The 1,005,851-nt window shown below is 52.8% G+C and overlaps 34 protein-coding genes, 4 long non-coding RNA genes, 2 other non-coding genes and 5 pseudogenes across 200 annotated transcripts, besides 223 other annotated features; 18 read left to right on the top strand and 27 right to left on the bottom strand.

Annotated features, from left to right (window-relative positions):
* Nucleotides 6,681–7,494, bottom strand: NAXEP2 (NAXE pseudogene 2; annotated as a pseudogene).
* On the bottom strand, nt 14,399–17,313 carry CSP3 (CS pseudogene 3; annotated as a pseudogene).
* Nucleotides 25,088–25,637: an enhancer, noted in NCBI's record as "H3K27ac-H3K4me1 hESC enhancer chr19:18132997-18133546 (GRCh37/hg19 assembly coordinates)". NCBI's record gives its function as "activates a minimal SCP1, AML or CMV promoter by ChIP-STARR-seq in naive H9 embryonic stem cells {active_cell/tissue: H9 hESC(naive)}" and the evidence as "EXISTENCE:reporter gene assay evidence [ECO:0000049][PMID:30033119]".
* Nucleotides 26,112–26,161: an enhancer, noted in NCBI's record as "active region_14294". NCBI's record gives its function as "activates an Ori minimal core promoter by ATAC-STARR-seq in GM12878 lymphoblastoid cells {active_cell/tissue: GM12878}" and the evidence as "EXISTENCE:reporter gene assay evidence [ECO:0000049][PMID:35858748]".
* ARRDC2 (arrestin domain containing 2) lies at nt 33,723–46,701 on the bottom strand. Of its 3 annotated transcripts, none has more exons than NM_001025604.3 (8): nt 46,252–46,701; nt 39,048–39,114; nt 38,707–38,854; nt 38,131–38,233; nt 37,786–38,042; nt 37,467–37,629; nt 37,096–37,253; nt 33,723–34,912 (listed from the first exon to the last, which is right to left on the bottom strand). In NM_001025604.3, exons 1-8 carry the CDS (start codon nt 46,508–46,510, stop codon nt 34,859–34,861), a joined length of 1,209 nt encoding a protein of 402 aa, NP_001020775.1. In that variant the 5' UTR covers nt 46,511–46,701; the 3' UTR covers nt 33,723–34,858. The 3 variants fall into 3 exon arrangements, with proteins under 3 accessions (NP_001020775.1, NP_056498.1, NP_001273755.1); NM_015683.2 differs by lacking the exon at nt 46,252–46,701 and adding an exon at nt 39,241–39,655; NM_001286826.2 differs by lacking the exon at nt 46,252–46,701 and adding an exon at nt 39,241–39,655 and having other exon boundaries at nt 33,723–34,909.
* Nucleotides 34,062–34,562: an enhancer, noted in NCBI's record as "H3K4me1 hESC enhancer chr19:18124072-18124572 (GRCh37/hg19 assembly coordinates)". NCBI's record gives its function as "activates a minimal SCP1, AML or CMV promoter by ChIP-STARR-seq in primed H9 embryonic stem cells {active_cell/tissue: H9 hESC(primed)}" and the evidence as "EXISTENCE:reporter gene assay evidence [ECO:0000049][PMID:30033119]".
* Nucleotides 39,382–39,601: an enhancer, noted in NCBI's record as "active region_14293". NCBI's record gives its function as "activates an Ori minimal core promoter by ATAC-STARR-seq in GM12878 lymphoblastoid cells {active_cell/tissue: GM12878}" and the evidence as "EXISTENCE:reporter gene assay evidence [ECO:0000049][PMID:35858748]".
* Nucleotides 46,358–46,797: a silencer, noted in NCBI's record as "silent region_10367". NCBI's record gives its function as "represses an Ori minimal core promoter by ATAC-STARR-seq in GM12878 lymphoblastoid cells {active_cell/tissue: GM12878}" and the evidence as "EXISTENCE:reporter gene assay evidence [ECO:0000049][PMID:35858748]".
* On the bottom strand, nt 47,740–96,535 carry KCNN1 (potassium calcium-activated channel subfamily N member 1). Of its 8 annotated transcripts, NM_001386976.1 has the most exons (12): nt 95,487–95,568; nt 93,144–93,264; nt 73,535–74,017; nt 72,638–72,733; nt 65,698–66,116; nt 65,249–65,257; nt 62,372–62,513; nt 59,300–59,410; nt 57,982–58,109; nt 54,763–54,771; nt 54,266–54,335; nt 47,740–49,673 (listed from the first exon to the last, which is right to left on the bottom strand). In NM_001386976.1, exons 3-12 carry the CDS (start codon nt 73,934–73,936, stop codon nt 49,419–49,421), a joined length of 1,641 nt encoding a protein of 546 aa, NP_001373905.1. In that variant the 5' UTR covers nt 73,937–74,017; nt 93,144–93,264; nt 95,487–95,568; the 3' UTR covers nt 47,740–49,418. The 8 variants fall into 8 exon arrangements, 6 of the variants coding, with proteins under 6 accessions (NP_001373905.1, NP_002239.2, NP_001373904.1 ...); NR_170373.1 differs by lacking the exons at nt 93,144–93,264; nt 95,487–95,568 and adding an exon at nt 80,508–80,718 and having other exon boundaries at nt 58,007–58,109; NM_002248.5 differs by lacking the exons at nt 65,249–65,257; nt 95,487–95,568 and adding an exon at nt 96,416–96,535.
* Nucleotides 50,538–51,039: an enhancer, noted in NCBI's record as "H3K4me1 hESC enhancer chr19:18107595-18108096 (GRCh37/hg19 assembly coordinates)". NCBI's record gives its function as "activates a minimal SCP1, AML or CMV promoter by ChIP-STARR-seq in primed H9 embryonic stem cells {active_cell/tissue: H9 hESC(primed)}" and the evidence as "EXISTENCE:reporter gene assay evidence [ECO:0000049][PMID:30033119]".
* Nucleotides 50,674–50,923: a silencer, noted in NCBI's record as "silent region_10366". NCBI's record gives its function as "represses an Ori minimal core promoter by ATAC-STARR-seq in GM12878 lymphoblastoid cells {active_cell/tissue: GM12878}" and the evidence as "EXISTENCE:reporter gene assay evidence [ECO:0000049][PMID:35858748]".
* Nucleotides 56,211–56,505: a silencer, noted in NCBI's record as "tiled region #11250; K562 Repressive non-DNase unmatched - State 23:Low". NCBI's record gives its function as "represses a minimal TATA promoter and a strong SV40 promoter by Sharpr-MPRA in K562 cells {active_cell/tissue: K562}" and the evidence as "EXISTENCE:reporter gene assay evidence [ECO:0000049][PMID:27701403]".
* Nucleotides 58,796–59,295: an enhancer, noted in NCBI's record as "H3K4me1 hESC enhancer chr19:18099339-18099838 (GRCh37/hg19 assembly coordinates)". NCBI's record gives its function as "activates a minimal SCP1, AML or CMV promoter by ChIP-STARR-seq in naive H9 embryonic stem cells {active_cell/tissue: H9 hESC(naive)}" and the evidence as "EXISTENCE:reporter gene assay evidence [ECO:0000049][PMID:30033119]".
* Nucleotides 59,296–59,797: an enhancer, noted in NCBI's record as "H3K4me1 hESC enhancer chr19:18098837-18099338 (GRCh37/hg19 assembly coordinates)". NCBI's record gives its function as "activates a minimal SCP1, AML or CMV promoter by ChIP-STARR-seq in naive H9 embryonic stem cells {active_cell/tissue: H9 hESC(naive)}" and the evidence as "EXISTENCE:reporter gene assay evidence [ECO:0000049][PMID:30033119]".
* Nucleotides 62,764–63,445: an enhancer, noted in NCBI's record as "H3K4me1 hESC enhancer chr19:18095189-18095870 (GRCh37/hg19 assembly coordinates)". NCBI's record gives its function as "activates a minimal SCP1, AML or CMV promoter by ChIP-STARR-seq in naive H9 embryonic stem cells {active_cell/tissue: H9 hESC(naive)}" and the evidence as "EXISTENCE:reporter gene assay evidence [ECO:0000049][PMID:30033119]".
* Nucleotides 70,018–70,218: a silencer, noted in NCBI's record as "peak3399 fragment used in MPRA reporter construct". NCBI's record gives its function as "represses an SCP1 promoter by STARR-seq MPRAs in K562 erythroleukemia cells {active_cell/tissue: K562}" and the evidence as "EXISTENCE:reporter gene assay evidence [ECO:0000049][PMID:32103011]".
* RNA5SP468 (RNA, 5S ribosomal pseudogene 468) lies at nt 75,708–75,800 on the bottom strand (annotated as a pseudogene).
* Nucleotides 81,014–81,731: an enhancer, noted in NCBI's record as "H3K4me1 hESC enhancer chr19:18076903-18077620 (GRCh37/hg19 assembly coordinates)". NCBI's record gives its function as "activates a minimal SCP1, AML or CMV promoter by ChIP-STARR-seq in primed H9 embryonic stem cells {active_cell/tissue: H9 hESC(primed)}" and the evidence as "EXISTENCE:reporter gene assay evidence [ECO:0000049][PMID:30033119]".
* Nucleotides 84,899–85,471: an enhancer, noted in NCBI's record as "H3K4me1 hESC enhancer chr19:18073163-18073735 (GRCh37/hg19 assembly coordinates)". NCBI's record gives its function as "activates a minimal SCP1, AML or CMV promoter by ChIP-STARR-seq in naive H9 embryonic stem cells {active_cell/tissue: H9 hESC(naive)}" and the evidence as "EXISTENCE:reporter gene assay evidence [ECO:0000049][PMID:30033119]".
* Nucleotides 87,438–87,638: a silencer, noted in NCBI's record as "peak3398 fragment used in MPRA reporter construct". NCBI's record gives its function as "represses an SCP1 promoter by STARR-seq MPRAs in K562 erythroleukemia cells {active_cell/tissue: K562}" and the evidence as "EXISTENCE:reporter gene assay evidence [ECO:0000049][PMID:32103011]".
* Nucleotides 94,764–95,381: an enhancer, noted in NCBI's record as "H3K4me1 hESC enhancer chr19:18063253-18063870 (GRCh37/hg19 assembly coordinates)". NCBI's record gives its function as "activates a minimal SCP1, AML or CMV promoter by ChIP-STARR-seq in primed H9 embryonic stem cells {active_cell/tissue: H9 hESC(primed)}" and the evidence as "EXISTENCE:reporter gene assay evidence [ECO:0000049][PMID:30033119]".
* Nucleotides 95,382–95,999: an enhancer, noted in NCBI's record as "H3K4me1 hESC enhancer chr19:18062635-18063252 (GRCh37/hg19 assembly coordinates)". NCBI's record gives its function as "activates a minimal SCP1, AML or CMV promoter by ChIP-STARR-seq in primed H9 embryonic stem cells {active_cell/tissue: H9 hESC(primed)}" and the evidence as "EXISTENCE:reporter gene assay evidence [ECO:0000049][PMID:30033119]".
* Nucleotides 95,569–95,618: a silencer, noted in NCBI's record as "silent region_10365". NCBI's record gives its function as "represses an Ori minimal core promoter by ATAC-STARR-seq in GM12878 lymphoblastoid cells {active_cell/tissue: GM12878}" and the evidence as "EXISTENCE:reporter gene assay evidence [ECO:0000049][PMID:35858748]".
* Nucleotides 96,000–96,618: an enhancer, noted in NCBI's record as "H3K4me1 hESC enhancer chr19:18062016-18062634 (GRCh37/hg19 assembly coordinates)". NCBI's record gives its function as "activates a minimal SCP1, AML or CMV promoter by ChIP-STARR-seq in primed H9 embryonic stem cells {active_cell/tissue: H9 hESC(primed)}" and the evidence as "EXISTENCE:reporter gene assay evidence [ECO:0000049][PMID:30033119]".
* Nucleotides 99,350–100,059: a silencer, noted in NCBI's record as "silent region_10364". NCBI's record gives its function as "represses an Ori minimal core promoter by ATAC-STARR-seq in GM12878 lymphoblastoid cells {active_cell/tissue: GM12878}" and the evidence as "EXISTENCE:reporter gene assay evidence [ECO:0000049][PMID:35858748]".
* On the bottom strand, nt 103,840–114,810 carry CCDC124 (coiled-coil domain containing 124). Of its 2 annotated transcripts, none has more exons than NM_001136203.2 (5): nt 114,777–114,810; nt 111,246–111,415; nt 104,980–105,169; nt 104,450–104,564; nt 103,840–104,317 (listed from the first exon to the last, which is right to left on the bottom strand). In NM_001136203.2, exons 2-5 carry the CDS (start codon nt 111,402–111,404, stop codon nt 104,110–104,112), a joined length of 672 nt encoding a protein of 223 aa, NP_001129675.1. In that variant the 5' UTR covers nt 111,405–111,415; nt 114,777–114,810; the 3' UTR covers nt 103,840–104,109. The 2 variants fall into 2 exon arrangements, with proteins under 2 accessions (NP_001129675.1, NP_612451.1); NM_138442.4 differs by lacking the exon at nt 114,777–114,810 and adding an exon at nt 112,634–112,729.
* Nucleotides 114,648–114,697: a silencer, noted in NCBI's record as "silent region_10363". NCBI's record gives its function as "represses an Ori minimal core promoter by ATAC-STARR-seq in GM12878 lymphoblastoid cells {active_cell/tissue: GM12878}" and the evidence as "EXISTENCE:reporter gene assay evidence [ECO:0000049][PMID:35858748]".
* Nucleotides 114,778–114,967: an enhancer, noted in NCBI's record as "active region_14292". NCBI's record gives its function as "activates an Ori minimal core promoter by ATAC-STARR-seq in GM12878 lymphoblastoid cells {active_cell/tissue: GM12878}" and the evidence as "EXISTENCE:reporter gene assay evidence [ECO:0000049][PMID:35858748]".
* Nucleotides 114,988–115,047: an enhancer, noted in NCBI's record as "active region_14291". NCBI's record gives its function as "activates an Ori minimal core promoter by ATAC-STARR-seq in GM12878 lymphoblastoid cells {active_cell/tissue: GM12878}" and the evidence as "EXISTENCE:reporter gene assay evidence [ECO:0000049][PMID:35858748]".
* Nucleotides 115,194–115,732: an enhancer, noted in NCBI's record as "H3K27ac hESC enhancer chr19:18042902-18043440 (GRCh37/hg19 assembly coordinates)". NCBI's record gives its function as "activates a minimal SCP1, AML or CMV promoter by ChIP-STARR-seq in naive H9 embryonic stem cells {active_cell/tissue: H9 hESC(naive)}" and the evidence as "EXISTENCE:reporter gene assay evidence [ECO:0000049][PMID:30033119]".
* Nucleotides 117,891–117,960: an enhancer, noted in NCBI's record as "active region_14290". NCBI's record gives its function as "activates an Ori minimal core promoter by ATAC-STARR-seq in GM12878 lymphoblastoid cells {active_cell/tissue: GM12878}" and the evidence as "EXISTENCE:reporter gene assay evidence [ECO:0000049][PMID:35858748]".
* Nucleotides 118,591–118,690: an enhancer, noted in NCBI's record as "active region_14289". NCBI's record gives its function as "activates an Ori minimal core promoter by ATAC-STARR-seq in GM12878 lymphoblastoid cells {active_cell/tissue: GM12878}" and the evidence as "EXISTENCE:reporter gene assay evidence [ECO:0000049][PMID:35858748]".
* Nucleotides 125,010–125,511: an enhancer, noted in NCBI's record as "H3K27ac hESC enhancer chr19:18033123-18033624 (GRCh37/hg19 assembly coordinates)". NCBI's record gives its function as "activates a minimal SCP1, AML or CMV promoter by ChIP-STARR-seq in naive H9 embryonic stem cells {active_cell/tissue: H9 hESC(naive)}" and the evidence as "EXISTENCE:reporter gene assay evidence [ECO:0000049][PMID:30033119]".
* Nucleotides 127,266–128,011: an enhancer, noted in NCBI's record as "H3K27ac hESC enhancer chr19:18030623-18031368 (GRCh37/hg19 assembly coordinates)". NCBI's record gives its function as "activates a minimal SCP1, AML or CMV promoter by ChIP-STARR-seq in naive H9 embryonic stem cells {active_cell/tissue: H9 hESC(naive)}" and the evidence as "EXISTENCE:reporter gene assay evidence [ECO:0000049][PMID:30033119]".
* Nucleotides 128,012–128,757: an enhancer, noted in NCBI's record as "NANOG-H3K27ac-H3K4me1 hESC enhancer chr19:18029877-18030622 (GRCh37/hg19 assembly coordinates)". NCBI's record gives its function as "activates a minimal SCP1, AML or CMV promoter by ChIP-STARR-seq in naive H9 embryonic stem cells {active_cell/tissue: H9 hESC(naive)}" and the evidence as "EXISTENCE:reporter gene assay evidence [ECO:0000049][PMID:30033119]".
* SLC5A5 (solute carrier family 5 member 5) lies at nt 152,651–175,880 on the bottom strand. Of its 5 annotated transcripts, none has more exons than XM_011528193.4 (16): nt 175,782–175,880; nt 175,149–175,289; nt 173,622–173,687; nt 173,280–173,331; nt 173,094–173,161; nt 171,719–171,873; nt 169,962–170,102; nt 169,732–169,861; nt 166,872–166,993; nt 165,753–165,865; nt 165,606–165,676; nt 164,058–164,144; nt 163,779–163,975; nt 159,370–159,494; nt 156,824–156,939; nt 152,651–154,112 (listed from the first exon to the last, which is right to left on the bottom strand). In XM_011528193.4, the coding sequence occupies exons 2-16, from the start codon at nt 175,236–175,238 to the stop codon at nt 153,948–153,950; spliced, it is 1,698 nt and encodes a 565-aa protein (XP_011526495.1). In that variant the 5' UTR covers nt 175,239–175,289; nt 175,782–175,880; the 3' UTR covers nt 152,651–153,947. The 5 variants fall into 5 exon arrangements, with proteins under 5 accessions (XP_011526495.1, NP_001427636.1, XP_011526494.1 ...); NM_001440707.1 differs by having other exon boundaries at nt 166,872–166,960; XM_011528192.3 differs by having other exon boundaries at nt 175,149–175,880.
* Nucleotides 160,235–160,394: an enhancer, noted in NCBI's record as "active region_14288". NCBI's record gives its function as "activates an Ori minimal core promoter by ATAC-STARR-seq in GM12878 lymphoblastoid cells {active_cell/tissue: GM12878}" and the evidence as "EXISTENCE:reporter gene assay evidence [ECO:0000049][PMID:35858748]".
* Nucleotides 169,484–169,983: an enhancer, noted in NCBI's record as "H3K4me1 hESC enhancer chr19:17988651-17989150 (GRCh37/hg19 assembly coordinates)". NCBI's record gives its function as "activates a minimal SCP1, AML or CMV promoter by ChIP-STARR-seq in naive H9 embryonic stem cells {active_cell/tissue: H9 hESC(naive)}" and the evidence as "EXISTENCE:reporter gene assay evidence [ECO:0000049][PMID:30033119]".
* Nucleotides 173,338–174,110: an enhancer, noted in NCBI's record as "H3K27ac-H3K4me1 hESC enhancer chr19:17984524-17985296 (GRCh37/hg19 assembly coordinates)". NCBI's record gives its function as "activates a minimal SCP1, AML or CMV promoter by ChIP-STARR-seq in naive H9 embryonic stem cells {active_cell/tissue: H9 hESC(naive)}" and the evidence as "EXISTENCE:reporter gene assay evidence [ECO:0000049][PMID:30033119]".
* Nucleotides 173,416–173,545: a silencer, noted in NCBI's record as "silent region_10362". NCBI's record gives its function as "represses an Ori minimal core promoter by ATAC-STARR-seq in GM12878 lymphoblastoid cells {active_cell/tissue: GM12878}" and the evidence as "EXISTENCE:reporter gene assay evidence [ECO:0000049][PMID:35858748]".
* Nucleotides 177,758–178,411: an enhancer, noted in NCBI's record as "OCT4-NANOG-H3K4me1 hESC enhancer chr19:17980223-17980876 (GRCh37/hg19 assembly coordinates)". NCBI's record gives its function as "activates a minimal SCP1, AML or CMV promoter by ChIP-STARR-seq in naive and primed H9 embryonic stem cells {active_cell/tissue: H9 hESC(naive and primed)}" and the evidence as "EXISTENCE:reporter gene assay evidence [ECO:0000049][PMID:30033119]".
* Nucleotides 178,412–179,065: an enhancer, noted in NCBI's record as "OCT4-NANOG-H3K4me1 hESC enhancer chr19:17979569-17980222 (GRCh37/hg19 assembly coordinates)". NCBI's record gives its function as "activates a minimal SCP1, AML or CMV promoter by ChIP-STARR-seq in naive and primed H9 embryonic stem cells {active_cell/tissue: H9 hESC(naive and primed)}" and the evidence as "EXISTENCE:reporter gene assay evidence [ECO:0000049][PMID:30033119]".
* Nucleotides 182,810–182,949: an enhancer, noted in NCBI's record as "active region_14287". NCBI's record gives its function as "activates an Ori minimal core promoter by ATAC-STARR-seq in GM12878 lymphoblastoid cells {active_cell/tissue: GM12878}" and the evidence as "EXISTENCE:reporter gene assay evidence [ECO:0000049][PMID:35858748]".
* Nucleotides 184,506–187,915, bottom strand: RPL18A (ribosomal protein L18a). The gene is made up of 5 exons (NM_000980.4): nt 187,851–187,915; nt 186,353–186,532; nt 185,602–185,731; nt 184,798–184,907; nt 184,506–184,654 (listed from the first exon to the last, which is right to left on the bottom strand). Exons 1-5 carry the CDS (start codon nt 187,866–187,868, stop codon nt 184,562–184,564), a joined length of 531 nt encoding a protein of 176 aa, NP_000971.1. The 5' UTR covers nt 187,869–187,915; the 3' UTR covers nt 184,506–184,561.
* Nucleotides 184,689–185,423: an enhancer, noted in NCBI's record as "H3K4me1 hESC enhancer chr19:17973211-17973945 (GRCh37/hg19 assembly coordinates)". NCBI's record gives its function as "activates a minimal SCP1, AML or CMV promoter by ChIP-STARR-seq in primed H9 embryonic stem cells {active_cell/tissue: H9 hESC(primed)}" and the evidence as "EXISTENCE:reporter gene assay evidence [ECO:0000049][PMID:30033119]".
* Nucleotides 185,105–185,237, bottom strand: SNORA68 (small nucleolar RNA, H/ACA box 68). The gene has a single exon (NR_000012.1). It is a non-coding gene; the product is annotated as a small nucleolar RNA, H/ACA box 68 (small nucleolar RNA).
* Nucleotides 185,424–186,160: an enhancer, noted in NCBI's record as "H3K27ac-H3K4me1 hESC enhancer chr19:17972474-17973210 (GRCh37/hg19 assembly coordinates)". NCBI's record gives its function as "activates a minimal SCP1, AML or CMV promoter by ChIP-STARR-seq in naive and primed H9 embryonic stem cells {active_cell/tissue: H9 hESC(naive and primed)}" and the evidence as "EXISTENCE:reporter gene assay evidence [ECO:0000049][PMID:30033119]".
* Nucleotides 187,632–188,367: an enhancer, noted in NCBI's record as "H3K27ac-H3K4me1 hESC enhancer chr19:17970267-17971002 (GRCh37/hg19 assembly coordinates)". NCBI's record gives its function as "activates a minimal SCP1, AML or CMV promoter by ChIP-STARR-seq in primed H9 embryonic stem cells {active_cell/tissue: H9 hESC(primed)}" and the evidence as "EXISTENCE:reporter gene assay evidence [ECO:0000049][PMID:30033119]".
* Nucleotides 187,920–188,299: an enhancer, noted in NCBI's record as "active region_14286". NCBI's record gives its function as "activates an Ori minimal core promoter by ATAC-STARR-seq in GM12878 lymphoblastoid cells {active_cell/tissue: GM12878}" and the evidence as "EXISTENCE:reporter gene assay evidence [ECO:0000049][PMID:35858748]".
* On the top strand, nt 199,843–223,043 carry JAK3 (Janus kinase 3). Of its 4 annotated transcripts, none has more exons than NM_000215.4 (24): nt 199,843–199,879; nt 203,395–203,591; nt 203,925–204,048; nt 204,334–204,445; nt 204,653–204,798; nt 205,215–205,509; nt 206,063–206,185; nt 206,279–206,436; nt 207,484–207,595; nt 208,162–208,348; nt 209,435–209,562; nt 209,762–209,893; nt 210,612–210,696; nt 211,774–211,901; nt 212,610–212,742; nt 212,822–212,973; nt 213,104–213,254; nt 214,896–215,035; nt 215,117–215,306; nt 216,027–216,151; nt 216,425–216,597; nt 217,205–217,322; nt 217,607–217,717; nt 220,915–223,043. In NM_000215.4, the coding sequence occupies exons 2-24, from the start codon at nt 203,408–203,410 to the stop codon at nt 221,080–221,082; spliced, it is 3,375 nt and encodes a 1,124-aa protein (NP_000206.2). In that variant the 5' UTR covers nt 199,843–199,879; nt 203,395–203,407; the 3' UTR covers nt 221,083–223,043. The 4 variants fall into 4 exon arrangements, 3 of the variants coding, with proteins under 3 accessions (NP_000206.2, NP_001427368.1, XP_011526293.2); NM_001440439.1 differs by having other exon boundaries at nt 203,364–203,591; XR_007066796.1 differs by lacking the exons at nt 216,425–216,597; nt 217,205–217,322; nt 217,607–217,717; nt 220,915–223,043 and having other exon boundaries at nt 215,117–215,391; nt 216,027–216,103.
* Nucleotides 205,526–205,762: a silencer, noted in NCBI's record as "fragment chr19:17952872-17953108 (GRCh37/hg19 assembly coordinates)". NCBI's record gives its function as "represses an EF-1alpha promoter that drives an FKBP-Casp9 reporter gene in an ReSE screen in K562 erythroleukemia cells {active_cell/tissue: K562}" and the evidence as "EXISTENCE:reporter gene assay evidence [ECO:0000049][PMID:32094911]".
* Nucleotides 205,544–205,633: a silencer, noted in NCBI's record as "silent region_10361". NCBI's record gives its function as "represses an Ori minimal core promoter by ATAC-STARR-seq in GM12878 lymphoblastoid cells {active_cell/tissue: GM12878}" and the evidence as "EXISTENCE:reporter gene assay evidence [ECO:0000049][PMID:35858748]".
* Nucleotides 215,603–216,186: an enhancer, noted in NCBI's record as "H3K27ac-H3K4me1 hESC enhancer chr19:17942448-17943031 (GRCh37/hg19 assembly coordinates)". NCBI's record gives its function as "activates a minimal SCP1, AML or CMV promoter by ChIP-STARR-seq in naive H9 embryonic stem cells {active_cell/tissue: H9 hESC(naive)}" and the evidence as "EXISTENCE:reporter gene assay evidence [ECO:0000049][PMID:30033119]".
* Nucleotides 216,187–216,771: an enhancer, noted in NCBI's record as "H3K27ac-H3K4me1 hESC enhancer chr19:17941863-17942447 (GRCh37/hg19 assembly coordinates)". NCBI's record gives its function as "activates a minimal SCP1, AML or CMV promoter by ChIP-STARR-seq in naive H9 embryonic stem cells {active_cell/tissue: H9 hESC(naive)}" and the evidence as "EXISTENCE:reporter gene assay evidence [ECO:0000049][PMID:30033119]".
* Nucleotides 216,187–216,792: a biological region, named in NCBI's record as "H3K27ac-H3K4me1 hESC enhancer GRCh37_chr19:17941863-17942447".
* Nucleotides 216,743–216,792: a silencer, noted in NCBI's record as "silent region_10360". NCBI's record gives its function as "represses an Ori minimal core promoter by ATAC-STARR-seq in GM12878 lymphoblastoid cells {active_cell/tissue: GM12878}" and the evidence as "EXISTENCE:reporter gene assay evidence [ECO:0000049][PMID:35858748]".
* Nucleotides 226,306–231,313, top strand: INSL3 (insulin like 3). Of its 2 annotated transcripts, NM_001265587.2 has the most exons (3): nt 226,306–226,508; nt 227,335–227,429; nt 230,766–231,313. In NM_001265587.2, exons 1-3 carry the CDS (start codon nt 226,319–226,321, stop codon nt 230,952–230,954), a joined length of 474 nt encoding a protein of 157 aa, NP_001252516.1. In that variant the 5' UTR covers nt 226,306–226,318; the 3' UTR covers nt 230,955–231,313. The 2 variants fall into 2 exon arrangements, with proteins under 2 accessions (NP_001252516.1, NP_005534.2); NM_005543.4 differs by lacking the exon at nt 227,335–227,429.
* B3GNT3 (UDP-GlcNAc:betaGal beta-1,3-N-acetylglucosaminyltransferase 3) lies at nt 234,249–253,034 on the bottom strand. Of its 3 annotated transcripts, none has more exons than XM_011527626.3 (3): nt 252,942–253,034; nt 239,451–240,067; nt 234,249–236,254 (listed from the first exon to the last, which is right to left on the bottom strand). In XM_011527626.3, the coding sequence occupies exons 2-3, from the start codon at nt 240,015–240,017 to the stop codon at nt 235,703–235,705; spliced, it is 1,119 nt and encodes a 372-aa protein (XP_011525928.1). In that variant the 5' UTR covers nt 240,018–240,067; nt 252,942–253,034; the 3' UTR covers nt 234,249–235,702. The 3 variants fall into 3 exon arrangements, with proteins under 3 accessions (XP_011525928.1, XP_047293998.1, NP_055071.2); XM_047438042.1 differs by lacking the exon at nt 252,942–253,034 and adding an exon at nt 249,910–252,687; NM_014256.4 differs by lacking the exon at nt 252,942–253,034 and adding an exon at nt 252,619–252,687.
* Nucleotides 252,094–252,791: an enhancer, noted in NCBI's record as "H3K4me1 hESC enhancer chr19:17905843-17906540 (GRCh37/hg19 assembly coordinates)". NCBI's record gives its function as "activates a minimal SCP1, AML or CMV promoter by ChIP-STARR-seq in primed H9 embryonic stem cells {active_cell/tissue: H9 hESC(primed)}" and the evidence as "EXISTENCE:reporter gene assay evidence [ECO:0000049][PMID:30033119]".
* Nucleotides 252,792–253,489: an enhancer, noted in NCBI's record as "H3K4me1 hESC enhancer chr19:17905145-17905842 (GRCh37/hg19 assembly coordinates)". NCBI's record gives its function as "activates a minimal SCP1, AML or CMV promoter by ChIP-STARR-seq in primed H9 embryonic stem cells {active_cell/tissue: H9 hESC(primed)}" and the evidence as "EXISTENCE:reporter gene assay evidence [ECO:0000049][PMID:30033119]".
* FCHO1 (FCH and mu domain containing endocytic adaptor 1) lies at nt 259,264–300,081 on the bottom strand. Of its 77 annotated transcripts, none has more exons than NR_169234.1 (29): nt 300,011–300,081; nt 293,359–293,508; nt 293,067–293,233; nt 292,634–292,707; nt 284,972–285,063; nt 283,376–283,450; nt 281,015–281,254; nt 277,248–277,400; nt 276,929–277,033; nt 275,270–275,368; nt 275,084–275,180; nt 273,542–273,586; nt 273,347–273,431; nt 272,745–272,769; nt 272,312–272,369; nt 271,664–271,842; nt 271,554–271,578; nt 271,139–271,190; nt 269,597–269,688; nt 268,941–269,216; nt 266,482–266,594; nt 266,286–266,373; nt 266,005–266,113; nt 264,653–264,808; nt 263,590–263,722; nt 262,901–263,100; nt 261,196–261,251; nt 259,979–260,143; nt 259,264–259,541 (listed from the first exon to the last, which is right to left on the bottom strand). NR_169234.1 is itself a non-coding variant. In NM_001384370.1 (29 exons), exons 4-29 carry the CDS (start codon nt 292,658–292,660, stop codon nt 259,519–259,521), a joined length of 2,670 nt encoding a protein of 889 aa, NP_001371299.1. In that variant the 5' UTR covers nt 292,661–292,707; nt 293,067–293,233; nt 293,359–293,508; nt 300,011–300,081; the 3' UTR covers nt 259,264–259,518. The 77 variants fall into 77 exon arrangements, 41 of the variants coding, with proteins under 41 accessions (NP_001371299.1, NP_001371305.1, NP_001371304.1 ...); NR_169232.1 differs by having other exon boundaries at nt 281,015–281,251; NR_169239.1 differs by having other exon boundaries at nt 273,538–273,586; nt 281,015–281,156.
* Nucleotides 271,059–271,398: an enhancer, noted in NCBI's record as "active region_14285". NCBI's record gives its function as "activates an Ori minimal core promoter by ATAC-STARR-seq in GM12878 lymphoblastoid cells {active_cell/tissue: GM12878}" and the evidence as "EXISTENCE:reporter gene assay evidence [ECO:0000049][PMID:35858748]".
* Nucleotides 281,070–281,607: an enhancer, noted in NCBI's record as "H3K4me1 hESC enhancer chr19:17877027-17877564 (GRCh37/hg19 assembly coordinates)". NCBI's record gives its function as "activates a minimal SCP1, AML or CMV promoter by ChIP-STARR-seq in primed H9 embryonic stem cells {active_cell/tissue: H9 hESC(primed)}" and the evidence as "EXISTENCE:reporter gene assay evidence [ECO:0000049][PMID:30033119]".
* Nucleotides 289,098–289,298: a silencer, noted in NCBI's record as "peak3395 fragment used in MPRA reporter construct". NCBI's record gives its function as "represses an SCP1 promoter by STARR-seq MPRAs in K562 erythroleukemia cells {active_cell/tissue: K562}" and the evidence as "EXISTENCE:reporter gene assay evidence [ECO:0000049][PMID:32103011]".
* Nucleotides 291,299–291,578: an enhancer, noted in NCBI's record as "active region_14284". NCBI's record gives its function as "activates an Ori minimal core promoter by ATAC-STARR-seq in GM12878 lymphoblastoid cells {active_cell/tissue: GM12878}" and the evidence as "EXISTENCE:reporter gene assay evidence [ECO:0000049][PMID:35858748]".
* Nucleotides 293,150–293,669: an enhancer, noted in NCBI's record as "OCT4-H3K4me1 hESC enhancer chr19:17864965-17865484 (GRCh37/hg19 assembly coordinates)". NCBI's record gives its function as "activates a minimal SCP1, AML or CMV promoter by ChIP-STARR-seq in naive H9 embryonic stem cells {active_cell/tissue: H9 hESC(naive)}" and the evidence as "EXISTENCE:reporter gene assay evidence [ECO:0000049][PMID:30033119]".
* Nucleotides 293,670–294,190: an enhancer, noted in NCBI's record as "OCT4-H3K4me1 hESC enhancer chr19:17864444-17864964 (GRCh37/hg19 assembly coordinates)". NCBI's record gives its function as "activates a minimal SCP1, AML or CMV promoter by ChIP-STARR-seq in naive H9 embryonic stem cells {active_cell/tissue: H9 hESC(naive)}" and the evidence as "EXISTENCE:reporter gene assay evidence [ECO:0000049][PMID:30033119]".
* FCHO1-AS1 (FCHO1 antisense RNA 1) lies at nt 296,428–314,490 on the top strand. Of its 2 annotated transcripts, XR_007067151.1 has the most exons (6): nt 296,428–296,609; nt 297,075–297,167; nt 298,444–298,542; nt 302,898–302,971; nt 313,158–313,558; nt 314,403–314,490. It is a non-coding gene; the product is annotated as an FCHO1 antisense RNA 1 (long non-coding RNA). The 2 variants fall into 2 exon arrangements; XR_007067152.1 differs by lacking the exon at nt 302,898–302,971 and having other exon boundaries at nt 298,462–298,542.
* Nucleotides 299,876–300,295: a silencer, noted in NCBI's record as "silent region_10359". NCBI's record gives its function as "represses an Ori minimal core promoter by ATAC-STARR-seq in GM12878 lymphoblastoid cells {active_cell/tissue: GM12878}" and the evidence as "EXISTENCE:reporter gene assay evidence [ECO:0000049][PMID:35858748]".
* Nucleotides 303,671–303,965: an enhancer, noted in NCBI's record as "tiled region #7159; K562 Activating DNase unmatched - State 6:EnhF". NCBI's record gives its function as "activates a minimal TATA promoter and a strong SV40 promoter by Sharpr-MPRA in K562 cells {active_cell/tissue: K562}" and the evidence as "EXISTENCE:reporter gene assay evidence [ECO:0000049][PMID:27701403]".
* Nucleotides 308,462–308,962: an enhancer, noted in NCBI's record as "H3K4me1 hESC enhancer chr19:17849672-17850172 (GRCh37/hg19 assembly coordinates)". NCBI's record gives its function as "activates a minimal SCP1, AML or CMV promoter by ChIP-STARR-seq in primed H9 embryonic stem cells {active_cell/tissue: H9 hESC(primed)}" and the evidence as "EXISTENCE:reporter gene assay evidence [ECO:0000049][PMID:30033119]".
* Nucleotides 313,312–328,345, bottom strand: MAP1S (microtubule associated protein 1S). 2 transcript variants are annotated; one of them, NM_018174.6, is made up of 7 exons: nt 328,205–328,345; nt 326,788–326,889; nt 323,617–323,699; nt 322,636–322,776; nt 319,653–321,996; nt 314,397–314,632; nt 313,312–313,552 (listed from the first exon to the last, which is right to left on the bottom strand). In NM_018174.6, exons 1-7 carry the CDS (start codon nt 328,320–328,322, stop codon nt 313,397–313,399), a joined length of 3,180 nt encoding a protein of 1,059 aa, NP_060644.4. In that variant the 5' UTR covers nt 328,323–328,345; the 3' UTR covers nt 313,312–313,396. The 2 variants fall into 2 exon arrangements, with proteins under 2 accessions (NP_060644.4, NP_001295292.1); NM_001308363.2 differs by lacking the exon at nt 328,205–328,345 and adding an exon at nt 327,395–327,669.
* Nucleotides 327,154–327,303: an enhancer, noted in NCBI's record as "active region_14283". NCBI's record gives its function as "activates an Ori minimal core promoter by ATAC-STARR-seq in GM12878 lymphoblastoid cells {active_cell/tissue: GM12878}" and the evidence as "EXISTENCE:reporter gene assay evidence [ECO:0000049][PMID:35858748]".
* Nucleotides 327,694–327,763: an enhancer, noted in NCBI's record as "active region_14282". NCBI's record gives its function as "activates an Ori minimal core promoter by ATAC-STARR-seq in GM12878 lymphoblastoid cells {active_cell/tissue: GM12878}" and the evidence as "EXISTENCE:reporter gene assay evidence [ECO:0000049][PMID:35858748]".
* Nucleotides 328,114–328,163: a silencer, noted in NCBI's record as "silent region_10358". NCBI's record gives its function as "represses an Ori minimal core promoter by ATAC-STARR-seq in GM12878 lymphoblastoid cells {active_cell/tissue: GM12878}" and the evidence as "EXISTENCE:reporter gene assay evidence [ECO:0000049][PMID:35858748]".
* Nucleotides 329,814–330,315: an enhancer, noted in NCBI's record as "H3K4me1 hESC enhancer chr19:17828319-17828820 (GRCh37/hg19 assembly coordinates)". NCBI's record gives its function as "activates a minimal SCP1, AML or CMV promoter by ChIP-STARR-seq in primed H9 embryonic stem cells {active_cell/tissue: H9 hESC(primed)}" and the evidence as "EXISTENCE:reporter gene assay evidence [ECO:0000049][PMID:30033119]".
* Nucleotides 346,239–346,466: a silencer, noted in NCBI's record as "fragment chr19:17812168-17812395 (GRCh37/hg19 assembly coordinates)". NCBI's record gives its function as "represses an EF-1alpha promoter that drives an FKBP-Casp9 reporter gene in an ReSE screen in K562 erythroleukemia cells {active_cell/tissue: K562}" and the evidence as "EXISTENCE:reporter gene assay evidence [ECO:0000049][PMID:32094911]".
* Nucleotides 359,369–360,329: an enhancer, noted in NCBI's record as "H3K4me1 hESC enhancer chr19:17798305-17799265 (GRCh37/hg19 assembly coordinates)". NCBI's record gives its function as "activates a minimal SCP1, AML or CMV promoter by ChIP-STARR-seq in naive H9 embryonic stem cells {active_cell/tissue: H9 hESC(naive)}" and the evidence as "EXISTENCE:reporter gene assay evidence [ECO:0000049][PMID:30033119]".
* UNC13A (unc-13 homolog A) lies at nt 359,471–446,489 on the top strand. Of its 7 annotated transcripts, none has more exons than XM_017026502.2 (44): nt 359,471–359,647; nt 371,784–371,813; nt 373,069–373,168; nt 375,330–375,447; nt 378,149–378,272; nt 379,635–379,708; nt 381,121–381,175; nt 384,258–384,293; nt 389,556–389,763; nt 391,427–391,942; nt 392,443–392,551; nt 395,148–395,194; nt 398,238–398,316; nt 398,481–398,486; nt 398,842–398,913; nt 399,175–399,394; nt 400,333–400,560; nt 401,714–401,855; nt 401,982–402,151; nt 404,865–404,980; nt 406,269–406,432; nt 407,164–407,314; nt 407,917–407,985; nt 408,300–408,389; nt 408,608–408,742; nt 411,668–411,801; nt 414,632–414,717; nt 414,917–415,043; nt 417,075–417,171; nt 417,537–417,680; nt 418,502–418,582; nt 419,885–419,962; nt 420,228–420,316; nt 421,040–421,192; nt 422,873–422,996; nt 424,278–424,283; nt 425,955–425,993; nt 427,103–427,132; nt 428,863–428,919; nt 429,324–429,404; nt 429,976–430,123; nt 435,970–436,062; nt 437,726–437,885; nt 441,471–446,489. In XM_017026502.2, the coding sequence occupies exons 1-44, from the start codon at nt 359,626–359,628 to the stop codon at nt 441,769–441,771; spliced, it is 5,109 nt and encodes a 1,702-aa protein (XP_016881991.1). In that variant the 5' UTR covers nt 359,471–359,625; the 3' UTR covers nt 441,772–446,489. The 7 variants fall into 7 exon arrangements, with proteins under 7 accessions (XP_016881991.1, NP_001073890.2, XP_011526112.1 ...); NM_001080421.3 differs by having other exon boundaries at nt 418,502–418,585; XM_011527810.3 differs by lacking the exon at nt 371,784–371,813 and having other exon boundaries at nt 418,502–418,585.
* Nucleotides 359,953–360,135: a silencer, noted in NCBI's record as "fragment chr19:17798499-17798681 (GRCh37/hg19 assembly coordinates)". NCBI's record gives its function as "represses an EF-1alpha promoter that drives an FKBP-Casp9 reporter gene in an ReSE screen in HepG2 liver carcinoma cells {active_cell/tissue: HepG2}" and the evidence as "EXISTENCE:reporter gene assay evidence [ECO:0000049][PMID:32094911]".
* Nucleotides 360,330–361,291: an enhancer, noted in NCBI's record as "H3K4me1 hESC enhancer chr19:17797343-17798304 (GRCh37/hg19 assembly coordinates)". NCBI's record gives its function as "activates a minimal SCP1, AML or CMV promoter by ChIP-STARR-seq in primed H9 embryonic stem cells {active_cell/tissue: H9 hESC(primed)}" and the evidence as "EXISTENCE:reporter gene assay evidence [ECO:0000049][PMID:30033119]".
* Nucleotides 370,673–370,742: an enhancer, noted in NCBI's record as "active region_14281". NCBI's record gives its function as "activates an Ori minimal core promoter by ATAC-STARR-seq in GM12878 lymphoblastoid cells {active_cell/tissue: GM12878}" and the evidence as "EXISTENCE:reporter gene assay evidence [ECO:0000049][PMID:35858748]".
* Nucleotides 375,830–375,889: an enhancer, noted in NCBI's record as "active region_14280". NCBI's record gives its function as "activates an Ori minimal core promoter by ATAC-STARR-seq in GM12878 lymphoblastoid cells {active_cell/tissue: GM12878}" and the evidence as "EXISTENCE:reporter gene assay evidence [ECO:0000049][PMID:35858748]".
* Nucleotides 441,099–442,003: an enhancer, noted in NCBI's record as "H3K27ac-H3K4me1 hESC enhancer chr19:17716631-17717535 (GRCh37/hg19 assembly coordinates)". NCBI's record gives its function as "activates a minimal SCP1, AML or CMV promoter by ChIP-STARR-seq in naive H9 embryonic stem cells {active_cell/tissue: H9 hESC(naive)}" and the evidence as "EXISTENCE:reporter gene assay evidence [ECO:0000049][PMID:30033119]".
* Nucleotides 441,099–442,014: a biological region, named in NCBI's record as "H3K27ac-H3K4me1 hESC enhancer GRCh37_chr19:17716631-17717535".
* Nucleotides 441,165–441,384: a silencer, noted in NCBI's record as "silent region_10357". NCBI's record gives its function as "represses an Ori minimal core promoter by ATAC-STARR-seq in GM12878 lymphoblastoid cells {active_cell/tissue: GM12878}" and the evidence as "EXISTENCE:reporter gene assay evidence [ECO:0000049][PMID:35858748]".
* Nucleotides 441,755–442,014: a silencer, noted in NCBI's record as "silent region_10356". NCBI's record gives its function as "represses an Ori minimal core promoter by ATAC-STARR-seq in GM12878 lymphoblastoid cells {active_cell/tissue: GM12878}" and the evidence as "EXISTENCE:reporter gene assay evidence [ECO:0000049][PMID:35858748]".
* Nucleotides 442,004–442,908: an enhancer, noted in NCBI's record as "H3K27ac-H3K4me1 hESC enhancer chr19:17715726-17716630 (GRCh37/hg19 assembly coordinates)". NCBI's record gives its function as "activates a minimal SCP1, AML or CMV promoter by ChIP-STARR-seq in primed H9 embryonic stem cells {active_cell/tissue: H9 hESC(primed)}" and the evidence as "EXISTENCE:reporter gene assay evidence [ECO:0000049][PMID:30033119]".
* Nucleotides 448,711–449,292: an enhancer, noted in NCBI's record as "NANOG-H3K27ac-H3K4me1 hESC enhancer chr19:17709342-17709923 (GRCh37/hg19 assembly coordinates)". NCBI's record gives its function as "activates a minimal SCP1, AML or CMV promoter by ChIP-STARR-seq in naive H9 embryonic stem cells {active_cell/tissue: H9 hESC(naive)}" and the evidence as "EXISTENCE:reporter gene assay evidence [ECO:0000049][PMID:30033119]".
* On the top strand, nt 457,716–458,255 carry RPL21P130 (ribosomal protein L21 pseudogene 130; annotated as a pseudogene).
* COLGALT1 (collagen beta(1-O)galactosyltransferase 1) lies at nt 464,668–492,176 on the bottom strand. Of its 4 annotated transcripts, none has more exons than NM_024656.4 (12): nt 491,852–492,176; nt 488,404–488,514; nt 487,360–487,477; nt 480,285–480,419; nt 479,112–479,316; nt 475,223–475,342; nt 470,554–470,630; nt 470,358–470,464; nt 469,736–469,868; nt 468,216–468,343; nt 466,920–467,126; nt 464,668–466,648 (listed from the first exon to the last, which is right to left on the bottom strand). In NM_024656.4, exons 1-12 carry the CDS (start codon nt 492,109–492,111, stop codon nt 466,381–466,383), a joined length of 1,869 nt encoding a protein of 622 aa, NP_078932.2. In that variant the 5' UTR covers nt 492,112–492,176; the 3' UTR covers nt 464,668–466,380. The 4 variants fall into 4 exon arrangements, with proteins under 4 accessions (NP_078932.2, XP_005260137.1, XP_011526599.1 ...); XM_005260080.5 differs by having other exon boundaries at nt 491,279–491,895; XM_011528297.3 differs by lacking the exon at nt 491,852–492,176 and adding an exon at nt 490,381–490,398.
* Nucleotides 467,591–467,885: an enhancer, noted in NCBI's record as "tiled region #8704; K562 Activating non-DNase unmatched - State 5:Enh". NCBI's record gives its function as "activates a minimal TATA promoter and a strong SV40 promoter by Sharpr-MPRA in K562 cells {active_cell/tissue: K562}" and the evidence as "EXISTENCE:reporter gene assay evidence [ECO:0000049][PMID:27701403]".
* Nucleotides 467,591–467,929: a biological region, named in NCBI's record as "Sharpr-MPRA regulatory region 8704".
* Nucleotides 467,720–467,929: an enhancer, noted in NCBI's record as "active region_14279". NCBI's record gives its function as "activates an Ori minimal core promoter by ATAC-STARR-seq in GM12878 lymphoblastoid cells {active_cell/tissue: GM12878}" and the evidence as "EXISTENCE:reporter gene assay evidence [ECO:0000049][PMID:35858748]".
* Nucleotides 492,009–492,098: a silencer, noted in NCBI's record as "silent region_10355". NCBI's record gives its function as "represses an Ori minimal core promoter by ATAC-STARR-seq in GM12878 lymphoblastoid cells {active_cell/tissue: GM12878}" and the evidence as "EXISTENCE:reporter gene assay evidence [ECO:0000049][PMID:35858748]".
* NIBAN3 (niban apoptosis regulator 3) lies at nt 492,288–524,524 on the bottom strand. 16 transcript variants are annotated; one of them, NM_173544.5, is made up of 16 exons: nt 524,366–524,524; nt 520,430–520,556; nt 516,940–517,070; nt 515,437–515,562; nt 514,124–514,238; nt 510,282–510,449; nt 508,560–508,675; nt 508,374–508,478; nt 508,060–508,222; nt 507,243–507,433; nt 505,531–505,689; nt 504,392–504,508; nt 504,194–504,301; nt 501,028–501,139; nt 498,298–498,381; nt 493,982–494,512 (listed from the first exon to the last, which is right to left on the bottom strand). In NM_173544.5, the coding sequence occupies exons 1-16, from the start codon at nt 524,384–524,386 to the stop codon at nt 494,262–494,264; spliced, it is 2,094 nt and encodes a 697-aa protein (NP_775815.3). In that variant the 5' UTR covers nt 524,387–524,524; the 3' UTR covers nt 493,982–494,261.
* Nucleotides 501,481–501,530: a silencer, noted in NCBI's record as "silent region_10354". NCBI's record gives its function as "represses an Ori minimal core promoter by ATAC-STARR-seq in GM12878 lymphoblastoid cells {active_cell/tissue: GM12878}" and the evidence as "EXISTENCE:reporter gene assay evidence [ECO:0000049][PMID:35858748]".
* Nucleotides 507,719–508,038: a silencer, noted in NCBI's record as "silent region_10353". NCBI's record gives its function as "represses an Ori minimal core promoter by ATAC-STARR-seq in GM12878 lymphoblastoid cells {active_cell/tissue: GM12878}" and the evidence as "EXISTENCE:reporter gene assay evidence [ECO:0000049][PMID:35858748]".
* Nucleotides 508,449–508,538: a silencer, noted in NCBI's record as "silent region_10352". NCBI's record gives its function as "represses an Ori minimal core promoter by ATAC-STARR-seq in GM12878 lymphoblastoid cells {active_cell/tissue: GM12878}" and the evidence as "EXISTENCE:reporter gene assay evidence [ECO:0000049][PMID:35858748]".
* Nucleotides 516,433–517,051: an enhancer, noted in NCBI's record as "H3K27ac-H3K4me1 hESC enhancer chr19:17641583-17642201 (GRCh37/hg19 assembly coordinates)". NCBI's record gives its function as "activates a minimal SCP1, AML or CMV promoter by ChIP-STARR-seq in primed H9 embryonic stem cells {active_cell/tissue: H9 hESC(primed)}" and the evidence as "EXISTENCE:reporter gene assay evidence [ECO:0000049][PMID:30033119]".
* Nucleotides 520,597–520,706: a silencer, noted in NCBI's record as "silent region_10351". NCBI's record gives its function as "represses an Ori minimal core promoter by ATAC-STARR-seq in GM12878 lymphoblastoid cells {active_cell/tissue: GM12878}" and the evidence as "EXISTENCE:reporter gene assay evidence [ECO:0000049][PMID:35858748]".
* Nucleotides 524,773–524,832: an enhancer, noted in NCBI's record as "active region_14278". NCBI's record gives its function as "activates an Ori minimal core promoter by ATAC-STARR-seq in GM12878 lymphoblastoid cells {active_cell/tissue: GM12878}" and the evidence as "EXISTENCE:reporter gene assay evidence [ECO:0000049][PMID:35858748]".
* Nucleotides 526,537–536,176, bottom strand: PGLS (6-phosphogluconolactonase). Its single transcript, NM_012088.3, has 5 exons — nt 535,865–536,176; nt 531,545–531,652; nt 530,436–530,537; nt 529,975–530,115; nt 526,537–526,881 (listed from the first exon to the last, which is right to left on the bottom strand). The coding sequence occupies exons 1-5, from the start codon at nt 536,150–536,152 to the stop codon at nt 526,744–526,746; spliced, it is 777 nt and encodes a 258-aa protein (NP_036220.1). The 5' UTR covers nt 536,153–536,176; the 3' UTR covers nt 526,537–526,743.
* Nucleotides 534,703–535,358: an enhancer, noted in NCBI's record as "H3K4me1 hESC enhancer chr19:17623276-17623931 (GRCh37/hg19 assembly coordinates)". NCBI's record gives its function as "activates a minimal SCP1, AML or CMV promoter by ChIP-STARR-seq in primed H9 embryonic stem cells {active_cell/tissue: H9 hESC(primed)}" and the evidence as "EXISTENCE:reporter gene assay evidence [ECO:0000049][PMID:30033119]".
* Nucleotides 534,703–535,448: a biological region, named in NCBI's record as "H3K4me1 hESC enhancer GRCh37_chr19:17623276-17623931".
* Nucleotides 535,189–535,448: an enhancer, noted in NCBI's record as "active region_14277". NCBI's record gives its function as "activates an Ori minimal core promoter by ATAC-STARR-seq in GM12878 lymphoblastoid cells {active_cell/tissue: GM12878}" and the evidence as "EXISTENCE:reporter gene assay evidence [ECO:0000049][PMID:35858748]".
* Nucleotides 535,411–535,705: a silencer, noted in NCBI's record as "tiled region #7913; K562 Repressive DNase unmatched - State 1:Tss". NCBI's record gives its function as "represses a minimal TATA promoter and a strong SV40 promoter by Sharpr-MPRA in K562 cells {active_cell/tissue: K562}" and the evidence as "EXISTENCE:reporter gene assay evidence [ECO:0000049][PMID:27701403]".
* Nucleotides 535,411–535,705: an enhancer, noted in NCBI's record as "tiled region #7913; HepG2 Activating DNase unmatched - State 1:Tss". NCBI's record gives its function as "activates a minimal TATA promoter and a strong SV40 promoter by Sharpr-MPRA in HepG2 cells {active_cell/tissue: HepG2}" and the evidence as "EXISTENCE:reporter gene assay evidence [ECO:0000049][PMID:27701403]".
* Nucleotides 535,936–558,835, top strand: PGLS-DT (PGLS divergent transcript). Its single transcript, NR_147835.1, has 3 exons — nt 535,936–536,482; nt 556,628–556,749; nt 558,730–558,835. It is a non-coding gene; the product is annotated as a PGLS divergent transcript (long non-coding RNA).
* Nucleotides 535,949–535,998: a silencer, noted in NCBI's record as "silent region_10350". NCBI's record gives its function as "represses an Ori minimal core promoter by ATAC-STARR-seq in GM12878 lymphoblastoid cells {active_cell/tissue: GM12878}" and the evidence as "EXISTENCE:reporter gene assay evidence [ECO:0000049][PMID:35858748]".
* Nucleotides 536,009–536,138: a silencer, noted in NCBI's record as "silent region_10349". NCBI's record gives its function as "represses an Ori minimal core promoter by ATAC-STARR-seq in GM12878 lymphoblastoid cells {active_cell/tissue: GM12878}" and the evidence as "EXISTENCE:reporter gene assay evidence [ECO:0000049][PMID:35858748]".
* Nucleotides 536,009–536,672: a biological region, named in NCBI's record as "NANOG-H3K27ac-H3K4me1 hESC enhancer GRCh37_chr19:17621962-17622618".
* Nucleotides 536,016–536,672: an enhancer, noted in NCBI's record as "NANOG-H3K27ac-H3K4me1 hESC enhancer chr19:17621962-17622618 (GRCh37/hg19 assembly coordinates)". NCBI's record gives its function as "activates a minimal SCP1, AML or CMV promoter by ChIP-STARR-seq in naive H9 embryonic stem cells {active_cell/tissue: H9 hESC(naive)}" and the evidence as "EXISTENCE:reporter gene assay evidence [ECO:0000049][PMID:30033119]".
* Nucleotides 536,199–536,448: an enhancer, noted in NCBI's record as "active region_14276". NCBI's record gives its function as "activates an Ori minimal core promoter by ATAC-STARR-seq in GM12878 lymphoblastoid cells {active_cell/tissue: GM12878}" and the evidence as "EXISTENCE:reporter gene assay evidence [ECO:0000049][PMID:35858748]".
* Nucleotides 536,673–537,330: an enhancer, noted in NCBI's record as "NANOG-H3K27ac-H3K4me1 hESC enhancer chr19:17621304-17621961 (GRCh37/hg19 assembly coordinates)". NCBI's record gives its function as "activates a minimal SCP1, AML or CMV promoter by ChIP-STARR-seq in naive H9 embryonic stem cells {active_cell/tissue: H9 hESC(naive)}" and the evidence as "EXISTENCE:reporter gene assay evidence [ECO:0000049][PMID:30033119]".
* Nucleotides 539,136–540,335: an enhancer, noted in NCBI's record as "BRD4-independent group 4 enhancer chr19:17618299-17619498 (GRCh37/hg19 assembly coordinates)". NCBI's record gives its function as "activates an origin of replication core promoter dependent on BRD2, P300/CBP, MED14 and CDK7 cofactors, and independent of BRD4, by STARR-seq in HCT116 cells {active_cell/tissue: HCT116}" and the evidence as "EXISTENCE:reporter gene assay evidence [ECO:0000049][PMID:35650434]".
* Nucleotides 541,657–579,058, bottom strand: SLC27A1 (solute carrier family 27 member 1). 8 transcript variants are annotated; one of them, XM_011528000.2, is made up of 14 exons: nt 578,815–579,058; nt 577,118–577,285; nt 560,868–561,262; nt 560,490–560,651; nt 560,296–560,365; nt 558,886–558,977; nt 558,708–558,817; nt 556,397–556,432; nt 550,361–550,570; nt 547,421–547,547; nt 547,193–547,330; nt 546,949–547,113; nt 546,406–546,552; nt 541,657–543,370 (listed from the first exon to the last, which is right to left on the bottom strand). In XM_011528000.2, the coding sequence occupies exons 2-14, from the start codon at nt 577,282–577,284 to the stop codon at nt 543,213–543,215; spliced, it is 1,977 nt and encodes a 658-aa protein (XP_011526302.1). In that variant the 5' UTR covers nt 577,285; nt 578,815–579,058; the 3' UTR covers nt 541,657–543,212. The 8 variants fall into 8 exon arrangements, with proteins under 8 accessions (XP_011526302.1, XP_011526304.1, XP_011526305.1 ...); XM_011528002.3 differs by lacking the exon at nt 578,815–579,058 and adding an exon at nt 578,133–578,228; XM_011528003.3 differs by lacking the exon at nt 556,397–556,432.
* Nucleotides 546,597–547,465: an enhancer, noted in NCBI's record as "H3K27ac-H3K4me1 hESC enhancer chr19:17611169-17612037 (GRCh37/hg19 assembly coordinates)". NCBI's record gives its function as "activates a minimal SCP1, AML or CMV promoter by ChIP-STARR-seq in naive H9 embryonic stem cells {active_cell/tissue: H9 hESC(naive)}" and the evidence as "EXISTENCE:reporter gene assay evidence [ECO:0000049][PMID:30033119]".
* Nucleotides 547,466–548,334: an enhancer, noted in NCBI's record as "H3K27ac-H3K4me1 hESC enhancer chr19:17610300-17611168 (GRCh37/hg19 assembly coordinates)". NCBI's record gives its function as "activates a minimal SCP1, AML or CMV promoter by ChIP-STARR-seq in primed H9 embryonic stem cells {active_cell/tissue: H9 hESC(primed)}" and the evidence as "EXISTENCE:reporter gene assay evidence [ECO:0000049][PMID:30033119]".
* Nucleotides 548,687–549,231: an enhancer, noted in NCBI's record as "H3K27ac-H3K4me1 hESC enhancer chr19:17609403-17609947 (GRCh37/hg19 assembly coordinates)". NCBI's record gives its function as "activates a minimal SCP1, AML or CMV promoter by ChIP-STARR-seq in naive H9 embryonic stem cells {active_cell/tissue: H9 hESC(naive)}" and the evidence as "EXISTENCE:reporter gene assay evidence [ECO:0000049][PMID:30033119]".
* Nucleotides 558,483–558,702: a silencer, noted in NCBI's record as "silent region_10348". NCBI's record gives its function as "represses an Ori minimal core promoter by ATAC-STARR-seq in GM12878 lymphoblastoid cells {active_cell/tissue: GM12878}" and the evidence as "EXISTENCE:reporter gene assay evidence [ECO:0000049][PMID:35858748]".
* Nucleotides 558,512–558,675: a silencer, noted in NCBI's record as "fragment chr19:17599959-17600122 (GRCh37/hg19 assembly coordinates)". NCBI's record gives its function as "represses an EF-1alpha promoter that drives an FKBP-Casp9 reporter gene in an ReSE screen in K562 erythroleukemia cells {active_cell/tissue: K562}" and the evidence as "EXISTENCE:reporter gene assay evidence [ECO:0000049][PMID:32094911]".
* Nucleotides 558,783–558,832: an enhancer, noted in NCBI's record as "active region_14275". NCBI's record gives its function as "activates an Ori minimal core promoter by ATAC-STARR-seq in GM12878 lymphoblastoid cells {active_cell/tissue: GM12878}" and the evidence as "EXISTENCE:reporter gene assay evidence [ECO:0000049][PMID:35858748]".
* Nucleotides 564,294–564,795: an enhancer, noted in NCBI's record as "H3K4me1 hESC enhancer chr19:17593839-17594340 (GRCh37/hg19 assembly coordinates)". NCBI's record gives its function as "activates a minimal SCP1, AML or CMV promoter by ChIP-STARR-seq in primed H9 embryonic stem cells {active_cell/tissue: H9 hESC(primed)}" and the evidence as "EXISTENCE:reporter gene assay evidence [ECO:0000049][PMID:30033119]".
* Nucleotides 571,851–572,145: an enhancer, noted in NCBI's record as "tiled region #2801; HepG2 Activating DNase matched - State 5:Enh". NCBI's record gives its function as "activates a minimal TATA promoter and a strong SV40 promoter by Sharpr-MPRA in HepG2 cells {active_cell/tissue: HepG2}" and the evidence as "EXISTENCE:reporter gene assay evidence [ECO:0000049][PMID:27701403]".
* Nucleotides 571,851–572,145: a silencer, noted in NCBI's record as "tiled region #2801; K562 Repressive non-DNase unmatched - State 23:Low". NCBI's record gives its function as "represses a minimal TATA promoter and a strong SV40 promoter by Sharpr-MPRA in K562 cells {active_cell/tissue: K562}" and the evidence as "EXISTENCE:reporter gene assay evidence [ECO:0000049][PMID:27701403]".
* Nucleotides 576,184–576,685: an enhancer, noted in NCBI's record as "H3K4me1 hESC enhancer chr19:17581949-17582450 (GRCh37/hg19 assembly coordinates)". NCBI's record gives its function as "activates a minimal SCP1, AML or CMV promoter by ChIP-STARR-seq in primed H9 embryonic stem cells {active_cell/tissue: H9 hESC(primed)}" and the evidence as "EXISTENCE:reporter gene assay evidence [ECO:0000049][PMID:30033119]".
* Nucleotides 577,227–577,356: a silencer, noted in NCBI's record as "silent region_10347". NCBI's record gives its function as "represses an Ori minimal core promoter by ATAC-STARR-seq in GM12878 lymphoblastoid cells {active_cell/tissue: GM12878}" and the evidence as "EXISTENCE:reporter gene assay evidence [ECO:0000049][PMID:35858748]".
* Nucleotides 578,107–578,236: an enhancer, noted in NCBI's record as "active region_14274". NCBI's record gives its function as "activates an Ori minimal core promoter by ATAC-STARR-seq in GM12878 lymphoblastoid cells {active_cell/tissue: GM12878}" and the evidence as "EXISTENCE:reporter gene assay evidence [ECO:0000049][PMID:35858748]".
* Nucleotides 581,288–581,337: an enhancer, noted in NCBI's record as "active region_14273". NCBI's record gives its function as "activates an Ori minimal core promoter by ATAC-STARR-seq in GM12878 lymphoblastoid cells {active_cell/tissue: GM12878}" and the evidence as "EXISTENCE:reporter gene assay evidence [ECO:0000049][PMID:35858748]".
* Nucleotides 586,493–586,993: an enhancer, noted in NCBI's record as "H3K4me1 hESC enhancer chr19:17571641-17572141 (GRCh37/hg19 assembly coordinates)". NCBI's record gives its function as "activates a minimal SCP1, AML or CMV promoter by ChIP-STARR-seq in naive H9 embryonic stem cells {active_cell/tissue: H9 hESC(naive)}" and the evidence as "EXISTENCE:reporter gene assay evidence [ECO:0000049][PMID:30033119]".
* On the top strand, nt 586,899–592,400 carry NXNL1 (nucleoredoxin like 1). Its single transcript, NM_138454.2, has 2 exons — nt 586,899–587,281; nt 591,866–592,400. The coding sequence occupies exons 1-2, from the start codon at nt 586,956–586,958 to the stop codon at nt 592,176–592,178; spliced, it is 639 nt and encodes a 212-aa protein (NP_612463.1). The 5' UTR covers nt 586,899–586,955; the 3' UTR covers nt 592,179–592,400.
* Nucleotides 599,024–599,143: a silencer, noted in NCBI's record as "silent region_10346". NCBI's record gives its function as "represses an Ori minimal core promoter by ATAC-STARR-seq in GM12878 lymphoblastoid cells {active_cell/tissue: GM12878}" and the evidence as "EXISTENCE:reporter gene assay evidence [ECO:0000049][PMID:35858748]".
* Nucleotides 599,157–612,316, top strand: TMEM221 (transmembrane protein 221). Of its 2 annotated transcripts, XM_011527603.3 has the most exons (4): nt 599,157–599,682; nt 602,541–602,626; nt 610,898–611,128; nt 611,784–612,316. In XM_011527603.3, the coding sequence occupies exons 1-4, from the start codon at nt 599,363–599,365 to the stop codon at nt 611,843–611,845; spliced, it is 699 nt and encodes a 232-aa protein (XP_011525905.1). In that variant the 5' UTR covers nt 599,157–599,362; the 3' UTR covers nt 611,846–612,316. The 2 variants fall into 2 exon arrangements, with proteins under 2 accessions (XP_011525905.1, NP_001177773.1); NM_001190844.2 differs by having other exon boundaries at nt 610,898–612,316.
* Nucleotides 606,456–606,505: a silencer, noted in NCBI's record as "silent region_10345". NCBI's record gives its function as "represses an Ori minimal core promoter by ATAC-STARR-seq in GM12878 lymphoblastoid cells {active_cell/tissue: GM12878}" and the evidence as "EXISTENCE:reporter gene assay evidence [ECO:0000049][PMID:35858748]".
* A 10,176-nt stretch (nt 612,317–622,492) lies between the features above and the next one.
* MVB12A (multivesicular body subunit 12A) lies at nt 622,493–642,084 on the bottom strand. Of its 2 annotated transcripts, NM_001304547.2 has the most exons (10): nt 642,054–642,084; nt 641,529–641,748; nt 627,414–627,512; nt 627,191–627,287; nt 625,367–625,493; nt 624,208–624,327; nt 624,026–624,132; nt 623,758–623,819; nt 623,148–623,204; nt 622,493–622,894 (listed from the first exon to the last, which is right to left on the bottom strand). In NM_001304547.2, the coding sequence occupies exons 4-10, from the start codon at nt 627,198–627,200 to the stop codon at nt 622,832–622,834; spliced, it is 546 nt and encodes a 181-aa protein (NP_001291476.1). In that variant the 5' UTR covers nt 627,201–627,287; nt 627,414–627,512; nt 641,529–641,748; nt 642,054–642,084; the 3' UTR covers nt 622,493–622,831. The 2 variants fall into 2 exon arrangements, with proteins under 2 accessions (NP_001291476.1, NP_612410.1); NM_138401.4 differs by lacking the exons at nt 641,529–641,748; nt 642,054–642,084 and adding an exon at nt 627,600–627,778.
* Nucleotides 623,447–623,972: an enhancer, noted in NCBI's record as "H3K4me1 hESC enhancer chr19:17534662-17535187 (GRCh37/hg19 assembly coordinates)". NCBI's record gives its function as "activates a minimal SCP1, AML or CMV promoter by ChIP-STARR-seq in primed H9 embryonic stem cells {active_cell/tissue: H9 hESC(primed)}" and the evidence as "EXISTENCE:reporter gene assay evidence [ECO:0000049][PMID:30033119]".
* Nucleotides 627,452–627,681: a silencer, noted in NCBI's record as "silent region_10344". NCBI's record gives its function as "represses an Ori minimal core promoter by ATAC-STARR-seq in GM12878 lymphoblastoid cells {active_cell/tissue: GM12878}" and the evidence as "EXISTENCE:reporter gene assay evidence [ECO:0000049][PMID:35858748]".
* Nucleotides 627,822–628,031: a silencer, noted in NCBI's record as "silent region_10343". NCBI's record gives its function as "represses an Ori minimal core promoter by ATAC-STARR-seq in GM12878 lymphoblastoid cells {active_cell/tissue: GM12878}" and the evidence as "EXISTENCE:reporter gene assay evidence [ECO:0000049][PMID:35858748]".
* Nucleotides 628,192–628,241: an enhancer, noted in NCBI's record as "active region_14272". NCBI's record gives its function as "activates an Ori minimal core promoter by ATAC-STARR-seq in GM12878 lymphoblastoid cells {active_cell/tissue: GM12878}" and the evidence as "EXISTENCE:reporter gene assay evidence [ECO:0000049][PMID:35858748]".
* HMGB3P29 (high mobility group box 3 pseudogene 29) lies at nt 629,537–630,794 on the top strand (annotated as a pseudogene).
* Nucleotides 632,089–642,139, bottom strand: BISPR (BST2 interferon stimulated positive regulator). Of its 2 annotated transcripts, NR_130765.1 has the most exons (5): nt 641,830–642,139; nt 641,529–641,748; nt 634,721–634,728; nt 634,520–634,604; nt 632,089–633,434 (listed from the first exon to the last, which is right to left on the bottom strand). It is a non-coding gene; the product is annotated as a BST2 interferon stimulated positive regulator (long non-coding RNA). The 2 variants fall into 2 exon arrangements; NR_130766.1 differs by having other exon boundaries at nt 634,520–634,728; nt 642,054–642,139.
* Nucleotides 632,124–632,911: an enhancer, noted in NCBI's record as "OCT4-NANOG-H3K27ac hESC enhancer chr19:17525723-17526510 (GRCh37/hg19 assembly coordinates)". NCBI's record gives its function as "activates a minimal SCP1, AML or CMV promoter by ChIP-STARR-seq in naive and primed H9 embryonic stem cells {active_cell/tissue: H9 hESC(naive and primed)}" and the evidence as "EXISTENCE:reporter gene assay evidence [ECO:0000049][PMID:30033119]".
* Nucleotides 639,957–640,483: an enhancer, noted in NCBI's record as "H3K4me1 hESC enhancer chr19:17518151-17518677 (GRCh37/hg19 assembly coordinates)". NCBI's record gives its function as "activates a minimal SCP1, AML or CMV promoter by ChIP-STARR-seq in naive H9 embryonic stem cells {active_cell/tissue: H9 hESC(naive)}" and the evidence as "EXISTENCE:reporter gene assay evidence [ECO:0000049][PMID:30033119]".
* Nucleotides 641,184–641,233: an enhancer, noted in NCBI's record as "active region_14271". NCBI's record gives its function as "activates an Ori minimal core promoter by ATAC-STARR-seq in GM12878 lymphoblastoid cells {active_cell/tissue: GM12878}" and the evidence as "EXISTENCE:reporter gene assay evidence [ECO:0000049][PMID:35858748]".
* Nucleotides 641,434–641,483: an enhancer, noted in NCBI's record as "active region_14270". NCBI's record gives its function as "activates an Ori minimal core promoter by ATAC-STARR-seq in GM12878 lymphoblastoid cells {active_cell/tissue: GM12878}" and the evidence as "EXISTENCE:reporter gene assay evidence [ECO:0000049][PMID:35858748]".
* Nucleotides 641,534–641,593: an enhancer, noted in NCBI's record as "active region_14269". NCBI's record gives its function as "activates an Ori minimal core promoter by ATAC-STARR-seq in GM12878 lymphoblastoid cells {active_cell/tissue: GM12878}" and the evidence as "EXISTENCE:reporter gene assay evidence [ECO:0000049][PMID:35858748]".
* Nucleotides 641,784–642,163: an enhancer, noted in NCBI's record as "active region_14268". NCBI's record gives its function as "activates an Ori minimal core promoter by ATAC-STARR-seq in GM12878 lymphoblastoid cells {active_cell/tissue: GM12878}" and the evidence as "EXISTENCE:reporter gene assay evidence [ECO:0000049][PMID:35858748]".
* Nucleotides 642,195–644,886, top strand: BST2 (bone marrow stromal cell antigen 2). The gene is made up of 5 exons (NM_004335.4): nt 642,195–642,534; nt 643,388–643,454; nt 643,636–643,696; nt 644,001–644,145; nt 644,499–644,886. The coding sequence occupies exons 1-4, from the start codon at nt 642,250–642,252 to the stop codon at nt 644,128–644,130; spliced, it is 543 nt and encodes a 180-aa protein (NP_004326.1). The 5' UTR covers nt 642,195–642,249; the 3' UTR covers nt 644,131–644,145; nt 644,499–644,886.
* Nucleotides 642,234–642,293: an enhancer, noted in NCBI's record as "active region_14267". NCBI's record gives its function as "activates an Ori minimal core promoter by ATAC-STARR-seq in GM12878 lymphoblastoid cells {active_cell/tissue: GM12878}" and the evidence as "EXISTENCE:reporter gene assay evidence [ECO:0000049][PMID:35858748]".
* Nucleotides 642,278–643,016: an enhancer, noted in NCBI's record as "H3K27ac-H3K4me1 hESC enhancer chr19:17515618-17516356 (GRCh37/hg19 assembly coordinates)". NCBI's record gives its function as "activates a minimal SCP1, AML or CMV promoter by ChIP-STARR-seq in naive H9 embryonic stem cells {active_cell/tissue: H9 hESC(naive)}" and the evidence as "EXISTENCE:reporter gene assay evidence [ECO:0000049][PMID:30033119]".
* Nucleotides 644,540–644,708: a silencer, noted in NCBI's record as "fragment chr19:17513926-17514094 (GRCh37/hg19 assembly coordinates)". NCBI's record gives its function as "represses an EF-1alpha promoter that drives an FKBP-Casp9 reporter gene in an ReSE screen in HepG2 liver carcinoma cells {active_cell/tissue: HepG2}" and the evidence as "EXISTENCE:reporter gene assay evidence [ECO:0000049][PMID:32094911]".
* Nucleotides 648,285–648,849: a transcriptional cis regulatory region, noted in NCBI's record as "candidate enhancer chr19.2705 targeted for multiplex CRISPR interference". NCBI's record gives its function as "positively regulates BST2 gene expression with high confidence in K562 cells {active_cell/tissue: K562}" and the evidence as "EXISTENCE:mutant phenotype evidence [ECO:0000015][PMID:30612741]".
* Nucleotides 653,629–660,629, top strand: CCDC194 (coiled-coil domain containing 194). Of its 2 annotated transcripts, NM_001395221.1 has the most exons (5): nt 653,629–653,990; nt 655,979–656,075; nt 656,482–656,614; nt 657,166–657,312; nt 658,567–660,629. In NM_001395221.1, the coding sequence occupies exons 1-5, from the start codon at nt 653,667–653,669 to the stop codon at nt 658,589–658,591; spliced, it is 726 nt and encodes a 241-aa protein (NP_001382150.1). In that variant the 5' UTR covers nt 653,629–653,666; the 3' UTR covers nt 658,592–660,629. The 2 variants fall into 2 exon arrangements, with proteins under 2 accessions (NP_001382150.1, NP_001382151.1); NM_001395222.1 differs by having other exon boundaries at nt 657,166–660,629.
* Nucleotides 656,306–656,495: a silencer, noted in NCBI's record as "silent region_10342". NCBI's record gives its function as "represses an Ori minimal core promoter by ATAC-STARR-seq in GM12878 lymphoblastoid cells {active_cell/tissue: GM12878}" and the evidence as "EXISTENCE:reporter gene assay evidence [ECO:0000049][PMID:35858748]".
* Nucleotides 656,506–656,745: a silencer, noted in NCBI's record as "silent region_10341". NCBI's record gives its function as "represses an Ori minimal core promoter by ATAC-STARR-seq in GM12878 lymphoblastoid cells {active_cell/tissue: GM12878}" and the evidence as "EXISTENCE:reporter gene assay evidence [ECO:0000049][PMID:35858748]".
* Nucleotides 667,777–668,665: an enhancer, noted in NCBI's record as "H3K4me1 hESC enhancer chr19:17489969-17490857 (GRCh37/hg19 assembly coordinates)". NCBI's record gives its function as "activates a minimal SCP1, AML or CMV promoter by ChIP-STARR-seq in naive H9 embryonic stem cells {active_cell/tissue: H9 hESC(naive)}" and the evidence as "EXISTENCE:reporter gene assay evidence [ECO:0000049][PMID:30033119]".
* On the top strand, nt 668,053–669,035 carry LOC105372298 (uncharacterized). Its single transcript, XR_936362.3, has 3 exons — nt 668,053–668,145; nt 668,339–668,412; nt 668,995–669,035. It is a non-coding gene; the product is annotated as an uncharacterized LOC105372298 (long non-coding RNA).
* A 1,447-nt stretch (nt 669,036–670,482) lies between these two features.
* PLVAP (plasmalemma vesicle associated protein) lies at nt 670,483–696,370 on the top strand. Its single transcript, NM_031310.3, has 6 exons — nt 670,483–670,905; nt 681,630–681,726; nt 681,827–682,539; nt 686,993–687,053; nt 687,216–687,297; nt 695,457–696,370. Exons 1-6 carry the CDS (start codon nt 670,537–670,539, stop codon nt 695,461–695,463), a joined length of 1,329 nt encoding a protein of 442 aa, NP_112600.1. The 5' UTR covers nt 670,483–670,536; the 3' UTR covers nt 695,464–696,370.
* Nucleotides 698,487–698,991: an enhancer, noted in NCBI's record as "H3K27ac-H3K4me1 hESC enhancer chr19:17459643-17460147 (GRCh37/hg19 assembly coordinates)". NCBI's record gives its function as "activates a minimal SCP1, AML or CMV promoter by ChIP-STARR-seq in naive H9 embryonic stem cells {active_cell/tissue: H9 hESC(naive)}" and the evidence as "EXISTENCE:reporter gene assay evidence [ECO:0000049][PMID:30033119]".
* Nucleotides 700,773–701,734: an enhancer, noted in NCBI's record as "H3K4me1 hESC enhancer chr19:17456900-17457861 (GRCh37/hg19 assembly coordinates)". NCBI's record gives its function as "activates a minimal SCP1, AML or CMV promoter by ChIP-STARR-seq in primed H9 embryonic stem cells {active_cell/tissue: H9 hESC(primed)}" and the evidence as "EXISTENCE:reporter gene assay evidence [ECO:0000049][PMID:30033119]".
* GTPBP3 (GTP binding protein 3, mitochondrial) lies at nt 705,094–712,843 on the bottom strand. Of its 4 annotated transcripts, none has more exons than NM_001195422.1 (9): nt 712,703–712,843; nt 709,570–709,817; nt 709,374–709,460; nt 709,084–709,286; nt 708,799–708,871; nt 708,559–708,702; nt 708,226–708,391; nt 706,503–706,781; nt 705,094–706,347 (listed from the first exon to the last, which is right to left on the bottom strand). In NM_001195422.1, the coding sequence occupies exons 1-9, from the start codon at nt 712,819–712,821 to the stop codon at nt 706,122–706,124; spliced, it is 1,545 nt and encodes a 514-aa protein (NP_001182351.1). In that variant the 5' UTR covers nt 712,822–712,843; the 3' UTR covers nt 705,094–706,121. The 4 variants fall into 4 exon arrangements, with proteins under 4 accessions (NP_001182351.1, NP_116009.2, NP_001122327.1 ...); NM_032620.4 differs by lacking the exon at nt 712,703–712,843 and adding an exon at nt 710,161–710,272; NM_001128855.3 differs by lacking the exon at nt 712,703–712,843 and adding an exon at nt 710,161–710,272 and having other exon boundaries at nt 706,503–706,718.
* Nucleotides 709,288–709,959: an enhancer, noted in NCBI's record as "H3K27ac-H3K4me1 hESC enhancer chr19:17448675-17449346 (GRCh37/hg19 assembly coordinates)". NCBI's record gives its function as "activates a minimal SCP1, AML or CMV promoter by ChIP-STARR-seq in primed H9 embryonic stem cells {active_cell/tissue: H9 hESC(primed)}" and the evidence as "EXISTENCE:reporter gene assay evidence [ECO:0000049][PMID:30033119]".
* Nucleotides 709,960–710,631: an enhancer, noted in NCBI's record as "H3K27ac-H3K4me1 hESC enhancer chr19:17448003-17448674 (GRCh37/hg19 assembly coordinates)". NCBI's record gives its function as "activates a minimal SCP1, AML or CMV promoter by ChIP-STARR-seq in naive H9 embryonic stem cells {active_cell/tissue: H9 hESC(naive)}" and the evidence as "EXISTENCE:reporter gene assay evidence [ECO:0000049][PMID:30033119]".
* Nucleotides 710,632–711,303: an enhancer, noted in NCBI's record as "H3K27ac hESC enhancer chr19:17447331-17448002 (GRCh37/hg19 assembly coordinates)". NCBI's record gives its function as "activates a minimal SCP1, AML or CMV promoter by ChIP-STARR-seq in naive H9 embryonic stem cells {active_cell/tissue: H9 hESC(naive)}" and the evidence as "EXISTENCE:reporter gene assay evidence [ECO:0000049][PMID:30033119]".
* On the top strand, nt 712,970–724,602 carry ANO8 (anoctamin 8). 2 transcript variants are annotated; one of them, XR_936199.4, is made up of 18 exons: nt 712,970–713,260; nt 714,025–714,135; nt 714,271–714,403; nt 714,586–714,724; nt 714,799–714,895; nt 716,414–716,530; nt 716,610–716,737; nt 716,836–716,997; nt 717,321–717,473; nt 717,574–717,700; nt 717,811–717,866; nt 717,994–718,068; nt 718,842–719,663; nt 719,945–720,136; nt 720,256–720,387; nt 720,480–720,590; nt 722,439–723,772; nt 723,941–724,602. XR_936199.4 is itself a non-coding variant. In NM_020959.3 (18 exons), the coding sequence occupies exons 1-18, from the start codon at nt 713,155–713,157 to the stop codon at nt 724,306–724,308; spliced, it is 3,699 nt and encodes a 1,232-aa protein (NP_066010.1). In that variant the 5' UTR covers nt 712,970–713,154; the 3' UTR covers nt 724,309–724,602. The 2 variants fall into 2 exon arrangements, 1 of the variants encoding a protein (NP_066010.1); NM_020959.3 differs by having other exon boundaries at nt 722,439–723,108.
* Nucleotides 713,028–713,467: a silencer, noted in NCBI's record as "silent region_10340". NCBI's record gives its function as "represses an Ori minimal core promoter by ATAC-STARR-seq in GM12878 lymphoblastoid cells {active_cell/tissue: GM12878}" and the evidence as "EXISTENCE:reporter gene assay evidence [ECO:0000049][PMID:35858748]".
* Nucleotides 717,832–718,359: an enhancer, noted in NCBI's record as "H3K27ac-H3K4me1 hESC enhancer chr19:17440275-17440802 (GRCh37/hg19 assembly coordinates)". NCBI's record gives its function as "activates a minimal SCP1, AML or CMV promoter by ChIP-STARR-seq in naive H9 embryonic stem cells {active_cell/tissue: H9 hESC(naive)}" and the evidence as "EXISTENCE:reporter gene assay evidence [ECO:0000049][PMID:30033119]".
* Nucleotides 718,360–718,887: an enhancer, noted in NCBI's record as "H3K27ac-H3K4me1 hESC enhancer chr19:17439747-17440274 (GRCh37/hg19 assembly coordinates)". NCBI's record gives its function as "activates a minimal SCP1, AML or CMV promoter by ChIP-STARR-seq in naive H9 embryonic stem cells {active_cell/tissue: H9 hESC(naive)}" and the evidence as "EXISTENCE:reporter gene assay evidence [ECO:0000049][PMID:30033119]".
* Nucleotides 718,865–719,024: a silencer, noted in NCBI's record as "silent region_10339". NCBI's record gives its function as "represses an Ori minimal core promoter by ATAC-STARR-seq in GM12878 lymphoblastoid cells {active_cell/tissue: GM12878}" and the evidence as "EXISTENCE:reporter gene assay evidence [ECO:0000049][PMID:35858748]".
* Nucleotides 718,865–719,415: a biological region, named in NCBI's record as "H3K27ac-H3K4me1 hESC enhancer GRCh37_chr19:17439219-17439746".
* Nucleotides 718,888–719,415: an enhancer, noted in NCBI's record as "H3K27ac-H3K4me1 hESC enhancer chr19:17439219-17439746 (GRCh37/hg19 assembly coordinates)". NCBI's record gives its function as "activates a minimal SCP1, AML or CMV promoter by ChIP-STARR-seq in naive H9 embryonic stem cells {active_cell/tissue: H9 hESC(naive)}" and the evidence as "EXISTENCE:reporter gene assay evidence [ECO:0000049][PMID:30033119]".
* Nucleotides 719,416–719,944: an enhancer, noted in NCBI's record as "H3K27ac-H3K4me1 hESC enhancer chr19:17438690-17439218 (GRCh37/hg19 assembly coordinates)". NCBI's record gives its function as "activates a minimal SCP1, AML or CMV promoter by ChIP-STARR-seq in naive H9 embryonic stem cells {active_cell/tissue: H9 hESC(naive)}" and the evidence as "EXISTENCE:reporter gene assay evidence [ECO:0000049][PMID:30033119]".
* Nucleotides 719,494–719,663: a silencer, noted in NCBI's record as "fragment chr19:17438971-17439140 (GRCh37/hg19 assembly coordinates)". NCBI's record gives its function as "represses an EF-1alpha promoter that drives an FKBP-Casp9 reporter gene in an ReSE screen in K562 erythroleukemia cells {active_cell/tissue: K562}" and the evidence as "EXISTENCE:reporter gene assay evidence [ECO:0000049][PMID:32094911]".
* Nucleotides 719,945–720,472: an enhancer, noted in NCBI's record as "H3K27ac-H3K4me1 hESC enhancer chr19:17438162-17438689 (GRCh37/hg19 assembly coordinates)". NCBI's record gives its function as "activates a minimal SCP1, AML or CMV promoter by ChIP-STARR-seq in naive H9 embryonic stem cells {active_cell/tissue: H9 hESC(naive)}" and the evidence as "EXISTENCE:reporter gene assay evidence [ECO:0000049][PMID:30033119]".
* Nucleotides 721,002–721,529: an enhancer, noted in NCBI's record as "H3K27ac-H3K4me1 hESC enhancer chr19:17437105-17437632 (GRCh37/hg19 assembly coordinates)". NCBI's record gives its function as "activates a minimal SCP1, AML or CMV promoter by ChIP-STARR-seq in naive H9 embryonic stem cells {active_cell/tissue: H9 hESC(naive)}" and the evidence as "EXISTENCE:reporter gene assay evidence [ECO:0000049][PMID:30033119]".
* Nucleotides 722,974–723,474: an enhancer, noted in NCBI's record as "H3K4me1 hESC enhancer chr19:17435160-17435660 (GRCh37/hg19 assembly coordinates)". NCBI's record gives its function as "activates a minimal SCP1, AML or CMV promoter by ChIP-STARR-seq in naive H9 embryonic stem cells {active_cell/tissue: H9 hESC(naive)}" and the evidence as "EXISTENCE:reporter gene assay evidence [ECO:0000049][PMID:30033119]".
* Nucleotides 724,262–724,311: an enhancer, noted in NCBI's record as "active region_14266". NCBI's record gives its function as "activates an Ori minimal core promoter by ATAC-STARR-seq in GM12878 lymphoblastoid cells {active_cell/tissue: GM12878}" and the evidence as "EXISTENCE:reporter gene assay evidence [ECO:0000049][PMID:35858748]".
* DDA1 (DET1 and DDB1 associated 1) lies at nt 724,527–738,262 on the bottom strand. 2 transcript variants are annotated; one of them, XR_007067003.1, is made up of 6 exons: nt 738,168–738,262; nt 733,722–733,802; nt 733,436–733,487; nt 731,830–731,891; nt 728,100–728,279; nt 724,527–727,495 (listed from the first exon to the last, which is right to left on the bottom strand). XR_007067003.1 is itself a non-coding variant. In NM_024050.6 (5 exons), exons 1-5 carry the CDS (start codon nt 738,168–738,170, stop codon nt 728,169–728,171), a joined length of 309 nt encoding a protein of 102 aa, NP_076955.1. In that variant the 5' UTR covers nt 738,171–738,262; the 3' UTR covers nt 724,527–728,168. The 2 variants fall into 2 exon arrangements, 1 of the variants encoding a protein (NP_076955.1); NM_024050.6 differs by having other exon boundaries at nt 724,527–728,279.
* Nucleotides 725,853–726,469: an enhancer, noted in NCBI's record as "H3K27ac-H3K4me1 hESC enhancer chr19:17432165-17432781 (GRCh37/hg19 assembly coordinates)". NCBI's record gives its function as "activates a minimal SCP1, AML or CMV promoter by ChIP-STARR-seq in naive H9 embryonic stem cells {active_cell/tissue: H9 hESC(naive)}" and the evidence as "EXISTENCE:reporter gene assay evidence [ECO:0000049][PMID:30033119]".
* Nucleotides 734,607–735,107: an enhancer, noted in NCBI's record as "H3K27ac-H3K4me1 hESC enhancer chr19:17423527-17424027 (GRCh37/hg19 assembly coordinates)". NCBI's record gives its function as "activates a minimal SCP1, AML or CMV promoter by ChIP-STARR-seq in naive H9 embryonic stem cells {active_cell/tissue: H9 hESC(naive)}" and the evidence as "EXISTENCE:reporter gene assay evidence [ECO:0000049][PMID:30033119]".
* Nucleotides 735,108–735,608: an enhancer, noted in NCBI's record as "H3K27ac-H3K4me1 hESC enhancer chr19:17423026-17423526 (GRCh37/hg19 assembly coordinates)". NCBI's record gives its function as "activates a minimal SCP1, AML or CMV promoter by ChIP-STARR-seq in naive H9 embryonic stem cells {active_cell/tissue: H9 hESC(naive)}" and the evidence as "EXISTENCE:reporter gene assay evidence [ECO:0000049][PMID:30033119]".
* Nucleotides 737,834–738,397: an enhancer, noted in NCBI's record as "H3K27ac-H3K4me1 hESC enhancer chr19:17420237-17420800 (GRCh37/hg19 assembly coordinates)". NCBI's record gives its function as "activates a minimal SCP1, AML or CMV promoter by ChIP-STARR-seq in primed H9 embryonic stem cells {active_cell/tissue: H9 hESC(primed)}" and the evidence as "EXISTENCE:reporter gene assay evidence [ECO:0000049][PMID:30033119]".
* Nucleotides 737,947–738,046: a silencer, noted in NCBI's record as "silent region_10338". NCBI's record gives its function as "represses an Ori minimal core promoter by ATAC-STARR-seq in GM12878 lymphoblastoid cells {active_cell/tissue: GM12878}" and the evidence as "EXISTENCE:reporter gene assay evidence [ECO:0000049][PMID:35858748]".
* Nucleotides 738,398–738,959: an enhancer, noted in NCBI's record as "H3K27ac-H3K4me1 hESC enhancer chr19:17419675-17420236 (GRCh37/hg19 assembly coordinates)". NCBI's record gives its function as "activates a minimal SCP1, AML or CMV promoter by ChIP-STARR-seq in primed H9 embryonic stem cells {active_cell/tissue: H9 hESC(primed)}" and the evidence as "EXISTENCE:reporter gene assay evidence [ECO:0000049][PMID:30033119]".
* Nucleotides 738,487–738,676: an enhancer, noted in NCBI's record as "active region_14265". NCBI's record gives its function as "activates an Ori minimal core promoter by ATAC-STARR-seq in GM12878 lymphoblastoid cells {active_cell/tissue: GM12878}" and the evidence as "EXISTENCE:reporter gene assay evidence [ECO:0000049][PMID:35858748]".
* MRPL34 (mitochondrial ribosomal protein L34) lies at nt 740,982–755,252 on the bottom strand. Of its 6 annotated transcripts, NM_001400073.1 has the most exons (4): nt 754,971–755,252; nt 749,448–749,513; nt 741,868–741,994; nt 740,982–741,659 (listed from the first exon to the last, which is right to left on the bottom strand). In NM_001400073.1, the coding sequence occupies exons 3-4, from the start codon at nt 741,930–741,932 to the stop codon at nt 741,446–741,448; spliced, it is 279 nt and encodes a 92-aa protein (NP_001387002.1). In that variant the 5' UTR covers nt 741,933–741,994; nt 749,448–749,513; nt 754,971–755,252; the 3' UTR covers nt 740,982–741,445. The 6 variants fall into 6 exon arrangements, with proteins under 6 accessions (NP_001387002.1, NP_001387001.1, NP_001369271.1 ...); NM_001400072.1 differs by lacking the exon at nt 749,448–749,513; NM_001382342.1 differs by lacking the exons at nt 749,448–749,513; nt 754,971–755,252 and adding an exon at nt 744,891–744,960.
* Nucleotides 741,640–741,699: a silencer, noted in NCBI's record as "silent region_10337". NCBI's record gives its function as "represses an Ori minimal core promoter by ATAC-STARR-seq in GM12878 lymphoblastoid cells {active_cell/tissue: GM12878}" and the evidence as "EXISTENCE:reporter gene assay evidence [ECO:0000049][PMID:35858748]".
* Nucleotides 741,930–742,009: an enhancer, noted in NCBI's record as "active region_14264". NCBI's record gives its function as "activates an Ori minimal core promoter by ATAC-STARR-seq in GM12878 lymphoblastoid cells {active_cell/tissue: GM12878}" and the evidence as "EXISTENCE:reporter gene assay evidence [ECO:0000049][PMID:35858748]".
* Nucleotides 744,278–744,827: a silencer, noted in NCBI's record as "silent region_10336". NCBI's record gives its function as "represses an Ori minimal core promoter by ATAC-STARR-seq in GM12878 lymphoblastoid cells {active_cell/tissue: GM12878}" and the evidence as "EXISTENCE:reporter gene assay evidence [ECO:0000049][PMID:35858748]".
* Nucleotides 744,400–755,694, top strand: ABHD8 (abhydrolase domain containing 8). Its single transcript, NM_024527.5, has 5 exons — nt 744,400–744,583; nt 746,201–746,969; nt 752,980–753,150; nt 753,321–753,537; nt 754,994–755,694. Exons 2-5 carry the CDS (start codon nt 746,209–746,211, stop codon nt 755,162–755,164), a joined length of 1,320 nt encoding a protein of 439 aa, NP_078803.4. The 5' UTR covers nt 744,400–744,583; nt 746,201–746,208; the 3' UTR covers nt 755,165–755,694.
* Nucleotides 745,211–745,505: a silencer, noted in NCBI's record as "tiled region #8409; K562 Repressive non-DNase unmatched - State 2:TssF". NCBI's record gives its function as "represses a minimal TATA promoter and a strong SV40 promoter by Sharpr-MPRA in K562 cells {active_cell/tissue: K562}" and the evidence as "EXISTENCE:reporter gene assay evidence [ECO:0000049][PMID:27701403]".
* Nucleotides 745,863–746,363: an enhancer, noted in NCBI's record as "H3K4me1 hESC enhancer chr19:17412271-17412771 (GRCh37/hg19 assembly coordinates)". NCBI's record gives its function as "activates a minimal SCP1, AML or CMV promoter by ChIP-STARR-seq in naive and primed H9 embryonic stem cells {active_cell/tissue: H9 hESC(naive and primed)}" and the evidence as "EXISTENCE:reporter gene assay evidence [ECO:0000049][PMID:30033119]".
* Nucleotides 746,364–746,864: an enhancer, noted in NCBI's record as "H3K4me1 hESC enhancer chr19:17411770-17412270 (GRCh37/hg19 assembly coordinates)". NCBI's record gives its function as "activates a minimal SCP1, AML or CMV promoter by ChIP-STARR-seq in naive and primed H9 embryonic stem cells {active_cell/tissue: H9 hESC(naive and primed)}" and the evidence as "EXISTENCE:reporter gene assay evidence [ECO:0000049][PMID:30033119]".
* Nucleotides 752,823–753,371: an enhancer, noted in NCBI's record as "H3K27ac-H3K4me1 hESC enhancer chr19:17405263-17405811 (GRCh37/hg19 assembly coordinates)". NCBI's record gives its function as "activates a minimal SCP1, AML or CMV promoter by ChIP-STARR-seq in primed H9 embryonic stem cells {active_cell/tissue: H9 hESC(primed)}" and the evidence as "EXISTENCE:reporter gene assay evidence [ECO:0000049][PMID:30033119]".
* Nucleotides 753,372–753,920: an enhancer, noted in NCBI's record as "H3K27ac-H3K4me1 hESC enhancer chr19:17404714-17405262 (GRCh37/hg19 assembly coordinates)". NCBI's record gives its function as "activates a minimal SCP1, AML or CMV promoter by ChIP-STARR-seq in primed H9 embryonic stem cells {active_cell/tissue: H9 hESC(primed)}" and the evidence as "EXISTENCE:reporter gene assay evidence [ECO:0000049][PMID:30033119]".
* Nucleotides 755,060–755,149: an enhancer, noted in NCBI's record as "active region_14263". NCBI's record gives its function as "activates an Ori minimal core promoter by ATAC-STARR-seq in GM12878 lymphoblastoid cells {active_cell/tissue: GM12878}" and the evidence as "EXISTENCE:reporter gene assay evidence [ECO:0000049][PMID:35858748]".
* Nucleotides 755,220–755,399: a silencer, noted in NCBI's record as "silent region_10335". NCBI's record gives its function as "represses an Ori minimal core promoter by ATAC-STARR-seq in GM12878 lymphoblastoid cells {active_cell/tissue: GM12878}" and the evidence as "EXISTENCE:reporter gene assay evidence [ECO:0000049][PMID:35858748]".
* Nucleotides 755,695–760,178: 4,484 nt separating the features above from the next.
* Nucleotides 760,179–765,924, bottom strand: ANKLE1 (ankyrin repeat and LEM domain containing 1). Of its 5 annotated transcripts, none has more exons than NM_152363.6 (9): nt 765,843–765,924; nt 765,616–765,768; nt 765,064–765,169; nt 764,823–764,961; nt 763,863–764,600; nt 763,559–763,736; nt 762,235–762,394; nt 762,006–762,144; nt 760,179–761,445 (listed from the first exon to the last, which is right to left on the bottom strand). In NM_152363.6, the coding sequence occupies exons 1-9, from the start codon at nt 765,902–765,904 to the stop codon at nt 761,273–761,275; spliced, it is 1,848 nt and encodes a 615-aa protein (NP_689576.6). In that variant the 5' UTR covers nt 765,905–765,924; the 3' UTR covers nt 760,179–761,272. The 5 variants fall into 5 exon arrangements, 4 of the variants coding, with proteins under 4 accessions (NP_689576.6, NP_001265374.2, NP_001265372.2 ...); NM_001278445.2 differs by having other exon boundaries at nt 763,941–764,600; nt 765,616–765,763; NM_001278443.2 differs by having other exon boundaries at nt 763,941–764,600; nt 765,876–765,924.
* Nucleotides 765,913–766,002: a silencer, noted in NCBI's record as "silent region_10334". NCBI's record gives its function as "represses an Ori minimal core promoter by ATAC-STARR-seq in GM12878 lymphoblastoid cells {active_cell/tissue: GM12878}" and the evidence as "EXISTENCE:reporter gene assay evidence [ECO:0000049][PMID:35858748]".
* Nucleotides 766,013–766,062: a silencer, noted in NCBI's record as "silent region_10333". NCBI's record gives its function as "represses an Ori minimal core promoter by ATAC-STARR-seq in GM12878 lymphoblastoid cells {active_cell/tissue: GM12878}" and the evidence as "EXISTENCE:reporter gene assay evidence [ECO:0000049][PMID:35858748]".
* On the bottom strand, nt 768,488–780,382 carry BABAM1 (BRISC and BRCA1 A complex member 1). Of its 4 annotated transcripts, none has more exons than NM_001033549.3 (9): nt 780,298–780,382; nt 778,734–779,069; nt 776,170–776,228; nt 773,801–773,921; nt 773,640–773,718; nt 772,000–772,024; nt 771,201–771,330; nt 770,916–771,002; nt 768,488–768,980 (listed from the first exon to the last, which is right to left on the bottom strand). In NM_001033549.3, exons 2-9 carry the CDS (start codon nt 779,016–779,018, stop codon nt 768,777–768,779), a joined length of 990 nt encoding a protein of 329 aa, NP_001028721.1. In that variant the 5' UTR covers nt 779,019–779,069; nt 780,298–780,382; the 3' UTR covers nt 768,488–768,776. The 4 variants fall into 4 exon arrangements, with proteins under 4 accessions (NP_001028721.1, NP_054892.2, NP_001275685.1 ...); NM_014173.4 differs by having other exon boundaries at nt 778,734–779,031; NM_001288756.2 differs by having other exon boundaries at nt 778,734–779,031; nt 780,309–780,382.
* Nucleotides 779,894–780,605: an enhancer, noted in NCBI's record as "NANOG-H3K27ac hESC enhancer chr19:17378029-17378740 (GRCh37/hg19 assembly coordinates)". NCBI's record gives its function as "activates a minimal SCP1, AML or CMV promoter by ChIP-STARR-seq in naive H9 embryonic stem cells {active_cell/tissue: H9 hESC(naive)}" and the evidence as "EXISTENCE:reporter gene assay evidence [ECO:0000049][PMID:30033119]".
* Nucleotides 779,894–780,612: a biological region, named in NCBI's record as "NANOG-H3K27ac hESC enhancer GRCh37_chr19:17378029-17378740".
* Nucleotides 780,113–780,612: an enhancer, noted in NCBI's record as "active region_14262". NCBI's record gives its function as "activates an Ori minimal core promoter by ATAC-STARR-seq in GM12878 lymphoblastoid cells {active_cell/tissue: GM12878}" and the evidence as "EXISTENCE:reporter gene assay evidence [ECO:0000049][PMID:35858748]".
* Nucleotides 780,873–781,332: an enhancer, noted in NCBI's record as "active region_14261". NCBI's record gives its function as "activates an Ori minimal core promoter by ATAC-STARR-seq in GM12878 lymphoblastoid cells {active_cell/tissue: GM12878}" and the evidence as "EXISTENCE:reporter gene assay evidence [ECO:0000049][PMID:35858748]".
* USHBP1 (USH1 protein network component harmonin binding protein 1) lies at nt 783,080–798,654 on the top strand. Of its 5 annotated transcripts, NR_135632.2 has the most exons (14): nt 783,080–783,154; nt 783,478–783,579; nt 783,675–783,823; nt 784,835–785,273; nt 787,803–787,928; nt 788,093–788,229; nt 788,396–788,536; nt 789,124–789,241; nt 789,440–789,613; nt 791,105–791,354; nt 792,219–792,440; nt 795,808–795,914; nt 796,121–796,243; nt 797,411–798,654. NR_135632.2 is itself a non-coding variant. In NM_031941.4 (13 exons), exons 2-13 carry the CDS (start codon nt 783,526–783,528, stop codon nt 797,598–797,600), a joined length of 2,112 nt encoding a protein of 703 aa, NP_114147.2. In that variant the 5' UTR covers nt 783,080–783,154; nt 783,478–783,525; the 3' UTR covers nt 797,601–798,654. The 5 variants fall into 5 exon arrangements, 4 of the variants coding, with proteins under 4 accessions (NP_114147.2, NP_001308346.1, NP_001284632.1 ...); NM_031941.4 differs by lacking the exon at nt 789,124–789,241; NM_001321417.2 differs by lacking the exon at nt 789,124–789,241 and having other exon boundaries at nt 783,080–783,264.
* Nucleotides 785,050–785,607: an enhancer, noted in NCBI's record as "H3K4me1 hESC enhancer chr19:17373027-17373584 (GRCh37/hg19 assembly coordinates)". NCBI's record gives its function as "activates a minimal SCP1, AML or CMV promoter by ChIP-STARR-seq in primed H9 embryonic stem cells {active_cell/tissue: H9 hESC(primed)}" and the evidence as "EXISTENCE:reporter gene assay evidence [ECO:0000049][PMID:30033119]".
* Nucleotides 785,814–786,415: an enhancer, noted in NCBI's record as "H3K27ac-H3K4me1 hESC enhancer chr19:17372219-17372820 (GRCh37/hg19 assembly coordinates)". NCBI's record gives its function as "activates a minimal SCP1, AML or CMV promoter by ChIP-STARR-seq in primed H9 embryonic stem cells {active_cell/tissue: H9 hESC(primed)}" and the evidence as "EXISTENCE:reporter gene assay evidence [ECO:0000049][PMID:30033119]".
* Nucleotides 798,125–799,073: an enhancer, noted in NCBI's record as "H3K27ac-H3K4me1 hESC enhancer chr19:17359561-17360509 (GRCh37/hg19 assembly coordinates)". NCBI's record gives its function as "activates a minimal SCP1, AML or CMV promoter by ChIP-STARR-seq in naive H9 embryonic stem cells {active_cell/tissue: H9 hESC(naive)}" and the evidence as "EXISTENCE:reporter gene assay evidence [ECO:0000049][PMID:30033119]".
* Nucleotides 799,074–800,023: an enhancer, noted in NCBI's record as "H3K27ac-H3K4me1 hESC enhancer chr19:17358611-17359560 (GRCh37/hg19 assembly coordinates)". NCBI's record gives its function as "activates a minimal SCP1, AML or CMV promoter by ChIP-STARR-seq in primed H9 embryonic stem cells {active_cell/tissue: H9 hESC(primed)}" and the evidence as "EXISTENCE:reporter gene assay evidence [ECO:0000049][PMID:30033119]".
* Nucleotides 800,973–801,922: an enhancer, noted in NCBI's record as "H3K27ac-H3K4me1 hESC enhancer chr19:17356712-17357661 (GRCh37/hg19 assembly coordinates)". NCBI's record gives its function as "activates a minimal SCP1, AML or CMV promoter by ChIP-STARR-seq in primed H9 embryonic stem cells {active_cell/tissue: H9 hESC(primed)}" and the evidence as "EXISTENCE:reporter gene assay evidence [ECO:0000049][PMID:30033119]".
* Nucleotides 801,186–801,265: a silencer, noted in NCBI's record as "silent region_10332". NCBI's record gives its function as "represses an Ori minimal core promoter by ATAC-STARR-seq in GM12878 lymphoblastoid cells {active_cell/tissue: GM12878}" and the evidence as "EXISTENCE:reporter gene assay evidence [ECO:0000049][PMID:35858748]".
* Nucleotides 801,666–801,915: a silencer, noted in NCBI's record as "silent region_10331". NCBI's record gives its function as "represses an Ori minimal core promoter by ATAC-STARR-seq in GM12878 lymphoblastoid cells {active_cell/tissue: GM12878}" and the evidence as "EXISTENCE:reporter gene assay evidence [ECO:0000049][PMID:35858748]".
* Nucleotides 801,906–815,942, top strand: NR2F6 (nuclear receptor subfamily 2 group F member 6). The gene is made up of 4 exons (NM_005234.4): nt 801,906–802,882; nt 807,060–807,154; nt 811,760–812,326; nt 815,199–815,942. The coding sequence occupies exons 1-4, from the start codon at nt 802,605–802,607 to the stop codon at nt 815,471–815,473; spliced, it is 1,215 nt and encodes a 404-aa protein (NP_005225.2). The 5' UTR covers nt 801,906–802,604; the 3' UTR covers nt 815,474–815,942.
* Nucleotides 802,316–802,475: a silencer, noted in NCBI's record as "silent region_10330". NCBI's record gives its function as "represses an Ori minimal core promoter by ATAC-STARR-seq in GM12878 lymphoblastoid cells {active_cell/tissue: GM12878}" and the evidence as "EXISTENCE:reporter gene assay evidence [ECO:0000049][PMID:35858748]".
* Nucleotides 802,486–802,555: a silencer, noted in NCBI's record as "silent region_10329". NCBI's record gives its function as "represses an Ori minimal core promoter by ATAC-STARR-seq in GM12878 lymphoblastoid cells {active_cell/tissue: GM12878}" and the evidence as "EXISTENCE:reporter gene assay evidence [ECO:0000049][PMID:35858748]".
* Nucleotides 808,392–808,570: a silencer, noted in NCBI's record as "fragment chr19:17350064-17350242 (GRCh37/hg19 assembly coordinates)". NCBI's record gives its function as "represses an EF-1alpha promoter that drives an FKBP-Casp9 reporter gene in an ReSE screen in HepG2 liver carcinoma cells {active_cell/tissue: HepG2}" and the evidence as "EXISTENCE:reporter gene assay evidence [ECO:0000049][PMID:32094911]".
* Nucleotides 811,713–811,832: a silencer, noted in NCBI's record as "silent region_10328". NCBI's record gives its function as "represses an Ori minimal core promoter by ATAC-STARR-seq in GM12878 lymphoblastoid cells {active_cell/tissue: GM12878}" and the evidence as "EXISTENCE:reporter gene assay evidence [ECO:0000049][PMID:35858748]".
* Nucleotides 811,873–811,962: a silencer, noted in NCBI's record as "silent region_10327". NCBI's record gives its function as "represses an Ori minimal core promoter by ATAC-STARR-seq in GM12878 lymphoblastoid cells {active_cell/tissue: GM12878}" and the evidence as "EXISTENCE:reporter gene assay evidence [ECO:0000049][PMID:35858748]".
* Nucleotides 812,853–812,902: a silencer, noted in NCBI's record as "silent region_10326". NCBI's record gives its function as "represses an Ori minimal core promoter by ATAC-STARR-seq in GM12878 lymphoblastoid cells {active_cell/tissue: GM12878}" and the evidence as "EXISTENCE:reporter gene assay evidence [ECO:0000049][PMID:35858748]".
* Nucleotides 815,943–818,605: 2,663 nt separating the features above from the next.
* OCEL1 (occludin/ELL domain containing 1) lies at nt 818,606–821,599 on the bottom strand. Of its 5 annotated transcripts, none has more exons than NM_024578.3 (6): nt 821,509–821,599; nt 820,956–821,132; nt 820,626–820,831; nt 819,820–819,985; nt 819,516–819,569; nt 818,606–819,022 (listed from the first exon to the last, which is right to left on the bottom strand). In NM_024578.3, exons 1-6 carry the CDS (start codon nt 821,575–821,577, stop codon nt 818,900–818,902), a joined length of 795 nt encoding a protein of 264 aa, NP_078854.1. In that variant the 5' UTR covers nt 821,578–821,599; the 3' UTR covers nt 818,606–818,899. The 5 variants fall into 5 exon arrangements, with proteins under 5 accessions (NP_078854.1, XP_006722962.1, XP_047295397.1 ...); XM_006722899.5 differs by having other exon boundaries at nt 818,606–818,816; XM_047439441.1 differs by lacking the exons at nt 818,606–819,022; nt 819,820–819,985 and having other exon boundaries at nt 819,510–819,569; nt 820,626–820,850; nt 821,472–821,599.
* Nucleotides 820,331–821,004: an enhancer, noted in NCBI's record as "H3K27ac-H3K4me1 hESC enhancer chr19:17337630-17338303 (GRCh37/hg19 assembly coordinates)". NCBI's record gives its function as "activates a minimal SCP1, AML or CMV promoter by ChIP-STARR-seq in naive H9 embryonic stem cells {active_cell/tissue: H9 hESC(naive)}" and the evidence as "EXISTENCE:reporter gene assay evidence [ECO:0000049][PMID:30033119]".
* Nucleotides 821,005–821,679: an enhancer, noted in NCBI's record as "H3K27ac-H3K4me1 hESC enhancer chr19:17336955-17337629 (GRCh37/hg19 assembly coordinates)". NCBI's record gives its function as "activates a minimal SCP1, AML or CMV promoter by ChIP-STARR-seq in naive and primed H9 embryonic stem cells {active_cell/tissue: H9 hESC(naive and primed)}" and the evidence as "EXISTENCE:reporter gene assay evidence [ECO:0000049][PMID:30033119]".
* Nucleotides 821,005–821,712: a biological region, named in NCBI's record as "H3K27ac-H3K4me1 hESC enhancer GRCh37_chr19:17336955-17337629".
* Nucleotides 821,203–821,252: a silencer, noted in NCBI's record as "silent region_10325". NCBI's record gives its function as "represses an Ori minimal core promoter by ATAC-STARR-seq in GM12878 lymphoblastoid cells {active_cell/tissue: GM12878}" and the evidence as "EXISTENCE:reporter gene assay evidence [ECO:0000049][PMID:35858748]".
* Nucleotides 821,273–821,392: a silencer, noted in NCBI's record as "silent region_10324". NCBI's record gives its function as "represses an Ori minimal core promoter by ATAC-STARR-seq in GM12878 lymphoblastoid cells {active_cell/tissue: GM12878}" and the evidence as "EXISTENCE:reporter gene assay evidence [ECO:0000049][PMID:35858748]".
* Nucleotides 821,623–821,712: a silencer, noted in NCBI's record as "silent region_10323". NCBI's record gives its function as "represses an Ori minimal core promoter by ATAC-STARR-seq in GM12878 lymphoblastoid cells {active_cell/tissue: GM12878}" and the evidence as "EXISTENCE:reporter gene assay evidence [ECO:0000049][PMID:35858748]".
* USE1 (unconventional SNARE in the ER 1) lies at nt 827,996–832,468 on the bottom strand. The gene is made up of 8 exons (NM_018467.4): nt 832,318–832,468; nt 831,974–832,023; nt 831,755–831,833; nt 831,504–831,656; nt 830,363–830,372; nt 829,434–829,461; nt 828,438–828,612; nt 827,996–828,194 (listed from the first exon to the last, which is right to left on the bottom strand). Exons 1-8 carry the CDS (start codon nt 832,417–832,419, stop codon nt 828,012–828,014), a joined length of 780 nt encoding a protein of 259 aa, NP_060937.2. The 5' UTR covers nt 832,420–832,468; the 3' UTR covers nt 827,996–828,011.
* Nucleotides 832,075–832,144: a silencer, noted in NCBI's record as "silent region_10322". NCBI's record gives its function as "represses an Ori minimal core promoter by ATAC-STARR-seq in GM12878 lymphoblastoid cells {active_cell/tissue: GM12878}" and the evidence as "EXISTENCE:reporter gene assay evidence [ECO:0000049][PMID:35858748]".
* Nucleotides 832,165–832,484: an enhancer, noted in NCBI's record as "active region_14260". NCBI's record gives its function as "activates an Ori minimal core promoter by ATAC-STARR-seq in GM12878 lymphoblastoid cells {active_cell/tissue: GM12878}" and the evidence as "EXISTENCE:reporter gene assay evidence [ECO:0000049][PMID:35858748]".
* Nucleotides 832,165–832,828: a biological region, named in NCBI's record as "H3K27ac hESC enhancer GRCh37_chr19:17325806-17326386".
* Nucleotides 832,248–832,828: an enhancer, noted in NCBI's record as "H3K27ac hESC enhancer chr19:17325806-17326386 (GRCh37/hg19 assembly coordinates)". NCBI's record gives its function as "activates a minimal SCP1, AML or CMV promoter by ChIP-STARR-seq in primed H9 embryonic stem cells {active_cell/tissue: H9 hESC(primed)}" and the evidence as "EXISTENCE:reporter gene assay evidence [ECO:0000049][PMID:30033119]".
* Nucleotides 834,539–972,048, bottom strand: MYO9B (myosin IXB). Of its 2 annotated transcripts, none has more exons than NM_001130065.2 (40): nt 971,951–972,048; nt 945,268–946,165; nt 902,334–902,428; nt 895,119–895,181; nt 893,759–893,858; nt 893,410–893,510; nt 890,787–890,916; nt 888,341–888,430; nt 885,359–885,475; nt 884,703–884,837; nt 879,761–879,882; nt 875,348–875,489; nt 874,862–875,066; nt 872,084–872,162; nt 866,785–866,898; nt 863,957–863,996; nt 862,838–862,960; nt 861,824–861,904; nt 859,780–859,890; nt 856,606–856,728; nt 854,763–855,079; nt 852,352–853,269; nt 849,967–850,033; nt 849,517–849,641; nt 847,399–847,532; nt 846,996–847,186; nt 845,801–845,899; nt 845,522–845,695; nt 844,942–844,983; nt 844,567–844,678; nt 842,489–842,562; nt 841,673–841,865; nt 841,449–841,577; nt 841,041–841,146; nt 840,581–840,712; nt 838,116–838,239; nt 837,445–837,492; nt 836,977–837,110; nt 836,039–836,178; nt 834,539–835,930 (listed from the first exon to the last, which is right to left on the bottom strand). In NM_001130065.2, the coding sequence occupies exons 2-39, from the start codon at nt 946,105–946,107 to the stop codon at nt 836,040–836,042; spliced, it is 6,069 nt and encodes a 2,022-aa protein (NP_001123537.1). In that variant the 5' UTR covers nt 946,108–946,165; nt 971,951–972,048; the 3' UTR covers nt 834,539–835,930; nt 836,039. The 2 variants fall into 2 exon arrangements, with proteins under 2 accessions (NP_001123537.1, NP_004136.2); NM_004145.4 differs by having other exon boundaries at nt 836,051–836,178.
* Nucleotides 837,012–837,517: an enhancer, noted in NCBI's record as "H3K4me1 hESC enhancer chr19:17321117-17321622 (GRCh37/hg19 assembly coordinates)". NCBI's record gives its function as "activates a minimal SCP1, AML or CMV promoter by ChIP-STARR-seq in primed H9 embryonic stem cells {active_cell/tissue: H9 hESC(primed)}" and the evidence as "EXISTENCE:reporter gene assay evidence [ECO:0000049][PMID:30033119]".
* Nucleotides 837,887–837,996: a silencer, noted in NCBI's record as "silent region_10321". NCBI's record gives its function as "represses an Ori minimal core promoter by ATAC-STARR-seq in GM12878 lymphoblastoid cells {active_cell/tissue: GM12878}" and the evidence as "EXISTENCE:reporter gene assay evidence [ECO:0000049][PMID:35858748]".
* Nucleotides 863,310–863,519: an enhancer, noted in NCBI's record as "active region_14259". NCBI's record gives its function as "activates an Ori minimal core promoter by ATAC-STARR-seq in GM12878 lymphoblastoid cells {active_cell/tissue: GM12878}" and the evidence as "EXISTENCE:reporter gene assay evidence [ECO:0000049][PMID:35858748]".
* Nucleotides 866,068–866,659: an enhancer, noted in NCBI's record as "NANOG-H3K4me1 hESC enhancer chr19:17291975-17292566 (GRCh37/hg19 assembly coordinates)". NCBI's record gives its function as "activates a minimal SCP1, AML or CMV promoter by ChIP-STARR-seq in primed H9 embryonic stem cells {active_cell/tissue: H9 hESC(primed)}" and the evidence as "EXISTENCE:reporter gene assay evidence [ECO:0000049][PMID:30033119]".
* Nucleotides 866,271–866,565: a silencer, noted in NCBI's record as "tiled region #761; HepG2 Repressive non-DNase unmatched - State 15:Elon". NCBI's record gives its function as "represses a minimal TATA promoter and a strong SV40 promoter by Sharpr-MPRA in HepG2 cells {active_cell/tissue: HepG2}" and the evidence as "EXISTENCE:reporter gene assay evidence [ECO:0000049][PMID:27701403]".
* Nucleotides 866,660–867,252: an enhancer, noted in NCBI's record as "H3K4me1 hESC enhancer chr19:17291382-17291974 (GRCh37/hg19 assembly coordinates)". NCBI's record gives its function as "activates a minimal SCP1, AML or CMV promoter by ChIP-STARR-seq in primed H9 embryonic stem cells {active_cell/tissue: H9 hESC(primed)}" and the evidence as "EXISTENCE:reporter gene assay evidence [ECO:0000049][PMID:30033119]".
* Nucleotides 869,878–870,061: a silencer, noted in NCBI's record as "fragment chr19:17288573-17288756 (GRCh37/hg19 assembly coordinates)". NCBI's record gives its function as "represses an EF-1alpha promoter that drives an FKBP-Casp9 reporter gene in an ReSE screen in HepG2 liver carcinoma cells {active_cell/tissue: HepG2}" and the evidence as "EXISTENCE:reporter gene assay evidence [ECO:0000049][PMID:32094911]".
* Nucleotides 886,193–887,008: an enhancer, noted in NCBI's record as "H3K27ac-H3K4me1 hESC enhancer chr19:17271627-17272442 (GRCh37/hg19 assembly coordinates)". NCBI's record gives its function as "activates a minimal SCP1, AML or CMV promoter by ChIP-STARR-seq in naive H9 embryonic stem cells {active_cell/tissue: H9 hESC(naive)}" and the evidence as "EXISTENCE:reporter gene assay evidence [ECO:0000049][PMID:30033119]".
* Nucleotides 887,009–887,826: an enhancer, noted in NCBI's record as "OCT4-NANOG-H3K27ac-H3K4me1 hESC enhancer chr19:17270809-17271626 (GRCh37/hg19 assembly coordinates)". NCBI's record gives its function as "activates a minimal SCP1, AML or CMV promoter by ChIP-STARR-seq in naive and primed H9 embryonic stem cells {active_cell/tissue: H9 hESC(naive and primed)}" and the evidence as "EXISTENCE:reporter gene assay evidence [ECO:0000049][PMID:30033119]".
* Nucleotides 887,827–888,644: an enhancer, noted in NCBI's record as "OCT4-NANOG-H3K27ac-H3K4me1 hESC enhancer chr19:17269991-17270808 (GRCh37/hg19 assembly coordinates)". NCBI's record gives its function as "activates a minimal SCP1, AML or CMV promoter by ChIP-STARR-seq in naive and primed H9 embryonic stem cells {active_cell/tissue: H9 hESC(naive and primed)}" and the evidence as "EXISTENCE:reporter gene assay evidence [ECO:0000049][PMID:30033119]".
* Nucleotides 894,475–895,222: an enhancer, noted in NCBI's record as "H3K27ac hESC enhancer chr19:17263413-17264160 (GRCh37/hg19 assembly coordinates)". NCBI's record gives its function as "activates a minimal SCP1, AML or CMV promoter by ChIP-STARR-seq in primed H9 embryonic stem cells {active_cell/tissue: H9 hESC(primed)}" and the evidence as "EXISTENCE:reporter gene assay evidence [ECO:0000049][PMID:30033119]".
* Nucleotides 897,412–898,104: an enhancer, noted in NCBI's record as "H3K27ac-H3K4me1 hESC enhancer chr19:17260531-17261223 (GRCh37/hg19 assembly coordinates)". NCBI's record gives its function as "activates a minimal SCP1, AML or CMV promoter by ChIP-STARR-seq in naive H9 embryonic stem cells {active_cell/tissue: H9 hESC(naive)}" and the evidence as "EXISTENCE:reporter gene assay evidence [ECO:0000049][PMID:30033119]".
* Nucleotides 908,292–908,586: an enhancer, noted in NCBI's record as "tiled region #10590; HepG2 Activating DNase matched - State 5:Enh". NCBI's record gives its function as "activates a minimal TATA promoter and a strong SV40 promoter by Sharpr-MPRA in HepG2 cells {active_cell/tissue: HepG2}" and the evidence as "EXISTENCE:reporter gene assay evidence [ECO:0000049][PMID:27701403]".
* Nucleotides 911,615–912,224: an enhancer, noted in NCBI's record as "OCT4-NANOG-H3K27ac-H3K4me1 hESC enhancer chr19:17246411-17247020 (GRCh37/hg19 assembly coordinates)". NCBI's record gives its function as "activates a minimal SCP1, AML or CMV promoter by ChIP-STARR-seq in primed H9 embryonic stem cells {active_cell/tissue: H9 hESC(primed)}" and the evidence as "EXISTENCE:reporter gene assay evidence [ECO:0000049][PMID:30033119]".
* Nucleotides 912,225–912,833: an enhancer, noted in NCBI's record as "OCT4-NANOG-H3K27ac-H3K4me1 hESC enhancer chr19:17245802-17246410 (GRCh37/hg19 assembly coordinates)". NCBI's record gives its function as "activates a minimal SCP1, AML or CMV promoter by ChIP-STARR-seq in primed H9 embryonic stem cells {active_cell/tissue: H9 hESC(primed)}" and the evidence as "EXISTENCE:reporter gene assay evidence [ECO:0000049][PMID:30033119]".
* Nucleotides 912,834–913,443: an enhancer, noted in NCBI's record as "H3K27ac-H3K4me1 hESC enhancer chr19:17245192-17245801 (GRCh37/hg19 assembly coordinates)". NCBI's record gives its function as "activates a minimal SCP1, AML or CMV promoter by ChIP-STARR-seq in naive H9 embryonic stem cells {active_cell/tissue: H9 hESC(naive)}" and the evidence as "EXISTENCE:reporter gene assay evidence [ECO:0000049][PMID:30033119]".
* Nucleotides 915,886–916,884: an enhancer, noted in NCBI's record as "H3K27ac-H3K4me1 hESC enhancer chr19:17241751-17242749 (GRCh37/hg19 assembly coordinates)". NCBI's record gives its function as "activates a minimal SCP1, AML or CMV promoter by ChIP-STARR-seq in primed H9 embryonic stem cells {active_cell/tissue: H9 hESC(primed)}" and the evidence as "EXISTENCE:reporter gene assay evidence [ECO:0000049][PMID:30033119]".
* Nucleotides 921,271–921,710: an enhancer, noted in NCBI's record as "active region_14258". NCBI's record gives its function as "activates an Ori minimal core promoter by ATAC-STARR-seq in GM12878 lymphoblastoid cells {active_cell/tissue: GM12878}" and the evidence as "EXISTENCE:reporter gene assay evidence [ECO:0000049][PMID:35858748]".
* Nucleotides 921,821–922,210: an enhancer, noted in NCBI's record as "active region_14257". NCBI's record gives its function as "activates an Ori minimal core promoter by ATAC-STARR-seq in GM12878 lymphoblastoid cells {active_cell/tissue: GM12878}" and the evidence as "EXISTENCE:reporter gene assay evidence [ECO:0000049][PMID:35858748]".
* Nucleotides 931,023–931,522: an enhancer, noted in NCBI's record as "H3K4me1 hESC enhancer chr19:17227113-17227612 (GRCh37/hg19 assembly coordinates)". NCBI's record gives its function as "activates a minimal SCP1, AML or CMV promoter by ChIP-STARR-seq in naive H9 embryonic stem cells {active_cell/tissue: H9 hESC(naive)}" and the evidence as "EXISTENCE:reporter gene assay evidence [ECO:0000049][PMID:30033119]".
* Nucleotides 936,919–937,420: an enhancer, noted in NCBI's record as "H3K4me1 hESC enhancer chr19:17221215-17221716 (GRCh37/hg19 assembly coordinates)". NCBI's record gives its function as "activates a minimal SCP1, AML or CMV promoter by ChIP-STARR-seq in naive H9 embryonic stem cells {active_cell/tissue: H9 hESC(naive)}" and the evidence as "EXISTENCE:reporter gene assay evidence [ECO:0000049][PMID:30033119]".
* Nucleotides 936,919–937,493: a biological region, named in NCBI's record as "H3K4me1 hESC enhancer GRCh37_chr19:17221215-17221716".
* Nucleotides 937,384–937,493: an enhancer, noted in NCBI's record as "active region_14256". NCBI's record gives its function as "activates an Ori minimal core promoter by ATAC-STARR-seq in GM12878 lymphoblastoid cells {active_cell/tissue: GM12878}" and the evidence as "EXISTENCE:reporter gene assay evidence [ECO:0000049][PMID:35858748]".
* Nucleotides 939,526–939,575: an enhancer, noted in NCBI's record as "active region_14255". NCBI's record gives its function as "activates an Ori minimal core promoter by ATAC-STARR-seq in GM12878 lymphoblastoid cells {active_cell/tissue: GM12878}" and the evidence as "EXISTENCE:reporter gene assay evidence [ECO:0000049][PMID:35858748]".
* Nucleotides 943,637–943,686: an enhancer, noted in NCBI's record as "active region_14254". NCBI's record gives its function as "activates an Ori minimal core promoter by ATAC-STARR-seq in GM12878 lymphoblastoid cells {active_cell/tissue: GM12878}" and the evidence as "EXISTENCE:reporter gene assay evidence [ECO:0000049][PMID:35858748]".
* Nucleotides 955,460–955,590, bottom strand: SNORA118 (small nucleolar RNA, H/ACA box 118). Its single transcript, NR_145784.2, has one exon. It is a non-coding gene; the product is annotated as a small nucleolar RNA, H/ACA box 118 (small nucleolar RNA).
* Nucleotides 965,443–965,992: an enhancer, noted in NCBI's record as "H3K27ac-H3K4me1 hESC enhancer chr19:17192643-17193192 (GRCh37/hg19 assembly coordinates)". NCBI's record gives its function as "activates a minimal SCP1, AML or CMV promoter by ChIP-STARR-seq in naive H9 embryonic stem cells {active_cell/tissue: H9 hESC(naive)}" and the evidence as "EXISTENCE:reporter gene assay evidence [ECO:0000049][PMID:30033119]".
* Nucleotides 967,529–968,066: an enhancer, noted in NCBI's record as "H3K27ac-H3K4me1 hESC enhancer chr19:17190569-17191106 (GRCh37/hg19 assembly coordinates)". NCBI's record gives its function as "activates a minimal SCP1, AML or CMV promoter by ChIP-STARR-seq in primed H9 embryonic stem cells {active_cell/tissue: H9 hESC(primed)}" and the evidence as "EXISTENCE:reporter gene assay evidence [ECO:0000049][PMID:30033119]".
* Nucleotides 968,079–968,178: a silencer, noted in NCBI's record as "silent region_10320". NCBI's record gives its function as "represses an Ori minimal core promoter by ATAC-STARR-seq in GM12878 lymphoblastoid cells {active_cell/tissue: GM12878}" and the evidence as "EXISTENCE:reporter gene assay evidence [ECO:0000049][PMID:35858748]".
* Nucleotides 971,612–971,906: a silencer, noted in NCBI's record as "tiled region #7940; K562 Repressive non-DNase unmatched - State 1:Tss". NCBI's record gives its function as "represses a minimal TATA promoter and a strong SV40 promoter by Sharpr-MPRA in K562 cells {active_cell/tissue: K562}" and the evidence as "EXISTENCE:reporter gene assay evidence [ECO:0000049][PMID:27701403]".
* Nucleotides 971,901–972,250: a silencer, noted in NCBI's record as "silent region_10319". NCBI's record gives its function as "represses an Ori minimal core promoter by ATAC-STARR-seq in GM12878 lymphoblastoid cells {active_cell/tissue: GM12878}" and the evidence as "EXISTENCE:reporter gene assay evidence [ECO:0000049][PMID:35858748]".
* Nucleotides 972,292–998,096, top strand: HAUS8 (HAUS augmin like complex subunit 8). Of its 2 annotated transcripts, none has more exons than NM_001011699.1 (11): nt 972,292–972,431; nt 974,490–974,551; nt 978,739–978,794; nt 985,046–985,127; nt 987,736–987,828; nt 988,174–988,268; nt 988,949–989,014; nt 989,118–989,276; nt 991,823–991,964; nt 994,859–995,000; nt 997,649–998,064. In NM_001011699.1, the coding sequence occupies exons 1-11, from the start codon at nt 972,403–972,405 to the stop codon at nt 997,950–997,952; spliced, it is 1,230 nt and encodes a 409-aa protein (NP_001011699.1). In that variant the 5' UTR covers nt 972,292–972,402; the 3' UTR covers nt 997,953–998,064. The 2 variants fall into 2 exon arrangements, with proteins under 2 accessions (NP_001011699.1, NP_219485.1); NM_033417.2 differs by having other exon boundaries at nt 972,373–972,431; nt 987,733–987,828; nt 997,649–998,096.
* Nucleotides 972,431–972,630: an enhancer, noted in NCBI's record as "active region_14253". NCBI's record gives its function as "activates an Ori minimal core promoter by ATAC-STARR-seq in GM12878 lymphoblastoid cells {active_cell/tissue: GM12878}" and the evidence as "EXISTENCE:reporter gene assay evidence [ECO:0000049][PMID:35858748]".
* Nucleotides 997,712–998,006: an enhancer, noted in NCBI's record as "tiled region #9643; K562 Activating non-DNase unmatched - State 17:Gen3'". NCBI's record gives its function as "activates a minimal TATA promoter and a strong SV40 promoter by Sharpr-MPRA in K562 cells {active_cell/tissue: K562}" and the evidence as "EXISTENCE:reporter gene assay evidence [ECO:0000049][PMID:27701403]".

Here is a 1,005,851-nt window from a genome sequence, read left to right as displayed (position 1 = left end):
CCTGCCTCAGCCTCTGTAGTAACTGAGATTACAGGCGTGCGCCACCACACCTGGCTAATTTTTGTATTTTTAGTAGAGACGAGGTTTCGCCATGTTGTCCAGACTGGTCTTGAACTCCTGACCTCAAATGATCTGCCCACCTCGGCCTCCCAAAGTGCTGGGATTACAGGCGTAAGCCACCGTGCCTGGATGATAAGTAAATATTTTTTTACATTAAAAAAATGCCTAAACCTGGATTTTTAGCACGTTGCAGGGGGCTCCCACCCAAGCCCAAGTTCTCAGAAGCTGGGAAAGGAATAATGCATCTCGGGGTGGAATGTTTGATGACCCCCAGCAGAGTGCCATCTCAAGAGCAGGGGTCTAGAGCCAAGGCTCAGGGTTCTAATCCTGCCTCTGCCTGGAAAACCACTTCGCCTATATGAGCCTCAGTTTCCCCATCTGTAAAACAGTGTTGGTACCCATGTCTTGGGGTTTGGGGTTAGTAAATGAATCTGTGGGAAGCCGAGTCAGGCCTATCGGTGTCTGTAGGTGGTGGAGCCTCTTCCCTCTGACAGGGATGGAAATTATAGAGATAAAATCAAAGAGAGGCCGGGTGCGGTGGCTCACGCCTGTAATCCCAGCACTTTGGGAGGCCAAGACAGGCAGATCACTTGAGGTCAGGGGTTCAAGATCACCCTGGCCAACATGGCGAAACCCCGTCTCTACTAAAGATACAAAAATTAGCCCAGTGTGGTGGTGTGTATCTGTAATCCCAGCTACTTTGGAGGCTGAAGCAGTAGAATTGCTTGAACATGGGAGGTAGAGGTTGCAGTGAGCAGGGATCGTGCCACTGCACCCCAGCCTGGGTGACAGAGTGAGACTCTGTCTCAAAACAAACAAACAAACAAACAAAGAGAGAGATGGAAGGTCAGGTTGCATCAGGAGGAAGCTGGCAATCTCTGTGACTCAGGGAGGTGCGGGGGCTCCCTCCTGGACCCTGGTCACCTCTGAACGTTCCACTGGTTTCTTCCAGTTTCTCCTTTACTGAGATCCCTCTGTCCCCAGAGTCTCAGTTTCCTCCCTTGTGAGATGGGCTCACACTGGTGCCCCTGAATCTTCTTCCTCCACCCATCCACCATCAAAATTGCTCCCACATCCGATCCCTTCTCATGAAGGTCCCTTCTCCCTGGTCCAGACTATCATTGCTCCTTAGGACCAGCAGTGGCACCCCTCTGTGGTCTCCTCGCTTCTCCCTTTATCCCCCACAGATACCCCCACCCTGGTATCCTGAGTCCGGCTTGTCCTTCTTCTGTCTAGAAGCCTCTGTGGCTCCCACCTTCCTCAGAGTAAAAGCCAAAGTTCTCCCCCCAGACCTCAAGGCCCTGCTTGGTCTCACGGCACCATCGCCTCTTCCCTCCCCACCCTGCTTAATCGACTTAGGCCACCTCAGCCTCCTCCAAGCTCCTCCGGTGAGTCAGACAGGCTCCTGCCTCGGGGCCTGTCTAAAGGCTGTGCTTTCCCGGGGACCATCTTCCCAGAGACGCCCATATGTCTCCCCTACCTCCTTTGGGTCTCAGTTCAATTGTCATCGTCACCCACACTCTCTCTCCCTCCTCTGCCATCAGGAATTTGTATCTCTGCCAGGCGCGGTGACTCATGCCTATAATCCCAGCACTTTGGGAGGCTGAGGTGAGCGAATCACTTGAGGTCAGGAGTTCAAGACCAGCCTGGCCAACATGGTGAAATCTCATCTCTGCTGAAAAATACAAAAATTAACTGTGTGGTGGTGGGAGCCTGTAGTCCCAGCTACCAATCCCAGCTACTTGGGAGGCTGAGGCGGGAGAATCACCTGAGCCTGGGAGGTGGAGGTTGCAGTGAGCTGAGATTGTGCCACACTGCACTCCAGCTTGGGCAACAGAATGAGACTCCGTCTAAAAAAAAAAAAAGAAAGAAAAAAAAAAGAATTTGTATCTCATTCATGGTGGTGTCGCTGGCTCCTGTACACAGCCGGGGCTTAATGAGTGTGCTCACAGATAATAATCTTATGCTGATAAAAAGAAATGTTTCCCCAGATGCCTGCTGTGCTTTAGGCCCTGGGCTGTGGTCTGGGGACACAGCCGGGGACAACTGAGAGCAATCTTGCCCTTGTAGGACTCATGGTCTGGGGACAAAGGTGGGACCCAGAGGACATTATGCACCTGAAGCGATGCATCTGTAATGTGGAATCAGGTGTTGAAAAGTGTGATGAATAAAGTAGAATACATGACCAGATGCAGCAGAGGGAGGGTGTTTCCTGATCAGGCAGTCCTGGAGGGCTTCCTGGAATAGGCGACATTTGGGGCCAAGGCCTGAATGAAGAGAGGGACATGCCCCTTTGCAGCAGCTCTGGTGGCCATGTGTTTCTCACTAGTTCACAGATAAGGAAACTGAGGCTCAGAGAGGTGAAGTCACTTGTCCAGCATCCCCAAATCCAAACTCCCCAGCCAGGAGCCTGCAATCCCCTTTCCCCATGGTGCCCAGTTGCAGATGGGCAAACCAAAGTCCAGAGCAGCGCCTCCACACCCCAAGGTCTCCCAGGAAGCTACTCGGCCCTCCTCCACCCTCCTTCTCCTCCCCCGCGCAGCTTTACTGGGGGACTTTCTCACAGGGAGGAAAAACAGCGACAGCTGGTTTCACAAGTAGGTGGCCCAAGCCGCAGACCGGTTTCGGTTTGCAAACAACTTCTGGCTCTGACTGCCTGCTGCTGGGCTGAGCAAACCCAGAGGTAAGAGCCCCGTATCAATCCATAAGAGGAAATGGGCACCAATCTGTCAGCTCAGGGTCTGGCTCATGGGCAGCAGGGCCAGGAGATGGGGGTGCACTGAACCCTCATCTCCACTTAGTCTTTTTTTTTTTTTTTTTTGAGAAGAGTCTTGCTCTGTCGCTCAGGCTGGAGTACAGTGGCGCGATCTCAGCTCACTGCAACCTCTGCCTCCCAGGTTCAAACTCACTGCAGCCTCAGCCTCCAAAGTAGCTAGGACTACAGGCACACGCCACCACGCTTGGCTAATTTTTGTATTTTTAGTAGAGACAGGGTTTCACCATGTTGCCCAGGCTGGTCTCAAATTCCTTACCTCAAGTGATCTGCCTGCCTCAGCCTCCCAAAGTGCCAGGATTACAGACATGAACCACTGCGCCCAGCCTCCACTTATTTTTTATTTTATTTTATTTTTTTTGAAACAATCTCACTCCATCACCCAGGCCGGAGTGCAGTGGCGTGATCTCGGCTCACTGCAACCTCCGCCTCCCAGGGTTCAAGCAATTCTCCTGCCTCAGCCTCCTGAGTAGCTGGGATTACAGGCATGCGCCACTACGCCCAGCTAATTTTTGTATTTTTGGTAGAGATGGGGTTTTGCCATGTTGGCCAGGCTGGTCTCGAACCCCTGACCTCAGCTGAACCGCTCTCCTCGGCCTCCAAAAGTGCTGGGATTATAGGCATCAGCCACAGCACCTGGCCCTTCACTTAGTCTTAATCACTCATCCAATCAACAATCAATGCTTATTTTATGCTTTGCTGTATTCCTGCATTTTATTATTCTCCCAGTACACTGGTACTAAGTGTTTAGTGTGTACCAGGTATTAGCTCATTTAAACATCTCAAACCACTGGAAAGAATCAACCCAGGCAATTATCTTGATTTCAGACTTCTCTCCAAAACTGGGAGAGAATAAATTTCTGTTGTCTGGAGCCCCCCAGGTTGTGCAAATTTGTTACATTAGCCCCAGGAAACTTACACAGCCCCCTCTCCAACCCCAAGTAAAAACTCACCTGTCCTCCTGCAGGTCCTCCAGGTCTGAGAGGGTAGTGCTTACCTCCGGCACTCTGGCCAGGAGCAGGAAGGTATTTCTCTTTGCGGATTTCTGGAGCATGTGGGTTGTGGACTCAGAGACACTTGGAAACTCCAGAGGTTTTTCCCAAGTGTCAGCAGCATGCACCCTCCCACAGCCATTTGTGAGTTTCTCATGAATACATCTTGGGGAATCACTTGGTATTGGTGGATTTTGTAGCTTTTGCCAATCAAATGGCATCTACCTGGTGTTTTAATTTGCATCTTCCTGATCCTCAGTAAATGTTGATCATCTCTTTGCCACTTGTGCTTCCTCCTTCGTGAATTCCTACTCTGTGTTCTTTGTGGTGTTCATTATAGGAATTCTTTATATATGTTTGACAGTATTCCTCCATCCATTGAGTATATTGCACATATCTTCCCCTAATTTGTAACTTGTCTTTTTGTTTTGTTTTGAGACTGAGTCTCACTCTGTCACCCAGGCTGGAGTGCAGTGGCATGATCTCAGCTTACTGCAATCTCCGCTTCCCGGGTTCAAGTGATTCTCTTTCCTCAGCCACCTGAGTAGTTGGGATTACAGGTGCCTGCCATCATGCCTGGCTAATTTTTGTATTTTTAGTAGAGATGGGGTTTCACCATGTCGGCCAGGCTGGTCCCGAACTCCTGACCTCAGGTGATTCACCCACCTCAGCCTCCCAAAGCGCTGGGATTATAGACGTGAGCCACCGTGCCTGGATGGCATTATAGGAATTATTTATGTAGGTTTGATAGTATTCCTCCATCTGTTGAGTATATTGCAAATACCTTCCCCTAATTTGTAACTAGTCTTTTTGTTTTGTTTTGAGGTGAAAACTCCCTCTGTGGTCCGGCTGGAGTGCAGTGGCGTGGTCTTGGCTCACTGCAACCTCCGCCTCCCAGATTCAAGAGATTCTCCTGCTTCAGCCTCCCGAGTAGCTGGGATTACAGGTGCCCGCCACCATGCCCAGCTAAATTTTGTATTTTTAGTAGAGATAGGGTTTCACCATGTTGGCCAGGCTGGTCTTGAACTACTGAACTCAAGAGATCTGCCTGCCTCGGCCTCCTAAAGTACTGGGATTAGAGGTGTAAGCCACTGCACCTGGCCTTTTTCTTTTTTTTTTTTTTTTTTTTTTTGGAGACAGGGTCTCACTCTGTGGCCCAGGCTGGAGTGTAGTGGCATGATCATAGCTCACTGCGGCCTCAAACTCCTGTGCTCAAGCAATTCTCCTGCCTCAGCCTCCTGAGTAGCTGAGACTACAGGTACACACTTCCATGTCCAGCTAATTTTTTAATTTGTAGAGATGGGGTCTCCCTATGTTGCCCAGGCTGGTCTAGAACTCCTGGGCTCAAGCATTCCTCCAGCCTCAGCCTCCCAAAGCTCTGAGATTACAAATGTGGACCACTGTGGCTGGCTGGTAACTTGTCTTTTCACTTCCTTCAATGTGCCTTTTGATGAATACAAAGTCCTACCCTTAATATATGCAAATTAACCAATCTTTTCTTTATATAGACAATGCCCATTGGCTCTTATGTGGAAAGTCTTTTCTTACCCCAAGTTCGCCAATATTTTCTTTTCTCTCTCTCTCTCTTTTTTTTTTTCTATGAGACAGGGTCTCACTTTGTTGCCCAGCCTGGAGTAGAGTGGTGTGACCATGGGTGACTGCAGCCTCAACCTTCCAAGCTCAAGCAGTCCTCTCACCTTACCCTCTCTAGTAGCTGGGACTACAGGATGCACCACCACACTCAGCTAATTTTTAAATTTTATTTTGTAGAGATGGAGTCTCCCTATGTTGCCCAGGCTGGTCTCAAACTCCTAGGCTCAATTGATCCTCCCCTCTTGGCCTCTCAAAATGTTGGGATTGCAGGCATGAGCCGCCAAGCCTTGCCCTCAAGTTCACCTATATTTACCACCAAGACATTAAAGCTTTCTTTTGGGCCAGGCACAGTGGCTCATGCCTGTAATCCCAGCACTTTGGGAGGCTGAGGCAGGAGCATCGCTTGAGACCAGGAGTTCAAGACTAGCCTGTGCAACATAGCAAGACCCTGTCTCTACAAAAAAAATTTAAAAAGAATAGTCAGGCGTGGTAATGTGCGCCTGTAAGTTTGAGGCTGCAGTGAGTGTACTCCAGCCTGGGTGACCAAGCAAGACCCTGTCTAAAAAAATAAAATAAAAAGGTTAATTTTGTTATATTTTTGTGTGTAACTCCTTAACCCATGTGGAGTTTTGTTTTGCATATTGTGTGAAGTAGAGAACCAATATTGTTTTCAACATGGTCTCCCATTTCCCAGATCCTTTTATGGGATAGCCTCCCCTCCCCACTGCTGGGACAGACTCTCTCCTTCTTGAAGCAAAATTCCTGACCTGCATAGGGCTGTCTGTGGGCATTTAATTCTAATCCATTGGTCAATGTGCTTCTTTCTGTGCCAGTATTTTGCTGACTTAATTACAGGCTTTGTCATGGTTCCAATATCTGGTATGTCAGGTAGGACTGCCCTGTTCTTCTGCAGTAATGTCCCAACTATTTGCAACCCTCTGCTGCTCCAGTTAAATGTTTCGGTTATCATATTGAGTTCCAGGGAAAGCTCTGACATGACTTTCATTGGGACTGTGTTGAAACTACAGAGGGGGAAATTAATTTAATATGTTTATTCTGTCACAGCTTTGGAAGCTAGAAGTCTGAAATCAAGGTCTCTGCAAGATTGGTTCCTTCTGGTGGGTTGGGACTGTTAAATGAGTTAATCAGCATCTTTATGAACCTCAGCCTTCCTGTCCATGAACATGGTATGCCTACCATCTCTTTAGCCTCAGTAGTCTCTCTCCGCATTGTGTGTGTGTGTGTGTGTATGTGTGTGTGCCTTCTGGGAGACAGAGGCACTAAGTCTTTATTGGGAAGAATGTCCATCCACCTTCCTTCACTGCAGATGATGAGACATACTCAGGGTTAGGGTACAATGGCAGGTTTTAGCTGGTACTTCTTTTCCCAAGCAGGTGGTAGTCAACAACCCCTCAAGTAGTGGTAGCAATCTGTAAACTAGGTTTCAGACTTTTTGGGTGCTATCAGGGGGAGAAGCAGGTCTGGCTGGATCCCTCCGGAGTTTTCCTTCTCCATGTCCCATCCCAAGGGAATGTCAGCATTGGCAGTGGCACAGTGAGTCTATTCAGGACACTCAGAATGTTACAGAATGGCTTTCAAACATTGCCCTTGAAGCTGAAGCCAAAGATGGCATCCACCCCCAGCCCATACAGCTCATTGATCAGCGTGGGCTCTGGGGGCACTTCACCAAGCAAAAGAATGCCCCTTTCCTGACAGTGGGTCACCAAGCATAGTGTAGAGTGGCTTGTTGGGTCTTTTGGGGTCAAAGATGATTGGCTGGTGACCAAAATGTTTGAGGTGTCAAGCACAGAGCAGGCTACCTTCTCCATTATTCCCTGGGCCATGGATGATCGGGACATGGATATGGGAGGATATGCCTTGGCAATGACAGTGGAACAGCTGAGTCCAGCCAGTTCTGTAAGTTGGGCCATGCTGGTACTCATGAAACAACTCCTCATCCATGGCCCGGGCCCCCTCCTGGTGCAGGAATTTCACTGCTGTGCTTGCCATGACCTCCAAGTCCCCACAGACAGTGGAGTTAAGCCACTGTGGCTCCCAGCAGGTGTGTCCTGGACATCCATCTTGCATCATTAATCTCTCTTAATACAGTTTGTGTCTTTCCCTGCAGAGTTGGAAACACTTTTTGATTCCTTTATTCCTCTTTCTTTTCTTTTTTTTTTTTCTTTTGAGACAGAGTCTTGCTCTGTCGCCCAGACTGGAGTGCAGTGGCACAATCTCGGCTCACTGCAAGCTCTGCCTCCTGGGTTCACGCCATTCTCCCGCCTCAGCCTCCCGAGTAGCTGGGACTACAGGCACCCGCCACCACGCCCGGCTAATTTTTTGTATTTTTAGTAGAGACGGGGTTTCACCGTGTTAGCCAGGATGGTCTCGATCTCCTGACCTCATGATCCATCCACCTCAGCCTCCCAGAGTGCTGGGATTACAGGCGTGAGCCACCGTGCCCAACCTTTTTTTTTTACTTAGATGGAGTCTCACTCTGTCGCCCAGGCTGGAGTGCAGTGGCACAGTCTCCTCTTTCTTGATGCAGGGGTCTGTCCTGAACTTCCATGGCACCAGATGATTTCTTCTCCACTACGTTCCTGATTCTACTATATTTTCTCACAGCTGCTATTTCTGCTTTTTTTTTTTTTTTTTTTTTTTTTTTTTTAAAGACATGGTCTCACTCTGTCTCCCAGGCTGGAGTGCAGTGGCGCAATCATGGCTCACTGCAGCCTCCACCTCCTAGGTTCAAGCTATTCCCCTGCCTCAGCCTCCTGAGTAGCTAGGATCACAGGTGCATGCCACCATGCTTGGCTAATTTTTTTGTTTTTTTGAGATGGAGTCTCGCTTTGCCACCCAGACTGGAGTGCAGTGGCATGATCTTGGATCACTGCAACCTCCGCCTCCTGGGTTCAAGCAATTCTCCTGCCTCAGCCTCCCAAGTAGCTGAAAGTACAGGCACCCACCACCACACCCAACTAATATTTTGTATTTTTATTAGAGAGGGGGGTTTCACTATGTTGGCCAGGCTGGTCTCGAACTCCTGACCTCAGGCGATCCACCCTCCTCAGCCTCCCAAAGTGCTGGGATTACAAGGGCGAACCACGACACGCGGCTCTATTTTGTATTTTTGTAGCAACGAGGTTTCGCCATGTTGCCCAGGCTAGTCTCGAACTCCTGGGCTCAAGTGATCCTCCCACTTGGCCTCCTAAAGTGCTGAGATGACAGGCGTGGGCCACTGCGCTGCACCCAGCTCCCTTAGGGCCACATTGCTGAGTCTGCAACAGGGCTCCTCTGCGTCCCTTTGCCTGAGCCACCAGCTCCCCGACTGGGATACTGAGTCCAGCTTCCAAGTGACCCTGGAACAGCATGGTATTGGGATCAAGACCACAGGATGCCACCCTGGCCTGGGCTCCTCGCTCCCAAGATTGTTCTAGAATCTAAGCAGCCCCAGGACTGGACATTTCAAAGGGGCAGGTGTGCAATGAGATGTGACCAGGAACTGGCTGATCCTGGGACATCACTGCTGCTGCCTCGCTGCGCTGGCAGGGAAGTGCTTGATGATTAGCAGTTGGCCATTTGGATGATGACAAGATGTCAGAGTGAGACTTTAGGTTGGCTCACACCAGTGTAAAACAAATGAACACAGCTGAGAAGACAAAAGACACTAAATCCAACCTGGGACTTATTTCTCCCGCTCTGACAATGCCCACTGCACCAGGCCCAACCCACCCTGTCCTCACAATGACCCCATGTGCAAGGGGGTGATGAACCTCATTGTACAGGTGAGGAAACTGAGGCACGCATCTGTATGTCTCAGACTGATGGGCACCATGGCTCACACCTGTAATCCCAGCTCTTTGGGAGGCTGAGGCAGGAGGATTGCATGAGCCCATGAGTTCAAGACCAGCCTGGGCAGGCCAGGCGTGGTGGCTCATGCTTGTAATCCCAGCACTTTGGGAGGCTGAGGCGGGCGGATCACAAGGTCAGGAGATCGAGACCATGGTAAAACCCCGTCTCTACTAAAAATACAAAAAATTAGCCAGGCGTGGTGGTGGGCACCTGTAGTCCCAGCTGCTGGGGCGGCTGAGGCAGGAGAATGGCGTGAACCTGGGAGGCGGAGCTTGCAGTGAGCTGAGATCATGCCACTGCACTCCAGCCTGGGCGACAGAGCGAGACTCCATCTCAAAAAAAAAAAAAAAAGACCAGCCTGGGCAACATAGCAAGATCCCATCTCTACCAAAAAAAATAAATAAAAAGGACTGTTTTATCCAGATTGATAGTTCCAGGGCTATTACGCATGGAACCGGAGCCATGGTGCCTGATTCAGTATGGCTGTAACCCATACTATCTCCACTTCTAAACTGACTGCTTTAAGGCTGGGTGTGGTGGCTCATTCCTGTAATCCCAGCACTTTGGGAGGCTAAGGCGGGAGGATCGCTTGAGGACAGGAAGTCGAGGCTGCAGTGAGTCATGATTGCACCGCTGCCCTCCAGCCTGGGTGACAGACTGAGACCCTGTCTCCATAATAAATAAATAAATTGACTGCTTTCTCCTTTTTTTCTGTGTTTCTTTAATGGTATGCTCACATATGTTTCATGAATTCTTTGAATATAGCAAGTTAATACTTGTAACTTAAAACACAGATGTGTTTTATTTTGAAGCAAGAAAAAGAACATGAACAGACACATCTGGATAGCTAGGGTATGTAGCAAGAGACCACTCTTCATCATTCCAGAGCTGGAACTAATAACACGAGTTTTCCAAAACAGAAGACTTTGTATAAAGCATTTGAATTTTTTTCTTTTTCTTTTTCTTTTTTTTTTTTTTTTGAGACAGAGTTTCACTCTGTCACCCAGGCTGGAGTGCAATGGCGTGATCTCGGCTCACTGCAACCTCCACCTCCTGGGTTCAAGCGATTCTCCTGCCTCAGCCTCCCAAGTAGCTGGTAGGACAGGCGCCCACCACCATGTCCGGCTAATTTTTGTTATTTTTAGTAGAGATGGGGTTTCACCATGATGGCCAAGCTGGTCTCAAACTCCTGACCTTAGGTGATCCACCTGCCTCGGCCTCCCAAAGTGCTGGGATTACAGGCGTGAGCCACCACGCCTGGCCTTCTTTTTTTTTTTTTTCTTGAGACGGTCTCACTCCGTTGCCCAGGCTGGAGGGCAGTGGCACCATCACGGCTCACTGCAGGCTCAGCTTTCTGGGCTCAAGTGATCCTTCCATCTCAGCCTCTCAGGTAGCTGTGACTAAAGGCCTAGTCACAAGAACCATTCTGTAACATTCTGAGTGTCCACCGCCACACCTGGTTAATTAAAAAAAATTTTTTTTTGTAGAGATGGGGGGTCTCCCTACATTGCCCAGGCTGGTCTCAAACTCCTGGGCTCAAGTGATCCTTCCACCTCCCAAAGTGCTGGGATTACAGGTGTGAACCACCACTCCTGGCCTGGATTTTATTCTTACGTTACTTTTTTTTTTCTCACATTCTCAAAATAAAATATTAAATACATAAATTTTGAGTCAAGTGTATTAAGGTGTAACTTATATCCAATAAAGTACAGTTGAATGAGTTTTGTTTTTTTTGAGACGGGGTCTCACTCTGTCACCCAGGCTGGAGTGCAGTCGTGTGATCGCGGCTCACTGCAACCCCTGCCTCCCGGGTTCAAGCGATTCTCCTGCCTGAGCCTCCTGAGACACTGGGATTACAGGCACATGCCACCATGTACGGCTGATTTTGGTATTTTCAGTAGAGACGGGGTTTCACCATGTTGCCCAGGCTGGTCTCGAACTCCTGACCTCAAGTGATCCTCCCACCTCGGCCTCTCAAAGTGCTGGGATTACAGGCATAAGCCATGGTGCCCAGCCAGCACATTTTTCCTTATGGGGTTAACAGTGAGTTTCAGACAGTTACATATACAGTGGGGGTGGGGGGATAAATAAAAGTGAGGGGCCTTCCTGCAACAAGCCCCCGGGGCTGAGCTCAGAGGGGCCCAGCAGCCTGAGATGCAAGGTTGGCTCTTGGTCACCTGCAGTTGGCTAAAGTCCCATTTCATGGCCAGTGCTACTAAGGCTAGAGACAAAGGACCCAGTGGGCTCAAATCTGGCCCTGGATGCTGGACCTCCATCTTCTCACCTCAAAAGCAACGATAAGGCCAGGCGCATTGGCTCGCACTTGTAATCTCAACACTTTGGGAAGCCGAGGCAGGAGGATCGCTTGAGCCCAGGAGTTTGAGACCAGCCTGGGCAACATGGCAAGATCCCATCTCTTTAAAAAAAAAGTTTTAGCCTTGCACGGTGACATGCACCTATAGTCCCAGCTACTCGAGAGGCTGAGGCAGGAGGATCACTTGCACCTGGGAAGTCCAGGTTGCAGTGAGCTGCGATCGCACCACTGCACTCCAGCCTGGGCGACAGAGCAAGATCCGGTCTAAAAAAAAATAAAAGTAAGGATAAAAGAGAAAGGTGAAGGCCAGACGCAGTGGCTCACGCCTGTCACCCCAGCACTTTGGGAGGCTGAGGCGGGCTGATCACTCGAGGCCAGGAGTTCAAGACCAGCCTGCTCAACATGGTGAAACCCTGTCTCTACTAAAAATACAAAAATTAGCCAGGTATGGTGGCACACGCCTATAATCCCAGCCACTCGGGAAGCTGAGGCAGGAGAATCATTTGAACCCAGGAAGCAGAGGTTGCAATCAGCCGAGATCGCACCACTGCACTCCAGCCTGGGCGACAGAACAAGATTCTGTCTGAAAAAAAAAAAAAAGACAGAGACAAGGTCTTGTTCTGTCACTCAGGCTGGAATGCAGTGGTGCGATCATGGCTCACTGCAGCCTTGACCTTCTGTGCTCAAGGGATTCTCCTGCCTCAGCCTCCTGAGTTTGGGACTATAGGTGTGCACCACCATACCTGGCTAAGTTTTAAATTTCTAAGATTTTTTTTGTGATGTGGGAGGCTTCATCACAGGGGGATCAGGTTTAGCAAATACACATCCAGGCACCCCGTTAACTTCAAATTTCAGAGAAACAACTGTCTTAGCTTTCTGCTTTGTGGTAACAGAATACCACAGGCTGGGTAATCTATAAACAATTGAAGTTTATTTGGCTTGTGGTTCTGGAGGCTGGGAAGTCCAAGATTGGGCCATATCCGGCGAGGGTCTCCTTGCTGTGTTATCACGTGGTGCAGGCATCATCTGGTAAGAGAAACACGCCAGAGAGCAAGGGAAGCCCCAAACAGCCCTGCCTTGCCCTGCCTTGCCCTGCCTTGCCCTGCCTTGCCTGCCCTGCCCTTCCCTGCCCTTCCCTGCCCTTCCCTGCCTTGCCTTGCCTTTTTTTTCAGACAGAGTCTTGCTCTGTCACCCAGGAGTGCAGTGGTATGATCTTGGCTCACTGCAACCTCCGCCTCCTGGGTTCAAGCTACTCTCTTGCCTCAGCCTCCCGAGTAGCTGGGATTACAGGCACATGCCACCATGCTCAGCTAATTTTTTGTATTTTTACTAGAGACAGGGTTTCACCGTGTTAACCAGGATGGTCTCGATCTCCTGACCTCGCGATCCACCCGCCTTGGCCTTCCAAAGTGCTGGGATTACAGGCGTGAGCCATGGCACCTGGCCAGCCTTTTCTTTTAAATTTTTATTTATTTTTACATTAAAAAAATTTAAAGACAGGTTATTACTCTTGTTGCCCAGGCTGGAGTGCAGTGGTGCAATCTTGGCTCACTGCAGCCTTGACTTCCTCCTGGGCTCAAGCAATCCTCCCGCCTCAGCCTCTTGAGTAGCTGGGACCATAGGCCCACACAACCACACCCAGCTAATTTTGTTCTTTTTTGTAGAGATGGGGTCTCACTATACATAGATATACTATAAATATATACTATATATTCATGTATGTATCTATATATATGATATATATTTTCATATATTATATATATATTAGAGACATGTATTTGTCTCTAAAACAGAGACAGGGTCTTGCTCTGTCTCTCAGGCTGGGGTGCAGTGGTGCAATCATAACTCACTGCAGCCTTGAACTCCTAGGCTCAAGCGATCCTCCCGCATCAGCCTCCTGAGTAGCTGGGACTACAGGTGCATACCACCACACTGAGCTAATTTTTAAATTTTTTGTAGAGACGGAGTCTCACTATGTTGCCCAGGCTGTTCTCAAACCCCTGGGCTCAAGGATCCTCCTGCCTTGCGCTGGGGTTACTAGTGTGAGCCACTGTGTCCAGCCCAATCTCACTTTTCTTTTTTTTTTTTTGAGACGGAGTCTCGTCCTGTCACCCAGGCTGGAGTGCAGTGGCACGATCTCGGCTCATTGCAACCTCCGCCTCCCTGGCTCAGACAATTCTCCTGCCTCAGCCTCCTGAGTAACTAGGATTAAAGGCATGTGCCACCATGCCTGGGTAATTTTTTTTTTTTTTTTTTTTAGTAGAGGCGGGCTTTCACTATGTTGGCCAGGCTGGTCTTGAACTCCTGACCTCAGGTGATCTGCTTGCCTTGGCCTCCCAAAGTGCTGGGATTACAGACATGAGCCACTGTGCCCGGCCTCCAAGCTCACTTTTTTTTTTTTTTTTTTTTTTTTTTTTGAGACAGAGTCTCACTCTGTACCCCAGGCTGGAGTGCAATGGCGCGATCTTGGTTCACTACAACCTCTGCCTCCTAGGCTCAAGCAATTCTCCTGCCTCAGCTTCCCAGGTAGCTGGGATTACAGGCGTCCGCCACCGCGCCCAGCTCATTTTTGTATTTTTAGTAGAGACAGGGTTTCACCATGTTGGCCAAGCTGGTCTCAACCTCCTGACCTCAAGTGATCCACCCACCTCAGCCTCTCAAAGTGCTGGGATTACAGGTGTGAGCCACCATGCCTGGCCTCCAATCTCACTTTTATAACAAATCCATTCCCACAATGACGAACCCACTCCAGTGATCGAATCACCTCTTAAAGGTCCCACCTCTCAACACTATTGCTTTGAGGATTTTTTTTTTCATTGTTAATTAAAACATTTATTTTGCATTTTATACAGAACAACCTGAAGTCTGCATCATGACTTGACAGTTAGCCAGGGGTTTACAGTGTGTCCAACTCAACAGTGTGGTTCTGGGACTGGGTATCCACACAAACACAGGCAGGAGTTTGGAGGAAAGATGGGGGCACAGCAGGAGCGTATCTCAATCCTTTCTCAAAGAAAAAGAAGTAGAGCATTCTGAGTTGCTGAAAACCTGTGCAAATGGGGCTTCTGAAACAAACATTGTACTGTGAGCTCTCAGGGAAAGGGAGGAAAAAGATGTTGATAAATAAGGAGGCAATTTCTTGAGGCAGGGGACGAGGAAGGAGGCTTACTATTTTTAATGCCCTCAGCCCCAGTACCTGATAATCAGAGGAGACCATGTCCAATCTTGAATCAATTCTCTGTTCAAAAAGAGGTGCTAATACCCCAGGGACAAGACTCTGAAAATATCATGCTGGTCATTCCGGAGTCCCTGTTCTATGCCCCACAGCATATTAAAAGCTGGGGGTTGGTGGGGGGTGGGGAGGTCAGAAGGTAGTGGCTTGTATTCTGTTGGAAGTAAAAAACTTAGTTCACATTAAGCACTGATAAAACCCAATGACTGGGCCCACAGATCTGTTGAGAGGTCTCTAGTAGGGACTAAGAGGGGGAGGTCCAGAACATCCTCAGCCTGAGGTGAAACAGGTGTAGAAAGTCTGGGAGGGGGGTGAGTATTAAAGTAATGGGAAACAGAACACTCCCAGACCTTAATTTTAATTGGATAGTTTAAAAAAAAAATCAAACATTGGGTGCCAGTCACAACAAATGCCATGCCTTTATGGTCACTTGGCAGTATAAAAAAATTGCCAAAGCATGTCCAGCTAACCAACAGGTCTTGCTAGGAGGTGTTTGTGTGCATGGGAAGGCCAAGGGGCTTGGTACAGCTGACTATCCAACATGATTCCTATGGAAACAGAAGGGGCAGAGTCCTGGTTTGCTGGCTTATTGAGGGCTTGGCAGAGAAGAAGCTAAAGCTCCGAAGTGACTGCAGATTCTCTGCAACCGGCTTTGAGCCATGGAAACAGGAGCCAGATTCTCACTCTAGAGATAGTGAGGGGGCCAAACCTACTCATACCACATGCATTAGTCCTGGTCATCCTCCAGGACCATGCCTGTGATGGGCAACTCATACCAGGCAGGGGAAAGGAGCTGATTAGGGAAGAAGGGACCATTTTTCATCTTTTAAAGTCTTAATTTATATTTTAACCTCAAACATATTATCAGTGCCTCAGATATAATTTAATCTTAAGTCTTTAAAGGCCCCCTGAAACAAAAGTATACTTTTTATTTAGGCTTCCTCACTTTCTGGTAGTCACTTTCCCCCAGTCTCCAGTTTTACCCTGACTTAGAGTCCACAAACTTCATCAGACCCTCTGTGCTCATGGACTTGGGCCTTTCTAGAGGGAAGCCTAAGGCTCGGCTCCAGATGAGCTGTGCCAGTACACCCAATGCTCGTGACACCCCAAACAGGACTGTGTAGTAATTCATCTCCATCATGCCATAATACTGGAGCAGCACCCCACTGTGAGCATCTACATTGGGCCAAGGATTCTTGGCCTTACCCTGCTCTAAGAGGACATTGGGCACAATCTTGCATAGCTGAGCAACCAACTTAAACATGGGGTCATTAGGCAGGTGTTTCAGAGCAAACTCTCGCTGACAGGTATATCGTGGATCAGTCTTCCTTAGTACTGCATGGCCATAGCCTGGAACAGCCCGTCCTGAGTTGAGTGTGTTCCAGATGTAGTCTCATAACTTCTCATCTGACACATCTTTGCCAACTTCCTTCTGCAGCTGTGTTAGCCAGACAAGCACTTCCTGATTTGCCAGTCCATGGAGAGGCCCTGCCAGCCCGTTCATGGCTGCTGCAAAGGACAGGTAAGGGTCTGAAAGGCCACTGCCCACCAAGTGGCTGGTATGGGCACTTACATTGCCGCCCTCATGGTCACTGTGGATAGTGAGGTACAGGTGCATGAGCTCAGGGAACTGATGATCAGTATAGCCTAACATGTTGGTGAAACTGTGAGACCAGTCCAGGTTAGAGTCAATGGCCCCAATACCACTGCCTTCTCCATAGAGATTTCGGTAGATCTTTGCTGCGACACAAGGTAGCTTTGTGATTAGATCCACAGAGTCTTCATAAATCAACTCCCAGTACTTGGTTCGGCTGATACCCCGTGCATATGCTTGGGCAAAGTTACTTTCACTGTTGAGGGCTGTAACAGCTGCACTGAGCTGAGACATGGGGTGTAGATTGGTGGGAAAGTTGTCCAGCATGGTGACCACATGGGAAGGCAGAGCTGCCCTCTTTGCCCACTCTTTTGAGAGCCAAGATACCTGTTCCTCTGTTGGGATACATCCAGTTACCAGCAGCCAAAATAAGCCCTCAGGCAGGGGTTCTTCCCCACCCTTAGCCTTGGGTAGCAGTTTCTGGCATTCAGGGATACTAAAGCCTCAGAAACGGATGCCCTCATCAGGATCAAGAACTGATGTTTCATAGACCAATCCCTTCATGCCTCTCATGCCACCATACATCATGTCCACAGTGATTTGGCCCACCACCTTCTTGCCATGTTGCTGCCTGAAGGTCTTAATTCTGGCCTGCTCCTTAGGTATGAGGTCAGCCAATATGTCTTTCAAATTCATGGAGGAAGCACTGGCATGCTGGGCTGCAAGAACAAGACAAGATGCATTCTTGGTTCCCAAGAGCCGGGCGGCCGCAGTAAGTAAAGCCATGGCGGGCGATCTCCGGGATCTGGTGGGGAGGTAAGAAGGGGAGAGAGCTGCGGCAGGAACAGGAGCCGCCGCCACTGCACCAGAGGCCGCGCCGACAGGTTGACAAGGTTGAAAGGACTGCTTTGAGGATTAAGTTTCAAACATATGAACTTTGGGGGACCATTCAAACCATAGCATCAATGAATAATTTTTTTTTAGTATAAGTATATCCCAAATGTTGCATGGGATATACTTACAGTAAAACCAAATTCAATATTGATCTGAACTTCACATTTAGCTGAGTAGCCTATATTTTATCTGGCAACCTGGCTTCACCATCATGCCCATTTTACAGATGAGGTGGCAGAGGCCCAGAAAGGTTAAGTAATGTGCCTGAGGCAGCACAGCCAGGGACAAGCAGAAGGAGAATCTAACCAGGATCATGGGTCCCACAGCCTTCAGGGGACTCATTCCCCACCCTGGCTAGAGGTGGCCGCAGGAGAGAAGCCCAGCTTGCCAGGACCTCAGTACCCTGTAAACACCTGGAGAGGTGCCAATCCTACCCGCCATCTGGACTTGGGTATCTGGAAGTGGGGCTGACTCATCCCCTGTAAACAGCCAGTCTCCTGTCACTGTAAACAGCTGGCATCTAGAGACGCTGTCACAGTGCCCAACTCACAGTGTGACATCCATGACCCGATACTTTGCCATCAGCCTGTCACTCGATACTTAGTAAACAGTATCCTGAGAGTGGACAGTAGTTGGTGGTTACCGCGGTGCCGTGGGCCCCAAGGCAGGGTTGGACTTAAACCCAGGTTCTGACACCTGATTAGCCATCAGAGCTTGCTGTGTTCTGATACTTTGTGAAAAAAGACTAATCCTGATACTTGCTATCTGTCAATGATGAAACCCTGTTAGCCATAAACCTGTCCTCATATTTTATCAGCTGGTAACTTTAAACAAAGTTCTGATACTCTGTAAACACAAATCATGACACTTATGACCCATCAGGGGTTGGTAAACTTCAGCTTTAACCATGACCCCAAAACAGTATTCAATTTTTTTTCCGTTTTTTTTTTTTTTTTTTTTTTTGAGACAGAGTCTCACTCTGTCGCCCAGGCTGGAATGCAGCAGCGTAATCTCGGCTCACTGCAACCTCTGCCTCCCAGGTTCAAGCTAATCTCCCACCTCAGCCTCCCGAGTAGCTGGGACCACACCCAGATAATTACTGTATTTTTAGTAGAGACAGGGTTTCACCATGTTGGCCAGGCTGGTCTAGAACTCCTGGTCTCAAGTGATCCGCCTGCCCCAGCCTCCCAAAGTGCTGCTGGGATTATAGGTGTGAGCCACCGCTCCTGGCTCCTTTTTTTTTTTTTTTTTTTGAGATGGGTTTCACTCTTATCCCCCAGGCTGGAATGCAGTGCCTTCATCTCGGTTCACTGCAACCTCCACCTCCTGGGTTCAAGCGATTCTCCTGCCTCACCCTCCCGAGTAGCTGGGATTATAGGCGCCTGCCACCACGCCCAGCTAGTTTGGGTTTTTTTTTTTTTTTACTTTCTTTCTTGTATTTTCAGTGGAGACAGGGTTTCACCATGTTGGCCAGGATGGTCTCCATGACCGGCCCTGGCTCCCTCCTTTTTTTTAGAGACAAGATCTCTCTCAGTCACCCAAGCTAGAATGCAGTGGCGGGATCATAGCTCACTGCAGCTTCGAACTCCCAGGCTTAAGTGATCCTCCCACCTCAGCCTACTGAATAGCTGAGACTACAGGCATCCCAGCTAATTTTTAAAACTTTTTGTAAGGATGGAGGAGGGGGTCTCCCTATGTTGCCCAGGCTGGTCTTGAACTCCTGGCCTCAAACGGTCCTCTCACTTCAGCTTCCCCAAGCACTGGGATTACAGGCAAGAACCACCATACCTGGCCTACATTTTAAAATGACTGAAAAACTACCAGAGGAAGACTATTTGATGACATGTGAAAATTACATGAAATTCACACTTGAGTGTCCATGAACAAAGTTTTCCTGGGATACAGCCATGCTCACTTATTTGTGTATATGAATGCTTTCAAACAGCCGCAGCGTAGAGTAATTGCAAAAGAGACTGTGTAGCCGGCAAAGCTTCAAATATTTCCTATCTGGCCCTTTATAGAAAATGTTTGCCTATTCCTGATCTAAGCTCTTGGGCAGTCACTGTTCTTTATATTGAATTTAATACTCTGTTAATAGTCAATGGTCCACAGTGGTCACATGCAATGCAAACTGTGAGTCTTTTTACTCTGTAAAAGTCATATCCTAGACCGGGCATGGTGGCTCACGCCTGTAATCCCAGCACTTTGGGAGGCCAAGGTCGGGACTTTGAGACCAGCCTGATCAACATGGAGAAACCCCATCTCTATTAAAAATAAATACAAAATTAGATGGGTGTGGTGGCACATGCCTGTAATCCCAGCTACTAGGGAGGCTGAGACAGGAGAATCACTTGAACCCAGGAGGCGGAGGTTGCAGTGAGCTGAGATCGTGCCATTGCACTCCAGCCTGGGCAACAAGAGCGAAACTCCGTCTCAAAAAACAAAACAACAAACAAAAAAAGTCATATCCTAATGGGCGTGGCGGCTCATGCCTGTAATCCAACACGTTGGGAGGCAGAGTGGGGAGGAATCGTTTGAGTCCAGGAGTTCGAGACCAGGCTGGTCAACATGGTGAGACCTGTCTCTACAAAAAATTAAAAAAAAAAAAACTTAGCCAGGTGTGGTGCTGTGTGCCTGTAGTCCCAGCTACTCAGGAGACTGAGGTAGGAGGATCGCATGAGCCCAGAGGTCGAGGCTGCGTGAGCCATGACTGTACCACTGCACTCCAACTTGGGCGACAGAGTGAGACCTCATCTCTATAAAAAATAAATAAATTAGCTGAGTGTGGTAGTGTGCGTAGTCCCAGCTACTCGGGAGGCTAAGGTGGGAGGATCGCTTGAGCCCGGAGGTTGAGGCTGCAGTGAACCATGATTGCACCACTGTACTCCAGCCTGGGTGAAAGAGCCAGACACAGTCTCTTAACAACAACAATAAAAGTCGTATTCAGCCTGATGTTCTGACAAGATTAATGCAATGAACATTTGGTTTCTGACAGCAGTTAGTGTGTCCTGGGACTGTGTCAATGGTCAATACTGGGAAACATAACCAAGATGAGACCCAAAGAGTGACTGAGAATTAGACAAAGGAAAAATGATCTTGCCACACTCAGGCTGGACTGTGACTGCTGAGCTGAGGAGCTGGACTTTCTCCTGAGGGTAATAGGGAGCCACGGAGGGTGTGTGAGCAGAGGAGGGACATGCTCAACCTGGACACAGGGACGGGATTGCTTCTGACCTTGGATATCCCTTCCATGCAATGGGCTGAGGTGGCCAAAATAAAGACCTTTCCAGGCCTGGGGTCTGAAAGGAAAGGGCACTTGAAGTTGCGATGTTAGGACTTCGTGGGAGAAGCCAGTGTGCAAATAACTGAGCAGGGACTTCTGTTCCTCCCCTGCCAAGCAGGCTCCAGGGGCTGCTCACACAGTGTGATCTGGGGCCAGGAGGCTAGGGATGAGGCCAGAAGACTCCTCTTTAGGAGTCCAGGACCAGTGGGTCAAGGTCTTACTCTGAGCTTCATTAATCCATCATACACTAATTGAGCAGCTACTGAGGGAGGGCCCTTGTCTTCCACCTCCCCATTCCTGGCTCTCTGCATCTTGTGCAGGCACTCTCATTTAGCATACTGCATTTATTTTTATATTATTTATTTATTTTAGAGATAGGGTCCCATTCTGCTGGAGTGCAGTGGTGCAATCACGGCTCACTGCAGCCTCAACCTCCTGGGCTCAAACAATCCTCCCACCTCAGTCTCCCCAGTAGCTAGGACTACAGGTGTGTGCCACCATGCCTGGCTAATTTTTTTTATTTTTATTTTTAGTAGAGATGGGGCTTCACCATGTTGCTCAGGCTGGTCTCAAAGTCCTGGCCTCAAGGGATCCTCCCATCTCAGCCTCCCAAAGTGCTTTATACAGGCATGAGCCACCACACCCAGCCAGTAAATTTATTGAGCACCTACTGCATGCTATGACCCGCCCTCTTGGAGCTCCCAGTACCGAGGGGAGGTGGAAGACAGGCCGTGAACCTGTCAATACATTGTAATCACAAACTGTGAGAAAGGCAAAGCAAGGAATTGGAAGGAACTGAGAGGGAGAATAGGGCAGCTTTTGTGAAAGAGGTGAAAGGAGCCAAGCACAGTGGTTCACACCTGTAATCCTAGCACTTTGGGAGGCTGAGGTGGGTGGATCACTGGAGGTCAGGAGTTCAAGACCAGCCTGGCCAACATGTTGAAACCCCGTCTCTACTAAAAACACAAAAATTAGGCTGGGCGCGGTGGCTCACGCCTGTAATCCCAGCACTTTGGGAGACCGAGGCGGGCAGATCACGAGGTCAGGAGATTGAGACCATCCTGGCTAACACGGTGAAACCCTGTCTCTACAAAAAAATACAAAAAATTAGCCGGGTGTGGTGGCGGGTGCCTGTAGTCCCAGCTACTCGGGAGGCTGAGGCCGGACAATGGCGTGAACCCGGGAGGCGGAGCTTGCAGTGAGCCGAGATTGTGCCACTGCACTCCAGCCTGGGCGACAGAGCAGCACTCCAGCCTGGGCGACAGAGCAACACTCCGTCTCGGGAAAAAAAAAAAAAACACCACCACAAAAATTAGCTGGCTGTGGTGGCACATGCCTGTAGTCCCAGCTACTTGGGGAGGCTGAGGCAGGAGAATTGCTTGAACCTGGGAGGCAGACGCTGCAGTGAGCCAAGATCACGCCACTGCACTCCAGCCTGCAAGACTCTTGTCAAAAAATTAAAACAAAAAAACAAGAAACAAGAAGAGGTGGAAAGGTCTCTAAGGAGTGGATGCTTAAACTGACATCTTCAGGAAGAGAACGTGCAGGCTTTGTAATGAGCGAGAGGAAGAGCTATCTGGGCAGAAAGAACAACACGTAGAAAGGCCCTGAGGTGCCGGGCGTGGTGGCTCACACCTGTAATCCCAGCACTTTGGGAGGCCGAGGCGGGCAGATCACCTGAGGTCAGGAGTTCGAGACCAGCCTGACCAACATGGAGAACAACCATCTCTACTAAAAATACAAAATTAGCCGGGAGTGGTGGCGCATGCCTGTAATCCTAGCTACTTGGGAGGCTGAGGCAGGAGAATCGCTTGAACCCTGGAGGCAGAGGTTGTGGTGAGCCAAGATTGTGCCATTGCACTCCAGCCTGGGCAACAAGAGCAAAACTCTGTCTCAAAAAAAAGAAAAAAAAAATAAAAGGCCCTGAGGTGACAATGAACCTGTTGTAGACCAGGCATGGTGGCTCACTCCTATAATCCCAGTACTTTGGGAAGCCGAGGCAGGAGGATCTCATTTTGAGATCAGCCCTGGAAACATAGGGAAACCTATGTTTCTCTACAAAAATAAAAATAATAAAAAAAATAAAATTACAGGCATGGTGGCTCACGCCTGTAATCCCAGCACTTTGGGAAACTGAGGCAGGATGATCACTCCAAGAGTTTGAGACCAGCCTGGCCAACATGGTGAAACCCCGTCTCTACCAAAAATATAAAAAATTGGCCAGATGTGGTGGTGCATGCCTGTAATCCCAGCTACTCTGGAGGCTGAGGCAGGAGAATCACTTGAACCTGGGAGGCAGAGGTTGCAGGGAGCCGAGATCTTGCCACTGCACTCCAGCCTGGGTGACAGAGTGAGACTCCATCTCAAAAAAAAAAAAAAAAGTTAGCCGGGCATGGTGGCTTGTGTCTGTGGTCCCAGATGGTTGGGAGGCTGAAGGAGGAGGACCACTTGAGCTTGGGAGGTCGAGGCTGCAGTGAGATATGATTGTACCACTGCACTCCAGTCTGGGCAATAGAGTGAGACTGTCTCAAAAAAAAAAAAGTGGCCACTGCTCATGTCTGTAATCTCAGTGCTTTTGGAGCCTGAGACAGGCCGATCGCTTGAGTTCAGGAGTTGGAGACCAGCCTGGGCAACGTAGTAAGATTCCATGTCTACAAAAAATACAAAAATTAGCTGGGTGTGGTGGTGTGTGTCTGTTGTCCCAGCTACTCAGGAGGATGAGGTGGAAGGATAGCTTGAGCCTAGGAGGTCGAGACCACAGTGGGCTAACAGGGCACCACTGCACTCCAGCCTGGACAACACAGCAATACCCTGTCTCAAAATAAATAAATAAATAAAGCCAACATCAGCAGCTGAATCAGGGCTGACCTGGGGTTTCGGAGGCCTTAGGGCCACGATACAGGCTCTGCCGGCCCAAGTCAGTCCCAGCACACACCAGTCACCTCTGCTGACGGACACACAGACTTAACACTTAGACCCAGACTCAAAAGTGCCCCAACCAACCCACTGTCTGCTTCCCACACTGGCTGAGATCCATAGCTCCACATGCGAGCACAGGTAACGGTTGTGTGTGTACATGCCTCTGGGCAATGCCACGTGCGGCCCGACACACACACACACACACACACATATGCACACGCAGGCGGATCCACCTATATTCCAGGCCGCCTGCAAACACGCAAACACACACATGCCTGCCCACACTGCCCCAGCACGCGCACGTCACGCGGAGACTCAGGAAGCACAGCTGGGGGCTCCCATGAGAGCCGGTTTCCTGTTTTCAAAGAGGCTGGGAACTGCTAACGGCATGTTCCAGACGAGCCTACCCCTCACCCACTGCCTCAGCACCCCCATGCTGCCCCACAGACGCTGCACCCACTCTGTGCCCAGTCCTGACACTGACGTACAGTGAAGTCAAGCTCCAGATGAGGAAACTGAGGCTCAGAGGGGTGCTGTCGTTTGCCCACGGTCACACAGGGAGGAAGAGGTGGTCCCAGAGCCCAGACCCGAAGCTCCATGCTGCCTCCCTCCTAAGCACCATGGCCAGGGTCTGGGGGTGGGGGTTCACAGATGGGGACACGCCCTCTCCTGCCTGGACTGTGGCCTGGGCCTGGTCCCTCCTGGGTCACAGGCTTCAGGGGCCACCCCTATAAAGCCCCAGGCTCTTCTGCCTTATGTACCCAATCTTTTCTATTCACCACCCCCTGCCCATCCTGCCTGTTTTGTGTCCCCAAAAGAAAGCGCTGGCTCTCAGCCCCGGTTCAAGGCTTCACGTGGCCTGGTTCACCTGTATCACAAACATTAATGGACAACTGCTGGCCACCAACAAAGCAAACCCGGTCCTGCCCTTAGGGGGCTTGTAGGTGGGAGAATTGAGCACAGAGACAAATAAACACATTTAAACCGGGCACGGTGGCTCACGTCTGTAATCCCAGCACTTTGGGAGGCTGAGGCGGGCAGCTCACTTGAGGTCAGGAGTTCAAGACCAGCGTGGCCAACATGGTGAAACCCCGTCTCTATTAAAATACAAAAATTAGCCGGGCGTGGTGGCAGGCACCTTTAATCCCAGCTACTCAGGAGGCTGAGGCAGAAGAATCACTTGAACCTGGGAGGCGGAGGATGCAGTGAGCCAAGATCGTGCCACTGCACTCTAGCCTGGGCAATAGAGTGAGACTCCATCTAAAAAAATAAATAAATAGTCACGCGCAGTGGCTCACGCCTGTAATCCCAGCACTTTGGGAGGCCAAGGCGGGTGGATCACCTGAGGTCAGGAGTTCAAGATCAGCTTGGCCAACATGGTGAAACCCCGTCTCTACTAAAAATACAAAAAATTAGGTGGGCGTGGTGGCGTGCGCCTGTAATCCCAGCTACTCAGGAGACTGAGACAGGAGAATCGCTTGAACCCGGGAGGCGGAGGTTGCAGTGAGCCAAGATTGCGCCACTGCACTCCAGCCTGGGCAACAAGAGCAAAACTCCGTCTCAATAAACAAATAAACACATTTGCAGATGCCTCTCTATGCTCCAGCCCCATGGGGCCACTGGGGTGGCTGAGGACACGCCTAGCTCCCACCTGCCTGCTGTGGTTGCACAGGCTGTTCCCTCTGCTTGAAATGCCTTTCCCTAGTTCCTCTTCATCCATCAAAGCCCCAGCTCCAATGTCCTCTCTTTCTGCAAGGCCTCTCAGGACCCTCCAGCCTTCAGCCTTCCCTCTGGTTCCACCCTGACTCCACAGGGATCTGAGGTTGTGTGAGTCCTGCTCTGATCTTCACCAGTGTCCTTGGGACTCTGATCCACTGCCATCATCATGCGTCCAAGATGGTTTTCCTTACTTCTAGGCCTTCTTCCAGGGAGTCTCCAAACTCGTAGCATGATTGGCTCAGGCAGGATCACGTGCCCAGCCCTGACCCAATCCCTGTGCCTGTGATAACAAAAGGCTCCAATTGGCCAAGTGTGGTCACATGACCACACAGGAAACCAGGAAGTGGATCTGGGTCTCAGAAAGTGGGGCAGGGAGCCGGGCACTGTGGCTCACGCCTGTAATCCCAGCACTTTGGCAGGCCGAGGTGGGCAGATCACCTGAGGTCAGGAGTTTGAGACCAGCCTGGCCAACATGGTGAAACCCCATCTCTACTAAAAATACAAAAATTACCTGGGCATAGGGACAGGCGCCGGTAATCCCAGCTACTTGGGAGGCTGAGGCAGGAGGCGGAGATTGCAGTCAGCTGAGATCATGCCACTGCATTCCAGCCTGACGGACAGAGTGAGACCCTGTCTCCAAAAAAAAAAAAAAAAAAAAGGGCAGGGCAGGTAGACATTCCTCCAGACCCCTGTGTTAAGGACTTAGGGATCCCCTTGCCTGTACCATCTTGGCTGGTGGGCCTTGGCGAAGTCACTTGTTCCCTGTGTCTCAGTTTCCCCACTTGTCAATCAGGCCCAGCAGGGTTGAAGTGTTGGAGCACAGGGGGATCCATCCCCTCTCTGATCATTCTTGGGCTGAGTCCTTTTTACCCCGCACCCACGCCCTCATCTTTTATTGTTGTTTTCTGTGGATCCTCCCAGATCGGGCCGCGCAGTCCACCCAGCCCAGCGTGGCAGGCACTGATGGCCACCGGCTGAGTCACCATTTCCTCCTGGCCCCTTGCCCGGGCCCAGTGCTTTCTGGGGACTTTCCTGAACATCAAAAACAAGGTGGGGGGTGGGGGGGTGACTCCCGGGTGAGGGAAGCTAGGGCAGACACGCGTGTGTTTGGATAGGTTTGTGCATACCCTGGCGTGGGTTCAAAGCCCATGTCTGGGCCCCACCTGTAGGATCCAGGCCATAACCGCATCCTCCTAGGAGTTGGGGTACTCCACATGTGAGCACCTGGTGAACACTCTGTGCCCGGCTGCTTGTGCCCGAGTTCACTGGCTGGTGTTTCTATGTTGCTGACAGGCTTATGTGTGTGCGTGTGTGTTTGCACGTGTGTGTGTACATCATGACTGCCCTGTGCCTGGAGCCCAGCGACAGAGAGGCCCAGCCCCTCGCTCAAAAGGTGCATCTGAACTCCAGCCGCCCCTGCCCCTCAATGCACCCAGCTCCTCGCTCAGAAAGGTGGATCTGGTGGAGATAACTCCCTGGGCCAAGGCAGGGGGGCTTGGGAAATCCTGCTGCATTAGGGTGCAGGGGTGGCGGAGGCAGGGTGAGGCAGAGGTGGGGTGGTCAGAACTGTGGATCCACATGGATGAGCCTGGGCGGGCTGAGCTTTGGGAGGAATAGATGTCAATTGTAAAAACCTTCACTAAGCCACCTACTGTGTGTTCAGGGTGCTGGGACACAGTGGGGACCTGGTGTAATAGACACCACATCAACAAACAAGTGAATATGTAACCCCAGGGACATGGGGAGGACCAGGAAATTAAATGCACTGGGGCAGCAGGAGGGGAATTTGGGGTGCCCGGGCCTAGGGACAGAGGGGACTTGCTGAGAAGGTGATGTGAGGTCTCAGATGTGCAGGCGGAGGAGGTCTTGGGGAGATCTAGGGAGACAGAGTGCCAGGTGGAAGGTATGGCTGGTGCAAAGGCCCTGAGGTGGGCACGAACTGGCAGAGGGGCTTTGGCTTCATTCAGGAAGGTCTAACCCCACAGCAGGATGGGGAGCCATCAGGAGGTTGTGCTGGTGGGGCCACCAGGACAAGCTGTCCTGTAACTGGAGCTCAGCAGGAATGCGTCCCCCTCCCACCCCCACCCCCACCCCATCTCTGGCGCTCTTTGCTTGGGACAGAATGTGCTGGGAGGAGAGGCTGGCGGTGGCCGCGCCTGGTGGCTGGAGCGGGGAGGCTGGAGGATTCCTGAACAGTGGCCCGGCTGGGCTGGGCTCCCTGCCAGCGTGGGTGGGAAAACAAGCAGCGGGCGCCCTGACTGCTTGTCACCCCTTGTCCCCCAGCTGGCCGGGCCAGGGCAGGAGGCAGAGATGGTGAGAGAGTCAGGGACCCAAAGAGACAGAGAGATGGTAGCCAAGAGAGATAGTGAGAGAATCAGAGGCAGAGGGAGACAGAGACAGGGAGAAAGAGACAGAAGTACAGAGGCAATAAGACTGAGAGACAGAGACAGAGACAGTAAGCAAGACAGATATTGAGAGAGAGACAGAGATGGGAAAGAAAAGATGGTGAGAGTCAGAATGAAACAGACAGAGACACTGAGAGATAGAGACCTAGCATTTGACTCTGCATGGGGGACACGTCTGACTCTAGGAGGTCTTGGGAGCAAGTGCAAGGGATGACACCTCCACCCCCATCAGAATCTTCATCTGAGCTGGGCATGGTGGCTCACGCCTGTAATCCCAGCACTTTGGGAGGCCAAGATGGGCAGATCACCTGAGGTCAGAAGTTCAAGACCAGCCTGGGCAACATGGTGAAACCCTGTCTCTACTAAAAATACAAAAATTAGCTGGGCGTGGTGATGGGTGCCTGTAATCCCAGCTAGTCAGGAGGCCAAGGCATGAGAATTGCTTGAACTCGGGTGGCAGAGTTTGCAGTGAGCCGAGATCGAGGCTTTCCACTCCAGCTTGGACAATGCTGTCTCAAAAAAAAAAAGAAAAGAAAAAAAAAAGAAAAAGGCCGGGCGTGGTGGCTCATGCCTGTAATCTCAGCACTTTGGGAGGCCGAGGTGGGCAGATCACGAGGTCAGGAGATCGAGACCATCCTGGCGAACACTGTGAAACCCCGTCTCTACTAAAAATACAAAAAAAAAATTAGCCAGGCGTAGTGGTGGGCGCCCGTAGTCCCAGCTACTTGGGAGGCTGAGGCAGGAGAATGGCATGAACCCGGGGGGCGGAGCTTGCAGTGAGCAGAGATCAACCCACTGCACTCCAGCCTGGGCAACAGAGTGAGACTCTGTCTCAAAAAAAAAAAAAAAAAGAGGAGTCTTCATCCACATCAAAGTAGGCAGAGCAGTGGTCCCCCAGTCACTTAGTCAACCACCCTCATGCCTGCTGCATGCTGGGGCGGGGGTCAGAGCCTGGATCTGGCCCTGCCCACAGAGGGTCAGACAAACAAATGAACATCTAAGTAGTAATTTCAGAGCGTGATGAGGGCTAGGAAGACTACAGAACAGAGAGATAGGAGAGGGAGTGATGGAGGGGGTGGCAACTTTGGCCAGGAGGTTGGAGTGGCTCTGAAAAAGTGAGGCCAGGGGGTAAAGAGAAACCACCAATGGGGGAAGAGCCTTTTCGCAGGGGGAATAGTATATGAGAAGTCCCCAAGGTAAAAATCAGCTTGGAGGGCCGGGCGCGGTGGCTCAAACCTGTAATCCCAGCACTTTGGGAGGCCGAGGCAGGTGGATCATTTGAGGTCAGGTGTTCAAGACCAGCCTGGCCAGTATGGTGAAACCCTGTCTTTATTAAAAATACAAAAATTAGCTGAGCATGGTGGTGGGCACCTGTAGTCGCAGCTACTTGGGAGGCTGAGGCAGAATCACTTGAACCTGGGAGGCGGAGATTGCAGTGAGCCGAGATCGAGCCACTGCACTCCAGCCTGGGCAACAGAGTGAGGCTCTGTCTAAAAGATAAAAATAATAAAAATAAAAATCAGCTTGGAGTGTTTGAGTAGCAGACGGGGAGGGAGGGGGAGCTGGAGGGAGAGGTGGGCAGGGGGTCTTACGGGCCTGGAGAGGGTTGGGGTTTTTGTTATTTCGTTATTTTTTATTTATTTATTTATTTTTGAGACAGAGTGTCACTCTGTCGCCCAGGCTGGAGTGCGGTGGCTCAATCTCCACTTACTCACTGCAAGCTCCGCCTCCCGGGCTCACACCGTTCTCTTGCCTCAGCCTCCGGAGTAGCTGGGACTACAGGTGCCCGCCACCACGCCCGGAGAACTTTTTGTATTTTTAGTGGAGATGGGGTTTCACTGTGTTAGCCAGGATGGTCTTGATCTCCTGACCTCGTGATCCACCCGCCTTGGCCTCCCAAAGTGCTGGGATTACTGTGCCCGGCCTGCTGTTGTTGTTGTTATTATTATTATTATTATTGGAGAAAAATTCTTGCCACGTCACCCAGGCTGGAGTACAGTGGTTTGATCATCGCTCACTGCAGGCTAGACCTCCTGGGCCAAGTGATTCTCCCACCTCAGCCTCCTGAGTAGCTGGGACCATAGGCACATGCCACCAGGCCCAGCTAATGTTTACATTTTTTTTTTTGTAGAGATGGGGTCTCGCTCTGTTGCCCAGGCTGGTCTCAAACTCCTGGCCTTACGTGATCCTCCCACCTCAGCCTCTCAAAGTGCTGGATCACAGGCGTGAGCCACCGCGCCCGGCCTCATTTCATGTTTGATAGAAGTTGACCACCTGCCTTTGGGCTCCCTAGGCCCCTCCCCATGTTCAGGAAGTTTCCTGAATTGGGACTATCTGGGCCAGCTTAATCCTGGTTGTTGATCATCTGAACCGGAAAGTTCTCCTTCTGTCAGGATCAAGTTCCCCATAGTTGCAGACTCAGGAGTCCTGAGGACACGGGGCGTCTTGTCCTCCCACCCCCGCTGGGTGGAATCTTTTTGTCGCACTGTACCCACATCCCTTGCTGGAATAAATACCTTAGACTCTCCTCTGTTTGGGAACATGGATCTGGAAACTGATATGTCTTGCACACCCCGCATGACAAATAACTCATTTCCTACTGAGACTGTCAGTTCGGCTTCTAGTGACTGTGCTGTGGGAATGCTTCCTCTCTGCTGGCCCCAGGGACCTCCCATGTATGGCATGCTCCAAGCTTGATGCCAGGTCAAAGGAGGTCTTGGTAGACCTTAGAACCAGGGGTAGCAGGAAAGGAGGGCTCACCCTCAGGCCAGAGGAAGGACGTGATTGAGGACTGTGGTAGGGTGTGGGGATGGGCTGTCTCCCAGAGTCTCAGATGACAAAACAGGCTCAGACGCAAGGTGACCTGCCTGCAGTCACACAGAGAGCCAAGCCCTACCTAACCCAGATCTCCTCATGTCCAGCCCCTGGGTCCCCCAGTCCTCATCCCTGGCTCCTAGCCCTGACAATGGCCATTCCAGCCTCCAGCCTGCCAGTTAATTTCTGCTGCCTTGGGCAGGCTGGCTGGGACAGCCTGGGCTATCAGACTAGGGTTTCTTTTTGTTTTTGTTTTTGTTTTTTTGAGACAGTCTTGCTCTGTCACCCAGGCTGGAGTGCAGTGGCACGATCTCGGCTCACTGCAATCTCCACCTCCTGGGTTCACACCATTCTCCTGCCTCAGCCTCCCGAGTAGCTGGGACTACAGGCACACGCCACCACGCCCGGCTAATTTTTTTCTATTTGTAGTAGAGACGGGGTTTTACCGTATTAGCCAGGATGGTCTTGGTCTCCTGACCTCGTGATCCACCCACCTCAGCCTCCCAAAGTGCTGGAATTACAGGCTTGAGCCACCGCGCCCGGCCCAGACTAGGGTTTCAATAGGGCCTTGCCCAACCTTGGAGGGGCACGAGGGCTTAGGTGAGACAGGCAGAGCTTCAGCAGGAGCTTGAGGGGCACAGTATCATGTGGCCTGAGGGCGGCATGGACTCTGGAGTCTAAGAGGCAGTGTTTATATATTTTTTTGAGACAGGATCTCACTCTGTCGCCAAGGCTAGAGTGCAGTGGTGCGATCATAGCTCGCTGCAGCCGCGATTTCCCAGGCTCAGGTGATCCTCCTAACCTCATCCCCCTGAGTAGCTAGAACTAGAGGTCCACACTGCCACACCTGGTTAATTTTTTATATATTTTTTTTTTTGTAGAGTCGGGATCTTGCTATGTTGCCCAGGCTGGTCTCAAACTCCTAGGCTCAAGCGATTCTCCTGCTTTGGCCTCCCAAAGTGCTGGGATTTACAGGTGTGAGCCACTGTGCCTGGCCCAAGGGGCAGTTTTGAGTGCTGGCCGTCTCAGTCCTGACTGTGGGACCCAAGTGGAGCATCTCCCTCCCTCCCTTCCTTCCTCTTCCCTTTGTTTCTCTTTCTCTCTCTCTCCCTCCCTCCCTCCCTCCCTTCCTTCCTCTTCCCTTTGTTTCTCTTTCTCTCTCTCTCTCCCTCCCTCCCTCCCCCCTTTCTTTTCTTTTCTCTTTTTTTTTCTCTTCTTTTCTCCTCCCTCCCTCCCTTCTTTCTTATTTCCTTTTTTTTCTTTTCTTTTTTTTTTTTTTTTGAGAAAGGGTCTCACTACTCTGTCACCCAGGCTGGAGTGCAGTGGCATGATCTCAGCTCACTGCAGCCTCTACCTCCCGGGTCCAAGTGATTCTTCTGCCTCAGCCTCCGAAGTAGCCGAGATTACAGGTGCCTGCACCACGTCTCACTGATTTTTGTATTCTTTTTAGAAGAGACAGGATTTCACCATGTTGGCCAGGCTAGTCTCTTTCTCTTGAGCTCACTATCCCCACCTGTAACTCCAGAAGAATAACAGCCCCACGCCACTAGGGCCACCTAACAGCTCCGTGGGTTTTCAAAGTAATCCTTGAACACACGTGTTCTTAGCAGCAAGATTCACTATAGCCAAGCCGTGGAAACAACCCAGATGTCCATCCGCGGATGAATGGCTAAACACAATGTGGTCTACGCACACAATGGAATATTATTCAACCAGAAAAAGGAATGAAGTTCTGACACATAGTACAATGTGGATGAACCCGGAAAACATGCTGAGTGATAAAAGCCAGACACAAAAGGCCGCATGATTCCATTGATATGAAATGTTCACAATAGGCAAATCCAGAGACAGAAAGTGGTTGCTGGAGGTGGGGGAAGGGGAATGGGGATTGATCACTAGTGGGGACAGGGTTTCCTTTGGCAGGGATAGAAATGTTCTGGAAATAGATGGTGGTGATGGTTGCATAACATCGTAAATAGCCAGGTCGGTTGTGATGGTTCACATCTGTAATCCGAGTACTTTGGGAGGCTGAGGCGGGAGGACTGCTGGAGCCCAGGAATTTAAGACCCACCTGAGAAACAAAGGGAGATCGTGTCTCTACAAAAAAATAATTAGCTGGGTGTGGTGGTACACACTTGTGGTCCCAACCACTCGAGGAGCTGAGGCAAGTGGATCTCTTGAGCCCAGGATCTCTTGAGGCTGCTGTGATCGGGCCATTGCACTCCAGCCTGGGCAACAGAGTGAGAACATCTCAAAACCAAACAAAAGAAACATTATGAGTATTAAATGCTACATTGTAAAGTGTACTAAATTGAATACTTTCAAGTGGTGAATTTTACAATATGTGAATTTCACCTCAATAAAAACAAATCCAGGGCTAGGCATGGTGGCTCACACCTGTAATCCCAGCACTTTGGGAGGCGGAGGCAGGCAGATCACCTGAGGTCAGGAGTTTGAGACCAGCCTGGCCAACATGGTAAAACCCTGTCTCTACTAAAAAAATAGAAAAATTAGCCAGGCGTGGTGGCACATGCCTGTAATTCCAGCTACTTTCGAGGCTGAAACAGGAGAATCATTTGAACCCGGGAGGCGGAGGTTGCAGTGAGCCAAGACCAAGCCATTGCACTCCAGCCTGGGTGACACAGCGAAACTCTGTCTTAAAAAAAAAAGAAAGAAAGAAAAAAAAAATAAACCCCGTCTCTACTAAAAATTCAAAAATTAGCCGGGTGTGGTGGCAGGCACCTGTAATCCCAGCTACTTGGAGGCTGAGGCAGGAGAATCGCTTGAACCCAGGAGGTGGAGGTTGTAGTGAGCTGAGATCACACCACTACACTCTACACTATGCCTGAGCGACACAGCAAGACTCCTTCTGAAAAACAAAAACAAACAGAAAAAAACCCACAAAAACCAAACCTAGACTCAGATGACAGGATGTTCCCGTACTCAGGCGGCTCCTCCCAGCCCCAGCCCCCTGCTCCCCACTCTCTGAGGATAGAGTTCTCTGCTTGTCCTCCACTGTTCAGCCCCCGCCAGCCTCTGAGACTCCGATAGGCGGTGCAGGTATGGGGCCCAGGGCTCAGCTCCCACCCCAGCTCAGCCTCCTCATATGTCCTTGGACCAACCCCCTCCCAGTCCTGGGCCTCAGTTTCCCCTTCTCAATCATGAGCCCCTTTGCCTTCCTTGGCCAGGAATTTAGTCTCCAAGATAGTGACCAGGGATGGCAGTCCCAGTTCCCTCAGCAGCCAGATCGGGGGCGGAAATAAACCAAGAAGCCCGGATTCTTTCTCCACACGTTTACTTTTAAAAAATAATTGTACAAAACAGAATGAATTCTTAAGGCATATCAGAAATGCTGAGTCCCAGGCCGGGGCCCTGCCCCAGCCAGGGCTGGGACTCTGCAGTTGGGAGCTTGTCCAGCTGCCCCCTCTAATGCTTTTCTCCTCCAGGACACAGGGAGCCTCCGGAAGCACAGTAGTCCCCGTGTGTCACCTTAGGCTGACCTCTGTCCCCAGGGGTGACGTAATGCTGTCACTGTCTTGAATTCTTCATCGTTTAACAGGGAGCCCAGTGTTTTCACTTTGCACATTGGGTATCTGGTCTTGCCTGTCCTACCCTGAACCTGGGTTCCCTGGGCCATGTAACACCCAGGCAGCTCTGATGCCCCTGGGTACTTGGAGGAGCTCCCAGGAAGTCCAAGCCTGCGCCAGGAATCTCTGGCTTTCAAAGTCTTCAAAGGCTGGAGCGGCTGCCCCTGCCACCCACAGACTCCACATAGCTCTGACAACCTGCTTTCCTGAACGCCTCGTTCCTGGGTCCTTTCACCCACCAGACCTCACTGTGTGGCCTCAACTCTGAGGCACCTGCCCTCTGAACCCCCAGTTCTACAATAAACGGGGTGGATTCCAAACGTCACTCAGCTCTGACCTTCTCTGACCTTTATTCCTCATTCGTCTGCCTGCTGAGCTCCTATTCGTACTCCAAAGCCTCAGCTAAAATGCCCTTTCCGCAAGGACGCCTTCTCTGCTTCCTGTCTGGACTCTCACAGTTGCAGGTCTCTTCTTCTGGTTCTGTGATGCTGGAACTGTCTATGTCTGGCTCTGTTTCTCCCAGACTGAAGGCTCCTAGGGGATTCCAGCACCACCAATTGGCTGGGAAGACAGGTTATTAAACAGTCTCTCGGATACTGCACTGGGCATTCAATGCCTCACAAGGACAGCGGTCCAGGTAAGTCAGATTCCAGCCGGGCTCTTCCTCTGTCCCATGTGATATCCGAAAGGCCCCCGCCTCACTCTGAGACTTGGTTCCCCAACTTTGATGCAGTCGGGGAGGTCAGCCCTTGGTCCAGCCACTCCCCACAGTCATGGTGGCTGAAAGCTGGTGTGCAACCTTGTTCCTCGAGGGGTCCCTGTGCCGTTCAGCAAGTCATGCAGCGCGGCCTCATGTCCCCCAAGAGTGGGTTTGGATCCTCCTAAGAGAAATGTTCCCATTAAGCCTCAGAGAACACTGGAAACAGAAATTCAGAAATACCGCTCCCCATCTAGCCATCTCCCAACTCCCGCCCTTGACCAGGGATGAGGCCATCAGGAGGTGGTGTCTAGGGCAGACTGGGGTGCAAGGAGGGTTTTGGAGCTGAGTGTATACCGTCCCTTGGTATCCACAGGGGATTGGTTCCAGGAACCCCGTGGATACCAAAATCCACAGATGCTCAGGTCCCTGATATAAAATGGCATAATATTTGCGGATAATCTAAGCCCATCCTCCTGTGTACTTTATTTTTATTTCATTTTATTTTTCGAGACAGAGTCTCGCTTTGTCACCCAGGCTGGAATGCAGTGGCGCAATCTCGGCTCACTGCAACCTCTACCTCCTGGGTTCAAGCGATTCTCCTGCCTCAGCCTCGTGAGTAGCTGGGATCACAGGTGGATGCCACCACACCCAGCTAATTTTTGTATTTTTGGTAGAGACCTGGTTTCGCCATGTTGGCCAGGCTGGTCTCAAACTCCTGACCTCAAGTGATCTGCCCACCTCAGCCTCCCAAAGTGCTGGGATTACAGGCATGAGCCACTGCATCCAGCCCTCCCGTGTACTTTAAATCTCTTCTAGATTACCTATAATACTTTATGGCCAGGTGTGGTGGCTCACGCCTGTAATCCCAGCATTCTGGGAGGTCAAGGCAGGCAGATCACCTGAGGTCAGGAATTCTAGACCAGCCTGGCCAACATGGCAAAACCCCGTCTCTACTAAAAAATACAAAAATTAGCTGGGCATGGTGGTGGATGCCTGTAATCCCAGCTACTCGGGAGGCTAAGACAGGGAGAATTGCTTGAACCCGGGAGGTGGAGATTGCAGTGAGCCGAGATTGTGCCACTTCACTCCAGCCTAGGTGACACAGCAAGACTCCATCTCAAAAAAAAAAAAAAAAAAAAAATATATATATATATATATACACATATACACACACAAAATATAAATGCTATTTAATCACTGTTATACTGCATTATTACTATTAGTAGTAGTATTGAGATGAGGTCTTGTTTTGTCTCCCAGACTGGAGTATGTAGTAGCACAATCATTGCTCACTGCAGCCTCAAACTCCTGGGCTCAAGCGATCCTCCTGCCTCAGCCTCCCAATCATAGATGGGCTCCACCAAGCCTGGGTAATTTTGTATTATTTGCAGTAGAGATGGGGGTCTTGCTATGTTACCCAGGTTGGTCTTATACTTCTGGCCTCAAGCAGTCCTCCCATCTTGGCCTCTCAAAGTGCTGGGATTACAGGCATGAGCCACCGCACCCAGCCTATCATATTTTTAATCTGTATTATCCATGTATGTATTTATTTTTCAAATGTCTCTGACCCATGTTTGGTTGAATCTGCAGATTCCAAACCAGCTAACGCAGAGGGCCGACTGTATGTAGCGAAATTCTGTCAACAATTAAAATCCTCTGCCAGCCGGGCACAGTGGCTGACGCCTGTAATCCCAGCACTTTGGGGAGGCCAAGATGGGAGGATCATTTGAGCCCAGGAGTTCAAGACCAGCCTGGGCAACACAGTGAGACCACATTTCTACAAAAAATACAAAAATTGGCCGGGCGTGGTAGCTCACGCATATAATCCCAGCACTTTGGGATGCCGAGGCAGGCCATCACCTGAGGTCAGGAGTTCAAGACCAGCCTGACCAACATGGTGAAACCCCGTCTCTACTAAAAATACAAAAATTAGCCACGTGTGGTGGCTAACACCTGTAATCCCAGCTACTCGGAAGGCTGAGGCAGGAGAATCGCTCTACCAGGGATGCGGAAGTTGAAGTGAGCTGAGATCGCACCATTGCACTCCAGCCTGGGTGACAAGACTGAAACTCCATCTCAAAAAGCAAAGCAAAACAAAACAAAACACAAAAATTAGCAGGATGTGGTGGCGTGTGCCTGTAGTCCCAGCTACTCAAGAGGCTGAGGCGAAAGGATTGCTTGAGCCCGGGAGGTCGAGGCTGCAGTGAGCTATGATTATGCCACTGCACTCCAGCCTGGGTGACAGAGCAAGACCCTGTCTAAAAAAACAAAAAAACAAAAAAAACCCATCTACTATGTCTGCCACCCCATCAAGGCTCCCAGGGCCCAGAGAGGCATGGGTGGTTCTCAGACCCCTGAGCTCACCTCAGAGTACAGGGGTGGCGGGCGGTAGCGGAACTCTTGGATGTAGGCGAAGAACGGGCCTTCAAGGCTCATGTCGGGGTCCTGCGGAAGCGGGAAGGGGCTCTGCCCCAAGGCTGCCTCCTCAGTGTCGGCTACCACCTCCGAGTACTCAGGAGGAGCTGGAAGCGAGAGACAGGGTGGGTGAGGTTGGCAGGAGAGAGCCCTGCTCCAAGGGACCAGGGGCCAGGAGCTGGCTTGTGCCAGCTCTGGGGCTGCCAGGCTGTATGTCCTTTGGTTGGGATTCCGGGGGACTCGTGGTGAGAGAGTTGACCCGGCATCCACCTCTCCGTGTATCCACCCACCCTCTGCATGCAAGCAGGGTGGGAGCTTACCCTCAGGCCGCTCCGGCAAGGCCCCCAGCCTCCAGTCCAGCAGGAAGCTGGCGTGGCTGCCCACGCTGGAGGAACGGCTGCCAAAAGGGTGCAAGGGAATGGTGCCGATCACCAGTGGCAGCTCCAGCAGCAGCTTGGACGTTCCTGGGATATCCACACAGACCTGGAGGAAGGAACCATAAGGGAGGGTGCCCAGGCAGCCTCCCCAACCCCCACCTCCCTCCTATGCCTGGGGAGACTGAGGCCTCAGCTTCCCCCAGTCTGAGGGAATACAGGGTGAATGTAGGCACTGTCCCCCAGGGCCAGCAGGATGCCCTACCTTGAGTGCGTAGTCCACGTGTAGAACGCGGCAGTGCAGGATGGAAGGACCCACTGGGGGGATCCGCAGTGCCCGGCCCTGCCACAGCGCCCGCTGCCCGGGGCCCACCGGCTCGCCCGCGAGGCTGGCCACCACTGCCCGTTTCTGCTTTCGGGCGCCTCGGGCCATGAACGTCTGTGTCTGCACCACGGCTGCCCGAGGCAGCACAGGACGTGTGGAGCCGTTGTCGATCTCGGCAAAGACAGGGATGACCTCTCCTGCAGCAAGGAGCAGTGGGGCCTCAGTTTCCCCTCCTGCAACCCCAACACCAGCCCCCGTCCCAACCCAGTCCGGTCCGCCTGCTACCTGGGGTGTAGCCCTTGCGGTCGATCTTGGCCGAAAGGGAGACTAGGCCACGGTTACAGTACCAGGATCGGGCAACCTTTTCCCGAGCCCCCGCTTGAGGTGCCTGTCGGTGTAGAGGAAAGTGACATGGATGAGTCACTTTGTGCAAACCACAGTCGCTGTGGAGCTTCCAAACCACCCCCAGCTGAGGGAGGACTTTGGGCAGGGCTTGGTTTCTTTTTAACAATCCAGGAACTATCCGTTAAATAGAGCCAGGAACACAACCCATCTTATAAAGCCAGAAATGAAATGTATAAGCCAAGTGTTTGGTGTGTAATTCACACTTGGTAAGCCCTAGCTCTGGTCTATTTCACAGAAGAGGCATCTGAGGCTCAGAGAGGGCTTCAAGACACTTGCCCAGAGTCACACGGCAAATGGGTGCAGATCCCAGTGGATTCCACACGCATTCCCACACCTGCCTCCCTCCCTGCCAGGGCCCACCTATGACCTCCATCTTATTGGTTGGTGTCGCCCAGCAGCCAGGCAGGCCCCTTCCTACAATACTCCCAACCTACCTCCCCAAGGGTGGCCACTCACCAGCAGGGCTGGCGTGTTGATGTCCACAGGCTCGATGACAGTGAACACCTTCCTTGCCCGGCGTGCTGGGACCCAGGGCCGGTGCAGGGTGGCCTTGATACAGTAGCGGACACTACCGTGTTTGCCCTCGAAGGATGTCACCAGGGTCCTAGGGTGGAGGGACGGGACTTCAGGGGACAAGATACAGAGACAAGCAGGCAGGGAGAAGGAGACACAGACACTCCGGGGGCCTCCCAGGGGGAGAGTCTTGGGGCTCAGAGGTGCCCAGATATCCAGTATTGGAGGTACCAATCTGGAAGGGGCTGCAGGCTTAGGGCAACCCTGCACCCCAGAGGACTTACGGGGGCAGCTGGAAGCTGAACAGGAACTCATGGCGCCCAGGAGGCAGCGTCGTGGTCTCCCCGGTATCTGCAGGTAGGAGAAAAAGGAGGCGACTGAGCGGTTGCGCTGGGGTCCCAGGGCTGACGGAGGTACCGCCGTCCAGGTGGTGGGAGGCACACAACTGGTGTTGGAGCAGGGGTCCTCCATCCGTACCTGGCGCCAGGAGCGTGGCGCGGTGGCTCACGACCTCCACGCGTTCACTGTAGCTCTGCGTGTAAGCCGTGCTCGAGCCCGCGCTGCGCGACTCGGTCCAGTGCACGTGGGCGCGGCCCCGCGCGCGCAGCCTCAGGGCACCCACACGCGCGGCGCTTGACAGCTCCAGCAGCACCCGGCCCGCCACGGCCTGGCCGCCGCTAAACACGGGCTCGACGCCCGCGGTCGCGCCGTCCAACTGCACCGAGAACGCTTTCACCTTGTCGAATAGCATCGCGTCCGGGGTGCGAACCCACGACAGGCGGAACCTGGCCTCGAACTCGCGAACCGGCAGCTCAAGATGCCGACGCTGCAGCCTCAGAACGCAAAATCGCCGTCAACGCGCAGGCGCGCTCACCAACCGGAGCAGAAAATCCCCGCGCCGTGCGTCGGCGCCGCTTTTATACGGCAGGGCGGGGGGGGGTGGGGTCACCGTCTCTTCCCCGCCCCGGGAAGGGACTCCACCAATAGCGCGACAAGGGGCGTGGCTCTGCCCAGGCGTGGAGCAAAATAACAAACGCCCCTGCTCACCGCCGGCTGCCCCCTTCCCTCGCGGACCCCGGGGAGAAACTGAAGCCCTTAGGCTGCCAGAGCTGGTCTCTCGCGGACCCCGGGGGTAAAGAGGAAAAAAAGAGGTGCAGAGGCAGGGCCCAGGCCTGAGGTCACCTAGCAGAGCCTTCAGCCTCTCGGCTTAATCACTCACCAGCCGCCCCTCGTTGACGTGACTCGAGGCATGTCCAGCCCGATTTGGGGCGGGGGACTCTCGCCCCAGTTGAGGGCCAGAGAGCCTATGACTGTTCCAGGCCTGTTTCCCCCGCTATGCAAAGGGAGAAGTGGAGGAGGTGGGTGGGACCGCCCTCCACACTGGTGCCTGCTGCACCCCTTTCCTGATTCAAGTCCCGCTTAGCTGGTGGCTCTGGGCAAATGACAACCTCTTGGAGCCTCAGTTTCCACCTCTGTAGAGCCGGGAGAAAGTAAAAATCAGTCCTGACCTCAGAAGGTTGTGCATGGATCATCGTGCAGCCCCAGCTGGACTCCTCCAAGAGCCTCGCTCCCGGGTCATCAACCTGCTCTTGACATACCGTCACTCGGTCGCGCCTCGGCGCATTCGCCCAGGAGCGGTACCTACGAAATGATGTTCCCTTCCCAATTTTCAGCCTCTGGCAAACCCTACCTTCCCCGCAGCCCTTGTGCCTGCTCCAGTCATCCTCAGCCCCCGTCCCGCCACAGAGCTGAATGCAGGGGACGCTCGGGCACCCCCAGGTCCACAGCTGCGGTGTGGCCACGGGACGGCGTGACCTCTCTCTGGGCTTCAGTTTCCCCAAAGAAAAGTCGCATGGAGTTTCTCCAGCGGGAGTTGCCTCTGCGTCGTCTGCGGGACGCTGGCGCCCTCTCGTGGCAGCGTAATGCGCTGCCGCTGAACCCATCCCCTGCCGTGACTGTCCGCCTCTGAGCCTGGCTCAGGAGACTTCCACCACCTCAGTGAGGTGTGTGGGTGGAGGGGGCGGTCATAAACAAACACGGTCACCCTCAGCCCGTGATGGGGATCGGAACAGGAACGACGGAGTTGGAGGCACAGTGATCAGCCTGGAAGGCTGCCTGGGAGGATGGGTCTTTGGAGTTGAAAGGAAGGTCTGGGACCTTAGGCCAGGTTTCAATGGATACTAGAGGGGAGACAGTAGGCCGTTAAGTCCGGGAGGAGAAGCGGGATTAGGTAACCCTGAAGGGACTACTGAGCCAGCGCCTCCCTCAATTCATTTCGCAGACGGACCCCAAAGGCCCAGAGATGGGTGGGGCTCTGCCCGAGGTCACACAGCACCTCCACTGGCCTCGCCCCTCCAGTGTCACTGTTTTTTCCTTAAATGTATAACAATTTAACAATTTTTAAGCTCCCTCTCCCTCTCCCTCTCCCCTTGGTCTCCCTCTCCCTCTCTTTCCACGGTCTCCCTCTCATGCCGAGCAGAAGCTGGACTGTGCTGCTGCCATCTCGGCTCACTGCAACCTCCCTGCCTGATTCTCCTGTCTCAGCCTGCCGAGTGCCTGCGATTGCAGGCGCGCGCCGCCACGCCTGACTGGTTTTTTTGGTGGAGAAGGGGTTTCGCTGTGTTGGCCCGGCTGGTCTCCAGCTCCTAACCTCGAGTGATCCACCAGCCTCAGCCTCCCGAGGTGCCGGGATTGCAGACAGAGTCTCGTTAACTCAGTGCTCAATGGTGCCCAGGCTGGAGTGCAGTGGCGTGATCTCGGCTCGCTACAACCTCCACCTCCCAGCCGCCTGCCTTGGCCTCCCAAAGTGCCGAGATTGCAGCCTCTGCCCGGCCGCCACCCCGTCTGGGAAGTGAGGAGCGTCTCTGCCTGACCGCCCATCGTCTGGGATGTGAGGAGCCCCTCTGCCTGGCTGCCCAGTCTGGAAAGTGAGGAGCGTCTCTGCCCGGCCGCCATCCCACCTAGGAAGTGAGGAGCGCCTCTTCCCGGCCGCCATCCCATCTACGAAGTGAGGAGCGTCTCTGCCCGGCCGCCCATCGTCTGAGATGTGGGGAGCGCCTCTGCCCCGCCGCCCCGTCTGGGATGTGAGGAGAGCCTCGGCCCGGCCGCGACCCCGTCTGGGAGGTGAGGAGCGTCTCTGCCCGGCCGCCCCGTCTGAGAAGTGAGGAGCCCCTCCGCCCGGCAGCCGCCCCGTCTGAGAAGTGAGGAGCCCCTCCGCCCGGCTGCCACCCCGTCTGGGAAGTGAGGAGCTTCTCCGCCCGGCAGCCACCCCGTCCAGGAGGGAGGTGGGGGGTCAGCCCCCGCCAAGCCAGTCGCCCCGTCTGGGAGGGAGGCGGGGGGTCAGCCCCCCACCCAGCCAGCCGCCCCATCCGGGAGGGAGGTGGGGGGGTCAGCCCCCTGCCCGGCCAGCCGCCCCGTCCGGGAGGGAGGTCGGGGGGTCAGCCCCCCACCCGGCCAGCCGCCCCGTCCGGGAGGTGAGGGGGCACCTCTGCCCGGCCGCCCCTACTGGGAAGTGAGGAGCCCCTCTGCCCGGCCACCACCCCGTCTGGGAGGTGTACCCAACAGCTCATTGAGAACGGGCCATGATGACAATGGCGGTTTTGTGGAATAGAAAGGGGGGAAAGGTGGGGAAAAGATTGAGAAATCGGATGGTTGCCGTGTCTGTGTAGAAAGAGGTAGACATGGGAGACTTTTCATTTTGTTCTGTACTAAGAAAAATTCTTCTGCTTTGTGATCCTGTTGATCGGTGACCCTACCCCCAACCCTGTGCTCTCTGAAACATGTGCTGTGTCCACTCAGGGTTAAATGGATTAAGGGTGGTGCAAGATGTGCTTTGTTAAACAGATGCTTGAAGGCAGCATGCTCGTTAAGAGTCATCACCACTCCCTAATCTCAAGTACCCAGGGACACAAACACTCTGCCTAGGAAAACCAGAGACCTTTGTTCACCTGTTTATCTGCTGACCTTCCCTCCACTATTGTCCTATGACCCTGCCAAATCCCCCTCTGCAAGAAACACCCAAGAATGATCAATTAAAAAAAAAAAATTTTTTTTAAATTTGCTTTTCTTTTTTTTTTTGAGACAGGATCTCACTCTGTTGCCCAGGCTGGAGTGCAGTGGCGCGATCTAGGTTCACTGCAACCTCTGCCTCCCTTCCACCTCAGCCTCCCGAGTAGCCGGGATTACAGGTGTGTACCACCATGCCCCGCTAATTTTTGTATTTTTTGTAAAGATGGGGTTTCACCATGTTGCCCAGGCTGGTCTTGAACTCTTGAGCTCAAGCGATCTGCCCGCCTCAGCCTCCCAAAGTGCTGGGATTACAGGTGTGAGCCACTGCACCCAGCCAAAATTTTAATTTTTTTTTTTTTTGAGACAGGGTCTCACTCTGCTCTGACACCCAGGCTGTAGTGCAGTGGCACCATCTTGGCTCACTGCAACCTCCACCTTCCGGGTTCCAGCGATTCTCCTGCCTTAGCCCCCTGAGTAGCTGGGAGAATTTAAAAATTAGCCCACCTTGGCCGGGCGCGGTGGCTCACGCCTGTAATCCCAGCACTTTGGGAGGCCGAGGCAGGCGGATCACCTGAGGTCAGGAGTTCGAGACCAGCCTGACCAACATGGAGACACCCCGTCTCTACTAAAGATACAAAATTTACCGGGTGTGGTGGCGCATGCCTGTAATCCCAGCTACTTGGGAGGCTGAGGCAGGAGAAACACTTGAACCTGGGAGGTGGAGGTTGCAGTGAGGCGAGATCATGCCATTGCACTCCAGCCTGGGCAACAAGAGTGAAATTCCGCCTAAAAAAAAAAAAAAAAAAAAGTTAGCCCGGCTAATTTTTGTATTTTTAGTAGAGACAGGGCTTCACCATGTTGGCCAGGCTGGTCTTGAACTCCTGACCTCAAGTGATCCTCCTGCCTCAGCCTCCCAAAGTACTGGGATTACAGGCATAAGCCACTGCGCCCAGCCAATTTTTATGTATTTAAAGAGATGGGGGCCGGGCATGGTGGCTCATGCCTGTAAGCCAAGCATTTTGGAAGGCCGAGGTGGATGGATCACCTGAGGTCAGGATTTCGTGACCAGCCTGGCCAACATGGTGAAACCCGTCTCTACTAAAAATACAAAAATTGGCCGGGCACTGTGGCTCATGCCTGTAATCCCAGCACTTTGGGAGGCCGAGGCGGGCAGATCACGAGGTCAGGAGATCGAGACCATTCTGGCTAACATGGTGAAACCCCGTCTCTACTAAAAATACAAAAAATTAGCCGGGCGTGGTGGCGGGTGCCTGTAGTCCCAGCTGCTCGGGAGGCTGAGGCAGGAGAATGGCGTGAACCCGGGAGGCAGAGCTTGCAGTGAGCCGAGATGGTGCCACTGCACTCCAGCCTGGGCAGCAGAGGGAGACTCCGTCCCCCAAACAAACAAACAAACAAACAAACAAAAATTAGCCAGCGTGTTGGCGGGCACCTATAATCCCAGCTACTCGGGAGGCTGAGGCAGGAGAATCACTGGAACCTGGGAGGCAGAGGTTGCAGTGAGCCAAGATTGCGCCGGCGCCACTGCACTCCAGCCTGGGTGACAGAGTGAGACTCTGTCTCAGAAAAACAAAACAAAACAAAACAAAACAAAACAAAAAGTTAGCCGGGTGTGGTGGCGGGCACCTGTAGTCCCAGCTACTCAGGAGTCTGAGGTTGCAGAATCACTTGAACATGGGAGGCAGAGGTTGCAGTGAGCCGAGATCGTGCCACTGCACTCCAGCCTGAGTAACAGAGTAAGACCCTGTCTCAAAAACAAAAACAAACACAAAAACGGAGTGGAGGGTGGGAGGTCTCATTATGTTGCCCAGGCTGGCCTCTAACTTAGCTCAAGCAATCCTTCCGCTTCAGCCTCTGTGATAGCTGGGACCACAGGTGGACCCACCAGGCTCGCCTCTCCAGTGTTTTTTGTTTATTTGTTTTTGTTTTTGTTTTTGAGACGGAGTTTCGCTCTGTTGCCCAGGCTGGAGTGTAGTGGTGCCATCTCAGCTCACTGCAATCTCCGCCTGCCGGGTTCAAGCAATTCTGCCTCAGCCTCCCGAGTTGCTGGGATTTCAGGCGCCCACCAGCACGCCCAGCTAATTTTTGTATTTTTAGTGGAGACAAAGTTTCACCATGTTGGCCAGGCTGGTCTCGAACTCCTGACCTCAGGTGATCTGCCCGCCTCAGCCTCCCAAAGTGCTGGGATTACAGGCGTGAGCCACCGCACCCGGCTGCCTCTCCAGTGTTTTAAGGAAGTCGCCGTTGAGTGTCTGGGCCGGCCTTCGGGTGAAAGCGGTCCCAAGAGTTCTCCGAGTCGCCGGGGAAGGGAAGTGCCTCCTGGGCCCCTTCCTGCCCTGCCCCACCGCACTTGCTTCTGTTTCCACCGCTGGGGAGGGAAGGGTCCCCCGCACCTGTGGCTCTTGTGTGCCCAAAACTTCTATTGCCCGCAGCGCTGGGAAAAAAGTGGGGCTGTCGAGAATCTGAGCTGCCTCCCTCCCGGCCCATTTTACAGACGGGTATAGTGAGGTCTGGCTTGGCCCGGAGGAATAGCCAGGGCGGCCCAGAGAGGATGATGCCCTCCCGCAGCCACACAGTAGGGTGTGAGGGTATGGACTGCCTCCTTCTGTGACCCCTGGCTCGCTGGTGACCAGCTGCGTGGCCTAGGGGCGCTTGGGGTGCGAGAAGGACTGAGGTTCGGGGAAGAGTAGGGACCTGCCCAAGACCCAGACTCCCAGGAGAATGTGACCCCACTTCATCTCTTCCCCTCTGGGATGCATTTCCACCTCCTCACCGGGAAATACCACCAGACCCCCAACCCTACCCCAGGGAAGAACTCAGCGCTGCAGACCCTGTGGGGTAAACTGAGGTGGGGCCCTGGGTAACACGAGTTGGGGGCCTTCTCTGAGAATCAGGGACTCCAGGCCTGGGATCAACGGGGACACTGGGGTCCACCAGGGAGATCTCCCACTCTACTTCCCGCGGGTTTCCTGGACTCTAATAGGAGGGTCCCCCTGCTTTGAAAGGGGTCTCCCCACCGCACAGTCTAAGTTGAGGGAGTCTGGCTCCAGAGAAGGGAACACCCAGACCCTGGGTAGACGTTCCCGGTTAGTGGGGGTCCTGACCAGGGCGGGGTGGGTGTCCAGGCTGGAGTGCAGTGGTGCGATCTCAGCCCATTACAACCTCTACCTCCCAGGCTCAAGCGATCTTCCCACTTCAGCCTGTAGCTGGGACTCCAGGCGCGCGCCACTAAGCCTGGCTAATTTTTGTAGTTTTTGGAGACATGGGGTTTCACCATGTCGCCCAGGCTAGTCTTGAACTCCTGACCTGTGGGAGGGTCAGGACCCCGGGAAGGGGGTTTCCCCCTCCTTGAAAAGGATCACCCGACCGCATAGGTTCTAAGTTGAGAGGCTTCCGGCCCTGAAGAGGGTCGCGGCCGAGGGGGTCCCGGCTGCTGCGGGGGCGGCGCGACGAGTGTCTCACCTCGGAGCAGCAGCTGCCGACGCCGCAGGTAGGTCTCCGCGGCCGCGTAGTCGCTGGATACGGCGTTGACGCCCACGCTGCGACCCTCCAACCAGTGGGTGGCCGCCCCGCCGCGCGCCTTCACCTCGAGCGCTCGCACCCGCAGCGGCGCCGCCGCCTCCAGCAGCACCCGGCCGCACAGCCGCTCCCCGCCGCGGTAGGCGCCGCCCGGGCCCCGCGCCAGCTCCAGCGCGAAGCTGCGCACGCCCCCAGAGCGCATGGCGCGCGGCTGGGGACACGGTTTGGACACGCGGAGAGAAGGCACACGGCCCGGGCGCGCCTGCAGATCCCCGGGGTTTCCGCGTTCCCCCGTCGCGTCCCCCAAGCTTCCTCCGGGCCCCCCCGGCGAACTTGGGCCGGCGCCGGTGGCCCAGGGCGGGCGCGTCGTCGGCGAACTTCCTGGTCCTCTGCATCCGCCCCCGTGACGCACGCGGGCCGCCGGGGACTGGCCGCCCGCGTGCCCGCACTGTTGACTTTGCCATCCTCGGAGATGGGCGGGCCCTGTTTTTGTAGGGTCGGCGCTGTTGAATCAGAAGCAGGCAGGGGCGGAGGTGGCTGGGGAGGCACCGAGGCGGCCGCAGATCTCAGCCCTATGGTCTCATTCGCCCCTCACTACCCCTGCCCCCCCCGCCGCCCAGAACCCGGCACCGCCTCAGTCTCCCCGTCATTGTCACTTCATGGCTGTCCCTCAAACAAAATCCACCTCGAGTAGCTCTCTTCGCCTCCGCACTGGGCCGTTCCGCTACCAGATCCGTTCTCCCACCCATCCCGCCCACGCCCAAATGCCACTTCCTCAGAGTCCCCTTGCCACCTCTGGCCTTGTTTACTTTTCTCTGTTTTTTCTTTCTTTCCTTCCTTCCTTCCTTCCCTCCTTCCTCTCTTTCTTTTTTTCTCTTTCTTTCTTGCCTTGTTTACTTTTCTCTTTCTCTCTCTCTTTTTTTAAGACAGAGTCTCGCTCTGTCGCCCAGGCCGGGGCACAGTAGCGTGATCCTGGCTCACTGCAATCTCCACCTCCCTGGTTCTAGCAATTCTCCTGCCTCAGTCTCCTGAGTACCTGGGACGACAGGAGTCGTCCACGCCCAGCTAATTTTTGTATTTTTAGTAGAGATAGGGTTTCACCATGTTGGCCGGCTGGTCTCCAACTCCTGACCTCAGGTGATCCTCCCACCTCAGCCTCCCGAAGTACTGGGATTACAGGCGTGAGCCACCACGCCCGGCCTGTTCATAACTTTATGGCTTTGGTGTTTTTTTTTTTTTTTTTTTAAGTACTATGGGTTTACTGTGCCTCTGCCATCAGACCTGGGAGCTACCACTGGCACAGAAGGTACACCCACGGATGTTCCTTAACCAAACCCTGGGTTCTCACCCTGAAGGACAGCCCCTTTCCTTCTCAGGCCTTAGTTTCCCCAGCCAGACAACAGGGTAGAAAGGATGAGTCCTGCCAAAGACTCCAGTGTGATCCCTCAGGCGGGAAGGAGCATTTATTGAGCACCTACCAGTTGCCTGGCCCTTTTTAGGGAGTTCTGGTTAAATAGACTGTCACCCCATTTTACAGATGAAACAACCAAGGCCCCAGAGGGGCAGCCACTGCTCAGAGTCACCCAGCAGTGGCAGAGTCAGGACTCGAACCCGGGTCTGACCAGCACCTCCTCATACCCTTCTCGTGCGTGGGCCCAAGCTGGTCATTCATGCACCAGCCACGGCCTAGTTATCTCGTTGAGCCAGGCGATGGATGGCCTTATCAGAGGCTGCCAGGACCTGGGGCTCCTCGGCTATGCACAGCGTCGTCTCCCCAGGAGCCAGGCCTCCTCGCCCCACCCAGGGCTCAGCATCTGCCAAGTAAATGCCTGTTGCTCCCAGCACCCAAGCCCATGGCCTCCAGGGACCTTTCTGATTCTACTTGTGTCTGGAACCCTCCCCTGTAGCCCACCCCTGAAGGGTCTCTCTGACCCCTGGATGTCACCAAATAACCCCTCCTCCTGACGTCCCCATGGCTCCTCCATGGAGTCCCTTCCACCAAGTCCAGGTTTTTTCTCACTGCAACCTCCACCTCCTGGGTTCAAGCGATTATCCTGCCTCAGCCTCCCAAGTAGCTGGGATTACAGGCGTGCACCACCACACCCAGCTAATTTTTATATTTTTAGTAGAGACAGGGTTTCACCATGTTGCCCAGGCTGGTCTTGAACTCCTGACCTCAGGTGATCCGCCCGCTTTACCCTCCCAAAGTGCTGGGATTACAGGTGTGAGCCACTGTGCCCAGCCAGTCCGGTTCTTTACTTTGGCCTAGGGGATTTCCAGTTTGAATGCACCATCCTTCCTCGCAGTGTGGTCCCAGGTAGGTAGATTCACCTCTCTGGGCCTCAGTTTCCCCCCCATCCCACCATGGTCAAGTTCTGATGAGGAATCAGTGTGGTAATTGACATCATCACATTCTCTGTAGACAGCAGGTGCTCAATACAAATCTCACAAAAACCCAAATGACCTTCCTCACCCAGGTCACCTCCCCCATGGGCCCCGCTGGGGCCTGGCACACAGTGGGTGTCCATCAACGCGGTTGGTTGAAGGGGAGCGATGCTTCTGGCCAGGGCTGGGCCATGCTGTCTGAGGGATCTCAGCGCCAGGTGGGGCTGGTACAGGTGTCCCTAGAGAGTTGTCCCTCACTGAGCTCCAGCCCAGAGGGAGAGAGGGCTTCTAGGCTAGGATTCTAGGCTAGGCCGGTGATGGGAACAGGTTTTTCTGATTCCCACATTCATCTTGGTACCCAGGGCTGGAGGTCTACCTCCTGGGACATCACCAGTGCCTTCCAGCCATGCACACAGGCAGCCACTAGGCGGGTCCTGCTTTATTCAGAACCAGCACGGACCCCTCCCCGGGCTGCTCCATGCCCACCGGGGGCCTGGGGAGAGTCGGGGGACCAGGTGACCAGAGGAAGCTCCGGGCTCCCCTGCCCTCACCCATGGTCCAGCCCTGCCCTCTGCCTGGGCAGTCTGGGCGGGGCAGGCCTCAGTCCACTCAGCCTGACTCAGCGTTGGCTTCTTGAACTCCAAGAGGCGCCACTGTACAAGGCTTCCCGGAGGTGGCGGCCACACGATGGCCAAGATTTAGGGGTCTGGTGGCGGGCAGGGCCGTCACCCGCAGTCCGAGGGGGCCACGGGCGTCCACCGGCAGGGGGAGCTCCGGGCTGCCTGGTCTTGGGGGCCGGGGCCGGGCCTGGGAGGCAGGGGAGGCGGGGGTGGGCGTATGGCTTGGGCGATGAGGCCAGGCAGGGCCTGTAGAGAGGCACCCAGCGCATCCAAGCGGCTTTCCAGGGTGGCCAGGCGGGCCTCCAGCTCCTCGTGCTGAGCGTGCAGCTCCGATACAAGGTCGTACATGACGGTCTGGGTCTGCGGGAGACAGAGAGGGGCAGGAGAGAGGCGCCGCTGAGTGAGAGAGGAAAGGACGATACCACGACACCAATGACAGAGAGGGACAGCCCACACGCTCCAGGTGGGTGCCAGCCACTAATGGGGCCCGTGTGAGGGGTGGCTGGGAGGATACCCCCAGCCCCAGAGGTCCCTTGCTGGGCCCAGGGAAGGATTGGAGAGTGGATGAGGGGAGAGACTGGTCTTTTCTTTCTCTCTTTTTTTTTTTTTTCTTTGAGACAGAGACTCCCTCCGTCACCTATGCTGGAGTGCAGTGGCCCAATCTCGGCTCATTACAACCTCCTCTTTCCGGGAGGCGCCCAGCCTAAAAGACAGGTCTTAAATGCCAAGCTCAGCTGGTTGTGGTGGCTCACGCCTGTAATCCCAGCACTTTGGGAGGCCGAGGCAGGCGAATCGCCTGAGGTCAGGAGTTTGAGACCAGCCTGGCCAACATGGTGAAACTTTGTCTCCACTAAAAATACAAAAATTAGCCGGATGTGGTAGCGGGCACCTGTAATCCCCGCTACTCGGGGGGGATGAGGCAGGAGAATCACTTGAACCCAGGAGGTGGAGGTTTCAGTGCGCCTGAGTGACAAGAGGGAAAATCCGTCTCAAGAAAAAGAAAGCAAGCAAGCCAAGCTCAGGGCTGGCAGGCCTGGGAAAGGCCTAGTGAGGTTCTGGGGTGGGGGGACATGCCCAGAGCTGCCCTGGGGGTCTAGTGGCCACAGGGCACACATAGCCACAGGCAGTGCTCAAGTGGTACCCACAGACCTGGGGGATGTTTGGGGCTGACGTTGCTCCAGGCTGGGGAACAGCAGGAGCGTGGGGACATGGCTGCCTAGGAAGAAGAGGAGGGGGGACCCTGTTCAGTCGTGAACTGCCACCCCTCCCATTAGGCTGGGGAGGGGACAGGGGTCTAATGACGAAGGTGACTGCCCTGAGAATCTGACGCAATCACAGACTGGGAACACGACAGCCACAATTACTGTTACAGCAGCCAGTGGGGCATCCCTACCACCTCAACTGCCCGGTTCTGGCACTGTCCCCCTATGGGCAGGGGAGGCCGGCCAGGCAGGGACAGTCCTGGGTGCAGACACCACTCTGGCCACCAGGTGGCACTAGAACATCACTCCACGGCTCTGAGCGCAGCTGGGTCAGGACACCGGTTTGCCACCCCGCGGCGGCCTCCGTGGGAGGATGGAGGCAGTGGTGGAAGGAAGACAGGACAGGACGAGGTGCCCACCCCAGCTCCTCTGTCCTCTCACACCCAGCCTCTTCCTCCCAGCTTCCTCCACTGTGCCCCCTACCCTTTTCCCTCCATCAGTGCAAGGCAGACCCCACTCCGAGTGCAAACACCTTGTGGGGGCCTCCCCTCCTAGCACCACTGACCTTACCCTGGCCTCTCTCAGGCACCACAGTCCCTAGAGCCAGAGGGTGACATCTGGAGGCCAGAGCAGTGTCCAGCCTTCAGGTGGTTCTTTTTAGTCTTTTCTGAGGTTTAAAATTTTTATTTTTATTTTTATTTTTGAGACGAAGTCTCGCTCTTGTTGTCTAGGCTGGAGTGCAGAGGCATGATCTCGGCTCACTGCAACCTCCACCTCCTGGGTTCAAGCGACTCTCCTGCCTCAGCCTCCCAAGTAGCTGAGATTACAGGTGCCCGCTACCACACCCGGCTAATTTTTGTATTTTTAGTGGAGACAAAGTTTCACCATGTTGGCCAGGCTGGTCTTGAACTCCTGGCCTCAGGTGATCCGCCCACCTTTGCCTCCCAAGGTGCTGGGATTACAGGGATGAGCCACTACACCCAGGCTTAAAATTTTATTTTTTAGAGACAGAGTCTTGCTCTGTCTCCCAGACTGGAGTGCAGTGGTACAGTCACAGCTGACTGCAGCTTTTACCTCCCAGGCTCAAGTGATCCTCCCACCTCAGCCTCCTGCTAATTTTTCTATTTTTTTTTTTTTTTTTTTGTAGCAATGGAGTTTTGCCATGTTGCCCAGGCTGGTCTTGAATTCCTGAGCTCAAGTGATCCCCCCTCCTCAACTTCCCAAAGTGCTAGGATTACAGGCATGAGCCACTGCATCTGGCCTGATTTTCTTAATATTTTCCTTTCTCTACCATACCTTACTGTAAGAATACAGTATATATACACAAAATATATGTGAATCAACTGTTTATCAGTAAGGCTTTTGGTCAATGGTAGGCTATCAGTAGTTAAATTTGGGGTGAGGGGGCGTCAAAACTTATATGAGGCCGGGCACAGTGGCTTATGCCTGTAATCCCAGCACTTTGGGAGGCCAAGGCAGGTGGATTACTTGAAGTCAGGAGTTCGAGACCAGCCTGGCCAACATGGTGAAACCCCATCTCTACTAAAAATACAAAAAGTAGCTAGGCGTGGCGGCATACACCTGTAATCCTAGCTACTCAGGAGGCTGAGGCAGGAGAATACCTTAAACCTAGGAGATGGAGGCTGCAGTGAGCTGAGATCGCACCTCTGCACTCCAGCCTGGGCAACAGAGTGAGACTCTGTCTCAAAAAGAAAAAAAGAAGTTATATGGGAATATTTGACTTTTAAGGGGTCAGCACCCCATAACCCCCATGTTCGAGAGTTAACTGTATATCTTCAGGGGTCTAGAATATGTTTTTCTCTCTGTAAGATTCTTTTCTGGGTGCGGTGGCTCACGCCTGTAATCCCAGCACTTTGGGAGGCCAAGGCGGGAGGATCACTTGAGCTCAGGAGTTTGAGACCAGCCTGGGCAACATGGTGAAACCCCATCTCTACAAAAAATACAAAAATTAGCAGGACCTGGTGGTGTGCGCCTGTAGTCCCAGCTACTCAAGAGGATGAGTTGGGGGGATTGCTTGAGCCTGGGGAGGTTGAGGCTGCGGTGAGCCATGATTTTGCCACTGCACTCCAGCCTGTACCACAGAGCAAGACCCTGTCTCAGAAAAAAAAAAAAAAGAAGATTCCCTTCCAAATTAAATTTCTTGTAGGTTAATATTAAGCTAGATTGCATTCTCTTCCTAGTGATGGAGGAAGTGAGTCCAAAATGCACTGGGGACAAGAAATAAAATAGAATGGGACTTAACATTTTCTAAAGATAACATGAAATTAGCCTCAAGCTGACTGATAGATCAGGGGATGTAGCCACTGAGCAAAAGCTATTTTCTGAAACTATGTCATTGGTCAGAAGGGAATTCAAATCAGTGTTGCAAAGATCTCAAGCACTTGATTAATTGCAACTGGTCCAGTGACACATCTTCCAGTGGAAGAATTCAAAAAGTGGGAAATGGGCTGGGCACGGTGGCCCACGCCTGTAATCCCAACACTTTGGGAGGCTGAGGGGGGTGGATCACTTAAGGTCAGGAGTTCGAGACCAGGCTGGCCAACATGGCGAAACCCCGTCTCTACTAAAAGTACAAAAATTAGCCGGGCATGCTGGTGCATGCCTGTAATCCCAGCTACTCTGGAGGCTGAAGCACGAGAATTGCTTGAACCCGGGAGGCGGAAGTTGCAGTGAGCTGAGATCACGCCACTGCACTCCAGCCTGGGTGACAGAGCAAGACTCTGTCTCAAAAAATAAATAAATAAAGCTAAAAAAAAAAGTGGGAGATGACTTGATATTCGAATCAACACACAGATCCATGTATAACACAAACTGATTTCTTTCTTGCTTTTTTTTTTTTTTTGAGACAGGGTCTCGCTCTGTTGCCCAGGCTAGAGTGCAGCAGAGTGATCATACCTCACAGCAGCCTTGACCTCCTGGGCTCAAGTGATTCTCCCGCCTCAGCCTCCCTAATAGCTGGGACTACAGGCACTCACCACCATGCCTGGTTAATTTTTTTATTCTTTTTGTACAGATGGGGTCTCTCTGTGCTGCCCAGGCTGGTCTCAACCTCTTGGGCTCAAGTGATCTGCCTGCCTCAGCCTCCCAAAGTACAGGGATTATAGGCATGACCCATTGAACCCAGCTGGCCCCAATTTCTCTTGCAATCAATTTAAATTTCCTGACAGATGTTTAATTGCTATACAAATTATACAAAGCTTTCTCCCAAGGCTATCATTTGAATTTATACCCATAGCAAAGGAATTTTTTCTCTTCCATTTCAGATCTTGAATTGAGGTGGTATGCCTAAATCTAGAAATACCTCTTCACCCATTTAGCCCCCTAATTGTGTACTCTTTTTAAATTTTTAAATTATTTTTAAAATTATTATCATTTTTTTGAGACAGGGTGTCACTCTGTCACCCAGGCTGGACTGCAGTGGTGCCATCTCGGCTCACTGCAGCCTCAACCCCCCAAGTTCAAGCGATTCTCCTCCCTCAGCCCCCAAGTAGCTGGGATTAAAGGCGCCCGCCACCACGCCTGGCTAATTGTTGTATTTTTTTTGTAGAGACGGGATTTCACCATGTTGCCCAGGCTGGTCTCAAACTCCTGAGCTCAAGCGATCCGCCCGCCACTGCACTCAGCCCACAGCGGGTCCTTGTGCCCTCCTCCGGCAGGAGCTGAGCCCCATCCCATCTGCTCCGGGGCCCCACCTGCCCTGTCTGGCCCACCCTGCCCCAACCCACTCACCTTGGCTAGGTCGGTAAGCGTGTTAGCCTGGTCGTTCAGCTTCCCTTGCTCGATCTTCACACTCCGGAGCCTGTGGGGACACGGGGTTGGGGGAGGGGGTTAGGCAGGTTCCCGTGGAGGCTGCAGTGGGGGCAGGGACTTTCATGCACCCACCCGGGGTCACCTATGGGACATGCATCAGAGGATGAGGTGGGAGTTGGGAGGCCGATTCCCTGTAGTCTATTCCCTCCCAGTACACAGCCGGTGCGCCAGGGCCAGAAGTCAGCCTGGCCACCGCCCACACCACCCATTGGCTGGTCCTGTCTCCGGCCCAACTCAGGACTGCCCCAGGAAGTTGGATCCCAGACCAAGGTGAAGCCTGCACGGATCCATGGGGCAGATGTGAACCCTGCCCGCCTCTGAGGCTGGGGTTGGCATGCCCCGGGTGTACCCCCTGTCTGTGACCACCATGCACCCCCGATTTCCCAGCCCCACCAAGCCCCTGGGAGAACACTTACTTCTGAGCCCTGGCAGGACCGGGCAGAGCAGGAGAAAAATCACAAGGCAATTTTAACCTCAGCACAGTTGTTCGGCATGTACCCAACCCTGCCCACCTCCCGGGGATGCCACCCTAGGGCCCCGCGCGGGGTTCCCAGATGGCCGAGGGGCTGCCGTTGCTCTGGGGAGGTGCCCAGCCTCTGAGGGTTCTGTGCCAGCCCCTCAGGGGCACACCTGTCCTCTCACCACCACCGGAGGCGGTGTTTCATTCAGAAAACTATGCCGACACCATCTCCTGAGGGGGAAACTGAGGCTCAGAGGGGTAAAGCCACTGCCCATCCGCACCCCGGCAGGATTTGAACCCACACTTGCTACTTGGTGTTGGTGTTGGCACTGGTGACCCTGGTCTCTGGACAGCTGGCCGCAGGGGGAGTTGGTTAGTGTATGCCCTCGCCCCTTTTGACCATCCCTTTGTTTTTTTTGAGACGGAGTCTCACTCTGTCACCCAGGCGGGAGTGCAGTGGCATGGTCTCAGCTCACTGCAACCTCCACTTCCCCGGTTCAAGCGATTCTCCTGGCTCAGCCTTCTGAGTAGCTGGAATTACAAGCGCTCACCAGCACACCTGGTTTAATTTTTGTATTTTTAGTAGAGATGGGGTTTCACCATGTTGGTCAGGCTGGTCTCGAACTCCTGACCTCATGTGATCCGCCCGTCTCAGCCTCCAAAAGGATTACAGGCATGAGCCACTGCACCTGCTGGCACTCCCTTCTGTACCTAAGCCAGTCCAGGGGACTGTCTCAAAGTGATCTTGGCTCATTGCAACTTCAGCTTCCCAGGTTCACGTGATTCTCCTGCCTCAGCCTTCCGAGTAGCTGGGACTACAGGCATGTGCCACCACGCTCAGCTAATTTTTTTGTATTTTTAGTAGAGATGGGGTTTCACCATGTTGGTCAGGCTGGTCTTGAACTCCTGACCTCAAATGATCCACCCATCTCGGCCTCCCAAAGTGCTGGGATTACAAGTGTGAGCCACCGCGCCCAGCCTTTTGTACTTTTTTCTAATGTGGCTGTTAGCAAATTTAAAATTATATATGTTGCTCACGTGATATTCTAGTGGACAGCATTGTCGTCAGCATATTATGGCCTGTGGGTCAAATCTAGCCGGCCGCCTGTCTTGGAAAATAAGGTTTCTTTGGAACATGGCCACACCAGGTTATCCTCACTGCTTCCCTGCCTCAGCAGCAGAGAGTTGAAGAGTGGGACAGAAACGGTCTGGCCCATAAAACCTGAAAGATTTACCATCTGGCCCTTTACAGAAAAAGTTTGCTGACTGGCTGCATATTGGACTCAACTGAGGAAATTTTATTTATTTACTTATTTTAATATATTTTATTTTTGATTTTTTGAGACTGAGTCTTACTCTGTCGCCCAGGCTGGAGTGCAGTGGTGCGATCTCAGCTCAGTACAACCTACAGGCACGTGCCACCATGCCCGGCTAATTTTTATATTTTTAGTAGAGACAAGGTTTCGCCATGTTGGCCAGGCTGACATCAGGGGATCCACCTGCCTCGGCCTCTCAAAGTGCTGGGATTACAGGCGTGAGCCACTGCACCCAGCCATATATAGTTTTTTAAGGCAAGGCCTTGCTCTGTGGCCCAGGCTGGAGTGCAGTGGCGCAATCACAGCTCGCTGCAACCTTGACCTTCTGGGCTCAAGTTATCCTCCCACCTCAACCTCCTGGGTAGCTGGGACCATAGACACATGCCACCACACTGGGCTAATTTTTTTATTTTTGTAGAGACGGGGTCTCACTTTGTTGCCCAGGCTGGTTGCAAACTCCTGGCCTCAAGCGATCCTCCTGGCTCAGCCTCCCAAAGTGCTGGGATTACGAGGTGTGAGTCACCACGCCTCGCTTTATTTTTTAATTTTTACATAGAGTGGGGTCTCACTATGTTTCCCAGGCTGGTTTCCAAATCTTGGCCTCAATCAGTCTTCCCTCCTTGGCCTCCCAAAGTGCAGGGATTATAAGTGTGAGCCACCATGCCCAACCAAGCAGTCATTTGAGGAATTTAAATGTAAACCCAGACTGCAACCCAGACTCTACTAAGTAACTGATGTTGGATGTGGCTCTTGGGATTTTTAAAAAGCCCCCTGGTGACTTCAATGAGCAGCCAAGGATTTAGAGCTACTTTATTAAATAGTTCTCAGGGCAAAGAAACAACATAGGGAATCAAGCAATTTCTTTCTTCTTTTTTTTCTTTTTCTTTCTTTTTTTTTTTTTTTGAGACAGAGTCTCACTCTGTCGCCCAGGCTGGAGTGCAGCGGCGCAATCTCAGCTTACTGCGAGCTCCGCCTCCTGGGTTCATGCCATTCTCCTGCCTCAGCCTCCCGAGTAGCTGGGACTACAGGCGTCCGCCACCACGCCCGGCTAATTTTTTGTATTTTTAGTAGAGACGAGGTTTCACTGTGTTAGCCAGGATGGTCTTGATCTCCTGACCTCGTGATCCACCCACCTCGGCCTCCCAAAGTGCTGGGATTACAGGCGTGAGCCACCGCGCCCGGCCTTTTTTTTCTTTTTCTTTTCTTTCTTTTTTTTTTTTTGAGACAAGGTCTCACTTTGTAACCCAGCTGAGTGCAGTGGCGCAATCATGGCTCACTGCAGCCTTGACCCTGCAGACTCAAGTGATCCTTCCACCTCAGCCTCCCGAGTATCTGGGACCACAGAGGCACACCACCACACCCAGTTAAGTTCTTAGTTTTTGTAGAGATGGGGTCTCCCTGTATTGCCACGGATGGTGTTGAACTCCTGGACTCAAGCGATCTTCCTGCCTCCCAAAGTGCTGGGATTACAGGCATGAGCCACCGCACCTGGCCCAATTCATTTCTAGTTATCCTACATGATCCCATGGATCAGACCATGGATTTAACTATGAGCCTCCTGGCAGACAAAGCAAAAAGAGGAAATCGCTTCAAAGTCTAAAGGGTAAGAATTATCCTGGTTATTCCAGAGAATAAAATATACATCCTGCCACTTACTGAGTCGTGTCCATGATTTAGCAGACCCCATCATCTGCCTCCCTCTGAAGATCCTCCCATCCACCCAGCTCAGAAGATGCAGGCCCCAACCAACTGACCACCCGTCCCTGGCAGGGAGCCGTGAAGAGGCCACACAGAGCTGCGAGGGCTGCCTCCGCGCCATGTGGACACAGAAACGTGAGCTGGAAAGGTGCTGGACTTACTGATGGATGGCTTGGAGGAACTTACGCTGGTGTTTCCGAACCCGGGCTTGGTCTGGCTTCTTCACCAGCCTGGTATGTTTGTAGATGAGCCACGTCTCCCTGAGAACGTTAGCAGCGGCGTTTTTTACCTGGGGCCAGAAAAAGAACAATTCCTCAGGGTTGGCGCGAAATTCCAAAAGGCTCCAGAAATGTCTAGAATCTTCCAGAAACCTCTAGAAACTTCTGGAAATGCCTCTCAGGGTCCCTGGGCTATAAGGCAGGGCCATGCTTGTACAACAACATCTGTGCAGTGTGTGTATACCTAACACACATCACTCATGATGGGCCAGGCCCCTTCTATGCACCATGCAAATGTTTTTAATGTTTTTTGTTTGTTTGTTTGTTTGTTTGTTTTTTGAGGCTCTGTGGCCCAGACTGGAATGCAGTGGCATGATCTTGCCTCACTGCGACCTCCACCTCTCAGGTTCAAGTGATTCTTCTGCCTCACTCTCCCTAGTAGCTGGGATTACAGGCGCCTGCGATCACGCTCAGCTAATTTTTGTATTTTTACTAGAGATGGGGTTTCATCACGTTGGCCAGGCTGGTTTTGAACTCCTGACCTCAAGTGATCCGCCCGCCTCGGCCTCCTAAAGTGCTGGGATTACAGGCGTGAGCCACCGCGCCCGGCCATGATGCAGATGTTAACTCAGTGAATCGGCATGTGTTTTTATTTCCCTGATTTTCTATATGGGGAAGCTGAGGTACAGAGCAGTCAACCCGCTAGGGTCAGGCAGCTCTCAAATTGCATATGGCGGTCTGGCTCAAGCCTCTTACTGAATGCTCATGGCTGGACGTGACTGGGCACAAGGGTTGATGCCACGATGTCTCTCTGTGCATTACTCACAGATGGGTGCGTGGTGGCAGAGCCAAGCACAGTCCTTTTTTTTTTTTTTTTAAACGGAGTCTTGCTCTGTCACCCAGGTTCGAGTGCAGTGGTGCCATCTTGGCTTATTGCAGCCTCTGCTTCCCAGGCTCAAGCGATTCTCCTGCCTCAGACTCCCAAGTGGATGGGACTACAGGCGTCCGTCACCATGCCAGGCTAATTTTTGTATTTTTAGTAGAGATGGGATTTTGCCATGTTGGCCAGGCTGGTCTCGAACTCCTGGCCTTAGGTGATCCACCTGCCTTGGCCTCCCAAAGCCAGCACAGTCTTGACACGGGGCTGCATGGTAACCCATGGGCACATGAGCATGCCCGGCACGTACAGAGGGAAAGCAGGGAAGTTCTACGCTCGCTGACAAGGCCAGGAGGCGGCCTCCATGGGAACCGCGGTCCTCACCCGCTTGGTGAGCTGAGTGTCCATCATGAAGTTGTGCACGTGCTTCTCAGCCTTGGTGAGCTCCAGCTTCCGAGCCACCACAGCCACCACGAGCGCGGTACAGCCAGCTCCCTGTGTGCAGGGCAGAGGGGGCACATCAGCGTCCTGTCTTGAGGTCACTCCCTCCTCCAGGAAGCCTGCCCAGATTGCAGCCTCCCCATTCTCTGAGCCAGCAGTGTGAGTGGATTCCATCTGCTGAGCTCACTGACTTCAGGTCTACTCGTTTCCTATTCATCAAATGTCAGAGGGAACCATGTCCCACACATTAGCTCATTCGACCCCCAACAACTCCAGGAGGTAGGACGATTCTTTTTTTTTTTTTTTTTTTTTTTGAGATGGAGTCTCGCTCTGTCGCCCAGGCTGGAGTGCAGTGGCACAATCTCAGCTGACTGCAACCTCCACTTCCCAGGTTCAAGCGATTCTCCTGCCTCAGCCTCCTGAGTAGCTGGAACTAGAAGCGTGCACCACCACATCCCGCTAATTGTGTGTGTGTGTGTGTGTGTTTGTTTAGTAAAGGGGGGGTTTCACCATGTTGGTCAGGCTGGTCTCGAACTCCTGACAGGTGATCCACCCGCCTTGGCCTCCCAAAGTGCTGGGAGTACAGGTGTAAGCCACTGCGCCTGGCCCTGTTTTTTTTTTTTTTTTTTTTTGGTAGCGATATGGGGTCTCACTATGTTGCCCAGGCTGGTCTCGGACACCTGGCCTCAAATGATCCACCCACCTCGGCCTCCCAAAGTGCTGGGATTACAGGCATGAGCCATTACCATGCCCAGCCCCAGGCAGGTTTAGATGCCAACACCCTGAGCCTGAGCAGGGTTGGCCTAGAGCACAAGCAGGGGCTCCCGGAGGAAACCCTGTCTCGGTTTCCAGGCCAGGACAAAGGTTTTGAGAGGACCCAGAAGCCTGTTCTCAGGAAAATCCCTGTCAACTGGGACAGAGTGACTTGCTGGAAACCTCCACCTAGAATACTAGACAGCAAGGAAAAGGAATGGACAACGGCTCTGCAACAGCATGATGCACCACACAGATGCTACAGGGAGGGACCCATGCTGGGCTGCCAGCAAAAAAGCAGACACGGACCAGGTGCAGTGGCTTGCACCTGTAATCCCAGCACTTTGGGAGGCCAAGGTGGGTGGATCACCTGAGGTCAAGAGTTCGAGACCAGCCTGGTCGACATGGTGAAACCCTGTCTGTACTAAAAATACAAAAATTAGCTGGGCCTGGTGGCAGGTGCCTGCCATCCCAGCTACTCAGGAGGCTGAAGCAGGAGAATCGCTTGAACCTGGGAGGGGAAGGTTGCAGTGAGCTGAGATCACGCCACTGCATTCCAGCCTGGGCGACAGAGCGAGACTCTATCTCAAAAAAAAAAAAGAAAAAAAGGGCCAGCGTGGTGGCGTCATGCCTGTAATCCCAGCACCTTGGGAGGCTGAGGCAGGTGGATTATCTGAGGTTGGGAGTTCAAGACCAGACTGGCCAGCATGATGAAACCCTGTCTATACTAAAAATAGAAAAATTAGCCGAGCCTGGTGGCAGGCGCCTGTAATTCCAGCTACTCAGGAAGCTGAGGCAGGAGAATGGCTTGAACCCGGGAGGCGGAGGTTGCAGTGAGCTGGGATCGTGCCGTTGCACTCCAGGCTGGGCAACAGAGTGAGACTCCATCTCAATGAGGAAAAAAACAAAGTCAGGCATGGGCCAGGTGCAGTTGCTTAGGCCTGTAACTCCAGCACCTTGGGAGGCCCAAGCAGGAGGATCACTTGAGCCCAGGAGTTCATGACCAGCCTGGGCAACATAGTGAGACCCCATCTTTATAAAAACATAAAAATAAAACATGGAAAAGCGTTTGTTGGCATGGGCATAAAACATGTCTGGAGAGAAAGAAGGCTCTGGAAAGAGGGGATGGACAGGGACCCCGATGACTGAATTAGGGAAAAGAGAAAGCAGTGAGTGTGAAAGGATGTTCACAGGCACCCACGGCAGACTTGAGAATCCTTCGGGGAGACGGGGTGCTGCCTGCGCCCACTGTCACGAAAAACTCAGGGAACACCCCGAAAGTCAGCTAAGGAAGGGAGTTTGGGCTGCAGAGGACACAGCCCAGCAGGTTTCTTTTTTCTTTTTTTTTTTTTTGAGACTTAGTTCACTCTGGTTGCCCAGGCTGGAGTGCAATGACGTGATCTCCGCTCACCACAACCTCTGCCTCCTGGGTTCAAGCAATTCTCATGCCTCAGCCTCCCTAGTAGCTGGGATTACAGGCACCCACCACCACGCCCGGCTAATTTTGTATTTTTAGTACAGACTGGGTCTCACCACGTTGGCCAGGCTGGTCTTGAACTCCTGACCTCGTGATCCACCCGCCTTGGCCTCCCAAAGTACTGGGATTACAGGTGTGAGCCACCACTCCCGGCTATTTTTGTATTTTTAGTAGAGACAGGGTTTCTCCATGTTGGTCACAGGCTGATCTCAAACTCCCAACCTCAGGTGATCTGCCCACCTTGGCCTCCCAAAGTGCTGGGATTACAGGCATGAGCCACCACGCCCGGCCCCCAGCAGGTAGTTATAGCATGTCCATGGCATTCACAGTTCTGGGATTCTCACATAAATAACCGACTTAGCCCTTGCAAAGCAGAGGAAGTAGCGCTGGTCACAGCTGAGGAAACTAAGGCACATCAGCATCAAGCCCCTTGCCCTGGATCCAAAGGCTGTGAATAAATCAGGCTGTAGAGAATAAAGGGGTGACAGTGACTCTCTGGTCAGAGTGGACCGCAGCTTCTTACTGGGCAGGCATGGTGGGAGCTGCATATCTAGGCCTGGAAGGACCGCATGGAGATGTCCCAGGAAGCCTGTGGGTGTGGCTTCCACGTGACGTCAGAGGAAAAGAGCAGAGCAGGGGAGGGGTGGACTGACAGATGGAGGGACGCTGATCAGGCACAGCTCGTGATGGGATGAGCACCCTGTCAGCAAGGGGTATGCAAGGGCTGGTGGAGCGGGCAGCTGGCTGGACCTCCCAGGATCATACACATGGACCCTCACCCTTACCATGATGCCAGTGAGCAGGCACACACCCTTCCCGCAGTAGGTGTGGGGCACCATGTCGCCGTAGCCAATGGAGAGGAAGGTGATGGAAATCAGCCACATGGCCCCCAGGAAGTTGCTGGTCACTTCCTGCTTGTCGTGGTACCTGGGGGAGCCAGAGTGGGAAGAGGGAGGGCTCAGTCTATACCATCCCCTTTGCCTCCATCACACCCCCTGGGGCAGCGCCAGGGCTGGAGGGCCCTGAGTCCACCTCGCTGCGTTGGGGCTATGTCCTGTGGGTACAGGACAGGCGCACCCTCTCCCCCGCTACAGCCCTTCCACATTCCCTTTGCCTGCCCCCCCAAGCTGCTTCCCTGGATGGGGCAGAGAGGGGCCCAGGTGAGGTTGTATGAACATACAATCCCCCTCCCAACGACAGACACACACAGACAGGGGGATGGGTGACCACAGCACCAGAAGCAGCAGGAGGTGGAGGCAAGAATTCAGGACAGACACCAGGAAGAACTTTCTCAGCCAGCAAGGCCCCAAGGAGGGAGGAGGACTGGAGGAGGTGGGAGGCTGGAGGATCACCACCTGGGGCTCGAGTGAAGAAGGGACGTCCATATAGGAAGGACATAGACTGGAGGACAGCATGAGTCCCCCAACTCAGCCTATGTTGCATCTGGGGGTTGGGAAGAGAGGGGCATCGGCTTTGGCACTGGGGAGATGCCTGGGGCTATATTTGGGACCCAGGGAGACAGGCCCCAAGACTGACAGAACTTAGTCCTGGTCACAGCCAGGCTTGGGACTTCGGCCAGAGGGGCTGCAAAGAGGTTCTGCCTGTGGCCATGCTAGCGGGCCGAGGGCTTGGCTCTCTGGGTCTGGGGGTGGCTCTAGGATCTGTTCCCACTCAGCTCTCAGTCCCCAAATCCCCTTGGCCTTTTTCTGGAGACTGGGCCCCCTCTGACCTGGCTTCCAGCTAACCCACTCCTTCCCAGGGCTTAGATCACCTGAGCCCCAAGCCAGCCTCTGGGGTGTTCAAGGTCAGAGGCCAACTGGGGTAGCACCGAGGAAGTGGCCTGGATAGAGCAGGATCTTCAGGGGAGGCCTGTGCCAGGCACAGTGGGTGACACAGCCCAAGGATAGGGCTGGGGTCAGGCTCCAGAGGGAAGGAGATGGGGGCTCCCCAAATATTGGCATTTGGGGGTCTTCACTCCCGCGGAAGTCGAATGCCACTCCAGGCACCTCCAGTCTGGGCTTCTAGGACACTTGCTGGGTAAAGGCCCAGGGACTGACCCTATCTTTTTTTTTTTTTGAGACAATATCTCTCTCTGTTGCCCAGGCTGGAGTGTAGTGGCATGATCTTGGCTCACTGCAACCTACACCTCCCGGGTTCAAGCGATTCTCCTGCTTCAGCCTCCCGAGTAGCTGGGACTACACGCGCCCGCCACCATGCCCATCTAATTTTTTTTTTTTGTATTTTTAGTAGAGACAGGGTTTCACCATGTTAGCCAGGATGGTCTCAATCTCCTGACCTGGTAATCCACCCGCCTCGGCCTCCCAAAGTGCTGGGATTACAGGCATGAGCCACGGTGCCCAGCTGACTGACCCCCATCTTACACCAAAACATCTGAGCCCCAAGCTGCCTGACCCCCAGAGGGCAGGAGGGGCGGGGGGGTGCCCTCTAGTCGGTGGGTGGGTGAGCCCCAGATCCAGACGGAGCGATGGTGGGGGGTGCCGCGGGACCACCCAGGAGCACGGCTGGGGGACATGCGGGAGGCGGGGGTGGGTCAGAGCGAGGCAGGCAAGGGGGCTTCAAGCATTGTCGCCAGGCTCAGAATTTAGGATTGGCTGCCTGCCGGCCCTGCCCCGTGCCCCACCCCCCCAGAGCCCTGCAAGGACCCAGCTTGGACCTCAGGGATACCTGACGAGGGGCACCCCATACCCCTAACCCTAGTTCTGACCCCACCCATCAGGGGTGTGAGAGCTGCATGGGGGAACATCAAGAGCCCAAGGAGAGCCCTGGAAGCCTTAACAGCCAGAGAAACTGGGCCTTTCATCCCTGAGAGCCAGGCCTCATGCCCAGGCAGGGCCCGTGGGAGTATGGGGGGTGGGGGCTGGGTGGAGGGATGAGGATGGGGTGCTGAGGGCAAGCAGGGGTCCAGCCAGGGACCCCTCCAGGGCCTCCACCAGCTAGGCGCATGGCAGGGAGACCCTCTCCCAGATAAGGCACCCTCACACCCCAGGCCTGGCGGAGCCCCTCCTGCCTCTGAGACTGCCAGGACTCAAGGCTCCGGGCAAGTCCCTTTGTCCCCCAGAGCCTCAGTTTCCCTCTCTGTAAATCGGGTTGATGGTCCACCACCTCCTAGGGGTATTTACAACAGACTCCCTCCTGCTTGGAGGTCCCAAAGGCACGGCCGGTTTTCCTTCATCCCAGACCCATTTATTTGTCTTTTTTTTTTTTGACTGGAGTGCAGTGGCGCAATCTCAGCTCACTGCAACCTCCGCGTCCCAGGTTCAAGCGATTCTCCTGCCTCAGGCTCCCGAGTAGCTGGGATCACAGGCACCACCACCGCACCTAGCCCACCCCAGATCCATTTAAGTCTTGGGAGGAAACATCGGAGCTCCCAGGGGTCAGCTGCCCAAACACAACATGAGAGCCAAGCCCTTCCTTAATCCCTCACCCTTCGGACACAAGGGCCCTGAGGCTCGGAGAGGACGCCCAGTGGAGTGGCCTGCCCCCGTGACGGGGTGACTTACCCCGACCCACCCCGCCGGGCCCGTTCTCCCTGCCTCCCTCCCCTTGCGGCAGCTAATCTTAAATTCCTAGCGGGTCGGGGATGGCGGCAGCGGTGGCAGTGGCTGCTCTGCGCACACAGCTCAGCGGAGGGTGGGACTCACATGTTTTCCCTAAAGTCCAGTGGAGCGGGCAGAGGGGAAAATGAAAGCTGGTTAAACGTGGGAGATGGGAGACAGAGGGGACGGGGAGGCATCCCTGTGCCTGCTGCCTGCGCCCCCCGGGGCCAGAGATCGGGAGTCAGCCTCCCAGGGAGCCGAGGGGCTGGGAGAAGGAAGCTTGGGAGACCCTGGCAGGGAGGATGAGGGAGAGGGAGCTGGGGTCCCTCCCTGGTTGAGGGCAGCTGGGGACACAGGGTTAGGTCCCCAGGGAGGATGATTACTGAAGCCACAAACTGGAAGACAGGAGGCACCACGGGTGTCTTGCAGTCGGGGAGACAGAAGCAATGGCCAGGGTCGGGAGGGGCCCAGGGTCGGTGAAATCATGAATGGGCATGGAGGTCCAGGGAGACGGGGGCTGGGGGCTGGGGGGGCTCCAGGGGCGGCGGTCGCACCTCTCGCAGACGCGCACGGTCCAGGCTGCGATGATCCAGGAGGAGATGCTGAAGACCAGCAGCACGGTGCCGGGGCAGATGGTCATGAGTGTCTTCATGACGAAGCGCGTGTTGAAGGTGATCTTGTTGAGGGCCCCGATGCTGCGGCTCGAGGCGTCCGTGAAGATTTTGCTGTGCAGTAGCATCACCCGGCCCAGCAGGTAGAGGCGCAGGAACATGGGGATGGACAGCAGCACGTCCACGTCGGCCTCGGCCACCGAGGGCGCGTACGTGAAGGCCAGCCGCGCCGTCCACGTGAAGCGGTAGTGGCCGGGCACCGGGTGAATGGCGCACACTGCCAGCTCTAGCGAGATGAGGAACACGCGCTCGCAGGTCATGGCGATGCGCCAGTCATCAGCCCCGTTGTCCACCATGAACAGCTGTGGAGGGCGGGAGGGAACCAGCCATGGGTGTCAGACACGCGCCGCGCTCCCTGCCCAGCCCCACCGCGCCCCCAGAGAGTGACGTCAGCCTGGCCTGAAACCCCACAGGCTCGGATTTTTCTTTCTTTCTTTCTTTCTTTTTTTTTTTTTTTTGAGATGGAGTTTTGCTCTTATCGCCCAGGCTGGAGTGCAGTGGCACGATCTCTGCTCACTGCAATCTCCGCCTCCTGGGTGAAAGCAATTCTCTTGCCTCAGCCTCCGGAGTAGCTGGAATTACAGGCTTGCCCCACCACACCTGGCTAATTTTTGTATTTTTAGTAGAGATGGGGTTTCATCATGTTGGCCAGGCTAGTCTCGAATTCCTGACCTCAGGTGATCTGCCCACCTCGGCCTCCCAAAGTGCAGGGATTACAGGCGTAAGCCACCATGCCCAGCCTCTTTTCTTTCTTTTTCTTTTTCTTGAGACAGGGTCTCACTCTGTCGCACAGGCTGTAGTGCAGTGGCGCAATCCTGGTTCACTTGGCTCATGCACCATGAAGACGATCTTGGCAACCTCTGCCTCCCGGGTTCAAGCAATTCTCCTGCCTCAGCCTCCCGAGTAGCTGGGATTACAGGTGCCTGCCACCATGCCTGGCTAATTTTTGTATTTTTAGTAGATACGGGGTTTCACCATGTTGGCCAGGCTGGTCTCAAACTCCTGACTTCAAGTGATCCACATGCCTCGGCCTCCCAAAGTGCTGGGATTACACGTGTGAGCCACTGTGCCTGGCGAGGATTTTTCTTTTCTTTTTCCTTTTTTTGGAGACAAGGTCTTGCTCTGTGCCCGGGCTGGAGTGCAGTGGTGCAATCACAGCTCACTGCAGTCTTGACCTCCTGGGCTCAAGTGATCCTCCTGCCTCAGTCTCCTCCTGAGGAGCTGGGATTACAGGCATGCAACACCATGCCTGGCTAATTTTTTAAATTTCCTGTAGAGATGGGGTCTCCCTATTTTGCCCAGGCTGGTCTAAAACTCCTGGCCTCAAGTGTCCTCCTGCCTCAGCCTCCCAGAGTGCTGGAATCACAGGTGTGAGCAACCGCACCAGCTTCAAATTTTTCCAAGAGAAGTCAGAAACGTGACCTCGTATGCAAAACTCTCTAGTTCTCAGCACTGGCCACAGTTCGAACGAAATATGAGTGTTCCCCAAAAAGTTCAACATAGAGTTACTAATGACCCAGCAATCCCACTCCTAGACAGACTCAAGAGAAACTAAAACAAGTGTTTAAGCAAACGCTTGGACAGACACATTCACAACGGCACTATTCACAACCTCCAAAAGTGGAAACAGAATGGGTGCAGTGGCTCCTGCCTGTAATCCCAGTGCTTTGGGAGGCAGGAGGACTGCTTGAGGCCAGCAGTTTGAGACCAGCCCAGGCAACATGGCAAAACCCCGTCTCTACTAAAAATACAAAAAAAAAAAAAAAAAAAAAAAAAAAAAAATTAGCTAGGTGTGGTGGCGGGTGCCTGTAATCTCAGCCTTGAGAGGCTGACGCACAAGAATCATTTGAACCTGGGAGGCAGAGGTTGCAGTGAGCCAAGATTGCGCCACTGCACTCCAGCCTGGGCAACAGAGTGAGACTCTTGTCTCGATAAAAAAAAAAAAAGAAAGAAAAAGAAAAAGAAAATTAATGCAGAGATGGGGACTCGCTCTGTTGCCCAGGCTGGCTTTGAACTCCTGGGCTCCAGCAGTCCTCCCTCCTCAGCCTCCCAAAGTGCTGAGATTCCAGGTGTGGGTGCCCAGCCCTTCACTGTACTTTTCTCTTCCTTCTGAACGTGTGTATAACTCTTAAGTATCTTTTTTTTTCCTTTTTCACGTGTCATTTTAAAAATAAGAAGCAATAAAGTCATTCTAAAATAAGAAAAAGAAAAAAAAGTCACTTCCTTAAAATGTGGCGGCCGCGCGTTCTAGGGGCCTCCTCCGCTCGCACATCGGCAAAGCGTTGACATAAAGGACACCCTACAGCGCCATTGCTCACCCTCCATGGGGTACCCTGGCCATATCCAGGGCCAGTCCTAGGGGAGATGAGGGGAGCGCCAAGATACATAACATCTGTCAGTTACGGAGCCGGGACCAATCATATTGGAGCTGGAGGCAAAAGGTATCATCAGGAATGCAGCCACGCCCCCTCCCCCACCCCCCACCCTATTTTTGAGACCGGGTCCTGCTCTGGCGGGATCATAGCTTACTGCTTACTGGAGCCTCTAACTCCTTCCTTTTTTTTTTTTTTTTTTTTTTGAGACGGAGTCTCGCTCCATTGCCCAGGCTGGAGTGCAGTGACGCGATCTCGGCTCACTGCAAGCTCCTACTCCCGGGTTCACGCCATTCTCCTGCCTCAGCCTCCCGAGTAGCTGGGACTACAGGCGCCCGCCACCACGCCTGGCTAATGTTTTGTATTTTTAGTAGAGACGGGGTTTCACCGTGTTAGCCAGGATGGTCTCCATCTCCTGACCTCGTGATCCGCCCACCTCGGCCTCCCAAAGTGCTGGGATTACAGTCGTGAGCCCGGCCTTTTTTTTTTTTTTTTTTTAAGAGGAAGGGGTCTTGCTATGTTACTGTCCATACTGCCTCCATTTTGTTGTTTGTTTGTTTTGTTTTGTTTTTTGTTTTGAGAGGGAGTCTCATTCTGTCCCCCAGGCTGGTGTGCAGTGGCGCCATCATGGCTCACTGCAGCCTTGACCTCCCTGGGCTCAGGTGATCCTCCCACCTCAACCTCCCAAGTAGCTGGAACTACAGATGTGTACCACCATGCCTGGCTAACTGTTTAAAAAATTTTTGTGTAGAGACGGTGTTTCGCCACGTTGCCCAGGCTGATCTCGAACTCCTGTGCTCGAGTGATCCTCCTGCCTCGGCCTTCCAAAGTATTGGGATTACAGGCGTGAGTCACTGTGTCCAGCCTGAATTACAGTTAAAAAAAAAAGCCGGGTCTGTGGCTCACACCTATAATCCCAACACTTTAGGAGGCTGAGGCAGGAGGATCACTCTAGCCCAGGAGTTTGAGACCAGCCTGGGCAACATAGGAAAATCCTGTCTTTATATATGTATGGTTTTATATATCTGTATATATAAGGTTTTACATTTAGCTGGGCATGGCGGTCTGTGCCTGTGGTCCCAGCTACTTGGAAGGCTGAGGCAGGACTCCTTGATCCCAGGAGGTACAAGCTGCAGTGAACTCTGACTGCACCACTGTACTCCAGCCTGGGCGACAGAACGAGATCCTGTGTTTAAAAAAAAAAAAAAAAAAAACAGGCTGGGCAGTGGCTCATGCCTGTAATCCCAGCACTTTGGAAGGCCGAGGCGGGTGGAACACGAGGTCAGGAGTTCAAGACCAGCCTGGCCAACATGGTGAAACCCCATCTCTACGAAAAATACAAAAATTGGCCAGGTGTGGTGGCAGGTACCTGTAATCCCAGCTACTCAGGAGGCTGAGGCAGGAGAATGACTTGAACCCAGGAGGCGGAGGTTGCAATGAGCTGAGATTGCACCACTGTACTCCAGCCTGGGTGACAGAGCAAGACGCCATCTCAAAAAAAAAAAAAAAAAACAAGTATACATATATGAAATTCACAAACCGTATAATTCTCCCATTTAAAGTGCACAATTCAGTGGGATTTAGTACACCTCTTCTATCTAATTTCAGAACACTTCCATCACCCCAAAAGGGAGCCCTGTCCCCATTAGCAGTCGCTCCTTTCCCAGCCCCCGGCAACCACTAATCTCCTTTCTGTCTCTGCGGATTTGCATCTTCTGAAAATTTCACATAAATGGAAGCATGCAATTTGTGGCCTTTTATGTCTGGGTTCTTCTGCTGAGCGTCGTATTTCTGAGGTTCATCCATGTTCAGTATCAGAAATTGTTATAGGTTGATTTGTGTTCTGCTGAAAAAGATATGTTGGCATCCTGACCTCTAGTACCTCTGAATGTGCTCTTATATGGAGATAAGGTCTTTATAGAGGTCATCTCGTTAAATGAGGTCATTGTAACGAGGTCGGCTAGTTAAAATGAAGTTAAGCTGGAATCAGGCCAGGCATAGTGGCTCACGCCTGAAATCTCAGCACTTTGGGAGGCTGAAGTGGGAGGATCGCTTCAGCCCAGGAGTTCAAGACCAGCCTGGCCAACATGGTAAGACCCCCTTTCTACAAAAAAAGCAAAAAATTTAAAAATTAGCTGGGCATGGTGGCAAGTGCTTGTAATCCCAGCTACCTGGGGGCTGAGGTGGGAGGACTGTGTAAGCCCAGGATGTCGAGGCTGCAGTGATCTGTGATCAAGCCACGGCATTCCAGTGTGGGTGACAGAGTGAAACTCTGTCTCAAAAAAAAAAAAGTGGAATCATCTAATTGCAGTGGGCCCTAATCCAATAATGACTGGTGTTCTTATTTTAAAAAGGGGAAATTTGGACACAGACACTCTCAAAGGGAGAACATCATGTGATCCTCAAGGCAGAGATTGGAGTGACACATCTCCTAAGCTGAGAACCCCCAAAATTGCCAGCAGCAACCAAAAGCTAGGAGAGAGGCCTGGGACGGATTGTCTCTCATGGCTCTCAGAAGGAACCAACCCTGCTAACGCCTTGATCTCAGACTTCTATACTCCAGACTTTCAGACAATACATTTCTGCTGTTTTGGTGTTTCGTTCTTTTGTTAAGGTTGAATAGGCCAGGCATGGTGGCTCACGCTTGTAATCCCAGCACTTTGGGAGGCCAAGGTGGGAGGATCACCCTGAGGTCAGGAGTTCGAGACCAGCCTGGCCAATATGGTGAAACCCCATCTGTACTAAAAATACAAAAATTAGCCAGGCGTGGTGGCGGGCACCTGTAATCCCAGCCACTCAGGAGACTGAGGCAGGAGAATCACTTGAACCTGGGAGGCGGAGGTTGCAGTGAGCCAAGATCGCGCCACTGCACTCCAGCCTGGGCAACAGAGTGAGACTCCATCTCAAAAAAAAAAAGGTTATGCTGGGCGCGGTGGCTCACACCTGTAATCCCAGCACCTTGGGAGGCCGAGGCGGGCAGATCACCTGAGGTTGGGAGTTCGAGACCACCCTGACCAACATGGAGAAACCCCGTCTCTACTAAAAATACAAAATTAGCTGGGTGTGGTGGCACATGCCTGTAATCCCAGCTGCTCGGGAGGCTGAAGCAGGAGAATTGCTTGAACCCAGGAGGCGTAGGTTGCGGTGAGCTGGAGATCGTGCCATTGCACTCCAGCCTGGACAACAACAGTGAAACTCCGTCTCAAAAAAAAAAAAAGGTTGAATAATTGTCCATTGTACAGGTGCACTACATTTTATTTATCCATTCATGCCTGGATGGACATTTGGATGTTGTTTCTGCTTTTTGGCTACTTTGTATTTTTGTTTTTTTGAGACGGAGTCTTGCTCTGTTGCCCAGGCTGGAGTGCAATGGTTCGATCTCAGCTCCACTGCAACCTCTGCCTCCCAGGTTCAAGTGATTCTCCCGCCTCAGCCTCCCAAATAGCTGGGATTACGTGCACCCGATATCATGCCTGGCTAATTTTTGTAGAGATGGAGTTTCACCACGTTGACCAAGCTGGTCTTGAACTCCTGACCCCAAGTGATCCACCCGCCTTGGCCTCCCAAAGTGCTGGGATCACAGGTGTGATTTTTGGCTACTTTGAACAGTGCTGTTATCAACATGCGTGTGCAGCCGGGCATGGTGGCTCATGCCTGTAAAGTCCCAACACTTTGGGAGGGTGAGGTGGGCCGATCACTTGAGCCCACGAGTTTGAGGCCAGCCTGGGCAATATGGCGAGACACTGACAAGACAATACAAAAATTAGCCAGGTGTGGTGGTGCGCAGCTGTAGTCCCAGCTACTCGGGAGGCTGTGGCAGGAAAATCTCTTGAACACAAGAGGTCAAAGCCATGACTGCATCACTGCACTCCAGCCTGGGCAACAGAGTGAGACCCTGTCTCAAAAACTAAACAAATAGGCCAGGAGCAGTGGCTGACACCTGTAATCCTAGCACTTTGGGAGGCTGAGACGGGTGGATCACTGGAGGTCAGGAGTTCGAGACCAGCCTGGCCAACATGGTGAAATCCCGTCTCTACTAGAAATACAAAAATTAGCAAGGTGTGGTGCCATGCGCCTGTAATCCCAGCTACTCGGGAGACTGAGGCAGAAGAATCGCTTGAACCCAGGAGGCAGAGGTTGCAGCGAGCCAATATCGCACCACTGCACTCCAGCCTGGAAACAACCCGTGTGTCCCAGAGTCCCAGCTCAGCCCCTCACTTTCTCACTACCTGTTCTTTTTTGTAAATAATCAATGAAAATTAAAACACAGATGTGTGTTTCAAGGAAATCTAGAATGATGGAAACTGTGTGTCTTTATGGAGATCTTTTTTCTATCAGAAGCCAATTATACATCCTTTTATGTTTTGAGGGGATGGGGTCTAAGGTGGGCTGGTGTGGGGGGATCTGGGGTTTGAGGAGAGGAGCTGCTTCCTGCAGTATTCAGCACTGACCTGGATCTCCCGGGCATGGTAGAGGACAACGAGACCCAGCAGGATGGCCGTGGAGAGGCTGATGAGGCATTTGAGTGCGAATGAGTACAGAGACTCCTGGTAAAGAGAGAGGACACAGCCAGATGGACGCTGGAGGCGGTGGGCCGGCGGCCCTCCCATCCCCTTACCCTGGCTCCCGGGCATGGGAGTCAGCTAAATGGGGCTCTTCCCAGTGGCTTCTCCCACTGTACCCTGAATTTCTGCTAGTTCCCCAGTCCTGGGGCTGCTGTGTGTGAAACAGCTTATCAGGGCTGGGCGTGCAGCATGTGCTGTATTCAGGAAGCGGTGCTCTCCTGTCCTTATTCCTGGGGACTGGGCTGACAGCAAGATGTGTCCAGTGCTTCACAGTTTATGAGGCCTGGCCTCACTTGGGCACAGCACTTCACAGTTCACAAGGCCGGACCTCATCCAGCCTCGGCACTTCAGAGTTTACAGGCTGACACAGCCCTGATCTCTCTCCATCCTCACACATTCTAGGTGGCATGAGGGAACCCACAGCCAGGCTTGTAACCTGGACGCACTCACTCTCGGAAGGGGAGGAAGATCTTCTGTTGCTCCCCAGAGCAGGCCCACTCTGGGGAACCCCTGTCCTGGGGGGAAGCCCCCCTCCGCCTTAAGCCAGGGTGCAGCCCCTTGACACCTGGCCAGGGAATGGGCTGGAACCTTCCTTCTCCATGTGTAGCCTCCCTGCTACCTTCCTGGAGGTGGGTATGCAGAAGGCCAGGGAGCCCTCACCTCCGGGAGCCCCCTAACACTCCCTATCTCCCGGGGGGCCCTGCCACCCCCAACCCCATGTCAAGAAAGCTAGGCGGGCTTGGTGGAACCTCCCTGGAGTGCCTGGGGGAGGACCACGCCTACCTTGGTGTACACCCCCCAGGACAGCTCGGTCTCCGTCACCATGACGACGATGCCAAACATGCCGAAAATGAGGGCATAGTCGCTGAGGCGCTTCCGCTTCTCGAAGAGCGCCCGCCGGTGGCCCAGGCGGTGGCCCACATTTGAGGGTTTCCCCGAGGCTCTCTGCCTGCCGGCCTCATCTTCCTCATCATCCTCGTCATCGTCCTGGTCCTGGGGCTGCCCCCGGGGGCTGCCGGGTGAGGGCCGGGCTGGCTCACTCTTGGCCACTACCACCTGGAGGCCCGGGCTGTGCGGGGGTTGTGGGGGGTGGCCGGCCTCAGGGTCCGGAGGGTCTCGTCCCAGGGCGCCCGGCCCGCTGCCCAGCGGCCGCCCCACGCTGCCATTGTAGCTGTGGCTGTTCATGACTACCTGGGTGCAGGGGTTGGGCTCGCTGCAGGCCGCCCGGGGCCCGGCATGGCTCAGCGGCTGGGCTCCTGCACTGACCTGCAAGGGCACAGAGGGACATGGTCACAGCAGGGTCCAGCTTACTGACCAGAAAGGCAAGGACCATCCCGGCCAACCCAGAACGTTCTAAGTTTGGGAGTGGCCCAGAGTGCTGACACGTGGGTTTACCATCCCAGAAACATCTGAGTCAGCCTGAATCCCTCCCCTGCTCAAAGCCCTGCCATGGCTCCCCAGTGCCATCTCACTGAAAAAATCAACCCCAGAGAGCCGGGCATGGTGGTGCAGCTCTGGTAATTGCAGCTACTTAGGAGGCCAAGGCAGAAGGACCGCTTGAGTTCAGGAGTTCGAAACTGGCCTGGCCAACATGGCGAAAACCAGTCTCTACTAAAAATACAAAAATTAGCCAGGCGTAGTGGTGCATGCCTGTAGTCCCAGCTGCGTGGGAGGCTGAGGCAGAAGAATCGCTTGAACCCAGGAAGCAGAGGCTGTAGTGAGCCAAGATCATGCCATTGCACTCCAGCCTGGGTGGCAGAGTGAGACTACGTCTCAAAAAAAAGAAAAAGAACAAAGAAACTCCAGAGCTGGGCCCAGTGGTGCACACTTGTAATCACAGCTACTCAGAGGCTGAGACTGGAGGATCACTTGAGTCTGGGGGTTTAAATCCAGCCTGGACAACATAACTAGAGCCGATCTCTAAAAAAAACAAAAACAAAAACAAATAAAACACCAAACTCTTCACTATGGCCAAGGGGCCCTCTGTATCTGGTTCCCACCTATCTCGTCCTTCTTACTCTCCCCAGACCCAATTCCTCCAGCCACAATGGTCTCCCAATCACCAGATTCCAACAAGTTCATCCTTCTCTGATACCTTGCACAGGCTGTGCCCTCTGCCTGGAATGCCCCCCTACCAGAGCCCTGCCTGCTGACTTTATGTGTATCCAAGCACCTAGAACAATGCCTAGCAAACAGATGACACTCAGGAAACACTTGCTGAACGCTGGAAGATGAAATCTACCAACGGGCTTGCCTGGGAGGAGAGGGTGGCTAATGGTATGCTTAGAAGGTGGTTTTCATCTGAGCTCATCCTCTTCCAACCTTCAGACTCTTGGATGAGTTAACCTCACCTCACCGTGCCTCCTGCATTTGTAGGCTCCTGCACTGTGGCCTATGGGACATTAGGGACCCTGGCTGTGGCTACAGAGATCCTGAGGCTCCCTCCTGCCTGGGCAGGAGGGGATCCATAATCTCCAAACAGATTCCAAACAGAATCCAAATGGTTTCCAGGAGGGGATCCATGATCTCCAAACAGTGTGGCAATGCAGGCTTTAACTCCAAGATCTAGAATCGATTCTGCAGGGCTTTGTAAGACATAAGACATGCTTGGCTGGGCTCTATGATCTCAGGCTAGCCTGTTTCCCTGCCAGGCTATTTGAAAAGCACCCTGTGTGATTACAGAGCAATGTCCTGTGGCATCATGTGTGAGAGCAGGGACCTCAATGATGGTGACATAGTCATCATGCTCACCAAGGCATTGAGAGGCTGTCTGAGACTCTGGATCCAACTTGTCAGATTCTCCCCTGCCCTGCCCAGCCCAGTATCTCAGACCCTCAAATGCACTCCTTGCCTGCTCTGTAGCCCAGGCTGGAGTGCAGTGGGGCAATCCTAGCTCACTGCAGCCTCGGACTCCTGGGCTCAAGCGATCCTCCCACCTCAGCCTCCCAAGCAGCAAGGACTACAGGTATGCGCCACCACCCCCAGCTAATGATTTATTTTTCCGAGATCAGATGAGATCGGGAGTGTTCAGGGTGGTATGGCCATAGATGATTTATTTTTATTTCTAGTAGAGATCAGGCCTTGCTACATTGCCCAGGCTGGTCTGGAACTCCTGGGCTCCAGTGATCCTTCCTCCTCGTCCTCCCAAAGTGTTGGGATTACAGGCATGAGCCACTGTGCCCGGTCCCAGGCTCCATTCTTTATGTAAATGTTCTCCTGAATCCTAATACTGCCAAGAAGTGGGTCCTGGGATTTGGCCAGTTTTACAGATGGGGAAACTGTGGCATGATGTTGTGAAAGAATCTGCCTGGGCCGGGCACGGTGGCTCACGCCTGGAATCCCAGCACTTTGGGAGGCCAAGGTGGGCAGATCATCTGAGGTCAGGAGTTCGAGACCAGCCTGACCAACATGGTGAAACCCCGTCTCTACTAAAAAGACAAAAAATTAGCTGGGCGTGGTGGCCCATGCCTGTAATCCCACCTACTCAGGAGGTTGAGACAGGAGAATCGCTTGAACCCGGGAGGCGGAGGTTGCAGTGAGCTGAGATCATGCCATTGCACTCCAGCCTGGGCAACAAGAGCAAAACTCCGTCTCAAAAAAAAAATAATAATAATACAAACCTGCCTGAAGACACACCTTCTCCTTGCAGGGAAGATTCCGGACCCGGCTCCTTTGTGAGATTTTCCCAACAAGCTGGGCAGGGGTGGGTGGAGGCCAAGTGTTATCCCCTTTGAAATGGTCACAACAGCATGCACTAGGGGTCCCCCATGTGCCAGGCCTGGGAGAAGGGTTGGGGGCAGCTGTGTGCACAGGCAGGACACTTCCCACCCCCACTGGGGGTGACAGACTAGCAGATCGTCATTCCAGGACACAGCAAGATGAGCCACATTGGCTGGGTGCAGTGGCTCACGCCTGTAATCCCAGCACTTTGGGAGGCTGAGGTGGGCAGATCACTTGAGGTCAGGAGTTTGAGGCCAGCCTGGCCAACATGGCGAAATCCTGTCTCTACTAAAACTACAAAAATTAGCCAGGTGTGGTGGTGGGCACCTGTAATCCCAGCTACTTGGGAGGCTGAGGCAGGAGAATAGCTTGAACTCGGGAGGTGGAGGCTGCAGTGAGCTGAGATCACGCCACTGCACTCCAGCCTGGGCAACAGAGTGAGACTCTGTCTCAAAAAAAAAAAAAAATGAGCTACACTGCTGAGTTGGACATGGGTGACTTTGGCTGCCGCACACATTGCAGGACCACCTATGCCTTTGTCCGGCACCCCCCACACTGTGTCTGTCCCTCACGATGTGTCTCCAGATACTGGTGTCAGCACACAGGAGTGCAAGAATTATTTCTTTGTGGCCGGGCGCGGTAGCTCATGCCTGTAATTCCAGCACTTTGGGAGGCTGAGGCGGGTAGATCACTTGAGGTCAGGAGTTCAAGACCAGCTTGGCCAACATGGCAAAACTGGCTGGGCGTGGTGGCTCACACCTGTAATCCCAGCACTCTGGGAGGCCAAGGTGGGTGGATCACCTGAAGTCAAGAGTTCAAGACCAGCCTGGCCAACATAGTGAAACCCTGTCTCTACTAAAAATACAAAATTAGCCGGGCGTGGTAGTGGGCACCTGTCATCCCAGCTACTTGGGAGGCTGAGGCACAAGAATCACTTGAACCCGGGAAGTGGAGGTTGCAGTGAGCTGAGATCATGCCACTGCATTCCAGCCTGGATAACAGAGTGAGACCCTGTCTCCAAAAAAAAAAAAAAAAAAAAAAAAAAAAAAAAAAAAAAAAAAAAATCATTCCTTCTATGGTCAGGTGACCTCATGAGTCTCAGAACTTGTCCCACCCCTTCCCACCCTCACCCATCACATCAATCAGGCTGTGGCTTCCTGTGACCAGGCACCTCACAGCTTGTAAGGCCTGACCTCCCGCAGGCCCAGCACTTCCCAGTTTATGAGACCTAGCCTCATGTGGCCTAGTACTTCCCAGTTTATCAGGCCTGACCTCCTGCCGGCCCAGCACTTCACAGTCTATAAGGCCTGGCCTTGTGGGCCCAGCATTTGACAGTTTATGAGGCTGACCTTGGCCCTGATCTTTCCGTAACCTCACAAATACTTAGGTGGGCCTTCTGCTCCGAGGCTCAAACCCCTGCCCACTGCCTGAACATCCGCTGGCTACCAGGTGGGGCTGGGAGCTTGCACTAGGGTGCACACAGGAACCCCAGATCCTGCCCTCCTCCAGGGGGCCCAGGAAAACCCAGGCACCCCTTCCACCATCCCCGAGGGTGCAAAACTTCCCCAGCTGGGGATGGGGGGCACAGGGATGAGAAGCGGGTGGCCTGGCAGACAGAACCCAGAGGGGGTGTAGGCCTCCGATGGCCTCTGCAAACGACCTTCCGAAACGCACCAATGAAGATGCAATTTGGGGATGTGACTCAGCCACCCGACGCATGGGCCAAATTCAGCCGTGTGTCTGCCATGTTCCTCCTCGCCTGGCAGCCGCGTCCTAAGGTGCCCTGGGCAGGGAGGGGGTGGGGAGGAGGAGAGAAATGGCAGGTGGCTTCCAAGAGGGTGGAGGGGTGGAGGGGTGGAGGGCTTTCCCGGCACCCACCACATTACTGTGGACCGGGCTCTTACTATGCTTTGAGCCTGAGATCAGGGTGATCACATTTAATCCCTATCACCACCGGTGAGCAAGGTGGCATTCCCGTTCCCATTTTACAGACGGGAGACAGAGCTCAGAGAAGCTCAGCACCTTTTGCCCAAGGTCACCCAGCCAGGAAAGGCAGGGACTAAATTAGTGCCATCCAGGCGTGGCAGGTGGCAGGGTCTGCTTTCTGGGAGGGGAACTGGCCTGGTCCTGCCGTCGAGAAGCCACTAGCTTGGAGCACAGAACTGATGAGTGCCTGGGCCTTCCCCATTCCTGGGTACACATCCCCTCCCCCACTGCAATCTGGGCCTAACACTGGAGTCCCTGGGACCCTCAGGGATTCCCAGAGACCCAGGAGCCCCTGGGAACCCTCAGCCAAGGTTTGGATGCCCATGAAAGGGTATGTTTTTCTGGGTAACAGCCCTGGGTTTGCCAAGTGAGGAATACCACCCTATTAGCTAGGTATATACCTAGTTCCAGCTATTCAAGAGGCCAAGGCAGGAGATCACTTCAGCCCAGGAGCTCGAGACCAGCCTGGACAACTAGCAATATCCCATCTCTAACAAACAACAAACATCCTACGGGGTGTATTTGGGTTGGAAGGTCTTTGATATTGCCTTACTTTTACTACTCTGTCTGGTCATGAGAGCTCCCTTCCCTGAAGCCTGGGGTGCAGGGGATGAGCAGAGACCCACTTCCACACCCTCCCTGGAGACACACACTTCTGGGGGAACCTCGTGTGCCTGGGGGGACCCATGAGAGCTCTTGAGGAGAGGATGAGGGTAGCAGGGAGCAGGGCTGATGGCTCCTTAGATTCCCCACCCAACAGGACATGGGAAGAGACAGAATCCCAGTCAGGCCCCCAGGGCCCTCCAGCGAGCATTTTTACAAATGACAGGTTGGTTGAGGCAGCCACTGAGAAGGGGCCCTAGGTACCCCTGCCAGGGAGCAAGTTACTGCCCACTCCTTGGCCACCTGCTTTGTAAAGATTCCTCATGGTGCCTCCCCCCCACCCCCCCACTACGAGGGTTGGTGTCCAGAACAGAGTAAGATCTCGCATGGCAAATGCTTTGCAGTCTGTAAGAGCTTCATGCCATTGATTTCTGTTCTTCAGAACTGGACCAAGAGAAGGTGCTCCCTGCCCCTCAATCCCCAAGGCAGACCGCCCCTGCTCCCCAGATGCACACCCAGGGGCTTCCGGGTACCACAACCAGATCAGCACACAGCAGAAACTTCTGGGACATGTGGGCCTGTTGTGGGTCCCCAGCGGGCGCAGCCAGAGTCCGGGTGTCCCTGCTGAGGTTGAGGAAGGTCTCCGAGGATCCCCCTTCCCGCCACCACCCCCACCCCTCCCTTCCCCTCCCCTCCCCCAATAATCACAGGGCCCTAGCTCTGCAGGGCAGACAGACACTGCCTGCCCTCCCGTCCCATGGGCCGCCCAGGAGCCAGTGCAGCAAGGCGCTGGCTACCCGCCCGATCCCCCCATCACCACCCGCCAGGAGCCTGCCAGCAGCCAGCAGGGTGCAATTAGCCTGCTCTCCTGGAGGCTGCCTCCCTCGGGGGCCCTCCATTCTGATGCATCTCCATCAGCCTCACCGCTCAGACCCCAGCCTCGGGAACTCCCATCTGCTGGCCAGCCCTCCAGAACAGCAGGGGCAGTGCCCCGAGCTGGGTCCGGGACTTCTGTCCGGGGAGAGATGGAAGACCCGGTTTCCTGACCCCTCCCTGAGTGCCCCAACCCCTGGATCCAGGGGCCAGTGGTGGGTCACCTCCCTCCCATTCCCAAGTCATTGCGGGTCACTGTCCATCCCTGAGAGCTCCCCGACCTCCAACCCTATCTATGCAGTTTGGAGACTCACAGCTCTGCCCTCCCCCAAAGTGAACCCTGCACCCTCCCCCTCCCAGGATGGGGGTGCGTGGATCCTCACTCACTCGGGCAATGTACATGCATTCATTCCCCCCACCTTTCCTGTGTCTCCTAGGCTCCGGACCGCACGGAGACCCTCCCTCTTGGCCCCTGCCCCAAACCGCGTCCCCCTCCGAGACGTGCCTCCCTCCTCGGGCTCCCTGAGCTGCAGATCCTGGATCCTCCCGCACCCTCACCCATCCCACCCTGTACCTGCGGGGCTCGGCCCGAGCGGGCGGACAAGGCTGGAGGGGAGAGGGTCCCGCGCGGCCGCGGACCCCCAGTCGGGAGCCGGAGCCGGGGTCGCGGACGGGGCGGGCAGCAGCGAGCGGGCGCGGGGCCCGGGGGCGGCGGGGCCGGGGGCGGCGGCGGCAGGCGCATCCCCCGCCGCCCAGTCCACGGGCCCGGCGGGGGGCGAGCGCCCGCCCGGGCCGGGAGAGAAGGGGGCGGTGCGACGCGGGAGCCGCCGCCGATTGGCCGAGCCCGGGTTGGCACCGCCTTCGACGACCCCGCAAGCCCCGCCCATATTTAAAGATCCCACATTCCCCGGCGCCCCCTGCAACCCCCCGGCATGCGGCTGGTCTTCGAACTCCCCCTCTTGCCCCATAAGACGGGAAGGACCTTGGTGAAGCTCCAACCCCCGCCCCCAACAGCCCTCCGGACCTCCTAACTATACCCCCTCCCCAAAATTAGGTCCCAAACTTCAGCCGCTCTGTCAACCTTTGCACGCCTGGGGACTGTCCTCCCCGTAAGCATCAGCTGAAAGACAACTTTGCAAAGCAACTCAATGCCTGCCCCTCAAACGACCTCCTCCGGGGTCTAGCTCTGCATAGGGGAGCCTTGAGGGGGACTAGGGTGATTGCAAGTTGGGGGGTGTCTGGGAGCCAGGTGTAGGGCCTTCCAGGGGTGGGACTGGGTACATGCTGGGGCACTCGGTTAGAGGCCACCTTCTGTGGGAGGAGAGACGCCCGTCTGGATCAGGCCACCCAGTCCTAACCTCCAACACCCATTTCCAGGATGACAGGAAGCCAGAGCCCCAGGGAGTTTGGGATCACCAGGGCTGGGGGTCCCCAAAACTGTGCTCCTTCCCCCAGCACCCAGGCTGAACTTGGCCGACTCATTCATTCAAAGTTAATGGCGGCTCCAGGGAGCTTTGGGGACCAGTGGGTAGGGAGCTCTTCCTTCCTCCTCTTCCAGTCTTACTGCCTCTGCCTCTGCCTCACCCTGTTCCCACCAGGCTTGGGGTGACTGTGTTCAGCTCTGTCCCCCACCAGCCTGGGGGCTTCCTGGAGCCAGCAGATCCCACCTCCTATCTCTCTCCCACACCCTCCATCTGTTTTCTTCCCAGCCCAGAGCTTTGGCCCAGGTCAGGAACATCTGAGTGTTTATTCCTGAGGGAGGCTGTCTTCTGTGTTTCCTCTGCGGAGCTCAGAAAACAGTTGGACTGAAGGAAGGAAGGAAGGAAGGAAGGAAGGAAGGAAGGAAGGAAGGAAGGAAGGAAGGAAGGCAGGCAGGCAGGCAGGCAGGCAGGCAGGCATGAATGAGGGATAGCTGCATGGGCTGAGGGTGGCGGTGAGTCACAGAGGGGCCAGGTGATGGCTCAGAGTCTCAGACAGGACCTTTGTTCCCTCCCCTGGAGAGCCCGTTCCTCATCCCAGCCTGTCCAGACTGCTCTGCACAAGGCCCGGCCGTGGTGACAATGCCCAGGGCTGAGACAATCAGGAAATAGAGGCCTGGGTGGTCCCGGTCAGATCCACAGAGGTACCAGGCGGGGTTGGATAGGATCTGTAACAGGGGGCTGTTACGAGTGATCTGACCAGACACAAGCAGCTTTGAGAGTCACTGCAGAGCAAGAAAGGGGTTGTGGGGACTCCGAAGGGGCGGGTTTTCAGCCACACCTGAGAACCAGCCACCCCTCTTGCATCTCTCCACTGACTCACCAGCACTCCAACCTCCAGCCAAGCCTTCTCAGTCTCCCCTCGCCACAGTTCCCACCTCCAGGCCTTTGCACTTGCTGTTCCCCTGCCTGGACCACCAGGAGCCCCCCTTTCTAAAGCACAACATTGGAGCCACCCACAGCTCCCTCAGGATTGGGCACATCCCTGAACCACATTCAATGCTCCTGGCCCCTGACAGCTCAACCCAGCCCTTGCAGGAGTCCCTGAGCCACGAGAAGCATACCATGCCCACGGGCTGACCCTGGTCTGCTTGCACAGGCTGTAGCATCAGATGCTTTTTTCTTTCTTTTTTTTTTTTTGAGACAGAGTCTCACTTTGTCGCCCAGGCTGGAGTGCAGCAGCACGATCTCCACTCATTGCAACCTCTAAACCTCCACCTCCTGGGTTCAAGCAATTCTCATGCCTCCGCCTTCCAATGTAGCTGGGATTACAGGCGTGCACCACCAAACCTGGCTAATTTTTGTAATTTTAGTAGAGACGGGGTTTCACCATGTTGGCCAGGCTGGTCTCGAACTCCTAACCTCAAGCGATCCACTCCCAAAGTGCTGGGATTACAGGCGTGAGCCACCGCGCCTGGCCAGATGCTTTTTGAATTCAAGTCTAACATGTAACTGTCCCGAAATTCACAAAAACATCAGCCACAGCACTCCACTGCCCCCAATCCCCTGCACCCCTGCCCACGCCCTGAAGCCCCTGTACCCACCTTCTCCCTCTGAAAAGACCTGTGCTTGTTCTCCTTTGCATTCACCTGCCCTGAGGGATCGGGGACTGCCCCCATCAAGAAGTGGAACTTGGACAATCAATCTGGTGATCAACGGCCTTGCCTCCCACCTGAGTCAGTCCTGCCACCTGCTGGAATCCCACCCCTCAGAGACAAGGTTGGCAGCATGAATGGGAGTCAAGGTTGGATGGAGGTGGGACTTCTGGTGGGGGCTGTCTGGGTCTCCGTTCCAGGCAGAGCCTCTCATCAGCCCATGGTTGGCTGGAAGAGACCCAAGAAGCCTGCAAGTGAGCCTGTCAGGCAGCCAAGACGCCCCCGGGACTCATGCCCTGGGAAACTGCCTTGCGCACAGGCTGTGTCCTCTGCAAACGTCAAGCATGGTGGAGGCGGCTGGAGAGCAAGCCCCTCCGCAGGGGGCCTGAGGGCTGGGCCTCTGGTCTCTGGGCAGTGTCTAAGGGTCTGGGTGCAAGAGAACTGGAAGACGTTCACAGGAGCTCAGGGACACAAAGGTAGTGGCCGGAGCAGGGAGTGGCCTGGCCACACGAGCATCTCCCTACACCTCCATCCCCAGCACCCCTCCACAGGTGCATCCACTGAAATCTTGGACCCAGCCCGGACTGCCCGGATGGAAGCTGGAACCTGGGCCCCAGTGAGTGTCAGGATGGCAAGGGTAAGATATTCACTCATTCAGCCATTTATTTATTCACTGATTCATTCATTCATTCACTAATTCATTCATTCATTCACATATCCACATAGCCCCTTCTCTGAGCCTGGTGCTGGGGAATGCAGCACCCTAGAGAGATACAAACCGTGCCCCTCTTGAAGCTGGCTTTCTAGAAGAGGGGGACAACCCTCTCCAAAGAGGGAAATAAAACTGAGAATTTTAGATACACAAAAGTACTGTCCAGCCTAGGCAACATAGCGAGACCCTGTCTCTACAAAAATTTTTTAAAAATTAGCTAGGCGTGGAGCCATGTGCCCGTAGTCCCAGCTCCTTCGGGCGGCTGAGGCAGGAAGATCGCTCGAGCCCAGGAGGTGGAGACCACAGTGAGCTGTGATCATGCCTCTGCCCTCCAGCCTGGGCAACAAAGCAAGACCCTATCTCACAAAAAAAAAAAAAAAAGTATCAGAAGTATCAGGAAGAGATCCAAAAAAGTTGAAAGAACTAAGAACGAGGACAGGGAGACTTGAGTTAGGGTGGTCAGGGAAGTCTCTTAGAAGAGAAATCATTTGAGCTGGGTGTGGTGGCTCATGCCTATAATCTCAGCACTTCGGGAGGACAAAGAGGGCAGATCACCTGAGGTCAGGAGTTCGAGACCAACCTGGCCAACATGGCAAAACCCTGTCTCTACCAAAAATACAAAAAATTAGCCGGGTGTGTTGGTGGGCAACTGTAATCCCAGCTACTTGGGAGGCTGAGAGGCAGGAGAATCGCTTGAACTTGGGAGGTGGAGGTTGCAGTGAGCCAAGACTGTGCCACTGCACTACAGCCTGGGCGACAGAGTGAGACTCTATCTCAAAAAAAAAAAAAAAGGTGGCCGGGTGCAGTGGCTCACTCCTGCAATCTCAGCACTTTGGGAGGCTGAGGCAGGCGGATCACGAGGTCAGGAGATCGAGACCATCCTGGCTAACACGGTGAAACCCCGTCTTTACTAAAAATACAAAAAACTTAGCCGGGTGTGGCGTGGTGGCGGGCGCCTGTAATCCCAACTACTCTGGCGGCTGAGGCAGGAGAATGGCGTGAACCCAGGAGGCGGAGCTTGCAGTGAACCGAGATCGCGCCACTGCACTCCAGCCTGGGCTTGACAGAGCAAGACTCCGTCTCAAAAAAAAAAAAAAAAAAAAAAAGCCTGGGCGTGGTGGCTCACGCCTGTAATCCCAGCACTTTGGGAGGCCAAGACAGGCGGATCATGAGGTCAGGAGTTCAAGACCAGCCTGGCCAACATAGTGAAACCCCATCTCTACTAAAAATACAAAAAATTAGCCAGGCGTGGTGGCGCTGTAATCCCACCTACTCGGGAGGCTGAGGCAGAAGATCGCTTGAACCCAGAAGGCAGAGGTTGCAGTGAGCCGAGGTCACGCCACTGCACTCCAGCCTGGGTGACAGTGCAAGACACCATCTCAAAAAGAAAAAAAAAAAACAAGATCTGGAGTGTTGGCTCCCTCGGGCTCCTGGGAACTGCAGGGGCAGGAAGCGGAGTGGGAATACCAGGGTGGGAGCTGGGGCAGGTGTCGCAGAGGGCTTGTTCCTGAGCTCTCGGGATTCAGGGACCTGGGATTCCTTCCATCAGCATCTACTGAGCACCTCCTGTGTGCAGGACTTGTACTCTAAGGCAGGGACACTGTGGTGGTAAAGACACACAAAGTCCCCCAGACTCCCAGTTTCAGGCCAGAAGACAAGACCGGCTTTGATATGATAAATACACAAGGGCCCTGCAGACAGAACACGGAGGAAAAAGGGGCACAGGATGGGAGGGGAGGGACTGGGCCTGATCCTTCCCGGTTCTCCCCATGGGCTGCCTGCTGTGTTCTCAGCCCTAGAGCAGGAAGTGGGAGCCTGGGCGTGACAGGCAGGCAGGGTAGCAGCTCCATCATAAGCAAGGAGTCCCCAAAAAGCATCCAAGGCTGTCAGGGAGCCCCTGTCATGCCCACCAGCGGCCCCACCCTGGGACTGTCCCATCCTGTCCATTCAGACATGAGCGCCCCTCCCTCCTCACGCTCAGGCTAGAAGGCTCTAGCCTCCTTCCTTTACCACCCCCACATCCAGTGGGTCCAACCGATCCCATAAATTTGCTCCAGGGAACCCCTCTCTCCCCACTGTGGCAGCTCCATAGAGGAGCAAAGGTTTGACTCCAAACCCCAATGTCTTGCTACGCAGGTGGACTGGTTTGAATCGTGACCCCCCAAAATTTGAGTCCTCCCCAGAACCTTGGACCTTATTTGAAAATAGGGGTTTTTTTGGCCAGGCTCAGTGGCTCATGCCTGTAATCCCAGCACTTTGGGAGGCCGAGGCGGGTGGATCACCTGAGGTCAGGAATTAGAGACCAGGACCAGCCTAGCCAATATGGTGAAACCCTGTTTCTACTAAAAATATAAAACTTAGCTGAGCATGGTAGCACGCGCCTGTAATCTCAGCTACTAGGGGGTGCTGAGGCAGGAGAACTGCTTGAACCTGGGAGGCAGAGGTTGCAGTGAGCCAAGATTGTGCCATTGCACTCCAGCCTGGGCAACAAAGCAAGACTCCGTCTCAAAAAAAAAAAAAGAAAGAAAGAAAGAAAGAAAGAAAATAGGGTTTTGTTTCTTTTGTTTTTGAAGCTGGGTCTCACTCTCTCACCCACACTGGAGTGCAGTGGCACGATCACGCCCATTGCAGCCTCTATCTCTTGGGCTTAAGAGATTCTCCTGTTTCTTTTTCTTTTCTTTTTGTTTTTAAATGTAGAGACGAGGTCTCATTATGTTGCCCAGGCTGCTCTCATATTCCTGGGCTCAAGTGAGGCTCCCATCTCAGCCTCCCAAAGTGCTGGGATTATAAGCGTGAACCACTGTGCCTGGCCTGGAAACAAGGTTTTTGCAGATGTAGTTAAATGAAGAGGGGGTCATAGTGGGTTAGTTCTGGCTCTGATCTAATAACTGGTTTCTGGGTTTTTTTTTTTTTTTTTTTTTGAGTCAGAGTCTCACTCTGTTGCCCAGGCTGGAGTGCAGTGGTGTGATCTCGGCTCACTGCAACCTCCGCCTCCTGGGTTCACGCAATTCTCCTGCCTCAGCCTCCTGAGTAGCTGAGATTACAGACGCGCACCACCACAGCCGGCTAATTTTTATATTTTTAATAGAGACGGGGTTTCACCATGTTGACCAGGTTGGTCTCCAACTCCTGGCCTCAAGTGATCTACCTGCTTTGGCCCACCCAATGAAGAGGGGCTCATGGTAGATTAGGGTGGGCTCTGATCTAACAACTGTTTTTTTTAATACGAAGCCCATATGAGGATACAGATGGACAAACAGGGAGAAGGTCATGTGAAAACAGAGACAGAGGTGGGGGTGACACAGCCAAAGAACACCAGGAGCCACCAGAGGCTGGAAGAGGCAGGAAAGGATCCTCCTGAGAGCCTCCGGAGGGAAGGCAACACCACCAACACCTTGATTTTGGACTTCTGGCCTCTAGAACTGTGACAGCACAACTTTTTGTGTGTTTTTCTTTTCTTTTCTTTTCTTTTTTTTGAGACAGAGTTTCGCTCCTGTCACCCAGGCTGGAGTGCAGTGGTGAGATCCTGGCTCTCTGCAACCTCCGCCTCCCACGTTCAAGCGATTCTCCTGCCTCAGCCTCCCGAGTAGCTGGGATTATAGGCACCCACCACCACGCCTGGCTAATTTTTGTATCTTTAGTAAAGACAGGGTTTCACCATGTTGGCCAGGCTGGTCTCGAACTCCTGACCTCAGGTGATCCACCCGCCTCGGCCTCCCAAAGTGCTAGGATTACAGCCGTGAGCCACCCCGCCTGGCCAACTTTGTGTGGTTGTAAGTCATCCAGCTCATGGTCATTTGTGGTGGCAGCCACAGGAATGAAGGCAGTGATTGTGGACAAGGGACTTGTAACTCTAGGCCTCCATTTCCTCTGCAAGGCAATGATATGGCCTCATTGGAGGCCAGTGGCATGAGGTTCAGCACTAGTGCTCCATGAATGCTTACAGCTGCAACTGGCCTGACCATTACCTGAACTATTTCTTTTTCTTTTTTTTTTTTGTTTTTTTGTTTGGTTTAGTTTTTTTGAGATGGAGTCTCACTCTGTTGCCCAGGCTGGAGTGCAGTGGCACAGTCTCCGCTTACTGCAACCTCCACCTCCTGGGTTCAAGTGATTCTCCTGTCTCAGCCTCCTGAGTAGCTGGGATTACAGGTGCCCACCATCACGCTCGGCTAATTTTTGTATTTTTAGTAGAGACGGGGTTTCACCATGATGGCCAGGCTGGTCTCAAACTCCCGACCTCGTGATCCGCCCACCTCAGCCTCCCAAAGTGCTAGGATTATAGGCCTGAGCCACCGCGTCCAGCTGACCTGGACTATTTCAAAAGCACCTCTTGAACTCTTTCACTCGGGTGTAACCTCCCCCAGAGCCCCCCACCTAGAGGGAATCATTTTTTTATTTTTAAGAGACAGGGTCCCATGGCTCATGCCTGTAATCCTAGCACTTTGGGAAGCCAAGTTGGGCTGATTGCCTGAGCTCAGGGATTCAAGACCAGCCTGGGCAACATGATGAAACCCTGTCTCTACTAAAATAAAGAATAAATTGAAAAAATATAACCGGGTGCGGTGGCTCACACCTGTAATCCCAGCACTTTGGGAGGCCGAGGTGGGTGGATCATGAGGTCAGGAGTTCAAGACCAGCCTGGCCAACATGGTGAAACCCCGTCTCTATTAAAAATACAAAAATTAGCCAGGCGTGGTGGCAGGTGCCTGTAATCCCAGCTACTCAGGAGCCTGAGGCAGAGAATCACTTGAACCTAGGAGGCGGAGGTTGCAGTGAGCTGAGAACGCACCATTGCATTCCAGCCTGGGCGACAGAGCGAGACTCTGTCTCAAAAAAAACAAAACAAAACAAAACAAAAAACAAGACCAGCGTGGCCAACATGGTGAAACCCCGTCTCTACTAAAAATACAAAAAATTAGCTGGGTGTGGTGGCGCACGCGTATAATCCCAGCTACTCGGGAGGCTGACGCAGGAGGCAGGAGAATCGCTTGAACCTGGGAAGCAGAGGTTGTAGTGAGCCGAGATCACGTCATTGCACTCCAGCCTGGGCGACAGAGCAAGACTCCGTCTCCAAAATAAATAAATAAATAAATAAATAAATAAATAGGGCTGGACGTGGTGGCTCACGCCTGTAATCCCAGCACTTTAGGAGGCCGAGGCGGGTGGATCACGAAGTCAGGATATCGAGACCATCCTGGTTAACACGGTGAAACCCCGTCTCTACTAAAAATACAAAAAAAAATTAGCCAGGCGTGGTGGCGGGCGCCTGTAGTCCCAGCTACTCGGGAGGCTGAGGCAGGAGAGTGGCGTGAACCTGGGAGGCAGAACTTGCAGTGAGCCGAGATCGCGCCACTGCACTCCAGCCTGGGCGACGAGGCAAGACTCCGTCTCATAAATAAATAAATAAATAAATAAATACAATTGAAAATATAAATAAATAAAATAAAAATTAGCCGGGCACGGTGGCAGGCACCTATCTATAGTCCCAAGCTACCCAGGAGGTTAAGGCACGAGAATCACTTGAGCCTGGGAGGTGGAGGTTGCAGTGAGCTGAGATTGCATCACTGCACTGTAGCCTGGATGACAGAGTGAGACCCTGTATCAAAAAAAAAAAAAAAAAAAAAAAGAGACAGGGTCTCCTGTTGTCTCGCAGCAGTTTGGAGTGCAGTGGTGCAGTCAGAGCTCACTGCAGCCTCGATCTCCTGTCCTCAAGTGATCCTCCCACCTCAGCCTCCTGAGTAGCTGGGGCTACGTGTGTGCTACCATGCCTAGCTATTTTTTTTCCTTTTGTAGAGATGGGGTCTTGCCATGTTGCTGAGGCTGTTCTTGAACTCCTGTCCTCAAGTGATCCTCATACCTTGGCCTCCCAAAGTGCTGGGATTACAGGGATCTTTCTTGGTTACAAATCTGATTATACTGCCCCAGATTCTGGGTGCTCAGTGATCCCCTGGCATTTGAGCAGTTAGATCCCACATGACCCCAGCCTTATCTGCTGGCAAGCTTCTACTTGACCTTCCAGGCTCAGCCCAAAGAGCACCTCCTCCAGGATGCCTTCCCAGGTTTCCCCAAGCACAATGAGTGCTCCCTTCTCTCACAGTAGCTACTTGGCATGAGATGGAAACCTGGCCACATTTCATCCTCCATCCCCAACCCAGTCCCAGAATGTGCCCACTTTTTTCCATCTGAGGCTCTACCCTGGTACCAACCCAGCTGAAACCACCAGACATCTCCTGGGCCTCCACTCTGGGCTCCTGCCACCTCCACTCCTGCCCTGCTCTCCACAGCAGCCACAGGGCTTCTGAAAATCCTAACTGAGACCATGCCTCTCCCCTGCTCACACACCTGCCATGGTTCCCCATTGCTCTGAAGTCCACACCCTCACTGCAGCCGCTGAGTTCCTTGTAGCTTGGCTCCTACCTGCCGATCTTGCCTTCATCTTCCTCCTCTCTCCCACTCACTCTGTTCCAGCCACAGCAGCCTCCTCACTGTTCCTCAAACACGCCAAGCTCATTCCCACCTCAGGACCTTTGCACATGTGGTTCCCTCTGCTGGGTATGCTGTTCCCCCAGCTGTCAGCAGGCCAGTTCCTCCTCTTCCTTCAAGTCTCAGCTCATGATCACTGCCCTAGAGAGGCCTCTCTGACTTTTACAAGAGGCTTCCCTGCTCCTCTGGTCACTAATACATCCTCATATTCTATTTTCTTCCTAATACAAAACAATTTTCTTCCTTCCCTCCCTCCCTTCCTCTTTCTTCTTTCTTTTCTTCCTTCCTTCTTTCCTTCCTTCTTTTTTTCTCTCTCCCTCCCTCCTACCCTCCCTCTCTCTCTTCTCCCTTTCCCTTTCCCCTTTCCCTTTCCCTTTCCCCTTCCCCACCATCCCCTCCCCTCCCCTCCCCTCTCCTCTCCTCCCCTCTCCTCCCCTCTCCTCTCCTCCCCTCTCCTCTCCTTTTTTTCTCTCTCTCCCTCCATCCTTTCCTTCCTTCCTTCCTCCCTCCCTCTGTCCCTCCCTCCCTCCCTTTCTCTGTTTTTTGTTTTTTTGTTTTGTTTTGTTTTGTTTTTTGAGACAGTCTCGCTTTGTCGCCAGGCTGGAGTGCAGTGCTGCAATTTCGGCTCACTGCAACCTCCAACTCCCTGGTTCAAGCGATTCTCCTGCCTGCCTCAGCCTCCTGAGTAGCTAGGATTACAGGCACTCCCGACATCACCCCTGGCTAATTTTTTGTATTTAGTAGAGACGGGGTTTCACCATGCAGGATGGTCTCTATCCCCAGACCTCATTATCCGCCCACCTCGGCCTCCCAAAGTGCTGGGATTACAGGCATGAGCCACCACACCTGGCCCCCTTTCTCTCTTTCTCGCTTTCTTTCTGAGACAGAGTCTCACTGTCACCCAGACTACAGTACAGTGGTTCAATCATAGCCCACTGTATCCTCGACCTCTTGGGCTCAAGTGATCCCCCCATCTCAGCCTCCAGAGTAGCTGGGACCACACACATGCACCACCCCACTGGTTAATTTAAAAAAAAAAAAATTGTAGAGATGGGTTCTTGCTACATTGCCCAGGCTGGTCTCAAGCTCCTGAGCTCAAGTGATCCTCCTGTCTTGGCCTCCCAAAGTTCTGGGATCACAGGCATCAGCCACTGTATCCAGCACAAAACACTTAAGCTTAATTGATGCCCCATGAAATTCCACAAGGGCTGACCTGGGCTGGCCTTTGTCCTTATTGCATCCCAGCATCCAGCCTAGGGCCTGGCAGACAGTAGCTAGCTTGCTCAGTGTTTGTTGATTGACTAAATGACCACCACCTCTGTTTTCTCCACACCCCCATGGGCAGCTTAGTGCTGACCCTGGATGTCAGTCAGTGTTCACCAAGGAGGCCTGGCTCAGTGGCTCACGCCTGCAATCCCAGCACTTTGGGAGGCCAAGACAGGTGGATCACCTGAGGTCAGGAGTTCGAGACCAGCCCGGCCAACATGGGGAAACCCCATCTCTACTGAAAACACAAAAATTAGCTGTGCGTGGTGACGCATGCCTGTAATCCCAGCTACTTGGGAGGCTGAAGCAGGAGAATCGCTTGAACCCGGTGGGGTGGAGGGTGGAGGTTGCAGTGAGCCAAGATCATGCCACTGCGCTCCAGCCTGGGCGACAGAGTCAGACTCTGTCTCAAAACAAACAAACAAAACAAAACAAAACAAAACTAAAAAAAAAAAGTTCACTGGAGAAAGGAGCACAGGAGCTGCCTTCCACAGAGCTGGCCTACCCTGGGGGCTGTCTCCAGCGAGACCACGAGAGCCGGGAAGTAGAGGCTGTGTGTGGGGGGCGGGGGCGGGAGTGGTGGGACAGAGCTCTTCCAACCTGGCTCAACACCCCACTTCTAGGTCATCTGGCCTCTCTGAATAGTTTCCCCAACTCCAGTGATCAAAGAAAGTGGACAGTAACTCCCCGGAGGCTCTAGAAAGCATAGTCCTTGCTATCATCATCATGATATATATGATATAATAATAATTATATTATTATTTTTTTTCTTTCTTTCTTTTTTTTTTTTTTTTTGGAGATGGAGTTTCACTCTTGTTGCCCAGGCTGGAGTGCAATGGCACAATCTCGGCTCACTGCAACTTCCGCCTCCTGGGTTCAAGTGATTCTCCTGCCTTAGCCTCCCAAGTAGCTGGGATTACAGGCATGCAGCACCATGCCTGGCTAATTTTGTATTTTTAGTAGAGATGGGGGTTTCACCCTGTTGGCCAGGCTGGTCTCGAACTCCTGACCTCAGGTGATCTGCCTGCCTTGGCCTCCCAAAGTGCTGGGATTACAAGCGTAAGCCACCACGTCTGGCCTTTTTTCTTTTTTTTTTTTTTAATTAAAGAGATGGGGGTCTCGCTCTGTCGCCTAGGCTGGAGTGCAGTGGCCATTCACAAGCGTGATCATAGCTCACTGCAGCCTCGAACTCCTGGACTCGATACTCCCACCTTAGCCTTCCGAGTAGCTAGGACCACAGGTGCACGCCACTGTACCCAGCTTGTTATTATTTCAAAAGCTGGCACTTTTTCCTCAGGTCACCTTTTTTTTTTTTTTTTTGAAACAGAGCTTTGCTCTGTCGCCCAGGCTGGAGTGCAGTGGCGCGATCTTGGCTCACTGCAACCTCTGCCTCCCGGATTCAAGTGGTCCTCCTGCCTCAGCCTCCCAAGTAGCTAGGATTGCAGGTGCCCACCACCATCCCCGGGCAATTTTTGTATTTTTAGTAGACACGGGGTTTCGCCATGTCGGCCAAACTGGCCTCAAACTCCTGACCTCAAGTGATCCACCTGCCTCAGCCTCCCAAAGTGCTGGGATTACAGGCGTGAGCCACCTAGCCTGCCCAGTTACCAATTTTTCTATCCAACCCCTGAGCCACCCCCACCCCCAAAGGCGACCCAAGTCTGGGATTCACTCACCCTAGGGTGCAGGGGTCTCCTCGCCGAGCCACTGCAAAGGGGCTGTCCCCTTCAGTCCTGCTGGTGACCACTTGACTGGGAGAGAGGGTGGCTGCTGCTGCCTTTCCTGTCCCTTTGAGATCTGTAATGATCAGACAGGGGGTGCGGGGTGGAGGCGGGGACCCAAAAGAGTAGGGTGCAGACAGCTCCCGGACTACAGTGGTCTTTCTTATTTTTTATTTTTTTGAGACAGAGTCTTGCTCTGTCACCCAGGCTGGAGTGTAGTGATGTGATCTCAGCTCACTGCAACTGCCGCCTCCAGGGTTCAAACAATTCTCCTGCCTCAGCCTCCCAAGCATCTGGGATTACAGGTGCCTGCCACCATGCCCGGCTACTTTTTGTATTTTTAGTAGAGATGGGGTTTTGCTGTGTTGGCCAGGCTGGACTTGAACTCCTGGCCAGAGGTGATTCACCTGCTTCAGCCTATTACGTACAATGGTCTTTACAGCAGATCTGCGCTCTGGCTTGGTGTTGCTGAGCTGGGTCATCTCCTAAGCTTTCAGGAAGCTTAAGAACAGTGGCTTTATCACTCCAATGGGGCCCTGGGCTAGCCCCACCTCTTCCATGTCCCCTCCCTAAGGCCACTCCTCCTTTCACTGGGCTCCAGAAGCTAGACACTGAATGCTTTATCTGTCTTTCCCAATGCTGTTCCTGCTCACCCCCTCACATTGCCCCTAGTTCCTTCGCCATGGGGAGATCTAGGTGGGTGACATTCAGGGAGGTGACATTTTGTCACCCAGGCTGGAGTGCAGTCGCATGAACATGGCTCACTGCAGCCTTGACTTCCCGGGCTCAAGCGATCCTCCCACCTTCGGCCCCCAAGTAGCTTGGACTACAAGTGTGCACCACTACACCTGGCTAATTTTTTTAATTTTTTGTAGAGACAGGGTTTCAGTACGTTGCCCAGGCTGGTCTCGAACTCCTGAGCTTGCCTCGCCCTTCCAAAGTGTTGGGATTACAGTTGTGAACCACCTCGCTTGGCAGAGCAGCTGAACTCTTGCTCCCCAGCTCTGAAGCTGCCCTGGGAGCCTGTAGCTCCCTTGGCGTGCTCCCTCCATCTATTTAGTGCTGTCTGCAGAGGGCTTATAGAAGCACATGGTACCCAAGTCCGATCCTGGAGAAGAGGGCAGAAAAGGACACCCCATGGAGGGCAGGGGCAATGCCAGACCCCAGAACAGGACTGAAGGGGAAACCCCCAGCTGCCCTTTCTCTCACCAGGACCTGGGATCGGGGCAATGGTCACCTTGGATGGCTCAGGGGCCACCTGTTCCAGCCAGGGGGACTTGGTGCTGACCCTAGCCTTGGGAGGGCAGGGCCTTGTCCAAGGTCACTCAGCGGGTTGCTGCGTCGGAGTAAAAATTATCTCCTCCGTGGCTCCAGAAGCTTTGACTTCCCCATCTATAAGCCCCCTCCCCCCAGGGATTTCCTTTGATGAGGTCTTGGGCAGCCTGAGGAGGCTGGGAGCGGGGGCACACGGGGGACAAGAGGAGGTGAGATCTGGGAGCCCCGGAAGAGAGCGAGGCCGGGGCTTCTTGGCTCAGTCCTGTCTGGGTCTCTAGCCAGAGGAGAAACTTGGAGAAAGTAAGGAATCCCCCCAGTTCTGGGGCCCTGGCAACCCACGCTCAGGGTTAAACGGCGGCGGGGGCAGAGGATCCCAAAGCTGACCTCCCCAGCTGGGTCCCGGGATTCGTGGATCTGACCAGAAACCTGCTCTGCCCCAGCCCAGCTGGGTGACCTTGGGCGAGTGGTAACCCTCTCTGGGCCTCAGCCCCTCCTCCTGTCCGGGAGAGGGGAGGGGGGAAGGGAGGGAGCTTAGGGAAAAGAACAGGAACCCGGAGCCCAGCGCACAGTAGGCTGGCAGGTGGGGGGTTCCCTCCTACTGCGCAGCCTGGCCAGCACAGGGAATCCCCGCCACAACGCAAGGAGAAAGGGAGAAACCTGAGGGGACAGAGAGGGAGGAGGGGGCAACGGGAACCAGCGGTGCTTTCCCCCCACCACTGAGGAGGGTGCAGGCGTGGAGGATCCCCATGTCCCCACCTTCACCTCGCGGAGGGAGGGGGATGTCTGCGCTTCCCCAGACCTGGAAGCAGGAACCCCCTCCTCACAGGGCATGGGGGTGGGGTCAGGAGCTGACTCCCGGGATCGGTGTTGGAGGCGGGGGTTGAAGAAGGGATGTCCCCCTCCTCCCGCAGCTCCCCTTTGAATTCCCGGAGTCGGGCAAGCTTTGACCAATCCGCCCACCAAAGAGAAGGGGACCGCCGCCGGGACCGAACGCTCCCCGCCGTGCCCCCCACTGCCACTCACCGGCCGGAGTCGGCCGCCGCAGCCGGAGTCCCTGCGCCCTGCCCGAGCGCGAAGACAAGTGCACGGCCGGGCAAGGGCGTGTGAGCCGGGAGGGTGTGCGCGCGCCGCCGCAGAGCCGACCCCCTCCCCGCCGACCTGGGCCCCGCCCCGCCGCCCGGGGAGGGGGCGCGGACCCCGCAGGCCGAGGGAGGCAGTCCGTCGCGGCCACAGCCGGGGCCCTCCCCCCCGCAAGGCGTCTCCTCTAAAGCAGGGATGGAATCCCCCTCCAGGTCTCTCGCCAAAGCCCACTCTCCCCCCTCCACCCAGGGGCGTGACAGCAAATCTTAGAAGACGGTCAAAGAGATGGGAGGACCCTCTGCCGCCTCTGGCCCAAGGTGCTCATCTTACAGACGGGGAAACTGAGGCCCGGAGAGCGGAAGCCCCTGGCCAGGGCCCAGTGTCCCAGCAGCACGGAACAGGGCTGCTCCCCTCACTCTGGGGGGCCGCTCTCTCAGCTCCGGGAAAGAAGAGAGTCAGGGAGAGAGGAAGGCAGACAATTAAAGCCTCCCCACCACGCCACTGGGGAGGATCGGGGGACCCAGAGGCTTCGGGCAGCTGGCGACGTTGACCGGGCTGGAAGGTCCCAGCTAGGAAGGGGGAGCCTGGGTGGCCAGAACCAAACCACAGAAAACTTCTCTATTTCATTGTTGGGCTGGTGACACCCTCCCCCCAACCTGCGCGATTAGGAACCTCTTGAGCCTGACTGGCCCGGGCTTGGGTGGCAGAGTTGTGAAGGTCACTCTGCCACCTTAGAACAATGTGGCTCGCGGGGTCTGGCTCGGTAGGGGATGGGAGGGAGAAGTCCAGGGGCAAGCCCTTTCCGTGACCTCGGCCCTGCCAAGCCCCTTTCTGAGCCTCAGTTTCCCTTCAGCGAACGGACAAGTGCCCACCTCCGGGGTCCCTCCAGCTCTCCGAGTCCGTAGGGCCGCCGGATATGTCTTGCTGTTCTCCTTCAGCTGCCCCCTCCAACAGAAAGCGTGGCTCCAGCTCAGACCACCGTGTTCCTCCTCGAAGTCCCCTGCTCCGCCCCGTCTCTGAACCCCCACCCACCTTCAGCCTTGGTGGGGACCTTCAGCCACCTTCAGGCAGGGGACAGGGAGGGGGGTTCCTCTTGGAAGCAGGGAGGCTTCTACAAACCTCCATTCTGGTTTTTGTTTTTTGTTTTTTTTCCTCTCTTTTCTTCCATTCATTCTAAAAATAGCCCTCCCCCCTCCCCAGCCCCCCGGCGGGGAGCCTCTCTGGAAAGGTAACGAGCTTCCCGGGCGGGGTCTGGAGGCCGGGATTCCGTGGCGCGGGCGGGGCTCGGGGACGCCGATACTGAGAGGAGGGGAAACTGGGAGCGCACCCCCCACCCCCATTGTGTGTGAGATGCGCTCAGAGGGAGCCGCCGGTGTGACCGTGACCGTGTGGAGGGAAAAAGAACAAAGGGGAGGAGGCCTTCGGGTCTGCACTGTGGAGGCAGAGAGCCGGTGGGTTCGCAGGAGCCGAGGACAAGGGGTGCCACCCAACACCCTCCCCGGGGGGGACTTCCCGCCCCTGTTGGGGAAGGCTGCGACCCATGCTTTAGTCAGACACAGTGAAGGAGAGTCAGGCTGCAGAAGTGACAAGGACACCCATGATCAGGGGATTCCCCCACGCCCCGTGGACCCCACAATCGCCCAGTGGAGCCCGAAAATCCTCCCCACTCCCGCGGCTCCTCCTGTCCCCGCCACAGTCCTTCTCCCTGACGCAGCCACAGACTTCAGTCCTCACCCGTGTGACAGGTCACGTCCCTGTCCCGCATGACCGCCCTCCCCCCACCTCCCTTCTCTTCTTGAACCAAGAGGAGCACCCTGACTCCTCACAGGCCGACGCGGTCTGCCCCCCACAACGCCCACCCTTTGTTCCAATCCCTCCGCGGTCTCCCTGGACCGCCCACCACATTCTGGACACGCCCAGCTTCTCCCCCTAACCGGTTCAGCCTCAGAGCCTTTGCATCTGCGGTTTCTTGGGCCGGGATCGCCCTTCCCTGGCTCTCCTCACCCCCTGTTCCCACAGGGCTCTTCAGGGCTCCATCCAAGGTCGCCTCTTCCCTAGAGTCGCCCCTTCTCTGGGCACGTCGCCCTGGTTTACTGTTCTCACTGCCCTCAAGCCCTGGTGTGAACTTGCTTGCTCTTTCATCTTCTCCTCTCTCCGCCCCTGGGAATGAGGGGCCAGGTGCAACTTGGTCCTAGCTGATGGGAGGAGAGGGCCGCTCCCGACCCAGCACCACCCCAGGAGCTACCTAGCTCCAAATAAAGGGACAGCACCACCCTTTGCCCAGCTAGCCGCCCTAGAAATGCCTCCAAGACACGGCACAGCAGATCCACAGCCGTCTTCTGCAGGGGGGTCACCTAGGCCAGCGAAACTAAAAACACAGGAGCCGACGTGTCCCCAACCCGGGACCGCTTAGCCCGTTTCCGGAATAATATGCCCCTGGGGAAAATGATCCGCAGGGACCGAGCTCCTGGCCGGTTGAGCAGAAGCCAGGCCGGAGGCGCAAATGTTCCACCGTTCCGATGGCGAATAAGTAAAAGAAGCGAACGTGGCAAGTTGGGGAAGTGTTGGGGGAGACGCTGGGGGCAGCCCAGGGCCAGGGACCCCTGGGGGGCTGACCTTTCCCCCCTTTGATTGTGTTTTGATAACAAAACAAAGTGTTTTGTTATCTTACACTTTTTGAAACCAAAGGGAAGGATAAAAGGGAAATTGCTTTGTTGGAGGGGACAAAGGCCCAGAGAGGGTATATGTCCCCATGGGATGAGGACGCAGTTGTCCGTGTCGAGAAATGCAACACTCCCTCACCTGCACTTGCCTCCCTAAAATCACCCTCAAATGTTTTTTTTCATGAGCACCTACTACGTGCCTGTGTGCTTTTGTGCCCAGAGAGTGAGGGAGGCTGCCCGAAAGCAGAGCCCTGGAGGTTCCTGGAGAAGGAGAAGGTGCGGGTGTCTGGGACCCGCGGGGCGATGTGGCCTTGGCAGGGCCAGGCCCATAGCGGAGGGTTTGGAGGTCGTGGGGGGTGAGGAGCGCTGAGAAAATCCCCGAGGGTGCGTGCTGCACCTTTGCGCTTTCCCCTGCCTAGCCCGGACTCGACTTCAGGCTGTTGTTCAAGGCCAGGAGGACGGCAGATGGCTGGGGGAGGGGATGACGGGGCCCGGGGGTACACCCCACATGCCGGGCTGTGGGGCGCTAGGCAGGCGGGAGACAAAGGCGTCTTCCGCGAGGGTCCGCACAGCTTTCGAAAAGGATAGGGACAGATGGTGTGTAAATTGGGGGGTGGGGGGGAACGACAATAGCCCAGATTAGGGCTGCGGGATAAAGTAGAGGACACGGAATGGGACATACTTATAATAAAAAATTGCTCGTTTATCTGAAAGTCAAGTTTAAGTGGGCGCCCTGTTTTTTTATTTTTTTTTTCTAAATCTGGAAACCTTAAGCTCGGACTCGAAGATCCTGACTTTCTGGCACAGCAACCCCCACCCTCGCAGACCAATCTGCTGGGCGGGAGACTGCAGGTGCCTAAGGTGTCCCCCAGCTCCCCCTCCCATCGCCCCCACTGGCCCAGTGTACCCCTCTCCTTGTCCATATCCCTTCTCTACTCCCTAAGCTCCCCCTCCCATCCCCCTCCGCCTTTGTCGTCCCCCTCCCTCTACGCTCTCCCCCGTCACCCCCTCCCTGGCGCGCATCCCCAGGCTCGCCTCTCCCTGCACCCCTCCCTACAGTCCCTACCCATTGCGTTTTCCCCCACCGCCCCCTCCTCGGCACCCACCCCTCCTCCCCTTCTTTCCTCCCGCGCCGTCTCTTCCCCCACGGTCTCTTCCTCCCCAGCACCCGCTCCCCCGCGCCCATCCTCTACTCCCCCGCCGTCCCCCCGGTGCTCGAGGGGGAACCCCGGCTGCAGGCGCGGAGCCCCGCGCAGGCGCAGAGCCACCCGGCTTCCCCGAGGCCGCCGCCGCCCGCGCACTGCGGCCCGCGCGCCCGGTTGCTAAGGCAACGGCGGGGGCCGGAGTGGGAACCTCGGGAAGACCCCGCTCTCGCTCCCTCCCCCGCCACCTCCTCGGCAAACCCCACTCCGGTTTGAACCGGTTTCCCCGCCCCGCCCCCATGCGCACTGCGGCGGGTGAGGATTCCCCGGCCCTCAGGGTGGGTGGGTTGGGGGCGGGGGGCGGGGGGTGTCGGGTGGGGCCGACGCATGCGCGCTGGGCGCGGCATCCCCTCTTCTGCTGGCGCGCGACGGGAAAGCCCCGGCGCAAATGGCGAGCACCCCCGCGCAGGCGCAGTGAGCGACCGGCGGCCCCGCGGCCCCGCCCGGTCGTCCTGGCAACGCACGCGGGGCCGGCTGGGCGCGCACGGAACTCCCCTCTCACGCCCCCTCCCGCTCTCTGCGGCGGAGCTGGGGATTCCCTGCTGCCAGTGCGCACGCGCGAGCCTGGGATTCCGCGGGGGCGGGGGTGGGGGCGGGGCCGGGGCCGGGGCCGGGGCTAGGAGCCGAAGGGAGTAAGGGCCTTTCTGTAACAGGGAACAAACGTCATCACCTTGTCTTTGTGCCCGAGGGCTGACGACCACCCTCTCAGCTCCTGTCCTGAGTTTCATCCTCACTCTTGTCCACCAGTTGTCCCTCTGCAGGCGCCCGGAAGAGCCTGCCACGCGCCGCTCTGATCGGCTCTCTGCCCTGCTCATAACCCCACCGGGGCTCCCCATCGTCCTGGGGTGAAGCCCCACTCCTTTGCCTGGCGTCCGAGGCCCTGTGTGCCCAGTCGTGTCTGGCTGGCCCTCCCGTCGGCTTCTTCCCTCGGATCGATTACCATTGGTCCCCGACCTTCTCTCATCCCCAGCCAGAAAGACCCTAATATGGTCATGTGGGCCAAGCCCTTCCCCACGTACCCTTCCCAGGTACCATCTCCTTGATTCTCCAGATAGCCTGGGGTTGGGCGCGGTTTTTAGTCCTATTTTACCGGAGAAACTGAGGCTTAGATCATTCAGAACCTTGTCTAAGGTCTCAGAAGAGTCAGAGGTGGGATTCAAACCCAGGCCTCCATTTGTGGGGAGCTATATGGGCTATTCCATTCATTTCCTGGCTGACATCTTCAGCCCCAATTCTGGGCCCCAAAACTACCCCTGCTGCCTTCCTGGCGGCTCTGGGTGCTTCCCGGCTATGTGACACAGGCAGGTGACTTAGTTTTCTTTCTCTTTTCCTTTTTTTTTTTTTTTTTTTGAGACAGAGTTTTGCTCTCCTTGCCCAGGCTGGAGTGCGATGGTGTGGCCTCGGCTCACTCTGCCTCCCGGGTTCAAGCGACTCTCCTGCCTCAGCCTCCAGAGTAGCTGGGATCACAGACGCCCGCCACCACGCCCGGCTTTTTTTTTTAGATGGAATCTCTCTCTGTCGCCCAGGCTGGAGTACAGTGGCATGAACTCGGCTCACTGCAACCTCCGCCTCCCGGGTTCAAGCGATTCTCCTGCCTCAGGCTCCCGAGTAGCTGGGATTACAGGCATGCACCACCACGCCTGGCTAATTTTGTATTTTTAGTAGAGACGGGGTTTCTCCATGTTGGTCAGGCCGGTCTCGAACTCCCGACCTCAGGTGATCCACCCACCTGGGCCTCCCAAAGTGTTGGGATTACAGGCGTGAGCCACTGTGCCCAGCCTTAGTTTTCTTATATACAAAGACGATCAATATCTCATAGGGGCTGTCCCCAGGGCTCAGTGAGGGGCTGCTGCCACCTGTTTGGCCAAGGCCTGGCACCCAGTGGTGCCACTGCCTGTCTCCTCCCACGTGGGGGACTCTGCTCGTTGGTGCCCCCTGCAGGATGCAGGGGGCCTTACCTTCCTCTCCTTTCCCTAACCCTCACCAAAGGTCTCTCCCAGATATCCCACGTTTCCTACAGTCATTGTCTCAGGGTTGGTTCTTGGGGGACCTCCAAACTAAGCTAGTGTCCAACATATGTTGGTTAGTTTTTATGTTAACTTCAGCTGTACCCAGTTTATTTTTTAGAGACGGGGTCTCGCTCCGTCGCCCAGGCTGCAGTGCAGTGGCACAGTTATGGCTCACTGCAACCTCCTCACTGCAACCTCTAACTCAACCTCAAGGGATTCTCCCACCTCGGCCTCCAAAGAAGGTGGGACCACAGGCACATGCCATCACGCCCTAATTTTAAACTTTTTCTGTAGAGACAAAGTCTTGCTTTCTTGCCCAGGCTGGTCTCAAACTGCTGAATTCAAAAGATCCTTCCACTGTGGCCTCCCAAAGTCCTGCGATTATAGATAGGTGTGAGCCACCGTGCCTCACCTGTACCTAGTTATTCCTGGCACCTTTTACCCTCCGTTGAACAGGAAGCAGTGTGACTTCCAGACCTTTGCACATGTGATTTCTTCGACTTTTCTGTCCCTTGTCTGTGTGGAGAGCTCCTATGCATCCTGAAAGTCCCGTCCTCCATGATACATTCTATCTCCCACCTCTGGGCAGAGCCTAGCCCCTTCCAGCCTGCCCAGCCCTCCAGCCCTGACTACACAGAGCTGAGGACCTCTGTGGGGACCTGCATGCACTAAGCCTTGTGATCTGGGAGGACAGTGATTTTTTTTTTTTTTTTTTTGAGATGGAGTCTCGCTCTGTTGCCCAGGCTGGAGTTCAGTGGCTCACTGCAACCTCCAACTCCCAGGTTCAAGCGATTCTCCTGCCTCAACCTCCCGAGTAGCTGGGACTACAGGCACTTGCCGCCATGCCCGTCTAACTTTTTGTATTTTTAGTGGAGATAGGGTTTCACCATGTTTCCCAGGCTAGTGTCGAACTCCTGAGCTCAGGTGACCCACCCGCCTTGGCCTCCCAAAGTGCTGGGATTACAGGCCTGAGCCACCGCACCCAGCAGGACGGTGTTCTTGGTGGAGGGATCAAGCCTTCTGTGTTGGAGGGTCTCAGAAGCCAAGAGTAAGGAGGCTGGAAGTACTGAGCTGAGAGGGTAATGGGGAGTCAGGGGACAGCCCTATGGGCATAGGAAGTGGGTGTCACCTGGGCAAGAGCCACAGCAGTGGCCTGGTAAGTCCTTCAACCCTACCCTCTACCCTTGTGCCTCAGTTCCCCCCACTGTTATGGATGACCTTGGACAGCAGGGCTGTCCAAGGCCAGGCACACAGTGGGGACTTGATGGCCATTTCTTGCACCAGGGGCTGCTCCAACCTCTACCCGAGCCCACTGGGTAAGTGCTGCAGATGATCTGACCACTGCAACTTTTTTTGTTGTTGTTGCCAGTCTTGCTCTGTTGCCCAGGTTGGAGTGCAGTGCTGTGATCTTGACTCTCTGCAGCCTCTGCCTCCTGGGTTCAAGCGGTTCTAGTGCTTCAGCCTCCCCAGTAGCTGGGATTATAAGCATGCGTCACCACACCCAGCTAATTTTTGTATTTTTAGTAGAGACGGGGTTTCACCATGTTGGCCAGGCTTGTCTCGAACTCCTGACCTTAGGTGATCCGCCCACCTTGGCCTCCCAAAGTGCTGGGATTACAGGAATGAGCCACCGCACCCGGCCCTGACCACTGCAGCTTCTGGGGGCACCTCCATCCCCTGCCGCCCTCATGAGTCCAAGCAATTTGCTCAGCCCACAAAGCCTCACAGGCCCATCTCCCAGCTGCCCTTCCTCTATTCTTCCGGGCTGGCTAAGTTCTAGGAAGCCAGAACTAGGTTCAAATCCCACTCCACCCTTCCCAGATGTGCAGTCTCTGACGGGACGCTTGCTCACACCCACTCCGATCCACCTGCTCACTGCAGCCTCCAGGCCTTTCCCAGCCCAGTGCCTTCCTCCTCCCTCTGCAATGAGATCTGACTCATCCCCCACTAAGGAAGAAATCCTCCACTGGGAAGCCTGCCCAGGATTCAGCACAGAAGGATTTGGCCCAGATGCCTCCCCTGTAGGAATAACAGCAGAGCAGCCAGCATTTCCTGACCCCAAACACAACATGGTACCCCCAATCAAGTCCTAGGGCCCACCCTGAACTGGAATCTCAGAAGGCAGACAGGCTCCAGCTCTTCTCTGGCTCTGCCTCTGAAGTATGGCCAGCGCCTCCACCTCCACCTCTCTAAGCGTGTGCAGGAGACAGTGGAGCAGGTGCCTCACTGGACAAGTGGCACAGCCAAGGAGGGGTGCTGGCAGGAGCCGATGAAGCACAGCTGGCAGCAGGAAGGAGCGCGCTGTTGGGGGCTCTTGTCTTTTCTAGCTATGATCCCAGTGCGGTTCACAGCAGGTCCCCAAAGCTGTTCCTTCTCCCCATTCTTCGCCCGCCTCTCCCCACCCACTCACTTAGGCTTCAAGTGCCTCACCGCAGCCTTGCCGCCACCTTTATTGGGCACTCAGCCCTGAGGCTCTACACACACGCGCCGGGGGATGGGAGGGGATGGGGTGTCACTCGGGGCAGGGACCCTCTGGCGGGAGGACGGGTGGCTGGTGATAAGAGCATGGCCCCGGGGCCCGGCGCCTTGGCCCCCGGAACGCTCTGTGACCCTCGCAGCTGACCTGGCCTAAGGGCGTGCAGAGTCGTGACCTGGACCACCCGTGGGTGAACTGGCTCCCCAAGTTCTGGGCTCACTTGGGGGCATTGAAGGGCACGGCCCGCTGGTTCATGGGGTTGTCAGGAGAGCGGAGCCACTCCTTCTTGAGCAGCTGTTTCAGCTGCGACAGCCGCATGTTGGGGTTCTCTTGTTTGAGCCGCGGCAGCTGGGCTTCCTCAAAGGCTGTGAAGGCTGCCCGCATGCGTCTTTCTGGGTGCCGGTCGGCCGCCTCCTCCGCCACGCTGGGGGTGGACATGAGCGTCAGGGGGCCTTGGGCGCAGCCTTGCCCCGAAAAGCCCGGCCCCGCCCCCAGGTAGCCCCGCCCCCGATGACCAGCTCCACCCCTGGGAAAGCCCCAGGCCCCGCCCCGTTACCTGAGCACTGCAATGGCGTCCTCGATGGTGCGCGCCTCCACGCTGCCCTCCTCCAGCACGCGGCGGTTCACGTTCTCCTCCAGCGGCACCTCCAGATGGCTCTTGGCTTTCTCGGCTGGGCGGGTGGGTGGGTGACAGAGACAGAGAGAGATAAGCAAAGATGCACAGTTCCAAGGAGATGAGATAGAGACTGGCAAGAGAAGCTAGGGGCGGGAGGAAGGCGGGAGAGATGAGGGGGGATGGAATCGCGACTTCAGCTGATAAGCCCTCTTGGGACAGGTCCCACCCTCCCGGCGCCCAGTTCTCTGCCTTACTTTCCGGCAGCCCTGCAAACAAGAGGACCCCGCGGGGCACAAGCCCTGAGGTTGTCTGCTCACGGCCAGGCCTACCAGGAGGCGGCCTACCCACCCACCCTGCACCACGTGGAGCCCCGGCAGCTTCTCTGGGGGCCAGGAGGGGGCTAATGGACTCAAGGTCCACTGCCTCTGCAGTGGGCAAAAGTGCAGCTCCAGAGCGGGATGCCGCCCGACCTGTGTCCGGGGCCTCCCTGAGCTGATGGTCTCGGCGCAGCGTGTCCTCGATCTGGGCCCGGGTGACCTTGCTGGACGTGGCCACCCGCGGCGCCTTGCCGCCCTTGAGCTTGGAGTCCTCCTCCTCCAGTAGGCGCTGCGTCTCCTTCTTACGTTCCAGCTGGTCGAGGCGCCGCTTCTCCTTCTCCTCCTGCGGGGGCGGCGTGCATGGTCAGGCAGAAGACCCCACACCCCCGCGCCACCCACTAGCCTGGGGTTCGAGTTTTCATCTCAGCCAACGAGGATTTAGGCTCTGTGCTGGGTGCAGGGGACATACCAGGAACAAGATAGGTCCCGGTGCTGCCCTGGGCGGGGGATGTGAGGCCAACAGGGGAACCTTGGACAGGGCGGGTGGGTGGCTCTTGAAGAAGTGACGCTCCTAGGTGCGAAGAGCGCCGGCCAAGGGGGAGAGCTGGGGAACAGGAGCGTCCTTAGCAGCAGGGCTACCAGTGCAAAGGCGCCGAGGCAGGAGCCATTTGTTGTAACAGGAACAGCTTGGAGGCTGGAGTGGGAGTGAAGCGGGAGGGGGAAGAGGCCGGGAGGGAGACGGCTGGGCCATGCGGAGCCTCTGGGGGCCAGGGAGGGGTTCATGTTGGATTCTAAGAGCCGTGGGAGGCCTGGACCCGTTTCAGGCTAGGGCAGGGGCTCTGCCCTTATGAGTCGGGCAGCACTGTCCACGTTTCCCTGCCGTGGGTCACTGAGGCTGAAACTGATTCCACATCGGCCGCCCAGGGAAGCCCTGATGCTGGCTGGATGAGGGACATCTGGGCTACGGGACTTGCCCTTGCCCTGGCCTGCACGGACCCCAGGGGGCCGAGCAAGCCCACGGTTTATATGCAGTGCTGCTGGAAGCTCAGGGCAGTACTCTGCCCACTGCCTGGCACTCCTGCAGGGCCCTGGTCTCGGACACCCCTGCCTGCCCCCTCACTGCCTGAGACTCCACCATCTGACTCTCACACCTTCAGCCTTCCCAGGGACGATCCCCACACCTGCAGTGTCCCCCTGGGACACTACCACTGCATCTCCAGATAGATTTGACAGAAGGGAATGTCGCAGAATAGGGGTGGACGCACCTAAGGACACTGCCAGGGCCTGACCCCCACCCCCACCAGCACAGCAGGAAAGTGGAGGGGGCGGTTAAAGTCAAGGCTGTTGGAGTGCACAAACTGGGCTCCCATTGCTGTGCTGAGGAGCCTTAGTTTCCCCCTCGGTCAGAGGCAACGTCCCGAGGCTCCCCGACCGATGCGTGTCACACACACATTCTGCCTCAGACAGGGTCCTTTTTTTTTTTTTTTCTGAGACAGTCTCTCTCAGTCGCCCAGGCTGGAGTGCAGTGGTGCGATCTCGGCTCACTGCAACCTCTGCCTCCCGAGTTCAAGCAATTCTCATGCCTCAGCCTCCCAAATAGCTGGGACTGCAGGTGCCCACCACCACGCCTGGCTAATCTTTTGTAATTTTAGTAGAGACGGGGTTTCACCATGTTGCCCAGGCTGGTCTCGAACTCCTGACCTCAAGTGATCTGCCTGCCTTGGCCTCCCAAAGTGCTGGGATTACAGGTGTGAGCCACTGTGCCTGGCCAATGCATGATGTTTGAAGTGAGGAGAGGTATCACTGGTGGGGGACTGACCAGGAGGGGTATGAGGGAAACTCACGGGGGCTGAGAATATTCTAGAGAGCAGGGGTTGACAAACTATAGCCAACTAGCCAACTGCCTTCTTTGGTAAAGGTTTTTTGTGTTTTTTTCGTTCGTTTGTTTTTTCGAGACGGAACCTTGCTCTGTCGCCCAGGATGGAGTGCAGTGGCGCCATCTCGGCTCACTGCAAGCTCCTCCTCCCGGGTTCATGCCATTCTCCTGCCTCAGCCTCCTGAGTAGCTGGGACTACAGGTGCCTGCCACCATGCCCGGCTGATTTTTTGTATTTTTAGTAGAGATGGGGTTTCACCGTGTTAGCCAGGATGGTCTCGATCTCCTGACCTTGTGATCTGCCCACCTCGGCCTCCCAAAGTGCTGGGATTACAGGAATGAGTTACCGCGCCCGGCCCTTTTTTTTTTTTTTTTAGGTGGAATCTTGCACTGTCGCCCAGGCTGGAGTACAATGGTGCAACCTCTGCCTCCCAGGTTCAACCGATTCTCCTGCCTCAGCCTCCGGAATAGCTGGGATTACGCACACCCGCCACCACGCCCGGCTAATATTTTGTATTTTTAGTAGAAATGGGGTTTCACTATGTTGGCCAGGCTGGTCTCGAACGCCTGACCTTGTAATCCACCTGCCTTGACCTCCCAAAGTGTTGGGATTACAGGTGTGAGCCACCATGCCCGGCCCCTTTGGTAAAGTTTTATGGGCATGCAGCCACACCTATTTGCTAACCTACTGTCAGTGGTGGCCTTCATGCTCAATGATAGGGTCTAGTGGCTTCCTGTCTGGCCCTAAGTGAAGTCTAAGCTATTCACCACCTGGCCCCAATTGCCTGTCCAACCCCCTCCATACCTTGTCCCGGATGCATGCAATACAGGTGTGCTCAGAGGTACATGCTTTCTGACCCACACTCCTAGGACAGGCATGCTTTGCTGTCCCTTAATCAAATCTCTTAACAGGCCAGAGGCGGTGGCTCACGCATGTAATTCCAGCACTTTGGGAGGCCGAGGTGGGCGGATCACTTGAGGTAAGGAGTTGGAGACCAGCCTGGCCAACATGGTGAAACCCCATCTCTACTAAAAATACAAAAATTATCCAGGCATGGTGCCATGCCTGTAATCCCAGCTACTTGGGAGGCTGAAGCAAAAGAATCGCTTGGACCTAGGAGGCGGAGGTTGCAGTGAACTGAGATCACGCCACTGTACTCCAGCCTGGGCAACAGAGACTGTCTAAAAAAAAAAAAAAAAAGGCCAGGTGCGGTGGCTCACACCTGTAATCCCAGCACTTTGGGAGGCCGAGGTGGAAGGATCACTTGGGGCCAGGAGTTTTAGACCAGCCTGACCAACATGGTGAAACCCCATCTCTACTAAAAATGCAAAAATTAGCCTGGCATGGTGGCGCACACCTGTAATCCCAGCTACTCGGGAGGCTGAGGCAGGAGAGTTGTTTGAACTTGGGAGGCAGAGGTTGCAGTGAGCCGAGGTCGCGCCACTGCACTCCAGCCTGTGCGACAGAGTGAAACTCTGCCTCAAAAAAAAAAAGCCTCTTAACAAAGGAGAAGGTGCCAGTCTGGCTCCAGCTCTTCCTCATAGCCACGTGATCTGGGCTTTCTGCCTTCTCTGCCTCAATTTCCTCATCCAGAGGATGGGGCCAACCCCAGTGGCCAAGACGCAGGCCACAGGGAGGATTAAGCCAATGATCTTGACACTATGGGCGGAAAGGTCTCTGGATTCTGTCTGGATACTGGATCTTTTTGTTTTATTTTATTATTTTTTTGAGATGGACTCTTGCTTTGTCACCCAGACTGGAGTGCAGTGGCGCGATCCCGGCTCACTGCAACCTCCACCTCCCAGGTACAAGTGATTCTTGTGCCTCAGCCTCCTGAGTTGCTGGGACTACAGGTGCGCGCCACCACGCCCAGCTAATTTTTTTATTTTTAGCAGAGATGGGGTTTCACCATGTTGGCCAGGATGGTCTCGAACTCCTGACCTCAGGTGATCCGCCTGCCTCGGCCTCCCAAAGTCCTGGGATGACAGGCGTGAGCCACCGCACCCGGATGGATACTGCATCTTTGACAGACATTGTTTTTCCTTTTGAGTTTTCAACTTTCCTATAGTGTCAAAATTTTGATGATCCCCCAACCCCCAAACTATAAATATCTCCATGGACCCAGTGCAGCAGGGTGGGTAGGGGTGGGGCTGGAAGAAAGCCAGGGACATTGAATGTGTGCTAAAAACAAGGCAGGATCTACCCCTTCACAGAAAGACAATGGGAGGCCAGGTGCAGTGGCTCATGCCTGTAATCCCAGCACTTTGGGAGGCTGAGGTGGGAGGACTGTTTGAGCCCAGGAGTTTGAGACCAACTTGGGCAACACAGTGAGATGACCCCCACCCCCTACACAAAATACAAACAATAGCTGGGCGTGGTGGTGCACGCCTATAGTCCCAGCTACTTGGGAGGCTGAGGCAGGAGGCTTGCTTGAGTTCGGGAAGTCAAGACTGCATTGAGCTGTGATCCTGCCACTGTACTCCAGTCTGGGTGACAGAGCAAGACCGTCTTTAAAAAAACAAAAAAAAGATGACGGGTAAAACAGGTGGGAATGTCCAGATTCCCCCCAAGAACTGGGCATGTTGTCAGGATAGCAGCCCCTAAGCTGGGGGGTTGCCTAGAGGGCCAGTGTCTCAGCTACCCAGGGTGTGGAAACCAGGAGCTGTGGCTAGCATGGGTCACTGGCGCCACCTACTGGGCCAAGCAGGTCAGCATCAGCCCTAAACCACAACCCAGACACCAATGAAGCATGGTGCTTGGCCCTGGGCTTTTTGATTCATCTTGAGTCACAGTCTCATTCTGTTGCCCAGGCTGGAGTACAGTAGCACGATTATAGCTTACTGCAGCCCTGAACTCCCAGGCTCAAGTGATCCTCTCACCTCAGCCTCCCAAGTAGCTGGGACCACAGGCACACACTACCATGCATGGCTAATTTGTACATGTTTTGTGGAGATGGGGTCTTGCTATGTTGCCCAGGCTGGCCTGGAGCTCCTGGCCTCAAGCAATCCTCTCACCTCAGCCTCCCAAAGTACTGAGATTACAGGCATGAGCTACCACGCCAAACGACGGCTTTTAAAAAATAAACACCTGGGCCGGGCACATTGGCTCAGGACTGTGATCTCAGCATTTTGGGAGGCCAAGGCAGGCGGATCACCTGAGGTTGGGAGTTCGAGACCAGCCTGACCAACCTGGAGAAACCCCATCTCTACTAAAAATGCAAAATTAGCTGGGCATGGTGGCACATGCCCGTAATTCCAGCTACTCAGGAGGCTGAGGCAGGAGAATCACTTGAACCCAGGAGGCAAAGGTTGCGGTGAACTGAGATCGCGCCATTGCACTCCAGCCTGGGCAACAGAGGGAGACTCTGTCTCAACAACAACAACAAAAATAAAATAAACACCTAGAAGAACCTGTGGACCTGGGTCAACAGGTTGGAAATGGGGGCCTGATCACAGCGTTTCTCAGCCTCAGCACTGCTGACATCTGGGGCTGGCTCATTCTTTGCTGTGGGGGCGTCCTGTGCATTCTAGAGTGTCAGCATCTCTGGTCTCCACCTTCTATATGCCAGCAACACCCCCTCTCCCCGAGTTATGACAACCAAACACATCTCCAGGTGTTGCCAAGCGTCCTCAGGGGCAGAGTAGCTCCACGGTGAGAATGACCATCTAGCCCAACCCTGACATTACTCAAAGGAGAGAAACATCCACAGAGAGCAATGACAGCCTCACTGTCCACAGACAAGCAAGACTGTGCCACCCCAGGGCCTTTCCACACACCATTTCCTCTGCCTCCCTCCCCTCTGCCATCTCCAGTGCCTCCTGGCATTTTGCTTTTTGTTTTCCGAGACAGTGTCTCACTCTGTTGCCCAGGTTGGAGTGCAACGGCACAATCTCAGCTCATTGCAACCTCCGCCTCCTGGGTTCAAGCAATTCTCCTGCCTCAGCCTCCCGAGTAGCTGGGATTACAGGAGCCTGCCACCATGCCTGGCTAATTTTTGTATTTTGAGTAGAGTCAGGGTTTCACCATTTTGGCCAGGCTGGTCTTGAGCTCCTGACCTCAGGTGATATGCCTACCTCGGCCTCCCAAAGTGCTGGGATTACAGGTATGAGGCACTCTGCCCAGCCTCTTTTTTTTTTTTTTTTTTTTTTGAGATGGAATCTCGCTCTGTTGCCCATGCTGGAGTGCAGCGGGGAGACCTCGGCTCACTGCAACCTGCGCCTCCCAGTTGAAGCAATTCTGCTTCAGCCTCCAGAGTAGCTGGGACTGTAAGTGTGCGCCACCACGCAGTTAATTTTTGTATTTTTAGTAGAGACAGGGTTTCATCATGTTGGCCAGGCTGATCTTGAACTCCTGACCCCAGGTGATCTGCCTGCCTCGGCCTCCCAAAGTACTGGGATGACAGGCGTGAGCGACAGCGCCTGGTCCCTCCTGGCCTTTCAGACCAAAGCTCAGAGGGCCCTCTCGCTATTCACCCACATTGACATAATGACCACTGGCCTTGGCCACAAGGCATGCGGGCCGCGGGGACTCGGAGTGCACGCACCTTGCGCTGCTCCTTCCTCATGACGTGTTTGTCGTCGTCCTTCCAGTAGGCATCCTCCAGCTCCTTCTGCTTCTTGGCATCAGCGGCCGCCTTGGCCTCTGCCCTACGTGCCCGGGCCGCTGCCGACTTGGTGTTCTCACCCTGGAACTTCTTGGGCATCCCTCAGCAGGCTGCGGGAAGAGGATGGGGATGGGGGAGCAGGGGCCGGAGGGGACATCGGCACTCAGCACCCCCAGAATCACACTTGGGCAGCCATGACCCTCTTGGGGCCTCTGTGGCCTTCTCTGTATAAAACAAGGGCTTTGGACTTAGCGCTCTCCTTGTAAAAGTTTATTAAGGCAAAATTCACATCATGACACCAAATGAGCTCATTTAGGCCAGGTCTGGTGGCTCACACCCGTAATCCCAGCACTTTGGGAGGCCGAGGCGGGCGGATCACTTGCGGTCAGAAGTTCGAGACTAGCCTGGCCAACACGGCAAAACCCCATCTCCACTAAAAATACAAAAATTAGCTGGGCATGGTGGTGTGCACCCGTATTCCCAGCCAGTCAGGAGGCTGAGGCAGGAGAATCGCTCGAACCCGGGAGGTGGAGGTTGAAGTGAGCCAAGATCGTGCCACTGCACTCCAGCCTGGGCGACAGAGTGAGACTCCGTCTCAATGAAAGGAAAAAGAATCAATTTAAAGGTGGACAATTCCGGCCAGGCACAGTGGCTCACGCCTGTAATCCTAGCACTTTGGGAGGCCAAGGTGGGCGGATCACCTGAGGTCAGGAGTTCAAAACCAGTCTAGTCAACATGGTGAAACCCCGTGTCAACTAAAAATAAATAAAAATTGCTGGGTGTGGTGGCGGACACCTTTAATCCCAGCTACTCAGGAGGCTGAGGCAGGAAAGCCGCTTGAACCTGGGAGGCAGAGGTTGCAGTGAGCCGAGATCGTGCAACTGCACTCCAGCCTAGGCGGCAGAGTGAGACTCACTCTCAAAAAAAACCAAAAAGCTGGGTGTGGTGGCACATGCCTATAATCCCAGCTACTCGGGAGGCTGAGGCAGGAGAATCACTTGAACCCGGGAGGCGGAGGTTGCAATGAGCTGAGATCACACCACTGCACTCCAGCCTAGGCGACAGAGCGAGACTCCATCTCAAAAAAAAAAAAAGGTGTACAATTCAGTGTTTAAGTATATTCACAGCGTTGTGCAAATACCACCTCTGTCTAGTTCCAGAACACTTGCACCCCCCAAAAGAGGCCACATCACCATCAGCAGTCACTCCCTATTCCTCTTCCCCTAGCCCCTGGTAACCATCAATCTGCTTTCTGTCTCTGTGGCTTTCCCTGTTCTGGACATTTCAGTCCATATCAATGGAATCACAGGCCGGGTGCGATCACTCACGTTTGTAATCCCCGTGCTTTGGGAGGCTGAGGCAGGAGGATTGCTTGAGGCCAGGAGTTCAAGACCAGCCTGGGCAACATAGCAAGAGTCCGTCTCTACAAAATAAAAAATAATTAGGCACAGTGGCTTGTGCCTGTAGTTCCAGCTACTTAGGAGGCTGAGGTGGAAGGATCGCCTGAGCGTAGGAGGCTGAGGCCACAGTGAGCTATGATTGTGCCACTGCACTCCAGCCTGGGCAACAGAACAAGACCCTGTCTCTTAAAAGAAAAAAAAAAAAAGGAAACAAGGAAACAAGGCACCAATACATACATGATACAATGTGGTTGAACCTCAACAACACAATACTAAGTGAAAGAAGCCAGACACAAAAGGCCACACAGTGTGAGAGTACATTTATTTATTTATTTTGGAGACAGGGTCTCACTCTGTCGCCCAGGCTGGAGTGCAGTGGCGAAATCTCGGCTTACTGCAGCCTTGACCTCCTGGGCTCAAGTGATCCTCCCACCTGAGCCTCCTAAGTAGCTGGGACTATAGGTGCAGGCCACCATGCCTAGCTTTTTTTTTTTTTTTTTAAGGCAGGGTCTGACTATGTTGCCCAGGCTGGCCTTGAACTCCTGGGCTCAAGTGATCCTCCCGCCTCGGCCTTCCAAAGTGCTGGGATTACAGGCCTGAGCCACTGCGCCTGGCCCTTCGTTCCTTTTTATGGCTGAATATTCCTCCACTGCATGGATACGCCACATTTTGTTTATCCATTGTCCACAGCTAGACATTTGGGCTGTTTCCACGTTGGGGCTTTTTTTTGTTTTGAGACGGAGTTTTGCTCTTTCACCCAGGCTGGAATGCAGTGGCACAATCTCGGCTCACTGCAACCTCCACCCACCCGGTTCAAGCAATTCTCCTGTTTCAGCCTCCCAAGCAGCTAGGATTACAGGCACCTGCCACCACGCCCGGCTAATTTTTGTATTTTTATAGAGATGGGGTTTCACCATGTTGGCATGTGCCACCATGCCTATCTGATTTTTGTATTTTTAGTAGAGACGGGGTTTCACTATGTTGGCCAGGCTGGTCTCAAACTCTTGACCTCAAGTGATCCGCTTGCCTCGGCCTCTCAAAGTGCCTGGATTACAGGTGTGAGCCACAGTGCCTGGCAATTTCTGCTGTTTAAGCCACCCAGTCTGTGGTATTAGTTATGACAGCCCAAGCTGGAAATACAGACACTTTTCTCTGTGTAGTAAACACTCACTCACTTGCACACGTCATTCAATAAATATGTACTGGGCACCTAATACGTGTGCGATGCTGGGGAAAGAGGTGGCACAAATGAGCTTTCTGCCTGCATGGGACTCCCAGAGAAGAGCCAACACATGCAATCAGAGTCCTAATAAGGACACGCAGGGCGCCGGGGAAGCCCGGAGAGGGCTTCTGACCCAGCCTGGGTCAAAGGGCTTCCTAAAGGAGACATCTAAGGAAAAGTCTGAATGAGTGGGGGAGAGCGCAGCCTGCACGCGGGATGCAGGAGGTAGGCTGGAAAAGGGGGCGATTTGTATTCCAGGGAGATGGGAAGGTGTGGAGGGCGTTAGAGCCGGGAAGCCCAATCTATGGGTCACACAAGCCCTCTGGGGTTAGTGAGGAGGTGGACTCCCCAGATGGCAGGAGCTGGGAGCCCAGGCGGTACCCAGGGAGTGGCTCAGGCTGGGCGAGGGGCACACTTAGAAGCGAATCAAGACCCATGGGGATTAAGACCCCACGGATGTGAAGGTAAAATAACAGAATACAAAATTCAACAATGCCTCCTCTAAGCAGCCCTCCCGGCTATCCCTTTTGAAGTCCCCCACCACTAATCCCCCTACAAGAGGCCGGGGGAGTCCGCGCCCAACTCTGTCCCTCTCGAGACCAGAAGCTGCCTAGGGGCAGTCCGGGGCCAGGTGGCCTCGAACATGCTGTCGCGTCGGGCTTCAATCGTCTAGTCTGGAAATGGGCATCGCCCCCAACTAGGTGCGGTTCAGACTGGACGCCAGAAGTGCTCCTGCCTCCCAGCACCCCTCCTCCAGCCTTCCCAGGGGATGGTCCCAGGCCAAGCAGCCCCCGCCCCGCGCCTCTGCTCCCCGAACCCGGGTTCCGCCCGCGCCGCAGACGCTCCTACCTTCTTACCCCAGCGCCGGCCCGGTCGCGCCTCCGTGACGTCATCATGGGGCCTGCGCGCTGAGCTCCTGGCGGCGCGCACTCATTGCGCCTCAGTACCGCCGCCATTTTGGTAAAGAAAAAGATGGCTGGGCCTCGGACCCAAGCCAGGGTAGTCAGCCACTTCTTTGTCTCTTCAAAAAGAGGACACTTAATACGCCCTCATTCCCTACGCTCATTTAATATGTTGATGAACCAGGAGGGGCGGGCAGAGGCGAAAATCTAGAACATTGCCTTTACCAAGATGGCCGATGCCCGGATGAAAGATGGCAGCTGCGACTACACACGTGGTCCGGCGGCTTCAGCCTGGAGCGGCCCGGCCGCCAGAGCGCGCCCGCGGTCCATGAGGGGAGGTGGACCCAGTATAGCCCTGAGGAAGCCTCTCCGTAGCTCTTCGCAATCCCTTAACGCTTTAAAAGTGCTTTCCTAGTCCTGAGTCTCTGCGTCCCACTGGTGACGCTGGGGCGGGGCTAGGAGAGGGGAGATAAATGGGGCAGAGAAATTAACACACACCGCGCAGTCCAGGTAGGGAAACCGAGGCTCAGAGAGACCAGGAATTGAGTTTGGCCAAAATGTAACCGCGAGTAGGCTCATAACCGCGAGTAGGCTCAAATTCCGTCTCTTGCTCCTGCCAGTGCCTCTTCCTGGATTGCTGACCTGCTCCCCACTTCTGCAATATTATTTATTAATTTTATTTAGAAATTAGGTTTGAGGCGCCAATTTGTCTTAGGCACTATACTTTAGATTTTCTGCATTTACTACTTCTCGGTGTTCTCAACAGTAAAAATGGCAGTATTAGGGGTCTAAGGTTACACTGGTCCTGACTGTGGAGAGGGAAAAGCAAATGCTTTGGGGGCAGTTCAGGTAGGAGTAGTTGACCACAGAGTCCATTCCCTAAAAGGCATCCCCCCAGCGACCTTGCTGGGACCTAAATCCCAGTGCGCGATGCACCTCCCCTGCTCTAACGCCTCCCCTGGGTTCCCATTGTCCCGCAAGACTCCTCCCACCTCCCACCCCATCTCCCTTGGCTTCCCTCACCCTCCCATTAGCTCTCTGCTCAGGTCGCACCAGCCCCCTTCTTACAAATTGCCAGGCGCAGTCTTGCCTCAGGGAGTTCCCCCAGGAATTTCCCAGGTTTTTCCGTGGCCAGTTCCTTCCCTTCAGGCATGAGACAGAAAGGTCTCTGGGTGCAGGGGGCTTAAAGTCGGAAAATCACATGAAAGATTATTATCCTGGCTGGTCGCAGTGGCACATGCCTGTGATCCCAACCCTTTGGAAGGCTAAGGTGGGAGGATCGCTTGAGGCCAGGTGTTTGAAAGCAGCCTGGGCAACATTATGAGACCCCATCTCGACAGAAGATAAAAACATTAGCTGGGCGTGGTGGCATGCTCATCCTCCCATTCAAGAGAATCACTTGAGCCCAGAAGTTGGAGGGTGCAGTGAGGTATGATAGCGCCACTGCACTCCAGCCAGCCTGGGTGAAGGAACCTCTCTTAAAAAATACTAATAAAGGCCAGGCATGGTGGCTCACGCCTGTAATCCTAGCACTTTGGGAGGCCGAGCCAGGCAGATCACCTGAGGTCAGGAGTTTGAGACCAGTCTGACCAACATGGTGAAACCCTGTTTCTACTAAAAACACAAAAATTAGCTGGGCGTGGTGGCACATGCCTGTAATCCCAGCTACTTGGGAGGCTGAGGCAGGAGAATCACTTGACCCCAGGAGGCAGAGATTGCAATGAGCCGAGATCGTGCCATTGCACTCCAGCCTGGGCTACAGAGTGCAACTCCATCTCAAAATAAATAAATAAATAATAATAATAAAGGCCAGGCGTGGTGGCTTATAGCTGTAATCCCAGCACTTCAGGAGACTGAGGCGGGCAGATCACTTGGTGAGTAGTTCAAGACCAGCCTGGCTAACATGGTGAAACCCCATCTAAAAATTACCCAGGCGTGGTGGCATGCGCCTGTAATCCCAGCTACTTGGGAGGCTGAGGCAGGAGAATCGCTTGAACCTGGGAGGCAGAGGTTGCAGTGAGCTGAGATCACGCCACTGCACTGCAGCCTGGGTGACAGAGTAAGACTCTGTCTCAAAAGTAATAATAATAATAATAACAATAAAATAATAATCGTAATTGTGACTAAAAGATGTGCCTGGGGTTGAAATAGGGTTGTGGAGGCCCACAGCCTGGGTGATCAAAGAGGGCTTCTCAGAGGTGGTGGCATTTAAGGAGAGCTCTGAAGCTTGAGAAGGAAAGAGCTGAGTGAAAAAGAGAGGGAAAGGTGTTCTGGGCAGAGGGAACAGTATATGCAAAGGTGAGGAGGTGAATATAAAGTGAGGAAGATAAAAGTAGCCCTGGACCACACACAGTCAGCTAGCAGTTGGCCTGGCAGTCACAGCTAAACTGTAGAGTTTTTTGATTGACCAAACCAATTTCACGGAATGTCCACATCAGACAGGGACACTCAGACCAGTCACACTTGGCCGCAGAAAAACAAAACCCTTCCGTAATCGAGTCTTAGCACAGGTGAATACAAGAGCATTGTCCAAACCACAAAAATGGCCAAACCTCCCCATCTCCTGGCCAAAGGGCGTGACTGCTAGTTTTCGCCAATTCCCAGCAGGTTCCCCCGCCTTCTAGGTAAAAAGATTATTAAAGGCCGGGCGCGGTGGCTCACGCCTGTAATCCCAGCACTTTGGGAGGCCAAGGCAGGCAGATCACGAGGTCAGGAGATCGAGACCATCCTGGCTAACACGGTGAAACCCCATCTCTACTAAAAATACAAAAAATTAGCCGGGTGTGGTGGTGGGCGCCTGTAGTCCCAGCTGCTCAGGAGGCTGAGGCAGGAGAATGGCGTGAACCCGGGAGGCAGAGCTTGCAGTGAGCGGAGAACACACCACTGTACTCCAGCCTGGGGGACAGAGCAAGACTCCATCTCAAAAAAAAAAAAAGAGATTATTAAAATACTTAGAGAATTGTCCCACTAGCTGTTTGCATACAATCCAGGGCAGAATCCCACTCCCTTGAACTCTCCTCGAATCACCCCACAGTTGCCCTAGTTCTGTAACACGCTCCTTCTCACTTTCTCTTTCTGAGATAAACAGAACCCCTTCTGGTGTGTCTTCCTTCAATGCATTAATCCATAAACCCAGCTGGGTTTCACTGCAGCTGTTTTTCTGGTGGTATTTGACATCAACAGGACTGGATGTCCTACTGAGACTGGGCTGAGACCTTCCCTGCCACCAATCAGTACCCTGGACTCAGCAAAAGTGCACCCATCTGAGGTCAGGCACGGTGGCTCACGCCTGTAATCCCAGCACTTGGGGAGGCCAAGGAAGGCAGATCATCTGAGGTCAGGAGTTGAAGACCAGCCTGGCCAACAGGGTGAAACCCCGTCTCTACCAAAAATACAAAAAGTAGCTGGGCATGGTGGTGTGTGCCTGTAATCCCAGCTACTCAGGAGGCTGAGGCAGGAGGATCGCTTGAACCCGGGAGGCAGAGATTGCAGTGAGCTGAGACTGCACCACTGAACTCCAGCCTGGGTGACAGAGCAAGACTCTGTCTCAAAAAAAAAAAAAATAGTGTGCACATCTGAGACCCTTGTGTCTCTATCTGCTTAAGGTGATTCTGCCTGTGGCTGGAAGGTAAGTTAATGCTGACTGGAGCTTCAGTTATGATCTCATTAGGGCCCTTCTGTGTAGGGTTAATTTCGTTTACTATTCTAGGAATGAGTTTCTCCACGGCTTTTTGGTTTTCTGATCAGCCACTCTGTTCCTTGGTGAAATTGTTTTCTCTCTCGACACCTCCTCCTGTGGACTGTCTCTTGTACAGGGCTGTATGAGTTTCTGGTGGCTACAGTAGCAAATGACCACAAACTAGTGGTTTTGAAAACAACAGAAATTGGCTGAGCGTGGTGGCTCATGCCTGTAATCCCAGCACTTTGGAAGGCCAAGGCAGGTGGATCTCCTGAGATCAGGAGATCGAGACCAGCCTGACCAACATGGTGAAACCCCGTCTCTACTAAAAATACAAAAATTAGCCGGACATGGTGGTGTACGCCTGTAATCCCAGCTACTCAGGAGGCTGAGGCAGAAGAATCTCTTGAACCTGGGGGGCAGAGGTTGCAGTGAGCCGAGATAGTGCCACTGCACCGCAGCCTGGGAGACAGAGCAAGACTCTGTCTCAAAAAAAAAAAAGGAAACAATGCAAATCAATTCTCTCATAGTCCTGGAGGCTTCAAGTCTAAAATCAAGGTCTCACTTTGTTGCCCAGGTAAAAGTGGAGTGGTGCAATCTTGGCTCACTGCAGCCTCGACCTCCTGGGCTCAAGTGATCCTCCTGCCTCAGCCTCCCAAGTAGCTGGGACTACAGGCCTCACCACAAAGCCCAGCTAATTTTTGTATTTTTAGTAGAGACAGCGTTTCACCATGTTGGCCAGGATGGTCTTGATCTCTCAACCTTGTGATCCGCCCATCTCGGCCTCCCAAAGTGCTGGGATTACAGGTGTGAGCCACCGCACCCAGCCAATTTTTCTACTTTTTGTAGAGACAGGGTCTCACCATGTTGCCCAGGCTGATCTCGAATCCTGGGCTCAAGTGATCCTCCTGCCTCAGCCTCCCAAGTAGCTGGGACTACAGGCCTCACCACAGAGCCTAGCTAATTTTTGTATTTTTAGTAGAGACAGCGTTTCACCATGTTGGCCAGGATGGTCTTGATCTCTCAACCTTGTGATCCGCCCATCTCGGCCTCCCAAAGTGCTGGGATTACAGGTGTGAGCCACCGCACCCAGCCAATTTTTCTACTTTTTGTAGAGACAGGGTCTCGCCATGTTGCCCAGGCTGATCTCGAATCCTGGGCTCAAGTGATCCTCCTGCCTCGACCTCCCAAAGTGCTGGGATTGCACTGTGGGTCCATCGGGGGAAACGTCGATAAAGAGAGGACGGGCCTAGACTCAGTAAGTCACCCTTGAGTCAGTGTTGATGGCCAAAGTATTCCAAAGATCTCCTTGGACCACTGTCCTTTGGGCAACTTTTCACCATTTCAAAATCTTAGAAGGAAGCTGTGCGCAGTGTTGTGCTTCTGTAGTCCCAGCTACTCGGGAGGCTGAGGCAGGAGAATCGCTTGAGCCCGGGAGGCAGAGGTTGCAGTGAACCATGATCACAATACGGCACTCCAACCTAGGTGACAGAGCCAGATCCTGTCTCAAAAAAACAAAACCAAAACCAAACATGTCTCTCTCCAATGGTACCTCACACTGGGGACAATTTAGAATTTGAGTGGCCACTGTGAGACTTTTCCACTGGAGAGGAGACTTACAACGGAAAGACAAAATTCTCATGAGGCGATCATCTGTTGTGTTATTTATTTATTTATTTATTTATTTGAGACAGGGTCTCACTCTGTTGCTCAGGCTGGAGTGCAGTAGTGCAGTCATAGCTCACTGCAGCCTCGACCTCCCAGGCTCAAACGATCCTCCTGCCTCAGCCTCCCGAGTAGCTGGGACTACAGGTGTGTACCACCATACCTGGCTACTTGAAATGTTTTTTAAAAAATTGTGATAGGGTCTCCCTCTGTTGCCCAGGCTGGTCTCGAACTGCTGGGCTCAAGAGATCCTCCCACCTTGGCCTCCCAAAGTGCTGGGACTACAGGTGTGAGCCACCATGCCTGACTAATTTTTGTATTTTTAGTAGAGACGGGTTTTTGCCATGTTGGCCAGGCTAGTCTCGAACTTCTGACCTCAGGTGCTCCGCCCGCCTTGGCCTCCCAAAGTGCTGGGATTACAGGCGTGAGCCACCGCACCTGGCCAATTAATTATCTTTTGAAGATCCAATTTTTATGTTTGTCTAGAGCCCCCTTTATCTCCGTTCTTTTTCTTTCTTTTTTCTTCCTTCCTTTCCCTTTTTCTTTTCTTTTCTTTTCTTTCTTTTCTTTCTTTCTCTTTCCTTCCTGTCTTCCATCTTTCCTTCCTTTCCCTTTCTTTTCTTTCTGATCTCTCTCTCTCTCCTTCCTTCCTTTTCTTTCTCTCTTTCTCTTTCTTTCTTTCAATAGGAACATGGCAACATATTGAGACCTATAGGAAGAACTGTTCTTCTAACTTATTTTTTTTTTTGGCCTTCTCCATCCCTTTTCTCCTCACTTGGGAAACTTGAAAGATGACAGGCCAGCCACAGTGGCTCACGCCTGTAATCCTAGCACTTTGGGAGACCAAAGTGGGAAGATCACTTGAGGCCAGGAGTTTTGAGACCTGCCTGGACAAGATAGAGAGACCCCTGTCTCTACAAAAATAAAAAAAAAATCAGCTGGCGTGGTGGCAAGCTCGTCTTCCCAGCTACTCAAGAGGATTACTTGAGCCCAGGAGTTGGAGACTGCAGTGAGCCACCATTGCACTGCCTGCATGCACTCCAGCTTGAGCAACAGAGTGAGACCCTCGCTCAAAAAAAAAAAAAAAATCCTTACTGTGACCAAAAGATGTGTCTGGTGCTGAAATGGGTTATAGAGGCCCACAGCCTGGGTGATCACAGAGGGCTTCTCAGAGGAGGTGGCATTTAAGAGCACTCTGAAAATTGAGAAGGAAAGAGCTGAGTGAAGACAGGGAGGGAAAGGCATTCTGAGCAGCAGGAACAGCATATGCAAAGGCGAGAAGGTGAATGTAAAGTAAAGAAGAAAAAATTGGCCCCAGGCTCTGGTCAACTGGGAGTTGACCTGGTAGTCACAGTGAAGCCGAGGAGTTCTTTGGTTGAACATATACGATTTCACAGAATGACCACATCAAACAGGGCCACTCTGTCCAGGATGAAACCAGACAAAAATCAAAACCCTTCCGTAATTGAGTCTTACCACAGATGAAAATAAGAGCATTGTCCAAACCACAGACATGGCCAAACCTCCCCATCCCCTGGCCAAAGGAGTGACTGCAGTGAGATACAGTCACACCACTCCAGCCTAGGTGACAAAAGTGAGACCCTGTCTCCAATTTAAAAAAAAGAGAGAGAAAGAAAAGGAAAATCACTGTTATTCTATGTGTGGAAAAATCATTGTCATTCTATGTGCAGAAAAATCATTGTCATTCTATGTCCAGAATAGGAGTGTCCACTTTATGGCTGGGCATGGTGGCCCACGCCTATAATCCTGGCACTTTGGGAGGCCGAAGCAGGTATATCACCTGAGGTCAAGAGTTCGAGACCAGCCTGACCAATATAGTGAAACTCTGTCTCTACTAAAAATACAAAACTCAGCCAGGTGTGGTGGTGCATACCTGCAGTCCCAGCTACTCGGGAGTCTGAGGCAGGAGAACTGCTTGAACCTGGGAGGTGGAAGTTGCAGTGAGCTGAGATCACACCACTGCACTCCAGCCTGGGTGACAGAGTGAGACCCCATCTCAAAAAAAAAAAAGAGAAAAGGAGTATCCACTCCAGTTAACTATTCAAAAAGGACTAAAAGACACACACGTTTATAGCAGTATTGTTCACTATCGCCAAAAGGTGGAAACAATTCAGCTGTTCCCTTAAAGGATGCATGGATCAACAGACTGTGGTCAATCCACGAAATGGAATACTATGCAGCCATAAAAAGGAATGAAGCACTGATCCATCCCACAGCACGGATGAACCCTGAAAACACGAGGCTGAGTGAAAGAAGCCAGGCACAAAAGCCCATAGAGTGTCTGATTCCATTTATAAAAATGTCCAGGGTAGGCCGGGCATGGTGGCTCACGCCTGTAATCCCAGCACTTTGGGAGGCCGAGGCGGGTGGATCACCTGAGGTCAGGGGTTTGAGACCAGCCTGGTAACCTGGTGAAACCCCATCTATATTAAAAATACAAAAAACTTAGCTGGACGTGGTGGCGGGCACCTGTAATCCCAGCTACTCGGGAGGCTGAGGCAGGAGAATCTCTTGAACCCGGGAAGCAGAGGTTGCAGTGAGCCGGGATTGCGCCATTGCACTCCAGCCTGGGCGACAGAGCGAGACTCTGTCTCAAAAAAAAAAAAAAAATGTCCAGGGTCATGGCCAGGCATGGTGGCTCACACCTATAATCCCAGCACTTTGGGAGGCTGAGGCAGGCAAATCACCTGAGGTCAGGAGTTCGAGACCAGCCTGATCAACATGGTGAAACCCTGTCTCTACTAAAAATACAAAAGTTAGCTGGGTGTGGTGGTGGTGCCTGTAATCCCAGCTACTTGGGAGGCTGAGGGAGGAGAATCGCTTGAACCCAGGAGGCGGAGGTTTGCAGTGAGCTGAGATCGTGCCATTGCACTCCAGCCTGGGTGATAGAGTGAGACTCTGTCTCAAAGACGAAGAAGAAGAAATGTCTAGGGTCAAGCATGGCAGTTCACACTTGTAATTCCAGCACTTTGGAAGACCAAGGAGGGAGGATTGCTTTGAGCCTAGAAGTTTGAGACCAGCCTGGGCAACACAAGAAGACCCCATTTCTACAAAAAAGCCAGGCACAGTGGCTCATGCCTGTAATCCCAGCACTTTGAGAGGCTAAAGCCAGAGGATCACTTGATCTCTGGAGTTCAAGACCAGCCTGGGCAACATAGAGAGACCATGTCTCTATCTAAAAAAAGTTTTAAAAATTAGCCAGGGCTGGGCGCGGTGGCTCACGCCTGTAATCCCAGCACTTTGGGAAGCCAAGGCGGGCGGGTCAACAGGTCAGGAGATCGAGACCATCCTGGCTAACACGGTGAAACCCTGTCTCTACTAAAAATACAAAAAATTAGCCAGGCGTGGTGGCGGGCGCCTGTAGTCCCAGCTACTGGGGAGGCTAAGGCAGGAGAATGGCGTGAACCCGGGAGGCAGAGCTTGCAGTGAGCCGAGATTGTGCCACTGCACTCCAGCCTGAGCGACAGAGCGAGACTCCATCTCAAAAAAAAAATTAGCCAGGCATGGGGGCATGCACCTGTAGTCTCAGCTATTCAGGAGGCTGAGGCAGGAGGATCACTTGAGCCCAGAAGGTTGAGGCTGCAGTGAACATTGATCATGCCAATGCACTCCAGCCTGAGTGACAGAGTGAGACACTGTCTCCTAAAAAAATGAATAAAAATAGAAAGAATAATTTCAAAAATAATAAATAAAGTGTTAAATGAATTGGGCAAAAAAGAAGGGCTTAAAATAAATAAAGCCAGCCTGGGCAACATGGCAAGACCCCATCTACACAAAAATTTAAAAAATTAGCCAAGTGTGGGGCTGGGCACTGTGGCTCACGCCTGTAATCCCAGCACTTTAGGAGGCTGGGGTGGGCGGATCACTTGAGGTCTGGCGTTTCAGACCAGCCTGACCAACCTGGCGAAACCCTGTCTCTACTAAAAATACAAAAATTGGCCCAGCATGGTGGTGGTCGCCTGTAATCCCAGCTGCTTGGGAAGCTGAGGCACGAGAATCACTTGAAGCTGAGAGGTGGAGGTTGCAGTGGGCCGAGATCACGCTACTGCACTCCAGCCTGGGCGACAGAGTGAGACTCCATCTCAAAAAAAAAAAAAAAAAAAAAATAGCCAAGTGTGATGGCGCATAGTTGTGGTCCCAGCTACTCAGGAGGCTGAGGTGGGAGGATTGCTTGAGCCCAGGAGGTTGAGGCTGCAATGAGCCATGATTATGCCACTGCACTCCAGCGTGGGTGACAGAGTGAGACTCTGTCTAAAAAATAAAAAATCAGGCCGGGCACAGTGGCTCGTGCCTGTAATCCCAGCACTTTGAGAGGCAGAGGCACCCTGAGGTCAGGAGTTCGAGACCAACCTGGTCAACACGGTGAAACCCCATCTCTACTAAAAATACAAAAAATTACCTGGGCGTGGCGGCGCGAGCCTGTAATCCCAGGTACTCGGAAGGCTGAGTCAGAATTGCTGGAATCCGGGAGGCGGAGGTTGCAGTGAGCCAAGATCACGCCATTGCACTCCAGCCCAGGCAACAAGAGCGAAACTTCATCTCATAAATAAATAAATAATAAATAAATAAAAAACCAAAAAACAAAGACGAGGGAATTTGGAACATGGGGCCATGTGATGAAGAAGGCAGTGACTGGAGAGATGAGGCCACAAGCCAAGGAATTGCCAAGGATGGCTGAAGCCAGGAGAGAGGCCTGGGATGGATTCTCTCTAGGAGTCTCCAGAAGGAACCAGCACTGCCCACACCTTGATTTCGGACTTCTGGCCTCTAGAACTGTGAGACAATACATTTCTGCAGTTTTTTGTTTTTCTGCTTTTTGTTATTGTTGTTGTTGAGACAGTGTCTTGTTCTATCACCCAGGCGGGAGTGCAGTGGCACGATCTCAGCTCACTGCAACCTCCACCTCCTGGACTCAAGCAATCCTCCCATTTCAGCTTCCCTAGTAGCCGGGACTACAGGTGTGCACCATCATACCTGGCTAACTTTTTGTATTTTTTTAGATACGGGGTTTCGCCACGTGGCCCAGGTTGGTCTTGAACTCCTTGGCTCAAGCAATCCTCCTGCCTCGGCCTCCCAAAGTGCTGGGATTACAGGTGTATGCCATCATGTCCGGCCTTTTCTGCTGTTTTAAGCCACCTAGTTTGTGGAGCTGGGTTACATCAGCCTCAGGAACCTCCTGTCATAGATTTCCTTCTTTAGGCCCCTCCTAGAATGTACATTTTCTTCACATACTTAATCTCAACCTTCATCCTTCAAAATTGGATCTTAATCTTATGTCCACAAACTGCTTCTGCTGAAATCATTACAACCCTATCAGTAAGCCCAGCCCATCAAGACTGGAAACAAATATTGGGATTATCCTTGTTGTGATAATAGTCAATGTGTTCTTAGGGACGCCTCAGCAGCTGCAGGAACTGTTTAACTGACCTTAGAAAATCCCTTCCCTGGCCGGGCACAGTGGCTCATACCTGTAATCCCAGCACTTTGGGAGGCCGAGGTGGGCAGATCACGAAGTCAGGAGATTGAGACCATCCTGGACAACATGGTAAAACCCCGTCTCCACTAAAAATACAAAAATTAACCGGATGTGATGGTGCATGCCTGTAGTCCTAGTTACTTGGGAGGCTGAGGCAGGAGAATTGCTTGAACCCGGGAGGCGGAGGTTGCAGTGAGCCGAGATCGTGCCACTGCACTCCTGCCTGGGTGATAGAACAAGACACTGTCTCAACAACAACAACCAAAAGCAGAAAAACAAAAAAACTGCAGAAATGTATTGTCTCACAGTACATTCTGCATTCCAACCTGGCAAGAGAGTGAGACTCTGTCTCAAAAAAAAAAAAAAAAAAAAAAAAAGAAAAGAAAAAAAAGAAAACCCCTTCCCTTAAGGGATTACTGTGTGGCTCACTCATTTATTTGTTTATTGAGACAGAGTCTTGCTTTGTTGCCCAGGCTGGAGTGCATTGGCACTGTCACAGCTCACCGTAGCCTCAAACTCCTGAGCTCAGGCAGTCCTCCTGCCTTAGCCTCCCGAGTAGCTGGGACCAAAGGCATGGGCCACAATGCCCAGCTAAATGTTTCTTTTTTTTCTTTTTTTTTTGAGGTAGGGATGGGGTCACTCTGCGTTGCCCAGGCTGGTCTTGAACTCCTGAACTCAAGCGATCCTCCTGCCTCAGACTCCCAAAGCACTAGGATTACAGGCATGAGCCAGTGCATTTGGCCATGGGGGAAGCCTTTAAGATGGTTTGCAGTGATCCCCACCTCCTGGCATTCTGACTTTTCTCGAATTCCCTCTCTTCGAATGCGAGCTGATTGCCTTTTTTTTTTTTTTTTTTGAGACAGGGTCTCACTCTGTCACCCAGGCTGGAGTGCAGTGGTGATCTTGGCTCACTATAACCTCTGCCTCCTGGGTTCAAACAATTCTCCTGCCTCAGCCTCCCGAGTGAGTAGCTGGGATTACAGGTGCCCACCACCACACCTGGCTAATTTTTGTATTTTTAGTGGAGATGGGGTTTCACCATGTTGGCCAGGCTGGTCTTGAACTCCTGGCTTCAAGGGATCTGCCTGCCTTGGCTTCCCAAAGTGCTGGGATTACAGGTGTGAGCCACCACGCCCAGCCTTTACTGACTGCCTTTTAATCAATATTATGCAATAGAAGCAAGGAGCCATCACTTCTGAAATTAGATTTAAAAGACAATGGCTTTCTATTCTCCAGTTTCCCAGCTGCCTCTGCAGGTAGAGGTGGCCCAGGACCCAGTTCTGACCAATGAGCCCTAAGAGGAAGGATGCCATGGGAATTTCTAGGAAATATTTTTATGCCTTTATCTGATCAAAGGGAAATGCAGCTGGCTTTCCCCCTTACCCTCTTGTTTCTGCCTTGAATGTGATGTCTGGAGCTGCAGCAGCCATTCTGCAACAAGAGGCAACAAGCATGAGGAAAAAGGGAACACACTAGAGATGGCAGAACCTAAAAGAAAATCTGTGGCATCATGGAGCAGGTAAAGAAGAAACATGTGGACCAGGTGTGGTGGCTCACACCTATAATCCCAGCACTTTGGGTGGCCAAGGTGGCTGGATCACCTGAGGTCAGGAGTTCAAGACCAGCCTGGACAACATGGTGAAACCCCATCTCCACTAAAAATACAAAAATTACCCGGGCATGGTGGCACACACCTGTAGTCCCAGCTACTCGGGAGGCTGAGGCAGGAGAATTGCTTGAGCCCAGGAGGCAGAGGTTGCAGTGAGCCGAGATCACGTCACTGCACTCCAGCCTAGGCAACAGAGCGAGACTCTCTCTAAACAACAACAAAAACAACAACAACAAAACAACCAAGAAGAAACTTGTGAAGCTACCTCGTTCTGGATTTCTTAATGCTAGATAAATAAGCAAAAGGGCTGGCGGTGGTGGCTCACACTTGTAATCCCAGCACTTTGGGAGGCCAGGGCAGGCAGATCACTTGAGGTCAGGAGTTTGAGGCCAGCCTGACCAACATGATGAAACCCCGTTTCTGCTAAAAATACAAAAAATTAGTGGTGCATGCCTGTTATTCCAGCTACTCAGGAGGCTGAGGCAGGAGAATTGCTTCAACCCAGGAAGCAGAGTTTGCAGTGAGCTGAGATCGCACCACTGCACTCCAGCCTGGGTGACAGAGTGAGACTCCGTCTCAAAAAAAAAAAAAAAAAAAACAGTGGTGGCTTATGGCCTGGAATCCAGTGCTTTCTGAGGCCAAGGCAGGAGGATCCCTTGAGGCTAGGAGTTCAAGACTAGCATGGACAACATAGTAAAGCCCCATCTCTACCAAAAAAAAAAAAAAATCATTTTTTTTTTAAATGAGCTGGGTGTGCTGCATGTGCCTGTAGTCCCAGCTACTCAGGAGGCAGGGAGGGGAATGGTTTCAGAATGTTTCAAGCAGATTACATTTACTGTGCACTTTAGTATTATTATATATATGTTTTTTCGAGACAGAGTTTCGCTCTTGTTGACCAGGCTGGAGGGAAATTTGCGATCTTGGTTCACTGCAACCTCTGCCTCCCAGGTTCAAGCGATTCTCCTGCCTCAGCCTCCCAAGTAGCCAGGATTATAGGCGCCCGCCACCCTGCCCAGCTCATTTTTGTATTTTATTTTTTATTTTTTTTTATTTTTTAATTGATCATTCTTGGGTGTTTCTCACAGAAGGGGATTTGGCAGAGTCACAGGACAATAGTGGAGGGAAGGTCAGCAGATAAACAAGTGAACAAAGGTCTCTGGTTTTCCTAGGCAGAGGACCCTGTGGCCTTCCGCAGTGTTTGCGTTCCTGGGTACTTGAGATTAGGGAGTGGTGATGACTCTTAACGAGCATGCTGCCTTCAAGCATCTGTTTAACAAAGCACATCTTGCACCGCCCTTAATCCATTCAACCCTGAGTGGATACAGCACGTGTTTCAGATAGCACAGGGTTGGGGGTAAGGTCACAGATCAACAGGATCCCAAGGCAGAAGAATTTTTCTTAGTACAGAACAAAATGAAAAGTCTCCCATGTCTACCTCTTTCTACACAGACACGGCAACCATCCGATTTCTCAATCTTTTCCCCACCTTTCCCCCCTTTTCTATTCCACAAAACCGCCATTGTCATCATGGCCCGTTCTCAATGAGCTGTTGGGTACACCTCCCAGACGGGGTGGTGGCCGGGCAGAGGGGCTCCTCACTTCCCAGTAGGGGCGGCCGGGCAGAGGCGCCCCTCACCTCCCGAACGGGGCGGCTGGCCGGGACGGGGGCTGACCCCCCATCTCCCTCCCAGATGGGGCAGCTGGCCGGGCGGGGGGCTGACCCCCCCACCTCCCTCCCGGACGGGGCGGCTGGCCGGGCAGAGGGGCTCCTCACTTCCCAGTAGGGGCGGCCGGGCAGAGGCGCCCCTCACTTCCCAGACGGGGCGGCTAGCCGGGTGGGGGGCTGACCCCCCCACCTCCCTCCCGGACGGAGCGGCTGGCCGGGCGGGGGGCTGACCCCCCACCTCCCTCCTGGACGGGGCGGCTGGCTGGGCAGAGGGGCTCCTCACTTCCCAGTAGGGGCGGCCGGGCAGAGGCGCCCCTCACCTCCCGGACGGGGCGGCTGGCCAGGTGGGGGGCTGACCCCCCCCACCTCCCTCCCGGACGGGGCGGCTGGCCGGGCGGGGGGCTGACCCCCCCACCTCCCTGCCGGACGAGGTGGCTGCCGGGCGGAGATGCTCCTCACTTCCCAGACGGGGTGGCTGCTGGGCGGAGGGGCTTCTCACTTCTCAGACGGGGCGGTTGCCGGGCGGAGGGGCTCCTCACTTCTCAGACGGGGCGGTTGCCAGGCAGAGGGTCTCCCCACTTCTCAGATGGGGCGGCCGGGCAGAGACGCTCCTCACATCCCGGACGGGGCGGCAGGGCAGAGGTGCTCCCCACATCTCAGACGATGGGGGGCCGGGCAGAGACGCTCCTCACTTCCCATATGGGATGGCGGCCGGGAAGAGGCGCTCCTCACTTCCTAGATGGGATGGCGGCTGGGCAGAGACGCTCCTCACTTTCCAGACTGGGTAGCCAGGCAGAGGGGCTTCTCACATCCCAGACGATGGGCGGCCGGGCAGAGACGCTCCTCACTTCCCAGACGGGGTGGCGGCCGGGCAGAGGCTGCAATCTCGGCACTTTGGGAGGCCAAGGCAGGCTGCTGGGAGGTGAAGGTTGTAGCGAGCCGAGATCACGCCACTGCACTCCAGCCTGGGCACCATTGAGCACGGAGTGAACGAGACTCTGTCTGCAATCCCGGCACTTCAGGATGCCGAGGCTGGCAGATCACTCGCGGTTAGGAGCTGGAGACCAGCCCAGCCAACACAGCGAAACCCCGTCTCCACCAAAAAAAATACGAAAACCAGTCAGGCGTGGCGGCGCGCGCCTGCAATCGCAGGCAGTCGGCAGGCTGAGGCAGGAGAATCAGGCAGCAGTACCGTCCAGCTTCAGCTCGGCATCAGAGGGAGACCGTGGAGAGAGGGAGAGGGAGATGGTGGGGAGAGGGAGAGGGAGCCATTTTTGTATTTTTAGTGGAGACGGGGTTTCACCATATTGGCCAGGCTAGTCTCGAACTTCTGACCTCGTGATCCACCTGCCTTGGCCTCCCAAAGTGCTGGGATTACAGGCATGAGCCACTGCACCTGGCCTATTTCTGTTATTATTACATTGTAATAATACAACTGACCATAATGTAGAATCAGTGGGAGCCCTGAGCTTTATTTTCTGCAACTAGATAGTCCCATCTGGGAGTGATGGGAGACAGTAACAGATCATCAGGCATTAGATTTTCTCTCTCTCTCTTTTTTTTTTTTTTGAGACAGTCTTACTCTGTTGCCCAGGCTGGAGTGCAGTGGTGGGATCTCAGCTCACTTTAACCTCCACCTTCCAGGTTCAAGTGATTCTTGTGCCTCAGCCTCCTGAGTAGCTGGGATTACAGGTGCGTGCCACCACACCTGGCTAATTTTTGTGTTTTTTTTTTTTTTTTTTTTTTTGTAGAGATGGGGTTTTGCCTTGTTGGCCAGACTGGTCTCAAACTCCTGACGTCAAGTGATCTGCCTGCCTCTGCCTCCCAAAGTGCTGGGATTACAGGCGTGAGCCACTGCGCACGGCTGTTTCCTTCCTTTTTATGAGGAAACCTGGAGAGTCTTGAGTCTGTGACCCAACACTATGAGCCCTGTCCATGCTCTGACCCCAGGACTCCCCGCCTGGAGTCTCAGAGTTGGAGACAAACCTACAGGTCCAGCCTTCTGCAGCCTCTCCTCCTCTGCCCCAGCTGTGAGCTCTGACCTGGCCATGAGGCCCCCGCAGGCATCTTGTCTCAAATAAACAAATGTTTAGGCAAGGATTGAATTCAGCAAACAGCCTGTGCTTCCGTGCAGGATGGCTGGGCCAGGGTGGGCTGGGGCAGGAACCGGGCGTTAACGTGCAACCAAGCCCCTCAGAGACACAAAGCCTCTGTTTGCTTTCTGAACTTGACATTTCTCCCCAGTAAACTGCAATCTGTGGGCTCCCTGCAGCCTTTGTTCACCTTGGGTGTGTTTTCCCTTTGTTCTGATAGCTGCCAATCTGGTGCCTCTTTCCCTATATCAAACATGACCTTCCCCACCAGCAACTGAGGCTGGGGTCTTTACTCTGGCCACACCTCCAGCCAAGGGCACACTTTTTTGTTTTGTTTTGTTTTTAGGCAGCCTGTTGCCCAGGCTGGAGTGCAGTGGTGGGATCTCGGCTCACTGCAAGCTCCCATTCCCAGGTTCAAGCGATTCTCATGCCTCAGCCTCGGGAGTAGCTAGGATTACAGGTGTGCACTACCAAGCCCAGGTAATTTCTGTATTTTTAGTAGAGACGGGGTTTCTGCATGTTGGCCAGACTGGTCTCAAACTCCTGACCTCAGGTGATCCACCCACCTCAGCCTCCCAAAGTGCTGAGATTACAGGTGTGAGTCACTGTGCCTGGCTGGTATTGTGATTTATGGTAAGATAAATATTTGGTCTTTGTCCCAGTTCCTGACACAGAGCTCCTGAGAACTTTGTAATCTGATGTAGTCTGATGGGAACATCTGACGCAGAGTTCCAAATTTCCTTGGGATTTCCTGGGTGACAGGAGTGTCTTTTGTTCTAATGAGGTGACGCTTGGGAGGTTCCTGGGTTGGGGACCAAGAAGACCAAGCCATGATTACAAGCCTGGAGCTTTCAGCCTCACCCCCTTTCTCTGGAGAGGGAAGAGGGGCTGGAAATGGAGTTAATAATCGATCATGGCTTCATAATAAAGCTTCCATAAAAATCCCTCAACTACGGAGTTTGAAGAGCTTCCACATTGGTAAACACTTCCACATACCAGAAGGGTGGTGGACCCCACTCCATGGAGGCAGAAGCTCCTGTCTCCCTCCAGACCCTGCTCTAGGTATCTCCTCATCTGGCTGTTCACCTGAATCTTTTTTTATTATTATTATTATTTTGAGATGGAGTTTCGCTCTTGTTGCCCAGGCTGGAATACAGTGGTGCAATCTTGGCTCACTGCAACCTCCACCTCCCAGGTTCAAGCGACTCTCCTGCCTCAGCCTCCTGAGTAGCTGGGATTACAGGCATGTGCCACCACACCCGGCTAATTGTGTATTTTTGGTAGAGACGAGATTTCTCCATGTTGGTCAGGCTGGTCTTGAACTCCTGACTTCAGGTGATCCGCCCGCTTCAGGCTCCCAAAGTGCTGGGATTACAGGTGTGAGTATTATTGTTTTCTTTTTCTTTTTTTGAGATGGAGTTTCACTCTTTTTGCCCAGGGCGGAGTGCAATGGCGCAATCTTGGCTCACTGCAACCTCCACCTCTTGGGTTCAAGCAATTCTCCTGCCTCAGCCTCCCAGGTAGCTGGGATTACAGATGTGTGCCACCATGCCCGGCTAAGTTTTTTTTTAGTAGAGACGGGGTTTCACTATGTTGGCCAGGCTGGTCTCAAACTCCTGACCTCAGGTGATCACCTGCCTCAGCCTCCCAAAGTGCTGAGATTACAGGCATGAGCCACTGTGCCTAGCCACCTTTTTTTTTTTTTTTTTTTTTTTTTAGCAGGGTCTTGTTCTATCACCGAGGCTGGAGTGCTGGGGTGATCTTGGCTCACTGCAGTGTCCATCTCCCAGGCTCAAGCAATCCTCCCACCTCAGCCTCCTATGTAGCAGGGACCTCAGGTGTGTGCCTCCAACAGCTGGCTATTTTTTTGTATTTTTTTGTAGAGATAGGGTTTCACCATGTTGTGCTATCTGGTCTTGAATTCCTGAGCTTGACTGATTCTCCCACCTTGGCCTCCCAAAGTGCTGGGATTACAGGTGTGAACCACTGCACCTGGCCACCCCCACTTCTTTAAAAAAATAGTACTTAAAAAAATGTTTTTGAGATGACATTTTCACTCTTGTTGCCCAGGCTGGAGTGCAATGGTGCAATCTCGGCTCACTGCAACCTCCGCCTCCTGGGTTCAAGTGATTCTTCTGTCTCAGCCTCCTGAGTAGCTGGGATTACAGGCACATGCCACCACACCCAGCTAATTTTTGTATTTTTAGTAGAGACGGGTCTTGAACTCCTGACCTCAGGTGATCTGCCCACCTTGGCCTCCCAAAGTGCTGGGATTACAACCATGAGCCACTGCGGCCAGCCACCATTTTTTTTTAAGATGGGGTCTTGCTCTGTTGCCCAGCCTGGAGTGCAATGATGCGATCTTGGCTCACGGCAACCTCCACCTCCTGGGCTCAAGCGATTCTCCCATTTCAGCCTCCTAAGTAACTGGGACCACAGGTGCACACCACTATGCCCAGCTAATTTTTTGTATTTTTTGTAAAGATGGGGTTTCACCATGTTGCCCAGGCTGGTCTCAAACTCCTGAGCTCAAGTGATCTTCCCACCTTGGCCTCCCAAAGTGCTGGGATTACAGGAGGGGACTCTGTGCCCAGCCTAAGGGAGTCTTGATTTACAGCCAGTGCATTAGAAGTACAGGTGAAAACCTACTGTTTGCAGATGGCATCTGCAGTAGGGACCATCTTGTGGGACTGAGCCCTTAACCTATGGGATCTGATACTATCTTCAGGTAGATAGCTTCTGAACTGAATTGAATTTAAAAACACCCACCTAAAAAAATAAAAAGACAAAAAAATCAAACAAAAAACCCCACCCAGCTGGTGTCTGCTGGAGAATTACTTGACGTTTGGAAAAGTTCCCATACATCTGGTGTCAGAAATGTTGTGTTAAGGCTGGGCACAGTGGCTCATGCCTGTAATCCCAGCACTTTGGGAGTCTGAGGCTGGCAGATCACCTGAGGTCAGGAGTTCGAGACCAGCCTGGGCAACATGGTGAAACTCCATCTCTACTAAAAATACAAAAGTTAGCTGGGCATGGTGGTGCATACCTGTAGTCCCAGCTACACGGGAGGCCGAGGTAGGCGAATCGTTTGAACCCGGGAGGCAGAAGGTTGCAGTGAGCAGAGATCACGCCATTGCACTACAGCCTGGGTGACAGAATGAGACTCCGTCTCAAAAAAGAAAAAAGAAAAGAAAGGAATGTTGTGTTGAGTGATGTGTGAGCAGAAAAAAAAATTAATTTATGTTTTCTTTTTACTTTTGGTGTCAGAAGTGGGATTTGGACTTGGTGCAGATCTTAAGTGTAATAATACACTATCTCAATGATATTATGATATTGTTGGAAACTGAAGATCAGGCTAGGACTGAGTTGAATGCAGTGGGGACCCACATGACCAACCAAAGCTGGCTAATAGCTGTCCAAATGGTGAAATTCTTAGAATAGGCCAGGCGCCGGTGGTTCAAGCATGTAATCCCAGCACTTTGGGAGGCCGAGGTGGGTGGATCACCTGAGATGAGCAGTTCAAGACCAGCCTGGCCACCATGGTGAAATGCCGTCCCTACTAAAAATACAAAACTTAGCTGGGTACGGTGGCAGGTGCCTGTAATCCCAGCTACTTGGGAGGCTGAGGCAGGAGAATTGCTTGAACTGGGGAGGTGGAGGTTGCAATGAGCCAAGATCACATCACTGCACTCCAGCCTGGGCGACAGAGTAAGACCTTGTCTTAAAATAAAAAAAAAAGAAAAAAGAAATTCTTAGAATAATCTAGGCAGGAGCCACCCAGGATAGTCCACAACTGACTAAAAATAAATTGCTGGCCAGGTGTGGTGGCTCACACCTGTAATCCCAGCACTTTGGGAGGCCGAGGTGGGTGGATCACCTGAGCTCAGGAGTTTGAGATTAACCTGACCAACATGGAGAAATCCCATCTCTACTAAAAATACAAAATTAGCTGGGGGTAGTGGTGCATGCCTGTAATCCCAGTTACTCGAGAGGCTGAGGCAGGAGAATCGCTTGAACCCAGGGGGTGGAGGTTGCAGTGAGCCAAGATCACACCACTGTATTCTAGCCCGTGTGACAGAGCAAGACTCCACCTCAAAAAAAAAAAAAAAAAAAAGAAAGAAAGAAAGAAAAAAAGAAACAGCCGTCGTTACCTAACCCCAGGACCAAACAAGAAACGTCAGTGTTTCTGGAGTCTCCAACAGGACTCAGTCCCAACACCTCTGCTCCCCATGAATTCAGAGAATAGCACTGGGGCTGGAAGGGCCTTCAGTAGGTCCAAGGCCAGCATGCACAAGACCCACTGCCCAGAGAAGAGGGAGATTTGGGTCCTCCAGTGGTCCCCAAGCCAGTTTCTTTGACAGATTGAGGAGGTCCAAGCAAGCTGGTAGCCTCTGTGTCCCCCAGCCTCAGGCCTCAGTGTCTGGCACTCCAGCTTCACAGGCGTTTGCAGTGGGGCATCCTCAGGGAATAAAAAGTTTTGTGAAGACCTGGAGATCTTTTTTCAAAAGCACAATTACAGGTTTTCACACAGACTAGTCTTCATTCATACCTAAAACTCTCATTTCTGGTAGAAAATATGCACCAGTGAAAAACAGGGCATGGGGCTGGGTGTGGTGGCTCATGCCTATAATCCCAGCACTTTGGGAGGCTGAAGCAGGAGGATTGCTTCAGCCCAGGAGTTCAAGACCAGCCTGGGCAACTTAGTGAGTTGCTGTCTCTACAAAAGATAAAAAATTAGCTGGGCATGGTGGTGTGTGCCTATAGTCCCAGCTACTCGGGAGGCTGAGGTGGGAGGATTGATTGAGCCTGAGAGTTTGAGGCTGCAGTGAATCAACATCTCCCCACTGCACTCCACCCTGGGCAACACAGCAAGATTCTTTTTCTAAAGAAAAGTTTAAAAATAAAAATAAATAGTCTGGGCAGGGTGGCTCATGCCTGTAATCCCAGCACTTTGGGAGGTGGAAGTGGGCAGATCACTTGAGGCCAGGAGTTTGAGACCAGGGTGGCCAACATAACAAAACCTCATCTCTACTAAAAATACAAACATTAGCCAGGCCTGTGGCGCACACCTGTAGTCCCAGCTACTCGGTAGGCTGAGGCAGGAGAATCGCTTGAACCCAGGAGGCGGAGGCTGCAGTGAGCTGAGATCGCACCACTGCGCTCCAGCCTGACAACAGAACGAGACTCCGTCTCAAAATAATAATAAATAAATAAATAAATAAATATTTGGTCTTTTGACCCCAGTTCCTGACAGAGTGATGGGAGTGTCTGACATAGAGCTCCTAAATCCCCTAGAGTTTCCTGGGTGATAGGAGCGTCTTTGGTTCTAAAAAGATGACTCTTGGTGGGTTCCTGGGTGGGGACCAACAAGACCAAGCCATCATTAGAAGCTTGGAGCTTTCAGCCCCACCCTCTTTCTCTGGAGACCGGAGAGGGGCTAGGGACTGAGTTAATAATCAATCATGCCTTCATAATGAAGCCCCCATAAAAATCCCCAAAAGATGGGGTTTGAAGAGCTTCCGAGTTGATGAACACATCTGCAGGTTGCAAGGGTGGGGTATCCCACTCTATAGAGACCATTGTGTCTCAAGGCGGGCTGTTTTGTGGGATTGAGCCCTTAACCTGCGGGATCTGATGCTGTGTCCGAGTAGATAGCATCGGAACCAAATTGCATCAGAGGAATCCCAGCTGGTGTCCACTGGAGAATTGCTTACTATGTGGAAAAAATAAAGACAACCCACACATCTGGTGTCAGAAGTGTGGTGTTGAGTGGGATGTGTGTTTTGTTTGTTCCTCTTACATTGTGTTTTGAAATAAAACCAATACTCAGCCGCAAAGCAACCGCATTGGTCACCCTTCTGCAACGATTGTGTTAATGTTTTTCTTGATTTCGTCAAACATGAGAGCCGCAGGGGTCTGCAGATTTTCATAACAAGGCCTCCAGGACAAATTGGCTCTTGAAATTATTTTGTGATTAAAAAGAAAAAAGAAAAGCCAAATTTAAAAAAATAAATTAAAAGAAGATTTAATAAGATTTATATGTATTCAAAAGAAGATTTAGTAAGATTTGTATGTATTCACCAGGAAACATGTTTTATGATTTGTTTTGGAAGGGCAAAAGCAATTTCCACAGTAATGTGAATTTTGTAATCTAATATTCTTTTTTTTTCTTTTTTTAGATTTTTGAGGCAGGGTCTCACTCCCATCACCCAGGCTGAAGTGCAGTAGCATGATCACAACTCACTGCAGCCTCAACTTCCCAGGCTCGGGCGATCCTCCCACCTCAGCCTCCTGTGTAGCTGGGACCACAGGCATGCATCACCATACCAGGCTAATATTTGTATTTTTTGTAGAGATGCAGTTTCACCATGTTGCCCAGGCTGGTCTCAAACTCCTGGGCTCAGATGATCGCCCCACCTCCCAAAGTGGTGGGATTACAGGCGTGAGGCACTGCACCTGGCTCATTTTTCTAAGAAAAAAAAAAATCTTTCTGTCTAGATTTTTTTTTTTCATGTTTGAGGGCTCTGCATTGCTGGGGCAACTGTGGATTTGACCAGCTCCTTGAACAATCCATTGCCAGGTCAGGACTTGGAGAAAGCAACGTGGATGACCCAGAGAGGGGCAGCGACTGGCTGCAGGCCACACAGCAATTTCATCAAGATTCCATCCTTAGGCCAGGAGTGGTGGCTCACGCCTATAATCCCAGCATTTTGGAAGGCCTAGGTGGGCAGATCACTTGAGGTCAGGAGTTCAAGACCAGACTGGCCAACATGGCGAAACCTTGTCTCTACTAAAAATATGAAAATTAGCTGGGTGTGGTGGCGGGTGCCTGTAATCCCAGCTACTCGGGAGGCTGAGGCAGGAGAATCGCTTGAACCCGGGAGACGGAGGTTGCAGTGAGCCAAGAATATGCTACTGCACTCCAGCCTGGGTGACAGAGCAAGAGTCTGTCTCAAAAAAAAAAAAAAAAAAAGATTCCATCTTGGTGGGGTAGGTGGCATGAGGTGAGCTACCTCCTGAGAGCCACCAGTTTTGGGATGATCCTCAATCCCAGCCCGTCTCAGACCTGGCTCTGGGGAGAATAGGATGTAGGGGAGACCTTCCATCCTTGCCGTGCTGTGCCCCAGGTGGGCCTGGAGCCAGCTGCACCTGAAGCTGACACAGCCCTGGGCCTCGGTAGGAGGCAAGTGGAGTCATTCCAGTGGAAACTTACCTGCTTCCTGCCTGGTCTTGTCTTCTGCTCCACCTGGCTTCTTGACAACTCTCCCGCTGTACCAGAAAGAATAGGAATTCAGGGCCTCAGTATTGGCTTAAGCTACAGATACCAAGATCAGCAGGGGAGACAGAGACAAGCCTGTGGACCTGAAGGGGAGGGGCCCCACCTCCCAGCCATTTAGGAGAACATTCAACAGGGCTGCAAGACAGGGCTCAGAGGACGAGGAGGAACAGGAGGCAAGGGCACTGCCTGGGGTGCTGGGGTAGGCAGCAGGGTTGCCCAGAGGAAGAGGAGATTCTGGGAGGAGGCCTCTGGAGCTGCTTGGTTGAAGTCACCCAGTTGACCTTATGCAGAAGTTCCAGGATTCCTATGGGAATCGGCTCAGCTGCAGGGTACTGAGCTGCCAGGAAGAGGTCAGGGCTCTTGGTGCATGCAAAAATGCTGAATAAAACATTAGCAAATTGAGTTCAGCTGTGCTTTAAAAGACACTATACTAGGAGTATGCGGGGTCTTATTCCAAAGAGACAAGGAAAGTTCAGCTTTAGAAAGCTTCATTTATTCAATGAAAAGATAAAAGGAGAAAAATTCCACGTGATTATTTCACCATGGAAAAACTTTAGATAACATTCAGAAACCACTTTCCTTTTTTTTTTTTAAGTTCTTAGAATTTTTCTTAAAAGTTCTGATCACCATTGATGGTGATTAGAAAGGAATCACCTGCATCCTGTTAGATGGTAAAACAGAGCCGGGTGCAGTGGTTCATACATGTAATCCCAGCCCTTTGGGAGGCAGAGGCAGGCAGATCACCTGAGGTCAGGAGTTCGAGACCAGCCTGGCCAACATGGTGAAACCCTGCCTCTACTAAAAACACAAAAATTAGTCAGGCGTGGTGGCATGTGCCTGTAATCCCAGCTACTCAGGAGGCTGAGGCAGGAGAATCACTTGAACCTGGGAGGCAGAGGTTGCAGTGAGCTCAGATTGTGCCATTGCACTCTAGCCTGGGTGACATAGCAAGACTCTGTCCCCACCTCCACACACACACAAAACAAAAAAGATGGTAAAACAGGATGTACAACATATTTAAGAATGAGGCAGGAATGCCTCAAATCATGGCTAATATTTCGTGCTTATGTGGAGGTGCTGGACAATGCAATAAGATAAGAAAAAGAATTGAAACCAGATGATATGACCATTTACAGAAAATAAAAAAGAATAAATTAACAAAATGAATAGAACTGAGGAGGACGCTAAAAGCAAGACCAATATAGATTAACCATGGGGGACTATTTATTTATTTATTGAGACAGAGTCTCGCTCTGTCACCCAGGCTGGAATGCAATAGCATGGTCTCAGCTCACTGCAACTTCCACCTCCTGGGTTCCAGCGATCCTTCTGCCTCAGCCTCCCAAGTAGCTGGGACTACAGATGAGCGCCACCACTCCCAGCTAACTTTTGTATTTTTAGTAGAGACAGGGTTTCACCTTATTGGTCAGGCTGGTCTTGAACTCCTGACCTCTTGATTCACCCGCCTCAGCCTCCCAAAGTGCTGGGATTTCAGGCATGAGCCACTGCACCCAGCCAAATACAGGGGATTTTTAGGGCAGTGAAAATATTCAGTATGATAGGTTGTGATGTTGGATACACATCATTGTGCATTTGTCAAAACCAATAGAATACACAACCCAAGAGTGAACCCTAATGTAAAAGGTAGACTTCAGTAATAATAATGTATTAGGCTGGGTGCGGTGGCTCACACCTGTAATCCCAGCACTTTGGGAGGCCGAGGCAGGTGGATCACCTGAGATCAGGAGTTTGAGACCAGACTGACCAACATGGTGAAACCCCGTCTCTACTAAACACACAAAAAATTAGCAGGGCGTGGTGGCACACACCTGTAATCCTAGCTACTTGGGAGGCTAAGGCAGGAGAATTGCCTGAACTCAGGAGGCAGAGGTTGCAGTGAGCTGAGATCATGCCACTGCACTCCAGCCTGGGTGACAGAGCAAAACTCTGTCTCAAATAATAATAATAATAATAATGTATTAATATTTGTTCATCTATTGTAACAAATATACCACTCTAATGAAAGATATTAATAATAGGGGAAATTGTGGGGGTGAAGGAGAATAGAAGACGTATATGAGAGCTCTCTGAAATTTCTGCTTAATTTTACTATAAACCTAAAATTGCTCTAAAAAATAAAGCCTATTAATTTTTTAAACATCAATAAAATAATTACTTCAAAAAAAGTGTATCCTACTGAGTCTTGGCTGGGCGTGGTGGCTCATGTCTATAATCCCAGCACTTTGGGAGCCTGAGGCAGGAGGATCACAAGGTCAGGAGTTTGAGACCAGCCTGGCCAACATGGTGAAACCCAATCTCTACTAAAGATTAAAAAAAAAAATAGTGCAGGGTGTGGTGGCTCACGCCTGTAATCCCAGCACTTTGGGAGGCCGAGGTGAGCAGATCACCTGAGGTCGGGAGTTTGAGACCAGTCTGACCAACATGGAGAAACCCTGTCTCTACTAAAAAAACATACAAAATTAGCCAGGCATGGTGGAGTGCACCTGTAATCCTAGCTACTTGGGAGGCTGAGGCAGGAGAATCACTTAAACCAGGGAAGTGGAGGTTGCAATGAGCTGAGATTGTGCCATTGCACTCCAGCCTGGACAACAAGAATGAAACTCCATCTCAAAAAAAAAAAAAAAATTAGCTGGGCATGGTGGTGTGCACCTGTAATCCCAGCTACTCAGGAGGATGAGGCAGGAGAATCATTTGAACCTGGGAGGCCAAGGTTGCAGTGAGCTGAGATTGCACCATTGCACTCCAGCCTAGGCGACAGGGTGAGACTCTGTCTCAAAAAGAAAAAAGAGAAAAGAAAAAGTGTATCCTACTGAGTCTCTGCTCAATAAACATCAACACATTTTTTTTTTTTTTGAGACAGAGTCTCACTCTTGTCGCCCAGGTTGGAGTGCAATGGTGCCATCTTGGCTCACTGCAACCTCCACCTCCTGGGTTCAAGCTTCTCTTGCCTCAGCCTCCTGAGTAGCTGGGATTATAGGTGCTCGCCACCATGCCCGGCTAATTTTTGTACTTTTTTAGTAGAGACAGGGTTTCGCCATGTTGGCCAGGCTGGTCTGGAACTCCTGACCTCAGGTGACCCACCTGCCTTGGCCTCCCAAAGTGCTGGGATTACAGGCGTGAGCCACCATGCCCGGCCAACACATATTTTTTTAAGAGACAAGTTTCACTGTTACCTAGGCTAGAGTGCAGTGGCATGGTCATAGCTCCTTGCAGCCTAGAACTCCTGGGCTCAAGCAATCCTTCTGACTCTGCCTCCTGAGTAGCTAGAACTATAGGTACACACCACCCTGCCTGATTAATTTTTTTATTTTTAGAGATGAAGGTCTCACTATATTTTTCAAGCTGGTTTCAAATTCCTGGCCTCAAGTGATCCTCCTGCCTCAGCCTTTGAAAGCCCTGGGATTATAGGCATGAGCCACCAAATCCAGCAATAAACATCAATACTTTATTTATTTTATTTTTTGCTGGGCATGGTGGCTCACGCCTGTAATCCCAGCACTTTGGGAGGCCAAGGGGGGTGGATCACGAGGTCAGGAGATCGAGACCATCCTGGCTAACACGGCAAAACTCTATCTCTACTAAAAATACAAAAAATTAGTTGGGCATAGTGGCAGGCGCCTGTAGTCCCAGCTACTCGGGAGGCTGAGTCAGGAGAATGGCATGAATCTGGGAGATGGAGCTTGCAGTGAGCCGAGATTGCACCACTGCACTCCAGCCTGGGTGACAGAGCGAGACTCCATCTCAAACAAAACAAAACAAAACAGACTTTGACGGAGTTTCACTCTTGTTGCCCAGGCTGGAGTGCAATGGCACGATCTTGGCCCACCGCAACCTCCACCTCCTGGGTTCAAGTGATTGTCCTGCCTCAGCCTCCCGAGTAGCTGGGACTACAGGCATGTGCCACCACACCCGGCTAATTTTGTATTTTTTTTTTTTTTTTTTTTTTTTTTTTAGTAGAGACGGGGTTTCTCCATGTTGGTCAGGCTGGTCTCGAACTCCTGACCTCAGGTAATCTACCCGCTTTGGCCTCCCAATGTGCTGGGATTACATGTGTGAGCTACTGAGCCCGGCAAATATCAATACTTTTAATATATGGGTAAACTGCTTGGCACATATTGTGTGCTCAATAAATGTAAATAATTTCTTTTTTTCTTTCTTTTTGAGAAAAGTGCTCGCTCTGCTGCCCAGGCTGGAGTGTAGTAGCATGATCTTGGCTCACTACAACCTCCGCCTCCTGGGCTCAAGTGGTCCTCCCAAGTAGCTGGGACTATGGGCACAAGCCACCACAGCTGGCTAATTTTTGTATTTTTGTATTACAAGCATGAGCCAGTGTACCTGGCCAATAATTTCAAAATGTTCTTTTCTGGCTATAAAAATGAATCACTTTAAATATTAAAAATAGTCCAGTCGCGATGGCTCACGCCTACAATCCCAGCACTTTGGGAGGTCAAGGAGGGTGGATCACCTGAGGTCAGCAATTTGAGACCAGCCTGGGCAACATGATGAAACCCCATCTCTACTAAAAATACAAAAAATTAGCCGGGTGTGGTGGCGGGCACCTGTAATCTCGGCTACTCGGGAGGCTGAGGCAGGAGAATCACTTTGAACCCAGGAGGCGGAGGTTGCAGTGAGCCGAGATTGCATCATTGCACTTCAGCTGGGGCAGTAAGAGCGAAACTCCATCTCGGGGGAAATAAAAATTTAAATATAGGCTGAGCATGGTCACTCATGCCTGTAATCCCAGCACTTCGGGAGGCCGAGGCAGGCGGATCACGAGGTCAGGAGTTCGAGACCAGCCTGGCCAACATGTCGAAAACCCATCTCTACTACAAAAATTAGCTGGGCGTGGTGGCATGCACCTGTAATCCCAGCTACTTGGGACGGTAAGGCAGGAGAATTGCTTGAACCCAGAGGGCGGAGGTTGCAGTGAGCCAAGATTGTGCCACTGCACTCCAGCCTGGGCAACAGAGCAAGACTCCGTATCGAAAAAATTAAAAAATAATAAATACATATTATGGAAAAGAGAACCCTACATATCCTTTTTGATTCTTTTTTAGTGCAGAATAGTGATCCTCAAGCAAGGATGATTCCACTCTCCTACTCTGCCCCAGGCCTTAGGGAACAATCGCCATGTCTGGAAACAATTTTGATTGTCACAACTGGAGTGGATGGTGGTGCTACTGGCACCTAGAGGGATGAGGCCAGAGATGTTGCTAAACATCCTACAGGCCGGGTGTGGTGGCTCATGTCTGTAATCCCAGTACTTTGGGAGGCCAAGATGAGCGAATCACTTGAGGTCAGGAGTTCGAGACCAGCCTGGCCAACATGGTGAAACCCCATCTCTACTGAAAATACAAAAATTAGCCAGGCGTGGTGGCACATGCCTGTAATCCCAGCTACTGGGGAGGCTGAGGCAGGAGGATTGCTTGAACGTGGGAGGTGGAGGTTGTAGTGAGCCAAGATCACACCACGGCACTCCAACCTGGGTGACAGACCAAGATTCCGTATCCCTCTCTCTCTCTCTATGAAGTTTTAGCCAATGTGACTAGGCATGAAACAGAAATTGAAAATTTCTGCATCCAAACTGGAAAAGAAGGAATAAAATGATCTCTGTTTGCAGATGACATGATCTTATACATAGAGTATCCCAGAAGTTACACACATGTCCACAGAAGCCTGTTAAAATAAGCAAATTGAGCAAATTTGCAGAATACAAAATCAACCCCCAAAAATCGATTTTATTGGCTGGGCACGGTGGCTCACGCCTGTAATCCCAGCACTTTGGAAGGCTGAGACAGGTGGATCATGAGGTCAAGAGTTCAAGACCATCCTGGCCAACATGGGGAAACCCTGTCTCTACTAAAAATACAAAAATTAGCTGGGAATGGTGGCACGCGCCTGTAGTCCCAGCTACTCGGGAGGCTGAGGCAGGAGAATCGCTTGAAACCAGGAGGCGGAAGTTGCAGTGAGCCGAGATCACACCACTGCACTCTAGCCTGGGCCACAGAGCGAGACTCCATCTCAAAAAAAAAAAAAAAATCAATTGTATTTCTACACCACTAACAACGAACAATCTGAAAAGGAAATTAGGCAAACAGGCCAGGCACAGTGGTTCACATCTGTAATCCCAACACTTTGGGAGTCTGAGATGGGAGGATCACTTGAGCCCAGGAGTTCAAGACCAGCCTGGGCAACATAGCAAGACCCCATCTCCACAAAAAATTTTAAGATTAGCCAGGCATGCTGGTGCTTTCTGTAGTCACAGCTACTCAGGACGCTGAGGCTGGAGGATTACTTGAGCCCTGGAGGTTGAAGCTGCAGTGAGCTGTGATCATACCACTGCATCCCAGCCTCTGTGACAGAGACCCTGTCTCTACAACAACAACAACAACAATGAAAAAAGAAACCAATTCCAGTTTGTTGTTGGAGAAAGGAGAAAAACGAAAGCACAAAGAACCTCCACCACTATCACCACCAGCACAACCCTGCAGAAGCCCAGAGGATACCCGGGTCGCCTTCAGCCTCCCCTGCTTCCCACCACTGGCTGCCTGCATTCTTGGACCTGGTCCCACCATCTGTTACAACATGGAGGCTTACCACTAAGTTCCAGGCATGCAGAGACATGCCTCACCCCAGGATGTGAAAAAGGCATATGAGGTCGGGTGTGGTGGCTCTCGCCTATAATCCCAGCACTTTGGGAGGATGACACAGGAAGATCACTTGAGCCCAAGAGTTCGAGACCAGCCTGGGCAACATAGTGGGGCCCCATCTCTACAAAAAATTTTAAAAATTAACCAGGTGTGATGGTGCATGCTTGTAGTCCCAGTTACTTGGAAGGCTGAGGTGGGAGGATAACTTAAACCCAGGGGTTCATGGCTGCAGTGAGTTCGGGCCACTGCACTCTAGCCTGAGAGACAGAGTGAGAATTTGTCTTAAAAAAGTAAAAATAAAAATATGTAGTGTTAAGGCTGGGTGGGGTTTTTTTTGTATGTTTTTTTTTTTTTGAGATGGAGTCTCATTCTATCATCCAGGCTGGAGTGCAATGGTACGATCTCGGCTCACTGTAGTCTCCACCTCCCGGGTTCAAGTGATCCTCCCACCTCAGCCTCCCAAGTAGCTGAGATTATAGGTACCCAGCTAATTTTTATATGTTTAGTAGAGATGGAGCTTCACCATGTCGGCCAGGCTGGTCTTGAATTCTTGGCCTCAAGTGATCCACCTACCTCGGCCTCCCAGAGTGCTAGAATTACAGGCATGAGCCACTGCACCCAGCCAAGGTTAGGTTTTAAAAAGTAAAAATGGTAAACTGTGTCTTGTTATTTGCTTTAGAAAAGAAAAAAAAACCGAAGTGGCACAACTGAGGCTCACTGCAAGATCACAGCTCACTGTAAGAAAAAAATTCCACTTATGGTAGTGTCCAAAAGAATAAAAAACTTAAGAAAAACTTAGCCAAGGGGCCAAAAGACTTGTACACTGAAAACTGCAAATCATCGCTGAAATAAATTAAAGACAAAAATACCAGAAAGACATCCCATGTTCATGAATTAGAAGACTTAATATTGTTAAGATGGCTATAGTACCCAAAGTGATCCGTTGATTCAAAGCAATCCTATCAAAATCTCAATTTTTTTTCAGAAAGAGAAAAATCCATTCTTAAATTCATCTCAAGGAACCTTGAGGTCAAAATTACATAGACAGACATATAGATCAGTAAAAGACATGGAGAGCCCAGAAATAAACCCTTAATATACAGTGAGATGATTTTTGACAAGGATGCCAAGACCATTAAATGGGAAAGGACAAGTGTTTTTCAACAAATTCTGCGGAAAACTGGATATCCACAGCAAAATGATGACGTTGGACCCTGTATTAGTCCATTTTCACGCTACTAATAAAGACATACCTGAGACTGAGAAAAAGAGGTTTAATTGGACTTGCAGGTCCACATGGCTGGGGAGGCCTCAGAATCATGGCAGGAGGCAAAAGGCACTTCTTACATGGCAGTGGCCAGAGAAAATGAGGGAAACACAAAAGCAGAAACCCTTGATAAAACTATCAGATCTCGTGAGACTTACTCACTACCACGAGAACAGTATGGGGGAAACCGCCCCCACGATTCGATTATCTCCCACTAGGTCCCTCCCACAACACATGAGAATTATGGGAGTACAATTCAAGATGAGATTTGGGAGGGGACACAGGGCCAAACTACATCATTCTGCCCCTGGCTCCTGCCAAATCTCATATCCTCACATTTCAAAACCAATCATGTCTTCCCAACAGTCCCCCAATGTCTTAACTCAATTCAGCATTAACTCAAAAGTCCACAGTCCAAAGTCTCATCTGAGACAAGCAAGTTCTTTCTGCCTATAAGCCTGTAAAATCAAAAGCAAGTTAGTTATTTCCTAGATGGAAATGGAAGTACAGACATTGGGTAAATACAGCCATTCAAAATGGGAGAAATTGGCCAAAACAAAGGGCTACAGACCCCATGCAAGTCTGAAATCCGGCGGGGCATTCAAATCCTAAAGCTCCAACATTATCTCCTTTGACTTCATGTCTCACATCCAGGTCATGCTGATGCAAGAGGTGGGTTCCCATGATCTTGGGCAGCTCCGTCCCTGTGACTTTGCAGGGTACGGCGTTCCTCCCAGCTGCTTTCACGGGCTGGTGTTGAGTGTCTGTGGCTTTTCCAGGCATATTGTGCAAGCTGTCGGTGGATCTACCATTCTGGTGTCTGGAGGATGGTGGCCCTCTTCTCACAGCTCCACTAGGCAGTACCCCAGTAGAGACTCTATGTAGGGGCTCTGACCCCATATTTCCCTTCTGCACTGCCCTAGGAGAGGTTTTCCATGAGAGCCCCACCCTTACAGCAAACTTCTGCCTGGGCATCCAGGCATCTCCATACATCTTCTGAAATCTAGGTGGAGGTTCCCAAACCTTGATTCTTGACTTCTGTGCACCCACAGGCTCAATGCCATGTGGGAGCTGCCAAGGCTTGGGGCTTGCACCATCTGAAGCCATGGCCTGAGCTCTGCATTCGCCTTTTTCAGCCATGGCTGGAGCGGCTGGGACACAGGACACCAAGTCCCTAGACTGTACATAGCTTGGGGACCCTGGGCCCAGCCCACAAAACCACTTTTTCCTCCTAGGCCTCCAGCCCTGTGATGGGAGGGGCTGCTGTGAGGACCCCTGACATGCCCTGGAGACATTTTCCCCATTGTCTTGGGGATTAACATTCGATTCCTCATTACTTATGCAAATTTCTGCAGTTGGCTTGAATTTCTCCTTAGAAAATGCAATTTTTTTTCTATCACATTGTCAGGCTGCAAATTTTTCAAACTTTTATGCTCTGTTTCCCTTTTAAAACTGAATGCTTTTAACAGCACATAAGTCACCTCTTGAATGCTTTGCTGCTTAGAAACTTCTTCCACCAGATACCCTAAATCATCTCTCTCAAAGTTCAACATTCCACATATCTCTAGGTCAGGGGCAAAATGCTGCCAGTCTCTTTGTTAAAACATAACAACAGTCACCTTTGCTCCAGTTCCCAACATGTTCCTCATCTCCATCTGAGACCACCTCAGCCTGGACCTTATTGTCCATATCACTATCAGCATTTTGGGCAAAGCTATTCAACAAGTCTCTAGGAAGTTCCAAACTTTCCCACATTTTCGTGTCTTTTTCTGAGCCTTCCAAACTGTTCCAACCTCTGCCTGTTACCCAGTTCCAAAGTCACTTCCACATTTTCAGGTATCTTTTCAGCAATGCCCCACTCCCAGTACCAATTTACTGTATTAGTCTGTTTTCACACTGCTAATAAAGACATACCCGAGACAGAGAAAAAGAGGTTTAATTGGACTTGCAGTTCTACACGGCTGGGGAGGCCTCAGAATCATGGCAGGAGGTGAAAAGCACTTCTTACATGGCAGTGGCAAGAGAAAATGAGGAAGATGCAAAAGTGGAAACCCCTGATAAAACCATCAGATCTCGGCCAGACACGGTGGCTCATGCCTGTAATCCTAGCACTTTGGGAGGCTGAGGCAGGCAGATTGCCTGAGCTCAGGAGTTCGAGACCAGCCTGGGCAACACAGTGAAACCCTCTACTCTCTACTAAAATACAAAAAATTAGACGGGCTTGGTGGCAGGCACCTGTAGTCCCAGCTACTTGGGAGGCTGAGGCAGGAGAATTGCTTGAACCCGAGAGGTGGAAGTTGCAGTGAGCTGAGATCATGTCACTGCATTCCAGCCTGGGCAAAAGAGCAAGACTCTGTCTCAAAAAAAAAAACAAAGCAAAACAAACAAACAAACAAAAAACATCAGATCTCGTGAAACTTATTCACTACCACAACTACCGCAAGAACAGTATGGGGGGAACCGCCCCCATGATTCAATTATCTCCCACCAGCTCCCTCCCACAACACGTGGGAATTATGGGAGTACAATTCAAGATGAGATTTGGGTGGGAACACAGAGTTAAACCATATCAGACCCTTACCTCATATACGAAAATTAACCCAAAATGAAACTAAATTTCCCCTTTTTTTGCAGCCAGGTGCAGTGGCTCATGACTGTAATCCCAGCACTTTGGGAGGCTGAGGCAGGCAGATCACTTGAGGTCAGGAGTTCCAGACCAGCCTGATCAACATGGCGAAACCCTATCTCTACTAAAAATACAAAAATTAGCCAGGCATGGTAGTGAGCGCCTGTAATCCCAGCTACTCGGGAGGCTGAGGTATGAGAATCGCTTGAACCCAGGAGGTGGAGGCTGCAGTGAGCTGTGATTGCACCACTGCACTCCAGCCTTTTTTTTTTTTTTTTTTTGAGACAGGGTCTTGCTCTGTCGCCCAGGTTGGAGTGCAGGGGTACAGTCATGGCTCACTGCAGCCTTGATCTCTGGGGCTCGAGGGATCCCCCCACCTCAGCCTTCCAAGTAGCTGGGACTACAGGTGCATGCCACCATGCCCAGCTATTTTTTTTTTTTTCTAGAGACAGGGTTTCTCCATGTTGCCCAGGCCGGCCTCGAACTCCTAGGCTCAAGCGATCCTCCCGCCTCAGCCTCCCTAAGTGCTGGGATTATAAGCATGGGTCACTGTGCCCGGCTTGCAGTTTCTTAAAAAGTCAAACATATATCTACTGTCAGATCCAGCCATTTTACTTCTAGATACCCCAAGAAAAATGAAAATGTTACCCAAGAAAAAGGGGGTTCATTTGCCTAGTAACAAACAACTCTCCAAAAGAACGCAGGTTTTGATCAATAGGGGTTTTATTACTTGTCCCAAGTAAGCAAAGAATCAGGAGTGGGCTTTGCTTTTTTTCCAAAGCAGTGTCCCCAAGAGGGAAAGTGACAGGAGGGTTTTCTGGGGCAATGGAGAGGGGAGAGGGTACATTATTGCACGCATAGAAAGTGTCGCAGTGGCGCAGATACAATGAGCCGTCACGCCAGCACGTAGGTCGCATTGTGAAGGCATTGAGCTGTAGTTCCTCCCAGCGTGGAAACTTTATTGATTGATTGATTGATTGATTGATTGAGACAGAGTCTCACTCTGTTGCCCAGGCTGGAGTGCAGTGGCGCGATCTTGGCTCACTGCAACCTCTGGCTCCCGGGTTCAAGTGATTCTCCTGCCTCAGCCTCCCGAGTAGCTGGAATTATAGACATGTGTCACCACACCCGGCTAATTTTTGTATCTTTAGTACAGATGGGGTTTCCCCATATTGGCCATGTTGGTCTTGAGCTCCTGACCTCAGGTGATCCTCCCTCCTCTGCCTCCCAAAGCGCTGGGATTTCAGGTGTGAGCCACCGCTCCTGGCCTAGGGTGGAAACTTTAGCACGGTAAAAATTAGAGTTCACCAGTCCATCTATAAGTTGCTGAGGTCTGTCATAAACTGGTTCCAGCCAACCAGGTGACCACATTCTACATGGGGTTCTACTTGTTTTTTTTTCTACAAAAAAACAAGCTATGGGGCAGGGGGCTGTAAAACAGGCTCATATGCTCAAGCTGGTTAAATTTCTGTAGTCCAGGCTGAGTGCAGTGGCTCACGCCTGTAATCCCAGCACTTTGGGAGGCCGAGGCTGGTGGATCAATTGAGGTCAGCAGTTCGAGACCAGCCTAGCCAACACGGCAAAACCCTGTCTCTACTAAAAATACAAAAACTAGCTGGCTGTGGTGGTGCATGCCTGTAATCCCAGCTACTAGGGAGGCTGAGGCAGGAAAATCACTTGAGTCTGGGAGGCGGAGGCTGCAGTGAGCTGAGATCATGCCACTGCACTCCAGCCTGGGTGACAGAGCAAGACTCCGCCTCAAAAAAGAAAGAAAGAAAGAAAAAACCATTAAAAAAAGAATTCCTGAATCCCTGGCCAGACGCAGTGGCTCACTGTAATCCCAGCACTTTGGGAGGCCAAGGTGGGCAGATGACTGGAGGTCAGGAGTTGGAGACCAGCCTGGCCAACATGGTGAAACCTTGTCTCTACTAAAAATACAAAATTAGCTGGGCGCAGTGGGCACATGCCTGTAGTCCCAGCTACTCAGGAGGCTGAGGCAGGAGAATCACTTGAACCCAGGAGGCAGAGGTTGCAGTGAGCCTAGATCACGCCATTGCACTCCAGCCTGGGCAACAGAGCAAGACTCCATCTCAAAAAAAAAAAAAAAAAAAAAAAAAAATTCCTGTAGACCTGGAGGCCCTCCCTGTCTGCTTACAAAAGTAGAGATGACTGGCCAGGCGCGGTGGCTCACGCCTGTAATCCCGGCACTTTGGGAGGCTGAGGCACGCGGATCACGAGGTCAGGAGATCAAGACCATCCTGGCTAACATGGTGAAATCCCGTCTCTACTAAAAATGCAAAAAAAATTAGCCGGGCTTGGTGGCAACCGGCGCCTGTAGTCCCAGCTACTCGGGAGGCTGAGGCAGGAGAATGGCGTGAACCCGGGAGGCGGAGCTTGCAGTGAGCCGAGATCGCACCGCTGCACTCCAGCCTGGGGGACAGAGTGGGACTCCGTCTCAAAAAAAACAAAAAAAAAAAAAAAAAAAAAGAAATTTTTCTATAGAGATGGGGTCTCGTTATATTGCCCAGGCTGTTCTCAAACTCCTGGTCTTGAGCAATCCTCCTGCCTTGGTCTCCCAAAGTGTTGGAATTACAGGCGTGAGACACTGTGCCCAGCCTCCATACAAAGACTCGTACATGAATGTTCATAGCAACTTTATTTCTCATAGCCAAAAGTGGCAAACAACCCATACATCAACTGGTGTATAGATAACAAACTATGGTCCTTTTGCACAATGGAATACTACTCCGCAGTAAACGGAATGAATAACGCCGTGGAAGGATCTCTATACTGCAGCCAGATAAGCTTCTTCTGCTCACTTGGGGGAACATTAGCCCATCCCTACCCCGGGCACCTCCTCCCATCTCAGATTTGGGCTCTGTTTTGAGTGAGGACTACACAGAGGTGGAAAATCTGCTTACCACGTTGCTCAGTCATTGATTTGATTTTATATATATATATACACACACACACACACACACACACACATATACATATATATATATTTTTTTGAGACATAGTCTTGCTCTGTCACTCAGGCTGGAATGCAGTGGCGTGATCTCACTGCAACCTCTGCCTCCCAGGTTCAAGCGATTCTCCTGCCTCAGCCTCCCGAGTACCTGGGACTACAGGCGCCCGCCACCACACCCGGCTAATTTTTGTATTTTTAGTAGAGATGGGGTTTCACCATGTTGGCCAGTCTGGTCTTGAACTCTTGACCTCGAGTGATCTGCCCGCCTCAGCCTCCCGAAGTGCTGGGATTACAGGCATGAGACGCCACACCCGTCCAGTCATCGATTTTAAAGTTGTAATGGCCAGTTTTAAGTCCAAATCTAAAGGTGTCCAATCCCAACAGCGGGCACAGAGGACCAGGTCTCCAAGGGGTGGAGAGAAGCGGGATCAGAAGGTGTGTATGAGGCCGGGCGCAGTGGCTCACGCCTATAATCCCAGCACTTTGGGAAGCTGAGGCAGGCAGATCACTTGAGGTCAGGAGTTCGAGATCAGCCTGACCGACATGGTGAAACCCCGTCTCTACTAAAAATACAAAAGTCAGCCGGGAATGGTGGCACATGCCTGTAATCCCAGCTCCTCCAGAGGCTGAGGAAGGAGAATCTGGGAGGCAGAGGTTTCAGTGAGCCAAGATCGCACCACTGCACTCCAGTCTGGGCGACAGAGCGAGACTCTGCCTTAAAAAAAAAAAAAAAAAAAAAAAAAAAAAAAAAGGTGTATGAGCTCCTGTGGCTGCTGTCACAAACCACTATAGGCCTGGTGGCATCAAACAACAGAAATTTATTCTCTGACAGTTCTAGCAGCCAGAAGTCTGACATCAAGGTGTCAGTAGGGCCATGTTCCCTCTAAAGGCTCTAAGAAATAATGCATCTCATGCCCCCCTCCTGATTTCTGGTTGTTGCTGGCAATCCTTGGGTTCTCCGACTCGTAGATGCATTGATCCAACCACTGCCTCTGTCTTCACGTGGCATCTTCCCCATGTGTTTCTCTGCATCTCTTCTCTACTTCATATGAGGAACCAGTCACTGGATTCATCCATCCTCCTCCAGTAATACCTCTTTTAATTTAACCAGTTACACCTGCAAAGACCCTATTTCCAAGTAAGCTCATGTTCTGAGGTTCTGGGTAGACATAAATTTTGGGGGGACACAACCCAATTCGAGAGCCTCCATTGTCAGGTGAGGAGGGGACGCTAGCATGCTCAGGATGATGGGAGCCATGGCAGGTGTGTGGGCCAAGGTTGGAGGCCATGTGGGGTCTGAATCATCCCCTCCCCAATCCCAGGAAGAAAATAAGAAAGAGGTGGGGCGCGGTGGCTCACCCCTGTAATCCCAGCCCTTTGGGAGGCCAAGGCAGGAGGATCACCTGAGATCAGGAGTTTGAGACCAGCCTGGCCAACATGGCAAAACCCCGTCTCTACAAAAATACAAAATTACAAAAATTACCTGGGCGTGGTGGCTTTCTATTATAGATTGAGAAAAACGGTAGGCTGGGCATGGTAGCTTACGCCTGTAACCCAGCACTTTGGGAGGCCGAGGCAGGTGGATCACTTGAGGTCAGGAGTTCGAGACCAGCCTGACCAACATGGTGAAACCCTGTCTCTACTAAAAATACAAAAAGTTGGCTGGGCATGGTGGTGGGCACCTACAATCCCAGCTACTCAAGAGGCTGAGGCAGGAGAATCACTTGAGCCTGGGAGGCAGAGGTTGCAGTGAGCCGAGATCACACCACTGCACTCCAGCCTGGGTGACAGAGCATGACCCTGTCTCAAAAAAAAAAAAAAAAAAAAAAGAGAGAGAGAAAAACCCAGCCTTATTTGGGGGGAGCCGTCAGGGCTGCAGCGTCTAATACTGGGGACGGTTGAAGCAAGGGGCTGGATTTAAAAAATGACCTCCCGGAGGCAGGGCCTCCCCATAGGGTAGGGTATTGTAGTCCTGAACTCATTTGCATACAAGGCAATCCAGCCAATCAGAGCCCAAGGCCATGGGCCCGTTGTCTGGGTTTGGCCCATCCTGAGGTTCCATCCCAGGGTGTCAGTCCCGCGGCTGGCCCTGTCCTCAGAGGTTTGTCTCCTGCTGGTCTCGACCACCATCATGTCCAACACAGGGGGTCCAAGAGCCAGCCCCCTCCAGCTCCTTCTGCCCCAAGAAAAACAGACGATCCTCATTGGTGGGCAGGAAGCCAGGGGGCTTCTTGTTTCCAGTGGGGAGTTCTTCAGGACCCTGGGGAAAAGTGGGAAAAAGAGACCCCATCAGAGACCCTGTCCCCACCCTGTTCCGTGTCAGCTCATCTCCCAGATGGGCTACTGATGACCTGGCGGGACGGGGCGTGCACAGAATTGCATACTATCCCCTTGCTCAGTGCACGGGCCAGTCCTGCCCGCTCTGCCTCCAAAATTTCCATGCGCTTCTCTTCCCCACTCACATGTCACCTACAGCCCAGGCCATCAACGCTTTCTCAGATGCCTGCTATAGTTCCTCCCTCCTTTCTCTGCTTCTCTGCCTGTTCACCTTCAAGAAAATAAATATTTCTGGCCGGGCACGGTGGCTCACCCCTGTAATCCTAGCACTTTGGGAGGCCAAGGTGGGCAGATCACTTGAGCCCAGGAGTTTAAGACCAGCCTGGCCAATATGGCAAAACCCCATCTCTACCAAAAATAAAAAAATTAACCAGACTCGGTGGTGCATGCCTATAATCCCAGCTACTCAGGAGGTTGAAAGATGGGAGAATTTCTCGGACCATGGAGGTTGGGGCTGCAGTGAGCCATGGTCATGCCACTACACTCCAGCCTGGGCAATAGAGTGAGTCCCTATCTCAAAAAAAGGAAAAAAAAAAAAGACAAAAAAGAAAAAAAACACACAAATAAAACAAAGACAACAAAAAAGAAAAATAAAATAATAAAGAACAAAAAAAGAGAGAGAAAGAAAAAAAAGAAAAGAAGAGAAAGGAAAAGAAAAGAGGAAAGAAAGAAAAGATAAACACTTCTCTAGGGCAGCTGGAGGGAGCTTTAAACACCTTCAGGCAAACCCCTCCCCTCCCAATCCCCTTCTCAGTCAAAGCTGTTCCTGTCTGTGGCTGGTTCCTCTTCTCCTAACTCAGGGTCAATCAATGTCACCTCTCCCAAGAGGCCACCCCTGACTTCCCTGGCTAAAGTTGCTCCCCATCACAGCATCCGGTTTTATTATCCTTTGAATATTTATCATGCTGAGACCCTACACGTTTTTCTTTTTAGCTTGCTCTCTCTCTCTCTCTCTCTCTCTCTCTCTCTCTCTCTCTCTCTCTGTCTTTTCTTTCTTTCTGACAGTGTCTGGCTGTTGTTGCCCAGGCTGGAGTGCAATGGCACAATCTCTGCTCTCTGCAACCTCCACCTCCTGAGTTCAATCGATTCTCCTGCCTCAGCCTTCCGAATAGCTGGAATTATAGGCATGCACCACCACACCCGGCTAATTTTTTGTATTTTTAGTAGAGATGGGGTTTCACCATGTTGGCCAGGGTGGTCTCGAACTCCTGACCTCAGGTGATGCACCTGCCTAAGTCTCCCAAAGTGCTGGGATTACAGGGGTGAGCCATCACGCCTGGCTCTTTCCTTTCCTTCCTTCTTTTCCCTCCCTCCCTCCCTTCCTGCTTTCCTATCTTTTTGACGAAGTCTTGCTCTGTCACCCAGGCTGGAATGCAGTGGCGCGATCTCAGCTCACTACAACCTCTACCTCCCGGGTTCAATTGTTCAATTCTTCTGCCTCATTCCACTGAGTAGCTGGGATTACAGGCACACGCCACCATGCCCGGCTAATTTTTGTATTTTTAGTAGAGACAGGGTTTTGCCATGTTCGACAGGCTGGTCTTGAACTCCTGGCCTCAAGCGATCCACCTCAACCTCCCAAAGTGCTGGGATTACAGGCGTGAGCTACCGTGCCCGGCCTGACAGCATCTGGTTGTATTATCTTTTGAATGCTTATCACATACTGAGACAGACCCTACATGTTTCTCTTTTTAGTTTTCACCTGCCCCTGCTAGATGAGGGTGGGGTGGGGGTCTTAGACCATAGCCCAGAGCAGGACTGGGTACACAGCAGGTGCTCAATAAATGAGAGAATGGAACAGGGATTCCAAAACAGGGGTAGGCATGGGATCAGGTCCCCCAGGGACAGCATTTTCCAAACTCTGGGAATTCACAAAGCAACCACGCGGTTTTAGCCAAAATCGGTTTACCATCTGTTGTGTTTCTTATGTAAGATTTTTTCCCCAAGTTGACTCACTTTTGAATTAAGTAATTTTATTTTAAGAAGAGACTTTACATCAATACCCTAACAGCACACCAGTTTCACCTGCCAAAGATTGGAAGTCACTGTAAAAACAGATAACGACAAAAAGGAATAGTATTCAACTTTGTTCAGTCCTTATGAAGGGAGATAACAAAAACTTGAAGATGAGGCTGGGCTCGGTGGCTCATGCCTGTCATCCCAGCACTTTGGGGGTCTAAGGTGGGTGGATCATTTGAGGTCAGGAGTTCGAGACCAGCCTGGGCAACATGGTGAAACCCCATCTCTACTAAAAACATAAAAATTAGCTGGGTGCGGTGGCATGCGCCTGTAGTAGCAACTACTCAGGAGGCTGAGGCAGGAGAATCGCTTGAACTCGGGATGTGGAGGTTGCAGTGAGCCGAGATTGCACCACTGCACTCCAGCCTGGGCAACAGAGCGAGACTCTGTCTCAAAAAACAAACAAACAAAAAGGAATAGTATTAAACTCTGTTCAGTCCTTGTGAAGGGAGATAAAAACTGTTGAGGATGAATCAGCTCCCAATAGAGTCTTTTGACTGGAGATAATGAGCGATGGAGAAAGGTGCTGATATACCATGTCCCTCCCCTGAGCTGTGGTCACGTCCTAAAGTCACTTGGCTGCCTCTAGATCTGGGAACCCAGCCTAAGACTGACCTTGACCAAGTTGTCATCCAGGATGGCCACTTCTTCCTTGGGGGCCACTGATGCTGTCTGCCGTGCGAGGTCCCACCACAACAATCCCGGGGCCAGGGTGCTGCGCTTGGTGGGGCCTGAGAGGCGGGGAGAAATGGAGAAATCCAGGCATTCAGTGAAGGGGTCATGGGGGTTGGAGACCAGGTCCTGGGAAGGAGAAAGGAGATCCCTGGTCTATGAAGTCTAACAGGCTCCAGTCCCACTAAGGGACCCTGGCAAGCCTCTGAGCCTCAGTTTCCTCATCTACACAGTGAAGTTGTAATAAAACATCAGTGAGGCCAGGTATGGTGGCTCATAATTGCACTTTGGGAGTCTAAGGCAATAGGATTGCTTAGAGTTGCCCAGTAGTTGGAGACCAGCCTAGGCAACATAGCAAGAACCCATCTCTACAAAATATTAAAAAATTAGCCAGGCATGGTGGTGTGTGCCTCTAGTCTCAGCTACTTGGGAGGCTGAGGCAGGAGGATTGCTTGAGCCCAAGAGGTCGAGGCTGCAGTGAGCCGTCATTGTGCCACTGCACTCCAGCTTGGTGACAGAGTGAGACCCTGTTTCTAAAACAAAACAAAACAAAACAAAACAAAAACATCATTGGAGGTTGGGCACGGTGGCTCACGCCTGTAGTCCCAGCACTTTGGAAGACCAAGGCAGGGGATCACTTGACGTCAGGAGTTCGAGACTAGTCTGGCCAACATGGCGAAACCCCATTTCTACTAAAAATACAAAAATTAGCCAGGCGTGGGGGTGGGCGCTTGTAATCCCAGCTACTCGGGAGGCTGAGGTAAGAGAATTGCTTGAACCCGGGAGTCAGAGGTTGCAGTGAGCCAACATCGCACCATTGCACTCCAGCCTGGGCGACCAGAGTGAAACTCCATCTCAAAAAAACAAAACAAAACAAAACAAAGACATTAATGGATGGCTGGGAGGGTCCAGCACACGGTTCCATTCACTGCTGCATCCCCAGTGCCTAAAATAGCGTCCAGCACAGAGGAGGACTCGATAAAGGCCTGATGACTGTGAAGTCTGAGACTCAAGAAGTGTGAGCAGGTACTGTTATCACTACTGACTTTCCCCTCTTTGTCTCCTTCTACTTTTCCGTGGAATTTAGAATTCCCTAACAAGTGCGGAGTCACCGGCAGCTTTAGAAGATATTTCAGCACCAGGGATAGCGCCGCCCGCCCCAACCCATATCCTCTACTGAGGACTTAATCTTGTTGGGGAGAGGAGTTGCAGGCAATGCCTCCGTTTCTGCCTCTGCAAAATAGGGCAAGCTCTGAGAGGTGCAGGGTTGTCAAGAAAGCAACATAGCTTTAAAGGGTGTAAATGTGAGCCGGGCACGTTGGCGCGCACCTGTAGTCTCAGCTACTCGGGAGGATGAGGTGGGAGGATTGCTTTCAGCTCAGGAGTTCAAGGTTGCAGTGAGCCATGATTGTGCCACTGCACTCCAGTCTGGGTAACAGTGAGACCTGTCTCTTTTCTTTCTCTCTCTCTTTCTCTCCTTCTCTCTCTCTCTCTTTCTCTTTCCTTCCTTCCTTCCTTCCTTCCTTCCTTCTTTCTTTCTTTCTTTTAGATGGAGTCTCACTCTCTTGCCCAGGCTGGAGTGCAGTGACGCAATCTTGGCTCACTGCAACCTCCATCTCCCAGGATCAAGCGATTCCCTTACCTCAGCCTCCCAAGTAGCTGGCATTACAGGCGCCTGCCACCATGCCCAGCTAATTTTTTTGTATTTTTAGTAGAGACGGGGTTTCACCATGTTGGCCGGGCTGGTCTTGAACTCCTGACCTCAGGTGATCCACCCGCCTCGGCCTCCCAAAGTGCTGGGATAACAGGCATGAGCCACTACGCCCAGTCGACCCCGTCCCTTTAAAAGAAACTATATATATATACACTTTCTTTTATGTATATATATAGTCATAATTTTTATATATATTCATAATTTCTTTTATGTATATATACACATAAAAGTGTGTATGTATGTGTATATATACACACACACTTCTTTTTTCCTCACAAACTTTTTTTTTCCTTTTAAAAAAATAGGTACAGCCCAGGTGCAGTGGCTCACACCTATAATCCCAGAACTTTGCGAGGCCGAGGTGGGCGGATCACTTGAGCCCAGGAGTTCGAGACACATGGCGAAACTCCGTCTCTACTAAAAATGCAAAATTAGCCAAGCATGGCGGCACACACTTGTAATCCCAGCTACTCGGGAGGCTGTGACATGAGAATCGCTTGAATCTGGGAGGTGGAGGTTGCAATGAACTGAGATCACACCACTGCACTCCAGCCTGGGTGACAGAGTGAGACTCTATCTCAAAAATGATGATGATGATGATGATGATGATGATAATAATAATAATAATAATAATAATAATAAGGTACAAATGTGTACAGCACACAGTGGCAGTTTGGCCAATGGGAGCGTCCTTTCTCCCCTCCCTGCTGGGTGGAGCCTTGAGGCAGAGAGATGAATGGGATGACCTCTGAGGCCACATGCTCTGTTTACCTACCTGTCAGGCAGCTGATGAGGGCTCCGCACAGCACAGTGGTCAGCGTGCCCAGGGCACCGTAATAGAGATAGGAGATGGCATAGAAGCTGTCAGCTAAGGCGGGTCGGCTGGCGTCCATTCCTGAGCTGCAGGTTGGGAGAGACAGACTTGAACCTCCTCTTTTATCCCCTGCCTGCACTCAAAAGCTGTTCCAACCTCACCCCCTGCTTCCTTCCCCCAACTGCCATGGCCTAGCACAGACCTCCATTACTGTCTGCCCAGATCTGTGCAGTAGCCAATGTTCCTTCCCTCCAGGTATCCCATCCCCACCCTAGACGTCCTCCACACACAGCCAAAGGGCACATTACTAAAATGTAACTCAGATCACCTGCTGCTGCCCGTCACCCTCTGTGGCTCCCTGTCACCCTCAAAATCAAACCAAATTAAACTCTCAGAAGAAAACATAGGTGGGAATCTTCGTGACTGCAATTGTTTCTTAGATATGACGCCAAAAGCAAAAGCCACCAAAGAAAAAAATAAATCAATTGGACTTCATCAAAAATTAAAAACTGGCTGGGCGTGGTGGCTCACACCTGTAATCCTAGCACTTTGGGAGGCCAAGGCGGGTGGATCACGAGGTCAGGAGATCGAGACCATCCTGGCTAACATGGTGAAACCCTGTCTCTACTAAAAATAAAAAAATAATAAAAAATTAGCCAGGCCTGATGGCGGGTGCCAGTAGTCCCAGCTACTCGAGAGGCTGAGGCAGGAGAATGGCATGAACCCGGGAGGTGGAGCTTGCAGTGAGCCGAGATCACACCATTGCACTCCAGCCTGGGCAACAGAGCGAGACTCCATCTCAAAAAAAAAAAAAAAAAATTAAAAACTTCTGGCCAGGCATGTTGGCTCATGCCTGTAATCCTAGCACTTTGGGAGGCTGAGGCAGGCTGAGGTCAGGAGTTGAAACCAGGCTGGCTAACATGGTGAAACCCCATCTCTACTAAAAATATAAAAATTAGCCTGGCATAGTGGTGTGCACCTGTAGTCACAGCTACTCACGAGGCTGAGGTGGGAGAATCCCTTGAACCTGGGAGGTGGAGGTTGCAGTGAGCTGAAATCGCACCACTGCACTCCAGCCTGGGTGACAGAGTTAGACTCCATCCGCCCACCAAAAAAAAGAATTAAAAACTTCTGTGCATCAAAGGATTCTATCGAGAGAATGAAGACAACCTACAGAATGGGAGAAAATATCACATGCAAATTATACATCTGATCAGGGGCTTGTACCCAGAATACATAAAGATATAAAAATATGTAAATTATAACTCAACAATAAAAAGACAAATCACCCAATTTAAAAATGGGCAAAGGGTGTTTTTTTGTTTGTTTGTTTTTTAATTTGAGGCAGGGTCTTGCTCTGTTGCCTAGGATGGAGTGCAGTGGTGGGATCATGCTTCACTGCAGCCTTGGCCCCCCAGGCTCAAGCGATCCTCTTTGCCTCAGCCTCCCAAGGAGCTGGGACTACAAGTGTGCACCACCATGCCCAGCTAATTTTTTCATTTTTATTTTTATAGAGATAGGGTCTTTCTATGTTACCCAGGCTGGATGGGCAAAGGGTTTGAATAGACATTTCTCCAAAGAAGATGCACAAATGGCCAATGAAAAGAAAGATGCTCAACATCATTATTCATCAGGGAAATGCAAATCAAAACCACAGTGAGGTATCACTTCACACCCACTAGGATGGAGAATAATGAGTATTGGCGAGGACGTGGAGAAGTTAGAATCCTCATATGTTGCTGGTCGGAATGTAAAATGATGTGGCCGCTGTGGAAAACAGTCTGGTAGTTCCTCAAAAAGTTAAACATAGGCCGGGCGTGGTGGCTCAGGCCTGTAATCCTAACACCCTGGGAGGCCAAGGCAGGCGGATCATCTGAGGTCAGGGGTTTGAGACCACCCTGACCAACATGGTGAAACCCCTTCTCTACTAAAAATATAAAAATTAGCCAGGCGTGGTGGCATATGCCTGTAGTCCCAGCTACTCGGGAGGCTGAAGCGGGAGAATCGCTTGAACCCAGGAGGCGGAGGTTGCAGTGAGTGGAGATCACACCACTGCACTCCAGCCTGGGCGACAGAGCAAGACTCCATCTAAAAAAAAAAAAAAAAAGTTAAAGAATTACCATATGATCCAGCAATTCCACTCATAGGTATATACCTAGAGAAATTAAAACATATGTCCATACCAAAACTTGTTCACAAATGTTTTTGGTTTTGTTTGTTTTTGGTGGAGTCTCACTCTGTTACCCAGACTGGAGTGCAGTGGCTCCACTGTACTCTGCTGTAATCCCAGTACTTTGAAAGGCCAAGATGTGTGGATCTCCTGAGGTCAGGAGTTCAAGACCAGCCTGATCAATATGGTGAAACCCCATCTTTACTAAAAATACAAAAATTACCCAAGCGTGGTGGCATATGCCTGTGACCCCAGCTACTCAGGAGGCCGAGACAGGAGAATTGCTTGAACCTGGGAGGCAGAGGTTGCAGTGAGCTGGGATCACGCCACTGCACTCCAGCCTGGGCGACAAAGTGAAACCCCGTCTCAAAAAATATATATGTATTATGCTAAGACACAAAAGATCACATATTTTATGATTCCATTTACATGAAATGCCCAGAACAGGCAAATTCATAGAAACAGAAAGTGGATTCGTGCTTGCCAGGAGCTGGGGAGAGGGGGAAGTGGGAAGTGACTGCTGATGGGGACAGGGCTTCTTTCTGGGGTGATAAAAATGTTCTTATGACCAGGAACAGTGCCTCACACCTGTAATCCCAGCACTTTGGGAGTCAGAGGCAGGCAGATCACTTGAGCCCAATACTTTGAGACCAGCCTGGGCAACATGGCAAAAACTCGTCTCTATAAAAAATACAAAAAATTTAGCCCAGCATGGTGATACATGCCTATAGTCCCAGCTACTTGGGAGGCTGAGGCAGGAGGATCATCGGAGTCTGGAGGTCAATGGTGCAGTGAGCTGTGATTGTGCCATTGCACTCCAGCCTGGGTGTTAGAGTGAGACCCTGTCTCCAAAAAATCAAATAAACAAAAAGCAAAAAAACCCACCCAAAAAACCAAAATAAATAAATAAATAAATAAACAAAACAGAAAATGTTCTTGGTTGGCTGGGTGCCCACACCTGTCATCCTGGCACTTTGCAAGGCTGAGGTGGGCAGATCGCTTGAGCCCAGGAATTCCAGACCAGCCTGGGCAACATAGCCAGACCCTGTCTCTACAAAAAATAAAAATAAAAACAAGCAGGACATGATGGTGTGCACCTGTGGTCCCAGCAACTAGGGGGGCTGAGGTAGGAAGATTCCTTGAGCCCAGGAGGTTGAGGCAGCAGTGAGCTATGATCGTGCCACTGGACTCCAGCCTGGGCAACAGAGCAAGACCCTGCTCCAAAAAAAAAAAAAAATAGAAAATGTTTTTGGGGCCAGGCACAGTGGCTCACACCTGTAATCCCAGCATTTTGGGAGGCTGAGGTGGGCGGATCACCTGAGGTCAGGAGTTCAAGATCAGCCTGGCCAACATGGTGAAACCCCATCTGTACTAAAAATACAAAATTAGAAAAAAAAAAGAGGAAACGTTCTTGACTTAGATAGTGGTGATGGTTGCACAAATATACTAAATGCCACTTTAATTTATTTATTTGAGTTGGAGTTTCATTTTTGTTGCCCAGGCTGGAATACAGTGGTGCGATCTCAGCTCACTGCAACCTCCACCTCCTGGGTTCAAGCGATTCTCCTGTCTCAGCCTCCCGAGTAGCTGGGATTACAGGCACCTGCCACCACGCTTGGCTAAGTTTTGTATTTTTAGTAGAGACGGGGGTTTCCCCATGTTGATCAAGCTGGTCTTGAACTCCTGACCTCAGGTGATCCACCTGCCTCAGCCTCCCAAAGTGCTGGGATTACAGGTGTGAGCCACTGTGCCTGCCTGGCCTAAATGCCACTTTTAAATGGCTAATTTATCTCAATAAAAAATAGAACCAAACCAAATTCTGGGCCTCCCTCAAGCTGGGAGGATTGCTTGAGCCTGAGAGGTTGAAGCTGCAGTAAGCTGAGATTGCACCCCTGCATTCCAGCCTGGACCACAGAGCGAGGCTCTGTCTCAGAAAAACAAAACAAAAAAAGTACTAGCTTCCTCTGGCTGCACCATATCTCCCACCCATCTCTCCTCCCATTAAATGCACCCTAACCTCAGTGCAGTTGGACTGGGACTAACCCGATTGTGGCCTCAGGGCCTTTGCACCTACCGTTCCCTCCCCCAGGAATGCATTTTACTAATCAGGCTTCTTACACAGAGTGCAGGGCAAGTAAGTTTCCCTTCAAGATCACACCATCCAGGGCTCGGGTACCCCCCTACCCTCAAGTCTGCTCACCTGGGGGCCCTGCTGGAGTCGTTAGCAGGGAGGAGAGCCGGGTCCAGGAGGCCAGAGGCGTTGACTGAGAGAGCCACGCAGCGGGCAGCCGACGATGGCAGGACCCTCATGGTCTGCTCGCTGGGTGGGTACAGCGTGGCGCCCAAGGCCACCCACAGCGACAGCGCCAAGCCCGCGCCTAGTCCCGCGAGGACGCCCTGGGGGCAGAGCCGGCGTCAGGGAAGGGGAGGGGCCTGTCCGGCCCCGCCCCTCCCCGCCCCTTGCCCCGCCCCCACTCACCGGTGTGTTGCAGGCCGGCAGGAACATTCCCAAGATGAAGGCTCCCAGCAGGGGGCCGCTGATGACTCCCATGACGGTGAAGGAGCCCTGGGAGAGTAGGTGGAAGTGGGGCTGAGGGCGGAGCCCTCCCACCGCTCTGGGCCTCAGTTTACCCGCTGGGAAAGCGAGACCTCAGGAACTCCAATGTGGGTCTCAAGGACTCCTCTGTGTCTCAGTTTCCCTAAAGGGGAGAGGACCCCCCCCCCTTGTTCCTGCCTATCTCCCTTGGGTTGGAGGCAAAGACACTGATTATCTCTTGGGGGTGGCAGTCCCACCCTCAAGCCAGGGAGACCCTTTCTTCTTCTTTTTTTTTTTTAGACAGAGTCTCACTTTGCTGTCCAGGTTGGAGTGCAGTGGCGCGATCTTGGCTCACTGCAACCTCCATAGGGAGGCCCTTTCTGTCGCCACCTCCCCCTTCCCAATTCCCCCACCCCAAGCCAGCCAGCTGCAAAAAAGTCCCCTGATGGCCTCTGGCATCAAATAGAACTTAGTTCTTAATCTCAGCGACTTGGAAGGCTGAGGCGGGTGGTTGCTTGAGGCCAGGAGTTCAAGACAAGCCTAGGCACGAAGCGAGACCCTGTCTCTAAAAACAAGTTTTAAAATTAGCCAGGCCAGGCGTGGTGGCTCACACCTGTAATCCCAACACTTTGGGAGGCAGAGGCGGGTGGATCACTTGAGGTCAGGAGTTCGAGACCAGACTGGCCAACATGGTGAAGTCCCATCTCTAATAAAAATACAAAAATATAAGCTGGGCGCGGTGGCTCACGCCTGTAATCCCAGCACTTTGGGAGGCCGAGGAGGGCGGATCACGAGGTCAGGAGATCGAGACCATCCTGGCTAACACGGTGAAACCCCATCTCTACTAAAAATACAAAAAATTAGTCAGGCGTGGTGGCGGGCGCTTGTAGTCCCAGCTACTCGGGAGGCTGAGGCAGGAGAATGGCGTGAACCCAGGAGGCTGAGCTTGCAGTGAGCCAAGATGGTGCCACTGCACTCCAGCCTGGGCAACAGAGCGAGACTCCGTCTCAAGAAAAAAAAATACAAAAATATTAGACGGGCATGGTGGCATGCACCTGTAATCCCAGCTACTCTGGAGGCTGAGGCAGAATTCCTTGAACCCAGGGGGTGGAGGTTGCAGCGAGCTGAGATCATGCCACTGCACTCCAGCCTGGGCAACAGAGTGACACTCCACCTCAAAAAAAAAAAAAAAAGAAAAAAGAAAAAAATTAGCCAGGCATGGTGGCACACACCTGTAACTCCAGCTACTTGGGAGATTGAGGTGGAAGGATGGCTTGAACCCAGGAGCTGGAGGTTGCAGTGAGCTATGATCGGGCCTCTGCTCACCAACCTGGGACAACACAGTGAGACCCCATCTCAAAAAAAAAAAAAACATAGAAGTGAGTTCTGCCACTGACACATGTGACCTCTCTGAGCCTCAGTTTAATGGGAAAGAGGGAAAGGTGCCCCCACCTCTCAGGAGACCAGGGCAGGGGGCAGGTGGGGTCTCACCTGAAGGACACCTCCTCCGAGCAGTGAGGACAGGGCTGCCACGGTGAGACAGGCCGATCCGTAGATGAGTGCTGTAGTGGATGAGGATGGCACGGTCAACGGGGAGGGACTGCCCTGGCCTCCCACCCAGGTCTCCCTGAAACTCACAGAGCCCCTTGGAGATAATCACGAGTTTCCTGGGTGCCAGGCTCCGCAGCCGAGGTTTGATGAGGTCTTCTACAGTGACTGCAGCCATAGCATTGATGCTGGTGGATGCTGTGCTGTGTGAGGAAGGCAGCGGGGGGTCCTCAGGCCATATGGAGAGACCGTCCACACCATCTGGCCTGCCAGACCTCACCCAGCCTGAGGGCAACGGTGGGGGTAACCCAGTCCTGCAAAGGTGAAGGAGATATTTGCCCCTCCCCTCCCCGAAGACCTGAGACATCCCTACAGGAGCAAGGACACCTGTGACCAAGGGCAGGTGGGACAGACAGGTGGGTTCTGGTTCCAGAGGGACTGCAGTCACATGTGGGAGATTTGCAAAAGGGACAGTGAGGGCATGTGACCAGAAGTCCCGGAAGAGTGGAAACCACCTGAGTGTGTGGCCTTGGAAGGCAGAAGCAGGGGACTGCTTGGTCATGGCTGTGCCCCAGGGTTTAGAACAACAGTACCTGGGCTGAGCACGTTGGCTCATGCCTGCAATCTCAGCACTTTGCGAGGCCAAAGCATGCAGATCACCTGAGGTCAGGAGTTCAAGACCAGCCTGGCCAACATGGCGAAACCCCGTCTCTACTAAAAATACAAAAATTAGCCGGCTGTGGTGGCGTGGACCTGTAATCCCAGCTACTTGGGAGGCTGAGGCAGGAGAATTGCTTGAACCCAGGAGGTGGAGGTTGCAGTGAGCCGAGATGGCACCACTGCACTCCAGCCTGGGTGACAGAGCAAGACTCCATCCGGAAAAAAAACAAAAAAAAACAGTACCTGCCACATAGTAGATGTTCAACAAATATTTGTCTGGGGAGGAAGGAAGGAAAGAAGGAAGAAGAAGAGAGGAGAGTCAGGCGTGGCCCTGACAGGTGATAAGAAGGTAAACCCTTGCAGTTGGGGTCCCTGTGCCCAGGGCATGCTCTCTGCCAGCGCCTACCTGAGCTGTCTTCTAGGGATCAAGCAGGAACTGGGACTGATGGACAGGTCCAGAACATTCCATGCCCCAGAGGGATGGCAGGCCAGGATAAGGAGGCTCCCAGGGGCTGAAATAATGCTCCATGAACAAGCAGGGGTGCTCACCTGAGGGTGCCACTGTAAGCACAGGCCAGGAAAAGCCCGGGGACTCCAGGCAGATCTTCGAAGATGTCCAGCACCAGCAGAGGCATGTACTGGGGAGAACTGGGGGTCAGCCTCCCAGACAGCTGCACCCCGAGGACCGGGGCATCTATCTGTCCTGATGCTGCACGTCCCCAGCACCCAAGACGGACAGGGCTCAGAGTCGGCATTTAATATGCATTTAGTTTTTGTCTGTGGTTTTGTTTTGTTTTGTTTTGTTTTGAGAAAAGATCTTGCTCTGTTGCCCAGGCGGGAGTGCAGTCCCATGAATGTGGCTCACTGCAGCCTAGAACTCCTGGGCTCAAGCGATCTTCCTGCTTCAGTCCCCCAGTAGCTGAGACCACAGGTGTGCGCCACCATGCCTGGCTAATTTTTTTAAATTTTTGTGTAAAGATAGGGGTCTGGCCGGGCAGGGTGACTCACGCGTGTAATCCCAACACTTCGGGAGGCCGAGGCGGGTGGATCACTTGAGCTCAGAAGTTCAAGACCAGCCTGGCCAACATGGTGAAACCTCATCTCTACCCAAAATACATAAATTAGCTGGGTGTGGTGGTTGGCACCTGGAGTCCCAGCTACTTGGGAGGCTGAGGCAGAGGAATTGCCTGAATCTGAGAGGTAGAGGTTGCAGCGAGCGGAGATCGCGCCGTTGCACTCCAGCCTGCACAACAGAGCCAAACTCTGTCTCAAAAAAAAAAAAAAAGAAAGAAAAGAAAGAAAGGCCGGGCACAGTGGCTCATGCCTGTAATCCCAGCACATTCAGAGGCTGAGGCAGGTGGATCACCTGAGGTCAGGAGTTTGAGACCAGCCTGGCCAACATGGCAAAACCCCACCCCTACAAAAAATACAAAAAAATTAGCTGGGCATGGTGGCGCATGCCTGTCATCCCAGCTACTCGGGGGCTGAGGCAAGAGAATGGCTTGATCCTGGGAGCCAGAGGTTGCAGTGAGCTGAGGTTGCGCCACTGCACTCCAGCCTGGGCAACAGAGTGAGACTCTGGCTCAAAAAAAAAAAAATTGTGTAAAGATGGGGTCTCCCTATGTTCCTCAGGCTATAATGTGCATTTGTTGATCAACTGCATGAACCTGAGAATTGTCCCTGAGCCCCACTGTGTTCTGAGCCCTGGGATCCCTGTGAAGCAGGGACCCGTGTCATCCTCATTTTATTGATGAAGACTGTGAGGCAGAGAGTACAGTCCCTCCCTGAAGTTACACAGTCCAGCAGTCCCGGATCTGACCTCCAGGGAGGACTGCAGATGGGGTGGTCCCCCGTACCCTCTGCTAACTCTGAACCCCATGGTCAGAACTCTACTTGGGGTGTGACCTAGGCATGGGTCCTGGCACCGCCCCCCGACTTGCCCATTGACCTCAGGCAGTGACTTCCCCCCGAGCCTCAATTTCCTCATCTGTAAAGTTGGAGCCGTGACTGCCCTGCCTTTCTCAGAAGAAAGATTAGATGGAGAACTAACTGCTGGTGAAGGGAACAGCATGAGGCACAGAGTGGACGCTTGGGACATGGGAGACCAGAGCTGTCATTATTATTATCACCAACATGATTAGTTCCCGCTGGATTACAGTTTTTGTTTTTGTTTTTGTGGGTTTGTTTTGTTTTGTTTTTATTTTTGTTTGAGACGGAGTTTCTCTCTTGTTGCCCAGGCTGGAGTGCAATGGCGCCATCTCAGCTCACCGCAACCTCCGCCTCCCAGGTTTAAGCTATTCTCCTGCCTCAGCCTCCCGAGTAGCTGGGATTACAGGCATGCACCACCACACCCGGCTAATTTTGTATTTTTCAGTAGGGACGGGGTTTTTCCATGTTGGTCAGGATGGTCTTCAACTCATGACCTCAGGTGATACCCCTGCCTCAGCCTCCAAAAGTGCTGAGATTATAGGCGTAAGCCACCGCGCCCAGCCTTGTTTTGGTTTTTTTTTTTTGTTTTTTTTTTTTTTGAGATGGAGTCTCTCTCTGTCACCCAGGCTGGAGTGCAATGGCGCGATCTCTGCTCACTGCAACCTCCACCTCCCGGGTTCAAGCTATTCTCCTGCCTCAGCCTCCCGAGTAGCTGGGATTACAGGCATGCATCACCAGGCCTAGGTAATTTTTGTATTTTTAGTGGAGGGGGGTTTCACCATGTTGGCCAGGTTGGTTTCGAACTTCTAACCTCAAGTGATCTGCCTGTCTCGGCCTCCAAAAGTGCTGGGATTACAGGCGTGAGCCAACATGCCCGGCCTGGGTCATGGTTTCATCTCCTCCTGAGCATCTCCCAGGGGATCTTTGGAACTCTCTGGAACTCTAGATCTGAATGTGGCCCTTGTCTGCTCACACCTACTGAGGGCGGTCCATTGCCTCCCAGACTCACCTTTCCCATTCCTTGCAGATCCTCCTCTGAACTCTTTATTTTATTTTATTTTATTTTTTTGAGACAGAGTCTCACTCTGTCATCCAAGGTGGAGTGTAGTGGTGCGATCTCCCTTCATCGCAACCTCCGCCTCCCGGGTTCAAGAGATTCTCCTGCCTCAGCCTCCTGAGTAGCCGGGACTACAGGTGCGTGCCACCACGTCCAGCTAATTTTTATATTTTTAGTAGAGACAGGGTTTCACCATGTTAGCCAGACTGGTCTCAAACTCCTGACCTCAGGTGATCCACCCGCCTCAGCCTCCCAAAGTGCTGGGATACAGGCATGAGCCGCCGCACCTGGCCTCCTCTCAGCTCTTTCCTACTTCTTGGCCTTTGCACAGGCCATTCCCTCTGCTAGGAATGCTCTTCGACCTCAATCCCACCAAGCTAGTGAGGGAGTGCAGAGCCAACCAGGAGCCTGGGTGGGACTCACCTGGTCTGGGGCAGAGATGCGCCCCAGGAGGAGAGGGTCGCAGTCAGTGTAGAACACAAACATGACGATGCCACAGCAGGCAGCGCTGGACACGATCAGGAACAGGCCGACCTGGTTGATGAGCAGGGCCCTGGGGGAAGAGGCAGCCTCAGGCTTAGGGGATAGCCTCAGGCTGGTGGAGGGGGGCAGCATGTCCCAGAAACCCCGACCTTGCTCCCCGAAACACTCACAGCTTGGCCTGCTTCTCTGTGCGGCAAGCCACGTAGCGCTGCACCTGCGCCTGGTTCACGCCATACATGGAGAGCCACACCAACGTGCCACCCACCACAAAAGTCCAGAATGTATAGCGGCTCCTCGGGTCAGGGTTAAAGCTGGGTGGGGACAGGGCAAGTTAGCCACGTGGAGATGTCACGCTGACTTCACCCTCCCAAGGGCCCCAGACAGCGCTTCTGGACCTTATAGGGGACATTTGGAGTGGGTTTTGTTGGCCAGGCGCAGTGGCTCATGCCTGTAATCCCAGCACTTTGGGAGGCCAAGGCGGATGGATCACCTGAGGTCACAGTTCAAGGCCAGCCTGGCCAACATGGTGAAACCCCATCTCTATAAAAATACAAAAATTAGCTGGGAATAATGGCGGGTGCCTCTAATCCCAGCTACTTGGGAGGCTGAGGCAGGAGAATCACTTCAACCCAGGAGGCGGAGGTTGCAGTGAGCTGAGATCGTGCCATTGCACTCCAGCCTGGGTGACAGAGCGAGACTCCATCTCAAAAAAAAAAAAATTAATTAAATTAAAAATAAATAAATAATAAATGGAGTGGGTTTGACATATGCATAGGCATTTGCCAGATTGAAAATTCACGTATTTGTTTACTGAATCATCTATCCACGCACTTAAAAACCTTTCTTTGCCCAGCTGAGAGTTCAGAGAGGCTTTAGCCCCCAATCTGGTCTGAGGGGAGGAGAAGAGAGCAGCGAGGGCCTCCTGGAGCAGGAGGCATTGGCTGATTTCTACCATCCCACGGCACAAAGGGAGCCCAGCCCCATCCTCTTTTTTTTTTTTTAAAGATGGAGTTTCGCTCTTGTTGCCCAGGCTGGAGTGCAATGGTGTGATCTCGGCTCACCGCAGCCTCCGCCTCCTGGGTTCAAGCGATTCTCCTGCCTCAGCCTCCCCGAGTAGCTGGAATTACAGGCATGCGCCACCACGCCCTGCTAATTTTTTTTTTTTTTAGGGGGGGGACGGAGTCTCTCTCTGTCACCAGGCGGGAGTGCAGTGATGCCATCTCGGCTCACTGCAACCTCTGCCTCCTGGGTTCAAGCAATTCTCCTGCCTCAGCCTCCTGAGTAGCTGGGATTACAGGCGCCTGCCAGCATGCCCAGCTAATTTTTGTATTTTTAGTAAAGACGGACTTTCATCAAGTTGGCCAGGATGGTCTCAATCTCTTGACCTCATGATCTGCCATCCTTGGCCTCCCAAAGTGCTGGGATTACAGGCGTGAGCCACCGCGCCCAGCCTAATTTTGTATTTTTTAGTAGAGATGGGGTTTCTCGATGTCGGTCATGCTGGTCTCAAATTCCTGACCTCAGGTGATCCCCCCGCCTTGGCCTCCCAAAGTGCTGGGATTACAGGCATGAACCACTGCACCCAGCCTCTTTTTTTTTTTTTTTTTGAGACAGGGTCTAGCTCTGTCATCCAGGCTGGAGTGCAGTAGTGTGATCTCAGCTTGCTGCAGCCTCCACCTACCGGGCTCAAGCAATCCTCCAGCCTCAGCCTCTCAACTACCTGGGACCACAGGTGCACCACCACGCCCAGCTAATTTTTGTATTTTTGTAGAGATGGGTTTTCACCATGTTGCCCAGGCTGGTCTTGAACTCCTGAGCTCAAGTGATCTGCCCGCCTCGGCCTCCCAAAGTGCTGGGATTACAGGCATGAGCCACCGCACTGGTCCCAGCCCCATCCTGCTGGAGTATCCTCTGCATTTTCACTCACTCCATGAGGTTGATCCGGGAGTGGTTCTGGGCCAGCGTGAGCACCTGGCGGGGCCCGCCCACAAGCATGACACCGCGTGCCAGGACAACCCAGAAGCCACTTAGCATCACCACGACCTGGAACACATCAGTCCAGACCACAGCCTTCATGCCGCCCTGCAGCATGGGACAGAGAGAGGGAGAGGGGCGGTTAGATGGGGGACCTGGCCTTCAGTGGTGCCTAGGACTGATGCCCTTCTATGCCTCAGTCTCCTCCTCTCTAAAGTGGGATTAATAATAATACCTTCTTACTGTGTTGTTGTAAGAATTAAGTTAGTTATTTTATTTTTAAAGAAAAGGTTTCTGTCTTTTGCCCAGGCTGGAGTGCAGTGGTGTGATCACAGCTCACTGCAGACTGGAACTCTTAGGCTCAAGTGATCCTCCTGCCTCAGCCTCCGGAGTAGCTGGAGCTACAGCAGGTGCCACCATGCCCGACTAATTTAAAAAAAATTTTTTTTGTAGAGATGGGGGCGGGGGGGGGTCTCACTATGTTGCCTAGGCTGGTCTCGAACCCCTGGCCTCAAGTGATCCTCCTACCTTGGCCTCTCAAAGTGCTGGGATTACAGGTATGAGCCACTGTGCCCAGTAGAATTAAACAAGTTAATAAGTGAAAAAGATTTGGAATATGACTTGACATATACGAGTGTCAGTGAGTGATTGCTGCCATTACTATTATTATTATTATTATTATATTTTTTTGAGATGGAGTCTTGCTCTGTCGCCCAGGCTGGAGTGCAATGGCGCAATCTCCACGCACCGCAACCTCCACCTCCCGGGTTCAAGCGATTCTCCTGCCTCAGCCTCCTGAGAGGCTAGGATTACAGGCGCGTGCCACTGCGCCCAGGTAATTTTTGTATTCTTAGTAGAGACGGGGTTTCATCATGTTGGCCAGGCTGGTCTCGAACTCCTGACCTTAGGTGATCCGCCTGCCTCTGCTTCCCAAAGTGCTGGGATTACAGACGTGAGCCACCGCGCCCGGCCGCCATTACTATTATTATCACTACGATGATAATATCGCCATCAAGGTCAGACCTGAGCCAGCCAAAGGTAGCCCTCCCTGGGACCTCAGCCAGCCCCAGGATGAAGCAGGAGCTCACTTCCTGCTGGACTGGAAGCCAGAAGAGGTGGAAGCCTGGATCCAGCCATGCCTGAAGCTACCATACCTCTAGATTCTCAGCAATAAGCTTTTCAGATCATTTTTCACTATAAAGATGAGGACACTGGGTCCCAGCTGGGACAGAGGCTTCCTCAGGAGAAAGGGGCAAGCCCAGAGTCTCCCCACAAGAGACACAGTGGGCCCGATCCCCCGTATGGAGTGAGTTCCCAGGGCCACTCACCACAGCCGTGTAGAAGGTGCAGATAATTCCGGTGGACAGGAGCGACGCCCAGATGTCCAGCCCGGTCACTATGCAAAAAGAGGTCCCCCTGTTAGGCCCCTGGGCGGGGCGCAAACTTAGTCTTGGGTTCTCCTCTCCCTCCCTTTCTCTTCCCAGACATGCTTCCCTAATCTCCCAGAGTCACACCTTGGTTCAGGATGAGGGCCGGTGCGTAGATTACGATGCCGGTGTACAGCATCTGTAGACAGAGTGTGGGGCGGGTGAGCAGGGAGGGCGTCTGGGCGAGTTGGGGATGGGGAGAGGAGGCAGAAGGGTGGTCCCAGAATATGGGCGGGGCAGATAGGCCGGGTCTTCCAGAGTGCAGGCGGGGTCAGGCCGGCTGTGGTGTGGGAGGGGACTGATGGGGGCGGGGTCAGAACGGGAGCATGGGGGGCGGGGTCTGGGCGGGGTCTTGAATGGTGGGGGCCGGGCTAGTGAAGGCTGACGCTCTCGGGGCCCTGAGCGGAGGGCGGGGCCGAGGCCACTCACCGTGGCTACAATGTACTGCAAAGTCCCGCAGAGCCGCACTGCGCGGCTGAAGCGCATCTCCAGGTACTGCAAGGAGGGACTCGAGGTCACCTGGACAGTCCTTACCCAGGAGCCGAGGCCTCTCGGGTCCCTGGTCTGCTCTCTAGGTGGGCCCCTCCCTCCGGAAGCCAACCGCGCCCGCCAGATTCTTGCACGTGGGGGCCCCGCCGCACGCACACACCCGTGCACAGGTGCCATCCCGTGCCTGTGCGTACCCCGTGGACCTGGAGGACTGGTCCATGCGTGTGCACGCGCCCTCCCACTTGCGCCTGACGGGCGCGGGCTCCTGGAGCAGCCACCGCTCAGCAGACACCGACGTGGCCCGCAAGCGCACAGTGTAGACAGTGCCCCGGGCCAATGGTGTTGGCCGCCTAGGATATACCTGTCACGATTTTTTTGGGGGGGAGGGGGGACGGAGTCTCGCTCTGTCGCCCAGGCTAGGGTGCACTGGCACGATCTCGGCTCACTGCAACCTCCGCCTCCCAGGTTCAAGCAATTCTTCTGCCTCAGCCTCCTGAGTAGCTGGGATTACAGGCGCGCGCGACCATGCCCGGCTAATTTTTGTATTTTTAGTAAAGACGGGGTTTCACCATGTTAGCCAGGCTGGTCTTGAACTCCTGACCTCGTGATCCACCCACCTCGGCCTCCCAAAGTGCTGGGATTACAGGCGTGAGCCACTGCGCCCTGCCACAATATTTTTTTTTCCTTTGAGACAAGAGTCTCGCTCTGTCGCCCAGGCTGGAGTGCAGTGACGCGATATCGGCTCACTGCAACCTCCCGGGTTCAAGCAATTCTCCTGTCTTAGCCTCCCAAGTAGCTGGGATTACAGGTGCCCACCACCACATCCGGCTAATTTTTGTATTTTTAGTAGAGACGGGGTTTCGCCATGTTGGCCAGGCTGGTCTTGAACTCCTGACCTCAGGTGATCTGCATGCTTTGGCCTCCCAAAGTGCTGGGATTACAGGCGTGAGCCACCGCACCGGGCCCCGGTCACGATTTTAATCGCTTTACCCTCTCCCCTGGAGGGAGGTCCTGTAATTCGCCCATTGGACAGCTGGGAAACCCAAACAGAGAGGCACGCCCCTTGCCCAAGATACAAGAAAGCAGTGAAGCCAGGTTTCGAACCCCGGAGCCGTCAGCAGTCCCCTCTAGCGCGCACACGTGGGTCTGCACGCCCGGGCAGGTGGGGGGCAGGTGTGTGTCCACCCGTGAGGACACACCTGGTCGAGCCGGGCCCCGCCCCGCGCGCGCTTCCACCGAAGGAGCAGGACGCCAGGCTCTCTCTTCCTCCTTCCTGCCCCTCGCCGGGCGCCTGGGGCCTCTTCCTAGAACCCTCCCCACGTGTCTGCCTAGGGGCCCCTTCCGTTAAAGCACCGAGGTGCCATCCGCGTCCTCCTGTACAGCGGCCCAAAGCCCCAGCGCCTCCCCCACACGGGGTCCCAGCACTGCCAGTGGGGCAGGTCCTACCCCCGGGCCTCTGTCCGGTACCTCGTAGGTGCTGGTGAGGCCCAGGCGGTAGAAGACGGGCATGAAGAGCAGGGCGGTGAGGACCGAGTTCAGAAGCTGGCCCAGGCACATCCAGAGGAACTTGAGGCCATAGCGATAGGCCTCCGACGGCACGCCCAGCACCTGCACGGCCGACATGAAGCTGGCAGACAGCGACAGGCCCACGGGCAGGGCCGCCAGGCGCCGGCCCCCGGTGAAGAAGTCCTCAGCGCTGCGCTGCCCGCCCCGAGCCAGCCCGACCCACAGCCCGATGCCAGTGGACACCAGGAGCATGAGGGCAAAGACCCCGTAGTCCCAGGCTCCGAAGGTGGGCCGTTCCCCGGTCTCCACGGCCTCCATGAGGGCGGGTGCGGAGGCCCAGCGCGTCCTCGGACGCCCTGCGTGCTCAAGCGGGGGAAGCTGGCAGGGGCCGAGGAGGCAGGACGGGGAGGGCGGGTGGGAGGATGCTCGGCAGCCTGTCCCCGCTCCGTCTGGGGTGGGAAGCGGCGAGAGGGGCCGGGGCTCCCTGGGTTAGGAATCTATGGGCTGTCGATGTCCGTGTCGGCCTCCCTGTCCCCGCTGTCTGTCTCTGCGTCCGCCCCTGCTGTCTGTCTGTCCTGCCACCTCCCCTCTCACTCTGGGTTCCGCTGTCCCATGCAGCCGGCTGTCTGTCCCTCTCCCTGGGCGCTGTGCTCAGCGCTGACAGCTGGAGGTCGCCTTGGGGCTTACGGGAGCAGCTCGTGATTGTGGGTTGCAGATTTATTGGGCTCCCGGGTCACCGCGACTCCGCCTCCAGACCTAGGGGCGGGCAGGACCCGCACCCTTTCAGCCCTGGACTGGGACAGACAGGCCAGGACAGGCTATCTGGGTGGCTGCAGGGGGTGGTATCGGGGAGGGCTCCCAAATGCCCCTCCATCCCCATGCACCCACCCATCCCCATGCACTGTGATCCCCTGATCACAGCTGTCACTGTCTGCTGTTGACAGGTGGGGAAATTGAGGCTCAGAGAGGGCATGTCACTATCCAAGCCTGCACAGCCTGCTTCAGCACTCAAAGCCGTATTGTGCTTGAATACCTTGAGCTATGGGGAGCTCACTTTCATGCAGGACTGGGGTTCACTTTCAGGGTTTCAGGGGACCCATAAAGAAAACTTACCTGGCTTTACCACCCCCAAACTGGCATGTGGGCCTACCCCCTTTCTCTAGAGCCTTAGGGGGTGGGCATCACTGAACCCCGCTCTTGGGCTAAGCTGGGTGGGAGACATTCAGAGCTCAAGTTCTGAGTGGGTACATACTTGGGGAAGACTTTGCTCCTCCCTGGGCCTTAGTTTCCCCATCTGTAACAAGGATAAAATAGACCCTGCCTCAGAGGAATAAATGGGACGTGGTAACGAAAGCCTGGTACATGATAAGTGCCTCATTCATTTATTCCTTTATTCATTTGTCACTTCATTCATTCATTCATTGGTTCCTTTGCAGATATGCACTGAGAGTTGGCCCTGTGCCAGGCATAAATGGCTCACTGAGGTGGTGCGAGGGGCCTTTAAGGTTATGAACCCGAATAAGCGGAGACCATGACCACCAGGGAGGTAGAGTCTGGCTTGTCCCTATCATATAGATGAGGAAACCAAGGTTGGGTGTGGGAGAAAGTCTACTGGGGGGGTCACGCTTCCATGAGGACCAACGAGCTGTCATCTCAGGGCCCTTCTCTGGGGGACCCAGGAGGACTTTGACCTCTGGAGGTTCTGGTCTCTGGGTTCAAGTCTCAGCTCAGCCTCCAACTTTCTGGGCAATCACGCATCTCAAACTTGGTTCCCTTCTCCATAAGCTGGTGGAATCTGAAATCCTGGGGGTTGAAAGAAACAGCGTCAGAGGCCGGGCATGATGGCTTATGCCTGTAATCCCAGCACTTTGGGAGGCTGAAGTGGGAGGATCATTTGAGTCCCAGAATTCGAGACTACCCTGAGCAACATAGTGAGATCTTGTCTGTATGAAAAATACAAATATTAGCGAGGCGTGGTGGCACATGCCTGTAATCCCAGCTACTCAGGAGGCTGAAGTGGGAGGATCGCTTGAGCGTGGAAGTTCGAGGCTGCAATGAGCTGTGGTCGAGAACTGCACAGCACTCCAGCCTGGGCAGCACAGCAAGACCCCGTCTCCAAAAAAAAAAAAAAAAAAAAAAAAAGGGCTTTTGAGCGCTTCTCGCCAGCCTCTGCTGCTCCCTGGTGGCCTCCTCTGGCCTACCCTCTGCCCTGGCCGCTCCAGCTGGGTCCAGCGTTTCTCAACGCGTCCCCACGTAACCCCCGGACAGTCCTCTTGCTCCCTCTCTGCTGTGCAGGGTGGACCTGTCCCTCCCCCGGGGCTGTGACACTGCGGCGGCTACGCGGGCACCTGTTGCCGGCTGGAGCGTACCTCCTGCCCTCGCCAGGAGAGTGGGTTAGGCACCTAGTTCTTTCTCCTTCCACCCTGGTCAGGCATCCTCCTGGAAACCCCGTTGGAAAAGGGGAGATCCGGCCGGGTGCGGTGTCTCACTCCTGTAATCCCAGCACTTTGGGGGGCCGAGGCGGACGGGTCTCTTGAGATCCGTTCAAGACCAGTCTGGCCAACATGGTGAAACCCCGTCTCTACTAAAAATACAAGAATTAGCCGGGCGTGGTGGCGGCCGCCTGTAATCCCAGCTACTTGGGAGGCTGAGGCGGGAGAATCGCTTGAGCCCGGGAGGTGGAGGTTGCAGTGAGCCGAGATCGCGCCACTTCACTCCAGCCTGGGCGACAGAGAGAGATTCCGTCTCAAAAAATAAATAAATAAACAAATAAATAAATAAAAATCAAGGCTGGGCGCGGTGGCTCACGCCTGTAATCCTAGCACTTTGGGGGGCCGACGCGGGCGGATCACGAGGTCAGGAAATCGAGACCATCCAGGCCAACGTGGTGAAACCCCGTCTCTACTAAAAATACAAAAATTAGCCGGGCGTGATGGCACGCGCCTGTAGTCCCAGCTACTCGGGAGACTGAGGCAGGAGAATCGCTTGAACCCGGGAGGCGGAGGTTGCAGTGAGCCGAGATCGTGCCACTGCACTCCAGCCTGGCGACAGAGCGAGACTGTCTCAATCAATCAATCAATCAATCAATGGGAGATCCGAGCGGGATCCCCTACTTGCAAAGCCCTGCCGACCAATGTAAACATATGCAAATTGTGCAAATACATGTAAATGGACCCCTTCTCTCCAGGGAAGTTCTGGGAAGGCATAGCTTCTCTTCTTCCCACCGTGGGGTCCAGGCTGCGGCCAGAGGCCTGGGCTGAGGCCGGTTCATTGAGTGCATACTGTGTGCAGGGCCCTCCGGCAGGTGCTGGGGACACAGCATGATCCAGGTGGACCCACCCCAGGGTGGTGATGGCCCTGACCTCACCAGCAGATAAATACTGATTTCAGCTGGGCACTGTGGCTCACACTTATAATCCCAGCACTTTGGGAGGCTGAGGTGGGAGGATCGCCAGAGCCCGGGAGGTCAAGGCTGCAGTGAGCAGTGATCACACCAGTGAATTCCAGCCTGGATACAGGTTGAGCAGAGACAGACAATCACGGGGTATCTTCTGGGCCTCCGGAAGGGGTGTGGATTTTGTTCTGAGGGTGCTGGGGAACTGTAGGAGAGTTTGGAGCAGGTGAGGAGTCTGATGAGATTTCTAGATTCTGAAAAATGGGTCATATCCAAGTGGCGGGAGTGGGGTGGCTGCCGAGTGGGGGGAGGGGGGTGGATTTGGAAAGCACTTTGGAATTCCTAAGGAGGCCTGGAGTGAAGGCCCCTGCAGAGTGTGCAGGACCATCTCCTGCCCTAGCGGAGGGAATTGTGAGCCTGGAGAGGAAAAGCAGCAGAGTGGGGAGAATCAGGTCACACCTTCCTTGACTGTGATTCCAATGACAGAAGCGGGCAGCAGGACCCCAGGATGTGAGTTAGGAAGGGCCCAAGGCCGCGGCAGACAATGTGAGCAGAATGTGCAGGAATGGGAGAGTGGTGGCAGTGTCGGGGCGCTGTCCCCTGCCCCTTGGTTCCCTGGGAGATGCAGCAGGGGTTGGGGTGAGAAGTTGTGAGCTGCTGTGACTGCAGCACGACCTGCTGGGTGGCCCTGGACATCAATTCCCCTTCTGTGAGCTAGGAGTGACAGTGGGATTTGAACCCACGCCATGGGGAGCCAGAATCTGTCCTTGAACTTCAACTCTGCACTCAACAAGTGCAAAAAGGCCAGTTTCGGTGGCTCATGCCTGTAATCTCAGCACTTTGGGAGGCCAAGCCAGGAAGATGGCTGGAGGCTAGGAGTTGGAGACCAGCCTGAACAATATAGTGAGACCCCAACTCTACAATTTTGTTTGTTTGTTTGTTTGTTGTATTTTTAGTAGAGAAGGGGTTTCACCATGTTGGCCAGGCTGGTCTCGAACTCCTGACCTCACATGATCCACCCACCTCTGCCTCCCAAAGTGCTAGGACTACAGGTGTGAGCCACCATGCCCAGCCAAAAATTTTTAAAAGTTAGCCGAGTTTGGTGGTGTGCACCTGTGGTCCCAGCTACTTAGGAGGCTGAAGCAGAAGGATTGGTTGAGCTGGGGAGGTTGAGGCTGCAGTGAGCGGTGATTGCGCCACTGCACTTTAGCCTGGGCGACAGAAGAAGACCCTGTCTCTAAAAAAATAAATAAATGCAAACTATTCTTCCTTGTTGCTGCTGCTGTCTGTAAGATTCCACAATTCGACTGGGCACGGTGCTCACGCTTGTAATCCCAACACTTTTGGAGGCCCAGGCAGGTGGATCATCTGAAGTCAGGAGTTCAAGCCCACCCTGGCCAACATGAAGAAACCCCGTGTCTACTAAAAACACAAAAAACTAGCCAGGCATGGTGGCAGGCATGTGTAATCCCAGCTACTCGGGAGGCTGAAGCAGGAGAATCGCTTGAACCCAAGAGGCAGAGGTTGCAGTAAGCTAAGATCATGCCATTGCACTCCAACCTGGGCAGCAAGAGTGAAACTCCATCTCAAAAAAAAAAAAAAAAAAAAAAAGATTCCATAATTCTAAGTCCTGAGACTCAACTGTGAGTCTCAGATTCTGTGATTCTCATATAGTCTCTCTTGGTTGCAGGAACTGGGGCTGGGGTCTCTTGGGGTCCCTACTCGTCTGTCCTGCTTTGGCACTGCCTTTGTCCCCACTGGTTCTGACTCAGGAGCAGAAGTGCAGGGCGGGTCAGGGAGGGGAGGCTTTGAATGTCGCTCCCCCAGGGATCACGGCCCTACTGAGGTGACACCTGGCACCTTGACAAGCCCAGGAACGAGACCCAGGAGCGCCTCAGCACCTGAGGAGGTGGGAGGAGTTCCTGGATTCCTGCCCTTGCTTATCCTTGGGTTAACTGGGTGAGCCCGGGTAGGACCTGTCCTGCTCCAGACCCCAGCGGACATCCAGGTTCTCGCTGGCCAGCCTCTGCCTTATTGGCCCCACTCACAGCCACGTGAAAGGATCCATTTCTGCCCAGACCCAGGGCTTTTGCTCTGGTTGGTCTTGTACCTTCTCTCAACAGCCAGGGGCAGTTCTTTTTGTTTGCTTATTTTTTCTATTTGTTTTTCTGAGACAGGGGCTCGCTCTGTTGCCCAGGCTGGAGTGCAGTGGAGAGGTTACGGCTCACTGCAACTTCAACCTTCTGGGCTCAAGTGATCCTCCTGCCTCAGACTCCCAAGTAGCTGGGACTATGGGCACACCACCACCACGCCCAGCCTCTGCATGGGGTTGTGACTGTTCCTCTCCCTCCTGAGAAAGAACCAGGGTCTGTCTATTCCTTCAATCACCCACACCGGAATTAACGCAGGCCCCTGCACAAAGTAGGGACTCAAGGACAATTGAGGCTGCAACAAAGGGATGGTGTGTGTGGGGTGGGGGTGGGCGCGTGGAGTTTGGGTAGAGGATTTGACATGACAGATGGGAGGATGTGTAAATGGATGGATGGGTGGGTGGATAGATGGATGGATGGATAAATGGATGTATGTATCGACTGGTGGGTGGTTGAATGGGTGAATGGATGGATGGATGGATAGATGGGTGGGTGGGTTGATGGGCAGGTGGGTGGATGGGTGGGTGGGTAGATGGATGGATGGATAGATGGGTGGATGGATGGATGGGTGAGTTGATGGATGGGTGGGTGGGTGGATAGCTGGATGGATGGCTGGATGGTTGGGTGGATGGATGGATGGGTAGGTGGATGAGTGGAAGGATGAATGGATGGGGTGGGTGGATTGAGTGGACGAATGGATGGACAGGTAGCTGGTTGGATGGTGGAGGAATCTGACTGAATGGAAGGATGGGGTTTGGCAGGGGGTGGGGGAATTCGGTGGTAGAGGGGCTTCTGGGCACATTTATGAGAGGCTGAGTGTGCCAAGGTAGGTGAATAGGTGCAGGCTAGTGATCTGGGAGCACATTCATCCTGTCAATGGCCCCTCAATAATGGGATTGGCCTCCATGTCTCAGCTGGTTGGGGCAGAGCTCTCCCAAGTGGTTCCCAGGCTGCTGCCACGTGGTTGAAGCCCTGGAGGGGCTCCAAGGCACAGGGAGGGGACTGAGGTGGAGATGAGGGTATGCAGTGGGCTTTGGTGGGGCCGTGAGCCTTCCACTCTCCTGATCTCTCATCCTCCAACTCACCTAATATCACCTCGCCTGCCCTGCAGCCTGGAGGGATCACCGCCCTCACTTTATACAGGAAGAAATGGCTCAGAGAGGGCAGGGACTTCCAGGCAGTTACGGCCTGAGTCCACAGTGCCACGCCCTGCTTCAGGCCCAGCTCAAGGTAAGGTAAGGTCACATCTAACAGAGCAGCTCCATTACAGCCTAAGCAGGACTCATGTCTCCTCCCCGTGTTCTAATCAAGGGGGTAGAAGGGTCAAGCCTCAGGGACGGGGGCAGCACTGCACAGGGTCAAGTACCGGAGATCCTTCTCCCTCACTGCTCCTGTGTGTTGCTTCTTCATAGTCCAAAATGACTGCTGCAGCACTGGCCATCATGTCCACACCAGCCAGAGGCGTTCTTTCTCAGAAATGGCACATCAGTACTGTATTTTTGTTTTGTTTGGTCTCGTCTTGTTTCCAGGCTGGAGTACAGTGGCATGATCATGGTTCACTGCAGCCTCAACCTCCAGGCTCAAGTGATTCTCACACCTCAGGCCCCCGTGTAGCTGGGACTACAGGTGTGCACCGCAACACCCAGCTAATGTTACTTGGTAAAGACAGGGTCTCACTATGTCTACCAGTCTGGTCTCAAACTCCTGGCCTCAAGTGATCCTCCTACCTCAGCCTCCCAAAGTGCTGAGATGACAGCCATGAGCCACACCTGGCCATAGCTATGGAGGTTAGGAAATGTATTTTCTTTTCTGGGTGGCACTTAAGTATGAAGATTCCCTTATGGAGAAAGGAGAGTTTGTACTAGAAACCACAAGATGAATGAAATTCAGGCAAAATTTTAAGATTTCCAGCTAGCACCCCCCATCCAATATACTCTAAGGAACATCAAAAGATATCCTGGGCTAGGCGGGGTGGCTCACACCTGTAATCCCAGCACTTTGGGAGGCCAAAGCAGGTGGCATGAGGTCGAGTTCCAGACTAGCCCGGCCCACATGGTGAAACCCCGTCTGTACTAAAAATACAAAAAATTTGCCAGGCGTGGTGGCAGGCACCTGTAATTCTAGCTACTCTGGAGGCTGAGGCAGGAGAATCCCTTGAACCTGGGAGGCAGAGGTTGCAGTGAGCTGAGACTGTGCCACTGCACTCCAGCATGGGCAACCAAGCGCGACTCCGTCTCAAAAAAAGAAAGATATCCTGGGAAAATGTATGACTCTTCTCAAGCTTTTGCCCCGCATATGTAAAGAGCTTTCACGAAACAAAAAGGATACCATGGAAAGTTGAGCCCCTCCTGGATACACTGGGTGACACACACAGCCCCTGCCCTCTCAGAACTAGTGGGGGATAGAAATCAAATATAGCCCAGTCCCGGGAACCCACGTGCAGTTTGTAAAACTCGAGTGAGGCCAGCCTGGGGGAATCTGTAGTATTCCAGGCAAGTGCGAAGGCCCTAGGGTGGGAAGGAGCCAGTTGTTGGGGACGGGACCCGTGGGGTTCTGTGGTCTACAGGGCTGTCCTCAGGCCTGGGTCTTACGCAGAATGGGTGCTTGTGTGCTGACCCTGCCCAGGTTCTGGGCGCCTCTCCAAGTTCCTGGGTGTTACAACACCCCACAGGTGAGGCTGGAAAAGGCCTGGTTTCCTGGAAACCACACAGCTCCTCCACAGGTAGAGGAAAGGCTGTGTCCTTGCCCTGAGTGTGGTGGTGCCCCTGTAGTCCCAGCTACTTGGGAGGCTGAGGCAGGAGGACCACTTGAGCCCAGGAGGTCGAGGCTACAGTAAGCCACGATCTCTCCACTGCACTCTAGCCAGGGCGACAGAGCAAGACCCTGTTTCAAAAAGCCGTAACTACTACCTAGTCCTGGCTTCCTCCTGGTCCTGGGCTCTCTGGGACAAAGGAGGGCCCCATAGGCTGACCCCAGCACCTGCACAGCGTCACTTCCCACATCAATGTGGAACCCGATGTTGAGATCAAGACAGCAAGCCCCAGAAGGGCCGCTGGCCCAGAACAGGGCTGCCCAAGGTCACGCAACAAAGGATGGGAGGCTCCCAGAGCCTGAGCTCTTGGCTGTGTCTCAAACTTCTCCAATGCCAGCTTAGCCTCCACCTGACAGAAGGACTCAGCCAGGGTGGGATTAGTGTCATGCCTGGAATTTTCCAGGCCTGAGGCAGTTTCCCAGAGATGAGTACCTGTGGTGAGTCCTTGACCTCCTTGGGCAAGATGAGGGCGTCATCTAAGAGGCCCCCAACCAGTGAAAGGGAAACAGCCCCCAAGCAGCAGAGAGCGCCCCTCGGGTGCCCACTTGTGTCTACTCTGAAAACTTTGGGAACCAGAGACTTAGGAGAATCCCCAGGGAGTGAACGCCAACCCCACTATCTAGGGAGATTCTCCCTGGTCCAGACTCAGCAGGGGAGCCTGGGAGGCCTGTGTCTCACAAGGCAGTTGGGACAGATTTAGGGCCCAGGACAGACAGTACCCCTGCAGCTCATAGCCCAGGGCTGCCAGCAGGGCTGAGAACTGACCAAGCAAGAGGGAGCTCAGGGGTGGGGGCGCCTGGAGGGCCCACTCCAGGACAGGAGGATGTGAGGGTTTGTTTGTTTGCACTGAAGACCCCTCCCAGGACAAAGAAATGGCAGCTCAGCTGCACCCCAGGAGCTGACTGGGCCGGCCTCTCATAGCACCCCTTTGAGCTCTGCAGTGTGCAAAGAAAACATGCGGCGAGCACCGGGGCGTTCCTGAGTTTATTTGGGGCACACCCGGACGAGGGCCCTGCACCTAGAAGAAGGTGTTGGGCCTCTTGGTGGTGAAGCGTGGCTTGTGCTGACGGCGCAGGACCCGGTGGGGCAGCGGGAACTTGATCTTGGAGTCCTGTGAGGAAGGGAGGCATGTTGAGGGGGTTGGAAGCCTCTTAACACCCCATCCTGTGGGGCCACCAAGGTGTAGCCGCCCCCCACTGGGCTCCTGCGTCAGAGCAGGCACTTCCCTCCAGGGGAGTCCCCCAGGGCACTCACGTGGAACTGCTTGACAGCCGGCCGGCGGCACTTGCTGGCCGCGATCTCCTCCACCTTCATGATCTGAATGGAGTGGGCTCGGGCGCGGTGCCGGGCACCCATGTCTCGGTCTGTGGAAAGGAGCGGGGCCAGGGTGACGGTGTTGCCTGGGCTCTGGGCATTCAGCAAACCTCCTGAGTGCCTGCCCAATGACCTGACACATCCTGTTGGTCACAGCAACTGCCTGAGGGCTCGGGGCTCACGGGAAGGTGGTGGTGGGGAAGCGAGATAGCCCAAGGCCTGGGTCCCTGCAGTCACTGGCCACTAGAGTTGTGGAACCTCCAAATTCACTTTGAGGGGCACGGCCACAGCCCCCCAAAGGCGACAAGATCCGCTTGCTGTTTGCACCTCTGTTTAAACCACCGCTATAAGAAACAGTGATTCTTGGGTTTAGGTGCAATCAGGGAGGTGTGGGGGTCTCACAGACCCTGGCAGGTGAGCCAGGGAAAAGGTGCCAGCTCCCAACACTAGGCAGGGGTTCAATTCGGTTCTCAGTGGGTCCCAGAAAACAGTGGTGATGTGGATCCCAGTCTAAACAAGGTGCAGACCCAAAAAGGGAGTTTCCAGATGTGATGTGATTTACAACCGAGCCTGGCAGGGCTCTCAGAAAAGCGCCATCTGGGGCCTGGGGCATCCTTTTGTCTTCCTGTGCCCCGCCACCAGTCCTGAGACTCTCCTGCACTGGGAACCTCTGGCACTTGCCCTGCCTCAGTGTGAGGGAGTCAAGGAGGGTCTAAAAAGCTGGAGGCGGGACAGGCAGCTTACAGCACTGGGTGACAGCGCCTGCGGTGGTCAGGTCCCGGTATTCCCGGTACATGTTGTGGGTGCCGCTCCGGGAGTCATAGCGCAGCCAGATCCCGAAGTTCTTCACCCGCAGGGGGGACTTCTCAAACACCTGCCAAGGAGAGGCCACAGGGAGATGTGAGAGCAGCAAGCCGATGTGCCCTAGCCCCATCCTCACTGAACCCTCTGCCTCTAAAGCACACCCCAGGCTCCAGGCCTACTCTATGGCCAGACTCTTGTGCCTCAGTTTCCCAGCCCCACCTACCTTCAGGCATCCTCAGGGAGCGTGAGGTAAGGGAACTTCCCATGGCAACAGCCTGAAGTCCAGGCTTCTGCCACGGACACCAACCCAGCCCCAGATGCAGTTCCTGAACTCAAGTCTCCTGGAACCTGTCTGGGCCAACCTAGCTACCACCCACTGACCAGATAGCCATCACCTCTCCTCACTTAACAGACAGGGCCCAGGGAAGACAGCACCAACCAAGGTGTCCCACCATGCCACCCACCCGCTCCCTGGGTCCCTGGCTTTCTAATCAGGGAAATGGCACATAAGCTCTGCTCCAGTCCCGTGACCCAGGCAGAAACACAACCCGGGGCTCTGATGTCTGATGTGATGGGATTACAGGCGTTGAGCTACCGCACCCGTTCGATGTCTGATTAATTCTTGAGATGCACGATGTCCCAAGAGGCGCAAATCCACTCCAGACCCCACGTAGCCCCGGCCTCTCCATACCTGCCCACAGTAGACAATCTCCCCTGAAGACTTCTTCATCTTCTTTAACTGAGATACAAAGTACCAGAAGCGGGACTTGGCGACGACATGATTAGGCGCAAAGATTCGCATGCGGTAGAGGGGCGGCGTGTGGCATTTGGGGGTGGGCAGGCAGCGACCCACTACCTTGTACTCTCGTAGCTGAAAGGAAACAGGAGTGAGGGTAAGGCCAGCACCCAGAGGCAACTGTGGAGATCCACCTCACTCCCTTTCCTACATCTAGTGACCACAGATTCGGGAAGCAGGAGGCAGGGCCACCCTAGGGCCTCCATGTGGATTCTTGGTGACTGTAGGTCACACTCCCGACCACAACTTTATACACAAAATGAACTGAGGAGAGGGAGGTCTCCAGGGAGGATTAATTGAGTTGCCTGCCTCTCCTTTGCCTGGGCTAAGGGTTTCAGACCAGGAAAGCTGTGGCTTAGACCCACAGCCTCCTTTCTTCATGCTGCAGTCCTGAATTGCTTTGCAGTCGCCGTCAAACAGCCACTCTGCACCTCAAAACATCCAGCCAACATCTTCTTTCACCCTGAGGCCCAGTGACCAGCATGGGATCTCACAGCCCATTCCAGGCAGAACTAGGACAAGACCTCAGGTCTCTCCCCAGCCCTGGGATCCCTGCACTGTTGCCACGCGAGCTGCGGCTGCCTCCGTTTTCCCAACTGCAATCCAAACGTTTGGCCCAGGGAAGACTCCCGGTTTACAGATGCAGAGGTGAGAATCTTTGGTCAAGTCCAGGCTCTGTGATATGGCACAAAGAAACCACCTCTGAAACTGACTCGCCAGCTTTTCACTAGTTATCAATGAAAAATAGTCACAAATTATCGCAGTTCCTACTTTTACTGTGAACCTGACCCACCGGCCTCGGCACACGTTCAGGAAGGGAACAATGGGGCCCGCCCCTTTGACAGCAAGGAAACCGAAGCTGGAGATCTGGACATAATACACCCACTCCATGGGAGTCCAGGTTCTCCTATCTCTGCGCCATAGAGCCGTTTGATTCTATCCAGTATGTACCACAGCGTTAAGCCTCACGCTCCCCGTTTCGGCTCACTGTTAGCAATTTTCATCTGCTTCTCACAGCCATTCCGGCAGAAAGAAAACACACTATTGCTCTACCGCCACGTCCACGTTGCAGAAAGGAAAACAGAAACTTGGCGGCTCGACGAGGTGCCGGGGCTAGGGCCTCTATGCTGCGCGACTTATTCCTTCCCCCGGGAAGAAGACCCGGAGTCCTTGGGCCCCCGCGATCCCTGAGCTGGCCCAGGTCACGCATCGCTCTCTCCACGCGGCTCCCACGATGGCCGCCATGTTGGGTGCAACAAGAGAAGGCGGCGCGCGGCCAAGGGGGGCCCAAACAGAAGCGCGCGGCACCAACCCGGCCCACGCCACTTATGCAGGCCCCTGATGGGGCCCGTGCCCCATCCCTTGGCCCCCTGCCGCGCCGCGCCCGCCTTACCGTGCCCGAGGCCTTCATGGCGTGCTCTCCGCGTTCGCCGCCACCCGCAAAAGGAAGTGTCCTCTGTCGCGCAGCCGTTCACCAGGCCTTCACTACCGGAAGACCCGCCCTCTCAATGCCGCACGTCCATTGGCTTCTCTGCCCCGCACTCAAAGCGACCCGCGTCTTCATTGGCTATGGATCCACCTGCTACTCAAAGTTCCGCCTCTCTTCAGCGAGACTTCGTTTCCCAGAAGGCAACGAGGCAAGCTCCACCTGTTCCACCACGACCGCAACGGAGCGTCTGCGCGCGCGGCACGTCGGGAGTTGTAGGCACTCCGCCAGTCCCGGCTGCAACTAGGGGCGGCGGCGCGCGCCGCCTGCAGGATGCCTAAGCATTGAACCTAAGCTACCTCGGGTGGCTGCGGTGTTTACCGTGAGATCCCGATGCTTCACACTCGGGGCCTCATCCTCCGGGGAGGTGTGTTACGGAGGTCTCCACCAGATACCTGAGGGTATCTGTAAAATGGGAATACAAATAATATATTTTTCTCCTAGCGATGTTGCAGCACGAATATTGAATAAGCTCTGGAATGCTGTTTTTGTTAATTTGGGGTCCGATTTGTGTTTCGTAGTAGCTGGGATTCAAACTCTGTCTGTCTGCCTCCAGTTCATAAGAACCTGAGGGAGCAGGGGTTGGGGGAGAGCGCGCGGAGAGCCGGAGAATGGATCAAGATCCAGCCGCCCACTTTGAGGGGCTTGGACTTAGCAGTTTGCTTGGGCAGAAAGAAGCCCTCCTGGGGATGAGGACGGGGACCAGATATGAAAAAAGAAACACCCGCAAACAACTCCCTGATGACAAGGCTATGAAGTAAAATTAAGAGGAAAGAGGCAGGAGGCTGAGGCATGAGAATCGTTTGAACCCAGGAGCCAGAGGTTGCAGTGACCCGAGATTGCGCCACTGTACTCCAGCCTGGGCGACAGAGTGAGACTCTGTCTCAAAAAAAAAAAAAAAAAAAAAAGACCAGGCGCGGTGGCTCACGCCTGTCATCCCAGCACTTTGGGAGGCCGAGGCGGGTGGATCACTTGAGGTCAGGAGTTCGAGACCAGCCTGGCCAACATGGCGAAACCCCGTCTCTACTAAAAATACAAAAATTAGCCGGGCGTGGTGGCGGGCGCCTGTAATCCCAGCTACTCGGGAGGCTAAGGCAGAAGAATCGCTTGAACCTGGGAGATGGAGGTTGTAGTAAGCCGAGATCTGGCCATTGCACTCCAGCCTGGGAGACAGGGCGAGACTCCGACTCAGAAAAAAAAGAAAGAAAGAAAGAAAGAAAATAAAGGACAGCAAGCATGCAATTTTTTATTTTCATTTTCTTATTTTGCATTTCTGGTTCTCTTAATCTGGTTTTGTGGATTCAAGTCACTACTGGGTGTGATTTTCTTTTCTTTTCTTTTTCTTTTATTTTTTGAGACTGAGTCTTACTCTTTTCCCCAGGCCAGAGTGCAGTGGCGCTATCTCGGCTCACTGCAACCTCTGCCTCCTGGGTTCAAGCAATTCTCCCGCCTCAGCCTCCAGAGTAGCTGGGATTACAGGCGCCCGCCACGATGCCCAGGTAATTTTTGTATTTTTAGTAGACACAGGGTTTTACCATGTTGGTTAGGCTGGTCTCGAACTCCTGACCTCAGGTAATCCGCCTGCCTCCACCTCCCAAAGTGTTGGGATTACAGGCGTAAGCCACCGCGCCCGGCCCAATGATTTTCTTATTCCAGTACAACTTGGCTCCCTTCACCTCCTTTGTGCCGTTAATGTCAAATATGTTACCTTTCTCTATATTGTAGACCCAACAATACAATTAATATATAGTTTGTTGTTGTTGTTGTTGTTGTTTTGAGATGGAGTTTAGCTCTGTCGCCCAGGCTGGAGTGCAGCAGCGTGATCTCAGCTCACTGCAACCTCTGCCTCCCAGGTTCAAGCGATTCTCCTGCCTCAGCCTCCCGAGTAACTGGGACTACAGGCGTGCACCACCACGCCTGGCTAATTTTTTGTATTTTTAGTAGAGATAGGGTTTTACTGGGTTGGCCAGGCTGGTCTCAGATTCCTGACCTCAGGTGACCCACCCGCCTCGGCCTCCCAAAGTGCTGGGATTACAGGCATGAGCCACCGCACCCAGCCTGTTTTTTTGTTTGTTTTTTGTTTTTTTGAGACAGAGTCTCGCTCTGTCACCCAGGCTAGATTGCAGTGGCATGATCTCGGCTCACTGCAACCTCCACCTCCCAGGTTCGAGCAATTCTCCTGCTTCAGCCTCCTGAGTAGCTGAGATTACAGGCGTGCACCACCACACCCGGCTAATGTTTTGTATTTTTAGTAGAGAGGGGGTTTCACCATGTTGGCCAGACTGGTCTCGAACTCCCAACCTCAGGTGATATGCCCACCTCAGCCTCCCAAAGTGCTGGGATTGCAGGCATGAGCCACCGGGCCCGGCCAATATATAGTTTTGTACAATTGCTTTTTAAATATGTTAAGAGGCAAAGAGAGAAGAAATTTGCATTTATGCTACATTTTATTTTTATTTATTTATTTTGAGACAGGGTCTCACTCCATTACCCAGGCTGGAGGGCAGTGGTGCAATCTTGGCTCATTGCAACCTCTGCCTCCCAGGTTCAAATGATTCTCCTGCCTCAGCCTCCCAAGTAGCTGAAATTGCAGATGTGCGGCACCATGCCTGGCTAATTTTTTTTTTAATTTTTAGTAGAGACAAGAGTTTCGCCATGTTGGCTATGGCTGGTCTTGAACTCCTGACCTCAAGTGGTCTGCCCGTCATGGCCTCCGAACATGCTGGGATAACAGGCATGAGCCACTGTCACTGGCAGATCTTATTTTTATTTATTTATTATTATTATTTTTTGAGACGGAGTCTCACTCTGTCACCCAGGCTGGAGTGCAGTGGCGTGATCTCAGTTCACTGCAATCTCCGCCTCCCGGGTTCATGCCATTCTCCTGCCTCAGCCCCCTCGAGTAGCTGGGACTACAGGTGCCCGCCACCATGCCCGGCTAATTTTTTGTATTTTTAGTAGAGATGGGGTTTCACCATGTTAGCCACGATGGTCTCAATCTCCTGACCTCGTGATCTGCCTGCCTCGGCCTCCCAAAGTGCTGGGATCATGGGCGTGAGCCATTGTGCCCAGCCTTATTTTTTTGATACAGGATCTCACTCTGTTGCCCAGGCTGGAGTGCAGTGGCGAGATCTCTGTTCACTGCAGCCTCGAACTCCCAGGTTCAAGAGATTCTCCCACCTCAGACCTCCCGAGTAGTTAGGACGGATGCCATGAAACCCAGCTAAGTTTTATATTTTTTTCCTTAAACTCCTGACCTCGTGATCCACCCGCCTCGGCCTCCCAAAGTGCTGGGATTACAGGTGTGAGCCACCGTGCCCGGCCAAGTTTTGTATTTTTTGTAGAGACAAGGTCTCTCTGTGTTGCCCAGGCTGGTCTTGAACTCCTAGGCTCAATTGATCTGCCCACCTCAGCCTCCTGAAGTGTTGGGATTACAGGCGTGAGCCAAAGCACCCGGCCTTATGCAATCTTTTAAAATTACATACATTACCTTTATATGTGTTCTTCAGATTTTCACGTGGATTGGAATACATGTCTGGGGTCCCTTGTTTTCAGCCTAAAGAATTTATTTTGGGTGGGTACGGTGGCTCTCGCCTGTAATCCCAGCACCTTGCGAGGCCCAGGTGGGTGGATCACCTGAGGTCAGGAGCTCGAGACCAGCCTGGCCAACATGGTGAAACCCCGCTTCTATTAAAAAATACAAAAATTAGCTGGGTATTGTGGCGGGTGCCTGTAGTCCCAGCTACTTGAGAGGCTGAGGCATGAGAATCGCTTGAGCCTGGGAGTCGGAGGTTGCAGTGAGCCGAGATTGTGCCACTGTACTCCAGCCTGGGCAACAGAGTGAGACTCTGTCTCGAAAAAATATACATTTTTTTAGTATTTCTTGTGAGGTGGGCAAATTAACTTTTGCACTAAAATCTTTAGCCCAACTGTAGCACAGGTGGTTAGTTACCCAGTCCCTTCCTGGTGGACACTTAGACTGTGAAAATTCGGAAAACTGATGGGCGTGATGCGGGGCAGGGAGGCCAGGGGAGCAGGTCAGCCCTCCTCTGGCTGGGCTTTTCGGGGCAGGACGTCAGGTGAGAGGCGGCTCTATCCCAACAGCGCTGCCGCGAGTGTCCACCAGGTGGCAGCAGAACCATGTCCCATCTGCGGTGGCCCAGCTGAGGCCAAGCGCTAGACCGTTGAATGATACACAACCAGGTTCAAATCTTACCGATGGTTCGCTGGCCGCGTTGCCGCTCTGGGCCTCAGTTTCCCCTTCCACAAAATGAGGCCAATAATAGTCGCCAGCTTTTAGGGTTGTTGTGAGATTTAAATGGCGTATGATTGTTTGGACTGGGAAGGTTGAGGCCCTGCCCTTCCCTCTGTGCTGGAACTCACCGCTCTGGCCTCAGTTTCCCCAAAGTGCTGAGCGGCTACAAGCAGGTGGAAAGAGATGCTGGAAAGGGCAGAGCGCAGCCTGGAGCACAAATTGGATCCTGGGACAGCAGGAACGGGGCAGGAAAAGGAATTTAGGGAGGACAGGGGAGGAGGAAGAAGACGAGAGGGAGATCCCTGAGACCCAGCCCTGGCCTTGGGGCCTCGTGCTTCTGCCTTCAAGGCCTGGGTTGGAGTGGAGGGAGGGGCATGCCAGGGTGGGGAAGGGCACGGGTCGTGATGTGCTGTTTGTTTCAAAGCTTTATTATTTTTCTTTAGTTTCTTTTTTTTTTTGAGATGGAGTCTCACTCTGTTCCCCAGGCTGGAATGCAATGGCGTGATCTCATCTCACCGTAGCCTCTGCCTCCCAGGTTCAAGCGATTCTCCTGCCTCACCCTCCAGAGTAGCTGGGATTACAGGCACCCATCATCATGCCTGGCTAATTTTTGTAGAGACAGGGTTTCTTGTTTCCTTTTTTTTTTTTTTTTTGAGACGGAGTCTCACTCCATTGCCAAGGCTGGAATGCAGTGGCACAATCTCAGCTCACTGCAGCCTCTGCCTCCTGGGTTCAAGCCATCCTCTCCTGCCTCAGCCTCCTGAGTAGCTGGGATTACAGGCATCTGCCTCCACGCCCGGCTAATTTTTGTAATTTTAGTAGAGACGGGGTTTCACCATGTTGGACAGGCTGGTCTTGAACTCCTGACCTCAGATAATCCACCCACCTCAGCCTCCCAAAATGCTGGGATTACAGGCGTGAGCCACCGCGCCCGGCCCAGAGCTTTATTATTTTTCTTTTTGGTTGGGCACAGTGGCTCATATCTGTAACCCCAGCACTTTGGGAGGCTGAAGCGGGCAGGTCACTTGAGGTCAGGAGTCGAGACCAGCCTGGCCAACATGGTGAAACCCCGTCTCTACCAAAAATACAAAAATTAGCTGGGTGCAGTGACACACACCTGTAATCCCAGCTACTCGGGAGGCTGAGGCACGAGAATCACTTGAACCCTAGAGGCAGAGGTTGCAGTGAACCAAGATCATGCCGCTGCACTCCAGCCTGGGCAACAGAGTGAAACTGTCTTAATTTAAAAGAAAAAAAAAAGCTTTATTATTTTTCTTTCTTTTACATGTTGTCGGTGCCTGAGTGATGCCGTGGCCCCGGCTTCCTAGTGACACACCTGGCCTGGCAGGATTCCTCTGCCCCCACCTCGGGCCATGCAGGAATCTGACCTGAGCAGGCTGGTCCTGGGCTACTCTGTGTCTCTGTTATCACCATCCAGTGGGGCCCAGGCGAGGAGTTCCTGGTTAGCAGGGCTGTCCAAGGGCACCCCTGTCCCCCCTGTCTTTTTCCCAGGGACTTTGAAGGCACCAGTTTGTTCATCCAGGATCCTGGGCCAAGCCACAGCTTGGATCACGGAGCGTTCACAATGCTGATGTGCCTCATCCTTCCCACTCTTTCCCTCATCTCAGTTACTGGCACCAGTGCCTTCCCAAGGCTGGGCCCAAGACACCCAAATCTTGGTTTCTGACCGTTGGTCCTCAAAACACTGCAAAGCCACCCACTTGTATGCACTCCGGACTCCAGGTCCCTGGCCTTCTTTTTTTTTTTTTTTTTTTTTTGAGATGTAGCCTCTTTCCTGTCACGCAACCTTGAGTGCAATGCAGTGGCGCGATCTCAGCTCACTGCAACCTCCACCTCCCGAGTTCAAGCGATTCTCCTTCCTCAGCCTCCAGAGTAGCTGAGATTACAGGCGTGCGCCACCACACCCAGCTAATTTTTGTATTTTTAGCAGAGACGGGGTTTTACCATGTTGGCCAGGCTGGTCTTGAACTCCTGACCTGAGGTGATCCACCCACCTTGGCCTCCCGAAGTGCTAAGATTACAGGCATGAGCCACTGCACCCGGCCTTTTTTTTTTTTTTTTTTTTTTTTGAGACAGAGTTTTGCTCTTGTTGCCTAGGCTGGAGTGCAATGGTGTGATCTCGGCTTACCGCAGCCTCCACCTCCTGGGTTCAAGCGATTCTCCCACCTCAGCCTCCCAAGTAGCTGGAATTACAGGCATGCACCACCACATCCAGCTAATTTTGTTTTGTCAGTGGAGATGGGGTTTCTCCACGTTGATCAGGCTGGCCTCAAACTCCTGACCTGGGACTACAGGTGTGCACCACCATGCCCAGCTAATTTTTGTGTTTTTTTTGGTAGAGGTGGTGTTTCGCCACATTGCCCAGGCTGGTCTCAAACACAAGTTGTTTGTCAGAGACCAGCCTGCAATTCTCCCAGGGTGCTGGGATTACAGGCGTGAGCTACCATGCCCAGCCTAGGGGCCTCTTTTATAAGGGCATTAATCCCATTCATGAGAGCTCAACCCTCATGATCTAATCACCTCTTAAAAGGTTCCGATTCTGAATACCACCGCCTTCGAGGTTAGGATTTCAATGTATTAATTTTGGGGAGACGCAAACTCTCAGACCATCACAGTATTTTATCTTTTTCAGTGCTGCTGCAAAGGAAATTTTTCAAAATTTTTTTATGTTCCAATTGTTTGCTGCTGGTGTATAAAAATTCAATTGACTTTTGTATTGAATTCAACGGACTTTTTAAACCTGGTAACTTGCTGAATTTATGTATTAATTTCAGTAGTTGTCTTATAGATTCCCTTGGGTTTTTGACATAAACAATCATATCATCAGCAAATAGCAACAGTTTTATTTACCTTTTTTTTATTACTTATTTTATTCTGTTTTGCTTGTTACAGAATCTTGCTATGTTGCCTTTAAATTCTTGGGCTCCCATTTCAGCTTCTCCAGTAGCTGAGGCTACAAGCATGTATCACCATGCCCAGCCACACCTGACTTGTTTATTTTTCTCATATATTTTTTTGTTTTAAGACAGGATCTCGCTCTGTTGCCCAGACTGGAGTGTAATGGTGTGATGATGGCTTACTGCAGCCTTGTCCTCCCTGACTCAAGCAATCCTCAGCCTCCCAAATAGCTGGGACAACAGGTGTGAGCTATCACACCCTGCCAATTTTTAATTTTTTTTTTTTTTTTGAGACAGAGTCTCCCTCTGTCACCTAGGCTGGAGTGCAGTGGCGCGATCTTGGCTCACTGCAACCTTCACCTCCCGGGTTCAAGCGATTCTCCTGCCTCAGCCTCCTGAGTAGCTGGGATTACAGGCGCGCATCACCACGCACGGCTAATTTTTGTATTTTTACCATGCCTGGCTAATTTTTGTATTTTTAGTAGAGATGGGGTTTCACCATGTTGATCAGGCTGGTCTTGAACTCCTGACCTTGTGATTCTCCCACCTCAGCCTCCCAAAGTGCTGGGATTACAGGCGTGAGCCACCATGCCCAGCTTTTCTTTTCTTTCTTTCTTTTTTTTTTTTTTTAGACGGAGTCTCACTCTGTCACCCAGGCTGGAGTGCAGTGGCCCGATCTTGGCTCACTGCAAGCTCCGCCTCCCTGGTTCACACCATTCTCCTGCCTCAGCCTGCTTTTTCTTTTCTTATTACAGTGGCTAACATCACCAGAACAATGTTGAATAGAGGTGGTGAAAATGGACATCCTTGTCTTGTTTCCAATCTCAGGAGGAAGTTATTCAGTCTTTTACCATTTTTGTTTTTGTTTTTGAGATGTAGTCTCGCTCTGTCGCCCAGGCTGGAGTACAGTGGCACTATCTTGGCTCCCTGCAACCTCTGCCTCCTGGACTCAAGCCATCCTCCCACTTCAGTCTTCCAAGTAGCTGAGACTACAGGTGCACACCACCATGCCTGGCTAATTTTTGTATGTTTTGTAGAGACGGATCTCACCATGTTGCCCAGGCTAATCTCCAACTCCTGAGCTCAAATGATCCTCCCATGTTGACTTCCCAAAGTGCTCAGATTACAGGCATGAGCCACCGTGCCTGGCCCTGCCTCACTGTACTCTTAATTTTCATTTGGCAAGTGAAGCTGAGGAAATTTTTCTGGGTTTAAGAGCTATTTGTCCTCCATTTTCTCTGACTTCTGGATTCATATCCACCTAACTGGTTGGCATTTTCTTACTGCTTTCTAGATGTTACTTATATAACGAGGATATTTTATCCATGAGTTCAATTTTGTTTCCAGTTACACTTTGATTGTATTTTATTCTTTGATTGTATTTATGGACTTCTTGTCAGCAGAAAAATCTGGGTGTTTGCATCACTGACGTGCCCCATTTTTCTCGGGCAAGTTCTGGGTTCTGTCCCCAGAACTTCCTTTTTTTAAAAAAAATTATTTATTTATTTATTTATTTTTTGATACGGAGTCTTGCTGTGTCGCCCAGGCTGGAGTGCAGTTGTGCGATCTCGGCTCACTGCAACCTCCGCCTCCCAGGTTCAAGTGATTCTCTTGCCTCAGCCTCCTGAGTAGCTGGGACTGCAGGCGCCCGCCACCACACCCAGCTGCGTTTTGTATTTTTAGTAGAGATGGGGTTTCACCAGGTTGGCAAGGCCGGTCTCGAACTCCTAACCTCAGGCGATCCGCCCGCCTCGGCCTCCCAAAGTGCTGGGATTATAGGCGTGAGCCACCGCGCCCGGCCAGAACTTCCTTTTAGAGCCTTCACATGCCCTTCTCTGGGGCTGAAGGTACCACTTTGGTCCTCACCCCAATCTCCTCTTACTTATTCTCAAAATATTGCAGAAACCATCACACTGGAGGTAGCAGAGACCCAGAAACTCACTGTACTTCCGGAAAGCAGAGGCTTCAGCCTCAGGCCAAGGATGAGAACATAAGGTTGCATTCCCGTCTGCTGAAGCCACCCAGGAAGTGAAAGAAAACACTACAACTAAGCTTCTGCTTGGCACTTCCTGCCGCAGGTCAGCTGTGGCTCCACTAAGCTCCACTAAGCTGAGGACATAATCTATATCTCTTTCCCTTGACCCACGCGGCCCTACCCACGCCATCAAATGAGTCTCAGCCCCCCGTGTCCCTGACATCCTGCTCTTCTCAGGAACACTGTGAATTCGTGAAGCCTCCAGGCCTTTGCCTGGGCTGTTCTGCCTGCCAGAACTGCCCACACTCCCACATTCTCAGGTCACTCTCTGGCTAGTCCCACTTGTTGTTGGATTTCAGAATCAAAGCCACCTCCTCCAGGAAGCCCTCCCAGATCCAGTCATCTCTCTTAGCAGACCGGTCCCAGGGGCAACTGATATAATTATTGGGCAATAGCTTGTTTATTGCCATCTCCCCTGCTGGACTGTCAGCTCCCCTGGACAGGGATTGGGTCTGCATTGTCCCCGATTCCCTGCACACAGGCTGTGTCCAATAAGCCTCTGGCTGATTGAACAGTTAAGATCAACAAAATACTTACCAAACCATTTTGTGTTAAGACTTGTGATGGTGATACAGAGATGAAAAGTCTTTTTTTTTTTTTTTTTGAGACGGGATCTCACTCCCATTGCCCAGGCTGGAGTGCAGTGGCATGACCACAGCTAACTGCAGCCTCAACTTCCTGGGCTCAGGTGATCCTCCCACCTCAGCCTCCCCTAGTAGCTGGGACTACAGGCACATGCCACCACATCCAGCTTATTATTTTGTTGTTGTTGTATTTTTTGTAGAGACAGGGTTTCACCATGTTGCCCAGGCTGGTCTCGAACACCTGGGCTCAAGCCATCCTCCTGCCTGAGCCTCCCAAAGTGCTGAGATTACAGGTGTGAGCCACTGTTCTTGGCCACAACTTCTTAAATCTATTCCTTTTTTTTTTTTTGAGACAGAGTATTGCTCCGTCGCCCAGGCTGGAGTGCGGTGGCACAATCTCAGCTCACTACAACCTCCGCCTGCCTCCTGGGTTCCAGTGATTCTCCTGCCTCAGCCTCCCAAGTAGCTGGGATTACAGGCACATGCCACCACGCCCAGCTAATTTTTATATTTTTAGTAGAGATGGGGTTTCACCATGTTGGCCAGGCTGGTCTCGAACTCCTAGGCTCAAGCAATCTTCCCACCTGGGCCTTCCAAAGTGCTGGAATTACAGATGTGAGCCACTGTACCCGGTCACCACTTCGTCAGTCTATTCCTGAAGCTCTACTTCCGGGGCTCTGATCCTATTATCCTAAGAACACTGGCCCAAGTCTCTGCATTTGGATGCTGCCCGGGCCTTCTGCCTCTTCTATTTATAACAGCTCCTACTTCCAACTCTCCTGTGGCTCCAGATTATGCTCCAGGCAAAACCCACCCTTCTCCCAAAGACCCTGATCCCCCTGTCCCCCCACGATCTTGCCCCTGTTGACCGCCCTGCAGTCCCCTTCCCCCTCATCTCACCCCTGCCCCTGGCCTCCTGACTGCTCTTCAAGCTGCTAAGATCACTGCCCTCTCAAGGTCTTTGCCCATCCTGTGCCCTCCTCCTGGAGCACCCTTTCCCTGGCCAGCTCCCTGTCCTGCCTCGGGTCCAAGTTCCAGTCTGTGCCTGTCCTGACACCCTGGCTTTCTTTGTTGTCTGCGATGATTTGGCTCCTTCATTTGCTCATTGTCTCAGCGCCAGATCACAAGTTCCAAGAGGCCAGGCCGGATCCACCTGGTTTTTTAGGGCTGGGCCCAGGGCACCACAGGCAGAAATGGGTCATTATCTCTCCCTGAGTCTTTTCTTTTTTTTTTAAACGAAGTCCCGCTCTGTTGCCAGGCTGGAGTGCAGTGGCGCCATCTCGTCTCACTGTAACATCCGCCTCCTAGATTCAAGCAATCCTCCCACCTCAGCCTCCTGAGTAGCTAGGATTACAGGCATCACCAGGCCTGGCTAATTTTCCTGTTTTTAGTAGAGACAGGGTTTCATCATGTTGGCCAGGCTGGTCTCAAACTCCTGACTTCAAGTGATCCGCCCGCCTCAGCCTCCCAAAGTGCTGCGATTACAGGCCACCACGCCTGGCTAATTTTTGTATTTTTAGTAGAGACGGAGTTTCGCCATGTTGGCTAGGCTGGTCTCAAACTCCTGACCTCAAGTAATCGCCCGCCTCAGTCTCCCAAAGTGCTGGGATGACAGGCGTGAGCCACTGCGCCCAGCGTCTCCCTGAGTCTTAAGGGAGAAATACCTCAAAGAAGAACTTGACCTTCCTCTGGGGCAACTTCCCTGCTTCCCTCCTGGGCAAATCCAGCCAGGTTTCCTTCCCTGGGTGCAAAATTAGTTCCACTGGGTGCCCAACTCACACATGCTACAGATGGGTAAACTGAGGCAATAAGGGCCGGGCCAGAGCCCCACTTAACAAGTGGGTCTAGAGTCGGCTGAGCCCCTGGTGTGACCCAGACCCTTCTCTGTGCTATCATCAGTTCCTTTGGCTTAGGGGTCTCCAGCAGCCTGTCTGAACGGGGCGGCTGATGCAGAGGCTTCCGGAACTTTCTGCCCCTCCTTGCCCGCCTCCCCGCCCCCAGCTCCCGCAGGGCCCTGACTTTCGGTAAATGACAGTGGCTCAGGAAACCAAGGGGCCCACACAGGAAGGAGCCGAGTGGGACTTTCCTCTCGCTGCCTCCCGGCTCTGCCCGCCCTTCGAAAGTCCAGGGTCCCTGCCCGCTAGGTAAGAGCTGGCGATGCCGCAGGGCTCGGCCCAGACACTGGGGGAGGATGGTGGTGGCGGGGGATGGCTGGGCTGGGGCAGGGTGCTGCCAGGGCAAAGGCTAGCTCGCCTTCCAGGCCTCGGAGGAAAGCTGCGAGGCAGACGTGAGCCGAGACTCGCATCCTCCGATCGCTCGCTTCTCTGGGCTTCGGCTTTGACTAAGGCCGGGAGATGCCTGCCTTGCGGACCTGGAGGAGTCATTGCGCATGCGCGACGGGGGCTGCGGGGTTGGGGGTGGGGAGGAGGGATTGGGAAGGAGGGATTGGGGGGCGGAGTTCCCAGCCCCTACCCTCCAGGCCTTCCCGGTCCAGACACAGGGTACCCGACCATACCAGGATGCAGAACGTTGAGGATTATAAACAGGGGATGCCGAGGCGGGAGGATAGCTTGAGGCCAGGAGTTCAAGGCCAGCCTGGGCAACATAGCCAGACCTCCATTTCTACAAACATTTTTAAAAAACCAAAAAAACTATGGCGTTTTCTGGGACCAAACATCACCTCTGACTTTTCATTTTTTTTTGTTACAGTATTACAGAATAATAATATTCTGTTAAGATTTTTTTGTTGTTTTGGAGATGGGAGTCTTGCTATGTTGTTCAGGCAGGTCTCTAACCCCTGGCCTCAAGCTATCCTGCTGCCTCAGCCCCCTGAGTAGCTGGGATTGCAGTGGGGCGCCACTGCCACTGAAGCCTTATTTTAAACTCGACTGGGGCTGGGCACAGTGGCTCATGCCTTTAATCCCAACACTTTGGGAGGCTGAGGCCAGCGGATCACTGGAGGTCAGGAGTTCGAGATCAGCCTGGTCAACATGGTGAAACCCTATCTCTACTAAAAACACAAAAATTAGCCAGGTTTGGTGGCGGGTGCCTGTAATTCCAGCTACTCAGGAGGCTGAGGCAGGAGAATCGCTTGAACCTGGGAGGTGGAGTTTGCAGTGAGCCGAGATCATGCCACTGCACTCCAGCCTGGGAGACAGAACAAGAATCCGTCCTCCCCCCTACAAAATAAATAAATAAATAAAAAGGCTGGGCAATGTGGCTCACGTGTGTAATCACAGCACTTTGGGAGGCCAAGGCAGGCGAATCACCTGAGGCCAGGAGTTTGAGACCAGCCTGGCCAACATGGTGAAACTCCGTCTCTACTAAAAATACAAAAATTAGCTGGGCGCTGTGGTGCGCGCCTGTAATCCCAGCCACTTGGGAAGCTGAGGCATGAGAATCGCTTGAACCCAGGAGGCAGAGGCTACAGTGAGCCAAGATCGTGCGACTGCACTCCAGCCTGGGTGACAGTGCGAGACTCCGTCTCAAAAAAACAAACAAACAAACCAAAAAACTTGATTGGCTGATGTTGAGGGGACGATAGAGAGGCTATGGTGTGTGATTTTATTTCTATAAAGGGCAAAACTAGACATCAATCTCTCTGTGGGAGAGATGGGGCTCCTCCAAGGTTCCCGGGACTAGGAATGTGCTCATTCTTGGTCTGGGCATCGGTGACATCAAAGTGTCCCTTTGGTAAGGTTCTTTCCCCCACAAGACTTCCCTTCCCACAGTAACCACCACACCGCTGTGCCAATTGCCCTTCCTGTTTGGTTTAACAGGCGTTTGTTGATCGCTTACCGGCACATCATCAAGAAATATACAAATTAATGCACATTAATTGAGTTGACACTTTAGGCCTGGATTGCGCTCAGCAGACCACCTCAATGAGGATGCTGGGGAGTCAGCCCATTTCACAGCTGCGAAAGCTGAGTCCTAGGGGTCCTAGTCCTCTGATTGTCTTAAACCTCATTAGGCCAGGCGCAGTTTCTCACGCCGGTAATCCCAGCACTTTGGGAGTCCGAGGCAGGAGGATCACTCGAGGTCAGGAGTTCCAGACCAGCCTCGCCAACATGGTGAAACCCCGTCTCTACCAAAAATACAAAAATTAGCCGGGCATGGTGGCGTGCCCCTGTAATCCCAGCTACTTGGGAGGCTGAGGCAGGAGAATCACTTGAACCCAGGATGCAGAGTAAGCCGAGATTGTGCCACTGCACTCCAGCCTGGATGACAGAGCTAGACTCTGTCTCAAAACAAAAACAAAAAAACCCTCATTAATGCCGCCCCACCCCAGCCACAGGGCATTATTTTGGATCATAGTTTTTGTATTGTGTTTTTTTTCTAGAGATAAGGTCTTGCTCTGTCGCCCAGGCTGGAGTGCAGTGGTGTGATCATAGCTCAATGCAGCCTCAACTTGCAGAGCTGAAGGCATCCTCCTGTCTCAGCCTCCCAAGTAGCTAGGACTATGGGGGTGTGCCACCATGCCCTGCTAATTTTTTAGAGATGAGGTCTCAAAATCCTAGCCTCAAGTGATCCACCTGCCTCGGCCTGTCAAAGTGCTGGGATTACAAGGCTTTTTTTTCTTTTTGAGAGGAGGTCTCACTATATTGCCCAGTCTGGTTTCAAACTCCTGGTCTCGGCCAGGCGCGGTGGCTCACACATGTAATCCAGCATTTTGGGAGGCTGAGGCAGGCTGATCACTTGAGGCCAGGAGTTTGAGATCAGTGAAACCCCATCTCTACTAAAAATACAAGAAAATTAGCTGGGCGTGGTGGTGCCCACCTGTAATCCCAGCTACTGGGGTGGCTGAGGCACGAGAATCTCTTGAACTTGGGAGGCGGAGGTTGCAGTGAGCTGAGATTGCGCCACTGCACTCCAGCCTGGGTGACAGCGCGAGACTCTGTCTCAAAAAAGCAAAAAACATAAAACAAACTCCTGGTCTCAAGCTATCCTTCCTTCTTGGCCTCCGGAAATGATGGGATTACAGACATGAGCCACTGCGCCCTGCTGGAACTTAGGTTTTTGTTTGTTTTTCCCAACACTTTCTTCAGATCTTCTTCATTCAGGTCAATTTGAGTGACCTCCTTTTTCTCCCCAATTTTTCTCAGGGGACTCGAAGCCCCACCCCTGGCCCCACCCAGCTGAGGGCCCTGAGTGCTGAGGTTTCTCAGGGCAAGTGAGCGAGCGGGTGGGAGGTGTTGGGGGCTGGAAGCAGGGGGCCAGTTTCCTCCTGGGCCCATCCCAGGGAGGCTTTCCTTCTTTCTTTCTTTCTTTCTTTCTTTTTTTTTTTTTTTTTGAGACAGAGTCTGACTCTGTTGTCCAGGCTGGAGTGCAGTGGTACAATCTTGGCTCACTGCAACCTCTGCCTCCCAGGTTCAAGTGATTGTCCTGCCTCAGCCTCCCGAGTTGCTGGGATTACAGGAACGCACCACCACACCCGGCTAAGTTTTGCACTTTTTAGAGGCAGGGTTTCGCCATGTTGGCCAGGCAGGTCTCAAACTCCTGACCTCAAGTGATCCTCCCGCCTCGGCCTCCCAAAATGCTGTGATTACAGGCATAAGCCACCGCACCCGGCCTCCAGCACTCCTTTCCATGCCCTCCCTGCTCAGAAGTCCAATCCCCTCTGACCAGGACTGAGGGGCTTTTTCTCTCTGTGCCCCAGGCAAGTTGCACTCATGGCACCTCCAAGTGAAGAGACGCCCCTGATCCCTCAGCGTTCATGCAGCCTCTTGTCCACGGAGGCTGGTGCCCTGCATGTGCTGCTGCCCGCTCGGGGCCCCGGGCCCCCCCAGCGCCTATCTTTCTCCTTTGGGGACCACTTGGCTGAGGACCTGTGCGTGCAGGCTGCCAAGGCCAGCGGTGAGTGCATCCCTAGTGGATCGGGCCAGAGGGAAGGATGGGGCTGTGTGGGGCCAAGATTGGAAGCTGGAATAGTTGCCTGCAGAAGTCAGCATCGGAGCTGGGGCTTTGGGGGATGAGTAGGAGTTTTGTAATGGAGAAGGGTGTGCAGGGTTGGCTTCTGAGGCAGAGGGAATGGCCTGTGCAGACGGAGAGGTGTGACGGCACATGAAGGGAACAGCTGGTCATACCTTGAGGTATGGAAGGATCTGGACGGTTGGGTATGATGCTGGCACTCCTGAAGGGCACAGATGGGGTGACTCAGGAGGGAGCTGATGGGACCATCCCCTGTAGGCATCCTGCCTGTGTACCACTCCCTCTTTGCTCTGGCCACGGAGGACCTGTCCTGCTGGTTCCCCCCGAGCCACATCTTCTCCGTGGAGGATGCCAGCACCCAAGTCCTGCTGTACAGGATTCGGTAGGAAGTGCCCCCCAGCCCCCAGGGATTGTACAATTTTATCATCTCCTTGCATTTCGAGGTGCCCACACCCCTGCCCCAGGGAGGTATGGTCACTACCCATTTCTCAGATGAGGAAACAGACCAGAGAGGGTGGGTCACTTGCCCAAGGTCACACAGCAAGTTAAAGGTACAAGCTGGGCTCTGTGAGGCCTCCGCAGAATCTGTCCCTCGCCCCCACCATAATGTCACTCCTACTGAGGCTGGGTTGCACTTTCATCCCAGGGTTCTCTCCTCTCCTCACAGCTTTTACTTCCCCAATTGGTTTGGGCTGGAGAAGTGCCACCGCTTCGGGCTACGCAAGGATTTGGCCAGTGCTATCCTTGACCTGCCAGTCCTGGAGCACCTCTTTGCCCAGGTGGGGTTCTGCCTGGGGTTTGACCCAGGGGGTTGGGGGTCCAAGGGGCAACATGAGGACTGGCATGCAATCAGGTGGGGCCTCGTCTGACCCTCCCTGTGGCAGTCCAGGGGTGGGGGTCAGCCCAGGATTGGGGGGGTCTGCAGGTTAACAACAGGGCTTGAAGTTGGGTGGCCTCAGCTGATGCTCCCTGTGGCGGCCCCCCAGCACCGCAGTGACCTGGTGAGTGGGCGCCTCCCCGTGGGCCTCAGTCTCAAGGAGCAGGGTGAGTGTCTCAGCCTGGCCGTGTTGGACCTGGCCCGGATGGCGCGAGAGCAGGCCCAGCGGCCGGGAGAGCTGCTGAAGACTGTCAGGTGAGAGCCACCAGGCTGTGGGGACGGCCTCTGCTTGGGAGTGAGCAACGTGGGCTCCATCGGGGCTTTGCCGGGCTCCCACCATGGAGTTCTCCTGCAAGCTTTCAGGGTGTTCCTATGACCCAGGGCCTCCCACGAACCCAGCCCTCTCCACCCCCAGGCTCCAGCTGGACAGACACCTGACCTCCCCCAGCTAAAAGGCCTGTGGGGTCCCTGTCCGACCTGTGGGCGCCAATGGCCCTCCCCTACTCTGAGGTCCGGTCCTCATACCTGACCCTGAATGAGAGTCTGTGTGTGCCTGGTGCCCCAACTAGGGCCGCACCCCAGCCCCTGGGCTAAAGCCTGGGTTTGTGTGTGTCCCCGCGGGGACCCCTCCCGACGCTGAGGGCCGGCTCCCTCCCCTCCAACCCCTGCAGCTACAAGGCCTGCCTACCCCCAAGCCTGCGCGACCTGATCCAGGGCCTGAGCTTCGTGACGCGGAGGCGTATTCGGAGGACGGTGCGCAGAGCCCTGCGCCGCGTGGCCGCCTGCCAGGCAGACCGGCACTCGCTCATGGCCAAGTACATCATGGACCTGGAGCGGCTGGATCCAGCCGGGGCCGCCGAGACCTTCCACGTGGGCCTCCCTGGGGCCCTTGGTGGCCACGACGGGCTGGGGCTGCTCCGCGTGGCTGGTGACGGCGGCATCGCCTGGACCCAGGGAGAACAGGAGGTGAGGGCGGACTCCCCCGCTGGGCGGGGCCAACGTGGGGGCGGGGCTCGGGGAGGGGCCGGAGAGTGGTAGGGGATGTGGGGCGGAGCCAAAACGAAAGACTTGGGGAAGTGGGCGAGGCTTAATGAGGGGCGGGGCTTAGTGAGGGAGGAGACTGCGGGAATGGGAGGGGCAAACTGAGTGAAGGGTTGGGCTGAGCGACCCGGGAATGAAAATGGGAGGGGTTGAGGAGTGGGTGGGTGGGCGCTGGAACGAGGCAAGACTAAGAGGCAGAGTGAGGCTCCGAGAGCTGGGAGGCTGCGAAGCGGGGCAGGGATCAAGGGGCGGGGTCCGGCAGAGAGAAGGAGGCGGGGATTGGCAGAGCGGGTGGGAGATGTTTGGGGATGGGTAGGGGAGGTGTTGAGAGGTTGGAGTTGATAGGAGGGGGCGCGGCTTGGAAGGGTTGAATGGCAAAGGGATAGGGAGTGGATGGTGTGGCTTGGGGGTGGGTTCATGGGCGTGGTTTGGCGGGGTCCAGCTGGGCCCCCACTTCGGTACTCCCCCTCCTTCCCAGGTCCTCCAGCCCTTCTGCGACTTTCCAGAAATCGTAGACATTAGCATCAAGCAGGCCCCGCGCGTTGGCCCGGCCGGAGAGCACCGCCTGGTCACTGTTACCAGGACAGACAACCAGATTTTAGTGGGTGCAGGATTCCCCTCCCCTTCAGCCTTACCCCGAGGGCGGGACCGGCACCCTCGGGTTTCACTGGGCTCTGACGCTTGTCCCTCGCAGGAGGCCGAGTTCCCAGGGCTGCCCGAGGCTCTGTCGTTCGTGGCGCTCGTGGACGGCTACTTCCGGCTGACCACGGACTCCCAGCACTTCTTCTGCAAGGAGGTGGCACCGCCGAGGCTGCTGGAGGAAGTGGCCGAGCAGTGCCACGGCCCCATCACGTAAGGACCTGTCCCCCATTCCCGGCCTCTGTGGCCACTCAGGGCCCCTCCCCTTCTCTATGCCTCAGTGTCCTCACCTTCCAGGAGCCCTGGACAGGGGTCAAGTTTTCAAACCACACCTGCCGCACAGTCAGCGCTCAGTGAAGCTGAAGTATTCCTTCTGCTTCACAGGGCGACCACTACTCTCTCTCTCTCTGACCCCAGGGCCATTTCCTGGAGATGGACAAGTCGCCCACCTTCACCTACAGCCTCTTGTTTAATCTCCCAGGAAGGGCCAGGCATAGTGGGGCACACCTGCAATCGCAGCGCTTTGAGGGGCCAAGGCAGGAGGATTGTTTGAACTCAGGAGTTGGAGACAAGTCTAGGCAACAGGAGAGACCCCATCTCTACAAAAAAAGAAAAAAAAATAGCTGGGTGTGGTGGTTGACCTGTAGTCCCAGCGACTCCGGAGGCTGAGGCAGGAGGATCACTTGAGCCCAGGAGTTGGAGGCTGCAGTGAGCTGAGATTGCACTCCAGCCTGGGCAACCAAGCAAGACCCTGTCTCTATTAAAACAAACAAACAAACAAACAATCTCCCAGAAGAGGCCAAGACTTACGGCTGATTTTCTTTTTTCTTTTTTTTTTTGAGACGGAGTCTGGCTCTGTCGCCCAGGCTGGAGTGCAGTGGCACGATCTCGGCTCAATGCAACCTCTGCTTCCCAGGGTCACGCCATTCTCCTGCCTCAGCCTCCCGAGTAGCTGGGACTACAGGTGCTCGCCACCACGCCCGGCTATTTTTTTGTATTTTCAGTAGCGACGGGGTTTCACGGTGTTAGCCAGGATGGTGTTGATCTCCTGACCTCGTGATCCACCTGCCTCGGCCTCCCAAAATGCTGGGATTACAGGCGTGAGCCACGGCGCCTGGCCCATGGCTGATTTTATAAATGGGGGGAGGGTGTCACCTGGCAAGGATCCCAGGGCTACAGAGGTACCTGAATTTGAGCCCAGGTCTCTCTGTCTTCTTCTATCTCTGACTCCTCCCCATTCCCTCTCACCTTCCCCCACAGTCTGGACTTTGCCATCAACAAGCTCAAGACTGGGGGCTCACGTCCTGGCTCCTATGTTCTCCGCCGCAGCCCCCAGGACTTTGACAGCTTCCTCCTCACTGTCTGTGTCCAGGTCGGTCTACTGCTAGGGTGGGTAGTGGAGGGCTGCCTGGAGGAGGTGACGTTTGAATTGAGATTTAAAAGATCAGTCAGCATTTGGTTCCTGAAGAATAGGAGGGAAAAGACACCCCCGGTGAACAGAACAGCATATTCAAAGGTCTAAAGACTGGAATGAGTTCATGGTGCTTTAGGAGAAAGGACTGAGGCTGGGCACAGTGGCTTACGCCTGTAATCCCAGCACTTTGGGAGGCTGAGGTAGGCAGATCAAGAGATCAAGAGATCGAAACCATCCTGGCCAAAATGGTGAAACCCTGTCTCTACTAAAAATATAAAACTTAGCTGGGCGTGGTAGTGGGCATCTGTAGTCCCAGCTACTCGGGAGGCTGAGGCAGGAGAATCGCTTGAACCTGGGAGGCGGAGGTTGCAGTGAGCCAAGGTCACGCCATTGCACTCCAGCCTGGGTGACAGAGCCAGACTCCGTCTCCAAAAAAAAAAAAAAAAAAAGAAAAAAAAGGAAGAAGGACTGAGAAGGAGAGTGTCTGTCGCTCAGTCCCACTCAGGGGCCACTCTTCTTTGCAGAACCCCCTTGGTCCTGATTATAAGGGCTGCCTCATCCGGCGCAGCCCCACAGGAACCTTCCTTCTGGTTGGCCTCAGCCGACCCCACAGCAGTCTTCGAGAGCTCCTGGCAACCTGCTGGGATGGGGGGCTGCACGTAGATGGGGTGGCAGTGACCCTCACTTCCTGCTGTATCCCCAGACCCAAAGGTGAGCCCCTTCCTCCCCTGGAATGAGTGGCTGATCTGGGACCCTGGCTTTCTATGTCTGTGACAGCTCCTGTGTGGGTGGCAAGTGGCAGAAACTGCAGGTCAAGGTGGGTTAGGGAAGAAAAGGTGATTTGTTGGCTCAGGAAGTTAGAGATATATAACCTTTAGGTCTGGCTTGATCTAGGCACAGCTAGATGTGAGCCATGTCATCTGCACCTAGTCTCTCTCCAGCTCTCAGCTCTTCCTCTGGGTGAATTTCACTCCTGGACAAACCCCTCTGATGGGACAATTCTGAGATGTGAGTTCTTCTGAGTCTCCCAGAATCCCTGGTAGAACCGATCCCTGGTTGTCCACAGTGCCACTTGCTCATTAAAGCCCCCTGCAGGGCTCCTTCCTTCCTTGTCGCTCATCCCAAATCCCTATGGGGGCTTTCTGGATCTCCTTTCAAATAAACCATGTGCCAGCCAGGCACAGTGGCTCACGTCTGTAATACCAGCACTTCGGGAGGCTGAGGCAGATGGATCACCTGAGGTCAGGAGTTTGAGACCAGCGTGGCCAACATGGTGAAACTCCATCTCTACTAAAAATACAAAAATTAGCTGGGTGTGCTGGCACACTCCTGTAGTCCCAGCTACTTGGGAGGCTGAGGCAGGAGAATTACTTGAACCCAGGAGGCAGAGGTTGCAGTGAGCCGAGATCACACCACTGCACTCCAGCCTGGGTGACAGAGCGAGACTCTGTCTCAAAAAAAAAAAAAAAAAAAAATTAGCCGGGCACGGTGGCACACACCTGTAGTCCCAGCTATTCGGGAGGCCGAGGCAGGAAAATCGCTTGAACCTGGGAGGTGGAGGTTGCAGTGAGCTGAGATCGCACCACTGCCCACCCAGCCTGGATGACAGAGTGAGACTCCGTCTCAACAGCAGCAGCAACAACAAAACAAAAACAACAACAAAAAGCCATGTGCCCTGAAGTCTTCATCTCAGGGTCGGCTTCTAGAGGGTACCTCAAACTAAGGCATGAGTTAGCTAACCCTTGGGGACTTTTCACCTCTGATTTCTGGTTTTTCTCCCTCATCCTCTCCCCATAGAAAAGTCCAACCTGATCGTGGTCCAGAGAGGTCACAGCCCACCCACATCATCCTTGGTTCAGCCCCAATCCCAATACCAGCTGAGTCAGATGACATTTCACAAGATCCCTGCTGACAGCCTGGAGTGGGTAAGAGGCCCTGGGAAATGAGGCGATACCTCAGTCTGGGGTCCAGAGACTCAGATGCGTGGCCTCAGGCATATGCTATAATTTTACCTTGCCTCGGTTTTCCCATCTGTAAAATGGGGCCAGCAGCTATGTCTCGCTTGGGCTGGGATCCTGCAGGAACCCCCTCACTGGCCTCTTCTGCTGTCCCCTCACCATTCAGCATGAGAACCTGGGCCATGGGTCCTTCACCAAGATTTACCGGGGCTGTCGCCATGAGGTGGTGGATGGGGAGGCCCGAAAGACAGAGGTGCTGCTGAAGGTCATGGATGCCAAGCACAAGAACTGCATGGAGGTGAGAGCAATGTGGACCAGACTTTTGGAGTCGGGGCTGGCTGGAGAGGGGGTCGTGGATGCAGAGAAATTTAAAAACACACAGGGACCTGGGCGTGGTGGCTCATGCCTGTCATCCCAGCACTTTGGGAGGCTGAGGCAGGAGGATGGTTTGAAGCCAGGAGTTCAAGAACAGCCTAGGCAACATAGCGAGACCTCGTCTTGACAAAAAAATTTTAGGCCGGGCGCGGTGGCTCACGCCTGTAATCCCAGCACTTTGGGAGGCTGAGGCGGGCAGATCATCTGAGGTCGGGAGTTCGAGACCAGCCTGACCAACATGGAGAAACCCCGTCTCTACTAAAAATACAAAATTAGCCGGGCGTGGTGGTGCATGCCTGTAATCCCAGCTACTCGGGAGGCTGAGGCAGGAGAATTGCTTGAATCTGGGAAGCGGAGGTTGCAGTGAGTCAAGATCGCGCCACTGCACTCCAGCCTGGGTGACAGAGGGAGACTCTGTCTCAAAAACAAAACAAAACAAAACAAAAAACCATAGATGATAGTGGGAACTTCTGTCCCGTATCAGAAAATCATGGTAGTGCTGTGTGCACTAATGGCAGACTCCAGGGCCAAAGGTGACCTGTGGCCAGGTGTTCCCCTAAGGCAGGTCTGTGAGCACAAAATTTGGGATTATTGGAGTGGAAGAAACCCACGCATCTTCTCTCCCTTCCCACCTTCCCCAGTCATTCCTGGAAGCAGCGAGCTTGATGAGCCAAGTGTCGTACCGGCATCTCGTGCTGCTCCACGGCGTGTGCATGGCTGGAGACAGTGAGAGCCCCCCACCCACCCACCCCACCCCTGCCTCACCCAAGTCTAGGCTGTTCTTCCCACCTCTGTTCTGAGCCGCTATATGACAGCCCCAGCAACACACTGGGCCACCCTGGATGGGAGCCGTGTTCATTACCCTTTATTTATGTCTCTCCATCATCACTCCTTGGAAAGCGGCTCCAGGTTCTCACCCATATCCAGCCCCAGAATGACCTGAAGTCAGACAAACCTGGCTTTCTAATCTCTGCAGCTTTGTACAGGTCACGTAACCTTTCTGAGCCTTGGTTTCATTGGTTGGGAGTCTAGGATGGGCCAGGAGCTGGGACAGAGCCTAGAATGTGACAGGCAGGGTGTGATGAGGTGTGAGGAGGGCAGCACGGAGCACTGTGGATGGTCAGAGAGGCTGCTGGGCCAGCCTGGGGGTTGGGCAATGCTTGTGGGAAGACAGAGATGCATTCTAACCTGGAAAGATAAGGACAAGTGTGGATTAGGAAAGGAAGAGGGGTGTTCTAGGCAGAGGACACAGAATATGCAAAGGGTTAGAAGTGAGATACAGAGGCTGGGCGTGGTGGCTCATGCCTGTAATTGAAAAGCCGAGGCGAGTGGATCACCTGAGATCAGGAGTTCAAGACCAGTCTGGCCAACATGGCAAGACCCCGTCTCTACTAAAAATACAAAATCAGCCGGGTGTGGTGGCATGCGCCTGTAGTTCCAGCTACTTAGGAGGCTGAGACAGGAGAATCACTTGAACCCGGGAGGCAGAGGTTGCAGTAAGCCGAGATCGCACCACTGCACTCCAGCCTGGGCAACAGAGTAAGACTCTGTCTCAAAAGAAAAGAGAAAAAAAAAAGTGAGATACAGATACAGACAGGGCTCAACACCTTCCAGGCATTCCAGGCAAATCATTCAGAGATGGAGGTGGGAGGAGAGGTGAGTACTGTATGAACAGAGGCAGCAGGGGAGGGAACAGACAGAGATGAGAGTTTGAGAGACCCTGAGAGCCAGGGTGTTGGCAGAACCTCCTCAACACAAGTGCAGTTCAGTCTCCCAACCCCGCCTCTCCCTGCTGCCAACCAGGCACCATGGTGCAGGAATTTGTACACCTGGGGGCCATAGACATGTATCTGCGAAAACGTGGCCACCTGGTGCCAGCCAGCTGGAAGCTGCAGGTGGTCAAACAGCTGGCCTACGCCCTCAACTATCTGGTGAGTGCTCCTCTGCCTGCTCCACCCTCCATTCCCAGGGAAGGCTTTCTCTGGGTGGAAGAGGAATTGGGAGTGGGCTCTGTAGTATGCATAGGAGTTTGGTAAGGGTTCGAGGGGAGGGCATTTTAGGTTCAGGTTGTGAGAACACTAGAAGAGAACAAGTCATTCTTGGATGTCAGGGCGTGTGGTGAATGACGAGGCTGGGCAGGAAGAAAGGCTTCCTAGAAGAAGGAACATTGGAGATAGGGCCTTAAAAGTTGAGTAGAAGTTCATCAAGAGAAGAAAGGAAGGAAGGAATGTCAGGCTGAGGGAACAGCCTAGGCAAAGGCCTGCAGGCTAGATAGTGTGTTGCATCCCCTGGGGCCTATCAGGCAGTTCTGTTGGCAGGAGACCAGGGTGCAAGTGTGGAAGGGAAGTTCATTGGAAGCTTGAGCAAGGGCCTTGAATGCCAGGCTGAGGAGCTTTCACTTTGTGTCAAAGGCACTGGGGAGTCACAGGATGGGGTGGTGTTTGAGAAGGGGAGGGACATAGCCAGGTCAGTGTAGGGGGTGAACTAGAGGGGCAAGACAGGATGTCAGGAGTCAGGGACGATGCTGGAGCATGTCTGAGCAGTACCAAGTGGGTTTTGAAGGATGTATAGGAGTTTGCCAAACAGACTCTTCATTCATCAAACCCTCCCGGGCATTTTCCTGTGTCTGGCCCCCTTAGGAGGACAAAGGCCTGCCCCATGGCAATGTCTCTGCCCGGAAGGTGCTCCTGGCTCGGGAGGGGGCTGATGGGAGCCCGCCCTTCATCAAGCTGAGTGACCCTGGGGTCAGCCCCGCTGTGTTAAGCCTGGAGAGTAAGTTCCTGGAGGTGGAGGAGGGAGGGGCTGAGCAGGGCAAGGAAGTGGATCCCTGATCCCACTTTCATTCCCTCAGTGCTCACCGACAGGATCCCCTGGGTGGCCCCCGAGTGTCTCCGGGAGGCGCAGACACTTAGCTTGGAAGCTGACAAGTGGGGCTTCGGCGCCACGGTCTGGGAAGTGTTTAGTGGCGTCACCATGCCCATCAGTGCCCTGGATCCTGCTAAGGTCAGAGCCCCTCACCCGGCATCGGTCTCCGAACCCCCACTTTGACAGAAGGGCAGACTGACATCCAGTCTGGGGAGATTGGGGTGGGTCTATTGGGTTGGGGATTACCGACTGCTCCTCTCACCCTCAGAAACTCCAATTTTATGAGGACCGGCAGCAGCTGCCGGCCCCCAAGTGGACAGAGCTGGCCCTGCTGATTCAACAGTGCATGGCCTATGAGCCGGTCCAGAGGCCCTCCTTCCGAGCCGTCATTCGTGACCTCAATAGCCTCATCTCTTCAGGTGCCCGCTGGGACGGGTTGGGTGGGGAGGGCTGTGATGTCATATTGGGCCCAGTGGAAGGAGCGTGGTTTGCAGCAGGCCACGCCCTGTGTGTCTGGTGAGGTTGGAGGGGTTGGTGACTGTGACAGTCAGTGTGAGCTTCAACAGCTACTGTAACGAACAGTCCCCTCAGTTCAAGGTTCAACATGATGATATTTTATTTATTTATTTATTTTTGAGACAGAGTCTTGCTCTGTTGCCTAGGCTGGAGTGCAGTGGCACAATTTCGGCTCACTGCAACCTCTACCTCCTTGAACCTCTAGTTCAAGCGATTCTCCTGCCTCAGCCTCCTGAGTAGCTGGGATTACAGTGTGTGCCACCACGCCCAGCTAATTTTTGTATTTTTGGCAGATATGGGGTTTCACCATATTGGCTAGGCTGGTCTCGAACTCTTGACCTCAGGTGATCCGCCCACCTCTACCTCCTAAAGTGCTGGGATTTCAGGTGTGAGCCACCATGTCTGGTCTATTTCATTCTTTTAAAAAAATGTTTGGCTGGGCGCAGTGGCTCATGCCTATAGTTCCAGCTATAGGTAGGTGGATCGCTTGAGCCCAGGAGTTCAAGACCAGCCTGGGCAACATGGCAAAACTCCATCTCTACAAACAAACAAACAGAAAATTAGCCAGGCATGGTGATGCATGCCTGTATGCATTTTTATTTTATTTTATTTTATATTTTTGAGACACTATCTCCCTCTGTCACCTAGGCTGGAGTGCAGTGGCGTGATCCTGGCTCACTGCAACCTCTGCCTCCCTGGTTCAAGCAATTCTCCCGCCTCAGACTCCCAAGTAGCTAGGATTACAAGGGCGTGCCACCAAACACGGCTAAATTTTTGTATTTTTTAGTAAAGACAGGGTTTTGCCATGTTGGCCGGGCTAGTCTTGAACTCCTGGTCTCAAAGAGATCCGTCCACCTCAGCCACCCAGTGCTGGGATTACAGGCATGAGCCACCACACCAGGCTGGATTTTTTTTTTTTTTTTTTTTTTTTCTGTGATGGGGTTTTGCTATGTTCCCCAGGCTGGTCTTGAATTACTGGCTCAAGCAATCCTCCTGCCTTAGTCTCCCAAATAGCTGGGATTACAGGCACACACAACCATGCCCAGTGTGATATTTAGTCTTCATTCAATGAGGGTGTCCAGGCCCACAGGAACCTCTCACTTAGTGGCTGCACTCACCTCAGGCGTTGGGTCCCCGTTGGATCCTCTGCAGATAAAAGAGAGAGTGTGGAGGGCCCCGTATTAGGTTTCCATGGGTCAGGACTGGAGGGGCACCCAGCATATCTTGTCCATCAGCCTGAGCTCAGTCATGTGGCCACATTTCATAGCAGTGGAACTGGGGAAATGAGTTCTCATTATGTCCTCCATCTTTGTAGCCATGTGGAGTTGCACAGGGTGTGCACTGCACGAGGAGGCTTCCTTTGCCTGGGACAGAGTGGGAGACACCTTTTTCCAGTCTCCACAAGGTACCCTTTGGCTTGCAATGGCCCTGCCATAATGCACAGAGAGGGTCAATATGCAGATGGAGGTTGCACAGCAAGTCAACTCAGGAGTGGGGCCCAGGATGAGAGGCGCTGCTTACCACTGCCCATGCCCCCACCCCAGACTATGAGCTCCTCTCAGACCCCACACCTGGTGCCCTGGCACCTCGTGATGGGCTGTGGAATGGTGCCCAGCTCTATGCCTGCCAAGACCCCACGATCTTCGAGGAGAGACACCTCAAGTACATCTCACAGCTGGGCAAGGTAAGGTGGGCAGGGCCAGGGTGGGTTGGAGAGGGCAGGGCAGCATCCAGGTGCCTGGACATCAGTCCCGCTATCCCCCAGGGCAACTTTGGCAGCGTGGAGCTGTGCCGCTATGACCCGCTAGGCGACAATACAGGTGCCCTGGTGGCCGTGAAACAGCTGCAGCACAGCGGGCCAGACCAGCAGAGGGACTTTCAGCGGGAGATTCAGATCCTCAAAGCACTGCACAGTGATTTCATTGTCAAGTATCGTGGTGTCAGCTATGGCCCGGGTGAGCCAGCTCCCGGATGAGTGAACCAAGACGTATGGGTGCTTTTCAAAGTGCACATTCTTACCCTCCTGCCAGGCCACTTTAGGTAGGCTGGGAACGTGATTATTGATCCAGATTCACATGGGTTACAGGTTTGAATCCTGACTCTACCCCTTACCAGTTGTGAAACCTTAACTTTTCTGAGCCTCAGTTTCTCCAGCTGAAAAATGGGCCATTGTGATATTTACTTTGTTGTTGTTGTTGTTTGTTTGTTTTTTTGAGACAGAGTCTCGCTCTGTCACCCAGGCTGGAGGCAGTGGCTCAATCTCGGCTCACTGCAACCTCTGCCTTCCAAGTTCAAGTGATTCTCCTGCCTCAGCCTCCAGAGTAGCTGGGATTACAGGAGCGTGCCACCACACCCGGCTAATTTTTGTGTTTTTAGTGGAGATGGGTTTTCACCATGTTGGCCAGGCTGGTCTTGAACTCCTGACCTCAAGTGAGGCTTCCAAAGTGCTGGGATTACAGGCGTGAGCCACTGCACCTGGCCGTGATATATAAACACATCAATGTATGTTGTAGAAAGTACTCAAGAGATATTAGCAATGTGTCATTGTTGCGGTTCCCATATTACAGTCAGCAAAACTGAGGTCGAGAGGGACACAAGGTCCCACTGTGAAAGGGGGGAAGAATGGGGGGACGAGCAGGGCTGGGCCCTGCTGTGACAGATCCTGCCTTCTCCAGGCCGCCAGAGCCTGCGGCTGGTCATGGAGTACCTGCCCAGCGGCTGCTTGCGCGACTTCCTGCAGCGGCACCGCGCGCGCCTCGATGCCAGCCGCCTCCTTCTCTATTCCTCGCAGATCTGCAAGGTGCGAGGGGGCGCCCCGGGACTTGTGGGGATTCAGCTGGCACGGCCTGGGCAGGGGTCTGCTTGGAGGTCGCGGTGAAGGCTGAGGAGTGGTTTGGGGTCCAGGTCTCGGGAGTGGTGGGGTTGGCTTAGGGCTCAGGATCAGAACTTCAGTGGAGGATGGCTCGGGGGTAGGGTTATAGTTGGGGTCTGGGTTGGGGTGCCAGGTCACGCTTGGGGTACCTGCCGGATTATCCTGGGATCCTCTCTGCACGCTCACACCGCCCGCCCGCAGGGCATGGAGTACCTGGGCTCCCGCCGCTGCGTGCACCGCGACCTGGCCGCCCGAAACATCCTCGTGGAGAGCGAGGCACACGTCAAGATCGCTGACTTCGGCCTAGCTAAGCTGCTGCCGCTTGACAAAGACTACTACGTGGTCCGCGAGCCAGGCCAGAGCCCCATTTTCTGGTGGGGAACCCGCGCCTAGGCTCCGCCCCTATTCCCCACGGCTCTGGCTCCGCCCCCAGCCATGCCCCCGCCCCCTCCCGCTGCTTTGCTCCCCAGCCTTAGCCCCGCCCTTCCTCCGCTGCAGCTTTGGCCCCTCCCACTCCCCAGAGCCCCGCCCCCTCAACAGCACTGGCTCCTCTGTCTCCCGCTGCCCTGCTGTCAGCGGCCCCCAGCCTTAGCCCCGCCCTTCTCTCAGCTCTCGCCCCGCCCAAGCTTCAGAACCCCACCCCTCCAACACGCTGGCTCCGCCCCTCAGGGCTGGCCCCCTCTTAGTTCCGCCCTTCCCCCCGCCCAGTTCTGGCCCCTCCCCCTCCCACGGCTCTGGCCCCGCCCCCATCTCCGCCCCTCCGTGCTGCCCCCGCCTCCTCCCCACAGCCTTAGCTCTTCCCAGGCACCTCCCAGGGCTGGAGAATCCACCTATCCCACAGCCAGGGAAACCGAGACCCTGGAGACGGGACTGACCTGCTCACAGTCCCCACCTACCCTGACCAGTTCCCCATTCCAAGGCTGCCCCCCTCTTCCTGTCCTTTCTACACCCTCGCATCTCAAGACCTTGTCCCCTCTCCAGGTATGCCCCCGAATCCCTCTCGGACAACATCTTCTCTCGCCAGTCAGACGTCTGGAGCTTCGGGGTCGTCCTGTACGAGCTCTTCACCTACTGCGACAAAAGCTGCAGCCCCTCGGCCGTGAGTCGGCTTCCCAGAGCCCCCAGCCTTCTTCTCCCTCCACGCCCCTCGTGGCCAATCTCCAACCTGTCTGCGCCTGCGTCCCTCTTTAGCATGGGGTCACCTGGTCCCAGCATCATAGGCCCCAGTGGGGAGGACGCTTCCTCACCTTTCTGACCCCTTCACGGTTCAGGCAGCCCCTCCCCGCTCCATCACAGATGGCCCCTACCCCCACCACGGGTGGCCCCTCCCCCTCCACCCACGGAGGCTCCTCCCCCACCACATGCGCTCCTCCTTGGCTCCAGGAGTTCCTGCGGATGATGGGATGTGAGCGGGATGTCCCCGCCCTCTGCCGCCTCTTGGAACTGCTGGAGGAGGGCCAGAGGCTGCCGGCGCCTCCTGCCTGCCCTGCTGAGGTGAGCGCCGCAGGGCTAGCCTCAGTTTCCCAGTCTGTAGATTGGGCCGGGGTCTCGGGCAAGCCAGCTGGCGCCTGAGTCTCTGTACTGAGAAGAAAGGCTAGAGTGTGAGGCCGATGAGGATCCTGGCCCCCACTTGGCTACTCTCTCACTGTGTGGCAAGTCAGAGCACTTTCAGAGCCTCAGTTTACCCTTTTCCAAAATGAGAATAGTAATGCCTTATAGGGTGAGGGAAGATTAGACTCCTGAACACCTGTGCCTATGAGGGCTCAGCTCAAAGCCGAGCACACAGTCGATGCTCCATAAATGGTGGTGACGTTCATGGTTTTTTTTTTTCTTTCTTTCTTTCTTTTTTATAGATGGGGGCTCACTCTGTTGCCCAGGCTGGGGTGCAATTATAGCTCACTGCAGCCTCCAACTCCTGAGCTCAAGTGATTCCCCTAGTTCAGTGTCTCTAGTAGCAGGAGCTACAGGTGTACACCACCACACTTGGCTAATTTAAAAATAATTTTTTAGAGATGGGAGCCTCACTATATTGCCCAGGCTGGTCTTGAACTCGTGGGCTCAAGCGATTCTCCTGCCTCAGCCTCCCAAAGTGCTGGGACTATAGGTGTACATCACCATGCCTGGCTAATTTAAAAATAATTTTGGCCAGGTGTGGTGGCTCACACCTGTAAACCCAGCACTTTTGAAGGCTGAGGCGGTCAGATCACCGGAGGTCAGGAGTTCGAGACTAGCCTGGCCAACATGGTGACACCCTGTCTCTACTAAAAATACAAAAATTACCCATGTGTGGGTGCCTGTGATCTCAGCTACTTGCGAGGCTGAGGCAGGAGAATTGCTTGAACCTGGGAGGGGAAGGTTTCAGTGAGCCAAGATCATGCCACTGCACTCCAGCCTGGGCGACAGAGCAAGATTCCATCTCAAAATAAATAAATAAATAAATAAACAAACAAATAAGATAAAAATAATTTTTTTAAGAGACAAGGTCTCGCTATGTTGCCCAGGCTGGTCTTGAACTCCTGGGCTCAAGCGATCCTCCTGCCTTGGCCTCCCAAAGTGCTGAGATTTACAGGCATAAGCCACTGTGCCTGGCTAATTTTAAAAAATTTTTTTAAAGAGATGGGGTCTCTCTGTGTTGCCTAGGCTGGTCTTGAGCTCGTGGGGTCAAGTGATCCTCCTGCCTCGGCCTCCCAAAGTGCTGGGATTACAGACGTGAGCCACCACATCCCACCCTCTCATGGTTTATAATCATATAATCATAACCTTTGTGGAAGTGTCTGACATGCAGTTGGTCATTGATAAATTAATTTGCTCAGGCCAAAAACATTTATTGAGTGCCAACTGTGTGCCAGGACTTGTTGGGTGCTGAAGACCCTGTCCTCCCAGTAACTAGCAAAATCTGATAAGAACATTCTAGGCTGGGCACGATGGCTCATGCCTATAATCCCAACACTTTGGGAGGCTGAGGCAGAAGGATCACTGGAGCCCAGGAGTTCAAGACCAGCCTGGGCAACGTAGTGAGACCTTGTCTCTACAAACAATACAAGCAATAGCCGGTGTGGTGACATGCACCTGTGGTTTCAGCTACTAGGGAGGCTGAGGCAGGAGGATCACTGGAACCCAGGAGTTCAAGACCAGCCTGGGCAACATAGTGAGACCTTGTCTCTACAAACAATACAAGCAATAGCCGGTGTGGTGACATGCACCTGTGGTTTCAGCTACCAGGGAGGCTGAGGCAGGAGGATTGCTTGAGCCCAGGAGGTTAAGGCTGCAGTGAGCCATTATTGTACCACTGCACTCCAGCCTGGACAACAGAGTGACACCCTGTCTCAAAACAAAACAAAACAAAACAAAACAAAACAAAACAAAACAAAACAAAGACAAAATTATGGTAGTGATAAGTGCCTTGAAAGAGATGAACAGAGGGAAATGGTGGGGTGGGGGTGGTCAAAGAGGGCCTCTTACGGGGCCGACGCTGGAAGGAGGAGGAGCCTACCCATGAGTAAAGCTAGGAGAAGAAATTTCCAGTGGAGGACACGGAAGGGAAAAAGGCCTTGGGGAGGTAATGAGCTGGGTGCCTTTAAGCACCAGTGCGATGGAGGCAGATGTGACTGCCCGGAACAAATGAGGGAAGGAGGGATGGAGATGAGCGAAGGAGGGCATCAGGGAGAGGTGGTGTTTTTTTGTTGTTTTTTTTTTTTTGAGACGTGGTTTTGCTCTTGTTGGCCAGGCTGGAGTGCAATGGCGCAATCTCGGCTCACCACAACTTCCGCCTCCCAGGTTCAAGCAATTCTCCTGCCTTAGACTCCCGAGTAGCTGGGATTACAGGCACACGCCACCTGTAATTTTTTTTTTTTTTTTTTTTTTTTTTTTTTTTTTTTTTTTTTAGTTAAGATGGGGTTTCTCCATGTTGGTCAGGGTAGTCTCGAAAGGAGAAGTGTGTTGTAAAATCCATAAGGGCTGGGCGCGGTGGCTCACACCTGTAATCCCAGCCCTTTAGGAGGCCGAGGTGGGTGGATTACATGAGGTCAGGAGTTCAAGACCAGCCTGACCAACATGGTGAAACCCCGTCTCTACTAAAAATACAGACTTAGCCAGGTGTGGCGGTGTGTGCATGTAATCCCAGCTACTTGGGAGGCTGAGGCAGGAGAATCGCTTGAACCCAGGAGGCAGGGTTTGCAGTGAGCCGAGATCGCACCACTGCATTCCAGCCTGGGCAACAAGAGCGAAACTTTATCTCAAATAAATAAATAAGTAAGATCCATAGGGAGCCATGGGAGTTTTTGGAGCAGAGATGGGATGGAATTTAATTTGTGTTTTAAAACTGAATGAGTGCGGTGGCTCATGCCTATAATCCCAGCACTTTGGGAGGCCAAGACAGGTGGATCACCTGAGATCAGGAATTTGAGACCAACCTGGCCAACATGGTGAAACCCTGTCTCTACTCAAAATACAAAATTAGCCAGGCGTGGTGGCACGTGCCTATAATCCCAGCTACTCAGGAGGCTGAGGCAGGATAATTGCTTGAACCCGGGAGGCGGAGGTTGCAGTGAGCCGAGATCATGCCATTGCACTCCAGCCTGGACAACAGAGCTAGACTCCGTCTCAAAAAAACAAAAACAAATACGCTGAATGGGAGTTGTGTCCTTTGGACTGCTCAGGCACGACCCCATTATCTGTCCCCCGCCCCTCAGGTTCACGAGCTCATGAAGCTGTGCTGGGCCCCTAGCCCACAGGACCGGCCATCATTCAGCGCCCTGGGCCCCCAGCTGGACATGCTGTGGAGCGGAAGCCGGGGGTGTGAGACTCATGCCTTCACTGCTCACCCAGAGGGCAAACACCACTCCCTGTCCTTTTCATAGCTCCTGCCCGCAGACCTCTGGATTAGGTCTCTGTTGACTGGCTGTGTGACCTTAGGCCCGGAGCTGCCCCTCTCTGGGCCTCAGAGGCCTTATGAGGGTCCTCTACTTCAGGAACACCCCCATGACATTGCATTTGGGGGGGCTCCCGTGGCCTGTAGAATAGCCTGTGGCCTTTGCAATTTGTTAAGGTTCAAGACAGATGGGCATATGTGTCAGTGGGGCTCTCTGAGTCCTGGCCCAAAGAAGCAAGGAACCAAATTTAAGACTCTCGCATCTTCCCAACCCCTTAAGCCCTGGCCCCCTGAGTTTCCTTTTCTGTCTCTCTCTTTTTATTTTTTTTATTTTTATTTTTATTTTTGAGACAGAGCCTCGCTCTGTTACCCAGGGTGGAGTGCAGTGGTGCGATCTCGGCTCAGTGCAACCTCTGCTTCCCAGGTTCAAGCGATTCTCCTGCCTCAGCCTCCCGAGTAGCTGGGATTACAGGTGTGCACCACCACACCCGGCTAATTTTTTTTATTTTTAATAGAGATGAGGTTTCACCATGATGGCCAGGCTGATCTCGAACTCCTAACCTCAAGTGATCCTCCCACCTCAGCCTCCCAAAGTGTTGGAATAATAGGCATGAGCCACTGCACCCAGGCTTTTTTTTTTTTAAATTTATTATTATTATTTTTAAGAGACAGGATCTTGCTACGTTGCCCAGGCTGGTCTTGAACTCCTGGGCTACAGTGATCCTCCTGCCTTATCCTCCTAAATAGCTGGGACTACAGCACCTAGTTTTGAGTTTCCTGTCTTATTTCCAATGGGGACATTCATGTAGCTTTTTTTTTTTTTTTTTTTTTGAGACGGAGTCTCGCTCTGTCGCCCAGGCTGGAGTACAGTGGCGCAATCTAGGCTCACTGCAAGCTCCGCCTCCTGGGTTCACACCATTCTCTCGCCTCAGCCTCCCAAGTAGCTGGGACTACAGGCGCCCGCCACCACACCCGGCTAATTTTTTGTATTTTTAGTAGAGACGGGGTTTCACCTTGTTAGCCAGGATGGTTTCCATCTCCTGACCTCGTGATCTGCCCGTCTCGGCCTCCCAAAGTGCTGGGATTACAGGCATGAGCCACTGCGCCCGGCCCTCATGTAGCTTTAAATGTATGATCTGACTTCTGCTCCCCGATCTCTGTTTCTCTGGAGGAAGCCAAGGACAAGAGCAGTTGCTGTGGCTGGGACTCTGCCTTTTAGGGGAGCCCGTGTATCTCTTTGGGATCCTGAAAGGGGGCAGGAAAGGCTGGGGTCCCAGTCCACCCTAATGGTATCTGAGTGTCCTAGGGCTTCAGTTTTCCCACCTGTCCAATGGGACCCTTTCTGTCCTCACCCTACAAGGGGCACAAAGGGATGACACCAAACCTGGCAGGAACTTTTCACGCAATCAAGGGAAGGAAAGGCATTCCTGGCAGAGGGAACAGCATGCCAAGCGTGAGAAGGCTCAGAGTAAGGAGGTTAAGAGCCCAAGTATTGGAGCCTACAGTTTTGCCCCTTCCATGCAGTGTGACAGTGGGCAAGTTCCTTTCCCTCTCTGGGTCTCAGTTCTGTCCCCTGCAAAATGGTCAGAGCTTACCCCTTGGCTGTGCAGGGTCAACTTTCTGACTGGTGAGAGGGATTCTCATGCAGGTTAAGCTTCTGCTGCTCCTCCTCACCTGCAAAGCTTTTCTGCCACTTTTGCCTCCTTGGAAAACTCTTATCCATCTCTCAAAACTCCAGCTACCACATCCTTGCAGCCTTCCCTCATATACCCCCACTACTACTGTAGCCCTGTCCTTCCCTCCAGCCCCACTCTGGCCCTGGGGCTGGGGAAGTGTCTGTGTCCAGCTGTCTCCCCTGACCTCAGGGTTCCTTGGGGGCTGGGCTGAGGCCTCAGTACAGAGGGGGCTCTGGAAATGTTTGTTGACTGAATAAAGGAATTCAGTGGAAAAGATTTTGTGCTGGACTTGGGGCGATGGGGAGCCTCAGAGGGTGTGTGAGCTGGGAGGGATGCGGTTAGAGCTGTGGGCCAGAGACCTCTCAGGGAGCCACTGTGGGGGCCCCAGGGCAGGCTGGTGGAGGAGGACCACTGGGTGGGGCTTGGCTGGGGCCCTCAAGGACAGAGCCCCCTCACTCCCAGCCCCAGCTGCTGGCCTTGGCTGCAGCCTGGGGGAGCTGATTACAGGCTCTCTGTGGGTGGGGAAGGAACAGGATGCTCTCCCGGTGGTCAGAGGACAAGGCCAGGTTGGGGGAGCGAGGCTGTGGGGAGGGGACCAGCATCACTGGGGCCGGACCACCTCCCCACCGACCGGCCCCCGTCATGTGCACCTCATAACTGCTAGAAAGATGTGGAGAGTGGCCAGGCTCAGTGGCTCACGTCTGTAATCCCAGCACTTTAAGAGGCCAAGGCAGGAGGATCACTTGAGGTCAGGAGTATGAGATCAGCCTGGCCAACATGGCGAAACCGTCTCTATTAAAAATACAAAAATTAGCCTGGTGTTCTGGCACATGCCTGTAATCCCAGCTACTCAGGAGGCTGAGACAGAAGAATTGCTTGAAACTGGGATGTGGAGGTTGCAGTGAGCTGAGATCATGCCATTGCACTCCAGCCTGGGCGACAGAGCGACTCCGTTTCAAAAAAAAGAAAAATGCGGACAGAGACAGACATACAGAAGGAAACTGAGAGATGAAGGCCGAGAGAGACTCAGAGAGAGAGAGAGAGAGAGATCCCTGTCCCTGCTCTCTTAGCCCCAGAGGGCCCCCTAATTTGGTAGAAATAGGGAGGGAGCTGCTCTGGGGTCAAGCAAGACTCGAGTTCCAGCCCAGGTTCTCTCCTGCCTAGGGTCAAGCATCCTTCCCTCTCTCAACCTCAGATTCCCTCCTTGGAAAAACAAAGCTATAAGACCCCCTAGGCATGAAGCGGGGGCCAAGCATCCACTGAACAAATAAATCCTGCTCTATTCTGGGTCCACCAGCCCCTGCTCACCCAGAGGGGACAACCGTGTTGGGGAGACAGAGCTTCGGATGGGACACCCCCAGCCCTGCGTGTCAGGCGCCTTGAGAAGACCTGGGCTCTGCTCAGCCTCCTGTGACCTTGGGCAAGTTTGGGGTCCTTTCTCTGTGCCTCAGTTTTCTTTTTTTCTTTTCTTTTCTTTCTTTTTGTCTGGTGAGGGGACGGAGTCTCTGTCCCCAGGCTGGTGTGCAGCGGCACCATCTCGGCTCACTGCAATCTCCACCTCCTGGGTTCAAGTGATTCTCCTGCCTCAGCCTCCCGAGTAGCTGGGATTATAGGCATGCACCACCACATCTGGCTAATTTTTGTATTTTTAGTAGAGACAGAGTTTCACCATATTGGGCAGGCTGGTCTCGAACTCTTGACCTCAAGTGATCCACCTGCCCCATCTTCCCAAAGTGCTTGCATTACAGGCATGAGCCACTGCACCTGGCCTGTGTGCCTCAGTTTTCTCATTTGTACAGTAATAGAAACAACAAAATTCTGAACATTTCTGGTCTTGGAAGATGCCCGCTGTCTTCCCCCCTGCCCCCCAGAAAAGGCAGGATTATTACTTTTCAGTTGATCTATTTCATCTCTTTAAACTGGTTAAGACAATAGCGAAGACTTGGCCGTGTGTGGTGCCTCACACCTGTAATCCCAGCATTTTGGAAGGCCGAGTAGGGAGAACCACTTGAGTTCTAGATGAGCCTGGGCAACATAGCAAGACCCCTGCCTCTACAATTAAAAAATTAAAAATGGCCGGGCGCGTTGGTGCACGCCTGTAATCCCAGCACTTTGGGAGGCCGAGGCGGGTGGATCACTTGAGGTCAGGAGTTTGAGATCAGCCTGGCCAACATGGTGAAACCCCGTCTCTGCTAAAAAATACAAAAATTAGCCAGGCTTGGTGGTGGGCACCTGTAATCCCAGCTACTCAGGAGGCTGAGGCAGGAGAATCGCTTGAACCCAGGAAGCAAAGGTTGCAGTGAGTCGAGATCGCACCACTGTACTCCAGCCTGGGTGACAGAGTAAGACTCTGTCTAAAAAGATAAAAATAAAAATTAAAAAATTAAAAATTAGCTGGGCATTGTATTGCAGGCCTGTAGTCCCAGCTACTCAGGAGGCAGAGGCTGAAGGATCGCTTGAGCCCAGGGGAATGAGGTTACAGTGAGCTATGATCCTGCCATTACAGGCCAACCCAGAGAGATCCTATGTCAAAAATGAATAAATACCCTGGTGTGGTCGCTCTCGCCTGTGATCCCAGGACTTTGGGAGGCTGAGGCGGGAAGATGACTTGAGTCCAGGAGTTTGAGACCAGCCTGGGCAACATGGCAAAACCCCATCTCTACAAAAAAAATACAAAAAATTAGCCGGGTGTGGTGGCGTGGGCCTGTAGTCCCAGCTACTCAGGAGGCTGAGGTGGGAGAATTGCTTGAGTCAGGGATAGGGAGGTGGCAGTGAGCCCATATCGTGCCACTGCACTCCAGCCAGGGTAACAGAGCAAGAACTCATCTCAAAAATAAAAAATAAAAATAGGTGGCTGGGCGTGGTGGCTTACACCTGTAATCCCAGCTACTTGGGAGGCTGAGGTGGGAGAATCACTTGAACCCAGGAGGTGGAGGTTGCAGTGAGCCGAGATCGCATCACTGCACTCCAGCCTGGAAGACAGAGCAAGACTTTGTCTCAATAATAATAATAAAAATAATAATAGTCCAGGCACAGCTCATGCCTGTAATCCCAGCATTTTGGGAGGCCGAGGCAGATGGATCGCTTGAGGTCAGGAGTTGGAGACCAGCCTGGCCAACATGGCGAACCCCAGTCTCTACTAAAAATAAAAAATAAAAAAAAAAAAATTAGCCAGGCATAGTGGTGCGCACCTGTAATCCCAGCTACTCAGGAGGCTGAGGCAGGAGAATCGCTTGAACCCGGGTGTCAGAAGTTGCAGTGAGCCGAGATCAAGTCACTGCACTCCAACCTGGGTGACAGAGTGAGACTCCATCTCAAAAAAAAAGAAGAAAAAAATAAAAAAGAAAGACTCGTTGCCCAGTGCTCCCTCTGGGAGAAGTACATCCAAGGCCCTGGCCCTGGGAGAAAGGCTCTGGCACTAACCCCACCCTTGACCTTTTTCCTGGGCGGTCCTGAAGAATGTTCTGTCCCTTCTCCAAGGCCCCCAGCTGGGACGGCCCAGGCGCCTATAAAGGGGGTCCCCGCTTGGCCCCGGCGCCACCCACCACCATGGACCCCCGTCTGCCCGCCTGGGCGCTGGTGCTGCTGGGCCCTGCCCTGGTGTTCGCGTTGGGCCCCGCGCCCACCCCAGAGATGCGTGAGAAGTTGTGCGGCCACCACTTCGTACGCGCGCTAGTGCGCGTGTGCGGGGGCCCCCGCTGGTCCACCGAAGCCAGGAGGCCTGCGACCGGAGGCGACCGTGAGTGGGGACGGGCAGGGACAGCGCTCTGGGAAGCCGAGGTGGGGCAGGTGCACGTAGGCGCAGATGCACACGTGCAGGGAGGTGGGCAGGTTTGCATGCATGTGCCCAGGGCTCACCTGCCGGCTGCGTGCACAGATCGTGGGTCCGCACTGGAGTGTGTGTGAACGCGCGTGTGAAAGTCCCCAGAGCCGTTAGCCAGGCGTGGTGGCTCACGCCTGCAATCCCAGCACTTTGGGAGGCTGAGGCGGGTGGATCCCCAGAGGTCAGGAGTTCGAGACCAGCCTGGCCAAAATGGTGAAACCCCATCTCTACTAAAAATAATTTTTAAAAAAATTAGCCGGGGATAATGATGCACATCTGTAATCCCAGCTACTTGGGAGGCCAAGGCAGGAGAATCGCTTGAACCCGGAAGGCAGAGGTTGCAGTGGGCCGATATCATGCCATTGCACTCCAGCCTGGGCGACAGAGTGAAACTCCGTCTCAAAAAAAAAAAAAAAAGAAAGTCCTCAGAGCATGAGTCCCCCTGAGGGGCCAGAAACAGAGTGAGGCAGGAGAGGTAGGCTCTTGCAAGTACATGGTGAGATCCTGTCTTAAAATTTCAATATTTTGATCTTCATGAATTTTTGCCTTAATTTTGCTTTGTTTGTTTGTTTTTTGAGACAGGGTCTCACTCTGACGCCCAGGCTGGAGTGCAGTGGTGAGATCTCGGCTCACTGCAGGCTCAACCTCCTGGGCTCAAACCATCCTCCTGCCTCAGCCTCTGGAGTGGCTGGGATACAGGTGCTGCCACCACACCCAGCTAATTTTTTTTTCTTTTTCGTAGAGAGGGAGTCTCACTCTGTTTCCCAGGCTGGTCTCAAACTCCTGAGCTCAAGTAATCCTCCCACCTTGACCTTCCAAAGTGTTGGGATTAGCGATGTGAGTCACTGTGTCCAGCTTTAAAAGTATTTAAAAGTATTGCTTTTGAAAAGTATTGCTTTTCACAATTATGTTACTTTATTTTATTATTTTATTTTTATTTATTTATTTTGAGACATAGCCTCGCTCTGTCACCCAAACCAGAGTGCTGTGACGTGATCTCGTCTCACTGCAACCTCTGCCTCCCGGGTTCCAGCAATTTTCCTGCCTCAGCCTCCAGAGTAGCTGGGACTGCGGGCACGCACCACCACACCTGGCTAATTTTTGTATTTTGTTTGTTTGTTTGAGATGGAGTCTCGCTCTGTCACCCGGGCTGAAGTGCAGTGGCACGATCTCAGCTCACTGCAACCTCCGCCTCCTGAGTTCAAGCAATTCTCCTGCCTCAGCCTTCCAAGTAGCTGGGATTACAGGCCACTCCCCAGGTCACCCACTACCATGCACAGCTGATTTTTTTTTTTTTTTGTATTTTTAGTAGAGACAGGTGAACAGGTGAAACAACAGGTTTCACCATGTTGGCCAGTCTGGTCTTGTTTTGTTTTGTTTTGTTTTGTTTTGACATTGAGTCTCGCTCTGTCCCCCAGGCTGGAGTGCAGTGGTGTGATCTCGGCTCACTGCAAGCTCCGTCTCCCGGCTTCACGCCATTCTCCTGCCTCAGCCTCCTGAGTAGCTGGGACTGCAGGCGCCTGCCACCAAGCCCAGCTAAATTTTTTGTATTTTTAGTAGAGATGGGGTTTCACCATGTTAGCAAGGATGGTCTCAATCTCCTGATCTCGTGATCCACCTGCCTCGGCCTCCCAAAGGGCTGGGATTACAGGCATGAGCCACTGTGCCCGGGCCAGGCTGGTCTTGAACTCCTGACCTCAGGTGATCTGCCCGCCTCAGCCTCCCAAAGTGTTGGGATTACAAGCGTGAGCCGCTGTGCCTGGCCTTTTTACAAATATTTTAAATTTTATTTTAAAAGTATTGCATTAAAATACTTACCTTGCTGGATGTGGTGGCTCATGCCTGTAATCCCTGCTACTCAGGAGGCTAGGAGGGAAGATCACTTGAGGCCAGGAGTTTGAGACCAACCTGGGCAATATGAGACTCAGCCTGAGACAGAGACCCTTGTCTCAAAAAAGGGAAAAATATTAATATTATTATTATTATATATATATATTTTGAGACAGGGTCTCACTCTATCACCCAGGCTGGAGTGCAGTGGCGTGATCTCGGCTCATTGCAACCTCTGCCTCCCAGACTCAAGCAATCTGCCCACCTCAGCCTCCTGAGTAGCTGTGACTAGCTACTCTCAGGCTGGTGAGACCAGCCTGGCCAACGTGGCGAAACCTCGTCTCTACTAAAAATACAAAAATTAGCCGGGCGTTGTGGCGCACACCTGTAGTCTCAGCTACTCAGGAGGCTGAGGCAGGAGAATCACTTGAACCCGGGAGGTGGAGGTTGCAGTGAGCCAAGATCACGCCACTGCACTCCAGCTTGGCAACAGAGCGAGACTCCATCTCAAAAAAAAAAAGCTGATGCTGACATTTGGGGATGTATATGGTAGTGGGGCTGTCCTGTATATTGTAGGGTGTTAGATAACATCTCTGTCTTCTGCCCCCTAATGCCATGAATAGCCTCACACCCCATCCAAGTTGTGACATCTAAAACTGTCCCCAGACAAGTATCCCCTGGAAACAAAATCACCCTGGTTTGAGAACCACTGGTGTCAATTGTAAACTGCAGATTGGGTAGAGGGTAAACAACCCTCTAAATTTTCATAAGTCCTTTTTTTTTTCTTTTGAGACAGTCTTGCTCTGTCACTCAGGCTGGAGTGCAGTGGCACGATCTCGGGTCACTGCAGCCTTGCCTTCCCAGGCTCAAGCGATCCTCCCACCTCAGCCTCCCAAGTAGCTGGGACTACAGGCATGCAGAATTATGCCCAGCTAATTTTTGTATTTTCTGCAGAGATGAGGTTTTGCTGTATTGCCAAGGCTGGTCATGAACTCCTGGGCTCAAGCAACGCACCCACCTAGGCTTCCCAAAATGCTGGGATGACAGGTGTGAGCCACGGTGCCTGGCCTCAAAAAAATATCCTGATGGCTTCGTGCCTCCCTGTCTGTACCCTAGTCCTGGCCCTGGTGCAGGGATATACGACAAGTTTGTGCAGATGTGTTAACACGTGTCCACATGTCTCTGTGTGCCACTCCACTTGCGGTGTTAGGGATCCAGGGGAGGTGGTCTGCAAGGGTGTGTCCTCGTAGGGGTGTGTGTGTGTCTGTGGGTCCACCACACATGCGTGGGTGACCAGGAAGTGGACCCACAGACACATGTACACCCCTGCATGTCTCTGTACCACGAGGAGTCTGTGGGTGGGTCTCTGACCTGCTCTGGGTGTCTCACGGACCCTTGGACCTGTTGGGGAAACTGACACCATCTGTAGCTCCAAGACCCCCGACACTCCCTGGGCAGGGCATGGGGCACTCAGGTGGCATATGGGGACCCACGCAGCTGGGGATGTGAGTGTGGACATGAGTTGAGTGGATGAGAGGATTAACCAGGTGCCTGGCGTACAGTAGGTGCTTAATAAGTGCTCGCTTTTTTTTTTTTTTTTTTTTTTTGAGATGGAGTTTCATTCTTGTCACCTAGGCTGGAGTGCAATGGCATGATCCCAGCTCCCTGCAACCTCCACCTCCTGGGTTCAAGTGATTCTCCCACCCCAGCCTCCCCAGTAGCTGGGATTACAGGCGTCCACCACCACGCCTGACTAATTTTTGTATTTTTTAGTAGAGACAGGTTTTTACCATGTTGGCCAGGCTGATCTCAAACTCCTGACCTCAAGTGATCCACCCACCTCGGCCTCCCAAAGTGCTGGGATTACAGGCGTGAGCCACTGAGCCGGGCCAGTGCTCACTTTTTTTTTTTTTTTTTTGAGACAGAGTCTCACTCTGTCACCCAGGCTGGAGTGCAGTGGCGTGATCTCGGCTCACTGCAAGCTCTGCCTCCTGGGTTCACGTCATTCTCCTGCCTCAGCCTCCTGAGTAGCTGGGACTACAGGCGCCCGCCACCACACCCGGCTAATTTTTTGGTTGTTTTTTTTTTTAGTAGAGAAGGGGTTTCACTGTGTTAGCCAGGATGGTCTCAAACTCCTGACCTCGTGATCCGCCCACCTCGGCCTCCCAAAGTGCTGGGATTACAGGTGTAAGCCACTGCACCCGGCCAGTGCTCACTTTTTATCTGCATGCATGAGTGTTTGGTGGGTTACTCAGTGGGATGTGTGTGGATTCGTGCACATGCAGCATGGGGTAGCATGTCCTCTGTCGTTTCCGTTCCAGCTGAGTTTCACTCTGTCCCCAGGTGAGTTGCTACAGTGGCTGGAGAGACGACATCTGCTCCATGGGCTGGTGGCCGACAGTAATCTCACGCTGGGACCTGGCCTGCAGCCCCTGCCCCAGACCTCTCACCATCACCGCCACCACCGTGCAGCTGCCACCAACCCTGCACGCTACTGCTGCCTCAGTGGCTGTACCCAACAAGACCTGCTGACCCTCTGTCCCTACTGATTCCTCCTTGGGTGCAGCCTCAGAGTGGCCTGAGGCCCAGAGGGTCTGGTCTGGTGAGCTCCTGAGGCCACACAGCACCATAAAGTCTCGCATCTACAGGCCTTTGATTACCTCCTGGGATGGGTGCTCACTATCTACCCCAGACCAATGCCACCTGCAGCCTGTGGAGTCAACTGCAGAATAAATCACACCCTAGCCCTGGCTTGGAGGATCCCCGCTTTCACAGATGCTGGACACTGACAGCCAAATGTCCTCACTCCAGGGGAGCCCCAGACGCTCCGCTCCCTGCATGTGTAACACCCCTTCTTGCTGTCTCTTAGTAAATAAACGACCCAAAGCAGCTTCCTGCATTTTCTCTAGAAAAAGGGACAAGCCTCAGTCAGTCCCTGTGTGGGCTTGTCCCCCAGCAGCCATGGACCCACCGGCACTTCCAGGAGCTTGATAACTAGAGAGGCATTGCAACGCAAAGTGGGGAAACTGAGGCCCAGGGAGAGGGCTGCTTGCCAAGGTCAGACAGGGAAGGGTAAGTGCAGGACTTGAACCGAGGTCTCTACCAAGGCCCATGGGAGTCCTTAGCATTGAGGACTTAGAATGGTAGACATTAGACACAAAACAAATGTCAGAAAATGATCATCACAAAACACATTAGTCTTTTTTTTTTTTTTTTTTTTTGAGGCAGGGTCTCACTCTGTCACCCAGGCTGGAGTGCAGTGGCACAATCATAGCTTACTGCAGCCTCCAACTCCTGGGCTGAAGTGATCCTCCCACTTCAGCCTCCTAAGTAGCTGGGATTACAGGCACCCGCCACCACACCCAGCTAATTTTTGCATTTTTAGTAGAGACGGGGTTTCACCATGTTGGCCAGGCTGGTCTTGAACTCCTGAACTCAGGTGATCCGCCCACCTCGGCCTCCCAAAGTGTTGAGATTACAGGCATGAGCCACGTGCCTGGCCCAGTCATCGGATTTAGGGTCCACCCTAATCCATGATAACCTCATGTCTGTCTATAAAGACCCTATTTCCAAATAAGCCCATATTCTGAGGTGAATTCTCAGAATATGAATTCTCAGAATATGAATATGAATTCTCAGACATGAATTCTTGCCAGACACTACTCAATCCAGTGGAGCAGGGGAGCTGGGACTCTCCCCTGATGGCAATAGGGAGCCACAGAGGCTGTGTGAGCAGGGGCAGAATGAGGTCAGATGTGCCTGTCAGAAAGCCCTGCAGCCCCATCTCATCCAGGCCTGATTTGCAGGATGGTGTCTCATCCTCCCAACTCCCTCCAGTCCCCAGAGCAGCCATTTTTAACCACCTTTTTTTTTTTTTTTTTTTGGAGACTGAGTCTCACTCTGTCACCCAGGCTGGAGTGCAGTGGCATGATCTCGGCTCGGCTCACTGCAACCTCCGCCTCCCGGGTTCAAGCGATTCTTTTGCCCTCAGCCTCCTGAGTAGCTGGGACTACAAGTGCACACCACCACGCCTGGCTAATTTTCATATTTTTAGTAGAGACGGGGTGTCACCATGTTGGCCAGAATGGTCTCAATCTTCTGACCTTGTGATCCACCCACCTCGGCCTCCCAAAGTGCTGGGATTACAGGTGTGAGCCACCACGGCTGGCCTATTTTTTTTTTTCTTTTTTTTGAGATAGATTCTCACTCTGTCGCCCAGGCTGGAGTGCAGTGGCTCAGTCTCAGCTCACTGCAACCTCCGTCTCCCAGGTTCAAGTGATTCTCCTGCCTCAGCCTCTCAGGTAGCTGGGATTACAGGCATATGCCACCACACTCTGCTAATTTTTGTATTTTTAGTGGAGACGGGGTTTCGCCTTGTCTAGGCTGGTCTTGGTCTCCTGACTTCAGGTGATCCGCCCACCTCGGCCTCCCAAACTGCTGGGATTACAATCGTGAGCCACCATGCCCAGCCTCATTTTATTTTTGAAACAAGGTCTCCCTCTCACCCAGGCTGGAGTGCAGTGGCATGGTCCTGGCTCACTGCAACCTCAACCTCCCAGGCTCAAGTGATCCTCCCACCTCAGCTTTCCGAGTAGCTGGGACCATAAGTGGGCACTACCACACTGGGCTAATTTTTTTTTTCTGTAGAGACAGGGTCTCGCTATGTTGCCCAGGCTGGTCTCGAACTCCTGGGCTCAGGTGATCCTCCCACCTCTGCCTCCCAAAGCCCTGGAATTATAGGCATGAGTCACTGTGTTTGGCCCTGTTATCCCATTTAAATTCTGCTCAGGCTGGTGCAGTGGCTTATGCCTCTAATCCCAACACTTTGGGAGGCTGAGGCAGGTGGATCCCTTGAGGCCAGGAGTTCGAGATCAGCCTGGACAACATGGTGAAACCCTGTCTGTACTACAAATACAAAAATTAGCCAGGCGTGGTGGCGCATGCCTGTAATCCCAGCAACTTGGGAGGCTGAGGCATGAGAATCACTTGAACTCAGGAGGCAGAGGTTGCAGTGAGATGAGATTGTGCCACCACACTCCAGCCTGGGCAACAGAGCGAGACTCTGTCTCAAAAATAAATAAAATAAAATAAAATTTAAAAAAAAATTCTGCTCAAAGCTCTTATTGCTCCCGGGAACTTCCCATTTGATCATTTTCAGGTTTGTTTCCTCACCATAAGGTGGGTCTGTATCAGCTGACCCTTCCCACAGGAGGGAGGAGGAGTACAGGGCAAGGCGTGTAGCACATGGCAGGTGCATAATAAGCACTTGAGGAGGGGAGGAAAGGATGAGCTACAGAGAGCAGTAGATCTGAGGTTCCAACCAGGGAAGGCAAGCCTGGTAAGGAGAGGGAGGCTGCTGGTGGCTGGGATGGTATTCAGAGGGGGCCTTGCTGGAAGCAGGAGGCCAAGGTGGGCCCAGCATCCAATCCAGCTAAGAGCATCTCACCCTGTACCTCCCGCTCCTAAGTCTGCTGACAACCTGGAAGCAAGAATCTATCTTTGGCTGGCCAGGCACTGTGGCTCACGCCTGTAATCCCAGCATCTTTGGGAGGCCGGCGGGTGGATCACTTGAGGTCAGGAGTTTGAGACCATCCTGGGCAACATGGTGAAATGCCGTCTCTATCAAAAATACAAAAATTAGCTGGACATGGTGGCACATGCCTGTAACCTGTAATCCCAGCTACTTGGGAGGCTGAGGCAGGAGAATTGTTTGAATCTGGGAGGCGGAAGTTGCAATGAGCCGAGATCACGCCACTACACTCCAGCCTGGGCAACAGAATGAGAATCCGTCTTAAAAAAAAAAAAAAAGAATCTGTCTGTGGGGATATGTGGGGTTATGAGCTGAAAGCAATAAGGAGCTATGAAGGGTATCTGAGCAGGGGGTGGGTGGGATGAGGTCAGATCTGCCTGATAGAAATTCCTGCAGCTTTTGCCTCACACATGTCCTGTTTTATGTTTTTGTCTTCTTATTGCCGCCCAGTGGAGTACAGTGGCGCAATCATGGTTCACTGCAGCCTCCAACTCCTGGGCTCAAGCGATCCTCTCGCCTCAGCCTCCCAAGTATAGCTGGGACTACAGGCATGTGAGCACCACCACGCCTGAGTAATTTTTTATTTTGTGCAGAGACAGGATCCAGAACTCCTGGGCTCAAGTGATCCTCCCACTTTGGTCTCCCAATGTGCTAGAATTACAGCCCTGAGCCACGGCCCCATGCCCCGTTTTTACCAGTGTATATTTTCTACTGGAAAATGAGACTTTTAGGGATGAATGTGGACTTGTCTGTTGAAACTTGTAAATTTGCTTAAAAAAAAAAAAAGATCTCCAAGTCTTCACAAAATTTTATATTCCCCAAGGCTGCCCCATCACAATGCCTGTGAAGCTTGACTGGCAGACACTGAGGCCTGAAGCTGGGGGCTACAGGGGGTCACTGGCTCACCCGGTCCCCCCGTAATCTGTAAAACATACTGGGTGAGGGAGGCTGCTGGAGGACCTGAATCTCTCCCTTCTCCAGGCAGTAGTGAGGCATATGCCTGTTGGCCTTGGGCCCATTAAAGATCATTCCAGCCCCAGTGCTGTTCTCTGAATTCTTGGGGAACACAGGGATGGGGGCTCCTAATGAGGACCCCAGAAACTCTGAGCTCTCACAACTTTCAAAGGACACTTGCCTCCCTCCTCTGCCCACACCTCCACCATTACAGCATTTGATCCCACAAGTAAGGAGGGGGCGGTCCTATTCCACCACCTCTCTGGTATCCCCCCAACCTTCTGAGTTGTCTGAGACCCAGGAAAGGGTTAAGATCAGGACCCCTCTCTCCTGGGCTGAAAGATATTTCTCACGTCAGCTCTATGTGGACACAGGAGTTTCTGGCTGGCCTGGAACTGCAGACGGAGCTTATCTGCCATTAAACCACTGCAGGTGCACTGCTTAGCATCCCGTCTGTGAGTAGGTGAGAGCAGGGAAGTAAGACTTTGACTCAAACGGGACGGATGCATCCACAGTTGGAACTCTAGCACAGGCACTTCTGCCATTAGCAGCCACAAAAAGAAGATGGATATTTTCTGGAGTTCCTCCAGCCATCCAGGGAAGATGCTGGAACAGTACCAGGTGGGTTTTGAAGGATGTGTAGGAGTTCGCCAGCCAGAATATTCACTCATCAAACCTCAAACCTTCCCTGGCACTCCCTTATGCTCAGACCACAAAGGTCTCAGCTTCCTGGGAGGAAGGTGTCGCCCCTTCCTATGGAAACAGGAGCCCAGAGGCTGGGGACCCTGATGCTGACTCAGTAGATCTGTGTCTGATTGCCGCAGGTGAGGTTGGGCTGGTTCAGCGCATCCCACATGAGCAGCATCTCATAAGGTAGGAAGCGGTGCACCAGCAGCAGGTCTCGGTAGAAGCAGGGGTCAAAGGAGGACAGGCGTTGCGATGGAGCCCGCACGCCAGACGTGCGGATGCCGCTGTGGGAGGCAGGCTTCAGTCCCTCAAGCTCCAGACACATACCCAGGAAGACATCATCAATGGGGAAGATGTCCAAGACATGGGCAGCACGGCGCAGGGCAGCGGCCGTGAAGCGGGACAGCAAGAAGCCACCACCCCCACAATAGGGTGGGTACCGCTCATTCTGAGTCACCACCTCTGGCACATAGTACTTGCTCCAAAAAGCCCGGATGGGGCCCACGTTTTGGATCAGTTGCCCCACGAAGAGGTGGCGGCCAGGGTCATGGTCCTGCAGGTAGAAGACCATGTTGTCTGTGTGTGCAAAGACGTCATCATCCCCGTTGAGCACGAAGCTGGCGTTGGCGCACCTTGTCTCCTGCCACTGTAAGAACAGGACCTGCAGGCAGGGTGGACAGGGCATGCTTGCTTGAGGGCTGGAGAAATTGGCCTTGGGTCTCTATTAGCCACTCCAGCCCACTAAGCCCAGGAAAGGAAGTGTCCACAATCCAGCCTGGGTTAAGGCCCTGCCCTGTGGGGTTACTTGGGAAACCCTCTCTGTGCCTTGGTTTCAACTCTCCAAACAGGCCTTATCATGTGCCTCTAGGAGTGTTGGGGAATCCATGGAGACCATGCTCCATGAAGCACCAAGAAATGCTGGAAAATTGTTACATTTACATGTATTGCTATTCCTTCCAACTCTGCCTGGCCAAGCCCTGTTGTTAAATAATCATTTGTATGAATTTTGTTTGTTTCTGAGACAGGGTCTTGCTCTATTGCCCAGGCTAGAGTGTAGCGCTATGATCATAGTTCATTGCAGCCTCAAATTCCCGGGCTCAGGTGATCCTTCCACCTCAGCCTCCCAAGTAGCTGGTACTACAGACACATGCCGCTACTTACTCCTGGCTAATAATTTTTTTTTTTTTAAGAGATGGGATCTTGCTATGCTACGCAGGCTGGTCTCAGACTCCAGACCTCAAAGGATCCTCCCACCTCAGCCTCCCAAAATGCTGACATTACAAGCAATGAGCCACCACTCCTGGCCTTTGTGTGATTTTTATTTTATTATTATTATTATTATTTTTTTGGAGATGGAGTTTTCGCTTTTGTTGCCCAGGCTGGAGTGGAGTGGTGCAATCTCGGCTCACTGCAACCTCCGCCTTTCAGGTTCAAGCAATTCTTCTGCCTCAGCCTCCCAAGTAGCTGGGATTACAGGCATGCACCACCACACCTGGCTAATTTTTTGTATTTAGTAGAGACAGGGTTTCACCATGTTGGTCAGGCTGGTCTTGAACTCCTGACCTCAGGTGATCCACCTGCCTCAGCCTCCCAAAGTGCTGGGATTACAGGTGTGAGCCACCGTGCCTGACCTGTGTGATTGTTAACATCCCCCTCTCCCACCAAACACTGGACTTCCCTCCTTGGGCCTGTGTCTCTCTTTTCTGTTCATGCCATCTCCCTCAGCACCCAGCATAGTGCCAGTGCTTCACGGGTGCTGGGTTCATATTTGTCAAGCTGATGTTTATCACACACTTTTAAAGGGTTTTTTGTTTTTGTTTTTGAGACAGAGTCTCACTCTGTCACCCAGGCTGGAGTGCAGTGGCACAATCTTAACTCACTCCAACCTCCGCCTCCAGGGTTCAAGCGATCCTGCTGCCTTAGCCTCCCAAGAAGCTGGTCTCGAACTCCTGGTCTCAAGTGATCCGCCCACCTCAGCCTCCCAAAGTGCTGGGATTATAGGCATGAGCCACTGTGCCTAGCCACTTTTGTGTTTTCAGAACACAGCATGTTAAGAGGCCATGGCCCCTACCCGCCTCAGCCTCAGTTTCCCCTACAGTAACCTACACAGGCTGGGTATCTGTTTGTTGCCGGGCGCTGTGCTTGGTGCTTACCCTACCTTGAATCCTGAATGCACCCTTAGGAGGCAGAAGTGGTCCTCTATCTTATTTACAGATGAGGGAACAGAGGCTCTCCAGAGAAAACTGCAGTGAGGTCACCCGCAGAGAAACAGCTACCAGAGGACTTGAACCCAGGCCTGTCTGTACCTCCTATGAGCAGGAACCTGCAGAGTTCCCTGTTCCTCCTTGAAAATGTTGTCTCTACTTGTCTTGCTCTACTCGAGGACCTAGGAGGGGTTCTTAGAGCCCCTCCATTTCCTCATCTGCAGATGGGCAGGATTTTCTCACCTCTCATGGCTTCTTTTTTTAAAAAAATAGAGACGAGGCTGTGCGTGGTGGCTCATACCTGTAATCCCAGCACTTTGGGAGGCCAAGGCAGGAGGATCACTTGAGGTCAGGAGTTTGAGACCAGCCTGGCCAACATGGTGAAACCCCATCTCTGCTAAAAGTACAAAAAAATTAGCTGGGCATAGTGGCATGCACCTGTATTCCCAGCTACTCAGGAGGCTGAGGCAGGAGAATCACTTGAACCTGGGAGGTGGAGGTTGCAGTGAGCCGAGATTGCACCACTGCACTCCAGCCTGGGGGACAGAGCCAGACTCCATCCAAAAAAAAAAAATTAATTAAAAAAACATAAAAATTAATTAATTAAATTTTTTTTGAAAAAGATGAGGTCTCGCTATGTGGCTCAGGCTGGCCTCAAACTCTTGGGCTCAAGCGATCCTCCCTCCTCAGCTTCCCAAAGTGCTGGGATTACAGGCATGAGCCACCAAGCCTAGCTACCTCTCATGGGTTCTTGTCCATCAAAAAGGTCTTGACTGAGCACATGCTGTGCACCTGAATCTATTCTAGGCATTAGGGACACAGCAGTGAGTGAAACAGACAAGGCCCCCAGCCTCATGGGGAGACAGAACCGGAACAAATAAACAAGGAGATGTTGGCCGGGCGCAGTGGCTCACGCCTGTAATCCCAGCACTTTGGGAGGCCGAGGCGGGAAGATCACCTGAGGTCAGGAGTTCGAGATTACCCTGGCCAACAGGGTGAAACCCCGTCTCTACTCAAAATACAAAAATTAGCTGGGCATGGTGAGTGCCTGTAATCCCAGCTACTTGGGAGGCTGAGGCAGTAGGATCGCCGGAAACCAGGAGGTGGTTGCAGCAAGCCCAGATCGCACCACTGCACTCCAGGCTGGGCAACAGAGCAAGACTCCATTAAAAAAAAATAAATAAACATAAAAATAAACAAGGAGATGTGTCCCCCGTCATTGCCAAGTTGAGTTGGACATCCAGCACTGGTCTGGGTGCCTTATAAACTCCATCTCCTGTAAACCTCACAGTAGCCCTTAGAGGTGGGTGGGACTCATTCACATCCCATTTTCCAGGTGAGAAAAGTGAGGCACAGAGAGGTGAATGAACTCCTCCAAGGTCGAACACCAAGTAAGAGGCAGAGCTTGGATTCGAATCCGCATCATCAGGCTTGAGCTCTGTGCTAGTAACCTAGCTCCTCTGCCCTTCCCCCTAGCCTCTCCTAGAAGAAGACCATTTTGGGTCTCCACGAGGCTGGTGAGGACAGCAGAGGGGCAGAATGGGCTGTGATGGACTGACGAGGACTTCTGGTCCCCTGGGTCCCTCAGGAGTGGGTGGTAATTTGGACAAGAAGGACAGGTGGCCCCGATCAGGTGACCCCAGTCCAGCGCACCTGCTTGAGCGTGAGGTTGAAGAAGGAGTCGTGGAAGTCCCACTGCAGGATGTCTCCGTGAGTCTGTGCCTCCAGCTCCAGCAGCCGGTTGACCTTGCGGGCCTCGTGCGGGTTGGAGGCTGTGCCCACCAGGAAGAGGAGGCGCAGCTGCAAACCCCGTACCTTGCGCTCGCGGCCCCACGTGCGCCGCAGCAGCTCGCGGCGCACATAGTTGCTAGGGGAGGACTTGATCACCAGCAGCAGGAAGACCGGCTGCGCGCACTTAGAGGGGGGCACGTCCTGCAGCAGGGGAAAGTGGCGGCAGTGTCTGTACAGGAGGAAGTTCTGAACGTGCTGCGGCTGCGTGGCGAAGTCCGGGTGGGTGACCATAGAGGTGTTGGCATGGCACGGGGCCGGGGCTGGGCGGGTGGGTGGAGTGGGCCAGGCCAGGGCCTCGGGGATCGCCGGTGGCTGCTCCTGGACCTTGCAGGTGGGTGGTGACACTAGCAGACTGAAGAGGAGGAGGGTGAAAGCGCCGATGGCCAGAATGAGGGTGGCATTGGGCCGCCGGTGCCGGAGATACTTCATCCTGGCCAGCCAGGGTCTGGGGTCGGCCTGAGGAGCCTCCTGGGCGGCTCCTGTGGAAAACAAAACTCACTGAACACTCGCCATGAGCAAAGCGCTTTTCCTGTGGCCCCCAACATCTGGTTGCACCTGTACAGTTGCTCAGGTTGGCAAAATATTGAAATTCACCCCCCACTTAACTCCTCCACCCCTTGCAAGACCCATTTCAAAGCACTCCAACCCCTGTTGGCTCTGACAGGTGCCCTGGCCCTCCCTGCTGGGGATTAATTTTTTAAATTTTTTAATTTTGTTTTTTTTTTTTGAGACAGCGTCTCTCTCTCTCTCTCTCTCTTGTTCTGTTGCCCAGGCTGGAGTGCAGTGGTGTAATTTCCGCTTACTGCAGCCTCCACCTCATGGGTTCAAGCGATCCTCCTGCCTCAGCCTCCTGAGTAGCTGGGATTACAGGTGTGAGCCACCATGCCTGGCTAATTTTTTTGTATTTTTAGTAGAGACGGGGTTTTACCATGTTGGCCAGGCTGGTCTTGAACTCCTGACCTCAAGTGATCCACCTGCCTCGGCCTCCCAAAGGGCTGGGATGACAGGCATGAGTCACTGTGCCCTGCCTTTCTGTGTGAAGTCTTAGTTTCCTTATTAGGACATGGGGGTGCTGAGGTTCCTGCTCCAATACACACACACACACACACACACACACACACACACTGGGGCCACTGCTCCCTGACTGCAAAAGGGCTTGATGCATATTAGCTGTGTGGTGACCGCCTCAGTGACCATGAGTCCACCATCCTGGCTACCTTGATTCCCCAGCTATTCCCACTTACAGCATGGAGCAGTATCAGAACCCAGGACTTTTTTTTTTTTTTTTTTTTCTTGAGATGGAGTTGCCCAGGCTGGAATACAGTGGCACAATCTCGGCTCACTTCAACCTCCGCCTCCTGCATACGAGCGATCCTCCTGCCTCATCTTTCAGAGTAGCTGGGACTACAGGCACGCGCCACCACGCCCAGTTAATTTTTGTATTTTTAGGAGAGACAAGGTTTCACCGTGTTGGCCAGGATGGTCTCGATCTCCTGACCTCATGATCTGCCCACCTTAGCCTTCCAAAGTGCTGGGATTACAGGCATGAGCCACCGTCCCCAGCCGGAACCCAGAACTTTGATGGGTGCAGTATGCCCATCTCATACGTCCCTCAACTCGGGGTCACTGGGAGACTCCCTTCCAACACCTCAGGGCCTCCCAGAATCTGTCACAAGGGACTGCGTCATGGATGGCACCAAACATCCCTCAAAGAGAACCTGGCCAACTCTCGGCCACCTGGGGCACAGACAGGTGAATATCCGTGAACGTGCATGAGTCCAATCCTGTTAACTGTCACAGTGCTCATCAGCCCTAGAGTGTTAACTGAGCACCTACTGTATGCTAGATGCTGGGGATACAGCTGTGACCAAGCCAGCCCTGCCCTCAATATAACAATAAGTAGAACAGCTTGGGCAGCATGGTGAAACCCCGTCTCTACAAAAAACACAAAAATTAGGCTGGGCGCAGTGGCTCACACCCATAATCCCAACACTTTAGGAAGCCAAGGCAGGTGGATTACTTGAGGTCAGGAGTTCAACAGCAGCCTGGCCAACATGGGGAAACCCACTCTCTACAAAAAAAAAAAAAAGAAAATACAAAAATTAGCCAGGCATGGTGATGGGTGCCTGTAGTCCCAACTACTCGGGAGGCTGAGGCAGGAAAATCACTTGAACCCAGGAGGTGGAGGCTGCAGTGAGCTATGATCACACCATTGCACTCCAGCCTGGATGACAGAGAAAGACTCTGTCTCAAAACAAAACAAAACAAAAAATTAGCAGGCTGTGGTAGCATGTGCTTGAGGTCTCAGTTACTTGGGAGGCTGAGGTGGGAGGACCACCTGAGCCCAGGAGTTCAAGGCTGCAGTGAGCTATGATCACACCACTGCACTCCAGCCTGGGCAACAGAGCAAGATGCTGTCTCAAAAAAAAAAATTGTAAATGATACTAACAATTAGTGACAGCCATACTAATTGTTACTGAGGCAGGTCCACAGGGGACCTGAGCAACCTAGGATCAGGGAGGTCCTGAAGGATGATGGGAATTCACTTGAGCAGACTGTGGGGAAGGGCATTCCAGACAGAGTGGAGCATGTGCAAAGGCCCTGAGATGGATACAAATTTAGGGTGCTGGTGGCAGAGCGAGGAGGCTGACGTGGTTGGGACAGGGCGAGAGAAAGGAGGTGATGGTGGAGTTATGGGACCCTGCTAGGGTACAAGAATAGAATGGGCACGCCAGAAAGAATGTCTTATGTTTCCTGTGAGAAGCAATGAGGAGCCATGGAGGGTCTATGAGCAGGGGAGGGATCAGATTGATTTATGCCTTTAAGAAGTCCCCTGTGGGCTGGGCAAGGTGGCTCAGGCCTATAATCCCAGCACTCTGGGAGGCTGAGGTAGGAGGATCGCTTGAGCTTAGGAGTTTGAGACCAGCCTGGGCAACATGGTGAAACCCCATCTCTACCCAAAATACAAAAGTTAGCCGGCGTGATGATGCATACTTGTAGTCCTAGCTATGCGGGAGGTTGAGGTGGGAGGATTGCCTGACCCCAGGAGTTTGAGGCTGCAGTGAGCTATAATCACACCACTCCAGCCTGGGCAACAGAGAGAGACTGTCATTAAAAAAAAAAAAAAAAATCCCTGTGGTCACTAAGGGATTAGGGACATTTCAGTCAGGGCAGGGCAACTAAGGGAGACCCTGTCTCTGCTAAATAAAAAAATGAAACAAAATTAGCTGAGTGTGGTGGTGTACACCTGTAGTCCCAGCTACTCAGGAGGCTGGGTGGGGGGAGATTGGGTAACATCTAGGTGGAAGAGTTTGGTGGCCTAGACAGAGGCTGGCTGCTGGGGTATAGGAGAGTATGCAGGTTTAGAAAATAAGGTGAAGGGCTGGGTGCAGTGGCTCACAGCTGTCATCCCAGCACTTTGGGAGGCCAAAGTGGTGGATCACCTGAGGTCAGGAGTTCGAGACCAGCCTGGCCAACATGGTGAAACCCCCGTCTCTACTAAATACAAAATATTAGATACAAAAATTAGCAGGGCGTGGTGGCTCATGGCTCATGCCTGTAATCCCAGCTACTCAGGAGGCTGAGGAAGGAAAATCGCTTGAACCCAGGAGGCGGAGGTTGCAGTGAGCCAAGATCACACCACTGCACTCCAGCCTGGGCAACAGAGCAAGACTATGTCTCAAAAAAAAAAAAAAAAAAAAAAGCTGGGCACGGTGGCTCACGCCTGTAATCTCAGCACTTTGGGAAGCCGAGGCAATCACTTGAGCTCAGGAGTTCGAGATCAGCCTGGCCAACATGGCAAAACCCCATCTCTACTAAAAATACAAAAATTACCCGGGTGTGGTGGTGCGTGTCTGTAATCCCAGCTACTCAGGAGGCTGAGACAGTAGAATCACTTGAATCTGGGAGGCGGAGGTGGCAGTGAGCCAAGATCAAGCCATTGTACTCCAGCCTGGGCGATAGAACAAGACTCTGTCTCAAAAAAAAAAAAAAAAAGAAAAAAAAGAAAGAAAGAAAAGAAAAAAAAAAGGAAAATAAGATGAAGAAAGTCATCAATGTTTCGATCACAGCCCAGATGTCCAGATGTTAGGGGGTGGAAAAAGAAGGACCAGAAGGAGCAGAATGAGGAACCTCTGGGCAGTGGGAGGCTCAGTCTGGTATCCAGGTGAGAGCTGTTGGCACACCATGGCCTATAAGCCAGGAAGGCCCAACAGGTATTGATTGTGTGTGCTGTGTTTTAAGAGACAGGGTCTCACTATGTTGTCCAGGCTGGTCTTGAATTCCTGGCCTCAAGCAATCCTCTTGCCTTGGCTTCCCAAAGCGCTGGGATTACAGACATAAGCCACCTTGCCAGCTAATTAAAAATTTTTTTTTTTTTTTTTTAGTGATAGGATCTCACTTGCTCTGTTGTCCAGGCTGGAGTGCAGTGGCGATCATAGCTCACTGCAGCCTCCAGCTCCTGGGCTCAAGTGATCCTCCTGCCTTAGCCTCTTGAGTAGCTGCGACCACAGGCACCAGTCACCATGCCTGGTGCCAACAGGCAATTGTCATATGTTCCCTGCATGTTACAGCGCCTACCCTGCACTCCTGTTCAAGGTGGGTGAAAAAACTTCACCCCAAGCCAGACACGGTGCCACCAGTGTCCAGCAGTGACATCCAGGCTGACTCTTGGGGACCCTCGCCTGGCCGCCCGCTGCCAGACCAGTCGGTCCTGCCTGGAGCTGTTTGCACTTCACGTGCCAGTGCGATTTTGCCATCCTCCAGAACCCACTTCCTCAAATGCACAGAAAAGCCATTTATTTCCCCTGCCAAGACCCAGAAGCCACCGCCTGGGGTGTGGCTGCAGGATGTGGGTCCTCTCTGCTGCCATCTTTCCCACACAATCTCTGCCCTCACTCATCTGCTCCAGCTGCACCAGCCTCCTTAAACATGGCCGGGAGCTGTGGCCCACGTCTGTAATCCCGGTACTTTGGGAGGTCAAGGAGGGCAGATCACCTGAGGTCAGGAGTTTGAGACCAGCCTGGCCAACATGGTGAAACTCTGTCTCTACTAAAAATACAAAAATTAGCCAGGTGTGGTGGCACACGCCTGTAATCCCAGCTACTCAGGAGGCTGAGGCAGGAGAATCACTTGAATCCAGGAGGTGGAGGTTGCAGTGAGCCGAGATCGTGCCACTGCACGCCAGCCTGGGCAATATAGCCAGATTCTGTCTCAAAAAAAAAAAAAATCCTTTAACACCCAGGCTCAGGCTGGATGCAGTAGCTCATGCCTATAATCCTTGCACTTTAGGAGGCTGAAGCAAGAGGGTTGCTTGAGCCTAGGAGTTCAAGACCAGCCTGGGCAAAAAAGGGAGACCTGTCTGTGCTAAAAATTAAAAAAAAAAGTAAAAAAATTAGCTGAGTATGGTGGTGTATGCCTTTAGTCCCAGCTACTCGGGAGGCTGAGGTGGGAGGATCACTTGAGCCCTGGAAGTGGAGGCTGCAGGGAGCTGTGATCACACTTCCAGCCTGGTGGCAAAGCGAGACCCTGTCTCAAAACAAACAAAAACCACCCAAGCTCAGCCCTGCCTCAGGGCCTTTGCACCTGCCACTGCCTCCACCTAGGACCCCCTTCCTTTCCAGCTCTTTCCGTAGTCTTCATATTTAGGCTTCCCCTGAAATGTCACCTCCGAGAGGCTTCGACCTCCAGGCTAAAACACCTAGCCCCAGCACTGCTGATGTCTGTAGCATTCACCACCATCAGACATGGGAAATCTCTTCGCTTCTCTCCTGTCCATCTGCCCAGCCAGCCTGAAGCCCCAGGGCTGGGCATCTTATCTCCTGCAACTGTGCTCCCACAGGATGCTACCTAGTTTGTTGCAGAAGGGAAAAAGTACGATAGCCATCACCTCCTATCTCACTGCAGCCTCGCCCCCACTCCACGAGGCAGCAGCCACAGTCCCCTGCCGCACACGTTCTGCCTCAGAAGACAGATTTATAGCTTGGGAGACTAGTAAGCCTTGGGCACCCGTGATTCAGTCAAGATAAGTCACCTGTAATCCCAGTGCTTTAGGAGGCTGAGGCAGGAGGATCACTTGAGCTTAGGTGCTCAAGACCAGCCTGGGTAACACAGCAAGACCCTGTCTCTACAATGATTTTTTTTTTTTTTTGGAGACAGAATCTTGCTAGGTCACCCAGGCTGGAGTGCAATGGCATGATCTCAGCTCACTGCAACCCCCGCTTCCCAGGTTCAAGCGATTATCCTGCCTCAGCCTCCTGAATAGCTGGGACTACAGGCATGTGCCACCACGCCTGGCTACTTTTGGTATTTTTAGTAGAGACGGGGTTTCACCATGTTGGGCAGGCTAGTCTCAAACTCCTGACCTCAAGTGATCCGCCCACCTCAGCCTCCCAAAGTGTTGGGATTACAGGCGTGAGCCACCATGCCCAGCCAAAAAAAATTTTTTTAATTAGCCTGGTGTGGTGGTGGTGAGTGCCTATAGTCCCAGCTACTCAGGAGGCTGAGGTGGGAGGATCACTTGAGCCCAAGAGTTCAAGACCAGCCTGGGCAACATGGTGAGACTCTGTCTCTACAAAAAGTGTAAAAATTAGCCAGGTGTGGTGGCGTGCACCTGTAGTCCCAGCTACTTGGGAAGCTGAGGCAGGAGAATCGCTTGAGCCCAGGAGTTCAAGGCTGCAGTGAGCTATGATAGCACCACTGCACTCCAGCCTGGGCAACAGAGCAAGATCCTGTCTCAAAACAAAAAAACAAAAAACAGCTGGGTATGGTGGCTTGTACCTGTAATCCCAGCTGTTTGAGAGGCTGAGAAGGAAGGATCACTTGAGCCCAAGAGTTTGGGCAAGATGGCAAAACCCCATCTCTACAAAAAATACAAAAATTAGCCGGGCATGGTGGTGTGCGCCTGTAGTCCTGGCTACTTGGGAGGCTGAGGTGGGAGGATCGCTTGAGCCCAGGAGGTCAAGGCTGCAGTGAGCCATGATCTCGCCACAGTACTCCAGCCTGGGGAACAGAGCAAGACCCTGTCTCAAAAACAAAACAAACAAACAAACAAAAAAAGTGCTGCATGTTAGTGAAGTACTGAACATTAACAATCCATTAACTACAGAGGAGGTGCCTACTATTCGTAATATACAAAATAGTTGCAAAGCAATAATGAAAAGTTGCAAGTTGTGCCCAAATATACTGAATTTTTTTTAAAGTTGCAAGTCACATACATGATACTTGAATATTATCATGAGGAATATATATATATACATATATATATTTTAGATAGAGCCTCTGTCGCCCAGGCTGAAGTGCAGCGCCACGATCTCAGCTCACTGCAACCTGGAGGTTGCACCCTCCTGGGTTCAAGTGATTCTCCTGCCTCAGCCTCCTGAGTAGCAGGGATTACAGGCATGTACCACCACACCCGGCTAATTTTTGTATTTTTAGTAGAGACAGAGTTTCACCATGTTGGCCAGGCTGGTTTCAAACTCCTAATCTCAGGTGATCCACCCACCTCAGCCTCCCAAAGTGCTGGGATTACAGGCATGAGCCACCTCGCCCGGCCTAATAGTATCATGAGGAATATTAACAAGCCACAAACAGTCTTCAGATACCAAATATTCATGGTCACTGAATATTCATGCTTCAATGCACAGGTGATACTAAGTATTAATGACTCATTGAAAATTAATGACCACTAAATATGCAGAAGGGTTGTCTGCTCAGCAGAATCGTAGGCATTGGCAGCTGCACCCTGGCCCCATGTCCTCTGCCACTCCCAGGGGGCAGTCAAGGCTGGGCCCTTGCCCCAGGTGCAAGTGGCTCCAGGCACCTCTGTCGCCCTCATCCCTGTTTCTTTGGTTTTATTCTGGAGACAGAGTCTCGCTTGCTGTGTCCCCCAGGCTGAAGTGCAGTGGTGTGATCTTGGCTCACTGCAACTTCCGCCTCCTGGTTTCAAGCGATCCTCCTGCCTCAGCCTCCCAAGTAGCTGAGATTACAAGTGTGCGCCACCACACCCAGCTAATTTTTGTATATTTAGTAAAGACGGGGTTTCAGCGCGTTGGCCAGGCTGGTCTCGAACTCCTGACCTCAAGTGATCTGCCCGCCTCGGCCTCCCAAAGTGCTGGGATTACAGGAGTGAGCCACTGCGCCCAGTCTCAACCCTGTTCTTGTCACTGTCTGCAAGAGATGTGGGGCATGTGAAAGTCATCAAGGACCCTGCTGGTACCACCTGGGGCTAGATCTGCCCCCCTCACTCCCAAGACTATTTGGAGACCACAGGTGATGGGGAGTGGCACAGGGGGCGGGGGATGTCCTGACACTGACTCAGAGGTCTCCATAGCATTAAGGTAATTCTCCCTGTGAAACTCCCACTTTCCAGATGAGGAAACTGAGGCCCAGATAGGGCTACTTCTGGATTGCTCTTCAGGGACTCCCAGGCCTGGATACCCCTAACCGGCCTGGATACCCCTAACCAGCCTGGTCGCTGGCTCTCAGTCTCTGCCTTGCCTGCAGCTGGGAGGACTGGTCTGTGAGCTGATGCCTTTGAAGCAGCCATGGGGACCCCCGACAGCCGTTGAGGAAGGGCCTTCTGACCCAGCTACTGACCTTCCATGGGACCTGGGCCGAGTAGCTGGGGCCACCCAGACCTTAGCATCCTCCTCTGCAAAGCTGGGATGGTCAGCCGGGCTCGGTGGCTCACACCTGTAATCCCAGCACTTTGGGAGGCAGAGGCGGGCGAATCATGAGGTCAGGAGTTCGAGACCAGCCTGGCCAACATGGTGAAACCCCATTTCTACTAAAAATACAAAAAATTAGCTAGGTATAGTGGAGGGCGCCTGTAATCCCAGCTACTCAGGAGCCTGAGGCAGGAGAATCGCTTGAACCCAGGAGGTGGAGGTTACAGGGAGCCGAGATTGCGCCACTGCACTCCAGCCCGGGTAAATGAGACTCCATCTCAAAAAAAAAAAAAAAAAAAAAGCTGGAATGGTGGCAGAACCACCACCTGACTATCAGCATTGCTGTGGCCGCTGTTTCTCCAATTCTCACCCATCCTAAATTGGGATTTGGATGGAGGTGTGGAACATTCTGAGGCCGCCAAAAGGCAAGGCAAGAGGTGGAGGGTGAGAGAAGCTTCTGGAAGAATCCCGTTTGACTACATACGGATTTGAGTCCTGGGAAAGGCTAGAGGGTCAAGTGGTAGCTCCAAGCAGTGGCCTTTTCTCCAAGTGGCACATATGTGAAGCGCCAACAATGAGATTTTTTTTTTCTTTTCTTGAGACAGGATCTTGCTCTGTCACCCAGGCTGGAGTGGTGCAGTGGCACGATCATAGCTCACTGCAGCCTCCAACTCCAGGGCTCAACTGATCCTCTTGCCTCAGCCTCCTGAGTAGCTGGGACCACAGGCATGCATCACCACCCCTGGCTAATTTCATTTTTGTAGAGATGGGTCTCGCTATGTTGCCCAGGCTGGTCTCCAACTCCTGGGCTCAAGTGATCCTCCCACCTCAGCCTCCCAAAGTGCAGGGATTACAGTTGTGAGCCACTGCACCCAGCCACAATTAGATTTTTTTTTTTTTGAGACAGAGCCGCACTCTGTTGCCCAGGCTGGAGTGCAGTGGTGCTATCTTGGCTCACTGCAACCTCTGCCTCCAGGGTTCAAGCGATTCTCCTGTCTCAGCCTCCAGAGAAGCTGGGATTACAGGTGTGCGTTACCATGCCCAGCTAATTTTTGTATTTTTAGTAGAGATGGGGTTTCACCACGTCACCTAGGCTGGTCTCAAACTCCTGACCTCAGGTGATCCACCCGCCTCGGTCTCCCAAAGTGCTGGAAATACAGGTGTTAGCCACCACGCCCAGCCACAATGAGATTTAATAGCAGCTGCCACCACCCTTATCACCTGCAGAGTTGTGACTGCTCTGAGCAAGTGCTGAGCACCTAGCGTATGCCACATCTGGGTCTAGGTTCCGAGGACACAGCCAAGATGATGGAGAGAAACACTCGTGTGCCCAGGACGCTGATACACCACTAACAGGGGACAGAGAAGTGGCAAACAGGACAATTTTCCAGAGGAGTGCAACCTCTAGGGGTGAAGAAACTCCAGGGTGGAAGTTGGGGACGCTTGCAGGAGAGGGTGTGAGCCCCTGGCCTGTGGAGGAACCCGAGGAGTCTCACTGAGCCTTCCAGAGGGGAGCCTAGGGTCCAGGTGGACGATCTGTGCAGAGAGGGTGCAACTCTGCCCAAGGTCACACAGCCGACTGAGGCCAGGGCGGGTTGGTGGGATTTGAACCCTGATCTGCCAGCCCCTGTGGGTGGTTCCTCACCAGTTCTTACCAGTTTGGGTTTCCCAGTAATGATAGGCTGGTCCCTTTTTACAAGGAGCAGGAGTTGCTTTTGCAAACAGAAGGGGAAGAAAAGAAGAAGAAATAGCCCAGTAAATCCTTTAAGTTCACAATGGCCGGACCCTGCTTTAGTGAAACCATGTGTACTAGTGAGTTCTCTGTCAATATATACTCAATATCTGCACCAGGGAGTGCCTGGGTATGGAAAAAGGGGTGGGGTTGGGCACGGTGACACATGCACTTTAGACTTTGGTGTCCCGGGTTTCTAGGTCCCGAGGCTCTGTCATGGATGACTAATTGTATGTCATCCATGCCAGCCCTACCCCATTGCAGGAACTGCCTGGGGCACCTATGTGAGACTGGAAAGGGGCCCCTGAATAACACCAGCCCTGGCCCAGTGGAGTCTCAAAGGGCATCTTTGGGCTCACTCCATAGATGGGGAAACAGGCTGGGAAGCCAGGCCGTGCATCGCAGTTCAACCTCAGACCCTTCCCACAATCCAGGAGTGATGGGGGAACTGAGGTCTCCTGGGCCCCTCCTCTGGGGACTTCCTGGACCCCCACACCTTCAGGCTGGTCAGAGCTCTTCTCCAAGTCTTGTACTTAGAGCTCAGAAATATTCATGATATTATTTCTGTGTGCAAAGATACATGCTATAAATGATAACATAATGAGCTGCATAATTAGGACTAGGATCAATATGCCAGGTCCTGTGTGCAGCCTGGCCACCATCTGTCCATCTAAACTCTATATGTGTGCTGAGAAGTAGGGCTGCATTAGCTCCATTTTTATGGATAGGAAAATTGAGGCACAGAGAGGCCTAGAAATCCACCTAAGAAAGGTTGGGTGGGAGCCTAGTTCCTGTCTTTAACTCCCAGCTGATGAGATTTCCTTTAGTTTGCCACGTTGGTAGTGACCTCACCATCATGAGGAGCAATCAAGGCAAGCCAGATTCCCACCAGGAAGAGGGTCCACAATAGGCATCCTCCCTGGCTCATGGGGTTGGGGGAGTGAGCAAATTCCTGCTTGCTCTGGGCCTCAGAGGCTGGTGGCAGGAGGAAATGTCACTCAGTGAGCCCTTACTTGCTCCTCCTGGGCTGACCTGGCTTGTCTGGATTCCTGAACTCTGGCCTGGAACAGAGAAGCACCAAGGCCCCCTTTTGGTTCTCCCACACCCAGAGCACCTGCCAGGAAATGCCACACCCTAGGGGTGAGAGTGAGGGAGGGTGTCCAGGCTGGACTGAGCAAACACCCAACTGCTCACCTAGGCCATATGGGGGCCCAGCTGCCTGACCTGGGGGCCACACCTCTTCCTCCTGACACCAGCCCTGCCTGGTGTCACCTTGAGAACAGGCCAGTGGGAGGAAGTGATGGCCCCCAGGGCTGGCCCCAGACCTAGACGGCCAGGTGGCTTCCCATGGGCCCTGAATCCCAGATCTGGACTGCAGGAGTCCCCCGCCCAAGTTGAGGGGCGACCTCAGTTTCCTCTTGAGAAGTGTCCATTTAAAAAAATCAGAGCTGGGCATAGTGGCTCATGCCTGAAATCCCAGCACTTTCAGATGCCAAGGCAGGAGGATTGCTTGGGCCCAGGAGTTTGAGACCAGCCTGGACAACATAGTGAGACCCCGTCTCCACACACAAAAAAATTTTAAAATTAGCTGCCTGTGGTGTGCACCTGTAGTCCCAGCTACTCGGGAGGCTGAGGTGGGAGGATCACTTGAGCCCAGGAGGTTGAGGCTGCAGTGAATACAGTGCATGGAGCCACTGTACTCCAGCCTGGGTGACAAAGTGAGTCCCCCACCTCTACAAATAAAACAAACAAACAAAAAGTTTAAATCTGACCCAGAGGAAAAGATGGTCGGGATTCTTGGAACAGGAGTGAATCTGAACAGTGGCTACAGACATAATTAATATAATTATGATGACAGCTGACTGTCCCTGGGCACCCACTGAGTGGCCACAGCTCCTATCCACTCAACTCATCCTCGCCAAGGTCCCATGCCATGAGACCCCCCCTTAACACACAGGGAAACTGAGGCTCAGAGACCTAACGCCAGTCACGCAAGGGCCCCCAGTGGCCAGCAGTACACCTCATCACAAAAATTTCCTTTGACTAAACGCTTCGGGCATCCTCATCCCAGCTGGTTCATTGTTCCACCTCACGGAGGGGAAACTGAGGCCGGTTCAGCAATGTGTCCATGCCACGCAGCCAGGGCCCCTGGAATGCCGCCCAGCCACCTGGCAGGGCCTGCAGCACCGGAACCGCAGGGAGAGACTGGGGGTCACCTGCAGTTCCCAAACCCAACCGGGGACCCCAGCGCTGGCTTGCCCAGATACTCCCAACCAAGGGGCCAATAATCTCAACAACACAGGTAACAGTAACAGCCAAGTCTGACTAAGCGGCATCCGCCTCGGGGGTCTGATCCCGCCCAATCTGGGAGGGGCGCCGGGGTCCCGGGTCGCCAGCTGTGGGGGAGGCTTCCTCCCCGACCCAGGTCCGAGCTGGCCTTGGGAACGCCGGAGACAATTACGGATGGGTGAGGGCAACCGGGTTCTCGAGACTCGGGGCTCCCGAATGTTCCCACATCTGCAGGGTATGCGCGGTGGAGACCGGCAGGGGCTTCTCCAGAGCCACAACTTCCCCACCCCCAAACCCCCACCACTGGGGTCCGCCAGATCCTCCGGGGGCTGCCGACACTCACCCCCAGACGACAGTCCCGCCTCTGCCCCTCTACCTGCTCCTCTCAGCTCGCGAGCCGAAGAAAGAGTTTTTACCTGAGCCAGAGCTCCCGCCCCTCTCCCGCTTCCTCCCTCCCACCGGGCCTCACGCCTTCCTGCCTCCCTCCGCCTTGGCCGCTTGCCAGTCCCCCTCTTCCCAGCTCGGCTGAGTTTCCTGGTGGCCCAGGCGAAGTTCTCTGCCGGCTCCTCCCTCCCCGGCCATGCCTCTTCCCCTCTCCGGTCCCGGCTGCCACCTCTGCCATCCCGCTCTTGCCACCCTCGCCCCTCTCGGGGCTCACGACCCCACCTTGGGTCTGGCCCGCTGCTAGGGAATGAGCTCCCCGTGGCTGGAGATGAACAAGCAGCGCCTTGCGGGTTCCTGGCACAGAGCCCGGTCAGCGTTGGCCCACGTGTGTTCCGTGAAGAAATGATTGGATAAGCCCATGGCGATAAGGAGGGAGGGAGGCAGGTTAAACCTTGCGGCACCTCTGCTCTCTGCGGGGAGTTCAAAGATTCCTGAAGCTGGGGTCGGCGCAGTGGCTCACTCCTGTACTTCCAGAGGCCGAGGGGGGCGGATCGCTGGAACCCAGGAGTTTGAGACCAGCCTGGGCAACATAGTGAGATTCCATCTCTATATTGAAAATAATTCCAGGACCCGAAAACCTACGATGTGCCCCCAGACATCCAGATGCCACCTGCTGGCATTTGGAAGGGTTCTGGAAGTCAACAATCAGACAGATTTGTAGTCTTTTCTTTTTCTTTTTTTCTTGTTTTGAGAGACAGGATCTCGCTTTGTCACCCAGGCTAGAGTACAGTGGTGTGATCTCCGCTCGCTACAATGTCGACCTCCCCAGTTCAAGCAATCCTCCCACCTCAGCCTCCCGAGTAGCTGGGACTACAGGCACCCGCCAGCATGCCTGGCTAATTTTTGTCATTTTTCTAGATATGGGGTTTTGATATGTTGCCCAGGCTGGTCTTAACTGTGGGCCTCAAGTGACCTTCCTGCCTCAGATCCCCAAGGTGCTGGATTATAGATGTGAGCCACTGCACCTGGCCTCAGATTTGTAGATTTTTAGGGTTGGGTTGGCTAGGATTCGAACCCTGCCCTGTGCTGCCTCTGAATCTCTAGGAGATTCTAGCCTGGACCCAGCGTTGGGAGCTCTGGGGTTGGGGAAGTCCAGGTGTGTGAGCTGGGCTATGGTTTCAGGAAACCCCTCCTTCCTCCTTCATCCCTGTTTCTTCCCGAGGAGGAAGCCGAGGTGTATATGTGGCCTGTCTGTGCCTCAGTTTCCTCACCTGTAAAATGTAAGAAATAGCCCCTGGGTACTCTGGATGGGAGAGGTCTGGGGAGTGAACCCTCAGAGCAAATGCATGATTAAAACTGTATGGAGGGCAATTACCGGAAATGTCATAGTGTCAAATGTGGCACTACTGGCCTCGGTTCTGGATGCACACACTTTCTTACTGTGGTACATCCTTGGACTTTGATTCAGAGTCTATGCTCACCCTGTTGGGTCCCTGGGTTCACCAAGTCATGGCCCCAGGAAGGGATTTGTCGGCCGGGAAGGAGCCGGAACCAAAAGTCCCATCCTGGGCGGGCGGGGTGGCTCAACCCTATAATCTCAGCATTTTGGAAGGCCGAAGTGGGCAGATCATGCCGGTAATCCCAGCACCTTCCAAAGGCCAAAGTGAGGGGATCACCTGAGGTCAGGACTTTGCGATCAGCCTGGCCAACATGAAGAAACCCCGTCTCCACTAAAACATACAAAAATTAGCCAGGCATACTGGCGGGTGCCTGTAATCCCACCTACTCGGGAGGCTGAGGCAGGAGAATCACTCGAACCCAGGAGGTGGAGGTTGCAGTGAGCAGAGATCATGCCACGGCACTCCAGTCTGGGAGATAGAGTGAGACTCCATCTCAAAAAAAAAAAAACAAAAAACAAAAATATTAGCCAGGTGTGGTGGCGGGCGCCTGTAATCCCAGCTACTCAGGAGGCTGAGGCAGGAGAATCACTTGAACCTGGGAGGCAGAGGTTGCAGTGAGCCAAGATCGCACCACTGCACTCCAGCCTGGGCGACAGAGTGAGACTCCATCTCAAAAAAAAAAAAAAAAAAAAGTACCATCCTGTGACAGGGTCCCCGCCCATCCCCTCCTCCACCAGGTACTGGCCCTCCAGAATTCAGGCTGCTGGGAGGATGTGAGCTCTAGCCCCGCCCCACTCACCCAGGGAAACTGAACCCTCCCACCCTTTTCCCATGTGTAAGACATACAGATACCCTGAGCCCCCAGACCTTTTAAACCGGGTGCTTCCGGGGTTCACTGGACGCAATAGAGTGAATTCTGGTGCTGGAGGGCCCGGGTTCAAATCCGGACTAGAATGACCCTATGATCCCGCCATTGCCCTTGTAGGTATCTACCCAAAGGAGTTGAAAACAGGTGTTGAAACAAATGCTTGCATAGGGAAGTTCATAGCAGCATGATTCACAGTGTTCTTTTCAGCTGCTTGGGTGGTGATCACCCACCCAAGTGTCCAGTGGATGAATGGATAAACAACATGTGGTCCATCAGTGGAGTCTTGAGTTTTTTTTTTTTTTGTTTTTTTTTTTTTTTTTGAGACAGAGTCTCGCTCTGTCACCCAGGCTGGAGTGCAGTGGCAGGATCTTGGCTCACTGCAACCTCCACCTCCCAGGTTCAAGCAGCTCTCTTGTCTCAGCCTCCCGAGTAGCTGGGATTATAGGCACCTGCCACCACGCCCGGCTACTTTTTGTATTTTCAGTAGAGACGGGGGTTTCACCATGTTGCCCAGGCTGGTCTTGAACCCCTGACCTCAAGCAATCCACCCGCCTCAGCCTCCCAAAGTGCTGGGGTTACAGGTGTGAGCCACTGTGCCCTGCCTGGAGTCTTTTTCAGCCATCAGAAAGACTGAAGTCCTGGCCAGTAGCTCACGCCTGTAATCCCAGCACTTTGGGAGGCTGAGGCAGGCAGATCACTTGAGGTCAAGAGTTCGAGACCAGCCTGGCCAACATGGCAAAATCCCTCTCTACTAAAAATACAAAAATTAGTTGGGCATGGTGGCGCATGCTTGTAATCCCAGCTACTCGGGGAGCTGAGGCAGGAGAACTGCTCAAATCCAGGAAGCAGAGGTTGCAGTGAGCCCAGATCATGCCACTGCACTCCAGCCTGGATGACAGAGCGAGACTCTGTCTCAAAAAAAAAAAAAAAAGAGAGAGATTGAAGTCCTGATAAGAGATTGAAGTCCTGATCCCTGCTACAACAGGGATGAAATAAAAAACACGATGCTGAGTGAAAGAAGCCAGACACAAAAGGCCACATGTCGTATGATTCCATTTATGTGAAATGCCCAGAACAGGCAAATCCACAGAGACAGGAAGCTAATTAGTGGTTGCCAGGAGCTGTGGGAGGGGAAATGGGGCATGACTGCTGAAGGGGACAGGGTTTCCTTTCGGAGGGGATGAAAATGTGCACAAATTAGATAAAGGGTGTGGTTGCACATATTATGAATATACTGAAACTCACTGAATTGTTCATTTTAAAGTGGTTCATTTTTTGTTTTGTGAATTTCAGCTCAAAAGAAAATCCAATTAGGCCACTTATCAGCTGGGGGTGGCCTCTGACATGTGGCCCAGTTGATGGTGCTGTGCCAATGGATCACTCTGTACCACAGCTGAGGTTTTAAGGCCACCCGGGTGGAAGAGACCAGGGCATGTAAACTGCATAATGGCATCACGCCTGCCCGGGGTTGGCAGGTTTAACGGGTTCCGCGCCCTCTCTCTTGGAATTCACTCTTCTGAGATAGGTCACGTCACACCTGCTCTGGAAGGCTGGGCAGTTAGGAGGCCACACCTGGGAAAAGTGCCTTCTGCGCTTTTTTGTTTGCTTGTGTTTTTTTGTTTTTTTTGTTGTTGTTGTTGTTGTTTGTTTGAGACGGAGTCTTGCTCTGTCATCAAGGCTGGAGTGCAGCGGCGCCATCTGGGCTCACTGAAACCTCTGCCTGCCGGGTTCAAGCAATTCTCCTGCCTCAGCCTCCCGAGTAGCTGAGATTACAGGCACCTGCCACCACGCCCAGCTAATTTTTGTTTTCTTAGTAGAGATGGGGGTTTCACCATGTTGGCCAGGCTAGTCTCGAACTCCTGGCCTCAAGTGATCCACCGGCCTGGGCCTCCCAAAGTGCTGGGATTACAGGCGTGAGCCAATGCGCCCAGCCCTGTTTGTTTGGTTTCTTTTTTGAGATGGAGTCTCTGTCTCCCAGGCTGGAGTGCAGTGGCATGTTCTCAGCTCACTGCAACCTCCTCGTCCTGGGCTCCAGAGATTCTCCTGCCTCAACCTCCCGAATAGCTGGGATTACAGGCGCCCACCACCACGCCTGGCTTATTTTTGTATTTTTAGTAGAGATGGGGTTTTATCATGTTGGCCAGGCTGGTCTCGAATTCCTGACCTCAAGTGATCCACCTGCCTTGGCCTCCCAGAGTGCTGGAATTACAGGCATGAGTCACCATGCCCAGATGCCTTCTTCATTTTAAAAGGTGCCCAGCCTCATTTGTGTCCCCAGGAAGGCAAATAAAAGCTACTAGGAGGTGCCATGTACCCGCCACTTATCAGACAGGGAAGAACCCATGCCCAGATTAGGCTACATTATGAGGAGGTGGTGGCAAACAGATTTTGATTTTGTCACCTCTATAAAGCTCAGCTCTGATACCCAGGGCCCCATGGATGTCTGACACCCAGTGGCCCCATGGATGCCACTACTCTCTGACACCCAGAGCCACACCCACTGGGCAGGTGTGGTCTCTGAATTTACAGCCTAGGTGCTAAGACCTGCAAGGGAGAAGACATGAAGGGCTGGGAAGTCCCTGGGCTGTTTGTAGCCAGACAGGGCAGGTGCTGCAGCCACCTCTGCCCCCATTTGATGCCCCAACTCCTATAATCATCCTTCCTTCCTACAGCTGACGTTTTTGTTGTTTTTGTTTTGTTTTGTTTTGATACAGGGTCTCACTCTGTCACCCAGACTGGAGTGCAGTGGTACAATCTGGGCTCATCACAACCTCCGCCTCCCAGGCTCAAGCGAGTCTCCTGCCTCAGCCTCCCAAGTAGCAGGGATTACACGTGCACACTACTACCGCCTGGCTAATTTTTGTATTTTTAGTGGAGACGGGGTTTCACCATGTTGGCCAGGCTGGTCTTGAACTCCTGACCTCAAATGATCCACCTGCCTCGGCCTCCCAAAGTGCTGGGATTATAGGCATGAGCCACCCTACCTGGCCTATTTAAGAGACAGTATCTCACTCTGTGGCTGCCCAGAGCCTTGGAGAGCACCAGTGTGATCTTAGCTCACTGTAGCCTCAACCTCCTGGGTTCAATTGATCCTCCTGCCTCAGCCTCCCAAGTAGCTGGGACCATAGGCGTGTGCCACCATGCTGGGTCAATTTTCCTATTTTTGTAGAAACAGGGGGTCTTGCTATGTTGCCCAGGCTGGTCTTGAACTCCTGCTCTCAAGTGATCCTCCTGCCTCGGCCTCCCAAAGTGTTGGGATTACAGGCGTGAGCCACGGTGCCCGACTCTCAGCCAATGTTAATTATGCACTTGCTTTGTGCCAAGAATGCTCCCTGAACCTCTCCCAACTACAGGATTCCTCCCATCTTACAGACAAGGAAACTGACGCACAGCCAGAGGCACTCTCTCTTTGGAGGACAGGGTGGGATGATCAGAGACAGCGCACAGCAAGTCTCAGGCCAAATCCTGCCTCCTACTTCCTTCCTTCTGAGCTTCATCCAGTCTGGGCTTGCTCCCTGGGGTCTGTACAGCCTCAAGGTCAGGAACACGGGCCCTGGTTCCCTGAATATCCATCAGGACCCAAGACTGTCCACTGGGCTCAGACCTGCTCCCCACTGCAGTCTGCTGTTACTGCTTCTGTCCTGCCCTCCCCAGTGGGCCATTCTTGCACACCTGCACCAAGGTCCACCCTCCTCCTGGGGCTCCCAAAGCTGCCTGGTACTAGTGGGGGTTTTGCCCTGTAGTTGGCACTCTTCTAAGTGTGTGACCTCCCACAGATATCCAGTGAGGTGAGTTGCAGATGAGCTGAGGCTCAAGTCCCGTGCTTAAAGTCACACAGCCAGTGGCCGCCAAGCAGGCTCCTCACTCAGGCTTCCTATCTCCACTTCCTGGGTTCCAAGAACTTTGTCCTGCTCATAGCTCTCTCTCTGCTACATGGTATACAGTAGATACTCAATTAATATTTGTAGGTTGACTAATTGCTTCCTCATTGAACTAACAACCTTCCATCACTTTGCTTGGGATGCCCATTCCTATCTTGCAAACTCCTACTCATACCTCAAAACCTCATTTATAATGCCCCCTCCTTAGAAAGTCTTCCTGACTGCTTGGGAAGACTCCTGACACCCCTTTCTGGGCTTCTGTAGTCCTCCTCCCTCCCTATAGCCCACCTCTGAGCCCATGGGGCTGGGGTATCTGTGTTGTTCTTTCTCTCCCAGAATGGCCCTGTACCGGTTGAGCGCAGTGCAGGGAGGGAGGTACATTAGGTCTCTCGTATCCATCCACCTTCTCTTCCTCCCCTCTCTGGCAACGCAAAGGATACTTCCTGGAGCAGGAAAAGGTTTCCTTTTTTATTTTATTAGAAAATAAAGTGTTTATTCAAAGAACATTAAAAGGCCGGGACCTGTGTGGGGTTGGCATGAGGGGGAGGAGCGAATCTCGGGCTCAGCCAGGCTGGGCATGGGGCTCCTCTCCGTGGAGTATGGGCCTCAGGGAGGCTGGGGTGGGAGGCCCCAGGGTCCGGCAGGAGGGCAGGGGGTGGTCAGCCAGCACCAGGGCGCAGTGTAGAGCTGGGGCAGCAGCATTTGCGGGTTCAGCAGCTCACCAGGTACATCCCTGTGGGGGTGCAGCTGTGAGGGGGAGGGGTGGGGAGGAGGGGTACGGGAGGGGTTCCCCGGCTCTGACCCTGGGATGCTTCAATCATCCTTGTCCTCTTCAAAACACCCCTGTAACTCATAGTCCCTGTTGCCACTGGGCCCCAGGAGCCCCTTGTTGGGGGCAGGAGAACAGGGTGGGGCTGGAGGAGGGGGTGGCAGGGGGGACTTCGGGCTCCCTGGCTGGGGTCCTTCCAAGGACGTCCTCCAAGGGCCAGCCCCAGATACACAGGGCCCTGCCTCCTTGCCCACCTGTGCCCCCCATCTGGGGTCTCCTGGCCCCAACACCCACCTATCTTTCCCAAGGATCCCCACACCCCAATCCCTCCCCACACCCCGGGGCTTGCCCCTGTAAGATCTCGGCTCCTGAGGTCACCCAGCAGCAGGGTTGGGGAGTACCTGTGGCAAACCTCCTCTTCACCAGCGACATGCGGTAACCGCTGCCCACCAGTTCCAAGTCCACGCCCGACAGAGTGGTCCCCTCGCTGGTGAACTGTGCAGCCACGGGGCTGGGTGTGCTGGGCCCTGAGAGCGGCTCCCAGCTGGCAGAGAGGCGGCCAGAACCTGGGGAGACCTGCAGTCAGCTGCGCCCTGGCACCAGCCCCCGTCCCAGCTGTGAACCAGGCTCATCTTTGGCCCACACCTGAAGCCCTCTGTTCTGTGGCCTTTATGTGCCCCATCAGACCTCCCTTTGATCCCCTGCATCTGTCTCTCCTGGCATCACTGGGCTTTGTATGGCTAGCAAGGGAGTCCTGCCTCAGGGCCTTTGCACCTGCTGTGTCTGGCCATCTGGCCCTGGGACGCCCTCTCCTTCAGCTTTTTTTTTTTTTTTTTAGAGACAGGGTCTGGCTCTGTTGCCCAGGCTGGAGTATAGTGGTGCAATCATAGGTCACTGCAGCCTCTAACTCCTGGGCTCAAGTGATCCTCCCACCTGGGCCTCCCAAAGCACTGGGATTACAGACCTATGCCACTGTCCTTGGCCCTCCTCCAGCTTTTTTTTTTTTTTTTTTTTTTTTTTTTTTGAGACAGAGTCTCGCTCTGTCACCCTGGCTGGAGTGCAGTGGCACGATCTCGGCTCACTACAACCTTCACCTACTGGGTTCAAGCGATTCTCCTGCCTCAGCCTCCCAAGTAGCTGGGATCACAGGTGCGTGCCACCACACGCGGCTAATTTTTATATTTTTAGTAGAGACAGGGTTTCACCATGCTGGCCAGGTTGGTCTTGAACTCCTGACCTCAAGTGATCTACCCACCTCGGCCTCCCAAAGTGCTGGGATTACAGGCGTGAGCCACCACACCTGGCCTTTTTTGTTTGTTTGTTTGTTTTTGAGTCAGAGTCTGGCTCTATTGCCCAGGCTAGAGTGCAGTGGTACGATCACGGGTCACTGCAGCCTCCAACTGCTGGACTCAAGTGATCCTGCATTCTGGGCCTCCCAAAGCACTGGGATTACAGACCTATGCCACTCAGCCCGGCCCTCCTCCAGCTTTTAAAGACTTCCTCAATGCCCATACTTGCCCGCCCTCAGTATGTCCCCAATTCTTCCCCAACATAAATAAGTGCCTCCCACCTGACCCCAGTCCCTCCCACCCAGCCCTCATACACAACCACAGCTCACCGCCTGCCTCGGACACATCTGGAAGCCTCCAAGTGAGCCGCTTCTCCTCCAGGTTCCTGGCAGAGAAAGAATCTTAATCAGGGCTTCCCCAGAGAGGATGCTGAGAGCCCAGGGTCCTGCCTCAGCTGCCTCCTGGCTGTGTGACCCCAACAAACCTTCTCCCCCACTTCACCTCAATTTCCTCATCTGTGAAATGAGGGTGAGATATGGAACAGCCGTGGAGCCACACAGCCTTGCAACACTTCTGTGTGTGTGTGTGTGTGTGTGTTTGTTTTGTGTTTTTTTGTGTGTTTTTTTGAGATGGTGTCTCCCTCTGTCGCCCCGGCTGGTGTGCATTGGTGCGATCTCTGCTCACTGCAGCCTATGCCTCCTGGGTTCAAGCGATTCTCCTCCCTCAGCCTCCTGAGTAGCTGGGATTACAGGCGCCCGCCACCACGCCTGGCTAATTTTTGTAATTTAGTAGAGACGGGGTTTCACCATATTGGCCAGGCTGGTCTCAAACTGCTGACCTCAGGTGATCCACCTGCCTTGGCCTTCCAAAGTGTTGGGATTACAGGCATAAGCCACCATGCCCGGCTTCCTTGCAGCACTTTTAGATGACGCATTCTGTCCTATAAGTCTGGCTTCTTCACAACAGACTTTTTTTTTTTTAAATTTTTGTTTTTTAAGAGACAGTTGTCACCCAGGGTAACTCCTTGAAGCCTCAACTCCTGGGCTCAAGTGATCCTTCTGTCTCAGCCTCCCGAGTAGCTGGGACTACAAGAGCACACTACCACTACTATTTTTTTTTTTTTTTGAGACGGAGTCTCACTCTGTTGCCCAGGCTGGAGTGCAGTGGCATGATCTCAGCTCACTGCAACCTCCACCTCCCGGGTTCACGCCATTCTCCCACCTCAGCCTCCCAAGTAGCTGGGACTACAGGCACCCGCCACCATGCCCGGATTTTTTTTTTGTATTTTTAGTAGAGACGGGGTTTCACCATATTAACCAGGATGGTCTCGATCTCCTGACCTCGTGATCTGCCCATCTCGGCCTCCCAAAGTGCTGGGATTGCAGGTGTGAGCCACCGCACCCGGCCTGACTACTTTTTAAAATATTTTTTTGTAAGGCTGGGTGCAGTGGTTCATGCCTATAATCGCAGTCCTTTGGGAGGCCGAGGCGGGTGGATCACCTGAGGTCAGCAGTTCGAGACAAGCCTGACCAACATGGTGAAACCTCATGTCTACTAAAAAAACACAAAAATCAGCTGGGTGTGGTAGCAGGCACCTGTAATCCCAGCTATCCGGGAGGCTGAGGCAGAGAAAATCGCTTGAACCCGGGAGGCGGAGATTGCAGTGAGCTGAGATCGTGCCACTGCACTCCAACCTGCACGACAGAGCGAGACTTCATCTCAAAGTAAATAAATTAAATAAATAAATAAATAAACAAAATATTTTTTGTAGAGATGAGATCTCACCATATTGCCCAGGCTGGTCTCAAACTCCTGGCCTTAAGTGATCCTCCCACCTCAGCCTCCCAAAGCACTGCAATTACAGGCATGAGCCACTGCACCTGGCACTCATAACATCACCCTTAGTGCTAAGCAGGGTGGGCTCACAGTTAACGGTCAGGCCGAGGGTGCACCCTTTAATCAATGCATCAGGGAGAAGGTCTGGGGTTATGGGGGAAACTGCTGAGTTTTCCTTGGCCTCCCGCAAGCCCTCACCAGGTGGCAGCCGGCTGCAAGCGGACGTTGGTCACAGGCTCCCCCACAGGCAGCAGGATCTGGACGTTCGTGAGTGGTGTGGGCACAGCCGTGGCACCGGGCCGGTAGCCGTACTCCACTGAGACCTGGGTGAGGGTGGCTCCACACTGCCAGTGGGCACTGAGCTGCAGAGGCACAGACTGGGGACCCGGGCGGGAGAACTAGGAAGAATGAGAATGAGAGAGAGGACACAGCTTGGGCCATCCTGTCTTGCCACACCATGCGCTATTCAACCACCTTGACCCTGCGATGCACGCACCGCCCCAAGGGGGTCCAGTCACAGGGAGATTTGATGGATGAGAGGCTGTATTACACCAGGTTTCCAGCAGGGGGCAGGAGAGCGCCTCATTCTAACAAAGTCTCCCAGGGAAGTTCAAGTGTAAGGTTCCGGGGCTGGGCTGCTTCTAGTTCACATAAACATACTATCTGCAACAGGGGATGCACGCTCTTCCACACTGCCTACTCCTCCACCGTTCATTCCCGACCCACACTGCCTACTCCCTCCAGCTCATCGGCTCTCACAGATTGGATCTCTTGAGGTCAGGAATTCGAGACCAGCCTGGCCAACACGCAGGCGCCTCCATGTCTGCTGCCGGCTCACCGTGTCCCCCACTCCACCACCTCCTCCCGGCCCCATGCGGGTGGCGCACCTGGTATCGCAGCAGCACCACGTTGTAGTAGGAGGCAGTGGGGTTCTGCTCTGCCTGGCGCTGCAGGGCTTCGGTCAGAGCTGCCATGTTGAGCCAGAAGTCTTTGGTCTCAGGGTCACTCTGGGAGGGGTCACTGCAGAGACCCGGACTGATCACCCCAATCCTCGGGACATGCCCTCCCAGGGCTCCCAGCATTCAATCTACCCCTTCCTAAAGATGCAATTTCCTGGCCCACCCTGGGCCCAGCAAAGCCCTACCTGGGTGGTTGTGGTGCGGGCAGTAAAGGAGGGATGGAAAACAAGGGTCAGAGAGGGCAAGTTACTTGCCCCACGCCACACAGCAAATCCCAGGAGGTGGCTGGGTGTGGTGGCTCATGCTTGTAATCCCAGCACTTTGGGAGGCTGAGACGGGTGGATCACCTGAGGTCAGGAGTTTAAGACCAGCTTGACCAACATGGTGCAACCCCATCTCTACTAAAAATACAAAAATCAGCCAGGCATGGTGGCACATGCCTGTAATCCCAGCTACTCAGGTGGCTGAGGCAAGAGAATCACTTGAATCCGGAAGGCGGAGCTTGCAGTGAGCCGAGATCACGCCACTGCACTCCAGCCTGGGCAACAAGAGCAAAACTCCATCTCAAAAAAATAATAATTAAAAAAAAAAAATCAAGCCGGGTGTGGTAGCTCACGCCTGTAATCCTAGCACTTTGGGAGGCCAAGGCGGGCGGATTGCCTGAGCTCAGGAGTTTGAGACCAGCCTGGGCAACATGATGAAACCCTGTCTCTACTAAAATACGAAAGAAATTAGCTGGGTGTAGTGGCACGTGCCTGTAATCCCAGCTACTTGGGAGGCTGAGGCAGGAGAATTGCTTGAACCCGGGAGGCGGAGTTGCAGTGAGCCGAGATGACGCCATTGCACTCCAGCCTGGGCGACAGAGCAAGACTCCGTCTCTACAAAAAAAAAAGAAAAGAAAAAATCCCAGGAAGCAGAGAGGGAACTCAGAGTCCGGAAGCCTGATCCCCAGCAGCCTCCGAGGCCCTCTCCCACTGCCCCTCCATAGTACCTGAACAGCAGATCGGCGTTGGGCTGGAAGTGCTCAATAGCGGTTGTGTGTACAAGCCGGAAGCTGAGGACAGGTGGTGGTGGGGTCCCGCTGAACACACGCACGATGCCAGCAGGGAAGGTCATGGTCAGCTCCCCAGTTACTCGAGCCAGGCAGCTAGGGAGGATGAGGGGACTGGGTGTTGGCTTAGGGCTCTGCCTGGTGCCTCATCCTTCCCCTTCTCTTGGTTTCACTGGTGCCTGTGGCTCCCCAGACTCCTCGGATCTAGGAGGATGGCCCTGATGATCCCCCGTATCCTTTCCCCCAACCTCCTCTTTCATTCCTGCCTGGACAGGAAGAATCCACCCTGGGCTGAAGGAGGCAGGAACATCTCCATCCCTAGTTCTCTTTTCTCCTAGGCCACCAGGAAGCTCAAATTAAAATGTTCAGTTTTTTAGCTATCCTTTGCTTGGGTTTTTGATCTGACACTCTCCTCTTCTTCATGGTTTGACTTTCAGATCTTTTCTGCTGAAGGCCACCCCAATATATATCCCTGCACTCCGCTTGTCCCTAACCCACGCCCTTACCCACTTACTGGGCCTAACTTCTAGTATTACTCCCTTCATCTTAATGCCCACGGCAGCCTTGGCGTCTACAGCAATGCATAGCCCTGCTTAAATGCTCTCCTATGGCTGGGCACAGTGGCTCATGTCTATCCTCCCAGCACCTTGGGAGGCTGAGGCAGCTGGATTACTTGAGGCCAGGAGTTCGAGACCAGCCTGGCCAACATGGTGAAACCCTGTCTCTACTAAAGACACAAAATCAGCAGGGTGTGGTGGCATGTGCCTGTAATCCCAGAATTACTCGGGAGGCTGAGGCAGGAGAATCTCTTGAACCCAGGAGGCAGAGGTGGCAGTGAACTGAGATCACGCCACTACACTCCAGCCTGGGCAACAGAGTGAGACCCTGTCTCAAAACAAACAAACAAACAAATAAACAAACAAAAAGCACAATAATTTAGTCGGGTGCAGTGGCACGCATCTGTAGTTCCAGCTACTCGGGAGGCTGAGACAGGAGAATTGCTTGAACCCGGGAGGCAGAGGTTGCAGTGAGCTGAGATTGCGAGATTGCACCACTGCACACTCCAGCCTGGGCAGCAAGAGCGAAACTCTGTCTCAAAAAAAAAAAAAAAAAAAAAAAAAAAAAGGCCCTCCTATGGCTCCACTGCCCTCAGGACAGGGGCCTGGTCACTTGGCTCAGTGTTCAAGGCCCTTTCACTATAAGACAGACCATGAAGCACATCTGAAAGCTGTCCCTGCTGGACTCCCCCAACACAGACTTCCCACGGGCCCTGTCTGCCCATCACTGGGTACCTGGGGCTGTGGCCACGGAAGTAGGCGTGGACATACTCTGTGAAGGCTGTGGCTATGGGCAGGGCATCCTGGGAGCCCAGGACCACAGGGCTCGGACCCCGGGAGACTCCTGGGGGTGGTGGAGAGGGAATGGGGAACAACGGATAGACAGTGTGAATATAGGCTCCAGGCTCGAGACTCCCTCCGCCCAACCACACCTCTGCCAACAGAGAAGCCACCCACCCAGACCAGAGAAGGTGACACTGAGGCCCAAAGCCAGGCCCAGGACCGCCCTCACATACCGTGTCCTGTCTGGGATAAGAAGCTGGGCCGTTCCAAGGCAGTGCTGGCGGCTGAAGAGCCCAGTGGGGAGGGGCTCAGGGAACGAGACTGGAAGGGAAAGAGACAATCTTGGCTGTGAGTGCCCCAGGACCAGTGCCCAAAAGCGGACCCCAGACGCGACCCCCAGTCCAGCTCCTGCCACGCCCCCTCACCTACCAGGTCCCCATTGCTACGTGTGAGAGGGCAGGACACCTTCCTAGAGCGAAGTCTCCTGGGTGGGGCTGCCAGGCCCTCCCTGGCTGTGGGGTCAGCAGGTGCAGGCATCAGGTCTAGGAGCGAGTACAAAGAGGCACTGCTGAGATGCTGCCCGGGGCCTCTGGGGCCTCCCCAGGGGCACAAACTCAGCCAAAATCTTAGGAGGTGGGCTTTTCTGCAGAGACCCCCAATGGGTCTGAAGTCCTGGTGTTGCAGAAAAGGTGCCAGACAGGACTGCAGATACTGTCCACACCCCCAACCCTCCCAGACACCAGAATGGTGGCCCAATAAGGGGTGAGCTCCCCATCACTGGGGGTATGCAAGCAAGCACTGAAGGCTTAAGACGCAGGCATGCTGTAAGGGGGGTTCAGCAGAGGATTTTTAGCCAACATTCAGCCATTTTGTGACCTCTACCCTTTCCGAGAACCTGACTGCAGCCACCTACTGTGGTCTGTGTCTGAGTCTCATGCCTTTAACACCCAAGCTCCCCTCCCTCTCCTGCTTCCTCAGGGTCCTGGTTCTGTTCCATCTATGAACGTGCTCCCTTGCTTGCCAACCTCCCCTCCCACCTACCTCCCCTCTCACCTGTACCCCAAGCTGTGCTCCCCGCTCTACCCGACTTTCTCAGCCTCAGCACTGTGGATATTTGGGGGCTGGACCATTCTCGGGGGCGGGGGCTGCCCTGTGCACTGTAGGGTGCTGAGCAGCAACCCAGGCCTCCACCCACTGAATGCCAGGAGCACCACTCCTGCCTGGTGGTGACAACCAAAAATGTCTCCAGACACTGACAATGTCCCCTGGGGGGGCAGAATTTGCAGGGTTGGATAAGAGCCTCTACTCAGGCCGGGTGCGGTGGCTCACGCCTGTAATCTCAACACTTTGGGAGGCCGAGGCAGGCAGATCACCTGAGGTCAGGAGTTCGAGACCAGCCTGTCCAACATGGTGAAACCCCATCTCTACTAAAAATACAAAAATTAGCCACGTGTGGCGGTACGCACCTGTAGTCCCAGCTACTTGGGAGGCTGAGGCAGAAAACTGTTTGAACCTGGGAGGCAGAGGTTGCAGTGAGCCAAGATCACACCACTGCACTCCAGCCCGGGCAACAAGAGCAAAACTCCCTCTCAAAAAAAAAAAAAAAAAAAAGAGCTTCTTCTGCCCCCACTCTGTGGTCTCCACCCACTCAGCTCTCCCTTGAACGGGCTCCAGCCTGGCCCTTTCCTATGGAGGGTGCCAGGAGCCCTTGTTGACACTACTGGGGACCTCGGGTGGTCACAGCCCACAGTCCCTCTGACTCGGGGGCTTCCCATTCTCCTCAGACAGCCCCCAGGAGCCCATCCCGCCGCTCTCCCCCCATCTCCTGCTGTCCTCCTGTCTCCAACCCCTCTGGGCTCCCCGGCTGTCCTCTCCTCTGCTCTCCCTGGGCGGCTGCTCCTCCTGTTTTGATGACGTCTTCAAGGAGGGGGTGCTCTGACCTGACCTTCCCCACACTCAGGGTCCACTGTGCACCTGACACCTAAAGGCACAGCCTCGACGTCCCCCACCCCTCCCTGACTCCACCCCTTCCCCATCCTCCTCCCTCCCTTGTCTCCGCCCCTTCCCCATCCTCCTCCCTCCCTTGACTGTCCCTTCCCCATCCTCCTCCCTCCCTTGACTCCGCCCCTTCCCCATCCTCCTCCCTCCCTTGACTCCGCTCCTTCCCCATCCTCCTCCTTCCCTTGACTCCGCTCCTTCCCCATCCTCCTCCCTCCCTTGACTCCGCTCCTTCCCCATCCTTACTCCTCCGAACTCTCCCCTGCAGCGACCTTTCCACCTGCTTCTCCCACTGCCACCCTTACCCCCATCGCCTACTTGCCTCCCTGGTTGCCTCCCCAGTCTCTGGTTTCTGCCCTCACTCCCGAAGCTGCCAGAGGGAGCCTGTGACCCCTGAGTCAGGTCCCGCCCCTCCCCTGCTCATGGCCCTCAGCGTTACTCAGGGTAACATTCACAAGCCCTCCCTGGGCCCATCAGGCCCTTCCTGGTCCCTGCCTTCTCTTCTTCCTCCTTCCGTGATCACCCCGTTCCAGCAGGCAGACCTCCTTGCTGTTCTTCAGACAGGCCTAGCGCGCTCCTGCCCCAGGACCTTTGCAGGGGCTGTGCCCTCTGCCCAGCACGCCTTTCCCCTCATGTCCACGTGGTTCTGTCCTCACCTCCCTCAAATCTCAGCTCAGATGTCCCTTCCTCAGGGAGGGCCCCCACCTGGCACCCGCTACCGCCTGCCTTGCTAAATGTCCATCTCATTGTTGTCCCTGCAACGGTGGGAGGTTCTGCCTGCCTGGTCCTGGCTGTGTCTCCAGCAGCCTGATCAGGCCCTGCCCAAAGCAGGCGCTCAATCCCCCGCCCAGGGTTCCAGCAACTCTCAGGCCCAGGCCCGCTGGACTCACCTCCTCCGGCCAAGGCCTCCAGCCCCCAGGGGCCTGGAGACGAGGCGAGGGGCTGCGGCGAGTCTGGCAGAGGCGGTGCCCGGATACCCCTGGCCTCTGGGGGTGGCGCCCTACAGCTGGGCGGGCTCTGCGGGGTGCCTGGGCGGGGGACCCAGGAATCTGGGGAGGGGCCAGGTGCCGCGTGGGACGGAGAGTCCAGGCCGGAATCCTCCACGTTTTCGGGCGACGAGGAGGAGAAAGGGGAGGGGCTGGAGGTGAAGCCCAGGCTGCTAGAGCCTTGGGGAGGGAAGCGGGCGGTCAGCTCCGACCCTCGCCCACTCAGAGTCCCTGCCCATCCTCCTGCAGGCCACGGCCACGTCGAGGGAAGGTCAGGGGGGCCCCCATTCAAAGTCCTTGTGCACGCCCCCAAGGCTACACCTTCTGGTGACTTCCCTCTCCACAAATGTCCGGCCCATCCACTCAGTCACCGCCCACTGGCCAAGGCCCCACCCTATCTATGGCCCCTCCCACGCGCACTCTGGCCCCGCCCACCCCTACACGGACTAGTCCTCCCTCCAGCCTGGCTTCCAGGGGACCTCATTGGCCTAACTCTGCAATGGCCCCACCCAACCTCCCTCCGGCCACACCCATGCCCTCCAATCCCTTATCCCCATCACCTGTAAAATCTTCGTGGTCAAAGGCTGACTCCAGGGGCGGCCCAAAGAGGTTCTTGGACACCTGCTCCTCTGACTGCAATCTCTCTGCACAGCTAGAGAGGGTGAGGCCAAGAGGGCTGCTTCTATTTTTCCCAAGCCTCATCCCACCCTGGGGCCTTTGCACATGCTGTTCCCAGTCTTTTTTTTTTTTGAGACGGAGTCTTGCTCTGTCGGCCAGGCTGCAGTGCAGTGGCACGATCTCAGCTTGCTGCAACCTCCGCTTCCTGCGTTCAAGCGATTCTCCTGCCTCAGCCTCCAGAGTAGCTGGGATTACAGGCACCTGCCACCATGCCCGGCTAATTTTTGTATTTTTAGCAGAGACGGGGTTTTACCATGCTGGCCAGCCTGATCCCAAACTCCTGACCTCAAGTGATCTGGCTGCTTTGGCCAGTGCTGGGATTGCAGGTGTGAGCCACTGTGTGCAGCCTGTTCCCAGTCTGGAGTTCCATTTCCCCAGCTCTCTTCACAGTCACCTCCTAGCTCCTCTTTGGGGCTTAGCTCCAAGTCACCCCCTCAGGGAGGTTCCCAACCCCACCTCAAGGGAAGTCACCTCCTCCTGTCTTCGCGTCATCTGCTTTAGTTTCTTCGTAGCACTTAGAAGTATCGAATATGCTCTAACTTATTTGCTTTTTTTTTTTTTTTTTTTTTTTTTTTGAGACGGAGTTTCCTCTTGCTGCCCAGGCTGGAATGCAATGGCACAACAGTGGCTTACTGCAAGCTCCGCCTCCCAGGTTCAAGCGATTCTCCTGCCTCACCCTCTCGAATAGCTGGGATTACAGGCATGTGCCACCATGCCTGGCTAATGCTGTATTTTTAGTAGAGATGGGGTTTCTTTATGTTGGTCAGGCTGGTCTCGAACTCTCGACCTCAGGTGATCCGCCTGCCTTGGCCTCCCAAAGTGCTGGAATTACAGGCGTGAGCCGCCACGCCTGGCCCTATTTGCTATTCTTAAAATCTGGAGTCACTAGAATGTGACTCTGAGAAGGGAGACCTGTCTCAGAACCCAGACCCTAGAACAGCACAGGTACACAGCAGGCACTCAATAAATGTTCATCAAATGAATGACTAAATGGTCCCTCAAAAGCCAGCATGGGCCAGGCACAAGGGCTCATGCCTGTAATCCCAGCACTTTGGCAAGCCGAGGTGGGCAGATCACTTGAGGTCAGGAGTTCGAGACCAGCCGGGCCAACATGGTGAAACCCTGTCTCTACTAAAAATACAAAAGTTAGCTGGGCGTGGTGGTGGGTGCCTGTAATCTCAGCTACTTAGGAGGCTGAGGCATGAAAATCGCTTGAACTCAGGAGGTGGAGGTTGCAGTGAGCTGAAATCGCACTCCAGCCTGGGTGACAGAGTGAGACTCTGTCTCAAAACAAAAACAAAAACAAAAAAACCCCAGCATGACGTCAACTCCCAGCCGGGACAAGAGAACACCAGGCGGAGACATGGGGAGGTGGAGGGAGGAGGTGGGGACAGCCCCCACCTGCCCACTCGTGTGGAACCCACCTGCTGGTTCTGGGGGCAGACCGAGGTCTCTGGGGTTTCCCAGCAGCGTCCCCTACAAGAGATGCACCTCCTTCAGCCTTCTTGTCACCCTGCCTGCAATGCTCCCCACTCCACAGACCAAGGGACCGAGGCTCGGGGGTGTCCAGCCAGTTGCCCAAGGTGATCAGCAAATCAGGCAGACATGGATTCAAGCCTAAGCGAGCCTGTCTCCAGATGCTAGCTTCTCCTGGCCCCAGCTACCCCTTTCAGCTCTCACTTAATTTCATAATGACCTCATTTTACAGAAAAGGAGACTGAAGGTCAGTGTGGTTAAGCAGCCTGCCCAAAGTTACAAAACGGAGTTATGATTCAAGCCCAAACCCATAGCCTCCCTTCCTTAGGATCCTCCCCACTCTGAAGACCAAAGGCTACTCACGTGAAGAATGGCGTTTCATGGTGCCCTGTGGACAAAGTGGGCAACATCACACACGAATGCATCCAGCCAGCCTCTCTAGCAACACCCAGGGCACCCCTCCCACGCCTCACCCCTGGGCCAGGAGGAAGGATGAGGCTGCCCGCGGTGGCCCTGAGCTGTGCCGCTGCTGCCTCGGGGCTGCAGGCTGGAGCCCGGGCCGGGGCAGGCTTGATGTGCACATAGAACTTGCGGGGCTCTTCATCGTCGAAGTCGGAGTCGCTGGACGAGAAACGGGAGGGCTCGGCCGTGCGTGGGCTGCAGTCAAGGTCCAAGCCAATCCCAACACAAGCTTTCCCCCAGTCAGCTCTCCAATCCAGCCTCGTCCCTCCCTGCTCAAACCCTTCGAGGTCCTGCCCAATCCCATCGCTCACCACGCGCCACCTTCAGTCCTGACACCATGTCCCACCAGCACTCCCACCCCCCCCGAGAAGCCTTTGCACAAGCATGCCCAGAACTAACTGGCAAACTCCTATTCGGCTGCAAAACCCCAACACTGGTGCCCCCTCCTCCAGGAAGCCCTGCTAGATCTCCTTTTCTCTCTCCCTCTTGCCCAGTGCTGACCCCATAGAGTGGGTGTTTACATTTAGGTTGGCTTCATCCACAAAGGAGACTCTCTCCAGGATGTACACAGAGAGGACTGCTGAAGGTGGACTGGTTATTACGGAGAATTTTGTCCTTGCTGTGCCAACAACTGCCCCCAGGGGGTGCCAGAAGGATATTGTTCTGGGTCACATCAGGCCGGACAGTGAAACCTTCTTCATCCACCTCTGGACATGTCTAGGGGAGTCAGGGGGCAGCAGTGAGTCAGGCGCCCCACTATCGAACCTTCCATCTCACCCTGCCAACCGCCCCCCGCCCTGCCCCCAGGCCTTGACTCAGACCTCAAAACCAACCCTGATGGCAACGACTGTCTTCCCTGGGTGTGTGGGCAGGTTCCTGGGACAAACTGAGCTTCGGCAGGGACATTATTCACACCCACGTAGTCCATGGGACTTTGCAGCTGAGGTGGGATATGAACCCAGCCCCCAGGCTCCAGCCCGCCCCTCAATCTCGGCTCTTTAGTTTCCAGTAGGGATCGGGACTCTAGGAGCCAAGAGTGGGATCAAACTCCTTCCACTTGTAGCCCAGCCTGACCCCTCCCACATCACTCACCCCTGAATCGGGCTCCAGGAAATCTCTGGGGATGGAGGAAGAGATGTTGGTGTCAGCTTCCGCAGCCCATCTGGTGCCCCCTGTCAGCCCCCAACACTGGACATGGAAGCTGGGGCAGCTCCCAGACTGTGATACTGCCCTGAGCTAGCCCTAGAGGCGGTGGGACCATGGGGCTTGCTTGGGGAGGGGGTTGAATCTGAAGTTAGCTGAGTAGAGAGTGTTCTCAAACAGCCTGGGAGGGAAGGAATCCTGGAACTCATTTGAAGGGCTGCCTTGTGAAGATAGGGAAAGTCGGGGCTAGCCTTGGCAAACAGAACAATCCTGGGCCAGCTTGGGCAGGGAAGATGCTACGTTACTCTGGGACAGGCAATTCCTGGCCTAACCTAGCAAAAGGAAGAATTCTGGACTAGCTTGGGCAGCGGTAATATTGAGCTAGCCGGGGGCAGAGGTACTCCTGGTCTAGCTCAGGTAGAGGGAATCCTGGTCCAGCCTGGAATATGGATACTCCTGGGCTATCCTAGGAGGGGACTTCTGGGATAGCCTGGGCAGGGGAGGGGATCTCGGTCTAGCCTGGGCCAGACCGGGCAGGGGTGCTTCCTCACACAGCTGCAGGTGGCTCTGGCTCCCGCTCCCGCCGGCTTAGTCCTGGAAGGCGAAAGGCCTTGGCTCCCCGCAAACGTTTCATCGCTGAGGATAGATTGGGGGGCACCTGAGCACTGTGAGCCTCCTTTCACATTCAGATCAGCCTCCCTCACCCCCATGGTCCAGCCTGGGCATCCAGGCCCAGACGTACTTGCCTTCCTGCAGGGCAGCCGCACTGTATGCCTCGAAGTCCAGAGGTCCTGAGACAGGAGACGGAAACTCAATTGAGGGGCTGGGCACGGTGGCCCATGCCTGTAATCCCAGCACTTTGGGAGGCTAAGGCGGGCGGATCACCTGAGGTCAGGAGTTCAAGACCAGCCTGGCCACCATGGTGAAACCCTGTCTCTGCTAAAATTACAAAAAAGCCGGACATGGTGGCAGGCGCCTGTAATCCCAGCTACTGGGGAGGCTGAGGCAGGAGAATCGCTTGAACCCAGGAGGCGGAGGTTGCAGTGAGCCGAGACTGCACCACTGCACTCCAGCCTGGGTGACAGAGCAAGACTCTGCCTCAAAAAAATTAAAAAAAAAAAAAAAAGAGAGAGAGAGAGAGAAAGAAACTAAATTGAGGGTGGGGAGACTGCGCTTGGAAAGGGTAGTACACTTTTGGCCACAAAATGGCACCTGGATCTGAACTCAAGGTCCATCAGGTTCCCGGACAAGAACCAGCCCCACATCATCAGAAGTGGGATGGACCAAGGGGCTGGTCTGGTTCCAGCAGGGCAGTGCCACCGCAGGGGGTGACATGAGCTACTTCTACATACTTCCAGCATTTGTGGCTGGAACTTGGGTTGGGTCGGGGAATGGACCATGCGTCTGTGCAGTGGGCTGGGCTTTGAGTGACAGGATAAGGAGTGGGAACTCTCTCCCAAGAACAATGGGGAGCCATGGAAGGTGTGTGAGCAGGAGGAGGACAAAACAGATCTGGGGCCTGTGAAGGGCAAGAGTGGGGCCCCATGCAGGGAGGGGAGACCTGAGCCAGGCCTGAGCCAGAGCGACAGGAGGGAGAAAGAACAGGTTTTGCTAGTTAACAAGACTTGAGGACGTAACTGTATACCAGCATTTAGTGAGTGCCTACTGTGTGCCTGGCACACCCTTTGCCCTTTACCTGCATGAAATCACTGAATGTTGCAACATTATTACATCCTCACTTTACAGATGAGGAAACTGAGGCTCAGAGAAGTCAAAGCACAGGTCCTAGGTCACACAGCAAGCGATGAAGAAAAGACTCAAACCCACGTCTCACTCTAAAACTTTTGCTCTTAACTCCTTCCCAGTCCTGCATCTGCGCATTCCCAAATTGTTCTTTTGCTCAACAACCCTCAATGGCTCCCTTAGGCCCTGGGGGTGAAGTCTGATCAGCCAAGCCTGGCATTCAAGGCTCCTCTGGGATCTGGTTCAAAGACATTTACACATAAGATCAGGCTGGAGAGCTGGACTTGTCAGCAGCCCATTTTTCCCATGAAGAAACCAAGGCCTGGCCATGTGCAGTGGCTCACGCCTGTAATCCCAGCACTTTGGGAGGCCGAGGCAGGCAGATCACCTGAGGTCAAGAGTTCGAGACCAGCCTGGCCAACATGGTGAAACCTCGTCTCTATTAAAAATAAAAAAATAAAAAAAAAATTAGCTGGGCATGGTGGCACATGCCTGTCTGCAGCTGTGGCCCCGAAGCCCGACCCCCAATGGCTGCCCTGACTCACCAGGCTTCTCCCGGCCTGTGCCCTTACTCTCTGCAAACTTCCTGAGTAGCATCTCCACGCTGACGTTCTCGATGTTCTGCTTAAATTCCTCATGCACCTGTGCCGGGTGGGCGGGGTGTGTAACTGGTCAAGGCCCCTTTGCCCAGCAGTGACCCCAGCCTCATTCCTCACACCTGCCCAACTCACCTGCCCAATCTGCACGTGCGTGTCCTCCACCGAGTGAGCATATGAGCCCAGCAGTGCCTTCATGTGCCTCAGGTGTGTCTCCTCCATGGCTTGGAAGCGCTGAAGCAGGAGGGCAGAGGCAGGTGGAAAGGAGGTCAGGGCCAAGAAGAAGTGGCCATATGACTCAGCCTGACCAATCAGAATACCCTAAGCCCTTGGCTCAGTGATTGATTTGGGGAAGGGCCAATGAGAGTCTGCCCTAGGACTTTCATTGACTCTACAGGAAAAGGCACTTCCATTCCTGAGCCAATGTGCTGATGGGATGTAAGTGGGGGTTGCTGGTGCCCAGTTTGATGCACACATGTGCATGCTTGCACACACATGCACACACACACACACACAAGGGGATGTCTGTGTGGGAGTGATGTCCCCAGAGAGAAAAACAGACTTAAGAAGCAGAAATAGTGGTCAGCTGTGGTGTATCATGCCTGTAATCCCAGCACTTTGGGAGGCCAAGGCAGGTGGATCATCTGAGGTCAGGAATTCAAGACCAGTCTGGGCAACATGGTGAAACCGTTTCTACTAAAAATACAAAAATTAGCTGGGTGTGGTGGCACGTGCCTGTAATCCCAACTACTAGGGAGGCTGAGGCAGGAGAATCACTTGAGCCCAGGAGGCGGAGGTTGCAGTGAGCTGAGATCACGCCACTGCACTCCAGCCTGAGTGACAGAGAGATCCCATCTCAAAAAAATAAAAGAAGCAGAAATTCACAATTTCCTGCCAGCACTATTTGAGCACATGGATTCAGCTATGACTGAAACCTCCACAACTCAAAAATAAAACTTTACAGTTCCCTGAGCTTGTCAGTTTTTTTAAATTTTATTTTTTATTTTATTTTTTATTTTTTTGAGACAGAGTCTCGCTCTGTCGCCCAGGCTGGAGTGCAGTGGCGCAATCTCGGCTCACTGCAAGCTCCGCCTCCTGGGTTCTCGCCATTCTCCGGCCTCAGCCTCCTGAGCAGCTGGGACTACAGGCACCCACCACCACGCCCGGCTAATTTTTTTGTATTTTTAGTAGAGAGGGGGTTTCACCGTGTTAGCCAGGATAGTCTCGATCTCCTGACCTCGTGATCCACCTGCCTCGGCCTCCCAAAGTGCTGGGATTACAGGCATGAGCCACCGCGCCCAGCCTTTTTCTTTTCTTTTCTTTTTTTTTTTTATATACACCTGTCGGTTTGAATGAAGGCTTCTATCACTTGTAACTTGAAAAAAGTTCTGATTCCTAATCCTCAGATTCCAATCTGCTTGAATTTATTTTATTTTTTCGAGACAGGGTTCCACTCTATCACCTAACCTGGAGTACAATGGCTCGATCTTGGCTCACTGCAACCTCCGCCTTCTGGTTCAAGTGATTCTCCCGCCTCAGCCTCCTGAGTAGCTGGGATTACAGGCACCTGCCACTACGCCCGGCTAATTTTGTATTTTTAGTAGAGACAGGCTTTCGCCATGTTGGCCAGGCTGGTCTCAAACTCCTGACCTCAGGTGATCCTCCCGCCTCGGCCTCCCAAAGTGCTGGGATTACAGGTGTGAGCCACCACACCCTGCCTGGGATTTCTGCAGTCCATAACCTCCAGGGCAAAGGCATGTGTGGGTCTTAAAGGTACAGATGCCTGGTTCTTACCAGGGCTGAGTCCAGCATCTTCTGCTCAAAGTCAGCTCGGGCTGAGTTGTATTTTTCCACTGAGCGCCGCAGGCTCTCTGCCGCCTTCTTGGTTTTAGTCTCCGCCTACAAAGCACAGGGAGGAAACGGGGATGGGAGGGCGATACTCAGGGGGCCTCCCCCAGGCCCCATCACCTGGCAGGTGAACTCCTCGGGGTACCCAGGGTGTGATCACCCACAGGTTCCAGGACCGTCGCTCTGGGATGTGTTTCCACTCTCTGATCAGGCAGCCCCTCCGCCCCGCGGCAAATTCCTCAGAACCCCCCCACTGTGAGCCCACCTTGTCCATCTCCTTCTGGCTGGTACTCTCCCTCCGCAGCCGCTCCTGGTCCATGCAACGGTTCAGGTAGTTCTCGCGGGACTTGGGCAGGAGCTGGCTGACGCCCGAGAGTACCTGCACAGCATCCAAGGTGCTCACCACTTCCTCCTTGCACTGCGGGGTAGGAGGGGATTTCATGGGTAGACTGTGAAATTCCTGACCTCCCAAACACTCCACGTGATGTCAGCTCCACAGTCTTTTTCTATGTGTGTGTGTGTGTTTTGGTTTGGTTTTTTTTAGACAGAGTTTCGCTCTTGTTGTCCAGGCTGGAGTGCAGTGGCACGATCTCGACTCACTGCAATCTCTGCCTCCCGGTTTCAAGCAATTCTCCTGCCTCAGCCTCCCAAGTAGCTGAGATTACAGGTGCTCACCATCACACCCAGATAATTTTTTGTATTTTTAGTGGAGACGGGGTTTCACCATGTTGGCCAGGCTGGTCTCTAACTCCTGACCTCAGGTGATCTGCCCACCTTGGCCTCCCAAAGTGCTGGCATTACAGGTGTGAGCCACCACGCCCGGCCTCTGTGTGTGTGTTTTAATAGCAATGGGGTCTTGCTATGTTGCCCAGGCTGGTCTCAAACTCCTACACTCAAGCAATCCACCTGCCTCAGCCTCCCAAAGTGTTGGGATTACAGGTGTGAGCCACTACGCCCGGCCTGTACGTTTTTCATTTCAAAACATTTTTAACTTTAAAAAAAAGTACTATTTACACATGGTTCATATTTCAGAAAGTTGTAAGAGGTAAGCCAGGAAAAAGCCTCCCATATATGGGCCCTCCAGCCTAGAAGTCCCCAATTATTACTGTGATACTTCTCTAGAAATAATCCGCATATGGATAAAGATGCTTGTTCTAACCCAAGTTTTATGACAAACAGTGGCAGACTGTGTTGCTTAACTCACCGTTTTGTGTGTGTGTGTGTGTGTGTGTGTGTGTGTGTGTGTGTGTGTGTGTGTGTGTTTGAGACGAAGTCTCGCTGTGTCACCCAGGCTGGAGTGCAGTGGCGCGATCTTGGCTCACTGCAAGCTCCGCCTCCCGGGTTCACGCCATTCTCCTGCCTCAGCCTCCTGAGTAGCTGAGACTACAGGCGCCGCCACCACGCCCGGCTAATTTTTCTTTTGTATTTTTAGTAGAGACGGGGTTTCACCGTGTTAGTCAGGATGGTCTCGATCTCCTGACCTCGTGATCTGCCTGCCTCGGACTCCCAAAGTGCTGGGATTACAGGCTTGAGCCACCGTGCCAGGCCTTTTTTTTTTTTTTTTTTTTGAGGCGGAGTCTTGCTCTTTCACCCAGGCTGGAGTGCAGTGGCACAATCTCAGCTCCCTGCAACCTCCGCCTCCCGGGTTTAAGCGATTCTCCTGCCTCAGCCTCCCAAGTAGCTGGGATTACAAGCATGCACCACCATGCCCGGCTAATTTTGTATTTTTAGTAGAGACAGGGTTTCACCATTTTGGCCAGGCTGGTCTTGAACTCCCGACTTCAGGTGATCTGCCCGCCTCAGCCTCCCAAAGTGCTGGGATTACAGACATAAGTCACTGTGCCCAGCTTTTTTTTTTAAGAGATGGGGTCTCACTGTGTTGCCCAAACTGGTCTCTAACTCTTAGGCTCAAGCAATTCTCACACCTCAGCTCAGCCTCCCAAGTAGCTGGGACTACAGGCATGCACACCACGCCTGGCCTGCTTTTACCACTTAAAAATTCACTCCTGGCCAGGCACAGTGACCCATGCCTGTAATGCCAACATTTTGGAAGGCTGAGGCAGATATGTTAGATGTTTGACCAGCCTGGGCAACACAGCAGGACCCCTTCTCTCTCTCCTTTTTTTTTTTTTTGCCTTGTTTTGTTTTTGAGACAGAGTCTCACTCTGTTGCCCGGGCTGGAGTGGTGTGTCGCGATCTCAACTGACTGCAACCTCCACCTCCCAGGCTCAAGTCATTCTCCTGTCTCAGCCTCCTGAGTAGCTGGGATTACAGGTGTGTGTGCCACCACGTCTGGCTAATTTTTGTGTTTTTAGTATAGACAGGGTTTCACCATGTTGGCCAGGCTGGTCTGGAACTCCTGACTTCAAGTGATATGCCTGCCTCAACTTCCCAAAGTGCTGGGATTACAGGCATGAGCCATCGCTCCTGGCTAGCAAGATCCCTTCTATACAAAAAATTTAAAAATCAGCAAAGCCAGGCGCGGTGGCTCACACCTGTAATCCCAACACTTTGGAAGGCTGAGGCGGGCAGATCACCTGAGGTCAGGAATTCAAGACCAGCCTGGCCAACATGGTGAAACACTGTCTCTACTAAAAATACAAAAAATTAGCCAGGCGTGCACCAGCACACCTGTAATCCCAACTACCTGGGAGGCTGAGGCAGGAGAATTGCTTGAACCCAAGAGATGGAGATTGCAGTGAGCTGAGATTGTGCACACTGCACTCCAGCCTGGGCAACAGAGCAAGTCTCCATCTCAAAAAAACAAAACAAAACAAAACAAAAACAAAGTATTACCAACCCCCTTTTTAAACAAGACATAAAAACATGCAGATTTTGGAACTCTGTAAAGACAATGCATCTATGATTCTACAATTATAAGCTTTGGATATTGTGGAATTCTAAGAGTCTAAGATGGTTCTTCTGATTCTAGGTTTATAAGAGTGTAAAAATAGTAAATATGAATATCTGTAACTTCCAATGCTTTAGAACAGCTGTTGGCAAATGTTTTCTGTAAAGGGACAGATAGCAAATGTGTTTGGCTTGATACAAACACTTGAATCTGTCGCTGCAGTGCCAAACAGCCACAGATGACAGGCACATCAATGGGCATGGCTCTGTGCCAATAAAACTTTATTTACTGGCACTGATATGTGACTGTCATACAATTTTCACATGTGGTGAAATTTTATTTTTCTTTAGATTTTTTTCTAACCCTTTAATAATGTAAAAACCAGTGATAACCCATCTCTCTCTCTTGTTTTTTTTTTTTTTTTTTTTAGACAGTCTTTCTCTGTTGCCTAGGCTGGAGTGCAGTGGCATGATCATGGCTCACTGCAGCCTCGACCTCCCATGCTCAAGTGATCCTCCCACCTCAGCCTCCTGAGTAGCTGGGACTACCGGCATGTGCCATCATGCCTGGGTAGTTTTGGGTGTTTTTTTTTTTTTGGTAAAGATGGGGTCTCCCTATGTTGCCCAGGCTGGTCTCAAACTCCTGTAGGATCCTGGGCTCCAGCCATCCTCCTGCCTCAGCCTCCCAAAGTGCTGGGATTATAGGCATGAGTCACTACGCCAGGCCCAAACATTTTTTAAAAATTAGCCAGGCATGGTGGCGTGCAACGTAGTCCCAGCTATTCTGTGGGGGCTGAGGCAGGAGGTTCGCTTGAGCCCAAGTGTTTGAGGCTGCAGGGAGCTCTGATCACGCCACTGCATGTGGGTGACAGAGTGAGACCCTGTCTCTTAAAAACAAACAAGCAGAAAAAAAAAAAACCCTTCTTAGCTGTACAAACATTGGTGGGGGGTGGGCGGGATTTGGCCCGTGGGCCACAGTGTGCTAACTCCTGGTCTGGAATTTTGCAAGTTTGAAATTCAACAACGCTCAGGTCCGTAAGACCCTGGGCTTGACGTTGTGGAATTAACGGAATTCTCGGAGGCGGACATCCGCAGGTTATAAAGCCCCAGAAGATCTGGGGTCCTGTGAGCTGCCGGTGTTCCACACCCACCCAGCCGCTGGGCGGCGCCCACGACACACACCTTCTTGTGGGTCTTGAGCTGTTCCTCGCCGTAGCGGAGAACGTCCTTGATGAGATCCTGTAACTTCCGTGTCAGTTCCAGGTGGCACAGCGCCAGCTTGTCCGAGGAGACGCGGAAGACCTCCCAGAGCGGGGCGAAGGTCCTGGGGGCGGGCAAGGTCACACCCAGGGTTCATCAGGCTCACCCCACCCCGGGACAGCGCTGGCACTGGCTCAGGTATGTGCTGCACGCTGAGCCCTGCTAAACATGAATGAATACTAATTCATATAATCTCCATGGCAGCTGTAAGAGGCGGGCCTGTGACAGATGGGGAAACTGAGGCATAGGGAGCTCTATAGCTCCTCCCAAGGCCCCTCAACAAATCAACATTAGAGCTGGAATTTAAACGCAGGCCCTGGTAATCCCAGCACTTTGGGAGACCGAGTCGAGCAGGTCACTTGAGGTCAGGAGTTCCAGACCAGCCTGAGCAACATGGTGAAACCCCCGTCTGTACTTAAAATACAAAAATTAGCTGGGTGTGGCAGAAGAATCGCTTGAACCCGGGAGGTGGAGCTTGCAGCGAGCCGAGATCACACCACTGCACTCCAGCCTGGGTGACACAGCGAGACTCCATCTCAAAAAAAAAAAAAAAAATGGTTCACGCCTGTAATCCCAGCACTTTGGGAGGCTGAGGTGGGCAGATCACAAGGTCAGGAGATTGAGAGAGCATCCTGGCTAACATGGTGAAACCCCGTCTCTACTAAAAATACAAAAAATTAGCCGGGCGTGGTGGTGGGCACCTGTAGTCCCAGCTACTCGGGAGGCTGAGGCAGGAGAATGGCGTGAACCCAGGAGGCGGAGCTTGCAGTGAGCCAAGATCGCGCCACTGCACTCCAGCCTGGGCGACAGAGTGAGACTCTGTCTCAAAAAAAAAAAAAAAAAAAAAAAAGAGTGACTAAGACACCACATGCCCCAATCGAGTCAATTTGGCCTGCCCCACTCAGCAGAAGCCCCATCCAGCCTCCCTCCACCTTCTCCTCCTGCTGCCTCCACTTCTGCCTGCCCCACAGAACTTTTGCCTCATAGCAGCCACAAAGAAAACTGCAAATGCCATCGGGGGACCACATTATGTGTTTTGTTTTTATTTTTGTTTTTTTTTGAGGCATGGTCTGGCTCTGTCACCCAGGCTGAAGTGCAGTGGTACAATCATGGCTCACTGCAGCCTCCATCACCTGGGTTCAAGCCATCCTCCTGCCTCAGCCTCCTAAATAGCTGGGACTGCAGGCACATGCCACCATGCCCGGCTAATTTTTGCATTTTTAGTAGAGACAGGGGTTTCTCCATGTTGCCCAGGCTGGTCTCGAACTTTTGGCCTCAAGTGATCCTCCCACCTCAGCTTCCCAAAATGCTGGGATTAAAGGCTTGAGCCACCGCGCCCGGGCACAAGGTTCATGCAAAGTCATTTGTGTGTCAGGCCCCTGAGGCCTCACCCTGCCATCTCCCCTCCTACTTCCTTTCCACGTTGCCCAAGCCCTGCAGCCAGGCCAGCCTCCTCACTCTTCCGTAAACATGCCACGCCTGTCAACTCAGGGCCTTCGCACTGGCTGAGCCACTTGCCCGGGTCTCTGTCCCTCAGACATCCCCATGGCCTGCCCCTTTCTATTAAGGTCTCAGTTCAGGGAGGTCGGGCCCACCCCAGAGAAAGTGCCCGATCTCTCACACTCCTATCTCATTCCCTTCCCAGCACTTTTTTTTTTTTTTTTTTCAAAACAGAGTTTTCGCTCTTATTGCCCAGGCTGGAGTGCAGTGGCACAATCTCGGCTCACTGCAACCTCCGCCTCCTGGGTTCAAGCGATTCTCCTGACTCAGCCTCCTGAGTAGCTGGGATTACAGGCACCCGCCACCACACTCGACTAATTTTGTATTTTTAGTAGAGAGGAGTTTCACCATGTTGCCCAGGCTGGTCTTGAACTCCTGACCTCCGGTGATCCGCCCACTTCAGCCTCCCAAAGTGCTGGGAGTACAGGCATGAGCCACCGCACCTGGCCCCCTTCCCAGCACTTTTCACCTCAGAAAAAAAATGTTTTTGTTTGTATTTAACATCTCTCTTCTCACACAGCCCAGATGTACATTGCATGAAGGTGGCTGGGGTTTTATCTGTCTGGGTTGCTGCTGGTGCTTGGCACACAGAAGGCACTCAAAAAATATTTGTGGAATGAATGAATGAGCTAGTGTGTGAATGAATGATATACATCCCTCTATCCAAATAGCCCCATAATCGAGGTGGATGACACTCTATTCTACATGCACCGAGTGTGAAGAGATGTCCACCAAGGAGGAGGCTCCCAATGTCCCCATGTTGGTGACCCCTACCCCACTCACCCCATGGGGGTCCCGTTGCTGGCCAGCTTGGAGAGTTTCGCCATCGCCTTCGAGTAGGTCTCCTCGATGGTGGCCCTGGGGAGGAGAATGAGGTAAAGATGGAGAAACTGCCCGGGCGCAGTGGTTCACGCCTGTAATCCCAGCACTCTGGGAGGCCGAGGCGGACGGATCACCTGAGGTTAGGAGTTCAAGACCAGCCTGGCCAACTTGGTGAAACCCTGTCTCTACTAAAAATACAAAAATTAGCCAGGTGTGGTGGTGCATGCCTGTAATTCCCAGCTACTGGGGAAGTTGAGGCATGAAAATCGCTTGAACCTAGGAGGTGGAGGTTGCGGTGAGCTGAGATCGTGCCACTGCACTCCAGCTTGGGTGACAAAGCAAGACTCCATCGCAAAAAAAAAAAAAGATGAAGAAGCTTTCAGACACCCTTGAGAGAGGCACTGCTCCTCTGGGCCTCAGTTTCCCCATCTCAAACACCTTAGCAGTGGCTTTCCATAATGGGGGGATGACACAACACTCTGAGGGATGTTTTGAAAATTCATAGAAGATTTTTTCTTACGTAATATATTTTATTAACAACAGTAGTAGGCTGGGCATGGTGACTCATGCCTGTAATCCCAGCACTTTGGGAGGCCGAGGCAGGAGGATCACTGGAACCCAGGGGTTCGAGACCACCCTGGGCAATATAATGAGACTCCTTCTCTACAAAAAAAATTTTTTTTAACTTAGATAGGTGTGGTGGTGCATGCCTGTAGTCCCAGCTACTCAGGATCCTGAGGTGGGAGGATCGCTTGGGCCCGGTAGGTCGAGGCTGCAGTGAGCTATGATCAGATCACCCTGGGCAACAAAGTGAGACTCTGTCTCCAAAAAGAAAAAAAAAAAAAAAGGCAGAGTGCAGTGGCTTACATCTGTAATTCCACCACTTTTGGAGGCTGAGGCGGGCGGATCGCCTGAGGTCAGGAGTTTGAGACCCGCCTGGCCAACATAGTGAAACCTCGTCTCTACTAAAAATAAAAAAATTAGCCAGACGTGGTGGCAGGCACCTGTAGTCTCAGCTACTTGGGAGGCTGAGGCAGGAGAATTGCTGGAACCCGGGAGGCAGAGGTTACAGTGAGCCGAGACTGCACCATTGCACTCTAGCCTGGGCAACAAGAGCAAAACTCTGTTTAAAAAAAAAAAAAAAAAAAAAAGCCAGATGTGGTGGTACATGCCTATAGTCCCAGCTACTCGGGAGCTGAGGTAGGAGGATCTCTTGAACTCAGGAGTTCGAGGCTGCAGTGAGCTATGATTGGGTCACTGCACTCTAGCCTGGGCAACAAAGCAAGATCTTGTCTCCAAAAAAAAAAATTCCAACCTTGAGTAGGTTATATCATCCTCTTTTGAGGAGGGGAGCTTTCGAAATCAGGTGATTGTTGTTTAAAAGGAGATATGGGCCTGACCGGGTTGAGAATCGGTCATTTCCAGGATTTTCGAGCCCCTCTGGTTCCTGGAATCCCCAGGGTTCTAGCCCCTGACCATGCAGGGCGTAGCCATTAGGTGGGCGTGACTACAGGATGGTGGGCGTGGCCTCTGGTGGATGGGGCTTGGGGACCTCACCTCTCCCGGATGAAGTCCGCCAGCTCCTTGGTGGAGATGGGCCCCTGCTTCACGCTGTGGTACAGGACCTCAAAGCCATGATTTTTCTCGCCCTGCAGGGGATGGGAATAGAGATTGAGAAAGGATGGAGAGAACATCATAGTTGCTTAGCAACGGGGGCGTGGCCAAGGAGCAGAAGTCCATCCCCTTGGCTGTAGGGACTTGTTCGGGCCTGAGCGAATCAGCTTGCTGCATTTCCCCTGGGCCATAGGGATTGTCTATGGACCTTAAATTTGTCCAATCAGAGAGAAGCCTGGGATTTTCTTTTTGTCCTATAGTTGCTGGGGAGGAATCTCATTTGTTCTGTGTCTTTGTCTCCTTCTGTCTTTGTGTCTCTGTCTTTCTCTCCGTTTTTCTGAGTCTCTCTGCCGTTTCTGTCTCAGTCTCCTCCCCTTTTCTCTTTGTGTCTTTCCATAAATGAGGAATTATGTGGCCACAGGGGATACTGGAAGTCAAATGGAAACCGTGAACCTTAGAAAGAAGCTGAACCAGAGGGCTTTTATATTTAAAAAAAAAAAAAAGTGTGTTGAGCTGGGCACGGTGGCTCACGCCCGTAATCCCAACACTTTGAGAAGCCAAGGTGGGTGGTTCACTTGAGGTCAGGAGTTCGAGACCAGCCTGGCCAACATGGCAAAACTCCGTCTCTACTAAAAATACAAAAATTAGCCAGGCGTGGTGGCGCGTGCCTGTAATCCCAGCTACTTGGGAGACTGAGGCAGGAGGATTGCTTGAGCCCAGGAGGCAGAGGTTGCAGTGAGCTGAGATCCTACCACTGCACTCCAGCCTGGGTATCAGAGCAAGACTGTCTCAAAATAAATGAATGAATGAATGAATGAATGAATGAAATAAAAATAAAAATAAATTGGAGTGGGTCACGCCTGTAATCCTAGCACCTTGGGAGGCTGAGGCGGGCGGACCATGAGGTCAGGAGTTTGGGATCAGCCTGGCCAGCATGGAGAAACCCTGTCTCTACTAAAAATACAAAAATTAGCCAGGCATGGTGGCGCACCCCTGTAATCCCAGCTACTTGGGAGGCCGAGGCAGGAGAATTGCTTGAACGTGGGAGGCAGAGGTTGCAGTGAGCCGAGATCACGCCATTGCACTCCAGCTCTGGGCAACAGAGGAAGACTCCGTCTCAGGGCGGGGGGGAAGTGTGTGTGTATATATATATATATATATATGTATATACATGAAAAGAAGTCAAATTGTCTCTCTTTGCAACATGAACTTATGTATAGGAAGGCCTAAACACACCACCAAAAAACTCCTAGAACTGATAAACAAATTCAGTTAAATTGCAAAATACAAATATCAACATGAAAATCAGTAGCGTTTCTATACACCATTAATAAAATATAGCTGAAAAGAAATCAAGAAAGTGATCCCATTTATACTAGCTACAAAAAAAAAAAAGTGTGTTAAATTGAGTTGCTGGATCAAACCAACCCTGAAAGCCACATTCCCCCATAATCATTTGATCTTATAAGCCAATACAGTCCCCGTTGCTTAAGTCACTGTAGTTGTGTTTTCTGTTCTTGTCAACATGGAAATTCCGCCTATGAGAACCCAAATTAGGGTCCAGGTTTGAGTTCTCTCCCAGGACCCACCAAAGCCCAGCACAGAATGAGAGACAGAAAGGGCATTTGAGTTCGTTGAATAAATAAACAAATGATTCTGCTGTTACCTGTTAGTGCCACTGGGAACTGAGTATTTCTACCCTGGTGCCTGCGAATGCCTTCACAAAATCTCTTTACTCCAATTTCTGGGGTTGTCATGGTGGGGGAGGCCAGGGCTGCACTGTGTGACCCAGGCAAGTCACTGCCCCCTCTGAGCTTTTAGGAGCTCCTCATTAAGATGGGGCAGGGAGGTTAGGCGCGGTGGCTCACCCCTGTAATCCCAGCACTTTGGGAGGCTGAGGCAGGCAGATCACTTGAGGTCTTGAGTTCGAGACCAGCCTGGCCAAAATGGTGAAACCCCGTGTTTACTAAAAATGCAAAATTAGCCAAGCATGGTGGCAGGTGCCTGTAATCCCAGCTACTCAGGAAGCTGAGGCAGGAGAATCACTTGAACCCGGGAGGCGGAGGTTACAATGAGCCAAAATCATGTCACTACACTACAGCCTGGGAGACATCTGCCTCTTACATGGAGATGATACAAGCAGCAAGATAATCCATGTCAATGCTCCCCAAAGCCCCAAAGGCCACTCTAGTTTTTGCTAATTCGTAACATTAGTTATTAATAGTTAGCATTTGTTTTAAATTTGCTTATGCTTCTTCCCCAAAGACATTTATGTTAAAGGGCAACTTTTTCTGCCACTCTCAATGGAAAATTGGGACCCTCTGCCGCATGAAAGGAGTAGGAAAAAATGAGGCAACAACTATATCTTAACGCCGGCCAGATTCTGTCACCTGGGAAGGGCATCATGCCTGAACACTACTAAGCTGTCCATTAAAAATGGTAATCAGGCCGGGCGCGGTGCCTCACACCTGTAGTCCCAGCACTTTGGGAAGCCGAGGCAGGCAGATTATCTGAGGTCAGGAGTTCGAGACCAGACTGGCCAACATGGTGAAACCCCGTCTCTACTAAAAATACAAAAATTAGCCAGGCGTGGTGGCACATGCCTATAACCCCAGCTATTCGGAGGCTGAGGCAGGAGAATCGCTTGAACCCGGGAGGCAGAGGTTGTAGTGAGCTGAGATCGTGCCATTGCACTCCAGCCTGGGTGACATAGCAAGACTCTGTCCCCCAATGCAAAAAAAAAAAAAAAGATGGCAAAACAGGAGACACAACATATTTCAGGATGAGGCAGGAATGCCTCAAATCATGGCTAATATTTAATGCTGATGTAGAGGTGTTGGCAAATGCAGTAAGGTAAGAAAAATAATTGAGACCAGATTATATGACCATCTACAGAAAACAAAAAATAATAAACAATATGAATAGAACTGAGGAAAAGGCTAAAAGCAAGACCAATATAGATTAAACATGAGGATTTTTTTTTTAACAGGCGTGTGCCACCACACCTGGCTGATTTTTGTATTTTTAGTATAGACAGGGTTTCACCATGTTGGTCAAGCTGGTCTTGAACTCCTGACCTCAACTGATCTGCCTGCCTCGGCCTCCCAAAGTGCTGGGATTACAGGCGTGAACCACCACGCCCGGCCTCATACACACCTTCTGATCCCGCTTCTCTCCACCCCTTGGAGACCTGGTCCTCTGCGCCCGCTGTTGGAATTGGACACCTTTAGATTTGGACTTAAAACTCACCATTACAACTTTAAAATCAATGACTAGATGGGTGTGGTGTCTCATGCGTGTAATCCCAGCACTTCAGGAGGCTGAGGCGGGCAAATCACTCGAGGTCAAGAGTTCAAGACCAGACTGGCCAACATGGTGAAACCCCGTCTCTACTAAAGATACAAAAATTAGCCAGACGTGGCAGTGGGCGCCTGTAGTCCCAAGTACTCGGGAGGCTGAGGCGGGAGAATTGCTTGAAGCAGGGAGGCAGAGGTTGCAGTGAGCTGAGATCCCGCCACTGCACTCCAGCCTGGCTGACAGAGCAAGACTCTGTCTCAAAAAAAAAAAAAAGGTAATCAGCTGGGGTCTGAGGGAACTGGGGACATTTTAGCACCAAATCAGGTCTTATAATAACACTGGAAGAGAAGGCTTGTGGAGGGATCTGATGCCATTTAAGTCCCAACACACATCAGTGAAGCCATCCCTCTGGCAGCATTTGGCGGGTTTTCCATAAATGGTAGTTTCCTGTGCCCTCCTCCAACCTACCAGGTTCACCCTCCCAGGTACCCGGAAGCTTGAATGTTATACATATTTTTCTATGTTTGAGACAGGGTCTCGCTCTGTCTCCCCAGCTGGAGTGCAGCGGCACAATCATGGCTCACTGCAGCCTCAAATTCCTGGGCTCAAGAGATCCTCCCACCCCAGCCTCCCAAGTAGCTGGAACCACAGCCATGTGACACCAGGCCTGGCTAGTTTTTTTTATTTTTAGTAGAGATACGGCCTTACTATGTTACCAAGGTTGGTCTCGAACTCCTGGACTCAAGCAATCCTCCCATCTCAGCCTCCCAAAGTGCTGAGATTACAGGCGTGAGTCACCACACTTGGCCAGAAGCCTGAAGGTTAAAGCCAGAAGTCACTGCTAGGTAACGTTTCCTGCTGCACCAATGGAGACACCGAAGCCAAGACTGGGGCAGACCCAGGTCAGCCTCAAGCCCAAATCTCCCAATGGTCACACTTCATTCTAGAATCATCAATGGGTCCCTATTGCCCACCAGATGCTGAAGTCCAAGTCCATGGCCTGGAATTGCTGCTCCAGCCTCATCTCCTAGCTTCTTCCTAGCCTCACCCACAAAACAGCAAATAGCAAAGACAGGCAGTGCCTTTCCACCACCACATTTTGTCCAGGCTATTCCCGCCATCAGCTCTCCAGCTTGCATCTCCTTCCACCCATCCACATCCTTCCACTTCCCAAGGATCATTGCCACCTGCTCTAGAAACTTCCCTAACCCTGCTCAACCCCCTCCCCCACTTCACTGTTGCTCCCTCCAGCTCGCCAGGAATACGTTTTCTCTTTTTTTTTTTTGAGACGGAGTCTCACTCTGTCACCCAGGTTGGAGTGCAGTGATGCGATCTTGGCTCACTGCAAGCTCTGTCTCCTGGGTTCACGCCATTCTCCTGCCTCAGCCTCCTCAATAGCTGGGACTACAGGTGCCCGCCACCATACCCGGCTAATTTTTTGTATTTTTAGTAGAGACGGGGTTTCACTGTGTTAGCCAGGATGGTCTCGATCTCCTGACCTTGTGATCCGCCTGCCTCGGCCTCCCAAATGCTGGGATTACAGGTGTGAGCCACCGCACCCGGCTTTTTTTTTTTTTTTTTTTTGAGACAGGGTCTTGCTCTGTCGCCCAGGCTGGAGTCCAGTGGTATGATCTTGGCTCACTGAAACCTCTGCCTCCCAGGCTCAAGCGATCCTCCCACCTCAGCCTCCCAAGTAGCTGGGACCACAGGTGCGCGCCACCACACCCAGCTAATTTTTTGTATTTTTAGTAGAGACGGGGTCTTGCTATGTTGCCCAGGCTGGTCTCAAAGTCCTGGGCTCAGGCGATCCGCCATCTCAGCTTCTCAAAGTGTTTGGATTACAGACGTGAGCTACCACGCTCCACCTATATTTTCTCTTCTTGTGTTTGGAATTATATTTTCAAAGTTCAAGTGTCCAATCTCCTTATACGTACAGGGTCACTTTGGGTTGGTGACTTCGTCTCTCTGGCCTCAGTTTCCTTCCTTGTGTGACAAATGGGGACAACAACAGCACCCAACTCCCAAGGGTCTTGCTGGGATGAGGCTGGCACAGTGCTGGCCCCAGGAGATCCTCGGGTGAGGCTGCACCAGGCACCACCGCCCAGAGCAGCATCTGGGTCTGACTCAGAGCCAACTGCTGGCCCGTTTCCCAGACCTGGCAAACCCCCAGCAGCGTCTGCCTCTCTTGGACTGGGCTGGCAGCCGAGGGTCCTAGGAGGGGCTGTCTCAGGTCTGTCTCTCCCACCAGAACTTCTAGACTTCAGACTTGGCCTCTGTGCCAGCCAAAATGTGGTCTTTTTTTTTTTTTTTTTTTTTTAGACGGAGTCTCACTCCATCACCCAGGCTGGAGTGCAGTGGCGCGATCTCACTGCGACTTCCACCTCCCGGGTTCAAGCAATTCTCCTGCCTTAGCCTCTCGAGTAGCTGGGACTACAGGCTCATGCTACTATGCCCGGCTAATTTTTGTATTTTTAGTAGAGATGGGGTCTTGCCATGTTGGCCAGGCTGGTCTCCAATTCCTGACCTCAGGTGATCCGCCTCCCTCGGCCTCCCAAAGTGCTGGGATTACAGGCATGAGCCACTGCGCCCAGCCAAGAGTGTGGTCTTTGTAACAGAGCTTGTTTATGTCCCTCTCCTGCTCACACTTCCCCCATGGCTCCCTAGTACACTTCATGCTTCGGCCCTGCCCTGGCGCAATGAGACTGGGGCATCCCTGTTTGGCTTAATCTCCCCAGCACCACCCAGCAAAGAACCAGGCTTCTATGGCGGCTTCAATACTAGCAACTGATGACAGATGTCACAGGAGGCCTCCCTGAGTCTGGGGGTGTGTGGGGTGCATGGGGTGGGAGTGGCGGTGCAGGAATTTCATCCCTTTTTCCCAGATGGGGAAACAGAGGTTCGGGCAGGCAAAGTCATTTGCTCAAGGGCTTCCAGCAGAGTCAATTCGAATCCTGAACTCAAAGCTCTTAACCATTCTCTACCAGGATATCTTTGGGTGAGGTGGGGAAGTCGGGGGTGGTTTCTATTTTCTCTTTGCTGATCTGAATTTTCTGCAGCGAGCCTGCACGCCTCACACAATTAAAAAGGATTTAAAATAAATGTAGGTGCCACTGTCGGGGTTCCAAAATGCAGGTGACTTTTGATCCTCAAATGGTCACCTCCATTACACGGCAGTACTAAAAGGAGCTCAGAAAGGGGTAGCCCCTCACTGGAGTCACACAGCCTTTCAGGGGCAAATCGGGGAGTCTGACCTTTGGAGAGAGGGCGGAGGTCACACCCCTGCAGGTGGCAAGGGAGTGCGGCCCCTTTAAGAAAGCAAGTGCTTTCAAGAGGAGCCCCAGCTGGGGAGGGAGCAAGGGCAGGAGTGGGGCTTGTTGCCAGGGGCAACCAGTCGCCTAGCAACAGGCTTCCTCACTGCAAGCTCAGGGCCTGCAACTGGGGAAGGGGCTTTCTGACCTGGTCCTTCCCTGACTCCTGGGCCCTCCCCTGTTCACCCATCCTCTGTGGCACCCTGTTAGCCTGGCTCTGCAGGAGGAGTCCCTGTTCCCTGAACTTGCCACTCAATGTCACATCTCTGGTCTTTTGCCCAGGCTTTCTCACAGCAAACACGATTCTGTGTCCTGGTTCCTACTCTAGGACCCCCAAGGCTGGGTTCAGCCCTGGTCCTGCAGGGCTGAAGGTGTCTAAGCTGGCTCTGGGTCCCCCAGACTGGGGACTCCTCCCTTGGGGCTGGGGCTGGGATGGATTCTCTTGGAGACCCCAGCATCTCCTAGGGCTGGCTGGGGATGAGGTCACAGTGGCAGGGAGAGAGGAAATGAATGAATAAAAACAACTCTGTCTCACTCAGCAGCCCTTGGGCTACAGGAGGTGATCTCCAGCCTGGACAGTGGAGGGGTGCACAGGCCATGAGACGCCAGGTCAGGAAAACCCCCCAATTCTCCAGGATGGGAAGGGGGTGGAAGTTCCCTGGCTGGAATGACCCTGGGTCCTGGAAGTTCAGTTTGGCCCTGGGTTTGAGCACTGACTCTGCACTTTTTCATGGGGCAACTTCAGGTTGCCTAGACGTTCCCACTCTGGCCCTTGGTCTCCCTATGACACAAGCTATGACTTGCCCAAGGTTGTAAGGCCTGTGAGGTCTGGGGTGGGTGTGGATTCAAACCCAGCCTGACTCTTCCCACTTTAACTTCCATCCCTTGCAGATCCTCTACCTGTCCAAGGCTGTAACCGCAACTCACCCAGTCCTCCCATCTCCATAAAAGTCCCCACAGCCCTGCCAGCATCCCCCGCCTAAATAAGAGTGGGTCTTACCCAAAAATGCTCCCCAAAATACGACATCCTGATGGTCTCTGTGGAGACCCCTGCAGGCCCCGTCCAGTGCCTGTCTGAAGAGAGAGGCAAGTTTGAGCTACAGAGTCATTGCCAGTGTGGGCTTGGTGGGGGGAAAGTCCCTCCCTGTAGAGGAAGGAGAGAAAGGATGAAGGAGGAACTGAAAGCTCCAATGCTAAGAGCATGCCAGGACCCCTGAGATAATTCAGCCCCAGTGCTGGTCCCAAGTAGCTCCAGTAGAGGGGGACAGAACAAGACACAGATGCCCCCAATTCCACAGAGTCAGAACTGGACTAGGTGGAGGGACAAGAGCTGAGGGAGTCTAGATTGGAGGAGGGGGCATGGAATGTGGGGTTTTTAGGCATGTATAAGAGTTCATAGCAGTGGGTAGGAGCAGTGCTGGATGACCCCTAACCTTGACAGGAAAGCTCTGATCCACTTCACAGATGGGAAAACTGAGCCCTCCCCTCCCCCAGAGGGGAAGTCACTTGCCAAGATCACACAGCTAGGAAGGGACAGTAGATTTGCACTCTGGACTGGCTGAGCCCAGACCTGAGCTCTCAGCTCCACTCCAGGCAGCTCCTGCAGGAAAAGGGTTTGAAGAGAAATAGATGCAGGGGCTGTGATCAGCCACATGGGGGTTGGGGTCCCTGAAGTATCCCTGAGGGTCCCCTGGGATCTTCTGATTCCTCTAGGACAGTCCTCACCTTATGTACCCTCCTGGGAGTCAGAGCTCACTCCTCACTGTGATGACCCAGCTGGCATTGCTGCCCCCACGAGTCCCAACCCTGCCCTCAAAAGCCAGTGTTCACCTGGTGTCTGAGTCACTGTCCAGCTCCGTGCCTCAGTTTCCCCATCTGCAAAATAAGAAGGAATGCTTAGAAGGGATCTTGCCGGGGAGCCCCAGGTGTCTCTGCACAAGAGGCTGGGTCAGGCCGCCCGGCAGGGGACGGACAGGCAGTGTCCTTGGCATGTTCTAGAGGCCAGGCTTGTCACTGGAGCCTGCAGGCCTCATGCATAATTCATGACCCCACAGGCAGCTCGGTAGCAGCTGGGAGCCTCGTAGGAACAGTGGCAGGAGTGACAGGGACCCGTGACCACAGGATGGGGAAGCTCCCGGGGCCTCCCCAGGAAAGGACTGAGCAAGACCTTGGGCAAGGCTGCCCCTCTCTGTGCCTCAGTTTACCTAATCTTGAAAGTTAGTTTAGGCTAGAAGTGGTGGCTCACGCCTGTAATCCCAGCACTTTGGGGGACCGAGGCGGGCAGATCACTTGAGGTCAGGAGTTTGAGACCAGCCTGGCCAAAGTGGTGAAACCCTGTCTCTATTAAAAATACAAAAATTAGCCAGGTGTGGTGGCGGGCACCTGTAATCCCAGCTACTTGGGAGGCTGAGACAGGAGAATCGCTTGAACCTGGGAGGCGGAGGTTGCAGTGAGCTGAGATGGCGCCACTGCACTCCAGCCTGGGCGACAGAGTAAGACCCTGTCTCAAAAAGAAAGAAAGTTAGTTAGTTTAATTGGACCCATTATCATTGAGCCTCCAATCCCGGGACTTCTGTGAGTCACCCAAGACCTCCTACTTGCTCACCCAGACTAGAACAATGTCAGGGTCCCTGAGTTGATTCAGCCTCGGGCCTGGCCCTGCAGGAGTCCCCAGTCTAGAGAGACAGAGCTGGACACAGATATCACCGTCCTGCATGGTCAGGGCTGGGCCAGATGGAGGGACAAGGTCCAAAAGAACCTGGACTAAAGGAGGGCTCATGGGAGTTGGGGTTTTAAAGCATGAATAGGAGTTCACTGGGCAAGGAATTATTTGTTTCAACAAACATTCCCAACCCTGCACTGGTTAATGACAGGGCCCCTGAAAAACTTCAGTCCCCACCACACCCCCTTAGGAAACCTAGTTTGGTGGCAGGGGTAGGGTGGTGAGCATGCTACACTGACATCCCTAGGGGAAAAGCCCTAAATTTCCATATCATTTCTTAGCTTCTGTCCATGACCAGGACCCTAAGCATCTCCAAATCTCTTAGAGCTGTGCTGACTGGCATGGGAACCACTAGCCCCATGTGGTGACTTAATTTTTTTTTTTTTTGGAGACAGGGTCTCGCTCTGTTGCCCAGGCTGGAGTGCAGTGGTGCGATCATAGCTCACTGCAGCCTCCACCTCCCAGGCTCAAGGGAGCCTTGAATAGTAGCCTCCCGAGTAGCTGAGACTACAGGCTCACGCCTGAATAATTTTTGTATTAAGTTTTTTTTATTTTTTTATTTTTTCTGGAGACAGGTTCTTGCTCTGTCACCCAGGCTGGAGTGTGCAGTGGCATGATCACAGCTCATGGCAGCCTCGACTTCCCAGGCTCAAGTGATCCTCCCATCTCAGCCACCCGAGTAGCTGGGACTACATGTCTAACTAATTAAAAATAAATTTTTTTTTTTTTTTTTGTAGAGACTAGGTCTCACTAGTGTGGCCCAGGCCAGTCTCGAACTCCTGAGCTCAAGCCATCCTCCTGCCTGGGACCCCCAAAGTGCTGGGATTACAGCCATGAGCCACAACCCCTGGCCTTAATTTTTGTATTAATTTTTGTATTAATGTTAAACCAAGTAAAATTAAATACAATTGGCTGGGCGCAGTGGCTCACGCCTGTAATCCCAGCACTTTGGGAGGCCGAGGTGGGTGGATCACTTGAGGTCAGGAGTTCGAGACCTGCCTGGCCAACATGGTGAAACCCCATCTCTACCAAAAAATATAAAAATCAGCAGGGCGTGGTGGCACACACCTGTAGTCCCAGCTACTTGGGAGGATGAGGCAGGAGAATCACTTGAACCTGGGAGGCGGAGGTTGTAGTGAGCCAAGATTGCCCCACTGCACTCCAACCTGGTTGAAAGAGTGAGATTCTGTCTTAAAAAAATAATAATTAAATACATACATACATACATACATACATACATACAATTATATGCCCAGCTCCTCAGCTGTGCCAGCCTCTCTTCCAAGGCTCAGTAGCTACATGGGGCTGATGGCTGCTGTATTGGATGGCCAACATTGTTCTAGAAGATCCCAGGAACCAAGGAGCCCAAGTTCCCCAGAAACCAAGAATCTCACTACTGTTTTCACAGTTTCAATTAGATTGCCTCACCCCACCTCTGGCAGACAGATACACATGGAGCACCAGTATGTGTGCGACCCTGTACCCAACTATTCACACGCATCTGCTCATCCAATCTTCATGCCATGCCCTCAGAGGCAACCCCAACTTTATGAAGGAAACCGAGGCACAGAGAGATCAATCATTGGTCCCGGCTGACTGTGATTTTGCCCCTGGTCTGTCTGCCAATGACCTCCTGTTTGAAACCATCACGCGTGGCTCTCTGGGTTTCCAAGCTCCCCTTGCCGCCCCCCTAACCCAAACCACCACTCACAGCTGGAATGGGGGACGGGGGGCAGGGCAACGGGTGGCCCCATGCAGGCTTTGGCCAGCCCAGGAAGTGACACCTGCTACTTCTCCTGAAACCCAGGCTCCGGGCAGGGGGGCCTCCCCTCTGTTCCTGAGGGGGGCCAAGGCGAGATGATGGGTATCTACTGGCCAGGGCTCAAACTCACCGGACAGGGTAGCGAGTGGGATGGGGCCCCTGTCTGACGGGGCAGGCGCCAGGAGACAGCCACGAGGCCACTTCCGTCAGCACCAAGTTGGAGGCTTGTGTGCATGGGTTGGGGGGGGGACAGGAAGCTCACCCCGCCCCGCCTACCATCCAACCGCCACCTTTCCTCCCCCGCCCGATCAGCACCCATGGGACCTCCCTGGAACCACACAGGCCATGGGTGAGTAAACAAGAGGCGCTTGAACCTGGAGCCCCCCGGCCTGAACCTGGAGCTGTTCTTACCGAACAAATATTAATCATGGCAATTGGGAAATAACTGAGCACCAACCCTGGCCCAGGCATTCAACATCTTGCCATCCTGAGGTAGGCCGATACCCACTTCACAGACTGGGCAAACTGAGGCTCAGAGAGGGAAATGCGCTCAGAAAGGGGAAGACATGGCCAGGCGCGGTGGCTCACGCCTGTAATCCCAGCACTTTGAGAGGCCAAGGTGGGTGGATCACGAGGTCAAGAGGTTGACACTATCCTGGCCAACACGGTGAAACCCCGTCTCTACTAAAAATACAAAAATTAGCTGGGCGTGGTGGCCCATGCCTGTAGTCCCAGCTACTCAGGAGGCTGAGGCAGGAGAATCACTTGAACCCGGGAGGTGGAGGTTGCAGTGAGCCAGAGGTTGCAGTGAGCCGAGATTGCGCCACTGCACTCCAGCCTGGCGACAGAGCGAGACTCCATCTCAAAAAAAAAAAAAAAAGAAAAGAAAGGGGAAGACATTTTTGCATTCATGAGCGCTTTCCTTCACTACAAAAGAAATTTAAAATTATATTTTAGGTGGTGGCTGATGCCTGGAATCCCAGCACTTTGGGAGGCCGAGGCAGGTGGATTGCTTGAGCCCAGGAGTGCGAGAACAGCCTGGGCAACATGGTAAAACCCCGTCTCTACTAAAAATACAAAAGTTAGCTGGGTGGGGTGGCATATGCCTGTAATCCCAGCTACTCGGGAGGCTGAGGCAGGAGAATCGCTTGAACCCAGGAGATGGAGGTTGCAGTGAGCGGAGATCGAGCCACTGCACTCCAGCCTGGGTGACAGAGAGAGACTCTGTCTCAAAAACAAAACAAAACAAAACTGTATTTTACAACTACATTGACATAAAGACAAATATATTAATATTATACACAAAAATGTTTCCTTCAACCCAAGAGTTCATTTTTTTCCCTTTGGATTTTAAAAGAAGTGAAAACATCAACCTAGGGACCCCTAAAAGCACTGTGAGCCTGAGACACTGGGCATTTTGGGTCTGATGGAGAAGTCAGCCCTGCTAGAACCCAAGTCTCCCAGCCTGTACAGTACCAGCACAAAGCCCAGAGATGGCCGGAGACTTGCCCAAGGTTACACAGCACATTGCCAGCTGACTCAGAGGTCCCCATCCTGCCTTCCCGGCACCAAGTCTTGCAAACCTGGGGCTGAGACATGTGAGCAGCCCCAGAACAGATAAAACAAAGCAGGAACCACATCAGCAACAAAGGCAAGACCCGAGCTCCCATCCTGGGAATCGAGTGGTGCCTGGCTGGGTGTCCGGAGCCGCTGACGTCTTGCCTGATGACCTTGGGCCACTCCTGACCTTCCACGATCTGGCTTCCAGGATCCTGGGAAACAGGATCTCACATTTCCCTCTCTCTTGGACCCCAGTGTATGTACAGTAGGGCCAGTAGCAAGGGTTTTCTCATCCTTCCCACGGACCAGTCACTTGGTTCAAGCAGGTACCATGCTGTTTCAATGACCCACTATGTCATGTCTCCCCTCTTGGCCTCGCCACCTGGGCTGCGATCACAGACAATCTGGCTTGATTCTCGTCACCACACCTCAAGGCAGTATCTTATCTCAACCAGCACCACGATGGGGAAACTGAGACACGTGCCCCAGGTCACACAGTGACTCGGGCCACCAAGTGGGAATCTGAGCCAGGGATTCTCAGAAATTTTCTGTCCTCCCCATGGGTCCCCTCCCTCTTCCTCACTTCATTTGGCAAACATCTATTGAATGCCTACTGTGTACCCAACTTTCCCAGGTGCTGGAGTCTCCTCAGGCAATGCCTTTGATAGACTCCCCCTTCCCCTCCCTCCTCCTGGTCAGCTGTGACCCGATTTAAAGAGCACTAATACTGTCATTAATATTATAATAATCATGTCTGTATTTACAGAGCTTCCTCCTCCCACAGACTCCTCCCATCTTCCCAGAGGAATTCAGCCCATTTCACAGAAGAACAAACAAAGGCACCAAGGGAAAAACACACACACAGGTAGAGGCAAATTCAAACCTGGGGGTGTCAGACTCCCAGCCCCATGCCCACCACTGGGAGGGCGCTCCAAGGGACAGGGAATGAGCTGGCCTGGCAACTCCCACCCCCTCCTGCCCAGGACCTCGCCCGAGAACAGGTTCACCCCTGGCGTGGGTGATGGTATGTGGGTCAGGGTGTGCCCTAAGTGGCCCCAATGGTGAGACCAGGGTGGCGATGCCCCATCCCAGCCATTGCAGCTTGGTCCTATGTTTTACTCCCTGTCCCCATGCCCTCAGCCCCAATATCAGAGTGTCATCATCAACCCATTTTGCAGTGCAGTAAACTGAGGCTGAGAGGATAGCAAGGCACTGTGGGAGGGTCTCCAAACCCAATGCTGTCTTGACCCCAAACCACCCACATGTTAAGCAAAAGAGTGAATCACCATTGGACAAAATGTGGGCTGGGTGAGTTCAGAATCTGTAAAATGCAGGGTCCGAAGCTCCCAACCTCAATTTTCAAAAGAGGAAACCGAGGTTCAGAAAGGTGCTGTCACCTGCCCAAGGTCACCAGTGAAGCAGGTCCATTCGACACTGCCTCCTGGTCCCCAGTGCAGCTGGGGCAGGTGACTCGGGGGATCCAAGGCAGATGGAGGGGTCCCCCACCCCCCAAGCCTCCTCCGCACCCCACTCACAGCCAGCCTCTGGCAAGATCCTAATTTACCTCGATTTATTTTAATCCCCAGAAACAGATGCTAGCTGTACACCCCGCCCCTCAGTAAAAGAGGGACCCCCCCCCCAAGTCCAGGCTCCAGGCCCTTCAAGGCCTGGCCTGGATAAACCGTGCCAGGCAGGGGACCCCACAGTGACCTCCTCCCCAAAATTCCAACCTTGGGGTCCCCACAGAAGATGCCAGTGAAACGCCCCCCACCCCATCCTTAAGGTGGAGGACTGGGATGGGGCAGATTAGAGGAGGGGCCAGGTGACACCCCAGCTCCTCCAGCCACCAGGCCTGGATAGGGGTTCACAGTGGAGGAAAAGGGAAGGGGTCCCTCGTCTCGGTCCCCGGTGGTCTGCAGGCCGGAGCTGGGAAGAGGGAATCTGCGGGTGGTCCCCATCTCAGCCACCGCCCAGGGTTCCAGGCTGGAAGGGGAGCGGCGCCCCCATCTTTGCAGCCCCAGAACCCAGACCTAGGCTTAGAATAAAAGAATTTGGGGAGGGGTCTCGCGTCGTCGCCGCCCCCGTGCACGCTCGGTTCTAGGCCAGGAGACGGGGGATTTGGGGAGCGGTCCCCATTTTCGCCTGCGGACCCCCAATTACCACTTGGAGGGGGAAGCCGGGGCGCCCACCGCGTAGCCCCAACCCCCTGCTCTCCATCCCTCGCGTCCCGCCGCGCCTTTGCCCTCCGCAGCCGCCGGGGCTGCAGGGCACGGTGCGCGTGGGAGGCTGCGCGGGCCAGGGTATCCCAGGGGGTTCCGGGGGGCAACACTCACCTCCTGAGCTCGGGCCGAGCCCCGCGCTCGCCGCCACCTGCGGCTTGGTCGCTGACACCGGAGCCCGCCCCGCCCCTCCCTCCGCGGCTGCGGCGCGGCTGCCGGCGGGCTCCGCCCCCGGGGCGTGGCCTAGAAAGTCCCCACCCCCGCGACGGCGCCAGGAGGCAGGGCGGGCTCTGATCCCGCGCGGCCCCCCATTGGGCCATTTAGGCGCCCAGCTCCGCCAGCTCAGCGCGCTGATTGGTCCAGCCGAAGACTAGGCTCCTTTTTATGTTCCCCCCCTTACGCCACCCGCAGTCTATTTGCATAATTTAAAGAGACAGGCGCCACTCTTTCGCCCTGAGACTCAGTGGTAAGGAGTAAGGAGCGACCAACGTTTATTGAGCGAACAGGCAGGGCTCAGTTGATGACCCCCCACAAGCCTGTAACCTGGACATTATTGGTCTTTATTTTACAAATGGGAAATCTGAGGCTCAGAGAGGGCAAGATCTTGCTTGGAGGCCACACAGCAAGTCTGCAGCCGGCCTAGGGCAGCCCCGGGATCCGGCACCTTGCAGAGGAGGTCATCCCCTCATATGCCATATGATAGTTCTTTTTTGGAGTTCGAACTCGATCGCTTGAGGTTAGGAGTTCGAGACCAGCCTGACCAACATGGTGAAACCCTGTCTCTACTAAAAATACAAAAATTAGCTGGGCATGGTGGCAGGCGCCTGTAATCTCAGCTACTTGGGAGGCCGAGGCAGGAGAATCACTTGAATCCGAGAGGCGGAGGTTGCAGTGAGCCGAGATCACATCACTGCACTCCAGCCTGGGCGACAAGAGTGAGACTTCGTCTTAAAAAACAAACAAACAAACAAACAAAAACAAAGAAAAAGAAAATATAAACTTACACAACACCCGCCAGTCCCCCATCCTACCCTCTGCTTAGGGACAGGGCACCCGGCTGATTTTCTTGCCCCTCCACCAGCCTCCCAGGCTCAGTCAGGGCAGCCCAGGAGCACAGACCAGAAGCTTGGGAGGCCCTAAGGATCTTCTCTTCCCTTCATTACCAGCATTTCATCCCGTGGATTCAGTGTCTCTGAAACAGTTCCAAATTGTCCATTTTCCTACACCCCATAGTGGTCCCAGCGAAGACCCAATTGTCTTCAGCCTGGATGCCAACTCGGTTTCTTATTTGTGTTTCTTGTTCCCTCCATCCCAGCCCTAGACAATCCCTATTCTCCAAGGCAACTGTAGTTGTTCTTTCTTTTCTTTCTTTCTTTGTTTAGAGACGAGGTCTTGCTCAGTTGCCCAGGCTGGAGTGCAGTGGTGTGATCATAGCTCACTGCAGCCTCAAACTCCCAGGCTGAAGCGATCCCCCTACCTCAGCCTTCCAAAATGCTGGGACAACAGGCGTGAAGCACTGAAACTGGCCAGTTCCTTTTATTTCCAAATAAACCTTTTATTTTAGAGCAGTTTTAGAATTATTGTGAAGAGAGTACAGAGAGTTCCTGTATACCCAACACCCAGCTTCTCCTATTATTTTTTTCTTTAATTTTTTTTTTTTAATAGAGACAGGGTGTCCCTATGTTGCCCAGGCTGGTATCAAACCCCCGGGCTAAAGCAATCCTCCCACCTCAGCCACCCAAAGTGCTGGGATTAACAGTCATGAGCCACTGTGCCTGGTCTATTATTATTATTATTATTATTATTATTTGAGACAGAGTCTCGCTCTGTCACCCAGGCTGGAGTGCAGTGGCATGATCTTGGCTCACTGCAAGCTCTGCCTCCCAGGTTCACGCCATTCTCAGCCTCCCAAGTAGCTGGGACTACAGGCACCCGCCACCACACCCGGCTAATTTTTTGTATTTTTAGTAGAGACGGGGTTTCACCGTGTTAGCCAGGATGGTCTTGATCTCCTGACCTCATGATCCGCCCACCTCGGCCTCCCAAAGTGTTGGGATTACAGGTGTAAGCCACTGCACCCGGCCTATTATTATTATTATTATTAATTTATTTATTTGGTGAGACGGGGTCTTGCTCTTGTCACCTAGGCTGAAGTGCAGTAGTGCCATCTCAGCTCACTGCAAGCTCTGCCTCCCGGGCTCAAGCAATCCTCCCACCTCAGTGTCCCAAGTAGCCGGGATTACAGGCACGCACCACCACGTCCAGCTAATTTTTGTATTTTTTTGTACAGACGGAGTTTCACCATGTTGCCTAGGCTGGTCTTGAACTCCTGAGCTCACTCCATCCTCCCCGCTCATCCTCCCAAAGTGCTGGGATTATAGGCGTGAGCCACTGTACCTGGCCTGCTTCCCCCGTGATTAACGCCTTCCATTGGTATGTCCATTTGTTACAGTGTCTTTTTCCTTTTTCTTTTTCTTTTTCTTTTTTTTTTTTTTGAGACAGAGTCTCACTGTTGGCCAGGCTGGAGTGCAATGGCACTATCTCGGCTCACTGCAACCTCCGCCTCCCAGGTTCAAGCAATTCTCCTGCCTCAGCCTTCCGAGTAGCTGGGATTACAGGCACCCACCACCACACCCAGCTAATTTTTGTATTTTTAGTAGAAATGGGGTTTCGTCATGTTGGCCAGGCTGGTCTCAAACTCCTGACCTCAGGTGATCTGCCTGCCTCGGCCTTCCAAGGTGCTGGGATTACAGGAGTGGGCCAGTGCGCCCGGCCCGCCTCCCACATGATTATCACCTTCCACTGGTATGGCCATTGGTTGCAATGTCTTTTTTCTGTCCTAGAATCTTACATGACACTTACTCCTCATGTCTCCTTAGGCTGTTCTGGGGTGTGACGGTTTGTCAAACTGTCTTGTTTTCGGGGACAGTTTTGAGGAATGGTGGTCAGGTGTTCTACAGAATGTCCCTCCATTGAGGTTTCTCTGATGTCTTTCTCACAGTTAAATGAGGGTAATGGATTTGGGGAAGGAAGACCACAGAGGTGAAGCACCCATCTCATCACACCATATCAAAGGTACAAACTGTCAACATGACTTACTCTGCTGGTGTTGACCTTGATTTCCTGGCCGAATGGCATCTGTCAGGTTTGGGGGCTTTTTTTAGTTTTTGTTTTGTTTGTTTGTTTTTTGTTTCTTTGTTTTCTTGAGACAGAGTCTCGCTCTGTTGCCAGGCTGGAGTGCAGTTGCGTGATCTCGGCTCACTGCAACAACCTCCGCTTCCCAGGTTCAAGCAATTCTCCTGCCTCAGCCTCCTTAGTAGCTGGGATTACAGGCGCCCACGACCACACCCAGCTAAGTTTTATATTTTTAGCAGAGACGGGGTTTCACCATATTGGCCAGGCTGGTCGTGAACTCATGACCTCAGGTTATCCTCCTGCCTCGGCCTCCCAATGTACTGGGATCACAGGCATAAACCACCACACCCGGCCAATGTGTACTTGTTACTGGGGTGACGTGTCTTGGAGGCCCTGTCTGCAGACAGAGCAGGGAGCTGTATGTGTGTATATATGTATATACACATATCTGTACATATTTTGCTGTAACTATCTATATTGGGTTGAACATGAGCTCAGCCTCCTCCCCTTGCCTGTCTGTGATCTTCTACTTTATCCCTGAGAAACCTGGCTCCCACTGTCAGCCCTCCAAAGTAGGAGGCAGGACTCAACTCCAGAGGTGGGGCTGCGACATTGGACCAAATTGAGGACTAGCTATTATAAAACAGACCCCCAGGGAAGGGGCTTTCCTTAAGACATGCCCACTGGTGTGCCATGTCAGTTTACCATTGCCATGACAACATGCAGAAGTTACCACCCTTTTCCATGGCAACAACCCTGATGACTCAGAAGTTGTCACCCTTTTCCTGGAAGTTTCTGCATACACTGCCCCTTAATTTGCATATATATACATATATATATATATATATATATATATATATTTTTTTTTTTTTTTTTTTTTTTTTTTTTTGAGATGGTATCTTGCTCTGTTGCCCAGGCTGGAGTGCAGTGGCATAATCTCAGCGCACCGCAACCTCTGCCTCCTGGGTTCAAGCGATTCTCCTGTCTCAGCCTCCTGAGTAGCTGGGATTACAGGCGCACACCACCATGCCTGGCTAATTTTTGTATTTTTAGTAGACACGGGGTTTCACCATGTTGGCCAGGCTGGTCTCAAACTCCTGACCTTAGGTGACCCACCCGCCTCAGCCTCTCAAAGCGCTGGGATTACAGACTTGAGCCACCACGCCTGGCCTTCATTTGCATATAATTAAAAGTGGGTATACATATGAGTGCAGCTGTGCCTGTGAGCTACTATTCTGGATGGACTGCCTATGCACAGTGGTCTTGCTCAGCAAGGAACAGCACCTCTGATGCTGCTCTACACGGCCATTTCAGTAAATGCCGCTGTTTAGGGCCAAGCGCGGTGTAATCCCAGCACTTTGGGAGGCTGAAATGGGTGGATCACCTGAGGTCAAGAGTTCGAGACCAGCCTGGCCAACATGGAGAAACCCTGTCTGTACTAAAAATACAGAAATTAGCTGGGCATGGTGGCTCATGCCTATAATCCCAGCTATTCGGGAGGCTGAGGCTGGAGGATTGCTTGAGTCAGGGAGTTGGAGGCTGCAGTGAGCTATCATCACACCACTGCACTCCAGCCTGGGCAACAGCGAGACTCTGTCTCAAAAAAAAAAAAAAAAAAAAAGCCAGACCAGACCTGGCGGTGGGCACCTGTAGTCCCAGCTACTGGAGAGGCTGAGGCACGAGATTTACTTGATACTGGGAGGTGGAGGTTGTAATGAGCCGAGATGGTGCCACTGCACTCCAGTCTGGGTGACAAGGCGAGACCCTGTCTAAAAAAAAAAAAAAAGAAAGAAAGAAAAGGCCAGGCATGGTGGCTCACACCTATAATCCCAGCACTTTGGGAGGCTGAGATGGGCGGATCACCTGAGGTCAGGAGTTCAAGACCATTCTGGCCAATATGATGAAGCCCCATCTCTACTAAGAACAAAAAAATTAGCTGGGTGTGGGGGCAGGCACCTGTAATCCCAGCTACTTGGAAGGATGAGGCAGGAGAATTGCTTGAACCCAGGAGGCAGAGGTTGCAGTGAGCCAAGATCATGCCATCACACTCCAAGAGCTAAACTCCATCTCAGAAAAAAAGAAGAAGAAGAAAATGTTGCTGTTTACCAGCCTGGGCAACATGGCCGAACCCCATCTCTACAAAAAAAAAAAAAAAAAAAAAATACAAAAATTAGGCCAGGTGCGGTGGCTCAAACCTGCAATCCTGGCACTTTGTGAGGCCCAGGTGGGAAGATCACGTGAGCTCAGGAGTTTGAGACCAGCCTGGGCAAAATGGTGAAACCCTGCCTGTGCCAAAAATACAAAAAATTAGCTGGGCTCCATGGCTTGTGCCTGTAGACCCAGCTACTTGGGAGGCTGAGGTGGGAGGATCCCTTGAGCCCAGGAGGCAGAGGGAGCAGTGAGCGGAGATCATGCCACTGCACTCCAGCCTGGGTGACAGAGCAAGACGACCCCATCTCAAAAAAAAAATTAGGTGGGCATGGTGGACTGTGCCTGTGGTCCAAGCTTCTCAGGAGGCTGAGGTGGGAGGACTCCTGGAGGCTGCAATGAGCCAAGATCATGGCACTGCACTCCAACATGGGCATGAGAGTGAGACCCTATCTTAAAAAAAAAAGAAAGGAAAAAAGAAAAAGAAAAGTTGCTGTTTAACACAATTGACTTGCCCTCAAATTCCTTCCTGGGTGAAGCCAAGAACCCTCTCAGACTAAGCCCCAATTTTGAGGCTTGCCTGTCCTATCACCTTCACGTGCTCAGCTGTTCCATTGAAGTGCATGTGTGTAGCAATTCCAGAATGTTTAACTGGGACCCACAGTGGGGTTTCAAACAGAAACTGCTCACCTTTTTCTCCAGCTTGAAACACTCCCCAGACTCCCCAGCACTCTTGGTAAAAACTGCAAACCTGTCTCAGCAGCCCATCATGCTTATGGGGTCCGGCCCTCCCTACATTCCTGTCCTCACCTCTCTCTACCCACCTCAATGCAGGGGGCACAAAAGCCGTTCCACCTCAGGGTGCATCTGACTGGTAACTTTCCTACCTTGAGCTCTTAGTTCCTGTTTGGTCCCCTCCTCCAGGAAGCCCTCCATCTGGCCTCCCAGGCTCCTTTCCCAACTTTAGCTCTTATGGTCCCTTCCTCCAGGAAGCCCTCCATCTGGCCTCCCAGGCTCCTTTCCCACCTTTAGCTCTTGTGGTCCCCTCCTCCAGGAAGCCCTCCTTCTGGCCTCCCAGGCTCCCGTCCCACCTTTAGCTCTTAGTTCCTATGTGGTCCCCTCCTCCAGGAAGTCCTCCTTCTGGCATCCCAGATTTCCTTCCCACCTTTAGCTCTTAGTTCCTATGTGGTCCTCTCCTTCAAGAAGCCCTCCAGCTAGCTTCCCAGGCTCCTGAAAACCCATCTGGTTTTCCTTCCAAGCCAGTGCTGATCCCCCAGGACTGGGATGTTATGTTAGGCATTGCCCCCTCCCCCTCCAGCCTGGGAGCTTCTTGGGGGCCCTGGCCCTGGTACTATCCACACCTGTCAGGTGAGGTCTGAACTGCATCCACACTCCCCCAGACACTCCACTCCCAAGCCTGGGCCAGGGGAAACAGAGCTCAGAGAAAGCAAGCTACTCTTGGAAGTCACACAGCAAACACACGTCAGAGGCAGGACTTGACATGGGTGTGCTGGTACCACAGCTCACACCTGCCCTGGGCCCAGATCCCAAAGGATGCTGTAGGGGGTGGGGAGGACAGGATGACATAGGTCAGGCCTGTCTGGAGTGCCTGGGGCCGAACAGGCCAGGGAAGAAAACTCAGGGGTCCAGTTGCCAAAACAGCCCAAGGCTCCCTGCTCTTCCTGGAGGTTCAGGCCAACTTTCTTATTTCTGAGACTGGGGAAGAGGAGAAGCCCAGAGAGGTTAAGGAACATTCCCGAGGTCACCCAGCAGTGCTGCCAAGCTGGGGCACAACCAACATTTCCCAAGAACCTGGTGTGTGGGTACAGGTACTGGGTCCTGTCCTGGGCAGCGGGCACCCAGAAACAACCAAGATGGAGAGGGTGCAGCTCTCATGGGCTCACAGTTGGGGGAATCAATATAAACATATTGACATATAAACATATAAACAAGTAAGAGTCTGCTAGGGCTATGGATTAAAAGGAAATACAACAGGAAGATGTGCTGGTGGACAGGACGACACTTTATTTATTTATTTATTTATTTATTTATTTATTTATTTATTTATTTTGAGATGAAGTCTCGCTTTTGTCCCCCAGCCTGGAGTGCAATGGTGCGATCTCGGCTCACTGCAACCTCCATCTCCCGAGTTCAAGTGATTCTCCTGCCTCAGTCCCCTGAGTAGCTGGCATTACAAGCGCCCGCCACCACGTCCAGCTAGTTTTTGTATTTTTAGTAGAGACGGGGTTTCACCATGTTGGCCAGGCTGGTCTCAAACTCCTGACCTCAGGTGTTCCCAAAGTGCTAAGATTACAGGCGTTGAGCCGCTGCGCCCGGCCTTATTTATTTATTTTGAGACAGTCTCACTTTGTTGCCCAGGCCATCTCAGCTCACTGCAACCTTCACCTCCCAGGTTCAAGCGATTCTCCTGCCTTATCCTCTCGAGTAGCTGGGATTACAGGCACCCACCACCACGCCCGAATAATTTTTTTTTTTTTTTTTTGAGACGGAGTTTTGCTTTTGTCGCCCAGGCTGGAGTGCAGTGACGCGATCTCGGGTAACTGCAACCTCTGCCTCCCGGGTTCAAGTGATTCTCCTGCCTCAGGCTCCAGAGTAGCTGGGATTACAGGCGTGTGCCACCACGCCCCGCTAACCAGGTTGGTCAGGCTGGTCTCGAACTCCTGACCTCAGGTGAGCCACCCACCTCACCCTCCCAAAGCGCTAGGATGACAGGAGTGAGACACTGCATCCGGCCCTAATTTTTGTATTTTTAGTAGAGACGGGGTGTGACTATGTTGGCCAGGCTGTTCTCAAACTCCCGACTTCTGGTGATCCGCCTGCCTCAGCTTCCCAAAGTGCTGGGATGACAGGCGTAAGCCACCATGCCTGGCCAGGACACTTTTAAGAGAGGGAGTCAGGAAGGGTCCAGGCAGTGGACTAAGAGGTAGCAAGGAGGGCTACCTGGAGGAGGTACCATACCAGGCAGGGCTCCACCACGCCCTGCCCCATCACTGCCTCTCTCTGGGAAGAGCTGACATCTTCCCAGAAATGAGCTCTGGCCACGCCCCACCAGGACCTGGCACCCCCACCCCCACCCCTCTTCCACTGGCGGGCCTCTCCCAAGTCCACTTTAAGCCCGCTTCCCCTGCGTCTCCCCTCCCCCAGGGCCCCATGGGATTTGGTCCCAGCTGCTCAGTGAGGCCTCCAGGCAGCTGCCTCCCACACTCTTCCCCCTTTGCGGGGGCGTCAATGTCACCCTTCTCTCAGTTCCTCCAGCAAACCAGGCCTTTGCCTCTGCCGGTCCCTCCTCCAGGAGCACCCTTCCCCTTCCCTAATAAGGCTCACCCTTTTGCATCCTTGGGAAGCCTCCTTTAACCCCCAAGGCGGCAGCGCTAAAAGGCTTCCTCTGAGCCCTCGGGGTGCGCGTGCCACCTCCCCACACCTCACACCATGGGCTGTTGCTTCTTTGTGTTTCACTCGCCCACCTGACACTGTTTGCCCAGTGGGAGGAACTTCCAACAGTTTTTGTTTTTATTTTGTTTTGAGACAGAATCTTGCTCTGTTGCCCAGGCTGGAGTGCAGTGGTGCGATCTCAGCTTACTGCAACCTCTGCCTCCCAGGTTCAAGCAATTCTTCTGCCACAGAGTAGCTGGGATTACAAGACGTGCACCAGCACACCTGGCTAATTTTTGTATTTTTAGTAGAGATGGGGTTTCTCCATGTTGGCCAGGCTGATCTTGAACTCCTGACCTCAAGTGATGCGTCTGCCTCGGCCTCCCAAAGTGCTGGGATTACAGGCATGAGCCACTGCACCTGGCCTAAAAAGCTTTTTTGAGAGTCAACTGGCAAGGAGACAGTAGGCGAAGTTCAAATCTGTCTCTTCAAGCTGGAGCTTGGGGGCAGGTTTCATAGGCAGAGGGTTATCATGGGAGAGATACGGAAATGCAATGGGGGTGATATGACTGCATCACGTGCAGGGGCGATGATGTGTTTTTGGTGCTCAAGTCCACACTGCAGTAAACAAGGCACCGCCCTCCCCCTTTTATTTTTTGAGACAGGGTCTTGCTCTGTTGCCCAGGCTAGAGTGCAATGGCGAAATCACAGCTATCTGTAGCCTCAACCTCCGGAAGCTCAAGTGATCTTCCCACCCCAGCCTCCCAAGTAGCTGGGACTACAGGCGTATGTTACAACACACAGCTAATTTTTGTATCTTTTGTAGACGGGGTCTCACTATGTTGCCCAGGCTAGTCTCCAATTCCTGGGCATGAGACACCACACCCAGCTTTCTCTTTTTAATTTGGTCCCCATTCCTTTTTTTTTTTTTGAGATGGAGCCTCGCTCTGTCACCCAGGCTGGATCTCAGTGACGGTGGGATCTCAGCTCACTGCAATCTCTACTTCCTGGGTTCAAGCAACTCTCCCTGCCTCAGCCTCCTGAGTAGCTGGGATTACAGGTGCGCACCACCATGCCCCGTTAGTTTCTTTTGTATTTTTAGTAGAGACGGTTTCACCATGTTGGCCAGGCTCGAACTCCTGACCTCAGGTGATCCGTCTGCCTGGGCCTCCCAAAGTGCTGGGATTACAGGCATGAGTCACCACGCCCAGCATAGTCCCCATTCCTTGATCCGAGTACTTGGGTTCTACCTGTAGTTGACTTTTTCATTCCACCCAAGGGTTATGAATTGGGCATGCTTTGTTCATCTGTTAATGCTCCAGCGATATGTGACTTGCACCCTGGGGGTCCATTGCACTGAAAAACGACTCATCATTTTGTTACATTTTGTTACTAACAAAGCTGAACCAGATTGGACTGGTTCTATGTTTATACCACACCCATTTGTTGTAGTCTGTTCAGCCTACAACAAAGGAATTCAGTGGTCTGGACAGACTATATGGCTTACAATACCAACAAAGTTTATTCTTTGGCTTTTTTTTTTTTTTTTTTTTTTTTTCAGAGTCTTGCTCTGTCGCCCAGGTTGGAATGCAGTGGCACGATCGCCTCACTGCAACGTCCTTCCTCCCAGGTTTAAGTGATTCTCCTGCCTCAGCCTCCTCCTGAGTAGCTGGGATTACAGGCATGTGCCACCATGCCTGGCTAATTTTTGTATTTTTAGTGGAGATGGGGTTTCACTACATTGCCCAAGTTGGGGGTCTCGAAATCCTGACCTCAAGTGATCTGCCCACCTCAGCCTCCCAAAGTGCTGGGATTACAGGCATGAACCACCGTGCCCAGCCACCTTTTGCCTTTTAACTAGAGATTTCTGTCCATTTACAACATTTGTTGAAATGACTGGCAAGTTCTATGTACTCTCCTCATCTTAATAGAGACAGAAACACCATCTCTACTAAAATTACAAAAAAAAAGTTAGCTGGGCGTGGTGGCAGGCGCCTGTAGTCCCAGCTACTCGGGAGGCTGAGGCAGGAGAATGGCGTGAACCCGGGAGGCAGAGCTTGCAGTGAGCCAAGATCGCGCCACTGCACTCCAGCCTGGGTGACAGAGCAAGACTCCGTTTTAAAAAAAAAGTTGCAGTTTGGCCAGGTGCAGTGGCTCATGCCTGTAATTCCAGCACTTTGGGAGGCTGAGGTGGGAGGATCACTTGAAGCTAGAAGTTCCAGGCTGCAGTGACTGTGATCCCACCCACTGCACTCCAGCCTGGGCAACGAGAGACCATCAAAAAAATATATATATCTCTACAGCAAAATCATGCCTAAACAAAATGGAAAAGTACATTTGGAAAACATTTACCACATAAGTTTATTATCCCTAATTTAAAAAAGAAAATTGTGTAGGAATGAGAAAAAGACAAATACCCAATGAGAAAAATATCAAACCAGCTAATTAGAAAAAGGCCTGTAAGCCAGGCACAGTGGCTCACGCCTGTAAATCCCAGCACTTTGGGAGGCCGAAGTAGGATCGCTTGAGCCCAGGAGTTCATGATCAGCCTGGGCAACATAGTGAGATCTCATCTCTACAAATAATAAAAGAAATTAGGCGGGTGTGGTGACGCACACCTGTGGTCCTACTTACTTGGGAGGCCAAGGTCGGAGGATCACTTGAGTCTGGGAGGTCGAGGCTGCAATGAGACATGATCATGCCACTGCCCTCCAGCCTGGGCAACAGTGAGGCCCTGTCTCAAAAGAAAAAAAAAGGGCTGGGCCCAGTGGCTCATGCCTGTAATCCTAGCACTTTGGGAGGCCAAAGTGGGTGGATCACCTGAGGTTAGGAGTTCAAGACCAGCCTGGCCAACATGGCAAAACCCCGGCTCTACCAAAAATACAAAAAATTAGCCAGGCAGTCCCAGCTACTCAGGAGGCTGAGGTGGGAGGATCACTTAAGCCCAGGAGGCAGAGGTTGCAGTGAGCCGACATTGTGCCACTGCAGTCATCTAGGTGACTGAGCGAGACCCTGTCTCAAGAGAAAGAAGGAAAAAGGCCTGGGCTGGGCACGGTGGCTCATGCCTGGAATCCCAGTACTTTGGGAGGCTGAAGTGGGTGGATCACTTGAGGCCGGGAGTTTGAGACCAGCTTGGTCAACATGGCAAAACCCCATTTCTACTAAAAATACAAAAATTAGCCGGGCATGGTGGAACATGCCGGTAATCCCAGCTACTCGGGAGCCTGAGGCACGAGAATTGCTTGAACCTCGGAGCCTGAGGTTGCTGTGAGCTGAGATTGCACCATTGCACTCCAGCCTGGACAAGAGAGAGAAACTGTCTCAAAAAAAAAAAAAAAAGAAAGAGCCCATAAATAGAAAGAAACCTCCCTGATAACGGGACAATTGAAATAAGAACAAGTAGGCAGCAGGGGTCACTAGACAGTTTGGCCAAAACAAGAAACCCAGGGGAATCATCCTCATGTATAAATGGTGACCCCAGAAGAGGTCCATCCTTACCCTGGCAACGGAGAAAAGGCCATAACTTGAGTGCCAGCTGATGGGGAACTGGGCAGGGCTGGCTTTGCACTGCTGTGTCAACTCGCCTAGGCTGGGGCCTTTCTCCCAGGACTCCCATCCCTGTTAAGTTTCCGCTGCAGAGGTGTGGAGGGTGGGTAGGTGGAAGTGGGAGGTGGCTGGCTGAGCTTAGCGATCTTGGCATTGCTAGCAGGCATTGGACAGGAGGTGGCAGGCACAGGCATGGCTCCTCTGCTCCACCTGCCCTTCCTGATCACCTACCCTGTGACCGTAAGACCCTGTGAAGGGCCAGGCATATGGTGGCTCACACCTGTAATCCAGCACTTCGGGAGACCGAGGCGGGTGGATCATCTGAGGTCAGGAGTTCGAGACCAGCCTGGCCAACCTGGTGAAACCCCGTCTCTACTAAAAATACAAAAATTAGCCGGGCGTGGTGGCGTGTGCCTGTAATCCCAGCTACTAGAGAGGCTGAGGCACAAGAATCGCTTGAATCTAGGAGGCGGGGGTTGCAGTGAGCCAAGATCGCCCCACTGCACTCCAGCGTGGGTGACAGAGCAAGACTCCATCTCAAAAAATAATAAAACTGTATCTGCAAAGATCCTTTTTCAAAATAACATCACATTCACAGGTGTCAGGGGTCAGGTGTTGAATGTGTTTTGGGGGCTGGCTGCCATTCAACCCAGTACAGATGACATTGTATCTAATAGTAAACCTAAGTGCTTGTATTTCTGCAGAGAGGGGTCAGGGTGCATTAGTCAGAAGTGGATATTCTGTAATCTCTGGGTTTCAGATTCCTCTGTAAATCCTTCCTGCAGAGTAAGACTTTCTGGAATAAGCATCCATCTCCTCTAGGGACAGCAGGATAGCTTTTGTTTGATGGCTTTGGAGCAGAGACAGGTATTCAATCTCCCCCTGCCACCAACTGGTTTGTGTGACAGATAGTCAGGTAGCTACTTCGCGCCTATAACTTGGGCCCCTCACAGTTGCTGAGTCGGGATGGAGGCCATAGTCAGGAGCTCCACCGGTCAGTGGTCATTAACTCTGAGAGGCACTTCCTTCCCCAAACCAGGCCCAGCGAAGCCTGCATTTCTCCCATCTGCGACATGGAGGCCAGAGTGGGCCTGACCGCAGGGTCACTGGGGATTCCATGGAAGCTGTCCCCACCCGCAGGACCAGGAGGTACATGCCAAGTCTCCCATCACAGAAAGAAGAGAGGCCACAGCCAAGTGTAGTCACAGTTTATTTCTGATGTGGCTGAATCTAGGGACAGGCGGGCTGGGCTGAGTGGGGGGCGTGTCGGCGATGGGGCTAGAACTCCACCTTGCAGGCCGGGAAGGCGTCATCCTGCATGGACACCATGCTGTTGCTGCCCAACACCGTGATGCCCAGCGCCTGGTGCCGGGCGTGCGTCTCTGCGTACCACGTATGCATGGCCACCGAGTCGAAAGTGGGGATCAGGGTCACCTGCAGGTGGAGGGGGGGTGTGTGGGGAGAGTGGACCACCAGTGAGGGGGGTGCCCCCTGCCCTTCTGGCCTGGGCCCAAGTCGCCTTCCTTTCCTGGCATTTGAGACCCCTCCTGGCTTTTCCCTGATCTTGTGTGCTCCACCTTGAGGTCTGCAATGGGTGGTCAGCCCGTCTGTGAGGTCCCTGTTCCTCCCAACCAGCACCCAAAGAGCCTTCTCAGCACACAGGAGACGGAGCTCCTCCTCTGCAAGGCCTTCCTTGGCCTGAGACCCCTCTCTACTCACTTGGATCTCCCCCTGCTCCTTGAACACACCAACCTCTTTCCTACCTCTGGGCCTTTTCCTGGGTCGTGCACCCTACAGGGACACTCCTTTGAAGCCAGCCTAGCAGCTATGAGAGGGCAGGGGCCGCGGTGTGAGGCGGTCCTCCCTCTGCCCACATGCACCTCGCCCTGCAGGGCTTGGTTTCAGTCTCTCAGCTTCATGCAGCCATGGGGGAGGGTTCTCAGCCGCACAGATACCACCCAGCCCACCTATTCCATCCCGACTAATTCTCACAGCGGAACAATGGCTAAGTGACAAGGTGTCTGGGGAAGGGATAGAACCATGAGGCTTCACGAGGCCCTGCGTCCTCCCCCAGGCTTCCAGCACAGCCAATGACAACAGTGACACGACAGAATCAGAGTCCGAAGAGACCCCTAAGGGCTGAGCCATGTGAGACTCCCACATTCGCCCCCATTCCCGTGTGGCCTGGGGAACACAGCTTAGTCTCTGAGGGTCGAGGGTGGTTTTACCCATCTGTGCTAACTACACTTACCACCAGAGGCCCTGGGGTGACACGCACCTGCAGGTCACGGTCCCAATGCTGCTTGCTGGCCAGTAGCGCGTCCAGGACGGCCCGCATGCCTTCCTCCTTGCGCTGGTCCTGGCCACTGATGACGTAGCAGAGCGCGCGCACGCGCTGGAAGAACTCCTCATCCACCAGGTGGGCGCTGCTCCCGCTGGGCAGGTAGGCCAGGTCCAGGTAGACCGGGGACTTGGGTGGGGTGGCTGACACCCCGGGCCGGCTGCTGGCTGACCCTGCGGGCGGGGGGATGGGGAGGCAGGGATGAGCTCCTGGGGCTGGGGAGGGGCCGAGGCTCCAAGTTCGACCTGCACCACTCAGAGCAGCTCCCTCCTCAGCAGGAGGCCTGAACTCAGAGTTTTCTGGGGAGGCCTGGTGCGCTCATGACTCCAGTGAATCTTATTTTAAGAAATGGGGTCTCGCTATGCTGCCCAGGCTCGTCACAAACTCCTGGGCTCAAGTGATCCTCCTGCCTCAGCCTTCCAAGTAGATGGGACTACAGGTGCATGTCACCACGCCTTGACTCCAGTGACTCTTCACTCACTCTACAAACACCACCGGCCACCCCTTTGTGCCTAGAGCCTGACTCATCCCCAGCCAGTCCCTGGACATAGACATCCCCAGGGCTGGGGGGCGAGTGGGTGGCAATCAGGGAATGCTTCCTGGAAGAGGGTTTAAGAGTTTGAGCCCTGAAAGCAGCCAGTGCCTGGACCATCTGCTGCTTCTGCAGCATTTGTCTGGTTCACTTGCTCAAGGGGCATTTAACAGAACCTCATGGGCACCAGGCCCTGAAACAGGGCTGTGACCAAGACAGACAGAATCCCTGCCCCAAGGGTGATGGGGAGCCAGGGTGGGTGGACAGAGCCTTGAGAGGCGGGCCCAAGATCACTGCGGGATGCTGGATGCGGATGAGACAGCAGCTCTGGGGGCCTTGTCCAAACCCTGACCTTAGGGCCAAAGGGGACAAGGCCACCAGCCCTGGGCAAGTGAATGATCAATGAAATGAAAGGATACGGCTGGGTCTCGGGCACAAGAAGCCTGCCAGACCCTGCATCTTACAATCACAGCTGCTGCCCAGCTCAGGGGGTAAGAGTACTACCCCGTCTGTATACCAACAAATGCATACCCTCAGCCGAAATGGACACATTCCTAGAAACACAAAAACTACCAAGACACAATCACAAAAATAGAAAATCAGCACATACCTGTAGCTAGCAAGGAGAATGAATCAGTAACTTACGACCTCCCAACAAAGAAAAGCCCTGGGGAAGCCACTAAACATTTAGAGAACTAACATCAGCCTTTCTCAAACTTTTCCGAGGAACTGAAGAGGAAGGAACACTTCCTAACTCATTTTATAAGACCAGAATTGTCTTAATACCAAAGCCAGGCACAGATATTTAATTCTACAAGAAAATGCCAGTTCAACAGACTTTATGAACAATAATGTAAAAAATCAGGCCTGGGGGTGCAGTGGCTCACGCCTGTAATCCCAGCACTTTGGGAGGCTGAGGCAGGCAGATCACTTGAGGTCAGGAGTTCAAGACCAGCCTAGCCAACATGGCGAAACCCTGTCTCTTACTAAAAATACAAAAATTAGCTGGGCGTGGTGGCAGGTGCCTGTAATCCCAGCTACTCGGGAGGCAGAGGCAGGAGAACTGCTTGAACCCAGGAAGTGGAGGTTGCAGTGAGCTGAGATTGTGCCACTGCACTCCAGCCTGGGCGACAGAGTGAGACTCCATCTCAAAAAATAATAATAAACGAATTCAGCAAAGAAGCAAGGTACAAAGTCCACAGGCAAAACACAGTTGAATTTCTATACATGAACAATGAACAATGTGAAAAGGAGATTAAACAATCATGAAATAGAAGAATCAAGATAGAGGACTCACACTTCCAGATTTCAAAACTTACTACAAAGCTACAGTAATCAAAACAGCGTGGCACTGGCATAAAGACAGACATATAGACCAATGGAATACAATAGAGGCCCGGAAATAAATCATCACATGTATGCTGAAATGATCTTCAACAAGCGTTCCAAACATTCAATGGGGAAAGGATAGTCTTTTCAACAAATGGTGCTGGGAAAGCTGGGCTTCCACATGCAAGAGAATGACACTGGATCTTTTCACCACATACAAAAATTACCTCCAAATGGACCTAAATGTGAAATGGAAAACTTAAAACTCCTGGAAGAAAACATGGGGTAGAAGCTTCTCACTGTTGGATTTGACCAGGCATGGTGACTCACATCTATAATCTTAGTACTCTGGGAGGCCGAGGCGGGCAGATCACTTGAGGTCAGGAGTTTGAAACCAGCCTGGCCAACGTGGTGAAACCCCGTGTCTACTAAAAACACAAAAAAAATTAGCCAGGTGTGGTGGTGGGTGCCTGTAATCGCAGCTACTCAGGAAGGCTGAGGCAGGAGAATCGCTTGAACCCGGGAGGCGGAGGTTGCAGTGAGCCAAGATAGTGCTCCCATGCTGCAGCCTGGGCAACAGAGCCAGACTCATCTGAAAAAAAAAAAAAAGAAAAAGAAAAAAGAAAAAAAATCGATGTGGCAATCATTTATTGGGTCTGACATCAAAAGTGCAGACAACAAAAGAAAAAAATAGACAAAATGGACTTCATGAGAATTTAAAACTTTTGTGCATCAAAGGGCACTATCAAAAGAATAAAAAGGCAGCTCACAGAATGGGAGGAAATATTTGCAAGCCATTTATCTGCTAAAGGATTAATGTCCAGAATGATTTAAAAAACTCCTAAAACTCAGCAACGGAAAACAACTCAATTTAAAAATGGGCAAAGGGGGCTAGGTATGGTGGCTCATGCCTGTAATCCCAACAGTTTGGGAGGCCAAGGCGAGAGAATCGCTTGAGGCTGGGAGTTCAAGATCAGCCTGGGCAACATAGTGAGACTCCATCTCTACAAAACATTAAACAATTGGCCAGGCACGATGGCATGCACCTGTGTAGTCCCAGCTACTTGGGAGGCTGAGCTGGGAGGATCACTTGAGCCCAGGAAGTTGAGGCTATAATGAGCTGTGTTTGCACTACACTCCAGCATGGGTAACAGACCGAGACCCTGTCTCTAAAAAGTAAAACAAAATTTTAAAATGAGCAAAGGAATTGAATAGACATTTCTCCAAAGAAGACAGACAAATGGCCAATAGGCATATGAAAAGATGCAACATCACTAATCATTAGGGACATGGAAATCAAAACCACAATGAGATCCCACCTCACACCCATTAGACTGGCTAGCGTCAAGCAGCTGCTGTGGAAAACAGTCTGGCGGTTCATCCAAAATTAAACGTTGAGTCGGGCGTGGTGGCTTATGCCTATAATCCCAGCACTTTGGGAGGCCGAGGCCAAAGGATCACTTGAGTTCAGGAGTTCAAGACCAGCCAGGGCAACATAGTGAGACCCCAGTGCTACTGAAAAATTTTAAAATTAGCTGGGCGTAGGCTGGGCACAGTGGCTCACGTCTGTAATCCCAGTACTTTGGGAGGCCGAGGCGGGCAGATCACGAGGCCAGGAGTTCGAGACCGGCCTGACCAGCATGGTGAAACCCCATCTCTACTAAAAATACAAAAATTAGCTGGGCATGGTTGCGCATGCCTGTAATCTCAGCTACTTGGGAGGCTGAGGTAGGAGAATCGCTTGACCCCGGGAGGTAGAGGTTGCAGTGAGCTCAGATCGCACCACTGCACTCCAGCCTGGTGACAGAGCAAGACTCCATCTCAAAAAAAAATTAGCTGGCCGTTATGGTGCGTGTCTGTGGTCCCACCTGTTCGGGAGGTTGAGGTGGGAGGGTTGCTTGAACCCAGGAGGTCGAGGCTGCAGTGAGCCATGTTTGCGCCACTGCACTCCAGCCTGGATGACAGAGTGAGACTCTGTCTCAGAAAAAAAACAAAGAACAGCACAGCAGGCCAGAGACCCTCCTCTCAGCAAGGCCTGCTTAAAATGTGAGCCTTTGGCTGGTCTCTGGGAATTTGGATCTTAGGCAGAGGGTTCCCACCATTCCCTGTCTGAGAGGGGCTCCCTGTGCCTGGACTGGACCACACACCTGATTTCTCCTTTTTGGGGAGTCTAGAGTGTGGGTGCCAGGCAGAAGATGCCTATGTAATGGCCCAATAGGAAACCTGGGCATGCTGTGTCTAATGAGCTTCCATGAGGGACACACTGTTACAACTTGCTACTGGAGAAATGAAGCCTGTGGTGTGCAGCCCCACTGGGAGAGGATTCTGGAAGCTTCTGCCTGGTTTCCTTTGGACTTCACCCTATGTGCCTTTTCTCTTTGCTGATTTTGCTCTGCTATGAGTGCAACCATAGGCCGGGTCCTCCTAACCAATCAGTTACATAAAATACGCTATTTAAATTTTCAACTGTTTCATTTTACTTATTGTGGCTTCTAGAAACCCACAGTTGGCATACGTGCTCACCTGTCCAGGCACCTCAGAATGGCAAGTGCTTCAACACTGAGGTCAGTTTCCATTTCACAGGAGAAACTGAGCCCCGGAGAGGTGGGCACGGCTGAGGTCACGAAGTAATTACGAACAGGAGGACTTGGCTGGGTGCAGTGGCTCATGCCTGTAATCCCAGCACTTTGGGAGGCCAAGGTGGGCAGATCACCTGAGGTCCGGAGTTCGAGACCAGCCTGGCCAACATGGTGAAACCCCAACTCTACTAAAAATACAAAAATTAGCCAGGCGTGGTGGCAGGCACCTGTAATCCCACCTACTCGGGAGGCTGAGACAGGAGAATTGTTTGAACCCGGGAGTCAGAGGTTGCAGTCAGCCAAGATCGTGCCATTGCATTCTTGCCTGGGCAACAAGAACGAAATTCTGTCTCAAAAAAAAAAAAAAGAACAGAACTGGCAGGGCACCGTGGCTCACGCCAGTCATCCCAACACTTTGGGAGGCTGAGGTGGGCACACAGCTTGAGGCCAGGAGTTTGAAATCAGCCCAGGCAACATAGTAAGACCCTATCTCTACCAAAAACTTTAAAATTAGGCAGGGGTAGTGGCGGTGCCAGTAGTCCCAGCTACTGGAGAGGCTGAGGTGGGAGGGTGGCTTGAGCCCCATTGTTCAAGGCTGCAATGAGCTGTGACCACACCACTGCACTCCAGCTCAGAGACAGAGTGAGACCATCTCTTTTAAAAAAACTGAAAATGTAAAAACAGGGGGACGAGCTATGCTCTCCAGCCTAAGCAGCTGCTAACCCAGCCCAGGGCCCCAGCTCCAGTACTCACCCGACGGGCCTCGAGTGGCAGTCTTGGGGGTTGAGGACTTTCTGGACAGGGGTGCCCGGCCTCCCTTCTCACTGGGCTCACTCCGGGCACTGAGTGGTCGGCTGGCACGGTCCCCACCAGCAAGCCCCTTGGTTTTGGCAGCAGCCACTGGAGTGGCTTTGGGGGCGGCAGCGCGTGAGTTGGGGCGGGCCAGGGGCTTCCGGGTGCGGCTGACGTTCTCCGTTTGCCGTGCTGTCTTGGGGGGCAGCATCTCGGGGTCCACCATGCAGATGCTGGATGGGTCAGGCAGTGGTGGGGGGACCTTGAGGGGGTCAGGCAAAGGGTCGTGGCGAGGGACTCCAAAGCCCTCTGTGTCTTCGTCTGAGTCTGCCGCACCGGGGGCCAGGGGCACGGGATCCGAGTCAGACAGGGTGGGCAGGGACTCGCTGACCGATGTGGGTGGCGTCTCCTCGGCCCCCAGCCCACCTGCCCGTTCCTGTGACCGGGCACTGCTGTCATTCGAGCTGCCGGGGGACGCAGGTGCCGGTGCCATTGGCACCGCCTTGCGATGCTCAAATTCACAGGGTGACACCAGGCACAGGTCCACATCGTGTGGGGAAGCCGAGCGCCGCGCCCGGGGGCCACGCAGCGGGAGGCTCAGCCCAGCCTCACTGGTGGGGGCGGATGGCGGCAGCACCTGCTCAAAGGACACCGACAGGGACTCGTCCACCTCGGTCGAGTGCGGGGAGCCCACCTCTGCGGGTAGTGAGGGCGTGGTCACCGTGGGTGTGGTCACTGTGGGTGAGGCGTCTGGCCCGGCCTCCCCGCCCCGCAGTGGGCTCAGCGACAGCCGCTCGCTGCCCTCTGCGGGGCTCCGGTGGGACTCAGGGGAGGGTGTGCGTGGCCTTGGGATTGAGCTGGCGGCCAAAGGCAGCTCCAGTGCCTTCTCCTCCCCGGCTGGGATCGGCCCCAGCTCCAGGCTGGGCGTGGCCACCAGCTGGGAGGCCGGAGAGCCGCAGGCTGCACTGGGGGGGCTGGCTTCTCCACATCGGAGGCTGGGCGGGCTGCGGGGTCCATTTGCCACCGGCGGGAAGCCAGAGTGGGACGTGCTGGGCGCTTTGCGGGGCTTGGGTGCCGCCTGGGCATTCGTCTTCTTGAGGTTGGGCACAGAAGAGGCTGCCCGGCGCACCTCCCGCGGCTGGGTCCGGGAGACACTCGGTTTGGGGTCTTTCTTCAACTCCCGGGGGGTCTTGGCTTCTTTCTCAGTCTTGCGTGGGGCCTCAGCCCGTGCTGGCTCCTTGCGGGCCACCCCAGGGCGCTCCTGGCCAGGTCTAGGGTGGGTGGCCAGGAGGCCCTCTCTCTTCGAGCTGTCCCGGGAGCCCACGCTCTCTTTGCTCTCGGCTCGCCCCGGCCCCTCCAGGTCCTGGGGCGTCACCACGGGCTCTCGCAGGAACCTCAAGTGCTGCAGGCGGACCAGGCCGTCCAGGAGGCAGGCGGGCGGGGTGCAACCGGGGAACAGCACGCGCACCACCTTCTCGCCGGGGCCGGCGGGGTGCCACACCAGCAGGGCGCACACAGAGGCCAGCGTGCGCTCGGCGCCGGCGGAGGGCGGGTGCAGCACATACATGTCCAGCCGGCCCACGCCCATCTTCTCGAAGAGCACGGTGGGTTTGGCTGGCACGGGGCCGCGGCTGAGTGGCAGAGGCGTGATGCCCAGCTGCGCCAGGAGGCTCAGCGCCAGCTCCGCCTCATCCTCGCCGCGCGCCAGCCGCGACGCGGCCTCGCAGGCGTTGAAGAACACGACCCCCAGGTTGGGGGAGATGAGCCTGCGCAGCCTGTCGTCCCAGGAGCCCCCACCAGCAGCCACCTCGGAGCGCTCCGCCAGTTTGCGCCGCAGCAGGCTGTTGAGGCCGGGGAGGCTGTCGGCGCCAGGGTGGGTCACCAGCACGGCATCCACGCGGTCCAGGTGCCGCACCAGCTTCCAGAAACTGGACTTGGGGTTTGAGCCACCGTTGACCAGCACAGTGAAGCCATTGACGGCGAAGAAGGCGGCATCCCCGAGGCCTCCAGGGAAGATGTAGCAGCAGGGCCGGCCCAGCCTGAGGAAGCCCCCGGAGGTCGGGGGCTCCAGCAGCTCGAAGGGGGACGGTGGCTCCAGAGACTCAGCCACGTACTCCAGGAATTCGCACAGGCCCTCAGAGTTGGGCAGCTGCGCCGGGGGGTTCAGCCGCAGCTGGAGCCGGAGCGCCCCCTGAAGGCCAGGCACAGCGGGTGCCAGCTGAGCCCAGTCACCGAAGGTGGGGCAGGTGATGGTGAGTATGGGCGGCTGCACAGGTGGGGGCGTGGTGGCCAGGATGTCCCGGATCTGTATGGAGGAGGAGTGGTAAGGGACCACCTAGAGCCAGGCAACACCTAGCCCGGTGGGAAAACTGGGCGAGGACACCCTCATCCTTTCCCCCAGGGCCTGCTCCTCAGGGCCCTCCCGCCAAAACCCAACCCTCTCCAGCGCCACAAGGCTCTTTGATCTGGCCTCACCTCCTGTCTCTCCCTCCCCTTCAAATGCCTCCCTGCCCCAGGGCCTTTACACTCACCATTCTCTCCTCCCAGGGCACAGCTCCCTCCAAGGAGACTCTCCACGCCCCACCTGTCTACTGAACCTTTTCTCACCATTTTTAAGTGCCCCACTACAATGTGAAAGTGAGGTTTGCCATTTTGCCCATGTGTCCTACCCAGACTGCGGGCACCAGGAAGGACCCATTTGGCTCCATCCCTCATCAGGACTTTGGGACATCTGCTGACCTACAAACTCAGCTCACACCACACCCTTTCGCGGGCAATGGGACTGACCCCAGACAGCCAGGAGGCATGTGTCACCACTGCCATCCTACAGAGGATGGGGAGACCAGGCCATGGAAAACAGCAGGTCGCTGGTGCCACACAGCCTGATACACCCCAGTCAGGATTCAGAGCTGGGGAAGCAGGGGATGGCAAAGGGGTGGCTTACCTCTCTGTCCTTCAGGACCTGGAGGAAGTGGTGAGGCGAGAAGCCCCCTGTCTGTAGCAGCAGCTCCCCCGTCTCCTCCAGGCAGGGCCCAGCCAACACCAGTAGCTTGTGAGAGGCAGGGTCCAACAGAAGGTTCCGGAGCTGAGGGAGGGGGTGAACACTAAAGGACCCGTTCTGTGCAGTGACGTATCCAGCAGTCCTCTTTGGGGTAGCCTCGAGTCGATACATAACCACCCCTCTCCTGTCCTCACCCCACGACCAGCCCAGTGCTCAACTAGCTACGAAGGCAGTCTCCAGGTCTCCTGCTGGGCCCTGGAGCAACCCTAGCAAACTCCTATTCATCCTACAAAGCCCAGCTCTGATGTCCCTTCCTCCTGAAGGCACTACTTGCCCTTTCTGGGCTCTCTCTAGTCCACCTCTCCCTCCAGCCCAGCCCTGATGCCACAGGGCTGGGGGTGTCTGTGTCTCACTCTGTCTCTTAAAGACTGAGAGCCCCTCAAGGGAACAAAAGGGAAAAGTTGATCCAAGGAATCAACCTGTAAGAAGGTCTGTAGTGGGATGCCCCAGGGCTCTGTCTGGTTCATCTTCCGGATGTATAATTGGTAGAGTACAGATGGCCACAAGCTGGTTAATGTTAGTGAGTCGATTCAGACAACTCCTGGGGCCTAGCCGGAGGGAACCCACAGGAGGAAAACCTGTCTGCTCTGGCCTTCCCACCTCCAGACCCACGCTGTCCTGGGCCCTGAGCTGGGAGTGCTTACCCTCCCCTCCCTCCCAAAGTCCAGGCTTTTCTGCTCCCACCCCAGAGGAGGGAAGAAGCGGAGGCTGAAGCCACAGGGAAGGCTTCGTGGGCGAAGAAGTGTGGTGCCGGGTGTCTTGAGAGGATCTGGGGCAGCATGAAGACAAGGACACGAGACAGGAAGACAGAGAAGGCACGGGTCCCAGCAGCCCGCCCCCTCCAGGACGTCAGCCATTCCCTACCTCATCATACAGGGACTTGTCTGATGGGTTCAGGAGGACCAGGGTCTCCAGGTTGTCTCCACGGTGGTGCAGGCTCCGCTGGCCTGTGGGGGAATCAGGCCGTCCCGGAGTCAAATCCTGCCTCCCCGTGTGACCCTCAGGGAACATGAACCCCTCTGGGAACCCACCCAGGGATCATATGGAGATTAACAGGCGCACGGCAGAGCTGCAGGTCAGGACCAGGCAAGAAAGAGAAACTCAAACCACCCCAGCTGGCCTAAGAGAGGCAGTAACCAGAGGGCCCCATCGTGCGCAGGGCCTGGTTTGCAGCTGTCACCCCTGGGAGTGATGCCACCATTTTCTTCTTTTTTTTGTGAGACGGAGTCTCGCTCTGTCGCCCAGGCTGGAGGGCAGTGGTGCAATCTCTGCTCACTGCAAGCTCCGCTCCTCCTCCCGGGTTCACGCCATTCTCCTGCCTCAGCCTCCCGAGTAGCCAGGACTACAGGTGCCCGCCACCACACCCGGCTAAGTTTTTGTATTTTTAGTAGAGACAGGGTTTCACCGTGTAAGCCAGGATAGTCTCCATATCCTGACCTCGTGATCCGCCTGCCTCGGCCTCCCAAAGTGCTGGGATTACAGGCGTGAGCCACCGCGCCCGGCCTTTTTCTTTTCTTTTTTTTTGAGACGGAGTTTTGCTCTTGTTGCCCAGGCTGGCGTGCAACAGTGCAACCTGGGCTCACTGCAACCTCCGCCTCCTGGGTTCAAGCAATTCTCCTGCCTCAGCCTCCCGAGTAGCTGGGATTACAGGCACACGCCACCACGCCCCATTAATTTTTTCAATTTTTAGTAGAGACGGGGTTTTAACATGTGGGTCAGGCTGGTCTCAAACTCCTGACCTCAGGTGATCCGCCTGCCTCGGCCTCCCAAAGTGCTGGGATTACAGACTTGACCCACTGCACCCATCCGGCCACATTTATTTTTCAGACAGAGAGCCAGAGCTCGAGGAGGGCCAATGAGGGCGAACGTGGACGAGGGTACATCCGGAGCAAAGGTCCTGAGGCAGGACTCAGCTAGGGGTGGGGCAGCATAAGGGCCGGGGCTGAAGTAGGGCTGTTTCTGGGATCCTGACCCTGCTCTGTCCCCCAGGGCCCGTATGTGTTTTAAACATCAGTACTGTGAGAGGGGGGTGGCAAGGAGCCAGAGCCGGGGTGGGGGCCGGTGAGGGCCAACCCGGACCAGGGTACAGCACCAGCCAAGGCCCCTGAGGCAGGACTGAACTGTGAACAAGGCTGAGTCTTGAGAGGCAGAGACCCTCCAGTGTTGCCAGCCCTTATCACATTTAACTTTCTTTCCTTTCTTTCCTTCTTTTCCCTTTCTCTCTCTCTCGCCCTTATCACATTTAGCTTTCTCTTTCCTTTCTCTCTCTCTCTCCCTCCCTCTCCCCCTCCCTCCCTCCCTCCCTCTCTCTCTCTCTCTTTTTTGAGATGGAATCTCCCTCTATTGCCCAGGCTGAAGTGTAGTGGCACGATCTCAGCTCACTGCAACCTCTGCCTCCTGAGTTCAAGCAATTCTCCAACCTCAGTCTCCCAAGTAGCTGGGGTTATAGGCGCTTGCCACCACAACCAGCTAATTTTTGTATTTTTAGTAGAGATGGGGTGTCACCATACTGGTCAGGCTGGTCTCGAACTCCTGACCTCAGGTGATCCACCCACCTCAGCCTTCCAAAGTGCTGGGATTATAGGTGTGAGCCACCATGTCAGGCCTAAGTTTATTTTTTTGAGACAGGGTCTCGCTCTGTTGCCCAGGCTGAAGTGCAGTGGCACAATCTTAGCTCACTGCAGCCTCTGCCTCCTGGGTAAAAGCGATCCTCCCTCCTCGGGCTCCTGAGTAGCTGGGACTACAGGTGTGCACCACCAGGTCCAGCTCATTTTTGCATTTTCAGTAGGGACAGGGTTTCACCATGTTGCCCCAGCTGGTTTTGAACTCCTGACCTCAAAAAATCCTCCCACTTTGACCTCCCAAAGTGTTGGGATTACAGGCGAGAGCCACCCCACCCAGCCTTAGCACGCTTTTTGCCACACAGGGATATTGCCCCATTCAGGTGGGGAAATCAAGGCATAAAGAAGGGAAGTGGCCACGAAGTTCACACACAGCAGACAGGATTTCCAGCTCCACTTTCTGCCCCATGAAGTGTCAGGAAGCCACAAGGACCAACTGGGACAATGAGACTACAGACACTTCCTTCCTCTCCAGCAGCAGCCGGGAGGTGACTCAAGAGACCATCAGGAGCCGGGGGCGGCTGCAGGCAACACCCAAGCCCTGCCTGCCCGCCTGCTGCTCTGCTCACCCTGGGTCACCCTAGAAGGGAGCCTCGTGCTGAGTTGGGCCCTTCTTGATCTCACTCCTTTTCAGTTCCCTGCCTACTGTATACCCAGGCCTGTGGCTGTGAACCAGTATCAGTCCCTTCCTGCAAGGGGCCCACACTCCATCTTCCAGGGCCTGCTCAGTGCCCCTCCACCTTCCAGATGTTTTTTGTTTGTTTGTTTGTTCTGAGACAGAGTCCCTCCCACTCTGTCACTCAGGCAGGAGTGCAGTGGCGCAGTCTCAGCCCCACTGTAACCTCTGCCTCCTGGGTTCATGTGATCCTCCCACCTCAGCCTCCCGAGTAGCTGGGATTAGAGGCGCCTGCCACCATGCCGTTATTTTTGTATTCTTAGTAGAGACAGGGTTCCTCCACGTTGGCCAGGCTAGTCTCCAACTCCTGACCTCAAGTGATCCGCCCGCTGCGGCCTCCCAAAGTGCTGAGATCAGAGGCGTAAGCCACCGCGCCCGGTTCATTCTAGATGTTCTGTCCACTGCTGGGTCTTGACTGGGGCCCTTCCCTTCCACTGGACACACCAGTCATAGCAGTTTCTCATCAAAAAACCCCCTCCTCAGAGATCTCCCTGCCTCTTCCCCCTTCAATGCCAATTTCCTCATCTGTCAATCAGGGACAAAAACACCAGTTCCTGCACTGTGGGTTGCTGAGGACTGAGGGGGTTATCACTGGGTCACGGCTTGCATTTGAAAGGTCTCAACTGTATTATTACTGTTGTTATTTATAGCTGCATCCCACCCCCCATGCCTGGCACACGGCTGGCACTTCCCCAAATAACAAGAGGTAGGGAGCAGTCAGGGGGACCCCAGCCTCACCTTTCACAATGCTGGAGAAGGTGGCAGAGTGTCGGGACACAAAGACCTTGAGCTGTTCATCAAGGTTGCAGACGCCAGGATCGACATCCCAAGACCGGATGCCTGGTGGGAAGGAGGGATCAAGGCGGGAGTTCAGCCGGGCCCCCCAGCTCCCAGAATATTTCAATAATTAGCACCCCGTGGGTGGGGAGCGCCCCAGCCTCCTCCCTTCACTCACAGCTTGGAGACTCAGAAGTACCCAACACCTTCAGGTCTCGCTGCAGCTGAGCCAGGGGACCCAGAGCACACCTCATCATTTTACACACAAGATTCATCAGCAACAAAGCCTCCACCTCCTCCATCTCCACCTCCTCGCTGCTCCTATGCCCTGCCAGACCCGTTTCCACTCACCGCCCTTGCAACAGCTGTTTCCCCTGCCTGGAAGTCCATCCCCCTGCCGCCCCCACCTGTTCCTACTGGCCAGGGGGCCCTTCCCCCTCAGCACCTTCGGGTGCTAAGACTGACTGTCCTCTCAGTCCCTTGCAGCCTTCTCATCCTTCCTGACACCATGTGAGCTGGAAGCTTGTTCCATCTCCTCACTCGCTTTGGGTCCATCCCCAAACCAGACCTGTGTTGGCAGGGCTGAACCTGTCTATCATCCCGGCCATATCCCTGTGTCCACTGCCCAAAGGCCTGGCGCATAGCAGGTGCTCACTAAACACTCCTCAAGCACATGAACCGAGGTGCGTGTTCCTGTCCCATTTTACATGCAATGAAACGCCAGGTCCAGATGCTCCGAGGGATGGGGGATGAACACCCATCTCCACCCACGGGCGCATCACGCCCGCCAGTCCCACTGAGCCAAGTGGCTGCAGGTGAACCTGGCAGGTGCGCCTATGACTCACCTCCCTAGGTGCCAAATCCCCAGGGCAGGCCGCACCCGCCCACACCCCAATTAGCAGCTCCTTGTGAGGCAACAGAAAGCGGGCCCCGGGGCTCCAGGCCCAGCCTCCCCCATATCTGCTTCTCCCTCCGGGAGATCTCTATCTAAGCTGCTAAGACCTGGAGATCCAAAGCGACCCCAGGCCCTACCCCCGGGCAGGCCAGTCAGGCGGGAAGCGGAGCCGTGGTCCAACTGCAAGGGTCCCCAAGCCCAGGCCCGTGTCCCCTCCCCTATCTTCACCCGGAGTTGGGGCGGGGCAGCCCTGCCCAGCCCAGGCCCGGATGCCACTTTCTCCGCGGGCACCCACGGGCACCCCGCCTTTGCCCGCGTCGTGCGCCTAACGGTGAAGGGGACCCAGCCCCAGGCCCGCGACCCCCGCCCCGGAGCCCGGGTCCCGCCGCCGCCGCCGCCGCCGCCCCACCCCGCCGGCCCCGGGCCCAGACGCGCGAACGGGCCCGCCTCCCGGGCTCCCGCGGGCCCCCAGGCCAGCCCGACCTCTTTCGAGCTCCTCCAGGACGTAGGTGAGGAGCCCCGGGCTCCCGAACTCGCTGCCCACCACGAGGAGCAGTGAGCTCGGAGCCGCGGCAGCCCCAGATCCAGCCACCGCCGCCATCTTCGGGCCGCCCCGGCGTTCTCGGCGCCCGCCCCGCAGGCCCCGCCTCTTAAAGGGGCCGCACCGGAAGGGCTGAAGACCCCGCCCGGAACCACCGCATCCCCGCCCCTTTTTGTCGACCACTTACAGGCCCTTTGAGGTCGTGGAGAGCAGGGGATGCGGGCGTTAAAGGGGTTGGCCGACTCCTGGGTGTCCGCTTGGGAGCCGCCTCTCCCAAGTGACCATTCATTCATTTTTTTTTTCATTGAACAAGCTTTGATTGCGTGCCTGCTGCATGTAGGTCAGAACTCCTGCCCTCCAGGAACTCACATCACATGACAGTAGGCCGCATCAGAACCCGGTGCCTATGGATGCTCCCAGCTCTCTAGGTCAGGGCTTGAACAGAGAAAAGAAATCTATCTTGTAGGTAGGGCTTTAAGGGATGTGTAGGAGTTTGCCTTGTGGGTGGTGGGGCAAGAGCTGGTGAGGCAGAAGTTTACAGCAGGTGCAAAGTTTTAGAGGTAAGAAAGTACATGTGTGTTTGGGACACAACCGGAGCACTCTGGGCCTGCCTGGAACAGGGCAACACTTATTCTGCACCTCCTGTGCGCCAGGTATTTTATTGCATTAGCTCATTACATACAAGCACAAAGCGATGAGTTTTGTGCTTGTATGTAGGCACAGATGAGTAGGCACAGTTACTGTGGTCACTTTCAGAGGAAAGAAGAGGAAACTGAGATTTGGAGGGATGAAGTCACCAGGCCTGTAAGTGGTAGAGCAGGTTTGAACCCAAGTGGGTCTTACTCTAGATCCAGCCTGTGCAAGGGACTGCCTGCGTTGCGCACATGGGTACCTCTCTCTCCCCAGATAATCCTCTTTAGGCTTTTCTTTCCTTTCCTCCCCTCTCTTCTCCTCTCCTCCCCTCCCCTCCTCTCCTCTTCTCCCCTCCCCTCCCCTTCTCTCCCCTCTCCTCTCCTCTCCTCCCCTCCCCTCCCTTCCTCTCCCTCCCCTCCCCTCCCCTCCTCTCCCCTCTCCTCTCCTCTCCTTTCCTTTTCTTGAGATGGAGTCTCATTCTGCCGCCCAGGCTGGAGTGCAATGGCACAATCTCAGCTCACTGCAACCTCTGCCTCCCGGGTTCAAGCGATTCCCTTGCCTCAGCCTCCCAAGTAGCGGGATTATAGGTGTCCGCCACCATGCCCTGCTAATTTTTGTATTTTAGTAGAGATGAGGTTTCTTTTCTTTTCTTTTCTTTTCTTTTCTTTTCTTTTCTTTTCTTTTCTTTTCTTTTAGAGACAGAGTCTCGCTCTGTCGCCCAGGCTGAAGGGTAGTGGCGCGATCTCGGCTCACTGCAAGCTCCACCTCCCAGGTTCATGCCATTCTCCTGCCTCAGCCTCCCGAGTAGCTGGGACTACAGGCGCCCGCCACTGTGCCCAGCTAATTTTTTGTATTTTCAGTAGAGACGGGGTTTCACCGTGGTCTCGATCTCCTGACCTCGTGATCTGCCTGCCTCGGCCTCCCAAAGTGCTGGGATTACAGGCGTGAGCCACCGTGCCCGGCAGAGATGGGGTTTCACCATGTTGGCCAGGCTGGTCTCGAACTCCTGACCTCAAGTGATCCTCCTGCCTTGGCCTCCCAAAGTGCTGGGATTACAGGCGTGAGCCGCCGCGCCTGGCCCCCTTTAGCCCTTTGACCCATAGGGGCTACTACTTGACAAATCATCTTGCTTGGAACTTCTGGACAGTGGTCCATGCCCAGGAAACATTGAACCTCCTTTCTCAGGAGTGAGCTCCCTGTCTCCGGGAGTATGCAAAGAAAAGCAGAACAGAAATGGGAAAGATCTGGGAAGGCGAATCAGCCTCCCGCTGCCGTTTATTATCTAGGTTGTTCAGCCCAACTTCCTCCCTGGCCAGTGTGTAACAGCCACTGGCCACGTGCCGTCTACCATTCTTGCACTCCACTTCCTCTCTCTCTTTTTGGTTCTGGCATCCTTCCTCTATCCTTGTCCCTCCCCCTTGGCTCCCTTCCCTGTGTCTCGCCTGCCTGTGATTTCTTCTGTTATTGCTGTGAGCAGTAATAGTAGTGGGAGTGTCTGTGTCGGGCACTATCTCCCCTATAAGGCTGGAAACTTTTGGAAGCCTGAGGCCTCTCTGGGGCCCTGGCCTTGTGCAACACAAGGCTTGGGCATCTGAGAAGGGATATGATAAAGTCTTTTGGAATGGGCTGAAAGGCCTATTTGTCCACTATTCCTTCCTTCCTTCCTTCCTTGTGTATTTATGGATGGGTCCAGGATTCGAACCCAGGAGCTTCTGAATGGAAGTCTATCCACTTCCTTCTGCCCACGCTGTGAATTATGATTGTTGGTACTAATTCTTTTTTTTCTTTCTTTTTTTTTTTTTTGAGACGGATTCTCACTCTGTCGCCCTTGCCAGAATCATTCTGAGAGAGAGAGAGAGAGTCTTGTTCTGTCAAGCAGGCTAGGTTGGAGCACAGTGGTGTAACCTCGGCTCACTGCAAGCTCCGCCTCCCGGGTTCAAGGGATTCTCCTGCCTCAGCCTCCTGAGTAGCTGGGATTACGGTACCCACCACCATGCCTGGCTAATTTTTGTATTTTTAGTAGAGACATGGGGTTTCACCATGTTGGCCAGGATGGTCTCGAACTCCTGACTTCAAGTAATCTGCCCCACTTGGCCTCCCAAAGTGCTGAGATTATAGGTATGGGCCACTGCACCGGCCTGTTGGTATTAATTCTATTACTAGTTGGTCTTACAGGGCCTGAAGAAATGTCTCCACTAGGGGGATCTGATTTGGGGATGAAGGTCTCCCCCATTAGGTTTTTGGGAGATAATGTCCTGAGTACTTGGAGCCATGAGGTCTTCCTGTCCCAAAGCATTTCCCAAGCTTGAGGACTCTGGTGTGGGACATGTGGGGTGCATTTCCCTAGAAACTGAGAAGCCTCTGAGACCACTGCTCAAATCCCAGGCATGGGACTCTGGTCTCTGGTTTCTGGCCCAGCTCCATGACTGTTTCAAGGTCACCATCCCCAGAGGCGTCAGATGATGGCATTTGTGGGGAAAACGGAACCCTGAGCCCTCAGGACTGCTGGATATTCTCATCTTCTCCTGGCAATTATTTTCTTATTTTAACAGTTTTGTTGAGGTTTAATATAGACATGGTCAGGCTGGGTGTAGTAGCTCACACCTGTAATCCCAATATTTTGGGAGGCTGAGACAGGCGGATCACTTGAGGTCAGGAGTTTGAGACCAGCCCGGCCAACATGGTGAAACTCCGTCTCTACTAAAAATACAAAAATTAGCCAGGTGTGGTTGTGGGCTATTCAGGAGGCTGAGGTGGGAGGATCACTTGAGTCTGGGCTGTGGAGATTGCAGCGAGCTGAGATCACGCCACTGCACTCCAACCCAGCCTGCTTGACAGAATGAGTCTCTCTCTCTCTCTCTCTCTCTCTATCTACAGTGGTGTGATCTCGACTCACTACAACCTCTGCCTCCCAGGTTCAAGTGATTATCCTGCTCCAACCTCCCAAGTAGCTGAGATTACAGGCACCTGCCACCATGCCCAGGAAGTTTTGTGTTTTTAGTAGAGACGGGATTTCACCATGTTGGCCAGGCTGGTCTTGAACTCCCGGTGTCAGGCCAGCCTTGGCCTCCCAAAGTGCTGGGATTACAGGCATGAGCCACCGTGCCCGGCCTTTTTTTTTTTTTTTTTTTTTAAGACAGGGTCTCATTCTATCACCCAGGCTGAGGTGCACTGGCTTGATCTCAGCTCACTGCAACCTTGACCTTCAGGGCTCAAGAGATCCTCCCACCTCAGCCTCCCAAGTATCTGGGACTACGGGTGTGCGCCGCCATGCCTGGCTAATGTTTTGTATATTTTGTAGAGATGGCATCTCCTTGTTGCCCAGGATGCTCTCAAACTCCTAGGCTTAAGAGATCCACCTTGACCTCCCAAAGTGCTGGGATTACAGGGTCAGGTTACCCAGGCTGGAGTGCAGTGGCACAATCTCAGCTCACTACAACCTCTGCCTCCAGGGCTCAAGCAGTCCTCCCACCTCAGCCTCCTGACTAGCTGGGACAACAGGTGCAGGCCACCTCTGCTGGCTAATTTTTGTATGTTTTGTAGAGATGGGATTTTGCCGTATTGCCCAGGCTGGTCTCAAACTCCTGAGCTCAGGTGATCCACCTGCCTCAGACTCCCAAAGTGCTGGGATTACAGGCATGAGCCACTGCACCCGGCCTCCATTTTAACCATTTTACAGTGTACAAATCAGTGACATTTAGTGCATTTACAACGTCCTGCCACCCTCGCTAATATCTAGTTCCGGAATACTTTCATCCTCTTAAAAAGAAACTCTGTCCTAGGGCGGGCATGGTGGCTCATGCCTGTAATCCCAGCACTTTGGGAGGCAGAGGCAGGAAGATCCATTGAGCCCAGGAATTCAAGACCAGGCTGGACAGCATAAGGAAACCCTATCGCTCTATTCGGAATTTTTTTTTTTTTTTTTTTTGAGAAGGAGTCTTGCTTTGTCACCCAGGCTGCAGTGCAGTGGCACCATCTCAGCTCACTGTAACCTCTGCCTCCCAGGTGCAAGCAATTCTCCTGCCTCAGCCTCCTGAGTAGCTGGGATTACAGACATGCACCACCACGCCTGGCTATTTTTTTTATTTTTAGTAGAGACAGGGTTTCGCCATGTTGGCCAGGCTGGTCTTGAACTCCTGATCTCAGGTGATCCACCCACCTCAGCCTCCCAAAGTGCTGGGATTACAGGTGTGAGCCACTGTGCCTAGCCTATAATTTTTTAAATAAAAATTGAAAAAAAAAAAAGAAAATAAATGCTATCCTCAACAGCAGTAACTCCCTATTATGCACTCCCCCCCGCAGTCCCTCACAACCACAAATCAGCTTTCTGTCCTAAGGATTTGCCCACTCTAGGCATTTCAGGCAGTAAGTGGCCTTTTGCAGCTGGCTTCCTTCACACAGCATAATGTTTTCCAGCTTCACCCACGTTGTATCTTGTGTCAGTACGTTATTCCCTTTTTATGGCTGAATCATATTCCTGTATATGGATGAGCCACATTTCTTTTTTTGTTTTTTGTGGGTTTTTTTGTTTTTTTTTTGAGACGGAGTCTTGCTCTGTCGCCCAGGCTGGAGTGCAGTGGCGTGATCTCGGCTTACTGCAAGCTCCGCCTCCCGGGTTCACGCCATTCCCCTGCCTTAGCCTCCCAAGTAGCTGGGACTACAGGCACCCGCCACCATGCCCGGCTAATTTTTTTGTATTTTTAGTAGAGACGGGGTTTCACTGTGTTAGCCAGGAGGGTCTCAATCTCCTGACTTTGTGATCCGCCCGCCTTGGCCTCCCAAAGTGCTGGGATTACAGGCGTGAGCCACCGGGCCCAGCCGGGCCACATTTCTTTATCCGTTCATCTGTTAATAAACATTTGGGTTGTTTCCACCTTTTGGCTATCACAATTATTGGCTCTTGTGATTCCACCTTTTGGCTTTTTTTTGCTATGAACATTTGTATACAAGTTTTCGTGTGAATATACATTTTCTTTTTTTTTTTTTTTTTTTTTGAGATGGAGTCTTGCTCTGTCACCCAGGCTGGAGTGCAGTGGCACGATCTCGGTTCACTATAACCTCTGCCTCCCGGGTTCAAGCAATTCTCCTGCCTCAGCCTCCTGAGTAGCTGCGACTACAGGCGCGTGCCACCACGCCTGGCTAATATTTTGTATTTTTAGTAGAGACGAGGTTTCACCATGTTGGTCAGGCTGGTCTTGAACTCCCAACCTCAGGTGATCCTCCCACCTCAGCCTCCCCAAGTGCTGGGATTACAGGCATGAGCCACCGCGCCCAGCCCTTTAACTTTTATTTTTTTTGTTGTTGTTGTTTTTAGAGATAAAGACTTCCTATGCTTCCCAGGCTACTCTTGAACTCCGGGCTTCAAGTGATCCTCCCACCTTGGCCTCCCAAAGTATTGGGATTATAGGTATGAGCCATAGCACCCAGCCTGTGTTTAGCTTTTTGTAGAACTGCCAGACCCAGACTGTTTTCCACAATAGCTGCACTATTTTACGCTCCCACCAGCATCGTATGGAGGTTCTAATATGCCCACATCCTCACCAACACTTTGGTGGGGTTTTCCTATTAAAAAAAAAATCATGGCGGGGCGTGGTGGCTCATGCCTGTAATCCTAACACTTTGGGAAGCCAAGGCAGGCCAATCACTTGAGGTCAGGAGTTCGAGACCAGCCTGGCCAACATGGGGAAACCTCATCTCTACTACAAATACAAAAATTAGCCGGGTGTGGTCGTGGGCACCTGTAATCCCGGCTACTTGGGAGACTGAGGCAGGAGAATCACTTGAACCCAGGAGGCAGAGGTTGCAGTGAGTTGAGATCATGCCACTGCACTCCAACCTGGGTGACAGAGTAAGACTTTATCTAAAAAAAAAAAAAAAAAAAAAAAAGGCCGGGCACCATGGCTCACGCCTGTTAATCCCAGCACTTTGGGAGGCCGAGGCGGGAGGATCATGAGGTCAGGAGATCGAGACCATCCCGGCTAACATGGTGAAACCCCGTCTCAACTAAAAATACAAAAATTAGCCGGGCATGGTAGCGGTCCCCTGTAGTCTCAGCTACTTGGGAGGCTGAGGCAGGAGAATGGCGTGAACCCAGGAGGCGGAGCTTGCAGTGAGCCGAGATCACGCCACTGCACTCCAGCCTGGGAGACAGAGGGAGACTCCGCCTCAAAAAAAAAAAAAAAAAAAAACATAACCACTGGGTACCAATTTTTCACTATCCATTCACCTATTGGTGGGCATTTGGGTTGTTTCCAGGTTGCAGGGATAAAGGGGTTAAGTTTTCCTTGACCCTCTGAAGGTTCACAGAAAAGTCATTGCCATGGGGCCGATTGATTACTAGGAAAAAAGGCATTGAAGTTTATTTAACCTGTATATGCGGGAGCCTTCAGAATGAAGCCCCCAAGACACAGGGGAAGTTGTCCGTTTTTATGCTTTGGTTTAACAAAGTATGAGCAGCGATGTAGAAATAAGATTGGGCTGGCCGGGCACGGTGGCTCATGCCTGTAATCCCAGCACTTTGGGAGGCTGAGTCGGGAGGATCACCTGTGGTCAGGAGTTCAAGACCAGCCTGGCCAACATGGTGAAACCGTATCTGTACTAAAAATACAAAAATTAGCTGGGCATGGTGGTGGGTGCCTGTAATCCCAGCTACTTGGGGGGCTGACACAGGAGAATCACCTGAATTCGGGAGAAGGAGTTTGCAGTGAGCTGAGATCACGCCACTGCAGTCCAGCCTGGGTGACAGAGCAAGATTCTGTCTCCAAAAAACAAAGCACAAAACAAAACAAAAACAAACATGGGGCAAAAAAGGTTCAATGTGCAGAGACAGAGTGGGGAAACCCTGCAAGGCCTGTCTGTCTAGATTCTTCTTGGCTTCTCTGAGCAGCGTTCTTTCCTTCTGGGTATAGGGCAAAACCCTCTCTGGAATGGGGATCTTATGGCGTACAGTCAAACAAGGTAGGTTAGATCATTTCTCTTTTTTTTTTTTTTTTTTTTGTGACAGAGTCTCACTCTTGTCTCCCGGGCTGGAGTGCAGTGGTGTGATCTCGGCTCACTGCAACCTCTGCCTCCCAGATTCAAGTGATTCTCCTGCCTCAGCCTCCCAATTAGCTGGGATTACAGGCGCATGCCACTGTGCCCAGGTAATTTTTTTTTGTATTTTTAGTAGAGATGGGGTTTCACCATGTTGGTCAGGCTGGTCTCGAACTCCTGACCTAAAATGATCCATCTGCCTCTGCCTCCCAAAGTGCTGGAATTACAGGCGTGAGCCATGCGCCCGGCCAATTTCTTTATGGCCAGTTTTTACACAGAAGGGCAGAGGGCAAGTTAGTCATATTTTTAGGGCTTATGGCTGGCTTTGGGGAAAAGGAGTTCTGGTTTCTCTGTCCTACTTTGGGGAAAATAATTCTAGTTTCTGTGGTAACCCTGGCGGAGGGGAAGGGTCCTCGGAGACAGCGAAGAAGGTCAGAGAAAATCTGGTGTTTCTGAGACCTTCATTTTAGGGGTTTGTTTTCTGAGCCTCAACAAGGTGTTGACAATTGTGGATAAAGTTGTTGTTTTGATTGCCAGGCGTGGGGGCTCACGCCTGTAATCTCAGCACTTTGGGAGGCCGAGGCAGGAGGATTGCTGGAGGCCAGAAGTTCGAGAACAGATTGGGCAACATAATGAGATCCTGTGTCTCAAAAAATCTTTAAAGAAAAAAGCTGTTTTAAGCCTTTTTATACGTATCTTTTGGTGAATATACCCCCTGTCTCTCCGGTGAGTACCCAGGGTTGGAATGGCTGGATAACAAATATCTAGGCTGTTTCCTACCAACATTTCAGTTGTCAGATTTTTTTTTTTTTTTTTGGAGACGGAGTCTTGCTCTGTTGCCCAGACTGGAGGGCAGTGGCGTGATCTCAGCTCACTGCAAGCTCCGCCTTCCGGGTTCACGCCATTCTCCTGCCTCAGCCTCCCAAGTAGCTGGGATTACAGGCGCCCGCCACCATGCCCAGCTATTTTTTTTTTTTTTTTTTGTATTTTCAGTAAAGACGGGGTTTCACCATGTTAGCCAGGATGGTGTCGATCTCCTGACCTCGTGATCGGCCCGCTTTGGCCTCCCAAAGTGCTGGGATTACAGGCATGAGCCACCACGCCTGGCCTTTTTGTTTTTTTCTTTTAGACAGGGTCTCACTTTGTCACCCAGGCTGGAGTGCAGTGGCATCATCTCAGGTCACTGCAGCCTCTTCCTCCAGGTTCAAGCAATCCTCTCACTTCAGCCTCTCAAGTAGCTGGAACTATAGGTGCACGCCACCACACCTGGCTAATTTTCATATTTTTAGTAGAGAGGGAGTTTCGCCATGTTGCCTAGGCTCATCTTGAACTCCTGAGCTCAAGCGATTCACCTGCCTCGGCTTCCCAAAGGGCTAGGATTACAGGTGTAAGCCACTACACCGGGTCTAGATTTTTTTTTTTTTTTTTTTGAGACGGAGTCTCACCCTGTTGCTCAGGCTGGAGTGCGGTGGCATGATCTCGGCTCACTACAATCTCCACATCCCAGGTTCAAGCGATTCTCCCACCTCAGCCTCCCGAGTAACTGAGATTACAGGTGCCCACCACCATGCCCAGTGAATTTTTGTATTATAAGTAGAGATGGGGTTTACCATGTTGGCCAGGCTGGTCTCGAACTCCTGACCTCATGTGATTGGCCCACCTCGGCCTCCCAAAGCACTGGGATTACAGGTGTGAGCCACCACACCCAGACACGTTTTTTTTATTTTTATAAGAGGCAAGGCCTCACTCTTGCCCAGGCTGGAGTCCAGGAGCATGATCATGGCTCACTGCATCCTTGATCTCCTGGGTTCAAGTGATCCTCCTGCCTCTGCCTCCTGAATAGCTGGGACTACAGGTGCATGGCAACGTGCCCAGCTAATTTGAAAAAAAAAATTTTCTTTTTTTGGTAGAGACAGGGTCTCACTATGTTGCCCAGGTTGGTCTGAAACTCCTGGGCTCAAGCAATCCTCCCACCTTGGCCTCCCAAAGCACTAGGATTACAGGCATGAGCCACTGTACCAAGCTCAGGTTGTTAGATTTTTAATAGCCACCTTTCTTGTCTCCTTGCCTCGTCCTCAGGCCAACCCTATGTATCAGCATTCACTAAGCACTTGTGTTGACAACATTCCTGTTCTGGGTGCTGATGCTAGTGGTGGGGCGATTCACCTGTGGGGTGGCAGGGGGAGGACAGAGCTGCTGGTTCTGGGTGAAATTCACTCCTGCTCTGGGATGCCAGGGAGCCTGACGTCCCTTTAGTCACAAGATTTGTGTGTTAGTTTATCTTCACAACCACCTGGGGCATGGGCTTCGAGTAAACACATGTAGTTGCCTGGAAAGTGAGGGTCAGAGACATCAAGGGACAGATTCAGTGACCTGTGCAATGACTGGGATGTGAACCCAGGGGAACTGACTGTAGGCCCTGCAAGAGATCCATCCATTCATTCATTCATTCAATAAACACTCCCTGACAACTTTCCTGTGCTGGGTGATGCTGGCATACCCAAGCGGTCTCAGTCCTGGTGCCCAAGGAGACATCTGTCTGGAGGAAGATCAGCTGGACACAGATGTCCCCCATCTCTGTGATGTCAGGGCTGGGATAGAGGGTGAAGCCAGGAGCTGGGAAAGTGGGGACTATGTCTGGGGAGACAGGGAACTTATCCTGAAAAACGAGACTTTGCAACTGGGGTTTCGAGGAGTGTGTGGGAGTTTGCCAGTCAGATGATGCATTCATTTACTCAACAATCCCCCTCCCCACTACCACCAGCCAAACCCTCTGTGCTACTCTCACTCCAGCCTGGCCTCAAGGATCCTCCAGGCTCAGGGAGACAGAACCAGATACAGACTCTCCAGGTGATCATGAATGGGCTGGAAGAAGGGGTGAAAGCAGGAGGTGCCCTGGGTAGAGGAACTGGGGGCTCTGAAGGGGACCACAGGGGGTCTCTTGGGAGAAGAGAGTGTGGTTGCAATTGATTCTCACAGAGTGGAAGTTGATGGTGAATATATATTATATATTTATACATAATGTAATATATTATATGTTATATATGTAATATGTATTATATGTTATATAATATATATTATATAGTATATATTTTATATGTTATATAATATATATTATATAGTATATATTTTATATATTATATATACACTATATATTATATATTTATATACTATATACTATATATTATATATTTATATATTATATATACTATATACTATATATTATATATTTATATATTATATATACTATATACTATATATTATATATACGTATATTATATATTGTATATATAATATATACAATATATAGTATATATAATTTATATAGTATATATTTTATATACTGTATAAAATATATACTATAGTATATATAGTATATAAAATATATACTATAGTATATATACTATATAAAATATATACTATAGTATATATAGTATATAAAATATATACTGTAGTGTATATAGTATATAGTATATATACTATATATAGTATATATGATATATATAGTATATATACTATATATAGTATATATGATATATATAGTATATATACTATATCGTATATACTATATATAATATATAATATAGTATATATACTATATATTGTATATTATATATATTATATATATAAATATAATTTTTCTTTGAGATGGAGTCTCGCACTGTCACCCGGGCTGGAGTGCAGTGGCATGATCTCGGCTCACTGCAACCTCTGCCTCCCAGGTTCAAGCAATTCTCCTGCCTCAGCCTCTCAAATAGCTGGGATTACAGGAGCCCACCACCACACTCAGCTGATTTTTTGTATTTTTAGTAGAGATGGAGTTTCACTATGTTGGCCAGGCTGGTCTCAAACCCCTGACCTTGTGATCCACTGCCTCAGCCTCCTAAAGTGCCAGGGCTACAGGTGTGAGCCACCGGGCCCGGCTGAATATTTTTGTTTTGAAATATATGGCTTGGGCTGGGTGTGGTGGCTCACTCCTGTAATCCCAGCACTTTGGGAGGTTGAGGCAGGCAGATCACTTGAGGTCAGGAGTTCGAGACCAATCTGGCCACCATGAGAAACGCTGTCTCTACTAAAAATACAAAAATCAGCCAGGTGTGGTGGTGCGCACCTGTAGTCTCAACTACTTGGGAGGCTGAGGCATGAGAATTGCTTGAACCCCGGAGGTGGAGGTTGCAGTGACCCGAGATCACAGCACTGCACTCCACTCTGGGCGACAGAGTGAAACCATGTTCCCGCCACCATCCTCAGGGCTGGCTATGGGGGGCAAATGGGGAAAGAGGTGGCCAACTGGACAGGCTGGAACTGTGATAAGACTGACTTAGGTCCCTGGGGCTGTGGGGGACTATGAAATGGTGCAGTGAGCCAACATCAAGCACATACTGTGGGCCGTCCTCAGGGATGATGTACATGTCCCTTCCCTCCTCTATTCCACACACATGTATTGAGCACTCACTGTGTGTTAGACTCTGTGCCAAGCCAGCAGCGGGTGTCCCAGCCCTGCCTTCAGGATTTCCTAGCTCCTAACTGCTAGCTCAGTGCTCCTCAATCTTTGAGACCAGATTAATTCATTAATTATTCCATTTGACATACGTTTCTTGAGTACCTACTATGTGAGGCAATGGAGAGACAAAGCTATCTGAGACCCAGTCCTGGCTTCTAAGAAGCTTATAGCCTGCTTGGGAGGCAAATAAGAAAACTAATGTGATGAGAGCAGCTGACCTCCTCCACTCACTTTTGGGAGTCAGGGAAGGCTTCCTGGAGGAGGGGCCATCTTAGCAGAGAAGGGGGGATAAAGCAGTTTATCCCGGAGAAGAGGGGAAAAGGTATCTCTGGCTGTGGGAACAGCGTGTGCAAAGGCCTGCGGGGGAGATGTGTGGGAAAAATTCCAGGGAGGCTGTAGGCCAGAGGATGGGAGAGGTGATGGGAAGCTGAAATGGCCAATCAGCAAGCAAGAACGGCCTTGTAGGCGGAGCTTTTGATGTGCGCCTTCTCATTGGTCGCCAGCCGTGGTCCAGGCAGCGGCAGTCACAGGGGCGTGGTCAGGGGCTGTGCTGCATCCCAGCCACGTGGTCCAGATCCCGAGCTGGATGCGACCTACCAAAGTGGCGCGCAGTGTTGTTACCCCGGCGGAGGTGACCAACCTGGGTCCAGACCCAGTTTCCAATTCCTGCTCACGTCTGGGCCCCCAAGCAGCACCATGTGTCGACATCCAGACCCGCAGCAAGTCTAACGGTCACCAACGTCCCCGCACCTCCCTTTCTACTAATGACCCTATTGTAAAACGTGAGGTTGAGGAGTCAAGGGCACAGACACCAAGCTTGGTGGGGTTCAAATCTCAGCTCTGTCTCTCCCCAGAGGTGCGACCTCCCTGGGCCTTGGTTTCGCCATCAATTGAACTGGTAGGGTCGCTGTGGGGATTAAAAGAGTTAAAACAGCCCGAGGGTGTAACCCTGCATATGCTAAGCGCTCACCTGGTATTACTTAATTCTTGTAATTTATCATTTTATTTTGGAAATCTACTGGCTACAAGTAGCTCTCTGGCAGCTGGTAGCAATCTGCCTGAGGTCTTCCTAGGGATAGTGAACCAACCCCGGGGCTGTTTCTAGATGCATTGAATTTAACCCAAATAAAGGTGACATCCTGTGTCTGAATGTAATTAAACATCGATTCATTTGGACTTTGCAGTTCTCTTTTTGCATTTTGGAGCCAAAGTGAACAGGCCTCTGGGTCTCAAGCGTTTTCTTTCTTTCTTTCTCTTTTTCTTTTTTTCTTTCTTTTTTTGGAAACAGAGTCTCGCTCTATCCCCTAGGCTGGAGTGCAGTGGCGTCATCTCGGCTCACTGCAACCTCCGCCTCCCAGGTTCTAGCGATTCTCCTGCCTCAGCCTCCAGAGTAGCTGGGATTGCAGGTACATGTCACCACGCCCAGCTAATTTTTGTATTTTCAGTAGAGATGGAGTTTTGCCATGGTGGCCAGGCTGGTTTCAAATTCCTAACCTCAGGTGAGCTGCCTACCTCAGCCTCCCAAAGTGCTGGGATTACAGGCGTGAGCCACCGGGCCCGGTAAAGCATTTTCATAGGGCCCCAGAGTGCTTTTCAGCTGCGGGCACCAAGGGTCTGAGATAGGCCTGCCTGACAGTCCCCTTATGGTGGTCCTATAGATATGAGAAGTCAAACCCCTGAGTTGGGGTCCAGCAATGTCTCCTACTACCTGGGTGGTTTGGGCAAATGCCTTGGCATCCCTGGTCTATGGTTTTCTCACGGGTCAAAGGAAAGAGAGGCCCCACGGTGAGTGTTCTCTCCCCTCCCTACTTCAACCTCTTAGGTTGGTTGTGAGTCCACGAGGTCTCCAGCCAGTCTAGAGTGGGGAAACAGGACTTGGAGGATCAGAGTGAGTCCGGGTGTAGCCCTGAGCTAGGGCGGGTCTAGGGACATGGCTGGATCCAGTGGCGACAGCGGAGGTACTGGAGGCTGCAGAAGACAAGGTTCGTGCTGGCCCCTTTCCAAGCCAGGCCCAACCAAAAATTCATTTCACATGCTCTTAGGATACTTACATTGGACATAACACCACCTGGCCCTCAGCTCACTCCTTTGTGCCTCAGTTTCCTCATCTGTAAAATGGAAATGATGGTACCCACTTCCAGAGTTGACATATAAGTGAGATACACAGAAAGAGTGTTGAGAGGGAGCCCTTGCTTTTTTTGACTTAAAAAATATATACATATTTAAAGTAGAGGGCCTGGCGTGGTGGCTCACGCTTGTAATCCCGGCACTTTGGGAGGCCGAGGCAGGCAGATCACGAAGTCAGGAGTTCGAGACCAGCCTGGCCAATATGGTGAAACCCCATTTCTACCAAAAATACAAAAATTAGCTGGGCGTAGTGGCAGGCGCCTTAATCCCAGCTACTCGGGAGGCTGAGGCAGGAGAATTACTTGAACCTGGGAGGCAGAGGTTGCAGTGAGCCAAAGGTTGTGCCATTGCACTCCAGCCTGGGTGACAGAGCGAGACTCTGACTCAGAAAATAAATAAATAAATAAAATAAATAAAGTAGAGATGAGGTCTCACTATTGTTGCCCAGGCTGGTCTTGAACTCCTGAGCCCAAGCAATCTTTCCGCATCCCAAAGTGCTAGGATTACAAGTGTGAGCTACCACGTCTGGCCTGACTTTTTCTGGTGGGGGACGGAGTCTCGCTCTGTCCCCCAGGCTGGAGAGCAGTGGCGTGATCTCGGCTCACTGCAACCTCCGTCTCCCAGGTTCAAGTGATTCTCCTGCCTCAGATTCCCGAGTAGCTGGGACTACAGGCGCCACCACACCCGGCTAATTTTTGTAGTTTTAGTAGAGACGGGGTTTCACCATGTTGGCCATGTTGGGCTCGAACTCCTGACCTCAAGTGATCTGCCCGCCTTGGCCTTCCAAAGTGCTGGGATTACAGGCATGAGCCACCATGCCCGTGCCCTACCCACACCCGCCCCCCACCCCCCACCCGGCGCCACCTTAAAAAAAGTTTTAAACTGTCATTTTAGGAGATTTAGGGGAAGGAGAGCCAGTAGAGTGCAGAGGTTAAGGGCCTCAGCTGGGCTTCCTAAATTCAAATCCAAGCTCTGCCACTCCCCTGATGTGTGACGTTGGGTGAGCAACTTAACGTTGTTGTTCTCAGTTTCCCCATCTGCAAACTCTATTATGGGGATTAAATGAGTGCTTGTAGAGTTCTGTTCCATGTCTGGCACACTGCAGGCACATGTCAAATAAGTTAACCTCCGTCAGAGGGTCACAGAGGGTCCCTGGTTCCCCTCTGCTCCCAGCCCTGGGATGGCCTAATGGCTTATGCTGCCCCCAGCTGGCCACTCTGGGAACTTTGGGCTGAGGCCCCCTCTCTGAGTCCGGAACCTCGCCTCCATTGGGTCTGAACCTATTACGTTCCTTTGTCTGCCTTTATTTCCTGCCTCCGTCTCCTCCTCTTGACCAATCCAATCACTTTTGTTTATGATCCATCCAATCCCATCCAACCACTCCAGGCCCATCCAGTCATTTTGCAGCCTAGTGTTATTTCCACCCTACATCCCTGCAGGGCAGGGCCTGGAACTTTCAAAAGATTGATGTTGCCTTTGTCCCATTTAATTCTCTGGGAAACCATTATTATTAATTATTATTATTATTATCTGTTGTCGTTGTTATTGTTGTTGTTTTTGAGACAGAGCCTCACTCTGTTGCCCAGGCTGGAGTACAGTGGCGCGATCTCGGCTCACTGCAGCCTCTGGCTCCTGGGTTCAAGCGATTCCCCTGCCTCAGCCTCCCGAGTAGCTGGGATTACAGGCGCCCGCCACCACGCCCAGCTGATTTTTAAACTTTTAGTAGAGATAGGGTTTCACCATGTTGGCCAGGCTGGTTTTGAACTCCTGACCTCAGGTGATCTGCCCGCCTTGGCCTCCCAAAGTGCTGGGATTACAGACTTGAGCCACCGCACCTGGCAGAAACCATTATTTTTTATCCTCATTTTATAGGCGATAAGCCAAGTTTGCCCTCATCGATTTCTCTGCCCCAGGCAGCCTGACAGCTACAATTAAGTTCAATAAGAGGTCCAATCTCAGAGCCTTTGCACACACCCTGCCCTCGGCCAGGAATGTCCTTCCTCCAATTCCCTGTGCTGAGCGAGATCCTCCTTGCTCGCTGGACCCTTGACCTTGGCAAAGAAGGAGCCGCAGAGAAAAAAGGGCAAGAGAAGATACAGACAGCACCGGCATAATTAAGTGGAGGGATGAGAAGGCTCAAATCAATAGCTTTGGAATTAGCTGAGCTGTTGGCTGGAAGAAAATGGGGCACCAGAGCTTAAAAATTAATTGGATCCGAGTGCTCAATGGTGAACGTTGAAATGCCCCTTTCATCATTATGATTATTATCATCATCATTATTATTATTTTGAGATGGGGTCTCACTCTGTTGCACCCAGGCTGAAGTGCAGTGGCGTGATCTCGGCTCACTGCAGCCTCTGCCTTTGAGGTTCAAGTGATTCTCCTGCTTCAGCCTCCCAAGTAGCTGGGACTGACTACAGGCAGGCGCCACCACGCCTAGCTAATTTTTTTTTGTATTTTTAGTAGAGACGGGGTTTCACCATGTTGACCAGACTGGTCTGCAGCTCCTGACCTCAGGTGATCCGTCCACCTTGGCCTCCCAAAGTGCTGGGATTACAGGCGTGAGCCACCACACCTAACAGAAACGTCCCCTTTCAGATCAGCGCGAGATGGGCAAGGGTGTGGATCCAAACTACGTTCATTGAATGAATGAACGATTACACAGACGTCTGCATTGCAGAAACGGCCTATTCTGAGAGTTACTCCAGACCCACTTCACGTCCCAGCCTTGTCCCCCTCCCCCGCCCCGCTGCCTGCTGCCCCAAACTCTCAGGAACTCAGTCTCCCCATCTATAAATGAGCACTTGACTGTAATCCCAGCACTTTGGGAGGCCGAGGCGGGTGGATCACGAGGTCAGGAGATTGAGACCATCCTAGCCAACACGGTGAAACCCCATCTCTACTAAAATACAAAAAAAAAAAAAAAAAAATTAGCTGGGCATGGTAGTCCCAGCTACTCGGGAGGCTGAGGCAGGGGAATTGCTTGAACCCAGGAGGCAGAGGTTGCAGTGAGCCAAGATTGCGCCACTGCACTCCAGCCTAGTGACAGAGTGATACTCCATCTCAAATAATAAATAAATAAATAAATAAATAAATAAATAAATAGGCACTTGAGAGAAGAAGAGGAGCACCTATGGTAAGCCCAAGGACACTGAATTCCATGTTCCCTGCAGGTAGCATTCCTGCTGACCTGATAACAGGGACTGGCGTTGGGCATGGACAGAGTTGTAAAGGGTGGACCCCTGGGTGTGATGTCTTGGCTTTGATAGTCCTGGAAGAGCAGGGTGTCCCTTGACCTTGTATCTATGCCCTTGCCCCAAATAGCCACACCTCATTGCGTGTTGTCGACTATCCCATTGGTGTCTCCAGCCTGCATCTCCCCAGAGCTCCAGGCCTCAGTATCCAATGGCATTGGATATTTCCACTGAGTGCCTTGCAGGCATTTCACACTCACAAGGCCAAAACCTGGCTCTTAGAATAGTTACTCGCCCTGAGATCTGCCCCTTCTCCATCCTGTTGGTGCCTCCACTATCACACAGTAGCCTGGGTCCTGATTCCTGGATACGCTCTTTATTTTATTTTATTTTATTTTTTTTGAGATGGAGTCTTGCTCTGTTGCCCAGGCTGGAGTGCAGTGGCGCCATCTCGGCTCACTGCAAGCTCCACCTCCCAGGCTCATGCCATTTTCCCACCTCAGCCTCGTGAGTAGCTGGGACTACAGGCGCCCGCCACCATGCCTGGCTAATTGTTTGTATTTTTAGTAGAGACGGGGTTTCACTGTGTTAGCCAGGATGGTCTCGATCTCCTGACCTCGTGATCCACCTGCCTCGGCCTCCCAAAGTGCTGGGATTACAAGCGTGAGCCACCGCGCCCGGCCCTCTTTATTTTATTTTTTTAAGAGACAGGGTCAGCCGAGCGTGGTAGCTCATGCCTGTAATCCTAGCACCTTGGGAGGCTGAGGCAGGCAGATCACTTGAGGTCAAGAGTTCAAAACCAGCCTGGCCAACATGGTGAAAACCTGTCTCTACTAAAAATACAAAAAACTAGTGGGGCGTGGTGGCGGGTGCCTGTAATCCCAGCTACTCAGGAGGCTGAGGTACAAGAATCGCTTGAACCTAGGAGGCGGAGGTTGCAGTGAGCCGAGATTGTGCCACTGCACTCCAGCCTGGGCAACAGAGGGAGACTCTGTCTCAAACAAACAAAACAAAACAAACAAACTAAAAAAGAGACAGAGTCTCACTCTGTCACCTAGACCCAGGCTGGAGTGCAGTAGTGCAGTCATAGCTCACTGCAGCCTCCATCTCCTTGGCTCAGGCAGTCCTCCCACTGCAGCCTCCTGAGTAGCTGGGACTACAGGCACACACCACCATGCCCAGCTCATTTAAAAATTTTTGTAGAGATGGGGTCTCACTCTGTTGCCCAGGCTGATCTCAAAATCCTGGTCTCCCTCAAGGAATCCTCCCGCCTCGGCCTCCCAAAGTGCTGGGATTACAGACATAAGCCACTGCACCTGACCTGGACTCATTCTTGTCCCTTCTCTTTCCTTACCCTGCATGTTCAGTGCATCAGCAGGTCCTGCAGTCTCCGGCTCCAGAATGAAACTGAGCCTCCCTGAGCTCCTAAGGGGCCTGCTGTATCTTGTGTGGATGCTGTCCTGGCTCCCTGCCACCTACACTCCTGCCCCCAGCCATCCTTGCTCCCCTAGGGAGCCCCAGATGGATTCTTAAAATCATAAAGCAGGCCGGGAGCGGTGGCTCACGCCTGTAATCCCAGCACTTTGAGAGGCCAAGATGGGCAGATCACGAGGTCAGGAGATCGAGACCATCCTAGCTAACATATGAAACCCCGTCTCTACTAAAAATACAAAAAAATTTAGCTGGGCGTGGTGGTGGGCACCTATAGTCCCAGCTACTTGGGAGGCTAAGGCAGGAGAATGGCGTGAACCCGGGAGGCAGAGCTTGCAGTGAGCCGAGATCGCGCCACTGCACTCCAGCCTGGGCGACAGAGCGAGACTCCATCTCAAAAAAAAAAAAATCATAAAGCAGATCACGCCCTTCCTCTGCTCAAAGCCCTCCCGTGGCTCCCTATTACCCTCATAGTATAGCCCACACTCTTTCCTGTGATCAGGAGGCCTGGCATAGTCTGTATCCCTGCTGACCTGCCCCCCTCCCCGCCCCCGACTCCATCCCTCCCTCACTCCCTCCACCACGTACTGACTCACTCATGTTTATGGAGTGCCCACAGTGTTCTGATTCCGTTTTCCGTTCAAGGTGGTCACTCCCTGCCAGTGCAGTTGGGGGCATCAGAGAGAGGTCTGGGGGTGGGGAGACACGGGTTAGAACAAGACCTCAGTGGCCACTTAGGCTTGGGCTGGAGTCTCAGCCCTGTCTTGCAGAGCTGAACCCCCATCTCTTCTTCCTTCTCAGTCACTCTCTCTCCATCTCTCTGTCTGTCCATCTCAGAGTAAATTCCAGAGCCTTCTCCATCCCCTGCCCTGAGGCCCTGAATGACCTTCCCCCGCAGTTCCCTTTCTCTCTATTCTTCTTCTTCTTCTTCTTCTTCTTTTTTTTTTTTTTGAAACAGAGTCTCGCTGTTTTGCCCAGGCTGGAGTGCAGTGGCACAATCTCTGTTCACTGCAACTTCTGCCTCCCAGGCTCAAGTGATTCTCCTGCCTCAGCTTCTGGAGTACCTGGGACTACAGGCGTGCACCACCACCCCTGTCTAATTTTTGTAATTTTTTAGTGGAGACGGGGTTTCACCATGTTGGGCAGGCTGCTCTCGAACTCCTGACCTCAGGTTATCTGCCCGCCTTGGCCTCCCAAAGTGCTGGGATTACAGGGGTGAGTCACCATGTCCGGTCCCCTTTCTCTCTTTTCCTCTCTCCCCCTCACTCATTCACACAAGCCTTCTCGGCTTCTCCAACACACCAGGCACAGCCTCACCTCAGGGCCTTTGCACCTGTCCTGTGAATGCCTGTCCCTCATCTCTCTCCCTGCCTGGCTCCACCTCTTTTACATCTTGGCTCTCGTGTTGCCTCCTCCGGGAAGCAGATTCCCCCACCCCTTCCATCCCTCTCTGTCACCAGACCCTTCCCATCGCCTCATAATCGTCCTTGACTTCCTCTGCCTGCTTGTTCATTCCCACTTCCCATGCTAGGGACAATGTCGCCTGGCAGAACCTGGTGACAAGCTTAGTTCCCAGCATCCAGATGGCACCAGCAAACGCTGGCTGAACAAATTGACGTCTCATCGGTATCCGTCTACTCCATGGAGCTTTGCACAGTGCCAGGAACATCAAATGCACCCCGTAAGGACTGGGAATTTATCTGAAGACCAAGCAAGTTTGCCTTGGATTGGGGCTGCTAGAAAAAGCTCTGCCCAGCCGGGTGCGGGTACCTTATGCCTGTAATCCCAGCACTTTGGGAGGCCAAGGTGGGAGGATTGCTGGAGCCCAGGAGTTCAAGAGCAGACTGGGAAACCCGATGAAACCTCATCTCTACAAAAGTACAAAAAATTAGCTGGGGCCGGGCGCGGTGGCTCATGCCTGTAATCCCAGCACTTTGGGAGGCCGAAGGGGGCACATTGCCTGAGGTCAGGACTTTGAGACCAGCCTGGCCAACATGGTGAAACCCCTTCTCTACTAAAAATGCAAAAAAAATTAGCTGGGTGTGGTGGCGTGCGCCTGTAATCCCAGCTACTCGGGAGGCTGAGGCAGGGGAATTGCTTGAACCAGAGAGGTGGAGGTTGCAATGAGCCGAGATTGCGCCATTGCATTCCAGCCCGGGCGACAGAGACTCCATTTCAAAAAAAAAAAAAAAAACTTAGCTGGGCATGGTGGTGTGTACCTGCAGTCCTGGCTACTCAGGAGGCTAAGGTGGGAGGATCACCTGAGCCTGGGGAGGTCGAGGCTGCAGTGAGCCGTGATTGTGCCGCTGCACTCCAGCCTGGGCGACAGAGTGAGACACCATCTCACAAAAAGAAGAAAAAAAGCTCTTACCATTCATTCTCCATTCAAAAGCTGAGCTGGACAGATGCTGTGCCGTGAAACTCTTCTCATCTAAAGCCCAGATGTTTTCATCGCTGCTTTTGGCACCGGGGGTGGGCAGGTTTTGATAAGAGCAGGGTCCCTGGGGAAGCCCTGGAGCTCAGCAAGGCAGGAATGATGTGTCTGCATTTGCTGGCAGTGGTAGCCTCACTCTGCAGGTGGGGGGGTTGTACTTTTCACCAGCCTGTACATTATCTCCCATCACTTCTCTTTCCATTATTTTTCTTTGTGGGTTTCCTAGGGTGGTGGAGAGAAAGCATGAAATTGGAAGCCAAGAGAAGAGAGATGGAAAGACACAGAGAGTCACACAGGGTTTGCAAAGGCTCCAAATGCAGATGCACCTGGAGGGGAATGAAGTTAAGAGGGGGCCACATGGAGGTTGCAGTGAGCCGAGATCTTGTCACTGCACTTCAGTCTGGGTGACAAAGACTGTCTCAAAAATAAGTAAATAAATAAATAAATAAAAGAGGGGGCCGGCCGGGTGTGGAGGCTCACGCCTGTAATCTCAGCACTTTGGGAGGCCAAGGCAGGTGGATCACGTAAGGTCAGGAGTTCGAGACCAGCCTGGCCAAGATGGTGAAACCCCGTCTCTACTAAAAATACAAAATTAGCCAGGTGTGGTGGCTCATGCCTGTAATCCCAGCTACTTGGGAGGCTAAGGCAGGAAAATCGCTTGAACCTGGGAGGCGGAGGTTGCAGGCTGAGATGATGCCACTGCACTCCAGCCTGGATGACAAGAGGAAAACTGTGTCTAAAAAAAAAAAGAGGGGGCCACAGAGAAGAGAGGGCAAGAGAAGACAGAAGCAGCATGGCATAATTAATTGGAGGGAGGAGGAGACAGCTCAAATCAATACCTTTCGAATCAGCCGAGCTATGCTGTTGGTGGGAATGAAATGAGGCACCAGGGCTTAAAAATTAATTGGATCCAAATGATCAATGATGAACGTTGAAACATTCTCTTTCAGAATTGGAACAAGGCAGGAATGCCTGTTAACATGGTGCTGCGCATTTTACTAAAGAAAACAAGAAATGAAAGTTCTGAGGAGTGGAAAGGAGGAATTAAGGGTGTCTTTAGGCCTGGCACGGTGGCTCACGCCTGTAATCTCAGCACTTTGGGAGGCCAAGGCGTTCGAGACCTTGAGGCCAGGAGTTCGAGACCAGCCTGGCCAATGTGACGAAACCCCATCTCTACTAAAAATACAAAAAATAGCTGGGCGTGGTGGCTTGCCTGACCTGGACTCACTCTTGTCCCTTCTCTAATCCCGGCTACTCGGGAGGCTGAGGCAGGGGAATTGCTTGAACCAGGGAGGTGGAGGTTGCAATGAGCCGAGATTGCGCCACTGCACTCCAGCCTGGGGGACAGAGTGAGAATCCATCTCAAAAAAAAAAAATTAGCTGGGCATGGTGGTGTGTACCTGTAGTCCTGGCTACTCAGGAGGCTAAGGTGGGAGGATCACCTGAGCCTGGGGAGGGTAATCCCAGCTATGTGGGAGGCTGAGACACAAGAATTGCTTGAACCCAGGAGGCAGAGGTTGCAGTGAGCCAAGATCGCACCACTGTACTCCAGCCTGGGTGACAGAGCGAGACCCTGCCTCAAAAAAAAAAAAAAAAAGGAAAAAGAAAAAAAAAAGAGTGTCTTTATTTGCAGATAACATCCTCATACGCAATAAACTCCCAAAGAATGTGCACATCTAATTATTGGGTTTACAAAAAGTTGAGAAAGCTTGATAGATGCTGGTCACAGTGGCTTACGACTGTAATCCCAGCACTTTGGGAGATGAGGCAAGAGGATCGCTTGAGCCCAGGGGTTCAAGACCAGCCTGGGCAACATAGGGAGACCCCGTATCTACAAAAAATAAAAAATTAGTCAAGAATGGTGACATAAACCTGTAGTCCCAGCTACTGGGGTGGCTGAGGCAAGAGGATCACTTGAGCCAGGGAGGTTGGGGCTATAATGAGGTATGATTGCACCACTGCACTCCAGAAAGGGTGACAGAGTCAGACCCTGTCCCCCAAATAAATAGGCCACTTATCCACAGCACCAAATACTCAAAGCATCTAGAAAAAAATCCCAAAGTTATAAGCTTTGCTGAAAGATAGATAAATGGAATTATTCACTGTATGTTCACTTTGAAAGATTCAATCACAAAAGATGCTCATTCTCCTGATTTGGTTTATAGATTCAATGCAATTCCAATCTAAGTCCCAACTGAGTTTCTCCATGCAACCCAAAAAGCTGAGAAGAAAGCAAAGAATAAGTCAGATGCTTGTGAAGCAGAGCAAGATGAGTGACTGGTGTTGGCAGATGTAAACGATTAGCACAAAGCTTCTACCAGGAATAGATCAGCCTCTGGGACAGAAGAGAGATCCTAGACCAGACTTCCAGGTGGGCAGACATCCAGCAGCACTGCTTGACTTCTGGTTGGTCTATGCTTGCTGTTAAATCCACACATGCATGAAAACTTGCTTTGTGAGTTTCATTACAGGGTATTGGGACAATAGATCATCCCCATGGACAAAATATGCGATTGGACTTTATCTTACTCCACACTCAGAAATCAGTTCCAAGAGAAGTCAAGACATGACTGCAAATGACAAGACTCAAAAAATGTAGAATACGTATGGGAAGATCTTTATGACGCTGGGGCAGAAAATGATTTCTTTCCTTTCTTTCCCCTTCCTTCCTTCCTTCCTCCCTCCCTCCCTTCCTTCCCTCCCTCCCTCCTTTTTCTTTGTTTCTTTCCTTTCCTTTCTCTCTTTCCTTCTTTTCTTTCTTTCTCTTTCTTTCTCTTTTTTCTCTTTCTGTCTCTCTTTCTGTCTCTCTCTCTTTCCCTCTCTCCCTCTCTCTCTTTCTTTCCCTTCCTTCCTTCCTCCCTCCCTCCCTTCCTTCTCTTCTATTCTTTTCTTTTTCTCTTTCTTTCTCTCTCTCTCTCTTTTTTTTTTTTTTTAATTTGAGATGGAGTCTCGCTCTGTCACCCAGGCTGGAGTGCAGTAGCATGATCTCCACTCACTGCAAGCTCTGCCTCCCGTGTTCATGCCATTCTCCTGCCTCAGCCTCCCAAGTAGCTTGGACTACAGGTGCCTGCCACCACGCCCGGCTAATTTTTTGTATTTTTAGTAGAGACGGGTTTCACCGTGTTAGCCAGGATTGTCTTGTTCTCCTGACCTCGTGAGCCACCCGCCTCGGCCTCCCAAAGTGCTGGGATTACAGGCGTGAGCCACCGCACCCGGCCTCTTTTTCTTTCTTTCTTTCCTTTTTTTTTTTTTTTTAAACGGGGTCTCACTCTATCACCCAGGCTTGAGTGCAGTGGCACAATCACAGCTCATTGCAGACTGCAGTCTCGACCTCCCAGGCTCCGGTGATCCTCCCACCTCAGCCTCTCAGGTAGCTGGGACTACAGGTGTGCACCACCTCTCCTGGCGAATTTTTGTATGTTTTGTAGAGCCGGGGTCTCCCTATGTCGCCTGGGCTGGTCTTGAACTTCTGGGTTCAAGTGATCCTCCCGCCTTGGCCTCCCAGAGTGCTGGGATTATAGGTGTAAGCCAATGCACCCACCCGGGAAAGGATTTCTTAAACAAGCAAGTATGCTATGAGTTAGACATGGTGTCCTACACTGCAAAAGACTGAGCAAGTTGAATAACTTAAATCCACAGAGATGAGAAGCAGGTTAATGGTAGCCTGGGGCTGGGCGTGGGGGAAAGGGAGTGATTGCTAATCGGGATGGGGTTTTATTTCAGGGTAATGAAAATGTTCTGGAACTGGACAGAGGTGATTAATGCACAACAACATAGCAACACAGTCAATGTGGGAAATGCCACTGAATTATCCAGTTCGAAATGGTAAATTTTGCTAGAGGCTGTGGTGGGAGGATTGCTTGAGACTAGGAGTTTGAGACCAGCCTGGGCAACATAGCGAGACCCCCACCACTAAATGCATTAAAAATATATAAGTAGGCTGGATGTGGTGGCTCACACCTGTAATCCCAGCACTTTAGGAGGCCAAGGCAGGCAGATCACCTGAGGCTGGGAGTTCGAGGCCAGCCTGGCCAACATGGTGAAATGCTGTCTCTACTAAAAATACAAAAATTAGCCGGGCATGGTAGAGAGCATACCTGTAATCCCAGCTACTCAGGAGGCTGAGGCAGGACAATCCCTTGAACCTGGGAGGCAGAGGTTACAGTGAGCCAAGATCGCGCCACTGCACTCCAGCCTGGGTAACAGAGCAAGACTCCGTCTCAGAATGTACCCTGTAACCATATATAAGATGTCAACATTATTAGAAGCTGGGTGAAGGGTATATAGGATGGACTGTAAAATGCAACTCTATACCTCAGCAACTGTTCTGTATGTCTAAAATTTTTGTTTCCCAAATAAAAAGTTTAGGTCGAGTGAAGTGGCTCATGCCTATAATCCCAGCACTTTGGGAGGCTGAGGCAGGAGGATTGCTTGAGCCCAGTAGTCCCAGATCAGCCTGGGCAACATGGCGAAACTCCATCTCTACAAAAGATAAAAAAAAAAAAATTAGCTGGGTGTGGTGGCATGTGACTGTAATCCCAGCTACCAGGGAGGCTGAGGTGGGAGGATGGCTTGAGCCCAGGAGGTGGAGGCTGCAGTGAGCTGTGATCATGCCACTGCATCCAGCCTGGGTGACAGAGTGAGAACCTGCCTAAAACAAACAAACAAACAAAAAAAAAGAAAAGAAAAAGTAAGAGCTTCTGTTCAGAAAATGACACAGTAAATACAGTGAAGACAAGCTACAAAATTGGAGATTTTTACAACAAATGAAACTAACAAAGGATTTGTTCCTAATATGCATAGGAACTATAAATCAATAGAAAAAGACAGTGAAATTTTAAGAAATGGACAAAAGGCCGAGTGCAGTGGCTCACACCTGTAATCCCAGCACTTTGGGAGGCCGAGGTGGGTGGATCACTTGAGGTCAGGAGTTGGAGACCAGCTTGGCCAACATGGTGAAACCCTGTCTCTACAAAAAATACAAAAATTAGCCGGGCATGATAGAGAGTGTACCTGTAATCCCAGCTACTCGGGAGGCTGAGGCAGGACAATCCCTTGAATCTGCGAGACAGGTTACAGTGAGCTGAGATCTCAACACTGCACTCCAGCCTGGGCGACAGAGCAAGACTCCATCTCAAAATGTACCCTGTAACAATATATAAGATGTCAACATTAGTAGAAGCACTCAAGCCTAGATGATAGAGAGAGATTCAGTCTCAAAAAAAAAAAAAAAAAAAAAAAGAGAAAGAAATGGATAAAAGACTTGAACAGGCATTTCACCATAAAAAGAAACCAGTAATCACATAAAAAGTTCAACGTCAAGAGCAATCAGAAAGCAAACCAAAACCCAAATGAGGCACTCCTTCCCTCCCTCCACATAGGCCCAGTGAAAAAACTTGGACAATTCAAAGTGTTGGCAAGAACTTAGAGCCAGGCACGGTACCTCATGCCTGGAATTCCAGCACTTTGGCAGGCCGAGGCAGGAGGATCACTGGAGCTCAGGAGTTTGAGAACAGCTTGGGCAACATAGGGAGACCCCATCTAAAAAAAATAAAATGAGCCAGGCATGGTAGCACAGGCTTGTAGTCCCAGCTCCTTGGGAAGCTGAGACAGGAGGATCGCTTGAGCCCAGGAGGTGGAGACTGCAGTGAGCTGTGATTGCACCATTGCACTCCAGCCTGGGCCTCAGAGTGAGACTATCTCAAGAAAAAACAAAAACCAATAACAAAACAAAAACAAAACATAGAGGAACCGATGATTATACTGTGTTGGTATGATGAAAATCGCCAGACTCCCAATAAAAAACATGACATTATCAGGTGAAGCTGAGCATATATGTATTTTCTTTTCTTTCTTTCCCTCCTTTTTTTTTTTTTTTTTTGAGACAGAGTCTTGCTCTGTTTCCAGGCTAGAGTGCAGTGGCGTGATATCGGCTCACTGCAACTTCCGCCTCCTGGATTCAAGCAATTCTCCTGCCTCAGCCTCCTGAGTAGCTGGGACTACAGGGGTGTGCCATAATGCCTGGCTATTTTTGTGTGTGTTTTTAGTAGAGACAGGGTTTCACCATGTTGGCCAGGATGGTCTCGATCTCTTGACCTCATGATCTGCCCATCTCAGCCTCCCAAAATGCTGGGATTACAGGCATGAACCACCATGTCTGGCCACATATATGTATTTTCTGACCCAGCCATCCTTACTCATGTGTGCCAGCACACAAGTCTGAAGTCTGAGGATGGTCATAAAAACTTTTTTTTGTAATAAACCTGAGCTTGAAACAACCCAAAAGTCCATGACCTGGAGAACAGATGAATAGCCAATAGAAGATTCATACAAAGGAATACTATGCAGCAGTAAAAAATGCAAGCCTTACAGCCACATGCAGCGATATGGATGAATATCAGCAGAATCACATTGAGCAAACAAAACAGATTAGCAGTCCAGGTGCTGTGGCTCACACCTGTAATCCCAGCACTTTGGGAGGCTGAGGTGGGTGGATCACCTGAGGTCAGGAGTTTGAGACCAGCCTGGCCAACATGGTGAAACCCTGTCTCTACTAAAAATACAAAAATTATCACTGCAACCTCCATGGCCAGGCATAGTGGCTCATGCCTGTAATCCCAGCATTTTGGGAGGCCGAGATGGGCAGATCACCTGAGGTCAGGAGTTCGAGACCAGCCTGACCAACATGGAGAAACCCCGTCTCTACTAAAAATTACAAAAAAATTAGCTGGGCATGGTGGCACATGCCTGTAATCCCAGCTACTCAGGAGGCTGAGGCAGGAGAATTGCTTGAACCTGGGAGGCGGAGGTTGCGGTGAGCTGAGATCGTGCCATTGCACTCCAGCTTGGGCAACAAGAGCAAAACTCTGTCTCAAAAAAAAAAAAAAAAAAAAAAAAAAAAAAAAAGCCAGGCAAGGTGATGGGCGCCTGTAATCCCAGCTACTCGGGAGGCTGAGGTAGGAGAATCGCTTGAACCTGGGAGGCAGAGATTGCAGTGAGCGGAGATTGTGCCACTGCACTCCAGCCTGGGTGACAGAGTGCAGCTCTGTTTCAAAAAACAAACAAACAAACAGATTAGTAAAGAATGTGAACAAAGTCAAATGAGGTGGCTCATGCCTGTAATTTCAGCACTTTGGGAGTCCAAGGCAGGCAGATTGTTTGAACCCCAGAGTTCAAGACAAGCCTGGGCAACATAGTGAGACCCTCATCTCTAATTAGCCAGGCATGGAGGTGCATGCCTGTTGTTCCAGGTACTTGGGAGGCTGAGACAGGAGGATTGTCTGAGCTCAGGAGCTCACACCACTGTACTACAGCCTGGGTGACACAATGAGACCTTGTCTCAAAAAAATAGAAACATGCAAGAGGTAACCATGTATTGTTTGCTAAGGAGCATGTGGTAAACTATAAGGAAAAGGAAGAAAATGAAAAACAAAATTTGTGATAGTTCTTCCATCTGCAGGGAAGGATTATGAGATTGGGGAGAGGCACATGGGGGTCTTTTATTGTGATGGTATTTTTTTTTTTTTTTGAGACGGAGTCTCTCTCTGTCACCCAGGCTGGAGTACAGTGGCCCGATCTCGGCTCACTGCAAGCTCCGCCTCCCGGATTCACGCCTTTCTCCTGCCTCAGCCTCCTGAGTAGCTGGGAATACAGGCGCCCGCCACCACGCCCGGCTAATTTTTTGTATTTTTAGTAGAGACGGGTTTTACCGTGTTAGCCAGGATGGTCTCGATCTCCTGACCTTGTGATCACCCCGCCTCAGCCTCCCAAAGTGCTGGTATTATAGGCGTGAGCCACCGAGCCCGGTCGATGGTAATTTTTTTTATCCAAGCCTGCTCCTCATAGTTTATCTACTCATTGATGTTTAATAAAACATCAATGTTTTATTGATTATCAATGTTTAATAAAACATCTACTCATTGATGTTTAATAAAAATTTAAGACCAGGCATGGTGGCTCATGAGCCTGTAATCCCAACATTTTGGGAGGCTGAGACGGGAGGATCACTTGAGCCCAGGAGTTTGAGACAGCCTGTGCGACATGGTGAAACTCTGTCTCTACAAAAAATACAAAAATTAGCTGTGCTGATTTTTTTAAAAATTTAAAGCAGTGACAGATACAAACATGGTTACTATTAGGCATTAAGATTACAACTGGGGCCAGGCGCGGTGGCTCATTCGTGTAATCCCAGCATTTTGGGAGGCCACGGTGGGTGGATCACTTGAGGTCAGGAGTTTGAGACCAGCCTGGCCAACATGGTGAAACCCCATCTCTACAAAAAATACAAAAAAATTAGCTGGATGTGGTGGCGAGCGCCTGTAATCCCAGCTACTCAGGAGGCTGAGGCAGGAAGATCACTTGGAGGTTGAGGTTGCAGTGAACTGAGATGGTGCCACTGCACTCCAGCCTGGGCCACAGATTGAGACTACACCTCCAAAAAAAAAAAAATTACAACTGGTTTCACATGTTAACTCATGTAATACCTCCAGCAACCTTGTGAGGCAGGACTTGTTATCATATTCATTCTACAGGTGCGGAAACTGAGGCACGAGGAGGTCACAAGACCTGCCCAAGGCCATGCTTGTGATGAGAGACAGAGTTTGGTTTTGAACAATGGCCTCACTCAACTCCATGCACATTCTGCATTTATGAAGCTCTTTCATGTGGGCTGGGGGCAGGAGACCCTGTGGGGCTCAGCCTTTCATGCTAGTTTAGGTGCCAGTGATACAGCGAGCAGGTTGCAGGGCAAGGGGCCCACATGGAGCTGCCCAGTTTGATATGTGGGGAGGGGGCCAGGCGCAGTGGCTCAGGTCTGAATCCCAGCACTTTGGGAGGCCGAGATGGGCGGATCCCCTGAGGTCAAGTGTTCAAGACCAGGCTGGCCAACATGGTGAAACCTCGTCTCTACTAAAAATAAAAAAAATAAAATAAAAAAAAAAAGCTGGGCATGGTGGCATGCGCCTGTAGTCCCAGCTACTCGGGGAGGCTGAGGCAGGAGAATCTCTTGATCCCAGGAGGCAGAGGTTGCAGTGAGCCAAGATTGCGTCACTGCATTCCAGCCTGGGCTGCAGAGGGAGACTCCATCTAAAAAAAAGAAAAGTGGGGAGGAGTGGCAGAGTTTCGTTCGGGTCAGGGCCCAATCAGAGGAAGGGATAGGGGCTGGGGGAGTCCAGAGAGGAGAAACAAAGGCTCAGCTTGGGGCAGTCAGGGAAGCCTTCCTGGAGGAGAGGATATTCAGACAAGACATTGATGGATGAAAAGGAGTTCAGAGTGTGGGCAAGGACCCATGGGCTGGATGGCTTAGAGACATAGAGAGAGACCTAGACAGGATGCAGTAGAGCTGCAAAAAGACTTTACAGAGAGAGGCTAAGAGACACATGACTGAGAGAGCAGTGGACAGAGTCAGAGGAACAGAGACCCAGGGAGAGAAAGAGACCAGGCAGTAGAGTTAGAGAGACAGAGACGTAGAGACAGAGGAAGAGAGATACTCAGAGAACAGGACCATCTGCCCGGTGCTGGTGCCGGGCGTACACACAAGAGCTTGCATTTGCCTGTACTTGCTTGAGTATTGCAGGGAGGCGTTTGCCCAGGTTACCAGGGCAGGAATGTCCATGCATGGGTGGCGGGGGCACGTGCACCATTTCAGTGCAGGTGAGGGTCTGCACAGGAGGAAACCTGCTTGGGGGCCGCCGTCGCCCCTTGTCCCCCTGCAACGAGGAGGTGTGGGGCGAGGCGCCCCTTCCCGGAGCCAGGCCCTTTAACGCCCCCCCAGCCCGCAGCGCCCCCGCCCCATCAGGCGTCCCTGGGCTCCGCCTGCCCGCCCCGCATCAGCGCCACGTCAGGCGCTGTCCGCGCCCCCGGTGCTGAACCAAGATGGCCGGTGGCGGCCGGGCCCCGGCGTGAGCCAAGCGCGGGCTGCAGCCGGGAGATGCCCCAGCCCAGCGGCCGCTGAGCCCGACCCGACAGAGCCGGCCCGGCCGCCTCCGGCCCACCTGCGAGCTCGGAGACATGTCTCTGCTTTGCGTTGGAGGTAGGAGGCGAGGCTGGGGGTCGGGGGACCCGTGTGGACGCGGGCTGGGGTCGGGGTCCGCGTGGATGCGGCTCCCAGGGGGTTCCTGGGGGGTGACCCGAGTCCAGGTGGCTGGACTTTTGAGAGGGGTAGCCCTTGTCGACGCAGCTGGGCCCCGGAGGGGGTGATCCGTGTAGACGCGGCAGGGCTCTCGGGGGTCCTGGTGGCCGCTGCTGGAGGGGTCGTGTGGACGCGGCTGAACGCGGAGGCCCGTGTGGACGTGGACGGGTATCCGGGGTTCTACCCGGAAACGATCTAGACTGGGGCGTCTGTGTAGACCAGGTTTTTAGAGGGTCAGTGAGGAAGAGTCTGGGCTCGGTAGTTTGATTGAAGCCTGCAGGGGTGCTTGGAAGGGGTCTGGTGTTGTGGGCTGGGTTACGGGTCCTCATGGACGCGGACCCGGCTGGAAATTCGAAGGAGAGTGCGGTGGGAGGGTTCTCCAAGCCGTGGGGATGTAAGATATAGGTAGAGGGGCTTGGCCATCAGGGCATCCACGAGTTCTAGGACTCTCCCAGCCCTAGGTGTAAAGAGGACTGGAGTGGGGGGAGTGTGGAGACAGGAGACCCCTCCCAGCGTCCAGAGAGGGCTGTGACTGGAGGTCTGGGGGCGCTTTTCCAGTTAACTCTTTGGCCTCCCGAGTGAGGGGGTTGGAGGAATGTCCAGAAGGTCTTCCCGCTCCCTGCCCCCTCCGGTTCTCCCAAACACGTTTCAGGGCCTTCTCGGCAGGGAGCCTACTTCTTGGAAGAGCAATGTCTCCTGGTCCCCCTCCTGGCCCATCCTCACCTCACCCACTTTGCACTGGAGAGAGGGAGGGAGGGAGACGTGAGGTGGGGGGGGAGCTATTTTGGGGCCAGAACGCCATCTGCACAGAGGCCCACGCCCAGGCCCACGCTCTGCGTTGGGGTTGGAGGAGGGAGGGAGACGTGGGAGGGGCATGACCCCCCACCCCACACCTTTATGGCTCTGGGGTCGTGGGGAAGCCAGCCCAACCGAACCCAGGCGTTCTGGGCACTCCCGTTTGAGAAATCAAACTCTGGGAGACCTTGGGCGGCAGGGGTGGATGTGGACCGCCGTTCCACGCCTACAGAGCTCTGAACCCCTGGTTCTTAAGGACTGGGGTCCCCCCGTCACTCCCACCCATTTCAAGAAGGCTGGGGTGGGGGAAGGGGTGTGTCTGCCAAGCCTGAGACTGCAGGCTTCGGGAGACCTCGGGCGACAGGAAGCGTGCGTGTGCTGAACTCCTGCTGCCTGGACACAGGGTGGGCAGGCCGGGGAGCCGGGAACCGCCCCCGCCGCCCCTCCTCCTCCCTCCCCTCCCCCTCGGCCGATTCATTCACAAACCCTGCCCCGCCCGCCCGCTCCCCGCCGCGGCAGCTTCCGAGTGCAAATCCGGCCGGGCTGGGCCGGCGTGGACGCGGGTGTTCTTAAAGGGACAGGGGCCTACTTTCTCTAAGCTCGTTTCTGCTGGACGGGGCTGGGGGTGGTGGAAGAAGGGTCCCTAGAGTCAAAGGTCAACTCCTCCATCCCCTAGCCTCCAGGCCTATGGAGTTAGGGGAGTAGGGAAGTGAAGGAGACCCCTAGGCGACCCCCACCGCCTAGGCCTGAGGACGGAATGGGAGGAGAACTTGAATGTCCAGACCCCCTACTGACCTCTCCCCCTGCTCTAAGTAGCCGGGCTCTTAAAGGTGGCACTGGAGGAGGTTCCGACGTGGGTGTTCTTGGCTGACTCCTCTATCCTCTCTCTTCTCCCCCCAGCATCCCGCCCCACCCCGCCTCACATCCTCCAAGTTGGGCTTCTCTGGAAGGTTTGCCTAGTGGAGTGGGGGGGGGGGGGGGGGGGCGGGGATCTCACCCTTAACTCTGACGCAAACAGGAGGCTCGGCTGCGGGGGTGGCATTAAGGGGGGGCAGCAGGAGGCAAGAGGGATGAGGCTTCCAGAAACAGAGACGTTGGGGGAGGACTGTGCTGGATTCTGTGGACTTTACAGGGAGGGGCCCGGCTGAGTGGAGAGGAATCGCTGGGAGGGGCAAGGCTGGGGAAGAGGTTGACAGGGGTGGGAGGTAAGGCCCTCAGGTGTAAAGGGAGGTGTGAGGTTGGAGTGAGGAGGAGTAGGAGGCAGGGAGGGGTGGGGAGAGGGAGAAGTGCTGGGTGAGGCCAGTCTCCCAGGGAGAGGTGGGATGGTGCCCAGAGAGGGGAGGGGCTGGGATGGCTGAGCACGAGAGATGTTGGGGTGGGCTTGGCAGGAGTGAAGCTAGGCTGAGATGGGTTGCCGTGTTGCCTGAGCTCAGCTGAGGAAATACCTGTCCCCCCTCCCCTCCACCGGGGACCCACAGGCGTTTGCCAATCCCTACACACATTCATACCCAGACTTGTTCCTGTGTGGACACAAATGCTTAGGATGTATGAAGGCTCTACGCAGACCATGTGCCTGGGAAGGCACATTCCGTAGGCACACGTGTGTACTCAAATGCCTGTGTGAACACAAGCATACACGTGTATATAGGACACAGTCTGCCGCTACAGATATAGTCCCAGCAACACACGTGTGAGTGTGTGTGTCTGCCAGCACGCATATAGATGTATCCACGTGTCTGATGAATGCTCACAATATACATGTCACATAAAGATCCACCCATGTCCAGCCGAGCGCGGTGGCTCAGGCCTGTAATCTCATCACTTTGACTTTGGGAGGCCAAGGTGGGCAGATCACTTGAGGTCAGGAGTTCAAGACCAGCCTGGCCAACATGGTGAAACTTTGTCACTGCTAAAAAATAAAAAAAATTAGCCAGGTGTGGTGGCGCGCACCTGTAGTCTCAGCTACTCGGGAGGCTGAGGAAGGAGAATCACTTGAATAGGGGAGGTGGAGGTTGCAGTGAGCTGAGATCCTGCCACTGTACTCCAGCCTGGGCAACACAGTGAGACTCTGTCTCAAAAAAAAAGATTCACTCATGTCCTAACACTCAGACATGTACCCATACATATCTGTTAAGGTCCCCAACCCCATGAAGCACATATATATTCATATAAGCACATGTCAAAGCCATGTGTGTATGCACATGACAACACTTGCCTGGACATTCAAAGCAGCCCCTTTCAACAAGTGGATGATGATGCATACAAGTAAATACACATTTGAGTATTTCATTGCACACAAGTGCATACATGTATGCAGATAAACAAATACAGCTGCCACAGAACTGCATCCATGTACACATGCAAACATCAATATGTGTGTTTTCCACCTAACATATCACCCACAAGCTCACACACACCAGTGTGTCTCTGATGTAGTGACACCCCACTCCTAGACACACATGTGCAGACTCCCACCTGCACTTAAATGGTGCACATACTCTGCACACATGCACACTCATATCCATGTAGAGGCAGGCACCTGCCTGCCCTGGTAAGATGAGCCAACTACTGCTGCAAATACCCAAGCAAGTACAGGCAAATGCAAGCTCTTGTGTATACACCCAGCACCAACACATAGCAGACCACCCTGTATGGTGTATGGGCCTTATCTCTGCCCGCTTCATTTATTTATTCATGTGGTGCCCCGCTGCTTCCCAACATCGTAATCCACTGACTAGGTCTTGGCAGGATCCTGAGGCTGTGAATGGTAAATGCCACCTGGTTCCTTCATGAAGTCACTTATTTTATTTATGCAACAAGCATTAATTGAGCACCTACTGTATACCAGGCACTGTTCCTGGCTCTGGGACCCAGCCCTATTCCTAGCCATCACTCCTGCACGTCCCATGGGGTTAGAATGAAAGAGATGAGGGAGGGCTAAGGGAGCTGAGGAGTGGGGTATCCAGGGCTCTCTTCCTCTGGGAAGCCTACCCTGATTCCACCACCACCATTTACTTGAGTCTCAGAAGATGTGATGAGGGGGAGATGAGCAGGAGGGAGATGGTGCTCTGGGTGGAGGGAACAGCATGAGCAAAAGCATGGTGGTGTGAAGGGTTACTTCCAGATCTTCCTATGTGCCTCACAGCATTTTGCACAGGCCACTTGATGTTTTGTTTTGTTTTGAGACAGAGTCTCACTCAAAGCCTGTTACTCAGGCTGCAGTGCAGTGGCATGATCTCAGCTTGCTGCAGCCTTGACCTCCAGGGCTCAAGTGATCCTCCTGCCTCAGCCTCCCAAGTAGCTGGGAGTATAGGCATGCACCACCACACCCGGCTGACTTTTTTCTTTTTAATTTTTTGCAGAAGCAGGGTTTTGCCCTGCTGCCCAGGCTGGTCTTGAACTCCTGGGCTCAAGTGATTCACCCTCCTCAGCCTCCCAAAGTGCTAGGATTACAGGTGTGAGCCACCACGCCCAACTGATGTTTTAAAGGCTCTATAAACATGTTATGAATAAATGACATGAACAAATCAGTGAATTTAGGTGAGGGTGGGTTTGCTTCACAACTTACAATAATATCAACAACAAACCCCATTTATCCAGCTTTTTTGTTTGTTTGTTTGTTTTTTGAGACACGGTCTCACTCTGTCACCCGGACTGCAGTGTAGTGGTGTGATCTCGGTTCACTGAAACCTCCACCTTCCAAGTTCAAGCGATTTTCCTGCCTCAGCCTCCCGAGTAGCTGGGATTACAGGCACGTGCTACCACACCTAGCTAGTTTTTGTATTTTTAGTAGAGATGGGGTTTCTCATCTCTACTAAAAATACAAATACATCTCTAGTGGCCAGGCTGGTCTTGAACTCCTGACTTCAAGTGATCCTCTTGCCTCGGCCTCCCAATGTACTGAGATTACAGGCTCGAGCCACCGTGCCCAGCCCAGCATTTCATAGGCATGATGTTAAGGATTTTTATGCCCATGCCCTCTTTAACTCTTACAGTAGCCCCATTGTACAGATGAGGAAAACTGAGGCTCAGGGAGCTTTAACAACTTGCCTGGTGGAACAGAGCCAGAGGTGGAGCTGACTGACTCTAGAGCCTACTGGGGTTGGCAGAAGTTTGAGCCTTCTCTCAGACCCCAGGACCTCGGAGACAGCCAAGTCCCTTCTGTGGAGTGATGTTCTGCCCTGGGATTGCCTTCTTCTTTCTATTTATTTATTTATTGGAGACAGAGTCTGGCTCTGTTGCCCAAGCTGGAGTGCAGTGGCACAATTTCAGTTCACTGTAACCTCCTCCTCCCGGGTTCAAGCAATTCTCCTGCCTCAGCCTCCTGAGTAGCTGAGATTACAGATGCACACCATCATGCCCAGCTAATTTTTTGTATTTTTAGTGGAGATGGGGTTTCACCATGCTAGCCAGGCTGGCCTCGAACTCCTGACCACCAAGTGATCTACCTGCTTTGGCCTCCCAAAGTGCTGGGATTACAGGCATGAGCCACTGTGCCCAGCCAGGATTGCTTTCTTCTCTCATGCATCTAGTAAACAGACATGTCACAATCTCTCCATTCATCGGGGCTATTCCCCTGCTCCTTGCCTAAGAAGCCTTCACACATCCCTCCGTTCCTGGCTACTCAGTCCCTGATACCCTCCAGCTAGGAGGAGCTGCATCTAGGTCTTAGCTCCTACCGTTCTCATGGGATGCCCTCCAGAGTTGCATCTTCAGGGCTGCAGCCTAACCCTTTCCCTAACCTGGCCTCACTTTTCTTCCACATACAATGGACCTCTTCTGCAAGGTGCCAATAAGGGCATCCTGGGTCCAGCAGGCCTGAGTGTGAATTGCTAAGTCCACCACTTCCTGGCAAGTCTCACATCCTCTGCATTCCTTGGTGTGCTCATCTGTGGAATGGGCACAGGAGTAGCATCCACCATCTACGTTTGCCAGAACTCTCTAATGAGGCTTGCAGAGCCCCTGGCATGACTCCTGGCCTACGGGAAGGCCCAATAATCGTGAGCAAAAGACATGAAAAATCAATGATGGGCCGGCCCCGGTGGCTCACGCCTGTAATCCCAGCACTTTGGGAGGCCTAGGCGGGCAGATCTCCTGAGCTCAGGAGTTCAAGACCACCCTGGGCAACATGGTGAAACCCTGTCTTTACTAAAATACAAAAAAATTAGCTGGGTATGGTGGCGCGCGCCTGTAGTCCCAGCTACTCAGGGGGCTGAGGCACGAGAATCGCTTAAGCCCCGAAGGCGGAGGTTGCAGTGAGCCGAGGTCGCGCCACTGCACTCCAGCTTGGGCTACAGAGTGAGACTCCGTCAAAAAAAAAAAAAAAAAAAAATCAATGATGATGTTTTTATTAATGGAGACTAAAAGCTTTCTGGAAGGCGGTTCTGAGTGCAGGACATTTCTGAGAGTCCACTGCATTCTGGGGCCCGAGGAGCGCTCCAAGAGGGGTCCCCCAGGGCCACTCCAGGAGGGAGCCTAGTTCGTTGAGGGTACACGGGTGGGACCGAGCATTCAGCACCGTGGACAGCGCCTGCCCGCGCCTCTGGGGGACAGCTCTTAGCTCAGCCTCCCAGGATTAATGGAGGAGGTGACGTCATTCCTTCCGTGAATTACTATTTAATGAGCACCTACTATAGGCTAGGCCTACTTCTAAGTGGTTCATGGTAAACAACACACACACAAATCCCTTATTCCCGAAGCTCTCTGGAACTCCAGGTTCTTGGTGTTTTTTACACTGAAGGCTCAGTCTGGCTCTGGTCTATTTGTGTCAACGGAGGATAAGGGTCCTCATTTAGTGTCTCCCAGATGCGAAACCAGCACAGCTGAGGTCTTTTATCCTAAAGCCCATCCATCTCCCGCTGAAATGCCCTCCACCAACATCACACACAAAACGATCAAATCTCCTATAATCTATTTCTGGATTCTCTATGCTTCCTCCCTTCCCCCAAGCTAATCCTGGGGCGGGTGGGCTTTCAGAAGCCCTAGACGGCTGGATCTCCACCTCCTGTCTCCCCACCCCATCCCACGTGGCAGGTCAGGGAGCCAGTGCCCCAAGACTGCAGTCCCCCCTAATTAGAATCCAGGGTCAGTCAGCCATGTGGTTCACGCCTGTAATTCCAACACTTTGGGAGGCCGAGGGGATGGCTTGAGCCTTGAAGCCAGCCATAGCAACATAGCAAGACCCCATCTCTACAAAAAAAAAAAAAAAAAAAAAGGAATAGCCAAGCATGGTGATGCGCACCTGCAGTCTCAGCTACTCGAGAGGCTGAGTGGGGAGGATCGCTTGAACCTGGGAGATCGAGGCTGCAGTGAGCCATGATCACACCACTGCCCTCCAGCCTGGAGCCTGGGCAACAGAGAGAGACCCTGTCAAAAAAAAAAAAAAAAAAAAAAAGAAAAGAAAAGAAAAAAAAAGAAGAAGAAGAAGAGAAAAGAAAGAAAAAGAAAAGAATCCAGGGTATTCAAATCCTAGAATCCAGGCCAGGGACACCTTTAGAACACAACCAAATAATAAAAACAGTAAAGATATCAGTAATAATAATAATAGTATAAATGACACTATAATCATTCTGCAGAAGGGGTGAGGGAGGAAGAGGAGGGAAGAAGAGGAGGAGAAAGGAGAGGGAAGGGAGATCAGCCACTCCGTCTCCCCATTTTCCAGATGCAGAAACGGAGGCGCGAAGCCAGGCTGCAGGGGTGTCCCGCAGCCTGAACTCCTGCCTCAGCCTCCCCGGGTACGGCCACTACATTCATCAGTCAGCGCTTCTGGGGGCCCCAAAGACCTTTGAGGCCGCATGACGCGGTGTCTTCACCCGCTCGTCGCTGGGGACAGCAGTGGGCACCCCCCTCATCCCCGCCCCCCTGTCCGCCGGCGCGCCTCCCACGCCCTCCGCGCGCCCACGCTATAAATAGCCTCATGCGTGTGACCCGAAGCCCGCTGGGGAAGGGTGGCGCTTCCGCCCCGCTGACCCTGATACAGCAACCCGGCGCAGGCGGGGAGGTGGCGGGATGTGACGACGAAGACGGTGACTCAGGGACCATTTACTGACCGGGGAAGACAGGGAGAGAGACTGGGTTCCTTCTCTGAGCCCCCTTCCTCCTCCAAGCCTCTCCCCCGATACCACCCTCCCCTCTGCGCCCATCCCCCTTCCCGAATCCCCTCCCTCACCGCGAACACCCTTCCCTCCTGAGAACCCCCTCGCCACTCTCGGCCCCCTTTCCTGTCCCCTTTTCCCTCTGAGACCCCTCTCCCACTGGGAGCCCCAGTGATGAAAAATCATGGATGTCCTCAACCTGGACCTCGGCAGGGAGCTAAGTGCAGGAGCCTGGCTTCAGCTATCAGAGGGTACAGCCCTCCAGCCGGTCCCCCACTGCCTGAGGACCCCAACGGAGACCATTCCCCTCTAGCCAAGAGAGGCTGCAGGAAGGAGCTGAGGCTTAGGGAAGAGGAGCCGGACTGACCAAGGGAGGGGCACAAGAAGGGCAGAGACAGTGAGAGAGAGAAGGAGAGAACAGAGACCAAAAGAAGACGACCAGAGTGGAGAGAAATAGAACGGGGAGGAGGGAGATGAGAGACAGGGATTGGGAAAGAGAGAGAGAGAACAGATCAAGGAGCTACTGGGCTCCCCGCTGAGCCTAAATCCATGGTTTATAAAACAGGGCACAGTTGGAGGAGCTTCAAGTGAGCCCAGCCCAGTCTAGACCCCAGTGAGCCCCTTGTATCACCCCCCAGAGCCTGTCACTTTCCCACCCCCATATGCATCCCTACTTTTCTCCCCCAACTGCCTCTCCTCTCCCCAGTGTCTCCTCCACCTGCCTGCCCTCCCTAGTGGAAATCTTTCCCCCTCTCTCTTTTATTATTATTATTATTATTATATATTTTTTGAGACAGAGTCTTGCTCTGTCGCCCAGGCTGGAGTGCAATGGCGTGATCTTGGCTCACTGCAACCTCCGCCTCCTGGGTTCAAGCGATTCTCCTGCCTCAGCCTCCCGAGTAGCTGGGACTACAGGCGTGCACCATCATGCCCGGCTAATTTTTGTATTTTTAATAGAGATGGGGTTTTACCATGTTGCCCAGGCTGGTCTCGAACTCCTGACCTCATGTGATCCACCTGCCTCGGCCTCAAAGTGCTGGGATTACAGATGTGGGCTACCACGCCCAGCCTCTCTCCCTTTTAAATTATTATTTTTAGACATGGGATCTTACTACATTGCCCAGGCTGGTCTTGAACTCCTGGGCTCAAGGGATCCTCCTGCCTTAGCCTTCCTAGTAGCTGGGATTACAGGCATGTGCCTCTATGCCTGGTACTCTCGCTGTCTCCTTGTGTCTCTCTATTTCTCTCCATCTGTCCAGACTCTCCTCTCTTGCTTTCATGCCCATCATTTCTTCCTCTCTCCTCTCCCTTCCTCTCCCTGTATGAGTCCCTCCAGCTGTGGGTGCCTTTCTCAGCCTCTGTCAGCATCCCCTCCACCCCCGATCCCGTCACATTCTACCTCTTGCCCCTTCCCCTGCCCACCCCCTTCACAGAGAGTCCCCACGCCTGCAGGCTGGACCTCCTCCAGGAGCCAGGCCCAAAGCTCCTGCTGGGCACATTCCTGAGTGTTCCTGAGCCTCTTTCAGTCCCAGGGGTGAGGTGCTGGGTGGGTGCGCTCCCTGGGGGCTGGGTGGGGCTGAGGATGTGAGCGAACAAACCAGACCTAGAAAAAAAAAAGACAGAGATGGAAGCAGAGATGAAGGCCCAGAGAGAGGGGTTCACTTGCCCAGGGTCACACAGCTCAGGAATCTGAACCTGGCTCAAACCAGCATTCACTTCTCTCAAGGCCCACCCAAGGGCTGCAGTGCAGTGGCACAATCTCAGCTCACTGCAACCTCTGCCTTCCAGGTTAAAGGGATTCTCCTGCCTCAGCCTCCCGAGTAGCTGGGATTAGAGGTGCGTGCCACCACACCCGGCTAATTTTTGTTATTTTAGGAGAGACGAGGTTTCCCCATGTTGTTCAGGCTGGTCTCGAACTCCTGACGTCAAGTGATCCACCTGCCTCGGCCTCCCAAAGTGCTGGGATTACAGGCATGAGCCACCGCGCCTGGCCAGGAACAGTCTTTACTGACATGTGTTTAGGGCCATCGCACTTCCCCCGCTCTTCACGGGAATTCTCTCTTCACTGGCTCCACTCAGGTGCCTTTTGTGAGACAGAAATTCAAGCGATGAGGACAGAGATACAAACCCGGGATGGGAGGCTGTGACATCTGCCCATAGAAACACAATTCTGTTTCTAGGAATTTATCCTTCAACTCGCTAGTACACGCTCTTCAAGACATACTGAAAAAACATGAAGGATTAGAACAGTGGGTGTCGAATGCTACCATTTGTCTTGGAAATCAAGCAAAACGAACGTGGGTATGGTTGCCGACGCATGGACCATCTCCAGTGGAACAAGGAACTGCCAACGTTGATTGCATTTGGGAGGGAGATGAAGGGCTGGGATGGAAAGAGCTTTATTCTCAGTGCCTCATCTTTTGGTTGTTTTGGATTTTACAACATGTGCATGCATTGCCTACACAAACAAAGACACTAATTTGAAAAGGAAAAGGGGAGAAGAAAAGAGGGAGGAAAGAAAAGGGGCCGGTGTGGCAGCTCACACCTGTCATCCCAGCACCTTGGGAGGCCAAGGCGGATGGATCACCTGAGATCAGGAGTTTGAGACCAGCCTGGCCGACATATACTGAAACCCTGTCTCTACTAAAAAATACAAAAATTAGCTGGGCATGGTGGCGCACGCCTGTAGTCCCAGCTACTTGGGAAGCTGAGGCAGGAGAATTGCTTGAATCTGGGAGGTAGAAGTTGCGGTGAGCTGAGATGGCACCACTGCACTCCAGCCTGGGCAATAGAGCAAGACTCCGTCCCTAAAAAAAAAAAGAAAAAAAAAAAGAAAAGAAAGAAAGGAAAGGGAGGGAAGAGCTCAGTGTGGGAGAAGATTGGGGGTGGGAGTAGAGAATTAATGGAGGAAAAAGATGTGGGGGACAAAAGCAAGGTGTGAGAGGTGTTGGCAATGGAAACTGAATACCTGTTGAGAAGAGCCAGGAGGGGGCGACATGGCTTTGAATCTCTTGGGGCTGTGAGATTATGTGAAATGTGAGAAGACTGGACCTCAGTGGGGTGCCTGACATATATTCAGGTTACACCTCCCACAAGCAGGTGGGGCTGGACAATCTCTGTCAACCCTCCAGCCAGGACCCAAGTGTCTCCCTGTACATTACTTTTGGTTGTTGTTGAGACAAGAATCTCACTCTGCTGCCCAGGCTGGAGTGCAGTGGCATGATCTTGGCTCACTGCAATCTCTGCCTCCTGGGTTCAAGTGATTCTCCTACCTCAGCCTCCCAAGTAGCTGAGACTATAGGCGCCTGCCACCACACCTGGCAAATTTTTGTATTTTTAGTAGAGACAAGGATTCACCATGTTGGCCAGGCTGGTCTTGAACTCCTGACCTCAGGTGATCCACCTGCTTCAGCCACCTAAAGTGCTGGGGTTATAGGTGTGAGCCACCGTGCCTCGCCCTCCACATGCATTTTGAGAGCCAGCTCTCTGGGTTGCTTTGTCCCAACTCACCCAGCCTTCTTTGAGGCTTCCCCAAACCCTGGGAGCATTTGACATTGCAGACTGAGCTGGACAATCAAGGGAGAGGTCTTGCTGACCTGTCGGGGCTGGTGGAGTCATCAGAGATTGTCTTTATCCTCGCCTTCTTCTTCTCCACCTCCTCAACTTCCCCTCTTCTTCTGGGGCAATCCTGGAGGGCTTCTTGTAGGAGGCCTCTCCCACCATCTGCCCAGCTCTTTCTTTCTAATCTTGTTCAATTGTGGGTAAAGGCACAGCTAGTTGGGAGCTTGGGGAGTTTGATGGGGACAGGGGATGCAGGGAGAGGGAGGGGCAGGGAATGCTCTCAGGGTCCAAATTTCCTTCCATTCTAGGGTTGCCTGTGCTCATCTGTCTGATGGCTTCTCTCTCTCCCTCTCATCCCTGCCTCCTCTTTCCTACCTCTCCTCCTCCCCTTGTCTCTGTCTCTGACATTGCTTCTATCTTTCTTTTTTAACATCTGTCTCTTTTGCTTTTTATCTTTGCCTGTCTCTCCTCTGTGTCTCTCTCCTTATGTCTCCATCTTGGTGTGTCTCTGAATCTCTCCGTATCTCTGCCTCCTCCTCCCCACATCTCTCCCCACCTCCCTTCCCTATCTCTGTCTCTCTCCACAGTCAAAAAAGCCAAGTTTGATGGTGCCCAAGGTAAGTGGCTTCTCTTGCTGTCCTGTCCCGTGTTGTCTGTCTGTCTGTCTGTCTCTTGGAGAGACTGGGAGGGGGTCCCAGCCCAGACTTAGAGTTGGGCTTTATGTCTTCTGAGCATCAGGAGAGGGGTCAGAAGATTAAATAGGGGGAGGGGCAGCCATTGGCCTGGGGTCCCTGCAGTTTGTATGGGGGTCCCCGGGTCTCCCCAGCCATCCTTGGAGAGTCTGTAAGGGGTGGGGCTTGCCCTGAGCCAGTGGCTCTTCCCAGGGTCCTAAGAGGTAGAATGGGGACTCTTAGATGGGGCTACAGGTGGGAAAAATGAGGCTCAGAGAGGCGAAAGGAGTTTCTTTCTTTTCTTCTTCTTCTTTTTTTTTTTTTTTTGAGACAGAGTCTCCTTCTGTTGCCCAGGCTGGAGTGCAGTGGCGTGATCTCGGCTCACTGCAACCTCTGCCTCTGGGTTCAAGCAATTCTCCTGCCTCAGCCTCCCAAGTAGCTGGGATTACAGGCGCCCTCTACCACGCCCGGCTAATTTTTTTATTTTTAGTAGAGATGGGGTTTCGCCATGTTGGCCAGGCTGGTCTCAAACTTCTGACCTTAAATGATCCGCCCGCCTCGGCCTCCCAAAGTGCTAGGATTGCAGGCGTGAGCTACCGTGCCCTGCCTTTTTATTATTATTATTTTTATTTAAAATTTTTATTTTTTGAGGCTGGAGTGCCGTGGTGCAATCATGTTTTACTACAGCCTCAACCTCCCAGGCTCAAGCAATCCTCCCACCTCAGCCTTCCAAGTAGCTGGGACCACAGGCGTGCACCACTGCACCCAGCTAATTATTTTTTTGTATTTTTTAGTAGAGATAGGGTTTTGCCAAGTTGCCCAGGCTGGTCTTGAACTGCTGGGCTCAAGCAATCCTCCCCCCTTGACCTCCCAAAGTGCTGGCATTATAGGCGCGAGCCACTGCACCCAGCCTGCAAAGGGGGTTTCTTACAGTCAATTTTGTTCCCCTTTTCTGGGACCTCAGTCTTTTTAGCTGAAAACCAATGGCATGGTCATTTCGAAGCAGCTGGATGAAGTATCCCAAAATTCCACGTCTCCCCACACTGAGGCCCCTCCCTTGTGCCCTGAGGGTGGGGTTGTGGGTTAGGGGGTGAGTGGCCCAGAAATTCCTGAGGGGATCACAGCAGATGGTCTAGAGCTTGGGAAGGGGCATTGGAGAGTCCCTGAGCCCCAGCGCTGACCCCTACTCTCACTGCCACAGAGAAATTCAACACGTACGTGACCCTGAAAGTGCAGAATGTCAAGAGCACGACCATCGCGGTGCGGGGCAGCCAGCCCAGCTGGGAGCAGGATTTCATGTTGTGAGTCTGCAGCGTCTGGCATGACCTCACTCCCTGGCATAGCCCAGCACCTCGCTGGCCCCTCAGGGCAGAGCTGGACACTGGGGAATCCCGGGTGACTCCCCTCTGTCCTCCCTCTTCCCCTGTCCACCTTATCACCTTCACCTCCAAAACACATCCCCAATCCAATCACTTCCCTTGGTCTCCGCAGCCACCAGCCAAGTCCCTGCTGCCCGCCAGCCTCCGCCCTGGCCTCCTGTGCCATCCACCTCCTACAATCTGTTCTCCTCCAGGCAGCCAGGGGGATATTTTTAAAACTGCAAATCACATCCTGTCGCTCCCATGTTCCAAACTTGTCCGTGGCTCATCGACCTCACAATAAAACCCACAGCCTTCCCCGTGATTCCCACCAGGTTCTCGCTCTATCTCCCTCACCTGCCCCAGCCACACCCACCTCTGCCCCTTTCTCCAACACTTCCCAGCTTGTTCTTGCCCCAGGGCCCTTGCACTTGCTCTCCTGTCCCCAGCTGGCTCTTCTCCTTCAGGTCTCAGCTTGTGTCACCTCCTCAGTGAAGCCCTCCCTGACCACTACCTCCAAGCTACAATTTCAGGGCATCATGCCTTCCCAGGCCTTGCCACCAATTTTGTTTGTTTGTTTGTTTGTTTTGAGGCAGAGCCTCACTCTGTTGCCCAGGCTGGAGTACAGTGGCATAATCTCGGCTCACTTCAACCTCCACCTCCCAGGTTCAAGTGATCCTCCTGCCTCAGCCTCCCAACTAGCTGGGATTACAAGCGTGTGCCACCACACCCGGCTAATTTTTGTGTTTTAAGTAGAGATGGTGTTTCACTATGGTGGCCAGGCTAGTCTCAAACTCCTGGACTCAGGTGATCCGCCCACCTCAGCCTCCCAAGGTGCTGGGATTATAGATGTGAGCCACCATGCCTGGCCAATGGAATTTTTTTCCTTTTTTTTTTGTTTTGTTTTGAGACAGAGCCTCACTCTGTGGCCCAGGCTGGAGTGTAGTGGTGCAATCTCGGCTCACTGCAACCTCTGCCTCCTGGGTTCAAGCTATTCTCCTGCCTTAGCCTCCCGAGTAGCTGGGACTACATGTGCGTGCCACCATGCCCGGCTAATTTTTGTGTATTTAGTAAAGACCGGGTTTCACCATGTTGGCCAGGCTGGTCTTGAACTTTTAACCTCAGGTGATCCACCCGCCTCGGCCTCCCAAAGTGCTGGGATTATAGGCATGAGCCAGGAGCCACCAATCCCAGCCAACAGATATATATATCAGATATATATATACTTTTTTTTTTTTTTTTGAGACTGAGTTTTGCTTTTGTTGCCCAGGCTGGAGTGCAATGGCGTGATCTCGGCTCACCGCAACCTCCGCCTCCTGGGTTCAAGCAATTCTCCTGCCTCAGCCTCCCGAGTAGCTGGAATTACAGACATGCACCACCACGCCCGGCTAATTTTGTATTTTTAGTGGAGATGGGGTTTCTCCATGTTGGTCAGGCTGGTCTTAAATTCCCAACCTCAGGTGATCCGCCCATCTCGGCCTCCCAAAGTGCTGGGATTACAGGCGTGAGCCACCGTGGTTGGCCATATTTTAAAAATATATTTCTTAAGATAAATCTTTGGTAAACTGTAAATTCAGTGAATCTCACATTTCACCAAGTTTCCTGCTCCCCCGAATTCACATATGTCTAGGGCGAGGCCTGCAGGGAAAGTGCTTTGAGGTGGGATCGTGTCCTCACATCATTAGATGGGGATGACACTGGGAAGGACAGAGGTGACCCGAATGTCCTTATCCTGTAGGTAAAGGGAGCTATGGAGGGTATTTGAGCCTCTTCCTCACTTACCCAGCATGGTCAGTGTTGGAGGGCCCAAGGAAGGGCTCAGAAAGATGAAGGTGCAGGCGATGTGTAACATCTGTCCCCACGCCATCCTTCCCGGCTTTGAATCCTGGTTCTTTTGTGATACCCCGAGCTCTTAACTTCCCCCACTGGCCTCAGTTTCCCCTCTATAAAATGAGAACCACCATGTTACCCTACCACCTAGGACACTCCCAGGCCTAGGTTTGAATTGCAGTATGCTGTGTGTTCTCAGGCGAATCAACTAAACTCCCTGGGCCCCCGTTTCCTCCCTCCTGCTCCCTCGACGCCCCCTCTCCTTTTTCTGCAGCGAGATTAACCGTCTGGATTTGGGACTGACGGTGGAGGTGTGGAATAAGGGTCTCATCTGGGACACAATGGTGGGCACTGTGTGGATCCCACTGAGGACCATCCGCCAGTCCAATGAGGTGAGTGGCGGGTGGCCTGAGGGTGAAGAAGGAGGAGTGCCTTGCAGAAGCCCAGAGACCAGTGGACTAAACAAGATGGGCATTTATCTCCTATCCCCTGACAACATCAATGTAGACACTTGGGATTGCCACGAACCTTCCAAAGTCACTAGAGCCTATACACCTTCCATCTTGCTCTGCCTCTCTCTCCATGTGGCTTCCACCTTGTGGCCCCAAATGGCTGCTTTAGGCTCACCATTGCATCTTCATTCCAACCACCGAAAGGTGCTGGTGGTGGGGGAGGGGGGTGGTTCATGCACATCTCATTGGCCAGAACTTAGACATGTGGCCAACACCTTGCTGCAAGGGATTCTGGGAAATGTAGTCCTAGGCTGGAAAATGTAGTCCTGGGCTGTGCTTCCCTAGGCACAGCTAAAAATGTATTACCTTGGAAGGAGAAAAGGGATAATATAGGCAATTAGCATTTTGTGTCCCAGATGGGCAGCAGCAGGAAGCTTACACCAACTCATAAGAAGGTGCTAGGTAACAACCCTGGCCCCTCAGCCTGTGCATCATTGTCAGCAGGTAGTAGTGATGTCTATTTTTTATTTAATTATTTATTTTTGAGACAGGGTCTCACTCTGTTGCCCAGGCTGGAGTGCATTGGCATGATCATGGCCCACTGCAGCCTCGACTTCCCAGGCTCAAGTGATCCTCCCACCTCAGCCTCCTGAGTAGCTGGGACTGCAGGTGCATGCCACCAGGCCCCCCTTATTTTTTTTGTATTTTTAATAGAGACAGGGTTTTGCCATGTTGCCCAGGCTGGTTTCGAACTCCTGGGCTCAAGCAATCCACCCACCTCAGCCTCCCAAAGTGCTGGTATTACAGGTGCGAGCCACCATGCCAGGCCGTGGTCATGTCTATTCATCTGTCCCCACAGCCCAATCCCTGGCCTCCTAACCTCAAGTCTCAACCTCTCCATGCTGACCCCAGGAAGGCCTTATTAGCTGGAGCTCTGATCTGTCCTCCCCTGTCCATCTGCCTTGGGAGGCCCTTCAGATGGCACCTGCCCACTAGCCTCATCTCCCCCCACACTCTAACCTCTACCCCTCCCAGATTCCACCCTCTGAACCTTTGCATAGTGTGTTCCCTGAGCTTCAAGTGTCCTCCTTTCCATCACCTTCTAAATTCCCATGTGCCCACCTCCAGGAAGCCCTCTCTGACTTCTCTCTAGATCCTTTAGCCCTCCTTCCTCCCTCTGGGCTATGACCTCATGGGGCTGGGGGTGCCTGTGTCCAGCCCTGTTTCCAAGGGCTATGGGCTCTCAGGAGCCAGGGTGATGATGGCTGGGCCTCTTGGGGACCCTGGCATCACCCAATATGAACCAGGCATAGAGGAGGGACTGGGGACTGTTTTTTGTTTGTTCGTTTTTGTCATTTTATTTTATTTTATTTTATTTTATTTTATTTTATTTTATTTTATTTTATTTTACTGTGAGATGGAGTCTCACTCTGTCACCCAGGCTGGAGTGCAATGGCACAATCTTGGCTCACTGCAACCTCTGCCTCCCTGGCTTAAGTGATTCTCCTGCCTCAACCTCCTGAGTAGCTGGGATTACAGGGGCCTGCCACCACACCCAACTAATTTTTGCATTTTTAGTAGAGATGGGGTTTCGCCATGTTGGCCAGGCTGGTCTTGAACTCCTGACCTCAAGTGATCCGCCCACCTTGGCCTCGCAAAGTGCTGGGATTACAGGTGTGAGTCACCGCACCTGGCCAGTGAGTGTTTGTTTTTGAATGAATGAATGCAGAGGGACGAAATGGTTGCAACAATCTAGGTAAGCGAGTCTAAAAGGAAGCCTTGGCTGGGCATGGTGGCTCACACCTGTAATCCCAGCACTTTGGGAGGCTGAGGCAGGTGGATTGCCTGAGCTCAGCAGACCAGCCTGGGCAACATGGTGAAACCCCGTCTCTACTCAAAAATACAAAAAATTAGCCAGGAGTGCTGGCACGTACCTGTAATCCCAGCAGCTCAGGAGGCTGAGTTAGGAGAATCACTTGAGCCTGGGAAGCGGAGGTTGCAGTGAGCTGAGATCACGCCACTGCACTCCAGCCTGGGTGATAGAGAGACTCTGTCTCAAAAAAATTAAATTAGGCCGGGCATGGTGGCTCATGCCTGTAATCCCAGCACTTTGGGAGGCCGAGATGGGTGGATCACGAGGTCAGGAGATTGAGACCATCCTGGCTAACACGGTGAAACCCCGTCTCTACTAAATATACAAAAAATCAGCCAGGCGTGGTGGCGGGTGCCTGTAGTCCCAGCTACTCGGGAAGCTGAGGCAGGAGAATGGCGTGAACCCAGGAGGCAGAGCTTGCAGTGAGCCGAGATCGCGCCACTGCACTCCAGCCTGGGCGACAGAGCGAGACTCTGTCTCAAAAAAAAAAAAAAAAGAAAAGAAAAGAAAAAAGAGAGAGAAAGGAAGGAAGGAAAAGAAAGGAATAAAGGAAGGAAGGGAGGAAGGGAAAGAAAGAAAGGAAGGAAGCAGGGAGGGAGGGAGGGAAGGAAGGAAGGGAAGGAAGGAAGGACGGAAGGAAAGATAGAGAGGGGACATGACTTTGGTTTTGGGGTAGGGGTGAGGGGGATGTCTCATGCGAGAGTAGGGGCCCTGGGGACTAGTGACCAGCAGATTCCTGACCCACACACCTCCTCCCCCAACCCCCAGGAGGGCCCTGGAGAGTGGCTGACGCTGGACTCCCAGGTCATCATGGCAGACAGTGAGATCTGTGGCACCAAGGACCCCACCTTCCACCGCATCCTCCTGGACACGCGCTTTGAGCTACCCTTAGGTGAGTACAGGGGCCCGGGACCTTCACCCAGCCCCAGCCCCAGTTGTGGACTCACTCAGCTATTCCAGGAGAGTGAACAGGCCTGGGTAGGTCTAGCTGACCCTTCAGGCTGAGAATGAGGGTCCTTCGCCCCGGAGGAGAGAGAGTTTCTTGGGTTGCAGAGAACAGGGATGTGAACCTGCTGGGTGCGGGCCATGACCTGGGCCCCGTAGCTTCCCAGTGAGCTGCAAGTGCTTCACGACCGAGGGCGTTCAGGGTTGAGCTATCCTGGCTGTTCCTTGGTGATGCCTGAGACTGCAACAGTGAACTGGGGATAGGAGGAGAGACAGACAGAGACAGAGAGACAAAGAGAGACAGAGAGAGACATGTAGACAGAGGCTGAGAACAGATAGTCCCCTCTTCCTTTCCTGGAAGCACCTTGAGTCTCTCCACCTCATTCTTCTAAGAACCCATGGCTGGCCAGGCATAGCTTCTCATGTCTGTAATCCCAGCACTTTGGGAGGCCAAGGGGGGAGGATCATTTGAGGCCAGGAGTTTGAGACCAGCCTGGGCCATCTAGTGAGATCCCATCTCTATGAAAAAGTTAAAAATTCACCAGGCATGGTGCTGGGTTTCTGTAGTCCCAACTATTTGGGAGGCTGAGGCAAGAGGATGGCTCAAGCCCAGGAGTTTGAGGCTTCAGTGAGTTGTGATTGTGCCACTGCACTCCAGCCTGGGTGACAGAGCGAGACCCTGTCTCTAAAAAAATAAAAATAAAAACAATGGGCTGGGCGTGGTGGCTCATGCCTATAATCCCAGCACTTTGAGAGGCCGAGGCAGATGGATCACCTGATGTCAGGAGTTTGAGAGCAGCCTGGCCAACATGGAGAAACCCTGTCTCTACTCAAAATACAAAAAAATTAACTGGGCATGGTGGTGCACACCTGTAATCCCAGCTACTCGGGAGGCTGAGGCAGGAGAATCGCTTGAACCCAGGAGGTGGAGGTTGCAGTGAACTGAGATTGTACCACTTCACTCCAGCCTGGGCAACAGAGTGAGACTCCGTCTCAAAAAACAATTTAAAAATTAAAAAATTAAATAAAAACAATGGCTTCCCCACCCTCGTAAAGGCTAGGAACCATCTCCTGTCATCCTCCAACTATTCTCCATTCAGCTCTGGGAAGAGGGGCGTCAGAGGCACCACGGTACCTCCCCTTCATCTCCATCCACCCTCCTGAGACCGCAGACCAACCCACCCCTACTTCTGAGGCTTTGCCAAAGACCCCAGAAGCCAGGGCCCGGGTGGAGCTCAGTAGGCCTGGAGGATGGAGGCTGAGCGGCAGGGAGGGTCTTCCAGGCTCACAGACAGGGCTCTGCTTGCAGACATTCCTGAAGAGGAGGCTCGCTACTGGGCCAAGAAGCTGGAGCAGCTCAATGCTATGCGGGACCAGGATGAAGTGAGTGTTGGGGTGGGAGGGGACTGTTTCTTCCTTGTTTCTGTCTCTGTCTCCCCATGATTTTCACTTACAGATGCTGTTTCTCTCTAAGCTTGTCTTTCCCTGCATCTCTGTTTCTAACTCTTTGTAACCTGACTGCATCCATGACCCATGTGGTCCAGTCTCTAGACAATGATGGGGTCAAGAAACACACAGAGGCCAGGCGCAGTGGCTCACGCCTGTAATCCCAGCACTTTGAGAGGCGAAGGTGGGCAGATCACCTGAGGTCAGGAGTTCAAGACCAGCCTGGTCAACACAGTGAAACCCCGTCTCTACTAAAAAAAAAAAAAAAAAAAAAAAATTAGCCAGGCTTAGTGGCTCACACCTGTAATCCCAGCAATTTGGGAGGCTGTGGCGGGCAGATTATTTGAGGCCAGGAGTTCGAGACCAGCCTGGCCAACACGGTGAAACCCCGTCTCTACTAAAAGTACAAAAAATTAGCTAGGCATGGTGGCGGGCGCCTGTCATTCCAGCTCCTTGGGAGGCTGAGGTGGGAGAATCACTTGAATCTGGGAGGCAGAAGTTGCAGTGAGCCGAGATCACGCTGCTGCACTCCAGCCTGGGCAACAGAGCAAGGCTCTGTCTCAAAATAATAATATTGATAATAATAATAAAATAAAAAATTTTACTTTTCATTTGGCGGATACATGTGCAGGTTTGTTACACGAATATATTGCATGATGCTAAGGTCTGGAATTCCATGGCATTACTCAAATTGTAAACACAGTACCTAACGGGTAGTTTTTTCACTCTTGTCCTGCTCCCTCCTTCCTCCCTTCTGGAGTCCCCAATGTCTACTGTTCCCATCTTTTTTTTTTTTTCTTTTTTGAGACGGAGTCTCGCTGTGTCACCAGGCTGGAGTGCAGTGGCACGATCTTGGCTCACTGCAACCTCCACCTCCCGGGTTCAAGTGATTCTCCTGCCTCGGCCTCCCGGGTAACTGGGACTACAGGCATGCGCCACCATACCTGGCTAATTTTTGTATTTTTAGTAGAGACGGGGTTTCACCGTTTAGCTAGGATGGTCTCGATCTCTTGACCTCGTGATCTGCCCGCTTCGGCCTCCCAAAGTGCTGGGATTACAGGTGTGAGTCACTGCACCTGGCCCCTAGTCTTTTTTCTATCTCTGTTTCTTACTTTTTCTGTCTCTGTCTCTGTCTCTGTCTTTCTCTCTCTCTCTCTCTCTCTCTCTCTCTCGTGTGTGTGTGTGTCTTTCTCTCCTTTTCTCTCTTACTCCCTGTATCCTTCTCATAGAGAGGGAGAGAATTTGGGAGGTAGAGGGAAGTCGGGATGGGACAGAACAGAGGACTATCCTGGTCCCCTGGCCTTTGGCCCCTCTGAGAGAAGCCCTTTCTCCTTCCTCCACCCCTTCAGTATTCGTTCCAAGATGAGCAAGACAAGCCTCTGCCTGTCCCCAGCAACCAGTGCTGTAAGTACCTCTTGATTCTTCCTTGGGTATCAGCTGAAATCCTCATCCCTCCCCTACCCCATGACTGTCCTGTCTAAAGGCTCCTCCAGTCCGGAGATACAAGTCCTGAGAGTGCAGTGTCCACTTACAGTGTATTAGAAATCAGCGTTCTGAGGCTGGGCATGGTGGCTCACCCCTGTAATCCCAGCACTTTGGGAAGCCGAGGTCAGGAGTTCGAGACCAGCCTGGCCAACAGGGCAAAACCCCATCTCTACTATAAATACAAAAAAAATGAACAGGCATGGTGGTGGGTGCCTGTAATCCCAGCTACTCAGAAGGCTGAGGCAGGAGAATTGCTTGAACCCAGGAGGCAGAATCTGCAGTGGGCCAAGATCATGCCACTGTACTCCAGCCTGGGTGACAGAGCAAGACTCTGACTCAAAAAAAGAAGGAAGGAAAGAAAGAGAAAGAAAGAGAGAAAGAGAGAGAGAGAAAGAAAGAAAGGAAGGAAGGAGAGGAGAGGAAAGAAAGAAAGAAAAAGAAAGAAAAGAAAAGAGAAAAGAAAAGAAAGGAAGGGAAGGAAAGAAAGGAAAGGAAGGAAAGGAAAGAGAAGAGTTCTGAGACTTGGGCTTGATGAAAGACAAGAAGGAAGAAAGGAAGGAAGGAAGGAGAGTTCTGAGACTTGGGCTTGATTCCCACCTTGCTATGTGGTCATGGGCAGGCCAGTGTCCCTCTTCGATATTTAGGGGCCCTCTCTTTGAAATAGCGCATCTGACAGCCCCCTCACTCTGAGGGCTGTTGGAAGGATCTGGGACATCTAGAGACATGAAAAACACTTCGTAGATGCTTCACTTCCATTCATCAGATCCTGGATGAGGGCGTATAACTCATTCCACAAACTATTCATGGGGCCAGCACAAACCCCGAGCAGCCCACGTCAGATGGTGCAGACAGACACAGGCAGAAGATCCTGCCAGCACATGTACAATGGGCGCACGTACAACAGACGAAGGCTGTTTCACTAACCCATTTTCTTAGATGGAGAAACTGAGGCCCAAGAGGAGATGTGATTTACCCAAGGCCACACACCCGGCAACTGGCAGAGCCAGGATTTGAACCCAGGTCTGAGGGACTCCAACTTTGCTTCCCTTTCCACTGCACCTTGTCTGTTAATGATGATGATGATCACGTTCCTCTTCCTATTTCCATCAAGGCTGCAGTTGTCAAGATTTTTTATCTTCCTGGGCCTTGTGGACACTCAGATGCATCCAGACCAGGTCTTTTCATGGATGGAGGAGCTGTCTCCCTCCTTAAAATGACTTCCCATTGCTCTGTGGTGGAGGGGAAGTAGCAAATCATATAGCCTCAGGGCAGAGCTCCCACCTGCTGACACCAAAACCCCACTGCACTCTTTAGCCTCCTTCTCCTTTCCCATTTACTTTCTTTTCTTCTTCTCTTTTTTTTTTTCTTGGAGATAGAGTCTCCCTCTGTCACCCAGACTGGACTGCAATAGTACTATCTTGGCTCACTGCAGCCTCTGCCTCCCGGATTTGAGTGATTCTTGTGCCTCAGCCTCTTGAGCAGTGGGGATTACAGGCACATGCCACCACGCCCAGCTAATTTTTGTATTTTTAGTAGAGATGGGGTTTTGCCATGTTGGCCAGGCTGGTCTCAAATTTTTTACCTCATGTGATCTGCCCACCTCAGCTTCCCAAAGTGCTGGGATTACAGGTGTGAGCCACCATGCCTGGCACCTTTTCCATTTGCTTTTCCATCTTCCTTTTCTCCCCTCTCACAGCTCTCCCTGTATCTGTGTCTCCCTCACCATGTGTCCAGGAGGGTGGTAATGGAACCGGGGTTGAGGAGGGCTTGGGATACTCCAGCTGGGGTACCCTGTTTCCACACTAACTTGGGGAGTGATATTGAGAAAGTTCCTTGGCTTCCCTGGCCAGGGAGGGGTCATCACTGCCTGGAAGGAATTACAAACCCCCGCTTGGTGAATGGGGTCATTGAGAGGTTGCAATGGGGGCGGGGCCAGGCAGAGTGGAGGCAGGAAGGCAATGGCAGAGAGCCCCTGGGCAGATGGACTAGAGCTAGGGGCAGGTTCATTTTGGGAAGTGGAGACCACCACTCAGTATTTACCCACAAGTCCTCCCTTGGAGTATTTTGTCACCCTATTTCTCAGAGAAAGCAGCCAATGGTCAGAGGAGCCAGGATTCTGGTCCAGGACATTTTTCTGAAGTGCCAGGTACTGCACGTGATAGGCAAAGGTGGTTCTCGCCCTGGCCCTGATGCGCAGAGGCTCTGTGACTTTGGGCTGCTCACTCCATCCCTCTGAGCCCCATAGTTTCACCCATAAAATGAGTAGAATGATAAAATCCACCCAACAGGGGTGTTTCAAACCTTAGGGTTTCCAATTTAGTGTGTCTTTCCTTATCCAAGAGCTGGGAGAGGAAAAGGGTGGAGACTGGGAGACTGCTAACCCTAGACATCATAGTCAGAAAACCCTGGGCCCAAATACCCACTTTGTTACTTCCTGACTGAGCCTTTCCTCTCATTGAAAACTGAGCCAGGCACAGTGGCTCATGCCTGTAAATCCCAGCTACTCGGCCTCACTTGAGACCACGTGTTTGAGACCAGCCTGACCAACATAGCAAGATCCATCTCCACACAAAAAAACAAAAAGAAAACCACCAAGAACCAAAACATTAGCTGAACATGGTGGTGTGTGCCTGTAATCTCAGTTACTCAGGAGGCTGAGGTGGGAGGATCACTTGAGCTTGGAAATTGGAGGCTGCAGTAAGCCGTGATTGCACCACTCTACTCCAGGCTGGATGACAGAGTGAGACCGTGTTTCAAAAAAAAAATTAAAGAAAAGAAAAAAATAAACAAACAGGGATATCCCACCTTCCTCCCAAGGTGGAGAGCAGAGACACAGCAAGTGTCAGCAATGAAGGTGATACTCAGGGAAGGTACTCAGGACAAGAGGGACTTTTGGGGTGGGGGGAGCAGTTGGGGAGAGTGAGGACAGCAGGGGAGCCCCCTTCCTACACCCACCCCTCTGTCTGCTCCCTTTTATTATTTCTGCCCCTTCTCTTTGTAGGCAACTGGAATTATTTTGGCTGGGGTGAGCAGCACAGTAAGTACTCAGCCTGATTGATGTTCTGGGAGTTACATGGGAAGGTGGGCACCTTGGTGATCCCAAGGCCCCTCCCCACTACCACACAGGGAAGCAAGGAGCCTGTGACGAGCACGTGGGGGCCAGAGGGCTCAGCAAGACCCCTTTCAAGCTTTCCTGTACCCTGTTCATTAGTGCCTGTCTTGGGAGGCCTGCCATCTGCTGGGGAGTGGGCACCGTCATTGGGGTGGGGTGGGGGGGGTTAGCCTGGAGGAGTGGACATTTAGACCAACAACCTGCTTGTCTCCAGCTGGGCACTGTGACCCCCGCACCCCACTCCGCCGTATAACCTCACCTCCTCTCCTGTAGCCCCTGCCTTTTGGTCTTCCTATCTTCCTTCTCCACTTGGAAATGTGTCCAGTGTCACTCAGAGGGTAGTGGGTGGGCGGGGTCTCTAACAGAACGGCAGGCCAGGGACCTCAGGGAGATGCACACAGGGACCTCAGCACCCCCCAGGTCCACCCACACTCACACCTCACCTTCCACCTTCATTTGCTCTCCCAGGGAATAAGGCAAGCCACCCCCTCCCTAAATTAAATGTCCATTTTCCTTTTCCTTTTTTTTTTTTTTTTTGAGACGGAGTCTCACTCTATCACCCAGGCTGGAGGGCAGTGGCACGATCTCAGCTCACCGCAAGCTCTGCCTCCAGGGTTCACGCCATTCTCCTGCCTCAGCCTCCCGAGTAGCTGGGACTAAAGGCGTCCGCCAACACGCCCGGCTAATTTTTTGTATTTTTAGTAGAGACGGGGTTTCACCGTGTTAGCCAGGAGGGTCTCGATCTCCTGACCTCGTGATCCACCTGCCTTGGCCTCCCAAAGTGCTGGGATTACAGGCATGAGCCATGGCACCTGGCCCTAATTAAATGTCCGTTTTTCTACCTAACAGCGGTTCCCAACCTTTTTGACACAAGGGACCAGTTTCATGGAAGACAATTTTTTTATGGACTGGGGTTGGGGGATGGTTTCTGGATGATTCAAGTTCACTGCATTTGTTGTGCACTTTATTTTTATTATTATTATTATTACATTATAGTATGTAATGAAATAATGATACAACTCATCATCATGTAGAAGCAGTGGGAGCCCTGAACTTGTTTTCCTGCAATTAGACAGTCCCATCTTAGGGTGATGGGGGACAGTGACAGATCATCAGGCATTAGATTCTCATAAGGAGCACACAACCTAGATCCCGCACATGCACAGTTCACAGTAGGGTTCACGCTCCCGTGAGAATCTTTTTTTTTTTTTGAAACAGAGTCTTGCTCTGTTGCCCAGGCTGGATGGAGTACAGTGGCGCAATCTCGCCTCACTGCAACCTCTGCCTCCGAGTTCAAGTGATTCTCGTACCTGAGCCTCCCAAGTAGCTGGGATTACAGGCGCGTGCCACCATGCCCAGCTAATTTTTTGTATTTTTAGTAGAGATGGGGTTTCACCATGTTGGCCAGGCTGGTTGTGAACTCCTGACTTCAGGTGATCCACCTGCCTTGGCCTCCCAAAGGGCTGGGATTACAAGTTTGAGCCACTGCGCCCGGCCTTCTATGAGAATCTAATGCTGCCGCTGATCTGACAGGAGGTGGAACTCAGGCGGTAATGTGAGTGATGGGGAGCAACTGTAAATACAGATGAAACTTCACTCGCTCACCCAACCGCTGCCCACCTCCTGCTGTGCGCCCCAGCTCCTAACAGGCCACAGACCAGATCCATGCCCTAAAGAGTTGCTCCCTTTCTCCCATACCCCGCCTCTTCTAGAGAAATCCAGTCCTCTATTCTTTCTTTCCTTCTTTCTTTTTTCTTTTTTTTGAGATGGAGTCTTGCTCTGTCACCCAGACTGGAGTATAGTGGTGCGATCACTGCTCACTGCAACCTCCACCTCCCGGGTTCAAGCAGTTCTCTTGCCTCAGCCTCCCGAGTAGTTGGGATTACAGGTGCACGCCACTATGCCTGGTTAATTTTTGTATTTTTAGTAGAGATGGGGTTTCACCATGTTGGCCAGGCTGGTCTTGAACTCCTGACCTCAAGCAATCCTCCCGCCTTGGCCTCCCAAAGTGCTGGGATTATAGGTGTGAGCTACCATGCCTGGCCAGTCCTCTATTTTGAGGATAAATCTGCCTCCTTCTCTCTCCTTCAACTGGGGAGTCCTTCACTCCTTCCTCATATCCTGGTGGACAAACCTAACTCCAGGACCAGTGAAACTGTTGACAAACACTTTGGTCCACCACAATTTATCAAAAACAAGTTGGTTAAAAATCAACTTAGGCCAGCCACACTGGCTCACACCTGTAATTCCAACACTTTGGGAGGCTGAGGCGGGAGGGACGCTTGAGCTCCAAAGTCTGAAATCAGCCTGGGCAACAGAGCAAGACTCCATCTCTACAAAAAAAAAAAAAAAGGGCCGGGTGTGGTGGCACGCCCCTGTAGTCCCAGCTATTTGGGAGGCTGAGGTGGGAGGGTTGTTTGAGCCCAGGAGGTTGGGACTGCAGTGAGCCATGATTGTGCTACTAGACTTTAGCCTAGGCAACAGTGTGAGACCCTGTCTCTAAAAAATAAATAGATTAAAATAAATAAATAAAATCAATTTTGCCAAAATGAATGCTTGGCAGACAGGGCAAGCTCGATAACAACCAACTTGCCACAAACGAACAGTACGGTCAAAAGCAAAGATAGACCAGGCGTGGCAGCTCACACCATAATCCCAGCACTTTGGGAGGCCGAGGTAGGCAGATCACTTGAGGTCAGGAGTTCGAGACCAGCCTGGCCAACGTGACGAAACCCCATCTCTACTAAAAATACAAAAATTAGCCAGGCATGGTGGTGCATGCCTTTAATCCCAGCTACTCGGGAGGCTGAGGCAGGAGAATCATTTGAACCTGGGAGGTGGAGGCTGCAGTGAGCCGAGATCGTACCATTGCACTCCAGCCTGGGTGACAGAGCGAGACTCTGTCTCAAAAAAAAAAAAAACCCAAAAACCAACAAACAAACAAAACAAAACACCAATGCAGCTAAAGCTGATAGATAATTGGGTCAAAAAGGAAAGACAATTGAACCGAAAACAGACCGTTGGGTTAAAACAAAAGTGGTTGAAAATAGCCAGAAGCAGGCAATTTAGTCAAGAGCTACTTAGTAGAAAGCAGAGCCTGGGCAAAAGCAAAAAGAATCCAACTCAAAGTAATTTACCCTTCATAAGCAGATAATTTGTCAGGAAAAAAAAAAACTGGGTAAACATGTGCACAGCCTCATGCAATTTGGCTGGAAACATCTCAGCCCGGTCAAGGACAATTGGATAGAAAGAATGCTGGCCGGCCGAGGTGGCTCACGGCTAATCCCAGCACTGTGGGAAGCTGAGGCGGGAGGATCGCTTGAGCCCAGGAGTTCAAGATCAGCCTGGGCAATATAGGGAGATCCCATCTCTACAAAATAATAAATAAATAAAATTAGCTGGGTGTGGTGGTGTGTGCCTGTGGTCCCAGCTACTGTGGAGGCTGAGATGCGAGGATCTCTTGAGCCCAGGAGGTCGAGGTTTCAGTGAGTTTTGATCGCGCCACTGCGCTCCAGCCCAAGTGAGAGAGACCCTGTCTAAATGAATGGATGAATACAGCAAAAGTCTGAAGGTTTCACTCATTGCTCTGAGATTTTGGGGTCTGGGGGTTTTTTCATTTTTTTACATCCTCTTCCCCTTACCCGTACTTCTCATGTTTTCTTCATGGACTACTTTTTCTTTTTTTCTGGATACAGGGTCTCATTCTGACACCCAGACTGCAGTGCAGAGGCGTAATCATAGCTCACTGCTACCTCGACCTCCTGGGCTCCAGCAATGCTCCTGCCATACCCTCCCGAATAGCTGGGACTACAGGCGCCCACCACCACGCCCAGCTAATTTTTAAATTTTTTTAAAGAGATGGGGCCTTACTATGTTGCCCAGGCTGATCTTGAACTCCTGGGCTCAAGTGATCCTCCTGCCTTGGCCTCCCAAAGTGCTGGGATTACAGGCATGAGCCACTTTGCCTGGCCCATGGACTAGGTTTTACTTTACTTTTATTTTATTTTATTTTTTGGAGACAGGGTCTTGTGTCACCCAGCCCCTGGAGTGCAGAGGTGTGATCTTGGCTCACAGCAATCTCCACCTCCTGGGTTCCAGAGATTCTCCTGCCTCAGCCTCCCAAGGAGCTGGGATTACAGGCACATGCCACCACACCTGGCTAATTTTTGTATTTTTAGTAGAGACAGGGTCTTGGTATGTTGCCCAGGCTGGTCTTGAACTCCTGGCCTCAAGTAATCTGCCCGCCTCCGCCTCCCAAAGTGCTGGGATTACAGGTGTGAGCCACTGTGCCCGGCCTTTGCTTTACTTTTAAAATAAAGATAACTTTATCATTCTTTTTAGTTAAAAAATTAAAAAGATTGCATTATTGAAATCTTTTTTTTCAGAAGGTACAGAAAAGAATAAAGAAGAAAATGTACAATCCCCAATTATGCCACCACCCAGACATGTTGCTTTTAGAATTGGAATTTTTTTTTTTAGGATTTAGAAAACAAACTGTTCTTTTTTCTAAGGAAACCAAACTAAACCAAAATATCTTTTAGTTCTTATTAAACATGAAGTTTGGCAACTCTACCACATTCCATTTTAGCAATAGATTCCAAGTGTGTGGTGGCTTTGCCAAGCTAAGAATCTAATCCTTTTTGAAAAAGACAGAACCATGTCTCAGCATCTTCTTGGTTCTTGCATATTTGTTAAGTTCAGGTCTGGGGTCGTCACCCTCAGATATCAGGAAATCTCTAAGGGTTAAAGAGCGTTCCGTCCACTTTGAACTCCTGATCTTCTTCCAACTTCCCCCTGACTGTCTGTGTGACTCCTGTTATGGGAAACTAACTGCTCAGTGGAAAAAAATCCCATGTCATTTTCAGAGATCCTGACCTTCAGCAAAGTTGTTCTTCACATTTGAGCTGAAGGATGCCCTCTACTCTGTCCCTGTTTTCTTCACATTGTAGGTCCTACCCTAGCCCCTAGACTTTAGGTCCAATTTGACCCACATAAAGCAAAGCAGGGTTTTCACCTCCCTTGTTCTGAAGCCTATATCTCTATTAACATGACCCACAATTCTTTATCCATACTAGTAAAAAATTCTCTTCTTCGGTAGCGGCACCGTAAGTCTGGGAAATTGTATTGGCTCCCATCATGTGCACTCTCTCTTCCTCACCCTCTTCCCATACCGCCTCTCTCTTCCAGACGATGACCCCGACAGTGCAGTGGATGATCGTGACAGTGACTACCGCAGTGAAACGAGCAACAGCATCCCGCCGCCCTATTATACTACGTCACAACCCAACGCCTCAGTCCACCAATATTCTGTTCGCCCACCACCCCTGGGCTCCCGGGAGTCCTACAGTGACTCCATGCACAGTTACGAGGAGTTCTCTGAGCCACAAGCCCTCAGGTAGGTGCTGCGGAGTGCAGCATGCATGTGGGTCCTGCTGTGTCTCCTGGAGTGGAGAGAGGGGTACGGGGCTGGACAGAGCTGGAGGTGGAGTTCCAGAAGGGCAGAATTCACCCATCCAGGAGGGCAGAATTCACATTTTCTTGTGGGAATTAACCATTTTTTTCTTTTTTTTTTTCTTTTCTTTTTTTTTTAGACAGAGTCTTGCTCTGTCACCCAGGCTGGAGTGCAGTGGCACCATTTCGGCTCACTGCAACCTCCACCACCCAGACTCAAGCGATTCTCCTGCCTCAGCCTCCCCAGTAGCTGGGACTACAGGCACAGGCCGCCACACCAAGCTAATTTATTTTTATTTTTTGTGGAGATGGGGGTCTTGCTCCATTGCCTGGGCTAGTCTTGAACCCCTTTTTATTCCTATAGCATCCTCGAGGCTGGCCAGGGAAGAGGGTCTCAGGCGCTAAGATTGGAGGAGGTATCTAATCGGGAAATGATAAGGTTCGTTGAATGACTAAGTGAATGGTTAGAAGAGGGCTGAGTGGTGGCCCCTATGTCCCCCTGCCTGTATTTAGACAGAGACAGATATTGCTGTTGACGTTGAGCACGATCCTGGGTTCACATAAGCAGCACATAACAGAGGGCCTGACCTGGCCAGACAGTGGGGGGCATTTGCACAAGTAAGTGATGTTTCAGTGGGTACCAGAGGGTGGGTAGGAGTTTGCTAGATAAAGCAGACAAGGAAGAGACCACGGCAAGTGCACAGGTTTATGGTGTTGGAGAGACAACGAGGTGGCCAGCGTGGCCGGAATGGAGGAGGCGGGGAGAAGTGGAGGGAGGTATGCAGGGGGAGTTTGGAGCGTATGGGCCACACAGGGCTAGCACAGATTTTATTCCAAGGCACTAGGGAGCCATGGTAGGATTTAGAGCAGGGGAGGGAGGTGATTGGATTTACAATTCCCTGTGGCTTCCAAGGGAAGCAGGAACTGTGGAGACAGCATCTGGTAGAGACAGCAGAGGCTGGCCTGGGTTGGGGCCCGGGGTACGGGGAAGTGGATGCATTTCCCATACTTTTTCCAGGTGGAGGACAGGAGACCTGCTGCGGGGCTGTGGTGATGGCGCTGACCCTGAGTTCCCAGCACAGTCAATTGCCTGTTCCCCACAGACCGCAAATGCCACAAAAGTGGGAATTTTTTTTTTTTTTTTTTTTTTTTTGAGACGGAATTTCGCTCTTGTTGCCCAGGCTGGAGTGCAATGGCATGATCCCAGCTCACTGCAACCTCCACCTCCCGGGTTCAAGTGATTCTTCTACCTCAGCCTCCCGAGTAGCTGGGATTACAGGCATACGCCACCATGCGCAGCTAATTTTTGTATTTTTGGTAGAGACAGGGTTTCACCATGTTGGCCAGGCTGGTCTTGAACTCCTGACCTCAGGTGATCTGCCCACCTCAGCCTCCCAAAGTGCTGGGATTACAGGCGTGAGCCACCGCACCTGGCCAAAAGCGGGGATTTTTGTCTTTTCTGATCATGGCTGTGTTTTCCAGCCCCTAGAGCAGGACCTGGCACATCGTAGGTGCTCAGTCGGTGATGAGTCAATGCCTGTGTGACTGGGGCTCAGGTGGGCAGTGACTCGGTACCCCAGTCCCTGAACCCTGTTCCATCCCCACAGCCCCACGGGTAGCAGCCGCTATGCCTCTTCCGGGGAGCTGAGCCAGGGAAGCTCTCAGCTGAGCGAGGACTTCGACCCTGACGAGCACAGCCTGCAGGGCTCCGACATGGAGGATGAGCGGGACCGGGACTCCTACCACTCCTGCCACAGCTCGGTCAGCTACCACAAAGACTCGCCTCGCTGGGACCAGGATGAGGAAGAGCTGGAGGAGGACCTGGAGGACTTCCTGGAGGAGGAGGAGCTGCCTGAAGATGAGGAGGAGCTGGAGGAGGAGGAGGAGGAGGTGCCTGACGATTTGGGCAGCTATGCCCAGCGTGAAGACGTAGCTGTGGCTGAGCCCAAAGACTTCAAACGCATCAGCCTCCCGCCAGCTGCCCCAGGGAAGGAGGACAAGGCCCCAGTGGCACCCACCGAGGCCCCCGACATGGCCAAGGTGGCCCCCAAGCCAGCCACGCCCGACAAGGTGCCTGCAGCTGAGCAGATCCCTGAGGCTGAGCCACCCAAGGACGAGGAGAGGTAACAGGACGGGGCCAAGGGGCCAGAGGGGCTGCCACAAGGTCACAGGGTCAGCAGGGCTATGATGGGGTCAGCGTGGACCTGGGAAGTTGCTGGGGCTGAAGTTGTCACAGGCTCTTGGGTTTCTTAAAGGGATCAGAGGTGACAGGGCAGAGTAGGGAGGTCAAAGAGGGTTCAAGGGGCCGTGAAGGAGACTTAGAGTTTGTGATCTTAGTGGTTGCTGGGGTCGGAGAGGTCAAGATCCTGGGCAAATGGGGGGCCAGAGGGGCTGGGCTGGTGAAAAGGAAGCCGAGGAACAGTGAAGTGTCACAGAAGCATTGGGTGTGTGGGAAGGGGTGAGGGGCACTGAGGTGGGCCAGGGGACTCACGTGGGTCCTAATGTCTCTGAGGGGTCAGAGATACCATGGGGAGCTATGCATCACTTGCACAGCTGGAGGGTCAAGGGAAGTTCAGGGGTCACGGAGAGCCAGCCCAGAGCCTCATAGCGTTCCCTGCCTCAGTTTCAGGCCGAGAGAGGATGAGGAAGGCCAGGAGGGGCAGGACTCCATGTCCAGGGCCAAGGCCAACTGGCTGCGTGCCTTCAACAAGGTGCGGATGCAGCTGCAGGAGGTGAGTGACACGCCCAGCCATGCCCCTGCCACACTTAGCCAGGCCACGCCCAATGGCAGGCCCACACATGTTTTGGCCACACCCACACCTATATTGGCCACGCCCAACACCCCACCCGTACCCAAGCCTAGCCTGGGCATGCCCAGTGCAGTGCCCACACTGTGCCCATGCCCCAGCCACTCGAGCCCTTCCCTGGCCCCACCCTCATTCAGCCTGGCCTCACCCAATGTCACCGATGCCCCACCCACTCTGACCCTTCCTTAGCCACATACACACACAGCCCAGGGTATCCCCATGGCCCGTCCACACCAGCCTGGCTATGCTAACTCCCAAACCATGCACCAAGTCTGGCCCCACACATCCCCAGCCCAGCCTCCTTCCCAATGTCAGCCTGGGGTTTCTAGATCTAGAGGGAGGAGAGAAAACTAGGGCTGAAACTGGGCTGAAGTCATGGTTAGGGATCAAGGTCAGGGTTAGTTCAGCCATCAAAGATCAGAGGTCAGGGTTAGAATTGGTGTTAGGCAAAGGGGTCAGTGCTTAGGGCCAAATTGGAGGTCATTGTCAGGGTTAGGGAAAGGTCTGGGGCCGGCTCAGTAGGGGAGTAGGAATCAAGGGAAGCAATCAGCATCAGGGGCAAGCTGACTGTTTAGATGGGCAGCAGGGTTGAGGCCATTCGTTTATTCCTTCATTCAGCTCACCCTGGGCTGGGGACAGCTGTGTTGCTCTTCAGAGTTACCCTCCAAACTGCAGTGGGATTGGCAGGAGGAGATTCTAAACAGACTCCCAAAGGTTTAGACCATCAAATATCAGAGCCACAAAATTACCAAACGAAATTTCTTAACAGTTTTAAAATAGAAATCTATTTTTTGACTCAGCAGTACATACATATGGTTCTAAATGAGACAGGTGGAAGAGGACACAGTGAAAAGGCTGTTGGATAACTTCCACTAGGTCAAGAAATTAAATTGAAAAAATAGCAGCTACTATTGGAACTATGTGATATACAAGAAAAACAAACTATGGAACTAGTAATATGACAAGAAAAAGACACATGGAAGGCTCTCTGGGTTTCATAGGAAAAGCATAAAACTAATCCAAGGCAATCAGGAAAACTCCCTGGAGGAGATGACACTTAAGGAGAAGTGATGGCCGGGCGTGGTTGCTCAAGCCTGTAATCCCAGCACTTTGGGAGGCCGAGGTGGGTGGATCACGAGGTCAGGAGATCGAGACCATCCTGGCTAACATGGTGAAACCCCGTCTCTAGTGAAAGTACAAAAAAATTAGCCGGCTGTGGTTGCAGGCGCCTGTAGTCCCAGCTACTCGGGAGGCTGAGGCAGGAGAATGGCGTGAACCCGGGAAGCGGAGCTGGCAGTGAGCCGAGATCGCGCCACTGCACACCAGCCTGGGTGACAGAGCGAGACTCCATTTCAAAAAAAAAAAAAAAAAAAAAAAGAGAAGTGATATCCAAAATATTTATTTCAACAATATTTCAGGAGCTCATGCCTGTAATCCCAGCAATTTGGGAGGTCGAGGCGGGAGGCTCACTTGCACTCAGGAGTTTGAGACCAGCCTGGGCAACGTAGTGAGACCTCATCTCTAAAAGAAAAAAATAAAAAATATTTCAGAGCCGGATGCAGTGGCTCACGCCTGTAATCCCAGCACTTTGGGAGGCAGAGGTGGGTGGATCACCTGAGGTCAGGAGTTCGAGACCAGCCTGGCCAACATAGTGAAACCCCACCTCTACTAAAAATACAAAAAATTAATTGGGTGTGGTGGTGGGCACCTGTAATCCCAGCTACTAGGAAGGCTGAGGCAGGAGAATCGCTTGAACCCAGGAGGTGGAGGTTGCAGTGAGCTGAGATTGCGCCACTGCACTCCAGCCTGGGCAACAAAAGGGAAACTCCGTCTCAAACAAACAAACAAACAAAATATATATATATATATTTATTTCAGGAGCTGAGTGTGGTGGCTTGTGTGTGTGGTCCCAGCTACTCAGGAGGCTGAAGCAGGAAGATCACATGAGGCCAGGAGTTCAAGACCAGTCTGGGCAATATAGCAAGACCCTGTCTTTAAAAAAAAACCAAACACCCCCTCAATATTTCAGAACAGAAGAGTGCTGCCTGTGTTCCTCATAGGGCCACCCCTCCCCCCATGTTAACCCTTTAGTTACAAGATGGAGGGAAGGTAGGGGCTGTGGACCCCACGTCTATGCTGAGACCCGAATGATAAATAGAGGCTGGTTGGCTGCAGAAGGTGGGAAGAGGTACAAGCTGAAGTCACAACTCCTGGAAAGAGCCCGAGGCAAGAGAGCAGATGAACAAGTGAGACTATAGGGGGTTTAGGGAATAATCAATGAAGAGACTGAGGTCCATTGAGGTGGTTGAAAGAGAAGAGCTTCTTTCTCCCCCAGCCCATCTTACAGATGGACAAACTAAGGCCCAGAGATAGCCACGGAGCTTCCTAAAATCACTCAGCCAGGACTAGGACCCAGGCCATCTGACTCCCAGCCCAGAGGGGAGTCAGAAGTGGGTGTGGAGCCTGCTCTGGGGAGGGGAGGGACAGCCACACTGACCATATCTGTCTGTCTGTCCTGCAGGCCCGGGGAGAAGGAGAGATGTCTAAATCCCTATGGTTCAAAGGCGGGTAAGTAATGAAACTGTGAGCGGTGGGAGGAAGATTTGAACCCCAAGTCCAAGGCTGGTTTGCGCCTGAGCCTCAGCCCAGAGAGGAGGAGGAGGGGTTCCATTTAGACAGGGGACAGATTGAGCTTGGGCAAAATACGTCACTTTCATAAGGCACACAGCCATACGCAGACACAAAAGACAGTAATCTTTGAAGACAGGGCGGGGTGCGGTGGCTCATGCCTGTAATCCTAGCACTTTGGGAGGCCGAGGCGGGAGGATCATTTGAGGTCAGGAGTTCGAAACCAGCCTGGCCAACATGGTGAAACCCTGTCTCTACTAAAAACACAAAAATTAGCTGGGCATGCTGGCAGGCGCCTGTAATCCCAGCTACTTGGGATGCTGAGGCAAGATAATTACTTGAACCCGAGAGGCAGAGGTTGTAGTGAGCTGAGATTGCACCACTGCACTCCAGCCTGGGAGACAGAGCGGGACACTGTCTCAAAAATAAACAAACAAATAAATAAATAAATAAATGTAAGATAAAGCAGACACTATGAGGAACTAGACACTATTGGGAAATGTACACTATATATTTGTAATCCTGGAGCAAAATTTTTGCGTTGATTCTATTTTTAAATCTCTTTGATTATTGCTACAGTTGTGGGCTCTTTAATTAAAGATAGTTGTTTAGTCTTCAGTGGAGAATGTGGTCATGTCTAACCTCTTATGTTATGGATTTTCAGGTTAGAGGATGCACAAGATATTTTAAAAATATGCTCAGGTTTTAAAATAGCAGCACGATAGTGACCTTCCTTGTACGTCCTTGGCAAACAGGCAGGGAGACAGCAGCTGGGACTCCTAAATAAATGAGCAGGTACCCTAGCTAGAGAGCCTTGGATGCGGGTCCTGAAATGCGGATTCCTGTGCACGTGATTTATGAAGGATGTGCTCTCGGGAGAAACCTGTCAGACAAGGGGAGGCTGCCGAGAAAAGATGTGGTTTAGGAGTCTCTAAGCCTCAGTTGGCTCCTGCAGAAAGCTTTGTAGGTTGAATAGCCCTGCAGGGCTTGTCTGGAGTCATTGGCTGCAGGCACCTATCTCACTGGCCAGTGAAAACCTTTTCGGGGCCAGGCTTGGTGGCTCACGCCTGTAATCCCAACACTTTGGGAGGCTGAAGCAGGTGGATCGCCTGACGTCAGGAGTTCAAGACCAGCCTGGCCAACATGGCAAAATCCCGTCTCTACTAAAATATACAAAAAATTAGCCAGGTGTGGTGGTGCATGCTTGTAATCCCAGCTATTTGGGAGGCTGAGGCAGGAGAATCACTTGAGGCTAGGAGTTCAAGACCAGCCTGGGCAACATAGCGAGACCCCCATCTCTACAAAAGAATTTTTTTTTAATTAGCTATGTGTGGGCCGGGTGCAGTGGCTCATGCCTGTAATCCCAGCACTTTGGGAGGCCTAGGCGGTTGATCACCTGAGGTCAGGAGTCTGAGACCAGCCTGGTCAACATGGTGAAACCCCATATCTACGAAAAATACAGAAAATTAGCCAGGTGTCGTGGTGCGCACCTGTAATCCCAGCTACTTGGGAGGCTGAGATAGGAGAATTGCTTGAACCCAGGAGGCAGAGGTTGCAGTGAGCCAAGATCATACCATTGCATTCCAGCCTGGGCGACAGAGCGAGACTCCATCTCAAAAAAAAAAAAAAAAAAAAAATTTGCTGGGTGTGGCGGTGTACACCTATGGTCCCAGCTACTCAGGAGGCTAAGGTGGGAGGATTGCTGTAGCCCAGGAGGTGGAGGCTACAGTGAGCCGTGATTGTGCCACTGCACTCCAGCCTGGGTGACAGAGTGAGATCTTGTTTCGAAAGATGGCTGGGCATGGTGGCTCACGCCTGTAATCTCAGCACTTTGGGAGGCCAAGGTGGGCGGATCGCCTGAGGTCAGGAGTTCGAGACCAGCCTGGCCAACATGGTGAAAGCTTGTTTCTACTAAAAATACAAAAATTAGCCAGGCGTTGTGGTGGGCACCTGTAATCCCAGCTACTTGGGGAGCTGAGGCAGGAGAATTGCTTAAACCTGGGAGGCAGAGGTTGCAATGAGCCAAGAAAGGTTTCATCTATATTTTATTTTATTTTTGATACAGAGTCTCGCTCTGTCACCCAGGCTGGATTGCAGTGGCGTGATCTCGACTCACTGCAACCTCTGCCTCCTGGTTCAAGCAATTATCCTGCTTCAACCTCCTGAGTAGCTGGGACTACAGGCATGCACTACCATGCCTGGCTAATTTTTGTATTTTTAGTAGAGACGGGGTTTCACCATGTTGGTCAGGCTGGTCTCGAACTCCTAACCTCAGGTGATCCGCCCGCCTCGGCCTCCCAAAGTGTTGGGATTATTACAGGCGTAAGCCACCACTCCTGGCCTCATTTATATTTTAGTATATTATTTAGATTTGCCTTAATTCACGTTTTCATTCAAGGTGGGCAATTACATCATCTCCCCATTTTTCAGATGAGGAGGGTGAGGCCGGGTGTCTCCATTTCTTAGGACTGCTGTCACAAAGTACCACAGACGGGTAGCTTAAAACCACAGCAATGTATTCTCTCACAGTTCTGGAGGCCAGAAGTCTGAAATCAAGGCATTGGTAGAGCCATGCTCCCTCTGAAATCTGTAGAAGAGAATTCCTCCCCTGCCTCTTCTAGCTTCTAGTTTGCTTGAATTCCTTGGCCCCCGAGTATTGGTTTGTAGATACGTCGCTTTCTGCCTCTGCTGTCACAGAGCCACCTTCTCCCCATGTATCTCTTCTTCTAAGGACACCAGTCATATTAGATTAAGTGTCTACCCTACTCCAGTATGACCTTATCTTAACTAATTACATCTGTGACAACCCCGTTTCCAAGTAAGGTCACCTTCTGAGGTAGTGGGGGTTAGGGCATCAGCGTATCTTTTTTTTGAGGGACCCAATTCAACCCCTTAACACCTGGGGGAGGTTGAATGTTCTCCCCAGGGCTCTATGTGAGGAATAGGGACATCTGGGCCCTCAGTGTCCCTCTGTGTCTTTCAGCCCAGGGGGCGGTCTCATCATCATCGACAGCATGCCAGACATCCGCAAGAGGAAACCTATCCCACTCGTGAGCGACTTGGTAAGCACCCTCGCCCTTTACTCCCTGAGCAGAGCAGGCCTGCTATAAGCAGTGCACAACCTGTGGAACTGCCCATGGTCAACCTGGGGTTGGGGGCCAGCTAGGCATTCTCTGAGACTAATGTAGTCTGATTTCTACCCCCATGTGCTGCGTGGACACTTCAGGCCATGGTGAGTGATGGCGACATGGGCCTCTTGGGATCTTCTCCCCAAACTCCCCCACTGGGATCTTCTAACAGGCCCCCAATTCATGGATTATGGGGGAACCTTGCCATGTCCCACTGTGTTGGATGCTGTGAGTCAGGGGTGCGGGGCTGCTCACTTTCCAGGGTCCCTTCTAACTCAAAGCCTCTGTCACCTCCTAATTCTTTGTTGGGTCTGGCCCGGATGCTGTCGGTGACCTGTTTCCAACTTGCGGTTGTGGCTCCAAAATGTGGCTGCTGGCCCCATCCGTGGCTGTGAACTCTCCTGGTGGTGATCTCATGGATGTCAACCCCCCCGACTCCCTCTTCTGTGACCTCCCCAGTCCCTGGTCCAGTCCAGGAAAGCGGGCATCACCTCGGCCTTGGCCTCCAGCACGTTGAACAACGAGGAGCTGGTGCGTGGGGCACCTCTTTTTCCCCGGGTCAGGGATGGACTGGGCTAGGAGCTTCTGGAATTGTCCAAGCCTCTGTGGGTCCCCGGGAAGAGGAAGGGTGTGTGTGTGACACAGACTGGCAGAAGGCAGCGTGGATTCCGACAGCGTGGAGGCAGGGGAGGGCCTGGGACTTTACCGCGCTCAGTGATGGGGCGGAATGGGGCAGGACAGGGACAGCGCCAGGTTAGGCGCCCCCAAACCGCACCCCATCCCTCCCTGCAGAAAAACCACGTTTACAAGAAGACCCTGCAAGCCTTAATCTACCCCATCTCGTGCACGACGCCACACAACTTCGAAGTGTGGACGGCCACCACGCCCACCTACTGCTACGAGTGCGAGGGGCTGCTGTGGGGCATCGCGAGGCAGGGCATGCGCTGCACCGAGTGCGGTGTCAAGTGCCACGAGAAGTGCCAGGACCTGCTCAACGCCGACTGCCTGCAGCGTGAGCGCAGGGCCTGAGCGCAGGGCCACGGGTTGGCGTGGGGAGCCCCGGGGCTTGCATGGCGGGGAAAGGCTGAAGGGCAAGGCGATGGGTGGGGCACCATGGGGCGGGGCAAGGGGCGGGGCGTCGTGAGGCAGGGGAGGGACTCGCTGAAAGGGAGGGGTGGGGTTAAAGGCGCAGGACTCCCTGGTGGAAGGGCTAGGGGGTCGAGGGGTGGGGAAAGAAGCTGTGAGGGTGTCAGAGAGGGGTGGGGCAGGGCTCAGGGACTAGCTAGGTTGTGCAAAGGACAGGCTTAGTGAGAAGAGGCAGCTCCCCTGGATAAAATGGGTTAGCTAGGGGTAGCTCTGAGAGGAAGAGGGGCTCAGAGAGGGAAGGGGTTCAGACTGCGAGAGGACTGTGGAGGGGGGGATTGGAAGGGGGAGGGGACTCAGAGGAGGTGGGACCAAGAGAAAGGGAGGGGTCTGAGAGATGGAAGGGGCTCAGGAATGTGGAGGGGACTCGCAGGGGTGGAGATCAGAGACGAGGAGGGGATTCAGAGGAGTGGGGCTCAGAGAGGCAGCGGGACTCAGAGGGGTGGGACTCAGAGAGGGGGCGGAGATTCAGAGGGGTGGGACGCAGAGGGGGCGGGGACTCAGAGGGGTGGGGCTTAGGGAAGAGGCCTTAGAGGGGTGGGGCTCCAAAAACCAGTGGGGACTCCAAGGGGTGCGGGGCAGAGAAGGGCAGGACGCAGGGACATGGCGACTCAGAGGAGCATGGCTCCGAGAGGAGGTGGAAGGGTGAAGGGTCTGGGTGGGGGGTACAGAAAGCAGGTAGGAAACCGGCTTCAGGGGGTGACACCTGAGTCCCCCCGGTTGATGAGTAGGGGCGGGGCTCTCGCCTTGGTGAGGGGCCACTATGCAGGGCGCGCTGGGGTCAGCGCCGGCCTCGGGCGTCCTCAGGGGCTGCGGAGAAGAGCTCCAAGCACGGGGCGGAGGACCGGACACAGAACATCATCATGGTGCTCAAGGACCGCATGAAGATCCGGGAGCGCAACAAGCCCGAGATCTTCGAGCTCATCCAGGAGATCTTCGCGGTGACCAAGACGGCGCACACGCAGCAGATGAAGGCGGTCAAGCAGAGCGTGCTGGACGGCACGTCCAAGTGGTCCGCCAAGATCAGCATCACCGGTGAGGGGGCGTGGGCCGCCATAGGGCCCCTCCTTCTCCACCCTCTGAGACCTGTCTCATGCCCTGTCCCATGGCCTGGTCCCTCTCCTTTGCAGCGCGCACTCACTCGGTCGGGTGCATTCCATCTCATCTCCGTGTGTGCACGCATATGGGGGGACATGCGTGCCTCCAAACGCCTGTTCATGGCACTGTATCTGGGTGCGTCTTGGATGGTGCCCTCCAGAATGAGACTCCAAGAAGAGGAATTGAGGGTGCATGGTTTATCTGGAAAGTGACCCCAGAAAGTCCTGGTGAGGGGCAAGGACTTGAGACAGGGATGGAAGGAGTCCTGAAGGAGATGCCGTTGAGCAGACAATGCTGTGGGCAAGGGGGTCAGCCCATCCTGGGGCCACTGGGGACAATGTCGAGCATGCAGCTCAGTGTGGCCCCACTTAGGGGCGAGGATACTGGCTTTTCTCCACACCCAGCCTCATGTGGGTTTCCCCATAAACAGACCTGAGGATGAGGATTTCAGGTTATGTGGGTTATCCAGGAAGTGACCCCAGGACGGAGCTGGGGTGGTAAGTCAGGGAGGGAAGGAACCCTGCAGGGGGCACCAACGAGCAGGAGATCTCGGGGGGCAATGGGTTCTTGTAAGTGTCTGACCTCAGGGAGTTCACACCTGAGAGAGGTCCTACCCATGCGCAAGGCAGCTGGGGCACCTTCCCATCCTTCATGGTTTGGGGACTCCTTCCCAGCACTTTGGGAGGCTGAGGCTGAGGCAGGCGGATCACCTGAGGTCAGGAATTCGAGACCGACCTGGCCAACATGGTGAAACCCCATCTCTACTAAAAATGCAAAACGATTGGCCGGATGGGGTGGCACGTGCGGGTAATCCCAGCTACTTGGGAGGCTGAGGCAGGAGAATTGCTTGAACCCGGGAGGCGGAGGTTGCACTCCAGCCTGGGTGACGAGCAAAACTCTGTCTCAAAAACAAACAAACAAACAAACAAACACACAAAAAACCTCTCTGGCAAGCCCAGCGTGCCCTGCCATTGCTCTCCAGCCATGCTGCAGGTGTCCCAATTATCAGCCTGCAGCGTGTGGCAGTGACTGTCCCCAGCATGCCTCGCTTCTTGAGTGCACACCTGTGTATGCCCTCTGTGTCTTCCAGTGGTCTGCGCCCAGGGCTTGCAGGCAAAGGACAAGACAGGATCCAGTGACCCCTATGTCACCGTCCAGGTCGGGAAGACCAAGAAACGGACAAAAACCATCTATGGGAACCTCAACCCGGTGTGGGAGGAGAATTTCCACTTGTAAGTGCCTGGCTGGGTCCCTGGCCCCATGTGGGGCATCCTGCTGGGGCAGCCAAAAGAGGGCTCCAAGGACAGGACTCACACTGGCTGCCTGACCCCTGCCTCTGCCTCCTCCTCCCGCCACAGTGAATGTCACAATTCCTCCGACCGCATCAAGGTGCGCGTCTGGGACGAGGATGACGACATCAAATCCCGCGTGAAACAGAGGTTCAAGAGGGAATCTGACGATTTCCTGGGGCAGACGATCATTGAGGTGCGGACGCTCAGCGGCGAGATGGACGTGTGGTACAACCTGGGTGAGAGAAGCTGGGTTCTGAAGCGGGTGGGGACGGGTCCCAGGGATCCAGCCAGAGCATGGAGCCCACGAAGAGCAGAGAGATGTGTTCTCAGGAGGAGTTTGGTCGAGGAGCATAATCTGATGGGGGAGGCAGGGTCTAGGAGCCCAGTTTGATGGGAGCAGGAAGCACCCAGGCCAGGAGGGTGAGCAGAGCCCAGGAACCTCTTAGTTCAGCTTAGGAGGGAGGGTGGGGACAGAATCTCCATGTTCTAGTCTAATGGGGGAGGCAAGAAGCAAGAACTGGGAATCCTAGTCTGAGGGGAGAGACAGAGACCTAGGAACTAAATCTAAGAAAGAAGATTGAGCTTTAAGAATCCAGGCTGGGGCCAGGTATGGTGGCTCACGCCTGTAATCCCAGCACTTTGGGAAGCTGAGGCAGGCAGATCACATGAGGTCAGGAGTTCGAGACCAGCCTGGCTAACATGGTGAAACCCCGTCTCCACTAAAAATACAAAAATTAGCCAGGCGTGGTGGTGGGTGCCTGTAGTCCCAGCTACTTGGGAGGCTGAGGCAGGAGAATCGCTTGAACCCAGGAAGCGGAGGTTGCAGTGAGCTGAGACTGCGCCACTGCACTCCAGCCTAGGCAACGAGAGCAAAACTCCCACTCAAAAAAAAAAAAAAAAGAATCCAGGCTGGGGGCGCCGGGCAGTGGCTCACATCTGTAATTAATCCTATCACTATGGGAGGCTGAGGCAGGCCAATCACTTGAGTCCAGGAGTTCAAGACCAGCCTGGGCAACATAGTGAAACCCCATCTCTATAAAAGATACAAAAATTAGCTAGGCAGGGTGACACTCACCTGTGGTCCCACCTACTCTGGAGGCTAAGGTGGGAGGATCCCCTGAGCCTGAGAGGTAAAGGCTGCAGTGAGCTGTGATCACACTGCTGCACTCCAGCCCAGGGAACAGAGTGAGACCCTTTCTCAAAAAACAAATATGGCCGGGTGCAGTGTCTCACGCCTATAATCCCAACAGTTTGGGACGGCTGAGGCAGGCAGATCACTTGAGGTCAGGAGTTTGAGACCAGATTGTCCAACATGGCGAGATCAAGCCCCTGCACTCCAGCCTGGGCAACAAAGGAAGACTCCGTCTCAAAAAAAAAAAAAAAAAACAAAAGAAAAAGAAAAAAAAAATGGAATCCAGGCTGGGCATGGTGGCTCCCACCTGTTATCCCAACATATTGGTTGGGTGGCTGAGCTGGGAGGGTCACTTGAGCCCAGGAGTTCGAGACCAGCCTGGGCAACATAACAAGGCCTTTGTCTCCATTAAAAAAAAAAAAATAGCTGGGTGTGGTGATGCGTGCCTGTAGTCCCAGCCACTTGGGAGGCTGAGGTGGAAGCATCATTTGTACCTGGGAGGTTGAAGCTGCAGTGAGCTATGATCATGCCACTGCACTCCAGCCTGGGCGATAGAGCAAGACTCTGTGTCCCCCCGACCCCCCACCACAAGAAAAGAATCCAGTCTAAAGAGGGAGGTATTGTTTGGGAATCCTAATCTGAGATGGCTGCTACAGATCAAAGAACCCTGTGTAAGGAAGTTGAGTAGAATCTGGGGAGTCCAATCTAATGGAGGAAGCAGGGTGTATGAGCCTAATCTGAGGGGGTAGAAAGGACCCAGCCTGAGAGAGGTGAGCAGAGCCCGGAAACCTCTTAGATTGGAGGACATCTAGATATCCCATTCTGATGGGGGAGGTGGGAGACAAGACCAGGGGGTCCTAGTCTGAGGAGAGAGGCACAGACCCAGGAACAGTGTCTAAGATGTGTAGTCTCCGGGGAGCATGATCTGATGGGGGAGGCAGGGCCTGGGAGCTCAGACTGGGAAAGAAGTGGGGCCTAGGGCTGCTAGTCTAAGGAGGGAGGCACATAGCCAGGAACTTAATCTGAGTGAAGAAGCAAGGTCTGGGATCCTTGTTTGAAGGAAGAGACAGGGCTTAAGGAATTCTAGCCTAAACAGGGAGACTCAAGCCTAGGGAGCCAATCAGAAGAGAGACACCAAAGCCTTAGTTTCCGGAAGTCTGGGAGGACTACAGAATCGTGTATCTATTAAAAATTGCCTTGGGAGGCCGAGGCGGGCGGATCACCTGAGGTCAGGAGTTCGAGACCAGCCTGGCCAACATGGTGAAACCTCGTCTCTACTAAAAATAAAAAATTAGGTGGGTGTGATGGCACATGCCTGTAATCCCAGCTACTCGGGAGGCTGAGGCAAGACAATTGCTTGAACTCAGGAGGTGGAGATTGCAGTGAGCCAAGATTGCGCCACCGCACTCTAACCTGGACCACAGATCTCAAAAAAAAATAAAATAAAAAAAAATTTGCCCATGGCTGGCCGGGCGCGGTGACTCACGCCTGTAATTCCAGCACTTTGGGAGGCTGAGGTAGGTGGATCACCTGAGGTAAGGAGTTCGAGACCAGCCTGGCCAACATGGTGAAACCCCGTCTCTACTAAAAGTATAAAAATTAGCTGGGCACGGTGGCAGGCACCTGTAATTCCAGCTAGTTGGGAGGCTGAGACAGGAGAATCGCTTGAACCCAGGAGGTGGAGGTTGCAGTGAGCTGAGATCGTGCCACTGCACTCCAGCCTGGGTGACAAGAGCAAGACTCCCTCTTAAAAAAAAAAAAATTGCCCACTGCTATAGTGGGAAGTTCTGACACTGTCTTCTTTTTCTGCCCTGCAGACAAGCGAACTGACAAATCTGCCGTGTCGGGTGCCATCCGGCTCCACATCAGTGTGGAGATCAAAGGCGAGGAGAAGGTGGCCCCGTACCATGTCCAGTACACCTGTCTGCATGAGGTGAGGGTCATTGCTCGGCCCCTCCCATGCCACTTCCACTCACCATTCCTGCCTGCCCAGCTCTTCCTCTTTCTGGCCACACCATCCACACTCTCCTGGCCCTCTGAGACTGCCCGCCATGCCATTCCCTTTACCTGGAAAACTCCTCCCTATCCATCAAAGTCCAGATTCAGGGTCACCTCCTCTGGGAAGCCCACCTTGGCCTCCAGGTTGACTCTCACTACTCATCATCAGGTTCTTCCTTCTATTCCAGCCCTAACCACTCAGGATTGGGCCGTTTGTGTCTGGGTATGTCTCTTCCAGCTGCCTGGGTTTCCTGGAAAGAACTCTTATCCCCAGGAACTAGTTTGTTGAATAAATGCTGGTGAATGAATGAATGATTGAACAGATGAATGAGTGATGAGTAGATAAAAGGATGGATGGAGAGATGGGTGAGTACATGGATGGATAGATGGATGAGTTGGTGGGTAGATTCGTGGCTAGATGGATGATGGATGGATGGACAGATGGATGGATATATGATTGAACTATTGAAAGTATAGATGTATGGATGGGTGAATTTGGGGGTAATTGTTAGATGATGGATGAGTATAGATGAATGATGGATGGATAACTTGATGAGTGGATAGATAGATTGCTGGATAGATGATTGACTGGGTGGATAGATGAAATGTTGGATGAGCAGATTAAGTTGTATTGGATGGGATGGATGGAAGTGTGGTTGAGTTATTAGAAGGAAGATTGAGTAGATAGGTGAATTTGTTGATAGTCAGATGGGTAGATAGGTAGATGGATGGATGGATGGATGGATGTATAGGCAGATGGACAAATGGATGAATGGGTGGGTGGATGAATGGAAGGATGTGTGGTTGAACTATTGCAAGTATTGATAATTGGGTTCATAATTTCTGAATATTTAGATGGATGGTTGTGAGTGGCTGGTGGACAGACGAAAAATGGATGGTTGGATAAATTGATGGGTGGATGGATGGTTGGTTGTATGAAAGAATGAATGATTGGGTAGGTGGATTAAGTTGCGGATCAATGTATGGGATGGATGAATGGATGGATGGATGGATGTGTGGTTGAATTACTGAAAGGTTGGAAGAGTGGATGGGTGAAATTTGGGGTAGTTAGATGGGTGGGTGTGTGGATGGATAAAAGAGTAGATGAATGAATTAATGAATAAACAGGCAGATGGATGATGTAAGCTGCCCCAGACCCTGGGACCTCTGACCCCCGGCGACCCCTTGCACTCTCCATGACACTTTCTCTCCCATGGTGGCAGAACCTGTTCCACTTCGTGACCGACGTGCAGAACAATGGGGTCGTGAAGATCCCAGATGCCAAGGGTGACGATGCCTGGAAGGTTTACTACGATGAGACAGCCCAGGAGATTGTGGACGAGTTTGCCATGCGCTACGGCGTCGAGTCCATCTACCAAGCCATGACGTGAGACTGCAGGCTGGGGTGCAGGAAACAAGAGGGAGGTCACCAAGTGGGCACTGGCAGGTCTGGGGTGGGAGGGATTCTCAGGGGGAAGACCCAGAGAGGAAGTGGGCGTGGTGGTGGTGGGTTCCGTAATTCCCCTGGAGATCAGGAGAGCGCTGTGATTGACACCTGGAGTGACATGGAAGAGAGGGAAGACTTAGAAGCAGAGATAGAGGCTGGGCACAGTGGCTCAAGCCTGTAATCCCAGCATTTTAGGAGGCTGAGGTGGGCGGATCACTCCAGGTCCAGGAGTACAAGACCAGCCTGGCCAACATGGTGAAACCCCATCTCTACTAAAAATACAAAAGTTATCCAGGTGTGGTGGCTTGGGCCTGTAATCCCAGCTACTCGGGAAGTTAGGGTGGGAGAATTGCTTGAACCTGGGGGGCAGGGGTTGCAGTGAGCCGAGATTGCGCCACTAAACTCCAGCCTGGGTGACAGAGTGAGACTCCATCTCAAAAAAAAAAAAAAAAGAAAGAAAGAAAAAAAGAAGCAGAATTAGAGCAACTCAAATGGATATAAAGATGGAGGGGAGAGGAGATGCGGAGACCCAAAGGACAGAATCAGGCAGGGGATGGTTTAGGAGGTGACAGAGACCCACTCACAGATGCTATCTTGGAGGCATTCTAGGGGGGATCTTGGTCCATCCTGGCTGGACCCCTGGCCTAGTGCCTCCTGCTCCCTCTCTCCAGCCACTTTGCCTGCCTCTCCTCCAAGTATATGTGCCCAGGGGTGCCTGCCGTCATGAGCACCCTGCTCGCCAACATCAATGCCTACTACGCACACACCACCGCCTCCACCAACGTGTCTGCCTCCGACCGCTTCGCCGCCTCCAACTTTGGGGTCAGTCCTGGGGACTGGGATTGGAGAATTAGGGAGAGCCCAACTTTATGCCGGTCAGATCTGATGTGACTTCTGGGTCCCCAGTCTAGACCTGATTGCTGTGTGACTTTCCACCAGTCACTTCCCGTCTCTGAGCCTCCATTTATTCCTCTGTAGAATGCTATAGAATGGAGGTCGGGCGCAGTGGCTCATGCCTGTAATCCCAGCACTTTGGGAGGCCGAGGCTGGAGAATCACTTGAGGCCAGGAGTTCGAGACCAGCCTGGCCAACACGGTGAAAACCCGTCTCTTCTAAAAATCCAAAAGAAAATTAGCTGGGTGTGGTGGCCTGTGCCTGTAGTCCCAGCCACTTGGGAGGCTGAGGCAGGAGAATTGCTTGAGCCTAGGAGTCGGAGGTTGCAGTGAGCTGAGACTGCGCCACTACACTCCAGCCTGGGCAACAGAGCAAGACTCTGTCTCAAAACAAAAAAAAAAATGCCATAGAATGGAAATGGACATTATGAGGGTGGTGGATGAGGTATACTTACTGTACAGTAGGCGCTCAGCCACTATGGCGGCCATGTCCTGCCTCCATCCATCCTCCCTCCTCCCCTTCCTCCTCAGAAAGAGCGCTTCGTGAAACTCCTGGACCAGCTGCATAACTCCCTGCGGATTGACCTCTCCATGTACCGGGTAGGAAGTGTGTGCATGAGAATTTGCTCACCCCACGCACATGTGTGTGCCTGGAGGGGAAAGCTACCAGCAGGTGTGTGCATGGGAGGACCCATCTTCGCATGTACGATGTGTTCCTCCAGCATGTGTGCACCTGCATGGGCACTACCTGCCGTAATGTGCTTGGTGCATCCAAGCAGATCCCCAGTTGCTTCGAGGTGCTCTAATCAACCCCCAGCCTGAAACCGGGGAGCCTTTGTATCCCCCTGAAAAGCAGTCTCCCATCCTCCCCACGCCTTCTTCCATAACCCCACATCTCTTCCTGCTCCCAACAGAATAACTTCCCAGCCAGCAGCCCGGAGAGACTCCAGGACCTCAAATCCACTGTGGACCTTCTCACCAGCATCACCTTCTTTCGGATGAAGGTAGGAAAGGATCCAGTTGCCTTTGCTCTCCAAGGAGGGTTCTCTAGGATCCCCAGCTCCCAGGACAAGTGACATTCCTCCTGGAGAGTGGCAGCCTTTCTCAGTAACCTTTTCCTTTCATACCACTTCATTTCCTTAAACCCAAAATGACTCGCAGTCACTTCCTGGGGACCTCCTGTCACAGCTGTGGCCGCCTATGCCTCTCTCCCTCCCTTCAGGTACAAGAACTCCAGAGCCCGCCCCGAGCCAGCCAGGTGGTAAAGGACTGTGTGAAAGCCTGCCTTAATTCTACCTACGAGTACATCTTCAATAACTGCCATGAACTGTACAGCCGGGAGTACCAGACAGACCCGGTGAGACTCCAGATGGGTCAGAAGGGAACAGTGATGCCAACTAGACACAGGCTTCAGTCCCAGCCCTGCCCCTTCCCGAGGGATTTAACTCTTCTGAACCTCAGTATCTTCTTCTATAAAATGGGGTCATTAACCCACATCTCAGGATTAGGGAGAAGAGTTCATGAGCTGTAAGTTTAGATAAAATATAGTCGGCACTCAGTACATTTGGTTGCGTAGTTGAGTTTGGCATAAAAAAAAATTTTTTTTTTTTGAGATAAAGTTTCACTCTTGCTTCCCAGGCTGGAGTGCAGTGGTGTGATCTCAGCTCACTGCAACCTCTGCCTCCCAGGTTTAAATGATTCTCCTGCCTCAGACTCCCGAGTAGCTGGGATTACAGGTGCCCACCACCACACCTAGTTAATTTTTTGTATTTTTAGTAAAAACGGGGTTTCACCATGTTGGCCAGGCTGGTCTCGAACTCCTTGACCTCAGGTGATCCACCTGCCTCGGCCTCCCAAAGTACTGAGATTATAGGCGTGAGCCACCACTCCCAGCCTGGCATAAAAATTTATGTCTGGCATACAGTCACTGTTCAGTAAATGTTGAGTTGAATTGAATTTATTTATTTATTTTGAGATGGGGTCTTGCTCTGTTGCCCAGGCTGGAGTGCAGTGATGCAATCATGGCTCACTGCAGCCTCGACCTCCCAGGCTCAAGTGATCCTCCCACCTCAGCCTCCCAAGTAGCTGGGACTATAGGCACGCACCACCATGACAGGCTAGTTTTTGTATTTTTGTGGAGATGGCATCTCACTATGTTGCCCAGGCTGATCTCCTGGGCTCAAGCGATCCTCCTGCCTCAGCCTCCCAAAGTGCTGGGATTACAGGCATGAGCCACCACCTGTAAGGAGCTTATAGCCTATTATGAGGGAAAGATGTACAAACTGGAAATTTACAAACAGGGATGGTTAGTATTGAGATAGTGGGATCTCAGGAGGCTGTGGGAGCTGGAGGCAGCCCCTACCCAGGTTCTGATAGGATATAACACATAAGCTGTGTTCAGTTCAATTTGATTTCATTCTGTTCCTTTACATTCAGTTGACTAGAGTTGGAATCAGTCTCACTCTCATTTGAATTGAGTTGAGGTGAACTGGATTAAATTAGGCTATAAGGAGCTTATAGCCTATTATGAGGGAAAGATGTACAAACTGGAAATTTACAAACAGGGATGGTTAGTATTGAGATAGTGGGATCTCAGGAGGCTGTGGGAGCTGGAGGCAGCCCCTACCCAGGTTCTGATAGGATATAACACATAAGCTGTGTTCAGTTCAATTTGATTTCATTCTGTTCCTTTACATTCAGTTGACTAGAGTTGGAATCAGTCTCACTCTCATTTGAATTGAGTTGAGGTGAACTGGATTAAATTAGATTGTTTAGTTCAACCATAATCAGTTTAGTTATATTTATTTCTATTTGGTTGACTTAAGTTAAAATTGTTCTTGACGGCCAGGCACAGTGGCTCACGCCTGTAATCCCAGCACTTTGAGAGGCCGAGGTGGGTGGATCATGAGGTCAGGAGATCGAGACCATCCTGGCTAACACAGTGAAACCCCGTCTCTACTAAAAATACAAAAAAATTAGCCGGGCGTGGTGGCGGGCACCTGTAGTCCCAGATACTTGGGAGGCTGAGGCAGGAGAATGGTGTGAACCTGGGAGGCAGAGCTTGCAGTGAGCTGAGATCGCATCACTGCACTCCGGCCTGGGTGACAGAGCGAGACTCCGTCTCAAAAAAAAAAAAAAAATTGTTCTTGACAAATTAGTGAGCCAGGCTGGGCTCAGTGGCTCACACCTGTAATGTCAGCACTTTAGGAGGCTGAGGCAGGAGGATCCCTTGAGGCCAGGAGCTCGAGACCAGTTTGGGCAACATAGCGAGACCCTATCTTTGCAAAATATACAAAAATTAGCCAGGTGTGGTGGCGCACCTGTAGTCCTGGCTACTTTGGAGGCTGAGGTGGAAGGATCACTTGAGCCCAGGAGTTCGAGTCTATGGTGAGCCATGATTGCACCACTGCGCTCCAGCCTGGGTGACAGAATGAGACTCTGTCTCTTGAAAGAAAAAAAAAAAAAATAGAGAGAAGAACAAGTTGGTTGATTGCATTGAGTTTTATTGAGTACAAATTCATTCATTTCCATTTAGTTCATTTACATTCAAGTCAAGTTGTTCTCAACTGGGTTAAATTGTCTTGAGTTAGGATGAACTGGGTTGTTGGATTAGATGCAATTGATTTCAGTTGAATTGGGTTGAATTGGGCTAATTTCAGCTGATTATATTCATTTCCATTGATTAACAAAGGTGGGTTGAATTGCCCTGCGTATGTTCAGTTGGGTTTAGATAGGTAGAATCGGATTGGGTTGACTTGGGTAGAGTTGAGTTCGAGTCGATTTATTTCCATTATTTTGATTTGGGTTGATGTTGATCTTGGACAAGTTGATTAGGTTCAATCCAACGGAATTCATTTGAGTTTAATTCAATCCAGTTAGGTTGAATTGCACTCCATTCAGTGTGATTGGCCCAAGTTCAGTTCCATTGATTTAACTCAGAGGAAGAACTTACTTCCGTTAAGCTAAGTGGGCTTAATTTGCATTCATTTCATTTCCATTTGGTTTAGTGGAGCTGGGTTTGTTCAACTAAATTTGGTTTCATTTATTTCCATTCACTTTTAGAGTGGAGTCTAAAAATCTTAAGCTTTATCAAGCTGCATTGACATGAGCTCTGTTTGGGCCAGTTTATGAGTTCAATTCCTCTCTATATAGATTTCTTACCTGAACCATACACATGATGATGGGATGCATTCCTCTAAAACCTCTTGTTCTTCAGTAATAAACTGACCGAGGCACCAACCTCTGGACCCCCTATAACCGAGGTCTCCACTGTCCATTTCAGGCCAAGAAGGGGGAAGTTCTCCCAGAGGAACAGGGGCCCAGCATCAAGAACCTCGACTTCTGGTCCAAGCTGATTACCCTCATAGTGTCCATCATTGAGGAAGACAAGAATTCCTACACTCCCTGCCTCAACCAGTGAGTTGTGTATCTGTGTAGTTAATTATCTGGGTGTCATCGTGTGTATGTATACAACTTTGTGTCTTGTGTGTCAAGATGATTTTGTCTAATTACACAAATGTGCACCTGGGGGTAATTGTGGGTCTGATTATACCTGTGCAAAATTCAAATATGGGTACAATTTGCAAACATAAACATAAAATTGTGTGTATGTTCACAATCACTGGTATAATCAGACATGTATTTTGTATGTATTCATTTGCATGCATAACTGTGTGTACATATGTGTATAATTTTTTATGTGTATGTAGGTTAATTAATAATAGTGTTGCTCAAGTATTACTATGTGCTACCCTAATACATATCATACATTTAAATTGCATTATATCTTATATGTATGGATGTAAGTAATTTTGTATATTGTTGTGGTCAGTGGGTTTTGGGTTTAATTTGTATATGTGTAAAATCATTGAATGCAATTCAACGTACAATATTGTACAATATACAATATTGTGTATTGTGTATGAATATGGGCACAGTTTTCATTTGTGGATTTATATGTCTGTAGAATTTTCATCTGTGTTAGCTGAATGAGCTACTGTGTTCTATTTCTCTGCCAGATGAGTGCTAGAGAGGACTCTAGCTTTGGGGCGTTAACATATCCTGGTTAGGGAATTAAGATCAGGGATTTGGATGGATTGAAGGGTGGGTGGATGAATGGATGGATTAATAAACAGATGGGGTCAGGCACAGTGGCTCACGCCTGTAATCCCAGCACTTTGGGAGGCCAAGGTGGGTGGATCATTTGAGGTCAGGAGTTTGAGACCAGCCTGGCCAACATGGTGAAACCCTATCTTTACTAAAAATACAAAAATTGGCCACGCGCGGTGGCTCACCCCTGTAATCCCAGCACTTTGGGAGGCCGAGGCAGGCGGATCATGAGGTCAGATGGAGACCATCCTGGCTAACATGGTGAAACCTTGTCTCTACTAAAAATACAAAAATTAGCCGGGAGTGGTGGTGGGCGCCTGTAGTCCCAGCTACTCGGGAGGCTGAGGCAGGAGAATGGCGTGAACCCAGGAGGTGGAGCTTGCAGTGAGCCGAGATTGGCCACTGCACTCCAGCCTGGGCAACAGAGTGAGACTCCGTCTCAAAAAAAACAGAAAAAACAAAACAAAAATTAACCGGGCGTGGTGGTACACGTCTGTAATCCCAGCTAGTGGGAGACTGAGGCAGGAAAATTGCTTGAACCCAGGAGGCAGAGGTTGCAGTGAGTCGAGATTGCGCCACTGCACTCCAGCCTGGGGTGACAGAGCGAGACTCCGTCTCTAAATAAATAAGTAAATAACAGATGGACAGATAGATTGGTAGAAGGATGACTGTGTGGATAAAGGAACGGATGGGCCAGGTGTGGCAGCTCACGCTTGTAATCCCAGCACTTTGGGAGGCCGAGGCGGGAGGATCACCTGAGGTCAGGAGTTTGAGACCAGCCTGGCCAACATGGCAAAACCCCATCTCTACTAAAAATATAAAAAATTAGCCGGGCATAGTGGCTCGCGCCTGTAATCCCAGCTACTTGGGAGGCTGAGGCACGAGAATCATTTGAGCCCGGGTGGTGGAGGTTGCAGTGAGCTGAAATCGCACCACTGCACTCCAGCCTGGGTGACAGAGTGAGACTCCGTCTCTAAATAAAAAAAAAGGAATGGATGGATGGGTGGACAGATGGATGGGTAAATGGATGGGTGGATAGCTGCATAAGTGAGTAAATAAATGGATAGAGGGATGGATGGATAGGTGGATGGATGAATAGATAGATGGGTCATTTAATGGGTGGGTGGATAGTTGTATGAGTGGGCGAATGAATGGATGGAAGGACAGATAAATAGGTGGATGATGGAAGGATGGACGGATGGATGGATGAACAGATAGACGGGTAGGTGGCTGGATGGACAGTTGGATGAATGGGTGGAGGGATAGATGGATGAACAGGTAGATGAGTGGTTGAGTGGATGGATGAATAGTTGGATGAATGAGCAAATGAATGGATGGAGGGATGGATGGATAGATGAATAGATAGATGGATAGGTGAACGGATGGGTGGATAGTTGCATAATTAGGTGAATGAATGGAAAGAGGGATGGATGGATGGATGGGTGGATAGATGAATAGATAGATGGGTAGGTGGATGGATGGATAGTTGGATGAATGGGTAGAGGGATAGATGGATGAACAGATAGATGGGTGGTTGAGTGGATGGATGAATAGTTGGATGAATGAGTGAATGAGTGGATGGAGGGATGGATGGATAAATAGATAGATGGATAGGTGAATGAATGGGTGGATAGTTGCATAAGTAGGTGAATGAATGGATAGAGGGATGGATGGATGGGTGGATGGATGAATAGATAGATGGGTAGGTGGAGGGATAGATAGTTGCATGAGTGGGTGAATGAATTGATGAAGGGATGGTTGGATGGGTGGATAATGGGTGGATGGATGAATAGATAGATGGGTACATGGATGGGTGGACAGTTGCATGAGTGGGTGAATGAATGGATGGAAGGATGGATGAATGGATGGAGGAATAGATAAATGAGTTGTTGAATGTATGGGTGGATAGTTGCATGAGTGGATGAATGAATGAATGGAGGGACAAATGGATGAGTGGGTGGAGGCTCAAAGGGAAACAAAGCCTTAGTGCAGAGTCAGTCAGCAGTGGCTATGAGGGAACCTGAACCCAAATCCCTCTACCCTACCCTACACTCCTCTGTGGGGCAGGGAAGGACAAAGCAGCCCATCCCATCTGCCTTCTGCCTGCCAAAGTTTTATACTTCCATGACTTTGCCAGGTTTCCCCAGGAGCTGAATGTGGGTAAAATCAGCGCTGAAGTGATGTGGAATCTGTTTGCCCAAGACATGAAGTACGCCATGGAGGGTGAGTTTCCCACCCCAGTGTTCCCCAGCCTGGCCACACCAGGTGGCTGTACCTCTGTGTCCCCTCCAAGGCTGTGAGCACCCTATAATACCCTCATGCCTGAGTTGGAAATCAGTGATGGCCAGAGTAGGCAGCCTCTCTGCCGAGACAGAGGGTGGCAGACCCTTCCAGCTGTGCCATCCTCTTTGTCCCTGGCCAGAGCACGACAAGCATCGTCTATGCAAGAGTGCCGACTACATGAACCTCCACTTCAAGGTGAAATGGCTCTACAATGAGTATGTGACGGAACTTCCCGCCTTCAAGGACCGCGTGCCTGAGTACCCTGCGTAAGTCCCCTGCCCCAGGCCCAACCCAAGCCAGAACTGTAGCACTGACAGCTAGAAGGAAAGCCAGAGAGGAAGACTGACCTACTTAGGGTTACCTGGGCATCAGGGGCATGGGTGGGGCTTGAATCCAGTGTTCTCCACTCTCAGCCATTGAGCAGTTGACTCCTACAGCCCAGAAAATTCAGTCAACAGCAACAGGAACCATGTGACTTTCTCATTTTATCCTTTTGACAATTCTATGAGTTAAGGTGGGATCATTTTAATTCCTATTTTGCGGAGGAGAAATTGGAGAGTTAAAGATGCCAAATGGCCAGGCATGGTGGCACATGCCTGTAGCCCCGGCAATCTGGGAGACTGAGGCAGGACTTGCTTGAGCCCAGGAGTTCGAGACCAGCCTGGAAAAGATAGTCAGATCCCATCTCTAAAATTAATGAATGGGTCAGGCACAGTGGCTTGTGCCTGTAATCCCAGGACTTTGGGAGGCCGAAGTGGGCAGATCACCTGAGGTCAGGAGTTCGAGACCAGCATAGCCAATAGGGCGAAACCCCAGCTCTACAAAAATACAAAAATTGGCCGGGCGCAGTGGCTCATGCCTGTAATCTCAGCACTTTGGGAGGCCAAGGTGGGTGGATCACCAGAGGTCAGGAGTTTGAGACCGGCCTGGCCAACATGGTGAGACCCTGTCTCTACTAAAAATACAAAAATTAGCCAGGTGTGGTGGCAGATGCCTGTAATCCCAGCTACTTGGGAGGCTGAGGCATGAGAATTGCTTGAACCCAGGAGGCGGAGGTTGCAGTGAGCCGAGATTGCACCACTGGATTCCAGCTGGGGCAACAAAGTGAGACTCCGTCTCAAAAACAAAGAAAAAAATTATCCGGGTGTGATGGCACACACCTGTAGTCCCAGCTACTCGGGAGGCCGAAGCAGGAGGATCGCTTGAACTCAGGAGGCAGAGGTTGCAGTAAGCGGAAATCGTGTCACTGCACTCCAGCCTGGGCGACAGAGTGAGACTCCATTTCAAAAAATAAATAAATATAAAAATAAAATGAATGAGTGAATAAATGCCACATTCCTTGCCCACGGTGACTCCCAGTACATGACAGACCCGAGATTTGAACTCGGGACATCTGATTCCTGGGCTGTGTGTTGGAGGATAGTACGGTGCCGCCGGTTCCTGAGAATTGTGGTGTCGTTCTCTGCTCCCAGCAGCACAGGAGGATGGCTAGTCTTCTGTTGTACAAGAAACGAAAGCTCTGGCTGGATGCGGTGGCTCATTCCTGTAATCCCAACATTTTGGGAGGCCAAGGTGGGAGGATCACTTGAGGCCAGGAGTTCAAGGCCTGCCTGGGCAACACAGGGAAATCCTGTCTCTACAAAGAAGACAAAAAAAAAAATTAGCCGGGCATGGTGGCATGTGCCTGTAGTGCCAGCTATTCGGGAAGCTGAGGTGGGAGGATTGCTTGAACCCAGCAGGTCAAGGCTGCAGTGAGCTGTGATCGCACCACTGCACTTTAGCCTGGGCAACAGAACAAGACCCAGGAAGGAAGGAAGGAAGGAAGAAGGAAGGAAGGAAGGAAGGGAGGGAGGGAGGGAAGGAAGGAAAGGAGGGAGGGAGGGAGGGAGGGAGAAAACAAGAGCTCAGAGAATAAACCCACTTGCCATGGGCAGTTTATCTGAAGAAGGAAGGAAGGAAGGAAGGAAGGAAGGAGGGAGGGAGGGAGGGAAGGATGGACGGAGGACTCAGAGAGGACTCAGAGAATAAACCCACTTGCCATGGGCAGCTTATCTGAACTAGGATTCCCACAGGCCTGGGCCCTGTTGTAAAAGGGGCCACTCAATCTATTTCATGAGCAAAGTAACTGAGGTTCAGTGCAGGAGGCGAGCAGAGGAGCAGCCACTCAAGGCTGCAGGGAGAGCTCCAGGCAGAGCAGGAGCAGCCATAGCTCCACTCGTTAGTGGGTCAGAACCAGGCGGCGCAGAGGTTGAGGAGGACAAGAGGTGGCAGAGCCCCACCCCGGCTCTTCATTCCAGATGGTTTGAACCCTTCGTCATCCAGTGGCTGGATGAGAATGAGGAGGTGTCCCGGGATTTCCTGCACGGTGCCCTGGAGCGAGACAAGAAGGATGGGGTAAGAAGGCCCACCCACAACCAAGTTCCTAATCTTCCCACTGGGGTCAATTTAGGTGGAAATTTGCCCTTGAGATGAGGCCAGTCTCTGGTAGGTGTCCGCCATCTTTGTCTTGCTCATGGTTTTTAAAATCTTTTGTTCATTCATCAACTACAAAATGTGAGTTCCATCAAGCCGGACACCTCCAGGCACCCCATGGCTTCTGCGTCCACCTCTAGAGTTGACTCTAAGTCTACCTCGCCCTCTGTCCATCTCACCCCGGGGAAATTGGTCTCTGGCTCTCCCCGTGGAGAGTGGGAGAGTTGGGCTCTAGGGATTCTCTGGTGCTGATCTCCTCCTTCCTCTTGGCCTCCTTCCCCCTGCAGTTCCAGCAGACCTCAGAGCATGCCCTATTCTCCTGCTCCGTGGTGGATGTTTTCTCCCAACTCAACCAGAGCTTTGAAATCATCAAGAAACTCGAGTGTCCCGACCCTCAGATCGTGGGGCACTACATGAGGCGCTTTGCCAAGGTGTGGGAGAGTGGGTAGGGTTGGGGCTAGGGGACAGGGTCAGGGTTAGGGAATTGAAGTCTGAGTTGGAGATGGGCTAAGGTTGAGGTTGAGGTTGGAGTTGGTGATGTCATTGAGGTTGGGATTGAAGTTGGAGTTTGGGTTGAGGTTGGAGTTGAAGTTTGGGTTGAGGTTGAGGTTGAGATGAGGTTGGAGTTGAGGTTTGAATGGAGGTTGGAGTTGGGGTTAGGGTTTAAATTGAGATTGGAGTTGAGATTGGGGTTGGAGTTGAGGTGTAGGGTAAGGTTGGAGTTGAGGTGTGGGTTGAGATCAGGGTTGGAATTGAGGTCATTAGTGCGAGTTGGCAATGCTGTTTGGTTGGAGTTTGAGGCTGTGCTGGGTCTTGATTTGGAATTGAGATTGGAGTGAGTGCTGAGATTGATGCACAATTTGAGTGAGTCTTGGGGTGAGTTTGAGGGTTGGGATCATTGGGGTTGAGGTTTGATTCATTGGCATTAGGCTGTGTTGACCTTGGGAATTACAAGTAGGAATTGGCTTTTGATTTGAGATCAGGTCATCTTGTGGTTGAGGCTGGGTTAATATGATGCTTGGTTGCTCTGAAAAAGAGCTGGGTCTACATAAAATGATCATCTTCATCGAGCGGTATCTCCTCTAGGTCTTGATGGTCATCTTGAGTGGAGAATTTGCCTAGCCCAAAGGCCCATCTTAGGTCCTAATAGGGTTTGGGTTCATCACTGATCTCACTAGTGGCCTTGATGGGACGACTGGCGCCTGCCTTGGTGCCAGCCTCTCCTCTCACCCACACTCTGTGTCTTCCCCAGACCATCAGTAATGTGCTCCTCCAGTATGCAGACATCATCTCCAAGGACTTTGCCTCCTACTGCTCCAAGGAGAAGGAGAAAGTGGTGACCTGAGGGGGCCCCTGACCTATCTCCCTCCTCAGCCCCATTCAGCATCCCCAGGACTCCCTTCTCCCCAGGGCCCTGACACCTGGGGCTATGTATGTCCACCTGTGTGTGATCTGACTGGATTGTCTGTGTGTTTAGAGGTGCTTGTTTGAATGTGTGTGATCAGAGTGTATCTAGTTGTGTGTGTCTGAGTGTATGGGAAGTAAGTGCATGTGTCTGACTGTGTATTGTCTGTGTTGACTGGTATACTCTGCGTGTGTGTGTGTGTGTGAGTCTGTGCACATCTGAGTGTGCGTGTCTGATCATGTTTTGTCTGGCTTTGTTAACAGGGTATGGCATGAATGTGTGTGTGAGTCCAACTGTGCACGTCTGAGTGTGCGTGTGTGATTGTGTTTCGTCTGGTTGTGTTAACTGGGTATAACATGAGTGTGTGTATCTGTGTGATTGTGTTTCGTCTGGCTGTGTTAACTGGGTATAACATGAATGTGTGTATCTGTGTGTGTCTGTACATATCTGAGTGTGGGTATCTAGCCATGTTTCATCTGTGTTAACCGGGTATAGTGTGAGTGTATGTATGTGTGAGTATGTGTGTTCAACTATACAACACATCTAGGTGTGTGTCTCATATTTTATCTAGCTGTGTTAACTGGTTATAGTGTGAGTGTGTGTATGCTTGTGTGTGTGTCCAGCTGTGCATGTCTGGGTGTGTGTGACCGTGTTTTGTCTGGCTGAGTTAACTGCATATAGTGTGAGTGTGTGTGTGTGTTTGTGCACGTCTGGGTGGGTGTGTCTCACCAGGTTTGGTATGGCGGTGTTGAATGTGCGTGGTGTGAGTGTGTGTCTATGGCTGTGTCTGGCTGTGCATGTCTGAGTGTGTGTATCTGTGGGGGGGGTCTCGTGTGTATATCTCGGGGTGAGGGCACACGCCTTCAGTGTGTCACTGTCTGGCTGTTGCAAATGAAGCCTTCAGGGTGTGAGCTGCAAAGCTTTGGGCTCTTGCAGGAAACTCTGCTACTCCCAGAGTTCCCAGCCCCTCTCATGGACCCCCCACCAGGCCTGGGGTCGTGGGATTACTTGAGTCCTCCTTGCCCCCACCAGTCCCCAGAGATGCCCGCCCCAACAACACGCCCAGGAACCTGAGCACAAAAGCTCCCTTCCATTTGCAGGTGACCCCATGGGACCCCAGCTTCCTCCAGACCCAGACCCTGAAACCATCCCAAGGTCCCTGGCGGTGGGTAGGGGAGGCTCTGGGGAGAGGTCCTGAGGCTTGACTCCCCTCTCTGTTCCCACCCACAGCCCTGCATTCTCATGAATAACACTCAACAGCTACGAGTTCAGCTGGAGAAGATGTTCGAAGCCATGGGAGGAAAGGAGGTGAGGCAGGGCCGAGGCAGGGCTGGAGAAGGGATGGGGCACCCCCACCACTGTGTCCCTGCAGGCCCCTGAGCTCATATGCCACCAGGCCTGGGGATGAATTCCAGCTCAACCATGGCCTTAAACCCAGGCTTGCAGCATAACGGTCTGTGCCTCAGTTTCCCCTGCAGCCCCTTGGGATCCCTTTCCCTGGGTCAGATGAGAAAATGCCCAGTACATGTGGATACTTACTGAACCTGGCCTGGTGTCCCTTCTCCCTCCTTAGCTGGATGCTGAAGCCAGTGACATCCTGAAGGAGCTTCAGGTGAAACTCAATAACGTCTTGGATGAGCTCAGCCGGGTGTTTGCTACCAGGTGGGAGCATCTCCAGGGCTGGGGGCAGTGGGGAGGGAACAGCCTTCAGCCCTCTAAGCCTGGGGCATCTGGAGGCTCAGCAGATGTAGAGGTGAAGATTGCAGGCTCAGAGTTAGACAAGGCTGAGTTCAAATCTTGGCTTTACTGCTTACTAGCTGTGTGGCCTTGGGTGAGTCACTTAACTTCTCTGAGCCTTATTTTTTTTTTTATTGCTCTGTAAATTTGGGGTGATGACAATAATAGTACCTGGGTAGGATTTTGAGAATGAAATGAACAATGCGGGCAAATGTCTTATCCCTTTGCCTGGTTCTGCAGTTACTATTTTCCACTCTTTTTTTTTTTTTGAGACGAAGTCTCGTTCTGTCACCAGGCTGGAGTGCAGTGGCGCGATCTCGGCTCACTGCACCCTCCACTTCCTGGGTTCAAGTAGCTGGGACTACAGGTGCATGCCACCACACCCAGCTAATTTTTGTATTTTTAGTAGAGACAGGGTTTCACCATGTTGGCCAGGGTGGTCTCGATCTCTTGACCTCGTGATCCGCCCGCCTTGGCCTCCCAAAGTGCTTGGATTAAAGGCGTGAGCCACCGCATCTGGCCTGTTCTCCATTCTTGCTCGGTTATGTGCTGTGATGCAAATGATATGACCTCAAGGACCACAGATCAGCATCTGTGTCCTCATCCAGCCCTTCCTGTGGTCTGAGCCCTTCCCTTCTGTGTCCCCAGCTTCCAGCCGCACATTGAAGAGTGTGTCAAACAGATGGGTGACATCCTTAGCCAGGTTAAGGGCACAGGCAATGTGCCAGCCAGTGCCTGCAGCAGCGTGGCCCAGGACGCGGACAATGTGTTGCAGCCCATCATGGACCTGCTGGACAGCAAGTGAGCTGGGCCAGGTGGACTGGGCTGGCCGGGGAGGGGCTGGGGCAGGGCCATAGAGACCCAGGGACTGGCTGGAGAGGGTGTGCAGGGAATGTTTGCTGGGTGGTCACTGGATAGTTGGATGGCTGAGTAGATGGTGGCATGAAGGGGATGGAAAGTTGGGTGGGTAAATAATTGGAAGGATTGGTGAGTAAATATTTGTGTGGATGAATGAATGGTGGATGAATAGGTGACATGAGGGATGGGTAGGTGGGTGGACGCATGGATTAAAAGATAAATGTTTAGAAGGATAGAGGGAGGATAGATGTTTTAAAAAGATGGATGGGTGGATAGTTGGGTAAATATTTGGATGGATTAATAAATGTTTTGATGCATAGATGGATTGATGCTTAGATGGATGGATGTCTGGCAGGCTGGCTTGATGGATGGTTGGATGGACGATGGATGGATGGATGGATGGATGGATGGATGGATGGATGGATAAATGGTTGGATATGTGGATAAATATTTGGATGGATGAATAAATGTTTTGATGCATAAATGGATGGACAGATGGGTGGATGGATGAATAAATGGATGGGTGGGTAGATGGATGGATAGATAGGTGGATAAATATTTGGATGAATGAATAAATGTTTTGATGTATAGATGGATTGATGCATAGATGTCTGTCTGGCTGGCTGGATGGATGGATGGATGAATGGATGGATGGATAGGTCAATAGATATTTAGATCATTGAATAAATGTTTTAATGCATAAATGGATGGACAGATGGGTGGATGGATGAATGGATGGTTGGATGGGTGGGTGGGTAGATGGATGGATGCTGGATAGATATAGGTGGATAAATATTTGGATGGATAAATAAATGTTTTGATGCATAAATGGTTGGACAGATGGGGGGGTGGGTGGATGAGTGGGTCGATGGATGGATGGATTAATAGGTGAGAAATATTTGGATGGATGAATAAATGTTTTGATGCATAGATGGATGGACAGATGGATGAATGGACAGGTGGATGGATAGATAAATGGATAAGTGGATGGATGGGTAGAAGGATGCATGGAAGGATGGATGGATGAACAGATGGATGGATGGATGGATAGAAAAAGAAATAGAGAATTAAGGACCACTGGGGGAGGGATGGATTGGTGGGTGACTGGATCAGTTGGTGGATGGATCTTGGTGGACTGCCTGTCTCCTTCAACCCCTATCCATCCAACCACAATCTCTTTGCTGTTTTCCCTTTCAAGTCTGCCCTCCTCTGACCATTCCCCTCCTGTTCCTCTTGGGCATGGCCTTCTCCCTCATAGTCCCTGATCTCCATCCTTCCTGTTTCGGTTCATCCCCCACACTGTTCTTTCAAACATGAAAGTCTGGCTGTGTCTCCCTCTTGAACACTCCATGGCTCCCCACTACCCCCATCCTGATAAAACCCAAGCCTTCCTCCCAGACATTGGGGCCCCTTCCCATCTGGTCCCTGCTGACTAGTCCAACCACCACTCACTCTTCTCTTCATGCATCAGATATCATAGCCCCATCAAACCACCCAGGGGTCCCTGTACAGGCTGTGGGCCCTCTTTCCTATCTGTGGAATGCCTTGCCCACCTGTTAAGGGAAGGTGATCTGTGGGTGGGGGCGAGCTGGGCCCTCTCTCAGACCTGCCCCTCGTCCCCAGCCTGACCCTCTTTGCCAAAATCTGTGAGAAGACTGTGCTGAAGCGAGTGCTGAAGGAGCTGTGGAAGCTGGTTATGAACACCATGGAGAAAACCATCGTCCTGCCGCCCCTCACTGACCAGACGGTGAGACCTGCAGGGGGCCCGAGGGGACATTTAGGCCACCTCCCTGGCGAGAGCCCAGAAAACTTGGTGCCTAGAGGCTGGGGGGTAAGAACAAAGGCATCCGGTCTCAGAGAGGTCATCCAGGCTCAAGGGCCATTCAAGGGTCATGGAAGCCACCAGAGGTCAGTGGGGGGCCATTCAGAGGTCAGAGAGTTCACACAGGGGTTAAAGATCATCGAAGAGTTAAAGAGGTCATTCAGAGTCCATTGTATTTTCTCTGGGGTCAAAGACATCAGGTAGAGTCAAGAGACCACTAAAGTCATAGAGGTCACATGTAGGTCAAAATAGCTTTCAAAGGTCAGAGGTCATCTAGAAAACAGGTCAATTTTGGGATCAAGGTTATCCTTGAGCCACGGAAGGCATAGACATTGGCCAGGCACCGTGGCTCACGCCTGCAATCCCAGCACTTTGGGAGGCTCGAGGCGGGCAGATTGCTTGAGGTCAGGAGTTCGAGACCAGCCTGGGCAACATGGTGAAATCTCGTCTCTACTAAAAATACAAAAATTAGCTGGGTGTGATCCTGTGATCCTGGCTTCTTGGGAAACTGAGGCACGAAAACTGTTTGAACCTAAGAGGTAGAGGCTGCAGTGAGCTGAGATGGCGCCACTGCACACTCCAGCCTGGGCAACAGAACGAGACCCTTTCTCAAAAAAACAAAAAAAAAAAAGAGAAGGCATAGACATCAATGGGTTTTTCTAAGGGCTTTGGGGCTCATTCAAAAGCCAAAGAGGGGAGACACCATGGACTTCAGACATCAGAGATCAATAGACCAAGGGGCTCCTGGAAGTCAGCCAGAGGTCATGGAGGGCATCCAAGGTCAGAGAGGTCAAGCAGAGATCATTGGCCATCCAGAGACCAGGACCGATAGACCAGAGGCCATAATCTCTAGGGACCAAGGGGACCCAAACATCTGTAGAGGGATGTAGCTGGGCGTGGGTCCCTCCGGGAGGCATCAAGAACCTGAGGACAGCAATGGCATGTGGGCTGTGGGCACATTAGGGAGTGGGGAGGTCTTTCCCAGGTGGACCACGGAGGCTTGGGGAGGGTGAGCGGGGGCCATAGATGGGCGACGATGGTCGGGGAGGCTCGGACTTCCCATCCTTCCACCTCTTCTGGGCTGGGCTGGGGCAGGGGTCTTGCCCCTCCGTGCTGCCATCTCTGCCCCCTCCCTGGCCTTCCCGGGAGACTCATGGTACCTTATTCCCCCCTCCCCCACCGCCCCGCCCCCATCACGGATGACAGATGATCGTAAGTAGAGTCCCGTCTGTCCGTCTGTCTGTCCGTCCTCTCTGTGTCTGGACTCGGCCCACCGCGTCGCTGCACCCCTCTCCCCACCCACCCAGCGCCCCCTCCTCACCCACCATCCTCCCTCCCGCCTAGATGTGCCTGTGTCTGTCTGGGGCGGGGCATGGGGAGGGGGCGGGGCTGGGAGGGAGGGAGACCACGCCCACCCTCCCTGTCCCACTGAAGTCCAGAGGAGCCCCACTACCCACTCCCAAACCCCAAGCCCAGCTCCTCCTTCGCAGCGGACCTGCCGTCTAAGGGTAGAATCCAACCTTGCTCCCGTGCCCAGATGTCACCAGACGCCCTGAAGCTAGAAAGAGGATCAACCCCAGGATTCCTCTGACCTCCTCTTTGGGCTCTGAACTGTCAGCAGCTTCCCAGAATGCAGGTCCTCACCATGAGGGTCTCTACTTCTGATTCCTCTGAAATTCCATGCTCCAGACCATTCCTTGGTACCCCACCACCCTGTCTACCCAACTCCCGCCATCCACACCGACACACACCAATCCCAGACATACACCCAGGTGCCCAAGTGGGAGACTTTTGTCATGGCTTTGATGTCAGGTAGACTTGGGGTCAAATCCTAGCCCAGCCACTGTCTCTCTCTGTGACCTTGGGAAGTCACTTGACCTCCCAGCCTCTGTTTCCTTGTCTGGAAAATGGGGCTCATTGCATCACCTCCCTGAGGGTAGTTCTAAGAACCAAATGGCATGATGCATTAAAATACTCATCTCAGTATTGCCTGAACCCAGGAAGCAGAGGTTGCAGTGAGCCGAGATCGCGCCACTGCACTCTCAGTGACCGGCCCAGAGGCAGAGCTAATGGTGGTGGTGGTGGTGGTGGTGGTGGTGGTGATATGCAGACATGTGTAAGAGCAGAGACAAAACAACTTCAGATTTTCCCTTTGTGGGCAAGACAAGGCTGTTACAAGATTTCACTTTGTTAAAAGTTTACAAGGGCTCTTACTTCCTGGTAGCTGCAGCCTGGGTCTTTGGCTATAACCACTTGGTGGCAGCATACCCAACCACAGGCAATGCATTTGTAGGCAGGGGGAATAAAGGAATTCGCATTTAATGACTCCCCATATGCCAGGCCTTCTCATAGCTCCTGTTTCAGCTCACCTTCATGATAACCCTTTGAGTGAGGTGGATATTATTATCCCCATTTTGCAGATGAGGAAAGCTGAGGCTCAGAGAGGAGTCACTTGTTCAAGGTCATATAGTAAATATATGCCAGAATCAGGATTCAAATTCAGATCTGTCTGAATATGCAGCCCATTTGCTTTCCTGTTAACCCAAGAACCAAGAGTCTCATGTGTACAGTAAATGTAAATGGATTATATTTTGGCAGTGGCTTTTTTCCCTTCTTTCTGACTTTCTTTAGCTCTGTATCTGTATCTTTCTCTCTCTTTCCTGTCTCTGCCTCTCACACCATTTAAGAGTGAGTCACTAAAGCGCATGCACGTGTGTGCACACACACAGACACACACACAAACACACTATCCCCATGCAACCCAGTCACCAGTACCCTGTGCAGTGTGGATTCCCCCATCCCCATGAATATTCCTGTGAGCATCCCAGCTTCCCACCCTGCACGACTTGCCAGGTTGATCACCCTGTGACATTATCTCTGCAGGGGAACCTCTTGAGAAAACATGGCAAGGGATTAGAAAAGGTAATGAGGGCCTCGTCTCACTGAGGCCCTGAGCTCCAGTGTCTGGGCATGTGTGTGCATGTGTGTGCGTCTGTGCACCTGGGCAGGAAGGGCAGCTGGGGGTCGTGGGTAGGAGATAGCTCTCCTAACCAAGTCCTGCAAAACCAGAAGTCAGAGATGAAGTGATTCTCCAGGGACAGAACGTGCAGTGTGTGTGTCCACATGTGAACTAATGTGTGTGCACAAACAGCTCCCATCCTCCCACAGCAATACCCACAGGGCTCATCTGAGCCCTGGGCTCAGCTGAAATTCTGTGCCTTCTTGAGGAGCCTACACGCTAGATCACCACCCTGGACTGAGACGTGTTGTTTTTTACGTAGATTTCTTTTTGTTGCTGTGCTAATGGGTGTTTGTTGTTAAGGAGATGGGAGCTACAGCAACACGCAAGCAGCTGTCTTGCTGTACACTTGTGCAGAAGATATCGTTGTACATTTGTGTCTACAAATGGAGTCTTAGCTTTGTGAATGTGGGTCACAGGGGTTCCGTACTCTCTCTGCCAGCCCTTTGCGGGGCACATTCAGTGTCCCAGGCACCCTATATGTGGATGTGAATCCGTGTGGGGTCAAGAAGGGTGTGTGGGTTTTTGTGTGTGATATAATTGTGTACGTGCCTGCAAGTGTTTAGGAGTGCACGTATGTAGTTTAGTGTATGGGTTCTTCAGCACTGAGTGAACTTACAGTATATGTTAATATGTTTTTTGTAGACTTGGGTGCTGGGATATAGGGGCAGCCCCTTAGGGAATGGAGGAGGAGACAGATTCCTAGCCCTGTCTCATCTCCCCACCTCCCCAGGTGCCCCATCCTGGGGCAGGCTGACTGTGGGATGAGGCTGCTTCCAGCCTCCTGGGTACCCCGAGAGTGTGCTGGCAGTCAAGGAGTCTGACCTCTAAACCCCTGCTAGGGGACCAGAGGAGGTGCTAGCTGGGGAGGGGGCCCACCATTAGACCCAGGACCTGGGGAGGAGCTCCTGGGCTGGGAAGTGAGACTGTGCTTTGAGGGGGCAGGGAAGTCCCACTGAGTATCCTCCCAACAGTCACCAGAACTCTGACCTCCACCTGATTCTCTCCACAGGGCAGGGTGAAATTGCCAAGCCACTCAGACGTAAGACCGGCCTCTCACTGTCTGTCTGGCTCCCATCCCACTCCCCCCCACCCCACCCCTGTGCCCCCTTCCACCTCTGTGGTTCGTGCCGTCCGAGGGCGTACTGTGAACCTGTCTGTTGGTCTCTTCTTCCTTTGTCTGTCTGGCTTGCTCGTGGGGGGTGGTGGGTGGGGGGTTGGTGGGTAGGGCAGAGGGTACCCAGGAAGGCCCCTGAGCCCTGCCAGACTACAGGTGGGTGCAGCAGGGGAAACTGAGGCCCAGTCCGCTGGACCCCTGAGTAACTGTGCCTTGTAAGAACCTCAGGATCACAGACAAGAAATAAGAATAGTAACAGCCAAGATGATAATAGTAATACCTCTAGGAATGACCAGATGGCCAGCTGGTAGACTATGAACATAATTCCAAATATTTCCACAGTAAATGGGCCCCCTCCCCACCTAGCCTCACCCAGGACCCCCAGACCACCCCAGGACCCAGTAAGACAAGACTTGTTACCTCAATACTCAGCCCCACCCTGTCCCCCAAGTTACCATGGGTATCCCTGTTAGCCACAGTGGGAATTGAGGCTCAGAGCATTCAGGGACAAGCCTGGGGCCATCCAGCAGTGACAGAGGAGGCTAGACACATGCCTTCCAGGCTGGGACCCCGTCTCCCTTAGCATTGCCCGTGACTTTGAGACCAAGTGATAATTAGCGAACACTGAGCAAAGACTTGTTCAGTCCAGACTAAGCCACAAAGTGGATATAATTTTCCTCATCTAGATGGGAAAACTGAGGCTCAGAGAGGTTAAGTGCCTTGCCCAGGGCCACACAGCAGGACTGCAATTTGAACCCAGGCCCATCTGGCTTGTCAGAGCCATCACCACATCACCATCTTGCTAGTGTCTGTTTGGGGGTGGGGTGGAGGACGGATATGGAGGTGTTTGTATAGAGGGAGGATTTTTCCTTTAAAAGGTCAGACTGGCTGGCAATGTGGCTCACGCCTGTAATCCCAGCACTTTGGGAGGCTGAGGTAGGAGGATCGATTGAGCCCAGGAATTCAAGACCAGCCTGGACAACACAACAAGACCCCATCTCTATGAAAAAAATTTCAAAAACTAGCTGGATATGGTGGCTCACACGTGTAGTCCCAGCTACTGGGGAGGCGGGAGGATTGCTTGAGCCCAGGAGTTTGAGGCTGCAATGAGCTATGATCATGCCACTGCACTCCAGCCTGGGCAACAGAGGGAGACTCTGTCTCAAAAAAAAAAAAAAAGAAAAGAAAAATCAGACTGAAATTCCTCCCAGATTACAGGGGAAATTTCCCTGCAGAGGGGATGCTCCTTGAGGAGGAGGAAGTGTTTGACCAGAGCCATTTTCTGCAACCTCAGCCTAGCCTATTGTGTTCCCAAAGCTCCCTTTCCCTGGAAACCCTGCCCACACCCACAAACACCACCGTCTGAGGCTCCCCCAACCCACTGCCCCTCACAGTCTGGTCCCTGTCTGTTTCTCCTGTTACACAAGCCTGGGTGGGGCTGAGAGGGTGGGGGACTATCCTCACAGGACCGGGATTTTCAGGGACAAGGTCACCACATCCTCCTCAGTTCTTCCTGGGGAATTCCAGACCTCTGTCCCTGGGACACAATTATTGCCCTGCCCAGAGCCTTTGGGCAAGAACCAAGATGGTCTCTGGGGCTGGAGTGTCAGCTGTAGCACCCCTGCCCTCACCCAGCTGTATGTTGTTACCTGCAGGGAACCCAGATGATCTTCAATGCAGCCAAGGAGCTGGGTCAGCTGTCCAAACTCAAGGTGAGGAGTGGGGATAGATTATGGCGTGAGGGACTGCCCCCCAAACTCATGTGGCTTCCAGGTTGCCACCATCCTGGGGGAGGGGTCCCAGGATGATGACATGCATTACAGGCTCAAAGGACAGAAACTCTACTCACTGAAGCACAAGATATTTGCTCCCCAGTGTGTCAGAAAGATGTGAATGGTTCAGCTTCAGGTACAGCTTGATCAAGAGGGCAAGTCATTTATTCAACCAATATTTTTTGAGCACCTGCTGTGTACCAGTCACATATTGGGTGCTGGGATGATGAAAACATAGACCCTCAGCCCAGCTCCTCCAAGTTGAACAGGGATGAGACCCATAGACACAGATTCCAAAGGTGGAGCCCACTCCACCCACATGGCCCCTCTCCCCATCCATCCAGGATCACATGGTACGAGAAGAAGCCAAGAGCTTGACCCCAAAGCAGTGCGCGGTTGTTGAGTTGGCCCTGGACACCATCAAGGTGAGAGGCCCTACCCCTCCCCATCCCAGGTGGGGGATGTAGAGGGTGTGGCTGCTGTGGTCATGGACTTAGGCTCGCCTCGGACCCACATTAATTTGTTCAATTTATGGACACTCCCTCGTTCCCCTGTCTGTGCCAGAGCTGGGCTGGCTAATGCTGGAGCCTTAAGGAGCCCCAGGTCGGGGAAGACTGCTGGATACAGACATTCTCAGCCTTGTAGGATTAGGCTTGGGGTAGAGGGAAGGATGTGGGCTGGGGGAGCCCAAAGAGTGAGAAGGTGTAGAGGGAAGGATGTAAAGGACCTCGTGCCAGGCATTTCTTGAGGTGTAGAAGGGTAGAGGGAAGGATGGGGGCTGGGCGAGCCCAAGGTGGGAGAAGCCAGGCCTTCCTGGAAGACGGCATGTGAGAGGTGGGTTCTGAGGAATGCATAGGAGTTCACTAGGCAAAGCAAAGGAAGAGGTGAGAAAGTAGTAGCGGGAAGAATTGGGAGTGGGGACAGCAGGGCTACCCAGCCCTATGAGTGGGTAGAGGTTCCCACCATCCTCACCTCTCCCCACCCTGTCCTCCCCAGCAATATTTCCACGCGGGTGGCGTGGGCCTCAAGAAGACCTTCCTGGAGAAGAGCCCGGACCTGCAATCCTTGCGCTATGCCCTGTCGCTCTACACGCAGGCCACCGACCTGCTAATCAAGACCTTTGTACAGACGCAATCGGCCCAGGGTAAGGGTACCCAGACCGCATCACCCTTTCCCGCTCCGCGGAGACAGCCCCGCCCCAAGCCTGAACGGCTGCCATTGGCTCACTCCCCTGTGACGTCATGGATGGGGCGGAATTGACATCTCTGCACCAAGTCCAGGGACCAATGAGCGATCAAAGGTTCATGGGGGCGGGGCCTCTGACGTCACAGGCCTGGAGGTGATCGTCAACCCCTGGGAAAATCTGTGATGTCCTGGGGCCAGACAATGATTAACAGCTCTGGGATGGAATGTCTTTGACATCAAGGACCAGGGTAGGATTGATGACTCTTAGGTGTGGAACCTGTGACGTCGTAGGGCCACAAGGTGATTGTCATCTCCTGGGAAAATCAATGGTGTCCCAGGGCCAATGAATGATTGTCAGCTCCTGAGGGACCTGGACAGTCATGGGTCCAGGGAATCGTTGACAGCTCTGGGAGACTTCAGGAGTGATTGACAGCTCAGGATGGGCAGGACCTCTGATGTCAAGGGGTCAAGGAATGATTGGCAGGTCCATGGGTGGGAACTTTGACGTCATGGTCCCAGAGAGTGGTTGAACTCCCCTGAGGAGGGACCTCTGTGATGTCATGGGGCTAAGGAATGATTGACAGCTCCGAGGGCGGGAGGGACCTCGACTTGGTGGGGGAGGGTGGACGGAGAGGGAGTTCCCATTTCTCAAACTCTCTCTTTCTCTCTGTATTTTGCTTCGGTCTCCTGTCCCTCTCTGAGCGCACACACACGGCAGCTGGGGCTGGATGGAGGGCAGGATTCCCTGGGGACCCCCCCTTTTCAAAATTGGTCCCGACAAGGGGAAGAAGTTTGGCGGCTTGAACTCAGGAGGGGGAGGGAGAATCGCCATCGACACCCAGCCTGGGGCGAGGGGAGCAAAGCCCTGTGGCCTCCAACGGCCCCCTTCTCCCCCGATCCAGCCAGCCCAAGGGCCCTCCGTGGGCGCTGGGTCTCTGAGCTCAGCTTCCCTTCCAGTCCTGGCTGCTTTTAGTGTCCCTGGTGTCCCTGGAGCAGGAGGCTGTCTGTCTCTCCGTCTGTCTGCAGCTGACGTTTCTCTCTCTCTTGTTTTTCCTCCCTCTCACTCGCCGTCCCCTCTCCGCGCCTCCCCTGCCCCCTCCACACACACTCCTCCATCCTCACCTCTCACTGGCTCGTCTCTCCCCGCTCCCCATGCTTCCCACCTCTCTCCCCCTTCCACCCCCACCCCCAATTAGTCCATGGTGGAAAAGGTACTAGGTTTACCCTTAGTGAAGACATTTATCCTGAGAAGGGTACGTGCCTCCGCCTCCCGCCCGCCGCCCGCGCCTGGTGCCCGGTGCCTGCGCCCCTCCTGGCCCCGGCTAGTAAAAGGATCGTCCTTCTGCCTCAAGGGCCTGCAGGGCCGCCGCCCAGGCCTGAGCGGCTTGGAGGGCCCAGGCGGGTGAGGGGGAAGGACGATTTGCTGGTTCTACATGGGGAAGAAGCGATTCCAGTGGGAATCCCAGAATCCATTTCTCCTGATATGACATATTTTTTAAGCCAGATCCTGGGACCCCGGGACAGGCACCTGTCAGGTTAAGAGCTGGGCTCTGATTCCAGCCCAGCCACTCCACGGGTAGGCACCTTGGGCAAGAATCTGTCTCCCTGAGCCTCAGTTTTCTCATCTGTAAAATGGGGACAGTCAAGGACCCTACTTCATAGGATTATTGTTATTGATATTATTATTTAGAGACAAGGTCTCCTTCTGTCACCTAGGCTGGAATGCAGTGGTGCAATCACTGCTCACTGCAGCCTCCCTCCTGTGCTCAAGTGATCCTCCTGCCCCAGCCTCCCGAGGAGCTGGGACTACAGGCACACGTCACATGGCTAGCTAATTTTTAATTTTTTTTGTAGAGAGGTGGCCTCACTTTGTTGCCCAGGCTGATCTCAGTGAATACTTATCAGGCTCTAAGGCTGAGCAGGACCTTGTGCCAGGCATTTCTTGAAGAATCTGTGTTTGGTTTTGTTGTTGTTGTTTGAGACAGAGTCTCACTCTGTCACCCAGGCTGGAATGCAGTGGGGAAATCTCAGCTCACTGCAACCTCCGTCCGCCTCCTGGTTTCAAGCGATTCTTGTGCCTCAGCCTCCTGAGTAGCTGGGATTACAGGCCCGCACCACCACGCCTGGCTAATTTTTGTATTTTTAGTAGAGACGGGGTTTTGCCATGTTGGCCAGGCTGGTCTTGAACTCTTGGCCTCAAGTGGTCCACCCATCTTGGCCTCGGCCTTCCAAAGTGCTAGGATGACAGGTGTAATCCCAGCGCCTGGCCATTTTGTTTTTAATTTGAGGCAGACGCTGTCACCCAGGCTGGAGTGCAATGGCGAAATCTCAGGTCACTGCAGCCGCCACCTCCTGGGCTATGTTGCCCAGGCTGGTCTCGAACTCCTGGCCTCAAATGATCCTCCCACCTTGGCCTCCCAAAGTGCTGGGATTACAGGCATGAGCCTCCATGCCTAGCCTTCTTGGGGAAACTGAAACAGATTTCTTTAACTGCCCCACGAGGGGTACATCATTCCACAGATGAGATACTGAGAGCCAAAGGAGATTCAACCACTTGTCCGAGGAACCTTCCCCTGCAGGGGTCCCGGGACTTGGGGAGTGGGGAGTGGGGTTGGAAGAAGCACTGAGAGGCCCAGGAAAGACCCTTCCCCGCGAAGCCAGCAAAGCACGGGATGGGGGCACCCAGCACTGCCTCCCTCCCCCCTTCTTACTAGCTTTGGCCTTGGTCTGACCCCTCACCTGACCCACCACTGTCCAATTCCCCCTGGCACCCCCGGCACCCCAGTCTGGCCCGGATTGAGCTTGCTATGAAGCATCGGCCTGGGGGAGGGCGGGGCGGCTGAGCATGTGACTGGTGGCGGGGGGTGGGGGTGGAATGGGAGCCTGAGGCAACAAGGAAGACGGCCTGGGGCGTGCAGCAAAGACCGGGGCCACATACCCCAGTACTGGGGTGATGGGGGTCTCCAGGCCCCTGTGCTCCCCAACCCTCAGTCACTTCCTGTCCAGCGTGAGGTAACCCAATCAGCGTTTGACTGACCCAACCTCCCACCCTCACCTCTGACTTTCCCCTTCTTCTCCCCGTGCATGGGGTGGTCCAGGAGTGGGGAGTTGCCTGGTGGGGGGTGGGGAGGGGTTGGTGGAGGTGCTGGCGGTCACAGGTCCACAGGCCCCACAGGATGCCCTTTTGAGTCACAGAAGGCGGGACCGGGAGAGATTCTTTTAAGCTGCCCCATCAGTGATCCCCATTGGCACCATGGAGGACACGGCTGGTGGCCCCAAACAGAAGCCCACCACACCATGATTCAAGCAGACAAGGGAACTTTTTGACTCCATAATGGAAAAATTAGGGGTTGAGGCCTGGCGCGGTGGTGCATGCCTGTAATCCCAGCACTTTGGGAGGCCAAGTTGGGCGGATCACTTGAAGTCAGGAGTTTGAGACCAGCCTGGCCAACATGGTGAAACCCCATCTCTACTAAAAATAACAAAAATTAGCCAGGCGTGTTGGTGGATGCCTGTAATCCCAGCTACTCAGGAGGCTGAGGCAGGAGAATCGCTTTAACCTGGGAGGCGGAGGTTGCAGTGAGCCGAGATGGTGCCATTACACTCCAGCCTGGTGACACAGCAAGACTCTATCTCAAAAACAAAAAAGAAGGCCAGGTGCGGTGGCTCATGCCTGTAATCCCAGCACTTTGGGAGGCCGAGGCGGGCAGATCACCAGGTCAAGAGATCGAGACCATCCTGGCCAACATGGTGAAACCCCGTCTCAAAACTACAAAAATTAGCTGGGTGTGGTGGTGTGCACCTGTAGTCCCAGCTACTCAGGAGGCTGAGGCAGGAGAATCGCTTGAACCTGGGAGGCCGAGGTTGCAGTGAGCCGAGATTTCGCCATTGCACTCCAGCCTGGGCGACAAAGCAAGACTCCATCTCAAAAAAAAGAAAAAAAAAAAAAAAAAAAAAAGAAACTTAAGATTCTGCACTAGAAGGGAAATAGGGGTAAGGAAAATAAAAGATGCCGCTATGAGCTGTCACATCAGGAGGGATGAGGATTCTGGGCCAGGTGATGCAATGAGGTGACCTGTGGGGCTGGGTCAGAGTTAACAAGGGCAAGAATGGGGTGAGTGGGGAGAGGTAATAGTAACCTATTGGAAAGGGCCACTATTGGAAGGGGTGTTGCAGGTCACAAAAACCACTTTGATTATCTCAGAGTGAGGTGGGAGCCATGGAAGAGTTTGGTTTTGCTTTGTTTTGTTTTTTGAGACAGTCTTGCTCTGTCACCCAGACTGAAGTGCAGTGGCGGGATCATAGCTCACTGCAGCCTCAACCAGCTGGGATTAAGCGATCCTCCTGCCTCAGCCTCCTAGATAGCTGGGACTACAGGTGCATGCATCACCACACCTGGCTAATTTTCTTTTCTCTCTCTTTTTTTTTTGAGACAGGGTCTCTCTCTGTCACCCAGGCTGGAGTGCAGTGGTGCAATCTCAGCTCACTGCAACCTCTGCCTCCCAGGTTCAAGTGATTCTCCTGTCTCAGCTTCCCAAGTAGCTGGGATTACAGGCGTGCACTACCACACCCGGCTAATTTTTGTATTTTTAGTAGAGACAGGGTTTCGCCATGTTGGCCAGGATGGGCTTGAACTCTTGACCTCAAGTTATCTGCCCACCTCAGCCTCCCAAAATGCTAGGATTACAAGCATGAGCCTCCCAAAGTACTGGGGTTACAGGCATGAGCCACCACTGCCCGACCCATGGAAGAGTTTTGAGCAGAGGAGGGACATGATCTGACTTTTAAATGTTATTTATTTATTTTTTAATTTTCTGAGACAGGGTCTTGCTCTGTCACCCAGGTTGAAGTGCAGTGGTGCGATCTCGTCTCACTGCAGCCTGGACCCTTCTGAGCTCAAGTGTTCCTCCCACCTCAGCCACCAGAGTAGCTGGGGCTACAAGCACGCCCCACCATGGCCACTAATTTTTGTATTTATTGTAGAGATGGGGTTTTGCCATGTTGCCCAGGCTAGTCTCAAACTCCTGAGCTCAAGTGAGTTTGCCTCACCCTCCCAAAATGCTGGGATTACAGCTGTGAGCCACCGCGCCCTGCCGACATGATCTGACTTAATAGGATTTTTCTGGCTGGTATACTGAGAGTAGATGAAAGAGTGGAAGGAAGACCAGCAAGGAGGCTACTGCAATAGTCCAGGCATGGGATGCTGGGGGCAGGTGTAGGATACAGGGAAAAGACATGGCTCTGCTTCTGGATGTATTTTGAAGGTAGAGCTGGCAGGATTTTCCAGTTTATGGGCACCTAGGGAGGAAGTGAAGACAAAGAAGAGTGTCAAATATTGAGGTGCAGGGTCAGTTTGAGGACCCACGGAGGAGAAAATGACAAAAGGGGGTTGGAGGGAGTGACAACTATGTAGGATGAGAATCGAGTTGGTGACATTGTTGCAGCCAAGAGGACAAACAGCCACAGGAGGCCAGGGTGCCAGATGCTGCCAAGATGTAATGTAACATGAAGACTGAATTTTGACAACATGGCAATCAATGGAATAAGAAAAAAGAAAAGAATTGCATTAGGCTCAGAGAGGTTAAGCAATCTACCCAAGATCACACAGCAAGGCAGTAAAAGGCCAGAACCCAGGATTCTTGGCTTCCCAAGAGCACCTCCCATCCTGGCCCCCCATCAGTGCCTCCCTATCAGGGCTGATGACCTGGTGCCGCCAGCACAGGTGGGTGGGAGGCCGTCAAGGTCCCTCCTGGTGGGTGGGAAAGAACAGAGCTCACGCTGACCATCCTCCCCTGCCCTGCCCAGGCTTGGGTGTAGAAGACCCTGTGGGTGAAGTCTCTGTCCATGTTGAGCTGTTCACTCATCCAGGAACTGGGGAACACAAGGTCACAGTGAAAGGTGAGTGGTCTGAGGTGGGAGGGACTTGCTAGGTTCTAAAACAGAAACCAAACTCAAACTGGCTTAAGCAACACCCTTTTTTTGTTGTTGTTGTTTAATGGTCCATGAAACGGAAACGTCCAAAGGTGGCCACCTTCAGGCATGGCTGGATCCAGCAGTGTAAACAGTTTTGTAAGACTGAATCCCACTTTCTCCATCTCTCAGCCCTGCTTTCCTTTTCTTGGCTTTTGTTGACTAGAACACAGATTGGGCTGTTTTTGACATGGCTTAAATAAGACAGAATTAGGCCAGGCACGGTGGCTCATGCCTGTAATCCCAGCACTTTGGGAGGCCAAAGCTGGCGGATCAGGCCAGGAGTTCAGACCAGCCTGGCCAACATGGTGAAACCCTGTTTCTACTAAAAATTCAAAAAGTAGCTGGGTGTGGTGGCGTGTGCTTGTAATCCCAGCTACTCAGGAGGCTGAGGTGGGAGGATCGCTTGAACCCGGGAGGTGGAGTTTGCAGTGAGCTGAGATTGCGCCACTGCACTCCAGCCTGGGTGACAGAGTGAGACTCCATGTAAACAAACAAACAAAAATGATAGAATTGGTTTTTCTCTGGGATAACAGTTTAAGTAGCAACCAGCCTCGAGCTGATATGGAGGCTTCGCAGTGTTGGTGATCTGTGCTGCTGCCATCTTTTGTTGCATTTTCATCCCTAATGTGTTGTTGTTGTTGTTTGTTTGTTTTAGAGGCCAGAGTCTCACTCTGTTGCCCAGGTTGGAGCGCTGTGGTGCAATCACAGCACACTGCAGCCTCAAACTCCTGGGCTCTAGCGATCCTCCTGCCTCAGCTTCCGGAGTCGCTGGGATTGCAGGCATGCAGCATCACACCTGGCTACTTTTTAAATTATATTTTTGTAGAGATGGTGTCTCACTATGGTATCCAGGCTGGTCTCAAACTCCTGGCCTCAAGCAGTCCTCCCACCTGGGCCTCCCAAAGTGCTGGGATTCCAGACGTGAGCCACCATACCTGGACCCAAATGTGTTTTTCCTCCACTATAGGGTCACAAAGAGCTCAGCCCCCACAAGCATTGCAGACTGCGGCTAGAGGAAGGAGAAAGTTTGGGGTTCACTCCCTGCCTTTTAAGCCACAGTGGAGAAGTAGTACACGTGATTTTTTTCTCTCACCTCATTGGCCAAAACATAGTCATATGACCACACTTAGCTTCATGGCAATGCTGGGAAATGTAGTCTTTATTTCAGACAGGGTTTTTGGCGGCGGGCGAGGGGTGGGGTGTTTTTATTTTTTATTTTTTTTAGACAGGATCTTGCTTTGTCACACAGGCTGGAGTGCAGTGGCACAATCTCAGCTCACTGCAACTGCCGCCACCCAGGCTCAAGCAATCCTCCTGCTTTAGCCCCACAAGTATGTGGGACTACAGGCGCGTGCCACCACGCCCAGCTGATTTTTGTATTTTTCGTAGAGACAGGGTTTCACCATGTTGCCCAGGCTGGTCTCAAACTCCTGGACTCAAGTGATCCACCCGCCTTGGCCTCCCGAAGTGGTGGGATTACAAGCGTGAGCCACTGCGCCCAGCCTTGGGCAGGTTTTGAGAGCCACAAACATCTACTTTTTCCAACTGGGAGAACCTGACCTGTCTTACCCTCTACTTCCTCCAACAGTGGTGGCTGCCAATGACCTCAAGTGGCAGACTTCTGGCATCTTCCGGCCGTTCATCGAGGTCAACATCATTGGGCCCCAGCTCAGCGACAAGAAACGCAAGTTTGCGACCAAATCCAAGAACAATAGCTGGGCTCCCAAGTACAATGAGAGCTTCCAGTTGTGAGTTTGGGATGCTTTGAAGAGCATGGGGGCAAGGGAGGGGGCATCCGCCAGGTGAACCCCAAAGCCAGCTAGGCAGGAGGTATCTGGAATCTGGGCCCGGGAATGGGAGGGGCCACATTCTAGGTGGGGGTGCTGGAAAGGGAGACCCCTTAGTAGTGCAGGAATGACATCAGGGAGGGGACACGAGGATGGAGGTCACCTTTGGGGGCTGGCAGATCCAAGGGGAGGCAATGAGTAGAGTGGGGTAACTTCATGATGAAGACTTGCAGAGGGGAGGGAAAGTCTGGGCAGGAAGTGCATGGTGGGCAGGGCCATTGCTGGGGCTGGAGACTCTGTCTGGTGAAGGAATGAGGGTGGCAGTGATGACGCTTATGAGCGGGGGGCTGAGGGACCTGGGGACAGGACTGAGGTTGCATGGGGGTGGGGACTACTGGAGTCTACATTGAGCCTTGTCAGGACCGTTGGGGCAGCCCATCTGGAGGAGTCGGCTCTGGGGACAGGAGTGGAGTGTAGATGGATCCCAGGCTTGGGGGTGGGTGTCACGTGGGGTGGAGGTGGGGTCACATTGGATGGAGGTTCTTGGAGTTGGGAGTGGGCCTAGGCTGCGGGTATCAGGATAGGGTCTAGAGGATGCTGATGATGTGGACAGCATAAAAAAGTCTGCTCTGGCCGAGTGTGGTGGCTCACACCTGTCATCCCAGCACTCTGGGACGCCGAGGCAGACAGATCACCTGAGGTCAGGAGTTCAAGACCAGCCTGGCCAACATGGTGAAACCCCGTCTCTACTAAAAATACAAAAAAAAAAAAAAAAATTAGCCGGGTGTGGTGGCGCACGCCTGTGATCCCAGCTACTCGGGATGCTGAGGCAGAAGAATCGCTTGAGTCCGGGAGGCGGAGGGTGCAGTGAGCCAAGATCGAGCCATTGCACTCCAGCCTGGGCAACAAAAGCGAAACTCCACCTCAAAAAAAAAAAAAAAGTCTGCTCTGGCCGAGCATGGTGGCTCACGCCTGTAAGCTCAACACTTTGGGAGGCCAAGGTGGGCAGATAACTTGAGGCCAGGAGTTCGAGACCAGCCTGGCCAACATGGTGAAACTCCATCTCTATTAAAAATATAAAATATGGCTGGGTGTGGTGGCTCACACCTGTAATCCCAGCACTTTGGGAGGCCAAGGCGGGCAGATCACGAGGTCAGGAGATCGAGACCATCCTGGCTAACACGGTGAAACCCCGTCTCTACTAAAAATACAAAACCTAGCCAGGCGTGGTGGCGGGCGCCTGTAGTCCCAGCTACTCGGGAGGCTGAGGCAGGAGAATGGCGTGAACCCGGGAGGCAGAGCTTGCAGTGAGCCGAGATCGCACCACTGCACTCCAGCCTGGGCAACAGAGCAAGACTCCGTCTAAAAGAAATATATATTATATAATTATATATAAAATATGTATTTATATTATATAATTATATATAAAATATGTATTTATATTATATTATATAATATATAATAAATATATATCATATAAATATATTTTTATATATTATATATAAATATATATATATTTATATACATATATAATATATATTTATATTATATATAAAATTATATATAGTATATATTATATAGTATAAATAAAATTATATATAGTATATATTATATTATATATAAAAGTATATATATTATATATTTCATATATTATATATTGTATATAATATAGTATATACAAAAAATATTAGCTGTGTGTTGTGGTGGGCGCCTGTAATCCCAGCTACGCGGGAGGCTGAGACAGGAGAATCGCTTGAACCCAGGAGGTGGAGGCTGCAATGACCCAAGATGGCGCTACTGCAGTCCAGCCTGGGCTACAGAGTGAGACTCAAAAAAATAAAAAATACAGAAATTAGCCGGGTGTGGTGGCAGGCGCTTGTAATCCCAGCTACTCCAGAGGGTGAGGGGTACGAGAATCGCTTGAACCCAGGAGGCACAGGTTGCAGTGAGCCATGATTGTACCACGGCACTCCAGCCTGGGCGACAGAGCAAGACTCTGCCTCAAAAAAAAAAAAAAAAAAAAAGTCTGTTCACGGGGGTAGATGGATGGTGGTGGTTAGCAAGGGTAGAGTTGGGGTCATCCGGGGTAGATCCTTGGGTCGAGTGTCAGCCTCACAGAGCACTGGGGCAGGGCAATGTTGTTGGATGTTCTTAGGAGACAGAAGTGCAGAAGAAAGTAGTCCCAGCTACCTGGGAGGCTGGGGCAGGAAGATCGCTTGAGCTCAGGAGTTTAAGGCTGCAATGAGCTATGATTGTGCCACTGCACTCCAGCCTGGGTGACCGACATAGCGAGACCCTGTCTTTAAAAAAACAAAAAACTATGGGCCAGGCGCGGTGGCTGACGCTTGTAATTCCAACACTTTGGGAGGCCAAGGCAGTGGATCACCTGAGGTTAGGAGTTCGAGACCAGCGTGGCCAACATGGTGAGACCCCCCCCCCCGCCACCCCCATCTGTACTAAAAACACAAAAAATCAGCCCGGTGTGGTGGTGCATGCCTGTAATCCCAGCTACTAGGGAGGCTGAGGCAGAAGAATCGTTTGAACCCGGGAGACAGAGGTTGCAGTGAGCCGCGATTGTGCCACTGCACTCCAGCCTGGGTGACAGAGGGAGATGCCCACTCAAAAAATAAAAATAAATAAAAATAAATAAAAATGCACAGGGGTAAGGGTAAATCAGAGCTGGTTAGCTGGTATTATCTAGGGGGCCTGGGAGCTCTTATGGGACAAGATTGAAGCCAGTTCCATGTCGTGTCAGCACAGGGCTCTTGGTCAGAAGGTTTTGGGGCGATTGGCCCCTTTAGGGGATACTCAGGAGGAGAAGCATGGTCTAGTGGGAGGTCAGATGTCAGCCAGGGTGGGCCGGAGTACTTCAGGGATAGAGGTACAACCTGGGAGGTGGACAAGAGGGAGAAGCTGGGCGTGACCCTGTAGGAGGGGCTCTTATCCAGCTGGCGTCAGGGCAGGTCACTGGGACTGCTTAGGGGCAGGAGCACAGGTGAGGGGCATGCGGGAGGCGGTGTCACCCATGGTGAGGCACCAGGGCAGGCTCATGTCTGGAGGGCATCTTGGAAGTAAGAGGGGTGGGCTGGGGGTGTGGGGGGCTGGGGAAAGGGCCACGTCGTGGGTCTAGAGGAGAGCCTGGTTAAAGAGCTTCTGGGTGGGACATTAGGGGCAGGGCCGTGCGGGCAGCAGTTCAGCCGGCAGAGGGCACAGGCGCGGGTATCTCAGGGTGGGAGCATGGCCTTGCAGGGCGGTGTCTGAGGGGCGGGAGCTGGATGTAAAACTATGCGGTCATTTTTCGGTGGGTGGAAAAATGGGAAGAACAGGCGTGGGCGTGGCCCAGCTCGGGGTCAGCTGCTGTGGGCGCGGCCAAGCACAGGGTTGTAGGTCAAGTAACGGGGCAGGGGCGGGGCTAGCGTAGCGTGGGAGGTGACAGGTGTGGGCACCCCGGTGTGGGCGTGGCCCGCAAATGCGGTGGGGACGGGGCCGTGGGCGGGGCATCACAGTAGGTGTGGCCTGTCTCACGTTCCGCCCCTCCCCACGCAGCACGCTGAGCGCCGACGCGGGTCCCGAGTGCTATGAGCTGCAGGTGTGCGTCAAGGACTACTGCTTCGCGCGCGAGGACCGCACGGTGGGGCTGGCCGTGCTGCAGCTGCGTGAGCTGGCCCAGCGCGGGAGCGCCGCCTGCTGGCTGCCGCTCGGCCGCCGCATCCACATGGACGACACGGGCCTCACGGTGCTGCGAATCCTCTCGCAGCGCAGCAACGACGAGGTGGCCAAGGAGTTCGTGAAGCTCAAGTCGGACACGCGCTCCGCCGAGGAGGGCGGTGCCGCGCCTGCGCCTTAGCGCGGGCGGTCGGCCGAGCGGCACTGCGCCTGCGCGGAGGGCGCTGGGCGGGGAGGGACGGGGCTTGCGCCTTGGTGGGACCTCCCCAGGGGCGGGGCTCGGGGGGCTCCACGCCAAGGGTGGGCTGCGCCTACGCCCTTGACTCAGCTTTCCCTTTTGGGGAATTAGGAATGGAGGATGCCCCGCCCTCTCGGGAGGCCACGCCCAAGGGCGCGACGAAGGAAGGAGCCACATCCCCAACTTGAGGCCACGCCCCCAGCACCTAGGGGGCATTTTGAGCTGGGATGGGGGAAACCTCGTCCCTATGGAGGAGGCCACATCCCGGGGCTCTGGTACCGGGAGGCACCACCTCATGTCCCCTGGAAAAGCCATAAGATGGGACCCAGACCCCTGGGACCCCAGACCAATTGCCAAGTATGGAAATCTCAGCTCCCTCGAGGGGGGGCCCTGGGCAAGGGGTAGGGCTCTCTGGAGCGCCCCTCTAGGTGGCCTGGGGACTGGAGGGACCAGGATGCTGGTTGGAGGGCCCCGGAATACCGGAGTCCCTTTAGATATTTGTGCAAAAAATAAATGGGGGGAGGGGGGAGGATGGGATTTCAAAAGCACATGCGCCCTTGGGCGCCCAAACCCTGGGGGCCGAGGGGACGGCTCTGGTTCCCCACGCTGCCCCTACTTCCCTTTGGGAGTTTGCCTCTCCCTCTCCCCCAACAAACCCAGTCCTCATATCATAGAGTTCAACACACCCATTTGACAGATGGCAAAACTGAGGCTTAAAGAGCTGCTTGAGACTTGGCCAAGGTTCCAGGTGCCATACCCTCTGTGCCCCTCCCTTAGGCCTGTGTGCCCCATGGAAGGGTGGGCTGAGATCGGGATGACCTGACACAGCTCCCTATTGCTGCTAATTCCCCCTCGGCCTCCTCCAAGGGGTGGGAATTCCAGGCCAAGACCCCTACTTCGCCTTTCCTTCTCCGGCTGCCAAGCAGGACCTTTGCCCTCAGCCCTTTCTCCTGGGATCTCCATGGGGGATGCCATGAGGGCCTCCCACCACAAAAGAGAATTTGGGATCCCCTGGTCCCAGGTTTCTCCATCCCTTCTTCCTTTTCCAGAATTTTCCAAATAGGAAAGAACAGAAGGAGACCAGAAACTCTAGGGGGGAGAAAGAGAATGAGAGAAAGAGAATGAGAGAGAGAGAAACACAAACACAGTGACACAGTGAGAGCTTAGTCTCCAAGAGCCTATTCATTGATTCAAACACCCAAGCCACAGGATACCTCAGATGGCCCTCTTGCCAGCTGGAAGCTCTTTCTCCAATGAGCAAAGTTACAGTGACCTGGCTGGAGTTACCTGGTGCACATAGGACCTTAGGGGAAAGTTCAGCGTGGACTACACTTGCTCTGGGATCTGCTTTTCCACATGTGTGTATGGCACGCCTTTTTCTGCTGGATTGGGAAGGACAAGATTTTGCTGTGCTAGGGAGAAATGAAAACGGGGTGAGCTGAGTAGCTGGGTTTCTGGAGGATAGAACATCAGATGGGGAGGCTTTCCGAGGTGAAGAATGAGAGGGAACCACTTACTAGAGAGAAAAGAGCTCCAGGCCTGGGGAACAGCACGTGCGAAGGCCAGGAGAGAAGAACTGTTGAAACAACGAGAAGGGTGGCACGGCTGGAGCTGAGCCAGCAAGGGGGATCGTGAGGAGCCTTGGGGTTGGGGAGATCTGCAGAAGCATCAGACCAGGCAGGGCCTCGTACGCAGTCCTGAGGAGTTTTACTTTTATTCTAAGACAGTTGGGGAGCTCCAGGAGCTGTTTTAAGTTGGGGAGAGACTGGATTCCAGCCTGCAAAAGCTGTTTTGTGAAGACTAAAACCAGTGAGGAGAGGTGGAGGTGCTTTGGGGACACTGAAATGGATTCTTGGAAAGATTCTGAAGGCTGTGTTGAAAAGACACCTATAGCTGTGGGGACATGACTATAATCCCAGCATTTGGGGAGACCGAGGCTGGCAGATCACTTAAGGTCAGGAGTTTGAGACCAGCCTGGCCAACATGGCGAAACCCCATCTCTGCTAAAAATACAAAAATTAGCTGGGTGCAGTGGTGCATGCCTGTAGTCCCAGCTACTCAGGAGACTGAGGCGGGAGAATTGTTTGAACCCTGGAGGCAGAGGTTGTAGTGAGTCGTGATCACACAACTGCACTCCAGCCTGGGCAACAGAACAATACTCCATTCCCTCCCCTCTACCCCACCAAAAAAAAAAAAAAATCCTGCCCTTAGATGAGCTCTAGGGCTGCTGAGTACAGTTGTCCCAGTTGCACAGTGCCCAAGGGTTTGGCATTGCTAAGAAGGCCACGTGCAAATCCTAGATATTGAGTGTTGTATGTTTGTGACGTTGGTTTCCCGACATGTGAATGGCCCAAGTGTCTGGAAGAAGTGGCGCCACTTTCTAATTTGCTTGGAGATGTTGCATGTCCCTTAAATTCAGACAGGTGCAGGTAACTGGAGGTTCTGAACCAAAGGTTAAAATGCAAATTCTCATACAGGGTTGGGAAGTTGTAGCCAGGGATAAGCTTATGTGACTGTTATATGGACTGAGGAGCAGATGTGAATTTCGAACCATGACATGGCTGAGGGTAGGGGTCGGGTGGATGGATGATTCAGGGTTGTAACCCATAGAGCCCAAAGGGGAAGTGATCTGTGACCTGGGGTGAGGGTGATCTGGAAGATTTTTGGATGGCTGGAAAGAAATGGGGAAGTCGAGCTGCCTGAGAGAGCCAAGTTATTTCCCAAAAGATTCCTTAGGAGTCTTTCTGTTCAAGACCTCCGTGTGTGTGTGTGTGTGTTTAGGGTTCCCCAGCAATGGCCCAGGCATGTGAAGGAAACAAGCTTCTTCAGGGAATATTTGTTGAATGAGTTTTCCTGACTCCCAGGCTAGAACTGTTTTTGCAATTTCCACCCTCTTTTCTTTCCCCCAGAGAACTCCTATTCGTCCTTCAAAACCCATCACGGAAACCCCTCTTGGAGAAAACCCTCCTTCCTTCCCCTCAGGACTTTCCCAGCCACCGTCTCTCCTCCAGTCCAGCCTGATGCCATGGGACTGGGGGTTTCTCTGTCCAGCTCTGTTTCTCCCAGACTGGGGTCTGAGGACTCTCAGGACCCCCAACTTTACCTAGCACAGGCTGGGCACAAGTGGGTGACAGGGAGTCTACGCCTAGTGGAATTATGTATTGGGGCAGGGTCAGTGTGAGAATACACATCCGCATGCATGTCTGTCCATGTCTGTCCGTACCAACCTTCCCCTTCCACACGGACCTGGGCACATAGGAGGTGTCTGAGCCTGACACATGGGACAGAGAGTGGACATGGCTGAGACACGGACAGAGAAAAGACAAGGAGTCCAGGGGGCTGAAAGCCTTTTGAAATCAGGAAGTTCCTGTATTGGCAGAACAAAGCCCAGAGAGGAGCAGGGCTTTCCTCAACGCCACCCAGCAAGTGGACACAGAGCCCGGCCTTGGATGACACCTCCAGGGTTCTGAACCCTGGACCTCGCTTTATGCAAGGAGCTGGCCCCACATTTCCATGAATCGGGGAAACAGCACAAGAAGGTTGGCCTGTGGCAGGGCAAGGGTTAAAGGGGTGACATTGAGGGATGCCTCAGAGTCAAAGTCCCCTGACCAAGAGGAATAGAGTAGAAAACACAGAGACAGAGGGTGAGATCACGCCCCGATGAGGACGGAGAGAGACAGAGATGGAGAGAGACATAGAGGTGGAAATATACAGAGAAAGATAAATGCAGAGACCAAGGCAGGGAGTGTCGGGGGAAGTAAAGAGGGTGTCCTGAAGAAAGAAGGATCTGTTCACTCTTACCAGTCTGTCCTCGAATGATTTGCATAAAATGAGGAGGTGCCTGTCCACACCCCCAATTCCTCTCTCAGGCCCCAGAGCCTGAGACCTCACCATGCCCCCATCAGAGATGCAAAAAACTAAACACCCAACTAGAAATCCTTGGGACCTCTCTCGGCTGGGATCTCAGAGCCTTTCTGTCCCCTACCCCTACCCCATGTGCTGTCGATTTTGCAGATGGGGACAACCTGGGGCCTCCCGGAACTCTGCCACCCTGGGGAAGTTGGGGGAGGGCCTTAGTCCCGGATCACAACCCCGTCTGCTCCCCAGAATCCTTTCCTAAGAATCGTTGAGGACCAAAGTTGTCTTTGCTGACACGTGTTGCTTTTCTCTTTGCCTTTTATTGTTTCAGAGAAAAATCAAGTTGACTGTGTCAAGTAACACCCCACCCCTTACCCCCGTCCAGCCATAGTGGCTCTCTGGAGACACAGGTCACAGGCGGAGGGTCCCCTGATCATCCCCAACCACACAGCCAGGGGGACTTGACCCCTGTCCACCCCTGTCTCGTGCTCCCTCAGACCCCCACAAACCGGCCAAGCAGTCCGGGGAGGCTTCCCCTCCACACAACTCTTAGCATGTGATTGCAGATGTGAAATCAAAACGTTGTTTGTTTTTTGTTTTGTTTTGATTCTACCCCGTCGGTCCAGTGTCTGCACAGACGCCTTCATTTCTCTGTAAATATGTGACTTGGAACAAATGTTTAACACAAACGAGAAGTGGTCATGAATGCATGGTGTTGAGATGTTTTGCACTATTCTGACTTTTTGGTCTCTGTAAAAATATTTTATTAACAGCAGACATTAAAAAAAGAAAAACCACACACAGCCTTGGACACGTGGTTGCCTCCTCCTTGCATTCCTTTATCAGCAAAAAAACAAAAACAAAAACCTCACGTACGATTAGCACCTACTAGGTAGGCGCAGACTCAGTAGAACACACTGCTTGCCCATGAACGCGGCTCATCCGCAACTGGAGTCATCCCCATTTTACAGAGAAGGAAACTGAAGTACAGAGAGACAAGATCTTGCTCAGATCACATAGCCAGGAAGAGATGGAGCTGGGACTTGAACTCAGAACATTTGCAACCATTGCTTTTTTTTTTTTTTTTTGAGATGAAGTCTCTGTTGCCCAGGCTGGAATGCAGTGGTGCAATCTCAGCTCACTGCAATCTCCACCTCCCAGATTCAAGCGATTCTCCTGCCTTAGCCTCCTGAGTAGCTGGGATTACAGGCGCCCGCCACCTTGCCTGGCTAATTTTTGTATTTTTAGTAGAGATAGGATTTCACCATGTTGGCCAGGCTGGTCGCGAACCCCTGACCTCAGGTGATCCACTCCCTCGGCCTCCCAAAGTGCTGGGATTACAGGCGTGAGCCACCGCACCCGGCCATCTGTTGCCCTTAAGGAAGTTAAGATACAAACACTAGGAATACATGCCCTTAATTCAACCCACACCCCCATGCTTGTTTGGTTTTGTTGGGTTTTTTGGGATCTTCTTGTTTGTTTGTTTTTGAGACAGGGTCTTGCTCTGTCACCCAGGATGGAGTTCAGTGTCACAATCTCAACTCACTGCATCCTCAACCTCCCAGGCTCAGGTGATCCTCCCACCTCAGCCTCCTGAGTAGTGTGCACCACCACACCTGGCTAATTTGTGTATTTTTTGTAGTGATAGGATGTCGCCATGTTGCCCAGACTGCTCTCGAACTCCTCACTTTGGGCAATCCTCTCTCCTCAGCCCTCCAAAGTGTTGGGATTACAGGCGTGAGCCACTGTGCCTGGCCATGTCTGTTTTAAATGTAGCAGCTGGGGCCAGGCGCAGTGGCTCACGCCTGTAATCCCAGCACTTTAGGAGGCCGAGGCGGGTGGATCACGAGGTCAGGAGATCGAGACCATCCTGGCTAACACGGTGAAACCCCGTCTCTACTAAAAGTACCAAAAATTAGCCGGGCACGGTGGCAGGCACCTGTAGTTCCAGCTACTCGGGAGGCTGAGGCAGGAGAATGGTGTGAACTGGGGAGGCGGAGCTTGCAGTGAGCCAAGATCACGCCACTGCATTCCAGCCTGGGTGACGGAGCGAGACTCCATCTCAAAAAAAAAAAAAGAAAAAAAAGTAGCAGCTGGGAATCTCATTTCATAAACTCAGATGTGTGAGGAATGAAACTCCATTTTCCAACAGCTGAATTTAATTTCTGTTTTGAGTCTCCATCCCACGAGGAAGCAGAAATGGAATCTCATTCAGCCCAGTTTCCTCGGTAAATTCCGAAATTCCCCTCCTTATGTCTGGGGTTATTTCTACATTTGAGCGGACAGGACGGGAGCTGCGGGATCCACCACCAGGAGTGGGTTCAGTGAGTGCTTTTGGTTGCAAGTAACAGACAGCAGGACTAAAAGTGGGGCCAGAAAGTGGCTTACACCAGGAGTTATCCAGCACGCAGCAATCCCGCTCCTGGGGGACTTTTCTCCTTTGAGAAACTTGCACGTGGGGGTGTGGTATCTTCTCAAAGAATAGCATATAGCTGGGAAAAGGGGACAAACCGCAGCTGTCTGCATGATGTCTGCAGAGGCAGCCTGCAGGTCCTTGAGTGCCCCTGCTCATTAGCTGTTTCTGTACCCAAGTGCATAGGCTACGCACTGTGACTGATGTGGATCTATTTGCCCCTCGCTACAAAAGGGTCTCAAGTCTTGTCCTTCAGTGTGTGGGACCCATCGTGTTACCAATGGGGCTTGGGGACTGAGGCTCAAGACTGCTTGCTGGGAAATGTAACCCCTTTGTTCTGGACAGGTAGAAGGAGAGGAGAATGGTCATCCAGGCCTAATGTAAAGTTTCTGCAACCCAACCCAATTCCCAGACTCATTTTGGTCATGATCAATACAGGGGTCAACAAAATTTTCTGTAAAGGGCGAGCTAGTAAATAGATTTGCTGTGTGTACTATGCTGTCTCTGTTGCAACCAACTCGGCCATTGTAACCTTGACAACATGCAAATGATGGGCGTGACTGCATGCCAATAAAACTTTATTTAGAAAATCAAGCGGATATATTCAAACAAACCCTTGGACGTGTTCAGAATAGCGCTATTCACAATAGCCAAAAGGTGGAAACAACTCAAGTGTCCACCAACAAATGAATGGATAAACACAACATGTTGTCTATTCATACAATGAATATGATTCAGCCATAAAAAGGAAGGAAGTGGCCGGGCGCGGTGGCTCACGCCTGTAATCCTAGCACTTTGGGAGGCTGAGGCGAGTGGATCACCTGAGGTCAGGAGTTCAAGACCAGCCTGGCCAACATGGTGAAACCCTGTCTGTACTAAAAATACAAAATTAGCCGGGCATGGTGGCAAGTGCTTGTAATCCCGGCTACTCGGGAGGCTGAGGCTGGAGAATCATTTGAACCTGGGAGGCAGAGGTTACAGTGAGCCGAGATCCTGCCATTGCACTCCAGCCTGGGTGAGAAGAGTGAAACTCCATCTCAAAAAAAAAAAAAAAAAAAGGAAGGAAACCCCGTCTCTACTAAAAATACAAAAAATTAGCCGGGCATGGTGGTGGGCGCCTGTAGTCCCAGCTACTCGGGAGGCTGAGGCAGGAGAATGGCGTGAACCCAGGAGGCAGAGCTTGCAGAGAGCCGAGATCGCGCCACTGCACTGCAGCCTGGGCGACAGAGCAAGACTCCGTCTCAACAACAACAGCAATAATAGAAGCTGGCCCAAACCCACCAAAACCAAGATGGCGACAAGAGTGACCTCTGGTCATCCTCACTGCTACACTCCCCCCATCACCATGACAGTTTACAAATACCATGGCAACATCAGGAAGTTACCCTATTTGGTCTAAAAACGCAAGGCATGAATAATCTACCCTTCCTTTAGCATATCATCAAGAAATAACCATAACAATGGGCAACCAGCAGCCTTGGGGCTGCTCTGTCTATGGAGTAGCCATTCTTTTTTTTTTTTTTTTTTTTTGAGATGGAGTCTTGCTCTGTCACCCAGGCCGGAGTGCAGTGGCGCGGTTTCGGCTCACTGCAAGCTCCACCTCCCGGGTTTCATGGGCGTCCATGTGAAGAAAAAGGAGCATCTATACAGGAGCTCAAATGGGCTGTACCCTGTAGCATTCTGAGGACAGGTCTGACTTCTGAGAAGGGAAAGTGGTAAAAGTATTGTCCGTCCTTTTTAAGTTGGTGGCTGAGCTTGGTGAGGTGTGTTTTTAAAAGACCTTTAGTCCGTTCTACTTTTCCTGAAGATGGAGGACTGTAAGGGATATAAAGATTTCACTGAATACCAAGAGCCTGAAAAACTGCTTGGCTGATTTGACTAATAAAGGCTGGTCTGTTATCAGACTGTATAGAGGTGGGAAGGCTAAACTGAGGAATTATGTCTGACAGAGGGGAAGAAATGACAGCGGTGGCCTTCTCAGACCCTGTAGGAAAGGCCTCTACCTATCCAGTGAAAGTGTCTACCTAGACTAAGAGGTATTTTAGTTATCTGACTCGGGGCATGTTGAGTAAAGCTAATTTGCCAGTCCTGAGTGGGGCAAATCCTCGAGCTTGATGTGTAGGGAAGCGAGGGGGCCTGAATAATCCCTGAGGAGTAGTAGAATAGCAGATGGAACACTGAGAAGTGATTTCCTTGAGGACAGATTTCCACGATGGAAAGGAAATGAGAGATTCTAAGAGGCGGACTAGTGGCTTGTACTATAGCATAGCCTGCCTTTGCTGGTGTGTGGCGATTAGGCCTGGTGGAACTGCCATCAATAAATCAAGCGTGATCAGGGTGAGGAAAAGGAAAGAAGGAAATATCGGGAAATGGGGTGAATGTCAGGTGGATCAGAGAGATACAGTCATGGAGGTCAGGTGTGGTATCAGGAATAATGTGGGAGGCCAGATTGAAGTCCGGGCCAGGAACAATGGTAATTGTGGGACTTAACAAAGAGTGAGTACAGCTGAAGGAGCCGGGGAGCAGAAAGCATATGCGTCAGGTATGAGGAAGCAAATAGATTTTGGAAGTTATGAGAAATGTAGAGAGTGAGTTAAGTATAGTTTGTGATTTTTAGGGCCTCTAAATGTATTAAAGCAGTGGCAGCCGCTGCACGCAGACATGAGGGCTAGGCTAAAACAGTAAGGTCAAGTTGTTTGGACAGAAACGCTACAGGGTGCGGTCCTGGCTCTTGTGTAAGAATTCTGACTGCACTAACCATGCCTAGGAAGGAAAGTTGTTGTTTTGTAAGGGATTGAGGTTTGGGAGATTAATCAGACACGATCAGCAGGGAGAGCACGTGTGTTTTTATGAGAATTATGCCGAGATAGGTAACAGATGAGGATGAAATTTGGGCTTGATTGAAGTAATGGGGGCTGTCTGTGAAGCCTTGCGGCAGTACAGCCTAGGTAATTTGCTGAGCCTAATGGGTGTCAGGGTCAGTCCAAGTGAGAGCGAAGAGAGGCTGGGATTAAGGGTGCAAAGGAATAGTAAAGAAAGCATGTTTGAGATCCAGAACAGAATAATGGGTTGTAGAGGGAGGTATTGAGGATAGGAGAGTATATGGGTTTGGCACCACGGGGTGGATAGGCAAAACAATTTGGTTGATAAGGCGCAGATCCTGAACTAACCTGTAAGCATCGTCTGGTTTTAGGACAGGTAAAATGAGGGAATGGTAAGGAGGGTTTATAGGCTTTAAAAGGCCATGCTGTAACAGGAGAATGATAACAGGTTTTAATCCTTTCAAAGTGTGCTGTGGGATGGGATATTGGCATTGATCGGGGTAAGGGTGATTAGGTTTTAATGGGATGGTAAGGGGTGCATGATCGGTCGCTAAGGAGGGAGTAGAGGTGTCTTATACTTGTGGGTTAAGGTGGGGAGATACAAGGGGAGGATGTGAAGGAGGCTTTGAACTGGGGGAAAAGGTGGCAATGTGGTGTGGCTGTCACCTAGGAATAGTCAGGGAAGCAGATAATTTAGTTAAAGTGTCTCGGCCTAATAAGGGAACTGAGCAGGTGGGGATAACTAAAAAGGAGTGCATAAAAGAGTATTGTCTTAAGTTGGCACCAGAGTCGGGGAGTTTTAAGGGGTTTAGAAGCTTGGCCATCAATACCCACAACAGTTATGGAGGCAAGGGAAACAGGCCCTTGAAAAGAAGGTAATGTGGAGTGAGTAGCCTCCATATTGATTAAGAAGGGGATGGGCTTACCCTCCACAGTGAGAGTTACCTGAAGCTCGGTGTCCGTGATGGTCTAGGGGGCTTCCGAGGTGATCGGGCAGTGTCAGTCTTCAGCCACTAAGCCGAGAAGATCTGGGAAGGAGTCAGAGAGCCTTGGGCCAGAGTTCCAGGGGCTCTGGGAGTGACTGCCAGGTGAGTTGAACAGTCCGATTTTCAGTGGGGTCCCACACAGATGGGATACGGCTTAGGAGGAATCCTGGGCTGCGGGCATTCCTTGGCCCAGTGGCCAGATTTCCGGCACTTGTAGCAAGCTCCTGGTGGAGGAGGTTCTGGAGGAATCCCTGGCCACTGCGGTTCAGGCGTTTGGAGTTCTTTTGTGCTGGAGATGTGGCTGGGGTTTGTCTCACAGTGGAGGCAAGGAACTGCAGCTCAGAAATACATTGCTACTTGGCTGCCTCTACTTTATTATTGTACACCTTGAAGGTGAGGTTAATTAAGTCCTGTTGTGGGGTTTGAGGGCCGGAGTTTAATTTTTGGGGTTTTATTTAATGTCAGGAGTGGATTGGGTAATAAAATGTATATTGAGAATAAGACAGCCTTTTGACCTCTTAGGGTTTGGGGCTGTAAAGCGTCTCAGGGTTGCTGCCGAACGAGCCACGAACTGGGCTGGGTTTTTCATGTTTGATGAAAGAGTCTAAATGCTAACTGATTTGGGAGAGGTCGGATAAAGAAAAAGGAGCATTAACCTTGACTATGCCTTTAGCTTCAGCCACCTTTTTAAGAGGAAATTGCTGGGCAGGTGGGGGAGGGCTAGTCACGGAATGAAACTATAAACTGGACCGGGTGTGAGGAGGGGAGGTGATAAAAAGATTACAAGGTGGAGGAGCGGAGGCTGAGGAAGAATTGGGACCTAGCTCGGCCTGGTGAGCAGCAGCCTGGGGAGGAGGGGAGAGGTCAGATGGGTCTGTAGAAAAGGAAGATTAGAAAGACTCAGGGACGCTTGGGGATGGGACTGAGGGGACAGGAGAGACGGAAAGAAGGAAGACTTGGGACGAGTTGCACTGGGCACAGAGACTAGGGAGGGACCGATGTGTAAAAGAATGCCTGGACGTCAGGCACCTCAGACTGTTTGCCTATTTTACGACAAGAATTATTTAGATCTTGCAGGATGGAAAAATTGAAAGTGCCGTTTTCTGGCTATTTGGAACCACTGTTGAGTTTGTATTGGGGTCAAGCAGCATTGCAGAAGAAAACAAGGCATTTAGGTTTTAGGTCAGGTGTGAGTCAAAGAGGTTTTAAGTTCTTGAGAGCACAGGCTAAGGGAGATGGAGGAGTGGAGCATGGAAGGTTGCCTATAGTGAAGGAGGCAAGCCCAGAGAAAAGAGAGAGTAGAGACACAGAGGGAAGGGGTTTGGGGGTTCTTACCTTCCAGAAAAGCCAGAAAGGGGTCAGGGTGCAAAAATAAGGGGTTGGGGCACAGAGATAAGAGGTCAGGGCACGGAAATAAGGGATGGGGCGCAGAGATAAGAGGTCGGGGCATGGAAATAAGGGATCGAGGCACAGAGATAAGAGGTTGGGGCATGGAAATAAGGGATTGGGGATTCTTGCCCCTTAGAAAAGCGGGACTTGCCGCTAAGGGTGAAGGACCAAGGCAAGCATCCCTGCATGGTCTGACACCTCTGAAATGTGGGTGAATAATCAGAGAGGCGTTCTTGCAATGATTAAACACCAAGGGAAGGCTGCCTTCCTAGTCCGTGACCGGTGCCAGAGTTTTGGGTCCACAGATAAAACATGTCTCCTTTGTCTTTACCAGAAAATGAAAGGAATTGAAATTAAGAGAAGGGAGAGATTGAAGTGTGGCGCCAATATTGAAAGGAGAAAGAGGTTGAGGGATAGTGAGGGAGGTTGGAGAAGAGAGTGAAAATAGGCCGCTTACTGGATTTGAAATTGGTGAGATGTTTCTTGGGCTGGTCGGTCTGAGGACCCGAGGTCGTAGGTGGATCTTTCTTATGGAACAAAGAACAGGAGGACAGGGGATTGATCTCCCAAGGAAGGTCCCCCGATCTGAGTCACGGCACCAAATTTCATGCGTGTCTGTGTGAAGAGACCACCAAACAGGCTTTGTGTGAGCAATAAAGCTTTTAATCACCTGGGTGCAGGTGGGCTGAGTCTGAAAAGAGAGTCCTTGAAGGGAGATAAGGGTGGGGCCATTTTATAGGATTTGGGTAGATAAAGGAAAATTACAGTCAAAGGGGGGTTGTTCTCTGGCGGGCAGAGTGGGGGTCACAAGGTGCTCAGTAGGGGAGCTTTTGAGCCAGGATGAGCCAGGAGAAGGAATTTCACAAGACAATGTCATCAGTTAAGGCAGGAACCGGCCATCTGGATGTGTACATGCAGGTCACAGGGGATATGATGGCTTAGCTTGGGCTCAGAGGCCTGACACTGGGTTCATGCCATTCTCCTGCCTCAGCCTCCCGAGTAGCTGGGACTACAGGCGCTCACCACCATGCCCAGCTAATTTTTTGTATTTTCAGTAGAGACAGGGTTTCACCGTGTTAGCCAGGATGGTCTCAGTCTCCTGACCTCGTGATCCACCCACCTTGGCTTCCCAAAGTGCTAGGATTATAGGCGTGAGCCACTGTGTCTGGCCTGGAGTAGCCATTCTTTATTCCTTTACTTTCCTAATAAACTTGCTTTCACTTACTCTATGGACTCACCCTGACTTCTTTCTTTTTTTTTTTTTTTTTTTTTTGAGACAGAGTCTGGCTCTGTTGCCCAGGCTGGAGCTCAGTGGCGCAATCTCGGCTCACTGCAAGCTCTGCCTCCTGGGTTCATGCCATTCTCCTGCCTCAGCCTCCCGAGTAGCTGGGACTACAGGTGCCCGCCACTACACCCGGCTAATTTTTTTGTATTTTTAGCAGAGACGGGGTTTCACTGCGTTAGCCAGGATGGTCTCAATCTCCTGACCTCGTGATCCGCCCACCTCAGCCTCCCAAAGTGCTGGGATTACAGGCGTGAGCCACCGCGCCCGGCCTCCCTGACTTCTTTCTTGCACAAGATCCAAGAACCCTCTCTTGGGGTCTTGATCAGGACCCCTTTCCGGGAACACATAGAGACAGGAAGCAGATTGGTGGTGCCAGGGGCTGGGGGAGAGGGAGTGGAGAGTGACTGCTGATAGAAACGAGATCTCCTTTTAGGGGGATGAAAATGTTCTGGAAATTGATAAAGGTGATGGTCGTGTGACATTGCAAATGTGCTAAATTCCACCAAATTGGACATTTTAATCTGGTTAATTTTATGTTGTCTGATTCTTACCTCAATTTAAAAATTTTTTTTTCCAGATTCCGTGTTCAGCCAAATAATTTTTGGGGTTTTGTTTGTTTGTTTTATTTGTTTGCTTGTTTTAAGAGGGAGACTCGCTCTATCGCCCAGGCTGGAGCACAGTGGCACGATCTCCGCTCACCACAACCTCTGCCTCCTGGGTTCAAGTGATTCTCCTGCCTCACCCTCCTGAGTACCTGTGATTACAGGTGTGTGCCACCACGCCCGACTAATTTTTGTATTTTTATTAGAGGCAGGGTTGCACCATGTTGGTCAGGCTGGTCTCGAACTCCTGACCTCAGGTGAGTCCCAAAGTGCTGGGATTACAGGCATGAGCCACGGTGCCCAGCCCTGCCAAATTTTTTTTAAAACAAGTCAGATTTGAGGCCAGGAGTGGTGGCTCACGCCCGTAATCCCAGCACTTTAAGAGGCCGGGGCGGGTGGATCACCTGAGGTCAGGAGTTCGAGACCAGCCTGGACAACATGGTGAAACCCCATCTTTACTAAAAATACAAAAATTAGCCGGGCATGGTGGCACACACCTGTAATCCCAGCTACTCCAGAGGCTAGGCAGGAGAATCGCTTGAATGCGGGAGGCAGAGGTTGCAGTGAGCCAAGATCGCGCCATTGCACTCCAGCCTGGGCGACAAGAGTGAAACTCCGTTTCAAAAAAAAAAAAAAGTCAGATGTCAGATTTGGCCCTCATCCAGTTTGCTAATCCCTAACCTGACCTCATTGTTCTTCAACTTATTCGCCTGCATCTCCTCACTTCTCTCAACCTCAGACTAAACTCTCACACTATTCTCACGCCCATCACTATCCTTCCACTGTCACCTGAAACACCCCCACCCCAATCACTGTCCCTCTCATCCTAACCCCATTTGGCTCTTGCCTTCTTCTCCCACCACCAGCCATCCTGGCAGAACCACCCGGGAACTTCAAAAAGAGGCATATTCCATTTCCTGGAGGGCATAACACAATTATGTCGTTGATGATCTGTCTGAGATTACATTTCATTATATAATTGATTATATTGCATGATAATTACTCTGCTCCAAATCCTGCAATTACATGTAATAGTGACGATGATTATGCATCCTACAGTTACACCGTCGTCCCTATCATCATTGTAACCTACGCTAATAAGCCATCCATGGCAGGTTGACATCAGCATCCGCCCCTGTCCCACCCCATTCCAAAGCCCCAGCTACACAGGCAGATCTCCCTGTGGCTGGGCAGACTCAGGGTGTCTGCCCAAGTTCACCTGCCAGATGCACCTCTGGGAGTCTGGAAAACAAAAGGGACTTGAGTCGTCTTGGTTTTCCTTCCCCTTCACTCTGCCAGCAGCCAGATGTGGAAACAGTTGAGGTTTTAGCATTCCTCTGTTCAGTGACAACCTCGGGGCGCTTTGGAAAGCCACTTCTTCAAGGTCATCTCTGTAGGACCAGACTCAGTCCTGATCCTTTGTACCCAGAGATGGCAAACTTCAGCCCCCAGGCCAAATCTGACTCCACACTGGTTTTTGCAAATAAAGTTTTATTGGCACACAGCCAAGCTCATTCATTTATGTATTGCCTGTGGTTGTTTTTCAGGCTGCAATGGCAGCATGGAGTCATTGTCAATTTCCTATATGAAACCCCTTTCTGTTAAAAGACCTCAAGTGATTTCTGTTTTCCCACCTTGATCCATGACTGATACACTGTACTATGATACATAACTATGTATCATATGACTGACACATCCATAGAGCAAGACACAATCTCAGCCTCTCCAAAGGATACTGTAGCAATAGGCTAAATAATGTCCCCCGAGAGATATCCACATCTATTGCTCAGAACCTGTGGATGTTACTTTATTTATTTGAGACGGAGTTTCACTCTTGTTGCCCAGGCTGGAGTGCAGTGGCGCGATCTCAGCTTACTGCAACCTCCACTTCCTGGGTGCAAGCGATTCTCCTGCCTCGGCCTCCTAAGTAGCTGGGATTATAGGCGCCTGCCACCATACCCAGCTAATTTTTATATTTTTAGTAGAGATGGTGTTTTACCATGTTGGCCAGGCTGGTCTTGAACTCCTGACCTCAGGTGTTCCACCCACCTCAGCCTCCCAAAGTGCTGGGATTACAGGCATGAGCTACTGCACCTGGCCCTATGGATGTTACTTTAAATGGCAAAAGGAATTTTGTAGATGCAGATGTGATTTTTCTTTTCTTTTCTTTTCTTTTTTTTTTTTTTTGGCAAGATCTTGCCCTGCTGCCCAGGCTGGAGTGCAGAGGTGCAATCATAGCTCACTGCAGCCTCAAACTCCTGGGCTCAAGCAATCCTACTGCACACCACAGCCTCTTTCACAGCTGGGACTACAGGCACGTGCCACCATGCCCAGCCCTGCAGATATGATTAAGTCAAGGATTTTGAGATTATGGCAAGATTATCCTGGATCATCTGAATGGGCTCTAAATGTAATCACAAATGTCCTTAGAAGAGGGAGACAAGAGGTTAGGTGAATACATAGCATTGAAAGGATTGGAGTGACTTGGAGTGACACAAGAAGGGACCACAAGCAAAGGATACCAGTGGGGCTTTTCGGCCAGAACCGCCATCTTCCAGTAATTTGCCAAGATGACAAACACAAAGGAAAAGAGGAGAGGCACCCGATATATGTTCTCTAGGCTTTTTTAGAAAACATGAAGTTGTTCCTTTGGCCACGTATATGTGAATCTATAAGAAAGGTGATATTGTAGACATCAAGAGAAGGTACTGTTCAAAAAGAAATGCTCCACAAGTGTTAACATGGCAAAACTGGAAGAATCTACAGTGTTCCCCAGCATGCTGTTGGCATTGTTGTAAACAAACGAGGGCAAGATCCTTGCCAAGAGAATTGATGTGTGTATTGAGCATATTAAGCACTCTAAGAACTGAGATAGCTTCCTGAAATGCATGAAGGAAAATGATCAGAAAAAGAAAGAAGCCAAAGAGAAAGGTGCCTGGGTTCAACTGAAGCGCCAGCCTGCTCCACCCAGAGAAGCACACTGTGTGAAAACCAGTGGGAAGGAGCCTTAGCTGCTGGAACCTCTTCCCTATGAATTCATGACATAATAGGTGTTAACAAAAAAATAAAAGGCCAGGCAGGGTGGCTCACATCTGTAAGCCCAGCACTTTGGGAGGCCGAGGCAGGCAGATCACAAGGTCAGGAGGTTGAGACCAGCCTGACCAATATGGTGACACCCCGTCTCTACTAAAAGTACAGAAATGAGCCGGGCATGGTGGCAGGTGCCTGTAGTCTCAGCTACTCGGGAGGCTGAGGCAGAAGCATTGCTTGAACCCGGGAGGCGGAGGTTGTAGTGAGCCGAGATCACGTCACTGCACTCCAGCCTGGGCGACACAGCGAGACTCCGTCTCAAAAAAATAAAATAAAATAAAATAAAATGCCTCTGGAGTATGAAAATGTTTCTCTTCATTGAGCAGAAGTGTGGTGTTCTCTCCACCAAAGAAATATTTAAAGCAAATTTTAATTATGTCCTAATTCATTGTGTAATGTCTTCACTATTCAAATTTAATGTATTTCTTGCTGAAAGACTTGAGGTAGCTTATTATGCAACAAATTACTCAATTGGTTAGAAATTGGCCAGGTATTATCTATGAAATATTTGTACTGGTTTGAAGATAGTCCCTCTAAGTCATCAATGAAAAAATAAAATAATTTACAAAAATAAATGGAATGTAATCTACTCCATTACAGTTAAGCTCAGGATCCAGAGTTTGCTTTTGAATTCTAAAAAAAAAAATTGTTTAAAGCATAAAAAAAAAGATGCCAGTGGGGATGGGGCATGGTGGTTCATGCCTGTAATCCCAGCACTTTGGGAGGCCAAGGCAGGAAAATCACCTGAAGTCAGGCGTTCAAGACCGGCCTGGCCAAAATGGTGAAACCCCCTCCCTATCAAAAATACAAAAATTAGCTGGGCATGGTGGTGGGCGCCTGTAATCCCAGCTACTCGGGAGGCTGAGGCATGACAATCACTTGAACCTGGGAAGCAGAGGTTGCTGTGAGCTGAGATCGTGCCACTGCACTCCAGCCAGGGTGACAGAGCTGGACTTAGTCTCAAAAAAATTAAAAAAAAACAAAAAAGATGCCAGTGGGTTTCAGAAGCCAGAAAAGACAAAGAGAAGGATTCCCCCCTAGATCCTCCAGAAGAAACCAACCCTGCTGACTTGAATTTATTTTTACTTATTTATTTATTTTTAGAGATGGGGGTCTCACTATGTTACCCAGGCTGATCTTGAACTCCTGGGCTCAAACGATTCTCCTGCCTCGGCCTCCCGAGTAGCTGGGATTACAGGGTAGCTGGGATTACAGGTGTGTGCCACTGCACCCAGCTTGATTTTTTTTTTTTTTTTTTTTTGAGACAGAGTCTTGCTCTGTTGCCCAGGCTGGAGTGCAATGGCCCCTATCTCAGCTCACTGCCACCTCCGCCTCCCGGGTTCTCCTCAATTCTCCTGCCTCAGCCTCCCAAGTAGCTGGGACTACAGGTGTGTGCCACCATGCCCAGCTAATTTTTGTATTTTTAGTAGAGATGGGATTTCCCCATATTGGCCAGGCTGGTCTCGAACTGCTGACCTCAAGTGACCCACCCACCTCAGCCTTCCAAAGTGCTGGGATTATAGGCGTGAGCAACCGCACCCAGCCTCAGCTTGATTTGACATTAGCCCAGTGAAACTGATTTCAGAATTCTGGCCTTCAAAACCATACAAGAATACATTGATGTTGTTTTAAGCGACTAAGTTTGTGGAAATGTGTTAGAGTAGCAATAGGGAACTAATAGCCAATAGACCAACTGAAGGGTGTCCCCATGAATAAGAATCACTTTACAATTAAAAATAGCATTCATAAAATAAAGGTGCCAGGTGCAGTGGCTCATGCCTGTAATTCCAGCATTTTGATAAGCTGAGCGGGGAGGATTGCTGCAGCCCAGGAGCTCGAGACCAGGATGGGCAACATAGCAAGACCGTCATCTCTACAAAAAATAAAAAATTAGCTGGGCATAGTGGCTCATGTCTGTAGTCCTGGCTACTTAGGAGGCTGAGGTGGGAAGATCACTTAAGCCTGGGAGCTTGAGGCTGCAGTGAACCATGATTGCACCATTGGACTCCAGCCTAGGCAACAGAACGAGACCCTGTCTCAGAAAATAGTAATAATAAAATTTTTACAAAGACAAGAAAAGTATACATTGTGTGTGTGTGTATTTAGAAAGTTCCAGAAGGAAGGATGAGGTTCTCCTGAAGGTGCAGAGGTCAAAAGCAACACCAGAGTTACATAACTGTTTGGGGGCCTTCAAAATAAAATTTAATTCCCAGGCATCACCTCCAAGTTCTTTTTTTTTTTTTTTTAGATGGAGTTTTGCGCCCAGGCTGGAGTGCAATGGCACGATCTCGGCTCACTGCAACCTCTGCCTCCCCAGTTCAAGCGATTCTCCTGTCTCGGCCTCCTAAGTAGCTGGGATTACAGGCATGCGTCACCACGCCCAGCTAATTTTTTTGTATTTTTAGTAGAGACAGGGTTTTGCCATGTTGGTCAGGCTGGTCTCGAACTCCTGACCTCAGGTGATCCTCCCGCCTCGGCCTCCCAAATTGCTGGGATTACAGGTGTGAGCCACTGCACCCAGCTACCTCCAAGTTCTAATCCTTTAGTCTGTGAGCAGAGCCTGCGAATCTATGCTTTATTCAGATAAATTTCATAGTAAAGGAAGCTTCACTTCGTACCACAGAGAAGATCCTTCTAAAGACTCATGTCCCCAAGAGGCTGAAAGGAATTGGGTACAGGGATTCTTTTTTTATTTTTATTTTTTCGAGACAGGGTCTCGCTCTGTAGCCCAGGCTGGAGTGCAGTGGTACAATCACTGCTCACTGTAGCCTCAACCTCGTAGGCTCCAGCAATCCTCCCATTTCAGCCTCCCGAGGCTGGGGGGCACAGACACGTGACAACACACATGGCTAAGTGTTTCTATTTTTTTGTAGAGACAGGGTTTTGCCCAGGCTGGTCTCAAACTCCTAGGGTCAAGTGATCTGCCTGCCTCAACCTCCCAAAGTGCTGGGATTACAAGCACGAGCCACCATACCTGGCCGGGTACAGGAATTCTTAGTCTCAGCACTATGAACATTCTGGACTGGAACGTTCTGTATGGTGGGGCGTCCTGGCCATTGTAGGATATTTAGCTGCATCCTCCTGCATAGGATGTACAATGTAGGATGGTGTTAGCATTGTAGGATGTTTAGGGGACATTGCCAAATGTCCCCTGAAGAACAAAATTACTCCTGGTTGAGCCTCACTGGGTTAAATAAGATTTAGAAACTTCCCTGCAAAGCATGAGAAAAAAATCTTTCACAGAAGGGGCTGGGTGCGGTGGCTCATGCCTGTAATCCCAGCACTTTGGGAGGCCGAAGCGGGAGGACCACCTGAGGTCAGAAGTTTGAGACCAGCCTGGCCAACATGGTGAAACCCTGTTTCTACTAAAAGTACAAAAACTAGCCGGGCATTGTGGCAGGCGTCTGTAATCCCAGCTACTAGGGAGGCTGAGGCAGGAAAATTGTTTGAACCCAGGGTGGGGGCGGAGGTTGCAGTGAGCCAAGATCATGCCACTACACTCCAGCCTGGGCGACAGAGTGAGACTCTGCCTCAAAGAAAAAAAAATGTTTCACAGAAGGGACTGTTTAATAAACATGGATAATTCACTCTGGCCAATAGATGATGAATAGTTAGGATTCAATAAGAAAAAGGAATATGATAGCCTCTACTGAAACCTGAAGTGCACATCCAGGTTAATCCAGGAATCCCACCTGTCTCAATTTACCCAACTGAAATTTTAAAATCCAGTAGGAAGCCAGGTGCAGTGGCTCACGCCTGCAATCCCAGCACTTTGGGAGCCAAGGCGGGTGGATCACTTGTAGTCAGGAGTTCAAGACCAGCCTGGCCAACATGGTGAAACCCCATCTCTACTAAAAATACAAAAATTCTCCAGGTGTGGTGCGGGCGCCTGTAATCTATTACTCAGGAGGCTGAGGCAGGAGAATTGCTTGAACCCAGGAGGCGGAGGTTGCAGTGAGTCAAGATCGTATCACTGCTCTCCAGCCTGGGTGACAGAGTGTGACTCCGTCTCAAAAAGCAAAACAAAACAAACAAAAAAACACAAAAAAACAAAAAATCCAGTAGGAAAGATGTATTGTATAATGCTATCCACTGCAGGAAACAGCAGGGAATATTTTCCATAACAATCCAAAAAGAGCTCGTAGATGTTAACCCTATTTTGGAAAGGAGGTCCACAATAGTTGTTAAATTTAAAAATAAAAGTTGTTTTTTAAAAAATAGGTACAGTTTGATCCCATGCTTAGAAAATAAAAGTGCATTCCACGAAAAATAAAACGGCAAGTTGCAGTAGCTTAGGTAACATGGTCCTCCTTTTTTAAAAAATGCATATATATTTACACCATGCAAATAAGGAAGGCTGGAAAGTTTTTGAAAATGTTAGTTGTGTCTGAAAAGGTGTGATTTAATTTTTGCTTTGTCAATTTGCTTAGCTGTAAGTTCTGATTTTTTCCACACTGATTGAACACCATCAGTGTTAGGGTTTTTTGTTGTTGTTTGTTTTTTGTTTTTTGAGACAAGAGTGTTGCTCTGTCGCCCAGGCTGGAGTGCAGTGGCGTGATCTCGGCTCACTACAACCTCCGCCTCCCAGGTTCAAGTGATTCTTCTGCCTCAGCCTCCAAGTAGCTGGGACTACAGGCGCTCACCACCATGCCCAGCTAATTTTTCTGTATTTTTAGTAGAGACGGGGTTTCACCATATTGGCCAGGCTGGTCTCGAACTCCTGACCTCATGATCCACCAGCCTCGGCCTCCCAAAGTGCTGGGATTACAGGTGTGAGCCACCGCGCCTGGCCCCTGTGTTAGTTTATAAAAGTCTCGGGTATATTCTTGCACACCCTAAAGGTGTAATAATCCAGAGGATTTGTAAGCATTTGACCCAGAAAATCCAAATGCAACTGGGCATGTTGTAATGTCCAGCCCCCTCTCCCTGGGGTGGGACCACTCTTTCCCTTCTTGTCTCACTTCCCTACTGCTCCACAGCAAGTTCCTGGGGTCACTGATAACGTAAGTGCCCTTCAATCCTCATCTTGGAGTCTGTTTCAGGGGACCCAAACCATGACAGCCCCTCCTCATTTGAAGTCATCTGCGACGATCCTGTGGTTGATCCAAGATAGAATGAAGTTGGCCACCTGTCCCTGGGCTATTTCAGGGAAGTTTTCTGGTTTTGTTTTATAGAAACAGGGTCTTGCTCTGTTGCCCAGGCTGGAGTGCAGTGGTGTGATCATGGTTCACTGCAGCCTCAACCTCCTAGACTCAAGAGATACTCCTGCTTCAGCCTCCTGAGTAGCCAGATTACAGGTGTGCCCTACCATGCCCAACTAATTTCTCAATTTTTTTTGTAGAGACGAGGGTCTCACTCTGTTGCCCAAGCTGGTCTTGAGCTCCTGACCTCAAGCAATCCTCTCACCTCCTCAACCTCCCAAAGCATTGGGATTATAGGAGTGAGCCACCTCACCCAGCCTAATCCTTTTTTTTTTTTGAGATGGAGTCTCATTCTGTTGCCCAGGCTGGAGTGCAGTGGCAAGATTTCAGCTCACTGCAACCTCCACCTCCTGCGTTCAAGCGATTCTCCTGCCTCAGCCTCCCAAGTAGCTGGGACTACTGTCACACACCACCATGCCTGGCTGCTTTTTGCATTTTTAGTAGAGACGGGATTTCATCTTATTGATCAGGCTGGTCTCGAACTCCTGACCTCAGGTGATCCACCCACCTTGGCCTCCCAAAGTGCTGGGATTACAGGCGTGAACCACCATGCCCAGCCCTAATCCTCATGTTGAGGTCTGTTTTAGGGGGACTCAAAGCACGACAGCCCCTCTTTATTCGAAGTCATGTGGAAGGATCCTGAAGTTGACTCAAGACAGAGCTGTCGGTCCCCCGCCTGTTTGGGGGAAGTTTTATGGCATGAGGGGACACAGGGCTCTTACCACACCCTCACCCCACAGTAGCTCCACTGGCCAGCTTTTTTTTTTTTTTTTTGGTTTGATTGTGTCTTGCTCTGCCGCCCAGGCTGGAGGGCAGTGGCTCAATCTTGGGTCACTGCAACCTCCACCTCCCAGGTTCAAGCGATTCTCCTGCCTCAGCCTCCCAAGTAGCGAGGATTACAGGTACCCCCCCCCCGCCACCCCGCCCCACTACACTAGGCTAATTTTTGTACTTTTAATAGAGAGGGGGTTTCACCATGTTGGCCAGGCTGGTCTTGAATTCCTGACCTCAAGTGATCCGCCCACCTTAGCCTCCCAAAGCACCGGGATTACAGGCATGAGCCACCATGCCAGGCCCCACTGGGCAGCTTCCCTACTGCACCTGCCCTGGTTTCCTCCCAAATCTTGTCGGCCATCCAGGGGTGGGGAACGTGGGCAGTGTTTTGGTGCCGAGCAAAATCCCACAAACTGCTGTGAAAACCAACCAGGAACATTTATTAAAAAACTAAGCAAGTTATCCCCAAGAGGGTGAAGCACCGCTGGCTGGTTCTGACATTCGATTCAGGCTGAAGGCACGGCAACTCCTCCAGCCCTTGCTGGGAAATGTCCTACCCAGGCCACGGGCAGTGCCCCAGTGCAGCTGGGTCCCCTAAAAGCCCCCAAACACATGATCCCACCAAAGGCTTGAACAGAGCAACTTCATCAAGCAGGCAGGGACCACACCTGAGACACAAGGGCAAGGAGGTAAAGCACAGGGGACCGGGAGTGGGCCAGGGACACCCAGCCCCCGTCTCCAACTGGCGCCCCCTCCAGGGGGGCTAACATGTGGCGTGGGGCCACCAGGACCTGTGCTTGCCCCTGGTGGCGGAAGAGCTACCCTCCCTCTTGGGTGGTGGGGGGATGTTGTCTGCACACAGCTCAGACGACCGAGGGTACAGGAAGAATCAAACTCAGTCAACCATTCTTCAACCCAACTGGGAGTCTGTGAGGCCTGGCACACAGGTGCTCAATAAACACTTGTGGCATGAAGAAGTGAAGGAACCGATCTTGTTCATCTCTGTGCCCCAGCACTCGGCATGTAGCCCATGATCGAAAATGCAGACTGAACAACTGTCACACTCTTTTGTATCACTAGTGCCCGGCACACAGTCAGTGCTCTTCAGGTGTGTGGGAAAGAAGCCAATGAGTGAGAAGTTCCCACACCGTCTAGCAGTGAGGAAAAAAAGAAAAAAGTAAAAAGTACCTTGTTTACTCCCATTCCCATCCCATAGCTCAGCTCCCTGCACACAGCAGGTGCTCAGTAAGTGTACCGAATCAGGAACTTATCTTTGTGACATGAGTGCCAGGCACACAGTAGGTGACCAATATGTGCTTGAATAAATGGATAGAAGCATCTTATTTATCTCAATATTCCCAGAGCCTGGGCTGGGCACAGTGGCTCATGCCTGTAACCCTAGCACTTTGGGTGGCCAAGGCGGGCAGATCACTTGAGGTCAGGAGTTCGAGACCAGCCTGGCCAACATGGTGAAACCCCGTCTCTACTAAAAATACAAAAACTAGCCAGATGTGATGGCACGCACCTATAGTCCCAGCTACTTGGGAGGCCGAGAAACAAGAATTGCTGGACGCTGGGAGGCGCAGGCTGCAGTGAGCCGTCACACCACTGCACTCCAGCCTGGGTGACAGAGACAGACTCTACTCTTAAAAAAAAAAAAAAAAAAATCCCAGAGCCTGGAATGGCACCCAACACACAGTAGGCACTCAATAAATCCTTGAATGAATTTTAAAAATGAATGTGTATCACTAGTGCCTGATTCTTAATCTGATCAGTAACTGCTTGATGACTGAATCAATCGCTGATGGAGGGAACAATTATGCCTCATTCACTGCCGTAACATGGGAACCTTGCATACAGCAGGTGCTTAATAAATGCTGGGCACATGAACAGATGAAGAGGGCTTGGTTCCTCCCAATTCCCCAGGGCCAAGCCCTGTTGCTGGCATGCAGTAGGCACTCCATTAATGCTGCCTGTGTGCACGTGATTGCTTAGCAAGAGCTGGCTGGACACCACCCCACACGAGAGCCCTCTGTGGCCTGCCAAGGGGTCCAGAGGTGGACCTGATGTCCTCAGTAAGCACGTGGAGCCTGGGCCACCGATGGCTGCTTTGGCTTTCTGGCTGCTACCCCTCAGAGTTCATCCCGGGCAGCACTGTCCAGTGGGGACTGGAGCACGTCCGAGTTCTTGGCCTCACGGCTCAGTGCCTGCTGCTCCCGCATCTTCTGGGACTTGGCGCGGTCCCAGTCGGTCTTGACGTGCTCATTGTTCCATACGACTGAGGTCTCGGTGTCACTCACATAGCCATCGTCTCCTGTGTAGTGTGTGGGGTAGATGAGCAGCGGCTCCACAGAGAAGGCATGCAGGTTGCGGAGGGAGAAGTGGGCCTTGTACTCGGACCTGGGGGGAGGAGGAGGGGAGTGAGGGGCAGCAATGGCTTCAGGGGACGGGACAGCTGGAGGAAAAATTGGGGGTGAAGAAGTCAGCGGGGACAGATTAAAACGTAAGTGTGCAGGGGATACAAATGGAGACAGATCTGCGAGGGGGCAAACGGAGGGAGAAGTAGGCAAAAGAAGAGACATCTTCTCGGAGGCCGTGAGTCTCACATCCCCATTCTCCCAGGACAGACCCACCGTGAAACCCCAGCCCAGCAGCCGCCTGCCCCTCTCACACTGGGTGTTTGTCGAACATGACGGGCAGGAACTCGTCCACAGGCAGCATCTTGGAGAGCGGCTCAGCAGCCAGCAGTTTGCGGGCGCCTTGCAGGGAGATCACGTAGGCCAGGGTCCAGTAGGAATAGTCGGCCTCCACCAGGTTCCTCACGCGAGGCACAGCCTTCTCGGGGTGCTCCACCTGCATCCGCTTCCGGCCCACATAGCTGGGGTGCAAGATCGGGCCTGTCACTCTCCTCCCGCCCTCCGGAGGGAGCTTGCCCAGAAAGCCAGGGATCTAGTTACCCCGTCAGGTCCTGGGATGGGAGCAGGCTCAGCATGTTTGCAGAGCTCTGTGACTGGATGGAGTGAATGCAGGAGCCCAGGGGTCTGGCGGTCATGGGGGAGAAGAGTGAGTTTTTCCAAAGGGCGTGAGGGAGCCATGGAGGATCTGGAGCTGGGGAGAGCAGGATCACGCAGACGTTCTCTGAGGCTGAAGCTGCTCTGAGTTCAGAGGACAGTGGGGGTGGAGGTGGGCGAGGTGCCCTGATGGGGGGGCAGTCAGGAATGGAGGGGTGCAGTTACTATTCACATGGGGCAGTGTTCCCAGAATGCAGATTAGGGCACTGCACATGGAAGGGAAAAAAGAGATGGAGGAAGGGAGAGGACAAACCAGCCCACTTACAGAAGAGAAGGACGGCTCCAGTGCTGGAAACATGTTGGTGGCACTCCCATCCAGGGGCTTGTCTAAGACCAGGCGCCCTGGCCACGCCCCCACACTCTTCGGCCACACCTCCAGCTCTGACCACACCCCCATGCTCTTCAGCCACGCCCACAGGCTGCCCGGTCAAATTTTAGCCACATCCACCTCCACAGGCCTCAGTCAAGTCTCTAAGCCTTGACCAAGCCTGCAGGCTTCCGGCCAGGTCCCTTGAGTTCTGGGTGATCCTTCCAACGCCCTTCCCTATAGGCTACAGCCCTGACAGTGCCTTCAGGCCCAGGAACCACGTGAGCCCTCCTGCTACGCTTCCAAGGGTTGGCCACGCCTGCCACCCTGACCACACCCAGACATACAGGCTCTAGGCTCAGCTGCAGCGCTGTGGCCACGCCCGTAGGATTCAGCTCCACTCCGCCTCCCAGCCCCACCTCTAAGCCCTGGCCATGTACCTAGGCTCCAGTTCCACCCCACCTTCAAGCCCCGCCTCTAAGCCATGACCCATCCCCAGGTCCCAGCTCCACCCTGCCCCCACCCCCACCTCTAAGTCCTGGCCTTGCCCCAGGCCCCAGCTTCACCCCATCCTCAGACCCCCACTCACATGAGGTCCCAGTCCAGGCCCTCCCGCTCCACATCCCGCATGAGGTTCATCAGACGTCTCTTGAAGAAGATCTCAAAACGCAGGTCATCCTCAAACACAAGCGATTTCTGCAGCCCCCGGTCCACCACCTGAGGGAGGAAGCCCCGCCACATCACAGGGAGGCCAAGGCCAGGCCTGACCCTAAAGCACAGAGCTTTGCTTTGAGAAGGTTTGAAAGACCCGTAGAGAAGCCAGTGCATCTCCCTGCCTCTCCTAGCTCCAGGGACATCTGGACATCCAAACCTCTGCCCTCTGCCGTCCATAATGGATCTCAGAAGAGAAAGGCCTCCCAGCCCCTCAAATGCCCACGCCTCATGCACCTCCCGCCTTGCAGCCGCACACCCCCATTTGGCTTCACATTCGATAACAAGTTTTTCTTTTCTTTTTCTTTTTTTTTTTTTTTGAGACGGAGTCTCGCCCTGTCGCCCAGGCTGGAGTGCAGTGGAACGATCTCAACTGCAACCTCCGCCTCCCAGGTTCAAGTAATTCTGCCTCAGCCTCCTGAGCAGCTGGGATTACAGGCATGTGCCACTACGCCCGGATTTTATTTTTCTTTTTTTGAGATGGAGTGTCACTCTTGTCGCCCAGGCTGGAGTGCAATGGCATGATTTCAGCCCACTGCAACCTCTGCCTCCTGGGTTCAAGTGATTCTCCTGCCTCAGTCTCCCAAGTAGAGGGATTACAGGTGCCCACCACCACACCCAGATAATTTTTGTATTTTTAGTAGAGTCTAGGTTTCACCATGTTGGCCAGGCTGGTCTTGAACTCCTGACCTAAGGTGATCCGCCTGCCTCGGCCTCCCAAAGTGCTGAGATTACAGGCATGAGCCACCACGCCCAGCCATTTTTCTTTTTTCTGAGACACGGTTTTGCTCTGCTGTCCAGTCTGCAGTGCAGTGGCACGATCTTGGCTGACTGCAGCCTTAACTCCTGGGCTCAAGCCACTCTCCCACTTTAGCCTCCCAAATAGTTGGGACCACAGGTGTGCGCCACCATGCCCGGCCCTGATGGCCCAAGTTCGAAGCCTAGTCAGACACCCTCCTCCAATCACAGCCTCTCCCTCTGAGGGTGGATGAGGATGCCTGGGCTGGTGAGTGCCCCCAGCAGCACTGGGCAGGTGCTGGTTTAAAGTGGCTCTGTGGCCATGACTTCTAGTACTAAACATCAAGCACAGAGACCAGGCTGGGAGTAATGAGGATTTGTTTACAGGTCCCAGGCCCCAGACACCACCTGCTGCTCAAAAGGGCTCACCCCTACCCCCAGGCTCAGTTTCCACATTTGCGCAATGGAAGGATGGCAGGTACACCTGGGGGTGATACAGCTGGTGTGGCGCATCATTCACTAAAGAGAGGCCATGGGTCCCATGGCTGAGGCTGGATGCCTAGCCGGGGCTTTGGGGAACTCTTTCAACCCCTTTCCCGTCCAAATCTCCGATGAGATCTAGAGTCATAACTCTGGCCCCGCCCATCACTCAGGACACACCTCCTTCCAGATGTTGTAGTGGCTCAGGAAGCAGCCCAGCTCACCCTTGGTGAGGGGCCGGCCGTGGTAGGGGTCCCGGTAGCCAGGCAGCATCTGGATCCCCAGCGCCTCCACCTGGCTGGTGTTCATGGCTCTGGAGAGGAGGAGGAGAGGGTCACGAAGAAGGTTCACCCTGCCTGCCATTCTGCCATCCCCGGCCATTCCACCACCCCCTGCGGCGTTGAGCAGCTGGTCCACCTCTTGTAGCACTGGCACCCCTTCCGGGCACATGGGGCCTCACTCACCTGCACATGGTATACACTCGCGGGCAAACCTGCTCTCCTCCTCTCCTGGGGTCTGACTGACTTACCCCTCCACAGTCCCCACCAGTCTACACTGGCAGCATGCAAACCTACCCATTCCCCTGGGTCAGGACTCACTTGCCTTCCATGGTCTACAACTGTGAGGATCTGCCCCTTCCCCAGGGTCCCATTCACTTCCCCTTCAGGACGCCCACTGACGAGGTCTACATCTGTTTGGACACCACGCCCGCCCCCATCTGAATCACTTGCCGTCTACCAGCGAGGTCTACACCCACATCCACGTGCGGACCCGCCCCCCCACCCCCAGGCCTCGGACTCACTTGCCGTCCACGGCCTCCACCAGCCGGCACTCGATCTCCTGTGCCTGCAGCGCCCGCAGCATGCGCTCCCGCCGGTCCTGCCGCCGCCTCAGGTTGATCATGAAGACCTGCAGCCCGGAGAGTCCCCAGCCAGATCAGCCCCTGCAAACAAGGGCCCTCCAGCCCCCGCCCCGCCTCCAGGGAAGGCCCAGCTCACCTCGTCGAAGCCCATCTTGTCCGGTGTCTTGGTGGGAGCCGAGATGAAGCGGGAGGGCTCTGCGGGCGGGTGCTTCACTGTGGGGCACAGACGTTGAGGAGTCGCTGGGGTAAGGAGCCTCCAGCCTCTCTCCAACACGCTTTCCCCACCCACTCCATGGCTCCCAGTCAGACTGGCTCGGCCCACAAAGTCGACCTGGCTCCGCCCACATCAGCGCTGCCCTCTAGGAGCCCCTCCCATGTCATTTGAACCCTGCACAGCAGCCCAAAGCCCTGGCCACACCCCAGGCCCCAGCTTCACCCCGCCCCCAGTCCTGCCTCTCAGCCCTGGCCACACCCCAGGCCCCAGCTTCACCGCGCCCAAGGCCCCGCTACTCAACCCTGGACTCGCCCCAGGTCCCAGCCTCACCCTGCCCTTAGCCCCGCCTCTAAGCCCTGGCCACACCCCAGGCTACAGCTTCAACCTGCCCCCCAGCCGCACCACTCAGCCCTGGCCACGCCCCAGGCCCCAGCTTCACCCCACAGCCTCCCCCAGCCTTGCCTCTAAGCCCTGGCCATGCCCCAGGCTCCAACTTCACCCTGCACCCCCCCAGCCCCACCTTTAAACCCTGGCCATGCAACAGCTTCGCTCCGACCCCCAGCCCCGCTTCTAAGTCCTGGTCACACCCCAGGCCCCAGCTTCACCCTGCTCCCAGCCCCGACTCTCAGCCGTGGCCACGCCCTGGGCTCCAGCTTCACTCCGCCCCCAACCCTGCCTCTAAGCCCTGGCCACGCCCCATGCTCCAGCTTCACTCTACCCCCCAGCCCCACCTCTATGCCCCTGCCAACCCAAAGAACCCCCATTCCTACCTCAGGGCCTTTGCACATGCTGGATCCCTGCTTGAAATACCCTTCCTTTCCCTGCTCTGTAACGTTACTTCTCAGCTATGATGCCCTGGGCATGGGGGTCACCCTCCCCACTCCCACCTCCCTAGGCTGAGCCAGGCACCTCCTCTGGGCCCCAGCAGCACCTGGACTTGCACCACCAAAGCTCGCATCCTTGCTGCCCTAACCCCCTGGCCCTGTGCCTGTCTGTTGTGAGCCCTTTGGGAAGGACACCAGGTATGTCTGCTCACACTGGGCCCCTAGTGCCCAACACAGGGGCTTGGCACACAGCAGGCACTCAGTAATTGCTTGTAGAATGAACCAAGAAATGATGGCATGCTGTATATTCTTGATTGGCCTGGGCCTCAGCTTTCCTCATCTATAAAATGGGCCAATAAGCCACTGAGAGGTTTCACAAAGAGATGTCATGAGATCATGCACTATGTCATGGGGTGAACTGTGTCTCCCCAGTGCCAACCACCAGTACCCCAGGATATGATCCTATTTGGACACAGGGTTGTGTACAGAGGTCATCGAGTTAAAATGAGGTCATTAGGGTGGGCCCTAATCCACATGGCTTGTGTGCTTTTAAAAGGGGAAATCTGTAGCTCCTTGGGAGGCTGAGGCAGAAGGATTGCCCAGGAGTTCAAGGCTGCAGCGAGCTATGATGGTGACACTGCACTCCAGCCTGGGTGACAGAGACTCCATCTCCAAAAAAAGCAAAAAAGAAGGCCGGGCACAGTGGTTCATGCCTGTAATCCCAGCACTTTGGGAGGCTGAGGTGGGCAGATCATGAGGTCAGGAGTTCGAGACCAGCCTGGCCAACATACTGAAACCCTGTCCCCACTAAAAATACAAAAAACTAGCTGGGCGCAGTGGCTCATGCCTGTAATCCCAGCACTTTGGGAGGCCGAGGCAGGTGGCTCACAAGGTCAGGAGATCGAGGCCATCCAGGTTAACACAGTGAAACCCCATCTCCAATAAAAATACAAAAAATTAGCCGGATGTGGTAGCAGGCGCCTGTAGTCCCAGCTACTCGGGAGGCTGAGGCAGGAGAATGGCGTGAACCCAGGAAGCGGAGCTTGCAGTGAGCCGAGATCGGGCCACTGCACTCCAGCCTGGGAGACAGAGCGAGACTCCGTCTCAAAAAAAACAAACAAACAAAAAATAATAAAAATAAAAATACAAAAAATTAGCCAGGCGTGGTGGCAAGCGCCTGTTAAACTCAGCTACTTGGGAAGGTGGGGCAGAATCACTTGAACCTGGGAGGCGGAGGTTGCAGTGAGCCAAGATCGCACCATTGCACTCCAGCCCAGGCGACAGTGCAAGACTCCATCTCAAAAAAATAAAAACCAAAAAAACCAAAAACCTAAATTAACAAATTAGCTGAGCATGGTAGTGGCATGCACCTGTGGTCTCAGCTACTTAGGAGGCTGAGGTGGAAGGATCGCTTGAGTCAAGGAGGTTGAGGCTGCAGTGAGCTGTGATTTTGCCACTGCATTCCAGCCTGGGTAACAGCGAGACTCTGTCTCAAAAAAAGGAAATGACAACACAAATATATGTGAGAACTTAAACTGGGAAAACTCTGGTAGCCACAGAGACGCTTCTCAGGCCCGTTTCTGATGGGAGTTGGTGATAAATGGAGACCCACCACCCCCAACTGTAGCCGGGTGGGACCTGGACACCTAAGTATGCCACTCTTGGGTGTTGTGGGGGGCCTGCCCCAGTGATTGTGCAGTCTCCAGGTGTCACCTCAAAAAGACTCAAAAGTCTCCCCCAGGCCAGGCGCAGTGACACACGCCTGTAATCCCAGCATTCTGGGAGGCCGAGGCAGGTGGATCACCTGAGGACAGGAGTTCGAGGCCAGCCTGGCTAACATGGTGAAACCCCGTCTCTACTAAAAATACAAAATTTGCCAGGTGTGGTGGCAGGTACCTGTAATCCCAACTACTCGGGAGGCTGAGGCAGGGGAATCGCTTGAACCCAGGAGGCGGAGGTTTCAAGTGAGCCCAGAATGCGCCACTGCATTCCAGCCTGGGTGACAAAGTGAGACACCGTCTCAAAAAAAAAAAAAAAGTCTCCCCAAAACACAAAGGGCAGGGTGCTATTCCATCTTGAGCCACCAGGGGGAGCCGCAGATAGACTCGTTCAGAAATCGGTAAGGCTGGGGAAACTGAGCCCCGGGACAGAGGCCTCACCCCTCCCACCCAGTCTCCATCTACGCAGTGGTGGGAATGGCAGTGGCTTTGGCAGGGCTTTCTGCGCCCAGTGCAGGGCGAGGCCCACATTAGCAATGGCTGAGATGGGAGCATCATCCCTAGACAACCTCAATTACAGCTCAGCCCTGCGTGCTCCTCCAGTTTTAGAGGGACGGCTGCTGGTTTCATAGTTCATGGATTTTTTTAAAGTTTTATTTATTTATTTATTGATACAGGGTCTGGCTCTGCTGCCCAGGCTGGAGTGCAGTGAAGCAATCTTGGCTCACTGCAGCTTCGACCTCCTGGGCTCAAGGGATCCTCTCGCCTCAGCCTCCCGAGTAGCTGGGACCACAGGTGTGTGCCATCACGCCTGGCTAATTTTTGTTATTTTTTTTTGGTAAAGACAAGGTTTCACCATGTTGCCCACGATATTCTCAAACTACTGGGTTCCAGGGATCCGCCCACCTTGGCCTCCCAAAGAGCTGGGATAATTATTTTTTATTATTATTATTTTTGAGACAGACTTACTCTATTGCCCAGGCTGTAGTGCAGTGGCACGATTATGGCTCACTGCGGCCTCCAACTCCTGGGCTCAAAGGATTCTCCCACCTCAGCCTCCTGAGTAGCTAGAATACAGGCATGTGCCACCATGTCGGACTAATTAAAAAAAAATTTTTTTTTTTGAGACGGAGTTTCACTCTGTTGCCAGGCTGAAGTGCAGTGGCACGATCTCGGCTCACTGCAACCTCCGCCTCCCAGGTTCAAGTGATTCTCCTGCCTCAGCCTCCCAAGTAGCTGGGACTATAGGCATTCGCTACCACACCCAGCTAATTTTTTTTGTATTTTTAGTAGAGACAGGGTTTCACCATGTTGGTCAGTATGGTCTCCATCTTTTGACCTTGTGATCCGCCCGTCTCGTCCTCCCGAAGTGTTAGGATTACAGGCATGAGCCACCGCACCCGGCCAAAATTTTTTTTAATATAGAGATGGGGTCTCACTATGTTGCCCAGGCTGATCTTGAACTCCTAGGCTCAAGCAATCCTCTTACTTTGGCCTCCCAAAGTGCTGGAATTACAGGTTTGAGTCACCATGCCTGGCCTATACATGCAGTTCTTTAGTGAAAACTTGCTGTCCTCTCAGTTTTCATGTCCTCTATAGCTCCTGACTGTCCTCAGGGGGAAGGTCCCTTCCTCAGCCTGGTCTCTGAGGCCATCCACCCTGGCCCTGGATACCAGCCCCAGGGGATCACTGACCTTGCCTGTTCCCCAGGTTCACGTCCCTTCCAGCCTCCCGGCCTTTGCCCACACTACCACCTCCTGCTGCAATCCCCTTTATGGTGAACTCCTACTCAACCTGCCCCTTAATGCCACCTCCTCCAGGAAGCCCACCCGACAACCCCAAGCATGCTGTGTACAGCTACCTGCAAACCAGCACTCTGTGAGAGCAGACACAACCCTCCACCTCGTTCACACGTGCCGTTGCACCCAGCACCCCCCACAGGGACTTGCATCTGCCTGGCACTCAGTCAGTGCTCATGGGACGGATTTGAGACATCAGTGAAAGGGAGGCAACCTGGCACCTCCCAGGGCGGTGTGCAGGCAGACTCACCCATGACCTCCAGCTGCACATGCATGAAGCTCTCGGCCTCATCCTGGAGGGTGCTGTGGGCGCGCAATGGCACTGGCAAGAATCCGTACTCCTCCTTGTTGCACACATACATCTGAACCTCTGCAGTGGGCAGGGAAGCAACAGACAAATGTAAAAACAGGCGAGGCCCAGTGGCTCATGCCTTCCATCCCACGGCTTCAGGAGGCCAACGCAGGAGGATCGCTTGAGGTCAGGTGTCTGAGACCAGCCTGGGCAACAGAGCAAGACCTTATATCTACAAACAACTTTTTTTTTTTTTTAAGACAGAGTCTCACTCTCCCAGGCTGGAGTGCAGTGGCACTACCTTGGCTCACTGCAACCTCCGCCTCCCGGGTTCAAGTGATTCTCCTGCCTCAGCCTCCCTAGTAGCTGAGACTACAGGCACATGCCACCATGCCTGGCTAATTTTTTGTATTTGTAGAGACGGGGTTTCATCATGTTAGCCAGGATGGTCTCGATCTCCTGACCTCGCGATCCACCTGTCTTGGCCTCCTGAAGTGCTGGGATTACAGGTATGAGCCACCACGCCCGGCTCTACAAATAATTTTAAAATTAGCTGGGAATGGTGGTACCTGCCTATGGTCCCAGCTCCTCGGGAGGCTGTGGCAGGAGGATCACTTGAGCCCAGGAGACTTGAGGCTGCCATGAGCTATGATGGCACACTGCACTCCAGCTTAGGCAACAGGGCAAGGCCCTGTCTCAAAAACAAACCCAAAAAAAAAACAGTAAAAATGCATGTTGAGGCACAAAAAGGAAAGTTTGACAAAATGTGAGTTAAGTTACTTCCTTCTACATCTATCCTTTTCTGGATGGTTTAAATTTTGATGAGTGTGTATCTTTTTTTTTGAGACAGAGTCTCGTTCTGTCGCCCAGGCTGGAGTTCAGTGGTGCCACCTCGGCTCACTGCAACCTCCGCCTCTGGGGTTCAAGCAATTCTCCTGCCTCAGCCTCCCAAGTAGCTGGGATTACAGGCACCCGCCACCACACCCAGCTAATTTCTGTATTTTTTTTTAGTAGAGGTGGGGTTTCACCACGTTGGCCAGGCTGGTCTCGAAATCCTGACCTCAAGTGATCCACTGAGCCCAGCCAAGTGTGTATCTTTTTTAGACTAAAAAACTCAATGATGCTCTTTTAATTTAATTTATTTATTTTTTTTGAGACAGAGTCTCGCTCTGTCGCCCAGGCTGGATTGCAGTGGTGTGATCTCCGTTCACTGCCTCCTGGGTTCAAACAATTCTTGTGCCTCAGCCTCCCAAGTAGCTGGGACTACAGGCACCCACCACCATGCCCAGCCAATTTTTGTATTTTTAGCAGAGACGGGTTTCACCATGTTGGCCAGGCTGGCCTCAAACTCTTGACCTCATGTGATCCACCCACCTCACCCTCCCAAAGTGCTGGGATTACAGGCATGAGCCACTACACCCGGCCTCTTTTAATTTTAATTGGTCAATTTCTTCTATAAAGGGCCAGGTGGTAAGTATTTTAGGCTTGTGTGCCAGACGGTTTCTATCTCAATGACTCTGTTCTGCCTGTGGCACTTGAAAGCAGCTACAGACGACACTTAAATGAATGGGCTTGGCTGGGTACTGATGACACTTTATTGATGGGCAATGAAATCTGAATTTCATACAGTTTTCATGTGTCACAATATTCTTCTTCTTTTGATTCTTTTCCCCAGTGATTTAAAAATGTAAAAATTGGCCGGGTGTGGTGGCTCATGCCCGTAATCCCAGCATTTTGTGAGGCTGAGGCGGGTGAATCACCTGAGGTCAGGAGTTCGAGACCAGCCTGGCCAACAGGCAAAACCCCATCTCTACTAAAAATACAAAAATTAGCCAGGCGTGGTGGTGCACACCTGTAGTCCCAGCTACTAGGGAGGCTAAGGCAGGAGAATCAATTGAACCTGGGAGGTGGAGGTTGCAGTGAGCTGAGATCATGCCACTGTACTCCAGCCTGGGCAACGGAGGGAGACCCTGTGTCAAATAAATAAATAAATAATAAAAATGTAAAAATTGTTGGCCAGGCACCGTAGCTCACGTTTGTATTCCTAGCGCTTTGGGAGGCTGAGGTGGGAAGGATCACTTAAGGCCAGGAGTTCAAGTCTAGTCTGGGCAACATAGCAAGACCCCATCTCTACAAAAACATTTTTTTTTTCAATTAGCTGGGCATGTAGGCAGGTGCCTATAGCCCCAGCCAGTCTGGAGGCTGAGATGAGAGGATTGCTTGAGCCCAGGAGGTTGAGGCTGCAGTGAGCTACGATCACACCACTGCACTCCAGGCTGGGTGACAGAGTAAGACTGTGTCTCTAAAAAAATAAAAATAAAATATAAAAGTTGTTGTTAGCTTGTGGCCATATAAAAGTAATTAGTGGGGCCAGGCGCGGTGGCTCACGCCTGTAATCCCAGCACTCTGGGAGGCCGAGGTGGGCAGATCACAAGGTCAAGAGATCAAGACCATCCTGGCTAACACAGTGAAACCCCGTCTCTACTAAAAATACAAAAATTAGCCGGGCCTGGTGGCTGGTGCCTGTAGTCCCAGCTACGCGGAAAGCTGAGGCAGGAGAATGGCGTGAACCCAGGAGGCGGAGCTTACAGTGAGCCAAGATCGGGCCACTGCACTCCAGCCTGGGCGACAGAGCGAGACTCCGTCTCAAAAAAAAAAAAAAAAAAAAAGTAATTAGTGGGCCAGGTTTGGCCTGCAGGTCAGTTTGCCAACCTCTGGTTTCCAGTAAACAACAAGTCAACATGAGGCTGTGCTGTCTCTTTAAATATTTGTTTTCCCAATTAAACAATTAATATATGCTCAACTGTAGAAAATTAGGAGAATGGCCCAGGTGCAGTGGCTCCCTCCTGTAATCCCGGCACTTTGGGAGGCCGAGGTGGGCGGATCACCTGGGGTCAGGAGTTTGAGACCAGCCTGGCCAACCTGGGGAAACCCTGTCTCTACTATAAATATAAAAATGAGCCAGACATGGTGGCGTATGCCTGTAATCCCAGCTACTTGGGAGGCTGAGGCAGGAGAATCTCTTGAACCAGGAGGCAGAGGTTGCAGTGAGCCGAGATCGCACCACTGCACTCTAGCCTAGGTGACAGAGCAAGACTCTACTTCAAAAAAAAAAAACAAAAGAAAATTGGGAGAATATAGAAAAGTATGAAGATTGAAATAACATTTGGGGTTGATCATGGAAAATTGTGTAACGGGTTCAATGTATATTATTTGGGGATGGATGCCCTAAAATCTCTTGACTCACCACTTCACAATCTATGCACGTGACAAAATTACACTTGTGCTCCATAAATTTACACAAATTAAAAAATAATAGTAACATGCAATCAATAGGTATTTTTTTCTTGAGAAGGATTCTTACTTTGTTGCCCAGGCTGGAGTGCAGTGGCATGATCTCGGCTCACTGCAACTTCCGCCTCCCATATTCAAGTGATCCTCCCGCCTCAGCCTCCCCAGTAGCACCACCACGTCCGGCTAATTTTTGTATTTTTAGTAGAGATGGGGTTTCACCATGTTGGCCAGGCTGGTCTCAAACTCCTGACCTCAAATGATCCACCCGCCTTAGCCTGCCAAATTGTTGGGATTACAGGCATAAGCCACTCTGCCTGACCAACCAATAGATCTTAAAGAGCTAGGGAATGAAGCTAACCAGCAAAGCCAGGGCTGGAGAGAAACGGGGTCCTGGAGACATTATCTGAACACCTAGATACAGCTGCACCTGAAGTCAGCCCTGCGCTGCATTGTTTGGGTTCTGTGAATCTTCAGTGTGTTCTGAACTGGCTTAGTGCAAAACCCAAAGAACCAGGCAGATGCCCCTGCGATGGCAGACCCCTCATGTACGTACCTGCCTGCTTGCAGGAGAAGGCAAAGACGATGATGTCGTCAAAGGACCAGGTGTAGTCAGGGTGAGGTGGGTAGAAGGCCAGGTTCCTGGACGCCGCCTTCCGCAGGTCGATCAGGAAGGTCGAGTGCACCATGGGAACTGCAAAGCAGCCCCGGCGGTCTCGCTTGCGGATAGGGATGTAGGCAGGTGTGCGCTTGTAGTAGCCCTGTGGGGAGAGAGCGAGAGTTCCGCGTAGGGGTCTTGAAAGGTGAGGATGGAGACCCGTGATAGTGGGCGGCATGAAACAGGACCAGACAGACAGCCAGGCACAGCAGTGTGCGCCTGTGGTCCCAGGACCCCAGACTCAAGCCCAGTGTGGGACCTGTGGCCAGGCATGGCCAATAAGAAAGAGCCTTGTATTTTCCCAGCTTCAGTAATGAGTTCAGAGGTAGTGTGGAGAGGAGACTAGCAATGGCCCAATCAGAATGGATGATGGCTAGACGCTGCTGGGATCACTCTCAAGCTGTCTGAGAATGAACCCACCCAAAGGATGGAGAAAGACAGTTATCCAAACACCTGGATCAAGCCATGCCTGAAGTCCCATCCTGACACCACCACTTGCTAGCTGTGTGACTTTAGGCAAGTCACTTCCTCTCTGTGTTTCTGTTTCCACCTCTGGAATAGCATGGTGGGGGACAATCAAGGACCCTCTATTCTTCCCTCCTGTCTGGCCTCAGAGGGCTGTTTAAAGATTACCATAATGAGTTTTTGTTTTGTTTTGTTTTTGAGACCAAGTCTCACTCCGTCACCCAGGCTGGAGTGCAGTGGCGTGATCTCGGCTCACTGCAACTTCCGCCTCCTGGGTTCAAGTGATTCTCATGCTTCAGCCTCCCGAGCAGCTGGGAGGACAGGCATGTGCCACCATACCCGGCTAATTTCTGTAATTTTTTTTTTTTTTAGTAGAGATGGGGTTTCACCATGTTGCCCAGGATGGTCTCAAACTCCTGAGCTCAGGCAACCCGCCTGCCGCAGTCTCCCAAAGTGCTGGGGTTACAGGTGTGAGCCACCGTGCCCAGCTTCCATGATGATTTTTGTAAAACACACACCACGAGGTTGTGTGACAGTAAGTTACACTCTAGCCACGGCACCCCCCTGCTCAGCCCAGTCCCCACAGTCCCCAGGCCCTCACTCTACCTGGGAAGTCATTCCACACCAGAAGTTGGAGTACGCAGCCCGGGAATCCAGCATGGGGGCGACCACCGTCTTGTTCTCAGCGATGAGCAGGCTCAGTGTGTCAGGGTTGAGGATCAGGTTGTCCGCATCTACAAACTGCAGAACACCCCACAAAGCATCAGCATGGGCTGCCAGGTCAGGCTACCATTCAGAACAGCTGGGGCAAAGGCCAGTGCCCTGGGGGTCTGGCAAAGACCTCTGGAAGCACCCCCTACACCGGATGAAATGAAGCAGGGACCCCGTTTTGGGGGCCTGCAGGATCCCCTGGATCATGGAAATAAAGCAAAGGTCTTCAGTTCCTTCAAAGAAAATTCTAGGCACTGAGATAGCCCTGAGAAATAAATGAACAACCAATGAGCAAGAAGGTAGCAAAACCTTTTTTTTTTTGAGACGGAGTCTCGCTCTGTCACCCAGGCTGGAGTGCAGTGGTATGGTCTCAGCTCGCTGCAACCTCCGCCTCCTGGGTTCAAGCGATTCTCCTGTCTCAGCCTCCCGAGTAGCTGCGACTACAGCCGTGCACCATCACACCCGGGTAACTTTTTGTATTTTTAATAGAGACAGGGTACCATCATGTTGGCCAGGCTGGTTTTAAACTCCTGACCTCATGTGATTCGTCCACCTCGGCCTCTCAAAGTGCTGGGATTACAGGCATGAGCCACCATGCCTGGCCTACTATTTTACTTTTTCTTCATTTTTTATTTTTTAAAGGGATAGCATCTTGCTGTGTCACTCAGGCTGAAGTGCAATGGTGTAATCGTAGCCCACTGCAGCCTGGAGTTTCTGGGCTCAAGTGATCCTCTCATCTCAGCCTCTCAAGTAGCTGAGCGTACAGGCACACGTCACCATGCCTAGATAATGTTTTCATTTTTATTTTTATGTTTGTAGAGATAGGATCCCTCTACATTGCCTAGGGTGGTTTTGAACTCCTGGGCTCAAAGCGATCCTCCCCATGGCCTACAATAGTTCTGAGATTACAGGTCTGAGCCACTGCACCTAGACTAAAATTAAATATATATATATAAAATCACACATAGAAAATGATTAGGTCCGGACGTTCCCCCTCTACCAGGATGTAAAGACACAGAAGTCATGATATATCACAGAACTACCAGAAGGTTTTTTGTTTTTGTTTTTGTTTTTTTGAGATGGCGTCTCCTGTTGCATAGGCTGGAGTGCAGCGGCGTGATCTCGGCTCACTGCAACCTCCACCTCCCATGTTCAAGCAATTCTCCCTGAGTCTCCCAAGTAGCTGGGATTACAGACACATGCCACCACGTCAGGCTAATTTTTGTATTTTTTGGTAGAGATGGGGTTTCACCAGGTTGGCCAGGCTGGTCTCGAACTCTTGATTTCAAGTGATACGCCTGCCTCGGCCTCCCAAAGTGCTGGGATTACAGGTGTGAGCCATTGTGCCCGGTCTGGATTTTTTTTCTTTTACTGCTGGTCCACAGAGATGCTTTCTGTTACCCAGGCAGTATCGTTTAGAATATTTGGATTAACTGCCATGAACAACAACAAAAACTAGAATTCCAGTATCCCCTGGCAACGTGAGAATACCATTTCCACATGGCAACCTTCAGTTGCAGAGGGGAGGTGGCTGGGTCTTAGGACAAGCCCTGTGGTCATGTTACACACCCCATCCGGTCCCTCTGGATGTTTGAATCTGTGACCTTTGAATATTAATGCAGAACAAACAGCCAGATCACTGTGGCAGTTCCTCAAAAAGCTAAACATAGAATTACTACATGATCCAGGAATTCCATTCCTAGGTATGAACCAAGAGAATTGAAAGAAAGGACTCAAACAGCTTCTTTGTTTGTTTGTTTGTTTTTGAGACAGAGTCTTGCTCAGTCACCCAGGCTGAAGTGCAGTGGTGTGATCTCGGCTCACTGCAACCTCCACCTCCTAGGTTCAGATGATTCTCCTGCCTCAGCCTCCTGAGTAGCTGGGATTAAATACAGGCGCGCACCACCATGCCCAGATAATTCAAACAGGTCTTTGTACGCTCATGTTCATGTCAGAATCCCAACAGCCAGGCCGGGTGCAGTGGCTCACACCTGTAATCCTAGCACTTTGGGATGCCAAGGCAGGCAGATCACATGAGGTCAAGAGTCCAAGACCAGCCTGGGCAACACGGTGAAACCCCGTCTCTACTAAAAATAAAAATAAATAAAAATAATTAGCCGGGCATGGTGACACATGCCTGTAATTTCAGCTACTCGGGAGACTAACGCAGGAGAATCGCTTGAACCCAGGAGATGGAGGTTGCAGTGAGCCGAGATCGTGCCACTGCACTGCAAACCTGCGCGACAGAGCAACACTCTGTCTCAAAAAAAAAGTCTCAACAGCCAAAAAAGGTGGAAGTGACTGAAGTGTGTCCATCAACGGATGAGGAGATCAACATAACGTGGTCCACCCAGACAACGGAATAAGAGTCAGCCATACAAAGGAAGGAAGCACTGATCCAGGCTGTAATGAACCCTGAAAACTCAATGCTGAGTGAGAGAAACCAGACACGAAACGCCATATAGTGTGACATTCCATTGACAAATCCGTAGACAGGAAGCAGATTAGTGGCTGCCAGAGCCTAGGGGAGAGGAATGGGGAGTTGGGGAGTGACTGCTGATGGGAATAGGGTTTTCTTTCTGGGGAATGAAAATGTTCTAGAATTAGAGGTGGTGGTTGCAAAACAAATAAATATATATGTGAACTGACTTCAATTAAAACAAACAAGAAAGAGGAGAAAGTGAATCTCTCCAGGAGATACAATTAAAATTTAGATGCTGGCCAGGGGCGGTGGCTCACGCCTGCAATCCTAGCACTTTGGGAGGCTGAGGCAGGTGATCACTTGAGGTCAGGAGTTCAAGACCAGCCTGGCCAACATGGCGAAACCCCATCTCCACTAAAAATACAAAAACTTAGCCAGGCATGGTGGCGGGCACCTGTAATCCCAGGTACTCCGGAGGCTGAGGCAGGAAAATTGCTTGAACCCAGAAGGCAGAGGTTGCAGTGAGCCGAGATGGCGCCACTGCACTCTAGCCTGGGTGACAAAATGAGACTCCATCTCAAAAAAAAAAAAAAAAAAAAAGTAGATGTTTTTCTTTCTTGTTTCATATGTATATCTATATTATACACACACACACGTATATATGTTTATATACATATATAGATATATATACATATACACGTATATATGTATATATGTATACACACACGCACACACATACACACACACATACACATATACGAAGCTTAAGAAAGGGTCTCGCTCTGTCACCCAAGCTGGAGTACAGTGACACAATCATGGCTGATTGCAGCCTCCTACTCCTGGGCTCAAGCAATCCTCCCACCTCAGCCTCCCAATTAGCTGGGACTACAGACACAAACCAGTACACCTGGCTAATTTTTTTTTTTTGTTAGTTTTTGTAGAGATGGGGGGGGTCTCACTATGTTGCCCAGGCTGGTTTTGAACTCCTGACCTCAAATGATCCTCCCACATTGGCCTCCTGAAGCACTGGGATTACAGGCGTGAGACACACCCAGCTCGTATATTTTTATTTATTTTTTTTACCTGCAAGTAACATCCATAGCTTTTGTAAAAAGAGAGAGAAAGGGGGACCTTCAAACAATCATTTTAAAACATTAGACAAACTATTTCACATTCCAATATGGGTTCCAAAGTCCCCAGTTACAAAAATATAATTTTGTGACCAGGCGCAGTGGCTCACACCGGTAATCCCAGTAGTACTTTGGGAGGACGAGGTGGGTGGATCACCTGAAGTCAGGAGTTCGAGATCAGCCTGGTCAGCATAGTGAAACCCTGTCTCTACAAAAATACAAAAAAAATTAGTCGGGCCAGGCGCGCTGGCTCACGCCTGTAATCCCAGCACTTTGGGAGGCCAAGCCGGGTGGATCACGAGGTCAGGAGATCGAGACCATGCTGGCCAACACGGTGAAACCCTGTCTCTACTAAAAATACAAAAAATTAGCCGGGTGTTGTGGCGGGCGCCTGTAGTCCCAGCTATTCAGGAGGCTGAGGCAGGAAAATGGCATGAACCTGGGAGGCAGAGCTTGCAGTGAGCTGAGATCGCACCACTGCACTCCAGCCTGGGCGACAGAGTGAGACTCCGTCACAAAAAAAAAAATAGCCGGGCATGGTGGCAAGCATCTGTAGTCCCAGCTACTTGGGAGGCCGAAGCAGGAGAGTCACTTGACCCCAGGAGGTGGAGGCTGCAGTGAGCCAAGATCGCGCCACTGCACTCCAGCCTGGGCGACAGAGTGAGACACTGTCTCAAAAAAAAAAAAAAAAAAAAAGAAACACGAAAATATTATTTTGTGTCAAAAGCCACTTTGAGTTTTGAACCAGCACTTTGAGTTCCACCCCGGTTTGCTGAGGGAAAAAAAAGCTAAAGCCAGGCAACCTCAAACCACAAAAGCAAAATCCTAGAGGCAGGACAAGGCAGCTTTGTGTCAGAAGGCTCTGGAAGGCTCCAGATCCACCTCTCTGCCTCCTTGCCAGTTCTGACACCCCACCAGGCAAGATGTCCCCTCCGTCAGCCTGTTTCCTCACCTATAAAATGGTCTGATAAGGCACCAAGCGAAAGGGTCCCCTCAGGAGCTCCATCCGTCCTCCCTAGATGTGGCACTGTCCCCGTTCCTCTCTCCCTGGCACCTTCACATCCAGTGTCAAAGCAGAACCTGTCTCCTTCACCTCGTGACGCATCCTGAACCCCCTGCCTTTCTCCACGGCCCCCACCCCATGCAGGCCTGTCCATCAATCGCTGATACCCTGCTTGGGCCTCTACTCCAGCTTCCTGCTAGTGTGTGGCTTTTTTTTTTTGAGACATAGTCTCACTCTGTCGCCCAGGCTGGAGCGCAGTGGTGCAATCTCAGCTCACTGCAACCTCTGCCTCCCGGGTTCAAGACATTCTCCTGCCTCAGCCTCCCAAGTAGCTGGGGTTACAGGCGCGCATCACCATGCCAAGCTAATGTTTATATTTTGGTAGAAACAGGGTTTCACCATGTTGACCAGGCTGGTCTCAAACTCCTGAAGTCAAACAATCCACTTGCCTCAGCCACTCAAAGTACTGAATTTAGAGGCATGAGCCACCGCGCCTGGTCCACAGAGGCTTCTGAAAATCTCAAATCAGAACACAGACCTCCCCTGCTCACACACCCTCCATGGCTCCCCATTCCCCTCCAAGTAGACACCAAGTGCCTCCACTGGCCTGTGTAGTTGGACCTCTAGCCACCACTGCATCGTAATCACTTTGCTCACTTGACTCTTTGCTTTTTCTTTTCTGCTTTTTGTTTGTTTGTTTTAAGAGATGGGCTGGATGTGGTGGCTCACACCTATAATCCCAGCACTTTGGGAGGCCGAGGCAGCTGGATCACCTGAGGTCAGGACTTTAGAGACCAGCCTGGCCAACATGGCGAAACCCCGTCTCTACTAAAATTACAAAAATTAGCCAGGCATGATGGCGGGGGCCTGTAATCCCAGCTACCCAGGAGGCTGAGGCAGAAGAATTGCTTGAACCCAGGAGGAGGAGGCTGCAGTGAGCCGAGATTGTGCCACTGCACTCCAACCTGGGCAACAGAGACTCTGTCTCAAAAAACAAGAAAAAAGAAAATCAGGAGAATATAGAAAAGTATGAAGGCTGAAATAACATTTGGGGTTGATCATAGAAAACTGTGTAATGGGTTCAATGTATATTATTTAGGGGATGGACGCCCCAAAATCTCTGACTTCACCACTTCACAATCTATGCATGTAACAGAATTACACTTGTGCTCCATAAGTTTATACAAATTAAAAAATAATAGTAATATTCAACCTATAAGTCTGTTTTTTTTTTTTTTTTTTTTTTTTTGAGACAGAGTCTCATACTGTGGCCCAGGTTGGAGTGCAGTGGCGTGATCTTGGCTCGAGAAAAAAATAAAAAGACTCAACTGTTCCCTTCCCCATGAGACAATGTCCCCACAGGAGGAGGAAGTGCAAGTCAGGCCTCAGCAATTCAATGTGGCCACCACCCCCCAGCCCCTGACCCCTTCCTCCTGCTTCTTGGAAGTGACCCAAAGGTTTGGCCATTACATATGATGGTGATAAAAACAGACGTGACACGGCCAGGCACGGTGGCCCATGCCTGTAATCCCAGCACTTTGGGAGGCCGAGGCAGGAAGATCACTTGAGCCCAGGGGTTGGAGACCAGCCTGGGCAACATAGCAAGACCCCGTCTCTACAAAAATATTTTTTATTTGTTATTTTTTAAAAATATTTATTTATGTATTTATTTATGAGATGGAGTCTCACTGTGTCGCCCAGTGACTGGAGTGCAGTGGCACGATCTCGGCTCACTGCAACCTCTGCCTCCTAGGTTCAAGAAATCCTCCTGCCTCAGCCTCCCAGGTAGCCGGGATTACAGGCACCTGCCACCACGCCCGGCTAATTTTTGTATTTTTAGTAGAGATGGAGTCTCACCATATTGACCAGGCTGGTCTCGACCTCCTGACCTCAAGTGATCCACCCGCCTTGGCCTCCTAAAGTGCTGGGATTATAGGCATGAGCCACCATGCCTGGCTTCCACAAAAATAAAAATAAAAAATTAGCCGGGCGTGGTGGTGGGTGCCTGTGGTCCCAGCTACTCAGGAGGCTGTGGCACGGGAATCGCTTGAACCCAGGAGGCAGAGGTTGCAGTGAGCCGATATTGCGGCACTTCACTCCAGCCTGGGCACCAGAGTGAGTCTCTGTCTCAAAAAAATAAAAAAATAAAAATGGACTTGACCCAAGTGTCCAAACACAGGGGACAACTGGGGACAGAAAAGCCCATTCATTCCTAGTGCTGAGGATCAAATGAATCCCAGCTCCTCCTCCACTGACCAACCATATCACCTCAAGCAACTCATCTCCCCTCTCTAAGCCTCAGTTTACCCTTCTGCAAAACAACATTAAGGATGGTCCTGGCATCCTGCTGCTCCGCCTTCCCTGGGGATACCCAGACCTGCCTGTGATCCATATCCGGCCGGCTGAGAAACTTACCAGGATGTAATCAGCCCACATGTCTCGAGCTGATTTCAGGGCTGCCTGGCGCAACTTCATGACATGCTCGTAGCGTGAGTCAGACCAGTGTTTCGGGCCTTCCTCGTCCGGGTAGGACCTATGGGGAGGCAGCTGTGATGTGGACATCACAAGGCACTATCAAAGCCCAGCGAGGGCCTGAGCTGCCTTCGGGGTACTCAGAGAGAGCTTCCTGGAGGAGGGGACGTGTAAGCTGATCTGAGGGATGGGAAAAAGTAAACGACGAGGAAAGAGAAGTGGGGAGAATGTTCCTGGCCGGAGGTACAGCCTGTGCAAAGGCCTGGAGGGAAGAAAGCCCGAGGCACACTGGAGGGAAGGAAGGAAGGAAGCTCAGTGGGGTCCAGTGCAGTGGCCCACGCCTGCGATCCCAGCACTTTGGGAGGCAGAGGTGGGAGGATCGCTTGAGGCCAGCACTTTGAGACCAGCCTGGGCAACACAGTGAGACCCTATCTCTACAAAAAATACAAAAACATTAGCTAGGCATGGTTACATGTGCCTGTAGTCCCAGCTACTCAGGAGGCTGAGGCGGGAGGATGGCTTGAGCCCAGGAGTTAAAGGCTGCAGTAAGCTGTGTTCACTCCACTGCACTCCAGCCTGGGTGAGGGAGTGAGACCCTGTCTCAAAAAAAAAACAAAAACCCAGAAAGGAACTGGGTGGGGGCAGGGAGTCCATGCTGCCCAGGGCTTTAGGGAGTAGATAAACAGCAAAGCCAGTGCTGGGACCAAGACTGAGTCAGTGAGCCAGGGAACAAAGCAGTGGGCGTCCCCAGAAGAAAAAGGGAGTGAAAGAATTCTAGGTACAGGGAACGGCTTGGGCAAAGGTCTGAGAAGAGGATTATGGCCTATTTGTAAAGCTGAGGGAGGCTCAGAGTAGCTTAATGCTGCCTGGCTGGGCTGGAGGCAGGGACTGAGGGCCTGTAATTGTTCTGGGGCAATGGGGAGCCATAGAGGGTGTGTGAGCAGAGGCAAAGCCCAATCAGACTAGGAGCAGGGGAAAGATGCTCACCTGGGCTCCTCTGCTGGCCGCCACTCCACGGAATGGTACAAACTCTTCACGGCCACCAGCCACTCCCGCAGCACAGTTGACGTGTTATCCATGTTGTGGTCCGTAGCCACCCTGCAGGGAGAGGGGACAGGCAGCGTACTTGGGGAGACTGAGGCAGGACCAGGCAGCAGTGAGGCAAGTCAAGGACCACCATCCCCAACTGGCCTCCCACCAGCTATGTATCCCTGGACAGGACACTTCTCCCTTTCCTTTGTTTTTTTTTGAGACAGAGTCTCGCTCTGTTGCCCAGGCTGGAGTGCAGTGGCGCGATCTCGGCTCACTGCAAGCTCCGCCTCCCGGGTTCACGCCTTCTCCTGTCTCAGCCTCCCAAGTAGCTGGGACTACAGGCGCCCGCCACCACACCCGGCTAATTTTTTTGTATTTTTAGTAGAGACGGGGTTTCACCATGTTGGCCAGGCTGGTCTCGATCTCCTGACCTCGTGATCCGCCCACCTTGGCCTCCCAAAGTGCTGGACTTAACAAGCGTGAGCCACCGCGCCCGGCCCATTTCTCCCTTTCCATGTCAGTTTCCTCATCTGTAACATGGGGGTGGGAACAGGACCCAGTTTACTGGGAAGTGGAAGGATTAAACAAGCTGATTTTGGAAAGACCCATTAGTGATTGGCTGTTTTATTACTGAGCATCTAAGATCTTGCAAACCACATTCACTAACAAATATGTGTCACTTAATTTTTTTTTTCTTTTGAGACAGAGTCTTGCTCTGTCACCCAGGCTAGAGTGCAGTGGCACAATCTTGGTTCACTGCAATCTCCGCCTACCAGGTCCAAGCAATTCTCCTGCCTCAGCCTCCCGAGTAGCTGGGATTACAGGTGCCCACCACCATGCCCAGCTAATTTTTGCATTTTTAGTAGAGATGGGGTTTCGCCATGTTGGCCAGGCTGCTCTCGAACTCCTGACCTCAGGTGATCCACCTGCCTCAGCCTCCCAAAGTGCTGGGATGACAGGAATGAGCCACCGCACACGGCAATTTTTGTAATGTATAGATCAGGCCAGGCACGGTGGCTCACGCCTGTCATCCCAGCACTTTGAGAGGCCGAGGCGGGTGTATCACCTGAGGTCAGGAGTTTGAGACCAGCCTGGCCAACATGGCGAAACCCCATCTCTACTAAAAATACAAAAATTAGGCCGGGCATGGTGGCTCACGCTTGTAATTCCAGCACTTTGGGAGGCCGAGGCGGGTGAATCACTTGAGGCCAGGAGTTTGAGCCTAGCCTGGCCAACATGGTGAAATCCCATCTCTACTAAAAACACAAAAAATTAGCTGGGTGTGGTGGCGGGCACCTGTAATCCCAGCTACTCAGGAGGCCGAGGCAGGAGAATCGCTTGAACCTGGGAGGAGGAGGTTGCAGTGAGCCGAGATCGTGCCACTGCACTCCAGCCTCAGCAACGAGAGCGAGACTCAGTCTCAAAAAATAAATAAATAAAAAATATTAAAAAATGAAATGTATATATCAGAAACCAGCTGGGTGCAATGGCTCACGCCTGTAATCCCAATATGTTGGGAGGCCGAGGTGGGCAGGTCACTTGAGCTCGGGAGTTCGAGACCAGCCTGGCCAATAGGGCAAAACCCCATCTCTAGAAAAAATACAAAAATTAGCTGGGCGCAGTGGCATACGCCTGTAGTCCCAGTTACTCAAGAAGCTGAGGCAGGAGAATCACTTGAGCCCAGGAGGGGGAAGTTGCAGTGAGCTAGGATTGCACCACTGCACTCCCGCCTGGGCGACAGATGTAAAACCCTGTATCAAAAAAAAAAGTATATCTCAGCAGGGCGCTGTGGCTCATGCCTGTAATCCCAGCACTTAGGGAGGCCGAGGCAGGCAGATCATGAGGTCAGGAGATCAACACAAGCCTGGCCACAATGGTGAAACCCTGACTCTATTAAAAATACAAAAATTAGCCAGGCATGGTGGTGCGCACCTGTAATCCCAAGCTACTCGGGAGGCTGAGGCAGGAGAATCACTTGAACCCGGAGGCGGAGGTTGCAATGAGCTGAGATCGTGTCACTGTACTCCAGCCTGGGCGACAGAGCAAGATTCCGTCTGAGAGAAAAAAAAAAGTATATCTCAAAGTATATCTCATAAATCCCTTACCCTGCCTTCATCTTCTCCTGTGAGCCACACCACTTCAGTGGGCTGCAGTCAATTATTCATTCAACAAACATTTGTTAAGTACCAATTGTGTATTTGGATTATCCAGACTGAGAAATCAGGTGGAAGGAAAAGCGACATTTGGGAGTTTAGTTTGACCGTAGTGCCAAAAGCTAATTCTGCCCAATAAATTAAGTTGACAATAACACCAGCAATGACAGTAATCATGATAATAAAATCACTGAGAGCCAAGCCCATGCCAGACCCAAGGGCTCCACATCCATTAACTGGATAATCTTCAGAGACAAACCCAAAAAGAGAATTATATTAATACGCTCATTTTCTTTTCTTTTTCTTTTTTTAGAGGCAGGTCTTACTCTGTAGCCCAGGCTGGAGTGCAGTGGTGCAATCATAGGTCACTGCAGCCTCGAACTCCTGGGCTCAAGCGATTCTCCTGCGTCAGCCTCCTGAATAGCTGGGACTACAGGCACACACCACCGCACCTGGCTAATTTTTGTATTTTTTTTCTAGAGACGGGGTTTTGCCATGTTGGCAAGGCTGGTGTCGAACTCCTGAGCTCAAGTGACCCGCTTACCTTGGCCTCCCAAATTGCTAGGATTACTGCGTGAGCCACTGCACCCGGACCCATTTTCCATTTGAGAAAACTGAGGCAGGGAGTGAGAAGTCACCAGTCAAAGGTTTCTTCAGAGCTCTGCCCCATTCCCTACCAAGAAAGCATCCACTTCCTCCTGGGCCATCTGGTCCTGGACTCCACCCACGCCGGTCTGAGGGCAGGGGTTTGACTGGGGCCTGGAGCCAGGCTGAGTTCAAGCTTAAGGGCAGCAGCCGGCACAGAAAGGCTTGCTGTTAGATGTGGCCTCTGGCAACGCCCCAGTGGGGGCTCTGGGCTCCGTCCTTTGGAGGTGTACGTGCCCCAGAGGGAGTTAGAGCCCCAGTTAGTGAGGCCGGAGCTGCCCTAGTAGGGTCCAGCAGGCAGAAGCGGTGCCCAGCCCACCCCAAAGGAGCCAGCAGGAGGAACTCGGTCCCGCTTGTGTTGTGGGGAGGGCTGTGTCTGGCCCCATGGGAGGACAGCAGGCAGGGGGCACGCGTGGACCCGTCCCGATGGGGGCAGCGGGCAGGGGCATGCGTAGAACCGTCCCGATGGGGGTAGCGAGCAGGAAGCACGCGCGGACCCGCCCAGAAGAGGACAGCGGGCAGGGGCTCGCGTGGACCCACCCCTATGGGGACAGCAAGCAGGGGCTCGCGTGACCCGCCTGATGGGGACAGCGGGCTCGACTCACCATAGCGCCGTGCGCTCCCGCGGGTGCCGCAGCCGCTCGAGTGCGCCCAGCGTGGTGGGCAACGCGTGGGCCGCGTTTCGCGCCAACAGCGCGATGAGCACGCGCGGCGCCTGCAGGGGCGACTCCGGGCTCCAGCGCTCCTCGGGGAAGTAGGCGTCGGCGCCCGGCGGGGCCCCCGGCGGCAGTGGCGCCAGCAGCAGAAGCAGCAGCGCCAGGAGCGGCTGCCCGCGCCGCCGGCCCGCGCGTGGGGCCGCCGCCATCGCGCCACGCGTCTCCTTTAAGTCGTTTTTCTGCGGGAGGACTCTGGCCGCGCCTTAAAGGGGTCATAGGGGCCCCGCCCGGCCGCGCGCCTTAAAGGGGAGGAGCGCGCCGGGCGTGAAGTCCAGGCCCCGCCTCCAGACGCTCTCCGAGTCCCAAGGCCCGGAGTGACGTCACCTGCAGCCCTACCCAGGACGCCCCGCCCCCGCACCGATCTTAAAGGCACATAGCGCTCGGAGCGCGTGGAAGGGATGTTAGGGGTAGCGTTAGGGTTAGGAACCCGCGCTTCCTCCAGGCGCCTCCTACCACTGAGACCTCCGCCAGATGCGCCGCCCAATTTCCCCATGTATAAAACCCGGGCTGTGCCACCAGGCGGACTTGGCTACTTAGGACCTGGTTTGGGACCCAAGAGACCTTAGCCTCAGTTTCCTCTGCTGCAACGTGGGTTTTGCCATCCTGGTTTTGGATCTCACAGGGATGTCATTGAGGGTTGTGGAGAATAAAGGTCATGACGTCCACAGACCTGGCGTCACATTCAGTCCCCGCCTTGGGCTTGCTATATGTGAGCCTCAGTCTGTCCATCTATAAAATGAGATCATAGAGACCCTATAGGGTTGGCGTGAAAATAGAGCCAGGGCATGATAATGGACCGTTCTGGGCACAAGCTCTTCCAGAGACAAGGGCCATGTTTTCATGGAAACGCTGTCAAGGGATTGTTTTCCAATACTCTAGAGCCGCATTTTCAAATTGATTGACTTAGTATCACACTTTTTTTTTTTTTTTTTTGAGACGGAGTCTGGCTTTGTTGCCCGGGCTGGAGTGCAGTGGTGCAACATAGCAAGACCGTGCCTCTATTTTTAAAAACAATAAAAACTTTAAAAAATACATCTGAACATTATTATTATTATTATTATTATTTTCTTTTTTTTTTTTTTTGAGACAGCGTCTCACTCCATTGCCCCGGCTAGAGTACAGTGGCGCGATCTCGGCTCACTGCAACCTCCGCCTCCCGGGTTCAAGCGATTCTCCTGCTTCAGCCTCCTGAGTAGCTGGGACTACAGGCACGCGCCACCACGCCCGGCTAATTTTTGTTTATAGTAGAGATGGGGTTTCACCATATTGGCCAGGCTGGTCTCGAACTCCTGACCTCCTGATCCGCCCACCTCAGCCTCCCAAAGTGCTGGGATTACAGGCGTGAGCCACCGCGCCCAGCTTATTATTATTTTCACAGAGAGGGTCTTACTCTGTGGCTCAGGCTAGAGTGCAGTGGCATGATCACATGATCATGGCTCACTGCAGCCTCAACCTCCTGGGCTCAACTGATCCTCCTGCCTCAGCCTCCCAAGTAGCTGGGACTACAAGTGCACTCAACCACGCCCAGCTAATTTTTAAATTTTTTGTAGAGATGGAGTCTCGCTATGTTGCCCCGGCTGTTCTCAAACTCCTGGTCTCAAGTAATCCTCCCCCTTCAGCCTCCCAAACTGCTGGGATTACCAGTGAGCCATCATGCCCCGCTAAAACTTAATTTTTAAGAATGATACAGGCCAGGTGCAGTGGCTCACGCCTGTAATCCCAGCATTTTGGGAGGCTGAGGCAGGCGGATCACTTGAGGTCAGGAGTTCGAGACCAGCTTGGTCAATATGGTGAAGCCCCCATCTCTTCTAAAAACACAAAAAATTAGCCGGTCATGGTGGCGCTTCGCCTGTAATCCCAGCTACTACGGAGGCCGAGGCAGGAGAATCACTTGAACCCAGGAGGTGGAGGTTGCAGTGAGCCAAAATCGCACCACTGCATTCCAGCCTGGGTGACAGAGTGAGACACCGTCTCAAAAAAAAAAAAAAAAAGGTAAAAACAAATTTACACTCTGTGGACTTGATGAGGAAAGGTCTTTTCATATTAAGTAAGAAAAAGGAGGTGACAAGATACATCCCATCCCATCTGGAAGGATTTAGACCCAAGGGCAAACAATGTTTTTCTCAAAAGGGGCAGGATGACAAATTCTTGTAGCTGCAATTGTTCCAGAATTAACATCTACATCCCGTCCGGGGTAAAAGGAAGACAGCTAAAGAAGCCTATGAAGTGCAAATGTATTGAGCAAATGTATTTCGGAAGGTGGGGTTGGAGGGAAATAGGTGGAAAGGTCAGGAATATCTCATTGTCTTGGGGTAGGCCGAAAACTCCAGACAGAATGGGAGGAAACGGTCTCCAGGGAGTGTGAAAGTCCCTCTGCAAGCTGAACCAAGAACACACGGGAATCCCTGTGGAACCCACTCCGGAAGCAGCTGCAAGACAGCAGAGAAGCTGCCAATATCCAGTTAGCAGATGACTTTGCTGGCAAGCAGAGGAAGTCGGTAAAAGCTTGTCTCCCAGCCAGGAAACTTGACACCAAGTTAAGATTTGGAGCTAGGAAACAAACCCAAAAGGCTCACAGCAAGCGGAGAAAAAAACCCCAAAATCTGTAACCTGTATCACAAAGCGTTCATATCCTTCAGATATAAAGAGTTATTAGATATCAATAAGAAAAATGCAAACACTCCTGAAAAGTAGAAAAAAGCTATGAACAGGCAATTCACTGAAATTAAAAAAAAAAAAACTACAAACATGTAAATGGCTAATCAACATATTTGGATTTTGTTTTTTGAGACAGGGTCTCACTCCCATCACCCAGGCTGGAGTGCAGTGGTGCAATCACCACTCACTGCAGCCTTGAGTTCCCAGGCTCAGGTAAATCTCCCATCTCAGCCCAGCTTCTTTTAAATTTTATTTATTTATTTATTTATTTATTTATTTATTTATTTATTTTATTTTTTAGTAGAGACAGGTTTCACCACATTGCCCAAGCTGGCCTCAAAACTCCTTGGCTCAAGCAATCCACCTGTCTCAGCCTCCCAAAGTGCTGGGATGACAGGCGTGAGCCACCACTCCCGGCCGCTAATTTTGTATTTTTTGTAGAGATGAGGTCTCACTATGTTCGCCAGGCTGGTCTTGAACTCCTGAGCTCAAGTGATCTGCCCGCCTCAGCCTCCCAAAGTGCTGGGATTACAGGTGTGCACTGCCACGCCTGGCCATAATAAACTTATTTGTAAGTTCAATTTAGTCAAAGAAATTCAAAATAAAATCATGAGATTTCTGTGTGTGTCTAACTGGCATAGCTTTTTTCTTTTCATGAAAAGTCCTAGTGTTTAGAAAGGATTTGGAGGCTGGACATAGTGGATCACTCCTATAATCCTAGCACTTTGGGAGGCCAAGGCAGGAGGATTGCTTGAGTCCAGGAGTTTGAGATCAGCCTGGGCAGCATAGCGAGACCTTGTCTCTATTATTTAAAAAAAAAAAATTAGGCCACGTGTGGTGGCTCACACCTGTAATCCCAGCACTTTGGGAGGCTGAGGGGGGCAGATCACTTAAGGACAGGAGTTCGAGACCAGCCTGGCCAACATGGTGAAACCCCATCTCTACTAAAAACACAAAAATTAACCAGGCATGGTGGCGGGTGCCTGAAATCTCAGCTACTCGGGAGGCTGAGGCAGGAGAATCGCTTGAACCCGGGAGGCGGAGGTTGCAGTGAGCCGAGATCCTGCCACTGCACTCCAGCCCGGGTGACAGAGCAAGACTCAGTCTCAAAAAAAAAAAAAAAATTAAAATAAAGAAAGCCTTGGGGAAAATACACAAATAAATGCTGCTGCTTGGAGTATAAAATGGTACAGTTTTCTGAAGTTGCAGGGGTTACAAAAGCCTAAAGATGGCACATCCGTTTTGGCCCAGAAATTCCACTTGTAGACATTTATCCAATAGAAACAAGATAGATGTGGGTGAAGATTCAGCTCCGGAATGTTCCTGGAGAAGGCGGTGGGCAGAGTGGCTGGATCTGGGCACCAGAGTCTGGCTGCCTGGGACAAGCCCCTCCTTCCCGCTCAGCCTCAGTTTCCTCATCTGTATAATGGAAAATATACGGACGTCAAAAATCAGATGTGTCAGATGCCTGGCATGTAATAAGTGCTTAAAAAATCAGAGTTAATAGAGATGTTGGCTGGGCGCAATGGCTCATGCCTGTAATCCCAGCACTCTGGGAGACCAAGGATCAGGAGTTCAAGACCAGCTTGGCCAACATGGTGAAACCTCATCTTTACTAAAAATACAAAAATTAGCTGGGCATGGTGGTGGGCGCCTGTAATCCCAGCTACTCGGGAGGCTGAGGCATGAGAATCGCTTGAACCCGAGAGGCAGAGGTTGCAGTTAGCCGAGATCGCGCCATTGCACTCCAGCCCGGGTGACAAGAGCGAAACTCCATCTCAAAAAATAAAAATAAAAAAAAAGAAATGTAGGCCGGGTGCAGTGGCTCACGCTTGTAATCCCAGCACTTTGGGAGGCCGAGGCAGGTGGATCACCTGAGGTCAGGAGTTCAAAATCAGCCTGGCCGACATGGTGAAACCCCATGTCTACTAAAAATACAAAAGTAGCCGGGCGTGGTGGTGGACGCCTGTAATCCCAGCTACTGGGGAGGCTGAGGCAGGAGAATTGCTTGAACCCGCAAGGTGGAGGTTACAGTGAGCCAAGATGCTGCCACTGCACTCCAGCCTGGTGACAGAGCGACACTCCATCTCAAAAAATAAATAAATAAATAAATAAAAAGAAAAAGAAATGTATAAGCAGCCAAAAGATGAAAGGGTGAAGGATAGGAGAGAAGGTTCTCAGAAAAGGAGCTAAAAGCAGCTCCTAAACCTCCCGGACAAAGGTGAGGGGCACCAGTGAGGCTACCCTGGTGGACAGCCCTCTGTTGAAATGACAAACACACATACTTTAAATTCTGAGGGTTCCCATTGCGGGATTTGCCCACAGGAACCTGCATTTGAAAAAAAAAAAAAAAAAAAAAAAGTATGTACAAGATTAATCCCTGTGGCATTGGCTGTTAGTATGGAAGACTAGAAACCAAATGCCTGTTGGTTTGGTTCTGGTTAAATAAATTCAGGGGCCCATCTACAATCCCTCACATCCAATTGCAAATCCTGAAATATTCTAACACTCATGTTTGTATTTGTTAGTTTGTGTTTTTGAGACAGGGTCTCTCTCTGTGGCCCGGGCTAGAGGGCAGTGGTGCAATCATAGTTCAATGCCACCCCATCTCCACGGCTCAAGTAAACCTCCCACCTGGGCCTCCCGGGTAGCTGGGACTACAGGTGCATTCCACCACACCCAACTAATTTTTAAAATTTTTGTAGAGACAGGGTCTTGCTATGTTGTCCAGGCTGGTCTCAAACTCCCAGGCTCAAGCAATCCACCTATCTTGGCCTCCCAGAGTGCTGGGATTCCAGGCATGAGCCACTGTGCCTGGCCTTAGAAGTCTTTCTAGGACTGTTTAACTATTTATCCAAGTTAGTGTAAATATTGATCAGTTTCTCTGTCCCAGATCAGCTAGGAAGTGTATTAGTTAGCTATTGCTGCATAAAAAAATTATCCCCCAAATTATGGCCATCTTGGAAGCTCTTGCTGGTGGTAAACCTAAGGCCCCTGTCACTACAATCTCCCTTTCCAAGTTGGCGACAGGAAGTAGCCATTGGGAGATGCCCCCTAAGTCCTAGGATTAGAGATGGGATACAAAGGCTGGGCCTGGTGGCTCACATCTGTAATCCCAGCACTTTGGGAGGCTGAGGCAGTCAGATCATGTGAGGTCAGGAGTTCGAGACCAGCCTGGCCAACATGGTGAAACCCCATCTCTATTAAAAATACAAAAATTAGCTGGGCATGGTGGCATGTGCCGCCTGTAGTCCCAGCTACTCGGGAGGCTGAGGCAGGAGATTCACTTGAACCTGGGAGGAGGAGGTTGCAGTGAGCTGAGATTATGCATTCCAGCCTGGGCAACAGATCTAGACTCTGTCTCAAAAAAAAAAAAAAGAGAGAGAGAGAGAGAGAGATGGGACACAAATTCACCACAATCTCAGCCCCCCAGGGCTGAGCTCACATGCATGTCAGAGCCTGGGTTTAGAGGGTCCCTCTGTGGCTCAGATGCACTCCACAACTTCCCACTGAGCTTGTTCACGAGCTTGGCCAGGCTGGCTGGGTAAGGAGACAAAGTGCATTCTGTTCCGTCCATGAACCCACACTCATGACAATCCCATACACCCCATGTGGGCCTCCACCTCCCCACCCCCAGCAATCACTGGCATGTTTCAGAAGCCTGTGAAGTTCCCCACCTGCTCCCTCCTGTTCCCATGGGACCTCCAAGCAGCCGTCCAGAGTGCAGGATACATCATTGGCACCAAGGGTCTTTTTCAATTCTGAAATGAGATGAACTCTTGGACACACCTGGGGAAGCCCAGGCATCAAGGGGCTTCCCTGCATTTTCCCAGAGAGACTACAAATGTCTCAAGCAGAAATCCTAAAGAGGTGGCTCACATAGAGCCTCTCTCCAAGCCCGCACCCATGGCAGACATTGCTAACCGATCCCTGCACCCTTCACTGAGCCTGGACACTGCCAGTCCCACCTCCCAACATGCTGCTCTAGGCAGACATCACAAATCAATTCAGGATGGACCCACTTAAGGATACATAAAATCTTTAGGAAGAGAAACTTATTGAGGTCAACTGTTTCTGGATTTAATTCTGCAGTCAGAAAATAGCTTTTATTCCTATTTAAAACTTCTGCTATTTTAAGGAAGCTCCATTTTTCTTGTTTAGATGCTCACAGACACATCCTCTCCCTCATTCCCTGGCTCCCAAGAACCCACCATCTATGGGGGTGTCTCCCAACTCTCTGACCTCACCTTATTTAAAAAAAAAAAAACAACTTTTTTTTGAGATGGAGTCTCGCTCTGTCGCCCAGGCTGGAGTGCAGTGGTGCAATCTCGGCTCACTGCAAGCTCCGCCTCCTGGGTTCACGCCATTCTCCTGCCTCAGCCTCCCAAGTAGCTGGGACTACAGGCATGTGCCACCATGCCCAGCTAATTTTTGTATTTTTAGTAGAGACGGGGTTTCACCATGTTGGCCAAGCTGGTCTCAAACTCCTGACCTCCAGTGATCCACCCTCCTCAACCTCCCAAAGTGCTGGGTTTACAGGCGTGAGCCACAGTGCCTGGCTGCTGAACTCACCTTCTATGTCTGTTCTTCCTCTTTCCTTCAAATGAGGGCTCTTTGAGATTCCCCTCTGTTCTCCACACACCTTCCCTGGCTTGTGGAACCCCTCTCCTTCACTTAGTGACACCTGAAGCCCAACACTTCTGGCACCTCCAGCTCCCACCCGCACCTCCCTCCTAGACTCTGTTCCCTTGGCTGCTGCCCCTGCTCGGGCCTGTCCTTTGTTCCCAGAACCGGGGCCTCAGCCTCCTCCCTCACTTCCAGTCTGGCTTCTGTTGACCTCTGCTCACACACCCTCCATGGCTCCCCACTGCCTGCACCATAAGTCTAAATTCCTCTGCCTGTCATTCAAGGCCTTGCGCATCTTCCAGCAGCCTCCAGCCTCCCGCTCCGTGCCCTTGTGCTGGCTGCATGGATGCTCACATTCCCTGAATCCCCACTGCATCCTGTTCACCCCCCAATCAGTGCACACATCTCAGTGATCATGGGCATTAATTAATCCATGAATGAACTCAGGAAGCAGGAGGGAGAAAGATGTTTCTGGAGCTCCTTCCCAGCTCGGGAGCTCCTAAGAGGCCAACTCCAAGTCTGAAAACCTCTAGGGCCTCAATGCCAGCCCAGAGAAAAACAGGGAGTGGTTGTTAAATGAATAAATTTAAATGTCTATCCGTAGTTTTGTTTGTTTTAAGACGATGTCTCTCACGCCGGTAATCCCAGCACTTTGGGAGGCCAAGTCAGGCGGATCACGAGGTCATGAGTTCGAGACCAGCCTGGCCAACATAGTGAAACCCCATCTCTACTAAAAATTCAAAAATTAGCCAGGTGTGCTGGCATGCACCTGTAGTCCCAGCTACTTGGAGGCTGAGACAGGAGAATGGCTTGAACCCAGGAGGCGGAGGTTGCAGTGAGCCGAGACCATGCCATTGCACTCCTGCCTGGGTGACAGAGTGAGACTCTGTCTCAAAAATAAAATAAAAAATAAAAGATGGAGTCTTGGCCGGGTGCGGTGGCTCACGCCTGTAATCCCAGCACTTTGGGAGCCCAAGGGGGGAGGATCACGATGTCAGGAGTTTGAGACCAGCCTGACCAACATGGTGAAACCCCATCTCTACTAAAAATACAAAAATTAGCCGGGCGTGGTGGCACATGCCTGTAGTCCCAGCTACTCGGGAGGCTGAGGCAGGAGAATCACTTGAACCCAGGAGGCAGAGGTTGCAGTGAGCCAAGATCGTTCCACTGCACTCCAGCCTGGGTGACAGAGCGAGACTCTGTCTCAAAAAAAAAAAAAAAAAAAAAAGACATAGTCTCGTTCTGTCGCCAGGCTGCAGTGCAGTGGCGCGATCTTGTCTCACTGCAACCTCCGCCTCCTGGGTTCAAGCGATTCTGCTGCCTCAGCCTCCCGAGTAGCTGGGACTACAGGCATGTGCCATCATGCCCGGCTAATTTTTTGTATTTTTAGTAGAGACGGGGTTTCACCATGTTGGACAGGCTGGTCTCAAACTCCTGACCTCAAGTGATCTGCCCACCTCAGCCTTCCAAAGTGCTGGGATTACAGGTGTGAGCCACCACACCCAGCCTCTATCAGTAGTTTTTGAACTCTGCCTCCTTCTTCTCATCCTGAGAACTCCTATACATCCCTCACAGCCCCAGTCCAACGGCCCTTCCTTCAGAGAGTATCCATCCCTGCCCCTCTGAGCTCCTCTACCCTGGACCTCCTCAGGCCAAGTCCTGACTTAAGGTCAAATGGCAAGTATTCACAGGAAGTGAGAGTCGATGTGGCCCTGGTGGGGCTCGGTACATACAGCCAAGGGACGCCAGGCTCCTCTGAGCCATGGCAGGGCGGGACTCACCTTGGTCAATCCTCTGCAGCAAGCACCCCCGGATGACGTCCTCATAGATGCCCTCAGTGGTCAGAGCCTGGCTGCCCACGGCAAGGACATCCCCCTCGAACTCAGGCAGCTCCTGGAACCATGGCGGGTTAGGGGCTCGGATGGAGAGGAGGGCCCCTCTAGAGGCCTACAACACAGGCTTCTGCCCTAGCCCTGGGCCTGATTAGCTGTGGGGTTGGGGGGCGGGGCTTGGGCCTTAGTTTCCTTATCTTTATTTTTAAATATTTTTATTTTAAAATAAACAGGCCGGGTGCGGTGGCTCATGCCTGTAATCCCAGCACTTTGGTTGGCTGAGGTGGGCGGATCATGAGGTCAGGAGTTCAAGACCAGCCTGACCAACATGGTGAAACCACCGTCTCTACTAAAAGTACAAAAATTAGCTGGGCGTGGTGGCGGGTTGTGGGCGGCAAGCCACCCAGGTGCTGAGGCAAGAGACCGAGGACATGAGCTGTTCCAGTATAACAAAATATAAAACAAGAATAGTTATACCAGATATAGATATTAGATATGATTATATATGAATATCATTAATGATTAGTTGGTAGCAGTTACTCTTTATTCCAATATTATAATAATCCTCACTCTACAATCATAACCTAGGAAAAACCAGGCCATACAGAGATAGGAGCTGAGGGGGCATAGTGAGGTATGACCAGAAGACAAGAGTGCGAGCCTTCTGTTATGCCCGGACAGGGCCAGCAGAAGGGCTCCTTGGTCTAGCGGTGACGCCAGCGTCTGGGAAGATGCCTGTTGCCAGGCAGACCGTGGTCTAGCGGTAGCGAAAAGTGTCAAGGAAAAACACCGGCTACTTAGCAGACCGGGAAAGGGAGTCTCCTTTTCTCCGGGGGAGTTTAGAGAAGACTCTGCTCCTCCACCTCTTGTGGAGGGCCTGATATCAGTCAGGCTTGCCCACAGTTATCCAGAGACCTAACCGTCTCCCTGTGATGCTGTGCTTCAGTGGTCTCGCTCCTAGTCCGCCTTCGTGTTCCATCCTGTACACCTGGCTCTGCCTTCTAGATAGCAGTAGTCAGTTAGTGAAAGTACTAAAAGTCTCTGATATGCAGAAATAATGGCTTAAGCTGTCTTTCTCTTTGTCTCCTCTCTCTCTCTGCCTCAGCTGCCAGGCAGGGAGGGGCCCCCTGTCCAGTGGACACATGACCCACGTGACCTTACCTATCATTGGAGATGACTCACACTCTTTACCCTGCCCCTTTTGCTTTGTATCCAATAAATAACAGCGCAGCCAGACATTCGGGGCCACTACCGGTCTCCGCAACTTGGTAGTAGTGGTCCCCCGGGCCCAGCTGTCTTTTCTTTTATCTCTTTGTCTTGTGTCTTTATTTCTACACTCTCTTGTCTCTGCACACAGGGAGAGACCCACCGACCCTGTGGGGCTGGTCCCTATAGCGGGTGCCTGTAATCCCAGCTACTTGGGAGGCTGAGATGGGAGGATCGCTTGAACCTAGGAGGTGGAGGTTGCAGTGAGCCAAGATCACACCACTGCACTACAGCCTGGGCGACAGAGTGAGACTCCGTCTAAAAATAAAATAAAATAAAATAAAATAAAATAAAATAAAATAAAATAAAATAAAATAAATAAAATAGTCTCTCTCTGTCACCCAGGCTGGACTACAGGGGTGCAGTCATGGCTCGCTGCAGCCTTGACCTCCCAGGCTCAAGCGATCCTCCCACCTCGGCCTCCCAAGTAGCTTGGACTACAGGCGTGCACCACCACATCTGGCGAATTCTTGTATTTTTTGTAGAGGTGGGGTCTCACTATCCCAAAGTGCTGCTATTACAGGCATGTGCCACCACGCCTGGCCTCAGTTTCCTTATCTTTAAAATGGACTCAGTGGCCCATATTCTCTAGTGTTGTGGAAAGGATTCATGGGATTAATTAGGCACAGCAAATCACACCTCACAGGGAATAGTATGAGTGTCTCAGCTGAGACTTCCCCAATTCCCAGCCACTTCCTCTAGAGGATTCTGTTTGTACCCATGTCAGACACCCGCCTGGTGCCCATGAGCCCTGTGTGCCTAGGTACCTAGGACTCCCGCTGACCTCCTTCCCACTCTTCCACTCACTGAGCTTCAGCCACACCCACCTTGTCACTGTTCCTCCAACACACCAGGCATGGTCAGGCCTCAGGGCCTTTGCACATGCTGTGCCCTCTGCCTGGAATGCCCTTCCCGGGACATGGCCCATGCCTTCATTTCACAGGGACATCCTTCCTGACTCCCTGGTAACTCCCCACCCAACCCTTACCCACTCTCCATCCACCTCCTCCCTCCACTGATGCCCATGTCACCAGGTGATATGCGATGTGTGGGACCCATCCCAGCTCTTCTGTGGCAGACACAGGGTAATGAACCCCGTCATAGGTGAAGCAGAGGGCATTGTGGAAGCCCAGAAAAGCCACCTGACCCAGCTCCAGGGCTCAGGGTATGGAAGTCTCTTAAAAAGAGACAGGCCCTTGCTCTGTTGCCCAGGCTGGAGTGCAGTGGTGCGATCCTAGCTCACTGCAGCCTCGACTTCCTAGGCTCAATTGATCCTCCCACCTCTTGGCCTCCAGAGTAGCTGGGACCACAGGCACATGCTGTCACGCCTGGCTAACTTCTGTATTTTTATAGAGATGGAGTTTCACTATGTTGTACAGACTGATCTCCTGGCCTCAAGCAATCCCCACACTTTGGCCTCCCAAAGTGCTAGGATTAAGGTCAAATGGTCTCTAATGATCAAAGAGCATTCTTTTTTTTTTTTTTTTTTGAGACTGAGTTTCACTCTGTCGCCCAGGCTGGAGTGCAATGGCGCGATCTCGGCTCACTGCAACCTTCCCCTCCCGGGTTCAAGCGATTTTCCTGCTTCAGCCTCCTGAGTAGCTGGAATTACAGGCGCCCATCACCATGCCTGGCTAATTTTTTGTATTTTTAGTAGAGACAGGGTTTCACTATGTTAGCCAGGCTAGTCTCGAACTCCTGACCTTGTGATCTGCCTGCCTTGGCCTCCCAAATTGCTGGGATTACAGGCATGAGCCACTGCGCCCAGCCTCAAAGAGCATTCTTGCCCACTTTAAGTGGATGCATGGTGATGCTGTCAGACCCTCTTGCACACTTCCCATTAACTCACCTTTTTGCAGCCTGGCTCGAGTTGGCTCAGCACAAAAGGTAAAAAGATGCAGAGACCCCAGCCTCGGATGAACCTCCTCTGCGCCAACCCGCTGTCCGATTTGAATTTCTGCACAACACACCCAGCGGTGCGTCCAGCAACCATCTGAGCACCCAGGCCCACTGCCACCCCATGCCACCCCGTACCCACAGAACACACCTTCAGCACGCGCCCCCTGACTCTCTCCAGCCTCTGGGCAGCCTGGTCACAGTTGAGGGCCGTCGTCAGACACTGGTCAGCCAGCTGCAGGAAGGTGGCCACGGCGTCAGCCATGAGCTGTGGGAGGAGATGCTATGATGACCCCAGAATCTGTGCTCCAGCCTCCCGGGCCCCACTCCTGCCCAGCTGACCCCTTCTCAGCATCCAACCTGTTCCAACCAGCCACCTCTGCCCAACCTCCTCCTCCTTGTCCCAGGAAACACCTTTCCCCTCCTCTCAGGACCTGGGGATTGTCTAGTCTGTGGGGGACTATGTGCAAACTGACAGAAAGCCCCTTCCCTCTGGGAGATGGTGCCAGGATGCCCAGAATGGGGAGTAGGGAGCCAGCCAGAGTTCAGCCTCCTCCACTGAGTGCTTTTGTGCAGTGCACAAACTGAACAACTGTGCCAGGTAGTGCTGGATCATCTCACTCTCTGTCTTCTTCTGTCACCATGTCCATCAGCAGGTCCCATCTCAGACTTCAAAACACTTATTGCTTCTCCCCACTGACATCCCCCATCCTGGTGCAGGCCTCCTCCCTGCCTCCTCTTTTCCTGTCCCCAACAGCCTGTGCTCCCTATGGCAGGCAAAGCTTCCTAAACCTTAAATCCAGCCATGCCCTCCCCCTGCTCACATACCTGCTCTGGCTCCCCATTGCCCTCAGGAAAGAGCTCACCCCTTAGCCCCACGCTCAAGGCACTGCGCGATCTGCCCGTCCATGTCGCCGGCCTATCTTCCCCATTTCTGAAAAATTGCTCCACGTTCCCCAAATGCAGACAAGCACTCTCAACACTATTCACTCGGGACTGGTGGCAACGCCATTCCTCCCATTGCTCTCCCATGTTGGAAGTCCCCTCCTCCTGAAAGTCCTGTCAACCCCAGAGGTGGATCAGGAACATCCTTGGCGCTCCCTGTACACCCTGCCCCAGCTCTGTCCACCACATGTGGCTGCTGCCTGGTCACGGGCTCATGTCCCCATGAGACTGGCAGCCCCGCGGAGTTGTCTCGATCATCGTGGTCTCTCCAGGGCACACTTAGCAGGAGGTCAGTGGAGGCTGTCTTCACAGCCTGGCCTCATCCCAGCCTCCTCTCACCCTCACCTGCTGTGCAAGATCTTGGGCCCCAAACACGAGGCTCTGCATCCCCAGAAAGCCAAACGGTGCTGCCAGCTGCCCCAAGCGCCCCCGGCTCCGCTCGGCCTCACGGTAGCATGTCTGCATCAGCGCCAAGTCCCACGGCATCTCCCCAAATGAGTAAACCTGTGCTCCCGGAAGCAGTTTTGGGGGAAAAATGCTGTCAGCTGATTGCAAAGGGCCAGGGACCCCATTACCAATTCACCAAAGGAGAAACACAAATGAAAATACATCCCGTCTCAGCTGTCACCAAAGAAACTCATAATACAATAGTGGTGGGCCAGGCATGGTGGCTCACACCTGTAGTCCCATCAGTTTGGGAGGCCGAGGTGGGTGGATCACTTGAGGTGAGGAGTTCGATACCAGCCTGGCCAGCATGGTGAAACCCTGTCTCAACTAAAAATACAAAAATTAGCTAGGTGTAGTGGCACACACCTGTACTCCCAGCTACTTGGGAGGCTGAGGCATGAGAATTGCTTGAACCCAGGAGGTTGCAGTGAGCCAAGATCGCACCACTGCACTTCAGCCTGGGCGGCAAAATGAGACTCTGTCTCAAAAATAAAATAAAATAAAATAAAATAAAATAAAATAAAATAAAATAAAATAAAATAAAATAAGTAGCAGTGAGGCACGGTGTCATGGACATAAAATGATAAAACCTGAAAAAACTATAACAAGCGATGCTGGCACAATTGAGAGGAAATGAGCACATTTCCTGGCCCAGATCTGTGAATACCATCTCATGTTCTGTCTGTGCTGGGCCCTGGGGCTGCAGAAATGGAATACTCTAACCCAGTCTCTGCTTACAAATTAGGGGAGACAGAGTATAGAAATCACCCACAGTGGTATGAAAGTCAGGCTGTGATAAGAGAAGCACAGGCTACTGCAAGACATAGAGGGGACCAGGGACAGTTCCTGGAGAAGGTGATTAGGAAATGGAGGCTTAAGAATGAGTTGAAGGTTGCCTGGTACATAGTAGGTGCTATTCTATGTATGTATGTATGTATGTATGTATGTATGTATGTATGTATATATGTATGTATGTATTTTAGGTGCTACTTGTATATCAGATGCACTGAGGTGACCTGCCTTGAGCAGAATTCTCTGGGTTGTTGCCCTACAGGGGAATGGGAGGAGGAGTTTGGGGGATGACCTCAGACTGATTTTGCTAAATTGCCACTTTTCTCATCCAACTCCTTTCCCCTCACGTTTTAAACTGTGTTCCATGGCCAGTGCGGTGGCTCAAGCCTGTAATCCCAGCACTTTGGGAGGCCAATGCAGGCAGATCGCTTGAGCCCAGGAGTTTGAGACCAGCCTGGGCAACAAAGCAAGACCCCCATCTCTACAAAAAAATTAAAAAATTAGCTGGGCTTGGTGGCGTGCGCCTGTATTTCCAGCTACTTGGGATGCTAAAGTAAGAGGATTGATTAAGCCCGGGAGGTCGAGGCTGCAGTGAGTTAAGATTGTGCCACTACACTTCAGCCAGGGTGACAGAGCGACACCCCTGTCTCAAAAACAAAAAACAAACAAAAACTGTGCTCCACTGACCATAGCATGGTGATGGGTCCACAATAAGTAAAAAGCAGCCTAGAACAAATTCAGTGAAGATTCTCCACAGGAAAGACTCAAGTTAACACATCACCCTCTGGCTCACTGAACCCCTACCCACGGGAGCTCACCTCCCTGCGCAGCCGCGTGCCTGAGGGGCTCTGGCGCAGGCGGTGGGACAGTCGGTCCATGCCTTGAGCCAGGAGGGTCCGCACCGCCTCGAGCGAGGCTTCCACGGTGCGCAGCAGGGTCTGCACGACCCGGGGCAGCTGCGGGTCCACCTCCCGGCGCAGGCACGACTCGAGCGGTCCCCTGATATCCGCTGGGAGTGGAAGACACTGGTCTGGAGTCCCCTCCGCAAGGTGCCTCACAGATGGGGATGTGCAGGGGCCCTCGCGAGGGGGACGCGAGCAGGGACGCTGAGCGCCCTCTTCTACCCATTGTAATGATGAGAAAACTGAGCCTCGGAGGGGCGGGCCCAGTCAGGATTCCCACCTGGGTCTTTGTAGGGGCCACCTTGGCCCACCGCTGCCCATGTATCAGCCTTTACCCCCGCCCCTCCTCCGCTGTTCTACTTCCCAGGCCCGCCCACCCGCATTGGCCCGGCTCTGGGCCTCAACTCCTCGAGCCTCAGCCTCAAGGCCACGCCTATCCCCCGCTGAGGCCCCGCCCTTTTTGTATCCAAGCAGCCCCCTTAGGACCTGGTTTCCTCCGGACAGACTCTAGGCCCCGCCCCCAGTGCCTCGACCACAAGACCACGCCCACCGCCTCGCTTTGGCCCCGCCCCTTCCCCACCCGTTCCCTTGCACATCCTATGCTTGGCCCCGCCCCTCTCTGACCACGCCCCCATTTTACATAACTTCAAGCCCATTCTTCGCTTAGGTCACGCCCCTTTTTCCCCAGCATCGCCTCGCCCCTCCCAGCCCAGGCTCCGCCCCAGGGCCTCACTCCTCAGCCGCCCCGCCACACGCGCCCGCTGCCGCAGCAGCTGGTCCACGTCCGGGCGGATCGTCTTCTCCAGCGACGCAAGCAGCTCGTCCTTTTCGGGCTGGAAGGCGCAGAGCCCGGCGGAGGCCCCGGCCAGGACAGCTGCGTGAACGGCGTCTAGAAGCTGCCCAGACCGGTCGAGGGGGGACAAAGCCGAGACACGGGGCGGGGATGGGGGTCAGAGAGATCGGGAGAGGGTTTAGGCGACAGTCGTGGGAGGGGAACCCGAACGCCCGCATCCCGCCCCCTATCCCGGATCCGGACGCCGTGCATACCTCGGTCCAGGCCCAGGCGCGGGCGCGGCCTGCCCCCCGCAGGCCAGGAAGGGTCTGGGCTCGCAGCGCGGGAAGTTGCTCCCGCATCAGCACCGCGGTCAGCACCTGCAGGAGAGGGGGCCATGGGCGCCGCGGTCGGCCGGGAGGGTCCTGGGGGTCCCGGGTGCGGCCTCGCGGGGCACTAACCTCGGCGTCTGAGCCTAGGGTCACGTCGTCGTCGCCAAAGTGGCCTTGGTGCTGCCGGTAGAGTCGGACGGCGTCCAGGAAGGCCCGGGCAGCAGGGGCCTGGCTTCGCTGCAGGACTGAGAGGGGCTGCTCCTCAGTGCCTGCTGGTAGCTCCCCTGCCTGGCTCCCGATGGCCCGGGGAGGAAGCCCTCCGCCTGGCCAGGTCCCCAACACCCAAGTCTCACCCATCTCTGGAACTTTGCATAGGCAATGCCCTCCACAGGGAACACAGTCCCCCAAGACCATCATGTTTATTCAACTTAGAAGGAACCCTCTACTGGCAGCCACAGCCCCGTGACCAGCAGTTCAGGCCATACATACTGCAGCCACTAGCTGTTCCTCTAGTTGCATCGTTTGTGCAGTCAACAACCTGCCCAACTGTGTGTGTCAGTCCTGCTGCTCCCCTACTTTTTTCTTTCTCTCTTTCCCTTCCTCCCTTTCTTCCTTCCTTTCCCTCCCTCCCTCTCTTTCTTTCTTTCTCTTTCTTTCTTTCTTGCTTTCTTTCTTCTTTCTTTCTCCTTTCTTTTCTTTTTCTTTCCTTTCTTTTTCCTTCTTTTCTTTCTTCTGTTCTCTTCTCTCCTCTTTTCTTTTCTTTTCTCTCTCTTTCTCAGGGGGTCTCTCTGTTGCTCAGGCTGAAGTGCGGTAGCATGATCATTGCTTACTGCAGCCTCCAAGTCCTGGGCTCAAGTGATCCTCCCACCTAAGCCTCCTGAGTAGCTGAGACCACAAGCTCATGCCACCACGCCACTGTGCCTGACCTATTCCCCTTCTTCATCTGGCTGGCCCCTCATCTTTTTTTTTTTTTTTTTTTAAGACAGAGTCTCACTCTGTTGCCCAGGCTGGAGTGCAGTGGCACCATCTCGGCTTACTGCAAGCTCCACCTCCTGGGTTCATGCCATTCTCCTGCCTCAGCCTCCCGAGTAGCTGGGACTACAGGCGCCTGCCACCACGCTCGGCTAATTTTTTGTATTTTTAGTAGAGATGGGGTTTCACCGTGTTAGCGAGGATGGTCTCAATCTCCTGACCTCGTGATCCTCCCGCCTCGGCCTCCCAAAGTGCTGGGATTACAGGTGTGAGCCACCGCGCCCAGCGGCTAGTCCTTCATCTTTTACAGACCCCAGCTTCCCCTCATCTGGGAAGCCTGCTCTAACCCCCATCCCTCAGGCTGAGCTCCCATAGCACCCTGTGTGTCTCTGTTACAGCCCTAGTCACTCACAACTGCCTGGTGTCCCTTCTGGCTCCCCCAACAACCCATTTTCTTCTCGTGTGTGTGTGTGTGTGTGATGGAGTTTTGCTCTTGTTGCCCAGGCTGGAGTGCAGTGCCGCGATCTTGGCTCACTGCAACCTCCACCTCCCGGGTTCAAGTGATTCTCCTGCCTCAGCCTCCCGAGTGGCTGGGATTACAGGTGCCTTCCACCATGCCCAGCTAATTTTTGTATTTTTAGTAGAGACAGGATTTCGCCATGTTGTCCAGGCTGGTCTCGAACTCCTGACATTGGGTGATCTGCCTGCCTCGGCCTCCCAAAATGCTAGAATTACAGGCATGAACCACCACACCTGGCCTAAAAACCCATTTTCTGGGTAAAGAAAGTGAGGCCTGGAGAGGTCCCGAGCCAACAGAGGCTGAGCCATCTGACCCCAGACCATTAGCCCCACAAATGTCTGACCCGTCCTGAGACCCACCTATGCCCTGAAGCCGGATGCCACCCTGCAGGGCCAGCCTCCAGGCATGCTGTGCCTCCCTGGTGGCTGCAGAGAAGCAGAGGTGCCGGCGGAAGGGGTGCTGCAGGAACAGCGGGAAGCTCACAGGCACTTCCAAGAGGGAGTCAGGCTCTTCCTGAGTATGGTCTCCTGAAAACAAACAGGAGGTCGCATCTTCTAGACGTTCATTCACTAGGAGAAAATACCCCTGAAATGCATACAGCAGTCCCTGGCATGGGCAGTTGCTCGATAAATATGAGTCATACCACGATACTTGCCACCATCCTTATTCCAACAGCACTGGGTGGGGCACAGTTTTGGGGGAGGCAGGGTCACCTTCTTCCACTGCATGCCCAAGGCAGACATCACCAATCCATCCCAGAACTGTTTTCCAGCCTTAGCATCCTTAATACAGTCCTCCTGGCAGCCACCACCAATCCATTCAAGCTGGGATGTTATCTGAGTCGTCCGGCTTTATGTGGGGTTTTGGAGTCAGTCAGACCCGGGTTCCAACCTGACCAAACCACTTTCATTTTCTTTCTTTTTTTAACAAAAGGGACAGGGTCTCACTATGTTACCCAGGCTGGTCTTGAACTCCTGAGCTCAAGCGATCTGCCTGCCTCAGCCTCCCAAAGTACTAGGATTACAGGTGTGAGCCATTGTGCCCAGCCTGGCCAAGCTACTTTCTAGCTCTATGACTAGGGCACACAGCTCTATGAGCTGTGATTTTCCTGCCCAAATGGGGTTAACAGTGATACCGATGACCTAGAATTATTGACAAGACAAAATAAGTGAATTCAGCTTTGGTTAATTTATTTGGGGACCAGCCGCGGTGGCTCATGCCTGTAATCCCAGCACCTTTGGAGGCTGAAGTGGGAGGATCCCTTGGGCCCAGGAGTTCCAGACCAGCCTGCACAAGATATTTTTTATTAAAAACATAAGTATATGAAAAGAAATATTTAGGGTATCCTGTCTCCAGTGTTTTGTTCCACTTTCCAGGATGATAAACACAGACTGCGATAAAACCCAACAATCCAGGCCAGGCGAGGTGGGTCATGCCTGTAATCCCAGCACTTTGGGAGCCTGAGGCAGGCGGATCACGTGAGGTCAGGAGTTCGAGACCAGCCTGGCCAACGTGGTGAAACCCCGTCTCTACTAAAACACAAAATTTACAGGGTGTGGTGGCAGGTGCCTATGGTCTCAGCTACTCAGGAGGTTGAGGCAGGAGGATCACTTGAGCCTGGGAGGCGGAGGTTGCAGTGAGCAGAGATCATGCCACTGCACTTGAGCCTGGGAGACAGAGCAAGAGCAAGACTCTGTCCAAAAACAAAAAGAAGAAGAAAAGAAAAGGAAATCAATAGTCCAGAAGGTGGAAGCTCCTGATCATCTCAGTCTTCCAGCCTCAGCCCCCAGAGACGATAATGACTGTTAATAGTTTAGGGGACATTTCTCCAGATTCTAAAATCTGCGTGAAACTGTGTGAGGTGCATATCTGTGACAAGATGGGATTTTCTGCCTTGGAACTGGTCATTTTGCTCCTTGATACGTCTGGGACACTTTCAGTGGCTAAGTTTTGCTTTCTTTTATTTATTGTTTTTAAATTTTAATTTATTTTTATTTCAGAGATGGAGTCTTCCTCTGCTGCCCAGGCTGGAATACAGTGGTGTGATCATAGCTCACGGTGGCCTCAAACTCCTAGGCTCGAGTGATCCTCCCACTTTGGCCTCTCAAAGTGCTGAGACTGCAGGCGTGAGCCACCTGGCTTTTTTTTTTTTTTTTTGACAGAGTCTTGCTCTGTCTCCCATGCTGGAGTAAAGTGGCGCTGTCTTGGCTCACTATAACCTCTGCCTCCCAGGTTCAAGCAATTCTCCTGCCTCGGTCTCCTGAGTAGCTGGGATTATAGGCGTGTGCCACCACGCTCGGCTAATTTTTGTATTTTTAGTAGAGGTGGGGTTTCGCCATGTTGGCCAGGCTGGGACCTCAGGTGATCTGCCCGCCTTGGCCTCCCAAAGTGCTGGGATTACAGGCATGAGCCACCGCACCCAGGTTTTTATTTATTTATTTATTTATTTAAATAGAGACAGCTCCTGGCTCTGTTGCCCAGGCTGCTGGAGTTCAATGGTGTGATCATAGTTCACAGCAGCCCCTAACTCCTGGGCTCAAGTGATCCTCCCGCCTCTGCCTTCTGAGTAGCTGGGACTACCGGCACATGCCACCACACCTAGGTAATTTTATTTTTTAAAATGTTTGTGGAGATGGGGGTCTCACTATGTTACCCAGGCTGGTCTGGAACTCCTGGCCTCAGGGGATCCTCCTGTCTCTGCCTCCCAAGTACCTGGGACTACAGGCATATGCCGCCACAGCCAGCTCACTGTTCATTACCAAGGGCCAGGCCATAATATATTTAATCAACCCTCAAGAGATGGGTATTTGGGCAGATTCTGATGTTTTGAGCAGCATCAACATCTCAGCAGACTACATTTTTGTGTCCTTTGACAGCAAGATAGCTTTTAGGTGAAGCAGAGGGTGCAATTCTAGCTCTGCCCTTGACTGTGTGACAATCCTCAGCCTCAATGTCCTTATCTGTGAAATGGGGTAGTTAGTGATGGGCCTGCCTGCTGGGCAGACTTTATGAGATAGTGCAAGCCCAATGCTGAGTTATTTGCCAGGCACATGCCTGGAATTGGAATTGTTCCTTCTCTAATTTCTTTTCTTTTCTTTTTTTTTTTTTTTTTGAGATGGAGTCTTGCTCTGTCACCCTGGCTGGAGTGCAGTGGCGCGATCTCGGCTCACTGCAAGCTCTGCCTCCCGGGTTCACGCCATTCTCCTGCCTCAGCCTCCTGAGTAGTTGGGACTACAGGTGCCCGCCACCACAACTGGCTAATTTTTTGTATTTTTAGTAGAGATGGGGTTTCACCATGTTAGCCAGGATGGTCTTGATCTCCTGACTTCATGATCTGCCCGCCTCAGCCTCCCAAAGTGCTGGGATTACAGGCGTGAGCCACCACGCCCGGCCTACCTTTTGTATTTTTAGTAGAGACAGGGTTTCACCATATTGGTCAGGCTGGCCTCATGAGGTCTCCTCCTGACCTCAGGTGATCCACCTGCCTTGGTCCCCCAAAGTGCTCGGATTACAGGCGCATGTCATTACACCGGCTAATTTTTGTATTTTTAGTAGAGACGAGGTTTCACCACGTTGGCCAGGCTAGTCTCGAACTCCTGACCTCAAGTGATCCGCCCACCTCGGCCTCCCAAAGTGGTGGGATTATAGGCATGAGCCACCGTGCCCAGCCTATTGTTTTTAATTGTTTTTGTTGTTGTTTTTGGAGATGGGGTTTCAGTCTATTGCCCAGGCTGGAGTGCAGTGGGGCAATCTCGGCTCACTGCCACCACCTCCCAGGCTTAAGCGATCCTCCCGCCTCAGCCTCCCGAGTAGCTGGGACTACAGGCATGAGACAGTGCACCCATCCCAGATTTTACTGTTTTTATCCTTTGCTATTCTGATTCTGGTCCCATGACCTAACTCTCCCCCTCACCCTTGCAAGAGTGGGTGTTTGTTTGTTTGTTTGTTTGTTTGTTTTCCAGAGTAGGGATGCTCACCCGTAGCAACGCTGCCCCCGGGAGACACTTGGCAATGCTGGAGACATTGGTGGTTGTCGCACCCAGGGTGGGGGCTGCTGCAGGCAGGGAGTGGGTGGAAGCCAGGGATGCTGCTTACTGCCCTGCTGTACACGGGACGCCCCCACCGCAGAGAATGATCTGGCCCCACATGTTAATGATGCTGGGGTGGAGAAACCTGTTCCTGGGAACCCCGGGACCCTTACCCAAGGATTCAGGGCAGAGAGCATCCAAAAGGCGGAGATATTCTCGCTGGGAAGTCAGGAGCGTGTATCCTGTCAGGGCTGTTGAGCCAAGGCAGTGGCCCCCGTTTTCATATTCCTACAAAAGGTACCCAGAGAACCAACCTGGGACAGGTCTGAACTGTGGCTTCTGTGTCCCAACTATACCATCAAGGGAAGATTTCAGATGAGCTGAAAAATCCTCTGCCCCTCCCACCCCTCCCTCCCTCTCCTTTCCTCCATTCCTCCCTCTCTCTTTTTTTTTTTTTTTGTTTTTGAGACAGAGTCTCACTCTGTCACCCAGGCTGGAGTGCGATGGCGCGATCTCAGCTCACCGCAACCTCCACCTCCCAAGTTCAAGTGATTCTTCCACCTCAGCCTCCCGAGTAGCTGGGATTACAGGCACCCGCCACCACAGCAGGCTAATTTTTGTATTTTTAATTGAGACGGGGTTTCGCCATGTTGCCCAGGCTGGTCTTGAACTCCTGACCTCAGGTGATCCACTTGCCTTGGTCTCCCAAAGTGTTGGCATTACAGGCCTGAGCCACCGTGCCTGGCCCTAGGTTTTGTATTTTTAGTAGAGACGGAGTTTCACCATGTTGGCCAGGCTGTTCTTGAACTCCTGGGCTGAAGGGATCTATTTGCCTCAGCCTCCCAAAGGGCTGGGATTATAGGCGTGAGCCACGAGGCCCGGCTCTCCCTCCCTTTTTTTTTCCTCCTCTCTCCCTCCATCCATCCTACCTCTGCCCCCATAACTTTCTCCCTTCCTCCCTCCTGTTCTTGCCCTCTCTCTCCCTCCTTCCCTTTCCCCTTTCCCTCCCTTCCTCCCTCAGTCCCTGAGCTCCCAGCACCCACGGGCTCCCCACGTGCCGGTCCGGTCCCAAGTGCTGTCTGAGGACCCTCTTGTTGAACCCTCAAAGCCCTACATGGTGTGAAACATCCCATTTCACAGAAGTGGAAACTGAGTTTCAGAAAGGTAGTGATCGCTCCAAGCTCCCCAGCCAGAAAGCAGAGCGGCCAGAGGTGTGACTTGCAAAGGCCCCAAGAGGTTGAAACCACAGCTCTGATACTGACCACGACCCTATCCCTGGCCTGGGCCTCAGTTTACCCACCCAGCACAGCAGGGGATGGGACGAGATGGTTGCCTACAACAGGCCAAACACATAGGGGCACAAGATTCATCCTGGGTGATTGATAGAGGTGGGGCTATGCTGAGATATGGATCCCACAAACCTTGAGGCTGACGGGGGTGGGAAGGAGGGACCCAGAAGTAGAAAGGCCACGTGCCAATCACGCACCTCCTTGTGGCTGAACCACTCTAGGCGGCCGTCCCCACGCAGAACACAGAAGATCGGCTGCCACCGGGGTGGGTGGCCCCGAAGCTGGGTCAGGGGTCCTCGGTGCTCACGGACTCGGGGCAGCTTCTGCAGAAAGAGGGAGCAGTGGGTGTCAGGGGGCTGTGGGCTGATGTCCCTGTGGCCCGACCACCCAGACACCCGCTGTATCCTGGGGTGACGCTAAGGTCCCGTGATGCCCCAGGCTGGACAGAGAGAGTCCTAGGCAGGAAGGGGCTCTGTGTCCACAGCTCCTGGAGCCCCCCGCCCTGGGTGGGCACAGCTGGGAAGTGGGGCATTCCGGAGAGGCAAAAAATCTCAGCCCCAACTGGAGCGTGGGACCAAGCATTAGTAATAAGCGTGGATCCCAGGTTGAAATCACACCTCTGTAGTGTGACCTCGAGAAGGCCATTTGGCCTCTCTGTGCCTCAGTTTCCTCATCAGTCAAAGACCTGTCTACCAAAGGGGTGAAGACTGAGTGAGGTGTGTGGGGCACACAACCTCATGGCTCCAGAGATGTCTGGAGGCCAGGCGCTCACGCTTGTAATCCCAGCACTTTGGGAGGCCAAGGTGGGGAGATCACTTGAGGTCAGGAGTTCGAGATCAGCCTGGCCAACATGGTGAAACCCCGTCTCTACCAAAAATACAAAAATTACCCAGGCATGGTGGCGGGCGCCTGTGGTCCCAGCTACTCGGGAGGCTGAGGCACGAGAATCGCTTGAACCTGGGAGGTGGAGGTGGCAGTGAGCTAAGATTGCGCCACTGAACTACAGCCTGGGCAAGAGAGCAAAACTCCATCTAAAAGAAAATGTTACTCCATTCCACATCATGATATGCTAACTTGTTTGGAGTCTTCTACCTCCCATCAGGTTGTGAACCCCAGAGGTTACCGCAGGATCTGTCCTTGTCACTGGACAAGGGCTGTGTGTCCTCATGCCCAGCCCATGATGTGGCATGAATTACATGCTCAGTGAATGGTTGTGTGTGTGTGTGTGTGTGTGTGTGTGTGTGTGTGTGTGTGTGTGTTTGACAGAGTCTAGCTCTGTTGCCTAGGCTGGAATGCAGTGGCACAATCTGGGCTCACTGCAATCTCCACCTCCCAGGTTCAAACGATTCTCCTGCCTCAGCCTCCCAAGTAGCTGGGACTACAGGTGCGCGCTACAGGGTCTGGCTAAATTTTTTTTTGTATTTTTAGTAGAGATGGGGTTTCGGGGTTTCACCATGTTGGCGAGGCTGGTCTTGAACTCTTGACCTCTGGTGATCCGCCTGCCTTGGCCTCCCAAAGTGCTGGGATTACAGACGGGAGCCACCTTGCTTGGCTGCTCAGTGAATGTTTATTTAAACAATGCATATTTAAAGTCATCCTATGGCAATGGCAAAGGTCTGAGGTTGGAAGCATGGCCTAGGGAGGGCTCCTCCAGGACCCTCCCCTAACACTCAAACGTCCTCTGCCCCCACAACACCCACTTTGCTGCGTAGCAACTGGCTTCCGGTCGGCTCCTGAGGGCCCAGCTCTCGAGAGATCTGCCGCAGGACAGACGCTGCCAGCTGCCCACGGTAGCAAGGCAGGAAGTTCCTCAGCAGGGTGTCCACCTGACCTGCAGGGACAAGGGGACAGTGAACCCAGCAAATTGAATCTGCCCAGGAGACCTGCTTGGGGAGGGCAAAACAGACAGGGAAGCCACCTGGGGGCTCCTGTAGTCATCCTGAGCTTCCAGACAAGTTGTCACCAAATTTCATTCATCCTTCACCCTCCATGCCTGTTTCCATCCATGTGGCTGGGTGAGGGAGCTTCTTTTTTTTTTTTTTTTTTTTTTTTTTGAGATGGAGTCTTGCTCCGTTGCCAGGCTGAAGTGCAGTGGCACGATCTCAGCTCACTGCAACCTCTGCCTCCTGGGTTCAAGCAATTCTCCCGCCTCAGCCTCTCGAGTAGCTGGGACTACAGGCGCACGCCATCATGCTGGGCTAATTTTTGTATTTTTTAGTAGAGACGGGTTTTTTGTTTTGTTTTGTTTTGTTTTTTGTTTTTTGTTTTGATGGAGTCTCACTCTGTTGTCAGGCTGGAGTGCGCTGGCACGATCACAGCTCACTGCAACCTCTACTTCCTGGGCTCAGGTGATTCTCCCATCTCAGCCTCCCAAGTAGCTGGGACTACAGAGACTACAGGCTTCTGCCACCACGACTGACTAATTTTTCTATTTTTAGTAGAGACGAGGTTTCGCCATGTTGCTCAGGCTGGTCTTGAACTCCTGAGCTCCAGTGATCCACTTGTCTTGCACTTTTTTTTCTTTTTTTTGAGACAGGGTGTCTGTCCCCCAGGCTGGAGTGCAGTGGTGCAATCTCAGCTCACTGCAGCCTTGACCTCCTGGGCTCAAGTGATCCTCCCACCTCAGCCCCACTCCAGTAGCTGGGATCATGTGCACGTGCCACCATGCCCAGCTAATTTTTTTATTTTTGTAGAGACAAGGTCTTGCTATGTTATCCAGGCTGGTCTCAAACTCCTGGCCTCAAGCAATCCTCCCACCTTGGTTTCTCAAAGCGCTGGGAATACAGATTGAGCCACACCTTCACTTATAGCTCACGTATCATGTAAGCATATGGTTTGCTGAGCTTTGACACAATCACACATCCGTGAAACCCTCACCACAATCAAGATGAGCGGATCCATCACACCCAAAAGTGTCCCCATATGCTTTACCTGGGGAGCTTTTCAAAAGCTTTTAAAGCTCCAAAGCACACAAGTGAACTTTCTGTGAGTGATGGAGGTGTGCTGTATCCTGATCTATCTGGGAAGTAGTCATATGGGTGATGGGTGACTAGCTCTTTGAGCTGTTGCCCTAAGGCTTGTACACTTGACTGTAAATAAAACATAGTTCCATTCTGCTGCCCGGAATGTGGACCCAATGGCTGGAGCTCCAGCAGCCATTCTGTGCCATGAGGCTACCTTGGGCACAGGAATCCACACATGGCAGAGCCATGAGATGAAAGGACTTTAGGTGTCTAACTTTTACTAGCCTGCCTGCTTCCACACCTCTCAGTTTGAGGAGAAAAAAAAAAAATCCTTATCTTGTTTAAGCCACTATCTGGGGGAAAAAAATCCCAGTGCTACATAGAGTAACTCTTTGAATCCTTACAATGCCCCCCCAGCCCCATGAGCTAGGCGTTGTTGCTATCCCCATTTTACATATAAGAGAATGAAGCCCAGGGAGGTGAAGTCACTCACCAAAGGGCACACAGCAAATGAGGGAATGACCAGGGTGTGAACGTGAATTGTTTGTTTGCAAGATACATCACTGGCCTTAGCACATGCTGTTTCTCCTGTCCAAAATGCTCTTCTGGTATCTCCTTCCTTCCAACACCATCACATCCCTCCAGCCCTGGCTTGATCATTGTCTCCTCAGTGGGCAGTCATCCACCTCTGCTCTTCCCTACCCTCAAGGAACATGTGAGCTCTCTCCCATCATTCTCACCATGCAATTTTGGGTCATGACTTGACCCAAAAACCAAAAAAACACTCTTCCATGCTGCTGCATGGAATGTAGACCCAATGGCTGGAGCTCCAGCAGCCGTTCTGTGCCATGAGGTCACCTTGGGCACAGAAGCCCCACATAGCAGAGCCACCAGAGGGAAGGTGTTTAGACCATGAGCCTGTGAGGGTAAGGCCAATACCAACCCCACAATGTCCCCAGCGCCCAGCACAGTTGCTCACCCCACATATGAGGACAGAGGGACCCGAATGGCACTGAATCTGGCACTGGCCCCTCTTAGTCTCAAATTGGGAACTGAGCCTCCATCCCCAGGGTCCTACCGAGGGGCCTGCTGGTCCCTGCCCGCTCAGGAAGACATCCCTCAGGGCCTGGCTGGGTCTGGGACACCCTCCACTTGGCCCTATGCCTCCCACCTGAACCCCTGCCCTAAATCAGGTCACTAGATTTACCAAATAAAAATAGAAGACACAGTCTTCTGGGCACAGTGGCTCACACCTGTAATCCCAGCACTTTGGGAGGCTGAGGTGAGCAGATCACCTGAGATCAGGAGTTCGAGACCAACCTGGCCAAAATGGTGAAACCCCATCTCTACTAAAAATACAAAAATTAGTCAGGCATGGTGGCACATGCTTGTAATCCCAGCTACTCGGGAGGCTGAAGCAGGAGAATAGCTTGAATCCTGGAGGCGGAGGTTGCAGTGAGCCAAGATTGCGCCACTGCACTCTAGCCTGGGCAACAGAGGGAGACTCCATCTCAAAAAACAAAACAAAACAAAACAAACAAAAAAAAAACCATAAAGGGGTAATTGGTTTTCAGCATAAGTGTGCACTATGCAAAATCTGGGATACACTTATACTAAAAATAAGATGCAGGCTGGACACAGTGGCTCCCGCCTGTAATCCCAGCACTTTGGGAGGTTGATGTGGGAGGATCGCTTGAGCTCAGGAGTTCAAGACCAGCCTGGGCAACATAGTGAGACCCTGTCGCTACGAAAACAAATAAAAAATTAGCCAGGTGTGGTGGTGCACGCCTGTGGTCCCAGCTATTCGGGCTGAGGCGGGAGGATCGCTTGAGCCCACAAGTTCAAAAGCAAACTGGCCAACATAGGGACACCCTGTCTCTATTAAAAAAAAAAACAACCAATGAAATAATTAGTTGGGCATGGTGGTACATGCATGTGGTCCCAGCTACTTGGGAGGTTAAGGCGGGAGAATTGCTTGAGCCCAGGAGGCCAAGGTTGCAGTGAGCCACGATCATACCACGGCACTCCAGCTTGGGCAACAGACAAGATCCTGTCTCAACAATAAAAAAAGATTCACTGCGTGAAATTTACATTAAGAAGGCATCCTGTGTGTTTTGACAGCCCTAGGTCTGAACCGAACCCCATCTGCTGCATGGAGCATGTGGACCCAATGGCTGGAGCCCCCACCCACCTGGACTCCCACCCTGTCCCCTCCCCGGCTGCTCACCCCTTAGGTGCTGCCGCTGCTGCTTGTCCAGAGGGCTCGAAGGCCGCCCACCCATGCTGCTGTCGTCTCCCGGGGCTCCTCTTCCCTTCCCCACGACCACCGCCTGCGTTCCTCGGCTCAGGGGCACCTGGATGGCGGGTGAGAGGCTTGGTCACAGTGGGTTCAGAGGCCCCGCCCCTGCCCCACCCCACGCTGCACCTGCGTCCTCCCCACTCCCCTGGGGCCCGTGTTGCCCAGAGCCAGTGGTTTCTGTAGAGGCTGCGGGGACAGCCCCGGGGTTAGGTTGTGGGGTGTGGGAGAAAGAAAATCATAGCTCGTCTTGGAGGAGGGTGGCAGGGCAGACATCTGGCAGGACCGGCCAGCAGTCGTTGTGTATGGGGGCTGGAACAGGGGGATGGGCAGGGATGCGGCATCTAGTTCCTGGTGCCACACCCCCCCACCAGCACTGTGCCTACCCTGTGCCCGGTGAGGCTGGACCCCAGAGAGGATACAGCCCTGGCCCAGCTCCTAGGAGTCCCCAGGCTGGGGAGACAGAGCTGGACAGGCACTCCCAGACTGTCCCTGAGGTCAGTGCTGGGGCAGGGGGGCAGATGCCAAGGTCTTAGAGGATGGGTGGCCTGGCAGGGGTGAGCAGAGAGACTTGGGGGCACTGAAGCTTCATCCTTGATTCCTTCTTCAGGCCCCCAACACTGTCCCTCCCACCAGTCCATCACCTGGACTCCATTTCTTTTTCCTTTTTTTTTTTTTAGAGACAGGGTCTTGCTCTGTTGCTCAGGCTGGAGTGCAGTGGCACGATCATGGCTCACTGCAGCCTGGAACTCCTGTGCTCAAGTGACCCTCTCACTTCAGCCTCCAGAGTAGCTGGGCCCACAGGCACACGCCACCACCATGCCTGGCTAATTTTTGTATTTTTTGTAGACACGGGGGGTCTTCCTATGTTGCCCAGGCTGGTCTCAAACTTCTGGACTCAAGTGATCCGCCCACCTCGGCCTCCCAAAATGTTAGGATTACAGGCATGAGCCACCACACCTGGCATATTTCACGTTTTAAGTGTCTCTTAAAGGTGTCCTTTTTTTTTTCTTTGGGACAGACTCTCGCACTGTCGCCCAGACTGGAGTGCAATGGCACTATCTTGGCTCACTGCAACCTCCACCTCCCGGGTTCAAGTGATTCTCCAGCCTCAGCCTCCCGAGTAGCTGGGATTACAGGCGCCCGCCACCACACCTGGCTAATTTTTTGTATTTTCAGTAGAGACGGGGTTTCATTATGTTGGCCAGGCTTGTCTCAAACTCCTGACCTCGTGATCCACCCTCCTTGACCTCCTAAAGTGTTCTTTTTTTTTTAAACGGTGTCTCACTCTGTTGCCCAGGCTGGAGTGCAGTGGCATGATCTTGGCTCACTGCCACCTTCGCCTCCTGGGTTCAAGCGATTTCTGGCTAATTTTGTTTTGTTTTGTTTAGTAGAGATGGGGTTTCCCTGTGTTGGCCAGGCTGGCCTCAAACTCCTGACCTCAGGTGATCCTCTCGCCTCAGCCTCCCAAAGTGCTGGGATTACAGGTGTGAGCCACGTCACCCAGCGAAGGTGTCCCTTTTCTTGGGCCCAAACCCCATCTTTAGCACCCCAAAACTCTCCGTGCTGACCTCCCGAAGCTCTCCCATTGCCCTTTGGGAAAGCACCACTGAGGGCCCAGCCTCATCGCTCCAAGAGCCCTCTGGCTCCACTCAGCCCCCTGCAGCTCCCGAAGCCCCCATGTCCCTCTGACCCCCGCGGTCTTGTCCAGTGCCTAGAGAACTCTTGCTCCCGCCTCCTGCACGTGGTCGCCCAAGCTTCACCCCTCAGGTGAAAAGACCAGATACCAGCCCCTTGGAGAGCCGTCCCTGTGCCCCTGGACTGGTTGGGCGCGACCTTTATGTCCCAGCATTTGACCTGGTTTGGTTAGTTGGGCGTCTCCACCCCTTCACCTGTTTTGTGCCTGGCACAGAGCAGCCCTCGATGTTTGCTGAATGAATGCATGAATAAACGTGTGCATGAATGAATGAATGAATGAATGAATGAATGAAGGGAGGGACGGAGGGAGGGAGGGCATGCAGTCTACACTCCAAGCGGAAATGTGATCAAATGGAGCCATCACAGGTTTTCTGATGAGGGGAGTGTCAAGCACTGAGCTCTGGATCCAGCGTTGGCTGGGGAGTGGGGTGGGTCCCTGAAGACCTCTCAAGGACACTGAACACTTCCCAGCAGTCAGGGGCTCCAGGCTGGAGGAAGGAAAGTCCAGAGTGTGGCCCCTCAGATGGCAAGATCCCCAGGGAGCCCCTGAGGCAGGCGGGCAGGTCATCGATGAATAGAGAACACGTGTCCCTCAATGTCCATTGCTCCTATTGGCCTCAGTAGTAGAATCCCTGATCATAACGGAGCCCATGGCTGTCCAATGGAGACTCATCTTCCAGACTTCCTTGCTGCTATGTGGGGCTGTGCAACCCAGGCTGGCCATAAAGGAGTGAGCAGAAGTGTCTTCGGTGAATCCTGGGAAGCTTCTTCATGCTAGAGCTGGAACGTGGACACAATGGCTGGAGCACAAGCAGCCACCTTGGGCCATGAGGCAGAATCCAGCTGATGACAGGGCAAAGCAATGATGTAGAAGGAGCTGGGGTTCCTGAAGAATGTGTGACATTGCTCTACCAGCCCTGAATGGTGTCTCTCCAGAGAAAGAGCTAAACCTCTGTTTTGCTTAAGCCTCTAGTAATATCTGAATGTAATCTTCACTAACAGCCCAGGATTCATTTCTTCTTTTAAAAAAATTTATGTTTTTTCAGCTGGCTGTTGTGGCTCAAGCCTGTAATCCCAGCACTTTGGGAGGCCGAGGCAGGCGGGTCACCTGAGGTCAGGAGTTCGAGACCAGCCTGGCCAACATGGTGAAACCCTGTCTCTACTAAAAATACAAAAAATAGCGGGCGTTGTGGTGGGCGCCTGTAATCCTAGCTACTCAGGAGGCTGAGTCAGGAGAATCACTTGAACCCAGGAGGCGGAGGTTGCAGTGAGCTGAAATCGGACCACTGCACTCCAGCCTGAGCAACAGGGCGAGACTCTGTCTCAAAAAAAAGAAAAAAGAAAACCATCAGATGATGAGACGGGCAAGGAAGAAAAATGCAGCAGGAGGGGATAGAGGATGGGCATGGAGGGGTCACGGAGATGAAAGGAAGCGAGGAGTTGGGCGCAGTGGTTCATGCCTGTAATCCCAGCACTTTGGGAGGTTGAGGCAAGTGGATCGCTTGAGGTCAGGAGTTCGAGACCAGCCTGGCCAGCGTGGTGAAACTCAATGTTTCTACTAAAAATACCAAAATTAGCTGGGAGTGGTGGTGGGTGCCTGTAGAACCAACTACTTGGGAGGCTGAGGCAGGAGAATTGTGTGAACCCGTGAGGTAGAGGTTGCAGTGAGCTGAGATCACACCACTGCACTCCAGCCTGGACGACAGAGCAAGACCGTGTCCCCCCAAAAAAGAAAGCGAGGGCCCAAGCCATGCAAAAAGCTGCAGGAAAGGAGATACCGGGCAGCGGGCTCAGCACAGGCAAAGGCCCTGGGGTGGGAATGTGCTCAGCGGGCTCCAGGAACAGCAGGAAGTGGGTGCGCTGCAGGGAGACTGAGTGAGGGGCTGATGTTGCTGGGGAGAGGGAGAGGTGAAAGGGGCCACGTGGAGCCTTGTGGGAAGGGTGAATTTCACTCCGAAGGCAAAAGGAGCAGGAAGAGTTGTCACTCTCGCAAAGAGTAGGAGATGGTGACAGCCCCAGGCACAACCATCCATGTGGGGTCCCTGTGCTGGCAGCTCAATTTCCCTTCACTTCGCAGCCCCGTGCCTGCCGCTCTGGGGGCCACGGCCTCCTGCCCTCAACCAGCCCCACAGCTGAGCTTCCGCTCAGCTCTCTTTGCTGTTTACCAACCTCCTTCCGGTCAGGCCCCATCCCACTTCCTCACTCTCACATCTGAGTGGCCTGCCGGGACAAGACGTTGAAGCAAACTTCACTTTCTGTGGTTTCGGCTCCACTCTCACCCTGCACAGCCGCCTCTGCGCAGGTTTCAATTCCCATCTCCTGCTCAGCCGGGTGCCTCCTCTGGATCCCCCCACAGAAACTTGCACGTGGCTGGGCAGCCCCCATGCACCCACCAGCCTCCCACACTGTCGTCCCTGGGGCCTAGAGAAAGCTGAAGGGTGGGCCATGAGCAGATGCATTCTGGGAAAATGTGCAGGAGCCCAGCACATGGAGACTAGACTCTCTGGTGCTTTCAAGGCTCTGAGCAGGTCCGCAGCATGGCTGAATGCAGTGCTTCGCCCTGTCAGTGCAGCTGGAGCTCAGCAGAGGGTTGACTTATGTCCCCCAAAGGACATGTCTACGTCCTGACCCAGGAAACTCAGCATGTGACCTTATTCGGAATACTTATTCCAAATAAGCATTTATTTGGAACTTATTTGGAATACTCATTTGGTATCTTGAGATGAAACCACCCTGGGTGCAAGGCGATCCTAAATCCAATGACAGGTGTCCTTATAAGAAAAGAATGCTGGGCACAGTGGCTCATGCCTGTAATCCCAACACTTTGGGAGGCTGAGGCTGGAGGATCGCTTGATCTCAGGGGTTGGAGACCAACCTGGGCAACATACCAAGACCCCGTCTCCGCAAAAAATTTGTACAAGTAGGCAGGCGTGGTGGTGCATATCTGTAGCACCAGCTACTTGGGAGGCTGAGGTGAGAGGATCGCTTTAGCCCAGGAGATGGAGGCTGCAGTGAGCTGTGATTGCACCACTGCACTCCAGTCTGGGTGACAGAGCGAGACCCTGTATCAAAAAAATAAATAGGAGGCGAGAACACACAAGAGAAAGAAGTCCAAGTGAAGACAAGGAGAGACTGGAGTGATATGGCCACAAGCTAAGGAATGCCAAGGACAGGAGAGGCCTGGGATGGGTTCTGCCTCAGAGCCTCCAGAGGGAACCAGCCCTGCCGCCACCTTGACCTTGGACTTCTGATCTCTATAGCTAAGACAGAATACATTTGTTTTTTTGTTTTGTTTTGTTTCATTTTAAGACGGAGTTTCGCTCTTGTTGCCCAGGCTGGAGTGCAGTGGCGCAGTCTTGGCTCACTGCAACCTCCGCCTCCTGGGTTCAAGCAATTCTCCTGCCTCAGCCTCCCAAGTAGCTGGGATTACAGGCGCATGCCACCACACCCAGCTAATTTTTGTATTTTCAGTAGAGATAGGGTTTTGCCATATTGATCAGGCTGGTTTCAAACTCCTGACCTCGGGTGACCCGCCCACCTCAGCCTTCCAAAGTGCTGAGATTACAGGCGTAAGCCACCGTGCCCAGCTTTTTTTTTTCTTGAGACCGAGTCTCGCTCTGTCACACAGGGTGGAGTGCAGTGGCGCGATCTCAGCTCACTGCAAGCTCCGCCTCCCTGGTTCAAGCAATTGTTGTGCCTCAGCCTCCCAAGTAGCTGGGATTACAGGTGCACACCACTACGCCCGGCTAATTTTTGTATTTTTTTTTTTTTTCGAGATGGAGTCTCGCTGTATCTCCCAGGTTGGAGTGCAGTGGTGCGATCTCAGCTCACTGCAAGCTTCGCCTCCTGGGTTTTATGCCATTCTCCTGCCTCAGCCTCCCAAGTAGCTGGGACTACAGGCGTGCACCACCTATGCCCAGCTAATTTTTTTTTGTATTTTTAGTAGAGACGGGGTTTCACTGTGTTAGCCAGGATGGTCTCGAACTCCCGACCTCGTGATCCACCAGCCTCGGCCTCCCAAAGTGCTGGGATTACAGGTGTGAGCCACCGCGCCCAGCTAATTTTTGTATTTTTAGTAGAGAAGAGATTTCACTATGTTGGCCAGGCTAGTCTCGAACTCCTGACCTCAAGTGATTTGCCCACCTCATCCTCCCGAAGTGCTGGGATGACAGGCGTGAGCCACTGTGCCCAGCCTGTTGTCTTAGGAAATTCATCCATGGTGGCTATGCCCCAGGGAAGCAGGCCCCGCCTTCCTCCCCACAGATGAGGGCTATGGATCAGAACCCAGGCCAGGGCGCCCCCAGGCCTGCTGCCATCAAACACCGCGAGACAGTGCAGACTTCCAGCAACGCTCCTTTTAATATCCGGATGTCCAGAGCCACAGCCTGTGTGTTGAGCCCCGGGTAGGGCTGCTGGCCGGAGGCTGTTGGCTTCCAGCAGCAGCACGACGTGGCTTTTTGAAAGGAGAGCCCGGAGAGTGGCGGCCAGCAGGGGCCCAGCCCCATGGGCCGCGTGCCTGGTCCCAGCTGCGGCGTCCCTCTGGCCAGCTACAAAGTGGAATGCTTCTCGAAGGGCACGGTCAGGAGGCGGGCGGCCGCCTCGTCCAAGAACCAGCACAGTTTCCCGGTGTGGGGCTGGACCAGGGCGGCGGGCAGCGGGTTTTCCTCCTGGTCCTCCAAAATGCGCTGAAGAAGAGGGCAGAAGAGTAAGGCCCTGCCTGCGGCCCAGGCACCGCCCCTCGGCACTCTCCTGGCTCCCCAACCAAGGATAAATAAGACTCTTGTATCCTCAAAATGTGACAATGCCCAGCTCAGCTGTCCTAGTGCCAAACAGCAGGGACAAGAGTCCCTTCCTTTCTATCCACTGTAACTATTTTTATTTATTTATTTATTTATTTTGAGATGGAGTCTCACTCTGTCTCCCAGGCTGGAGTGCAGTGGTACGATCTTGGCTCACGGCAACCTCCGCCTCCCGGTTTCAAGCGATTCTTCTGCCTCAGCCTCCTGAGTAGCTGGGATTACAGGCAAGTGCCACCACGCTCGGCTAAGTTTTTTTTTTTTTTTTTTTTTTTTTTGAGATGAACTCTCGATCTTATCCCCCAGGCTGGAGTGTGATGGCGTGATGGTGCGATCTTGGCTCACTGCAACTTCCGCCTCCCGGTTTCAAGCAATTCTCCTGCCTCGGCCCCCCAAGTAGCTGGGATTACAGGCGCCTCCCACCACACCTGGCTAATTTTTTTGTTTTTGGTAGAGACGGTTTCATCATGTTGGTCAGGCTGGTCTAGAACTCCTGAACTCAGGTGATCCACCCGCCTAGGTCTCCCAAAGTGCTGGGATTACAGGCGTTAGCCACCGCGCCTGGCCTAATTTTTTATATTTTTAGTAGAGACGGGGTTTCACCATATTAGCCAGGCTGGTCTTGAACTCCCACGTTGAGCCACCATGCCCCGCCCACTGTAACTATTTGCATTTTTTTTGAGACAAGGTCTTGCGCTGTCATCCAGGCTGGAGTACAGTGACGGCATCAAGGCTCACTGCAGCCTCAATCTCTGAGGCTCAAGTGATCCTCTTGCCTCAGTCTGCCAAGTATCTGGGACCACAGGCACATGGCACTGTGCCCAGCTAATTTTTTATTTTTTGTAGAGACAGGGTCTTGCTATGTTGCCAAGACTAGTCTCAAACTCCTAGACTCAAGCAATCCTCCTGCCTCAGCCTCCCAAAGTGCAGGCATGAGCCACTGTGCCTGGTCTGTAACTGTTTAATACTGCGGTTGGCACCCTTTTTCAGCAAAAGACCAGAGTCAATAGATTAAGCTCTGCAGACCATCCAGTCTCTATTGCAACCACTCAGCTCTGCAGTTCTGGCCCCAGAACAGCTGCAGACAATATATACATAAGCGGGTGTTGCTATGTTCCAATAAAACTTTTCTGGGCCGGGTGCGGTGGTTCATGCCTGTAATCCCAGCACTTTGGGAGGCCGAGGGGGGCGGATCACTTGAGGTTGGGAGTTTGAGACCAGCCTGGCCAATGTTGTGAAACCCTGTCTCTACTAAAAATACAAAAATTAGCTGGGCGTGGTGGCAGGTGCCTGTAATCCCAGCTACTTGGGAGGCTGAGGCAGGAGAAGCACTTGAACCCGGGAGGTGGAGGTTGCAGTGAGCTGAGATGGCGCCACTGCACTCCAGCTTGGATGACAGGGTGAGAAGCTGTCTCAAAAAAACAAACAAACAAAACAATTTCTGGACACTGTAATCTGAACTTCATAGAATCTTCACAAGGTCAAGGAGTATTATTCATTTGATTTTTTTTTTTTTTTGAGACTGAGTTTCGTTCTTGTCGCCCAGGCTGGAGTGCAATGGCATGATCTCGGCCCACAGCAACCTCCGCCTCCCGGGTTCAAGTGATTCTCCTGCCTCAGGCTCCTGAGTAGCTGGGACTACAGGCGCACGCCACCACGCCTGGCTAATTTTTGTATTTTTAGTAGAGACAGGGTTTCGCCATGTTGGCCAGGCTGGTCTTGAACTCCTGACCTCAGGTGATCCGCCTGCCTCAGCCTCCCAAAGTGCTGGGATTACAGGCATAAGCCACCGCGCCCCGCCTGATTTATTTTTTTTGGAGATGAGTTCTCGTGATGTTCCCCAGTGCAGTGGTAATTCACAGTTGCAATTACATTTCACTATAGCTTCGAACTCCTGAGCTCGAGTAATCCTCCTGCCTTAGCCTCCTGAGTAGATGGGATGATAAGCATGGCCTGGCTCTTCATTTGACTTTTTTCCAACCACTTAGAAAAGTAAAAACCAGGCTAGGCACGGTGACTCATATCTGTAATCCCAGCACTTTGGGAGGCCAAGGCAGGTGGATCACATGAGGTCAGCAGTTTGAGACCAGCCTGGCCAACATGGTGAAACCCCCTCTCTACTAAAAATACAAAAATTAGCCAGGCCTGGTGGCAGGCGCCTATAATCCCAGCTAGTCAAGAGGCTGAGGCAGGAGAACCGCTTGAACCTGGGAGGTAGAGATTGTAGCGAGCTGAGGTCACATCAGTGCACTCCAGCCTTGGCGACAGAGGGAGACTCTGTCTCAACAACAATAACACAAAAAACAAAAAAAAAATAAAAATATATTTCCAGTTTCTTCTGTAGTTGTTGGTCTTTTCAATGAAGGCAACTAAAACCTTTTTAATTATTTAGTTTATTTTTAATGCTGTAATGAATTTGTATTTTCCTAAAATACTTTACATAACAGTACCTTTTTTTATTCATAATACCACGTGATTTTTTTTTCTCTTGATTAGCCTTGTCAGGAGCTTTTCTATCTTTTAGATCTACTTACCATTAAAGTTTAAAATATATTAACCAACTCATTAATTTCTGACTTTAATTTCACTTAGTCCTGCCACTGACTTTTGTAGATTTATATTATTGTCCTTTTTCTAATTCTACAGGAAAGCACTTGATTTATTTCAATAGTTTGCTACTTAATAATTTTTTTTAAATGCATTTGAATGCTATTAATTTACCTCTGAATGCAGCTTTGGCCTCATCTCATCAATTTCATTTCATAGCGGTTAATACCTAACTAGCCTTTAATTGCAATTTTCTGGGGTTTTTTTTTTTTTTTTCCTTTTTTTCTAATTGCAATTTCAAGTTACCTTTCAACCCAAGAATGACTGAGTTTTCTTCAGATCTGATGCTTCAGCACAATAATGTCTGGGGCCATTTTCTGTCCCTGGGGCCCACATGCCCATGAACTTCCCAGGACTAGAACCCTCAGCTGTTACCTTCAGAACAGCTGCCTTGCCTTCTCCAGTTGCCACAAAGATGACAGTTCGTGCTGCATTCAGGACAGGTAGTGTGAGGGTCACACGCTGTGGCGGTGGCTTCGGGGAGTCACTGATGGGAGCCACAATCTTCTCCCGCTCCTTGGGGAGGAAGCCCAGGGATGGAGGCAGAAGGACAATGTCACTTCAGCTTCTTGGACACTTACACACACCAGGCCTGGTCCAGCCACTGTTCCATCCCATCCTACTAACAATCCCATGGTGGGTAGTTTAAGGTCCCTGTTTTAAGGGGCTCAACTGAGACCTGAAAGGATTGAGCCCAGCAGGCAGGTATGTTGGTGGAGGCTGACTTGAACCCTGGCTCTAGACACCCCACCCGGCAGGTGGCTCTCCCTCTGGAAGTCCCAGATGTTAGGGACTGGGCTCAGGACTAGGGTGGAACCCCGCATTGGTGTGCTCACCTGTAGGAGGGGGTGGTCTGGGAAGAGTGAGCAGGTGTGACCATCGGGGCCCACCCCCAGGATCAGCAGGTCGAAAACCGGGATGGAGTCCCCTTGGAATGCCTGGGCGTGGGGAGAAGACAGCCTTGAGAGGTTGTAGGTGGCAGGGGCAGGGGAGACTCAGAGGACACAGAAACAGTTGTCAGATAAAAAAATACAAGTAGCTGTGGCTGGGCATGGTGGCTCACACCTGAAATCCCAGCACTTTGGGAGGCCGAGGTAGGTGGATCACGAGGTCAGGAGTTCAAGACCAGCCTGGCCAACATGATGAAACCCTGTCTCTACTAAAAATACAAAAATTAGCCAGGCGTGGTGGCAGGCACCTGTAGTCCTAGCTACTTGGGAGGCTGAGGTAGGATAATCACTTGAGCCCGGGAGGCAGAGGTTGCAGTGAGCTGAGATTGCATCACTGCACTCCAGCCTAGGTGACAGAGTGACAGAGTAAGACTCCATCTCAAAAAAAAAAAAGGCCCATGGTGGCTCACGCCTATAATCCCAGCACTTTGGAGGCCAAGGTGGGCGGATCACGAGGTCAGGAGATCGAGACCATCCTGGCTAACATGGTGAAACCCCGTCTCTACTAAAAAAATACAAAAAAATTAACCAGGCGTGGTGGCGGGCACCCGTAGTCCCAGCTACTCAGGAGGCTGAGGCAGGAGAATGGTGTGAACCCGGGAGGCGGAGCTTGCAGTGAGCCATGATCACGCCACTGCACTCCAGCCTGGGCGACAGAGTGAGACTCCGTCTCAAAGAAAAAAAAAAAAAAAGAAATACAAGTAGCTGTAACGCAGGAAACAGTGCTCAATGTAGCCTGTGATCAAAGCCATAGCCATACCCATCATATTTCCCCAAGATGTGAGGACCCAGGCCTGTTACCTGGGCAACAGAGGCCGAGTGGCCTTCAGGCTCCCCAGGGCAGGGCTGTGGCCTCGAAGAGGGGATTCCTCAAAGGGATCTGCCAGTGATCCCTGGGGCAGTTCCTGCTGGTGACAATCAGAAGGCCGCTCTGTTGCCCGGGGTGTGGCCGCTTCGTGGATGTGACTCCCTTGCGGCCGCTCCTCGGGGCTCACCTGTCTCAGCTTCTTGGCGTAGTCCTCAGCCGCCTCCTCCACAGGCAGCTCGGGGTTAATGGTGATCACCTGGCTTTCTGGGATCGGCAGTCTGGAGAGAAGATGCGTCTGCAGCCAACAGAGGGACAATGTCACCAACAGTAACGTGACCACCTGGATCCTCCAGGGAGTTTATGACAGTACCGTCATAACACTCATTTACAGATGGGGAGACTGAGGCATGGGGAGGCTGGTGCATTTGTGCAAGGTCCTTCGGTTGGTGAGTGACACTTTGGTTGGTGAGTCACCTCTGGAATGCTGGAAGCCAGGATCCTGAGCCCTGGGTGACGCCGCCTGTCAGGGCAGAGGAGGTTCAAGGGCAAGAGGGAGCCCTGCTGCTCTTGGGGGGCTGGACGGGAGGGTGGCCCTCCTGGGTGAATCGGGATCATGGTGGTTCCTGCGGGGGCCAGCATTCCAACAGGAGTCTTTCAATTCCGTTGTATTTGGGGGGTTTCCTGGCCATAGCCTGCACCTGTCTAGCCAGCCCATTGTCCTGTTTCAAAGCCTCCAGGGTCCCACGGCCCTTGGGATAAAACTCAGCCCCTCACCACCCTCCATGGAGAAGGGTAACCTTCTCCATCCCCACCCTCCCTCCTAAGGCTGCCTGGGAAACTCATATACATCCCTCAGGCCACCTCCTCCGAGCAGCCACCCCCGCCTGCACCTGCCCCACTACAGGGAGTGGGGGCCAGGCTTGCCCAGGCCCAGCACCTGTGGCTAGCGCACAGTAGATGCCCTGGCCTGTGAATGGTGGAGTCGTTGGCAGCAGATTTAACTCAAAAGCACTTGGATCAAGGAGAAAGCTGCAGCCCTATCCCACTGAGAGGCGCCCCAGGGGCCCTGGTCTGCTCTGAGATGGCGTCCATGTCTCGGTGCCTCGTGTTTGTGCAGAGTCTAGCTCAGTGAGCTGAGGCAATGCTAAGGTGAGCCACGAAGTAAACGCAGGGGCTGACTGCCCTGAATGCTGACCTGAGGAGTATGAGCTCCACACTGAGGGCATTGGGGAGCCAAGGAGGGTGTGTGAGCTGGGGAGGGACACAATCGTATCCATAGTTGGAAAGACCACTCTGCTTTGTCCAAGGTCCCTGTGTTAATCTATGCAGCCTGCTATCACAAAACACCATAAACTCGAGGCTTATAAACAACAGAAAATGGCCAGGCATGGTGGCTCACGGCTGTAATCCCAGCACTTTGGGAGGCTGAGGTGGGACAATCGGTTGAGCCCAGGAGTTTGAGACCAGCCTGGGCAGCATAGTGAAACTTCGTATTTACCAAAAATAAAAAATTAGCGGCCTGGCACGGTGGCTCATGCCTGTAATCCCAGCACTTTGGGAGGCCAAGGCAGGCGGATCACCTGAGGTCAGGAGTTCGAGACCAGCCTGACCAACATGGAGAAATCCCACCTCTACTAAAAATATAAAATTAGCTGGGCGTGGTGGTGAATGCCTGTAATCCCAGCTACTTGGGAGGCTGAGGCAGGAGAATCACTTGAACCCAGGAGGCGGAGGTTGTGGTGAGCTGAGATCGCGCCATTGCACTCCAGCCTGGGCAACAAGGGTGAAACTCCAACTCAAAAAAAAAAATTAGCTGGGCCTGGTGGTGCACACCTGTAGTCCCAGCTACTGAGGAGGCTGAGGCAGGGGGATTGATAGAGCCCGGGAGCTGAAGGCTGCAGTAAGCCACGATCATGCCTCTGCACTCCAGCCTGGGCAACACAACAAGATCCTATCTCAAAAAAAGAAAGAAAAGGAAAGGAAAAGAAAAGAAAGTATAGGAAGGGAGGAAGGAAGGAAGGGAAGGAAGGGAGGGAAGGAGGGAAGGAAGGAAGGAAATAGGGTCTTTGCAGATGTAATTAGTTAAGAACAAGTCATAGTGGATTAGTGTGGGCCCTAAATCCAATGACTGGCGTCCTTATATAAGATGAGAAGACACACAGAATCCAAGAAGGCCATGTGCAGACAGAGACAGGAATTGGAATGGTGTGACCCCAAGCCAAGGAACGCCCAGAGCCCCCAGAAGATGAGGAGAAAATGAAGGATCCTCCCAAAGAGCTTTCAGATGGGGCGTGACCCCACCAACACCTTGATTTCAGACTTCTGGCCTCCAGAACGGTGAGAGAATAAATTCCTGTGGCTTTAAGCCGCTCAGTTTGTGGTCATTCGTTATGTAGCCCTAGGGAACCGATATGATTCCCCTCACAGAGAACCGGCAGAAGGAGCAAGTCCTGGCTTCAGGTTTGCTCCCATCACACGGCTTTGGCCTTAGCTGAGCCCTCTTGCCACAGCTTGACCATGGCCAGCTCCTGCACATGCTCCAGCTCTCAGCTCAAATGGCACCTTCTCAGGACCTCCCACCCCATAGCCCTTGACGAATGCTCACTCCCTATTCCCTAGCACTCTGCAGCATTTCACAATTATTTATTTTGAGACAGAGTCTCAACTGTCGCCCAGGCTGGAGTGCAGTGGCATGATCTCAGCTCACTGCAACCTCTGCCTCCCACATTCAAGCGATTCTCGTGCTTCAGCCTCCCCTGTAGCCGGGATTACAGGCACACGCCACCACACCCAGCTAATTTTTGTATTTTTAGTAGAGATGGGGTCTTGCCATGTTGGCTAGGCTGGTCTCCAACACCTGACCTCAGGTGATCCACCATCCTTGGCCTCCCAAAGTGCTGAGATTACAGGTATGAGCCACCACGCCCGGCCAAAAACCTGCTTTTTTTTTTTTTTATCTTTAAGACAGTCTCACTCTGTCGCCCAGGGTGGAGTGTAATGGCATGATCTCGGTTCACTGATCATGCCTCACTCCTGCCTCAGCCTCCCGAGTAGCTGGGATTACAGGTGCGCACCACCACACCTGGCTAATTTTTGCATTTTTAGTAGAGACAGGTTTCACCATGTTGGTCAGGTTGGTCTCAAACTCCTGACCTCGTGATCCGCCCGCCTCAGCCTCCCAAAGTGCTGGGATTACAAGCGTGAGCCACCGCACCCAGCCAATTTTTGTATTTTTTTTTAGTAGAGACAGAGTTTTGCCATGTTGGCCAGGCTGGTCTCGAAATCCTGACCTCAGGTGATCTACTCACGTCGGCCTCCCAAAGTGCTGGGATTACACGCGTGAGCCACCGCACCCGGCCAAAACTTTTTAATGATGCTCTTGGAAAACACACACAGGAAGGCGGAAGTTAAATGTGTACCCAACTACGAAGTCAGATGAGGCAGGATCACACCCTGGCTGCCCCTCTGGTCACTAGATGCCTTGGGCAGGTAAGCTCACCTCTTCTGGCCTCAGTTTCTCCATCTGTGAAATGAGTGTAACATCTCATAGGCTGTGGTACGGACTCATGAATTGATGCATATAAAGCGTTCAGTAAGCCTTTTCTCTTAATAAAAAACCCACAAAACCATCATCAGCTCAAGATTCTATGCAAAGAGAAGACGGCACACCCAGCATGGGGTGTCCCTTGACGCTGCCAGACTCAAGTGACTTGAGGTTCCTGGCCTTTGAGCCCGCCCCTCCCACTCTTCCCTCGGCCAGGCCAAGGCTCCTCCAAGCCTCAGTTACCCTGTCTTTAAAAGAGCGCGCTCCTCTGATTCTATAGAATCCTGAGGCTCAAAGCCAAAGATGAACAGCCTGGAAGCAGAGCCATCAGAGCGGCAAAGCTGCCCAGGGATCCCCGAGAACTCGCTGGGGTTAGAGATCAGGACCCTGAGATTCAGGCTCTACACCTGATTCCTCGTGCCCCCGTCCGCTACGGGGCTGAGTTATGGGCATCGTTTGACATGGGCCACTCGGATTCCCTTCCAGGCCCTTGCCCGTGCCGTTCCCTCTGCCTGGCCACCGGATGAAGCAGGAAGACGGACTGCAAGTAGACCATTTCTAGCCCTGCCTAGATAAAGGCAGAGGGCGCAGTGAGGTCCTGCGGGACCCACTGTAGGCGGGGTTCAGGAGGCGGGCGAGCCCTGTCGGCTAGACCCCCAGCGGCCCCCGTAGTCGAGGTGCAGGCAGTGGGCGTGACCATCTCGGCATGACCCCCAGTGGCCCCCGTAGCCGAGGGCAACCGGTGGGCGCGGCCCTCTTGGCATGACCCCCAGCGACCCACGTAGCCGAGGTGCAGGCAGTGGGCACGGCCCTCTTGGCATGATACCCAGTGGCCCCCGTAGCCGAGGTGCAGACAGTGGGCGCGGCCCTTTCGGCATGGCCCCCGGCGGCCTCCGTAGCCGGGGTGTAGGCGGTGGCTGTGGCCCTCTCGGCGTGATCCCCGGCGGCCCCCGTAGCTCTCACCCGGTAGAGGCCGTACGTGCTCTCGGCGTGATCGAAGGGCACGAGGCGCTCGTCGCAGAAGCCCAGCGTCCAGCGCGCTAAGCTAGCTGGCCCGGCAGGGGCGACGGCGGCGGGTAGCTCGCGGGCTAGCATCGAGACGAGGCTCCCGCCCGACAGGCCGAGCGCGAAACGGGCGCGGGCCCCTGCCAGGCAGCATGCTGCGCGCTGGGCCACCAGCTGCGCTAGCGCCGCACCCAGCTCCTGGGAACTCGAGAACACCGAGATGAGGCCCGGGGCCGGCGCGGCCATGGCGAGGGCGGCGGCGGGGAGGAGGAAGCGCTCCCTACGGCCGTCGCTAGTACGCCTGCGCAAGGGCCGGCCCTGCCGCTTGGTTTCGAGTACTTTGGGTGATTGTCTTTGGCACATGCGCAGTGAGGCAAGTGAAGCACCGCGAAGGTCGGGCAGTCGGTCCGGCCCTACCCATTGAATCTTTGCCTGCTGTGCCTGAGTCGAAGTGAGTTCGGGAAGCCAGTGCCCGAATGCTCAACCTTGCTGTATCAGGGAGGGCCGGAGAGGGGAGCTCAAGAAGAGGACGTCCTATCGAGGTGGCAGGGATTTTCTGAAGGAGGGCGTATTTTGGTGAGTTTTAAAATTCCTGCACCGCCGGGCGCGGTGGCTGACGCCTGTAATCCCAACACTTTGGGAGGCCGAGGCGGGCGGATCACGAGGTCAGGAGATCGAGACCATCCTGGCTAACACGGTGAAACCCCGTCTCTACTGAAAACACAAAAAATTAACCGGGCGTAGTGGCGGGCGCCTGTAGTCCCAGCTACTCGGGAGGCTGAGGCAGGAGAATCGCTTGAACCGGGGTGGCGGAGGTTGCAGTGAGCCGAGATCGTGCCACTGCACCCCAGCTTGGGCGACAGAGCGAGGCTCCATCTCAAAAAAAAGTAGGGGATGAAAATATGCTTGTTGAATTTTTTTTTTTTTTTTTTTTACATTTTCCGGACGGACGGGCTCTTGCTATATGGTCTAGGCTGATCTTGAACCCCTGGGCTCAAGCGATCTTCCTGCCTCGGCCTCCCAAAGTGGTAGCATTCAGGCGAAAGCCACTGCGCCTGGCCATGCTTGTTGAATTTTTTAAGCTAACCCTCCTAGTGTGGTGGTGTGTCCCTCTGAGTGCCCAGAAAGGCCTCCAATCGAGTTCTTGCCTGGACAGAGGGCTGGAAGGGGAAGAAGGCCTGGTGGGCCTGGGGAGGCTGGGCCACTTCTGAGAGTGGGATATTTCAGTGATGTGTGTAAGCGCAGTTCAACTCACACAGGTAGTGGATTTTAAAATCAGTAGCAAATTAAGAAAACAATTCCATTTACCATAGCATCATAAAGTATAAAGTAGGCATAAATTTAATAAAAGAAGTACAAGACTGTACTTCTTGAGAGCTGTAGCTGGGCTTGGTGGCTCACAGCTGTAATCCCAGCACGTTGGGAAGCCAAGGCTGGACCCGGTGGCAGCTGCCTGTGGTCCCAGCTACTTGGGAGGCTGTGGTGGGAGGATCACTTGAGCCCAGGAGACTAAGGCTGCAGTGAGCTGTGTTCCTGCCATTCCACTCCAGCCTGGGCAATAGAGTGAGACCCTGTCTCGAAACAAGCAAAAGAACTAAAACTTTGGTGAAAAAAAAAATTAAAGATGATCTAAATAAATGGTAAGACATTCCACGTTCATGGATTGGAAAGTATAATATTGTTAAGATGGCAGTACTCCACAAATTGGTCTACGGATGCAATGTAATCCCTTTCAAATTTACAATGTTTTTGTTGAAATTGACAAATTGATCCTAAAATTAATAATAAATTGCAAATGGCCCCAAAATAGCCAAAACAATATTGAATAAAATACGAGGACTCATACTTTCTCATTTCAAACAATAAAAAGGTACAATAACCAAAACTGTGGTATTGGCATAAGGATAGACATATAAATAAATGATTGGAACTGATGCAGAAATAAACCTATGCATATATGGTCAACTCATCTTTGGCAACGGTGCCAGGACTATTCAAAAAGAAAGGAGGGCTGGGCGTGGTGGCTCACGCCTGTAATTCCAGCACTTTGAGAGGCCAAGGCAGGTGGATCACCTGAGGTCGGGAGTTTAAGATCAGCCTGACCAACATGGAGAAACCCTGTCTCTACTAAAAATACAAAGCCTTAGCTGGGCGTGGTGGCACATGCCTGTAATCTCAGCTACTCGGGAGTCGGAGGCAGGAGAATGGCTTGAACCCCGGAGGTGGAGGTTGTGGTGAGCTGAGATCACGCCATTGCACTCCAGCCTGGGCAACGAGCAAAACTCTGTCTCAAAAAAAAAAAAAAAAAAAAAGGAATAGGCCAGGCGTGGTGCTTCACGCCTGTAATCCCAACACTTTGGCAGGCCAAGGTAGGCAGATCACCTGAGGTGAGGAGTTCGAGACCGGCCTCTCAAATGAAGTAGAAACCCCATCTCTACTAAAAATACAAAAATTAGCCAGGCGTAGTAGCTCATGCCTGTAATCCCAGCTATTCGGGAGTCTGAGGCAGGAGAATGGCTTGAACCCGGGAGGCAGAGGTTGCAGTGAGCCAAGATCGCGCCACCGCACTCCAGCCTGGGCGACAGAGCAAGACTCCCTCTTAAATAAATAAATAGGCCGGGCGCGGTGCCTCACGCCTGTAATCCCAGCACTTTGAGAGGCCGAGGCGGGTGGATCACGAGGTCAGGAGATCACGACCATCCTGGCTAACACGATGAAACCCTGTCTCTAGTAAAAATACAAATTAGCCAGGTGTGGTTGCAGGCGCCTGTGGTCCCAGCTACTTGGGACGCTGAGGCAGGAGAATGGTGTGAACCTGGGAGAAGGAGCTTGCAGTGAGCCGTGATCTCGCCACTGCACTCCAGCCTGGGCAACAGAGCTAGACTCTGTCTCAAAACAATAAATAAATAAATAAATAAATAAATAAATAAATAAAACCCAAAAAGTCTGTTAATTAATAAGAAAAACTAACAGAGTTCAAGCCTAAGAGTCATTGGGATTATTTTCTGGCCAACTTGGAGGGAACTTCCTAGACACTATTGCAGCTAGAGGCTTTGGAACAAGAAAGTTCACTGGGCCACTGTCTCACCTGGAGCCCCTGGCAATGAGTCCATTCCCCTTCTTGTGCCTCAGTTTCTGCATCTGTACAATGGGGACCATGGTGACACTTCCTGAAGTGGTTGCGAGGTTGGAGAGAGATTAGTCAGAATTCACTTGCCCAGCTGGGTGCCATGGCTCACGCCTGTAATTCCAGCACTTTGAGAGGCCAAGGTGGGTGGATCACCTGAGGTCGGGAGTTTGAGACCAGCCTGGCCAACATGGTGAAACCCTGTCTCTACTAAAAATACAAAAATGAGCTGTGTGTGGTGGCACGTGCCTGCAATCCCAGCTACTGAGGAGGCTGAGGCAGGAGAATTGCTTGAACCCAGGAGGCGGAGGCTGCAGTGAGTCAGATTGTGCCACTGCACTCCAGCCTGGGCGACAGAGCAAGACTCCGTCTCAAAAAAACCAAAAAGCAAAAAACAAAACAAAAAAATTCACTTGCTCATCTGCACACGAGGGTCACCCCCTCAGTGTCCTCTCCCAGCAAATGCTCTGTCACCTCCTGTCCCCTGAGGTAGAGACAACAAACAAGATGCCAACATTATGACACGCGAGGGGGACAGCAGAGGTGAGAGTCAGTTGAGAGTACAGTAGTCCCTGCTTATTCAAAGTTTCTCTTTCTGAGGTTTCCACAGTTCAAACATATTAAATGGAGAATTCCAGAAATAAGCAATTCATAAGTTTCAAATTGCGTGCTGTTCTGAGGAGCATGATGAAATCTCGGACTGCCTTGCTCCATCCCTCTCTGTCCCGCCCAGGGTCATGAATCACCCCTTTGTCCAGCAGATCCATGCTGGAGACACCACTCCCCCCATGCCCACTCATTTGTCACTTAGTAGCCTCCTGGTTATGAGATTGAAAAACCAGTATAAACTGGGCACGGTGACTCACACCTGTAATCCCAGCACTTTGGGAGGCCAAGGCAGGAGGATGGCTTCAGCCCAGGAGTTCAAGACCAGCCTGGGCAATACAGTGGGACCTCATCTCTGCAAACAAATCAAAAAATTAGCTGGGCGTGATGGTGCATATCTGTAGTCTCAGCCACGCAGGAGGCTGATGGAGGATTGCTTGTGTGTGGGAGGTCAAGGCTGCAGTGAGCTATGATCATGCCACTGTACTCTGGCCTGGGCAACAGAATAAGACTTTGTCTTAAAAATAAATAAATTAGGCCACGTGCGGTGGCTCACGCCTGTAATCCCAGCACTTTGGGAGGCCGAGGAGGGCGGATCATGAGGTCAGGAGATTGAGACCATCCTGGCTAACACGGTGAAACCCCATCTCTACTAAAAATACAAAAAAATTAGCCGGGCGTGGTGGCAGGCACCTGTAGTCCCAGCTACTCGGGAGGCTGAGGCAGGAAAATGGCGTGAACCTGGGAGGCAGAGCTTGCAGTGAGCCGAGATCGTGCCACTGCACTCCAGCCTGGGAGACAGCAGGACTCCATCTCAAAAATAAATAAATAATTAAATTAAATTAAAATTAGAAAGGGAGGAAAGGATGAAGGAAAGGAAGGGAGGGAGGGAGGGAGGAAGGGAAAGAAAAAGAAGGAAAGGAAAGAAAGGAAGAAAGAAAAGAAACAAAACATATTTAGGGCTCAGTATTATGGTCAGTTTCAGGCATCCATTTGGGGTCTTGGAACATATCCCCCAGCGATTGGGAGGAATACTGTATAGACTCCTGAGCTTGGAGTCCTGGGTTCGAATCCCAGCTCAGACGGCCACCCCAGCAGGCCTAGCGACTTTCACCCAGAGCTCTCACACCAGCCGGCCTGTACATGGAAGAGGACACTGCCAGGGCAGCCACAGGTGCCAGGACATACCGTGATCTGAGCCATCCTGCAACACCTGCAGGAACCCACAGGCAGGCTGGCCATCCCTCCCCTGCAACCACAAGGTCAACGAGGGCCTGTGAGGCCCAGACACTGCAGGGAGGTGCCTCCCCCTCGGCAGGCCAGCGAGAGGGCCAACCCGAGTGCCCCTGCCCCAAGGTCCCTTTGGTCTTGCAGATGGGGCCACATGGTACAGGGTCCCTTCTTTTTCTTTTCTTTTTTTTTTTTTTTTGAGACAAAGTCTCGCTCTGTCACCCAGGATGGAGTGCAGTGGCACCATCTCGGCTCACTGCAACCTCCACCTCCCGGCGCAAGCAATTCTCCTGCCCCAGCCTCTGGGGTAGCTGGGATTACAGGTGCGCGCACCACCATGCCTGGCTACTTTTTGTATTCCCTCCCTCCCTCCCTCTCCTCTCCTCTCTCGCTCTTTCCCTCCCTCCCTCCCCCTTTCTCTCTTTCTTTCTATTTTGAACCAGAGTCTCGCTCTGCCACCCAGGCTGGAGTGCACTGCAACCTCTGCCTCCTAGGTTCCAGCAATTCTCCTGCCTGAGCCTCCCGAGTAGCTGGAATTAAAGGTGTGAGCCACCATGCCCAGCTAATTATTTTGTTTGTATTTTTAGTAGAGACAGGGTTTCACCATGTTGGCCAGGCTGGTCTCGAACTCCTGGGCTCAAGTGATTCACCCACCTCAGCCTCCCAAAGTGCTGGGATTACAGGCATGAGCCACTATGCCCGGCTGGCCGAGTCCTGCCTTCTGAAACTCAGCAAGGGTTCTGTGCCACATAGGGACACTCAATGAATGGGCTCCCAGCAGGCACCAGACGGTCTTCAGGTTTATTTCTTAAATCAATTAGGAAATAAAACCACAGTGCCCAGGAAAGTTCACATGAGACGCCACGGTGTCTCTTGCCATGGCCCCACCACTCCAGGGGCCAGGGGGTGCTGCTGGAGGGAGGACAGACGGACAGGCGGCCTGGGTGGCCGGCCCCAGAAAGGCTGGCGTGGATGTTCGAGATGAGCCACCAGCGAAGCCAGTAGGGATGTCTGGGCCGTCCTGGTGGGATTGTCTGGGACATCGCCACCAACACGGTGTCAGAGCCATCAGTGGGGACATCGGAGGGGCCACCACCAGGTGGGGTATATTCAACAGGCTAGAACCCCTGAGGCTTGAGAGGCCAACCCCCGGCAGGAGACCTCCCCTGACCCCTCTGCTGCCTCTCCTGTGGGACCCTCCAGTAGACACACCAGATGAGGACACCCAGGAGGCCTCCTCCCAGGACAGGAGGCAGCTGGCTGGGCAGCCACGCAGTGCAGGGTTCAGGGCCCTCCAGCAGGAGCTCCATGGAGATGGCTAAATGGGGACATCAAGGCAGGGGCTGACAGTGGTGACATCCAAGTGGTCACAGTCAATTCCGGAAGCTTTCAGGGCATCAGGAGGGGAAGGTGGGGCTGGGGAAATGTGACAGGAACGGGGAAGTGCAAAAGGCAATTGGCCTAGCCTGGGAGATTTTCCAGTTGGCCTGGGGGACCCCCGGCTCCTCCATTCAGCAGGGAGGGCGGAGGGCCTGCTTGGAAGTCACATGGAGCTGCAGCATCTGGAACCCAACAGCCACAGGAGGCCTGGATCGGGGCTCCGTAAGGCACAGCCGAGAGGGAGGTGGGGAGGCCCCAGTCCGAGTCCAGGGCCCAGGGGAGATGATTCCTGCAGTCCCCAAAAGCAGCTGGACCCTACACAAGATGCAGCTCCCAGGACACGCGTGTTCCACTCTCGGCAGGAGAGGAGAGGAAAAAGGAAAGGCCGGGCCAGAGGCTCACGCCTATAATCCCAGCACTCTGGGAGGCCGAGGCCAGCGGATCACCTGAGGTCAGGAGTTCAAGACCAACCTGACCAACATGGTGAAACCCCGTCTCTACTAAAAATATAAAAATTAGCTGGACGTGGTGGCGGGTGCCTGTAATCCCAGCTACTCAGGAGGCTGAGGTGGGAGGATCACTTGAACCCCAGGAGGCAGAGGTTGCAGTGAGCCGAGATCCCACCACTGCACTCTAGCCCGGGCAGCAGAGTGAGACTCTATCTTAAAAAAAAAAGAAAGAAAGAAAGAAAAGAAAAAGAGGGAAGAGTTAAGGCCAGACAGGGACAGGGATGGAAGGAGACAGAGGCTGAAAAGCAGGGAGAGGAGGCAGACACAGGGGCACCAAGGCAGCAGAGAGGCACGGGTTCCTCTGAGGTTCCAGTTTCTCAGTCCAGGATGGGCCGTGCCAGGTACAGCTCGGCCAGGTGGGTGTGTACTAGGCGGCCACCCCTGGGCAGCGCTGTCTGGCTCAAGCTGGCCTCTCCCACCAGGCCCAGAGTTTGTGGCCAGTAGAGGAACAGCTTCAGAGGGCGAAGGCGCCCGAGCAGATGCGAGTGTAGACTGCCTCATTTAAGGGCAGGTAGTGGCCCTGCTTCAGGTCCAGGAAGAAGAGCCGGTCTGAGGTCTGGCGTGGGTCAAAGCCCTCTCGCTGCAGCCTCGTCTTCTGGATCTTGAAGGTGCCTATAGTGGGGATGGGGGGCAGATAAGGGCTGAGCAGGTGGCTTCTGGGAGGCCTCAACTCAATATCCTCTCCTGCACCTCTGGACCTTCCCACAGGCTGTCCCCTGGGCAGGAATGTTCTTCCCCATTTTGCCTGCCTGATTCCCCCTTGTCTGTCAGATCCTGGCTTCATGCCCCCTCCTCCAGTGAGGCCTCCCTAACCACTCCTCACCAGGGCAAGAAAATGTACACCCTGCCTGGTCATGTGTCCATTCCCCACATGACAGGCAGGGCTGTGTCTGTTACACAGTGAATAAGAGTTTAGCAACTTACATCCTGTGGGCCAAATTTGGCCCTCCACCTGTTTTTGTAAATAAAGTTTTACTGGGGCCGGGCACAATAATGGCTCATGCCTATAATCTCAGTACTTTGGGACGCCAAGGCAGGAGGGTCGCTTGAGCCCAGGAGTTTAAGACCAGCCTGGGCAACATAGTGAGACTCTGTCTCTGCAAAAACCCTTTTTTTTTTTTTTTTTTTTTTTTTTGAGACATAGTCTTGCTTTGTCACCCAGGCTGGAGTGCAGTGGTGTGATCTCGGCTCACTGCAACCTCCACCTCCTGGATTCAAGTGATTCTCCTGCCTCAGCCTCCCAAGTAGCTGGGATTATAGGCGTGCACCACCACACGTGGCTAATTTTTAAAATTTTGGTAGAGACAGGGTTTCACTATGTTGGCCAGGCTGGTCTCGAACTCCTGACCTCAAGTGATCTGCCCGCCTCGGCCTCTCAAAATGCTGGGATTACAGGCGTGAGCCACCGCACCCGGCCAACAATTTTTTTTTTTTTTTAAATTAGCTGGGTGTCATGGCACGTGCGTGTAGTTCCGGCTACTTGGGAGGCTGAGGTGGGAGAATCACTTGAGCCCAGGAGGAGAAGACTGCAGTAAACTATGATTGCATTATTGCATTCCAGCCTGGACAACAGCAAGATCTTGTCTCAAAAAATAAATAAAAATTTAGAAATAAAGTTTTATTGGCACACAGCCATGCTCATTCATTTGCACATTGTCTATGGCTGCTTTTGCACAAGAATAGCAGTGTTGAATAGCAATCGAGGCTGTATGGCCTGCAAAGCCGAAAATATTAACTATCTGGTCCTTTAAGAAAAAGTTTGCCTGAGCCCAGGACTGCGAGACCAGCCTGGGCAACACAGTGAGACCCTGATATATTTTGGCTGTGTCCCCACCCAAATCTCATCTTGAATTGTAGCTCCCATACTTCCCACGTGTTGTGGGAGGGACCCGGTGGGAGGTAGTTGAATCATGGGGGTGGGTCTTTCCCGTGCTGTTCTCATGATAGTGAAGGGGTCTCACGAGATTTGATGGCTTTATTTGGTGGTTTTTAAAGGGGAGTTCCCTTGCACACACTCTCTTGCCCTCCACCATTAAAAAGTCCCTTTGCTTTTCCTTCGTCTTCTGCCATGATGGTGAGGCCATCCCAGCCATGTGGAACTGTGAGTTCCATTAAACCTCTTTCCTTTATAAATTACCCAGTCTCGGATATGTCTTTATTAGCAGCATGAGAATGGACTAATACAGACCCCATCTCTACAAAAAATCAAAAAAATTAGTCAGGCATGGTGGTGCCTGCCTGTAGTCCTAGCTACTCCAGAGGCTGAGGTGGGAGGATCATTTGAACCCAGGAGGCTGAGGCTGCAGTGAGCTATGATAGTGCCACTGCATGCCAGCCTGGGCAACAGAGTAAGACCCTGTCTCAAACAAACAAACAAACAAAAAAAACAAAAGAAAAAGAAAAGATACACCGAGGCCGGGTGCAGTGGCTCATGTGTGTAATCCCAACACTTTGGGAGGCCAAGGCAGGTGGATCACTTGAGGTCAGGAGTTCAAGACCAGCCTGGCCAATATGGTAAAACTCGATCTCTACTAAAAATACAAAAAAATTAGCTGGGCATGGTGGTGCACACCTGTAATCCCAGCTATTCAGGAGGCTGAGGCAGGAGAATCGCTTGAACCCAGGAGGTAGAGGTTGCAGTGAGCCAAGATCACGCCACTGCACTCCAGCCTGGGTGACAGAGCAAGACTCCATCTCAAAAAAAAAAAAAAAAAAAAAAAAACAAAAAAAACACTATTTCAGAATGCTTAGTGGCAGTGGAAGTGAGGAATGGAAATAAATAACTACTAAAATAAAACAGCAGAAGGGACCCGTGAGAGCCCACAGTGCTAGCTGGCTGTGAGCCCTTGTGTCAGTCCCAGGACACTGTCCTGAACTAGGATGAGTAAATGGTTTGGATATGGTTTGTTTGTCCGCACCAAAAATCATGTTGAAATTATTATTATTATTTTGAGACATTGTCTCACTCTGTCACCCAGGCTGGAGTGCAGTGGCCTGATCTCGGCTCACTGCAACCTCTGCCTCCCAGGTTCAAGCAATTCTTCTGCCTCAGCCTCCTGAGTAGCTGGGACTACAAGTGCATGCCACCATGCCTGGCTAATTTTTTTTTGTATTTTTAGTAGAGACACAGTTTCACCATGTTGGCCAGGCTGGTCTCGAACTCCTGACCTCAGGTGATCCACCTGCCTCAGCCTCCCAAAGTGCGGAGATTACAGGCGGGAGCCACCACACCCGGCCAGGTATTCTTTTTTTTTTTTTTTTTTTGAGACAGAGTATCACTCTATCGCCCAGGCTGGAGTGCAGTGGCGTGATCTGGGCTCACTGCAAACTCCGCCTCCCAGGTTCATGCCATTCTCCTGCCTCAGCCTCCCAAGTAGCTGGGACTACAGGCACCCGCAACCGTGCCCGGCTAATTTTTTGTATTTTTAGTAGAGACAGGGTTTCACTGTGTTAGCCGGGATGCTCTCGATCTCCTCACCTCGTGATCCGCCCGCCTCGGCCTCCCAAAGTGCTGGGATTACAGGCGTGAGCCACCGTGCCTGGCCCCGGCCAGGTATTCTTTTAGAGCAACACAAAATGGACCAAGACATGAATCAACAGACACACTGATGGATGAAGAGAGAGATTGGAGTGGGGGAGACTCGCACCTGTGGTGTCCACCTGGGGCAGGAGGCGCAGGAAGATGGGCCGGGCATAGGGTGCCAGCACCTTCTGCAGCTCCTGGTATATCGCGTTGGGGTCCAGCAGGCTGTGGGGGTCTGCGACGGCCGCCATCCCTGCCTTACCCTCCACTCCTGGAGGCAGAGGCTCAGCTGAGGACACCCCGCCTCTCATCCTCCCCACCAGCAGGACCAGATACACTGTCAAGCAGTAGCCCCTGGTCTGTAATCTCCAGTCTCTCCCAACCTGGGATGACATTTATGGAAGCAGCCACACATTTTGTGGAGCTCCTGCTTGGCTCATTGAAGCCCTAAGACAGGTGGGCTTTCATGATCCCATTTTCTGGATGACAAAACTGAGGCTCAACATCACCCAGGTGAACTGGCTCCAGATCCAGTGCTTCCTCCTGGGCTGCCATGAGCAGTTGTCCAGGTTGTGCACTGCCCAAAGGCATGTGTACTTCTAAGCCCCTTTTGGCTGAGCTCCCTCAGGACCATGCCTCAGGACCACCCCCTGCAACCCCAGCTTGCCTGGAACAGCCACCCCATAGACGGCCACGTCTGTCTGGCCCAGCAGGCGGCTCAGCACGCCCTCCACCTCGGTGGTGGAGACGTTCTCCCCTCGCCAGCGGAAGGTGTCCCCGCTACGGTCCCGGAAGTACATGTAGCCCAGCTCATCCATCACTAGCACGTCACCTGGCAGAGGGGAGAGGGGCAGATGGGTGGAGGATCCCCATCCGCACAGCCAGTCACCGGGGCCTAGCAGGCTGCGCACCTGAGAGGTAGGCGCTGTCGCCCTTGCTGAAGACGCTGTGGGCGATCTTCTTGCTGGTGGCGCTCTCGCTGACATAGCCATCGAAGCGGCGCAGCGGGTCCTGTTGGTTGATCTGACCCACAAGGAGGCCAGGCTCCCCTAGGGAGAAGGCCATGTTCAGGCTGCGCTAGGCAGGCAGGGCGTGGGGACCCCTGCTCCGGGTGGGGACCATGCGGGGGCCCTGCTCACCGGCCTGGCAGGGGATGCAGAGGCCCTGGGCATCCCGCAGCAGCTCCATTGTGTCCTCATTGACCTTCACCAGCCGGATGGGGTACACGTGGGGCAGGATGCGGCTGTTGAAACCACAGGAGCCGACCTGGAATGGGGTGAACTGAGTTGGAAGGAGCCGGGGATATGCGGGGTCCTTCTCAGTAACACTTTGCCTGCCTTGCCCTGGGGCTTGGACCTAGCACCTCCAGTGTCATTCTAAGCTCTGTGACCTTGGCTGATCTGCAAAAGCAGGGTAGTAAGCGTCGCCTCCAACTCAGGGCCCCTCCTCCCACCTTCCCAGCCTGCATTCAGTCAAGAGAAGACCTCTGGCTGGCACCCACTTCCTGATCCACAAAACCCTCCATGCTGGCAGGAAGTAGATGCCTCTGTGTGGACACTACAGCTACGTCAGACACTGCAGAGCTTCACCTGCTGCCCGCCGCCCTGCTTGGCATGGTTCTATGAACAGAAATGCTTCTCCAACATGTTTGAGCCACTACACCCTGTCTGGTGTGTTTCTTTCTGCTTTTCCCCCTTCCTCCGTTCCTCCCTTCCTTCCTTCCTTCCTTTTTTTATAGAGTCTTACTCTGTCGCCTAGGCTGGAATGCAGTGGCGCAATCTTCGCTCACTGTAACCTCTGCCTCCCACGTTCAAGTGGTTCTTATGCCTCAGCCTCCTGAGTCTGGGATTACAGGCGCATGCCACTGAGCCCAAACAATTTTTTTTTTTTTTGTATTTTTAGTAGAGATGGGGTTTTGCCATGTTGGCCAGACTGGTCTCGAACTCGTGACCTCAAGTGATCCACCCACCTCAGCCTCCCAAAGTGCTGGGATTACAGGCGTGTGTGGGTGGCAAGCTACCCAGGTGCCGAGGCAAGAGACCGAGGGCACGAGCCATTCCAGTATAATAAAATATATAAAACAACAAGAGTTATACTAGATCTAGATCATAGACATGATTATATATGAATATCATTAGTCATCAGTTTGTAGCAATTACTCTTTATTCCAGTATTATAATAATCCTCGCTCTGTAATCATAACCTAGAAAAAACCGGGCCATAGAGAGATAGGAGCTGAGGGGACACAGTGAGTAGTGACCAGAAGACAAGAGTGCGAGCCTTCTGTTATGCCCGGACAGGGCCACCAGAGGGTTCCTTGGTCTAGCGGTGACGCCAGCGTCTGGGAAGTCTAGTCTAGCGGTAGCCTTAGTGTCAAGGAAAAACACCTGCTACTTAGTGGACCGGGAAAGGGAGTCTCCCTTTCCCCCGGGGAGTTTAGAGAAGACTCTACTCCTCCACCTCTTGTGGAGGGCCTGACATCAGTCAGGCTTGCCCACAGTTATCCGGAGGCCTAACCGTCTCCCTGTGATGCTGTGCTTCAGTGGTCATGCTCCTAGTCCGCCTTCATGTTCCATCCTGTACACCTGGCTCTGCCTTCTAGATAACAGTAGCAAAATTAGTGAAAGTACTAAAAGTCTCTGATATGCAGAAATAATGGCATAAGCTGTCTTTCTCTCTCTCTCCCTCTCTCTGCCTCTGCCTCGGCTGCCAGGCAGGGAAGGGCCCCCTGTCCAGTGGACGCATGACCCACGTGACCTTACCTATCATTGGAGATGACTCACACTCTTTACCCTGCCCCTTTTGCTTTGTATCCAGTAAATAACAGTGCAGCCAGACATTCGGGGCCTCTACCGGTCTCCGCCTCTTGGTGGTAGTGGTCCCCCGGGCCCAGCTGTCTTTTCTTTCATCTCTTTGTCTTGTGTCTTTATTTCTACAATCTCTCGTCTCCGCACACAGGGAGAAAAACCCACCGACCCTGTGGGGCTGGACCCTACAGGCGTGAGCCACCGTGCCTGGCCTGGTGTGTTTCCTATGCAAGAATCTGAGCTACAGTGAGCAAAAGTGCCCTGGGGGCTGGCCATCCAACACCAAGCACACTGAGGAAGGAGCATTGTTCTTGGCATTAAGGACCCAGCCCCCATGGCACTTGCTGTTTTTTTTTTTCCTTTTTAGAGACACAGAGTCTCACTCTGTTGCCCAGGCTGGAGTCCAGTGGTGTAATCATAGCTCACTGCAGCCTCGATCTCGTGAGCTCACGTGATCCTCCCGCCTCAGCCTCCTTAGTAGCATTGACTACAGGCACCTGCCACCATGCCTGGCTAATTTTTTATTTTCTGTAGAAAAGGGGGTCTCACTACATTGGCTATGCTGGTCTCAAACTCCTGGGCTCAAGTGATCCTCCTGCCTCAGCCTCCCAAAGTGTTAGGATTACAGGTGTGAGCCACTGTGCCCAGCCGACATTTGCTTTATGATCATTATTACGGTCTGTTCTTGGCCTTGGATGGGAGGGGCTTGGGAAAGGAGAGGGAGATTCATGCAAGCGGAGAATGGAGATGATTAAGAGAGTAAGTAGTTGCTAATTATGAAGGTATCTGTTTGCTGCTACTTGGGAGGCTGAGGCAGGAGGATTGCTTGAGCTCAGGAACTGAAAGCTACAGTGAGCTATGATCACGTGGCTGCACTCCAGCCTGGGCGACAGAGCGAGACTCTGTCTCAAACAACAACAACAAAATAACAGCACGGTACACAGAGCCCTATTCTCCTTGCTAATCTCCACACGCAGAAACTGAGGCTCAGAAAGGCTGAGGCACTTGCCAGGGCGCACAGCCATACCTATCCTCCAACTCTCCTGACCCAAGGACCACAGTCACATGACTATCTGTGCAGGCTGCAGGATTGTCCCTCTGGTGGTGCACCGGGAGTCCCAGGAACTCCCCTTACACCCCGCCCTGCGTGCGCCTTGGCGGAGCCTTCCGCGCCAGTCCAGGCTGTTTTATGTATCCCAGGGGCCCCAGGAAGAGGAGACAGTGGTCTTCCCTGAACTCCGAGACCTGCCCCGGGGCCCTGCCGGTGTGCACCTTGCCGTCCATGTTGGCAATGCTGCAGTTGCACTCGGTGGCGCCGTAGAACTCCCCGATTTGGCGTACGCCGAAGCGCTCCGTGAACTCCTCCCAGATGGCAGGACGCAGCCCGTTCCCCACCGCCAGGCGCACGCGGTGTCGCCTCTCCGCCTCGCGCACCGGCTGCTTCAGCAGGTAGCGGCAGATCTCCCCGATGTACTGAACCACCTGGGGGACGGGGTGAGGAAGTGGGTGATGGGACCGGCAGGCGGTGGGGAGCCCGGATCAGAGGAGAGACCCCGAGACCGCCCCACCCAGGGAGCTAATCCTATGAGCGGAACAGCCTAAGGATGATGATGGCTGCAGAATCGTCCACACTCCATTAGGGACCACATTGACTCCTAGGACTCGTTCAGTCTCTTGCAAAGGGTCTAGGATGCAGCTTTTTTTGTTGTTTTTTGGTTGGGGGTCTCCCTGTGCCGCCCAGGCTGGAGTGCAGTGGCATGATCACAGCTCACTGCAGCCTCTAACTCCTGGGTTCAAGTGATCTTCCAGCCTTAGCCTCCCGAGTAGCTGGGACTACAGATTTTTTTGTAGAGATGGGGGATCTCGCTCTGTTGCCCAGGCTGGTCTTGAACTCCTGGCCTCAAGCAATCCTCCTGCCTCAGCCTCCCAAAGTGTGAGATTCCAGGTGTGAGCCACTTGTGCCTGGCCGGATGCAACTTCTATCCAAGCAGATGCAGTGTCTTTCCTCCTCCCCCTACCCGCACCCCTTCGTGGTCCCTCGATTCTGCCAAGCAGCTTCCTGGAGATACCACATCCCTGTCTGAGCCTCAGCAGGCACACAGGGCAGGACTAGCAGGAGAGCTGGCACCCCGCAGGGCAACCCTCAGCCTGGAGCCTACACTGTCACCCAGAGCCCCCTGGCTGAGCCTGGGCTGGCCGGAGCGTCACCCCTGGGCAGACCACTCCCAGGTGCACCCACTAGGCTGCGCTGCGTCTGGACTGAGCCCCAGGTGCCCACGGAGCCACCTGCTCATGGGCTCCCCCTGCAGGACATCTTCCCTCCCTGCCACACATTCTCAAGCCCCGCAAGAGCTTCCTGGGGTCATCCACCAGGTGCCCCACGGTGCCTTTAAGAGTTCTCATCTCCAGTTGGGCTTCGGAATGACTCCCCCCCCGCCACTTTACAGATGGAGAAACCGAGGCTCACAGATGGTAAGGAACTGGAACGAGATCACAGAGCTGGGAAGTGGCAGAATTTGATTTGAACCCAGGCATCCCGGCCCCAGAGTGGGAATAAAACAGTTGCATGCCAGGGATTACCCACCAGATGGATCATAACAGCTGCAAATGTGCTCGGGGCTTCCCGCTCACACACAGGATGAAACCCACATTTCTTCCTGTGGCCAACTGGATCTGGCCCTGCCGCCCCTGCTGCCTCCTCTCCCTCCATCTCCGCTGAACACTCTGCCTCCTCAGGGACTTTGCACATGCTAGCCTTTTGCCTGAAGCAGTCTTCCCCCAGATGCATTTGCCTGAACTCTTCAGTCTCAGCTCAAACGTCACTGAGAGGCATCCCCTGTGCCCCCAGCTGTGCCCCTGAGAAGGTACTGACTAAATAGCTGATGACTAAACCAATATGATCAGCAGACACCACCGCCATGCTCTGAGCTGAGCTTGGAGATGAAGGCACTGAGGCCCAGAGAGGAAATGCAGTGCACCCAAGATCACTGGCTGCTGACCAACAGCAGGTCCCTAAGGGGGAGGGTCCTCTCCCTCCATTCTCAGACTTGGGCCACTGCCTTAGGTGTGGTACAGCCCACACCATCTCTAGGAGAGAACCTGGCCAATCAGCCCAGCCCCTCCTCAGCCAATATGACTGGCTTAAGAATGGGCACGGCCAGGCGGGGTGGCTCAAGCCTGTAATCCCAGCACTTTGGGAGGCCAAAGCAGGTGGATCACGAGGTCAGGAGATCGAGACCATCCTGGCTAACATGGTGAAACCCCGTCTCTACTAAAAAATACAAAAAATTAGCCGGGCGTGGTGGCACACTCCTGTAATCCCAGCTACTCGGGAGGCTGAGGCAGGAGAATGGCGTAAACCCGGGAGGCGGAGCTTGCAGTGGGCCGAGATCGCGCCACTGCACTCCAGCCTGGGCGACAGAGCGAGACTCCATCTCAAAAAAAAAAAAAAAATGGGCACATGGCTGGGCGCGGTGGCTCATGCCTGTAATCCCAGCACTTTGGGGGGCCGAGGTGGGCAGATCACTTCAGGTCAGAAGTTCGAGACCAGCCTAGCCAATGTAGTAATACCTCATCTCTACAAAAATACAAGAAAATTTTGCCAGACCTGGTGGCATGTGCCTGTAATCCCAGCTACTTGGGAGGCTGAGGCAGGAGAATCTCTTGAACCCGAGAGGCAGAGGTTGCAGTAAGCCAAGATCGCTCTATTGTACTCCAGCCTGGGGACAAGAGTGAGACTCCGCCTCAGAAAAAAAAAAAAGGCAAGGATTTTTACAGACAAGCTAGCAGGGAGGCTGTATCTGATCTAAATAGACCGTGAAAAACCGGTGAGGACCAGATGTGCCATCCGCATAGGGCGCAAATCTCTGGCAGCCCCCAACCCAATCTCTTATTATGCAGGTGAGTAGCTACTCTACGTTGCCTATTTTTTTTTTTTTTGGAAACAAAAAATCCTCGGTAGAACTTCCCTTCTAACAAAAAGCAGCCCAAGAAATCACTTATTTTCTAACAAAGAACAGCCTGGAAGATTGGGCTGCAAACACAAATAAGGAAGCTGGAAGCTTGCAGCAGGGGATGCCAGCAGCTGCACCGATAAAAAGGGCTACCTGTGGCCGGGCACGGTAGCTCACGCCTGTAATCTCAGCACTTTCGGAGGCCAAGGTGGGTGGATCACCTGAGGTCAGGAGTTCGAGACCAGCCTGGCCAACATGGTGAAACCCCATCTCTACTAAAAATACAAAATTAGCCAGGCGTGGTGGCACACACCTGTAATCCCAGCTATTCAGGAGCCTGAGGCAGGAGAATCACCTGAACCCAGGAGGTGGAGGTTGCAGTGAACTGAGATCGCACCACTGCACTCTGGCCTGGGCAACAGAGTGAGACTCCGTCTCAAAAAGAAAAAGAAAAAGAAAAAGGCCAGGCACGGTGGCTCACGCCTGTAATCCCAGCACTTTGGGAGGCCGAGGTGGGCAGATCATGAGGTCAGGAGATCGAGACCATCCTGGCTAACACCGTGAAACCCTGTCTGTACTAAAAAATACAAAAAAAAAATTAGCCAGGTGTGGTGGCGGGCGCCTGTAGTCCCAGCTACTCAGGAGGCTGAGGCAGGAGAATGGTGGGAACCCAGGAGGTGGAGCTTGCAGTGAGCCAAGATTGCGCCACTGCACTCCAGCCTGGGAGACAGAGCGAGACTCCGTCTCAAAAAAAAAAAAAAAAGAAACAGCTACCTGGGGCTGGGCATGTCCACCCTGGGGGCTCCACCATCCCTTTTTTGTTAGCACGTGTACAGTAAGAAAGAAATAAGCAACAAAAGCCGGCTGCTGTGGCTCATGGCTGTAATCCCAGCAGTTTGGGAGGCTGGGGCAGGCAGATCACCTGAGGTCAGAAGTTTGAGACCAGCCTGGCCAACATGGTGAAACCCCGTCTCTACTAAAAATACAAAAAATTAGCTAGGCTTGGTGGTAGACCCCTGTAATCCCAGCTACTCAGGAGGCTGAGGGAGGGGAATCACTTGAACCCAGGAGAAGGAGGTTGCAGTGAGCCGAGATCACACTACTCCATTCCAGCCTGGGAGATGCAGCGAGACTGTGTCTCAAAAAAAAAAAAAAGTAAGGTTCTAGATTATAGCCTGCTGCCCCCATGAGAATGGCTAGACTGCAACTGCTGCTACAGATAAAATAGCAGTGAGCAGTTTCTCATGAGATGTAATTTCTGAACCCAAATAAATGTATGCTCTTGTTTTCTCCTTGTGTCCTTATTAAACATCACCTTTAGAGATTCTGTCCTGTTTTTTTTTTTTTTTTTTTTTTGAGATGGAGTTGTGCTCTCTCACCCAGTCTGGAGTGCAGTGGCGCGATCTCGGCTCACTGCAACCTCCACTTCCCGGGTTCAAACGATTCTCCTGCCTCAGCCTCCCGGGTAGCTGGGACTACAGGTGCCCGCCACCATGCATGGCTAATTGTTTTTGTAGAGATGGGGTTTCACCATGTTGGCCAGGCTGGTCTTGAACTCCTGACCTGAGGTGATCCACCTGCCTCGACTTCCCAAAGTGCTGGGATTACAGGCGTGAGCCGCCGCGCCCGGCCCTGTCCTCTATTTTTCTTTTTTTTTTTTTGAGATGGAGTCTCACTCTGTCGCCCAGGCTGGAGTGCAGTGGCACAGTCTCAGCTCACTGCAACCTCCACCTCCTGGGTTCACAGGATTCTCCTGCCTCAGCCTCCCAAATAGCTGGGACTACAGGTGCCCACCACCGCACCTGGCTAATTTCCCATCCTCTATTTCTTTCTTTTTTTTTTTAAGACGGAGTTTCGCTCTCGTTGCCCAGGCTGGAGTGCAATGGCACAATCTCGGCTCTCACTGCAACTTCCACCTCCCGGGTTCAAGCAATTCTCCTGCCTCAGCCTCCTGAGTAGCTGGGATTACAGGCATGTGCCACCACGCCCTGCTAATTTTTGTATTTTTAGTAGAGATGGGGTTTCTCCATGTTGGTCAGGCTGGTCTCAAACTCCAGACCTCAGGTGATCCACCCGCCTCGGCCTCCCAAAGTGCTGGGATTACAGGCGTAAGACACTGCGCCCGGCCCCGTCCTCTATTTCTTTTTCTTTTTTTTTTTTTTTTTTTGAGATGGAGTCTCACTCTTGTCACCCAGGCTGGAGTGCAGTGGTGCGATCTCGGCTCACTGCAACCTCCACCTCCTGGGTTCACAGGATTCTCCCGCCTCAGCCTCCCAAATAACTGGGACTATAGGCGCCCACCATGCCTAGCTAATTTCCCATCCTCTATTTCTTAAAAAGCCTCTCAATGTTCACTGTGTGCCTTATTTGACACAGAAATTCCACTTCTAGGAAACTGACAGAATGAGCTTCCAAGGCCCAGGAGACAGTAAGTAGTAACCAATGCAAGATGGTGTGTCAAGGACAAAGAGAGACCATCAGACATGACGGGCTTCCCAGTGGGAGGACACCACACCACCCATAAGGAATCTTTGCCAAAAAAGTTGAGTTTGAAGCCGATAAAATATATAGACCAGCGATTCTCAAGCGGGGACCATTCTGTCCCCCAGGGACACTTAGCAACATCTAGACACATTTTTTTAATTGTCACAACTTGGGGGAAGGGGACTGCTACTGGCATCTGGTGCAGGGAGGCCAGGGATGTTGCTAAATATATGCTACAATGCACAGGACACGTCCCACCCCAGGGAATGATCCAGCCCCAAATGTTAAGAGTCAAACCTGTTCTGGACACTATCTCAATTTCTGTAATAAATAAATTCCAAGAGGGAAGAGAGACAGACAGAAAGAGAAAAGGCACCTACAGATGAAATATTTTCTTTTCTTTTCTTTTCTTTTTTTTATTTTTTTGAGATAGGGGCTTGCTCTGTTGCCCAGGCTAGAGTACACTGGCACAATCACGGCTGACAGCAGCCTTGACCTCCTGGGCTCAAGCAATCCTCCCACCTCAGCCTCCCAAGCAGCTGGGACTACAGGCACAAACCACCACAACCAGCTAGATTTTCAATTTTTTTGTAGAGATGAGGGACTCACTATGTTGCCCAGGCTGGTCTACAACTCTTGGGCTCAAGCGATCCTCCCGCCTCGGCTTCCCAAAGTGCTGGGATTACAGGCATGAGCCATTGCGCTCAGCCAAGAATTCTTACAAGACACATCAACCAGTCATAATGCTGGTTGTGTATTTAATTATGGAAATAAGAAAAAACACATTTTTGACATTGTGAGACAGAATTGAGCCACTGCCCAGATTCCTGATGACACTGAGATATCACTGTCACTTAAAAACAATGCTTACCAGACACAAAAGGCGACAGTGTCTGACTCCATTGATCTGAAATGTCCAGAACAGGCAAATCATAGAGGCAGGAAGCAGAATAGTGGTTGCCAGGGGCTGGGGGTGGAGGGATGGGGAGTAACTGGGGATGGGATTTCCTTTGGGGGGCATGAGAATGTTCTGGATCTAGATAGACATGGTGATTGTACATTGTGAATGCCACCAAATTACTGACTTTTTTTTTTTTTAAAGATGGAATCTCACTCTGTCACCCAGACTGGAGTGCAGTGGCCCGATCTCAGCTCACTGCAGCCTCCGCTTCCCAGGTTCAAGCGATTCTCCTGCCTCAGCCTTCCAGGCAGCTGGGATTACAGGTGTGTATCATCATGCCCGGCCAAATTTTTTTTTTTTTTTTTTTTGAGATGGAGTCTCACTCTGTCACGCCCAGGCTGGAGTGCAGTGGTGCAATCTTGGCTCACTGCAACCTCTGCCTCCCGGGTTCAAGCGATTCTTCCGCCTCAGTCTCCCGAGTAGCTGGGATTACAGGCACCAACCACCACGCCAGGCTACATTTCTGTATTTTTAGTAGAGACAGGGTTTCACCCTGTTGGCCAGGCTGGTCTCAAACTCCTGACCTCAAGTGATCTGCCCATCTCAGCCTCCCGAAGTACAGGGATTACAGGCGTGAGCCACTGTGCCTGGCCAAATTTTTCACTTTAATATGGCTAATTTATATGAATTTCACTTTAATTTGAAAAAACAAGTACTCATCTTTCAAAGGTTATAGTGAAACAGCTACACAGGAAACATGATGCCGTCTGAGGGATGCTTTATGCCATCACCGAGGGGAGGATGTGGGGAGGTGGGGAGGGGCAGGACAGGGTATCTGATAGCCTCTGGGTCCAGCTGAGGGGTGCACCAGAACTCTCTATACTTTTCTGTCCACTTTTATGTGTATTTGCTACTCTCTGTAATTTTTTTTAAAAGATAATTTTGGGCTGGGTACAGTGGCTCATGCCTGTAATCCCAGCACTTTGGGAGTCCGAGGTGGGTGGATTGCTTGAACCCAGGAGTTTGAGACCAGCCTGGGCAACATGGCGAAACCTCTTCTCTACAAAAAAAATTCAAAAGTGGGCCAGGCGTGGTGGTGCGCACCTGTAGTCCCAGCTACTTGGGAGGCCAATGCTGGAAGATCACTTGAGCCCAGGAGGTCAAAGCTGCAGTGAGCCATGATAGCGCCACTGCACTCCAGTCTGGGCAACAGAGTGAGATCCTGTCTCAAAAAATAATAATAATAATAAAAATATACTTTTGCATTTCAACATGCAGATTAGTAATTTTCCCAAGACCCTCCAAACAGAACCAAAACTCCTCAAAAGCGAAGCCAAGCACAGCTGTGGACCTTGTGGTATACCCCAAGATGCTCAGCCCAGAGCCCCCAACCCCTGCTCAGCTGTGTGACCTGGCCTGAATCTCTCTGGGCCCCATCTGTCCAATCTGCATCTGCCAACTTGCCACAGTCCCTGGACAACCTCTCACCCAATCCTTCCCAGTCAGCCTTGCTATTCCCTCCGGGCTCCATACCTGTTTCCTGTACCTCCCGCCTGTATTTCCTGTATCCTGCCCCACATTACAGCACTGAAACCCTCAGCCTGGTCTCCTCTCACTGTGGAGGGGAAAGAAGAATTCCTGTTCTTAACCTCTGCCTGCTCTCCTCTCCGGGACAGCAGATGCCTCCACCTCCGCCTCACGCGTTCCTCACCTGGAAGCCCCAGACTCATCGCCCTTCCCATCCCAGGGTCTCAATTCCCTACAGTCAGCAGCAGGGAAGACCCACAGGGCACAAGGCATGGGGAAGGCATTGCCTTAAGGAGCTCAGGCACCCTGGGCCCAATCCTAGCCGCATTACAAGCCTTAGTTTCCCCAGCTGCAAAATGGGTCCACCCTCCAAAGTTATAGGATTGCATTGAGTTTACACGTGGAGGGTTTAGCTCTGGTCTGGACACAGAGCAGGTACTCAGGAAACACTACTTGCCCTCTCTGTCCCCATCCTGAACAGCCATTCCTTAAGCCCCGCTCCCCACCCCACCCCTAGAGACGGGGGAGCAGGTTGCGCCAGCAGGTGGACAGGAGGGCGCACATAAGGGAGTTAAGGGAATAGAGCCTGGTCGGGGGGCGGGGCCTGGCTGGGAGAGGACGGGACCTGACCAGGAGGAGGTGGGGCTTTGCTGGGAGGTACGGGGCCTCACCGGGAGGAGGTGGGGCCTGATTGGGAGGGGGTGAGGCCTGGCTGGGAGGGGCGGGGTCTAGACAGAACAGGGCAGGGCCTGACCGTGCAGTTGTACTTGATGCAGTCGTCCCAGAAGCGGCTGGCCGAGAATTTCTTGCGGAGGACGACTGTCAGCCCATAGATGAGACACTGCCCCACGCCGATGATGTTTCCTGCAGAGGGTGGCCTTGGTAAGGGGTCCCCCGCCCCCACCCACCATTCCCTACCCAGGCCGTAGTACCTGCCGAGTGGTACAGGGGCAGGCAGTCATAGAGCACGTCAGCCGCCTGCATGCGGTAGGCGTGGTGGCCGAAGGCTGCCATGCGGTAGTACCTGCAGGGGGAGGGGGAGCCGGGAGGGCAGAGGCTGGGACCTAAATCCCCCAGGGTACAGGCATGGGGAAGCATGCTGCATGTGGACCCAGGCAAAGCCAGCCCAGTTCGCATGAGTTCACAGGCTGGCAGGAAGGAAACACGCAACCAACAATTGTTGGTGGTGTTAGGTGTCACGAGGGATATAATAGGGTCAAGGGGCATAGAGGGGCTGATGGTAATGCAGCCAGGGGGGTTGGGGGATCCTGTCTAGGGAGGTGAAGTGTGATCCGAGACCTAGCAAGAAAGAGCTGTGGGGGCGAGCTATGGAAGAGTGCCCAGGCACAGCACATGTGAGGGCCCTGAGGCCGGAAGGAGTGTATGGGTTTGAAGAGTTTGGGGGGCTGAGGAGGAGTGAGTACGGGGTGAAGGGGAGGAAAATGACATCAGGGAAGTGGCAGAAGCCACCCAAACTGAGAGAGGGTTTTTGTTTGTTATTTGTTTCTTTTTTTGAGAGGGAGTCTTGCTGTATCATCCAGGCTGGAGTGCAGTGGCGGGATCTCAGCTCACTGCAACCTCCGCCTCTGGGTTCAAGCGATTCTCCTGCCTCAGCCTCCCGAGTAGCTGGGATTACAGTCATGTGCCACCACGCCCAGCTAATTTTTGTATTTTTAGTAGAGACAGGGTTTCGCCACGTTGGCCAGGACGGTCTCGAACTCCTGACGTCAAGTGACCCGCCTGCCTCAGCCTCCCAAAGTGTTGGGGTTACAGGCGTAAGCCACCACGCCTAGCCCGAGAGAGGGTTTTATTCTGAGGGTCACGGTAGATGCAGGGAGGTCTGGGACAGGGGAGGTCTGATTTAGGATTTTCAAACCTCCTGTAGCTGCTGACAGGAGCTGGGCCATCGTGGGTGGAGGAGAGAGTGGGGGGAGCAGGAGGAGCCCGAGGAGGGGCTGGCACAGGTCCAGATGGGGGGCATGGAAAAAAGTAGACAGATGGAGAGGACGGGTTTTGCTGGTGGGATGGATGTGGTGAACAGGTGGGGGGATGAGAGGGGCCCCAGAGTAGTGGGCACAGGGCAACCGGGTCCCAAGATGGGTGTGAAAATGGGTGTGATGCCTTTGTCCAGCCCCAAGCAGTTATGAGGGTTGCAATGAGTTTACACGTGGAGGGCTTGGCCCTGGTCTGGACACAGAGCAAGTGCTCAGGAAACACCAGCTGCCCTCTCTGTCCCCAGGGTAACATGGAGATGCCCACAGGAGCTGAGGGGCAGGTCAGGCTGGCAAGATAGCCTGGGTCACTCTCAGCGGCTGAGGGCATTATGCCTGTGGGCCCCTCACCTGCTGTGCACGACAATGGCAGCCTTGGGCAGCCCGGTGGTCCCCGACGTGTAGATGTAGAAAAGACGATCTGCAGGAGATACAGGTGTTAGGGGTGGGGCCTGAGCATTGGGGGGTGGGGCCTGGAAGTTGGGGGCGGGGCCTGGGCGGGTAGGAAACCAGTTGATAGAGCAGGGGTCCCACCCTTGACTCACCGTCCATGCCCTTGCTGGGGATCTGTGCCAAGGGGGCAGTAGAGGCCTCCTTCAGCAGCGGGTCCAGGAGGTGGGTGTCCGGCAAGATGCCCTCGGGCCCCAAGTCTCCAGAGCAGAACTTGATCAAACTTTTCCCCAGATGCCCGCTCACTTCGGCCACCGCTGTGGTCCCCAACACATGGGTCATGGTCACCGCCGGACAGGCCCCCTCCCGAGGCCTGGGATGCACCAACTCCCTGCCCGGGGCATACCCAGACCGTGCACCTCATGCCCACGTCCAGGGCGGCCGCCTTCCGAGGCCTGGGGCGCAGCATCTCCCCGCCCGCCCAGGGGCCAGTCCTGGGTCCCCGCCCACCTGATGCCCACGCCTGGCCTCACCCGCCACCATTTCTCCTCCAAAGATCAGGGCCTTAGCGCCCGAGGTGCCCAGGCAGAAGGCCAGGGGCTCGCGCCGCAGGTTCACGTTGAGCAGCGCGGCCTCCATGCCCGCCTTGGCCAGGCCCAGCCACAGCCCCACGAACTCCGGCCGGCCCTCCAGGAAGATGGCCACCACGTCGCCCGGCGCGAAGCCCAGCTGGCGGAAGAGGTTGGCTACCGCATTGGAGTAGGCGTCCAGCTGCGCAAAGGTCCAGCACTCGCCGGTCCCGGCATCCACCAGCGCCAGGCGCTCGGGCTGTCGCTGCACTACCGCCTGAAAGATGCGCGGGATGGTGTGGCCGGCACGCTGGTGCCGCCGCAGCTCCAGGCGCACGCGGATCAGCACAGAGAGACCGCTGGGAGGGAGGACGGAGGGGACAGCGTCACTGGTGCCCTGCCCCGCCTGGCCTCTGGGAGCCTCAGCCTCCCCGCTGGAGGACCCCAGGGCAGCCAGGGGCTTTGATGAGGTCTATGGTGAAACTTTTGGTGGCTGGATCTCTCAGTGGACCAAGGGCAAGGGCCATTTACCAACCAGCCAGGAAGAAGGTAGATTCTCAAAGCGTAATAAACCAGTCACCCTGTCCTCCCCCATACCCCAGCTGGCTTGGTGGCCCTGGGGGAGCTGGGGCCTGAACCCATCCTCCTTTCTGTCCCCTGCGACGTCTGGAGCACCTGACACCATCCCCCAGCACCTCCAGCCTGGACTCTTCATGCTCAGACCACCCTAACCAGGACCCCCAGGGTCCAGCCCCGAGCTGGGCAGCTGTTCTGCCCCCAGGTCACTGGGTGGCACCAGGGACAGATGGCTGAAGCATCTAGCACGTGTGCCCCCAACTGGGGAGGGATTGCCCCTGCCCCAGGTAGGGCCAGGAGATGTGCCAGTGGATGGGGGGTGTAAGGACCAATGCCAAGCCCAGATGGAGGGTTCCAAGTTCCCCTTCCCCACTCGCTAGTAGATATAACGGGCAGAGGCCCCAGGGAACTGCAGAGCCCCCAGTGAAAGGAGCCGGGTTCCTGAATGATTGTGTGGAGGCAGGCGGGCCACCACTTGCTGTTAGATGAATGAGAATGAACTGTTTTTTTGTTTTTTTTTTGAGACGGAGTCTCACTCTGTCGCCCAGGCCAGAGTACAGTGGTGCAATCTCGGCTCACCCTCCGCCTCCTGGGTTTAAGCAATTCTCCTGCCTCAGCCTCCACAGTAGCTGGGATTACAGGTGCCCACCACCACACCCGACTAATTTTTGTATTTTTAGTAGAGACGGGGTTTCATCATATTGGTCAGGCTGGTCTCAAACTCCTGACCTCAGGTAATCCACCAGCCCTGGCCTCCCAAAGTATTGGAATTACAGGTGTGAGCCACCATGCCCAGCCAAGAATGAACTTTAAAAACAAACAAACAAACAAACAAACAAACAAACAAGAAATGCTTTAGGCCAGGCGTGGTGGCTCACACCTGTAATCCTAGCACTTTGGGAGGCCGAGGCGGGTGGATCATGAGGTCAGCAGATTGAGACCATCCTGGCTAACACGGTGAAACCCCGTCTCTACTAAAAATACAAAAATTAGCCAGGCGTGATGGTGGGCGCCTGTAATCCCAGCTACTCCGGAGGCTGAGGCAGGAGAATTGCTTAAACACAGCAGGCAGAGGTTGCAGTGAGCCGAGATCACGCAAATTCACTCCAGCCTGGGCCAAAGAGCAAGACTCCATCAAAAAAAAAAAAAAAAAAGGAAACAAAAAGGAAATGGAAAGGAAAGGAAAAGTTTAGATCACAGAAGCTGGAAATTCAGATTTTCTTGGTTGAGAAGCTGGAGAAATGAGTGGTCCCCACCCCTTCCTGGCTCCCTGCCCCACCACCCTGCGCCCCTGGCTCTGGGAACCAATAACCTTGTACTGGGGTAAGCCACTGGAATGTGGGGTGTGTTTGTTGTAGTACCTGGCCCTGCCCAGCCCTGACCAACACAGGGCAGGGGCTCCACCCACCTGCCCCTGTTTCAGCCTGGCCCGGCCACTGCCTCCCTCCAGCTTCTGCATCAAAATCACCAAATCCATCCTTTGGATCTCCCCTGCCTTTCCCAGGCCTCCCCAGATCCCTGCAATGGCTGCTCACACCCCCCAAAATGTTCACAGTGGACTTCAGCACCTATATTCATTCATCCTCTCGGTCATTCATTCATGCTCTTCTTCGTTCTTTCCCTCTTTCATTCCCTCCCTCATTCTCTCCTTCATTCATTCCATCATTCATTCCATCTTCATTCACTCATTCCCTACTTCACTCACTCTTTCCCTCCCTCCGTCATTCATTCTTTCCCCCCTTCACTCATTCAGTACTTTTTTTTTGAGACAGGGTCTCACTCTGTCGCCCAGACTAGAGTCCATGATCATGGCTTACTGCAGACCTCCCAGGCTCAAGCAATCCTCCCACCTCAGCCTCCCTAGTAGCTGAGACTACAGGTGCACGTCACCAGGGCCAGCAAAATTTTTGTATTTTTTGTAGAGACAGGGTTTCACCATGTTGGCCAGGCTGGTCTCGAACTACTGGACTCAGGTGGTCCTCCCTTGGCCTCCCAATGTGCTGGGATTACAGGCGTGGGCCACCGCATCTGGTCTCATTCCATCCTTATTTATTATCTCCTTCACTCTTTCATTCCCTCCTTTGTTCATTTATTACCTCTTTCATGCATTTATTCCCTCCATCATTCATTCCCTCCTTTATTCTTTCCCTCCATTTATCATTTACTCCCTCTTTCATTCATTCATTCCCTCCTTCCTTCATTCATTCAGGCAGCTGGTGCATACCAGTGTCTGTTGTGCTTTAGGCACTGTTCTCAGCTCTGGGGACAGAGCATCCAGACCACCAGGCCCCACCCTCTGGGGTTCACAGTCCTCTGGGAAGAGAGACCCCTTCCATGTATATGACTGAATACCAGGCCGTGCTGGATGGTGACAAGACTGCAAGGGGTGATGTGGTCAGTCACACGGACCAAGGGCAGAGGCAGGGGAGGCCCTTGAGAGAGGCAGGCGGCATCTGAGCAGGACCTGGTGAGGCAAAAGGGAGTCGCTGTGGGTACATCCGGAATGCAGCCAGTGCAAAGGCCCTGGGGTGGGAACAGGCCTGGGAATGGGGCACAGTTGAGGACCAGCGTGGAGGTCAGTGTGGGGGGAATTAGGGGAAAGCGACATGAAAGGGGAATGAAGTCTGAGGTGGGCAGGGGCCGGCTCCATGAGGCTCATGGGCCCCAGGAGGGGTTCACAATGAAAGCCATGGAGATAGGAGGGTGCCGGGGTCTGTTGGGGGAGAGCATCCGCAATTTCTAAAAACAAAGGTCCAGGGTTTTCATGAGACTTCCTGCATGGGTCAAACCACTTACCCTGGAAGCCCCTAGAAGGCCCCTCTGGCTACTTTTGGGATATGAGCAGGCTGCTGAACTCCTAGTGACAATACTTCCCTACCCACCATGACCCACAAGCTCACTGAGCTGAGCACAGCCCCCACACACACACCCACTCACAGAGCTCCCCCCAGCAGCCTCATTGCCTCCCTCAGGAAACCTTCCAGGCACCACATGGCCCATGCACCATGCTTACTGCTCCCCAATCACAGCTCCCTCAAAATGGGGCCGCACTTGGTCAGTGGGGCACTGGCTGGTGTCAGGGAGCTCTCTGTTCTACCCTGGGAGCCCTCCCTGTCACCTTCACTCTCCCCATCAAAGCCTTGTGCAGAGCCACCAGGTCATGGGTCTATTTCTCCCTCATTCATTCACTCATTTCACTCATTCATTCCCTCCTTTGTTCATTCATTCCCTCATTCCCTCATTCATTCATTCCCTCCTTCCCTCATTCATTCATTCCCTCCTTCACTCGTTCCCTCATTCATTCCCTCCTTCACTCATTCCCTCATTCATTCATTCCCTCCTTCACTCATTCCCTCATTCATTCATTCCCTCCATCATTCATTGGCATTGTGAGCACGCAGGAGATCTGTGCATCTGTGCATCTCTAGCATCTGTGCATCTCTAGCATCTATGCATCTGCTGGAGTATGTGCTCAGTCAATAGAGGGTGGACCAATGTTCATTTCATGCCCCTGGGTCCAGTACCTAGGGCATCTGCCCTCCCTAGCAGCCAGTTGCAGAAGCATGAACTCTGATTCTTGAAATGGTGAGCACCTACTGAGTGCAAAGCCCACACTAGCCAAGACCCTGTGGTGATACAGACCCTCCTCCCGCTCCATTCTCTCCCCACCCTTTTTTTTTTTTTTTTTTTTTTTTGAGACAGAGTCTTGCTCTGTCGTCCAGGCCAGAGTGCAGTGGTGCTATCTCGGCTCACTGAAACATTTGCCTCCTGGGTTCCAGCAATTCTCCTGCCTCAGCCTCCCAAGTAGCTGGGACTACAGGCACATGCTACCACGCCCAGCTAATTTTTGTATTTTTAGTAGAGACGGGGTTTCACCATGTTAGCCAGAATGGTCTCCATTTCTTGACCTCGTGATCCACCCGCCTCGGCCTCCCAAAGTGGTGGGATTACAGGCATGAGCCACCACACCTGGCCATTTTTGTATTTTTAGTAGAGACGGAGTTTCGTCATGTTGGCCAGGCTGGTCTCAAGCTCCTGACCTCAGGTGATCCGCCTGCCTCACCCCGGCAAAGTGCTGGGATTACAGGCGTTAGCCACTGCGCCCGGCGGGCACTTCTAGTCTTTAAACGCCACGTGCAATGTACTCATTTACCACCGTGTCCTTGGTCTGTCCCTCCCTATACTGGGTAGACAGGGCATGCATCTGTTACATTCTAGTACCAGAGAGGCAGCAGGGGAGGAGACCGCCCAAGACCCAGCTCTCCTGGAGCACAGAGAGCTTGCTACAAATAATCTCGAAGGAAGAGAGGCATCTGGGACTCTCAGATCAGGTTCCAATCCTGCAGGCCTAGGGAGAGAGCAGCCACCCGTGGCCCCAGCCCGATCTAAGGGGCCCCGGGCAGGTTCTGGCCCACCAGGTCTCCCTGCAGGGACCTGTCCTGCTGCTCTCTGGGTGGCTCATGGGCTGCTGATAAATTAACATCTCCAACTGGAGAGTTCCCTCCTTAAGGAGAGAACTTCAAAAAATGTCAATCAGCCGTGCAGGCATGCTGGCTCATGCCTGTAATCCCAGCACTTTGGAAGGAAGGCTGAGGTGGGAGGATTGCTTGAGCCCAGCAGTTCGAGACCAGCCTGGGCAACATGGTGAAACCCCAGCTCTACTAAAAATACAGAAATTAGCCAGGGTAGTGGCGCAAGCCTGTAGTCCCAACTACTCAGAAGGCTGAAGCAGGAGGATCGCTTGAGCCCAGGAAGTCAAGGCTGCAGTGAACCGAGATTGTGTCACTGCACTCCAGCCTAGGTTATGGGAGTGAGACCCTATCTCAGAAATTTTTTAAAATCATTTTTAAAAAATGTAAATGGAGGCCAGGTGTGGTGGCATGAGCCTGTAATCCCAGCTACTCAGGAGGCTGAGGCAGGAGAATCACTTGGACCCAGGAGGCAGAGGTTGCAGTGAGCCGAGATTGCGCCACTGCACTCCAGCCTGGGTGACAGATTGAGACTCTGTCTCAAAAAAAAAAAAAAAAAAAAAGGAACTAAACCATGTGCTTTGGAGCAACGTGGATGCAGCTGGAGGCCATGACCCTGAGCAAATTAAGGCAAAAACAGAAATCCAAACACCGCCGGGCCCAGTGGCTCACGCCTGTAATCCCAGTACTTTGGGAGGCTGAGGTGGATGGATCACCTGAGGTTGGGAGTTCGAGACCAGCCTGGCCAACATGGAGAAACCCTGTCTCAACTAAAATTACAAAATTGGCCGGGCGTGGTGGCGCATGCCTGTAATCCCAACCACTTGGGAGGCTGAAGCAGGAGAATTGCTTGAACCCGGGAGGCAGAGGTTGCGGTGAGCCGAGATCGCGTCATTGCACTCCAGGCTGGGCAACAAGAGCAAAACTCCATCTCAAAAAAAAAAAAAAGAAATCCAAATACCACGTTTTCGTTATAAGTGGGAGCTAAACATTGAATACGCACGGACGCAAAGATGGGAACAACAGACACTGGGAACTCCATAAGGGGCAGCTGAAAATAACCTATTGGATATTCTATTCTGTTCACTACCTGGACAATGGGATGATTACAAGCCCAAACCTCAGCATCATACAATATACCAATGCAACAAACCAGCACGTGCAACCTGCAGCCTAAAATTAAAATTTTTAAAAAAATTGGGTGGACACGGTGGCTCACGCCTATAATGCTAGGACTTTGAAAGGTCAAGGTGGGAGGATCACTTGAGCTCAGGAGTTTGAAACCAGCCTGGGCAACAAACTGAGACCTCATCTCTGCAAAAAAAAAAAAAAAAAGAAAAAAATTAACTGGCCATTGTGGCATGTATAGTCCCAGCTACTCAGGAGGATGAGACAGGAGGATCGCTTGGGCCTAGGAGGTCAGGGTTGCAGTGAGCCATGATAATGCCACTGCAATTGAGCCTGGGTGACAGAGTAAAACTTCTTCATGAAAAAAAAAAGAGAAAGAAATGACAATAGAAATATATGTCTCAAAAATTTTTAAAAAATAGGCCAGGTGTAGTGGCTCATGTCTGTAATCTGTGCACTTTGGGAGGCCGAGGTGAGCAGATCACTTGAGGTCAGGAGTTCGAGACCAGCCCGGCCAACATGGTGAAACCCCGTCTCTACTAAAAATACAAAAATTAGCCGGATATGGTGGCACATTCCTGCAGTCCCAGCTACTTGGGAGGCTGTGGCAGGAGAATCACTGGAACCTGGGAGGTGGAGGTTGCAGTGAGCTGAGATCATGCCACTGCACTCCAGCCTGGGTGACAGAGTGAGACTCCGTCTCAAAAAAAAATTTTTTTGTATCGAAAGATAAAAAATTTGGCATCTTAAAGTCGAATGGGGGAAATGACAGTGCTATTCACTGTAGCTTCCAAAGAGCAGACCAGGCTGGGCACAGGGGCTCACGCCTGTAATCCCAGCACTTTGTGAGGCCAAGGTGGGCAGATCACTTGAGGCCAGGAGTTTGAGACCAGCCTGGCCAACATGGCAAAACTCCGTCTCTACTAAAGATACAAAAATTAGCCGTGCGTGGTGGTGGGTCCCTGTAATCCCGGCTACTCAAAAGTGTGAGGCACAAGAATCACTTGAATGTGGGAGGCAGAGGTTGCAGCGAGCCTAGATTGCACCACTGCACTCCAGCTGAGCCACAGAGCAAGACTCATCTTAAAAAAATTGAGAGAGAGAGGGAGAAAGAAACAACAATAGAATATGAAGTATGTCTCAAAAATTTAAAAAATAAAAAGTTTGGCATATTAAATTCGCATATGGGAAATAACAGTGCTATTCATTGTAGCTTCCAAAGTGCAGAAGATCAGAAAAACACCAAACGCCCTAAGCAGGGGAGGGATGACCTATACAATGGATTGTCTTTACAACAGAAAACTGGGCAGCCTGCACAAGAATGGGGCCCCCCGCTGCAGGCTGATGACTAACGGGGCTCAAACCAAGTGGGAAAATTCAGTGATTTCATGACAAAGACAGCAAATCCAGTACAAAGACACTGACAGGCCTTTGTGCCTCCCTGCATCTCCAAAATTGCCAGTAAAGGGATTTTTGTGGGTTTGTTTTGTTTTGTTTTATTTTTTTGTAGAGAAGGGATCTCATTTTGTTGGCCAGGCTGGTCTTGAACTTCTGGCCTCAGGTGATCCGCCTGCCTCGGCCTCCCAAAGTACTAGGATTCCAGGCGTGAGTACTGTTCCCAGCTGATAATTTTTTAAATTTTTTATTGTTTAGAGACAGGGTCTCACTCTGTTGCCTAGTCTGGAGTGCGGTGGCACCATTATAACTCACTACGGCCTCAAACTCCAGGGCTCAAGTGATCCTCCTGCCTCAGCCTCCTGAGTAGCTGCCATTCACCGCCATACTCAAACACATGTGGAGAGGTGAAAAATCAGAATTGCCAACATGCATGTTCCCATCTGAAGTCATCAAGACAACACTCTGCCTTCTTTTTTTTGAGACAGGGTCTCACTCAGTTGCCCAGGGTGGAGTGCAGTGGCACAATCTCGGCTCACTGCAACCTCCGCTCACTGCAACCTCTGCCTCCTGGGCTCAAGCAATCCTCCCACCTCAGCCCCCTGAGTAGCTGGGACTACAGGCGTACACCACCACACCTGGCTAATTTTTGTATTTTTGTAGAGATGGGGTTTCGCCATGTTGCCCAGGCTGGTCTCAAACTCCTGGGCTCAAGCCATCCTCCCACCTCAGACTCCCAAAGTGCTGGGATTACAGGCGTGAGCTACCGCATCTGGCCCACTCTGCCTCCTTAATTCAGCTCTCACATTGTAAACAAGCACCCTTTTCACAGTCTATTTAGTGCCATGTTTTTTGCATTTTTGTGCCTTTTTTTTTTTTTTTTTTTTGAGACGGAGTCTTGCTCTGTCGCCCAGGCTGGAGTGCAATGGCACAATCTTGGCTCACTGCAGACTCCGCCTCCCAGGTTCAAGCGATTTTCCTGCCTCAGCCTCCTGAGTAGCTGGGACCACAGGTGCCTGCCACCACACCTGGCTAATTTTTGTATTTTTAGTAGAGATGGGGTTTCATCATGTTGGCCAGGCTGGTCTCAAACTCCTGACCTCAGGTGATCCGCCTGCCTCAGCCTCCCAAAGTGCTGGGATTACAGGCATGAGCCACCGCGCCCAGCTGCATTTTTGTGATTTTTGCTGGTGACTTCGCTGTTGAAAATGACCCCCAAGCACAGGGCTGAGGCGCTTGTCTGGTGTGATGTGCCTCATGGAGAAAATATGTGTGTTACAGCAGCTTTCTTCAGGCGTGGGTTTTAGTGCTGCTAGTTGAGTTCAATGTCAACACTTCAGGGCCAGGTGTAGGGGCTCACTCCTGTAATTCCAGCACTCTGGGAGGCCAAGACAGGGGGACTATTTGAGGCCAGGAGTTCGAGGCCAGCCTGGGCAATATAGTGAGACCTCATCTCTATGTTAAAATAATTTTTTAAATTTATTTTAGAAAAAGGTGGGCGGCAGGTGCGGTGGCTCACACCTGTAATCCCAGCACTTTGGGAGGCTGAGGTGGGTGGATCACCTGAGGGCAGGAGTTCAAGACCAGCCTGCCCAACATGGTGAAACCCCGTCTCTACTAAAAATACAAAAAAATTAGCCGGGCATGGTGGCGGGCACCTGTAATCCCAGCTACTCGGGAGGCTGAGGCAAGAGACTTGCTTGAACTCAGGAGGTGGAGGTTGCAGTGAGCCAAGATTGCACCACTGCACTCCAGCCTGGGCAATGAGAGTGAGACCCTGTCTCAAAAAAAGAAAGAAAGAAAGAAAGAAGGCCAGGCACGGTGGGTCATGCCTGTAATCCCAGCTCTTTGGGAGGCCAAGGTGGGTGGATCACCTGAGGTCAGGAGTTTGAGACCACCCTGGTCAACATGATGAAACCCTGTCTCTACTACAAATACAAAAAAAGTAGCCAGGCATGGTGGTGCACACCTGTAATCCCAGCTACTCAGAAGGCTGAGGCAGGAGAATGAACCCATGAGGTGGAGGTTGCAGTGAGCTGAGATCACACCACTGCACTCCAGCCTGGGCAATCGAGCAAGATTCAGTCTCAAAAAAAAAAAAAAAAAAAAAAAAGCGCTGCTCATCCATTCAACCAATAAACAGAGCAGCCAAGATAATCATTCTCAGCTAGACATAGTAGCTCACACTTGTAATCCCAGCACTTTGGTAGGCCAAGGTGGGTGGATCACTTGAGGCCAGGAGTTCGAGACCAGCCTGGCCAACATGGCAAAACCCCGTCTCTACTAAAAATACAAAAATTAGCCAGGTGTGGTGGTGGGCACCTATAGTCCCAGCTACTTGGGAGGCTGAGCCATAAGAATTGTTTGAACCCGGGAGGTGAAGGTTGCAGTGAGCCAAGATTGCACCACTGCACTCCAGCCTGGGTGACAGTGTGAGACCATGTCTCAAAAAAAAAAAAAAAAAAAAAAACAGATGATCATTCTCAGTGTTTATTAAGCACCTACTATCTGCCATGCCCTGTGCTAACCTTATATCCACCCTCCAAAATAGGTCCCTCAGATCCCCATTTGTCAAATAATGAATGAACTGGGGGCTCGGAGTGGGGAATGGACACGCCCAAGGTCACAGAGCAATTTGAGGACAGAACAACCCAGAAACAAAGCCTCCTCCCAGGGTCCCTCTAATCCCTGGCAGACTTATTACAAAGCATTTATCAAGTGCTGGCGACGTAGCCAGTGGCAGGCCAAGTGCCCATGAGGCACACAGCAGGTGCCCAATGCCTGCGTCTTTTTTTTTCCTTTTTTTTTTTTTTTTTGAGACAGAGTCTCACTCTGTCACCCAGGCTGGAGTGCAGTGGTGCCACCTCAGCTCACTGCAACCTCTGCCTCCCGGGTTCAAACGATTCTCCTGCCTCAGCATCCCGAGTAGCTGGGATTACAGGTGCCCGCTACCACGCCCAGCTAATTTTTTTGTATTTTTAGTAGAGACAGGGTTTCGCCACGTTGGCCAGGCTAGTCTCGAACTCCTGACCTCAGGTGATCAGCCCGCCTCAGCCTCCCAAAGTGCTGGGATTACAGGCATGAGCCACCATGCCCAGCCTGGAGCACCTAGTATACACCCAATTCTGCTCTAAGGGCTTCCTGTGGGTGAATTTGACGGAGCACCCCAAGAACTCCATGATGGGGTACAAATGTTACATCCATGGGGAGAGGGCTGTTATTGAGGGAGTAACCACAGGAAACAGCCCCTGCCAGTAGGGTGCCCGTCCAGAGGCAACACAACAACAAGAAACAGGAACTGAGGCCACAGTTGGTCACCGTCAGGCTAAACACCAGAGCTAGATGTGGGAACACGAGGATTCACCCCCAGCCTCCCGGTCTCTTGGTCTCACTCGTTCTCTCTCAAGGATGCCCACACCAGCAGGCAGTGGATTCCTGTACTTGGTTCCAGCCACATGCCTAGGCAGCCCTGCCTGGCAGCTGCTCAAGCCACCCCCAGCCTGGGGACAATGAGCCCACTGTCCAGCTCTGGGCCCAGGACTCCAGGGCGGAAGAAATCAACAAGGATGAATACGATCAGATTTCATGCAGGAAGTACAGGGCATGTTAGGAGAGTCAGGGCAGGGTGCTGAAATATTTTCTGAAGCCAAGGTCTAAATTTAGCACCCCAACCACTCCAGTGCGGCACAGTGGCTAAGAGCACATGCTCTGGAGTCCTGTGCCTCCCCGGCTGTGTGTTTCTGGGCAAATAACCTCCCCTCTCTGTGCCTCTGTTCTCTCACGTGTTAAATGGGATTTGTCAGCACCCCTTCATTTTTCAAGACAGAGTCTTGCTCCCTCACCCAGGCTGGAGTGCAGTGGGGCAATCATGGCTCACTGCAGCCTTGACCTCCTGGACTCAAGCAATCCTCCCACTCAGCCTCCTGAGTAGCTGGGACCACAGGAGAGCCCCACTCCCCCAGCTAATTTTTTGCGTGTAGAGATGGAGTCTCATCATGTTGCTCAGGCTGGTCTTGAACTCCTGGCCTCAGGCAATCCTCCCATCTTGGGCTCCCAAAGTGCTGGAATTATATGCACGAGCCTCTGCACCCAGCCTCCATCAATTCTGATGTATTTTACTCATTAGAAGGGAGTCACTAGGGCTGGGCGCAGTGGTTCAGCCTGTAATACCAGCATTCTGGGAGGCCAAGGCAGGCGGATGACCTGAGGTTAGGACCTTGAGACCAGCCTGGCCAATGTGGTGAAACCCCCTCTCAACTAAAAATACAAAAATTATCCGGGTGTGGTGGCAGGCACCTGTAATCCCAGCTACTCGGGAGGCTGAGACAGGAGAATTGCTTGAACCTGGGAGCTGGAGGGTGCAGTGGAGTCACACCACTGCACTCCAGCCCGGGTGGCAGAGCAAGACTCCGTCTCAAAAAAAAAACAGGGCGCAGTGGCTCACACCTGTAATCCCAGCACTTTGGGAGGCCCAGGCGGGCAGATCACCTGAGGTCGGGAGTTCAAGACCAGCCTGGCCAACATGGAGAAACCCCGTCTCTACTAAAAATACAAAATTAGCTGGGCGTGGTGGTGCATGCCGGTAATCCCAGCTACTCAGGAGGCTAAGGCAGGAAAATAACTTGAACCTGGGAGGCGGAGGTTGCGGTGAGCCGAGATCGCGCCATTGCACTCCAGCCTGGGTGACAAAGCGAAACTCCCATCTCAAAAAAAAAAAAAAAAAAAAGAAAGGGGTCACTAGGTCCAGCCCACACTCAAAGGGAGGGGACCATACAAGTGGGAAGAGCAGGAGACAGGGATCCCTGGGGCCATCTTCAAAGCTGCCACCCACAGGCAAGTATGTCAAGCCATGTCAGGAACTTAGAACCAGGCATGGACACCCACAGGGCCCATGGGAGCAGAGCTGGAGAGGAGGGAGAGATGGGCCTGGGTGAACCCAAGAAGGAAGGGATGGCCTTCCACCTAACAAACATGTCCTGCGCTACCGCTGTGCGCCAATCCTGAGTGGGGCGCAGGGCCACAGTGGCACCAAGACTGACACAGTCTCCTTTTGTGCCCCTATAGGGCCCACAGTCTAGAAAGAGGCCCAAGATTAAAAGGCAAGAAAACAGGCCAGATGTGGTGGTTCACACCTATAATCCTAGCACTTTGGGAGGCTGAGGCAGGAGGATCTCTTGACCTCAGGAGTTCAAGACCAGCCTGGACAACATAGTGAGACCTCTCCTTTATAAAAAATAAACAAAATCTGCTGGCTGTTGTGGCACGCATCTGTAGTCCCAGCTACTTGGGAGGCTGTGATGGGAGGATCATTTGAGCCCAGGAAGTTGAGGCTACAGTGAGCTATGATCACACCACTGCACTCCAGCCTGGGTGACAGAGTGAGACTTTATCAAAAAAACAAGAAACTTCTAATCCCAAAGCAAAGAAAGAAAACAACTAAAAATGCTGGGTTAAATGAGTTAAATCTTTGTTTTGTTTTGTTTTGTTTTTTGAGATGGAGTTTCGCTCATGTTGCCCAGTCTGGAGTGTAATGGCACGATCTTGGCTCACTGCAACCTCCACCTCCCAGGTTCAAGTGATTGTCTTGCCTCAGACTCCCAAGTAGCTGAGATTACAGGCGTGCACCACCACGCCCGGCTAATTTTTGTATTTTCAGTAGAGACAAGGCTTCGCCACGTTGGCCAGGCTGGTCTCAAACTCCTGACCTCAGGTGATCCACCCGCTTCGGCCTCCCAAAGTGCTGGGATTACAGGTGTGAGCCACCGCGCCCAGCCGAGTTAATTTTTTATTAATGTAGCAACAAGGTGATCAGAAAATAAGGACCAACCAGAGGCCAAAATGTCATTGTAGCCCCAGGAGGGGGACAGCTTAGGTGTCAGACAAGCAGGTTTGAGTCTGATAAGACCTCAAAGCATGCCCATTCAACATAAAGGTGAATTGGAAATCAAAATAAGATCTTTCCTTAACATACACACACCAGGAGCTAAAAGGAAATTTGGTATCTCAGACCTTGCTGTTAGGAGGAAGGGGTGAAATCTCGATCGATGACTCATAACCTCACATGAGTTTGCAACTCCAACTGCACCATCTGGCTGTCTGAAAGTCAAGTAGACAATATGGTTCAAAGCAGTTCACGCTGGGCGCGGTAATCCCAGCACTTTGGGAGGCTGAAATTGGGTGATCGCTGGAGGCCAGGAGTTCGAGACTAGCCTGGGCAACGTGGCAGAACCACGTCTCTACAAAAAATAAAAAAATTAGCCAGGTGTGGTGGTGTGCACCTGTCATCCCAGCCACTTGGGAGGCTGAGGTAGGAGGATCGCTTAAAGCCAGGAGTTCCAGACCAGACTGGGCAATATAGCGAGACCTCATCTCTATAAAAAACATTCTATTAACTATCCAGGAGCGGAGGCAGGCGTTTGTAGTCCCAGCTAGTCAGGAGGCTGAGGTGGGAGGATTGCTTGAGCCCAGGAGATGGAGGCTGGTCCACCCTGGGCAACAGAGAAGACACCCTGTCTCAAAAAAAAGGGAGCCAGGCATGGTGGCTCATGCCTGTAATCCCAGCACTTTAGGAGGCCAAGGCAGGCGGACTACGTGATGTCAGGAGTTTGAGACCAGCCTGGTTAATACGGTGAAACCCCATCTCTACTAAAATTACAAAAATTAGCTGGGCATGGTGGCACGTGCCTGTAGTCCCAGCTACTTGGGAGGCTGACGCAGGAGAATCACTTGAACCTGGGAGGCAGAGGTTGCAGTGAGCCAAGATCGCACCACTGCACTCCAGCCTGGGCGACGGAGTGAGACTCTGCCTCAAACAAACAAACAAATGAGCAATAGACAAAAGGTAAGTGCAGCTAGGCGACAAAAGGGAAGTAAGCGGAGGCTGGGACATGGTCAGGGACCTCGTGCGCAATGCTCAGGAGTATGGCCTCAATTCTAATTCTATTTTTTTTTTTTTTTTTGAGACGGAGTCTCACTCTGTCGCCCAAGCTGGACTGCAGTGGCATGATCTCCGCTCACTGCAAGCTCCGCCTCCGGGGTTCACACCATTCTCCTGCCTCAGCCTCCCGAGTAGCTGGGACTACAGGCGTCCACCACCACGCCTGGCTAATTTTTTTGTATTTTTATTAGAAACGGGGTTTCACCGTGTTAGCCAGGATGGTTTTGATCTCCTGACCTCGTGATCTGCCTGCCTCGGCCTCCCAAAGTGCTGGGATTACAGGCGTGAGCCACCGCTCCCGGCCAGTATGGCGTCAATTCTAAGGGCAACAAGGAGCTATGGGAGGGTGCTGAGCAGGAAAATTCAGCAAAGGTTCCCAGAGGGAGAGCCTGCCCTGGCTAAAAGGGGTCCAGTATGTTCTGGGCAGCTTGAGCTTGACACTGCAAGTCTTTCTGAAGACCAGGTGAACATATGGATGGGGGGAGTGGCAGGTGGGCAGGGAACAGATGGTAGGACCTTGAGTGCCCAGCTAGGGGCTGAGTCTTCCTTCTGCCAAGGATGGGCTGGCCATGGAAGGTGTCTGAGCAGAGGGCACAGTCAGATTTCCACATCAGAACAACCAAGGAGCCGGGGGCAGGGGGCCATGGCATGCAGAAGGGGTGAGTTTTAGAAAGTTCAGAACCAGTCAACTTACGGTGGGATCTTTCCCATCTCCACACCCTCTGTGCCCTCCTTACAATGGGTTCAGTCCCTCTTGCTACTCCATCTTACAAGGAGCTGTGAAGGTGTTGAGCCCTGCCCCGCTAGCCGGCGCTCACCTGCTCCCACGTGGTGCTGTTCCTGAGGTCTGCTCTGATAGAAGCCCCCAGCAATGCCTGTTTCATCCCAGAAGGACCCCCAACGGCTCGTTTGAGCAAGTCCCTCAGAGACACCGCAAAAACCCTCCAAGGATCCTTGCACAGGACACCAGAATCTGCCCCCCTAGCATGAATCCAGTGTCCCAGTCTCCAGAAGAGACCCCCCAAACAAGTCCTGGAATACACAGCAGCCTCCCGACACACTCCGAACAACTCCCAAACCCAAAGTCCCACACAGACCCCAAAATCTCAAACAGTGCCCCAGCTGTAAACGATCCCGAGGAAACTCACACCTTCAGAAACCCGGGAAGTCCTTTATAGAGCAGCTCGCTCATCCCTCAGAGAAAGCCCTAGATAGACCCAAAGTGTCTTGGCAACCCCCCAGAGACTATCTATTGGGTCGTCCCTGTGAGCCCCGGTGACCTACTGGAGAGCCCCCTGAAGTCTCTCACAGTTATCACGGCTCCAAAAAGACCCCCACACCGCCACGGATTTCCAGTCAGCCCCAGCTCCCTGGAATTTCCACCAGTTGCCCAAAGACCCCCAAATTGCCCCCCAAATCCCCTGAGATCATCTCCTAAGCAGCCTGCAACGCCCGAAGCACCTTAGAGGCTACTCATCTTCCTCGAGAAATCCTTAAAGTGTCCCCTGTAGCCCCCTCAGAGACCCCCAACTGGTCACCCTCTCAGGCCCCGCCCCCGCCCAGCCCTCGGCCCAGCCCCGCCCCCAACCTACAAAGCACCCTCAGCTCTCCGGACCCTCCAAGCCGTCCCCGCAACCCAGCCCTGCACCGTGCGCCCCCAGAGCCCTCAGCCCCGCCCCCAGCCCTGGACGGATCCCGGCAACACTCACAAGAGGTCTCGCCTCGCGGTCTTGCAGACGATGCGCAGGAAGCGCCAGCCGCCGCTGCCCACGTACACGCCGAGCGCCGCTGCCGCGCTCCAGGTCCACGGCAGCCCCAGCAGCCACAACAGCGCCAGCGAGACCACCGAGGCCGCGCCCGCACCCGGAGCCCGCATCCTGGGGAAGCAGAGAGAGCTGAGGCCGCGGGCCGCTCCAGCCCCGCCCCACGACCCGCTCCGCCCCACGACCGCCCCCGCCTCTACAGCGAGCCGCGCCCCCAGGCCTCGGCTCTGCGCCCCCCGCGAGTCCGGGAACGCGCTCCGAGTCAGACTCCGCCCCCAGGCCTGGGATTGGTCAACTCCTCAGGCCAGGCATCGCCCCTTTCCAGGCTTTTACACCCGCCCGCTAACTAGGAACCAGACCAGGGCCCCAGGCCTGGGATTGGCCAGGTCCTGGCCAGGCTCCGCCCCCGGACCCTGGGTCCGCTCTATTCCATATTTTTGAGCCCATCCTTCCCTGCCAATCTTACAACAGTCCCCGCCCCCAGAGCCAGCATGTCCACCTTGTCGGTCACTGTCAGGCCTCGCCACATGCCTTCATCTAGCCTCTATCCTCGATCCCCGAATTACCCTTCACGTCCTGTCCCCTTTCCTCCTGGTCCTGCCTCTACCCCGTGGCCTTTTCACCACTCACTGGGCCCCGCCCTTAGGTTATGCTTCTAGCCCAGCCCACAGGTACAAGCCCTCTCCCCGAGTCCCGCCCCTCTCAGCCAGGCCCCACCCCCTAGGTTAGACATATGCCTCCCCACCCCCCCGCAATAAGCACACGCCCCACCCTCCCGAAACTAGAGCCCTCCCCAATCCGTTCAAGCCCCACCCCAGTTCCGGGCCTAGCCCAAGTTCCCAGGCTCAGGTTCTATCCTGGCCACGGGCCCCGCCCTCAGGCTTTGGCTCGGTCGCCACCTCCTGGGTTTCACTCCGGCCCCCCTAGGACCTAGGCCCCGCCCCTCTTCCCTCCTGTCTACTTCGAAGCCCCTCAGCCCGCAGAGCCGAGGCCGGCCGTCTTCCAGAAGCCACGACCATAGAGAGGCAACCGGACCGGAGAGGCGACGGCCAAAGAGACATGGGTGCTAGAACGGCCCGCCAGGGTCGTCCGCTGTCTCCATGACAACCAAGCCTTGCCCCACCCCCTCTCCTTTTAGGAAACACACGTGTCCTGCAGCCTTGGGGCGTGGCTCGCAAGATATCAGGACCCGAGCCCTAGTTGGCGTGCAGGATCTCTACCCCGGGGGACCAAAAATATCCCAGTCCACACCCACGGCCCGCGCGGGCTGTATTCTTGCTCCAGCTTGTCCTAAATCCAAGCCCCAAAGCCTCTTTCGGTCTTAAAAACACGTTCCAGGGCCCGGGGGAGTGCTCAACTCACACCATTGGGGCCTCAGAAGTCTCTAACTGTAAACACCGCCGCGGTCTTAACACGTGTGATTCAAGGACACAGCTAATTCTTAATCCATGTCCCGAAGCCTTGTCGGTTAAGTCTCACCGTCACACCCCAGGATCCCAGGGAGGACAAAATCCACACGCCAGGTCCCCATCCTTCCTAGAAGCACCTACAGGCCCTTTACTTGCACCCCGGGGTCCTAGATGCTCCCCCAGGCGCTGCCAGCGCTGGCCTGGGGGCACGCACAACCCCATTCTCTGGCTGACCTGAAGCTGCAAGCCGTGCCTTCAGTCTCCCAGAAGCTCAGGCAGGAGGCAGGCAGGGACTAGGAGGCTGAGGCCGGGGACCTTTCTGTTTCTGCAGACTCCTGGACCCTTCTTGGGTGCGCTGTGCCTACTGTGCGGGCTTCTGCTTTGGGGTCCTTCCCTTCCAGCTCCCCCTCCTCTGCCCCACTGCCGACTCCACCACTGCTTGTTTTCTGCTCTCCTTGGCCGACCTTTCCAGCGTTCTCCTTAGGAGGCGGCCCGGGCCTGATTCCAATGCATTTGGAGGACAGGGCTGGGCAGGCACTCACCCCCTACGCTGCCATTGGTCCCTGCGGGCAGCAGGGTGGCTGGAATGAGGGATCACGAGGAAGATCCGGAGGACAGGCCCAGAGCCAGCCACTGGCCTGCTGCTTTCTGGGCCTGGAAGAGTCAGCAATGACCAGTAACTGCAGTTGCACTCTTACCTAGCCAGGTAGCACCGCTGTGATCACCCCATTTGACAGGTAAAGAAACTGAGGGCAGGCTGGGCGTGGTGACTCACGCCTGTAATCCCAGCATTTTGGGAGGCCGAGTTGGGTGGATCACTTGAGGCCAGAAGTTCGAAACCAGCCTGACCAACATGACGAAACCCCGTCTCTACTAAAAATACAAAAATTAGTCAGGCATGGTGGAGCACACCTGTAATCCCAGCTACTCCGGAGGCTGAGGGAGCAGAATCACTTGAACCCGGAAGGCAGAGGATCCAGTGAGCCGAGATCGCGTCACTATACTCCAGCCTGGGTGACAAAGCAAGACCCTGTCTTAAAAAAAAAAAAATAGAAGAGAGAAAGAAAGAAAGAAAAGAAAGAAACAAAGAAAGAAGGAAGAAAGAAACTGAGGACTGGAGCTGTCATGCTTACTTGGAATTGAGATTCATTCATTCATAAATGTCAGCTGAGTGTTCCCTGTCCCTCCTCCCCTCCTCTCCTCCTTTCCCTCCTCCTTCCTCTCTTCTTACCCCTCCTCCTCCTTTTTCTTCTCTAAACTTCCCCTCCACCTTTCTTGTGCTCTGATTCTCTCTTCTCTTACCCCACTTCCTCCTTCTCTCTTTCTCCCTCCTTCTCTCCTTTCTGCCCTTTTCTCTCCTCCTCCCTGCCCTCCTCCTCTCTTCCCCCCTTCCTTTTTTCCTATCCTCCCTTTTCCCCCTCCATCTTACCAGTTTGTTTGTTTGTTTTGAGATGGAATCTTACTCTGTCACACAGGCTGGAGTGCAATGTCTCAATCTTGGCTCACTGCAACCTCCGCCTCCTGGGTCCACGCGATTCCTGCCTCAGCCTCCCCAGGAGCTGGGATTACAGGCGCATGCCACCAAGCCTAGCTAATTATGTATTTTTGGTAGAGACAGGGTTTCACCATGTTGACCAGGCTGGTCACGAACTTCTGATCTCAAGCGATCCGCCTGCCTTGGCCTCCCAAAGTGCTGGGATTACAGACGTGAGGCACCACACCCAGCCAAGAGTTCTAGTTTCTAAAACCTACCTTGGGAAAGAGGGATTCTAGTTTTTATGGCCAGCCTTGGGGGAGAATAGATCTGAGACACAAGAGGGCAGGAGAAGGTCAGAGAAAAACTTTTGCTTCTGAGATCTTCATTTTGGGGTGTTTTTTTTCTTTCTTTCTTTCTTTCTGTCTGTCTGTCTGTCTCTCTCTCTCTCTCTCTCTCTCTCTCTCTCTCTCTCTCTCTTTCTCTCTCTCTTTCTTTTTTTCAGTCGGAGTCTTGCTCTGTCACCCAGGCTGGAGTGCAGTTGCCCAATCTCAGCTCACTGCGACTTTTGCCTCCCGGGTTCAAGAGATTCTCCTGCCTCAGCCTCCCGAGTAGCTGGGATTACAGATGCACACAACCGTGCCTGGCTAATTTTTGTATTTTTAGTAGAGATGGGGTTTTGCCATGTTGGCCAGGCTGGTCTCAAACTCCTGACCTCAAGTGATCCCCCACCTCGGCCTCCCAAAGTGCTGGGATTACAGGCATGAGCCACTGAGCCCGGCCTGGGTATTATTTTCTGAGCCCCCTAAAACAGCACGGGTATACAGCAGCCTCTGCCCCCAGTTGTTTTCCTAAAATACAAAATCTCCCAATTCACAAACACAGCTGTCCCCAGGGATTTCAGATGAGGGATTGGGGACTGTCCTATCCCCAGGAAACTGAGATGTGGACCAGGGAGTAAAACTCAGGCTTCCGGGCCAAACTGCTCTCTGCTCGTTTCTAGCCAGGTAGTCTTGGACTGATCACCTCTGTGGGCGGCAAGCCACCCAGGTGCCGAGGCAAGAGACCGAGGGCACAAACTGTTCCAGTATAATAAACAAAATATATAGAATAAGAATAGTTATACAAGAAATAGAATATAGATATGATTATATATGAATATTATTAATCATTCGTTAGTTTGTAGCATTACTCTTTATTCCAATATTAAAATAATCTCTGTTCTACAATTATAACCTAGGAAAAACCAGGCCATACAGAGGTAGGAGCTGAAGGGACACAGTGAGAAGTCACCAGAAGACAAGTGTGAGCCCTCTGTCATGCCCGAACAGGGCCACTAGAGGGCTCCCTGGTCTAGCGGTAACGCCAGCGCCTGGGAAGGCACCCATTACTTAGCCGACCTGGAAAGGGAGTCTCCCTTTCCCCAGGGGAGTTAGAGAAGACTCTGCTCCACCACCTCTTGTGGAAGGCCTGACATTAGTCAGGCCCGCCCGCAGCCATCCAGAGGCCTAAACGTGCCCCTGTGATGCTGTGCTTCAGCGGTCACGCTCCCGTTTACAACATCAGTCATTGGATTTAGGGCCCACTCAGATAATCCAGGATGATGTCATCTCAAGATCCTTAACTAAGTAACACCTGCAAAGACTCCTTCCAAACAAGGTCCCATTAACAGGTTCCGGGGGCGAAGGCATGGATATATCTTTTTGTGGGGAGCCTGTAGTTCAACCCACTACAGAAGGAGGAAAGATGAGAGCTATGGTTCTCAACAGAGGCCACATGGACTTCAAAGATGAAAGTGTTTACCTCCTAGTCCTCTACAGACAAGAGGCACAGAGCCCTGGACTAGAGCTTCTTTCTTTCTTTCTTTCTTTCTTTCTCTCTCTCTCTTTCTTTCTTTTGTCTTTCTATCTTCCTTCCCTCCTTCCTTCCTTCTCTTTCTTTCTTTTCTTTCTTTCTTTTTCTTTTTTTTTGAGACAGAGTCTCACTCTGTCGCCAGGCTGGAGTGCAGTGGCGTGATCTTGGCTCATTGCAACCTCCTCCTGCCGGGTTCAAGCGATTCTCCTGCCTCAGCCTCCCAAGTAGCTGGGACTACAGGCATGTGCCACCATGCCCAGCTAATTTTTGTATTTTTAGTAGAGACAGGGTTTCACCATGTTGGCCAGGATGGTCTTGATCTCTTGACCTCATGATCCACCTGCCTTGGCCTCCCAAAGTGCTGGGATTACAGGCATGAGCTACCGCGCCCCGCCCCTTGTTTCCTTTTTATTGTTGAGACAGGGTCTCAGTCTGTGGCCAAGGTTGGAGTGCAGTGGCACGATCCCAGCTCACTGCAGCCTTGACCTCCTGGGCTCAGGAGGGAGAGGCTCCCACCCCAGCCTCTCGAGTACCTGGAACCACAGGCGTGTGCCACCACACCTGGCTAATTTTTGTAGAGACAGGGTTTTGCCACATTGCCTAGGCTGGTCTTGAACTCCTGGGGTCAAGCTATCTTCCTGCCTTGGCCTGCCAAATTGCTGCGATTACAAGCATGAGCATGAGCCACTGTGCCATACCTAGATCTGCTTGCATTTATTTATTTATTTATTTATTTAGACAGGGTCTCACTCTATTGCCTGGGGGCTGGAGTACAGAGGCATCATCTCAGTTCCCGGCATCCCTGACCTCCCAGGCTCAAGTCATCCTCCAGCCTCAGCACCCTCAAGTAGCTGGGACTACAGGTGCACCACCATGCCCAGATAATTTTTGTATTTTTTTGTAGAGGGGGTTTTGCTATGTTGCCCAGGCTACTCTTGAACTCCTGGGATCAAGAGATCTGATCGCCTCAGCTTCCCAAAGTGCTGGGATTACAGGTATGAGCAAATTTGCCCTGCCTAGATCAGCTTTCTTACATGGGGTCCCAATAGAGTTTCAAGAGTAAAATGAGAGGCAGAAGGAAACTAAAGATACTCTTCAGGCCAGGCACATTACAGCTGTAATCCCAGCACTTTGAGAGGCTAAGGCGGGAGTATCGCTTAAGACCAGGAGTTCCAGATCAGCATGGGCAAAAGAGTGAGACCCGACCTCTACAAAAAAATTTAAAACTAGACGGGCATGCTGGCATGCACCTGTAGTCCCATCTACTCAGGAGGCTGAGGCAGGAGGATCCCATGAGTCCAGGAGGTCAAGACTACAGTAAGCTATGATTGTACCACTGAACTTCAGCCTGAATGATAGATTGAGACCCCGTCTCTGAAAAATAAAATAAAATGAAGACATCTTTGAAACTCACACATTTCACCACATTCTATTTTATTTATTTATTTTTGAGACGGAGTCGTGCTCTGTCTCCCAGGCTGGAGTGCAATGGCACGATCGCAGCTCACTGCAATCTCCGCCTCCCGAATTCAAGCAATTCTCCCACCTCAGCCTCCTGAGTAGCTGGGATTACAGGCACCTGCCACCATGCCCAGCTAATTTTTGTATTTTTAGTAGAGACAGGGTTTCACCATTGTTGTCTAGGCTGGTCTCGAACTCCTGACCTCAAGTGATCCGCCTGCCTCAGCCTGCAAAAGTGCTGGGATTACAGGCTGAACCACCGCGCTTAGCCCATTCCACCACATTTGATACGTCAAAGCAAGTCATGAAACCTACCTGGATTCAAGGGGGGGCAGAACTAGTCTCTACCCTTTGACAGGGTTGGAGTTGGAGATGCAAAATATAATATCCATGACTTTCAGCCTTCTACACCTACACATCTACAATCTTAAGGTGTGGGTGGTCCAGACAGAATTCAGGAGGATGGAGAAAAAAAAATACATTTTCTTCTTCTTCTTTCTTCTTCTTCTTCTTCTTCTTTTCTTCTTCTTCTTTTCTTCTTCTTCTCCTTCTCCTTCTCCTTCTCCTTCTCCTTCTCCTTCTCCTTCTCCTTCTCCTTCTCCTTCTCCTTCTCCTTCTCCTTCTCCTTCTCCTTCTCCTTCTCCTTCTCCTTCTCCTTCTTCTTCTTCTTCTTCTTCTTCTTCCTTTCATTTGAGATGGAGTCTCACTCTGTCGCCCAGCCTGGAGTACAGAGGCGCGATCTTGGCTCACTGCAAGCTCCGCTTCCCGGGTTCATGCCATTCTCCTGCCTCAGCCTCCCCAGTAGCTGGGACTACAGGTGCCCGCCACCATGCCCGGCTATTTTTTTTTTGTATTTTTAGTAGAGACAGGGTTTCACCATGTTAGCCAGGATGGTCTCGATCTCCTGACCTCGTGATGCGCCTGCCTTGGCCTCCCAAAGTGCTGGGATTACAGGCATGAGCCACCGCGCCCAGTCCCCCCATTTTGTTTTGTTTTGTTTTTTTAGAGACAGAGTCTGACTCTGTAACCCAGGCTGGAGTGCAGTGGCGTGATCTCAGCTCACTGCAACCTCTGCCTCCCGGGTTTAAGCGATTCTCCTGCCTCAGCCTCCTGAGTACCTAGGATTACAGGAGTGCGCTACCACACCCAGCTAATTTTTGTATTTTTTTAGTGGAGATGTGGTTTCATTATATGTTGGCCAGGCTGGTCTTGAACTCCTGACTTTAGGTGATCCTCCCGCCTCGGCCTCCCAAATTGCTGGGATTACAGGTGTGAGCCACTGTGCCCGGCCCATTTCATTAGCCTCTAACTGGAATTCATCAGGTCCTCTCACTGTGAATGCAGACATTGGCTAGCCCTGGAACTTTGTCCCCTGTGGAAATCAAAGATAATTTCATATCACATCCTGATCATAGGAGACACCCTAAAATATCACAGATGCTCACCCTGACTTAGACCTTGAAGTAACTAGTAGAGTCCATGTGAATCAATGTGATTTAATATATTTATGAAAAGGTGTGGCCAGTTGCATGCTCATGCCTGTAATCCCAGCACTTTGGGAGGCCGAGGCTGGAGGATTGCTTGAGCCCAGGACTTGGAGGCCAGCCTGGGCAACATGGCAAAACCTCATCTCTACTAAAAATACAAAAAATTAGCCAGACGTGGTGGCACAGAACTCTAGTGCCAGCTAACAGGGACGCTGAAATAGAAGGATCGCCCGAGCCCTGGAGGTCAAGGCTGCAGTGAGCCATGATCACACCACTGCACTCCAGCCTGGGCACCTTGACAGAGTGAGACCCAGTCTCAAAAAATATACATACAAAAAAGTCAGATATTAAATTTTTTTATTTTTATTTTGGAGACAGAGTCTCACTCTATCCCCCAGGTTGGAGTGCAGTGGGACAATCTTGTCTCACTGCAGCCTCCGCCTCTTGGGTTCAAGCAATTCTCCTCCCTCAGCCTCCCAAGTAGCTGGGATTACAGGCATGCACCACCACGCCTGGCTAATTTTTGCTTTTTTTTTTTTGAGATGTAGTCTCGCTCTGTTGCCCAGGCTGGATGGAGTGCAGTGGTGCAATCTCAGCTCACTGCAACCTCTGCCTCCCAGGCTCAAGCAGTTCTCCTGCCTTAGCCTCCCGAGTAGCTGGGATTACAGGCATGTGCCATCACGAGCCGCTAATTTTTGTATTTTCAGTAGAGATGGGGTTTCACCATGTTGGCCAGGCTGGTTTCGAACTCCTGACCTCAGGTGATCCGCCTGCCTCAGCCTCCCAAAGCGCTGGGATTACAGGCATGAGCCACCACACCCGGTCTAATTTTTGCTTTTTTTTTTTTTTTGAGACGGAATCTCACTCTGTCACCCAGGCTGGAGTGCAGTGGCGCGGTCTCGGCTCACTGCAAGCTCCACCTCCCGGGTTCACGCCATTCTCCTGCCTCAGCCTCCCGAGTAGCTGGGACTACAGGTGCCCGCCACCACACCCGGCTAATTTTTTTTGTACTTTTAGTAGAGACGGGGTTTCACTGTGTTAGTCAGGATGGTCTCGATCTCCTGACCTTGTGATCCACCTGCCTCAGCCTCCCAAAGTGCTGGGATTACAGGCGTGAGCCACCACACCTGGCCAATTTTTGCATTTTTAGTAGAGATGGGGTTTCTCCATGTTGGCCAGACTGGTCTCGAACTCCTGACTTCAGGTGATCCACCCACCTTGACCTCCCAAAGCTTTGGGATTACAGGCGTGAGCCACCGTGCCCAGCCTATTTTTTATTTTTAGACACTAGGTCTTGCTCTGTCACCCAGGATGGAGTGCAGTAGTGCAGTCATTGTAGCCTCAACCTCCCAGGCTCAAGTGATCCTTCCATCTCAGCTGAGTAGCTGGGACTACAGGCTCATGACAACACCATGCCCAGCTAAGTTTTTAATTTTTTCATAGAGATGGGGTCTCACACTGTTGCCCAAGCTGCTCTCAAACTCCTGGTCTCAGGTGATCCTCCTGCCTCAGCCTCCCAAAGTGCTGAGATTACAGGCGTGAGTCACTGTCTGCTACATGGTTTTTTGGTTTTTTTTCTTTCTTTCTTTCTTTTTTTTTCTGAGATGGAGTCTCGCTCTGTCGCCCAGGCTGGAGTGCAGTGGCACAATCTCAGCTCACTGCAACCTCCGCCTCCTGGCTTCAAGCGATTCTCCTGCCTCGGCTGCCCAAGTAGCTGGGATTACAGGTGCCCACCACCACGCCTGGCTAATTTTTTTATTTTTTAGTACAGACAGGGTTTCACCATGTTGGCCAGGCTGGTCTCAAACTCCTGACCTCAGATGATCCTCCCACCTCTGCCTCTCAAAGTGCTGGGATCACAGGCGTGAGCCACCGTGCCCATCTGTTACGTGTTTTCTTAATGCGTTTGCGGCTCTCTCCTGAGAAGGGCCACACAGAGAGCCCTGCCCCCCGCCCTTAGAGGCCCCTCAGGTCAAGGTTTAGGCAGATTAGTGAAGTCCTAAGCTGGTTTTCTAAAGATTTCTATTTCTGGGAGAGGAGCCAGTCAGCAGACCGGGGACCACACGCCGCGCTGTCCCCAGCACCCAACCCAGGTTACCATGGCCTCCCTGTTCTCTGGCCGCATCCTGATCCGCAACAATAGCGACCAGGACGAGCTGGATACGGAGGCTGAGGTCAGTCGCAGGCTGGAGAACCGGCTGGTGCTGCTGTTCTTTGGTGCTGGGGCTTGTCCACAGTGCCAGGCCTTCGTGCCCATCCTCAAGGACTTCTTCGTGCGGCTCACAGATGAGTTCTATGTACTGCGGGCGGCTCAGCTGGCCCTGGTGTACGTGTCCCAGGACTCCACGGAGGAGCAGCAGGACCTGTTCCTCAAGGACATGCCAAAGAAATGGCTTTTCCTGCCCTTTGAGGATGATCTGAGGAGGTGAGGAGGGGCAGGGAGGGCTTCCTGGAGGAGGGGGCATGTTCGCTGAAAGTGAAGCATCCATTCTAACTAGAGTGAATGAGCAGCCCCTGTGTGCCAGTCCATATACTGGGAACTAGGGGGTACAGACAGGGGTGCCCACTTCCACATGCTGGCTTCCATGCCACCCCAGGGAGCTTAGAGCCGAGTGAGAGGAACAGATGCAAAAGACAGAATCAACTATGTAATAGCAAGGCCGGGCATGGTGGCTTAACCCTGTAATCCCAGGACTTTGGCAGGCCGAGGTGGGCAGATCACCTGAGGTCGGGAGTTTGAGACAAGCCTGGTCAACATAGTGAAACCCTGTCTCTACTAAAAATACAAAAATTATCCAGGCGTGGTGGTGGGCGCCTGTAATCCCAGCTGCTTGGGAGGCTGAGGCAGGAGAATCGTTTGAAACTGGGAGGCAGATGCTGCAGTGAGGTAAGATCGTGCCACTGCCCTCCAGCCTGGGTGACAGAGGGAGACTCTGTCTAAAAAATCAAAAAACAAATATATAATAGCGAATTGCAGTAGTGCTCAGAGGACAAAGCTAGGCCACAAAGTGGAAATACAATGAGGGAAACCTTGGTGAGGTTCCGGGGTCAGAGGATGCTTCCCCGAAAAAGTGGCTTTAAAGAGAGACCCCTAGCTGGGCACGGTGGCTCATGCCTGTAGTCCTAGCCACCTGGGAGGCTATGGTAAGAGGATAACTGGAGCCTAGAGTTTGAGGCTGCAGTGAGCTATGATCGCACCACTGCACTCCAGCCAGGGCAATACAGGTAGACCCTGTCTCTTAAAAAAGTAAGGCCAGGTACGGTGGCTCACACCTGTAAATCTAGCACTTTGGGAGGCCAAGGTGAGCAGATCACCTGAGGTCAGGAGTTCGAGACTAGCCTGACCAATATGGCAAAACCCTGTCTCTACTAAAAATACAAAAATTAGCCAGGCCTGGTGGCGCACAGCTGTGGTCCCAGCTACTTGCGAGGCTGAGGCAGGAGAATTGCTTGAATCCAGGAGGCGAAAGTTGCAGTGATCCGAGATGGTGCCACTGCACTCCAGCCTGGGCAACAGAGTGAGACTCTGTCTCAAAAATAAAAATAAAAAATAAAAAATGTAATAAATAAATAAATTACAGGGAGACTCCAATGAGAAGAAAGATAGGAGGATGGAGAATGAGGAAAGGGAAGGGGTTCCAGGCAGAGGGCACAGCAGAAAGGCTTGGAGGCTGTCAGAGAAAGAACAACCAGTTCAGGGAGACTGTAGGTAATTCCGGAGAGGATCAAATTTACAATGTTATTGTTACTGCCCACGCATTTGTCATAATCTTCTTTAGATGTGACAGGTCTGTGGTGCAGAGCCACCTTAACAAGTATAGACATGATCCTCAGAGTAGCAGGGAGCCATGGTGGACATTAGAACAGAGGGAGAGGTAGTCGGATTCAAGCTTTATAAGGAGATGTCCAGCCAGGCATGGTGGCTGACACCTGCAATCCCAGCACTTTTGGAGGCTGAGGCAGGAGGATTGCTTGAGGCTGGGAGTTGAAGACCAGCTTGGGCAACACAGCAAGACACCACCACTCCCATCTCTAAAATTATAAAAAAGAAAAATTATGAAAGGTGGCTTGGTGCGGTGGCTCATGCCTGTAATCCCAGCACACTTTGGGAGGCCGAGGTGGGTGGATCACGTGAGGTCAGGAGTTCAAGACCAACCTGGCCAACATGGTGAAACCCCGTCTCTACTAAAAATACAAAAATTAGCCAGACGTAGTGTTGGGTACCTGTAGTCCCAGCTACTCAGGAGGCTGAAGCACGAGAATCGCTTGAACCCGGGAGGCGGAGGGTGCAGTGAGCCAAGATCGCACCACTGCACTCCAGGCTGAGCGACAGAGCAAGACTCTGTCTCAAAAAAAAAAAAAAAAAAAAAAATTAAAAAGATCCTTTAAAAAAATTTACAAAAGGAGCTGCCCAATGAAACAGTATTATAGCTTGACTTTTTATTATGAAAAAAACGTTCAGGCTGGGTGCAGTGGCTCACGCTTGTAATCCTAGCACTTTGAGAGGCCGAGGCGGGCGGATCACGAGGTCAGGAGATCGAAACCAGGGTGAAACCCCGTCTCTACTAAAAATACAATAAATTAGCCGGGCGTGGTGGCGGGCGCCTGTAGTCCCAGCTACTCGGAGAGGCTGAGGCAAGAGAATGGTGTGAACCCGGGAGGTGGAGCTTGCAGTGACCCGAGATCGTGCCACTGCACTCCAGCCTGGGCGACAGAGCGAGACTATGTCACAAAAAAAAAAAAAAAAAGAAAGAAAGAAAAAGAAAGAAAGAAAAAAAATGTTCAAACATAGCAAAAAGTTGAAAGAAGTGTACAATGAAACCCATCGCAATTGTTAACATTTTGCCATATTCACTTTGTCTACAATACAAATACGTGTCTATAGACACATATACACTTTGTCTACAATAAAAATACGTGTCTATATACACGTATATGCATACGTGTATAGTTTGTGCTAAATTATTTGAAAGTGAGTTGCAGACTTCATGACATTTTCCCAATGTCATGCCTTTTGTTACTCAACAAGTTGGAAGTTTCTGGTCATCATCAGAATTTGGACATCATCAGAGTTTGGACACTGAATCCTGCCCACTGCCCTCGGCAGCTGAGGAGATTCCTCCCTGACGCTAGCAACGCTTCCTTCCCTGGGGCAGAGACGCCAGCTGCAGACAAATGCTGACCTTCTCTGAGACAGGGTCCTCTCAACAAAACATTCACCCAGACTAGTATGTTATCTGGGCAGTTCCCATTCCACATCCCCCGTAGACGGGATGTCCAGTTAAATGAAATTTCAGGCTGGGTGCAGTGGTTCATGCCTGTAATCCCAGTGCTTTGGGAGGCAGAGATGGAAGGATCAGTTGAGGCCAGGAGTTCAAAACCAGCCTGGGCAACATAGCAAGACCATATCTTTACAAAAACTTAAAAAAAAAAATTAGGTGTGGTGGTACGAGCCTGTAGTCCCAGCTACTTAGGAGGCTGACGCTATAGGATCACTGGAGCCCAGGAGTTTGAAGTTACCACGATCTGTGTTCCCGCCACTGCACTCTAGCCTGGGTGACAGATGGAGGCTCTGTCTCTAAAAAAAAGAAAAAGAAAAAAAAATTGAGATAAACAATGAATAATCTTTCTTTAGTATAAGTATGTCCCATGCATTTGGCTATACTTACACTAAAAGATTATTCATTGTTTATCTGAAATTCAAATTTAACTAGTGTATTTATATATAGAATAGAGAGAGATGGGGTCTCGTTATGTTGCTGAAGCTGGTCTCAAACCGTTGGGCTCAAGCAATCCTCCCACCTCGGCCTCCCAAAGTGCTGGGATTACAGGGGTGAGCCACTGTACCCAGCCTCCAATTTTTTTTTTTTTTTTAAGAGAGGGAGTGTCATATATATATGTTGTTTGTTGTTGTTGTTGTTGTTGAGATGGAGTATCTTCGCCCAGGCTGGAGTGCAGTGGCGTGATCTGGGCTCACTGCAAGCTCTGCCTTCCGGGTTCACGCCATTCTCCTGCCTCAGCCTCTCCGAGTAGCTGGGACTACAGGCGCCTGCCACCACACCCGGCTAATTTTTTGTATTTTTTAGTAGAGACGGGGTTTCACCGTGTTAGCCAGGATGGTCTCGATCTCCTGTGAGTGTCTTATATTTTTAATTACTAAACCTGGCAATCTACTCATGGGATTTTGTAAGTATCATGGGTTCTCTTTGTGGCAGCCTGGAAAAGGGCCACGGAAGAATGCAGCAGGCTGAAATTAAGAACTGTTAACCATGTTGGCTAGGCTGGTCTCGAACTCCTGGCCTCCGGTGATCCGCCTATCTCAGCCTCCCAAAGTGCTGAGATTACAGGCATGAGCCACCACGCCGGCCAAGCAGGAGAAATTTTAAAAACCATACATGATGTTGGGTGCTGAAAGGCACTTTGGAGAAAAACACTGCCTTGGAATGTTATTTATTCTATTTTCGAGACAGGATCTGGCTGTGTCACCCAGGCTGGAGTGTAGTGGTGCAATCATAGCTCACTGCAGCCTCGAAATCCTGGGCTCAAGGGATACTTCTCGAGGGAAGTCCCAGGTACCTCGGCCTCCTGAGTACCTGGGACTACAGGAGCGCACCACCACACCCTGCTTTATTTATTTATTTATTTATTTATTTATTTATTTGTAGAGACAGGGTCTTACTACAAATAAATGTAGTAAGACCTTGTGTCTTGCGATGTGAGGTCTCCATACTACAGGGTCTTAGCCTGCAAATGTCTGAGGAGAGCGCTCCAGACGTGGGCACAGCCAGCACAAATGCCCCGAGGTTGGAGCATGCCTGGGGTGCTGGAGACAAAGCGCGGGGACCAAAGTGTCTGGCCCTGTCCCGGTCCTCGTGTGCACCTACCCAGTGCCCGGCAAGAGGCAGTGCACACAGAAGGCGCTGCCTAAGTACTGGGAGGAGGGATGTGGGGCTCTCTGGTTCAGCATCAGGGATGTGGATCCGTCCAGACTGACCTGCCCGCTCCGCAGGGACCTCGGGCGCCAGTTCTCAGTGGAGCGCCTGCCGGCGGTCGTGGTGCTCAAGCCGGACGGGGACGTGCTCACTCGCGACGGCGCCGACGAGATCCAGCGCCTGGGCACCGCCTGCTTCGCCAACTGGCAGGAGGCGGCCGAGGTGCTGGACCGCAACTTCCAGCTGCCAGAGGACCTGGAGGACCAGGAGCCACGGAGCCTCACCGAGTGCCTGCGCCGCCACAAGTACCGCGTGGAAAAGGCGGCGCGAGGCGGGCGCGACCCCGGGGGAGGGGGTGGGGAGGAGGGCGGGGCCGGGGGGCTGTTCTGACCCGCTAGGGTGGAGGAGAGGAGTGGGGTTTGTTGATGAACCTCCACCCCCACCCCACCCCCGCACGCCTGTAATCCCAGCACTTGGGGAGGCCAAGGCGGGAGGATCGCTTGAGCCCAGAGGTTCGAGATCAACCTGGGCAAGAGAGTGAGACCCTGACTCTACGAAAATTAAAAGTTAGCCCGGTGTGGTGGCGCGCACCTGTGGCTTAGCTACCCTGAAGGCTGAGGTGGGAGAATGGATTGAGTCCGGGAGGTCAAGGCTGCAGCGAACCGTGATCGCACCACTTGCACACTGCACTCCAACCTGAGCGACAGAGGGAGACCCTGTCCCCAAAAACACAAAAGGAAACCCTCCTTCCCCGCCCCGCCCCCGTAAGAGAGCGGGATGGGGGTGGGGGGGTGGGGGTGCCAGGGCGGAGGGCAGGGCCAAGGGCGGATGTTATGACCCCCTAGGGTGGAGGAGTTGGGGTTTGGTGATGAACCCCTCCACTCCGGAGGTGGAGAGCTGGGAGGGAGTGGGGGAGGGATGTGGGGTGGGGGTGCCCCGGCGGAGGGTTGGGGGGGGGTTGCCAAGGCGGAGGGTGGGGCCGAGGGGGGCTGTTCTGACTCCATAGTTGGGGAAGACTGGTGGAGGGGTGACCGGTCTATGAAAAGCCTGCCCCCCACTGCGGAGAGAGAGGGCTGGATGGAAGTCGGAAGGCTGTTCTGAGTCCTCCTCTGCCCCAGGTGGGCAGGCCGCGGGAGGGGAATCTGTAATGAGCCTCTTGGAAGCCGAGGAGAGGGGAGGGGAGGGGATTGTCAGAGATCTGCGCAGGAGTAGGGCGGGACGGAGCTCACTGTGGGAGCACGAGGTAGGGGACTGTCTGGGTTCTGAGCACTCCTCTGGGGGCAGGAGGGGCTGGGGGGCTGTTCTGAGCTCCCATGATGAAGAGGGGTGGAGGCGAAGTGGGGATGGGTAGGGGTGATGTCTGTTTTGAGCCCATCCCCAGGAGGGGTCAGGGCAGAGGGAGTGTAATAAGATCCACAGGGAGAAGCAGGACAGGACCTGGGGAGTCTGTTCTGATCCCCATGCAGGGAAGGGTGGGAGCTAGGATGGAGCGAGTGGCAGGGGATTCTCTCTTCTGAGACATCCCCTCACACCCAGGGATCTGTTCTGGTCTTCCAGGTGCGCATCTGAGCCTCCCTGGCCAGGAGATAAAGTAGGGAGAGCTTTTCAAGGATCTCTATAAATATTTCTGAGACCTGGCTGAGGGGGAGTAATTAATGGCTCCAAAAATGAGAAAATCTAAACTAAAATAGAACAAACGTGCTGAAAACGCCAAGCCCATCCTACATTAAATGAGTTGCCCCCCCCCTTTTTTTTTTTTTGAGACGGAGTTTGGCTCTTGTTGCCCAGGCTGGAGTGCAATGGCACGATCTCGGCTCACCGCAACCTCTGCCTCCCGGGTTGAAGCGATTCTCCTGCCTCAGCCTCCCAAGTAGCTGGGATTACAGGCATACCACCACACCTGACTAATTTTTGTATTTTTAGTAGAGACGGAGTTTCTTCATGTTGGTCAGGCTGGTCTCGAACTCCCGATCTCAGGTGATCTGCCTGCCTCGGCCTCCCAAAGTGCTGGGATTACAGGCGTGAGCCATCGCGTCCGGCCGAGTTGCCCACATATTTCATGCGCAAAATCACAACAATCCTTTAACAACAGATTTATATGTTACACGGATGCATTTCAATATTTGATACCACGTGGGCTGGGGGTCCCGGGCTGCCAGCAGGAGCCAAGAGTCTCCCAGGTCTCCCTCTGTTGCTCGTGGACTGGGGCATTACCAGGGAACACGGCAGAATACAGAAATCAAAAACTCCGATCTAGAACCATCTCCTGGCTTTGTGACCGTGAGATCAACTCCCTTCTCTAAACACTAATCCCTTCCTCTGAAAAATTAGAATTAAAGCCAGGTTCTCCCAGGCAGGTCAGTGAAGAAGGAGGAGCAGGTGCTCACTCGGCTCACGAACTGCTTGGTTGGCCTCTGGCGCCCCCTCGCGGCAGGACGAGATGGCACACTTTCGGGGCAGGGCCTAGCATTCAAATGAGATGCAAATCACTCCTCTCGTGCCCAGTCTCCGGAAAAGGTTTCCTAGGAGTCCACGCGTGTCCATGGAAACTAGCAAGCGTGACTGCGGTGCACGGGAATCTGGCTGACAGGAAGAAGGAGGCTGGGGGCCTGGGAGGCCAGAGGGTCCTGAATACTGGATGACCACCTGATTTCATGCTCACCTCGACTTCCAACCTCCAGGTTGGAAAATTGACCCAGCTCAGGACCCTGGTGCTGCCTGATGCTTCATGTTCCAGCAGCCCTCTCTGGACTGCTGTGGCGCATCTGTGAAATGGGTGCATTGAGTCTGGGCGTGGTGGCTCACTCCTGTAATCCCAACACTTTGGGAGGCCGAGGCAAGTGGATCACCTGAGGTCAGGAGTTCAAGACCAGCCTGGCCACTGTCACAAAACCCCGTCTCTACTAAAAAAAAAAAAAAAATATATATATATATATATATATATATAAATTAGCTGGCGTGGTGGCACGCACCTGTAGTCCCAGCTACTCAGGAGGCTGAGGCATGAGAATCACTTGAACCTGGGAGGCGGAGGTTGCAGTCTGCCAAGATTGCACCCCTGCACTCCAGCCTGGGCGACACAGGGAGACTCTGTCTCAAAAAAATAAAAATCACTTAAATTATCTGTAAATCATACCAGGTTGCCCTTTTCCAACAAATCACAGGCGATGTAACCTGTCAACATTGTTACTATTATTCCAGCCAACATGCAGTGACCAGCCATCCGTATCTGGGCAGTGAGGTTGAGGGAGTCCACTCTCTGTCCCTGTCAGGCTGTGTGCCTTGGACTGTATGGTGGAACTCTCCAAGCCTCACCCCCCATCCCCACCTCCCCACTCCCCACCTGTCTGAGCTGGAATGAGAAGGGCAGCTTAGCAAAAGGCCAAGGTAGATGAGCTCACCATCTACCAAGAGCAGTGTGGGGCCTGCTTGCAGGGTTAACTTTCCAAGTTGAAGCCAGACACCCCCAAACTAGAGAATCACCCCACATACAAACAGCAGGACCAGACCTTGGTATCTGTGTTCCCCCAACCCCAACAAATAATGGCAAAACCTAAGCCAGCACTGCAATGAATGTTGGCCATTTAGGTAAGTGTCCCCTTATTGTGGGGTTTCATGTATGTTTCCACCTCCCCCACCAGGCTGTGAGCACCAGAAGGGAGAGCTGGGCCTGTCTTGGTCACCCCTGGGTCCTCAGAGCCCAGCACGTAGATGGGCTCTCCACTGATGTTCGTCGAATGAATACATGAAAATATCTTGTATCTCTGTATTCCCACCACCCAGAGCAAACTGTAGCCCTGATCCAAATGAATTGCTGAGCCCTCAACGTGAGACTTTTCCTTACCTGGAAAACATGGAAAATTCACCCTAACACTGATGATGATGAAAGAATGAGTGTTGGGCTGAGGCCTGATGAATGAGTGAATGAATCAATCAATCGATCAATCAATTGAAAGAAGGAACAGGTTCTTGCTACATATGAAGAGGCCCAGAGAGGTTAAGGGATGTGCCCAAAGTCACACAGCAAAGAAGGAGGCCACCTGGAAGTGAAGGGTCACCCTCACCCCATACTCTTCCTTGGGGCCATTTTACCTACGAGGCTGAGGGCACAGGGCCCACAAACTCTTTTCAAGGGGCCCCAAAATTTTCAAACCTGAAAAAAAAACTTGATTCCAGTCCAGGCGCAGTGGCTCATGCCTGTAATCCCAGCACTTTGGGAGGCCCAGTGGGTGGATCAGTTGAGCTTAAGAGTTCCAGATGAGCCTGGACAACATAGTAAGACCCCATCGCTACAAAAAAATTAATTAATTAATTTAAAATAGAGAAAGGATTTGAATAGACATTTCTCCAAAGAAGATATATGAACAGCCAAAAAGCCCATGAAAAGATGCTTAACATCATTAGTTATTAGGGAAATGCAAATAAAAACCACAATGAGATATTACTTTATAAGCATCAGAATGACTATTATCAGGGAGGAGGAGGCTGGGTGTGGTGGCTCACTCTGTAATCCCCCAGCACTTCAGGAGGCTGAGGTGAGAGGATCACTTGGGCATAAGAAGTTTGAGACAAGACCAACATAGCAAGACCCCATCTCTACAAAAAAATTTTAAAAACTGGCTGGGTATGGTGGCTCACACCTGTAATTCCAACACTCTGGGAGGCCGAGGTGGGAGGATCACTTGAGGCAGGAGTTTGAGACCAGCCTGGCCAACATGGTGAAACCCTGTTTCTACTAAAAATACAAAAATTAGCTGAGTGTGGTGGTAGGCACCTGTAATCCTGCTACTTGGGAAGCTGAGGTGCAAGAATCGCTTGAACCCGGGAGGTGGAGGTTGCAGTGAGCCGAGATCTCACCACTGCACTCCAGTCTGGGCAACAGAGTGAGAGTTCATCTCAAAAAAAAAAAAAAAAAAAAAGGCTATTATGAGGAAGGAGGAGGCTGGGTGTGGTGGCTCACTCCTGTAATCCCAGCATTTAGGGGGACTGAGGTGAGAGAATCACTTGGGTATAAAGAGTTTGAGACCAGACCAACATAACAAGACCCCATCTCTATGAAAAAAAAAAAAAAACTTAAAAATTAGCCAGGCATGCTGATGCTTGCCTGTGGTCCCAGCTACTTGGGGAGAGGCTGAGGCAGAAAGATCACTTGAGCAGGAGGTCAAGGCTGTAATGAGCTATGATCACACCACTGCAATCCAGCCTGGGTGACAGAGCAAGGCCCTGATAAAAAAAAAAAGAAGAAGGAGGAGGAGGAGACGAGGAGGAGGAAGAAAGGAGGAGGAGGAGAAGGAAGGGAGGAGGAGGAGGAGAAGGAAGAGGAGGAGGAGGAGGGCAGGAGGAAACACGTGTTGGGGAGGATGTGCAGAAAATTATTTTTAAAAACCTCAGACATTGCTGGTGGAAATGGAAAACGGTGCAGCTGCTGTGGAAAAGTTTGAGGGTTCCACAAAGAGTTAAAATAGAGTAACTATGTGACTCAGCAACTCCACTCCTAGGAGTCCACGCCCCACAAGAATTGACAGCAGTGACTCAAGAAGATACCTGTGCACACATGTTTATAGCAGCATTAGTCACCTTCACCAAAAGGAACCAACAACACAAATACCCATCAATGGATGAACGGATGAACACAATGTGTTCCAGACACGCTATGGAATATTACGCAGCCATAAAAAGGAATGAGGCACTGATCCATGCTACAACCTCGATGAACCTTGAGTACATCATGCAGAGTGAGAGAAGCCAGAATGCCACCTCTTGTATGACTCCATTGATATGAAGTGTCCAGAACAGGCAAATCGACAGAGACAAGAAGTAGATTAATGGTTGTGAGCCACTTGAGGAGGGGGAATGGGGAGTGGCTGGTAATGGGGATGGGGTCTCCTTTTGGGGGGATGAAAATCTTCTGGAGCTAGACAGAGGTAATGATTGTACAACACTAAATGCCACTGAATAAAATGATTAATTTTATGTTATGTAAGTTTCATCTCGATTTTTTTAAAGTGCTGTGCGAATAATTTGGGGGACCAGTTGGGGAAGGGATCCAGGATTCTCCCTAGCCTCCTAGAGGAAGCAACGGTTACCCAAAGGCTTGAAGGAAGTAAGCAGAGGGGAAATCACAGCCAATGACAGAGTCCCTGGGTTGAGATCAAATGAAAAGTGAATTTTTAAATTTTGTTATTTCTTTTTTGAGACACAGCCTCGCTCTGTCACTCAGGCTGGAGTGCAGTGGCGTGATCTCAGTTCACTGCAGCCTCGACCTCCTGGGCTCAAGCGATCCTCCTGTCTCAGTCCCGAAAGTAGCTGGGTCCACAGGCGTGCACCACCACACCAGGCTGACTTCCTTATTTTTTGTAGAGATGGGGTCTGGCTATGTTGCCCAGGCTGGTCTCAAACTCCTGGGCTTAAGCCATCCTCCTGCCTCAGCCTCCCAAAGTGCTGGGATTACAGTTGTGAACCACCTCACCCAGCCCTTTCTCTCTCTCTCTCTTTTTTTTTTTTTTTTTTTTTGATGGAGTCTTACTCTGTCAGCCAGGCTGGAGTGTGCAGTGGTGCAATCTCGGCTCACTGCAACCTCCGCCTCCCTGATTCAAGCATTCCTCCAACCTCAGCCTCCCGAGTAGCTAGGATTACAGGCCATGCACCACTACGCCGGGCTAATTTTTTTTTTTTTTTTTTTTTTTAGTAGAGACGGGGGTTTCACCATGTTGGCCAGGCTGGTCTTGAACTCCTGACCTCAAGTGATCCGCCCACCTCGGACTCCTAAAGTGCTGAGATTACAAGCGAGAGCCACCGCGCCCGGCCTCCTTTCTCTTTATTTTTTATTTTTTAATTAATTAATTAATTAATTTTGAGACGGAGTCTCGCTCTGTCGCCCAGGCTGCAGTGCAATGGCGTAATCTCAGCTCACTGAAACCTCCGCCTCCTGGGTTCAAGCAATTCTCCTGCATCAGCCTCCCGAGTAGCTGGGATTACAGGCTCCGGCCACCACGCCCGGCTAATTTTTGTATTTTTAGTAGAGACGGGGTTTCACCATATTGGCCAGGCTGGTCTGGAACTCTTGACCTTGTGATCCGCCCGCCTCGGCCTCCCAAGGTGCTGGGATTACAGGCGAGAGCCACCGCCCCCGGCCTCCTTTTTCTTGTTTTAAACCACAATACAATCGATGCTTAGGGCGGCAGGGGGCGGGGTGGTGCCCTTTTCTGAACTTAGCGAGCTGTGGGGTTCCCGCGATCCAGTCCCTAGTGGGGCCTCCCCGCCCTGCGCCCGGTGCCAGGCCCCGCCCCGCCAGGCCCAGCGGACCAAGAGGGGGCGCCCGCGGGGCCCCGGGAGGGAGGAGAAAAGACTTTGTCCCAAGTTTTCGCGGAGATTCGGCGTCCCGGCTGCGACCAGCACCCCGGAGCCCCCGTCCGTCTGGCGACCCCCAGCCCAGTCCCCGAACTTTCAGACACTCCCTGCGGCCCCGCCCCCTCGGGGACCCCCTGAGGACCCTCGGATTCCCCCCAACTCCCCTGCCCTCTAAAACCACTTCAATTCCTCAACTCTTCCCCCGGCCCGCAGGAACCCCCGCCATGGCCCGTTCTTACGGCGGCCGGGTGCTGGCTGCAATGACCCTGCTGGGCATCGCGGCGGCCGTGCTGGCGGCGCTGGGCGCGCAGCTGCTGTTTCAGCTGCAGGCGGGCCGCGCCGAGCTGCGGGGGCTGCGCGCCGAGGGGCTGGGCCAGGAGCTGGGCGCCGGCCCCGGGCTGCCAGAGGACGCGGCCGGGACGCTGCTGCCGCTGGCCGCCGCGCTGGCCGCGCTGGTGCTCGTGCTGGGGTTCACCTGCTTGCTGCTCGCCGCGCTCTGTGGCCACCTGGGCGCCGAGCTGGCGCGGGGGCCTGGCCCCAGGAGGTAGGAGGACTGGCCTCACCGCCTCGGAGGCCCGGCTGGGGGCTGGGTGAGCCTGGTTGAGCCTCTTCCCCTCTTTTGGCCTCAGGCTGGGGGGACAGCTTCCCTCCCCACTTCCCTCTCCCCACCACTCCATGTCTCTCTGCCTCCCTCCTTTCCTCTCCTCCTCCCTCCTTCCCTCCCTCCATTCTATATTTGTTCAATTTTGCAGCAGGTGCAACCACTGCTGTGTCTCGCATTTTGCAGATGAGGAAACTGAGGCTCAAAGAGGGTCCAGGATCAGCTTGCCTGGATCTCAAACAGGGGAGGCTGAGCTCTCAGGCTGTCTGGCTTGGAAGTGGGTGGGAGGCGGGACAGTGCTGGACTTGAACTTGGTTCTGGGTAGAGCCAGCCAGAGCCTGTGTCCTGGTCTGAAATTGAGTTCCTTCCTCAGGGACCTGAACTCAGTCAGGGATGTGGTCATTGAGGGACCCCTATCAGGGGCAGTGGTTGTGGAAGGAGGAACCCTCCTTGAGCTGAGGACTCCGCTGTCCCACATGGTAGTGTTTCTCTCCAGAATGTCGGGGGAGAGGAGCCCAAATTCTAGTCCAGAATTCTGTGAAATTGAGCAGATGAGAACTCCCACCATTGAGGTAGATCCTATCCAGACCATGCACCTTCCACCCAAGGGACAATGAAATGCATGGGTCCCACGGGTCAGCAAACATCTGTTGGGTGCCTGCCTGCAGGGGAATGGATCTGGCTCAGGGCATCAGAGACAGCGGGGACCAAGTGGACCCAGACCTGCTCTCATGGGGTCACAGAAAATAAGGAAACATAACAAGGACAAGGCATGGTGGTTCACACCTGCAATCCCAGCCCTTTGGGAGGCAGAGGCAGGAGGATCATTTGAGGCCAGGAATTTTTTTTTCTTTTTTTTTTTTTGAGACAGAGTCTTGCTCTGTCACCCAGGCTGGAGTGCAGTGGCGCTATCTCGGTTCACTGCAGCCTCCACCTCTTGGGTTCAAGCGATTCTCCCACCTTAGCCTCCCGAGTAGCTGGGATTACAGGTGCCCACCACCATACCCAGCTAATTTTTGTATTTTTAGTAGAGGCGGGGTTTCACCATGTTGGCCAGGCTGGTCTTGAACTCCTGACCTCAAATGACCCACCCACCTTGGCCTCCCAAAGTGCTGGGAGGCCAGGAATTTGAGACCAGCCTGGGTAATATAGCAAGACCTTGCCTCTACAAAAAGAAAAAATAATAATTAGCTAGGTGTGGTGGTGCATGCCTGTAGTCCCATACACTTAAGAGGCTGAGGCAAGAGGATCCCTTGAGCCCAGGAGGTCAAGGCTGCAGTGAGCCATGATCATGCTTATGAATAACCACTGCACTCTAGTTTGGGCAACATAGTGAGACCTCATCTCTAATAATAATAATAATAGCAGATGGTAATGAGTGCTGAGAAGGAAAGGAAACAGAGAGATGGGATAGAGAGGAGATAGGACTTTGGGATTTCTTCTGCTAAGGAGGGTTGTGAGTAAGGAGGAAGGTGATCTGATTTAGGTTTTGAATGACCACCTCTAGCCACTGTGCTGAAAAGGGGACAGGAGGGAAGGCGACAGGAAGATGGGGAAGGCGTCCACTTTCATTATACTGGTGGGAGCTGAGTGAGGATGGAAGCTCTTATAGCCTCCACTTCCTCCTCAATCAGTCTCACCTCTTGGGGTCGCGGTTTGTATCATCAATAACAGCATGTGAAACTCAGTTTCCTCATCTCTCAAAGAAGCTTGTAGTCTGTAAAATAATGGAAGCCAGGTGTGTAGCAAGTATCTGCACATAGTAGCTGCATCCTGAGTGTTGAGTGTTTGAGTGGACTCATGCATATAGATGGGTTATAGGGGAAAGAGAATGGATGGTGGATGGATCGAAGTAAGGAAGGATGAATGGATGGATGGATAGATGGATGGATGGATGGATGAGGGGTGGATGGATAGTGAATGGAAGATGGATGACCAGTGGATGGGTGGGTGAGGGATGGATAGATAGGATAGCAGAGGGTGTTTAAATGAATGGATGGATGGATGAATAGCACATGGTTAAATGGATGGAAGGCTGTATATGAGTGCTGGTCAAATAATCAATGAATATGAATGGTAAATGGATGGTGGACACTGACTTGGAAAAATGGATGTGTGGATGGATGGAGCATAGATAAATGGATAGATATCAGATAGTGGATGGTGGATATCTAAATGATTGTATGGATGGATGAATGGGTGGGGCCGATGGATGGATAAGTGGATGGATGAATGAATTGATAAGTGGATGGATGAATGAATGAGTGGATGGATGACTGGTTTGATGGATGGATAAGTGAATGGATGGATGGATAAGTGGATGGATGGATGAGTGGAAGTATGGATGGATGGATGGGTGGATGGATAAGTGGACAGATGGATGAATGGGTGGATGAATGGATGAATGGATAAATGGATGGATGGATGGATGGGTAAGTGGGTGGATGGATGAATGGGCATATGGATGGATGGGTGGATGGATGGATGAGTGGACAAATGGGTGAATGGGTGGATAAATGGATGAATGGATGAATGGATAAATGGGTGGATAGATGGATGGATGGGCTGATGGATACATGAGCTGATGGATGAATTGATGGATAGATGGAGAGTGGATAAGTAAATGGATGTAAATGGGTGGGCAAGTAGATGGATGATGGTTAGGTACTCACATAGATTTTGGGTCCCTGAAAGCTGGGTCCTTGTCTCATTTAAGCGGCTCTCCCTCCCTGTCCTCACTGACCTCCCCCCACCAGCTCCACTTCCTGAACCCTTTATCTTCCTGCTCCCCTTCATTCCAGGTCTGACTGGTTTCTCTACGACTGCCGCCTCCTCAGACATGTGGCCCTTGGCCTTTTCTGCTGTGGGATCTCCGTCTATTTAGCAGGTGTGTGCTGGAATAGAACGTGGGGCATGGGACCCTGGGCTGGGTAGAGAGCAGCAATGGTCCCCTAACTGGGATCAACTCTGCAGACAGCCTCCTTGAGTTCAACTCCAGGCTCTGACACTTCTTTGCTTTGGTGCCTTGGGCAAAGTCTCTCTGTGCCTTGATTTCCTCATCAGTACAATGGGAATAACTGTCATTACCTCACAGAATCACTTGAGGAGATTCTGAGATTTAATCCTCATGAAAGCCCATAGGACCAGGCATAGTAGCTCACATCTGTAATCCCAGCAATATGGGAGACTGAGGTAGGAGGATTGCTTGAGGCCAGGAGTTTGAGACCAGCCTGGGCAACATAACAAAACCCCATCTCTACAAAAAAAAAAAAAACTATATATATATATAATATATATTTATTAAATATATAAATATATATTTATATTTATATGTTTATATTAATATATATTTATATAATATATTTATATTTATATATTATATATCTATATATAGACTTGGTGTGGTGGTACACACCTGTAGTCCCAGCTCCTCGGGAGGCTAAGGTGGGAGGATCACTTGAGCCCGAAGGTTGAGGCTGCAGTGAGCCATGATCACCCCACTGCACTGCACTCCAGCCTGGGTGATACAGCGAGACCCTATCTCATTAAAAAAAAAAAAAAAAAAAAGCCCGTGGATGGCATCTGACTCCAGCAGGGACTCCACAAATGCTAGCTGTCATCAGAACACTTCTGATTCATCAGTTTTATAATTTGTTTGAACAAAAATTTTCATGGCCTGCGTGGTGTCTAAAGATAGCATTTTGGCCAGGCGCAGTGGCTCACGCCTGTAATCCCAGCACTTTGAGGGGCCGAGGCTGGTGGATCACCTGAGGTCAGGAGTTTGATACCAGCCTGGCCAACATGGTGAAACCCCATCTCTACTAAAAATACAAAAAAATTAGCCGGGCATGGTGGTGGGCGCCTATAATATCAGCCACTCAGGAGGCTGAGGCAGGGGAATCACTTGAACCAGGGGGCAGAGGTTGCAGTGAGCCAAGATCGTGCCACTGCACTCCAGCCTGGGCAACAAGGGCAAAACCCCGTCTCAAAAAAAAAAAAAAAAAAAAAAAAAAAGATAGCATTTTACAGGTTGGAATGAGTGAAAGCTGTTTTGGTTACAAATATCAATCTCCAGCTCAAAAATGGCTTGAGAAAAAAAAAAAAAAGGATACCCCAGATGCTGGAACGCATCACACTGTCCTTCCTTCCTGATTTGTAATAACTTTTCTTCAATCAACTTTCTTTCATCCATCCGGGCTGGTAAAGGAATGAAATCATTAAGTGTCTTTCAAGAGACTCCTAACGCCTTATATTTGGTTTTAATCTTGAAACAAATGTGTTGATGATGCTGCGGACTCAATGCTGAATCATATATAAGTCCCTGCCAGCCCTGTAAACAATCTGTTTTACAGGAAGAAAAAATATCCTACTGAATGAAAAACAGGATTTGCTATTACTGTTTTTTTTTCATAGTCCCACCACAGAAAATAGAAATTTAAAAAGATATTTAGGCCGGGCGCGGTGGCTCATGCCTATAATCCCAGCACTTTGGGAGGCCAAAGTGGGTGAATCACTTGAGGGTAGGAGTTCAAGACCAGCCTGGCCAATATGCTGAAACCGCCCCCCCACCCCACCATTAAAAATTCAAAAAAATTAGCTGGGCCTGGTGGCAGCTGCCTGTAATCCCAGCTACTCGGGAGACTGAGGTGGGAGAATCACTTGAACCTGAGAGGTGGAGGTTTCAGAGAGCCAAGATCGTGCAACTGCACTCCAGCCTGGGTGACAGACTGAAACTTCATCTCAATAAATAAATAAATAAATAAATAAATAAATGTTTAAAAAGATATATTAAAAAAATTTTTTTTGATGCGGAGTCTCGCTCTGTCGCCCAGGCTGGAGTGCAGTGGTGTGATCTCGGCTCACTGCAAGCTCCGCCTCCTGGGTTCATGCCACTCTTCTTCCTCAGCCTCCTGAGTAGCTGGGACTACAGGTGCCCACCACCACGCCCAGCTAATTTTTTGTATTTTTAGTAGAGACGGGGTTTCACCGTGTTAGCCAGGATGGTCTACGATCTCCTGACCTCAGGTGATCCACCAACCTCGGCCTCCCAAAGTGCTGGGATTACAGGCGTGAGCCACCACGCCCGGCCCTGAGCCACCACGCCAGGCCCTCAAAATATTTTTAATGAGATGTGAGCCTAAGGCTCACTGTGGGAATTTATATATGTGAAGTGCACGGAACACTGCATAACTTTTGTTGTTTGACTTAATGAAATGCTCCAGAAGTAGTTTTTTTTTTAAAAAAAGGAGAAGGGATGGATGACTTGTGCATCTGAAATTGTCAGGGGAAGTTGGCTTCAGGTGTGGCTGGATCCAGGCACTCAAATTAGGTTATCAGAAATGCCTCTCAGCCGGGTGTGGTTGCTCACACCTGTAATCCCAGCACTTTGGGAGGCCGAGGCGAGTGGATCACTTGAGGTGGAGTTTGAGACCAGCCTGGGCAACATGGTGAAACTCCATCTCTACTAAGTATACAAAAATTAGCCAAACATTGTGGCATACCCCTGTAATCCCAGCTACTCCAGAGGCTGAGGCAGGAGAATTGTTTGAACCTGGGAGGCAGAGGTTGCACTGAGCCAAGATCATGCCACTGCACTCCAGCCTGGGCGACAGAGTGAGATGCCATCTAAAAAAAAAAAAAAAAGAAAGAAAAGAAAGAAATTAGCCAGGCATGGTGGTTCATGCCTGTAGACCCAGCTACTCAGGAGGCTGAAGGCAGGAGGATCGCTTGAACCCAGGGGGCGGAGGTTGCAGTGAGCCGAGATTGTGCCATTGCACAGCCTGGGTGACAGAGTGAGACTCTGTCTCAAAAATGATGTTGTTGATAATAATAATAATAATAAAAGAAAAAAGAAACAGAAATGCTTGTCACTTCACCTGTTCATCTGCTGTTCCCTGAATGGGCTTCTCTCTGAGAAAGATGCCTCTATCTGTAAGCACTTTTGACACGATGCCTGGAGCCTTGAGTCTTTGCACAGGCCAACAGAAATATTAAAGACCTAGGGAATAAGATATCCTCATTCTAAAATACAAGAACAATTACAAAAGGAAAAAAAAGGTAACATTATGTCAGCCTCACTAAGCGTAAAATTGAGAATTCATTCACCTCCCATTTAGATTGTTTTTGAGGCTAGGTGACCTCATTCAGCAAGAATTCCCAAGCACATCCAACCAATCATCCATTCATCGCTAGCTAGAACTAAAAGAATAATTACAAAATCCCTTTCAAAATGTTTCCAGCCAAAAAAAAAAAAAAAGTCCTTGGCCTTGCTTTCACATGTGGGACATCATGCAGTGTGATATCTTCCAAAGCAATAGTACAGAGCCAGAGAACGCGTATAAACAGCCTGGAAAGTGCCAAAAAAAAAAGTCCCCCATGTGTTCTGGGCCCCTCTCCTACCAATACCCTAGACGCTGCAGGAAAATCTATCTGTCCCAGTAGCCCAGGCTAAAGTCTCAGGGCTGACTCTGATAGGCTGAGCTTGGGCCATGTAATATTCCTCCACCAATCACTAACATCAGGGGAAGCAATTAATGCTCTGATTGGCTGAGCTTGGTCCAATGAGGACATCATTGATGCCAAAGTGGCTTAGTGATCCCAAATCCACTCTGCAGTGTAGAGATAGGGACCAAACCAGGGATTCTCCACTGAGACTGATTCTGGCCTCAGAGGAACTTTTGTCACTGCCTGGAGACATTTTTGGTGGTCGCCACAGAGTTGAGGGTGGGATGCTACTGACATCTAGTGGGTAAAAGCTGCTAAACGTCCTACGATGCACCACCACTAAGAATGGTGCCAACTGTATGCTGGAGAGGCTGATGGAGGGCTAGCTAGCTCAGGTCCTCAAAGTCCCTTCTTTTTTTTTTTTTTTTTTCTCTGAGATGGAGTCTTGCTCTGTTGCCCAGGCTGAAGTGCAGTAGAGTGATCCCAGCTCACTGCAACCACCACCTCCCAGATTCAAGCGATTCTCCTCCCTCAGCCTCCCAAGTACCTGGGATTACAGGAGCCCACCAGCACGCCCAGCTAATTTTTGTATTTTTAGCAGAGACGGGGTTTCATCATGTTGGCCAGGCTGGTCTCAAACTCCTGGCCTCAAGTGATCCGCCCACTTCGGCCTCCCAAAGTGCTGGGGTTACTGGCGTGAGCCACCACGCCCGGTCCCTCAAGGTCCCTTCTTATTCACATTGGCTAACTGAGGCCAGAGAGGGGTTGTGAATCTCTCAATGCCCCCCAAGCCTGGGGCGTGGCAAACCTGTGGGCACCAGAGAGTAGAGAGCAGAGGCTGGCTCCTCCACCTTGACCCTCACCCCCACCCCAGGCAGAGACAGACAGAGATGCAGGACCCTGAGAGCTGAGTTGCTGGGGGTGTTTCTGGTTTTGTTTGTTTAGAGACAGGGTCTTGCTATGTAGCCCAGGCTGGACTTGAACTCCTGGCTCAAGCAATCCTCCTGCCTCAGTCTCCCAATCCATGTAGCTGGGACTACAGGTGTACACCACCATACCCAGTTAAGTTGCAGTTTCACTGTGGCAAAGTACACATAACAAAAACATTACCATTTTAGGCCGGACGCGGTGGCTCACGCCTGTAATCCCAGCACTTTGGGAGACCGAGGCGGGCAGATCACGAGGTCAGGAGATCGAGACCATCCTGGCTAACAAGGTGAAACCCCATCTCTACTAAAAATACAAAAATTAGCCGGGTGTGGTGGCGGGCGGCTGTAGTCCCAGCTACTCGGGAGGCTGAGGCAGGAGAATGGCGTGAACCCGGGAGGCAGAGCTTGCAGTGAGCCGAGATTGCGCCACTGCACTCCAGCCTGGGTGACAGAGCGAGATTCCATCTCAAAAAAAAAAAAAAAAAAAAAATACCATTTTAACCAGTGTATTTTATTTCCATTTTTTGAGACAGGGTCTCGCTGTGTCACCCAGGCTGGAGTGCAGTGGTGTGATCATAGCTCACTGCAGCCTCCATGTCCTAGGCTCAAGCAATTCTTCTGCCTCAGCCCCGCAGCTAGCTGGGACCGTAGGCAAGCACTGCCATTCCTCGATAGTTTCTTATTTTTTGTAGGGACTGGTCTCCCTATGTCACCTGAGCTGGCGTCGAACTCCTGGCCTCAAGCAACCTCTCACCTCGGCTTCCAAAAGTGCTGGGATTACAGGTGTGAGCCACCTCGCCCAGCCGTTACCCACTTTAAAGTGAACAGTTCAGTGGGATTGAGCACATTCACGGTCTTAGGCAACGATCGCTACTATCTGGTTCCAGAATATTTTCATCACCCAACAGGAAACCCTGTCTCCATTAGCAATCACTCCCCATTGCCCCTTCCTCATCCCTGGAAGCCACTAATCTACTGTCTGTCTCTATGGATTTGCTTGTATTTTTTTTTTTTTCTTTTTTCTCGAGACAGCGTCTTGCTCTGTTGCCCAGGGTAGAGGGTAGCGGCGCGATCTCGGCTCACTGCAATCTCCACCTCCCAGATTCAAGCGATTCTCCTGCCTCAGCCTCCCAAGTAGCTGGGATTACAGGCACGTGCCACCACACCTGGCTACTTTTTATATTTTTGGTAGAGACAGGGTTTCACCATGTTGGCCAGGCTGGTCTCCAACACCTGACTTCAGGTGATCCACCCACCTCGGCCTCCCAAAGTGCTGGGATTACAAGCATGAGCCACTGCGCCCGGCCAGGATTTGCCTGTTCTGGACATTTCAGATCAATGACACCTCACACTCTGTGGCTATTTGCATCTGGCTTCTCTCACTCAGAACGATGTTTTCCTGGTTCATCCACATTGTAGAATGGAGCGGTGCCTCATTCCTTACATGCTGCATCATATTCCCTCATATGGGTATTCCACCAACAGGGAGGCTTTTTTTTTTTTTTTGAGATGGAGTCTCGCTCTGTCACCCAGGCTGGAGTGCAGTGGCGTGATCTCGGCTCGCTGCAAGCTCCGCCTCCCAGGTTCACGCCATTCTCCTGCCTCAGCCTCCTGAATAGCTGGGACTGCAGGCGCCCGCCACCACGATCGGCTAATTTTTTGTATTTTTAGCAGAGATGAGGTTTCACCGTGTTAGCCAGGATGGTCTCGATCTCCTGACCTTGTGATCCGCCCACGTCGGCCTCCCAAAGTGCTGGGATTACAGGTGTGAGCCACCGTGCCCGGCAAGGGAGGCTTCTTAAGAGATAGAGCAGGTGTCGGGCGCAGTGGCTAATGCCTGTAATCCCAGCACTTTGGGAGGCCGAGGCAGGTGGATCACCTGAGGTCAGGAGTTCGAGACCAGCCTGACCAACATGGTGAAACCCCTGTCTCTACTAAAAATACAAAATTAGCCAGGCATGGTGGTGCATGCCTATAATCCCAGCTACTCAAGAGGCTGAGGCAGGAGAATTGCTTGAACCCGAGAGGCAGAGGTTGCAGTGAGCTGAGATTGTGCCACTGCACTCCAGCCTCGGCAACAAGAGCAAAACTCAGTCTCAAAAAAAAAAAAAAAAAAAGATAGAGCAGGTAGGTCCTGTTCCTCCCCAGCTCCAAAATCCCCCTACTCATTGCTCTTAGAAGAAAACCCGGTAGGACACAGTGGCTCACGCCTGTAATCCCAGCCCTCTTGGCAGGCCAAGGCTAGAGGACCACTTGCGCTCAGGAATTGGAGACCAGCCTGGGCAACAAGGCGAAACCCCGTTTCTACTAAAAATACAAAAATCAGGCTGGGCCCAGTGGCTCATGCCTGTAATCCCAGCAGTTTGGAAGGCCAAGGTGGGCGGATCACCTGAGGTCAGGAGTTCAAGACCAGCCTGGCCAACATAGTGAAACCCTGTCTCTACTAAAAATACAAAAATTAGCTGGCGTGGTGGTGGGTGCCTATAATCCCAGCTACTTGGGAGGCTGAGGCATGAGAATCGCTTGAACCCGGGAAGCAGAGGTTGCAGTGAACAGAGGTCACACCACTGTGCTCCAGCCTGGGTGACAGAGCAAGATTCTGTCTCAAAAAAAAAAAAAAAAAAAATTAGCCAGGCATGGTGGCATGCACCTGTAGTCCCACCTACTCAGGAGGCTGAGGTGGGAGAATCACCTGAGCCTGGGGAGGTTGAGGCAGCAGTGAGCTGTAGCCGAGCCACTGCCTTCCAACCTGGGTGACAGAGCAAGACCCTGTCTCAAAAAAAAAAAAAGAAGAACAAGAACAAGAACAAGAAGAAAAAGAAGAAGAAGGAGAAGAAGGAGAAGACCCACACCCCTTTCTGTGGCCCCCACCCTCATCTGGTCCCCAACATCCACTCCTTCCTTAACTCCTCCATCTCTCCCCCACCTCTCCACCTTTCTGCTCCAGCTACACAACCCATTTTTCTTTTTTCTTTTCTTTTTGTTCAGACTGAGTCTCACTCTGTCACCCAGGCTGGAGTGCAGTGGTGCGATCTCGGCTCACTGCAGCCTCCATCTCCCAGGCTCAAGCAATTCTCCTGCTTCAGCCTCCTGAGGAGCTGGGATTACAGGCGCCCGCCACGATGCCCAGCTAATTTTTGTATTTTTTGTAGAGACAGGGTTTTACCATGTTGCACAGGCTGGTTTCAAACTCCTGACCTCAAGTGATCCACCTGCCTCAGCCTCCCAAAGTGTTAGGATTATAGGCGTGAGCCACTGAGCCCGGCCAGAACCCGTTTTGCTTTTTTCTGAGCCTCGGACACTCTTGGGTGTTTCCACCTCAGGACCTCTGCACTTGCCATGTCCCTGCAGCTGTCATCCTCCTCAGCTCTCCCAAAAACTGCTGCTTCTTCCCCAGGGTCTCAGCTCAAATAGCTCCTCCTCAGGGAAGCCCTGGCCCACAGCTGCTGAAATTAGTCTCTTTCTGTTGTCTCCTTCGGAGGCAGCACTGTGCTTCAGAGCACAGACTCTGGAGCCCACCAGCCTGGGTTAAAATCCCACCTCTGTCACTTCCTGGCTGTGTGGCTTTGAGGAGTCCCCTAACCTCTCTGGGCCCCAGCTTTCTTCTCTGTAAAATGGATGTGATGATGATGCACGAGTGGGATGTGGGAGGATTAAATGCCTATTCTATGTGCCTGTCATGTGGCAGGGCTTTTCGTAATTTCTCCCTGTGTGCAAGAACTCCCTGAGGGCTTGGAGGGCAAATGTTTGTTGACTGAATAAATGAGAGTCGTTTCCTTCCCTAGCACTGTCCATCTATGCCTTGCTACTTTTCGAGATCGAGACAGGCGCAGCAGCTGCTTCCATCCTCGGCTCGGGCACCCTGGTTCTGGTGGCTGTGCTGACCCACACTCTCCTCCGGGCTGCCCGGGCTGCCCGCCGTGGGCTCCATGAGTTGTCCCCGCCATCCTTTGAAGACGACCTCGCCCGCCCTGCCGAAGTCTCCAAGGCCAGCCCCAGAGCTCAGCCTCAGCAGGGTATCCATCGTCGGACCCCCTATTCAACCTGTCCAGAGCCTGGGGACCCCTTTGGGTCCATGGCCACTGCCACAGCACCTGCAGCCCTGGAGGGAGGCTGGGAGAGCAGCCTGCCTGCATCCAGAATGCACCGGACACTGTCGGCTGGCCTGGGGCACTGGGACGGGGTTACGCACGAGATGCGTCGAATGCTGGGCCACAGACCAGGGAGCATGGGGAAGGACTCCACACTGGTGTGAGCCCAGGGATGAGGAATAGAGACCTGGTGTAAGAAAAGGATACCATAGAGATAGGTTCGGGTTCAGCTGCAGTAGCAGTAGGACTTGATTTTTCTCTCATTTTATTGCATCCTTGGCTTTTGTCCTCAAGGTTGCCTCGTGGCACAAAATAATTGCCAGAGCTCCAGCCTTCACCTCCTCATTCTGAGGGAAAGTCAGAGGCCAGCGCTGGCTAGGTGTCTCCTGGAAGTCTTCCCAGGAAGCCTCGAAACCCTTCTTTTTATATCCCACTGGCCAGAACAGAGCGAAATGGCCATACCTTGCTGCAGGGGAGGCTGGGAAATGTGGCTGTCCAGATGGATGAGATTCTGTTACAGGCATAAGGGGAGCGGGGGGCTTAGGCAGTGATTCTCTAAGTGTCTCCATCCATTTCACAGATGAGGAAACGGAGGCCCCAAGAGAGGCAGTGACTCACCAGGGGGCCCACGGCCAGGACTGAGCACCAGAGCCAGGATTCTCACCTGAACCCCATAATCTCCATGCTGCTGATGTGCAAGTCTCAGACTCTGCAAAATCCACTGCACCCCCTCGGGCTGTGAACATTTCAAATCCATGTGTGCCAAGCTTGGAGCAGCCCAGGGCCAGGGGCACGGCTGGAGAGCTGGACCCAGGTTCCTGGCTGTGGACCCATGGCTGAGGGCTTAGCTGCTTTGTGCCTCAGTTTCCTCATCTGTAATATGGGGACACGAAGTGGCCCTGTCTCCAAGGGCTCTGACAAGACACATGACTTCATGTGAGGCATTCCGGGGACCCCCACACAATAGGTCCTCAATGTGTGTTAATCGTTCTCATGCTGCTGCTGCTTTTGGGGTGTAGGCATGGGTAGTTTCTGGGGCTCAAGGAAATAACAGAGGGGTCTCCAAAGGTCTCCTGTCTTGCACAACCCACAAGTAAACTCTGATATTCACTATCTGTGTGTTACTCAATGTTCAATTGTGCTGCGTGGCCAAGCCCAGGCCCATGGGTGGGACTTGGGTCGGGGGAAGGAAGGGCAAAAGTGAGAGCCAGGCCATGCCCCTTGTAGTCCCCAGGCTGGGACGCATGCTCCACCAGTTAGTTTTGTTTGGTTTTGGTTTTGGTTTGAGACAGAGTCTTGCTCTGTCTCCCAGGCTGGAGTGCAGTGGCACAATCTCGGCTCACTGCAACCTCCGTCTCCCAAGTTCAAGCGATTCTCCGGCCTCAGCCTCCTGAGTAGCTGGGATTACAGGCACCCACCACCATGCCTGGCTAATTTTTATATGTTTAGTAGAGACGGGTTCACCATGTTGGCCAGGCTGGTCTCGAACTCCTGACCTCAAGTGATCCCCTGCCTCGGCCTCCCAAAGTGCTGGAATTACAGGTGTGAGCCACTGCTCCTGGCCTTTTTAAAATTTTTTTGAGATGGAGTTTTGCTCTTGTGGCCCAGGCTGCAGTGCAATGGCCCAATCTTGGCTCATTGCCACCTCCGTCTCCCGGGTTCAAGCGATTTTCCTGCCTCAGCCTCCCAAGTAACTGGGACTACAGGAAAGGGCCACCATGCCCGGCTAGTTTTTACATTTTTTGTTTGTTTGCTTTTGAGACAGAGTCTCACTCTGTCGCCTAGGCTGGAGTGCAGTGGCGCGATCTTGGCTCACTGCAACCTCCGCCTCCCTGTTTTAAGTGATTCTCCTGCCTCAGCCTCCCAAGTAGCTGGGACTACAGGCAAGGGCCATCATGCCTGGATAGTTTTTACATTTTTAGTAGAGATGGTGATTTACCATGTTGGCCAGCTGGTCTCGAACTCCTGACCTCAAATGATCCATCCACCTTGGCCCCTCAAAGTGCTACAGGCGTGAGCCACCACGCCTGGCCTGAATTGTATACTTCTAAATGGTTAATTTTATGTTAATGTGATTTTTCACCTCAACACATTTTTAATTTTTTTTTTTTTTTTAAAGAGAGGGGTTTGCTCTATCACCCAGGCTGGAATGCAGTGTTGTGATCATAGCTCATTGCAGCCTCAAACTCCTGGGCTCAAGTGATCCTCCTGACTCAGCATCCAGAGTAGCTGGGACTGCAGGCATGCACCACCACACCTGGTTAATCTTTGTATTTTTTATTTTTGTAGAGATGGTGTTTTGCTATATTGCCCAGGCTGGTCTCGAACTCCCAGGCTCAAACAATTCTACCACAGCCACCCAGTAGCTGGGATTACAGGGGTGTGCCACCATGCTCCCTCCCACACACACAAAAATAAAGCAAGGCCGGCGCAGTGGCTCATGCCTGTAATCCCAGCACTTTGGGAGGCCACGGTGGGCAGATCACGAGGTCAGGAGTTCAAGACCAGCCTGGCCAACTTGGTGAAACCCTGTCTCTACTAAAAATACAAAAATTAGATGGGCATGGTGACGCATGCCAGTAATCCCAGCTACTTGGGAGGCTGAAGCGGGAGAATCGCTTGAACCGGGACCCAGGAGGTGGAGGCTGCAGTGAGCTGAGATTGTGCCACTGCCCTCCAGTCTGGGCTACAGAGCAAGACTCCGTCCCCCACAAAAAAAAAAAAAAAAATACAGAAAATTAGCTGGACATGGTGGTGGGTGCCTGTAATCCCAGCTACTCGGGACGCTGAGGCAGGAGAATCACTTAAGCCAGGGAGGCGGAGGTTGCAGTGAGCCAAGACCGCACCACTCCTCTCCAGCCTGGGCACAAAGCGAGACTCCGTCTCAAAAAATAAATAAATAAAAATAAATAAAAAATTGCACCCTGGGCACCTCAGCAACCTCACCCTAGGCTGGTCCCTGCTCTTCCTCCTGATACCTCAAACTTGAACCTTGGAAATGATAAGGTTCCAACTTGGGAGGCCCGGCTGAAAACCGCCCCCTCGTCTGCACTGCCTGGAAGGGGAGCTGAGTTACCGAGCATCTTCCTATCTCAGCCAGAATCAGGTGAGGCGCAGGGCAAGGCTGGTCCTGGGGCTGCAGCCAAAACCTCCAGACTCCAGGCACCTGATATGGGTTTGGCGTGCGGCTTTCAGAGTGTTCCGGGAGCTGGGCAGACCTGCCTTAAGGAACAGTAATGCAAACTCAGTTTCGTTCTTTACAAACGGAGGTGATCTCCCCTACCCAACAAGCCATAGGCACAAGGCCCCAGTCGAAAAGGGTAGAAATGTCTCCATTAATTCCACAGGCCTCGCAAACACAAGCTCTGTCAGCATTCTGGTATGTTCTAGGGTGTGGACAGTATCTGTCAAAGATGTTCTCTTGCAAGAGGATCACCTGAGGCCAGGAGTTCAAGACCAGCCTGGGCAACATAGGGAGACTCCAGCTCTACAAAAAAATTAAAAATTAGCCAGGCATGGTGGTGCACACCTGTGGTCCCAGCTACTTGAGAGGCTGAGGCAAGAAGATCAGCAGTGATTGAACCACTACGATCCAGCCTGGGCAACAGAGCAAGACCCTATCTGTTTAAAAGAAAAGTAGGCAGGGCACAGTGGCTCACTCCTATAATCCTAGCACTTTGGGAGGCCAAGGCAGTCGGATTGCTTGAGGCTAGGAGTTCAAGACCAGCCTGGCCAACATGGCAAAACCCCATCTCTACTAAAAATACAAAAATTAGCTGGTCATGGCCAGGCGCTGTGGCTCACACCTGTAATCCCAACACTTTGGGAGGCTGAACCGGGCAGATCACTTGAAGTCGGGAGTTCAAGACCAGCCTGGCCAACAAGGTGAAACACCGTCTCTACTAAAAATACAAAGAAAGAAAGAAAGAGAGAGAGAGAGGGAGGGAGGGAGGGAGGAAGGAAAAGAAAGGAAAGAAAAGGAAAAAAGAGATGAAAGAAAGGAAAGGAAAGAAAGGAAAGGAAGAAAGAAAGGAAGAAAGGAAGAAATTAGGCTGGGCGCCGTGGCTCACGCCTGTAATCCCAGCACTTGTGGGAGGCTGAGGCGGGCAGATCACGAGGTCAGGAGATTGAGACCATCCTGGCTAATGCGGTGAAACCTCATCTCTACTAAATACACACACACACACAAATTAGCTGGCCATGGTGGCGGACGCCTGTAGTCCCAGCTACTTGAGAGGCTGAGGCAGGAGAATGGCATGAACCCAAAAGGCGGAGCTTGCAGTGAGCCAAGATTGCGCCACTGCACTCCAGCCTGGGCGACAGAGCGAGACTCCATGTCAAAAAAAAAAGAAATTAGCCGGGGGTGGTGGTGGGCGCCTGTAGTCCCAGCTACTCAGGAGGCTGAGGCAGGAGAATCACTTGAACCCCAGAGATGGAAGTTGCAGGGAACCACAATCACACCACTGCACTCCAGACTGGGTGACAGAGGGAGACTCTGTCTTGGAAAAAAAAAAAAATACTATAGAGACTGGGGTCTCCCTATGTTGCCCAGGCTGGCCTCAAACTCCTGGACTCAAGTGATCCTCCCACCTCAGCTTCCCAAAGTGATGGGATTACAGGGCTGAGCCACAGAGCCCAGCCCCTCTGCCACTTTTGAATACAGGAAGTATAGGGTTTGCCACTAGCAGAGGCCACTCACGGGGAGTCACATCATCCATTCTGCCTGGATGTCAGGCTGCAGAAACCTTCCACCTTCAAAGGCCTGTCAGAGTCAAGAGGTGTTTCTTCAAGAGTCATCAGGGGCAGCTGAGAGACACGGGTCCTATGCATTCTCCCTTACACGTATCCCATGAGATGAGGAATGTTGAGGTTCCCATTGTAAAGATGGAGAAACTGAGGCGCAGAGAAGTTTAAGCCGCAGCTCAAGGTCAGCAGCTATTGAGTAGAGGAGCTGGGATCACGTCTATCCAGAAATGCCACTCTCAGTACCCATGCCCCTGTGGAGCCTGGGAGTAAGCAATAGGAGAGAAACCCACCTGGGCAACATAGCAAGACCCCATCTCTACAAAAGTAAAAATGTAGCCAAGTGTGGTGGCACACACCTATAGTTCCAGCTACTAGGGAGACTGAGATGGGAGGATAGATTGTGCCCAGGAGGTCAAGGCTGCGGTGAGCCATGATTGCACCACCGCACTCCAGCTTGGGTAACAGAGTGAGACCTTGTCTCAAGAAAAGAGAAATGGCCAGGCATGGTGGCTCACACCTGTAATCCCAGCACTTTGGGAGGTCAATGTGAGCAGATCGCTTGAGGTCAGCTGTTCCAGACCAGCCTGACCAACACAGTAAAACCTCATATCTACTAAAAATACAAAAATTAGGCCAGCATGTTGGCTCATGCCTGTAATCCCAGAACTTTGGGAGACCGAGGCGGGTGGATCACTTGAGGCCAGGAGTTCAAGATCAGCCTGGCCAACGTGGTGAAACCCCATCTCTACTAAAAATACAGAAATAAGGACCGGGCACGGTGGCTCACACCTGTAATCCCAACACTTTGGGAGGCCGAGGTGGGCGGATCACTTGAGGTCAGGAGTTCGAGACCAGCCTGACCAACATGGTGAAACCCCATCTCTACCAAAAATACAAAAATTAGCCGAGCGTGGTGGTGGGCGCCTGTAATCCCAGCTACTAGGGAGGCTGAGGCAGGAGAATCGCTTGAACCCAGGAGGCAGAGGTTGCAGTGAGCTGAGACTGCACCATCACACTCCAGCCTGGGCAACAAGAATGAAACTCCATCTCAAAAACAAACAAACAAAAAATTTAGCTGGGCGTGGTGGTGGGCACTTGTAGTCCCAGCTACTTGGGAGGCTGAGTCACGAGAATTGCTTGAACCTGGGAGATGGAGGTTGCAGTGGGCCGACATCGCTCCACTGCACTCCAGCCTGGCGACAGAGTGAGACTCCGTCTCAAAAAAAAAAAAAAAAAAAAAAAAACCAAAAACTACAAAAATTAGCTGGGTGTAGTGGTTCATGCTTGTAATCCCAGCTACTCAGGAGGCTGAGGCAGGAGAATCACTTGAACCCGGGAGGTGGAGGTTGCAGTGAGCTGCCGAGATCGCACCACTGCACTCCAGCCTGGGTCACAGAGTGAGACCCGGTCTCAAAAAATAATAATAATAATAAAAGAAGAGAAGGATAGGCACGGATCCTGGACTTAGTGCTGTGGTTCCCAGGGCCCTCAGCTCCTTCCTCAGTAGCCCAAGATGATGTAAGCTCAGCCCAGAAATGTTAGGATTGATGATACCCAAGTCAGAAGCAGGTGGGGTAGGCTCCATCGGGCCCCTCTAACCCTTGCGTGATGCAGTCCCCAGGCCTGCCTGGGCTCAGAGGACTGGGATTTTGCAGGGTGAGTGGCCCTGTCATCAGTGACAATTGGTCTAGTTGGACCCAAGGCCAGGATGGATCATCCTCAGGCCCCTGGTCACACACAGACTCCCTGAAATGAGATCTGGGGCTGCTTTTGGGGCAGCTGAGAAGGACGGCAGAGAGGACAAACGGCATTTGCTTTCTGGCTGGATCGGGTTCTGTGGCTGGCGCCAGAGGAGCCTGGGCGAGACCTGGCAGATGATCCGTGTGCCGGGAGCCAGGAGATGCAGGCAGGTGCCTTAGCATCAGAGACCTAGTTTTTCCAAGGCAGCTGAAGAGTTTGGGGAAAGGGCGTACGTTTTGCATCATCCCCGCTCACCTCCCCTTCCAGGAGAACGCACTGTCCCCCGTCTCAGATTCCCAGGGCCAGGCCAGGTCTCCGCCCCGACAAAGACTCTCTTCTTGGCCAAACTTGAGTCAGAGTCCTCTGAAATCTCTTCTGCATTGGGCCGTGACCTTGGCTCCCATCCTGTCTTTGATCTGTGTCGCCCAGTTTTAGCAAGAATCCTGCTAAGTCAGTTTCTTGATAGCTGATCGCCCTGGCCTGGCTTCAGCAAGGATCCTATTAAGAGAGTTTAAGGTGACTCCCCAAGCCTTTATAATTTTCTATCCACTGACCCCCCCTTGCCCTGCTCCGTGGCTATAAATCCCCCCTTGGTGACAACTTCGTGGATTCCGAGTTGAGCTCAATCTTCCATGCAGTAGTCTTGAATAAAGCCTTGTTTACTTTTAACAATCATCTGAATTATATATGTGTGTGGATTTTTCTTTTTTCTTTTTTTTTTTTTAAGAGGGAGTCTCACTCTGTTGCCCAGGCTGGAGTGCAGTGATGTGATCTCAGCTTACTGCAACCTCTGCCTCCCAGGTTCAAGCAATTCTCCTGCCTCAGCCTCCCGAGTAGCTGGGACTACGGGCACCCACGACCATGCCCGGCTAATTTTTTTTTTTTTTTTTTTTTGTATATTTAGTAGAGATGGGATTTCACCATGTTGGCCAGGCTGGTCTTGAACTCCTGACCTCGTGATCCGCCCACCTTGGCCTCTCAAAGTGCTGGGATTACGGGCGTGAGCCACCATGCCCGATCATGTGTGTTTTTTTCGTAGAGATGGTGTTTCACTGCTGCCCAGGCTGCCCTTAAACTCCTGAGCTCAACAGATCCTCCCAGCTTGGCCTCCCAAAGTGCTGGGATTACAGGTGTGAGCCACCGCTGCACCCAGTCCCAAATTTTTTTTTTCTTTTTTTTTGAGACAGGGTCTTGCTCTGTCACCCAGCCAGGAGTGCAGTTATGCAATCATAGCTCACTGCAGCCTTCACCTCCCAGACTCAGGCGATCCTCCCACCTCAGCCTCTCGAGTAGCAGGGACTACACAGGCAGGTATCACTATGCCCGGCTAATTTTTAATTTGTACAGACAGGGCCTTGCTGTGTTGCCCAGGCTGGTCTCAAACTCCCGGGGGCTCAAGTGATCCTCTCGCCTCAGCCTCCGATAGTGCTGGCATTACAGGCGTGAGCCACCATGGCTGGCCAACTTTAATTATTTAAAAGCTTGGATGTTTCTTTAGACAACACCGTCCTCACTGTGAGAAAATGACCCTCCCATTAGGCCAGTTTCTGTACCACTACAACTAACAAAGTCTATTGCCGCTAAGAAATAAGCCTTAGCTTTGCTATTTATTTATTCATTTACTTAGAGATAGGGTTTTGCTCTGCACCCAGGCTGTTTTTTTTTTTTTTTTTTTGCAGACAGAGTTTCGCTCTTGTTGCCAAGGCTGGAGTGCAATGGTGCGATCTTGGCTCACCACAACCTCTGCCTCCTGGGTTCAAGCGATTCTCCTGCCTCAGCCTCCTGAATAGCTGGGATTACAGGCATGCGCCACCACGCCCCGCTAATTTTGCATTTTTAGTAGAGACGGGGGTTTCTCCATGTTGGTCAGGCTGGTCTTGAACTCCCGACCTCAGGTGATCCGTCCGCCTCGGCCTCCCAAAGTGCTGGGATTACAGGCGTGAGACACCGTGCCCTGCCTTACTTATTTATTTATTTAGAGACAGGGTCTCACTCTGTCACACAGGCTGGAGTGCAGTGGCGCAATCATAGCAAACTGCAGCCTCGACCTCCTGGCCTCAAGCGATCCTCGTGCCTCAGCCCCCAAAAGTGCTGGGATTACAGATGTGAGACTCCAAGTATGACAGCCTTAGTTCTTCTTTTTCTTTTTGAGATGGAGTTTCACTCTTGTTGCCAAAGCTGGAGTGCAATGGTGCAATCTTGGCTCACTGCAACCTTGACCTCCCGGGTTCAAGCGATTCTCCTGCCTCAGCCTCCCAAGCAGCTAGGATTACAGGCGTGTGCCACCACACGCAGCTAATTTTTATATTTTTAGTAGAAACAGGGTTTCACTACGTTGGCCAGGCTGGTCTCGAACTCCTGACCTCAGGTGATCTGCCTGCCTCGGCCTCCCAAAGTGCTGGGATTACAGGTATCAGCCATCATGCCTGGCCAGCTTTTCTAAACCACAGAGATCTGGGGATGTTTCCAACTGCAGCAGAATGTGGGCCACCACAAGACTACAACAGCCCAGAGGAGAAACAGCAGCATAGCAGCCATCGTACACGTCCATGGGCATGCACTTATGGGAGAAGGAAGGTGTGAGTTTAGGGTGGTGAATTTCTTCTCTTTTTTTTTTTTTTTTTTTTGAAATGGAGTTTCACTCTTGTTGCACAGCCTGGAGTGCAGTGGCACAATCTCAGCTCACTGCAACCTCCACCCACCAGGGTTCAAGCGATTCTGCTGCCTCAGTGTCCCAAGTAGCTGGGATAACAGGCACCTGCCACCAAGCCTGGCTAATTCTGTATTTTTGGTAGAGATGGGGTTTCACTATGTTGGCCAGGCTGGTCTCGAACTCCTGACCTCAGGTGATCCACCCACCTCGGCCTCCCAAAGTGCTGGGATTACAAGCATGAGCCACTGTGCCTGGCCATGTTCTTGTGGTTTTTGTTGGTGATTTTGCCATTGAAATTCCCCCAGACACCGAAATGCTGTCCAGGCTTCCTAAGTACCAAAAGGCTGCAATGGCTGGGCTCGGCGGCTCATGCCTGTAATCCCAGCACATTGGGAGCCGAGGCAGGAGGACTGCCCAAGGCCAGGAGTTCAAGACCAGCCTGGGCAATATAGTGAGACCCCCATCAGTACAAAAAAAATTTTAAATTAGCCCAGTGTAGCCTGTAGTCCCAGCTACTCAGGAGGCTGAGATTGGAGGATCACCTGAGCCCGGGAGGTCAAGGCTGCAGTGAGCTATGATCATGCCAAAAATAAAATACTTAAAAAAAAAAAAGTCTGTGATGCACCTCATGGAGAAAATCCATTATAGAGAAGCTTTATGCAGACGTGAGTTTCGGTGCTGTTGGCTGTGAGTTCAATGTAAATGAATCCACCATAGATATTAAATAAGGTGTTTTTAAACAAATGTACATAAAACAAGGTTGTATGAATTGGTGGATGAAAATGGTGTGGCCTGGGCCGGGCGCAGTGGCTCACACCTGTAATCCTAGCACTTTGGGAGGCCAAGGCGGGGGATCACTTGAGGTCAGGACTTTGAGACCAGCCTGGCCAACAAGGTGAAACGCTGTCTCTACTAAAAATACAAAATACAAATTAGCTGGTTATGGTGGCCCAAGCCTGTAGTCCCAGCTACTCAGCAGCAAGGGGTGCCGGCTGAGGCAGGAGAATCACTTGAATCTGGGAGGCAGAGGTTGCAGTGAGTCGAGATCATGCCACTTCACCCAGCCTGGGTGACAGCATGAGGCGCTGTCTCAAAAAAAAAAAGAAAGAAAAAAAAAAAAGGCCTGGGCGCTGTGGCTTACACCTGTAATCCCAGCACTTTGGGAGGCCGAGGAGGGTGGAGCACAAGCTCAGGAGATCGAGACCATCCTGGCTAGCACGGTGAAACTCTGTCTCTACCACAAATATAAAAAATTAGCCGGGCGTGGTGGTGGGTGCCTGTAGTCCCAGCTACTCAGGAGGCTGAGGCCAGAGAACGGCGTGAACCTGGGAGGTGGAGCTTGCAGTGAGCCGAGATCACGCCACTGCACTCCAGCCTGGGTGACAGAGCAAGACTCTGTCTCAAAAAAAAAAAAAGAAAAGAAAAGAAAAGAAAAAAGACAGCAATTGCTGGGTTTCAGTCCCAGTTGTGGCCTTAGCATCCCCATCTCAGTTTCTTTATCTGGAAAATGGCAACAAAACCTGAGCTTCCCAGTGGGTTGTAGGGAGACTGAATGAGGTAATAATGGTGTATCGCGTGTTGGGGATGTGGCCACTGCAGTAGAAACAGTACTTGTTTTATTATTATGCCCAATGATGAAGGGCCGGGACAAGGTCTTCTCTATGATCTAGAATCCAGACTCACTCACTCCCTGAGCCTGTTTCCCACTCTGTAGAATGGAAGACCCAAGCCAGGCGCGATGGTTCACGCCCATAATCCCAGCACTTTGGGAGGCCGAGGCGGGCGGATCACCTGAGGTCAGGAGTTCAAGACCAGCCTGGCCAACACAGTGAAACCCCGTCTATAGAAAATACAAAAAATTAGCCGGGCGTAGTGGCGGACGCCTGTAATCCCAACCACTCGGGAGGCTGAGGCAGGAGAATCGCTTGAACCCCAGAGGCGGAGGTTGCAGTGAGCCGAGATCGTGCCACCGTACCCCAGCCTGGGACACAGAGGGAGACCCCCGTCTCAGAAAAAAACAAACAAACAACAACAACAACAACAACAACAAACGGGAGACCCAGCAGCACCGCCTCCCTGCCATGATTTCACCCACTTGCCCGGTGCAAGAGTGCCTAGTGTGGACAGGCGGCAGGATCAGGACTCCAGAGGGCGAGAACCGGGTAGTGTTTATTGCCAGGAGGACACCCGCACAGCCTCCGGACCCCAGAGGGTTTTGACACAAATGACTTAAAGGCACTGGCTTCTGTCCAGCTCCAGCCCTGCCCGGCAGGGCGTGGGGGCGGAGACCCCATCACCACGCAGCCTCGACCCGCCCCCTCCTCCAGGGCTGCAGCTCCGCCCAGTGGCTGAAGATAGCAAACGCCTTGCAGGGCGAAGGTTCCCAGGATGCAGTGAGTGGGGGTGGCCCCAGGATGCAGTGAGGGGGGGTGGCCCCAGGCTGGCGGGGAGGTGGAGTAAGGGGGCTCTTTCCGCGGAAGGGTGAGGGACTATGAGACGCTGGGGGGCAGGCGGGCAGCCGCGGTCTTCTCCACCACGAAGCCGTAGTTATACTGGGGGATGGGGAGAGAGAGAGTGAACAGGTGCCAGAGTAAAGAGAGGGCCAAAGGGGGAGTGACTGAGGAATGGCAGAGTGGGTACTTAGGGACTTGAGTGGTCTTCTGCCCTGGAGAGATGGTGTGTGTCTGGGGCAAAGCGGGGATGGGGAAAACTGGGACAGCCTGGGGCGGACGAGGGGCGGGTGCCGGCCCCTCAGGCACCTCCTCCCTAGCCCTGCACCCACCTCCTCCCTAGCCCTGCACCCACCTCCTCCTCAATGTCCGCCAGAGACTTGATGGTCAGGTCCCCAAAAGCAGAGAAGGCCTGGCGGGCAGAGGTGGGTCAGCCTTGGGCCCGATCTCAACCTGAAACCCCCTTTCCTTCGTCTTCAAGGGGTCCTGCCCTCCCCCCAACACTCCCCGAATATTCCCTCGGACATCCCTCCCCCTTATTTTTCTTGTTTGTTTTGTTTTGTTTTTAGAGACAAAGTCTCTAAAGCCGCGCCTGGCTAATTTTTGTATTTTCAATAGAGACGAGGTTTCACCATGTTGGCCAGGCTGGTCTCGATCTCCTGGCCTCAAGTGATCCACCTGCCTTGGTCTCCCAAAGTGCTGGGATCACAGTCGTGAGCCACCATGCCCAGCATCCCTCCCCCTTCTTGTCACAGCCTCTAGCTACTGGTGTCCAGCTGCTTTCTCTGGATGGATCCCTCCCCATTCTAAGACTGAAGACCTTCCAGCTGCCACCTGGAGGTGACACACTCCAGCCCCAACCCAGGATGTGGCCCTCTGTGCTGGGGCACTGGATACAGGGATGTCCTGGCACCCAGAATGGTGATGGCAGGCGCAGACCCAGGCTCCCTGAGACCCCGACTCACCAGGGGGCTGCAGCTCTTGCCCTCAAATCGTGGGTGGAGTGTGAAGGGAACCCCATCCATGGCTGAAAAACACGTGCGAGGGGAGGAGGTGAGGTGTAGGGAACTGCCCACCCCACCCACAGAGGCCCAACCCGCACAGCCTGGCTCCTTCAGTCTTTACAGAATCCAGAGTTGGGAGAGGGAAGTAGGAAGATCCTTCCTGGTTGTGTAATCTCAAGACAGTCACACCCTCCACTTCCACGCCTCAGTTTCCCCACTCTGTGCTCACCTGAGATGCCATAGAGGCTGGAGGCCTCGTAGATGGAGTCATTCCTCCGCAGAGTGGATGCCCGAGAGCCCAGCCTTGACGCTGTCCGCTCCAGGAGGCCGCCCTTACTGGAGGTGGGATGACTCAGGTTAAGCCTCATCCTCCCACAACGGCCACCCCCACTCCGGTGCCTGAGGACTCACCTTGGCTGGCTGGCTGCATCCAGAGAGAGGCCCTGCATGTCCCGGCTGAGACCTCGGGGCTTGGGCACTGGCCTCGGGGCCTTGGCCTTCTTGCACCAGATGGCAAAGCCGCCCATGTCCCTGGACCAGGAGGGAAGGTGGGAGGGATGCTGGCCCGGTGTGGGGCCAGGGTTGAGGATAGCCCCTGGAGAAGGCGGGGGACCCGGGCATGCAGGTGACCTCTGTCTTTTGGGGGAATTTTTTTTTTTTTTTTTTTTGGGGACGGAGTTTCGCTCATGTTGCCCAGGCTGGAGTGCAATGGCGCAATCTAGACTCACTGCAATCTCCACCTCCCAGGTTCAAACGATTCTCCTGCCTCAGCCTCTGGATTAGCTGGGATTACAGGCAACCATGCCCAGCTAATTTTTTTTTTTTTTTTTTTTTTTTAAGTAGAAACGGAGTTTCACCATGTTGGCCAGGCTGGTCTCGAACTCCTGACCTCAGGTGATCCGCCCGCCTTGGCCTTCCAAAGTGCTGGGACTACAGGCGTGAGCCACCGTGCCCAGTCTTTTGGGGGATTTTTGTTTCAGCATCTTGACCCACACCCGAAGCACCACACCAAACTAATACTGCTGGGTTCAAATCACCGTTCTGTCTACTTTATTTTTATTTATTTTATTTTATTTTTGAGACGGAGTCTCGCTCTGTCGCCCCAGACTGGAGTGCAGTGGCGCGATCTCAACTCACTGCAACCTCCGCCTTCCAGGTTCAAGTGATTTTCCTGCCTCAGCCTCCCAAGTAGCTGGGACTACAGGCGTGTGCCACCATACCCGGCTAATTTTTTGTATTTTCAGTAGAGATGGGGTTTCAACATGTTAGTCAGGATGGTCTCGATCTCCTGACCTTGTGATCGGCCCGCCTCAGCCTCCCAAAGTGCTGGGATTACAGGCGTGAGCCACCGCGCCCAGTCCTGTTATGTCTACTTTAGACACCAAGTCACTGACTCCTAATGACAGTCCTACAAGATGATATATATGTCCCGGTTTTAACATGCAGAATCTGAGGCTCAGAAGGTAGAAGAAGGAACAGGAGACCTCAGGGGTGTCCTTGAGGGTCAGATTGGTGAGATCATGAGTTGGGAGGGCAGGGAAGGTGGCTAGACACTGGGGGGTGGCCCTACCCTATTCGAAGGTATCCAGGCACTGTCTTGGTCTTCCCACTCAGCCGGACATCAAACACAGCCGTGTCCGTGGCTCCCAGGGGCAACAGCTTCACACACATGCGTTTCTTCTTGGACACAGAGGCCTCTGGGAGTGGGGGGTAGGGGAGTGAGAGAGGGAAGCCAGGCAGGGGTGGGAAGGCCCAAAGATGACTCTAGGATGAGGCTCGCCAGGGTGCTGTTTAAGGCAGCCACATGGACAACATTGGGGATGGGGGTGGGAGGAGTGGTTAAATCATGAATGGTATAGATGAAGGAGGGGATTCCATGCAGCCTTTAGGAACCGCTGGAGTAGGCTGATCTTTGGTGATATGAAGCTGCATTCATGGGGTGGCTAGCTGTGGAATCGGACAGAGCTGGGTGCCCATCGTGGCCCTCAAAACTTACTTTCCATGAGCCCTCTAATCCTATAGAGGTTGGACAACTAGCACCCATGAGCCAAATCTGGCTCAAGGTCTGTTTTCTTTTCTTTTCTTTTTGAGACAGAGTCTCACTCTGTCGCCCAGGCTGGAGTGCAATGGCGCAATCTCAGCTCACTCCAACCTCCGCCTCCCAGGTTCAAACAATTCTCTTGCCTCAGCCTCCCAAGTAGCTGGGACTACAGGCGCCCACCACCATGCCCAGCTAATTTTGTATTTTTAGTAGAGACAGGGTTTCACCATGTTGGCCAGGCTGGTCTGGAACTCCTGACCTCAGGTGATCTGCCCGCCTCAGGCTCCCAAAGTGCTGGGATTACAGGTGTGAACCACCACACCAAGCCTAAGGCCTGGTTTCATACAGCTGATGTGTTAAGAGTGATTTTTACATTTTTAAGGAATTGTAAAAAAATTGAATATGCAAAACACATCATCTGCCCTGTAAAGCCTAAAATATTTACTATAAGGCCCTTTACATAAAAGTTTGCCAACTCTAAGAAAAAATAAAGAAAAAAAGTTTGGCCGGGTGCGGTGGCTCACGCCTGTAATCCCAGCACTTTGGGAGGCCCAGGCAGGTGGATCACCTGAGGTCACGAGTTCGAAACCAGCCTGACCAACATGGAGAAACCCCGTCTCTACTAAAAATACAAAATTAGCCAGGCGTGGTGGCGCATGCCTGTAATCCCAGCTACTCTGGAGGATGAGGCAGGAGAATCGCTTGAACCCGGGAGTCGGAGGTTGTGGTGAGCTGAGATCGCGCCATTGCACTCCAGCCTGGGCAACAAGAGCGAAACTCCGTCTGAAGAAAAAAAAAAAAAAAAAGGTTTGCCAACTCTAGTATGAATGAATATAGCCTGAGTCAAATAAAAATGACAAGAAAGGGTGGGAAAGTTCAGGTGGGGCTGGGAGGGCTGCACTAGGGTTGTGGGCCCAGAAGAGGAGGGGTAGGGAAGGGTGAAGGTGACATCTGACGGAGGACGGAGAATGAGCTACAAAAAGGAGAGAAAAAGTGCCCCAGGCAGAGGAAGCGGCGTGTGCAAAGCCTGGAAATGAAAAAGAAAACTGCGCAGTGGTTTTGCTTGGCTATGGTGTAAAAAGACACAAGTAGCACAACAGTAGTGAAACAGGTGGCGTGGACTGAACACTTAACTCGAGGATGCAGGCTGTGCCAATCATATCACACATTTTGAATCAGGACAGGGGATGTCGGTCCACCCTAGGGCAGGGCTCTGAGTCCTCAGCCAACCCTGTCATCACCCCGTGTGCCAGGGGGCAGCCGAGGCTCAGATACCGCGCGCCCGTCGTCCCTCCTCCCCCGCTCCTCCCTGCAAGGGACCCGGACAACTCTCGCCTCCGAAGCAGCCCTTACTGGAATCCATGGGGTCGCAGACGGGGGAGAAGCCCAGCGGCAGGGGGCTCTTGTCCACCACGATCTGGATATCGGCCACCACGTTCTCCTGCGGGTTCTGGGGGTGGAAGGGGGACACGGCGAGGGTGGCTAGCAGCGGGGACAGCGCACCTGGCATAGGGCACCGTGAATGGGCAGGGGAGGTGGGCAGACCCTGGTGGTTCCGAAGGTGGGCACCTCTTACCTCTAGGCTGCCCAGAGAACTAAGGCACAGGAAGTAGCCAGATTTCTGCGCGAAGCTCTTGCCAAAGCTGGCGGGTGCCCCCTCGACGGTGCAGGAGATCTACCGGGAGGACGCGGGTCAGCGCCGGACTCCCACCCCACAGCGACTGCCTCCCCCATTCGACCCCCGCCCCTCGACGCCGCTCACCGCGCTGAACCCCCGCGGCGGGGGTGCAGAGGCCGACGACCAGGCCAGGCCAGCCAGCGGCGCCGAGTCTGTCCCGGGTACGGGATCCATCCTGCGAGCCGAGCGCCGAAGGCGGGGTCGCGGGGCACAGCCTCGAACCTCGGAGCGCCTCCCGACGGCAGCGCTCGCGACCGAACTACAACTCCCAGAAGGCCATGCGGGGGGGGGGGGCGGAGATTGCCCGGAAGCGCAGTATACGCGTGCCCGAGGAGCTGCTGGCCAATGGCGTGGGGAGGCGGAGCCTCGCCACCACGCGTCGCCAGGGTTGCGCGCGTGAGCGATGATGGCGGAAAAAAAGGTCTTGCCGGCTTTCCGCGCCCAGCAACTTCCGCCGGAAATGCTACGGCACAGGACCAAGAGACTCGTTCTCTGCAAGTCTGCACTACGTTCCCCAGAATTCCTTCCGGCCTCAGCTGCTAGTCTAGAAAAAAGCTCGGTGCTTAACGGAAAAGTTGGGAGCTTTGTGGCCGCGCGCAGTGGCTGACGCCTGTAATCCCGGCACTTTGGGAGGCGGAGGCGGGCGGATCATGAGGTCAAGAGATCGAGACCCTCCTGGCCAACGTGGTGAAACCCCTTCTCTACTAAAAATGCATTGTGAAGAATCTGCAATTCCAGTTCTGGGAAATCATCCCAAAGGAAATCATCTGTGGGATACGCAGCTATTGATTTAAAGAGCGAGTACTATGGACCATCATGAGCTTTGAAATCTTGGGTATAACTTGAAGATTTGTTCACAGGCACAATACGTTTAAAAAGCGACGTATAAAAGAATTTATTGCCTGTAGTCCCAGCTACTGAGGATGCCACCAGCAAACCGAGTTACCTCCCCACTTTGTGTAGGTGGCAAAGAAGGAACATCCAATCGGAAAAGGCAATCAGGTTTTATTCACTGGCCAGGAATGGAGAAGGAGAGGCTCTCACTCTAACTGCCCCTTCTCCCTCAACAGTAAAAAGCATAACGTTTTATTGTTTCTTCCCCTGGGTACAGGAAGGGAGAGGAATGCTAGCATGTGCAGGGTGGGACTCCAGACACGCAGGCTCAATTCATGAGCCTCAATTCCTGGGTTGTCTTCATACAACCCATCTACACAAAATGGAGATTTTCTTTTAAGAGAAGGAATTTTAGCATTATAATTATATATTGATGATCTAAAGTCGACTAGAGGTCGTCTGTTCCAGTTTGTGGTGATTTAGGGATCTTATCTTCCTCTGGTATCTGGTCAGGGGTCAAGAAGGTCTGGGGACATCCCTGGCTGTCTGCAATCTTTAAGCAGCTGTGCCTTTTTTTTTTTTTTTTTTGGACTTACAATAAGAAAGAGAACTTTCCCAGTTATTTTATCAGGGCTGTCATGGCAACAGGGTAACAGGGAGGCTGAGGTGGGAGGATCGCTTGAGTCCAGGAGTTTGAATCTAGCCTGGACAACATAAGGAGACCCCAGTGTTTAAAATGAAAGAAAGAAAGGGAAAAAAAGTATTTACTATAATAATATGCTTTTAAGCCGGGCACAGTGGTTCACACCTGTAATCCCAGCACTTTGGGAGGCCGAGGCGGGCGGATCATCTGAGGTCAGGAGTTTGAGACCAGCCTAACATGGTGAAACCCCGTTTCTACTAAAAGTACAAAAAACTATCCAGGCGTGGTGGTGCGCGTCTGGAATCCCAGCTACTAAGGGGGCTGAGGCAGGAGAATCACTGGAACCCGGGAGGTGGAGGTTGCAATGAGCTGAGATCGCGCCATTGCACTCCAGCTTAGGCAACAAGAGCGAAACTCGTCTCAATAATAATAATAATAATAATAATAATAATAATATGCTTTTTTACACCCATTGGGGGAAAAGTTTAGAAAAATAGCGAACAAGTGTCCTGCGCTGCCCAGACTAGCAAACAATACAGTCAGGATGGCTAATGGTGACCCCAAGAAACCAAAGGGCAAAATGTCTGCTTATAGTTTTTTTGTGCAGATGTACAGAGAAGAACATAAGAAGAAAAACCGGCCTGGCACAGTGACTCACGCCTGTAATCCCAGCACTTTGGGAGGCCAAGGCAGGCGGATCATGAGGTCAATAAATTGAGACCATCCTGGCCAACATGGTGAAACCCCGTCTCTACTAAAAATACAAAAATTATCTGGGCATGGTGGCAGGCGCCTATAGTCCCAGCTACTCGGGAGCCTGAGGCAGGAGAATCGCTTGAACCTGGGAGGAGAAAGTTGCAGTGAGCGGAGATCGTGCCACTGCACTCCAGCCTGGGCGACAGAGTGAAACTCCATCTCAAAAAAAAAAAAAGGAAGAAGAAGAAGAAAAACCCAGAGGTCCCTGTCAATTTTGCAGAATTTTCCAAGAAATATTCTGAGAGTTGGAAGACAGTGTCAGTGAAAGAGAAGTCCAAATTTGATGAAATGGCAAAGGCGGATAAAGTACACTAGGATCGGGAAATGAAGGATTATAGAGCAGCTAAAGGGGAAGCAAGAAGAAAGAGCCTAATGTCCCCAAAAGGCCACCGTCTGGACTCTTATTTTTTATTTTATTTAATTTATTTATTTTATTTTTTAAAATTTATTTATTTATTTATTTATTTTTTTGAGACGGAGTCTCGCTCTGTTGCCCAGGCTGGAGTGCAGTGGCGCAATCTCGGCTCACTGCAAGCCCCGCCTCCCAGGTTCAAGCTATTCTCCTGCCTCAGCCTCCAGATTAGCTGGGACCACAGGCGCGTACCACCACGTCTGGCTAATTTTTGTATTTTTAGTAGAGATGGGGTTTCACCATGTTGGCCAAGCTGGCCTCAAACTCCTGACCTCAGGTGATCCACCTGCCTTGGCTTCCCAAAGTGCTGGCATTACAAGCATGAGCCATCACACCCAACCAACTGTCTGGATTCTTCATGTTCTGTTCAGAATTCCACCCCAAGATCAAATCCGCAAACCCTGGCATCTCTATTGGAGATGTGGCAAAAAAAAAAAAAAAAAAAAAAAAAGCTCTGGGTGAGATGTGGAATAGCTGAAGTGACAGTGAAAAGCAGGTTGACGTCACTAAGGCGGCAAAGCTGAAGAAGAAATATGAGGAAGAGGTTGCTGACTGTAAGTTGAAAGGAAAGTTTGACGGTGCAAAGGGTCCTGCTAAAGTTGCCTGGAAAAAAGTGGAAGAGGAAGATGAAGAAAGAAGAGGAGGAGGACAATGGATGAGAAAAACTTTCTATGCCAGGAGTGATGGCTCACTCCTGTAATCCCAGCACTTTGGGAGGCCAAGGCGGGTGGAGGTCAGGAGTTCGAAACCAGCCTGGCCAACATGGTGAAACCCCATCTCTACTAAAAATACAAAACATTAGCAGGGGGTGGTGGTGCACACCTGTCGTCTCAGCTACTCCGGACACTGAGGCAGGAGAATTGCTTGAACTCAGAAGGCGGAAGTTGCAGTGAGCCAAGATCATGCCACTGCACTCCAGCTTGGGTGACAGAGGAAAAAAAAAAAAAGGGTGGTTGAGACCAGGCACAGTGTCACCCCAGCACTTTGGGAGGCCAAGGTGGACGGATCACTTGAGGTCAGGAGTTGGAGACCAGCCTGGCCAACATGGGTGAAACCCCATCTCTACTAAAAATACAAAACAATTAGCCAGGCTTGGTGGCAGGCGCCTGTAATCCCAGCTACTCCTGAGGCTGAGAGAGGAGAATTGCTTGAGCCCCAGAAGTGGAGGTTTCAGTGAGCAGAAATGGTGCCTCTGCACTCCAGCCTGGGTGACAGAATGAGACTCTGTCTCAAGGAAAAAAAAAAAAAAAAAGCAGGCTGGGCACGGTGGCTCAAGCCTGTAATCCCAGCACTTTGGGAGGCTGAGGTGGGTGGATCACAAGGTCAGGAGTTCGAGACCAGTCTGACCAACATGGTGAAACCCTGTCTCTACTAAAAATACAAAAATTAGCCAGGCTTGGTGGCATGCGCCTGTAATCCCAGCTACTCAGTGGCATGCGCCTGTAATCCCAGCTACTCAGGAGGTTGAGGCAGGAGAATTGCTTGAACCCAGAGGCAGAGATTGCAGTGAGCCCAGATCACACCACTGCACTCCAGCCTGGGCGACAGAGCAAGACTCCGTCTCAAAAAAATAAGTGGTTGAGTTTTTGGCAAGGCCTGTTATTTAAACCATAGCCTAAATGTCTTCCAAAGTTAGCTCGACCCAGTAGCCCAGGAATAATTAAGGGAAAAGTAAGGTGGGGTTTGGGTTAGCTTAGCTTACTGTTCTAATGTTCTCACTGATATAACTTTTGCAATGGTGATTTCATCAGTTGGGTGCAGGAAGATTGTGAGGGTTCTTTTGTTTTGTTTTGTTTTTGTTTTTTGAAACGGAGTTTCACTCTTGTTGCCGAGGCTGGAGTGCAGTGGCGTGATCTCGGCTCACTGCAAACTCTGCCTCGCAGGCTCAAAGTGTTATACCCAAGCGAGTTAGAGAAAACGCCACACTTCGAGACGAATTAAGAGTCCTTTATTTAAGCCGGCAGCCAAGAGAAGGCTTGACTTTCCAAAATTCTCTCGGCCCCGAGGAAGGGGCTTGATTTACTTTTATACCTTGGTTCGGAAGGGGAGCGGAGCTCAAATGCAATAATTCTACAGAAGTAAAAACATGCAAGAATCAAAAAACAAATGGTTACAGAGAAATAAACAATTTAAAAGACAAATGGTTACAAAAAAAGCAACGGAACCAGGTGCCGGGCTCTAAATCCTTCATAAGAGTTAGATATGGATGCTATGCCAGACACAGACTCAAGGCTTTATGTTGTTATGCTTTTGAGCAAAATCCTGGGAACTTCGTACATTGTTTGTTCCAGTACCTTATCAGCTAATTGGGCTCCTTTGAAATGCTGAGGATCTGCTTACGCAGGTTAACTCTTTGAGGAAGGGGGTTGGGTAAGTAGCCCTTAATGTCTTGTAAATCAAGGGGCCAGATGGCGTTCGTCAGGCTTTCCCAGCTAAGGGAGAGTCTACTCATATGGGAAACAAGGCTAGGTAATTAAGGAGACAAAAAGGGAAAATTTAAAAATAGGGTTAGTAAAAACAAGGTTAAAATAGGGTTAGTAAAAAAACAAGGTCAGGCATTACAAAAGGATTCTCCTGTCTCAGCCTCCACTGGGATTACAGGCTCGCACCACCAAGCCCAGTTAATTTTTGTATTTTTAGTACAGGCAGGGTTTTGCTAGTTCACCCAGGCTGGTCTCGAACTCCTGGACTCAAGCGATCCGCCAGCCTCTGCCTCCCAAAGTGCTGGGATTACAAGGGTGAACCACCCCACTGATCAAGGGGAACATATTAATACTTTGTTTGTTTCTTTGTTTTGAGATGGAGTCTCACTTTCTTGCCCAGGCTGGAGTGCAGTGGCATGATCTCAGCTCACTGTAGCCTCCACCTCCCAGGTTCAAGCAATTCTCCTGCCTCAGCCTCCCGAGTAGCTGGGATTATAGACACACGCCACCACACCCGGCTCATTTTTGTATTTTTAGTAGAGACGGGGTTTTACTATGTTGGCCAGGCTGGTCTTGAACTCCTGACCTCAAGTGATCCGCCTGCCTCAGCCTCCCATAGTGCCGGGATTACAGGCATGAGCCACTGAGCCCAGCCAGAAACATATTAATACTATAAACAACACTCAGCCCTGGGCTGGTTAAGAGGCTGGAGACTGAAAGGTGGTGTTGATTGACCATGGACCCAGGGAAATATCTGCAGTGGGTTAAGGATACTCTGTGTGTCTTACAAAACAGAGACACAGATGCTGCCTAAGAACGAGGTCCTCCTGGAACCGGTGCCAGGGAAGGATCTGGAAGGAAAAGAAGAATACCTGTGATAGGTGTGAGAGAGGAGTGCCACTCACTGTTCACTGCAGCAGCAGGCGACAGGTGAATTCTGAATTCTTTTTTTTTTCCTTTTGAGACAGAGTCTTGTTCTGTAGCCCACGCTGGAGTGCAATGGTGCGATCTCGGCTCACTGTGACCTCCGCCTCCCGGGTTCAAGCAATTCTCCTGCCTCAGCCTTCCAAGTAGCTGAGATTACAGGTGCCCACCACCAAGCCCATCTAATTTTTGTATTTTCAGTAGAGACAGGGTTTCACCATTTTGTCCAGGCTGTTCTCGAAGTCCTGACCTCAGGTGATCCACCCACCTCAGCCTCCCAAAGTGCTGGGATTACAGGTGTGAGCCACCACTCCTGGCCGAATTCTGAATTCTTCTTTATGGGAAGTGAGAGCTTGGGACATAGGCATCCCCTTGGACCCAGTAACCCCACTTCTGGGAGTTCAGTTTAAGGAAAGCCTGCAGTCAAGTCCAAAACTTATCAAATGACAAGGGCAAACTATGATGGGGAACTGTAATGTACAAAGTGCTAAGCTAAGCACTTTCTATATATTGCTTTTTCCTGTCAAAGAAAATAAAAATATGAGGACCTTCCAAAGGCAGTTTGCCAAAGGAAAAGTTGTTGTTGTTTGTATTGGTTTGTTTGTTTTTGAGACATGGTCTCATCTGTTGTCCAGGCAGGTGTGCAGTCATGCGAACATGGCTCACTGCATCCTTGATCTCTTGGGCTCAAGGGACCCTCCTACCCCTTGGGCTCAAGGGATCCTCCTACCCAGCCTCCTGAGTGGCAGATCACCTGAGGTCAGGAGTTGGAGACCAGCCTGGCCAACATGGTGAAACCCGGTCTCTACTAAAAATACAAAAATTAGCCAGGCGTGGTGGCAGGTGCCTGTAATCCCAGCTACTCAGGAGGCTGAGGCAGGAGAATTGCTTGAATGCAGAGGCTGCAGTGAGCCAAGATCACACCACTGCACTCCAGCCACCACAGGCGCAGCCACCATGTCCAGCTAATTTTTAAATGTTTTGTTGAGGTGAGGGGTGGGGGGAAACTCACTTTGTTGCTCACACTAGTCTTGATCTTCTGGGCTCGAGTGATCCTCCTGCCTAAGTGTTGGGATTACAGGCATGTACCACCGCGTCTGTACCAAAGGGAAAGTTAGGTCTGGAGACTGAGCCACACAACACTGAAGTTCCTTTCCCGAATGCATGGCTGTTGCTTCCTGATTGTGTTAAGTGGTTAAGCATTGTAGCTTACCCAGATGCCTACAAAAAGAAAAAAAAAAAAAGCCCTCACACATCTCCAGATGATCACCCTCACAAATTGTTCATACGTAAATTCTTTGCTTACTCCTAAATCTTTCCAAGATGTCCAGCCTCCCGTAAACAAAGATACGTAACCTTAGGTTTACAAGCTCTATGTGACCCCTTGTCCACGGAACCAGTCTGCTGAATTTCATCCTGACAGCACTGATTACAAGCTTACTTTCCCCGGTGCAAAACAAAGACAGGATGACATCCATCAGCCCTCCACCAGACCCTGAGACAGCTGCAAAATTAATCTTTCCTTTACTCCTTCTTCAAATGTTTATCTTAGGTATAGCTATAGTTTCAGTTTCCCTGGACACTAATTAAAGTCAGAATAATGTAACTGATGAGAAATCTCACCGCCTATTTTCTTTTTACTGTTTTCTCTGAGTTGATGGAGATACTGTTTCAGTTTCTAATTTGTGTGGACATTCCAATTGACTGGGAAGCAGCTGTTATCACACCCCCGCTATAAGAAAGCAGAGGTTGGCTGGGGGCAGTGGCTCACACCTGTAATCCCAGCACTTTGGGAGGCTGAGGCGGGTGGAACACTTGAAGCCAGGAGTTTGAGACCAGCCTGGCCAACATGGTGAAACCCCGTCTCTACTAAAAATACAAAAATTAGCCGGGCGTGGTGGCACACACCTTTGATCCCACCTACTTGGGAGGCTGAGGCAGGACAATCACTTGAACCAGGGAGACAGAGGTTGCAGAGAGCCAAGACTGCATTACTGCACTCCAGCCTGGGCAACAGAGTGAGACTCCATCTCAAAAAAGAAAGAGAGAGAGAAAGAGCAAAAGAGAGAGAAAGAAAAGCAGAGGCCCGAGGGAAAGGAGCTGGTTCGCCATGATGGAATTTGAGCCCAAGTCTGACTCCAAACCTGCACTCAGTTCTCCCCAGGGCAGGGCTTGTCACGTCTGGTGGCACCTCTGACACTTGGGGCTTGATCATTTACTGTGGGGGGCCGTCCTGTACACTGTAGTGTTGAGCAGCATCCCTGGCCTACATCCCTAGATGGCAGCGGCACTCCCAGCCCCCGCGGTGACAATAAAAATGTCCCCTGGAGCAGAATCGCCCCCACCCGCTGAGCGCCCTGGGGCCAGCGACTTCCTACAGGCATGGAGTTGTCCTCAGAAGCCCATCCGGGGCCACATCTCAGTATCCCAAAGTAAGTGAAATATGCATGTAGTGTAATAAACAGAAATGAAACAGCTGAGGGATGGTTGCGGATGATCTTTGCTCCTATTTTTTTTTTCTTAGCCAGGTGCAGTGGTTCACACCTATAATCCCAGCACCTTGGGAGGCTGAGGAAGGAGGATGACATGAGCCCAGGAGTTTGAGACCAGCCTGGGCAACATACAGAGATCCCGTCTCTACAAACAATACAAAACTTAGCTGGGCGTGATGGTGGTGAGTGGCTGTAGTCCCAGCTACTCAGGAGGCTGAGGCAGGAGGATCGCTTGAGCCCAGGAGTTTGAGAAAAGCCTGGTCAACATAGTGAGACCCCATCTCTACAAAAAAAGTAAAAAAATTAGCCAGGTGTGGTACTGAGCATCTGTGGTCCCAGCTACTCGGGAGGCTGAGGTGGGAGGATCGCTTGAGCCCAGGAGGTCAAAGGCTGCAGTGAGCTATGATCACACCACTGCACTCCAGCCTGGGCGACAGAACAAGAGCCTGTCTTTAATAAATAAATAAAAGAGGGGAAATTGGGTGTAGGGAATGTGGGAAATTCTATTATCCTCACTGTTTTTTTTCTGCAAATCTAAAACTATTCTAAAATAAAATGTTGGCCGGGCACGGTGGCTCACGCCTGTAATCCCAGAACTTTGGGAGGCTGAGGTGGGCAGATCACGAGGTCAGGAGATCGAGACCATCCTGGCCAACATGGTGAAACCCTGTCTCTACTAAAATACAAAAATTAGCTGGGCGTAGTGGCGCATGCCTGTAATCCCAGCTACTTGGGAGGCTGAGGCAGGAGAATTGCTTGAATCAGGGAGTTGGAGGTTGCAGTGAGTGGAGATCGCGCCACTGCACTCCAGCCTAGGTGACAGAGTGAGACTCTGTCTCAAAAATAAATAAATAAAATAAAATAAAATAAAATGTTTCTTTTCTTTTTTTTTTTTTTTGAGACAGAGTCTCACTCTGTCGCCCAGGCTGAAGTGCAGTGGCGCGATCTCACTGCACTGCAACCTCTGCCTCTGGGTTCAAGCGATTCTTCTGCCTCAGCCTTCTGAGTAGCTGGGATTACAGGCACCTGCCACTACGCCTGGCTAGTTTTTGTATTTTTAGTAGAGACAGGGTTTCACCATGTTGGCCAGGCTGGTCTCGAACTCCTGACGTCAGGTCATCCACCCGCCTCAGCCTCCAAAGTGCTGGGATTACAGGCATGAACCACTGCTCCCAACTGAAATGTTTCTCTAAAATAATAATAATTATATATATATATGTGTATATATATATGTGTGTATATATATATGTATATATATGTATATATATGTGTGTGTATATATATATGTGTGTGTGTATATATATATATATATATATATATATATATATGAAGCTAAAACCAAAAGAATGCTAGCGGCTGGGTGCAGTGGCTTACTCCTGTAATTCCAACACTTTGCGGGGGCTGAGGCAGGAGGATCTTTGGAGCCTAGGAGTTTGAGACCAGCCTGGGAAACATACTGAGACCCCCATCTCTACAAAAAATAAAAAATTAGCTGGGCGTGGTGGTGCACACATATAGTCCCAGCTACGCCAGAGGCTGAGGTGAGAGGATTGCTTGAGCCCAGGAGGTCAAGGCTGCAGTGAGCTATGATTGCACCACTGCGCTCCAGCCTGGGCAACAGGACAAGATTCTGTCTCAAAAGAAAATAAAAAAAGAAAAAGAATGGTAGCATAACAGTTTCCATTTCTAATTTTATTGCGAAAGTAATTGTGGTTTCTGCCATAACTTTTAGTAAGCATAATTAATTAATGCCATTAAAAGTAATGGAAGGCCGGGCGTGGTGGCTCATGGCTGTAATCGCAGTACTTTGGGAGGCCGAGATGGACGGATCATGAGGTCAGGAGTTCGAGACCAGCCTGGGTAACATGGTGAAACCCCGTCTCTACTAAAAATACAAAAATTAGCTGGGCGTGGTGGCGGGTACCTGTAATCCCAGCTACTCAGGAGACTGAGGCAGCAGGATTGCTTGAACCCAGGAGGCGGAGGTCAGAGGTTGCAGTGAGACGAGATCGTGCCAATGCACCCCAGCCTGAGAGACAGACCGAGACTCCATCTCAAAGAAAAAAACAAAAAAAGGCTGGGTGCGGTGGCTCAAGCCTGTAACCCCAGCAATTTGGGAGGCCGAGGCGGGCAGATCACCTGAGGTCGGGAGTTTGAGACCAGCCTGGCCAACATGGAGAAACCTAAACCTCTCTACTAAAAATACAAAATTAGCCGGGCATGGTGGCGCATGCCTGTAATCCCAGCTACTAGGGAGGCTGAGGCAGGAGAATTGTTTGAACCCAGGAGGCAGAGGTTGTGGTGAGCTAAGATTGCATCATTGCACTCCACCCTGGGTAACAAGAGTGAAATTCCATCTCAAAAAAAAAAAAAAAAAAAAAAAAGTAATGGCAGAGGCTGGGAGCGGTGGCTCATGCCTGTAATCCCAGCACTTTGGGAGGCCAAGTCGGGTGGATCCCTTGAGGTCGGGAGTTCGAGACCAGCCTGGCCAACATGTCGAAACCCCGTCTCTCCTAAAAATACAAAAAGTAGCTGGGCATGGTGGCAGGCATCTGTAGTCCCAGCTACTCAGGAGGCTGAGGCAGAAGAATCACTTCAACCCAGGAGGCAGAGGTTGCAGTGAGCCGAGATTACACCACTGCACTCCAGCCTGGGTGACAGAGGGAGAATATATTTAAAAATATAAAATAAAATATAGGCCGGGCACGGTGGCTCACGCTTGTAATCCCAGTACTTGGTGAGTCCAAGTTGGGTGGATCACCTGAGGTCAGAAGTTTGAGACCAGCCTGGCCAACATGGCGAAACCCCATCTCTACTAAAAATGCAAAAAGTAGCCAGGCATGGTGGCAGGCATCTGTAGTCCCAGCTACTCAGGAGGCTGAGGCAGGAGAATCGCTTCAACCCAGGAGGCAGAGGTTGTAGTGATCGAGATCGTACCACTGCACTCCAGCCTGGGCGACAGAGAGAGATTCCCTCTCAAAAAAAAAAAAAAAAAAGTAATGGCAGAAACCGCAATTACTTTTGCACCAACCAATATATAAAAATACATTATATATTTAAAAATATAAAATAAAATATAGGCCAGGTGCAGTGGCTCACGCCTGTAATCCCAGCACTTTGGGAGGCTGAGTCAGACAGATCACCTGAGGTCAGGAGTTCAAGACCAGCCTGGTCAACATGGCAAAACCCTGTCTCTACTAAAAGTACAAAAATAAGCCAGGCATGGCGGTGGGCGCCTGTAATCCCAGCTACTCAGGAGGCTGAGGCAGGGGAATCGCTTGAACTCCGGAGGCAGAGGTTGCAGTGAGCCAAGATCGTGCCACTGCACTCCAGCCTGGGCAACAAGAGCGAGACTCCATCTCAAAAAAAATTAATTAATTAATTAATTAATTAAAACAAAATAAAATAAATATATGTACTTAAAATATATATATATATTTATTTTTAAATAGGGATAGGATCTCTCTATGTTGACCAGGCTGGTCTCGAACTACTGGCCTCAAGCAATCTTCCCATCTCAGCCTCCCAAAGTACTAGGATTGCAGGCATGAGCCACTGCACCCATCCCACCATTTGTAATTGTGGGCGGCAAGCCACCCAGGTGCCAAGGCAAGAGACTGAGGACACGAGCTGTTCCAGTATAATAAAATATAAAACAAGAATAGTTATACCAAATATAGATCTTAGAGATATATGAATATCATTAATCATTAGTTTGTAGTAATTACTCTTTATCCCAATAGTATAATAATCCTCGGTCTACAATCATAACCTAGGAAAAACCAGGCCATACAGAGATAGGAGCTGAGGGGACATAGTGAGGTGTGACCAGAAGACAAGAGTGCAAGCCTTCTGTTATGCCCGGACAGGGCCAGCAGAAGGGCTCCTTGGTCTAGCGGTGACGCCAGCGTCTGGGAAGACGCCCGTTGCCCGAGCGGACAGTGGTCTAGCGGTAGCGAAAAGTGTCAAGGAACAACACCCACTACTTAGCAGACCGGGAAAGGGAGGCTCCTTTTCCCTGGGGGAGTTTGGAGAAGACTCTGCTCCTCCACCTCTTGTGGAGGGCCTGACATCAGTCAGGCTCGCCCGCGGTTATCTGGCAGCCTAACCGTCTCCCTGTGATGCTGTGCTTCAGTGGTCACGCTCCTAGTCCGCCTTCATGTTCCATCCTGTACACCTGGCTCTGCCTTCTAGATAGCAGTAGTCATTTAGTGAAAGTACTAAAAGTCTCTGATATGCAGAAATAATGGCATAAGCTGTCTTTCTGTCTGTCCCCTCTCTCTCTCTCTGCCTCGGCTGCCAGGCAGGGAAGGGCCCCCTGTCCAGTGGACACGTGACCCACGTGACCTTACCTATCATTGGAGATGACTCACACTCTTTACCCTGCCCCTTTTGCTTTGTATCCAATAAATAACAGCACAGCCAGACATTCGGGGCCACTACCAGTCTCCGCGCATTGCTGGTAGTGGTCCCCCGGGCCCAGCTGTCTTTTCTTTTATCTCTTCGTCTTGTGTCTTTATTTCTACACTCTCTCGTCGCCGCACACAGGGAGAGACCCACTGACCCTGTGGGGCTGGTCCCTACAGTAATTTTAAAGGGAAGAGCAACAAACTTTCGGTTTGCAGGGCTGGGACTGTTTACAGCTGCAAAATTTAGAGAGGACATCAATCTATTATTATCCACATTTTACAGCTGGGGAAATCAATGCTAAGAGAGGAAATTCATTTGCCCAGAGGTGCACCACCCTGGCCTCCAATGTGCAATTCATGCAATTGTGATTTCCGACCTGGTCCCAAACTAACCCTAAAGTTAGCAGGCCAGAACAGTGCTGCTCAAATAAGTCAGCTTAGTCAAATAAGTCAGGCAAAGGTCGTGTCTTTGCACCTGGAGTCCTGGCCAGGCTGGTAGGTCCCTCCTCCTGGGACAAGTTCACCCTCAGAATTTTCAGCAAGATCATCTCCCACAGCTTGTTAATTGGTTCTTGGTTCTAAGTGATTTTTTTGTTTATTGGTTTAAGAGATGGGATCCCACTCTATCACCCAGGCTTGAGTGCCGTGGCACAATCATAGCTCGCTGCAGCCTCAAACTCCTGGGCTCGAGTGATCCTCCTGCCTCAGCCTCCCAGCCTCAGCCTGGGACCACAGGCATGTACCACCATGCCTGGCTCTAAGTGGCTTTAATGGGGTCCTTCTGAGGGATGTTGGAGTCAGGGCCTGGGGGGAGTTCCCCAGGCCTTCTGGGAGGCCTGGGCTCTGGACTTGACCTCGCCTACTGTCTGGCCCTGCTGAAAAGAAAAAAAAACATGGAAATGGCAGACCTAACAGAATCTGGGCTGTGGTCAGGATGTGGCTGAAGAAGCCACAAGAAAAACATGCAGTCCCCTTTCAGCGGTCATGCCCAGCAGTTGGGTGCCGATAATGGGCCTGATTTCCTGTAGGAAGCCCTGGCTCTCTTGGCCACATGGACAGTGTCTGAGGCTGGCCCTGTTATTCCCCTTTGCAGATGAAGAAACAGGCTCAGAGAGTTTACCTGGTATCCTGGAGTCCCAGGAGCACTTTTTCTGGAAGTAGGAGCTTGTTTCCTGCAGGTGCCAAGACAGAGACCGACATTGTTTGTTGGCTGGGTCGGTCTCCCAGTTTTCAGCTGGCTCCAGTCTCACCTGTTGCTCACACACCCTCCATGTCTCCCATAGTCCCCTCGGTGGGGACAGAGGCACTGGATGAAGCCCTGCTCGTCACCACAGAGACACCTGAACACAAAAACCAGTCCCTGGGGTCAGACCCAGGCCCCGCCCCCAGACCCAGGCCCTGCCCTCACTCCACCACGCAACTGTGCAACCTCAGTTTCCCCAGGTGGAGACCGGACCAACAGTGATGGCCTCTGCCTCTTCAGGTCATAGTACAGATGAATACAGGCTGGCACGGCCTAGGCACTCAGTAACACACAGCAGAGGCACAGGGACTTAAGATGGAGTGTCCCAGGCAGCCACAGTTGGCTGGCACCCAGCTGGGAAGGGCCCAAGGGCTTTTAAAGCAGGGTGAAAAAAAAGCCCACCTCCTTTCTGGGAAACTGAAACTGAAAACCTAATTAATCCTCTGCCTGTAGGTGCCTCATGCAAGAGCTGCTGGTCAGAGCACTTCCTGGAACTTGCTATTGGTCAGGACGTTTCCTATGCTAATAAAGGGGTGGCCCGTAGAAGATTCCAGCACCCTCCCCTAACTCCAGGCCAGACTCTAAAGGGGAGATCTGGATGGCATCTACTTCGTATGACTATTGCAGAGTGCCCATGGAAGACGGGGATAAGCGCTGTAAGCTTCTGCTGGGGATAGGAATTCTGGTGCTCCTGATCATCGTGATTCTGGGGGTGCCCTTGATTATCTTCACCATCAAGGCCAACAGCGAGGCCTGCCGGGACGGCCTTCGGGCAGTGATGGAGTGTCGCAATGTCACCCATCTCCTGCAACAAGAGCTGACCGAGGCCCAGAAGGGCTTTCAGGATGTGGAGGCCCAGGCCGCCACCTGCAACCACACTGTGGTAAGCTCCTCAACTCCTTTGGATGGCCTAGTACTAGGCGGTGGGAGGGACAAGAATCTCTCCCCAGAAATCTGACCCAGGGTGGGTCTCCAGGGAGATGCAGGGGAGGTCCTGAAACTGCTCCTGGGCCCCCACATCAAGGGACCTAGGTTCCCCTACCAGGGTTTGTGGGCCCCTAACCCAGTCCAGGGCACTGGTGTAGGGGCAGGGTGTTAAAACTCTCCAGATCCCCCAAATCGGGGACCTCAGTATCCCCCTGGGACTTAGGTGAATTTATAAATTCTTTCCAGGGCACTGGTGTCGGGGGCCTTGAAACTCCTCGTGGGCACCAGTCCTGGGGGAGTAGAAATCCCTATTCAGGGTTGAAGGGGGACCTCACCAGACCCTGAAAAAGGGGGCTTTTGAAATTTTCACTTCATCCCTAAGAAACTGAAATATTCACCTGGGTCCTGATATGGGGGATCTTGAAACTCTCGCTGGGCATGTCACTTGGGCGGGGAAATCCCACTGCATTCTGGATTTGGTAGGGCCCTCTAACTTTTCTTGGGCCATTGCTCAGGCAATCTGGAAATGTCCACTAAACTTTGGTTATCGATAGCCTCCAAGTTTCCACGTGGGGTGGCCTCAAAACTCCCATTTTGAGGACCCACATGCTTATGGGTGGCCCTGGGAGAGTGTGTGGTTGTGGCTGTTCTTTAAGGTTGGAGACCATGGTGCAGAGAGGGTTGGAAGAAAACCTGAAAGGGGTTTGCATTTAAGCCCCTCTGTCCCCAGGACCTAGGGAGGAGGCCCAGGTCCCAGGGGCAGCAGCCAAACTCCCCAGGCCAAAACCCCAGATTCTAACTCTTCTTAGATGGCCCTAATGGCTTCCCTGGATGCAGAGAAGGCCCAAGGACAAAAGAAAGTGGAGGAGCTTGAGGGTGAGAAAGGGAGAAGGGAGAGGGCCGGGGAGGGGTGAGTCAGGTATGGAAGAGGGGGTGGGGGCAGGGAGACCAGGGCTGGAGGTTGGGGTAAGGGGGAGGTTCTGTCCCAGAGTGGAGCAGGGCCCCAGCATGGCCACATGCTGACCCGCCCCCTGTTTCTGTCCTCCCACCCTACCAGGAGAGATCACTACATTAAACCATAAGCTTCAGGACGCGTCTGCAGAGGTGGAGCGACTGAGGTCAGAGATAGCCTTCCCCCGCTACCCTCCACCTGCCACATTCCTCTCACCCCCACATCCCTAGCCCAAGACCCAGGATCTCCTTTGCTCCCAAAATCCCCATTGCCCCAAGGGATAAAGTTTGAGTCCCACAAAAGGATAACTTAGCCCCTAGGGTCACAGAGCCATGGGTGGCCGCTGTCCATTCCCTCCCCGGTGACTTGGATTGGGGCGGTGCGGGGGGAACTCCCGGGGGCGGTGGGCTTACAGGGAGGGCGGCAGGAGCCAGGACGAGCAGATGCCTGATTTGCCATCTGTACCGCAGAAGAGAAAACCAGGTCTTAAGCGTGAGAATCGCGGACAAGAAGTACTACCCCAGCTCCCAGGACTCCAGCTCCGCTGCGGCGCCCCAGCTGCTGATTGTGCTGCTGGGCCTCAGCGCTCTGCTGCAGTGAGATCCCAGGAAGCTGGTCAGTGAGGAGGGGGCGGCCCCGGGAGGGAGAAGAAAGCTGGGGAAGCGGGGCGGGGAAGCAGAGGCTCCGAAGTCTAGAGAGAGAGGCTGCAGGGGAAGGGACTGGGCGCAGAGGTGAGGGGCCTTGGGGAAGGAGGGAGAATCCAGTGAGAAGGATGCCCTGGATCGGGGACGGGCTGATAGCTGTATGGGGCGGGGCTATCAATGGGGGCGGGTCTATCGATGGAGGGGAGGGGCTTATGGATGGGTGGGGCGGGTCTAGCGATGGGGGCGGGGCTTGGGGCCGGGCTTGGAGCGGGGCCAGTGTCTGCTGCCTCCAGTCTGCCCTGAGTCCCTCTTCTGGTCCTTTAGGCACATCTTGGAAGGTCCGTCCTGCTCGGCTTTTCGCTTGAACATTCCCTTGATCTCATCAGTTCTGAGCGGGTCATGGGGCAACACGGTTAGCGGGGAGAGCACGGGGTAGCCGGAGAAGGGCCTCTGGAGCAGGTCTGGAGGGGCCATGGGGAAGTCCTGGGTGTGGGGACACAGTCGGGTTGACCCAGGGCTGTCTCCCTCCAGAGCCTCCCTCCGGACAATGAGTCCCCCCTCTTGTCTCCCACCCTGAGATTGGGCATGGGGTGCGGTGTGGGGGGCATGTGCTGCCTGTTGTTATGGGTTTTTTTTGCGGGGGGGGTTGCTTTTTTCTGGGGTCTTTGAGCTCCAAAAAATAAACACTTCCTTTGAGGGAGAGCACACCTGACTCTCGAGTTCCTGGAGTATCATCGTTTTAGTACCCAAGCGTTGGGGCCGCCCCTGCAGGTGAGAGTGGACACCCCGTTGACGATGACACCTCCCTTCCCTGCTCCAGGACGTTTTCAGGAGCCCACGGAGTTCGGGGAGGCACCACCCCAGTTCTTCCCAGCCCTTGTCTCTGCTGGGATCAACATAAGAACTATGCACCCTCATCAGGGCTCACCGTTTCCCAGGTGTTGTATTCTCATCTCCTCCCTAGAGCCTCTCCTGATTCCTGGGGATCCAGTGAGGAAACTGAGGCTGTAACTGAGAGTAACCTTGTCTTGCTTCCCTTCCCGCCTGCAGAAAATGCTGGGCTGGGATTTAAACTGGGATCTGTACACACACACAGGCCATGCATTGTCAGAATGTTTCCCCCTGCTTCATCCCCCAGATTCTCTCTCTCTCTCTCTTTTTTTTTTTTTTTTTTTTTTTTTTGAGACGGAGTTTCGCTCTTGTTTCCCAGGCTGGAGTGCGATGGCGCAGTCTCGGCTCACCGCAACCTCCGCCTCCCGGGTTCAAGCGATTCTCCTGCCTCAGCCTCCCAAGTAGCTGGGACTACAGGCTTGCGCCACCATGCCCGGCTAATTTTGTATTTTTAGTAAAGACGGGGTTTCTCCATGTTGGTCAGGCTAGTCTCGAACTCTCGACCCCAGGTGATCTGCCTGCCTTGGCCTCCCAAAGTGCTGGGATTACAGGCATGAGCCACCACCCCCGGCTCTTTTTTTTTTTTTTTTTTGAGACAGAGTTTTGCTCTGTCGCCCAGGCTGGAGTAGAGTGGCACGATCTTGGCTCACTGCAACTTCTGCCTTCCAGGTTCAAGTGATTCTCCTGCCTCAGCCTCCCGAGTAGCTGGGATTACAGTACTACACCACCACACCTGGCTAATTTTTGTATTTTTAGTGGAGACAGGGGTTTCATCATGTTGGCCAGGCTGGCCTCAAACTCCTGACCTCAAGGGATCTACCCACCTTGGGCTCCTAAAGTGCTGGGATTACAGGCATGAGCCATCACACCTGGCCCGATTCCCCAAACTCTTATTCATTCTGCAGTACCCAGCTCTGGGAACCCCTCCCCCAGAGAGTCTCTCTGCTTCTCCACAATTGAGGGCTGCAATCCCGACGGACCCTTCACCTACCTTATTCGATCCTCAAAGATGCCATAGTCCCTTCCTTCTCTGTTATCTTACTTCCTCCAAGTTCTCCCGGAATCCCGGCCATTGTCTCTGCAACTCCAACTCCTGTTTGTGGTAATGGAGCCAGGAGTCCCTTGTCCCAGATTTCTGTACTATCCTAAGGTCCCACAGTCCCCAGCCCAGACGGTCAGTGGGATTTAAAAAAAAAAAAAACCCTCTGGCCAGGCACAGTGGCTCACGCCTGTAATCCCAGAACTTTGGGAGGCCGAGGCAGGTGGATCACTTGAGCTCAGTTCAAGACCAACCTGGCCAACATGGTGAACCCCATCTCTACTAAAAATACAAAAAAATGGCTGGGCGTGGTGGTTCATGCCTGTAATCCCAGCACTTTGGGAGGCCAAGGTTGTTGGATCACAAGGTCAAGAGATCCAGACCATCCTGGCGAACACGGTGAAACCCTGTCTCTACTAAAAATACAAAAAATTAGCCTGGCGTGGTGGCATGCACCTGTAGTCCCAGTTACTCAGGAGGCTGAGGCACGAGAATCGCTTGAACCCGAGAGGCGGATGTTGCAGTGAGCCGAGATCCCGCCACTGCACTCCTGCCTGGGCAATAGAGCGAGACTCTGTCTCAAAATAAAAAAAATTAGCGGGGGGTGGTGGGTCGTGCCTATAGTCCCAGCTACACAGGAGGCTGAGGCAGGAAAATCGCTTGAACCCAGGAGGTGGAGGTTGCAGTGAGCTGAGATCACGCTACTGCACTCTAGCCTGGGCGACAGAGCAAGAGTCTGTCTCAAAAATAAATAAATAAATAAAACCAGGCCTCCACTTCCATGGTTCCTACTGCTGTCCCAGGGAAGGGTCCCCAAATACCTCCCCTGCCACAGACCCCCTGGCCCTCTTGCCCCCTCACTTCCCCTTGCTCACCACCTCCACCTTTACTGATCCCAAGTTCCTTTTTGCCTCAAGGCCTTTGCCCAAGCTCTGCCTGCTGCCTGGAGCACCCGTTCCTCACTCCCAAGGTCTAGGGCAGGGTCTCAGCCTCAGCAGCATTGGTGGTTTGGGCTGGATGGTTCTCTGGGTGGGGACCATCCTGTGCATTGTAGGATTTTGTTTTTTGTTTTGGGTTTTTTTTGTTTGTTTTTTTGAGATGGAGTCTCACTCTGTCTCCCAGGCTGGAGTGCAGTGGTGCGATTTCAGCTCACTGCAAACTCCGTCTCCCGGGTTCAAGTGATTATCCTGCCTCAGCCTCCCGAGTAGCTGGGATTACAGGCACCCGCCATCATGTCCGGCTAATTTTTGTATTTTTAGTAGAAACGGTGTTTCACCATGTTGTTCAGGCTGGTCTTGAACTCCTGACCTGAAGAAATCCACCCGCCTCGGCCTCCCAAAGTGCTGGAATTACAGACATGAGACACGGCGCCCAGCTGCATTGTAGGATATTAAACGGCATCCCTGGCCCCCACCCATAAATGCAAGTAACACCCTCCCAAGTTGTGACAATTAAAAATGTTTCCAGGCTGGGCATGGTGGCTCATGCCTGTAATCCCAGCACTTTGGGAGGTCGAAGGGGGAGGATTGCTTCAGCCCAGGAGGTCAAGACCAGCCTGGGCAACATAGGGAGACCTCCATCTCTACAAAAAATTTAATAATTAGCTGGGCATGGTGGCACACGCCTGTAGTCGCAGCTACTTGGGAGGCTGAGGCAGGAGGATCGCTTGAGCCTGGGATGTCAAGGCTGCAGTGAGCCAAGATGATGCAACTCCAGCCTGGGCAACAGAGCCAGACTCTGTCTCAAAAGAAAAAAAAAGTCTCTATATGTTGCTAAGTGTCCCCGGGAGCAGGGTGGGCCTTCACTTCTGTGGCCCTGGCTTGCAAAAAAGCCAAAGCCGCTTTGCAACTACTAAGCTATTTCATCCTCACCAACAGCCCCGGTGAGGCCTAGGGTAATTACTGGACTTTTTCAGGGGTTTTTGTTTTTTTTGTGGTTGGTTTGTTTGTTTTTTGAGATGGAGTCTTGCTCTGTTGCCCAGGCTGGAGTGCAATGGTGCGATCTCAGCTCATTGCAACCTCCACCTCCTGGATTCAAGTGATTCTCCTGCCTCAGCCTCCCAAGTAGCTGGGACTACAGGCGCCCACCACCACGCTGGGCTAATTTTTTTTGTATTTTTAGTAGAGACGGGGTGTCACCGTGTTAGCCAGGATGGTCTTGATCTCCTGACCTCGTGATCCGCCCGCCTCAGCCTCCCAAAGTGCTGGGATTACAGGCGTGAGCCACCATGCCTGGCCTTGTTCAGGGTTTCAAAGCTCGTTGGGCAATTAACCCTCCACATTCTGTGGATTTCCTTTTGCCCAGGAAACAAACGCTCCCCACGTGACCTCCTCCACTCACCACTCCCGACTTGGGCCATGGAAAGGTCCCCAGACTATGCTGCTGCTCCACCCACCCCCACCCCTACTCACACTCCCTCCCCCACTCTCCCCCCACAACCCCCACCCCCATCCTGCCTGGGCTGTATTTTGCTGATAAGATTAGCCCAATATTGTGGATTCAACTCCCAATCCCCCCACACAATGGCCTGGGTGTAAATTTCCCTACTTCCTAAAATGTCCCATCTTCCCTCCCTATTTTGTCCTTTTCCTGAGAGACCTGACTCCAAGGCTGTGACCCACCCAGGGGTTGAGAAGCTGACGGCTGTGGGGTTCTGCAGTCCCCAGTGGGAATTTGGCAGTGACCAGCCACTGCTGAGTGTCCCTGCTCTGGGACTCGACCTCTCTGAGCTCTGATTTCTTTCTTTTTTTTTTTTTGAGACAGGGCCTCTCTCTGTCACCCAGGCTTAAGTGCAGTGGTGCGACCTTGGATCACTGCAGCCTCAATCCCCTGGGCTCCAGCAATCCTCACACCTCAGCCTCTTGAGTAGCTGGGACCACAGGTATGCACCACCATGCCCAGCAAATTTTTTTTTTTTTTAAATAATAAAGACAGGATCTCACTATGTTGGCCAGGTTGATCTTGAATGCTTGGCCTTAAGTAATCCTCCTGCCTTGGCCTCCCAAAGTGCCAGGATTACAAGCGTGAGTGAGCCACGTCCACACGTCCAGACACAGCTCATTTCTTTTTCTTTTTTTTTTTTTTTAGACAGAGTTTCACTCTTGTCACCCAGGTTAGAGTGCAATGGCATGATCTCGGCTCACTGCAACCTCCCCTTCTTGGGTTCAAGCAATTCTCTTGCCTCAGCCTCCCGAGTAGCTGGGATTACAGATACCCACCACCATGCCTGGCTAAATTTTTTTTTTCTTTTTGAGACAGAGTCTCGCTTTGTCGCCCAGGCTGGTGTGCAGTGGCACGATCTCAGCTCAGCCTCCCGAGTAGCTGGGACTACAGATACCCGCCACCACACACAGCTAATTTTTGTATTTTTAGTAGAGATGGGGTTTCACCATGTTTGCCAGGCTGGTCTCAAACTCTTGATGTCGTGATCCACCCTCCTTGGCCTCCCAAAGTGCTGGGATTACAGGCATGAGCCATTGCGCTGGCCAATTTTTGTATTTTTAGTTAAGATGGGGTTTCACCCGTTGGCCAGGCTGGTCACAAACTCCTGACCTCAGGTGATCCACCTGCCTCGGCCTCCCAAAGTTCTGGGATTACAGGCATGAGCCACCATGCCCGGCCCTAATTTTTTTTATATTTTGTAGAGATGGGGTCTCACCATTTTGCCCAGGCTGATCTCAAACTCCTGGGCTCAAGTGATCCTCCCACCTCAGTCTCCCAAAGTGCTTGGGTTACAGATGTGAGCCACCATGCCAAGCCTGGTTAAAAGAGTTTTTTCCAGGGCAAAGTGTGAGGGCAGAGTCTATCCAGGGCCACAGGGACACCAAAGAATGAGGATGAGTGCCTCTCATTCAGGGAAAAGTGTGGATTGTTTGTTTGTTTGTTTGTTTGAGATGGAGTCTTGCTCTTGTCACCCAGGCTGGAGTGCAATGGCATGATCTCGACTCGCTGCAACCTCTGCCTCCCGGGTTCAAGCGATTCTCCGTCTCAGTCTCCCGAGTAGCTGGGATTACAGGTGCCCGCCATCACGCCCGGCTAATTTTTGTATTTTTGGTAGAGACAGGGTTTCGACATGTGGGTCAGGCTGGCCTCGAACTCCTGGCCTCGTGATTCGCCCGCCTCGGCCTCCCAAAGTGCTGGGATTACAGGCATGAGCCAGCTCGCCTGGCCTGGATCCTTTATAAAGCCACAAACAGAGGTGCTGAACAGAAATACATTTCCCATGCAAAGGCTAGAATACAGATAGGAGATTAGATTGGCTACTATTGACTATGTCCTAAGGGGGTTGCTTACACATTCTGTTGTAAAGAGGTGACAGTCACAAGGGTCTCTATCTCCAACAACATTTAGTCTATGCTTGAATGAAGACTAGGAAGTCTAGTTAATGTGGGATATCTCCACACAAGAAAGGCCAGGGGTTGGGAATGGGGTGGCTCGGTGCTCACAGTGGTGGTAATCCCAGCATTCAGGGAGGCCCAAGTTGGGGCATCGCTGGAGGCCCAGGTGGGGGCATCGCTTGAGCCCAGGAGGTCAAGGCTGCAGTGAGCCGTGATGGCACCACTGTACTCCAGCCTGGGTGACAGAGTGAGACCTGGTCTCAAAAAAAAAAGAAAAGAAAAAATAAAGAGGCCAGGCGTGGTGGCTCACCCCTGTAATCCCAGCACTTTGGGAGGCCGAGGTGGGCAGATCACTTGGGGCCATGAGTTCGAGACAGCCTGGCCAACATAGTGAAATCCCATCTCTACTAAAAATATAAAAGTTAGCTAGGTGTGTTGGCAGGTGCCTGTAATCCCAGCTACTTGGGAGGCTGAGGCAGGAGAATCTCTTGAACCTGGAAGGCAGAGGTTGCAGTGGGCTGAGATCGTGACATTGCACTCCAGCCTTGGCAACAGAGCAAGACGCCATCTCAAAAAAAAAAAAAATTAGCTAGGAGTGGTGGCAGGTGCCTGCAATCCCAGCTACTCAGGAGGCTGAGGCAGGAGAATTGCTTGAACCCAGGAGGCAGAGGTTGCAGTGAGCCAACATTGCATTCCAGCCTGGGCGACAGAGCAAGACTCCATCTCAAAAAAAAAAAAAAAAAAGAAAGAAAGAAAGAAAGAATGAATGAATGAATACAAGAAAAGAAAGAAAGGTTGATTCAGTTTCCAGGGCTTAACTATTACCCCTTGACATAATAAATCTGGAAGGTCCTAAAATTTTATTTTATTTTTTACACGCCTAAATTCTGGACCCACCAAAAAAGAAAACAATTACTTCTGATTCTTTGAGTTTTCATTAACTGAACTCATATCACAGGCAGAAAGACTAAAGTCTATCAACATACCTGAATAGACTTTTTTTTGTTTTTTGAGACATGGTCTCACTCTGTTGCCCAGGCTGGAGTGCAGTGGTGCGATCTCGGCTCACTGCAGCCTCCATTTCCTGGACTCAGGCGATACTTCTGCCTCAGCCTCCTGAGTAGCTAGGACTACAGGTGCACACCACCACATCAGGCTCATTTTTTTTTTTTTTTTTTGTAGCGATGGGGTCTCACCGTGTTACCCAGGCTGGTCTGAAACTCCCGGGCTAAAGTGATCCTCCCACCTCTGCCTCATTTCTCCTATTAATCTTCCTTTTGTGAGTTGATTTTTCAAGGAACCTTCAGAGGGTGAAGGGGAAGATCACCCAGTTTGATGGGAAAGGCGGGGGTGGGGGGGAGAATCAGTCACACGCATAAATATATAATTACTTTTTTTTTTTTTTGAGACAGAGTCTCACTCTGTCACCCAGGCTGGAGTGCAGTGGCACGATCTCTGCTCACTGCAACCTCCACCTCCCGAGTTCAAGAGATTATCCTGCCTCACCCTCCTGAGTAGCTGGGATTAAAGGCGCCAGCCACCACACCTGGCTAATTTTTTTTTTTTTTAAGACAGAGTCTTGCTCTTGTCGCCCAGGCTGGAGTGCAATGGCATGATTTCAGCTCACTGCAACCTCCCCCTCCTGGGTTGAACCCATTCTCCTGCCTCAGCCTCCCAGGTAGCTGGGATTACAGGCGCCCGCCACCACACCCGACTAATTTTTGTGTTTTTAAAAGAGATGAGGTTTCATCATGTTGGCCAGGCTGGTCTCGAACTCCTGACTTCAGGTGATCCACCCGCCTCGGCATCCCAAAGTGCTGGGATTACAGACGTGACCCATTGCGCCCGGCCTGCCATTACCTTTTTAATGTTAGGGCCCTAGGAGCTGATCAAAAGGAGGTAGTGTTGAAGAGGGGGACTTTCTGTAGGAGGGGACCTGTTAGCAGAGCAGCAATTAGCCAGGCAGAGGAGGAGAAGGTGTAAAGGCCCTGCGATGGGAATGCACTTGGTGGAAGAACCTTGGGGAGGCTACAGGAAGGAGTGAAAAGAAAATGACCTTAAAGGTGTGATCAGGTCCTTGAAGGTGTAAGGAGGGAGAGAAGGGGCAGGGGGAGATAGAGAAGGAGAAACAGGAAGAGGAGGGAGGAGGGGGAGGAGGGAGAGTAGGAGGAAGGAAGGGGAGGGGAGAACGGGTTGTATTCTAAGAGGGAAGGGGAGCCAGAGCCCAATTGTAATCACGTTGTAAGATCGCCCTCTGGCTGCCCAGTGGCGAGCAGGCGGGAAGACGGGGCCGGTCCACCCTGTTGTCTACCCTCCGGTCCTCTTCACAGCCGGCGTGGCAGCCTAAACTCTGCCAACCGTAAGTCAGTGGAGTATCCTCCCATCTCCCAATGCGGTTACCCCGTCAACAGAATGGGAACCACAGGCCGGATGCGGTGGCTCACGCCTTTAATCCCAGCACTTTGGGAGACCAAGGCGGGAGGATCGCTTGAGCCCAGGAGTTCAAGACCAGCCTGGGCAACATAGCGAGACCCTGTCTCAAAAAAACAATCAAACAAAAAAAATTAAAATTAGCCGGGCGCGGGGGCTCACGCCTGTAATCTCAGCACTTTGGGAAGCCGAGGTGGGCAGATCATTTGAGGTCAGGAGTTCGAGACCAGCCTGGCCAACATGGTGAAACCCCGTGTCTACTAAAAATATAAAAATTAGCTGGGCGTGATGGCAGTCGCCTGTAATCCCAGCTACTCAGGAGGCTGAGGCAGGAGAATCGCTTCAACCAGAGACGGAGGTTTCAGTGAGCCAAGATTGTGCCATTGCACTCCAGCTTGGGCGACACAAACACACAAAATTAAGATTAAAAAATATTGGAAACGACATATCCCCAAATGATAGCCAAGCACTTCGTTTGCAGATGCGGTCTTTGGCGCTTCCTACAGATGTGCCAGCTTGATTCCTACCAAGCCCTACCAAGCAGGAGTTAATACTCTCCCCATTTCACAAAGGGGGAAATTGAGGCACAGAGGGCAGCACGTGGGATGCAGGAACCCAGAACCCCTAGTCCTTTCTTGGGCTCGACGGGATGGACCAGCCCCTGGAGGGGGTCCAACCCCTCCCAACGGCCTGGGAAGCCACGGCCAGGCTGGGCGGAACCGTGGGTGTCCCTGGCGCCCCAAGGTGCCAATTAAATATTCGTGGCCGTCTGGGGCCAGAGCTGTGGACCGCGGCATGGCCGAGCCGGGGCCGGAGCCCGGGCGTGCCTGGCGGGTGCTCGCCCTGTGCGGGGTGGCCGTGTTCCTGGCTGCGGCAGCAGCCGGCGGGGCCCTGGTAGCCTGGAATCTGGCCGCCTCGGCTGCTCGGGGACCTCGCTGCCCGGAGCCAGGGGCCAATGCCACGGCGCCGCCCGGGGACCCGCCGCCTGGGGTCGACGACCTGCGGCGCCGGCTGGCAGAGGCTGCCGAGCGGGAGGAGGCCCTAGCCAGGCAGCTGGACCAGGCGGAAAGTATCCGGCACGAGTTGGAGAAGGCATTAAAGGCCTGTGAAGGCCGCCAGGTAGGTGGGCCGGGTAGAGGGGGAGCTCGGGAATCCAGAATGTTGAGATAAGAGACGGCCTGCCCACACAACTCCAGGGTTCCCTCCCTGTGCCTCGGTTTCCCCAGTTCCTCGAATTGAGAGGGTATTGAGAATAGCGCCCTAATGCCTTCCAACCCTTAGATGTCAGCTCACCATGGAGTCTACCTTCTGATCAGAAAGGTGGATCACCTGAGGTCAGGAGTTCGAGACCAGCCTGGCCAATATGGTGAAACCCTGTCTCTACTAAAAATACAAAAATTAGCCTGGCGTGATGGTGAACGCCTGTAATCCCAGCTCCTCAGGAGGCTAACGCGGGAGAATCGCTTGAACCCGGAAGGTGGAGGTTGCAGTGAGCTGAGACCGCGCCACTGCACTCCAGCCTGGGTGACACAGCGAGACTCCATCTGAAAAAAAAAAAAAAAAAAAAAAAAAAAAAAGTCTCACTGTCCTTTGCTATTTGCCAGATAAATGGTGTCTGGAGAAACGCCAGACCACTGGAGGCCCTCCTCCATGTGCCAACTCAGCCCCACTCCAGCCAGTTTCCAGCAGCCCTATTTTGAGAGAGGGACATACATGTCACCTGTAATTAGGAGGCTAAAGTTGGCCTCTTGGGGGAGGTACCTGCTGGGTCCTCCTTTTCCTCTGACTAACCCTTCAGACTTTTTCTTAACCTTTTCCAGCCCTGAGCCTGCCAAAAGAACTGTCCTTAAAATCCCAGCCATTTCCATTTATGGAGTGACTACTGTATACCTCTGTGCACACCCCCCATTCCACCCCAACCTCCCAGCCCAGCCGAGGTAGTGCAGCATCTGAATATTAAAAATCAAAATGGGGCCGGGCGCAGTGGCTCACGCCTGTAATCCTAGCACTTTTGGAAGCCAGGGCGAGTGTATCAGTTGAGGTCAAGAGTTCGAGACCAGCCTGGCCAATGTGGTGAAAACCCGTCTCTACTAAAAATACAAAAATTAGCCAGGTGTGATGGCGCATGCTTGTAATCCCAGGCGGAGGTTGCAGTGAGCTGAGATCCCACCACTGCACTCCCGCCTGGGCGACAGAGCAAGACCCCATCTCAAAATAAATAAATAAATCCAAATAAACCCCTACCCCTTTTCTGCCCCCTGGACCAAGAGAAGGGACTGGGGCAGTCGAGGTTAAGAGGATCCTACTCCAAGTACAGGTTCTGGCTCTGCCCCCTTGCTGTAAGACGCACTGAGGAAGCCGAACCAGTCGTTTTGCAGAATGTCCTACACAGGCAACCGACACATACCCCAAAAATTCAATCATTGTCAACCATCAAATTGCCCTGTGTTGGTTTTTGTTGTTGCTGGGTTTGTTTGTTCTGAGACGGAGTCATGCTCTTTTGTCCAGGCTGGAGTGCAGTGGCACAATAGCTCACTGCAACCTCCACCTCCCAGGTTCAAGCGATTCTCCTGTCTCAGCCTCCTGAGGAGCTGGGATTACAGGCGCCCACCACCACACACTGCTATTTTTTTTTTTTTTTTAAGTAGAGATGGGTTTTCACCATGTTGGCCAGGCTAGTCTCGAACTCCTGGCCTCAAGTGATCCGCCTGCCTCGGTCTCCCAAAGTGCTGAGATTACAGGCGTGAGCCACGACGCCCGGCTAACTTTGTTGGTTTGAAATCCCATCAGCTAGTCCCAGATGGAGCTGAAAGTGGAACTTGAATCTGACCGCAGAGCTCAGCACTCTCCACTTTCTGGTGGCTTAGGGTTGGTGGCGTTGGACCTGGGCAGAGATCTCCCTCCAGGCAGGCAGCTGTCACCACTCGGTGCCCCAGGCTTCAGAAGCCACTTCTGTATTTTACAACTACAAGGCCCCAAAGGACATTCCACACAAAGCTCAGGACACAGGGTCGCAGGTGGCTTCTCACTGTCCCCAAAAGGGCCAGGCCGAATCACTCCTCCTCTCCTCTGCCTACACCCCCTCCCACTTCCCCTCCACTCCTCAGAGCCGGCTTCAGACCCAACTAACGACACTGAAGATTGAGATGGACGAAGCCAAGGCACAGGGGACCCAGATGGGGGCCGAGAACGGGGCGCTGACAGGTGCGTTGGGGTGTAAGGGAGTGGGCAGGGATAGAAGTGGGAGGAGCCTAGGTGAATCCTAGTTATCCAAACAAGCACAGTTGCAAACGTAATGCAAATAACACGGATATAAACGCAAAAACTTATGAAAAGAATGCAAACAACATGCAGAGGCCATGCAAATGTCACAAAAACAAGGCAAATGCCACAAAACATGCAAACTCCTTGTAAACGACTCACGAAAGCAATGCAAACCTATGAAAAGCTATGCAAATGGCACGTGGAAGCCATGCAATGGTACACACTAATTTAATTCAAATAAAGGAAAGCGTGCAAACGGCATGCAGACTATCAACTTGGATTCCGGCGTGCGTGGGGCGGGTGGGCGCGGGAGTCTCCAGCCTGACCCGGCTCCCTGCGCCCCCAGAGGCCCTGGCGCGCTGGGAGGCGGCGGCCACGGAGTCTACGCGGCGGCTGGACGAGGCTCTGCGGCGCGCAGGCGTGGCGGAGGCCGAGGGCGAAGCCTGTGCGGCCCGGGAGGCGGCGCTGCGCGAACGCCTGTGAGTGAGGGGCTGGCCCGAGGGCGGGGTCGGATGGACGGGGAGGGCGCGACCAATGCTTGCGCAGGGCTGCATTCTTTCGGCCAATCATTACTTTGGGCGTGGAATTGTGGTGGGGGGGGGGCATTGTTGATTTAATAGGGGGATCCTGGAATTGGAACCTAAGGATGGAGAAGGGAGTGGACTCTCTTGGGATTCCAGGCTGGGGCGGGCATTCTAGAAACTTAGGTCCCCAGGATCCAGCGTCGGTGGGAGCCCCGAGAGGGACGGGGAACGGAAGAGAAGGGAGCAAGGAAAAGGGAGTATCGAGGGAGAGGCTGGTGGTAGGGGGACAGAGCTTCTGGGGATGTAGCTGGGAGTCTCTAGGGAGGCGTCCCGGGAATGGCTGGGGGTCGAGAACGGATGCCGGATCCTGGGGAGCGGGAAACCCTGGGAGATGGGGATCTCTGGGGATGGAGTTCCCAGCAAAGGGACGCTCTGGCGGATGAGGGCTGGCGATGTCTGGGGACAGGGGTCCAGAGGCTGACAGCCCCCTTCCCCCTTCCCGGCAGTAACGTCCTGGAAGCCGAGATGAGCCCACAGCGCAGAGTGCCCCGGCCGCGTCCCCGCTCGGGGTCCCGACCCCGGCCCAGCCCTCGCTCGCGCTCTCGCTCCGGACCCTCCGGGGGCTGCCGGCGGCCGGCGCGGCGCGCACGAGGGTGAGTCGGCCCCCTGCCGGAAGGGGGCGTCGGCCTGGAGGACACATATGGGGGGGGGGTCTGCGGGGACGTGTATAGAGGCACCCCCACGCTGGATGCGACACTCAGCTTTAGACCCTGGAGACGTCCTGAACGGAAACTGCACAGAAAGGTGCCTCAGCCCTCTCTCCCCCACCATGTAAAGTGCTTATTCTACAGACAGGGAAACTGAGGCCCAAGTGATCATGCAGTGAGCTAGTGCTTAGCTGGGATTTGAAGTCCCCTCTAACAACAATGTTGCCGTCATCCCACAGATATGAGGACTGGAGGTCTAGCCCTGGCTCAGGAAAAACCGGAAAGGGTCACTTTCCCTCTTTGGGTTTCAGTTTACCCTATCTGTAAAATGGGTGATTGGACTCATGATAGGGAGCTGATTTGACAACAAAAGCTGACAAAGGTGGCACAATAGGAAAACCGCAAATCCCTAACCCTGTGAGAAGGGTACAAAACTCCCAGATGGAATTTAAACAAAAAGAACCAAGTAACATGTTTGTTTTGGTTTGGTTTTGAGATGGAGTTTTGCTGTTGTCGCCCAGGCTGGAGTGCAGTGGCACAATTTGGGCTCACTGCAACCTTCACCTCCCAGGTTCAAGCAATTCTCCTGCCTCAGCCTCCCAGGTAGCTGGGATTACAGGCCCCCACCACTACGCCCAGCTGATTTTTGTATTTTTAGTAGAGACGGGGTTACACCATGTTGGCCAGGCTGGTCTCGAACTCCTGAGCTTAGGTGATCCGCCCACCCGGCCTCCCAAAGTGCTGGGATTACAGGTGTGAGCCACCGCTCCCAGCCCATGTTTTTAACCTACACTGCAACAAAGGTGACTTATGCCTGAGACAGAGCAATGGTTCAATATTGCCAAGTCTGTTAATTGCTATACTAATAGATCAAATGAGGAAATGTATAAATTGTGGGGGAAAAAACACATCAAAATCAGTGCCAAGGTGAGGACGTCCACTGTCAAGTAGTTTTTTTTCTGGGAGTACAAGCCAATGCAATTACACAAGAAAAATAAAAGCTACAACTAAAAGGAAGAGAATCTGTAGGTTGAATCACAAGAAAGAGCTGTTTATATGGGTCAAAAATCATTGAAATATGGACAATTTTATATTGCTCAATTTCACATGAATGTATTAGTGGGTTTTCTTGTTTTTCTAACCTTTAAACATTTTTAGCTTGTTATCTAAATTTAACCTTTATATTTGGCATAACTTCAGACTTACAGAAAATTTGGTGGATTAATCTCCAACTCCTTAACAACACAAAGGTTATGGGCACCAGTTCTCCATGCAGTTGAAAATTCACACATAACTTTGACTCCTCCAAACTCAAAGCTGGCCAGGTGTGGTGGCTCACGCCTGTAATCCCAACATTTTGGGAGGCCACAGCAAGAAGATCACTTGAGCCCAGGAGTTCAAGACCAGCCTGGGCACCATAGCAAGAACCTGTCTCTACAAATAATATCAATAATTAGCTGAGCATGGTGACATGCATCTGTAGCCCCAGCTACTTGGGAGGCTGAGGCGGGAGGATCACTTGAGCCCAGGACGTCAAGTTTGCAGTGAGCCATGATCACACCACTGCACTTCAGTCCTCTGAGTGACAGAGCAAGACCCGGTCTCAAAAATTAAACATGAAAAATTAAAGCTATAAAAAAATTATTAAGAAAATCATGCTGGGCACAGTGGTTCATGCCTGTAAGCCCAATACTTTGGGAGGCTAAGGCGGGAGGATCTCTTGAGCCCTGAAGTTCAAGACCAGTCTGGGCAACATAGGGAGACCCTGTCTCTACAAATAATTGTTTCAAAATTCTTTGGGAGGCTGAGGCGGGTGGATCACTTGAGCTCAGGTGTTTGAGACCAGCCTGGGCAACATGGTGAAACCCATTCTCTACCAAAAATACAAAATATTAGCTGGGCATGGTGGCATGCACCTGTGGTCCCATCTACTTCGGAGACTGAGGTGGGAGGATCACTTGAGCCTGGGAGGCAGAGGCTGCAGTGAGCCAAGATCGTGCTAGGGTGACTGGAGCAAAACCCCTTCAAGAAAAGAAAGAAGAGAAAGAAAGAAAAAAGAAAGACAAAAAAGAAAAGAAAGAAAGAGAAGAAAGTAGCCAGGCTTGGTGGCATGCACCTGTGGTCCCAGCTACTTGGGAGGCTGAAGCAGGAAGATCACTTAAGCCCAGGAGGTGGAAGCTGCAGTGAGCCATGATCATGCCACTGCACTCCAGCCTAGGTGACTGAGTGAGATCCTGTCTCAAAAAAAAAAAAAAAAAAAAAAAAGGAAAAAAAGAGCCCGGGGGTGGCTCACGCCTGTAATCCCAGCACTTTGGGAGGCCGAGGCGGGCGGATCACGAGGTCAGGAGATCGAGACCATCCTGGCTAACACGGTGAAACCCTTTCTCTATTAAAAATACAAAAAATTAGCCGGGCATGGTGGTGGGCATCTGTAGTCCCAGCTACTTGGGAGGCTGAGGCGGGAGAATGGCATGAACCTGGGAGGCGGAGCTTGCAGTGATCTGAGATCGCACCACTGCACTCCAGCCTGGGTGACAGAGTGAGACTCTGTCTCAAAAAAAATAAAAATAAATAGAAAAGAAAGACAGAAAAAGAAAAAGTGTCTGTCCATCCACAGTGGAACGCTATGCAACCACCATTTAAACAGCCAAAGCAGATCTTCTCTAAGATATGTTAATGTGAAAAGCAGGAGATTGATAAGTTGTGTACTTTCTTTCTTTCTTTCTTTTTTTTTCTTTTTGAGATAGAGTCTTGCTTTTGTTGCCCAGGCTGGAGTGCAATGGCGCAGTCTCAGCTCACTGCAACCTCCGCCTCTCGGGTTCAAACGATTCTCTTGCCTCAGCCTCGAGTAACTGGAATTACAGGCGCCCATCACCAGACTCAGCTAGTTTTTTGTGTTTTTTAGTAAAGACGGGGTTTCACCATGTTGGCCAGGCTGGTCTCGAATTGCTAACCTCGGGTGATCCACCCTCCTTGGCCTCCCAAAGTGCTGGGATTACAGGCCTGAGCCGCTGTGCCCGGCCCCCGTTTTTGTGTGTGTGTGTGTGTGTAGGGCTTGGGGAGGGGACTTTTATCCAAATATCTCTGAAGGAGATGCTGGTCACAGCCTCCACCTCTGGGGAGCGAACCAGGGGTCTGGGAATCGGTGGGGGACATACTTGCACATTTCTCTATGTACCTTTTGTAAAAATTGCATTTTTAAAAACCATGCACATGTGTCACTTATTACAAATTAAAAATTAAAAATTGTTTTTAAAAATGTCTGGGCTGAGTGTGGTGGTGGCTCGTGTCTATAATCCCAGCACATTGGGAGGCTGAAGCAGGAGGATCACTTGAGCCCAGGAGTTGGAGAACAGCCTGAGCAATGTAAGGAGACCACCATCTTTACAAAAAGTTTAAAAATTAGCCAGGCGTGGTGGTGCGCACCTGTAGTCCCAGCTACTTGGGAGGCTGAGGCAGGAGAATCGCTTGAACCCTGGGGGTAGAGGTTGCAGTAAGCCAAGATCACTCCATTGCACTCCAGCCTGGGCGACAGAGTGAGACCCTGTCTCAAAAACTAAATGAATAGGCTGGGCACGGTGGCTCACACCTGTAATCCCAGCACTTTGGGAGTCCGAGGCAGGTGGATCATCTGAGGTCAAGAGTTCAAGACCAGCCTGGCCAACATGGTGAAACCCCATCTCTACTAAAAATACAAAAATTAGCAGGGCGAGGTGGTGGGCGTCTGTAATCCCAGCTACTTGGGAGGCTGAGGCAGGAGAATCGCTTGAATCTGGGAGGCAGAGGTTGTAGTGAGCCCAGATTGCACCACTGCACTCCAGCCTGGGCAACAGAGCGAGACTCCATTTCAAAAAAATAAATAAGTAAATACAAATAACAATTAGCCGGGCGTGGTGGTGCACACCTGTAGTCCCAGCTACACGGGAGGCTGTGCCAGGAGAATCGCTTGAACCCTGGAGGTGGAGGTTGCAGTGAGCTGAGATCGTAGCCACTGCACTCCAGTCTGGGTGACAGAGTGAGACCTGTTACTCAAAAACTAAGTACATAAAAATAAATTTAAAAAATTCCTAAGAGGCCGGTGTAGAGAGGGGATTGGAAGCTCTTGGAACTCTGACACCACCCCCTTTAGCCAGTCCTGCTCACGATCCTCCCATCCACCTGGGGTTTGTAGGTGCCTGATCAGGACCTTCACCTGAGAGGGGGCTCATCTGGAGGCTCTGCCTATGGGGAAAATGAGGCTGCGGGAAGGGGAGATCTAGCTGTTGTGTTCCGCCAACGGCCACCAGGGGCCGCCCCAGCCAGCAGATCCAGTTGCAGCCTCCTGAGGGCCCAGAGTTTGAGAGTCGGACAGGGTGGGTCTGAGACCACCTCCCCCGGCCCTGGCGTCAATCCAGAAGCCAGCAGGAAACGGTTCCTCCTTCTGGAGTCAGCCAGAGCTGGAAGCCTGGAGACTGGCCTCGCCCCAGCCAGGACCCCAGGGACGCAAGACCCCCTCACCACGGCGCTGTGTGGTCCAAGAACTGGCCCGTGTAAAGGGCAGGGCACAGGGCTGTCCATGGGAACTAAGTCATTGTCACCATTATGCATTTATTTCCACTGCTGGCTCCATCTTGACCATACCCGAGGGACCACTGAACATCAGTTCTGAGCCAGCCGTGGTGGCTCACTCCTGTAATCCCAACACTTTGGGAGGCCAAGGCGCACTGATCACTTGGGATCAGGAGTTCGAGACCAGCCCGGCCAACATGGTGAAACCCCATCTCTACTAAAAATACAAAAAAATAGCTGGGTGTGGTCATGGGCATCTGTAAACCCAGCTATTCCGGAGGCTGAGGCAGGAGAATTGCTTGAACCCGGGAAGCAGAGGTTGCAGTGAGCCGAGATCGCGCCACTGCACTCCAGCCTGAGCGACAGAGCGAGACTCCGTCTCCAAAAAAAAAAAAAATCAGTTCTGGGGATGGAGGGTGATAGGGAGCCATGGCAGATGTGTAAGTAGGAGGGGCACAGGCAGAACTAGTGTCAAAGAATTTTGGGAAGCGGGGAATTTGAGGCTGGAGGCTTTGAACCCCAGGGAAGTCATAAGACAAGAGTCGGTGAGTATTCGAGGTGACTTGAGGAGGGTAGGCTGAGAACTTGGTCTGCACTGAGGCTCCCTGGATGCCCAGAGAGGCAAACAGCACTTCTCAGTGAGACCTGCCTCCCACCCTACAGAGCCAGCCACTGAGCTGTCCTTGTTCTGTCTCCCTGCCTCCACCTGTCTAATGATCCCTCTTGGTCTCTGTTGATCATCTCTCTCTTTCTTTCTTTTTTTTTTGAGATGGAGTTTCGCTCTTTTTGCCTAGGCTAGAGTGCAATGGTGCGATTTTGGCTCACTGCAACCTCCGCCCCCTCAGTTTAAGTGATTCTCCTGCCTCAGCCTCCTGAGTAGCTGGGATTACAGGTGCGCATAACCACAGCCAGCAAATTTTTTTTTTTTTTTTTTTTTTTTTAGTAGAGACAGGATTTCACCATGTTGGCCAGGCTGGTCTTGAACCCCTGACCTCAGGTGATCCACCTGCCTTGGCCTCCCAAAGTGTTGGGATTATGGGCCTGAGCCACCGCACCCAGCCTTTTTTTTTTTTTTTTTTTTTTTTGAGACGGAATCTTGCTCTGTTCCCCAGGCTGGAGTGCAGTGGCGTGATCTCGGCTCACGGCAACCTCCACCTCCCTGGTTCAAATGATTCTCCTGCCTCACCTTCCCAAGTAGCTGGAATTACAGGCACGTGCCACTACACTGGGCTAATTTTTTTTTTTTTTTTTTTTGAGACGGAGTCTCGCTCTGTCGCCAGGCTGGAGTGCAGTGGCGTGGTCTCGGCTCACTGCAACCTCCGCCTCCTGGGTTCAAGTGATTCTCCTGCCTCAGCCTCCCAAGTAGACTCCCAAGGGATTACAGGCACGTGCCACCACACCTAGCTAATTTTTGTATTTTTTTTAGTAGAGATGGGGTTTCGCCATGTTGGCCAGGCTGGTCTTGAACTCCTGACCTCATGATCCGCCCGCCTCGGCCTCCAAGTGCTGGGATTACAGGTGTGAGCCACTGCGCCTGGCCAATATTTTTATTTTTAGTGGAGACAGGGTTTCACCATGTTGGGCCAGGCTGGTTTCGAACTCCTGACCTCAGGTGATTCACCTGCATCGGCCTCCCAAAGTGCTGGGATTACAGGCGTGAGCAACAGCACCCGCCCTCTGCTGGTCATCTCTTTAAGTGTCTTTCTGTCTCTGGTTATCTCTGTCTGTCTACCCCTGTCTCCAGGGCACCATCCTGGGTAATCCCTATCCGTGGCCACACTGGACCTCCCCTCCCATAGCTGGAGGGACAGGGGTAGGGGACAAAAATGGAAAGCCCACAGTGGCCTTGGCAGGAGGGGACATGGGCTAGTTGCAACCTGACCTTTCCAGCCCTCCAGTCACAGGCAAGGAAGTAGGTCCCTGTTTTTCTTTTTATTTATTTATTTATTTATGACACCGAGTTTCACTGTTGTTGCCCAGGCTGGAGTGCAATGGCGCAGTCTCAGCTCACTGCAACCTCCACCTCCCGGGTTTAAGCGATTCTTCTGCCTCAGCCTCCCCAGTGCTGGGATTACAGGCATGCGCCAGGACACTTGGCTAGTTTTGTATTTTTAGTAGAGACGGGGTTTCTCCATGTTGGTCAGGGTGGTCTCAAACTCCTGGCCTCAGGTGATCTGCCTGCCTCAGCCTCCCAAAGTGCTGGGATTACAGGCGTGAGCCACCACGCCCAGCCTAGGTCCCTGTTTTTCAGCAGGGAACACAGAGTCCCAGAGAGCACAGGTTTCCCCCACCCCACAGAGGGACTCTCTTCGCTGCCTCCGTCACCTCCAAAAGCACAAAACTTAACTTCACTTCGATTAACCAAAAACCAAACTCACAGACATAAAAGTGGAGGGTTGGCCCGGTGCAGTGGCTAATGCCTGTAATCCCAGCATTTTGGGAGGCTGAGTTAGGAGGATCACTTGAGGTCAGGAGTTCAAGACCAGTCTGTCCAATATGGTGAAACCCAGTCTCTATTAAAAATATAACAATTAGCCGGGGGTGGTAGTGTGTACCTGTAGTCCCATCTACTTAGGAGGCTGAGCCAGAATTGCTCTAACCTGGGAGACAGAGGTTGCAGTGAGCCGAAATGGCGCCACTGCACTCCAGCCTGGGCGACAGAGCGAGACTCCGTCTCAAAAAAAACAAAAAAAGAAAAAGAAAAAAAAAAGCCAGGCGCAGGGGCTCACGCCTGTAATCCTAGCACTTTGGGAGGCCGAGGTGGGTGGATCACGAGGTCAGGAGATCGAGACCATCCTGGCTAACACGGTGAAACCCCATCTCTACTAAAGGCACAAAAAATTAGCCTGTAGTCCCCAGCTACTCTAGAGGCTGAAGCAGGAGAATGGCATGAACCCGGAAGGAGGCGGAGCTTGCAGTGAGCCAAGATCGTGCCACTGCACTCCAGCCTGGGCAACAGCGCAACACTCCGTCTCAAAAAAAAAAAAACAAAATAGTGGAAGGTTTTCTGAACTTCACTGAAATCCTTCTTCACCAGAAATATCACTTCCTCAAGGACCTTCCTGAAGTTCTGAGTGATTTTGTTTTTTTTTAACTCGTGTCTCCATGAGGACTTCAGTGTCAGTTTTCAGGGAGTGACACAGAGTTGACTTCCTCATGACAGTTTTTCCTTCTCCACTCAAACAAACAAATGAAACCAAATCAATTGTTTTCTGTTTAGAAAAACAAAAGGGTTTAAAAAGCAAGCCTGATTTTCTGATGCCCCTCCAAGGGAATTTGAAGGGATTCATGTGCAAAATTTCCTGTGAACATGACAAATTGTTTTCAGGAAAAAACCCAACACTCACATCAGGGCTGATGCATTTGACTTCATGTAGATTCTTGATCAGGCACTCACATTCTCCCTCCAGATTTTTCTGGCCAAGGACACAAACAGAACATTTTCATAAAGTCCATGTTTGGAGATTTCAGACATCGCAGGCAAAGATGTCAATGAAAACAACCTCTTTGAAGGACAAATTGGTGACAACTATCAAAATGTAAAAATGTGCCCACTTTGAGACCCAGTAATTTCATTCATTTCTGGAAATTTGATTTTCTTTCTTTCTTTCTTTCTTTCTTTCTTTCTTTTTTTTTTTTTTTTTTTTTTTGAGACCGGGTCTCACTCTGTCACCCAGGCTGGAGTGCAGTGGTGTGATCTCGGCTCACTGCAACCTGTGCCTCCTGGATTCAAGCAATTCTCTGCCTCAGCCTCCCAAGTAGCTGGGACTACCACACCCGGCTAATTTTTGTATTTTTTGAAGAGATGGGATTTCAACATGTTGCCCAGGCTGGTCTCAAACTCCTGGACTCAAGTGATCCGCCTGCCTTGGCTTTCCAAAGTGCTTTGGATTACAGATGTGAGCCACCGCACCCAGCCAGGAAATTTGATTTTAAATCTTCTTTTATTTATTGAAAAACTAACTCAGAAAAAATCTAAGTGTCCATTCATAATTTTATGGTACTGTATCTGGTGAAAACCTAAACAGCCAGCCATAGGAGTCAATGAATCTCAAAGACATAATACTGTGCAAAAAGAGGAAGGTCTATCTTTACCTTTTTTTTTTTTTTTTTTTTTGAGATGGAGTCTCACTCTGTAGCCCAGGCTAGAGTGCAGTGGCACGATCTGGGCTCACTGCAACCTCCACCTCCCAGGTTCAAGCAATTCTTCTGCCTCAGCCTCCCGTGTAGCTGGGAGTACTGGCATCCGCCACCATATCTAGCTAATTTTTGTATTTTTAGTAGAGATGGGGTTTCACCATATTGGCCAGGCTGGTCTCGAACTCCTGACCTCGTGATCTACCCGCCTCGACCTCCCAAAGTGCTGGGATTACAGGTGTGAGCCACGACCCCCAGCCTACCCTTTTTGCTAAAAAAAAAAAAAAAAAAAAAAAAAAAAAAAAAAAAAAAAAAATCAGGCCTGGCGTGGTGGCTCACGCCTGTAATCCCAGCAATTTGGGAGGATGAGGTGGGTGGATCACCTGTGGTCAGGAGTTCGACACCAGCCTGGCCAACATGGCGAAAGCCCATCTGTACTAAAAAATACCAAAAAAAAAAAAAAAATTAGCTAGGCATGGTGGTGTGCACCTGTAATCCCAGCTACTCAGGAGGCTGAGGCAGGAGAATCACTTGAACCCAGAGGTGGAGGTTGCAGTGAGCCAAGATCATGCCATTGCATGCCAGCCTGGACGACAAGAGAAAACTCTGCCTCAAAACAAACAAACAAAAAGTTACAAAGTTAAATCAGCTAATATAACAAATGATCCAAAACAGAAACATTACAAATTAAAGGTGTGAGATCAAATTAGAAAAGGACACCAAATATTGTTTTTGGGCTTGATACAAATAACATTGGTATGTATATTTAAAACTCTGCTTCTCACATGGTGACAACTGTTCAAAATTGTGGCACATCAGTACCATCAGGTCCGGGGGGCTTTTTGTTTTCTGGGAGTTTGAGGTTGCCTTTATTTTTCCTTGTCAACTGGTATCACATTCATACATACATAGATGCAACATCTTCTATATACAATGAAGAACAGCCAAGATCTTAAGTGTACACCAAGACCCACATCTACTGGCATTGGCCCAGACACTGCACCCAGCCTCAGCTCCTCTGCTGGACCCTGGTCACCCACACTTCATCCCCATCATGCTCTCCTTTCCCCAGTGCTCTCACAGGCCTGGGGCACCGGCAGCTGGGAATACTGCCCCTCCCCTATGTCTGAGTTCCTCAGCCTGACATCAGAGGCCAGGCATGATCCAGCCCTCACATCTTAAAAAATGCCATCATTGCCCGGTGCGGTGGTTCATTCTGTAATCTCAGCACTTTGGGAGTCCAAGGCAGGTGGATCACCTGAGGTCAGGAGTTTGTGACCAGCCTGGTCAACATGGTGGAACCCCGTCTCTACTAAAAATACAAAAATTAGCTGAGCAGTAGTGCTGCACATCTGTAATCCCAGCTACTTGGGAGGCTGAGGCAGGAGAATTGCTTGAACTCTGGAGGCAGAGGTTGCAGTGAGCCGAGATCGCACCACTGCACTCCATCCTGAGCAATAGAGCAAGACTCTGTCTCAAAAAAAAAAGGCCATCATTTATTAAGACTGAGTATGTTCCAGGCATGACGTCAAGTACTTCAAAACTGGCTATGTTGTTGGCCAGGTGAGGTAGCTCACGCCTGTAATCCGAGCACTTTGGGAGGCCGACGCAGGCGGATCACGAGGTCAGGAGTTTGAGACCAGCCTGGTGAAACCCTGTCTCTACTAAAAATACAAAAAATTAGCCAGGCATGCTGGCGCGTGCCTGTAGTCCCAGCTACTCAGGAGGCTGAGGCAGGAGAATCCCTTGAACCCAGGAGGCAGAGGCTGTGGTGAGCCAAGATAGTGCCACTGCACTCCAGCCTGGGGAACAGTGCCAGACTCCATCTCAAAAAAAAAAAAAAAAAACAAAAAAAAAAAACAAAAAAAACTGGCTATGTTGTCTTCACTTGATTTTTGTTTTGTTTTTGTTTTTTGGGTTTTTTTTTTTTTAGAACAGGGTCTTGAACTTGTGGGCTCCAACGATTCTCCCACCTCTGCCTCCCTAACTGCTGGGATTACAGGTGTGAGCCACTGCACCTGGCTATCTCCACTTCGGACAGGAGAAAACTGAGGCCCAGGGAGGGAAAGTCACTTCTCCAAGGCCACAAAGCTGGTAGGTGGCACAGTCAGAACTCAACTCCAGAACTCTAAACTGTAATGCTGGGTTCACTCAGACTACATTGCCCCCATTACGGAGGATGTTCTCCTCCTGCCCAGCTCTGGGGGGCTCTGGGTGGGTCTGGCCAACCCAGAGAAATGGCTGGTTGGGCACCCGTGGCAGCCCCCAGCCCTCCTTCCCCCACTAGCAGCCGCCGACGACGCCGCTGGGAAGGGTCCGGAATCAGGATCAGGAACCACCGGGTAGCTGCAAAGGTCAAAGGTCAGACATGGGTTTCCTGCCCACCCCTGGGAACTTCCTTCTTCTCAACTCTACACTCGCCTCACTGAGCACCACCCTGGAGTACCCCTCCGCTCTGTCAACGACCCCTCCCCACTCTGTTACCCTGGCTAATGGGGGGACGGGTCCCCACGCCCCAGCCTTCACATTGCCCTACAGAGGACAGCAATTGCATGATTGTCACCTGTCCGGAGTCCAGCCTCCTTTCCGGCTCCCTGCTCCTGTTCCTCCAGCCCACCCTGACTCCACAGGGTGGGGGGTACCTGTCCCAGTCTGTCTCCCAAGACTGGGAGTTGCTTGTGGCTGAGGTTGGGACTGACACCTCTTGGGGGGCCCTGGCATCACCCAGCATGGAGCAAACAAAGAAGGGACTCCAGGGAGGGTTTCCCTGGAGCTCCTGATCCTGGGAGATAGGCAGGACACACAGAATCCTTTGCTTCCGGGTCCCCAAATCCCCTCCAGGCCCAACTGGGGGGTGACCCACAGCGACCCCAGAAAACTCCCGTGGTTTTTTTGGTTTGTTTGTTTTTGTTTTTGAGACAGAGTTTCTCTCTTATCTCCCAGGATGGAGTGCAGTGGCCCGATCTCGCTTCACTGCAACCTCCGCCTCCCGGGTTCAAGTGGTTCTCCTGCCTCAGCTTCCCAAGCAGCTGGGATTACAGGTGCTCGCCACCACACACGGCTAATTTTTGTATTTTTAGTGGAGATGGGGTTTCACCATATTGGCCAGGCTGGTCTCGCACTCCTGACCTCAGGTGATCCGCCTGCCTCAGCCTCACAAAGTGCTGAGATTACAGGTGTGAGCCACTATGCCCGGCCGCCCATGGGGTTTTGAGTGTCGGGGGAGGAATCTCAGTCCCACGTATCCACCACTTGTCATTCACCATCTCACGGAGCCCCCAGCAGTGCCTCCAGCAGGAAATGATCCTAATCATAACAACAGCCACAGAGTGACGAGGCACTGGGTATACCCCGTCTCACAAAGGGGAAAAGGGAGGCACAGACATGCGAGGCCTCTTGCCCGAGCTCTCCCGGGACAAAGCCAGCTCTTCCCCGCTCCAAGTTCATTATTCCTTGTGCTGCAGTTTCCTGGAGCATTTACTGAGCATCTAAGTGAACAGGGCACTGGGGGCAATGACAGAGCTTGGGGAGCCAGCGCCACCGCCATCCATGGCTCAGCCCTCCGTGACGCCCTCCTATGCAATTACTAATCACCTACTGCTTCTCCATCCCTAGGCTAGCTAAGAGTTTCACACTTTTTCTGTTTTTTTTTTTTTTTGAAACAGAGTCTTGCTCTATACCCCAGGCTGGAGTGCAATGGCACGATCTCTGCTCACCGCAACCTCCGACTCCTGGGTTCAAGCGATTCTCCTGCCTCAGCCTCCTGGGTAGCTGGAATTACAGGCGAGCACCACCACACCTGGCTAAGTTTTGTATTTTTAGTAGAGACGGGGGGTTTCACCACGGTGACCGGGTTGGTCTCAAACTTCTGACCTCAGGTGATCCGTCCGCCTCAGCCTCCCAAAGTGCTGGGATTATAGGCGTGAGCCACCGTGCCTGGCACATTTCCCACGTTTTGTGGCACTTAATCAGCACCGCCCTGGTGAAGTGGGTGCACGTCTGTAGCCAGCCTGTCTTGAGGTAAGTCAAGTTCGCTGAACTAACAGCGTGAGACCCCGAGGCAACCCCTTCTCCTCCCTGTGCCTCAGTTTCCTCCGCCACACAAGGGAGACAGCAACAGACCTGGCATGATTCAGCGACCTAATCACAGCAGGTACTGAGAACAGCACCCGCCAGCAAGTAAAGGCGAACGCGAGGCTCGAAGAGGCCAGGAATGCCTGACCAGCCAGCCAGCGCCCCACCCAGCATTAATCAGAGGGGTCCAGCCGGTGCCCTGGCTCTGGGCCCCCAGCCCCACCCCCGCCTTCTCACAGCCAGAGTGGGAGTGTTGTGATAACCCGCAGCCCCCGTTTCCTCCGGGCCAGGAAGGAGCCAGGCAGAGGAAGTATTAAGAGGAGTAATATAAGCACTCCCCCCTGCGAGGCGGGGGCCAGAGCAGGCCTGGTGGTGAGCAGGGACGGTGCACCGGACGGCGGGATCGAGCAAATGGGTCTGGCCATGGAGCACGGAGGGTCCTACGCTCGGGCGGGGGGCAGCTCTCGGGGCTGCTGGTATTACCTGCGCTACTTCTTCCTCTTCGTCTCCCTCATCCAATTCCTCATCATCCTGGGGCTCGTGCTCTTCATGGTCTATGGCAACGTGCACGTGAGCACAGAGTCCAACCTGCAGGCCACCGAGCGCCGAGCCGAGGGCCTATACAGTCAGCTCCTAGGGCTCACGGCCTCCCAGTCCAACTTGACCAAGGAGCTCAACTTCACCACCCGCGCCAAGGATGCCATCATGCAGATGTGGCTGAATGCTCGCCGCGACCTGGACCGCATCAATGCCAGCTTCCGCCAGTGCCAGGGTGACCGGGTAAGGCTGTGGGCAGGACACTCGCCCTGGGGACCCTGAGCAAGCCCCCTCACCTCTCTGAGCCTGAGTTTCCTCATCCAAGAGAGGGGGACGATCACAGGACCAATGCTCTCTTTTCTTATGAGACAGAGTCTCGCTCCGTCTCCCAGGCTGGAGTGCAGTGGTGCAATCTCGGCTCACTGCAACCTCTGCCTCCTGGGTTGGAGTGATTCTCCTGCCTCAGCCTCCCGAGTAGCTGGGATTACAGGCATGTGCCATCATAACCGGCTCATTTTTGTATTTTTAGTAGAGATGGGGTTTCACCATGTTGGCCAGGCTGGTCTCAAACTCCTGACCTCAAGTGATACGCCTGCCTTGGCCTCCCAAATTGTTGGGATTACAAGCGTGAGCCACTGCACCCGGCCGATAGATTTTTTTTTTTTCCTTAAGAGACAGGGTCTCCATGTGTATCCTGGGCTGGATGGAGTGCAATTGCTATCACAGCTCACTGCAACCTCAATCTCCTGGACTCAAGTGATCCTCTTGCCTCAGCCTCCTGAGTAGCTGGGACTACAGGCGTGCACCACCACACCCAGCTAATATGTTTATATTTAGCAGAGATGAGGTCTCACTATGTTGCCCAGGCTAGTCTCGAACTCCTGGGCTCAAGCAATCCTCTCACCCCAGCCTCCCAAACTGCTGGGATTACAGGTGTGGGGCACTGCGTCCAGCTAAATTTTTTTTATTTCTTTTCTTTTTTTTGGAGGCAGGGTCTCACTCTGTCACCCAGGCTGGAGCACAGTGATGTGAGCATAGCTCACTGAAGCCTTGACATCCTGGGCTCCAGCAATCCTCCTGCCTCAGCCTTTTGAGTAGCTGGCACTATGGACATGCCACTATGCCCAGGTCATTTTTTATTTTTAGTAGACGTGGGGTCTCGCTATGTTGATCAGGCTGGTCTTGAACTCCTGGGCTCAAACAATCCTCCCTCCTGGACCTCCCAAAGTGCTGAGATTACAGGTGGGCACCACCACACCTGGCAATTTTTTTTTTTTTTTTTGAGACGGAGTCTCGCTCTGTCACCCAGGCTGAAGTGCAGTGGCACAATCTCGCCTCACTGCAACCTCCACCTCCCAGGTTCAAGTGATTCTCCTGCCTCAGCCTCCTGAGTAGCTGGGATTACAGGCGTGTGCAACCATGCCAGCTAATTTTTGTATTTTTAGTAGAGACGGGGTTTCACCATGTTTGCCAGGCTGGTCTCAAACTCCTGACCTCAAGTGAGCCACCCACCTCGGCCTCCCATAGTGCTGGGATTACAGGCATGAGCCACCGTGCCCTGACCTGGTGCCCTGGCTAACTTTTTTTTAGAGACAGAATCTCACTATGCTGCTGAGGCTGGTCTTGAACTCCTAGGCTCACCCTCCTAAAGTGCTGAGATTACAGGCATGAGCCACCATTCCCAGCCAGCAACATTTTTTTTAAACTGTAAGTATATTCCATGCAATATTTGAGATATAATTTTGAAAATAATATTCATTGTCTTTTTGGAATCCAAGTTTAATTCTCCTCCTGTGTGTTAATTGGCAGTCCTGAGCCCATAACTTACTATGCATGAAGCTCCCAGAATGTGCCAGCACTAATCAAAGGGGTCCAGCACACACAAGCTGCAAATAAGTGGCTGAAGACCGGCTACAGTAGCTCACACCTGTAATCCCAGCACTTTGGGAGACCGAGGCAGGAGGACCACCTGAGTCCAGGAATTTGAGACCAACCTGGGCAACATGGTGAAACCCTGTCTGTACAAAAAGTACAAAAATTAGGCCAGGCATACTGGCTAACACCTGTAATCCCAGCACTGTGAGAGGCCAAGGTGGGTGGATCACTTGAGGTCAGAAATTTGAGACCAGCCTGGCCAACCTAGTGAAACCCCGTCTGTACTAAAAATACAAAAATTATTAGCCGGGTATGGTGGTATGTGCCTGTAGTCCCAGCTACTCGGGAGGCTGAGGCAGGAGAATCACTTGAACCTGGGAGGCAGAGATTGCAGTGAGCCGAGATCTCACTACTGCACTCCAGCCTGGGCAACAGAGGGAGACTCTGTCTAAAAATAAATACATACATACATACATACATACATACATACAAAAATTAGTCAGGCATGGTGGCACATGCCAGTAGTCCCAGCTACTTGGGAGGCTGAGGTGGGAGGATCACTTGAGCCCAGGAGGTCAAGGCTGCAGTGAGCCAAGATAGTGCCACTGTACTCCAGCCTGGGCGACTGAGTGAGACCCTGAATGGAAAAAAAAAAACAAAAAAAGGATGGACTGAATAAAAGTTCACAGTGTTTTGTTCCTGTTCAATTCTAGCATGTATAAACAGTCCATATTTGCTGTATGCTGGGTGTTGAATTTAGAAATATTAACTCATTGCCAAATCCCGGGAAGTAGGGAGAAGCTTTTGTTGTTTTGTTTTGTTTGAGATGGAGTCTCACTCTTTCACCCAGGCTGGAGTGCAGTGGCGCAGTCTCGGCTCACTGCAAGCCCCACCTTCTGCGTTCATACCATTCTCCTGCCTCAACCTCCTGAGTAGCTGGGACTACAGGCGCCCGCCGTCATGCCTGGCTAATTTTTCTATTTTTAGTAGAGACCGGGTTTCACTGTGTTAGCCAGGATGGTCTGGATCTCCTGACCCTGTGATCCACCCGCCTCGGCCTCCCAAAGTGCTGGGATTACAGGCGTGAGCCACCGTTCCCGGCTGTTTTGTTTTATTTTGTTTTGTTTGAGACAGGGTCTCCCTCTGTTGCCAAGGCTGGAGTGCAGTGGAAGGTCTCGGCTCACTGCAACCACTGCCTCCCAGGCTCAAGCGATTCTGTTGCCTCAGCCTCCCGAGTAGCTGGGATTGCAGGTGCGCCCCACCATGCCCGGCTAAGTTTTGTATTTTTAGTAGAGATGGGGTTTCACCATGTTGGCCAGGCTGGTCTCAAACTCCTGCCTTCAAGTGATCCACCTGCCTTGGCCTCCCAAAGTGTTGAGATTACAGGAGTGAGCCATTGCGCCTGGGCAGCAGAAGTTTTAAACCCTTTGCAGGCAGGAAAGTGAAGGCATGAGAGGGGAGGTGACTTTCTTGAGGTGGCAGAAACAGGCGGGCTCTCTGGGCAAAGTCACAGCTGCAAATCTGGGGTCTCCTGGAGACCATCGCGCCACTCTCGCACCCCGGCTTGTGTCAAACTCACTAGACAATTATCCCCGTGTTCTCAGACACAACTTCATCCAGGGGGTGTCCCGCCTGCCCTGAGACATTGTGGGGAGCAGGTGTGGGGCTCTCTCCTTAAGGGTGAGGTGGGTGAGAGATGGGAGGGTGGGGTGAGGGAAGGCTGAAGAGGCAGCTTCAGGGTCTTCCAAGGAGGTGACCTGGCTGGCCAGGGCCCAGGCAGTGGCAAAGACAGACCTCCCATAGGACCTCAGACCACCCAGCCGTCCGCACTGGGCAGGAAGGTAAGCTCAGCCCCCTCAGTCCTGCTCAAGGCAGAACTCAGTCTCCTCACCTCAGACCCCTAATGGCGGGGCCCTACCTCCACCTCAACCCCTCGCCCAGAGCCCCAGGGGTAGGGCCCTGTCTCTATCCGCCAAAACCCCGGGGCAAAGCACCGTCTCCCCAGATGCCCAGAGTATGGTAGGTCTCACCTCAGCCCCCCAAGATGGGGTGGAACACCCCTCAGTCCCCAGGGCATAACTGTGCCCCTCCCTCAGACCCTCCCAATAGGGTCCTGCCTGCCCCTTAGATCCTCAGATTAGAGCCCTGCCTCCCCTCTCAGACCTGAACCTGGCTAACTGGTGTCTTTTCTTTCTTTTTTTTTTTTTTTTTTTTTTTTTTTTGAGACAGAGTCTAGCTCTGTCGCCAAGGCTGGGGTGCAATGGCGCGGTATCCACTCACTGCAACCTCTGCCTCCTGGGTTCAAGCAATTCCCCTGCCTTAGCCTCCCGAGTAGCTGGGTCTACAGGTGCCCGCCAACATGCCCTGCTAATTTTTTTTTTGTATTTTTAGTAGAGACGGGGTTTCACTATGTTAACCAGGATGGCCTCAATTTCCTGACCTCGTGATCCGCCCGCCTTGGCCTCCCAGTGCTGGGATTACAGGTGTGAGCCACTGCACCTGGCCTGTCTTTTCATTTAAAAAAAAATTATTGGCCGGGTGCAGTGGCTCACACCTATAATCCCAACACTTCGGGAGGCCGAGGTGGGTGGATCACTAGGTCAGGAGATCGAGACCATGCTGGCTAACACAGTGAAACCCCGTCTCTACTAAAAATACGAAAAATTAGCCAGGTGTGGTGGTGGGCGCCTGTAGTCCCAGCTACTCGGGAGGCTGAGGCAGGAGAATGGCATGAACCCGGGAGGCGGAGCTTGCAGTGAGCCGAGATTGCGCCACTGCACTCCAGCCTGGGCGACAGAGCGAGACTCCGTCTCAAAAAATAAATAAATAAATAAATAAAAACATTATTTAATTATTTTATTATTATTATTACTATTTTTGACACAGAGTTTCACTCTGTCGCCCAGGCTGGATTGCAGTGGCGCAATCTCAGCTCCCTACAACCTCTGCCTCCCGGGTTCAAGTGATTCTCCTACCTCAGCCTCCCGAGTAGCTGGGATTACAGGCACCCGCCACCAAACCCAGCTAATTTTTTGTATTTTTAGTAGAGATGGGGTTTCCCCATGTTGGCCAGGCTGGTCTGGAACTCCTGATCTCAGGTGATCCACCTGCCTCAGCCTCCCAAGACACCTCTTCTCTATAAAAAATAAACTAAAAATTAAAAAAGAAACTTAAAAATCACATCCTTTTTTTTTTTTTTTTTTTTTAGAGACATGGTGTCACTACATTGCCGAGGCTGGTCTCGAACTCCCAGCCTCAAGCAGTGTTCCCACCTCAGCCTCCTAATGACTAAGGCTTTTGAGAACAGAAGGCATTCCCCATGTCCCCCCAGGACATTCACCCAGGGCCAACTGCAAAAGGATGAAGGACAGAGAGTTGCAGAAAGACAAACTCTCCTGATTCTTCATGTCTTATTATATTTCTGCAGAGGGTTCTCTTCCAAAGTTTGAAAGGCATGGCTTTAGTTTGTTAAATTGTGAACACTTTCTTTAAAAACAGCTTTGCTGGCCAGGCGTGGTGGTTCACACCTGTAATCCCAACATTTTGGGAGGCCAAGGTGGGTGGATTGCTTGAGCTCAGCAGTTTAAGACCAGCCTGGGCAACATGGTGAGACCCCATCTCTATAAAAAATTAGCCAGGAGTGGTGGCACGTGCCTGTAATCCCAGCTACTTGAGAGACTGAGGTGGGAGGATTGCCCGAGCCTGGGGAGGCTGAGGCTGCAGTGAGCTGTGATCACACCACCACACTCCAGCCTGGGTGGCAGAGTGAGACCATGTCTCAAAAAAAATAAAATTAAATTAAAATAAAAATAGCTGGCCGGGCGTGGCAGCTCACGTCTGTAATTCCAGCACTTTGGGAAGTCAAGGCAGGAGACTGAGGCCAGTGGATCACTTGAGGTCAGGAGTTCGAAACCACCTGGCTAACATGGTGCAACCCCGTCTCTACTAAAATACAAAAATTAGCTGGTCATGGTGGTGCACCCCTGTATTCCCAGCTACTTGGGAGGCTGAGGCATGAGAATCACTTGAACCCAGGAAGTAGAGGTTGCAGTGAGCTGAGATCACACCGCTGCACTCTAGCCTGGGCCACAGAGCGAGACTCCATCTCAATAATAATAATAATAATAAATAATTTTTAAAAACAGCTTTATTGATATATAATTCATGTATTTTACAATCCACCTATTTAAAGTGTACAATTTGATGTTTTTGTTTGTTTGTTTGTTTGTTTTGAGATGGAGTCTCGCTCTGTCGCCCAGGCTGGAGTGCAGTGGCGCGATCTCAGCTCATTGCAAGCTCTGCCTCCCAGGTTCACGCCATTCTCCTGCCTCAGCCTCCCGAGTAGCTGGGACTACAGGCGCCCGCCACCACGCCTGGCTAATTTTTTGTATTTTTAGTAGAGATGGGGTTTCACCGTGTTAGCCAGGATGGTCTAGATCTCCTGACCTCGTGATCCGCCCGCCTCGGCCTCCCAAAGTGCTGAGATTACAGGCGTGAGCCACCGCGCCCAGCCAATTTGATGATTTTTTTGTAAATTCACAGAGTTGTACATTGATCACCACGATCCATTTTAGAACATTATTTTAGAACATTTTCACCTTCCCAAAAGAAAACCCACGTCCCCATCAGCAGTCACTTCCCATTCCCCTCCCCCAATCCCTGACAGCCACCAACCTGCTTCCTGTCTCTATGGATTTGCCTGTTCTGGGCATTTCATGTCAGTGGAATCTCACATTCTGTGGCCTTTTGTGTCCGGCTTCTCTCACTTAGGCATCATGTTTTTGGGGTTCACACACACTGCAACATGGATCAGTGCTTCCTTCCTTTTTATGGCTGAATCATGTTCTATGTATGGAAGGAACACATTTTGTGCGTTAATTCATCTGCTGACAGGCATTTGGGTTCTTTCCACCTTTGGCTACTGTGAATCGAGCGGCTGTGGACATTCCTGGCAAGTTGATGTGAGGATGTGTTTCCATTGCTCTGGGTATATGCTGAGAAGTAGAGTTTCTGGGTCACGTGGTAACTATGTTTAACATTTTGAGGAACTGCCAGACTTTCCCAAAGCCGTTGCAACATTGTACATTCTCACTAGTACTGTCTGAGAATTCTGATTTCCCCACATCCTCATCAACACCTGTTACTGTTCATTTTGGGGGTTTATGGGTTTTTAAAATAGCCACCCTCGTGGGTGTGTAGTGGTATCTCACTGTGGTCCTGATTTGCATTTCCGTAATGGCTAATGATTTTGAATATCTTTCTTTTTTTTTTTTTTTTTTTTTTTTTAGACAGACTCTCGCTCTGTCACCCAGGCTGGAGTGCAATGGTGTGATCGTGGCTCACTGCAACCTCCATCTCCCGGGTTCAAGCAATTCTTCTGCCTCAGCCTCCCAAGTAGCTGGGATTACAGGCACCTGCCACCAGGCCTGGCTAATTTTTTTGTATTTTTAGTAGAGATGGGGTTTCACCATGTTGGCCAGGCTGGTCTCGAATGCCCAACCTCAGGTGATCCACCTGTCTTGGCCTCCCAAAGTGCTGGGATTATAGGTGTGAGCCACCGCGCCCAGCCGATTTTGAATGTCTTTTGATATGCTCTTTGGCCATTTGCATATCTTATTTAATTTAATTTTAATTTTTCTTTTTTTTTTTTTTGGACATAGAGTCTCACTCTGTTCCCCAGGTTGGAGTGTGGTGGCACAATCTCATCTCACTGCAACCTCCGCCTCCCGGATTCAAGCGAGTCTCCTGGCTCAGACTCCCAAATAGCTGGGACTACAAGCATGCGCTTCCATGCCTGGCTAATTTTTGTATTTTTAGCAAAGATGGGGTTTCGCCATGTTGGCCAGGCTGGTGGTGGGCAGATCACTTGAGGTTAGGAGTTCGAGACCAGCCTGGCCAACATGGCGAAACCCTGTCTCTACTAAAAATACAAAAATTAGCCAGGTATGGTGGTGCACACCTGTAATCCCAGCTACTCGAGAGGCTGAGGCTGGGGAATCACTTGAACCCGGGAGACGGAGGTTACAGTGAGCCGAGATCGTGCCACTGCACTCCAGGCTGGGTGACAGAGCAAAAAACCCTGTCTCAAAAACAACAACAAAAAAAAAAACAAAAAAAGGTTTTTTTTAAAGACTGTTGTTTGCCTCATGAGATGGTGTTAGCATTTGTATTAATTTGCTAGGGCTTCCATGACAAGGTATTACAGACTGGGTGGTACCAAGATCAAAGTGTTAGCGGGGTTGGTTCCTTCTGAGGCTGTGAGGGAAGGATCTGTTCCAGGTTTTTGTTTGTTTGTTTGTTTTTTTGAGACGGAGTCTCGCTCTGTCACCCAGGCTGGACTGGAGTGCAGAGACGCGATCTCGGCTCACTGCAACCTCCGCCTCCCCGAGTTCAAGCAATTCTCTGCCTCAGCCTCCCCAGTAGCTGAGATTACGGGTGCCCACCAACATGCCCTGCTAATTTTTTTGTATTTTTAGTAGAGATGGGATTTCACCATCTTGGCCAGGTTGCTCTTGAACTCTTGACCTCGTGATCCACCCGCCTTGGCCTCCCAGAGTGCTGGGATTACAGGCGTGAGCCACCATAGCCGGCCTGTTCCAGGTCTTTCTACTTGGCTTGCAGGTGGCATCTTCTTCCTGTGTCTGCTCTTGGTCTTCCTTCTGTCCGTGTCTCTGTGTCCAAATCTCTTCTCTTTATAAGGACATCAGTCATGTTGGATTAGGACCCACCCTAAGGACCTCACCTTAACTTAATTACCTCTCTAAAGACCCTACTTCTGCCAGGAGAGGTGGCTCACGACTATAATCCCAGCACTTTGGGAGGCCGAGGGGGGCGAATCACCTGAGGTCAGGAGTTTGAAACCAGCCTGGCCAACATGGTGAAACCCTGTCTCTACTAAAAATACAAAAATTAGTTCGGCCGAGTGCGGTGGCTCACACCTGTAATCCTAGCACTTTAGGAGGCCGAGGTGGGCGGATCACCTGAGGATGGGAGTTTGAGACCAGCCTGGCCAACATGGAGAAACCCTGTCTCTACTAAAAAATACAATATTAGCCAAGCATGGTGGTGCGTGCCTGTAATCCCAGCTACTAGGGAGACTGAGGCAGGAGAATCACTTGAACTCGGGAGGTGGAGGTTGCAGTGAGCCGAGATCATGCCATTGCACTCCAGCCTGGGCAAAAAGAGCGAAACTCCGTCTCAAAAAAAAAAAAAAAAAAAAAAAATTAGCCGGGCAGGGTGGTGGGCCCCTGTAATCCCAACTACTCGGGAGGCTGAGGCAGGAGAATCACTTGAACCCGGGAGGCAGAGGTTGCAGTGAGCTGAGATCGAGCCATTGTACTCCAGCCTGGGTGATAGAGCGAGACTCTGTGTAAAAAAACAAAAAACAAAAACAAAAAAACCCTACTTCTAAATACAGTCACATTCTCAGGTACTGGGGATACAGTTGAGCTCATAGCAGCATCCTTGTCCAAATCAGTTGACCATAGCCAGGCATGGTGGTGCACACCTGTAATCCCAGCAATTTGGGAGGCTGATGGGGGAGATCGTCACCACCCTGGTAAACATAGTGAAACCCCATCTCTACAAAAACAAATTTAAGGCTGGGCATGGTGGCTCACGCCTGTAATCCCAGCACTTTGGGAGGCCGAGATAGGCGGATCACCTGAGGTTGGGAGTTCAAGACCAGCCTGACCAACATGGAGAAACCCCATCTCTACTAAAAATGCAAAGATTAGCCGGGTGTTGTGGCGCATGCCTGTAATCCCAGCTACTCAGGAGGCTGAGGCAGGAGAATCGCTTGAACTCGGGAGGCGGAGGTTGCAGTGAGCCGAGATCGCGCCATTGCACTTCAGCCTGGGCAACAAGAGCGAAACTCTGTCTCAAGAAAAAAAAAAAAATTTAAAAATCAGTCAGGCGTGGTGGCACAGGCCTGTAGTCCCAGCTACTGGGGAGGCTGAGGCAGGAGAATCACTGGAACCCAGGAGTTCGAGTCTGCAGTGAGCTATGATCACTCCACTGTACTCTAGCCTGGGCAACAGAGTGAGACCCCATCTCTTTAAAAAAAACAAAAAAATTCAGGGCTGGGAGGCCCTGGCAGTTGGATTCTTTGAGCTCAGGAGTTCAAGACCAGCCTCGGCAGCATGGTAAAACCCCCATCTCTAAGGAAAATACAAAAAATTGGCCAGGAGTGGTGGCGCATACCTGTAGTCCTAGCTCCTCGGGAGACTGATGCAAGAGGATTGCTTGAGCCTGGGAGGTCAAGGTTGCAGTGAGCTGAGATCAGGCCACTGCACTCCAGCCTGGGTGACAAAGTGAGACCCTGTCTAAAAAAAAAAAAAAAAAAAAAATTCGAGCCGGGCACAGTGGCTCAAGCCTGTAGTCTCAGCACTTTGGGAAGCCGAGGCGGGCAGATCACCTGAGATCAGGAGTTCAAGACCAGCCTGGCCAACATGGTGAAACCCTGTCTCTACCAAAAACAAAAAAACAAATTAGCCAGTCGTGGTGGCAGCCACCTGTAATCTCAGCTGCTTGGGAGGCTGAGACAGGAGAATTGTTTGAATCTGGGAGGCAGAGGTTGTGGTGAGCCAAGATTGCGCCACTGCACTCCAGCCTGGGCAACAGCAATAGGAGTGAAACTCCATTTCAAAAAAAAAAAAAAGAAATTCAGTTGACCATAAATGTGGATGTAATATTTTTAAAGTTCATCCATGTTGTAGCATGTATTTATACTTTGTGTCTTTTTATTTCTGGATAGTAGTAACTGTAAAAGCTTTTGAAGATCAGACAAACATCCACTATATTTTTGTTTATTTATTTTTGTTTGTTTGTTTTATTGAGATGGGAGTCTCACTATGTTGCCCAGGCTGGTCTCAAACTCTTGGGCTCGAGTGATCCTCCCACCTCAGCCTCCCAAGTAATTGGGATGACAGGTGTGAGCTGCCACACCTGGCTTCTAACATTCCCTCATAAAGGGACCATGCCCTTGTGAACTCAGCTCACTCTGGCCACCAGGGTGCTCGATCTGGGTCCAGGCAGTCCTGGGGGCAAGACACTAAGCTCTGTCCTGCGTCCTTCCCCTATCTTCCGGGCAGGTCATCTACACGAACAATCAGAGGTACATGGCTGCCATCATCTTGAGTGAGAAGCAATGCAGAGATCAATTCAAGGACATGAACAAGAGCTGCGATGGTGAGTGCTAAGGCTGCAGGGAGCCGGGGTGGTGGACTCCCTGCCCAGTGCTCTCGGCAGCCCCCAATCTTCCTGGGTCTCCTGGTCCTGTTTTCCTTAGCCTTGCTCTTCATGCTGAATCAGAAGGTGAAGACGCTGGAGGTGGAGATAGCCAAGGAGAAGACCATTTGCACTAAGGATAAGGAAAGCGTGCTGCTGAACAAACGCGTGGCGGAGGAACAGCTGGTTGAATGCGTGAAAACCCGGGAGCTGCAGCACCAAGAGCGCCAGCTGGCCAAGGAGCAACTGCAAAAGGTGCAAGCCCTCTGCCTGCCCCTGGACAAGGACAAGTTTGAGATGGACCTTCGTAACCTGTGGAGGGACTCCATTATCCCACGCAGCCTGGACAACCTGGGTTACAACCTCTACCATCCCCTGGGCTCGGAATTGGCCTCCATCCGCAGAGCCTGCGACCACATGCCCAGCCTCATGAGCTCCAAGGTGGAGGAGCTGGCCCGGAGCCTCCGGGCGGATATCGAACGCGTGGCCCGCGAGAACTCAGACCTCCAACGCCAGAAGCTGGAAGCCCAGCAGGGCCTGCGGGCCAGTCAGGAGGCGAAACAGAAGGTGGAGAAGGAGGCTCAGGCCCGGGAGGCCAAGCTCCAAGCTGAATGCTCCCGGCAGACCCAGCTAGCGCTGGAGGAGAAGGCGGTGCTGCGGAAGGAACGAGACAACCTGGCCAAGGAGCTGGAAGAGAAGAAGAGGGAGGCGGAGCAGCTCAGGATGGAGCTGGCCATCAGAAACTCAGCCCTGGACACCTGCATCAAGACCAAGGTGGGCTTGCAGGCCCCAGAGGGAGGCTGCAGTGGAGTTAGGTCCAGATGCCAAGAGGGTGGTGGCGATTTGAACTTGGAGTTGGCTTTGAGGATGGCTTCCTGGTCTAGGTTGGGTGAGTTACAACTCTCTAGGATCAGGCATTAGGATCAGGATAGAGCTTGGAATGGGGATGGCATTGAGAAGAGTGTAGGGTTAAGAATGGAATTAGAGTGCCGTGCGCAGTGGCTCATGCCAATAATCCCAACACTTTGGGAGGCCAAGGTGGGTGGATCGCCTGAGGTCAGGAGTTCGAAACCAGCCTGGCCAACATGGCAAAACCCCGTCTTTGCTAAAAATACAAAAATTAGCCGGGCGTGGTGGCGGGCACCTGTAATCCCAGCTACTCAGGAGGCTGAAGCAGGAGAATCGCTTGAACCCGGGAGGTGGAGGTTGCAGTGAGCCAAGATCGAGCCATTGCACTCCAGCCTGGGTGACAAAACAAGACTCCATCTCAAAAAAAAAAAAAAAAAAAAAAAAAAGACTGGAATTAGAGGTAGGGTGGATATCGGGTCTAGGGTTGGGTGAAGGGTTGGATCTAGAATTTCTGTTGCTTTTGGGTTTGGGTTGAGTTGAGGCATGGAGGGTGGATTTAGGATGGATACTGTGATGACCTGTTGGTGGCTGTCCGCCCTACAGATGGTTATAGGATTGTAGTAATGTGGATGGAGAAGTTTATTGGCATTAGGATTAGGGTAGAGTTTGGAATTAGGAATGACATTGAGAAAGGATTAAGAATTGAGGCTGGCTGGGCTTGGTGGCTCACACTTGTAATCCCAGCATTTTGGGAGGCCAAGGTGGAAGGATAGCTTAAACTCAGGAGTTCAGACCAGCCTGGGCAACATAGCAAGACCCCACCCCAGGCTGGGTGTGGTGGCTCACGCCTGTAATCCTAGCACTTTGGGAGGCGGAGGCAGGTGGATTGCCTGAGCTCAGAGTTTGAGATCAGCCTGGGCAACACGGTGAAACCTCGCCTCTACTAAAACACAAAAAATTAGCTGGGCGTGGCGGCGTGCGTCTGTAATCCCAGCTACTTGGGAGGCTGAGACAGGAGAATCTCTTGAACCCAGGAGACAGAGTTTGCAGTGAGTCAATATCATGCCATTGCACTCCAGCCTGGGTGACAGAGCGAGACTCCATCTCAAACAAACAAACAAACAAAACACAAAACCCCATCCCTACAAAAAAAATACAAAAATTAGGCCGGGCGCGGTGACTCATGCCTGTAATCCCGGCACTTTGGGCGGCCGAGGTGGGTGGATCATGAGGTCAGGAGATGGAGGCCATCCTGGCTAACATGGTGAAATCCCGTCTCTACTAAAAATACAAAAAAAAATTTAGCCGGGTGTGGTGGCGGGCGCCTGTAGTCCCAGCTACTCAGCAGGCTGAGGCGGGAGAATGGCGTGAACCCGGGAGGCAGAGCTTGCAGTGAACCAAGATCACACCACTGCACTCCAGCCTGGGTGACAGAGCAAAATTCTCTCTCAAAAAAAAAAAAAAAAAAATTAGCCGGGTGTGGTGGCACACACCTGTAATCCCAGCTACTTGGGAGGCTGAGAAGTGGGAGGATTGCTTGAGCCCAGGAGGTTGAGGCTGCAGTGAGCCGGGATTGCACCACTGCACTCCAGCTTGAGTGAAAGACCAAGGATGGGAGCAACAGACATCTGGGGTTCCAAAATGGGAAAGGGTGGAAGGGAGGGGGGAAGGGGTTAAAAACCTACATTTTGGGTACTGTGTTCATTGCTTGGGCAATGGGACCATTAGAAACCCAGACCTCTACGACCAGGCGCGGTGGCCCACACCTGTAATCCCAGCACTTTGGGAGGCCAATGTGGGCGGATCACCTGAGGTCAGGAGTTCGAGACCAGCCTGGCCAACATGGTGAAACCCTGTTTCTACTAATAATACAAAAATTAGCCAGGCTTGGTGGCAGACACCTGTTATCCCAGCTGCTTCTTGGGAGGCTGAGGCATGAGAATCGCCGGAACCCAGGAGGCAGAGGTTGCAGCGAGCCCAGATCGCACCACTGCAACTCTAGCCTGGGTGACACAGCAAGACTCCGTCTCAAAAAAAAGAAACCCAAACCTCTGCATCATGCAATATACCCAGTGTAACAAACTGGCACACATCCCCACTGAATCTAAAATAAAATAAAATCTGCTCCCAATTCTAAAAACGAAAAATGAAAGAATCGAGGCTGAGTTTGAGCGTAGGGAGCTGGTGGGTTCTTTTACGGCTGGGATGAGGATTGGGGTTAGGGTCGGAGTTAAAATCCTGTATTTGAGTTGTGTTGAGGAACCGGGGAGTTGGTTTAGTGTTGGGAGTGATACTGGGGTGAGGATGCCTAGAGGAAGAGTTGATGTGAAGGTTGAACTCGTGTTTAAGTTGGGCTGAGATGAGTTTTTGGTCACTGCTGTATCTGGAGCTGATTTGAGTTAAGGTTAGGATTTCACTTAGGATTTCACTGATTTTAGAACTGGGGTTGAATTTGGAATTTGGATGGTGAGAAAAGCTTGCAAATTGAGTCAGGGATGCTTGTAGGGGGTGAGGTTGGGTGAAGAATGATCTAGGATCTCAGTTGCTTCGGGACTGAGTTGAAGCACTGAAGCTGGATTGGAGGCTCTGGTAGCTGGAGGTGGCTGGTCGGTATAGAGATGCTTAGAGGTTGCAGCCAAGGGTGAATTTTGGATTTCACTGGCATTGACATAGGGATTGGTATTGACAATGGGTTAGGAGTTGAGGTTCGGTTGGTTTAGGGTGACTGGTGGAAGGTTGAGTGGGCTTGGAGTTGAGTTGAAGGATTGGGTGACCCTGGGTTATGGCTGGGGACATTGGGGTTGAGTGACGATCAGGGCTGGGTTGAGAGGAAAATTTGGGGTAGATGCCAATCTCGGGGTGGAAGTGGGTTGAGGTGGATTTGGGGTAACTGACCAGCTTAGGACTGTTTCGGGTTAACATCAGGGGCTCCATAGGGCCTTAGGATTGGAGTGAAGTTTGGGTTGGGATTGGAACTGAGGGTGGGTTTAGGATGGGAGCTGGGCAGAGGCTGGGGTCTGGGGTTGAGGAGGTTGAGCATGACATTGCACAAGTGTTTGTAGGAGGACATGTTGGAGCACAGGGCTGGGGCTGGGGAAATGGATATTTTCTCTTTTTTCTTTTTGAGACAGAGTTTCGCTCTGTCACCCAGGCTGGAGTGCAGTGGTACAATCTTGGCTCACTGCTACCTCCGCCTCCCAGGTTCAAGCAATTCTCCTGCCTCAGCTTCCCCGAGTAGCTGCGACTACAGGTGCCCGCCACCAGGCCCGGCTGATTTTTTTTTTTTTATTTTTTTTTATTTTTAGTAGAGATGGGGTTTCACCATGTTGGCCAGGCTGGTCTCGAACTCCTGACCTCAGGGGATCTGCCCACCTCGGCTTCCCAAAGTGTTGGGATTACGGGCGTGAGCCACCACGCCTGGCCCGAAACGGGTATTTTCATAGAGGTTGGGTCAAGAGAATGGTTGGAGTCAGAGTGAGATCTGAAGATATGGTCAGATCCAGTTTATAATTAGGACTGGGTTTAGGCTGAGGCTTGATTCTAAGGGAGATTGACTTTTCACGTTGGGATCAGATTTTAGGTGATTGAGTTCAGAATTGGCTTTGGATTTCAGGTTTTGGGGGATTGGCTCAGGGATATTCCAGGGGTGGCATTTAGGATCGGGGTCCAGTTAGTCTACACGGTAGGTTGGCTTCAGTCTGAAGGGGGCTGTGGTGGGTGAGTAGACTCCGATGGGGTCTTGGGTTGGAACTGGATTCACCCTGAGGCTGTGATGGAGACAGGGGTAGGCCAGCTCTGCAGCATGGGGCCTCAGGACTGCCGAGGTGATCAGTCCCACAAGTCCCCAAGCCATCTTGTGGTGTCCCCAAGTCTTGTGGTGCGTGCAGGTGATTCTATGTTCATGACCATGTATGTCTTTCTACATGGGGTCTGTTACCCTGCCCTGGAAGGACTTTAGAGACGATGGTCTTGAAGGGCATGAAAGCACAGAACCTGGCCGGGTGCAGTGGTTCATGCCTGTAATCCCAGCACTTTGGGAGGCCGAGGCAGGCAGATCACCTGAGGTCAGGAGTTCGAGACCAGCCTGGCCAACATAGTGAAACCCCAGCTCTATTAAAAATACAAAAAATTAGCCAGGCATGGTGGTGTGTGACTGTAGTCCCAGCTACCCAGGAGGCTTAGGCAGGAGAATCGCTTGAACCTGGGAGGCAGAGTTTGCAATGAGCCAAGATCACACCACTGCACTCCAGCCTGGGCAACAAGAGCGAAACTCCGTCTCAAAAAAAAAAAAAAAAAGAAAAAGAAAAGAAAAGAAAAGGCAGAAGCCTGTCTGGGAAGCCCTGGCTCCTACCAACCTCCCTCCATCTTTCTTTCACAGTCGCAGCCGATGATGCCAGTGTCAAGGCCCATGGGCCCTGTCCCCAACCCCCAGCCCATCGGTGAGTGACAAAAGACAGAGCCAAGTAGGGGAGGGGCCCCTTTCCACCTCGAACCCCACCCCAGCCCCACTTTCCCACTCCCCTGGGCTGCCAGCCCATCCCTAGCCCAGGGGCAGGGGCAACTGAAGCTGTAGGTCAAGCCTCACCTCTCTCCCTCCACAGACCCAGCTAGCCTGGAGGAGTTCAAGAGGAAGATCCTGGAGTCCCAGAGGCCCCCTGCAGGCATCCCTGTAGCCCCATCCAGGTAAGGCACTGGGCAGACTGCAGTTGTTCAGTCTTAGAACTGTGGGCAAAGCTAGGACCAGGACTGAGGGTGGAGGGAGGCTGATCTCACACTTGCTTCTTCCTTAATTGAGCACCTGCTGTATACTAGGTCATGTATGGTTGGGCGTGAGGGACACAGCAGTATCCAAGACACACCCAGTCCTGTCCTCATGAAACTCCCTGAGTAGTGGGTTAGACAGTGTCATGATGGGACTACCAAAGAGCCTACAATTATTAGGCACCTACTGGGAGCCCCACGCAGTTCTAAGTACTTTGCAAGATTAATTCATGTAATCTTCACAACTTAACAATAATAGTAGGGCAAACCACTATTCTACCCACTTTCCAGATGAGGAGAGTGAGGCACAGAGAGGGCATGCCCTGTACCCCAGGGAGCACAGCAGAGCTGGGACATGAACCCAGGCCATCGGACCCCAAACAGGCAAGAGAGAGCCTTGGTGAGGAAGAGCTGGAGCATGAGGAGCTGGCCTCAGGGAAAGCAGGGGGAACAGTGTTCTAGGCAGCAGGAACAGCCAGGCCAAAGGCCTGGAGGCTGGACGGGGGTGAGGGAAGGTAATGAGCAGAGGGAGAGAAGGGGGAGTGGCATCCAGGAATGAATCCTGACCTTTACTTTCTAGAAAATGAGTCTCAGCTGGGCACAGTGGCTCATGCTTGGAATCCCAGCTACTCAGGAGGCTGAGGCAGGAGAATTGCTTGAACCTGGGAGGCGGAGGTTGCAGTGAGCCGAGATCATGCCACTGCACTCCAGCCTGGACGACAGAGTGAGACTGTGTCAGAAAAAAAAAAAAAAAAAGAGGCCGGGTACGGTGGCTTACGCCTGTAATCCCAGGCCGAGGTGGGCGGATCATGAGGTCAAGAGATCAAGACCATCTGGCCAACATGGTGAAACCCCATCTCTACTAAAAATACAAAAAGTAGCTGGGCGTGGTGGTATGCGCCTGTAGTCCCAGCTGCTTGGGAGACTGAGGCAGGAGAATCACTTGAACCCGGGAGGCAGAGGTTGCAGTGAGCCGAGATGACACCATTGCACTCCAGCCTGGGAACAGAGCAAGACTCTGTCTCAAAAAAAGAGAGGCTGGTTGCAGTGGCTCACGCCTGTAATCCCAGCACTTTGGGAGGCTGAAGCGGGCGGATCACTTGAGCTCAGGAGTTCAAAACTAGCTTGGCCAACATGGTGAAACCCTGTCTCTACTAAAAAAAAAAAAAAAATACAAAAATTAGCCGGGTGTGGTGGTGGGCACCTGTAATCCCAGCTACTCCGGAGGCTGAGGCAGGAGAATCACTTGAACCCGGGAGGTGGAGGTTGCAGTGAGCCAAGATTGAGCCACTACACTCCAGCCTGGGCAACAAAAAATAAAAATAAAAATAATAAATAAAAAAGAGTCTCAGCTAGGCACTGTGGCTCACACCTGTAATCCCAGCACTTTGGGAGGCCGAGGTGAGAGGATTGCTTGAGCCCAGGAGTTCAAGACCAGTCTGGGCAACATAGCAAAACCCCCTCTGTACAAAAAATACAAAAATTACCCAGGTGTGGTGGTGCGCACCTGTAGTCCGAGCTACTCAGGAGCCTGAGGTGGGAAGATCGCCCGAGTCCAGGAGGTGGAGGCTGCAGAGAGCCAAGATCGCATCCCTGCACTCCAGCCTGGGAGACAGAGTGAGATCCTGTCTTGGAAAAAAAAAAAAGATAGTCTCTGAAGTCAAGGGCCTGGAAATGCTTTGCTAATTGCAAGGTGCCATCCAAAAATGACCGGAGCAAGGGACTAGGGGCCTCTGTAGGAAGCAGCAAGGGCTCCTGGCACACGCTCAGGTCATGGCTTGCTGCCTGTGCCCCCTGCCTCCTCCCAGAGTCAGTCACTTCTCAGAGGGTGGCCTGTGCGTCACAGGGATGGTGACTCAGGCCACCGCCCCAAGAATAGCCTGTGCTCTCTCTGGGGTCCTGCTACACCACTGACGGAGGAGTCAGGGCCTGGCATTGCTGTTTGCAGTTTAGGACCCGAGGCTCAGGAAGGCACCAGAACTTTAAGTCAGATCCCTTTGACCCCAACCACTGTGCCTATGACCATTTTGCCACGGAGCTATTGTCATTCTGGGTCTGTTGCAGCCTCAGAGGGCTAATATGGGATTTCTGGCCAAGTAGATTTCCGAAAGCTTTGCCGCCAACTCCCCAGGATGCATCATGTCCAGCTCCATTTCCACCTCTTCTTCTTTTTTTTTTTTTTCCTTCTTGCATACCCTCTCCAACAGGGAGCTCACTCCCTCGCCAAGCTGTCTCTCAACCCCTTTGCTCTAGATGGCTCTGTCTGGGAGAAAGTTCTCAGCCCTGAGCAGCCCACAGGGAGGGAAACAAAAAGGTGAGGAGGAGATTCCCCGCTCCAAGCAAACACAATTTTCCTCTCTCCATCTTGGCCGAAAGCCCTCATGGCAAGGAAGGAGGTTCTATTATTATCCCCACTTCTCAGAGGAGGAAACTGAGGCCCCAGGGAAGTGAGCAGCCTGGGGTCACACAGTGGAGAATCAGGGCCAGGCCCGGGCTCCCAGCCCAGGACTGTCAGGGCCTCGGCTGAGAACCAGGGAAGCTCTTGACATTGTTTACCCCGAAATGACGTCCACCTGCCGAGAAAACAATGTGTACTTAAGCCTGGACCTTGCCTGCTTCTCTCCTCACGGTCGCAGGAAGGGCTTCTGGCCTGCTGGCTTCTGCCCTTGACTCGCCTTCCCCTGAGAGAGGCCGGGGGCAAGTGGGCTGGGGCTGTCTGCTCTGGGTTAACTGGGCAACTTGGGGAGAGTCACTGGAATTTTATTTTTTTAATCATTATTTTTTTCGAGACAGGGTCTTGCTCTGTCACCCAGGCTGGAGTGCAGTGGCACGATCATAGCTCACTGCAGCCTCGAACTCCTGGGCTCAAACAATCTTCCTGCCTCAGCCTCCCCAGTGGTTGAGCCTACAGGTACACTCCACCATGCCTAGCTAAATTGTTATTTTTTTGTAGAGACAGGGGTCTTGCTATGTTGCCCAGGCTGGATTTGAACTCCTGGCCTCAAGTGATCTTCCTGCCTCGGCCTCCCAAGTAGCTGAGTCACTAGAATTTTAGATGCACCTAATGAGGTGCTGGGACAAGACTCAGCATTAAATCACCCACCTCATGCATCGGGAGAGTTGATTTTTCCTTTTCCACTCCTTTTTCTTTTTTTTGAGATGGACTCTCACTCTGTCTCCTAGGCAGGAGTGCAGTGGCGCAATCACAGCTCACTGCAACCTCCGTCTCCTGGGTTAAGCAATTGTCCTGCCTCAGCCTCCTGAGTAGCTGGGATTACAGGAGTGTACCACCACACCTGGCTAATTTTTGTATCTTTTTCTACAAAATTTGTAAAAATTTTGGGGTTTCACCATGTTGGCCATGCTGGTCTCAAACTCCTGGCCTCAAGTGATCCGCCCTCCTTGGCCTCCCAAAGTGCTGGGATTAGAGGTATAAGCCACCCCCTCCGGCCTCCACTCTTACTTCTTCTTCTTTTGTTTTTTTGTTTTTGAGACGGAGTTTCTCTCTCGTTGCCCAGGCTGGAGTGCAATGGCCCGATCTCAGCTCACCGCAACCTCCACCTCCTGGGTTCAAGTGATTCTCCTGCCTCAGCCTCCCAAGCAGCTGGGATTACAGGCATGCGCCATCACGCCCGGCTAATTTTGTTTTTTTAGTAGAGACGGGGTTTCACCATGTTGGTCAGGCTGGTCTCGAACTCCCGACCTCAGGTGATCCACCCACCTCAGCCTCCCACAGTGCTGGGATTACAGGCGTGAGCCATCACACCCGACCCACTCTTATTCCTTCTAAGCCTTGATAAAATCTCAGTTTAGTGGGACAAAGTGGCTCACGCCTGTAATCCCAGCACTTTGGGAGGCTGAGGAGGATGAATTGCTTGAGTCTAGGAGTTCAAGTCCAGCCTGGGCAACATAGCAAGTCCTCGTCTCTAAGAGAGAAAAAATAAAATTCTCATTAATATAGTGTTTAGTTTAAAAAAATAAAATAGACAAAGCCTTAGCTGGTATTAACTTGCTCTAACGGCTTCCAGACACTTGCGCATCTCCCGTGTTCCCAAATCGATGGCCGACGCAGGGCCCCACATCAGCTGGGCTTCGGCGTGAGGTCTTGCTCTTATGGAAAAAAAATCTTTCTTTTTCTTTTTAGATGGAGTCTCACTCTGTCGCTGGGCTGGAGTGCAGTGGCGCAATCTCTGCTCACTGAAACCTCTGTCTCCCGGGTTCAAGCGATTCTCATGCCTCAGCCTCCCGAGTAGCTGGGATTACAGGCACGTGCCAGCATGCCCGGTTATTTTTTGTATTTTTTAGTAGAGACAGGGTTTCACCACATTAGCCAGGCTGGTCTCGAACTCCTGACCTCAGGCAGTCCGCCCGCCTTGGCCTCCCAAAGTTCTGGGATTACAGGCATGAGCCATGGTGCCCGGCCTATGGAAAATTTTAAAGTCATTTTCTGTTGGTGATGTGTGCGCCAGCTTTCCTTTACTTGATGAGACTGAGTGTCCCTTCCTGCAGATCACATGAGGCAGAGCAAAAACAAAAACAAACAAAAAAAGAAGTAGAGACTGAGTGTCTTTGGAAATCAATGTAAGTTTCTTTAAAAACGATATAAAGACAGTAATGGCTGGGTATGTTGGCTCACACCTGTAATCCCAGAACTTTGGGAGGCTGAGGCGGGCAGATCATGAGGTTAAGAGTTCAAGACCAGCATGGCCAACATGGTGATACCCTGTCTCTACTAAAAATACAAAAAATTAACTGGACATGGTGGAGTGTGCCTGTAATCCCAGCTACTCGGGAGGCTAAGGCAGGAGAATTGCTTGAACCAGGACCTGGGAGGTGGAGGTTGCAGTGAGCTGAGATTGCACCACTGCACTCCAGCCTGGGCTACAGAGCGAGACACTGTCTCAAAAAAAAAAAAAAAAATTAACCAGGCATGATGGCATGCACCTGTAGTCCCAGCTACTTGGGAGGCTGAGGCAGGAGGACTGCTTGAGCCGAGGAGTTCAAGGCTGCAGTGAGCTATGATCACGCCACTGCACTCCAACCTGGGTGACAGAGGAAGACCCTGCCTCTAAAACGTTTTTTAAATGGCAAATATTAAGTAAATCTTGGTCCAGGAGCTATGTGGCTGAATATGGCAAAAATTGCAATGGGAAGAGCTTTTTTTAAAAAAGATTTTATTATTTATTTTATTATTATTATTATTATTATTATTATTATTATTATTTTGAGATGGAGTCTCACTCTGCCACCCACGCTGGAGTACACTGGTGTGATCTCAGCTCACTGCAACCTCCACCTCCCAGGTTCAAGCAATTCTCCTGCCTCAGCCTCCCGAGTAGCTGGGATTACAGGTGCCCGCCACCAGCCTGGGTGATTTTTTTTGTATTTTTAGTAGAGATGGCGTTTCACCATGTTTACTAGGCTGGTCTTGAACTCCTGATCTCAGGTGATCTGCCCGCCTCAGCCTCCTAAAGTGCGAGGATTACAGGCTGGGCCACCACACCTGGCCAAGATTTTATTTTTATTTTTAATTTTAATTTTTTTTTTTTTTTGAGACGGAGTCTTGCTCTGTCACCCAGGCTGGAGTGCAGTGGCACGATCTCGGCTCACTGCAAGCTCTGCCTCCCGGGTTCACGCCATTCTCCTGCCTCAGCCTCCTGAGTAGCTGGGACTACAGGTGGCCACCACCACGCCCGGTTAATTTTTTGTATTTTTAGTAGAGGCGGGGTTTCACTGTGTTAGCCAGGATGGTCTCGATCTCCTCATCTCGTGATCCGCCTGCCTCGGCCTCCCAAAGTGCTGGGATTACAGGTGTGAGTCACAGCGCCCGGCCCTTTTTTTTTTTTTTTTTTTGAGACAGAGTCTCGCTCTGTTTTCCAGGCTGGAGTGCAATGGTGCCATCTCGGCTCACTGTAACCTCTGCCTCCCAGGTTCAAGTGATTCTCCTACTTCAGCCTCCCGAGTAGCTGGGATTAAAGGCATGCACCACCACACCCGGCTAATTTTTGTATTTTTAGTAGAGACGGCGTTTCGCCATGTTGGCCAGGCTGGTCTTAAACTCCTGACCTCAGGTGATCCGCCCACCTCCGTCTCCCAAAGTGCTAGGATTACAGGTATGAGCCACTGCGCCTGGCATTATTTTCTTAATCTTTTTTATTTTTTGAGAGAGTCTTGCTGTGTTGCCCAGGCTGCAGTGCAGTGGTGTGATCTTGGCTCACTGCAACTCCCACCTCCTGGGTTCAAGCAATTCTCATGCCTCAGCCTCCCAAGTAGCTGGGATTACAGACATGCATCACCAGGCCCGGCTAACTTTTGTATTTATAGTAGAAATGAGTTTTCACCACATTGGCCAGGCTGGTTTTGAACTCCTAGCCTCAAATGATCCCTCCACCTCGGCCTCCCAAAGTGCTGGGATTACAGGCATGAGCCACCGCGCCCGGCCGTATGGGCTTAAGATGGGAGTCCAGCCCTGGCTCTGAGCTGGACACGTGGTTAATGTTGTTCAAGTTCACTGTTAACGCCTCTGATGATTCGTGTGTCCATTCGAGCCGTATTTATTGAGCAGCTGCTGGTAACCGGGCATGGTGCTGGGTGCTGGGAACAAGGCACAGAAACCCGCTGCCCTCATGGGGCTCACAGTCTAGTGGGAGAGATGGATAATAAATTAGATGAACGGGTCACTCAAGGGTCCTTTGGTGATGGGCGAGACAGAGAAAGGGGCAGGAAGCGTAAGAAGGTTGGAACTTTCTACCAGAGACAGGGCAGGCTACACCGAGGAGGTGATATTGAAGCAGAGACCCAGAGGAGGTGAGGGAGGAGCCATGGGGGGATCCCAGGAAGGGTGCACCAGACAGAGGACACAGCCAGGGCAAAGGCCCCAAGGTGGGACCGTGCCTTGTGTGTTTGAGGGAAGAGGCCGGTGTGGCTGGAGTGGAGTGATGGAGGGGAACGGGAGGAGGAGGTGAGGGCAGGGAAGTGATGGGAGCTGATCAAGCCCTGCCTGTGGCTGCTGTGAGGACCTGAGCAGACGGGGGATGTGCATGACCCAGTTCAAGCATCCACAAGTTCCTCTGGTCACTGTTGGGGAACAGACTACGGGACAAAGAGCTGGGGACCAGGACAGAGGGATGTGCATTGACCCAGTTCAAGCAAAGATGGAGCCTTGCAGGCTGGCAGCAGGGACAAGAGCTGGGTAAATGCTGGTTGAGGATGGAGTCTGGGGCCAGGGCCAGGGCCCAGAGCCAACCAAGGAACGTGAGGCCACTCGGGCCCCAGGGAAGAGCCGGGGAAGGAAGGGAGAGGACCAGCGGAAGCGGGACTTAGCCACAGCCCCCTCCTCCCCCAGCAGGAAACAGGCTCTAAGCCAACCCCTGACCCCTCGCAGGAACCTCTGCCAGGCCCAGGAGGGGGAGGGCATCCCAGATAGCAAGACAACTCCGATCGTGCAAAGGCGGTGGGGCCGGAGGGTGCGGAAGCAGTGTGATGGCTCTTGGAATTGTTGGGTCTTTGGCACAGCAGGAGTCCCTGATGGGGAGGCCTGGCAGGGGCAGAGGGGTGGAGCCCTGAATGCCACGTTGTAAGGTTTGGACTTTCTCCTGAGGGCACTGGGGAGCCATGGAGGACATGTGAGCAGGAGCAGGCAAAAGAGGGAGACCGAAGCCTTGCCTTGGGAACCAGTGTAGGGGTCTGGGGGAGCAGAGGCTTTGGGGTAAATTCTCAGTATCCCCAGAATGTTGGGAGGCACTGGGGAGAGTCAAACAAGCTGTAGCAGAGGCTTGGGGCTCGTGAAGTGTGGCCACTCTGAATCTCAGTCTCTTCATCTGTATAATGGGGAAGAACACACCTCAGTCTCACCATTCACCATCCTGGGGAGGTTCAACACATGAGCGTCTCATGGAGAGGCTGAACCCGAAGGAGCCCTGGGGTTCTGAGGAAGAAGTAGGGGCCCAGGGTGGTAGGAGGCAGGGCCGGGGTCCCCAGGATGTTGTGTCCCCGCTGAGGACGAGCCTCCAGGGCCCGGCGAGGTTTGCCCTTCCCTCTGTCTGACACTCTGTTGTGTTACCATCCCCTTCCTGCCCTAGTGGCTGAGGAGGCTCCAGGCCTGAGGACCAAGGGATGGCCCGACTCGGCGGTTTGCGGAGGATGCAGGGATATGCTCACAGCGCCCGACACAACCCCCTCCCGCCGCCCCCAACCACCCAGGGCCACCATCAGACAACTCCCTGCATGCAAACCCCTAGTACCCTCTCACACCCGCACCCGCGCCTCACGATCCCTCACCCAGAGCACACGGCCGCGGAGATGACGTCACGCAAGCAACGGCGCTGACGTCACATATCACCGTGGTGATGGCGTCACGTGGCCATGTAGACGTCACGAAGAGATATAGCGATGGCGTCGTGCAGATGCAGCACGTCGCACACAGACATGGGGAACTTGGCATGACGTCACACCGAGATGCAGCAACGACGTCACGGGCCATGTCGACGTCACACATATTAATGTCACACAGACGCGGCGATGGCATCACACAGACGGTGATGATGTCACACACAGACACAGTGACAACACACACCATGACAACGACACCTATAGATATGGCACCAACATCACATGCACGCATGCCCTTTCACACACACTTTCTACCCAATTCTCACCTAGTGTCACGTTCCCCCGACCCTGGCACACGGGCCAAGGTACCCACAGGATCCCATCCCCTCCCGCACAGCCCTGGGCCCCAGCACCTCCCCTCCTCCAGCCTCCTGGCCTCCCAGCCACTTCCTCACCCCCAGTGCCTGGACCCGGAGGTGAGAACAGGAAGCCATTCACCTCCGCTCCTTGAGCGTGAGTGTTTCCAGGACCCCCTCGGGGCCCTGAGCCGGGGGTGAGGGTCACCTGTTGTCGGGAGGGGAGCCACTCCTTCTCCCCCAACTCCCAGCCCTGCCTGTGGCCCGTTGAAATGTTGGTGGCACTTAATAAATATTAGTAAATCCTTCAAAGACTCCAGAAGCGTGATTTCTGCTTTTAAAGGTACCACATGGTTTCTGGGCATGCTGGCTCACGCCTGTAATCCCAACACTTTGGGAGGCCAAGGCGGGAGGATCACTTGAGGTCAGGAGTTCGAGACCAGCCTAGCCAACATGGTGAAACCACATCTCTACTTAAAATACAAAAATTAGCTGGGCGTGGTGATGCACGCCTGTAATCCCAGCTACTCGGGAGGCTGAAGGAGGAGAATCTCTTGAACCCGGGAGGTGGAGGCTGCAGTGAGCCAAGATCGAGCCACTGCACCCTAGCCTGGGCAACAGAGCAAAAAACAAAACAAAACACAACACAACAACAACAACAACAACAAAAGTACCACATGGCTATGAAGGAGAAAAGACTGGAAAGAAGATGAAAGCCAGGGAACCTCCTCCCCAACTCCTCCAGGCCACAAGACCCTTCAACCTGGAACAAACGTTGGGGGACACCAGCAGCCCCCAAGGCACAGGCATCTCTATACACAAAGGGAAATAGCAGAGTCATAGCCAAAGAGGGTTTAATGCAGTGGCTACAAGGCACAGCATCATGACGGCAATGCTGTTAAATTTAGTGTTTCCTTTAAACAGCAGGCCAAGAAAGATGTCTCACATCTGTAATCCCAGCATTTTGGGAGGCTGAGGCTGGAGGATCGCTTGAGCTCAGGAGTTCAAGAACAGCCTGGGCAACATAGCAAGACACTGTCTCTACAAAAACCTTAAAAATTATCCAAGCATGGTGATGTGCACCTGTGGACCCAGCTAATCTGGAGGCAGAGGTGAGAGAATTGCTTGAGCCCAGGATTTCAAGACCAGTTGTGGCAATATAGTGAGAACTTGTCTTTACAAAAGATTTTAAAAATTAGCCAGGCATGGTGGCACACGCCTGTAGTCCCTATAATCCCAGCACTTTGGGAGGCTGAGGTGAGTGGATCACCTGAGGCCAGGAGTTTAAGACCAACTTGGCCAACATGGCAAAACCCCATCTCTACAAAAAAACACAAAGCCAGGCGTAGTGGTGTGCGTCTGTAATCCCAGCTACTCGGGAGGCTGAGGCACGAGGACCTCTTGAACCCTAGGAGGCGGAGGTTGCAGTGAGCCGAGATCACGCCACCGCACTCCAGCCTGGGCAACAAAGCAAGACCCTGTCTCAAAAAAAAAAAAAAAAAAAGAAAGAAAAAAGAGAAAGAAAGTTCTAGGTTTGCAAAGAATTCTCCAGAAAAGGTACCAGTGTCCAGTTTAAAGACACTTTGGCTCACTGCTATCACTAAATTAGCCAGTAGTCAGGGAAAAGCAAATCGAAAGAACACAGGGAAATCACATTGCACCCAGCAGACTGGGAAAATGTCTTTTCAAGGTCATAACACCCAACACCTACTGCAAGTAAAGGTGTAGAAAAAAGGTCCTTTTCCTACAAGACTGGTAGAAATTCAAGTCCTGTAATAGCCCTTCCAGAAACTAGTTTAGTGAAACGTAATAAAATCAGGCTGGGTGCAATGGCACATTCCTGTAATCTCAGCACTTTGAGAGCCCTAGGTAGGAGGATCGCTTGAGCGCCAGAATTCGAGGTCAGCCTGGGCAACATAGCGAGACCTCGTCTCTACAAAAAATTTAAAGAAAACCAGGTGTGATGGTGCGTTCTTGTAGTGCCAGCTACTTGGGAGGCTGAGGTGGGAGAATTGCTTGAGCTCAGGAGCTGAAGGCTGCAGTGGGCTCTGATTCCACCACTATGCATCAACTTGGGTGACAGAGCAAGACCCTGTCTCAAATGAATGAATGCACAAAACTTTGACTCTGTAACCCCATCCCTGGGGCTTTATCTCTAACAAGTAAAAACTTCAGGACATAAAGCCAATGGCCATCAGGAAAAACAGCCTTAAAATCGCTGTCTAGGGCCGGGCATGGTTGCTCATGCCTGTAATCCCAGCACTTCGGGAGGCTGAGGCGGGCAGATCATTTGAGATCAGGAGTTCGAGACCAGTCTGACCAACGTGGTGAAATCCCATCTCTGCTAAAAATACAAAAAAATTGGCCAGGCGTGATGGTGCATGCCTGTAGTCCCAGCTACTTAGGAGGCTGAAGCAGGAGAATCGCTTGAACCCAAGAGGCAGAGGTTGCAGTGAGCCGAGATCGCGCCACTGCACTCCAGCCTGGGCGACAGAGCGAGACTGCATCTCAAAAAAAAGAAAGAAAGAAAGAAAGAGAGAGAGAGAGAGAGAGAGAGAGAGAGAGAGAGAGAGAGAGAGAGAGAGAGAGAGAGAGAGAGAGAAAGAAAGAAAGAAAGAAAGAAAGAAAGAAAGAAAGAAATCACTGGCTAGGATCTCAGCTTGTCTCCTCCCCCAACACCTCCCATCCTCTCAATCCCTCAATTCCCTCCCAGCCCATCCCCTGGGGTCCTGGACTGGGACGGATGAGTCACAAGGACCTGGGAGCTGGCAGCGCCACGCTTAGGGCAGGCTAGTCTGGAGGGACAAAGGAACGATATTTCCGGGATACGGAAACAAGGGCGAGAGATGGTCACCGCAGGAAGCGCTCAGCTGGGGCTCTGCCAAGACAGAGTAGGGGGGTCAGCCTGGCCAGACCGCCCAGACGGGCTGAGCTGGAGGCCCCAAGGAAGCGGGGACATCCCTGCCCCTAAGCCTACTGCCAGACAGCCCAGAGTCCTTAGGGGGAGACATTGATGCCAGCCAGTCCTAACCATCCCAGAAGACCTGATTTAGGATTTCAGAGCCAAACATCCCTGGGTTTGAATCTTGGCTCAGTCAATCCTAGCCTCCATTTTCTCATCCAAGCATTGGGTGTAATAATAATAACTCTAAGGTCAGGCATTGTTTTTATAAATAAAGTTGTATTAGGGCTGGGCACGGTGGCTCATGGCTATTATCTCAGCGCTTTGGGGGATCGAGATAGGAGGATCGCTTGAGTCCAGGAGTTTGAGACCAGCCTGAGAAATTTAGCAAGACCCTATGTCTAGCAAAAATTTAAAAATTAGCTGGGCATGGTGGTGCGTACCTTTAGTCCCAGCTACCTGGGGGGCTGAGGCAGGAGAATCACTTGAGTCCAGGAGTTGGAGGCTGCAGTGAGCTAGGATTGCACCACTGTACTCCAGCCGGGGCGACAGAGCAAGACCCTGTCTCTAAAATAATAATAGTAATAATTCTAAACTCTCCAGACACATGGGCACAGGCCTCTGGTCCTTTGTCTGTTTTGCCTTCCAGAGCATTCCAGGAGCCATCATCCCTCTAACCGATCCCAGTGACCTGGCCCTGGCTCAGCCCCTGTACACTTGCACCTCAGCTGCTGCCTCTGGTATGGCTCCTGTGCTGGTCCAGAGGAGTCTTTCCATTACAGACTCTGTCCAAGTCCCTCTCCTGCTCACACACTCTCCATGGCTCCCTATTACCCTTAGAACAAAGTCTAACTCCTTAGCACATCTGTGACTCCCCTTTTGCCTCCTCCTATCCTGGACTTTTTAATTCTTTGTAAAAGACTCAACATTCATTAATTTGTGCTGTGCCCTTGGATTAGAAAGTCTTTTTCATGTCTAACGAACCCTTCTACCTCTGAAGCCCAGCTCCAGAGACCCCCTCCTCCAGGCAGCCTTTCTTGAAGTCCCAGATATAGCCCTTGCTTCCCCTTTTGGAAACCTCTCTCCCAGCCTCATCCCTCCCTCTTTCCAGCTCTGACCCTAAAGCTCTGACTGTCCCAGGCTGGTGACTCCTCAGGAACCGGGTGGGGGCTGAATACAGGGGGTGGGGGTCGAGCAATTGGCCGATCAGGCCCCCTTCCTGACCCTGAGGTCCAACCGCCTGGCGAGTCTCAGACTCTTTGGGGATTTCCTGCAGCCTCTATAAATAACCCCCATGGCTGCTTCCCACAAACCACCTCACCCTTCTTGGAAAAAAAGGATTGTAGCCAAGGACCTCAGGCCAGCTGTGTGCCAGGGCCCCAGGGAAGGCAGGCGGGGCCCCAGCATCCTGTCCAAAGAGCATCTCCAATCCCACCCAGGCACAGGCCCAGCTCACCCCTCCTGGGAGCCTTCAGGACCCTCCCCACTTCAAGCCCACCCCTCACGCCCAGATCTACATTATTGCTTTTCTTCTCTGGGCATCGGTTTGGTTTCCTGATGGGGCCAATAGTAACATCTGTGGACTCAGCTCATGGTGTGACCCTTTCCACTCTGGCCACCGCCCCTCCAGCCCCAATTTGTTGATTTGGTTGAACAAGCAAGGAAATGAACAAATAGTGACATACTGCCAGGAACCCTGTAAATAAAATCAGGCCTGGGTCTCCTCTAGTTGGGTGGTTGGGAAACTCTGGTGGCCTCCTTTGGCCCTTGTCATGCCCTCTGTCTGCCCGGGATGTCTCCCAGGCTCTGTGTCCCCTGAAACCAGAGAGTTTCTATCTTCAACCACTGGAGGTGGAGATCTTTTTCTTTTTTTTTTTTTTTTAATGTGAGATGGAGTCTCACTCTGTTTCCCAGGCTAGAGTGTAGTGGCGCCATCTTGGCTCACTGCAACCTCCGCCTCCCAGGTTCAAATGATTCTCCTGCCTCAGCCTCCCGAATAGCTAGGATTACAGATATGCACCAGCACGCCCGGCTAATTTTTGTATTTTTAGTAGAGACGGGGTTTCACTACGTTGGCCAGGCTGGTCTCCTGACCTCAGGTGATCCACCCACCTTGGCCTCCCAAAGTGCTGGGATTACAGGCGTGAGCCACCGCGCCCGGCCCTGAGGTCTCCTTCAGTTGGGTGGTCAGAAACTCTGCGGGCCTCCTTAGGCCCTTTTCGTGCCCTCTCTCTGCCGCGGATGCCTCCCAGGCTCTGTGTCCACTGAAATCAGAGTTTGTATATTCAACCACTGGAGGTGGAGATCTTTTTCTGATTCCAGAAAAGATCCTGATTCTCTTCGAGACTCAGTTTCCACCCCAGTCAGGGGAAGTTAACCATTCACATGCCACCAGGTGAATGCGGAAGGCCTAGATCCGCTGAGGGTGGGGCACCGGGAGCGCTGATGGGAGGATTGCTGGGGACCGCCTCACTTAGCGCGACGCGCCCTCTGCTGGTCGGTCCCCGCCACGTCAGGCTCCCCGAAGAATCTCAGACGAACCTCTGCCTATCAGACCCCTCCATCCATCCCTTCTCCAATGGTCTCCCTCCTCTTTCTCCTCCTTTCCTCTGCTCCAGCCACTCTGACCACCTCTGGCCGGGCGCGGTGGCTCTCGCCTGTAATCCCAACACTTTGGGAGGCTGAGGCGGACAGATCACTTGAGGTCAGGAGTTTGAGACCAACCTGGGCAACATAGCAAGATCCTGTCTCCATGAAAAAAATTTAAAAATTAGCCGGGCATGGTGGTTGTGGTCCTAGCTATTCAGGAGGCCGAGGTGGAAGGATCAACTGAGCCCAGGAGGTTGAAGATTACAGTGAGCCATGATTGTACCACTGCATTCCAGCCTGGGTGACAGAGTGAGACCCCACCCCAACCCCCCCCCAAAAAAAGGGCCAGGCATAGTAGCTCACACCTGTAATCCCAGCACCTTGGGAAGCCAAGGCAGGAAGATTGCCTGAGCCCAAAAGCTTAAAACCAGCTTGGGCAACATAGTGAGAACCCATCTCTAAAAGAAATTTAAAAATTAGCTGGGCGTGGTGGCGCATGCCTGTAGTCCTAGCTATTCAGGAGGCTGAGGTGGGAGGATCACTTGAGCCCAGAAGATGGAAGCTACAGTGAGCCATGATCGAGCCACTGCAGTCCAGCCTGGGTGAAAGGGAGAGGCCTTGTCAAAAAAAAAAAAAAAAAAAAAAAAGGTCGGGCGTGGTGGCACATGCCTGTAATCCCAGCTACTTGGGAGGCTGAGGCAGGAGAATTGCTTGAACCTGGAAGGCGGAGGTTGCAGTGAGCCACAATCACGCCACCGCACTCCAGCCTGGGCGACAGAGCAAGACCCTGTCTCAAAAAAAAAAAAAAAAAAAAAGCAAACAAACCAACAAAAAAACCTGACCATCTCACTATTCCTTGAACACACCGCGAAGTTCCTGAATCAGTGGGATATGTAATCCAGTGAAATATGTGTCAGTGGGATATGCATATGAAGGGATTTGCATATTCAGTGCCCTCTGCCTGGGGTGCCCTCCCCAGACTCCTCCATCTGACATCCTCACCATTCAGATCTCAACACTCATCACCTCTGCCAGGCAGCCCACTTTAAGTTGCCTGACTAGGTCACTTCTCCTCTTTATGAGCTTCAAAGAAGCCATCAGGCCAGGCACGGTGGCTCACACATGTGATCCCAGCACTTTGGGAGGCTGAGGTCTCAGGATCACCAGAGGCCAAGAGTTTGAGACCAGCCTGGGCAACACAGCAAGACCCCCATCTTTACTTAAAGAAAAAAAAAAAAAAGGCTGGGCACGGTGGCTCACGCCTGTAATCCCAGGCATTTGAGACCAGCCTGGCCAACATGGTGAAACCCGTCTCTACTAAAAATACAAAAATTAGCCAGGCGTGGTGGCACACGCCTATAGTCCCAGCTACTCGGGAGGCTGAGGCAGGAGAGTCGCTTGAACCTGGGAGGCAGAGGTTGCCAGTGAGCTGAGATCATGCCACTCCACCCTGGGCAAAAGAGCAAAGACTCTATCTCAAAAAAAAAAAGAGCAGCCATCAGGCCTCACTGTAATGACCTCTTTCTTGTCTCTTCTTTTCGTTGTTGTTTCGAGACAGAGTCTCGCTCTATCGCCCAGGCTGGAGTGCAGTGGCGTGATCTCTGCTCACTGCAACCTCTGCCTCCCAGGTTCAAGCAACTCTCTTGTCTCACCCTCCTGAGTTACTGGGACCACAGACGTGTGCCACCATGCTTGGCTAATGTTTGTATTTTTTGTAGAGATGGGGTTTCACCACGTTGGCCAGGCTGGTCTCAAACTCCAGGCCTCAAGTGATCTGCCCACCTTGGCTTCCAAAATTGTTGGGATTACAGGCGTGAGCCACCACGCCTGGCCTCTTGTCACTTCTTTAATGTGAACAGGGACCAAGCCTGTTGCTCCCCTCTGTGACCCCAACATCCTGCCTGCTGCACAGGAGGCCCTCAGCAAACTCAGATTTGGAGTCAAACAGACCTGTGTTCAAACCCCAAAGCTGGGGAAACTCCAGGAAGTAACTATTCCTGTGAGCCTCAGTTTTCTCATCTGCAAAACTGGAAGAAAATAGCCACAACATCGTGCTGTGGTGAAGATTCAATAAAATGATGTGTACAATGCTGGATGCAGGAGTTTGATGAATATTCACGGAGTGAGTGAATGAATGAATGAATAAAGATTCAGCTTATAGAGGGAGAAAGACCCCTAGGTTTTGCCAGTCAGATTTTTGTTTGTTTGTTTATTTGTTTTGAGACGGAGTCGGACTCTCCCTCTGTCGCCCAGGCTGGAGTGCAGTGGCACGGTCTCGGCTCACTGCAACCTCTGCTTCCCGGGTTCAAGCAATTCTCCTGACTCAGCCTCCCGATAGCTGGGACTATAGGCGCATGCCACCATGCCCAGCTAATTTTTTGTATTTTTAGTAGAGATGGGGTTTCACCGTGTTAGCCAGGCTGGTCTCGATCTCCTGACCTCGTGATCCGCCCACCTATGGCCTCCCAAAGTGCTGGGATTATCAGCATGAGCCACTGCGCCCGGCCTTGCCAGTCATTTTTAAGATACAAGAGGTTGTCCTGGTGTGGTGGCTCACACCTGTAATCTCAGCAGTTTGGGAGGCTGGGGTGGGAGGATCGCTTGAGTCCACGAGTTCAAGGCCAGCCTGGGCAATATAGGGAGACCCCATCTCTATAAAAAATAAGAAATTAGCCAGACATGGGATATGGTAGTGCAAGGTCAGGGTCTCAAGACTATCCTGGCTAACACGGTGAAACCCTGTCTCTACTAAAAATACAAAAAATTAGCCAGGCATGGTGGCGGGCGCCTGTAGTCCCAGCTATTCAGAGGCTGAGGCAGGAGAATAGCATGAACCCGGGAGGCGGAGCTTGCAGTGAGCCGAGATTGCGCCACTGCACTCCAGGCCGGGCAACAGAGTGAGACTCCATCTAAAAAAAAAAAAAAAAAAAAAAAGGTGGGTGTGGTGGCTCACGCCTGTAACCCCAGCACTTTGGGAGGACAAGACGGGCAGATCTTTTGAGGCCAGGAGCTTGAGACCAGCCTGGGCAACATGACAAATACCCATCTCTACTAAAAATACAAAAGTTAGCCAGGTGTGGTAGGGTACACCTATGATCCCAGCTGCTCGGGAGGCTGAGGCACGAGAATGGCTTGAGCTCAGGAGGCAGAGGCTGCAGTGAGCTGAGATCACACCACTGCACTTCAGTCTGGGCAACAGAGCAAGACTCTGTCACACACACACACACACACACACACACACACACACACACACACACACTTTGGGAGGCCACAGGTGGGCAGATCACAAGGTCAGGAGATCAAGACCAGCCTGGCTAACACAGTGAAACCCCATCAAAAAAAAAAAAAAAAAAAAAGAAGACTAAAGACTAAAAAAGGAATGAGGCCAGGCACCGTGGCTCACACCTGTAATCCCAGCACTTTGGGAGGCCAAGACAGCAGGATGGCTTGAGTCCAAGAGCTCAAGACCAGCCTGGGCAACATAGTGAGACCCCCCATCTCCATAATTCTGTTTTTTTTTTAAAAAGAAATGACAATTTGTAGAGCAATGAACACAATACCATTTATATATGATACACAAGACAAACATATTTGAAAGGTACATCCACAAGTATGCAAACATTCAAAGTTCTGGAAAGACACACATTAAGCCATGACAACCACAGAAGGGCTAAGGAAAATTTCCATGTTGAAACACTTCTGGGGCCAGGTGTGATAGCTCACGCCTGTGATCCCAGCACTTTGGGAGGCCAAGGTAGGCAGATTACCTGAGGTCAAGGAGTTCAAGACCAGCCTGGTCAACATGGTGAAACCTTGTCTCTACTAAAAATACAAAAATTAGCCTGGCGTGGTGGTGTGCGCCTGTAGTCCCAGCTACTCAAGAGGCTGAGGCAGGAGAATCACTTGAACCCGGGAGGTGGAGGTTGCAGTAAGCCGAGGTCGCACCACTGAACTCCAGCCTGGGTGACAGAGCGAGACTCTGTCTCAAAAAAAGAAAAAAATTAGCCGGGCATGCTGGCACATGCCTGTAATCCCAGCTACTCAGGAGGCTGAGGCAGGAGAAGCGCTTGAGCCCCGGAGATGGAGGTTGCAGTGAGCCAAGGTCGCACCACTGCACTCCAGCCTGGGCAATAGACAGAGGAGGGAAGGGTAGGGGAAGGGGAAGGGGAAGGGGAAGGGGAAAGGGAAAGGGAAAAGGAAAGGGAAGGGAAGGGAAGGGAAGAAAATAAACACTTCTAGATCACCTGAGTTTTTTTTACATTCCTTTGGTATTTGCAAAATAAATAAAAAACTACGAAACAAATATACTGAGATCCTCCTATCTCCATCCCAACCCGGATGCCCCAGCATCAAGGGTCGAACGGGACCTCCATTCAGCCCCATTCCAGGGCCTGAATCTCCAGGGAGTCCCTGCAGGGATCTCACTACCTCTCAGCTGTGTTGCTTCACTATTTGAGAATCAAGTTCTTTCCCAGGCGAATGAGAATCCCAATTGGCCTAAACTGTTTCCAGATCCCCCGAGGCTCCTGGGTCTCCACGCAGCTTGGGTGCGACTTCCCTGGATCCCGTCACTTGCCCACACAGAAGTCCTGGAAGATGATGTCCAGGATCTCCTCGGTACCCCCTCCACCTGTGAGCCGGGTCAGGTGACCCCGGGCCACCCGCAGCGCCTCTGCCGCCAGGGCCAGGTCTTTTGACTGCTTGTAGTGGCCGAGGGCATCCAGGCAACCCTGGAGGTGGTGCTGGTGCCTTGCTCGGGTCAGCAGCGGGGGATCTGTGGACGGGTCCCCACACCTGGAAGAGACAAGAGACATGGTCTCTCCCGACCTTTTACAACCATCCCTTGAAGGGGAAATGGTTGTACCCATTTTGTAGGTTCAGAAATTGAAGTTGAGGGACCCACACTTAAACTGTGGGTCAGGGGAGGCTGGGAGTGGGAGGGGGCTCACACTGCAGCTAGCTCCTTCCTCAGCGCCTCCAGGAGGCCGTCCAGCCCCTCTCCCGTCAGACAGGACAGCAGCAGGTGCGGGGGCAGGTCAGGACCGGGACCTGGGCCCTCCGGGGACAGCAGGTCCGACTTGTTCAGCACCAGGAGGAGGCGCTGGCTGCTGTCACTGGGGCTCTGGGCTCCCACAGAGGCTACGACGGTGGCCAGGAAGTTGCAACTGGAGGGAGAGGCCAGGTCAGAAGCATCCAGCATGGCCAGAATGAGGTCAGCCTGCTCTAGCCTGCGGGAGCAAGGTCAACTGAGCGGGGATCCCAGGTTGAGCAATTGAAGGCACTGGGTGGAGGGACAGTTAGAGGGGCCAGGCAGAGCACTGGGGGAGCTGCGAAGCGTGAGGTCGGGAGGGAGGAGTAGAGTACCAGGGGACCGGCAGAATGTTGGGGGCCCAAGCCGAGCACAGGGGGTGGGGCAGAGCAAGAGGGGCGGGGCACAGTGCAGGGGGAAGGGCAGAGCAAGAGGAGCGGTCACGGTGCGGGAGCGGGGCAGAGCAGGAGGGGCTGGGCACAGTGCAGTGAGTAGGGCAGGGCAGGAGGGGCGGGGCACAGCACAGGAGGGCGGGGCAGAGCAAGAGGGGCAGAGCACTGTGCAGGGGGAAGAGCAGAGCAAGAGGGACAGGGCACAGCACAGGGGCTGGGACAGAGCAAAAGGGGCCGGGTACAGCACTGGAGTGGGGCGACCATGAGTGGCGGGGCAGAGCAAGAAGGACCAGACACACCACAGGGTAAGGGGTAGAGAGCACCAGGGGTGGGGCAGAATGTAGGGGGTGGACAGAGCACAGGGGATGGGATAGACCGCAAGGGGCAGAGCGGAGTGCCAGGGCGGGACAGAGCACGAGAGGGCGGGGCAGAACGTGAGGGCTGGGCGGAGGGCTTAGGGATGAGAAACATGTCCGGAGGGCCGGGGGCAGGACTTAATCAGAACTAAATCACTGGCCGGGCACAGTGGCTAACGCCTGTAATCCCAGCACTTTGGGAGGCCGAGGCAGGCGGGTCACCTGAGATCAGGAGTTCGAGACCAGCCTGGCCAACATGGTGAAACCCCCATCTCTACTAAAAATACAAAAAATTAGCCTGGCATTGTGGTGGGCGCCTCTAATCCCAGCTACTCGGGAGGCCCAGGCAGAAGAATCACTTGAACCCGAGAGGCGGAGGTTGCAGTGAGCCGAGATTGTACCACTGCACACTCCAGCCTGGGCAACAAGAGCGAAACTCCGTCTCAAAAACAAAAACAAAACACCAGGCCAGGTGCGGTGGGCTCACAACACTTTGGGAGGCCGAGGCTCAGGAGTTAGAGACCAACCTGGCCAACATAGTGAAACCTCATCTCTACTAAAAATACAAAAAAAAAAAAAAAATAGTTCGGCGTGGTCGCTCCCGCCTGTAATCCCAGCTACTTGGGAGGCTGAGGCAGGAGACTTGCTTGAACCCGGAAGACAGAGCTTGCAGTGAGCTGAGATACCGCCACTGCACTCCAGCCTGGGCGACAGAGCAAGACTCGGTCTCGGAGTAAAAAAAAAAAAAAAAAAAAAGAACCAAATCCCTGAGATCCATGCTTGATAGGGCTTAGCAGGTTCTCTGATTCAGGAAGAATGAAAAATAAACGCAACAGGGAGAAAAGGCAGAGAAAGGGCCCCGCGTTCCCCTCCCATCACCACCCTGTCCGCCCACCTCTCCCGGGCGCGCCGCACGCCCTCCTGCTCCACGGGCCCCACGCCCTCCCGCAACCCAGCCGTGTCGCTCAGCAGCACAGGAAATCCGGCCAGGTCGACTGGGGTCTCCAGCACGTCACGGGTGGTCCCTGGCTCCGGGGACACGATGGACACAGGCTTCCGACCTGGGGGAGGGTCAGAAGAAGAGGAGAGGGTGGAGACAAGGGAGCTCCTCCCCCAGGTTCTACCCCATGTCTGGAGGGAGCTTTAGACCTGAACAACTAACTCAATAACCCAGCTCTTGGCCCCGCCCCTGGCACTAGGCCCCGCCCCCTTCCCGCCGCCTACTCACTGAGCAGGTTCACTAGGCTGCTCTTGCCCGCATTGGGGGGTCCAGTGACCACTACGTGCACCCCTGAGCGGAGCCTCTGCCCGCGCCTGGCATCTCGTAGATGTGCACCCAGGGCCACCTGCAGTGCCCGTACTTCGATGTCGGCTGTGGGTGAGAGAAGGCAGGCAGAGAGAGACAGTGAGGGGAGCCTTTGAGGGCTGATATGAGGTGTCTTCCTCCCCCACCACCAGGTAGACCCACCTTGCTCCAGGACCCCCTCCTCCAGGTTGTCATCCTCGCCGAAATCGATATAGGCCTCCACGTGGGCCAGAGCCTGGCGGGGCAGGGAGAGCAGAGGTGGTGTGTGCACCCAGAAACCCACCTTCCCACACCCAATTTGTCCAGCCCGACTTCAGGGGCCAGAATGGCGGCTCATAGGCCGGAAGCTTTCACGCAGGGAATGAATGCGGGATTGAGAGGGGGTCTCATGCAGGGGTTGCACAGATGGGGTCTCTGAGGGAGAGAATGGACAAATGGGGGACTTGCTTTGGTGAGGGTCTCGGCCCAGCCACGGCAGAGGTGGCCCAGCTCTCCGTCCAGCTGCCTGAGGGCCTGCCGCCGCTGCGCCTCTGTTTCCGCGTGGATAAGGTCCGCCAGCCCCTCCACTTCGGTCAGGTTCAGCTTCCCATTGGCGAACGCCCGTCTGGTGAACTCGCCTGCCTCCGCCGGTCGAAGCCCTGGCACGCTGCCTGCAGGAAGGTCCCAGTCTGACACCCCCTGGTCCCCACCCAGGCCCATTGGGAGGACCAAGCATCTCACCCAACGCTGCAACTCACCCAAGGCCTGCAGGACGCCGCTCACCACTGCCGGGCCTCCATGCACGTGGAACTCCACGCAGTCCTCACCGGTGAAACTCTGGGGACCTAATGTGACAGACAGGTGACAGGAGGACAGCACAGCCAGTGCAAACCCTTGGAAGGGGGAAACTGAGTCATGGGACCTACAGGAGGCTCGGAACCTGGGGACCCTCACCTGGGAACCAGAGCACCAGTGCGCGGTCCAGAGGCTCCCCGGAGCGGGGATCGCTGAGCAGGCGCAGGCTGGCGTGGCGAGCAAGGGGCAGGTCTCGGGGTGCTGTGAGAATTCGGAGGGCGTGGCCGCTGGCGGGGCCGCTGGTCCGGATCACTGCGATGCCGCAGCGGCCTTGGCCAGAGCTTAGCGCGAAGATGGTGGCGCCGGAGCCGGGGGCTGGTGCGCCGCTGCTCCGGCGCGTGCACAATCTGGAACCGGAGGGGAGGCGAATCAGCGCACCTGGGAGGCTCAGCCTCAGTGTCAAGTAGACCGAGGGCTCGATGATCGCGAGATGCTCCAGGTGGGGGGGTTCTGCGGCTGGGGGATGCACAAATTGGATGTTCTGAAGGCCGAAGGGTGACCGGATTAGGGACTGTGAGGCCAGAAGGAGACCCAGATATGGGCTCTGCCGCAAGGGTCATGAACGATTGAGGCACGGAAGAACGCGAATGATTGCTCTGCCGCAGGGAATTGGGCCCCTAAAACCCAGGGAGTGGGTCTGGGGTCCAAGCAGCACCCCAAGCTGTCGCACCCCTTCCCCTGTAGCCCCACCTGCGAGGCCCACGTGCCGCTTGGGCCGCCAGGGTCCAAAGCCCCCGCCACATGGATTTACAACCTGCGACCCGCCTGCCCGACCTGCCTGTGTGGCTTCAAGTCTGGGCAGGGGGCCCCGCCCACTCCGCGGCTTGACTAGTAAAGTGCTCAACTATTCTCGACCACCATTGGGTATCTTAGGATACGTCCTGCCCACCGTCTGAAGATACTCGCTTCCATTGGCTGGTGCAAGGGAGAGCGGGAGCGGGAGGCGGTATGGAGGTAGGTGTAGCGAAATGTTGTTCCCCGGGCAACATGAGACCAAATTTTTAGGGTCCTAGCGCAGCGAGGCTGACAATAGGAATAAGGAATGGAAGAAAGGACAGAGTTTGGCACAGGGCAGTGCAAATTACAGCGAGGGGAGGTTTTGAGTCCCGCATTTTCCATCTGCTCACTCCGCAGCCTTAGGCGTGGCAAGGACCTATGTGCGTTCAGTTTTCCCGTTCAAGAAAGGAGGGACTACACCTCTTTACGTTCAGGTTCAGACCGGAAACTCAGAGCATCTCGGTGACCGGGAGGGACGAGTACTGGAGAACCCACGCCCTGATCCAGGGAAAATCTTGCCCGAACTTCTGGAAAGAGTCCTACTTGCTTTTTCCGGAACTCTCCAGATTCTCTCCCCTCCCCAGCGTTCCCTTCTGCCGTTCCCTCGGCTTCGGATGCCCTTCCTCATTTGACAAACTCGTCTTCAAGGCCTAGCTCCAAGATCCCCTCCTCCAGGAAGTCTTCCTGGAACCCCCAGCACAGCCCTCTCTCCACTGTGGACTTCCTTGGCTCTCTGTCTCTCTGGTCCAGGTCTGCACCTGCAGAGCCAAGTGTCCGGTCAGTCTCTGGCTCCCCGAAAGCCAGAAAGGGGAGCCTCGGAGATTGCTTTCAGGTTAACCCAGGACAGCACTGAAACTCGGAATAAAGCGCTGATGGTGGAATTCCAGGCACTGGCTGGGCGGGGTCTCCGGGAGCGCCTTCGCATGGCGGATTCTCTGGTTCTGGATCAGAGCGGGCGGGCGGCGCACTTGCGTGTTAAGAAAAATCTGTCTGACAGAATAGAGTTCTAATACCCCCTTACCTCGCCCTGCTCAATATTTTTATTTACTTTATTATTTTATTTTATTTTATTTTTGAGACAGGGTCTCACTCTGTCGCCCAGGCTGGAGTGCAGTGGCGCGATCACGGCTCTTGCAACCTCCAACTTTTGGGCTCAAGGGATCCGCCCGCCTCAGCCTCCTGAGTAGCTGGAACCACAGGCGCGAGCCACCATGCCAGTCTAACTTTTCGGTGTTTCTTTTTGTTTGTTGTTTTTGTTTGTTTGTTTTGTTTTCGTTTTTTTGGTGGAGACGGGGATCTCACTACGTTGCCCAAGCTTTTTTTTTTTTTTTTTTTTTTTTTTGAGACGGGGTCTCGCTCTGTCGCCCAGGCTGGAGTTCAGTGGCGCGATCTAGACTCACTGCAACCTCCGCCTCCCAGGTTCAAGCGATTCTCCTGCCTCAGACTCCCAAGTAGCTGGGACTACAGGCGTGCGCCACCATGCCTGGCTAATTTTTTGTATTTTTAATAGAGACAGGGTTTGGCCATGTTGGTCAGGCTGGTCTCGAACTCCTTGCCTCAGGTGATCTACCCGCCTTGGCCTCCCAAAATGCTGGGATTACAGGCGTGAGCCACTGCGCCCGGCCGAGGCTTTAATATTTTAAGTTGTAAAATAGGAACAAATGATGACATATTTATATTTCATCTGCCATTCTCTAGTTGTTACATCTGTAACAAGCTAGTTATTACATCTGTAACAAGCTAGTTGTTACATCTGTAACAAGCGTACAGCAAGCGCCTACTGTGTGCTCGCATTGAGAACCAGACCTGGCCCCTCGTTCCTACCCTCGCTGGGCTTTCAGTCTAACAGACTGAGCTACTCAGAATAGTCAGGGGTTGGCCAAATGCCAGGTAAAACCCAGGTCGCCCAGCTAAATGTGAATTTCAAATAAACAATGAATAATTTTTTAGTACTAGTATGTCCCATGTAGACATAGGACATAGAAACATTTATGTATGTATGTATATATATGTATTTGAGACAGGGTCTCGTTCTGTCGCCCAGGATGCAGTGCAGTGGGTGTGATCTCAGCTCACTGCAGCCTTGACCTCCTGAGCACAAGCGATTCTCCTGCCTCAGCCTCCCAAGTAGCTGGGATTACAGGTGCGCCCCGCCCAGCTAACATTTATTCTTTTATCTGAAATTTACATTTAACTAGACGGACTGTATTTTTATTTGCTAAACTTGACAACTCTATGGGATCCTCTCCGAGGTTACATCCTGAAGGGAGTCGGTGTTAACCGGACGAAGAGTGCATGAGGAGTGTTCTAGGCAGCCAAATGGTGCGTGCAAAGTTCCTAAGCAGGGCTTGCTGTAATTATGTATCACAGCCCTACTGGGGTGGTTGAAGTTATTGTCACCAGGAATCTTCCCCAACCGGCCCGCCCCTCCCACGTCCTCCCTTAGTCAACTTACGCCCATCTCACATTCCAAACAGCGTCTCCAGGGTCCGGAGTTTGCAGATGGGGAAACTGAGGCTCCGAGGCGGGGACCAGAAGAAAGCATGGGTGGGGACAAGTTGGAGAATGCACCATCAGTGCGGGCGGGGACCAGCAGCAGGGAGCGAGGTAGGCGGGCGAGAAGGAAACCCAGAAAACAACACGGGCGGAGACGCGAACCAAAGAACTAGGCGGGCGAACTCAGCTGAGAACCCTAGAGTGACGTGCATCGGGCCGGGAAGGAGAATCGAGGTTCGGCTCGGGCGGGGACGAGAAGCAGCGCTCGGGCGAGCGAGGACCGAGGCCGGCGCGGGCGGGCGCGGCCTTTGTCTCCTCCTCCCGCGCGCTCCGCGGCTGCACCGGCCCCATGAGCCCGCGGCTCCCCGTCGCCCGGGCCGTCCGTAGCCCCTGACCTGACCTGTCCTCGCCATGGCCGAGGCCGCCTCCGGCGCCGGGGGCACGTCCCTGGAGGGCGAGCGTGGCAAGAGGCCCCCGCCGGAGGGCGAGCCTGCAGCCCCGGCGTCCGGAGTTCTGGGTATGTGTGCGGCGGCTGGACCAGACAGGGTTGCAGGTGCCTGGGGAGCCCGCGTCAACTACACGGGGAGGAGGATCAGGGTCAAACGTAACCTGGCGTGGTGTCTGGACGAGGGGCCGGCTCCTCCCGGCACTGCGGCTGCGGCCCGGCGGGCGGGGCTGGGACGGTGCTTCGGGCTGGGGTCCCGGCGCGGAGACGCGGACACGCCCCTCCGAGAGCCCCAGGCTTGGGCTGCGCCCTGCCACCCCCGGGCTGCGGGATCGCGGCGGGCCAGGGATGTGCTTGAGAGAGCCTCTCCGCGAAGAATACAGAATCATACGGTCCTGGGTTCAAATCCCAGCTTGACTGTGTGACCTTGGGCGCGTGACTTAAACGCTCTGGGCCTCAGTTTCCTCACCTGTGAAATGGGGGTAAGAACCGCACCTAGTCCCTGGGGCTGCTGCAAGGACGGCGCTGTCATAATGTGGTGAAGCGCTCAGGGCTGCTAGTGAGCGCCCCATCGATTGTGGTTTTGGAGGCGGAGCTGGGCCTCAAGAATGAGTAAGATTTGTAAGGGAGGATCTGGGGGGAAGGGCATTTCTGGAGGAAGGCCTGGCTGGTACAAGGACGTGGAGGGAGGAAAATAAGCCAAGCCCAGAGCTCCCGGGGCCTTGAATGCCAGGTGGAGTGGTGAGGAGCCCTGGCGGGGGCAGGAGGAGCCAAGACTGGAGGCCGGGTCCGGATCCCAGAGTGGCCTGACCCGGGCCTGCTACGCCGCCCCCTAGATAAGCTTTTCGGAAAGCGGCTCCTGCAGGCTGGTCGCTACCTGGTGTCCCACAAGGCGTGGATGAAGACGGTGCCTACAGAGAACTGCGACGTGCTGATGACCTTCCCAGGTACCCAAGCCCGCCCGCCCGCCCGCCCAGTGCCCAGATGCGGCTCTCCTGAGCTCGGCTTCCCAGAACGGGAATACGTAGGAGGCCTTGGGCCCCCTCGTGGCAGGAGCCATCGGTCCCTGTGCCCCTTGGCAGACACGACCGATGACCACACGCTGCTATGGCTGCTGAACCACATCCGCGTGGGCATTCCCGAGCTCATCGTGCAAGTCCGCCACCACCGCCACACGCGTGCCTACGCCTTCTTTGTCACCGCCACGTATGAGAGGCGAGTCCCCTGTCCCTGGCCTCTCGCTGAGCCTGCCACCCGACTCCCCGCTCTACCAAGTGCCAACCATGCTATCCAGCCGCCCTGCGTTTGTCCCAAAGGCTGCCAGGTGCACCATCCTCAGCTCCAGGATGGTGGGCCGGGGCCTCCCTGTGAGCCCACCTCCTCCGCCTTCTTCACAGCCTACTCCGAGGGGCCGACGAGCTGGGTCTGCGCAAAGCAGTGAAGGCCGAGTTTGGCGGGGGCACCCGCGGCTTCTCCTGCGAGGAGGACTTTATCTATGAGAATGTGGAGAGCGAGCTACGCTTCTTCACCTCCCAGGTGAGGCCGGCTCTGGGCCCCCGCATGCATCCTGTGCCTATGAGTTCCCTGAGCTCACGCCCTCTTCCTCGCAGGAACGCCAGAGCATCATCCGCTTCTGGCTGCAGAATTTGCGTGCCAAGCAGGGAGAAGCACTCCACAACGTGCGCTTCCTGGAGGACCAGCCAATCAGTGAGCAGGGCGGGGTCAACACCAATCACAGGCAGAGAGTTGGGTGGAGCTCTTCAAAGACAGCTTATAGGAGCAGGAGGGCGGGGCCCAGATCCAACCAGTCAGGGGTTGGCAAAGAGTTAGGAAACCAATGAGCTAAAGGGGTGTGGCCTTAGCAAAAGGGTGGAGCTTATCTCCTGAGTTGGGTGGAGCTCTGAGAGGACAGCTTATCAGGACAGGAGGTCAGGGCTTATGTCCAACCAGTTAGGGGTTGGCAAAGGGTTGGGAACCAATGAGCTGAGGGGGCGAGGCTTTGGCCAAAGGGTGGGGCTTATTTCTGGGAGGTGGGTCCAGGAGAGGCCCTTTTCTGGGTTTGGGATAAAGTGGAGGCAGGAACCATGGACAGCACTCCACTTACAGAGTGGTGCGGCTCTGGGCGTTGGATTCCCCTCCAGGAAACTAGGCACCCAAGTTCACCTTCCGACAGCAAGTTTTTACCATTCCTCAGACGTTCGGGTCCACAAACTGAGCTTTATTTAAAGCAGGGGAACAGGCGCAGTGGCTCCCAGTACTTTGGGAGGTCCAGGCGGTAGCATCACTTGAGCCCAGGAGTTCGAGGTTGCAGTGAGCCATGGTAGCGCCACTGCATTCTGTCCAGCCTGGGTGACAGAGCGAGACCCTGTCTCAAACAAATAAATAAATAAAGTAAAAAATAAGGCCGGGCGCGGTGGCTGACGCCTGTAATCTCAGCACTTTGGGAGGCTGAGGCGGGCGTATCACGAGGTCAGGAGATCGAGACCATCCTGGCCAACATGGTGAAACCCCCATCTCTACTAAAAATACAAAAATTAGCCAAGTGTGGTTGGCGCGCGCCTGTAGTCCCAGCTACTCGGGAGGCTGAGGCAGGAGAATCGCTTGAACCCGGGAGGCAGAGGTTGCAGTGAGCTGAGATCGCACTACTGCACTCCAGCCTGGTGACACAGCTAGACCCCGTCTAAAAAAAAAAAAAAAAAAAAAAAGCCGGGCGCGGTGGCTCACACCTGTAATCTCAGCACTTTGAGAGGCCGAGGCAGGTGGATCACTTGAGGTCAGGAGTTTGAGACCAGCCTGGCCAACATGGCGAAACCCCGTCTCTACTAAAATACAAAAATTAGCTGGGCGTGGTGGTGGGCGCCTATAATCCCAGCTACTCCGGAGGCTGAGGCACGATAATCGCTTGAAGGTTGCGGTGAGCGGAGATCACGCCACTGCACTCCAGCCTGGGCGACAGAGTGAGACTGTCTCAAAAAAAAAAAAAAACATGGTTCCTCACCAGAACCCCACTCTCCCAGTTCCTTTACATTCTCCCCGCCTGCCCCTGCACCTACAATTTCTGAAGGAGAATCAGATCTTCTATCCGTCTAGAACTTCTCCCCTGGAAAGAGCTCTAGAGGTTTAAGAGCAGGCAAAAAGCTGTGACTTGGGTTTCAGACAAAGAGGGGCTAGCCAGGCTAGGCACAGGTGGAGGGGCGGGGATCACCTGTGCTCCTCCCTCCACAGTCCCGGAGCTGGCAGCACGTGGGATCATCCAGCAGGTGTTCCCTGTCCACGAGCAGCGTATTCTGAACCGCCTCATGAAGTCATGGGTGCAGGCCGTGTGTGAAAACCAGCCTCTAGGTGCTGCCTGGGCTGGGGGGTGGGAGGGAGTCCCAGCAGACAGGCAGGGGGTGACTGAGACCCACTTGTCCCCTGGCAGATGACATCTGTGATTACTTTGGTGTGAAAATTGCCATGTACTTCGCCTGGCTGGGCTTCTACACGTCGGCTATGGTATACCCAGCTGTCTTCGGGTCTGTCCTGTACACATTCACAGAGGCTGATCAGGTACTGGGCAGGGACCCTGCAAGGTCTGGGGGATCCAGAGGCGCCCTCCTTTCTGGACTGGCACAAACAATGACTCAACTCTTCTCTGCCACTCACAGACAAGCCGGGATGTTTCCTGCGTGGTCTTTGCCCTCTTCAACGTGATCTGGTCGACGCTGTTCCTAGAGGAATGGAAGCGGAGAGGGGCTGAGCTGGCATATAAGTGGGGGACGCTGGACTCACCTGGGGAAGCCGTGGAGGAGCCACGCCCCCAGTTCAGGGTCAGTTGGGGGCTGAGTCCAGGGTCATGGAGACAGGACAAAGGTAAATGGTGGGGGGCACTGCAGGAGCAAAGGCAGAGAGGTGTGAAACAGGATTGTTTCATCAAAGAGGGTATGCCAAACCGAGGCGGGCTCTGTGTGCTCCCCAGGGGGAGAGGTGGAAGTTGGATTTGAGGGACTGGGAACAGTGCCCTAGGTGGGTGACCTGAGAGGGTCACCTCCGCATGATGGAGGGAAATTGAGTTCTGAGGATAGGGAGGGGTGCAGAAGGCAGAGGTGGCCCCTCTGAGCTCATGCTGGGCCCGGTCTTTGCCCACCATCAGGGCGTGCGACGTATCAGCCCCATCACGCGGGCCGAGGAGTTCTACTACCCGCCCTGGAAGCGGCTGCTCTTCCAGCTGCTTGTGAGCCTCCCCCTGTGCCTGGCGTGCCTCGTCTGTGTCTTCTTGCTCATGCTTGGCTGCTTCCAGCTGCAGGTGACCCCCCATACCCTCACCCGCCCTGTCCTTGGTACCTAGCTCCACCTTGGGCTGAGCCCTGCAGCTGGGATGAGCCCTGAACCCCCTTCTCCCGCAGGAGCTGGTGCTGAGCGTGAAGGGGTTGCCCCGTCTCGCCCGATTCCTGCCTAAGGTCATGCTGGCCCTGCTTGTCAGTGTGAGTGCCGAGGGCTACAAGAAGCTAGCCATCTGGCTCAATGACATGGGTACGACCTGCCAGGGGGTCTCTGGGAGGAAGGTCTCCACTGCCCCTTGGGATCCCTGCCACCCTTGGGGGGACCGCGGCTGCCCCCTCACTCCCCCCCTTGGCCCCTAGAAAATTACCGGCTGGAGAGCGCCTATGAGAAGCACCTCATCATCAAAGTTGTCCTGGTGAGTCACCACCATCGGACAGGCAGGGGGACAACGGGGAAGCTGTGCCGTCTGTATGGGGCACAAGGAAGGCTCCAAGGAGTCGGGTGGGGGTGCAGGATGACCACCGCCTGCCTCCTTCCTGCAGTTCCAGTTTGTCAACTCGTACCTGAGCCTCTTCTACATCGGTTTCTACCTCAAGGACATGGAGCGCTTGAAAGAGGTGAGACCCCCGCCCCAGCGGCAGTCCCCCCTGCCCCCATGGCGGCCAGCGAGGGGCCAGACCCGGCACAAGGGGTCCAAGGGCTCTCCAGCCCCTCCCTCCCCTCCTCCATCCTTCTCTCCTGTCTGTCCGTCCGTTGTCCGTCGTCTGTGCGTCCTCTCTCTGCCTGTCGTCCCCCCATCTGTCCGTCCATCTGTCCGTCGGTCCCTTCACAGCTCCTGCTCGTCCTGTCCCTGTCCCAGAGCCTCGAGCGGCAGCTGCAGGCGGTGCTGGTCCCGCTCGCGGCCCTGCGGTTCCGCCTGCTCCTCCTCTCCCTCCGGGGCCTCCTGCTCGCGGCCCGGGCCAAAGTACGGGCAGGTGGCGAGCCCGTGGGTCCTCGCCGGGGTGGGCAGCGTGGCTGTGCTGGGGGCCTGGCGCGCCGAGCTGAGGGCGCATGCGCGGAGGGAATCTGGGGTCGGGGGCGGCCAGCAAGCAGGTGCAGGCGGCTGGGGGCGCACGCGGCCCAGTGCACCGACAGAGCCCGCGGTGGGGTGGAGACGCGCTGGGCCTGCCCGTGAGGTGGGCGAGGAGCGCTGCGCGTGCCAGGCTGTATTTTGTGGCTGAGCGCTGGGGGCCTCGCGTCGAGGCGCGTCCAAAGCAGCGGAGTTAGGAACCGGATTCGGCGTGTGTCTGGGCACGGTGCTCCGGCGGGGCGCCCAGGGAGGGTGAGTCCCCCGATCCCGGCGCCCCGCTTGCCCCCCACGCGCCTCTCTCCTTCCCCTTCCTGCCCCCAGATGCTGGCCACGCTGCTGATCACCCGCCAGTTCCTCCAGAACGTGCGCGAGGTCCTGCAGCCGCACCTGTACCGGCGCCTGGGCCGCGGCGAGCTGGGCCTGCGGGCCGTCTGGGAGCTGGCCCGAGCCCTGCTTGGCCTCCTGAGCCTCCGGCGCCCTGCGCCCCGCCGCCTCGAACCCCAGGCGGATGAGGGCGGGGGCGGCGGCAGCGGGGGCGGGGGCCGCAGGTGCCTCAGCGGGGGCTGCGGGGCGCCGGAGGAGGAGGAGGAGGCGGCGCTGGTGGAGCGGCGGCGGGCGGGGGAAGGCGGGGAGGAGGGGGACGGGCCTCCAGGGGGCAAGGAGGAGGACGAGGACGACGAGGAGGAGGAGGACGAGGAGGAAGAGGAGGACGAGGAGGAGGGCGAGGAAGGGGGCCTCCTGGACTGCGGGCTCCGGCTGAAGAAGGTCAGCTTCGCTGAGCGCGGCGCGGGGCGGCGTCGGCCCGGCCCAAGCCCGGAGGCCCTCCTGGAGGAAGGGAGCCCCACTATGGTGGAGAAGGGGCTGGAGCCGGGAGTGTTCACCCTGGCCGAGGAGGACGACGAGGCGGAGGGGGCTCCCGGCAGCCCTGAACGGGAGCCCCCGGCCATCTTGTTCCGCCGGGCCGGGGGCGAGGGCCGAGACCAGGGGCCCGACGGGGGCCCGGACCCGGAACCCGGCTCCAACAGCGATTCGACCCGTAGGCAGAGACGGCAGAACCGGTCGTCTTGGATTGACCCGCCGGAGGAGGAACACTCGCCCCAGCTCACCCAGGCAGAGCTGGAGAGCTGTATGAAGAAGTACGAGGTGAGGAGGGGGCGGGGCCTCGCAGGGGGCGGGGCCTCGCCGGGGACGGGACACACCGTCCGAGGGTGAAGGCCGTGGGGGTGGGAGTGGTGATAACAGGGCCATTGATGTTGGGATGCTGCAGGAGAGGAAGGCCTAGCCAGATACAGGAAGCCTCTGGGCTGGCTGAGGATGGGGACAGGCCCTGGGTCCACATGGGATAATCTGAGGGAGGCGGGCTCAATGGGAGAAAGATTGTCCCAGGGAAGAGGCTTCCAGGTCTGAGGCCCGCCCACTCGCAGGACACGTTCCAGGACTACCAGGAGATGTTCGTGCAGTTCGGCTACGTTGTGCTCTTCTCGTCCGCCTTCCCCCTGGCGGCGCTGTGCGCCCTGGTCAACAACCTCATTGAGATCCGCAGCGACGCCTTCAAGCTGTGCACCGGGCTGCAGCGGCCCTTCGGCCAGCGCGTGGAAAGCATCGGCCAGTGGCAGGTGGGGGGAAGCCAAGAGATCCGAGCTGAGGCCCAGAGGGAGCCCAGGTGCAGCTGGGAGGAGCCTGGGGTCTGGGGAGGCCGGCTGGACCCCGCCTGAGCCCTCCTGCCGCCCTGCAGAAGGTGATGGAGGCCATGGGTGTCCTAGCGATTGTGGTCAACTGCTACTTAATCGGCCAGTGCGGGCAGCTGCAGCGCCTCTTCCCCTGGCTGAGCCCGGAGGCAGCCATCGTGTCGGTGGTAGTGCTCGAGGTGGGGCCGGCGACAGGGGCGGGGGCAGCTGGGAGGCGAGAGGGCGGCCCCAGCGTCTGCAGCCTGCAGCCTCCTCTCTGCCACCCCTGCAGCACTTCGCTCTGCTCCTCAAGTACCTCATCCACGTGGCCATCCCCGATATCCCGGGCTGGGTGGCCGAGGAAATGGCCAAGCTGGAGTACCAGCGCCGCGAGGCCTTTAAGGTAGGGGGGCCAGGCTGGGCTCGGTTTTCTCATTGGTGGGGCTGCTGGTGGATCTCTGATCTTGGTGGCCAATTCCTTAGCGTAAGGGCAAATGCAGAGACTGCACAGAGCTGGGTATAATAATTAGTGCTCCCTGGCTGGGTGCAGTGGCTCACTCCTATGATCCCAGCGCTTTGGGAGGCCAAAGTGGGAGGATCGCTTGAGCCCAGGAGTTTGAGGCTGCAGCTAGCTATGATTGCGCCACTGCACTCCAGCCTGGGTGATGGAGCAAGACCCTGTCTCTAAAAAGAGTAATAATAAGCAATAATAACTAGTGTTCACAACGGGTCCAGTCGCTTCTGGAATCCTGGCAGCATCCAGCACGAGGCTGGCCCTTCAGAACCTTCAGCCATCCACCAGCTTGCCCGATTGCATCCTGTTAGGGGGCCAGGGACACAGCGGAGGCTTCCTAGAAGCGCAGCTTCTTCCGCATTCCTCAGAAAGCTACAGAATGGGCCAAGGAGCTCCCCAGTGCCTGCACAGGGAACATTCCTCGAGGATGACAATGTCCTTTGTCTGCACTGTCCCTGCAGCCTTTAGCTACAGGTGATAAGTGAGCACGTTGAAGTGCAGCTGCTGCGACCGAGAAACTGAATTTTTATTTTATTGAACAGAGCCTCGCGTGGCTACCTGGGTATAGTCTGCTGCAGCCATAGTCCTTTTTGTTTTTGTTTTTGTTTTTTCTTTGAGACAGAATCTCTCTCACTCTGTCATCCAGGCTGGAGTGCATGGAGTGCAGTGGCACAATCTCGGCTCACCGCAATCTCCACCTCCCAGGTTTAAGCAATTCTCATGCCTCCCAAATAGCTGGGATTACAGGCATGTCCCACCACGCCTGGCTAATTTTTCTATTTTTAATAGAGATGGGGTTTCACCATGTTGGCCAGGCTGGTCTCCAACTCCTAACCTCAAGCAATCTGCCCACCTCCCAAAGTGCTGGGATTATAGGCGTGAGCCACCGTACCCAGCCTGCAGCCACGGTTCTGTCTCTTGCCTGTTCTCTGGGAAGCAGGGGATCGGTTGAGGCTCAGGATTGGTTTCCACTTTACCAATTCCTAAGACGCTGTCTGGCACACAGCCGGGGACAGAGTTGATGGCCAGTGAATGTTTGTTTTCTTTTCAATTCCCAGAAAGTACCGGCGTGGGTCCAGGGATTCATTCAGTTGCACCCAATAAGCCTCGGAATCTCTCTCCAGTTCCCCAGAGAACCTCAGTGTGGGCCCAGAGATGAAGCTGGCGCCCAATACGCTTTTTTTCTTTTTCTCTTTTTTGAGACAGTCTCGCTTTGTCCCCAGGCTGGAGTGCAATGGCACAATCTCAGCTCACTGCAACCTCCGTCTCCCGGGTTCAAGCGATTCTCCTGCCTCAGCCTTCCGAGTAGCTGGAATTACAGGCGTGTGCCACCATGCTCAGCTAATTTTTATATTTTTGGTAGAGACAGGGTTTTGCCATTTTGTCCAGGCTGGTCTCGAACTCCTGGCCTCAAGTGATCCTCCCATCTCAGCCTCCCAAAGTGCTGGGATTACAGGCGCAAGCCACTGCGCCCAGCCCCAATAAGCATTTAAGCCTCCCTCATTTCCACAGAGAGGCTGATCATGTATCTGGGAATGCCGTTTGCACCCAATAAGTGATTGGCTCTCTCCCACTTCTGCAGGGAGCCCCCATTGTGGGTGCAGGGATACAGTTGGAGCCTAATAAGCATTTAAGTCTCCCCCACTTTTGCAGAGAGCCCTGGCATGCACCAGCCTCAGCTGGCACCCGCTAACACCCTTTCTTCTTAGTCCTGTAACGGCTTGGCTCTACCTGCAGAGACACGAGCGCCAGGCCCAGCATCGCTACCAGCAGCAGCAGCGCAGGCGGCGGGAGGAGGAGGAGCGACAGCGCCATGCAGAGCACCATGCCCGGCGGGAGCATGATTCTGGTGGCCGAGAGGAGGCGAGGGCCGAGGGCTCTGGGCTGGACCCTGCCACCTCCTCCGAGAAGGCCTCTGCCAAGGCCAAGGGCAGCACTGCGGGTGGCCACGGGCCTGAACGGCCCAAGCGCCCAGGGTCCCTGCTGGCACCCAACAACGTCATGAAGTTGAAGCAGATCATCCCACTGCAGGGCAAATTCCTCTCGTCAGGGGCCACATCCTCACTGGCTGCTGCAGGGGCCGGAGCCACCACCCGGCCTCCCCCTGCCCAGTCACCCACAGGCAGCGACACCCGCCTGCCTGCCTTCCTCAGCTTCAAGTTCCTCAAGTCACCCGAGACCCGGCGGGACTCTGAGCGCAGCCACTCACCGCCCAAAGCCTTCCATGCTGGCAAGCTCTTCCCCTTTGGTGGCACCCGGGCTGAGCCTGGGTCCAACGGGGCGGGCGGGCAGGCCCGGCCAGATGGGACCCCCAGCAGTGGCAGCAGCCGGGTTCAGAGGAGTGGGCCGGTGGACGAGGCCCTGGCTGAGGAGCTGGAAGCCCCCCGGCCCGAAGAGGAAGGCTCAGGTCACAAGCTTTAACTCGGGGGTGGGGACGCCGGGCCGGCTTTGGGGATAGGGTAGGGTGGCCAGGCCTGGGGAGAGGGGCTGAAGGGGACAGGGGAAGCCCGGTCTTAGGTCCTGGTGGGGACCTGGGTCAGTGGTACGTGGAGCCTCTCAGTTAAAGCCTGCTTAGTATCTCCAGGGCCTTTGTTAGCCTGGAGCCCCGTGCCTGACCCTCCCCAGGGAGGGATGCCAAAGCCCCTTGTCCCAGGACTGCACCCAGGGACCCCCACCATGCTCCGGTGCCAGGAGAGATGAGGGAGGCCTGTTTCCCAACCAGCCCACCCTTCTCCTGCTCCAGCTCACTCTTGGGGGGGACTTGACCCCCCAGGCCTCTATGCAAATCCACACCCTGCAGCCCAGCTGTTCAGGAAGGCCTTCCTCGAGGTGGGGCTGGGGCTGCCCACCCAGGGAGCTCCCACATGTGCTGAGCAGAGGTGCAGGCCTCACCCCTACCCTCCCACCCCCACCACCTCCCCTGCCCCAATCCCAGCCTGGGCTCCAGCAACCCCATTCCCAGGGAGCCCAACAGGTGGCAGCTGCAGCACAAGGGCCATAGGTCAGAAGCCAGAGGGACTTCCTCAAACTGTCCTCCCCCTGTGACCGGCAGGGCCGTGCCCAGAGGCAGGGTATGCACCGGAAGCCGCCCAGGGGGCCGCCCCACCTCAGTCTCTGATCAGAAGCAATAAGGCCTTTATGTGCCTGGATGCCCGGGAGGGAGCGCGGGCAGGGTTGCCAGCCCGGCGGGGTCCGGCGGGGGCGGCATCCCCCCGGAACGGCCCCTCTCGCCTCCGCAGGGACAGCGCTGGCCCCCGTGGGCGCCCCTGCCCTCCGCACCCGCCGCAGCCGGAGCCCCGCGCCGCCGCCGCCAATGCCGCTGCCCCGGCCCCCGACACCGCCCGCAGGCTGCTGGCAGTGGGACGGGCCCTGGGGCTGCGGGGGCGAGGGTGCCGCCCCCCGCCAGGCCCTGGCCGCTGCCGAGTGCCCACCCTGTGCCATGGCCGGGCCCCCACCCGCCCCCCAGCCCCTGCCGGGAGACGCCAGCTTTTACAGCCTCCCGCCCCCACCGCTACCGCCCACCTCGGATCCCCTCGAGACCCCAGCGCCCTCCCCTAGCCCCAGCCCCAGCCCCCAGGCCGTGTGCTGGCCCAGCGGCTGGCATTAGCTCTACCCGCCCTGCCTTCTCTTCTCATATGCAATATCAGTCATTCACAGGGGCGGCCGGTCTCCAAAATGCAAAATGCGCTTCAGCCCCCGAGGGCCCCCAGTATTGGTCGGTGCCCCCCATCTGCCGTTTTCCTTTCCAAACGAAAGGAAACCCACAAATCCAACAGAAAACACACACACACACACACACACACACACACACAGAACAGGCGATTATTTATTTGTTTTTAATTTATTTTGTCATATTTTTGTAAAACGGCAGAAATGCAATAAAAACTATATTTCAACAGTGCCCGAGGTCAGAGCAGTGGAAAAGGGAGTGGGGGTGGGGGAGTCTGGGTGGCTGGGGCCTAGGTTGGGAACCCCCTCCCCCCATCCTGGTACAGGCTGGCTTGACCCATGAGGGCCTCCTCCCAAAAACTGGGTCTTGGCCACAGATGGAAAACTCCAGGCTGCGCCGCCTCTGAGACGGCCCAGATTTGGAGGCCAACTTCAGCCCTGGCTTCAGCCACTAGACAAAGGAAGGAATCTCTAAGTGCTGAAAAGAGGCGACAATGTGTGCACAGGCCCCAGTCCTGAGTAAGACTCCTTCTCAAAGAGGACAGCGCGGTGGTTTGCAAGACGTGGCCCCTTCTGGCACACCCGCCTCCTGGAACATCGTCTGGGGAGCCAGAGACAGTGGGAAGAGCTTGTGGCATGAACATCAGAAGGCACCTGGCACCTGAGCCTCCTGCAGTCCCCGACTTGTGATACTGAGAGAATGGCACATTTGGGTGTCCCCAGGACACGGGGTGGCATTGGGATGCAGCAGGGATGTCCCACTGTGGGACAGACATCAGACCCAAGTCACTGGGACTCTGTCGTATGACTCAGGAACAGGAACGTGGCCTCTCAGACCCTCACATTTTTCAGGAAGAGGACAAATGTGTCCACATCCAAAGGCTTAAGGCTCAGAGACCAACATGGCCATGCTGCAGGGCTGGGCCAGTGTGAGCAAGGGGCCCTTTGGGAGGCTGTGGAGAAGTCAGAGTTCACTGGAGGCAGGAGAACAGCCTGTGCAAAGGCGGAGAAGGTGGAAGGCAGTTTGGGGGAACAGTGGGGTAAAGGGGACCCCAAAGGCAGGAGGGGTAGACAGAGGCCGGCTCAGGGGCCCAGCGTCCTCCCACAGGCAGTGGGAGCTACACAGGGTGTGTGTGCCAGGTGGGGCATGTCCCGACAGACCCAGGGGTTCTAGGGGGAGGCCACAGGGAGGCAAGCTGGGGCACAGCCCTCAGACCCCAAAGGAGGGAGCTGAGGTAGGGGAGGGGAAGGAGGTGCCCGCCCAGCAGCCCTGCAGAGCGACGGGCAGACAGCACAGGCAGGAGACAGCCCCCAGCCACTCAAAGCAGAAACTGGGAGCCAGAGAGGTCTAGACAGGCCGAGGGGAAAGGCGGGAGTGCCCCCTGCTCCCACTCTGGCCCCTGGCCTTGGAAGCTGAAGTCCCACCATCTCAGTCATTCACAGATGGACACCGCAGGCCTGCCCAGGTCACACCAACCCTGGGGACTGGGACTCCCCAGCTGGCCTGGGAGCCTCCAGGGCATTCAGCCGGACCCGGCACCATCGACCGCAGTCAAGTGTGCATTTCCTGACCACCTGTCCTGTGACCACATGGCCCCTGTAGCACCATCACTGTGGTGTAGACACTGCCGGGAGCTGGGAGGTACAGCAGGGTGGCTGTGCTGTGCCTGGGCCTGGTCAGCCACTCCTTGTGTAGGACGGGAGCCCACCCTGGCACTCTCCGTCCTTGGGAGAGATGGGCCGCCTAGGCCCGAGGGTCTGACACAGGCAGGGCCCTCCACAGTGGAATCTGGGGCAGGCGGACCCTCCATAGCCCGGAGTGTCTGCTAGCTCTGTGGCCCAACCCTACACCATCCCAACGCCCTCAGACTCAGCTCTCAAAACAGAGACCTCTGCCAGGCACGGTGGTTCACGTCTGTAACCCCAGCACTTTGGGAGGCTGAGGAAGGTGGATGACTTGAGCCCAGGAGTTTGAGACCAGCCTGGGCAACATGGTGAAACCCTGTCTCTACAAAAAATTTTTAAAATATTAGCCAGGCAGCCAGGTGCGGTCACAGCACTTTGGGAGGCCGAGGCAGGCGAAGCACCTGAGGTCAGGAGTTCGAGACCAGCCTGGCCAACATGACAAAACGCCGTCTCCACTAAAAATAGAAAAATTAGCTGGGTGTAGGGGCGCACGCGTGTAATCCCAGCTACTCAGGAGGCTGAGGTAGGAGAATCACTTGAACCTGGGAGGCAGAGGTTGTAGTGAGCTGAGATCTTGCCACTGCACTCCAGCCTGGGAGACACAGCGAGACTCCATCTCAAAAAAAAAAAAAAATTAGCCAGGCATGGTGGTGGGTGCCTGTGGTCCCAGCGGCTTGGAAGGCTGAGGTGGGAGGAAGGCTTGAGGTCGAGGCTGCAGTGAGCTGTGATTACGCCACTGCACTCCAGCCTGGGAAAGAGTACAAGACCCCAACTCAAACAAACAAACAAAACAAAACAAAAGAAAACTGAGATCCCCACCACCACCAGTGGGGGCAATAAGGGGAGAAGCGGTGTTCCCCCAGCCCCAGGCTCAGTGGTCAGGGCCACAAACCTTCTGCCCAGAGCCCGAACACCCCTACATACCCAAGCTCAGCCCCAAACCCAGCCCAGCTGGCGGAAGAGGGGTCCCCATGAGCGGCCATGGCACATGCCAACTGCCAGGTGCCAACCTTCTGTACAGCTCCTCTATGACCCAGCAAGGGTGAGGCCACCACCTAGGACAGCAAGACCGGCCAGATGCCGTCTGTACTGTCACCATGCCTCAGGGGAGCAGCAGAGGCCAGAGACCCCAGGCCCCCGGATGAGGCCGGCCATCTCTGCGGTGTCTGACAGGTGCGCTGCCCTGCTTGGCGGTATCCCAGGCAGGGGGCTGACCCCGCTCCATCCTTGGCACCATGGACCGTCTCTCAGGAATGACCTGTCCTTGGGGTCACCTTGACAGGAGAGGCAGAGGGGATGGTCCAGGCAGGTCTTGGCCTTGAACATGGTGGCCTCAGCAAGCCCACGAGAGAATCCAGCCGGTCCTGGGGCCCCTGGCGTGGGGGGCCCTTCTCACTCCTCTTGGTGACAACAGGGATGACTCCCAGGGGCTCCGTCCTCTGCAGCCAAGGTGTGTGGAGCAAAGACGCGAGGTCAAGTAGGAAAGACCCTTTTATTGGGGTGGACACGGAGCACGCACTAGTCCATGATAAAAATAAAATGACTCAAGAGAAAGATCCCAAGGGCCGACTTCTCCCCAACGTGCGTGCACGCTGAGTGAGGCCTGGGCATGGGAAAGTTCCGGGCGAAGCGTGGGACAAGACCGAGTCTCAATGGCCTGGACCGGTGTTGGGGGGGAGAAGGCCACTCGGCTGTCCTGGTAGGTCAGGCCACCCCGGGCCCGCCCCTGTCGCCCGGCCACAGTAAAGCCCCCGCTAGAGACTCTCACAGACACACTCTGGTTCTCTGGAGAACTGGGGGCAGGAATCGGGGAACTGGCCCGATGGAAGGCGGGGGTCGGGGGGACAATGTTGTTTTTTTTAAAAAGCATCTACCAACATCACACTACTGGGTCTGATGTCCCCTTTAACCAACGCTTGATACAGGTTACAGCATAAATAAAAACTCAAGGAAAATAAATACATCGGCTCCTATGAGGTTGGAAGTGGTGTGGACGCAGGGTGTGGATGGGCCGGCAGGGAGGCGGGCGGGCGGGGTGCTTACACATGGCGGGCAGGCGGGTGGGCGACCGAGGAGCAGACCTGGCAGGAGGCGCCTGTGGAGTTGAGAGTCTTAAGTGTCCTCGTGCATGTCTGGGCTGTCGGTCCGCGCCACCTTGCGGGGAGGTGCGGAGCTCTCGCCTTCCAGCTCCACTTGCTCCTGGTCTCTCTTCTTGGCAGCGTTCTGGGGGACAGGGAAAAGAGAGGGGCTGTGAGTCTTTTTTTTCGGACAGCCTCAACCTTCTGGGCTCAAGCAATCCTCCCAGCTCAGCCTCTGGAGTAGCTAGGACTACAGGCACATACCACCACGCTTAATATTTTTACTTTTGGTAGACATGGGGGTTTCACTATGTTGCCCAGCTGGAGGCTGTGAGTCTTCACGTGGGTGAAGCTCCCAGAGTCATAATGCCAGCCCAGGCCCCTGCAGCAGCATCACAGAGGTAGGCCTGGAGTACAGTGGGGGGCCCCAGGGTCCCTGGCTAGGCAGCCCCTCCTACCACCAGGACCTGCCCCACTAAGCCCTGCCCAGAGCACTTTCTGGACCCATGCCTGGTGATAGACAGGTGTTTCCTGGCACCCGGAGTCACCCCCACCACATGCAATGACCCACACAGGGCTGGTTTCTCAAGCACTCAGAGGAGCAACCCACCCAGCCTGGGAATAAAGGGCCTTTGGAAGCCACTGGGGATGCCGCACATCAACGCAAGACAGAAGCACACGCCTCCTTCCCCGCTGTGGAAACCAAGTCCTGGGGGGCAGGAGAAGGGGTGGGGGTGGGCCCAGCAGCTTGGATTTTCAGAAGCAGTCACTTTGCCACACAGTCCCCCGACCTTCCAACTTTGCGCAGGGTAGGCAGCCACCCACTGTTCAATGTTAGGTAAAAAAAAAAAAAACAAACTTGCCAGGCGCGGTGGCTCATGCCTGTAATCCCAGCTACTCTGGAGGCTGAGGCAGAAGAATTGCTTGAACCCAAGAGGCGGAGGTTGCAGTGAGCTGAGATCACGCCACTGCACTCACTCCAGCCTGGGCAACAGAGAGACTCCGTCTCCAAAAAAAAAAAGAAGGCCAGGCGCGGTGGCTCACACCTGTAATCCCAGCACTTTGGGAGGCCGAGGTGGGTGGATCACTTCAAGTCAGGAGTTCGAGACTAGCCTGGCCAACATGGAGAAACCCTGTCTCTACTAAAAATACAAAAATTAGGCCAGGCATGGTGGCTCACACCTGTAATCCCAGCATTTTGGGAGGCCAAGGCGGGTGGATCACCTGAGGTCGGGAGTTCAAGACAAGTCAGACTAACATCGAGAAACCCCGCCTCTACTAAAAATACAAAATTAATCAGGCATGGTGGCACATGCCTGTAATCCCAGCTACTCGGGAGGCTGAGGCAGGAGAATCGCTTGAACCCAGGAGGCGGAGATTACAGTGAGCCAAGATCGCGCCACTGCACGCCAGTCTGGGCAACAAGAGCAAACCTCCATCTCAAAAAAATAAATAAATAAAATAAAATAAATTAGCTGGGCATGGTGGCGCGTGCCTGTAATCCCACCTACTCAGGAGTCTGAGGCAGGAGAATTGCTTGAACCTGGGAGGTGGAGACTGGGAGGAGGAGGTTACAGTGAGCCGAGATCACGCCACTGCACTCCAGCCTGGGCGACTCCAGCCTGGGTGACAGAGCAAGACCTCATCTAGGAAAGGAAAAAGGGGGAAAAAAAGGGGAAAAGAGGGGAAGGGCAGGGCAGGGCAGGGCAAAAGAAAATGAAAAACGAAAAAGAAAAAGAAGAAAAATATCCCGTGTGCAGAGGCAGCCTCTGGGAAGGGAGCTGGGGCACCAGAAGCGGGAGGCGGGAGATGACTCTTCGCTGCAACTACACCCTCTTATTTTTATTTTCTAGAGACAGAGTCTGGTTCTGTTGCCCAGGCTGGAGTGCAATGGCATGATCATGATTCACTGCAGCCTCAACCTCCTGGGCTCAAGCGATCCTCCCACCTCAGCCTCCTGAATAGCTGGGATTACAGGAACATGCCACAGCCAGCTAATTTGTTTTTTTTTTTTTTTTTTTTAGTGATGGAGTTTTGCTGTGTTGCCTAGACTGGTCTCAAACTCCTGGCCTCAAGCCATCTGCTTGCGTCAGCCTCTCAGGCAGTTCCGGGTGTGAATCACCACACCCAGCCACACCCTCACATGTTACCTAGATTTCTTTTTTTCTTTTTTTGAGATGGAGTCTAGCTCTGTCGCCCAGGCTGGAGTGCAGTGGTGCAATTTCAGCTCACTGCAAGCTCCACCTCCTGGGTTCACACCATTCTCCCGCCTCAGCCTCCCAAGTAGCTGGGACTACAGGCACCCGCCGCCACACCCAGCTACGCGGCTAATTTTTTGTATTTTTAGTAGAGACGGGGTTTCACCGTGTTAGCCAGGATGGTCTCGATCTCCTGACCTCATGGTCTGCCTGACTCGGCCTCCCAAAGTCCTGAGATTACAGGCATGAGCCACCGCGCCCGGTATAGATTTCTTTTTTTCTTGAGACCGCCCAGGCTGCAGTGCAGTGGCATGATCTTGGCTCACTGCAATCTCTGCCTCCCAGGTTCAAGCCATTCTTCTGCCTCAGCCTCCGGAGTAGCTGGGATTACAGGCGTGCGCCACCATGCCCAGCTAATTTTTGTATTATTAGTAGAGATGGGGTTTCACCATGCTGGCCAGGCTGGTCTCAAACTTCTGACCTCGTGATCCGCCTGCGTAGGCCTCCCAAAGCGCGGGGATTACAGGTGTGAGCCACCACGCCCAGCTGAGATTTTTAATCATGTGTACACATTTCACCATTCAGAAAAGATTTTTTGTTTTTTTTGTTTTTTTTGAGATGGAGTCTCGCTCTGTTGCCCAGGCTGGAATGCAGTGGCCCTATCTAGGCTCACTGCAAGCTCCGCCTCCCAGGTTCACACCATTCTCCTGCCTCAGCCTCCCAAGAAGCTGGGACTACAGGCGCCCACCAGCATACCTGGCTAATTTTTTTTTGTATTTTTTAGTAGAGACAGGGTTTTACTATGTTAGCCAGGATGGTCTCGATCTCCTGACCTCATGATCTGCCCACCTTGGCCTCCCAAAGTGCTGGGATTACAGGCGTGAGCCACCTCACCCGGCCTTTTTTTATTTTCTTGAGACAGTCTTGCTCTGTCAACAAGGCTGGAGTGCAGTGGTGCAATCTCGGCTCACTGCAACCTCCGCCTCCCTGGTTCAAGCGATTCTCCTGCCTCAGCCTCCCAAGTAGCTGGGATTACAGTCACGTGCCACCACGCCCAGCTAATTTTTGTATTTTTAGTAGAGACGGGATTTCCCCATGTTGGCCACGATGGTCTCGATCTCCTGACCTCGTGATCCGCCCGCCTCAGCCTCCCAAAGCGCTGGGACTACAGGCATGCGTCACCACACTCGGCCTCAGAAAATATTCTATCTAGTTCATACCAATACAGTCTACCTAATGCCAGAGCCATGGAAAACTGGGCCTGGCGGCTACTTGGGCCTGGCCTCCAGCCTCCTGAGCACTGGTGTCCTGTGGCCTCTGCACAGCGGTTCCCTCCACTGGAACGCTCTTCCCTCTCCTGGATCGCCCAGGGCACTCCTACCCAGCCCTCAAGGCCCTGCTCCAATCACTAGAGTCCTTCCTGTGCTCAGAAGCCCCTGCCAGGTGCCCAGTCTCTGTCCACCCACAATCCCTGCACCAGAGCCCTGTGGGCCTCACCTTTTTGTCCCATTGCTGATGCAGGTAGCGCAGGAGGATGTTTGTCTTTTCTGTCACGATGACTAAGGAGGAAAGATAGAGAAAGTCGCAGACGCCTCCCCTCCCCAGGCTCCTCCCCTGACACTGCCCTGGGAGGTCTTTTTGGGGCTGGAACTCAGTACCCCCAACTCCAGAGATCTCCAAAAGTCCCATGTTTTTGCTTCTGAGCACACTCGCAGCTACTCCCAGAGGCCTGAGCCAGCTGCTTTCAGGGTCCCGGCTCCCTGCAAGGGATTCCACCCTTGGTGGGGGACCAAGCCCCGCAACTGAGACTCTCATGCCTATGTTTCTCCCAGGCTGACTAGGAGCACATACCGCATATCTGTGCCCAGTGACCACACAGTCCCACCCCACAGGCTCCAGATGGATAAATGCTTTAAGAGCAGGGTCTCACTCTTGTCACCCAGGCTGGAATAATCATAGCTCACTGCAGCCTGGAGCTCCTGGGCTCAACTGATTTTCCCACCTGGGACTATAGATGCATGCCACCACGCCCGGCTAATATATATATATATATATATATATATGCACACACACACACACACACGTATGTATATATATAGTGTGTATATATATACGTGTGTATATATATAGCGTATATATATAGCGTGTATATATATACGTGTGTATATATATAGCGTGTATATATATACACGTGTGTATATATATAGTGTGTGTATATACACGTGTGTGTATATACACGTGTGTGTATATACACGTGTGTGTGTATACACGTGTGTGTATATACACGTGTGTATACACGTGTGTGTATACACGTGTGTGTATATACACGTGTGTATATATACGTGTGTGTATATATATGTGTGTATATATACGTGTGTGTATATATATGTGTGTATATATACGTATATATATGGTTTTTGGTGAAACAGGGTCTAACTATGTTGCTCAGGCTGGTCTCGAACTCCTGGCCTCAAGCAATCCTCCTGCCTCAGCCTCCCAAAGTGCTGGGATTACAGGCGGGAGCTACCCCACCTGGTGTGGAGTCTTTTTGAACAGTTAAACTAAGACAGCAAGACCAAGTCCTCCTGTGCTGTGGGCCCCTTTGCCTGGACCCCCTTCCCATCACTGCCACCCAGGCTTGGCTGGATCCCCAGCCCAAGCCCCTGTAGCCCTCTGCTGCCTCTCTGCCCGATAGCACTTGTCTTAGAACCAGAGTTCTCGCTTGACCTCATCTGACAGGGAGGGGAAAGGACCAGTGAGTGGCAGATGAGGGACAACTTGGGGGCCCCTTTGGGCTGGCTGTGGATCCCAGTGTGTCCCAATCAAGAGACACCTGGGGAAAGCCAGGTTTCTGGCTGTCCCCAGGGGCTGGGAGTGGACAGGCATCCACGTGTGCATCCCCAGGCTGAAGCCCCCAAGGTCCCCCTCCTGTACCTCCCTGGAGGCCCTCCCTGACTTAACTGGATTCAGTAGACAGCGTGTGAACCCAAGCCAAGTCTATGGCCTGGGCCGGGGTTGAAGATAACCTCCGCGTGCCACGCTGCAGTCACCAAACCCCGCCCCTCAGCAGCCAGAATGGGACAGACTGACAGCGGCCACTTACTCTGTTCAGACGGGTACTCGCGGGTAGGCAGGTAGACTGAGGGCCGTCGGTTCTGCAGGAGGGTTGAGAAGGGGTGGGTTAGGAGAGTGCATGGGCCTGGGGTCTCCTCATCCCTCCACTCAGCACCCACCCTTCAGTGCAGATTGGAAGACACTCAAGTATGTGGATGGGGCTGGGCTTGAAGATCAGCCTCTGTTCCAGCCAAGACCCCAATCGGGGGACACAAGCTGCCCCCAGGCCCCCTGGAAGTGACCAATTCCTCCCAGTCCCAGGAACACGCACTCACCGAGGCTTTGCACACGGAGTCCGCGTGAAATCGACTAAAATTGCTTTTGTTGTAGACAGGCAGTCCTTTCAAAAAATCTGCCTAGAAGACATGGAAGATGGTACATGAGAAAACAGGCAAGGGCCAGCTCATCCCTGGAGCACCTGCAGGGTGACTGCTGGGTTCCTTCTTCCCACTATTCTTTGTAGTTCAAGTTTTCCAGAACACACCCTTGAGCTGGCTGCTGGATACACTGTCGGGACCACAGAAAAGTAACCAGGCCAGGCTATGTGCACATCCCCCACGGGATCCTCATGACAGCCCCCTAATTAGGTGAGAGGTGGGGAAATTGAGGCTGCAAGAGAACAGGCCACTGGTTAAAAGTCATACCGCAGTGGCTCCCGCCTGAATCCCAGCACTTTGGGAGGCCGAGGCGGGCGCATCATCTGCGGTCAGGAGTTTGAGACCAGCCTGGCCAACATGGCAAAACCTCATCTCTACTAAAAATATAAAAATTAGGTGGGCGTGGTGGTGCGCGCCTATGATCCCAGCTACTCGGGAGGCTGAGGCTGGAGAATCGCTTGAACTCGGGAGGCAGAGGTTGCAGTGAGCCATGATTGTGCTACTACACTCCAGCCTGGGAGACGGAACCAGACTCTGTCTCAAAAAAAAAAAAAAAAAAAAAAAAAAAGCCATTTTCAATCCAACCCTGTGAGTGAGGTCTGGAGTGGGCCAGTGGTGGGACTGTCTGCTGCGAGTCTCTCCACATGGCTTGCCCTGAACGGGGCCCTCCTGAGCTCACTATGTATGATCTCCTGACCCAATGGGGCAGGAGGTAGTGTCTCCCTATCAAAGGCAAGGACACCGAGGCAGAGAGGTTACCCAGTCTCAGTCAGAAAACCAGGGGGCTGATTTGAACCCACATGTACCCCACCTCAGAAGCCAAGCTCCTTCTCTTCATCACACACCTGAAAAGCAAAAGCCAGAGCCCCTGCAGGCTACAGAGCTGGAAGGGAAGGCCATCCCCTGATGCCTGAGGCCCAAGAGAGCTGCCCTGGGAGAAGCTGCTATTCAGACAATTTCCCACCACCCTCTGGGACAGGCAGGAACAGCAGTGTCCCCAATTCTATGACATCTGGCCCCTCCTCTGCTGGTCCCTCTCGGGAAGCCGGAATGTGGCTGGGTGGGCCTCCCCCTCCCACCCGGGAGGCAGCCGTCACATCTGGATGACCTACTGCCCCAGGACCTGTTCAAAGTCCCTCAAACCTGCCTCCCCTCCCACCCTAGGATGCCAGCCTCAGCTCAGCACCCGGCTCTGGGGCCAGCTTCATTCATTCAGCAAGGTCTTCTGGGGCCCTAGCAGGCACCAGGGCACTGGACTGAGCCACCATGGCCACGCGCCTGGCCTTGAGATGGTGTGGGGCAAAGAGCTGCACAGTGCACAGGAAGCGGCTGCAGGACAGGGTGCCTCGAGGGCGCAGTGTGAGGTGCAAGGCAGAGCTCTGGCCCATTTAGGGGATAAAGGAGGGCTGCCCAGACGCAGGGATGCAGGCACTGAGACCTGAAGGGTGAGGAGGGGTCCCTGTCCCCCTTCGCAGCCCTGGCCCAGCTTGCCCCTGCTGGACTCCCATCATACACACCCTCTGCCACACACACCCTCTAGGAATGCCCCTCATGCCTCCATGTGGCAAATACCTGCTAACCTCCCCACCAGCTCCAACACCCTCCCTGGCCCCTTTGTTCCCCCGACACTTCGGGAGCCTCTCCCAGAGCCTCCCTCACACCCCGGCGAGGTCATCTGCTTACATGTCCACCTCCCTGGCTGGACTGGTACCTCCCCAAGGGAAGAGGACAGGACAGGGCTGACTGAACCCTGGCCGGGCTCACACAGGGCCCGGTGGCTGAGTGGCGAGAGGTGCAGGTACTCCGGGCATTCTGCTCTCAATCCTGGCTTAGCCCGTCCCTGGTTGTGTGACCTGGGACGAGGGACTTCCCAGCCTCTGGGCCTCCCTGTGAAGAGACGCATTCCAACAGGGCCACCTCCCAGGGTTACTCTGAGTCATAAGACAACAAGGGGAATGCTTTGCACAGAGCTCCCTCAGGGGCAGCCTTTAGGATCAACATGTCTGCGTTGGACAAATGAATGAAGGCAGGGTACGTGCAGCCTTCCTGTCATGCTAAGCTGGAAAACAAGGCCTCGAGACATGGGGGCAGGGGGTGGGGGAGGCCTCATTCCAGACAAATGCCAGCCACGGCTGGGCCCTCACAGGTGCCTCAGCAGACACGCACTGGACACCTGTGTGCCAGTCCCACTGCAGGTAGCCTGCCAGAGACCCAACAAAGAGATGAGAAAGAGAAGCAGTACACTAATAGCAGAGAACTGGGGGCCCCCCAAAGTCAGGAATGACCTCGATCACAGGAGGAAGAGTGTTCCGAGCAGAAAGAGCAGCAGGTGTAAAGGCCCTGGGGTAGCAGGAACCTGGAGTGTGAGGAAGTGAAAACAAGGCCAGGGTGGCTGAAGCTCACAGACAGAGTGGAGAAGAGAGTGGAGATAAGGTCATAGAGGTGGCCAGGGGCCTCAGGGTGAGGAGGGGAGCCGCCAGGGTTCCTGGAGCATTTTATAGGCTAGAAAGTGGTATCATTTGATGCACATCTTTAAAAGCTCCTTCTGGCCGGGCGCAGTGGCTCACACCTGTACTCCCAGCACTTTGGGAGTCCGAAGCGGGTGGATCACAAGGTCAGGAGTTCAAGACCAGCCTGGCCAATATGGTGAAAACCTGTCTCTACTAGAAATACAAAAATTAGCCGGGCATGGTGGTGGGTCCCACCTACTTGGGAGGCTGAGGCAGGAGAATGGCTTGAACCCAGGAGGCGGAGGTTCCAGTGAGCCGAGATCATGCCACTGCACTCCAGCCTGGGCGACAGAGCAAGACTCCATCTCAAAAGAAAAAAAAAAAACAACCTCCTTCTCAGGCCCCATGCAGTGCCTCACACCTGTAATACCAGCACTTTGGGAGGCTGAGGCAGGATCACTTGAGCCCAGGAGTTTGAGACCAGCCTGGGCAACATAGGGAATCCCCATCTCTCCAAAAAGTACAAAAATGAGCCTGGTGTGGGGATCTCTTGAGCCTCCAGTCTGGGCGCCAGAGTGAGACCCTGACTCCAAAAAAAAAGTTCCTTCTGGTTCAGGTGAATTATGAACTGCCAAAGGGGTGAGAGCAAGGCTAGGAGACCAGGGAAGAAGCTGGGACAGGTATGCAGGTGGGAAGTGGCAGTACCTGCAACAGGGCATGAAGCCATGGATGAATTCAGGTGTGTTCAGAAGGCAGAGACAATCTAATCCACTTATGATTGGCTGTAGGGATGAGACTGTACCAAGGTATCAAGGACAACTCCCAGGCTTGGGGACCCGCACACTAGGAACCCACCTTCCCATTTCCTTCCTGAAAGGGAGTCTTCCTTTCATCCCCACCACATCCCAAGGACTGTGGATTGTGGGCTGGGACTCTGGGTCAGGGGACAAAGGAGACTTGAGGTATCTTGACCAAGCTTCCCATCACCCTTCCCAGCCCTCAGGATGCCAACTAATGGGGGTTGTGGAGAGGCTTTAGTTCCACTCTGAGGGTGGGTCACCATCCCACTTTTCAGGTGGGGAGACTGAACCCCGAAGAACCACCAGACCCAAATTCCAGGATGACTGAGGAACCCTGAAGGAATTTCAACCTTCCAACAGCCAGGTGGGGACGATCCACACTTCATAATGAGGGGACAGCTAGAAGAGAACGTCACTGGCCTCGAGTCACCCAGCTCATCTGTTGAGCATTCACTATCCTGAGTCCTTTACGACGTCAGTTACCTAAATTGTCACCACCCTAAGAGGTTCAGACTACTGCTACCCTCATTTCACAGGGACAATCCATGCGGATCGGAGATAAAAGTTTTTCATTCTTAGAGGCGGGTAAGGGCCCAGAATGGTGGAGGTGGGGTCAGGGCCCGGGGAACCGGGACAATCGGCGATGTCGCACTTCCTTTGGCGACAAAGCCCTGCATATCGCGGTGCCAAGCCCCCTCCCCCGCCCCGGGGCCCAGGCCGGCCTCCCAAATTCTCCTGAACTGAAGAGATCCAGGTCCGGCGTGCTGAGAACGAGGCCAGACCAGGGGGTCTTACGGGACCCCATCCCCACCCCAGACGATTTCCGGGGGGAGCCGCAACCCGGAAATGAATGAGTTGTCAGGGCTTGGTATCCTGGATGGGGTCAGGGGTCGGAGAAGGAGTGGCAGTGGGATCAGCAGGAAGCTCTCGGTAGGGTCCGGGGGTCGAAGGTCACAGGTGAGTGGGAGGGGCGGGCCGGACCTGAGGGGACCGGGCAGAACGGAGAGGGGCCTAGGGGGATACTAGAGGTGGGTGGGACCACAGCGCCATTTTGTCTAGCAGAGGGGGAGTGGGGGCCTGGAGGCCATCCTCACCATCTTCTGTTTCCTCCGTCGCCGCCTCGGCCGCCGCCTCAGCCTCCACCGCCGCCACCAGAGCCGCCTTCTTAGCCGCCGCCTCACAGTAACTTCCAGCCACGGCACAGCCCACACTGATGGCGCCACCACCTCCCTGTCATTGGTGTGCAGTCTAGCCCCGCCCCCACATAGGAGCGCTTTGCACGCTTCCATTGGCCGCATCCAGCTAACTCATGCGCCCATTGGTTGCCACGCCTCCTCCCATTGTGGTCAAGTTCGGTTGAAGAAGCAAAGCACCTCCCGGTACTTGGAAGCAATGAAAGTGAGATCCGGAAGTGGGCGGAGGCCTCGGCCGCGAAGTCTCTTGGGAGCTGTAGTTTACAGCTCCGCGAGGCTCTCTAGAGCTTTTGTGTGTCTGTGTGTTTTTAAGATGCGAGGTTCGGCCGGGTGCGGTGGCTCACTCCTGTAATCTTAGCACTTTGGGAGGCCGAGGCGGGTAGATCGCCTGAGGTCAGCAGTTCGAGACCAGCCTGGCCAGCATGGTGAAACCCCATCTCTGCGCCTGTAATTCCAGCTAGTAGGGAGGCTGAGGCAGGAGAATCACTTGAACCCGGGAGGCGGAGGTTGCAGTGAGCCAAGATCGTGCCATTGCACTCCAGCCTGGGCAACAAGAGCGAAAATCAGTCTCAAAAAAAAAAAAAAAAAGCCAGCCGGGCGCAGTGGCTCACGCCTGTAATCCCAGCACTTTGGGAGGCCGACGCGGGTGGATCACGAGGTCAGGAGATCGAGACCGTCCTGGCTAACACGGTGAAACCACGTCTCTACTAAAAATACAAAAAATTAGCCGGGCGTGGTGGCGGACGCCTGTAGTCCCAGCTACTCCGGAGGCCGAAGCAGGACAACGGCGTGAACCGTGAGTGAGGCGGATCTTGCAGTGAGCTGAGATCGCGCCACTGCACTCCAGCCTGGCGGACAGAGGGAGACTCTGTCTCAAAAAAAAAAAGGCGGGGCACGGTGGCTCACGCCTGTAATCCCAGCAATCCCAGCACTTTGGGAAGCCGAGGCGGGCGGATCACGAGGTCAGGAGTTTGAGACCAGCCTGGCCAACATGGTGAAACCCCATCTCTACTAAAATACAAAAATTAGCCGGGCGTGGTGGCGGGCGCCTGTCATCCCAGCTACTCAAGAGGCTGAGGCAGGAGAATCGCTTAAAACCAGAAGGCGGAGGTGTCAGTCAGCCGAGATTAAGCCACTACAGTCCAGTCTGGGCAACAAGAGCTAAACTCCCTCTCAAAAGAAAAAAAAAAAAAAGACACAGGGGTCTTGCTATGTTTCCCAAGCTGGTCTCGAACTTCTGGCCTCAAGCAATCCTCCAGACTTGGCTTCCCAAAGTTCTGGGAGCCATCGTGCCGGCATCTTCTTGTGTTTATTACGTTTTTAAAGCAGCCCTAGAAGATAAGAACCATAACACTCCCTAGCTCCTCCTCGACACCGTCTTGCTCAACCACCTCCCGTAACTCCCTAGTATTCAATCCCACCTCCTTGGCCCCATTTATGGGCACCTGCGGTCTTCATTGCCCACCTGTGTCCTCACCTCTAACCAATTCCTTCTATGTCTGGGCTCTCCCAGACCTTGCCATTTCCTCCAAGACTTCCCTGACTGCATTCTTCAAAAAGGCAAGTCAGGTACCTTCCCTGAAGTCCTACAGCCCTCACAATCCCCCTCCCAGCCCTGACACCTCTGTGTCCAAACTGCCTTCCTGACTTCCAGGGCAAAGAATGGGCACCCAGCACACAGCAATTGCACAGTGAAGTTGCTAAGTGGAAGCTACTAAGTATTATTACTCCAACAGCAACAGAGCAGAGGAGAAACCAGCACTGCATTTTATAGGCGACAAATGCACCTCACAGTGTTAAATTCTTGCTCAAAATCAAACATCCCCAAGGGACAAGTGGAAGATTCAAACTCCTTATGGGCTGGAGTTCAAGACCAGCCTGGTCAACATGGTGAAACTCCCCTCTACTAAAAATACATAAATTAGCTGGGCGTGGTGGCATGCACCTGTAATCCCAGCTACTTGGGAGGCTGAGGCACCAGAATTGCTTGAACCCAGGAGGCAGAGGTTGCAGTAAGCAGGGATCCGACAACTGCACTCCAGCCTGGGTGACAGAGCGAGACCCTGTTTCAAAAACAAACACCCCCCCGCACACACACACAGTTTTCCACCAGTCTTCCCAGACCTATAAAATTTATGACACAGGCTGGGCATGACGGCTCACACCTGTAATCCCAGCACTTTGGGAGGCCGAGGCAGGCAGATCACCTGAGGTCAGGAGTTCGAGACCAGCCTGGCCAACATGGTTGAAACCCCGTCTCTACTAAAAATACAAAAATTAGCCGGGTGTGGTGGTGGGCGCCTATAATCCCAGCTATTCGGGAGGCTGAGGCAGGAGATTGCTTGAACCCAGGAGAGGGAGTTTGCAGTGAGCCGAGATCGTGCCACTGCACTCCAGCCTGGGGGACAGAGCGCAGTGGTTCATGCCTGTAATCCCAGCACTTTGGGAGGCAGAGGAGGGCGGATCACCTGAGGTCGGGAGCTCGAGACCAGCCTGACCAACATGGAGAAACCCCATCTCTACTAAAAATACAAAATTAGCCGGGCGTGGTGGCGCATGCCTGTAATCCCAGCTACTCGGGAGGGTGAGGCAGGAGAATCGCTTGAACCCGCAAGGCGGAGGTTTTAATGAGCCGAGATCCCCCCATTGCACTCCAACCTGGGCAACAAAAGGGAAACTGTCTCAAAAAAAAAAAAGAGTTATGACACATATAAGGCAAGTGGAACTTTGAACATTTATTACACGTTTAATAATATTTCAAAATTATTGATAATTCTTTTGGATGTGATAAGCTTTGTAATTGTCTTTTAATGAGCTCTCATCTTGGAGAGATACATTCTGAAATATTTACAGAAGAAATAATCCGATGCCTGAGATCAGCTTCAAAAGAACTCAGGATGGGGCAGGGACGGGTTGTAGGTAGTCGGTAGTCAGGGTACTGGGTACACGGATGTTCTTTGTACTGTTCTTTGGTCTGTTGCGCAGGTTCGAAATGCTTCCTAATTAAAAAGCCTAAAAAGGGACTTGGCAAGCTCCCATCCAGACTTCAACCCCACAATATGGAGAGCACTCAGGTCCGAGGCGTTCCTGCTCCCCAGCTCCCTGCAAAAATAGCGCCAGGCAAGGTCCGAGGCGAGGGCGATGCTTCCATGAGGGTCCCGCCGACTGCGTCGCGATCCTCAATGGCTCAGCGACTTGCGGCCCTTGAGCATTCGGCGAAGGATGACCTGCACGCCGGCCGGCGTGCTCAGGCGCCGGACCCAGCCGTGCTTGTTCTTGCGTTTGATGTTGCTCGGCTGATACTCATTCCCGCGAGCCTTGCCCCGGGCCTGCTGCGGGGTGGGGAGGCCCCAGGCGTCTGGGAACCCCAGCCAGGCCCGGGGCTGGAGCCACCTGCGTGGGTAGAGGGACGGCGAGAAAGGTCAGACGGGGCGCTGGGTGACCTTGGCGCTCAACCTCTCTGAGCCTCGGCTCCCGGAGACAGAGCCTGGCTGCAAAATGCGCAAGGCACTGGCAGGTCACGCGGGCAGTGAAGAGTGGCGCCAGCCTCCGAAGCCGCCCTTATTCCCTGATTTGGGGAAGGGTCCCCCTGAGGACTTACCTGCCACCCAGCAACGCTGCCGACCTACTCGTGGGGCCCAACAGGGATCCAGCCAAGACAGCCATATCCGCAGTGGGTCCCGCAGTACCGGCTGCGGGCGATTCCGGAGCCCAGAGCCGCTCCAGCCCTGGAACAAAGGATTATGGGAAATGTAGTTTCTCCTAACGTGCAAAAAAGAGGCCGTTGGGGAAAACCCTGAAGTTGTAGTTCTGCGCCTGCGCAACAGAGGCGCGCCAGTCTATATCCGCGGGGCACAGGGATGCTCTGCATACACACCAACAGGTAGCCGGCGAACGGCGCCTTCTGAGCAAGCGCGTGCGCACAAGGCATTATCTCCCGCGGTCAGCTGGCAGCTGAGCTGTAGTTCTCTCTCCTATTGACCGGCAGAGGGTGCCCCGCGGTGGCCGGGCGCAGCTGGTGGCAGCTGCAGGAAGCGGCTGGTTGGTCTTCCCGCCCCCAGCGGGAGCTGGGCAGATGGCACACAGCTGGCTGGCAGCTTGTCCTGGCTGCAGCCAAGTCTCCGCCTCTTGGCAGGAAGCCGAGGAGGCCTGAGTTCAAGCTCGCTGCGTGTCCTTGGGGTGGTCCCTGCGCCACTCTGGGCTTTCTCAATCTGTAAACTCAGGGATTGCAAGCTTGTCTTTGGCAATCTTGCCCCCATTTTGGGCCCTAGAAGAATTCTCCTCTGTTGTTAGAACCAAAAAAAAAAAAAAAAAAAAGGAAGAAAAATTTTCTGATACTCAGATCTGAACCCCTCCCCTACTCACACACTATCCTTGGCTCCCCATTTCCCCAGGTAAAACCTGCTCAGCCCTTCCATCAGGCATGCAAAACCCTCTACACACACCATCTTACATTTCAGCCACACTCTCCTCTCTGCCTGGTGTTCCCCTATCCGCCCTTTAAAAATCCTTTCCTCTCCAAGGGCTGAGTGAGGTGTGGCTCATGCCTGTAATTCCAGCATTTTGGGAGGCTGAGGAGGGAGGATCCCTTGGGGCCAGGAGTTTGAGACCAGCCTGGGGACATGGTAGCAACCACCTATAGTCTCAAGTACTTGAAGGTGAGGTGGGAGGATTCCCTGAACCCAGGAGATCCAGGCTGTAGTGAGCAATGATAGCGCCAATGCACTGCAGCCTGGGCAACGGAGTGAGATCCTTTCTCAAAAAAAAAAGGAGTCGTCTTCTCTCAACCGCTGTCCATTCTTCTGGCCCGACTGCTTTCCCTTGACTCTCCCCCAAGTTCAAGGGCTCCTCAAGGGCCAGGGGCCTGGGGCTGTATCCCTACAAGTGCCAGCTTGGGGTTCATGCAGAGAGGTGTTTGCTAAATGAATAAACTGTATAGTCTCCCAGAAGTGCCCTTAGTGGGCAAGAGTAGGTGTCTGGACGGAATCCAGCTCTGGCAGCAAATTCCAGGGGATGTGAGTGGCCAAGCAGCAAGGAGCATTTAACCCCTCGTCCTCCGAAGCCCATCCTACCTGTAGCATCGTTTAGCAAAACATCACCACTATAATAATGCCCATAATATATGGAGCATTTGTTATATGCACGACACTATGATGAGTGCTTTACCTGCGTAGCAAACTTATGAGAGGATTAATTTCATAGAGAAATAAACGGAGGCTCAGGAAAGTGAAGTAACTTGCCCGAGGTCACACATCAGCAAAGGGCAGAGGCTGGATTTGAGACCTGAGCTCTCCTGAGGGCCTACCATGGCCCCGCCGGTACCACAGAGCTGGGATGCCTGCCTCTTGCTATCAGCCCTTCTCAGAACCATGGCAGCCATGGGTTAAATCGGCTGATTATGAAATTCAAACTCTCTAATTACCCACAGCTCCAAGACTTTCCTTGAAAGCTTTAGAGAAGCCCGTCACGATGGCTCACGCCAGTGATCTCAGCCCTTTGGGAGGCCGTAGACGAGAGGATTGCTTGATGCCCAGAGTTCGAGACCAGTCTGGGCAAGATAGCGAGACCTCGTCCCTACCAAAAGAAAAGGGGGGGGCGTAGGGGGGAGGTTAGCAAATAATGGTTCCCAGGGTTTGGAATCACACAGCCTTGGGTTCAAGTCCCAGCTTTGCTCCTTGCTTGATTTATGCTCTTGTGCCCTTTATGAGCCTCAGTTTCCCCACCGGAGATTGGAAAAAGATCTTGGAGTCTCTGCTTCTAGAATGGAAAGGTCAATACAGAGAGAAGAGTATGGGGGCCTCGTTTGGAGAGGAACAGGGCAATTGGGAGGCAGGGGCTGGGGGGCAAGGGCTTGGGAGACCCATTTGCAGAGAGAGGGCCCCGGCCGCACACTCCCAGGCGTCCCGCAGACCCTAGACTGCAACCCCCTTCTCCGCCTTGAGCCAGGCCCCATCCCTCCCCCAACCTCGGTGAACCCCCAAAAGGGGCGGGGCCGTTGCTCCCAGAGCCCGCCTCCACTACGGAATTGCCGCCTCTCATTGGGCTCCTAACTAGGCCAGGTCAGTCCGCAGCTGCGATAGGCCGAAGTGCCCGCCCGTCGGCACGTGGCTCCGCCTACTCGGGGGAGGAACTTAAAGGGCCGGCTGTTTCGGCGGCCGCGGGATGCCCCTGCGCTGACCGCCAGGGGCAGGTGCCCGCCCGCGTAGACGCACCCGGCCTGACCCCGCGCCACCATGTAAACGGCGCCAGCAGGCGGACGCTGGCTTCTCCGCCTGGGACCCCTCCGCCCCGACCCGGGCCCCGCGGCCCTCGATGAGGTGAGCGGGGAACGGGCCCCAAAAGGAGAGATCGAAGCCCCGGGGCCTCCACTTCGGAGGAGTGGTGTCCACCAACCCCGCGTTTGGGCTCGTAGGAAGCCACGGAGCCCCAGTGGGCTCGACCCCGCTGCAGGGATGACGAACACCTGGAAGGCGGGGGCCGGGGGCGGGGAAGCGGGGCTGGGGTGGCGCCTGTGCGTTGCCCTCCACAATCCGGGATTAGGGCCCCACTCGAGGTGGGGGGCATGGCCTGCTTCCCCTCCAGTATGTCTGGGGCCACTGCGGCTCAGTCTCGGGCGTGCGTTACCTTAGCGGCGCCCAACCTGGGGTAGGGGGCAGGCAGGCAGCTGGTCCCATCTCCAGGCCCTAGACACCTCGACAATGGGGGTGCACTGCTCGGGTATCCCCCCCTTAGGTTATGTAACCGCCTGTGGTTGCCATGGACACGGGGGCGGGGGTGGCCCAAGGAGTGGGATGGAGGCTTGGAGGCCCCCAGCCAGGGCCCTGCCTCTCCCATCCTCTTCGCCACCTCTGGGGACTTGTATAGCAGATCCCCAGAATCCAGGGTGCCAAGGAGGAAGTTCAGAGTCTAGCTTCCTCTCAGAGTGTCTGGGCCTCAGCTTGGCCCTCTATGAAACAGACCCCGGCTCACCCCGGTCTAGGGGAGCTGAGCAAGGCTTTCTGTGGCTCAGTCCCCATCCCCCTCTCCTAGGGCCTCACCTTTCAGGAGTCAAATTCAGAGCCAGGAGCCTCACTGGGGGCTCACCAAAGATTTGCATATTTTAGATGCCTTAGGAGGCCCTGGGGATATGTGAGTTAGTGAGTGCATACCTGGATGAGTTAGTGAGTTAGTGTATACCTGAATGAATGAGTTAGTGTATACCTGAATGGATGAGTTAGTGTATACCTGAATGAATGAGTTAGGAGGCCATAAATGGTATAAACTCCAGCTGGGGGGAGGGGGTGTCTTCCGGCTGGTCCACATTTGCCACAATGTCCCCTTCTCCAGGAACATCCCCACACAAGACGCCACCACCTTCCCTGTGGACACCCTGTGGGGTAAGCCATAGCCAAGTCTTTCTCTCTGAGGATAGACTAGGGTGACCCAGGAGGGTAACTACCACAAAGGCACTGCTCAGACAAAACATGTCAGTGCACGGTGGCTCACACCTATAATCCCAGCACTTTGGGAGGCCGAAGCAGGAGGAAAATTTGAGGTCAGGAGTTCAAGACCAGCCTGGCCAACATGGTGAAACCCCATCTCTACAAAAAATACAAAAATTAGCTAGACATGGTGGCACCTGCCTATAATCCCAGCTACTCAGGAGGCTGAGGCAAGAGAATCGCTTGAACCCAGGAGGGGGAGGTTGCAGTAAGCCGAAATCCGGCCACTGCCCTCCAGCCTGGATGACAAAGCGAGACTGTCTCAAAAACACACACACACACACACACACACACACACACAAACAAAAAAATCTCAGTGCCGTGGCTCACTTGATCTGGCGCTCCCCAAACTGGAGTCTAAAACAGTTCTCCCAAGGCTCAGGGAGTGCCTGCTGCACGGTGCAGGGTTCTCATTGAGACAGCACCTGAACTGGCTGCTGTCCTCACTCACAGGACACACCATGCTGACCGGGGTGACCGACGGTATCTTCTGTTGCCTGCTGGGCACGCCCCCCAACGCCGTGGGGCCACTGGAGAGCGTCGAGTCCAGCGATGGCTACACCTTTGTAGAGGTCAAGCCCGGCCGCGTGCTGCGGGTGAAGCATGCAGGACCCGCCCCAGCCGCTGCCCCACCTCCACCATCATCCGCATCCTCGGATGCAGCCCAGGGGGACCTCTCCGGCTTGGTCCGCTGTCAGCGCCGGATCACCGTGTACCGCAATGGGCGGTTGCTGGTGGAAAACCTGGGCCGAGCCCCTCGAGCCGACCTCCTACACGGGCAGAATGGCTCTGGGGAGCCGCCGGCCGCCCTGGAGGTGGAGCTGGCAGATCCGGCGGGCAGCGATGGCCGCTTGGCCCCCGGCAGCGCAGGCAGCGGCAGCGGCAGTGGCAGTGGTGGGCGGCGGCGGCGAGCCAGGCGCCCCAAGAGGACCATCCATATTGACTGTGAGAAGCGCATCACTAGCTGCAAAGGCGCCCAGGCCGACGTGGTGCTCTTTTTCATCCATGGTGTCGGCGGTTCCCTGGCCATCTGGAAGGAGCAGCTGGACTTCTTTGTGCGCCTAGGCTATGAGGTGGTGGCTCCTGACCTGGCCGGCCACGGGGCCAGCTCTGCGCCCCAGGTGGCCGCAGCCTACACCTTCTATGCGCTGGCTGAGGACATGCGAGCAATCTTCAAGCGCTATGCCAAGAAGCGAAATGTGCTCATTGGCCATTCCTACGGGTAAGTGAACCCTGGCATGTGGGGTGGGGGTGAGGGATGGGGTCAGCAGGGACTACAGTCACAAAATACTGAGTTTTTGGCTGAGCCCCGTGGCTCACGCCTGTAATCCCAGCACTTTGGGAGGCCGAGGCAGGCGGATCACCTGAGGTTGGGAGTTCGGGAACAGTCTGGCCAAGGTGGTGAAACCCCGTCTCTACCAAAAATACAAAAATTAGCCAGACGTGGTGGCACGCGCCTGTAGTCCCAGCTACTCGGGAGGCTGAGGCAGAGGAATCACTTGAACCGAGGAGGTGGAGGTTGCAGTGAGCCGAGATTGTGTCACTGCACTCCAGCCTGGGCGACAGAGGGAGACTCTGAGATGCCACTGACACCTGTAATCCCAGTGCTTTCGGGGGCCAAGGCGGGAGGATATCTTGAGGCAAGGAGTTTGAGACCAGCCTGGGCAACATAGGGAGAACCCCCTAGCTCTACAAAAAGTACAAACATTAGCTAGGTGAGGAGGTGCACGCATATAGTTCCACCTACTTAAGGGCTGAGGCAGGAGATTGCTTGAGTCTGGGAGGTCGAGGCTGCAGTGAACTGTGATCACACCACTGCACTCCAGCCTGGGCAGCATGGCAAGAACCTGTCGCTCTTTAAAAAAGAAAAAAAAATCCGGGCGCGGTGGCTCACGCCTGTAATCCCAGCACTTTGGGAGGCTGAGGCGGGCGGATCACGAGGTCAGAAGATTGAGACCATCCTGGCTAACACGGTGAAACCCTGTCTCTACTAAAAATACAAAAAATTAGCTGGGTGTGGTGGTGGGCACCTATAGTCCCAGCTACTCGGGAGGCTGAGGCAGGAGAATGGCATGAGCACGGGAGACGGAGCTTGCAGTGAGCCAAGATCATATTGTGCCACTGCACTCCAGCCTGGGCGACAGAAGGAGACTCCGTCATGAAAAAAAAAAAAGGGGCCACCACGCGCGGTGGTGCACATTTGTAATCCCAGCACTTTGTGGATGGATCATTGGAGATGAGTTTGGACAACATGGCAAAACCTTATCTCCTAAAACAAAACAAAGCAAACAAAAATCCTAATTTTTCTCCTTGAAAAAAATCCCATTTTTCAATTTAATTTTTACATTTTTAAAATTTTTTTTTCTTTTAAATAGAGATGGCATCTCACTATGTTGCCCAAGATGTTCTTTAACTACTGGGCTCAAGTGATCCTTGCACCTCAGCCTCCCAAAGTGCTAGGACTACAGGTGTGAGTCATTGTGCTCAGCCTTAATTTTTTTTTTTTTTTTTTTTTTTGAGATGGAGTCTCACTCTGTCCCCCAGGCTGGAGTGCAGTGGCGTGATCCTGGCTCACTGCAAGCTCCACCTCCCAGGTTCATGCCATTCTCCTGCCTCAGCCTCCCTAGTAGCTGGGACTACAGGCACCCGCTACCATGCCTGGCTAATTTTTTGTCTTTTTAGTACAGACGGGGTTTCACCGTGTTAGCCAGGATGGTCTCGATCTCCTGACCTCGTGATTCGCCCTCCTCGGCCTCCCAAAGCGCTGGGATTACAGGCGTGAGCCAACGCACCAGGCCAATTTTCAAGTTCAAAAAAAAATTATATAGAGAATGGGGGGGGGGTCTCATTATGTTGCCCAGGCTGGTCTTGAACTCCTGGGCTCAAGCCATCCTCCCTCCTTGGCCTCCCGATGTGGTGGGGTAACAGGCATGAGCCGCTATACCAGGCTGAAAACTCCCATTAGCATATGTAATCAGACAGGGATTTCCGTCATCACTGATATTGTTTCACATTGTTCTAAAGCAGTGTTGCTCAGGCCAGGTGCAGTGGCTTACGCCTGTAATCCTAGCACTTTAGGAAGCCAAAGCAGGCAGATCACTTGAGGTCAGGAGTTCAACACCAGTTTGGCCAACATGGTGAAACCCCATCTCTACTAAAAGTACAAAAAATTAACCAGGCATGATGGTGTGTGCCTGTAATCCCAGCTACTCGGGGGTGTGAGGCAGGAGAATCACTTGAACCTGGGAGGCAGAGGTTGCAGTGAGCCAAGATCACACCACTGCACTCCAGCCTGAGCAACAGAGTGAGACTCTGCCCAAAAAAAAAAAAAAAAAAAAAAAAGCAGTGTTGTTCAATCCCAGCACTATCGTGTTTGGCCAGGTTATTTTTTTTCTGTGAGGGGCTATAGGATGTTTAGTAGCATCCCTGGCTTCTGCCCACTGGATGCAACTACACAATCTAGTGTTGATCATGACAGTCAAAAATGTCTTCAGTAGTTGCCAAGCGTGCCCTGGTGGGCAGAATTACCCCCAGCTGAGAACCACTGCCTTAGACTAAGTTAAAAAATCAACTGCCCTGGAGAACACTGTGCATTCAGGAAGCGCTCATCGGAATCCTGTAAATTCTAGGCATTTACAAAGGCATGGGTTACTGTAATTCACTCCTGCTTAAAGGGCAGGTAATACAACCTAAAACTTACCAAGAACCCCTCCATGGAAGGCTTGGTCCCCAGGGCTTGACCACTACCAAGTGGCCTCATTCTCTCCTTTATCCAGGAAGAAAGGCAAGATTGAACAGCCAGGCAAGTTGAGCACCACTGTTTTAGAGATTCTAGCCTATGCAATTAGACAAGAAAAAAAGGCCAGGCGTGGTGGCTCACACCTGTAATCCCAGCAATTTGGGAGGCCGAGGCGGGCGGATCAGGAGGTCAGGAGATCAAGACCATCCTGGCTAACACGGTGAAACCCCGTCTCTACTAAAAAATACAAAAAAAAATTAGCCAGGCATGGTGGCAGGCGCCTGTAGTCCCAGCTACTCAGGAGGCTGAGGCAGGAGAATGGCGTGCACCCAGGAGGTGGAGCTTGCAGTGAGCCGAGATTGTGCCACTGCACTCCAGCCTGGGTGACAGAGTGAGACTCCATCTCAAAAAAAAAAAAAAAGAAAAAAGAAAAATAAATAAGTGGCCAGGTGTGGTGGCTTACACCTATAATCCCAACACTTTGGGAAGCTGAGGTGGGAGGACTGCTATAGCTGAGGAGTTCAAGACCAACCTGGGCAACATAAGCAAGATCTCATCTCTACAAAAAACTAAAAAGTAAAAAAAAAAAAAAAAGAAAAGAAAACAAAGAAGTTACATAAGTATCTAAAAGAAAGGAATCTAGACTGAGAGGTAACAGCTCTTATTTGTTTATATTTCTTTATATAACATACTCAAAAGTTGATGCTTATGAGAAATGATTCCTCTAATTAAATGAGCACCCACCTGCTGGGCACAGTGGTTCACACCTGTAATCCCAGAACTTTTGGAGGCCGAGGCAGGCGGATCACAAGGTCAGGAGTTCAAGACCAGCCTGGCCAAAATGGTGAAACCCCGTCTCTAATAAAAATACAAAAAGTAGCTGGGTATGGTTGCAGGTGCCTATAATCCCAGCTACTTGGGAGGCTGAGGCAGGATAATCATTCGAACCCATGAGGTGGGGGTTGCAGTGAGCCGAGATCGCACCATTGCACTCCAGCCTGAGTGACAGAGCAAGACTCTGTCTCGAGAAAAAAACAAAAAAACAAAAAAAACACCCACCTACAATAGTTCCCATGACCCCATAACAGTGCTATTAGGTCAGCACATTTACAACTTCAGGAATGTGGAGGCTGAAGCTCAGAGAGGTGAAGCAACCTGCCCAAAGGCATACAGGAAGTCCCTGACACAATCAGGTCTGCCTGACTCCTGTCTGTATCCTTTCCTCATTACAGCAGGGGCTGGCAAACATTTCCTTAAAGGATCGGATAGCGAATATTTTAGGTTTGCAGGCCATACAGTCACTGTTGGAACTTCTGATAAAACTTTATTTAGGAAACATTTTTTGGCCAGGCACGGTGGCTCACGCCTCTAATCCCAGCACTTTGGGAGGCCAAGGTGGGCAGATCACCTGAGGTCGGGAGTTCAAGACCAGCCTGACTAACACGGTGAAACCCCGTCTCTACTAAAAATACAAAAATTAGCCGGGCATAATGGCAGATGCCTGTAATCCCAGCTACTCGGGAGGCTGAGACAGGAGAATCACTTGAACCCGGGAGGCGGAGGTTGCAGTGAGCCGAGATCGCGCCACTGTGCTCCAGCGTGGGCAACAGAGCAGGACTCCATCTCAAAAAAAAAAAAAAAAACCTTATTTAGGAAACATTTTTCAAATCTCCAAAAGTGTAAACTGTATTTAAAAAAGCAAATGACTAGCCCACAGGCCGTACATAGTTTGTTGACCCCTGCTTTTGTAGGAATGAGGAGCTCAGCTTTGGGGGCTTCTCAGGCCTTCCATCTTGTATAAGGAAGACAGATATGTCATGCCCAGAGGCAGGTGGCAGAACATCCTGAAAGGGAAGGGATAGTAGGAAACAGTGACCTCCCCTGGGCAGCCGGAAGCATTTGTTTAATCAGATTGCTTTCCTACCACTTGCTGATGAGTAATTCTTACCGCTTTTGGGTCATGGTGGCTTGAAGAATCTGATGAGGGCCGGGCACAGTGGCTCATATCTATAATCTTAACACTTTGGAAGGCCAAGGTGGAAGGATCACTTGAGCCCAGAAGTTCAAGACCAGCCTGGGCAACATAGTGAGACCCCCATCTCTACAAAAATTTTAAACAATTAAAATAAAAAGTCTGGTGAAACTTCTGGATCCAGATTCTCTCTTCAAAATAAGTTCCATCCTCAACACTCAAACTCACACTTTCACGGTATTTGAGAGGCCGCACTCATCCCTCACCCCTTCAGGTGTCCATGGACCCCAGGGGAAGAATCTTGGCTTCCAAGGACCTGCCTTCTGGGTAGGGGGAGGACATGAACCCCCTCACCAGGCCGGGTGTCACGGCTCACGCCTATAATCCCAGCACTTTGGGAGGTTAAGGCCAGAGGATCACTTGAGCCCAGGAGTTCAAGACCAGCCTGGGCAACATAAGGAGACCCTGTCTTTATAAAAAAATTTTTAAAAATTAGCTGAGCATGGTGGCACATGCCTGTAGTCCCAGCTATTCAGAAGGCTGAGGTGGGAGGATCTCTTGAGCCCAGGAAGTCAAGGCTGCAGGGAGCTATGATTACGCCACCGCACCACTCCAGCCTAGGCGACAGCGAAACCTTGTCTCAAAAACAAAAACAAAACAGGCCAGCCCAGTGGCTCATGCCTGTAATCCCCGCACTTTGGGAAGCCAAGGTGGGTGGATCACTTGAGGTCAGGAGTTCTCGACCAGCCTGAGCAACATGCTGAAACCCTGTGTCTACTAAAAAATACAAAAATTAGCCAGGTGTGGTGGTGCATGCCTGTACTCCCAGCTACTCGGGAGGCTGAGGAAGGAGAATCAGTTGAACCCAGGAGGCAGAGGTTGCAGTGAGCTGAGATTGCATCACTGTACTCCAACCTGGGCAACAGAATGAGACTCCATCTCAAAAACAAAAACAAACCAGGCCAGGCGCAGTGGCTCAGGCCTGTAATCCCAGCACTTTGGGAGGCCGAGGCGGATGGATCACTTGAGGTCAGGAATTTGAGACCAGCCCGACCAACATGGTGAAACCCCATCTCTACTAAAAATACAAAAAATTAGCCGGGCGCGGTGGCGGGCGCCTGTAGTCCCAGCTACTCGGGAGGCTGAGGCAGGAGAATGGCGTGAACCCGGGAAGCGGAGCTTGCAGTGAGCCGAGATTGCGCCACTGCAGTCCGCAGTCCGGCCTGGGCGACAGAGCGAGACTCCGTCTCAAAAAAAAAAAAAAAAAAAAAAAAAATTACCTGGGTGTGGTGGTGTGCGCCTGCAATCTCAGCTACTCGGGAGACTGAGGCAGGAGAATCGCTTGAACCTGGGAGGCAGAGGTTGCAGTGAGCCAAGATGGAGCCACTGCATTCCAGCCTGGGGGACAGAGTAAAACTGTCTCAAACAAAAACAAAAACAAAGCAAAACAAAATGGTCACTGCTTGTATCCTGCTGACCGCCTCCCTTCAATCCTCCTATCACCCCACCCGTTCCGGGCAGTGTCTCTTTCTGCACATTCCTGGCACATGAGTACCCAGACCTAGTGCACAAGGTGATCATGATCAATGGCGGGGGCCCTACGGCGCTGGAGCCCAGCTTCTGCTCAATCTTCAACATGCCCACCTGCGTCCTGCACTGCTTGTCGCCCTGCCTGGCCTGGAGCTTCCTCAAGTGAGTGTCCCCACCCCAAAGACCGTGATCCTGGCCCTGGCGAACCCAGGCATCTGCTCGAGTTGGATGGGAGGGGGGACTGTACCGCTGGGACTAGGGCTGGCATCGGGGGCACCCCACGGCAGTCGGGCTGGCATAAGGGGCTCTAGCGGTGCCTCCACCACCACCAGGGCCGGCTTCGCCCGCCAAGGAGCCAAGGAGAAGCAGCTGTTAAAGGAGGGCAACGCTTTCAACGTGTCATCCTTCGTACTCCGGGCCATGATGAGCGGCCAGTACTGGCCCGAGGGCGACGAGGTCTACCACGCCGAGCTCACCGTGCCCGTCCTGCTTGTCCACGGCATGCACGATAAGTTTGTGCCGGTGGAGGAAGACCAGCGCATGGCCGAGGTAGAGGCGGGCACCTGGGGCGCCACAGCTACAAATCCCCAGGGTGCTGCCCGGGAGGGGCGTGGCCTCTGCGGGGGGCGTGGTAGCGCTTGGTGGGCGTGCTTTCTTCCCGAGGGGGCGTGGCTGCCGGGTGGGCGTGGCCTCTAGTTGCTGTATCTTGTTCTGACCCCAGGCAAACAGGAGCATTAGGTCTAGCATCAGAAGTAGAATCTAGAAAGCAGGGCTGCCCTGGACAGGTGTTAGCAATTACGCACTGTCCCCACCGCTGTAAGAAGGCTCTCCTCACAGCGGAGGATTTGTATGAGACCGGTGACCTATATAATTCTAGAAGACCGGCACCAGGGGATCTTTAGATTAGAAACTCTAATTAGCGAGTTCAGATTAGAAAGGGTCTGGGGATCCTTAGCACTTAGAATAGCCCTGGATACTAGCCCGGCGAGGTGGTTCACGCCAATAATCGCTGCAACTTGGGAGGCTGAGTGGGGCGGATCGCTTGAACCCAGGAGTTCAAGGCTGTGGTGAGCCATGCTCGCACCACTGCACTCCAGCCTGGGCGACAGAGCAAGACCCCGTTTCTTAAAGAAAAAAAAAAAAAAACAAAAACCATTAAAGTATAACTGGACTGGTGGTTCTTAACTAAGGAGGATTCTGCCCCCAAGGAACACGTGGAAATGCATGGAGACATTTTTAGGTGTCACGACTGAGGGGGAGGGGGTACTACTGGCATCTAGTGGGTGGAGGCCAGGGATGCTGCTCAACACCCTACAAATGCACAGGATAGCAGCCCCCACCCCAGCTACCCGCCCCTTCCCCGCCCACCCCCGCCCCCCCAGCAAAGAATGATCCAGCTCCTAATGTTGGTAGAGTTGAAGTTGACAAAATCCTCCTCCAGGCCGGGCGCGGTGGCTCACTCCTGTAATCCCAGCACTTTGGGAGACCGAGGCGGGCAGATCGCCTGAGGTCAGGAGTTGGAGATCAGCCTGACAAACATGGCGAAACCCCGTCTCTACTAAAAATACAAAAAATTAGCCGGGTGTAGTGGCGCGTGCCTGTAATCCCAGCTACTTGGGAGGCTGAGGCAAGAGAATCGCTTGAAGCCGGGAGGCAGAGGTTGGAGTGAGCCGAGATTACGCCACTGCACTCCAGCCTGGGTGACAGAGCAAGACTCTGTCTCAAAAAAAAAAAAAAAGAAAGAAAAGAAAAAAAGAAGAAAATCCTTCTCCTGGCATACTGTAGACACTTAATAAATGCTGGATGCCTGAATACTAGTTGGGTTCCAGCAGGGCTACAGGCCATCCTCCAGCTCCCCCTTGAGTGGAAGTGGAGAGATGCAGGGTAGATGGGAGGAGGGACTTTTGGATGCTGTGGGCCATGTGTGTATGGCGGAGTCCCAGGGAAGCCTGGCCTCTCTCCACCCTCTTGCCCCCGCCTACCTTGAGCCCTGCGTCTTCTGCAGATCCTGCTCCTGGCATTCCTGAAGCTCATCGACGAGGGCAGCCACATGGTGATGCTGGAATGCCCTGAGACGGTCAACACGCTGCTCCACGAATTCCTGCTCTGGGAGCCCGAGCCCTCGCCCAAGGCTCTACCGGAGCCACTGCCGGCGCCTCCAGAAGACAAGAAGTAGCCGCTGGGCCGGCGGGGCATCGCTTGGTGAGCACAGCCGCAGCAGGAGGAGGCCCGAGCCTGCGCCAGGTCTGCAGCGCAGACCACCTGGGCGGGCCGTTCGCTCCGGTGGGCGGGGCCAGGTCAGGGAGACGCCCCCAGGCTGCCTGGGCGGGGCGTGGCATCCGAGGGAGCCCAGCGGACATTCCGCTCTCCGCTTCCGTCCCGCGGGGCCCATCGGCGTTTTGGGGCCGCAGCCGGGACCCTCACGGAAGATGACCTTGTACAGAAGCTCTCCCTCACCTTCCCCCCAACGCCACGGCCAAGGCAGGCCCCCCACCCCGCTGTCTTCCGTGTCAGCCGTGCTTGATCCTGGGACCCACGAGCCCCACAGGGACCCTCGAGGCCCCATCCCGTTATCCGAGACCCTTCCTACCCCCCATTCCTCGGCGCTGGGAGCTATTTTTGCCCAAGGGGGGGGGATGGGGGGGCTGGCGCCACCGAACCTGCACATCTCAACTTGTAACTCAATAAACAGAAGTGACAATCGGAGTCTCCGGACCTGTGCTGGGTGACCACAGGGCAGGGTGTTCGCCGCCTGGAGCCTCAGTTTTCCCATCTGCAGACTGGGCTCAGGCTGGTGCCTCGCGCTCAGGATCGACTTCGACAATGTCTGGTGTCCACGTTAGCTTCCTGAATTTCCCCTCGTACCTCAGAAGGCTGAGGCTCCTTGGACAGTATCCCCCAGGGCAGGAGGCAACTTATCAAGAGGTGACCCCGGCCGGACGTGGTGACTCACGCCTGTAATCCCAGCACTTTGGGAGGCCGAGGAGTATCGCCTGAGGTCAGGAGTTCGAGAACAGCCTGGCCAAAATGGTGAAACCCCGTCTCTATTTAAAAATGCAGACAGGCCAGGCGCGGTGGTTCACGCCTGTAATCCCAGCACTTTGGGAGGCAGAGGTGGGGGGATCACGAGGTCAGGAGATCGAGACCATCCTGGCTAACACAGTGAAACCCCGTCTCTAGTAAAAAATACAAAAAATTAGCTGGGCGTGGTGGCGGGCGCCTGTAGTCCCAGCTACTCGGGAGGCTGTGGCAGAAGAATGGCGTGAACCCGGGAGGCGGAAATTACAGTGAGCCGAGATCGTGCCACTGCACTCCAGCCTGGGTGACAGAGCGAGACTCCATCTAAAACAAACAAACAAACAACAACAACAACAACAACAAAAAACAAAGACAAGCCAGGAATGGTGGCACGCGCCTGTGGTCCCAGCTACTCGGGGAGCCTGAGGCAGGAGAATCGCTTGAACCCAGGAAGTGGAGGTTGCGGTCAGCTGAGATCGTACCACTGCACTCCAGCCTGCGCAACAAGGCGATACTCCTTCTCAAAAAAAAACGAGATGAGCCCTTCCCTGGCCGGAAGAGATCCAACCGAGGTTTAGGTGAAGATCAGTGGGTGTTGCATGGAATTAGAGCTGCCATAATTGAGTGCCCACTGTTTTCCAGGCTGTGTGTTGAATGCCTGCCACCCACTGGTTCATTGAATTCGACTCATCCAACCCCACCCAGCAAGTCAGGACCTTTTACTATTCCCGTGTTATATCTTTCAGCTTGGTTTAGGGCCACCTTTGTCAAGAAGACTTTTCTTTTGAAACCACCAAATCTGTCTTTTAGTTGGGTTTTGGTTTTGTTTTTGTTTGTTTGTTTGTTTGTTTTTTGAGACAGAGTCTCACTCTGTCGCCCAGGCTGGAGTGCAGTGGCACGATCTCGGCTCACTGCAACCTCCGCCCCCCGGGTTCAGGAAATTTTCCTGCCTCAGCCACTGGAGTAGCTGGGATTACAGGCTCCTGCCACTACGCCCAGCTAATTTTTGTATTTTTAGTAGAGACGGGGTTTCACCATCTTGGCCAGACTGGTCTTGGAACTCCTGACCTCGTGATCCACCCGCCTCGGCCTCCCAAAGTGCTGGGGTTACAGGCGTGATCCACCGCACCTCACCTACATTTTATTCTGGTCCATGTATATCTGGTCCTATCTGTGGTTTCTGTGTATTACAGGAGGAGGGAGGAAATCTTTCCCTCGGTTCTGTCCTTTCCCCACCGGTTTGTGAGCTCCATCCTTAGTTTAGCCAGGGGGGCAATTGTGTCCATTGGCAACTTCTGGAGACATTTTTGATCGCCATGTTTGGGGGTGCATGGGTGTTGCTGACTTCTAGTGGATGGAGGCCAGGAACGCTGCTCATCACCCTGAAATGCAAGGGACAGACCCCACAGCAAAGAATAAGCCAACCCCAAATGTCATTAGGGCCAAGATTGGGAAACCCTGTGTTAGACAAATCCCATCTCTTCTGGGGGCTCTAGGTTCTTTACCAATGTCCTGTTTGTGTATTCTGGGGCGATGGCACAGTGTCATAACACCTGTGGCTTTATTATTAGATTTGGCAACTGGGAGGCATCCCTGTTTCACACTTTTTTTTTTTTTTCTGAGACAGTGTCTTGCTCTGTTACCCAGGCTGGAGTGCAGTGGCACAATCTCGGTTCACTGCAGCCTCAGCCTCCTGGGTTCAAGCGATTCTCCTGCCTCAGCCTCCCGAGTAGCTGAGATTACAGACACCCGCCACCGCGCCCGGCTAATTTTTGTATTTTTAGTAGAGACAGTGTTTCACTGTGTTGGCCAGGCTGATCTTGAACTCCTGACCTCAGGTGATCCACTCGCTTCGGCCTCCCAAAGTTCTGGGAGTACAGGCGTGAGCCACGGTGCCTGGCCCCTGTTTTACACTGGAGGAAAGTGAAGCTCAGAGAGCGGTTTCTTCAGCTCGATTACAAGTGGTCGAGCCCAAACCCACTCCAGAGACTGGACCCCTAATCACAATACCAGCCATTCCCCGAGGAGCAGCCGGTGGCTAAGCAGTGGCGAGGTGGGTGGAAACTCGGCCCAGGTCACAGCCCGCCCCCTGGGGGACCTGGTTGGCTAAACCGCCGTGATGACCGGCAGGTCCTGAAACCAATGAGGCAGCGGATCTCTCCCAAGTCCCTAAATGCACCGGGCCCTTTGCAGAAGCGACTTCCAGAAGCTTAAATGCCCTCGACCCCCCCCCGACCCCCGCCCGCCCGAAACCAGACCGCTGACATCTCACCAGGATGGCGGCTTGGTATTTACTTAAGACCTTTGCACATGAATGGTCTGAAGTCGCATAGCATCGCTGGAAGTCGGGTTATTTATTATTATTATTATTATTATTATTATTATTATTATTATTATTATTATTATTTGAGACGGAGTCTCACTGTCGCCCAGGCTGGGGTACAGTGGCGCGATCTCAGTTTTCTGCAACCTTCGCCTCCCGGGTTCAAGTGATTCTCCTGCCTCAGCCTCCCAAGTAGCTGGAATCACAGGTGCTCACCACCACACCCGGCTCATGTTTTGTATGTAGTAGAGACAGGGTTTCACCATGTTGGTCAGGCTGGTCTTGAACTCCTGACCTCAGGTGATCCACCCGCCTCGGCCTCCCAAAGTGCCGGGATTACAGGCGTGAGCCACCACGCCCTGCCGGGTTATTATTAATGATCCCTCCCTTTTTTTGAGACGGAGTTTTGCTCTTGTTACCCAGGCTGGACTGCAATGGCTTGATCTTGGCTCACTGCAACCTCCGCCTCCCGGGTTCAAGCAATTCTCCTGCCTCAGCCTCCCAAGTAGCTGAGATTACAGGCATGCGCCACCACGCCCAGCTAATTTTTGTATTTTTAATAGAGATGGGGTTTCTCCATGTTGGTCAGGCTGGTCTCGAACTCCCGAACTCAGGTGATCTGCCTGCCTCGGCCTCCCAAAGTGCTGGGATTACAGGCGTGAGCCACCGAGCCCGGCCAATAATCCCATTTTATAGTGGATAAACAGGTTCCCAGAAGCAACAGGGGAGGCTGGGGTTGCACAATGATCCTGAGGAGGGTCCCAGCCCTGCTCACGCCTCATCACACAGGCGGCCCCTTGAGGGCCCCCACACCTCCCCTTCCTCCAGCAAGTTCTCGCCTGGGCTGCACTGCCACACACTTTGGGCTCTGAGCCACACACTTTGCTCACATGACCTTATTTTTAAATTTTTATAGTTTTTTTAAGAGACAGGATCTTGATATCGCCCAGGCTGGAGTGCAGTGCTGTGATGGTAGCTCCTTGAAGCCTCCAACTCCCAGGCTCAAGCAATCTTCCCACCTCAGGCTCCCAAGCAGCTAGGACCACAGGCCCACCCACCAGATCCGCCTAATGTTTTTACTTTTCGTAGAGATAGAGTCTTGCTATGTTGCCCAGGCTGGTCTCAAACTCCTGGGCTCATGCTATGCTCCCGCCTCAGCCTCCCAAAGTGCTGGGATTACAAGCGTGACACCCAGCCCCAACATGACCTTACAATGATCCCCTGGAGTAGGACCTCTTTACTGCCTCCACTGTACAACCAAGGAAACTGATGCTCAGGCAGATAAAATACTGATCAGAGGTCTCACGGCTGGGTAGCAGTGAACTTGGCTCTTGAGCTGGGTAGATATCCTGAGTGCAGCTGAGGATCCCCCAGTCCAACCCGCCATGTGGGTGTCCCATGTCTGGGCGGTAAAAGCAGCCTCTATCCATTTTATTTTATTTATTTTTTGAGACAGAGTCTCGCTCTGTTGCCCAGGCTGGAGTGCAGTGGCACAATCTCGGCTCACTGCAAGCTCCACCTCCCAGGTTCATGCCATTCTCCTGCCTCAGCTTCCCGAGTAGCTGGGATTATAGCCGCCTGCAACCATGCCTGTCTAATTTTTTGTATTTTTAGTAGAGACGGGGTTTCACCATGTTAGCCAGGACGGTCTCAATCTCCTGACCTTGTGATCCACCTGCCTCAGCCTCCCAAAGTGCTGGGATTACAGGCGTGAGCCACCGCGCCTGGCAGGCTCCATCCATTTTGACAGCACCAAGCTGCCAAAGTGTTACCAGAAAGGCCCGATCCAGACCCCAAGAGAGGGTTCTCCAATCTCACGCTAGAAAGAATCCAGGGCGAGTTCATAGAGTACAGTGAAAGCAAATTTATTAAGAAACTAAAGGAATAAAAGAATGGCTACTCCATAGACAGGGCAGGGCTGCTGGTTGCCCATTTTTATGGTTATTTCTTGATGATATGCTAAACAAGGGGTGGATTATTCATGCCTCCCCTTTTTAGACCATATAGGGTCTAAAGGTTAACGTCCTGATGTTGATGTGGCATTTGTTTTTTTGTTTGTTTGTTTGAGACAGACTCTCGCTCTGTTGCCCAGGCTGGAGTGCAATGGTACAATCTCAGCTCACTGCAACCTCCACCTCCTGGGTTCAAGCGATCCTCCTGCCTCAGCCCCCCTAGTAGCTGGGATTACAGGCACGCGCCACCATGCCCAGCTAATTTTGGTATTTTTAGTAGAGATAGGGTTTCGCCACGTTGGCCACGCTGGTCTTGAACTCCTGACCTTAGGTGATCTGCCCTCCTTGGCCTCCCAAAATGCTAGGATTACAGGCGTGAGCCACCGCGCCTGGCCAGCCATGGCATTTGTAAACTGTCATGGCGCTGGTGGGAGTGTAGCAATGAGGACGACCAGAGGTCACTCTTGTCGCCATCTTGGTATTGGTGGGTTTTGGCCGGCTTCTTTACTGCAACCTGTTTTATCAGCAGGTTCTTTATGACCCGTTATCTTGTGCTGACCTCCTACCTGATCCCGTGACTTAGAATGCTTTAACCATCTGGGAATGCAGCCCAGTAGGTTTCAGCCTCATTTTACCCAGCTCCTATTCCAGGTGGAGTTGCCCAGGTTCAAACGCCTCTTACAGAAGCACCGGACTGTTCCAAAGCACCTTCTGCTTCCCTTCTTGTCCTCCTCCCACGATGGGGAGCTCACTACTTACTACCTCTCCAGCAGTACCATCTGTAACAAAGTCCTCTCTCAGCCTGGGGGAGATCTGCCTGGGTGCTCCCTACACACACACACACACACACAAACACACACACACACACACACACACACACACACACACACACACACCCCTTCTGAAACCAGAGATGGGGGCTGCTGTCAGCATGGGGCAGCTGGAACATTCAAACATTTCTCCCCAGGCTGGATGGCCAACTCCCCAGCACTCAGCCCCGGGCCTGGATGTCCTGGGGATGAAGCTGTCGCTCGCCTTCAGCCAGGAAGACAAGGAGGGCACGGTGCAGCAGGTGCACCCCCAAGCGCCGGCGACGAGCAGGTGGCCAGCCTGCCACCACTCCATAGCAGTGCCCTTGCTTCTGGTTGGTGAGCGTCTGGATCCCTGGAGAAATTGGATGTGGGGTCACAGGGGCAGCCATGGGGACACCTCCCCATCCAGCAGAAGTGTGTGACAGCAGGCGGCTGGGTATGGTGGCTCACGCCTGTAATCCCAACACTTTGGGTAGATCACATGAAGCCAGGAGTTCGAGACCAGCCTGGCCAACATGGTGAAACCCTGTCTTTACTAAAAAATACAAAAATTAGCTTGGCACAGTATGGTGATATGTGCCTGTAATCTCAGCTACTGGGGAGGCTGAGGCACAAGAATCACTTGAACCTGGGAGGCAGAGGCTGCAGTGAGTCGGGATCACGCCACCACACTCCAGCCTGGGCGACAGAGTCTCACACACACACAAAAAAGTATGTGACAGCAAACCCAATGTGTATTGCCCTTGAGTGGGGATAAACCAATGGAGCAAAATACATGCATGTGCAGGTTCAAAGTTGGTGCTCAATAATTGCTCAGTCAACAAATGAACACCCCTCAGAAGGAAAAAAATGAGGGAACTGGGAAGCCAAATGCCTTTCATATGACCCCCATTCTAGGTACCAGGCACCCACCTAGGGCTTCCACAATACACGCCTCCCGTGTATAAGCCTCCACAGCGACCACGTGCTGGAAGCAATGTAGGGACACAACACCGCAACCACTGGCCCAGATGTCCAAGATCTGACGCACCTTGGGGCAGGCCTGGTGGGGCTAGGGCAGAATCAGGAGTCAGCACCCCCAATACCCTCCCCTGCCCATGGCCCGACTGCCCTCGCTGAACCCTGATCCCTGTCCTCACACCTGTTTTCTTGACCGCCCATGGTGACCAAGGGCCTCCCAGAGGTGGACATATGGCCGGGCCCTCGTCCCTTTGCCCACGTAGAAGATGGCACGGATGAAAGTCTGAAGGCGCTCAGCTGGGGTCAGTGAGAAGGCTCGGGCTGGCAGGTCCTGAGTCTCCCTGGATGAAGGGGATAGCTCAGACAGGGAAAAGTGGATACAGTGGTCCCCAGAGGCAGTCCTTAAAGTCACAACATATCTTGAACCCATGTCTAGTGACTCCTGATTACAGGATCAGAGAGAGTCAGCGGCTCCCCAAAGACATTCAGCAGCTTTCTTTTTTTTTTTTTTTGAGACAGAGTTTCACTCTTGTTCCCCAGGCTGGAGTGCAATGGCACAATCTCAGTTCACTGCAATCTCCACCTCCTGGGTTCAAGTGATTCTCCTGCCTCAGCCTCCTGAATAGCTGGGATTACAGGCATGCACCAACACACCTGGCTAATTTTGTATTTTTAGTAGAAATGGGGTTTCTCCACGTTGAACACGCTGGTCTCTAACTGCTGACCTCAGGTGATCCGCCCACCTCAGCCTCCCAAAGTGCTGGTATTACAGGCGTGAGCCACCATGGCCAGCCGGGGCTCATGCCTGTAATGCCAACACTTTGGGAGGCCAAGGCAGGAGGATCACTTGAGGCTGGGAGCTCAAGACCAGCCTGGCCAACATGGTGAAACTCCATATCTACTAAAATTACAAAAAAAATTAGCCAGGCATGGTGGCACATGCCTGTAATCCCAACTACTTGGGAGGCTGAGGCACAAGAATCACTTGAACCCAGGAGGCGGAGGTTGCAGTGAGCCAAGATTGCGCTACTACATTCCAGCCTGGGCGAAACAGTGAGACTCCGCCTCAAAAAAAAAAAAAAAAAAAGAGGCCGGTGCGGTGGCTCACACCTGTAGTCCCAGCATTTTGGGAGGCCAGGGTGGGTGGATTACCTGAGGTCAGGAGTTCGAGACCAGCCTGGCCAACATGGTGAAACCTCGTCTCTACTAAAAATACAAAAATTAGTCGGGCGTGGTGGCAGGTGCTTGTAATCCCAGCTACTTGAGAGGCTGAGACAAGAGGATTGTTTGAACCTGGGAGGTGGAGGTTGCAGTGAGCCGAGACGGCACCATTGTACTCCTGCCTTGGCAACAAGAGTGAAACTCCGTCTTAAAAAAATAAAAAAAAAGAAGAAGAAGCAGCTGATGATTCTAGGGCCAGTCCCTTTCTTAAGGGCACACAGCAAATAAAAACCAATCCCCAAATTTTCTAGTTTCTATTTCTGGGGCTTTCCTGCCCTGAGTACCTGGGGTCCAGCAGCAGATAGGTGAAGCTAGACTTCACGACCCCCTCCCGCCACCTCCTGGCAGGATCTGGCTGCTCAAACTGCTGGGCCAGCGCGTCTTCATCTGCCTGGACATCTGGAATACAGCCCGTCCGCAGGGCTGCAGCCAGTTCTAGGCTGTGCCCTGAAAACTCTGGGCCTGGAAGTCAAGGGAGATGGAGGAAGGGATGATTCTGAGATGGGGAGGAAAGTGGGGCTGAGAGCTGGGGTTCTCCGGGAGATTCCTGGAGGCTCCCTGGACTCCATGTGCCCTGGGAAGACTAACCAGGAGCAATCTGGGCTTCTTCCAGCTGCTGGTGGTACAACTGCCTGGTGAAGGGTGTGATGGGGTGAGGATTCTCACCAAGTGCTCGGAGTCCCTTCAGCAACTCCAAGTCAGACACAGTGGAGACTGGCAGGTGCCGGCAAGGGCCGACAGGTTCCCTGCCACCTGTAGAGCTTGCCTCATCCTCTGTCAGCCAGAGCGTGGCCATGTCACTATCAATGGATGTCTGGTGCTCCCACAGGCAGTGGCAGTCAGAAGCTCCAGGGGTTGGTGTCCGTGGGGGGCTATGAGCTGGACTCCTGTCCAGGAGAGGCATGGAGGAAGGGGAGGACTGGAAGCCAGCAGCATTTGGTGGGGTCAGAGTCAGGGCCTGCAGACGGGCATTCAGTTCTGCCTCCGTGCCCTGAGACCTAGGTACCCTCTGGTTGGCATGGACAACATGCAGAAGTCCCTGCCTGGTCGGTGGCAATGACCCAGCCCAGGGGGGAGTGTCCGAGGCTGGGTCCTCAGCTCCAGAGACCTCAACCGCTGTGACGAAAGAGGCGTCTGAGCTGTAATCCCAGTGCCCTGGAGGGGACGCCGAGCTCCCATGTTTGTCCACAGTTTCAAGGGGAACAGGGAGGCTGGGGGGTCCTGGGTCAGCCTCCAAGCCAATGTCCCTGTTGTCACCTCTGCATGGCTGCTTTTGGAGTGCTATGGAGTCCAGCGTCTCATCGGTAGGTCCAGAGAGGCCTGGGGCTGCAGGTGAGAGTGGGGGCCAGAGAGGAGAGGAGGAGGGATGAGACAGCGATGAGAATAGGATCAAACAGAAAAAGGAGATCAGAGTGTCTGAGGCCGAAAGAGCTGGCCACAAATAGTGGATGTGAGACGGTCAGAACCAATGGGTGGGGTGGGGAAGACCCTGGATGTCAGGGACTGGTCCAGAAGTCAAGCCCCAGCAGCCCTGCAGGCCCTACTCACTGCCAGGTGCAGGCTCGGGCTCCTGAGTCTCTGCCCCGATCCGGGTCCGGGTCCTGGTCCGCGTGTCGAGATCCTGCAGGACTCGCGCGCACTCCAGGTGTCCCTGCTGCAGGGCCAGGTCCAGCGGCCGGAGTCCGTCCTACAGGGGCGCGGTCAGCAGGGGGCGCCCGAGGCCCTCTTACCTTCCTTCCCTCCCTCTGGGCTCACCCAGCCTTTCTTTGCCCGCGCAGTGCCTCCCAACCTGGTCGCGCAGCGCCGGGTCCGCTCCTTGGCTCAGCAGCAGCTCCAGGCCGCGGCGGCAGCCCCACGCGGCGGCCACATGCAGCGGCGTCAGTGCCTCGACAGATCTGGGGCGGCAGCGCAAGAGGGGTCATTGCGGACTCAGCCTCCCGGCAGGAACCCCGATCTCCGCTCTGGGGACCTGGAGCCTTCGTTCTCGGCCTCCCGGATCTCCGCCGTCCACCCTGGTACACTGCCCTTGGAACCTAGATGCTATGACCTCAGGCCAGGACCCAAACCTCTGCCGTCTGACCCTGGTGCCTCCACTCCAATATCCGAACCCTTGATCCCCACTTTGGTCCTAGCGCAGCCCCATTCCACGCCCTCGGTCTGGGACCCCAGCGCCTCCCTCGAGCCCTAGCCCCTGCCCTTGGACCCCCAAGTTCCCTCCCCAAGATCCCCTAAACCCCACCCTCGAGCCCCGAGGCCTGGCCCGGGATGATGGGGCGCCCCTTCCCGGATTCCCAGACTTCGGCTTGGGGAGACCCCGCCCCGGACCCAGGCTCTATCTTACCGAGCGTTGGGGTCCCCGCCTTGGCGCAGTAGGGCCCCGAGGCAACGCAGGCCGCGCGGGTGCCGGGCTCCGGCCGCCAAGTGCACAGCCGCTGCGCCGTCCTCTAGCACCAAATTAGGGTCCGCGCCGCAGCGCAGCAGCTCCTCTACTGCCCTGCAAACACCGCGGTCAGAGTGGACCCCGGCCAAAGACCCCCACTCCTGGCCCGCCCCCGGCCCCGCCCTCACCACGGCTCCTCCTCCCGCAGCGCATCCCGCAACCTGCGAGCCAGGCGGGCCTCCGAGCACATGCCCTGGCTGGGTCCGAAGCGCACCGCCTGGTCGGTCGATTTCCTACTTCCCGCGGGGGGCTTGTGGGCATGCGCCGCTCCTCCCCTCGGCTCGGGGGGCCCCTCTCCAGGGCCGAGCAGGGTTCCCAGCCAGGCTGCCCCGCGCCGCACGGGGGTCCACATCGGGGTTCGAGAGCTTTAGTGTCCTCAGGGGCCCTTGACACCCGGAGGCGCTCAAGCAGGGTCTGGGACCGCCGATAAGAGCCCGGGTGGGAGGATGCCACCGGGTGTGCCACTATCTCATTTAAAAACGGGAAACGCGAAGGCACCCGGCTCGAGTGGGTGGAGCTACGATTAAGAAAGTCCGGGGTGCCCCAGGTCATTAAGTCTCAGGGAATCTTCTTCAAGGGTGGCCTCTGGCAGGGAGCACGGCCTTATGAGAGGCTTAGGCCGGGCACGGTGGCTCACACCTGTAATCCCAGCACTTCGGGAGGCCCAGGCAGGAGGGTTGCTTGAGCTCTGGGGTTCGAGACCAGCCTGGGCAACTTGGATAAACCCAGTCCCTACAAAAAAATACAAAAAACTAGCCGGGCGTGGGTGGCTTGCACCTGTGGTCCCAGCTACTTGGGAGGCTGAGTTGGTAGAATCTCTTGAGCCCGGAAGTTCGAGGATGCAGTGAGCCATGATCACACCACTGCACTCCAGCCTGGGCAACAGAGCAAAACTCTGTCTCAGAAAATAAATAAATACATAAAATAGAGGCTTCAATTTCCAACCCCCAGGCCGAGGGCCCAGCTCACGCCTTTAAGCACAGTGCTTTGGGAGGCTGAGGAGAGAAGATCGTTTGAGCCTACTAGTTTGTTGTTGCTTTTCTTTTCTTTTAGTGAGTGCAGGAGTTTGAGACCAGCCTGGGCAACGGAGTGAGGCCCTATTTTTTTTTTTTTTTTTTTTTTTTTTTTTGAGCCGGATCTTACCCTGTCGCCCAGGCTGGAGTGCAGTGGCGCAATCTGGGCTCACTGCAACATTTGCCTCCCAGGTTCAAGCTATTCTGCCTCGGCCTCCCAAGTAGCTGGGATTACAGGCATGTGCCACCACTCTCGGCTAATTTTTGTATTTTTAGTAGAGATGGGGTTTCACCATGTTGTCCAGGCTGGTCTTGAGCTCCTGATCTCAGGTGATCCGCCCGCCTCGGCCTCCCAAAGTGCTAGGATTACAGGCGGAGACCTTGTCTTTGTTTTATTTATTTATTTATTTTTGAGACGGAGTTTTGCTCTTGTTGCCCAGGCTGGAGTGCAGTGGTGTGATCTCAGCTCACTGCAACCTCCTCCTCCAGGGTTCAACAGCTTCTCCTGCCTCAGCCTCCCCAGTAGCTGGGATTACAGGCATGCACCATCACGCCTAATTTTTTATTTTTAGTAAAGACGGGGTTTCACCATGTTGGTCAGGCTGGTCTCGAACTCCTGACCTTGTGATCCGCCCACCTCGGCCTCCCAAAGTGCTGAGATTACAGCCGTGAGCCACTGCGCCTGGCCAAGACCCCGTCTTTAAAAACAATTTTTAAAAAATTTCCAGTCCCCGTTCTGCGTTGCCCATTTTCAATCCAGCGGAACTAGGACTTCAGTATTTTGGAGGGCTGGACCTCTGAGAGTCTTAGTGTCCCATCTGCAAAATGTGAGAATCCTAACGAGGTTGATGCGGGGATTGAACAGGGGCTTGGGCACAAGGGCCTGACACACGATAGGTTCCAAAAAATGCTCATAGGGAGGAAAAGCAGTCACTCAATAAAGCTGTTTGTGTTTATTTTTGAGATAGGGTCTTGCTCTGTCACCCAGGCTAGAGTGCAGTGGCGCGATGACAGCTCACTGCAGCCTCGACCTCCTAGGTTCAAGTGATCCTCCCACTTCAGCCTCTCAAGTAGCTGGGAATCACAGGCGTGAGCCACCGAGCCTGGCTTAATTTTTGCATTTCCTGTAGAGACAGGAAATGTTGCTATGTTGTCCAGCGTGGTCTTGAACTCCTGGCCTCAAGCAACCCTCCTATCATGGCCTCAGTACTGCTGATGGAGCTCTTAAACCTCCCCCTTAGGGATGTATGATCCAGGCCTGGCTCATCAGAACATCACACAACCCTGGTACATGACTAGCTCTTAATTGAAGGTCATGTATCCCCCCGGGGGAGTCCAATCATATCCAGATGCTGAGAGAACTCTGCCTTGACCTGGATTGGGGTCTGGGGAGTGGTTGAAGCCATCACACACCTTTCCATTGGTTGGGGGGTAAGCAGGGCACATTGACTAGCAACCATGTAGTACCCTCCCAAATGGCAATGTTGTCCTAGCACCTGGACACAGCCAAGCCTGAAGCTGTTCTCTTGGCTTTTTCATCTTTTTTATTTTTGAATTTTTCTTTTTTATTTGAGAAAAGCTCTCACTCTATCACCAGGCTGGAGTACAGTGGTGCAATCTCAACTCGCTGCAACCTCCACATCCCGGGGCTTTTTCATCTACAAGAAAGCAGCCACTCACCTTTGCTCAGTGGCTAAGTTTTCCATCACTTGCAATGAAGATGATCCCCATTAACACAAAGTGATTGGCGTGGACTTCGGTTAACGAGTCTCAAATTTTTATTTTGATGGCAAAAATCACACAGGGAAGAACAAAAATTATCCATGACAAACTAGGAGTGGAAATGGGCTGGGAGACACAGAAAATGGGTGCCCACAGTTCCTGGGATCCCTCCTGGAATCCTGGGTTTCCCTCCTAGGACCCTGCAAGGTACCCTACGTGCCTCCTGGAACCCCCCCACCCCGGAGGTCCCAAGGAACCCAGTTTGAGAACCAAGGCTTTAGGCCAAGGACTTCCTTGCACAAGAAGGTGCAGATGTACAGGGATGGTTCAGACAGTGGCCTCAACCTCAATGGCTTCATCCTCCTCCTCCAGCAGGCTGTAGGAAGCATGGCTCTGGCAAGGCCGCTGCAGGGGGTGGGCCAACAGTTTCGCCATGCAGTTGTGCAACTCCAGGGCTGGCCCAGCCAGTGCCACCTCATACTTGTAGCTGGTACCCTTGGTATCCAGGCTGCCCATGAAGGCAAACATATCCTGCCGGGGAGGCGGGGGTCAGTGAAGGGCTGTTCAGGCAGAGGTTACCCCAACAGGCCCTTCATATCCCTGGAGGGCTTCTCAGAAGAGGGGACATCTGGGGTGGGTTCTAAAGGGTGAAGAGGAGTTTGCCAAGCAGAAACCATTCACACATTCAGCAAACATTCCCCGCCATGGACCCAGTGTTAAGGATCTGAAGAGGTCCCAGTCATGGCCCCCAAAGAGTCCCCAGTGTGGGCCGGGCGCGGTGGCTCACGCCTGTAATCCCAGCACTTTGGGAGGCTGAGGCGGGCAGATCACAAGGTCAGGAGATCAAGACCATCCTGGCTAACACAGTGAAACCCCGTCTCTACTAAAAAATACAAAAAATTAGCCGGGCGTGGTGGCAGGCACCTGTAGTCCTAGCTACTCGGGAGGCTGAGGCAGGAGAATGGCGCAAACCCGGGAGGCGGAGCTGGCAGTGAGCCGAGATCACACCACTGCTCTCCAGCCTGGGCGACAGAGCGAGACTCCGCCTCAAAAAAAAAAAAGAGTCCCCAGTGTGGAGGCACACAGTCAGATACAGACACATTCTCCTGGCCCCCACTTTGATCCTTCTTGAAAAACAGGGAGGGCTTCTCAAGAGGAGGGACTTTTTATTTTACTTATTTTATTTTTTTAATTTTTTTTTTGAGACAGGGTTTCGCTGTTGTTCCCAGGCTGGAGTGCAACGGCACGATCTCGGCTCACCGCAACCTCTGCCTCCCGGGTTCAAGCGATTCTCCTGCCTCAGCCTCCTGAGTAGATGGGATTATAGGTATGTGCCACCACGCCTGGTTAATTTTGTATTTTTAGTAGAGACAGGGTTTCTCCATGTTGGTCAGGCTGGTCCGAACTCCCAACTCAAGTGAGTCACCCGCCTCGGCTTCCCAAAGTGCTGGGATTACAGGTGTGAGCCACCACACCTGGCCGTATTTTTATTTTTTGACACAGGGTCTCCGCCCTGTCACCCAGGCTGGAGTGCAGTGGCTTCATCACAGCTCACTACAATCTCCACCTTTCGAGCTCTAGCGAGCCTCCTGTCTCAGCCTCCCGAGCAGCTGGGACCACAGGCGTACACCACCACGCCTGGCTAGAGGGGGGACTTTTGATTTGGGTACTGAGATATAAGGAGGAGCTGGTCTCAATTCCCTGTTCATAGTTGGGTAAACTGAGGCTCAGAGAAGTAAGTAGTCCACTCGAGGTCCCACAGCTAATTCAGGTCTGGGATGTGAAGGCCCAGCAGGGCCTGGGGAGTCCAAGAGGGATGGATGCTCCAGGCTGAGGGTGCAGCGAGGTCAAAGGCAGGAAGAAAGGGAAGAGGGAGCGGGTCGTGGTGGCTCACACCTGTAATCCCAGCGCTTTGGGAGGCTGAAGCAGGCAGATCACCTGAGATCAGGAGTTCAAGACCAGTCTGGCCAACATGGTGAAACCCCGTCTCTACTAAAAATACAAAAATTAACCTGGTATGATGGCAGGTACCTGTAACCCCAGCTACTCGGGAGGCTGACACAGGAGAATTGCTTGAACCCGGGAGGCAGAGGTTGCAGTGAGCCGAGATCATGCCACTACACTCCAGCCTGGGAGACAGAGGGAGACTCTGTCTCAAAAAAAAAAAAAAAAAGAAGAAGAAAGAAAAGCAAGCAAGCAAGCAAGAAAGAAAGGAACGCAGGGAACGTTGGAGATGGGGGAGGCAGGACTCAACATGTTGCCTGGACCATCGTCCCAATGGCTGCCACCCCATCAGTCACAGCAGACAACTGGGAAACGGCTGTTCAATGACCAATGCCATGACCTACCCCAACCAGGGTTCCAGGGGTATCAAATGGAGGTAGAGACCCCCAGACCCAGTGCAGGTGTGTTCCAAGACATCCTGTCCACACCCGCCTGCTACTCACACCTGCTGCAGCCTCTCACCTTCCAACTCATCTCCTCCTCCTTCTCCTCAGTGCCATTGTGGATGTAAACAACGTCAAAGAAGAAATATGGGCACTGGAACATTTTCTGCAGGGGAAGTAAAGAACACCAGCCTCTGGGGCTTGGGTCACCCCGTGCCCCATGACTATAGCTCCCCCATTTCTGCCTCAGACTCTGGGAACTTACCTCTAGGCACCCCAGCCTCTGTGGTTGGAAGTCCCTCCTGGTGTCTAACCACCATCCTCATGGCTGCAGGCACCCCTCCCTCTCCCAGGCCTCACCCACCTTCATGGGCTCCGTCAAGGAGAACTGGGGCTGGCAAGGTGGACGGCTGTAGACAAGGATGGTGCGGACCACATATGGCGGGGGAATCGTCTGCACGTTCTCTGTGACCGGAAGCTCAGTTTTCTGCTGGCTGCATACCCGGGAGGAGGGAGCAGTCAGAGCAGCCTGTGGGGGTCTGCCCCTCTTATCACCCTGAGAGAGACCCCAGATGCTCACCGGGCAGGTGAGGCCCCACTGATGTCTCCCAAGTTCACTGCTGCCTGTGAGGCATCCCATAAGCGGTTCCCTCTGCCCTGAGCATGTTCCCAGCCCCACCCCTCTAAGTGCAATGGTGAGATCTCGGCTCACTGCAACCTCTACCTCCCAGGTTCAAGCGATTCTCCTGCCTCGGCCTCTCAAGTAGCTGGGATTACAGGTGGCCAGCTAATTTTTGTATTTTTAGTAGAGACGCGGTTTCACCATGTTGGGCAGGCTGGTCTCAAACTCCTGACCTCAGGTGATCTGCCCGCCTCGGCCTCCCAAAGTGCTGAGATTACAGGCCTGAGCCACTGGGCCCGGCCACCCTCAGTGTCCTGAACATCCCCCATCACTGCCGTCAGCTGGAGCTGCCTAGCAGCATGTGCATCTCCACCAGCCCCCATGCTCCCAAGACACACATAAATGAGGAATTGCTCGGGGCGAGGTAGGAAGGGAGGAGGCTTTAAGGCTCCCTAGATTACTTCTGTGCCGTTTGGAGCTTTTTCCCAGAAGTGACCCTTCTCTTTGAAGGTGAATAAGAATTTCCCCACAGGGGACTTACATGAGGCTGAAAAGTCCTTCCAGATCTGGTGGGGGTGCTAAGGAGAAGGCTAGTAGAGCACGAGTGAGCGGGAAACAGGTGGCTTCCCCGATCCCGATACCAGAGGAGACCCGGCACCCCTAGGGACGCACCATGTGACCCTGGCCAAGTCACTTGCCCTCTCTGACACACAAATTCCCCTCAGCATGGATCACAAAATAGGATGCTGGTACCGGATGACTTTAAGACTCTTGGTATGCCAGGCATGGTGGCACACGCCTGCAATCATAGCACTTTGGGAGGCCAAGGCGGGTGGACCATCTGAGGTCAGGAGTTCGAGGCCAGCCTGGCCAACACGGTGAAACCCTGTCTCTACTAAAAATACAAAATTAGCTGGGCCTGATGGCACATGTCTGTAATCCCAGCTACTTGGGAGGCTAAGACAGGAAAATTGCTTGAACTCGGGAGGTGGAGATTGCGGTGAGCCAAGATCGTGCCACTGCACTCCAGCCTGGGCAACAAGAGCGAGACTCCATCTCAAAAAAAAATATAATAATAAATAAGATCCACAGGGAGCCATGGGAGGTTTTGGAGCAGAGATGGGATGGGATGGAATCTAATTTATGTTTTAAAACAGAATGGGGCCGGGTATGGTGGCTCATGCCTGTAATCTCAGCACTTTGGGAGGCTGGGGTGGGCTGATCACTTGAGCCCAGGAATTCAAGACCAGCCTGGGCAACATAGCAAGACCCCATCTCTACAAAACATTCAAAATTAGCCAGGTGTGGTGGTGCACACCTGTAATCCCAGCTACTTGGGAGGCTAAGGCAGGAGAATCGCTTGAAGCTGGGAGGTGGAAGTTGCAATGAGCCAAGATCGCATCACTGCACTCAGCCAGGGCAACAAGAGCAACAGGAGCAAAAATAAAAAAAGGTCCCCTTTCCTGCATGGCTGGGGCCACTCTCCTCAAAATGAAAAGAGCCAGGGGTGTCTTGTCCTCCTGGAAAAAACTCTCACCATTTATTCCTTTTTTAACTTACGAGAGTCCTATTCTATTTCAGTTTTGGGCCACACATGAGCCTTTTATGTCCAAATTACCATAAAATGTCCTGCGCCCAGGTTCAAGTGGCTGTAGGAACAATGGTGACACTTCTGTCACACACTGCCATTTATTGAGCACTGACTGTATGCCCAGTCCTGTGTGAGGTGATCCCCTTGTGCATGAATTTTGGACCTCCTGAATACAAATCAGGTATTTCTTTCTTTTTTTTTTTTAAAAAAGACGGAGTCTCACTCTGTCTCCCAGGCTGGAGTACAGTGGCAAGATCTCAGCTCACTGCAACCTCCGCCTCCCGGACTCAAGTGATTCTTGTGCCTCAGCCTCGCAAGTCGCTGGGATTATAGGCATGGACCACCATGCCCGGACCAAATCAGGTACTTTTGCTTCTGTATTGTTACAGCATCTCCATGGGGTAGGCAACTTTGTGCCTTCCACAGTACAGATGGGGAAACTGAGGCTCAGAGGGGTGACTTTCCCAGCCTTGGCAGATCTGAGATCTGAACCTCAGCCAGCCAGAGTCATGACTTAGACTTTCCTGGGCCCCAAGGATGACAGAAGGAGACAGCCCCCTTCATGGGGACATCTCTGCCAGGAAGGATACTGAAGGTGGAACAGGAGGCCGTCTCCAGATCATAGAGGCAGCTACAGAGCTCGCGGGGGTCGGAGGTCAGGCCAGACAGCTGCAGGGAAGCAGAGGCCTCAGTGCGATGCTCCCCGGGCCCCAGGGGACCCCAGGGCACCCAGCGCCTGCCGCAGCCTCACCCAGGCCGTGTCATCGTTCACCACCACCAGTGCAAACTCGTGGCTTTTGTCGATCTTGTGTTTTGTCCGCACGAACATCTCAATCATCTTCTGGGAGACATTGAGGGCGTTGGTTTTGGAGCTGGGGAGGCAGAGAGTACAGGGGAATTAAGGTTCCCTCAGGGCCGGGCACAGTGGCTCACGCCTGTAATTCCAGTACTTTGGGAGGCTGAGGCAGGTGGATCACGAGGTCAGGAGTTCAACACCAGCCTGGTCAAGATGGTGAAACCCCATCTCTACTAAAAATACAAAAAAATTAGCCAGGCGTGGTGGCGAGTGCCTGTAATCCCAGCTACTCAGGAGGCTGAGTCAGAGAATTGCTTGAACCCAGAAGGCGGAGGTTGCAGTGAGCTGAGATCGCGCCACTGCAGTCCAGCCTGGGCGACAGAGTGAGACTCTGTCTCAAAAAAAAAAAAAAAAACAAAACAAACAAAAAAAAACTTCCTTCAGCCACCCTCCTCTGAAAACCCTGCATGATAAGGCCCTGGAGGTATAGGTCATACTGCAGGGGTGTGGCGGAGCTCAGCCACAAACCCAGTCTGGCTGACATCGGAGCTCCTGCCCTCTCCAAATGGGTCCCTCTGCGCAGCATGGGGCTCAAGTTTCCCCTAGAGTCATTGCAGGAACTTTGCTCAGCCATGGGCAGTTGTGAATGCCACTGAGGGGAAGAAGGTGTCACCTTCAACATCTCCAAGGAGGTCCTCAAGCCCCATCCAGGTCCTGCAACCCAAACTGCCCCCCACTCCAGATACAGCTGCAGGCAGCACATGACTCCAGACAAGGGCTTCAGGGCCAGCCAGGCCTGGGTCCGAATCCTGGCTCTGCCCCATTACTCTGAGCCCTTGAGCAAGTCACTTTGCTTCTTGGCGTCTCCAACTCATTGCTATGAATGGAGCCTCAATGGGCCATAGCCTTAACATTACCAGTTGTCCTTGCTACTCTTTTTTTATTTTATTTTACTTTTTTTGAGATGGAGTTTCGTTCTTGTTGCCCAGGCTGGAGTGCAATGGCGCGATCTTGGCTCACCGCAACCTCCATCTCCCAGATTCAAACGATTCTCCTGCCTCAGCCTCCCGAGTAGCTGGGATTACAGGCACGCACCACCGTGCCCAGCTAATTTTTGTATTTTTAGTGGAGGTGGGGGTTTCACTATGTCGGCCAGGCTGGTCTCGAACTCCAGACCTCGTGATCCGCCCACCTTGGCCTCCCAAAGTAATGGGATTACAGGTATGAGCCACCAAGCCCGGCTTCTTTTTTCCTTTTTTTAAAGAGACAGGGTCGGCTGGGCGCGGTGGCTCACACCTGTAATCCCAGCACTTTGGGAGGCCGAGGCAGGCGGATCATGAGGTCAGGAGATTTGAGACCATCCTGGCTAACACGGTGAAACCCCATCTCTACTAAAAATACAAAAAAATTAGCCAGGCGTGGTGGCAGGCACCTGTAGTCCCAGCTACTCGGAGGCTGAGGCAGGAGAATGGCATGAACCCGGGAGGCGGAGCTTGCAGTGAGCGGAGATCGCACCACTGCACTCCAGATTGGGCGACAGAGCGAGACTCCGTCTCAAAAAAAAAACAAAAAAAAGGGACAGGGTCTCGCTCTGTCGCCCAGGCTGGAGTGTGGTGGCAAAATCATAGCTCACTGCAGCCTCAAACTCTTGGGATCAAGTGATCCTCCCAGCTTGCCCTCCCAAGTAGCTGGGACTCTAGGAGCACGCCACCATGCTCGCTAATTTTTTAAAAATACATTTAGAGGCTGGGTGCTCATGCCTGTAATCCCAGCACTTTGGGAGGTCAAGGCAGGCAGATGACTTCAGATCAGGAGTTTTGAGACCAGCCTGGCCAACATGGCAAAACTCTGTCTCTACTAAAAATACAAAAATTAAACGGGCATGGTGGTGCATGCCTATAATCTCAGGTACTCGGGAGGATGAGGCACAAGAATGGCTTGAACCCAGGAGGCAGGGGTTGCAGTGAGCTGAGCTCATGCCATTGCACTCCAGCCTAGGCAAGAGAGCGACACCCTGTCTCAAAAATAAATAAATACATACATACATACACATACATATATATATTTTATTTTTTTAGAGATGGGGTCCATGTTGCCCAGACTAGTCTCGAACCCCTAGCCTCAAGTGATCCTCCTATCTCAGCCTCCCGAGTCACTGGGATTACAGGCATGAGCCACTGCACCTGGCTCTTGCTAATCTCTGATACTGCCAAGCCTGAAGCCAGACCAAGCTGGTGTGAGTTTCAGAGTGAGAGCCCCGTATCTTTTGGGCTGGACCCTCCCTGCCATGGCTGCATGTTCAAGCCCTAAAATGTCCCTCTTACCCGTTGAACGACTCCAGCTTTGGCAGTGACATTTCCTCTGACAGGTCCAGGCAGATAATCTGCAAGGTAGTTGGAGGGTGGTGAGCGTCCTCTGACCTTAACGTTGGCCCCCACACCACTCACTGGCCCTCTTCAAGCTGCCTTGTCTGAAAAGGCAGTATGGTGACCTCTAATCCTCAGCCAAGCCATCTACTTTGAAAAGCAATGGCTTAGAAGAATGGGCACTGAACTGGGAGTCCAAGTAGATAAGTAAATAAATGAGCCAGAGAATGTGTGACACAGAAACACAGAAATGAGGATATAGTGGATCGAACTGTGGCTCCCAAAAGACATGTCCACCCAGAACCTGAGAATGTGACCTTATTTGGCCTGGCACAGTGGCTCACACCTGTAATCCCAGCACTTAGGGAGGGCAAGGTGGGTGGATCACTTCAGGTCAGGAGTTTGAGACCAGCCTGGCCAACATGGTGAAACCCCATCTCTGCTAAAAATACAAAAAATTGGCCAGGTGTGGTGGCACCTACCTGTAATCCCAGCTACTCAGGAGGCTAAACCAAGAGAATTGCTTGAACCCGGGAGGTGGAGGTTGCAGTGAGCCCTGATTGAGCCACTGCACTCCAGCCTGGGTGACAGAGTGAAACTCTGTCTCAAAAAAAAAAAAAAAGAGGCCAGGCGTGGTGGCTCATGCCTGGAATCCCAGCACTTTGGGAGGCCGAGACGGGAGGATCACGAGGTCAGGAGATCGAGACCATCCTGGCTAACAGGGTGAAACCTGGTCTCTACTAAAAAAATACAAAAAAATTAGCCAGGCGTGGTGGCGGGCGCCTGTAGTCCCAGCTACTTGGGAGGCTGAGGCAGGAGAATGGAGTGAACCCAGGAGGCGGAGCTTGCAGTGAGCCGAGGTTGTGCCACTCCACTCCAGCCTGGGCGACAGAGCGAGACTCCGTCTCAAAAAAAAAAAAATTTGTTGGGTGTGGCGGTGAGTGCCTGCAATCCCAGCTACTTGGGAGGCTGAGGCAGGAGAATCATTTGAACCAGGGAGCCGGAGGTTGCAGTGAGCTGAGATCACGCCACTGCACACCAGCCTGGTGACAGAGCGGGACTCCGTCTCAAAAAAAAAAAAAAAAAAAAGAATGTGACCTTATTTGGAATCAGGGTCTCTGCAGATGTAATTAAAGTAAGGGTCTTGAGATAAGATCCTGTTTTGATGACAAGTGTCCTTATAGGAGACAGAAGCGGAGAAGACACAGAGACACAGTGAGAAAGGCTTTATGAGGATATGAGGACTGGACAGAATTAGGCAAAGACAGCCAGGCGCGGTGGCTAACACCTGTAATCCCAGCACTTTGGGAGGCTGAGGTGGGTGGAACACAAGGTCAGGAGATGGAGACCATCCTGGCTAACACGGTGAAACCTCATCTCAGTGGCTGGGTGCGGTGGCTCACGCCTGTAATCCCAGCACTTTGGGAGGCCGAGGCAGGTGGATCACGAGGTCAAGAGATCGAGACCATCCTGGCTAACACGGTGAAACCCTGTCTCTACTAAAAAATACAAAAAATTAGCCAGGCGTAGTAGCGGGCGCCTGTAGTCCCAGCTACTCGGGAGGCTGAAGCAGGAGAATGGCATGAACCCGGGAGGCAGAGCTTGCAGTGAGCCGAGATAGCGCCACTGCACTGCACTCCAGCCTGGGCAACAGAGTGAGACTCCTTCTCAAAAAAAAAAAAAAGAAAGAAAGAAACCCCATCTCTACTAAAAATACAAAAAATTAGCCGGGCATGGTGGCGGGCGCCTGTAGCTACTCAGGAGGCTGAGGCGGGAGAATGGCATGAACCCAGGAGGCGGAGGTTGCAGTGAGCTGAGATCACACCACTGCACTCCAGCCTGGGTGACAGAGCAAGACTCCATCTCAAAAAAACAAAAAAAAAAAATTGGGCAAAGACTAGAGTGATGCAGCCACAATCCAAGGAATGCCAGGAGCCACGAGAGGCTAGAAAAGGCAAGAAAGGGTCAGGCAGAGTGGCTCATGCCTATAATCCCAGCACTTTGGGAGGCCAAGGCAGGCGGATCACCCAAGGTCAAGAGTTCGAGACCAGCCTGGCCAATGTGGTGAAACCCTGTCTCTACTAAAAATATAAAAATTAGCCGGGCGTTGTGGTGGGCACTTGTAATCCCAGCTGCTCGGGAGGCTGAGGCAGGAGAATTGCTTGAACCCGGGAGGCAGAGGTTGCAGTGAGCCAAGATCGTGCCATTGCACTCCAGCCTGGGCAACAAGAGCGAAACTCCATCTCAAAAAAAAAAAAAAAAAAAGACAGACAAAATGAAGAGGCAAGAAAGAATTCCCTCCCTTAGAGCCTCCTGAGGGGCCATGGCCCTGGCGACACCTGACTTCTGGCCCCAAGAACTGTGAGAGAATAAATTTCTCTTGTTGAAAGCTACCAAGTCCACGGTGACTTGTGGCAGCCACAGGTAACGAATACAAAGGGAATGTTTGCAGTGTTAATCCCAAAAGACAAGATGCTAGGTTCCCTAGCATCTCAGAGCCCCAGGCCACCCCCTCTACTTACCACTTTCTCTGGACAGTTGACCCTTGGTGTCCGAATTTGGACCTCAGGGGCTGGCGGGGGCACCTGCCAGGACTTAGGGCCGGCTCCTGAAGTGTTGAGGCTCCCATCATCAGCACTGGCGGCCTCACCCTCACCCTCGCTGCGGCTGCCCACGCTGGCCTGTGCCCCTACTGCCCGGTCCTCAGCCCCTTCAGGATTGGAGCGAGTGCGGGGCCGAGGCTCTGCCGAGTGCTCCTCTTCCTCCTCCTCCTCTTCAGTGGGGCTGCTGGGCTCTGCCACTTCCATGGCTCCTGTGTGGCTAGATGGAACACGGACAGGGGAAGCCAGAATCCTCCCCTTGGAGTTTTAAAAACATTTGGTTACGGTCGGGCACGGTGGCTCATGCCTGTAATCCCAGCACTTTGGGAGGCCGAGGCAGGTGGATCACCTGAGGTTGGAAGTTCGAGACCAGCCTGACCAACATGGAGAAACCCCGTCTCAACTAAAAATACAAAATTAGCCGGGCGTGGTGGCGCATGCGGATAATCCCAGCTACTCGGGAGGCTGAGGCAGGAGAATCGCTTGAACCCGGGAGGGGAGGCTGCGGTGAGCCGAGATCCCGCCACTGCACTCCATCCTGGGCAAAAAGAGCGAAACTCCGTCTCAAAAAAAAAAAAAAAAAAAAGATTGGTTACTAAGAAGGAAGAGGGGCGATGAGCCGCTTACTGATGATGAGTCACTCCTCTTAGGGAGTCACTTTCCTCAGCTGCAGAATGGCTGCCTTTTACACCTCTCAGCCGAGCAGCCACTCCGACATAAGATAACAGTCCCCCCTCTTTTTTCCTCTTTTTTTTTTTAACGTAGTGCTAGCCCCATGCCCCTACTCGGCCAGTGAGCACATCCCAGCTCTCTGGCCACTGAAAATGGCTCAGGGATGGGCACATGACCCAAATCAGGCCATTGAGTGGCAGCTCTGCAACTTCTAGCAGTGTCATCAAGGAAAAGAGACTCTCATTAGAGTTGCAGAGCTGGTAGAATAAAGTTGAGAGCTGTGAGGGGCCCCTTTTGCCTCGGTAAAAAGCGAAATGGTCTCCACCGAGAAAACTGCAGATCGAATTCTGACCACCTGGACCCAGCTCCTGTTAGACCCAATCTATAAGCCACCAACTTCCTTTTCTTCCTTAAGCCAGATTGAGTAGGGTTTTCTGTTACCTAAAACTGAAAATGTCTTGGTGAATAAGGGAATAATAACCTCTAGGACACCCTCGTCCCTAGCGGGTGTCTGCATGAGGGAGAAGCAAAATATTAGTACTGTGGTTCCCCTTGGAGAGAAACAGGACGCGAATGGAGCAGTTTGTCTATCTGGGAAATAGGCACGGGCTTCCCAAGATGGTCTTTGAGCGCCTTGCAGTCCCCACACCTCTAAGAAAAACAAGGCTTTAGCGGCAGCAAGAAGGATGGAGGCTACACTGCAGGAGAAACCAGAAATAAAGGCGGAAGCCCCAGGAAAGGCGAGGAGCTGGATCTCTTGGGGCAAAGGGAGCTGGGCCCCTAGGAACGGGCCCCACACGCTTTCACCACCCACCTTCGGCTCACCGTAGCCTGAACCTCCTTCTAAATCAGCCGCCGACTCACTAGGAAGCCGCCATCTTTACAGCCGGAAGTTGTACGGCGCAGCCCCGACGCCTCCTGGGAAATGTAGTTCAGCGGGCTGCAGAACAAGCAGAGACAGAAACTGGTTGAGGCTAGAAAGAACTTGGAAACTGATAGGCTGAAACTGGGTTGGGGGTGGGGTTTGGAGTGAGAGCTGCCTGGAGCTGGGTGCGGCGGGACCTGGAATGTGATTGGCTACACTGGAGCAAAGTATGAAATGTGATTGGATTAAAAAAATTAGTGAATTTTTGTTTTTGGCCGAATCAGACTACAATAGTCAGTGCTTCTACCGTGATAGGCTGAAACGTGGAATAGAGGTGGAGCTTGCAATGTGATAGGCTAAGAGGGACGGAGAAGGCCGATTTAGGGAAAGAGGAGGAGCTGATTGGTGATTGGTGGAGCTGGCCTGAGCCTCCATGTGGGGCAGGTATTCCCATGTGGGTGTGGCCTGAGCATCCAGGGCCCTTCCCAATTACTTAATTCTTGTTCCTTATTTTACATATATTTGCATGAATCAAAAAATACTTACTCTGGTCTTATTGGGTCACTGTAGGTGGAGCGAAGCTAAGTCGGGCCTATTTCAAGCCTACCTCTTTTTTCATGGCTTTTTTTTTTCTTATTTTTAGAGACAGGGTATCGCTCTGTCGCCCAAACTAGACTGCAGTCACGCGATCATGGCTAGTCACTACAGCCAAGCGATCGCTCAAGTAGCTGGGACTACAGGCGAGGACCACCGCATCAGACTACCCTAGGCTTCCTTCCTTTTTTTTTTATTTTTATTTTTTAGATGGAGTCTCACTCTGTCGCCCAGGCTGCCGTTGTCTTCTTAGTGCACACTTCCCCCTTAGCCCCAGAAGTATTTATTTATTTATTTTTATTTTTTTGAGACAAGAGTCTTGCTCTGTCGCCCAGGCTGGAGTGCAGTGGCTCAATCTCGGCTCACTGCAACCTCCACCTCCAGGGATCGAGCAATTCTCCTGCCTCAGCCTCCCAAGTAGCTGGGATTACAGGCATGCACCACCAGGCCCGGCTGAGATATATATAGTATTTTTAGTAGAGCTGGGTTTTTGTTGTGTTTTTTTTTTTCGTTTTTGTTTTTGTTTTTTTGAGATGGAGTCTCGCTGTGTCACCTAGAGCGGCTCTTTGAAGGCTCTAAGCCTTTGCCCAGGAAGTTCCTTCTGCCTGGAATGCTGTTCCTCCTGTTGCTTTTCTGGCAAGTTCTTTATGCTTCAAAGCTCACCTTACACAGCCCCTCCGGCTATTCTCGAATTAGAGCCTGGCCAATGTGGCCGGCTTCTTTGACCCTCAAAAAAAAAAAAACAACTGAGGAGTTGGGGGCAGTGGCTCACACCTATAATCCCAGCATTTTGGGAGGCTGAGGTGGGTGGATCACGAGGTCAGGAGTTAGAGATCAGCCTGGCCAATATGGTGAAACCCCGTCTCTACTAAAAATACAAAAAATTAGCTGGGTGTGGTGGCGCGCACCTATAATCACAGCTACTCAGAAGGCTGAGGCAGAAGAATTGCTTGAACCCAGGAGGTGGAGGTTGCAGTGAGCCGAGATCGCACCACTGCACTCCAGCCTGCGTGGCAGAACAAGATTCCATCTAATAAAATAAAATAAATAAATAAACTGAGGCTTCAAGTGGCTCTTAAATGTTTCTGGGGCTGGTGGGGTCGGTGGCTCATGCCTGTAATCCCAACACTTTGGGAGGCTGAGGTGAGTGGATCACCTGAGGTCAGGAGTTTAAGACCAGCCTCGCCAACATGGGAAAAACCCATCCCTAGCCGGGTGCGGTGGCTCACGCCTGTAATCCCAGCACTTTGGGAGGCCGAGGCTGGCAGATCACTTGAGGTCAGGAGTTCGAGACCAGCCTGGTCAGCATGGTGAAACCCTGTCTCTACTAAAAATACAAAAATTAGCTGGGCATTGTGGTGGGCACTTGTAATCCCAGCTACTCGGGAGGCTGAGGCAGGAGAATTTCTTGAACCCAGGAGGTGGAGGTTGCAATGAGCCAAGGTTGCGCCACTGCACTCTAGCCTAGGCGACAGAGCAAGACTCCATCTCAAAAAAAAGAGAACTGTCAGCCCACAATGAAGAGACAGGCAGAGAAGAAAAGTTCACAGGGGAGCCAAATAAAAACCATCAGCTCACGGGAACATTCTAGCTCTTTTTTTTTCTTTCTTTTTGAGACAGGGTCTTGCCTTATTACCCAGAATGGAGTGCAGTGACGTGACCACGGCTCACTGCAGCCTCAACTTCCAGGTGTTAAGCAATCCTCCCACCTCAGCCTCCTGAGTAGCTGGGACTACAAGCGTACGCCACTACTCCTGGCTAATTTTTATATTTTTTGTAAAGACGGGGGTCTCGCCATGTTGCCCAGGCTTGTCTTAAACTCTTGGACTCAAGCGATCTGTCTTCCTCAGCTTCCCAGAGTGCTGGGATTACAGGTGTGAGCCATGGTGCTCGGCCCATTCTAGCTCTTGAGAAATAAAATCCAAGAGTCAGAGCTAGAAGGGCCATGAGTTTGGAGGCTGAGAAGAGGAGGGGCTGAAACCTTGGGAGTCAGGTATGTGTGCCCCGCTAGGGCTGCAGGAAGCCGCTGTCCCCGAGAAGGAAACAACACAATAACAAGTCACGTGACCAGGGGAGGGGGTTTCCTGTTTCCCAGCCCCTCCCAGGCCAGGCTTGGCCAGCCCAGGCCTGAACAGGCAGTGGTCAGAGTGACCCCAACAGAGTGTCCCGGGACTCAGGCCTCTGATCAAGTTACCCCCAGAGGATCAGAGAGGTAGAGAGAGCTGAACCTCTCATTTAGGAGGGCCGGGGAGGAGAGGGAATTCTTGAGATCGCATTCCCAGGCTCAAATAGAGGAGGAAAGTGGACAAAGACGTAGTGAAGGTAAAGAAGGCAGAGAAGAAGGGGGAGATCAGGACAACCTTCTTAGGTAGTGAGCTCCCTGTCCAGGGAGGCATTCAAATCTGCCCAATCAACATTGATAACAAAATCCCTTCCTGAGGGGTAGTCAGTGCCCCATTTCACAGCAGAGGAAATTGAGGTTGTCCTTTGTCCAGGACAACAAAGGCAAGAGCTCATGGCAGGCTGTGGTTTTAGGGGTTGACGAAGGAGAAGCATTCAGAGGGCACTGGCTTCTGGACAGCAATGAGTGCCCGGGCCACGCGGCCCCGAAGCCGGCGAGGGAGGCATGCTCCACCCGTAAGTGTCACCCTCTCCCCTCCACACCCAGATCCTGGGGACCCCAAGGTCCTGTCCTGCCTGGCTCAGAGCAGGGCCCCGGGGGTCATTTGCAGGGTGAACTGGATCCCGTGGCTGAGAGTTCAGAGGAGGTCGAGGCAGCCAGTGGGAGCTCCAAGCCCAGCTTTGCCCCACCTCCGGTGAGCTCCGGGCTGGAGCAGCTGGGCCCCATGGAGGAGGTCAGTGGCCAAGGCCTAGGAAGCAGGTAAGACCCGCTTGGTCTGTGCCCTTCACTCCAGTCCAGACGCATCTTTGCCATCCACAGATCTGCTGATGTGCCTGCTCTGCTCACACACCTACCATAGCTCCCTATTGCCTTCAGCCTGACTTTCTTTTTTTTTTGAGTCTTGCTGTGTCACCCAGGCTGTAGTGCAGTGCAGTGGCACAATCTCGGCTCACAGCAACCCCTGCCTCCCGGTTCAAGCGGGAGCCTCAGCTTCCTGAGTAGTTGGGATTACAGGTGTGCGCCACCACATCCGGCTAAGTTTTGCATTTTTAGTGAGACAGGCCACATTAGCCAGGCTGGTCTTGAACTCCTGCCCTTAAGTGATCCCCCAACTTTGGCCTCCAAAAGTGCTGGGATTACAAGTGTAAGCCGCCGCCCCAGAAGACCCTATTTCCAGAAACTTCTGTCTCTCACCTTCAGGCCTTTCCCAGTGCCCGTCACAGTCCAACTTCACTCTGTTTCTCAGCTCCAGGTCTCCCCTCCAACTTCTTCACCACCTCTATCTAGCCTCTTCCTTGAATTCACAGCCTCCCAGTCTCACCCTGGGATGCCAGTCCCAGAACACGCAGCTCTTGCCAACTCCCTGCTCCGCTCACACCTCCCCAAGACCATGAAGTTTAAGCCCTCAGAATTCCCTGCCCAGGGCCGAGCATGGTGGCTCATGCCTATAATCCCAGCACTTTGGGAGGCCGAGTTGGGCGGATCACCTGAGGTCAGGAGTTTGACACCAGCCTAGCCAACATGGTGAAACCCTGTCTCTACTAAAAATACAAAAATTAGCCAGGCGTGGTGGTGGGAGCCTGTAATCCCAGCTACTTGGGGGACCGAGGCAGGAGAATCACTTGAACCCAGGAGGTGGAGGTTGCAGTGAGCCGAGATCGCGCCACTGCACTCCAGGCTGGGCAACAGAGTGAGACTCCGTCTCAAAAAATAAAAAAGAATTCCTTGCCCAGCATGGAGTGACTCAAGTGCCTGAGTTGGTGTCCACAGGACTGACAAGAAGATGGATGGGGGCTCTGGCAGGGAACTGGCCTCAGCCCCCGAAGTGCCCCACAAACCTGCAGTGGAAGCCCACCAAGCCCCAGAAGCAGCCCTACAGTACAAGGAGACTGTGCCCCCTGGGAATGGGGCCCCCGATGTGTTTCAGACCCTCCAGCACACTCTGAGCTCCCTGGAGGCAGCGGCTGCAGCCTGGCGCCACCAGCCCCCCAGCCATTCTGGGCCGATGGAGTTCGAAGGCACAAGCGAAGGGGGAGCAGGTTCCCTTGGGAAGCAGGAAGGGGCAGGGAGCTGCCAGCGAGAGGCAGCTCGCCTGGCCGAGAGGAATGCCTGGCTCCGGCTGGCCCTGAGTAGCCGAGAGGATGAGCTGGTCCGCACGCAGGCCTCCCTGGAGGCCATCCGAGCTGAGAAGGAGACGCTGCAGAAAGAGGTGAGTGGGGCCATCCTGAGTCCCATGTGGCTCTCTGTCTGAGGGAGGAGGTGGGCCTGATGTAGGCAATATTCATTCATTTGTTCATTCAAAAAACCTTTTAAGGCTGGGTGTGGTGGCTGACACCTATAATCCCAGCACTTTGGGAGGTGGAGGCAGGAGGATCCTTTGAGGCCAGGAGTTCAAGACCAGCCTCAGCAACACAGCAAGACTGCCACCTCTGCAAAAAAATTAAAAATCAGCCAGGTTGGCCAGGCACAGTGGCTCACACCTGTAATCCCAGCACTTTGGGAGGCTGAGGTGGGTGGATCACAAAGTCAGGAGTTCAAGGCCAGCTTGGCCAACATGGTCAAACCCCATCTCTACTAAAAATACAAAAAAAAATTAGCCGGGTGCGGTGGCATAGGCCTGTAATCCCAGCTACTCAGGAGGCTGAAGCAGGAGAATCACTTGAACCCGGGTGATGGAGATGGCAGTCAGCTGAGATCGTGCCAATGCACTCCAACCTGGGGGACAGAGTGAGACTCTGTCTCAAAAAAAAAAAAAAAAAAATCAGCCAGGTTGGCTGGGTGCAGTGGCTCATGCCTGTAATCTACACCAGCACTTTGGGAGGCCGAGGTGGGTGGCTCCCTTGAGGCCAGGAGTTAGAGACCAGCCTGGCCAACATGGTGAAACCTTGTCTTTACTAAAAATACAAAAATTAGCCAGGTGTGGTGGCACGTGCCTGCAATCCCAGCTACTCTGGAGGCTGAGGCAGGAGAATTGCTTGACACAATTCTGCAGCTACCAGGGAGGCTAAGGCACGAGAATCGCCTGATCCCAGGAGGTGGAGGTTGCAGTGAGCCGAGATTTCACCACTGCACTCCAGCCTGGGTGACGGAGTGAGACTCTGTCTCAAAAAAAAAAAAAAATAATAATAATGCTGGGCACGGTGGCTCACGCCTGTAATCCCAGCACTTTGGGAGGCCGAGGCACAGATCACGAGGTCAGGAGATCGAGACCATCCTGGCTAACACGGTGAAAACCCGTCTCTACTAAAAATACAAAAAATTAGCCGGCGTGGTGGCGGGTGCCTGTAGTCCCAGCTACTCCGGAGGCTGAGGCAGGAGAATGGCGTGAACCCGGGAGGCGGAGCTTGCAGTGAGCCGAGATCCCGCCATTGCACTCCAGCCTGGGCGACAGAAGAAAACTCTTTCTCAAAAAAAAAAAAAAAAGAAAGAAAGAAAGAAAGAAAAAGAAAGAAAACTGAGGGTGGTGGGAGTAGGCCCTGGAGTGGCAGCATGACTGGCCTGTTCAAGAAACCCGAAGGAGGCCAGTGTGGCTGGAACACAGGGGGCAACAGGGAGAGTGTGGGGAGCCAGAACAGAACAGAGGGAGAACAAATGCAGATCGCGTAGGGCCTCGTGGGCTGCAAGGAGACGCTTGGGCTTTGCTTGGATTAAGGTGAGAGCCCTGGAGGGTTTTGAGCAGAGGAGGGGCATGCTCGACGCAGGTGTTCACAGGCGCCCTCTGGTGGCGGAGGTGAGGGTGGACTCCTGGAGAGCCAGGAGGCGACTTCATTGGTCCAGACATGCACGATGGTGGAGGTTGTAGAAGTGGAGAGATGCGGACGGATTCTGGGTGATGTGGCAGATGGAACTGACGTGTGAGCGTGAAGGCTAGAGAGAAGTCAAGGACAACTTCAGGCTTTGGGACCTGCTGGACTAGAAGGGAGAGATGGAGGAGCTACAGGGTAGGCAGGTTTGGCTGGGGGTGACCAGATCTCTTTAGCCCTTGATAAGCTCAAGTGTCCATGAGACATCCACGTGGGGTCCTCAAGGGAGCAGCTATATGTCTGAGTCCAGGGCTCAGAGGAGACAGCAGGGCAGAAGGGAGAAACTTGAGCATCCTTAGCACACAGGTGGCATTTAAAGCCATGTGGCTGCTGGGTGCATTGTCTCATGCCTGTAATCCCAGCACTTTGGGAGGCTGAGTCAGGAAGATCACTTGAGGTCAGGAGTTCAAGACCAGCCTGGTCAACATGGTGAAACCCCATCTCTACTGAAAATACAAATATTTGTCAGGCATGGTGGCAGATGCCTGTAATCCCAGCTACTCGGGAGGCTGAAGCAGGAGAATCACTTGAATCCGGGAGGCAGAGGTTGCAGTGAGCTGAGACTGTGCCACTGCACTCCAGCCTAGGTAACAGAGCAAGACTCCATCTCAAAAATAAAAATAAAAAAGCCATGTGGCTGAATGAGATATTGAGAGGGAAGCCCTCATCTTAGGCTGGTAGAAAAACTTTGGAGCCCAGTCCAGGGATTCATTTTTCCCCAGAGTGGGGCCCATTTTTCTGCTGGGAAAAATAAAATCCTCAGCAGCTGAGAAACATTCCCAAGGTCAGATAGTGAGATTTTTGGCAGGCTAAGTATCCAAGCCTCTTGCCTTCCAGCTAGGGTTCTTGCCACTTCCCCAAGAACAGGCCTTGGGGAGAGAGGGCTGGTGGTTGGTTTGAGCCCCTAGGCCTGACGTCCCCCTCATCTTTCCCAGGTTCAAGAGCTGCAGGATTCCCTCTTGAGGCTGGAGCCCTGCCCACATCTTTCCCACAACCAAGCAGGTGGCTCAGGCAGTGGTTCTAGCAGCTCTGAGGCAGACAGGGAACCCTGGGAGACTCAGGTGAGTGCGAGAAGTTCAATCCCATGGTCTTGATGTCCTTAGCCTTCAGGGGAATGAGACTCAAATCTTTGTCATGGGATCCAACAGCTTTGGGGTTGCAAAATGCCTACAATCCCAGGCTCTTGGTGACAATTGGGGTCAGTTATATCACTTCTTCTTGGCAGGACTCCTTCTCCCTGGCTCACCCCCTGCTTCGGCGCCTCCGCAGCCATTCCAGCACCCAGATCCTTGGGTCTCTTCCCAACCAGCCCCTCAGTCCTGAGATGCACATCATGGAAGCCCAGATGGAGCAACTCCGGGGGTAAGAGACTCAAATGCTGAGCTCATAAGGGCACAGGCACCTCCTCCAACTGAGTTATAAAGCCAGGAGTCTGAAGCTGCAACAGGAGGGAGGGAAAGGGTGGAAATTGAGGCCTGACTGCCTTAGAAGGCCTCTGACTTTCCCTCTTCCCCACCTTCGGGAACAGGAGCATTGAGAAGCTCAAATGCTTTAATCGTCTGCTATCAGCTGTGCTACAGGGATACAAGGGCCGCTGTGAAGGCCTCAGCATGCAGCTAGGCCAGCGGGAGGCTGAGGCCACAGCATTGCATCTGGCCTTGCAGTACAGGTCAGTGCACCCTGCCAGTGATGTCACCAGCTGGGGAGGGAGTGGGCTTTCTGAGGATGGCCCCAATCCACAGAACCCTCACTGGAGAGCACCTTCCCCACTTCAGAAATTAATTTTTTTTTTTGAGACAGAATCTCGCTGTGTTGCCCAGGCTGGAGTGCAGTGGTGAGATCTCAGCTCACTGCAACCTCTGCCTCCTGGGTTCAAATGATACTCATGTCTCAGCCTCCTGAGTAGCTGGGATTACAGGTGTATGCCACCATAGCCAGCTAATTTTTGTATTTTTAGTAGAGATGGGTTTCACCATGTTGGCCAGGCTAGTCTCGAACTCCTGACCTCATGATCCCCCCTACTGGGCCTCCTAAAGTGCTGGGATTACAGGTGTGAGCCACCTTGCCTGGCCCAGAAATTAACTTAAGGCAATTTTAGTTCAGGGTTGCTAAGGGAGTCTGCATGCTTCCAGAGCTGAGGGCAGTGGGGAGAAGAGGGGTTCAGGAGCAAGTGGGGACTGGCACCTATAGAGCAAGATGTAGCTAAGTGGATTTTTTTTTCTTTTTTCTTTCTTTTTTTTTTTTTTTTTGAGACAGAGTCTTGCTCTGTCACCCAGGCTGGAGTGCAGTGGTGCCATCTTGGCTCACTGCAACCTCCGCCTCCCCAGTTCAAGTGATTCTCCTGCCTCAGCCTCCTGAGTAGCTGGAACTACAGGTGCGTACCACCACACCTTGCTAATCTTTGTCTTTTTAGTAGAGACGGGGTTTCACCATGTTGGTCAGGCTGGTCTCGAACTCCTGACCTCAGGTAATCCTCCCGCCTCAGCCTCCCAAAGTGCTGGGACTACAGGTGAGGGCCATTGCACCCAGCCGAGCTGAGTGTCCTGAAGCACTCAGAACCAGTGTCCCACAGTGAACACTGTGAAGAGGCATACAGGGTTCTGCTTGCTCTGCGGGAGGCCGACTCAGGAGCAGGAGACGAAGCCCCCATGAGTGACCTGCAAGCAGCTGAAAAGGAAGCATGGAGGCTGCTGGCACAAGAGGAGGCTGCCATGGATGCAGGAGCACAGCAGAATCCACAGCCAAGGTACCCCCCTGGAACCCTGGGAACTGGCCTGGTTGAGGAGTGGGGTCTTGACTGGGGGATGGGGCTCCCAGAGCTCACCACGTTTCGGGGCTTGGTGTGGCTGTGTCCAGCAAGGTCGGTATGGAGCTCACTGTAGTTGGTTGACATGAGGCTCAACTGCAGTTGGCCTGTTGCTACTTGACAAAGTTGGCATGGTGGTTGACAGACATTGCAGTTGGCATGAAGATGAATGACAATGCCTACTGGTTAAAACTGGCACCCACAGCCGGGCACAGTGGCTCAAGCCTGTAATCCCAGCACTTTGGGAGGCCGAGGCAGGCAGATCGTTTGAGCTCAGTAGTTCAAGACCAGCCCTTGTAACATGGCGAAAGTCCTTCTCTACCAAAACTACAAACAAATTAGCTGGGCATGGTGGTGTGCCCGCGTAGTACCAGCTACTTGGGAGGCTGAGGTGGGAGGATGCCTTGAGTCTGGGAGGTGGAGGCTGCAGTGAGCTGAGATTGCACCACTGCACTCCAGCCTGGGTGACAGAGTGAGACCCTGTCTTTTTTTTTTTTTTTTTTTTTTTTGAGACAGAGTTTCACTTTTGTCGCCCAGGCTAGAGTCCAATGGTCCGATCTCGGCTCACTGCAACCTCTGCCTCCCGGGTTCAAGGGATTCTCCTGCCTCAGCCTCCCGAGTAGCTGGGATTACAGGCTCCCACTACCACACCCGGCTAATTTTGAATTTTTAGTAGAGACGGGGTTTCTCCATATTGGTCAGGCTGGTCTCGAACTCCTGACCTCAGGTGATCCACTTGCCTCGGCCTCCCAAAGTGCTGGGATTACAGGCGTTAGGCACTGCGCCCGGCCGCAGCTAATTTTTTATGAAGACGGATTCTCGGCCAGGCGCGGTGGCTCACGCCTGTAATCCCAGCACTTTGGGAGGCCGAGGTGGGCAGATCACAAGGTCAGGAGATCGAGACCATCCTGGCTAACACGGTGAAACCTCGTCTCTACTAAAAATCCAAAAAAAAAAAAAAAAATTAGCCGGGCGTGGTGGCAAGCGCCTGTAGTCCTACCTTCTTGGGAGGCTGAGACAGGAGAATGGCGTGAACCCGAGAGGTGGAGCTTGCAGTGAGCCGAGGTTATGCCACTGCACTCCAGCCTGGGCGACAGAGCAAGACTGCGTCTCAAAAAAAAAAAAAAAAAAGACGGATTCTCACTCTGTTGCCTATGCTGGTCTCAAACTTCTGGCTTCAAGCAATCCTCCCACCTCAGCCTCCCAAAGTGCTGGGGTTACAGGCATGCATCACCGCACCTGGCCACCATGTGGTCTTGATGGAAGGTGGTGCCTAGTGGGGTATGTTGGTGTGACAGGGACCACCAAAGATGGCATAGATTCCATCGTGGCCAGTGAGATGGAAGGTGATGGACCCTACCAGGATTGGCATGAACTTAACCCACCTATGCCTGCCAGTGTTGACATAGGCACCTTTTCTGTTTTCTATAGCCCTGAAGGCAGCAGTGTGGATAAGCCCACCCCACAGGAAGTGGCTTTCCAGCTCCGAAGCTATGTCCAGCGTCTCCAGGAGCGCCGTTCTCTAATGAAGATTCTCTCAGAGCCTGGCCCCACCTTGGCACCCATGCCCACTGTGCCCCGTGCAGAAGCCATGGTGCAGGCCATTCTGGGGACCCAGGCTGGCCCAGCTCTTCCCCGACTGGAGAAGACACAAATTCAGCAGGACCTGGTGGCCGCAAGGGTACAAATGGGCTGTGGCCACTGTGTCAGTCTTTCTTGGTGGGACAAAATCCTTTACTGAGGTCGGGGGACCAAGGAGCAAAGGAGAATTCTGCTGGGCTGAGTGCAGGCATTGTGAAGGGAGAATTGGAGCTGGGGTTTTGAGGGATTAATAGGAGTTTGTTTTCTGGGGTTCAGTTTCTCATTAGACTACAAATCTGGCTCTCCAAAATGCCCTTCCTATGGGAAGAGATGGGAGCAAAGAACACAATCTTGGGTTTGTAGCTTGGCATGAAAAACTTGAGGTTCTGGAGTTAGAGAAACTCCAGAAGCTTTGACAGAACTAATACTTGACCTATGTAAGCTACTTGCCCCTCTAGGAAATGCCATTTCTACAGCTGTAGCTTTTATGGGAGGAAGATATTTCCACCTCACAAGAACATGGTGAATGGTGAAGGTCCTAGTTTGTTTGTTTGTTTGTTTGTTTTTTGAGACGGAGTCTTGCTCTCACCCAGGCTGGAGTGCTGTGGCGCTATCTTGGCTCACTGCAGCCTCTGCCCCACTGCCGGGTTCAAGTGATTCTCCTGCCTCAGCCTCCCAAGTAGCTGGGATTACGGGTGTGCACCACCACACCTGGCTAATTTTTGTATTTTTAATGGAGACGGGTTTTCACCATGTTGGCCAGGCTCGTCTCGAACTCCTGACCTCAGGTAATCCACCCACTTTGGCCTCCCAAAGTGCTGGGATTACAGGCATGAGCCACTGCGCCTGGCCAAAAGTCACAGTTTTTGTCTGAATAGTCCTCAGTGGGTGCCTCTTGGGGCCTCAGTTTCCCTGCAGTTGACCGTAGAAGCATAAATTCTCTCCCCTCTCCTTGGTCCCACAGGAGGCCCTGGCGGACCTGATGCTTCGGCTGCAGCTGGTGCGGCGTGAGAAGCGGGGCCTAGAGCTGCGGGAGGCTGCCCTCCGAGCCCTGGGTCCAGCTCACGTGCTCCTGCTGGAGCAGCTGCGGTGGGAACGGGCAGAGCTCCAGGCTGGTGGGGCAAACAGCAGTGGCGGACATAGCAGCGGAGGTGGCAGCAGCGGGGACGAGGAAGAGTGGTATCAGGTGAGCTGCCCTGCCTGAACCTGGTAGGGGAGTAGCTTACTAATGAGAACATAGCCCTTGTCAATCACAGCCTTTTTTTTTTTGTTTTTTTTGAGACGGAGTTTGGCTCTTGTTGCCCAGGCTGGAATGCAATGTTGCAATCTCGGCTCACCACAACCTCCGCCTCCCAGGTTCAAGAGATTCTCCTGTCTCAGCCTCCTGAGTAGCTGGGATTACAGACACGCACCACCACATCTAGCTATTTTTTGTATGTTTTGTAGAGATGCAGTTTTGTAGAGTTGCAGTTCACCATGTTAGCCAGGCTGCTCTCGAACTCCTGGCCTCAAATGTTTCGCCTGCCTCCACCTCCCAAAGTGCTGAGATTACAGGCATGAGTCGCCGCACCTGTCCTTAATGCAGCTCTTTAAATCATCTCTCCTACCTCCAAGCCTTTGTATATTCTGTGTCCCTGCCAGGAACACCGGTCACTTCCCTCTTTGTGTCATAAAGTCCTCGACCTCCTGTAGATCTCAGCTTAGACATCACCTCCTCAAGGAAGCCCTCCTGGAGTGACTTCAGATGCGGTTTCCTGTTATTTATTTCCCTTATCACAGTGGTCCCAGCTACTCGGGTGGCTGAGGTGGGAGGATCACTTGAACCCGGAGTTGGAGGCTTCAGCGAGCCACGATTATGTCATTTCACTCCAGCCTGGGCCACACAGCGAGACCTCATCTCTTTTTTTTTTTTTTGAGACAGAGTTTTGCTCTTGTTGCCCAGGCTGGAGTGCAATGGCCCGATCTTGGCTTACCACAACCTCCACCTCCTGGGTTCAAGTGATTCTCCTGCCTCAGCCTCCTGAGTAGCTGGGACTACAGGCACGCGCCACCACGCCCGGCTAATTTTTGTATTTTTAGTGTAGATGAGGTTTCCCCATGTTACTAAGGCTGGTCTCGAACTCTGAACCTCAGGTGATGCGCCCGCCTCAGCCTCCCAAAGTGTTGGGATTACAGGCTTGAGCCACTGCACCCGGCTTATTTATTATTATTTTTTATTTTTTTTGAGGCAGAGTGTCGCTCTGTAGCCCAGGCTGGAGTGCAGTGGTGCAATCTCGGCTCACTGCAAGCTCCGCCTCCCGGGTTCACGCCATTCTCCTGCCTCCGCCTGCCGAGTAGCTGGGACTACAGGCGCCCGCCACCACACCCGGCTAATTTTTTTTGTATTTTTTTAGTAGAGACGGGGTTTCATTGTGTTAGCCAAGATGGTCTCGATCTCCTGACCTTGTGATCCACCTGCCTCAGCCTCCCAAAGTGCTGGGATTACAGGCGTGAGCCACCGTGCCTGGCCAATTTTTGTATTTTTTAGTAGAGATGGGGTTTCACCATGTTGGCCAGGCTGGTGTAGAACTCCTGACCTCAGGTGATCTGCCCACCTCAGCCTCCCAAAGTACTGGGATTACAGCCATGAGCCACAGCGCCTGGCCTTTAATTTTTTTTTTCTTTTTTTTTTTTTTTGGGAAACGGATCTTGCTCTGTCACCCAGGCTGGAGTGCAGTGGTGCGATCTTGGCTCACTGCAATCTCTGCGTCCCAGGTTCAAGCGATTCTCCTGCTTTGGCTTCCCGAGTAGCTGGAATTACAGGCGTGCACCACCACACCCAGCTAATTTTTGTATTTTTAGTAGTGACAGGGTTTCACCATGTTGGCCAGGCTGCTCTCAAACTCCTGACCTCAGGCTGATCCGCCCGTCTCGGCCTCCCAAAGTGCTGGGATTACAGACGTGAGCCACCACGTCCAGCCTAATTTTTAAAAAATTATTATTGGCCAGGCACGGTGGCTCACACCTGTAATCCCAGCACTTTGGGAGGCCGAGGCGGGTGGATCATGAGGTCAGGAGTTCAAGACCAGCCTGGCCAACATGGTGAAACCCTGTCTCTACTAAAAATACAAAAAAATTAGCTGGGCATGGTGGCACGTGCCTGTAATCCCAGCTACTCCAGAGGCTGAGACAGAGAATTGCTTAAACCTGGAGGGGTGGAGGTTGCAGTGAGCCGAGATTGCGCCACTGCACTCCAGCCTGGGCGACGAGACTCCGTCTCAAAAAAAAAAAAAGAAAAAAAAATTATTACTGTCCGGGCACGATGGCTCATGCCTGTAATCCCAGCCTGTAATCTTAGCACTTTGGGAGGCCGAGTTGGGCGGATCACGAGGTCAGGAGATCGAGACCATCCTCGCTAACACGGTGAAACCCTGTCTCTACTAAAAATACAAAAAATTAGCTGGGGATGGTGGCGGGCGCCTGTAGTCCCAGCTACTCGGGAGGCTGAGGCAGGAGAATGGCGTGAACCCGGGAGGCAGAGCTGGCAGTGAGCTGAGATCACGCCAGTGCACTCTAGCCTGGGCGACAGAGCGAGACTCTTCTCAAAAAAAAAATTATTATTATTTCAAACAAGGATTAGACAGGAGGAAGGACTTCCAGTGGATCTCTAGTTTTTGTTTTTGTTTTTTTGTTGTTTTTTTTTTTGAGACAGAGTCTCACTGTGTTGCTCAGGCTAGAGTGCAGTGCTGCGATCCCAGCTTACTCCAACCTCTGCCTCCCAGCTTCAAGTGATTCTCCTGCCTCAGCCGCCCAGTTAGTTGGGACTCCAGGTGCCCGCCACCATGCCTGGCTAATTTTTTTTTTTGAGACCGTATCTTACTCTGTTGCCCAGGCTGGAGTGCAGTGGCATGATCTTGGCTCACTGCAACCTCCGCCTCCCAAGTTCAAGCGATTCTCCTGCCTTAGCCTCCCAAGTAGCTGGAATTACAGGGGTCTGCCACCATGCCAGACTAATTTTTATATTTTTAGTAGAGACAGGGTTTCACCATGTTGACCAGGCTGGTCTTGAACGCCTGACCTCAAGTGATCCACCCGTCTTGGCCTCCCAAAGTGCTGGGATTACAGGCATGAGCTACCACACCTGGCCCCTAAATTTTATTTTTAGAGATGAGGTTCGAGACCAGCCTGGCCAACATGGTGAAACTCCGTCTCTACTAAAAATACGAAAAGTAGCCGGGTCTGGTGGCATGTGTCTGTAATCCCAACTACTTGGGAGGCTGAGGCAGGAGAATCGCTTGAACCTGGGAGGCGGAGGTTGCTGTCAGCCAAGATCGTGCCACTGTACTCCAGCCTGGGTGGCAGAGTGAGACTCTGTCTCAAAAAAAATTTTTTTTAATTAAATAGGATATTTCCCTTATCAGAGTATAATTTTGCTCTTATTGGTATATCGAACCAGATGTGGGTCTCTGAGAGCACAGCAGCTGCCACTGTCTGGGCAGCTCCAATGTCCAGTGTGGGCCAAGCACGGACTTGGCCTAGGTTAATGTCACTTTCTTGTCTTCTGCCTCCCTTAGGGCCTTCCTGCTGTCCCTGGTGGCACCAGTGGCATTGATGGTGGCCAGGTGGGCAGAGCCTGGGACCCAGAGAAGTTAGCCCAGGAACTGGCAGCATCGCTCACCAGGTGTGTGCCTGGGTCCTGGGCTGTGCGGGGGGTGGGCAGGCAGCCTATGTGAGAGCCCCCGGGGGTGTCGTCTGCAGTAGAAGCTAAGGTGTACCCCGGTGTACAGGTGTGTTTACATGACAATACTGTGGGCAGGTGGGTAGGAGGAGACCTGGGAAACAGGATCGGCTGGGGCTGTGAGCCCCCTCTCTTCTCCTTCGCAACAGGACACTGGACCTGCAGGAGCAGCTGCAGTCTCTGCGCAGGGAGCTGGAACAGGTGGCTCAGAAGGGGCGAGCCAGACGGTCTCAGAGTGCCGAGCTGAACAGGGATTTATGCAAAGCCCACAGGTAGGACTGTTCTGCATCCCCCCAATCCCCCTGGCACCATCCCCCACCAGGATATCAGAAGTATCCCTGGCTGTCTCTGGGCCTTAGCATTCCCCACTGCCCCAAGATAGGCAGTAACGGTCAGGTGTGGTGGCTCACACCTGTAATCCCAGCATGTTGGGAGGCTGAGGCCAGCAGATCACTTGAGGTCAGGAGTTTGAGACCAGCCTGGCCAACGTGGTGAAACCCCATCTCTACTAAAAATACAAAAATTAGCTAGGCGTCTTTGCACGTGCCTGTAATTCCAGCTACTTGAGAGACAGGAGAATTGCTTAAACCCAGGAGGTGGAGGTTGTGGTGAGCAGAGATCACACCACTGCACTCCAGCTTGGGTGACAGAGCAAGACTCTGTCTAAAAAAAAAAAAAAAAAAACAACAGGCTGGGCCAGGCGCAGTGGCTCACGCCTGAAATCCCAGCACTTTGGGAGGCCAAGGTGGGCAGATCACCTGAGGTCGGGAGTTCGAGACCAGCCTGACCAACATGGAGAAACCCCATCTCTACTAAAAATACAAAATTAGCCAGGCGTGGTGGCGCATGCCTGTGATCCCAGCTACTCGGTAGGCTGAGGCAGGAGAATCGCTTGAACCCGGGAGGCAGAGGTTGCAGTGAGCCGAGATTGTGCCATTGCACTCCAGCCTGGGCAACAAGAGCGAAACCCCATCTCAAAAAACAACAACAAGAAAAAACAGGCTGGGCATGGTGGCTCACGCCTGTAATCCCAGCACTTTGGGAGGCTGAGGCAGGCGGATCACCTGAGGTCAGGAGTTCAAGACCAGTCTGGGCAACATGGTCAAACCCTGTCTCTATTAAAAAATACAAAAAAATTAGCTGGGCGTGGTGGTGGGCGCCTGTAATCCCAGCTACTTGGGAGGCTAAGGCAGGAGAATCACTTGAACCCTCGAGGCAGAGGTTGTAGTGAGGGGAGATCTTACCATTGCACTCCAGCCTGGGTGACAAGCGCGAAATTCTGTCTCAAACAACAACAACAACAACAACAAAAGACCAGCTAGCTGGGACCCTTGGAGACCCAATGTGAAAGAGCCCCCATTCTGGGAGTGGGAGTACACGGCCCTTGCCTTGGGTGGACTCGGGGGCTGTTTCCTGACCCAGCCACCCACCCCTTCCAGCGCCCTGGTCCTGGCCTTCCGAGGAGCCCACCGGAAGCAGGAAGAGCAACGCCGGAAGTTGGAGCAGCAGATGGCACTCATGGAGGCTCAGCAGGCCGAGGAGGTGGCGGTGCTCGAAGCCACTGCAAGGGCCCTGGGGAAGCCCAGGCCTCCCCTCCCGCCTCCCCAGCTTGGGGACACCTTTCTGTAGGCCCCTTACCCAGCCATGTCTGGACATGCCAGACAGCTGTGGCATGTCATAAACTGTCCTGGAGTGACATCATGTCATGTTGCATGATTTGGCATGTTGGGGCACATTTGGCGTGAGGGAAGCTGGTGCACATGGGTGTCCAGGGCCTGATGGGGTGTGGCCAGGCAATGAAGAAAGACTCAGGTGTCTTTGGCCTGGCACCAAGTGGAATGTGAACTTCATATCAGTGGGGTCAGGCCAGAAGCAACCTGGGCTATGGGACCAGGTCCCTGGGACTGACGCATTTCGGGGGTCCGTGAGGTTGCATAGCCACAGCTGAAGTTCCAACTGGCCTGTCTCCCGAAGCCCAGGGAGGGATTCATGGGGACTGGACAGAGCTTCTCCTGGCAGCCCCTTCCCAGGGAGATGCTGGGTTTGGCTGGCAGATTTTCCTGAAGGGGGCCGGGCTCAGTGGTGCACATCTGTAATCCCAGCATTTTGGGAGGCCAAGGTGGGTAGATCACTTGAGCCCAGGAGTTCAAGACCAGCCTGGGCAACATGGCAAAACCCCATTTCTACAAAAAAATACAAAAATTAGCCAGGCGTGGTGGCATGTGCCTATAAAGATATTTAGGAGGCTAAAGTGGGAGGGTAACTTGAGCTTGGGAAGTGGAGGTTGCAGTGAGCTGAGATCACGCCACTGCACTCCAGTCTGGGTCACAGAGTAAGACCTTGTCTCAAAAAAAAAAACAGGCCAGGCGTGGTGACTCATGCCTGTAATCCCAGCACTTTGGGAGGCTGAGGCGGGGAGGATCACCTGAGGTCAGGAGCTTGAGACCAGCTTGGCCAACATGGTGAAACCCCCGTCTCTACTAAAAATACAAAAATTGGCTGGGTGTTGTGGCACATGCCTGTAATCCCGGCTACTCGGGAGACTGAGGCAGGATAATTGCTTGAACCTGAGAGGCGGGGGTTGCAGTGAACCGAGATCGCGCCAACAACAAGATCGTGCCCGGGCAATAAGAGCAAAACTCTGTCTCTAAATAAATAAATAAAACACAAAACAAAACAAAAAGGAGGGAGACTGAAGCTGGAATGGTTCAGATTCAGGGTGTGGATGACGAGTTGCTACTAACTCAAAGCTAAGGTCAAGGGTTTCTGGACTCCATGTGGTCGAGCTTGCCTGTAATCCCAGTATCTCAGGAGGCCGAGGGAGGAGGACTGCTTGAGCCCAGGGGTTTAAGACCAGCCTAGGCAAAATAGGAGAGTCTGTCTCAAAAATAAATAAATAAAATAAGGTAAAGGGTTTCTGGGTGGGGGACAGGCATAGCAAAGGTAATAGTCTGGGACTCAGGGGGCGTTGTACTTCAAGAGAAACTCAGAATGAATGCCAATGGTGGCCAGTTCCAGCTTTCTCCTGGGGGCCCAGGAGCTGTGGGACGTGTCAGGTTAATAGCAGGCAATGAATTAGCATGTCATTTGCATAAGTCACATCTCCCTGCCCCTCCACACCAGGACTGGCTGAGTCTGGGAAAGGGGAGCTTGGAACGACCCAGCCAAGCTTGGATTAGTGGCCAGCTGTCCCCCTTCAGGGTGGCAGCTGAAACCCGAGACAGGGATTAGAAAGACTTTCATTCCCAGCCTTGGGGGCAGGTGCTCCAGGCCTCACCTGTGCAGGTGTGTTCACCGCCTCTCCCAGGGCAGGACCACGTCAGCCTGAGGTCAGCGCCAGTCAGCGGCCTGGACTTGAATCCAGTCAACCTGACCCCAGAAACAGAACAAGAAGTATGGTGGCGAGCACAGTCCCCTCCAGCGAGGGCTGGGGCTAGTCACCTTCCGACCCACACGCTGTCCCTGGACTTGGGCCAACTTTGAAGAAAGCAGGGAAATGGAGGCAGACCACCTTGCTCGTGTTGGGGTGGGGCAGAGAAGCTGAATTTCTTCCCTGTACCCTGCCGAGCCCCAGAGTCTAAGACCTGAGTTCCTGGTCCCACCAGGTTGCCTGTGGAGGGGCAAAGGGAGCCAAGGTCACATGTGGGAGGACGGAGACAGGTTCCCAGGCTGCCCCAGCAGGATCTGGCCATTCCCACGGGTGCCCCCTCAGCAGATGGGCCTAGGCCCCTTTGTCCCTGGTTTGCGGCCGCCGCAAGGTCAAATGTTACTGCAGGGCCGCGGGCAGGGGTCAGGGAGGCGGGGTAGAGCCTTGATCCACCCCCAGGCGGGCCCCAGGGGGCACAGGGGTGGCCAGGCTACTGGAAGGGGGTGGGGCAGCCTTTGGGACTGGAACTACTGGAGTTTCTGGGATCTGCGATGGTCTTTCTTCCCCCATCTCCCACCCAGCTCTCAGCTGCCTCGCAAGACTTGTCTCCCCCAAACCTAGTTCTTTGCTCCCTCCCCTTCACAATCCCCTCAAGATTCCTTGAGTCTTCTCTCCCTCTTCTTTTTTTTTTTTTTTTTGAGACAGGGTCTTGCTCACGCTGGAGTGGAGTGACGTGACGTGATTATAACCCACTGCAGCCTTGAACACCTGGGCTCAAGACGGGTCTCACTTTATTGCCCCGGCTGGTCTTGAACTCCTGGTCTCAAGAGATCCTCCTGACTTGGCCTCCCAAAGTGTTGGGATTACAGGCGTGAGCCACAGCGCCTGTCTCTCATCTAAATCTCTTTTCAATCCCTTCTGAGACCTCCACCCCAATGCTCCCCACCAAAGATCCTAGCAGGTCCAGGCAAGGGGCCTAGGATCCCTGCCCTCATCCCAAATTACCAGTCACATTCCCATGCAGCCTCAGAACCAAAGGGTCGTCTCTGCCCACCCACGCCTTCCTCTCTCCCAGCAGGGATTACATCAGGCTGTGGGCAGAACCCGACTCTAGACCTCGGGAAGTCCTTGCTCATGTCTAATCCTAGTCCTTCCTGCTTTTCGTGTTTACTAACGCCTCCTCCTCCACCTCCCAGGCAGCCAGAACGTCCCTGGAGCAGGTTGAGAGGCCCAGGGCTGGGTGTGCCTGGCTCTCCCAGAACCTCAGTTTCTTTTTAAGTGTTGTAAGATCTCTAAGAATCTTTCCCCCTACTCCAGGGAGGGCAATTCTTCAAGTCTCATCAGGGCTCTGGGAGGCAGAGGAGGGGGTGCGCAGAAGGCACTGTCCTGGCCAGAGCTCTCAGAGGCCCAGCTGCATGCTCTGGTGTCCAGCTCTGGGCTCAGGGCGGGGTGGGACCACAGTCTGGGTGGCTGGGGCTGCAAGACTCCGAGGTGAAAGGTCACTCCTGGAAGGGCTTGTCCAGCCGGTTAAAGGTTAACCTGCCCAGAGCCAGAGGCTCGCCAGCCCGGGCCTCGCATACAAAGGGTGCTTAATAAATGCTGGTCGGGCGGGCCCCAGCCCCGGTACTGGGGGATGGGGTGAGTTGGAGGTGGCGGCAGCTGCGAGGCTCCAGGGCGCCTGGAAGAGACATCTGCAGTCCAGCCGGCCGCCAGGCCAAGCCCTTTCTGCAAAGCACAGAAAGAAAAGGAAATTAAAAGGGAAAAAGGGGCAGGCCCCCAGACAGGGCATGCCTGTCGCCTCCAGCCGCGCGGGGCGGGTGGGCGCCCTGCCCCCGGAGGCCAGAAATTCTGCAGAGGGGCCCCCTGACCTCGCGGCCCCGGCCAGCCGGTCTCAGACCACAACATCCCTTCCCCCTGGAGATTCCGGGCACCAGGTGTTAACCCGAGCAGAGAAAGGGTGGGGTGGGGGTCAGACGCGGCGACTTTCTGGAAGAGGAAGCAAACACAATCTAGGGTGTGTGTGTGTGTGTGTGTGTGTGTGTGTGTGTGTGTGTCTGTCTGTCTCGCGCGCGCGTGTGTCTTGCGCAGGGGCGTACCCCCCCCCCGGGTGCCACTGGCCCCCCATCATTGCTTTGCCAGGAACTGTGGGGTGGGGAGAGGTTCCGAGGGGCGCCTCGAGGGTGATCGAGCGACCCAACGTCCAAGGCCAGAGGTGGAGGGGAGGGCCTTGGAGAGACATCTTGGCGAGGCTCAAGGAAGGGCAGAGGGCAGGCGCGGCTGAGGCTCCCGCCGCGGCCCGGCAGGGGTTAAGGCCCGAGCTGGGCGAGGGCGAGGGCGGGGGTGCGGGGGGAGGGGCAGAGGGAGGCGGGGGAGGGTCAGGCCCCGCGGCCCAGCGCTCGGCCCCCGTCCCTCCCGCCGGCCCGTTCGCCCGGCGCCGCGCGCGGCCACCCATGCCCTTATAAGGGCGGCCGTCGCCGGGGCAACGAGCGCCCGCCCCCAGCCCGCGGCGCGCGCCCCTGCCCCCGCCCCCGCCCCCCGCCCGCCCCGCGAATGGAACGCTGTGTGTCAAACCGGCCGCAGCGCGAGGCCGGCGCGCGGGGTCGGTGGCGGTGGCGGCGGCGAGAGCGAGGCTTGGGCCCAGGCGCAGGCCCAGGCCAGGCAGGAGCGGCCGCAGCGGGGGCGGCAGCTCCAGAGGCGCCGGCCCAGCGGCCCTGCAGGCCCGGAGCGGCAGCCGCGGGCGCCGGGGGACCCAGGGGGCGCGGCGATCAGCCCCGGCGCGCACCCGCCGCCCCTCCCCCCCCGCCACGGGCGGCCGCGCAACTTGCGGCCAAACTTTCCCCCCGGCCTCCCGCGCTCGGATGGCGGCCCGCTGAGTTGGCCGCAGCCCCCGGGCGAGCGGCGGCCAGGCCAGAGGACGCCCCCTGCGCGGCTCGGGCCGGGCCATGGCCCGCGCGCCCCCGCCGGGGCCCCAGGGCGGCGGGACGCGAGTCCTCTGGGCCCCCGGCCCGCGCCTCTAGCGTGCCCCTCCCGGCCCCGGGCCCGGCCCCGCGCACGCGTGGGAAAGTTGGCCTGGAACCGGCCCGACCAGTTCCGCCCGGGCGCGAGGACCGGCCGCAGGAAGTTGCTGCAAAACTTTTTTGGGGGGTGCAGCCCGTGCCCCCCGCGCGCCGGGGCCGAATGCGCGCCGCGTAGGGTCCCCCGGGCCGAGAGGGGTGCCCGGAGGGAAGAGCGCGGTGGGGGCGCCCCGGCCCCGCTGCCCTGGGGCTATGGCCATGGTGACCGGCGGCTGGGGCGGCCCCGGCGGCGACACGAACGGCGTGGACAAGGCGGGCGGCTACCCGCGCGCGGCCGAGGACGACTCGGCCTCGCCCCCCGGTGCCGCCAGCGACGCCGAGCCGGGCGACGAGGAGCGGCCGGGGCTGCAGGTGGACTGCGTGGTGTGCGGGGACAAGTCGAGCGGCAAGCATTACGGTGTCTTCACCTGCGAGGGCTGCAAGAGCTTTTTCAAGCGAAGCATCCGCCGCAACCTCAGCTACACCTGCCGGTGAGCCCCCCATCCGCGCGCCGCCGCCGTGCACCCCGCCCCGACCTGGGGCAGGCCTCTGACCTGCTCGGTCACCTTGGGCCTGGCGCTGACCTTCCCTGGGCCTCCACTGCCCCCTCTGAGATAGGGGCACAGCACCCTCCTCCCGCATTCCATGGCTGGGATTGTGTATACAGTCGGCGCTACATCGTTGCAGGTTCCCCCCCCATCAGGTGGTCCCTGGAGGCTTTTGCCCCAGTTACTTGCTTCTCCTTCCCTCCGCTTTTTCTCTGGGGAGGGGTCATCTCCGCGCTGGGGTGGGGGTAGGGGTGCTGTCAGGGGTGGTAACCCAACCCCAGGGCACCCGTTCTCGGGGATCCCGGCGCGCGGGATGCCCTCGAGGGAATCGAACGTGGAACTTGGACCGTGGAGCTCGCAGCGTCCAGGGGCCATTGTCTGCGGCCGCGCGGATCGATACGGCGCGCCCTTGGGGTCAAATATCACTTCCAAAGTCGCTGTGGCTACGGAGGCGGCAGACGGAGGGAGGCTGGGGTGGCACGGGGCGGCCTTCTTCGCATGAGGGGCCCAGCGGTGGGGGTGGGGGTGGGAGCTGGGCTTGCCCATCTCAGGGAACCCCTCTGGGCTCACTCTGGGCCTTGGGTCACCGGAAATCGCCACTGGAAGGCCGGCAGGGCCACCGGAATTGACTGAAACGTCCCTCTCCCCCAGGGGTGGGTGCAGACCTGGGGCTCCTGGAAAAATCCCTCAAACTTTGGGTGTCTCTGAGACGGGCAGGGAGTGAAACGTTTCCGAGCAGGAGCCTTGGGCTGTCCCAGGTCGGAGACCTCTCTGGCAGGGCGTGGCCTTGCTAGCTGTTCTGGCGGAAGGTCCCCAGGGAAAGCGATCGGGGTTGTCCAGCCCGGGAGTTCTTTTCTCACCGTTCCCGGGCGAGCATCCGATCTGTCCGTTTATAAGCCCCTACTCTGCACCCCAGGAACATGCAGGGTCTCTGTGGAGCCCGTCTAGACGGTCTCAGTTCCCAGCTGCCCAAAACAGAGGCCCAAAGGCCCAGAGAGAGGTCCTGGTGCCTGCTTTGCGTTGGACATGGAGGGACGCTGCCCGAGTTGGGGGCACTGTGGGGGAACTGTGGGGCTAGGGTGGGGACCGCTGAGTTCGGATCGGAGTGGCCCCAGGGAGAACGGCTGATGGAAGGCTTGTTGGCTGAGGCCACCAAATAGGGCCCCAGGTACCCGAGGGTGGAGTTTGGCCCCAGGTCCCGGGTCAGGGCTGGCCTGGTGTGGCCATGTGTGGCAGAGCTGCCTTGCTCCCTCCTCCAGCACAAAGTGGGCCACTAGACTTTGGCCTCATTCTTGCTGCTGGAAAACCGCCTGCTCTCTGGTCATATCTTTAGGGAGGGTAAGGGAGGGGGGCTCAGGCAGTTTTGGGGTCCCAGGAGCTTCCTGAGGGTGGTGTCAGGGAGCAGCAATTTTGGGTGGGGGGGGCCTTGCTTGGAGCTGACAGGTTTGTGCTGTGTCAGTTGTGTGACCTGGTGAAATCACCATTCCATTCTGAGCTTCAAATGGATTGAGCAGGGTCTCGCTGGGGCCCAGCCTGGGTAGTTTGATGCCAGCCCCTCCAGAGAGACCCCAGCTCCAAGTCTAGCTCCTGAGAAGCCCCCAGTCTGGAGGAGACACAGTGAGACAGATGCCCCAAGTCTGTGGGATCTGGGGTCCCAGGGAGAGAGCAGAGGCTCTGCCTGGAGGTCAGAGAGGGCTGCCTGGAGGAGGCTAGGGGACATGAGCCTTGAAGCATGGAGTTGGCAGGTGGAAGAAAGGCCACAGGGACATGCCAGAATGTGGTCCAGACAAAACACTTAGTGGCAGACTGGGGGAGCTGTGCTGTAAGAGGGGGACTGTGCAGCCATGGGAGAAGTCAGAGCTAGGTGGGCCTGAAATGCTGGCTGAGGGTAATGGGGAGCCATAGAGGGTGTGTGAGCAGGAGAGGGCTCTGATCAAATTGGACTGGAGGCCAGAAGCCCAGGGAGGAAGCTGAGTTGGGCCATGGGGTTGGGCAAAAAAGCTTGCACTCTTTAGGTGGGATAACAGGAAGAACTTAACTGTTTCCCTCCTTGGAGGGATGGATCTGTCCCAATTCCACAGCTGGGGAAGTTGAGACTGAAGGTTCAGGGCCTCCCCTGAGGTCAGGGGCCCCTGAGCTGGGCCTCTGCCTGCCTGCAGGGCCGCCCCAGGCCAGGCCGTTTCCACCCGGCTGCCCTGGACCCTCCCACCACCCAGCCGCTGGGCTTTGTTCTGGTTCTGCCTGAGCTCCCTCTGCCCTAGTGGGGCCTCTTCCCAGGGGCTCAGTGGCTGGTGCTGCAGGACCCAGGCAGTGGTGGAGGGGGGGTACGGGGGAGTGGGCGCAGATCCTCAGCTTTCCTAAGTTGGGTTCTCCGGCTGGGCTCTGGGTCTTGGCACTGTCCCCCGTGAACCCCTCTGACCCAGTCCATCCCATATGATAGGGCAATATCTGACCTCCCATTTTCAGATGAGGAAACCGAGGCTCAGTGGGGCAGTCGCCACCTGAGGGGCAGGGCTGGGTATCTGCAGCTGAGATTCATCTGTTTTGTTTTGTTTTGTTTTGTTTTTGAGACGGAGTTTCACTCTTGTTGCCCAGGCTGGAGTGCGATGGCGTGATCTCAACTCACTGCAACCTCTGCCTCCCGGGTTCAAGCGGTTCTCCTGCCTCAGCCTCCCAAATAGCTGGGATTACAGGCATGCGCCACCATGCCCGGCTAATTTTGTATTTTTAGTAGAGACAGGTTTTCTCTATGTTGTTCAGGCTGGTCTCAAACTCCCAACCTCAGGTGATCCGCCCGCCTCGGCCTCCCAAAGTGCTGGGATTACAGGCATGAGCCACTGCACCCAGCCTTTTTTTTTTTCTTTTTTTTTGAGACAGAGTCTCACTCTGTCACCCTGGCTGGAATGCAGTGGGTCAATCTTGGCTCACTGCAACCTCCACCTCCCCAGTTCAAGCGATTCTCCTTCCTCAGCCTGCCAAGTAGCTGGGATTACAGGCATGCGCCACCACGCCCAGCTCATTTTTGTATTTTTAGTAGAGACGGGGTTTCACCATGTTGGCCAGGCTGGTCTTGAACTGACCTCAGGTGATCCACCCTCCCCCGCCTCCCAAAGTGCTGGGATTACAGGCGTGAGCCACTGCAGAGATGCATCTGTTTAATTCCCTTAAGTGGTGGTTCTACTCTGTGACTGTCTCTGTGTGTCCCCTGGGTGTCCAGCTGGAACCCCAGGGGTAGTTGCTCCAGGCCCAGGCCTTGGAGAGCCCCCAGCTCCTGGTGGCAAGAGACCAGGGGAGTCCAAGGGCAGGGGCCAAGGGGAGAAGGTTCTGGGGACATTTGAAGAATAAGGCCTGGACCTTCCTGCTTGGGGGCTGACCCAGGATGGGGAGCTCACCACCTCTCAGGGTGGGGCCACCTGTCTCATCCCTGCAAGAGGCAACGGCATTCACTGAGGGCTGACCAGGAAAATCTCCAGCTTGCATAGGGGTTGGGTGGTCCTCTCGGAAGAGCGTAGGTGTGGGGCCTTCAGGGCTGAGGACCAGAGTGACTTTGTTTACTTCCTCATTCCTTGGGGTGGGCATTGTGCGGGTGATAATGCTGGGGCCCCACAATGCTATGACCCCACAGACCACTAGCCCCTGGCCTGACCCCTAGTTAATTCACAAAGTCCAGCTCTCTGACCATGTCCTCTTTGCCTTCACATCTTTTTGGGGACAATGACCCTGCTCAGCCTGACAGTGACCAAATAAAATGAAACTCTTTAGGCCTCCATATTTGTGTATTTCAACCCTTTTGCTCTGGCTGTACCCTCTCTCTGGGATCACCCCGCCATTCACCTGGAGAACTCCTATTCATCCTTCAAAACCCATGCCAATGTGCCCTCCCTGGGGTGTTCATCTGCTTTTCCACAGATTCCTCTTCATCCATCACCACTCATCCGGGTTATCCTGTCTGGTTTGCAGACCTGCAAGCTGAGCTCCTGTACCCCTTTGGGGCTACCTCTCCAGTCTAGAGGGCCCCTACTAGTATTTCTGAGGGGCAGCCTCCAAAGGCGGCTCATAGGCTGGTTCGGGGAGGAGGATATGGGGGTCTCAGGGAGCCCTGGCTTCTGTGTGCCCCCAGGTCCAACCGTGACTGCCAGATCGACCAGCACCACCGGAACCAGTGCCAGTACTGCCGTCTCAAGAAGTGCTTCCGGGTGGGCATGAGGAAGGAGGGTGAGTACGTGCTGGGGACACACTGGGGACGATCACAGCCGCTGGAGCCGGGGTGAACAAACAGCTTCTTCCTCCCCTTTTTCCCCTCCCTTTCACCCCTCCCTTTCACAGGGGTCTGGGTGCCTCACAGGGTGGGGGCCGGCGCCTGCTAACCTCATTACCACTGATCCCTTGATCCCGTGGGCTGCAGTCTGGCCCTAGGCTGGAGGAATCCAATTAGGATCCGTGGCCCCCTGGTTGCTGCCGTGGAGCTGAAGAGGCCAGGGACGCCCCACAAGGGACTTTCCCCAGCCCCATTCTCTTGCAGGAGCTGCCTTCCCCAATTACCCCCGACTCCAGCCTCAGAGGCCAGTTCCCTGGCCCTGACACCTTGGTGACCTCTTGTCTGCTAGCGCGGCCACCGCGTTCTGAACAAGGATTTTTTTTTTTATTTGATTTGTTTCTCCTCCACCCTTCACCCATGCTTTTTGTTTGCCCAAGGCAGGAACTCTGCCCGATTAAGGCAAAGGGCAGCTTACCCTTTCTTCTGACCCCGGGCGCTGGGAGCAAGAGTGAGGCCCAGCTGTCTCTGCTCAGGGGACCCAGGTGGACGGGCGTATTCTGGGCTGCTGGGCCTAGAACTCTGCCAAACCCCCTTAGAATTCAAGTAGAACCCAGAGATTTCTGCATGGATTTCTGGGGTTCAGGAATAGAATCTAGCCTATTGGACGAGATCTCCTGTGCTGGGTTTCAGGTTCCTCTGGGGACTGTGTCGTGGGCCAGGCTGGCAGTTCTTTCTAATGTCTAACCTGAGCCTCCCCTGCTTTGAAGTTTTTTTTTCCTTATTTTCTTTATTTATTTTTATTTTTATTTGAGATGGAGTCTCGCTCCATCTTCCAGGCTGGAGTGCAGTGGTGTGATCTCAGCTCACTGCAGCCTCCGCCTCCCGGGTTCAAGTGATTGTCCTGCCTCAGCCTCCCGAGTAGCTGGGACTACAGATACGGGCCAACACGCCCAGCTAATTTTTTTTTTTTTTCTGAGACTGAGTCTTGCTCTGTCGCCCAGGCTGGAGTGCAGTGGCATGATCTCGGCTCACTGCAGGCTCCGCCCCCTGGGTTCACGCCATTCTCCTGCCTCAGCCTCCGGAGTAGCTGGGACTACAGGCGCCTGCCATCTCGCCCGGATATTTTTGTATTTTTAGTAGAGACGGGGTTTCACCATGTTAGCCAGGATGGTCTCGATCTCCTGACCTCGTGATCTGCCTGCCTCAGCCTCCCAAAGTGCTGGGATTACAGGCGTAAGCCACCGCGCCCGGCACGCCCACCTAATTTTTGTATTTTGTTTTGTTTTGTTTTTGAGACAGAGTCTCGCTCTGTTGCCAGGCTGGAGTGCTGTGGTGCCATCTCGGCTCACTGCAACCTCTGACTCCCTGGTTCAAGCGATTCTCCTGCCTCAGCCTCCTGAGTAGCTGGGATTACAGGCACATGCCACCACGCCCAGCTAATTTTTGTATTTTTAATAGAGATGGAGTTTCACTATGTTGGCCAGGATGGTCTCGATCTCCTGATCTCGTGATCTGCCCGCCTCGGCCTCCCAAAGTGTTGGGATTACAGGCGTGAGTCACCGCGCCTGGCCTAATTTTTGTATTTTTAATAGAGATGGTGTTTCACCGTGTTGGCCAGGCTGGAGTCTCCAACTCCTGACCCCAGGTGATCCGCTCGCCTCAGCCTCCCAAAGTGCTCGGATTATAGGCATGAGCCACCCCACCCGGCAGCTTTTTTTATTTTCTAGAGACAGAGTCCCACTATGTTGCCCAGGCTGGTCTCGAACTCCTAGCTTGAAGCGACCCTCCCACCTTGGCCTCCCAAACTACTGGGATTACAGGAATGAGCCACCATACTTGGCGTAAAGCTGTTGTTTTTTGGTCTAGGCCTTGGTGGGAGAAGCTGAGAGAGGCAGCTGAGGGGCTTTCTTTTAAAACTGATCACTCCCTGTGGCCCTTTTAAGTTTGGGGGTAACTTTCTTGTCCCTGCCCCCATAACATGGATTTTGCCTCTACTTGTCTATTTTACCTAAAATCCTCATATATCTCAAGTCATGGCCTCAGAGCAAACAGCCTCGCCAGAAGTCTCCAAAAGCCTCGGGTGGAAATATTTATGATGACAGCTCATGCTTTAAGCACACCTGCCTCGGGTCCTTTGCACGGGCTCTTCCCTCTGCCTGGAGTGCACTTTTTCCAGGTCCATACATGGCTCCCTCCCTAACCTTGCCTTCAAGGTTTGCTCAAACATCACCTCCTCAGGGAAGCCCTCCTGATCCCCCTGTATTTGACGCCACCTGTCTTGTTCTGTAATTTGCTTACACCCAGAATGTCCATTCCCTGTGGGCAGGTATTTTTGTCTGTCTTGTTCCCCAGCGCCTAGACCAGGGCTTGGTACACAGTAGGTGTTCAATAAATGGTCCTTGGCTTGAATTACCATGTAATTACCTTTCCTGTGTGGCAGGCATTATTTTAAGGTATAGATTCTCATTTAATTCAGTGATTGGTGACATCGTTTTTGAGACGGGGTCTCACTCTGTCTGGAGTGCAGTGGTGCGATCATAGCTCACTGCAGCCTTAAACTCCTGGGTTGAAGTGATTCTCCCACCTCAGCCTCCTGAGTAGCTGAGATTACAGGTGTTCGCTACCATGCTGGGCTAATTTCTTAATTTTTTGTAGAGACGGGGTCTCGCTATGTTGCCCAGGCTGGTCTCAAACTCCTGGGCTCAAGCGATCTTCCTGCCTCAGCCTCCCAAAGTGCTAGGCTTGCAAATGGGAGCCACTGTCTGCATTTTACAGATGAGGAAACTGAGGCACACAGCAGATTGGTGAGGCCATTTGTCAGAGAGCAACAGAGTTGTGATTGGGATTTGAACCTCCACAGTCTGGGCTGAAGAGCTGGGGAGGGGTTTGAGGAAGAGTGAACAGAAAGTGCAAAGGCCGGCCAGGCGTGGGGGCTCACGCCTGTAATCCCAGCACTTTGGGAGGCCGAGGTGGGCAGATCACGAGGTCAGGAGATTGAGACCATCCTGGCCAACATGGTGAAACCCCGTCTCTACTAAAAATACAAAAATTAGCCAGGCGTGGTGGCAGGTGCCTCTAATCCCAGCTACTCGGGAGGCTGAGGCAGGAGAATCACTCGAACCCCGGAGTCGGAGGCTGCAGTGAGCTGAGATTGTGCCACTGCACTCCAGCCTGGTGACAGAGCAGAACTCTATCTCAAAAAGAGAGAGAGAGAGAGGGAGAGAGAGAGAGAGGAAGAAAGGAAAGGAAAGAAGGGAGGGAGGGAGGGAAAAAAGAAAAAGAAAAAGTTCAAAGGCCCTGGGGTGGGAATGTGGCCATGTGAGGGAGTGGTGGTTGCTCACAACCCAGTGAACAAAGCGGGAGGAAGCTTCCTGGAGGACCGGGGAACCACTTTTGGGCCCCATCCACCTATCCCCATTTGACAGTTGACTCAGACTCAGGGACCCCTTGGAGCGGGCTTCAACCCATGCCCTGGCTTCTCCGCTTAGCTCTGTTCGCCCCTGGCTTCTGCTCGCGTTCCCCTCCGGTGTTTGCTCTACACAGAGTTGACCTGGAGTTCACGGAGGTGATGAGATGGGGCATGCCAGCTCATTAAAGCTCATTAATTAGTCTGCTGGCAACCAGCCCAGTCAGCCCTGCCATCCCGCCCACCCCGGCACAAGCCAGGCAGGCACATGGCCAACTCTCTTCCTCTTCATGCCTCAGTTTCCCTTTTCTCACCCACCTGGTCACTGCAGACGTGCCCAAGCCAGCAGCAGGGCCTCCCCGCTTCATAAGCAAGGCTACTGATGGCGGCTAATGTTTACTGAGGACCTATGGCAGCCCCCCTGGGACCCCTCCTTACTGTAGGTCCCCCCCAACCCTTCCCTGCACTGTAGCCTCTGCAGGGACCCAGACCGGCCCTCAGGGGTCACCATCTGGTGGGGAGGGGGATGGAAGGTAGAGAAATGATCCCTGTTCCATAGGAGAGAGCCAGTGCTGGGTGGGTATTGATCTGTTGCTTTGGGGACCAAGCTGGCCAGGGTCCCCAAGTCCTCCATGGCCCATCCTCAGCTCTGGGAACCCCATGACTATCTGTTAGGAGGCTCCAAAAGGTTTATTAGATGCTCCTCCTTGTCCCCAGGAGCTGGGGGTGGGGGGTGGTGGCTGGACCTAGACAGGGACTCCTGGACTCTTACTTTCTAACCAGCCTGGCGCCCATGGGGTGGGGTTGGGCATTCTGGGAAAGGCTGGGCCTGGAGGCTTTGGAGGGGAGGGCCTGAGTGACCCCTTGATGACTTTTGTCTCCCTTTCCCGTTATTCTCCCTACCTGCCCCCCCCCACCTGCCCCCCACCCCATGTCTCTATGGGCACCTACTTGGCCCCTCATCCCCCCTCTTCCGGCCCTCTCCTCTCTACCCCTCGCTTCCCTTCCTGTCTCTCCAATCTCCTCTCCTCCCGGCCTTCTGTGCCCCGCCCTCCCCTCCCCCATCTCCTGTCCCTCCCCCGTTTCCTGCTGCCCGCCCCCCCCCCCCCCGCCTCCCCTCCCGCCCCCATGTCCCTCCTGTCCCCGCCTCCCGCAGCGGTGCAGCGCGGCCGCATCCCGCACTCGCTGCCTGGTGCCGTGGCCGCCTCCTCGGGCAGCCCCCCGGGCTCGGCGCTGGCGGCAGTGGCGAGCGGCGGAGACCTCTTCCCGGGGCAGCCGGTGTCCGAACTGATCGCGCAGCTGCTGCGCGCTGAGCCCTACCCTGCGGCGGCCGGACGCTTCGGCGCAGGGGGCGGCGCGGCGGGCGCGGTGCTGGGCATCGACAACGTGTGCGAGCTGGCGGCGCGGCTGCTCTTCAGCACCGTGGAGTGGGCGCGCCACGCGCCCTTCTTCCCCGAGCTGCCGGTGGCCGACCAGGTGGCGCTGCTGCGCCTGAGCTGGAGCGAGCTCTTCGTGCTGAACGCGGCGCAGGCGGCGCTGCCCCTGCACACGGCGCCGCTACTGGCCGCCGCCGGCCTCCACGCCGCGCCTATGGCCGCCGAGCGCGCCGTGGCTTTCATGGACCAGGTGCGCGCCTTCCAGGAGCAGGTGGACAAGCTGGGCCGCCTGCAGGTCGACTCGGCCGAGTATGGCTGCCTCAAGGCCATCGCGCTCTTCACGCCCGGTGAGCCACGCTCCGAAGAGGGCCGCGGGATGGGGGGACCCAAGGGAGGTTAGGAGGAGGGCGGCCTGGACCCAGACTCCGGCCCCCATAGCGCCCCGCTCGCTCCCTAGGCCTGGGGCCCTGCACGCGCCGTGAGTGAACGCTCTTGGGTGGCTGTAGAGGGGTGATGTAAGCAGTGTGACACTGTGACACCCCCACTCCGTGATCCCAGGACTCTCGGAGAACTCTGAACCCCGGACCCCAGACCCAAGGCTGGGCCAGGACCAGGGCCCAGACCCCAGAACCCTCTTCCTGTTCCCAGGCTCCCTGAGACCCCTACTCCCTCACCAAAGGGCTCTTCAGGCTTAGTGAGCACTGATAGCACAAGGTTGGGGGGACGTGGGAGGGAAGGTCCTGACCCCCTGGTTCTGGCCCCCTCAGGCCCCCACTGGGCTCCCAGGGCAACCTCCAGGTAGCCAGGGTTGTAGGGATCTGGGTAGGGGCGTGGCTCGGAGGCCCCTCCCGTTGAGGGGCGGGGCAACCCCAGAACTTTCTTAACCATCAGCTATCTAGCAGTGGTAGCCCATCGTATTCCAGCGACTGGCGGTACAGCCAAATTTTTTTTTTCCACTTTATTTTTTTATTTGTATTTCCATTTTTTGAGACTGGGTCTCACCCTGTCACCCAGGCTGGAGTGCAGTTGTCCGAACACGGTTCACTGCAGCCTTGATCTCCAGGGCTCAAGCAATCCTCCCTCACACTTCAGCCTCTTGAGTAGCTGGGACCACAGGCGTGCACCACCATTCCCGGCTAATTTTTTTTTAAACGTTTTCTGTAGAGACGTGGTCTCACCGTGTTGCCTAGGCTGGTCTTGAGCTTCTGGGCGCAACCAGTCCTGCCTCAGCCACCCAAAGTGCTAGGATTACAGGCATAAGCCACCATGCCTTTAGACAAAGATCTCTCCAGCCTGTCTCCTGGGAGTTCTTTAACCTACTGGAAGTCTCTAGATCCCATCAGAGGTATCTTTGGGGCTAGGAACCAGATCCAGGCTACTCTGGGAGGTGGCTTTCATTTGATAAATATGGTTTTGGGCCTGCAAGGTGGCTCAGGCCTGTAATCACCGCACTTTAGGAAGCAGAGTTGGGAGAACCACTTGAGCCCAGGAGTTCGAGGCTCCAGTGAGCTCTGATTTTCCCACTGCACTTGAGCCTGCGCAACAGAGTGAGACCGCGTCTCAAAAATCAATAAATATGGCTTTATTTATTGTTTTCCCAGAAGATTTTTTTTTTTTTTTTTTGAGACGGAGTCTTACTCCGTCGCCCAGGCTGGAGTGCAGTAGCACGATCTCGGCTCACTGCAACCTCCGCCTCCCTGGTTCAAGCTATTCTCCTGCCTCAGCCTCCTGAGTAGCTGGGATTACAGGCACGCGTCACCACGCCTGGCTAATTTTTGTGTTTTTAGTAGAGACGGGGTTTCATCATGTTGGTCAGGCTGATCTCGAACTCCTGACCTCATGATCTGCCCGCCTCAGCCTCCCAAAGTGCTGGGATTACAGGCGTGAGCCACCGCGCCTGGCCTTCCCAGATTTCTTCTTGGCTTCCTATCTTGGGTCTCTCTCTAGAGGCTGCCACATTCTCTCACACCGTAGGCCCTTCTGGGCTCTGTCTTCCTCATCAAATTCCCTTCCCAGCCCCACCTTCCCTGCGAGCTTCCTTAGAACCCATCTCCTTGGCCTGGCTGGTGGCCCTGTAATCCCAGCACTTTGGGAGGCCGAGGTGGGGAGATTGCTTGAGGTCAGGAGTTCAAGACCAGCCTGGCCAACACAGCAAAACCCGTCTCTACTAAAAATACAAAAATTAGCTAGGCGTGGTGGAGTGTGCCTGTAATGCCAGCTACTTGTGAGGCTGCGGCAGGAGAATCACTTGAACCCGGAGGCAGAGGTTGCAGTGAGATCGTGCCACTACACTTCAGCCTGGGCGACAGTGTGAGACTCTATCTTAAAGAAAAAAAAATTAGAACCTGTCTCCCTGCCAAAGGCATGAGTTGGGTGCCAGCCACCCTTGAAACATCACTGCCTGCACCCCTATGTCACTGGTTAGATGAGAACACCTCACTATCTCTGGAGGATCGACACAGTCTTAGATAGTCCCATTTGCATCCCAGGGTCGTTTTTTGTTTTGTTTTGTTTTGTTTTGTTTTGTTTTGTTTGAGACAGGGTCTTATTACTCTGTCGCCCAGGCTGTGCTATGATCATGGATCACTGTAGCCTCAAACTCCTAGGCTCAAGAGATCCTCCCACCTCAGCCTCTTGAGGAGCTGGGACTACAAGCGTGTGCCATCACACTGGACTAATTTTTATTTTTTATTTATTTTGAGACAGGGTCTCCCTCTGTTGCCCAGGCTGGAGTGCAGTGGCACGATCTCGGCTCACTGCAACCTCCGCCTCCCAGGCTCAAGCGATCCTCCCATTAGCCTTCCGAGTAGCTGGAACTGCAGGCACGCACTACCATGCCTGGCTAATTATTCTTATTTTTAGTAGAGACGGAATATCATCATGTTGGCCAGGCTGGTCTTGAACTCCTGACCTCAAGTGATCCACCTGCCTCAGCCTCCCAAAGTGCTGGGATTACAGGCGTGAGCTACTGTGCCCAGCCCCAGCTGATTTGTTTTTGCAGAGAAGGGATCATACTATGTTGCCCTGGCTGGTCTCAAATCCTGGCCTTAAATGATGCTTCTGCCTTGGCCTCCCAAAGTGCTGGGACTGTGGCCGTGAGCCATCATGCCCGGCCCCCTGTTCTTACCCACAGTGGCGAGTGGTGTCCCCTAGTCACCCCTGTGGGCTCTGTGTTCTCTAGCTGCCTCCCACCTGTCTGACTTGCCTTTGTCCCCCTAGACGCCTGTGGCCTCTCAGACCCGGCCCACGTTGAGAGCCTGCAGGAGAAGGCGCAGGTGGCCCTCACCGAGTATGTGCGGGCGCAGTACCCGTCCCAGCCCCAGCGCTTCGGGCGCCTGCTGCTGCGGCTCCCCGCCCTGCGCGCGGTCCCTGCCTCCCTCATCTCCCAGCTGTTCTTCATGCGCCTGGTGGGGAAGACGCCCATTGAGACACTGATCAGAGACATGCTGCTGTCGGGGAGTACCTTCAACTGGCCCTACGGCTCGGGCCAGTGACCATGACGGGGCCACGTGTGCTGTGGCCAGGCCTGCAGACAGACCTCAAGGGACAGGGAATGCTGAGGCCTCGAGGGGCCTCCCGGGGCCCAGGACTCTGGCTTCTCTCCTCAGACTTCTATTTTTTAAAGACTGTGAAATGTTTGTCTTTTCTGTTTTTTAAATGATCATGAAACCAAAAAGAGACTGATCATCCAGGCCTCAGCCTCATCCTCCCCAGGACCCCTGTCCAGGATGGAGGGTCCAATCCTAGGACAGCCTTGTTCCTCAGCACCCCTAGCATGAACTTGTGGGATGGTGGGGTTGGCTTCCCTGGCATGATGGACAAAGGCCTGGCGTCGGCCAGAGGGGCTGCTCCAGTGGGCAGGGGTAGCTAGCGTGTGCCAGGCAGATCCTCTGGACACGTAACCTATGTCAGACACTACATGATGACTCAAGGCCAATAATAAAGACATTTCCTACCTGCACAGCCTCCCTGGTCTTTATTTTTATTTTTTATTTTTGAGACGGAGTCCTACTTCGTCACCCAGGCTGGAGTGCAGTGGCGTGATCTTGGCTCACTGTAACCTCTGCCTCACAGGTTCAAGCGATTCTCCTGCCTCAGCCTCCCCAGTAGCTGGAACTACAGGCACCCACCACGATGCCCAGCTAATTTTATTTTTGGTAGAGATGGGGTTTCACCATGTTGACCAGGTTGGTCTCGAACTCCTGACCTCAGGTGATGCACCTGAGGCCTCCAAAAGTGGATTACAAGCGTGAGCCACTGTGCCTAGCCTCACTTACTTTCTTTTGGTCAACCTTAATCTTTTTTTTTTTTTTTTTTTTTTTTTTTGAGATGGAGTTTCGCTGTTTCACCTGGGCTGGAGTGCAGTGGTGCAATCTTGGCTCAGTGCAACCTCTGCCTCCCGAGTTGGAGCAATTCTCCTGCCTCAGCCTCCTGAGTAGTTGGGATTACAGGTGCGCACCACCACGTTCAGCTGATTTTTGTACCTTAACTAGAGGGGTTTTGCCATGTTGGCCAGGCTGGTCTCGAACTCCTGACAGGTGATCCACCTGCCTTGGCCTCCCAAAGTGGTGTGATTATAGGCATGAGCTGCCGGGCCCTTAATCTTGTTTGGGCTCCAATGTCCTTGGGAGAAACCTCTGGGGCCAGTCCTGTCACATGATGTAAGGCGAGCCAATCAGAGACCACCATTCCCTGGGCCACAGCAACTGGTTTATGGAGGCCCTGGGATGCCAAACTAGCCAGTGAGATTGCACGGTGGGATTTGGAACTGGGAGAATCTAATTAAAGCAGAGCCAAGGATGGAAGATCAATTTCCCAAGATGCCTTTGGAGCCCCAGATCAAGCCATACCTGAAACCCTTGGGTGTTTTAAGTTCTGTGAACTCAGTCTCCCCCCTTTTGTGCCTGAGTCAATCTGACTTCAGTTTTTTTTCTCACATGGAACTAAAAATCTGTTTCAGAGATTGACGTTTGGGAGTCAGGCACCTACAAGGCCAAGACTTTGAAATGTGGGCTTCACTGGGTTGATACGGAATCATGTGGGGTACCAGGGACTCTCCCGTCCCAGCCTCGGGAGTGTGTGGCACAGCTCTGTGGTGGGAAAGGCACCTGTGGAATTCAGCACCAGAGCTGTAGGGCAGAGAGAAAGGGCCCGAATGGTGGTGGGGGTGGCACCTCTCACTGATGTCCTTCTGTAGCCAGGCGTGGTGGCAGGAGCCTGTAATCCCAGCTACTCGGGAGACTCAGGCACGAGAATCACTTGAACCTGGAAGGCGGAGGTTGCAGTGAGCTGAGATCGCACCACTACACTCCACTCTGGGCAACAGAGGAAGACTGTCTGAAAAAAAAAAAAAAAAGAAAGATGCCCTCCTGAAAACAGCAAGGGAAGAAGTCAAGTCTGTCACGCTGCCTGCTGGGCCAGTGCTCAGCTCTTAAGCAGCCCCAGTTTGCCAAAATGCTCCCTAGTCTCCCCATGTCCATCTTGAAGAAAGCCTTGGAAGACGAGAGATTAGGCCCCTCCTGTGGAGTCAGTGAGGGTTTCTTGTGGGCACGTTCCCAGAAGGGAACTGAGGCAGGGGCGGGATGGAGAGGACACCAGGTTCTCGTTGAAGGCTGCACTGGGTTTTGCATTAGGTCAGGGTCTCTCCATGGTGTCCTGTGAGTGAGTGGGTCCATGTCTACTCCAGTCAAACTGGACAGCAAGGTCTCATTTATCCAATGCACAGGACATCTGAGGGTTGAGTGAGACCATGGTGTCTGTCCTGCTGTTTGGCCCCAGGCCAGAGATCTGGATGTCTGTCCAAGGCCTGACTGCTGAACTCCTACTTTTCCTACAAAACCCTACCCACATGGCCCTTCCTGCGGGAAGAGATCTTGAGCCTCCCTGGCTATTAAGACTCTGCTGTGCAGCCTTCTTTTACTGGACTCAGGGCTATCTTCCCCAGACTAGGGCCTTCTTGAGGACAATCGTGGTGGCCCAGTGGTTGACGCTGTCTCCCCTGCATGTAGTTGGTCTTCCTGGTTGCTTCTTGCCCCTGTGGCTCCCTTGGGAGACTGAAACTCAGAGGACAGCTTCTGGTCTGCTGTTACATGGCTCCCACAGGGAGACTGGCCCCACCTGTGCCCCACCCATCACAGCTAGGGCCTGGGATGGGTCAGACACTGGAAGAGCCTCCCCCTAGGCCATGCATATGGACCGTGCCCACACACTGGGGTCAGTTGCTGTCCTGAAGTGCCCAGGGAGACACAGAGAGTGAAGAATCCAGCTGGACGTGGTGGCTCATGCCTGTAACCCCAGCACTTTTGGAGGCTGAGGTGGGCGGATCACTTGAGGTCAGGAGTTCCAGTCCAGCCTGGCCAACATGGTGAAACCCCGTCTCTACTAAAAATATGAAAATTAGTTGGGCATGGTGGCAGGTGTCTGTAATCCCAGCTACTTGGGAGGCTGAGGCAGGAGAATCACTTGAACCGGGGAGGCGGAGGTTGCAGTGAGCCAAGATCGTGCCACTGCACTCCAGCCTGGGCGACAGAGTGAGACACAGTCTCAAACAAAAACAAAAACAAAAAACAACTTTTTGTGTGTGTGACAACTGAGTGAAATCAGAAGTGTTAAGTAATTATACTCAGTAGGTGTCTAATACATGTTTATTTCACTGGGATGGAGAGCAGGCCCTACTTCCAGGGAACAGGTTGAGATCTGGAGTCCCTGTAGGGTCAGAGCTAGAGGACCCAGAGGAGGAAGTCCTGGAAGGCCTTCCTGGAGGAGGGGCTGTCAGAGCTGAGTCCAAACTGAAGAGGCATTTGCAATCCAGGAGAAAGCGACCCCTGGTAGGGGGAGCTGCAAGAGGAAAAGCTGAGAGATACCAAGAAATGCAAGGGACCTGCATCCCCATGCATCCCTCTGCCCATCTGCAGGGGCACTTAGAAGTACACGGAGCCCTCGCTGTCTCCTTGGTCATCGAATTTCTGGATCTGAGTCTTGAGATGCCTCAGTTTACCCTTCAGGTAGTGGCAGCGAGCCTGCTTGTCCAGGAAGCCAGGATCCTAGGCAGGGCGAGACCCGGAAGTCTTTGCAGCAGTCTGCCCTGTGGCCTTCAAGCTGCTTAACTCTCTGCCTTTCATTCTCCGAGCCTCAATTTTCTCTCCTTGAAACTGGGCACAGGCGACCGGGTGAGCCGGGCAAGGTGGCTCATGCCTGTAATCCCAGCAGTCTGGGAGGCCGAGGTGGGCGGATCACTTGAGGTCAGGAGTTCGAGACCAGCCTGGCCAACATGGTGAAACCCCATCTCTACTACAAATACAAAAATTTGCCAGGCACGGTGGTGGGCGCCTGTGATCCCAGCTGAGGCAGGAGAACCGCTTGAACCCGGGACGCTGAGGTTGCAGTGAGCTGAGATCATACCACTGCACTCCCGCCTGGGTGACAGAGCGAGATTCTGTCTCAAAAGAAAGAAAAAAAAAAGAAACTGGGCACAGGCACCCCAGCCTCACAGAAGTCTCAGGGGTGCAAGACCAAGCTGTGGGATGCAAGACTCACCATTCGCTTCATCTCAAACTCCCTCCAAACCCGGGCTGCAACTTGGGCCTCCTTCTGCAAGGGGAGGAGTAGAAAGGGGGTTTAGGGAGAGTTGAATTCAAGAAGGGATGAAGAAACTGAGGCTCAGACAGACTAAATGCCCATCTAGTGGGGACTTCAAGGGCTGACCTTAGCCATGTGTCACGGCGCCCAGCCAACCGAGAGGAGAAAGAGTCCTGGAAATCTGGACCCAGTGGGTGTCCCAGAGGCTTGGGTCGGGCCACTCAGAAGGGCTGCGGGGCAGGGCTTTCTCCCTAGTGCTGACCTGGCTTTGGGGTGGGGGCAGGGAGCTCAGCAGGGCCTCCAGCTGCCTGAGCTTTGCCTGTGCACACCCCACCTCGTGCTGGAGCTCCAAGAACTCTCCGTACTGGTCCTGGAACACTGCGACATAGCGGCTCCGTTCCCTCTCACTGCTCACTGGCGGGTACTTACTACCAGGTTGAAGAGGGTCAGAGTGTGAGTGTAAAGAACCCCACTCTTTCCCCCAGTCAGTGTAATTTGCTTTTCTTTGTCCATGCTGGGCCCCTACTAGAAACGTTCCTTTTCTCTCCCTCTTTTAATTTATTTATTATTATTTTTTGAGATAGAGTCTTGCTCTGTTGTCCAGGCTGGAGTGCAGTGTAGCGATCTCAGCTCACTGCAACCTCCACCTCCCGGGTTCAAGCAATTCTCCCACCTCAGCCTCTTCAGTAGCTGGGATTACAGGCATGCGCCACTATATCCAGCTAATTTTTGTGTTTTTAGTAGAGACGGGGTTTCACAATGTTGGCCGGGCTGGTCTCGAACTCCTGACCTCAGGTGATCCGCCTGCCTCAGCCTCCCAAAGTGCTGGGATTACAGGCATGAGCCACCGCGCCTCGCCTATTTATTTATTTATTTTCGGAGACGGGATCTCACTGTGTTGCCCAGGCTGGAGTGCAGTGGCTTATTCACAGGGACAATCCCACTACTGATCAGCAAGGGATCCTTTCCTTTCTACTCTTTGGTAAACTCTTATTCAACTATCAAAGCCCCAGCCTCAGTGCCCCTCTCCTGATCCCAGGCATGAAGAATCACATGGGGGACACTCACAGCTCATAGTCGGGCACTGGGTGGGGCCTAGGCTTATGCCCCTTAGGGATGGCTCCAATAGGCTTCTTGGCGCCCAGGAGGGCCTGGGAGAGCAACTCATCCTCAAACACAATCTTCTTGGTCTTTGCCTTGTGGGGTCCCGGCTGGGGCTGGCACGGAGGGCGGGGGGCGCTGGTTTTGAGGCCTCGGGGCGCCAGTCCCTGCAGCTGCCACAGGAATCGTGGTCTGGAGTTAAATCGGGGTGTCGGGAAACCGGAGTCCCTCAAACTGGAGGGGCTAAATCTTTTGCCTAGAGGCCCGGCCTGGGGACCCCCTCCCGGTCAGGCTCACCGGGGGCCCAGGCCCAGGCGGGTGAGTATGCAGGTGCCCCCGGGAGCCGCGAGTCTTTGGGGGCTCCCGGGTGGGCATCGGCCTCCGGGAGAAGCAGCTCAGGGGTTTCCGGGCTGATGGGCGGGTCCTGCGGGGGGCGTCGTGTCCCGCGCGCGGCGGGGGTGGTCTGCGGGCGGCCTGTGGGTGGACACGCGGAGAGGACACGCCTGACGACGCGCACGGAGAAAGGACGCGCGGGCAGCTCGGCCGAAGAGCGGCCAACTCTCACCCCGCGGGAGCAGAGTTCCCCAGAACGACCGCTATTTGCATAGACGCACGCGATTGGTCCGCAGCGACGTCCAGACCCCGCCCACGACTGCGCAACCCAAATAAGCGCTATGTAAATGAACTCTGACGTCGCCGCGCAGCCTGGGACCGGCTCGAGTTAACCCCCGCGCTGCCGGAGCCTCGACCTCCAGGGCGCGCAGAGCCCACAGACGACCGCGCCCGAGGAGCTCCTCGGGACCTCCGCCCCACCTGCAAGGCCGTCCGGCTCGCTACCGCCCCGGGTCACCTGTCCCAGCGTCTGGAGCTCCGAGCCTGGATCTGCTGTCGGAGAGGCACTTCCGTCCGGGTTGTGCATTTACTGCAGGATGGACCCGACTGGCGGGGTCGCTCAGCAGGGCTGGGGGCGGGGTCTGACGAAAGGGGGCTGGGCCTGACGGCCTGGGGGCGGGGCTGACCTGGCTGGGCGTGGCCACACACCTTCGAAACATGGTCGACTCCGACCTCGACCCTCAAGTTTGTCTGAAAAAACGGGATGGTTTTGCAAATTTAAACTTATTTATTTTTTTCAGCAATTATATGAAAAAAATTTTTTAACAAGAGTCTCACTTGCCCAGGCTGGAATGCAGTGGCGTGATCTCGGCTCACTGCAGCCTCCGCCTCCCGGGTTCAAGCGGTTCTCCTGCCTCCGGCTCCCGAGTAGCTGGGACTACATGCGCACACTTCCACGCCCAGCTAATTTTTTGCTGTTGTTGTTGTTTGTATTTTTAGTAGAGACGGGGTTTCGCCACATTGGCCAGGCTGGTCTCAAACTTCTGACGTCAAGTGATCCGTCCGCCTCGGCCTCCCAAAGTGCTGGGATTACAGGTGTGAGCCACCGCGCCCGCCCGGAGTTTCGTCATTTTAGCCAGGCTGGTCTTGAACAGCTTCCGGGACTCAAGCAATCCGCTTGCCTCGGCCTCCCAAAGTGCTGGGTTACAGGCGTGAGCCACCGCACCCGCCCCTTTCTTTCTTTTTCTTTTATTTCTTTTAAGGGCGAGCAGGTGGTGTTAGATGGCATCTTTACTGAACAGTACTGTTCCTGGCAGAGCAGAGCTAACTTATAGACAGTGTGCCCCAAATCGGCCTTTTATATATATATATATAGAGAGAGAGAGAGAGAGAGGCTGTGTTGCCCAGGCTGGAGGGCATGATCATGGCTCACTGTGGCCTCGACCTCCTTCCTAGCCTCAATTGATCCTTCCACCTCAGCCTCCCAAATAGCTGGAACCACAGGTGACACAACGCCTCCCTAATTTTTGTGTTTTTTGTAGAGACGGGATCTCGCCGCGTTGCTCAGGCTGGTCTTGAACTCCCGAGTTCCAGCAATCCACCCGCCTCAGCCTCCCACAGTGCTGGGATTACAGGTGTGATCCCATAATCGTGCTTGGCATTTTTTTTTTTTTTTTTTTTTTTTTTTTTTGAGAGGAAATGTCCTTATGGGTCCAGGCTGTTTTCCAACTCCTGGACTCAAGCGATCCTCCTGCCTCAGCCTCCTGTCTGGGATGTGTGTATTTTACATTTGGAACATACTGCCAAGTTACTCCTTAGTGAGATTGTACCATTTATGCTCCAAGAGATACAGGGGTTTTCCCACAACCTTGGCGGCACTGGCATGATAACGGATTCCCTCACCTGTACTTTCTTTTCTTTTTTTTTTTTTTTTGAGACGGAGTCTCGCTCTGTCTCCTAGGCTGGAGTACAGTGGCGCGATCTCGGCTCACTGCAAGCTCCGCCTCCAGGGTTCAAACCATTCTCCTGCCTCAGCCTCCTGAGTAGCTGGGACTACAGGCGCCCACCACCACGCCCGGCTAATTTTTTCTATTTTTTAGTAGAGACGAGGTTTCACCGTGTTAGCCAGGATGGTCTCGATCTCCTGACCTCGTGATCCGCCTGCCTCGGCCTCCCAGCGTGCTGGGATTACAGGCGTGAGCCACAGCGCTGGCCCCTCACCTGTACTTTCAAAGTTGAAAATATTGCCTACTAAGGCTAGGCGCGGTGGCTCACGCCTGTAATCCTAACACTTTGAGAGGCCGAGGCGGGCGGATCACAAGGTCAGGAGTTCGAGACCAGCCTGGCCAACATAGTGAAACCCCGTCTCTACTAAAAATATAAAAAATTAGCCAGGTGTGACGGCGGGCGCCTGTAATCCCAGCTACTTGGGAGGCTGAGGCAGGAGAATCGCTTGAACCCGGGAGGCAGAGGTTGCAGTGAGCCAAGATTGCGCCAGTGCACTCCAGCCTGGATGACAGTTGAGAGACTGTCTCAAAAAAAAGGAAATATTGCCTAGTGTATGAGTGAAAAAATTTAGAGACTATTTCTCTATTTCGTAATTCTTTTCCTGTTATATCCTGCAAATGTTTTTTCTTGTTGATTTTTAGAAGTTCTTCAAATGTCAGCCGGGCAAGGTGGCTTATGCCTGTAATCCCAGCACTCTGGGAGGCCGAGGTGGGTGGACCACTTGAGGTCAGGAGTTCAAGACCAGCCTGGCCAGCATGGTGAAACCCCGTCTCTACTAAAAATACAAAAATTAGCCAGGCATGGTAGCACACACCTGTAATCCCAGCTACTCAGGAGGCTGAGGCAGGAGATCACTTGAAACCGGGAGGCGGAGGTTGCAGTGAGCCACGATTGTGCTGCTGTACCACTCCAGCCTGGGCGACTCCAAAAAAAGTTCTTCAAATGTCAACAAAATTCGTTTAAGCAGGCAGTGTATCTTTTTTTATTGCTGCTATAAATGGGATGCTTTAATACATTTTAAAGCTATATACATATATAGTATACAAGAAATGAATTTTTAAATATCTATAAGTCTCTTGCTAGCTTAAGGAATTCTTTTATTGAAATATTTTTAGTCACATCGCTTGGGCCTATCATATATACGGTCATATCATCTGCAAATAATTTTGCCTTCTCATTTCTTATTTTTCTTCTCTTATTTTTCAATCTCATTTCTTTTTTTCTTGTTGTTTGTTTTAGAGATGGGGTCTCACCGTGTTGCACAGTCTGGAGTGCAGTGGCACGATCATAGCTCAGTGCAGCATGATCACTTGGGCTCCTGGGCTCAAGTGATCATTTGCCTCAGCCTCCTGAATAATTGGTACTATAGGCACGCACCACCACACCTGGATAATTTTTTTTTTTTAGACGGAGTCTTGCTCTGTCTCCCAGGCTGGAGTGCAGTGGTGTGATCTCGGTTCACTGCTACCTCCGCCTCCTGGGCCAAGCAATTCTCCTGGCTCAGCCTCTTGAGTAGCTGGGATTACAGGTGCCCGCCACCATGCCTGGCTAATTTTTGTATTTTTAGTAGAGACAGGGTTCTACCATCTTGGCCAGTGTGGCCTGGTGAGCCAACCAGGTGGCCTACACCTGGATAATTTTTAAATTTTTATTGGTAGAGATGGGGTCTCGCTATGTTGCCCAGTCAGGTCTTAAACTCCTAGGCTCAAGCAGTCCTCCTGCTTCAGCCTCCCAAGTAGTTGAGACTAAAGACATGAGCCACCATGCCTGGCATTTTATTTATTCTATTGACAGGGTCTTGCTATTGTTGCCCAGGCTAGTCTCTATCTTCTGGCCTCAAGCAATCCTCCTGCCTCAGCCTTTGAAGTATCTGGGACCACAGGCGTGCACCACCATATTTGGCCCCATTTCTTTTTTTCTTTTTTTTTCTTTTTTTTTTTTTTTGAGACGAAGTCTCGCTCTTTTGCCCAGGCTGGACTGCAGTGGCGCTATCTTGGCTCACTGCAAGCTCTGCCTCCTGGGTTCACGCCGTTCTCCTGCCTCAGCCTCCCGAGTAGCTGGGACTACAGGTGCCCGCTACCATGCCCGGCTAATTTTTTTTTTGTATTTTTAGTAGAGACGGGGTTTCACCGTGTTAGCCAGGATGGTCTCGACCTCCTGACCTCTAGATCCACCCGCCTCGGCCTCCCAAAGTGCTGGGATTACAGGCGTGAGCCACCGCACCCAGCCTCTTTTTTTCGTCTAGTTGTGCTGACTACCACCTCAAGACTATGTTACATTATGGAGGCAGGGCGACTGTAAGCATCCTTCCCCATTCCATTCCCCCCGTTTTTTTGTTTTTGTTTTTTCAGATGGAGTCTCATTCTGTTACCCAGGGTGGAGTGTAGTGGTGCGATCTTGGCTCACTGCAACTTCTGCCTCCTGAGTTCAAGTGATTCTCCTGCCTCAGCCTTCTGAGTAGCTGGGATTACAGGTGCGTGCCACCATGCCTGGCTAATTTTTGTATTTTTGTAGAGACCAGGTTTCACCATATTGGTCAGGCCGGTGTCGAACTCCTGAGCTCAAGTGATCTGCCTATCTTGGCCTCCCAAAGTGCTGGGGTTACAGGTGGCTTTAGCCACCGCACCTGGCCTATTCCTCATTTTGATGGCAGAAGTTTTGAGTATTTGCCCATTAAAGTCAATGCTCCCTTTGGCTTGAGATTTTTCAGTGAAGTGAGGAACATGTCCATCTATTTCCTTTCTTTTTAAATTAGGAGACTTTGGGTAACGGAGGCTAAACAGTACAATTTGTCATTTCAGCATCTGTGATTTTGTTTTCTGAGGCATTAATGTAGCTGGCTTTTGTTGTTGTTTGAGACAGGGTCTGGCTCTGTCACCCAGGCAGGAGTGTAGTGGTGTGATCACAGCTCACTGCATCCTCGAACTCCTGGGCTCAAGCCATTCTCCTGTCTCAGCCTCCCAAGTAGCTGGTAGTATTTTTTGTAGAGACAGGGTTTTACCATGTTGCCCAGACTGGCCTTAAACTCCTGAGCTCAAGTGGTCCTCCCACCTCAGCCTCCCACAGTGCTGGCATTACAAGGTGTGAGCCACGGTGCCCTGGCCAACGTGGCTTTCTAATAAGGAATCATCCCTGTGTCTCAGGCATAAACTTCCTTTTTTTTTTTTTTTTTTTTTTGAGTAGGGGTCTTACTCTGTCACCCAGGCTGGAGTGCAGTAGCATGATCACTGCTCACCGTAGCCTCCAGTCCCTGGGCTCAAGGGGTCCTCCTGCCTCAGACTCCCCAGTAGCTAGGATTACAGGCGTGAGTCACCATGCCTGGCTGTCTCCTTCTTATGATCTTTTTTTTTTTTTTTTTTTTTTTTTTGAGATGGAGTCTCGCTCTTGTCGCCCAGGCTGTAGTGCAGTGGCGTGATCTCGGCTCACTGCAACCTCCGCCTCCTGGGTTCAAGCAATTCTCCTGCCTCAGCCTCCCAAGTAGCTGGTATTACAGGTGCCCACCACCATGCCCAGCTAATTTTTTGTACTTTTAGTAGACATGGGTTTTCACCATGTTGGCCAGGCTGGTCTCGAACTCCTGACCTCAGGTGATCCGCCCGCCTCAGCCTCCCAAAGTGCTGGGATTACAGGCATGAGCCACCACGCCTGGCTCTATGTTCTACTTTTTAAAAGCTGCCAGTAGCACTTTTAAAAATCTCTACTTGGGCTGAGCACAGTGGCTCATGCCTGTAATCCCAGCACTTTGTGAGGCCAAGGCAGGAGGATTGCTTGAGGCCTGGAGGTCGAGGCTGCAGTGAGCTATGATTGCACTACTGCACCGTAGCCTGGGCCACAGAGCGAGACCCTGTCTCAAAAACAAAACAAAACAAAAAAAACCACACAACCCTACCTAAGGATTTTACACCCACGTCAGTGGGGGTCCACTGGGCACCTCCAAGTGTCCCCACAATGCCGTCAATGCTGCCATGGGGCAGACACCCCAAGCCCTCGTCACTGAGCCCCCTCAGTTGCTCTCACAGGCTGTGCCCTGTCTGGAGCTGGTGTGAGAGCAGGGCTCAGGACCCCAGAATTCCTACTCCACGACCCTTTTCAGGACCCCTACCCTAGTACTCACCCAGTTCTCCTTTGAAGTGATCAGACTGTGACCTGGGGAGGGCAGAGTCTCCAGTGAGCACTGGGCACGACCCATGTGTGTTTGTCGAGTGACTGTGAGGGATCTGTAGTGTCCCGAGAGCTGAGGCTGCAGTGTGGCTGAGCTGTGTCCTTGAACTATTGCCTTTAATTCCAGGGAAGACCTCGTGTTGATGCGCCCTCCTCCAGGCTGAGCTCCTGTCATGGCCCCACTCCTCCCCGACCCTCCAAGCCCCTGTTCTGCCCTTTGGCCTCACCCTGGCCTTACATCGCTGAAGGCACTGTGTTCGGCTACAAGTCTGCCAGTCGGAGGCTCCTAGGGCCTCCTGGGGCTGGGCCTCGTCCATTGTGGGGTAGGCTCCAGAGGAACATGGGCGGAGGCAGCGTTTGATGAGTCACCACCTGCCAAGACTGACTTTTTCTTTTTAGAATCTTTTTTTTTTTTTTTTTGCAATGGAGTCTCGCTCTGTTGCTCAGGTTGGAGTGCAGTACTGGGATCTCAGCTCACTGCAACCTCCACCTCCTGGGTTCAAGTGATTCTCGTGCCTAAGCCTCCCAAGTAGCTGGGACTACAGGCGTGCGCCACCATGCCTGCCTGATTTTTGTATTTTTTGGTAGAGACGGGGTTTCACCATGTTGGCCAGGCTGGTCTTGAACTCCTGGCCTCAAGTGATCCACCTGCCTTGGACTCCCAAAGTGCTGGGATTCCAGGCGTGAGCCCCCGCATCTGGCCCTGAGGTGGTTCTTCCCCTGCTCATGCACTGTCTGTCTGTGGCTCTTCAGGGACCTCCAAAAACCCTCCCATCTCATTGGCCAGCCTGAAAGGCACTGCTAGATGGGGGCAGGGGACAGACGGAAGACAGACAAGGTGGGCGGGGGTCTTTATTTGAGTTTAGGCATGATTCGAATGAAGAGGATCATGCTAATGAAGATGAAGCAGACGATAATGAGCATGGCCCAGAGCAGCCAGTTGACTGACTTCTGCGTGTGCTGCTCCAGACGCTCTGACTCCGTCTTCAGTTTCTCCAGGTTCTGGTCCGCCATTTTCAGTGAGTGTGACAGGGTCTGTGGGGGAGGTGGAAAAGGTGTCAACAGGACTGGGGCCAAGAATGGCCTCTCTCTACTTCCCTGGGACTGGCCTGCACCTCTTGTCGCTTGCTGGTGCTGTGCCCTCTGCTGGGAATGCCATTTTTGCCTTCTACGAAACTCCTATTCATCCCGCAAAGCCCCAGCCACAATGCTCCTGTGCTGGGAAGCCTTCTCTGATGCCCCAGGGCAGAGGCTGGAGAGCTCCCCCAGTCCCCACACCTGGTTGTCCTTCTTGATGACACTCTGGGCGGCCAGGGTATTGGTCTTGAGGCTCCGGGCCAGTCCTAGCATCTCTTCCGCCAGCTTTTCCTGGAGGTTCTGATGTCGCTGCAGGACGAGGTCTAGCTCAGCTGCCAACTGCTTCTCACTCACTGGCTGGGACCCTGCCACTCCACTGATTTCACACACGGGGGGAGGAGGACATGAGAGATGGAGTGGGAAAGGGGAGAAGACCAACACATTTTCTTTTTTTTTTTTTTTGATACAGAGTCTCGTTCTGTTGCCCAGGCTGGAGTGCAGTGGCATGATCTCGGCTCACTGCAACCTCTGCCTCCCAGGTTCAAGCAATTCTCCTGCCTCAGTCTCCTGAGTAGCTGGGATTACAGGCACCTGCCACCATGCACAGCTAATTTTTGTATTTTTAGTAGAGACAGGGTTTCACCATGTTGGTCAGGGTGGTCTCGAACCCCTGACCTCGTGATCCACCTGCCTCGGCCTCCCAAAGTGCTGGGATTACAGGCGTGAGCCACCGCGCCCGACCTTTTTTTTTTTTTTTTTTTTGAGACAGCATCTCGCTCTGTCACCCAGGCTGGAGTGCAATGGCGTGATCTCGGCTCACTGTAACCTCCACCTCCCAGGTTCAAGCAGTTCTCCTGCCTCAGCCTCCTGAGTAGCTGGGACTACAGGCGCATGCCACCATGCCCGGCTAATTTTTTGTATTTTTAGTAGAGACAGGGTTTTGCCATGTTGGCCAGACTGGTCTTGAACTCCTGGCCTCAGGTGATCTGCCTGCCTCAGCCTCCCAAAGTATTGGGATTACAGGCGTGAGCCACTGCGCCTGGCCTTTGACTTCTGGGAAGAGCATCCACAGAAGTGGCTTCTGGTTGGTTTAGATCCTTGTGGTAGTGCCTCGGTGGTCCAGGGTTTGGCCACTGCTACCCCGTCCCTGCCGCACCGCCCAATTGCCACTACTGCCCCAGGGCCGCAGACACTCACGTTCTCTTCCTTACGTCCATCTCAGGCTCTGAAAGCAAAACAGGCCAAGCAAAAAAGGCGAGTGTTGGTTTCCCGTTTCCGGCATCCTGAGCATTGCCTGTGCTGGGTCTACTGCTTGGAATGCTGTTTCCTCATCTTGTCTGCTGCCCCGTTGGCTTCTGACCATGCTTGAATACCCCCTCTTCTAGGAGGGTCTCCTTACTCCTGTCTCGGTTCCCTCAGACCCCAGGTCCCTCCCTCCAGCCTAGCCTTGGTCCCATAGGCTGGGAGTGCCTAGCTTTAAAAAATTTATTTATTTGCTTATTTTTGAGACAGAGTCTCTCTCTGTCAACTAGGCTGGAGTGCACTGGCGCAATCTCAGCTCACTGCAACCTCTACCTCCCAGGCTCAAGCAATCCTCCTGCCTCAGCCTCCCAAGTATGCTGGGACTACAGGTGTGCGTCACCACGCCTGGCTAATTTTTTTGCTTTTTTTTTTTTTGAGACGGAGTCTTGCTCTGTCGCCCCGGCTGGAGTGCAGTGGTGTGATCTCAGCTCATTGCAACCTCCACCTCCTGGGTTCAAGCAATTCTCCTGCCTCAGCCTCCCGAGTAGCTGGGACTACAGACACGTGGCACTGCATCCGGCTAAGTTTTGTATTTTTAGTAGAGACATGGTTTTGTCATGTTGGCCAGGTTGGTCTCAAACTCCTGACCTCAGGTGATCCACCTGCCTCAGCCTCCGAAATTACAGGTGTGAGCCACTGTGCCTAGCTTTGTTTCCTCTCGGGGCCATTTCCTCTGTCCTGGCTCTTCCTCCAGGTGTAGTTTGGTGATGCTCCTGTTGGAGTCAGGGCATGGAGTCTCGGCATGGAGGCCCCGGGGCAGCAAGGATACATGTCTTGTCCTAGTCAGCTGGCCCTCAAGTCCTGTTGTGTTCATGGTGACTCACCTGCAGAGTCCTGTGGAAAGAAGTAAGTGGCATGAGGCTGGGTGCAGTGGCTCACTCCCAGCACTTTGGGAGGCCAAGGTGGGCAGATCACCTGAGGTCAGAAGTTCGAGACCAGCCTGGCCAACATAATGAAATTCCATCTCTACTAAAAATACAAAAAGTTAGCCAGGTGTGGTGGGGGTGCCTGTGATCCTAGTGACTTGGGAGGCTGAGGCAGGAGTATTGCTTGAACCTGGGAGGCGGAGGTTGCAGTGAGCCGAGATCGCGCCACCACACTCTAGCCTGGGCAACAAGAGCGAATCTCCATCGCAAAAAAAAAAAAAAAAGTAAATGCCATGAAGTCACCCCCCTTGTCTTGTTCCCAAACCTGTCCCTTCTGACCTCAACCTCCTCACCTTCAGTCAGGACATGGGGAAATCCCATGACCTCTGAGCCTGTTTCCTCAACCTTAAACTGGTAACGACAACTCATATTTTTTTTTTTTGAGACGGAGTTTCACTCTTATTGCCCAGGCTGGAGTGCAATGGCTTGATCTCAGCTCACCGCAACCTCTGCCTCCTGGGTTCAAGCGATTCTCCTGCCTCAGCCTCCCGAGTAGCTGGGATTACAGGCGTGAGCCACCATGCCCAGCTAATTTTGTATTTTTACTAAAGACGGGGTTTCTCCATGTTGGTCAGGCTGGTCTTAACTCCTGACCTCAAATGATCCGCCCGCCTCGGCCTCCCAAAGTGCTGGGATTACAGGCGTGAGCTGCCGCACCTGGCCACAACAACTCATATTTTAAAAGATTGAGCTGATCCACATAAAGTGCTCAGAAAGGAACTTGTCATCCTCTTTTACGGCTGAAGAAACTTATGTGTCTTGTAAGTTGCAAGCCAGGACTCAAACCCTGCTCTTGGGCCAACTCTGGGGCTTAACCAGACACATTCCATTTTTGCCTTGTACCAAATTCCTATTCATCTAGCAAAGCCTTAGCCACAATGCCCCTCTGTTGGGCAGCCTTGTGTGATGACCCAGGGAAGAGATTGCTGGACCCCCTTAGGGTTCCTGTATCTGACAGTATTGTGGTTCTGGCTGCCTACAAGCATAGAACCCCTATTCCTGTCCAAGGGATTCCCAGGGACCAGGGAAGGAGCCCTACCGTGCCTAGTAGCTCACTCCGCATCTCGCTGGTGTACCGCGCCCGTGACTGCAGATGCACCGTCTTTGTGGCGGGCACTCGCTCTCTGGCTGTGGTTGGCACACGGCCAGGGGCCAGGAACTGGTTGGCCAGTGCTTTCTCTGAGGAGGAGGTCTGCAGAAATGTGGGAAGATAAGTCACTGGAGGGGCAGGTCCTGGGGACCAAAGTGAGCGGTGATGGGGGCTGAGGGGGCAGGGGCACCCCTTCTCACCAGCTTCTCGGCTTGCAGCATCCCCTTCAGAAAATCCACCTTCCAGGAATATTCATTGATCACCTCAGAGGCCGGTTTGCTGGAAGGCAGGAAGAAGAAAAACAAAACCTGTCCATGGTCCCCAGCTCAGGGAAGGGTCCCAGCTGGGATAGCGGTACTGGGATGTCCAGTAGCACAGCCACGTGCTGATGTGAAAGCCCTGAGGCTGCCTGCACTCACCTCGCGTGGACCTTCAGGGCCTGCAACATGTCCTCTAGGGCTCCCACGTACTGGGGAGGAAAAGTGGATTGTCACCCGGGGGTCTTTCCCATGTCCTGATCATGGGAGTCGGGGGGGCGGGGCCGACAAATGGGAGGGGTCAAGCGTAAAGGAGGCGGGGCCAGTGGGGGAGGGGCGGAGTCCCAGGGACGGGGGCGGAAGCTACAGGTGGACGTGGCGGGACTGACCGGAAAGGGCGCTGCCCGAGAGGCTACTGGGGCCGGGGAGTCGGGCCAGGTGGCTTCCAACCCTAGGAATCACCCCCCGGGAGTCGGGCTCTACGCGGCAGTGCGAGATCCCCTCACCTTCTCCAGGCGCCACTCGTCCGGGTCCCGTTTCTCCGCTGCCATCGCCTCGCAGCGGGATAGCAGCCGCACCAGGTTTAGCTCCAGCCTCGACGCCGCCATTATCGCCCGGCCCTACACCACCCCTTCCGCCGGCTCCATGTTAAGAGAGGGCGGAAGTGCCTTCAAGTGGCCTTCCGGGCGGATGTTTCCCCCGCGCTCGTTAGCTGGCCCATCTTTGTTTGGAGCGGAAGTAATATCTTGTTTTGAGACGGGGCGCTGGGCCGGGCGCGGTGGCTCAGGGCTGTAATGCCAGCATTTTAGGAGGCAGAGGTGGGAAAGGATTGCTTGAGGCCAGCCCGGGCAAGATAGCGCTACTCTATCTCTATTTTAAAAAAATAGGAGAGGCGCCACCCCATTCTTACTTAGGCGAATCACTTGCTTTTCCTCGAGAGCATGTTAACCCTTCGGGAATGATAGGACGACCGGGGTCTTCTGGTGTCAGACCCGCGTGCAGTGTGCCCTTTTGTTCTGTTTTGCCTGCTCAAAGTACCTCCCCGCACCCCACTCCTACCTGGATTCTTCCCAGTCGGAGCTATTTCACGTCCACACACCCTTCCCGATTTCTGTAGCCTGGGATTCAGGAATCCAAGGCTTCCCCCACCTCAGCAGGGCTCATCTGTATTGTGGTTATGGGTTTCCAGGTCACAGCTCCAGCTCTGATTCCATCCTCGGCCCTGGGAGAGTTTAACTTTTCTGGATCCGCTTCTTCCCCCGGGAAATGGACAGTGTGACAGTACCTGCCTCAAGGGGCACATGAGACAGCTCTGCCTGAGAGTGAGCAAGGTGGGGCTGGGTCCCCCCTAACGCCCAGACCCCCATGGAGAACCCCTTCCCAGCCCACCTCAGTACCTGGAAGCTGAGTACCCCTATGCCTTGCAGTGCCTCTCTTCTGGAGTGACAGGATGAGGGTGGGGGCTTCACAGGAACCAGGGCCTGGCATGCAGCCTTCATGTTTTCCCACACCTTAGGTCATCTGCACCTTGGTTACACCAGTGGGCCTGATGTCCTTGAAAAATATCATAGACGGGTAGGTGCGGTGGCTCACACCTGTAATCCCAGCACTTAGGGAGGCTGAGGCAGATGGATCACCTGAGGTCAGGAGTTTGAGACCAGCCTGGCCAACATGGTGAAACCCCGTCTCTACTAAAAATACAAAAATTAGCCGGGCGTGATGGTGGGTGCCTGTAATCCCAGCTACTTGGGAGACTGAGGCAGGAGAATCGCTTGAACCCAGGAGGTGGATGTTGCAGTGAGCCGAGATTGTGCCACTGCACTCCAGCTTGGGCAACAAAGCAAGACTCCGTCTCAAAAAAAAAAAAAAAAAAAGAAAATACCATGGAGGGCCAGGTGCGGTGGCTCACGCCTGTAATCCCAGCACTTTGGGAGGGTGAGGTGGATGGATCACTGGAGGTCAGGAGTTTGGAGAGCAGCCTGGCCAACATGGTGAAACCCTGTCTCTATCAAAAAACACAAAAATTAGCTGGGCTTGGTTGTGCGTGCCTGTAATCCCAGCTACTCGGGAGGCTGAGGCAGGAGAATCGCTTGAACCCGAGAGGTGGAGGCTGCAGTGGGCCGAGATCGCGCCACTGCACTCCAGCCTGGGTGACAGAGCGAGACCGTGTTTCAAGAAAAAAACCCACAACAAACAATGGAGACCAAACCCAGGGCCCATCAAAGGGGCCTCTAGAGGCTGGCAGGGCAGAGTCTAAATCCCAGCCATGCCCCTCCCAACTGTGTGGCCTTGGAGAAGCCCCTCAACCTCTGGCATGTGCTGTCTGAACTTGGGTTCTTCACGGTGCCCCAACCAATACCAGCCAGCCAGTTCCCACGACTCCCATCCGATGGCAGCCTGGGAGCCCATCTGTTCCTGTCCTGCTGGGCCCACCAGGAACTGGCCACCTCTGCTGGATGGGTGGCTGCTGCAGCTGACATTTAGGCTCCAGAGGCTGGGCACTGAATCAGGGAGGCCAGAGAGGGCTGCCAGGACAGCAGGCGCTCCTGGCCAAGTGAGGCTCTGCTGGGAGCTCCCTGTTTGGTGGAGGATCAAGACAGAACTTTGAGGACAGTGTTCCACCCATATTCTGCACCCTTCTTGGCTGAGGCCACAGGGCAGACCCCCACCCACCGGCCCTGTTCTTCCAAGCCCGATCCCATATGAGCAGGCGTCCCATGCACACACTTCTCAGGCACTTTTTATTTCATGCTGTGCGGGGGCCCCTTGTCCCAGATTTGTGGCCACGTGTCCAGGTGTCTGGGGGAGTGGGCCAAGCCTGAGAGAGGAGGGCCCTGCTCCAGAGATCCCCAGGTTGTCCCTGTTGACCTATAGGGAGGTCTGACTTCAGGCGTTGCCCTCCTGACCCGTGAGCAGTCCTGAGTCGCTGGCTCCTATTCTGTCACACGGGGTGGGTAGTGCCAAAAGCAGCCTCCTGCAGCCCTTGGCGTCCGGAAGAGTGACAGCCACATTCAAGTCTCCCTGGCACGTGAGGTCCATGGTGCCCCTGACTCATGTCCTGGCTCCAGCCAATAGCCCAGACCCCCATGGAAGGTTCCAGCATGTGCAAAAATGCACATTGGCCAGGTGGCTGCCCCCCGGAGACATGTGTCAGAGAGGCACGGGTCAGGTGACCCAAGTGTCCAAAACTCTCATGGAGGGTCCCAGCCCATTGGCCACCCCAAGCCAACCACAGCAGGGTCTGAGCCTCAGACGCGCAGTGGCCTAGTGGCTTCTGCTCTGACAGCTCACGTCCAGGTTATAAGGGAGACGGGCAGCGTTAATAGAAAACTTTGTACATACACATATAAAAAACCATTTGGTCTTCCATTAAGGCTGTTACAGTTTAAAGTTACGTAAACCACGTACAAAGAAACAGTTAAACGTACAAAAAGGGGAGTGGGGAGATGTGAGGCCGCAGGTGGAGATGTGGTGCTCCCCACAGGTGCGTCCATGATTTGGGGGCTGCGTGCGAGGGGGCCTGGCTCCAGCCGGCCTCTCCCTGCCTTGACTCTGCACTTGGGGCCGGTGCCCACCTCACGTCACTCTTGAGCTTTTGATTCTGGATCCTTCTCTGAGGGCCGAACACTAGCTCTGCAGCTCTGGCGCCCAGCTCCAGTGCAGGGGCCGTCCTCGGACATGCAGACTTTGTCAGCTGTGGCTCTCAGCCATTGGTCTGGCCCGAGGCGGGGGGCAGGCAGTACGTTGGGGGATCCGAGTACCTCCGCTTGGCCCCAGGTGGCTGGCCATCCTCTTCTAGGGGCTCCAGGGCGCCCTGCACTGGCAGGTCTGCCCCGGGCGTGATGTACACGGAATGTATCTGGTCCGGGCGGCGGGCAGGTGGCTCCCGGCGCCGCACTGGGGCAGCCGCCTCCCGGGCACCCGGTGCCCAGCGAGGCAGGTGGGAGGGCAGGCCTGGTGGGAGCTTGATGTTGGCCGTGGGCATGATGGGGGTCCGCCGGGGGGTCTTCACTCTGACCGTTACGAAGGACGACGGCCTTCGTCGTGGAGGGGCGGCCACGGTGGGGAGGGGGCTCGGGGTGGGCGCGCCGGGGCAAGGGAGAGCAGGCGCAGGGGGCCCTTTTGAGAGACAGATGGCAGGGTTACTGCAGCTTCAGGGCCGGCAGCCGGAGGACCCTCGCCCTGGGGCCTGCTGGGATGGACGGGAAGGAGAAAAGCAGACGCTACCTTAATACTGACCTTCCGAGGCCCCCCGCCCGGCCCGCTCCTCCAGCAGGCTCTCGGTGCTGGCCGACGTCTCCGAGTCCAGGTTCTCCTCGTCCGAGCCCCTTGGGTCCAGCTCCGGCAGCCGGTAGGTGATGTCCTCCCTGGAGGAAAAAGGGTAGTGGTGTCCAAGGCCACCCCACCGGAAGTGCTGGGCCAGTGTGGAACAGAGCAGGCTGTCCTGCTCCTAGATGTAACTCTGTGTCCCCAACCTCCCCCCACCCCAAGCAGGAGGATTGCTTGAGCCCAGGAGTTTGAACCCAGCCTGGGCAACATAGGCGGACCCTGTTCTGCAAAAAGTAAAAAAAATTAGCCAGGCGTGGTGGTGTGCACCACCTGTGGTTCCGGCTACTGGGGAGGCTGAGGTGGGAGGACCCCGTGAGCCTAGGGGATTGTGGCTGCAGTGAACCGTGATCGCACCACTGCAATCCAGCCTGGGTGACAGAGAAAGACCCTGTCTCAGAAATAAAGGCCGAGTGCGGTGGCTCACGCCTGTAATCCCAACACTTTGGGAGGCCAAGGTGGGTGGATCACTTGAGGTCAGGAGTTCAAGACCAGCCTGGCCAATGTGGTGAAACCCTGTCTCTATTAAAAACACAAAATTAGCAGGGCATGGTGGTGGGCACCTGTAATCCCAGCTACTCGGAGGCTGAGGCAGAGAATCGCTTGAACCCGGGAGATGGAGGTTGCAGTGAGCCGAGATAGCACCACTGCACTCCAGCTGGGCGACAGAGCGAGACGCCGTCTCAAAAAAAAAAAAAAAAAAAAAAAAAGTGTTGTTTGCCCAGTGTTAGGGATGACAGGACCAAACCTGGCGAGGTCAAGCGGACCACCAGGGATGGAACCTGCACTCCAGCTTGCCCTAAACATGAAGGACTGAGGGAGGGGACTGAGCCACTTGCTTCTCCTCCTTGATGGACTGGATCCGTTCAATGAGAATCTCCTTTTCCCGGTCCTCATCGCCGCCGGCTGCCTCCTCCTCCAGCAGCACCTCCAGCTCCTCCTCCTGGATGTCCCGGGTCTTGGGGCTCTTGTTCTGAAACAAAGAAGCAAGGGGTCCCACTGACATCTCTGAGTGGGCGAGGTTACTGCCGGAGGTGTGAGCAGATCCCAGGAGGTTAGTTGTGATGTGAGTGTGCTGGGCTCTTAGTGAGACTTCTCTAGGAATCCCATGGGACAGAGTGGTGGTCATGTGGCCGATTAGTCGTCCTGAGCACAGAAGGTCAGCAGGCAAGGGGCCTCCCCAGCATGCACTTCCGGAAGGTTAGGACAGGCTCTGTCTATCCTACGAGGGGCCCAGGGCCCCAGGGAACCCCAGCATGCACTGCACCGGGAGACATGCACCGCGGGCCCACCGAACGCGTACATACCAGGACCCCCTCATAGGGAGACGAAAACCCCAGTTTGAGAGGCCATGGCTGGGAGAGAGATGAACACAGGGTGACCACACGGGCCAAGACAGACACAGGCATGAGCTGGGGATACATCCAATGACCGGTACCAAGATAGGGGGTCCCTGGTTCCCACAGGAGCCCAGAGCCCGTTCCCCACTAACACACCCCTGCACTGTGGGGCTGATTCTTCTGCTATGGGAACATTTCCCCGTGGGTAGGGCCCAGGTCAGAAGGGACAAGGCTGGACGCATGACCTGAACCACCAGCAAGCAGGAAGCTGGTCCCCCTACCTGCCCCACCTAGAGGAACATAATTGGAGTGAGGCTGAGCGAGGACCATCGTCTTTCGTTCAAGGCAGTAAGTCTGCCCCTACCTGCAGGGCCTGGTGGCCCCAGCCAGGCTGGTTGTGGCCAAGGGTGTGGTAGGAGTGGGCGGGGAACTGGGAAGGGAGGCCCCGCCCTGCTACCCGAGACCACACCCACTACCCGGTCCCATCCTCGGCATGGGAGGTCCTGCCCACCCAAGGCCCCGCCCACCAAGACCCCACTCACCAGCCTTCCCAGCAACAAAGCCACGCCCAAGGCCCTGCCCAGCACCAGGCTCCGCCCCACCAAAGAGGTCCCGCCCCCACGATCACCGGTACTCACAGCATTTTGTCGCAGGAGCGAAAGCCTGCGGAAGGCGATACTCTCTGCAGCCTCCAGTTGGCTGATCTCCTCCATCTTCACTTTGTATTTCCTCATCTGCTCCTTGATCAGCATCTCCACGCACCTACAGAGAAGGCCCACGGGAGGAAGTGACTCAGTTACCGCCCCGGGGACGTCTGAGGTCCAGGGAGATGCTAGCTGGTGCCTGGGGGGCAGTGGTTGAGGCTCAGAGACCAAGCAGTGCCTGGGACACGGCTGTGCCAGCTCCCATGCAGTGTGACCTTCGGCAGCTCACTCTACCTCTTTGAGCCTGTCTCCTGTCTCTGCACGCCTCCTTGTTTGAAGGAGGGTCAGAGTGAACTGAACCCCTTAGTCACCAGTAGGGTGGGAATTATCCTGCCTCGCAGAGAAGTACAAGCTGCTGGGCAGTTTGTCCCAGGGGCAATAGGCAGATGGCCCCAGGGGCTCCAGACATGGGCTGACCCACAGTATGCCCACTTGGTGGTCAAGGCCAGCCTGGTGTTGTCAGTATCAGAGGGTCTCAGCTCGGAGTGGTCAGTGTCAGAGGGACTCAGCTTGGAGTGGTCATTATTGGGAGGAACTCAGCCTGGAGTGGTCAGTATCAGAGGGACCCAGCTTGGAGTGGTCAGAACCAGAGGGACTCAGCTTGGAGTGGTCAGAACCAGAGGGACTCAGCTTGGAGTGGTCAGTACCAGAGGGACTCAGCCCGGAGTGTTCAGTGCCAGAGGGACTCAGCCCTGAGTGGTCAGTACCAGAGGGACTCAGCCCGGAGTGGCCAGTACCAGAGGGACTCAGTCCGGAGTGGTCAGTACCAGAGGGACTCAGTCTGGAGTGGTCAGTACCAGAGGGACTCAGGTTGGGTGAGCTCTGTGGTGCGACCTGCAGGGGCTGCTGCTTGTTCCTTATCCTCCCGTGACAGGACGCTTTGTAGCAGAGAGAGGAATCCACTACCATTCACCTATCATCCAGCCTTTGTTAAAAGTTCTGTTTTAGGCTGGAAGCGGTGGCTCACGGCGGATCACAAGGTCAGGAGATCGAGAACATCCTGGCTAACATAGTGAAACCTCGTCTCTACTAAAAATACAAAAAATTAGCCGGGCGTGGTGGTGGACGCCTGTAGTCCCAGCTACTTGGGAGGCTGAGTCAGGAGAATGGCGTGAACCCGGGAGGCGGAGCTTGCAGTGAGCCGAGATCGTGCCACTGCACTCCAGCCTGGGAGACAGAGTGAGACTCCGTCTCAAAAAGAAAAAAAAAAGTTCTGTTTTAGTACAATGGGGTGTGCTCATTAAAGCACATTCAAAAAGACACAACTGCTGGGGCCACTGCCATCTGGATTTTTTTTTTTTTTTTGAGACGGAGTCTCGCTCTGTCGCCCAGGCTGGAGTGCAGTGGCGTGATCTCAGCTCACTGCAACCTCCACCTCCTGGGTTCAAGCAATTATCCTGCCTCAGCCTCCCGAGTAGCTGGGATTACAGGCGCCTGCCACCACACCTGGCTAGTTTATATATATATTTTTTATTTTTTTAAATTTTCTTTTTGAGACGGAGTCTCACTCTGTTGCCCAGCTGGAGTGCAGTGGTGCGATCTCAGCTCAATGTAGCCTCCACCTCCCAGTAGCTGGCATTATAGGCACATGCCACCAGGCCTGGCTAATTTTTGTATTTTGTTTTTTTTTTTTGAGATAGAGTTTCGCTTTTGTTGCCCAGGCTGGAGTGCAATGGCATGATCTCAGCTCACTGCAACCTCCGCCTCCTGGATTCAAGTGATTCTCCTGCCTCAGCCTCCCAAGTAGCTGGGATTACAGGCATGCGCCACCACGCCCGGCTAATTTTGCATTTTTAGTAGAGACAGGATTTCTCCATGTTGGTCAGGCTCGTCTCGAACTCCCGACCGCAGGTCATCTGCCCGTCTCGGTCTCCCAAAGTGCTGGATTACAGGCGTGAGCCACCTCGTCCAGCCTAATTTTTGTATTTTTAATAGAGATGGGGTCTCACCATGTTGGTCAGGCTGGTCTCAAACTCCTGGCTTCAAGTGATCCACCCACCTCGCCCTCCCAAAGTGCTGGGATTACAGGTGTGAGCCACCACGCCTGGCCTAATTTTTAAATTTTTTGTAGAGACAAAAATTTAAATTTTTATATTTAAATAAAAATTTGAATTTAAAAATTTAAATTTGGAAATTTAAATTTTTATATTTAAATACAAATTTCCAATTTCAAATTTTTTGTAGGGTCTTGCTATGTTGCCCAGGCTGGTCTCGAACTCCTGGCCTCAAGTGATCCTCTTGCCTTGGCCTCCCAAAGTAGCTAGGATTACAGGTGTGAACCGCTGCACTCGGCTCTGGACTTTTCTTACACATTTATTTACACAGGGATGGATGGAGCTGTCGTGGGGTCCTGGGTGGGGCTGCCCTGAGCATGCCTCCGGGGCAGGGTGGGCACTCACGTGGTGATCTTGAGGACGTCCTTCATGCTGGTCAGCGGGTCCGAGTTGTCAGGGCAGCGCAGGAGGCAGGGTGCGAAGATAATGGCCAGCGCCCCAGGTGACATGCGGTTGACATCCTCGAGCAGGGCCACCCTGCACAGCCACTGGCAGTTAGAGGATGGCTAGGGCCGAGGGAGGGAGGTACCAGGGAGCCCCGAGACTGAACTTCTGAGCCCTGGGGTGGCTGTTGGGAAAGCAGTGCCACAGCCCAGCACTGGGAGATGCTTCCGCAGCACAGAGAGGTACCTCAAGGGACCCGGGCGGCCCAGCAGCCTGGCCCCCTCCCAGAACCCCCAACAGTGGTCTGCATCCTGGTTCGAAACCACCACAGAACGCCAGCTCGGGTCCTCCTGGGAAATGCTGCCTCGCGGGTTCCCAATGCGACCCTAACCCCACAGAGGGCAGGTGGGGAGGCACTTGCTTGACAAGGTGGAAGATGAGTCTCTCCAGGGAGTTGTGGTTGGCTTCTGGAAGGTGCTCCAGGACGGCATAGATGGCAGCCAGCTGCTCCTGCTTCTCCGGCAGCTCTGCAGGCAGTGGGGTTTGAGGACGTCAGCTCCCAAGGGTCCCCAAGGTGCCTGTTGTCCCCACCAACACGACCTGAGATGCACAGGTGCCATCCACCCTGTGGTGCCCAGGCAAGAATGGATGGCTACAGAGGTGTCCTGGCCCCACCCCAAACTGGGGACCCGGTTTGGCTGGGCCGACTGCTTTGGGCCTCAGTTTCTCAGTTTGTGAACTGGGTGGTCCTGCCTCCTGGGCTGGTCACAGCGAACGCTGTATCCTGGCTGTGGCCACCTGCTGCCACCCGCACCGCCATGGGGCTCACCGACGGCTCGGAGGAAGTCGCCGTACTGTGCGAAGGTCATGAGGGGCTCGGGCAGCTCCCGCAGCCACTGCTTCAGCACCCCTGTGATGGCGTGGATGGGGAAGTTCTCCAGCTTGACTGCTGCGGGGTCTGTGGGGTGGGTGGGGTGGGTCTGGTGAGCGGCGCACTGGCAGGACGGCTGTGCCTGGGGCCTGGCACTGCACCCACCTGCCCACAGCGCCCACCTGTCTGCAGCGCCTGCCGGAGCTCCCGAGTGCGGTTGGCAGCACCCGACTTGCGGTAGAGGCCCTCGGTGTACAGGCCGTGCATCTCCACGTGTTCCAGGAGCTTCTCCAGCACGATGGGCACCGAGGCCTTGTCGCTGGTCAGGCTGTCTACGCACACGCCGAAGTGGCCAGGCTCAACGCCTGGCTCGCCCTGCAGTGCCGGGGTTGGGGGTCAGGTCTGGGCCTGGCTGTCTTCCTCTCCAGCTGTCTCTGGGGGCCTCTGCCTCCTGGTCCCGCACAAGGCCCTCAGGGCTTCCTCTGCTGTTCTGTCCCTCCCTGTCTCCTTCTGCGTGGTTGTTGGGGGTGTGGGGCTGCAGAAGTCAAGGCCAGCATGGCAGCCACTGGGCAGGGGCTTCCTTTGTAGGCCACCCAAGGCATGGGTGGTCCTTCGTGGGGAGAGAGCTATAACCTAGCCCCCACAGCCACCTCACAGAAGTAGACCCTGACTCTTGCTGCACCCCCAGCACCCAGGACCCCAACCTTATGCACAGAGTTGGGGGGCCTCCCTCTGCATGGCTCAGGACTCTCTCAGGAGCAAGGATGAGCAGGGCTGGGGGAGCTGAGACACACACACAGGCCTGGGCCCTGCCTGAGGGCCTCAAGGAGTTTGTACAGAACCGGGGACAATGGTGTGTTCTGCAGAACCAGAGGCCACAGCCGCCCCCTACTGGCTGCTCAATGCTTCGCTTGGCCCTCACATCAAGCACCACCTCCTGGTGCACCTGGCCGTGAGTGGAGTGTCATTGTAGAAAGTTCCAGGCCTCGTACACTCACCTTCCTCCCGTAGGTGTAGGAGCAGTGGCTCTGAATCTTGTGCACGCACTTCTTGTGGCAGGTCATCTTGCACACTAGGAGGTCCACAGGGTGGGAGTCACAGAGGGTGCTGGGGACCCCAGATTCCTGCAGCCACCCACCCAGCTGGCCGGGGGCCGCCAATTGCCTTCTTTTTTTTTTTTTTTTGAGATGGAGTCTCACTCTTGTTCTCAGGCTAGAGCGCAATGGCGTGATCTCGGCTCACTGCAACCTCCGCCTCCCGGGTTCAAGTGATTCTCCTGCCTCGGCCTCCCGAGTAGCTGGGATTACAGGTGTGCGCCACCACGCCTGGCTAATTTTGTATTTTTAGTAGCGACAGGGTTTCTCCATGCTGGTCAGGCTGGTCTCGAACTACCGACCTCAGGTGATCTGCCCACCTCGGCCTCCCAAAGTGTTGGGATTAGAGGCGTAAGCCACTGCACCTGGCCTGGATTGCCTTCTTTTTGGTTTCTCTTTTTCTTTTTGAGACAGGGTCTCACTCTGTCACCCAGGCTAGAGTGCAGTGGCACTATCATAGCTCACTGGAGCCTTGACCTCCCAGGCCCAGGTGATCCTCCCAAGTAGCTGGCACTACAGGCGTGCACCACCGTGCCTGGCTAATTTCTGTATTTTTTTTTGTATAGATGGGGTCTTGCCATGTTGCCCAGGTTGATTTAGAACTCCTGAGTTCAAGCGACCCTCCCGCCCCAGCCTCCCAAAGTGCTGGGATTACAGGTGTGAGCCACTGTGCCTGGCCTGCCAACTTCTAAACCCACACTGCAGGAACCTGTGCCCTGACTCCTGAGAGAGGAGGCTGTGTGGACAAACTTCATAGCTCCAAGGTGGCCATTCATGGCCTCAGACCCAGCCTGGCTAGCGGAACCATGAGCAGGTGTTTGTGGGGACCTGTGACATCCTTGCCCCAAGTCCCCAAGGCCACCTACTGGCAGAACTAAAGGTCTAAAGGTCCTGCCAGGAGGTGGCCTTGGGGACTTGGGACGAAGATGTCACGGGGCAAAGACAATGCTGCTTTTCCTTCTTCCAACCACACTGAATCCCAGGCCACCCAGCTGACGCCTTGCAGAGGGTACACTGGTTACGCTAAAGAAGAGAGTGTCTGGCACCTGGCAAGGATGGAATCAGGTGAGGGGACGGGCCTGGGTCCCGCATCCTTATCTCAGGACCATGACAACTGACTGTTGGACAGATGTGGGGTGGTGGGGCTGCCTTCTGGGCTGAAAAGACCCTGGCCCAAATGGTTCTGGCAGAAAAACACATGTAGGAGAGGCCCTCTTGACCCTGCTGGGCCTCTGGAGGCTGCCTGGGCTTGGGTACTGACTTGGCCATATCAAAGCTGTGTGAGCATGGATCAGCTGGGTCATTCCTGGGCCCTGTCTCTTAGGGTCCCCTGGGGCTGAGTCTGGCCTACAGGGGAGGGACCGTGAGGAGCCTGGGGAAGGAGGGGCCGATGGTTCAGGCGGTGGAGCAGCGTGTACAGAGACAGAGAGGCAGGGCCCACGAGGAGAGGAGGCTGCAGATGTGGGTGGGTGCTGGCTACTGGGGGCCTTGGGGCCAGCTGAGAATTGGGCTCTGCTCCTCCGGTGATGGTGGACGGTTTGAGGGGGTGGGATATGGCTGGGACAACGGTCCAGAAAGATCTGACCTGGTGGCTGGGCTGGGGTGAAGACCTTTTTTTTTTTTTTTTTGAGACAGAGTCTTGCTCTGTTGCCCAGGTTAGGGTGCAGTGGCGCGATCTCGACTCACTGCAACCTTCGCCTCCCAGGTTCAAGTGATTCTCCTGCCTCAGCCTCCCGAGTAGCTGGGATTACAGGTGCCCACTACTGTGCCCAGATAATTTTTGTATTTTTAGTAGTGATGAGGTTTCACCATCTTGGCCAGGCTGGTCTCAAACTCCTGACCTCGTTATCCACCTGCCTCGGCCTCCCAAAGTGCTGGGATTACAGGTGTGAGCCACCCCGCCTGGCCCTGAAGACCTCTTGAGCAGTGAGGGGTGGTGGGGGACATGGAGGGTTTTGGGGCCTGGTGGGGGAGCCACTCACCGCTGCAGAGCAGGGCCTTGTCCATGAGCCAGATATAGGAGAGGCACTGCTCGCACGACTGCGGGATGCTAACCTGGTAGCTGGCGAACACGTGCCCGTTGTGCTCCTGGACCTGTGAGGCCAGAGGAAGGCGCTGGGCAGGGAAAGGGGAAGGCAGCCCTCCCCAGCCACTGGTGGATGACGACCCATGGGATCTCAGGGGTGACTTATTCAAGACTACGGCTCCGTATATGCCGGGGGAAAAACACACTCACACGTGTCCACGCACACATACGCGTGCAGACGGGCCCATGCGCACATTGACACTGACACACACGTGCATGCTCCTGCCAATGTTCGCCTGCTCGGACTCTCATCTATGTGCAGCCTACTCACAGCACGCTCCTGCTTCCGCTTCTTCTTCTGAGCTTTGCTCTGCTGTGAGGAACACAAGGAGGAGGTTGGCGGGGGCCCCCCTGGGAAGAGCCCCAACCCACCCCTGGCACCCCATAACTCAGGCGTGTGGGTACCCTGAACCCTCCCTCACCTGGAGTGGCATCATTGTCCCTAACGCCCCCATTCAGACACCCCAGACCCAGAAGTGAGGCTCTGTTGGGGAGGGTGCAGGGCTCCCCACCAGGAGGTAGGTGTGGCACAAATGGGCACGGCATGGTATAGGTGGGCATGGCATGTAATCATGGCAAGGGATGGGTAGGCATAGCATGTTGCATGTCATAGGCGTGGCATGGCATGGGTGGGTGTGGCATGTCAGGTGGGTGTGGCATAAGTGATCATGGTGAGGCACAGGTAAGCATGGCATAAGTGGATCAAGTCATGGCACAGTGGCTGTGGTATGGGCAGGGCATGGGTGGGTGTGGCATAAGCATGGTGAGGCATGGGTGGGCGTGGCTAAGGATGGCGAGGCATGGGTAGGCGTGGCATGTCACAGGTGGGCGTGGCATGCTGGGCTGCCCACCTTCACTGGCTCGAAGTCGTTCTTGGTGTAGCCACGGGTGAACTCATCTAGCAGTGACTGGAAGAGGTTGAGGACCAGGTTGGTGTCCTTCTGGCCACGCTCAGTGGCCAGGTTGCTGACGACGATCTGGTAGTTCTCCATCAGATCCTTGTAGCCCACGTGGATCTTCCCGTTCTGTAGGAATGCTAGGCGTCACCCTGCAGGCCTGGGCAAGGGGCGGATGGGAATGACGGGTCTGAGCAGGGTATGGGAAAGGCTGAAGGCCGGGCCGCCACATACCGGGACAGAGTACATCGTTTTGATGTTGCTCCTGAACTTCTCGGTGGCTTCGATAAACAAGCTCTCAATGGGCGTCTTCTGGGAACGGAGGTCATTTATCTGGAAGGGGAGAGGAACTGACCCTGCGTGCCTCAGGCCTGGGGACCTGCGTACCCGAGGAGGTGCCCAAGGGGTCACTTCTATCCTCTCTTAAGTCATCCCCTAGGCTCTCGGGATAAAATCCAGTCCCTCTGGCCAAGCCTGGTCTCTCATCTTGTCAACCCAGAGTTAAAGCCACTGACATTGAGGGCAGGACTACTCTCCACATTGGGGCCTGCCCTGTGTACCACAGCAGGTTAAGCAGCATCCCTGGCCTCCACCCACCAGATGCCAACAGCGCCCTCCCCTGAGGCTGTGATAACCCCAATGTCCCCAGACATTGCCAGTGTTCCCTGGCGGACAGAATCCCCCCTAGATGAGAGCTACAGGTCAGTTCAGGCCCTTCCTGCTGCCCCACACAGGGGCTCAACACCCAGCCATACCTTAGGATGGGGATGCCTGGAATGGCCTGGTAATTTCAAGATGCCTCTACTCCTAGCAGGGTTTCCTGATCCTTCTGTGTCCCCATCGGCCCCCTGTGCCCGCTGTGCAGCTCCCAAATGTAGCTCTATCTGCTGCAGGATTGCCCACCCCCCACCCCCACGGGGTATAACCCTCCTGAGGGCAGCCACAGCTTGTTCGCCTCCACTTCTGTTGCACACAGTGCTTCATCAATCTTTGCTTTGAGACCAAATATGCATTATTATTTTTTTTGAGCCAGGGTCTTGCTCTGTCACCCAGGCTGGAGTGCAGTGCTGCGATCGTGGCTTGTGGTGCCTCGACCTCTTGGGCTCAAGCGATCTTCCTGCCTCAGCCCCCAGGAGCTGGGACTACAGGTGTGCACCACCACTCCAGCTAATATTTAAACCTTTTGTAGAGATGGGGTCTCTCTGTTGCCCAGGCTGGTTTTGAACTGCTGGGCCCAAGTGATTCTCCTGTCTCAGCCTCCCAGAGTGCTGGGATGACAAACATGAACCACTGTCCCCGGCCTGAGCCTGGACTTTGTATTCTTGACCTGCTAAACCCTGTGTTGTGTGTTTCAGAAAACAATGCCTGGCTGTGATGGTTCCCCTGGGGACCGGGCCTCATGCCCCTGGCCCTCGCCTAGTGATCCCACCTTGTTGAGCAGGAACTCGTCCAGGTACTTGAGCTCATTGGCGTTGGTGATCTGGCGGAACACCGATTCCCGCCACTTCTCTGACACTGTGATCTTCCCAATCTTGACATTTCGGTTCTTCTTCCCTTTGCCTCCTGGTTCCTTGGTGCGCTTCTCACCTGCAGCGTGGCGATGCTGCTGTCCGGAGGGGGCTGAGGGGGGACAGGAAGCAGCCGGTGAGGGTGGGTTCAGGGGGAGGATGCAGGGGACCTCCTATGGCACGCCTTTATCCAGGGCCAGAAACCCCTGGCTCTGTGCCTAGGGCTTGGCCCACAGCCAACTCAAGGCCCCGTTTGGGGACAGTGAATGTCCCCAGGGGCACTGGTGGCTCTACTGTCTGTCCCTGAGGCTGCAGGCTACCAACCTTCCAGGCCCTTCTTCATGGTGGTGGCTTCCAGCACCACGTGCCCGGACACTGCATTCTCCAGCTCCTCTGCGCCCTCCAGGCTGTATTTTTTATCCTTGGTTTTATGCAGAAAAAGCCTCTTAAACGTGGATCTGCAGGAGAAAGTACGTGGCTTCTTTTAAGTCTGAAATGAAAATGGACGTGAGGCCCAGCCTCCCTGTGACTGGACACATGGCAAATGCTCTATCAATGCCTGACTCAAAAAAGGATCTGGCCTGGCATGGTGGCTTATGCCTGTAATCCCAGCACTTTGGGAGATCCAGGCGGGTGGATCATCTGAGGTCAGGAGTTTGAGACCAGCCTGGCCAACATGGCAAAACCCTGTCTCTATTACAAATACAAAAAAATAGCAGGGCGTGATGGTGGGTTCCTGTAGTCCCAGCTACTTGGGAGGTTGAGGCAGGAGAATTGCTTGAACCCAGGAGGTGGAGGTTGCAGGTTGCAGTGAGCTGAGATCGCACCATTGCACTCCAGCCTGGGTGACAGAGTGAGACTCTGTCTCAAAAAAAAAAACAAAAAACAAAAACAAAAATGGATCTGGCTGGGTATGGTGGCTCACGCCTATGTAATCTCAGCACTTTGGCAGGCTGAGGTGGGTGGATCAGCTGAGCCCAGGAGTTTGAGACCAGGCTGGGCAACATAGCGAAACCCCTTCTGTACCAAAAATACAAAAAAAAAAAAAAAGAAAAAAAAAGAAAAAAAAATTAGCTGGGCATGGTGGTGCACACCTGTACTCCCAGCTACTTGGGAGGCTGAGGCAGGAGAATCGCTTGAGCCTGAGAGGTGGAGGCTGCAGTGAGCGGAGATTGAGCCATTGCACTCCAGACTGCCAGACTGGGCAACAGAGCAAGATTCTGTCTCAAAAAAAAAACAAACAAAAAAACAACACAGGATTATCTTATAAAGAGCAATAGCCCTTTCTTTGTACTGGCAGGGGAGTTATGTGAAGAAAGAAGGATACCAAACAGAAGCCACAGGGGGACTCCATTTTCTTTTCTTTTTGTTCCAGTTGGGGTGTGACTCAGTCTGGAGTGCAGTGGTGTGATCATAGCTCGCTACAGCCTCAAACTCCTGGCCTCACGAGCATGATCCTCTCACCTCAGCCTCCTGAGTTGTTGGGATTATAGGTACAAGCCATGCGCCTAGCTCATTATCTTTTTAAGTTAAAAAAAAAGTTTTTTTGAGACAGAGTGTCATTCTCTTGCCCAGGCTGGAGTGCAGTGGTATGATCACAGTTCACTGCAGGCTTGATCTCTTGGCCTCAAGGGATCCTCCTGTTTCAGCCTCCTGAGTAGCTGGGACTACAGGCATGCACCGCCCTGCCTGGCTAATTTTTGAAATTTTTTTGCAGAGACAAGATTTTGCCACGCTGCCCAGGCTGATCTTGAACTCCTGGCTTCAAGTGATCATCCCACCTTGGCCTCCCAAAGTGTTGAGATTACAGGCGTGACCTACTGCATCCATTCAGCCACGTGTCCTTTTAAGGGACAGAAGACAGAAGACACAGACACTGAGGGGAAGGCCAAGTGCCGATAGAGACAGAGATTAGAGTGATGGAGCCACAAGCCAAGGAACACCTGGAGCCCCCAAAAGCCAGAAGAGGCAGGAAGGATCCTGCCCTAGAGGCTTTTTTTTTTTTTTTTTTTTTTTGAGACGGAGTCTCCCTCTGTCACCCAGGCTGGAGTGCAGTGGCATGATCTCAGCTCACTGCAACCTCCACCTCCCGAGTTCAAGCGATTCTCCTGCCTCAGCCTCCCGAGTGGCTGGGATTATAGGTGCCTGCCATCATGCCCAACTAATTTTTGTATTTTTAGTAGAGATGGGGTTTCACCATGTTGGCCTGGTTGGTCTCCAACTCCTGACCTCAAGTGATCCACCCGTCTCGGCATCCCAAAGTGCTGGGATTATAGGCGTGAGCCACTGCCTGGCCTCCCCATTCAGTTTCTACTGAGCAAATGCCTTTGCGAACGTGCTTTGTAAACGTGATTGGTTTAGGAGGCCACACTGCTGCGAGGCCCTGGCAGGGACCCCGGGCATCCTCTGGTGGCCTGAGTTTCCCCCAAGCCCAATACTTACTTAGAGTCGACCTGAGAGCCCGGGGACAGCCCTGCGTCTGGGAGGGAGGATGCGTCGCCTGGCTTCTTCTTCTGGACAGCTGGCTTTTTCGCACTTCGCTCTCCGTCCGTGGTTTCTGCTGCAGGCTGCAAGACGGTGCAGTGGGGGGCTGCTAAGGAAAGGCTGGCAGTCCTGTGCTAGATGGGGAAGCCCCTGCAGGCATTTACACTCCATCCACCGACCTCACTTCCTGCTTTTTTTTTTTTTGAAACGGAGTCTCACTCTAGTTGCCCAGGCTGGAGTGCAGTGGCCTGGTCTCGCGAGGCTCACTACAACCTCTACCCTGCCACTGCGTTCAAGCGATTCTCTCGCCTCAGCCTCCTGAGTAGCTGGGGTTACAGGCAAGCGCCACCACGCCTGGCTGATTTTTGTATTTTTAGTGGAGACGGGGTTTTGCCGTGTTGTTGTTACCTGAGCCTTGGCCAGGGACGGGAGGAGCTTGGAGACGTCGCTCGTGGAGAAGGAGGTGCGCCTCTCCCTGCGAGATCACAGAAACATGGCTTTTACTGACTAGAGTGAGTCAGTGGCATTTTCTTGTCTTAGTGGTTCTTGGGTTCTCACTTGGGCAGTTCTGCCCCTGCCAGGGGACACTTGGCAATGTCTAGAGACAGTTTTGGTTGTCACCACTTGGGTGGGGGGAAAGGAGTGGGTGGGTACTTCTGGCCTCTGGTGAGTGGAGGGCAGGGATGCTACTCAATACCCTACAGAGAATGGTCTCCACCCCAGAGAGTGAGCCAGCCCCAGATGTTGAGTGTGGAGGGTAGGAAACCTTGCCTTAGCCCAAGAGACCCTGCCTGCCTGCCCATCTATCTATCTATGTATCTATCTATCTATCTATCTATCTATCTATCTATCTATCTATCATCTATCTATCCATCCATCCATCCTTCTACTCATTGACTCATTGTCTCTATCTTCCACCCATCCATCCTCTTTATCTGCCTTCCATCCATCTCTTCATCTGTCATCTCTATCTATCTTTTTTTTTTTTTTAGACGGAGTTTTGCTCTTGTTGCCCAGGCTGGAGTGCAATGGTGTGATCTCGGCTCACTGCAACCTCTGCCTCCCAGGTTCAAGTGATTCTCCTGCCTCAGCCTCCCGAGTAGCTGGGATTAGAGGCATGCGCCAACACATCCAGCTAATTTTTGGTATTTTTAGTAGAGACGGGGTTTCGCCACGTTGGCCAGGATGGTCTCAAACTCCTGACCTCAGGTGATCCACCCGCCTCAGCCTCTCAAAGTGTTGGGATTATAGGTGTGAGCCCCCGAACCCGGCTCTACCTATCTTCTACCCATCCGTCCCTCCATCATCTCTATCTTCCTCCCATCCATAATCTACCTATCATCTATCCATCCCTCCATCCATCAACTCTATGTTCCTTCCATCTCTCCATCTCTATCTTCCAGCCATCCACCCATCCTTCTGTCTGTCCATCCATCCATCCATCCACCCACCCAGCCATCCATCATCTCTACCTATCTTCCATCCCTCCATTCATTGTCTCTACCTACCTATCTTCCTTCCATCCATCTATCGTCGGCATCTATCTTCCTTCTATCCATAATCTCTACTTTTTTTTTTTTTTTGAGACGGAGTCTCATCTCTGTCATCCAGGCTGGAGTGCAGTGACTTGATCTCGGCTCACTGCAACCTCTGCCTCCCAGGTTCAAGCGATTCTCCTGTCTCAGCCTCCCAAGTAGCTGGGATTACAAGCATGCGCCACCACGCCCAGCTAATTTTTGTATTTTTAGTAGAGACAGGGTTTCACTATGTTGGCCAGGCTGGTCTCGAACTCCTCTCAAACTCTTGGCCTCCCAAAATGCTGGGATTACAGGCATGAGCCATCGCGCCCAGCCTAATTTCTACCCATCTTCTATCCATCCATCTCCCCATCATCTGTATCATCCATCCATCCATGCCTCTATCCATCATTACTACCTGTCTTCTATCTATCCATCCCTTCATCCATCATGTGTATCTTCCATCCATCCATCATCTATATCTGTCTTCCATTCATCACCTCTATCATTTTCCATCCATCCATCCCTCCATCATCTCTATCTTCCTTCCATCCATCCTTCCATCATCTCTATCTTCCATCCATCCACCCACCCACCCACCCACCCACACATCCTTCCCTCTCTCTCTCTCTCCCTCCCTCCCTCCATCCATCATCTATCGATAATACTCCTGGCATGTGGTAAGTGGAGGCCAGGGATGCTGCTCAACATCTTATGATACACAGGACAGCCCCCACCGCAGAGAATGATCTGGCCCCCAATACGAGCAGTGGGAGGCTGAGCAGGCCTGCTGCAGGGAAGGCCTGTCTCCTCCCTGATTTCTTTCCTTTGGTCCTGCAGGCCCTCTGGAAGAGGGAGCTGGAGATTCCAAGTCACTGACACTTGGCTTACTAAGGCTCAGGCAGAGCAAGCCCCTGCTCCTTTAACCCCGAGGAGTGCAGTTAGTCCTGTTCACCAATTAGAAACCAAGGCCCAAGATTTCTGGGCAGCAGGGACCTTGACCTGAGGAGCCACCTCTCTCAAGGCCGGGGCCTTTCTGTGTGAGCACAGCTCCTTCTGGGGACCCCTCAAGGCTCCAGGTCCCAGCCTGGGCCCTGGCTGGCTGCCTTGTCTTCACTTGGTCTTTAGCATGTCCTGCTCGTCCTCCTCCCTCAGGCCTCCCGCACACCCACTGGGCATGATTACACATGTGTTTCCAGGATGTGTGGCACTGCCCCTGGCCTTGCCCACCTGGCCTGGACCCTGGTGCTCAGACAAAAGAGGGTGTGGGGCTTACTCTGTGGGCGTGAGGGCGGCCCCTGTGGCCCGGTGTCTGTCGCTGAGGTCCAGGGACTGGCTGAGCATGGCACTAGGGCTGGCGGCGGCCACCAGCTTCTTGCCCCGCCACAGTTCCACGGCGCTGGCCAGCCGCTCGGCGTCCAGGTACCGCTGGATCTGCGTGGAGCCTCCGGGGCTGTCGGGCTTTTCCTGAACCCTTGGGCTGCCACATGGTTTGCTCTTGTCCTCGGGGGTCTCGGGGGCGCTGCCAGGGGCCGGTGGGCTGACCCTGCTGTCCAGGGCCAGGCTGGTCGGCCGCTCCAACTGGCCAGGCCTGGGGCTCCCACTGGGCAGCGTCTTCTCAGTTTCTTCAGAGACCTTGCCAACTGCCATGGCCTGGGGTTGCTCTGTGGGCTGCTTTTGAGATGTGTTCTCAGCCTCCGTCTCTACGACTAGAAGGGTTTCATCTTCTCTGCTCTCCTTTTTGTCTTCCAGGAGACTCACCCCTTGCTCCTGGGTGACCCTTCTGGAAGGTTCTCTGAGGGCACTCTCCTCCTTGCAGGACTGGATGTGTTTGTTCTGGAACTTGACGTGCTCCAGCCCTCTTTGCCGACGCGACTCACGCTTCTCCCGGCTGCTGGGGACTTTCTCGTGACTTTCAGCCGCCACGGTTTTCTGGGGTGGGAGAGTCTTCTCTGGGCTTGGGGCCTCCTTCTCAGGTGAGGAGTGCTCTAGGGGGGACCTGTCACTTGGCTGCACCTCAGGCTCCGATGCCAGGTGCCCGCCATCCTCCGCTGGCTCCGGCCCCTGCTCAGCTACCTGCTGCCCTCCAGCCGCCTGACCCTGTCCGCCCTCCTCAGCACCTGCTCTTGCGGCTTCCAGGGCTTCCCTCTCCTTCTCTTCTGCCTTCTGCTTCTCCGAGATCATCTGGCTGAAGCTGGAGTGAGGAAAAAGCAGACAGCTGGTTCAGAAACAAACACTCCCTCCACCTCCCACTGAGTTCCGATGGGACCCCCAGCCTGCGGGCTGCAGACGGGGCTTCGCCTGTGCCCAGTGGCCCTGAGAGATGCTTCTGGAAAGCAGGAATCTCCTCGATCAGGAAAGGAGGCTGAGGGTGGTGCCCCCTCAGTGTCACAGATACCCCTGCCCTGCGTCTGCCTGGCTGCCTTGTTAGGGGAGAGGACCCTTGTTGGGGCTGTGGTGGGTGGGTTCTATTAAGAAGCCTCAAACTCCTTTGGGGTCCACTGTGGGCTTTCCCTTGGGTCTTTTTCTAGGAGGCTTTTTGTTTTGCTTTTATTTTATTTTATTTTATTTTATTTTTGAGACAGAGTCTCGCTCTGTTGTCCAGGCTGGAATGCAGTGGCACGATCTTGGCTTGCTGCGACCTCTGCCTCCCGGGTTCAAGTGATTCTTGTGTCTCAGCCTCCCTAGTAACTGAGATTATAGACATGCACCACCAAGCCCGGCAAATTTTTGTATTTTTCGTAAGATGGGGTTTTGCCATGTTGGCTAGGCTGGTCTCCAACTCCTGGCCTCATGTGATCTGCCTGCCTTGGCCTCCCAAAGTGCTGGCCTTACAGGTGTGAGCCACTATGCCCAGCCTGTTTTGCTTTTAGAGACAGTGTCTGGCTCTGTCACTTAGGCTGGAGTGCAGTGGTGTGATCATAGCTCACTGCAGCCTCGACATCCCAGGCCCAGGTGATCCTCCCACCTCAGCTTCCTGAATAGCTGGGACTACAGGTGTGTACCACCACACCTGGCTAAGTCTTTAATTTTGTGTAGAGATGGCATCTTGCTATATTGGCCAGGCTGGTCTTGAACTCCTGTGCTCAAGCGATCTTCCCATCTAGGCCTCCCAAAGTGTTGGGATTACAGGCATGAGCCATTGCACCTGGCCTAGGAGGCTTTTGCATGTGTGGGTAGGGCCTGCTCCGGGAGCTGGGACCTGACTTGTGGCAGAGCTGGGTCTGTGTGGGCAGGGGAGAGGTGAACAGGGTGCCTAGGTCGGGGAGGGGCTGGGCTCGGAGCTGTGGGTGCTGGGACGGGAGCTGCTGATATCCTCCTGGGGGCTTCTCTGTGCCCGGTGGATGCCCCAGCTCCATGTGAGTGTTGGGCTGGTCCAGGCAGCCCCTCCAACCCTGAATCCAGGTGTTCCCTGACCGATCCAGGTACAGGGGAGTCCCTGGGCAGAGAATGGGTGCAGCCAATGGCAAAGCAGGGCTTTGTCCCTGAGTGCTGCCTGCCAGCCTTGGAGCACTTCTCTGCAGCCCATGAGTGCCTAGGCATCTGGTTTCCCACCAGCCTTTCCCTGTGTCCAGAATGACATCCCCTTAGTGCCACAGGCCAGATGGTATATCACGGGCAGCAATTTGGTGAGTGACCTTTTTGGCTTCTGGAATATTCCGAGGAGCGTGGCCCGGCTCTGCTCACCTCTTGCGCTGCAGGTGCCCCCGACACAGGCTCTGCAGGCGGATGATGCTCTGTTTCTGGTGCCGGTAGAGCTTCCGCTGCCAGTAGCCCCTCCATGAGGCCTGGAGGTACACGGCAGCCTGCGTCCTCTCCAGCGCCCTCCGGACCCGGTAGGACCGCCAGCAGGCCTGGATGGTGACGGCGGCCCGCTTCATCTGCAGGAAGTGCCGACGCTCCAGCACCATCCGGAACCAGCTCTGCAGCAGCAGGATTTTCCGCACCACCTCCCGGTGCAGCGTCTCCTGCAGGGCTTGCCGCTCCGTCTCCTTCAGGAAGACCTGGTGGGCACGGGGTCAGGTGGGGTCAGCTGCACTGCCCCTGACACCATCTCTGTGCCTGGGAGGTCTGCATAGCCCACTCCAGAGTGAGACCTAGGCTGGTGTGCTGACCAACCAGGGCTTTATTTATTTATTTATTTATTATTTTTTTGAGATGGAGTCTCACTCTGTCGCCCAGGCTGGAGTGCAGTGGCATGATCTCGGCTCACTGCAACCTCCGCCTACTGGGTTGAAGTGATTCTCCTGCCTCAGCCTCCCGAGTAGCTGGGACTACAGGTGCCCATCACCAGGCCTGGCTAATTTTTGTATTTTTAGTACAGACAGGGTTTCACCATGTTGGCCAGGCTGGTCTCGAACTCCCAACCTCAAGTGATCTGCCCGCCTTGGCCTCCCAAAAATGCTGGGATTACAGGCATGAGCCACTGCACCTGGCTGTGGCCCCCCCTTTTTTTTTTTTTTTTTGAGATGGAGTCTCACCAGGCTGGAGTGCAGTGGCCCGATCTCAGCTCACTGCAACCTCCGCCTCCCGGTTTCAAGCGATTCTTCTGCCTAAGCCTCCCGAGTAGCTGGGACTACAGGTGTGTGCCTGTAATAAAACCCTGTCTCTACTAAAAATACAAAAATTAGTCAGGTGTGGTGGCGGGCACCTGTAATCCCAGCTGCTTGGAGGCTGAGGCAGGAGAACCAGTTGAACCTGGGAGACGGAGGTTGCAGTGAGCTGAGATCACACCACCTGTCTGGGCAACAGAGCAAGACTCTGTCTCAAAAATAAAAACAAAAAAGAAAAAAGAAATGAGATCTCGCTCGGTCACCCAGGCTGAAGTGCAGTGGTGCAATCAGGGCTCACTGCAGTCTCAAACTCCTGCCTCAGCCTGCCAAGCAGTTGAGACCACAGGTGCATGCCACCACGCTTGGCTAATTTTTAAATATTGTATAGAGATGGGGTCTCGCTATGTTTCCCAGGCTGGTCTCAAACTCCTGGGCTCAAGGGATCCTCCCACCTCAGCCTTTCAAGTAGCTGGGACTCTGCGTGCATGCCACCTCGCTTGGCTGGAAGGGAATTTTTTACACCAGGTGAGGCCTTCAGGGGGACTGACCTTGGCGCTTGTTAAACAAGGGTGGCTGAGTAATGCTCCCATAGCAAGAGGCAAACACATGCCCAGAGATGGGAGACAGTCTCTGAAAGGGAGGACAAGTGCAGGCCACCTCCTGCCTCATACCGTAAAGGGGACTGACCATCTCCTAAATCCTGCCAGTTAGCACGATCGTCCCTTTCCTACCTGTGAGGCAGCAATAAACAGGTGACGCGGAGGGAGTCGCTGAGCCCTGCTGAAGAACAGCAGGTGGGGCTCAGCCAGGGCGGCCCCTATCCCTTAGGTGCAGTGCTCTGCTGGGTCCCGAGAAATGCATTTCCTAGACAGAGCCCTGTATGTTTCAGAGAGTGGCCCTGGGGGCCTGGGGAGACACGGTGTGCGGTGGAAGGCAGGGTGTGGGTTTGTAGTGCCCCGAGGGGCAGGAGCGCTGACCTTGGTCTTCCCGATCTGGTAGTTCCTCTTGTCTATCTTCATTTTCTCCAGGAGGGTGGAGATGACCTCCCTGCAGGGCTGGGCATCCTTGGGCAGGAGCACCTGGAACTGCTCGGTGAAATCCTAGGTTATTTGGGTGGAGAAAGGAAAATCTAGGTGAGTGTTCTGGCCAGCGATGAGGAGACAGAGATCTGGTGACCCTGGTTAAGGTGAAGCTGGGTTTGACAGGAATGGTAATGACAAATCTAAAATTTCAGGCTTTCAGAAATAGTCTGGGCCGGGTGTGGTGGCTCACACCTGTACTCCCAGCACTTTGGGAGGCCGAGGTGTGTGGATCACCTGAGGTCAGGAGTTCGAGACCAGCTTGGCCAACATGGTGAAACCCCATCTCTACTTAGCCGGGCATGGTGGCAGACACCTGTAGTCCCAGCTACTTGGGAGGCTGAGGCAGGAGAATCACTTGAACCTGGGAGGCGGAGGTTGCAGTGAGCCAAGATTGCGCCATTGTAATCCAGCCTGGGCGACAGAGAGAGACTCCGTCTTAAGAAAAAAAAAAGAAATAGTCTGTTTTTTTTTTTTTTTGAGACGGGGTCTCACTTTGTTACCCAGGCTGGAGTGCAGTGGTGTGATCTCAGCTCACTGCAGCCTTGACCTCCTGGGCTCAAGTGAGCCTCCTGCCTCAGTCTCCCTGGAAGCTGGGACTACGGCACATAGTCCTGTAGCCACCATGCCCAGCTAATTAAAAAAATATTTTTGTAGGGACAGGGTTTTGCCATGTTGCCAAGGCTGGTATCGAACTCCTGAGCTCAACCAATGAGACCAGCCTGGCCAACATGGCAAAACCCTGTCTCTACCAAAATTAGCCAGGAATGGTGGCAGGCGCCTGTAACCCCATGTACTGGAGAGGCTGAGGAAGGAGAATCACTTGAACCCGGGAGATGGAGGTTGGAGTGAGCCGAGATCACACCACTGTACTCCAGCCTGGGCGACAGAGCAAGGCTCTGCACCACCCCCATCACACACACAAAAAACCAAAGAAATGGGTTCTCAGCTGGGTGCAGTGGTAAATGGGTCACGTGACCCAAAGTGCTAGGATTGCAGGTGTGAGCCACCATGCCAGGTCAACAGTCTGTAATCTTTTTTTTTTTTTTTTTTGAGACGGAGTCTTGTTTTGCCGCCCAGGCTGGGCTGCAGTGGCACAATCTTGGCTCACTGCAAGCTCCTCCTCCCGGGTTCACACCATTCTCCTGCCTCAGCCTCCCGAGTAGCTGGGACTACAGGCACCCGCCACCTCTCCCGGCTAATTTTTAAATTTTTTTTAGTAGAGACGGGGTTTCACCGTGGTAGCCAGGATGGTCTCGATCTCCTGACCTCGTGATCCGCCCGCCTCAGGCTCCCAAAGTGCTGGGATTACAAGCATGAGCCACTGCGCCCAGCCAACAGTCTGTAATCTTAAGAAAGACCACTGCAGATACAAGGTCCTAGATCTTTTAGATGGTCGAGGTGGCTGGGAACCACAGTCACCCTTGCAATGGGGCTTACAGTCTAGGACTTGTGGGGGAGTTAGATTGTAGCTGGAGGAACATGTTTTTTTTTGAGACGGAGTCTTGCCCAGGCTGGAGTGCAGTGGTGCAAACATGGCTTACTGCACCTTCAACCTCCCAGACTCAAGCAATCCTCCTGCCTCAGCCCCGCAAGTAGCTGGAAGTACATTGCATGCCAGCACGCCTGGCTTTTGTATTTTTATGTGGAGACGGGGTTTCACCATGTTGCCTAGACTGATTTTAAGCTCCTGAGCTCAAGCAATCTGCCTGCCTTGCCCTCCCAAAGTGCTAATTACAGGCATGAGCCACCACACTGGGCCTCTAGTTTTGTTTTGTTTTGTTTTGTTTTAAGACAGGGTCTTGCTCTGCCATCCAGGCTGGAATGCAGTGGCTCAGTCATAACTCACTGTAGCCTCAAACTACTTGGGTTCAAGTGATCTTCTCACCTCAGCCTCCTGAGTAGCTGGGACCACAGGTGCATACCACCTTGTCTGGCTAATTTTTTTTTTTTTTTGAGGCAGAGTTTTGCTCTTGTTGGCCAGGCTGCAGTGCAATGGCGTGATCTCGGCTTATTGCAACCTCCATCTCCCGGGTTCAAGCAATTCTCCTGCCTCAGCCTCCCAAGTAGCTGAGGTTACAGGTGTGCCCCACCATGCCTGGCTAATTTTTTTTTTTTTTTTTTGTATTTTTAGTAGAGACGGGGTTTCACCATGTTGGTCAGGCTGGTAACGAACTCCTGATCTCAAGTGATCCACCTGCCTTGGCCTCCCAAAATGCTGGAATTATAGGTGTGAGCCACTGTGCCCAGCTGATTTTTAAATTTTTTGCAGAGATGGGGTCTCACTATGTTGTCCAGGCTGGTCTCAAACTCCTAGGCTCAATTGATCCTCCTGCATTGGCCTCCCAAAGTGTTGGGATTACAGGCGTGTGCCACTACACCCGCCCAGAACATTTCTTTTGAGTAAATTATTATTTCAAATATTTAAGGGCCAAGCACTGGTAAAATACACCAGCATTTCTGCATTTTTTATAATTTTGCTTTTCTTATCCGCATAGGATTAGAAAGACACTATTTCTATTCAGTGGATGAGAAAAGAGGCACATTACATTCTAGTCCCTGGGGCTATGAAGGGAAAGCGTGAAAGGGAACCAGGCGCTGTCACCTCTGGCTTTGGGCTCAGGGTGACACAGGTACTAGCTCTTGGCATGAGGCAGGGGTTTCTTCTTTTTTTTTTTTTTTTTTTTTTGAGATGGAGTCTTGCTCTGTTGCCCAGGCTGGAGTGCAGTGGCTCAATCTTGGCTCACTGCAACCTCTGCCTCCTGGATTCAAGGGATCCTCCTGCCTCAGCCTCCTCAGTAGCTAGGAATACAGGCAGCTGCTGCCACACCCGGCTAATTTTTGTATTTTTAGTAGAGATGGGGTTTCACCATGTTGGTCAGGCTGGTCTTGAACTCTTGACCTCAGGTGATCCGCCTGCCTCAGCCTCCCAAGGTGCTGGGATTACAGGCGTGAGCCACTGCACCTGGCCAACCTGCTGAGTTTACACTCCAGCAAGGAGCTCTCTTTGGAAGAGGGTGATTGCCTTTGCCACGGAACAGGTGTGTCCAGGTATATGTGCTTGTGGCCTACCTGGAACGTGTACTTGGCGCTGTACCCTGACCTCCGGATGCGCACGGTCTCCAGCATGCCGGTGTAGCGCAGCTGCTGCAGGACCAGCTCGTCGTCAAAGCACAGCTCTTTCTGAAATGGGAATGCGAGACATCAGGCAGGTGGCCTTGACCTGACAGGATGCCCAAGTCTGTTGCTGGCTCAGGCCTGGGAACTGTGAGATGAGGGCACTTCCCCATGCGACCACTGCCTCTTGGGATGCCGAACACAGACATGGTCAGGGTGCACACGTGGGTGCTGGCTAGCCGACCTGGGAGTGTTCTACGGCACGGCAGCCAGGAGCACCTGGACAAGGGGTCCGTCCTTGCTCCAGACACTCTTTCTGGAATGAGGCCAAGATGGGAGGATCAGTTGAGGCCAGGAGTTCGAGACCAGCCTGGGCAACATAGTGAGACTCCATCTCTAGTCATTTAAATTTATTTTTTAAAAAAAAAAGAAAGAAAAAAGAAAAGAAAAAAAAAAAGAACCCAAATGCAAATCTGTTCTGGGCTTGTTCTCTGTGGCAGGCACTGGGGTAAGTGCTGGGAATTCGGTGGAGAGGAGAGCTTGGTCTGGGGGCAGGAGCCACACACAGGTGATGGGGCGGACAAAGCCCAGTGTTCCGGGCCTGTTCTCTGCCAGGCACTGGGGTAAGTGCTGGGGATTCGGTGGAGAGGAGAGCTTGGTCTGGGGTCAGGAGTCACACACAGGTGATGGGGCGGACAAAGCCCAGCACCCCATGGGAGGTGTCCCAGGAGAGAGGAGATGCTGGGCTGTGTCCTGAGGAGGGAACAGGCAGAGAACAGCTGGGTGGAGGCCCACAGGAGAAGGAAGAAGCCAAGGGTCTGATGGGGACACAGGGAGATGCTTCCTGCCAGGGGAGAGAAGAGGCTGGAAATGCAGCTGCCTCAGTGGGCTTTAAGCCTGGAGCTTAGGGGTCTGGACTTCACTCTGGTGGGCAGTAAGGGATAAGGCATGGTGTTGCTATAAAGACAAACGGTGCTGGGCGCGGTGGCTTACGCTTGTAATCCCAGCACTTTGGGAGGCTGAAATGGGTGGATCACTTGAAGTCAGGAGTTCAAGACCAGCCTGGCCAACATGGTGAAACCCCGTCTCTACTAAAAATACAAAAATTAGCTTGGCGTGGTGGGCACCTGTAATCCCAGCTATTTGGGAGGGTGAGCCAGGAGGATGGCTTGAACCTGGGAGGTCGAGGCTGCAGTGAGCCGAGATCGCACCACTGTACTCCAGCCTGGGTGACAGAGGGAGATTCTGTCTCAAAAACAAACAAACAAAAACAAACAAAGGCAAACGGGAAAGAATGAGGAGGGTTGTCATGACTGGGGGTGGATGTGGAGGCCAGGGATGCTGCCACCCTCCAGTGCACAAAATGGGTTTTATCACAGAGAATCATCTGCTGGCACAGCCCACGAGCAGAGAAGGTGCACTACGGAGCATCTCCCCAGGTACAGTTGGCGGGAGGTTCCTGCCTGGCTGTGTGCTCACATTTGTCTGGGAGCCCACACTCCTGCTCAGTCCCTGGCAAAGTCCCCGAGCTGTCCTCCCAGGGATGGAGTGGACCTCTGGGGTAAAGGAAGCCTGTGCCAGTGCTGAGCCTGGAGCCCCTGCTGGTGGTCCCACGGGGGCTCCAAGGGTCTCTCTAGAAACTTGTAATGTGAGCAGCGGGCTGTGTGTGCCTCTGAGACTCTGCTATGTAATCTCAGCCTCTGCCTTCTGGTAGACTCCTTGCACCGGCTACTCTTTGGGATGTATCTGAAAAGCACCCCTGACCTGTCGCTCCCTAATCAAACCTTCTCTGGGCCTCTCCATGTTCCAGATGATGTCCCTGCTCTTAAATGGCCACTTGGACCATCCTCACTGCTAATTCTCCATCCCCGGCTGCCTCTGGATGGACTGCTGCACCGTCCCCCATACTGCGTGGAGGCTGGGGCTGGATGCAGGGACACCGACACCCCTAAGAGTCCGGCATGGGCCTTCTCCTCCCAAACACCTTAGAGAAACTCACCTTTTCAGCATTGGAACGGATGCAGCGGATAAAGAAGGGCTCCGCCTTCCCCAGTGCCTCCAAGAGCTTGTTAAGGGATGTCTGTTAAGGGAAAGAGAAAGCATTTGGGTTGAATCAGGGACCCTGACAGCCGCTGTTCTGTGGGAGCAGACCTGGGACACTCTAGCATCAGTGTGGGGTGGATGGGGTCTGCACAGATGTGGGTCCCTGGTGGTGGGACACAGGAGGTTCCAGCTGGACGTTCTGACCCAAGCCTGCGCTATCCCTGGAAACCCTCGAGGGAGTTATGTGGTCCCCATGGTCCCAGGGCCACCAGTGCTTGTTTTTGCCTCAGGTGGAAGGCTGGGGCTGGGGAGGACCAGACAAACGCTTTCTGGAGATTTGAAACATGTGTCAACCTCAGAAGGGACCACGGATGTAGTGTTTTTTTTGTTTTGTTTTGTTTTTTTTTTTTTGAGACGCAGTCTTGCTCTTGTTGCCCAAGCTGGAGTGCAATGGCGTGATCTTGGCTCACTACAGCCTCCGCCTCCCAGGTTCAAGCAATTCTCCTGCCTCAGCCTCCCAAGGAGCTGAGATTACAGGTGCCCACCATGCCCAGCTAATTTTTGTATCTTTTTTTTTTTTTTTTGAGATGGAGTCTTGCTCTGTCGCCCAGGCTGGAGTGCAGTGGCGCCATCTCGGCTCACTGCAAGCTCCGCCTCCCGGGTTCATGCCATTCTCTTGCCTCAGCCTCCCGAGTAGCTGGGACTACAGGCACCCGCCACTACGCCCGGCTAATTTTTGTATTTTTAGTAGAGGTGGGGTTTCACCGTGTTAGCAAGGATGGTCTCAATCTCCTGACCTCGTGATCCGCCCGCCTCGGCCTCCCAAAGTGCTGGGATTACAGGCTTGAGCCACCGCGCCCGGCCAATTTTTGTATTTTTACTAGAGACGGGCTGTGCTCGGTGTCGGGTGAAGCTACACAAGCCTGAGGCTGAGCTGACCGCCACCTTCTGCCTCTCCTGCTCCACCTACCTGGAACTGGGCGCTGATGCTTGGTGGCTTTTTCTTCTTGTGCAGGTGCAGTAGGGACTTGGTGGTGCGGTCGTGCAGAGTCATGCTGATGATGAGTTTCAGGGACTTGGAGTCCAGTAGGTTCTAGGACAGACACATGGGGTCCGGCCTGCCCTCCCACAGCCCACACGGGCACGGGGAGGCATCACAGGTGTCCCCGAAGCCAGGGCAGAACAGCGTCCCCGCAGCGAGTGCCCGGGCAGCAGCTCTTAGGTTTGGTCTCAGGACCACACTATTGATGTGGGCCCAGTGGAATGAGGTGGGTTTGCACCTTGCACACAGCGCTGGTTCCGGGAGGGCTGATGACAGCCTCTTTCACAGCCTGAGTGGCTGCCCCATTTCCTCTTCCTCTGGGTTAGAGAGGAAGCCAGTGCTACTGAACCTGGCCGTCCCTCTCCTCTGCATAGCTCCTACAGTTTACATTACTTGAGTCAAGAAGGGCCAGGTCCTTTCTGTGCCATCCGCATGAGCTCATCGGACAGGCCACCATCATGTGTCAGCCAGTTCTATCAGCTGACAAGAGGAATTAGCCCTCTCCCATCTGCTAACTAGACTGCAAGGCTATTCTTACTCTTCTTGCAAATTTCTTAAATTGCTGCACTTGTATGTGGAAACGAGACAGAGCGCTTGGGAGGTTCTCTGTCCTGTCTGGAAGCAGCCCAGTAGCCAGGGACTGAAGATGGGGGTGTTAAACGGAAGGGTCCCATTACGTTGGGGCAGGATGAGCTCTGTGGTGCTATGAACCCACTAGAGCTCCCCATGGGACCAGGCTGAGGCCAGACTTCAGCTATGCTTACGCCCCTAGCTTCCTCCCTCACCCCTTCTCTCTGCCTTCTCACGTAAGCCCTCTTCCATAAGCCGCTGTGTGTGCAAATACCCCATCTCAGACCCTGCTTCTGGGAAACCCATAAAGAGACAGCTCTAAATCATCTCAACACGAGAACATTTTTTTTTTCTTGGAGGGAGGGGGAGATAGTGGGAAGGAGGAGGAAATGAAGTTGCAGAAGTGAAAGCTCTCAAGACGGGCAGAGAAGCAAGATATCTTGGAACGTGTCGCGCGGGGTGTGTTTTTTTTTTTACCTTTGGAATGATCTGCTTTTGTTTGATACCTTTACTTTTCCTGTCAAAATATTAAAAATGGTTTTGTGAACAAAAGGAACACAGTGTCGGGATTTGGGTTAGTTCAGCAAGCCACGCCTGGCGGGTTAGACTGAGAGACACAGAGAGAGGGGAGAGAGTGAGAAGGCGCAAGTGCAACAAGGCCACCGCCACCTCTCCACGCTGCACACCGTGGCGTGCCTCAGCCACTGTCTGTGGACACCAGTTTCCCTGGGTTGGCGGCACCCGGACTCTGCTGGTGGCTGCCCCAAAGCTGAGTAAAGTGTTTAGTCTGGGGGCCATTCGGATGTCTGAGAAGTAGGAGGGGCTGGCTAGGAATCTACAGGGTGGGACGTGCATCCAGCGGGGCTTGCTATGGAGGAACTGACATATCCCCCAGATCACAGCAGGATGCCGAGTGGGGCGGAGGGAGCCTGAGCAGTCCTGGTGGTGACCAGGTGACCAGGCTGTCTTTGCCATGTGCTGGTAGATGCCAAGCAGGCCCACAGAGGCCCTTCTGGAACCCTCTGCTGGCAGGGCAGGGACTTGCCCTGCAAAATAACCAAAATGGGGCCTGGGTGGGAGCTCCTTTCAGGATCATGCTGGTGGGAAAGAAGAAAACCAAAGCTGGCCAGGCGCAGTGGCTCACGCCTGTAATCCCAGCACTTTGGGAGGCTGAGGTGAGCGGATCACCTGAGGTCAGGAGTTCAAGGCCAGCCTGGCCAACATGGTGAAACCCTGTCTCTACTAAAAATACAAAAATTAGCCAGGTGTGGTGGCGGGTGCCTGTAATCCCAGCTACTCAAGAGACTGAGGCAGGAGAACTGCTTCAACCCAGGAGGCGGAGGTTGCAGTGAGCCGAGATCGTGCCACTGCACTCCAACCTGGGTGACAGAGAGAGACTCTGTCTCAAAACCCCCCCCAAAACCCAAAGCTGCTCTTTTGGCCGAGGTAAGGAAGGGGATAGCTCCTGTGTTCTCAGACACCTTATGGAATCTTGCAGACCAAGGGGGAAAATAAATAAATAAGTAAATATATTTATTTATTCAAAAGGCCTGGTGCCTTTTGAAGACCGGCTAAGGAGATGGTAACTTGTAGATCTGTGAGATGCCTAGCCATCCGTGGTTGCATTCAGTTTCACCTGAATCCCTGTGGGGTAAAATAAGGCACAACAAGGACAAAAGTTTGAGGCCGAGGTGGGCGGATCATTTGAGGTCAGGAGTTCAAGACCAGCCTGGCCAACATGGTGAAACCCCATCTCTACTAAAAACAGAAAAAAATTAGTCGGGTGTGGTGGTGCACACCTGTAATCCCAGCTACTTGGGAGGCTGAGGCAGGAGAATCACTTGAACCCGGGAGGTGGAGGTTGCAGTGAGCCAAGATTGAGCCACTGCACTCCAGCCTGGCGACAGAGTGAGACTCTGCCTCAAAAAAAAAAGGAACAGAAGTTTTAAACAGGCTCCCACTGGGTGCGGTGGCTCATGCCTGTAATCCCAGTGCTTTGAGAGGCTGAGGCAGGAAGATCGCTTGAGCCCAGGAGTTTGAGACCAGCCTGACAGCCTGGGCTATAACATAGCAAGATTCCACCTCTACAAACAATAAAATTAGACAGGTGTGGTAATGCGCACCTGTAGTTCCAGCTACTCTGGAGGTTGAGGCAGGAGGATTGCTTGAGCCCAGAAGGTCGAACCTGCCGTGAGCGGTGATCGTTTCACTGCTGCACTGTAGCCTGGGCAACAGAATGAAACCCCCATCTCTTAAAAAAGAAAAAAAAAAAAAAGGGCGGTGAATCATGCCTGTAATCCCAGCACTTTGGGAGGCCAAGACAGACGGATCACCTGAGGTCAAGAGTTCAAGACTAGCCTGGCCAACATGGTGAAACCCCATCTCTACTAAAAATACAAAAAATTAGCTGGAAGTAGTGGCAGGTGTTAGCAATCCCAGCTACTCAGGAGGCTGAGGTGGGAGAATCGCTTGAACCCGGGAGGCAGAGGTTGCAGTGAGCCGAGATCATACCATTGCACTCCAGCCTGGGCAACAAGAGTGAAACTCCGTCTCAAAAAAAGAACGAAAGAACGAAATAAAGAACGAACGAAAGAAAGAAAGAAAGAAAGAAACTGGCTCTCATTGGCTCCCATGCAGGTGCAAGCTTTGCTCTCAGCCAGCCCACACCCCAATGGCCACTAAAAGGCGAGATGTGGTGACCGCAGGTGGATGTCTTGTCAGCTGAGGCTGCTGCCTGCCTGGTGCTGGGTCAGCATAATGGAAGCATGAGAGTCATTACCCCATTTGCAGGCTGAAAGCAGAGACTACTCAATCCCACAGTGTGCTAACAGTCGGGATCCCAAACCGGTTTATGCACCTTCTGGGCTCTCCTGACTGGCTTATGTGGCCACCTGCAGAGATCAGGGCCACCCTCTCTGGGAAATCGCATGCCCTGCTGCAGATGGCTTCTCTGCAAACTCACAGTGGCAAAGGCGGGAGCAAGCTTTGCTCTGCAAGCCAGATAGGCACGGGGAGGAGACGGAGGATGGCACGTTTGCGGGTGGAAAATTAGATGCCTCGAAGAAGGAGTGCTCCTGGGAAGCTGCCCCGTGTGCTGGGAAGCCGGCTGTGCCTGGGCCACAGTGCAGACAGAGGCCAGGGGTGTTATTGATTGGCATTTAGTGATGGCTGGGGGTGGGCCATGAGACAGCACTGTGGTTTTAGTGGCCGATGCAAATTAGGAAGACTGCAGGCCCCGCCGGGGTCGCAGGAGTAGTGGGAGGCGGTTGTCGCACTTGTAAGCAGGGCCTTGGTGGGGGACTCACAGGATGAAGGCGCGGGGTTTCTGGAGCCGACTGAGGGACTGGAGAAGGCTACGGGGGTCCTCGCCCTGCCAGGGCAATCCTTTGATGCTCTTGATCATTTGGTTATGCAAATCGCTGAGGGGAGGGGTGGAGGGGGCGCAGTGACAGAAAGAAGATGGAGTTAGAAGCAGGCCTGCCACCTCGGGGTTCCCAGCGCCATTGGGACCATCCCCAGGCCACTGAAGCCAAAACATGCAGCTGGGGGAAAGACACTGTGCTCAATGCTGCCCCTCTCTCTTTTGCCAGAAATGGGGACTGGGCCAGCCTCCCCAAGCCCTGGAGCGGGGCAGGGCTTTGAGGCAAATTGGACTTGGCAACACAGATCATTGATCCTTTTCAATACATCATTTCCAGCTGGGTGCGGTGGCTCACACCTGTAATCCCAGCACTTTGAGAGGCCGAGGCGGGTGGATCACCTGAGGTCAGGAGTTCGAGACCAGCCTGGCCAACATGGCGAAACTCATCTCTGCTAAAAATACAAAAAGTTAGCTGGGCATGGTGGAGGGCACCTGTAATCCCAGCTACGTGGGAGGCTGAGGCAGAATTGCTTGAACCCGGGAGGCAGAGGTTGCAGTGAGCTGAGATAGTGCCATCCATTGCACTCCAGCCTGGGAGACAGAGCGAGACTCTGTCTCAAAAAAAAAAAAAAAAAAAAAAAAATTATTTCCATCTGGTCATTCCACTTTATTCGATCCTTTTCATTTGGATCACTGAAAAAGTTCTCATATTTAAGAGCCTTTGGGGATATTTATTTATTTATTTATTTATTGAGACGGAGTCTCACTCTGTCGCCCAGGCTGGAGTACAATGGCGCAATCTCAGCTCACTGCAACCTCTGCCTCCTGGGTTCAAGCAATTCTCCTGCCTCAGCCTCCTAAATAGCTAGGATTACAGGCGTGCACCACCATGCCCGGCTAATTTTTGTATTTTTAGTAGAGATGGGGTTTCATCATGTTGGTCAGGGAGGTCTTGAACTCCTGACCTTGTGATCGGCCCACCTCAGCCTTCCAAAGTGCTGGGATTACAGGTGTGAGCCACCGCGCCTGGCTGGGGATATTTATTTAGTTTTAAATTTATTTTTATTTTTATTTTATTTTTTTTTGGAAACAGTGTCTTGCTCTGTTGCCCAGGCTGGAGTGCAGTGGTGCGATCTCAGCTCACTGCAACCTCCACTTTCCAGGTTCAAGCGATTCTCCTGCCTCAGCCTCCTGAGTAGCTGGGATTACAGACATGCATCACCCTGCTCAGCCTATTTATTTTTTAAATTCCATGACAGGCTGGGCGCGGTGGCTCATGCCTGTAATCCCAGCACTTTCGGAGGCTGAGCAGGGCAGATCACCTGAGGTAGGGAGTTCAAGACCAGCCTGGCCAACATGGTGAAACCCCGTCTCTACTAAACACACAAAAATTAGCTGGGCATGGTGGCGCATGCCTGTAGTCCCAGTCACTCCGGAGGCTGAGGCACGACAATCGCTTGAACCTGGGAGGCAGAGGTTGTAGTGAGCCGAGATCGCACCACTGCACTCCAGCCTGGGCAACAGAGTGAGACTCTGTCTAAAAAAAAAAAAAAAAAAAAAAAAATCAGTTGGGGCGACTCAGAAAAAAGACCCTAGGGAGGGTCTCTGTGGGAGGAGCAAATTAGTCTCTCTCCATGATTTTGTGGCCAGATGTCAATCTCCTTGTTGGCTTCATTAAGGCCTTTGGAGGAATTAATTTGAATACAAGAGCCACAGTTTGAACACAGCAGTTCTCAACCGGGGCGGTACCATCCCCATCAGGGGACATCTGCCAATGTCTGCAGACATTTGTGGTTGCCATGACTTGGGGGTGGGGGTGCTCTCCTGGCATCTGGTGGGTGGAGGCCAGGGATGCTGCTCAACACCCTACAGTCTACAGGACGGGTGCCCACCCCAGAGAATGATCTGGCACAGTGCTGAGGTTGAGAAACCCTAGTTTTTTTTTTTTTTTTTTTTTACAGAGTCTTGCTCTGTTGCCCAGGCTGGAGTGCAGTGGTGTGATCTCGGCTCACTGCAAACCCCGCCTCCCAGGTTCAAGTGATTCTCCTGCCTCAGCCTCCCCAGTAGCTAGGATTACAGGTGCACACCACGCCTGGCTAATTTTTGTATTTTTAGTAGACACAGGGTTTCACCATGTTGGCCAGGCTGGTCTTGAATTCCCATCCTCAAGTGACCTGCCCACGTATGCCTCCCCCAAGTGCTGGGATTACAGGGGTGAGCCACTGCGCCCGGCCAGAGAAACCCTAGTTTAAGGGGATAATTACCCTCAAAGCACTCAACCTTACTCGCTTCATTTTGTTTGATGGCTGTGGGCTTAGGCTTGAGCACGCACGCGGAGGTGCAAACTTTGGCACTGATACCGTGTGTGAATTAGAATGCCTTAGAGATGAAAACTGGATGCTTTCAAACTAAATATTAGTGAGGAATGTCTAAATGACAAATGTTTTTGACAGAACTCAGAACTTCTAGAAATGAGGATCTGGTTTTTCCTGCTTTTTTTTTTTTTTTGAATTCCTTATTCCAGACATTTTATTTATTTTTTCTTGTAGGCGTGTGGTCTTGCTATGTTGCCCAGGCTGGTTTCAAACTCCTGGCCTCAAGTGATCCTCCGGCTTTGGCCTCCCAAAGCGCTGGGATTGCAGGTGCGTGCTACCGCATCCTGCTGGCAGTCGTTCAAAGCACATGTTTTAGCTCTCGGCAGGTGGCCTGGAAGGACCCGACCCCAGCCCCTGTGCTCCATGCACCATGCCAAGTGCCCCCATGGCCCCACTTACCTGCTCTCCCCAGCCCTCCAGGGAGGCAGAGCAAAGGCAACAGAGGGGTCGCCTGTCACCTCTATATGCGAGTGGCCTTCACACCCAGGGTGGTCAGTGCAGCGGCCACGGCTTGGAATGAGGCCCATGACTTTGGCCCACCCGCAGCCCTGCCGACCTGGCTAAATCTGCAAATCTGGCAGGAGTGGCCCTTGCAGGCCCTGGCATTCCCTGAACGGCCAGTCCTCTCTGTCTGTGTCCTGGACGCAGCACTGAGCACCTGGGGAAGATGGCTCCCCTTGGTGCCTTGCTGGCCTCGGGATCAAAGGCCCTTTCTGCACTTACTTCTTGCTTTCATAGAAAGCAATGATGTCCTCAAAAGCGTTAATATCGAACTCCTCAGAGCCGTCAAATGAGAAATCTAGCATTGAGCAGCTGAAAGGGAGAATCTGTATAAACTTAACATGCTCCTTGGGCGGGACCTGCAGCCCTGTGGCCAGGCCCTGGGGAGATGGATGCTGCTTCTGCTACCGCAGGTCAGAAGTCACTTTGTCTTTGGGGTAACGGAGGCAAGAAAAAAAAAAAAGAGGACTGGGTGTGGTGGCTCATGCCTGTAGTCCCATCACTTTGGGAGGCTGAGGTGGGAAGATGGCTTGAGGCCAGGAGTTTGAGATTAGCCTGGGCAACATAATCAGACCCTGTCTTTATAAAAGAAAAAATAAGCCAGGCGTGGTGGCGTGTGCCTGTTGTCCCAGCTACTTGGGAGGCTGAGGTGGGGGGATTGCTTGAGCCCAGGAGGTTGAGGCTGCAGTGAGCTGTGATTACACCACTGCACAATAGCCTGGTCTCAAGCAAAACAAAACAAAACAAAAATGCAACCCACACAATGAAATAGAAGGAAGTTTCTAGCTGTTGGGAACTTGGGGGACCAAAAAAAAAAAAAAACCAACAAACAAAAACAACAGAGGAATGCATTCTCCTTACTTGTGTCCCATTTTGGGTGAAAAAGGTGATTCCAAAAACTTTTTTTTGAGACAGAGTCTTGCTCTGTCACCCAGGCTGGAGTGCAGTGGTGCGATCTTGGCTCACCGCAACTTCCATCTCCCAGGTTCAAGCAATTCTCCTGCCTCAGCCTCTCGAGTAGCTGGGACTACAGGTACTCGCCACCACGCCTGGCTAATTTTAGTATTTTTAGTAGAGACGAGGTTTCACCATGTTGGCCAGGCGGGTCTCAAACGCCCGACCTCAAGTGATCCGCCCGCCTTGGTCTCCCAAAGTGCTGGGATTACAGGCGTGCACCATCACGTCTGGCCAGCCTGCTCACTTTTCTACCCTGGTGCTGGCACATGCTTGGGTGCGTGCAGGGCCCTTGGTCATTGCTAGGGTCCACAAAAGACCCCGTGTCATCTCATGTGCAATATCAAAGTGTATGTGTTTCTGACTGTGAATGAAGTAACTTGGCAGAACTACTTTTGGGCCACTCCAGGCAGGATGGGGGAAGAACTCTCCAATCAATCAAGCCCGTCTCTCCGCACCACCATCGATGCTTGGGCTCTACCTCCCAGTGCCCACCCTAGGCCATAAAATGGATCCTTTGTAAACTGAGCCTCCTCCCATCTCCCTAAAGCGCATGATGCACCACGGCCTGCTATTCTGTGTCCAGAAAAGCAGCCACCAAATGCTGCTTGGTTCTGGGTCTTTCTGTTTCAAATGGAAGCTCAGTGACTTATTCAGAGCAACCTCGACCTGGGTTTAGAATGTAGCATTCCCTGGTGGCTCACGCCTGTAATCCCAGCACTTTGGGAGGCTGAGGCAGGTGGATCACCCAAGGTCAGGAGTTCAAGACCAGCCTGACTAACATGGAGTAACTCCGTCTCTACTAAAAATACAAAATTAGGCAGGGTGCAGTGGCTCACGCCTGTAATCCCAGCACTTTGGGAGGCTGAGGCGGGTGGATCACGAGGTCAGGAGATCAAGACCATCCTGGCCAACACGGTGAAACCCCGTCTCTAGTTAAAAAAAAATACAAAAGAAATTAGCCGGGTGTGGTGGCGGGTGCCTGTAGTCCCAGCTACTCCGGAGGCTGAGAAAGGAGAATGGCATGAACCTGCGAGGCGGAGCCTGCAGTGAGCCGAGATCACGCCACTGCACTCCAGCCTGGGCAACAGAGCAAGACTCTGTCTAAAAACAAACAAACAAACAAAAACCAACAAAAAACAAAACAAAACAAAATTAGCTGGGCATCGTGGCGCATGCCTGTAATCCCAGCTACTCGGGAGGCTGAGGCAGGAGAATCGCTTGAACCCGGGAGGTGGAAGTTGGGGTGAGCCGAGATTGCGCCATTGCACTCCAGCCTGGGCAACAAGAGCGAAATTCCATCTCAAAAGAAAAAAAAAAAAAAAAAAAAGAATGTAGCATTCCCTAAGTTGTTTGAAACAATGCTGCTGCCACCTAATGATTTCAGTTTGGGCAAATCAGGGTCTTGCTCACCGGTAAAGTTTTTCCGAAGGGGTGCTGGCTCCTCTTGGCAGCTCTTCTGGGTGACTTTGGGCACCAGGGCTGCTCATACCTGCCGGAGACACAGAGTGGATGGTGGTGGGGATGGCCTCCTATGGAGGCTGCAATTATTTTAACCCATTTTATTTATTTATTTGAGATGGAGTCTTGCTCTGTCACCCAGGCTGGAGCACAGTGGCGCGATCTCGGCCCACTGCAACTTCTGCCTCCTGAGTTCAAGGGATTCTCCTGCCTCCGCCTCCTGAGTAGCTAGGACTACAGGCCACTGTGCCCAGCTAATTTTTGTATTTTTAGTAGAGACGGGGTTTTGCCATATTGGCCAGGCTGGTCTTGAACTCCTGACCTCAGGTGATCTGCCCACCTTGGCCTCCCAAAATCCTGGGATTATAGGCATGAGTCTCTGCAACACCCCCCAACCTTTTTTTTTTTTTTTTTAATTTTTTACCAACAGGGTCTTGCTGCATTGCCTAGGCCGAGTGCAGTGGTGCGATCACAGCTCGTGTAACCTCCAACTCCTGGGCTCAAGCAATCCTCCTACTTCAGCCTCCCAAGTAGCTGGGGCTACAGGCACATGCTGACACACATGACTAAGTTTCAACTTTTCTGGAGAGATGGGGTCTCACTATGTGGCCCAGGCTGGTCTCAAATAGCTGGCCTCAAGAGAGCTGTCTTGGCCTCCTAAAGTGCTAGGACTACCGGTGTGCACCATTGTACCCAGACACTTTGACCCATCTTTTAATTAATTAATTAATTAATTTATTATTTATTTATTTATTTTTTTGAGACAGAGTCTTGCACTGTCGCCTGGGCTGGAGTGCAGTGGCGCGATCTTGGCTCACTGCAACCTCTGCCTCCCCGGTTTAAGTGATTCTCCTGCCTCGGCCTCCTGAGTAGCTGGGACTATAGGTGCCTGCCACTGCACCTGGCTAATTTTTTGTATTTTTACTAGAGACGGGGTTTCACTATGTTGGCCAGGCTGGTCTCAACCGCCTGACCTCGTGGTCCACCCACCTCGGTCTCCCGAAGTGTTGGGATTACAGACGTGAGCCACCGTGTCCGGCCTATTTATTTATTTTCTGAGACGGAGTCTTGCTCTGTCATCCAGGCTGAAGTGCACTGGCATGATCTTGGCTCACTGCAACCTCCGCCTCCCGGGTTCAAGCGATTCTCCTACCTCAGCCTCCCTGTGGTAGCTGGGACCACAGGCATGCACTACCATGCCTGGCTAATATTTGCATTTTTAGTAGAGATGGGCTTTCACCATGTTGGTCAGGCTGCTCTTGAACCCGACCTCAAGCGATCGTCTGCGTCAGCCTCCCAAAGTGCTGGGATTTCAGGCTTGAGCCACTGCACCTGGCAGACCGATCTTAAAAAGCAGCTCATTGGCCAGGCGTGGTGGCTCACGCCTGTAATCCCAGCACTCTGGGAGGCCGAGCCAGACGGATCGTGAGGTCAGGAGATCGAGACCATCCTGGCTAACATGGTGAAACCCTATCTCTACTAAAAAATACAAAACAATTAGCCAGGCGTGGTGGCGGGTGCCTGTAGTCGCAGCTACTTAGGAGGCTGAGGCAGGAGAATGGCGTGAACCCGGGAGGCGGGGCCTGCAGTAGCCGAGATCGCGCCACTGCACTCCAGCCTGGGCGACAGAGCAAGACTCCGTCTCAAAAAAAAAAAAAAAAAAAAAAAAAAGCAGCTCATCACTCAAGTTTGGGGCAAAGTTGGGTGGGTAACTGTGAAGTTTTGGATCCCCAAAACAGAGCACTATTTCCTATTTCTCAGGAAAGCTTTATCCTTCCTCCTTTTCATGAAGCCCCTTCCGGAGACAGAAGCCACAGCTGATAACTGAAACTGAAGCTGAGGACGGAAGGTTGGAGCCCTTAGACCTGGGTGAGCCACTCAACCATGCAGGCCTCAGGTTGCCTCTGGGAAAAATGAGGACATAGCTTTCTGCCATCCTTCTATCAGCAACTCTATAGGGCTGGCCCAAGTCTTGAGTGGATCAGGCACACCCCCTGCCTCAAACCATCTCTGTCTAGGACGGGGGAACAGAAATGTCCCTTTGAGGCTGGGTTCCCAGTAGAGAATGCTCAGTTAAGAGAAGAGGCTGGGGCTGGGCATGGTGACTCACACCTGCAATCCCAGCATTTCATGAGTCAGAGGCGGGCGGATCACTTGAGGTCAGGAGTTCGAGACCAGCCTGGCCAACAGGGCGAAACCCCGTCTCTACTAAAAATACAAAAATTAGCCTATGTGGTGGCGGTAACCTGTAGTCCCAGCTACTTGGGAGGGTGAAGCAGGAGAATCGCTTGAACCCAAGAGGCAGAGGTTGCAGTGAGCCGAGATTGCGTCATTACACTAGAGCCTGGGCAAGAGAGAGAGAGAGAGAGACCCTGTCTCTAAAAAAAAAAAAAAAAAAAAAGAGCAAGACAGAGAGAGAGAAACAAGAGGCAAAACACTAGGAAGAGCTACATTATCACAATCAGCAAACTCCCAGGGCCAGTGGGATCAGAGGGCATCATTTGCAAAGGAGACGCCTGATGGAGTTGCTGATAGCATGCCCTGAGGTTAAATTACACACGCAGGTCGAGTTTCTGTTCAGGGTGACAGGAACACTTCAGGTAGACAGGTGGCGTTTGCACAACATAATGAATGTACTAAATGCCACTGAAGTGTTCACTTTAAGATGAACTCAGGATGTGCCCCCCTCTCGACAGTGACGCTTTTGTGGGTTCACGCCCCAGCTCCCACCTGCAGCCTTTTCGGCCCTCTCGGCCCGCAGGCGTCCGGCCTCCCGAAGCACTGCCATGGCCCGGATAGCAGCCCGGAGCACGGCCCAGCGGAACACGGCCACGGGGTCCATGCCGATGAGCTCCCGCACGTAGGAGCTGTCACTGCCCCGCAGCAGGGCCACGATGTCTGGCCGCATGTAGTCCATGTTCTTCTCCCGGAAGTCCTGGTGGGGGATGGATGTGGGCGGTCACTCGGGGATAGTCACTCACCGGCGCCTACCAAAGACCCCGGGCTGGCGCAGGAAGGGCTGACGGTGGGGTGGGGCCCATCCTAAGTGCAAATGGCAGTTCTTGAACTATGGCGCCTTGGACATTGGAGCCGGGGATTCGCGGTGGGTTCTGAGCACCCTGGAACCTCGCCCACAGGAGGATCCTCCCACATGGGCTTCTGGGCTGACTGTGGCTTCCCTCAGGCTTCCACCAGTGGTGATGGGCAGACACCTACCTTGATCTGATATTTCACCTTCCCTGCGAAGTGCTGGATGATGAAAGCTGGCTCCATGACCGGGGTGCCCAGGAAGTACTTATTGTCCTCATGTTGCTGTTTGAACTTGGCCAGCAGGGTCTGGCTCGTGGCGTGGGGGAAGCTGGGAACAGAACATGGAACCTTTGCAGGCATGAACAGCGGCTGATTTACCTGCTGTGTATTTTATCTTGCAGACCCCTGGTGCACGAGGTGGGTGGGTGCATGGGGTGGGCAGAGCAGTGAAGTGGCACAGGGCTCTGTGCACAGAGGGGTGGGTGAAGGAGTGAAGAAAGGAAGGAATGACAGTGCGCCTGCCTGCCTCATGCCGAACATGCTGGCAGAGGGCTGGGACGCTGCTATCTGGGTGTGCCTGCCTGCCTCATGCTGAACACGCTGGTGGAGGGCTGGGACTCTGCTCTCTGCGTCAGCTGGCATAGCTGCAGCCTGGTACAAGGAGGCTGAGGGTGAAGTGACGCTCTCAAGGCTTCAGGATTTTTAAAACAGAAAAATATTTGTTTCTTTGGAGACAGGGTCTCACTCTGTTGCCCAGGCTATAGTGTAGTGGTACGATCACAGCTCACTGTGGCCTTGACCTCCTGGGCTCAAGGGATCTTCCTGCCTCAGCTTCCTGAGTAGCTGGGACTATAGTACAATGTTTTTCTTTTTCTTAAGAGAAGGGGACTTGCTATGTTACCCAGGCTGGTCTTGAACTCCTGGCCTCAAGTGATCCTCCTGCCTCAGCCTCCCAAACGACTAGGATTATAGGCGTGAGCCACCGCGCCCAGCCAGGGCTGCAGAATTAACATTGAGTAGCCCAGTGCCTGAGTCTGGGTGGCTCACTCTCTTCGACCCCACATGGCTGTTTTCTAGGGGGCTTGGAGAGAGGTCGCTGACCAGGCTTGGTGGCGTCTGCAAAGTCTGTCCCCTGGGAGGTCTGGATCTGTTACCCATCGTAGGCAGCTCCTAAGAATAATCCTGGGCCTGGGTGACTTCTGGTCTTGGAGCCATTTGTACCTCAATGCCATACCTTGGACAGGGGGTCCTTCTCCTGCTCCACAGTTGGAAGAAGAGGCTAGGAGAGGAGGATGAAGCAGGGCTCTGTTGTGCTCCGGGGAGGGGGAGATTGTGGGGGCAGAATAAGGGACTCCTTGTACCTGACTGAGTCTGCCTCCCAGGAGGGAAATGATGTTGTTGGTTTGGCAAATGCTGCCTGAGCCCGGCCCCACTTTTGAAAATACAGGCAGCGGAACGCATGCCCAGATCCCAACATCGGGGGCTCCGCGTTAACGGGGCCAAGGAGGGGAGAGTCTATAGCTATGAAACATATCATTTCCAGGACTGTAAAGAGGGTATGGAGTGTAAGGCATCTGCCTTGAGTGTCCCCCAAAACCCTCAGTCATTGAGATAGGTAATATTTTAGCACAGTATTTCAGAAAATCTAAATCAATGTGCAAAAAGAAAAAAAAAATTCCATGATGAGCAAAAATAGCAAGATTTTAAAGAGACTCGAGCCTGCTGGGCCAGGCCTTGCCTCACGGGCTTCCCCTGATCTGACCCTGGGAGTTTCCTGGTTGTGATGACGTAGCTCCTCCTACTGCCGTCTCTACTTTTTTTTTTTTTTTTTTAATTTTTAGAGCTGGGGTCTTGCTCTGTTGCCCAGGCTAGAATGCAATGGTACAATCACAACTCACTGTAGCCTTGACTCTCTGGGCTCAAGTGATCCTCCTGCCTCAGCCTCCTGAGTAGCTGGGACTATAGGTGCATGCCACTGTGCCCAGCTAGTTTTTTTTTTTTTTTTTTTTTTTTTTTGTAGAGATGGGGTCTCACTATGGTGCCCAGGCTGGTCTTTAACTCCTGGTCTCAAATGATCCTCCACCTCGGCCTCCCAAAGTGTTGGAATTACAGGTGGGAGCCACCGCACCTGGCACAAATGCTCTTATCTGAACATTCTCTACCTGGACCCCAGCCTCAGAGGGATGTGTCTGTCTCCCTGACCTGGACAGGGACTAGGTTTGAGGCAGGGGATGTGCCTCATTCATTTGAGTCTCTGGCCAGCCCCTTGGAGATGTCATTGGCAAGGGATGGGTCTGATAGAGCTGCTGATAAGACAATATGTCCATATCTTAACCCCATACCACCAACTTTTGAATGTGACCTTATTTGGAAAATAGGGTCTTTGGAGATGTAATTAGTTAAGATGAGGTCATTAGCGTGGGACCTAGTTCCATATGGATGGTGTCCTTCTAAAAACAGAAGACAGGGTCAGGTGTAATGGCTCACACCTATGGTCCCAGCACTTTGGGAGGTCAAGGTGAGAGGACTGCTTGAGCCCAGGAGTTCAAGACTAGCCTGGGCAATACAGGGAGATTCCATCTCTACAAAAAAAAATTTTTAAGCAGCCTGGCCAACATGGTGAAAAAACCCCATCTCTACTAAAAATACAAAAATTAGCTGGGCATGGTGGCAAGGCACCTGTGATCCCAGCTACTCGGGAGGCTGAGACACGAGAATCGCTTGATCCTGGGAGGTGGGGGTTACAGTGAGCTGAGATGACGCCAATTAACTTGAGCCAAGATGGCGCCACTACCCTCCAGCCTGGGCAACAGAGCAAGAAGAGCCTGTCTCAAAAAAAAAAAAAAAAAAAAAAAAAAAAAGGAGGAGACAGGATTGAGATGAATGATGCAGACACAGAGGGAAGAAGTCCATGTGAAGAGGAAGAGGGAGGCAGGGACTGGAGTGATGTGGCCAAAAGCCAAGGAAAGCTTGGACCCCTAGAAGCTGGAGGAGGCAAGAAAGGGTCCTCCCTTGGAGCCTCTGGAGGCAGCACAGCTCTGCTGACAGTTTGACTTTAGACTTCCAGCTTCCAGAACCATAAGAGAATAGATTACTGTGGTTTTAAGAACTCCACCTCCCGGGTTCAAACAATTCTCCTGCCTCAGCCTCCCAAGTAGCTGGAATTATAGGCACCCGCCACCATGCCTGGCTAATTTTTGCATTTTTAGTAGAGATGGGGTTTTGCCATGTTGGCCAGGCTGGTTAAAAATTTTTTTGTAGAGATGGAATCTTTTTTTTTTTTTTTTTTTTTGAGACAGAGTCTTGGTCTGTCACCCAGGCTGGAGTGCAATGGAGTGATCTCCGCTCACTGCAACCTCCGCCTCCCAGGTTCAAGCAATTTTCCTGCCTCAGCCTCCTGAGTAGCTGGGATTACAGGCGCCTGTCACCATGCCCGGCTAATTTTTGTATTTTCAGTAGAGACGGGGCTTCACCATGTTGGCCAGGCTGGTCTCCAACTCCTGACCTCAGGTGATCCGCCTGCCTCGGCCTCCCAAAGTGCTGGGATTACAGGCGTGAGCCACTGTGCCTGGCCGAGGTGGAATCTTTCTGTGTTGCCCAGGCTGGTCTTGATCTCCTGGGCTCAAGAGCCCACCTGGCTTGTAGCGGTTCCTTAGAGGAGCCACAGGAAAGTAGTTCGGTATGTGTCACGTGATTTCAGTGACTACAACTGGGTGACCCAGAATGAGGTGCCTTATTGACCTGTCTGCCTTCACAGCGCCCTGTGGACTGTGGGGATGAGGGAGGAAGGCTCAGAAGTGAGACCAGAGCCCAGCAGCATCTGGGTCCCAATTCCACACACTGCACTGCCCTTTGTAACAACTCGCCAATCCTGTCTCTTGCTCCATTGCCCAGGCTGGAGTGCAGTGACACGATCACAGCTCCCTGCAGCCTCAACCTCCCAGGCTCAAGTGATCCTCCTGTCTCAGCCTCCTGAGTAGCTGGGGCCACAGGTATGCCCCACCACGTCTGGCCCCAGTGTCTAGTTTCTAGGCATAGGCCCATAATCCTTTGCTGAAAACTCCTGGCGGATGTGCCTCAAGTGCACGAATTAATCACACGTGTTGATGTTTTCACAATGAGGTGTTTGTGCATTTTGCACACACGAGCTTGGGTTTTGTGGTCAAGTGAAATGAACAGACACAAGTTCTCAGCACAAGGTCTGGCGTGGTGGCACACGCCTGTAATCCCAGTACTCTCGGAGGCCAAGGCGGGAGGATCCCTTGAGCTAAGGAGTTCAAGACCAGCCTGGAAAACATGACGAAACCCTGTTGCTACAAAGAAATACAAAAATTAGCCGGGTATGGTGGTGTGACCCTGTAGTCCCAGCTACTCCAGAGGCTCACGTCAGGGGATCACTTGAGCCCAGGAGGTCAAGGCTGCAGTGAGCTTTGATTGCACCACTACACTCCAGCCTGGGTGACAGAGTGAGACCCTGTCTCAAAAATAAAAAGGCGCTCTTGGGAAAGTCTGGATTTGGGGTAAGGCTCTGGGGGCTGCAGAACCTGACCCAGTGCCCATGCGTAGATGTGCCGGGATGGACGGGGTGTGGACACTCACTTGCTCTCCTCGTCCAGCAGGTAGAAGAGGCCCGTGGGTTTCTTGCTGATGAGATGGATGCAGCCGACATTGTCTGTGTAGCCGATGTTGTGCCACGTGATCCCCTCGCCCTGATATTCCTCCTGCAGGGGTGGCGCGGGGTCGGTAAGTTTCTTATCTCCCAGATATGTAATATCTACATAACATATATTGCATACAGGTCGAGTATCCCTAATCCGAAAATCTGAAATGCTTCAAAATAGGAAACTTTTTAAACTGATGCGTGGCTTAAAATTAACTCTAATAGGGCTGGGCACAGTGGCTCACGCCTGTAATCCCAGCACTTTGGGAGGCCAAGGCAGGTGGATCACCTGAGGTCAGGAGTTTGAGACCAGCCTGACCAACATAGCAAAATCCCATCTCTACTAAAGATACAAAATTAGCCAGGCGTGGTTGCACAAGCCTGTAATCCCAGCTACTCAGGAGGCTGAGGCAGGAAAATCGCTTGAACACGGGAAGTGGAGGTTGCAGTGAGCCAAGATTGCGCCATTAGTCCTACTCCAGCCTGGGCAACAAGAGCGAAACTCCGTCACAAAAAAAAAAAAAAAAAAATAGCTCTAATAATACACTTAATTTAACATGATATATCCAAAATGTGATCATGTTAACATGTAACTGACATAAAAAGTAACTGAGAGGCCAAGGTGGTAGGATCGCTTGAGGCCAGGAGTTCAAGACCAGCCTGGACAACATAGCAAGATCCTGTCTGTGCAAAAAATAAAAAGTAAAAAATACTTTACTGAGGCTGGAGGATGGCTTGAGTCCAGGAGTTTGAGACCAGCCCGGGCAATATAGCAAGACTCCATCTCAAAAAAAAAAAAAAAAATCCAAAACTTTTGGACTGCCAATGTTATGTGATGCTCAAAGACAACGCTCATTGAAGCATTTCAGATTTTGGATTTTCAGATTTGGGATGTTCAACCAGTAAGTATAATATAAATATTGAAAAATCTGAAAAAAATCCCAAACCTGAGACACTTCTGCTCCCAAGCAGTTTGGATAAGGGATCCCCACACTGTAGGAACATATTTATGTATCAATAGGCATGTTTACATATAAATGTATCTGCATGTGTGTGTTCTTTGCAGCACTATTCACAATAACAAATAAGTAATCTAAATGCCCACTAATGGATAAAGCAAATGTGGTGCATATACATCAAGGAATACTACCCAGCCATAAAAAAGGAATGAGGTCATGTCCTTTGCAGGAACATGGATGGAGCTGGAGGCCATTACCCTTAGCATACTAATGCAGGAACAGAAAACCAAATATTGCATGTTCTTATTTATAAGAGGGAGCCAAATGATGAGAACACATGGACACATAGAGGGGAACAACACACACTGGGGCCTATTGGAGGGTGGAGGGTGGGAGGAGTGAGCGGATCAGGAAAAATAACTAGTGGGTACTAGGTTTAATACCTGGGTGATGAAATAATCTGTACAACAAACCCCCATGACACAAGTTTACCTATGTAACAAATCTGCACATGTACCCCTGAACTTCAAAGTGAAAAAAAAAAACATAAATATATCAGTAACAAAATGCATATGAGTAAATCAATATGAATACATTAATAGTTACATAAACTTACTAGATAAATGAATGATTGTAAACAGGAAACAAGAATGCACATTCTTAAATACTGATCACAGCATGGCACTTTAAATATCACACAAGGGCTGGGCGTGGTGGCTCACGCCTGTAATCCCAGCACTTTGAGAGGCTGAGGTGGGCAGATCACCTGAAGTTAGGAGTTCAAGACCAACCTGGCCAACATGGTGAAACCCTGTCTCTACTAAAAATACAAAAATTAGCCGGGCCTGGTGGCACACACCTGTGACCCCAGCTACTGGGGAGGCTGGGGCAGGAGAATCACTAGAACCTGGGAGGTGGAGGTTGCAGTGAACCGAGATTGCACCATTGCACTCCGGCCTGAATGACAGGGCAAGACTCTGCCTCAAGAAAAAAAAAAAATCACACTTAAAATCATTTAGAGGTTGGCAAACTTTCTCTGTAATGGGCCAGATAGCACCTTATGAACCAGACAATGTCTGTTGCAACTAACAGTCGTGATGTGAAAACAGCCACAGATGATAATGCAAACCAAAGGCTATGTGCCAATAAAGCTTTATTTATAAAAACAATTTGTGGGACTGGATTTGACCCACAGGCTGTGGTTTGCTGGCCCCTGTTCCAGAGCTATGTTGTCCAACAGGAATCTTCACATTTTCTTTTTTTCTTTTAAGAGACAGGGTCTCACACTGTTGCCTACATTGGAGTGCAGCGGTGCGATCACAGCTCACTGTAGCCTCAAACTCCTGGGCTCGAGTGATCCACCTGCCTCAACCTCCCCAGTAGCTAGGACTACAGGCATGTGCCACTATATGCCTGGTTAATAAAAAAATTTTTTTTCGCAGAAACTCCATCTCAAATTTTTTTTTTTTAGAGACAGGGTCTTACTCTGTTGCCCAGGATGGGGTACAGTGTTGTGATCATAGGTCACTGCAGCCTTGAACTCCTGACCTAAAGCAATCCTCTTACCTTGGCTTCCCAAACCACTGGTATTGTTAGCATGAGCCACCATGCCCAGCCTCAAATTTTCTAATAATCACATGTAAAAAGTAAAAAAAAAGGTGAAATTAATTAATTTTTTTTTTTTTGAGACAGGGTCTCGTCTGTCACCCAGGCTGGAGTACAGTGGCACAACTGTAGCTCATTGCAGCCTCGACCTCTTGGGCTCAAGGGATCCTCCCACCTCAGCCTCCTCAGTAGTTGGGACTACAGATATGTGCCTCTGTGTGGCTCAAAATTAACTTTAATAATACACTTAATTTAACCCTGTGTATCTAAAATGTGATCACGTTAATGTGTAACTGACATAAAAATGACTGAGAGGCCAACGTGGGAGGATCACTTGAGGCCAGGAGTTCAGGACCAGCCTGGGCAACATAGCAAGACCCTGTCTCTACAAAAAATAAAACCAAAAAACTAGCTGGGTGTGGTGGTGTGCAACTACAGTCTCAGCTACTCAGGGGGCTGTGGTGGTAGGATCGCCTAAACCTCAGCGTTTGAGGCTGCAGTAAGGTACTGAGACCGTGTATGTTCTTTTTTCTCATGTGCTAAGTCTTCACAATTTAGTGTGTATGTCACACCCTTCCTGCACAACTTAATTCTGACCAGCTACACTCCCAATGCTTCACTGCCAAAAAGCTTAATAGGAAAATCAGCTGGATATTTACATAAGCCTGTCAGTTTCATTTTCCCATCAGAATCATCAACGTGAAGGAGAAGACATGAATAAGGATGGTTGACTATTTAGCTGCAAAAAGACACATCAGGGCCAGGCGCGGTGGCTCACGCCTATAATCCCAGCACTTTGGAAGGCCAAGGTGGGCTGATTGCCTGAGATCAGGAGTTTGAGACCAGCCTGGCCAGCATGGTGAAACCCTATCTCTACTAAAAATACAAAAAATTAGCTGGGCATGGTGGCATGCACCTGTAGTCCCAGCTACTCGGGAGGCTGAGGCAAGAGAATCGCTTGAACCAGGGAGGCAGAGGTTGCAGTGAGCCGAGATCGTGCCACTGCACTCCAGCCTGGGCAACAGAGCCAGACTCCATCTCAAAAAAAAAAAAAGACACGTCAGATAGGTTATCAATGTCCTTGAGCTAAGCAAATCCTTAAAAGGCAACCCTGTTTCTCAACTAACAAAAAGATTTTCTGTTTGGACACAGAAGCCCCCACATGAACTGTGGCTCAAAACATTCCTGACATTTGCCTCATCCTGGGCTGGGTGGGTTTTCTTAAGTTTTCCTTTTGACTGAGAAAAATTCTGGGGCAAGTTCACCAATGATCTGGGCCTCTAGGGAGATTCCGGTTCTAGCTCATGCTATTTTCCCTTTGGGCTGGGTGTGCAACAACATGATATTTCCTTATAAAATGCTGCAGCTGTTATGGAAAACAGTATGGTGGTTCTTCAAAAAAGTTAAAAACAGAATTACCATACGATCCAGCAAGTCCACTTCTGGGTATATACCCGAAAGAATTGAAAGCAGCGTCTTGAAGAGATATTTGCACACCCATGTTCAAAGAAGCATTATGCACAATAGCCAAAAGCTGGAAGCAACCCAAGTGTCTACTGAAGGATGGATGGATAAGCAAAATGTGGTACATCCAGAAAATGGAATATTACTCAGCCTTGAAAAGGAAGGAAATTCTGACACATGCTACTATGTGGATGAACCATGAGGACTTTATACTATGCGAAATAAGCCAGTCACAAAAAGACAAATAATGTCTAATTTCACTTATATGAGGCACTTAGTCAAAAATGATAGAGACAGAAAATAGAATGGGCCAGGCATGGTGGCTTACACCTGTAATCCCAACACTTTGGGAGACCAAGGTGAGCAGATTGCCTGAGCTCAGGAGTTCGAGACTAGCCTGAGCAACATGGCAAAACCTTGTCTCTACAAAAAATACAAAAATTAGCCAGGCATGGTAGTGTGCACCTGTGGTTCCAGCTACTCGGGAGGCCGAGGAAGGATCACTTGAGCCTAGGAGTTTGAGGCTGCAGTAAGCTATGATTATACCACTCTAGCTGGGTGACAGAGCAAGACCCTGTCTCAAAAAAAAAAAAAAAAAAAAAAGTGGAATGGGGTGAGTTCAGGGCTTGCAAGAGGGGGAATGGGGAGTGAGTGTTTCATGGGGACAGAGTCTCAGTTTGGCAAAATGAAAGAGTTCTGGAGATGTATGGTGGTGGCGTTTGCATAACAATGCGAATATGTGAATGTACTTACCGCCGCTGAACTGAATATTTACAAATGGTTAAGATGGTAAATTTCACGTGATGTCTGATTTACCAAGTTCAAAAAATTGACAAAAAAGCCCTTTCCGCACCTGCTCCAGCTTGAAGATGTGCTGGTTGAAGTAATACTGCAGCTGCTCATTGGCGTAGTTGATGCAGAACTGCTCAAAGCTGTTCCTCTCGAAGTCTTCAAACCCGAAGATGTCCAGGACCCCAATGGACAGGCACTGGGAGAGACAGAGAAAATGGTCACTGCCCGCAGGTGCACCCCGAGGGAGCCAGCCTTCATGAGAGGGGTTGGCTCTACAGGCTGTGACCTGTTAGGTCCCCAGTCCCTGTTGCTCGGCAGAACACTTTGCCATTACCAGCATGGAATCCATAATTTTTTTTTGGAGATGGGGTCTTGCTCTGTTGCCCAGGTTGGAGTGCAGTGGCGCCACCACAGCTCACTGCAGCCTTGACCTCCTGGGCTCAAGCAATCCTTCTGCCTCAGCCTCCTGAGTAGCTGGGACCACAGGTACATGCCAGAATCTGTCGTTTTTGAATAAGGGGCCTTATGTTTTCATTCTGCCCTGGGCCTGTTGAATTTCGTAGCCTGTCCTGTTTCCTGGGCCTGTCCTTGTGGGGAAACAGCCTCTTGATTGCAGATGCCTCGGCTCCGGATGTTCCAGGTCGCCCACCAAGGATATTGGTAGTGAGGATGTGGCCTCCCCTGGCCGGGCTTGAGGAAGCAAATGGGGGCACTCACCGAGACTGCCTCTTCCACGTCCTTCTTGTTGAGGAGTGCGTGGTTGATCCGCAGCACAATCCAGTCGAACAGGGCGCTGTACAGAGACTTGGCCATGGAGTCGCGGGCAGTGATGGCCTGTGGACACAGAGGGGGTGACTCACCTCCGGCACGGCAGGCCCTGCGCTGGAGTCTTGCTCTGTCATCCAGGCTGGAGTGCAGTGGCATGATCTCGGCTCACTGCAACCTCCACCTCCTGGGTTCAAGAGATTCTCCTGTCTCAGCCTCCCAAGTAGCTGAGATTACAGGCAAGCGCCACTATACCTGGCTAATTTTTGTATTTTTACTAGAGATGGAGTTTCACCATGTTGGCCAGGCTGGTCTCAAACTCTGACCTCAGGTGATCTGCCTGCCTTGACCTCCCAAAGTCCTGGGATTACAGGCATAAGCCACTGTGTCTGGCCAAGATGGCCCTTTGTACTTTTTTTTTTTTTTTTTTTGACACAGGGTCTCACTCTGTTATCCAGGCTGAAGTGCACTAGCGCAATCTTGGCTCACTGCAAACTCCACTTCCTGGGCTCAAGCAATCTTCCTGCCTCAGCCTCCTGTGTAGCTGGGGCTATGGCGCACAACACCACACCTGGTTAATTTTTAATATATACATATATTTTTGAGGTGGAGTCTTGTTCTATCGCCCAGGCTGAAGTACAGTGACACAGTCTTGGCTCACTGCAACCTCTCCCTCCTGGGTTCAAGCGATTCTCCAGCCTCAGCCTTCTGAGTAGCTGGGATTACAGGCACGCACCACCATGCCTGGCTAATTTTTGTATTTTTAGTAGAAACGGGGTTTTGCCATGTTGGCCAGGCTGGTCTCGAACTCATGGCCTCAAGCGATCTGCCTGCCTTGGCCTCCCAAAGTGCTGGGATTACAGGCGTGAGCCACCGTGCCTGGCCTTAATTTTTAATTTTATTGTGGAGACGGGGTCTCACTATGTTGCCAAGGCTGGACTCTAACTCCTGGGCTCAAGCAATCCTTCTGCCCTGGCCTCCGTAAGTGTTGGGATTACATGCGTGAGCCACTGCAACCAGCCAAGGTGGTCTCTGTCAACACTCGACTCATCCAACACCCATATTTCACCCTGTCCTGGAGGATGTGCCTGCACACTGAGGCGTTAACAGACCCAGTAGCCTCTGGAACGGCCGCTGAAGCCTTTCCATACGCTCCTCAGAGCAACCAAAATTGCTGCTGAGTGAGGAACCTGGGCTCGGGGAGGGGGTGGGGCGTGCGACTGTGGTAGAACCAGCAAGGAGGGTCTAACTAACTTCAGGCCCCTTGTTCTTCCGGGTGCACCATGTGGCTGTCACCGTGTGCATCAAAGCTCTTTTGTGGCCGGACGTGGTGGCTCACGCCTGTCATCCCAGTACTCTGGGAGCCGAGGCGGGTGGATTGCCCGTCTCTACTAAAGATGCAAAAGGAAAAAAAAAAAAAATCTGGGCACCGTGGCTCACGCCTGTAATCCCAGCATTTTGGGAGGCCGAGGCGGGTGGATCACCTGAGGTCAGGAGTTCAAGACCAGCCTGACCAGCATGGTGAAACCCTGTCTCTACTAAAAATACAAAAGTAGCCGGGCGTGGTGGCACATGCCTGTAATCCCAGCTGCTCAGGAGGCTGAGGCAGGAGAATTGCTTGAACCCTGGAGGCGGAAGTTGCAGTGAGCCGAGATCCTGCCATTGCACTCCAGCCTGGGCAACAGGAGCGAAACTGTCTCAAAAATAAAAATAAATAAATAAATAAATAAAAATGCAAAAAAAATTAGCCAGGCCTAGTGGCGCACACCTGTAATCCCAGCTACTCAGGAGGCTGAGGCATGAAAATCACTTGAACCCAGGAGGCAGAGGTTGCAGTGAGCTGAGATTGTGCCACTACACTCCAGCCTGCGCAACAGTGAGACGCTATCTCAAAAAAAAAAAAAAAAAGAAAAAAAAGAAGCTCTTAAGGTCTAATCTATATGGAATAAATTGGCTTTTTTCCCCACATATTCAGGTCTCAGCTCTGACAGATGTATTCAGCTACAGACAAGATCTAGAATGTGTCCCCCTCGTTTTGCATTTCTTGGGTGTCAAGGAAATGGAGCCACACAGAATGCAGCCCCTGCCTGGTGCCTTTGGCTCTGCATGGAGCCTCTGGGGACACCAGTGCTGCTCGGGTCTTGGGTGATATGCAGCAATATCACGTGGTGCCCTGGACCCATGTGGGCTCAGAATGTCCCCGGTGCCTGTTTGAAATGCCACAGCAGCTTCCCATCGGGTGAGGGGCTAAAAATCCCTGCCGTGATTAGGTACTTTCCTATTGTTAAACAAGCTGCAAGTGATCCTGCTCTTGAGATGTAAAAATGCAAGAGAAATACAGCACAGAGAAAACATCCAGGCTGGGGCAAAGACCAGAGGGAGGCACCTGATCAAGGTTTAGAGTCACAGGCTTGAGACTCACAGGCTGGGAGTTACATAAGGGTAGTCAGTGTCATGTTCCAGAGTCTAGGGATGGGCAAATTCTTTTCTGGAAGGGATGAAGGAGTCATTATTTTTGGCTTTGGGGCCTGATGTTCTCTGTTGCAACTGCTCTGCTTAGCTGCTATGGCTCCAAAGCAGTCTTAAGTGGTATGTAAATGAATGGGTATGGCCATGTGCCAATAAAACTTTATTAGCAAAACCAGGTGGAGGGCTGGATCTGGCCAACCATTGCTAGTGAGAACCAGCATGCACACGGAACATCTGGAAACACAGAGTTGAATGCATGTGGCTCAAGTTCTGGCCTGAGGCCCATGGTTTGCCTCCCAGGCTGGCTTGTGCCACACCTGAGCTTGCATGACAATCAGAGGCACTGCCTAGGTTCCATTCTAGCATTCAGGGACAGAACAGCCCACCCATGCCGGCTCTTTCCAAAGACCATTCCCACTTGGTTTTTGGGATCTGGCACCCTGTGAGTGCCTGGGCAGAGCTCACCTCGCTGAGGCTGTAGGGAAGGATAAGCTTGTCGTTGACGGTCACCGTTTTTCTTTTGGTCAGAACCTCCACCAAGATTTCTCGCTTCACCTGTTTGGAGGTCAAGGAGAGGGAGAAGGAAAAGGGAGATGGAGGACTTATCAGGCATGTCCTGGTATCACTGAGGCAACGCCCGGAGCCTGAGGCAGCTGGGAGACGGACCCCCAGCAGCCAGGCCTAGAAGTGGGACCTGAAGCCCACCCACCCACCCGCGATGTGCTGGTTTTTTGGTTTTTGTTTGTTTGTTTGTTTGAGACAGAGTCTCACTCTATCACCCAGGCTAGAGTGCAGTGGCACAATCCTGGCTCACTGCAACCTCTGCCTCCTGGGTTCAAGCAATTCTCCTGCCTCAGCCTCCCCAGTAATTGGGATTACAGGCACCCGTCACCACACCCAGCTAATTTTTGTATTTTTAATAGAGATGGGGTTTCTCTGTGTTGGCCAGGCTGGTCTCGAACTCCTGACCTTGGGCGATCTGCCTGCCTGGGCCTCCCAAAGTGCTGGGATTATAGGCGTGAGCCGCTGCACCTGGCCTGCGATGTACTGTTTTACACTTGGCAGGTTTCAGAATTCCCACATAGCACGGGCTTGCCGGATGCTCATGCTCCGTGGCCCGGGTATGTGTATGTACAGGCCTTATGTGAGTGCGAGCCACGGGTCCAGGTGGCCGCCTTGCCTATTGGAGCTGGTGGTTCCCATCCATTGCACAGGGCCTGGGCTTAGACCTTACCCAGACAGCCGACACGCTCATCCCTCCCCGCACTGCCAAGCTCCCTTTCAGAGCTGGTGGTCTCTGCCCACCAGCAGCAAGAGTGGGGAATAAGCGGCAGCTTTCTCCTTTTTTTTTTTTTTAGATGGAGTCTTGCTCTGTTGCTCAGGCTGGAGTGCAGTGGCGCAATCTTGGCTCACTGCAACCTCTGCCTCCTGGGTTCAAGTGATTCTCCTGTCTCAGCCTCCCGAATAGCTGGGACTACAGGCACCTGCCACCATGCCCAGTTAATTTTTGTATTTTTAGTAGAGATGGGGTTTCTCCATATTGGTCAGGCTTTGGGGCCTGAAGTTCTCGAACTGGTCTCAAACTCCTGACCTCAGACGATCCACCTGCCTCAGCCTCCCAAAGTGCTGGGATTACAGGCGTGAGCCACCGTGCCTGGCTGGCAGGGGCTTTCTCTAAATATCCCAGCAGATGCTCACATATCCCCAAGAACTCAACAGAAGCTGGGGCTCCTGTACCAATAATGGAACGCAAAGCATAAATGGATTAAAAAACAAAAGACTGGGGTAGGGCTCCTCGGCCTCACTGCCATTTGCACTTGGGGTTGGATAATTCTTTGCCATTGGGGGGCTGTCCTGTGCGCTGTGGGGTGTTGGGCAGCATCCATGGCCTCTACCTAGCAGATGCCAGGAGCAACCCAGAGTATGGCAACCAGAAAGTTCTCCAGACATTGCCCAGTGTGTCCTAGGGGCAGAACTGCCCCTGGCTGAGAACCGGTGGAGGAGGAGGGGATGGCAGGTCCAATGAGAAAATGACTTGATCAAACTAGAATTTTTTGTTTTTTAAGAGACAGGGCCTTACTCTGTCACTCACCCAGGCTGGAGTTCAGTGGCATGATCACAGCTCACGGCGGCAATGAACTCCTAGGCTCAAGCAATCTTCCTGCCTTGGCCCCCTGGGTAGCTTGGATTACAGGAGTACACCACCAATACCTGGCTAATTTTTGTATTTTTTGTAGAGATCGACAGACGCTATGCTGTACAGGCTAGTCTGGACCTCCTGGCCTCAAGTGATCCTCCTGCCTCGGTCTCCCGAGTAGCTGAGATTACAGGTATGAGCCACCGCACCCAGCCCCAAGCTGTAGTTTTTTTTTGTTTGTTTTGTTTTGTTTTGAGACAGAGTCTCGCTCTGTCGCCCAGACTGGAGTGCAGTGGCGCAATCTTGGCTCACTGCAGCCTCTGCCTCCCAGGTTCAAGTGATTCTCGTGCCTCTGCCTCCCAAGTTGCTTGGACTATAGGCATGTACCACCACCACTGGCTAATTTCTTTTTGTATTTTTAGTAGAGATGAGGTTTTGCCATGTTAGCCAATCTGATCTCGAACTCCTGACCTCAGGTCATCCGCCCACCTTGGCCTCCCAAAGTACTGGGATTACAGGTGAGACACCGCACCCGGCCCCTGAGCTGTAGTTTTAAAGAGGCTTTCACTTGAGGGTGGGAGGAGGAGGTGCCCCTGTCCACAGAGCTCATCAGAAATGAGGAAGGAACACTGTAGAGATGATAGCGGAAGACGTGAGGTCCTGGTTGATGAAACCTCAGCTGACGTAGGAAGTTCTGGGTATGGTCCCTCGTACTGAGAGATAGCCAGCGGCCCTGAGCCAGGCCTGAGAAGGGACAGAGGTGGCAATCAGTACCTTCAGAAGCTGCGACAGGGTGTCCAGCACCTCGGGTGGCCCGACCTCCAACCCTTCCTCTCGGCCTGTAGCTCTCTTCTTATAAGTGACGTTGCCCAGGTACAGGATGGCCGAGAGGACGGCAAAAATCCTGGGAAAGAAAAGGCACTCATATTTGGGTAGTTTCTACGTTCCTAAGACAGCAGATACTTCCCAGGGAACCGGGCTGAATCCATAAAACCAGCAAATTCTGGTCGGAACGCATGAAATTTGAAAAATGTCTAAGGCCTCTGTTGAGGATGGCCTCTGTGGAATGTGACTTTGCAGACAGTTATCTTTTTCCTGGATTTGATCTGGCTCTGTCGCCTAGGTTGGAGTGCAGTGACACAATCATAGCTCACTGTAACCTCCAACTCCTGGGCTCAAGTGATTCTACAGCCTCAGCCTCCTGAGTAGCTGGTACTACAGGCCACCATATTTGGCTAATTTAAAAACATATTTTTAAAGGGATGGGGTCTTGCTATGTTGCCCAGGCTGGTCTCAAACTCCTGGCCTCAAGTGATCCTCCTGTCTTGGCCTCCTGAATAGCTGGGATTATTGGCACGAGCCACTGCACCTGGCTAGACAGCTATTTTCTTTTTTTTGGAAACAGGGTCTCACTCTGTCACCCAGGCTGGAGTGCAGTGGTGCGATCACGGCTCACTGCAGCCTCAACCTCCCCGGGCTCAGTTGAGCCTCCTATCTCAGCCTCTCAGGTAGCTGGGACTACAGGTTTGTACCACCATGCCTGGCTAGTGAAACTGTCTCACAAAAGAAAAAAGAAGTGTACGGATCCCTCTGACTAGCCCCCAGACCAAGAAATAGAACATTCCAAGTCCTGGATCCTAGAGCCCCCCAACACCAGAGGAACCACTGTCCTGACGTCTAATGCTGTCTGTGAACTTGATGGGATGGTACTTGTGTCTGGCCAGTCACTGGCTATGTTGTCCAGGATGGAGTCCACTGGCTATTCAGAGGTGCCATCTTTTTTTTTTTTTTTTGAGACAGAGTCTTGCTCTGTCACCCAGGCTGGAGTGCAGTGGCGCAATCTCGGCTCACGGCAGCCTCTGCCTTCTGTGTTTAAGTGATTCTCGTGCCTCAGCCTCCTGAGTAGCTGGGATTACAGGCGTGCACCATCATGCATGGCTAATTTTTCATATTTTTAGTAGAGACAGGGTTTCGCCATGTTGCCCAGCCTGGCCTTGAACTCGTGAGCTCAGGCAATCCACCTGCCTTGGCCTCCCAAAGTGCTGGGATTACAGGCGTGAGCCACTGCGCCCGGGCCAGAGGTGCCATCTTAGCTCATTGTAGCTGTGAACTCCTGGGCTTAAGTGATCCTCCCACCTCAGCCTCTCAAGTAGCTGGGACTACAGGTGTGTGCCACCATGCCTGGATAATTTAAAAAAAAATTGATGGGGTCTTGCTATGTTACCCAGGCTGGTCTCCAACTCCTGGTCTCAAGCGATCTTCCTGCCTTGGCCTCCCAAGTAGCTGGGATAACAGGCATGAGCCACCATGCCTGGTTTAAAAAAATTTAAATTGCTGGGCGCGGTGGCTTGTGTTTGTAATTCCAGCATGCTGGGAGGCTTACGCAGGTGGATGGCTTGAGCCCAAGAATTCAAAATTAGCCTGGGCAACATGAGGAAACCCCATCTCTACAAAAAATTGTCCAGGTGTGGTGGCACGCGCCTGTAGTCCCAGCTGCTTGGGAGGCTGAGGTGGGAGGATCACCTGAACCAGGGGAGGTCGAGGCTGCAGTGAGCCATGATCTCGCCACTTCACTCCAGCTTAGGTGAAAGAGCGAGACCCCATCTAAAAAAAAAAATAATTAAATTGTAGTAACATAAGCATAATATAAAATTCACTACCTTAACTTCTTTGATTTTTAGAGACAGGATCTTACTCTGTTGCCCGAGCTGAAATGAAGCGGTACAATCCTAGCTCACTTACAGCCTTGAACTCCTGGCTTTAAGTGGTCCTGTTGCCTTGGCCTTCCAAAGCACTGTGATTACATGTGTGAACAACCGTACCCAGCATTCTTTTTTTTTTGAGACTGGGTCTCGCTCTGTCACCCAGAGTGGCGTGATTAGTTCAGTGGCATGATCATGGTGGCTCACTGCAGCCTTGTCCTCCCAGGCCCAAGTGATCCTCCCACCTCAGCCCCACAAGTAGCTGGGACCACAGGTGCATACTACCACGCCTGGCTAATTTTATTTATTTTTTGTAGAGATGAGGTCTCACTATGCTGCCCAGGCTGGTCTTGAACTCTTGGGCCCATGCAATCCTCCACCTTGGCCTCCCAAAGTGCTGGGATTACAGGCGTGAGTGAGCCACGTGGAGCCTGGCTAAACCATTTTTAAGGGTACAATTCAGCAGTGTTAAGTATGTTCACGTTACCTTTAATTGGCATCGCCTAATGACCAATGTCTTGAGCCCCTTCTCATGTGATCGCTGCTATTGGGCCACACTCCCTATGGCGGCACTGTTCAGGACACTGCCTGCCTGTTTTCACTGGGTTGCAGGTTAGACCTCAGAGTGACTGGTAAGGGCCATGCGTGCCCCCTGTAGGCTCTGGGGGACAGGCCCCGGGAGCCCGCACACTTACTGCTTCTTGGTGGCGGGGAGGAAGCCCACCATCTCCATGGCCTGCTTGAGCCTCTCAAAGTCATGCTTCAGGTCCTCCCCATCTTCAATCTTCAAGTTATGCTGGAAAACAAAGGCATGGGTACTCTGGGCATTCCTGGGCCGGCAAGGGTGGCGTGCCAGAGTGATTTTGGCTGGAGCTGGTGGGGCAGGGCCCCAGGACCAGGGGAATGAATGGGTTCTTTTAATGCTGCCTTCTGGGAGCGGGTTCGGGGGCCAGGGCAGGCTGCCTCTGACTTCCCGGCTATACATAAACAGCTTGAGGCCGGGAACAGAGGTGGCGTTTGTGGCTCGGGCTTGAGGCTGTTTACCTGGTTGAGGTAGAAATAATCTTCAGGCTGCTTGAGCTGAAATTCTTGGCGCTCTTCCTCGCTGACCCCAAGTAACAAATAATAAAACACATGGTAGTTCCTACAGGTCAAAATTGGGAGGAAAATAGTTGTTTTTGGAGGCCAAGTAATAGCTACTCTGCGAACCACTACTAACATGGCTTTGGAGAGCACACCTCAAATATGTACAAATTTAAAACAGTACGTCAGTTCTTACTATGTCTTAAAAAAACAAAACAAAACAAATGAGTGTCGTGAGCGAGTAGATTTCTGGAGGATTGGAGGTGGGTGGGTGTACATCTCACTTATTTGTCAATCAGAAATGTTTCTTTCTTTTCTTTTTTTTTTTTTTTGAGATACGGTCTTGCTCTGTTACTCAGGCTGGAGTGCAGTGGTGCAATCACAGCTCACTGCAGCCTCGACCTCCTGGGTTCAAGTGATCCTCCCAGCTCGGCCTCCTGAGTAGCTGGGACTACAGGTGTGTGTCACCATGCCCAGCTAATTTTTTTTTTTTTGGTCTTTTTTGTAGAGATGGGATTTTGCCATGTTGCCCAGGCTGGTCTCGAACTCCTGGGTTCATGTGATCCTGCCTCTTAGGCCTCCCAAAGTGCTGGGATTACAGGTGTGAGCCACTGCTCCAGGCCTTTCTTTTTTTTTTTTTTTTAAAAGAGACAAGGACTCTAGCCGGGCGTGGTGGTGCATGCCTGTAATTCCAGCTACTCGGGAGGCTGAGGCATGAGAGTCGCCTCAGGCATGAGAATTGCTTGAATCCAGGAGGCGGAGGTTGCAGTGAGCTGGGATCACACCACTGCACTCTAGCCTGGGTGACAGAGCAAGACTCTGACTCAAACAAACAAAAACAAAAACAAACAAACAAACAAACCAAAAAAACCCCAACCAACCAACCAAAAACAGAGACAAGGACTTGCTCTGTTGCCCAGGCTGAAGTGTGGTGTCTAGCTCACTGCAGCCTCAACCTCCCGGGCTCAGGCGATCCTCCCGCCTAGGCCTCCTGAATAGTTGGGACTACAGGCACGTGCTACCATGCTTGAGAAATGTTTCCAATCTAAGTATATTTTGTGCAGACATCTGAGCACATACTGGGGATAAAACCTCCAGGGAGGCACACAAAGGTGGCTTGGGAGGTATGAGGACAAAGTGTGAGGCCACAGGGGCAGGTCTGGGGAGAAGATGGATGGGCAGGCCCTGCTCCTGTGAGAGCCTCCACGGCCTCCCCCAGAATTCCTCCGACCTCAGGACGTTTGCTTTGCTTCTCTCCTCTGTAGGAGGAAACGTAGACATGGCGTGGCATTCAGAGATTCCTGGGAAAACATTCTCCTACCTCTCATCCTTCTCCTGAGACACCAGGCGAGACTTTTCAAGCAGATATTTCTCGACGACAGCTCTGTCATTAAGAGAAAAACAGAAAGAATAAAACATTACATTTTAGTATTGTGTTAATATTGAGTTGTTTTTTTTTTTTTTGAGATGGGAGTCTCGCTCTGTTGTTCAGGCTGGAGTACAACGGCACAATCTCGGCTCACTGCAACCTCTGCCTCCTGGGTTCAAGCGATTCTCTTGCCTCGGCCCCCACAGTGGTTGGTTGGAACTACAGGGGTGTGCCAACCCCCACCCAGCTAATTTTTGTATTTTTAGTAGAGGCGGGGTTTTGCCATGTTGGCTAGGCTGATCTCAAACTCTTGACCTATGTCAAGTGATCTGCACGCCTTGGCCTCCCAAAGTGCGGGATTACAGGCATGAGCCACCATCCCTGGCCAATATTTGTTATTCACTGTCTTTTTTATTCTAGCCACCCTAGTGGGTGAGCAGTGGTATGTCCTTGTGGGTTTTTTTTTTTTTTTGTGATGGAGTCTTACTCTGTTGCCCAGGCTGGAGTGCAATGACGTGATTTCTACTCACTGCAACCTCCACCTCCTGAGTTCAAGCGATTCTCCTGCCTCAGCCTCCTGAGTAGCTGGGATTACAGGCATGTGCCACCATGCCTGGCTAATTTTGTATTTTTAGTAGAGACGGGGTTTCTCCATGTTGGTCAGGCTGGTCTCGAACTCCTGACCTCAGGTGATCTACCTGCCTCAGCCTCCCAATATGCTGGAATTATAGGCATGAGCCACTGCACCCAGCATTCGTTTTGACGCAGGATCTTGCTCTGTTGTGCAGGCTGGAATGCAGTAGCACGATAATGGCTCAATGCAGCCTTGTTCTCCTGGGCTCAAGTGATCTTCCCACCTCAACCTCCCGAGTGGCTGGGACTACAGGCTAGTTTTTGTAGTTTTTGTAGAGATGGGATTTCGTGATGTTGTCCAGGCTGGTCTGTAACTCCTGGCCTCAAGTGATCTACGTGTCTCAGCCTCCTGAAGTGTTGGGATTACAGGCGTGAGCCATGCATCTAGCCTGTCACTGTGGTTTGGATTTGCATTTCCCTGATGACCAATGATGCTGAACATCTCATGTGCTTGCTGGCCATTCATAGCTCTTCTCTGATGAAGTATACATTGACGTCTTTTGTGGTTTTCTTATTGGGTGTTGGTCCTTTTATTGAGCTGTAAATGCTCTTTCTATATTCTAGATGCAAGTCCTTTGCTGGTTCTGATTTGCAGGTACCTTCTCTGGGTCTGGGGATTCCTTTCCAATTTTGTCACAGTGTCCTTGGAAGCACAGGGGTCTGTGATACCCAGCAATACTTGGTTGTATCCATATGGTCTGGTGTTCTGCCGTTTATTTATCATTTTCTTTCTTTCTTTTTTTTTTTGAGATGGAGTTTTGCTCTCGTTGCCGAGGCTGGAGTGCAATGGCGTGATCTCAGCTCACTGCAACCTCTGCCTCCTGGGTTCAAGCAATTCTCCTGCCTCAGCCTTCCAGTAGCTGAGATTACAGGCGCCCACCACCACGCCCAGTTAATTTTTGTATTTTTAGTAGAGACAGGTTTCACCATGTTGGCAAGGCTGGTCTCGAACTCCTGACCTCAGGTGATCCACCCACCTTGGCCTCCCAAAGTGCTGGGATTAGAGGCGTGAGCCACTGCGCCCGGCCTTACCAATCATTTTCTCTGTGCCAAGCAGTTAAAGTGTTTCCTCCAAATTAAGTTCTCAGAGGTCCCTCAGGAGGCACCTGGCATCATGTGGGACCTTGAGTCTGAGGGTACCAGCACAGGGACTGGGGTGTCTCTGCAGCCCCAAATATCTCTCAATGCTAAAAGTAGTGGCAGTGAATGTTTTTTCGAGGAAAAATATGTTCTAGGCATCATTTGATGTATTTCTCAGGGACTCCTCTTCCATACTGGGGCAGGCACGGTGGCTCCTGAGGAGTGGACAAGGAGCCAAGGCTTGGTGAGACTATGTGCTGCCCAGGGCCCCTGTGGGAAGAGGGTGGCCTGGTGGGATCCTTTCGCACCAGCTGGGGCTGGCTAAGTCTGGTGGGGCCGGTCTATCACAGGGTCCGCCATCACCAGACATGTGAGCTCACTGGGGCCTCCAGATCACCCTCATCTGAGCCCATCCTGTTATGCAGGAGACACAGCTGGTGCCCAAGGAGTGGCAGGGCCAGGGGACAGCACGAGGTTCCCAATTCAGGGTCTGCTGAACGCCTGTCTCTCCAGCATAGCAGTCTTTTTTTTTTTTTTTGAGACGGAGTCTCACTCTGCCACCCAGGCTGGGGTGCAGTGGCATGATCTGGGATCACTGCAACTTCTGCCTCCCATGTTCAAGTGATTCTCCTGCCTCAGCTTCCCGAGTAGCTGGGATTATAGGCATGAGCCACCACACCTGGCTAATTTTGTTATTTTTAGTAGATGGGGTTTCACCATGTTGGCCAGGCTGGTCTTGAACTCCTGGCCTCAGGTGATCCACCGCATCACTCCCCCAAAGTGCTGGGATTACAGGCGTGAGCCACCGCGCCCAGCCCAAGACAGCAGTCTTTTGTCTGCAGGCTCACACAGGGACACACACGATGCACAGGTGGCTTCTGATGGCCCAGCCTGGGTCCTCTCTTCTTTCAAATAGGAGAAAAAAATGTTTCCTTCTATTCCTTTGCCGGGCTAGTAACCAGTTTCAGCACCTTCCTGCATTCCTGGGGAGGGAGGCTGTGTCCGTTTCTAGGAGGAAACTCATGTTTCAATCTCAGCCTGTGGCCGATTCCCCGTGCTGCATCTGCAGGTCTGGCATCAAAATGTCGCTTGACAGATGATGGCCCCTTCCCTTCCCCAATCATTTTCAAGGCCTGGGCCTAAAAAAGGGGTCTTATAGGGACCCAGGGCTCCTCCAGCACTGAGTCCTTGAACACACAGGAAGCTGCAGCCTCATAAATTGGAGAACTGGGTGGGGAGGCTTGGACTGTGCCTGACCCTTGGCCTTGGTGGGAATGGCATGGAGAAGTGTCACCTGCCTGAAAGTGGGCAAAAGCAGAACCGGTCTGAGCCGGCTCTTTGTGTGATCGCTGCGGCCATTCTTGGGATAGGAAGTGCACCTCCCTCCCTGGGGCGAGGATGGCCACAGTCCTGAGGTTGTGGGTGGAGGCAGGACTCCCTTTCCTGAATCCAAGGCCACAGATACGACTTTCCAAAGCTGGTCTGGGAGACCTGGCCATGGAGGTCCACTGGTCCTGAATATGATGGGAGCCTGGGGAAGGTCGGGGAGGCTAAACCATTTAGCTATGGGCTGGGCCAGGCCAGCCCTTCTGGTGTCTGGTCCAATGGTGGGCCCTGGAAGTTATGTCTCCTGGAACCTGGGGATATGACTTTATCTGGAAAAAGGGAGCTGGGCGCAGTGGCTCATGCCTGTAATCCCCAGAGCTTTGGGGGGCCAAGGTGGAAGGATCGCTTGAGGCCAGGAGTTCAAGACCAGCCTGGACAACACAGTGGGACCCCGTCTCTACAGAATAAAAATAAAAAATTAGCCAGGTGTGGGGGTGTGCACCTGTAGTCCCAGCTACTCAGGAGGCTGAGGCAGGAGGATCGCTTGACTCCAGGAGTTCAAGGCTGCAGTGAGCCATAATCATGCCATTGTACTCTAGCCTGGGCAACAAAGTAAGACCCTGTCTCAAAACATAAAAAAGGATCTTTGCAGAGGCCATTAAGTTAAAGGCCTCAGGATCATCCTCAATAATCCAGGAGGGCCCTAAATCCGATGACAAATGTCCTTAGAAGAGGGGGTCGGGCGTGGTGGCTCACACCTGTAATCCCAGCACTTGGGGAGGCCGAGGCAGGCGGATCACTTGAGGCCAGGAGTTTGAGACCAACCTGGCCAACACAGTGAGGCCCTGTCTTTACTAAAAATACAAAAATTAGCTGGGTGTGGTGGCATATTCCTATAATCCCAGCTACTTGGGAGACTGAGGCACAAGAATTGCTTGAGCCCGGGAGGCGGAGGTTGCAGTGAGCAGAGATAGTACCACTGCACTCCAGCCTGGGCGACAGGGTGAGATTCCGTCTCCAAAAAATAAAAAAATAAAAAGAGGAGAGACACATGCCACCTGAAGACAGAGGCAGAGATGGGAGTAATGTGGCCATGAGCCAAGGGAGCCACCAGAAGCTGGAGGAGGTAGCCAGGATCTTTCCCTAGAGACTCCAGAAGGAACCAGCCCTGTGGACACCTTGATATCCGACTTCTGGCCTCTGGGATGATAAGAGAATAATTCCTGTTGCTTCAGCCATACGGTTTGTCGTACACTGTTATGGCAGTCCCTCCTAGGAAATGCATACAGAGATAATGTTGGAAAGGGGGCGGTGCCCATGCGGAGGTCAAGCCTGCAGTGTCTGTCCAGAGCCAGCTGGACACCCAGACAAGACAAGGAGGCAGCTTAGCTTCTCCCCAAGGGAGGCATGGAACTGTAGCAACAGTATCTGTGTCATCTTCCCAACAAGGTACCCTGAATGCTTCCTGTGGGTCAAAATCTCTGCAATGTGGCAGATAGGATCGTGCAAAAGATGGACCCACGGGAAGAAAAAGAAAACCAAAGATAAGAGGTGGGGACCTTTGTGCACTGCTGGTGGGAAGGTAAAATGGTGTGGCTTCCATGGGAGACAGTATGGTGGCTTCTTAAAAAATTAAATGGCCAGGCGCAGTGGCTCACGCCTGTAATCCCAACACTTCGGGAGACCAAGGCGGGCAGATCACCTGAGGTCGGGAGTTCGAGACCAGCCTGACCAACATTGAGAAACCCCATCTCTACTAAAAATACAAAATTAGCCAGGTGTGGTGGCGCATGCCTGTAATCCCAGCTACTCGAGCTGAGGCAGGAGAATCGCTTGAACCCAGGAGACAGAGGTTGCGGTGAGCCGAGATCACGCCATTGTACTCCAGCCTGGGCAATAAGAGCGAAACTCTGTCTCAAAAAAAAAAAAAAAAAAAAAAAAAAAAAATTAAACATAGTGTCTGGGCGCAGTGGCTCACACTTGTAATTTCTGGATCACAGGCATGCACCACCACGCCCAGCTAATTTTGTTTGCTTGTTTGGTTGGTTGGTTGTTGGGTTTTTTTTTTTTTTTTTTTGAGATGGACTTTCGCTCGTCACCCAGGCTGGAGTGCAGTGGCCTGATCTTGGCTCACTGCAATCTCCGCCTCCTGGGTTCAAGCGATTCTCCTGCTTCAGCCTCCTGAGTAGCTGGGATTACAGGCGCCTGCCATCATGCCCAGCTAATTTTTGTATTTTTAGTAGAGATGGCGGTTTCACCACGTTGGACAGGCTGGTCTTGAACTCCCGACTTCAGGTGATCCACCCACCTCGGCCTCCCAAAGTGCTGGGATTATAGGTGTGAGCCACCACGCCTGGCCTTATGTTGTGTATTTTAACCCCCAAAATATGAAGTGAAAAAGGTGGGGTCTTCATGGAGAGGTCAGGGCCTGGAAGACAGGTGGGACAAGTGGCTGTTCCAGGTGTTTCTGATGAACCGGGTACACCCATGTGGGCAGGTGGTAGGAGTTGGGGGGCCACTGACTGCCTTGTGGGGGCTGAGGCCGAGGGGCCAGAGCAGCCCCTGACATTTGTCAAGGGCCACTCACCCACACCACTGCCTACTGGAGCCTGGGCACTGGGAAAAAGAAATGAAGCTAGAGGCGGAAGGTTCAGGAGAACAATATGCCTGTTTGTATCTTGAATATGAACCATCAGTTGAAATGATCATCAGTCAGGTTCAGACAGACAAAATCCTGGGACCTTTACAAATCCCATTGACACAGCAGCCCCTCACATGAGAATCTATAGTTAGTGGGGGATCCCTGTGAGTATCCAGGCCTTGGACCCTCTCAGATGCCATCTAAGTACTCATCCACCCATCAATGGATCCATGGATCCACTGATCAAGCCCATCCAATTCCATCCAATTTACCCATGAATCTATCCATTCGCTAATTGACACATCCACAAAATCTACCCATTTATTCATCCACCTACCCATGAATCTACTCATCCATCTATGAATAATCCATGTATCTCTCCATCCATGAATCCATCCACCCATGAATCCATCTATCTATCCATCCATCCACCCATCCACACACCCACAAATCTACTCATTTATTCGTCCACCTACCTATGATTCTATCCATTCACTTGTAAATCCATCCACCCAAGAATCCATCTATCCAGCCACCTGTGAATCCACTCACCCATAAATCCATCCACCCACCCATCCATCCATCCATCCATCCATGAATCTATCCATCCACCCATTCATTATATGAATCTACCCATTTATTCATTCACCTACCCATGAATCTACCCATCCACCTGTGATGGATGGATTCATGAGTGTATGGGTAGATCCACTCATGAATGCATCCATCCACCCATGAATCTACTCCCCCATGAATCAATCCATCGATCCATCCATCCATCCATCCATCCATCCATCCATCCATCCATCCATCCATCTATCCACCCACCCATTCATGAATCTATTCATCCATCCACTCATGAATCCATTCACCCAATAATTCATCTATCCATCCATTCAGCCATCCATGCATGAATTCATCCATCCATCCATCCATAAATCTGTCTATCCATCTACGTGCAAATCCATTCACCCATGAATCCATCTGTCTCTCTAACCATCCATCCATCCATCCATCCATCCATCATCCATCCATCCATCCATCCCCTCATGAGTCCATCCACCCACCCACCCTTCAGTATTTCCATGCACGACCACCTCACTTTGCAGCTCTGTACCTGTCATTTTCTGGCTAAAGGAGCACATGTTTGGCAAAGGCCAGAGTCCGCATCCCCACTGCCTGTGACACCCCCAAGACCTACCAAATTAGAAACTTTATCAAGACAGGAAATGGGCTGGGCTGTCCTTGCCTGTTCTCGGTAAAGCCCACTACCTCTAGCCACGTCCCCCAGCCCCTGCCCACATTTCCTACTTCAACCTACTGTTCCAGACCTTCACCTCAAAGACCTAAAAATCACACTCGCTCTCCCATACAAAGCATAAACATCCACACAGCCATGATCTCCACATCTCACTCCCATGTGTGTGTCAGGAAGCAACAGTGCGTGGGGCCAGCTCCCACCAGTGGGGACCCCAGGGACACCTCACCCTCTCACGATGCCACTCTCTAGGTAGCTGACTTGGATGAATTTCCCAAACCGGCTGGAGTTGTTGTTGTGGGCTGTCTTGGCATTTCCAAAAGCCTGCAAGGAAATCAAAAGCAGGTTTCAGATCAGGAGGGTGGAATTTCTTTTTCTTTTTTTTCCTCTCATTTTACACTGTGCTTTTATATTTTGTATTGTTCAATTTATCTATTTTTTCTCTTGGAGACAGTCTTGTTCTGTCACCTGGGCTGGAGTGAAGTGGCACAATCTTGGCTCACTGCAACCTCTGCCTCCCGGGTTCAAGCAATTCTCATGCCTCAGCCTCCTGAGTAGCTGGGACTACAGATGTGCGCTACCATGCTGGCTAATTTTTGTATTTTAGTAGAGACGGGGTTTCACCATGTTGTCCAGGCTGACGTAGAACTCCTGAGTTCAGGCAATCTGCCCGCCTCAGCCTCCCAAAGTGCATGAGTCACTGTGCCCAGTCTCTATTTTTTCTTTTTCTTTTTTTTTTTTTTTTTTTTTTGAGATGAAGTCTCGCTCTGTTGCCTTGGCTGGAGTGCAGGGGCGCAATCTCAGCTCACTGCAAGCACTGTCTCCCGAGTTCAAGCGGTTCTCCTGGCTCAGCCTCCCGAGTGGCTGGGATTACAGGCGCACGCTGCCACGCCTGGCCAATTTTTTGTATTTTTAGTACAGACGGGGTTTCACTGTGTTGCCCAGTCTGGTCTCGAACTCCTGAGCTCAGACAATCCGCCCACCTTGGCCTCCCAAAGTGCTGGGATTATAGGCATGAGCCACCACCCCTGGTCTCTTATTTTTTCTTTAACTGTTCCTGCAAAGTAGGGCTACCCAGTAAGCAGAGAGTAGCCCATTTTCTTTCACTCTTTTTTTTTTTGTTTGAGACAGGGTCACACAATGTCACCCAGGCTGGAGTGCAGTGTTGCGATCTTGGCTCAATGCAACCTCTGCCTCCCAGGCTGAAGCGATCCGCCTGTCTCAGCCTCCTGAGCAGCTGGGACCACAGGCATGCACCACCACGCCTGGCTAATTTTTTGTAGAGATGGGGTTTTGCCATGTTGCCCAGGCTGGTCTGGAACTCCTGAGCTTAAGTGATCCACCCGCCTCGGTCTCCCAAAGTGCTGGAATTACAGGCATGAACCATCATGCCCAGACTCGGTTTATTTAATTAATATTTTCCAGATTGTGACATAATTTGCAAAAACATCATTTTATCTGTTGTCTAAATAAACTTTATTTTTTAACCTTTTAATATTATTTTTGAGATGGGGTCTCGCTCTGTTGCCCAGGCTGGAGTGTAGTGGCATGATCTCAGCTCACTGCAACTTCTGTCTCCCAGGCTCAAGGGATCCTTCTGCCTCAGCCTCCCAAGTAGCTGCGACCACAGGCATGCACCACCATGCCTAGCCTTAACTTTTAAGGTTTTGGGGTACACACGCAGGTTTGTTAAGTAGGTAAACTTGTATCACAGGGATTTGCTGTACAGATTATTTTGTCACCCAGGTACTAAGCCTAGTATCCAACAGTTATTTTTCTTTTTCTTTTCTTTTTTATTTTGAGACAGAGTCTTGCCCTGTTGCCCAGGCTGGGGTGCAGTGGCACGATCTCGGCTCACTGCAACCTCCACCTCCCAGGTTCAAGCGATTCTCCTGCCTCAGCCTCCCAAATAGCTGGGAATACAGGCGTGTGCCACCATGCCCAGCTAATTTTTGTATTTGTAGTAGAGACGGGGTTTCACCACGTTGGCTAGGATGGTCTCGATCTCTTGACCTCATGATCTGCCCGCCCCGGCCTCTCAAAGTGCTGGGATTTACAGGCGTGAGCCACTGTGCCTGGCCCCAATAGTATTTTTTCTGCTCCTCTCCCTCCTCCCACCCTCCAGGAGGCCCCACTGTCTGCTCTTCCCCTCTGTGTGTCCATGTGTTCTCACCATTTAGCTCCCACTTGAAAGTGAGAACATGCAATATTAGGTGTTCTGTTCCTGTGTTAGTTTGCTAAGGATAATGGGCTCCAGCGAGGATGGAGCTTCTATAGGCCTCAGCCTGGAGCCCTGGGCCTCCCTCCTTCTCGGCTTTGAGGACACTCACTTGTCCCCAAGACAGTAGGCTATAAGTCACTTAGAAGCCCAGATAAGACCTGAAAAATACAGAGGTGTATAGCCAAGGCCCATTCCAACATTTCACTCTTTATCTCTGTGTCTGAGGTTGTGTGTGGTGCTCAAGTTTGTTTGTTTTTTTTTTGAAACAGAGTCTTGTTCTGTTGCCAGGCTGGGGTACAATGGCACGATCTCAGCTCACGGCAATCTCCACCTCCCGGGTTCAAGCGATTCTCGTGCCTCACCTTCCCGGGTAGCTGGGATTACAGGTGTGCACCACCACGCCTGGCTAACTTTTACATTTTTAGTAGAGACGGGGTTTTCCCATGTTGTCCAGGCTGGTCTCGAACTCCTGACCTCAGGTGATCTGCCCGCCTTGGCCTCCCAAAGTACTGGGATTACAGGCATGAGCCATCATGCCTGGCCGGTGTTCAAGTTTTAAGTCTCTGACATTAAAAATGGCAATTGCCTGAATTCTTTTCAGTTGTAACCATTCATCTGATAGGGTAAGCCACACCCTGTGGGCCAAATCTGGTCTGATGCTTGTTTTTTTAATCGCCTGCGAGCCAAGAATGGTTTTCACATTTGTAAATGGTGAAACAAGGAACAAACAAACAAACAAAAACCCAAAGAAGAATATTCCCTGACGTGAAAAACCTCTTCACATTTCAGCGTCCATCAATGAAGTTTTATCGGTACATGCCAGGCTCATTCAATTGTGTTGCAACAGAGACTACCATCTAGTCTGCGAAGGTGCAAATATTGCCTATCGGGCTCTTTGTGGCAGGAGTTTTGGGCTGATCTGGATTCTGGGCTCACTGCTGGACACAAGGCAGGGTATGTGGAAGGTCCCTTGAGGAGCCCTAAAGTTTGGTGGGAAGATAAGTGGGTTCACAGAGCAATTAAAAAAAAATTGGCGTAAAACATGACATACAATTAACCTTCTTAAAGTGTACAATTCAGTGGCATTCAGTACATTCACAATGTTGTGCAGCCATCGCCTTTACCTGGTTCCAGAACATTCTGATCCCCCGAAAAGGAGACTGTCCCCATCAGCAGTCCCTCCCCATTTCCCTCCCCTAGTCCCTGACAACCACCAATCTGCTTCCTGTCTCTATGGATTTGCCTGTTCTGGGTATCTCAGGTCAATGAGGTCATACACTTATGGCCTGTTGTGTCTGGTTGCCGCTTCTTTTTTCTTTCTTTTTTTTTTTTTAAAAGGCAGGGTCTTGCTGTCGCCCAGTGGTGTAATCATAGCTCACTGCAAGCCTCGACCTCGTGGCCTCAAGCAATCCTCCTGCCTCAGCCTCCCAAATAGCTGGGACCACAGGTGCATGCCACCATGCTTGGCTAATTTTTAAAATTTTTTGTAGAGACCGCATCTCTCTAAGTTGCCCAGGCTGGTCTTGAACTCCCGGCCTCAAGCGATCCTTCCAACTCGGCCTCCGAAAGGGCTGTGATGACAGGCACGGTGGCTCACCTGTAATCAATGTTTCATTCCTTTTTCACAGGACAATCTTTTTGCTCTGTACTGAGGAGTCCACACATACAGGGAAGTGTGTGCAGTGCAGGGAGTGTGCAGGGGTCCCCTCTGGGGCCTTCCATGTAACCATCACCTGGATGAAGATGGGGGACACCTACACTCTGTCCAGATTCCTGGGGTGCCCCCTTCCCATGAGGGACTTACTGCTCCAGAGTGGTTAAGACGGAGCCCCTGGGGGAACTTGAGGCAGGGAAGGTGCCTGGGGCAGGACAGAGAAGCTGAGAAGAGGTGGTGGCTGGCGGAAGGTGGGGGCTCTTTCGTTTAGGAAAAAGAAGATGGGGTGAGGCCAGCAGGATGCGGGCTGTAAGGCCTTGTAGATGAGAGAGAGGCAGCAGAGCTGGTCCTGGGGCCTGGTGTTCCACTGTCCCAGTCCTTGTGACCGCTAGGTTTGGGGAAGAGGTAACATGGCAAGGGGAGGGCACAGGGGCAGGGGGCACGCCCTGCAGTCACACGTGGAAAGTTTGGCAGCAGTGATGCTCCCATTTGAGAGGCTGGGCCACCCAGGGGATAGGAGAGAGCGAGGCCACAGTGTGAAGGAAGTGGCAAGGCCATTGCCAAGGTCCCATTGTAGGGGGTGGGGTAGGTGGTGGCCAAGCACACCAGGGAGGCGGAAACCGGAGACACAATGACACAGAGAGACAGGATCTTCCTGAAGGCCTCATTCCACAGGGGGATGGATACTGGTTGTTATGGACTTCATGTCTGTGTCCCTCACACAATTTTTTTTTTTTTTTCTGAGACAGGGTCTTGCTCTGTTGCCCAGGCTGGAGTGCAATGGTGTGATCTCGGCTCACTGCAACCTCCACCTCCTGGGTTCAAGTGATTCTCGTGCTTCAGCCTCCTGAGTAGCTGGGATTACAGGTGTGTGCCACTGCGCTCGGCTAATTTTTGGTATTTTTAGTAGAGATGGGGTTTTACCATGTTGGCCAGGCTGGTCTCGAACTCCTGACCCCAAGTGATCTCCTTGCCTCGGCCTCCCAAAGTGCTGGGATTACAGGCTTGAGTCACCATGCCTGGCCCCCGACAAACTTTATATGTTGAAATCTAACCCTGGCCGGGCACGGTGGCTCACGCCTGTAATCCCAGCACTTTGGGAGGCCGAGGCAGGCGGATCACCTGAGGTCAGGAGTTTGAGACCAGCCTGACCAATATGGAGAAACCCTGTCTCTACTAAAAATACAAAATTAGCCGGGCATGGTGGTACATGCCTGTAATCCCAGCTACTCAGGAGGCTGAGGCAGGAGAAGCGCTTGAACCCGGGAGGCGGAGGTTGCGGTGAGCCGAGATCGTGCCATTGCACTCCAGCCTGGGCAATAAGAGTGAACTCCATCTCAAAAAAAAAAAAGAAATCTAACCCTAAGGTGATAGGTTGAGGAGGTGAGGTCTTTGGGAGGTGATGAGGTCACTTACATGGGGCCCTCATGAATGGGATTAGTGCCCTTATAGAAGAGAACCCCAGAGAGCACCCTCACTCCTTCCACCGTGTGAGGACATGGGAAAAAACACCATCAATGAACCAAGAAGAGGGCCTTCACCTGACACCAAATCTGCCAGAGCCTTGACCTTGAACTTCTCACTTTCAGAACTGTGAGAATATATTTGTTGTTTCAGCCACCTGGTCTACATGGTACAGTCATGCACTGCACAGCAATGACCATCAACGATGGACCACATATATGACGGTGGTCCCATAAGATTATAATACTGTACTCTTACTGTACTGCTTCTATGTTTCCATCCATGCATCCATCCATCCACCCATCCATCCATCCATCCAATCATTTTTTCTTTTTTTTTTGAGACAGAGTTTCACTCTTGTTGCCCAGGCTGGGGTGCAATGGCGCGATCTCAGCTCACCACAACCTCCTCCTCCCGGGCTCAAGTGATTCCCCTGCCTCAGCATCCCGAATAGCTGGGATTACAGGCATGCACCACCACACCCGGCTAATTTTGTATTTTTAGTAGAGACGGGGTTTCTCCATGTTGGTCAGGCTGGTCTCGAACTCCCAACCTCAGGTGATCCGCCTGCCTTGGCCTCCCAAAGTGCTGAGATCACAGTCCTGAGCCAATGTGCCCAGCCCCATTCATCCAATGTTTTTTTGAGACAGGGTCTCACTCTGTCGCCCAGGCTAGAGTGCAGTGGCATGATCATGGCTCACTGCAGCCTCAACCTCCAGAGCTCAAGGTGATCCTCCCGCCTCAAGCTCCCAGGTAGCTGAGACTACAGGCACGTGTCAGCACACCTGGCTTATTTTCTTGTAGAGAAGAGGTTTCACTGTGTTGCCCAGGCCAGTCTCAAACTCCTGGGCTCAAGCAATCTGCATACTTTGGCCTCTCAAAGTGTTGAGATTACAGGTGTGAGCCAAAGTAACCAGCCTATCTATCTATTTAGAGACAGAATTTTGGTCTGTCGCCCAGGCTGGAGTGCGGTGGTGTGATCTTGGCTCACTGCGGCCTCGACCTCCTGAGTTCAAGCGATTTTCCTGCCTAGGCCTTGCAAAGTGCTAGGATTACAGGAATGAGCCACCAGGCCTGGCCTATGTTTAGATACACAAATATTTACCATTGTGTTACAACTGCCCACAGTATTCAGTACAGTAACATGCTGTACAGGTTTGTAGCCTAGAAGTAATGGGTTATACCTATTTGTTTTTGCTTTTTTTGAGATCGAGTCTCACTCTGTTGCCCAGGCTGGAGTGCAGTGGCATAATCTCAGCTCACTGCAACCTCCACCTCCCAGGTTCAGGCTATCCTCCTGCCTCAGCCTCCAGAGTAACTGGGACTACAGGCGCGAGCCACCATGCCCGACTAATTTTTGCATTTTCAAATAGAGACAGGGTTTCACCAGAGTTCGGGGCCAGGCTGGTCTTGAACTCCTGACCTCAGATGATCCACCTGCCTTGGCCTCCCAAAGTGCTGAGATTACAGGCGTGAGCCACCGCACCTGGCCAGCTACATCTATTTGTATAGGTATAGCCTATTAGTGGTTACATATTAACACACCTATTAGTAGTATATAACCTACTAAACACCTACAGCCGAAGTGTGTAGTAGGTTATATCATCTAGGTTTGTGTAAGTTCATTCTAGGATGTTCATGTGACCACAATATCACCCAATGACGCATTTCTCCCATAGTTAAGCAATGCGTAACCATATTCTGTGACAGTAGCCCGAACAGATTAAGACACTGGCTGACCACTGAGTGGAGGCTTTTGTGGGGCAGCCTGAATGGGGAAGTCCCATTAAAAATGCAACTGAGTGGCTGGGCGCAGTGGTCACGCCTGTAATCTCAGCATTTTGGGAGGCCAAGGCAGGAGGATGGCTTGAGGCCAGGAGTTCAAGACCAGCCTGGGCAACATGGCGAAACCCCAAATCTAGAAAAAATTTAAAAAATTAGCCAGGTATGCAGCAATCCCTTTACTGGGCATATACCCAAAGGATTATAAATCATTCTGCGATAGAGATACATGCACACGTATGTTTACTGCGGCACTATTCACAATAGCAAAGACTCAGAACCAACCCAAATGTCCATCAGTGATAGACTGGATTAAGAAAATGTGGCACATATACACTATGGAATACTATGCAGCCATAAAAAAGGATGAGTTCATGTCCTTTGCAGGGACATGGATGAAGCTGGAAACCATCATTCTCACCAAACTATCACAAGATCAGAAAACCAAACACCACATGTTCTCACTCATAAATGGGAGTTGAACAATGAGAACACATGGACACAGGGAGGGGAACATCACACACCAGGGCCTGTAGGGGGTAGGGGGCTAGGAGAGGGATAACATTAGGAGAAATACCTAATGTAGGTGACGGGTTGATGGGTGCAGCAAACCACCATGGCATGTGTATACCTATGTAACGAAACTGCACGTTCTGCACATGTATCCCAGAACTTAAAGTATTAAAAAAAAAAAAAGCCAGGTATGGTGGTGGGTGCCTGTAGTTCCAGTTACTTTGGAGGCTGAGGTGGGAGGATTGCTTCAGCCCAGGAGGTTGAGGCTGCAGCTGCATTTGCGCCCCTGCACTCCAGCCTCGGCGACAGAGCGAGACTCTGTTTCAAATAAAAAAAAAGGATCTGACCATGGGAGGCCCAGATACTCCCTTGGAGAAGGCTCCATTCAGCTGCAAAGCCTCGGGCAGAGCTTGAAGCCCGGACAGTTGCTGTGGCTGGACCCATGTGCGGGTCACACTACTCAAGGAGCTGGCTGTTTGGGTCATGGGACAAGGAAACAGGGAGGAGCTCAAGATCATGGGGCACGGAGCCAAGCAGGAAGGTGATAAGGAGGGGGCCCCAGAGAGAGATGACCTGGTCCTCTACAGAGAAGGGGGTCTGGGAAGTAGCCGGGTGCTTTTGGTGGGGGCGGACTGGGTCACCACATGAGCCTTGCTCACCTCTTGTTGTTGTTGTTGTTGTTTGAGACAGGGAGACAGGGTCTCACTCTGTCGCCCAGACTGGAGTTTAAGTGGTGCGACCATAGCTCACTGCAGCCTCAACCTCAACCCCCAGGCTCAGGCGATCCTCCCATTTCTGTCTCTTAAGGAGCTGAGACCACAGGTATGTATCACCGCACCTGGCTTTTTTTTTTTTTTTTTTGAGACAGTTTGCTCTTGTTGCCCAGGCTGGAGTGCAATGGCACAATCTTGGCTCACTGCAACTTCTGCCTCCTGGGTTCAAGCAATTCTCCTGCCTCAGCCTCCCGAGTAGCTGGGATTATAGGCACGCGCCATCACCCCGGCTAATTTTGTATTTTAAGTAGAGACGGGGTTTCTCCATGTTGGTCAGGCTGGTCTTGAACTTCTGACCTCAGGTGATCTGCCCGCCTCGGCTTCCCAAAGTGCTGGGATTACAGGCGTGAGCCTCTGTGCCTGGCCTAATTTTAAAAATTATTTTTGTCGACACGAATCTTACTGTGTTACCCAGGTTGGTCTGGGGCTCCTGGACTCAAGCAATCCTTCCATCTCAGCCTCCCAAAGTGCTGAGATTACAGGTGTGAGCCACTGGGCCCGGTCTGACCTGTTGAACTTTGAAACAGTCTCTGGAGGGTCTGATGAAACCCAGGGGGCTGGTCGGTGGGCGGGAACCACCAAGGGCTCTGCTGGTGAAGTTGACTTTCCTGGGTGCCTATGGGACTTTTTGAGGGTGAACCATCCTGTGTGATGGGGGCGTCCTGTGCACTACACGGTGTTGAACAGCGTCCCTGGCCTCCACCTACCCGATGCCATCTGGGATAACCAAAGAATGTCCCCAGAGATCGGCAAATCACCCCGGCTGCGGAGCATTGATGTACACAGACAGAAATAAAAGGGGTTGCAGGGCTGGGTAGTCGGGGCTCACTGGTCCCTTTGTCCCTTCCATAGGTTCCCATATGTGCTGCATTCTAGGTGCTGAGGGGTCCCTGCGGTCTTTCTAGGTTTCATTTCCAGCTCTCCAGAGGGTAGCTGGAGAACTGTTTTTTGTTGTTATTTGGAGTGAAACCCCCAGTCTCGAGGCACTGACTCGTCTCCTTGGATGCTCACGGGACCCTGCAGGGCCATAGTCTGGAGCTCACGCAGGAAATCAGCTTCAGCCTGGGGCCCGGTGCCTGGGCCTAGGCCCTCCTCCTTGCTCCCTGCCTGACAGCACGAAGCCCAGCCTCACCTATGTGGTCCCACGACCAGACTCTCCTCCCCAGTCACCCTCAATTCAAAGAGATCTGTCAGGGAAACCCTAAAATAACGTCCCAGGAAGGGGCTCAGAAAGCTTCCCTGCTTAACTATGAGCAGATGGCAAAGGGATGCCTGTCCTCAGGGGTGGGGTGGGGGGGACAGTCCTGTTGGTGGCCCTGGGGTGTCTGCAGCAGGAAACGGGTCTCTCTCTGAGTCAGGGTCCCCGTAGTACCTTGGTGTAAAGCCTGGTCTGTGGCAGAGGTGCCCCAGAAATGTACATTTGTACCTTAAAGAGCCACAGTGCTCACTTTAAACCCAGGGGACAAGTCTCTGCAGTGACTTCTAATATCACAGCCAGGCCTGGTGTCTTGGGAACGTAACACAGGGAACGCCTTGGGATATGAGGGGCCCCTCCCACCACCATGGCTGCCCAAGGGCTGGCTTTCTGGTTCTGCGATTACCCGATTACCCCGTGCACCAATTATCCATGCATAGAGGCTGCTCCCAGGCCCGGTGACCTCACGCGTCTGGTATGCGGTCTCAGCACACTGCGACTTTTCAAAGCCCATCTAAAAATATCCGGTTGGTGCTATTATACATCCGAGGGGGAAGTGCGGCCCAGCGCTCGCAGCGAGGGGTGCTATTGTGTTGCTGCTTGGCTGGGCTGGCCGGGGGCTCGCACGGTCTCAAAGCACAAGGGTGGCTGGTGTGCCTGGAGTATCATGTGGGGTCCAGGGTGGACAGAAGGGAGGAAGTGGGACCCCGGTGTCAACAACTATGCGATATAATCTGGCACACGCACCGGGAAGGCGGATGCCATGGTCCCCCCAGGCTATAAAACCCACAGCGCTGGACTCACTCAAAACCAAAAAACGCCTCTCCTTTAACAGAAACACATTTTTTTTTCTTTTATAATATAAAAAACATGTTTCTAATATAAGTTGTAAACTTTGGAAAAAAATTATTATCTCACTAGGTCTAGCAATCCCACTTCTGGGTATATATCCAAAGGAAATGACATCAGTACGTGGAAGAAATGCTTGCATTCTCACGTTCATTTCAGCACTAATCACAATAGCCAAGACGTGTGCATCAACAGATGAATGAATAGGCTGGGTTCAGTGGCTCACTCCTGTAATCCTAGCACTTTGGGAGGCCGGGGTGGGCAGATCACTTGAGGTCAGGAGTTCGAGACCAGCCTGGCCAACATGGCGAAACCCCGTCTCTACTAAAAATACAAAAATTAGCCGGGTGTGGTGGTGCATGCCTGTAATCCCAACTACCTGGGAGGCTGAGGCAGGAGAATCGTCTGAACCCAGGAGGTGGAGGTTGCAGTGAGCCGAGATCGTGCTACTGCACTCCGACCTGAGCAACAAAGCAAGACTCCGTCTCGAAAAAAAACAAAAAACCCCACAGATGAATGGATAAAGAAACTGTGGTTTATATACACTATGGAATAGTATTTGGCCATAAAAAAGGAGATCCTGGCTGAGCATGGTGGCTCACACCTGTAATTCCAGCACTTTGGGAGGCCAAGGTGGGCAGATCACTTGAGGTCAGTTCGACACCAACCTGGTTAACGTGGTAAAATCTCATCTCTACTAGAACAGAAAAATCAGCTGGGCATGTTGGTGGGCTCCTATAATCCCAGCTACAGGGGAGGCTGAGACACGAAAATCGCTTGAAACCGAGAGGCAGAGGTTGCACTGAGCTGAGATCGCACCACTGCACTCTGGCCTGGGTGACAGAGCGAGAGTCTGTCTCAAAAAAAAAAAAAAAAAAAAAAAAAAAACAAACAAAACGAAAAAAAAAACAAAGAGATCCTGTCATTTGCAACAACATGGATGAAGCTGAGGGATACTATGTTAATAAGCCAGGCACAGAAAGGCAAATACTGCATGATCTCACTCGTGTAGAATTTTTAAAAGTTGAACTCATAGTGGGAAAGGGGAGGAAGGGAGTGAGGGTTGAAAAGTTACCTATTGGATACAGTGTTCACTATTTGAGTGATGGGTATTTTAGAAGCCCAACCCTAACCATTACCCAATATATCCCTGTAACAAACTACACATGTACCCCCAGTCCAAAAAAAAACTCACAGAAGTAGAAAGCAGGCCAGGCATGGTGGCTCACGCCTGTAATCCCAGCACTTTGGGAGGCCGAGGCGGGCAGATCATGAGGTCAGGAGATCGAGATCATCCTGGCTAACACGGTGAAACCCCGTCTCTACTAAAAATACAAAAAAATTAGCCGGGCGTGGTGGCGGGTGCCTATAGTCTCAGCTACTCGGGAGGCTGAGGCAGGAGAATGGTGTGAACCTGGGAGGCGGAGCTTGCAGTGAGCCGAGATGGTGCCACTGCACTCCAGCCTGGGTGACAGAGCGAGACCTCCGCCTCAGAAAAAAAAGAAGTAGGAAAGTAGGGCTGGTGCTGTGGCTGATGCCTATAATCCCCCAGCACTTTGGGAGGCAGAGATGGGAGGATCGCTTGAGGCCAGGAGTTTGAGACCAGCCTGGGCAACATAGTGACACCCCATCTTTACAAAAAATAAAAAGCTAGGTGTGGTGGGACACACCTGTTGTCCTAGATACTCAGGAGGCTGAGGCAGAAGGATCGCTTAGGCCCAGGAAGTTGAGGCTGCAGTGAACTGTGATTGCACCACTGCACTCCAGCCTGGGTGACAGAGCGAGACCCTGTCTCAAAAAAACGGAAGTAGAAAGTAGAATACTGGTTACCGGGGGTGGCGGCAGGGTTGGGGAGATGCTGGTCAAAGGATATAAATTTCAATTAGAGAGGAGGAATAAATTCAAGCGATCTATTGTATAACATGGTGACTGTAAATATTTTTGTATTTTGAAAATTCCTAAGAGAGAAGATTTTAAGTGTTTTCATCACAAAACATGTTGAGTATGTCAGGTAACGCGTACGTTAATTAGCTCCATTGACCCTTTCCACAATGTATACGTATTTCAAAATGTCATGTTGCACATCATGAATATATACAACTTTCATCAATTAGAAATAAAATAGGCCGGGCGCAGTGGCTCACGCCTGTAATGCCAGCACTTTGGGAGGCTGAGACAGGCGGATCACAAGGTCAGGACATCGAGACCATCCTGGCTATCATGGTGAAACCCTGTCTCTACCAAAAATACAAAAAATTAGCCGGGCGTGGTGGCGGCGCCTGTAGTTCCAGCTACTCGGGAGGTTGAGGCAGGGGAATGGCACGAACCTGGGAGGTGGAGCTTGCAGTGAGCCGAGATCATGCCACTGCACTCCAGCCTGGTGACAGAGCGAGACTCCGTCTCAAAAATAAATAAATAAATAAATAAAAAAGAAATAAAATAAGGCCTGGCGCTGTGGCTCACACCTGTAATTCCACCACTTCGGAAGCCAAGGTGGGTGGATCACTTGAGGTCAGGAGTTCAAGACCAGCCTGGCCAACATGGTAAAACCCCATCTCTACTAAAAATACAAAAATTAGCTGGGCGTGGTGGTGGCGCCTGTAGTCCCAGCTACTCGGGAGGTTGAGGCAGGAGAATGGCACGAACCTGGGAGGTGGAGCTTGCAGTGAGCCGAGATTGCGCCACTGCACTTCAGCCTGGGCGACAGAGCGAGACTCTGTCTCAAAAAAAAAAAAAAAAAAAAATAATAATAATAAATAAATAAATAAATAAGAAATAAAATAAGGCCTGGCACTGTCGTTCACACCTGTAATTCCACCACTTTGGAAGCCAAGGTGGATGGATCACTTGAGGTCAGGGGTTCAAGACCAGCCTGGCCAACATGGTGGAACCCCGTCTCTACTACAAATAACAAAAATTAGCCGGGCGTGGTGGCACAAGCCTGTAGTCCCTCCTACTTGGGAGGCTGAGGCAAGAGAATTGCTTGAACCCAGGAGGTGGAGGTTGCAGTGAGTCAAGATTGCACCACTGCACTCCAGCCTGGGTGACAGAGCAAGACTCTGTCTCAAAAAAAAAAAAAAAAAAAAAAAAAGAAATAAAATAAGCCAGGCACAGTGGCTCACAACTGTAATCCCAGCAATTTGGGAGGCCAAGGCAGGAGATCACTTGAGCCCAGGAAGTTCAAGAGCAGCCGTGAGATCCTGTGTCTACAAAAAAGAAAAAAATAGCCAGGCGTGGTGATGCATGCCTCTAGTCCCAGCTACTCAGGGGGCTGAAATGGGAGGATCACTTGAGCCCAGGAGGTTGAGGCTGCAGTGAGCCATGATTGTGCCATTACACTCTAGCCTAGACGACAGAGTGAGACCCTGTTCCCCGCCCCACCCCCCAAAAAAATTAAAGAAAAATTTTAAAAACCTCGTGAAAAGCACAGAAGAAAGAAATCCATAAAGCTATTGGTCATAATTCAGCTTCCCCCCAGTCACGGTTTCTAGGTAAAACTAACGTAGAGGCAGTCTTGCCTCTTCCTCTGACAGGGCTGGCCTAGGTGTGGGCCCAGTGGGGATGCCATGTGCCCACCAGGGACATTGAGGGCTGGAAGAAGTCTGGCCGCCTTCCAAACGCCCCTGCCTTTGAGATTTTTCTTCTGGGCAATTTAAAAAGGTTTCTTGAATTGAGAAAGTTAGAGAAGAATTATTCAATAGGGCCAGGCACAGTGGCTCACGCCTGTAATCCCAGCACTTTGGGAGGCTGAGGCGGGCAGATCACCTGAGGTCAGGAGTTCAAGACCAGCCTGGCCAACACGGTGAAACCCTGTCTCTACGAAAAATACAAAAATTAGCCGGGCATGGTGGCGTGCGCCTGTAGTCCCAGCTACTTGGGAAGCTGAGGCAGAAGAATCGCTTGAATGCGGGAGGCAGCGGTTGCAGTGTGCCGAGATCATGCCACTGCACTCCAGCCTGGGTGACAGAGCGAGACTCCGTCTCAAAAAAGGATTATTCAATGGTACTCATTAACACATGGGCAGGATGCCTTTATTCCCACTACTGTGATGGGGCCTTCCAGTGGGGGAGAATGATTGGGCTCAAATCTGAATATGGCTTGGGCAAGCGGGACTTTATAACCAAGGAGCAGGGTGGGGGTCAGTGGATGGAAAATTACTAAGAGGAAACACTGAGCATACAGCAGTTTCTAGCTAAACCGACCTAACAGGATTCTTGCTGAAGACAGGCCAGGGTGATCAGATAGTACCTGGGGTATGGGGGAAGATACAGAGCCCGATCAGACATCAAGGGTGATCAGCTCTCAAGGGCAGAGGGTTCCTGTTAAACTGACTTAGCAGGGTCTCAGCTGAAACTGGATTTTATAAAGAAGTGCACAGATGGGACTGGGACAAGGTTCAGGAGTCTAATGTTCAGTCAAACAGAGAATCTGTGAAAAGAGACATCCAGGGTTGAACGTCCTATGTAGGCAAAAATTCTAGATTTTTTTTTTTTTTTTGAGACCAAGTCTTGCTCTGTCACCCAGGCCAGAATGCAGTGGCTCACTGCAACCTCCGCCCCCCAGGTTCAAGCGATCCTCCTGCCTCAGCCTCCTGAGTAGTGGGGAGTACAGGTGTGCACCACCATGCCTGGTTAATTTTTTTTTTTTTTTGAGACGGAGTCTCGCTCTGTCACCCAGGCTGGAGTGCAGTGGCACGATCTCGGCTCACTCCAAGCTCCGCCTCCTGGGTTCACGCCATTCTCCTGCCTCAGCCTCCCGAGTAGCTGGGACTACAGGCGCCCACCACCACGCCCGGCTAATTTTTTGTATTTTTTTTAGTAGAGACAGGGTTTCACTGTGTTAGCCAGGATGGTCTACGATCTCCTGACCTCGTGATCCGCCTGCCTCGGCCTCCCAAAGTGCTGGGATTACAGGCGTGAGCCACCGTGCCCGGCCAATGCCCGGCTAATTTCTGTACTGGTAGTAGAGATGGGGTCTTGCTATGTTGGCCAGGCTGGTCTCGAACTCCAGTCCTCAAGTGATTCACCCGCCTCAGCCTCCCAAAGTGCTGGGATTACAGGTGTGAGCCACTGTGCCTGGTCAAAAATTCTATATCTTCTATCTAAAGGATGGCTCTCCTCTTGGTTGGAATGCCTGGTAACATTTTAGGGAGGCCAGGCAGGTGGCTCACATCTATGATCCAAGCACTTTGGGAGGCCAAGGCAGGAGGATCGCTTGAGGCCATGGATTCAGGACCAGCTGGGCAACATAGCAAGACTCTGTCTCTTAAAGAAAAATAACTGAAAAGTTCACCAGGTCTGGTGGTACACACTTGTAGTCCCAGCTACTTAGGAGGCTGAGGGAGAGGGATTGCTTGAGTCCAGGAGGTCGAGGCTACAGTGAGCTATGATTGCACCACTGCACTCCAGCCTGGGCAACAGAGTTAGAACCCATCTAAAAACAAACAAACAAACCAAAAAACCAAAAAAACCATTCTCCCTAAAACATTTTAGGGAGAACAGAGACTATGACATATCATGACCTGTGGTGAGGAGTGGCCCACTAGGGGCATATACTGTGGGATTCGAGACTCCCTCTTCAACTCGCATTCCTTTAAGAAGCAGACCTGCCATCCCCATTTCAGACGAGGAAACAGAAGTGCTGAAAGGTCTGCCGCCCTCCCTCAAGTCCAAGAGCAGGAGGCTGACGCGTCCGTGGCTCCCCTCCTGGCCCATGCCCTGCCCACCTGCCCTGACACGTTTGGTTACGTTTAGCCACAGCTCAGGTGTCTTGGCCTCTGGGAGCCTCCCTGGACCTGCCTGGACAGAGTGGGCTGCTCACTTCCCGGAGCCTTGATGCTGTTTCTTTTTGTTGTTGTTGTTGTTGTTGTTGAAACTGTCTCGCTCTGTCGCCCAAGCTGGAGTGCAGTGGCACGATCTTGGCTCACTGCAGCCTCCACCTCCCGGGCTCGAGTGATTCTCCTGTCTCAGCCTCCAGAGTAGCTGCAACTACAGGAGCCCGCCACCAAGCCCAGCTAATTTTATTGTATTTGTAGTAGAGACAGGGTTTCACCTCGTTGGCCAGGCTGGTCTCGAACTCCTGAGCTCAGGCAATCCACCTGCCTCAGCCTCCCAAAAGTGCTGGGATCGCAGGTGTGAGCCACCATGCCCGGTCCCTTGATGCTGTTTCTTCCTCCCTCTGCAACACCACCTCTGGGTGAAGCCTCCACCCCCCTGCTCAGGCCATGAGCCACGCAGAACTTCTGATCTCCCCTGTCCCGTCAAGGCCATGCAGGCACTGAGATGAAGGAGTGACCGGTATGGCCAAGAGAGGCTGCGGCTGGAGAAAGAACATCTGCAAATATCGAGCCACCACAGAGCCTAAAGAAAGGGGCTGAAAGAGGGAGATTGTCCCCTTGCTTTTTGGTTTGCAAAAGTCCTCTCTCCTTCTAGCTGGGTAAGGTGGAGACCACCACATGACACTGGCCAGGGCCTGGCAGCCAGCTTGGACCTCCTGTTATTTCTTTCCTGTATTCTCCAAGTTCCTAGCAGAACTTTCTACCTGAAACAGCACTCGTCCCGAGGCCACGGAGTAGGTGACGCCCACCTGGGGACACTGACAGCAGTCAGACCCAGACGAGAGCTGTGACCCTGAGCGCCGGTGGCTCAAGCCGGTAGGCGGAGGCCACATCCCAAGGCTGTGCCAGGCCCTCATGGACACAGGAGCCCTATGGGCAGTGCCCTGTCCCAGGACGCCTGAGGGACCGGGGGGTTCTGCTCTGCCAGGTCTGCCAAGCAAACAGCCATGGGGCAGCCACTGGGAGCTGGGGCTGTGCTTCACGGAAATGCCAGGGAAATAAACCCCCAGGTCCTCATGGGGCTGCAGGCTATTTCTTTTAGTGAGACAAGGTCTTGCTTTGTCACCCAGGCTAGAGTACAGTGGTGTGATCCTAGCTCACTGCAGCCTCAAACTCCTGGGCTTAAGCGATCCTCCCGCCTCAGACTCTCAAGTAGCTGGGACCACCGGCGCATACCACTGTGCCTTGCTAAATTTAAAAAAAAAAATTTTTTTTTTTCAGTATAGATAGGGTCTTGCTATGTTGCCCAGGGTGGCCTTGAACTCCTGGGCTCAAGTGATTCTCCTGCCTCGGCCTCCCAAAAAGCTGGGATTACAGGCTTGAGCCACCATGACTAGCCAGGTTGCAGGCTACTTCTGCTGAGACACTTTGCAAGATTCAGTGGATCCTGGTGGCCAGGGGGAGGGTTGGAGGTTCAAGGCTACTGCTGGGCAATTTGGGCAAATTAGTTCACGGCTCTTGGATTTCAGATTTCTCTCCTGTAAGGTAAGGTTTTGGAAAAATCTCTGCCTTAGCAGATGGAGGATTAAGCGGGATTTTCTGTGTGAATCAGGGGCCAGTAAACTTGTTCTGCGAAGGGGCAGGTGGTGAATATTTTTGGCTCCATCTGCTGTCACCGCTCAGCTCTGCCAATGTGGCAGGAAAGCGGTCACAGACAAACAGGTAGGGGCATGGGTGTGGCCACATGGAGGACACCCTCCTGGTACCAGTGATCTCTACCGGGGGTCTGCAAAGTGTGGCCAGCCACCTATTACTGTACAGCCTACGTTCTAGGGACAGTTTTCACATTTTAAAAATGCTTAGGGGGCTGGGTATGGTGGCTCACACATATAATCCCAGCATTTTGGGAGGCCAAGGAGGGCGGATCACTTGAGGTCAGGAGTTCATGACCAGCCTGGCCAACATGGTGAAACTCCGTCTCTACCAAAATACAAAAGAAATTAGCCGGGTGTGGTGGTGGGCACCTGTAGTCCTAGCTACTCGGGAGGCTGAGGCAGGAGAATCGCTTGAACCTGGGAGGCGAAGGTTGCAGTGAGCCAAGATTGCGCCACTGCACTCCAGCCTGGGCGACAGGGCAAGATTCCAACTGGAAAAAAAAAATGCTTAGGGGAGAAAAAAAGTCAAAAAATTGGCCGGGCATGGTGGATCATGCCTGTAATTCCAGCACTTTGGAAGGCCGAGGGGGGTGGGTCACAAGTTTGAGACCAGCCTGGCCAACATGGTGAAACCCCATCTCTACCAAACTACAAATGAAATTAGCCGGGCGTGGTGGTGTGCACCTGTAGTCCCAGTTACTTGGGAGGCTGTGGCAGGAGAATCGCTTGAACCTGGGAGGCAAAGGTTGCAGTGATCCAAGATTGTGCCACTGCACTCCAGCCTGGGCGACAGAGTGAGACTCCATCTGAAAAAAAAAAAAAAAATGCTTAGGGGAGAAAAAATGTCAAAAGATCGGGTGGGTGTGGTGGCTCATGCCTGTAATTCCAGCACTTTGGAAGGCCGGGGGTGGGGGGTGGGGGTGGGGGTGGGGGTGGATCACAAGGTCAGGAGTTCGAGACCAGCCTGGCCAATATGGTGAAACCCCGTCTCTATTAAAAGCACAAAAATTAGCCGGGCATGGTGGTGGGCGCCTGTAGTCCCAGCTACTTGGGAGGCTGAGGCAGGAAATCGCTTGAACCCGGGAGGAGGAGGCTGCAGTGAGCTGAGATCGCACCACTGCATTCCAGCCTGGGCAACAGGGCGAGACTCCGTCTCAAAAAAAAAAAAAAAGAAAAAAAAAAGTCAAAAGATCTCTTGATGGCTGAAATTGATGTGAAATTCAATTTTCAGCAGCAGCAAATGACGTTTTCCTGGCACACAGCCACATCGGTCTGGGTCTGGCTTAAGGCTGCATTTGAGTTACAATAGCAGAGTCAAGCCATTCTGACAGAGACTGGGTGGCCCCTAGGATCTGTGTGAAATACAGACTGTCTGGTTTTCGTGAGAAAAGAGTGGCCAGGGGCCGCTGTTCTGGATCCTCTGTTAAATGGGGTTTTCCGGGGATCCCCGACATGGTTCCAGCAGGATGGGTCGGCAGGAGGTGAGTGTCACCCTGGGTGACTGGTCTCCCGAGGCCATGGTGGGGACGTGGAGGAGCAGGCCTGGGAAGCACCCAGGACAAAATGGGTCCACAGGGTCACGTGCCCAAGGAGGGCTGGGTGAGAAGAGACTCCCTGGGAGCTGGGAGCAGAGGGGGCGGAGGCCAGCAGGCAGGGCTGGAGGCGAGGAAATGAGAAGTTTAGCTGATGCTTTCAACAGAGCTCAGAGCTGTGGTGAAGGCGGGGCCGAGGGAATGAGGAGGTTAGTGGGGGCCATGTCGGGGATGATGCCAGCCAGGCACAAGGAAGACCCTGCGAAGGGGGTGGGTGTCATGGAGGTGAGGAGGCAGCTATGTGGTGCAAGACAGGACTCCCCACACCCCCAAGCCCAAGCCTGCACAGGAGGCAGCTGCAGGCTCAGTTGGCCTGCGGATGTGGGGGCAGGAAGTGGAAGAGTCACCCCAACCTCATGGCTCCCCTATTCGCAGAGGAGGAAGTGGAGGCTCTCCAGGGCCCCTAGCCTAGCTGCTGCCGGGTTCTGTTCTTTTCTGGTTGCTCAAGGGGTTTGGGGCACCCCGGCAGGCTCTCGATAGCTGGTTGCTGGTCAGATGGACGGACGGCAGGGATGTACAGAGAGCTGAGTGCTCCCAACGCCGTATGTCCCAGTTCACAAGAGACACCAACTGTCAGCCACAGACGCAGATGGCATTACAGCAAACACTGAAACGCAGCAAGGACTCCCAGGGCTAGGACGTGGCCCTTTAAGGACAGACTCCTACCATGAGCTAAAGTCTCACAGCAAACCCTACAGGGGTGGGGTAGGGGAAGCCTTAAATAACAACAAAAACCTAAGTGTGAAACAAGTTACTGAAATCTTACATATGTCACTAAATTTGGGTTTAGGTTATCACGAAACCACGTACTAGGTCACAGAAAGAATACAGAACAAACCAGGCTTTGATGGGGGAAGGTCCTGTTTGGTTCTCAAGGCTGTGAAAACATCTGAAGAATTTATCATATTTCCCCTAGGGCTCATCTTACCCTTTTTTTGGGGGGGGGGGGATGGGGTTTTACTCTGTTGCCCAGGCTAGTGTGCAGTGGCATGATCTTGGCTCACTGCAACCTCTGCCTTCCAGGCTCAAGTGATTCTCCACCCTCAGCCCTCCAAGTAGCTGGGACCACAGGCATGTGCCACCACGCCCGGCTAAGTTTTTGTATTTTTGGTAGAGATGGGGTTTCATTATGTTGCCCAGGCTGGTCTCGAACTCCTAAGCTCAACTGATCTGCCCACCTTGGTCTCCCAAAGTGCTGGGATTACAGGTGTGAGCCACCGCAGCTGGCCTCATCTTGCCCATTTGATGCCCAAATCATTCTCTTTGGGGGTTACTTTGTTCTTTTTTCTCAGCTTGAGATAGGACATGAATTCATTTACTTCCGTTCTTTCCTATTTGTGGATCTAATGGGTGTTCAGCTATGTGGTGTCCTCCTACCATCACTTTAAATATAGCCCATGGATTCTGATAACATACGGGTGTTTGTCACTGATTTTTAGAAAACCTGCAATTTTGGTCTGTTTGTACCTTTTTTTTTTTTTTTTTTTGAGACAGAGTCTCACTCTGTTGCCCAGGCTGGAGTGCAGTGGCGCGATCTCGGCTCACTGCAACCTCTGCCTCCCAGATTTGAGCAATTCTCTTGCCTCAGCCTCCTGAGTAGCTGGGATTACAGGTGCCCGGCTAATTTTTGTATTTTTAGTAGAGACGGGGTTTTGCCATGTTGGCCAGGCTGAGCTCGAACTCCTGACCTCAGGTGATCTGCCCGCCTTGGCCTCCCAAAGTGCTGGGATTACAGGCATGAGCCCCCACGCCCAGCTGTGTTTGTATCTCTTCATCTAAGAGTTGCTCAATATAAGTTTACTTTAAAAAAAAGTTCCACGAAGTTTTATTGCATTGTTAGAGTGTCACTTGTAATTGTTCTACTCTGGGAAGTTCTAAATGCTTTCTCTTTACCTGACATAGGAATGATTTTTATTTGTAGAGATGGGGTCTTGCTATGTTGCCCAGGCTGGTCCTGAACTCTTGGGCTCAAGTGATCCTCCTACCTCAGCCTCCTCAACAGCTGGGATTACAAGTGTGTACCACCACACCTGACTCTGATATAGAAATGATTTTTGAGTCCAGGTGTGGTGGCTCACACCAGTAATCCTAGCACTTTGGGAGGCCAAGGTGGAAGGATTGCTTGAGGCCACAAGTTGGAGACCACCCTGGGCAACATAGTGAGACCCCGTCTCTACAAACAATACAAAAATTAGCCAGACTTGATGGTGGTAAGTGCCTGTAATCCTAGCTGCTTGGGAGGCTGAGGTGGGAGGATCACTTGAGCCCACGAGATTGAGGCTGCAGTAAGCCAAGACTGCACCACTGAACTCCAGCCTGGGTGACAAAGTGAGACCCTGTCTCAAAAAAGAAAAATGATTTTTTGAGAATGTTCCATGTATGTGTAAGGAGGTTTATTCTCTTAAGAGTTCACGATATGGCCACAATGTCTGCCTTAAGCATGTGGTTTGGGCGTCTTAACATCCTTGCCTATTTTCTATCTACTCAACCAAGCTGTGTGTGTGTTTCTCCTTGTATCTTTTAGAATTTTTACTTTGTGGCCAGGTGTGGTGGCTCATGCCTGTAATCCCAGTACTTTGGGAGGCTGTGACAGACGGATCACCTGAGTTCAAGACCCGTCTCTACTAAAAATACAAAAATTAGCCAGGTGTGATGGCGTGCGCCTGTAATCCCAGCTATTTCAGAGGTTGAGGCAGGAGAATCGCCTGAACCAGGGAGGTGGAGGTTGCAGTGAGCTGAGATCATGCCACCGCACTCCAGCCTGGGTGACAAGAGTGAAACTCCATCACACACACACACACACACACACACACACACACACAAATTTCTACTGTATAAAGGCAGTGGCTATGTTGTTTGGTGCATAGATATTCACAAGTGTTATACCTTTATTGCAAAGTGAGGCTTTTGGCATCATAACCAATCTTTGCCACATGTAATGTGCAGAGGCCTGAACTATGTCCGAATTGCAGCTCTGCTATCTCCCGTTTCTCACTGCCTGGTACACCTGTGCTTGCTTTCCCCTTTGTTTTTAACTTCCTGAAGCCCTTTGATTTAGGTGTGTCTTGTGTATAAAGCAAGGAACAGAACTTGCTTTATATACTTGCAAGCCAAGCTGAAAATCCTTTCATTTTATTTACTTATTTATTATTTATTTACTGAGACAGGATCTTGCTCTGTCCCCCAGGCTGGAGAGCAGTGGTGTGATCGTAGCTCACTTCAGCCTCCAATTCCTGGGTCCTGCGGCCCTCCCACCTCAACCTCTTGAGTAGCACCACCTTGCACCACCACGCCTGTTTAATTTTTTAATTATTGTAGAGACAGGGTTTTGCTTTGTTGTATAGGCTGGTCTTGAACTCCTGGCTTCAAGTGAGCTTCCTGCCTTGGCCTCCCAAAGTGTTGGGATTACAGGCATGAGCCACTGCAACTGGCCCTGAATGATGTCATTTAAAGTTACCAGCATCATGGCCTCATTAGCTCCTAAGGCTCTGTCCACCATGGTTGAACCTCTTTCCTGCCTGCTAACTGATACCTGCCTGTCATTGGCTGTCTGTGTCTATGTCCCAAACTCCTGGGCTCAAGTGATCGTCCCGTCTCAGCCTCCTGAGCATCTTGGATTACAAGCATGTGCCACCACACCTGGCTGTGATGTAGGAATGATTTTTGAGACTGTTCCATGTAGACTTAAGGAGGTATGAGGGGAGTGATTCTCCAGATCACCTGTTTTTTTGAGGCAGAGTCTCACTCTGTTGCCCAGGCTGGAGTGCAGAGGTGCAATCTCCCGGGTTCAAGCAATTCTCCTGCCTCAGCCTCCTGAGTAGCTGGGATTACAGGTGCATGCCACCACACCCAGCTAATTTTTGTATTTTTAGTAGAGACGAGGTTTCACCATGTTAACCAGGCTGGTCTCGAACTCCTGACCTCAGGTGATCTGCCCCCCTCTTACTCCCAAAGTGCTGGGATTACAGGCCTGAGCCACTGCGCCTAGCCTCCAGGCAACTTTTGATGGCTTCCTGAAATAATGCATCTTTTGCAAGAAAGATTCTCAACCTCACTTTGCAACCAGCTTGCACCGTATTTGCATCATGGGAGGAGCCAGCCTTAGGCTAAGCTGAGAGGGGAGTCTGAGTGGAGGCTCATTCTGCAAGTGTTCAGCTCATTTGGAAAGGTTTCATCTTGAGATGACGTTTGCTTCCCCACACAATCTCCAAACCACAGGGACTTGAACAGCAAAGACTTCCAGTACTTTTTTTTTTTTTTGAGACAGGGTTGCATTCCTGTCGCCCAGGCTGGAGTGCAGTGGCACGATCCTGGCTCAACACAACCTCCAACTCCCGGGCTCAAATGATTCTCCTGGCTCAGCCTCCAGAGTAGCTGGAACTACAGGCACGCAGCACTGTGCCGGGCCAATTGTCATATTTTTAGTAGAGATGGGGTTTTACCATGTTTCCCAGGCTGGTCTCAAACTCCTGACCTCAAGCAATCCAACCGCCTCAGCCTCCCATAGTGCTGGAATTATCGGCGTGAGCCACCGCGCCCTTCCAGTACTTTTAATGCGGCAAAAGTGAACATTTGCACATGTAAAGAAAGGTAATCTCCTTAGGGAGGGCTGGAAGGAGGGTCTGTAGCTACCACAGCACCTCTCTGCCCTCCCTGCAGGTGCCACTGCCTCTCTCTGTAAACTTGGGGTGGGGGATGCCTTTTGGGGCCCCCAGGCTCCCCTTGGACCCACTCTCCAGAGCTGTGGTCAGCAACCCGTCATCCTGTGGCGGCAGCTCTTGGATATATATATATATATATATTTGGAATACATATCTGCTGTAAGTGTGGGTTCCCTCACTTATGGTAGTGGGGAAAGAAAGTCTGAATCACCAAGATTTCAGTTTGCCCTCATCTCCCGAACCCCAGTGTGGGACCACTGCTGTGTCCCTTCAGTGGGCTGTGGTGAGGAAGAGAAAAAGTTGACAATCCAAGTACAAGTAAGCGGGTGTGTTAAAAACAACAGGCCAGGCGCCGTGGCTGACGTCTGGAATCCCAGCCTTTTGGGAGGCCAAGATGGGTGGATGGCTTGAGTCCAGGAGTTCGAGACCAGGCTGGACAACATGGCAAAACCCCATCTCTACTAAAAATACAAAAATTAGCTGGGTGTGGTGGTGCACGCCTGTAGTCCCAGCTACTTGGGAGGCTAAGGTGGGAGGATCGCTTGAGTCCGGGAGGTGGAGGTTGCAGTGAGTTGAGATCACACCATTGCACTCCAGCCTGGGCGATAGAGCCAGACTCTGTCTTGAAAAACAACAACAAGAAACCCCAGACCGGGTATGAGGGCTCATGCCTGTAAATCCCAGGGCTTTGCAATCCTCCTGCTTCAGTCTTCTGAGTTATCTGCAACTACAGGCATGTGCCACCATGTCAGGACTAAACTGCTCTATATCTGCTGTTATATATCTCTCTCTCTCTCTCCAGAACATATACTCCAAGAGCTGCCGCCACAAACCCACTCCAGCCAGTTTATTCAATACTCACCATGAGGACTGTTACCAATTAGCATAAAGGAGATATACATTTAGATATCTATCTATCTATCTTTTTTTTTTTTTTTTTTTTTTTTGAGACAGAGTCTTGCTCTGTTGCCGAGGCTGGAATGCAATGGCATGATCATGGCTCACCAACTATAACCTCTGCCTCCTAGGCTCAAACGATCCTCCTGCCTCAGCCTCCTGAGTAGCTGGGGTTACAGGCACATGCCTGGCTAATATTTTTATTTTTTGTAGAGATGGGGTCTCACTATGTTGCCCAGGGTGGTTTCAAACTCCTGGCCTCAAGCAATCTTCCCGCCTTGGCTTCCCAAAGCACTGGGATTACAGATGTGAGCCTGAATGGCCCTTCATTCCTTTTTATGGCTAAATAATCTCCTTTGAATCCAATCTGCTCTGAAAAGGGGCAGTAGCGGTGGCTGCCCAGCCTGTCTTGGGCGCTCACTCCAACGCTGAATGGTATACTGTGTGGCATCCTCCTTGGGTCTGGGGAAGCCACAGCAGGCACTGCCCTGAGCCCAGAGGGATCATATGATACAAAGACCCTTGCTGCTCCTGACAGTTGGGCACAAGCTGCTCCTCATCACCTCCATCTTGGTTTACACATCCTGCCTTTGACATATCATGGGCCTGCAATCCTCCCACCTCAGCCTCCTGAGTAGCTGGGACTACAGGCATGCGCCAGCACGCCTGGCTAATTTTTGTATTTTTCGTAGCAACGGGGTTTTGCCACGTTGTCCAGGATGACCTCAAACTCCCGAGCTTGGCCGGGCGCAATGGCTTATAGCTGTAATCCCTGCACTTTGGGAGGCCGAGGCAGGTGGATCATGAGGTTAGGAGATCGAGACCATCCTGACTAACATGGTGAAACCCCATCTCTACTAAAATTAAAAAATTAGCCGGCCATGGTGGTGGTGCCTGTAGTCCCAGATACTTGGGAGGCTGAGGCAGAAGAATGGCATGAACCCGGGAGGCGGAGCCTGCAGTGAGCTGAGATTGCGCCACTGCACTCCAGCCTGGGTGACAGAACGAGACTCTGTGTCAAAAAACAAAAACAAAACAAAACAAACAAACAAACAAAAAACTCCTGAGCTCAAATGATCCTCCTGCCTCGGCCTCCTGAAGTGCTGGGATTACAGGTATGAACCACGGGGCATCTCTGCTTTTCTTTACGTGGCAGTTCCAGAGTAAGGATGGGAGCGCACTCAGGCATAGGAGGACCGCCCAGGCTCCCCTCCTCGGCCTCCCTGCTGCCTCAGTGTCCTGTGACTCCATCTCAGCACTCGCTCATTCCTGGCTCTTCCTCAGCCAACACCAGAAGCCGGCTGTAAGAAACACAGGGTCGCTGAAGAGAGCCTGCTCAGAGCCTCAGGGTGCAAGGCAGTGGGAGCCACACCCCATGCTTGCCCGTCATCCTGGATCTGTGCTCTGAATCTCCCAGTGGTGCTGTGCGCTGGCACTGAAGGGACATGGAGGCCTTTGGGTGGGACTTAAAAGGATGATGGTGGCAAGAGTATTCCAGATTGAGGGCACAGCACATGCAAAGGCCCTGGGGCGTGAGAGATCAGGAGGCAGAACAGAGAGGTCAAGTGACTTGCTGCAGGTCACACAGCATGCAGGCAGCCAAGCCTGCACTCAAACCCCCACATCTTGCTTCCTGGCCATTCCTCTGAACTCCTGGAGCTGGTAAATTCTGGTTTGTAGGGGAGAGGTGAGAGGTGCCGAGAACGGGTCCAGGCACTTTGGCAGGACTGGAGATGTCCCCTCAGGCCGGCCTGCACTGAGGGCCTCTCCAGGGGCTGCCTGCCCTTGTCGTCTTCTCATCCTCCTTGGAGGACAATCTTATTAACAATTACACCTTCCACAAACAGCTCCCTCCACACAGGTGGTGGCTTCATTTAAAAGAAAATTTAAATTAAAAAAACAGGCCCGGCATGGTGGCTCACGCCTGTGATCCCAGGCGTGATCACAGGAGGCCAAGGTGGGCGGATCACCTGAGGTCAGGAGTTTAAGACCAGCCTGGCCAACATGGCGAAACCATGTCTCTACCAAAAAATACAAAAATCAGGTGGGCGTGATGGCGCACGCCTGTAGTCCCAGCTATTTGGGAGGCTGAGGCAGGAGAATCACTTGAACCTGGGAGGCGGAGGTTTTAGTGAGCCAAGATCGCACCACTACACTCCAGCCTGGGTGACAGAGTGAAACTCTGTCTCAAAAAAATAAAAATAAATAAATAAATAAATAAATAAATTCATTTTAAAAAATTTTAAAAAATATAGAGACAGGCTCTCGCTATGTTGTCATGCTGGTCTCGAACTCCTATGCTCAAGCTATCCTCCTGCCTCAGCCTGCCAAAGTGCCGGGATTACAGGCGTGAGCCATGGCTCCCGGCCTCCATCTAGGTGGTGGCTTCTGAATTACCACTGCTCCCTGCAGATTCTGTCCAGAGCGCCAGACCAGATTTTCAATTGTACTCTCTAAAGGCCTCTAAACTAAAGCAGGTCTCTCTGCCTCAGCACTACTGACATTTGCAGCCGGGTCATTCTTTAAAGAGGGGGGCCGTCCTGTACACTGTGGGGTGTTTAGCAGCATCTTGGCCTCTACCCACCAGAAGCCAGTAGCATCTCTCCCTCCCCAGCTATGATAACCAAAAATGTCTCCAGCAGTTGCCAAACATCAACCGATGGCAGAATCAGCTCCAGGCAAGAACCTCAGTTCACATACCCGCTAACTAGAATCCTGTATATGTCTTTTCTTTTTTTTTTTTTTTTTTTTGAGGAAGAGTGTCGCTCTGTCACCCAGGCTGGAGTGCAGTGGCATGATCTTGGCTCACTGCAACTTCTGACTCCCGGGTTCAAGCCATTCTCCTGCCTCAGCTTCCTCAGTAGCTGGGATTACAGGCGCCTGCCACCACGCTTGGCTAATTTTTGTATTTTTAGTAGAGATGGGGTTTCACCATGTTGGCCAGGCTGGTCTCCAACTCCTGACCTCAAGTGATCAGCCTGCCTCGGCCTCTAAAAGTGCTGGGCTTACAGGCGTGAGCCACCGCATCGGGCTGAGAATACTGTAATGACACTGACAAAGACAGAGGTGGCCGTAATTCACTCTCCCTTAAAGAGGTGATGATACTGTCCGGGATTTACAGAGAACCCCCTCTAGGGAAGGTGTTGGGTGCTGGTGCCTGACCACTGCTAAGTCATCCCTTTCTTTCTTTTACCAGGAGGAACCACGTGTCGGGGTCACAGGGCCAGTCAGCAGCTGGGCAGAAGATGCCAAGCTGCCTCTGGGCACTCCCGGGAATGGGGTTCTCGAGGGGACTGGTTTCAGGAGCTGGTTCTGGCTTGCTGTGGCCAAGTCACACAGAAGGAAACCTTAGGTGGCAACTGCACTGTGACATTGGGGACTGAGCTGCCCAGGGCGAGGCCTGCAGAAATCGGATCTATCCTGGATAATCACTAGGAAACAAATTGGCAGCCAGGCCCTGTGGCTGATTGATGCCTGCCCACACTCCCGCCCCAAACATTGAGGCTGACATCGCCGATAGACAGATGGGTCCCCTGTCTCCATAACCCTGGAGCAGTAAAACCCCCAGAACATTTGGGGAGGGCAGGGCTGTGGCAGGGGTGTCCCAGACCTTACACTTCAGCTTTTAATCAACTTTCTCCAAATTCCAAGGAGACCTTTTTATGGTGCTTAAAATATACCCCATAATTTCACTCTTCTCTTAGATGCAGCATTCCCCAAAATATAACTTCCCCTTTTGTCTAAAATAGCCTTAGATCATTCCAAACGTCAGGGCTGTGTTGTTTTATGTGGCAGGGCACAGAAATGAAGCCGAGGGAGTACCTGGGGATTTGGGGGTGGCGGTGGGGTGCCCCTTCTACCTGGGGGTCAATGCAGCCTCCAGCCTCAGCACTCAGCTGTAGGGCACCCCCATCCTCTCCATACCCACCAAAGACAACTTTGGCTGATGTGCCCCATTTTTCAGCTTGGAGCGGCCTCTCTGCGGTCTGCACCCCTCCCTCCATTCCCTCTTTCCCACCCAGGCTGCCCCTCACAGCGCCTGCTGCTCTCTGTGCTCTGTGGGGGGAACACCCAGGCCTGCTGGTTTGTCTCCAGAGCTGGGGAAAAGGCACCAGGGCTGGGAATGCTGCCGGGTCACAATGACCACTGCCTTGTTCCCAGCCGCCTGACTCCGGGATGCCTGTCCTCATGCCATAATTCACTCTCCCTTAAAAGAGGTGGCCCTCTGGCTTAATTATCCCCCAACTGCAAGCTCCAGTACACCCTCTGAGCTCCTAGTCACACTTCTGACACCCCAGATGCCAGCTTCCTCCTAGGGGGTTTGCGGCCTTGGGCATGCACCTCTGGTCAGGCCCTGTCAGCTACAGTGAGGAAGGGGGCTGGTGTGAGAGACCAGGAGGATGACAGGGTCCTGCTCGGTGACTCTGGGCCCACAGGTTCCATGATCCTCTTCCCACTGAGTCCCTGGCAGACTGTGCGCCCTGCAGGCAGGATGCACGCGATCTCAGAGCCCAGGAGGCAGCTGGAAACCCTTCAAGAGATGGGGCCTGCTGATGTTCAGCCCTGTGAGGGGGTTCAAGGCAAGGAGGGAACCCCGCACAGCTCCTGCCAGCCTAGCCAGGTCCCAAATGCATGGGCTGTACTACCACTCCCAGCTGTGGGGCAGAGAGACAGAGTGAGTTAGCTCCGCCGAACCCTGTGGGACATCTCTATCTGTGTCCTCCTTTCCTGACTCCCCAAACTGCTTTATGACTCTGTGTGGGGAAATGGATGTTTATGAATACGTATGTATGTCTATGGCACGGATACAAATGCAGAGATTCCAGCTGGTGATCTGGGCTGTCTGGATCTAGGATGGAAAGCTGCTTTCATTACATTTGGGAAGGGGGAGCTGAGCAGAAGATAAGAAGACACCTGGGGGCCGGGTGCAGTGGCTCACACCTGTAATCCCAGCACTTTGTGGGGGACGAGGTGGGTGGATCACTTGAGGTCAGGAGTTTGAGACCAGCCAGGCCAACATGGTGAATCCCCATTTCTACTAAAAATACAAAAATTAGCCAGGTGTTGTGGTGGGCGCCTGTAATACCAACTACTCGGGAGGCTGAAGCAGGAGAATTGCTTGAACCCGGGAGGCGGAGGTTGCAGTGAACTGAGATCGCACCACTGAACTCCAGCCTGGGCGACCAAGCAAGACTCCATTTCAAAAAAAAAAAAAAAAAGGCATCTGTGAAATGGTCACCTTTATGGGGTTCTGGAACATTCTACGAAGCGGTGGATGTACTGGGGTAGACAAAGGAAAAAAAATTCCTATAAAGGGCCAGGTAGTAAATATTTTCAGCTTTGTGGGCCATGCAGTGTCTCGGGTGCAATTACTCGGCTCTGCACTCATGGTGCCAAAGATGCCAGGGATGATATGTAAATGCATGGGCATGGTTATGCACCAATAAAACTTTATTTGTAGAGATAGGCACTGGCAGATTTAACTCATGGGCTGTAGTTTGCCAACCCCTGGTAGATACCAAAGGAAATGAAACCTTGCTGGCGTGGTGGCACGTGGCTGTAGTCCCAGCTAATTTGGAGGCTGAGGCAGGAGGCTCACTTGAGCCTAGGAGGTTGAGGCTGCAGTGAACTATGACTGGACCACTGCACCTCAGCTTGGGCGACAGGGCTAGACCCTGTCTCTAAAAAAAATTTTTTTTAAAGTTAAGAAAAATGAAAAGACACTAAAAAGACGAAGTGTTTTATTAAAAAAAAAAAAAAAAAAGGGGAAAAGCAACTGGGGGAACCAAAAGAGATAATGAAACGTGTCATGGTTCTGCCAAAGTGGGGAATCTCTGGCCGCTGATCCTGTTTCCCGGCAGTGGTTCTTGACTTGTTTCCTGCTGGGGAGATGCTTAAAGGAGCGAGACCTGAGCCACAGCCAGCACCTGGCATAGGTTTCAAGAAGTCACCCCAGGAGGACAGGGAGGACCACAGAATCCAGGGCGCACAAACCAGCACTCTCCTGGATCAGAAAACCGGCAAACCTCTTTGATTACATTCCTTTGCAAAAAACCCCAGCAGGGAGCATGTTACTTCTCAGTGCAGGCGGAAGTCCTAAAATCAGGGACTGCGGTTTTTGGCATGGGGAGCAAGTCTTACAAACAACATTGTAAGACGTCACTCAGTGCACCTGGAAGAGCAGGCTCTTGGAAAGCCAGATCCTCACGCACCTAGGGCCGCTTCATCATCGGTGACACGAGGACATGCCTGATCGTGGGTGAGCAGTGACCGTCCCCTGGGCTCTGGGTGGGCAATGAGTGAGAGGTGAGGAGGCACACCAGTCACCTCCCCCAAGGGACGAGGGAGAACGCCGGACTGAAACTGCTTCCCGCCACGCCCAACAGCCACTCCACAATCGTGCCGAATTTGGTCGGGTTGATGTGTAACTCCAATGGCACAATGTTACCAAGAAAAAAAGAATCTACAAATATTTAGGCAGAGACCATCTGTTACAATGAAATCTATCTTGTCATACAGTTGGCCTAAAACAGCAGTTCTCAACTGGGGGGTGGTTCTGCTCCTCAGGGAACACCTGTCAACATCTGGAGACGTTTCTGGTTGTCGGGACTAGGGGCGGGGGTGCTATGGGCAACTAGTGGGCAGGGATCAGGATGCTGCTCAGTCCCCCATGATGCACAGGATGGCCTGGCCATAACGGAATGATCCAGCCCACATATCAACAGGGCAGGGGTTGGGAACTTGGGTTGGACCAGGAAGCCTGGCCTCTGTCCCCAAGGGTTTCTGACTGTGAGGTCTAAAACTGACCCTATATGATGGCTTATTCTGCTTTCTCGTCGCCTCTGGGGTTTGCCCTGCCCCGTCTCCTGCCTGCCCTGCATTCGGGCCCCAGCTCCTATCTCCTCCTCTGGGCTGCTCTGCAGACCCAGGGCCCCCAAAAACTGCTTCCCCCTACCTTTGTGCAAACATCCCGGGGAGGCCACACAGGAGAGGCAGCCAGAGATTGATTCTATCTTCGCTTCCTGTGGTGCCCGGGGTGCCCAGCTCACCCCCCTCAGGGACCTTCAGTAGCTTGCGGTCAGGGCCACATTGTACCTCCTCCTTCTGTCCTTGCACCACCCTGTCTTCCACACACGCCTGCCTGTGTGGATGGGTGACCTAGATGTTTGTGTGGATAACCATCCCGCTGTTTAGCCTTTCGGATGGCCTGGGCTAGCCTGAGTCTTGACCGCTCGCAGGGCGAGCAGGGGGGAAACTCCTGAGAGCCCTAATTCTGCCTCCTCTTTCCCCACCACAGCAGTGCGCCTACCCGAGAGGAGGACGGGCACCCAATGACCCTGGCCCTGCTTCCCCAACCCGGCCCTGGACACGCTGGCCTTCCAATCTCCCTTTGAAGTGCACCAGGCTGCTGCCCCGGACCCTCCTGAGCCCAAGCTTGCTGCCCACCCTGCTGCCCACTGACGCCCCACCTTCCTTCTCCCTCAGCCCAGCAAAGTGACAAGTGGTCTCAGAGACCCTCAGCCTCAAATACCTCTGCATTCATGTAACATAGACACAACTCAAGCCAGTGGGGGCTCCTGGACCCTTTGACAGACAGACGGGTGCTGACTGCAGGTATTGCTCTTCCTCAAACAAATGCTGGCTTCCCTTTGCTCCTCGTGACATGGGTGACTTCTGCCTTCTGAGGCCTTGGCCCCGTCCTGACCCTGAGCCTCCTCCGGTCTGTGGCCTATGCCCTGAATCTCATCCCTGAAATGCCCCCCAATGAGAGGGGAGCCACACGCCCCCTCTCAACACTTACCTCTCCTGACAAACTCACCTCCCTGTATGGCCAACAGCCAAGGGCTGGGTGAGTGCCTGGCTGGGAGGTGCCCCAGCTTGCTGTCTGTCCCTGACCCCTCTCTGACTGGGTCATGCGACAGGATGGCCTCTGAGGCCTGATGAGCCCTGGGGCTGCGGGATTCTTTGTGTGGCTGGTGCACAATTCTCCCTTGGATGCCCCATCAGCTGCTTGAACGAAGCACCCCAAACCAAATTCACCAGGACTGGCCTCCGGGCAGTTCCCCTGCAGCCATCTCTGACCCCCTCTCCTCCTCCCTTGGGACCTGTCCGTCCTCAGCTATCAGCCTCAGATCTGGCACATCCCCGCGGCTGGGGTTGCTCCCAGGACTCCCTCTCTGTCGCACTTGGGAAGCCACGTGCAAACGCTCCTGCCCGAGTCCAGGGCCCCCGCCAGCCGGCCCGTCCGCCCTGCTCCCTGAAGCCAGCCTCCCTCTGGCCACTGGCTTCTCAGCAGGCTGGGAAGAACGTGCAGATGGATGTCCCTGCTGTACCTGGACGTCCCTGCTATACCTGGGCACGCCTGCCCCCTTCTTGCTTCCTCCCACCCCGGCTCCTGGTCCCACCTGGTGTCCCTCGGTGGCTCCAGCCATTAGCACGCCCGAAGCAGCCTGCTGGAGAGGACTGCTCTCCTCCTTCCCAGGGCTCATGACAGTCTCCAGGGGATCCTCTGTGTGAGTGTCAATCCCCCCACTCCCCAACATTGTTCTTGTGGGGGACACTGATGGGGGAGGTTGGCCTGGCTGGGGCAGGGGTCCAGGAAAACCCCAACCACATACCAGCCATACAAAGGAATGAAATGCTGATACAACTGGTGGGCAGAGAAACAAATTATGGTCCATCCTCCATCCATACCGTGGAATATGATGCAGCCATGAAAAGGAAGGAAGCACTGATCCATGCTACGACGTGTATGAATCTCAAGAACATGATACCAAGTGAGAGAAGCCAGACACAAAAGGCCACAGAGTGTGAGAGATTCCATTGATCTGAAATGTCCAGAACAGGCAGATCCATAGAGACAGGAAGCAGGTTAGTGGCTGCCAGGGCCTGGGAGAGGGAAGTGGGGAGTGAATGCTGATGGGGACGGGGTCTCCTTTCAGGGGGATGGAAATGTTCTGGAACTGCATAGAGGCGACGGTTGCATACCACTGCGAGTGTACTAAATGCCACTGAATTGCACACTTTTGCCTGAGGCCAGGAGTTGGAGACCAGCCTTGGTGACATAACAAAACCCTGTCTCTACAAAAAATAAAAAAATTAGCCAGGGGTGGTGGTGTGCACCTGTATTCTCAGCTGCTTGAGAGGCTGAGGTGGGAGGATCACTTGAGGCCAGGAATTTGAGGCTGCAGATATAATTTAATTTACAGATTTATAAACTGCAGATATAATTTATACATTTATAAAATGCAGATACAATTTAATCTATATATTTATAAACTGTAGATATAAATATAAGGTATCTATTTATAAATAAGTAAATAGGTAAATTATATCTCCATAAGCTCTTAAACAGGAACCTCAACTTCAGAGGCATGAGAGTTGACACACACCTGGTTCCAGAAACTTCTATCTCTGCCACCCTTGCTGAGCAGCTCGTGTGCCTCAGTTTCCTCACATGTCAGGTGGGGGTGGTCAGTCTGCCCACATCAGGATGTGGTGAGGACGTATGAGATGACGCCCCCAATGCTGGGTGGAGGCTGGCATCCAACTGTGTCTTGCCCGACAGACTCAGGGGGAAAGGACGTGGCCCAGGCAGGTGTCCTTGAGGGCAGAGGTCGAAGTGGATAATGGCACTGTGGTCTAGGTGACCTACCCCAGTGCTGACTGTGGGTGGGGGAACAGAGCTAGTGGCCTGGCTGATGGCAGAGGGGCTGGGGGAGTTGGGGGAAACATGAGACTGGGTTTGTAGGGCCCCTAAGGAGGAGCTCAGGACCCGGTCCAGGTGGGTACGAGTCCTAGGTTCCTTTGCCCCAAGAGGGGGGTCTGGGGCAGTGGCACGTTCAGGACCCTTCCTCAGTCCCTCACTGGAATGTCCTGGGCATCGGCACAACTTCGGGTGAGCTTGGCTCCACCAGCTGGGGGCGTCCCTCTGCGCCCTGCAGCCCATCACTGTCACCGTGTCCCACTGTGGGCCGGGCCACAGGGGCTCCATGGAGTCCAGGGACCCTTGGGACAACAGCCTGACAAGCAAGGATCCTTATTTTATTTCTGCTTTCAGAATGAAAACCCCATGCACGCTGCCAGCTGCCAGCTGCACTTGCTACAGTTCAGGACAGATGAAGGGAACCCCAGCCTTTGGCCCCCTGGACTCAGCCTGCTCTCAGAAGGGCACCGAGGCGAGTGCCTGGTGGATCTGAGGCTGTGGGCAAAGGGAGAGGAGCGTGTTCTGGGTGTGCTTTGCGGCGAGACCCCATGGCCGATGCTGTAAGGTGCTCTATCCACAGCCCCTGGGCTGTCGACGGGCGCCTGCACTGGGAGGCTAGAGGCCATGTGGAAGATGGGGAGACTCATGGCTTCTGCAGCCCCTAGACTTGGTGAAAGGTGATGGCAACAGTTAACTGCAGTGGCGGGCAGATCAGCTGATTGGAACCGGCTTTCCACAGTGCTCCCTTCCTGTTTTTTGGTCAGCATTACACAGCGAGGCTGCAACCCTCGCGGGGGGCGGGGGTCAGGGGGTGCATCCAGCGACACTCAAACCTCAAAACAGCTCAACTTCTCCTTTCGGGGAGCTGAGAAAAAATCCCCAATCGATGCAGCGAGTTGTGCTGATCTCCGGCTTTCTGCAGCCCGGGCGAGAGAGGGGAGAGCAGAGAGGCAGCCTGAACGGGGGGCTGGGGCTCAGGCCGGGTTCAAACCCCGGGTTAGGCTTTGGCTCTCTGCGGTGTGGCCTGGGGAATCTACCTGCAGTGGGTTGACTTGTGGCTTCCCAAAAAAGACATGTCTAAGTCCTTACCCCCAGAACCTGTGACTGTGGCTTTATCTGGAAACGGGGTCTTGGCAGATGTCATGAAGGTAAGTATTTTGAGATGAGGTGATCCCATGAGAGAAAGGCAAGGGAGATTGGACACACACAGGGGAGAAGACCAGGTGACGACGGAGGGAGAGGGCAGAGTGATGCGGCCACAAGCCCAGAGCTCCAAGGATGGCTGAAGCCACCAGAACCCGGGAGAGAGGCCTGGGACAGATTCTCCCTCAGAGCCTCCAGAGGGACCCAGCCCTGCCCACACCTTGATTTTCAACTTCTGGCCTCCAGAACTGTGAGAGAATCAACCCCTGCTGTTTGAGGGCTCCCAGCCCGTAATACTTTGTTATAGACACCTCAGGAAACTCACACATCCACGTGTCTCTCTGGGGCTCAGTTTCCTCATCTTTAAAATGGGCAGAGCTGCCGTGAGGGATTAGAGATGATGGAGGAAAATCACGAAGCCCAAACCCTGATACCCAGTGGGCCTGAGGTCTTATTCCTCTTATTAGAAAATGATGGCCGGGCGCAGTGGCTCATGCTTGTAATCCCAGCACTTTGGGAGGCTGAGGTGGGCGGACCACGAGGTCAGGAGATCGAGACCATTCTGGCTAACACGGTGAAACCCCATCTCTACTAAAAATACAAAAAATTAGCTGGGTGTGGTGGTGAGCACCTGTAGTCCCAGCTACTCAGGAGGCTGAGGCAGGAGAATGGCACGAACCCGGGAGGCAGAACTTGCAGTGAGCCGAGATCGCGCCACTGCACTCCAGCCCGGAGACAGAGAGAAACTCTGTTTCAAAATAAATAAATAAATAAATAAATAAATAAATAAATAAATAAATAAATAAAATTAAAAAAAAGATTCTTGGGGCCAGGCATGGTGGCTCACGCCTATAATCCCAGCACTTTGGGAGGCTGAGGAGGGCAGATTACTTGAGGTCAGGAGTTTGAGACCAGCCTGGCCACTATGGTGAAACCCGTCTCTACTAAAAATACAAACATTAGCCGGGCACGGTGGTGGGCGCCTGTAGTCCCAGCTACTCGGGAGGGCTGAGGCAGGAGAATCAAACCCAGGAGGCAGAGGTTCCAGTGAGCCGAGATCGTGCCACTGCACTCCAGCCTGGGCGATAGAGCAAGACTCTATCTCAAAAAAAGAAAAAAAGAAAATGACTCTTAAGTTAGCACAGAACAGAAAGAACTCACAGATAATTTCTAAAAGCTCAGTGGCTGCAATGAACAGTGATTGGGTCTTATGGGAAGAACTCAAAGACAGCTGTTCTATTCCCAGGGGGTGATTTGTCCCCAGGGGACAACGGGAAGCTATTTTGTTAATACCTCTCTAATCAATGAAATGTCTGGGGACACTTCTGGGTGTCACACCTGCGGGGTGGGGAGTGCTCCTGGCATCTGGTGGGTGGAGGCCAGGGATGCTGCTCAATGTCCTTCAATGCACAGGATGACTCCCTCCCCAGAGAACGATCCGGCCCTGAATGTCAGCAGAGCCAGGTTGAGAAATCCAGCTCTCAGTGAAGACAATCACATCCCTTTGCAAACAGTCGCCCCAGGAAGCACGTTTATTGCCATGACGTGGATTTGGCTCAAGCCTGTTTTGGAAGCCGGCGTGGGCACCACCCTCGAGCGGCTTAGAACCGCTGGAGAAAACTGGCCTCGCCAGCCCCCGCTGCTGAGGCCCCAAGCAGGTTGGCCTGGCAGGACCGGGGGTCTGACTCACAGAGGGTGACTAATGGCTGTTGAAGGCATACTGGAGACTGTGCAGGCGTGGAGGCTGGAGGGAGCTTTGCTGGCATCCGGGGAGGAACTACCGGTCCCCAGGACAATCGCGGATCTGGGGCAGCCCTCAAGGACCCAGGCACAAGATGTCACCAAGTGGGACTTGCCAGGGGCCAGGTAGGACTTGAAGCAGACCAGGTGGGGCTGTATGGGGGATGCTGTGGGCTGACTTGAGCCCCCCGCCCCCAAAATTATATCCACATCCTCACCCCCAGAAACTGTGTATGTGACCTTATTTGGAAATAGGGTCTTTGCAAATGCAATTAGGTAGGATGAGGTCATGCCGGGGTAGGATGGGCCCTACATCCCATGAGTGGTGTCCTTGTTATAAGAAAGCCACGTGAAGACATGGACACACAGGAAGAACGCCCCTGACGACAGAGGCAGAGACTGATGTGACGTGGCCACAGGCCAGGGCACATCTGCAGCCACCAGAGAAGCTGAAGAGGCCTGAAGCATCCTCCCCCAGAGCCGGGAGGGAGTGCGGCCCCGTGGACACCTTGATTTCAGACTTCTGGCCTCCAGGACCATGAGAGCCTTAATCCCTGTTGTTGGAGACTCCCTTGCCCCTAACACTTAGCAACAGGAAACTTGTCCACGCCCTGGAGGGTCCTAGTGAGATGGCGCTGTGGAGGCAGCAACGTGGTGGGGAGGACATGGACCCTGAACTGAGACCTAGGTGGCAATCCTGCCTCCTGGCCGTGCCACTTTGAGACCCTGGGGCTGGGCGTGTCATTTCTGCGGGGCTCAGGCATTTACCCACCTGCCTAGTCCCATTTGGCAAAATGTCTGACATGGTAAATGTTGGATCTACCCTCTCATTCATTCACCTACTAAATTTTTTTTGTTATTTTTTTGAGACAGGGTCTTGCTCTGTCACCCAGGCTGGAGTGCAGTGTGTGATCACAGCTCACTGCAGTCTTGAACTTCTGGGCTCAAGCAATCCTCCCACTTCAAGCTCCTGAGAGCTGAGACCACAGGCATGCACTGCCATGCCTGGCTAATTTTTTATTTTTATTTTTAATTTTGAGACAGATTTCGCTCTTGTTGCCCAGGCTGGAGTGCAATGGTGCGATATTGGCTCACTGCAACCTCCACCTCCCAAGTTCAAGCCATTCTCCTGCCTCAGCCTCCGAAGTACCTGGGATTATAGGCGCTCGCCACCACACCTGGCTAATTTTTGTATTTTTAGTAGAGACGGGGTTTCACCATGTTTGCCAGGCTGGTCTCGAACTCTTGACCTCAGGTGATCCACCTGCCTTGGCCTCCCAAAGTGTTGGGATTACAGGCATGAGCCACTGCACCCAGCCTAGTTTTTAAACTTTTTGGTAGAGATGGGGTCTTGCAATGTTACCCAGGCTGGTCTGGAATTCCTAGGCTCACGCAATCCTCCTGACTCAGGACTCAGCCTCCTGACTCTGGGATTACAGGTGTGTGCCACACATGCTGAATTTTCAAGATCACTGTTTTATCTCGGGTGTGGATGCCAGGCACTGATGTTTTGGCCTGGAGAGCCGTTGAGCCCCCTGGCCACCTGCTGGGAGGACACTGGGGCCACTGGCAGTTTCACTGTGGCTGAGTCTCAGAGCTGGGATGACGCCAGGGCGGCCTCGGGAGACCAGAGCTGGGTTGCATCTACCTCTGCTCAGAACCTCTATAGCTCCTGTGTCACCCAGAGTCTTCCCCGAGTTCTACCTGGGGAGAATTTTGTGTTGACTTTGGCCACCACATAGCCCAGCACCTATATCATAGCCTGCCACACAGCAAATGCTCACACAGCAATGAACGGGCGGTCTGGGTATATAATGTAATGCACACAAGACAAGCCATATTAAAAACAGCTGAGGTGGGAGGATCACTGGAAGCCAGGAGTTCGAGACCAGCCTGGAGAACATAGTAAGACTGTGTCTCTACAGAAAATTTAAAAATTAGCCGGGCATGGTGGTGCACACCTGGAATTCCAGCTACTTGGGTGGGAGGATCGCTTGAGCCCAGAAGTTCTCGAGGCTGCGGTGAGTTATGATTGTGCCACTGCACTCCATTCTAGGTAACGGAGAGAGACCCTGACAAGAAAGGAATAGAGGAGAGGCGAGGAGAGGGGAGGGGAGAGGAGGGGAGGGGAGGGGATGGGAAAGGAAAGAAAATGGACATTCTATGGTGAAATTGCTCAGCAGTTTTATTAAAAGCTGATGTAAACAATGACAATGAATCTCTGTGTTACTTGCACAGGAGAAAACAGGAATAGGCTACATATGTCGGACCAGGGCTAAGTTGTATGACCCCAATTAATGTCTTACTGATGACCTCAGAGAGGAAGAGGAACTGAAATGTATTCCTAGGCACTGCTTAGATGTGATTTCAGTGAATTTGCATGGCAGCCCTCAGCTTGTGGGGACTAACAAGAGGCGAGAGGTCAAGGCTCCAGAAAGGGTGGGGTCTGACCCTGCCCCCAACTCCCTCTCTCCACTGAGGGGGCTCTCAGGATCCTACGTGTGAAGAAACTGACACATTCATATAATGAGCTACAATTCAGCAAAAGAAATGAGCTCTCAAGCCACGAAAAGACATGGAGGAATCTCCTCTCCCCTTTTTTTGGGGGACAGGGTCTCGCTCTGTCACCTAGGCTGGAGTGCAGTGGCCAGACGTTGGCTCACTGCAGCCTCAACCTCCCGGGCTCAAGCGATTCTCCTGCCTCAGACTCCCACGTAGGGGGGACCACAGGCAAACACCACCACACCTGGCTAATTTTTTTTTTTTTTTTTTTTTTTTTTGGTAGAGACAGGGTCTTGTTATGTTGCCCAGGCTGATCTGGAACTCCTGGGCTCAAGTGATCCTCCTGCCTCGGCCTCCCAGTGCACTGGGATTATGTAAGCCACCGTGCCCAACTGACATGCAGGAACCTTAAATGCTGGTTGTGAAGTGGAAGAAGCCAGTCTGAAAAGCCTGCAACACTGGGACTCCAACTACAGACAGCCTGGAAAAGACAGAACTGTGGAGGCAGTGAGAAGAGCTGTGGCTGCCAAAGGTCATGGAGGGATGAACAGGGGGAGCATGGAGGAATTTTAGGGCAGTGACACCACTCTGTGACACTCCAACGGCAGACACATTCATTATACTTTTGTCCAAACTCAAAGAATGTGCAACACCAAGAACCCTAATGGAAACTATGGCTGTTAGTAACAGTACCAACGTAGAGTTGAGTCAGGTGCAACCAACACACCACACGAATGCAAAATATAAATAATGTGAGAACCTGGGCGTGGGAGGGGTACATGGGAACTCTCTGCACTATCTGCTCGGTATTTTTATAAACCTAAAACTGCTCTAAAACAACCAATCTGTTTTTTTGTTTTTTTTTTAAGCGGAGCTGGGTACAGTGGTTCACGCCTATAATCCCAGCATTTTGGGAGGCCAAGGTGGGAGGATCATTGGCATCCAGGAGTTCGAGACCAGCCTGGGGAATACAGTGAGACCCCCATCTCTACAAAAAATAAAATAAAAATGAAAAAAAGGCAGATCCCACACCCAGAGGTGCAGACCCCTGAGGCCACACGCTGCCCCTGGCCCTCACCAGGTGGCGATGGTTGCGTTGTTCTGAGACATGTGGATGCACCTTGTCCTACAATCCCTGCAATGATGGGTGCTGTGTGGTCACCTCTGTAGCCCTGTGGCCACAAGACTCACCCACAGTGGCACATCGAGGGCTCCTGTGGGGTTTGGCTGATCAGGGCAATGAACAGTGGGCAGAGGGCATGAGGCATAAGAGCCTGGGTTGGTCCCTTCTCTGCTGCCTCTACAGTGAAACTAGGCAGCCCCCTCCCCGACAATGCTTCGCCATCCCCTTAACCCCCAGGCCTGCCGTACGCCTTGCTGGCTTCCTTCCACCCTGCTGGTCCCCCTAGAAATGTCCCGTTGTGAAGCACTCCTCAAACTGGTTTGAATACACCAGCCTTTTCTTTCAGGCACCTTGAGAATGAATGGCCATGTTCTGGAAGCCAAATGTGTATTAACTGTGACTATTTTTTTTTTTTTTTTGAGATGGAGTTTCGCTCTGTCACCCAGGCTGGAGTGCAGTGAAGCGATCTTGGCTCACTGCAACCTCCACCTACCGGGTTCAAGCGATTCTCCTGCCTCAGCCTCCCGAGTAGCTGGGATTACAGGCACACACCATCATGCCTGGCTAATTTTTATATTTTTAGTAGAAACGAGGTTTCATCATGTTGGCCAGGCTGGTCTCAAAGTCCTGACCTCCCGTGATCCACCTGCCTCAGCCTCCCAAAGTGTTGGGATTACAGGTGTGAGCCACCGCGCCCAGTGACTTATTTTCTGTATTTCTGATGCTCTGACATCTGGGGCCTGGCTGACCCCAGGGAGACGGCCCTTCCCAATTCCTAGATTGATTCTAGCCAGTTCCTAGAGATGGTTTGGGACTTGCCTTCCATATGCAAACCAACCAGTCCAGAGCCTACACCCCAGCCACCTCCTCTCTGGGACTCTCACACTCCAGCCCACTATCCCCTGCCCTCATCACCCCAGGCCCTGGCACCTGACAACAAGGGGCAGCCCCTATGCCCCAGAGCCCATTGAAATAATTCAAACAAGCCAATCCTAAGCCAGCTTACTCTGCCTAGCACATTCTGATGCATGAAAATCACAATAAAGTTTCCTGCCTCTCCCCGCTCCCTTTTTCCCTCTCTCCCTCAGCCTCCTGATGAGTCCCAGTGCTTCCCCCTGTGGCCTTCCATGGCATTGCATCCTCTTCTTTCGGGAACTGTGAGTAACAAACTCTCTTTCCAAGAGGCAGTTGCATCCTGACCAGTTGGCTTCGCAGTACCTGAATAATAACAACAATCAGAAAACCTCCACTTTTTCTCTCTTTAGAGGCAGGGTCTGTCTCTGTTGCCCAGGCTGGAGTGCAGTAGTGCAATCATAGCTCCAACTCGTGGGCTCAAGCGATCCTCCCGCCTTAGCCTCTCCAATAGCTGGGACAACAAATGTGTGCCACCGCACTTCGGTAATCTTTTTTTTTTTTTTTTTGTAGAGAGGGGGCCTTGCTGTGTTGACCAGGCTGATGTTGAATTCCTGGGCTCAAGCGATCCTCTTGCCTCAGCCTCTCAAAAACCACTGGGGTTATAGACATGAGCCACCACACCCAGCCTGAAATTTCTTTCTTTTTTTTTTTTTGAGATGGAGTCTCTCTCTGTCATCCAGGCTGGAGTGCAGTGGCATGATCATAGCTCACTGAAGCCTCGAACTCCTGGGCTCAAGTGATCCTCCTGCCTCAGCCTCCTGAGCAGCTGGGACTACAGGTGAGCACTACTATGCCTGCCTGGCTAATTATTTTTTTTTTTTTGTAGAGAAAAGATCTTGCTATGTTGCCCAGGCTGATCTTGAACTCCTGGGCTCAAGCAATCCTCCTCCCTCAGCCTTCCAAAGCATTGGGATTATAGATGTGGGCCACCGAGCTTGGCCTGAAACCCGCATTTTCCAAACAAATGCCCCCTCCCACAGACCGACCAGCTTCCCCGCTCACCTCCAGCACAGGGCCAGCACCCAGGATGGTCCTCTCGACGCCGCTGGCGTAGCCCTTCTGGCTGAGGGCGGTGAGGCAGTGGATGAGGAAGTTGGTGCTCTGGGTCTTGCCGGAGCCGCTCTCACCCGAGATCACGATGCACTGGTTCACGCGCTTCCTGAGCATGGTGTAGTAGGCCACGTCGGCCAGCGCGAAGACGTGTGGCTCCAGCTTGCCCAGCTGCTGGTTCTCATACATCTTCACGTACTTGGGGTTGTAGATGGGCAGGAACTTAAAGGGGTTGATGGCCACCAGGATGCTCCCCGCGTACGTGTAGATCTTTTGTTGCAGGAAGCGGTGCTTGAGGTTCTTCAGGAGGTTGCCCTCGGTTAGCTCGGGGAGGTTACACAGGTCATCAAAGTCCGCCTGCTGCCGTGGCAGGAGGCCACGCTCCACTAGGCGCCGGGTGGCTGTGGCCTGCGCCACCAGCTGCATATGCACGTACTTGATGGTTCCATCTGCGTTGCGCTCCTGCAGCAGGAAGTAGTAGCCATCCTCCTGAGGGTGCTCGTCCTGTGCCCGCCGGGGCCATAGCAGCACCCGGTGCACAGGCGAGTCGTTGGCGTCCAGCACCCATTCCTCGCCTCCCGACTCTTTGACCTCCACCAGCACATAACATTTGGTGCCGTCCAGCCGCAGGCTGGCAATGGCGTCCTTGATGACGTCCGAGGTGGTGCTGTCCTTGGTGGCAGTCACGCGGCACGAGGCCTGGCTCTCGGTGGTGGACAGCTGGGGGTAGATGTGCAGGTGGTAGGCCGCCTGCTCCCGGCGGCCCGAGCTGCCTGCCTCTTTCACACTCATCCTGCCGGCCGCCTGGCTTCAGCATGCCTCCCAGGCTCGGGGCGCGCGTGTCCTGGAGCTAGAAGGGAGGTCAGAGCCAGGCATGGTCAGAATGGTGGGAGGAAGTTTAAGGGGCATGTGGAGTCCCACTCCTGGGCAGATAGCACCTGACCCGATGCTGGAGTTCCCCACCCGACTAGGCTCGCCCAAAAAGCCAGAGGCAACCAGTCACGACATCCCGTGAGGGTCTGTCTGTCCTTCAATGTGACCTCAGGCTCCTGCAGTGGCTCATGCTTATAATCCCAACACTTTAGGAGGCCAAGGTGGGAGGATCGCTTGAGGCCAGGAGTTTGAGACCAGCCTGGGCAACATAGCGAGACCCCGTCTCTACAAAAAATAAAGGCATAGTGGTGCTCGCCTGTGGTCCCAGCTCCTCAGGAGGCTGAGATGGGAGGATCACTTGAACCCAGGAGATCGAGGCTGCAGTGAGCCATGATTATACCAGCTGTGCTCCAGCCTGGGTGAGAGAGAGAGACCCTGTCACTTAAAAAAAAATACAGTGGCTTTTACAAGTGACATCATCAGACAACCCCAAGACCTGACCCTTCCCCTGAGTTTGCTCCATCCCAGCCCCCATCCCACCCCATCCAGAGGCAGCCTCTCAATCCTGAAGCCCAACAAGCCATGACCCTCTTTCTGCTATGCCCTTCCCAGCCCACATCCTTCCTGACCTCATCTCTGAATAAACCTCCCCAGCAGCTCCCCAAGCAGAAGACGACTCGGCCCCACAGGCCTTGGCCACACAGCAGTAACAGCGAGAGGCATGTGGGGATGAGCAAGACTGAACCTGTCCTGAAATTTGGGATTCCCAAAACTCCAGGGTCCTTGAAACCCAACCTAGGAAGATGAAGTCCGGGAGAGCCACGAAAAATGCACTCGGGAATGGCCTAGAGTGTGGTTGCTTCTGAAGCCACAACTCCAGACTACTGGGGAGAAGAACATCAGGCAGGCCCAGGCTGGGGGCATCCTGCAGGAATATGGCTGGTGGTCCCAAGACTGCCAAGGTCACGGGCAACAAGGAAAGACTGAGGAGCTAGCTGTCCAAGACCACAGGAGATTCTCAATGCGATAGGACTCCCTGGAAAGGATCCTCTACCAGAGAGAGGGCTTGAATGGAAGAGCTAGTGACACCAGAAGCACACCAGGAAGGTGGTAAGTAGCAGTCTGCCAATACCAATTTCTTTTCTTTTTCTTTTTTTGTTTTTGAGATAAGAGTCTCGTGCTGTCGCCCAGGCTAGAGTGCAGTGGTGTGATCTCGGCTCACTGCAACCTCTGCTGCCTGGGTTCAAGCAATTCTTCTGCCTCAGCCTCCTGAGTAGCTGGGACTATAGGCATGCGCCACCACACCCGGCTAATTTTTGTATTTTTTTAAGTAGAGATGGGGTTTTGCCATGTTGGCCAGGCTGGTCTCAAACTCCTGACCTCAGGTGATGTGCCAACCTCGACTTCCCTAAGTGCTGGGATTAGAGGGGTGAGCCACCACGCCTGGCCTACAAGTGCAGGTTTCTTATACACATATATCGTGTAGTGGTGAAGTCTGGGCTTTTTTTTTTTTGAGATGGAGTTTCGCTCTTTGTTGCCCAGGCTCTAGTGCAGTGGCATGATGTCGGCTCACTGCAACCTCCACCTCCTGGGTTCAAGCGATTCTCCTGTCTCAGCCTCCCAAGTAGCTGGGATTACAGGCACCCCGCCACCACGCCCGGCTAATTTTTTTTGTATTTTTAGCATAGACAGGGTTTCACTATGTTGGCCAGGCTGGTCTCGAACTCCTGACCTCAGGTGATCCATCCTCCTCGGCCTCCCAAAGTGCTGGGATTACAGACATGAGCTACCGCACCCGGCCTTTTTTTTTTTTTTTTTTTTAAGACAGTCTCGCTTTTTCACCCAGGCCGGACTGCAGTGGCGCTATCTTGGCTCACTGCAAGCTCCGCCTCCCGGGTTCACGCCATTCTCCTGCCTCAGCCTCTCGAGTAGCTGAGACAACAGGCGCCCGCCACCGCGCCTGGCTAATTTTTTTTTGTATTTTTAGTAGAGATGGAGTTTCACCATGTTAGCCAGGATGGTCTCTATCTCCTGACCTCGTGATCCACCCGCTTCGGGCTTCCAAAGTGCTCTCATTATGTTGGCTAGGTGGCCTTGAACTCCTAAGCTCAAACGATCCTCCCGCCTTGGCCTCCCAAAGTGCTAGGATTACAGGAGTGAGCCACTGCGCCAGGCCAATCTGGGCTTTTGGGATACACATTGCCTGAATAGTGAACATCGTACCCAACGGGAAATTTGTTCACCCTCACCCTCCTCCCCCCATCACCTTCTGCAGTCCCCAATAACTATTCTGCTCTGTTATGTCCACGTATATAGATTGTTTAGCTCCCCAAAATTCACCCTCTTCATTTTTTTTTTTTTCTTGAGATGGAGTCTCACTCTATCACCATGCTGGAGTCCAGTGGCGGATCTCGGCTCACTGCAACCTCTGCCTCCCGGGTTCAAGTGATTCTCCTGCCTCAGCCTCCCGAGTAGCTGGGACTACAGGCGCCCACCACCATGCCCAACTAATTTTTGTATTTTTAGTAGAGACGGGGTTTCACCATGTTGGCCAGGATGGTCTCAATCTCTTGACCTTGTGATCCACCCACTTCGGCTTCCCAAAGTGCTGGGATTACAGGTGTGAGCCACTGCACCTAGCCCTTTTTTTTTTTTTTCCTAAGAGAGAGGGTCGCCCAGTTTCTTCTTCTTTTTTTTTTTTTTGTCAGGGTCTTGCTCTACTTCCCAGGCTGGGGTGCATTGGCATGATCACGGCTCACTGCAGACTTGATCTCCCTGGGCTCATGTGATCCTCTCACCTCTGCCTCACAAGTAGCTGGGACTATAGGTGCACACCACGATGCATGCTGGCTAATGTTTCTGTATTTTCTGTAGAGATGGGGGCCTCACTATATTGCCCAGGTTGTTGTCAAACTCCTGGGCTCAAATGATCCACCTGCCTAGGCCCCCTAGAGTGCTGAGATTATAGGGATGAGTGACTGTGCCCGGCCAAGTTTATTCCTAAAAAGTGCATTTGCTTCTGAAGGTTGCAAGAAAAAGAAATGCTGGTGCCAGCCCACCTAGGGGCTTGGATCAAGAGCCATAAATGCGGCATGAGTCAACCAAGAATGGCTGAGGGTGTGAAGATGAGGCCCAAAGCCAGGCAGGAGAGACTGGTATGCAAACAGACGTGAGTGTAGACGTGAATCCAGCGCAGCAGTTAAAAGACACACAGCAGGAGTGATTATCCTAAAGGACAAGAGAAGACATTAGGGGAGTAGGAATATCTAAGAGGGGTTCTAAGACCAGGCGCGGTCGCTCACGCTTGTAATCCGAGCACTTTGGGAGGCCAAGGCGGGTGGACTGCTTGAGGTCAGGAGTTCAAGACCAGCCTGACCAACATGGTGAAACCCTGTCTGTACTAAAAATACAAAAATTAGCCGGGCACGGTGGTGGGTGCCTGTAATCCCAGCTACTTGGGAGGCTGAGGCAGGAGAATCGCTTGAATCTGGGAGGTGAAGGTTGTAGCGAGCCGCAATCATGCCACTGCATTCTGGCCTGGGCGACAGAGTGAGACTCCATCGTGAAGAAAAAAAAGGTGGGGGGGGGGGGTTCTGAAGGATGAAGAGGAGTTCGTTCACGAGGTGAGTAGAAGAATAAAGGATGGTACAATAGGCCCACCACCTGTTTTTATAAATAAAGTTTTACTGGAAGGCAGCCTTGCCCACACTCCTTTCCTTATTGTCTGTGGCTGCTTTTGCTACAAGAGCAGAGTGAAATAGTTCAGGCACAGACTGTAATATTACAGCCTGGAAAGCCTAAAATATTTACTATCCAGCCCTTCAAAGCAAAGGTTTGCTGACCTCTGCCCTAAAGAGAAGCATGACTCAGCACTGTGACTGAGTGGGGTCAGGGCCACTAGAGGCTCTGAGAATTCCTGCAGAAGTGTTAGAAGGGCTGAGGCTGAAAGAAACGATAACTTATGAGGCCGAGGCAACAGTTCACACAGGGATAGGGAGTGGCGACAGGGAAGAAGGCTGGGGGACACACAAGATTTAACTCTTAAAACTTTCCCCCAGGTTAGTAAGTAACTGTCATGTTTTCTCCCAGGGAAATAGATATATACTGTATAGTTTAATAAATTTTGGATTGTCTTATCCATTTAGCTGTAAAACCTAATTCTTTCCTTGATATGTCAGTGCATTTGTATGTTCCTCCAGGTCATGAGATAAAGCTTTGAGAGCCTGGTTTATTTTTATTTTTATTTTTATTTTTACTATCTAAGATACAGCTTGAGCAACAGGGCGAGATGCTGTTTTTTTTTTTTTAATTTTTTTGAAATGGAGTCTCGCTTTATCACCCAGGCTAGAGCACAGTGCTGTGATCTTGGCTCACTGCAACCTCCGCCTGTTGGGCTGAACCAACTCTACTGCCTCAGCCTCCTGAGTAGCTGGGATTACAGGGGCCCACCACCATGCCCGGCTAATTTTGTGTTTTTAGTAGAGACAGTGTTTCTCTGTTTTAGTAGAGACAGCCATGTTGACTAGGCTGGTCTCGAACTCCTGACTTCAAGTGATCCACCCGCCTCGGCCTCCCAAAGTGCTGGGATTTACAAGCGTGAGCCACCACACCTGGCAGAGACTCTATTTCTTAAAAACAGCAACAACAGGCCGGGCGTGGTGGCTCACGCCTGTAATCCCAGCATTTTGGGAAGCAGAGGCGGGCGGATCACGAGGTCAGATCGAGACCATGGTGAAACCCCATCTCTACTAAAAATACAAAAAATTAGCTGGGCGCAGTGGCGGGCGCCTGTAGTCCCAGCTACTCGGGAGGCTGAGGCAGGAGAATGGCGTGAACCCGGAAGGCGGAGCTTGCAGTGAGCTGAGATCATGCCACTGCACTCCAGCCTGGGCGACAGAGCGAGACTCCGTCTCCAAAAAAAAAAAAAAAACCAACAACAACAACAACAACAACAACAACAACAACAACAACAAACTATCTGAACGAGGCAGCTCATCTGCTTTTTTATTTTTTGAGACAGGGTCTCACTCTGTCACTCAGTCTGGAATGCAGTGGCATGATCTCAGCTCACTGCAGCCTCGACCTCCTGGGCTCAAGTGATCCTCTGACTGTACCACCATGCCCAGCTAATTTTTGTATTTTTTTTTTTGCAGAGAGGGGGTTTTGCCATGTTGCCCAGGCTGGTCTGGAACTCCACCTGCCTTGACCTCCCAAAGTCCTGGGATTACAGGCATGAGCCACTGTGCCTGGCCCTCATCTGCTTTAGAAAACACTTCAGCAGTTTCTTTCAATGTTAAAACACATACCTAGCACGTGACCCTGCAATTCCCCTCTCAGGAGTTACTCAGGAGAAATGAAGCAGATGTCGAGACAGAGACGTGTAACTTCTGAGAGTCCCAAACTGAGAACCCAAATGTCCACCCACCGAATGAACACACTGACCACACCATGGAATATGGTTCAACAATGAGAAGGAACCAACGAGTTCAGGATGGCTGGTTCCTGATGCTCACAGTGATAGGAAACCAATTCAGAATTGTTGGGCTGAGTGAAAGAAGCCTGACAAGGCCAGTGCGGTGGCTTATGCCTGTAATCCCAGCATTTTGGGAGGCCGAGGCGGGCAGATCATGAGGTCAGGAGATCGAGACCATTCCGGCTAACACGGTGAAACCCCTTCTCTACTAAAAATACAAAACCAAAAAAAAATTCGCCAGGCGTGGTGGGGGGGCGCATGTAGTCCCAGCTACTTAGGAGGCTGAGGCGGGAGAATGGTGTGAATCCAGGAGGCGGAGCTTGCACTGAGCCTAGATCGCGCCACTGCACTCCAGCCTGGGTGAAAGAGCGAGACTCCGTCTCAAAAAAAAGAAGAAGCCTGACAAAAGAGATTACATAACTACATACAGACGTAGCAATTCTGCTCCCAGGTATAGACCCAAAAGAATAGAAAGCAGCGACTCAATTCCTTGTACACCAATGTCCACTGCAGCTCTATTCACAATAGCCGAAAGGTGGAAACAACCCCATGTCCATCGGCAGATGAATGCATACACAAAACGTGGTCCATCCACACAACGGAGTATGATTCAGCCATAAAAAGGAAGGAACCACTGCTCCGTGCTACAACATGGATGAACCCCAAAAACATGAAGCTGAGAGAAGCCAGACGCAAAAAAGCCACATGGTGTATGATTCCATTGATATGAAATGTCCAGAACAGGCAAATCCATAGAGACAGGAAGCAGATTGGTGGTTGCCAGGGACTCCGGGAGGGGGAATAGGGAGTGACTGCTCATGGGGACCGCGTTTCCTTTTAAGGGGATGAAAATGTTCTGGAATCAGATAGAGCTGGTCGTTGCACAACACGGTGAATGCACTGACTAGCACACTTAATTTTTTTTTCTTTTTTGAGACACAGTCTTGCACTCCATTGCAGTGCTGCGACCCTGGCTCACTGTAACCTTCACGTCCTGGGTTCAAGCGATTCTCCTGCCTCAGCCTCCCTTCCAATCTCAGGGGATTACAGGCATCCGCCACCACACCGAGCTAATTTTTCTATTTTTGGTAGAGACAGAGTTTCGCCATGTTGGCCAGGCTGGTCTGGAACTCCTGACTTCAAGTGATCTGCCCACCTCAGCCTCCCAAAGTGCTGGAATTACAGGCATGAGCCACTGCGCCTGGCCAAATTTTTATTTTTGAGACTGGATCTCATTCTGTTGCCCAGGCTGGAGTCCAGTGGTGCAATTGTGGCTCACTGCAGTCTCAACCTCCCCTGGCTCAAGCAAACCTCTCACCTCAGCCTCCTGAGCAGCTGGGACTACAGGCACATGCCACCACGCCTGCCTAATTTTTGTATTTTTAGTAGAGACTGGGTTTCATCATGTTGCCCAGGCTGGTCTCAAACTCCTGGGCTCAAGCATTCTGCCTGTATCAGCCTCCCAAAGTGCTGGGATTACAGGTTTAAGCTACCACACCCAGCCAAATTACACACTTTAGATGGTGAATTTTACCTTTTGTGACTTTTCCTTAATTAAGTTTTAAAAAGAGCCTATACTGTATGATTCCATGTATATAACATTCTAGAAAATGCAAATTGACCTATGAAGACAGAAAGCTGATCGGTGGCTGCTTGGGGATGTGGAGTGGGGAGGGATGCCAAGAGGCCTGAGGACACTTTTCAGATGATGGATGTGTTTATGGCATTGGTCGTGGTGGTGGGCTCATGGCTGTTGGCACACTGAGTAAGTGCAGCCTATTATGCAACAATTTCACCTGGATAAAACTGCTTAAAAAGGCCAGGTGCTTGGCCGAGCGTGGTGGCTCACGCCTGTAATTCCAGTACTTTGAGAGGCCAAGGTGGGCAGATCACCTGAGGTTGGGAGTTCGAGACCAGCCTGACCAACATGGAGAAATCCCGTCTCTACTAAAAATACAAAATTAGCCAGGCATGGTGGCGCATGCCTGTAATCCCAGCTACTCGGGAGGCTGAGGCAGGAGAATCCCTTGAACTCGGGAGGTGGAGATTGCAGTGTGCCGAGATTGCGCCATTGCACTCCAGCCCGGGGAACAGAGCAAAACTCCGTCTTAACAACAACAACAACAACAACAACAACAACAACAACAAAGCCAGCTGCAGTGGCTCATGCCTACAATCCTAGCACTTTGGGAGGCTGAGGAGGGCAGATTGCTTGAGCCAAGGAATTTGACACCAGCCTGGGCCACACAACTAGGTAACTCTACAAAGTAAATAAATAAATAAATAAATAAATAAATAAATAAATTAGCTGGGCATAGTGGCACACACCTTTAGTCCCAGCTACTTGGGAGGCTGAGGTGGCAGGACTACTTGAGCCCAGCGGGTGGAGGCTGCAGTGAGCAGTGACTGCACTACTGCACCGCAGCCTGGGCCACAGGGCAAGAACCTATCTCAAACCACCCCCCCCCCCACCCCCCGCAAAAAAACTGCTTTAAAAATTACATGGATTTAAAAGATCCCATTTCCCCAGGAGTTTATCTTTCTAAAACTTCTTACTCTGTATTCAAAAGTTCAGCCCTTGAGCCCAGGCACAGTTCCTCAGACACCACAGCAGGGAGATGGTCGGAAATCTAAAGGTACGTCAGGTTCCCAGGTGCCACATGGTATCGCTCACCTGGTCGTCCCAGGACGCCACGAGAGTTAATCATGGAATGTTCCCAGGCAGCTCCACAGGGCCAAGGAAGATGGACAGAGGTTTACGCACTTCTAATCCAGGTAAGGAATACAGGAGCCCAAACCGAAGATATATGTCTTTTTCTTTTTTTTTTTTTGAAATGGGAGTTTCACTCTTGTTGCCCAGGCTGGAGTGCAGTGGCACGATCTTGGCTCACTGCACCTCTGCCTCCAGGTTCAAGCCATTTTCCTGCCTCAGCCTCCCAAGTAGTTGGGATTACAGGCGTGCACCACCACGCCCAGCTAATTTTTTGTATTTTTGGTTGAGACAGGGTTTCACCATGTTGGTCAGGCTGGTCTCCAACTCCTGACCTCAGGTGATCCGCCCACCTCAGCCTCCCAAAGTGCCAGGATTACAGGTGTGAGCCACAGTGCCTGGCCAAGATACATGTCTTAATCACACATGCATGAATGTGTGTGTGCACTGGCATATGTACTTCCATGTGCTTGCATGTACACAGAGGAAACACATGTGAATACACACACTTCTGTGCATACAGTATACAAACATGAACACACCTCTGTGAACACAACATAGGACACACCCATGCTCATATAAACACAGCACACACATGGACACACTATGCACACACATGCTTGTACACATAGTCATATGCTTGTATACACACTCACATGCATGCACATGCATACAAGGACACAGGTATGAAAAAACATATGTGCAAGCGCTTTTTTTTTTTTTTTTTTTTTGACGGAGCCTTGCTCTGTCACCCAGGCTGGAATGCAGCGGTGCGATCTCAGCTCACTGCAACCTCTGCCTACTGGGTTCAAGAGATTCTCGTGCTTCAGCCTCCCATGTAGCTGGGATATAGGCGTGCATCACCACGTCTGGCTAATTTTTGTACTTTTAATAGAGACAGGGCTTTGCCATGTTGGCCAGGCTGGTCTCCAACTTCTAGCCTCAAGTGATCCAGCCGCCTCGCCCAGCATATACTTCCATATGAACACTCATGCACACACATGTGCCCAGCCACACGTATATGCTTGTACACAAAACACTTGCATGCACATGTCCACCCACATGTTCATGCCTACATACATGCGTACACCTGTGTATGTGCACACAGCGAGGCCTGGGCAGAGTTGGCCCGTCCTGTGACGTTCACTTTTGTGACCAGGGGCTCAGTGCAGCTCCCAGCTGGCGGGCTTTGGGCTGACTTATGGCTGAGCTGCCTGGATGTAGGCGACGCAAAACTCACTGGGATATGCCTACTTCCTCCTTCACAGCAGAGAGCAGCTCTGAGCGAGAAGCCAGGAGAACCCAAGGATGGGCTCTTTCTTCTGCTCCCGGCAGCCTCTGCCACCCACTGAGGGGACGGCTGATGCTAGCTCATGGAATCACAAGGGCTGAAGGCCACATGGACGGCTGCACTTGAGACTGCTCCGTGTCCTCCAGGGACTGCTGATGGAGCACCAGGAGCCCTCTGAGCCCTGCTGGGAACAAAGCCTGTGGGGGCTTCTGCAGCTCTGGGCCCCTGGTGTGCGGGGCAGAAGGGCAGACTCTCAGGAAACCCCACTCTCAGAGATGGGGCTGAAGGGGACGGTCACAGGACTGGCAGATGCGTGCCCCGCCCCCAGGCCAGGAGGAAGTGGATAAGGGCTTGCTCAAGGCGGCTGCTGAGCAGCCAGGGCTGCAGGGAAGGGGGTAGCCCTAGAAGGGACATCCCTCCCTGGGAGTGGGATGGGGGTGGTGGGAGCAGAAACTAGCTGGGACCACAAGCTGGCGTGCCCCCTGCAAGGCTCATCGGCCTGGTCCTCTCCTGCTCCCACAGGTGGGACCATGGGCCTGTCCTTTCACCCACAGCTCTGGGCTGACCCCCTATACCTGGGCCTGAACACTACCATACCCAGCTAATTTTTGTATTTTTAGTAGAGATGGGGTTTCACCATGTTGGCCAGGCTGGTCTCAAACTCCTGACCTCAAGTGACCCTCCTACCTCGGCCTCCCAAAGTGCTGGGATTACAGGTGTGAGCCACTGTGCCTGGCCACAAGACGCCATCTCTATAAAAAATTAAAAAATTAGCTGGGCGTGGTGGTGCACATCTATAATCCCAGCTACTCGGGAGGCCGAGGCAGGGGGATTGCCTGAGCCCATGAGGCCAAGGCTGCAGTGAGCTGTGATCATGCCACTGCACTCCAGCCTGGGCCACAGAGCAAGACCATGTATCAAAAAAACAAACAAAAAACAAAACAAAACTGCTTCCAAACATGGAAGCAACTGTTTTCATGCCTTTTGTGAAAGAATCCTTCCCTCCCTGGATTGGGGAGCCTCCTTTGTTAAATACTACACATGGCGTTATTTTATACATGTGGTCCGCCTCTGGGCTGCTGAGGCTTGTGAGGTGCCACGCTGTTTTGATTATCAGAGCTTCAGAGAATGTTCTCACTCGGCAGGGCTCAGTCTTTTGGGGTTTCCCAGGAGACCTGGGACCTGGAAATTAGTCTTACTGTGGCTTAAGATCCCTGCCCCAAGTGGATGTGAAACCTGCCCTTGGAAAATACCCTGGTTCTGGCGGGAATGGAAGGAAGCAGATTGGGGATGGAGGAACCAGGGACCTGAAGTCCCTGTGGGGGACAGCTCAGCCAAGTGGCGACCTCGGGTTATGGTTGTGTTTTGGGGTACGGGTCCTGAAAACGTGTTTCCTTCCTTAAACCGAATTGTCTCACCAAAATACCCCAAGGCTAACACACCCGCTCTACCACCTGACTCATGACCATCCCACGCACAGACAATGTGAACAGGAAGCAAAATACATCCTCCAGCTGACAGCATCAGTACGACCAAGGCCTTGTGTAAGAACAATCCCCTTGTCACCAAATGAAAATCAAACTGTCAGACTATAAAGATCCTCGAAGAAATGCCAAAAAGTGGTAACAAAGTGCCTGTCAACGGATAAATGGAAAAACACAACGTGGCCCATTCATCCAACAGAATATTATTTGGCCATAAAAAGGAATGAAGGCTGAGTGAGGCGGCTCACGCCTCTAATCTCAGCACTTTGCGAGGCCAAGGCCGGCAGACCGCTTGAGCTCATGAGTTCAAGACCAGCCTCGGGAACATGGCGAAACCTCGTCTCTACAGAAAAAAAACAACACAAAAATTAGCCAGGTGTGGTGGTGTGTGCCTGTAATCCCAGCTACTCAGGAGGCTGAGGTGGGAAGATGGCTTGGGCCTGGGAGGCAGAGGCTGCAGTGAACCAAGATTGTGCCACTGCACTCCAACTTGGCCAACAGGGCCAGACCTTATCTCAAAAAAAAAAAAAAAAAAAAAAAAAAAAAAAAAAAAAAAAAAAGGAAGGAAGCACCGATTCATGCTATAACGTGGATGAAACTAAAAAACATGATGCTGAGTGAGAGAAGTCAGACACGAAAGACCATATGGGGTGTGACTCCATTTATAGAAATGTCCAGAATGCCAGAACAGACAAATCCACAGACACAGAAAGTGATGAGTCGTTGTCAGGAGCTAGGGGATGAGGAGTGGGGAGTGATGGCTAATGGGGACGGGGTTTCCTTTTGGGGAATGAAAGTGTTCTGGAATCAGATAGAGCTGGTGTTGGCACAACACTGTGAATGCACTGAATGTTACTCATGATAAATTACACGTTATGTGCATTTCACTACAATAAAAATGATCACTCCTTTTAAAAAAACGGAGCGGTGCAAAAAGAAATGGCTATGTAAAACCAGGCCAGTATATGCTTTCTGCACTCTGAAAAAATGCCAATCTCAATTCAGGGCCTTTTCCTTGTGTTCTCATAGAAAGGAGGTGCAAGGAAAGGCATGACAACGAAAAAAAACAGGCCCTGGGGGTGGGGGTCAGTGGCCGGATGTGAATTAGCCGCTCTCAAGGCCGGCTGCACAGAAAGTAGGGTTCTGCCTACCAGTTTGGCGGAGGATTCGGAATTTACTGGAGAATAAAGGCCTCCGGACGGGGCCTCCAGAAAGTGTGGCGTAGCCGTTTCGTTTATATAAGGCCATAATTTGAAGCCACATGTTTATAGGATGAAATCATTCTCAAGCTAAGGGAAGGCTAACTAGCATTACAGCAGACTCATTTAGGATGCATCGTGCAGCATTCAGTGCATTTCACATTTTGTGTACATTTCCCTGATCCTGTTGAGGATTTTTTTTTTTTTTAGAAGAAACGCTCATGGGCAGTATGGGAAAGATGGACACACACACACGAAGGAATGACCACAAAGTCAGCCTATTGGTCAGGGTGGCTCAGAGTGGGAGGACGACTTAGAGACCTTTGTCCTCATTTTTCTACACCTGCAACCTAACCATAAGATGGCCACGCTCACGTGCCAGTCGGGAGGAAGAGGACACTCAAGAGAAGAAATTGTTAAGAAAACTCCAAGAGATGGCCCACTGCAGGTGACAGGAGGGAGGAACTAAGCTCTTTTGGGGCATTTCAGAAAGTGGGGATATGGCCAGGCGTGGTGGCTTATTCCTGTAATCCTAGCACTTTGGGAGGCTACTTGAGCCTAGGAGTTTGAGACCAGCCTGGGCAACAAAGAAAGACCCCCCAATTCTACAAAAAATAAAAAATGAGCCGGGCATAGTGGCATGCACCTGTGGTCCCAGGTACTCAGGAGGCTGAGGTGGGAGAATCACTTAAGCCTGGGAGGTCGAGGCTGCAGTGAGCCGTGATGGCGCCACTGCACTCCAGCCTGGGCAACAGAGACAGATCCTGTTTCTCTCTCTCTCACACACACACAAATAAGTAAATAAACAAAGTAAGTGGGGCTGCTTCCAAGAATCCACTGCAGAGGTCAATGGGCTCATACCACGGTCTGGTACAGGACATCACAGGAATTGGTGGGCATCATTGGTGGCCCAGGCCCTGCTAAGGGGCCAGGTCCTAGGGGTGGGACAGAGCAGGGATGGGAAACTCCTCGGGGAGCAGCTGGGGGAGCCAGCAGGGCCAAGAAACAGCGTCCGCAGGGCAAAATTACAAAGAGAGGCATTTCCAGTGGGGAGTTCATTCGTGCTCCCCAAAACTCATGCTTACCGCGAACCTCAGAATGTGACCTTGTTTGGAAATAAGGCCTTTGGGGATGTAGTCAGTTAAGATCAGGTTGTACTGGACAAGGGTGGGCCCCAAATCCAAAGACTGGCGTCCTTATAAAAGGAAAAGAGACATGTGCACACAGAGAGAAGGCGGCACGTGAATAAAGATGGAGGTGGGGATTGGAGTGATGTGGCCACAGGCCATGGAACACCTGGAGCCCCAGAAGCTAGAACAGGCAGGAAGGGTCCTCCCGTAGAGCCTCCAGAGGGAGTGTGGTCCTGCTGACACCTTTTTTGAGATGGACTCTTGCTCTGTTGCCCAGGCTGGAGTGCGGTGGTGCGATCTCGGCTCACTGCAACCTCCACCTCCTGGGTTCAAGCTATTCTCCCGCCTCAGCCTCCCGAGTAGCTGGGATGACAGGCACCCACCACCACGCCTGGCTAATTTTCGTTTTTTTTTTTTTTGAGACGGAGTTTTGCTCTTGTTGCCCACGGTGGAGTGCAATGGCGCGATCTCGGCTCACTGCAACCTCCGCCTCCCAGGTACAAGTGATTCTCCTGTCTCCGCCTCCCAAGTAGCTCAGATTACAGGCATGCACCACCACACCTGGCTAATTTTTTTGTATTTACTAGAGACAGGGTTTCACCACATTAGTCAGGCTGGTCGTGAACTCTTGACTTCAGGTGATCCACCCGCCTCGGCCTCCCAAAGTATTGTGATTACAGGTGTGAGGCACCGTGCCTGGCCAACACCTTCATTTCAGACTTGTGGCCTCCTCAGCCACCCAGGATAGGTACTTAGTTATGGAAGCCCCAGGACATGAATCCAGTTGCCCAGTGCAGAACACCTTGAGTGGAACACTCAGGCCAGAAGGTAGCTGGGTGAGCCCTTCGGTTGCTCCAGCCTTTTTTCTGCCTTAGCCGAATATTCCCAAGAAGCTCATCCCAAATGCTCTCTCGTGACTTCTGCCAATTCCACGCTCACCCATGGGGAGTTGAATGTGTTCTTCTGAACGTGTTCAGTTTGTCCCTTGTCTTCCCCAAGACATTCCCCCAGACCTTCCATCTGGCCTGACTGTTCTAAACCCCACGCCCTGGAGAAAGTCCCTTCCCAGGTATGTGTTCTTTCAGCGCATTCTGGCCACCCGCCTCCCCGTGGCCCAAGTGCTCTCCGACCTGTGCTATACGCCCACCCCTCCAGGCCCTGGGGTCTCCCTCCCTGTGATCTGTGCTGATGTTTCAGAGGAGGCTGCCTTCTTTCAACATATGGTTAACAAATGTTCCTTCAGTGCTCACCCCGGGCCAGGCTGATGCTGGGCACAGGAGAGAGAATGGGGAGGTGAAGGAGACGGATAACACACTCACCACAAAGCAAGGAGGTATTAGCAACAGTGATAAGTGCTTTGGGGAGGAAAAATCCAGCATAACTGTGCTAACACTGCAGTTCTCAGCCAGCAGTGAGTCTGTCCCTGCTGGGACAGACATCTGACAATGTCTGGAGACTTTTTTTTTTTTTGAGACGAAGTCTTGCTCTGTTTTCCAGGCTGAAGTGCAGTAGCGCTATCTCAGCTCGCTGTTACCTCTGCCTCCCAGGTTCAAGTGATTCTCGTGCCTCAGCCTCCCGAGTAGCTGGGACAACAGGCGTGTGCCACCACACCCAGCTAATTTTTGTATTTTTAGTAGAGACAGGGTTTCTCCATGTTGGCCAGGCTGGTCTTGAACTCCTGGCCTCAAGCGATCTGCCCGCCTCAGCTTCCCAAAGTGTTAGAATTACAGGCGTGAGCCATTGCACCTGGCCATGGAGACATTTTGGAAGTTACCACTTGTGGCGAGGGGATACTGCAAATGGTAGGTGGAGGCCAGGAATGCCACTCAGTGTCCCACAGTGCACAGCACGGCCCCCACAGCAAAAAATAATTGGCCCCAATACGAGCCGGGCCAAGGTGGGGAAGCTGGGGATAGGAACCTGTGGGGCGGCGCTCAGGGCAAATGGTTGCTGAGGCCTGTACAGTGCAAACGAGCTGGACGTGCCCAGAGCTTGAGGACAGCAGCCCAGGCGAGGGCGGGGAATGGGCAGGCGGGGCCAGAGTGGGTCTGAGAACAAGGAGCCCAGTGTGGCCGGTGGGTCCAAGGCTGGAGGCCGGGAGAGAGAAGCTGAGATGGGGAAGGTCAGATCTTCCAGGGCCCTGCAAATGTGGTTAGATTTTCATGCAAGTCCGACAGGGGAGCCCCGTGTGGTTTGATGCAGGGGCACCAGGACCAGAGGGACATTAAGAAAATGTCACCATCTGTGGCAGATGGACTCTGGGGGGCCTTGGTGGAAGCACGTCCTGTGGGTGCCTTGGCGGGAGCTGACAGTGGCCTGGGTCAGGCCCATGAGACACAGGTGGGTTCTGGTCACAGGTAGAAGGCAGAGCCACTGGGTGGTGGCTGGGCTGCAGGTCCTTCTCGGGTGACCTGTGGGCTTGTAACGAAGATAGGGAGGGCAGCCAGGGACGCGGGTCTGGAAGGGCAGAGGAAAAACCCTTGTATCCTGCTGTGCAATCACACAGCTCATCTGTCGTCACGCCCGGAGGAAAGCCATCCCCAGGGTAAGAACAGGGGTCTCCCTATGTTGCCCAGGCCGGTCTCGAACTCCTGGGTTCAAGTAATCCTCCCACCTCAGCTTCTGGAGTAGCTGGGACTACAGGTGCAAGTCCACATTCGGTAAATTTTTCAATTTTTTTTTTTTTTTATTAAAGACGGGATCTCCCTATGTTGCCCAGGCCAGTCTCAAACTTCTGGGCTCAAGTGATTCTCCTGCCTCAGCCTCCCAAAGAGCTGGAATTACAGGCATGAGCCACTGCCCCTGGCTAGAACATTTACATCACCTTAAAAAGAAACCCTGTACCTTTTAGCTATCACCTATCCCACTGATTCCCCCAAAGACCCCCCAAGTTTATTCCCATTCTCCACATCTGCTGAGCTGCCTAGGTGGCTCGCTACCTGGCCCCCCATCTGCCCCATGCTTCTAGTTTCCACGTGGAGTGCTCTCTGCCTGCCAGGATCTCCCAATGCTGCCCATCTGTGACCCAGCCCTTGCGGCCTTCAGACAGATGCTCCTCCTCCTGGCCATGAAACCCACCCTCTGCCTGGTTTCTACAAAGGACACAGGGAGCTCGTTCCATTTTCTGATCACCTGAGAGCGGAACTGGATGGTGGGGGACAATGGTCTCAGGATTTGCTGCCACCAGTGTCTTCGGTGAAACAGCCACTCCCCAGCTCCCCTTGAAGCTCATCCCTGTGCCAGGGACCCTGGTGATCACACCACAAAGGCAGGGGAGAAAGAAGTCACCTCAGGCCAGTCACGGGCTTGACCTGTAGGTCTCAACAGGCTCTGCTTGCCCCTCAAAAGCTTGGTGTTCTTCTATATCATTGTTTCTCCCCTGGAGCTGACTCTGTCCTCAGGGACACTTGGCAACCTCTGTCCCGAGACATGTTTTTTTCCCTTTGAGACAGAGTCTTGCTCTGTTGCCCAGGCTGGAGTGCAGTGGCATGATCTTGGCTCACTGCAACCTCCACCTCCCGGGTTCAAGCGATTGTTTTGCCTCAGCCTCCCAAGTAGCTGGGATTACAGGTGCACCACACCATACCTGGCTAATTTTGTGTGTGTGTGTGTTTTTCTTTTTTTCTTTTTTTTTTTTTTTGTATTTTTAGTAGACACAAGATTTCACCATGTTGGCCAGGCTGGTCTCAAACTCCTAGCTTCAAGTGATCTGCCTGCCTCAGCCTCCCAAAGTGTTGGGATTACAGATGTGAGCCACTGCGCCTGGCCCAGAGACATATTAAGGGTTGTTGGGACAGGGAGGATGCTACCAACATGAAGAAGGTTGAGGCTGGAAATGCTGGTCCACACCCCGTGGTGCTCAGGGTCCCACCACAGAGAGGGACCCAGCCACAAATATCAGCAGTGCTGAGGGTGAGAGACCCTACATTAATTATTTGGAAAAAAATTGATTCTTTCCTCACACTAAATACCAGAATACACAGAATACATTCCCAATAATTTTTTTTTTTTTTGAGATGAGTCTCACTCTGTCACCCAGGCTGGAGTGCAGTGGCACCATCTTGGCTCACTGCAGCCTCAACCTCCCAGGCTCAAGTGATCCTCCGGCCTCAGCCTCCTGAGTAGCTGGGACCACAGGCATGTGTCAACATACCTGGCTAATTTTTGTATCTTTTTTGTAGAGACGGGGATTCACTATGTTGCCAAGGCTGGTCTGGAAGTCCTGGGCCCAAGGGATCCTCCCACCTCCGCCTCCCAAAGTGCTGGGATTACAGGCATGTAATCACTTGGCCCCCAAAGGGTTATTAACCCAAAGGGTTATTAACCAGGAGAATCCACCTAGCCTCTCTGATTTCTCTCCTCTCTCCTTCCCCATTCACTTTGTGTATTTAAATGTGCGGGCTGGGCATGGTGGCTCACATCTGCAATCCCAGCACCTTGGGAGGCTGAGGTGGGTGGATCACCTGAGGTCACGAATTCAAGACCAGCCTGGCCAACATGGTGAAATTCCATCTCTACTAAAAATATAAAAATTAGCTGGGCGTGGTAGCGGGTGCCTGTAACCCCACCTACTTGGGAGGCTGAGGCAGGAGAATCGGTAACTTGAAGCTGGGAGGTGGAGGCTGCAGTGAGCCGAGGCCGTGCCATTGCACTCCAGCCTGGGCAACAAGAACGAAACTCAGTCTCAAAAAAAAAAAAAAAAAAGAGGGCAGCATCCTAGGACTTCGGTCAGTCAGATGATGACAGACGCAAAGTCACTTAGGAGTCAACAGAACCCGGAACTAGTGTTTCTCACCCAGAGCTGACTCTGCCCTCCAGGAGACACTTGGCCATGTCTGGAGACATTTCTGGTTATCCAGACACAGAGCAGGGGGTGCTACTGGCATCTGAAGGGTGGAGGCCGGGGATGCTGTTCAACACCCTACAGTGCAGACGGCAGCTGCTACCCAAGAGAATGATCTGCCCCCAATGTCACCAATGCTGCAGCTGAGAAGATATGCTTTAAATCAATCAGAAAAGTGGCTGGGCGTGGTGGCTCACGCCTGTAATCCCAGCACTTTGGGAGGCTGAGGCGGGTGATCACTTGAGCCCAGGAGTTCAAGACCAGGCAACATGGTGAAACCCTGTCTCTATAAACAATACAAAAATTAGCCTGGCGTGGTGGTGACAGCCTGTAGTCCCAAGCTACTAGGGAGAATGAGGTAGGACGATCACTTGAGCCCAGGGAGGTTGTCAAGCCTGCAGTGAGCCAAGATCATGCCTCTGCACTTTATCCTAGGTGACAGAGTGAGACCCTGTCTCAAAAAAAAAAAAAAAAAAAAAAGCAAGATTCACACACTTTCAGCCTCCTCGAGGACCCACGGGCACTTGACATGTTAGCATGGTTCCAACCCCACGCTCACTTGGCTGCAGGATATTGAGAGTGCGGAGTGCAAGAGGGAGCCAGCCTTGAGGACGTACCTGCCCCGGTTCAGGCCACTTTCTGCACTCCAGGACACCCCAACCCTTACCTTCTCCCTTCCCTGCTAAATCATGGGCCTGACTCCCGAGGGACCACCCAGGGGAAAGGAACCAGTTTCCACGGCACCTATGGGCCAAATAAGTACGATCACACTTTCTCCGCCTCTCTTGTTCTTGTGCCTACCCAATAAACAGCATCTCCACGTGACAAGACAAGGACCCCAGGGGTCTTCCCAAGCAGTGGGCAAGCTACCCCTTGCCCCCCATGGCACATTCACCAGGAAATTAAAGCCCCACGTGAGTACCCATACCCTGGGAATCAAAATCTCAAATGTCACCCTCCTGCCCCCGATCTCGTCTGCCCTGGAATGGGATGCAGGAGGTGGCAGACGCCTCCTCGTGGAGATGCTCTGAGCAGTGAGCCCAGGAAGATCCACAGCAAAGCCTTGAGCCTCCCACTGCTGCTGTGCTGCTGTGACTTCACTCGTGAGGAAGCAGCGGTGCCCACCTCGCAGGCAGAAGACCCAGGGCACGGCTGACTGGGGAAGCTCTCAGGTCTCCCACTTCCCCCATAAGCGAGTCCCCAGGCCAGGCAGGCTCCCGTCACAGGCTCGCCTGCTGCCGGCACCTTCACAGACCCCACTGGGCTGTTAATTTGACTTCCATGCTCGTGACTCCTGGCTGAACATCTGAACAGAGGCGAGGGCTATTTCTGTTCTCCTCAGTCTCCCCAAGGGCCAGCTCTGAGCCTGGCTCCCAGCCAATACTTCCTTTTTGCTGAAGGATTTTAAGACCTTCCAGAAACTTCTTTTGTTCAATCACTTGTGACAGCAGTTGGTCCTAAGGTCACTTGGGTCCAAGAGTGTAGTTACTTTTGGATATTCCTTGCCCCTGACCCTGGCAATACTGAGAACAGAGATATACCCCCGCCCCATGCCCTGTTTGTAAACTTCATCCTGCTTCCCCACCAGGCACACGCAGCCTTGTGGACCTGGCCCTCAACACATCCCCTGTAAAATCCCATGGGACCCACTCCGCCCTGGGCTGGGTCCTCGCCTCTTTTTTTTTTTTTTTTTTTTGAGATGGGATCTTACTCTCTTGCCCAGGCTGGAGTGCAGTGGCACAAGATCACGGCTCACTGCAACCTCTGCCTCCTGGGTTCAAGCAATTCTTCTGCCTCAGCCACCCAAGCAGCTGGGATTACAGGTGTGTGCCACTACACCCAGCTAATTTTTGTATTTTTAGTAGAGACTGGGTTTCATCATGTTGGCCAGGCTGGTCTCAAACTCCTGACCTTAGGTGATCCTCCCACCTCGGCCTCCCAAAGTGCTGGGATTACAGGCGTAAGCCACTGCACCAGGCCTCTCACCTCTCTTTAGTCACCCCTGAATGTATGAGTGTGAGATCTGGAAAACAGGGAGCGTCCAAAATTGATGTGGCCAACCAACCTGCTCACCCTTAAAGTGTTTATTTAAAGGAGTGAGAAGAGACAAAATGGACCTATTCTCTATTGACACGATCATTTCCCTCCAGGTTCCTATATTATCTAAAAATGTAAGTTGAGGCCGGGCACGGTGGCTCACATCTGTTATCCCAGCACTTTGGGAGTCCGAGCGGGCTGATCACCTGATGTCAGGAGTTTAAGACCAGCCTGGTCAACACAATGAAAGCCCATCTCTACTAAAAATACAAAAAGTAGCTGGGCGTGGTGGCGCACGCCTGTAGTCCCAGCTACTCGGGAGGCTGAGGCAGGAGAATCACTTGAACCTGGGAGACAGAGGTTGCAGTGAGCTGAGATCGCGTCACTGCACCCCAGCCTGGGTGACAGAGTGAGACTCTGCCCCCGCCCCCAAAATAAATAAACAAATAAATAAAAATGTAATTTGAATTTGTCCTTTTCTCAGTATTATGGGCTGAGCTGTGTCCACCACTCCCCTCCACAAAGAAATATTCACATATTGAAATCCTAAACCTCAGAACTTCAGAGTATGAGTATATTTGGGATTTTTTTTTTTTTTAAGAGATGGGGGTGTCGTTCTGTCACCCAGGCTGGAATGCAGTGCCATGATCATAGCTCACTGTAGCCTCAAACTCCCAGGCTCAAGCGATCTGTCTGTCTCAGCTTCTTAAAGTGCTGGGACCACAGGCATTCACCATCATGTCTAGCTAATTTTAGTATTTTTTTGTAGAGATGGGATCTTGCTATGTTGTCCAGGCTGGTCTTAAACTCCTGGCCTCAAGTGATCCTCCTGCCTCAGCCTCCCAAAGGGCTGAGATTACAGGCGTGTGCCACCAAGCCTCGCCTAGAGACAGGGTCTTTATGGGGATGATTCAGTTAAAATGATGTCATTAGGGTGGGCCCCCTTCCATATGACTGCTGTCCTCATAAGAGGAAATTTGGACACAGAGACAGGCACAGAGGGAGGACGATGTGAAGACCCAGGGGAAGACGGCTATGTATGAGCCAACAGAGAGAGGCGTGGAACAGATTCTCACAGCCCTCCGAAGGCACGAACCCTGCCAACACCTTGATCTTGAATGTGATCTTAAACGTCTGGCCTCTAGAACTGCAAGCCAATATACTTCTGTCGTTCTGGCCACCCAGCGTGCGGTTCTGTTACAGCAGCCCTAGCAAACTCAGGCACCCAGCAACAACAGTCATGAAACACCCCTAGCGGGGCTCCTTCTCTTGCACATACAGCCCTGTGCAGCAGGGCAGAGATGGGTTTTAAACAAGTGAGTCAGACAAGGATATCTTATTCATCACTCCGACGAACCCATGGGCTGAACCCTTGAATCACTACTTTATTTATCATCGGGCTCGGGCTCAGAAAGTCTCGCTGAGGAAATGAGTAGAACCCAAACTCGTCAGCTGCATTTCTGAAACATGCCTAATCTCTGAGGCTCTTTCCCAGCCACGATAGAAATTGAAAGGGAACGGGGCTCTGGGCTGCGGCGGTGGGCTGGTGTGGAGACAGAGCCCTTTGTTCTGCCACTCCAGGGACCACGAGGGCAGAAGAGAAGGGCTTGTCTTGCTTTGCCGAGAGGCCGCCTGGGGCCGTCTGAATGGCCGGCCGAGCAGGGGCAGCCTGGCACAGCTGGGCTGGGGATGCCGGGCACACAAAGGGCTGGTGGGTGGGGTGTGGGGGCAGCACCCAGAAGGGACCGTCAGTCCCGTGGCCCCAGAGCGTCTCCTCCAATCAAGGTAAAGCAGCAAAGTCACGGTCAAGGAGGGGGCCAAGCAGGGAAGGGGACAGCAAGATGGACCAAGAACAAAAATTCAGCAGTATGTGCTTGGGAACGGGCGGGCGAAAGGGCCCATGGAAGAGATAATGCAGCTTACAAAAGCGACGTTTATCCGGGGCAACCTCCAAAGTAGCTCTTGGGAGAGAATCTAATACCTCTAATCTCAGAAGAAAAGCAACAGATCATTCTAAGACGAGGACAGTTCCTCCAGAAATCCAGGTCAGTCACAAGACAAAGAAAAGACAAGGGCACCCGCTGTCCACCCTCGGGCACGTTGCCTACCCTCCCACAGTCCGTTCCTAACGGTTCCTCCTTTTTATCAAGACCCGCTCCCTCCTGATTAAGAACTGACTGGATGGCAGGATTCAGTTCCTGGTCTCTGCCCCTGTTCCCACTCTTAGTGGCAGTTCCTCAGGGGCTCCACAAACACCAAGGACCCACCAAGGCAATGATGGGCCCTAGAGGGGAACCAGGTTTTACTAATGAGCATCACATTTCACCTGGCGGGGGAGGTGATTCTGCCCCCAGGGGACACGTGGCCATGGCTGGAGTCATTTTCAGTTGTTACCCCTTGGAGGGGATGGAATACTACTGGCATCTCATGGGTGACAGCCAGGGACACTATTCCACATTCTACAGTGCACAGCCCCAACTGTCAATGGTGATGCGGGTGAGAAACGGCCCTGGAGATTTGGGTTTCCCCAGTTAAAGGTTACTAAGGATCCTGCATGTTTCTAGAAAGCTCAAGGAACCATCTCTGAAGTCATCACCTGCCTGGGCCTGTTTCTGTATCAGGAAGATAAGAACAAGGACCCTCGCACTGCCGGTTGGCAGAATGAGAGAGCTGGGATGCCCTGTACAGGCCGGGCTTCAAAGGTATCTGCTTGTGCAATCCCTTCCACCCGGAGTGGTTTAACACGTGGTATCTTTCCAGGTTTGACCTGGGGCCAGCCACTACTTCCGAGGAAACTTGCTGGAATCCCCCTTGTCCTAAAGCTTGCATTGGTTGTCCCTAATTCTCCCCCCATAATATCTTGTGGCCCCTCTGTCACCGTACTGATGACCTGATCTGAATTCCATTCTTTTTTTTAATTATTATTATTTTTGAGGGCATCTTGCTCTGTCACCCAGACTGGAGTGCAATGGCGCAATCTTGGCTGGCTGCAAACTCCGCCTCCTGGGTTCAAGCAATTCTCCTGTCTCAGCCTCCAGAGTAGCTGGGACTACAGGCGCACATCACCACGCCGGGCTAATTTTTGTATTTTTAGTGGAGACAGGGTTTCTCCATATTGGTCAGGCTGGTCTTGAACTCCTGACCTTGTGATCCACCCACCTTGGCCTCCCAAAGGGATTACAGGCCTGAGCCACCGCGGCCCAGCTTGAACTCCATTCTTTCTGAAGAGGAAGTGCAAAGTTGTCGGGGGCGGGCATTAGCGTGTCCGTCCTCTGGGTCATAAGGATTCACCTCTGTCCCCAGGAATCTACCAAGTGTCTGGCACAATCAACCCTTGCCTAACTGAAATCTAGGCCCACCCAAGACACACCATTTGGAAGAGATGAGGAATGGGAAGCAGCAAGTTAACAAGTCCATGTGGGGAGAGAATAACGAATCCTACAGCCAAACAGAAAGGGGAGATTCCCACGTCTCTACCTGCTCCACTGAGTCACCAGACTGGACCCGAGGGACGGTACTGCCTCGGGATTTCCAGAAATTTGCAGTTTCCAAAGCTTTGGGAATAGGTGCAATGTGCAAAAGCACCTTCAACACCGCAATTTTCTATTTGGACGATGAAGAAGCGGTTGAAAAAAAATCATTTTTGGATACAAACTGTCGAATGGAAAACGGAATAAAAGTAGGATCATCGCAGCCAGGAATGGAGAGTGGGGGTGCTGTGAGGAGTTCAAGGCCGGGAGCTGGGGGACATGGACTGGAGACAAGACGGTGATGAGAAGAGTTGGGTTTCAAGGTTGAAAAACGCTGATGGAGGTCAATTCATTCATTTTGCAGGTGAGAGGTCAGAAACAGGCACAGAGACTTGACCAAAGCCAGGATCTCCAACACAGTGCTCCCCCCACAAGACCCTGCTTGGCCATTCTCTAGCGGCAGGGAAGAGGCGATTGCAGGGCTGCGGGATCAGAAGATCCCGGTCCTGTTCTGTAGGCCAGTGCAAGCCTACAGTTCAATGTTTGCAGGAGGCATGACTGTGGGCTGTCACTGCATGTCCTGGGGCAAGCCAGGCCAAAGCCACCTTTCCTAAAGGCCAGGATATTCTGGAAGTGAAGGGGGTGCTTATCTTTCTGTGGCCCTCTTTATATTCCAGCTATCCGGGTTCATCTCCTGAATGAGCTATAAACTAAACATAAGCTGGGGTTCCCCAGCCCTTCTGGCAGATCCCAGATAAAGATCCCTACAGTTGGGAAAGGGGAGAAATGAATGCCAATCAAAAGCACCCTGCACAAAGTCCCTGCCAGGGCCACAAGAGCCAGGCCTGTCAGATGTGAATAACTTTCCTGTAGCCCAGGTCACCTCCGGCTGCTCCTGGACACCTTAAGATTCTGAAGACTCCAACATCAAAAAACAAACCGAGTTGGGACTCTCTGGCTGGAAAGTGTCCCCACGGGCTCCCACCTCAGACAAAGAGGCAGAGAAGCCATCCCTTAAAGACCCCTGGCCTCCAGGGTGCCCAGGAAAGAAAGGAGGGCTCGTGGCTGTCGTGCCTCTCCAGGGCTGAGCTCAGAGCAACCGGGGGACAGATTTCCTGTATGTCGTTTTACCCATTTAAGTCCAAGGATGCAGCTCTGCGGAGGTGGCGACAGTCCTGTACATGAGGGTGCATGCACACTCCCTCCTGAAACACAGTTCCGGCCCCACAACCGGCCCTGAGGTCCCTTCCTTGGATCCAGGGAATCCCAGAATCCTGCTAGTCCTGTCTTAAGGGGAGGGTGGTGAAGTTTCCAAGACGAGGACACTGGCACAGAGGGTGTTGGGACTCGTCCCAGGTCACCCAGCTGTTAAGTGTGAAGTCAGGAGGGACACGAATCAAGAGGGGAGGGTGGGGGGACGGAATCTCCAGGGGCTGCATCTCAACATCTATCTGCACGGGGCCACTCTAACCCCTTCCTTCTCTTCCCTCCTCTCCGGGCCCTCCCTCCCTAAGCCTACCCTCAGTTCTTACCGTGACTTCTACTCCGTTTACTTCCCTTCCAGCTCCCATTTCCCCGCTTCCCAATAGCCGGCTGCCGCATCAGTTAGTTCAGAACCCCCCGCATTTACTGAGCGCCCACTGGGGGCCAGGCGCCGCCCTCTTCTCAGACACCCTTCCTTCAATCGCGCGGGCAGACGTCCCCAGATCGGTCTCGCACCCCTTCCCCTCAACCGCACCCCGGCTGTCCCGCCCCTGGCCTTGCCCACTCCCCCAGCCTGGGCCTCTCGTTCCCGCCTCCGTGCCTCCCCACAACGCCGTTTCCTGCGACCCCCCAATTACCACTTAAGCCACGTCCTCTTCAGAGAAGCTGCTCAAAGCCACAAGACTCACCCCCCCCACGCCCTCGAACTCCCTCACCAGCTCCATCCCCATCCACTTTCTCCTTCACCGTCTCGCTTCCACCTCATCCCCAGCAATCTCTCCAAGACCCCCAGGCTCGTTCCCGCCCCCTCGACCCCTGCCGTCGCGTCCCCCATCAGCCCTCAGCTCCGTCCCTCTTCTGCGCAGCCCCCAAAGGCAGGCTTCGAGCTCGAGTCGCCAACCCGAGGCTGCCTGGTACTCACCTGGCCTCGGCCGCCGCGCGCCGCCGGTCCCGGGCCGGGTCCCCGGCCGGACGACCGCCTGCCAGCCCGCCGCTGCTCGAGCCGCTCCGCCCCGCCGCGCCCGCCGCTCCCCCGCGCGCTCCCGCTTCCGGGTTCCGGAGAGGCGGGGACGGGGGCGTGACGCCAGCGCTCCTAGGGGCGGGGCATCGCGAAAAGCCCCGCCCCTACTGTCCGACAGATCAGGTCCCACCCACCGCCCCTACCCACTACCGCCGATGGTGGGCGAGACCAAGTGCGAGGGGAGGACAGGCGAAGCGCGCGTCTGGGGCCGCGCTCTCCACACTTAGCCGGCGCTGCCTCACGCCTCGCAGCCACCCCTCCTGCGTCTCCACAAATGGTCCGACCCGCAAGCAAGGGGGCGGGTCCGGCTTTGAAAAGCCGGCGGGTCGGGCCTTGAGGTGGAAGGCGGGAAAATGGCGGATTCCTCGGGGCGAGGCGCTGGGTGAGTTGGGGCTTCCGCAGGTCTGGATTTGTAGACGCCATAGGGCTGGAGAGGATGGGCAGCGGAGGTGGGGAGTTAGGACCCTCGGGGTGAGTTCGGGTTCGACCCCGCCAGGAACTGCGCGGGCCCCTGAAGACCCCGATGGCGTGCTGCCTCTGCGCATGCTCCGGAGCGCTGACACCCGACCGGCCCTGAGTTCCGCGTCCTCGGCTGGGACGCTGGGCGACCTCCGGCAAGCGGCCTGACCGCCCAGTGCCTCGCTTTCCTCCGCTACGAAATGGGGCCGATGACGCAGCTCAACCTCGTAGGCGTCGCGTGAGGCTGAAACGCGCTTAGATCGGCGCCTGGGTCTTTACTGTGATGTCGCTCTTGGAATTATCGTTATGCAGTGAACAAGTGTTGGGCGACCAAAGTGTCCCCTTTAATCCTCCCACGCGCTTTATTCTGTGCTCCCAGTTTACTGAGGAGATGATGGAGACCCAGGGAGGGGAAGTGACTTGCCTAGGGTAACACACCATGAACAAGAAAGAAGTTGAATACTGACCGAGAGCTAGGCATGAATGATCATGAGGCTATATTTGTCTAGTTTTGTTAATTCTGCCAGTGTTGATTGTGCCAGGTGCAAACTGAAGTGAAATTGGCCAGCAAGAGGAATCACTCCACCGCCCCTTGCCGTAACCGATAGATTGACAGTAGCACCTCCCAGGTACAGGTGCAGTAGCTGAGGCTCGCACAGGTTGTAGGGACCCCCCTCAGGTCGCAGCAGGTTCACCCAGGAGCCCATTCGGTTTGAGGCCACAGCCCTAGCACAGTCCCCAGAGGGAGTCTGTGCTCTTGTCTCTTTCTGGCTGTGAGACTGCCCCGGGGGTGACCTATGTAAAACCTGTGCGTCTTTGTTTTGCAGCGACGAAAAAGCAGGTGTGAACAGTTAGGAAGCTGTCGGGTTAGGAGGAGCCTACGGGCGAGCGCAGCTGCTGGCACCTGGCGAACATTTGCTAAGTTGCCTCTCCCCACGGTGGCCTGGAAGTGTCCCCAACATTGTCTGGGTCTCACTTTGGGGTCCTGGGAGCCTGCTTCAGAGGAGGTGGCCGCAGGGACCAGTGGAGCCGCCTTTGGTGATGGGAGCAGGAGTTACAGTGCCCTGGCCTTGGCCCTGCCCCTCCACTTGCCCATCCACTTGCCCCTCCTGTGTTGCTGGTGTCTGTTCTTGGATCCCTTCTTTTCTCACCAGCTCAGGCTGAAACCCTGAAACCCCTAGTCATCCCAGATTCTCCCTCTCCTGCACCCCCACAGCTGATGAGTCAGCGATTCCTATCTCAGGGTCCCTTCTTTCCTATTACATCAGGCTTCATTCTATTTTTATTTTTATTTTTATTTTTATTTATTTATTTATTGAGACGGAGTCTCACTGTCACCCTGGCTGGAGTGCAATGGCGTGATCTTGGCTCACTGCAACCTGTGCCTCCCGGGTTCAAGCAGTTCTCCTGTGTCAGTCTCCTGAGTAGGAGGGACTACAGGCGCATGCCACCACCCCAGCTCATTTTTGTATTTTTAGTAGAGATGGGGTTTCACCATGTTAGCCAGGATGGTCTCGATCTCCTGACCTCGTGATCCGCCAGCCTCAGCCTCCCAAAGTGAGGTACCTGCTGGGACCACTCCTCGTACCTGCCTGTCAAGATGTTGTTCTTCCCTTTCTGGGAAGGAGCTCTGTGTTTTGTTACCACTGTGTCTCTACTGGAATATAGTAGGTGCATCAATGTCTGGTGAATGAATGAACCCAGGGATAATTTGAGATCTGCTGTGATCTCTTCCACAGAGCTCTCATTACCCTCCTCTCTTCTCAGTTTGGGTGTTCACCTATGCCTTCTTGCCCAGGTGACCAGGGCTGGCTGCTCCTTGTGTCCCTTTTCCTGTTGAGGTGGCCCACCCTCACTGAAATTGTCCTCTGGCAGCCCTTGGACTGGGCTGTCTGAGCTTCAACTAGCAGAGGCACCTCGCCGGCTTCCCTGTGCTTCTTGGGTAGTGAGGTGAACAAGACCTCTCTCTCTTCTCTTGCAGGAAGCCTGCAACCGGCCCCACAAATTCTAGCAGTGCCAAGAAGAAGGATAAAAGAGTTCAAGGTAAGCAGTGTCAGGATCTCTTTAAGGAACATGGTTTTCTTCTTTCATTACGTGCTTTTGGAGGAAGAAAAAAACAGGCCAGAGAAGGGGGCCTGTGGCTTTACTTCCTTGTAGTCACACCTGTGGGGATTCTGGGTCTGGCCATCCCAGCCCTGTGGCGAGGGCTGTGTCAGGAATGGTGGTGGTCATTTTGAGCAGTGGCTTCCCTTGGCAGCCATGGGGGTCATGGGCTGTGTCCGGGACATGTCCCCTGGAAGCGTGGGTGTGGAGACCATGGAGATCATTATCAAAAATCAAACTCTGCCTTTTTTTTTTTTTTTTTTTGAGTTGGGGTCTCACTATGTTACCCAGGCTGGTCTCGAACTCCTAACCTCAAGTGATCCTCCCGCCTCTGCCTCCCAAAGTGTTGGGATTACAGGCATTAACCACTGCCCCCGGCCTAAAATCAAACTCTCAATTCCCACTGCGTGAGCGTGTCAGTCTCATGAGGGGTGCCTGTACATCTGATTTCCACCTATCGGTCTGGGATCACCGTTAACGGCCTCCCCCACGAGCCAAGATCGCACCACTGCACTCCAGCCTGGGCGACAGAGTGAGACTCTGTCTCAAAACAAAACAAAAAAAAAGGAAATGTGGCTGGACACGGTGGCTCACGCCTGTAATCCCAGCAGTTTGAGGCGCCAAGGTGGGTGGATCATGAGGTCAAGAGTTCAAGACCTGCCTGACCAACATGGTGAAACCTCGTTCTACTAAAAATACAAAAATTAGCCGGCCATGGTGGTAGGTGCCTGTAATCCCAGCTACTCAGGAGGCTGAGGCTGGAGAATGGCTTGAACCTGGGAAGTGGAGGTTGCTGTGAGCCGAGATCGCGCCACTGTACTCCAACCTGGGTGGCGAGCGAAACTCCATCTCAAAAAAAAAAAAAAAAAAAAAAAGGAAATGCTCGGCTTGCATGGTAGATTCTAGAGTCCATCATTGGAGGCCAAGACTATGATACAATGAGGTATTTTCTCAGTGTGTGCAGTGTCGCAGGGCCCAATTCAGCGAGCTTAGAGCAGGATTTTATTTCCAAGTGAGGCAAGGTTTGTATGTTTCAGCATTGCTGGGTAAGTTGTCTTTTTATTTCCTGACCACTTATTCCCAAATTCTAAACATCGCATGTTAATCTCGCATATAACAGCTATAATATTTATGAGCTACCTCGTTCTTGGACAAGAATTGTATCCTTCTTCATAATATTGCTTCTGTGGAAAATTCAGCCTGTTTATTTATTTGTATTTATTTTTTTGAGATGGAGTCTCGCTCTGTCACCCAGGCTGGAATGCAGTGGCGTGATCTCGGCTCACTGTAGCTCCCGCCTCCCAGGTTCAAGCGATTCTCTGCCTCAGCCTCCCAAGTAGCTGGGAGCTGCCACCATCCTGGCTCATTTTTGTATTTTTAGTAGAGACAGGGTTTCACCATGTTGGCCAGGCTGGTCTCAAACTTCTGACCTCAAGTGATCCGTCCACCTCGGCCTCCCAAAGTGCTGGGATTACAGGTGTGAGCCACCGCACCTAGCCAGGCTGTTTAAAATAAACAGTTGTATCCTAGTTTTCAGGAAACTTGAAAGTGCTTTTGTTTCCCCACCGTCCAAGGCAGCCCAAGCCTGAGATCCTCCTTGTTGAGCAAAACTGTTTCCTGATGCTACTAGAAAGACCCGGGCTGGATGGTCTTTCTGCTGGGAGCTGGGGATGTCCTTTCTCTCAGCTGTTCGATCACCATCCAGGGTAGACTCTTTTTGTGGCCTGGTTGTCCCTGGGACCCCACCTGGTCCTGGCCTCAGCCCTTGGAGACCTGCACCATGAGAGTGGCCTTCCGATTGTCCACATCTGCCGGGCACCCACCTGCACCCACACTCGCTCTGCAGGCATGGTGCATTCCTACCCTGGGGCTGCCCAGATTGACAGCCCGGCCCTTTGGCTGACTGAAGGATCCTTGTTAACTCTGAGGGTACCTCCTTTCCTCTCAGGGTAGCAGCTGCAACCCCAGTCCCCAACAGAAGAATCAACTGGAACAAAGATATGGTCAAAGTCACAATCTCACTTGGCTGAACTCTCAAGCTGTGTGACATTGAGCATGTCACTCTCCCCGGGCCTCTTCAGTACAAAGGCAAACCTCTGAGCTCTATGGCACCGATACAATGCAGAACCGTTTTTTTTTTTTTATGAGACAAAGTCTAACTCTGTCGCCAGGCTGGAGTGCAATGGCACGATCTCGGCTCACTGCAGCCTCTGCCTCCTGGATTCCAGTGATTCTCCTGCCTCAGTCTCCCAAGTAGCTGGGATTACAGGCACATGCCACCACGCCTGGCTAATTTCTGTAGTTTTAGTAGAGACGGGGTTTCTCCATGTTGGCCAGGCTGATCGCGAACTCCTGACCTCAGGTGATCCGCCTGCCTTGGCCTCCCAAAGTGCTGGGATTACAGGCGTGAGCCACTACGCCTGGCCTAGAATCATTCATTTGACATATTATCGAGTGCCTACCCCGTACCAGGTGGTGGAACATAGCAGCGAGCGAAGGAGACAAAAATCCTGGGCCCCTGGGGCTCTAGGGAGGAGGTGGGCATTGCATGAGAACCGTAAGGAGGCTGTGGGGTTGCTAGATGATGACAGATGCTGTGACGAAATGGCAGGCAGAGACAAGTGTGCTGTGGTCTGAACTGAGCAGAGCCTTGAGAGAGGGAGGTGCCTGCAGGGGGATGCACAGCAAGGGGGTCCACGCGGCAGAGCGGCTGAATAGAGCAAGTGAGAGGTGACAAAGTGATAAGGTTAGAGGCAAGTTGTTGGTGGCACAGGGTCCAGAAGGTTCCCGGAGGCACTTAGGCTTCCTGAGCCCATGGACCCAGCACGCCAGCCTGTCTCAGCCCTGAAGGGCAGTTGGAGGCTGATGGAAGGTTTCAGGAAGCAGGGAACGAGCAGTGGTTGTGCCTGGTGGTTCAGATGACCAGGACTGAGAATGGACTGCTGGGCTCAGGAGCAAGGGAGGTCACGGTGGTCTTGTCCAAAGGTGTTCTGGTGCGGTGGTGTGTCTGCAAGCTGGATTGTGGGGGGCGGGATTCAAGGGAAGGAGAAAGGAGAGAAAGGGGAGCTGGTGAATAAAGAACTTGGGGTGTTTGCTGTCAAGGGGATGGGAGAAATGGGGGGAGGCAGAGAGTGCAGGTAGGAGGAAGAATGACCTCCAGCATCTGGTGGAGAGAGGAGCTGTGGGGATTCAGGCAGGGAGGTGGGAGTTGCGGGGCATTTCCTTTTGGAAGTGAGGGCTGGGCTTTAGCGCCCAGAATGGGGGGCGCTTTATCTGGGAGCACAAAGGTCCATTCACAGGGCCGGGGGAATGCAGCCATCAGGACTGGAGGTGGCTGGATGTGGTGGCGGGAGGGTCTCCTGGGGCCACTTCTGTCTTCCCAGTGAAGGAGGAAACAGGTCACCTGCTGAGACCAAGGGTTGGGCCTGGCGTAGGAGGTGGGAGGAACAGTTTTGAGGGAGGGGTCCGGGAGAGGGCTGGGGGACAGAATGGGACTAACCGGATCCAGTTCAGACCCCTACCTCCAGAAGCTGGGGTGACAGGTGGCATTTGTTCCATCCACAGTCACGCTCCCAGGAGTAGCCCTGGAAGGGGACCTGGGGTTGGGCTGTCACTAGGGATTTGGCTCTGTCTGAAGAGGGCCTGGGTGTTGGGCATGTCTCAGGGCAGGGGGTCCCAAACTGAGTAAGGGGCGGGGGGAGTAAAAGGTAGTACCAGGAGTGAGTCCTAGACACACAGGCGGGGGAAGGGGCCATTGGGGTCACACGAGATGGGAGGAAGGAGGAAGCCACCTGGAGGCCGTCAGTGAAAGCTCTTTCTTCTTTCCCTCCCGCTTGTCTGAGTGCACTTGCAGCTTTGACCTTGGAGGGTGTTCCTTGATCTTACTTCCTCAGGAACTCTGTGACTCCACACATGGCTTGGGACTTGCATACAGTAGGCGTCCCATGCATGCTTGAGGCTGCCGAAGGACGTGATCAGAGGCGAGCAGGAGGAGTGGTGACCTCCTCTGTTCTGGTCACTGAGTGGAGAGGGCCCCTGGCATCTGGGTCTCCGGGGCGTGGGGTCTGGGTGTGTGGGGTCTTCGGTCCTTTGTAGTTTTGTTGTGCACCAACAGTGTGTCCCCACAGGTGGAAGAGTGATTGAGTCCCGGTATCTGCAGTATGAAAAGAAGACAACCCAAAAGGTAAGGCCGCACCCAGCTTCCATTTGCAGCAGTTCTGAGCAAGGTTCTGAGCAACTGGAATTCCGAAACTAGTCATGGGAGGTGGTCACAACCTGGTCCTGAAGGAAGCATTTTGGGATCTTCACTCAGGTGCTTTTGAGACCATCAGCCCTTCATGCTGCCAGTTGTGAGTCTGTCATCGACGGCTCATGGCTATAAGCATCTCTTTTACGAAGCTGTGATCTCCATTGAAACATGGTATCGTTCTTACCCTTTTTTTTTGTTTTTGAGGCAAGGTCTCTCTCTGTTGCCCAGGCTGGAGTGCAGTGTGATCACGACTCACTGCAGCCTCAGCCTCCCAGGCTCAAGCCATCTTCCCACCTGAGCCTTCTGAGTAACTGGGACGAAAGGCGTGTGCTACCACACCAGCTAATTTTTAAACGTTTTTGTAGAGACAGGGTCTCCCTATGTTGCCCAGGCTGATCTTGAGCTACTGAGCTCAAGTGATGCTCCCGCCTCGGCCTCCCAAAATGTTGGGATTACAAGTGTGAGCCCTGGCGCCCAGCCTGTTCTTGCCTTTCAACCCAGTTAATTCGCTTTCTGGATTCTGAAGCTGTCTTATCCAGTGCCCAGCACACAGTTCTTGGTGTCTGGCTGGTATTTAAAAACAGCTACTTTGGGAGGCCGAGGTGGGCGGATCACTTGAGGCTAGGAGTTCGAGACCAGCCTGGCCAACATGGCGAAACCCCGTCTCAACTAAAAATACAAAAATTAGCCGGATGCAGTGGCGTGCACCTGTAATCCCAGCTACTCAGGAGGCTGAGGCAGGAGAATCGCTTGAACCTGGGAGGCAGAGGTTGCAGTGAGCCAAGATTGAACCACTGCACTCCAGCCTTGGCGACAGAGCGAGACCCTGACCCGTGTCTTCAAAAAAAAAAAAAAAAAAAAAAAAGAATAAAATAAAAAAACAGGTTTTTAGAGAAAAACTATGGGAAAAATGACATCCTTCGATCACTCCGAATTGGAGTAAGAGTTTAGTGAACTATTGTGTAGGCAAACCATGAAATATCGTGAAACCATTGAAAGTAATGGCATGAAAGATATTTAACCACGTGAGAACGTGCTTTGTGTGAGAGTTCGTGGGAGCAATCAGTAGATTATACAATTATATATTTTCTTTCAGTGAAGTCAAGGTTGGATTCTTCCCTCTGCTTTCCAAATCTTGGTTTATGATAAAATTAAGTCAAATTCCCACTGCCTGTCTTCCACTCTGGGTGGCTGGTGGGTTCTCGACCCTGTGACTTAAGATTCGGCTTGAGAAAAGAGGATACCTTTGCACAAACAGATACTCTTCTCAGAGCAGTTTTCAACAAAGGGTCACAGTCTTCCACGCTCCAAATTTTCATGTTGTTGCCAAGACTTGGTTACAGCGCCCCCGTGTGTCTGCGTGCTGTAACATTTTAGCCCTTTAGATCTTTTCTGTTTTTCCCCCCATTTTAAAAATCAGGGTGTCATTTACATGGAGTCAGCATCCCCCTTTTCAGCATAGGGTCTTGCCTGTTTTGACAGACATAGACAGTCATGGAACCGCCTCTATAATCAAGCTACAGAACGAGTCATCCCTAAATCCCCTTGTGCTCTGATAGGACCAGCCCCTCTCCCACCCCCAGGCAACCACAGATTGGCTTTCTGAATCTGCATTTTTGCCTTTTTTAGAAGGTCATATCTGTGGCATCACAGTTTGTAGCCCTTGCCTCTGACTCCTGACACTTAGCAGAGTGCCTTTCAAGTTCCTCTGTGTTGCATGTATTGCATGTAGGTGCTTCCTTCCTTTTTTTTTTTTTTTTGAGATGGAGTCTCGCTCTGTTGCCCAGGCTGGAGTGCAGTAGTGCGATCTCGGCTCACTGCAACCTCCGCCTTCTGGATTCAAGCCATTCTCCTTCCTCAGCCTCCCGAGTAGCTGGGATTACAGGTGTGTGCCACCCCACCTGGCTAATTTTTGTATTTTTAGTAGAGACAGGGTTTCAGCATGTTGGCCAGGCTGGTCTCGAACTCCTGGCCTCAAATGATCCACCTGCCTCAGCCTCCCAAAATGCTGGGATTACAGGCATGAGCCGCCATGCCCGGCCTGGTTCCTTCTTATGGCCGAATAGTATTCCATCAAGTGGATGGACCACGTTGTGTTCATCTGTTCATTGATTGACAGGCAGTCAGTTGGTTTCCTGTCTTGGTGATTATGAATAAAGCCTCCGTAAACATTCTTGTGTATTTTTCTGTGTAGACGTGGTTTTATTTCTCCCAGGAGGAGGATTGCTGGCTCGTAGAAAAACTCAAACTGTGTTTCCTATTCTCCCACTCAACAACAGTCAACACAGGACTTCTGAGGGTTCCCCCACCAGCAAGCAGCAGCCACCAGCTGGGTATCTTCCAATTCAATTCTGACACACTACCTGGAAATAGCATCAGAACCTATAGGGTGAGGGCTCAGTCTCCAAGACTGCCCCTCTTCTGCCTCTAGAACTTCTGACCAACCAAGTTCAAGTTGGGATTCCCATGACCCCCCTCTTTGGGTTCAGTTAATTTGCAGGAGTGACTCACAGAACTCAAGGAAACACTTAGGTTTACCAGTTTATTATAAAGGATATTATAAAGGATACAGATGGAGCCAAGTGTGGTGGCTCATGCCTGAAATCCCAGCAATTTGGGAGGTCGAAATGGGAGGATTGCTTGAGGCCAGGAGTTCCAAACTAGCATGGGCGAGACCCCGTCTCTGAAATTTTTTTTTTTTCATTAGCCAAGTGGCTGGGCATGGTGACTTAGGCCTGTAATCCCAGCACTTTGGGAGGTCAAGGTGGGAAGATTGCTTGAGCCTGAGTTTGAGGCCAGCCTGGGCAACATAGCAAGACCCTACCTCTACAAAAAAATAAAAATAGCTGTGCGTAGTGGTGAGTGCTTATAGTCCCAGCTACTCGGGAGGCTGAGGCAGGAAGATCATTTGAGCCAAGGAGGTTGAGTCTGCAGTGAGCCACTGCACTCCATCTTGAGTGACAGTGAGATCCTGTCTCTTTTTTTTTTTTTTAGAAGATAAGAGATGTGTAGAGTGAGATATGGGGGGAAGGCGCACAGAGCTTCCATGGCCTGTTCGGGCATACCACCCTTTGGGAATCTCCACGTGTTAGCTATCTGATCTGAAGTCTCTCCAAGCTCTGTGCTTTTTTTTTTTTTTTTGAGATAGAGCCTCGCTCTGTCGCCCAGTCTGGAATGCAGTGGTGCGATCTTGGCTCACTGCAACCTCTGCCTCCCGGGTTCAAGCTATTCTGCCTCAGCCTCTGGAGTAGCTGGGATTACAGGCGCATGCCACCACACCCAGCTAATTTTGTATTTTTAGTAGAGACGGGGTTTCTCCATGTTGGTCAGGCTGGTCTCGAACTCCTGACCTCGTGATCTGCCCACCTCGGCCTCTCAAAGTGCTGGGATTACAGGCATGAGCCACCACGCCCAGCTCCTTTGGGTTTTTATAGAGTCTTCATGACTTAGGCACGATTGAAGCATGGACAGCCCTGTGGAAATGTGATTGGTCAAAAAGGGCATGCTTTAAACCCAGCAAGTCCTGTCTGTTCAGATTCTTCTTGGCCTCTGTTGCGTTTTTTCCTCTGGGGTATGAGGCAGGACCCTCTCTGGCAGGTGAAAGGAGTGTGGGAGGTCAGAGAGATCCTGCTTACTGTAACAAGGGTTTATAGGAGTTACAAGCCATGAGTTGTAGATGAAAACATCTCTATATAATGGTAACAGGAAACTACCTGTTATCCACAGTGGCTGCACCATCTTTATGTTCCCACTAGGCACATAGATGAAAAGTGCAAGTTGTTACTTTCACATTCTAGCCAGTCTTGTGGGTGTGAAGTGATACTTCATTGTGGTTTTCATTTGTGTTTTCATAATAGCCGATGATATTGAGCATCTTTTCATGTGCTTATTTGCCATTCCTGTATCTTTGCGGATGTGTCTGTTGAGATCTTTTGTCCAGTTTTAAATTGAGTTGTTTTCTTGTTACTGAGTTTTGAGGGTGCTTTCTATATTCTGGATACCAGCTCTTTGTGGTGCTTTGCAAATATTTTCTTCTAGTCTGGCTTGTCTTTTCATGCTGTTAAGTGCTTTAATTTAAGAGGCAGTAGTTGACGATTTCGATGAAGCCCATTTGATCACTTTCCCCATTTGTGGATTGTGCTTTTGGAGTCTTATCCAGGATATCTCCACCTAATCCAAGATCACAGATTTTTCTCCTGTTTTCTTGTACGAGTTTTGTAGTTTAGGTTTTACTTTTAAGTCTGTGAGTTAGTTTTTGTGTATGGTGTGATGTTTAAATCAAAGTTCGTTTTTTCATGTATGGGTGTTCAGTTGTTGTAATCCCATTTATTGAAATGATTTTCCTTTTTCCCGTTGTATTCTCTCATCATCTCTGTCAAATACCAGTTGACCATGTATGTGCACATCATGTCTGGGCTCTGTTCTTTTCCATTGTTCTATGTATGCATCCTTATGCTAGTTCCACACTGCTGAGGTTACTGTAGCTTTGCACTAAGTCCTGAGAACAGGTAATGTGAGACCTCTCACTGTGCTTTTCCGAGACTGTTTAGTCTCTTCTCGTTCCTTTGGCTTTCCATAGAGATTTTAGAATTGTCATTTTCTAGCAAAATATCTGCTGGATTTTGATTATATTGAATCCATAAATCAGGGCAAATGCCTTCTTAATAAAAGCGAGTCTTTCAATCCATGAACATGGTATGCTTCTCCATTTATTTAGATCTTCCTGGATTTCCTCCAACATTGTTTTGTAGCTTCCAGATTATAGATCTTACACATATTTTATTTGGTTTATAACTAAGCATTTGGTGTTTAGTGCCATTGTATATGGTACTCTATTTTAATTTCAATCTCCAAACTTGTTCATTGCTACTTCATTGCTAGAAATATGAATTTTTACATATTGATCGTGTGTCCTGCACCCCTGCTGTATTAGAGTTCTCCAGAGAAACAGAACCAATAAGAGAGGCTTATAAAAGGATATGAATATATAAAAGGAGATTTATTTACACGGGATTGGCTCATGTGATTATGGAGGCTGAGAAATCCCAGGATCTGCTGTCTGCAAACTGGAGAGCCAGGAAGGTTGGTGGTTTAGTTCAGTGTGAGTCTGAAGGGCTGAGACCAGGGGAGCCAAAGGTGTAAGTCCCAGTTTGAGGACAGGTCAGGAGATGGGGTAAGATGTCTCAGCTCAACCAGGCAAGCAGGAAGCAAAAGGTATGAATTTCTCCTCCTTCCACTGTTTTGTTGTATTCAGGCCCTCAAGGGATTGGATGGTGCCCATACACACTGGGGAGGGCAGTTTATTGCATCCACCAATTCAAATGCTGATCTCATTAGTAAACACCCTCACAGACACACCCAAAAATGTTCAGTCTGGGGCACCCCATATCCAGTCAAGTTCACACACAAAATTGAAAGAAAACTCTTGTTAAACTTACTAATTTTAATAGCAGTTTTGAAGATGTTCGGGGATTTCCTACATGAAAAATTACGTTTGTAAGAACAGAGTTTTACTTTTCCTTTTCAACCTGTTTGCCTTTTACTTCTTATCTGAGGACCTCCACTGTGATATTGAATGAGAGTGGTGTCTGTGCGTCGTCATGTCGTTGCTCTGGTCTTGCTCTGTCTCCCAGGATGGGGTGCAGTGGTGTGATGGCTCACTGCAGCCTCAAACCCCTGGACCCGAGCGATCCTCCCAACTCAGCCTCCTGAGTAGCTGGGACCACAGGCGGGAGCCACTGCACCTGGCCATTGCTCTTTATAAGATTTTTGTTTTGCTTTTGGTTATTAGAAGGCCAGTGCTCCATGTGTTTCTTTAAAAAAATATTTTTTGACAACATATGTGTAAAAACTTTGTTTCTCCTGATGACCAAAGTTATATGTTCTCTCTGGAAAACTAGCAAATACTTAAATGTGTCTAGAAAAAAATCAGTCACCTGTAATCTACCATGTCAATAATCACCAGCAAACATTTTGGTAGTTTCCTATGTTCTCTGCAAGTGAGCATCTACATTTTGACAAAATTTGTTTGTCCTGTGTATATGAGGTAAGATTTCAAACCTCTTTAAATGTCTCCCCTGCCTCAAAGTAAGAGCAGTTACGAAACACAGTGCAGACCGCATCAGGGCCCGTTGTTGTGAAGGGAGGATGTCTTGTCCTCTGAGTGTCATGTGTTCCCATAACAGGCTCCTGCAGGAGATGGGTCACAGACCCGAGGGAAGATGTCTGAAGGTGGAAGGAAATCCAGCCTGCTCCAGAAAAGCAAAGGTGCGAAACAGCCATGGTCCTCGGGCAGTGATGAGCGCGGCAGTAAATTTTGTCTCCATGGGTGCTAAGTTAAAGTTCCTTCTTTCCTTTCTGGGAAGGGTCAGAAGCAGTGAGCAGAGAGAGTTGGAGCATAAGGACAGACTGGGGGGATGTGGGGAGGTGAGTGGGGATGCGGAGCAAAGGGGAGATCATTTCTTCCCTGTGTGGCCCCAGAGAAAAGCCACATTGCCATCATGGTACTGCTTTGTGACATCAGTTTCTTGTCTATGTGACTGTTTTCCCACTGGTGCTCTGAGAGCAAGACTCTTAGAGAGGCTGTGAGGACTCATCCTGAGGTCGGGAGTTCGAGACCAACCTGGCCAACATAGTGAAACCCCATTTCTACTAAAAATACAAAAATTAGCTGGCCATGATGGCACACGCCTATAATCCCAGCTACTTGGGGTGAGGGTGCAGGGCTGAGGCAGGCGAATCGCTTGAACCTGGGAGGCGGAGGTTGCAGTGAGCCGAGATTGCTCCATTGCATGCCAGCCTGGGCAACCGAGTGAGACACCGTCTCAACAACATCAACAAGAAGACTCAGCTCTGCTGTTTGTAACATTAAAAACAACCCCAGACCAGACATAGAGGAACAGGTATAGCTGTGTGCCAATAAAACTATTTACAAGCAAAGGAAGCGGGCTGGATTTGGCCTATGAGCTACAATTTGCCACTCCTGGTGTAGATGTTTGTGAGAATTCGCGCTATGCCCTTCCCAGGCGTGGTTGAGAAGCAGGCACACTAGAGCCAGCCTGCTAGTCTTTCCCCATCTAATTGGGTTGAAGGCCATGCATGAAGCTGGGAATGCTGGTGTGGCCAGGGGATCAGACTGGGCCTGCCACACCTTAAAACCAGTTCTTACTCAAGGGCGATTCTGACCCCCAGGGAACGCTTAGGCAGTGTCTGGAGATGTGTTTGGTTGTCATATCTGGGGGAAGGGGTTCTACTGGCGTCTGGTGGGTGGAGGCCAGGGAGGCCACTTAACATCCTGAATGCACAGGACACCCCCACCACCGCAAGGAAGGATCCAGCCCCATGTGCTCGCAATGCCATGGCTAAGAAACCTTAATTTAAACCACACCATAATGATTTCAAAGGACTGCTTGTTTGAGTTCCATTGTATGGCTTTGTAGAAAATTAATTTTTTTAGTGCAAATGCTATACATGCTGATGATAAAATATTCCAGGGCAAAAGCAATAACAATAAAAAGTTACCACCTCTAGCTGGGTGTGGTGGCTCACGCCTGTAATCCCGGCACTTTGGAAGGATGAAGCCGGTAGATCCCTTGAGCCCAGGAGTTCCAGACCTACCTGGCAACATGGTGAAACCCTGTCTCTACTAAAAATAAAAAAATAAAAAATTATCTGGGCATGGTGACACTTGCCTGTATTCTCAGTTACCCAGGAGGCTGAAGTGGGAGGATTGCTTGAGCCTGGGAGGCAGAGGTTGCAGTAAGCCTAGATTGTGCCACTGCACTCCAGCCTGGGTGACAGAGCAAGACCCTGTCTCAAAAAAAAAAAAAAAGAAAATTTCCACCTCCTCACCCCAGGCTCCCAGTCTGTGCCCTGAGGGCATGTGCTCTCAATAGATTTTTGCTGATCTTTCCAGATTTTTTTTAAGAATTTCAACACAAATCGTTGTTATATTGTACCCTACACATTGCAGTGACCTTCCTCTTTTCATTTCCAGGTCATTCATTTCCTCAGCTGCATAGTTGTTCATGAAATAGTCTCATGCTTAGTTCCTAACACAACATACCGTACGTGCCATCTGTTGGCATCTGCAGCACTCCTGGGCTCTTGTGTAGTGGTAGCATGCTGTATGCTAGTGCCCATCTTAGACAGTGTAAGGCTTAATTTTACAGTTTAGAATATACGTTAAAAGATGAAGGGAACTCCCAGGGAGGATGAACAGTCCAGAAGCTGCAGAAAAAAGATGGAAAGATTACTTGGCTGAGTGCGGTGGCTCATGCCTGTAATCCCAACACTTTGGGAGGCCGAGGTGGATAGATCACCTGAAGCCAGGAGTTTGAGACCAGCCTGGCCAACATGGTGAAACCTCATCTCTACTAAAATACAGAAATTAGCTGAGCATGGTGGCGAGTGCCTGTAATCCCAGCTACTTGGGAGGCTGAGGCAGGAGAATCACTTGAACCCGGGAGGTGGAGGTTGCAGTGAGCCGAGATTGCACCATTGTCACCTGGGTGACAAGAGTGAAACTCCGTCTCAAAAACAAAAAAGGTGGAAAGAGAGTAGAGGGTAGAATGGGAATATGGCATCGTATCCCACCTGTAGCATCTTGTGAACTAGCAGAAAGGCCTATTTGCGTCTCTTTGGTTATACAGAATGTCTCTGTCTTCTAGTGGTACTTTAAAAATAGAGTCAAGGTGATGGCTGGGAATTTCCACAGGTTTTTTTTTTTTTTTTTTTTTTAGCCTTTCCACCTTGGACGAAATTGGGCTTTTAGAAGCAAGTGGTATTGTTCAAAAACACGGCCTGCGTTTCCTGGCTTGAATGGAGAGTGTCTCTTGACTGTGCTGACTTTCGGGGATTCTTTTCTTAACAGCAGATAGCAGTGGGGTCGGAAAGGGTGACCTGCAGTCCACGTTGCTGGAAGGGCATGGCACAGCTCCACCTGACCTGGATCTCTCTGCTATTAATGGTAAATCATTTGTTTCACCCCTTCTGTCACTCACTGGGGGTTGCAGTAGGTCTCAGTGGGCTTCCAAAGTACAATTGGCCTACAGTGGGGTCACATCCAACAAACCCATTGTAAGTTGAAAATATTGTACATCAAAAATATACTTAATACCTTGGTAAAGGGTATTAAACTTGCCTTTTGCCCCTTGCAAAGTTGAACAACTTTAACTGGACTGTTATAAGTCCATATACTCCTCAATTTATGATGGGGTTACATCCCAATAAACCCATCATTAGAAAAAAAATGGCAACCAGGGACCAGTCTATATACGCTACTTGCCATTAAAAATGCTGTGCTTTATCTTAGACAAAAGCATCGTCAAAAAGACGCCACAGTTAGCAAAAACAATATCAAAGAAACCTGAGTCAACATCATTTTCTGCCCCTCGGAAAAAGAGCCCGGTAAGTGTCTGAAAGAAGAGGGCAGCCACAGATGGGTTGCATAGATCTGATTTAGAGTCCACTCTGAACCAGATGCTGAGTGCCCACGGATCCAAGAACATAAAAGACACCCATGCCCTTTAGGACAAAAATCAAGACTACAGATGTTCTTAGATCATTTGTAGAGTTTACATTTCCCCAAGTACACATTCAGTAGTGGATACCAATATGGAGCCATGTAAAAAATGAGACAGGGGACTTCTCTGTGCCCATGCTGTGCTGGGAAAGGCACAATGCCAGGCCCTGTCCCTTGGTGGGAGGACGGCTAGGCTGTGGTCTCACTGGGGTGAGGACAAGACTGGTGGTTGGGGGACCAGCAGGTGGGGAGACGGCATTCTGGTCCTGGTGCAGCACCAAATTGGTGGGTATTCTCAGCTTGTCCTTGACTACCCAGCTGCTGCTGTCTCTCCACCTGCCAGGTGCCAGGGGAAGGAAGGTTGTGGACCTCCCTCTTTCATCTCAGCGCCGCAGAAAACCAAATAAAAGAAAATAGAAGCAATAGACCCACTACAGTAGAGAACTACCGAATATCAAACTGAATACAGAAAATCCACACAAGCCAGAGTTCTCCCCCTGCTGGGAAAAGAGCTGGATTTATACCACTTCATCAGGAATTGAGAGGGTCTTTTTCTTTTCTTAAGGATTTATCTGAAGCAATGGAAATGATGGAGTCTCAGACACTACTGCTGACGCTACTATCCGTAAAGGTGAAAACAGTTTCTTGTTCACGTATGCCATGGATGGAAGGGTGGCCTCCATTCACGGGGAGGGAGTCCCCACCTGCTTGAGCTTTTCTTTCACATTTAACAGATGGAGAACAATCTTGCTGAGTTTGAAAGAAGGGCAGAAAAGAATTTATTAATAATGTGTAAGGAGAAGGAGAAGCTACAGAAAAAGGCCCACGAGCTGAAGCGCAGGCTTCTCCTCTCTCAGAGGAAGCGGGAGCTGGCAGATGTCCTGGATGCCCAGGTCAGTTGTAAGTGACACTCTGTGACCAGTGAGTGTTCCCTGTGAATCTGTCCCATCTCCACTGTTTCGGTAGCATTCGTGCTAGGGTATCATTGCTCACTGGCTTCTAACTGTGTTGGGCTTTTAATGCCACACTTGCTCTGGTCCTGGTGTTGGTCTATGATGACACTTTTAGAGAATGAGGTTACAAAGTAAAGTGTGAATGAATAAGGGAGGTGTGCACCTTCTATGCACTTGTGCAGAGACTTCCTGAGCGCCTGATGATCGTGAGCAGCAACAGGATGACGTGCTCTGGGACTCCCCTGCAGGGTCAGGGTACTGGTGAGAGGCACATCACTCCTAATGCTGTGTGGTCAGCAGTGTCCATGTGGGAGAAGGACAGGAACAAACCCCTGGAACCCAGAAAGGGCTGATTGGCAGGGGCGGACCCCCCACCCAGTGGGTGAGTTTCCTGTGGTTGCTGGGACAGAGTCCCACAACCTGGGTGGGCAAAACAACTGGAATTCATTCTCTTACGGTTCAGGAAGCTGAAAGTCCGAGATTGAGGTGTTGGTGGTTGGCCCTGTCTGAGGGCTGCGAGGGAGAATCTCTCCTGGCCCTGTCTTTGGCCTGTGAATGGTTGTCTTCTCTGTGTTCACATGTCCTCCCTGCTGTGTGTGTCTGTGTCCCCCTTTCCCCACAAGACACCAGTCGTGTTGGATTAGCATCCCCCCTACAACCCCCCTATCACCTCATGTTAACTTGATGACCCTGATAAAGTCCCTCTTTTCAAATAAGGGCACATTCCAAGGTACTGGGAGTTGGATCATCAGGTATGAATTTGGGGGGATACAGCTCAACCCCTAACATCCAAAATTTTCATGTGAGCACCCGTGCAGCTAGACCCTGGGCTTGAGTACAAGGTCTCTGACTTTAGGGAGCTCAAAATGGAAGAAAAAGAGACAAACCCAGTTGACCCTCAAACAACACGAATTTGAAGTGTGAGGTTCCACTTACATGCAGATTTTTTTCAATAAGTATATTGGAAAAAGTTTTAGAGATTTGTGACAATTTGAAGAAACTCATAGATGAACCTTATAGCCTAGAAATACTGAAAAAATTAAGAAAAAGTTAGGCATGTCATGAGTGCATACATACTTGTCCCAGCATGGGCAACATAGTGACACCCAATCTCTACAAAAAAATTTTTTTTTTTTTTGAGATGGGCGTCTTGCTCTGTCACCCAGGCTGTAGTGCAGTGGTGCTGTCTCAGCTCACTGCAACGTCCGCCTCCCAGGTTCAGGCAACTCTCATACCTGAGCTTCCTGAGTAGCTGGGACTACAGGCATGCACCACCACGCCCAGCTAAATTTTGTATTTTTAGTACAGACAGGGTTTTGCCATGTTGGCCAGGCTGGTCTCGAACTCTGGACCTCAAGTGATCCGCCCTCCTTAGCCTCTGAAAGTGCTGGGATTATAGGTGTGAGCCACTGCATCCGGCCAATTTCTATAAAAATTAAAAATTAGCCAAGTGTGGTGGCATATGCCTATAGTCCCAGCTACTTGGGAAGCTGAGGCAAGAGGTTTGCTTGACCCTGGGAGGTGGAGGCTGCAGTGAACTGTGATCACTCCACAGCACTCCACCTTGGGCAACACAGTAAGATCTGTCTATAAAAAATATGTATGTGCAGTGGCTCACGCCTGTGATCCCAGCACTTTGGGAGGCTGAGGTGGGCGGATTACTTGAGGTCAGGAGTTTGAGACCAGCCTGGCCAACATGGTGAAACCCCGTCTCTACTAAAAATACAAAAAATTAGCTGGGCATGGTGATGCGTGCCTGTAACCCAGCTACTTGGGAGACTGAGGCGCAAGAATTGCTGGAACCCGGGAGGCAGAGGTTGCAGTGAGCCGAGACTGCGCCGCTGCACTCCAGCCTGGGAGACAGAGCAAGATTCCATCTAAAAAATATATATGTGTATGTGTGTGTGTGTGTGTCTGTATGTGTGTCTGTGTGTGTGTGTATGTGTGTGTGTATATAGATGCTAATCTATTTACATGTTTATTGAATGTTTACTATCAGTAAGGTTTCAGTCAGCAGTAGCTATCAGTAAATTTGGGGGAAGTCAAAAGTTAGATACAGATTTTTGACTGCACAGGGGTTGATGCCCCAAACTCCCGTGTTGCTCAAGGGTCAATCGTATATCATTTCAAACCCCCATGAAGACCCAGACAGCATGTTTGGGGTGGGAGTGGGCCATGCCGGGGATGGCCTTGTGGAAGGCAGGCGTTTAGGCGCAGTACTCTAAAGCAGGTGGGCTCAGCTGAGGGCCCAAGCCTAGAACCGCTGGCAGACACATGTTCTCAGTAAGGGGCCTGGGCCGCCTTGCCATCCACTTGGCTCTCTTGGGAAGAGCTCACCACACCCTCGGAAACTTCCTGAGCTCTGATTCCCTGGGGGGTGGTGAAGAACAGCGCTGTATCTTAACCCTGCACAAGCCGTTAAGCTTCTGTTAAGTTTCCAGAGAGGGGACTCCAGGGTCTCCCCTGATTATCCCTTCTGCTTACAGATCGAGATGCTCAGCCCCTTCGAGGCAGTGGCCACACGCTTCAAGGAGCAATACAGGACATTCGCCACGGCCCTGGACACTACCAGGCACGAGCTGCCCGTGAGGTCCATCCACCTGGAGGGAGATGGGCAGCAGCTCTTAGGTAGGAAACGGGGCGTCCCAGTGCGTGTGCAGCAGGCGGGGCGAGGAGCGTGTGTGGGTGCTTCCTGTGGGCCTGATGTCATCACCGCAAGTGCCCTCTTCCCCAACTAAGGCAGAGGATGGGGAGGGCTGGCCAGGCTGTGGTTCCTCCAAGGGTCTCGCCCTGAGTAAGTAACCACACTGGGATTTGAACCTTGGGCAGTGGGATTCACAGTGATCTGTCCTGCCGAAAGGCATTTTGCGGGGACGACCTGTAGTCTCCTGAGTCCTGCTCCCAACAAATATGCCGTAGTGGTTGGGGGGTGACAAGACCACCAGCCCCACCCCGGCTTTCCCCCTCAGCAGAGCAGTGAGGTCCCTTTCAGGCATAGGGTTCCCACCTAATCCCTAACTTGAAGACTTTGGCAAGTGTGAAAAACTGCCGCGTTGCACCTTAAATTCTCTTCAGAACAGGTATCTTCCCACAGAGCAAGTTTTTGGCTACCCTGGAGTTTGGTTCTTTTTTTTTTTTTTTTTTTTTTTGAGACAGCATCTTGCTGTGTCGCCCAGGCTGGAGTGCAGTGGCACAATCTCAGCTCACTGCAACCTCTGCTTCCTGGGTTTAAGTGATCCTCCCACCTCAGCCTCCTGAGTAGCTAGGAGTACACGTGGGCACCACCACACCTGGCTTATATATATATATATATATATATATATATATATATATATATATATATATTTTTTTTTTTTTTTTTTTTTTTTTTTTTTCTGTAGAGACGGGGTTTCGCTATGTTGCCAAGGCTGGACTTGAACTCTTGAGTTCAAGCAGTCCTCCCACCTTGGCCTCCCAAAGTGCTGGGATTATAGACATGAGTCACCATGCCCTGCCATTGTTCTTTTTTTTCTGCGGAGGTGGAATCTTCTAGCGTAGTCACCCAGCCTGGAGTACAGTAGTGCAATTATAGCTCACTGCAGCCTTCAACTTCTCAGGCTCTACTCAGATCCTCCCACCTCAGCTTCCTGAGTAGTAGCCTCCCTAGTGCTTCAGGCATCCACCACTGCACCTGGCTAATTTATTTTTGAAACGGAGTTTCACTCTTGTTGCCCAGGCTGGAGTGCAATGGTGCAATCCTGGCTCTCTGCAACCTCCACCTCCTGGGTTCAAGCGATTCTCCTGCCTCAGCCTCCCGAGTAGCTAGGATTACAGGCATGCACCACTATGCCCGGCTAATGTTGTATTTTTAGTAGAGACAGGGTTTCTCCATGTTGGTCAGGCTGGTCTTAAACTCCCGACCTCAGGTGATCTGCCCGCCTTGCCCTCCCAAAGTGCTGGGATTACAGGCATGAGCCACTGCTCCTGGCGCACCTGGCTAATTATTATATTTTTTTTTGTAGAGACGAGGTGTGGCTATGTTGCCCAGGCTGATCTAGAACTGCTGGGCTCAAGTGATCTCCTACCTTGGCCTCCCAAAGCACTGGGTTCCTGAATAGGTGTGAGCCCCCTGCCCGGCCGGGTTTCTGATTTTATGACTGCGGTCACCTCCACATCTGTAACTCTTAGAAAACACTCAGTCTCTGCTCAGTTCCTTAGGTAGTTCCTGGGAACGGCCTAGGGATCGTGTTGAGTTTTCCGGGGCTGCCATACCAAGCGGCCACAGAATGGGTGGTTTGCAACAACAGAAAGATATTCCCTCCCAGTTCTGGGAGTCTTGATTTCAGCCAGAAGTCTGAAATCAAGGCGTTGATGGGATTGGCTCCCTCCAGGGGCTGTCAGGTGAGCTCATCCTGTGTCTCCCCCACCTGCTGGTGGCTGCTGGTGGCCCTTGGCGTTCCTTGGCTCATGGCCGTGTCCCTCCATTCTCTGCCCGTCCTCACGTGGCCTCCTCCCTGGCTGTCTCGTTATTGAAATTTCCTGCATCAGGCTCAGCACGGTGGCTCATGTTTGTTATGCCAGCACTTTGGGAGGCTGAGGCGGGTGGATCACGAGGTCAGTAGTTCAATACCATCCTGGCCAAGACGGTGAAACCCTGTCTCTACTAAAAATACAAAAAAAATAGCCAGGTGTGGTGGCAGGTGCCGGTAATCCCAGCTACTCAGGATCCTGAGGCAGGAGAATCGCTTGAACCCGGAAAGTGGACGTTGCAGTGAGCCAATATTGTGCCACTGCACTCCAGCCTGGGTGACAGAGCAAGACTCTGTCTCAAAAAAAAAAAAAAAAGAAAAAAAGAAATTTCCCGCATCCGATGAGGACACAAGTCACTGGATTAGGCCCCACCCATCTTAACTCCCCCCCATCCACAAAACCCTGTTTCTGGTTAAGGTCATGTTCACTAGGAGTGGAGGATTGGAGTGAAACGTACGTATTGGGGAGGGCATAATTCGGTCCACAGCCGGAGGGAGAAGAGGCTGGCTGATACGGCACTTAAAAGGCTCCCAAAATGTGACTCTCATGTACGACTGGCCTTGATGTGATGTATGTCAGGGTAGAGAGGCGTGTTGTCCTAGTGCAGGTGACACAGGTCCCGCAGTTGCAGGCATCCTTCTGCTCAGTGGTGCAGGCAACAAGGACTGTTTTTCAGTTGCTCATGGTCTGGCTTGGAGGCCTCAGGCATTCTCCCTGGCACAGCACAGCCCTTTTCACATTTGCATTGGTTTCTGTTGAGGACACCAGAGTGACATTTCAGTTCTGGTCCAATGCCCTCCTGGATAGATGGATGTGCCTGTCCCACAATCTCAGAGCACGGGATGGATAAGGGACGAATGTCTTCCTTGGCTTCTGCTTCTTCCCTGTGCGCTCTCCACGGTTCCAGCGCGATAGCCGAGCATCATGACAGAAGTCTGTCGGCCGCTCCACTTGTGTGTGCCTTGCGTGGGGCACCTTGCCATCCATCGCCCACCATCCCTCTTCCCCTCCAGACGCCCTGCAGCATGAACTGGTGACCACTCAGCGCCTCCTGGGAGAACTTGATGTTGGTGATTCGGAAGAAAATGTGCAGGTGCTGGACTTACTGAGCGAACTCAAGGACGTGACGGCGAAAAAGGACCTTGAGCTCCGAAGGTACCTCGGAAAATGCTTTAAGAAAGAGGTGGCACCCTGTTTGCTCAGGGCTGTTGGTGGCTGCACTGTTGGGGTGGTGCCGAGTTCCTCTAGGAGTTCAGAGGAGGTTCAGTCCCCTGAGCGAGCTGCTCTTTTCCCAGACGCTGCATGATACAAGAATGGCCAGCAGGTGTCATTGTCATCTGTATTGTGGATAACAAAATCTCCATCCAAAAGCACCCGCCTTGCCTTCCCTTTCTTTTTTTTTTGAGACAGGTTCTCACTCTGTCGCCCAGGCTGGAGTGCAGTGGCAGATCTCAGCTCACTGCAACCTCAAATTGCTGGGCTCAAGTGATCCCACCTCAGCCTCTTCAGTAGCTGGGACTGCAGGTGTGCGCCACCATGCCCAGCTAATTTCCCTTTTCTAGCCTACTTCTCAGTCATTTTTGAGCTAATGGGGACTCTAGGTGAAGTGAGGATCAAATATGCTATAAGACGTGTCCTAGATTCACAGAGTATAAGACTCAAGCAGAGCAGGGGGAAGAGAGAACAAAAGAGCTCAGAAAAATCCATGGAAGGGCCAGGCGCAGTGGCTCACGCCTGTCATCCCAGCACTTTGGGAGGCCGAGGTGGGAGAATCACTTTAGGCCAAGAGTTCAAGACCAGCCTGGGCAACATGGTGAGACCTTGTTTCTATTTATTTATTTATTTATTTTGAGACAGAGTTGCTCAGGCTTAAGTGCAATGTCATGATTTTGGCTCACTGCAACCTCCACCTCCTGGGTTCAAGCAATTCTCCTGCCTCAGCCTCCGAACTAACTGGGATTACAGGTGCACACCACCACGCCCGGCTAATTTTGTATTTTTAGTAGAGACAGTGTTTCACCTTGTTGGTCAGGCTGGTCTTGAACTCCTGACCTCAAGTGATCTGCCCACCTCAGCCCCCCAAAGTGCTGGGATTACAAGCGTGAGCCACCATGCCGGGCCTCTCTATTTAAAAAACACAAAAATTAGCCAGGCACACTGGTGCATGCCTGTGGTCTCAGCTACTCAGGAAGCAGAGGTGGGAGAATCATCTGAGCCTGGGGAGGTCAAGGCTGTAATGAGCTGTGGTCGTGCCACTGCATTACAACCTGAGCAGTAGAGTGAGACCCTGTCTCAGGAAAAAAAAAAAAAAAAAAAAAATCTATGGAAGTTCTCAAGCAGCTGGAAGAGAAAGGGTGTCACCTATCATTCACATCCTCAGAGTAACCCAGCAGCACAGGCGCCCTCACATCAGCCCTGTTGGTGTTTTCAATGCCTTCCAGGGTAAGGTCCCAGGAGGATGTTTTTTGAACTTCTGATTGATAGAAATGGCCCAGATCTTAAAGGACTGTGCAGTGGCTTGCACAGAGCACATATCCTTGTGCGTCCAGACCCCCAAAACCCATCAAGATCTCCCCCCGCTTTTTTTTTTAACCTCCCCCAGGAGATTTCTAACCACGCGCTTTTCTCCACCTCTTCCAGTAGAGTATCTTTTCTCTTTTTTACAATGCTAAATCTTTTTCCTGAGTTGCTTAAAATATTGGAAAAGGACTTATGCAAAACAGCCAGCCACCCACTGTGGCATTTCTTTCTCCTGTGGGTGGCCATGGATCAATTCAGGAGACATCAAAGGGTTATAAAGCCACAGTCCCACTCCCAGGATAACTCATTCATCCATGAACGGCAGAATGTTCATGAACCCAGTTACCTCTTAAAGGCCCCACCTCTCGCTGCTGCCACATTGGGGATTATTATTATTATTGAGACAGGATTTCATTTCATTGCTTAGGCTGGAGTGCAGTGGCGCGATCTCGGTTCACTGCAACCTCTGCCTCCGAGGCTCAAGCGATCATCCCACCCCAGTCTCCCAAGTAGCTGGGACTACAGGCGTGCACCACTGCACCCAGCTAATTTTTTTTTTTTTGAGACGGAGTCTCACTTTGTCGCCCAGGTTGGAGTGCCAGTGGCGCGATCCTCGGCTCACTATAGACCCTGTCTCCTGGGTTCAAGCGATTCTCCTGCCTCAGCCTCCCCAGTAGCTGGGATTACAGGTGCGTTCCACCACGCCCGGCTAATTTTTGTATTTTTAATAGAGATGGGCTTTCACCATGTTGGCCAAGCTGGTCTTGAACTCCTGACCTCAGGCGATCTGCCCGCCTCAGCCTCCCAAAGTGCTGGAATTACAGGTGTGAGCCACAGCGCCCAGTATTTTTAAAAAAATTTTTGTATAGACGTGGTTTTGCCATGTTGCCCAGGCTGGTCTCGAACTCCTGGCCTCAAGCCATCTGTCTGCCTCGGCCTCCCAAAGTTCTGGGATTACAGCACTTCAATCCCACTTTACCTGGCCAGGGGATTAATTTTTAATGGGAGTTTTGGAGGGGACAGATACTCCCACCACAGCAGCAGCACAGCACTGAGCTCCATGAACATTTCTTGGATGAATCTTTCCTTTCATGTCTGGTGCTGTTCTTGGGGGGTTTCCCTGATTGAGTCTTTTCAGACGGATCTTATTTGCTGGCCCTTTCCCACTGAGCACGTAGGGCATGTGAAAATCCGCCTCCCCGTGTGGCAGCCCTCCGTTCACCACACACATGCGCTTCACCTCAGAGGGTGAAAGCCGTTATTCTTTCTCCCATCCTCAACAGGAGCTTTGCCCAGGTGCTGGAACTCTCCGCAGAGGCAAGCAAAGAGGCAGCCTTGGCAAACCAGGAAGTCTGGGAAGAGACCCAGGGCATGGCGCCCCCCAGCCGGTGGTATTTCAATCAAGACAGTGCCTGCAGAGAATCTGGGGGAGCACCCAAGAACACGCCCCTGTCTGAGGACGACAACCCGGGTGCCTCGTCAGCCCCCGCTCAGGCCACGTTCATCAGCCCAAGCGAAGATTTTTCTTCAAGCAGCCAGGCAGAAGTCCCGCCCTCTCTCTCTCGTTCAGGGAGGGACTTGTCATGACTCATGGTTACATTCAGGATACTTGAGCACTTTATATACTACCGTAGCACTGTAGCTATTTTTTATGTGATAATCTTGTTTGATAAAAAAGTAAACCTGTTTTGCAATTGAAGCCTCCATTTTCTATGAAGGGGCCAGTTGGAAGACCTGTGTTTTCTCAAGTTCTTCTGGATGACTGGTCCTGAAATTCCGGGCCTCCACGACATGCCCAGTATCCCACTTTCAAGATGATTTCATGTCCTTCAGTCACAAGGGTGGTTTTGGGACAGCAAGTTAAGAATTGTCCCTCGAGTGGACATACTTTATTTACTTTTTTAGGGAAATGCAATTCTTTATTGGAACTCAAGTTTGTGTCTGTAAACATTCAACAGAAGGGGTAAAACAAGAACAATCCACATCATCCTTCCCCTGGCCCCAGCTTCTGGGGCTGAAGTAGGGAGCTTCCACTTTAACCCGACTGGCTCTGGCTCCAGGGCCTGAGATGCCTTCGTAATCTGGCAACTGGGTCCCAGGCAGCCTTGAGAAACTGCTGGGTCCCTGCCTTGCTGGCAGCTTCGGGAGGTCTCTGGGTCCCCATCTCGCTGGCAGCTTGAGAGACTGCAGGGTCTCGTCCTTCCACACCTCCACCAGGGAACCCTGGGTCCCGCCCTCCAGGACGTCCACCACTGGGTCCCGGCATCCCGCACCTCGACTGGAGGGGACATATTTCAGTTCCAGTCTCGGTAGTTGTCACTGGGAGATGCTCAGGCTCTTGCCATAAACCCCATCTGTGCTCCACTGGGACTTTGGCCCAGAACATTTTCCTCCAACCAGCTCTCCAGCTTCCACCCCACGCGGTGTGGGCTTTGGGAACTTACTGATCCCCAGGTCACATTTCCAATTCGTATTGCTGGAGGTGTGGGTTTTGTTGCCTGGTTTGTCTTTGTTTGGTTTTAGACAGGGCTTGCTCTGTCTTCTGGGCTGGAGTGCGACGAATCTGCCTGGTTGTCCCCAGTGAGTCCAGGTTGGGTTTCATGTTGTAGTGTCTGCCTTCAGCTTTTAAAATTTCTGCAAACTGGGGCAAATACAGCAGACTTGTCTGGAGCCCTTTAATATTGAGGGACCCCACGCAGTTGCTTCAGTTCAGCCAACGCTTCCATAGTGCTGTTTGTTTTTTTTTTTTTAATTTTGAGACAGAATCTTGCTCTGTCGCCCAGCCTGGAGTGCAGTGACATGATCTCGGCTCACCGCAACCTCTGCTGCCTCCTGGGTTCGAGCAATTCTCCTGCCTCAGCCTCCCAAGTAGCTGGGACTACAGGTGTGCACCACTGCACCCAACTAATTTTTGTATTTTTAGGAGAGATGGGGTTTCACCATATTGGCCAGGCTGCTTTCCAACTCCTGGCCTCAACTGACCTGCCTACCTCAGCCTCCTAAAGTGTTGCGAGCCACCGTGCCTGGCCCATAGTGCTGTCTCATCTTAACACCTTCGTTCATCCTATGAATGAATGTCCATTCTAGGGATTTAGGAGTTACGTGCCAGGAACTGTGGACAAAGACCAAAGAAGTTTTTATTATACCCCAAGGGGATATCATTAAATCCACATGAGCAGATAAAAGAGGATGTCTTTGGGCCAGGCACGGTGGCTCATGCCTGTAATCCCAGCACTTTGAGAGGCCAAGGCGGGCAGATCATTTGAGGTTTGGAGTTTGAGAACAGCCTGACCAACATGGTGAAACCCTCTGTCTACTAAAAATAGAAAAATTAGCTGGGCGTGGTGACACGTGCCTGTAGTGCCAGCTACTCTGGAGGCTGAGGCAGGAGAATCACTTGATCACAGGAAGCAGAGATTGTAGTGAGCCAAGATCACACCACTGCCACTCCAGCCTGGGTGACGGAGTGAGACTCAGATTTAAAAAAAAACAAAAACCCAAGACTAGGCAGCATATGAATATGATAGATGTTATGTGCAAGATTAACAAGCGATGTCTTAACATATAAAACTTGACTCATTTGGAACTAAAATCCTGCTCTATGTTTTCTGAATTGGGCACTGCCACAGGACACACATTGAAAAAAATACTTCATTACATCACAGTCTTGACCTCCAACAGCAGAGACCCTAGAATCTATCATCTAAGCCGGGCACCGCTGAGAGTCAACAGGAGTGGTGGATTCCACCCACAGGTGGAAATGGGCGGCACATGCCCGACTCTGTAAGGCTGACGTCCCTACTTCATGAGAATTGAGTTTGATTTTAGATAATGAATGAATTCGGCTCATGGTCTCCACACCCACGCCTCCAGGGGATGTGTCCTGGACACAGCCTGTGTCCTCCCATGGCTTGCAAGGGAACCTACTGCTCAAAATGACCACCATCATCTCCTGACATCCCTGGCCATGGGGCTAGGATGGTCAGACTTAGAATCCCCAGAGTTGTGACTACAAGGAAGTAAAGCCAGATGGTCTGTGTCTCACTGACTCAATTATTTTTTGGATTGACCTTGGTGCACAAAAGCAACCACGGGCAATATAGAAAGGAAGGATAAGGCTGGGCACAGTGGCTCTCACCTGTAATCCCAGCACTTTGGGAAGCTAAGGTGAGAGGATCGCTTGAGCCCAGGAAGTCGAGGCTGCAGTGAGCCACGTTTGCACCACTGCGCTCCAGTCTGGGCGACAGAGTGAGACCCAGTTTGTTTGTTTTTGAGATGGAGTCTCACTCTGTCACCCAGGCTGGAGTGCAGTGGTATGATGGTGTGATCTCAGCTCACTGCAACCTCCACCTCCCGGGTTCGAGCAATTCTCCTGCCTCAGCCTCCCGAGTAGCTGGGACTACAGGTGTGTGCCACCACACCCAGCTAATTTTTGTATTTTTTAGTAGAGACGGAGTTTCACCATGTTGGCCAGGCTGGTCTCGAACTCCTGACCTCAAGTGATCCGCCTGCCTCTGCCTCCCAAAGTGCTGGGATTACAGGCGTGAGCCACCATGCCCAGTCCCATCAGTGTATTTCACTTCAGTTTGCATCTGGCACAATAGACATTGGCAAAATGAACAAGTGAGGCAAACACAGCCTTGAAATTGAGCCTGGCACCCGGTAAGTGTTCGATGTTTGTCCTACTCCCTTTTGCTGTGCGACCTGGGTAAATGACTTCCCCTCTCTGAGCCTCCATCATCTCCTCTGTAAGTGGGGAAGAGTATGGGCTGAACTGTGTCTCCCCAAAATTCATACGTGAAGGTTATAACACAGTCCTTCAGAATGTGACTGTATTTGGAGTTAAGGTCATTATTAGAGAGGTAATTAGGTAAGGTTAGCAGCCAAAGGAAAACTAACACTATTTTTCACACAGATGTGAACCAGAACCTTCCACATCAGCACAGAGAGGAGGAAAAAGAACCACAGAGGACAAGAAGAGAGGAGTGCTGGTCCTGGTCCCTGGTGCTGGGAACCAGCTGGATGCCAGGACACACCAGGCACAGCCAAATCCCACATGGATCTGCAGGAGGGGCACCCCAGGATGATTATGGGGTCCTCCTAGGGAGAGCTCAGAGTCCCAGCCAATGCTCGTAATTGCCTGGGGTCAGTGGGTCGCTGAGCTAATCCTCCCAAGCACATCAGGGGTCTCTGCCATCACTGAGGGGGACTTCCAGAACTCCCTGGAACCCAATCAAGTCCAATTAACCAAAAAGGCAGGAATGTGGGCTGGGACCCCAGCAGGTGGGGGGCTTCTCGGCAGGGAGGCTGGGGTGGCCCAGGAACTGTCTCATTTGTGGGAAACAGACCCCAGGCCCCAGCCCCATCCAGGGCAGGGAGGGAGGGGACCCCCAGGCTCAGGTCAGTGGGGTCTGTCTGTTCAGCGGGGCTTTGGGCTGTGGGATCCAGATCCAGGGACACCGGCCTTGGTGGTTAATTTGATGTTCTGCTCATAGACATGTGATGATTTAAAAGCCACATTTCAGTCAGGCAGAGGAGGACAAATATTGCTTGATTGCACTTATGGGAGCCACAGGGAATAGCCAAATTCCTAGAGACAGACAGTAGAAGCGAGACTCCCAGGGGCTGGGGTAGAGGACTGGGGACTGTTTCAAGGGCTGGAGTGATAAAAAAAAAATTCGGGATGTAGATAGTGGTGATGATTGCACACATTGGGAATGCATTTAATGTCAGTGAATTGTACCTTCCAAGTGGTTAACATGATCAATATCATGTATATTTTACTACAATGGCAAGAAAAAGACTTTGACTAAGTTTGCAATCAGCATTTAACCATTTAAGGAAATTGGTTCATTAATGTATAGTTGGATTTATTAGTGGCATGACAATGTTTAAATATTTGGGGAAATGTACTTCCTAGATGGAAATGCTTAATAAATTGAATATTAAAAATTTTTGGGGGAGGCTAAGGTGGGAGGATTTCTTTTTTTTTCTTTTTTTTTTTTTTTTTGAGATGGAGTCTCAATCTGTCACCTAGGCTGGAGTGCGATGGCACGATCTTGGCTCACTGCAACTCCCGCCTCCTCAGTTCAAGCAGTTCTCCTGCCTCAGCCTCCTGAGTAGCTGGGATTACAGGCACGTGCCACCACACCCAGCTAATTTTTGTATTTTTGGTAGAGACAGGGTTTCACCACATTGGTCAGGCTGGTCTCGAACTCCTGACCTCAAGTGATTCGCCCGCCTCAGCCTCCCAAAGTGTTGGGATTACCGGCGTAGGCCACCGTGCCCAGCCATGTGCTTACCTTTTTAAAGAATGGAGTGTTAGTCTTACACAGACTCCCAATAGTGGCAGGTAGCACTTAAAGGAGGGGCGTGTTCCCACATCTGAGACCCTGGGTGGGGACTGCATCAACATCATCCTGGGGTGGGTGTGAGTCTGAACCCCCTGCTGGTGCCCCTCAGCTCAGCCCTCTAACCATCACCTGGCCTGGTAGGGTCAGTCCCCCTAGACAGTCCCTGTGCTGGGAATTACAGGTGTAAACCACCACGCTCTGCCCATTTTCCCGAATATTTAAACACTGCCACGCAAATAATAAATCAAGCTACACATTTCATGAACCAATTTCCTTAAATGGTTAAATGCTAATTTCAAACTTAAAGTCTTTATTTGACATTGTAGTAAACTCTACATGGGCCAGGCGCAGTGGCTCATGCCTGTAATCCCAGCACTTTGGGAGGCCGAGGCGGGTGGATCACCTGAGGTCAGGAGTTCGAGACCAGCCAGGCCAACATGGTGAAACCCTGTCTCTACTGAAAATACAAAAACTAGCCGGGTGTGGTGGCGTGCACCTGTAGTCCCAGCTACTCAGGAGGCTGAGGCAGGAGAATCACTTGAACCTGGGAGGCGGAGGTTGCAGTGAGCTGAGATCATGCCACTGCGCTCCAGCCTGGGGGACAGAGTGAGACTCTGTCTCAAACAACAACAACAACAACAAAAACCCCAACTCTACATGATAATGATCGTGTTAACCACTTGGAAGGTACAATTCAGTGACATTAAATGCATTCTCAATGTGTGCAACCATCACCATATCTACACCCCAAAGTTTTTATCACTCCAGGCCCTTAAACCAGTCTCCAGTCCTCTACCCCAGCTCCTGGGAGTCTCACTTCTACTGTCTGTCTCTAGGAATTTGGCTATTCCCTGTGCAATCAAGCAATATTTGTCCTCCTCTGCCTGACTTACTGAAATGTGGCTTTTAAATCATCATGCATCTATGAGCAGAACATCAAATTACCCACCAACACTGATGTCCCCGGATCCCACAGCTGAAAGCCCCACTGAACAGACAGACCCCACTGACCCGAGCCTGGGGGTTTCCTCCCTCCCTGCCCTGGACAAGGCTGGGGTCTGGGGCTTGTTCCCCACAAGTGAGACATCCCTGGGCCACCCTGGTCTCCTGCCGAGACCTCTAAGCCCTGCTGGGGTCCCAGCCCACATTCCTGCCTTTTTGGCTAATTGGACTTGATTGGGTTGCAGGGAGTTCTGGAAGCCCCGCTCAGTGATGGCAGAGACCCCCGATGTGCTCAGGAGGATTAGCTCAGCGACCTACTGACCCCAGGCAATTAGGAGCATTGGCTGGGACTATGAGCTCTCCCTAGGAGTACCTCATAATCATCCCGGGTGCCCCTGCTGCAGACCCATGTGGGATTTGGCTGTGCCTGATGTGTCCTGGCATCCAGCTGGTTCCTAGCACAAGGGACCCGGGCCAGCACTCTTCTCTCCTCATCCTCTGTGGTTCTTTTTCCTCCTCTCTGTGCTGATGTGGAAGGTTCTGGTTCACATTTGTGTGAAAGACCCATTTGGTTTTCCTTTGGCTTTTATTTTTCCATTTTTGATTAATTTTGAGACAGGGTCTCACTCTGTTGCTCAGGCCAGAGTGCAATGGTGCAATCCTAGCTTACTTCAGCCTTGAACTCCTGGGCTGAAGCGATCCTCCTGTTTCAGCTTCCTGAGTAGCGGGGACTACAGGTGTGCACCACCACACTCAGCTAATTTTAAAAATATTTTTTAGTGATTGGGTCTCCCTCTATTGTTCACAGTGGTCTCAAACTCTTGGCCTCAAGTGATCCTCCTGACTCAGCTTCCCAAAGCATTGGGATTACAGGTGTGAGCCACTGCCTGGCCTTCTTGCTTTTTTACCTGTGAGCAAAAGATTCCTCAAGCAGGCTGCTTTCTTCCCCCCAGGAATCTCCCTATAACCTTTGCAGATGCCTTTTTTTTTTTTTTCGAGACAGAGTTTTTGCTCTTGTTGCCCAGGCTGGAGTGCAATGGTGTAACCTTGGCTCACTGCAACTTCTGCCTCCCAGGTTCAAGCGATTCTCCTGCCTCAGCCTCCTGAGTAGCTAGGATTACAGGCGCCCACTACCATGCCTGGCTAATTTTTTGTATTTTTAGTAGAGACAAGGTTTTGCCATGTTGGCCAGGCTGGTCTAGAACTCCTGAATTCAGGTGATTCTCCCGCCTCAGCCTCCCAAAGTGTTGGATTACAGGCGTGAGCCACCATGCCTGGCCTGCAGATGCTTTCTGATAAATCTGCGTGAGGCGTGGCGGTCTGAGTTGCAGTGAGTGAGAAATAGAAACATTTAATTCACAACAGAAGCCTGGTGCCTAGCTTTCTTTTTTCCTTTCCTTCCGTCCCTCCCTTTGTCTCTCTCTCTCTCTTTCTTGTTCGACAGGGTCTCACTCTGTCACCCAGGCTAGAGTGCAGTGGTACGATCATAGCTTGGTGCAGCCTCAAACTCCTAGGCTCAAGCTATCCTCCCACCTTAGCCTCCCAAGTAGCTGGGACTACAGGTGCAAACCACCATGGCCAGCTAATTTTTTAATTTTTATTTTTCATAGAGATGAGGTCTCACTATGTTGCCCAGGCTGGTCTCGAACTCCTGTCCTCAAAGTGATCCTCCCACCTCAGCCTCCCACAGTGCTGGGGTTCCAGGCGTGAGCCACCGCACCCGGCCTCTTGTGACTTTTAAAAGCATTTCATCACAGCATGGTATGGGAGTGTTCATTAAATGCATTTTGTCTCTTTTCCTCTTTTTGATTGATTAAAAATGACTCGTGTGTTCCTGCTGAAAAGGACCCCTGGAGGTGATCCAAACACCCCCCACACCCCGCTCCACGCACACAGGCGGCTCTGGCCAAGTCGCAGCCTCCAGAACCCACTCCACCCCTGCACTGTGTTTCCTCAACAACCAAGCCTGGGAACATTCCCAAAAGGGTCCAGGAAGCAGCTCACTCAGCAGATGTTTGGTGATTTCAGAAAACAAAAGGGTCGGCAGGTCACGTCCATCAGCTCCCTGAAGAGTCCTCCAGGATCACGCCTGCTGCGTGGCTTGGCACAGCCTGCATCACGACAACACGGACTTTCCATCTTTACTGTCCTTTTGATCACTTCTGCAGGGGGATAGCTCAACTTACAAACC

Source organism: Homo sapiens, chromosome 19 (genome assembly GCF_000001405.40).
Source record: "Homo sapiens chromosome 19, GRCh38.p14 Primary Assembly".
NCBI lineage: Eukaryota > Metazoa > Chordata > Mammalia > Primates > Hominidae > Homo > Homo sapiens.
Note: the sequence above shows the minus strand (reverse complement) of the source record. Positions and strands in the feature narration are given on the sequence as shown.

Excerpts from the sequence above, each read along its gene's own strand:
- MVB12A (NM_138401.4), bottom strand. The coding sequence starts at position 627,689 with ATGGATCCCGTACCCGGGACAGACTCGGCGCCGCTGGCTGGCCTGGCC. Across the intron at positions 627,513-627,599 it reads CGCCGCGGGGGTTCAGCGCG|ATCTCCTGCACCGTCGAGGG; the intron begins GTGAGCGGCGTC and ends TCCTCCCGGTAG. Across the intron at positions 625,494-627,190 it reads CTGCGACCCCATGGATTCCA|AGGCCTCTGTGTCCAAGAAG; the intron begins GTAAGGGCTGCT and ends CCCCACTCCCAG.
- SLC5A5 (XM_011528192.3), bottom strand. The coding sequence starts at position 175,505 with ATGGAGGCCGTGGAGACCGGGGAACGGCCCACCTTCGGAGCCTGGGAC. Across the intron at positions 169,862-169,961 it reads ACAGAGAAGCAGGCCAAGCT|GGCCCTGCTCATCAACCAGG; the intron begins GTGAGTGTTTCG and ends CTCTTCCCCCAG. Across the intron at positions 165,866-166,871 it reads GCTTACAGTGGCACCCTCAG|CACAGCATCCACCAGCATCA; the intron begins GTGAGCACCCCT and ends TTCCTCACACAG.
- CCDC194 (NM_001395221.1), top strand. The coding sequence starts at position 653,667 with ATGGCCGAGCCGGGGCCGGAGCCCGGGCGTGCCTGGCGGGTGCTCGCC. Across the intron at positions 653,991-655,978 it reads AGGCCTGTGAAGGCCGCCAG|AGCCGGCTTCAGACCCAACT; the intron begins GTAGGTGGGCCG and ends TCCACTCCTCAG. Across the intron at positions 656,076-656,481 it reads CGAGAACGGGGCGCTGACAG|AGGCCCTGGCGCGCTGGGAG; the intron begins GTGCGTTGGGGT and ends CTGCGCCCCCAG.
- NIBAN3 (XM_017026453.2), bottom strand. The coding sequence starts at position 520,484 with ATGGGTGGGCGGCCTTCGAGCCCTCTGGACAAGCAGCAGCGGCAGCAC. Across the intron at positions 504,302-504,391 it reads TCAGGGGGCGCGTGCTGAAG|AAATTCAAATCGGACAGCGG; the intron begins GTGTGTTCTGTG and ends TGTGTTGTGCAG. Across the intron at positions 494,513-498,065 it reads ACCCAGGCTCTGACATGCAT|CTCCAAATCTTAACTTGGTG; the intron begins GTGAGCTCAGCC and ends TTTGTTTCCTAG.
- HAUS8 (NM_033417.2), top strand. The coding sequence starts at position 972,403 with ATGGCGGATTCCTCGGGGCGAGGCGCTGG. Across the intron at positions 972,432-974,489 it reads TCCTCGGGGCGAGGCGCTGG|GAAGCCTGCAACCGGCCCCA; the intron begins GTGAGTTGGGGC and ends CTTCTCTTGCAG. Across the intron at positions 989,015-989,117 it reads TGACGCTACTATCCGTAAAG|ATGGAGAACAATCTTGCTGA; the intron begins GTGAAAACAGTT and ends CACATTTAACAG.
- COLGALT1 (NM_024656.4), bottom strand. The coding sequence starts at position 492,111 with ATGGCGGCGGCCCCACGCGCGGGCCGGCGGCGCGGGCAGCCGCTCCTG. Across the intron at positions 475,343-479,111 it reads CTTCTCCTGCAAGCAGGCAG|AGGTTCAGATGTATGTGTGC; the intron begins GTACGTACATGA and ends TGCCCACTGCAG. Across the intron at positions 470,631-475,222 it reads TGTGCAGCTGGAGGTCATGG|TGAAGCACCCGCCCGCAGAG; the intron begins GTGAGTCTGCCT and ends TGTGCCCCACAG.
- USE1 (NM_018467.4), bottom strand. The coding sequence starts at position 832,419 with ATGGCGGCGTCGAGGCTGGAGCTAAACCTGGTGCGGCTGCTATCCCGC. Across the intron at positions 832,024-832,317 it reads ACGAGTGGCGCCTGGAGAAG|TACGTGGGAGCCCTAGAGGA; the intron begins GTGAGGGGATCT and ends TTTCCTCCCCAG. Across the intron at positions 828,195-828,437 it reads TCATCAAGAAGGACAACCAG|ACCCTGTCACACTCACTGAA; the intron begins GTGTGGGGACTG and ends CCTCCCCCACAG.
- MAP1S (NM_018174.6), bottom strand. The coding sequence starts at position 328,322 with ATGGCGGCGGTGGCTGGATCTGGGGCTGCCGCGGCTCCGAGCTCACTG. Across the intron at positions 323,700-326,787 it reads CTTCTCCAGCATTGTGAAAG|GCCAGCGGAGCCTGCACCAC; the intron begins GTGAGGCTGGGG and ends ATTCCCCCACAG. Across the intron at positions 322,777-323,616 it reads ACAAGTCCCTGTATGATGAG|CTCCGGAACCTTCTGTTGGA; the intron begins GTAGGGAATGGC and ends CCCCTCCCTCAG.
- UNC13A (NM_001080421.3), top strand. The coding sequence starts at position 359,626 with ATGTCTCTGCTTTGCGTTGGAG. Across the intron at positions 359,648-371,783 it reads GTCTCTGCTTTGCGTTGGAG|TCAAAAAAGCCAAGTTTGAT; the intron begins GTAGGAGGCGAG and ends CTCTCTCCACAG. Across the intron at positions 420,317-421,039 it reads AGCCGGGTGTTTGCTACCAG|CTTCCAGCCGCACATTGAAG; the intron begins GTGGGAGCATCT and ends CTGTGTCCCCAG.
- MRPL34 (NM_001400073.1), bottom strand. The coding sequence starts at position 741,932 with ATGGCTGTCTTGGCTGGATCCCTGTTGGGCCCCACGAGTAGGTCGGCA. Across the intron at positions 741,660-741,867 it reads GCAGCGTTGCTGGGTGGCAG|GTGGCTCCAGCCCCGGGCCT; the intron begins GTAAGTCCTCAG and ends CTACCCACGCAG.
- PLVAP (NM_031310.3), top strand. The coding sequence starts at position 670,537 with ATGGGTCTGGCCATGGAGCACGGAGGGTCCTACGCTCGGGCGGGGGGC. Across the intron at positions 670,906-681,629 it reads GCCAGTGCCAGGGTGACCGG|GTCATCTACACGAACAATCA; the intron begins GTAAGGCTGTGG and ends TCTTCCGGGCAG. Across the intron at positions 687,054-687,215 it reads CCCCAACCCCCAGCCCATCG|ACCCAGCTAGCCTGGAGGAG; the intron begins GTGAGTGACAAA and ends CTCCCTCCACAG.
- TMEM221 (NM_001190844.2), top strand. The coding sequence starts at position 599,363 with ATGGCCCGTTCTTACGGCGGCCGGGTGCTGGCTGCAATGACCCTGCTG. Across the intron at positions 599,683-602,540 it reads CGGGGGCCTGGCCCCAGGAG|GTCTGACTGGTTTCTCTACG; the intron begins GTAGGAGGACTG and ends CCTTCATTCCAG. Across the intron at positions 602,627-610,897 it reads GATCTCCGTCTATTTAGCAG|CACTGTCCATCTATGCCTTG; the intron begins GTGTGTGCTGGA and ends TTCCTTCCCTAG.
- USHBP1 (NM_031941.4), top strand. The coding sequence starts at position 783,526 with ATGAGTGCCCGGGCCACGCGGCCCCGAAGCCGGCGAGGGAGGCATGCT. Across the intron at positions 783,824-784,834 it reads GGCCAAGGCCTAGGAAGCAG|GACTGACAAGAAGATGGATG; the intron begins GTAAGACCCGCT and ends TGGTGTCCACAG. Across the intron at positions 787,929-788,092 it reads GGGAACCCTGGGAGACTCAG|GACTCCTTCTCCCTGGCTCA; the intron begins GTGAGTGCGAGA and ends TCTTCTTGGCAG.
- B3GNT3 (XM_011527626.3), bottom strand. The coding sequence starts at position 240,017 with ATGAAGTATCTCCGGCACCGGCGGCCCAATGCCACCCTCATTCTGGCC. Across the intron at positions 236,255-239,450 it reads TCAACCTCACGCTCAAGCAG|GTCCTGTTCTTACAGTGGCA; the intron begins GTGCGCTGGACT and ends CCCTGCCTGCAG.
- JAK3 (NM_000215.4), top strand. The coding sequence starts at position 203,408 with ATGGCACCTCCAAGTGAAGAGACGCCCCTGATCCCTCAGCGTTCATGC. Across the intron at positions 209,894-210,611 it reads AGCACAAGAACTGCATGGAG|TCATTCCTGGAAGCAGCGAG; the intron begins GTGAGAGCAATG and ends CACCTTCCCCAG. Across the intron at positions 211,902-212,609 it reads CCTACGCCCTCAACTATCTG|GAGGACAAAGGCCTGCCCCA; the intron begins GTGAGTGCTCCT and ends TGGCCCCCTTAG.
- NR2F6 (NM_005234.4), top strand. The coding sequence starts at position 802,605 with ATGGCCATGGTGACCGGCGGCTGGGGCGGCCCCGGCGGCGACACGAAC. Across the intron at positions 802,883-807,059 it reads AACCTCAGCTACACCTGCCG|GTCCAACCGTGACTGCCAGA; the intron begins GTGAGCCCCCCA and ends GTGTGCCCCCAG. Across the intron at positions 812,327-815,198 it reads CATCGCGCTCTTCACGCCCG|ACGCCTGTGGCCTCTCAGAC; the intron begins GTGAGCCACGCT and ends TTGTCCCCCTAG.
- ANKLE1 (NM_152363.6), bottom strand. The coding sequence starts at position 765,904 with ATGTGCTCGGAGGCCCGCCTGGCTCGCAGGTTGCGGGATGCGCTGCGG. Across the intron at positions 765,769-765,842 it reads CTGCGGGAGGAGGAGCCGTG|GGCAGTAGAGGAGCTGCTGC; the intron begins GTGAGGGCGGGG and ends CGGTGTTTGCAG. Across the intron at positions 762,395-763,558 it reads TATCTGCTGCTGGACCCCAG|GGAGACTCAGGACCTGCCAG; the intron begins GTACTCAGGGCA and ends CCCTTCATCCAG.
- MYO9B (NM_004145.4), bottom strand. The coding sequence starts at position 946,107 with ATGAGTGTGAAAGAGGCAGGCAGCTCGGGCCGCCGGGAGCAGGCGGCC. Across the intron at positions 849,642-849,966 it reads CGTCCCTGGCCAAGGCTCAG|CCTGCAGCAGAAACCACGGA; the intron begins GTAACAACAACA and ends ACCGTCTTGCAG. Across the intron at positions 841,147-841,448 it reads CGACTTCCTCCGAGCCGTCG|AGCTGCCGGAGAAGCAGGAG; the intron begins GTGAGCCCCATG and ends CACTGCCTGCAG.
- DDA1 (NM_024050.6), bottom strand. Across the intron at positions 733,488-733,721 it reads ACTCCGTGTGCAAAGCCTCG|AACCGACGGCCCTCAGTCTA; the intron begins GTGAGTGCGTGT and ends ACCCTCCTGCAG. Across the intron at positions 731,892-733,435 it reads CGAGTACCCGTCTGAACAGA|TCATCGTGACAGAAAAGACA; the intron begins GTAAGTGGCCGC and ends TTTCCTCCTTAG.
- PGLS (NM_012088.3), bottom strand. The coding sequence starts at position 536,152 with ATGGCCGCGCCGGCCCCGGGCCTCATCTCGGTGTTCTCGAGTTCCCAG. Across the intron at positions 530,538-531,544 it reads ACGCCAAGAAGCTGAGACAG|GCATTCCAAGGGGACTCCAT; the intron begins GTGAGCCCCGAG and ends CCCCACGCCCAG. Across the intron at positions 530,116-530,435 it reads CAGACCACCCCCTCCTACAG|GAGCGGGAGAAGATTGTGGC; the intron begins GTGAGCACACCA and ends TTCCTCCCCAAG.
- GTPBP3 (NM_133644.4), bottom strand. The coding sequence starts at position 710,213 with ATGTGGCGGGGGCTTTGGACCCTGGCGGCCCAAGCGGCACGTGGGCCT. Across the intron at positions 706,782-708,225 it reads GTGCGGCGCGCCCGGGAGAG|GCTAGAGCAGGCTGACCTCA; the intron begins GTGGGCGGACAG and ends TTGCTCCCGCAG. Across the intron at positions 706,348-706,502 it reads AGGAAGGAGCTAGCTGCAGT|GTGTGGGGACCCGTCCACAG; the intron begins GTGAGCCCCCTC and ends TGTCTCTTCCAG.
- NXNL1 (NM_138454.2), top strand. The coding sequence starts at position 586,956 with ATGGCCTCCCTGTTCTCTGGCCGCATCCTGATCCGCAACAATAGCGAC. Across the intron at positions 587,282-591,865 it reads TTTGAGGATGATCTGAGGAG|GGACCTCGGGCGCCAGTTCT; the intron begins GTGAGGAGGGGC and ends CCCGCTCCGCAG.
- RPL18A (NM_000980.4), bottom strand. Across the intron at positions 184,908-185,601 it reads AGGCGCTGTCACCCAGTGCT|ACCGAGACATGGGTGCCCGG; the intron begins GTAAGCTGCCTG and ends TCCTTTCCACAG. Across the intron at positions 184,655-184,797 it reads CGGCTGTCAAGCAGTTCCAC|GACTCCAAGATCAAGTTCCC; the intron begins GTGAGTGCCCTG and ends CCTTCCTCACAG.
- BST2 (NM_004335.4), top strand. The coding sequence starts at position 642,250 with ATGGCATCTACTTCGTATGACTATTGCAGAGTGCCCATGGAAGACGGG. Across the intron at positions 642,535-643,387 it reads CCACCTGCAACCACACTGTG|ATGGCCCTAATGGCTTCCCT; the intron begins GTAAGCTCCTCA and ends AACTCTTCTTAG. Across the intron at positions 643,455-643,635 it reads GAAAGTGGAGGAGCTTGAGG|GAGAGATCACTACATTAAAC; the intron begins GTGAGAAAGGGA and ends CCACCCTACCAG.
- SLC27A1 (XM_011528000.2), bottom strand. The coding sequence starts at position 577,284 with ATGCGGGCTCCGGGTGCGGGCGCGGCCTCGGTGGTCTCGCTGGCGCTG. Across the intron at positions 560,652-560,867 it reads TGGAGGAGAAATGGTGGCGG|CGGTGGCCGAAGTGAGCGGG; the intron begins GTGAGGCCAGGC and ends TGGGGACCACAG. Across the intron at positions 547,331-547,420 it reads CTGCATCCCCTGCCAGGCCG|GGGAGCCTGGCCTCCTTGTG; the intron begins GTGAGCAGGGCC and ends CCTTCTCCCTAG.
- ANO8 (NM_020959.3), top strand. The coding sequence starts at position 713,155 with ATGGCCGAGGCCGCCTCCGGCGCCGGGGGCACGTCCCTGGAGGGCGAG. Across the intron at positions 719,664-719,944 it reads GCTGTATGAAGAAGTACGAG|GACACGTTCCAGGACTACCA; the intron begins GTGAGGAGGGGG and ends GCCCACTCGCAG. Across the intron at positions 720,137-720,255 it reads AAAGCATCGGCCAGTGGCAG|AAGGTGATGGAGGCCATGGG; the intron begins GTGGGGGGAAGC and ends GCCGCCCTGCAG.
- CCDC124 (NM_001136203.2), bottom strand. The coding sequence starts at position 111,404 with ATGCCCAAGAAGTTCCAGGGTGAGAACACCAAGTCGGCAGCGGCCCGG. Across the intron at positions 104,565-104,979 it reads CAGGGAGGCCCCGGACACAG|CCGAGAAAGCCAAGAGCCAT; the intron begins GTCGGGCGGCAT and ends CCACCCGCCCAG. Across the intron at positions 104,318-104,449 it reads GACGCCATTGCAGTGCTCAG|CGTGGCGGAGGAGGCGGCCG; the intron begins GTAACGGGGCGG and ends GTCCACCCCCAG.
- OCEL1 (NM_024578.3), bottom strand. The coding sequence starts at position 821,577 with ATGCACAACCCGGACGGAAGTGCCTCTCCGACAGCAGATCCAGGCTCG. Across the intron at positions 820,832-820,955 it reads CGCCTGGGCCTGGGCCCCCG|CTGCAGGGACTGGCGCCCCG; the intron begins GTGAGCCTGACC and ends TTCCTGTGGCAG. Across the intron at positions 819,986-820,625 it reads CCAGTGCCCGACTATGAGCT|TAAGTACCCGCCAGTGAGCA; the intron begins GTGAGTGTCCCC and ends TCAACCTGGTAG.
- ARRDC2 (NM_015683.2), bottom strand. The coding sequence starts at position 39,514 with ATGCTATTCGACAAGGTGAAAGCGTTCTCGGTGCAGTTGGACGGCGCG. Across the intron at positions 38,855-39,047 it reads TTCAGCTTCCAGCTGCCCCC|GACCCTGGTGACATCCTTCG; the intron begins GTAAGTCCTCTG and ends CCTCCACCCTAG. Across the intron at positions 38,043-38,130 it reads CCGCAAGGGCTACACCCCAG|GAGAGGTCATCCCTGTCTTT; the intron begins GTAGCAGGCGGA and ends TCCTTGCTGCAG.
- KCNN1 (XM_011528004.2), bottom strand. The coding sequence starts at position 80,675 with ATGCGCCTGCCGCCGCCGCCCCCGGCCCCGCCGCCCCCGGGCCCCGCG. Across the intron at positions 54,336-57,981 it reads TTCCTCCAAGCCATCCATCA|GCTCCGGAGTGTGAAGATCG; the intron begins GTAAGTCCAGCA and ends GTGTCCCCACAG. Across the intron at positions 49,674-54,265 it reads CGCTTACCGACCTAGCCAAG|ACCCAGACCGTCATGTACGA; the intron begins GTGAGTGGGTTG and ends TGTCTCCCGCAG.
- INSL3 (NM_001265587.2), top strand. The coding sequence starts at position 226,319 with ATGGACCCCCGTCTGCCCGCCTGGGCGCTGGTGCTGCTGGGCCCTGCC. Across the intron at positions 226,509-227,334 it reads GCCTGCGACCGGAGGCGACC|AGAGGGAGTCTCACTCTGTT; the intron begins GTGAGTGGGGAC and ends TCTTTTTCGTAG. Across the intron at positions 227,430-230,765 it reads AAAGTGTTGGGATTAGCGAT|GTGAGTTGCTACAGTGGCTG; the intron begins GTGAGTCACTGT and ends CTCTGTCCCCAG.
- BABAM1 (NM_001033549.3), bottom strand. The coding sequence starts at position 779,018 with ATGGAAGTGGCAGAGCCCAGCAGCCCCACTGAAGAGGAGGAGGAGGAA. Across the intron at positions 773,719-773,800 it reads TGAACGATGACACGGCCTGG|CTGTCTGGCCTGACCTCCGA; the intron begins GTGAGGCTGCGG and ends GCTTCCCTGCAG. Across the intron at positions 768,981-770,915 it reads AGGAGGAGATGAGTTGGAAG|GATATGTTTGCCTTCATGGG; the intron begins GTGAGAGGCTGC and ends CCTCCCCGGCAG.
- FCHO1 (NM_001161357.2), bottom strand. The coding sequence starts at position 292,660 with ATGTCGTATTTTGGGGAGCATTTTTGG. Across the intron at positions 272,770-273,346 it reads CCAGAGCCACCTGCAGCTGT|AGATTTCCTGGAGCCCGATT; the intron begins GTGAGGAAGCAC and ends CTCCATCCCCAG. Across the intron at positions 271,843-272,311 it reads GCCTGATGTGACCCAGAACA|GCACGGCCGAGCCCTCCCGT; the intron begins ATATCCTTCTGG and ends ACTGCAGCCCAC.
- ABHD8 (NM_024527.5), top strand. The coding sequence starts at position 746,209 with ATGCTGACCGGGGTGACCGACGGTATCTTCTGTTGCCTGCTGGGCACG. Across the intron at positions 746,970-752,979 it reads CTCATTGGCCATTCCTACGG|TGTCTCTTTCTGCACATTCC; the intron begins GTAAGTGAACCC and ends CGTTCCGGGCAG. Across the intron at positions 753,538-754,993 it reads AAGACCAGCGCATGGCCGAG|ATCCTGCTCCTGGCATTCCT; the intron begins GTAGAGGCGGGC and ends CGTCTTCTGCAG.